At 39.7% G+C, this 1,153,433-nt stretch overlaps 8 protein-coding genes and 1 non-coding gene across 43 annotated transcripts; 6 read left to right on the plus strand and 3 right to left on the minus strand.

Moving 5' to 3' along the window:
• The first annotated feature begins 3,024 nt into the window (after positions 1-3,024).
• Positions 3,025-25,335, plus strand: prrx1b (paired related homeobox 1b). 3 transcript variants are annotated; one of them, XM_060830327.1, is made up of 6 exons: positions 3,025-3,272; positions 3,518-4,513; positions 8,821-8,996; positions 13,475-13,650; positions 20,670-20,773; positions 24,549-24,628. In XM_060830327.1, exons 2-5 carry the CDS (start codon positions 4,264-4,266, stop codon positions 20,740-20,742), a joined length of 675 nt encoding a protein of 224 aa, XP_060686310.1. In that variant the 5' UTR covers positions 3,025-3,272; positions 3,518-4,263; the 3' UTR covers positions 20,743-20,773; positions 24,549-24,628. The 3 variants fall into 3 exon arrangements, with proteins under 3 accessions (XP_060686310.1, XP_060686311.1, XP_060686309.1); XM_060830328.1 differs by lacking the exon at positions 20,670-20,773 and having other exon boundaries at positions 3,028-3,272; positions 13,475-13,664; positions 24,549-24,623; XM_060830326.1 differs by lacking the exon at positions 20,670-20,773 and having other exon boundaries at positions 3,029-3,272; positions 24,549-25,335.
• Positions 25,336-128,768: 103,433 nt separating this feature from the next.
• On the plus strand, positions 128,769-594,361 carry pde4dip (phosphodiesterase 4D interacting protein). Of its 11 annotated transcripts, XM_060830337.1 has the most exons (49): positions 128,769-128,966; positions 196,461-196,513; positions 207,586-207,653; positions 346,580-346,690; positions 361,641-361,717; positions 388,590-388,713; positions 392,402-392,568; positions 399,121-399,280; positions 403,723-403,776; positions 436,225-436,362; positions 437,400-437,519; positions 441,422-441,514; positions 444,514-444,753; positions 450,807-450,965; positions 453,245-453,358; positions 455,674-455,811; positions 460,855-461,034; positions 462,547-462,741; positions 463,766-463,954; positions 465,875-465,980; positions 469,333-469,460; positions 471,811-471,927; positions 472,493-472,630; positions 474,541-474,653; positions 476,473-476,603; positions 489,444-489,550; positions 491,492-491,715; positions 495,007-495,439; positions 498,698-498,902; positions 500,374-500,490; positions 513,255-513,780; positions 515,524-515,759; positions 517,919-517,961; positions 550,535-550,788; positions 553,954-554,091; positions 555,728-555,904; positions 558,009-558,260; positions 562,657-562,788; positions 563,690-563,812; positions 565,997-566,186; positions 567,300-567,421; positions 568,195-568,404; positions 569,275-569,391; positions 581,302-581,513; positions 583,152-583,295; positions 583,831-583,969; positions 586,098-586,144; positions 588,578-588,638; positions 592,243-594,361. In XM_060830337.1, the coding sequence occupies exons 1-49, from the start codon at positions 128,914-128,916 to the stop codon at positions 592,380-592,382; spliced, it is 7,515 nt and encodes a 2,504-aa protein (XP_060686320.1). In that variant the 5' UTR covers positions 128,769-128,913; the 3' UTR covers positions 592,383-594,361. The 11 variants fall into 11 exon arrangements, with proteins under 11 accessions (XP_060686320.1, XP_060686321.1, XP_060686322.1 ...); XM_060830338.1 differs by lacking the exon at positions 403,723-403,776; XM_060830339.1 differs by lacking the exons at positions 128,769-128,966; positions 196,461-196,513; positions 207,586-207,653 and having other exon boundaries at positions 346,435-346,690.
• A 2,418-nt stretch (positions 594,362-596,779) lies between these two features.
• LOC132818719 (5'-AMP-activated protein kinase subunit beta-2-like) lies at positions 596,780-639,113 on the minus strand. 2 transcript variants are annotated; one of them, XM_060829759.1, is made up of 8 exons: positions 638,977-639,113; positions 633,497-633,741; positions 625,602-625,768; positions 623,842-623,935; positions 617,559-617,673; positions 604,848-604,981; positions 602,994-603,062; positions 596,780-599,145 (listed from the first exon to the last, which is right to left on the minus strand). In XM_060829759.1, exons 2-8 carry the CDS (start codon positions 633,662-633,664, stop codon positions 599,068-599,070), a joined length of 825 nt encoding a protein of 274 aa, XP_060685742.1. In that variant the 5' UTR covers positions 633,665-633,741; positions 638,977-639,113; the 3' UTR covers positions 596,780-599,067. The 2 variants fall into 2 exon arrangements, with proteins under 2 accessions (XP_060685742.1, XP_060685743.1); XM_060829760.1 differs by lacking the exon at positions 596,780-599,145 and adding an exon at positions 604,580-604,724.
• Positions 639,114-639,903: 790 nt separating this feature from the next.
• Positions 639,904-679,038, plus strand: scyl3 (SCY1-like, kinase-like 3). 8 transcript variants are annotated; one of them, XM_060830352.1, is made up of 13 exons: positions 639,904-639,924; positions 650,357-650,542; positions 652,775-652,888; positions 653,043-653,099; positions 654,487-654,589; positions 656,890-657,001; positions 658,001-658,081; positions 659,485-659,624; positions 661,858-662,045; positions 667,479-667,647; positions 670,106-670,291; positions 670,982-671,748; positions 676,536-679,038. In XM_060830352.1, exons 1-13 carry the CDS (start codon positions 639,910-639,912, stop codon positions 676,587-676,589), a joined length of 2,172 nt encoding a protein of 723 aa, XP_060686335.1. In that variant the 5' UTR covers positions 639,904-639,909; the 3' UTR covers positions 676,590-679,038. The 8 variants fall into 8 exon arrangements, with proteins under 8 accessions (XP_060686335.1, XP_060686327.1, XP_060686328.1 ...); XM_060830344.1 differs by lacking the exon at positions 639,904-639,924 and adding an exon at positions 645,894-646,189; XM_060830345.1 differs by lacking the exon at positions 639,904-639,924 and adding an exon at positions 645,894-646,189 and having other exon boundaries at positions 658,004-658,081.
• Positions 678,989-732,910, minus strand: firrm (fignl1 interacting regulator of recombination and mitosis). Of its 3 annotated transcripts, none has more exons than XM_060830342.1 (24): positions 732,462-732,910; positions 728,372-728,411; positions 725,169-725,257; positions 724,378-724,482; positions 723,010-723,150; positions 720,531-720,696; positions 719,645-719,729; positions 719,157-719,295; positions 717,279-717,368; positions 711,684-711,748; positions 710,381-710,529; positions 709,079-709,208; positions 706,973-707,159; positions 705,496-705,578; positions 705,188-705,239; positions 703,215-703,304; positions 700,545-700,730; positions 698,621-698,743; positions 695,308-695,403; positions 689,390-689,503; positions 688,705-688,809; positions 687,974-688,051; positions 682,396-682,515; positions 678,989-680,148 (listed from the first exon to the last, which is right to left on the minus strand). In XM_060830342.1, exons 1-24 carry the CDS (start codon positions 732,552-732,554, stop codon positions 679,963-679,965), a joined length of 2,712 nt encoding a protein of 903 aa, XP_060686325.1. In that variant the 5' UTR covers positions 732,555-732,910; the 3' UTR covers positions 678,989-679,962. The 3 variants fall into 3 exon arrangements, with proteins under 3 accessions (XP_060686325.1, XP_060686324.1, XP_060686326.1); XM_060830341.1 differs by having other exon boundaries at positions 687,974-688,054; XM_060830343.1 differs by lacking the exons at positions 723,010-723,150; positions 724,378-724,482; positions 725,169-725,257; positions 728,372-728,411; positions 732,462-732,910 and having other exon boundaries at positions 687,974-688,054; positions 720,535-720,627.
• Positions 732,911-736,286: 3,376 nt separating this feature from the next.
• On the plus strand, positions 736,287-759,517 carry usp1 (ubiquitin specific peptidase 1). 3 transcript variants are annotated; one of them, XM_060830364.1, is made up of 9 exons: positions 736,287-736,304; positions 737,822-737,993; positions 740,916-741,045; positions 746,245-746,352; positions 750,168-750,337; positions 752,813-753,567; positions 756,018-756,179; positions 756,534-756,735; positions 757,358-759,517. In XM_060830364.1, the coding sequence occupies exons 2-9, from the start codon at positions 737,830-737,832 to the stop codon at positions 758,109-758,111; spliced, it is 2,445 nt and encodes an 814-aa protein (XP_060686347.1). In that variant the 5' UTR covers positions 736,287-736,304; positions 737,822-737,829; the 3' UTR covers positions 758,112-759,517. The 3 variants fall into 3 exon arrangements, with proteins under 3 accessions (XP_060686347.1, XP_060686346.1, XP_060686348.1); XM_060830363.1 differs by lacking the exon at positions 736,287-736,304 and adding an exon at positions 736,337-736,397; XM_060830365.1 differs by lacking the exon at positions 736,287-736,304 and adding an exon at positions 736,657-736,767.
• Positions 759,518-759,951: 434 nt separating this feature from the next.
• dock7 (dedicator of cytokinesis 7) lies at positions 759,952-926,241 on the minus strand. 10 transcript variants are annotated; one of them, XM_060830357.1, is made up of 50 exons: positions 926,118-926,241; positions 923,745-923,847; positions 909,747-909,922; positions 904,407-904,475; positions 904,181-904,310; positions 900,785-900,997; positions 894,714-894,799; positions 894,543-894,609; positions 892,420-892,569; positions 888,159-888,239; positions 887,695-887,860; positions 884,324-884,466; positions 884,069-884,162; positions 883,023-883,185; positions 867,505-867,622; positions 865,810-865,880; positions 861,903-862,041; positions 860,909-861,010; positions 857,548-857,634; positions 855,882-856,113; positions 851,264-851,428; positions 850,065-850,240; positions 849,069-849,158; positions 844,551-844,637; positions 842,854-842,949; positions 837,089-837,229; positions 836,276-836,389; positions 835,169-835,312; positions 833,138-833,277; positions 829,423-829,592; positions 824,054-824,208; positions 822,063-822,245; positions 821,461-821,596; positions 819,513-819,609; positions 806,516-806,630; positions 805,688-805,822; positions 803,447-803,599; positions 803,175-803,333; positions 802,112-802,212; positions 798,804-798,996; positions 792,073-792,216; positions 784,623-784,754; positions 784,347-784,361; positions 774,036-774,161; positions 772,087-772,176; positions 770,935-771,171; positions 766,272-766,415; positions 764,976-765,082; positions 761,064-761,231; positions 759,952-760,393 (listed from the first exon to the last, which is right to left on the minus strand). In XM_060830357.1, exons 1-50 carry the CDS (start codon positions 926,153-926,155, stop codon positions 760,351-760,353), a joined length of 6,384 nt encoding a protein of 2,127 aa, XP_060686340.1. In that variant the 5' UTR covers positions 926,156-926,241; the 3' UTR covers positions 759,952-760,350. The 10 variants fall into 10 exon arrangements, with proteins under 10 accessions (XP_060686340.1, XP_060686338.1, XP_060686336.1 ...); XM_060830355.1 differs by having other exon boundaries at positions 806,516-806,612; positions 835,169-835,339; XM_060830353.1 differs by having other exon boundaries at positions 835,169-835,339.
• A 26,231-nt stretch (positions 926,242-952,472) lies between these two features.
• Positions 952,473-1,002,399, plus strand: atg4c (autophagy related 4C, cysteine peptidase). Of its 2 annotated transcripts, none has more exons than XM_060829762.1 (11): positions 952,473-952,582; positions 958,036-958,219; positions 962,942-963,025; positions 968,426-968,659; positions 969,471-969,825; positions 977,105-977,175; positions 979,072-979,217; positions 988,335-988,413; positions 991,850-991,926; positions 994,136-994,255; positions 1,001,982-1,002,399. In XM_060829762.1, exons 2-11 carry the CDS (start codon positions 958,144-958,146, stop codon positions 1,002,159-1,002,161), a joined length of 1,422 nt encoding a protein of 473 aa, XP_060685745.1. In that variant the 5' UTR covers positions 952,473-952,582; positions 958,036-958,143; the 3' UTR covers positions 1,002,162-1,002,399. The 2 variants fall into 2 exon arrangements, with proteins under 2 accessions (XP_060685745.1, XP_060685746.1); XM_060829763.1 differs by lacking the exon at positions 952,473-952,582 and adding an exon at positions 952,594-952,765.
• A 61,382-nt stretch (positions 1,002,400-1,063,781) lies between these two features.
• On the plus strand, positions 1,063,782-1,063,863 carry trnas-aga (transfer RNA serine (anticodon AGA)). Its single transcript has one exon. It is a non-coding gene; the product is annotated as a tRNA-Ser (tRNA).
• The last annotated feature ends 89,570 nt before the right edge of the window (positions 1,063,864-1,153,433 follow it).

The following is a 1,153,433-nucleotide window of genomic DNA, read 5'->3' on the forward strand; positions in this document are numbered from 1 at the left end:
TTGTGACATTAATCAACTTGCTTCATGGATTACAGCCACGAAGTGACATGCCGACTGGCGATGATTGCACATACACCTTGGCTACAGACACAATACATTTCAGATAGAAAGAATAGTAATTGTATGATTATGCTGCAGCATTTGTAGATTTGTATACATGTAGCACAGAACTAACTCAAAACCTGTGAATGCAACGCTAATCAGCGGTGTATCCTCATATTAAAAATATATACCTAATTTAGACCATACTTGAAGACCAGAAAATGTCCTTTCAGTTTCTGGATTTGACACTGGCAAAAGTTTCCAACAAATTACAAAGATCACGCCAATTTCCATTGGGTAGTGTGTTACATTATAAGTGATGGAACTGACAGGATTCAGTCAAAGATCATCAGTTGCTACAGTTTAATAACATGCCAGCTTCCTTTATACAAACCACACAATTTTACACAACTCTATCATTGAATTTTTAAAATTGAGCATTGTAATAAGCATACCTACTTATATGTACACTGTTTCTCAACATAATCATGTTGCTTCGCCCTTCTGTGAGGTGTGCTGTTAAATCAGAAGGTTAAAAAAGGCTTTATTATACTAGCGCACGCTGAGCATTACATCTTTGCTTCAAATTATTCTCTGCACTTTGGTAAAGAAAACTATATTAACCGTCATCTCACAATGGTAAACAGAAAAAAAAATGAACCCACCAGGGTAGTTTATGCTAGGTTGCGGTTTATATCTTAACGTTGAAATGGTTTGGGGTTTTTTAATGCATAATTTGCCAACAACATTGAAATTAAACTCATTGAAATGTGATTGAGAAGTATAATCAATTCTTCTCATTTACGAAGAGGTCGCTTTCCTAGTGCACCCACAGAGATGTTTGATAATTTAATCAGTCCCGGATGGCAGTGCTCTAGGTACGGTCTATTTATTAATTCTGGACGTTATTTGGCTTATAGCACTGACGCAGCTCTTAATATTTTAATATTGTGGTAATAGTGTCATATCCATGAGAAACGGGGCGTATTATTTTTTACTTTGCTGAGTACCAGATTTTTGGGTGTCAGGTGCACAGAACAGACATCTGAAATTTTAACCCACGCACCTCCCCACGCGTGACAATATCACACGAGGAATGTCCTCCGGTTTGAATTTATATCCCAATATCCTTTGGTAAATATAAAACACTGCCTCTCTCAATTTATCCAATAGCTTTGACAACGAAACAATACATTATGAATGAACGATCCCAGCGTAGTCATTATTATGAGGGAAGGAATTAATGGTGCTAGTAAATATGCCCATTCCTCGTCCACTTTTCTTTACCACTTTTCTTTAGGAAAGGGGACGGACGAAATCCGAAAGTCAGAAAGCTCTTTTGCAACATCCGCTCCCCAGAAAAGATCAGCAGACCCCAAATAAAGTGATTCTGAAATTGAACGGTATTGTTTCATTGGTTAATTTTCAACCAACTGAAGAATGAACGAAATGGACAATCGATCACAAATAGGTTCTGATTGCAGTGGATGCTTGGCAATGAATTGGATCGATAAATAGATTGGAAGTTTTGGTTTCAGATCGCCAGAATCTGCGGAACGTTGATATGCCTTTGCCATAATTAGAAGCATTTGACAGAGAAAAAAATGAATATGGAACAAAACTATCAATGGCGATACAACCTGGAGAAATTCGAGTGAAGAACTTGATTATTCTGACCAGTTAGCAACATGTACGCTTTCATCTTTCCTTTAACAACTCGGAAAAAAAGGGGCAGAGAGACTTGAGGTTGGCGCTCTGCTAAAATAGTTTGACACTAGTCTTATTGGGCATTGCACATTAAACAGCACTCAGATAAATCCCGTCAATGATGCAAAAACACATTTTAAATGACCGCCTTTCCGAAATGTCCTTCAAGTTGGTAGTAAAAGGTAACTTTTGTCCTTGGAGCATCTTTATTAAATGGCACTCTGCGTTGATTATACATTAATACAAAAATAAAATCAGTATGATTATTCGAAATGTATCGAGCTTGGTGGACCAGATGTGATTTTTTTTAGGGGGGGGGGAGGTGGAGAACAAGGAGCGGGAAGACGGGTGGTGGGTGTCGACAAATCTTTGGACTGTGGTGCTTTAACCGGTTCTATGAAGCCTCCGACGCCAGCCGAACTCGGAACAGGGCTTTATGACATCTGGCAAGTTTCTTCAAAATAAAGGTTTTAACGCGATTTGAAAAATAAACACGCACGCCCGTTGGAAGAGCAATTAGAAAGCGTACAATATCAGGTTAATAAACTTCCTGGCGAGTTCATTTGACGTTTCCTTCCGCGTCTATGAGTTCGACTATAGCAAATAATGGGGAGAGGAGGGAGGGGGTTGAAAAGCTTTCTCCAAACAGATGTTGATAGAAGTCTCAACTCAATGATATTTGTAGATGAAAAAGACAGACATGTTGCACTGGCACCGTACCGGCCGCCCAAATCTGAGGAAAGGGTCTGGAGGGAAACTAATGATGAAAAAAAAGTCTACTCCGTCTCAGTTGCCTTAATTAAATGCATGGAAAGACCGAGAGGCTCACATCTGGTTTCAATATGGATCTCTTTGATGGCATCAAGTGTTCTTTTCCCATATCAGGCCGCTGCAAAGTAATGGGATGTCTATTGCAGCGTGGAGTCCAGACTCCTGCCATTTCCACACATGGGCTCCCCTCCACTCCCGTTGAGCCCTGTTTCAGAAGCCTCACGCAATCTTTGTAATGAGTGCAGACCATTGAAAAAAAAATGACTTCATCCCGATTCTCTCAGATATTTAACTCAAGTTTTAATAAAAATGACAAAAGAGATGGATTCCAACTGAATCTTTAAATTCATACATTGTTTTGAAATGCTTTTTTAAAAAAAAGCACAGAGAAAGTGGTCAACCTAAAAATAAAACTGCCTTTCCCTGAAAGCTTCGGCGTTCTCCCCTCCCCCTTCTTATCCGTGTCTCTCTGGTCGCTGTTGCGTTCTGTACGTCCAGTTATAAAAGTGAAACAAAAGCAGAGAGAGAAAAAAAACTCGCCGGGCTGCTTCCACACAGACAGGCTCCAGTAATGGCAGTGTATCGCCTGAACCCACAGCGCGCTGCGTATACCTAGAGACGCCGGCGGTTCGCACACGGCCAACATAACGGGCTCGGTTTTTAGATCTTCAAACAGTTCCGAAATGAAAGTTAGGGTCATCGGATTAGCCTTTTACTCGCCACTTCACGTTGATTTGGCGCTGCTCGTGTAGGTGAGTACACGGCCGTTGCAATATTTTATTTTGCCTGAAGCAAGGAACTACTTATAGCAGTAAGCGACGGGAAAGCGGATTTTTTTTGGGGGGGGAGGGGAGAAGTGCACAGCGATTGGTATAAAACATGCAAATTAGTTATTTAACCGCAATGCAAAGCAAGTCTGTCTGACTTGACGGGATAAACAAGCTCGCTCTTTGATGTATTTTTCTGGCTGTCAGTTTCTTTTTAATATATTTTTCAGATGATAATTACGTCTTATTACGAAATACAAAGGGATCCCAGGGCAGATTACAAGAGAGCAAAGGTTTCATTTGCCCGCTCTAATCAAAGTGGTGGGAGTGCTGTGATGGAGAGGGGTCTGTAGAACGTCAGAGGCACAGAACACAGGGGCTTTGCCACGTAATTACAGGCGCGTATGAGCAGAATCTCGTCTCCCTGGGGTCGCCAATTTTAATTTATTCGGCGCAAAACAATCCCTGGACGGCACTCTGCTGGCTTTTGAAGTGCCAGAAAGGCCTTTTTTTTTACTCAGCAAGGAGGAGAAGTACAGCTCACTTCAGAGTTCCTCCCGCCTCGAGTCTTCCAGCAAAAAAACTTTTCCCCCTCCTGTATGTGTGTCTCCTTTTGAAAACAGAGTAAGTTGAGAAAGCTCACTCGTACATCTGCAAAACATCATTCTTTCTAAACTGATGTCACCTATGTGAGTCAAGGAGAAGGAAGGACAACTTTTCTTCAAGTTCCTCTGAAGTTGGCTATGTGCTGCTGTTACATGGGCGTCGGAACAGCTCTCTATAAGGGAAGTTTGCTCATTTTCTAACTTTAAAAAATACGTTTTGAGTTTCCCGGCGTCCGGTTCAAGTGCGTGGAGTTCTCTTTTCTGACAACATTGGCCTAAACTGGAGACGAAGGGCGTCGAGTTTCGGAAGGTTGTGAGAATTTGCACCTACATTTTTTGTTTTAAAAAAGATTTTTTTTAACATCTAAGCCATGACCTCCAGTTATCCTCATGTAATGGACAGGCAAACGTCCTCTGTACCCAGTCGCTTGGAGAACACTATCACTGCCAACATGGACAATTTACAGTCTAAAAAGAATTTCACAGTGAGTCACCTGCTGGATCTGGAAGAAGTGGGGGAGATGAACCTCCAGCAAGCCGACGAGAGTGTGAGTGAGGCGGGCAGGAAACTGGTCGAGTCCCCGGCGGTGACCAGCGGCAGTGACACTCCACAACAAGAAAGTAAGTGTGAACAAAAAGAAAGAAATACAGTAGGGGACAAGGGGTAATTAACGGGATTATCACTGTGGCGCAAAGAGGGATCATCGCATTAACACGTGCGTGTAAATGTCATGGAACCGTTTGATATTACCGAACGTGGAGATACCGCTTGGCAGAGTCCCGAGGCGACTATTGGGAGGCAGCTGGAGCTAAGAGTTTGGGGGGAAGAAGCGTAGAACAATTTAAAAGTTGGCGATACAGAATCTCACCTTTATTAGCAAGAGAGCCCACACTTCGCTTCCCTTTAAGTATATTTTTGAAATAAAAAAAACTTCCCCAATGTAACATAGCTTCACGCAAAGTTCACATCTGAGAGATGTGGTGGAGAATGTTCACTCGCACCAAGATCGAGTACTGTTCACCTAATGTATGGTGAGGTCTAATAAATAGTGTTTCATAAGGAAATCAACAAGTGCCGCTATGTTGAAAAATGTGAAGGAGACATACAAGACACATACAGTCGCCAGGGTCGGGAAGTCAAGTATTTTCAGACAATAATGTTACAGCACAATGTGAATACTGGAGAGGCTACAGAGCTAGACCATCACTTCAATGGAAACCTTTTCAAGGACATGTACGTATGGATAGTAACGTTAAACGCATTGCTTTGAAAAAATCAGGGAGCTAATTCACAGCTAATTGAGCGAGTGTAGGGGTGCATTATTCAGCAATGTGCTGTATCGCCTTCCATTAGCATGAACACATTGCACTTGATAGTTCATTCTCTCAGAACATGTGTAGGGGTTATAAGTGGACGATTGAATTTGACAAAACTGCTTTAAGTGTCCCCACAGACAACACACTGGTAATGACAGCTAATCTGATTAGTTTGATAAATTGATTTGTCATGCACCAGCGATAAAAGACGACATCTTTGTTTTCAATGAATCATGCCTAGCATGTAACGCTAAGGAAACATTTACTTCTAATTATCCACGGCAACACGCCGGCCAAACCCAACCGTTTCCCTTGCACCAAACGTCTGATTTTTATCAATTTTGGAAGTAGAACAATTATTAACTGTAGGGTAACTTGAATTTCTAGCCTTTTCTTTCAGGTTAGTCCATTTAACCTGAATGATGAGTCTAAGATTGTGTGCATGGATACAGGGAAATTATTTGAAATCTGCATCTTCCATAATATATACACGCAGACTTCGGTATACGCTTGGGAAAACCATGTCAGTTGATACAAAATTTAACCTTGAACAAAATTTTATTTCAACGTGTTGATTTTCAATATCTTTCTTTAGAAGAAACATTTTAATTAGGCCTTCTTTTAGTGCTGGCTCCAGTTTGCTAATAAAAGATAAGGGCAAGCGTGTAAATTTCTCAGTTCCTTTCATCCCGATGCTGTTAAGATAAAGATTGTTAGAAGTTTTCCGACTGTCCATGCATCAGAGTGAGTTTGATGCTATGCCTGATTGATGTGAGGTGTTCAGAGCGTGCCTTGCTCTCTTTCTTTTCCTCCAGAGACCTCTACTGACCATTAGATACGGCTTAAGGAGCCAGTTCAGCCTAAATTCATTGGCCCCCACCCCCTTTACATCTCTCTGACAGCACAGCAGATGTGGATCGGCGCCGGCAATGTGCCCCTGACCGGAGATCTGCCTTGATCCTCTGGTCTGAGAATCTGCCCCAAGCAACAGAACTAGCTCAGCATTCTGGAGAAGGCCCCGGGAAATGTCTACAAACAGTTTATAGTTTATAGTTCTCCACTACATTTTAACTACCTAATTATGAAACATTTTGATGGTTAAGGGCATTTTGTATCAGTAATAAGTTTCGTAGGACCGGTTATTAACCCAGGAGGTTATTGCATGAGAGGAAGGCAGCCTGGACTACCAAGTTAAAATCTGTTTTCAGCTGAAGGCCCAATAAGAATTTCTATGTTCGAGGCCTAGAATCATCCACTGTCCAGCAATTTAAAACAACGGATTTCACACAATTAACCACGAACTTTAAACCAACCCCTCAGAAGGCAATTTGAGGAAACGATGCAGGATAGTTGATCCTCGATTTAACCTCACTTTGTCCCACTAGCCGATGTCACTCCCGGGAGAACACAAGCCAGGGAGTTTTTCGTTCTTTTTCTCATATACTTAATGATTCAATTTACACATTCACATATTTGATCACTTACGGGGCATCAAAGGCCGATAGTGGGAGATTGGTTCGTCCGCAAATTGCAGAATGAAATCTGAATAGAATCGAAACGACGTGACATCAGTCCCAAGACCATCAGAATCATCGATTGTTTTGCATTCTCCTATTGGCGAAGAGGGATGGCCTTTTATTTGTACAATATGTAGTGAACAATCCTAGCGTGTAAGCTGCTCAAAGTTGATCTTTGTTGAGGAGACCTGACAGTACATAAATGATGCAGAAGGCACAGACATGTTTGAGTGACATTCCGAGCAGCAGCAGCACCTTTCCAAAACCTTTCTCCTGGGCTGATTTTGCGGAAGCAAACATTCCGATTTGTGTCTGTAAGAGGCAGAGCGTTTGTAATTTGTTTATATCAAGAAAATATGTTATTTATTAACCTGACTTACAACCTTAATTATCAGTTCCAGCTGTAAATAATTATTTCATATGTTAGACAAAAAGAATCATTTTGGTATAGGTTGGTAGGTCTCCAGTGGATTTAGACCGAGATTGTGAATGGCTGGAGGCTGGTCTGAACCACGTTCGTGCTGAATCACTCCCGACACTGGACTGCTGCAGTGTAGCCGGCAAGGAAATCACAACTTACACATTAGCATGAAGAAAACGAGAGGTTTCGTGCACAAGATTTAAAAAAAAAGGTCAACATAATGTAACAACATTGTAAAACAGATTCTAAACTGGGAGGAGGCGGATAACACACTGTCCATCGCAGCAGATTCTCACGGCCTAAATACAGCGCGCACCCAACCCGACAGGTCTTCAGACAATGTTACCCAATAGTCAATTTCTTCAAATAATATCCAGTACACGCCCATCGTGCAAGCTAACTAAACCTCTTAAACAACACTTACCACATTGACTGTTAGAATAAGGGGTTATCCTTAAAGCTTTACCATGTCAAACATTCACCATGTATGGGTGGCAGTTGGAATACAGATCTGTTATGACATCTCATTGATCCATGCATTATGGAACTTGCAGCCATCGTTCAACGACACTGCGTATTCCTTGTGTTGGCAGGCCACTGGCAAATCATCCCTGTTCTGGAATCGCTTGGCGAATTTGTGGCGAACCTTAATTTCCAGTGAGAGGTAGCCATTTCATTTCAGCTTAGTGGTCGAGCAAGAAACCATTTAATGGGCAAAAAAAATTAGCTAAATATTTCTCTAATCCCCACGCAAGTTTCCTGTGCTAGGAAGTTCCCTGTCGTGGCTTCAGTTCTAGTTATAGCTCAGGGAACCGGTAAAACTTCGGACAATATTGATGCTCAGTACGGTTTAATCTTCGCATCAATCAAAGCTAAGGCACTGCTTTGGAATTGGGAATAACAGATAAAACAAATGGAGTATTCTCTTAATGAAATGATGTAGCCCCAGGCATTCAGGAAAGTAATAAGGTTGGGAAAACATAAGAGAATGGAGGCTCTATTTTATGACCCAGTTGTGATTTATAAACGAATGCTGTTCCAAAAGGGCTCAGTAAGCAACAGGAAAGAGTCATCTGATAATGATTCCCTCTCATATCTCAAGAATGCTAAAAACTCATAGGATACCTAAACAAGTGTGCTTCGTTTCATAAATAAATGCTAGGAGAGCAGTGCTAGTTTGTTTTATCTAGGCATTTGTCCTTCATTGAAAGTGAGCAGCTTTTCAGACAAGTCATATCCCAACTCTTAAGTGCGCAAATCGAAATTATATTTTTCTGTAGGACAAGGGAACCTGAATTGTTATCTCCACAGCCTTCTCTCCAATAAAGTTAGAATGAAGGGCAGTCTCTAATCTTTGATTAGCGCAGTGGTAGCGATTTACTTCAACTGGGGCACGGTTGCCCGAATAACAGAACAATACAGCACAGAATAGGCCCTTCGGCCCTCGATGTTGCGTCGACCTGTGTACTATTCTCAGCTTGTCCCCCTACACTATCCCCAAATCATCCGTGTGCTTATCAACTGCGAAACTGAGTCTCGAAAATCCAATTGCGGTGGTACACAAATGGAAAGTCATTAAGGTCCCCTGTATTTCGAATAAAGCTTTTGTCTTTTTTAATTTTCCAAGTGCTAACTGATTAAACGGTGCATGTAATTGTTTTTATGGAGTGTAGGTGATAAAATAAACACAGAGCAGAAGAAGAAACGGAAGCAGAGGAGGAACAGGACCACCTTCAACAGCAGCCAACTGCAGGCTCTGGAGAGAGTCTTCGAGAGGACGCACTATCCGGATGCTTTCGTTCGTGAAGATCTAGCCAGAAGGGTCAATCTCACCGAGGCTAGGGTCCAGGTAGTTTTATTTTATTCCGAATAATGGCTCTCGCCATTTGATATAATTCATTGGAAAATGGGTAATGGGGTAAAGAGTTGTTTTCACAGGTCTTTCACTGCTAACAAACCATGCAAAAATATTGCGTCGTTGTAGCGCCTATTGCTCCAAGGGTTTTGCGCGTGTAGCTAAGCGCCAAGTAACTTTGTGCAACTCCCGGCTTTCAGTCAAATAAATCAAGTAACTCGAAGTGTTATTTTAGACCTAAATCAGCTACTCGCTGCTTTATTATTTACCTTCAATATTGTAGAAATTTGTAATTCATTTCGCTTTTATGAAAAAAAAGCACATTTAGGATAAGCGAATGCTCTTTACGGATGTTTAACATGAGAACTAACGGAGTTCCCGCTGTACAGACAGATTAGACGTGAACACAGATATCTTTGCAAACCCCTCTACACATAATTTGTTTATAATTTTAATTTATAGCCTACAAGGACCAATAAAGATTGGTATTCATAATTTCCTTGACAAAGTTAATCTCGCATTCTCTACTCATAATGAGATCAATTCCAATGTTACATGCTCTTGTCGCTTTTTGAAATCGTACGTTACGAAGAAATAGTGGTAGATCTCGGTCGAGCTGTTAATTGGAAAATATTATCTTCTAGAGAGTGGGTTCAGCATCAGAGTGATTGGAACTAGATATCCAGTTATCTTAATTGTTCAGGTATTGACTGGAGCCTGAAAGATGACAGAAACGTTTCGAGGAAACATGAAAAAAAGCAAAATGTCTTAATTGTAGGAATAAAAGTTATGTATGCTTCCTTTCGCCTATATACTGCGTTATCTTATTTCAGGACAGATCACCCCCTGCTGTCTGAACCTGGTTGCACAATGTTGACCAGCAATTTTCCGACTGAGATAATTGTGTCTGTGGGTACGAGTTCATTAAACCTGGTAATTGACGCATATTTTCTGCTTTAGTGTTCGATTTAAAACCGTGATGGCTTCAAGCGGAACCCAAGACCAAAGAAAAGTGCCGGCCAACTCAAATATAAATTGTAAAAGTTGTAGGGACTTCATCATAAAGGCCACCTTTCAGACCCATTAAATCGGACACCGCAAATGTCCGTTTCATGTGCTTTTTTCCATCGATTGGCCAATTTACTTTTTCACAGGACTATTAGTGCGAACCTTTTTTATTTGACTTCATGTTTCCCTTAGTGTAGTCAAAGTAGCACCATGGTGTCACGCAATAACGCTGTGACAGTTTCCCAAAAGCTGTAGCCCAGGGTGGGTGGAGAAGGGACTCAGTCACCCCAAATCCTCATGAAACAGAAGTCGCTAACTTTACGCCACATCGCAGTTTATTATACAAGTGAGCAGCAGAAAGTGAGCTCCAAACTGTTAAATATCCTGCTATGCGGATATCATCGAAACTTGAAACATTTTCACCAATTTTCTTTATATTTGACCAAAATATACCACCCATATATGGAATATGTATGGCGTATGAACAGAAAATGCAACATACTAGAGTGGAATGTATGCAGTACACAGACAGTACATGTAACACAAGTACATCACATAGGAAAATGCAAAGTAGGAGCGAGTTGCTATTTGTTTAGGGTCAGCGAGAAGACAATTAAATATGAAAGTTTCTAGCTGCACTGGAGGTGCTGCTCCACTAATTAATTGTGTAGATGTAAGAAAACTGTGAGGGGAGAGTCATCCCTGGAACAATGGGAACCTTCAAATTGAGAGCTAGCCTCCAAGCCACATGGGAAAAGATTCTACGTGAATCAAAACAACAAAGCAAGAAACACTATCTATTGCCTATGGTTCAATTCCACCGCTATAGTCAACTATATTATGTTCTTTGGAAGGCCACACCAAGTTCCACAGTGTGACTGACAAGGATTTAGACAGTATTTATTTTGCAAAAAGGCAATCAGCAGGTTTTTGGCACAAGTGATTGTTGCCATATCAAATAGGTGGGAGGAATCCAAAGAACATCTTTTGGTAGAAAACAGCAACAAAACACTAGGGGTACTGGGAATTTGAAAGAGAAGCAGAAAAGTTTGGATGAGCCTAGCAGATCAACCAGCATCTGAAGAGTAGGAAAAATTGGCATTTCAGGTCTGTGACCTTTCATCAGAATCTTTAGTAGAATGCTATCTGACCCCAGGCTATCTCTGTATCTTCAGACAAACTGGAAAACTATAATAAATACCGTTTAACCTACTTGTACCTACACCATCATTTCCATTGTACAGGAAGCACTTCAACACATTTCCATGGCACCAGAAAATTTTGTGACACGTGACATTATTTGTTCATGATATTGAGTTTAGTTTGGCAAAGCCATTAACACCTTAATGGGGACTAAACTCTATATTGTAATTTCAAAATGCTAGAACCTTCCAATTCTGTGCCCCATTGCAGTTGACAATGTATTGATTTGACTTATTGTTTATTGACAGGAATCAGAAAATAATGAAAAATTGAAAATAAACTATCATTTATATGCACAATTAACTCTCCACATAGAGTCATAGAGATGTACAGCATGGAAACAGACCCTTCGGTCCAACACATCCATGCCGACCAGATATCCCAACCCAACCTAATCCCACCTGCCAGCACCCAGCCCATATTCTTCCAAACTCTTCCTATTCATATACCCATCCAAATGCCATTTAAATGTTGCAATTGTACCAGCCTCCACCACTTCCTCTAGCAGCTCATTCCATACACGTACCACCCTCTGCGTGAAAACGTTGCCCCTTAGGTCTCTTTTATATCTTTCTCCTCTCACCCTAAACCTATGCCCTCTAGTTCTGGACTCTTTGATCCCAGGGAAAAGACTTTGTCTATTTATCCTATCCATGCCCCTCATAATTTTGGAAACCTCTATAAGGTCACACCTCAGCCTCCGATGCTCCAGAGAAAACAACCTCAGCCTGTTCAGCCTCTCTCTGTAGCTCAGATCCTCCAACCCTGGCAACATCCTTGTAAATCTTTTCTGAACCCTTTCAAGTTTCACAACATCTTTACGATAGGAAGGAGACCAGAACTGCATGCAATATTCCAACAGTGGCCTAACCAATGTCCTGTACAGCCACAACATGACCTCCCAACTCCTGTACTCAATACTCTGACCAATAAAAGAAAACATACCAAACACCTTCTTCACTATCCTATCTACCTGCAACTTCACGTTCAAGGAGCTATGAACCTGCAGTTTATTTTTTTTAATTGGAAAGAAAACTACTCATCAAGCACAGAATGTGTCAAAATGGCTTTGCATATTGAAGAAATTGGATTATACCAGTTTATTTATTGAAATTTGTTACCAGGTGGTTCACAGAAGAACTTAGAGATTATTGTACACTGCACTACCACAAAGTACAAGTTATTAGGTGACAACTTTTCACTCAGTTATCCAATCTAATATGTCTCACAGATCCAGGAGGGCCCATGATTAGAATCACAATTTGTACAAAGGCCACAAAATTTATTATTTTAAAGTCCAAGAATATCGTTGTTCAAGTATTTATAAAGTGGCCTTTCAGTCTTATCACAGACACGACATTCATCTTGCCACATGATATAAATTACTCCCCTAGTTGTGAAAGGAATGCTTATAAAGTTCCTTTTCTGAGTGGGTAATACATTACTACTGTGTAACAAATCATTAGTGAAAGTGATCAATAAGGGAACTGGTTTAACTGTGCACTACCTAGAAAGTCTTGTAGATGGTATGTCTTCCAAATGAACATTTTCTTCCAAATGAACTTTAGTAGATGTTGAACTTCAGTTTAACATCTGTGATTAACTTTGAATCTGTTTATTTGTGGAACCTAATTCAGTGGAATCTGCACATGTGTAAATTACTAAACCAAGGAAGGAAGACTGTCCATAATTTTACAGTTTAATCAATAAAAGTCTAGATTATTTTCATTTCTATTAAATCTAAGAATTCAAAGTGTAGGTTCTTGCTATTTTGGTGGGATCATGACAACATTGATAGAGGTTGTGGTTGGTCATATTGCAATACTTCTGTATTTCAACTAGGACGTTCACTTTAACATTGAATCCAAAAGGATCAGTTTTGAAGTTGTTAATAATTGGAAATTTCACATCTCATAATGGGATTTCTTTGGAGATTCTGTTAGTGGTATAATTTCTCCTGATGACAGTCCTGATTTGAACATTAGTCCACTACAAATATTTTGTTTTAACATGGTATTTAACACAATATATCAACAATACAGAGTGCAGTGGCAAAATAAGGACTTTGTTCAAACTCCACCTCCTACTCTGGAGGTAATCATAACATGTTGAAAAGCTTGATTAAAAATAATTATAACCAAATGAGAATTGTGCCTTGGATGTTGCTACATAGCATCCTAATTATATTAGGAAGAAGCTAATAAGTTTAGAGGGAAGATTAAATGTTCTGTATTTATTATTCATTCTCACTTCTCTCTCAGGTTTGGTTTCAGAACAGAAGAGCAAAATTCCGACGGAATGAAAGAGCCCTGTTGGCCAGTAAAAATGCCTCTATCCTCAAATCATACAGCGGGGAGGCGGTGGAGCAGCCCATGGCTCCACGCCCAGCACCCAGAGCCCAGGATTACCTGTCCTGGGGAACGACATCTCCATATGGGTAATCTCTTATTGGTAATACAAATGTCATCTTTAACTGCAGTGAAGGCAAATTTGCCACAACATAGATACAACAATTTCCTCCTCATTGCATTCTCCAAGGCACAAAGTTAACTATTCTAACATAATTTCATAGATAATGTTATCTACAATCTCATACAATGCTACAGGGGACTGTGCAAATCTGGATTTAAACTCAAGAAGCCCAAATTAACTGGCTCTGAGGGAAGTACAAAAGCAATAATGACAATAAATTCATCTCTACTTGTCCTGACATATCCCTTTGATTAATCCTTGATAAAAATGTAATCTTTAAAACGGTGATAGATGCAGAATAATGGATATGTGAGAGAAGTATCATTAAATTTCACATTTACCGACATTATAACAGTGACGGTGTTCCAATAAAACATTGATAGTGAGCCTTTTTGGTACATCAGTAAACCTGAGAGGTGTTGTATAAATGCAAATTGTCTTGTTACAGTGGAAAAACAGGGGCATGAATATTTGGACAAAATGTAATTGAGATCTGGCTGATACAAGTTGAGCAAAATATTATTGGTTTAATTAACATAGTTAGAATTCCAAAGTAAGATAATTATCTTGACCTCTTGCCTGGTGATGGTTACCTAATAAACTGTATGGGTTCTTAGAACAATCGCAGTGATTTCCATGACTTTGGTGTGATTTGGCAGTGTCAACTAAGTACAGGTTGAGAAGCAATCCTGCGCATTTAGGTTTTCACCTGTTCACACAATTGAGAAGATTTAGCAAGAAACTCCAGCATGTGAAATCCACAGCATCCCCAAATAGGTTCAAACCCAACACAACTACTTCCCCAAGAACATGAAGTCCTATTGCCATGTGCAAGTATTGAGGCCTCAATACTGGAGTGTTTGAACAAATCTAAAATAACAAAGAGCTGTACCTGTGTCATTTTCTTTTTATTTAGCTGCACTTGTCCATAGGCAACCAGATAGTTAAAGTAATTTATTCGTTTCAGATGGATAATATTTGCAGTGGACAGTTGGAGTGTCAATAGCTATGCCTATTAGCAGCAAAACATCAATGAAAAATGACAATTTATAATGGTAGGATAATAAAGCAAAATCATAGCTTTAGAGTTTTGAAAAAGAGAAAAGAAAGTGGGCTCTTTGTAGTAACCAGAAGATGAAATCGGCATGGGTTGAGTTTCTATTTGGGCATGGCACTAATGAGCACCCACAGGCTATATCCAGATGCTAAATCATTAGTCAACAGATTGAAAGGCCACAGGGCCATATAAAACCTTTTTTAAAATTTATGCATGGGATTGGGTATCGGTAGCCAAGCCAACAGTTATTGCCTATCCCTAACTAGCCTTAAACTGAGTGGCTTGCTAGGCCATTTCAAAGGTCAGTTAACAGCCAACTACATTGCTATTGTCTGGAGTTACATATGGGCCAGACCACGGAAGGATATAAGGCAGATATCCTTCACTAAAGCACATTTGTGAAGCAGATGGTTTTTTGTGACAATTGTTACATGGTCCTCATTAGACTTTTAATTCCTTATTTTTTGTTGAATTTACATTACGCTACCTAATGGGATGCAAAACCATGTCCCCAGAACATTCGCCTGGATCTCTGGATTATTAGTCCAGTAACATGACCACTGTATCACCACCCACCCTTGGCTCACTTGGCTGGATGTTTGGATTGTGATGAAAGTGATACCAACAGCAGAGATTCAATTCCTACATAGGCTGAAATTACCATGAAGCACTCCCCTTCTCAACCTCTCCCCATGCCTCAGGCATTAAATTGACACCCAGGCATCTCTCTCGAATGGGAGAGCAGCTCTACAGTGTCTCTACCCTTACCGTACAAAATTATAGAATTTCCTGGAATATTACATTCAAGTTACAGCCATTAACACATCTCCGATATTGACAATTTAATAAATTATTTCCACTGTGTTTTCTGCTTTTATTATGCACCATCTGTATAGCTGGAGATAAGTGGAACACTGAAATATTCTGTAAGAGACATTGACTATTCATAAGGCAAATATATTTTGAATTCACACTCATGGTTAGTTCCAATATGAGGATTTGGCTTTCGTGAAATTCAGCTGATGCTAAAAACAACTTTATTTAAGAATAAATGTTTAGGATACCATAAATGTTCACCCAAAGTCATACTTAAATCAAAAACAAATCACCCTTAACATTTTTTGTGTATCAGCTGTGCCTTAGTTGGTAGATTTGTCTTTGAGCTACAAGATGCTGAATTTAATACTGACTCCAGACAAAATTAAGGCTGAATACTCTGGTGTGGTATTGTGGGAGGCATCATCTTTTGGATAAGAATCTACTCAAGTAGACATAAAAGATCCAAAGGCACTATTTCAGAGAAGGGCAGGGAATCATTCCAGGTGCCCTGGCCAATATTTATCCCTCGATCAACACTTCTGGTCATTATCTTATAGCTGTTTATGGGAGTTTGCTGTGCGCAAATTGGCTGTTGTGTTTCTACCAACACTGGCTGCACAAAGATTTGAAATGTCTGGGGCTTGTGAAAAGTACCATTTAAATACAAGTTGTACATTTTATTTTATGTTAAACCATGTTATCTGAGCCTTTGCAATATTTTCTGAGGTAAAAATTGAATAGCATTCCAAATCTCAGAACAGTTTCCCTCGCTTTTCCATAGTTCCAGCTTATTACTATACCCCTCATACTATGTTAAATTAGTGTAAATAAACTAGGACAGTTTGTGGATGCATTACTTTTCTACTTTTATTATTTATAACATCCAAGAGACTGCATTTAAAACAATCATTACTGGCTATTAATTACACATCCCAATTCCTAGAGGTCTTTTCAGTTGTAATTAGATTCTGTAATTAGGTGGTTAACTTTTTGATGGTTCATCTCATGTTGGCTAGAGACCAGCTGCTACTTGTTAAAATAGTTTGCCCTTTGCTAATTAGTGGATTCAGTAAAGAGATCCTTCCCGACCGTGTTCCTCATAGCAGTCATAGTTCCATATAAATAGAAGGCAATAGAAGTATTGTTATGGAATATTGCAATTTAGAACTGGATCAGATTCATTGTTTAAATTATATCTAATCTTTTTAATATCTTGCTTTAGTTATAATAAATATATTTCAATTTTATTTAAACTTCATGTCCTTTACCCTGTTGTCAGTATTCATAATTTAAAGTTAATGAAGATTTAGAATAAATATTGTTTTTAAAAGGGGATTGTCACTTAATTCTAAAAATTTCCATATTTAAATAAAATATCTCACTTTCCTGTTCTTTGCTATGGTTTATGCTTTAAAGTAATCAGTAAAGGCTATCAAGGAGACAGACATTTTGTTTAGAGATATCAAATACAACATCATGAAACTACAAGAAAGTGACCACATCATTTCAGAGGCCTTGTTACAGTCACAATACTTCTTACACTTATTTTCCTGAATTGAAACACCAAGATATCACTAGAAGAGCTCTATGCAAAACATTTTGTATCTGACAGCCATTAGGAAGCTCAAGGGTCAAATTGCCAGATCTTCCTTATAATATTTCTATCTATGATAATTTAGAGCTGCAGTTTGAAAGGGACATTTATATTAAATATGTATTATTTCTAGGCTATGGTATAATGTGAAATACAGTAGAGCAAGCTTTATTTTAATATTTTACTAAATTTGAATATTTTACACAGAATAAGAAAGTCTGCTGAACAAGCAACTGAATTGAAATGTGCAAGAGAAAGGTAGTATAACCCAGGTTGAAAAGTGATGTTTTTGTGATCGAATACATAGTTTATAAAATTTATCAAAGCAAACAAAATAATGTACCATCTTCAAAATTTAATTAGCAAAGCTGCTGACCATTATATAATATTTAGTACACTTAAAAAACAGAATCTTGCGATACACACATTAAATATTTTCTCCCACTTTACATGTGAATTAGAACAGAAATCATCCCTGACTGAAAGCCATATTTCTCTTAATACCCCAGACAGTACTTCAGTAAATGATGATCCATTGTGGATAGATATTACATAGATCACTACTAATTTGTCCAGCCAAGCTATAAAGCAGAAAATTGACCTTTTTAAGTGTACTACAATAATCATCCATCTAAGAATACAATTGGCTTAGTATAATTACGCATTCTCTAAATTGTTTGGTTCTAATATGTGTCACATTTTGTGAAAACCAATGATTCTAATTATCAAACTCAGTCAGAAATATTTTTATGAATTGGGAGGACATTGCTGTGAACAGCATTGCCAAAGAAACATTCCTACTTAATGGTTAATTAATTAATTTTCTTTGATTGAGATATATAGTGTCTTTTTATTTTTCCCCTTTCTCTACTTGAATTTTTCAGTGATGTGTCATAGCTGTGTGAGTCAAGGAAGTCAACATCTTCTACACCTCTGACAGTATAGCTTTGAAACTACATAGTAACCGATTGATGGAAAAACATGCTTTGTGGGTAAAATCACAATGATAAGTAATCTGACAAAATTAATTTTAAATAATTATTCATCAGTCATTTTTATGTAAACAGTTTACATTCCAGTCCATTAATACTTAATATATAAACTTCCAGAGCAGACCAAAGCCCCACATCTCTAATCCTGAACATATGCTATCTGACCTGGGAACGGGATTTCATTGTGTATAATCATTGTTCATATGTCATTACTGAACTTTTTATATGGACTTATGCAATTCATACAATCCTTGTATATGTATCTTGTTTGCTCTAAGTTTTCATCTAATTTACAAACACCTAGAAATTGACTTGTGAAAATGCTTGCCTCCTTCAGTTTTCTTTTCTTACAATCAATATGCTTCAAAGTTCAGCATTTTCTAACCTGTACTTCTACATTTATTCTGTTTTCTCTTCTGCTCATTTCAAATTTGGTGGTGTCTTGGAATATGAGCTTTTTGGTGATTTAACCTAATTAATGCAAATTTCTAATAATCTATCTTCTAATCAATGGGAAGCAGTCATTGTTTCAGATCCAATTTCAAATATTATCTAACAATTTGTCTGCAAGAGATTATTTATATGCCCAGCCTATCCATGGCTATTTTCCACATAAGTATTATTCACTAATCAGCCTGGCCACCACCTCTACTAGTGAGACTGATCTTACAATTCACATTTCTGTCAAAAATTTCTACCAATGATAATTTTGCCATTAGTGTCATGACTATGAACTGGGAGAGAGAGGATAAATTTTGCGTCCATAGTGAGAAAATCAAGAATTTTCTTTTATGTTGGCTTCAGTGAATTGTGAAGTTTCCTGACTCTGCTGTAATGCCAGAGTAAATCTGTTTGCTTTCCTCAGGTTAGACTCAATAAAATGGATATTTTTAATGGTTCACTTTAGCTAATCCATCGTTGTTCCCTGTGTGAGACATAGGTGACAGTACATAGTAGTCATTCTATTCCACTAAGTGTACCATAAAAGCAAATGGGTTTGTATTTTCATTTATTTATTCCATTCCATCTACTCTGCAGCTAACTTTCACCATTTTTTCTGTACTTTGTTTTATGATTTCTTTTCTCACATGGGCCCTATGAACCATGATCCCTGACAAACAAGAACACTGGAGAACTACTTCCACACCATGTTTCACCAGTCAGCAGCTGAATGAATGAAACAGTAGATTACTAGTTTCTCTCCTTTTGAACAAAACACTGTCCCCCAACCTAACCCCTATCCATGTGGTATGAATATATAGCTACCATGAGAAAAATTGTAAACTCAAATTTTTATGCCAAAGTTCTGAGAAAATATCATGTCTGAATTGATATATTTTATGTTATCCTGTTTGTTTTCCCTTTCTTTTCTAATTATTGCATTATACTTTCCTTAAACACTTCCATCAACTTGTGCTACCTCCAATATTTCACCCAAATAATTGTTATTCATAGGTGAACCAACAGAGTTAATGTTGGGCATAAAATCTAATTCTAAAAATCATCACAGCCAAGTTCGATTTTGTCTTTGCTTGATTCTCAAACATACATTTGCAGCAATAATTAGTAAATACCTACCACAACAACAGCAACTGACATTTAGATAGTGATAGTGATTAGTATGTAGAACACTAGCAAATTTCTCCCTCAGAAGCCTGGAGATGCTGAGGCCACAGGTTTCATTGCCACTGATGTCTCACTGTTAATTGTATGAGCACAGTCCAGGGATGGATTGTGACTTTCTCATTTTTATTGCTTCATGTTACAAAACAGAAATTGTTTTTACCCACCAATTCATTAGCACAGTCCTAAAAATGGAAATGTTCCTGTATAAATGATCTCTGAGTGCAGGATGCATTTTAGTCATGCACAACACTTGATATACAACTTGATTTCAGTACACTTATTAATATATATATATATATATATATAAATTTTTTTATAAGGACTGTGTGATATATGGAATAGCATGCAAAGTAAATGATCTATTACTATTGCTTACTATTATTTTCACTTCCATTGTCATCGCCATTGGGAACATTGATTTGTTCTCAGGCAATTCAATGACCATAAGCTTTGTCCCGCCTGCACGCGTATCAGTAATTCTCGCATGCAGGTTTTATATTTCTTCTCCTGTTTCTAGTCAGATTGTTTCTTAAATGCATTGGTGGCAGGGTTATCCCAGCATCCATGGCATAGTGCAAGTTATCTAGTAAAACTGCAGACTTTACAGATTTTAAATCTTTACAAATTTAATTAAGCTACATAATGTTTGGGCTAATGATTTATATTGATGATTAAAACACATCCACACAACACATACAACATGCATGCATACACAAGCACTTTGTTTTAATGTTGACTTTATGCAACACAATCTGAAATGTATTTATTCACTTGAAATTTACTTTATTCATTTGGAATGATTGCTATGTCAATAATCTGATGTCAATAGAACCTTATCAATAATCAATACATCAAGGGTAATTTCCACATTTTCTGTGCACAACCTTTCTAAACAGACTCTATACACTTGAGGATCAACCTTACCCTACTGCTAGTCTCTTTGGCCGTACATCCTATTGGACTCCATAAGTCCCATCCACAATTCCTCTGTACACAATGGGTATGTATCAATCACATTAATATACAATGTACCCATATGCCTAGATATAAATAGCACTGATCAGTAACACTCAAGCAATGTACATCACTTATTATATAAGAGCTGTAGCTCAGATTTGTCAAGGAGCATGTGTTAGCAGGGACTAACACATATGCTACAATTCTGTTTGTCCTTGAGTTTGCCTTTTTCTCTCTCTTTCCCACTCATGCACATATGTTTAATTATACACAAAATGAATCTTTATTTTTCTCGTATGTGGATTTTTGTTTTTGCTTCTCACAGCTATCTCTAAGAAAATAAAACAAAAGTATTTACTCAACTTTAAGGGACGTAACTATTGAGAACAAAAATATGGTACTACAAGAAAAGGCATGAGGAATATCATTGCCAAATGGGTGATATATATCATACTCCATTGTTGACGACAGAATATTTTAATTGTAACAGCTAAAGTAGGCTCTTAACTGGAAAAAATTGCATTTTTGAATATAAAATGTTTTGTAAGGTCTGATTTCCTTCATGACATTCAACTGAGGTTTATTCATGATATTTTTACTATCTGATAACCATCATCAGCATACAATGTACAGCACCTTTAATGTAATAAAATGTCCCAAGTTGCTCAGCAGGTACTTCAAAGAACAAAATATATCAAACCACATAAGTGGATTTAAGGTCAGATGACCAAAAGCTCAGGAGAAAGTGAGGATTGCAGATGCTGGAGATCAGAGTTGAAAAATGTGTTGCTCAGTCAAATAGACAGGTTTTAATGTATATCTTAAAGGAAAAAAATGAGCTAGAGGGCAGATACGTGAACAGAAGGAATTCTAGAGCTTAGAATCTACCCAAAGAGGGCAGTTGCTGGTTAAATTGAATTAGTTTTTGTGGTTAAATTTTGGGCCGCTCAGCAGAAGAGAGTTAGATAAGCACAGATATCTTATTGGACAGTACAAGACTACAGAGATTGGGAGGGGTGAGAAATCAATTTTAAAATCAGAGTATTGTTTGACTGGTACTAAGTGAACACATTTGATGAACAAGGCTGGATGCAGACTAAAAAATAGTTAACAGAATTTTGGATGACCTCAAGTTTATGGAGACCAGAATATGAAAGACTGGTCAGAAGTCCATTGCAATAATAAAGTCTAGATGTAATGGAGGGATGAATGAGGGCTTGAACCCCAAATGCGCTGAGACAGAGATGAAGCTGGGTGATGTTGTGATGGTGAAATAGCCTGTCCAAGTAATGGAGTGAATTTGTGGTCAGGAACTCACCGTGGGGTCAAATATCATGTGAAACATTTTAAAATCCTCTGAACATTCAAATGTCTGAGAGTCATTCAGAACAGTGTTAGTCAACCTAATGACATGTCCATGAATATTTTATTTGTGTAGGTTATGAATTGTGTTAAGGATGACAGATGCATATTGATTCAAATTTAAGATAAAGTTTTAAGTAAGAAAAGGTGAAAGAATAAGGACAAAAATATAAATGCTATTTCTGGGAAAGTAGTAAATTACTAGCATCTTGTGTAATTCATAAATAAGTAAAATATTGTACTGGGCTGTGAGGTAGGAGCTGTGCATGTCAATTGATATATCAGGTCTCTAATTTGTACTGGTTGGTTGTGTTGAAATATGCCCTCTTCAATGTTAAAAATATGACAGTTTCAACACTGATACATCAGTTCTTTCTCATTTCTTCAATACAAACTATAATATCATTTACTAGTAATTTGTTGATGATTTAAATTTTGGTTTGTAGGTGGCCTCTCCCTACAGGCACAAACAGTTGGTAATGAGAAAGAGATGTCCCCTCATGCAAGCAATTGTTTATGCCTTGGGTTATGTCTCACTCAGGCAGAGCTATCTATATATGGTAGTGGTTTCAATTTGCATGACTTGTACTTCACGTAGGCTCAACTGCAATCAATGAGAAGCTATATTTTAAACAGTAACAATAACATTTAAAATATTAATGTAGTCTACTATAATTTTAATGTTATTTACATGTTAACAGGTCAGTCAGCTCTTCACTAAGTTAAATATTTCTTTATGGTGAAGGTTACACTATATTATAATGCAATTTGAGCAGATATGTCTAAGGCCAGAAGCCAAGAGACGAAAATATAACTAAATAATGCAAGCTCACATCAATCTAAAGAAAATGCCTGTAACAATGTAAAATTTTCTGCGGGTTCTTGGCATTAAAAAACGAATAATTAAAGTAAAAGTTAATGCCGTGAACTGCACAATTTCACTGTTCCAAATGGGTTTTGTTAGAGAAAACGTCATCCTTACCCGAGTGTGACAAACAGTAAGCCTGAACGTTTGTATCGTGTCTTTAGTGTCATAAACATAGGAAGCCTTTTTGAAGTGCAAAGACCATCCTTGTGTAAGAGCACAGGATATGATCTGAGAGAGCATGGGCTTCCCAGGGACCTTCTTAGTGTTTTAAATTATTGAAAGCGCTGCATGCAACATGACCTTATGTGGCCAATAGACAAGTGTCGGTGTTTGCGTCGGAATTTACCTAGGAGTAAAAGTTAAATGCTAAAAGGCAGCTGTAATTTATTTGCAAAAATAAAGCTTGAAACGAACAGATCGCCTATCTATATAAAAACACACACAGTTGGATAGTGTTTCTCTGAAATCCAAAATTTTTCCTAGTTTCTCCTATCCTCGTCATAAAACTCTGAGCTGGAATGGGGTACATTTTAAAATTACAAACAGGGGTCTTCTGCATATACAAACTTTGAGAGACGAAGAATTGGGCGTATGCTAACCTCAGCAATAAGCCATGCTCCTGGCTTAGTAGGTGACAACCTGTGAAATGTTACGGAGAACAATTAGGAAGAGCAAACGGAAATTGCCCTTTTGATCGGATGGCACCCGACGTTCAAAACGTTGTGGTACCTGGTGATTTAGTTCTACAATGCCTTAGAGGGAGTGAGCATGAGATTTCAAAAATTTAGGAGCCTATACAATTAGATGCAACAATGGGTAGTTAGCTCAACCACAGATTCTACATTGAGATTAGGAAACCGTTAAATGCAGAGCAAACTTCTGGATCATGTTTGCTTCTCCTTGGCCTAAATCCCTTTGTTGCTCCAGGAGTTCTACGATTTCTCTTACATAGCCCTCCCAAAATATTGAGGGTGCACTGTAAAATTTACTCTCTGGAGCTCTTTTCATATCAGACCGTGAGCCAACTAAGCGCCAGAAGTTGTTAATAGGTCGCTTGTTACAGTTTTATTCTTAGCTTCCGCCTACTCTTTTCACCCTCCAGCCCAATGTAACAGCAGTAGAAGCGATTCAAGCCAGTGTGAATATCCATAGAGCCTATTCCAAATAATTCACCCACCAAGAATCGTTTGTTTCATATCGTTGATTTATTGTTACTGCAGTTCAAATGGCATATTGCTTTACACAGCAAACTGAGACGCTTGTTTACTCGTGTGAAATGTTTTAGACCAGCAAATTATTACTGAGAGTGGAGAGTATTAAAATAACCAGTGCGAATGGGTGATCTATTTTACAAAATAGCTGTGGTATTTGTTTTACGAGTAAATGTTTCCTGCCTGAACCTAACATGTTCTCTATTTACCCTGATTAAAAAAAACTTTCTTAAGACAGACTCTTGATATTGCTTCTAATTCCACTAGTAATGTAAAAAACTTAAGTTTTATTACAGGTACAAAATATTGTAAAATAAAATCTTACCCAAAGAAAATTTGTATGATGACTAATTCACATCCCTGTGTTTGTCCTGCAGTGCTATGGCCACGTACTCCTCCTCTTGCGCTACCACTAACCCTACTCAAGGAATGAACATGGCCAACAGTATTGCAAACCTTCGTCTCAAGGCCAAAGAGTACAGCTTACAAAGAAATCAGGTGCCCACCGTAAACTGAGCGCCCTTCATGGACTAAAGCAACCAGGGGTCCTTCAATTCCCTGCAACCAGACAGCATCAGCAAAATATCTCATGGAAGGACAAAGACACAAGCTATAAACAGCAACAAATATCCCAATACAACAGGCAAATAAAAACAAGGACACGCACAAATACTTGACCTGTATAGAGCCAGAATTGCTGACGCGTTTCATCCCTGTGGATTTTTAATAAAGATAAGAGTAAGTATATATTCCAGTTTTGTCAAAATCTTTTCCACCCTGGATTTAAGATGCTGGGACACAATTGTCAAACTTTGGCTAGACCAATTACAAGACTTTTTTTTTGTCGTGTGTATGTCTTAAAGGGGCTTTTATTAGTTTTCCAACTGTGTTGTATTAAAGTTATATTGTATTGTTTCTATACAGATTTTACATTTTGTATCCCATGACAAGGTTATTGTTAGCAATGCATTTTTTTTCTATAGCGGCAAGCTTGATAAGGCAATCTTTTTGTTGACCAAACTATTTTTGAAATAAGGCAAATCTGATTTCCTATTCTTTCTACGTCTGTAACAGCCTTAACCGATTCTTAAAGGAAAAATGATTCTGTTGTGTACAATAAAGGAACAAGCACTCAAAAGACGTGGATTTATATCTGACTAGAAATGCATCAATAAATTATTACTAAAGTATTGTTGGTGCCAAACGGGTCTTTTTTAAGATTATTTGTTTTATTTTTTTTAACGATATTGCTATATACATAAGTCAAGCAGACAAGATACACTGGGACATTTCTTTCTGTTTTGATTTTATACATATAGTTGATGTGCTGGACTGAAATTGCTTGTTTGCTTTTTGATGGCCCAGTTTCTAAATTTCTGCAGCGTATGTCATCAAGACAATTGTGCAAAATGAACTGGGCCAACTTTCCAATACTGCATCCTTTCCCATCTCTCTCGCAGGGCGGAAGCACCCTAAATCTACTTTCGCTTTGGCTATTTAAAAGAAAGCCAGACTAGCTCTACAAACGTTCCTCACATGGCTTACTGCAGGGTGATTTCAACTGAAGCTTGGCAGGCTAGGAAATGGGAAGTTATACTTCAGCACGTCTCGATGTTATTTAAGTGGAATTAGGAGTAAGTGTAAACGGTCCTAGTATAATGACTGGCATACTCCAACCATAAGAACAATGCTCTTAATTAATTTATGGCCTCTCATCACTCCACACGAATTTGGATGGCAATGTAGTTTTTTCAGGTGATTTGTAGAAGGTTTGAATCGCAGGTGGGGAAAGTGGAATTAAGTGAACGGAAGGGTCATCCTTTGAACAGAAATAGGTCATCCAGCACAGTTTATCCTATATTCTGTATTGAAACAAAAGAACTGCGGATGATAAAAATCTGAAACAAAAACGAATTGCTGGAGAAACTCAGCAGACCGGGCTGCATCTGTGGAGAGGAGGCAGAGTTAACGTTTCAGCTCAGACCTGTTTTAAAGAAGAATCACTTGACTGGAAACGTTAACCCTATTTTCTCCCCACAAATGCTACCAGATCTGCTGAGTTTCTCCATTAGTCTCTGCTTGTGTTTTCTATATTATTTGCCTCAGTCAAATATTTAATCCAAATTTATAATCGCATCCTCTAATTTCAGTTCCCTCTGGCCTCTCTTTAAATGCATCTATGCCAATGCGTTTGCAGTAGTGAATTTTCTATCTAATGTTAGTTATTAATATTTGGAATAGTTTTGAAGCGAATGCAAGGTGAAAGCACCTAATGTATGGAGCGTCTTAAAGTACAAAATACTAGTCAGTGGCTGAGAGATTGCCAATTATAAGGCTGGGAGACTGGGAATGCAAAGCAGGCCAATGTCACATGAGAGTTGGTTGTGTGTTCTTACAGGATCTAGAGAAGCTACCAGGAGAACTGAAAATGAGGTCGTAGACTTTGAACTCAACCCTGGGAGGGGTTGTTTGACAGGACATTGCTTTAATGTTGTTACTTTAAGAACAGACACCCCAACAACGAAGTGGAACCCGCTGTAAAGTTGTTCCATGCAGTTCTTCGACCTTTCCGGTCTTCCATAAAATGTCCCAAGGGATTTACTTCCACAAGTCCACCATTCAGAATGTGTTGGAATGTCGAAAGGAGAAAAAGCATTGACTTTCGGATTTAGTTGGGTAGATATTTCCCCTCGCCTATCTGCCTGCCTTCCTAAGTTCAAACACGGCTGCTAGCTATACTGTTTTTTCCTTTCAATTTTTAAAGCGGCTGTCTTCTAAAAAAAACTTTGCAAAGTTAAAGTCAGCGGAAAGAGGGAGGGGAGTTTAGTTTAAAGTTCTTTTCCTCAATGACAGTTATAAATTGTTGAAACGTGAGGCAGACCCTTTGAATTTAACCAGTGTCGACGACGCTTTGTTTTCACATGAATTTCGTTTTTACAAAGTGGCTCCTTTCAAAAGTGCACCAGTAGATTTTACGCAGTGACCTTTGTTAAAAGCCGAAACTGTAACTTTAAGGCGTTAAGTTACGTTATTTCAAATGCACATAATCATGATCGAAGTTGCTTCTAGATTTGATGTTGAAGGTTTGGAGGAATTTGTCAGACACCCAGAATACGTGGGCCTGCTCTGGATTGCTGTGTGCGATGTGGAACTAAAGTAAACCGCCAGGGTCCGGGGCAGTTGTAGCAGCAGCTTTGTCCGGGACAGGGAGGGGAAAATGGCCAGGTCAGGAACATTCAAAGTGGGTAGCAACAGGAGTAATACAACTACAAATAAAAACGGATTCTGGATATCTGAAACGGAAACAAATTCTTGGAGAAACCCAGCATCTGTGTGTGTGTGTGTGAGAGAGAGAGACACGGTCTAGTGATCTTGCATCAGAACTAAACTGGACTGGAAATGTTAACTGTGCTTCTCTCTCTCTCTCAACAGATGCTGTCAGACCTGCTGGGTTTCTCCAGCACTTTCTGTTTGCAGGAGTTATAGGGTATATTTACATTCTGGATTAGTGGTGCTGGAGGAGTACAGCAGTTCAGGCAGCATCCGAGGAGCAGTAAAATCGACGTTTCGGGTATATTTACACCAGAGTGCTTTGCTCCTTCTTACTAGCTATTATTTTAATATAAACAATTCTAATGATCACTGTGAAATATAACTAATTGTTCATTTTTGCACCAAAGTGTAGCTTTCCTTATACGCATTTGCTTAGCTGTATGTTCACTTGGTTGTTTATTTCAAGGAGCCAGTTGTAGCTCAATGAGTATAACAAGCGGGATATGGATTCAAGTTCAGTTTCAGAGACCTAAGGACAAAATGTCTTGGTGACACTCGAGTGCAGTACTGAAGTACTGCAATACTATCTGAAATGTCCTTGTTTGGATGAGATTTCAATCTAAGGTTGCTGCTTAACTTTGTTCATTTTTTGCATATTGCTAAAAAAAATTTGTTCAACCTTTTCATTTTGCATTCATCAGGATCACAAGAATACAATTCAAAGTGGAAACCAACATTTATACTGTAAAAAGCACAATGTTAACAGGTTGGCAAATGGGCTTTGATTGGTACAGCATTGTGAAGGAGAATGCACTAAATAATGTTTAATGACTGTTGACTATCAGACTTTGCTTACATTTTAATCCAAGCACTTGACTGATTGTTCTGGGCATTGTGTCTGTTTCATTTCAGCAAAATAGGTGACATCCATTTGATGATTCATTTCAAGGGTTTTTCCTTTGCATTGAACATCTTGTGAATTGACCTGATGATTGCAAGCTGAAACTCTTCAGCAACATTTGTCCCTTTCCAAAAACACCTAAGTTCTGCATCATTGGAGGTGTAATAATTTAACTTATGTAGATTTGTTAAAGGGATAATGCATATCTCTTTACTCATTGATCCTCTCAAATGTTGATGTGTCTATCCTCACTTTCTGCTTTTTAACCCTTTCTCTTTGCCTCACATCATTGTCCTTCTATCCTTTCATTTTCTTTCTGTATTCTAGTATTCTCTCTCTTCCTACTTATATCCTCATCTGTTCTTCTTCTACCTTGTTTTCCTTCATCTACACTTTAGCTCGGTGGATACCTTTTGTGTCAGAAGGCTGTAAGTTCTTCTTCCACTCCAGAGATAAGACCATAAGACATAGGAGTGGAAGTAAGGCCATTCGGCCCATCGAGTCCACTCCGCCATTCAATCATGGCTGATGGGCATCTCAACTCCATTTACCAGCGTTCTCCCCGTAGCCCTTAATTCCTCGAGACAACAAGAATCTATCAACCTCGGCCTTGAAGACATTTAGCGTCCCGGCCTCCACTGCACTCCGCACTATATTAGGCTGCTCATTCGCTACAATACTGAGGGAGTTTTGTGTATTGGAGGTGCAGTTTCTTTGATTAAGGAAATAAATTGTCGCTGCATACTCTTTCAGGTGGATGTAAAAGGTCCTGTAACACTATTCCAAGAAGACTGTGAGTTCTTAATGGTTTCCTGGCCAATATTTATTCCTAGGCAAAAGTGAGGACTGCAGATGCTGGAAATCAGAGTCTAGATTAGAGTGGTGCTGGAAAAGCACAGCAGGTCAGGCAGCATCCGAGGAGCAGGAAAATCGATGTTTCGGGCAAAAGCCCTTCAACAGGATTGAAGACAGGGAGCCTCCAGGGTGGAGAAATAAATGGGAAGGGGATGGAGTGGGGGGGAAGGTAGCAAAGAGTACAATGGGTGGATGGGGATGGGGATGAAGGTGATAGGTCAGAGAGGAGGGTGGAGCGGATAGGTAGGAAGGGAGATGAGCAGGTAGGACAGATCATGAGGATGGTGCTGAACTGGAAGGTTGGAACTGGGTTAAGGTGGGGGGAGGGGAAGTGAGGAAACTGGTGAAGTCCACATGGATGCCCTGGGGTTGAAGGGTCCCGAGGCGGAAGGTGAGGTGTTCTACCTCCAGGCGTCAGGTGAGGGAGTGGCAGTGGAGGAGGCCCAGGACCTGCATGTCCTCAGCAGAGTGGGAGGAGGAGTTGAAATGTTGGGCCACGGGGCGGTGGAGCTGATTGGTGCAAGGTGTCCCAGAGATGTTCCCTACAGTGCTCTGCGAGAAGGCATCCAGTCTCCCCAATGTAGAGGAGACCATATTGAGAGCAACAGATACAATAAATGATATTGGTGGATGGGGAGGTGAAACTTTGATGGATATGGAAGGTTCCTTTGGGGCCTTGGATGGTGGTGAAGGAGGAGGTGTGGGCACAGGTTTTGCAATTCCAGCGGTGGCAGGGGTAGGTGCCAGGATGGGAGGGTGGATTGTTGGGGTCGTGGACCTGACTAGGTAGTCACTGAGGGAAAGGGGCAGGAAGGGAAATATATCCCTGGTGATGGGGTCCGTTTGGAGGTGGTGGAAAAGTCGGCGGATGATGCGATTTATGCGAAGGTTGGTAGGGTGGAAGGTGAGGACCGGGGGGGGGGGGGGGGGGAGGGTTCTGTCCTTTTTATGGTTGGTGGGGTGGAGTTCAAGGACGGAGGTGCGTGATGTGGATGAGGCATTGGAGGGCATCTTTAACCATGTGGGAAGGGAAGTTGCGGTCTTTAAAGAAGGCGGCCATCTGGTGTGTTCTGGGGCTGAACTGGTCCTCCTGGGAGCAGATACAGCGGAGGTGGAGGAATTGGGAATACAGGATGGCATTTTTGCAGGAGGTAGGATGGGAAAAGGTGTAATCCAGGTAGCTGTGGGAGTTGGTGGGTTTGTAAAAAATGTCAGTGTCAAGTCGGTCGTCATTGATGGAGATGGAGAGGTCCAGGAAGGGGAGGGAGGTGTCAGAGATGGTCCTGGTGAATATAAGGTCAGGGTGGAATGTGTTGGTGAAGTTGATGAATTACTCAAACTCCTCATGGGATGCAGTCATCAAAGTAGCTATGGAAGGCGTGGGGAGTGATGCTGGTGTAACTATGGAAGATGGACTGTTCTACGTAGCTGACAAAGAGACAGGCATGGCTGGGGCCCATACGGGTGCCTATGGCTACTCCTTTGGTCTGGAGGAAGTGGGAGGATTCGAAGGAGAAATTGTTTAAGGGTGAGGTCCAATTCAGCCAAACAAATGAGAGTGTCAGTGGAAGGGTACTGCTGGAGATGTCGGGAGTTAAGAAATGGAGGGTTTGGAGGCCCTGGTCATGGTGGATGGAGGTGTAGAGGGATTCTTGCATCAACACAAAAATAGATTACCTGTTTGTTAACCCATTGTTGTTTATACAACCTGTGTGCAAAATGATTCTTGTGTTTCAGCATTATTACACTTTAAACATATAGTTCCTTTCAGTCTCATCTTCTTCTCTACAAATTTCATTACCTCTCACTTCTTTTTCTTTATCTATCCAAGACTCTACTACTGCAAAGTAATAAGGTCAAAGGGAGCTAATACTAGTGCAAATGTTAATAGTAAACCTGAGAATTTGGAGTGTTTGAAAAAACTGCAAAGGGCAACTAGAAAATTGCTGAAAGGAAAAGCATACGAAAAACTGAGAGTAAATTGGTCAGGAATACAAAAACAGATTGTAAGAACTTTTACACAAATTGCATACAATAAAGAGTAGGTAATTAAGGGCCGAATAAGAGTGAGGAATTTATGGCAATTAATATCAGAAGGGAAACTGTATTAAAGAAACCTAAGGGACGAAAAGACAATAAATCACAGGGCCTAAAGCTCAGGGTTCCAAAAGAGATGCCTGCAGAGACAGCGGATGCATTAGTTATAATTTTTAAAAATTTCTTCAAGTTTTGATGGGTTCTTTTTAATTAGAAGTTAAAAAATGCAACACTACCAAACAAGAAAGGAGGGAGAGGGAAAAGAGAAAACTACAGACCAATTAGTCAGCCATCAATCATCAGAGAAATGTTGGAATCTGTTATTAAGGAAGTCTTAACAACATTCTTAGAAAATGATAATACGATCAGAGAAAGTCACCATGGCTTTGCAGAAAGGAATCATGTTTGGCAAGTGTTTTACAGATTTTTTTCAGACATATTAGGTAACTAGTAACTAACCATAGAGGACTAATAGATGTAGTGTATTTAGTTTTCCAAAAAGCATGCAATAAACTGCCAGTCAAAAGTGAATACACAAGACAAGAACTTATGGAGTTGCAACTGTATTAACATAGTGGGAGAATTGGTTAATTAACAGGAGTTAGGGACCATGAACATGACATTTATAAGTTGGGCGTCTGTGACTAATGAGTGTCATAGGAATCAATGCTGGGGCCCTCAGATATTTGTAATTTATATTAATGACTTAGATGCAGAGACTACAAATAATGTGACCAAAAACAAAGTGATGGAGAAATTCAACGGGTCCAGTTGTATCTGCAGAGAGAGAGAAAAACAGACTTAATGTTTTGAGTCCACTGACTCTTCATCAGAAGAATGTATAGCCTGAATTTCTAATGAAGGATCACTGAATGTGAAACTTTAACTCTTATTCTCTATACTTGCTGCCAGATCTGCCGAGTTTCTCCAGCATTTTCTGTTTTTATTTGAGATTTCCAGCATCCTTTTTTTTGTTTTATAATAATGTGATCAAATTTGTAGATGATTCAAAGTTAATTAGAGATATAAGCTGTGATGAAGACTCAAAGAAATATTGACATGTTAAGTTATAGTCAACAAGATGGCAGATGGAGCATAATATGAGGAAGTGTGAGGGTATTTATTTTGGCAGATAAACAAGAAAATAGAAAAAGATACTTTGTAAAAGGCTTGAGGTTTAATTGGAGGCAGAGAAATTTGGGTGTTGTCCTGGATATATAAGATATGTTCTCTTTATTGAAGAGGATTCAAGAACAAAGAGGTCTTGCTGCAATTATTTTGAGGCTTAATCAGACCTTGCTTACAGTGTGCAGTTTTGGTCTCCATACTCAGTGAAGGATATATTTGTCTTGGAAGCAGTACAATGAAATTTTACTAGTTTGGGTCTTTTGGATGAGAGGGTTGTCATAGACTAAGGAACTGAATAAATTAGGATTATAATCTTGGATTTAAAAGAATGAGAAGTGATCTAATTGAGACAGAAGATTTTGAAGGAGATTAATGAGAATAAGATTTCTTTTTATTGGCTGGAGAATCTAGAACATGAAACATAATCTAAGGATATGGGATTGATTATTCAGGATTTGTAAAAGGAGAAATTTCTTCATTCAGAGCAGTGTGAATCTTTCAAATTGTCTTTCTGGAGGGTTTGGATGTTCTAGCATTTAGCATATTCAATATGAAATGCTAGATTTTTTCAGGGATCTGAGGAATATAAAGAACACACAATAAAGTGGAATCAAAGTAGAAAATTAGCAATGATTTTATTGAATAACAAAGAAGCCCTGAGGGCTGGTTGGTCTACTTGTGCTCCTGTATATTTTGCCTTGATTATCTGTATTAATTTTGTTGTGAATGCTTTGAAACCTCTGGCGGACCAGAAACTCATTATAAAAATGTAAATTATTTCTTCCACAAACTATATCTTGTACTACTCTCTGTACACCTCTCTCCTTCTCTGTGCCTCTAGCTGGGCCATTTTCTGTTTTCTTCTTTTGTTCCTTTCTTTTTTTGTAGCTTCTACCTCCTTTTTCACTATCTCTCTCTCTCCCTCTCTCTCTGTCCTTTCCTGTACTCTTTTCTCCCTATTTCTTATTCTATTCTAGTTTCTGCCTCAATTGTTCACACTCTTTCTGTTTCACTTTCCTTCTTCATTTGCCACTATCTGATTCTTTCAGTTTTTATTCCTATATCACCACCTTGAACTTCCCCTCTCTTTATCATTTCACTCTCCTTTCCTGCAAGGGCTTATGCTCGAAACGTCGAATTCTCTATTCCTGAGATGCTGCCTAACCTGCTGTGCTTTGACCAGCAACACATTTGCAGCTGCTTCTACCTCGATTCAATTCTATATGGTATTCCAACTCTTCCCTCTTACCTCTAACTTACTTAAATTTCATTTGTCTATTTGTTTTCTTATTGTCAACTTCCTTTTGCGCTATCTTTCTTGTTATACCCACCAACTTGAATGTTCCTTTTAACTACACACTATTGGCAGATTTGAGTGGATAACAGAATTGAAGATCTGTGCAGAATATATTGGAACTAACAGCCTCAGGGAGTTTGCTTTGAAACTGTATCACTTGACCACATCACATCACAATAACATAAAACAAACAAAAAAAAATGCATTGCAAGGAGGTGAATGAGTCTTGGGTCCACAAGTACATGAGAGTACTTATTTCCATTGAGTGGAAACAGAAATCTCCAGACCAGATTGCATGTATTTCGCCTACAAGACTGAACACATTACATCATTAATTTGGCATGTTTGTTGACCTTCTCTCACTAAAAGAAGAAATCTTACAATTATCTCCCTACGTTGTGTATATTTATGTCAATGAATTAACGTATGGAAATTGCCTTGTCTGCATCGTAAAGAGCAAAGTGATAGTTACTGATTTACGAGGGCAGAGTCGAGAACAATGACTTTTATATTTTCATTTTAATAGCCTTATATCATTGCTGTCTATGTCAGAGTCAATATCTGGTACACCATTTTTTCCTCAAGTACAAATATATTATTTTTGCATGACTAGCTTTAGTATAAATTTTAATTTTACTGACATTCACTTATGAAGTGTCCAGAACCCAAGAATGCAACTCAACTGAGGCCTTTTCCAGCATACTGCAGATTCTGTAGTTCATCTTGTCAGTACCCAGAAACCAATGCTAAAAAGTTCATAAGACTGCGTTGGAAGTTGCAATTCCAACCTTTAAAAATATGATGAACTGAAAAACTGCTTTACATCACAGTAAAAAATTGTCTTTACTTCCTGCAGGTGTCACTTGGCTGAGTAGTTGCACTCCCACCTCTTTTTAAAAAGTTGTGAACTGGGGTCCTGAATCCATGCTGACACATTGATAGGATTTTACTGGCCCTGGGAATGTGGGGATAGGTGACAGATCACCAGTAATACTGTAGAAGGCCAGGTCTAATCAGCTTGCCAATGTGGTCCCACATCAGGACATATCTCCAATGGCAGGACTGGACAGGGAGAGGTTACCCACCAGTGAGTGACAGGCGGCTGATTACAATAATTAAGGTACAATTTTATGTTGTTATTGGCTTTTAGGCAATGGCAAAGCAACCCCTTCCCCTGGTCTTGTTGCTTCCCTCAGCAGTGACCAACTCTCCCATTGATGTTGCTCTGACATCATGGCTGCTGGCCCTCTGTTTAGAAGTGAGTCCATAGGCACTTAATTAAGACAGTGTCTATGGTAAAATGGAGGATGAATTTCTGCTTCTCACCCTGACATGGGAATTTTAAAGCCCCGTATAAAATTTAACTCCTCATTGCAATACTGAAGGGGTACTGCATTGCAGGAAATGCGTTTATGGAAAAGTATAGGAGGGTCCCTCTCAGATCCTATATCACGAAAAAATGGGGTGTTCTACCAGTGTCTTGGCCAATATTTTATTCCACAGTTACAAAATATACTGTTCGGTATGCTTCAGTGTTTGTTGGACCTTGCTGAGTACAAATAGACCATATGCTATATTACATTATTATAATGTTCCAAAAGGACATTGTGGTCTTCTACATTTCTCAGAATTTTAACATATATTGTCATTTTTTTGCTTTGTTTCCATTCCCAAATGTATTCTCTGGCCATCTTCATTTGAATTCCCCATTCTATTTTTCTGCCTGTCCGATGATATTTTCCTGAAATATACAGCTTCTTCCTCATAATCTACTATAGAGCCAATTTTATATCATCTGTAAACCTTTTACGTCCCTTATATTTGAGTGTGTATCATTGGACATCAAGGGACCAAAAACTGACCCTTGAGGAATCCATCAAAAACAGTCTTCCCATCACAAAAAGGGCGGCACGGTGGCACAGTGGTTAGCACTTCTGCCTCACAGCACCTGAGACCTGGGTTCAATTCCCGACTCAGGCAACTGACTGTGTGGAGTTTGCACGTTCTCCCCGTGTCTGCGTGGGTTTCCTCCGGGTGCTCTGGTTTCCTCCTGTGCGGGTCAGGTGAATTGACCATGCTAAATTGCCCGTAGTGTTAGGTAAGGGGTAAATGTAGGGGTATGGGTGGGTTGCGGGTCGGTGTGGACTTGTTGGGCCGAAGGGCCTGTTTCCACACTGTAAGTAATCTAATCGAAACAAAAACACCTGTTCAATTCATGATGAATTATCAAGCATGTTTGTCCTGGTATTCCAATGTGCTTTGAATTACTTTTTGTATTTACTGATGTTATTAACTGATAAAATCACAGGCTTTTGTTATGTTGTATAAACCATTTCTATTCAGCTTTACATCAGGCACTGGAATATTTTCATTATTGAAACAATTTAAAACCCAAATATTTTCTTTTTACAAACATGTCAAAAAGCTGAGATCAACTAGGTGTTGCATTTACCCAGTATCCTACTCTGGTACAACATTTTAAATCAGTGCCTGTTTAATACTGTAGATTATGAAGGTGACTCAACTGAGTAAATAAGCATTATCACAACTTTGACACTTTATTCTCTTTATTTGTTGAGTTGTTTTATTATTAAATGAGATTTTTTTTTCCCCACCTGCACCACCAACACCATATTCCACTTGCTGGGTAGAAATTCACAGGTCCTAACATATCAGTAACTTCGTCAGGTGGCTTGTTTTGTATATGAGCCTTGACAAAGTGTATTGGCAGACCTATGAATATCTGCAGGAGCAAAGTGAGCATGGCTGTAACTTTACTCAAATTTCCACTTTTTACTTCCCTGCAAGATTGTTGGGTATAAATAGCAAGAAGCATTTTTCTCACCCACGTAGCATAAGCACCCTGTAAGAAATTGTAATGTCAATTAGATCAATTTACTTCATTACATTTTGTATGCTATTTTCAGAACATATTTGTTGGTATTTATAATGCATTACATGTTTTGAGGAATAGGCAATGCCATTTAAGTGTTTAACACTTCTTAAGGTGGTGTTGAATTGAATCATTATACTTTTGGCAGGGATTTTCCTATGTTGGTGCATCATTCCTGTTTTAATAGAAACATTTTCTGAGATATTTGTTAGGGATCTAGTTGTGTTGGCCATCAGGGAAAATTGTTTTAAGTGCCTGGTACTTTTTACAGCTATTGCTGAACACTAATCTGCTTTGAGTGGGTTGGTGTGGGTTGAAATCTATGCTTTAATTTCTCTCTACGGGGGCTGCTTATGTTTTTTTTCTCTCAGTAGCATTTGAACCTTTAAATAGGTTGTTGTACTAGGATTGACATCAAGGGTTAACAGGATGTCAATTTCTACTTGACTTTATCACTGACAAGGCCAGCATTTATTGTCTATGCCAAATTGACCATGAGTGATTATTGTTGAGCCATATTCTTGTCGAGCTAGTGTCTGTGTAGTAAAAATATTATTGCAGTGCAGCTCAGTAGGAACGTGCAAGATTTTTATCCAGTGATGATTCAGGAATATAAACATAATTCCAAGTCAGCATGGTGTGTAAAAACAATTTATTGTGGATGCAGGAAATCTGAAACAAATATAGAGAATGCTGGAGCAACTATTTAAGAAAGGTGGTAAGGAAAAGCCAGGCAACTATATACTGGTGAGCCTAACATCAGTGGCAAGTTGTTAGAGGGATTCCTGAGGGACAGGATTTACACATATTTGGAAAGACAAAGACTGATTGGGGATAGTCAATATGGCTTTGTGCATGAGAAATCATGTCTCACTAACTTGATTGAGTTTTTTGAAGAAGTAACAAAGAGGATTGATGAGGGCAAAGTGGTGGACGTGTATGGATCTATATGGACTTAAGCAAGGCTGTCAACAAGGTTCCTCATGGTAGACTGCTTAGCAAGGTAGATCTCATGGAATACAGGGAGAACTAGCCATTTGGATACAGAACTGGCTCACAGGTAGAAGATAGAGGGTGGTAGTGGAGGGTTGCCTTTCAGACTGGAAGCCTGTGATGAGTAAGGTGCCAAAAGGATTGGTGCTGGGTCCACTGCTTTTTGTCATTTATATAAATGATTTGGATGTGAACAGAGGAAGTATAGTTTGTAAGTTTACAAATGACACCAAAGTTGGAGGTGTAGTGGACAGCAAAGAAGGTTACCTCAGAGTACAATGGAACCATGATTAGATGGGCCAGTGGGCTGAAGCATGGGAAATGGAGTTTTAATTTAGATAAATGTGAGGTGCTGCATTTTGAAAAGGCAAATCAAGGCAGGACTTATCCACTTAATGGTAAGGTCCCGTGAAGTGTTGCTGAACGAAGAGACCTTGGAGCGCAGGTTCACAGTTCCTTGAAAGTGGAATCTCAGGTAGATATGATAGTGAAGAAGGTGTTTAGTATGCTTTCCTTTGTTGGTCAGAGCATTGACTATAGGAGTTGGGAGGTCATTTTGCTGCTGTATGAGACATTGGCTAGGCCACTTTTGGAATATTGTGTGTAATTCTAGTCTCTCTCCTAAAGGAAGGAGATTGTGAAACTTGAAAGGGTTCAGAAAAGATTTATAAGGATGTTGCCAGGATTGGAGGATTTGAGCTATAGGGAGAGGCTGAATAGGCTGGGGCTATTTTCCCTGGCCCGTCAGAGGCTGAGAGGTGACCTAATAGATGTTTATAAAATCATGGGTGGAATGGACAGGATAAATAGACAAGGTCCCATCCCTGGGTTGGGGGAGTCAAGAACTAGCGGGTATAGGCTTAAGGTGAGAGGGGTAAGATTTAAAAGGGATCTAAGGGGCAACGCTCTCATGAAAAGGGTGGTACATGTATGTAATGAGCTGCCAGAAGATATGGTGGAGGCTGGTACAATTCCAACATTTAAAGGGCATCTGGATGGGTACATGAATAGGAAGGGTTCATGTGGGCTAAATGCTGGCAAATGGGACGAAATTAGTTTAGGCTATATGGTTGGTATGGAGGAGTTGGACCGAAGGGTCTGTTTCTATGTTATACATCTCTATGACTCTAAGTTTGGCAGCATCTGTGGAGACAGAAATGAGAAAACAGATCAATGGATGGGTATTTTGCTGGGTGATAAACCCTCAACTCCCAAAGCCTTTCACTACCTAACAAGTACAATTCAGAAAGTGATTTTTTAAATTCATTCACAGGGTGTGAGCCAGCATTTATCGCCCTTTCCTAATTGCCAGTTAAAAGTCAATCATATTGCTGTAGGTCTGGAGTCACATGTAAGCCAGACCAGGTAAAGATGGCAGTTTTCTCCCCAAAAGGCATGAGTGAACCAGGTAGGTTTTTCCCTGATAGTTAAGTTACTTCAGAATTCTATGTGTTTGCTTCAGGATAGTGTGTGCTTTGGTTCAGATGGTCTACTTACATACCACCCATCTGAGATTATGAAAATGCTATTAAAGAAGCTTGGGCGAGTTGCTACAGTGCATCTTGTAGCTTGTAATGGAGGAAGTTAATGTTTACTTTGGTGGATGGAGATCAATCCAGTGGGATGCTTTTCTTTGAATAGTCTTGAGCTTCTTGAGTTTTGATCAGGTTGTACACGTTCAGACAAGTGGAAAGTATTCCATAAGGGGAAGTGGTATTAGTAGTATTAAAAAAAAGCCCATGTAAAGGTTTTGGGGATCCTGATTCAAATCCCACCACGGCAGATGGTGGAGTTTGAATTCAATATATATGTCTAATAATGACCATGAAACAATTTTGGATTGTCAGGGAAAAGCCTACCTGGTTCACTCATGCCTTTTGGGGAGAAAACTGCCATCTTTACCTGGTCTGGTTTACATGTGACTCCAGACCTACAAGAATATGGTTGACTTTTAACTGGCAATTAGGAAAGGGCGATAAATGCTGGCCCAGCCAATGATGCCCACACCCTGTGAATGAAAAAAAAAATCACTTTCTGAATTATAGTTGTTAAGTAGTGAAAAGCTTTGGGAGTTGAGGGTTTATCACCCAGCAAAATATCCATCCACTGATCTGTTCTTGCAGCCATAATAGTTGGATCAGTTATCTAACTGCTCAATGGTGGCACACAACACTTTTGGATGTCAATGGTGGGAGACACAGCAGTAATAATGCTATTTAACATTAAAGGATGATGGTTGGGTTCTCTTTTGTCGGACGTATTCGTTGCCTGAAACTTGTGAAACATCACTATTACTTGGCACTTATCAAACGAAACCTGAACGTTGTCCAGGTCTTGCTATCTGCAGTCATGAACTGGGTCATGTTTGGAGAGTGAAAATGGAACTAAACAATGTGCAACCATCAATGAGCACCTCCACCTCTGACCTTATGATTGTGACAAGGTCATTGATGAAGCACCTGAAAATGATTGGGCCCAATCCAAAAATGTGCAGGTTAGGTGAATTGGCCATGCTAAATTGCCCGTAGTGTTAGGTGAAGGGGTAACTGTATGGGAATGGGTCTGGGTGGGTTGCTCTTCGGAGGGTCGGTGTGGACTTGTTGGGCCTAAGGACCTGTTTCCATACTGTAAGTAATCTAATCTAATCTAAGATATCAGCATTGCTCTTCGGTTTAGACAACTGGCCTTCAAAATCAAAACCATCTTCCTGCACTAGGTATGACTTTAACCATTAGACCTTTTCCACCTAAATGCTACTGACTTCAATATTATTGGGACATGTTGCTATTATTTTCAGTCAAATGTGGCCTTGCTGTCAAGTACAGTCACTCTCACCTGACCTCTGGAATTTAGCTCTTTTGCCATGTTTATACTCAGGCTGTAATGAGGTCTGGAACTGAATGGCTCTGCTGGATCCCAAACTAAGCATCAGCTTCTGGCAGAAATAACAATTCTGAGCAATAGTCTATGAGAATGTAGTTGGAATGACATAGCTAGAAGTCTCTCTCCAAGGAAAGAAATCCTCTAAATATTTTACAAGTCCGTGATAGAAAAACAACATGTTACATTAATAATACTTTCCTTGGATAGAATGCCATACTCTTTTTAAACTAACAAACAACTGATGCTATCAAGAATCGAATTTGTATGCTCTTCTGCATCACAAACCTGATCCAACAAAAAATCTAAACCACAGTTAGAATTCTGGTGGTCTGAGCCATATCCTATTCTATTGAATTCCTCATCCAAGCATAAAATTTAAATCAGTAGTGCTGATCCAAGTGTGTAATGTTTCCTGATTCAGCAATCTATTGTTGCGCATATTCAATCCACAATTCACTGCTAAACTAGACTTAACATTTTGAATATTGACTAGTTTATATGAAAACTGTCTGTCTGTCTGAGTTTTGATAAATATGATAACCCATTCACTGAAGTCAGTCATCCTTGGAACCATTCTTATAAGTCATTCTGACATCCTCTCCAATGCATTCACAGCTTTCTTAAAGTATGGTGGCCAGAACTGGACATGATGGTGGAATCTTAGAGGGCTTTGAATGACATGGGCTATGGAGAGATGTGTGGCAGAATCAAGTGACAGGCCCAGCAGGCCCAACTCAGTATCAGGAGCAATTTGCACCTTTTTTTGTGCTTTTAACATGTTGCATAGTGAGATTCATGATTACTAATTAATGGTGACCATTGCTTGTTAAACACCTTGTTAACATCTAAACTCATTTACTATTATTTAGCCACCCATCTTTCCAAACTTGCCAACAAACCAAGCATTGAGAAAACTAAACAAGGAAACGAATCAGATCATGTATCTGGTAGATTCACTTGCCACTAGCTTGGAACAACATTTATGATGGAAACTGGGCACGATATCTCAGGGTACTCTCCATGGACACCAGCCACAAACATGCCACATCCACAGATATTGGCATCCTATATATGCCAGTCTCTAAGAACCCTCATGCCACACGTCTGATTGACATCCAGGATGCTATTGCACTTCAACCTCTGACTACACCAAAAACATCATTGCAATGATGTAGCAAGGACACTGGGTGCTCAGGGACACACACCTGACTCATAGACTGGACCAGGCAGCATCTCCAGGTTCTTTGCTTGTCTCATATTATTCACTCAGTATGACCTTATCTGAATTCTCACAACATACCTGCTTTGCATTACCCTGCCTTATATTTTTGAACTTTACCCCTACAGCCAGAATTAAAGAGTGCAGATAGTGAGGTCCTGAGTTAGTCAGTTGTCAGTGCAGTGAGCATGTGGGATTATTGGAGGTTGAGGTGAGTGGGAATGGCCAGGCAAGATGTTGCAGGCAATAGTGAGAGTAGTACAGCATAAGCCTTGGTGGGATGTGGGTACAGAATCAAAAATAGATTAAGTGTGAGTAATGGAGAGAACTTGGTGGAACTTACCTTGGAGAATGAAGAAGGACTTTGACCTTCTGTCTACACTACTGAGCATTTCTCCAGAGAGCTGAGACTGCTTTAACCTAGATGGCAACCTAGATACTGGCATGATCTGGTGACATGGTCTTGGGAGAGGAGGTGCTGCCTTAGTACCACCCTGTCCAGTAGGACCTATCCTACACAACAGGGTGCTGACTTCCACCTGGCTGCATTGTCCAAGGCAAGTGTCAGGAACTGTTCAGTGCAACTCTGAACTAACAGCATTTGTCCAGGTGCACAATGGGCTTTTAAAGGTGGCATGGGCATGAGGGATGCTGGTGAATTGTGGAGATATCGGCTGAGTGGTGAGACTTTCTGGAATAGTATGTAGTAAGATAGGGTTAGAATCAGACATGGTGGGGGTGGGGGGGTTAAGTAATTAACAAAGAGAAAGTGAGTACTGCAGATGCTGGAGGTTAGAGTGAAGAGTATGGTGCTGGAAAAGCACAGCAGGTCAGGCAGCATTCAAGGAATAGGAAAATCGATGTTTCAGGCAAAAGCCCTTCATCAGAAATGAGAATAGGTAATTAATGAGATGAGCTTGATGAAGTACAGTGAAAAAAACTAGTTAGGCCTTATGGAGAAAAACCCATTAAAAAAACTCTACAATTCAGACTTAGCCAAGAAAATGTAAGTTTCAGTCCAATGAATGGAATTTAGTTGAGGCAACAGGAGTATCATCCACTGGTTGGAGAACAGATAGGACCTCTATGTCACCTCTCCAGCTGTGGTCTGATGTTATTTCTGTGCAATACATCATTTACTTGGATTATACTGGGACTCTCACAAATTAACACTTCAGGAAAGTAAAATTCACCCCCCCCCCAAGAGCTCCAGTCTATCAGAGATTGACTGCTCCCCAGCACCACTGGAAATGAAGGCTACTGTTTGTATAGTACAGCATTTACACACAGGATTACTAATCAGATTACCTTCTCTAATGAGGTAAATTGGGTGGGATAGGGCTCTCAGGGCATTGGCTGGGGTGGAGGGGGTGGGAAGATGAGGGGGAGAAGGGGAGTTAACAACAAGGCAGGGGTTGGTTCTCTTTTCCTGGGTTAAATCTCTCAAACAGTCACAGTGTGCTTGAGAATAACGGAACTATTGCAAACTCAACAGGGTGTTCTGGGTGGCCTCCCAAATGTCCCTGCCTGCCACTAGTTGAATGCCATTTGTCTCCAGGCAAGAAGGCCTCCCACATGTCTTCCGAAACCAGAATTAATTGGAAGAAGGCAGGAAGCAGTGGTTCCCCACCTGCACTCTCCAGCATGATCCCAAGCAGTCCCCCATTACCAACCACTGACATCTGGGGGAGGGTGGAAGTTATTAACTTCCACCAAATACTCCCATTGAGGCTGAACCAGAATTTCCTTTATTTTTGTATTTAATGTCTCTATTTATGAAGTTTAGGATTACAGTTCCCATTGGTCTTATCAACCAATATCGCAATCTGGAATTTCACCTTAAATAATATATGCACAGTTACTTTCTGATCCCTATGCTCCTGCACCCCTAGTGTGGTATTCTTTATTTTGTATTAACTCTCTTCATACTTCCCACAAAATGTATTACTCCTCTGCTCTTTCTCATGGCCCTGATTGTTTTTCTTTTTATTTTCTAATGTATGTCTGATTATTTTTCGAGCATCACTATTAAGTCTTTTTCCCATCATCTTTCAGACACGCATTCCAAATCATAATAAATTACTGTGCAAAGGAATCTTTCTTCCTCTTCCTTTGATTTATTTTTTATTATCTTAAATTAATGGTCTCTGGTTACCAATCCCCTGCCAGTGGAAACAGCTTTCGTGATACACTTTAGTATTTTGAAATCAGAATTTTGAATAATTCTATTAAATTCCCCTTATTATCCTTCTCGACTTTAACAATCACATTTTCAACAGTCATGTTGTATAACTGAAGTCTCATATCATTGCTACCAGTCTTGTAAATCTCCTCTGCCCCCTCTCCAAGGCCTTGACATCCTTCCCTAATTGAGCTGCCACTTATTTATATGATTTAGTAAAGTCTATTTTTAATGCAAACTATTTTAGTTTGTTCATTTATATTCTTGAAAGTAAACAAATCTGTTTGATTCATGGAAGTCTTAGAAACTAGTCTGTTGGTTGTAGATAACAGGGTGACATAAATAAGTATTTTCATTTTGGTGCAAATAAAAACAGAAAATGCTGGAAATAATCATCAGGTCAGATAGAAACTGGGAAAAGAGCAACAGCATTTATATCTCAAGCTGATGACTTTTCATCAGAACTGATTCATAAACAAAATAAAGACATGATCAGAAGCAATACTAGCTCATTAATGTGCAGGTTATATCACTCAATATGGTCTCAGAAATAAGAATTGACCCAAAATACTACTCCATATAACATAAAAGTGTGACTTCTTCAAATAACAATCCAAAGCAGCGAGTGACTTCAATTCTCAAGGATTTATATGAGCTAATTCTAACATGATTTACTCCTAACCCCAGGAGAACAACATGCTAATTTGAATGAGGGATTACATCCAAAATTAAACACATGCCGTGTGGGTGGCACAGTGGCACAGTATTTAGCACTGCTTCCTCACAGCTCCAGAGACCTGGGTTCAATTCCTGCCTCAGGCAACTGCCTCTGTGGAGTTTGCACATTCTCCCCATGTCTGCGTGGGTTTCCTCCGGGTGTCCTGGTTTCTTCATTCAATCCAAAAATGTGCAGGTTAGGTAAATTGGCCATGCTAAATTGCCCGTAGTGAAGGGGTAAATGTAGAGGAATGGGTCTGAGTGGGTTGCTCTTTGGAGGGTCAGTGTGGACTTGTTGGGCCAAAGGGCCTGTTTCCACACTTTAAGTAATCTAAACTATCTTTATGCTCACCCTGCTGTGCCAATATACCTTTTTTGTTTTCGATGTATTATTAAACTCAACAACATTGTGGTAAATTATTACAAATAAAACTATAAACACCATTACTAAAAATCTCCATGCAGCTATATGTTAGTAAAACTCACATGATACATTTTTATTCACCTTCAAGGGTGGAGACAGGATGGTAGCATTCCTATAATAGTAAGGAAAAATTTATCAACTCATTCTTCTCTATTAAGTTGGTATCAACTTATTGGAAATGTCTACTTGGGGACAGGCACCATTCTTGCTTGAGTTAGTCATTAGAATTTTTCCATTCTACAATCTGCATAGCACCCAGGTTTTCATTTCGGCTTCTGGACATAACAAGCACTGTACACACTTATAGTATCAACTGGCAGTTTAACTAAACAGGAGCCAAGCAAGTAAGTTTTAACTTATTTTTGTAGGCTTGGAGAAAGCAGAATTGCTCAAGCTCCACAAAACCAACTGAGGTGACAACTATTTGAGGATACCCCCCAACCCCCAACTGTCTACATTCTTCCAGTCTATTCAACAGCCAGGCCACCAATACTGTCTGTTTTCTCTCTTGCACAGCCTGCTGGCTCCTTTTCGAGACTGTGAACCAGCTAGTGGGCATATTGTGCCTGTTTGTCACCCCAAACCTGCCTGCAGCCAAAATCTACCTCAATATTTGATACCTGTAGGTGACATTTAGTGTTGCATTGTGTAATATATTAAATAAAGAAACATCATGTTGAAGTTAAACAACAATTCCACTTTACTTCTCACATAAATGTAGTTTCAGTGATCTCTGGTCGACTTGTTCTGCATTTCTCCCCCTTTGTTTGATGCTGACAATAATTTCTGAAAAATTAATCAAATACTAATGCATGCACTGGACATGCAAATGCAAATGTTCAGTCTATATCCACAAAGGGTTCTGCATGATGCCCATGCTGGCAACTTTCTCTCCCATAAAAATGTCATGCAGTAAAAATTGCTAGTCTCCCACGATCCCTGACTCAGCAGTAAAAGAAGCACATTGGCAAATGTTTCTTAAATCTGACATTTGTTTTGCATTTCTTGGTGCCATGTGTCAAAATTTACCATGGCAGATATTTTCTACTCACTGCCACATAGCCGCTATTTCCTGACAGCCACTCTCCACTGAGCTGTTTTTACTCATCCATACTCACTTTTCTGTTATAGCCCAAAGAGACACCCTTCAGACTGTAATTGCTCCAATTGCTCTTCATTTCCACACTTACATTAAAAAGCTTTTCATTTTTGTGCCTTATTGTGTGTAGCGAGTAACGTCACTGACTCTAAGCCAGAAGCTTTGGGTTTGAGTTCACTCTGGAACCTGATGGCCATCGAAGATGTGTTCATGATGTGACTAAACGGTTTCAATGCCAACCTGCAAAATCCTTCTGTCATGACATTCTGCTAATTTAAAACCCACAACACCGACAAGATTTATCCCGTGCTGTAATCTGTGAAAATTCGAGAGGTCAAGAACTATTTAAAGTAAAAATTAACAACTTTATTTCTTAAAGTATAATAGAGAATAATTAACTAACAAATATTTACAACTCCTTCCTCTAATCTATCTTTTACCTTCCCTTCTATAACACTAGTCTGATAAAATTCCCAATTAAAATGTAAAAAACAGAACTTTTTATCTCAAAACCAGGCAGCTTTCAGTTCTGCTCCGTATTCCTGTCTTCTTTTCTTCTTCTTGGGGATTCTGCTTCACTGGTTACTGATTGATAAAGGTACCTTTAAGACAGCTATTCCCTTGGCAGTTTGCAGATACTGGCTTGGCAGTTCTCCTCCCAACTGTTTGATTTTCCCTGGTCTTATAACGCCCAAAGTATCAGATTTTGTCATTGGCTTTTAAAACTGTCAATATACTAAATTCAAACTTGATTGGGATTTGGTATTTTCAGGATATAATTTAAACTCATTGGCCTAATTCGAATTTGGTTTTGTCCTGTAGCAACTCAGCCAATGCTATCTGTTCTGAACCAGATGTTACTTTGTAAATTCTCCAGCACTCTGTGTGCTTGCCAAGTCCTTCACTCTCTTAAAGGTACAGTACTCTTCTACACCTTCATAACATTTCTAATATGTCTATGGCAGATGGCAAGAGTGGGAGACTCTCCTGGTCAACCAGAACCACATGGTAGTTACAGGAACATAGTTTCCTCCAGCTAAAAGATTCCTATGCACACTCCTACCACATGTTGGGTGCCTTGTTTTGAGGGACTGCTGCAGTTAATACCGTTGAGTCATGGTGGCATCTCTTGGCTTGTCTCCTACCCTATGCCACTCCTAACAAGGCAATTTGCTACCTAATTACCATCCTCTTTTCTCACATTCCCATTTAACAACATTCACTCCTTTTCTTCATTTTTTTCTCACTTGCTACCTATTCTTTCCCTCAGCATTCCTCTCTCCATCTCAACCTTTACCCCTATCCTTCATCCTTCTTCCTTTCACTATGTCCTGTTTTTTCTCACTACACTAATTCACTCTTTTCTTCCTCACCTTTCTATCTTCCATCTCCTTCTCATCCTCCTCATCTTTGTTCCTATTCTCTTCACCTTCGCCAAATCACTCCATCTTTTCAATATTTATCCTTTCCTCCTTCTGTCACTTCCCTTGATATAACTACCCGTCCTGCCCCACTTTCATACAGTAATTGGTTTTGATTTACCATGTGCAATTTCACAGGAATTCAACTCTTCTTTAGATTTCATGTTTTGTAATATCAGTGATCATGACTATGTAATTTTCACAGTTCATGACAATAGTCAATAGTTTGGTGCTGTTCAAATATTATATCAGTCTTATTTTTCAAGCCATCAGTATACTTCATTCTTTGTATTTCTCTCTCTCCTACACTGCTACACTCAATTTTACCAGTCGTTAACAAATGTTCTAGTGTATCTTTCCAATGTACATGACTAAAAATTTGCAGTCAACTCTTGGCAATCATTTGCAGAAGTTCTTCTTGTGTGTCTGCTTTCCACAAAACTTTTTATTAGTATATGTGTTGTGCAACTAATTCTCTTTGTACTTCTCAAAAGATATATCTTTGCAGACTTATTTTATCTTACAATGTCTTGCCTACATTTCAACCTTTTCAATCTATTTGGTAACAGTGAACAGATGTAGCATTTTAATAATCATATTCTACATTCCACATGGAGTGGTCATATTTCTAAAGAGATCTGTCCTTTTCTGAAGGTTTTCATTTGCAAATGTTATATGTTGCCTGATGCATTGATCACTTTTCCCATCAGATATTATTAGGTTTCCCGGATAAGAATAGGATCTCACTGGTTTAATTTCATTGATTTTGAGTGTTATTTTATATATAGGTGTTAACCTTTTCTTTGATATTACCATGCATTTCATATTGCTGCAGTTCAATGATAATCTGTACCTATTACTGTCTGTTACAAATTTGTCTCAGAATCTTTGTAGACTTACTTCTGTATCTGCCATAAATACTGTGCTGTCTGCAAGTCTCACATAATTTTTATTCTCACATAATATCTGGCAACTCTGATATTAATGTGTAATCTTTTCACTGTAATAACAAAAACAACATTGGAGACAGGAGACAAACCGTGTCACGCTCCTTTTTTCATGTCTTTCATATCCATTCTCTGTACTGATTGTCTATTCTGACAACTGTTGTTTGGTCCCAGGTAAGGTTCTGAAATAAACATTTCCTTATCATGTTCAAGTTAAGTAACATTTCAAACGTTTGTTCTTGCCTCACACTGTTAAATGTTTTGGTATAATCTATGAAACAGACACTTTGGATTTATATTGGTCCCTCAATGATAATTCTTATCACAAATGTTGAATTTTTTTTTTCTGTTTCGTTCAATGAACCCATTTTGAAAAGTTTAATTCTACTTTTTCCTGGAATATTAGAAGCAAGATTAGAAATTTAATTTTTAATGGAATAAAAATCTTGTACAGCAAACCCTTTCTGCAAAAGTTATATTTGTTTTGTTGAATAGGTTCCCTGCTACTGTCTTCGCCATTATTTTTGGAAAAAAAAGGCTTTTTTTTGGTAACTACTACAAAAATTAAGATTTTTGTTCTTACCAGATCAGAGTGAGCTTCAAATGTCTGGGCTATGACCAGAATTTTATGATCAAAAGAGGATGTGTAAGTTATGTAATCCCTTCCACACAGTTTGCTGAATGTCTCAACATGCAATATTTGCATTATGTGGCTCAGTGTTAAATATTATTTGATAATACTGATGTGAAGCAAATGGAATGTTTTACTAGTTTAAATAAAGTATATATCTATGAATTGTTATTTTTGGTTGTGAAGCACTCAGTCATTTGATTTATTTGATTAGTAGTTGCTGTGTTCTTCCTTTTCCCTTTAAATTAGCAACAACATATTTAGCAGCAATAGATTTAATTTCCTCATTCAAAAGATTGAATATCTAAGTTAAAGTCTTTTTATTTTGACTGGATAAAGGAATTTTATTCAAAAATAGAAAACTACATAAATCCTGAAGTGCACCATTGAATATGTTGAGGTAATTTTATTCCAAACACATGATTTTATTATGATAATTTTATTACTGTATACATCAATTTTCATGAATTCATTTAATTAATAGTAACTACTATCAATTGTCATAAAAAACTCACTTGTTCACTAATGTTTTGAGTGAGGGACATCTTCCATCTTTATCTGGTCTGGCCCATATGTGAATCAGCAGTAATGCTGCTGATTCTTATCTACCCTCTCTGCAATTAAGAATGGGCAGTAAATGCTGACCTAGCCAGTGATTTTTAAAACAAAAATCTCTCATATTGAACAGGATTACTACTGCATCAACACACATATGCAGAGTAAAACTAATCATTTTTAAATGATTAAAAATGCAGCTCATGTTTCCTAATCCAATGTTCAGGCATTGCTAAAGAAAAATACATTTTCTTGATGTTTTTCATCTTGCACTCCTTAGTATGATTTGCAAAAATATCAATTTAGAGGGAAAACCACAATTTATACTGTATGAGAGTGCCAACCAATCAATATTCTCCTTCAATGCAGTATAGATGTTGGTGTCCTGATGAGTGCATGATGTAAAGCTTCAACAAAGGTGCCTTGGTCAGTAACATTCAAATTCTGTTCAAATGTCTACAATCTAATGTTTGATGAATTGTGTATCACAATGATAGGAAGATCCAACTTGAAAAGATCACAAACCAGAATGAAGGAATAGCAGTCAAAATGATTGACTGCTAGTGCGTCATAGAATAAAACAAAGAACAGTATTATTTTGGTGACAAGTTCTGGAAATTGCATTGCTATTACAACAATTCCAGATAATTGTGATTTTCATTTAGATTCCTTCCTACTGATTGTTGGGAGTTGGTGACTGGGTAGCATTGGTAAGTAATCACAAGAAGAGTGCATCCTCCAATTTAAGATGACTAACATAATGCAATATTAACATGGACATGCAATTACACAAATGGATAGGCTGCCTGGCACCTCGAACCTGCTATGCTTTTCAACAAGATCGTGGCTGATCTGATTACTCTAGACTCTTCCCCCACCACCGGTAACCTTTCACCATCTTACTTGTCAAGACCCCATCACCAGGGATATATTTCCCTCTCCTCCCCTATCAGCGTTCCGAAAAGACCACTCCCTCCGTGACTCCCTCGTCAGGTCCACACCCCACCAACCCAACCTCCACTCTCGGCACCTTTCCCTGCAACCACAAGAAATGCAAAACTTGCACCCTCACCTCCCCACCTTACTTCCCTCCAAGGCCCCAAGGGATCATTCCATATCTGCCACAAATTCACCTGCACCTCCACACACATCATTTACTGTATCCGCTGCACCCGATGTGGACTCCTCTATATTGAGGAGACAGGCCGCCTAAATGCGGAATATTTCAGAGAACATCTCTGGGACACCCGGACCAACCAACCCAACCACCCCGTGGCTCAACACTTCAACTCCCCCTCCCACTCCACCAAGGACATGCAGGTCCTTGGATTCCTTCATTGCCAGACCATAGCAACACGATGGCTGGAGGAAGAGCACCTCATCTTCCACCTAGGAACCCTCCAACTACATGGGATGAACTCAGGTTTCTCCAGTTTCCTCATTTCCTCTCCCCCCCACCTTGTCTCAGTCCCAACCCTCCAACTCAGCACCACCTTCCTAACCTGCAATCTTCTTCCTGACCTCTCCGCCCCCACCCCCACTCCGGCCTATCACCCTCACCTTAACTTCCTTCCACTTAGCACATTTCCAATGCCCCTCCCCCAAGTCCCTCCTCCCTACCTTTTATCTTAGCCTGCTTGGCACACTCTCCTCATTCCTGAAGAAGAGTTTATCTAGCCCTGCCCTAAAAATGTTCAAAGACTGCTTCCACAATCTTTTAAGGAAGAGAGTTCAAAAGACTGACAACCCTCAATGAGAAAAATATATTGTCCTTATCTCTGTCTGAAATGGGAGACCTTTTACTTTGAAACAGTGACCTATAGTTCTAGATTCTCCCACAAGAGGAATCATCCCACTCATTTAACCTACCTATTTCACTTTGTAGCCTCCTTATGACCTCTTCACAATTTACTTTCTGACTTATATATTTGTGCTGTCAGTAAATTTAGAAACAAGTAAACATTGAGAATCTCTAATTTAGAAGTTTATGAGATGATTTTATCAAAATTTGCAAATATTAATGCAAACAGGTAACTTAGGAAAACATATTTCCCCTGATAAGTCTACAGCTTGGGGGCAAAGTTCAACAATTAAAGATCAACCTTTCAGGATGAAATTTAGAAACATTTCTACATGTCAAGAGTGAGGAAATTTTGAATCTGAAAACTCTTCTTCAGATGTAACTGGAGCTACGCCAATAATTAATTTTATACCTGATATAGAAAGAATTCTGTTAACCAAAGTCGGGAAATGGAGCAAAGACAACTGCATGAGTTTAGGTCGCAAATCAATCATGATCTAATTTCTATGTTTGTAAGCTAGATAGCCTTTTGCTATGGCAACCCTGGCTGAATCACCTATTTCAATCTTAAAGGGCACCAGAACCAATTGCAGCACCTTTACTGACACATTCTTTGAGATCAGATAGTGAGGCATAGCTGAATGAATCTCTACTCCTTTTGAACTGTACGTTCACCACTATAGAATTGGTAGTGCTGGATTTAATAAAACAATTATGTCCTTAGTACAAGATAAGCGCATTTAGTTCTGTTAATTGTTTCCATATCATAATTGTAAAATTGTTTCATTTTCTGAATACCATCTCTCACCTTAACCAATTTTTCTGCTGTGTCCTTTCTTTCGCCCTGGAATCCTTGATTACAATGAACTAATTTCAGTCATGACTGACTTAAAATTGATTGCAAATGCTCAAATTAGAGTCAAAGTTACTTTTGTTGTGCTGCAACAGCTACAGGATGATTGAGTTACTGTTTCTGTGACTCCAAGCAGTTAAAGAGGATTCTGGAAACATCTGTTATCCCCTTGCAAAATGTATAAATTATCACTGTCAGAAATCAAAATACCATCAAAATATCCAAAGCATCGTATTTCAGTCACAACTATTAATAAACTGTTTTGACCTTACTTCAGTATTAAATATTTTGGGACAGTTAACTTAGTGTGGAGGGTTAGTAATTTACATTCCCACCTCTAAGATCTTGGTTCATATGGCCAGAGGATTCAATGGATTCCTCTTTCTCTGTCAGACACAGCAATAAAACTTGCACTGATTTTAATAAAATAAAGTCCCATTGTGCTTTACAAACCATTATTGAACCAAAACTTGATCCAATAGAAAGTTTGTAAGAATGTTTTAAAGGAGGAGGGTCTCAGGAAGAAATTTCCAGAGTTTGGTAACGATACTGCTCAAAGAACAGCTCCCTGTTATAGAGTGATAGAAACCAGTATGTGCAAGGAACCAGTATTGAAGGAGCACAGCCATGTCAGAGGGTTGGAAGGTAGAGGAGATTTCAGAGAAGGCATTTAACTGAAATGCATTTGGGGATGTCCTTGAAGCACTTTTCCACATGTCAGGCAGCTATAATATGTGCAACTGTACTTGTCAGTAGCTGAGATGAAAAACACCGTCCAGGAGTTCTAATCATTTAAAGCTAAGAAATTCTTGTGATTTCCTGGTATGTGCAGCACATGGACACAGGGTTAGCAAGCAGAAACACAAAACTATAAATTATCTCTCACTGAGTCCAGAGTGACATTTTCATCAATCCCACTGTTCAAAAATTTTAATTATCCAATTAGTCTTATATCAAACACAAATATAATGTGTATTAAATATGTCACAGAAAAAATAAAGATGGTACATTCACTCCTGAGCCATTTTCTGCACCAAAATAACTCATCTAGTTCTTTGTAATTGTTAAGAATTCTCACGACAAAAGTGATTACCACAAGTTTTAAAAATCAACCTGGCAAGACCCACATGGGGATATAGTTTCTTTAAACTAATATCATTGTTGAGAATTTTCTTAAGTTGCACACGAGAAGGCCTGATGACAGACATTTGAAATGCAAGGTCCTGACTGTTTACAGAGTGGCTTGTTTAATAACAGTGGTTATAGAAGCAGACAAAATGAGTCCACTGAGGTTTTATGTTGAGTTTAGCTGTGGATGGGTTTGACAGCTGGCAATCCAAACAGGACACAGTGACTGGAAATGTGAAAGATTTTATCGGCAACTGGGTAAGCTAAAGTCAGGAATTCTGCCCAAGAAGTACTAACAGTCCAGCAATCACCTTTAATTTGAGAATTTAATATTATTGGGAATTGCCTTTATTATTTGTAAATATTACAGTGTACCTGTACCCACTACTCTAGTGTCACCATTAATGCAAAGTAATTGTTTCAGGTTTACAATTTCAAAACCTATAAACCTATACAACGTTCCATCTCAATTAGAGTCATTGAGTCATAGAGATGTACAGCATGGAAACAGACCCTTCGGTCCAATCCGTTCATACCAACCAGATATCCCAACCCAATCTAGTCCCATCTGCCAGCACCCAGCCCATATCCCTCCAAACCCTTCCTATTCACATACCCATCCAAATGCCTTTTAAATATTGCAATTGTACCAGCCTCCACCACTTCCTCTGGCAGCTCATGCCATACACATACCACCCTCTGTGTGAAAAAGTTGCCACATAGGTCTCTTTTATATCTTTCCCATATCACCCTAAACTTATGCCCTCTAGTTCTGGACTCCCCAGTGCCAGGGAAAAGACTTTGTCTATTTATCCTATCCATTCCCTTCATAATTTTTAAACCTCTATAAGATCATCCCTCAGCCTCCAACACTCTAGGGAAAACAACCTTGCTTCTGTTCTCAACTGTACTAGTCTCAGATTGATCTCTTTGCTTACTATCTCCCTGGGTCCCACCCCCTCTGAGGAAGCCCTGAGGCATGGTACATTGGGGAAACCAAGCAAAGGCTACGACTATGGATGAATGGGCACTGCACAACAATCAACAGACAGGAGTGTTCCCTCCCAGTTGGGGAACACTTCAGTAGTCCAGGACATTTGACCTCGGACCTTCGGGTGACCACCCTCCAAGGCGGACTTCGGGACAGGCAGCAGTGAAAAGTGGCTGAGCAGAGGCTGATAGCAAAATTCGGTACTCACAGGGAGGGCCTCAACCGGGACCTTGGGTTCATGTCACATTACAGGTGACCACCACTGCACTATATATACACACACACACACACACACACACACACACACACACACACACACACACACACACACACACTTAAGACACTCTACACTCACTACGTGCACACACATACACATTCTCACACTCACAACCCCCAACCCACTCAGACAGACAGACACAGCTGAAAATGTGTTGCTGGAAAGACGCAGCAGGTCAGGCAGCATCCAAGGAGCAGGAGAATCGACGTTTCGGGCATGAGCCCTTCTTCAGGATTCTCGATTCTCCTGCTCCTGGGATGCTGTCTGACCTGCTGCGCCTTTCCAGCAACACATTTTCAGCTCTGATCTCCAGCATCTGCAGTCCTCACTTTCTCCTAGACAGACAGACACAGACAGACAAAGACTCACATGCACACATATATTTTGTGGGGTGAATTTGTACTTGCAGAGTTACATTGTACTTTGCTCAAAAACTGCATGCATCCATGTCAAACTCTGAGCTTAAATATTGCATGAATTCATGTAAAACTCTGTTTTCTCACTTTTTAGATTAAAATCAATCTAAACATCATGGCATAGACAGAGAACACAGGGGGCTAACACCTTCAACGTATTGTCTAGCTATCACCCATTGTTAACAGCTAACCTGAGAATGCCTAAAAAAAGGTTGTGTGATTTACACATGAAAGAAGTGAAACTATCAAGGTATTTTAACAGATCAAAGACTCAATAGACAATCAATTTTTCATTGTATAATTTCAGTTACATCACCACTGTAAATTTTTGCTATGATTCTGTGTTAGGATTGAGCCCTCCACTATCACCTGATGAAAGAGTGACGCGCTGAAAGCTTGTGTGCTTCCAATTAAACCTGCTGGACTATAACTTGGTGTTGTTGATTTTTAACTTTGTACACCCCAGTCCAATACCGGCATCTCCAAATCATGACAACAAGGAAGTTGACAGGGTTGGAGAATTTGACCTACAGGGAGAGGCTGAACAGGCTGGGGCTGTTTTCCCTGGAGCATCAGAGGCTGAATGGTATATTCAGGGTTTGGAGGGATGTGGGCCGGGTGCTGGCAGCTGCAACTAGATTGAGTTGGGATATCTGGTTGGCATGGACAGGTTGGACCAAATGGTCTGTTTCCGTGCCGTACATCTCTATGACTCTATGACTCTACTTCCTTTATACTCTTCTAAGGATCCATTCAATCTATCCTGTCGATACCTTACATATGCTTCCTTCTTTTTTCTTAACCAAGTCCTCAGCTTCTTTAGTCATCCAGCATTCCCTATACCTACCAGCCTTTCCTTTTCCCTGACAGGAATAGACTTTCTCTGGATTCTCGTTATCTCATTTCTGAAGGTTTCCCATTCTCCAGTCGTCCCTTTACCTGCAAACATCTGCCCCTTCTCTAGCTTCCCACAGAGTTCTAGGGTACACCTGATCAGGTGCTGGGGATTTATCCACCTATATGCATTTCAAGACATCCAGCACTTCCTCCTCTGTAACATGGTCATTTTGCAAGATGTCACCATCTATTTCGCCCTATTCTCTCCCTAGTTATCCTTTTGTCCTTAATGTATTTGTTAAATTCCTTTGTATTCTCCTTAACTCTATTTGCCCAAGCTAATTAATGTCCCCTTTTTGCCCTCCTGTTTTCCCTTTTTGTTTGTGATTTAGGACTTTTTCGTGTTCTCTTCAGTCTTTATGAAATATTAGAAAGTCAGACAATATATATTATATATTATAAATATATATTGTAAACTTATTATAGATTATTATAAATATAGTCTTTATGAATGTTGGTCATTCTCCAATGGATGCAAAAATATATTCGATGTAAACAATGTGACTCCTCAAGCCTCTTTAGACAAATTAACATCATGACGTATCTTCTACCTGAACTTCACTTTTTCACCTTATCCATATCCCTTCCTCCCAAACAATACATTATAAGGATAGTTTTTTTTAAATCTCCATGAGCTCCATCAACTCTGAAGTAACAAAGTCTAATTGTGATTAAATGAATAGAGGTACTGATTATTTCAAGTTTAATATTGTTTGCTGAAGGAACTTTGCATATCAGAATGGGGTTAATAACTTGAGGCTGAAGGTGAGAAGAGCAGATCAGAAGCACCCAGAATTTTAAACTTGTTTTACATCTATAAAAATGATCTAATATCTACAGTGTGAAGTCTGATGTCTACTTTTCCAATGTATTAATAACAGATCAACATAGATGGATTCATATCATATATTATAGACATGCAAAGATAAATTCAGTCTAAACAATTCACCTGCTAGAGTAAATTTGGAAAGTACAAATTTCAAGGAGTATCATAAAAATTAAAAAAAAAAGTGCATGTGATTTACACATATTTGAAATCAATTCTGTTGCTCTACAAATTTTTTGAACATATAATCATGTAAGGGGAGGCAATGGCCTAATGATATTATCGCTCGACTATTAACTTAGAAACTCAGCTGAAGTTCTGGGAATGTGCCTTTGAATCCTGCCACAGCAGATGGTAGAATTTAAATTCAATAAAGAATCTGGAATTAAGAGTATGATGATGATCATTAATCCATTTTTGATTGCCAGGAAAAATCCACCTGGCTCACTTATGTCCTTGAAAGAAGGAAATCTGCTCTCCTTACCTTGTCTAGCCTAGATGTGACTGCAGACCCATAGCAGTGTGGTTGAGTCTCAACTGAGCAAGTAGGGATGGGCAATAAATTCTGGCACAGCCAGTGATATCCATGTACCGTATTGTGAATTAATAAAAATTTCTGCTGCATCCAAATTACTCAGTGCCAGTTATTAGAACAGGTACCATTTTAAAACACAGCCTCATTCTTTTGCTCATTGCTGATACGCAGAAACAAATTTGGGAGGAATATGCACTTCCCTGATGTGGCAAGATTAATGATGAGTGGGTTGACTTAATTGGCAGATGTGAAAGAATTAGATTCACACTCAGTCCTCACTATCTGTGAATTTGCTACCTGCTGATCCATGAAGTTGGCCCCAGACCCTATCTTTTCTTTTCTGGCATAAACCTATCTGGCCTGATCAAATGGCCCTTTGTGGTAGATAGGAGAGTTACATGATAACAATATCCATGTTTATTCTTAACTGCAGGAAGTCCATTGCCCTAGCCCCATGGATAATGAAGATTTGGTGGAGTCTTCAAGCTTTAGAACACAATTCTGAATTTTGCCCTCAAGTGGCAACAAGCTCACTTCCATGTATTGTTAATATCTCAACCCTGCTGTATTGACATCAAATTTCCAATTTTCTTTGACTCTATAAAGATGGTGCAAAAACATGATGGGTAAAACAAAGTGGGGCCTCTGGTGACTTACTTGTCAGTGTCTGTTGCAGGTTGAGGAATAGCTGCATTAGCCACCTAGTTTCACTTTACAGAGAATTGTTTCTTCTGCACATATTGTCCCTCCATGGTCACTGGCTACATTCGTCCAGGACCCTTTGTCAACAAAATTTAGGGTCAGCAAAGTTCCAGACTGACAATATCTTCATATGTCTTGGACCAACTGATTAACAACTTCAGAACCTTTACCATCTATTTTGAAGCTGAGAGACAACTATGATTTGCATGTTTTTATCATGTTGCTTTGCATTTGAGGATCTACAATCAACTCATGTACCCATTCAGGATGTTTTGTGCTGCATGGAACCAGCATCAATGGCCACTATTATAGTTTGGTCTTTTTAGTGCAGAATGTCTTCAACATTTACGTAAAAGGATCCAGCATCTATGTCGTGGCTTGCCTTTTCAGCACAGAAAGTCTTGAATGCGAACTTAGAGGTATGCAACCTTTATGGGTTAGCCTGCTTGTTTGTGCACAAGATCTTTAATACTAAGTAACAGGCTGCCAGTTTCTGTAGTTAAATTTGCTTTTTAGCACAGAAAGAGAGACAAGCAGCTTGTGGAAGTGGGGAGCACCGAAGAATAAGTCAAACTGGATGAGTGAGGGTGAACTACAGTCAATCGGGGTGTTATCACAGTCAGTCAAGAGGCTTGTCAGAATACAGTCCAGGAACTTGGTCTGGAGATCCATGCCCTTCAAGTCTTTGGATGGGGTCACAGTCAGCCCTCCAGTTCAAACAGTCCAGGGTTACACATAGGTCAGTGCAATTGAGAGATCAGTGGGTGAGACATGGACAGTTGGGGATGTCCTGCCAAATCAGTTCATGGAGGTGGGTGGATTGTGGTTTGGTTGGCTTCATTGAAATGGAAAACTGAGGGAATAATCACTATAGGAGAAAATAACTGCAGAGAGGAGGTTGGGACCTTATAGTGAATGAGAAGAGATTGGGAGCTCCAGAACGTAGGGTTCAAAGACGTCACAGTAACTCTGCCTTTGTACGAGGAGGGTATAGGGCCACAAGGGCTTTGGAACTTGCAAAATAATGAACTTTGGAAGTAAAACAGGTACATTAATATTAATGTAAAGGTGTCAACAAAAATGGGGGGTGGGGGCTGGGAGATAAAAGGCCATTGGGACAGTAAGATAAAGGAATGTGCAGTATGGGTGAGCTTGGTGCATCATAGGTGGAGCCTGTCACTCAAATAGAAAGTTTGAACCTCGTCATGTTCGGTTGAAAGTCAATTGAACAATGATTTCACAAAATGGTTGTGGCTGCACGTGAAGGGGGAGGAATAAGTTAACTTTTTTTTAGTAAGCGGTGTTATGAAATTTGATATTGAGGAGCTGCAAGGAGCATTGGAGCAAGCATGGCTTCACTTATTAAGCAATGTCACCCATTTGACTTCTATCCTCATTTCAGCTGGAGGTCGGTAATTGTCAAAGAACGTGGATAACAAGTTATGGTGTCACGTATTCAGGAACATTACATTATGCACTGATTGGGCCCCCCACCCCACCCTTTCATATTATAAAAGGGAACTGAAAAGTGGAACCTGAAGTTTCCATTTGGCAATGACATCTCAGAGCAAGTACTGGAAGATAATGCATCACAGGTACCATATCATCACACTTCAAAAGTAATACATAATGACATGGGCTATGATGTGCAAGGGAGAGTTGTTCGGACTGGGAAGGAAACTGCTTCACGATGGCTTACTGGCAGAGGTCTACTCCCAATGGAACACAGACATATTGATAGATTACAGTGAAACTGAATAGATTTACCTACCTCAGAGCTCTATATTATAGCATATCTATGACCTTCTTCTGGCCTTGCTGTGTGAGGGCATAATATTCAGCTTGATTGTTAAAGATGTGAGTACTCAGATGATCCCTCAATAACAAAAAGTTATCACTCTGACTTTCCCTAAAGAGTTCTCTAATGGAGCTGAAATACCTGAGGCTTTGCCAGGCTTCCTGGTGGCCTTGCTCCTCCTCGGAATAAAATAGAGAAGGAACGTATGTATACAAGAACTTCAGCAAGTCTAGCAAAAACAGTGACCTCCAGTGGTTGTCGCATAGATTCAGGAGGGAGAAGGTTCACCAAGAACGTCCAGGCAAATGGTGAGATCCAGAGACTGTAGATTTCACTGGGGTCGGTTAGCTTAGCTGACTGGAAGGCTGATATGCAATGCAGAGTGACACCGTATGACATGGGTTCAATTCCTACAGTGGCTGAGGTTACTATGAAGAACTCTCCTTCTCAACCTTGTCTGAGGTGTGGTAACCCACAGGTTAAACTACCCCCAGTCATCTCTCTGATGAGAGAGGTCTGGTTGGACTGTGATGACTTTCCCTTTTGTAGCTTTCATTGCAGTTATCTTCAAATATCTGGACTGCAATATTATTAACAATTAATAATCTCCTGCTCCATTATATCAGTGATCTGTCAGATGTTGAAGGAGGACTTGAGTTCACCAGAGCTGGGTGGAAATCTCTTTTGGATGGCTATTGAGGGAACAGTTTCATTTAATTTTATGTTAATGACTTGCTTCAGGGAATGACTACAGACCTCTTTTGCATGTCCCAATCCATGAGATGTCTTGCATCCAGGAGGTCACTGATGTCATTTTCCCCACAGCACATCTCTTCCCATCCTTCTCCCTTGGTGAATATAGTCAAACAATTAAGGCATTGGGATTATTTGTCATCACTGGTTTCCTGAAAGTACTATCTTTTGTACCTAGTTTGTTTTAATAATGCCCTATCACCAACCTCTGGCACTTATGAATGGAAAAGGGTTCCACTCCAGCACCCTTTTGGAAGTCTGCACCAGATATCCTGTGAGCTTGCATAACCCGTACACATTGAAGTACTCATAGGTGTCTTCTCTTCTCAAGGCTCTCAGCTAATACAGGCTACAAGACAAGGGGTACCCCCTGCAAACATGGTTCATGACTTCTTCACAAATCTGACAAACAAATGCCGAATGGAGACAAAACACTCCAGTGGAATAGACCACACACTCATGAAGGTGAGTTTCTGATGTGTGGACTACAATAGTGGGGTCTTGCAGTATAGACCAAACAGCGTGTCATTCATTATTGTGGCCTGCTGTGCCCTTCACAACTTAAGCAAATTGGGATTTTATGAATATGGCCAAAATAGGTCATCAATAGCAATCCTTTGAGGTTGATGATGAGGCAGTGGATCAGGACATTAACCAAGAGCAACTCCACAAAGAGGATAACAGAATAATTTATCATAGAACCTGAGAGACCAAAGACAACCTCATAGCCATCTGCTTCCAGGATACATGAATTGGGTTTTTATCTAATTTGATTGCTAATCTAGCAGACACATTAGCTTAGTGCAAAGGATTTGTGGACTTTCTTTTTCAATACAATTGATATTGATCACCTCCCATGGCTAAAACAATGGAGTTCAGGTTTGAGTGCACATCTAGTAGCCAACTGAGCCTTCTGCTGGACCTGGGTCCTTTAAACAACTTCCACACATTCATTAAGAGGCCAGGCATTTGCACGCCAAAGCTATCACAGTAACAGAAACATTGGAGGATTCCTCCATCCTTCATTCCGACAACCAAGTGCATCTGGTATACCTGCCAGATGTTATCCTGTGCCGGTATCTGCACAGGGGTGTATTTTCCACCTGGGGTTAAGCAGATGCCTGGTCTCCGGTACTAGTTTGAGTGCCAGACATCTTCGATGTTGCATCACTGACAGGCTGTGGAGACATTTCAGTGTCATACTCACCAGACTCAAATCAAATCTAGATTGAGTACCCACCAAAGTGAAAGTCTTTGAGTTGTTGGTCGGTGCAGGTAAAAGTCTTGCAAGTGTATCCTCTGATGATTTACTGACATCCTCATCAGAGGCAAAGTGGAGCTGAAGGTTTCAAGCTTGTGGTTGTTCACTGGAACCACTGCCTGTATAAGAAAAGAGAGGGAATTGCTTGGAGGAGATGGATGAAAGCCTTTGTAGAATGATTTAACCCTGATGGTAATGAGAAAGAGTCATCCTACAATAGAGATTACTGGATTGGTTGTCCACTAGTGTCTCCTCATCACTACACAAGTGGTACTGTGTGGAGTCATGTATCTGGCACTGCCACTACCACCCCCCCCCCCCCCCCCCCCCCCCCCCCCCTACCCGCCGCTATAAATTCTGTGTTTTACAATCGTGTACTCCACAACCACCTGATAAAGGAGCAGCGCTCTGAAAGCTAGTGCTTCCAATAAACCTGTTGGACTATAACCTGGTGTTGTGGGATTTTTAACCATGTAAATGAAGGGAGACTTGGTGATGGGATACCAGCATCTGTGCAGTTATTTTACCCATTACCTTGTTTGTATAATTAATGAGTAAAAATATAAAAGATTGAGCAACAGTACTCATCCAGTCCATTGCACAGTTAACACCATGAAATTTACTTGTCACCACACATTAACTAAAATGGGAAATTCAACCATAACTGTAACTACCCAATGACCAAGGAGTAAGTATAGTCATAAAATCATAGGGTCATACAGCATGGAAGCAGATGTTCGGTCCAACCAGTCCATGCCAACCATAATCTCAAACTAAACCAGTCACACCTGCCTGCGCTTGGCCCATATTCCTCCAAACATTTCCTTTTCATGTACTTATCTAAATGTCTTTTAAACATCATTATTGTAGCCACATCAACCACTTCATTCCACACACGAACCACTCCCTGTGTAAAACAAATTGCCTCTTGACCTTTTTAAATCTTCTCCTCTCACCTTAAAAATATGCCCTGCAGTCTTGAAAACTGCTACCCTAGGGAAAAGACATCTGTCATTCACAATAACTATGTCCCTCATTATTTTATAAATCTCTATAAGGTCATCTCTCAACCTCCTATGCTCCAGTGAAAAGAAGTTCCAGCCTATCCAACCTCTCCTTATAACTCAAACCCTCCATTTCAGGCAACATCCCTCTCCAGCTTAATGATAATATTCCTGTAACATGGACAATTGATAGAGCTGTTTTCCATATCTCTTCAATTAACTGCAATGATTAAATAAAGAGGTATAGAAGTCAAAAATGAAATTAAAAAGATTTGTTTTCATTGCAATGACTGCTACACTTCGAAAGTAGTTCATGTGTGACATTTTGAATACATGAAAAGTGTCTTATAAACGCAAGTTACTTCTTTCCATCTCATATTCTATTAACCCAGAACAGTTTCCCATTTGTCAAATTAAGGCATGCTAGCTCATTGCAAAACATTTATCCACATTTGTTGTATCTAACTAGACATTGCTAGACTTAATCAGATTTTGATTATGACCAGCACTACTGAATTAAAATAAAATAGAAACTGCAATCATGCCACCATGTGCCAGATTTAAGGATCTCTTCACATACCATTATTCAGACAATAAAAATTCTTCCGAATGGAAATGGTTTGAATTAATAGCCAGGCTGATTTAAAAAATAATATTCCCTACAAGACTTTGGCTTAGCTCTTTTGAGGTTAACTTTTGATTTGATCATAAAACACGCATTGCAACAAAATGAAACTATTACTTCTTACTTAGCCAAACATCTATTTTACATTAAAATCCATTTGCATTGTATAGCACTCAAAGGTTCCTACTTTTATTTCTAAAGCCATTGGTACAGAATTACATTTTCCAATGACAAGGGTAATATCGCAAGAAAATCTTAGAATTCCATTTACTGAAAGTGTAATTTAATCTATTTAATTAATGAAAACCAGTGGCTCCAATTTAAACAGATGGAATTGAGAAATGTTATTTCTAAAAGAAAACTGAAGTGTATTATTCGGGATGCACCTGTTGTTTCAGGTTTGGCCATTTTCATAAGCCTGATGAATCCCAAGCTGAGTCTTGTTTTAGGCAGAGGCCAAGGAGTGTGGTAAGAATTACAAGTAGCATTTTGTATTTTTAAATAGAGGCATGGAATTCAAGAATAATGAAATAATGACAAATATGTAGAAAAATAGATCATGGTTAAAATACTTGGGAAATGATCTTTGCTATTAACCTATCCATGTCGCTCATGATTTTATAAGGTCACCCGTCAACCTCCGAAACTCTAGTGAAAAATGTCCCAGCCTATTTTTATAACTTAAACCATCCATTCCTGGCAGCAGCCTGGTAAATCTTTTCAGAACCCTTTCCAATGTAATAATATCCTTCTTATAGTAGCTTACTTAAATATATGCATTTCAGGAAAGCATCATAGCAATATGCTTGCACAGGCTACCATGTTGACTTTAGATTTTAAGCTGTGTTCAGCTGCCTATTCAGGGCATACAATATCAATGGTTGTAAAAGCTTCAGATTGACATGTACCATTAATATAATGAGTGCAGTTAATAATATGGAATGTATGGTCATCTTCTGAAATTTGTTTTTTGCCTAGTTAACTCTGAACATCATGAATGTGTTGCTTTTTGGATGGCTATTGAGGGAACAACTTCATTTAATTTTGTGTTAATGGCTTGTTTCAGGGAGTGACTACAGACCTCTGTTGCATGTCCCAATCCATGAGATGTCTTGCATCCAGGATGTCATTTATGTCATTTTCCCAGTGGGATGTGTTTAAAAGAAAGCTTTCTCTTAAAAAGAAAGTCTTTTGTTGATAACATACTGCCGTGTTAAAAACTTTTTCTCATTACCGTCATATCATTCAAATATGAATATCTAAAACTGTAAGTACTTTAATCCCTTAACCTTGTGTATAAAAACACTGTAAAATTGACAGGAGAGATCAGTGAGCTGAAGCTGTCAACCAAGCGGAGGTTCAGGTCTTTCAAATGTATAATGGATGTCTTGTCTCAGCCATATCACATCATGTATTCTCAGCATGGAGGTTGGGGGTAGACTGCTATGGAATGGGGCATGAGCGTCAACAGGGGTGACTGGGGTGCAGGAAATGGCAAGGGGATTTTCTGAGGCTGAGGAAGTGTGAGTGGTGAGGCTCAAATACTGCCACTTGTCCCTACATCTTAACCACAAATCCCTAAATGAAAAACCTGTTTTTATAGACACCTTCAAAGCAGGCAGGCCAAAAGTGTATTTTCCTTACTCCTTCTACCTGCCTCATGATTCACAAGGGAACTGGACATGGCCCTTGTGGCTAAAGTGATCAATGGGTATGGGGAGAGGGTGCTAAGTGGATGCTGACTGCATTGGAGAAAATGCAGAAACGATTTCCAAGAATGATTTCAGGAATATGAAGCTTTAGTGATGAGGGTAGATTGAAAACTTTGGGACTGTTGTTCTTGGAGAGAAGAAGGCTGAGAGGAGATTTGATGTGAGGTTTTAACATTGCTGAAATTTAGACATTGAAATCTCCTCAAATGCCTCACCTCTCTGCTGTTGGAAATAATTTCTCTTCATTGACTATTGATACCTTGGTGATTTTGCACATCTGCATCTCCCTTTAATCTTCTTTTCCCTAGGGAAAATAGATAGTTTCTCCATCCAACAGAATTCTTTCATTCCCAGTATTATTCTAATAACTCTCCTGTGCATTTAACGTAAGGATTTGACACCTTCTCAAGTGTGTTGCCCAGTGTTGTTTGAGACTCAAAAATGTTACCTCCAAATCAGATCATTAAGAGTTAATGCCTAAAGGTTAATTGGACATGACAATGAGGAATTGAAGCAAAGTGGAAACATTCATGAAAATAGGCCTGGTGAGAAAAAAACAGCCGTTTTGGTGGAGGGGCAGTTGCGCAACCTTGATTGTCTGCGGGAACTGTATTTTTCGTAGTTAACATGGAGTCACCTGGCCATGTTTTCAACTTATTGTCTGCACAATGGAATGTCTGGAAAAGTACTGGAAGTACTGTGGGTTGGTGAAACAGCAAGTACCCAGAATAACATTAATATCAGGGACTCTGTCCCACTCATGGGATTTTCCCCATCAGATAGACTGGGGCCATGGACCTTATCATTGGGCTGGTGTTTGTGGACCAGTGCTGTGGAAATTTGGATAGAGCTCCAAGGGGCAGCCATCATCCAAGAGTCCCTGGGGAATGCAGTGGCAAAAGTGAGGACTGCAGATGCTGGAAATCAGAGTCTCGATTAGAGTGGTGCTGGAAAAGCACAGCCGGTCAGGCAACATCCAAGGAGCAGGAAAATCGACGTTTTGGGCAAAAGCCCTTCATCAGGACTGAAGGCATGGAGCCTCCAGGGTGAAGAGATAATTGGGAGGGGGGTGGTGCTGGGGAGAAGGTAGCAAAGAGTACAATAGATGGATGGGGTTGGGGATAAAGGGGATAGGCCAGAGAGGAGGGTGGGGAAGGTAGCAAAGAGTACAATGGGTCTATGGGGGTGGGGATGAAGGTGATAGGTTAGAGAGGAGGATGGAGCGGATAAGTGGGAAGGAAGATTGGCAGGTAGAACCAGTCATGAGGATGGTGCTGAGCTAGAAGGTTGGAACTGGGATAAGGTGGGGGGAAGGGCAATGAGGAAACTGGTGAAGTCCACATTGATGCCCTGGGGTTGAAGTGTTCCGAGGCAGAAGATAAGGTGTTCTTCCTCCAGGCGTCGGGTGGTGAGGGAATGGCAGTGGAGGAGGCCCAGGACCTGCATGTCCTCGGCAGAGTGGGAGGGGGAGTTGAGATGTTGGGCCAAGGGACGATGGGGTCGATTGTGAGACTAACTTGTTGAATATGTCTAAAATAGGTTAAACTAATGGATTCACCCATTAATTTACATATATCTAAAGTAGCTTAAGCTAATAAATTTGCTTTATATCTTTTTGTATTCATTTTGGTCAGACCTTACAGAAACTGTTAGGTACCTTCAGCTAACAATATACCTTAAGTTAGATGCCATATTCCAATTAGCACCAAAACAATGTGTATAATGTACTCGTTATTGTGTTCTATGCCTCTCTTCATAAAGTAGTCGAATTTCCTGTTCCTTGGATGCTGCCTGACCTGCTGCGCTTTAACCAGCAACACATTTTCAGCTCTCTTCATAAAGCCAAAGATTCCAAAGCCAGTATTATAATGTAGAAAATATGAATCAATTTGTAAACAACAAGTTTCTACAACCAACAACAAGATAACGATTGGATAATTTGTTTTGAGTGAGGGATAATTATTGGCCAAGGCATGAGAGATAATTCCCTGTCCTTCTTTCAAGTTTTGCAGTATTATCCCCAATAGGCTGCAAAATTTGGTTTGAGTTTGTGAAGTTTGTAGAGGTTTAAAGGAGTTGCTAACAGTTGGTAAAGTCTGCATTAAGTGGTGCAGACTGTGCAAAAGTGTTGTCTGTGTCTTGCAAGGAGTTTGAGCAAACCAGTTTCTCCCAGAGCTGGATGTTTTAGTTGCAGTTTCACTTCCTTTTAGCATGAGTGGGGAGGTTATGCAGAAACATCAAAGTAGACAAGCTGCTCAGACAGCAAAGAGCAGAAGGGAGAAAAGGATTTTCAAAAGGAAGCTTTATATATCAAGAGTCCTCTAGGAGCATCTCTACCCTCTACCCATCGCAGCTCAGCAGCAGTTTTCTGTAGGCCATCCTATCAATGTATTCATCTGAGTCCTCAGTAGAACTTGTGTATGATCTCAACCTCTTGGAGCTGTGATCCTTTCTGCCAACATTTCTGCAGCCTACTTATGCCAGTGATTCAGCATGTCAGTTCCTGCCTATGCTACCCTTATAAAGATTGTCCAGATCTTGCTGTATGCAGGGTACACTAAGTACAATGTTCTTCAGTGATGTACCTGCTACGGTCATTTTCCAACTGATGAGATTAACCCTTTTCCTTTATATGGCTCAATGTTAACCTTCTGTCAATGATAACACTAGAATACTGATGTTGTGAGTTTCAATGGTGGTAATGCAATTGAATGTCAAGGGTAAATGGTCACATTCTTTGTAACTTGAGAGTGTCATTGATTGACATTTGTGAGACTTGAATATTCCTGCTTATCAATCCAAGCCTGAATATTGTCCAGATCTTGCCGCATGCAGGCATAGACTGGTTCGTTATCTGCAGAGGTGCATATAGATCTGAACACCGCACAATCATCAGTCCCACATCCAATCTTGTGGGGACTTCATTCCTCGGAATTAGATGCAGTAATGCTGGCTTTCTCACTCAAGTGGAAACATACAGATCAATAAAGTTATCTCAAACACATTTCAATTCTATGTTCCTTTAATACTATTGTTATTCTGGGCTATATTAGGATATTCGGAGTTTCCCTATATGTTTGCAATTTTTTTGGAAGTTGCTTGCAAAGTTATTCCATTATTTCCTTCTTACTATTTAGTGGCTTATGATATGCACCCAGTAATGTAATAGCTCCTTTATATAAGTGAATAGATACTGGCGTTTCTGTCATTCCCCTGTATCTTGTCTGTAATGTTCCATCCTAAAGTTCCTCTCCATGCTGAATTAATTTAAATGGTCACCCACCATTCTCATCACACCTTGCTGATGACAGGAAGTGAGGCAAAGATTCACTGCTTCATCTAAGAGAAAACTGAATAAATATTTGAAGCTGAAGACAATACAGATTATGAGAGTAGAGCAGTAGCTCTCTGGATTGTTGTCAAAAAGAACCAGCATTGACATATTATGTAAATTATCTCCCTCTGTGCTGTAAAATTCTACAACTTCTAATTGGTTGCAATTGTTAGAAAGAACATTGAGAAATAGTACGAGATAAACAATACTACTCTAAAGGATGGGCAGGAGCATAGAGGTCTTGATATCTATGTTTATGCAGTTAAAGGTGGCTAAGTTTATAGAGAGTGTGACTAATAAAGTTTACAGTATGCTAGATTTTATGAATAGGGACATACAATGCGACATCAAGATGACTATGCCGAATTTATATAAGAACTAGCTAGAAACAAGCTGGGGTAGTGTGTAAAGTCATGGGTGCCAAACATCAGGGAGGACATGATAGGGTGATTCATTAGAGCATAAGATGTTTAATGGTTCCAGGGATGAGAAACTTTTGTTACGAAGAAACATTGGATTAGTTGGGACTGATTTCCTCAGAGAAGAGATGGCTAAGATGAGATTTGATCAAAACCAGGAGAGGTTTGGACGCATTTGACAGGATAAAACTGTTCCTGTGCATAAATGGTTCAAGAATGAGATTTAAATTCATTTTAAAAGAAGCAAACACAATGCGAGAAATAAAAAATGTTCACAAAGTGAGCCTCTGGGCCTGTAGTGTGCAGCCTGTAAATCTAGTTCAATGTGGCATTCAGGCGGGCATTAGATGTTTATTCAAATAGAAATGACATGCAGGATTATGAAAGAAGTGTGCAAAAATTGCACAAGGTAGTTATCCTTTGTCTTATGGTCTTATACTCAGCTGGTGAACCAGTGCAGGCACAATGGGCTAAATGGCCTCCTTCTGCACTGTAGCAATTCTGTGATTGTCATACTAATTGTGAATATTGTGGGGGTGAGGAGAACATTCTAGGGAGATGGAAGGTTACTAAGTTTAAATTGTGGTTAAAAGGTAAGCTTGGTGTGGTAGGGCAACGATGCAAGAACTTCTGTTCTTCCTCATCCACAAGCAATAAAGGCAGATTTCCCAAGTTTAAGGAGATCTGAGAGATGTGAGTTCAGAAATAAAATATCAAAAATGGAGGAAAGCAATCTGCTAAAAAATATTTCAACAACCAACCCATCTTGTAAGGATAGGATGTTGCCACCACTCCACTCCACTCCACTTTTGAATTGAACATTTGCAGTTGTGTTTCTCCTACCTGGGGTTAGGTGTGGGTGGTGGTGGCAAGATTATCATTACCCATAGAAATGAAGAAAGAATCACAGAACTAATTTACTTACTCTGGTCACTTAAAATGGTTTTAGCAAATTCCAGCATGTAAAATCAACATTAAAAGTCAGCCTGATCTGATATTTGTGTCAAGCTAAACCTGAGCTAATGGTTCCAAAAATAGTGCATAACAATGCAGCATGCATGTGTTAGAGAATCATATGTGAATTTCAGCAATCAGAACTTCAGTCCTGTGATGTCAACATGCCAAAAATGATACAGTTCTTTTGCTTCAAGGTAAAAATACTTCCAAGCAATTTTTTCAGAAACTCAGTGGCTCTTTAACCTGATTCAAATTAGTCTGATCTACCTCCATAGTCAACCATTTTGGTTTTTTTAAAATTGTATTTTACTTCTAGCTGCACTTTCATGGTCAGGGCAGCTCCAGAAAATTCCAAATGAGGTAGTGTAGTTGTGCCCAAGGGAGATGGATCAGCCAAAATCCTGGCAAATGGATAACTTTTAACCAGAGAAATGTTATGCTTGAATTGGAATTGAGCTTGAATCAAGGTTATACAATTGGAATGTGAGTGGAACTGCACATTGGAATATTATACTTGGATCAATTGTGTGTTTATCTGGGCTCCAGTGTAACAAATACTGACTATGCCATTTATTTTACATGGTGAAAGGAGATATCAGAATCCCCTTCAAAACCCTCCCTCTGCTTCTCCAGACTCATGCATGGTCCTGAAATTCTCCACTGGGAAGTAATTGAGAGTGATTAATTTTTAAAATTAGCAAGATGTTTAGTGGCAGTGCTATTCACTGAAGTTAATGTTCAGATTACTACTTTTCATCAGATGTTTACTCACACAGGAGTACAAATTTCTGGACACTATAGGTCAAAGGACATTTTTCATATATAAACTGAAAGAACTATGGATGCTGGAAATCAGAAACAAAAACAGAAATTGCTGGAAAAGTATCTGTGCAGAGAAATTAGAGTTAACATTTTGTCTCCAGTACACTTCCTCAGAATACTTTTTCATATGTTCAACTTATACAATGAACTATGCTAGGTTATTTTATAAGATAAAACAGGAATGAAGGGCTCATGCCCGAAACGTCGAATTTCCTGTTCCTTGGATGCTGCGTGACCTGCTGCGCATTTCCAGCAACACATTTTCAGCTCTGATCTCCAGCATCTGCAGACCTCACAATTGTAAGATACACAATTTATGCCAATTTTTAACTCCTTAAACATGATTTGATACATGCATATAAAATTCATTTCTATTCTAATTTAATCTGATTATTAGCATGCTTAAAATTGTTAGTGTTAAAAGAGACAATAAAATCTTCTAAGCAGGTGATCTTCTATCACCCATTGTGATTTTAGAAAATGTAAACCTATCTGAGCATCTCAGGATTTATTTGTACAATTTCAAGGCAGCTCCCTTATCAAGGGAGCCAAGGGGACAGCAGCTTTTCTTTTTGGAAAGGAAACTCAGCACACTTGCTACAAGAAGGGCACCCTCAGCTGGTTTTTGCATTGGATGGAACATTACAAGCACCCTAATGTGCAGGAATCCGCTGTTGGCAGGCAAGAGGGGGAAACTATTTCCAATGTGGAAAGTTTGCTTTATTTAATGGTGGAGTTTCCGTACTCCTGGATGCACCCCTCTGCAGAATTTCATGACTGGTATAAGTGGAGTATTAGAAACAGAATATAATGAAAACAATATAGATACCCCATATCTCTTTTCAACTACCGTCACTGTTTGTTATGTATGGTAGTGATCTTATATTTAATGTTCTCATCTTGGAAGGGTGAAGAATGTTTACATGTGCATGGCATTCTGAAAATTAAATGCAGATGAAAGGGCAAACTTTAATTGCATCTACTCGTTGTTTTAATCAGTGTAAGAATTTCAAATACAAAATCTCAACCACCAGAACCAAGAGACATTAAATGAGAACTGTAGCAAAAGTTCAATTGGAACTTTACAGTAACCACAGCGAACAAATTAAACAATTAAAAGCATCCCTTCTTTCTCTTTAACAAAGAATAGCATTAAGCTGTGAAAGTGTCTGGACAGAGGTGCAGAATAGTGGAAAGTAACAGAGCTGGAAATGAAAGACAGAGAAATATGATAACAAATTAAATTTAATGGGATTCATGGGCCTATCAGGACCCTCCAGGGACTGTCATGAGAAATTACTGCAAACTTTGATTTTATAGATTCTGTAAAATTGGAAGATATTTCTTTACCTGTTTGGAATTTAGTGCCAAAAGAAAAAGTAAACTAAAGAAAGGGACTCATGATTGGAACAAATCTGAATTCTGAACTGTGAGAATCACATTTTTTCTTAATCTGAAACTGCAGTAATAGAGAAAAATCAAGCTGCTCCACCTCCTGGAATTCTCTGTCGCAGATGGCTGTAGAGGCCAAGTTGCTACATACATCCAAGAAAGAGATTTCTTCTGGATTTTAAAGGCATCAAGAGACATGGTGAGAAAAGAGAAATATGCCTTCAAGACAGAGAATCAGCCATGATCATGTTCACTGCTCCTAGTTTCTGTGTTCTATTTCTCTTCGATCACTAGGCTTATTAACAAAATGAGTTTCTGCCTGAGCAATGACATACTTAACATGGAGCAAATGCTTCCTATTGTGAAATACTGGGCATTTTATATATCAGAATATATGAATAGACAATTGAGTAAAGACAACTTAAAATTTAGTGGTAGATATTCTACAGTAACACTTGTGGCAAATCAGGTTTTTACTATTTATACCTTGGGCCAGAGATGAAGATATCAATGAAACATTTTTTTTCACCTTTCATTCCATTATCATCCCTCACACTGCCACTTTATGGTCTCACCTCTCTGTTAGTTTCTTTCATATTTTATATACTCCAAAGAGATCACCTCTTCACTTCCTCATTTTCACAGAATAAAACCATTTATCTAATTTAATTAATTTCTCTTCAAATTTCAGTCTCATCATCTTAGAGGTTAGAAGGCTACAAAGCCTTCCTAGTAGGAAACATCTGAACATGATATACTAGGCAATTCTAATCACACTTCTACAACTATAATAGTACTTCCTTGATTTTGTATTTTGAGTCTCTTGTAATATGGGCATATATTCAATTAACTACTATGATTGTTTCTTAAATCTGTAGCTGACTTTTAAGGGGTTGGCTGCTTGGACCACTAAAACCAGCATTCATCTATACCTTCGATGCTTTCTCATCTAGACTATTTTCCCATCTGCCATTCTTACTCCAATGGGTACTACCTCAAACTCTTCTCTGTTTAAATGTATGTCTCATCAAATATAATTGTACTGCGCAGGCTGGAGATCAGAAATCAGAAAAGAAGGTGCTGGAGAATCTCAACAGCTCTAGCAGCATCTGTGAAGAGAGAAACAGAGGTAATCTTGAGTTCGAAAAGACTCTTCTTTGGAACTTTTGCTCTGGGTGTACTCGCCATCTGTTCCACTTTATTTTCCTTCCCCTTTGTCAACAGCAAAAAGACAATTATGTTCCCTTCAATTTTCCTCCTCACTGTTCAAGATACACCCTCCAGGTAAAGGGACAGTTCACGCGCACTTTTTTCAACATAATTTATTGTATTCACTGTTTACAATGCAGTCTCCTCTACATTGACAAGGTCAAAAACAGACAGGGTTGACTGCTTTAATTAAAGCCTTCCACTCTGTCTGCAACAATCACCCTGACAGCCCAGGCTTTCACCATTTCCATACGCTATCTTGCTGTTATGGTGACATTTGCATCTGAAGCCTGCTGTGGTGCTCCAGTGAAGCCCAACACAAGTTGAAGGAACAGCACCTCATTTTACTCTTTGGCACTTTATAGCCTTCAGGACTCACCACTGAGTTTAACACCTTCACAGCATGAACACTTCTCGATTTCCATTCTACCCTCCCCCTCAGCACTGCCCATGCTCCTCCTCCACCCCCCCCCCCCCCATCCCCCCACGCTTCATCTCTTGTTTGCATGGGTGTGCTCTAAGTAAAGATGATCTATTTTCCAGTATTCACATGAACCATTCACACCTATTTTCTATCTTTAACTCTTCTTTACTAACATTAACACTCCCTTTGTCTTTTGCTTTTGGCACCCTCAGCATCTGTTCCATTTACTCCTGTTCCCCCTTTGTCAACATCACAACTACAATCATTTTCCAGCCCTTTTCACTACCGAAGAAGCATCAGATTGGACTAGAAATGCTAATTCTGTTTTTCTCTCCACAGATGCTGTCAGACAATATGAGTTTATCTTGCAATTTCTGTTTTTAGAGCATTTCCACTTTTTATTGTAAAGAACACATCTTTTTTTATTTTTCTGTAATTTACATTGTGGACTAAAATGGGAAAAAGACTATTTTAAAAACCAGGGTTGTTGAAGGATTGCTGTGATTTTTTCAAAAAGCAATGAATGCTGACATTCATTTTGAGTGCTGTTTACGTAACTGTTTGTTCAAGCATTAGTGGAAGTCTTATTTGCAGATGAACTGGAGCCAAGTGCTATATATGAATGCAACATTGGATTGCACCAAGTAACTGTGTGTGGACTAGCAACCAGTTATCAATGACAAAGATGTTCTACCTGCTAATAACAAAAATGTGGTTAACTCCTGTGTAGACAAATAGCTTGTGGCTGTGAATGACATCAGATCTTGCCAAGAATGTCTCTATTCTCTGCAGTAAAAACCAGCGTAAGCGTGAAGAAAGTCCACTTATTTTTCCTTCAGTAGTTGCTGTCAGGTACGGTTCTTATTCATGAAGCCAAAACGTTTAAAAGTGCGAACAAGCCAACTTGTACCAAGTTACTCTACAAACAAGTGAAAATATTTGGGGAAGAAGGATCATGAAGCAGCACATTGCAGCATGTCATGAGAAGCCAGATGGACCAACCCAGCAAGCCCTATGAATGGGGACCATAAGTACCTTCCCTGTCTTTTCTTCTGCCCATAAAACCTGTGTTTTGCCCCATCAATGTCTGTTTATTTTTGTGTGTATGGGGAAGTTTATAAAGGAGAGTGAGAGCTTTAACTAGTAGAATTATACGTTGACAACTCATAATTGTTTATCATTAGCCAAACTCTATTTATTTATCATAAATAGTGATTCCTGTTAAGTACAATAACAATACATTCTGCCAACTGGCTCTAAAAAACAAATAAATTGGGAACTCCAAGGACTCTTTAAAACCTTTAACTTTCTTGACAACACTGGGAACACTGCGGTTTGATTTCAAAGTAAAATTGCAACATTTGACTGAAAAATTAGAACTTTCCATACAAGCAAATGAAGAACTAACCTTTTCCATCCATCAAAAGTAAAGCTGCAATAAGTAAAGCAATCCTAACAAGTCACATTCTGTTTTATAAACGCTCATCCATATTTTTCCAAACACATAGAAATGTTCCCATTGGATCAATGGGTTTCTGATACTACATTCTGCAAGTCTCAATTATGCAGATAAGCACATTGCTAGGTTTCATATTGTTTCTATGTAGAACTAGAGTGTGGTGCTGGAAAAGAACAGTAGGTCAGACAGTGTCCAAGTAGCAGGAGAATCAATATTTTGGGCATAGGCCCTGCATCAGGAAGTCCAAAACATCAATTCTCTTGCTCCTTGGTTGCTGCCTGACCTGCTGCGCTTTTGCAGCATCACACTCTTGACTCTGATCTCCAGCATTTGCAGTCCTCACTTTCTCCTCTATGTAGCACTAGTTGATTCCAGCAAAAAAAACCTACTAATTGTACGAGGCATCGAGTAAATGTCTTCTGGTTAAGGGGAAGGGAAAATCGGTGAGAATTTCCACAGTTAAATCACCAACAAGGGGTAAACAGGTTGAAGAAAACTTTCTTCACTCAAATAGATGTGAATCGTTGGAATTCTCTGCACCACAGGGCTGTGGAAGCTCACTCATTAAGTATGTTCAAAACAGAAATCACTAGATTTCTAGATACTACTGACATCAAAGAATATTGGGATATCAGGGAAATGGTGTTGAGCTAGATGATCAGCCATGATATAGAATGGCAGAGGGGCTGAATGGCCCTCTCTTTTACTTATGTTCAATGGCTCAACTGCCTTTGCAGGAAGGTCTATTTATCTTGCTTCAGCTGAGAACAGAATCAAACTGAGCTGTAATGTGAAATACCCTACAAGCACAATCTGTTGTATAAAGATTCATCACTTGGATGAGGTACCAGAACATTGCTGATTTTGGTAAAACCAGTTTGACATGAAGTGACATTTTTAGGAGAGCAACAGTATGAAATGTACAAAAATATAAAAGGAAAGATAATACAGGAGTTTGGTTTAATTTATTTACCTCTTGAAATTTGAGCTACATGAACATTCTACAGACCTTGCCCATCTGGCGGAAACACTAGTTGCTGATGGCACTTTGACAGAGTCCTGTGAAACTCGGGACATCGTTTGTGTGATTAACTGTTCTGGAAGCTGGCTCTCTCACAACCAAAACACAGCACAGTTTGTTCAACCTTAAAATGCTCACTTCCTACAGAAGGCCACCACTTTAATATTGCGATGTGCAGTACATCTGAGTACTGATGGTGATCCTCTGTGGGGAGCCAGGAGGAATGCGATGCATTTCCCTTTGTGCACTCACTGCCAGCCAGGCTCCAGTTTCTCCTTGTGACCTATTCCCGTAGGAGTTTCCTGAGCAACCCAGTATTGTATAATTAACCAAATAAGGCAAAACATTAACCAACAGCTGGAAAGATTGGAATTAGCTAAGTATATGATACAAACATACTGCATATAATAAAAAGTTAAATCTACCTAGAGGTAAGAGAAGCTGCCAATCCTATCAGTAGTGGAATTTACTCTTGAAAATCTTTCATCCTTCTGACTTTCATTGAGACAGGCTAATTCACAACTGCATGGAAGGAAAAGGGTCAAATATGCACATCCTGTGGTGTGAATCACTAACTATGTCATATAACTCAATGAAGGGTTTATAGAGACTGACACAGGCACATGTGTTAGTGGACTTTGCTAATTAATCACACACAACTGATTAAAATATTCTATGGTCTGAAAGTCAATGCACTAATCACCTGGCTGTCAATCCTGCACACACGTTTAATGTGGCAATTCAATTTGCAGCATGTAACCAAAATAATGGGTTTGCAAATCAATTCAATGTACATTTTTAGTTATTTTTGTGGGGGTGGGGAGGAAGGAATAGAAAGGAGAAAAATAGAAAACGGATGCTTAAAAGTTTAGAGCTGTGGTCACTCTCTCTTTCAGAGGCAAAGTTGCCAATACTGAATATAGATGTGGCTGCATCAACAAACAAACCTCATCCAAAGTTTCGTGGCTGAAGAAAACATACTGCGATATGGTCTTCAGTTGCTTCTCTTGGTCCAGCACGTGAATCATGTAAAGTTGAACGTCCATTGGAAGGCCTACCGTACAACACTCAACTAAGTACTCAGTAGCTCTCTTTCATTCTTCTTCATTATTACTGAGGCAATACCTTGAAATCCTCAAACTAAGCATATTATGGTAAAAGCTTAATCACAATGAATGCAACGGCACATGAAGACAGTTACCACTCCCAGGAGGAGGTGCTGGATGTCTTAAAAGTTAAATGTGGATAAATCCCCAAGGCCTGACCAGGGCCTAGATTCGTGGGAATCTAGGAAAATGATTGCTGAGCCTCTTGCTAAGATATTTGTATCATTGATAGCCACAAGTGAGGTGCTGGAAGACTGGAGGGTGGCTAATGTGGTGCCATTGTTTAAGAAAGGTGGTAAGGAAAAGCCAGGAAATTATACACTGGTGGGCCTGACATTAGTGATGAGTAAGATGTTGGAGGTGAAAGGATTTACATGTATTTGGAAAGGCAAGGACGGATCAGGGATAATTGATATGGCTTTGTGAGTGGGAAGTTGCGTCTAACTAATTTGACTGAGTTTTTTGAAGAAGTGACAAAGAAGTTTAATGAAAGCAGAGTGGTAGACATTTTCTATCTGGACATTTCAGCAAGATATTCAACAAGGTTCTGCATGGTAGACTGGTTAGCAAGGTTAGATCACATGGACTGAAAACAAAAAAATGCTAGAAATCATAGCGAATCAGGTAGCATCTGTGAACAGACAGCAAGCTAACATTTCAAGTCTACATGACTCTTCATCAGAGCTCTTTCTCCATGGATGCTGTCTGATCCATTGTGATATCCAATTTGTTTTCAGTACAAATTCCAGCATCTGCAATAACTTGCTCCCATGCTTAGATCACATGGAATCCAGGGAGAGCTAGCCATTTAAAAACAAAATTGGCTTGAAAGTAGGATTCACCGGGTGGTGGTGGAGGGTTGTTTTTCGGACTCGAGGCATCTGACCAATGGAGTGCCACAAGGATTGGTGTTGGGTCCACTGCTTTTTATCATTTATATTAATGATTTAGATGTGAATATAGGAGGAATGATGAGTCAGTTTGCAGGTGATACCAAAATTGATGGTGTAGTGAACATTGAAGGTCATCATTGAAGGACCTTGATCAGATGGGCCAACGGGCCTAACAGTGGCAGATGGAGCTTAATTTAGATAAATATGAGATGCTACATTTTGGTGAGGCAAATCAGGGCAGGACACATACATGTAATGGTTGAATCCTGGGGAGTGTTGCACAACAAAGAGACCTTGAGGTGCAAGATAATAGTTCCTTGAAGGTGGAGTCGCAGGTTGACAGGGTGGTGAAGAAGGTGTTTGATACATTTGCCTTCATTGGTCAATGCGTTGAGTGTGGGAGTAAGGATATCATGTTGTGGTTATACAGGACATTGATTAGGTCTCTTTTGAAATATTCCATTCAATTCTGGTCTCCCTACTATGGAAAAATGTTGTTAAAAGTGAGTGGGTTCAGAAAAGATTTACAAGGATGTTTCCAGGATTGGAGTGTTTGCACAATAGGGAGAGGATGAAAACGCTGGGGCTATTTTGCCTGGTGGGCTGGAGGCTTGTAAAGGTTTGTAAAATCATGAGGTGCATGGATAGGAAGAATAGCCAAGGTCTTTTTCCCAGGGTAGAGGAGTCCAAAACTAGAGGGCTTAGGTTTAAGGTGATGAGGAAAGATTTAAAAGGGACCTAAGGGGCAACTTTTTCACACAGAGCATGATGTCTGTATGGAATGAGCTAAAAGAGGAAGTGATGGAAGCTGATACAAGTACAACATTTAAAAGGCATCTGAATAGGAATGGTTGAGAGTAATATGTGACAAATGCTGGCAAATGGGACTTGACTAATTTAGGATATCTGGTTGGAGTAGGTCAAGCCCTTTTGTCTATTCCGCCATTCAATATGATCATGGCTGATGATCTAACTCAGTACCATTTCCCAATTTCCTCCCGTAGCCTTTAATCACTTTAATCCTAGGAACCATATCTAACTCCTTCTTGAAAACATCCAAATGTCCTTGCAGGTAGTCTGCCATGTTGATTATAAGGGGTCAAGGGTTATGTGGGAGTAGGCAGGAAGAGACAGTTCAGATTATAATTAGGTCAAGTCTTATTGAATGACAGAACAAGCTCAATGGGCTGAATAACCAATTCCTACTCCTATCTCTTATGAGTTTATGAAAAATAATTCCTGGTAAACTGCTTTTTCAAACTGTAGCATGGATGCTTTCACCTAGTGGGGAAGCAGAATTTAAGGTGGCTGATATATTCCATTTTAACTTGTATTTGTTTGATCATATTAGTTGAGTTACTTCAATTTGTGGGACTCATCAACTTTGTTTCAAGCTATTAAGTAATATACGCCATTAGTGTGCTCCATATAATGGAATGCTATATTCCTAAGATTAAGTATTTGGTCATCTGTTGGGGCAGAGATGGTGCTAACTTCAGCAAGTCATGTGGATAGGCAATGGTGAAGATATAAAGCGAATTTCTAAAGTAAAAAGAGGAGAAAAAAATCAGAGGAGAAATTACTCAGGTTCCTTGAGACCTGAGTAACCCAAATGAGATTGATAGAGTCCTGAGAATATATTAGGAGATGAGCTGGCAGATGTTATGTGAGGGCTTTTGTTCCCTGAATGCCACAACAATGAAATGGAGATGCTCCTCACTGAGCATAAGTAGTTCAATATGGGCAGACTTTGAATGAGTGAGAAAGTGAAAAATTACAAACCTGCAGAGAAGCATGTATAAATCTACAAGTGTTAGGTAGCAGAGTTCATGGAATAGTCTCACCAATGTAACAGCAAGATTGGAAACTGATATAGTATTTGTTAAGTATGTAAGTTAGCTCGCTGAGCTTAAAGGTTTTTGTTCTTAATATGTTGTAAGTAGTGTTATAAAGAAGCCCTTGCATTAACACAGTTCCTGAGCTTGCTTTCTCCTTGGCCAGTCTGTCTTGAACACAAACTCTTGGATGTGGGCATGAAACCATACAATGATAAAAGAGAACATTAGGACCACAAAGCAGCTGTCCCTGTGTAGTTTGTGACATTGAAACCTCAAGATTGGTATGGGTGAACACCAGCAAAGTGTGATGGTATTGATTCTCAAGATTCCTGCGCCTTAGGCCCAATATACTTCCGCAAGCCCTTGTGAGGCATCAAAAATAGTTCAACATTTGACTTTGATGACCTCGTCTATCACTCTTTGAATTGACTGAAACCTGCATAATCTCAATATCTAACCAAAAATGCCAATCATCCTCTCATTATATCAAGGTTTCAGTTTCCTTGGAAAAAGCTCAAGCCACCTGAGTTCTTTAGAGAACTGAATGGTAAGTCCTGTTGAAAATGGACCAACCCCATTTTGTGGCAATAGGCAAGAGTGGTGATGTTTGATCTATTGTCTGCCCAGACCTCTGAATACTGTTGAGATTCCTCACTAAAAGTTGTTGCAGGCACCCTATACCCCTCACTAATTTCCAGTCCAGAATATTTATCTCAGAAAATTTAAGTACTTCAAGTTCAAAGCAATGAGCTGCACCTGGTTTAGAATGTGACATATATTGACATAAAATACATGTGATTAGTGACTGTTTGGAATTTATAGAATTTGTACTGTTCCTTGACATGTAGACGGTTATGGATATTTACTTAGAAAAGCAGCACCATAACTGCATTGCTTCATACATTTTTATAACTGCATTCAGATTTTGACATGATGTGTCATAAGCTGTTGAAGGTTATACAGGAACACTTCAAATAAAGGGCAGGCCAGGAGGGAGCTGAACAACCTACTGGTACTGCCTTTCAAACGATGAATCATGCGCACTGATCCACTGGGAAAAAAAACTTTCAAAAATGTAGAAAGGGTTTGTTTTAAAAGGTTTCCATTAACACAGTATGAATATGAACACCTTGTTAAAGATGAGCCTATGGTTAGATAATTGACCAATGAAGTTTTATCCCCTCTGCAAAGGTAGAAAGCTCCACCTGCTGGCCAGGCTAAGAACTAAGAAAACTCAGGCAATGGCAGCAGGTAAATTACAGTCTCTGATGAATCCATTGATGAATGCAGTACAATTGCCACCTTGCCAAGAGCTCAAATATTTGATCCTCTTAAGCAGAATGGGACTAATAAATACATCCTACAATTCTTTAATACCAGGTTAACAAAAGAAATAAACAGTGCTTAGCACTCTATTCTGAGGCTAAGATCCTGAATCAAACTGAAGGAAACTACTTTAGTATGAGATGCGAACTAGCTATGATAAATTGGGAACGTTACTTAAGTAGATAATAGTGGATATATCTAAAGGGACGATAAATCCCCAGAACTCAATAATCTACATCTTAGAGTTTTTTAAGAAGCTGGCCTAGAAGTAGTGCATGCATTGATGGTCATCTTTCAAGATTCCATGAACTCTGGTAGAGTTCCAGTGGATTGGAGGGTAGCTACTATTTAATAACCCTACTAGTTAAAGAAGGAGATTGAGAGAAAACAGGGTATTATAGGCCAGCTGATTGATGTCCTTTTGGGAAAGAGATCTGCTATCCTTACCCAGTATGGTCTACATGAGACTCAAAAGCCACAGCAATGTGTTTGATTCTTAACTGCCCTCTGAAATTGCCTAGTTGTACAAAACATTAGGAAAAATCAATAAGAAAGAAACCTAATGCATTATGCAGCATCCACCTGGGGGGCACCTCAGACATGGCAAAGACACAACCAGGCCTACCTGTAAAGTATTTCACACAAACATCTGGGGTCTTGTTCTATAATCCTCCAGATTCATACTGCTTCCTTATGTTGTTCTCTCATGAATTTATGTAAAAAGTTAAACTTTAAGTATTTGCAATCGTCTTTGCCTAGAAGTTCTGAATGGATGATCCATTTTAATTGGCTTGTGATATCTCCATCACAGAAACCAGTCTTCAAACAACTCACTCAAGAAACAACTGAAGACACTGGATACAATAAAGTTCTAGCTCCTAACAGCATCCTGGCTATAGTGCTGAAGATTTATGCTTCAGAACTTATACAATTAATGGTAGGGCCCTGGGTGATGTTGCAGTACAGAAAGACATAGGGATTCATAGACAAAATGTTTTGAAATTTGCACCAGATGTAGACAGGGTGGTTAAAAGGACATTTAGCACACTTGCCTTCATTGTTCAGGCCTCTGAGTACAGGAGTTAGGACATCATGTTGAGGTTGTACAGTACATTGGTGAGGCCTCTCTGGACTATTGTGTGCAGTTCTGGTTGCCGTGTTATGGGAACGATATTACTAAAAGGTTTACCAGGATGTTGCTGGGAATGGTGGGCTTGAGATGTAAAAATAGACTGCAAAGGCTGGAACACGTTTCACTGGAGAGTAGGAAGTTGTAGTTTATAAAATCATGAAGGGCATAGATAAGGGTGTTTCCCTAGGGTGAAACAGTTCAAAACTAGGGAGCATATTTTTAAGGTGAGAGGAGAAAGATTTTAAAAGGATATGAGGGGCAACATTGTGACACAGAGAGTCGTTCATATGTGGAATGAACTGCCAGAGAAAGTGGTGGATGCAGGTACAGTGACAACATTTAAAAGACATTTGGATAAGTTCATGCATAGGAAAGGTTTGGAGGGAGATGGGCCAAGTGCAGGCAGGTGGGACTAGTTTAGTTTGGGAACAGGGTCAATGTGGATTGTTTGGATCAAAGGGTCTGTTTTCCTGCCGTATTATTGATGCTATAACTAGCAATGAGCCGAGTTAGGGTGTTTCAGTGCAAGTATAAACTGGCATCTACCTAACAAAATGAAAAATCATCCTTTTCACAAAAACAAATTTGGTCACAAGACAAATCGAAACTGATAATTACCACCCTTCAGTCTACTTTCAACTCTGTGCAACTGATGGAATGTGTAATCAATAGGAACTGATAGAAAGTGTAATCAACAGTGTTATCAAGTGATACTTATTTGTTAATAACTGCTCAGTGTTGTTCAATTTGGACTCTGCCAGAACTATTCATTTCCAGGCCATATTATAGCCTTGGCCCAAAACTGAACAAAAGAAAGAAAGTGATTCCAGAGGCAGGTGAAAGTGACTGCCCTTGACATCAAGGCCATTTTTGTCTGAGTAGCGTGCGAAAGCCTGATTAAAATTGATTTCACTAGGGATTGGGGGTAAAATCTCCAATAGGTGGAGTCATACCTAGCATAAAGGAAGTTAATTGTGACTTGGCTGTCAACCAATCTCATCTCAGTCCCAAGACATCGCTGTAAGAGTTCCTCAGGGCAGTGAATCAATTCCAAACATTTTCAGCTGCTTCATCACAGTTCTTCCCAGCATCACAAGGCCAAATTTAGGGATGGTTACTGATGATTCACTTCCACTTACAACATCTTAGAGAATGAAGCAGTTGTCCACAGGCGATAGAACCTGGACAATTTACACATTTCTGCTGATTGTGTCAAGTAACACTTGTGGCTCGCAAGTGCCAGGTAACTGCTTTATACAAGTGGATCTAATTAGCCCAGCCTCCCTGACCTCTCACCCCTTGACATTCAGTGTCATTGCTAATGCTGATCCACCTTCTCAAGATCATGAGGGTTATTGACTAGAAGCATAACTGGCTCACATAAACATAGTAAGAGCAAAAGCAAGTTAAAGGCTGTGTATTCTGTGGAATGTGGCTGACATTTGTTTCCCTATTACCTTTCTATCATCTAAAGGATCAAATCAGATGAAATATTCTCCATGCTTGAATTTGTGCAATTCCAACAATGGTCAAAAAGGACAACACTAGGCAAAAAAGTGGCCTGCTTGCCTGCTACTCCATTCAACACTTTAAACATTCATTATTTCTAATATCAATGCACAGTACTTGCAATATTTACCATCTATGTGCTTCTCACTCATAATTCACCAAGGCTTCTTCAACAATACTTCACAAACCTACAACCTCTTCCCACCTATGAGGACAATGACAGCAGATATGTCAAAACACTGCTACCTAAATGTGCCCCTCCAAGTCACACACAACCCTGACATGGAAATATCTCACAGTTCCTTCATCATTGTTTGGTCATTAATTTCTGGAACCCTTCTCTGAAGAGCACTTCACCACATGGATTGAGCACTTCAAGATAGTTACACATCACCACCTTCTCAAGAGCAACTCGAGATGGGTAATAAATGCTGGCCTTGTCAGTGACACCCAAATTCCATGAATAAGTACAAATAAAACTTTGCCTCTTGAAGCAATCAATAAACACAACACATCCATTGTTTTTTCTGGCTGTGAACAGGGAAAGATTAAAAAAAAAGGCAAATAGGCATGCAGCCAGGTTCAGGAATTCTGCCAAGGCAGTCAAGTTTTATAGAGCTTAATGATTCATATCTGGCTTTGTCTTACTAAGTGTTTCCTTCATCTGTTTTTGAAGGGATTATAGAAGCATACAAGAAAATCAAATGAATCTCCAGCTCATATTATAAAGGAAATACCATTCTGATTTTGTTGAGTTATCACATCTTATTATCTAACATTGGATACTATGGGGAAGCTCTAAACATAAGACACTCACACCATTTATGCAACTAACCAACAACAATGTACCTCAGTGAATATCTAAAGTTATACCATTGTCCTTAGAAGTAAAAAGACAGCTGGAATCTTTACTCCAGGCCCAGCACATCATACTCCCTGGGCACCTGTCCCTTATACTTTGGAATCATTTATAAAATTGCCCACACAATTCTGGAGGAGGCATTCTTAATTCGAGAGTAATCACTTCCAACTGCTGCATAATCATAATAAACATAAAACATCTGGTAAAACTTCAAAATACAGCTCAGGGAGGGGGAGCTTTTAGATATCAAATTATAATAATATATTGACTCAGACTCCTGTGATCCTATGTATACAACTTTACTCGTTACTTAGGTGTGATTTCCCAATACTGTGTAGATCACATTGGACAGTAACTTCACCTTGACTGACATTTATTCAGCTCCCTTACTGCAATATCTTCTTTAGGTGTGAAGCCAAAATCATTCAAATGTGTCTCTTGTTGGTTCTAAAAATTATAAGTTTGGGTGGAAACATATTTGTTTGAGGTTCTAAATCACATCATCGATTATCCACAGGTACAGCCTCACTTTTGGCTACCTAAGTACATTTACCAATGTAACACCATGTTTCTCTGAGAACTAAGAAACTAGGAATTTCTAATCGAGGGTTCTTTTTTACGTAAGCTACTTTGGGATAAGTAGACTACACATAATAGGTCATCTCAGAATCGTTAATCTAAGGGTGAGAAATGGCACAAATTCATGGGGTCATACACGTCTACAACACAGAAAAAGGCCCTTTGGCCTATCAAGTCTCTGCCTGTCAAAAACAACCGCATAACTATTCAAATCTCATTTTCTAGCATTTGCCCTATAGCCTTATTTGCCTTGGTATTGCAAATGCCCATAGAGTCATAGAGATTTACAGCATGGAAACAGATCCTTCGGTGCAACCTGTCCATGCCGACCAGATATCCCAACCCAATCTAGTTCCACCTGCCAGCATCCGGCCCTTACAGGCAATGAGTTCAAAATTCTCGCCACCCTCTGGGTGAAAAATGTTTTTCTTACAACCCTCTTAAACTTCCTTCCCCTTACCTTAAACCTGTATCTTAAATCTCTGGTCATTGATCCCTCTACCAAGGGGAAAAATTCCTTCCTGTCTACCCTATTTATGCCCCTCAAAACATTAAACACCTTAAACGTGTCTCCCCTTAGTTTCCTCTGTTTCAAGAAAAAACAACCCCAGTCTATCCAATCTCTCCTCATAGTTAAATCTTTCTAGCCTTGGTAACATCCTGGTAAATCTCCTTGGTAATGCAATTATATCTCTTATATAATGTGGATTGTGGAACTGTACACAATACTCCAGTTGTGGCCTAACTAACATTTTATATCGTTCCAATATAACATCCCTATTCTTTTTTTAAAAATTCAATCACAGGATGAAGGTGTTGCTGGCTACACTAGCATTTATTGCCCAGCCCTAATTGTCAACAGGGCAGTTAAGAGTCAACTACATTGCTGTGGGTCTGGAGTCACATGTTGCCAGACTAGGTAAAGCCATCTTCCAATAAGTGGCAGCCACATCACTGTTTTGAAAGGGAAAAAAACCCCCAGCAAATCCAAGGATGGACCTGAGATAGAGTAGTAGGGGCTATTGATGATGAGGGTTTGTCCAGGTAGGGAGTTCAGGCAGTTAGGTTTATAATAACCAACACAGACATGATTGGTGGGGAAGAATGGGTACTGAGAATGGTATCAGTAGGACCACATGGTTTAGATGTGCAGCCTAGGAAGAGCCCTTCTGTACCTTGCTGTTCTACATTCAGGTCAGTATTTGAAAAACATTCCTTTTTAACGGGGGCCTGCCCCAATTCCTTTATAGATTTCAATTAAGTCACACAAAGACTGGTTAGCCTACTGGTTAGCCTACACCAACAGGTTTGATGCGACTGTGATTATACAGACAAGGGTGTAGGTGACCAAGACTGGGAATTGAACATCCAAGTGTATTCAATGTTTAGGAAGGAAAAGTAGGAAGGAAAAGGAGGTGAGGTTGTGTTGTTAGTGAAAGATAAAATCAGACCAGTAGTGAGAAAGGATAGTCTCCTTGAAAATCTAGTTGTAAAATCAGTCTAAGTTGAGCTTAGAAGCTACAAGAGGTGGAAAAATTTAGGGTGAGTTGTCTGTAGACATTCAAACAATAGTGATGAATTAGGGGAGGGAATTAAAAAAGGAGTTAGAGGTGTATGCAAGGGTACATACAGACTAGGTAAATCATATTAGCAATAATACTGATTGAATTCCAGAAATATATATAAGGTGCATTTTTTTAAGGCCAGAGCTTTGAGGAACCAACTAGGAAATAAGTTATTCTAGATTTGTGCAATGAGAAGGGTTAGATTAGATTAGTTCCCTACAGTGTGGAAACAGGCCCTTTGGCCCAACAAGTCCACACCGACCCACAACCCACCCAAACCCATTCCCCTGCTTTTACCCTTTACCTAACACGAGGGCAATTTAGCATGGCCAACATTCACCTAACCTGCACATTTTTGGACTGTGGGAGGAAACCAGAGCACCCAGAGGAAACCCACGCAGATGCAGGGATCATGTGCAAACTCCACACAGTCGCTTGAGGTGGGAATTGAACCCAGGTCTCTGGCGCTGTGAGGCAGCAGTGCCACCGTGCTGCCCAATTAGTAAGCTTGATGTGAGAGGTCCTTTAGGGCAAAAAGATGACCATATTGAGAAAGAAAATGAGATAGTCCAATCCAAAATTAGGGTCCAAAATCTAAACAAAGGATACTACAAAAACGTGAGGGCTTAGTTGGCCTGTATAAAAAGTGTTCCTGTATAAATATTGGAAAGGTGATCATGGAGAACAAGAAAATGGCAGAAAAAGTAAGCAACTACTTCAGTTCTGTCTTTATAGGGATGACATAATTAACTGCACCAAGATACTATGGATGCAAAGGTCCATTTTGGAAGGAGGAATTGAAGAAAATTAGTATTAAAGAAAAAGTATTGGAGAAATTAATGAGATCGGAAATGTGATAATCCCCAGGGTCCAACAATCTACATCCCAACTGCTAAAGGAAGCAGCCTTGGAGATAATGGATGCATTCGGAATCAGCTCCCAACAGTCCTAGAAAACTGGTGGGTAGCAAATGTTGAAATTTGTAAAAGAAGGGAGATTGTGAATAGGGAATTATAGACTGATCAATCTAACATCAGTAGGAGGGAAAATGCTGGCATCTATTACAAAGAATGTAATAACAAGACAGTTAGCAAATATCAAAAAGATTACATAAAGTTAACACATATTTATGAAAGGGAAATTATGTCTGATAAACTTACCAGAGCTTTTTTAAGAACACAGCTACAGTACATGAAGAAGAACTAGAGATTGTGGTATATTTGGAAAAGTCCCCGAGAAGAAGTTAGCATGTGAAATCAAAGAACATGTGACTGGGGATAATTACTGACATGGGCTAAGTATTGGAATAGTAGACAGGAAACAAAATGTAGGAATAAATGGATCTTCATTAAAATGAAAAGTGGTGACTAGTGGGGTGCCACAGGGATGAGTGCTTGGACTACAGCTATTCACATAATATATCAGTGATTTGGATGAGGAAATCAAACATAATGTTTCAAAGTTTGCTGATGACACAAATGAAATAACTCCAGAAAGGAGTTAATCACTAAGTCACACTTTATTTACATATGAGCAGTCCTTGACTTTAGTACTGTCTCATACTGTCAGGCACCAGAATGTCAGTATCACTGACACTTATCCTTTTTATGCCAGGACCAGGGCCCCCTGATTGGACCAGATTAACAGCCTCACCAGAGACCTCATATTCTATGACATCGGGCTGTGAGACCCTATTACAATCACTTCAACAAAGCTGGATGGAATTGAGAGGGGAGAATGAAGGATAATTAGACAAAGTGAGTGAGCAGGCAAATGCATTGCAAATTATCTACTTCAGTTGGAGAAACAGGATGGCAGAGTATTATTTAAATAGTGATGTATGGGACTTGGGTATCCTTGTACAACAATCACTAGAAGTGAACTTGCAGGAGACGCAAGCAGTTAGGAAGGCAAATGGTATGCTGGCCTTCTTTTCAAGAGTACAGAAATGTCTCATTGTAGGCCTTAGTAAGATCATACCTAGAGTATTATGTGCAGTTTGATCTCTTTACCGAAGATGTACTTGCCATAGAGGAAGTGCAGTGTAGATTCTCCAGACTGATTCCTGGGATGGCAGGTTAGTCGTATGAAGACAGATTAGGTTTAGTAGGCCTGTACTCCACAGAGTTTAGAAGAATGAGAAAGAATCTCATAGAAATGTATAAAATTCTGACACAGCTGGACAAACTGAATGCCACAACGATGTTTCCCTTGGCTGTGGGGTTCAGAACAAGAGATAATAGTCTCAGAATAAAGGATAGGCCATTTTTGCATTAGATGAGGAGGCACGTCTTCACTCAAAGAGTGATGGACTTGTGAAATTCTTGACCACAGAAGGCTGTGGAGACCAAGTCAGTGAATATGTTTAAGAAAGATTTCTAGAGACTGAAAGTAATAAGGGGAATGGGGAGAGAGAGCAGGTGCATGGCATTGAGATAGCAGATCATCCATGATCATGTTGAATGACTGAGCAGGTTCAATGGATTGAGTGGCTTGCTCTTGCTGCTATTTCCTATATTTCTTGTTTAACCAGTTTTATGAGTTCTTGATCACCAATAATTGGAAATGTTGACTGAAGCTTTCAGGTTATGTGTAGTGTGTCCACAAGGCGGCACCAGAAAGCAATGAAGTTATGCCCATAAAAATATTTGAGTGTCATATTGCAGGGTTGTTGTTTAGATGTTCAATACTTATTGTCAGCAAAGCAAACACATGAACTAATCATTTCTCACCAACCCACCCCAAACCTTTCTGCCCTGCCTCTGTGGTGCTTATGAATTCAAGATCTGAATTTTGGACCCTGTGGTGATATAGATGTCCTTAGAATCTCTACAGTGTGGAAACAGGCCCTTCAGCCCAACAAATCCACATCAACCCTCTGAAGAGTATTCCATTCAAACCCAATCCTCAATACTGTATATTTACCCCTGATTGATGCACCTAACCTATGCACACATCCCTCAACACAATGGGCAATTTAGCATGGCTAATTCACCCAACCTGCACATCTTTGGAATGTGGGAGGAACCAGGAGCACCTGGAGGAAACCCACGCAGACACAGGGAGAATGTGCAAAATCCACATAGACAGTTGCCGGAGGCTGGAATCAAATCTGGGTCCCTGGCACTGTGAGGCAGCAGTGCTAACCACCTGAGCCACTGTGCCACCCATATGCGCATGTAAATACATAAGCAATGACTGGAATTTTCTGGAGCTGACAGTTTCTCATCACTGAGGCTAGAAGCAGGTATGACCCATTTTGGCTGAAAGGGGACTGGGGCTGCACTTTATGGATGGCAGTGGACTAAGTGGGTCAGTTGGGCTCTGGGCAACCTTTCCAGCTGCTGACAAAATAACGTATCAATGATATGATACTGGGCATTCCAGCACCATCTTCTCGTTTCATTTTGCCTGCTTCCCTGTCTCATTTTCAAAGGAACTAGAAAAACCAGTCAACATTTATTTTATTATCACACCCTTGTTTTCTCACTTATTTTCCTTTTCCCTTTTTCTCTGCTGCACATACTATAGCCTGGTTCCCTGATCAGAATCTGTTCAGTCGTGAAGCAGCTGGCCTCTACTCATCACATCAACATGGAATTACTCTTGCAAGTGGTCACTTGCATATGTAATTAATCTAAATCATTTTACAATACATCACAGCTGATTGAACTATAACCATGTTGATCTAAACTTTATAATTGAGGGGCCCTCTTGTAGCTCAGTGGTAGTGTCTCAACCCTGGGCTAGGGAGGTCTGGACTTAAGTCCCACCTGCTTCAGAGAAAACAGCTGAACAGGATTATTAGAAATATTGGTTAACTAAATTTTTTTCAAAAACTCTAAACTTTATAATTAGAGAAAACATTGTGGTGCAGTTAGTAGTGTGCATACCCTGGACCAGAAGGCCAGCTGTCCCAGAGGTGTGTAATAACATCTCTGAGCAGGTTGATTAGAAAAAACAGGCAAAACTTTATAATTAAGGACTCTTGTGGCACCGTGGTCATAGCCCTATCTCTGAACCAGGAGGCCTAGTTCAAATTTTGCCTGTTCCAGCAGTATGTCATAACACATCTGAACAGGTTGATTAGGAAACATCCAAACGTTATAATAGGGTTTTATGATACAGTGGCAGTGTACTTACCTCTGAACCAGGAAGCTTGGGTTCAAGTATCATCTGCTCCATAGGGGTACAATAACATCACTGAAAAGGTTTATTAGGAAATACTTAAAGTTTCCAAATGTAGAGTTGCAATGGCAAAGCACAGTCTGTGTAGCAATTTGAACTTCTATAGCTCCTTTACAATGTAATGTCAAATGAAAACTAGGAATGTTGAAGGTGTGACAAAGAGGTAGTTTGATGTTACTTTTAATGATGGAAAGTTGACACAAAGTAATGAAAAAGAGAGATCAATGATGAACTGTCAAGTAGGAGTGAAAGGTAAAAACTTTAGCATGTATGGTGATTGGACCGGGTGGGGGTTGAGGATATGTATCAGATAAGAGGCTTGCAGAAGTGTAAATTATAGTTGTCTTTTTTTGTGCGCTTTTGACCTTAGCTACTGAATGCCATTTAAAAACATATTTATTTGGTTTCAGGGATTGGATGGTATTGCCAATCCCACATCAGTAGTTTCCCCAAGAAATGGTGCTGAGCCTTTTCCATGAACTACACCAGTCCTAGTGGTGACAATGTCTTCAGCCAAGGCTCCAAACACTCAAGTCATTTCTAATTTCTAATGATCAGTTATGGGAACCATGACTAATTTTCCCCTTCACTACTTCAAAAACACTTAACGTCAGAACTGCCAATTTAACTGAACTTAGCTAACTCAGGGATAACCTAGGGGTCAAAGTTAGGCTCTCAAGTATGCATAATTTATCAGAGGGTTGATAGAAGTTTGTAGGACCAACCACTACCAGCCATGATTGCAGCACAGTGCTGCCACCAATTCTCTTTTCTGTACTGGGTATTTCTTCTTCTTAGGTAATTCCTTGGAATTGAAGATGACTTTCATTTACTCAAGTGTTTTGGATCCTTAGATGACTGATCAGTGCAATGATATATCCACAAATAGGTGCAGAAGGAGTAGTTGCTGAAGTGGTTAAAGGGCTGCTCAGTTTTCACATGGTATTTCTCCTGTTTGCACCTGGCTTCTATCTAGACCTGCTGCACATCCTTAAAATGGTTGGCCCCTTCGTAGATGCTTCTCCTCCAGTTTGGGTGATCTGGTGCTAGATATTTCTACAAGCCAGTGGGAATATTGTATTTTCTTTAGGGAGACTTTGAGGATGTCCTCAAAACATTTCCGTTGCCTTCCTCGTCACAACTTGCCATGAAAAGGTCCAGAGAGCAGATTTTGGAAATATTGACTTAATCATGCAGGCAACATGACCTGCTCAACACCTGGGGTTTAAAAACCTGTTTGGCTAACTGCAGTAAAAGATAAACCATGAGTGAGTCTCAGCAAGAAGAGGCACTTATCAGAACAAAGGTATTTTTTAAAAAAATCATAACAGCAATATATGCAGTATACATTGGCTAGATAGACATAATTACAAATGCTACCAGAAACAGTTGACCACAGAAGAATGACAGCTAGATTCCTCAATTCTCCTCTCAAGACTGTGAGATATAATCAGATTGGGTTGACTCTAATGCAGCCATCATTGTTAACCCTTTCAGAACTACTACCTTATATAACATCAGCGAGCTTGAGGCACAAGAACGGTAATAACTATGTTATAACATAGATTATAGAAAAAGCTTTAATACATATTTTATTCCCCAGTATTGCCAGGAAATCAAATATATTACTGAAAACAGGCTTGGTTTATCAAAGTTTCACATTTTGCACTCATCACAACAATGTTCGCTGTTCCTTCTGTCGGTATCTGCTTTAACTCAACAAACCAGGTGACAGCCATTGTCATGAATTAATTAAAACAAATATTAAGGCTCTTGTGGCACAATGGTAATGCCCCTACTTCTGAGCCAAGAGGACCACTTGCTCCAGTGGTATTTTTTGTTAGAATCTCCATAGTGTGGAAACAGGCCCTTCAGCCCAACAAGTCCGCACCAACCCTCTGAAGAGTAACCCACCCAGACCCATACCCTATTGTCCTTATTTATCCCTGGCTAATGCACCTAACCTACACACCCCTGAACATGAAGGGTAATTTATCGAATTCACCTAACCTCCACATCTTAGGACATCTTTCATTTCAATTCACCTGCACACCTTTCATTTAATGATATCTTTGAACTGGTTGATTAGAAACTGGTTGATTGTGTTCCACAAAGCTCAGTGTTGGGACCACAAATTTTCACTTTATATATTTACAATCTAGATGAAGGAACTGAGAGTTTTCTGGTTAGTTTGCAGATGATACAAAGATGGAGGGATAGGTAGCATCGAGGAGGTGGGCAGGATGCAGAAAAATTTGGACAGGTTAGGAGAGTTGGCAAAGAAAAGTGGCAGATGGAGTACAACATGGGCAAGTGTGAGGTTGTGCACCTTGGTAGGAAGAATAGAGGATCTCAGCCCTCTTGGCACACCAGCCTCATTCCTGAAGAAGGGCTTATGCCCGAAACGTTGATTCTCCTGCTCCACACTTTTCAACTCTGGTCTCCAGCATCTGCAATCCTCACTTTCTCCCAGAATAGAGGAATAGACAATTTTCAAAATGGGGAGAAAATTCAGAAGTCTGAAATGCAAAGAGACTTGGGAGTTTTAGTCCAGGATTCTCTCAAGGTGAGCTTGCAGGTTTAGACTAGATTTAGATTTAGATTACTTACAGTATGGAAACAGGCCTTTCAGCCCAACAAGTCCACACCGACCCGCTGAAGCGCAATCCACCCATACCCCTACATTTACCCCTTCGCCTAACACTACGGGCAATTTAGCATGGCCAATTCACCTGACCCACACATTTTTGAACTGTGGGTGGAACCCAGAGCACCCGGAGGAAACCCACGCAGACACGGGGAGAATGTGCAAACTCCAGTCAGTCGCCTGAGGTGGGAATTAAACCTGGGTCTCTGTGCCGCTCACAGTGAGTCAGTAGTTAGGAAGGCAATTGAAATGGTGGCATTTATTTTGAGAGGACTTGAATATAAAAGCAGAGATGTACTTCTGAGGCTCTATCAGGCTCTGGTCAGACCACATTTTGAGTATTGTACATAGTTTTGTGCTCCATATCTCAAGAAGGATGTACTGGCCCTGGAGCATGTTCAGAGGAGGTTCAGGAGAATGGATTCAGGAATGAAAAGCTGCATATATGAGGAAACTTTTAGGCCGCTGGGTTTATACTTGATGGAGTTTAGAAGTTGAGGTGGTTTCTAATTGAAACTTACAGAACACTGAATGGCCTGGACAGAGTGGATGTTGGGAAGATGTTTCCATTAGTAGGAGAGACTAGGACCTGAGGGCATAGCCTTAAAGTAAAGGGAAGATCTTTTAGAATGGAGATAAGGAGAAACCTCTTCAGCCAGAAGGTTGTTAATCTATGGAATTCGTTGCCAAAGAAGGCTATGGAGGTCAGGTAATTGAGTATATTTAGTACTGAGATAGATCGGTTCTTGAGTATCAAGGGGATCAAGGGTTACAGGGAGAAAGTGGAGAATGGGGTTGAGAAACTGATCAGCCATGATTGAATGGCAGAGCACACTTGACAGGTTGCATGGCCTAATTTCTACTGCTATGTTTTATAGTCTTAAAACATGATGAGGAACTCCAGGAGTATCTGGAGGAAAAATGTGGGTGATTGCAACAGAGTCCAGCTAGCTTTGAATCACTGAAACAATGATGAACTGGGCTTCTGGTTCTCTGGGCAGCTTGGACCACTCTCAGACTGGCTTGGAACGACTGTCAGTGGTTCAGAATATTCCTTGATGGGCTCCTAAGGGAGTTGAGGGCCCTGCGTGCAGTTGCTTCTTTCACACACTGAGGCTGATGGTGACGGTTGCAGTGTTGCTGACATGAAGACAACTATAGCCAGCCTCAACATTTAATGACAATAGAAAACCACAACACAGTATGCAGAATGTTTTGATCCTCTGGGACAGGAAGTATGTGGTGTGCTTCATGCAAAAAACTCACACCAACCTGGGAGATGAAGTCGCCTGATTCCTAGAGTGGTTGGGAGGGGTCTACATGAGTCACCTTGCCTCCTATTCCTGCAGGGAGGCTATTTTCAGCCAGTGATATTGGGGGTCAAGGAGTCAGTGCCAGACCATTTGTCCCCGTATCTGCGTGGGTTTCCTCCGGGTGCTCCGGTTTCCTCCCACAGTCCAAAGATGTGCGGGTCAGGTGAATTGGCCATGCTAAATTGCCCATAGTGTTAGGTAAGGAGTAAATGTAGGGGTATGGGTGGGTTGTGCTTCGGCGGGTCGGTGTGGACTTGCTGGGCCGAAGGGCCTGTTTCCACACTGTAAATAATCTAATCTAATCATTTGCTTCACCTGATGGTCCAGTTCATAGAATCATAGAGACGTACAGCATGGTAACAGACCCTTCGTTCCAACCTGTCCATGCTGACCAGATATCCCAACTCACTCTAGTCCCACCTGCCAGCACACGGCCCATATCCCTCCGAATCCTTCCTATTCATCTACCCATCCAAATGCCTTTTAAGTGTTGCAATTGTACCAGTCTCCAACACTTCCTCTGGCATTTCATTCCATACACGTACCACTTTGTGTGAAAAAGTTGTCCCTTAGGTCTCTTTTATATCTTTCCCCTCTCACCTTAAACTTATGCCCTCTAGTTCTTGACTCTCCCACCCCAGGGAAAAGACTTTGTCTATTTATCCTATCCATGCCCCTCATAATTTTGTAAACCTCTATAAGGTCACCCCTCACCTTCCGACGCTCCAGGGAAAACAGCCCCAGCCTGTTCAGCCTCTCCCTATAGCTCAAATCCTCTAACCGCAGCAACATCCTTGTAAATCTTTTCTGAACCCTTTCAAGTTTCACAACATCTTTCCGATAGGAAGGAGACCAGAATTGCACACAATATTCCAACAGTGGCCTAACCAATGTCCTGTACAGCCACAACATGACCTCCCAACTCCTGTACTCAATATGCTGACCAATGAAAGAAAGCATACCAAACGCCACCTTCACTATCCTATCTACCTGCGACTCCACTTTCAAGGAGCTATGAATCTGCACTCCAAGGTCTCTTTGTTCAGCAACACTCTCCAGAACCTTACCATTAAGTGTATAAGTCCTGCTAAGATTTGCTTTCCCAAAATGCAGCACTTCATATTTATTTGAATTTAACTCCATCTGCCACTTCTCAGCCCATTGGCCCATCTGATCAAGATCCTGTTGCAATCTAAGGTAACCTTCTTCCTTGTCCACTACACCTCCAATTTTGGTGTCATCTGCAAACTTACTAACTGTCCCCGTTGCTCAGAAGGGAAGGTTGGAGAAAGGTAGAGCGATAGTTATTGGGGACTCAATAGTGAGGGGCACAGATAGGTGGTTTTGCGGGGGCGACAGAGACTCACGATTGGTATGTTGCCTCCCAGGTGCAAGGGTACGTGATGTCTCTGATCGTGTTTTCCGGGTCCTTAAGGGGAAGGGGGAGCAGCCCCAGATCGTGGTCCACGTTGGCACCAACGACATAGGTAGGAAGAGGGGTGAGGATGTTAGGCAGGCTTTCAGGGAGCTAGGTTGGAAGCTCAGAGCTAGAACGAACAGAGTTGTTGTCTCTGGTTTGTTACCCATGCCACGTGATAGAGAGTCGAGGAATAGGGAGAGAGAACAGTTAAATGTGTGGCTACAGGGATGGTGCAGGAAGGAGGGATTCCGGTTTCTGGACAACTGGGGTTCTTTCTGGGGAAGATGGGACCTCTATAAACAGAATGGTCTACACCTGAACCTGAGGGGCACCAGTATCCTTGGAGGGAGGTTTGCTAGTGCTCTTTGGGAGGGTTTAAACTAACTCTGCAGGGACATGGGAACCTGGACTGTAGCTTTAGGGTACAGGACCTTGAGTGTAGGGAGGTTAGGAACATGGCATCGATCTCGAAGGAGGGTGCCTGTAAACAGGAAGGTGGCTTGAAGTGTGTATACTTCAATGTCAGAAGTATAAGAAATAAGGTAGGTGAACTTGCAGCGTGGGTTGGTACCTGGGACTTCGATGCTGTGGCCATTACAGAGACGTGGGTAGAACAGGGACAGGAACGGCTGTTGCAGGTTCCAGGGTTTAAATGTTTTAGTAGGGTCAGAGATGGGGGTAAAAGAGGGGGAGGTGTGGCATTGCTTGTCAAGGATAGTATTACAGCGGTGGAAAGGATGATGGAGGAAGACTTGCCATCTGAGGTAGTTTGGGCTGAGGTTAGAAATAGGAAAGGTGAGGTCACCCTGTTAGGAGTTTTCTACAGGCCTCCTAATAGTCCGAGAGAAGTAGAGGAAAGTATTGTGAGGATGATTCAGGAGAAGAGTGAAAGTAGCAGGGTGGTTGTTATGGGGGACTTTAACTTCCCAAATATTGACTGGGAAAGCTATAGCTCGAGTTCGTTAGATGGGTCGGTGTTTGTCCAATGTGTGCAGGAGGGTTTCCTGACACAATATGTAGACCGGCCAACAAGAGGTGAGGCTATACTGGATTTGGTTCTAGGTAATGAACCAGGCCAGGTGATAGACTTGGAGGTAGGTGAGCACTTCGGGGACAGTGACCACACCTCGGTGACTTTTACTCTAGTGATGGAGAGGGATAAGTGTGCACTGCAGGGCAAGAGTTATAGCTGGGAGCAGGGAAATTATGATGCGGTGAGGCATGACTTAGGATGCGTGGATTGGAAAAATAGGCTTCAAGGGAAGAACACATATGATATGTGGAGATTGTTCAAGGAACAGCTAATGGGTGTCCTTGATAAGTATGCACCAGTCAGGCAGGGAGTAAAGGGTCTTGTGAGGGAGCCGTGGTTTAATAAGGAATTGGAATCCCTTGTGAAAGGGAAGAGGGCGGCCTATGTAAAGATGAGGCGCGAAGGTTCAGTTGGGGCGATTGAGAGTTATAAGGTAGCCAGGAAGGATCTAAAGAGAGAGCTAAGAGCAACGAGAAGGGGACATGAAAAGTCCTTAGTTGGTAGGATTAGGGAAAACCCAAAGGCTTTCTATAGGTATGTCAGGAATAAAAGGATGACTAGGGTAGGTATCGGTCCAGTCAAGGATAGTAGTGGGAAGTTGTGCGTGGAGGCGGAGGAGATTGGAGAGACACTAAACCATTACTTTTCGTCAGTATTCACTCAGGAACAGGACACTGTTGCTGATGTGAGTATTGAGTCACAAGTGATTAGAATGGATGGCCTTGAGGTATGTAGGGAAGAGGTCTGGGGAATACTGGAAAGGATGAAAATAGATAAGTCCCCTGGGCTTGATGGCATTTATCCTACGATCCTCTGGGAAGCTAGGGAGGAGATAGCGGAGCCATTGGCCTTGATTTTTATGTCGTCATTGTCTACGGGAATAGTGCCAGAAGACTGGAGGATAGCGAATGTGGTCCCCTTGTTCAAGAAGGGAAGTAGGGATAGCCCTAGTAACTATAGGCCAGTGAGTCTCACTTCTGTTGTGAGCAAAGTCTTAGAGAGAATTGTAAGGAATAGGATTTATGAACATCTGGATAGGAATAATGTGATCAAGGATAGTCAGTATGGTTTTGTGAAGGGCAGGTCATGCCTCACGAACCTTATTGAGTTCTTTGAGAAGGAGACCAAGGAAGTGGATGAGGGTAAAGCAGTAGATGTGGTGTATACGGATTTTAGCAAGGCGTTCGATAAGGTACCCCATGGTAGGCTAATGCAAAAACTACAGAGGTATGGCATTGAGGGTGCATTACAGGTTTGGATTAGGAATTGGCTGGCTGGAAGGAGACAGAGGGTAGTAGTTGATGGTATAGGTTCATCTTGGACTGCAGTTACTAGTGGTGTTCCACAAGGATCTGTTTTGGGACCATTGCTGTTTGTCATTTTTATAAATGACCTAGAGGAGGGACTTGAAGACTGGGTGAGCAAGTTTGCGGATGACACGAAAGTCGGTGAAGTTGTGAACAGTGAAGAAGGATGTGGCAGGTTACAGCGGGATATAGATAAGTTGCAGAGCTGGGCAGAAAGGTGGCAAATGGAGTTCAATGTAGCTAAGTGTGAAGCCATTCACTTTGGTAGTAGTAACAAGAAGATGGATTACTGGGCTAATGGTATGCTACTTGGTAGTGTGGATGAGCAGAGGGATCTTGGTGTCCATGTACACAGATCTCTGAAAGTTGCCACCCAGGTAAATAGTGCTGTGAAGAAGGCATATGGTGTACTGGGCTTTATTGGTAGAGGAATTGAGTTCCGGAGTCCTGAGGTCATGTTGCAGTTGTATAAGACTCTGGTGCGGCCTCATCTGGAGTATTGTGTGCAGTTTTGGTCGCCATACTATAGGAAGGAGGTGGAGGCATTGGAACGAGTGCAGAGGAGGTTTACTAGAATGTTGCCTGGCATGGTAGGAAGATCGTATGAGGAAAGGCTGAGGCACTTGGGGCTGTTCTCATTGGAGAAAAGAAGGTTTAGGGGAGATTTGATAGAGGTATACAAGATGATTAGGGGTTTAGATAGGGTTGACAGTGAGAACCTTTTTCCGCTAATGGAGTCAGCTGTTACTACGGGACACAGCTTTAAATTAAGGGGTGGTAGGTATAGGACAGATGTTAGGGGTAGATTCTTTACTCAGCGGGTTGTGAGTTCATGGAATGCCCTGCCAGTAGCAGTGGTGGACTCTCCCTCTTTATGGTCATTTAAGCGGGCATTGGATAAGCATATGGAGGTTATTGGGCTAGTGTGGGTTAGGTAGGCTTCGGTCGGTGCAACATCGAGGGCCAAAGGGCCTGTACTGCGCTGTATTTTTCTATGTTCTATGTTCTAACTGTACCTCTTATGCTTGCGTCCAAATCATTTATGTAAATGACAAAAAAAAAGGACCCAGCACCGATCCTTGTGTAGAATCACTTCACTTTGTACATATGTGCTCTGCTGCCCAGACTGAAACAAACACGCTTCTTTGAAGAAGTGTCCACTCACCTTGACTACATTGCCAAAGGTCAGTGCATTATCCCCGGGGGTGGGGAGTTCAACTTCATCCTCGAGGTAGCACCCAGTCTGGTCTCATATTGGGGAGGACGTTGACCTGGTGGAAACGTGGCAAAATCTCCAACCTGACTCCATCACCTTCACTTTTGTGAAGGTTGAAGAGCCGAGAACTGACTACCTGTATGTTTCACAGGCATACATCTATTGCATTCCAGCAACCTCCATGCTGCAGGTATCATGTACGAATCACAACCTAGCATGAGCGGAGCTCAGTTCATTCCATGTCTGGCTTGAGTCCACGTACTCACACTTCAATAGTCTGCTGCTAGAGGACGAGTGCTTCCGGGATTCATTTTAATCGGTCTTGCTTCACTGGAAAAGGAAGCAGTGGGGATTCCCCTCCCTGAGGCTATGGTGGGATACAGGCAAAAACGTACGTCCATGTTATCTGTCGGAGAATGTGACGGTGATCAACAAAGAGGCAGAAATCCAGGATTCGGAGTTGGAAAAGATGATTCTCAACCTGGAGTTACATGTCAGTCAGCCTGATGCGGACCTGTAACTGGTGGAGAGGGGTGTTGGGGCTGTATATAGAGAGGAAGGGTGCGTTGAGGGATCTGCAGCTTGTTGGGTCCTGAGGCATTTACATGAAGTCACGGATTTGGCTCCTCGAGGACGTGAACCCTTTTCTACTTGCTGGAATAAAGGTAGTGAGTGGGGGCACCAGCAGTTCCTTCTCCTTCATCGCGATCCAGAGGGTATTTTTGGGCCCAGACCTCAGCATATTAGACTGCTCTTTTCTCCACTTATCCGTACAGAGAGGATGCTCATAGACTCTTGTAGAAGGACCTGCTGCACCCCAAAGGACATTAGGATGCTCGACATTCCTGTCATTTTCAAGGAGCTGACTAGTGCCCTCACCTGACTCTCAAAGGACATGTCCACAGGGTTGAATTAGCTGACTATGGAATTCTTCAGGGCACTCCGGGATGTCCTGGGGAACGAGTACATGCAGGCCCTGGAGGAATGTTGTGTGTCTGCAGAGCTGCCCCTTTCTTGGTACAGGGCAGTCATTGTCCTGATGGTGAAGAAGGAGGACCTTTGTTTACTTAAGAACTGGAATCAGGAATCTCTTCTCAGCATAGATTATAAGATTTTTTTTCCCCAGGGTGTTACATATACTATTTAGTTATTTGAAAAATCCTTTGTTGTGCATTTGGCTGCATCTTAGCCCCATACCCCTGATTGAATGATTACCATGTAACCACTGTTGATTGTTATAAAACATCTGATTCACTGTTGTCCTTTAGGGAAAGAAATGTGCAATGCTTACCTGGTGAAGAAAAACAAAAACAAATATTACGGCTTTTTTGGTGTAGTGGTAGTGTCTCTATCCCACCTGCTCCAAAGGTGTGTAACAATATCTCCAAATAGATTGATTATAAAATATCTGAAAATAAATATGAATACATATCTATACATATTTCATGACTGTTTTAAAGGCAAGTTAAACTGTCCAATTAAAATGACTGCTTTGATCGTGAGTGGACTTAGCAACAACTTTCCAGAAAATTCTCACAAGTCAAAGTCAGTCAAAATCAATACTCCACGCACCTCCTGTTGGGGCTGGAATGTTTTATAATCTTCCACAGGGACAAATTGGTCTCCAAGAAAAAAAGACATGATAGAATTGGAAGTTATAACATCCTGAAAAGTGTGCTAATTACGTCCCACTTATGCTCTGGAGAAGGGCTAACTGCAGTAGAAGCCTTTTCCTTGAAGGTTTCCCCCTCTCCACCAGGAGGTTTCAGATTTCCCCAGTGCCATACCCTAGTGCTCCTCAACCATGCCGTTTTGAAAAAAAGCTCAAAAACCCCAACTTTAGGTTGCAGCATCTCTGCCAAAATGGGTTGGGGAGTCAAGGGTGGAGAGGGCAGAAACAAAGCCATGTGAATGGGTGGGGACAAGGATGGTGATGGAGTTTGAGAACTTAAGGCCTATCGAGCATTAGAGGACATAGTGGGTTAAGGGAAGGGGATTTATTGGCTGTGACTACCAATGTAGTCTCCACAGAGGCAGTATAAAGGTGCAGGATGGGCATCACTGAGGGCCCATGAAGGAAGGAGAACATTTGGAGGGCAAGCTCAATGTATTGGTCTCCAAATTAAGCAGATGTGAGGGTGGAAATGGGTTGTTGGGTAATGCAAGGGAAAAGGGGATACGTAGATTCTGAGGATGTGCCTGGAAACCAGGTAAACCCTGGCAATGATGGCTTCTACCACGAGCTCTGTTACCTGCTATCACTTACCATTCTCTCGATTCTATGTGCATCTGGAAAAATGGCTGGGACAATGCCAAGGGTGGGCAGAATCAGTGTTGCTTTGATAGGTGAAAGTGCAGGATCCACATCTGCTGAATACTAGGACACTGAAGGAGCAAATATATGAAGATGCCAATTACAAACTCCAGTTACATTTAAATTGCAATCATTTACTTATCAATTTTCAAAGCATGCTGAATGAATGTGCTTAGGATTCAAATACTGGTCAAAGATAATTTACACCACGCCACTGGTCCTTGCAAATTGAACACTGGCATTTCAAGCAGCAATGAAGAGGCCAATGCTGGCCAAAGGCTAACCATTAATTGTGCACCTTCCAATGGTGCTGTGGGAGGCAGATACAATAATCTCATAATTTTTCACTTAGGTTTAACGATGGTGTATCGTCAATGTAATGAAAAGTTGAATGATTGATTAGGATAGGAAGGGGATTAAAGTGCAGCCAACAGTCCCTTTTGATGTAATGTGTTGAACACTCAACCAGCATGACAATTTCACCAAGTTGGTGCTCGTGCGGAGGCTGAATTTGATTGATTCAGGGAGATATGTCCCTCTTTATTGAGGTGCAACATATATCACTGTATGGAGAAGTGCGTGCAGCTCTCTTCCACAGGGTACGGTACCAACTGACTCTTTCGAATCCTGTCTTTCACTTCTTGTGTTCCCATCATGGGTTATTTCTATTCAGACTCCTGCTCCTGCTGCTAGTGGGATGATGGCCCCTGTGGCTGCCTTCCCAAGAAAGGCCAACAGCAAAAGCAGGCTCAACAATGGAGAATAAGGAACACTCAATTCAGGAAGAGGTCACAGCAGTCTTCTGTGGGGGAGGACAAAGACACTAGGGAAGAGGAAGCTGTCCTTGTCCACGATAGAGCTCAGATGTCTCAGGCACGACAAACCAGATTTACACCTCGTTCCAATGGATGAAAGCTAAATGTAAAAATCAACATTAGTCATGATGCCAGCATTTGGTTTGCATTGTGTGTCGAACTGCAGGCTCTACTCATTTTGTCTGTGTTCTCTTTTGCACTCTTTAAATAAAGCATGTGTCAAACTGTCCAACTGCTTACCTGTAAGTGATGTTCCTCTATGGGGAATGACAAGATGTATGTCTGCTGTGTGTATAGTTACCTGATGAAGCAGCAGTGCTCTGAAAGCTAATACTTCCAAATATAAGCTGGTGTTGTGTGATTTTTAACAGTGTGTATTGGGGACAAAGCAGTGTGATGTAGAGAGAGTGAGAGAGAGAGAGAGAGTGTTTAGATGAGCATGGTGTTCATGCAGTGACAAAGGAATTGAATAGTATAAACAAGGTGACTAAGTGGGCTACGTTCTATGGGCAGCATAGATTTGTGGTTGCCATTATGCTGCCTGTGAGGGGTAATGCTGGATTGCCAAATGCTTGTCCTGGAACACAACAGCTTTTCAAAGATGGCAAAAGTGCAAGAAAGCTCCTTATCATTTAGTAGATATCCAGTGAGTATTCGAGTGCAAGGTAACATGGGGATGGAATTGGATGTCAGAGACAACATAGCAGCAAGGTAGGTAATTAATAAGTCATGTTTGCTATGAAATTACAAGAAATATGGCTTGGCCATGTGGTGAAAAAAACCCTCCAAAGAACTCAATGCAACTTGCAGTTTGCCCAAAAAAACTTAAGATTCAGCCCACGGAGTTTGTCATAATTATCTCCCTTTTGGACAATGCAAAATGATAGTGCTCCAAAAGGGGTTTTGTGATCAGAGCGCAATTGTTTTTATGGTGAGAAGTGGAGATTGAGAAATTTCCTACAGTAATTTTCTTGCACACATCATTAAACGTAGCTGAAGAAACATTATATGAGCTGGCTTGATTTTGTTATTCCCGAATGGGAACAAATGATAAATTGAGCTGTGCATCCTTCTGGAAATAGCTGTAGGTAAGCTCAGTCAGTTTCAAAGACAAGGCCTTGTCCACATGCCACTCTCCTCCCTGTTAAAACGGTCACAAAGTCAATGGGATTTTCTTTACCCCCTAATCAATCTGTTCAGCAATATTATTACACACAATTAGAGTAGATTGGACTTGAAACCAGGCCTGCTTGCCTAGAAGTACAGACATTACCACTCTGCCATAAGATTGCTATAAGGTCAATAGGAAACAAATTAAAATTAAGTGGCTGGATACGTCCACTATTAAGCAGGCTAGTATGAGCGAATGGGAAAAGGAATCCTTCTGAGTCGGCCCAGAGAGGGGACATCCAGGGCAAGAGAGGCTTTTCAATGTGAAAAAAATTCTTGTTCATCCCAACCCAAGAGGAATTTTAAAAATGTTTTGCAATATACCTTGCTAAGACAATTCAGGTTCCTGCTCACCTCATTTTGAAACAATCTGTTTGTAAAGCAAATTTGGCTTTAGGAGGTCACGTTGTGGCTATACATGACAGTGGTTGGGCCTCTGTTGGAATATTGCATGTAATTCTGGTTTCCTTCATATCAGAAGGATATTGTGAAACTTGAAAGGGTTCAGAAAAGATTTACAAGGATATTGCCAGGGTTGGAGGATTTGAGCTGTAGAGAGGCTGAATAGGCTGAGCCTGTTTTCCCTGAACCGTCAGAGGCTGAGGGGTGACCTTATAGACTAGATTTGGGATATCTGGTGAGCATGGACGTGTTGGACTGAAGGGTTGGTTTCCATGCTATACATCTCTATGACTCTATATTCATCAAGTCCAATCTGCATTGAATTTCTGTTGCCTTGAGGTAATTGTCCTTCCCGCATACAAGTTAAAATTGTAGTTAGACAAATCAGATCAGAGCAGGAATGTAGTGGGACAGTTCTTTATTTCATATTATTTGCACTGCTGCTTAGCAAGGGTCAATCTGCAAACAAGTTAGGAAAAGGAGGCAAATGAATCAGAGATTGCAAACCCGTGATAGTGCTAGTGTGTGTGTGTGCTTGTTCAGTGAGCACTCAATCAGATTTGTTTATTGACTCTCAAGTACCTTGAGTTGCACATGATCAGTGTCTTCTTGAATGAAGTACTGAAGAACTGCAGACTAGTTAGAGTGTTCAGGAAATAAAGAGAGGGAATTGCAAAATTAAAACATGAACCTACTGGGACTGGGAATACTGAAATGCTAGGATATCCATTTCTAACGACAGCCTGCTCTGTTCAAATTCAGGGACGCTGGAGTGTATGCACCAACTCTCCACGTTCATCCAATTAAATCTGGCTCCCTTAAGTCAGCAGCAAGCTTTCAAAACCCGTTTTTCATATTTTATCTCCTAGATGCTAACAGAAATGAGTAGTAATATAAAGCCATTATTGAAGACTTCAACAAATAATTTCTAGCCAAGGGGAGAGGAAAAATTTCCTTACGTGAATAAGAACAAAAAAAGGCTTTCACCTTGGAAAATTAATATCTAAGGTTAGATGAGGGAAACATGTGGACATATTAAAGTTGGAATGAAACATTCATTCAGTCCATTCTCAAAATCTGAGTCGACAGCTGAAATTAAAATACAAATGTTTCAAATTGATCAACATCCTATGTTTGACTGCAAAAAAAATTGGAATAAAGTTTCCACCCTGGTGGTTCAGCAGTACTATCAGAAGGTCAGCATTTGGCAGCATTGATGCTTAGCTAACACTGAAGGCTTTTAACATTTCCTTACATTTGCCAATTACTAAGCAAATACAGACTAAACCAACACTACTGTGGAATTCCATCAATGAATATCAGTGTTGAAATCAGAATCAAAACCAAAGTATTTATAAAAACATCTCTTTGTAACTGCAATGTTAATCTAGTTAGTTCATTTCCCAGGCTAGTTTATCCCATTTTAAAAAATAGCAACCTTAAAACTTCTGAAACAAGGAGGGTGGAAAGCGAAGTTTCCACCTGTGAAGACCATGAATTTAAGGGTGGAATCCAGTTGTCCTAAAATTTTACTGCCTCTTTGCGTGATTCCTAATTTGACTGAGTCATCATAAGAAACAGGAACACAACAAGGTCATACAGCTCCTTGCCCTCATTTTATCCCCTATTCTTGCATGTTACTTGCCCACATCAAGAGATCTAGGAAGTCACTGAGCTTTGCTGAGAATTCTGTCATTATGTTCTTCAGAGGTTCCAATGGAATACTGACCATCAGAAAAGGGTCTGAGGTATTTCAAGTAATCATGTAAATGATTCAACATTAATGTTTGAATGTTTGAAACAGATTCTCCAGATTTTTACTGGGACATGATTTGGACATGCTGGTGTTGGACTGGGGTGTACAAAGTTAAAATCACACAACACTAGCTTATAGTCCAACAGGTTTAATTGGAAGCACACTAGCTTTCGGAGCGTCGCTCCTTCATCAGGTGATAGTGGAGGGCGCAATCTTAACACACGGAATTTATAGCAAAAATTTACAGTGTGATGTAACTGAAATTATACATTGAAAAATTGATTGCCTATTAATCTGTTTGAATGCCATGATAGTTTCACTTTCATGTGTAAATCACAAAACCGTTTTTGAAAAAGTTAGCTGTTAACAATGGTGATAGCTAGACAATATGTTGAAGGTGTTAGCCCCCTGTGTTCTCTGTCTATGCCATGATGTTTAGATTGATTCTAATCTAAAAAGTGAGATAATGGAGTTTTACATGAATTCATGCAGTTTTTGAGCAAAGTACAATGTAACCCTGCAAGTACAAATTCACCCCACAAAATATATGTGTGCATGTGGGTCTTTGTCTGTCTGTGTGTGTGTCTGTCTGGGTTGGGTGTTTTTGAGTGTGAGAAAGTGTATGTGTGTGTAGTGAGTGTAGAGTGTCTTAAGTCTGTGAGGGTGTGCATGTGTGCGAGTGGGTGTGTGTCTGTCTGTGTGCGCGTCTGTGTATGTGTGTGTCTGTGTGTATAGGAGTGCCTATCTGTGTGAATGTCTGTGTGTAAGAGTATCTGTGTGTGTATAGTGCAATGGTGGTCACCTGCAATGTGACATGAACCAACCCAGTTGAGGCCCTCCCTATGGGTACCAAACTTTGCTATCAGCCTCTGCTCGGCCACTTTTCGGTGCTGCCTGTCCTGAAGTCTGCCTTAGAGGATGGTCACCCAAAGGTGCAAGGTCGAATGTGCTGGACCACTGAAGTGTTCCCCAACTGGGAGGGAACAGTCCTGTCTGTTGATTGTTGTGCGGTGCCCATTCTTCCATTGTCATAGCCTTTGCTCGGTTTCCCCAATGTACCATGCCTCCGGGCATCCTTGCCTGCAATGTATAAGATAGACAACGTTGGCGGAGTCACATGAGTACCTGCCATGTACAAGGTGGGAGGTGTCCCCACACGTAATGATGGTATCTATGTTCACAATCTGACACGTCTTGCAGCGCCTACCGTGACAGGGTTGTATGGAGTTGTCCTGAGAACCGGGCAGCTTGCTACAAACAATGATCTGTTTGAGGTTTGGTGGTTGTTTAAAGGCAAGTAGTGGAGGTGTGGGGAAGGTCTTAGTGACGTGCTCATCCACATTGATAATGTGTTGCAGGTCATGAAGAACATGGCGTAGTTTTTCCAGCTCCTGGGAAATACTGAACAACAATGGGTACCCTGTCAGTTGCAGCACGTGTCTGTCTCCTGAGGAGGTCATTACGGTTCCTTGCTGTGGCCCAGGGCAGCGGCCCTCCGATGGGGTCCAAGTTGACACCTTCTTTGGTCGCTCCTCTACAGCTCCCGGTGATGACTGTTCCAATTCATCAGTGGGTTCTTTGGGATCACTGCTGGTACCTTGAAAGAATTCCCGGAGTCTCATTCATCTGATGAACTCCTCCGTGTCTGCTATTAGAATCAACGGGTCCATTTTGGTGGTGGGGCAGAAGTTGAGACCCCTACTCTGGACTTCAATCCCTTCCAGTCAAAGGGTGTGGTCCGATAAGTTGATATGTATGCATTCATGTAGAACTCTGAGTTCAAAATCTGCTTGAATTCATGTAAAACTCCGATACCTCACTTTTTAGATTAGAATCAATCAAAATATCACGGCATAGACAGAGAACACAGGGGGCTAACACCTTCAACATATTGTCTAGCTATCACCATTGTTAACAGCTAACCTGAGAGTGCAATTTTTTGAAAAAAGGTTCTGTGATTTACACATGAAAGAAATGAAACTATCATGGTGTTCAAACAGATGAAAGACTTAACAGACAATCAATTTTTCAATGTATAATTGCAGTTACATCACACTATAAATTTTTGCTATAAATTCTGTGTGTTAGGATTATGCCTCCACTTTCACCTCATGAAGGAGCGACGCTCCGAAAGCTAGTGTGCTTCCAATTAAACCTGTTGGACTATAACCTGGTGTTGTGTGATTTTTAACTTTACTGGGACAGATGGTGATCTTGCTATGCTACATTCACACAAGCAAGAAGACTCCCCAGGACATTTGGGGCTAATCTGAAGAAATGTATCACAAAATTATTCACCACAACTTTTTTCTCCAAGAAGTTATTCAGCCACATGTTTCACACGGTCCAATTTTACTTGCTATTTAGGTTAGCTGTGGAGGGTCAGAAATTCATTATATTCGTTATCTTTATTATAAAGAATGAAAACCTTTCAAAAAAAAGTAGACATTTGTTTCTTTCTTCTCTCAAAATTTCTTGGAGAATTTCCTGTTCTATGAAATGGGTTTACTGATGGTCTTCCCTGACAGATAGTTATGTGGAGAAAACACCATAATATGCATCTACAGTGTATATAGGACTAGTTTTGTAATACCAAACCTGAAATCTAATTAGTCACATGGTATTCTGATTGTGAATACAGATATTGACTCATCAGGCTTTTGCCCGAAACATCAATTTCCTACTCCTCCTTTTCCAGCACCACACTCTCGATTCTAACCTCAAGCATCTGCAGTACTCATTTTCGTCTCAGTACATAGAACCCATGAATTGAGTTATCAGATTTCTTCCTCACTGTTTCATGGAAAGGTAAGTTAGCTGTATCTCTGATCTTTCCACTTCACTTGCCCTTCAATCATAACTTCCAATAGGAGCACTGAATCATCTTATAAAGCTTTACCTCAAGATTCTTTGTACTCAACAAAGTTGTTGGCTTGGGTAGCATCATGGGGTAAGATTTTCTTTATTTTAGACAAATTATAAATGTGTGTAGAAAGAAACAGCAAGAAGAAACCCACCTTCCATGGGCTTATGGAAAATTATGTAAAAATGGGATAAAGACCAGGCTTGAATGTGATCAGATTGCTTGCTCCTTGCAGTTGCTGAAGGGAATATTGGACAGAATATATAATGGAGAACCTATGTGATAGTATCACAGATTTCTGTAATTCTTTTCAATTCACTTGGGCTATTTCCTATCGATTGGCGTTAACAAGATGGTTTATTGTTTAACCTGGCCAAACCTATCCACAATGAGGCTTTGTTAAGAGTGATTCCATGGGGTGACTCAAAGATTAGACATAGAAATTAGGGTAAAATACAATTTGACTAAAGCTGCTTGTTCCAATGTATCATACATTACGTGCATCAGTGTGACTCCCTAATATAACCACAGGGTAAACATCTGTCTTGACTCTGTGAATTTGCTCATTGAGTTTCCGAAGGCAACCACATAAAACACCCACATATCAGGCAAACGTGACACTTTATGACCACACCCTTTTCAGTAACCATATTCAGCATGTTGCTGTCAGACTTTCTTTTCTCTGATTCTAGATTACTATTTGCCCCATGTCTCTGCTTCACTGGTGATTGCTATTTTTCCCTTTTTCTGTGATTGTTTTCAAAAGTTCACTTTGCCTTGCCACCTCCTGGTCGTTCAACTCTTTCTTGAAAACCATACGTTAATGGTGTCTTTGATCTCTACATTATCCCTCTCCCATTTCCCATATATGTAATTGCCCCCATTTACCTAGTCCTGAGATTTCACCACATCATCCATCCCTCCCACGACCCACTCAGTCTAAATTGTCCTCATCTTGTCTTATCTTGCGATTTGTAAAAGGAATGTCTGCAACACGAACCTTTTTAACACAACGTAATCCGATCTCAAATAGCATTCATAATTAGATGCCAGGTAAGGAAAAACGTCCTAATTCAACTAGGACATCATAGAAATAGTACAAAATAACCTGATTTCTAATGAATGACAGATTATTCGAGGTGCTGGGTTTTTAAAAGTATTCATTCATGGGAGTGGGCATTGCTGCTTGAGCCAGCATTTTTGTCCATCCCTTATTGCCCGAGAGAAAACGGCGCTGAGCTTCTTTCTTGAACCGTGACAAACCATTTTGTGCAGGTAGACCCACAGTCCTGTTAGTGAGGGAGAAAACGTGTTTTGCAAGGTAATACAAAATGGATAGTAGCACATATGTTGCCATTATATATTCTGTCCAATCTTCCCTTCAGTGGCCCTAAAAGAACAGCAATGTATTTCCAAGTCAGTATAGTGAGTAAATAGGAGGAGAACTTGCAGGTGGTCTGTTCCAATGTATCTACTGCCCTTGTCCTTCTGGATGGTAGTGGTGATGGATTTGGAGCCTTGCTGAATTTCTGCAATGCATCTTCTAGATGATGAATATGACTGAGCATCAGTGGTGGAGGGAATGAATGTTTTTTGGATGTGGTACCAATCAATTGAGCCGCTCTGTTCTGGATATTGTCAGCTTCTTGAATGTTGTTGGAGCTGCTGTTATCTAGACAGGAGAGCAGTATTCCATCACACTTCTGAATTGTGCCTTATAGATGGTAGACAAGCTTTTAAAAGTCAAAAGGTGAGTTACTCACTGTAGGATTCCTAGCCTCTCATCTGCTTTAATAGACACTGTGAATATATGACTAGTCCAGTTCAGCTTTTGGTCAATGTAACTCCAGGATGTTGATAGTGGGAGAATCCACGATGGTAACACCATTGAATGTCAATAGACAATGGGTAGATTCTCTCTTGTTGCTCTCTCTCTTGATTCCCACTGATTTTAGTTTTGCAAGAGCTCCTTGAAGTCATACTTAATAAAATGCAACTCATGTTAGGAGCAGTCACTCTCATCTTACCTCTAGAATTCACCTGCATTTTTTCTTGCTTGAACTAAGGCTGTAATGATATCAGGAGCCGAGTGGTGTTGGCTGAACATATTCTGCGCATCAGTAAGCAGGTTATTGCCAAGCAAGCGCTAATATATAGTACTTACTATTGATTGATGGGGTGATAATTGATTGTTTTTAATTGATTCTTGTAATTATTTGATTACTTTGCAAATAATTCAAGTTAGCTCAGGACAATTTATTTTCCTTTAATCAAAAAATATATTTGTCCCCCACATTGATTTGTTTTGAAAGGCAACAGTGTGATAAAATATTTAGTCTGTTAACACTTTCTGTTGAATTGTATTTTCCCAATACACTGAGATTTGTAATTTCCAGTTCTACGTTTGTGATAAGACTTTCCTCAGAAATGTATCTGTGAGTATCTGTCCCTAGGCCAGTGCAATTTTCAAAATCATTGCATGGAATCAAATGTTTCTGAAGTAAAATGTTGTCTGCAATAGAGACCATCTGTTTATACTGAACATTTCAACAATCAATCTGAACAAAACGACACTGTCTCAGACTCAACAAAGATTGGAAGATCAATTTTATGCAGTACAAAGCAGGAATCAGTCTTAATAACCATCATTAGAGTCAGTTTATACTGTTATGCACACACATAATCGTTATGAGAGAGGAAAAGTATTTTTCTGCAAAAAGATTTAGAATTGAAGCTGACATTCGCAATGCTGATTGAATACTCCATTAAAAGATATGCTGTCCTTCAAATGGAACAGGAAAGTAAGGTCTCATCTACCTGAACCAATGTCTTAGGTGCACATTAAGTTCCCAAGGCACTGTTTACACAAGAGCAGGGAATGCTTCCATTATCTTGGAAGTCATTCATCTCAGTGTTAGTTGTGGCAATTTTCCCATGTAATGGCATCAAACATGCTTCAAAGTGATTTTGGTCTGTATGAAGTACTTTGGGATGTTTCTGAGACTTTTGATAAGATCATTATCCAAATGTATATTTTTACTATTTGCACAAATCAACCCTAACAGTTAATACTTCCCCAATCAAAAGCCATGGAATAGATTGGCCAGAATTGGAAGAGCATTTTCAACATAATTGCGACATCAGAAAGAAACTACTCTTTACTTGCTCTATAGTAGAGGCACACAACCTGTCCATAGAGGCTGCCAGGTTCTCACACGCATGAGGTAGCATGGCATAAGCAAAAATGGTAGACCAAATGTGGAACAGTTTATCATGTGCTTCCTACAAATCTGACCACTCCTCCGTTTTGCTTGTGCATTTGTCTGAAATTGCTAACTGCCAGTAACATGGGATTCTCTACTGCCTATGGCGGAGTACGTATCTGGCCCTACAAAGTCCTCCGAATGCCAGTGACCTGGGGACATTTCTTCCTCAACTAGCTCCAGAAATTTGGCAGTGATGTGCTTATGAGTATATGCTCCCAAGTCTAGTCTAGTTTAGGTCTCAGTATCTGAAAGTGTAGATGTGTAGAAGGTAGGCTTGCCGATGTGTTCTTTGAGGGAACTGTGATTTCCTCCTCAGAGGTGGATGATGAAGACTGTGGTGCCTGCATGAGACAAACAAATGATTTGAAACAATGCGTAGATGTTTGGGCGTGTCAAAAATACATTCATGTGGTGATAGTGGGAGAGCAGCACAGCACTGGACAATGATTTTTGCTTGGTTGCCAGGACATGGTGGTTTCAGCATCACCAAATGAATGATTAGAGTTCTCACCAGCTAGAGTAATGATCCTCTCCTTTTAGGATTAGAAAAGACCAATGTTGGGCACTCTACCACCTGCCTTGGCTTTCTCTGTCATATTATGGGCCAACTTCTCCTGGATTGAGTGCAATCAAAGTGCCAGGCACTGTTGTCAGCAGTGGTCTGTGTGTGGGGGGCGGGGGGTGGGGGGGGGGGGGGGGGGGGAAATATGGTGAGATCTCTCAAGTGAGTGAATAGGTAGTGCAGAAGGCACACAGAGCTAGCTTCTGGTGGATTGTGGGGTGGGTGAGAGTGAGCAAGGGAAGATGTTGCATGCAATGCAACAAGTAGTAGACCATTAGTCTTGGTTGGCTGGAGCAGAGATACCTTAAGTGTGAGGTAGCAAGGAGAAAATGGTGACAACTAACCTGGTGGAGTGCAGAAGCTCACTGACCTTCTTGTGGCATTACTACAGTGACAATACTAAGGCTTTAAATGGTGTATTTCATCCTGGTTTGTTTGAAGAGAGGTTTTGAGCCATAGCTGGCAAGCTGTCTCCTCCAAGCCAATAAAGTAAACAGTATGTGAGACCTTGTTTTTTTTTAAGTTGGAACAATAGAAGAACCATAAATGGGTAATGTCAGGCTCCCACAGAACCATGGTTTGAATTTAGCTTTCAGCAGTTGTTGGGGTTTTGAAGTAGCTGCAAATGTGTTGCTGGTCAAAGCACAGCAGGTTAGGCAGCATCTCAGGAATAGAGAATTCGACGTTTCGAGCATAAGCCCTTCATCAGGAATAAGAGAGAGAGAGCCAAGCAGGCTGAGATAAAAGGTAGGGAGGAGGGACTAGGGGGAGGGGCGATGGAGGTGGGATAGGTGGAAGGAGGTCAAGGTGAGGGTGATAGGCCGGAGTGGGGTGGGGGCGGAGAGGTCAGGAAGAGGATTGCAGGTTAGGAGGGCGGTGCTGAGTTGAGGGAACCGACTGAGACAAGGTGGGGGGAGGGGAAATGAGGAAGCTGGAGAAATCTGAATTCATACCTTGTGGTTGGAGGGTTCCCAGGCGGAAGATGAGGCGCTCCTCCTCCAGCCGTCGTGTAGTTGTGTTCTGCCGGTGGAGGAGTCCAAGGACCTGCATGTCCTCGGTGGAGTGGGAGGGGGAGTTAAAGTGTTGAGCCACGGGGTGATTGGGTTGGTTGGTTCGGGCGGCCCAGAGGTGTTCTCTGAAGCGTTCCGCAAGTAAGCGGCCTGTCTCACCAATATAGAGGAGGCCACATCGGGTGCAGCGGATGCAATAGATGATGTGTGTGGAGGTACAGGTGAATTTGTGGCGGATATGGAAGGATCCCTTGGGGCCTTGGAGGGAAGTGAGTGTGGAGGTGTGGGCGCAAGTTTTACATTTCCTGCGGTTGCAGGGGAAGGTGCCGGGGGTGGAGGTTGGGTTGGTGGGGGGTGTGGATCTGACAAGGGAGTCACGAAGGGAGTGGTCCTTGCGGAACGCTGATAGGGGAGGGGAGGGAAATATATCCTTGGTGGTGGGGTCCGTTTGGAGGTGGCGGAAATGGCGGCGGATGACACGTTGTATGCGCAGGTTGGTGGGGTGGTAGGTGAGAACCAGTGGGGTTCTATCTTGGTGGCAGTTGGAGGAGCGGGGCTCAAGGGCGGAGGAGCGGGAAGTGGAGGAGATGCGGTGGAGGGCATCGTCGATCACGTCTGGGGGGAATCTGCGGTCCTTGAAGAAGGAGGCCATCTGGGCTGTGCGGTGTTGGAATTGGTCCTCCTGGGAGCAGATGCGGCGGAGACGAAGGAATTGGGAATATGGGATGGCGTTTTTACAGGGGGCAGGGTGGGAGGAGGTGTAGTCCAGGTAGCTGTGGGAGTCAGTCGGTTTATAATAGATGTCTGTGTTGAGTCGGTCGCCCGAGATAGAAATGGAAAGGTCTAGGAAGGGGAGGGAGGAGTCTGAGACAGTCCAGGTGAATTTCAGGTCGGGATGGAAGGTGTTAGTAAAGTTGATGAACTGTTCAACCTCCTCGTGGGAGCACGAGGCAGCGCCGATACAGTCATCGATGTAGCGGAGGAAAAGGTGGGGGGTGGTGCCAGTGTAGTTGCGGAAGATGGACTGTTCCACATATCCTACGAAGAGGCAGGCATAGCTGGGCTATCTCAGACTGTCTCAGGACTGTCTCAGACTCCTCCCTCCCCTTCCTAGGACTGTCTCAGACTCCTCCCTCCCCTTCCTAGACCTTTCCATTTCTATCTCGGGACAGCTATGCCTGCCTCTTCGTAGGATATGTGGAACAGTCCATCTTCCGCAACTACACTGGCACCACCCCCCACCTTTTCCTCCGCTACATCGATGACTGTATCGGCGCTGCCTCGTGCTCCCACGAGGAGGTTGAACAGTTCATCAACTTTACTAACACCTTCCATCCCGACCTGAAATTCACCTGGACTGTCTCAGACTCCTCCCTCCCCTTCCTAGACCTTTCCATTTCTATCTCGGGCGACCGACTCAACACAGACATCTATTATAAACCGACTGACTCCCACAGCTACCTGGACTACACCTCCTCCCACCCTGCCCCCTGTAAAAACGCCATCCCATATTCCCAATTCCTTCGTCTCCGCCGCATCTGCTCCCAGGAGGACCAATTCCAACACCGCACAGCCCAGATGGCCTCCTTTTTCAAGGACCGCAGATTCCCCCCAGACGTGATCGACGATGCCCTCCACCGCATCTCCTCCACTTCCCGCTCCTCCGCCCTTGAGCCCCGCTCCTCCAACCGCCACCAAGATAGAACCCCACTGGTTCTCACCTACCACCCCACCAACCTGCGCATACAACGTATCATCCGCCGCCATTTCCGCCACCTCCAAACGGACCCCACCACCAAGGATATATTTCCCTCCCCTCCCCTATCAGCGTTCCGCAAGGACCACTCCCTTCGTGACTCCCTTGTCAGATCCACACCCCCCACCAACCCAACCTCCACCCCCGGCACCTTCCCCTGCAACCGCAGGAAATGTAAAACTTGCGCCCACACCTCCACACTCACTTCCCTCCAAGGCCCCAAGGGATCCTTCCATATCCGCCACAAGTTCACCTGTACCTCCACACACATCATCTATTGCATCCGCTGCACCCGATGTGGCCTCCTCTATATTGGTGAGACAGGCCGCTTACTTGCGGAACGCTTCAGAGAACACCTCTGGGCCGCCCGAACCAACCAACCCAATCACCCCGTGGCTCAACACTTTAACTCCCCCTCCCACTCCACCAAGGACATGCAGGTCCTTGGACTCCTCCACCGGCAGAACACAACTACACGACGGCTGGAGGAGGAGCGCCTCATCTTCCGCCTGGGAACCCTCCAACCACAAGGTATGAATTCAGATTTCTCCAGCTTCCTCATTTCCCCTCCCCCCACCTTGTCTCAGTCGGTTCCCTCAACTCAGCACCGCCCTCCTAACCTGCAATCCTCTTCCTGACCTCTCCGCCCCCACCCCACTCCGGCCTATCACCCTCACCTTGACCTCCTTCCACCTATCCCACCTCCATCGCCCCTCCCCCTAGTCCCTCCTCCCTACCTTTTATCTCAGCCTGCTTGGCTCTCTCTCTCTTATTCCTGATGAAGGGCTTATGCTCGAAACGTCGAATTCTCTATTCCTGAGATGCTGCCTAACCTGCTGTGCTTTGACCAGCAACACATTTGCAGCTGTGATCTCCAGCATCTGCAGACCTCATTTTTTACTCGGGGTTTTGAAGTAGGCAGTTGGCGCTGTCTCTCTCTATCCCTGCCAGAACTTTCTCTTAGTGTTCTTTCTTCCTGAACTGGAGAAACAATGCAAGTGGGAGGCAATCTATTTTACTGAACTTGCCGTTACCAATGATATATTTATGGGATATTACTTTATTAAAACAGTTGCTATTTAGTAGTTAAATAATCCATTATTCTGTTAAGCTTTCTAATAAAATTATACCAATTGTTCTTTCTTATGTTTTTATATTAAGGATAAAGTGTGTTTTTCTTAAAGCTATGTAGTGCGACCAGTCGAATTACATCTGGAACACAGCACTTTACGTTTGCCTCTAAATAAGATAGGCTATCTCCTTGATATATCTGCAGGGGATTGGTCTGATCCATAATAAATTCTGGCTCTGAGGTTCTACATTGGTGCAACATCGAGGGCCGAAGGGTCTGTATTACGCTGTAATGTTCTATGTTCTATCTCTAATTTCAGGTTGTATTATGGATTATTGGACTCAAAGGCTGTGAGTAGTGAGTGTTGTTTTTTTTTGGGTGTTGCATTTGTTTGGTTTAACCAGGGTGTGCCTTGTGTAATAATGGCTCTTTCAGTCACTAAACGTTTCCTGGAGGTGGAAGAAGTCACTTCAGGTAATTTACAAAAAGTGAGCAAGGCAAACATTTCGGAATTGGCAAACAAGTTGGAGTTGTCTGTGTCTGTGAGGCAATGGAAAATAATTGTAGCAATAGCTGTACATTTACAATTGCCAAGAATGCATCCAGAATAATTGGAAATGGTTAAATTTCAGGTGCAAATGAAGCGGCTTGAATTAGAGATAGTAGCAAAGGAAAAAGAAAAAGATAAGCAAAGAGAGATAAAAGTAAAAGAGAGAGATAACACAGTAGAATACAAAAGTAAAAGAATTAACACTGCTTGAATATGAAAAGGAAATGAAACAGTTTGAGTCATGATTAGAAGCAGAGCTAGTGGGAGCTATCTGAGGAGGTATCGGGGGAGTATGATGAGGTGATAAAAAACCATCTTAAGTGCGTGTCAACTACTGCTGGAAGCCTACAGGCAGCATTTTAGGAATTTAAGGAGGAAGCTAGTCAAATGTACATAGAGTTTGAATGGATCAACAAGGTAATCTTCATAGGTGAATAATGGCACTGAGAATAGATCAGACATATGATCCTTCTAGAAAGATTTATTTTGGAACAGTTCAAAAATTCACTTCTTGAAGTAGTGAGAACTCATGTGGAAAAGGAGAGAGTTAAAATTACAAGATTAGCAGCAGAATGGCACATGATTATGATTTGGTTTATTAGTCAAAGTTTGGTTTCCAACATCAATTTCAAACTGAGTGATGGAAATTTCCAGAAAAGCCAGTGGAAAATCAAGCAACTGAGATGTTACAGAAATATAACATGAGATTTTTCCTGACTATGTGGTGACAAGGTCACAAAGCCATAGATTGAAACAGGAGGAGAAAGCAAGGAATAAAGGTATGGAAGTTGAAACTCAATTATCAGTAATTATGTTTAAATGGTTAAGGAAAAAACACAGGTGGAGGACAAAGTGAATATTTTTAGTTCTGAGAGTTTAGTTGAATTATAACAAAAAGATGAAAAAATGAAGCAATTGTATCAAAAGCATATATAGATAAGAAGAATCTGAGTGTAACCCAGCATTTACTATCTTAAAGGTTAAGTTTTGAATTTCAATTGGATATAAGAATAAAGTGTGTTTTGCTTAAAGCTGAGTGAATCTGGTACACAGAACCTTACAATTACCTTTAAATAAGATAAAATTTAGGGTCTTGGCTATCTCCTTGATATGTTTGCAGGGGTTTTGGTCTGGTCCAAACTTTATTTCTTCCTCTGGACTATAGACACTGCACTGAACTGGGATGCAACTTCATTCCAGGCTTGGAGGGTCTGATCACATGGTCTCCTCTGCTGTCCAATAAGACCTCCATGTCCTTGCCAGAAAATTGAGGTGTCAAATTGCTTTTGTCTGCAGACAAAGCAAGTGTGCAGAGTAGCTCCCCACTGACAATGCCTTATCTTGTGCACAATGGTGTTTTAAAGATGACAAGGTACCAGGAATCCCAAGCAGTTCCAGCAGTAGTGTTTACTTTTGCCTCTGGTGAGTGGGAAGATCTGATGAGTGGGGTGGAAAAATAGTATGAGAAATCCACCAGGGTGCATGAAAAAAACTCTCCTTAGTATTAAAAAAAATTGACACTTAGCCAGTTCCTAGCCAAATATAGTCTGTTAATTTTGACTCTCTGCACAGATGCTGAGCATTTTCAGTTTTGTTGTTTTTTTCAAAGGAGTGACAACTTGTTTTATTAACATCTTACTTTGTAATAATCTGATCTTTAAAGAATTTTTTCAGTGTTGTGTTTTTTGTTTATGCAGGATTGTGCTATGAAGTGACTTTTGTCATTGATATTATAAATAGACAAAGGGATTTTGGGGTGCAAGTCCATGGTTTCCTGTAAATGGCAACAAAAGTGGATAAGGTGATAAAGAAGGCATCATTGATAGTCCCTCACAGATGAGAATGACTCTCTTCCACTTTCAGGGTGTCCCTAAGTGGTTGTACAAAGGCAGAAGAAGGGATATGACATGCTTGCCTTCATCAGTGGGGGCATTGACTACAAAAGCTGGTAAGTCATGCTGGAGCTGGAGCTAGATTTTAGCTAGGCCACATTTGGAATATTGTGTGCAATTCAGATCACCATACTATATGGAGAATGTGGAGGCTTTGGAGTGGGTGCAAAAGAGGTTTACCACGATGTTACTTGATTGGAGTGTATTAGCTCTCAAGAGAGGTTGGGACAAACTTGGATTGTTTTTGCTTGAGTGTTGAAGGCAGAGGGATAACTTGATAGAAGTATATAAAATTAAGAGAGGCATGGATAGAGTGGTTAATTGGAATCTTTTGCCCAGGGTGGAAATGCTAAATATGAAGGGACATACATTTAAAGTGAGGGGGAAAAGTTTAAAGGGGATGTGTGAGGCAAGTTTCTTTTACACAAAGGTGCTAGATACCTGGAACTCGCTTTCAGAGGCATTTAAGAGGGAACTGTGATTTAAGAGGCATTGTTTAAGAGGCATTTCAACAGACACATGACCAGACAGGGAAGAGGGGTATTTGGACTATGTTCAGGTGAGATGGGAATAGTTTAGAATGGCATTATGGTCAGCACAGATACAATGGGTCAAAGGGCCTGTTCCTGTGTTTACTGTTCTATGTTCTATGTCAGATTTCACAATATTTTGCTCTTGTCTTAAGGTTCCATATATGTTCAGCATAACCATTCTCTCTCAAAATAAAATCTAGCATGTAACCTGCACTTTTTTATTAATAGCTATTTTAACCTACATGGCTACTTTTAGTCCCAGATCACTTTACTATTCTACTCCACTGAGATTCTTTTTTCTGAAGACTACATCTTAATTTTCTTTCCTACATAAACCTGTGAACTCTCTGAATGGAACTTGCACACTCACTGCCATTCTGGATGGTGCTCTCTTTCTGAAAAGAATTTGTTTCTGTCTCTGGGCCCCTGTGTCATAGGACACCTTGTTGCTATCTTCAGTCCCATACTTTCTGTCTCATGCTCTTTTTGTTAAAGCACTGAATTATTCACCTCAAGAATTTTCAAAAGGCCTCAATCCAACCCATGTAAGCAAAATCAAGCTAAAGCTACACATGGCTCTGTTTACTTTAGAACCTAGGATTTTCAAATAGTGAAACACAGTGACTCTTTATCACAATGTCTTTCTGTGATTTCTTGCAATTGTTTCAAATCAACACCAATCTTCTACAATAGAAAACTGATCTAAAGCCATAGCCTAGCCTTTGGGTGAACAAAAATCCAAAAGCTGACACCAATCCAAATGCTGAATAATGTAAAGAAAATGTATTTTTCAGCCAATTCAGTGCAAACCCTTAATATCATGTACATTTTAAAGTAACTTTAAAGTTATTTGATAGTACAGAACTTGAGCATTGCTACAAAAAGACTCTGATAAGGTTTTTATTCTATATTCTTCACTTGCAATTTCAATTCAATTAATTACAATTAGCAATTAATGAATAATTCTGACAAACGTCTTTCAGAAATTTAGTTACATGGTCAACTGGGAATGTTACTTCTTCAAATAGCCAAGGAAGTTCATTAGGCAATATTTTTCTCTTCTGAATCCACATTACTACCTTCAAGCTGATAACTAATATCTCACAATTTCCTTCTTTGTCTCCTTCAGCACTCTGGTTAGTTAGCAACTAACACTTTTTTTGAGCTTCTTTGGCTTGTGGCTTTCACCTCATCTGTCTGTAATTGCAGTCTGTAATTTTACATGTGCTATCTCTGCCTATTAAGGAATATAGCCTTTATTTTCACTTGTGAATAAATAAGTAATCATTCATAACATTAACTATCTCAGTTTTAGAGCTATATACAACTGTTATAGTTTTTTTTTACCAGTGCTCTGGCTTCTGTTTTATTGTTATAGCATGGGAGACTTCTTTAACCTGAAATAATGTTTTGTTATTTACATAATCTTTGTTTTTATTACAAATACGTTTGGTCTTTTTGTAAACTTGTATACACAAATGTTCTGAAAATATTGCAAATACACTGACAGATTCTGCTCGCCGAGCTGGGAATTTGTGTTGCAGACGTTTCGTCCCCTGTCTAGGTGACATCCTCAGTGCTTGGGAGCCTCCTGTGAAGCAATTCTGTGATGTTTCCTCCGGCATTTATAGTGATTTGTATCTGCCGCTTCCGGTTGTCAGTTCCAGCTGTCCGCTACAGTGGCTGGTATATTGGGTCCAGGTCGATGTGCTTATTGATTGAATCTGTGAATGAGTGCCATGCCTCTAGGAATTCCCTGGCTGTTCTCTGTTTGGCTTGTCCTATAATAGTAGTGTTGGCCTAGTCGAATTCATGTTGCTTGTCATCTGACTGTGTGGCCACTAAGGTTAGCTGGTCATGTCATTTTGTGGCTAGTTAGTGTTCATGGATGCAGATCGCTAGCTGTCTTCCTATTTGTTCTACATAGTGTTTTGTGCAGTCCTTGCATGGGATTTTGTACTCTACATTTGTTTTGCTCATTCTGGGTATCGTGTCCTTCGTTCTGGTGAGTTGTTGTCTGCAGTACACCAGAACTGCAAAAACAGGAAGAACACCTATACAGTGTATTCGCCAAAAACAGATACCCTCGCAATTTCATCAACAGATGCCTAAGGGAAAGACAACAGAATGAGGACATGCCACAACCCAAAGGACTAGCCACACTACCATACATCAAAAACATTTCTGAACTGACAGCCAGACTACTGCAACCATTAGGACTCATAACAGCACACAAACCAACAGCCACTCTCAGACAACAGCTCACCAGGACGAAGGACCCGATACCCAGCAGGAGCAAAACCATTGTAGTGTACAAAATCCCATGCAAGGACTGCACAAAACACTACCTAGGACAAACAGGAAGACAGCAAACAATCCACATCCATGAACACCAACTAGCCACGAAACGACATGACCAGCTATCCTTAGTAGCCACACACTCAGATGACAAGCAACATGAATTCGACTGGGACAACACTACTATTATAGGACAAGTCAAACAGAGAACAGCCAGGGAATTCCTAGAGGCATGGCACTCATCTACAGATTCAATCAATAAGCACATTGACCTGGACCCAATATACCGGCCACTGCAGCGGACAGCTGGAACTGACAACCGGAAGCGGCAGATACAAATCACTATAAATGCCAGAGGAAATATCACAGAAGCGCTTCACAGGAGGCTCCCAAGCACTGAGGATGTCACCTAGACAGGGGACGAAATGTTTGAAACACAAACTCCCAGCTCGGCAAACAGAACCACAACGTGCACCCGACCTACAAATCTTCTCACAAACTTTGAACACTGACAGAAGTATTTACAGCGATTAAATTCAATGAAGTGATGGATTGTCACAGCCTGTGAATTTCCTTGGGAATGACTCTTGGCTAAAACCAATCTGGAGAAGAATGTCGAAACTACCTTATTCGAAGGGGAAAGGCCTGCCACAACCTGTTATTGGATCTAGCAGTACTGAAGGTTTAGACAGCCTGTTACCAAGTCAGGAATGACTACAGTCTGGTGTTGCAAATACAGTGTGAGGATCTCCTATATTCATGACTCCTAGTAAAATTCCTCATGCCTTCTACTTGAGTACATGCACTAATGATATTTAGCAAGTTAGGTGAAGTTTGTTCTCCACACAAGATTATTTTAAAAATGTGGAAACTACTGAAGCAGCTACATTGACATTGAGTAGACTTTAGAGATATAAACTATGCAGCAGGCTGTATTTAACTGCAGACTGTAATTCTGTTACATGAAATGGAGCCACACCTAATTAAACAAACTTTTGTATCTGTTCCAACCTGTATTTTGCAATAAGATTTGAATGTTGGCAATGACTGGACCTATCTGCTTGCTATTCAAGAAAAAAACATCATAATTCTTTGTTTAAATTTGGATTTTGGCTGTTCGCATATTTGAATTAAAGCTGCTGAAAAATGCTTTAAGGAAAAATAGTGAATGGACAATTACATGCACTACCTATATTTTCAACTTGTAAAATACATAAACTGGGCAATATCAAATCGGTCACTTGTCACACATATTTCTTTCTCTTTTAAGCTATGTTAATTCAATAAAGCATTCAGGTAAAGTTTCACTTAAGATCTATGCATTTATCTAGCAATACAACTTTTCATTATGCTATTTAATAAATTCAGTTTTAATTAATAAAAATGATAATTGCAGTTCATATTGAGGATTTTACTTTGCTATCCATTAGGTAAAGTTATGATGGTTGGGTCAGTTGTTGAATTTCTCCCTAGTGTGATTTTGAGCCTAATAGTATCTTGCATTTATGGAACATTTTTAACAGTGCAATTTCCCAGAGTCTTTACAGGCAAGAATTAGATGCTAACCAGGAGCTTCGGAGTTGGAATATAGGAAGTCTGCTCGAACAGTTGGATTTTCAGGTGGCTTTTCAAAGTAGTGTCAAGGCATTGTGAAGTGAGTTCCTGTGTCAGATTGCGATAACTGAAGACTGTGTCTCCTAAAGTGGAGTGAAAGGGAGGAGGGAAAGAGAATGCTCAGTTAGTTGGAGTTGAAGAGCCCTGGTGAAGGTTGTTGAGGTTGCAAATGGAAGCATTTATAGATGAAGTGCAAGAATTTGGCCTGATTGCCATTTAGTAACATTAATGATTGTTAAAATAACGATCTGAAGAATTCACATAAATTAGCTAAAGCATGCAGACACGGGTTTTTCCTTCCTATTTCATAACTTAAACAATTTTTATAATTTGTAAAATTTGTATGGAAAAACTATGATAACATTGTCTCAAACAGCATCTTATTTCCAAAAATAATCCAGATTCTAATAAAACCTCCAAATGAAACTGGATCGCTGACTTGGAATGCGCTGTACTTGTTTACCTTCAACCTACAGTCTAAACACAGCCTACAGCAACTAAACACTCCTCTTGCTAACTGATAGCTTAAAGTTTTGACTTATAATGTATATTTATCTTCAGTCTTTATTTGCTAAAACATTTCAATTAGCTCCACATTATTCATCAAGATTTGAAGTGCAAAGGCTTAAGTTTTGGTATTAAAATATTTTAAAAATATACCAGTATTCATATCACTGGGATATCAGAAATAGGAAACCATCCGACACTTATTTTTACATTAAAGATATACAGTGGAAAATGGTAAGGATAATAGAATTGTAAGGCCAGGCAGGCCTATGACTAGTCATGCATTAAAGACAACATCTTGAATGATTATTCTTTTGAAAACTGACTTTCCCTTTAAAATATATTACGAAACATTGTGTTGGTCATGATTAAGAGGGCTCTGGTCATGATTTCTCAACAGTTAGTTCCCAATCCATTTTCACCACAGTACTCTACTTCAGAATTAAGGCTGCATGTCAATACTTAATAAAGCCAGTGACATCTCGTAACAAGCCTGTACAGGAAGGTGACTGGGTGTGGTAGCACCTCGTAATCATCAGGGATTCTGGTGAGATGTTGCATGAGTGTATATGTCAGAAACACATTAATGCTCTGAATTAGCATATCTAAGTGACAGAATGAGGAAGTATACCCTTAATTATAAATAAGGTACAACAACCAAAATAAAAACCTGGTTTTAAATCTGTTATCCCCCTTGAGCTAAGTAATACAGTGATACACTGAATAGGCATTTTAGTAGCATTCCTGATGAAGGGCTTTTGCCCGAAACGTTGATTTTCCTGCTCCTCGGATGCTGTCTGACCTGCTGTGCTTTTCCAGCACCACTCTGATCTAAAACTCAGGTTTCCAGCATCTGCAGTCGTCACTTTTGCCTATTTAGTAGCAAGTCAGGTTTCAATAAAAATGGAAAGACAGCGAAGTTGCAGTCACAGAACTTTATGATCAAGGTGGAAGTTTCCTGCTTGGAGTGAGAAGGGGACACCTTAGCATACAATATACCTCTAGAGCAGTGGAAGTATTATGGAAGCAAGGACAAAAGCACAATTTAATGAGTACGGATCCTAAAAAGATACTTATTGCAGAAAAGATTGCAAAAAAATTCAACGTACCCATGGAGTAGTGTTTATCGGGTTCATTTTTAACATGGTCAGAAAAATCCTACAATAAAAACAAAATGACTATTAACAGGAGATAAAGCAAAACCATATTATACTGCTTAATAACACATGGAGATTCTGTGGTTGAATTCAGCCAAGGATGTTATGGAATTATCACATAATGTAATCTTACTCCAGCCATGAAAAACACACACACACACACAATTCAGCTTCTTCCTATAGCTCAAATCCTCCAACCCTGGCAACATCCTTGAAAGGGTTCAGAAAAGATTTACAAGTTTCACAACATTCTTCTGAAATGAAGGAGACCAGAATTGCAGACAATATTCCAAAAGTGGCCTAACCAACATCCTGTACAGACACAACATGACCTCCCAATCCTAAACTCAATGCTCTGACCAATAAAGGAAAGCATACCAAATACCTTCTTCACTATCCTACCTACCAGCGACTCTACTTTCAAGGAACTGTGAACTGCACTCCAAAATCTCTTTGTTCAGCAACATTCCCTAGGACCTTACCATTAAGTGTATAAGTCCTGCTAAGATTTGCTTTTCCAAAACACAACACCTCATGTTTATCTAAATTAAACTCCATCTGTCATTCCTCAGCCCACTGGTACTTTTGATCAAGATCCAGCATACTCTGAGGTATCCTTCTTCCTGTCCACTACACCTCCAATTTTGGTGTCATCGTAACTTGTAAAGAGATATTCACTGACACAACGGTCGAGTGGAGTCAGGAACCTGTGGTATTTCACAATGAGAACAAATTTGTTCCAAATAATGAGTGTCTTTGTTTTCTTCTTTCACCAACTGCTATAAGGAGTATAACCTTTTATAGTTGCCTATGCTGTAAATGCAATACATCTTCCTGTTAGTGAATAATATCCATAGTGTACTTTATTGGATAGCAATCCTGAAAGTCAGCAAACATACTCTACCCATCTTTATATCTCATCTTATTTTGGTAAGATCACGGGTCTCTTTACCAACTGATCAGTTGTATAATTACTCATAATTATTATTGTTTATATTATTACATATTGTTATTGGTATAATTAGTCCCCTCAGTAATTTAGAAGTTTGTGTGGGAGGCATAACCTTAATAGTTGATCCTCCAAATCATAAATAACAGAAGTGAAAATAGACTTTGGAAATCCACTTTACAATATAGAGAGGTCCAGGAGAATATTCAGCTATTGTGAGCAGTGGTTTACAATTCAGTAATATCAACAGTAACAAATGTTTTTCAAGTTTTACTGACATTTTTAAAAACGTAATAAATTTGAAATCTTTTTCTTATCATAAAACAGCCACAAAACCAAGCTCTGGCTTATAGTTGGTTCCCCCGTTAATTCAAACTATAGGTCATTCAGCCTCCGAAGTGTATTAAATAACTTAAACTATGCCTCCAATCCATTTACCTCTTATAACTAAATTTCCTTTAATAACATGTTCTCACAAATGTGTGGTGATCTTAGTTTGGTAGTTCCAGCATTTGCAAGATAAAATGCCACATTTTTATGACCTTTTGTGAGAAAAGCTTGCTTCCAGTATTTACTCTCAAATGGTCTAGCTGTAGTTTCAAGATCATGTCCTATTATTCTTGATTTATCCATAAACAATTTCTCTGAAGCTACCTAATCAAATCATTTTAATGCATAAAAAGCAAGAGAACTGCGGATGTTGCAGATCAGAAACAAAAACAGAAGTTGCTGGAAAAGCTCAGCAGGTCTGGCAACATCTGTGCAGAGAAATCAAAGTTAATGTTTTGGTTCGGTGGCCCTTCCTCACAGCTGCTGGTAGCTAGGATGGTAGCTAGCCCTTTAACACATAAACATGTCAGATCAATCTTCTAAAGGAGTTTCAACTAGATTTATGTAAACCCTTCTCATTATTTAACCTCCAGTCCCTACTATTATTTTGGTGAATCTCCACAGTGCTCCTTCCAAGACCAATATGTTCTTCCTAAAGTTGGGTGCCCAAAATGGAATATCATACTTCTCCATCTGAATTCTCTTGCCTAATCCTGCTTAATATGGTTATTAGGCTCTGTCATTTCCTTTTAGGCAAATAGTCTCCACCAAAACATGGAGTGAGAGGTCAGATAGCTCAGTTGGCTAAACATCTGATTTGCAACATAGAGTAACGCCAATAGCATGGGTTCAGTTCTCACTAGGTTACCACGAAGGACTTGGATTAAGCGGCGGCACGGTGGCACAGTGGTTAGCACTGCTGCCTCACACCGCCTGAGACCCGGGTTCAATTCTCGACTCAGGCGACAGACTGTGTGGAGTTTGCACGTTCTCCCCGTGTCTGCGTGGGTTTCCTCTGGGTGCTCTGGTTTCCTCCCACAGTCACAAAGATGTGCGGGTCAGGTGAATTGGCCATTCTAAATTGCCCGTAGTGTTAGGTTAGGGGTATGGGTGGGTTGCGCTTCGGCGGGTCGGTGTGGACTTGTTGGGCTGAAGGGCCTGTTTCCACACTGTAAGTAATCTAATCTAATCTAAGCCACCGCCAGTCTTCTGTCTCGAGTGAGATAATATCTGCACACTCTTAGTGTTTTATAGCATTTTCTGTTATTCTTTTTGACAAGGTGTTCAAATGCCTGTGCGAACCAGCACTGGGAATGTAACAATTTCTTCACGGCAGTCCCAAATGGGATACTTGTTCCTTTCGCTTAACAACATCAGACAATTGAAATTCTTTGAAGTTTACTCAAAATTTAGGAAAAAATGAGGTGTGTCAGCATCAGATCTTCTGCAACGATTAATGTTCTTCTAGATATAATGTGTTCTATTGAGGGACTTTTAAAAACAAAGCAGTCTTTCTTCAGCATGGCAATTTTTCAGTTCTGGAAATTTATTTTTTGAGGTGGGGGAAAGTTCTTGGTCAGATCCTGACAAGGTTTGGAGTGACTCCAGTTGGACAATGATGACACTTCAGAGCCTACCTGGCAGTGCCACTCCTTGGCGCTGGCTGTATCATTAGGGTCAGGAGGCTGAGAACGTGCAGGCAGGCAGAGAGAGAGCTTCACGAGTGTGAGCGTGCGTGCGCGCTCCCCTTTCTCTCATCAGCCGCCTTGACAGCTGCACACTCTCACACACACACACACACAGACACGGTGCAGCCATGCATCCTCCTCATCTCACCCTCCAGCTAACCTACCAGATGGATTAACGCACCTCCAATTCTCTGGATGTCGCCAGGAACCGTTCCACACAGACAGACTGGGGAATGGATTGGAGTTGGGAACAGGATGAAACATGGAAATGCAGCACCACAGGAAGGTAAGCGCAGTCAATTGAAATATAGAGCGTCAGGTCAGCTGGAAAATTTGGTATGAATTGCCTGTATCTTTGTTGCGATTGGACGCTGTCTCCATCCAGTGTTTGATGGTCACTGGAAGGATGACCATGCTCCTGGTGGTTCTTGTTGCCAAACTGTGATTTTTCGCCAGCAGTTCAAGGGTTTTGCTGCAGCCCTTGGCTATTTATTCCTATGCAGAATTTCTCGCTCTCTAGGAGGTTACATGCGGCAGCTTGTCTCCAAAAAGTCTTGTCTTCGATTGAAAGATTACCCGTGGGTCCTAAAGCACCCCACTACCACAGCCACCACCCCGGATTTATATCTTGCTTTAGTTTAAACAATAGTATTTGGGACAACTGGCTATTAATGAACGATATCTGGGTTCAAATAAACATCTACGCTTTAAAGCAGATCTATTATGACCACCTTTGCCTCTCACTTGTTAGAATATGATGGGAAGGGACAGACGGTTTCTGAAATTATTTATGGTAAATATCATTATGGGTCAAATCAAAGTTCAACATTTGAAATAGTCGAAGGGGCGTCTCAGTATGTAACATCCTGAATATTTGCTATTATTATCTTCTACAATCATATTCGTCGGCCTTAGGAGGGAGATGTTTACCTCGCTGAAGGATTTGAATAGTGTGATAAACCTGGAAGAAAACCTGAGAGAGTTCGTGTTTAGTTCATCGAGTTTTATGTAAAGAACTGTAAAAAAAAAGGCCAAAATGTAATTTGACAAGAGGTATTAAAAATCAACTTTTAAAAGGATAGCAAGTGATGCATCTTTACAATGTAGATTGAATGTGTGAGAATCTATAATTGCTTACCCAGGTAAAGGACCAAGACCCAGAGAGCAAGAGAGAATCAAGTTTAAAGCAGTGAAATAGACGATAATAAATCAGTAATAAGTATTGTTGAGTCTGAAGATTGTAGCAGAGGGAAACATTATACAGGAAGGAGTCATAAAATTTTGATATCCTTGGGAAGAACATGCTAGAAAAGAAAATTGCAGAATATGTTTTGATTTCAAAATTTACGAAATGACTGGTATGACATTTAGCTATTCTCTGCAAACCCTGCATTTAACTCAGCACTTGCTATTAAGAGGAAGAAGTGTGACAGCAAAGAAGGCATGGACACCATGGTGCTGATGTTAAATTTAATGTAGGCTGGTTAGTTCTGAATGGTGTACTGACTGCATCACGTCATTTTTGTGAATTTTGACAGTGCTGAGGACAGGGCAGACCAACCAAAGCTCCTATTTATTTGAATATCAATGTTATTACTGAAGAAAAAGAACTTGTTCTTTTAAAATAAATCCGACTGAAAAATAAAACCTGTTGTAACTCATTGATGGTACTTTGGCAGCCTCAAGTTGAGCTTCACCTTGGCCATTTAGTTGAATTGTTTCCTCTAAATATCAATAAGATATTTTCCATTACGGTGTATATATCGACTGCTTATCATTTAATTGGTTCTAATAATTTGCAATGTATCTAAACAGAATACAGTAACACTAGTGAAATTAAGAAACTGGAACTTTATATCAGCTGTCCCTTCCACACTGGATTGGTTTGGGAGGTGATGGACATAAGATTAGATAAATAGTTATTTGAGGAGGGGTGTATTTGCTGTGCCTGCTGCCTTCTATTTTCACTAGTGCTTTACCAATGGTTGGGTTGGTGGCATTTATTATTAAACCAGCCGCAGATGGGGCCCTTACAACTTGAGAAGTTCACCTATAAGGCTCGTGTCTTTCTTGCAGCCTGAGGAGATTTCCTTTCTGATTGGGATCCCATACAGCAAATGTTGACATAAGATGCCCCTGCTTCCTCCTTCATGATTGACAGAAACAAGTATGCTCCAGCAATTCCTGAATCTGCTTTTACTCCTGGCCTTATCGACAATTACAGTCATAGTATTAGCCACCTTCCCTGGTGGTGCTGCTGAAGCCATAGCTACAGCTCTTGGAAGGGAAATAGCATCTGCCTCTCTGAAGCAGGGTATGACCACAAAAATCTAATTGTCTGAAAAGTAAAGTTCAGCAGTGAATATCAGGTAAAACAGAGATGACCCTCCACCTCAACTTTCTGGCAGGTGGGAAGGGCTACCTGAAAGGAAAAAAAAAGCAGTAAAACTTGTGAATGACACAATTTGTTCTGAGATGTCTTATTTACTTCAAAATGGAGGTCTAGTATGACTAATGCCTTCATTTCCAAGTGTTAGCTTTTTAATTTTTTTATTTGCTTTTGTCCAGGAAGGAGCTGTGGCACTTAACTGAATAATTCAATCCTCTTATAAATATGAACTTAATGTTTCAACATAAATATTTATTTAAAGCAGTAATCCGTGAAAAGGTTACCAATCAGCTCATCTGCAGATAGTCGCTGGATGTATCAAACATTGAATTGAATTTTTAAAATATTTATAATTTTTAAGTTTTTGAATTACCTTTCGAAAAACCTTAGAATTTATCAGATTAGAAATTCCAAGTAAGGAAACATGATGGAGTGGATTTTCAATTTAAGGCCCAACATAAAATTGGCATTGTAGATTGCATTGCCAGTGGTGATTTTCATTTTTATTGAAATCAATAAAATTATATAGAAGTTCCAAAATAGAAACATATCATGCAGCTGAACAGTAGGGTTTCATGTTCTATAGGAACATATTTCATTTAAGGGGTTAGCCATTTTTGATTTTATTTTTAACATTGTGAGCCTGAATTTGAAAACATATGAACATATAAATCAGCAGCAGAAGTAATCCATTCAGACCCTTGAAACTGTTTTGCCATTCAACAAGACTGTATCTGATTTGATAGTAATCTCAAATCTACATGACTGCCGAGAGTTACAATTCAAGAATAGCAAGCCAAATCAAATCAGCCTCAGTATCAATGGATTTATAACACAGTGAAATTAAAACATTCAATGAACCTTAAAATTGCCCAATTGTTCCTAACCAGATTTTATGGACAACAGATCTTGGACACCAAGTTTATAACTTCAACAAAAATTAACCATTTATTATCAATAATGTAACTTTAGCAGAACACAGCTAAGCAACAATGTAATCTAACTAATAGCTATGTCCTAAAGCCTAACCTTTTTGATCATAACCCCCACTCTCACATAGTTAAGGGATGAATTAATAAGGAAATAGAAAATTGTCATTTGCCAGTACAATAGACTATTTCAAACAATGGATACCAGACCTTCATGAAATCCTTGGACAATGGTTTGTTCATAGGCAAATGTAACTGTATGTCTTAGAGTCATGGAGTCAGAGAGATGTACAGCATGGAAACAAACCTTTTGGTGCAACCATCCATGCAGACCAGATATCCTACATTAATCCATACCCATTTGCCAGCATTAGGCCAATATCCCTATAAATCCTTCCTATTCATTTACCCACGCAGGTGTCTTTTTAATGTTATACCAGCATCTACCACTTCTCTGGCAGCACATTCCATACATGCACCACCCTCAGTGAAAAAGTTGCCCCTTAGGTCTCTTTTATATCCTTCCCTTCTCACCCTAAACCTATTCCCTCTAGTTCTGGACTCCCCCACCCTAGGGAAAAGACCTTGTCTATTTATCCTATCCATGCCATTCATGATTTAATAAACCTCTATAAGGTCATTCCTCAGCCTCCGACACTTCAGGGAAAATAGCCCCAGCCTATTCAGCCTCTCCCTGTAGCTCAAACCCTCCAACCCTGTCAACATCCTTATAAATCTTTTCTGAACCCTTTCAAGTTTCACAACATCTTTCCTATAGCAGCAAAACCAGAATTGCACACAGTATTCCTAAAGTGGCATAACCAATGTCTTGTACAGCCGTACAATGACCTCCCAACTCCTATACTCAATGCACTGACCAATAAAGACAAGCATACTGAATGCCTTCTTCACCACCCTGTTTCCCTGCAACTCCACTTTCAAGGAACTGTGAACCTGCACTCCAAGGTCTCCTTGTTCAGCAACACTTCCCAGGATCTTACCATTAAGTGTATAAGTCCTGCCCTGATTTGCCTTTCCAAAAGGTGACACCTCACATTTATCTAATTAAACTCTATCTGCCACTGTTTGGTCCATTGGACCACCTGATCAAGATCCGTTATGTTTTGAGGTAACCTTCTTTGCTGTCCACCACACCTCCAATTTTAGTGTTGTCTGCAAACTTACTAACCATATCTTCTTTGTTCATATCTAGTTCATTTATATAAATGACAAAAACAATGGACCCAAAACCAATCCTTGTGGCACACCACTTGTCACAAGTCTTCAGTTTGTAAAGCAACCTTCCACCACTTCACTCTGTCTTGCACCCCTGAGCCAGTTGTGTATTTAAATGTCTAGTTCTCCCCGTATTCCATGTGTCTTAATCTTGCTTAAAAAAGATTTTCCTCTTCCTGACCTCTCCGCCCCCACCCCACTCCGGCCTATCACCCTCACCTTGACCTCCTTCCACCTATCCCACCTCCATCGCCCCTCCCCCTAGTCCCTCCTCCCTACCTTTTATCTTAGCCTGCTTGGCTCTCTCTCTCTTATTCCTGATGAAGGGCTTATGCTCGAAACGTCGAATTCTCTATTCCTGAGATGCTGCCTGGCCTGCTGTGCTTTGACCAGCAACACATTTGCAGTCTTAATCTTGCTTACCAATCTACCATGAGAAACCTTGTTGAATGACTTCTTGAATTCTGAAGTCATTGATCAATGCCAACAGCTTCAGCAGACTTCCACCAACATTCATTCATTTCTTATAAAAAAGATCAAAGAACTGCAGATCCTGCAATTCAGAAACAAAACAGAATATGATGGAGAAACTCAACAGGTCTGGCAGCATATGTGGAGAAAAGGCAGAGTTAACATTTCAAGTCTTTCTTCAGAACTGAGTTCAGAACTGAGCTCCAGAACTGCCGAGTTACTTCAGCAATTTCCGTTCTTGTTACTTAGTTCTTAGACTGGATTCCTTTCTGCGAACATTCAACAGATAGAAAACTAGATAGATCAAAACAACGGCAGCCACCAGATCTCCCAAAGATCACTCTCCTGCCAAAGCCCAGTCAGAACTGTGCTTTTTCTCTTTCTAATCAACATTCTTGGTGGTTAGCTGGTTAGCACTGGTCTTCCTTAATTGACTAGCAGAGTAATAATCTCAGGATTACTACCAGTGCCATGTGCTACTGAGGCGAGAAACAGGGAGCGAGTGCAGCTAAACACATGGCTACAGGGCTGGTGCAGGAGGGAGGGCTTCAGATACGTAGATCATTGGAGTACCTTCTGGGGAAGGTGGGACCTGTACATGAAGGACAGATTGCACTGAAATTAGAGGGGCACTAATGTCCTGGGAGGGATATTTGCTACTGCACTTCGAGAGGGTTTAAACTAGTTTGGCAGGGGGCTGGAAACCAGAGCTACAGATCAGAGGAAAGGGTAATTGTTGAACGGGCAGAAATGGAATGCTCACAGTCTGTCAGGAAGGATACCCAGTTGGTTGGGCAAAGGGATGGATTAAAGTGTGTCTTTTTCAATGCAAGGAGTGTCGGGAATAAGAGTGATGAACTTAGAGTATGGATCAGTACTTGGAACTACAATGTTGTGGCCAAAATGGTGACGTGGATTTCACAGGGGCAGGAATGGTTGCTAAATATTCCAGAGTTTAGCTCTTTTAAAAAGAATATGGAGGGGGGGTAAAAAAGGAGGAGGAGTAGCATTGTTAATTAGAAAGTGCATCACAGCTGCAGAATAGAAGGTTGTTGAGGAGGGTTTTTTCTATTGAGTCAGCACAGGTGGAAGTCAGTAACAGGAAAGGAGCAGTCACTTTATTGGATGTTTTGTGCAGACCGCCCCCCCACCCCCCACCCCCACCCCACCCCCCACCCATAGTAGCAGAGAGATGGAAGAATAGATTGGACAGCAAATCTTGGAAAGGTGCAGATGTAACAGAGTTGTTGTTAAGGGTGACTTCAACTTCCCCAATATTGATTGGAACCTCCTTATTGCAGATGGTCTGGATGGAGCCAACTTTGTCAGTTGTGTCCAGGAGAGATCCCTGACTCAATACGTAGATAGGCCCACTAGGGGCAGGCCATATTCCATTTGGTGCTAGGCAACGAGCCAGGCCAGGTGTTAGATCTCTCAATAGGAGAGCATTTTGGTGACAGTGACCGCAACTGTCTCACCTTTACCATAGCCATGGAAAGGGATAAGAACATACAGTGTAGGAAGGTATTTAATTGGGGGAGGGGAAATTATACTGCTGTTAGTTAGGAATTGTGAAGTATAATTTGTGTACAATTGTTCTACGGGAAAGGCACTACAGAAATGTGGAGGCTGTTTAAGGAGCATTTATTGCGAGTGTTGGACAACTTTGTCTCACTGAGACAGGCAAGGAATGGTAAGGTGAAGAAGGCTTGGATGACAAGAGCAGAGGATCTTCTCGTCAAAAGGAAGAATGAAGCTTACTTAAGGTTGAGGAAGTCAGGATCTGGCATAGCTTTAGAGGATTACAGGAAAAAAAACTCAAAAATGGACTGAGGAGAGCTAGGAGGGGGCCTGAAAATGTCTTGGTGGGAAGGATTAGGGAAAATGCAAAGGCAATCTACATGTATGTGAAAAATAAGAGAATGATCAGAGAGAGGGTAAAGCTGATCAGGGATAGTGGAGGGAACTTGTGCCTGGAGTCTGAAGAGGTTAGGGAGGGCCTAAATGAGTTTTTTGCTTCAGTATTCAGTGGAGAGAGGGACCTTGTTGATAGTGAGAACACCGTGGACCAGGTAATTAGGCTTGAACAGATTGATATTAAAGAATGGATGAGCTGGAAATTCTGGGAAGCATCAAGCTAGATAAGTCCTCAGGGCCGGACCAGAAATATCTGAAGATACTACGGGAAGCGAGGAATGAGATTGCTGCGTCTCTGGTGATGATCTTTGCATCCCCACTCTCTAACCAGATGATTGGAAGGGAGGCAAATGTTGTTCCTCTGTTCAAGAAAGGGAATAGGGAAATCCCTGGGATTTACACACCAGTCAGTCTTAAGTCTGCGAGGAGAAAGTGAGGACTGCAGATGCTGGAGATCAGAGCTGAAAATGTGTTGCTGGAAAAGCGCAGCAGGTCAGGCAGCATTCAAGGAGCAGGAGAATCGATGTTTCGGGCATGAGCCCTTTTTTTTCAGTCTTAAGTCTGTGGCAAGCAGGGTACTGGAAAGGATTCTGAGAGATAGGATTTATGACTATTTCAAAAGAACACAGTTTGATTAAAGATAGTCAGCTTGGCATTGTGGGGGAAGGTCAAGCCTCACAAGCCTTATTGAGCTCTTTGAGGACGTGATGAGACTCGTTGAAGGTCAAGTTGTGGATGTGGTGTATATGGATTTCAAAGAGCATTTGATAAGGTTTCCCATGGTAGGCTCATTCAGAAAGTTAGGAAGTAAGGGATACAGGAAAATTCGGCTGTCTGGATACAGAATTGGCTGGCCGAAAGAAGATAGCGAGTGGTAGTGGAAGGAAAGTATTCTGCCTACAGGTCAGTAACCAGTGATGTCCCGCAGGGATCTGTTCTTGGGCCTCTGCTCTTTGTAGTTTTTATAAATGACTTGGATGAAGAGGTGGGAGAGTGGGTTAGTAAGTCTGTCGATGACACGAAGGTTAGTGGTGTTATAGATAATTTTTTTCATTAGATTACCTACAGTGTGGAAACAGGCCCTTCGGCCCAACAAGTCCACATCGACCCGCCGAAGCACAACCCACCCAGACCCATTCCCCCACATTTATCCCTTCAACTAACACTACGGGCAATTTAGCGTGGCCAATTCACCTGACCCGCACATCTTTGGACTGGTGGGAGGAAACTGGAGCACCCGGAGGAAACCCACGCAGACACGGGGAGAACGTGCAAACTCCACACAGTCAGTCGCCTGAGGTGGGAATTGAACCCGGGTCTCAAGCGCTGTGAGGCAGCAGTGCTAACCACTGTGCCACCGTGCCGCCCACATCGATAATATCGAGGGCTGTTGCAGGCTACAGCATGGCGTCGACAGAATGCAGAATTGGGCTGAGAAGTGACAGATGGAGTTCAGCCTGGACAAATGTGATTCATTTTGGAGGGTCAAATTTGAATGCTGAATACAGTATGAAGGATGAAGGAACAGCGGGATCTTGGAGTCCACATAAATAGATCTGTCAGAGTTGTCCCCCAAGTTGATCAGATTGTTAAGAATGGTGTTTTGGCTTTCATTAACAGGGTGGGGAATTGAGTTTAAGAGCCCCCAAGGTTTTGATGCAGCTCTATAAAACCTTGGTTAGACCATACTTGGAATATTGTGTCTAGTTCTGCTCGCTTCTTTATAGAAAGGACGTAGATCCTTTACAGAGGGTGCAGAGGAGATTTATCAGAATGCTGCCTGGATTGGAGGTCTTGTCTTATGAAGAGAGGTTGAGCGAGCTCGGGCTTTTTACACTGGAGAGAAGGAGGAAGAGAGGTGACTTGATAGAGGTATACAAGGTAATGAGAGGCATAAATAGAGTAGATAGCCAGAGACTTTTCCCCAGGGCAGAAATGGCTGTCACGAGGGGTCATAATTTTAAGATGATTGGAGGAAGGTATAAGGGAGATGTCAGAGATAGGTTCTTTATGCAGAGATTGGTGGGTGCATGGAATGCACTACCAGCGGTGGTAGTGCAGTCACAGACATTAGGGGCACATAAACACATGGATGGCAATAAATTGAGGGGTTTGTAGGTTAGATTGATCTTAGATTAATATAAATGCTCGGCCCAACATCATTGTCCAAAGGGCTTGTACTTTGACTGCATTGTTCTATGTTCTCACCATGTGATAGATGCTAAACTAACTGACCTGTGGTTTTCTGCTTTCTGTCTCCCTCCATTCTTGAATAAAAGGAGTTACATTTGCTATCGTCTAACCTAATAGAACCATCTCCGAATCAAAGGAATTTAGAAAAATTATAGCCAGTGCATCAGCTATCTTGCTAGCCACTTTGCTTAAGTCCCCAGAATGACTCATAGAATCTCTACAATGCAGAATGAGGCCATGCAACTCATTACATCTGCATTGATTATCCAAAGAGCATCCCATCAAGACCCAGTCCCTGACCCTATCCCTTAATTCTGCATTTAACATGACTAATCCAGCTGCACATTCCTAGACACTACAGGAATTTTAACATGGTCATAAGACCTGCACAGCTTTGGATTTTGGGAGGAAACCAGAGCAGTAAACAGAAACCCACACAGAGCACTGGGAGAATGTGAAACCTTCACATAGACACCCAAAGCTGGAATTGAACCATGGTCCCTGTTGCTGTGAAGTAGCAATATTGACCATTGAGCCAATGTGCTGCCCTGAAAACCCAGGAACTTGTCAGCTTGCAGATCGAACAGTTTACTCAGTATGATATGTTTCGGATTTTCCCGAGTTCCTCTCTGCTTTCCATTTCTTGATTTACCACTGAGATGCTAGCTGTGTCCTCTATAATAAAGACTGATGCTCGATTAATCTGCCATTTCTTTATTATTGTCCATGATTAATTCTTCAGTCTAAATTTCTGTCGGACCAATGCTCACTTTCAGTCTTTCCATGTTTACATATTTATAGACATTCTTATTGTCTATTTTTATATTTCTGTTGTTTTTCTCGTACTCTAACTTTGTCCCTCTTTGTAATTGTTTGATCATTCTTTGCTGTTTTTCACATTCTACCCAGTCCACTGACCTGCCACTGATCTTTACAAAATTATATGCTTTTTCTTTTAGTTTGATACACTCTTTGATCTTTCTGGTTAACCACAAATGGTGAATATGTTCCTTGAATCTTTTTCTTACTCGTTGGAATGTATCAATTCTGAGCATTCTGAAATATTTCCTTAAATGGTGCAATTGCATCTTTGTTGATTTATACTTTAATCATCATTTCCCAATTCACTTTAGCCAGCTTTTATGCGCTCATAATTAGCCTTACAATTTCTTGAAAAACAATCTCAAACCCACGCTGTCTCCCTCAAACTGAATATAAAATTCATTCATATTATGGTTGCTGTGATCTTGGAGCAGCTTCACTTTGAGATTGTTAATTAATCCTATCTCATTGCACAATTCCAGCACACTGTATTAAGTGCCAATCAAACATTTAAGTGATCAGTGTTGGCTCTTTGCAAGAGCTGCCAGCCAATCATTGTAGCCTGTGCTACTGGAGTGATGGCAGCTCTTAACAATTTGCACAGAGGAGGTCCAGGATCAGTGAGGAACTTGACCACAGGTGAATGAAGTGGGAGAGAAGGATCACTGACTGGGAGAGCTGGAAATTTAAAAGAAAGATCGAGAAGTGGATAGTCCCCGTTCCTTCCCAGTGCTAGATTAATCTGCAGCCTACAAGCAAACCTAATGGGGTTTTACTTTTCAGGCTTCTGAATCGAGCTACAAGCAAACCTAATGGGGTTTTACTTTTCAGGCTTCTGAATCGAGCAACAGTGGGATTACACCCGCAAATATGTTTCAATTGGTGGAAGAGAGGAAAGACCATCTCCACAAGTATTCTTGCCCTGAACTTAATTCAGGTAGAGGCAGGTTGGTGGTGGGGATACCTTGATTAAATGCACCTCTACCTTCAAACTTGCCTCCACGAATGTCATTAAATTCCATCCATGATTTTCTCCATACCATTTGTTTAACTTGAACTTCATATTTACATAACTTTCAGTTTCTTTATACTGTGTCAAAGTGCCTGACTTTAAAGTCTGACCTGAATCTATCTTAAATCAGTCAAAATTCCTTTAATGCAATTTCTTGAAACATTTATGAAGACCTTTCTGTTAGCCTTGATATTGCTTGCAAGTATTTTGAAAGTTTATTTTGCAACACTTTTAATTGATTCTGTTTATTTCCATTTCTTTTGGTTTACATTCTCTTACCATATTTGTTGACCATGGTTGCTTAACCACAAAAGTAGAGCTTTTGGGTGGAGTCTGTAGCGAGATTTGTGCCGTAATTAGGTGAGCAGTCTGGTGAGGCCAATCTCAAAGTCAAAGTCATCTTTAATGCATTTGCTTGGCCAGACAACTTGCCAATTAGAGGGATGACAGCTTGTTAAATGGCTTATTAACAGCCCAACTTGTCTCATTAAGGTTCAGCTTCCCATTTTACCAAATGCATTGAAAAGCTAGGCATCAAGATTCTCGACATGGAAGTCAGAGCAGATACTTGGTGACTTCAACCTACTGTTTGTACCAAATGCCTTCCATATTGGACACCAGAAAACATCTCGGGCATATTCCATCGGCACCAGCAACATGCAACCCCACATTAGGGATATTGGCATCCAACATGAATCAGCCTGTAAGATTCCTCATGGCACATATCCTATCCACTTACATAATACTTCTGCACGACCAGCAATTACTAGGGTAATGCTGCAGCAAGGACACATTAGGTTAGGGGTGTGTATTAGCGAAGAAGATAAATAGGGTGGTCAGTAGGACTTTAAACTACTGAGTTGGATGGAAGGGAAAGTGAAAGCGACAGTGAGTATGGAGTTAAGTGGAAAGATAAGCAACAGGATAGCATATGTGCAGTCGGATCTAAACTCGAGGCAGACTGGGAATGCAGCAAAAAGGAAGGATAACTTAGGACATCTTATGACTTCCAATATCTCTAATGATAAAGTTAGCATTAAGGCACTTTACCTGAATGCTTGTAGCATTCATAACAAAGCAGATGAACTAATGGCACAGATCATAGTGAATGATTATGATGTGGTGGGCATCACGGAGACATGGTTGCAGGGGGGTCAGGACTGGCAGTTAAACCTCCAAGGATTTTCAACTTATCAAAAAGACACGGAGGTCGGCAGAGGGGGTGGGTTGCCTTGTTAGTTAAGAACAAAATTAAATCTATGGCACTGAATGACATAGCGCCAGAGCGTCAGATGATGTGGAGTCTGTGTGGGTGAAATTGAGGAACCACAAAGGCAAACAAACTTAATTGGAGTTGTGTACAGACCTTCTAACAGTGGTCAGGACCAGGGGCGCAATATGTACCGGGAAATAGAGAAGGCATGTCAGAAAGGCAAGGTCACAGTGATCATGGGAGACTTCAATATGCAGGTGGACTGGGTAAATAATGTTGCCAGTGGATCCAAAGAAAGGGAATTCATGGAATTCTTACATGATGGCTTTTTGGAACAGCTTGTCATGGAGCCCACAAGGGAGCAGGCTATTCTGGACCTAGTGCTTTGTAATGAACCAGACTTTATAAATGATCTTAAAGTAAGGGAACCCTTAGGAAGCAGCGATCATAATATGGTAGAGTTCAGTCTGCAGTTTGAAAGAGAGAAGGCAAAATCGGATGTAATGGTGTTACAGTTAAATAAAGGTAATTATGAGGGCATGAGAGAGGAACTGACAAAAATAGACTGGAAGCAGAACCTAGCGGGGAAGACAGTAGAGCAAAAATGGCAGGAGTTTGTGGGTATAATTGAGGACACTGTACATAGGTTCATCCCCAAGAAAAGAAAGATATTCCAGGAGGGATTAGACAGCCATGGCTGACAAAGGAAGTCAGGAAATGTATTAAAGAAAAAGAGAGATCCTATAAAGTGGCCAAGAGCAGTGGGAAATCAGAAGATTGGGAAGGCTACAAAAACAAAGAGGATAACAAAGAGAGTACTAAGGAAGGAGAGGATCAAATATGAAGGTAGGCTAGCCAGTAATATTAGAAATGATAGTAAAAGTTTCTTTCAATACATAAGAAACAAATGACAGGCAAAAGTAGACATTGGGCTACTTCAAACTGATGCTGGAAGCCTAGTGATGGGAGATAAGGAAATAGCAGGAGAACTTAACAAGTACTTTGTGTCAGTTTTCACAGTGGAAGACATGAGTAATATCCTAACAATTAAAGGGAGTCAGGGGGCTGAGTTGAGTATGGTTGCCGTTACAAAAGCGAAAGTGCTAGAAAAGCTAAAAGCTCTTAAAATTGATAAATCTCCTGGCCCCGATGGGATACATCCTAGAGTTCTGAGAGAGGTGGCTGAGGAATTAGCAGAGGCATTGGTTGAGATCTTTCAAGAGTCACTGGAGTCAGTGAAAGTCCCGGATGATTGGAAGATCGTGTTGTAACCCCCTTGTTCAAGAAAGGATCAAGACAAAAGATGGAAAATTATAAGCCAGTTAGCCTAACCTCGGCTGTTGGTAAAATTCTAGAATCCATCATTAAGGATGAGGTTTCTAAATTCTTGAAAGAGCAGAGTCTGATTAGAACATGTCAACATGGATTTAGTAAGGGGAGGTCGTGTCTGACAAACCTGTTAGAATTCTTTGAAGCGGTGACAAGTAGGTTAGACCAGGGAAACCCAGTGGATGTGGTCTATCTAGACTTCGAAAAGGCCTTTGATAAGGTGCCACACGGGAGGCTGCTGAGCAAGGTGAGGGCCCATGGTGTTCGAGGTGAGCTACTGGTATGGATTGAGGATTGGCTGTCTGACAGAAGGCAGAGAGTTGGGATAAAAGGTTCTTTTTCGGAATGGCAGTCGGTGACAAGCGGTGTCCCACAGGGTTCAGTGTTGGAGCCGCAGCTGTTCACATTATATATTAATGATCTGGATAAAGGGACTGGGGGCATTCTAGTGAAGTTTGCCGATGATACGAAGTTAGGTGGATGGCAGGTAGTACTGAGGAAGTGGGGAGGCTGCAGAAGGACCTAGACAGTTTGGGAGAGTGGTCCAGGAAATGGCTGATGGAATTCAACGTGAGCAAATGTGAGGTCTTGCACTTTGGAAAAAAGAATAAAAGCATAGACTACTTTCTAAACAGTGAGAAAATTCATAAAGCCAAAGTACAAAAGGGTCTGGGAGTGCTAGTCAAGGATTCTCTAAAGGTAAACATGCAGGTTGAGTCGTGATTAAGAAAGCGAATGCAATGTTGTCACTTATCTCAAGAGGATTGGAATATAAAAGCACCGTTGTGCTACTGAGACTTTATAAAGCTCTGGTTAGGCCCCATTTGGAGTACTGTGTCCCGTTTTGGTCCCCACACCTCAGGAAGGACACACTGGCACTAGAACGTGTCCAGCGGAGATTCACACGGATGATCCCTGGAATGGTAGGTCTAACATACGAGGAACGGCTGAGGATCCTGGGATTGTATTCATTGGAGTTTAGAAGATTAAGGGGAGACTTAATAGAAACTTACAAGATAATACATGGCTTGGAAAGGGTGGACGCTAGGAAATTGTTTCCGTTAGGCGAGGAGACTAGGACCCGTGGACACAGCCTTAGAATTAGAGGGGGTCAATTCAGAACAGAAATGCGGAGACATTTCTTCAGCCAGAGAGTGGTGGGCCTGTGGAATTCATTGCCGCAGAGTGCAGTGGAGGCCGGGACGCTAAATGTCTTCAAGGCAGAGATTGATAGATTCTTGTTGTCTCGAGGAATTAAGGGCTACGGGAAGAATGCGGGTAAGTGGAGTTGAAATGCCCATCAGCCATGACTGAATGGAAGAGTGGACTCGATGGGCCGAATGGCCTTACTTCCACTCCTATGTCTTATGGTCTTATGGTCTTAGGTATTCAGCTCCTGGACTAGATTAGGCTGCATCTCCAAGTTGTTTGCTTGCTACCATACTACTCATTCATTCTGAGCCTACCTGGATGATCATAGCATCCCTGCCTTGCCTTGCCTTGCTTTTTTGTGCTTTGACATTCTTGGCCAGAGGTACTAGATCATATTATTTCTCCCTTGCCTTGCTGGTTAGTGTATCCACAAAGCCAGGAAGTTTGCCATAATTGTTAAGGGTAGTCCTCAGTCAAGTCAAAAGTGATAGTCTTCGATCGGGGGTCCCAACACAATAAGTCTAGGACAGCCTTAAAAATGAGTACAGGGGCTTGAACACAGTCAGTCAGTCAAGCATGGACTTCAGAGTCATGGTACTTTCTACATAAGGGGTGAGGAGTTAAATGCTGAACAGCCAGTGACTCTTCCTGCTGCCCTATTGTGGGCCATTTTCCTCCTACATTGGGAGAGAGGCAGGTATTTCAGAAGAAGAAAGAGAGTGGCACAGATAATGCTTCTCATCAATTGGGAAGATCTTCTAAATGAGTGAGTAGGCAGCACAGAGGACATGACAGGTTAGTAGTATTGGAAGTTGGAGTAGGTTAGATTGAGTACGGAAGATGTGGTTGGCATTTGTGAGAGTGGTAGAGCATGAGCCTTGTTGGAAGGTGTATTGTGTAGCAGAGAAAGAGAGTGTATGTGAGGTATCAGAGAGAAGATAGTGGCACTAATACTAGCAGAGAGAAGAGTTCATTGACCTTCTTCCTGCACAGATTGGTATTCCTCCAGATGGCTGAGACTGCAGTGGCTTGGATGGCACCTTGGACCTGGCTAGTATGCTCTGGTCTTGTGGCCTCCGCTACTCGTCCTGGTGTAGAACACATCTCATTATCAGCACTGTCCCATTCTGTAGGGCTCCAGGGCCCTCCCGTCAGGCGAGACACCACTTTCTCCATGTCTGCCAAATCTGGAAAAAATGTCAGGAAGTGTTAAGAGTAGGTCTGGATTAGTGGTGCTTCTCTGGGAGCACAACAGTCTTTTAAAAATGGCACAAGTACAAGGAATGTTAGACTTCCAGTGGATATATACTGTGTAATGAGTTAGTCTTGGAATAGACTGTATTAAGATGAGTCAAGAATCAAATGAGAGTGACACCATAGAAATGACATAGGTAGTTAATGATTTGAGTTTGGTAAAATATATTGCAAAATCTCACTAGGATTCACAGTGAGAATTCCTCCAAAAACTGAACACAACTTGCCCTTATCCAAGAAATACATATGGCTCAGCACTTTGTCTTTTAGAGGTTTGTACTGTTTTTGTATTGCACTACTCATTTCACTGTATATTTCCCACTGTTTATGTGTTTATTCACTAACAATTCAACACAATATATGTGGTTAACTTATTGAGTAAGTTTGCTTTACTCAAATTTAAAAACTGAGTTTGTGATGCTTCCTTCTACCTCCTAAACATGATATAAAATTCATTAACATTGCTCATGTTTTCATGATGCTTCCTGATTGGCAGATTGTTAATTAATCATGGTTCTTTTCTCATCACCAGATCCTGTCTAGCCTGTTCTCTTGTCAATGTTAAAACTTATTGCTCAAGGACAAAATACCAAATAGATTCTTGGCATTCATTAACTTTGTAATTGAAGCTATTCTGCTTCTCCCATTCTTTGAGGGAATGTAAATCCTCCACATAATCAAACTGATTTTGCTGAATGCTTCTGTATTATCCCTGCCCTCCACCAAAATACTACAATACAGATACACAAATCGGCTAGAATTTTCAGGTCCTTGAGGACATAGCTGGTGATAGAAATACTGGCATATTGGCTTGAGAAGGCGTCAGGAGGGTGTGCCCAATGTCTTCCCACCACCATGCCATTCTGCCAATGGTGACAAAGATGACAGGTTGGCTATCTGACAATTAAGAGACTTGTGTGGCCAATTAAGGGTCAGTTCTCACTTTGACAGACATTTTGCCTGCATAGGAGGTGGTCCCACCTGTGCATCAGGAGACCAACCAGTGAGGCCGAGCAACTTCCCAGCAGTTTCATGGGTAGGGAATGAAGGACTCCATTGTCCATAGTGGGGTCCTGAGGAGGAATGCTTCCCACATGGACAACAATCCCACCTATGCATGTGAACGTCCTGTTGATCTCAAAACCAAGTATGGCACTTACAAGAAATCAGAAATAAGATTTTAAAAAAGGTTGGAAAAGCTGAGCAGCTTAAGCTGCTTAGTTGCGAGAAGCAAGACTTAACTCTTCAGGTCAATGACCATTCATTAGAATGCCTCCTTAATCACTGACATCTGCCAGCCTGACTTGAATATCTCCCAATAATGCTTTCTCTTTTTCGAGGCTAGGGCAGACATTGTGGTGCCCTTTATTCAAAACTGAATCCAATGGAGATGGTGCAGCTGCATTGCATTGGATTGATAATTTTTGTGGAGGTTGCTGCCATCCTTAATTATGACAGAAGTCACTTAATTGGTCACACAGGAAATCACCCTCTCTGGGAATACACTAGCCAAGGGTTGCATCCCAATTTCGGTGCTCGTGTCAGATCTTAGTCACCATCAAGATATTATGCCCACCATATCATAGCAGTCAGGTGGTCAACGTGAGCCAAACTAACGTAGTTTACAAAATACCATGCAAGGACTGCACAAAACACTATATAGGACAAACAGGAAGACAGCTAACAATCCGCATCCATGAACATCAGCTAGCCACAAAACGACACGACCAGCTATCTCTAGTAGCCATACACTCAGACAACCAGCAACATGAATTTGACTGGGAAAACACCACTATCATAGGACAAGCCAGACAGAGAACAGCCAGAGAATTCCTAGAAGCATGGCATTCATCCCCAAACTCCATCAACAGACACATTGACCTGGACACCATATACAAACCACTACAGCTGAAACTGACACCCGGAAACGGCAAGAACATCCATCAACAGACACATCGACCTGGACCCCACATACAAATCACTGCAGCTGAAACTGACACCCGGAAGCGGCAAGAACAAACCAATACAAATACCGGTGGAAACATCAAAGCAGCGCTTCACTCGAGGCTCCAACAGCACTGAAGATGTTCCCTAGCCAGGGAATGAAACGTTTGCAGCAAAAACTTCCAGCTCGGCGAGCAGAACCACAACAACGGATACCCGAGCTACAAATCTTCAATCAGATTTTAGATATTATTAATTACAAGTTTAGAGGGAGGATCTAGAATTGCACCTTTAACATGTCATTCTTCTTGTCCCATGAAAAGTTTGCATAAATATAGTCACAGTAATTATAGTAAGCTGGACGCCACACTTAGCTGTGTTTCTATCACTGATAACTTAAAAACACGTAAAAAAGAAATTCACTGCAAAGGACTTTGATACATTTCAACATATCAGGGAATTGTAGGATGGACCTATCAGGTATTACATGTTCTCTTAATAACACCTCAGCATGTTTCATGCATCTTTAAGAATATTCAATCATGGAAGCCTTCCACTTTTTAATATGACTCATTTTGAATCTGTATAAATACATTAAAATAGATAGAAATGAAGAATAAATGGGTCTGCGTCAGAATAAAAATTAAAATACATGCTCTTAAAAATCACAAAACATGTCCAAAATGTCATTTTTGCTGGGACTAGAATTTTGTACCCATTTTGAATGAGAATAATTGCAAAATGCACATGCATTTAGCTCTTTAACCTTGTGGTCTGTATTAGTTTCTAAAGTATGTGCAATGCTTGTATCTGAGCTGGTAGCCACAAGCCATTATAATATTCTGAGAAGCATTCAAGTGTTAGGATCAGTAAATGGACATAAAAGATTAAGGAAATTCTGGTGTAGCGTAATTAAGTATGCAAGAATTTGCTCACTTTTTTTAAGCTCTGGGTAATTGCTTTTTAGCCTGAATCTGAAAGCTGCTAAGTGCAAATGCATTGAAAATTTTACTCATGTATAGCTTGATATTAATATCAGGGTCTTAGGACTCTGGAGAAATGAATTGATCAGCTGGGTTACAACAGCTGCTTACCACAATGATGGGAAGTCAAAATAAATTAAACTGGACTAAAATACGGTAATTGTGTGTATGCTAAGTACTTAAAATAAAATGATGTTATCCTGAGGTGCAGTTTTTCACACAAAAGGTATTTTTTAACTGTTTTTCATTCTTTTTTTGAGAAAAAATAGATTTTTAAATACCAGAACAAGAACAAAACAATGCAATTCAAAACAGTACAAAAAACCCAAATAATAAAAAAAATCCCCAACCCACCCTCATGTACAAATGTATAAACATATATAGAAAAATATAGAATTAAAAAAACCTAAACTAGCTATTTAACTAAATAAATAAGTAACCAACAACAAACAAATAAATAGTAATAACTCAGCCCAGCCAAACAAAATGCTCATACATTCACAGTTCCTCCTCCCTGGATATTGGACTCGTGAAACACAATCATTAAGACTATATAAAAGCCCTTGTTAGTGTGGCAGATAAATCTGTGTCCAGGTATTCCGAAAAGGGCTGCCGTGTCTTGTAAAAATTCTCAGTTTTGTGGTGTACCATATTTGTGAGACAATCCAGGGGTATATGCTCCATAACAATCTTCCGCCAACCTGACAGGCCTGGGGGTTTTTCGGACATCCAACCTAGCAAGATATTTTTTCTTGCACAGAACGTGAGAATGTTGAAAGGTTTTTTCTTATGCACGTCTACAGGAAATACAGTGGGTAGGCCCAAAAGGAGAGAGATAGGGTCCTTCTCTACCCTTACACCCAAAAATCCTCTCCATTGCGCCCGCCACAGCACTCCAATATGTTTGAAGCCTATCACAAGACCAAAGACAAATGGGTAAGAGTATCCGTGCATACCTTGCATTTTTTTTTTACTTAATTGCTTATTACTGATACTGGAACTTTTTTTCATATCTGTCTTGAACATTAACTGAACCCACTGGGTGATCAATTGCCTCATGTGGCAACACTTGTAGCGAGACTGTTGAGGCTTTGCACCAGTCTGCCACCTTTCTCAAATACTGCTGGATGCTTCTTGTGTGGTCTGCCATGTCAAAACATGCAAATGCCCTGCATGTGTTGGGAAGTTTTTAAATTGGTGTTATTCTGATGTTAAACAGCCTGATCAGATAATGTGAAGCCAGGATCTCAAATGTGGATCACAGACATCCAGGCAACACCTTTGTTAATTACTCAAGAGAAAAAACAACCACAAAGCTGCAGTGTGGGCCTTGCAGTTATGTTATTCAAAGGGCATGGTGTCTTGATTGTCTAAAAGCTTCTTTTGTTTGAAACATGTTTATAGAAGTACTCAGGAGTGTTTTTGTTTTTGAACCTGTTTGCTGGAACTGCAAGAAAACATTGCCCCATTCTCATAGGTCTGTAGGGAAGAGGAGAGAAGTCGGTAGTCTGCTTATACAAAGTAATGATGTAATATTGCAGTGCCGTTCACTGTGCAGCAATGGAGCAGCTGCGTTGGAGATGGAGCAGATGTGATGAAGTGGGCAAAGTTAATGGCCATACCTTCCATTGAGCAGCAGCTGGACTCCTCCATGCTTGTTGACAATGAGAGGAGCTATCTGGATGACCAAGCAATACACTCAGCATCTTGGTGTACATACCCATTTACAGTTCTACTGTGCGCTGTATTTTGAGGGTCCTTGTCTGAGTCCTCTCCATAAGTACTTACCTACACCTTGCCAACAAGCCTTTCTTTTTACCCAGCTTAGCTGCAGGCTTCTCATTCAAATATGTTCATTAAATTTTAATCCTGCCTCTATTAGCATCCAGTGCCCATATCTGGACAGGTGGCTGTTGGTGTCAAATCAGGTGATAAAACATCTCAATGGCATACTTGTGCTAGTATTTTCTATGATTCTATGTTGTGCTAAGTTGTTGTCTCCTTTCCTCCATGTGTTACTGTGATTGAACAGGCAGCAGTTCTTGGTTGTCTCAAACTCCAAGCTGTAGGTTAGTCTGAGTGACAGGGATAGGAAGAGAAACGTGAGTTTCAGGGTCACGCTATCATTAGCTTCGACATCTTAGTATGAAGGTGAAAGAGGCATGTAACTGTTTACCACTGACCATCATACTGGTCAGTGATTGCTGTTCCAAATGCCACAAGCTGTGCTACCTTCAGCTCCATGATGTTGAAAGCCACCTCCTCAAGGTCACTCAGGAGCCCTCTTCACAGGTTCGCCATTGTTTCCTGATGTTATTGGCAACCTTCTCTTTCAAGAGAATGAGGGCTGAATGCAATTGAATGGAAATGTGCTTGGGTGAAGAATCTGCCCCAGCTTAATATCCAGATGTAAGTGGAGGATAAGGTGTTTGTGTGTCGTGGGTGAGAGGGTTGGATAGGTGGTTGTGAGGCTTACAATATTCATAGATGTATATAGGTGAAATAGAAATGTATGAATGCTAGCCTTGAGTACTGAGTGCCTGGGAATGTTATTGTTTGAGTATTATCATGTTTTGCAATGGACAGAAAGAATTTGGTATGATGGACTCTGAATATACAATGGAGCTACATTCATTCACCATAACTACCTGTGTGAGGTAATTTGGTCTTTTTCTACATTGCTTTAATGTCAATGAAATCAGGCTTTGGCCATTCATGTCCGAGGCAATTTCTTCTTTATGCTGCTGTTTCATGGAATTTTTTTCCTATCTGGAGGAACATTGTCTTCCTCTGGAGTTCACCTCATTGTGGCATCACTAAAGTTAGGAGGCCTCTTTATTGCCTGCAGATCGTGGAAACTAGTCTTACATCAGGTAAGATTGCTGATGTACAGCCTCTTCTTAATAGAGAAATAACTTTTTAGAGCAATAGTCTGGTTGGATCATCTGTTTGACAAACAATACTATTGTGATCCCTTACTGAGCTTAGAGGTTATGTGCAGTTTGGAAGACAAAAATGTTGCTTGGGTCAACAAGGAAATCACGCAAGTGGGCTGAATTGATGGAAATTATGAGGTCCCAACACAATTTGTGAGGGAGCAGGTAGATTGCTAATTGCATCCCTACACTCAAAAAATCATGTCAATTTAATATCTAGCTTCATTGCCTCTGACCTGGTAATATTCTATTGCAGTGATGGTCACAGCATGAAATCATCAGCTAAGGAGTTGTTCAAGTATAAAAAAAGCAACAAAGCAATCATTAAGTGCATAAAGTGGTTGTAGATTAAACTATTTCTGGGCTATTTGTTTTCATCTTTTCTTAACCCAGCTCACCTTTTTTGAATGTAGCAACTATTCCCAAACAATAATTTCTCATATGATCCCCAGGTGATCACCTTCATGTGCAAGTATTATTAGGGGATAAGATTATTGCTTTTTTTGATCCTATTCTTACTAAATAACTTTTTCAGTGGGGAACTAGAGGGAAGGTCATTGAAAAATGCTTTGAAACCCTTGTATTATGCTCTGTACTTTTAGTATCCCTTTTGGTCAAAATAAAAATAAAGGAATTCCTTTGGTCAATCTCTTGCATTTTTTCCTTTCATTCATTTATTTACTACAATGGTAGATAGCACACTTTGCATACAGCCTGAACACTAAGCCTGAGCAAGTTAATTCACTGCTCCTTCATGTCCAAGCGCTCCACTATATTTAAGGACCTCCTGGGCTTTAGTCCCTACTGAAAGTCATAGACTTCCTTTGTCCTGTTGGCTCCTGGGTCATCCCTCTTCCACAGTGATATTTCTTTCAATATTCTATAAGCCCATACTCTTTATCAAAAAAGCTTTATTCATTATTCAGGTTCTCTTACTTCTGATAATTAAAAATAAATCCTGTTGTGAACTTCAATTACACCAAGGCTGATCTCAGTTGAAATGCTTAGGTTTTGATTTAATTCTGCAGTTTTGCCTGAATTCATTGTTATCATTTAATTGATATCATATTGTAGCTCAAATATCTCAAAGTACATTACATAAAAGTATTTTAAAGATTCTGTATCTGTTGTCAGTTATTCAACTGAAATAAGTATTGGTTACACAAGAACCTAGATTCAGCAGTGATAACTGATCTGTCTTGTTAAGGTACGATTCACATTGCTTAGTTTTCAGTCTTTTTATCGATAAATTAGTGCTTTCCAGTAATTCTCACTCTACTGATTTATTTTATTAAAATTAACAAATTCAGGAATGTTAAAATATCTCAAATTTGAAGGGGAATGTATTGTGGAAGCAAATACCAGGAAAGATTTTCTTCTCAAACAGTCCCTCAAGCTGACAATGACTTAATCCCATGTCAGCTCAGTGGACTTTGAGATGGCTGATGATTCTAATGTGCAATCTGTAGACTCTACATATGCGGAGCAGGTGGTGCTTAGAAGCTTGGGTAGCTGAGTTTTGGAAAGCTCATGTACTCTTCCTAACTTTGTTCAAAATAGTGAATAAAGCATTTTGCTAAAGAGCGTAGATTATTTCTGCATGTTCCTGAAAATATCTCTCAATATGTTCAGTATCTTCATGAATGAACATTCTCAATTTTGATTGGTCTGAAGCAAGGGACTCAGGACTCACTAAGGATGTTTGGCCTCTTCAGTACTGTTTTAAGGATATCTTTTAAAGCATTTTGTTGTCCACCTGGGTATCTCCTATTCCATCTGAGTTCCCAGTATAGCAGTTGTGTCAGGAGTTTTATGTCAGGGATGGTATTAGAGACTGACATTGGCATCCCAGTGGAGGTAAAGTCATCAGTGCTTCAATACTGGGCACCTTAGCTTGTGAAAGTGCAAATGCTATTGGACTGCTTTCTTGTCACTGGATTCAGGTGACATTGTGAAGAAATCTCTGATGGTATTTCTTCAAGGTTTTTAGGTCCACATCTGGGATGTAGATAGGGGTATGGCTACCACTGCTGCCTTGTAAATGTTAGTGTTGATTTTGAGATTTTGCCCCCCAAATCCTCTTTTCCTCAGTTGACTGAAGGGCTGAGCAGATATATGGGTGATGTTCATGAGTTTTATCATCTGTGTCTGCCTTCACTGAAAAGAAGCACCTATGATATGGAAATAGTCCAATATTACAGGATTGTACACTTGTTGTTAATCAATGGAGGGAGGAATTGTGCTATGGGATTTGGTTGGAAGTGGCCTTAGTTTACTGATTGTTAAAGAAAGACCCATTTTGTCACAAGCTGCAGAAAGTGTTAACCTGGAGCTCGGGGGTGCACTTTCAAGTCTTATATGCATAATGAGGCTCAATGACAGATATTGGAGTGATTTTGGTTTTGAATTGAATGTGACATAGATTGAACAGCTTCTCCATGTTCTCTCAACTATCACCATGTTGTTAGCTAATTTGCTAGTGATGACTGTAGTATTGCAGTAAGGAAGATAGAAAAGAGATCTGGTGTGATGATGCAATCTCTTTTGACCTCTGTGATGCTTCTGTTTGTGAGAATGGGCTGTTGTGGAGTGGGCGGAGAAAGTGAAAAATTTTGTAGGGCACCCAAATTTGTGGAGGATACTTCATAAGCCTTATCGAGGACTTTATGGTCAGATGGGAATGATCACTATCTAGGCTACATTTATCATGTTCTGCAAAGACAAGAGCAGGAAAATAATGCAAAGGCAAGAATGTGCCCATTAATTGAACTAAATTACACTCGCAGAATAATTTTTACTGAGCAGGGGCTTCTAAATTGCACATACATATTAAGAGGAGAAATATTGGTGTTTTTAATTATTACAAAATTTCAGACATCAGACAAAGGGGAATTTAAAAACACTAACATTGATGTAAGTACAGACTTTCAAAGTCAGGGTAAAGTGATACCATCATTTTCTGATGACTCTCTGCCACAACCCCTACCCCTACCCTTCAGGGATTCTTATAACCTTAATGACATATGCTAAATGTTCATTATCCAGGGAATTTCCTGCACTTAAATAACCTGATTCTGCAAGAAGTTTGCTGCTGTGCACACAAAGAAGAAACAGTAGTACTTTATAAAACATCTTTGCAAAGATTAACCTAACAAACAAGTAAGCTTGCCTGCTGTTGTCCATATATTAATTTTGATCAGAACTGAAGTACAAAGTACACCCATTTCTACAGGTTATACTGCATGCATAAGGTCAGTTAAAAGATGAGAAATTAGTTCTTTTTAGTGATTGATTTTGATATCTATGACAGAAACCTTAGACCATAGCTCGTTGCTAAGGGATGAGTCTCTAGAGAGGTAGTGGCTTCCAACTGAATGGTCTATATCCTTGTGTATCAGTTACAGAATATGTGAAGTGTGTTCTGAATATCTGTGTTAATTTAATGATTTTGTTGATTTTTCTTTTTCAACTTCTTTTTTGTCTCAATCCTGACTTCTGATTTTTCATTCCACAACTTCCTTAGTCCTGAGTGAAAGTTGCTTCTTCAAGTGTGGTAATTTATATCTTACCTAGTTGGGTAATGAGCATTCACTGTATATTACTTGCTGCTGTGATATTATCCTAGTCTCACGTTCTGTTGTATGTGGTGCATTCTCTGTCATGATTTGGAAGTAAAATTGGAAACAGTACCATGACGACATAAAACATGACTGCTAATCTTTAAATCTCATTGAGTAACTTAAAAACTTTGGATTTTGATTCAAAAGAAAACAAGTAAAAATGTGCTGGAACATTTTAAAATAGTCACTGAAATCAGCTGATATAAAAATAGCCAACCTCATATGAATTCACAAAGGACTGACTAAATAACATGATTGTAAATGCCGATCATACCTTGAAAAGGCTATCCAAGTGTAATTGCCTGGACATTAAAATTAATCAATGGAATAATCTATGGCTCATTTGGAGACAATCAGATATCTCTAGGAGATGAGATTTCACAACTACAGTTATTGCTGCTACAGTCTTAACTCAGAAACTCTTTATACAAAGTGGAGAAGTGACCATTCCCCACCCATCTACATCACGCAATAACAAGGGAACTCGCGACAATGGACAATGAAAATTGTTTGTTAAAAATGGATTGTCCCTATTTGAGTCAATATCTAGCACATCGAAAGCCTCTTCCTGTGAGATGTAATTTTCCTGAGAGAAAAAAGTAACTCATTAATTTTGATTACCCTGCTTGGCCTGGTCTATCTGGCTCATTTCTTCACTGATTTAATACATGTACAAGTACATTATGAATCAGGGAAAGCACACACACATCTGTTTAACAATTTAAAGTTCTGTTATATCTGTGCCAGAGGTAGGGAGGATTTTATTCACATTGCCAGACTTGGCCATAACAACAGTCAGTCATTCTTTTGTAAAATAGATTCAAAGTAATTTTATTCAAATCTTTTGCCGATATACTCTGATCTGAAGTTGTTGTGTTTTCCTGACTGTTAAGGAATTGAAAACAGTGATAGACATCCCACGTCTGACAATAGACAGTAGGAAAAGGAAACAAATAATTATTAATTCTGATCTCTGTGTCGGTCACAATACGCATTAGGGTTTAATTTGATTGAAACCTGCTAATTGGAACTGCCTCATCAAGAATCTACACACAAGCAACTGGTGCAGAAATTTTGCTGTTGTCTACGCTTTTGGACAAAGTTGACTTTGGATAGCAGCGTTTATGACTGAGCTATCCTCTTCAAGCAGCCTATATGATTGCCCCCATCATGGTCAAATAAGCACACTTTAAATTTTCCAACTTGGAATTGTCAAATACTTATGTCTCTATCCAGAAAGAAGAACTGCAGTTGTATTATGTGAGCTGTCAAGACTCCAAATTGACATTGTTCACCCAGTGAGATTTGCTTTTCTGTGGTCAGGAAGGAAAAGGAACAAGCAGAGGCATTTACTTTCTGCTGGAAAAAAAAAGTTGACGGAGGCTCATGTGCTTGGAAAATTGGCTTTGCCATAAGGAATAGGATCTTGGAATGTAGTGCCTGAACACCTCATTATGTAAGTGAAAGGCTCTTCACATCTTACTTACAGCTAAGCAAATATCAATATGCCAGCATCATCAGCGGGTATGCCCCAACCTTTCACGTTGAAAATGTAAAGAAGATTTTCCAATCTGCCTTGTTGTTGAAACACATCATTGTCACCTCAAAATAAGAATGTTATTTTTCTGGCGACTTTAATGGTAGGATTGATCATGACTCCGAACTCTGGAGAGGAACAATTGGCAAAAAGAGGATGGAAAAAAATAATGCAAATTGTGTCATCCTACTGACAAACTATGCACGGCATTTTCTCATAAAAAGCACCCTCTTCAACCACAAGGACAAATAGAAAACTACAGGGAGCACCCTGGTTCTAAGCACTAACACCTCAAATTATGTCATTATTTGAGTCAAAAATTCAAGTGATATTTCTGTTGTTCATGCAAGAGATTGATGCCTTCATGGATAGGTGATAATCTTATATGATTGATGATGAATGTCCACTTAGCACCAAGACATCACAAGATTTAAAAGTCTAAAAGGAAGATCAATGGCTCAACCCAAAGGCAGCCTAGCCAAGGTGTGGCTAACAAGTGATCTCAAAAATCTTTACACATAACTTCATAACAGTAGTGTCAAATAGATTCAGCTATAGTAGGGTGTGGAATGCATGATTTAGGAATGTAGTGGAGGCAGGTTCAATTGAGGCATTCAAGAGAACATTGGATAATTGTTTGGCAGAAATAGCGTGCAAGGGTACAGGGATAAAGCAAGTGATTGGCACTAGGCAATGATAGTCATTTGAAGACCAACTGCAGGCACAATGAGCTGAAGGTTCTCTATTTGTGCTGTAACAATGTTGTGAAATAGCTAACATTCCAGTGGATGACAAAGAAACACTTGAAAGATATTGTCCTACACTGCAAGGAGAGTTCAGCATTGACATTAATAACATAGAGGAGCTTGTTACCAATCATTCAAAATGGTGACAGTTCATGCTTTGAATCACAACATCTTAATGATGAGTCACAGTGGCATCAGAAAAGGAAGTAAATCCTACACTCCAAATTCCATTTCCTGATGGCACAATCAGCTTCATGTGTCCAAAAATCTGCTGGTTGGGAATTTGCCTGCTCTGTTCCATGAACATCCATGGCAGAAATGCATGAACCTGAGTAGACATCATGCTCAAATCGAGGGCATCTGATGATGATGATCCCTCATAATATGTATAACGGTTTAAGACCGTAAGACCATATGAAGTAGGAGCAGAAGTTGGCCATTAGGCCCTTCAAGCCTGCTTTACCATTTAATAGGATCATGGCTGATCCAACATTCCTCACATCCATTTTCCTGCCCTTTCCCCATAACCCTTGATTCCTTTTCTGATCAAGAATCTCTCTATCTCAGCCTTAAATGCACACAAGCTGTCTATGGCAAAGAGTTCCAAAAACACTCAACCCTATGAGACAAGAAATTCTTCCTCATCTCAAATTGGTGGTTCTTTTATTTTGAGACTGCTCTGTAGTCCTGGAGACTCACTTTGCTAATGGAATTGCTTTATTGAATATAACAATGTCACAAACCCCTTTTAATTTCTGAAGTTGAATAGGGCAGAAAACGTAAGCAGAGCTGAAAGGAAACATTGTTAACCCACATATGCTTTTCAAAAAACCCAAAGAACTGTGGATGCTGGAAATTAAACAAAAACAGAAATTGCTGGAAAAGCTCAGCAGGTCTGGCAGCATCTGTGTAGAGAAAGCAGAGTTAATGTTTTGGGTCCAGTGACCCTTCCTTTTTCAGACCTAACACTCATTTTTTTGCAGTGCAGAGTGATCTATTTAACTTCATGGCTAACGGTAAATAGGTTATTTCAAAGGAATGTGAAACCCTTACTCTGAAATCATTACTTTCAACAACATTTTTAACTGCTATGTGACACAAGGACATTTACAACAAACAGCACAGGGAGTCAGCTTGTCACTGCTAAATAAACAGATCGAGGCTGGATCCAATCAAATTGATTTCAAAGCAACATGGAGTTCCCACTGGTAGTTGTCAAGTCCACATTGGTGTCACATTGCTCAAGTAAACAATAAATTATAGCAGTAAACACTCACCCAAAACAGGTAACTTTTATAACTAGTCTAGACACAACTGTCAACAAAATATAACATTAAAAATTAAAACAGCCTTTGTTGCAGAAGTGTGAAACTTCGGTTGATGTGATTTAAAACTTTTTAAAACTCATTCTAGTTCTGTTGCATTGAGATGAAATGTACAGCTGTTCTGTTTCTTTGATCTGTTGCAGTAGCTTTCAGAAGTAATAAATATTCAATCAGTGCACATTTTGTTAACTTTACATTATACTAAGTCATGAAAATCATAATGTGATGTCACAATGCAGTTGGGCTATTAATAATGTTTCCCAACTCAATGAAACCCCATTTATAGCCAATTTGCTGTGGAGGTGTGTAAAAAGCCATATTAATTGCAAAGTGACAAAAATTCAACTCCCTATGAGTTAGTGTGCTTTCTTTGGGGCTAAAATTTTGAATCAATCCCACACTGATCGGTAAAAACCTGATGAGAAAATAATATATTAGTGAAGAAATAAGGTCAGGCAGCTCTTTGAGCTTATCCTGCTTATAGTTCACCTCACTCAGACTGGCATCTTTAACTTACACTCCCCTAACCTCCTTGATTTTATTGCCTCACCTCCTAGACCATTCCAACTATCTATCAATCTTTGAGTAAAGCCATTTTCTTGAAGATACTTTAAATTAATGTTTCCTTATCTCTTTCTATTGATGTCACTTTGCATTGACTGTTCTGTAAGTAATGTGCTAGTTTCTTTTTATCTAAGGTATTTAAAATGTTAATGTCCCCTGGTGAGCTAACTTCTCAACTTTGTCTTTAAAATGAGCCTGTCCATACTGCGTTCCACATGATCGGTGAAATCTTGTAAGCCTGCAGAGAACCAGTGAGGAGCTATGCTTCTCCTGCTGAACCACAAACCAGTCAGGCATTGGCGAGGCCAACAGTGAGCTTTGCCTGGCGAAAATCTTTCATACCAAAAGCTGCCAGGCATTCAGGGGCTGCCGACTCTTGTACTCACTAATGACACTCAGGAGTCTTTAGCTACTTGTGGAGGGATTGGTTCCAGACTCTCAGGATCACAGGTAATAAATGGAACAGAGATGGTTTTGCAGGATGGACACCATGAGGAGATGGTGTTATAATGTTGGCAATAAAGTTAGACATCGGCTCTTAGCTGCCATTGATTAAGAGACACTTTTCCCCCACTGGAGGTGACAAGCTGGCTGCACTGCTTCACTCATGGCAACAGGTTCACCTGTACCTGGTTTCGTTCCAGCAATGGTGGGTTGGAGTCCTTAAATAGTCAATCATCAGCCATTAAAGGACTTTAATTGGCAGCAGAGCAGTAAAGTTGACCATAGGCCTTCCCGTGAATCTTTATTCCTGTGGAGGAGAGAAATCAGTGGGGTTCAGGTATGCCACCATTCTGTTTAATTAAATATCCTTCCTTCTTCCAAGCTCAACACCATTTAGAGCAGACTATTCTGCCATCATATTTGTAGTTCCTTATGAAGAATGGTTTGAAACATACTGTAAACTTTGCTTAAGTACTTTATATTCACTGAAATAATGAAAAGTTCACAAGCCCTTGTTGGGCTCACTTGATATGAAACTCCATGTCCCGTTATTCATGGCAATCAGGATTTTTGCTTCATTTTCCCTTATTGCTGACTGCAGAGGTACTATTAGAAACCATTTTTTCCTCAACATCAAACCTGCTCTCTCTCCACATGAATCAGCAGCGAAAGGAAAAGCCTGATCTGTATTCAGCATCCTGAATAACTATTTAGTCTCATTAAAAGAGACCATAAGAATGGTTTGGCTGGAAAATAAGAATGCACACTAGTGTATGGGGTGAAGGGCTATTTAGTTCATGTTTTTCCGTTAAGGCATGCTTTGGGAACAGAAGAAAGAGACTTTTTTACTATGCACTTGATTTGGAAGTGCTGACATTTGAAGGCAATTTTAAAAATCCACAGGAAGCCTTGCCTACTAACAGCCCGAATAGGAAATGTGGGCAAGCAGTCCCCACAGTTACCCAATCATTTGGTTTTAATGGCTACAATACCTTGAGCGGTTTGACCCTCAAGTGGCGCTGGCAGCATTGTTAAATTACCCCATAGGTGCTAAAATTGGAAAAATATTTCAGCTGCCAAACAATCCTCATTTTAATGATCACCTGGCTTTTTTTCAGAGTATAAATTAATTTGACCAAAGGAGATAATTTTCTTGAAATTAACTGACATTTATTGCGCTTTGTAGTATTATAATAATGAATGACGTTAAACTGCATTTAAACCCATTATCATAATGTGGCTTTCCTGACCAGCAGCGACGTGAACACTCTCTAATTACTTCCTGTGCATCGTGACTAGACGATTCATTGCAGTTTTACAGGCAACAGGGGAGAATCAAGGGCTGCACCACCATTCATTTAAATTATACATACATTATTGTTAGCAGGCGTTAAAAACTGTTTTCAGCATGGAGATGGTGATGTTGGGGGTGAGGACATTAAAAATTAATAATGCTATATGGGACTAGAGTCACAAACAGTCCACAACACTTATAAGTAGTTGATTCCCTTGTCTGAAGGACATTACTGAGGTTGTTGGTGTTTACAACCATTCAACAGCTTTCAGAGTCATTTTCCAGCTCTATTCACAACATACGGTGATGGAATTTGAACTCAAACCTATAAGACCATAAGACTTAGGAGCAGAAGTAGGACATTTGTTCCAAAGAGTCAACTCCATCATTCAGTGAGATCTTGGCAGATCAGATAATCCTAACTCCACTTCCTACCTTTTCTCCCATAACCCTTCATTTATTTACTGATTACAAATCTGTTTATATATTCAATATATTTATTGATTCAGCCTTGACAATGCTCGATGGTAAAGAATTAACCACCCTCTGAGAGGAAACATTCCATCTCATCCCTGTCTTAAATGGGTGAATCCTTACTCTGAGATTAACCCCCCTAGATACTCCCATAAGGGGAAGCAACCACTCCACTCTACCCTGTCAAGCCCTTTGAGAATCACATGTTTCAATACAGTTTCCTCTAGTTCTTTTTTCAATTCAATCATGAACTGTGGACACCACTATCCAGGCCATCATTTATTACCCATCCCTAGTTACACTTGAGAAGGAAGTGTTGAGCTGCCTTCTTGAATCACTGCAGTCCATGTGCTGTGAGTAGACCCACAATGCAGTCAGAGAGGGATTTCCTAAACTCCAATGGATATATGCCCAGCTGACTCAACCTCTCCTCATAAGAAATCTCTTCACACCCAGGATCAACCTAGTGAACCTCTTGGGATAATCCAATCTTGATCCAATCTCATTATACCTTTCCTTAGAGAAAGGGACCAGAACTGTTCACTGTATTCCAGCTGTTCTCTTCATAGTGCTTTGTGTAGTTTTAGCAAGACCTCCCTATTTTCATATTCCATTCCATTGGAAATAAAGGCCAAAATTCTATTTGCCATCTTATGGGCGGCACGTTGGCACAGTGGTTAGCACTGCTGCCTCACAGCGCCAGAGACCCGGGTTCAATTCCTGCCTCAGGCGACTGACTGTGTGGAGTTTGCACGTTCTCCCCGTGTCTGCGTGGGTTTCCTCCGGGTGCTCCGGTTTCCTCCCACAGTCCAAAGATGTGCGGGTTAGGTGAATTGGCCATGCTAAATTGCCCATAGTGTTAGGTAAGGGGTAAATGTAGGGGTATGGGTGGGTTGCGCTTCGGCGGGTCGGTGTGGACTTGTTGAGCCGAAGGGCCTGTTTCCACACTGTAAGTAATCTAATACCTATTACCCAATGAAGTTGAATGCCAATATCTTGTGATTTATGCACAAGGGCCCCCAAATACATCTGTGCTGCCACTTTCTACAGTCTTTCCCTATTTATTCTTTCTGCCAAAGTGTATAATCTGAAATTTTCCCACATTATGTTTAATCTGTCAAGTTTCTTGCCCATTCACCTAACCTATCTATATCCCTCTGTAGACTCTTTGTCTCATCTTCAATACTTGTGTTCCCAGCTATGTTTATGTCATCTGCAAACTTAGTGATGCACATTAACGTCCATCACCATTATTATCATTTCCAATGTCATTAATATTTATTGTAAATAATTCTGACTCTACTACTGACCCCTGTGACACTCCACTAGTTACAGGTCACCATCCTGAAATGACCCCTTTATCCCAACTTCTATAAGTCAGTCTTCTTAAGTTATCCAATTCTCTGTCTCTGCTAATATACAACCCCCCACATCATTGCTCTTACTTTATCTCATTAAGTAGCCTTATGTGCAGTACGCTTTCATGTGCCTTTTGGATATATAAATATGTTACAACTACAGGTTCCCCTTTCTTCAATCTTCTTGCTACCTCCTCAAAGAACTGTAATACATTTGTCAGATATGTATCCCTTTCTTGAAGCCTTGCTTGGTCTGTTGGATTATAACATCAATCTAAATGTTCTGCTATTATACCATTTATAATAAACACTAACATTTTTCCAAAATCTCTGCATTGTGAGGTCATAGCCTACCATAACTAATGATATAATAATACTCTGTGGAATGTTGTGCAGACAGTGAATGTCCTGAATGACAACTGGAGACAACAGCAAGTGTCCTGCTTTGCATCTTTTCAGGAAAGTCTGGCACATCTTATTTCATTCAGGTACTTGATAGGCGAGTGAAACATTTCCCTTGGAATGCAAGACCCTGGAGCTGGAGTCCCAACTGCTGAGGGCTGCCAATCAATAAGAGGTGGGCAGCTCATTTGAATAGCAACAGTAATGGAGAGGTGGTGACAGCTGCTCGTACAATTTGTAGCAGCTGGGATTATCACTAGATCTCAATCCAGACGTTACAGGAGTTAACAGGAGAAAGTTTAGCAGTACGGGCAGGGGGATGACTCACAAGTTTCACCCTGTCCAAAGCCCGTTCCCTCAATCAATGAGAGCCTTTGCATGAGGGACTGTGTTCTCTATCTACCCACCCATTGTCCCTGTCCCTGTGTGCACTTGCTTATTGTACTCTCTGCATGGCGAACCCACCACCCACTGCTGGGCTAGTAAAGGTGAGTGAAGGAGGAGAAAGTGAGAACTGCAGATGCTGGAGATCAGAGCTAGAAATATGTTGCTGGAAAAGCACAGCAGGTCAGGCAGCATCCAAGGAACAGGAGAATCGACGTTTCGGGCATAAGCCCTTCCTGAAGAAGTAATAGTTACTGGAGTAACTATTGCCCAGTTAAGGGCCTTAGTTGATAAAGTGGTTCACAAGCTGAAAACAAAAAAATGCGAGAGATCACAGTGGTCAGGCAGCATCCATGACAATAAAACAAGCTAATGTTTTGAATCTAGATGACTCAGGTTCACAAGAATGGCCATGGGTCTTTCTGCCATGGACCAGATGGAGACTGGTAGGTGGTATGGAAGTTACTCACCATCCACCAAAGATTGAAGTGCTTTCTTACATGGGGATTCTATCCACTGTCCCTACTACAAAATTAACACTTTTTTTTCTTACCAAGATTATTGCTTCTTATAATTAAGCCTTTATCCTGATAGGCAGTCTCTTCATAGATTTAGAGTTATACAGCATGGAAACAAGACCCTTGGTCCAACCAGTCCACGTTGATCATGTTCCCAAAATAAACTAGTCCCACCTGCCTGCACTTGGTCCGTATCGCTCCAAACATTTCCTATTCATGAATTTATCTTTTGAACATTGTAACTGTACCTGCATCCTCCACTTTCTCTGGCAGTTCCTTCCACACATGAACCACTCTTTATGTAAAAAATATTGCCTCTAATCCTTTTAATTTTTCTCCTCCCATTTTAAAAATATGCCCCTAGTTTTGAACACCCCCAACCTAGGGGAAAGACCTTTGGCATTCACCTTAACTATGCCCCTCATGTTTTTATAAACCTCAATATATGATAACATAACAGATTGCGTATCAATATTTAATTCCCTTCAACATCTGCCAATGATACACAGTAACAACAGGAGGGATTCCTCATCAATCACCTACACAAGGGAAACCACTGCAGAATCTGTCAAGCGTAACCATGGACCAGAAAAAAGACTTCATGATCATGAATGGACTTCCAGAGTATGACACCTGGAAAAAGAAAGACACACACATATACAGAAAAATAGGTATCTTTCAACTGGTCACTTTTCACAAATATTTGAACTCACCATCATGTTCAACAATGTTAGACTGTAATCTCTGCCCTCTGCCCTCTGCTTTGTTTTTCTTTGCATTTATTCTCTCTCGTTTCTGTTCAATTACACTTCCTCAAGACATATTGTTTGTTTCTTTACCTTTCCAATGGTAACTTCTTTATTTATTTAATCTCTCCTCTGCTGTACCCTACTATAGACCTTTGCTCTTGTACTCCTTCCTACCCTTGCCTTTCACTTCCTCAAAATCCATTACATTTCTAACATTACCCAATTCAGGTTAGATTAGATTACCTACAATGTGGAAACAGGCACTTCGGCCCAACCAGTCCACACTGACCCTCTGAAGAGTAACCCATCCAGACCCATTTCCCTCTAAGTAATGCACCTAACACTATGGGCAATTTAGCATTCACCGGACCAGCACATCTTTGGGCTGTGGGAAGAAACTGGAGCACCCGGAAGAAACCCACGCAGACATGGGGAGAATGTGCAAACTCCACACAGACAGTTGCCCAAGGCTGGAATCGAACCTGGGACCCTGGTGCTGTGAGGCAAGATTACAAACTTGAAACATAAATTCTGTTTCTTTCTCCACAGGTGCTGCCAGTACTACTGAGTATCTCCAACATTTTCTGTTTCAACTTCAGATTTCCAGCATCCATATTATTTTTCTTTTGTAAGCAGTGGATGTGCTTGAAACAAAAGCCCAAGAAAATAATACTGTTTACATACATCCGTAATGGCAGAGCTGGCATGTTGACCACCTGAATCACACAGTGTAACAGCCAGGTTAGACCCAGCAGCAGCAGCAGGACCCATGATTTCTGGCTTTGGATGATGTTTAACACACTCCTCAGTATTAATCCTTTCAGACCCTTACATGACCTCCTCTAGAGGTCCCCAGCATCACAGATGCCAGTTTTTGGCTAATCCGATTCATTCCACAAGGTATCAAGAAATGATTAGAGGCACTGGATACTGTAAGAGCTATGGGTTGTGACAGTATTCTGGCAATAGTACTGAAGACTTGTGCTCCAGAACTTGCTGCTCACATAGCTAAGCTGTTCCAGTACAGTTACAACAGTGTTGTACACTCAACAATGTGGAAAATTGCCCAGATATGTCCTGTTCACAAAATTCAGGGCAAATCCAACCCAGCCAATTACTGCCCCATCAGTTTACTCTCGATCATCAGTAAAATGATGGAAGATAACATCAACAGTGCTATCAAGCAGCATTTGCTTTAGCAATAATTTGCTCACTAATGTCAAGTTTGGGTGCAGCCAGGTCCACTCAGCTCTTGACTTCAAAACAGCCTTGTTCAAACATGGACAAAGAGCTGAATTCCAAAGATGACATGAGAGTGACAGCTAATGATATCAAATCATCATTTGACCGCGTGTGGCATCAAGGATCCCTAGCAAAACTGGAATCAATGGGAATCAGAGAAAATATCTCCACTGGTTGGATCATACATGGTACATAGGAGAATGGTTGTAAGTTTCAGAGGTCCGTCATTTCCCTTGGAATGCAAGACCCTGGAGCTGGAGTCCCAACTGCTGAGGGCTGCCAATCAATAAGAGGTGGGCAGCTCATTTGAATAGAAACAGTAATGGAGAGAGAATCCAGAACATTTCTTCAGGAGCTCCTTAGGGCGTTTTTATGCCCAACTGTCTTCAGCTACTTCATCAATAACCTTCCCTCCATCATAAGGGATGTTTACTGATGATTGCAAGATGTTCAACATATTCACGACTCTTGAGATATTGAAGCAGTCCATGTTCAAATGTAATAATAGCTGGACAATATACAGGCTTGAGTTGAAAAGTGGTAAATAATATTCAAACTATGCAAATGCCAGGCAATTACCAATGCCAATAAGAGACAATCTAACCCTTTGACACTGAATGGCTTTACTATCACCTGAATCCCCATTATCAACAACCTGGCGAGTTACCATTGATCAGAAACCTAACTGGACTCGCAATATAGATATACTATAAGTGCAGGTCAGTGGCTAGGAATACTAGTAACTCACCTCCTAAATCCCCAAAATCTCTCTACCATTTACAATACTCAAGTCAGGAGTGTGACTCCAGCAGCATACCAGAACAAGTTTAGGGATTGTTCACTTTAGGTTCTCATTGGCAGCAAAATACGTTCTCATACTTGTATCCCTTTAAGGAGGAATGTGGTTTTCTTAACATCAGGCAAATAAGTTGCTTCAAAGCAGATGTGTTTTTTATTTGTGAGTTTGGATAGTGAGTGTTCACAAGCTACCTACGCACAGAGATCACATTATAACTGAACATAATATTTTTTTCACAGCTCAGCACAATCCTTTCATCATTAAATTCTAATATCTCTTTCTTTTGCTCAACATCTTTTTCTTTTGTAACAGCTCTATAAACAACATTTTGATATTTTTCGATGTGAATGGAGTCACATGACAACTTTCTGCTTTAATTGATGGTTTTATTATTGCTACACTGAATTTTCCCCTCTTACTCCTCCACATTTTCAAACATGCATACATGTAGCTTCTCATTATGTCAATACCTTGCATAATTCTTGTTTGCAACAAGCATCACGTAACCATTGTTTTTCAATTTTATCCGTTTTGTACTTTTTTTCATTTTTTGTGACATCCTGTATTTTGCATTCTCAGAAGTTTTGAACTAAATGTAACAAAATGGGGAATCACCACATTCTACTCACAATATCCATATAGCTCTCTTCAACATCATCATATTTTCCTAGATTTTGGTTGACGAAATAGCTCTATAACAGGATGAAGTGAACGTTTTTCCACTGGGCAACAAAATTAAGATCTCAATGCCTTTTTTCACCTGCTTTAGATGCTCTTACATATTGCCTGTCAATACCTGTGGATGTGGGTTGCATGTGACAGGTACTCATTGTTTGTGCCCTGACATTGTTGGTACCTGGCGTCCAATATGGAAGTCCTTTTGAGGAAAAGATGAACTGAACTGGCAAGGTGCCTACTCTGATTCCCATGATGAGTTTTCTCAATGTCTAGTTTGTTTGAAATGTTTGGAAAGATGAAAAGCAAAATGTTAATGAGGTGAGTTGGGCTATCAACAGCACACTTAACAAGCAATAGTTTCCCGTAATTGGCAATTAGCCACATGCCATCTGCACTCCATTTGACTATTTTTTCTAAACACGACCTATTTTTACCTGTATCCTTTCAAATGGCAACTTCTTGAACAAATATTGAGTCAAAAATGTGTTGCTGGAGAAGCATAGCAAGTCAGGCAGCATCCAAGGAGCAGGAGAATCGATGTTTTGGGCATAAGCCCTTCTTCAGGATCTGCAGTCCTCACTTTCTCCAAAAATTGAGTCAGCCAAGTCCAGTTTTGCTAGGCTGCAACATTCGCCTGAGCCAAGTCTCTGGAGTAGCTGGATACTAATGAAGCCATGCTACGTAGCATAATGGACATGATGGATGAGATATGGGCCTAAATCATTACGAAGTTTGAATCTACAATTTCAATAATGTTAAAAAGGAGGTAACAACTTCTCTGAAGCCATTGGAGGAAAAGGTTTCTTCACAATGCAGGACTATTGCCAAACTTGGTATTGTTTATCATGGTGTACACATGGCAGATACACTGGGCAATTTGTTCAGGAAAAACTTTGAACCATTACTGGTACAAATTAAACAAAACTTCAAACGATGTTCTCTCCTTAATTTGTCTGTTACTATTAGAATTAATTCCATTAAAATGAATATTTTCCACAATTTTCTTATTTCAATGTATACCAATTTTTCTCCCTCTTTCCTTTTTCCATAAAGTAGACAGTCTCATTCTTGAATTTATTTGGAATAAAAAAACTCCTAGGTTACAAAAACAGTTGATTTAGAGGCCTAAGATACTAGGTGGAATGGCGCTGCTGAATATTTTGTTTTATTATTGGGCAGCATGCATTAGAAATTTGAACTATTGGTTCCACTGTGAGAACCGTGATGCTCTCCCAATTTGGTTGACTATTGAGGCAAATTCCACGCATCCACTAACATTGAAGACTTCATTGCTTTAACCTCTCCTTTCTTCAACCTCTGTTTACACAACAATGTAATTGTCTTATCCTGTCTTGAAATTTGTTTTCAATTTAAACACCACTTTGGCTTTCAGTCATTTTCTACCAAGGCGCCCTTGGCGGCAAATTGTATTTTTCCCCCATCTTTAGAGGATAGTGCCTTTCCTATTCGGATTAAGAGGAATAAAATCTGTGGAAGATTTATATGTTGATGGCATTTTTGCGTCTTTTCAATGATTAGTTGATAAGTTTTCATTTCGTAAAAGCCACTTCTTTAGATACCTCCGAGTTTGCATTTTTGGTCCATAGTTTATGATCGGTTTTCGCTGCCCTTCCTAATATCTCTCATTTTGACATCTTTCTAGAATGGATTTTTTTCATTAAAGGGGGGTATTTCAGTTATATATTCAAACATTCGTAAAGTATGCACAGATTCTCTTGATTCTATTAAAGCTAACTGGGAGACAGATCTGGAAGAGGTATTCTGAGTAATGTAGGATGAGATTTTACAAAGGGTGCACAGATCTTCTCTCTGTGCAAAACATTGTTTTATTCAATGCAAGATTCTACACCACGCCCACTACACCAAAGCTTGACTTGGAAAAATATTTAAGGAAGTGTCTCTGTCCTGTGATCGGTGCCAACAAACCCCAGCAAATGATATGCACATGTTCTGGCTTTGCCCTTCTTTAAGTAGATATTGGACTGATATCTTATCTAAGGTATCTGGAAAAATCTCATTCCTAATGCTATTAATGCTTTGTTTGAGGTGTCACCCTCTTTACCTAATCTTGCTTCCTCTAAAAAAAGACGCAATAGCACTCACTACCCTATTGGCCAGAAGATTCATATTGTTAAAATGGAAACCCCTAAATCCAACTTCTCATACACACTGGGTTAGAGATGTGCTATCCTTTCTTAAATTAGAAAAGATTAGATTAACTTTATCTGGCTCATCTAACAAATTTACAAAAATCTAGAACTCTTTACTTTTATATACTAATGGTGTTGTCTTTTTAACTGTTCCAGACTGAGGTATCTTCTGCTGTGGCGATTTTTTTCTTTTTCTTTTTTTCTTTAGCTAATGCTGTTATCTTACTGCAGGTCTAATTTATTATGATTTTGTGCTTTGTATATGTTTATATTTATTAGAGGTGTTTGTTGTTTTTTTCTTCTTTGTATTTTTGGGGAGGTATATGCCATGGAGAGTGTGGTCGGTTGGGGTTTTGTTTACAGTTGTTTGTTGCTTGTGATTGCACCTTGTTCTGCTGCCATTTTTTGGAGAAAAATCAATTAAATTTTTTTTTTAAATTAGCAACCAGCCACTGCCTAGCGAGAAACTCATTGCTCCACTTGTGAAAAGCAAACATTATGGAGCGAAATACTCCTAACGTCGAGAGAGGTTTTTCTGGACCTCTTGTTCAATTCTGCCATAATTCTTGCCATCACTGGTGTCACTTAGATCCCTGTAAGATTGCATACTGTACCTTTTTATTTCTTTCCTTTTTGATAGTTCACAGTCCAATAATAAAATTTTGTTTTGAACCAAAGTGGGAGTGTGAAGTGATGACTACAGCTTTCATTAAAAACATCTTTACTGGAGAAAATTGTGAATTGTGTATGATGCTGTTTTCTTCCTGGAAAAGTGAGAGTAAAAGCAGACACCATGGTGCCAATAGGTTCTGAACTAAGAGACAGCTGCTTGACAACAATGTCTTGATTAGCTCTTGACCAGGTGACCATGGATTGTATGGACCAGTGCAGCAGTCAACCACCATCCTGCAAAAAGAAAACATTAAAAAAATCTGTGTGTCTGTTTGTCCTGTGCAGAGATGCCAGGAAGTATAAAAAACAGCTTACTGTCATCCACTCACCTTTCTCTGCAAGTCCCCTGTTGAAAGAGGAAAAATACATCTTCAAAGTCAGTGAATGAAAGAGGGCCTCAGTGTGCAAATACCATTGTGCCAGCAGCAAAAATTAGAACAAAATGAAAAGAGAAAGAAAGCTATTCGCTAAATTCCATTGTCCAGTGCTATTAAACTGGTAACCTGTTTTGTTTTCTTTTTACATCCTTGATATCCATATTTAACTTTGTATGTCCGTTTGTATGTGAGAGGGTAAAGTTAGCAATTTACATTTCCTCTTTGAGACTGGTTCAAAACTGCTGAAGTAAAAAGTTTCTTTCTTCAGAAACGTGATGAGTGTTTTCTTTTAACCTGAGTTTGTTAGTCAGGTAAATTAGAGTTTTTGGATAGTTTACCAAATCTAGCATATGTTGTCCATTTTTCACCATTGCAGAAGCGTGCACGGAGATGGAGCGGAGAGAGATTCATAGTTTAGTGCTCTGATTCAGACAATGTGAGCCTTCCCTAAAATGTATATGAGCCCAAAACACAGCTGTGGGCTTGCTCCTGGTGCACTACAAAGTATAGATCTCACTTTGAGAGCTTTTCCCAGCCAAAGCATAGCTATAATTTGGGTGCTTCCCCTTGTTTATAATTATAGGCAATAAGCAGAGGTTTGTAATTAAGGTGCAGTATATGATTTTCTAGGAGAAAGTGAGGACTGCATATGCTGGAGATCAGAGCTGAAAATGTGTTGCTGGAAAAGCGCAGCAGGTCAGGCAGCATCCAAGGAGCAGGAGAATCGACGTTTCGGGCATGAGCCTTTCCTGAAGAAGAGCCCATGCCTGAAACATCGATTCTCCTGCTCCTTGGATGCTGCCTGACCTGCTGCGCTTTTCCAGCAACACATTTTCAGCAGTATTATGATTGCCAGTATTACAACTGGGACACTGTTGGAGTGCGGTGCACAGTGTTATTAAAATCATTTGTTCTAAAATATGGATATCATGTGTAAAAGACACAGACTATAGCATTTGAAAAGCTTGAGGCCACTTACCCTGTGTTATTTTTCTGAAGTGCACAATGAGCCACAGAAACAAAAGTGGCACCAGCTCTTTTCTGTAATGTGACTTCAGGGTTGGCGTAAAGCTTTGCTGGGAAGATTGGGCATTAATGTGGTGCCCCAAGTCTTTAAGTGAGAAATAGTTTTAAATTGTAGCAGATGCTTAAGGGACTACATCTAAATAGTAAACCTTTTGAAAGACTAAGTTCAATGACCTTAGAAGCTCTTGTGAGATGTTATAGCACATTTCAAGAATATTTTATACTAGCGCATTAGGGAAAGGTAACCAAGGAAAGAAGAGGGCCTTGTAAAGAATCAAAATAAAATTATTGCTCAATTACATCTTCCTACCTGGATGAAATGCATTAAATTGGAGACTAGATTTTGGAGAGTTGTGAAAGTGAAGTTATATCAGATGATTATGTTGTAGAACTGTCTTTTTAATTCCAGGTAAAACTCATCCACACTGACCAGACATCCCAATCTGACATAGTCCTGTTTGCCAGTATTTGGCCCATATCTGTTTAAACTCTTCCTATTCATATACACAACCAGGTGCCTTTTAAAAATTGGAATTGTTCCCACCTCTGCCACTTCCTCTGGAGTTCATTTCATATATGCTCCAATCTCTGTGTGAAAAGGTTGCCCCTTAGGTCCCTTTCAGTCTTTTCCCTCTCATCTTGAAGCTATGCCTTGTAGTTTTGGATTCTCCCATCCTAGGAAAAAGACCTTGGCTATTCACTTTGTCCATGCCCCTCATGATTTTATGAAGAAACATAAGGTCACCCTCAGCCTCTGGTGCTCTAGGGAAAAAAAACTTGAGCCAATTCAGCCTCTTTCTATAACTCAAACTCTCTAGGCCCAACATCCTTGTAAGTCTTTTCTATACTTCTTAAGTTTAACAACATCCTTCCTATAGAAGGGAGACCAGAATTGTACATAGTATTCTAAAAATGGCTTCACCAAAATCCTATACAGATGCAATATGATGTCCCCACTCCTATACTCAATGTTCTGACCAATGCAGGCAAGCGCACCAAATGTCATCTTCACCATGCTATCTACTTGTGTCTCCGCTTTCAAGGAACTATGCACCTGTACCTTTCAGATTGTTTGTTCAGAAACACTGTCCAGGGTCCTACCATTGATTGTATAAATCTAGCCCTAGTTGGTCTTACCAAAATGCAACACATGTTTACCTAAAACTCCTCAGCCGCGTGGCCCATCTAACCAAGGTTCTGTTTTACTCTGACATTATCTTCTTCTACACCACCTATCTTGGTGTTAGCTGTGAAATTCCTAACCATGACTCCTATAGTCACATTCAAATCATTTATATAAATGATGAAAAGCAGTGGACCTAGCACTGACCCTTGTGGTATATTGCTGGTCACAGGCCTCCAGTCCGAAAAGCAACATTTACCACCAGTCTCTTTCTCCTACCTTCAAGCCAATTCTGTATCCATTTGGCTAGCTCCCCCAGATCCCCTGTGATCTAACCTTACTAACCAGTCTAACATGTGGAACATTGTCAAACGTTTTGGTAAAGCCCATATAATCAACACGTACGCTCTTGCTTCACTAATCTTCTTTGTCAACTCTTCAAAAGACTCAATCAAGTCAGTGAGGCATAATTTCCATGCACAAAGCCATGTTGACTATTATTAATCAGTTCTTGCCTCTTCAAATGCATGTAACTCCTGTCCCTCAGAATCCCCTCCAACAACTTAACCACCAATGACAAATGTCTCACTGGTCTATAGTTCCCTGGCATTTCCTTACAGCCTTTCTTAAATAATTGGCCAACCTCCTGTCTTCTGGCACCTCACCCATGACTGTCGATGATATAAATATCTCAGCCAGAGGACCAACAATCTCTTCCCTAGATTCCCACAAAGTTCTAGGAAACATCTGATCAGCTCCCAGGGATTTTTTAACCTGCGTTAAGACCTCCAGCATCTCCTCTTCTGTAATATGAACACTTTTCAAGACATTACTATTTATTTCCCTGAGTTCCCTAGCTTCCATGTCCTTCTCCGCATTAAATATTGTTGCAAAATATTTGTTTAGTATCTCACATATCTTCTGTGATTCCATATAGATGGCCATGTTGATCTTTATGGGACCCAATTCTTTCCCTAATTACTCTTATGCACTTAATTTACTTATAGAGCCTCTTTGGATTCTATTGCCAAAACTGTCTCATGTCCCCTTTTTGCCTTCCTGATTTCCTTCATAAGTATACTGCTACTGTCCTTATACTCCTCTTGATCCCAGCTGTATATATCTAATATATGCCTCCTTCATTTCTTGACCAGATCCTCAATTTCTCTAGTCATCCAGCACCCTTACTCCTGCCAACTTGCCCTTCTCACTAACAGGAACATGCTGTCTTTGAACTCTCATTATCTAATTTTTAAAGGTCTCCCACTTCCCAACTGTCCATTTACCTGAGAATGGTTTCCCCCAATCATCTTTTGAAAGTTCTTGTGTAATACTGTCAAAATTGGCCTAACTCCAGTTTAGAACTTTAACTTTTTGATCAGTTCTATTCTTTTCCATAACTCCTAAAACTAATAGAATTATTAGTTACGCTAAGCATTCCCCCACTGACACCTCTGTAATTTGCCCTGTCTTATTTCCCAAAAGAAGTTCAAGTATTGCTCCTTCTCTAGTAGGTACATCCACATATGGAATAAAAAAATTCTTGCACAGACTTAACAAATTCCTCCCCATCCAAGCCCTTAACACCATGACACAAGCCCTTAACACTATGACAGTCCCAGTTTATCTTAGGAAAGTTAAAATCCCCTACCATTACAACTCTATTATTCTTACATATATTTGAGATCTCCTTACACATTTGCTTCTCAATTTCTTGCTGACTATTGAGGGACCTATAATACAATCCCAACAAAGTTATCATCCATTATTTATTTCTCAGTTTCACCCATATAACTTCAATGGATGATCTCCCAGCAATATCCTCCCTAATTGCAACCGTAATGTCATCCCTAATCAAACATGCGATACCTCTCCTCTCTTGCCTCCCATTCTATCCTTTCTAAAGGATCTATACCCTGGAACATTAAGCTGCCAGTCTTGTTCATCTTGAGTTATGTTTCTGTAAAAGCTGTGCTATTCCCATCTCATGTTCCCAACTGTGCCCTAAGTTCTGAGAAAGGGTCATTGGACCCAAAACATTAACTCTGATTTCTCTCCACAGATGCTGCTAGACCTGCTGAGCTTTTGCAACAATTTCTGTTTCTGTTTCTGATGTCCAGCATCCGCAGTTCTTTTGGTTTCTATGCCCTAAATTCATTTGCCTTACCTGTTTGGCCTCTTGCATTGACTTAAATACCATGTAATTTATCAATCTTACCTCATTCTCTGCCAAGCTCTTGTCTGCTTTGATTATTTGACTTACTCCCCATGCCCACTGTCCCATTCTCAACCTTTTCTCTTTCTTCCCTAATGTTTTGTGATAAAGACAGTTAAAGGCAAGAGCTGCTGCTTCTTTGTAAGGATATAATGGATGTACATGTAGTTCAGCACCTACTAACCTGAAATTTACACTGTTATCAATACCTCTGTCAACATGAATACAGCACTTTGCCACTAACTCTGGCCTGCATTGCAGAGGGTAGGTTCTATTATTTGTCAGTTCCCTTTCATAGGCATTCTATGCATGTTTACCCTGCAACCAAACTAAATGTAAGATAGCACAATGCAGAATCTATCTTTACTTGGGTTATGGAGCTTTTTTTTGATGACAGTTTGCAGCTCTATGGGTGAGACAAATGATACCATCATCTTATTCTACATCAGACAATACTTTAGAGATTTCCTGTTACGGGCTTTTACCACACCAGAAAAGCTAAAAACTAATACTCTGAGCTATAGAAAAGGCATCCCATCTTTTACACCACCAAAACCCCTGTACTGCGGTAATGAATTATGCCTCACTCTCCACAAAATTACAAGTCTGGGGTGGGATGGGGTCTGGTCAGTGTATGTGTATGTAGGTAGCTTTCTGTCAGAGTTTCAGAATCTGATTGCATCGAAAAACAGAAACATGGCCCTGTCCAAAGTGCAGGAGTGAAGTTGCACAGCAGTGCTGAACTGTTGCTTTTTTTTCCCTAGATGCAGCATGCAGCAGGCATCTGATCCTTTTCCTCAGCTTGCCAGGCTAATGGCATAAAGGATGCAATAAAAAAGCCACCTCAGCTTCAACTTTGTTGTGCTTGAACTCAGATCTCATGATCAGTTCTAGCTGGAAGTGTATACTTTACCTTCCTCAAGTTGTCTGGTAACTTCAGGTATCATTCAAAGCAAAATTCCTAAAGATACTAATATCATGGTAACTTGCAGCAAAACAGGCATTGTTCTATGCAATTGTTGATGCATGACTGGTTTCCTCTGACTGTTTCTCCACTAGGAGCTCATAAAATTGTACGAGATTTATCTATTGTAACCTGCACTTTGAGGAACTTCATAAAATTTTACTGTTTTGCAGATGATGTTGGCTGTAAGTCTTCATGCCAAATATATCATGGTTCTCCATTATCATCTTTGGTGAATCATACTTTTCTCATAGAATTCTTCGCTAAAGCCTTCAATGTACCAGCTTAATCTGGAAACATTTTGTGGGGCAACTTAAAAACTATCTGTCTGCTCCTGCATCCTGTATTGTTTGTTCTCTAATAAAATTACAAAATCTAGATCTGCTCAATTTTGCTGAAAAGGATACTACTGAGACATGAGGCTGAATGCTACCAAAAGTTACCTAAGTGTCATTTTTGTCGAGTTTCAGTAGGATTTCTCTTTGCGAGACTTGGCAGATTTTCTTGCACAATGGTCCCAAACTCCCACATTAAGTAGATACCACACCTACTTTATCTAATGCGAGCTGTATTCTCCCACCTGCCACAGGTGGAAATACTCACCACTGCCTGAATCCCTGGTGCCAGTGCCATCTTCAAAGCCCAGCCTTGCATTCAGCCATATGTAGGAAGTCTGGAGTTGCCCTTCTCTGTCAATGCAGTCACACAGCAGCCACAAGCTAATGCACCAAATCACACAGCTCCCCTGTTCTTAGTTACATTGCCTTTTACAATAATCTGCGTCACTGCTACTCTTTTCCTCAATGCCCACCATATTCCAGCATCTTATCATTGTTCAATATGGAGCTATCACATACAGAGAAGCCTTCAGACAGTTCAGAAAATTTATTCACCAACGCCAAAAGCCAATAGAAGTCCATTCATTAGATGTTGAATTTGCCTCTTGGGACATTGCTTGCATTTTGAGCACCAACAACTTCACTGTACCCAGCTCATCTATTGGAACCAGGCATCAATTAAGTTCTGTTTGGCTGCTGCTGACCAACACTGCTGTACTGTATCATGCTGCAAGTCATGTTCTTCCTGCTCATTGTCCTTATCCTCCTCCTTAGCTAACTCTGGGCTTCAATCAAATGGACCCCCTGATCATGACCACCCGAAAGGGATGAATGACCATGTCCAAGCCTTTGGACTGAACTCAAATATGGCTGTGCCTTACTGTAGCGTGACTCCCTGAACAACAGCATCTCCCTTGATTTAACTGAGAATTATTCCACTTCGACACTGAGACATGGCCAGATGCTTGATTTGTGTGTTTGCTACATTCATTGCTGATGCATGCTTTAGATGTGAGATCAACATTGCATGGTGCCGTACAGCAACATCTCCATCCCATTGATTGATTACAGCTGACAACCACAACAAGCCATCTTGTTTTGTGTTTGCAGTAAACAGCAAGGAATTCCTGTGAGCCTTTCAGCTCTGTTAAGAGACTAAAAAAGCAAAAAGCAAGGCTTGGATGCTGAGGTCATTGAAGTAGGCACAAAGTAAGCAACCCCCAAGTGAGCAGCAAGCAGCCCTGAGATGCACTGTGGTCCAATCCATGAGATTGATGCTTGTCCCGTTGTGCAAGGTATACTGTGTTGGGACAGATCTTCTGTCCCCGTGTTCGTTTGGAGGAGAGAGACACCGGGTCTGATTAAAAGTATAAGCAGGTTTAATGAGAGAGAATCGTACACAGTACAGTGAGGTGTCTAGCTCACTGGAGAAGGCGCGTTCTGCCTATATTTTAATTTGTCTATCCTTTTGTTCTCTCACATTCCAGAGTTACATCCTTATTTGGTAAAATGCAGAATTTTGGTATGTCATTGGTTCTCACCTGATAACATTCTATTACCTCAGTTTGAGCTACGTGCATTTTGACACGGCTCCAATGTCCTGTTATCTCTCACCCTCCCTGGGGCCTCTTCAGGCTATGCCATCAGCTTTTCAGTCTGTTCTTAGTGTAACGTAATGGCTTACTGTTGTCTAGTGAAGCTAACAAGTTCCAGACTTGCTAATACTACCTTACGTGAGCACTACCTAACAATAAAGTTTCTTACACTGCCTAACCTTAATAATGGATCCCAACACTCCCTCCCTTGGCCTCGAAAGAGGCCACACAAAATACAGCAGTTCGCGCGCAGCAGTCAGGACCCGAATGGTCGGTGAGCGCCCCTCCGTCGCTCCTTTGCAAGACCGACCAATTAGCTTAACCCGGCTTGTCTGACTCTAGGGAGACATAGTTATAGGGGATAGGAGTCCCTAAGCAGAATACAACTTCACAAAGCAATCCCCGTCGCAAAAAATCCCTACTCTATGCGCCTCTCCAGTTCGCATACAATCGTTAAGGCACGAGAAGCAGTGAAATAATACATAACAGACATAAGTACTCAAAAGTCGTAACATGGAGGTGGGAGGCCCCCCTCCATCTCAAATTCGGCCATGCCAACTGTCGCACAGGGAGCGCCTGCGCATTCCTGCTGTACAGCTTGATAAGGTGGGGGCGAAGAAAGGTGGTCATCCTTGCCTGTAAGGGCTCGGTCGATAGTTCGAGTTACAAGGGTCCTGAGACAGGGGATACAACAACAGCCACAAATAATAAAAATAGCAACAGAAATGCTCAGGCCCAGGGCCAACTGCCCCAACATATTTCCCCACTTCCCGAATGTTTTACTCAACCAATCTATAACAGAATTACTGACCCCAGATTGCAGCTTCAGTTCAGTGGCCAGAGCACGTAGTTTCCTTAAAGTTCTAGTGAGTTTCCCATCTGGGCCCGTATTGTTTGCTATTGAAGTACAACACATTGCACCAAACATCGTGCAGACCCCTCCTTTCTCTGCTAAGAGCATATCCTCTGTTACCTGCACGGAGAGTCGTACCGCAAAGCACAAACCCAGCCCTATGAGAAGATGACCAGTCCGCCTTGGTTCAGACATCATCACCACCACTCTCCGTCTCCTCTCCGAGCGCCCTCCGCCAGTGATTGTCCTTTTGGAGATCTGGAACAGTGTGAAAAGTGGTGCCAGTTATTGTCCCCCTCCCTGTCCACCCTCAGGGTGTTGTTAGCCACTTCGGTGACTCAGAATGGCCCTTGCCACCTCTGCTCACTCCAGGATGTCCTGCCTGGGTGCCGGAGGTAAACTTCCTCCCCCACCGAGAGCGGTGCCGTTGAACCAGCCTCCTTTTCCCGAGCATCGATCACCTGTTGCCTGACTAGCTTAACCATCTCGTGTAAGACCTGCATGTACTGGGTCATGCCCTGGTTCATGAAGTCCCAGGTGTCCTCCCACCGGGGTGATAAGCGAGGTCCGGGCATGGGTCTACCGGTCAGAATCTCATGAGGGGAAAGGAAGGTGTCTCCGCACTTCTCCTGGCACATGGACATAAGAGCCAGGGGCAGTGCTTGTACCCAAGTCATGGAGGTCCCCGCCAGGACCTTCGCTATCTTGTCCTTCAGGGTCCTATTCGCCCGCTCAACTAAGCCCTGGCTTTCTGGATGGTATACACTGCCACACCTATGGCTTATTCCCAGCGCCGCCTCCACACGGGCTAGGTGTTCGTTCTTAAAGTGGGTGCCGTTATCGGTACAAACGAGTCTGGGCACCCCATGTCTGGGGATCAACTCATTTCGCAGCCAGTTGGCCACTACCTCCCCATCCTCCTTCTTTGTTGGCGTCACCTCCACCCACCGGAAAAAACGGTCCACAATCACCAGGAGGAACCTGTAGTGGTCTGGCGTGCACCACTTGGCCCCCATGTCAGTGAAGTCCATGCAGATTTCCTGCCACGGGCCGAGGGGCGTTGGGAAAGTAAGTAGTGGGTGAGGGAGAGCTCTGCGACGTTATGCTCATTGCAAATCTTACACTTTGCTCTCAGATTTTCCAATTGTTCCCGTAGCTTGGGAGCCCACCAATGAACCCGCACTGCCAGGAGGACCTTAGACAGTGCCACATGCGTCGGCCCATGGAGTTCAGCAAATAGTGTAGGGAGCAGGGACCAGGGCGCCACTACCTCTCCGCCTGCCGATCTCCATAGTCGATGCTGCAACGTCCCCACACAAATCGTCTGGGCCACCGCCCCCTTGCTCTCCCACTCACCATTCTCGGCCGCACTTGTGCGGTCCTGTAACTCAATAAGGTGCATAATGGCATCCTCCCGGCTGACCGGGCTGCCCACATCGCGCTCATTCCCATGTGGTGTCCCCTGTCCATCCGTTATCCCTTCTTCCGTGGCCCCTCTAACACTGTCTCCCTGTGTGCGCCTCCCTTCAAAATCCTGAGCCACCAATCTTGTTTCAGTATCAAATGTCCTTCCACAATAATGGCATCCTGCCTGTGGAGACCTTCGTCTCTGCCCCTGTCGCTCAAACTCTCTATCAAATGCTCCTCCTTGTCTCTCCCTATCCCCTTTCTTCTCTGCCCTACATGCTATCACTCGCTGCTCCGGTTGCTCACTTTTGGTTGCATTCTTCTCATATTACCTCATCAACCGCAGCTACCATCATTTACGCATACTGCTCCTGTCACTTGTCCTTTCTCTCTTTACAAACACTTTCTGTGCCCCTCCTAACAATTCATTTAATGGTTTTATCCCACTTCACCCTTCTATCTTCCGTATCTTTCCCTATCCAGCATCCCCATATAAGTCTCCTTTCTCCCGCAGTAAATAGTATATTCAAAATAGACATTAACTCAGCCCACAAATACAGACTGGGCCTCAAAAATAAATTAACTTGTTCTGACAATCCTATCGGATTCTCAACCAGGACCGTCATTTCCTTTTAAATGTTCCGACCTCCCCACTGGTGAGGGGGTCACACACAAACCCAATCTCCTTGTCCCCTATCAACACTTCCCGAAGGGGACAAGTCGTTATGTTCTTCCCTGTTTCTTTCTTTTAAGAAATTTTCCAATGTTCCTATCTTCCCATATGCTCAAACACCAATTTATCAATTCATGCTTGACTAACTTTAAGGCCTGTTCCTAACTTGTAAACATATTTATATATTTACATCCATTTATTCAGTGTTTAATATTTAAAATGTAAAATGCATACAGTTCCCAATTTTGAAATCCACTGTAATCGTCCAGATTTAGTACCCTAATTTAGATCCAAAATTAGTTTTCTTATGTACTCCTGACCAATCATTTCTCAATTACAATACTTTAGGTTGTAAAAATAATCAGAGCTGTCTTACAACAATTTGTCAATTCAAGTTAAAAATTCTAATGGCCGAATCCAAGGTCTCAGATAATAACCATGGAAGTTATCGTTTTTTTCGACAACCTACTGTCGAACGAAACTTCGACTGTCCTTCATATATTGCTTTTATGTAAAAATAAAAGAGGTTAGTAAGAAAAGTAGTTAGGGAGTCATGACTCATAAAAGAACAGAAGTTATTAGCTTAAAAAATCATGTTAAGTTCACATAAAAAGAAATCACTTTAAACAGCAGTCCCGGAACTCAAGCTCTAGAAACAAAAACAAGAATTCAATCACCAAACAAACAGATGCATCTAAATCATGTTAAACAACCATAACAATCACATCCAAAACAGTCCCGGGACTTACGCCCTAGGTGACAAGACTTAAACATTCAATCACTATCAAACAGATGAATTCAAGCCAGAGCACAAAGTGTTAAACTGTCTGTTAGTTGAGCAGCCTTTTGCAAGTCTCTCTCTCTCTCTCTGGGCAACAATACAGACTTTTTCACAGACTTCCACACATAGAAACTCTTTTCCTCACACAGACTTTTACAAACACAGAAATACTTATACACACACAGATTTTTACACACCCAGAGACTCTATCTTTCTCATAAACAGACTCCCTCTCACACACACACACAGTCGCTCTGTCCGTAACTCTGCGTTTGTCTCTGTCCCCTGTCCTCTGTCTCTGTCTCTCTCTCCTTGCCCAATGCCCCCCACTCTAGGAATTCAACTTATGTGCGTCGGGGTTTATGAGCCCCTATTAAATACTTCCATTATATTGCGGAACGGGCCGGCTACTGAAATACGGTCCAGAAATCGGGTTCTCAAATCCTTGTAATTCGACTCCTGACAAAGCCTGTTCCAGTCAACACTGTCCTCTGGTCAGGGGAAGTATACACTTTACCCCAAATTCGTCAGCGCGGGGAGAAGCATACGCTTTACCCAAATTCGTCAGCGCGGGGGGGAATGCATACGCTTTACCCAAATTCGTCAGCGTGGGGAAAGCATACGCTTTACCCAAATTCGTCAGCGCAAGGGGAAGCATACGCTTTACCCAAACTCGTCAGCACAGGGGAATTATCCGCTTTACCCCAAACCAGTCCAAAGCGCAGGGGAAGTATCCGCTTTACCCCAAAACTATCTCTTCACCAAAACTTCGCAGCGCTGCATCCAAAAATGACTCACCACTCTTGATCACCGGTTCACTCTGCTTACTCATCTCTAGGACTTTCGATCCTTCACCCAGAGACTTTCGTTAACAGTGAAACAAAACGGTTCGATTCTCTCTCGAGCTGACAAGCCCAGAATTTCGGTTGGCAAAGAGTTGTGAGACGCCAAACAAAATAAGAATTTAGTGTATTCAAACCCCTACTGGAGATCTTTTGTATAAAGGGCATCTCCGAGCCCGATTAGGAGTGGCCGGCCGTCCGGCGAGCTCTCAATCCCTGCCAACAGGCGTGTCTCTACTCCCTCCCCGCGGCGGGGTCACCATCTCTGTTGGGACAGATCTTCTGTCCCCGTGTTCGTTTGGAGGAGAGAGACACCGGGTCTGATTAAAAGTATAAACAGGTTTAATGAGAGACAATCGTACACAGTACAATGAGGTGTCTAGCTCACTGGAGAAGGCGCGTTCTGCCTATATTTTAATTTGTCTATCCTTTTGTTCTCTCACATTCCAGAGTTACATCCTTATTTGGTAAAATGCAGAATTTTGGTATGTCATTGGTTCTCACCTGATAACATTCTATTACCTCAGTTTGAGCTACGTGCATTTTGACACGGCTCCAATGTCCTGTTATCTCTCACCCTCCCTGGGGCCTCTTCAGGCTATGCCATCAGCTTTTCAGTCTGTTCTTAGTGTAACATAATGGCTTACTGTTGTCTAGTGAAGCTAACAAGTTCCAGACTTGCTAATACTACCTTACGTGAGCACTACCTAACAATAAAGTTTCTTACACTGCCTAACCTTAATAATGGATCCCAACAACTGACAATGGCATTTGAACAAAATATACTAGTGCACGCCAGGGTGCAGAACCTGGAAGTGGATTGAAGGTGTGCCATGATGATGTGGTGATGCTGATACATCCATATGTCCTTGAATAAGGTCTGCATGCAATAACCGCTAATGGATTATGCCCTGAGATATTGGTGCCTATTTCAAAGATTCTCACTGATGAGAATTTTGTTTTGCTGTTCAATATTTGGTTAAACTTTTGGGACTTCTTCCTTTTTCCCACTTTTTGAGGTGTTGGAAAAAGTAACAAGGAAAGGGATATTCAATGAATGGCAGGATACTAAGACCTCTCCCACCCCAGATACCCACTCTTCCACCCTCTTCCGTCAGGCAGAAGATATAAAAGTTTGAAAGCACATATAAATGGATTCACAAACAGCTTCTTCGCCACTATTATCAGGCTTTTGAACAGGCCTTTCAAATGTTCTTGTTGATCTCTTTCTCTCTGTACACTTTTTCTGCCAGTGTAACACTGTATTCTGCATTGTTCTGCTACCTGATGCACTTTGTATCGTTTGATCCGCCTGTAGAGCAAAACCTTTTTCACTGGATCTCAGTACTTGTGACAACAATAAATCAAATCAAATGAAATAAATTCTTTGATGGCAGCAAGACAGATCAGTAAGGAGGTTATGAAGACATGGGGATACTTGCCTTTATCAGTTGTGGCAAAGTTTGTAAGAGCAGAGGGCTATGTTGAAGCTGTACAAAACTGATTAGACCACAGCCGGAGCACTATGTGCAGTCCTGATCACCATGCTATGGAAGGACGTGGTTGTACTGGAAGGTGCGCAATGCAGATTCACCAGGAGGTTGCCTGCAATGGAGCTGTTTAGCTATGAAGTGAGGCTTGAAAAACTGGGTTGTTTCTTTGGAGCAGAGAAGGCTGAAAGGGGACCTTATTAAGGTGATAAAGTTATGAAGAGCATGGACAGCGTGGATAGAAAGCAGCTGTTCCCTTTAGTTGAAGAGACAATAACAAAGTGGAATAATTTTAAGGTGAAATGCAGAATGTTTAGAAGGGATTTAAGAAAAATTGCTTTCTCCCAGAGTGCGATAGGAATCTGGAATGCACTGCCTGGTGTAGTTGAGGCAGGAAACCTCACAATCTTTAAAATACTTGAATGAGCACTTGGAATATCATAATATTCAAGGTTATGGGCCAAGTGCTGGAAAATGGGACTAATAGATTTAGAGTAGTTTCTGTTGGTACAAACTCATTGGGGAAAAGGGCCTTTTCCATACTGCATGATTCTATAAACTCCTCGCTGATCACCTTAAGTACCATTTCCAACTATCTGATCACAGCCCAAACTGCTCAGGGTCTGGGAAGACTCCTCACCATGTGTCTGTAACAGCTATGATTTTGTACTCCTTTATTTCCATTTGTTCTACGAATTCGTTGATCCACTTACAAATGCATTTCAACAAAGAGACTTTAATTCTGGCTTTTATACATTTTTTCCCTACTTTGACCTTATTTGCTGGTGCATCCTTATCTCTCTCCCTTCCTGTCATTTTCTGGTTATCATTACCTGCATTGTTACTCTTGTTTTGTTGTCCGTCCTCTTTAGCTTTCCAAATTTCCTTCCATATGAACTCTCCATGTTTTATTTAAAATCCCTGTCTACAGCTCCAGTTATGTAATTGCCAGTAACTTGGTCCCAGCACAATTCAGGTAAATCCCTCTCAATACTAAATTTGGAGGCAGAGTAAGTCATTCTGAAGAACAAAGAAATCTGCAAAGAGTTGGTAGAAGTAAGAATAGGAGTGCGAGTAGGTCATTTGGTCCCTAGAAACTACTGTGGCATTCAGTAAGTTTATGGCTGTTCTACCTCAACTTCATCTTCCATACTAATCCTATGTCTTTAGATTCCCTTTGTATTCAAAAACATATCAATTTATAACTTGAAAGGTGGGAGTAACTAATTGATGTTTTTAGAGAATATACAATGTTATGCAATGCCACAGTCAACCACTAATCTGGTAGACTTTCCATTCTGTTTTGAATGGGTGCTATAGTTGGCAGTGATTCTTGCATTTGGCAAATTAAGTAAGCTGATGGAATTCAATGTCAGTAAATGTAAAGTATATTTAATTTTCAAATGTGTGAACTATATTTTAGGGAAATACAAATGTCCTTGTACAAAAAATTGGAAGTCCCATCTCAGAAATATAAGATTATAAAATAGTTAATCAAATATTGGGTTTATGGCAACATCAACGAATATTGGTGAATTTGTATTAACTTAAAGATCATAGTTAAAATAATGTTTGCAGCCTCAGGCTCCACACTATATGAAGGCTGTTCAAGCAATAGCAAAGGTATGGTGCAGATTCACTTAGATGCTCATGGGAATGAGAAAATACAAATACAAAACAAGACTTCGGCAAAATTTAATGATGCTGTCCCAGGCGAGTTTGGTAGCTTGGGAGTTTGGAAGTGGGAACTTAATTGGGTGGGTAAGTGATGAGTGGGGAGTCTGTCACCTTCCTGCATCTGTCCTTATTAAGGTTGGGGCAGGAATACTCATGGGTTACCTTTCTGTTCTACCTCCAACTGAGGCCCCTAAGTGGACAATTAATGCTGTTCAGCCATCACACTTTGGATTGTCAAATTGCAATCTACGCTCTATTGATTGAAGCAGAAAGCATGTCAACATTTAATAAAGAGAAAGTTGATAAAAAAAGAGGGATAAGAAAAGACACAACAATTCCTTGCCAGAAAGCTGCTCCAACACTGTTTGTCTATTGTTGCCCAAGAAGAACATATACAGATCTAAAACACCTTTTCTTATAGTTATTGTTTGGCTTACATCTAAACTAGAAGGATTGTAGGAATAAACTCCCTACTTCCTTTCAGAATTTCACAGCAAGTTGAAAACCTATACAATCTCTGCAGTGTTCCAGAAGCAGTTTCAGGATTGAGTTTGTGACCACAGTTGTCCTTATTATCATACTCCCCAAACTAGTGTGGAAGTGCCATCACCTCAAGATCTACAGCAGTTAAGAAAAATCAGCCTTTTCTCACAGCACCTCAGGTTTGGCAATTAACTCAGTTTTGCCAGGGTCACTCACATCCCTTGAACAAATAACAGTCTCACTGCTTATTGTAATGACACCCCTCCAAACAATCAGTACACTCTGTCCACCAGACACTGCATCTACTGTACAAATTGCTTCAGATCACTTCTTTTTAATTAATGTGAGGCCTGTTGCAGGGTTTGCTACTAATAATATGATTCTCTGGTAACAATCTGCAAGATTTAAGACTTCTGAAAGTTGCTAACCATTTTTTATTGTTATTAATTGAAAGCAGAATTCAGATGTTGTTATAAACCATAAGAACAAATCCCAAATGGTTTACTAATCCCTTCTGGGCTCTGGGATTAAATGATAGCTGAGAGGTTGCATTTTTCTATAAAAGATTTTAAAAAGTACGGTTTATATGTTTAGTGTCTCATTCTTGAATTCCCTGATGGTTTAGTGAATAAATGTATTACTAGAGCTATAAAGACCAAAAGGGTGCATGTTCAATCTTGCTTCATGCTGAGTTAGTTGATTAAAAATTGGAACCATTAGAATATTAAATTTGAGTTTTATATCTGTGAATTAAAAGGGTAACATTGACTGAGGTTTCCATTCCTAATCACTATTTCATGATATCTACTGGCTCGTGTGCACCTGTTAATGCCTGGTGAAGGTAATGTTGCATATAATTATGATGCCACTGATGCCTAATAACCTAAAATCTAAGCTTGCATTCTTGTCTGAAGTACTGCTGTCACTTGTGAAATTGAATCTGGTATTGCTGCTTTCAGCACGAAACAGCAGAAACATTACTCTCTCATTTTGAAGAGATTGGGGTTAAAACGTATTGCTTGCAATAAGAAGTTGGCCAGAGAGTAGCAAAATCATTAACTATGGTCACGCATCTACTTGCCACCCACCCACACAAAATAACTGATGTCTGGCATGAGGGCACATCCACAGAACAATGAAGAGCTGGGCAATGCATTCACATTTGGAGTATGATACTTAATACTGTTCACCATGTCTCAAAGAAAAGTCCATGATGACAGGTGGCAGGTGAAAAGATGGTCAACTATGATGGGCAAACATTAGGTATCTCAGGGATTCTCTCTGACAGGAATGGAGCACAGAAACAGTTAACAATTCCATCAGTTCTCTATGTTAACATCTGTGTTGTTAGCAGTGTTTTTGTGTTTCACAAATATTTAAAGCACAGAAAACAAGTTATAGTTCAGTTTCTTCCACGGATTAGCACCTTAAATTTCGCTCCCTGTTTGAAAAAGTCTTAAACTTTAAAATTACTTTCTGTAATACTATGATTGTTCCTGTATAAAAGTCATTTGTTGAGCCAGCCATTTAAATTCAAATATTTATAAGAAAGGACCTTATGACCCTTTATCTAAACTCAAACCAATTAGATTGGAGGTGTTCATTGTAACCAGGAGAGGGGATAATTGTGCAATAATTGATGTTTGCAATGTGGTTGTTGTCAGTGCATCCCTTCCTATGAATAGTTCTGTCTCTAATAGCTGAGAAAAAAAAATCCAGAAGGCCTGTGCTGTGTGGTTAGAAAGTCGGGAAATGATTCCATGATGCCAGTTATAGGCTAAAATTACAGATCCATAATCTTTTCAATCCAATAATTTAACCACAATTATAAAAACTTTATAGGGTATAAATTCCAGTTAAAATTACGAACACTGAAGGAACAAAAACCTTATTAAAATGAGATGACAGAGAATGTAACACAGAAAATCAACAGTATTCTTGAAAATATGCTTTTGTGAAGCATTGAACTACAGCCACTGCATTGACGCACTGTGCAGCACATGCGATTGATGGAGCAATTTAATTAGAATCTTTGGTCTGGCTGCTCCTGTGAGTGGAGTAACTTCTATGTGAATTAGGCTCAAGAGATGAACTAAATAGGATATCCTAAAAAAACCATTATATTGAGCTTAAGAGATTTCAGTTAATTTGTGACTACTCAGCATCTCCCCAGTATTTTAAAATCACATCGTTAGGTTGATCAAAGATTTGTCGGCCAATTGGTAGCAGAATAGATTATAAAAGCCCAAATAGAATGGTTCTGTTGTCAACTATTTTCCTTTAAATGTAAATAATAAATATTTTTTCAAAGAGTCTACTTTGCATTGGAGCCTGAAAATTTGTATATTGGGAAACTTAGTAAATTCTGATGATCTCTTCTCTCACCTGTGTCATACAATTCTTCACGCTAAACAAGGCTGAGGGGTGACCTTATAGAGGTCATTGATAACATGAATACTCAAGGTCTTTTTCCCAGGATAGGGGAGTAGGGCATAGGTGTAACATGAGATGGGACAGATTTAAAAGGGACCAGAGGGGCAACGATTTCACACAGAGGGTGGTGCGTGTATGGAATGAGCTGCCTGAGGAGGTGGTGGAGGTGGGTATAATTACAGCATTTAAAAGGCTGGATGAGTACATGATTAGGAAGGGATTTAGAGGGGTATGGGCCAAATTCAGGTAAATGGGTATCTGGTCGGCACAGGCAAGTTTGACTGAAGAGCCTGTTTCTGTGCTGTTTAACTCTATCATTGTAAGACTCTATAATTGACAAATAAATTATGTTCCCTCTGCATACTACTTGACCTTGGGATAATTTGGAGCAAGCTTGGACCAGTTAGAGCTCAAACATTAATTATATAACGCAGAAGTAAAATAATGTTAGGGTTTAACTACTGCCCTATGAAAAATGAAAGAGACATAAAATCGCTATATTAAAAATAATCAAATGAGCCACAAGGCTCTTTTGAATATTCCAAATAATTGATATGTTGGTCTATAAACACATGGTATCAGTGCATCTGGGATTCATCATTTAGTTTCGGGAGGGTTTCAGCAAAGTAGCTTAGAATTGCTTGATCACCAATTTCTTCATTTGTCATTTTCCTTAGATGTCGCAAAGTGTGGCACTGGAAAAGCATAGCAGGAGAATCAACATTTTGGACATAATTCTTGAAACAGCGATACTCCTCCTCCTCGAATGCTGTCTGACCTGCAGTGCTTTTTAACGCCACACTTTTCAACTCTGATCTCCAGCATCTGCAATCTTCACTTTCCCCTATTTTCCTTAGATGCCCCATCTAAACTCAACAGCTCACCATGGGGCTATCTGTGGACTGGAGTCATATGTTAATTTGATGCAGCTTGGTAATAATCATGGATCAAGGAAGAAAGGAGATTGATTGTACACTCCATGTAAATTATATGAGTAATTTTAAGAGTTTGTCCTCTCAGCAAAGAGCCACACATATTATGATTATTTATTTAAAATATGGGCTTGACAAGACTCTTCTGCAATTAAAATGCTACACTCCTCTGGGCAATGGTCCCTGCTGGCAGTGAACATATAAAATTATCCTTCAGAGTTTTATATGAATTATGTACTCATTATAGTTTGACAGTGAAAGTGTGGTACAGTTTCTCTATATTCTGATATCTGTGGCATTATCTCCACAGTTTGATGTATCACAGCAATCCAAGCTCTTTGAAAGAAATACTTGCATTTCCGTAGCACGTTATTGAACATCAGATGTTGTAGTGGGTGATTTACAAACAATTACATTCGTTTGAAGTGCAGTCACTGTTGTAATGCTCACTGCCAATTCCCGTGCACAACAATGTAATAATGACTAGATAATCTATTTTTGTGACGTTGATTGAAAGATAAACACTAGTCACAACAGTGGGGATTTCACCTGGTCTTGCTGCAATCGTAGCATGGGAGATTGATTTATTATCTCATCTGAAAGATTGTATCCCTGAGATTGCAGCAATTTCATATTTTTACAATAGAATGTGTGTCTTAATTTTTGTGCTCAAGCTGGAGAAGGATGTGAATCTTGTGATTCAGATGAGACATTGATTAGATTAGATTACTTACAGTGTGGAAACAGGCCCTTCGGCCCAACAAGTCCACACCGACCCGCCGAAGCGCAACCCACCCATAGCCCTACATTTACCCCTTACCTGACACTACGGACAATTTAGCATGGCCAATTCACCTGACCCGCATATCTTTGGACTGTGGGAGGAAACCGGAGCACCCGGAGGAAACCCACGCAGACACGGGGAGAACGTGCAAACTCCACACAGTCAGTCGCCTGAGTCGGGAACTGAACCCGGGTCTCAGGTGCTGTGAGGCAGCAGTACTAACCACTGTGCCACCGTGCCGCCCATCTACCAGCTGAGCCAGTGAATACACAGTGACACTGTCTATGCATTATCAATGCACTTTAAGCTTTTACCAATGTAGTTAAACATTCTCTGGTATAGTCTCATAACAGTCCAACCTCTTTGATACAGCATCAGTGCAGTTGAGATCTCTGGCCACAATCCAAGCTTTCTTGGGCAGTATTGTCACAATCTGATCTCTGTTACTTTATTCCCACAATCCTACCTTTGTGATACAATATCACTGAAATTGAGCTCTCTGCTGCAGTGTACCTATACTTGAGCTCTCTGGTACTATATTGCCACAGGTCTTCTATCTCTTTGATACAGCATCACTGCTGTTATGAGCTCTTGCATGTAGTATCATCATAGCATGAGGTTTATAGTGGAATGTCAGTGTCAGTTTTTTATTTGAATGTTGGCAGTCTTTGTCACAAAATGTTGGCTTGGATGATGCCCAAAATGCCTTATGGCTTCTTCTTGGTGACGTTAATTGTGGAAGCTATAATCAGATTTTCTATGATTTTGCTCATAGTGAATTACAGGTTTTACACAAACAGACATTTTATGTTACTTAGAATTGCCAGGACTACTTATTTAATTTTTTTTTGATAAACCCTTGGAGCAGAGAATATCAAGATGAATTTTGGTGTCTTGAGATACTTTGAGGGACATAAAACCATACGACATAGGAGCAGAAATTAGGCCATTCAGCCCATCAACCATGACTGATAGTTTTCCCAACCCCATTCTCCTGCTTTCTCCCCATAACCTTTGATTCCTTTGATAATCAAGAACCTATCTATCTTAGTCTTAAATATACTCAATGACCTGGCCTCCACAGCTTTCTGTGACAATGAATTCCATAGATTCACCACTGTCTAGCTGAAGAAGTTTCTTCTCATCATTCTAAAGGGTCTTCTGTTTACTCTAAGGATGTGTCCTTAGGGCTTAGTCTCTCCTGCTAATGGAAACATCTTCCCAATGTCTCTCCAAGCCTTTCAGTACTCTGCAAGTTTCAATTAGTTTCAATTAGATCCCCCCTCATCCTTCTAATCTGCATCAAATATATAACGAGAGTTCTCAGACATTTTACGTATGTTAAACCTTTCATTTCTGGGATCATTCTCATGAACCTCCTCTGGACTGGCTTTAGGACCAGTACATCCTTCCTGAGGTATTGGGTTAAATGTGGTCTGACCAGAGCAATAAAGCCTCAGAAGTGCATCCCTGCTTCTTCATTCTCGTCTTCTCAAAATAAATGTCAATATTGTATTTACCTTCCTAACTACTGATTCAACCTGCAAGTTAACCTTAAGAGAATCCTCAATTAGAACTCCCAAGTCCCTTTGCACTTCAGATTTCTGAATTTTTTCCCCATTTAGAAAATAGTCAATGCCTTTATTTTTCCTCCCAAAGTGCATGATTTCACTCTTTCCCACGTTTTATTCCATCTGCCACCTCTTTGCCCACTCTCCTAATCTGTCCAAATCCTTCTGCAGCCTCCCCACCTCATCAATACTACCTGCCCCTCCACCTGTTTTTGTATCATCTGCAAATTTAGCCAGAATGCCTTCAGTTCCTTCATTTAGATCATTAATATGGAAAATGAAAAGTTGTGGTCCCAACACTGACCCTTGAGGAATGCCACCAGTCACTGGCTGCCGTCGTAAGGAGAACCCTTTTGTCTTCTCTGCTTTCTGCAAGACAGCCAATCTTCTATCCATGCTAGTACCTTTCCTCTAACACCATGGGCTCTTATTTTACTCATACCCACTACATGTCTTCACCATCTTGACCCCGCTCCCCACTTTATCTGAAGCTCCCCCTACACCCACTCCGATCCTGAAGAAGGGTTACACCCAAAATGTCAACCTCTCTACCTTTTGATGCTGCCTGGCTTGCTGTGTTCTTCCTGCCTCCTGCCTGTCTAAGCATTATTTTGAACAATGTGCTTTTCCTCCCTCTGTCATCCAGACAGCCTTCCACCGCACTACCTACATTCCCTGTTCCATTGCTCTAAACCCTCCAAATGCAATAAAGATAGAGTCCCCCTTGTCCTCACCTACCACTCCACCAGTCTCTATGTCCAATGAATCATCCTTAAACACTTCCGCCAACTCCACCTAGACCCCACCATCAAGAACATCTTTCCCTCCCCACCCCTCTCTGCCTTCTGCAAGGACCATTCCCTTTGACAGTCCTTGGTTTGTGCCACTCTCCCCACCAACCCCACCAAACTCCCAGGTACCTTCTCCTGCAACTGGAAAAGATGCAAAACTTTCTGGTACACCCCCCCCCTTACCTTTATTCAGTGTCCCAAATAGTCCTTCCAGGTGAGACCTAGTTTCCAACCTAGTTTACTGCATCAGGTGCTCCCGATGTGGTCTTCTCTACATTGGGGAGACCAATCCGTAAACCCCCAGTTTACCGAGCATCTCAATTGGGCCCGCAGGGGCCAACCGGACCTCCCAGTCACAGCCCATTTTAATTTCCCTTTCCGACACAACCGTTCTTGGCCTCCTCCATTGCCACAACAAACCAAATCGCAAATTGGAAGGACAACACCTCATCTTCTGTTCGGGCAGCTTACTGCCTGGAGGACTCAACATTGAGTTCTCCAATTTCAAATAACCTCCCTTCCCATCCCCAGATTCCCTTCCTAGGCCTTCTCCTCCCTTCCAGTACCCTCTATCTGTCTTCATGTATCCCAACTTCACCACCCTGCCCCAGCCACCCCCTTTATCTGCACACACCTAGCCCCAGTCCTGAAGAAGAGTTACACCCAAAACGTTGACTTCTCAAGCTCCTGATGCTGCCTGGCTTGCTGTGTTCTTCCAGCCTCCTGCCTGTCTACTCTTATTTTACTCAGCGACATCCTGTGCGGCACCATGTTGAAGGCCTTCAGGAAGTCTGAATAGATAAGATTGGCACATTGTAGAGGGTTTCTAAAGTTTCAGAAATCCAGGTGAAAGAGATTCTAGAAATACTGGGCAGATCCTGACTCTGCAATTACAAGAAGTGAAATTCTTGTCTCTTGGGGTATTAGGTGGAAAGTTTCAAAATATGAAATCATTAGACTCAGTTCTCAGATTGGGTAGCACTCCAATGATCACAGCCTTGTGATCATTGAGAGGGGTCACCAGATCTTGGGAGAATTGGAATGAGAATTGAAAACTCTTGTGCCTTTTCTTAATTATATATTGTTCCAAAGTAAATAGGATAGCAGTTTCCAGAATATAAAAATATGTAGATAAACAAGGAAATCAGGATATTGTGAAACTATGAAAACTATGCAGGATACGGCTACGATGACATTAGTCGTATCTAAATCATAACCTCTCATACTAAAGTAGAAACATGCCTAATATGAAGGCAAAATACTGCAGGCATTTGGAATCTGCTGAAAATCTGAAAGGAAAACAGAAAATGTGAGAAATACTCAGCAGGTCAGATAACATTTGTGAACAATAAAGTTAATAATCTAAAATGTTGACTTTATTTCCCTCTCCATAGATGCTCCTTGACCTGCTGGGTATTCTTTGCATTTTATTTTTCTAAATAGATCAGTGTGGAAAGACAATACTGTACCCATTGTGTCTAAATATAAATTAATTTAGTACATTGTACTTGCAAGCATGCATTCCAAAGGGTGGAATTCTCTTTATGGTCCCAACTGTGCAAAAGGTGTAATGACTGCAGAGTATTTCTATGCTGAGACATAATATGAAGCAGCTGAAAATGTACAGTAAATGAAAATCTGCAGCTGTCAAGTACAGAACACGAATCAAACAACAAATCTCCTCCCTGTCCTACACTAAGTTTTAGCCATTTTAAGGGCACTGACAGCAACCTAAGCCATGCTCTTTGAACTAATTGCCTTCAGGATACCATTAACCTAGATTTGAGACTGTTTTATTGGCTTCACATTTGGGCAGCTGCTCTATGAGTGCACAGAAAACAGATGTGCTAACAAATACTCAAAGCAATAGGCACTATAACCATTAATTTAGAAAATACAGTAACACTGAAATGTTCATCTCGTGAAAAATTCTATTTAACCCACTGAGCCATACAGTCCAAGAAGCTCTTTATTCCATCCTTAGTCTGCCTAAAATTAGCTGATTTAATGCGGGGTAGTGTGAGAGGTGCTACAGTTTTCTTCAGGACCTGTGAGCTAAAAATGGGGAGAAGGTCGGCTAAGGTTCCTGCTATTACTAAGTATTCAACAACAGAAAAACGAATGCATTTGAACATCGGGAAAGGGCAAAATGAGTTTTCCTTTGTTTTACTCCATTAGTCAAATTCCTTGAAATGCACTAATACACGAAGAAAGATCATTTAGCTATGGTGCTGATGCCTGTGGAATTTTATCCAATATCTTCTAGAGATGTGAGAAGAAACCTGTTGGAACATAACTTGAAGGATCTTCATTAAATTGGTATCATCTTCTGTCACCCTCAAGCCACATGTTTTTAACAGTGTATGCACAACTCTAGAATGACAACTCCAATGTATTAATACACTTTCCTGTGAGTTCTGTAGGAGGGGTTTGACTTATGAAATATAACAAATATCCTATTGTTATAAATAAAACTTTTAAAGCAGAAATTGTTCTGAATCAGGTACTCAAAACTGCTTTTTATCTCAAGAAGGTATTCAACAATGCTCCAAGTACTTTGGCCATGCTGCTGATTCACAATCACTTTCTCATTAAACATAGTCAGTTAAGAAATTCGGATAATTGCCCAACGTGCACAGAGCACAACACAAATGTAGTTGCAAAGAGAAAAGAAGATAAAGTAAGTCCAAATGATGGTTAGCTGATGCAAAGCTTAGATTGCAAAAACTGTAGATTGCAGAAGCTATTGCCTGGATTCTACGTTGTGAACAATATGTAGTCTACAGTGTTCTTTTTTAGAATGTAGAACTGCAATTTCTTTCTATCTTCAATGTAGAATAGATTTCACACGAAGGAAATAAAAATTGGGCCTTAAAACAAAATTTTACTCTCGGCAGATACTGTTTTGCTTTTCCTCTCAAATTTTTCTTCATAAACTATTCTCTGTGGTACTTTTGCTATACAAGGCACAGGGAAATTTTTCATCCCTGTCTTTAACTGTTTTTGAAAATGATTGAAGGATAGAGTCAAATTGGGTTTAAAATATTATCTTGGAGATTATCCTAATTAACACAAACCATCTCATTAAGTATTCATACTTAACTATTGAAAGGAATTTGCTCAGCTAATGACTTTGACATAGCAGTCCAGTTAGTTTTTTGTTGATCTATTTTATCTGCATATAATCTACAAATGATGTTTCTGACTGGCTCTTTATCTTCTTACTGTGTATTTTCATTATGTCGTTTGACAAATCAAACTATCAAAACATGCATGTAATAAATCCTACGAGCTGCCATTAAACGGCGTATAACAACTTGAACAAGCACCATTAAAAGAGGACAGAGGACAGAAGATGATAGGGACCAAAAATTTGTTAGTCTCCAGAAACTATGGACTCTGTGATGTAAACTATGATGCTATGTTTTGGGAGAAATGAGCCCTGCACTTAAAATTCTCTTTTCTCCCTTTGAGCAGATGGTGACATTTTACCACACTCTGCTTGCAGACCAGAATTTCTCAGGAAAGTCCATATCAGATGGATAGGTCATCATGAGCTTTGAGTTGTAAATGTTAGGTTTCAGTCTACAAATTCGAGTAATGAATCTCATCTGAGCTACATTTGACTGTGAAACTTGTTTGCAATGGACAAAGCCGATATTAGAGAAAACACAAGAACATTTCTGCCTTTAAACAACAGAAGTTGTAATATACAAGTCTGATTTCTCCACAACAGAACCACACACACTTTGAACTGAAGATTATGCTTGAGACTTAACCGCTTTAGGTCAAATAAATTCCTCTCTACGCTATCAATTCTAAACAAGTTCTAAATAATTGTTGCAAATGTATACTTGCCTGAATTCTTTGTTAGCTGAAAATGTGTTGCTGGAAAAGCGCAGCAGGTCAGGCAGCATCCAAGGAACAGGAGATTCGACGTTTCGGGCATAAGCCCTTCTTCAAGAAAAGAAGGGCTTATGCCCGAAACGTCGAATCTCCTGTTCCTTGGATGCTGCCTGACCTGCTGCGCTTTTCCAGCAACACATTTTCAGCTCTGATCTCCAGCATCTGCAGACCTCACTTTCTCCCTGAATTCTTTGTTAGGCCATTTACCAAGGTTATGATTGACTTGTAGTCAACTGAATATTAAATGTTGCATTTCAGAAGCCAGAAATTTATCTTGCCAAAAAAACAGTGGTGGTTAACTGCTAAAAATATTTAAATCATGATGCTTGATTCCTTGGGTAAAGATGTTCAGTCAGTTCAAGAAAATTTATTTTGGTGCTCTATTAAACATTGTTAAATTTTGAAGGAAACCATCAATAGGCAAGAATTTAAGTATAGCAAAAGGAATGTTGTGTAACCAAAGAAAGCAAGTGTATGCCATAGGGTATTTATTCTTTGTGAGTGTGTAAAAAGCAAAACTTGTAACACGATTAAAATAGAAGTCTGGAAGAATAGTGATCAGTTAGAAACATCATTTGTGGATAATAGGTGAAAAAAACTGAGTGTAAATGCCAAAATTGGGTCAAAATCACAATAGACTAAGTGACTTAGGGAAAACTATAAGTAAAAAATCAACCACTAATAACACATCTTATTGGGTTTTTTTTGTTGCTTATTGGGGTGGAAATGATGATAATTGATGATGTCGTCTTTATGTTGCAGGGACTATCTCAATGAAGACACCTCTCTACCCACTACTGACAGTAATGTGACAAGTAAGTAATGTACTCACAATTATTATTTCTATTTTAAAACATGCACTAAACAGTTGCCAGGATTTTAGTGAAGCATGTGTGGTACTAAACACTACAAGGTGATTTTTAAATTATTTGTTATTTGTTCATGAGATGAGGGTGCCTCTGGCTAGACCAGCATTTATTGCCCTTTCATTATTGCCCTGGAGAATGTGGGTGTGAGATGCTGTCTTGAACCGTCCAATCCATTTGGTGTAGCTAAGTCAGTGTGGTGAGTAGATTGTTTCTTTTGTGGGTTTGGAAAGTGCTGTCTAAGGAGTCTTGGAGAATTTCTGCAGTGCATCTTGTATAAGTTGCATAGTGGAGGAAGCAATTGAGTGGACTTCAATGTCACAATTATGTCAAGCTTCTTGAGTGTTGTTGTAGTTGCACTCATCCAGGAAAGTGGGGAGAGTATTCCGTCACACTCCTGACTTACACTTTGTAGATTATGGACAGGCTTTGGGGAGTCATGAGGTGAGTTACTCACCATAGGGATTCCAGTTTTTGACTTGCTGTTGTACCCATTTTATTTTTAAAGCTAGTCCAGTACAACATCTTGTCAGTGACAACTCCCAGAATGTTGATAGTGGGGTGTTTCAGTGATGGTAATATCATTGAATGTCAAGAAGTGATGTTCAGATTTTCCCTTGTTGGGGATGGTCATTATCCAGAATTTGTGTACCATGAATGTTATTTGCCATGTCAACACAAGACTTTCTGTGTTTGTTCACAGACTATGATATTGCTGGATATGTCAGCATTAATTGCCCATACATAATTGCCAAGGTGATAGTTAATGTTTTACTACATTGCTGTGGGCTGGAGTCACATGTAGGCCAGACCAGGTAAAGATGGCAGATTTCCTTCCCTAAAGGACATTATTGAACCAAATGGGTTTTTATGGCAATCAGTAGTGATAAATGGTCACTTCTAGGCTAGATTATTTTGATTTAAATTCTATCATCTGACATGGAGGGGGATTCAAATGCATGTCTCCAGAACAATAGAGTTTGTGGTTCTGGATCCCTAGTCCAGGGACATTACCCCTATGCCTCTGCCTCCCACAATATCCTGGATATTTTCCAAATCTTGCAGCAATTGGAGATGAACTGCTTCAGTATCTGAGGAGTCATGAATGATGCTGCATATTGGGCAATCAGTGAACATCCCCATTTCTGCTGCCTTTGTTCTTCTAGGTGGTTAGTATAGTGAATTTTGAAATACTATTAAGGAACTTTGGTGATTTACTACAATGTTTCTTTGTTGCCATTTTGTATTGATGCTGACTGTTGAAGAGAGTGGATGGGGTGCCAATGAAGTGGGCTGCATTGTCTTGGAAGATATTGAAGCTTCTTGAGTGTTATTGGCCAGTAGAGAGTGTTCATTATACTCCTAATTAGTACCTTGTTGATGGTGGACCAGCGTAAGTGAAACAGGAAGTGAGTTACTTGACAGAGTTCCCAGAATCTGACCTCCTCTTATAGCCACACTTTTTGCACTGTTGCATAAATGTTATTTGGCATGTGTCAGGTCAGGCCAGGTCCAGGTCTTGCTCTATATGAACGCAGACTGCGTTCTGACAGTATCCAGTCAGAAAATGATGCTGGGCATTGTGCGAATATCTCTACTTTTGGTCTTATGATCAAAATGGTCATTGATGAAGCAGCTGAAGATGGTTTTGCTTTATCCTTATTTAAGGAATATTCTTATTTAAGAAAAGATCAGTAAAACATGAAGAAAATATGCAAAAATTGGCAAACCACCCATCAAAATAACCTAATTAAGGAAGCAAAATGTAACTAACATATTGCAATTACAGTGGACCACCAGAAATGCAAAGTACTGCAGTGTGTATAATATATAAGATGCATTGCAGCAACTCACCAATCTTAACTTGTCACAATAAACTCTCACAGAGAATGACAAAAGCAAAATTGATAGGAAGGATATATCCAAAAGACTGGATTTAGAGTGTATAAGACAACTGGTCTGGATAGTTTACATCCAATTTTGTTAAAGGAAGTGGGAGTGAAGATGGTGGAAAGATTTGTCCTAACCTTCCATTATTCCCTTGATCAGGGGAAGGTGTGAGAAGGTTGGAGAGGGGCAATTGTGAGACCTTTATTCAAGAAATAATATTAAGACATTCTTAGTAACTACAAACAAGTTAATTTAACAGAAGTGGTGAATAATATTTTAGAAACATTAACCTAGAGTAAAAAAAATCAGCAGGCACTTGGAGTTAATTTAAGAAGACGAGTGTCGATTTAAAGAAGACAAGTTGTAATTGGCTTAATTAATTGACCTTTTGTTAATGTAATAATGAAGGTTTATGAAAGGAAAGCAATAGGTGTACTCTAATTGGAATTTAATAAAATGTTTGACAATGTACTACATAAAAGGCTGATTAATGAAATTGATACTCTTGGAACGGAAGATCAGTGTCAGCTTGGATAAATAGTTCACTTCAGGACAGAAAACAGTAAGTTGTAGTAAATGGCGTTTCTTAGAATGGAAGTTGGTAGAGAATGATATTCTTGAATGTTAATTATTAGACCAGTGCTGTTTTTAATATCTGAATAACACTTGAAATACAGCGCTAAATTTCAAAATTTGGCAATGATACCTAACTTGGAGGTGTGGAAGACAATGAGGATGTTACCAAATGACTACAACAGAATGTAGATGGTCTAGCAGAACAAATGATAGATGAAATTTAATACAGAAGAGTGAGATGATGCATTATGGCAAAAGGGACAAGGAAAGGCAATATATACTGAGTACATAGTTCTAAAAAGCAAACTGGGAATTCACATACAAAGATTGCTGAACATAATTGCTGAATTGTCAGAACATAAATAAAGCATATTGGATCTTGAACTTCATAAAGAGGCGTTGAGTAAAAAAGCAACACCTTGCTCAGTCACGACTTGCACTTTGTATCCAGATAATGGGAGCACCACACTTTAGAAAAGATGTGAGGATTCTTGAGAGAGTGTAGAGGAGATGTATTTAATAACTTAAGGGATGAAAGATATTAGCCATTGGGTTAGCTGGGCTTGTTCTCCTTGGTGCAGAGAGAGGGAAGCTTTGATAGAGATGCTCAAGATCATGAAGGTTTAGATGAGGTAAACAAAGAAAAGATGTTCCCATTAGTTAATTTTACAAGGACCAGGGACACAGATTTAAAGGTTAAGTAAGAGATGCATAGGAATGTGTGCAATAACTTATTTTTATGCAGATTATCTGAAACTATGCCAATGAGGAAGATCGAGGCAAAGGCAATGAACAATTTCAAAGAAAATTGGGTGAACATTTAAAGAAATAAATTGGCAAGACTGTAAGGATAAACTGAAGGAATGGGACTGATTGGATTGCTTGACACAGAGCCAGTATGAACTTGAATTGCTGAATCATCTCCTCCTGTGCTGTAACCACTCAGCGGGCTGAATTTTTTCAGGGAAATGGCTAGGGAGAACATTGCCAGGGAGAACATTTTGTGTTGGAGTCTACATAGATTTCGGGTCCTTCTTGCAACTAATCAACTTCCATTAACTTTTCTATCTCTTTAAGATTTAGGAGTTTACCTTACTGACTTACAAACTAATTGGAGGTTTACAAATTCTTCAGTCTCAGCATTACAACCAGTAGTGAATGCCATTGCTGGGACTACACTCAACTAATTGGAGAGAATCATATTTTGTGAATCTGCAGAAAGTCAACAAAAGGAAATATTTGTGACCTTATCAGTTGAGTAAGAAATTAAGGAGTCGATAGGAATTATTCTTTATTGGCATTAAATGTATGTAAACAACATACATTTAAGAAAAATGATAAGAAAAAATGTTGAAACATTCCTTTTTCTCTTAATGATAAAATCTTTCCAAATAGTTTTAAATACAACTTTGTTTTCTTTTATTTTGTACATTAATCTTTTTTGTTGTTAAAAGTAAATTGGCAGCCTTGTGTGAATATATGCAGTGACTGACTACCATGGTAATCAAATTGCAACATAAAACAATGATCTATCAAGTCAGATTCACTTTGAGATCTGACTTGTCAAGTATTATCAGCTGGGTCACAGCAAATTCTAGGTTCTGTTGCATGCTGAGAACCATGTATATTACATCAGGTAGGCATGATGCCATTTAATCTGTGAGATGTTGAGAATCCGGAATCCAAGTCAGACTCAACTTCTGTAACGAGTAGCTAACCAACCCACACTGAGAAGTCCTAGGACTCATGTGCAATTGATCCAAGGCACTGCTTTTGGACAACCATCCATCTGGACACGATAGAAGAGAGATTCAACTTGGATGGTAATGCAAAATGGGCAGTCAGAATTTGATAGCCATTGTATTTTTGGATAGACATGCTGCCAGCATGATAATTATTTATCACCCAATATCTAGTCGTCACCTTTTTTCTTGACATAAAATGAAAAGAAATTAAAATCAGGCTAAGTGTAGATCAGGCTGCTGACTCATAACATTGTGCCACCACACAAGACATATTTTTACACTAAATTTCTTAAATGTGATAATCTGTTATTTTATTAGTATTGATGTTATAAGGACGTATTTCATTAACATATAAAGAACATGGTGATTATTGTTGTGATTGATTAGGTTACTGTGTCTTTCATTGCAGTAACCTGTACAGACTTACTTCAGGTAATAGTTTGCTGCAAACTATTTCAGTGTGCTTGAAGACAAACTTGTCTAGTCTCATTCACTTGGGTTCAGATTCACTAATTTTGTTTTATAAACAATACTCCCTGTAATTTTTCTTTTCAGTGTGTGGACCTCTGAGGTCCAAGCAAGGAATCAACTTCCATAAGTCAATCTGTCATCACATCAATTGGTGTGTGTAGAACTCCAAGGAGTCTTAGAGGGGCTGCGCAGCTGCTCAGCTTAGAGGAGACACCATTAAATATAGTTTACTTTGTTATGTGTATGGTGTTAAAGATATACAAAACCCAGTATATTTGAGTAGGGGTTGACTCTTTTTGATCCTAACTCCCACTCAACAATTTAAAATGGATTGGGACTCTGGGGCATGGTACTAAAGGGACTATCTGGCCCAGACGTTATAGGCTCGAATCCCAACAAGACACTTCTGGAAATTGAATTCTGTCCATCTAACCTGTGGTTTCACACACTAGTTAAAAATTACAATTATCTCAAGTAATGTGGTTAAATGGCTGTTACATACTAAAACAAAAGCAAACTACAATAGAGGTAGAGGTCATGACTGTGCAAGTCATTTAGTACAGTATGTACAAATGCATTTCTCCAAATATTCCCTTTTCCATAAAATGTTGACACACACTATCATTTACAATTACTAGTTATCCTGAATACCCATATACATAAGCACAACAATGTTTATTTTTCATGAACTAAACTATGATAGTTCTAGTATGTTCTATTTTCATCAAATGCTGCATGTGCATTTTATCCACTGTCTCTAAGGCATTCAGGTCTTTTAAAAACATGCATACAAGTTGTTGTTGTTAGTTTCTCTGGTATCTGCTCCAATCTCGGGTGATATTCCTTTCCTGGGGAATATCATTCCTGCGGTGAATTTTGATCAGAGCAAGATGCTTGTCTTTCAAATTCAGTATCTCTGCTGGGTTAATGACTTCCAGATTATATTGAGTTGTTGCTAATATTTTGATTTGCATGCAAGCTGCTTCTTATTCTGTGTCCCAGTACCACTGTCCACTCGTAGCAATGACCTTGTATAGAGGTTCACACTGTAATGACAAATTTGGTGAGAGTTTTGCTAAACAGTCATGAATCATCCAATTATTGCATTTCTTTCACATCCTATGGTTACTGCACCTCTGCCACAACCCTCATCTTGCCAGAATCTGAGGAAAATCTTTTTCCTGTCGGTACATTATCTATGCACTTAATTTCAAGTATTTTCAATTTCATTATGTTCTTCTTTCCGTCATTTTCCTCATCATGCTTTTTATTCTGCTGTTTTATGATTACTATCACTTCTGCTCTCAGTTGTTTATTATCAGTTGCCAGCTCCTGAAAAGGTGATTTCTTGGCAGCCTTGTCTTTATTTAAATGTTTAGGGCCTCTTTCATCAGTGGGGCTGCTGGTTCCTCGAACTTGTCTTTCAGTCAGGACTTGAGGACAGTTGAACCCTCTTTGACAGATGCTGAGTCCATCTCAGACGCTCAAGATGATGTTCACAAGGAAGACATTTAAGACAGTAGGAACATATTTTTAATTATGCAAGAATCTGTTCAGCAGTTAATAACTTTGTGGCTTATATTAATTGATGATTCCATGTTCAAACTTGCTTTAGCTGTGATGAGTGGATTTTACTTAGCATGTATAATTTGGAACTTTCCATCCTAATTATTCCCATTTTGTTGAGTTTTCTGCTTCATCCGTCCTTCACTTGTGAGTATTATTCCTGTATATGGCCTCAATCTTACCTTTGTGGACTTTGTATTTAGGTCACTGACTTGAGCCACTTTGCAATAGGCACTGGTGTCTATTTGACACTTCACAATCACTTGATGCTCTCCTTTGCAATTATCATTCTAACAGGCAAAAACCTATATACTGTACCTGTAAAATGATTAATCAGAATCATCATCTGACATCTCAGTAGGCAGCTATCTCGAAAGGTTAATTTGCTTCTTTCTAGGTACATATTTACATGCAAATTGATTTTGCTTCTTGCTATTAGAGCATGTTGAACATTCTTTCTTGCTCTTGTATGGTGTCATCCACAATATTTACGTATTTTTCTTAAGCCATGTTCTTTCTGCTGGCCCTTTTCTTTCTTTCTTTCAAATATGTTTGTTTGGTTTGGCTGGTCTCCCAAAATAAATGCCACATCTTTTTAACCAATAATATTCTTTGGTTAATATTGGACAACTTCAGAGATCCTGCACAAGTTGGTAGTTTTCTTGAGAACACATTTCTTCTCTCTCAGTAGACATGCTGTCACATAGCATCTTTTATGCCTAAGGTAATATCTGATGAGATCTTCCTACAGTTGTCCAAATTCACAATGTTTAGCTAAGTTTGTCAGTGTCATAGCACAGTGAACAATAGTCTCCCTCTTGCCCATGGGATCTGATGTTGAATATGTGTTGTCCATAAGTAACATTAATATGCCATTCAAAGGATGTCTTTAAAGTCGTTAGAATTTCCTCAGTCTGCTTTTCTGCTCCTCTGTGAGGTCCAGGGTACACGATAGCTTGTAACATGTTTTCCTGAACATTGAATGCTGGGTTGCAACTTTTAATTTCTCAGTTTAAAAAAAAATAATTTATGTAGTTTTGCCAAAGGGACTGGAACAAATTCCAATTCTGCCTCATATCCCCATTAATTTCCATAGTAACAAGGAATGGAAAAATCGCTACCACTCTGAATCAGCCAGCACTTTCATGTTGCAAATTGTGGTTGCAGGTCTTCCTTGGTTCTATTAAGACTCTGACAATTCACACAATCTCACCTTCACACTTCTGCCATAATGTGCCAGATGGCCAGTTAGTCGTTGGAGCAGTGTAGACTAGAGTTTTATATCAGACTCAGTAGAATCACAGATGTAGTCAACTCGGTGGGAATTGTCCAAGAAATTAAAGTTTCTGATAGTCAATTCCCCAGTACCTGGTATGATTAAGGTGATAGTCCCAAATTACCATTCTTCCCAACTATACTTCCCCAACTCCTTAAACCCCATGGACCCAACTGTAACCCACCTTAGGACAACCACTGCTGGCCCTGTCCCTACCAGCCTGAATCCATGGGACCTGACACATGACTCCCACTCTGCCACTGGTCTCTATTAAGACATTTGACACAGACCTTTGACCTCTTCCCATCCAGATTGCAACTGCCTGATCTCCCTTGATCTGATATTTCCTTCTGCTACTGACAAGCACCTTGTCAACTGGCTTTAACAAACTCTCACCCACTGGCCACAGCGACCCTTTGCCCACTTACCCTGAAACCTCCCCTGCCCCCCAACCCCAGCTCTGAGACCAACTCTGTCCCTTGGCTACTGCCATCCCCAACAACATTCCCCACCCAGCCACTGCCAACACCAGTATACCAATCCCTACACTAAGCACTTCATTACTTCAGTGGCATCTTACTCACCTGGTATCCTATCCCCTAATTACCTACAACCCTAACCCCATAATTATCTGACATGTTTACCCTTTCACAGAAGCTGTCAGTGTCTGGCTGTGCCGCCAGGCATTTAATTCTCAGAATACAGTTCCTGACTGCTGCAAAAGGGAATGTGGTTTAATTTTCCCAAATGATACTACACTGTGGGGGTTCTGTGTTGATCCCAGTTACACTCTGCATTTCTGAAGGAACCAACTTAATCATTATTGGCTAGAAATGCAACATTGATATAATCAGAAAAAAAAAGACTATGATTGCCATCCTCGCAATGTCCAAGTCTATGTTTCAAGTAATATGTTATAATGGCTGCTACAAAGTGAAATGAAAACAAGTTACAGCAGAGCCTGAGAATACATGACCACAGGAAGCCACTGTACTATGTACAAGTGTCCTTTTCCAGATAGCCATGAAAATTATTAAATTGTTATAAATGCTCCAGTTACTTCACTAATGTTTACAAGACCGGACCTTGCTGCCCCTAAACTGGTTTGGCTTATAGTGAGTTCAATTGCAATCTGTGTACCTCAGCATTAATGCCTTCAAGTCAATAAGGTATGCAAATAAGTAAGGCGAAAGTGAGCAATGCAGAAGCTGGAGGTCAGAGTCAAGATTAGAACGGTGCTGAAAAGCACAGCTGGTAAGGCAGCATCCGAGGAGCAGGAAAGTCGACGTTTTGGGCAAAAGCCCTTCATCAGGAATTCCTGATGAAGGGCTTTTGCTTGAAACGTCAATTTTCCTGTTCTTCGGATGCTGCCTGACTGGCTATGCTTTTCCAGCACCACTCTAATCTTGACTATGCAAATAAATATACTTTGTCAATGTCACCAAACCTCTTGATGCAGAGAGTGCCATAGGTTTCAGTTTATTGTAATGATGTAAACTGCTGTTGTAGATTGGCTGTCATTATAGATATCTCTTGATTTTCATTTCCATTGTGGAAGTAGAGATTGACACATTTCTATGGCAGATGGCCTATCCATCAATGCCATATAGTTTTTACAGCACAAAAAAAAGCTCTTCAGCCCATTGTGTTCATGCTGATCATCAAACAGCCATCTATTCTAATTCCATTTTCGAGTACCTGGCCCGTACCATTGTAAGCTATGGTGTCTCAAATTCATATAGTTAGTTCTTAAGTATCTTGAGGAGGTCCTACCTGTGAGTTCCAGGTAACTACAACCATCTGGGTGAAAATCTTTTTCCTCAAACCCCCACTAACCTTCCTGCTCCTTAGCTTAAAGCTGTGCCACCTAATTACTGACCTCTTCTCTAAAGGGAGATGCTTCTCCCTATCTACCCTGCATTTTTTATTCAGAATTTTGTATGCTGCAATCAGATTTCCCCCTCAGTTGAATTGAATTTATTGTCACGTGTATCAAGGCACAGTGAAAAGTTTTGACTTGCTAGCAATACAGGCAGATCACAGAGTTCAGTAGCATAGATAAGTAAATGGTAACAGCGGCAAAAACAAAAACACATACAGGCGTATGTTAAGAGTTTGTCAGTCTTCTCTGCTCTAAGGAAAATAACCCCAGTCTCTCTTCATAGATAAATCAGTCCAGCCAAGGCAACATCCTGGTGATTCTCTTTTTTACTGTCTCACCTGGAACTATATTTTTTCCTATAGTGCGACCAGCAGTGCACACAGTAATCCAGCTGTGGCCTAACTAAAGTAACATACATCTCCAATGTAATATCTTTGCTCTTGTATTCAGTGCTTTGATTAATAAAGGCAAGTATCCCATATGCCTCCTTGACCACTTTATCAATTGCTTGATGCCTTCAAGGATTTATGGACAAACGCACCAAGGTATCTCTGAACCTCTGTAGGGTCCAACAATTCAATGTGTCCTCCTTTGTTGGCTATCCTAAAATGCACACCCTCAGACATTTCAGGATGAAATTCCATTTGCCACTGTTCAGTCTATCTGACTGGCCAAGCTATATCGCCCTTTGGTTTAAGGTTTTCTTTCATCCTGTTTACCACACCACCAATTTTCATGTCATCTACAAAGTTACTGATCATAACTACTGCAGTCAGTAGTAGGAACTGTATATAAAATTAGGCCACAGCTAGAGTACTAAACATAGTTTTAAACCTAACCAGTAAGTTGAAAATCTACCTGAAAATCTCTGTAATGATATTATACTTCTGAACACTATAGTAATATTTCGTGGTGTGTTATATAGTGTTGTTGGTAGTAGTGTTGTCACAGAGTCACACAGCATGGAAACAGGCCCTTTGGCTCAACTCATCCATGCTGACAAGGTTTTCTAAACTGATCTAGTCCCATTTGATTGTGCTTGGTCCATACCTCTCTAAAACTTTCCTGTCCATCTACCTGTCCAAATGTCTTCTAAATGTTGTAGTTGTACCTGTCTTTACCATTTTCTCTGACAGTTCATTCTATATATGCACTACCCTTTGTGTGAAAAAGTTGCCCCACAGGATCCTTTTAAAGTTTTCCCCTCTCATATTAAACCAATGCCCTCTAGTTTTTGACTCCCCTACTCTGGGGAAATGACCTCAGCAATTCAGCTTATCTATGCCCCTCATGATTTTATAACCCTCTATAACATCACCCCTCAGTCTCCTACACTCCAGGAACAAAGTCCCAGCCTCTCCAGCCTCTTCTTATAACGCAAATCTTCCAGTCTCAGTAACATCCTTGTAAATCATTTTTGCACCCTTTCCAATTTAATAACATGCTTCCCTATATTGTGATGATTTGGTATATTCCTGCATACAGTAATGTTCAGATTGAGTTTGTATTATAGCAAAGTAATATCTTCCTGTAGATACTACTATTTTGTTTTGTAACTCAGACACATCATCATATAATGCTGTATTTCAGTTACAAATATCTTTTTCTCTATCAGCTCTTCTGAGAGACACAAAGGAGTCTGGACTCCCATTGCAGACACATACACTAAGAGAATTTGAAAAGGTAGGTCCTCTCTATTTTTTAACAGATAAATATAAGATGAGTATTCATTTCACTTTAGTTTGTCAATTTATAAAAGCTTCAGTTTCCCTAACATGACATGAAAATGCTGTTAAATGATTCCACAATATTTACTTCATACCAAATATATGTCAACCTATCAAAAGTCAATTGCTTTTTACAAGTGTTAACTTATTTTTAAAACACCAATGCAGATCATCCAAGGAAACTACATAATACAAAAAGATTAAGGTATCAACATATATCCAACTGAGGGGTGAGGGGAAAAAATTCACTGGTATAGTGTAGTCACCAATAATTAATGCATATAATAATCACAATTGCAGTTTTCCAAACATTTGGATCTTTATGATAATATGTTTGTTCTCCCAAGGGAGGGGAAGGATTTAGGGTTTGCATTAGCACTCTAGTAATTCTGTTGTTGATTTGAATATCTCATTACACTCTTGGCCATTAAGATAACCCCAACTTGATCTCCTTATTTTTCATGTGACCTACCATGAACTGCGTGGGCTTCTGCTGGAATTTGCATTGCAATGTTTTTGATACCAGTTCATGACCATCTGGTGTTATCAATAAAAGGAGCTGCTTTGAACTGAGCTGGAGGGAAAGGGAGGGTGTCTATTGGGAGCAAAACATTCATTCTTCTGTTCATAACAAAAGGCAGAATTTGTACTTTTCAGTCACTGGTATTTGGTTTTGGCAGAGGGATCTGCTTAATAATTTCCAAATTTTATTAAAAAGATAAACTCTACTAAATGTTTCCATTGCAATGCTCCAGTGTGGACTTATTCTTCTGGATGACTTTATTGGCAATTAAAATGTAGGGGGATTTCATTAGTCATTAGGCAAAAGAATAATAAAAGGAAGAAAGAAGAGAAAGCAACTAACAGTTCATAATTAGAATGCAGTTATAAAAATAGCTGGCAAAGGCATGGGGGTCGAGCTAATATCTTTGGGTTATGTGGTTGTTACTGGGACCCCCTAGTGATAATTCTGGCATATGGAAAGATCAGAATTTTTTTTCACCTCAAAGGCCCTCATTTAAAGTTTTTAGAGGTAATAAATCTTTCATCACCTTCATTGACAGTGTATGTTTTAGTAGAAACACCCCACTAGAGTACAGAGGTGTGAGAACAGGACTGCTTCATTCTCTAACAGCTCAGCTCAAGATCCTTGTATCCAGTATATGAAGGTATCTTTCCACTCTTCCGAGATAATATGGATTATTTTTACTATGAATGTGCGAGTTAAATCCCTTGATGTAGACACCGTATTTATTTCTGGGAATAATTTTGGTTTTTGGTATTAGTCCAAGACAGATAATCTTCTCTTCTTACTTCCCTCACTAACACATATATCTCTGGTGATATCCCACTACCACCCCATTATTGTCACTAACTCTCTTCCCCCTCACCAATGCTGCTCCCATGCTCTACCCTCTTTAGTAGTTGACAACTGTAATTCCAAATCCTTACACACTCCCCACCAACTTTGCACCTGACAATTGCTATACATTTCCACAGCCTGATTATTTTCCCTTTTAACTTTCTAGCTGGATTGGACTTCTTAAAAATAGCACATGGGATTTTAATTCCTTTGCTGTATTCTCAAATACACTGCTCCTGTCATTGTTACCAAGTTTTTAACACATTTGTTAACTCATTAAAATAAGGTAGACATGGACTTAACAAGAATATGTTCATTTGGGTAGCACTGTGGTTAGTGGCTGAGTGGTTCACACTGCTGCCTTAAAGTGCCAGGGATCTTGGTTCAATTTCACCCTCAGATGACTGTCTATGTGGAAATTGCATATTCTCCCAGTGTCAGTGTGGACTTCCTCTGGGTATTCTGATTTCCTCCCACATTCCAACGATGTGTGGTTTACGTGGATCGGTCACGCTAAATTGCCAGTAGTCCAGGATTTGCAAGCTAGGTTTGTTAGCCATGGGATATGCAGACTTGCAGGGAAAGAATAGAAGAGTGGGTCTGGTTGAGATGCTCTTTGGAGGCTTGGTGTGGTTTCAATGGCCAAATGACCTGATTCCACACTATAGGGATTCAGAGATTGAAGGTTTGATTCATAGGAAGTGGTGGAGACTGGTACAATGCTGCTCTCATGCTCTACCCTCTTTAGTAGTTGACAAATCCTGACACACCACCCTCCACTTTGTACCTGACAATTGATATCCATTTCTACAGCCTGATCATTTTCTCTTTCAACTCTAGCTGGATTGGACTTCTTAAAAATAGCACATGGGATTTTAATTCCTTTGCTGTATTCTCAAATACGCTGTTCCTATCATTGTTACAAAGTTTATAACACATTTGTTAACTCATTAAAATAAGGTAGACATGGACTTAACAGGAATATGATTGTTCGGGCAACACTGTGGTTAGTGGCTTAGTGGTTCGCACTAATGCCTTAAAGTGCCAGGGACCTGGGTTCAATTTCACCCTCGGATGACTGTCTATGTGGAGATTGCATATTCTCCCAGTGTCAGTGTGGATTTCCTCTAGGTATTCTGGTTTCATCCCACATTCCAACGATGTGTGGTTTACGTGGATTGGTCATGCTAAATTGCCCTTAGTCCAGGATTTGCAAGCTAGATGTGTCAGCTATGGGATATGCAGAGTTACAGAGAAAGGATAGGAGAGTGGGTCTGGTTGAGATGGTCTTTGGAGGGTTGGTGTAGATTCAATGGCCGAATGGCCTGATTCCACACTGTAGGGATTCTGTGATTGAAGGTTTGGCGCATAGGAAGTAGTGGAGGCTGGTACAATTACAACTTTAAAAGGCAATAGATAGGAATATGAATAAGAAGGGCTTGGAGGGATATGGGCCAGTTGCTTGCAGGTGGGACTAAATTGGGTTGGGATATCTGGTTGGCATGGATGAGTTGGACTGAAGGGTCTGTTTCCATGCTGTACATCTCTATGACTCTGAATATCATGCGGAATGCCACATAATGGATAAATGTCGGTAGTTATTCCTTCAGCAGGAACTATATGAGCACCACTTGCTATATTATTCCATTTAGTGCTCCAATGATCTTGCATTAGTCTACCACTTTTGTAGAATCCAGTGATATTTAGAACACTCAATGTTGGCCATTCAGCAAATCAATCAATTTGGTTCATTTTCAGGATCTTTGGACAAGATCACAATCATGGGTTGTAATCACAACTCATATATTAAAAGAAAAAGGCCTTTCCTCCCTGTTTTTGACCTGTGATGAGCCTAGTGTAACCTAGTTATTGTCTTTGGGACATGTACCATTGAATTTGAATTTATATATCATTTACTTGTATGCGACTCAATCTCACAATGACAGTGGAAGAAAAATAATTACATTGTAAATGTACAAATGCAATACATGTTTTGTAGTATTAATTATTACTTTATTATATTAAGAACAATATGATTTATTTCTGGGCAACATACATTAGGAATAATGCTCAGGTCTTAGAGAGATTGGAACAATTATTTGTCAGTATGTTACAAAGGATCAGCGACATCTGTTATGTGGAGATAATAAAGAAGCCGGTATTGCTTTACTTAGAGTAGTAGGCTAAGGGGTCTTGCAATGCAGTGTATCATCTCTACCCTCTGAGCCAGGAGAATCAGCTTCAATACTCACCTGTTCCAGAGGTGGATAGTAGTATCCCTGAATAGGTTCATTGACCATATCTGGAGTAGAGCGCTAAGGAAAGATTTAATAGAGTTGTTCACAAAGGTGAATAGTTTTGACAGAGTAGACGGGGAGACTGGAGGACTGGAGAACAGAGAATTAAGATATTTGAAAAATGGACCAGAGAACATGAGAATTGCTTTAACTCAATGAGCTATTATGATCAGTAAGGCACTGCGTGAAGAGCTGGTGAAGGATCACTAGTAGTAACTTTCATAAAGGATTTGGGTAAATACTTGAAATGAAAAATTCACAATGCTACATGAAAAGAATGGCTAATTGAATGGTTTAATCAAAAATTGTGTCTTTCTATGCTGTAAATACTATTTTTGTGATTTTCCTCACTATTTGACAGTATATTTATTTCCCATCTACAAATTTGCCTTAACAGATCTTCACAATGCATACAAAAGCATGACTAATAAATGACCACTTTGAATCAGTTAGGTTTAGTAGGACTTCAGGAGAAAGTCATCTATTCAGTAAGTGGTGAGAATGTGTAACTCACTACCATGTGGCGTAGTTGTGGTTAATAGCATGGATTCATTTAACAGAATGTGTGCATGAGGGAGAAAGGATCAAAGGACATATTGAGAAGATTGGATGAAGTAAATTGTGGAGCATAAACACTAGGAAAACCCTATTAGGAAGCAATCCGTTTCTGTGATGTTTATACTATGTAATATGTAAATTTTCAAGCATGCAACCTGTCTAAAAAGCATATGACTTTTATAGCTCCAGTGGCTGTCATGTGTAATTCATATTGGGTTATATAGGCTTACAGTGAATGCTTCCTTAAAACAATAAAAGCCAATAGGAACAACATGAGGACTTTGAACACAGTCTTTGCAGAAGATTGTTGTAATTTGGAATAATAGAGAATAATATAAAACAGCTGTATGTCTGGTTTCTTTGAAGAACAACTCATTCTTGCTTAGGGTGCTAGGAATAGCTACTTTTTTTTTCAAAGCTCAAGAATTGATTTTGTCTGACATTAACCTGTTGCCATTAGTAGTTTTCAGAATGTCGTGAGAGAAAGTAAAAGCATAGCACATAATTGGTCCTGGCTCTTGGGAAGATCAAATGTTAAAAATTTTTTGAAGTAGCTGAGACATGAGGTAACATGCTCTTTTAGAGTGATTTACCATATCAATAAGCAGCTGGTTGCATGATGATACTATTTTCTATCATCCAGATTGTCAGTATCTCCCATCTCCTCTTTTAACTCCCATCCCATCTCCCCAGTCCATCCCATTGAAACAGTTCTTTAACATATATGAAGGATGGTTTCACAGATGTGAACAGCCATTTTGCACCTTATTCCAATTATCATCCTTTATTTGTTCATTTAGATGTTTAAATATAAGCAGAGTATTCAACCGTGGTATACATCATGATCAGTACTGTTCTCAGTCATGTGCACATATGGTCATGTCCAGTGCGAGCTGTTGAACAGGGATCAGGAGTGAATACTCAGATTGATTTTTGTTTGCTTTGGATGTCATTTTCAGCATAGGGGCACATAGACCACTTGAGGCTTCTACAACGCCACAATTGGCTAACAGCTCAGATCATCAATAAACCTTTAACTTTCTAAATTATGTGGCTGAACACCACAGGAGATAGAACACATAACCATTGAGTCACAAAATGCTATTGTGAAGTGTACTGTTTCTGATTAATATTTGGGAAGGGGTTTTAAATTAGAATCTTGATTGAGAAGCATTTAGTTTCTGCCCCCGCACTCCCCCAATCCAGTAGAATCCCACAATGTAAATGCCTAATTTAAATTCGAAAATGTGATCAACCAGTCATTAATGGGCACAATGCTGTCTTGCAATGTATTATTTTGGAATAATCACCTTGAACTGATTAATGCACACGATTGCCTCACACTGTGGCCAACTCTTTTTTCTTTTCTTCCACTGCAGAACATATCATCAGTTAGACCACAGTCTAGACCAGTGACCCTGAAATCACAATTGATTCCACAAATTCACTTTCATTAATATGTGTTGTAATGGGAAACTATTGCAGTAACATCTCACTTGATTGTTATATATTTTATATTCATGCCTTCTATTTGTCTGATCACATGTCTTAAGAAAGAAATTAAGGCAGCAAACTAATGTTTGTTTCTGCCAAAATGTGCAAAGATCATGGTAAGAATAAGAAAATAATTGAACTATGATTTTGATAATGAGAGAAAAGCTTGTCTCTGTAAAATGTTATGGCCAGGTCAGGAGGGGTTATTTAGCTCTCCTTTTTTTGACCCTTCTCGGTTATTCGCAGCAAATATGTTTATTTCTTTTTAATATACAGTTATCATAATTCAATTAAAACACATACATGTCAAAACTAAGAAGCCTATTAAGAGGTTTTTGGAGTAGGAGAAAGCAGGATTTTATTAACTATTAACTGCAAGAAAAGATAATAAAATGCAAAAAATGCACACAAACACAGGTAATCATTTTAAAGAAATAAAAAGTGTCTGGTACAGACTGGAAGAATAATGACTATGTACTTCAGAAGTCCTTAGAATCCTTGAGGTCTTAGAGTTTTAACCCAGACCACAGTTGTTTAACAGTTGACTGGTATCCTCAGCAGTGGTGAAATTTGCAAATTTCCTTGAGTTATTAGTAAATTGTTACTTATCCGATTCGCTTCTTAACTGGACATTGAAAGTTCTAGTCCTTGCTATTACCAATCCATGTTACTTTCTGTTTCTGCCCTGCTGCTCTAAAACAGTGACTAAAACATGGTTTGTTTGTATATTCCTAAATCTGGCTCCACTGTCTTTCCAAGTTGAATGGTTACAGTCAATCTTTGATGTTCAATACTAAACATACAGGTGTATATAAATTAAAACAAGAAATATGAATTTCTAAACTTAGTTGATGGATTTCAATTTCTTTATATTAAGTCTACATTGTTGACACCGAGGAGCATGCACAGTATGCTCTAGGGAGAAGCTTGGCATGCACAAGTGAATGAGATTTGTTGAAGTGTTTCAATCTTGTGACTATTTTCTGTACATGAGTGGTTTCTTTGGAGATTGATGCCTGGGAGGAGGGCTTTGGAGACTGGCACCAGGAAGGTGCAGGGGGTTACATCAGGAGCTGGGAGGAGGTAGTTTAAGAGCTTGGAGGAATAGGAGATATGGGGACTAGAGTGGCGCTTGGGTGTCAGCGTCATGGCCTGGGAGAGAATTGGATGAATGTGGTTGAAGTGTTGGCAGGAAGAAAGCTGGGTAAGAGAAGAAAATGGGTCAGGGCAGAGAAAAGGAGAAGCCCTTTCAATTCCCTCTGTTGATTAATTTCACCCATGTTCAGTCTTCTTCCACACCCCTCTGATCAGCTGGTTCCCCCATCTGGTGCACCCCGAATGATCCTGAAAGTCTTTTCTGTTGCTGAATTCCATTTCATGTTCAAGCCTGCTCTATACATATGTGTAGTGTGCATTAGGTGCAGGCACATAGAGGGTCTGGTTCCAAGTGAGCACACAGGTGGTGTTGTCCCACCTCTGTGTCAGCAAACACTACCTGCTGATGGTTTTATTTATTCCACATTGGTCTCTTGAACAGAACTCAATCTGTGGTCAGGTTTAAGTCTGTTTGTCCATTTGTAAAACCAGTTTAGTCAATGAAAGGTAAAGGTAATAAAATCAGGTGATGACAATCAAAAATTGACGGGTTATATTCACCACGATTGTCTCAAAAATAATTATTAAAATTCAGCATATATACAGCTAGTGAAATCACTGAAAATGGAATGATGATTTGAATTCAGTCCAGATCCTTTTTCTCACTCATGATTATATTTGATGGATAACTTGAATTTTCCTAAAATTATGTTATACAACTTCTTTTTACCCTTTCTTGTGGTGAGAAGTACAGATTCTAATGTGCTTCTAATATGTTTCGTGAAGTCAATGAAGTAACCAGTGATGGTCATCTATTACATTTTGTGGTTTGCAGAGAACCTCATCTCATATAAGACCATTGTGGGTGGTTCATAGAGAGTTTTTACAGCAGGGAAAGAGGCCCTGTGTGCACACTGGTCATCGACCATCATTTACATAGGGTCCCTGAAGTATGAGCATCCGACTTATACATGGTTTTAAAATTTGAAGATCCGACATACAAACATTTCCTCTGTCTATGATAGGATGCCTCCCATTGTCCTGAATTGTGCCCCATCTCGCAAACAACTCGCTTTGCAAATGGACTCCAGAACAGAACCCATTTGCAACCTGGGGACTGTCTGTAATCTAATCCCAATTTCTAGCACTTGGCCAATGTATGCTACGACATTTCATGTGTTCATCTAAATGGTTCTTAAATGTCTTAAGACTTTCTGCCTCTACCACTCATTCAGGCAGTGAGTTCAAGATACACACAATCTTTTTTCTTCATATCTCCTCTAAACCTCCCTCTCCTTATCTTAAAACTCTACCACCTGGTTTTTGATTCCTTTACAAAGGGAAAAAAGTTTCTCCTTATGTACAGTGTGTTGTGCACCTCAATCAGATCCCCTTCTATGCTCGAAGGTAAACAACCCCAGCCTGACCAGTCTTTCTTCACAGCTTTATCGCACCAGCCAAGGCAACATCCTGGTGAATCCCTCTTTAGTGCAATCACATGCTTCCTATATCGTGGTGAGTAAAACTGCACACAGCATGGTATCTGTGGCCTAACTATTATTCTATGTAGAGTCAAGATCAGAGTGGTGCTGGAAAAGCACAGGACGTCATGCAGCATCCGTGGAGCAGGAATATCGATGTTTTGGGCTAAAGCCCTTCATCAGGAATGAGGCTGGGAGCCTTGGGGGGGAAGATAAATGGGAGGGGTGGGGCTAGGGGGAAGGTAGCTGAGAGTGCAATATGTGGATGGAGGTGGGGGTGAAAGTGATAGGTCGGAGGGAGGGTGGAGCAGATAGGTGGGAAGCAAGATGGACAGATGGGACAGGTCATGAGGACGGTGCTAAGCTGGAAGGTTGGAACTGAGGTAAGGTAGTGGGAGGGGAAATTAGGAAACTGGTGAAGTCCACATTGATGCCATGGGGTTGAAGAATCCCAAGGAGGAAGATGAGGTGTTCTCCCTCCAGGCATCGGGTGGTAACGGAGTGGTGATGGAAGAGGCCCAGGACCTGCATGTCCTCGGCAGGGTGGGAGGGGGAGTTGCCCTCCACCCCTCCAACCGCAACAAGGATAGAACTCCCCTAGTCCTCACCTTCCACCCCACCAACCTCCGTATACATCGCATCATCCACCACCTACAAATGGACCCCACCATCAGAGATAAAATTCCCTCTGCCATCCCTATCAGCTTTCCATAAAGACCATTCCCTCAGCGACTGCCTGGTCAGGTGCACGCCCCCAAAAACCAACCCTCCCCTCCTGGCACCTTCCCTTGCCACTGTAAGAATTGCAAACCCTATGCCCACACCTACTCCCTTCACTCCATCCAAGGCCCCAAAGGAGTCTTCCATATCCATCAAAGTTTCACCTGTATTTACTGTATCTGTTGCTCAAAATGTGGTCTTCTCTACACTGGGGAGACAGGATGCTTACTCACAGAGCGGTTCAGAGAATATCCCCGGGACATCCGCACCAATCAACCCCACCGTCCCATGGCCGAACATTTCAACTCCCCCTCCCACTCTGCCGAGGACATGCAGGTCCTGGGCCTCTTCCATTGCTACTCCCTTATCACCTGACACCTGGAGGAAGAATGCCTCATCTTCCGCCTTGGGACCCTTCAACCCCATGGTATCAATGTGGACTTCACCAGTTTAGTCATTTCCCCTTCCCCCACCTTACCCCAGTTCCAACCTTCCAGCTCAGCACCGTCCTCATGCCCTGTCCCATCTTCCTTCCCACCTGTCCGCTCCAACGTCCTCTCCAACCTATCACCTTTACCCCCATCTCTATCCACCCTATTGCACTCTCAGCTACCTTGCCCCCAGCCCCCCCCCCTTCCATTTATCTCTCCACTCCCAAGGCTCCCAACCTCATTTCTGATGAAGGGCTTTTGCCCGAAACATCGATTTTCCTGCTCCTCCGATGCTGCCTAACCTGCTGTGCTTTTCCAGCACCACTCTAATCTTGATTCTAATCTCCAGCGTCTGCAGTACTTACTTTCGCCTAATATTGTATGTAGCGCCATACCATACGCAGGGTATGCTGAGACTCCAAGTCACTGTGAATACATCCCCCTACCCTCCCAAGTGTTCAGCTTAGCAGGGCCAGAAGCATCTGTGGAGAGAGAAATAGAATTAACAGAATCTGATATGATTCTTCAGAAATGAAAGGGGCTGGAAAATGATGGTTTATATACTGTTTACAGAGGGTGAGGAAAAGCAAGTGGAAAAGATGGTGACTATCTCAGTGGCAACCTATTCTCAATCATTACCATGGTGGTGGAAGATGTTGTTGACAGCGCTATCAAATAGCGCTTGTTTGGGAATAACTTCCCTCTATACTGATGCATAGTTTGGTGCTGCCAAGAACATTCTGTTCCAGACCTCTTCACAGATCCAAACATGATCAAAATATCTCAATTCCAGAGATGTAGTCAGACTGATTATTCTCAAGGCAGAAATTAGCTGAGTTCAGCACCAAGGAACCTTCACCCAGTTGAGGTAATGGGCATAGGAGAAAATGTATTCACTTGCTGGAGTCATACTTAAAATAAAGTGGTTGTGATTGGTAGAGGCAAATCCTCTCAACTCCAGCACATTGTTGTACTGGTTCCTCAGAGCAGTATGCTGAGCTGAACCATATTCAACTGTTTTAGCAATGTCATCCCCTCCATCTTAAATTCAGAAATGGGATGTTTGTTGCTAATTGTGGAACATCCTGTTCCTCCGCAACAGCTCAAGTCACAAAGCAGTCTGTGCCATGTGCACAATACTTGGTCAACACTCAAACTTGTGTTGCAAGTAACATTCATAAGGTTATATGCAGATGGCCTTTTAGCAAGATCATTGCTTTTGGTAGTAGTTTACTGAGCTGGATTGGGAATTAGCTGGAATGGTGAAGGTAGAAAATAGTTATAGATGGAGTTGTATCTTATTGGAAATCAGTCACTACCATCTTCCCATGGCTAATATGGGATGACAATAAATGCTGGCTTAACAGTGGCACCAACTTCCCATGGAGAATAAGGAAAAACTTGATTTTTAATTTGGAACTGTACATATGGGCAGGGAAAATGTTCAAAGTTCATATACAATTGAGGAAAAGTATTAAAGAAGTTGAAGAAAATAAAAATAATTGGTCATTCTAGTGCATACATCTCTAGGGCTTCACGAATAATACAGTGAAATACTAACTACAATTAATCAGATGGTTTGATTGTATTTATAGGATAGAAAATCATAAGACATAGCATACTATTTAATAATTGTAGGAGACATTGGTTAGCAAATCCTCACCTGTACAATACATCAAATATTGTTTTTCTTTCATAATAATTTATATTGGTGCTTTGGAAAAGGTCTCGTCATGGGGTCATAAAACTAATTCCTAGTGGAAAGCTAAGCTAACAAAGCTGCCCTTCACTTTAAAGAAACGTAGTCTAGAGGTGATCTGTTAGGGGTTTAAAAGATCAATAAGGGGAAAAGATTGTGTTTCAGACTGCATTTTTTCCCAATTAAATAGCTTAGGGAGGAGTGGAGGACACCAATTTAATTGTATAAGGGCAGATTGAGGTTCAATATCAAGTCACGTGAATTTGTCTAAATGGATCAAGAAAGAAATTTCCCAAATGTTTTGTCCAAATCTAATTTTCTACCTCTCCCAAGAGAACAAAAAACTTTGGGCATAATTTAGTGTATTTATTGTGAGACACATCATTCCCCAAACATGTAGGACCAGATGAACTTTTCCTGACCATTATTTTTTGCACATTTGCACAGCAAAGGCATCCTTCCTAGGAATTGAAATATTATCTTAGGTTTTGAAAACAAGAATTGGAATGTTGTATGTTTAACAAACCAATAGCCCTATTTTGAATTAGGCATCAAAAGACTCAAAGATTTACAAGGTTTTTATTGTACAGACATAGTTTAATACAAACACCAGTTTCCACCCTTCCCTTCCAGATCCTTTCCCTGTCCAATAGCCTCCCGTGCCCTGCCCCCTCAGTCAGCACTGCCCATATCACATGAACAAATATGAAGAAAAATTATATCCTTTCTGTCTAACTCATTCTTGGTGAGGGCAATACTAATTTTGGATGTTGCTCTCACTGACATCACCAGTATTCATTTGCCATCTCCAGCTCTTCTTAAGGGATATTGGTGAACTGGTTGCTTCAACCAATGTGATGAAGATGCTCATTATTATTGAAAGAGTTTCTGTTTTAGGTTCAGTCTGAGAGTAGGGTACTTATGACTGGAATATGCACTGCACCAGCTCTGCTACAGTCAGAACTAGTAACAGCAAAAAGGTCATTTTATTTCCGTTTTAAATTCGTATGAAGCCAAGATATGTTATTGTTGAATTCTCTATTTACCTCCATTAGATTTCTGCTGATAGTTGTCCTCAAACCCCAAAAGTTTCCTGAAGGTCACTCCAGGCAAGATAAATAGCCAAAAATTCATGTGTTGTAATAGGTGAACTACTGGTGGAGCTCATCTCAATTATTGACATCCAATTTGAGGACAAATTTGGATTTCCCAGTTGAACTGCTGATTTTGGGCCCAAATATAAGTTTTGGCCTATTCTTCACTTTCACACTTTTGTCACTCACCCTATGAATTACATCTGCTTTGCTCTGATTCAGTCTCTCTCTCTTTCTCTCTGTCTGCATCAATTTCCACAGATTCTGATGTTTATAAAATACCGAACAAATGCAACAATGTGTGTCATTAAAATGTTTTTATCTCACTTTCTATATACTGAACTTTCCTGCCCCATTAGAGATGGAAGGGGTGACAATATATTGAGGGAAGACATCGGGAATGGAGCATTTTTCCAGTGGCAGAATCTTAGTGGAGTAGCTATCCACAGAACAGACAATTGACCCATATAATGGACCACTTGCTGACCCCAAAAAGTTCCGATTTGGGTTGAGAGCCCTCCTTATTGGACACGCATTGTCCACAGAGAATGTTGCGGCAGCAATCGCTGCTGCTGCACCCCAGGCACCAGCACCATTAATAACCACTCCCCTTTATTGGTGGGACATACCTGCCTGAATTCACTTGCCCCACAGAAACAGAAAAGTCTTCAAACACCCAAAAGAGAAAATACTGGAAAATCTCAGCAGGTCTGGCAGCATCTGTAAGGAGAGAAAAGAGCTTATGTTTTGAGTCTAACTGACCCTTTGTCAAAACATCCGCAGTAATTTGCTTTTATCCAATGTTTAACCCACTGCCACCTCTCTTCCAGGAATGCCTACCCTGATAAAGTACTGCTCTTCTCTCCGACTATCCAGCATCCGCAGTAATTTGCTTTTGTCGAGTCTTCAAGCATATGTATTCCCAATAACGCCACCTCAGAAATAGCCACTTTTAGAGGATGGCATCACTAATCAGGCCAGCTGCTCTTGAGAGTAGGCATAATGTGAGTTGGATGGTGGCCAAAAGTTTTGCCTGTTGATTGGTCACTGCTGGTAAAATGCTGTCATTGTTGTCTATTGGAGTGGGCTCAGTCAGCCCTATGATTTCGCTCCTGGTAGTAGGATCTCTTAGTCAACAAATCATACTGCACAGAAACAGACTCTTCACTCCAACTTGTTTATGCTGACCATATATTCCCAATCTGACTGAGTTCCATTTTCCAGCATTTGGCCCATATCCCTCTAAACCCTTCCGATTCATAGCCATCCAGATGCCTTTTAAATGTTGTAATTGTACCAGCCTCCATCACTTCCTCTGGGAGCTCGTTCCACACACACACAATCCTCTGCGTGAAAATGTTAGCCTTCAGGTCCTTTTTAAATCTCCCCTTCTCAACTTAAACCTATGCTCTCTAGTTCTGGACTCTCCCACCCTAGGAAAAAGACCTTGGCTATTCACCCTGTCCATACCCCTCATGATGTTATAAATCTCTATAACATCACCCTTCAGTCTCTGACACTCCGAGTAGAAAACAGCCTGAGCCTATTTAGCCTTCCCCTATTACTCAAACCCTCCAGTCCCAGCAACATCCTTATAAATCTTTTCTGCAGCCTCTCAAGTTTAATAACATCCTTCTTTTACAGGGCAACCAAAATTATATGCAGTATTCCAAAAGTGGCCTCACCAATGTCCTGTACAGCTGCAACTCTTGCCCCACTGAAACGTTCTTCCCTCTATCTCATAACACTTGTGCATATATGTCCTGATTTAGACTTTGTATAAATTTACACTGGGAACACTGGAGAAACTCATTAGGTTTAGCAGCATTTCTGAGGAAGAATCATACCAGCCTCAAAACATTAACTCTATTTCTCTTTCCACAGATGCTGCTAGATCTTCTGTGTTTCTGCAGTGTTCCCTGTGTTTGTTTCAGATTTCCACCAACTGTAGAATTTTGCCGTTGTTCATATGAATTTAATTTTGGTATAGATTTCTTCATGTAGCTGGGGAGTAACTGCTAGAAACCACAGAAACATATTTCAGAAATACTGTTGTCTGAATGTTACTGACATCATGGGAAATAAGGGAAAATGTATAATACAAATTCGAATCATCCTTTCATACCACTGAGGAGTATAATCAAATTCACTGTCCTCTTGGGCATGTTAGGCCTTTAAGTAAAAAACATTAAAGATGGTATTGCAATGCTCATATGGATACGTTTAGTTATGATCTGAGAGTTTTCATTTTTGGAAATGTTAACATTTTCTTTAAACTCTTTTCTTGATAGTTGAAAATTTCAGTTACTAGGGAATGAATATTTAACAGAATGTTCTGATGAAATCTGACAAATTTGCTGCATGATGCCATCCAATGGACAGATCCTACAACTGCATGCGGTCCAAATCCAAACATATAAAATAATGGCAGTGCACAAACTTTAAGTGGTTCTATAAGAGGTAAAATATGGTGCAGGGCCAAATGTTTAAAATGGCAAAACAATATCCTTGTGCCACCTATAGTATTTATAAGCAACATGACATAACGACTTTAAACAATATATACATATAGCTTTCATTTTGAGCATACATTTTTATAAATACAAAAAGAAAATTCTGTAGATGCCGAAAACCTAAACTAAACATAGAAAATGAGAAATACTTAGCTGGTCTGGTAACATCAGTACAGAGAAAAACTTCTGATGAAAGATCATTGACTTGAAATGTTAAATCTGTTTCTCTCTCAAGAGATACTAGGACTTTTAGAATTGTCTGTTTTTTTAAATTGAAATTAGTTTATAATTAATAAGGGAAACAATCAAGAAAATAAAAGAAATTGTGGGCAAAGTGTTTGATTTTTGTTACAATTCAGAAACATAAAATGGGAATTAGAAATTAAAAGCACAGAGTCATGGAGTCATACAGCGCAGAAACTCTTCCATGTCGATGAGGTTTCCTCAACTGAACTAGTCCTATTTGCTTGTATTTGGTCCATATCCCAAACCATTCCTATTCATGAATAGGTCATGTTGTAATGGGACCCGCCTCCACCATTTCCTCAGCCAGCTCCTTCCATATATACAGCAGCCTCTGTATGTAAAAGTTGTCCCTCAGTTCCCTTTTAAATCTTTCCTCTCTCGCCTTTAACCTATGCCCTCTAGTTTTGGACTTCCCTACCCTGGGGATAGATGTAATAGAATGTTCTATAAAAATGTAATTCAGAAAGGATAACATCTATACAGCACATTACATCTTGCATGCATGTTTCAAAGTATTTCTGTGCAACCAAATACATTACAATGCAATAATAATGCCTCAGCTCTTAATGTACCCCCAATTTTACCCTTAAGCAAAATGTTGAAGCAAGGAAAATTAGAAGAATTGCCTGCTTGCCTTTGAATTGTTTTTTTGAACAATCTACCCCTCTTGGTGTATGCAGTTAAATATTACATAGGTTAGCTCTGGCTGCCTGTGTTGGATTAAAGCATTCCATCCCCTGACTGTACCCTCTGATTTGGAAATTGCTCGTATGACTGACAGATGAAATTTCAAATTACAATAGCATACATGTATATTTGCCAGATAAGCCAGTTCCTTTTTTGGCAATGACTAGATGAATTTAGTACCACCAAAAATCTCTGATAATGAAATGACACTGAGTATTGGACCATTTTGTTTGTAATGATGAAGAACATTAATTTTAAAGCATTTATTAACTAAGTCGCTGCATTGATATGAATAAACCAGTAATAACCTAGCTGTCATTAACAAATAAAGGCACTAAGGTACTTCAGAAGGGAAAATATGCTTATTCACAAAAGGAGAAATTAAGAAAAATAATCAGATATGAATTTTGACATTAATTTTAAAAGCGAACAGTCAGAGGCTAAGAAAGAAGGACCCAAGCAGTGATTAAGGAACGTTACAGAGGCAGGTTGAAGTTTGGGAAGGTGGTGGTGAGACAGAATGAGAAAAGGAACAGAAGAATTGAATTACTGTAGGATAATTCAGAGATAGAATGGAGTGAGGCCATTGTTGCACGTACGGATGATAACATGGATTTTTAACTTAACAATTTGTTGGTCTAGCAGCCCTTGAAATTCACAACCAAAGGCAACAGGTCCAGAGCAGATGTCATCTCTCTGGTCTGCACTCTTCTCTGGAACATCTGGACAACAAGGATACCTACATCAGGCTCCTGCCAATTGACTACGGCTTTACCGTTAACATCATAATTCCAAATAACCTCATCTCCAAGATCCTAGACTTAGGTCCCTGCTCTCCCCTCTGTAACTAGATTCTCAACATCATGACCAGCAGACCACAGTCAGTGAGGATAGGCGACAACACCTCCTCCATGATAATCCTTAACAGAGGTCCCTGCAAGGCTGCGTACTCAGCCCCCTGTTATATTCCTTATACACACACAACTGTGTGGCCAAATTCCATACCAACTCATTGACAAATTTGCCGATGACACCACATTGCATGTCGGATCTCAAACAACGATGAGACGAAGTGCAAGAAGGAGATAGAGTGCTTAGCAACATAAAGTAAAGACAACAATCTCTCCATCAATATTAGCAAAACGAAGGAGCTAGTCATTGACTTCAGGAAGCGGAGTGCAGAGCTCACCCTGTTTGCGTCAGTGGTGCTGAGGTGGAGCTGGTCGACAGATTCAAGTTCCTGAGAGTGACGATCACCAACAATCTGTCCTGGTCCAGCCATGTTGACAGTACAGTCAAAAAAGCATAACAATGACTCCAGTTCCTCAGAAGGCTAAGGAAATTCGGCATGCCAAAATTATCAATTTTTATAGATGTCCCATACAAAGCATTCTAAGTGGATGCGTCCTACATGGTGTGGCAACTGCTCTTCTCAAGACTGCAAGAAACTAAAGTGAATTGTGAACATAGCTCAGTCCATCACGCAAACCAGCCTTAGATCCATTAACTTCATCTATATTTCCCGCTGCATCAGGAAAGCAATCAACATAATCTAAGAATCCTCCCACCCTGGGGGTGGGGTGGGGGGAAGGGTTATCCACTGTTCCACCCTCTTCTGTCTGGGAGAAGATATACACATACAAACAGATCCAAGACAGCTGCTATCAGACTTTTGAATGGACCTTTTAAACATGAATGTTGATCTCTCTCTGCACCTTCTCAGCAGTTGTAATGCTGCATCCTGCACTCTGTTCTGTTCCCATTATGCACTTACATAGTACAGTCTCCCTGTAAAGCATGTAAGACAACACTTTTCACTGTACTGTGGTCCACCTAGCTGTAATAAATGAAATGAAATGAAATCAAATGAAGACCTGGTTAGTGAACAAGCAGAGCAGAGTATTGATTGAGATCACCGTCTCAGAACTTTGGATGGTTCAGTGATTGTGCAAGTTAGAAACAGAAAAATGGTGGAGTAGTGACATTTAGAGGTGCTTAAGGTAGGCATAAATCATTTAACTTTGAACATTAGAGTTTGGATTGAGAAGGATAGTATTTACAGATGTAGAAGTTATTTGACTTGATAATGGATAAGCTATAGTGTTCACAATTCGGATCAAAGTTGAACCATATACTAAGGTTGAACATGTCTTATGATGGTGACCTAAAAGGGATATAATTTTGAGTGAGTGGTTTGTGATGGGGACTAAAGATGGTGGTATAATTCTTCCTGTCTGGGGAAGTTGTGTCTGGATGTTGAAAAGGCAATCTCACACTAACTGAGACAAGAAAAGTATTGTATACAATTAATGTGCACATAATGTCTGCCTATTGACTTTACCATGCAGGCCAGATAGATTTCACATTTTATCCTTGGCACCACTGGGTTCGGAAGGTCAAAACTATGACATCACTAAAAAGTACATGGTGGGACTGAGTTCAACTATACTGCCCTCCCTTGGTTGAATAACCTGACAGCTCTCAACTTCTATCTTTAAGTGTTAAGAGTGGGCACATAGATTTATGGTTTGTAAACCTAATTTTGAGTGTGTGGAATTATTTCTGAACGAATTAATGTTTTCAGAAGTTGTATTCTGTACAAAATATTTGGAGTCTGTTTGCAACGGAGTATTTCTTTTCTAGGAAACTGAAGGGTTAAGTTCCATTTCCCAAAAGTTAGCTCTCATCTTGGAACTTTCAACAGATCCTCAATTACAGTTAGGGCGGAGTTGCCCTTTAAAGTCTGAATGCCTCTCGGTAAAATGACTAATCTCTCCCTGTAGAAAACAGATGCCTCAAAAATGCTTCTAAATGTCATAATGGACCAAAGTTTGCCTGTCTTTAACATCTCTTTCTTATTTCCATTTGACTCTTGTACCTCAAATTCTTCTTAATTGAAATCAGCTGTGTATCAAGTTGCGGGCCTACTTGCACAGTTGGATGAGGCTGTACGGGAGCTGCCTGAACTGTTGCCCAAATGTGTTGTGGGGCCTGCTGTGTTTAAGTATTAATTAGCTGAAATTCAGTAATTTAAAAAAATGTTTATGGGGACAGTATTGCTCCTCTTGCTCTTAAGGAATTGTGTTTTGGGATTAAAAAAAGACAAAAAGTCTCAATGGTGCATCAAGAAGTACGTTGTTTGCTAATGGTTTTGTGATATGTACCTTAGGTTTATAGAAGGTTTGGTGTAGAATGAGACTATTGCACTCATTGCAGCTTGACCCCATCTAGTCTGATGACCTTATGGTGCCCGTTAGTGAAGATACCTTTTTCCTATTAACTTTGCAAAATGACAATAACTCTTGAATAAAATTTTAACGTTTCCTTTCTGGTTGATGTTCTGAATACTTTTTTCTTGTATTTTTCCTATGAGCCATAAAGTTTTGTAATATTTTTGCTTAGAGCATACTGCCAGTCATTTTACATCTCTAAGAATGGAGGCACCTGGAATGCCTTCACATTGACAGTATGCTGGAAACAAGTTCAATTGAGGTTTCCAAGGGGGAATCAGACTGTTATTTGAAAAGGAACAATATGCAGGATTATAGGGAGAAAGCTGTGGAATGACATACAATGAAGTCTCATTCAGCGAGCTGGTGCTGACATGATAGATCGAATGGCTGCTTGTGCTGAAATGACTCTGAAAATTAAATTGTCTGTCTTTTTGAGACACCTTGGATCAATGTAGAATTTCAATTAATGCTAATTCAGTGTCAGAATCAAAGACGGATTTTTGAATTTTTGAATGTTGTCCTTACAAGATCGCACAACAGGTTCCAGCAAGTGTAGATGAATAAATATCTAGATATAGAAATGTATTTTCTCATTAAATAATCAAATATAAATGAATCTTGGATCCTCATTGCAAAGTATTCGTTATTAGAGTTAATAATTCATATGGCAGTTCTATTTTGGTTTTAAACAGGCCTGTAATAGTGAGAGTTTTTAAAGGCTTCAAATGGACTGTGGAATAATGTGGAGCCTTACCACAACTTAAAGATAATAATCATTAGCTGCTTGTGGAATGGAATGATTTACATGCCAGATGACGTCATTAAGCTTGTGTCACATACTGTTCCTGCCAGTAACAAGCCAACTTCTTCAATTATTCAATTGTTAACATGTGGTACTTGAACCATTTGTTGAGTAGATCCAGAGGTTTGTGGTGCTTTCAACTCAATGTAGGAGAAAAGCAGAGCTCCCAGGCAATGATCCCACAGCAGTATGAGAGGAGAGAATAAGTGCTGGTTGTAATATGGCTTCCTTATCAGACTTAATTGATAAATGAAGGTGATTTAGATAAAAGTAATGTTGAAATGATGATCGCCGCTTAACTCTGTAAAACATGTTTGTAAGCTTATGCGATGCCATTTTGTAGAGGGAAGGGATGAACATCTTGATCTTCATGCATGTAAAGATTGGTCATGATTCTATTATTGATCAATTTAGATGTATTAAGAAGAGAATTTAGTCTTGGGGAGAGGTGGTGGGGAGTAGTAGGGGATATGATTCGTTATGCCAAGGACAGTTGTTTAACTGAACCCAGATATGGGTAATAAAGTTAATCTCTCACTAAAAGCATTAACAATTATTGAAGTGCCTGAAGGGAGACAGTTTGGACCCTGTGAGTGAAGTTCACAGTTGGTCTCGATGTAGGTTCATTGCAGTGAATGTCAGCCATTTGACTGTTCGGGATGATCACTAATCCTTCATTGAATCTCATGAAGGGTCAAGCAGGACAGTTCGTTATTGGCAGGCCCTCACCTAATCTTACTTCCTCTTCTGCCAATTGCTGTGTAACGAAAAAATGGGCACTCCATCACCCACTAAGCCAGCAGAGTTCCTGATGTATCCATATCCTTGCTCTTCTATCATATTCCAATTGGACTGAGGGATTTTATGTGACTGATGTAACAATTTGCATCTGTGAATTTATTTTATTTTTTTATAGATATTTTTATTGGAAATTTAACATTTTTACAAGTTTACAAAAATAAACAAAACTCTCAAGTACAAACATTGATATACAATTAAATCTTAAATAAATAATAACCAAAATTTAACAAAAGAAAAATACAGAGAGAAGAAAAACAAAACTCAACTTACTAGTAATCTAACCTACAACTAACCAAAGTGTATAATTAAGTCTCTTACATTATTCAAATAAGAGAAACAAAAAACCGATGGTTAACACAGAAATTGGGTAGTGAGATACATGCTCGGAATGTGTTAGCATTAAATGTAACAAAACCCATATTCGTGCGGAATTCCTCTCCCAAGGGGCCCCGGACCAGCCAGGTTCACAATCTCAATTAAATAAAAGCCCATGTTAGGATAGCCAAAATATCTGTATTTATATAATTCAAGAAGGGCTGAATGTTTTATGAAATAATTCGGTCTTTCGGTGCACCATATTTGTAAGGAGGTCAAGGGGAATACATTCCATAATTAATCTGTGCCAATTTGAAAGTCCAGGGGGGCCCTCAGCCACCCAGTTTACCAAAATATTTTTCCTTGCACAGAAAGAGAGAATAGAAAATAATCTCTTCCCGTGCATATCCAGGGAGGGTAAGTTTGAAAAGCCCAAAAGGAGGGATACAGGGTCCACTTTAATTTCCATTCCTAAAATTTCTGTCAGAGTACTTGCTACTTTAGTCCAGTATCTACAGATCTTATGACAGGTTCATAGGCAATGTAAGACCATAAGACCATAAACATAGGAGTAGAAGTAAGGCCGTTTGGCCCATCGAGTCCACTCCGCCATTCAATCATGGCAGATGGGCATTTGAACTCCACTTGCCAGCATTCTCCCCGTAGCCCTTAATTCCTCGTGACATCAAGAACCTATCAATCTCTGCCTTGAAGACGTTTAGCATCCCGACATCCACTGCATTCTGCGGCAATGAATTCCACAGGCCCACCACTCTCTGGCTGAAGAAATGTCTCCGCATTTCTGTTCTGAAAATGTACAAGAGTGCCCACCTCTATTTTACATTTGGGACACATTGGAGATGCTCCTGCCTTAAATGTTGCCAATCAATCCGGTGCTATCTGGGCCCTATGAAGTATCTTCAGCTAGATAGCCTGAGTTCTGTTGCAGATGATGATTCTTCTGGCATTTTCCCAAATGTCATTCCATGTTTCTATAGAAATTTCTAGTCCCAAATCCTGATCCCATGTTTTAAGCAGATTGTACATATCTCCCGATACTTCATCATGTAGTAAATGATAAATAGTACTGACGGAAGATACCCCCATTGGTCGTAGCACTCTACATTCTCTATCTGATTTATAAAGACTATCTAGTAACGTAGTCTTCTTCTGTATATAATCTTGAATTTGGAAGTATCGAAAGAGGTCTCCATTAGGTAATCTGAATTTCTGATGCAGCTATTCAAAAGACATCAGGACCCTTCTTTAACTAGGTCCCCTAAACATGAGATACCCCTGGATCTCCAGAGTTTAAAAGTGGCATTTGTAAACCCCGGTTGAAATCCCCGTGCTCCCACTATCGGAGCATAGGGGGATGTTTTATGTGAGTTGCCCTCATTTTGCCGCATTATATTCCAAGCTTTAATTGTGTTTAGTATTATAGGGTTTTTACAGTGATCCGTAATGATTTTCCTCTTGTCTGAAAATAAAAGGCTAATAAGTGGACATTTTACTTGAGAAGCCTCGATGTCCAGCCAGATTGATTGCGGGTCAGACAAGACCCAATCAGCTATGTAACTTAATAGGGAACTTAACTGATATTTCCCAAAATCTGGAAAGTCCAATCCTCCCCTTGCCTTCTTCAGCTTAATGAGGGGCCGTCTATGATTCCAGATAAAGGAACCCAACCAGCCATATAATTTACGTAGTGCCAGCCTCAGCAGCATCACCGGAAGCATTCTCATAGGGTATAGGAGACAGAGCAGGACATTCATTTTAATTAGTGCTATTCTACCCAGCCAGGAAATTGGAAAGTATCCCCATTGCTGGAGGTCCTGCCTTATCCTTTCCAGTAAATGCACAAAGTTAGCCTTGTATAACTGACCAAATACTGGGGCAATAAAAATGCCTAAATATAAGAAACCCTCCAGGGACCACCGAAAGGGAAAGTGGGATCTGTCCACTAAGTGGGGTATCATAGCAAGGCCACCCATTGACATAGCCTCCGATTTTGAGAAATTAATTTTATAGCCTGAGAATGCACTAAATGTGTTAATAACTTGGATTAAGTGAGGCACGGACATCAGAGGATTACTGAGGGATAGAAGAACATCATCTGCATAAAGGGTAATTTTATGTTTACTTGTACCAATCCTCGGGGCCGTTATATTAGGATCAGCCTGTATAGCTTCTGCTAGTGGTTCAATTATTAGCGTAAATAACAGTGGCGAGAGAAGGCATCCCTGATGGCAGCCCCTATCCACACTGAAGCTATCCGAACCAAATCCATTGGTAACCACAACTGCTTTGGGATCACTCTACAATGCTGAGACCCTTTGGTAAACACCTTTCCAACGCCAAACCTTTCCAATGTGTAAAACAAATATGACCATTCAACCATATCGAATGCCTTTTCCGCGTCTAATGAGACTACTACTCCTGGTACCTTTCCCTGATGGCAGGCTTGAATCATATTCAAAACCCTTCTAATATTATTGGATGATCTACGGCCCTTAATAAATCCCGTTTGATCCTCCTTTATGATATGTGGCAATACCCTTTCTAGTCTCAATACTAACATTTTAGGAAGGATTTTGCAAGGATATTGGTCTGTATGACACGCAATCTTCTGGGTCCTTTTCTTTTTAAGGATAAGAGAGATATTTGCCTCTTTCAACAAAGGTGGGAGACAGCCCTGACTGCGTAGTTATACATGTCCATAAGTGAACCAGCCAATATTCCTGTAAATTTTTTATAGAATTCAGTTTGAAAGCCATCTGGGCCAGGTGCCTTACCGCTCTGAAGTTGCCTGATTGCGTCAAGTATTTCTTGGACTGTTAGGGGAGCATTTAAGACCGATACCTGTTCCAGAGTTAGGTCCAGAAAGGTAACATTTTTTAAAAAATGATTGCATCCTTCTAGTCCTGTCTTCACAATCCTGCGATTTATATAAATCAGAATAAAATTTTCTAAAGATTGCGTTAATCCTTTTATGATCATGAGTCAAAATACCCATACTTTCCTTCATGGATGTGATAGTTTGAGGGGCCTTTTTTTTGCAAGAAATGCTCAGTATATACCCGGTTTGTCCCCAAATTCATATCACCTTTGTTTTGCAAATAATATTTCCCTCTTAGCCATTTGGGTAAGCATGGTGTTTAGAGCTGTCCTAAGGGCCGTAATCCTTTCCAATTTGATAATAAAAGGTCTATCAGCGTATGATGTTTCAGCTGCTTTTAAGCTAGCTTCGAGCAGATGCTGTTGTTCTCCCTTTAATTTTTTCTGGGTCGCTGTGTATGAGATGCTCAAATCTCGCACGTAAGCTTTGATGGTCTCCCACATCATTCCGGTGGCACAGTGGTTAGCACTGCTGCCTCACAGCGCCTGTAGACCCGGGTTCAATTCCCGACTCAGGCGACTGACTGTGTGGAGTTTGCACGTTCTCCCCGTGTCTGCGTGGGTTTCCTCCGGGTGCTCCGGTTTCCTCCCACAGTCACAAAGATGTGCGGGTCAGGTGAATTGGCCAAGCGAAATTGCCCGTAGTGTTAGGTAAGGGGTAAATGTAGGGGTATGGGTGGGTTGCGCTTCGGCGGGTCGGTGTGGACTTGTTGGGCCGAAGGGCCTGTTTCCACACTGTAAGTCTAATCTAATCTAATCATTGATGGGTTGCTAGCTGTACCTAAATTAATTTCTAAAAAAGTTTTAAATTCTTGAGAGAAGTACTTTACAAATTTACTATCCTTCATCAGGAAGGGATCCATACGCCAATGCTGAGGAGATGTCCCATTGTTCCTCGCCTTGATTTCCATATATACAACAGCGTGATCGGAAATTGCTATACTACCTATTTTACAGAGTGATATGGAATTTTAAAAACCAAGGGGGCAAAAATCATATCAATTCTGGTATGACATTTATGTGGATTGAAGTAAAAAGAAAAATCTCTGCGCTGTGGATGAAGACATCTCCATACATCTACTAATCCTAATTCTTCGTTCAGATCCACCCATTGTCTAGATCTGGGAGATACTCCTGCAGTACTCTTGGGAATCCTATCTATTTCCGGATCCATAGTACAATTTAAGTCTCCCCCTATAATTGTATGATGGGCACCGAGAGCCATCAATTTTGAGAAGGCTTCCATTATAAAATTAAAAGGATTTGGTGGGGGTGGGGGCAATACAAATTTTAAATCCCATATTCCTCTCCATTTATAAGGGCTTTAATCAGAATATATCTTCCAGATTCGTCTTTTATTTGATTTAGGATTTTGAAAGGGAAATTCTTCTGAATAGGAATAACAACTCCCCTGCTTTTTGAGCTGAAGAAAAAAAAGGCCTGATCAAATCCACCCTGTCGTAATTGCAAGTGTTCTTTATCCAACAAGTGTGTCTCCCATAGGAGAACTATATCAACCCTTTCTTTCTTGAGATTTGATAATATTTTCTTCCTTTTGACTGGCGAATTACTCTCCTTGACATTCCAGGTGTACCACTTAACCGACTGATCAACCATAATCGTCCGGGCAAATCCGAGACCCCTTGGGAGGGGAAACCCTATCCAGAACATCCCGAGCATAGAACATTCACAAAAATAAAGGCTCTCTAATACACTCACAACAGTATAATAAAAGCTATTTCTAAATAAAAAAAACATAGTTAAATGGAGATTTTCCCCCTTGTTCCCAGGGGGTATCACTTCCTTTCCAAAGGTCCATCGTATCCTCTCCCAACCAGTGCCTCACCCTTGACCCAGGTGCTCCTCAATAGGATGAGGAAAATTCAAATATACTACAGAGCTAGAGTTAACAGTGAGCACCTTACTCCCATCCGCCACCCACACCAACACCTGGATATATTTGGTAATGTTAATACCATGTATAAACATATATAACTATAAAATTACAACCTCAACAAGTAATAATTAAATATAATAATACAAAATAACAAGGGAAAACAACCCCGCTCCTAGAAACAGAGGTAAAATAGAATAAGGTAACCACCTCCCCCACCAACATTAACTAGACCCCCTGGCCTATATATATACATATATATATATATATATATATATATATATATGTGTGTGTGTATATATATATTTATATATATAATTTAAAAAAACCAAATGGGGGGGAGAAAATTGTTAAGTAGAGAACAAATAAATAAATCCCTCTCCCCACCCCCCAAGATAATATTAAACAGTAAGGTAAAACAAAAAAGGGGGGGGATATAAACCGGAATGGGGGGAAGGCAAACCAACATCAATTATCTCTTACAATTTATCTCAGAGAGTCCAAACGTTCCTTGGTTTTTTCCGGCAATCCGAAGTTATACACGGATCCTTCATGGTTAAAGGCGTAAGGAGTACTGAATATTTAAGTCCCTTAAACATTTCTTTGTCTCATCGAATGTCTTCCTCTTTCGGACCAGAGCTGGGGAAAAGTCCTAGAATAACATGATCTTGGATCCTTTATAGATCATGGCTTGGGTATCTTTTCCAAGATTTCTAGAGGCTTCTAGGAGTATCTGCCTCTCCTTATAGCTCTGCAGCTGGAACAGGACCAGGCGGGGGCGCTGGTTCGAGCCAGGCCTGCGTATTGCAACCCGGTAGGCCCATTCTACTCTTACCTGGCCTGATCCAGCCTCCAGATTTAACAGCTGTGGAAGCCACTGTTCAAGGAAGCTGGCCTTCCTCTTCCCGGTCGGGAAGGCCCAGCAAACGAATATTTTTTTCAATGACTTCGGGCCAGTGTGGTTCTCTAAGATCCAGACTTACTGTTCGAGAGTCCGGACCCGATCCACGGCCAATTGCACTGTAGTTTCAGAGGTCACGGCCTTTAGCTCCGCCCCCTGACTCGGCACTCGATTTCCTTAATGTCTCGGTCATGCTTTTGCAGCGCGGCCGAGAGTGAGTCCCATCGACTTCGGGATTCTTCAATAAAAGCGTCAATCTTTGCATCCAGTTTGGAGATGATTTCCACAAGGCTCGCCACCGTAGCTAAATCCCCTGGGGCAGCTGCGGACGCCTCTGCTGCAGCTGGAGAGGGTGGGGGAGGGGTTCCTGCTTGCTGAGAGCTGCGGACTCCCTTCCCTTTAGTCATTTTTACTGAAGATTAAATTGTTTAAATTCAATACTAAACAACTAATTGAATTAAACAGCTATTTTAACTGATTTGGTGAGTGTGGTGGGGGTGGATGACCCACTTTGCCCAAGTCTTGGGAGGAGCACTGTAGACTCAGATTTGCTGGGTCGCCGCCATCTTGGATCCCCTTTTATTTTCTTTCTAAATCAAAGACAGTCCCTTGTACCAATTATTTTGTTTTGCCAGTTAAGAATGATTTATTTTCAGGCATATATTTGGTGCACTGTGTATTTGAGCATCATGCCCCATTTTATTTTTTCCATGTCTCTGACAAAACTATACTATTGCCTTTGCATCAGTACAACCAAATGTCAGGATAAAAGTAAAATCAAAAACAACTTTAGATGAATCATGTTGATTTCTGAGTACATTAAAAAACAGTGATATTCTATTCCCATGTAGAGGACATCTTACACTAACTTAGATATCACACTAATGTCCAAGTAGATTTAGTAGCATGCTAATGGTAATCATTCTTTGGATTAAGTTCAAAATCACATAACACCAGGCTATAGTCCAACAGGTTTATTTGGAGGCACTAGCTTTCGAAGCGCTGCTTCTTTATCAGGTCATTGTGGAGCAGAATCATATGACACAGAATTTATAGCAACAGAATTGCAGTGTCATGGAATGTAATATTAAACAAATTTAGCTTGAATCTTTAATCTTTTAAAATGGTTGTGTTAGTTTCAGTCCCTTCATATGTAAATCCCAGAACTTTTTAAAAGTTACATTCTCAAGATAGCTTTTAACAATAGGTGCCATCTCAGTTCAGATAATACATTGAAGTAAGAGGTTAAAGTTTGTCTATGTCCCATTGTTAGATCAGACCGATTCTATTTCTAAAGTGGGATTTACAGAATTTTACATGGATTTATGCAGTTTTTGAGCAAAATTAAATGTAATTCTGCAAATACAAATTCACCCCACAAACTTATATGGGAGACTGAGTGAGTGTGTGCATGTGGATATGTGGGTGTGGATGTGTGTGTGTGTCTGTGAGAGAGTGTTTGTATATTTGTGAGTGTAATGGGGTATAATTCTGTGAGAGGGTACATGTGCGGGTGTGAGTGTGTGGCATATTTGTGAGTGTGTGAGAGAGAGCTTATGTATGAGAGACGGTCTGTGAGGGTGTGTGGGTGTGTAGGAGTGTGTTTGTCTGTGTGAGTTAGAGAGTGTGTAGTGCAGTGAGGTCACCTCCAGTGCGACATGAGCCCAAGGTCCCAGTTGAGACCATATGAAGGAACCGAAACTAATATGATCTTTCTAAAAGATGAAATTTTTTAAATATTTATTTAATATTTCATACCTTGACACTGCAATCCAGTTGCTTTAAATTCTGTGTCGTATGATTCCACTCCACAACCACCTGAAGAAGCAGCACTTCGAAGACTTATTGGACTATGACCTGGTGTTGTGTGATTTTTAACTTTGTCCACCTCAGTACAACACTGGCACTGCCAAATCATGACTTCTTTGGATTATTTTTCTACCAATCCCGTGCTCCATAATTAGCAATAGCATGACACTAATCATATGTTAGGCATTAACTGAAAAATAAAATTATTAAAAATTGACCTAACGAGGTGATAAGATACAGAAATCTGCAAAAATGTGTAAGTCCTTGTATAGTTCACAATAATGCTAAACTAACAGTAATCAGTCTTGGTATTGTATTCCTGTTTATTTCCCTCATGATCTATATTTGTCGTAACTTATAATTTTAGAAATTCCGAGACATAATTCTTGAAAGGTCTAGATGAAGCTCATGGATTTGAATGTAACTTTTCCAACACAATAATTCCGAACTCCCTGTGCACTATGCTTAAATGTTCCCACACTTTCTTACAATAGAGCCAGACCAATGGTAACCTCATACTTCTCCAATTCTGCCTCAGAACTTAGTCATTTTCCCCACTTTATGTCCCAGAGAATTGGACGAGAAGGTGAAGGGAGATCTGCAAAATAGCCTAGGAGGTGAGGTGTTTCAGGGGGTGGTGGGGGTTCCTCTCCAACCCTCAGATCTTTGTAATTACAACTTTATCATCTCTCCTGGAGGCATTGAGAGTGTGCCTGTCATTATTAATTGGATGGTGAGTTGGCAGATGCAAATCAGGAGGCTGTTGATGGTAGGTTGTCATAACTGTTCCACTGCTGTGGAGTACAGGCTTCGGACCAGCTTTTCACCACAATATTGGTGTTCTGAAGCCTGCATCAAAATTCAGGGCATCATTATTAGACATTGCACTAAGATAAGTGGTTAATATCATATGTTCTGTAAATCTTTTTAAAGGATTCTGAAATGAGAACATAGTTTTCATGTTAATGGACAAATCTAAAATAATGCTACCAACGCATGACTTGAAATTTCTATGGAAGCTGAGAGAATCTAAATTCAATTGATTAAAAGAATCCGGAATTTAAAAAAATGATGCATTTAATGATGTTCATGAAATCACTGGATTGTTGTAAAAACTGATTTAGTTTCCTATTGTCCTTCAGTGAAAGAAATCTATCCTCCTCACCTGGCCTGATCAATGCATGACTGCAGACCCATGATCTTGGTTAATCATCTTATAGATGACTCGTAATTGATGTCTGAAATGGTCTAGCAAATATAATAACACTTATATCAAGCCACTACAGTAGAGTAAAAAAAATGTAAGGAATGTTCATCTATGCAGCATTTTTCATGACTGCCAAATATTTCAAAGCACTTTACAGCAGGTAAAGTACTATTTGAAGTGTAGTCACTGTTGTCAGTAGGAAATATAGCAGTTAATTTTCTCTCAGCAAACACCCGCAAACAGCACTATGATTATATCAGATAACTTAATTTTTGTGATTTTGACTCAGAAATAAATCTTAGCCGGGGATGAGCCTCCTTTTGTTCTTGAGAAGGTCTTTTGTATATGTTAGAAAAATTAAAGCATAGTTCCCTTGCTCAGTCCGCAAAGGACATCTCTAGGCCAGGATGTTCTGTACCAATGTACACTCCTTGTCTTCAATCAATTGGATTAACCTTATGTGGTATCCGTAAATACTCTTAGGCACTGGATACAAGGCTTTGGACATTTACAACATTCTGGCTTTAGATACTGAAGACCTCTGCTTCCGAACTAACAACTCCCCTCGTCAATCTATTCCAGAATATCAACCCAACATTGTGAAAGATTTTCCAGGTATGTCCTGCACACAAAAAAAAACAGGACTAATCATTGATATGATTTTGCCTCCAGTGGATGTTTACCTGATGTGGTAATGATTATGTTATCCTCATAGCATGTGAACCTGGATGCAGGTATTGAAGAATTTAGCAGAGATTTATTATAGCTGGCTATTACATACAAACAGGACATTCACAGGCACGTCATTGTTTGTGCTAATTTTAAGCCAGTATGTAATACAGAACATACTTCCAGTAGAATGGCATGCTTCAAGTGATCCTGGGGTGGTACAGTGATGAATATGTCTATGAAAAGTACACTGACTGTGATGCACAATGCCTCAACCATACCCTATCTGTTTACTCTAAGTTGCTTCCAACCCAAGCTTTTTGCTCTCAAACTGAATGCTAATGTCTACCATGTTATGGTCACTGTACCCTCTGTATAATTTATCTGATCCAAAATAGCCTGATGCCTAGTTGTCCAGTTTACATGAACATTAAAATCACACTTGAATAGTATACAGCCTTTTTTGCATTAACTTGTTACTTCATGATTTATTCTCTGTCCTACACAAAAGTTACTATTAGGCAGCCTCTGGACTACTCCTTTCTGTGTTTTCGTCCACTTGTTTTCTCTTGTTTCAACCGCTATGAATTCTACATCATCTGAACCAAGACCATTTCCTGCTATCGTGCTTATCCCATCTCATACTAACAAAACTACCCATTACGCTCACCAGCATGCCTGTCCTTTTGAAAAGTTACGTACCTCTGTACATTTATTTCACAACTTTGATTTCATAGTAACCACTCTCTGTAATGGCTATATGATAGCACATTAACTGCAGTTTATGCCTCTAATTCATTTATCGTGCTCCAGATATTATGCAATTTGAGTAAAGAGTCATTATTTTAGCTTTTTTGCCTTTTTTCCCCTTTTAATGTGCTTGCTGCTATTTTCTTATGTTTGTACATGCTGTCCTTCCTGTTCCATTCAGATGTCATTATCAAAATAATTACTGTGCAATGCCACCATATCCTTATGTAAACCTACATATCCTCCATTCCATGCACCCACCCCCTCCCCATTCATTTTAAAGCACCGTCTAGAAGCCAATGAGATATTCACCCAAATGAAATCCCTGATGTATTTTTATGAGTTTGAAAGGGCACAAGATTTGGTTACCTGTGCAACAGTAAATGCTGGTGGCTGGAGTTCATAATCATGTTTCTAAAGAAGCTCAAAAGAAGAGAGCGAAGGGAGCTGATATTTCTGTAGTTCCAGGAGCAGATTCTTCTGTACTATAAACATAATTGAAAATTGACCAATTTTAATTGTCTTCATCTGCACCACTAGTAAAATGGACTTATCCCTGTCTTGCTCTTCAAAAATTGCAATCAAGCTCTTAAACATGACCCTAATATACATAATAAAAGAACCTGTTAAAGGTTAGAAATCTAAATGTCCAGAGTTAGACATCTGTTGCAATGACAGCAGTTAACCAAGACACTAAATTCTGCGCAGCTATTTTAATGCTGCTATTTTAACCCTCGATTTGTCATATGGCTTAAGTAAACATTTGCACATTGTTTTTCATGTAGAGCTGTAAACCTTCACAGCTCCACCATTGTCAACTGAAGATATCTTTAATACAAATGGAGCCACTGTATTTTAACAGAAACTCTACTTTCTCTTAAGATGTTTTCCTGGAGTCTTCCTGTATTGGTCTTATGGTTTTATTTGTCTGAGTGAGAGACATATCTCCACATGCAGACACTGAATCTAAAGTAAGGCAACAAAATAAAGACAGGTTACTTGATGGTGTGTTACTACATGAAGCTACATGTTACATTATTGTTGCCTTTGTTCATAAAATTATTTGCTATCTGGAAGTGTTTTACGGTACCTACAGCAAACCCCATGAGAACAACAAAGTCCATCACTGATTAGAGTAGCAGTTTATTCTGTTCTCAGGAGACCCAGGGCAGAATAGGTCAGGTAACATTTTCCTGGGCAAGCTATTAACAGGCTGCAGTATTTCCTCCCCAGTGTACACCATCTCCCATTCCATATTAGTTCCTATTGATTTATTTATTTTTCCGTAGGTTATTGAAGGAGACTTCAATTTCTGCAATTCATCTTCAACAATGTTTAGAAATTGGTTTTCACCAAATGTAATTTAATATTTGAAAAAAAATTAATATGTGTCGGGTGTTGTATTGTGGATGCAAGTGATTCTAGAAAAATACAGTTCTTCAACAGAAATTGAACTGTTGTTTACCATCCAAAGGGATCTGAAATTAATCCATTTCATTTATGTCCTGAAATATAGCAGACGGTTTCATGTATTTTTTATTTAAAAACTTGCTTTTATTACATTGAGATTCGTTCTCTGCAAACAGAAAGAGTATGCACAAATCTCTTATTTTGGAATTACCTGAGAGTTAGGAGCTGTCAGAGTTGACTTGTTAACCATTCAACAGCATTTTCGCATGTAAAATAAATTACTGTTATTGTTTGAAATTTGGCATTCTTATGATTGTCCTGTTAAATCAAAAACTTCATCAACATGTTGCTCCTTTCAGTTATATTTAAGTGCAATATTTTTACTTAAGCACTATGGTGGATGTTTTAAATGCTTTTGCCATGTACCTTCTTACAGAAAAGTGCTTGACCAAAATTGCAGATGGTACAGTTTTAATATGCAATGGGTGTGTGAACACTGACATGTTGAATTTTTGTGCATCTGTATTGTGCCTGTAAAATGGGACACAATGATTGAGCTTAGATCATGATGTGGGAATTCAATGATTGCTGCTTTTGTACTATTCACAATTGGTTGCTAAGTATTTAAACACTGTGAAAAGAAGACTGACTTGCATTTATTCAATGCTTTTCAAAGTCCTAGTATGTCCCAAATCATTCCCATTGCTGTGGAGAATGAGGAGAAAATTCTCAATAAAGTATTTGACTTTTATATTCATGATTTACAAATAGTAATTAAAAACTTAGATTGAGACTTGTGAGTTTCACTTTAACTTTATGCAGTTGGATTTGTTTTGAATGAATTAAAATGTCTCTTGGTTCCTAAAGAAGCTGTTTTATTCGCAGATTGTTACCTATGGATAAGAAAAACATGACTTTGCTGTTTCTCATTACAAGAGAATTTGCAATGCCACTTTGGGGTAATGGCCAATATCAGTCGCATGTAAGTCATTATTTGGCCAATATCATCAGCAATTAGTAAGTGGTGCCATAGCAAAGAGTCAAAGTGAGGGATGAGACATGATAGTTAATATTCTTTTTAAGATGCTAATAGAATAGTATAAATAATAGATTGATGGGCTGGAGGAATGAATATTATTAGTAGTTATAATAGGAAATGCAATGTATGTGTAAATGGAGGTGTTGTTGAGGTAAAATAAGGTCCAGTGACTAGAAAAATAATGAAGAGGGATTATTCTGAGAAGTGTTACAGCAACTGTGAAGAGAGAATAATTGAAGTGAGTAACATTCTTCTTTTTATTACTGTGTGACGTCAGTGATTGTTTTTCTTGTATTGGATCATTTCATTGATATCATCTGTGACCCCTTCCCTCAAGTGGCAGATCAGTTGTTTATCGAGCTTCATGTATACACAGCAACGGTGGAGACACAATCCACTGTCTTAATCAAGGCCATTTAAAGTTATAACTGTGATGCTCTTTGTCTTGCAACCATTTCTGTGTTTCCTGCTGTTTGCTCTTTTATAGGCTGCAGGCTATTTCTAAGTGATGTCAGAGTTGCTATTTCCTGCCACTCCATCTCCTCCCTTTCCTTTATCAGACCAATGAGTCACAACCAATAAAGAAGCAGCCTGGTTCATGGTAATTAACTCCTAGTTCTCAAAGTTCATATGTGCCAGTATGTACAATACTGATGAATGCAGTGTGCCATCATGAACAGGTATGCAAAGGCTAATATTGACCTGAACCAGTTATGTGAGAAGCTATCAATCTCTGTACTGTAATCTTCAGTGGATAATGAACTTGGATTCACTTGTATGCCTCGATATCTATTTTTTCTGTTTAGAATGTACAAACATAAGCAACGGTACAGTCCTACAGACATTTCCAACGCTCCAAAGCTTTATCAAAATGCCTATTGTATTGCTTCCAATAAGGACAGTCACAAAACTATGGAAGATATCACAGATTAATCTGATGTCTTTTCAACAAAGATTAGCAATGACTTGGCCAATTTTCTCCCTTTTAGTCTCGAAAACTAATTGGTGCCCCTGCTGACATCTTGCATGAGATTGACTAAAACAGCAGAGCTCAATAATTAAGCATTCAACTTTCTGATATGTTTAACTGAGTACAGCACTGAATAATGTATTTATTAGCTAAGATTTGGAGATGCCGGTGTTGGACTGGGGTGTACAAAGTTAAAAATCACACAACACCAGGTTATAGTCCAACAGGTTTATTTAGAAGCACTAGCTTTCAGAGTGCTGCTCCTTCATCAGGTGATTGTGAAGAATATTATTCTGGTGTTGTGTGATTTTTAACTTTACTAGCTAAGACACTGTGGGGCAGTATGTTGAGAGACTGAACACACCTTTAACGTTACAAGCAATACAGAAGGTTTAGAACATAGAACATTCAGCTCTAAAAGATCTGTAGTAGTGCTTTTGTCGCACATAGGCCAACTCTCACCAAACTTGATTTAATTTAACAAAAATACCCTTCTGTCCCTCTCAGCCCCATGTGTTTATCTGGCTTCTCATTAAATGTATACATTTAGCACAGCAACTCCTTGTGTTATAGTGACTTACATATTACAATTTGTCTCTTGGAAAAAGCTTTTCTCCTGAATTCCCTATTAAATTAATTCATGACAATGTTAGCAATTATGATTGCTGGGTAACATTGAACATAGTGAACTCCAGCAACTAGAACTATTGTTCATAAATGTGGCTATCAAAAAATGATGCTCCAGGAGTAGACAGCCAATTGTTGAAGTCAGGACTCTGGAAATGTCCTTGAAACTTTGGTTGCTCAGAAAAAGTCATGTGCCATTAATAGCTGAGTACAGTTGATCATCAACATTGAAAATCCTGTTGGCTGTATTTGCTTATTGCAACTGAGCAAAATTAGAGCTCAGGGAAAACTACTGGTACAATTCTAGCTTGTTGAAGCTAGCTGTTGCTGCAAGGCTGGAGCTGTACTTGTGAGCACCAGCATAGTTTCCAGAGGCCAGAATAGTGCCAAATCAACAAAGGAAAGCCATCGATCAGAACAAAAGTTATTGAAGCAGTCCATGATGGAAAGGCTCTTGAGAGGTACTTCCAAGATCTGATCAGCAAAGGTGAAGAATTGTAATATCCTGTGAAGTTTAATGAGATTTCATGACCTACAGTGTGATTAATGTCTGGTGAAGTCACTGAGAAATTTATGAGATCTATTTTGATCACATTTGCTATTTAACCTGTTTTGTGAAGTCTATTAAACATATTTATCACATTTAAGTTCTAAGTTTTAAAATAGAAGTTCTACATGTATTGTAAATTGTATTTCTATCCTAATGTTTACAATACAGCTGATTCTTATTTGTTCAAAGCCATGGAATCTTTAGGATTTATTCTTTCAGTAAGTCCTTGGAACCTGATACTGTATCTGCATTAAGGTTACTGGTTCTCCAATATATCTTAATATAAATTTAAGGCCACGTTTGGAATACTGCATACATTTCTGATCTCCCTGCTTGAGTAAAGATGTTGTGAAACTTGAAAGGGTTCAGAAAAGATTTACAAGGATGTTACCAGGGTTGGAGCTTTTGAGCTATAGGGAGAGGCTGAAAAAGCAGGGCTATTTTTCCTGAAGCGTGGAGACTGAAGGGTGACTTTACAGAAGTTTATAAAATCATGAGGGGCATGCATAGGGTGAATAGTCAAGGTCTTTTCCCCAGGGTAGGGGAGTCCAAAACTAGGGGGCATAGATTTAAAGTGACAGGGGAAAGATCTAAAAGGGACCTGAGGGGCAACTTTTTCACTCAGAGGATGGTGCGTGTATGGAATGACCTGCCAGAGGTAGTGGTGGAGGCTGTTACAATTACACCATTTAAAAGGCATCTGGATTGGTACATGAATAGAAATGGTTCAGAAGGATATGGGCCAGGTGCTGTTAGGTGACACTAGATTAATTTAGGATATTTGTTGGCATGGATGGGATGAACCAGAGGTTTTGTTTCCATCCTGTACATCTTTATGACTCTATGGTAGTTTTGGTAGTTTGATTTTGATTCATAACAGTATCAGTGTTATCCAAATCAGTAAATATCAGAGTCCTGCTGATACCTTATATTGTCAAATATTTCAATATAATCTTCAAAACAAGTCCTGTATTATAGTCCCAGCAGGACATTTGGTCTTGGATTTGTCCAGTTTGAGTATACACTGTACTCAAAAAGAATCAATTTGCTTTAAGTGTAGATTGTCATCTATCTGTGGGAGAATGATCTTATGTAGATAATTGTTAGTTCTACTGCCTATCATTCTGTCTGGCATGCTTGTTCCCTATTAAATCGACAAGTGACATATTGGAGGTACACTCATTGTGTCCGAGGTAAAAGTCATAGATATAGTCCCAACTGTTGTCAAATTTTGAACTTGCAAAATTCTTGGTTTCTTCCATCCTATTTATCACCACTAGTTGTGGCCTTACCTACAATTGGAAAGTGGTGGTGTAATGGTCATGTCACAAGACCAGTAATCTGGAGTGCCAGGTAATGTTCTAAGGGTAGAGGTTTAAGTCTCGCCATGGCAGCTAAAGAATCTTGAACTTAATAAAGAGCCTAAAAATGAGGAAGCATAAACTTCCATTGGAAAAGTTTAATAACATCCAGTTATCAGCGGTTGATTGCTGCAATTACCCACCTGATGCACTACCGTCCTTCAGGGAAGAAAGTTTAACAGGTCCACCTTAAATATAAGGTTACCAGTTCCTCATCAGATCTTAATATAGATTTCAGGCCATGTTTAGAATAATGTATTCAATTCTGGTCTCCCTGCTAGAGGAAAGATGTTCTGAAACTCTATGACTCTATGATCTGGATTACACTTGACTCCAGACCCACAACAATGTGGTTGATTCTTTACTGCCCTCTGAAATCAATTCAAGAGCAATTAAGGATGGGAAATCCACATCCAATGATTGAATAAAAAAGAGTATGAAACTTTTTCGTAATGTTAGACTGTCATTTGAGCCTACGTCATTTCTCTCTGGGGAAAACAGCCCCTGTAATAATGTTATATTTCTTACTAAAATAACAAAACACTGTAATGTTTCAGTCAATGATGACAGTAAAACTGCAAAATATGGCAGCAATTTTATTCAGAACATCTAACAGCTTACTGTTCTAAACTTTGAAATAAAATATACTACAAGCTGTCTGACAATGTTTAAATTAGTCTGTCGTATAAGCACAAGGTTCTGGCTAAATTAGATCCATTGTAAAGTATGCTGAAGTAGAATTAGACTTGTATGAGAAAAAGAATTATAATGAAATAATGTCGCTTTAATGGTATTATTCTGAGAATTTGATATCTAGATTCATATCTGGAGAATTTTGGTATTCAGACCTGGCAACAGTGAATGGAAAACTTCCTTGGCAGTGTGCTGGCAGCCTGCGGATATGGCCCCATGGTGGTGCCTTCATGTAATTGGTACCATAGCAAACACATCTGGAAACAATTGAGCAAGGCTTTTGCTAGCAGAATAATGCAGATGCATGGCTCAGTCCCAGAGCACAGAGCCCAGTTTGTTTGTGTAAAAAAACACAAGCCATGGGATTCCAATAATTATCCATAAATTTTTCTTTCAACTTTTGACTGACATTGAGCATTTTATGTCCAATTACTCATGTAGAGGCAGATCTTTCCTCTGAGACTGAAAAGCATGTGAGACATACGGAGAGTTGGTTTATTTGGAGGGAAGACAGAATGCATAAATGGCCTTAGCCAAGGGTGGGTGGAATTTTATCTAAATATAGGGAGATGGATTCCAATGGAGTCTAAGCTGAACTTTTCCAATGGAAGGGTAGTGAGAGAAAGGAAGCAGCCATAGATAAGAGGAAGAACAATATCAGTAGCTTGCATTTGGTTTTGTTTCCATGGGAAATTATCAGCTTTATTCATGCCATATAAAAACAAATATTGATCAGGACACCATTCAAACTGGGCACCATTAAAACCCATGAAAGTAAAAATAAGCACTTATTCATAAAACACAGAGTTAAGAGAGGTAGGCTACTTGGTAGTGTGGATGAGCAGAGGGATCTTGGTGTCCATGTACACAGATCTCTGAAAGTTGCCACCCAGATAAATAGTGCTGTGAAGAAGGCATATGGTGTACTGGGCTTTATTGGTAGAGGAATTGAGTTCCGGAGTCCTGAGGTCTTGTTGCAGTTGTATAAGACTCTGGTGCGGCCTCATCTGGAGTATTGTGTGCAGTTTTGGTCGCCATACTATAGGAAGGACGTGGAGGCATTGGAACGAGTGCAGAGGAGGTTTACCAGGATGTTGCCTGGCATGGTAGGAAGATCATATGAGGAAAGGCTGAGGCACTTGGGGCTGTTCTCATTGGAGAAAAGAAGGTTTAGGGGAGATTTGATAGAGGTGTACAAGATGATTAGGGGTTCAGATAGGGTTGATAGTGAGAACCTTTTTCCGCTAATGGAGTCAGCTGTTACTAGGGGACACAGCTTTAAATTAAGGGGTGGTAGGTATAGGACAGATGTTAGGGGTAGATTCTTTACTCAGCGGGTTGTGCGTTCATGGAATGCCCTGCCAGTAGCAGTGGTGGATTCTCCCTCTTTATGGTCATTTAAGCGGGCATTGGATAAGCATATGGAGGTTATTGGGCTAGTGTAGGTTAGGTAAGCTTTGGTCGGCGCAACATCGAGGGCCGAAGGGCCTGTACTGCGCTGTATTTTTCTATGTTCTACGTTCTATGTAGGTTAGCAGCATTCTCAGTACCTCTTCCCCATAGAAATTCTTTCATCTCAGAGTAACAGAATTCTAACAGTACAGGAGGAGCCATTTGGTCCATTTTGTCTGTGCCATAGGAACAATTTGTCTTGTATCACTCCATTGCTTGCATATTCTTCCTTTTCAAGTAACAATCTAACTTTTTCTTGAATGCCACAATTGAATCTGTGGCCATCACACTTTCAGGTAGCGCATTCTGGACACTAAACACTTGTTGCATGATTTTGTTTTCTTATGTCACCATTTCTTCATTTGCCAATTGCTTAAATCTGTGTCCTTATTCTTGATCCTTTCACCAATGGGATTATTTTTTCCCTACTTATTATGAATGGACTCCTCACGATTTTGAATATCTCTATCAAATCTTCTCCTCCATCTCGTCTCCATTGAAAGCAGTCCAAACTTCCCTATTTTGCCTGTGGAACTGAAATTGTTCACCTCTGGATCTATTTCATGAATCTTTTCAGCACTTTCGCTAATCTTTCCTAAAACTTGGCACCGAAAGCTGGACACACTGCTCCAGCTGAGGCTGACACATTGTTCTATACAAATTTTAACCCTAATCGCAAACAAGATTAATCACTATTCATCAAGCTTTAATGAACAAGCCCTGTCCAAAATATGTCTGTTGCTGCACCCATCAGTGTGGACTTAAGTATTCCAGCACACTCCTGGCCAGCTTACTGCATAATTACTGTTTGCAAACTTGAGGCCATCCAAGCCTCTGCTGCTTGCATCCTAACTCACACTAAATCCTGTTCACCCATCACTGACCTGCATTGGATAGAAATAGTAAGGAGGAGTACGGGAAAAAATGAAGGGGATTAGCACAACATTATGATGCCTTTTTGAAGAGTTGATGCAAGCATGATGGGCCAAATGGTCAACTTCTGAACCTTAGCAATTCTAAGATCAGCTCCCGATTTAACAACACTTCAGTTTTAAAATTTTTACCTTTATCTTGAAATTGTTCTATGGCCTTGCCATTCCCATCTCTGTAACTTTGCCGAACCCTGCAATTAACAGAGCCTGCATTAAACTTATTGTAGTTTATTGACCAGCGGCAGTTTTATTTTCTATGATCTATTAAAACTGTTCTATGCGTAATAAAATGAAGGGTATGTAGGTTAGTTTGATCTTAGAGTAGGATAAAAGATTGTCACAGCATTGAAGGCTAAAGGACCTGTACTGTGCTATATTGTTCTATGTTCTATTAAATTGCTCTACCATTGTTCACCTTGCCTGCAGCTGACTAGTACCCCCAAACTTTAGAAATCCTTCCCAAAACCTCTTTGCCATTTTACTACTCTTTCCTCTTTTAATGCAATCCTCAAATCTATCTCTCCCACCAAATTTTTGACCACCTAATACCAACATATTACAAATTTTCACTTTGTAACACTCCTGTGAAGCTCTTTGTACTTTTCTGTAAATGATGCCAAGCAAAACAGAGTAGGACTTATACACTTAATGCTATGGTCATAGGGATTGTTGCTGAACAAAGAGAGTGCAGGTTTATAGTTCCTTGAAAGTAAAGTCACTGGTAGATAAGATAGTGAAGAAGGCATTTGGCATGCTTTCCTTTATTGGTCTAGCATTGAGTGTAGAAGTTGGGAGGTCATGTTGTGTCTGTACAGGACATTGGTTAGGCCACTTTTGGAATATTGCGTGCAATTCTGGTCTCCTTCCTATCAGAAGGATGTTGTAAAACCTGAAAGGGTTCAGAAAAGATTTACAAGGATGTTGCCAGGGTTGGAGGTTTTGAGCTATAGGGAGAGGCTGAATAGGCTGGGGCTGTTTTCCCTGGAGCTTTGGAGGCTGAGGGGTGACCTTATAGAGGTTTATAAAATCATGAGGGGGATGGATAGGATAAATAGACAAGGTCTTTTTTTCCCTGGACTCACTAAAGACCATAGGTTTAGGGTGAGAGGGGAAAGATGTAAAAGAGACCTGAGGGGCAACTTTTTCATACGGAGGGTGGTGCATGAATGGAATGAGCTGTCAGAGGAAGCGGTGGAGGCCAGTACAATTGCAGCATTTAAAAGGCATCTGAATGAGTATATGAATAGGAAGGGTTTAGAGGGATATGAGCCAAGTATTGGCAAATGGGACTAGATTAGGTTAGGATATCTGATCGGAATGGACTGAAGAGTCTGTTTCCGTGCTGGGCATCTCTATGACTTTATGACTCTATAAATGCAAGCTGTTTGTAGTTTCATCACAACACATGGAAGTGAAACATATAGCATTAGTAATGAATAAGGTGGAAGATGTGGGTATTTTAGTTAAGTCTGAGATGTGGACAAATAGTCGGCAGGTGCAGTTTTATTTTATTTATCCACAGGATGTTGGTGTTGCATGGCTACTAGGAAGGGAATCCTAGGATTTTATCCCATTGACAGTGAAGGAATAGCATTAGATTTCCAAGTCATGTCAAATTGGAATGGCTTGGTATGTGGCTTGGAGAGGAACTTGCAGTGAATGTTGTTCTTGTCCTTCCAGGATGTAGGGAGTCATGGGTTTGTCAAATGTAACATAAACAAAAGTGACATCAAGAACTTAGAGGTTTGAAACAGGCAGGAATAAAATTAAAATCCACAGTGAAAAGGTATCTGGCATCAAACGAAACAGATTGCTGAAGACATCAAGCCAAAATCCAGTTGATGTCACATTTGTTGAAATATTATACGATGGAGAGAGATGAATAGAATAGATAAAGGAGTAAGTAAGATTGTCACTACATTGGGTAGGAAATAGCAGAAACATTTCATGCAGTTTTATAACCAACTCTGGAAGCTGAGCTGAAAATCAACAAGAACTCCTTAAATTCTAAAAGGATTAGAGAATAAGATACAAGCATAGGATCACAAAACTTGTAATATTCTAATTGGAGAGGAGACAGATGGCCAACGGAAGTAAATGAATTAGCTTTCCAAACTCGTAAAGGTGAGTTCCCCAAAATTAAAAAATGGTAGAACAAAGGAACAGGTATAAACTGGAAAATAGTGTGGGAGTGATGTCAGAAAATATTATAAAATGGATATTCTATATTTTTTAGATTGACTAATCAGGAGGGTTTACAGTGATTTAGTTTATGTCCCTTTAACGTAAAATTGAGCAATTGTGTTGAAGCAAACACATCTGCAACTGTAACTGCTTAGTTAGTAAGAAGGCTGTGTAGATTGCACAGTTTTGAGATTTTGTTTGTTTCTATAATGCACTTCAGTAAATTATCGATTAAAATTGCACACTAACACAAAGGCAGCACAGACATAAACAGGACCAGGAGCACCTTTTTGTTTATGTAAGTATCAATAGTCCAATAGTCTCAAACTTAAACACCGAATCAAAATTGAACTTGGACACGAAGGAAAGTGCTGTGTTGTTGCTCACCCTTGTAAGATGGATATCCAACATTCCGGGACATAATTCAGAGAAAGAGTTCTGCTGGTGCTTGCCAACATTCTTTAATCAACTACAACCAACAAAAGCATGTATTTATACAGTAACTTTAATCTAAAAAGGAAAGAATTGTATTTCTGAAGCACATTATATGACATCAGCATGTTCCAAAGTGTTTTACAGCCAATGTGAATTTTTTAACGTATTATCAATGGTGCATGTAGGAAATATGGTAACCAATTTGCTTGCAATAGAGTTTTACAAACAGTAATCCAAAATCTAGAAGAGAAACATGCGTCCAGCATTTCACTGGATTGGATGGATATAAAGAATGATGAATCAAAGAAGGATATTGGGAAGGATGTGAACACTTGATCCAAAAGACAGGTCTGAGGAAGGTCTTAAAGGAAGGGAAAGAAATGGAAGGATTTTGGGAGGGGATTCCAGAGCATAGTGCCTAGGCAGCATAAGGCATGCCCATCAGTAATGGAGCAATGCAATGAAGAAAATTAGACACAGAAGTCTGGAAGGCTCAGTTTCAGAATCCTGGATCTAATCATGTTGGCAAACATACACTATGAGTGATGTTTCTCCGTTAAACTACAAATTAATATCTGTACTGCCAAAATATCAGTAATCTTCCTTGGGTGGTAATTTAAGAGAAATATTCAGCCATAATCGAGGTCAGTGTGCAGCTTCATTGATAAAATCAAGTTAGTTTGCAATTTAGAAGAAATAGTCTGGTCAGAGATCAGTTAATTTCTGTTCTTTCCCACAAACTGATTATCAGGGTAGGCACCAAGGGAAGAGCAATTTGCTTCCCATACAAGCAGAAAGGAAAATGTAGGGGCTGCATTGGATATTTGCAGTGGAATGCTTGCTAAGCTTGAAGGCAAATAATGCATTTGGTTACCCTCTGAGCCAGAATGTGGTCTATGGTTCTAAGGTGAAGGGAAAAAATGAGAAAAGGCAATCACCAATTTTAAAAAAAAGGTTTAAGAACCATTGTTTTCATTAAAATTCATGAGGATGACAACTGAGAAATCTATTGCTCACTTTCCTAGTTCCAAGCAAACTGCTACCTGCTAGATGCAAAAGGCATTTTATTGATAATGACACAGCAATGTGACCCAACCTTAATTTCAGAATTATAGTCTCCACTTCATATCTTGGGTAAATTTCTATTTTCCATAACAGTTATTCTGTGACCTCTCAATGAATTTATCAATTGGTTCTGGAATTGGAGTAGTTTTGTTTGCTGTGTATCTGTGCATATGAGAAACTAGGCGAAAAATCTAAATCTCACATCTTAAAGGATCTTTACATCCTAAAACAAATGACATCCATTTTTGGGCAGTACGACTCCCCTTTGAATTCCAAAAGAGCCTCTGAAATGAGATGAATCACATGTGAAACAGATTGGTAAAGGTGTTGACGCATGCAGTGAATGTCTGCCAGAAGTGTACACAATTGGCAGATCTTGGCATCGTTCAGTGTGCAATGCTGCTTTGACATTTGCAGTACTGTTATTGCATTAAATACCTCAGTCAAACATTTTTCCTAATCTCACACAACTGAGGACAGTGTTCAATGGCAGGAAGGTGCCCTAACCAGCATCACCCAGAACCTGGTTGCTTTGATTCTAGATGTGTTTGGGGAGCTTTCTATATAGTTGTTTCAAGTTGCAGAAGTCCACATGTGGTGATATGACAGGTGCTGAAGAATTCTTAACGTTTCTGCACAAAATAATTACTCCCAGACACAAGTGCTCTGTAGACATTCCGACTGGATACTGCATGACTTAGGGACTGAGCAGGGGCCATGGCAAACAGGACAATCTCTTGGAAGAGAGAGGAAGAGTCCTCAGCAGGAGGCCAAAGTGTTGAGGGAACAATTCCCCTACCTGAATCTCAATTGGGAATATGGGAGACACATTTGCTACTACAATTCTGAAACAATAAGAGCCACTTCAAAGCATTGCAAGGACTCCATGGACAGTGGCTGTGAAGGTGAGAGGTGTGGATGTACTCGTTGGTGCATGTCTCCTTTCAGGTTGGAGCTGGAGATGCTGGCAACCTCTCACAGTTTGCTGCTCACTCTCACATAATAAAAGGTCTCTGTTCAAAAGAACCTAACTGCATTTCATTCTCTCTTGCCAGAGACAAGCTAGTGGAGCAAGAAACCAGCATTGCTTTCCCAGGGTGCGGGGTGACAGCACAAATATCACTTTACAGAGGCCACATGCCAACTCTGCAACTAAAATGGAATCAAAAGCAATTCCACTTCCTCAATGTCTGCCCCTGGTGTGAGAGAATCACTGAGGTCAATGCCCAGTAACCTGACAGCAGTTATAATGCTTTCATTCTGAAGCAGTCCATTGTGCTGTCTGTGTTTCAGCTGCTACACTAGAAAATTCTTCAAGGATAACCTAGTAACAGGACGACAGACAGGGAAATACAATGCAATGAGTAATAGATTAGAGGTCTTTACAGAGATGTGAAACAATGATCAACACCCTTAAAGAATCCCATCAGTGGGAACATTTCTAACTCAGTACCACAGATAGCCATGAGTACTAGATGAAAGGTCATTCCAGAAGTGGATTAGCAGCACAATCAGAGCACAACAGTCTGTAGGTTTCAAAGGGATGGATCTTACAGTTTTTTTTAGCAACATATGAGTCTGCTGAGTTCTGTAGAATGATTCTCACCATGAGGCCTAGAAGGTATTTTGCCCAGTCTTATCAAACTTGCCACATTAATTGGCATTTCAGCCCTTGCAGTGTGAATCATGTCTGATTTCTGCTCCAACTCACCACATGACATTCCCAGAGCAACTCTGGGAATGGAGGTCCTCCCTAAGACAAGCATTCCTACCATCTGAAATCTGTGCTGCTTTGCTGTGGAAGGAGTGAGGAGAGATGGTATAGAAAGAGATGATAGCACTACACTTCTTTAAGAGGGACTTGGAAGATCTTGTGGATGGGGTGATGGAGAAGGAGTACCAGTAGATCTACCATAACAGCATAGTAAGAGGTTGCTATCCAGGTAAGTGTTATCTCCAGGGTGAGGAGAACCTAGGCAGCTCTGCAGGAAAAGTTGATTGATTTTCTCTGCTCCACCAGGGTAAGTCTAGTACTGTTCTATCTGCTGCCTCACACATCCAACAGTGCAACTGCACCTATCTCACACCAATCATTATGCATGAAACACATTCCCTTACTTACCCTCATTATCCCCCCATCCTCCCACACCTCACACTCTCTGTGCTGCCTCCTCACTTTCTCAGAACACATCCACATTTTACTCCAATACTGACAGCCATGCCCCACTTTCAGCTTATTTGTTCGGTTCTTCCATGTCAGGAGAATTCATCCCATAACATGCTAGAGCAACGTGAGACAGATGTCCCATATCCATGTTGTCACTCTTCTAAGGAAAGTATTTTTGACCTGGCAGAAGAAAGACAGGGGCCCTCTGTGAAGATTGTGAGATATCCATGTTCTGACATCCGAGTAGTAACATTTGCTATCCCACAGTCACACTAACCAGCATCAAACACCACTACCGACCAGTGATCTTAATGCCATCAGCCTTTTTTGCATTATAGGTGTGTCCATCTTACACAAAGAGCTCCTCCATTGCTCCATATGATGGTGTCATCATCTATGCTGCTTGACAGAATCCCAGCAGCACAGATGCGGACCTCTCAATGTGCTTGATAAAGACACACAGTGAGTTCCAGATGCTGACGAGCTCCGAAGATGTGTGAAGGGGCAATGTCACAAGCCAATAGCAATAGGAGAGCTGTTGGCAATCAGGCACCTACTGACCCCCCAACAGGAGATGATCCTGTAGTCTTAGTGATGAGGAACCTCATCCAGATGAATAGAGAGGATAGTGCTGATGACTCCCTGAAAATCAGGTGGTGAAAGGGCACGTGCAGCCAGTGCTGGTGGATCATGACCATGCCCATCAAAAGATGAAGATCTTTTGGAGCAAGCAGTGAGTTATACACACCAGAAAACATTGGTTTCATATTTTCCAGAAGTCTAGTTTGCATAGTGCATTTAGTAAGACTGCAACCCTTGATGATTTGTACTGTTAACCGGGCATTTAACAAGCAATGATGAACATCTTTTGGGAACTTGCCGCTGCCTAAAGAAAATCTTGCCACACTGCTTGAGCAGTGAGATGATCTCAATTCAATACAAGCATTGCTTAACATCTAGCTCAATTCTACCACTCATCTCATCATTGCTCATTGGCACTTAAAGGCCAAGGATTTGAGGATGATCTGGATGAATTCTTCTAAGGGGGTGTACCAGGCCCATTACAGGATTTTGGTTCACTGAATATATATTCCTGATGAAGGGCTCTGGCCCGAAACGTCGAATTTCCTGTTCCTTGGATGCTGCCTAACCTGCTGTGCTTTAACCAGCAACACATTTATCAGCTCTGATCTCCAGCATCTGCAGACCTCACTTTTTACTCACTGAATATATAGACCTACAAGGTGAATGTTGGAATGCAAATAGTATGCTTTTTAAAAATCTTCATTCATGGGATGTGAGCATCGCTTAATGGCAAGAAAACTAATTTTAAACTGATGTACCCATTTTTCCAGAATCAACACAGGGGTGAAGCCAAGATTTCTCAAACATTCTTCCATTCTATTGCCAGGCACAGGAGGTGTCCAAATTTAAAAAAAGAGAGGGCAAATGAAGGGTATATGAAATTTTACTATAATTGCACAGAGACCACTTTGGATGTCATTCCTAATTATCACTGTACTTCATTAAGCACCGAATCAGTGTTACTATGAAACTTTTTATGCGTAAGGAGCTATGTCATGATGCCATCAGGTCTAATAGAACTAGGACAGAGTGTAGATATCCAGAAATGTTCTCTCTTACCATATTCTCTATTTTGAATAAATACTTAATAAAAGTTTTTGATGTTCATTGACTTGAGTGTAGACTATTTTCCTTGCTCTATGAAACCAGTGTCACTTCCCAGGACAGACACTTCAGCAATCCTAATAATCTGGAAGTTTTATGGCAAGACTGATGTGATACCCTAAATCCCATGTACCAACAGTCTGACCTGGCAAGGCAGCAACCTGAACATCCATTCTAACATTCAAACATTGAGTGTTTAGTACTTGTTTTCATTGAAAACTACAACATCAGAGGCTGTATGATGATTGAGGCCACAAGCATGTGAATGAAGTTGGCCACCACTGAAAAGATAGACTCTGAGCTCTACACAAAATCTTATCGTATGTTGATGCTGGACTTTTCATGCTCTTTGTCATTTATCGTAGGCTTTTCTTGTATCTTTCCCATATTGGTGTGCACACTCCCACAAAGACATTTTTATATTTAATATTGCTTGGAGATTTAAGTTTTGAAGCATTGTGGAAAAAATAAGTTATTTCAAGTTTGTGGACATAGCTAGACTGATTTCTTAATAAGAGGTTATTAAAAGTTCATTATAGAGTCATAGAGATGTACGGCACAGAACTAGACCCTTCAGTCCAACTCGTCCACACCAACCATGTATCCTAAACTAATCGAATCCCATTTGCCTGCACTTAGCCCATAATCCCTCTAAACCCTTCCTATTCATATACCCATCCTGATGCCTTTTAAATGCTGTAAGTTTACCTGCCTCCACCACTTCCTCTAGTAGCTCATTCCATACATGCACCACCCTCTGCGTGAAAAAATTGCCCCTTAGGTCCCTTTTATATCTTTTCCCCTCTCACCCTAAACCTATGTCCTCTAGTTCGGGACTCCCTCACCCCAGGGAAAAGACCTTGTCTATTTACCCTATCCATGTCCCTCATGATTTTGTAAACATGTATGAGGTCACCCCTCAATCTCCGATGCTCCAGGGAAAACAACCCTAGCCTATTCAGCCTCTTCCTATAGCTCAAATGCTCCAACCCTGGCAACATCCTTGTAAGTCTTTTCTGAACCCTTTCAAGTTTCACAACATCCTTTTCCGATAAGAACATTGAAATTTTTTAAACAAAGTTTCCTGGAGATTATATGAGTGGTGATAATTGCTTACTTTGGTATACACCCCAGTGGGACTGTTTTATATAGTGACTGGCTTGTAGATGTTCTTGTTTTATCAGGTTCAGTTGGAGGGAAGCCTATTAAGAATAAACTAAATTGGAGGAAAGCTGGTTATCAACCAGATGCACAACTGATCTCTCCTGTTTCTGAAAACAAAACTTTCTCCCTCAGTTCAGGGTGAAGTTTATTTGTTCTTTTCCAAGAATGATTGAAAGAACAATTCAAAGTTGTATTTCATGAGCAAGCTATGCAAAACTTCAGTCATAACCATGCATGTTTAAATATTTGACATGCTAGAAAATCAAAGCAACAGACTCCAGAATATCCCACGCTTTTTATCCTGAGCATTCATGAATAACCCATTAATTGAAGTGCACTATTTTCAGAAAACAATCAGAAATCTGTTTTTCATCCCTTCCTGAAGTGAGACAATGTGAATGTGTGTATCTTGTCTATTTTGAGTATATTTAGAGGAATCAATAAGTTTCCGTAAACCTTAATTGTGTTCTTTAAGAAAAGATAAACCTTCTTGTTCGAGTCCTGATGAAAGCTTCCAACTGAAACGTCGACTCCCCTCCTCCTCTGATGCTGCTTGACCTGCTGTGCTTTTTCAAGCTCAATTCTCTATCCACTCTTCTTGTTTAAAACCTGATATAAATAAGGTTTTCAGTTGGTTATCTGGAAACTGGTAAAAGAATTTTAAATTTATTTTGCGATTCATGGAGTAGTGAAACTAGAATGATGGTCAATACATTACCGGCTGGTGATTTTTTTCTTGGCTGTACTATCAAAGGACTCACCTGCATCCTCTGCAGTCAACTGTGACCTTGCATTACTTTGTATCTTCGTTGTATTTGTCCTCTGTCTTGTTATCAGTCTGGTGTCTCAGCTCATACAGATCCCATCTCTTATCCAGCCTCTAAAGTGCACATAGTCTCAGTATCTGAAGGGGTGACTGTGAGTGTGAAATGATGTGACAATGTTATGTTTTATTATCACTCTCGTTTGGTACTTGCAGTGCTTGACTGTTCAAAACTCTTAGGTATAAGTAAGGAAAAAGGAGCAAGGTTAAGGTGGGAAAGGTAATAAGGTGGGAAAGGTGATAAAGTAGGAGGTGCAAGCAGAAAATAAGCACGGTATATCAAGAGCGTGGGTTGGAGGCTTGTGGAAAGGACAATTAGATTTGAAGGTACCATCATCTTCAATAGTTTCAGTCCCAAAACAGGCTACTGTCACAGCAATGATTACATCCATATTCACCAATATCACCTCCAGACGGGTTAGTATATGCAGATGCCTGTACTATTCCAATTAGCTCAAACCTATCCTGCAAGAGAAAGCAATGTGTATCAATGAGTGAAATACAATCTGTTTAAGTGATATAGTTGTCATAGTTGAATAGCTGACAGTGTTTCAAAGCTGTGAGATTTTGCTCTGAACCTTTCAGCAAGAGTAGATTGAGTGACAGGATGAGGGGTATAAGAGTGTGATAGAATGAGCTGAGCATTAGACATGATTCCTGATAGATGGAGTTTGTGATAGGTGAGTAATGGGTTGTGGTGATTTGAACACTCATTAAGGCTGTTAGTGCAATTAGTGGGATATAGCATTTGAGGATACATCACTTTGACAACTCCCATTAGGTCTTTGAGTGTCCTATGGCACTGTTTCCAAGTCTTCAGGTCTTTGCTTCAAGATTTACCTCCACAATTAATTGCTCTCGCACAATTAATTGGCCGTGTGTCTAGAGGACTTCTTGCTGTCATTTGTATTGCCATCAACTTCTCTGAGACGTTAGGTGCAGCATCCACAAATATTGAAACCTGTTCTCGCCCCTGTTTGTTTCCCAGATCAGATTGTCATCAACCTATTTTTCTAATCAACCTATTCAGAGATGTTATTATACATGTCTGGAGCAGGTGGGACTTGAACCCGGGCCTCTCAGTCCAGGGTTAAGGATACTATCACTGCACCATAAGAGGCACCCTCAGATTGTCATTAATCACAGTTGCTTGAATCTGCTGCAGACACTGCAGTTATCCTTTAAGAGGTACAGACGAAGGCTATTCACCATACTGGTGTCCATGACATGAGTAGTTAACATTGGCTGGGCACATATCATTCAACTAAGCTGGCAAGCACAGTAAACTTAATAACAATGAGTAGTTAATTGTGCATTGTCATTCCCTATGCCTGCTTTCGGGATTTAGTGTCTCTTGCCTTTCATTTCATAATTCTGGGCTGAAGTTGCAACAGGAACATGCCATTCAATTTACTTACAGAGTGGGGGTAGGATAAATTTAAAGTAGATGGTGTATTTTATCAAGATGTATGTTGTATAAAGTAATGCACTTGAAAGGATTAGAGTCTGTATTAAGTTTCAGCCCAACTAACAATATCATATAAACATAGGTGGGAAGGGCAGAAGCCTCAAAAGTTTGTAGGTTTAAAACCAATATCCATAGAGCTCACAATAATGTTAGCAACACATCTTGTAGCTAATTGCTGTCTTGCAGTAAAGTGCATTTTTTTTAAGGCAAGTGTCTCTTCTTGTTAAGACTCATATGTGACTATCCTCCACCATCAATGATACCCCTTAGTGCACAGCTGCTTCAACGTTCTATGCACTCCAATTGACCTGTAAACACCTTGATTTCTGGTTTCTAAAGTCCGATGCTGCACAGACCTCAGATTCATGCACCAAAGAAAGCATTACAGGGAATATTCTCTACACTGTCAACCAAGTAGATCCTTAGACCCAATTAAGGAAAGAAATTGGAGTCAGCAAATTACCCTAGCCTAAGTCAAGATGGTAGTGGTTAGTATCACAACGCAAACAACAGGACTCCTGACTAAGTTTTGTTTTTGTTACTGTTGTTGGTAGGGATATATTTTAAGAAAAACAAAATTCTATAAAATATTAACTCATCTGCATCTCATTAGTTTTAAATAGATCTTCAGAATCTAATAATGACAGTGATTTTTAACTTCAATGTAGAGGTCTTGTTCTGTGATAACACTCTGAAATTACTAGATCTCTTACCTTTCTCATTGTGTGATGTGCCCTCTTGTGGTCGCTGTTTGTTATGAGTTTCTGGTCTGCCTCAAAACTTGTCCAGGTACAGTGATGCTGGTCATTTCTGTAAACGGTCTGAAGACCTTAAGTGCCTCTACTAAATGGTAGTTTAACTCAGGGATGCAGTCATGAAATAGCTGATCATAGATCCCTGATTACAGGAAAACAGAAAAATTCTAGATGTAACAAAGCCAAATATATTTTTAAACTGCTTTTAATGTTTCATAATTTGCAGACAGCCAAGGAATGTAGGACCAACAATCAAATTTAGCACAATCTCTATTTTCATGGAAACATTATTAACTATGTGCCCAGTTCCCTTTGTACACTGACTAAGTTGTTTTTGGCATTATGTTTCTTTAGATTGCTTCTAACTGCAGAAATGGACTATCTGTAATTTTAGCTTCCAGCTATGGACTTTCAATCTTCTGATCATAAATTTGACTTTTGCTGTGTCTTTCATTTTCCTAGATATAAGAAGAGCTGAGATTTTGAAAGGTATAACAGTGAAGAAATCAATTAAACAAGCTGTCTTCCTCTGCTCAATCCTCATGTTCACAGACCTGCACCCTGTGACCCATTATTTTAAAACCTTTGCAAATCTATTTATTTTAAAACACAACCCTTAACTATAGTTCGGCCCCACAAATGCACTGTGAGTATTGTATTCATGGAACTTGTTTGAATCTTGTTTTTCTGAGGTTTAGCATTGGTGCTTTATTTGGGACTATAACCTTAATCAGAACTAGAAATTACTGAGAACAATAATTTAATCATTTAATTTAAATGATAAGTATGCACCTTTGCAATTCATGATGACAGTCCAAGATATCTAACTCTTTGCATTGCCAATTGACTTTCACACTGCTTTGCTGTGTTTTGATGAAAATCAGTGCCCCTTCCAGCTCCACCCCACCGTGTCTCACACACACATCACTCTCTTTCACTTTTTACGTCCTGTTTTCTGGTCATCAGCATGAGGGATATTGGTGCTGGAAACTGAAGTTTTCAATTTCAGGAAGCAGGTGTTAGCATCAAGCATATGAAGATCAAACCATAGAGACATAGAGATGTACAGCATGAAAACAGACCTTTCGGTCCAACCCGTCCATGCCGACAGATATCCCAACCCAATCTAGTCCCACCTGCCAGCACCCGGCCCATATCCCTCCAAACCCTTCCTATTCATATACCCATCCAAATGCCTCTTAAATGTTGCAATTATACCAGCCTCCACCACATCCTCTGGCAGCTCATTCCATACACGTACCACCCGCGCTGTGAAAACATTGCCCATTAGGTCTCTTTTATATCTTTCCCTTCTCACCCTAAACCTAGGCCCTCTAGTTCTGGGCTCCCCGACCCCAGGGAAAAGACTTTGTCTATTTATCCTATCCATGCCACTCATGATTTTGTAAACCTCTATGGTCTCCCCTCAGCCTCTGACACTCCAGGGAAAACAGCCCCACCCTATTCAGCCTCTCCCTTTAGCTCAGATCCTCCAACCCTGGCAACATCTTTGTTAATCTTTTCTGAACCCTTTCAAGTTTCACAACATCTTTCCAATAGGAAGGAGACCAGAATTGCACGCAATATTCCAACAGTGGCCTAACCAATGTCCTGTACAGCCGCAACATGACCTCCAAACTCTTGTGCTCAATACTCTGACCAATAAAGGAAAGCATACCAAACGCCTTCTTCACTAACCTATCTACCTGCAACTCCACTTTCAAGGAGCTATGAACCTGCACTCTAAGGTCTCTTTGTTCAGCAATATTCCCTAGGACCTTAACATTAAGTGTATAAGTCCTGCTAAGATTTGCTTTCCCAAAATGCAGCACCTTGCATTTATCTGAATTAAACTCCAGCTGCCACTTCTCAGCCTATTGGTCCATCTGGTCCAGATCCTGTTTTAATCTGAGGTAACCTTCTTCACTGTCCACTACACCTCCAATTTTGGTGTCATCTGCAAACTTACTAACTGTACCACTTATGCTCGCATCCAAATCATTTATGTAAATGACAAAAAGTAGAGGGCCCAGCACCGATCCTTGTGGCACTCCACTGGTCACAGGCCTCCAGTCTGAAAATCAACCCTCCACCACCACCCTCAGTTAAATACAGAATAATGTTCCCTCTCCATTGTCTAAATAACACCACCAGTATGGAATTCTGTTCCACTTCTCATACTACAATTTCTTTGATTGAAGTTGTCAATATTTTTGTATTGTTGGATTGTGACTGCCTAGGGTTCGCTTTACATAGGTTCCTTACAACCGATTTGAAGAGAATGGAGGATAAAATTAGGGAGGTTTTGCTATAACTATACAAGGCACTGGTTGGGCCACAGCTGGAATACTGAATAGTTTTGGTCTCATTTATCTAACAAATGATATACTGACATTACAGGAAGTCCAGAGAAAGTTTACTTGGTTGACCTCAGGTGTAGAGAGATTTTCTTATGAGGAGAGTAGGTTGGGTTAGAAAAGTTTATGGGAATCCGAGGAGACCTTATTGAAACTTATAAGATCCTTCGGAGACTTGATAGGTTGATGCAGAGAGATTGTTTCCTTTTGTGTGACAGTCTAGGACCAGAGGGCATAATTTCAGAGTAAGGAGTTGTCCATTTCAGGTAGAGATGAAGGGGAATTTCTTTTCTGAGGATACTGAATCTATGCAATTTTTTTATTGCTGTGCCTGTGTCAATAAGCATATTCAAAGCTGAGATAGACAGACAGATGTTTAATCAGTAGGGAAATCAAGGGTTATGGAGAAAAAGAAAACCAGGAATGTGGAGCTATGGATTATCTAATCAGCCATGATCTTATTGAATGGCACAGTGGATCTAATAGGCTAAATGACCTACTTCTGTTCTGAAGCCTTATGGTTTTATCTCCTTATATTTCTTCTGATACAGATGAAGGGACTTTGTATTTAGCTGTTTAAGTTGCAACCCTGTGCTTGAGCATATTTTTTAAAACTATGATTATCCTGTACTTTAACACAGTTTTAGATATGAGCCTTATGAACGTTGTGTTGATCATTTTTTGAAACTTGTTTTGCTTGCTTTGTCAATTGGTGCTTATACTTCTGGGAGACTAAATATTGTTGAGATACTCTTTCAAGACCTATTTAGTGATTCTAGCCATATATCAGCACAGCCACATTAAAGAGTTCCACCAGCGTAGAGAAGGTAAATGCTGGTAGTACTGAGTGACATAGACTTGGAAGGTCTAGATGTAGTCTTTGCCAATAACTGAATGTTGTTGAGAAAGAGGAGGAAAGCAACAGTATTGAATCCCTGGCTGTGGCAAGCCATAATAGCTTTACTACTTTGATTACTCTCCAGTGACCCCAGCTGCAAAGGACACAACTGTAATTGTCAGGGTCAGAGTATGTCATGATGCCGAAACAGTTGGATTGCTTGTTGACTCTTTCTGTTTGGGTTTGAAGAATGAGACACAGTGATTAGGCAGTCAGTACCTAGTAAGAACCTATTGCATCCAGAGCTGATCCCAGCATTCACTGCCAAACAAGCTAGGAATATAGCAACTAAGTGACAAGCACTGCTTAAGCTCTTCATTCTGCTGAACTCTCCCCAGTTAGTATATTAGATAGTGTTGATCTATTTATTTATTTAGAGAATGAGAAAGCTATACTACAGTTTGAACTCAGTATTTTATTTGCCGAGTTGTCATGCTTTCCAACATGTGCATAAGAATGAGGCAGGTAATGGAGACGACTAATAACTGGTTGCCTTTCTAAGACCTTAGCTTCTGGAAAGGAGATATAAGGAAATTGTACCAGAAGGAAGACTTAAAGGAGAGAACAAAAATCAGTAAGTCCAGCTTGTTGAGAATGCTGCCCACAAAAATCCATGAGATGTACACTGCTAGAGCCAACAAATCTGATGATAACCTGGGTTATTTTCCGGTCTGGGCCATTAAGAAATTGCTAATAAACAATGTTGAATTTTATAAGGGTAAAGCCAGCATATGCTGGTGAATAATTCAGAAGAGTAAAAATAGTCAGAGAGCAGCCCGCGGAAAGAATGATTTCCCATCAGACACCATTCCTTATTTTCTGTTGGCACAGAAGTACTGGATCCAATTTCATTACGTTGCCCAAATTCCATAGTATTGGAGTTTGGACAAGAGATTTTCATGAGGATCTTTCTAAAATTCAGAAATCCAGGACTGCCCTGTGAGCAGTTCCATCTCTTTCAAGACATGAAATTAGTTCAAAAACAATAAAAGCAATGTTTCGGTAGATCTTTTTACACAAAAATCATGCTGACTTTCCATGTGGATGTTCTGAGCTTCAATGTGCTTCATAACATGAAAATAAACAACAGGTTCAAGCAATTTTCAAATGATGCTGATAAATACTGGTCTGTAGTTCTGTGGTACCTTTTATCCCCTATTTTGTTCCCAACAGGAGCCAACTTAACTAATGAGAAACCAGTGAGAGTGATTTGGAATATATGTATTCTGAAATAAATATAATCAGCACACTGATATTTACAGAGTAAGTAAATGTAGATTTGATGCCTACATCATAACTCTGAAGGAACAAGACCTTGTACACTGCCACCTGTCTGCAAGGGTGGAATAATTGGGGATGGGGGAGGGGCATTAGAATTTCTGGGCAGAGTTGTACCTAATTGCAATAGTGAACTGACTCATGAGTCATTTGCCAGTAGTGTCCAGAACAACAAGAGTAAACAGGTGTATGTGTAATAAAACCGGATAAGTTACTAAGAACCGTGCAAACTCTTGAATGCAGTACCTGAAATATTATAAAGAGAGATATTTAAATTGTTGTTGGGTCTTCTAGGTATCATCTGATTACAATGCTTTAGAATTGTCTAATCATGAGAAAGAAGGAAGGAAACAGTGGCATCTCAGCATCTCCAATTTGTGCTAGGAGCAGCCTGGATTTCTGATTTTCTTGAATTAAGATTCTTTTAAGAACACAAGAACAATGATATTGTGTGTGTGTGTGTGTGTGTGTGTGTGTGTGTGTTTAGAAAAACCTGTATATAATGGAATTTCCTATATCCCTCACAACAGAAACTGGCAGATTATTAGGAGAATCTATTTATGCTCTTATATACATAGCAGAAATATGCTGGAATGGAACAGTATTCAATATAGTACTTGTATCAAAAAAGGGCAGTCTAATATCCTAAGAATGAGAGAATATACATGCCAAAAGTATCTACTCTGTGAGATAACAACTTACACAGGGCCTTGTCCTACAAAATTCTGTGGAATTTTCAGGATGACAGGTGAGCATAAGCAAAGAACATCCATTGTGCAAAACTATGGCTGACATTCTTACCACCTGAAAGTCAATATGGTTTAAAACTTCATAGAGCTGTTCATCGTAACGAAAATCAGTAAATTCTTATCATCATCTCACTTGGAAACTTGCCTCAACAAATTCTGTTATGTTTGACTTACTTTCTTGTTTTGAGACTTCCAATGAGAGTGCTGTTCTGGATTCCAAATTATTTATCCCAGTTTACCATACTACAGTAAGTTTACTTTAAAATATCACAAGTATAATGTAAGAAAATGTGACAACCAGTTTGCTCCCAGAAAGATCTCACAAATCATGGTGAATTCAATGATCTGATAAAATGCTTTCAGTGATGTTGGTTGAAAAATAAATATCAGTCAAGACATTAGAAAAACTCTTCATTTCTACGTAAAATGGTATCTAGATCTTTTAAATTCATCTGGCAGCTGAAGCAGCTTTGGTTTAACAGCCCATATTATCAGACAGCACTTCTAAACAGGCCAACTCTGTATCACACAGAAGTGTTCGGCCTGTATTACGTGCTTAATACCTAAGGTGGAATTTGAATTGATGACCTCTTGACTCTAAGGTGAAGGTTTTATGATTAGCACTGCCAGGATTAGCACTTGGGCAAAACATCAACAACAAGATTTTGCCTTTAACATAATAAAATGTACTATGGTGCTTTAGAGGATCTCTATGAAACTAATCATGGCACTGAGATACATAGAGATATCAGGACAGAAGACCAAAACTTTGGTCAAGGAGACAGATTGTAATGAATACGTTAAAGGAGGAGAATGAAGTGGGGAGCATGAGAGGTTTAAGGGAGGATTTCTGTAGTTTAGGGCTGAGGTAGCTGAAGGCACAGCTGAGACACAAGAGACTAGAGTCAGAGGACACATGTAGTGCAAGGAAAAAGGGCTGCAGGAGATTACAGACTTATGGAGGAGCCATGCTGAGTAAGGACTTGAAAACATGCATGAGAACTTTTAAGTTAAGGCATTGCTTAATTTAGACCAGCAAGCACAAGAGTGACAGTTGAAAGGCATTTGGTGCAAATTAGGACACGGAGAGCAGAGTTTTGGGTTCCCTCAAGTTTATGTAGGGCAGAATATGGGAGGCCAGCCAGGAGGGTATTAGGATTGTCAAAACTGGAGCAAGTAACAAAAGGTTGAATGAGCAATTCAGAAGCAGGTGGGTTCAACCTGAGCAGAATGATGTTTGGAGGTGGGAGTAGCTGATCTTAATGATGGCATGGAAAAATGGTTGAAAACTTATCTTGGGGTCTGTAATAAAGCCTGACTAGAAAGGAATATCAATTATAGTTGAACACCAAAATCGAGCCATGGTGTACATAAGCTAGTCACATCCCTGGGTCATCTCTTTTTGTTTAAAAGCAAACAAACAGATGTTATTACACACCTCTAGAGCAGGTGGGACTTGAACACAGGCGGCATCTTGGTCCAGGGGTAGGGATATAACCTCTGCGAGAATCCACGTTTTTTTCCTAATCAACCCACTCAGAGATGTCATTACATACCTCTGGAGCAGTAGGATTTGAACCGGGACATCCCAATCCAGTGGTAGGGAATACTAGCACTGTGCCACAAGGGCTCAGGTGATGAGTTCCAGCTGAGCAAGCCACTGTTAGCAAGGGAGCTCATACTGCCGGGCATTTGGATAGTACAAATGTTATTTGCCACTTCTCAGCTCCTGCTCCATTTGGGCATGGACAGCTTTCCTATCCGAGCAGTTGTAATTGATGGACAATGTACTTTCAGCAATGAAACACACACTTTTGCCTATGCGATAGAGTGAAAACCATTGATGAAGCAGCTGAAGATGGTTGGGCTTAGGACACCACCCTGAGGAACTCATGCAGAGATCTGGAACCGAGATGACAGACCTCCAACCACCACAACTATCTTGATTTGTGCTATGCTTAGTTTCAACAATCAATTCCAATTGACTCCAGTTTTGCTAGGATTCCTTAATGTCACACTTGGTCAAATGTGGCCTTGATGTCACTTTCATCTCACCTTTGTAATTGAGCTCTTTTGTCCATGTTTAACTAATGCTATAATGAGGTCAAGAGATAAGTGGTCCTGGAAGAACCCAAACTAGGTTTCAGTGAGCAGGTTATATTAAGCAAGTACAACTTGATAGAACTGCTAATGACATCCTCCATCATTTTACTGATGATCAAATATAGACTGATTGGCAGGGTTGGATTTGTCTTCTTGTTACGTACAGGACATATCTGGGCAATTTTCCATATTATTGAGTAGATTCCAGTGTTGCAGCTGTTCTGAAACAATTGGGTATGAAATGCTTGCTGCACTCTTGCTATCATGTAAAGTCAATGAAATTGGCTGAAGACTGGCATCTGTGATGCTGAGATCTTTGAAGAAGACTGAGCTGAATCAGTAACTCATCACTTCTGGGTGAAAGATTGTCAAGAATGCTTCAGATTTATGTTTTGCACAGATGTACTGGCTCCCTCATTATCGAGGATGTGGATATTTGCAAAATCTCCTCCTTCAGTGAGTTGTTTAATTGTCCACCACCATTCAATTCTGGATGTAGCATGATTGCACCACTTAGATCTGATCTGTTGGTTTTGGAATCACTTACCTCTGTATATCAATTGCTGCTTATTCTGTTTGGTATGCAGTTAGTCCTGATTTACAGCTTCACCAAATTGACACCTCATTTTAGGTATGTCTTGTGCTGCTCTTTCCAGACCCTCCACCTGTGTTCATTAAACCAGGGTTGTTCTTCTAGCTTGATGGTAATGATAGAGTGGGTGATATGCTGGGCTGTAAGGTTACAGATTGTGTTGGATGATCATCTGATGAATACCATCTCGAAGTAGACAAGAATGTGAGATAAATTCAGCATCTGCCAAAGAGAGTTCCAACTGCCTTCAATTCCAGCCTGAAAGACAAAAAAACGAACTGGTGGCCGTACCAACCCAAGAGCTCCTGAGCAAGAACGAAAGATATAAAGGTAGGAAATCATTCTTGAAAAGTAGGTAGCTGATGATAAGCATGTAAAAGGAGAAGAGGGAGTCAACACGGAACAGCAGAAGAAAAAGCATAATAAAAAAAAGAAAAAGATGCAATTGAAGATGCCTGAAGTCAAATACATAGGCCACGTGCTAACAGTGAAGGAGTTCACTTGCATCCTGACAAGAGAGAACTATCGCAGAGGTGGAGTAACCAACATATATTAAAACAATCCAATGAAATATTGGGTTTGTGAACTACCTAGCGGAGTATTTGTCTTATGTGTCATCACAGTGTGAACCTTCAAGCAAAATCACGGCTAATAATGTTAAGTTGTTTGGGGCATCGAATAAGAAATTTTCACTCCAGTCAACCAGTAAGTAACAATAGCTCAACATGTTTTGGAAAGGTCATCAATCCAGCAGAGCTATTGAATCTGAAACATATCATCTTACTCTGATGAAACATTCGCCACAAGAAAAGCACTCCCCAAGGAAAGAACGTCATTCCAGAAATGATCTGATACCAGATGATCTGCCAACATCAACTAGCACACGTGCCATTAAAAGATCTGAACATTTTAGAGATAATAGATGAAATGTGTGTGCAGAGGCTGACTAGAATTAACACAGCTTTTGTCCATAAATAATTATTTTCATTACTGACCAAGTATATTGGGTAAATTGTAACTGCCAACAATAGTGCATGCAAGTTTATTTGACGTAAAAGGGGATGTTTGGAGAAATAGATTTGTGTGTTGTAAAATTGTGGCTTGCCATAGTCATGTGACCTCTGCTGTGATTTGCTTTCACTTAGCTTAGTAGCTATGAAAACATGTGATGTGAGAGATGGAATAACTTTTGAAATTTCTGCCTTGAAATTGGAGTGTTTCTGGAGCAGAATAAGAAAATAAAATTGATCTCTGTGACCATGTTGCATCTCACATGGTGTTTTTCACATGTACACTAACTATCCAAATTGGAGGAAGGCTAATTTTGACGTTATTAGGCAAGAACTTTCAAAAGCTGATTGGGGGCAAATGTTCACAGGTACCGGTACAGGGATGCTTGGAAAATGGGAAGCCTACAAAAAATGAGATAATAAGAGTCCATAGATGGTATATTCTCGTTAGGGTAAAAGGTAAGGCTGGTGGGTGACTAAAGAAACTAAGGGTTTGGTTAAGATAAAGAAGGAAGCATATGTCAAGTATAGACAGCAGAGATGAAGTGAATCCTTAGAAGAGTGTAAAGACAGTAGGAGTATACTTAAGAGGGAAATCAGGAGGGCAAAAAGGGGACATGAGATAGATTAGATTAGATTACTTACAGTGTAGATAGTGTAGATAACAAGTCCACACGGATGCGCAACCCACCCATACCCCTACATTTGCCCCTTACCTATCAGAATGTTAGCTGATTAATGGATTAATAGTGAAATGATAATACCAATAGGTCATGCCTCCCTATGGCCCTGAGCTTTCCTACCTAAGATCATCTGACACTACATTGAAACCATAACTTTCTCATCCATATGGTTCAGTTCCACACAGTATGATGAAGCTGTCAGCTGGTCCATCTTACTAATTTTAGGGTCTTTAAATGACAAATATCCAAAGTCAGTGAACTGGCATTGTAAGACATTGCTTTAACGTCAAACCTAAGTGTTGTCATCCCCTTAACAGGACCTGGCAGGTCAGATTAAGAATTTTGAAACTTCAAAAACTTTTGAAATACCTAACATAATGTTTGTTGAATTCAAATCTTTGATCAATAGAATTAAATGAACATCAGTGTAACCTGAAAGGCACAAAAAGACCTATGACATTTGTGTTGATTAATTATTGTGACATGGTTTAACTAACTTAGAACTTAGTCATTGACAGCATGAATTGTTATTTAATGCCTTGAGGTCTGCACAAAACAACATGGTATAAATTGAACAGCTATAAAACACATATGTTTTGCAAATTGTAGCATGCTGCACACACAAATGCTGAATGTTATCTGATTACTGAGTTGGTCATTGTGCAGGAAACTGAATTTATTTGGCAGTCATTCCAGCATCATTGCTGAATTTAGGTTTCTCACCCACTATTCCTATGGTTGAGAATATCATCTAGTATTGAATTACCTCTTGAGTCAGAGTTTAAGCTAATACTGAAGTCTAGTCAGTTTGTTCTTGGACTCCTTCAGAGGCTTGAAACTGAATTAACACTATCTCATTTTGTTTTACACTTAACCACCTTGAACAGACAAAATATCGAAGAGAGGCTATGCAACTCAGCTGACAGGTTTGGATGTATTCTATAACTATCTCAACATATAGTCTTGCTTCACGTGCAGTCTCTGATAAATTGTTCTATTAAGAAAGATACTGTAGACTGAGGTTAGTTCATAAATTTTAGGAGTGCTTTTTGTTTTAATAATTGTATACAAGTTATTAAATTTGTAATACTTAAATATTACTTCATGTCTTTTAGTTGGGTGGGATACATTGGCAGACAGCAATGAACAGCTGACTCTTGGAATTCGCCTATCTGCCTTACTAAGTGACAATGAAACCCTGTGATTTGGAAAACAGTGATCTAGTTAACTACTTAACTACCCAATGTATGAGAATATCTTTGCTAGTACATACCATCATGTATTCCTTGAGATATTTGCTGTTGAACAAATATTAAATGTTATGCATTCTACAGCCGCATAACATGATTCATTTTGTAGATTACAATTTCAGGCTTTGGAATAAACTTTATCTGATGGACAGCTTCCAACACTCCATGCAAAAATAGGTCAAGCATTTTGTCTAATATTCCAATTTACTTTTCATGGTCACTTTTCATGGTCACATAGTGTAGGAAGAAAGATTTGGCAGATTTTCAAAAAAAGCTGCAAGCTGTTTTCTTCATTAAAAAATAATTCAATCTTTATTATTGAAAATATCTGAAGTCAGTTTATTTTATTGTCTTTTTATCCCTAAACAATATATATAGGAACAATTACCTATCCTTCCTCAAGGAACAGAAATACATTTGGAATTTAGGAATAATATTACTGTACTTGGTACTGTGTTAACATGAAACCATGCAAACATACAAACTCTTGTGCATAAACACTGATATGTTCCTATTTCCTCATTCATGAAGGGAAAGGATTGAGGGCTAAATTGGACAACACTCCAAAATGATTGGAAGGATTGAAATGCATGATTAACACGCATCTTTTAATTACAATGTAGCTTTCTGAGCAATTGAATGAGATCAGGGCCCAACCAACAGAAATGCTGTTAATTGTCTAGATGCCTAAGAGGAGACCAATATGTTAAGTGGCTAGCCTGTACATCTGAGTCTTCCATTGTTTAATGCTTGATCGCACCTTTTAAAAGCATTCAAAGGCATTCAATGTCTGTTTGACAAATGTGGCAAGGGGAAGGATTGCCAGCTGAGGGCCACTACCTGAAACCTCACTGGTGTTCTCCTTCCCTAATCCTAACCTACCCCCATGATCCCTTGCCTGTTATCATTCACCTGTGCTTGAGTCTCTTCACAATCTGAGACCAAGGGTGGGTGTAATATTGGCAGCAGTCACTACCTCTCTGTTGTGGTGATGCTGGGTAGAGAAGTGCTGCCGGTCAACTTCCAGCCAATGGATCCTCAATATTTGGGTAAGATCTACCACTGATCTGAGTAACACTGGTCTTCTCAAGAAGCTGTGATGCAGGGATCTCGCCAGCTCTCAAGCCAGTATTTGGAACCAGTATCACCTCCCCAAGATTCCACCCACCCACTCTCACATTCACTCATGCCACACAAATTTGAATATTGCAAGCAGTAATACTGATGAAGCATCTTAATGTACATCAGTATCCCAAAGTCAATGCCAAGCAAGGTATTCAGAGTGCTAATCACAATTTAGATAAACAGGTCGCTTAGGCAGAGGTCTTAAAGGGGGAAAAAAAAGTGGAGAATCCAAGATCTTTAGGGAAAGAATTCCAAAGTATGGAGGTTGAAATCTTAACTGTTATTATGGAATGGAGAATGTGGGAAGATTGGAGAAGATTACAGAAATAGGGAGGGGCAAGGCCTTGAAGGAAAGTGAGCTTTAATTTGATCCATTATAAAACTGGGCCTAATGCAGGCAAGCAAGACTTGGAGCAGATTAGAAAATGAATAGCTGAGTTTTAGGTGATGTAAAAAGTAAGGGAGCTGATGAATAGGAGGCTGGCCAGGAAAGATTTGGATTGGTCAAATTGGAGGTGATTAAGATATGGATGAAGGTTTCAGCAGTACATGAACTGAAACAGGTGCTATTGCATAAGTGGCTAGTGGTGAAGAGCATATGGGATTGGAAGCACAACTCAATTATAAATTGGACATTGCAGTGGCAAACGATTCTGTGGCAGTGGTTAAAGAGAATGTAATTTTAGATGGGGCTTTGAAGTTAATATCAGGATTGAAGATGATGCAGTTTGTTTTTCTAAGACGTAACTGGAGGAAATTGTGGAACATACAAGAGTTAATAAGCAGACTGACAGTTCTGAGGAACTGGAGGTGATAGAGCTGGTAGAGAGGTACAGGTAGAGGTAGAATAGCAAAAATATGGATGTGAGCCCCACTTCTAGGAATGTTGATCTTATGGATTCCAGAGGTAAGAGTGCAGGGACTATGATGGTCTGGCTATAACTGAATAGGTAACATGGAACTAAAGAACAATTCTACTGAATTGGGAAATGCAGGAAAGGAGGAAGTGGATGATCATGTCAAAGGTTGTATAATGATCAAGGGGGATGAAGAGCGATAATGAACCATGGCCACTATTAGTGGATTAGTGGATGTCATTTGTGGGTTTGGTTAGGATCATTTCAGATCTGTAGCGAGGAAGGTGTGTAGCTTGGAGTGACTAAAACCTGTTGTTTCAGGAAAGATGGAAATGTACTTAGGAAGTGACAGCAAGTTCAAGAATTTTGGGGAGGAAAATTTGACAATAGAGATTTAAATGGACTTAATGTCAGAGATGGGATTTTTAAGGACAGGCATAATGATGATGGATGGTACCTGTGAAGTAGGAACCACTTACAATAGAATTAATAATCATGCCAAATGTTACCCATGTAAAGGGGACCATCACTGTTTTTGATTTAAAGATCTGATAACCATAGTTGATTATAACTGTTATGTTCTGTTATTTGATGGCCTCGAGACTGTATCTGTGAAATATAATCACATGTTGTGTTTTGATGTTTCCATTTACAGTAGGGATCTACAGACTGACATGATTGACATCTGCTATGTTCTTTTAATTTACCAGTGGCATATTACAATTTTAAGTGTGTAGTTAGGAGTTGGGGTATACAGTGCTGACTATACTTGTTTGATAGGGGAGTCCTCCCACAAATTGGATGTTCTACATTCTGCTTAAGAGTCACTGAAAGGTGGCTGTTGTTAGTAGCATGAACAGACAGGTCTCTTCCTGGTGTAATAGTTTGGATAGTGTGAATAGATTTGTTCCTTCTAGGATGTATTAACCCAAGTGCTTTGTCACCAAGTACCTCTCTTTAAAATCACAATGAAATCTAATTTCTTTCTACTGGGTGAATAATTTTGCTTTTTTCTCATCTGGAATAATTGTATTGATAAATGATTGGACTGTCCAAATTATATGTTTGCAAGGAACTAATTTTAATTTATTATTTTTAGTTCTGGCCCACTCCTGCCAAGTTTATAATTAAGTACCAGTTTTATCATGTATTTTGTTTGCATAAATACATTTTGCAAAGAAAGGGTAACAACAGGAACTATGATAAACATGATATACAATATTTTTTCAGAAGTCATTGATATTTTATAATATGAAATTTCTATTTGTTTAATAAAAAGAAATATCACAAGTGACACTTTAGACGGTGACTGTGAGCCTTTTGTTTTTAGGAAAATACATTAGAAAGTAGATGCCAGTAGTCTTTTCAGTCTTTCTCAGTGAAGTCTCCTGTTTTTATTTAAATCATATAACCTGTGTTAACCTGAATCCTCATTTTAAACATCAATACAAATATGCCTACACTGAAAGTGTTTTTCTTTTACTTCCTAGAAGTGGTGATTCATGCTAGGGTACTGTTCCATAGTCTGCCAGTAATTTAATCCTTATTCTTGAGAACATTTTACATGTTTAAGCTTGTTCAGTGCGTTGACAAACTATTTGACCATAGGGAGAATCATAGCTGATCTGAAACCTGTCCACAGCCTCTCCACACGCACAATTCACAGCAGAAATTATTGGTAGTGCTTTCAACATTGGACAGATGTCCCCAGTGTAGGAATTCCAATCACCAGCTGTATACCTGAGTCAACTCATTCGAAAAGCCTGATTAATATTGGCACTCTGCATTTTTCACATGGAACTTAAGAGGTGACCAAATGTCTTTAATGCATTCTTCTTTCTTGCTCATCTGTTTTTCCATCTTTTTCTCTATATTTCTGCCTGTTTTCCTTGCTTAATTTGCAGAATTCTTAAATTGTGCTATAAACAAATGAAATCAAAAGAGATGGAAGGAATTGTCTGCAGGCTTATGCAGACATGAGATATGATTCAGAGATAGGAAGTCATGTCATAGAGATGTACAGCACAGAAACCTTCAGTCTAACTCGTCCATGCCGATCAGATATCCCACCTGCCAGCACTTGGCCCATATCCCTCCAAACCCTTCCTATTCATATACCCATCCAGATGCCTTTTAAATGTTGCAATTGTACTAGCCTCCACCACTTCCTCTGGCAGCTCATTCCATACATGTACCACTCTCTGTGTGAAAAAAGTTGCCTCTTAGGTCTCTTTTATATCTTTCCCCTCGCACCCTAAACCTATGCTCTCTAATTCTGGGCTTCCCCATACCAGAGAAAAGACTTTGTCTACTTATCCTATCCATGCCCCTCATGATTTTATAAACTTCTATGAAGTCATCCCACAGCCTCCGACGCTCCAGGGAAAACAGCCCCAGCCTGTTGAGCCTCTCCCTGTAGCTCAAGTCCTCCAAACCTGGCAACATCATTGTAAATCTTTTCTGAACCCTTTCAAGTTTCACAACATCTTTCCAACAGGAAAGAGACCATATTTGCAAACAATATTCCAAAAGTGGCCTAACCACTGTCCTGTACAGCCGCAGCATGACGTCCCAGCTCCTGTACTGAATATGCTGACCAATAAAGGAAAGCATACCAAACGCCTTCTTCACTATCCTATCTACCTGCAGCTCCACTTTCAAGGAGCTATGAACCTGTACTCCAAGGTCTCTCTGTTCAGCAACACTCCCTAGGATCTTATCATTAAGTGTATAAGTCTTGGTAAGGTTTGCTTTCCCAAAATGCAGCACCTCACTTGAATTTTACAGATGAACCTTATGCTTTGTGTAGGTGTGTTATTGAGCCTAATCATCAAATATATTTGATCAAATATATATCTTATAAAAACAGCAATCTTAGCAGTTTTGAATTATTTTCCCAGTCCAAAGTGCTGGGGTAAATTCCAACAGCTGTTGTCTTTGTTTTACACTATAGATGCTGTTTTAAATATATACTAAATTTCTGGAAAACAAAAATAAACCAACCGAGCACTGAACTGCTTCTGAATTTAGGAGTTTTGTTTTTAATCTGGGTGGCTTGTAGCACCTCAGTCTCAACTCAGTAATTTGCCCTCTTCACAGCTATATTTACTTTTCTTTTTAAATGACTGTAGCCCAATGCTTCTCAAACCTTTTCACACCATGACTCCATTTCAAGACCTGAAATTTGTCCTGACCACTCAGTGAGAAATGGGAGAACAGTAGAGGAGATAACCTGCAAGAACAGGAGGTGGGCTTGGAGCTCTGCAGCAACCATTGGAGTCACTACTTCAAATATTGATGTACAACCCCAATCGTGATCCCAACTCCCCACCTCCTTGGGAAGCCCTGCAAAAGCAAATCAATACTGACCATAATGAAATATTTATCTCCATTTATCATAAAGAATAGTCCTGTCTGGAGTATCGATCTAATTCATGAGTTCATCTCCAGATGACCATTATTCAAAGAGAAGACTTGCAAACATCACCACCTCTAATTGTTTGGTCTGGTGGGTTTTTTTTGTCATTTGCAAAGAGTAGTCACTAGTTTGCATTTCTTTCTAACGATCGGAGGACAATATACTTAGTTGCTGAGACAATCCTATGTTTAAGAATCCCCTTAGTCCGGTGTCAGCGTGCTGGACATCAGAGTGATTCTTACTTTAGCAGCTGTATGGCAGCTTTTGGACTGCAGAGTGTATGCCCAAGAGCAATCACAGTTTATTCTCTGCAGCTTTCTCATCAAGACCCAACTTAAAAGTTAATTACTTTCATATGGTGTACTTGCCATGTTCTCTGGTGTTTGACAGAAAGTGAAAATGCTTAAATTAATAAATAAACAGTTTTGGTATTTGAGTTGGAAATCACATGTGTAGGCAAATGACTGGCAAGTTGCCAGAGGTCGAAGATGGGATTTCAGGTCAAGCATTTTCTTTTTTATAATTTGTTATTCTGCGTGTCTAGCTCACAGTCTGAAAAAAAGTTTCAAACTAAAATTCCAGCTAAGAGCTCCTGAGTTTGATTTGGATAAAGCTTTATAAATCTAGAAATTAAAAGCCTACAATTTATGGTTTTCTTTTCAGAACTGGTGACCTGAACACCAGCCCCCATCACCTGCTGCCTCCTTTAAATCTGTCACCATTCTCTGCATATCATGTGCACAGCATTGTCGTTTACTCCACCTCTGGGACCTTTATAGGCATCCACATCTCAGCATTCCAAGCTAGCTATGAAATCAGTGACTCACATACCCTCAGCCCTGATCTATCTGACTGTCTAAGTCATTTATTTATGTCAGGAAAAGCAAAAGTTCCAACACTGACGTCTGAAGAACTGCAATAAAAACTTTCCTCTTGTCTGTAAAATATCCATTAATCACGACTCTCTATTTCCTACTCAATTGCATATTCATATTGCTATTGTCTCCATTACTTCAAGAGCTATAACTTTGCCTACAAATCAGTATTTTACCACTTTATCACATGCTTTCTGGAAGTCAATGCAGATCACATCAGTAACATGACCCTCATCAGCCTTCTCTACAACTTAGTCAAAAACCTCCAGCAAATGGGTTAAACATGATTTCTCCTCAATAAATATTAGGGGACTCTGTAGTCCAAGGTACAGACAGACGTTTCTGTGGCCAGCAGCAAACAATCAGAATGGTGTGTTGCTTCCCTGGCGCCAGGATCAAGGCTGTCTCAGAGAGGGTGCAGAATGTTCTCACGGGGGAGAGGGGCCAGCAGGAGGTCATTGTACACATTGGAACCAATGACATAGGAAGGGGAAAGTCTGAGATTCTGAAGGGAGATTACAGAGAGTTAGGCAGAAATTTAAAAAGGAGGTCCTCGAGAGTAGTAATATCTGGATTACTCCCAGTGCTATGAGCTAGTGAGGGCAGGAGTAGGAGGACAGAGCAGATGAATGCATGGTGGAGGAGCTGGTATACGGGAGGAGGATTCATATCCTTGGATCATTGGAAGCTGTTTGGAGTAGAAGTGACCTGTACAAGAAGGATGGATTACACCTAAATTGGAAGGCACTAATATACTGGCAGGGAGATTTGCTAAAGCTGCTCAGGAGGATTTAAACAAGTAAGGTTGGGGGAATGGGACCCAGGAAGATAGTGAGGAAAGATTTCAATCTGAGACTGGTGCAGTTGAGAACAAAGGTGAGTCAAACAGTCAGGGCACGCAGGGGCAAAGCAGAGAACAAGGTAGGACTGATAAATTAAATTGCATTTATTTCAATGCAAGAGGCCTAACAGGGAAGGCAGATGAACTCAGGGCATGGTTAGGAACATGGGACTGGGATATCATAGCAATTACAGATATGTGGCTCAGGACTGGCAGCTTAATGTTCCGGGATACAAATGCTACAGGAATAACAGAAAGAGAGGCAAGAGAGGAGAGGGAGTGGTGTTTTTGAAAAGGGATAGCATTACAACTGTGCTGAGGGAGGATATTCCTGGAAATATGTCCAGGCAAGTTATTTGGGTGGAACTGAGAAATAAGAAAGGGATGATCACCTTATTGGGATAGTATTTTAAACCTCCTAATAGTCAGAGGGAAATTGAGAAACAAATTTGTAAGGTGATCTCTATTATCTGTAAGAATAATAGGGTGGTTATGGTAAGGGGTTTTAACTTTCCAAACATAGACTAGGACTGCCATAGTGTTAAGGGTTCGATGGAGAGGAATTTCTTAAGTGTGTACAAGACAATTTTCTGATTCAGTATGTGGATGTACCTACTAGAGAAGGTGCAAAACTTGACCTACTCTTGGGAAATAAGGCAGGGCAGGTGACTGAGATGTCAGTGGGGGAGCACTTTGAAGCCAGCAACCATGATTGTATTAGTTTTAAAATAATGGTGGAAAAGGATAGACCAGATCTAAAAGTTGAAATTCTAAATTGGGGAAGGGCCAATTTTGATGGTATTAGGCAAGAACTTTCGAAAGCTGATTGGTAGCAGATGTTCGCATGTAAAGGGACGGCTGGAAAATGGGAAGCCTTCAGAAATGAGATAACGAGAGTCCAGAGAAAGTATATTCCTGTTAGGGTGAAAGGGAAGGCTGGTAGGTATAGGGAATGCTGGATGACTAAAGAAATTGAGCGTTTGGTTAAAAAAAAGAAGGAAGCATATATCAGGTATAGACAGGATAGATCAAGTGAATCCTTAGAGGAGTATAAAGGTAGGACATGTATACTTGAGAGAAATCAGGAGGGCAAAAAGGGGACATGAGCTAGCTTTAGCAAATAGAGTTAAGGAGAATCCAAAGGGTTTTTACAAATACACTAAGGACAAAAGGGTAACTAGGGAGAGAATAGGGCCCCTCAAAGATCAACTATAGAAAGTGAGGACTGCAGATGCTGGAGTACCAGAGTTGAAAACCAGCACCACATTTTTCAACTCTTTCCCCTCAAAGATCAGCAAGGTGGCCTTTGTATGGAGCCGCAGGAGATGGGGCAGATACGAAATGAGTATTTAGCATCAGTATTTACTATGGTAAAGGACATGGAAGATGTAGAAGATGACATCTTGAAAAATGTCCATATTACAGAGGAGGAAGTGCTGGATGTCTTGATATGCATACAAGTGGATAAATCCCCAGGACCTGATCAGGTGTATGCCAGAACTCTGTGGGAAGCTAGAGAAGTGATTTCTGGGCTTCTTACTGAGATATTTTTATCATCGATAGTCACAGGTGAGCTGCCGAAGACCGGAAGTTGACTAACATGATGCAACTGTTAAAGAAAGGTGGGGAGGACAAGCCAGGGAACTGTAGGCCAGTGAGCCTGACATTGGTGGTGGGCAAGTTGTTAGAGGGAATCCTGAGGGACAGGGTATACATGTATTTGGAAAAGCAAGGACTAATTAGGGATAGTCAACGTGGCTTCATGCGTGGGGAATCATGTCTTGCAAACTTGATTGAGTTTTTTGAAGAAGTAACAAAGAAGATTGATGAGCCCAGAGCGGTAGATGTGATCTACATGGACTTCAGCAAGGCATTCAACAAGGATCCCATGGGAGACTGGTGAGCAAGGTTAGATCTCACAGAATATGGGAGAACCAACCATTTGGTTATAGAACTGGTTCAAAGGTAGAAGACAGAGGGTGGTGGTGGAGGGTTGTTTTTCAGACTGGAGGCCTGTGACCTGTGGAGTGCTACAAGGATCGGTGCTGGGTCCACTATACTTCATCATGTATATAAACGATTTGGATGTGTGTAAGAGGTATGTTGATGACACCAAAATTGGAGATGTAGTGGACAGGGAAGAAGGTTACCTCAAATTACAACAGGATCTTGATCAGATGGGCCAATGAGCTGAGAAGTGGCAGATGGAATTCAATTTAGATACATGTGAGGTGCTGCATTTTGGGAAAGCAAATCTTAGTAGGGCTTATACACTTAATGGTGATAGTGAACAAAGAGACCTTGGAGCGCAGATTCATAGTTCCTTGAGAGTGAAGTCGCAGGTAGATAGGATAGTGAAGAAGGCGTTTGGTAGGCTTTCCTTTATTGGTCAGAGTATTGAGTACAGGAGTTGGAAGGTCATGTTGCAGCTGTACAGGACATTGGTTAGGCCACTATTGGAATGTTGCATGCAATTTTGGTCTCCTTCCTATCGGAAAGATGTTGTGAAACTTGAAAGGGTTCAGAAAAGATTTATAAGAATGTTGGCAAGGTTGGAGGATTTGAGTTGTAGGGAGAGGTTGAATAGGCTAGTGCTGTTTTCCATGGAGCGTTGGAGGTTGTGGGGTGACCTTATAGAGATTTATAAAATCATGAGGGGCATGGATAGGATAAATAGACAAAGTCTTTTCCTCGGGGTGGAGAAGTCCAGAACTAGAGGGCATAGGTTTAGGATGTGAGGAGAAAGAGACCTAAGGGACAACGTTTTCACTCAGAGGGTGGTGCATATATGGAATGAGCTGCCAGAGGAAGTGGTGGTGGCTAGTCCAATTGCAACATTTAAAAGGCATCTGGATGGGTTATGAATAGGAAGAGTTCGAAGGGTCTGTTTCCGTGTTGTACATCTCTATGACTCTGAATCCGTAATCATTTTACTTAATTGACTCACATTTGTCAAAGAGACCAATAATTTTGTATCGGAATATTGTTTCTAGAAGCTTCACTACCACTAAAATTAATCTGATTAACCTATAACTTGGGTTTATCTTCACTCCGTTTTGAATAATGGTCAAACTTTTTTTTTCAAATTCTCTGACACTACCTATGAGTTAAAGGAAAAATAAGTAAAAATTATAGTTACTGCCTCTGCAATTTCCACTCTCACTTCCCTCAGTATCCTCATTCCTTATCAACTCTGAGTACAGACACCCATCCAAAGCCTCATTGTTTCAATTTTATACCCTGAAAAATGTCAGGTTGCCTTCTTTATCATCATGGCCTGAGTAGTATCTTCTTCTTTGGCAAAATCTTACTTTAGTATCTTGGTTTATCCCCTGCCTTCATGCATAAATTTCAATTTTGATCCTAAATTGACCCCACCACTTGTACCACCCTTTTGCTATTTATAAACCTATAGAAGACTTTTGGACTTTTTATACTAGCTTTCAGTTTATTTTCATGCTCTCCCTTTGCTTATGTTACCTGCTTTCCCACTTCTCTGAAATTTCTATATTCAACCTAGTTATTTTTGACAGTACAAACTCGATTGGCCATATGGCCTCATCTATATGATATGATTTGATGATTCGCCTCAAAGGGCAGCACGGTGGCACAGCGGTTAGCACTGCTGCCTCACAGCGCCAGAGACCTGGGTTCAATTCCCGCCTCAGGTGACTGACTGTGTGGAGTTTGCACATTCTCCCCGTGTCTGCGTGGGTTTCCTCCGGGTGCTCCGGTTTCCTCCCACAGTCCAAAGATGTGCAGGTCAGGTAAATTGGCCATGCTAAATTGCCCATAGTGTTAGGGAAAAGGGGTAAATGTAGGGGAATGGGTGGGTTGCGCTTCGGCGGGTTGGTGTGGACTTGTTGGGCTGAAGGGCCTGTTTCCACACTGTAGGTAATCTAATCTAATTTGTATTGTCCACCTGGCATTAAATGTACACTTATTTATCTTCCTCTTAATCTCTTTTTGTAATCCAAGGAGTTCCAGATTTTTTTGCCTGCTTTTCTACTTTGTAGGGTATATTTTATCTGTGTCTGCATTACCTTTTCTCTACAGGCAGCCTGTTTGTCACCATTTAGTTTCTTTGATTCCTACTGACAAGGGCCAGATCAGTTTGCACCCCTTTTATACTTGGCTTTACCCCAAATAATTATTCTTAGTAGATTATTCCTTAATATATTCCAAAGCCAACTTAAACTTTATGATCTAAACATCACTGTTCCCAAAATGTTCTCCTATGGATATTTGATCCACTTGACCATCTCATTCCCAAGAACCAAGACTAACAGTACTTGCTTTCTCTTTGGAATGAAAACATTTTGCTGTAGATACTTTTCCTGAACTATAGAAACTCTTGCCCCACTTTGCCCTTTATACTATTACTATCTCAGCCTATATTCTGAAAATTAAAGTCTCCCATTATAATTACATTATAATTCTTGCACCTTCATGTAATTTCCTTACAAAATATCCCTCTACATCTTTCCCGCTAGTTGATGCCTTATAGACTACACCAAGCAATGCAATTGCACTTTTAGCAGAAGCGGACTTTGTTTTGAAATGCAGGTATAATTGGAATTCTAGCATTCATTTTATGTTAAAAACTACCAGAATATTTAAGCTTCTGTACTTAGAGATGTGATAAGTTGAAAGTTTTAAGATTAAAAAATCCTTTTTGTTTAAATCAGTAGGATTTTCATCTTATGCTGTACTTCACTTTCAATAACAGGCCATAGAGATATGAAGAATCACAATGTTTCATAAAAACAACATGTCACTGTCTAGCAAACCACTTAAGTGCATTGACCAGTGTGAAGTTGCACTGCAGACATGGAGTAAATTCACTCATGTTGTTTAAATAACCTGAAAATGATATGAAAATTGTTATTCACAGCCAGTCAACTTCACCAGCACTAAAAACTAGCCATGGCAAAACGGTATTTCATTATCTTTCCTACACCTCTTTTCCACGCAAGCACAGGAAATGCAACACTTGTCCTTCCATCTCATCACTTCTTAGCACATCCAGCAGGATGTTATCATCTAATATAGTCTAAAGGGATGTCCAAGAGCTAAAGGTATGAGGTAACAGGTGATGGATATATTAAGGGTTAATTCGGTATGCATTGAATTGGGATGTCAATATGCAGAGCTAGTGATCAGGGGGTGAGTGTGTTATGGAGTGTAGTTCACTGAAATAAAGCTCTCACTGAAAGTGTGAACTCTGGTTGAATATCATTCTCCTCTTGGGGCTCTTGTGATGTTGTGGTAGTGTCCCTACCTGTGGGCCCAAAGGTCTGGGTTTAAGTCCCACCTGGCCCAGAGACATATCATGATATTGAACAGATTGGCTAAAGTATCTACAGTTATTTTCTGGTGTATATACAGAAAAACAATCATTTGTATGTCTTTTAAATTAGTGATGGCTGTTCGTGGTATGGTTTCATCAACAAAGGAAAGCAATTTGTGAGAAAACGTGAAGAGTTCACAAAGTAAATAGGTTAATTGATGTGCACCGAGAATAATGTGTATATTTTTGGTCACCCTATTTAAAGAGGGATATGTTTGCATTGGAGGAGGTTAATGAAGATTCACTACCTTATGAAAAGGTTGAGCAGCTTGAGTCAATATTCATATTGAGTTTATAAGAATTGTAGGCAATCTTGCTGAAATAAAACAGTGCTGAGAGGATTTGGCAGATACTGTGAGGATATTTCCCCTGGTGGGAGAATGTAGTACTGGGGGTGAACAGGTTGCTGGCAGGGTATTGAGTTTCAGGATGAGATGTTGCCCGTTTTAAAATGAAAATGACAAATTATTTTCTGTCAGTCATGAATTTTTGGCATTCTCTGCAGAGGACTGCAGAGTTTTTGAATATATTAAGCTCTTGGATGACTTAATTTTCAAGTACAATGAAGAGTTATTGCAAACAGACTGCAAAGTGTTGAGGCTACAAGCAGATCAACCAGTATTTCATCGAAGAGAAAAACAGGCTTGAGAGACCTTTTGGCATACTCTTGCTCTTGTTCGTTATTTTCTTGTGCACTAACACCTTCTCTTGACACAACTATTGTTCTGTTACTTATCTCATTACCAGTCCATTTGATTTCATACCATGAAACCTTTTGTTATTTAATCTCTCCTGTCTTCTACCTGATCACAGGCATTTCCTTTTGTTCTTCTTCCCACTGGCCTCCTTTCAGTTACTCAAAACCAATCATGTTTTCTGACTTTTCCAGTTCTGATCACTGACCTGCAACATTAAATATGTTTCTACTTCCTACACCTGCTGAATATTTCCAGCATTTTTTGTTTTCTTTTCTACTTTCTCTTAATTCTATCTTGGACAAACAGCTGACTGACCAATGGAGATGGCACCCAGCAGGCATTGTTGGTTCGGCCCTCTCCAAGAAAACTCCCAGACATGAGTCCCACAAAATCTACTGGTTTCCCACCTGGGATGTAAAATTTCCTGTTTTTGTGTCAGGAGGCTGTATGACTATGGGGAAATGGAACATCAGCAGAATATCAACTGGAATGCAAAGGTAACCAAGTTCTAAATGTTTTGTCTATATTTTTCTCTTGCTTTCTGATGCAGTAAATTTCTACTGCCATTGAAATTCTTATCAGAATTCATAATTAAAATATCAAGACTAAAGAAACTTCAAGTGCTTCTTAACAGATGAACCATGATACTTTTGCCTACACAAGGACAGTGGTTGTACTTTAAATAGTTGAATCACTTTGGGTCATTTCTGAAAGATGTGATTACGTACTATAAAAATGTTATTATGATGTGCATGGCTGAGCTTGTGTAATAAATAGAGCTCCTTGACAAGTTATTTTGGTGTTTTGCTGACTTTCACAATACACTCTGTAAGCCAGCAGCAATTAATGCAATTATTTAAAAAACACTTCTGCTTTTGTTCATTTGATTCAGTGCTTTCAAAGGTTAAACCAAAATGCTTTGATAATTCAGTTTGGGAAAGCCAATAGTGAGTGAGTGAGTGAGTGAGTGTGTGTGTGTGTTCAAGAGTGAGAGTAGAAATTATTATGGTCAGGAATAGCAAAGCTTCTTCCATATCCTTGCTTTATTACATCAATACCATCTGGATGTGCAGTGTTCCAAATATATTCCCAAGAGTATTTTTACTGGACAGTTAAAGGAAACAAAAAATTCCAAAGAAATACAATATAAAAATGTATGATAGATCAGCATAGATCTCACCCTCTAAAAGCAAATACTTTGAGCAGGACTTTCAGAGTCAACATCACAATTGATTATTCTGGAGTAACACAGAATTGAGATCAGTTACTCAGATGTTGTAAATTCAAGTCTGATAGTTCCACAAGTTATTCTAAATCTTTAAGCAGAAATGCTTTATATGGAAATGAACCCTATTTTATGCTTTGTATTAAAACTCAGCCTATTGGTTTCTTTCCATAGCAATTGTGTTTCTGAAATAGTTGCAAACCTTTGTGCATCGGAATTTTATATACTGTATTGTCAAAGTACAGTAGTTTAATTAAATATGGGGGATTGGATAAATAAAATATATAGGCCTAGATTTCCCAATGGCCAGATAATTGTTTGTGAAGCATGACAGCGCTTGCACATGTGGACACTGCAGAAACCCCATCATTGCTAACTCTGAGGGACTTGGCTTGAACATTGAAGGTTCAAGTGTGCAATTTGCCAAGCCTGAAACACTAAATATGCTATGATGATGGAGATATTTATTGAGCTTTCACTTCCAATTGTTTAATTGCCCATTACCATTTAAGATTGGATGTGGCGGAACTGTAGAGTTTAGATCTAAGCGATAGGTGTGGAATTACTTGTCCTTATTTATAGCATGCTGCTTCTGGCGTTGATTCGCAAGTAGTCTTGTGCTGTAGCTTCACCAAGTTGACACCTTGTTGTCAGATAGGGCTGCTACTGTTCCTGGTATGCTTTCTTTGCTCTTTATTGACGCAAGGTTAATCTGCCAGTTTGCTAATAATGATAGATTACAGAATATATGAGGTAATGTGTTTGCAAATTGTGTTCAAACATAATTCAACAACATATGTCCAGTTCTGAACACCACATTTTAGGTAGGATATCAAGGTCTCGGAGGGAATGCAGAGGAAATCTACTGGAATCCTTGTTGGAATGTAGGAATTCATACTGGAGATGCAGCATTTTCCACCTTATAGCAGAAAAGTTAAGAGAAATGTCAAGGGAACTGTTTAAAATCATCAAGCATTTTGACAGTATCTCTGAGGTGAAACTATTTTTAGTAGTAGAAGCATTGATAACCAAAGAACACAAATTTAAAGCAATTGGCAAAGCAAAAAATCAGAGGGTAGATGAAAATTATTTTTCTTTACCATGGGTTGTTACGACTGGACACTGACTGCAAGTATGCTGGATGAAAATTCAGTAATAGCTTTTAAAAGGAAGTTGACAAGAAAGAAAATGCAGGATTATAGGGAAAGTGGCAGAAATGGGATTTCAGAAAAATGGTATAATGAGTCAAATGGCCTTCTTCAGTGCTGTAAAATACAATGATCCCTATATTGTACAATCCTACTGAAAAAAAATACTTCTTTGAAACCCTAATTTCCTGTTTTGTGGAACCTGTCCCTTTCTGTTGATACGTAGATTACATAAAATCAAAGAAATGGACCTACAGCAATGTAGTTAATAATCTGCACTTTATTACCACTTTGTAGCTATTGGAATTTCCCCTGTTTGGATGGAACATTCCCGTGACAGGAAAAGTATATCACTGGCGTCTACGCTGGGCACTCAGATCAGTCACATCCAAAATTAAACAGCTGTCCATGTATCCGATACAAGCATTTAAATTTGTTTCAATGAACATGCTGTCCCTGAACTTGCAACTAAACTCCACTCCAACAGGTGGGTTTTGCAGAATCAGCAGACCCATTTCAGTTGCATTACCACTCTGTCAATGAAAGAGGCTGGTTAGGCAAGAGAACTATTTAGGTAAAGCGAGCATTAAATAGAGAATGATTGATGGTGACTACTACCCAGGATATTGGAGTTTTTCCCTTCTCCTTGTTATTTCTTACTTATTCAGGAGTCACATGATACCAGGATATAGTCCAATAGGCTTACTTGAAATCACAAGCTTTCAGAGCACTGCCCTTCGTCAGGTGAAGTTCGATCACAATCTGCAAACACTTCACCCTAAGAAGGAACAATTCTCCTAAAGCTTGTGATTTCAAATAATCCAGTTGGATTATAATCTGGTGTTTTTTTTTAGATTAGATTACTTACAGTATGGAAACAGGCCCTTCGGCCCAACAAGTCCACACCGAAGCGCAACCCACCCATACCCCTACATTTACCCCTTACCTAACACTATGGGCAATTTATCATGGCCAATTCACCTGACCCGCACATCTTTGGACTGTGGGAGGAAACCGGAGCACCTGGAGGAAACCCACGCAGACACGGGGAGAACGTGCAAACTCCACACAGTCAGTCGCCTGAGTCAGGTCTCAGGCGCTGTGAGGCAGCAGTGCTAACCACTGTGCCACCGTGCCGCCCCCTTCTGACTCTGTCCACCTCCACATCATTTCTCTCTGATGCCATAGCATTTTTTTCAAAACTGCCAGAACAGACAGAGGTTCCAACTCAGCCAACAGTGCTATAACATATCTCAGCTGTTTGCTGCATCCTGTCAGCAGCATGATTCTTATACGGCGGAAACTTATTGAACAAGAAAACTATAGACAGAAATTAGAACTAAAGTAGATGAAAGGAAACAAATAGGAATTTGAGGAAGATATGAAAAGATGCTGCAGAGTAAAGAGAAATATGAAGCAGTATAACAATATTAGGTTGAAATACCACAAAGGAATTGACACCAAACTCACAGCCATGTACAAAGGTAGTATATTCAAGAATCTATAATAATTGAATCTTCAAATGCCCATTGGGCAATTAGGGCTGGACAATGAATGCTGGCCAAGCCAGCGACGCCTACATCCTGTGAATGAATTAAAAAATTAGTTCAGCATCCATATCATGAGACATACTAGAATATGTATTCAACAATCATTAAAGTAGCCCATGATCAGGGATCCAAATTTGATATTGTGCTACACAAGTCTCCCACCCATCTACCTCCTCTAACCTTATACATCAGGGACACACAAAGTAAGCTTCTCTCCTTGTTTTTTAATTTTCTGAGAAGGGGACTAGTAGGGAATGGCAATGCAGGGAGAGGAATGTTCCTCCTGCGTGATGTTGGAGGTGAGGGACGGCATTGGTGTCCCATTTAAGTATATCTACAGGAAGTGCACCAAACTGTTGCTCCTCCAAGACCACAGCAGGGAACTGGAGCGGGAGCTGGATGAACATCGGATCATTTGGGAAGCAGAGACTGTGATAAATAAGAGTTACAGGGAAGCAGTTACTCCTAGGCATGAAGAAAGCTGGGTAATTGTTAGTAGGGGGAAAAACAGTCAGTACAGGGATCTCCCGTGGTCATTCCCCTGAAAAACAAGTATGCCCTTTTGGATATGTTGAGGGGGACAACTTACCAGGAGCATGTACTGGGGTGCATGTCTCTAGCACAGAGTCTGCCCCTGTTGTACAGAAGGGGAGGGGAAAAGGAGGAGAGTGTTAGTCATTGGGGACTCAGTAGTTAGAGAGTCGGATAGAAGGTTTGTTGGGAACAGGAGATACTCAGAGTTGGTGTGTTACCTTCCAGGTGCCAGGGTCCGTGATGTCATGAAGGGAGAGGGTGACCAGCCCCAAGTCGCAGTTCATGTAGATACCAACGACATAGGTAGAAAGAGGGACAGGGATGTAAGGCAGGATTTCAGGGAGCTAGGGTGGAAGCTGAGAGTTAGAACAAACAGAGCTGTTATCTCTGGTTTGTTATCCCTGCCATGTGATAGCGAGGCGAAGAATTGGCTGCGATATCAGCTGAACACATGGCTGCAGGGATGGTGCAGGAGGGAGGGTTTTGGGTATATGAATAATTGAGGTTCATTCTGGGGAAGGTGGGACCTCTACAAACAGGATGGTCTTCACTTGAACCAGTGGGGTACTAATATCCTGGGTGGGAAATTTGCTACTGCTCTTCAGGTGGGTTTAAACTAAAATTTGCTACTGCTCAGCAGGGGCATGGGAACCTCTGTTGTAATTCCAGTACACAGGAGGATGAGAGTAGCGATGGCATGGACAGTATTTCACGGGCAGAGGAGTGTGCTGGCAGCCAACAAGCTGGTTTGAAGTGTATCTACTTCAAAACTAGGAGTACCCAGAATAAGGTAGGTGAGCTTGTAGCATGGATAGGTACCTGGGACTTCGATTTTGTGGCCATTTCTGAGACATGGATAGAGCAAGGTCAGGAATGGATGTTGCAGTTTCCAGGGTTTAGATCTTTAATTAAGATTGGGGAAGGTGGTAAAAGAAGGGGAGTCATAGAGATGTACAGCATGGAAACAGACCCTTCGGTCCAACCTGTCCATGCTGACCAGATGTCCCAACCCAATCTAGTCCTACCTGCCAGCACCTGGCCCATATCCCTCAAAACCTTGCCTATTCATATACCCAGGTAAAAACAATGACTGCAGATGCTGGAAACCAGATTTTGGATTAGTGGTGTTGGATGAGCACAGCTGTTCAGGCAGCATCCGAGGAGCAGCAAAATTGAAGTTTCGGACAAAAGCCCTTCATCAGGAATAAAGGCAGAGAGCCTGAAGCATGGAGAGATAAGCTAGAGGAGGGTGGGGGTAGGGAAAAAGTAGCATGGAGTACAATAGGTGAGTGGGGGAGGGGATGAAGGTGATTGGTCAGGGAGGAGGGTGGAGTGGATAGGTGGAAAAGAAGATAGGCAGGCCGGCATCTAACCTCTCTACAGTCAGCCCTGCCTCAGCTGAGGACTACACTCTCTCAGAATTGCAAAGGACCTACTCTGTACTACATCCTCAGGAGATTTCATACTCTCAACAAACAGTATTTCAACTCCATCTCAAACATCAAAAACTGTAAGTACAACAAACTTTTATCTACCCACCTCCATAACGAGCGCGCCTCAAACATTCCAGAAGATTCCCCCGGCCTCTGGAACTACTTAGACTCCATTAGCCATGCAGCTGGTGCAGCTGCCACCCCCATACTGATCGATGATGTCACTTCCGCCCCCATCATGGCCACTCCTACAACCACTTCCTCCCCTCACAATTCCTCATACATCACATGTGACATCACTTCCACCCCTCACATTATCGCTGATGTCACATGCTCAGTGACTTCCGCCACCCCTACTGCCGTGTTTGCCACCACTTCCGCCCCCACCAACGCCACTCACCTGCATTCTGCTGACACGACCCCCCCCACATATCCCACTGTCACCATTCCTGGCCCCCAGAACCCTGAGGGGAGCACCACCCCTGCTCATGACTCCGCCCCCATTCCCCCCACCATCACAACCACTCCAATTACTGGCTCTACACTGACACCAGATCCCAGCTCCCAGCCCTGCCAAGTTTTCACCATCCCTCCAGACCTTCCCCTCACTGAGGATGAATGATCACTCCACAGCAAAGGACTGACCTTCATCCCCCTCCATCCACGCATCAATGAATTTAATACAGGCCATGACATTGAACACTTCTTCCGCCGCCTCCGCCTCCGAGCTTACTTTCACAATCAGGACTCCCGTTCACATTCTGAGGACCCTTCGCCCACCTCCAACACACTGCATCCACCTGGACACCCCGCTATGGCCTATTACCCGCCCTCGACCTCTTTATTTCCAACTGCTGCCGGGACATTAACCGCCTCAACCTGTCTACCCCCCTCCCCCACTCCAACCTCTCACCCTCACAATGCGAAGCCCTCCAATCTGTCTGCTCCAATCCCAACCTCACCATCAAGCCAGCAGATAAAGGGGGCGCAGTGGTAGTCTGGCGCACTGGCCTCTACACCGCTGAAGCCAAACGCCAACTCAAGGACACGTCTTCCTACTGCCCTCTCAACCATGACCCCACCCCCCATCACCAAACCATCATCTGCCAGACCATACAGAACCTCATCACCTCAGGAGATCTCACACCCACAGCTTCTAACCTCATAGTCCGTGAACCCCGCACTGCCCGGTTCTACCTCCTTCCCAAGATCCACAAGCCTGACCACCCTGGCCGACCCATTGTCTCCGCATGCTCCTGCCCCACTGAACTCAGCTCTACCAACCTTGACACTGTCCTATCCCCCTAGTCCAGGAACTCCCCACATACATTGGAGACAACACCCACGCCCTCCACCTCCTCCAAGACTTCTGTTTCCCCACCCCCAATGCCTCATCTTCACCATGGATACCCAATCCCTCTACACCTCCATCTGCCATGACCAGGGCTTCCAAGCCCTCCGGTTTTTTTTTCTCCCGACGTCCCCAACAGTACACTTCCACCGACACTCTCATTCGTTTGGCCGAACTGGTCGTCTCCCTTAACAATTTCTCCTTCGAATCCTCCGACTTCCCCCAGACCAAAGGGGTAGCCATGGGCACACGTATGGGCCCCAGCTATGCCTGTCTCTTTGTTGGCTACATAGAACAGTCGATCTTCCGTAATTACACCGGCACCACTCCCCACCTCTTTCTGTGCTACATTGATGACTGCATTGGCGCCACCTCATGCTTCCGCGAAGAGGTTGAGCAATTCATCAACTTCACCAACACATTCCAACTGACCTTAAATTTACCTGGACCATCTCTGTCACCTCCCTCCCCTTCCTGGACCTCTCCATCTCCATTAATGACAACCGACTTGACACCGACATTTTTTACAAACCCACCAACTCCCGCAGCTACCTGGATTACACCTCTTCCCATTCTGCCTCTTGCAAAAATGCCATCCCATATTCTCAATTCCTCCGCCTCAGCCGTATCTGCTCCCAGGAGGCCCAGTTCCACCACAGAACACACCAGATGGCCTCCTTATTTAGAGACCGCAATTTCCCTTCCCACGTGATTAAAGATGCCCTCTAACGCATCTTGTCCACATCCCGCACCTCCACCCTCAGACCCCACCTCTCCAACCATAACAAGGACAGAACCCCCCTGGTGCTCAACTACCACCCTACCAACCTTCGCATAAACCAAATCATCTGCCGACATTTCCGCCACCTCCAAAAAGACCCCACCAGCAGGGATATATTTCCCTCCACACCCCTTTCCGCCTTCCACAAAGACCATTCCCTCTGTGACTACCTGGTCAGGTCCACTCTCCCCTACAATCCACCCTCCCATCCTGGCACCTTCCGCTGCCACCACAGGAACTGCAAAACCTGCGCCCACACCTCCTCCCTCACCTGCATCCAAGGCCCTAAAGGAGCCTTCCACATCCATCAAAGTTTTACCTGCACATCCACTAATGTAATTTATTGCACCCATTGCTCCCAATGCGGTCCCCTCTACATTGGGGAGACTGGACGCCTCCTAGCAGAGTGCATTAGGAAACATCTCCGGGACACCCGCACCAATCAACCACACCGCCCTGTGGCCCAACATTTCAACTCCCCCTCCCACTCTGCCAAGGACATGGAGGTCCTGGGCCTCCTTCACCGCAGTTCCCTCACCACCAGACGCCTGGAGGAATAACGCCACATCTTCCACCTTGGAACACTTCAACCCCAGGGCATCAATGTGGACTTCAACAGTTTCCTCATTTCCCCTTCTGCCACCTCACCCTGGTTCCAAACTTCCAGCTCAGTACTGTCCCCATGACTTGTCCGGACTTGTCCTACCTGCCTATCTTCTTTTCCACCTATCCACTCCACCCTCCTCCCTGACCTATCACCTTCATCCCCTCCCCCACTCACCTATTGTACTCCATGCTACTTTCTCCCCACCCCCACCCTCCTCTAGCTTATCTCTCAATGCTTCAGGCTTTCTGCCTTTATTCCTGATGAAGGGCTTTTGACCGAAACGTCAATTTTGCTGCTCCTCGGATGCTGCCTGAAATGCTGTGCCCTTCCAGCACCACTAATCCAAAAATATTCATATACCCATCCAATGCCTCTTAAATGTTGCAATTGTACCAGACTCCACCGCTTCCTCTGGTAGCTAATTCCATACACGTACCACCCTGTGTGTGAAAACGTTGCCCCTTAGGTCTCTTTTATATCTTTCCCCTCTCACCCTAAACCTATTTCCTCTAGTTCTAGACTCCCTCACCCCAGGGAAAAGACTTTGCCTATTTACCATATCCATGCCCCTTATAATTTTGTGAACCTCTGTAAGGTCACCTCTCAGTCTCCGGCGCTCCAGGGAAAACAGCCCCAGCCTGTTCAGCCTCTCCCTTTAGCTCAAATCCTCCAACCCTGGCAACATCCTTGTAAATCTTTTCTGAACCCTTTCAAGTTTCACAACATCTTTCCAATAGGGAGGAGACCAGAATTGCATACAATATTCCAAAAATGGCCTAACCAATGTACTGCACAGCCGCAACATGACCTCCCAACACCTGTACTCAGTACTCTGACCAATAAAAGAAAGCATAACAAACGCCTTCTTCACGATGGTACCTACCTGCGACTCCGCTTTCAAGGAGCTATGAACCTGCACTCCAAGGTCTCTTTGTTCAGTAACACTCCCTGGGACCTTACCATTAAGTGTATATGTCCTGCTAAGATTTACTTTCCCAAAATGCAGCACCTCGCATGTATCTGAATTTAACTCTATCTGCCACTTCTCAGCCCATTGACCCATCTGGTCCAGATCCCGTTGTAATCTGATGTAACCTTCTTCGCTGTCCACTACACCATCAATTTTTATGTCACCTGCAAACTTACTAACTGTACCTCTTATGCTTGTATCCATATCATTTATGTAAATGACAAAATGTAGAGGACCCAACACCGATCCTTGTGGCACTCCACTGGTCACAGGCCTCCAGTCTGATAAATAACCCTCCACCACCACCCTCTGTCTTCCACCTTTGAGCCAGTTCTGTATCCAAATGGCTAGCTCTCACTGTATTCTGTGAGATCTAACTTTGCTAATCAGTCTCCTAATGGAGAACCTTGTCGAACGCCTTACTGAAGTCCATATAGATCACATCTACTGCTCTGCCCTCATCAATCCTCTTTGTTACTTCCGCAAAAAATTCAATCAAGTTTGTGAGACATGATTTCCCATGCATAAAGCCATGTTGACGATCCCTAATCAGTCCTCGCCTTTCCAAATACATGTACATCCAGTCCCTCAGGATTCCCTCAACAACGTCAGGCTCACTGGTCTGTAGTTCCCTGGCTTGACCTTACCACCCTTCTTAAACAGTGGCACCACATTAGCCAACCTCCAGTCTTCCGGCGCCTCACCTGTGACTATTGATGATACAAATATATCAGCAAGAGGCCCAGCAATCACTTCCCTCGCTTCCCACAGAGTTATAGGGTACACCTGATCAGGTCCTGGGGATTTATCCACCTTTATGCATTTCAAGACATCCAGCACTTCCTCCTCTCTAATCTACACATTTTGCAAGATGTCACCATCTATTTCCCTACAGTCTATATCTTCCATATCCTTTTCCACAGTAAATACTGATGCAAAATACTCATTTAGTATCTCTCCTATTTTCTACAGCTCCACACAAAGGCCGCCTTGTTGATCTTTGAGGGGCCCTATTCTCTTCCGAGTTACCCTTTTGTCCTTAATGTATTTGTAAAACGTTTTTGGATTCTCCTTAATTCTATTTGCCAAAGCTATCTCATGTCCCCTTTTTGCCCTCCTGATTTCCCTCTTAAGTATACTCCTACTTCCTTTATACTCTTCTAAGGATTCATCATTCTATCCTGTTTATACCTGATATATGCTTCCTTCTTTTTCTTAACGAAACCCTCAATTTCTTTAGTCATCCAGCCTTCCCTATACCTACCAGCATTTCCTTTCATTCTGACAGGAATATACTTTCTCTGAATTCTCGTTATCTCATTTCTGAAGGCTTCCCATTTTCCAGCCGTCCCTTTACCTGCGAACATCTGTCCCCAATCAGCTTTCGAAAGTTCTTGCCTCATACCGTCAAAATTGGCCTTCCTCCAATTTAGAACTTCAACTTTTAGATCTGGTCTATCCTTTTCCATCATTATTTTAAATCTAATAGAATTATAGTCGCTGGCCCCGAAGTGCTCCCCTATTGACACCTCAGTCACCTGCCCTGCCTTATTTCCCAAGAGTAGGTACATCCACATACTGAATCAGAAAATTGTCTTGTACACACCTAACAAATTCCTCTCCATCTAAATTCTTAACACTATGGCAGTCCTAGTCTATGTTTGGAAAGTTAAAATCCCCTACTATAACTACCCTATTATTCTTACAGATAGCTGACAAGTTCGTTTCTCAATTTCTCTCTGACTATTGGGAGGTTTATAATACAATCCCAATAAGGTTATCATCCCTTTCTTATTTCTCAGTTCCACCCAAATAACTTTCCTGGATGTATTTCCAGAAATATCCTCCCTCAGCACATCCCTTGTCAAAAATGCCTCCCCTCTCCTCTCTTGCCTCCCTTTCTATCCTTACTGTAGCATTTATATCCTGGAACATTAAAGCTGCCAGTTCTGCCCATCCCTGAGCCATGTTTCTGTAATTGCTATGATATCCTAGTCCCATGTTCCTAACCATACCTTGAGTTCATCTGCCTTCCCTGTTAGGCCCCTTACATTGAAATAAATGCAGTTTAATTTATTTGTCCTACTTTGTCCCTACCTGCCCTCACTGTTTGACTCAATACTGTTCTCAACTTTACTAGTCTCTTTCCTCACTCTCCCTGCTCTCCCACCAACCCCCCCAACCCCACCCCCAACACCACCACCCCACCTTACTTGTTTAAATCCTCCCAAGCAGCTCTAGTAAATTTCCCTGCCAGTATATTAGTCCCCTTCCAATTTAGGTGCAATCCGTCCTTCTTGTACAGGTCACTTTTACCACAAAAGACATTCCAATGATCCAAAAATGTGAATCCTTCTCCCATATACTAGCTCCTCAGCCATGCATTCATCTGCTCTGTCTTCCTATTCCTGCCCTCATTAGCTCGTAGCACCAGGAATAATCCAGATATTATTACTCTCGAGGACCTCCTTTTTAAATTTCTGCCTTACTCTCTGTAATCTCCCTTCAGCATCTTAACCTTTTCCTTTCTATGTCGTTGGTTCCAATGTGGACAATGACCTCTTGCTGGCCCCTCTCCCCTGTGAGAACATTCTGCATCCTCTCTGAGACATCCTTGATCCTGGCACCAGGGAGGCAACACACCATTCTGCTTTTTCGCTCCAGGCCACAGAAACATCTGTGTGTACCTTGGACTAGAGAATCCCCTTTCACAATTGATCTCTTGGAACCCGACATACCCCTCGTTGCATGAAAGCCAGTCTCAATACAAGAAACTTGGCTGTTTGTGCTATGTTCCCCTGAGGATCCATCACCCCCTACATTTTCCAAAACATGGGTATATCCACAAAAGACTCCTACACTAGCTGCCTACCTGTCTTACCTTTCCTAGAGTTAACCCATCTATGTGACTGTATCTGACTCTTTCTCCCCTTCCTGTAACTGCCATCCATCACACACTGTTGTTGTTGCAAATTCCTCATTGCTTCTAACTGGTTCTCCAACCAATCCATTTGATCTGATAAGATTCACAGCCAACAGCATTTATGGCAGATATAATCCGCAGTAACCCTTAAACTCTTTTTAAACTCCCACATCTGACAAGAAGTACATATCACTCTATTAAAGGCCATTTTTGCTCCTTCACAATCTATAGACCCAGAAAATAACACCGTCTTATTCCTCTACAAACATGCTCCAGATTAAATTAATAGTTATGGCTCATATTTTAAGTTTAATCAAGAGACATATCTCCAAAAATCTATAACCAAGAAAGAACCCATCTAGTTTGGCTTTGTTAGTCAAGGATGGTATAACGGTAGCTAAAAGAACTTTTGACGAGGACTCGTCTACTGAGGTGGTATGGGCGGTGGTTAGAAGCAGGAGAGGAGAGGTCCCACTACTGGGGGCTTTTTATAGGCCTCTGCAAAGTTCCAGGGATATGGAGGAGGGGATTGGCAAATTGATTCTAGGCAGGAGTGAAAGGAACAGGGTGGTCATTATGGGGGACTTTAATTTCCCCAACAGTGTCAGGAAATGCTATAACTCTAGTATATCAGATGGATCAGTTTTTGTCCAATATGTGCAGGAGGGTTTCCTGACACAGTAAGTCGAAGGGCCGACAAGAGGGGAGGCCACACTAGATCTAGTACTTGGTAATGAACCTGACCAGGTGTTCAATTTAGTGATAGGTGTGCACTTTGGAGAGACTGGCCATAATTCATTACATTTAGTTTATGCCACAGGGCAAGAGTTGTAGATTGGAGAAGGGTAATTATAATGTGATTAGGCAAGACTTAGGAGGCATAGAATGGGGCAGCAAAATGCAGGGAATGGGGACAATTAAAATGTGGAGGTAGTTTAAGGAACAGATATTACATGTCATGATAGGTATGTCCCTGTCAGACAGGGAGGAAAAGTGATAAGGTAAGGGAACCATGGTTTACTAAAGAAATAGTATCCCTTGTTAAGCGGAAGAGGGAGGCTTATGTGTTGTTGAGGTGAGATGGTTCGGATGAGGTGATGGAGAGTTACAGAATAGCTAGGAAGGATTTAAAGATAGAGTTAAGAAGAGCAAGGAAGGGACATGAGCAGTTTTTAGCAGGTAAAATAAAGGATAATCTTAAAGCTTTCTGTAGACATGTGAGGAATAAAAGGATAACTAGGGTAGGAATAGGTCCTGTCAAAGGCAGAAGTGGGAAGTTATGTGTGGACCCTGCGGAGATCGGAGAGATGCTTAATGAATATTTCTCATCTGTTTTGACTCAGGAAAAGGAGAATAATGTAGAGGAGAAGACAGAGATGGGGTTATTAGACTTGACAGGATTGAGGTTAGTAAGGAGGAGATGTTATCAATTCTAGAAGGTCTGAAAGTAGATAAATACCCTGGGCCGGATTGGATTTTTCCAAGAATTCTCTGGGAAGCTTGAGAGGAAATGGCCAAGCCTTTGGCCTTGATCTTTGAGTCATCATTGTCTATAGGTTTAGTACCAGAGGACTGGAGAATTGCTAATGTTGTGCCCTTGTTCACAAAGGGCAGTAGAGATAACCCAGGTAATTATAGACCAGTGAGCCTTATGTGTGTTGTAGGAAAAGCTTTGGAAAGGATTATAAGAGATAGGATTTATAATCATCATGCAAGTAATAATGTGATTGGAAATAGTCAACATGGATTCGTCAGGGGCAGATAGTGTCTCACAAACCTCACTGAGTTTTATGAGAAAGTGAACAAGCATGTGGATGAGGGTAGGGCAATTGATGTGGTGTACATGGACTTTGATAAGGTTCCATGTGATAGCCTGTTGGAGAAAATGTGGAGACATGGGATTGAAGGTGACTTAGCAGTTTGGACTAGAAACTGACTTTCTGTAAGAAGGCAATGAGTGGTGATTGATGGAAAATATTCAGCCTGGAGTCCAGTTACTAGTGAGATGCTGCCTGGCCTGCTGTGCTTTGACCAGCAACACATTTGCAGGTGTGCCACAAGGATCTGTTTTGGGATCATTGCTGTTTTGTCATTTTTATAAATGACTTGGACGCAGGCATAGGTGGATGGCTTAGTAAGTTTGCAGGTGACACTAAAGTCGGTGGAGTAGTGGACGGTGTGAAAGAATGTTGCAGGTTGCAGGGAGACTTGGATAAACTGCAGAATCGGGCTGAAAAGTGGCAAATGGAATTCAATGCAGGTAAATGTGAGGTGATTCACTCTGGGGAGAATAACAGGAAGGCAGAGTACTGGGTCAATGAAAAGATTCTTGGTAGTGTGGATGTGCGGAGGGATCTTGGTGTCCATGTACATAAATCCCTGAAAGTTGCCACCCAGGTTGATATTGCTGTTAAGAAGGTATATGGTGTGTTAGGTCTTATTGGTAGAGGAATTGAGTTCTGGAGCCGTGATGTCATGGTGCAATAGTACAAAATGCTAGCGCAGCCTCACTTGGAATATTGTGTACAGTCCTGGTCGCCCCATTGCAGGAAGGATGTGGAAGCATTGGAAAAGGTGCAGAGGAGATTCATCAGGATGCTGCCGGGTCTGGAGTGAAGGTCTTATGAGGGAAGACTGAGGGATTTTGGGTCTGATCTCATTGGAGAGAGGAATGCTAAGAGGGGATTTAATAGAGACAAAGACGATGATCAGAGGATTAGATAGTGTGGACAGTGAGAGTCTTTTTCCTAGGATGATGACATCTGCTTGTACGAAGGGACATAGCTGCAAATTGAGGGGTGATAGATTTAAGACAGATGTTTGAGGCAGGTTCTTCACTCAGAGAATGGTATGGGTGTGGAATGCCCTGCCTGCCAGTGTAGTTAACTCCGCCACATTACGGGCACTTTAACAGTCTTTGGATGAGCAAATGGATGATGATGGGATAGTGTAGCGTGATGGGCTTAGATTAGTTCCCATGGCGGTGCAACATCAAGGGCCAAGGGGCCTGTTCTATGCTGTATTCTTCTATCTTCTATGTAAGTATTCATAGAATATGAATATGGTGGAATTTAAATCTAAATTCAATAAAAATCTGGAATTAAAAGTCTAATGATCTAATGATGACTATGAAACTACTGTTGATTATTATTTTAAGAAAAAAAAAGTCTGGTTCATTGTTATCCTTTTTGGAGAAGAAAACTGGTGTCCTTATCTGCTCTAGCCTCCGTGTCACTCCAGACCCATAGCAGTGTGGTTGGCTCTTAACAGGAATTAGAGACAGACAGTAAATGCTGACCTACCCACAAGAGTTCGCTATTAAAGATGAAATGTGAATGCTATTGACTTTGAAATCCACCATTAGCTTTACAGTGAGGTCAAGAATTATTTTGCAATATCAAATGTGCTATTGGGGAAGCTAGGGAAGAAAACACCAATGGCATACCAGCAATGATTGGGTATCATTCTGGTTTCATTGCAATCTGTAAAGCAGGCCTCAATTTCTTCTCCTTTCCTGAACTACCATTGTAGGAGAAAGTGAGGACTGCAGATGCTAAAGATCAGAGCTGAAAATGTGTTGCTGGAAAAGCGCAGCAGGTCAGGCAGCATCCAAGTAGAAAGAGAATCGATGTTTCGGGCATGAGCCCTTCTTCAGGAATTATCAACGTTTCAGACATGAGCCCTTCTTCAGGAAAAAGGGCTCATGCCCGAAACGTCGATTCTCCTGCTCCTTGGATGCTGCCTGACCTGCTGCGCTTTTCCAGCAACACATTTTCAGCTCTGAACTACCATTGTATCAGTCATCAACAGGCAATTTGTGCAAAGTAATGAGGTTGTTAAGTCTCCTGTTGTTAGAACTATTAATCCTTTTTATGGAAAGGCCAAGCATTACAAAAGTATAGATGTAATCTATATGGACTTCAGTAAGGCGTTCGACAAGGTTCCCCATAGGAGACTGGTTAGCAAGGTTAGATCTCATGGAATACAGGGAGAATTTGCCATTTGGATACATAACTGGCTGAAAGGTAGTTGACAGAATGTGGTGGTGGTAGAGGGTTGTTTTTCAGACTGGAGACCTGTGACCATTGGAGTGCCACAAGGATTGGTGCTGGGTCCACTATTTTTGTCATTTATATAAATGATTTGGGTATGACCATAAGAGGTATAGTTAGTAAGTTTGCTGATGACACCAAAATTGGAGGTGTAGTGGACAGCGAAGAAGGTTACCTCAGATTACAACAGGATCTTGATCAGATGGGCCAATGGGCTGAGAAGTGGCAGTTGGAGTTTAGTTTAGATATATGTTAGGTGCTGAACTTTGGGAAAGCAAATTTTAGCAAGACTTATATACTTAATGGTAAGGTCCTAGGGAGTGCTGCTGAACGAAGGGACCTTGGAATGCAGGTTCATAACTCCTTGAAAATGGAGTTGCAGGTAGATAGGATAGTGAAGAAGGGGTTTGGTATGCTTTCCTTTATTGGTCAGAGTATTGAGTACAGGAGTTGGGAGGTCATGTTGTGGCTGAACAGGACATTGGTTAAGCCATTGTTGGAATATTGTGTGCAATTCTGGTCTCCTTCCTATTGGAAAGATGTTGTGAAACTTGGAAGGGTTCAGAAAAGATTTACAAGGATGTTGGAGGATTTGAATGATAGGGAGAGGTTGAATAGGCTAGGGCTGTTTTCCCTGAAGCATTGGAGGCTGTGGGGTGACCTCATAGAGATTTATAAAATCATGAGGGGCATGGATAGGATAAATAGGCAAAGTCTTTTCCCTGGGGTGGGGGAGTCCAAAACTAGAGGGCATAGGTTTGGGGTGAGAGGGAAATGATATAAAAGAGATCTAAGGGGTAACATTTTCACTCAGAGGGTGGTGCATATATGGAATGAGCTGCCAGATGAAGTGGTGGAGGCTGGTACAATTGCAACATTTAAACAGCATCTGGATGGGTATATGATTAGGAAGGATTTGGAGGGATATGGGCCAGGTGCTGGCAGGTGAGATTAGATTGGATTGGGATATCTGATCAGCATGGACGAGTTGGACCGAAGGGTCTGTTTTCATGCTTTACATCTCTATGACTCTGTGACATTTCTTGATGAACTATCATCCAAGTAAGGTGATCTTTTGCTGCAGACTGAAATCCTATTGGTTAAGCAGACGAAACATACTGTGCTGATTTCTTTCAGTTCTGTCAGGAATCAAAGATTTCATGGAGTTAATAAACAAAGATACCATCTTATGATCAAACATTGTGTGCCTGCTTGATTTGGTATGTTTAATAGATAATGACAGAGAAATTGAATGCCCTTAAACTATGAATTGTGGGGGAAACAGAAAATAATTGTTCACATGATTAGTGCAGTGAAAGCTTTCAAGTTGAAAATAACCTTCCACTACAGCAAGTCCAGACAAGGAAAATGCACTGCAAACTCTGGAAAAAAATGAAACCGTTGTTGGGATCCTGGGCATTGACAAGTACAGTGATTTCCTGACCAGGCTTAGTCAAGAGTTCAGTGACAGATTTAATTATCTTGAGCAGCGGTAGTCCTGCGTGATGTTTACTTCAAACCCTTCATGGAAATGGATGTTAGTAACATTTATGAACAAATTAGTGTGCTATTTAACTTTGATTATGTCACTTTGGAAATGGAGATTGTCATTTTGAAGACTGACATTCTGTTGAAATCAAGGCAATTTGCAACAAATTAGGGGAGTCTTGTGGATAATGAAAAGTATAGTAACATCCGCAAAGCAGCAATAAAGTTAGCTCCCCTATTTGGTTCTATCTTTTGCAAATCTGTCTTTTCCAACTTGAATTTCATCAAATCCAAATTTCAAATCCATCTGAACGACTCCATGAGTTACCCTCTCAGAATGCACAGATTATGCAGCCTGGTAGACAGTCTTCCATATCAACTTTCATCAACGAAAGTAAATTCAGTTTTTCTTAATTTTTAAGTATATACTTTTATAATTCAGCTTAATAACTAAATATTTACCCTTAACAATTCATATATTTCCCCATATACGTATATATTTCTGATTAATCAGAAATAACTCACATTTAAAAGAAATGTTTGGTGGCACCAGACCAGGACCATCAGACTTGAATTGACTTAATATTAAACTAATAGTAAATTACTGATCAAAATAATCAGTTATTGATTTTCTTTCCCAATTTGTAAGCAGAGCTGCAAGGACACGTTGCACACAGGGACAGGCAACCAACTCACTGATTAGACCAGGCTTTATCTTAGGACTATTTGCTTGCTTTCTTAACAACTGGCACCTTACCTGGGGGACATACCATATCCCTCCCTTGCCTTTTAGATCCTTGCCCCCTTAGCCAGAGATAACAGACACATTGTACTTCTGTCTTGCCTTTTAGCACAGATTCAAAGACAGGAAGCTTGTCATATATGCCAGCAGTGATCAGTCAAGGGGGAGGCGGGGGGAACATTTTGCTGTGTGTCACCATGCTATATCAACACCATACCTGCACCATGTACCAGCAGCACACACAGCAAATGCATTGCATACACTTCAAAATTGCCAAGTTTCAAAGCCTCAGGGGAGTAGTCCTAAATCTGTTAAAGGAAGACACCATTCAGGCAGGGATCCCAGCATACAAAGTTGAGTACAGCATCTGGTATTAATCCAGGGGCTCAGACACAGACAATTGATTACTCTGGAAACTCCAGTCAGGATCCTCACCTTATAGAGGATGAATGTTGCATCCCAACCCCGTACCTATCTTTGCTCATTCTGCTGTATTGTGAGCTGTTCTCTCCTGGAATGAGAGAAAGAAAGGGATTAAGTGAGATGAATGTGGCTGGCACAGCTATCAGTGTTGGTGCAGGTGGGGGAAAGATAATGAGGTGTCCTGAATAAGTGAGCAGGCAGTGCAAAGGCCATACAGGGTTAACGGTGTGAAGCAATTGGGTGGGCTAAGAGCGAGTGAGAGAAGATGTTGCATGCAATAATGAGTGATACTGCAGGAATATTGGAGGGATATGTGAGCAGTAGCAGACCCATTCATTCCCGGAACCATTTTTTAAATCTTGACTGGTCTCCATGTATTTGCATTCTTCCTAAAGTGTAATACCCAGAAATGTACACAATACTCCAATACATAAGTATTTTATATAAGTTCAGCATAACTTCCTTCTTCTTGTACGTTCTGCCCCTCATAATAAAGCCCAGGATATTGAATATCTCTCCACCTGTTCTGCTACCTTCAATGATCTATGCATATAACCCCCAGGTCCCTCTAGTACCAACCCCCTTAAGTATTTTATTCCCTATTTTGTATTATCTGTCCATGTTCTTTGTACCAAACTGCTTCACAGTACTCTGGATTGAACTTCATTTGCCTTCTATCTGCCCTTTTCTATCAATTTATTTGTGTACTTTTGGAGTTTTACACTGTCCTGCTCACAGTTTACAATACTTCCAACTTTCATATCTTCAACTTTATTACTCAAACACGATTTCCTCTTTAGAAACCCACCCCAGATCATTGTTTCTGCAAGCTTCCCCACCACTGAAATAAAACTGGTCTTAATTGCCAGGCCTATCTTTATTTTTTTTTAACGTGCAATTCACAAGTCCTCTGGCATCTACCTGAGCTGAGGAAAGACTTAAAGATTATGGTCAGTACCCCTGCAATTTTCACTCTCAGTTCCTTCGGTGTTCTTGAAAATATCTTATCCAATCCTAATAACTTGTCAACTGAATATTGATTGCCTATCCAACACTTTCTCTCTATCAATTTTGAACTCTGCCACTGTTGGAATATTACATGCAATTCTGGTCTCCTTCCTATCTGAAAGATGTTGTGAAACTTGAAAGGGTTCAGAAAAGATTTACAAGGATGTTGCCAGGGTTGGAGGATTTGAGCTATAGGGAGAGGCTGAACAGGCTGGGGCTGTTTTCCCTGGAGGCTGTGGGGTGACCTTATAGAGGTTTACAAAATCATGAGGGGTATGGCTGGGATAAATAGACAAAGTCTTTTCCCTGGGGTGATGGAGTCCAGAACTAGAGGCCATAGGTTTAGGGTGAGAGGGGAAAGATATAAAAGAGACCTATGCGGCAACGTTTTCAGAGGGTGGTACGTGTATGGAATGAGCTGCCAGAGGAGGTGGTGGAGGCAGGTACAATTGCAACATTTAAATGGCATTTGGATGGGTATATGAATAGGAAGGGTTTGGAGAGATATGGGCCAGGTGCTGGCAGGTGGGACTAGATTGGGTTGGGATATCTGGTCGGTATGGACGGGTTGGACAGAAGGGTCTGTTTCCACGCTGTACATCTCTATGACTCTATGACTTTTTGTGACAGAGCTTCCTCCTTTCCCACAATAGCCAGTGTAGCATTTATCTCCTTGGTAAAATATTAATTTAACACCTCAGCCATGTACATTAAGATTATAAAGTATAGGAGCAACAGTAGGCCAATCAATCTACAAGTCTACTGTGCCATTCATTGAGATTGTGGCTGATCTGATAATCCTCAACTCTATTTTCCTGCATTTTCCCAACAATTCTTGATTCCTTTACTGATTGAAAAAAGTCTGACTATCTCAGCCTCGAATATACTTAACTACTTAGCCTCAATAGCCCTCTGAGGTGAAGAATTCCATAGATTCACTACCCTCTAAGAGATGAAATTCCTCTTAACCTCTTTCTTAAATGAGCAACTTCTTTTTCAGTGATTAAGTCCTCTGGTCCAAGACTGACCTACAAGGGGAAATAACCTCTACACATCTACCTGTCAAGTACCCCAAGAATCATTGTCATAACAATTAGCTCCTAACTATCTACAAATGATCCGACAATTGTTATTATATAACCTATTCACTCATTCACCCACATACTAATTCATTTCACCAAAATTCTTTCTGAACTTTAGAAACATACCTAATGATCCCATGAAAAGTTGCTGCACTGTTCTTCTTTTGTCATTTATCTCCACTGTGTTAAGGTATGGTTAAAGTGATTGGGGCTGGAAAACCTGGCTTGCAAGGACTCAAAAATCAGCAATAATCTCCATTGGATCACTGCTGATGACAGGATTTGGACCAGTTTAAAAATTAATTATCAAAATGAGGGGAGCAGGTCAATTCACACATATACACACATAAACAGAAGTTTAAAAAGTTCTATTATTAACAGTTCCAATTGAAATATTTGAATGTGTGTAAGTCAGGTGAGAAGGGATGATCAAATAATCTTGTGCTAGCCCACACAACTGATGGAATCCCACCGTACCGGTGGTTACAAAACTGGTCATTTGGGATAGGTTTGAGTGAGTTGAGGTGGAAACGAACCAGGTAACATTTTGGTACTGTATACTGGAGCAGAAATCACAATGTACAATACGGATTAAATCACTCAATCTGGTTAATTACAAATCTGAGGTGGAGGAAGGAGCAAGAATGAAAAAAATCAGAAAGGTGATGGCCAACTGAGATTGTTACAATCATCTACTGTAACATAGTTAATGTAATACAAGCAGGTGATTTGTGAACAAATTAATTACACAACCATTGAAATGCTTATTTGGTTTATTTGGAAAAACGCTTATTGTATTCCTTTGGAACTCCATGGCACTACTTTAACAAAGGTGTTAACCTGGTTGTAACAAACATAGTAATGTGGCTGCGGAGATAACAGGGAAGAGGAATGTCAGAAGAACAGAGTGAGTTCACAAACATCCCACAATGATGTTTTGAGGCCTAAATTATCCCTAGTAAGTTAATTAGCATTGATTTCCAAGCTAAAGTTTTATCAATGTAGCCAGTGCAAAAGCAGCAATATGTAATTCAGATAATGTCAGATAAGGTCGGCGCAACATTGAGGGCCGAAGGGCCTGTACTGCGCTGTAATGTTCTATATTCTATGTTCTATGAAGGTTGTTTTGGTTCCTGTAAATATCTCTTGGATTTCAAAAATGCTCTTGTCAGTGCATCAGGCAAAGGAGTTTCACAATATACCATTATGTTACTGCTGGAGCTTGTAATAGCAGCTAGATACTTTGACTTTACAATAATGACTATTTACTTTGAATCTCATGAACCATCGATTAAAACTACAACAATCCAACATAATGCAGATGTTCTGCCTACCAGCTATTATCGTGCATTAACTGCTGGGAAAAAAAAAGAGCAGTTCCATAATTAACAATTAGGGAATTAACTTCTGCAGTTTAAAACCTGAATTTCATGGGAATTAAAGGATCTGCTCTATGTTATTCTTTTCTTTTGCCTCCTTAAAGAGGGATTCATCGTCATACTTTTTAAAAATTGCATATTAAGTCAAAATGGTTCACTTAGATCTTAGTTGAATCCAATTAAAATTAAACAAATTGAAAGTATGCTCATTTGAAAGGGTTGAGCTATGGCCCAGTCACTGGGTCTAACAAAGGTGCTAGTTTTGTGGATGCTGTAACAGAACAGTACACTGTTGAGTTCACCCTGTAATATAAGCACACATTAAACCTGTGTGCCGATTAGTGCAAACGGAATGTCAAACACACGAACATTATGAAGACAGACATTTCCTCAACCTGTTTCCTATTGAAAGAAATTAAATCAAAACCATGAATGAAGCTCTAAGGGAATTGACAAAAACACTGGTGGACTGACATTCTTTAATCTGATACTCCTCTGGATTAAATCGTAATCAACGTGGGGGAACTCTTTAAACACAACATGGCATTATGCCTTGATTAAACATGAACAGGCAGTTTTAATTTCTTTCCACCGCAAAAATGCCCTTAATCTATACTGTGTAATGCTATCAATATGAGCTTTTCTCAGGAGAAAGGTAACAGTACACTTCCTATGAGCTCTCCCTTGATTTCTAAGAGAAGTCTGTCTAATGTTAAACCTTGAAAATTTGTCTCACTGCAGCCCTGCCCTGTCATGTCATGTTGATATTTAAAGAAAAATCCAATTTATATACACTAAGTTTTTCTCTGAACCAGTTTTATGAGATGGAAAAAGGAGCTTGACCAAATTAAGATATGCATTGCAATTGTGACAGCAGTAATATTAACTTGAGTAAAGTAAATTAGGATATTTTGCCATGTGAAGTCTGCAACATCGATATGAGTTGTTGTTGAAACATAAAAGATTTTTGGTTCAGTCACAACATAAATGAAAAGCAACTTCAAATGCCAACACAGCAACTGAGTCAGTTGATTCCATCAACAGAATGCATTGGATATGACTAATAGTTTCTTCAACTAACCAGAAATAAAGCTGACTGTATTATGCAAACCATGTCCTCATCCGAGCACTATCCTGATCATAGTACTTTAGATCAGAAACTGATACTTAAATCCATACCATACATTTCTCCAATTTCCCCACTTTATATATTAATTTTGTTAAAATATTCACTGTTGTTGAGTAATAAAGTCTCAAATCACCTGGAGGCCACACCATGTTGCACATGTCTAACTTTTGGCATGAAACGGCTGTTTTTGTGGCTGCCACTTTGTGTTGCTGTGGTTTAGATTCAGCTACTGAATGGTTGATTAAAATGATTGCAATACAAAATTATGCAAATGGATATTTTGCATCTGTGATTTCTCGGAATTTTGATCTAAGCATAAATTTCCTTGCCAAGCAATTTAGATGTTTACCAGGATTTATCTAGATGTATGCCAAATTCTGAACAGAGCTGGAAAGCATAAAAATCACCAGGGTGGTCTGATGTGAACAGAAATTGCAGACTATGAACAAAAGAAGGAAAAACCTTATAGACAGGCAGCAAATTAGATTTGTCTCGATAACATTGGTTTGGATAATTTTCCAAAATTTAAACACATACTCCTAAATCATTTACCATTTAAAGTCTAGGCTAATGTTGTTACTGGACTAGTAATCTAGAGACCTCCTGGATTAATAATCCAGAAACAGAAGTTAAAATTTTACTGTGCAAACTGGAAAATTTAAACTTTGTTTAAGAAATGCATCAGGAATAATAATCCAGTATCAGTAATAGCGATTCATGTAACTACTGGATTATTGTAAGGAAGTGATCTGGATCAGTAATATCCTTCAGGGAATAAAATCTGCCATCTTTGCCTGCATTTGGCCAGGCCTAGATCCACCGCAGTGTGATTGACTTTCAAATTGCGTGCAGGCTGCTCAATTGCAAGAAACCACCCAGAGAAACTGTAAATCTCTTCAGCAGTAGAACATAGAACATCACAGCACATTACAGGCCCTTCAGCCCTCGATGTTGCGCCAACCTGTGGAACCAGTCTGAAACCCATCTATCCTACCTTATTCCATTTTCATCCATATGTTTCTCCAATGACCATTTAAATGCCTTTAAAGTTGGCAAGTCTACTACTATTGCAGGTACGCTCCTACTACTTTCTGAATAAACAAACTACCTCTGACCTCTGTCCTATATCAATCACCCCTCAATTTAAAATTATGTCCCCTCGTGCTAGCCATCACCATCTGAGAAAAAGGGCTCTTACTGTCCACCCTATCTAGTTCTCTGATTATCTTATATGCCTCAATTACGTCAGCTCTCAACCTTCTCTACAATGACAACAGCGTCAAGTCCCTCAGCCCTTCCTTATAAGACATTCCCTCCATACCAGGCAATGTTCTCTGAGTTCTTTCCAAAGCTACTTCATCCTTCCTATAATGCGGTGATCAGAACTATACCCAATATTCCAAGTGCGGCCGCACCAGAATTTTGTACAGCTGCAGCATGACCTCATGGCTCTGAAACTCAATCCCTCTACCAATAAAAGCTAACATACATATGCCTTCTTAACAACGCTATCAACCTGGATGGCAATTTTCAGGGATCTATGTACATGGACATCAAGATCTCTCTGCTCATCTACACTACCAAGAATCTTACCATTAGCCCAATACACTTTATTCCTATTGCTGTTTCCAAAGTGAATCACCTCACACTTTTCTGCATTAAACTTCATTAGCCATCTCTCAGCCCAGCTCTGCAACTTACAACACCCTCTGTAATTTGCAACATCCTTCAGCACTATCCACTACTCCACCAACCTTAATGTCATCACAAAATTACTAACCCATCCTTCTACGCCCTCATCTAGATCATTTGTGAAAATGGCAAACAGCAATGGACCCAAAACAGATCCTTGTGGTACACTACAAGTAATTGAACTGCAGGATGAATATTTCCTATCAACCAGCACCCTCTGTTTTCATTCAGTGAGCCAATTTCTGATCCAAACTGCTAAATCACCCTCAATCCCATGCCTCCATATTTTGTGTCGTAGTCTAACATGTGGAACCTTATCAAATTCCTTACTAAAATCCATATACACCACATCAACCATTTTACCCTCAAACACCTGTTTGGTCACCATCGGAAATAACTCAATAAGGTTTGTGAGTAATGACCTACCCTTCACAAAACTGTGTTGACTATCCCTTATCAATTTATTCCTCCCTAGATGATTATAAATCTTGTCTCTTATAACCTCTTCCAACACTTTACCCACAACCGAAGTAGGGCTCACCGATCTATAATTACCAGGGTTGTTTGTATTTCCCTTCTTGAACATGGGGACAACATTTGCTGTCCTTCAATCTTCTGACACTAGGCAATGACGACATAAAGATCAAAACCAAAGGCTCTGCAATCTCCCCCCTGGCTTCCCAGAGAATCCTAGGATAAATCCCATCTGGTCCAGGGGATGTATCTATTTCTATCTTCCAGAATTGCTAACACCTCCTCCTTGCAAACATCAATCCTATCTAGTCTAGTAGTCTGTATCTCAGTATTCTCCTCAACAATATTGTATTTTTCCAGTGTGAATACTGACAAAAAATATACATTTAATGCATCCCCTATTCCCTCAGGCTCCACGCACAATTTCCCACTATCATCATTGATTGGCCTAATCTTTCTCTAGTCATTCTTCCTGATATACCTATAGAAAGCCTTAGGATTTTCCTTGATCCTTCCTGCCAACAAATTCTCACTATCACATTCCATCTGCTACCACCCAGGCTAATGGGCTGCAAGTGAGCTGAGAAACCAATCTCATAAATATTTTTAACCAACCTGTCCAGGAGGTTATTATGGCACAGCTATGGGGCAGGTAGGAATTGAGCCTAGGCCTTCTGGCAGAAGTTGGGACACTACCACTGCACCACAGGAGCCCCAGCCAATTTCATGTTCTCCCACAATAGGTACGCTGTAACTGATTGGCTGCCTTCAAATTAAATAAAATCCTGTCTTCACACATGTTAAGCAGTTGCTGTCCATTATCATCATAATTTTCACTGGGTATTGAAAATCACCCTTTTGTCCTCCCGACAAAGAAATGGAGAGGAAGGCGAGAAACTCTATTCTGCAACATCACTTAAGTTCATATGTATGTCATCTGAATGCATCTATGTATATAATCACAAATATATTTGTGTACTGCTACATTATCCATTCCACGCCTCCCACCCTTCCACAATATTCCTGAAGGAAGACACCTGCAAAGCTGGACACTTACTACTGTTCAAAAAAGCTTGTAGTGCAATAGATACAAATAGCACATTGAAACCATGGATACTCACAAATGACAAACAATGATAGCCTTCAATGCATCAAATCAGTTTGCATCTGAAAACAAAAGTCACACACGTGCATGCAAGGAGGTACCAGGTGAACGAAATGGAGCCTTCTTTAGCCATGGCGTCAGAGAAACCATGTTATACCTGGGATTGAATGCTTGCACAGCTCTATCTCCAAGACTGAAATAAAACAAAGAACAGCAAAGTGTGCTGTAATCCACGATAATGCACTGGTGCCCTGCAAGGCTGATTACTCAGCTCTATCTGCTATAACGCGCTTTTCGTTAATGTAAATTCGATGTAACATGGTTCATGAATTGGGACACTGTTTCTATAGCACGAACCTTTAAAGTGTGCATTGGTTATAATGCGTTTCCAGCCCCATTAGTTTAAATGGTGCTACTATTCTGCGATTTTCTTGTAACACAGGGTTGCATGAGGACAGAACTTCTGTGTTATAGCAGAACTGACTGTATACCTATACACTCTCAACTGTGGGCAAATTAACTCCATGTATAAATTTGCTAATGACACCAACGGAATGGGTTGGCTCTCAAACAATGATGAGAGAATACAGGAGATAGAGAGCTTAGGGACATGGTGTAAAGACAACGATCTCTCCCTCAATCTCAGCAAAACGAAGGAGCTGGACATGGACTTCAGGAAATGGAGTGGAGGACACGCCCTTCTCTGTATCAATGGTGCTGCAGTGGAGATTGTTTAGCGCTTCAAGTTCGTAGGAGTAAATATCACTAACAATCGTCCTGGTCCATCCATGTTGTTGCTACAGTAGACCAAGAAAGTACACCAGTGCCTCTACTTCCTCAGAAAGCTAAGGAAATTCGGTATTTCCATGTTTTCAGATTTCACCAATGAAAGCATTATATCCAGATGCATCACAACTTGGTATGGCAATTGCTCTGCCCAAGACTGCAAGAAATTGCAGAGAACTGTGAATGTAGCCCAGTCTGTCATAAAAACTAGCCTTCCTTCTATTGACTCTGTATACTTCCCACTGCCTTGGGAAAGCAACCAACATGAAGACCCTCCCACCTCAGTTATACTCTCTTCCACCCTCTTCCATCAGGTAGAAGATACATAAGTTTGAAAACATGTACCAACAGATTCAAGAACAGCTTCTTCCCTACTGTTATCAGACTTATGAATGGACCTCTCATCTATTTAGAATTGATCCTTTCCTGCACCTTATCTGGTGACCCTTCGTCAGAATTCCACACAGATTAAGCAGTTGCTGTCCATTTTCATAACCTTCGGTTCTGAAGGGTCACAGAACCCAGACGATTATCTTTGCTTTCGCTCAATAGATGCTGCCAGACCTGTTGAGTTTCTCTAGCAATTTCTGTTTTTGTTCTAGACAAAGGCATTTCTCCAATGCTATGTATGTTAGGGTGACCACTGACTAATGTTAAGAATACTAGCCCAGACCATTATAGCATTGAGGGAATGTCATCACAGTCACATCACATGCAAAGATAGATGTCATTACCAGCCTTCTATTTCACAACCTTGTGTATATCCTTTAAATAAATAGTAAAAGGCTTCCAAATAGCAAGCCTGCCAGTATTACACTGCTGCAAAGCAGTTACTGTGAAACACAGAGTAGGACCCGTTCATACATCTCAAATAATCTGAAAATAAAAGTACTGGATAATCAAGGCATTTGGAACTGAACAGTGAACAGACCAACTGAAAACTGATTCCACCGTATGAAAGGAGATGAATGGCGAAAATAAATATAAAATTATCCACTCCATAAAAACTGGGAACTGCACTGGAATGATCATCTTGCTCTTGAAATGAAGCCTCCAATATACTGCCTCTGGATTATTCACAGGGGAATTATCAAATTAATTTTCCTACGCACTACCCACCATTGCTACATGGCATTACCCAACATTTTTTTATTATTTCAAAAATATACTTTATTCATAAAATATTTTGATGATCTATACAATTGGTCATGCTATACATACATATGCATTCTGTTTCTTTACATAGAGAGATCGGAATTAATCATTCGTATATACAGGTCTGTACATTTACCATCCATATATTTAGCTGAGGCTTCAGTGGAGTCCACTTACTGAGTGGGACCACTGTTTTTCCTTGGCAGGCGGACGTTACATGGTGGTCTTTCCTCACCATGCTTTGGTGGCACTTGTCCCAAGCTTCAGCGCGTCCCTCAACACATGGACCTTGGAGTGTGCCAGTCCGCAACACTCAGGGTCAGCTTCTTCAGCTGGAAGATCAACAGATTTTGGACAGACCAAAGAGCGTCTTTGACCAAGTTGATGATCCTCCAGGCACAGTTGATGTTCATCTCGGTGAGCGTCCCGGGGAACAGACCGTAGAGCACGGAGTCCCGCGTCACGGAACAGCTCGGGACGAACCTCGACAAACACCACTGCATTCTTCTCCAGACGTCCTTTGCGTAGGCTCATTCCAAAAGGAGGTGTGTGACGGTCCCGTTTCCCTCCCCCCCCCCGCAGCACTTCAAGGGCAGCGTGCGGTGTGGCAGAGTACATATGTGACTATTCGAACAGGCCTCGGGGGCTAAGGTCAACTGAGGCAAAAGCAAGGCCATGTTCTTTGGGTACCAATCCTCCATCCCCTTCACCGTCAGGACTGACCATCTGAAGGTGTTGGGTATTTGGTTCGGAGGGGCTGGCGCGTATGCCAAGTCTTGGGAGGAGCATTTCAGGAAAGTGAGGCAGAAACTGGACAGGTAGAAGCAATGGTCACTCTCTATCACGGGTAAAAACCTGATCACCAGATGTGAGACACTGTAAGTGTTTTTGTATGTGGCCCAGGTCTGGCCTATTCCCAGAATCTGTGCCGTCGCAGTCACCTGGGTCATCTTCCATTTTATATGGAGATCAAAGATGGACCGGGTCCGAAGGGACTCAATGTATAAAGATCGGGGGGAGAAAATACACCCAATGCCACCCTCACCCTGATGGCCACCTTTGTGTATAGCTGCATCAAGTTGTGCGTGGATCCCCGGTACGCAAACACCCAAGTGTCACTACGTGCTGAGGTTCTACCTGTCCCGAGTGTTGCGAAGGATGGACCTGGCCTCACTGCCGCAGTAGTTGGTCCGTTCCGTATCACCTGTCCTTCATGGAGAAATTTCTGAAGAAAAACACCTTTGACTACAAGTCCATCAGGAAATGGTCAGCACATAGTGTCCTTGGGACCCTTCGAGAAAAGGAAAGGGCGGATCCTGTCAAGCGGTTCCCTGGGCAGACTGTCAAAGTCATTTGGCAGAATGCCTCATCACCAGGACTTTCCAACAAGCACCAAGATATGGCTTGGCTAGTGGTGAAAAAGGCTCTGCCTGTGAGATCCTTTATGTATATGGCATTACCCAACTACTGCAGAGAGCTGCAACCATGGGTAAAACAGTCAGAATGTGGAAAATCAGAAATTGTGGGTCCCATATTCAGAAGGGAATCTTTGAATTCAGTGTGCCTGTGTTTCACAAATACAGGAAGGGTTCAGGAGTCCATGGAGCTGGTTTCTGGCAAATGGAGCAGATTCCAGAATCAGTGCACCCCTCCCCAAAATGTCAATATTTGTTGAGAAGTCCAACAATCAGAAAGTCAAATTGAAATCACGGACAGGACTTCCCGACTCAGGCGACTGACTGTGTGGAGTTTGCACGTTCTCCCCGTGTCTGCGTGGGTTTCCTCCGGGTGCTCCGGTTTCCTCCCACAGTCACAAAGATGTGCGGGTCAGGTGAATTGGCCAAGCTAAATTGCCCGTAGTGTTAGGTAAGGGGTAAATGTAGGGGTATGGGTGGGTTGCGCTTCGGCGGGTCGGTGTGGACTTGTTGGGCCGAAGGGCCTGTTTCCACACTGTAAGTCTAATCTAAAAAAATGAAGCACAGTTTGAAATGTGAGCAAAAGGAAGGAGGTATGGATCATACTGGGTTATTTGGCTTATCAGTTTTACTGTACATACAACATTCATTTGGAAGTAAGGGTAATGCAAGTATTTAGGAATTCCCTGTACTAGTAAATTAGAAAACTGATTAATGTGTTATTAAGATATTAATAAAGACTTACAATGCTAATGTTCATGAACCACTGCACATTTGCTTTCATAGTGTTTGACCTCATCAAAGTATTTACTTGAATCAAGTCTTTGCACCCCCACTCAAGAATCTGTTAATCTAAAAATTCATGCACCATTTCCCTGGAGATTGCATTATAGTATTAAAATAGATTTTTTGTGATTTCAAAGTTTTAGGTTAAAATGAAAATGAATGGATCATGTGAGTGGGTGGTCTTGTCAGTAACTACCATAACAAAAAGGAGGATTTTTCATGGAAATGATAAAATACTATTTATATTTCTGTGAGTTTAGAAGATATTGGGTGGATTCCTGTATTCATGTTGGAAGTGAGAAGCTTGGCAGGTGGGTGAGTTTAGTTGAGTGGAAGGGCAAAAAAATCATTGCAATAGTGGATGAAACTAAGCTATTAAGTTAAGAGAACCTTGAAGGCAAGCTGAGCTTTGTAATGGCAAGCACTAGGAAATTTTTGTGCACCCATGTCAGGGTGCTAATTAAAAGGCAAGCATGACAGAATTAAGTTTCCTTTCCCAATTGTTATTGGTGAGCACGCATTACAGGTCTTCAGATTTACGATTACACAAAAGCCATATGCAGTAGGCATGGCATTCAACTTGCTGAAGCTGAACTGAGTAGTTTTTTCCTTTTTGCACATTGAAAAATGGATTTCAAATATATTGGATTGAGATTATCTAAGGGGCATGGGATAGGGAGGTTGGTCAAGGGACGGAGTCTGTGGCATGGAGGAGAGGAAGTAGAGTTAACATTTCAAGCCCAGTGAAGTGGGGTCATTGGACTCACAATGTTAACTCTGCTTTTTCTCTATCAATGCTGCTTGTGCTCATAGAGTCATAGAGCATGGAAATAGACCCTTTGGTCTAACCAATCCATGCCGAGCATAATCCCAAACTAAACTAATCTCACCAGCCTGCTCCTGGCCCATATCTCTCCAAATCTTTCCTATTCATGTACTTATCCAAATGTATTTTAAGTATTGTAATTGTACCCAGACCAATGCTTCCCAGGGTCCTATTGTTCATCAAGTATCCCTTGCCTTGTTTGTTCTTCCCAAGTGCATCACCTCACATATCTGGATTGAATTTCATTTGCCACTGGTCAGCCCAACTGAGCAGCTGTCTGTATCCTCTTGTAGTCTAAAGCTATCCTTCTCACTGTTTACCATGCCACTAATTTTGTGTCTTCTGCAAGCTTACTGGTCAACTGTCCTACATTCTATTCTAATTCATTTATATAAGCCAAAGAAAGCAAGGACTCCAATTATGACCTCTGTGGGATCTCATTGGACACAAACTTCCAATTGGAAAAACACTCAGTCATTACCCTCTGTTACCTGCCACTCAGCAAATTGTGGATCCCATTTGACAAATTTCCTTGGATCCTGTGGACTCTTACATTTGCTATCAGTTTCTCATGCAGGATCTTATCAAAAGCCTTGCTGAAGTCCAGGTAGACTATATCAAAAGTATTGCCCTCATCTACACACCTGGTCACTGCTTTTGAAAATTGATGTGATATGGCCTCTCTTAACAAAACCATGCTGAGTGTCTATCCAGTTTCCGTAATGACCATTCCCTCCACGATTCCCTCGTCAGGTCTTTGCCCACCCCCCCCCCACCAACCCACCCTCCCTTCCCAGCACCTTCCCCTGCCACTCCAGGAAATGCAAAACCTGCGCCCAACTGTCCCTTCTTACCTCCATCCAAGGCCCCAAATGAGCCTTCCACATCCAAAGTTTCACCTGCGCTTCCACAAATATGATTTACTGTATCCGTTGCTCCTAATGCAGTCTCCTCTACATTGGGGAGATAGGACACCTACTTGCAGAGCACTTCAGAGAACATCTCCAGGACACCCGCACCAACCAACCCCACTGCTCCATGGCTGAACACTTCAACTCCCCCTCCCTCTCCACAAAGGAGATGCAGGTCCTGGGCTTCCTCTATCACCACTCCCTAACCACTCAACACCTGGAGGAAGAACGTCTCATCTTCCACCTCGGGACCCTCCAACCCCATGGCATGAATGTGGATTTCACCAATTTCCTCATTTCCCCTCCCCCCACTTTATCTCAGATCCAACCTTCCAAATCAGCACCACCCTCATGACGTGTCCAACCTGTCCATCTTCCTTCCCACCTATCTGCTTAACCCTCCCCTCTGACCTATCACCTTTACCCTCACCTCCATCCACCTACTGCACTCTCAGCTATCTTCTCCCCAGCCCCATCCCCTCCCATTTATCTCTCCACCCCCAAAGCTCAGCCTCATTCCTGATGAAGGGCTTTTGCCTGAAACATTGAGTCTCCTGCTCCTTGGATGCTGCCTGATCTGCTGTGCTTTTCTAGCACCACACTCTCAACCTTAATTTATCACTGCCTCTTCAAATGCAGATAAGTTCTGGCACTCACAATTGCTTCCAGTAGCTTCACAACCACAAAGATTAGATTGACCAGCCTGTAGTTTCTTGGCTTTTTCCCTGCTCCATATTTGAATAATAGTACCACATTGACTGTCCTCCAGTCCTCCAGTACCTCTCCAAGTGCCCCTGTTATTTCCTTCCTTGCCTCACTCAATACCCTAGGATTCATTTCATCCAACCCTGGAGATTTATCTACTTTTAAGCATACCTGATCACTCAGAACCTCCTTTCTGTCTATGCTTATTTCTTTAATTGTATCACAGACCTTCTCTCTGATTTCTATACCCATATTGTCTCTCTCACTTGTGAACACCAACCTAATGTTCATTTAGATACCAACCTATATTGTCTGGCTCCATATATAAATTACCATTGTGTTCATAATGGGCCCAACTCTTTTGTTCATTATGTTTGAACTCTGAATGTACCTATAAAACTATTTAGGAGTTTATTTAAATTTATTTCCCAGTATCCTTGCATATCCCCTTTTAGCTCTCATAATTTCCCTTTTCAATTTCCTCTTGCACATTCTGTATTCCTTGAGGGCTTCTATTGTTTTGAAACCTCCACATCTGCCATAAGTCTCCCTCTTTCTCAGAATGCAATGCTGTATATCCTTTGATATGCAGGGTTTATAGAATTTGATGGTCACACCCTTTTTCCTTATTGGAATATGGTGGTTCTGTATTCTCCATATTTCCTTCTGAAATTCATCCTGCTATTTTGAGACAAATTTACCTGCAAGTATCTGCTCCCACTCCACTCTGGCCTAATCGTATTTGATCATATTAAAATCAGGCTTCTCTCACTTGAGAACTTTGATTTTAGTCAAGACTAGAAGAGTGCTGGAAAAGCACAGCAGACCAGGCAGCATCTGAGGAGCAGGAAAATCGACGTTTCAGGCAAAATCCACAGATATTTCAACCACTTATCCAACTTAATGACCTAAATTATGCCCAGGACCACACCCTGTTTTGTGGGGTCTTCTACGTACTGGCTTAAAAATCTGTTATAGACTTATTTAAGAATTCTATTCCCTCCAAACTATTTACACAATAACTGCCCCTGTTAATATTGGAAAGTTGAAATTTGTGCATATCACTACCCTCTTAATTATACATTTCTCTTAAATTTGACCATATCTATGCTCTGCTATTTCTCTTAGGCTGTTAGGGGGCTTATAGTACACCCCAGCAATACGATTGCTCCTTTTTGGTTTTTAAGTTCTACCAATATTGCTTCATTTGAGGAGCTTTCTAAAATGCCATCTCTCCTCACTACTGAAATAAGTTGACCTTGTTCCTGCCTCAGCTTAACTGCAGCTGAAACCCTCATCATGGTTTTGGTGTTCTCAATGAACCTTCCTAAGCGCTACCTGCCTGACCCCACTAATCAGCCCTCTACAATTAAGATCATTAAAAATTCTATGTTCTACCTCATGTGAAGTCCTGCTCACTTATTTCTCATGTATTCAGTACCATACATTAGCTCCCAGAAAAGTGATGCCTGGATTTTAAAGTTCTTTGTATTCAAATCACCTCATGACTTTGTCTCTCACTATTTTTGTGATCTTTTACAGCCATCCAAGCTCTCTGCGCTCTGCTAAATCTGGCCTCTTAAGCTTCCCTCATTTTAATTACTCCACAACTGGCAGCCATGCCTTCAGATGCAAAGGACCTAAGTAAGCTTTGGAATTCCCTTCCTAACTTTCTGCACCTCTCTTTCCTCACTAAAGATGCTCTATAAAATCACATCATAGACCAAATCCTTTTTCATCTAGCCTAAGATCTCATTGCATGGCCCATTGTTATTTTGTTCTTGACAACCTTGTATTGCACCTTAGGAGGCTTTATTCTGTTAAAGATGCCATATAAATGAATATTCTTGTTATGCTTTTCAATGACCATTCTTTTTAGTAATTATGCAACCAGCATTTCAAATATCTACTACTAAAATAAATGGTAATAGACACAATAAATTGTGTCTATTTAGTAATATTATGTCTATTACGAAAAGAAGTTAAAATTTGCTGAAAATCTGGTACTGATTAGAATACCTAGGACTGTGGCTTACAGCCATGTGAGTAGGCTTATCAGCCATAGCCACGGGCTGTCATCTGGGCAGCTCCACCATATGTGCTCACTTAAGATGTTCATGGTTAACATACATTTATTTAACTCAAATATTTTGTTTAATAGATGATGGAATTATTCATGTGATTTACACATTGCAGCAATTGGGCTATGCTCCAATCTTAATCCACCTCTAGCAAGAGAAGAAAAGCTTTAACAGGGCAGAATTGGAAACAGACAAAAAACAATCACTAAATAAAAAATCTGGTTACTGGGGCAGATTTATTTTTTTGAATAGAAAACAATATTAGTGAAACACAATTAGTGAAACCCTTCTTCAGAGCGTAATGAAACACAAAACAGATTCTAATCTAGACCAAATAGAATTAAAATACATAAGTAGGAAAACAGAATTGAAAGCATGGATTTGGAAGCATGTAAAATATATTCACAGAACATGTGAGTAAGGGTTGAAAGCTTGAAAGCAGTTAAGACAGATTAAGAAGAAGATCTTAAAGCCTTAGAAAAAGATAATAGAATGTCAAAGGTAGCAAGGATAGATTGATAAAAGCTAAAACAACAAGAATGGGATAGATTATGAGAGAGATTATGATTTGGACATAAAGATCACATATACTGTTGGCAGGTGGCCTTTCAGATTTATTAATTTAAAGAATACCATGTCTGCCAAAAATGATTCTCTCAGCCTCAGAATTATTTTCCAAATTCTATTATTTCCAAATTTAGAATTGCCTGCAGGCATCCTTGAGTAATGTGAAAGAATTACAGCTCTCACTACCCTTCTCCAACTTGAATAGTTTTGCCAATTTTTCTCCTCAAACAACCCAGCCAAGATTCCAAACTTCCCTGTTTCCTCACCTCCCTGCTGTAAAAGACAAATTCATGTAGATACACTGGCGCTTCACTAAATTGGCATACATCAGCATCCTTTTGGATCAACAGACATTTGACATATAACATCAAGAAAATGACTGTTGGTGATTATAGTGTACTCAAGTCAATGCATTAGTAATTTTAATGTTGCTTATTTACTTGAACACATTATCTGTTTAAAAGATTGGCATTTGTTGTATGCAAACAGCAGAGAATATTGATACATGAAAATAAATATGACCATTCCACCTAGCTAACCCCCAAAGACCTTCTGTTGTTCACAGCCTTGGTAATTGCCATAAACAAATTAAGTACTTGCATTTGTCTGGTGTTCTTCCACCACCACCAGACACCAAATCATCTTGTAGTCAATTAAGTATTTTGTTAATTATATTTATTGTTAATGAGACAGAGCAGATCATTTCCACGCAGCAAGCTTCCTCAAGTTCTAAAATGGAGGCTTTCCGAGCTATCTCCATCAAGTCTACCTCTTTGATTTCCTTAACTGAGGTGGCTAAAGGAAAACAAAGAGCAGAAATCAGAAAACAAAAAAATGTGGTAGAATTCTAGGTTTAAGTTGCAAATGATTCTTATGTATTAAAAGGCAGCCACCATAGTCCTACCTGACCATAGACTGCTCTCTCATTAGTAAGAGACAATTGATGATAATTTAACCTAATGGTCACCCCACCTAAGTTGAGGGGAGAGGTTGCGAAGGAGCATCCTTCATGGCAGCCTTAGTCAGATTTGGAACTGAACCACTCTGTTAGCATCACTCTGCATTGCAAGCTAGCCATCCAACAGAACTAACCAACCCCCTAATCATAGTCTTATCTGTCACACACAAATTCAGTCACAGTTTTCTGTTTCCCAACCCTGACCACAACTGAGAGTGATATTGAAATAAGACCAATGCATTCTGCTGTTTAAATGCCTTTGGTAATGCTGCCAGGAATAAAAAGTTCTCCCTTAATTATCAAATGCTGGATTCTCTTACACTTTCAGTCAGATCAGAATTCAAATTTGAATCCTGTGAGAATGGCAAGGTGGCTCAATTGTAGCTTTAGTAGAATTAGAATCCCTACAGTGTGGATATATGTCCTTTGGCCCAACATCCATACCAACCCTCCAAAGAGTAACCCACCCAGACCCATTCCCCTACCCTATATTTACCCCTAACTAATAACCAGACTACAGGTAATTTAGCATGGCCACTTCACCTAACCTGCACACTTTTGGGTTGTGGGAGAAAACCAGAGTACCCAGAGGAAATCCACGCAGACAGGGGGAGAATGTATGAACTCCAAACAGTCAGTCACCTGAGGCTGAAATTGAACCTATGTTCCTGGCACTGTGAGGCAGCAGTACTACTCACTGAGCCACCAAATTGGTTAGTTTAGTGAATAAAGCAAAATCTGATTTTGTCCTCACATGAGAAATCAGAGGGTTGAAATTAAACACGTTTGAAAATGTTTGCCGAGATGTCTCACGGGCAAAATAAACTCCATTATATTTTTTTTTACTAGTACTACAACCATGCTGCTGGTACAAAATAGGGATCCATTACTCCAACCTTAAGTCTGATTTTTCATTACATAAGCTGCATTCTTATCTGCACTAAACTTGGTATAAATATACCTTTGGAGATTTTCCAAATCAGTCAGTTAAGGAGACTCAGGCTAAAGATTACAATATGCATGGTATGCTGTTGGGTCTATTGCTTGTTAATTTTCAAAATGATTGTCAAGAAGACTGCTGTACTTGTAAGCTCCATTTCCTCGAATGGATACTTTTACCAAGAAGATCAACATTTAGGACTCCAATGTTTTCTGCATAGAATTTTATTAGTGCAGAAGCCGTGAGTTCTTCAGTTTTATGTTGAGATAAATTTTAAAATAATTCTGTATACAATATTTTAGCTGATGTTCTGCCAGCATATCTAGCAAGTATGCAAAGGCAGCCAAACGCTGATGTAGCTGAGAAGGATACTGGCAAGCATAAAAGGAATGGGCAAGTCTTTCTATCCCCAGTATATTCCATATAGCATCATAGAAAGCTTTATTGTTCAGATAGTTCACCAAGTATGATTGCTCAAAGGATAAGATCCTGATGAGACAAATACGATGCAAAAGAAAGTACTCACTTGCCTACATGAATAGGAATGCAAAATTTGATTTCAAATTGTACTTGCCCGATGAAAAACAGAGTTGTTTGGACATTATTTCACATTTATTTTTGAAAATGCTATGGTTTTGTGCTTTTGTGACACACTTTTGGTATTTATCACTTAACTGATGTTTCTTGCTGGAGAGACCAATTCTGACCTTTATTTGTTTTGAAGTTTCAAATACATTATTTTTGTCAGTGTACTGTGTGTAATAACAGAAAATTAGAACATGTAAATTACACTGTTCTTAATGGAGGTTTCCAAATGCAGCTTACATTCTTTCGCATATTATTAGATAATCTTTATTTTCAACACAATGTGTGGTGTAGCATATACCAATTTGTGATTCAAAATTTGATACACATTGACACTACTTCAGATCTTTTCAGACTACTGTGATAGTGTACTTTTAATAAAGGTGCAATCTGCAAATATGGCCTTGACATTCCCATTTTTTACAATTTTCCCACACATTCTCATCCTGGTCAGCTGTAATGTTCCAGAGAAACCAATGAAAGATGGAGGAACAGTTCTTCATCTTCTAACTACACATGTAAAGCTTCTGGACTAACCACTGTTTTCCGCAACTTTAGACCATTAATTTTGGGAATTTCACTCCATACTCACAATTCCCCCTCATCCCACCCTATCTCTGTAACCTCATCTTGCTGCCCTACCCTCTGAGGTCTCAGTGCCTCCAATTCTGTCAACTTATGCAACTTATATTGTCAATGAACATCATATTATCCAACACTGGACTGTGCCTTCAGTTGCCATGGCTCTAAGCTAAGGTCTGGAATACCCTCCTTAAACCAACCCTCTCTCTCCTTTGTTAAGAGCTGCTTTAACAACTATCACTTTGGCCAAACTTTTAGTCACCTGTGCTAATTCATTTTGGGTTTTTTTTCATAGAATTGTAGAATCCTTACAGTGTGGAAACAGGCCATTTGGCCCAACAAGTCCACACTGACCTTCCGAAGAGTAACCTACCCAGACCCATTCCCATACCCTATTACCGACATGTACCCCTGACTAATGGTATCTAACTCACACATGGGCAATTCAGTATGCCCAATTTACCTAACCTGTACATCTTTGGATTGTGGAAGGAAACCAGAGCACCTGGAGGATATCCATGCAAACATGGGGAGAATGGGCAAACTCGACACAGACTCTCGCCTGAAGCTAGAATCAAACCTGGGTCCCTGGCGCTGTGAGGCAGCAGTGCTAAGCGCTGAGTCACCATGCCTCCCTTGTTTTGCCAACAGTTTGTATTTTTTTTTCATGTTTTGCTTTCGGCAGTTAGTCTGTCATTAACAAACACACTGAATCAAAGCTTTGTTTGTTTATGACAACCATTACTTTTTGCCTTTCATGACATCTTTGTGGTCTATTCGCTCCAGACCTCTTTACCAAACTCCACCTTTTGTCCTATCTCCCCCTCCTCGCCTCTAAACAATATAACAACCCATCATATTTCTAGCTTCCTTCTGTTTTGATGAAGAGTCATGTTGGACTTAAACAGTTAATTCCATTTCCCTCTCCAGAACTACTGCCAGACCTGCTGACGATTTCCAGCACTTTGTTTTTATTTCAGATCTTCAGCATGCACAGTAACTTGCTTTTAATACTTGACTCTTTGATGCTATTTCTATTTTTTTCTGTAGCATATTGGCTTCTTTAACTTTACATTTCATTGCCATCCTTATTTGCTTGTGCTTTTATTTGGTTTTTCCCCTTTTAATGGGGATTAAATGATTGGGTTCCTAGGAATGTCTATTTTGATACTAAATCTGTCATGATGACATGGGACAAGCCAGATGGACAAGTTGGTCTTTGCCTCCCTGGCATCTTTATATTTTTGTTTGTTAATGTGGTGAGAGTGATTATTTTATTCCTGGTTGCTTTTTGGCTATTTGAGCAAACTAATTGTAACTTTTTAATAAATGTGAGTCTACAGAAACACCAAATACTCTAGGAAAGAAACTCGCTGATGGAGCATTATATCTATATGTTCTAAGCTAAACATAAGAAGTGCAGTCTAAATCTTTTTCAGTGGTTAACCACAGCAAAAATTTCAGAACTAGCTGGGCCACATTTGTCTGCGATTATATTGGTTTTCCAGCATTCTTGATCTGAGAACACTAGGCTCCTAGACTCCTGCCAAAAACCCATCTTCCTTTACATCGTTTTATAACATTTCCAGATGTCATAACTGCTGATATTTAAAGAGAGCTATTTAACTTAAAAATTTAAGTTCAGAATGGTTTGCAAAAAAAAAGCCTGTGGGCTTTGTACTCGCTGAGTTAACACTTCAGAACATAGCCCCTTTGGCTATATTTTGTGAACCAGACAATTCAGAACTTTAGTGTTCTATTTGTTGTGAGCTGAGCTTCTGATCCCATATATCTCTGTGACCAAGACACCAGATTTCCATTTCTGTGACTTTGCTTACCTCTGAACCTACCTTAGCCCAGCTGAAATTATAATCTATGCCTTTGCCTCCAGTCGCCTCTATTCCAATGTTTTCCTTGTTGTACTCCATAAAATATCTGTTCAATTAAGCGTCTGCTGTCTATATCCCAACTCACCCTAGGTCTGTCCAGGCTTCACCCCATGTTCACAATTCCCTCTGTGACCCCATCCCACCCTATCTCTGTAACTTTATCTGTGTGAACTCTGTGCCTCCAATTCTGTCAACTTATGTTGTTTACATTGCTAGTTTAAGTATCACATTGTCCAACACTGGATGTGCTCTAAGTGGCCATGGCTCTATGCTAAAGTCTGAAATGCCTTCCTTAAACCACTCCCCTCTCTCCTCATTCAAGAGCTGCTTTAACATATTCCTCTTTGACAAAGCTTTTCATCACCTCTGCTAATACCTTCTTACATGGCTTGGTGTTATATTTTGTTTAATAACACAGCTGGAAAGTGACATTTTGTGATGTTAAATGCTTTATATAAATGTAAAATGTTGTTTTTCAAGGAAGTTATCTTCTTAATTTGAACTTTTAATAGCACTTTTTTTATTTCAGTGTCCAGTCAGTTTCTAATACTGAGTTATGCCCAGCTCATACAGGCACCTTTGAGTTAACAAGCCTTTGGAAACCATTATAGTTTCTATTGAACATTCTAAATTCAAGTTATGAGTGCTATGTCTTTGTATAAGTGTTTGTAATATCATCTATCAATTCTGTATCCTCTAACCAGTTGAGTTATAAATAAACGTTGAAATTTGCTACTGAGAATGGGAGGATAGATTTAACTTATTTCTATTATATATTTCCAATAATTAGTCATTCCTAATCTTCTTTTGGTTCTTTGTATTTATTTTTATTTGAAATACACATGAGATCACTTTTTAATTATTGCAGCAGCCCATTCCATTTTTCTAACTCTTCAATTAATTTTGGTTTGGACAGGTTATTTGATCAAGCAAGACATATGCATCCTTTTAGTTTAATGTAACTCTCCTTCACTCGTAATCATACATTATCTTTGGGATCTTTGATTTCTTTATTGATCTTTGAAAATAGCATTCAATAATAGGATTGTTATACAAAAATGACAGTAAATTTCAGGCCAATTTGCAAGAAAATAATACATTAATGTTAAGTAGTCAGAACTTCCATCAGAACAACTGAAATATCAATGCATTTTTCTTTTAAAGATGCTGACTGACCAGCTGTACATTTCCAACAATTTCTATTTGATTTTAAATTTGTGATTTTTGCTTTTGAATGCAAAAGGCTACACTACAATGTGAGAAGAATCCTATCTGAAATGGATACACTTCAGAGAATAGTAACTAAATGTTTCATAAAAGAGAGGAAACACAGTGCTTATCATTTGCTTTACTTTCTTTTTCTCCCTTCCTTACCTGAAAGGCCCAATCTGTGTGTGGTGAACAGTTTCACAGGCATCAGACACCCTCCCACTGTTCATATTTTAAGACTAAAGACAAACAATGCAGCAAATATTTCAGACAAACAGTTCATCAATCTCTCAAAGAGACCATCTCCTACTGGCTTTAACTGCCAATGTGTGTGAAATCACTTTTTAATAGTACTCAAGGGACACCACTGAATACCATGTTGTATATACACTTTTCAATATTTCTGGTGTTAGTAGAGGACTGACACTACTGGTCTGTCCACTGAAGGAATGGAGCACATGTTGAACTCATTGGAACCAGCATTAACACACAATTTGTTCTATAACTTTGACTTGCCAACTCCATGACACATGTCACTGGTATCAGTATTAGACTGCAGATAGATTGTAATACTGCCTGACATTTCGATAACACAGTGTGTGACTTTGTACTTTTTTTTGTCAACTAAATATTTGTGGAGGGGAAGTACATGACTATGTCTACTGATAGTGCATTTTTAAATGGGTTGTAATTTTTAATCTAGACAAATTCATTGGTCCATCTCCTTCAGAACTCCATATACATTGTCTTACTAGAAGTAATTATTGACTTTGTCCAATGCACTGATTCCCACCTTGAGTTGCAATGGTAATATTAAAAGCAAGCCCAGAATGTCTTGTACACTTTAACTGCCATTATTTTTTTGAGTAAAGCATGATGCTGTGCATAGCTTTATTTCCATCAGCAATCTCTACCACAGAACTCTATAAACCATGTCACTTTGCAAAGGCTAAGTGGCTTATCTCAGCTTACTGCAGTGTTAAATATGCCAAAAGTTTCAAATTCTGTAATTCCCTTTTCTTCTTTTTCTGCAACTTTTCTCACTTGTCTTCCTTTTCATGTTGACTCTTTGACACTTAGAGTCATACAGCATGGAAACAGACCTTTCAGTCCAACTGGTCCATGCTAAGTATGTTCCCAAACTAAACTCATCCTATTTGCCTATGTTTGGCTCATATTGCTCCAAACCATTCCTATTCATGTGCTTATCCAAATATCTTGTAAATCTTGTAACTTGTAACTAAATCCTGCATCCGTCACTTCCTCTGGCAATTCATTCTTCATACAAACCACTCTCTGTATAAGAAACGTTGCCCCTCATGTCCAGTTTAAATCTTTCTCCTCTTAAATTAAAAATATCTGTCTAGTTTTGAAATACCCACTCTAAGGAAAAGACTTTGCTATTCATTATTTGGAGGTGCCAGTATTGGACTGTGGTGTACAAAGTTAAAAATCACACAACACCAGGTCATAGTCCAACAGGTTTATTTGGAAGCACCAGCTTTCAGAGCACTATTCACCTTATCCAAGCCCTTCATGATTTTATAAATCTCTACAAGGTTGCCCCTAAACCATCTATGCTCCAGTGAAAAAAAACGTTCCACCCTATCTAGCCTATCTTTATAAGTCAAACCTTTTAATCCCAGCAACATTGGTAAATCTTTTTTGAACCCTCTCAAATTTAATAATATCCTTCCTATAACAGGGTAACCAGAACTGAACTCAATACTTCAGACAAGGCCTCACCAATTTCCTGTACAACCTCAACATGATATCCCAACTCCTATACTCAAAGGTCTGAGCAATGAAGGCAAGCGTGCTAAACACTTTCTTAACCACCCTCTGTGAGTTCACCTCTTGCTTCATCCAACTAGCCATATGTGTGAATATTGATCGTGAATACCAGTGACATATTTGACCATAGGGTGCAACATATTTGAGTACTGTTTGATCTTATTAACTTCCACTAAGAGATTCTGCTTAACAGTCAGGAGTACAATCTTATGACAAATCATCAATCTGAAACATTAACTCTGTTTCTCTTTCCACAGATGTTGCCTGATTGCTTCCAGCATTCTCTTTTTGTTAGTGGAAATACTTTGGTTATCTTGTCTTCTGAACCTAGCTGTGCCAATGTTAATTACAGCACCATCACCCCAGCTGAGATCAGCTAATGCAGAACAAATTGAGGAATAATGAATACATTTTGGCAAGAATATTGAAAAAGATCTGTTTCATTTTTCAAATAGTGCCTGGGATTTTTAATATTTCCTTGACCGGGTGGACAGTGGTTTACCATCTCAACTGAAGGCTGAATAATACAAAGAAATTCAGGGGGAAAAATATCAAAAGCCCATTGTACAGCATAAAAGCAGAATTTAAAAGATTGTGAAATAACATGTGATATTTCAAGAAGCAGTGATAAAGTGACAACCCCAGTTTAAATTTTACAAGTCTTTATCAAGTTCTGCAATTATTTTAAGTCACTCATTTCTGATAACATTTTCGTTGAGTTCAAAGACAAGTTCACATGGTTATCTGAGATCTGGTACCAGCTCCAATAGTTTCATGGTCATTGACCGTACTGAAATCCACCCTAGTTCCATGTGTTCAGGGTGTCACAGACATCACCAAAATGTAGGATCTACATTTTACTACTATGAACTTTTTGTTGCTAGTTAAGCAATTGTCGCTCACTTCAGCTTATGTTGATTGGCATTGTTACAACTTCCTCATAGAAACTGTTAACATTTAAAAAGAAACTCAAACATGCAGTGATCAACTCAAGCGAGTTATATCACAAAATTTCATTTTTAAAACAATTTAATTTTATGATGTAAGAAATAAGTAAAGCAAACACTACTGTATAAACTACTATATAAACCGTCTTAGGTGCATACCACGATTTGCATAAAAAAACACAAAACATAGGCATAAATACTTTAAACTAAAAATTTCAACAGACCCTCCCAGTTTTCCTGAAATCACCAACCATGATCATGAATTTTCCTTTAGGGACCCATGTGAGCACCCACAACCAAATCTTGCCACTATCACTCTGCCGATATATTCTATGCCTGTGTGCCTCTCTCCACTTTACCTAATGGGGGGGTAGGGAGACAGTGCTCTGAAGGCTTGTTGGGTAGAGCTGTTGGAAAATAACCTGGTGTTATGTGACATCTAACTTCATCCACCCCAGTCCAACACTAGCATCACCACATCACAAGCCTTATTGAATTCTTTGAGGATGTGGCAAAATACATTGATGAAGGTAGAGCAGTGAATGTGATATACATAGACTTTAGCAAGGCATTTGATAAGGTTCCCCATGACTCATTCAGAAAGTAAGGAGGCATGGGATACAGGGAAACCTGCCAGTCTGAATACAGAATTGGCTGGCCTATAAAAGACAGAGGGTGGTGGTATATGGAAAGTATTCAGCCTGGAGCTTGGTGACCAGTGGTGTTCAAAAGGGATCGGTTCTGGGGCCTCTGCTTTTTGTGTTTTTTGTCAATGACTTGGATGAGGAAATGGAAGGATGGGTTAGTAGTTTGCTGATGACATGAAGGCTGGTAGAGTTGTGGACAGTCTGGAGGGTTGTTGTAGGTTGCAACAGGACATTGACAGGATGCAGAATTGGGCTGATAGTTGGCAGATGTAGTTCAACCTGGAAAAGTGTGAGGTGATTCATTTTGGAAGATCTAATTTGAATGCAGAATATAGAGTTAAAGGCAGGATTCTTGGCAGTGTGGAGGAGGAACAGAGGGATCTTAGGGACCATGTCCATAAGTCCCTCAAAGTTACCACCCGAGTTGAATAGGACTGTTAAGAAGGCTTATGGTGTGTTGGCTTTCATTAACAAGGAGATTGAGTTTAAGAGCCCTGGTTAGACCACACTTGGAATATTGTGTGCAGTTCTGGTCACCTCATTATAGAAAAGATGTGGAAGCTTTAGAGAGGGTGAAGAGATTTACCAGGATGCTGTCTGGACTGGAGGCCATGTCTTATAAAGAAATGTTGAAGGAGCTAGAGCTTTCCTCATTGGAGTGAACAAGGATGAGAGGTGACTTGATAGAAGTTAAAAGCTGATGAGAGGCATAGATAAAGTGGATAGCCAGAGACTTTTTCCCCAGGTGAAAATGTCAATCATGAGGCGACATAATTTTCAGGTGATTGGAGGAAGGTTTAGGGGAGATGTCAGAGGTAGATTCTTTACACAGAGAGTGGTAGGTGCGTGGAATGCACTGCCAGCAGTGATAGTAGAGTCAGATGCATTAGGGACATTAGAACAACTCTTTGATAGGCACATGGAAGATAGTACAATGAAGAATATGTAGGTTAGTCTGATCTTAGAGTAGGATAAAAGGTCGGCACAACATCGAGGGCCGAAGCGCCTGTATGATCTATATTGTTCTATGTTCTCTGTTTACTTTCTGGGACCAAAGCAAGTTCCCCAGCTCTCAGAAATTCATTTTGTTTTTCCCTCAGTGTTCCAGCTGTTCTCCAAGGTGTGAAATTTCATGGGGATCCTCCTATTAGCCTCGGGCTAAGACATCCTTCAACACTTCTTCAAACCCTCACAACTGTGAACTTTTCAACTCAACCATAATGTTCATTGCCCTCTTGCACAGTGTCTCCACTTTTACGGCACTTTTGCTTCTGATTTACAGCTGTTAGGAGATCCCCACTCTTCCTTTCTCTGCCTGCTGAATTCAGGGTTTATACCCATCAACTAAGACACTTTTAACTCCAATCCCAAAGACCTTCTAAAAAGATTCTGCTAGTGATTCCCAGAATTCCAATCTGGGCTCTATCCCACCTTACTCATGATTATAACAACAGAAACTAGTTGAAATATCTTATATTTTCAGAATAATCAACTATTAATTTCAAAATCAAATGTTTTGACACCCTAACCTGAATTACTAATTGTATTTTCTGATAACTACAGGGCAATTCTCACATTTACTGTCTGCAGTTAGCCAACTATACAAAGGTCACCATACTTATGGCTTACACCCTCTGTTTCTGACGTCATAAGTATCTTCTATGATCTTACCTCCATCACATTTAGTGTAAAGAGGACATGAATTAGGTAAGGAGTTCTCCATACTTGAGTTCCTGCAATACATTCCACTGATGTGAAACTCACTGACAGGAGTGCTGCATTGTAAAATTTACCATGATACCTCAATATACTCAAATTAATTCAACAAAAGTTTGACTTGAACAATTGACACTAAAAACATCCAAAGAATCCAGAAATAAATCTATGTAATTGGGAACAAGAATGGTTATGTATTTTTATTTAAAAGAATGATGGAGCAAATGTTGTCAATGGAGTCTGCTGTCCCTAATTGTAATAGAAACAAACTAAGGAATTTGCCAATTGTATTATGTGCATTGTGGCAGTTATATATATTGGATGATGAGATCAGCATCAGCATAGCATAGTGTTAGAAGTTGCATGACTTTGAAGGTGGAGCAGGGTGTTGTAGAAACTAGTCTTCATGAACTCTTGGCTTTTTAAACCTTATTGTGAAAGCCTCGATACTGCTCTCCAAACTCTAGCTCAATTGTTAGATTCCAAGTTAGAAACGTGGCAAACCAATCTGTTGTAGTGGACTGTGCATGTTTTCTGGTCTTTTACTAATTATACAAGCTATTTGTTTAACAAGAGTATTTAACACAATACATTTATGCTAAACGCTTCTTCAGAAAAATATTATGTTTGGATCTATATGGGGTTGTGAGCTGTAAAACCTGAGTTTGAATTAACGATGCTTTGATGAGATATTAGTCTCCGTTCACTCTTGCCAGCTAGTGACTACTGCAGTCTTATACCAGTTTCAATATGTTAGTGCATGTTGTGTGTTCTGCCTGAAGACAAGTCATTTAACAACTATATCCTGCTGCTTTAACTTGAGTCATCTTCCTGGCTGACATTTTCTTAAGCGAATGTTATTAAATTGGCAATTTCAATTCTAGTAGCCAAATGGCTAAATTGTGTGAAATGCAAATGGGATTGATTTTGGGGATAATATTGAAGAAGTGTTAATGTGTTGTACCTGACTTAGATTAGATTAGACTTACAGTGTGGAAACAGGCCCTTCGGCCCAACAAGTCCACACCGACCCGCCGAAGCGCAACCCACCCATACCCATACATTTACCCCTTACCTAACACTATGGGCAATTTAGCTTGGTCAATTCACCTGACCCGCACATCTTTGTGACTGTGGGAGGAAACCGGAGCACCCGGAGGAAACCCACGCAGACACGGGGAGAACGTGCAAACTCCACACAGTCAGTCGCCTGAGTCGGGAATTGAACCCGGGTCTACAGGCGCTGTGAGGCAGCAGTGCTAACCACTGTGCCACCGTGCCGCCCACTTGTGAGTGTTTGATAGCAACAATGTGTACAAAAATTACAAGAGTTGTCTAATTTCAATCACTGGCATCTGCCAACTTGACTCATTAAGAATACAATTTGAAATTAAACATGAAAATGGTGTTTACATTTTCACTAATCAGATAGTTTGTTTGTCTTCCGGATAGTGAGTGACCAGCAAATAGCATGATAACTGGAGTCAGTGCTTGAGTTATTTTCTCATCTGCCATTCAGACTGTGGTCATGTGGTGAGCCATCCATCCCAATCCCTTTCGCGCCAGGCAATTACTTTCATGCTTTCCATTTACTGTGCTGCATCCCGCAGTAGGAAAATTTTATACATTTGGAATTTTGCTTCCTATTTAGATCTTTCAGAAACCACACAGGAAGGGGAGTTAAAAAAAAATAGGGAATTTATGCTTGATTACCTCAGCAAACCTTCGAATGATCAATTACAGGGCATCTGTGAGGAAACATAGTCTATGAATATCCCCTCAAATTATGGGATGGCAAGTAGAATCGAAGGACTAAAAGAAAAGAAGGGTTACGGAGGCAAGGGAATGAGTAAACAGTAGTCTGGTCTTCTGTACTGAGATTTCTTATTTTCCTGTAATGTGTAACCTTGGAATGACTTTGTTATGTTTGTGCTATATATGTAATGAACTTGTTCCAAAGTAGTGTCAATGTTTTATTTATACATGGTTTAATCTATTACTCTATAATTAGCAGTTAGAACGTAATTTTACCCACAAATCTTTCAATCAGGCTGTTTATATGATGCCACTATAACCGAGTGTTTCCTCTCAACCTCTGAATAGATACTCATTTACATTAAAGAGAGTAGGAATCATTGTACTAACTCAGTAATAACTCAACATCTACTTTTGAGAAAATATCTGAGATATAAATCTCTATTGGAATGTTAAGTTTTAAAAAGACCAATGTTTTAATTTTGTCAATATCAATAGTGGAATTACATCGAAGTATGTGGAATTGACAGCATAGACAGGCCATTAGGTCAGCTGGTCCAATGCTCATGTTTATTCGCCACATATACCACATCTCAATAGCTTTCTTACATTTCAAAGCTGAGTTTGTTTTGTGAAATTTCTCTATATATGTCTTATTTCTTAATCAAGGAACAGGACTAGTGATCTGAGATATTAGTTTAAATCCCGCCATGACACAGGAGAATTTAAATTCAGTTGATTAAGTAAATCCATAATAAGAAAAGCTGCTGTCAGTAATGGTGACCATTAAACTGCTGAATTGTTGTAGTAGTTCATAACTGTTTTGAAAGAAAAGAAATAGAATCATAGAGTCATACAGCATGGAAACAGACCCTTTGGTCCAACAATCCACGCGAACCATGTTCCCAAACTGAATTAATCCTATCTGCCTATGCTTAGCCCATATGCCTCCAAACCTTTCCTACTCATGAACATATCCAAATGTCTTTTAAATGTTGTAACTGCATCTGCATCCACCACTTCCTCTGGCAGTTCATTCCAAACATAAACCACACTGTTGTAAAAAAAATGAAAATCAACTGGGTCCTTTTTAATTCTTTCTCCTTCTTAAAAAAATGCCCCCTAGTTTTGAATTTCCCCACTCTAAGGAAATGATTCTTGCTATTCACCTTATCTATGTCCCTCGTAATTTAATAAATCTCAATAAGGCCACCTGTCAACCTACTACACTCCAATGAAAAAAGTCCCAGTCTTTCCAAACTATTTTTATATCTCAAACCCTGCGATCTTAGCAAGACCCTGGTAAATCTTTCCTGAACTGTCTCCAGTTTAATAATATCCTTCCTATAACAGGGTGACCAGAATTGCATGCAATACTCCAATAGAGGCTGCACCAACATTCTGTATAACCTCAACATAACAGGTCTGAACAATGAAGGCAAAGCGAGGCTAAACATCTTCTTAACCACCTTGTCTGCCTGTGAAGCAAATTTCAAAGAATTATGTACCTGAACCCCTAGGTCTCTGTTCTACAACATTACCCAGGGCCTTACCATTAATTATACAAGTCCTGTCCTTGTTTGCAATACCTTACGTTTATCCAAACTAACCTCCATCTTCCACTTGTCGGTCTATTAACCCAATTGATTTAAAGTAATAGGAGACTGAATAATATTAAACTACCAGCTTGTAGCTGGCAGCTCCAGCTTTAGCATGGTTTCTTAGAGCATCAGTTCCGTAGATCATCTCTCAGGTCTATTCATGCTGTTGTCTTTGGATCACATTGTTGATGGGTCTAACAAGAGATCTGATCCCCACCTGAGTGAAAACGATCATTTTGTTTTATGTAAATACAAAAAACTCAACAATGCTCCTTATTGTGTGATCAATGCATTGGGACTTTGACCTTTTTGCATGGCAATGTGTACTCACCAACTTATAAGTGAAATCTGCTGTATTTACTCTGTGTAGCTCATGCATCACTCCAGACCCACAGCAATGTGATTAATTCTTACTCATATATGACCTAACAAGCCACTCTGCTATAGTGAAGAAAGCAGCTGACTATCAGTTTCTCAAGGACAATTAGGGATGGACCATAAATGCTGACCTTGTCAGCGATGGTCAATTTCATAAATGAATGTTAGAAACAGAGTCATTTTTATGAGCTTACATTTCCGATGGAACACTGAACAATGAATTTGTGAAAGTAACCTTGCAATGACTGTGAATCAGAAGTTTCAGCATAGTATATCCAACCCAAATTCTTTCACATTCACAGTAGTCAGCTCTCTTGTGGTTCATCATGTAATGGAAAGTAACTTGGCGACTATCAATAAACTCAATATCATTTTCACCTCAGCTTAGATATTTTCATGTTTCAGTCTGAACCAAAATGTGTTCTGATGCAGAGAAATTGTGTGAGATTTTCTGGTGAAAGATCAACAGAGCCCCAGGAGGACCATGATTAATTATTAAAATTCACCAATTGCACCATTTCACCTTGGTTTCCTGAATTCTTTTATTCAAATTGTGGCAGCAGATAGAAAGAACGCTATAAAAATTCTTCCCCGTAGTCTTTAAACATGGATCTGGAACTAATTTTGTTTCACTGGTTATATCTGTTTAGCTTGTGCAGATAGCTCATTCTCAGAATACCACATGTTAATACTAAAATGTTATGAGTTTAAGTTTCAATACTGGTGAATTTGCCCCATATTTCTATTCCTGATGCAGCTAAGATTGGTCTCAATGATTGTAAGATAAGGTAAGCAAAGCCTTGTTCTGCTGATCACCGAAATACATCACTGCTGCAGTTATTAGGTATTAATGTTGTGTGGGATTCACAGCTTTATATAGGAAGACAACCCTAAAACCTCTCCCAATGGCTTAGTCGATAACTGCGTTGCTCAGCATGTATTAAGCCATACAAATCAGAGAAGATTTGGGCTGGATTTTGATTAGTACTTGGTTGGTTGATCAAGCCATGGTAAATTCTATTCCTGAGATGCTGCCTGGCCTGCTGTGCTTTGACCAGCAACACATTTTCAGCTGTGATCTCCAGCATCTGCAGACCTCATTTTTTACTCGAAAATTCTCCTCATTGATCAAGATTAATTCCTCTGTGCTACAGCAGAGCAAACGTGCCACTGATTGTTTCTTTAATTGTTCATGGCATGTTGGTCATAGAGTTGAAAGAACTGAACCTGGTTGGAGTGGTTTATTGCCATCCAAATATGCTGAGCAATCTACTGAAGATGATTTGCAGGAGTTTGCCTAAATGCGAGTGGACCTAGCTCCGAAAAAAAGGACACCAACAATTGTTCAACAGTCTTTCCCTTCAATCCAGAGAATACAACAGGAGAAATTTCTGAGGGGATTTTTATAGTTTTTTTATGGGTCTTTGATGCATGGTCAGTACACTAGGACTTTTATTGACTCGAGAAGTCTTTGTTGTCAAATACTTAGAGTCATAGAGATGCACAGCACAGAAACATTCCCTTTGGTCCAACTCATCCATGCCGACCAGATATCCCAACCCAATCTAGTCTCACCTCCCAGCACCTGCCCATATCCCTCCAGACCCTTCCTATTCGTATACCCAATCCAGATGCATTTTAAATGTACTAGTCTCCACCACTTCCTCTTACAGCCTATTCCACACATGTACCACCCTCTGCGTGAAAAAAGTTGCCCCTCAGGTCTCTTTTATATCTTTCCCCTCTCATCCTAAACCTATCCCCTCTCATTCTGGACTAAATATTATGAGGGTTTCTGATTCTACCACCTTTACAAGCATTGAGTTCCAGATTCCCACCATCCTCTCCATGAAAACATTTTTCCTCACATTTCCTTTAAATGTTCTGCTTCTGATCTTAAATGTATCCTGCCTCTATTTACCCTATCCATGCCCCTCATGATTTTATAAACCTCTGAGGTTACCCCTCAGTCTCCGATGCTCCAAGGAAAACAGCCCTAGCCTATTCACCCTCTCCCTATAGCTCAAATCCTCCAACCCTGACAACATCCTTGTAACTCTTTTCTGAACCCTTTCAAGTCTCACAACATTCTTCTGATTGGAAGGAGACCAGAATTGCACACAATATTCCAGAAGTGGCCTAACCAATGTTCTGTTTAGCTGCAACATGACTTCCCAATTCCTGTACTCAATTCTCTGACCAATAAGTGAAACCATACCAAAAGCCTTCTTCACTATCCATCTACCTGTGACTCTACTTTCAAGGAGCTATGAACCTGCACTCTAAGGTCTCTTTGTTCAGCAACACTCCCTAGGACCTTACCATTAAGTGTATAAGTCCTGTTAAGATTTGCTTTCCCAAAATGCACCTCACATTTATCAAAACTAAACTCCACCTGCCACTTCTCAGCCCATTGGCTCATCTGATCAAGATTCTGTTGTAATCTGAGATAATCGTCTTTGCTGTGCACTGCACCTCCAATTTTGGTGTCATCTGCAAACTTACTAACTATACCCTCTTAAGCTCACATCCAATCATTTTTATAAATGATGAAAAGAAGTGGACCCAGCACAGATCCTTGTGGTACTCCACTGGTCACAGGCCTCCAGTCTGAAAAACAACCCTCCACCACCACCCTCTGTCTTCTACCTTTGAGCCAGTTATATATCCAAATGGCTATTTCTCCCTGTATTCCATGAGATCCAACCTTGCTAACCAGTCTTCCATGGGGAACCTTGTTGAACACCTTACTATATTCCATATAGATCACGTCCACTGCTCTGCCTCATCAATCCTCTTTGTTACTTCTTCAAAAAGCTCAATCAAGTTTGTGAGACATGATTTCCCATGCACAAAGCCATGTTGACTATCCCTAATCAGTCCTTGCTTTTCCAAATACATGTACAGCCTGTCTCTCAAGATTTCCTCCAACAACTTGCTTACCACCTACGTCAGGCTCACTGGTCTATAGTTCCCTGGCTTGTCCTTACCACATTTCTTAAATACTGGCACCATGTTAGCCAACCTCCAGTCTTCCAGCACCTCACCTGTGATTATTGATGATACAAATATCTCAACAAGAGGCCCAACCATCACTTCCCTAGCTTCCCACCGAGTTCTAGGGTGCACTTCATCAGTTTCTGGAGATTTGTCCATCTTTATGCATTTCATGACATCCAGCACTTCCTCCTCTGTAATATGGACATTTTTCAAGATATCACCATTTATTTCCCTCCATTCTATATCTTCCATATCCTTTTCCACAGCAAATACTGATGCAAAATACTTGTTTAATATCTTCCCCATCTCCAGCGGCTCCACACAAAGGCCGCCATGGGGCCCTATTCTCTCCCTAGTCACCATTTTGTCCTTAATGTATTTGTCCTTAACCGTACTTGCCAAAGCTATCTCTTGTCCCTTTTTTGCCCTCCTGATTTCCCTCTTAAGTATATGTCTACTGCCTTTATACTCTTCTAGGGATTCACTCGATTATCCTGTCTCTACCTTACATCTGCTTCCTTCTTTTTCTTAACCAAACCTTCAATTTCTTTTGTCATCCAGCATTCCCCATACATACCAGCCTTTCCTTTCACCTTAACAGGAATGTACTTTCTCTGGAGTCTCATTATCTCATTTCTGAAGGCTTTCCATTTTCTAGCCATCCCTTTACCTGCAAACATTTGCCTCCAATCAGCTTTTGAAAGTTCTTGCCTAATACGTCAAAATTGGCTTTCCTCCAAATTAAAACTTCAACTTTTAGATCTGGTCTATCTTTTTCCCATCACTATTTTAAAACTAGTAGAATTATGGTCGCTGGCCCCAAAGTGCTCCCCCACTGACACCTCAATCATCTGCCCTGTCTTATTTCCCAAGAGTAGATCAAGTTTCTGTAGTATTTACATCCACATACTGAATCAGAAGATTTTCTTGTACATGCTTAACAAAGTCCTTTCCACCTAAACCGTTAACACTATGGCAGCCCCTGTCTATGTTTGGAAAGTTAAAATTCCGTAACCACGCTATTATCCTTACAGATAACTGATTGCTGTCATAGTTTGTAAGATCTCTAGTAGCACAACTGATCTGCTGTTAATTCTCTTTGTCTAAGAAAGTCACCTCCCAAAGTATGAGAAGCAGTTAGCAGTTTTCAGACTGTCTCTAACCATATACATGGAAGGTAGAATATTTGGCTGACCAGAGGAAGGTTGATATAAGTTTTGTTTGTCAACATTCAATGAGTTTCTTGTATGTAGAATCGAAGAGACCAAGAGTGGCTTGCAAGCGTGCTGCAAAGAGGGCAATGGCACTGTAAACATCTGCAAACTACAAATCACATTTCCCAACAATGATTAGTTCAAGTTCAAAATGGTGGCATCTGAGGTTAAAGAGTTTTCTGTCTGAACAGTATTTAATAACATCAGAGGACAATTGATACTTGTTAAGGTGAATAATCATTGTCAGATAGACTGTAAATAGTATGGAGATCATCAAACAGCCTTGCTTGTCTCCACTGTTATGGGCTCAACCGAACCTCCTTAGAGTGTATCAAGGAGATAGCCCAGACCCTAACCTTTATCTTATTTAAAGGTAAATGTAAAGTGCTGTACTCCAGATATGATTCAACAGGTTCACTATTATGTTTTTCAGAAAAATGCACTTTATTCACACAATGGAATTAACATACAAGCAAAAAAGAAGAATTGACATAATTAAGTATTTCAATAGAGTTAAAGTTAAGTAACATATTATCTAACTATTCGTCATCAATTGTTCCAATCTAGCAACATCCCAGAAATACATTCTTGGCAAAGTCAAATTCAACAAAACAGATTTTCCTTATGTACTATCTCCTGCCCAGGAATAAGGAACACCAAAAGAAACAATCTTGCAGCAGAGAGAGAACTTAAGCTTTTTGCTGCAGTAGAGAGAGAGCTGTATCTACCAACTTCAACTCCAAAAGCCCCATCTGAAAGCGAAACTAAAACCCTGGGTCTGTACGAACGTGACTGCATCCACTCATGCTTCTTTTGTCTACTTTTAAAAAAGCAATCAGGGTCCTCAAAGTTGTTTACCTATCACTTCTGAAGCAGAAATGGTATCAGCAAACCTCTTCAAGAGAAACCGGACAGAATATCTCTTCAAAGGCATAGTATCATCACACCAGCTAAATTTTGTGTCTGTTGCAAATCTCCCACTCAAAACATTTGCAATGATATCCATGAAGCAATTACAAGACAATGATTACGTTTCTTAAGCATATAAATCATTGGAGCATAATCCACAGAGCCTTACAATTAACTGTGTTTCATATATTTGTTTGGTCGGTAATTGCAATTAAGAGCTCTTAGTGTTCTTGACATTTTTCTTGGACAATGTTAGAGGTTGCTGTGGAAGTCCTTAGTCAAACTGTCATCTACAGGATGTAAGCAATTCAGATAAAGATCTGGACCCTCCCCGGGCATGGTGGGGGGGCGTGGGTGGGGGGGGTGGTTGGGGGGGGGGGGTCTCCCTGTTCCGTGATCAGTCAATAAGCACTCACAATTGATCTGTTTTTTTAAGATTTCATTCTTTATTTTCTTCTTATGGCCAGGCACAGATCATCCAGAAACACAGAGGTTATACACTTCTGTGTTCCTCAGAGGAGCTGCGCACATAGCCTAAAACAAAGACATTTTTATAGTTTTCTTAAAGAACGGTACAGGCCATAATTGTACAGTACATTCAGACAATTGCCAATCAATTTACAATATAGTGATATTTGACAGCTACTCGGTCCAATGATATTTCCTGGGAACCAACTTTGTTTTCCAACAATCAGGCCACCCTTATCTCACTGAGTCTTTGCACCTGTAGTTGAAGGTTAGTTAGGATGCCCAGTAATGTCTTGTCTAGTCTAGTTATTTCTATGCTGTAAAGGAAGTATTGTCTGCTAATCTCTATTGCAGCGGACTATGATTGGTCAATTATGCAGCTATAGCAGAGTTAAAAGCCATTTTATGCAGCTTTTAGCAGAATTCTCAAATTTGCAATCGAGAAGCCATTTTGTCATATTATTTGCATTGAAAGCCATTTTATTGCCACCTAACTTAGTAAGAGCATGTGTTAAGTGGTTGTTCCTGACAACAACTAGTTACCTCAGCCTATATTCAGGTTTCAAATCCTCACAGGATAACGCCATCCAGAATTTTCTGTGCTATGGACAAGGGAAAATAAAAAGAATTCAACAGCACATTCTATTTTCATTCTTGAAGAATGTTACAATTATCACATTTCTGAATTTCAGTGGGGTTCTTTACCCTTACAAAGCTACAGGAAGAGTAGAAAGGTCTACCAACTTAGAAGACCTCATCCAAATAGCACAGAGCTGCTGTTTTTTTGTTCATTTGATTGCTTGTTGCAACTCTTCCATCATCAGGGGTCACCCATGGATTTGATCACAGGACACTGCATCAACTAACACGGTGCATTGAAGAATTGTTCAAAATGTTCTTTGTAGAGTTGATGGTGACACTGTCATTCTTCCGAAGAGAAGTCCATCCTGTGAACAAAGGGCATTTTGAAGATTTGATTTTGGTCTGCAGATGACTGTGGTACCTTTTAAAAATCTTCACATATCATAATGCTCAAAATCTCTTATCATCACATGTCCTTAATCTTCAGATTATCTTTTGACTTAGCCTTAAACTGTAGAGCTAGTTTCTTGAGTTTTAACGTTGGTTTTTCCACCTAGCAGTGAAGGCTGCTTGTGTTTGTTTCAGGAGGTCACATATTTGAACATCATTTGCATTGAATCTACCTTTGCGACAATGGGGCTTAACCTTGATGATTGGGGTGCAGTAGTTTAACACAGTGCAAAAGTAAGGACTGCAGATGCTGGAGATCAGAGTCAAGATTTGAGTGGTGCTGGAAAGGCACAGCAGGCCAGGTAGCATCCAATGTTTCAGGCAAAAGCCCTTCATCAGGCGATTTTCCTGCTCCTCAGATGCTCCCTGACCTGCTTTGACCTGCTATGCTTTTCCAGCACCACTCTAATCTTGACAGTAGTCTAATACAGCTGACTTTATTTGATCTCACTGTTACAGAATTGAGTTGAATAAATGAAGATTTTCCTGATATTTCATGATCTGCACTTGGAATTCAAATCTTCAGTTTTTAGGGTTAAAACATTAATCCTTTTCCTTTGGGGCCCTGATGTCTCGGTGCATGTTGGATGGTCATCGCTAATTGAACAAGTCGATGATCTGTCCAAAGAGCATCAGTCCCCTGAATGGACCAAGTGACACAGACATTAATTAGATCATTAACCCAAGCAATAGCTTAATCTAACAGGAGTCAGTGCTTAGATCTAGGATGCCGTGATGAAGCTCGAAGTAGAGAGCATGTTTTGTGATGAGCAGTGTGGCCACCCAACACAGCTGATTAACCATAACTAATTCTTTGATACAGAGGATATTGATCTGAAAGAGGACACTCATATTAAAATACCAATCCTGCTTTTGAACTTTCAGGCATTTTCAGAAGTATCACTGATGATATTTCTCCAATGATTTGAGATGTACATTGTCTCACATATGAGTGAAGGTAACATAGAGCCTTACATAACTTGAGCTTAGTGCTGTGCTTGAGGTCTTTGACTGAAAAAAACAGTTTTTTTCCTTAGATGGCAAAGAGCTGTGCTGGCAGACTGGGAGAAGGAGATGTTGAGTTTTTCCATAGTTGTCTGCCTTTGCCGAGAGGGAGCTCCCAAGAAATAATCCATCTGGGATCCAATGGCTTATTCTGAACTTACACAGTAAGGGGACGGTCCTACATAGCAGGATCAGGCTGCTGAAGATTTTCATCTTTAGGATGTTCTGCCTAAGGCCTGTTCTTTCACACCACTCCATGAACATGCTGCCAATATTTCAGAGCCTAGCCTCTGTGCATACGTGCAAGGATAATCTGTGTACTACAACTTGATGATAGAAATTGGGGCAATTTTGGTTTTTCACTTGAAGTGATATAGATTGAACAGTTTCCCACTTGTCCTGTAGAGTAGCTTGACACTGTTGAGGAGAGACATAAAGGTAAGGTATCATTGCCACATGAAAGGCAGAGAAAAACATTGGTGTGATGACCGAATTCTGCCTTGTAATGAGTCCACTGTGCACTTGTGTTGGGTCTGTTTTGAATCTGTTCATGCAAATCACAGCTTGCATGCCATCATACAATGGATAAAGGATGGTGACATCAGTGTGTCCTTTTAGGACAGATTGAATACATGTGACAAATTTTTGTGAGTAACTAAATTTGTGGAGGATGTTCCATAATCTCTCCTGCTTACATAGTATAAGGCTTTCGTGAAGTCAAAGTAGGTCATGTATACCAGTTACTGCTGTTCTCTACAATATTTTGGACTTGATTGCTGTGAAGGTGCCTTTATTGGATGAAATCCACACTATGACTCAACTAAGAGCTCTTCAGATGCAAGGAGGTGGCGATGAGGAGGATTCTTGCACTGACCTTCCCGATGGTAGATGGCAGGTCCTTTTAATTATTGCAGTTAGTCTTGTCTTGAACATAGCCACAATTATAGCATTGCCAACAATGCTTTTCCACTGTATTTTAGTATTTTGCTGTGGATTCCTTTTGCACCAGCATCCTTACTGGTTCCTGGATGTCTGGTGGCCTTTTCAACCTCCCATCAGTCTAAAGTTGTGCTGAGATGGTGGTGCGCAGCATGCTATGGGGTGTGCTCAATGGGACTCGTGAGGATTGAGTCTCAGTTGAGGAGATCTTCAAAGTGCTTCTCTCAACAAACACTGACTGCCTCTCTGCGCTTGATCAGCACCACTCTGTTCTTAGCTCTCAGCATCCTAACTCACACAAAATGAATGGCTATTTCAGGAAGGTCCTTGCACAAAGGACCATATTTCTTCAGTAGCTTTTAGAAAAGTGGAGGGAATAAACATATATTGTACACATATACAGCAAATGATGAATTTGATCAGCATTTTACAGCACAATGTGGTGAAGATCGAAATTTCATGCCATTATGTAATAGTTAACCAATTCTTTTCTGCATTGACTTGAACATAGAGAATCAATAGATTACTAAAGGAAAACGTCCCCACTCCATCACAAATGTCAGTCACTACACATTTAGCAACAGATATTTAATCCATTGCTCTTTTTGATGCATAGGCATAAATTACGTTGGCTGACATCAGAAGCAAATATTGTACAATGCTAAGATATTTATGGATATTTTAATAGACATTTTACAGATGCCCTGTAGTCCGGTGACTCATGTTTAGGCTTTTGGATATTGACGTTCGTTCTGTTTTGATCTGGTGAAAATAGAGTATTGGGCCTCAGCCTACAGCATTCATGCTAAATACACACATTTCAGAGATAGAATAGTGAGAGGCAATGTTGGACCTTAGGTACTGTACATAGTTATTATACATAATGTTCATCTTGTGTTGACAGGATCAAAGTACAATAATATCCCTTAATGTGTTCTCAAAAGGCAGCTTTCCAACTGATATTTATTTCATGAATAATCAAATGTTGGAACCCAGTCTGTGGTGTTAGTACAGAATCCTATTCAATTATTAAGTGAACTCACTCTAATATGGTGCATATAAAGAATGTAAGTTCAAGCTTTGCTTACTTTCTAACAAGCTTGCCTCTGATTCATCTCACTTCAGTCCAAAGTGCATGACCTCACACTGAACTCCAGTATCAATATTTTTGATCACTGACTTAATCAGACTACTTCATTTTATCCCCTTGATCTTAGTATCTCCTACAAACTAGATAGGCAACTCACAATTCCTTCAACCAAGTTAGTTAAAGGATATGATGAAAAGTTGAGGCACAAATACAGAGCCTGGGGAGCACCATTTGTCTCATCCCACTAGTCAGAGAATTACATACAAACACAGTGAATCATATAGTCCTTATAGTGCTGAAGCAGGCCATTCAGCCCATCAAGTCCACACTGACCCTATAAAGAGTATCCCTCCTAGACCCACCCCATCCCTGTAATCCTTCATTTCCCATGACTAATCTACCTAACTTACATATTCCTGGACACTATGGGCAGTTTAACATGGCCAGTCCAATTAAGCTACACATCTTTGAGCTGTGGGAGGAGATTGGAGTACCTGGAGGAAACCCATGCAGACATGGGGAGAATGTGCAAACGTGAGCCTGGGGTTGAATGCAGATCCCTGATGTTGTGAGGCAGCAGTGCTAACCACTGAGCCACTCCAATGTGAAGCATTCTCTGATGTTATAGTATGCAATTTCCTGAGTTTCCTGTTCAAGGTACCTGTTATTGTGGTTTTTGTTGAGGAAAGATCCAGCTTCATTCTTTGAGAAACCTCAGATCAAATCTATTTTATTCAGCATATTACTTCCTGAAAAAAACCTAATGCAATCAAACATTGTACAATGTACATTGTCAATTTAATTCTAAGTCAACTGAAGTGTGAAATAGACACTGAACCTTTGCTTGACAAAACATTTCTTTACAGAACTCAACATGACTATATCTGCTCCCTACTTGCTACTAGACCCCCACATCCTAACTATATCTCTTCATTAGCTCTAGATACTTAATTAAACAATGTTCTTCGTCCGTATCTTAATAGAAATAACATTATAATGATAGATCAATATTTGAATCACATGCAAGTATCAGTACACTACAGAAATTATCATAACTTATCATTTTCTTTCTATCTATTGATAAAAGCTGAAATAGAGCCAGTTGATAACATCAGGAGAAGCAATTTAAATGAGAAATTCAGTCTTACTTGGTCAGTCAATTGTCATATGTACCTGGGTCATAGTTGCCACAGGAGTTTGCATTCTTCCTGCTGCTCATCTTTGCATCCTGGTTTTCACAGTGCAATTGAAGTAAATAAATCACTGAAACACTTTGCGTTAGAACTATCTCTGCTAATTTTAATTGAATTCCTTAATATGCCTGGCTCATGGTATCTATTTGCAAGTGGATGATATTATAAGCACTTTTGCTGAAACCAATGCAGTCAAAACAGAAAAACTAGTTATTCAGAACTTTTCCCTCTTCTGAAGAAATACTTTTTCCTGTGTCTTTCTTCAAAGGTGCTGCTTGATCTACTTAATTTTTCCTGCATTTTTTGTTTTTCTTTCATACTTTTAATATCTGCTTTTTTATTCAATATAAAGTGAACTTTTCATGATTTAACTTAACTCAGATGTCATAATCCCTTGCATTAAATTGGTATTAAATGTTGGACATGACTGTAAAAGTCATTGATCAAAATGGTGGTTTTTTTTACAATTCTATAAGTAGTTCCAAAAATATCTGCTTGATTTGAAATGCCATTGAGTGCAGAGAAGGAGACTAGCAGGCACCTGCCACTGTGAAACTAATAAGATGATGTGAAGTTAGTCAAGGCCTCTCACTAGTAATGGGATCGATTTACATCACTTGTGACACTTGTCATGCAAATGCCACCGTGTGCTGCTCTGTTAAAGATTCCTGTCATTCCTTTATCGGTTAAAAAAAACTTTTGGCCTTCTCTCCACTTTGACTGTGTGCTGACAGAGTCCACACAGCTTTTAAAATGTTTCTTTGGTTTTAGTTTGTTTGAGATGTTACTACACTGAGTGGGGAGGGGGGCGGCGGTTTGCCTCCCCCCCCCTCTCCTTAGCACCTGCCATGTCTAACGGTTACCGTACTCTTTCCCAGCATCTAAACGACTTGAAAAAAGAAAACTTCAGTCTCAAGCTCAGGATCTATTTCCTGGAGGAGAGAATACAACAGAAATATGAAGACAGCAGCGAGGACATCTACAAAAGGGTAGGAAACTTTACGTCTTAGTCTGTGTGAGCAAAAAATTGAAAGGACTGTCTACTCATGATATCAAATTACAACCTTTCTAGATAGACAAAGTAAGAAAATGAACAAGTAGTGCTTAGGAAGAAGTAGAACACAGGTGCAACCCTTTACCTCATTATTTTCTGATTTCAATTCTACTTTCAAATTATACGTGTCAAACGGTGTCAAGGTACATTCCCACAAGGGAAAAGGTTACCCCAGGTTGCTAATGCTGGCAAATAAAGAGTGGTCCAAAAAGGTTTGTAAGACAGAAAAGGAATGAAATAAACAATAAGAAAAATGGTTTGCATAGTCTAAACAGTGTTTGCATCAATAATTTGATGATCTTTCTACCAGGCATTACTTGTGTTCAACTTCTGTACCTAATGTACCTCAAATAGAAGTTACACACAAAAACTTCAACTGTAGTTATTTTGTTTGAAGACAATCATTCCTAATTATCTGCAACAATCTTGTAGCAGTTGGGATGTTGCTTTGCATAAAATGTGGGATACATCATTCATGATTTATAATGACCTGGAGTCATTGATGGAAAAAGAGCTCATTGTACCTGGATATCTATAATTGGTAGGATTTATTATCTAGTTAGATGTTCATTCTTGTGGGATTTGATATCTAACTGATTGAGCAAAACATCTCAAAAATATCTCATGTTTAAGAATGAAAACACATATGTTTATCAGTACCTATTGGTAAATTGATCAAATGATTTAAATAAGCAATCAAAAGAATAAGAATCTTTGACATCGATTTCAAACCTATCAACCTGGCAGGATTGAGTCAGTGTACTGTTATAATCATATTAGTGAGTTGGACGGAGGCATGCTCAAAATAAACCACTGCATGATGAGTGAAAAAGTGTTTTTAGATGGAATACACTCAAAAATTTAGCCAATCATCTGGAATTTAAGAAGGATTTAAAGGTGGAGGAGGAAGTGGAAGTGTTTAGGAAAAAACTTGGATCTGACCCTAGTTTCTGACATAACCTAGTGTTGAATAAACATTTTAAAAGCTTACCAAAAGCCGTATAACATTGCTTAGGAACCATTTAACAATTAGGTTAAAGATAATTTGTTATGTGATCCATTTAGAATCTGCTTTGCAGCAATTTGTGAAAAATCTAAGCTGTCCAAACTTTTTTATGAAATTCATAATCCAGATAAGTACTGCTCAAATTTGCAGTGTCAATCTTTGTAGGCAGATAAAGAGAGGGTAATACCTGCAACAGCGTCCATCTACAGTAGGAAATAACATCCCAGTGCAGTTTTTAGGTGTGTAATCAAACAAAAAGCCAAAGAGAGTAATATTAGTAGTGGTGAATAAAAATTTTGTTAGAGTTTTCAGGTGGGTCGAAAGGAATGGTGGCAAGGAATAAGGAACTCAGGGCCTATTCATAGCAAAGTGAAAGAAGCAAGAAATATCTACAAGATCAGATTTATTTTCTCTCAATTCTCTAAGTGTGGGGTGTGCATGCTTTATCAACATTAAAATGAGAGGCTTGTCATAGATACAATGCTTTGTACAGTTACAAGAGAATTATAAACCATCGATCACAGAATAAAAGCAAAGAAACACCTTTTAGAGATAGGATGCAATAATGATTTCTTCATCAGTGCAACAGTTAGCATAATGTATTCGGTTAGTTTATTACAGCGAGAGATAAATTATATCGTCATATGTTTGTTGCACCTAAGCATTTGACTCCACCTTCCTCCGCCTGAAATACTTTTTTATTTTACCAGGAACATTTACTATAGTGATACCATTCCCTTTAATTTCTGAATGAACTGGATTCAGAGCATGGAATGAGGCTCAAAAGGCCAACGTTAAGAGATAATGCTTGCATTACAAACCTGCAGAATTTGCTGGTTGATTTGCACAATTCATTTATCACATACCAAATCTCAACATTAGCCTCAATTTTACTTTTAAGAATCCAGACCCTTGACTCCCATCCTTTAGTTTAAACTGGTCCTGTGTATCAATTCAAATAGTTTGACTGACATTTTTGCTTTGTGCCTTTGCCTATTCATTCACACTCAATAGTGGTTTAGTGGTCTAAATGTCAGTATGCAGATCAATTTAGTGGGCTACACATTAACCAGCTCATTGGCAACAAGTTGACATCTCTCTAACCTACATATGTATCTAATTCTCAGTGATGTGATGAGTACATGTGTAATTCTGTGGCCATGTGGAGATAATCGCAATTATGTCAGATCTCTTGCAGTCCTCTGGAGTTTCTTGGAGTATTTTAACCCTACTGCATGGGTAAGCAGTTAAAGTGCTCCAAGCTATTTACTCACTGGAAATCTGGTTGATTCCAGTGTGTTTGATTTATAACTTTTTTTATTAACCTATTTTACTAATCAACCTCGTCATAGATTAATTATATGCCTGTGGAGCAGGTGGGACTCAGTCCAGGGTAGGAATATTGCCATTGACCCACATGCAAACCTTTTAACCTGTTCATGACAGCAGAGGGGAGGGGGAGGGGGAGGGGGAGTGGGGGATGAAGGAACTCACTTGAAACCAGTTGTGTCCTAATTGATAGATGGAAAATAAGATTTGATCATTCTTAATCTGATTCTAATAGCATTTTAACATGGATTTCAGTAGAATAGAAATGCAAAGAGATTATGAAGTAAGTTGTTTACTCTTCTTTGGGGCTAGGAGGTATAAGGATACTCTTCTAGACCAGCGGTAGCTCTCTTTCTGAGCTCTCTCTCAGGTTATTCTATCTATCCTCTCTGCACTCCCTCCTATGATGTCCTTTTGAAACTCTCTTTACTACATTTGGACGTTTGTGAAGATACTAATCAGCCTCTGTCTAGAACAATTGGAAAGCAGTGTGGTAATGAGGCCTGACTGTTAAAATTGCCATGGTCTCATACTCCCACTGAATCAGTCAGAAACTGTCTTCAGTTAGTCCTCCTTGGACTCCTGCTGAAAGTTTGAATTCACTGTACCTGTTTGCATGTAGCCTCATTTACTCATATCCCCATATTAATCTAACAGCCCCCATCCTGGGGGAATAACTAAAAGTATCACCAATCTATAAGTGTATGTCATATGCTTAGCTTAGTTATACCCTGCTTCTTCAACAAAAGTTAACAATTCAACAATGATGTTAATCAAGTCACTGGGTAGTGGTGAATCAGTTCATGGGAGAATAGTCACAGTCTGCACACTGTCCTATAAAGTTAAAAAATCACACAACACCAGACTATAGTCCAACAGGTTTAATTGGAAGCACACTAGCTTTTGGAACATCTCTCCTTCATCAGGTGGTAGTGGAGGGCTCAATCCTAACACACAGAATTTATAGCAAAAATTTACAGTGTGATGTAACTGAAATTATACATTGAAAAATTTATTGGCTATTAAGCCTTTCATCTGTTAGAATACCATGATAGTTTCACTTCTTTCATGTGTAAATCACAAAATCTTTTTTTAAAAAGTTGCATTCTCAGGTTAGCTGTTAACAATGGTGATAGTTAGACAATATGTTGAAGGCGTTAGCCCCCTGTGTTCTCTGTCTATGCCATGATGTTTAGATTGATTCTAATCTAAGAAGTGAGATAATGGAGTTTTACATGAATTCATGTAGTTTTTGAGCTCAGAGTTCTAGATGAATGCATGTAGTTTTTGAGCTAAGTACAATGTAACCCTGCAAGTACAAATTCACCCCACAAAATATATGTGTGCATTTGGGTCATTGTCTGTCTGTGTGTGTGTGTGTCTGTCTGTCTGTTTGGGTTGTGAGTGTGAGATAGTGTGTGTGTGTGTGTGTGTGTGTGTGTGTGTGTGTGTGTGTGTGTGTGTGTGTGTGTGTGTGTGTGTGTGTGTGTGTTGGTGTCTGTGTGTGTGTGTACAGTGCAATGGCGGTCACCTGTAATGTGACATGAACCCAAGGTCCCAGTTGAGGCCCTCCCTACGGGTACCGAACTTAGCTATCAGCCTCTGCTCGGCCACTTTTCGCTGCTGCCTGTCCCGAAGTCCGCCTTGGAGGATGGTCACCCGAAGCTCCGAGGTCAAATGTCCTGGACCACTGAAATGTTCCCCAACTGGGAGGGAACAATCCTGTCTGTTGATTGTTGTGCCCATTCATCCTTTGCTCAGTTTCTCCAATGTACCATGCCTCCGGGCATCCTTGCCTGCAACGTATAAGATAGACAACGTTGACTCAGTTACATGAGTACCTGCCATGTACAAGGTGGGAGGTGTCCCCACGCGTAATGGTAGTATCTATGTCCACAATCTGACACGTCTTGCAACGTCCTATAAGGTATTCAAAGCCGGCTTGAAAGTGTTAACAATTGTTGCAATACATTTTTATATTAAGACTAAGTATACAACCATTATTATAATTTATAAAAATGAAATTCTGCCACAAGCTGTGAATCAAGGTGCTTTATTTTGAGTGGGTACAGTCTTGACATATTGTCTAGATTCAGAGACATCGACAAAGTACTAAGTGAAAAATGATTGTGTTGTTGAATAGTGTGTGCAAGTTGAATGAATTGCAAGTACACTTCCCTCAGTCAGAAGGTTGCCAGTTTGACCTCACATTACTTAAAAGAATAACCCAGGCTGACACACTAATGCAATGTTTGGATGAAGGGTTAAACAAAGAGTCTGTCTGCATTTTAGGTCCTCATAAATAAAGATCCTGAGGGCTGGTTTAGTTTGTCATAACAACTTTATAACCAATTACCTACTTTAAGTGTAATCCCTATTCTATGTAATAAGATAGGGCAGCCAGTTTGTAAAAAAGCAAGGTCCAACAGAAACAATGACATAACTGACAAATTAATATCCTACAGGTAAAGGTTGACAATTAATTGAAAATTGGCTCTTGTATTCTTCAGGTTTTTTTGTTCTGTTTTTGAGGCTATCTAACCAAATTGTGCACATAATCAAAGAAAACATGAGAACTCTAATTTATTTTCCTTTGTCCTGCTTCCTCTTTAATTAACACGTAGAAGAAAAAGTTATCACCCTACTTTGAACTCTACATGGTGAATCAGTGGTACGTTAGGTTGTTGTCACAACATACATTTGCACAGTATGGGAATTAAACACCCAATGTTGCAGGATTTTATTTTTGTCCATGGGATGTGGAGTCGCTGGATTTCTTTTGCATCAGGTATGACTCCAACTGGTGGAGCGTTTTTCCGATTCCTATTGACTCCAGTTTTGCAAGGCTCCTTGATGACACACTCGATCAAATGCAGCTTTAATGTCAAGGACAGTCACTGTCACCCAGTGTTCCTACTAAACTACAGGCTGACACTGATCACAGCATTGACTTTGGGTTCTGGAAGTCACTACCATGCACAGACCTCAGAATTCCACACAGCCAAAAAAAATTATTATCAGAGGAACACTGCTCTCCCTTCACTTGTGGAATTTAGCTTTTTGTCCATGTTTGAACTAAGGCTGTAATCAGGTCATGAGCTGAGTGAAGCTCAGTTTGAATTCTGCCAGAGCTAATTAATAGGATTTTGCTTAAAAACAATGCTATTTGGTAACTCTTTCTATCACTTTACCGATGATCAAGAATAAATTGATGGAGCAGCAAATGGCAATTTTGGATGTGTCCTGTTTTTGTGCACAGGACATGCATGGACAATTTTTAATGTTATTGGGTGGATGCCATTATGTAGCTGTACTGGAACAGAACATTTGCTACAAGTTCTGAAACATAAGAATCAAAACAAAAATTATCCTGAATACTATTTGTACACGTCTTAAAGTTTGGATGGATGGTTTCCAATCTTTGTAATCAACCCATTCAGAAATCATTACACAGCTGTGGACAGATAGGACTTGAATCTAGCCTTCCTGGTTCAATGGTAAAGATAATTTAACTGCACCACAAGAGCCCTCTGATTTACCGCGTTATAATCCAATTATTAGTTGTTCTAAATATGACAGACCAGGTAATTAATAACCTAATCAAGCAAATCATTCTCACATATCCACCCTGTGTTTCATTGCAGAGACTTCTGGGAGTGTAGTTAAATGATACATCTCCTTGATAATTAATTTACTCTGCTCAAAAATGTGATGTTGATTTCTTTGTAGGCTGATGCTTTAGGGAGAACATTCCTACCATCAAAGCCACAAGATAATTAATAAATATGTGAAGGGTTACCATATGTGGTCGATGTAATGTCATTATCAGTTGGATTAATGCTGGAATATTAGATTCTATTCAGCAGCTAATCTCGGAAATGAAGTTCACACAGGGAGGATCAGCAGATGTCAGCTAAGCCTGTGATTGTGTCTGCTTAGAAGTGCAAAGCCTAACAGGATTTCTCACCTAAGTATATAATTTTGATTTGTACTTGAATGTTGCAGTGTCCCATCAAATGAGAAGAGAAAGAATCTCCTTCAGCTGTTCCACTCCATGTCCTTTTTGCATATTTTATTCTCCATATGTACCAATGGTGGTTTTGTAGATCAATTGATGTCTCTTGTGTGATAATGAACCATTCCTGGGCAGGTTTCTAGTCTCTAAGTTTATTGATCTTGACAAAGCCAACAATAGAGATATGGTAGGACTCAGTACCTTGGCTTTCAGAGGAGAGAAAACTATAATCACATAGGGCCACACTGGACAGATTTGGACAGGATTTGGCCTAAGCGTTTTGTCTTCCATTCTAGAATAACCTTTTCATTATTTATATTTGAAAATAACCACTTGGGTTTAGTAGCTAAAGTCAAACTGCAGTTTGAATTGATGCTCTGAGAAGCTTTGGGGGCGGGGGGGGGGGGTTAAAAAAAGTTTCCTACTTTATGGCAACGACTATACTTCAAAGGAACTGTATTGACTGTAAAGTGCTTTGGAACAGCATGGTGTAGTCAAAAGCACTATATAAATACAAGTTCTTTCCTCCTTTTATTCCTCATTCAACGCAGTAAAAGAGTATTTCTCTCTTGTACACCACTTCAGTGAGTATGATGAATGTGGTAACAGGTTCTTGACTGACCTGCTACAAAATCTGCCTTGTACTTGGGAGCTGCCAGCCAATGGGAGAGTCATGTATCATGTGCAAAATTGAATTTATTCTTGGAACTGTTGTCAAGCAGATTAGAAATCTAAATATAGAAGCTGATCGCTGGCTTCAATTGCTGAAACAAATTATCTGAGAGAGTTTGGACATACAATGAGGCTCAGTCACTGCTAAGGAATAAGTAAAAGCAGGGTGCTAATACTGATTGCACACAGTCTATATCTGATAATTTGAATGCACAGACCTGGCTTGGCTAGCACAATTGAAATGGCAATAGTACAACATGTACAGAATAAAAATCCAGAAATTGAAGTTAGCCAAACTTGAAGCAAGGGTAGATTGTAATGTATTTCTTTTATATTCTTCACTTAGATGCTATTCAATATCAATCTCTCATGTTTCCATTTTCTTGACAGAGGCTTACCATGTGGAACGCCATCTTAATTTGAGATAGGCCAGGAATTTGAGAGCTATGCTTTTAGACAGATCAGCAACTTTGGTGGCCTAGTGTGGCAGGGGAAAGGCACAGGTGTGCTGTATTTCAGAGACCTAGATCTTCCCTATGCGAATGATATTAAATATGCTGCTTATCTTCAACAAATAAATGTAAGCTTAAAAATAGTTACAGCACTAGCTCAGTGAACTAAGACTGCTGAGCCACCTATATCACTAGGTTTCAAGTTCAGTCTGTAGGATGGGTAGTTGTTGAACAAGCTGATTTCAGCATGGCCAGCATTGAACTTGCAAAATATTTAGTAATCTTTGTTCTGATCATAATAATACAGAAACAGGAGTAGGCCATTTTGCCCATCAAGTCTGCTCAGCCATTTTAAAACCACTAAGGCGGACTAACCAGTTCATGCTTTTTACCTCTGCTATACTCGTAGCCCTTTGCTCAACATTTATTTTAAATTTTCTCAAAGATTGAGCTTCTACATCAATGTGGCAGTGATTTTTTTTTTGTTCCTTTATGGGGCAGGGGCACTGCTGTCAAGGCCAGCATTTATTGCCCAGAGGGCAATTAAGAATCAACAAAATTGTGGGTCTGGATTCATGTGGAGGTCAGACCAGGTAGGGTCATCAGTTTCCTTCCCGAAAGAATATATTGAACTAGATAGGTTTTTACAATAATTGACAACAATGGTTTCATGGTCATTTTTCATGGTCAGTTCTTAATTTTAGATATGTTTTATTGAATTCAAATTACACAGTCTTCCATAGTGGGATTTGAACTGAGATCCCCAGAAAATTGGACCTTTAGATTAATATTGTAGCAATAATACAACTAGAAGTACAGGTACAGTTTTCCCAATCTGTCTGCAGATGACAGTCATGCCATCCAGGGAACAAGTCTGGTGAACCTTCATTGCAGTACTTCTATGGCAATAATATATTTCCTGAGATAAGGAGACCAAGCTACACACAATACTCCAGATACAGTCTCACCAAGTTCCTATACAATTGAAGCACGATTTCACTACACCTGTACTCAAATCCTCTTGCAATAAATAGTAATGTTCCAATAGCCTTTCTCATAGCTTGTTGCACCTGCTTATTAGCCTTCAGTAACTTACTGGCAAGGACACCCAATTCACTTGGCAAATATGCACTTTTCAACCTTTTATATCCGTTCTTTCTACCAAAGTGGATAACCTCTCAACTTTCAATATTATGTTCCAGTTGTTAAGTTCTTGTCCAATTCTTGTCTAATTCTTCCTAAAAATGTTTTATATCTTCCTTGTAATTCACACTCCTGCTTAGCCTTGTTTCATCTGCAAATTTAGAAATACTACATTGTCTCCGCACACTCAAATCATTGATCTACATTGTGAACAGCCGAGGCCCAAGTACTGATCTCTGCAGTACCTCACTAGTCAGTCAATGTGAAGATAACTCATTTATTCCTTATGTCTGTTAGCCAATCCTTAATCCATGCCAGTACATTAACTCCTATACAATGTGCTAACCAATTTTTGCTAACCAATCTCCTGTGGGGCACCTTCTCAAAAGTCTTCTAAAAATTTAAATGTGCTGTATCTATCAACTCCCCTTTTATTCATTTTGTTAGAAATATCTTCCAATCTCTAAAGGTTCTTTTACAACAAGATTACTAATTAATCTATTTTTCGTGACTTAATACTAAATCCACAATAGCTACATTGACATGCTGCTCTAGAAATCCATCCCAATACACTCCAGAATCTCATCTTCCATATCTTTAGTGCTTAATGGCTTCACTGAGTCAAATGCAAATTGAAGTCACCCATGATTACTGTGTTGCACAAGCTATAAGCTTCTCTCATTTCCTAATTTATACCATGCCCCACATGACCACTGCTAGTTACTATTAAAATCTCAACCAAATGTCTGCTGCCTCTTCCTGTTTCTTAATTCCAACCAAATTCCAGATACTGTTCTTCCAATCTGGGATCCTCCTTTACTCATGTATTAATTACATTCCTAATTATTCATGCAACTCTACCTCCAACTCCTTCTTGTCTGTCATTCCTAAATTTTGAAAGTCCTGGAGTATTCATTTCCCAAGCCTAGTCACAATGCAGCCATATATCTGTAATGGTAATTACAACCATTTATCTCTATTTGTACTTTTTAAAATTTTCTATCTTGTTGTGAATCCTGGGTGCATTCAAGATTCTTTAGTCGTTTTGATATAGAGTCAGAGATGTACAGCATGGAAGCAGACCCTTTGTTCCAACCCATCCATGTCAACCAGATATCCCAACCCAATCCAGTCCCACCTGCCAGCACACGGCCCATATTCCTCCAAACCCTTCCTATTCATATACCCATCTAAATGCCTTTTAAATGTTGCAATTGTACCAGCCTCCACCACATCCTCTGTCATCTCATTCCATACATGTACCATCCTCTGTGTGAAAAAGGTTGATATCTTTCCCCTCTTGCCCTAAATCTATGCCCTCTAGTTGTGGACTCCCCGGCTCAAGGAAAAGACTTTATCTATTTATCCTAGCCATGCCACTCATGATTTTGTAAACCTTGTTAAGGTCACCCCTCAACCGCCGACGCTCCAGGGAAAACTGCCCCACCTGTTCAGCCTCTCCCGATAGCTCAAATCCTCTAAGCCTGGCAACATCCCTGTAAATCTTTTCTGAACCCTTTCAAGTTTCACAACATCTTTCCAATAGGAAGGAGACCAGAATTGCATGCAATATTCCAACAGTGGCCTAACCAATTTCATACAGCCGCAATGTGACCTCCCAACTCCTGCACTCAATACTCTGACCAATAAAAGAAACCATACCAAATGCCTTCTTCACTATCCTAACTGCGACTTCACTTTCAAGGAGCTATGAACTGGTACTCCAAGGTCTCTTTGTTCAGCAACACTCCCTAGGACCTTACCATTAAATGTATAGGTCCTGTTAAGATTTGCTTTCCCAAAATGCAGCACCTCGCATTTATCTGAATTAAACTCCATGTGCCACTTCTCAGCCCATTGGCCCATTTGGTCAAGATCCTGTTGCAATCTGAGGTAACCTTCTTCATTGTCCACAACACCTCCAATTTTGGTGTCATCTGCAAACTTACTAACTGTACCTCTTATGCTTGCATCCAAATCATTTAAGTAAATGACAAAAAGTAGTGGATCCAGCACCAATCCTTGTGGCACTCCACTGGTCACAGGCCTACAGTCTGAAAAACAACCCTCCACCACCACCCTCTGTCTTCTACCTTTGAGCCAGTTCTGTGTCCAAATGGCTAGTTCTCCCTGTATTCCGTGAGATCTAACCTTGCTAACCAATCTCCCATGGGGAACCTTGTTGAACGCCTTACTGAAGTCCATATAGATTACATCTACTGCTCTGCCCTCATTAATCCTCTTTGTTACTTCTTCAAAAAACTCAATTAAGTTTATGAGACATGATTTTCCACGCACAAAAGCCATGTTGACTATCCCTAATCAGTCCTTGCCTTTCCAAAAACATGTACATCCTGTTCCTCAAGATTCCCACCAACAAACCTGCCCACCACTGAGGTCAGGCTCACCGGTCTATAGTTCCCTGGCTTGTCTTTACCGCCCTTCTTAAACAGTGGCACCACGTTTGCCAACCTCCAGATTTCTGGCACCTCACCTGTGATTATCGATGATACAAATATCTCAGCAAGAGGCCCAACCATCACTTCTCTAGCTTCCCACAGAATTCTAGCATACACCTGATCAGGTCCTGGAGATTTATCCACCTTTATGCATTTCAGGACATCCAGCACTTCCTCCTCTGTAATATGGACATTTTGCAAAGTGTCACCATATATTTCCCTACAGTGTATATCTTTCATTTCCTTTTCTACAGTAAATACTGATGCAAAGTACTCGTTTAGTATCTCCCCCATTTTCTGCGGCTCTACACAAAGCCGCATTGCTGATCTTTGAGGGGCCCTATTTGTTCCCTAGTTACCCTTTTGTCCTTAATGTATTTGTAAAAACCCTTTGGATTCTCCTTAATTCTGTTTGCCAAAGCTATCTCATGTCCCCTTTTTGCCCTCCTGATTTCCCTGTTAAGTATACTCTTACTTCCTTTATACTCTTCTAAGGATTCACTCGATCTATCCTGTCTATATCTGACATATGCTTCCTTCTTTTTCTTAACCAAATCCTAAATTTCTTTAGTCATCCAGCATTCCTTATACATACCAGCCTTCCCTTTCCCCCTGACAGGAATATACTTTCTCTGGATTCTTGTTATCTCATTTCTGAAGGTTTCCCATTTTCCAGCCGTCCCTTTACCTGCAAACATCTGCCCTCAATCAGCTTTCAAAAGTTCTTGCCTAAGACCGTCAAAATTGGCCTTTCTTCAACTTTTTGATCTGGCCTATCCTATATTCAATCCTCAACTTCATTTCTTCCAGTCTGCCTTATTACTTTTTCTACTTCCTATTAGCAGAAAACCTCCCTCCCAATTTGTGTTATCCATTAGGTTCCACAAAACTAACAAGATTACTAGCAAATCTCCCTGTGTGGCTATCAGTCCCAGTCCTCTTAAGATGTAACCACTGTCATCTTTTTCATAGGTTGTATTCATGGAGCATTGTTGAGGTATCTTGAATTTGACAGTACATCAAGGACACACTGTCTAGGGATAATTAAGATTTGTGCTATTGGCTAGGCAAATGAAATGTACACTGAGCATTTGTTAGTGACTTGTACAATATTTTGTTTATCACCTTCCCAACTGGCATGCATTTTTAAGTATTTCATGCTTAAACACCTCATTAAACACAGTAATCTGAGAATGATCTGACAGCACCACTATCTGTGGCTTCAAGTAAGGATGTTAGTTTTTCTTTCTGAATTTCAAATAAGAACATTTCCAATTGTATCATTACAACGTCAGTACAAGGCAAGTTGGAGTTTTCCAAATTTTACTGCTTTTTCTGATTAAGTTCGCCAATGAGGTTAAGCTATTGGAATCAACAAGGTTACAAATCCCAGCTTTACCAATATCCACCACACACTTCTGCCCACACCTTCTGGGCAGCAAGTAGAAATGGGGGGAGTGGGGATAAAAACTGGTGGAGTTGTATCCACATTTCACAAATGGCAGGCGTGTTGGGTGATGATAAAAGCAACAATAGAGAAGTTAAAATGAGAGAGAAAGTGCACTAGAAAACATAATGTACTGCACATCCACATGGTGAAAGAAATCAAATGGTTTGGGTGTGCCTTTTATTTTGTCTGTTATTTCTATAGGGATATTTTTGGCTATCTATTGTGACTTTGATATAAAATCAGAATAGACAGTGTAGTTTGGTACAACCTCCCCAAAGTGTTTGCCAATTACTATAAAGTGGGGCTCCTATGGTTTTTGATTTTTCAATACAGTATTAAATAAGCATTGTATTATTGGAGCTGCTATGTTTGGGGTGAGAAGATAAACCAAAGCCAATTGTATCCCTCTGGGTAGATATTTAAAAAAATATTCAAAGCAGAACAGGAAGTTTTTCACTGTCCTAGTTTGGAATTATAAAATTTTACAATGCAAAGGAAGGTCATTTGTTCATCATATCTGTTGTGACATCACTTTAAAGTTGCCCTATTTAGTCCCACATCCCAGCTTCACCCTTATGAAGTTATAAGTTAAATCACTTTAAGTACGTGATCAGTCGCTTTTTAAAAGTTCCTGTGAAATCTGATTCAGTCCCTTTAGTAGTGTATTTGAAAGTACACCCTTTAAAATAGTGCCATTTAGATTATTCATGTTGTTTCTCTCAAAGTGCATCACTTTGCATCTATCTGCCCATTTAAACATTTTGTCCACATTTTTCTACAGTATGCTACAATACTCCTCCCTATAATTTACTTACAAGCTTTATATTATCCGTTAGCTTCAGAATTGCATGCCCTATACCCAAAACCAGTTTATCAATAAACAATGAATGGTCACTACAATAATCCCTTGATGACCCCACTTCATATTTCTGATCTATTAGAAAACAATCATTCAATGCTATACTCCATCTCAATGTTTTCATTCCCAAGTTACCTCCATTCCTTTTATGTTTTTGTTTCCTGAATAAATAGCACTTTATTAGATGCTTTCAATGGCCATGTTTACAGCATCTTCTGTACTATCTTCATCAAATCTCTGTTACTTGACAAAAATCAGGTTAATTAGACATGATTTCTTTTCAACCAATTGTACTGACTGGTGCTATTAACATTCATATCTTCAGGTAGGACTTAATTTTATTCTTGTTTCCAGTAGTTTTCTCAAGATTTACAGGTATCCCTAAAACAGATAATTCATTGTTCAGCTCATTGCTATTTATGAAAACTTAGTAATTACAAAGTGGCATTCTTGTTTCCAGTAGTACAATGATAATCTTGATTGAAAAGTACTGCAAGTTCCCTTCCATTTTGTTAGGAAGGATGTGAACGCTTTGGAGAAAGCACAGAAGAGGTTTACAAGAATAGTTCCAGGGCTGAAAGATTCAGTTCTGAAGATGAATTGGAGAAATTGGGACTGGTTTTCCTCAGAAGACTGAGAGGAGATTTGATTTGAAGTTTTCAAAATCGTGAAAGTCTGGATAGAGCAGACAGAGAGAACCTTCTTGTTTGTTAAAGGGTCTAGTACGACAGGGCACAGATTTTAAATGATTTGCAAAATAAGTAAATGCACTGTGATTTTTTTTTCCCTACACAGAGTGGTTAGGGTCTGGAATGTAGTATTCAAAAGGGCATTAAATAATGACTTGAATACAAATGGTGTGCAGGGATATGAGAATAGAGCTGGAGAATGGCATTAAGCCATGATGATCATCAGAGAGTCACAGCAGACATGATGAGCTGAATGGCCTCTTCCTGCACCGCAGTAATCCTATGAAGTTACAGGCTATCCTGACTTGAAACTGTGTTGCCATTTCTTCAATGTCACTGAGTTATCCAGGAACCTGGAACTCCCCTCCTAACAACTCTGTGGATGTTCCTATGCCACAAATACTACAGTGGTTCAAGGAGACAATTCACCACCACCTTCTCCACAGCAATTTGGGATGGGCAATAAGGTTATTTCAGCTGGGGACTCTGATATGCCATGAATAATTTTTTAAAAGTAGAGTGCTTTGAGTTGTGAAAGCTGCAAGTAAAATTCAATTTTGTTTCATTTCTTTAAGATTTAATCATTTTTATCATCTTCAATTTGTAATAATCTTATCTTAGATTTTTAACAGAGTAATGTATTTGATCGTGTCAACTTGCAGCATGTGTATTCTATACTTAATGGCAAAACACCATTAGTGGTTTTTTAAAAAATTGCAGACATTGTGAAAATGTCAGGTGCTAGGTAGACCTGAGCTAAAGCAAGTCGCTAACCTAATTCATTGTTTCACCCAAGTCAACTCTGTTTCAGAACATCGAGCTGAAGGTGGAAGTGGAGAGCCTGAAACGAGAACTAAATGAAAAAACTGAACTGCTGGAGAGAGCCTCGTAAGTCACATTTATTGCTTCCTCCTGAACCATTGTGCTTGCTCTAAAGTTTATAATTATTGTAAAGTAACTCTGTCCCTGTTTCCAGTGAGGTAATATCTGTCTGGAATAGCAATGTGTCTAATATATCATGCTAATTTGAGAAATTGGATGATAAACCTGTTTGTACTTTTCCTTTGTTTAAGGAAATACTCCAGACTGCATAAAATATATTCTTTCATACAAATGCCAGTTAAAATTATTTATTAGATATATGCAGATGTACTACAAAATATAGCCTGCCATTTGAAGCCACTATGTCTGCTGGTTATTGGAGGCTTGTGTGTAAACAAAAGAACACGGTATTTCCCTGGTTTGAACTACCTTTTGCAGGAAATTTGAAGATTTTCTGAGAGGCCATGCAAACAGTCCCAGAGTGCTTTGTAATAGGGCTTTTCCTTTTGCTGTGAAAATTCTAGTAAATCTTTGCAGGGCTCCAGTTTATCCATGTGTTACCATTGCCATCTATGTCACCTGCAGCTCCAATTTTTCTCTTTTCCCTTTGTGATCACAGTTGTAACTCTGCCCTTAGCTTAAAGCAGGTGAAATTCCATGGAGACATGGGTCCTATCATCTTTCAGTTCTTTTCCTTCCTTGTCTGAATTGCATATATGTAGCCATCATCCAGCAGTTCTTCCCCTCCCAGTACTCATGTTCTGATAACTAATATGAACTGAGAGCCTTTGGATTGTGAATTGATTTCTGCAATTATTTGATTTCCTCCTGGTGCAAAGATTGGAATTGGGGAGGGAATACATAATTCATGTTTCTTTTAAAGGTAGCTTTGAAGTTATTTGTAAGTTAACCAGCAAAAAAAATTGCCATAATTTGGTTTGAGTTATTGTGGAATTAGGTAATAATTTCTAACCTCTTATTCAAGTTTCATTTGAAGCTAGTATGAGACCAGCAGCAGTATAGAGATTTGAAGCACTTGATTGATCATGGAATGTTTGCAAGTAGATTTTAAAATCTGATCCCTACATTCAAATCCAACATGTGGTACTCTGCTGTGTCTTGAATTTGACCACTACAATGAGTTGAGATGTTGAAATTCATAAACCCAGTAATGTGCTTTGCAATATCTAAACTTACGAGGAGAATAACTCAGTTTGGTTTCAGCTGCAATTTTTCATGAGGAATCTCACTATCCTCTAACAAAACTGCGACATTGAATGGTTCTTAAATCTATGTCAATGTTTATCCACTCTGGTATCTTTTCCACTGCTCTGTCTTTAAGGCAAGGAATCATATGCAAAAGTGTGCTTCCACAGATACCAATTGGTCATGAATCAGAGTTCCAACGTTTCTCTGATGTTTAATTGTCTGTAGAAGGAAATTCAGAAATTACCTCAATCCCATCTCATCCCAGCTGTTACCACGAGATTTTGTAAATGTGGAAAGTTTGAGGAAAGGCAGAAATCTGGGATGTTGTGAAACTTGAAAGGGTTCAGAAAAGATTTACAAGGATGTTGCCAGGGTTGGAGGATTTGACCAATAGGGAGAGGCTGAATAGGCTAGGGCTGTTTTCCCTGGGCCGTTGGAGGCTGAGGGGTAACCTTATAGAAGTTTATAAAATCATGAGGGTCATGGATAGGATAAATAGGCAAGTCTTTTCCGTGAAGAGGGGGAGTCCAGAATGAGAGATATACGTTTCGGGTGAGAGGGGATATATATGAAAGAGATCTAAGGGGCAATTTTTTCTCACAGAGGGTGGTGCATGTATGGAATGAGGTGCCAGAGGAAGTGGTGGAGGCTGGTACAATTGCAACATATAAGTGGCATCTGGACGGGTATATGAATAGGAAGGGTTTAGAGGGATGTGGGCCAGGGGCTGGCAGGTGGGACTAGGTTGGGGTGGGATATCTGGTTGGCATGGATGAGTTGGACTGAAGGGTCTGTTTCTGTGCTGTACATCTCTGACTCTATGACTCTAAATCCAAAACATTAATACCGTAGTGTGTACATATACGATTTCCATATAGGGTCATTGAGTGAGGCCCAGAATTTAATCAAATTAATTGAATTTGTTCTCACCCAGAAGTGCCATTTTAAGTTCACTGCCCTCCTCTTCACTCCTTTGGTCTCCCCCATTAGAATTTGAAATATGCAATGGACAACTTTCACTTGGTTATATACTGAAATTCAACCTGTAAAATACGAGTACCATAGGCATGCTTACTGTGGCACTATCCTCACTCAGTCTAGCAGTATGCAGCTGTTTTATAGGGCATTTATATTGCTGTTAGCAGATTTGGACTAACACCTGAAATATCCTTCACAGTTTAGTTAGATAGTCTAGGTACCGTTGCAATCCTCCTGCCCACCCCAAATCATTTCATGACAAATACATTTCTAACATGACAGCATGGACAGATTTGTCTGCATTCCTCTCCACAGATCTTCCATTCAATAACTCGAGCCCTAGGCTTGACACAGTATGGGAGATACACTAAAGTACCTTCAGATACAATTGGTATGAGACTACTTCCTGCATGGAGTGTCTTATTACTTCTTTTAGTGCCCAGCCTACAGATCTAAATCTGCAACATTAGTTCTGGAACAGAGTAAAAATGCCGGAGTTATAGCTTAGACACACCTTTTTGAATATGTTGGTACAGCTGTACTGTGGAAAGACCAGTTTCAATTACTGTCATGCAGTATCGTGCAATCTCAGTTTGGCAGCATGTTGAAACAATAAACATGAAGGTTTGTTTAAATTCCACCTCTACTACTCTATAGCATTGACATGCTATTTAGTATATATGTTTATATAATATATATATATATGAAAATGCACAATTCTCTTGAGCTTTGAGGGATGGGCTTTGTTAAATCACAGTCTGTATTCTACTTACATTATATACATGGTACTTGTGCAATGCAGAGATTTTTGAAATGCCAAATGTCTGGCACCATCTGGTGGACTAGATGTACAGCAGTATTGTATATAATTACGTTACTTGGTCCTGACGTTCTTATAGGTTTATTGCAGTAAAAATATTGGTTCAGTTTTCACTTTAGGAATGATGATGAGGATATCAGCATGAAGGATGTGACAATGCAGTACTTTCTCACTAGAATCAACATAAAATGTTAGAAATGGCCCATTCAAGTGTGAGTGCACTTTTAACAGCATGATAAGTCTTAATTACTTTTAACTGACTTCTCTAGGCCTAAGAAAACCTCTAAAAATGTAGTCTGATTCTTTCAGGTTTCAATTGTTGGATACTTTATTTTAAAATAAGTTTCTTTCTGAAACCTTTATCTCTCAATGCCATCTACTTATTACTTTGCTTTTTGCATATACAAATAAATTAATATTTAACTTTGACTTCCTGGTACGAATTCAAATGCATTTCATCAAGGATTCTTCATTATGATGGGTTATAAAGACACGTTATTGCTCTTCCTGTGCGCATATATCCTAGATGTTCTGTGGAGATCACCACACCTAAAATAGCTCTCTCATTATTGCAAGTTTCTACAGAAATCTACAGAAAGTCTGTGGGCAGCGGATAGTGTATAAAACAGCAACTGTGTTTCTTCACTGCTAACCATAACTCTGACCAAAGTTGAGAACGTCATTAAGGTTTCTCTCATTGTGTTTTAATTTTGAAGCTTAAACCTCTGTATTAACATGATCTAGAAAGAAAATAGTCATCTAGATGCCTGACATACAGAGATAGAAGGTTATACTTGACAGTCTGCAAACAAATTTGCTGCAAATCATACCTGCTTGTATAATGGATACATCCATCAAAAAGGATCAGTTCGGCTCTCCTGCTTCTCATCACTAAACGTGCCTCCTTGAAGCTGGTTATAACCACTGAAAAAGCCCTGTATGTTTTCAGAAAAATCACCTGCATTTTAAGAAAAACATCATTTTGGGATTCAGGCGTTAAACTGTGAAAGCAATATTTAAATTTTCTGCTGTATTTCCAAAAGAGTCAGAATGGATACAACCAGTCCAGAATTTCATGACTTTTTAAGATATATTTGGTTTTTGCACCCTCTTGTGGAACTATTGTGGGCAGTGGTTCTAGTATAGATCTGAATTAGTCCTCTCCAATGTGTATAAGTTTTAATTTGACTCTATACAGATTCACAATTTTGTCATTTTAAGCTGCAGACCATGTGACAAGATCAGATGAGTGATGAATGTAAATAACTCAATATTTATGAGGAGAGGTTGCTCAGTTCTCTCTTTTTGCCACAGGTATATATTTTACTTCTCCAATAGTTATCAAATTTTTAAAAAAATTCATGATGAGGATGGTGCTGTTGTAAGTGTGAGCACTAGTGAATTCAACAGAGCAGAATTCAACAGCACACATTCTACTACTTCTGTGCTGCTATAATGGGCTGCTCTGCAAATGCAAGGAGATGCTGAGCTGAGGCCAGACAAGTGTAGAAAAGGCTCATGTGGAGCACAGAATTGTGTGTTTTCTTTTCCAGTGACCAGGCAGCAGCACTTGTCTATAGATGTACATAACTGTCTGTGCTAGAGCCATGTGAAACATAAGATTGATGGGTGAAATTGGGTGGCGATGGAGTCTGATAGATCAGACAAGCTATTGCACTATGTGTAAGCTACATGTCATTGCCTATGCTCTGCACAGTGCTAGGTGTAGGAGGGTAATTCACAGGTCAGTTTGTTGCCAAGTCACTGCCATTCATGTGATAGAGGCATCTTCAGCAATATAACAGGGACAGGCCTGTAAGTAGGGTACTATTCCATTCTCTTAATTATAGGAAGCATGAGGAAATCTGTAGAACAATTTGCCTGTGTTGTCAATCCAGCAGAGAACTTATTAGCCATGCACTGTCAAGTGAAATAATATGGAAATTATTGTAATTCTCCATTGTGTTGTACTTCAAACTAGTCCTTAAAATGAATCTCCTCTTGAATGAATCTTTGCCTCATTGCTTTGTATCAAAAATCAAAATATTGGCAATTCAGTTTGGTCTTGCAAATTTTTTCTGTTGCCCTCCTGAAACTGTTGACTTCTTTTGGTCAACTCAATTTTGAATGTTTTAATGCATGAAATGTAGTAGAAAATCATCATTTTCTTCATTCATTCATTCACAGGAGGTAAGCTTCACTATCAAGACCAGCGCTTATTACCTATCCTTGTCTATGGGAAGTACTGGTGAGCCGCACCCTTGAATCACTGGTACAGACATACCCCAAAGTTTGGTTGTGTAAGGACATCCAGGATTTTGTTCCTATAGTCGTGAAGTAAAAATGATCTAGTTCAAAGTCAGGATGGTGAGTGACTTCAAGGGAAACTTACAAGTGGTGTAATTCCCATGCTGGAGAGAATGAGGGAATGAACATTCAAGCCATTGGATGGAAAGCTAATCAAGCAGGCTGCTTTTCCTGGGTGGTGTCAAGCTTCTTTTAGCTGTATTCATCCAGGCAAGTGGGGAGTGTCTCATTACACTTCTGGCAAATGTTTTGTAAGGTTTTAGGAAATTGGGAGGTACGTTACTCACTTCACTGCAGATACCAGCTTCTGATTTGTTGTGATCACAGTATTTAAGTAACTAATCATTTTAGGAATTGGTCAATAGGTGGTGACCACCCTCCCCCAGTGTTGGTGGTGAGGGATTCAGTGATTGGATTGTTGTTGAATTTTGCGAGGAGGTGATTAGACTTTAATGTTGGTCTTTGCTTCACACTTGTGTGCCATAAATGTTACTTTCCATTTTATCAATCCAAATCTGAATTTTGTCTAGGTCCTGCCACAAGTGGACTTGGCCTGTTTCATTATCTGAGAACTTGTGAATGAAAGTGAATATTGTTCAATAATCAACAAACAACTCCACTCCTTATATTATGATGAAGGGAAGGTCATTGTCAGAGCTTAGAAGATGATTGGTCCTGCAAAGGTGCTTTGAGGAACTTCTCCAGTGATATTCTGACTTAAAGACAATTGGCTTCTAAGAAGCACAAGGAATTTTTCCCCAGTTCCCATTGATTTAAATTTTATGAAGTTCTTTATGCTACATTTGGTAATGTTGCCTTGATGCTGAGAGCAATCACTAAAACTTATGTCTTGAATTCCATTTTGTCTATATTTGGTCTAAGGTATCCATGACTTTGAAAGCTGAGTAATTTCTAGTCCAATTTAAATGTTAGTATCTCACATACTGGAATACCAAAATGGACATATCCACTTGCATCAAGATCTGGACCACATTCAGATTTGGCTTGATGCAAGGAAAGTAGCATTTTTTGCCACACTATTAACTGACAACTTGAACTGTTGCAGTCTGTTTGATTGGGTATGCTCAATGCTGTTAAGGAGGGAGTTACAATCTAATCACCACCTCTTAACATTCAATGGCATTACCATCACTGAATCTCCCACCATCAACTTTGAGGCAGATTTGTCACCATTGAACAGAATCTCAACAGCCAAATTTGTTATGATTCTTAAAGGACACATGCATGTATGTGCACATACAATCCTGCATAATCGTTAGAAACTGTGGCCACTTTTTTTTGTTTTACTTGTTAGCTTCAAATGCAAAGGCCTGCTGCGCACCCTGTATTATCACTATATCAGACATTAGCTAAGAAATGCCAGGCAATGGATCAAACCTTAGGTGTTGTCTCAATATCACAACAGGAAGTACAATTTTCTTTAATCCTCAGTCCATGGGAGCCTCACTTTAAAATTCAAAAGTAAAGCTGACCTGAGAACTATAAATTTTCAGAATGAATACTAACATTTTTGTGTTCCAGGTTGGTATTAGCTTTAAATACAATTTGTAGGGCTATTTTGTTAGTATAAAAATTTTGAATTTCATTTGGGTCATTCAATAGGACATCTGATCTGAATTACAAGCCACAATTCACTAATTTGAGTGTGCATAATTTACAATGAGCAAGCCTTTGTTTTTATTGCTGAAGGTATTCATATGTTACTGACATCATTTTTGTCTCCATTAGGCTTTAGACCTGATGCAGCAATGCTCACATCATCCCTCATAGTACAAGAAACTAGGCATGGTTATAATTGTAATGAAGAATGCAGCAGACATTTACTACAGTCAACAATTATATGTTAATTACAAATATTACTTTCCTCCCATGGGGCAGAATTTTTCCAGTGCCTTCAGTGTGGGTTTTGGCGCGTCCATTGGGAAAACAATGAGACCACCTGGAATCCGATTTCTCAGTGTTGAGAAAAAAGTCAATTCTGCAATCAAGTTTTGAATGGCGAGAGACAAACTCGCACATTTCAGCATTCTATTATTAACTAATCTCGCCTCGTTGTTATGCAATTTTCTGTATCCAACCTCCAGCAAGAAAGTAGATGGTAACAATTCCAGACATGAAACTCAGGTGATTTAATTGGTAACTCCAGCTCACTGCTCGATCCTCTGGGGCTCCACCTTGGACACCAGTCTTCAACATTTCATAACATGCTCCATGGGGCTTCCTGCAACCCTGTCGATGGATGTTAGCATTGGACATGGACCAGCCTCATTGCACCCTCCTAGCATATTTCTGATGCACTTCCAATATGGTTCTGCATTTCAATGTCGCACTTTGCAGAAACCCAGCACCCTTTCATTGTAATGCTGCAACCAGGACATTTGTGCACAAATACAGGTATCCGTCTCATGGTTGGACTCGGGTGAATCTCAGGATGCCTTGCGTACTCTCTCAGCACTCACTGACATTGTGCCGACTTGGGTGTTCACAGCATCTCTTCTTTGCCTTGTCTTTTTCAGTCTTTATCTCCTCAGTCAGAACTTAAAGATTCACAGTACTTCTGTCCTTCCATGATGTTTAGCACAAACACAAAGTCAGATAGCTTCTCATGACAGTGATCAGTCAAGGGATGGACATGTTGTTGTAGAGCATGATGTTATATCAATCGCACATTAGCATCGTCTGCCTGCTGCATATGCAGGAAGCACACGTGTGCTTCAGGCAAATAACATGGTCTTGAGGTCTAAGGGGAATGTCTTGGTCAAGTTATTTTTTTTCATTCATAGGATGTCGATGTCACTGGCTAGGCCAGAATTTATTGCCCATGCTTAATTTCCCAGAGGGAAGTCAAGAGTCAACCACTTTGCTATGGGTCTGGAGAAATGTTTTAGGCTAGACCAAGTAAGGATAATAGTTTCCTTTCCTAAAGGACATTGGTGAACCTGCTGGGCTTTTCTGAAAGTGTTTCATTGTCATCATTAGACTTTTAATTCCAGACTTTTGAATTTTGAGTCTCTGTATTAAAAATCTAGTCTCTGAATTAATAATATTATTGTTAATAATATTATTCATAATCTAGTGATATTATCAGGAGACCATTGCCTCCCCTCGGGGGCAGTGTTTGATATCAGTTGAGAGGCATGCGTGTGGTCGATCAGCCACTTGGAGCAGTTGATGTTATTGTTTCAGTCCAAGGAGTGGGCCGCAGTCATCCCTGTAAGTCGAGTGCAAGCAGTCTGGAAAATCAGGGGCTATATAGTGATTAGTTAGGATCTGGTCAGCCATCAGTAGAAGCTGTCCAAAATGCTGTATGAGAACCTTGTGCATTGACATACTGTGTGGAGTACAAATCCTGGACTCTGACACTTGACCACATGGTGCAATGTTCCAAATCAATCCCACCAATGGCAATGATGCACAAACAATGCATTCACCATAGTTGCCAAAGATGCAAACCCTTCCAAGTTCCCAAGGGTGCAGGAGTTGCTCATTTCACAATTTGAGCCATGAAACAGTGTGTAACACAAAGAATGCTGAGCCTTTGTGCCTTTATTCTTGTTACATCTAAAATGACATTCACTCACACAGCTAATGGTAAGAAGTTAACATAAATTTACAAAGTTGAGTATGTCTTTACAATAAAGTGTCATCCATGATATGCCCTCAGAAGGACATTGTCTTCCTTTCCCACCAACTACGTCTAGGTGCAGTCCTCGGCTCCACAGCTGGGATAAAGGGAACCTTTTCAACAATGGAACCTGTTAGCCTTGGACCTTTGGTCAGGTGATTTTGGGGATGTTCATGCCTAGAAGGCCCAGACATGTTGAGTGTGTCTTGTCCAGAGATACGTTGACCCTCCTTGGCTTGAACTTCTATGTAGATGATGGCAGCTGACAAATGGAGGATGAAGGCCCAGCTATCTCTTGTATCCCAAGTAGTGGGATCCTGTACATGGTCCTACTCAGACTACTGTGCTTCCTTGTGAGGAAGGAGCACATGGAGTAAGGTCATGGCACTTCTTTTCCCCTCTAGCTGTGCTGAACAAAAAATGCCGAGTAAGATGGAGTGCAGTCCATATGTGTAACCAGCAGACACTGGCTGGACATGGCTCTCCATGGAGAGTCTGTTCACAGACAGCTAGACTGTCACACGGCAGATGCAGCACTGTACAAACAGTATCCAAGTCAATTTGTCTATTTTCTCCAACAAATATGCCTGCTGCTTCAGTGTCTGTTTATGTATTTGGATGAATGATGAATGGCTGACACAATGGGGTCTTCTCTCGCCTTGAGCTAAGCAGGTCTTTAGTAGTCCTTTGAGTGAGTGACAGTGACTTGGGTCATTTCTTTTTCAAGCAGCTGCTGATATGTGCTCACCAGCACATGCCCCCAAATTAACCTCATTTTAAGTGCCCATTGAGTCAATACCTGAGCTGGTGGAGGTGCAGGGGGAGGCCTTGCTGATGTATTCTTTGAGAAATTCAAGGCTTCTTCCTCAGAGGTGTAGGAGGAGATGTCTTTCAGATCATCCTCTTGATAGTAGAGACTCTGTAGAAGACAGAAAAAACGAACAGGTCACAGAAAAGTGATAGAAGCTGGACATGTTAAGAGTACATTCACAGTGAGAGCAACAAAGCAATGGACAATTATTCTTATTTGGTTGTCAAGTCAAGAAGGTTTTGACATCACCTCATGAATAGTCATGGCTCTCAACAGCTGGACAAAAATCCTTTCCTTACTGGGGACAAGGAGACAAATGTTCATCACCCCATCACCTGTCTTGGCTCTCTGTGTTCTATTTGGGCTGTTTTCTGCTGAAGTTGGGAGGGAGATAGGGATTGAATGAGATAAAATAGGATGACACAGCTGTTGATACCAATGCATTTGGAGGGAAAAGTTTTGAAGTATCCCAAGTGAGTGAGGATTATCCCAATCTAGCTGAAGATTAAAGTCACCCATGTTTACTGTACCGTCTTTTTTTAAATACCATGCTCTCATCTCTTGGTTTATTCGGTCTTACCAAATAGCTAATATTAGGGTGCCGCTTTTTATTTCTTACCTTCACCCAAATGGATTCTACATCTTCTAATCCAAATCATTCTTTGCCATTGTCAGTATGAAATGGAACAAGTACAATGTTACCCCCTCCATTCTTTCCTCTTTGCCTGTTGCTTTGGAAAAAAGTCACATACCCTGAATACTCAGTTCCCAGGTTTGATCACCCTGTCACTGTGTTTCCATAATGGTTACAAGGTCATACCAATTAATCTGTTTTATTTTTCATTCGTTCATGGGGTGTGGGCATTGATGGTTGGATCAGCATTTTGTTGCCCTAGTTGATCTTGTATTTGTCATTAATGTATTTTGTTCTGAATACCACATGCATTCAAGAGCCACTAATTTTGTCTTTCTACTGACCTTTTTTTTCCCCCTTTTAACCTTATTTAATGTTGTTTTTCTGAGTGTGTATGCTCGCACTTCCTGTCCCACTCTGGGTATCATTATTGAAGTAGCTGCCATACCCTCATCCTTGTAGCTTACATCTCTGCACTCGCAGCACCCCTTCCCCCAACCACCCACCCCAATTAGTTTAAAGCCTTTTCTGCTGCTTTAGCTATTTGATTCAGTAGGGCACAGATCCCAGCATATTCATGTGAAGGTTGTCCAACCAGACAAGCTACCTCCTACTGCAATACTGGTACCAGTGCCCCACAAGCTGAAACCCATTCCACTTATGTCAATCTGCACCAGAAAAGGGCTCATCCCAGAAAATGGTCGTCCTTCAAGATCAGCAAAAACAGCCTGTGCTGGCATCTATGGAGGTGGTTTGGTTCTCGAACACTTCCACGTCCAGAAAGATAATCTTGTGATCTGTTTGACCCCCTTTGTAATGAAGTTGATATCAATTCAATTTAAAAAATTCTCTTCAGAGTCCATGTCACTTTCTTGTCTTGAACAAACCCCCATGGCACACCCCAAGAGCTTTTAGAAGTTAGATTGCCTCATCTCTTGGCCTGGAATTCTAACTTTCACCAGCATTTTCTTTTTTTGAAAGCTAGTTACTCCAGGGAGTTCTTGTACTTGGGTTTATCCCTTTATATCAGTGATCTTGTTTGGGGCCGGTGAGCAGAGGTTCTGTCTCAAAATAAGGGGATTGCAAATACTTGTATTATTTTAGGATCCCAGGCTTCTGTGCCACTGTGTTTGTGGCACCTTGTAGTATTATTGCAGCAGTCCAGCAGAAAACAGAGGTTTCTGGACTTGTGACATGTTGCCATTTACAAGCACTTTCACTGTCAACAGATACCCCTTTTTGTAATAATGATCCCAGTCGTTGAAATTGGTAGAGTTCCAGTTAGTGCTGTAACTTTCAAACATTGCTTTTGACCCTCTCTGCTTATATAAGTAGGCAATGATTACTTGTATATTATTAAATCCTCGGGTTGACTCATTCTCTAACAACAATTGCTGTATTGGAAAACTGAACAGTGCATTGTATGCCAACATAAATCTCCCTCACACAGTGTTTCATTCTGCACTTATGATGCATGTTTCTATACATAGTTCAGTACAATGATAAAGGAGCTATATTGTATTTACTAGATTCCAGGCAGATGCAACCTGATATAGCCAATTGTTTCCCTTCTAGAAAGTGTCAGGTGACAGGACAATTTTAACACTTTTTGAGGAGGTCTAAAGTACAACTGAAAACATTATCCACAATTTTGACAATAATTCCATCTCCCATTATCACCCCTACAACAATCTGCTCTCAATTGGTTTTATATGATACAAACACAATGACCTGTATTAGGTGGACAATAACTTTTCACAGCAACTTCGTTCCAGTTTTGTCCCTTACTTTCACAAAGGTTGACATATTGCCAACTTTATAAAAGATTGAGTGAGTCATTTTCAGGAACATCCAAATCTCATTCTTCATATGAGCTTGTACGTGCTTTCAATTTGATCCTGATTTCCTCATGACATCACAGATTCCACTAAAGTCACCCAAAAGTGATCAGGAAGAGATATCGTTCCTAATTCCTTTCTTCAATAATGTGAACAATATACATTTCATGTTAGGCATACATCCTGACAAAAACATTTCAGATTGGAAATTATGAAGAGTGCAATAGAATTCACATTTTTTCCATACAATCAAAGTGCCTCAATACAATTTCAAATCTTTTGGACCCTGCTTAATATTTGCCTTCCCAGGGCAAATTCTGCTGAGGCCATCTGTCATTAACTGACCTCAACCCGCTTCCTGAATAAATATTAGAAAAATCAGAATAGGAGTAGACCATTCAATGAATTTATAGCTGAACTGTAGATGTTTTAATCACCTTGTTCAAATATGTAATGACGCAGTTCTGGTGCAGGTGGAACTTGAAACTGTGTCTTATGGCTCAGATAGGACTCTGCACCACAGAAATGGCTGGTCTGTAAATGTTGTTGAATCAACCTATTTAGAGATGGTATTATATACCTCTGGAGCAGGTGGGACTTGAACCCAAGCTTCATAGCTCAGAGTTGGGGGCAGTACACTGCGCCACAAAAACTCCTAGGGATGATCTATATATTAAATCCATCCATCTCCTTCAACTGACTATTGTTTACATTTTTGTCAAGCAAGAACTTGTTGATTTAACACTATTAATCAAAATTACAACTGAACTGTTTACAAGTCGCCACTCACAACACCATTTTAAGTACAAAATTAAACTTATAACTAGTTTAACAATGAACTGTGACTACAACTAAATAATTGGAGGAATTGAGGGAAAATGTTTAGTGATTTTCTTTATCAAATCATTTTCCAGCACTGGATATGTTAGTACTATTTGGTTCTTTTGTGAAGGGCGTATGTTATTGAGAATTTTTGAGCTACAGGTCACATGCAACCATTTGAACAACAACCTTAAGTCTAAGTCCAGACTGTACTTTGATTTGTAACTGATTTTTGTTTTGATTTGGGTTTAACAAAATTCGCACTCACTTGGAGAACTTGCACATATTATACAATAGAATCATCTGGAGTATATTCAAGGGCTTTCCGAACACAGGAAAGCATAATATGGAATGTGCTGGATCAGGCATAAATATAGGGCACACAGTATGTAGCAAAAAAGTATGTTCCCTACCCTTTGATCAATACTGATGTCAAACTATGAGCATAAGGTGTATTATATATTTGCTTATTTGATTATTTTTGCAAGAGTTTACCTGTCTTAATGCTGTCTTCATCCTCCTTCTATTGACCCTTTTTTTCCATGGACATGAAAGGTTACTTCTCAATCTGCATCAGTTGTAGATTTGCATCAGTTTTGCTGGTCAACACTCCTATGTAGAAGCTATGTGCAAACCAAAAAGCAATTCCTTGAAATCAGTCTTCTGCTCTTTGCTTATCACCCCACTGGTGAGCTGACAGCATAGATGTTCCGTTGGTATTCCTTCCCATTTTATCTTAGGAGGAAAATGAAAGAATAAGCATAGGATGCCTACCATTGTCCCTCTTACCATGTGATCAGAAAGTTTCATGCAAGCTACACAAGTTTGCTCCTTAACTTACTACAAAAAAACAAGACAGAGGGCCATACATCTAACCAAATTGCTGCCAAACAATTAGGGGGTGTGCGGATGCCCAGTCGATGTTGACCCAGTGGTGAATGTAAAAATACCAGCTATTGCAATCAAATTGACACACTTGCCTGTTGTTGTTCAGGGAATTACATTCAAAGAGAACCTGTTCCTGCATGCTGCAGACTCACTTCCAGTAAAACACCACCATAACCATGCGACTGTCATGGAACATGGCCTGCCATAACCAGCCTTTTGGGAAAGCAAGTGGATGTTGGATAGAGTAATAGATGGTTCTGGTTAGGATTAGTGACAGAGAGTGGGAACAAGTGTACAGGAGGTAGGGTGGAAGTGAGATAATGCCAATCAGAAATAGGGGTACAGGAGGAGGAGGAATGTGCAAAAGGGCACATTTTCCCCTTGGCTTCACTTTAAATGCAGACGTTGGTGTCTCTATTTCTTTCTGCACCATGTAATCCCATCCCTTCTGCCTGATTGGAAGGAAGATAAATGTAGATGCCATAGACAATAAAGTAACATTAAACTTTCCACAAACATGTGACATCTGAACGTGTCAGGGATGTTTTGAAGTGTTGTCACGTTTCCAGATTATGATAGTTACTATGTAATGAGCTCACAATTAACTCCCATTTCCACAAACAGCAATGTCATGGTGTCCTGATAATCCTGTTTTTTTTTCTGATGTTGCTTGTAGAATAAATATTGAATAGGATACTGGGGATAATCTCTTAAAATAGAGCCATGCGTTCAACCAAGCAGATCTTGGTTTAACATCCCACCCAAAAGACAGTGCCACCTCCCTGCAGCATGCATTCAGTATAACACTAGAACGTTAACTTGATTTTGTTTCATAACACCAGGTTATAGTCCAATAGGTTTATTTGGAAGCACTAGCTTTCGGAGCGCTGCTCCTTCATCTGGTGGTTGTGGAGCAAAGGTTTACAGTGTGATGCAACTGAAATTATACATTGAAAAAGACCTGAATTGTTTAAGTCTCTCAACTTTTAGAATGACTATGTTGGTTTCAGTTCTTTCATATGTAAATCCCAGAACTTTTTTAAAAATTTACATTCTCAAATGAACTTTAACAATACATATTTACACATCTTATACTTCATAACCACCTGATGAAGGAGCAATGCTCCAAAAGCTAGTGTCTCCAAATAAACATGTTGAACTATAACCTGGTGTTGTTATTTTTAACTTTGTACACCCCAGTCCAGCACTGGCACCTCCAAATCTTGATTTTGTTTGCAAGCCATCGAGATATTGTTGAACCTAGAACCGTATGATCCTTGGTAGCAGTGTGGTAGAAGAGGGGCTGGAAGAAGAAAGGGACAGAAATGCAAGACACACAGAGATCAACATATATAACAGAGACATAAATGGGCTCAATTTTCTCTGTGAGGGGACAGGTTTTGAATGTGTCAATGTTGGGCTCTACATTATCTGATTTATCATATTTACAGCCCTTTACAAATGACTAATATCAATTTGATATCTGTTTCATGTCTGTGCTGGTCAATAAATGTCATACTTTAAATGTGGTACCCACCAAAGCTGGCTCATTTTTCTTTGGTTATTTTTCTTTTTGCTGGTACAATACAATTCAGTTTGTTTTAATGTTCTGCACAATTAAGTTTCAACTTTACTGTTGCCAAATGGTTTGAAGTACAGCTGCTCAGGGTACATGTTACTATAAATGGAACTGGTGTAGAGTATTCCTGTGGGGCTTCTCATATACTCTGAGGCTTACACACCTGCTTTCCCCTTCATACTGGTGATCGCTAAGTAACCTGAGCTGTTGCAGCAAAGGTATTGGATTTACTGTTTAAAATACAGGATATGTTGAATTTCAAGCTTTCCTCTCCAGATTTAGATTGTGTTTTTGCAGTGTTGTATAGCAGCTTTGGGATTTACACTCTGCGCAGTATGGTATTTTAATTCTTATTGCTTACCTTCCTGTTAATCATATGACATTTCTCCTGGTTTGTACATCTTTCCACTTTGTATCACTTTCCTAGGGAAATAGGAAAATTGTCTTTTTTTAAATCTTTGGAGACTGGCAGTATTGTTAGCTGTTTCTTTGGCTGCATTCTGTAGAAATGCAAACTGTAACATTGCCCTATGCAATGTCATTATTAAACTTCCTATGTGGGCTGGCATCACTATAGGCTTTATATTAGCATTATGTTATTGCAGTATTGATATGAGTGCTGCATTGTCAAAGCTGTGTTTAACACAGAATTATAAACTGGGATCCTACCTGCTATCTTAAGGAAAATGTAAAATATTCTATTGTGCAATCAAAAGGAGAACCTTTTTTTTAAAAAGTGTCTTGGCCAATATGTCCCTTTCGTAAAATCTTAAAATGAAATAGTAATAGGATTGTAGGATGCAGCAGGAGCTCATGTGGCCAGTCATATCACTTTGTAAGCACGTTCCAATTAGTCTTGCAACCCCCCCCCCAAAACCATTTCATCATAATCCTGCAAAATTTCTCTTAAAGTATTTGTTAATTTCCTTTTAAAAGTTACTTAAATCTGCTTTCCCAGGCAGACATCACATTCCCAATCATAATAACATGCTGTGCTAAAAAAAAAGTTTTGCCAATTAGCTTCGAATTAATTTAGTTATAAATTCATTGTGGAATCTTGCTGAGCACAGTTAGTTGTGTTTGATGATAGGCACACGTCAGCACATTAAGTTGCAGCATGGAATAAAACCTTTGTGCCTAATCTTTTGTAGTGTTTGTTTTACTTTGCAAGCAAATGCAATCCAATTTATAGTAACATCTCTGAACAGGTTGATTAGGAAAATATAAACTATCACCAGTCATCTATCTCTATTGAGGGAACAATTCTATTATCCGCCAGGACCACAATAGCTTTAACTTAAAGTACTGTAGTTCTCTTCAGAATGATTGCACCTGTCAAAGATTCCTAGTTATAATAGTAGCTATCAGCTTCTGCTTCACTTAATATTGTCTCTTTGTTCATAGTCAATTCAATCAGTTGAACGACGAAATAAAATTAGGGAAGAAATTAAAAACAATGGACACTAAAATTCTTAACAATAGAAAGTTTAGATAGAAATCTCATTTAAATTAGATTCATACTGGTGTGTGAAGAGAGTATATGCTAGCTTTTGAAGAATTGCCTTCCTAGCCCCAGAAATAACCAGGGATATCCATATCAAAATCTCAATTTCCAAACTACTGGGCTGGTTGCTAAAAAAGCGGAGTCATATTTGATGCAGTACAAAATGTTCTAATGGATTATTTGTGTTTCTGTGGGCCTTATTGACTATGTGACAAAGGCTTTGAATTCAAGGGACACTAAAGTAGAAAGTTAGGAAGTCGCATAATAACCCGTTTACAGAAGCATCATAAAGGATCAGCAACAGGGAAGACCAATAAAGTAACCAATATAAATGGGTTCAAAGAATGGGTAGTCAATCTATGTTTGCTATTTCCAAAACAACTTAAATTGGTATGGATTTATGGTTTTATTTACCATTTGAAAGCAATGGAAATTTTTACATAAGAGAACTGATAGGTTATAGTAAGAAGAACAGATGAAAATATCCACTTTGGTTCATTCAACATTGAATTTGAATCCACAATTTTCAAAATTTGCAGCTTAGTGCATACATAAATCATAAAATAACTTGCACTTGTAAAACAGCATATATCAATGAAACGTCAGCTCTTTCCTTTTCCCATAGTTGCTGTCTGATCCTTTCAACATTTTCTGTTTATCTTCCAGTTTCAAGCATCTGCTGTTTTTTTTTCACTGGATTGTACTTGTTTCTTGCCCAGCCCATTATAGTATTCAGTTGAAGCAAAATGATTTCCTTTAATCAGATTGCTAGCTGGACATATTAAGAGGGAGAGGAAGAATGTCCTTACAATGAAGGAGAATCTGAAATAAAGGGTGGGGGCAAAGAGAGCATATCGAACAGGGGTTTGGAAGGAGAAAAACAACAGGATGTTAACCTGAAAGTGAGATGAGAATGTGAATTTATAAAGGAGAAACACAAGTGCAGGGGGAGAGATGGTGTGAGAGAAATGGTTCGTTTGAACCAGAAAAGAGAGACTGAACCAAAAGCAGGGTGTAGGATACCTGAAAAGGGATATGGAAGGAAAACTAGATTAGGAGAATAAATTAATCCACCAAAGGAGGTGGTATTAACTTTTACTTTTACTGGTGGAAAAAATGTGTTAAAGCCTACTTTGCACCTCACCTGATTTTCTTTTTTCCTCATGAATGTTAATGATGCAGAAAATCAAAATGAAAATGGGCTGCTGATTGGCTACCACCCATTTCACCTAACAATTAAAATGGAATAACACCTGCCAACTTTGAACAAGATAAATTAAGGTGAAGCAGAAATGAGAGGGAGAGAGCAAGGGATGATAAAGTGGGAGAAAGATAATAGAAATAATCAGCAGAAAAGAATGAAAGGATAAGGAGTTGGGAGAGCTGGCAAGACATAGGGCATGTAGTTCACCTCTACCAGTCCCTGCATTCTTTAGAATTTGAGGTTGAGATGGCTTTTAACCACTTGCAAAAGATTTTGAAGCATATTTAATATTTTAGTTTCTATTTACTGCTAGTGTTATGAACACGAGCTGCAATATAGCCAGACCTTTAGAAATAGTGGAGTGATTAGCATGAATATAGAAGTATCTATCAAAATGGCCAACTGCACATGTGCAACTAGCTTGGTGATGTCATTTACAGGCAGAATGAATCTGCACATGCACAACTGATATCACTATATTCCATACATAACGTGACGCCAGCTGCACATGCAGGGACGACCCAATTGATTTTCAGGGAGCAGAAACAAAACTTGGGAGTAGAAACATTGGATATGAAGTAATGCAGCCTTTAAGCCAGGTAGCTTCTCAAAATAGACAAGGTAGAGATAGCAGCTCCAAGATGAATTTGGACTTGGGCAAGCACTGATAATACCAAGGGCTTTTACCCCCACTGCTGAACACCACTTGAGGTCTGGCTCCAGAATTTAAGCGTCTAGCTGGAAGACAGTTGCACCTGTCATTTGGCAGTGACATAGCGCTGTTTGATGGCGTTTCTGTGCTTGGGCACTTTTTGCTCCACCTGGAGGTGGCGTTCCTAAGAAACACAGTCCAAAGAATAAAATAAAACTTTTGCTTAAGCTTCAAAACGATATGTGACCAGCCCTAAATATATTCAATAACAGTGACCAACTGGGAACACTGGCTAGAGAATTTTGTCCAACCATTTGTACGTGTGTCTAATGTGGGAACTGTATGAAACATTCTACTTTCATTAAAGCCAGCCATCATCCAAAGAAAAAGTTGTTTAACTGAGGTGGAAGGAATATTGGCAACTTCCTGTGATGCCCTGCCTCAGTATCACATCCACAGACTTTACAGCTATCTCAGTGTTTTATTAATAGTTCATGACAGCTGTGACCTTTGCATTTGCAAATGGACCTGACAGCAGTCTTAACTGCACTAGCAACAAAATATGACCTTCTCAATTGTGCAGACTGTTGTAGCATGGAAAAGGCTATGGAATAGTTTAGAATGACATACAGCTTTTTCCCCCACACTGGAATGAAGTTTAAAATGTTAATACATTTTAAACCTCTCGTCCCTGCACAGACTGTATAAAGGCCAATGTTATTTGTGATACATTCTGTTCTCCAAACTTTTATACAATATGTTAAACTTAATTACTAACTGCATTGGCGTGCCATAGCTACGGTCAGACTTCTGCATAGTGCAATACAAACTCCCATAAGCAATTTTTTTACAATCCTATTGCATCTTATCTGGCATCAAAGGTTCTTTGATGGACACCTTTTGTATAGAGTAGCATATAGCTGGGAAGTTTGAACTTCTGATAGCAGAATAGTGCTGCCTGAATCCTTTGGAGAATGTCTCTGACACTGACTGTAATGTTGGAGATTATGATTCTTTGTTCACCTAGAGATTTACCTCTTCCTCCTTGTGTTGTTAATCTCAGGAAAAGGTCAATAAGGAGCTATCAGGAAAAGGAAGACCTAGGAAAAACACCCTCTAATAACAGTACTCACACCCTCTCTCTCTAAACCCCCTTTCTGACAATATGTTCACTCACCAGCTCCTCAGCACCTGACAGTGCTCAGTCTCCACATAACACTACACAGTCTCCCCTGTACTTGATGCTACTTCTGAGTACTCATCTCCCACCACATCTTTCCCAACAATGCTCAGCCTCCTTCCTAAAATGCCTCCAGATGACTAGTAGAAGTGAATCATAAAGTATGAGTCCATTCCATCATCTATGCTCCGAAACAGTAACTACCAAATAATTTGGTGAGATTTTAATAATCCCAGAATTCATGAACACTATCATCACTGCAGAAGTAACGCTGAGATGAACCTGAAACACGCTGTCATTTGCACAAAAGTAGGTTTTTAGAAGATATGCAGCTAGTGACTTTTGTGAATTGTTTGGAATTTTGTACATTTTCTAACTTGTTCATGCAAATAGCTGGTATCCAAACTGTAGGTACAAGCACATTCTGTAATCCGAGACTTCAGTCTGTGCCTGTCAGTATGTGCTTGTTTGTAGAATTACTACTCCCCTTGTGCACTGCATGCAGGACATCTTACCCATAGTTGGCTAATCATTAATCATTTGCTTCATATGTTAACTAGGCATTCAAAATAGCTTTCTGAGAAATGGTTTACAATTTCCAGTGTATTTGAACACATAATAACTCACGGGGTCCAATTTACCACTTGTAAATGGAATGATAAGCTCCAAGGATGTCAAAATATATGTAAATGTGACATCAGAGCTATTGCATACTTTGGAGGGTTAATTCTCCAGATAAGTTAAACTTAATTCATCTGTTTTGGAAGACTTGGCATGTTCATCTGGAAAGGAAACACCACAGAATAACTGCGGGACTATTGTTACAATCACCATAGAGACCATTGACTTTTAAAAGAAATTTGAACTTCCAGTTAATACTTCAAAGTATGACACAATAAGACTTTATGGTTTAAGACTTCTACTGTAACAATCAGACTAAAAGCATAATTGTATAAATTCTATTATTGTAGGTAATATTTGCTTTAAACTATAAGAACAAAACCTTCTCCACTTAAAATAACAGAAAACCCCACTTAACATATGTATTTGACATTGCACCTTCTGTTGTCATTCAATTTTGCCAGGGCAGTCCAAGGTGATTCTTAACTCCAGTGGGTTTACGTCTATTCCTTTTTGTGCTAAACTGGTAACTTTTGTAAGATATTGTGTTATATGTTATCTTTATTAACTTATTTACCAGCTCACTATGTTCACTAATACTGGGTTCCTGTTCATTCATTCATACCTGAGCTGTATACTGGAGGTGAGAGTTGATGCAGATGAGGCAATAGCAAGAGGTAGACCAGCTAGTGGGAAGGATTTTCCTGGCAAGGACCTAAGGTATCAGTTAAAGTGTGTTTGCTTTAATGCAAGGAGTATGAGGAATAAAAGTGACGAACTTAGAGCATGGATCAGTACCTGGTGCTATGATGTTGTGGCCATAACAGAGACATGGGTTTCTCAGGGGCAGGAATGGTTGCTGGATGTTCCAGGGTTTAGAGCATTTAAAAAGAATAGGGAGGGGGGATAAAGAGGAGGGGGTGTAGCACTACTAATCAGAGAGGGTATCACAGCTACAGAAGCTTCCATTGTCGAGGAAGATCTGCCTTCCGAGTCAGTATGGGTGGAAATTAGGAACAGTAAGGGAACAATCACCTCTTTAGGGGTTTACTACAGGCCTCCCCAATAGCAGCAGGGAGATGGAAGAAAGCATAGGTCGTCAGACTTTGGAAAAATGTGGACGTAGTAGGGTTGTTGTAATGGGTGACTTTAACTTTCCCAATATTGATTGGAACCTCCTTCGAGCAGAAGATTTGAATGGAGCTGTTTTTCTAAGGTGTGTTCAGGAGGGTTTCCTAACTCAGTACGTTGACAGGCCGACGAGGGGAGAGGCCACTCTAGACTTAGTGTTTGGAAACGAACCGGGGCAGGTATCAGATCTTGTGGTGGGAGAGCATTTTGGTGATAGTGACCAGAACTGCCTCACATTCTACATAGCTATGGAGGAGGAGAGGATTGGGCAAAATGGGAGGATATTGTTCCATTGTAAAGGCACTATAGGCATGTGGAAACTGTTTAAGGAACAGTTGTTGCAAGTGATGAATAAATATGTCCCTCTGAGACAGGCAAGAAGTGATAAGATAAAAGGAACCTTGGATGACGAGAGAGGTGGAGCTTCTCGTCAAAAGGAAGAAGGTAGCTTACATAAGGTGGAGGAAGCTAGAGTCAAGCTCAGCTCTACAGGATTACAGGCAGGCAAGGAAGGAGCTTAAAAATGGTCTGAGGAGAGCCAGGAGGGGGCATGAGAAAGGCTTGGCAGAACGGATCAGGGAGACACAAAGGCATTTTACACTTATGTGAAGAATAAGAGAATGGTCAAAGAAAGAGTAGGGCCGATCAGGGATAGCATAGGGAATTTGTGTGTGGAGTCTGAGGAGGTAGGGGAAGCCCTAAATGAGTTTTTTACTTCTGTCTTTACAAAAAGAAACAAACTTTGTAGTGAATGAAACCTTTAAAGAGCAGGTGTGCATGCTGAAATGGATAGAGATAGAGGAAGCTGATGTGCTGAAAATTTTGTCAAGCATTAAGATTGACAAGTCGCCAGACCTGGACCAGATTTGTCCTCGACTGCTTTGGGAAACAAGAAATGTAATTGCTTCACCACTTGCGAAGATCTTTTCATCCTTGCTCTCCACTGGAGTTGTACCTGAGGAATGGAGAGAGGCAAATGTAATAGGGAAATCTCCGGCAATTACAGACCAGTAACACCTTGTCGTCTGCAAGGTGTTAGAAAGGATTCTGAGGGATAAGGTTTATGACCATCTGGAAGAGCATGGCTTGATTAAATGCAGTCAACACGGCTTTGTAAGGGGCAAGTCATGCCTCACAAACCTTATCAAGTTCTTTGAAGATGTGACTAGAATAGTTGATGAGGGTCAAGCTGTGGATGTGGTGCATTTGGACTTCAGCAAGGTGTTTGATAAGGTTGCCCATGGTAGGCTCATTGAGAAGGTCAGGAGGAATGGGATTCAGGGGAACATAGCTGTCTGGATACAGAATTGGCTGGCCAACAGTAGACAGCGAGTGGTAGTAGAAGGAAAGTATTCTGCCTGGAAGCCTGTGGTGAATGGTGTTCCACAGGGCTCTGTCCTTGGGCCCCTATTGTTTGTAATTTTTGTTAATGACTTGGATGAGGGGATTGAAGGATGGGTCGGCAAGTTTGCAGATGACACAAAGGTTGGAGGTGTTGTTGACAGTATAGAGGGCTGTTTTAGGCTGCAGCAGGACATTGACACGATGCAGAGATGGGCTGAGAGGTAGCAGATGGAGTTCAACCTGGATAAATGCAAGGTGATGCATTTTGGAAGGTCAAATTTGAAAGCTGAGTACAGGATTAAGGATAGGATTTTTGGCAGTGTGGAGGAACAGAGGGATCTTGGGGTGCAGATACATAGATCCCTTAAAATGGCCACCCAAGTGGACAGGGTTGTTAAGAAAGCATATGGTGTTTTGGCTTTCATTAACAGGGGTATCGAGTTTAAGAGTCGTGAGATCTTGTTGCAGCTCTATGAAACTTTGGTTAGACTGCACTTGGAATACTGCATCCAGTTCTGGTTGCCCTATTATAAGAAAGATGTGGATGCTTTGGAGAGGGTTCAGAGGAGGTTTACCAGGATGCTGCCTGGACTAGAGGGCTTATCTTATGAAGAGAGGTTGACTGAGCTAGAACTTTTTTCATTGGAGAAAAGGAGGAGGAAAGGGGACCTAATTGAGGTATACAAGATAATGAGAGGCATAGATAGTCTCTGGCTATCGACTCTATTTCCCAGGGCAGAAATGACTAACATGAGGGGTCATAGTTTTAAGGTGGTTGCAGGAAAGTATAGAGGGGATGTCAGAGGTGGGTTCTTTACACAGAGTTGTGAGAGCATGGAATGCATTGCCAGCAGCAGTTGTGGAGGCAGGGTCAATGGGGACATTTAAGAGACTCCTGGACATGCATATGGTCACAGAAATTTGAGGGTGCATACGTGAGGGTCAGTGGTCGGCACAACATCGTGGGCTGAAGGGCCTATTCTGTGCTGTATTGTTCTATGTTCTGTGTTCTAACCCATTACTAACCCATTATTTATTATACAATGGTTTCATTCATTTCATTCATAAAACTGCAGTTCTATTGTATATTTTACTATCACAGGATAGACCGAATTAAAATACCCCTTTCAACTATTACCACTTTTTTATACCTTCAATTCTTATCAGCCCTTGCTGATATTTACCTCTGAATAAATATCAAAGACGACTAACCTATTCAGAACAATGCCATCCCCACCATCAGTCTTCACGACCTACCCAAAACTATGGAAAGATTATAATATTAATCAGCCCTTACCAACCGTCTCTCAGACCTGAATACATTACGAACACCAATCGTTTTCCCCAATTAGTACATACTTATTAAATACTTTTTAACTGGACTGTTATCCCTTTAAGAAACTAACTGTCGAATAAATGAAACTCACACTGGCAAATAGTCAATAAATCTCACAACCTAGCTATGGTAATCCACTTAATATCCTTTTTTCTCTTATTAAGTGTGGACATAATTTCTAACTTATTTACAGCATTTATGCCTAGTAGTTTTACTAACACTTACTAATTTAAAGACAAACGGTCTACCACTTCTTAATTATGCAAGCAGACCGGACAAGCACTCTTAATCCCATCAGAAGTAACTGCCACCATTTAACAGGTGTTTAACCCATCTCCTGTCTCAAACCTTTGAATACTATAGATAAAACAATGTAAAACCTTGGTGATGGAATTTTAATCTGTGTAAGAACTGTATACAAAGAGGCTACTGTAAGAAATGTATTTTGAGATTCTATTGCCGTCTCAAACTTGTTTTACTGCAGTTGCTGAATAAAGAGGACATTTTAGCCATTCACCCACTTTGGTCATTATTGAACACGACCCCACACTTTTCACACCATATCTGCCTTTCATGGTGAGGGTTATTACAGATAATAGTCCCTCTAGTGCAAGCAAGACCAATCTTCCAACCTCATTTCAAATTGTCACAAACTTAGTTTTTAATGTGAGTGAAACCTCTGATGCACACTGCTGTGTTGTGAACCGTAGGGACCTGATCTGCAATGTTATCTTGCACCTCTGGCTCAGGTGGGACTTGAACGCAGACCTCCTGCTCTAGCGGTAAGGACACAACCATTATGCTACAAGAGCCCTCCCAAATTTTTTGTTTAAGTGTTGGAGGAAAATGAATGAATAGTTTAAAACCTAAATGTTTACAACTTAACATTTTTAACAACTTCTTGGGAGTTTGGAGACAAGCATTTTAACCTAAATGAAACATCAATTCTGCTGCTGTTGTCTCCACATGTGAGCTCTTTACACCTTCTTTCCAGAAAAACAACTCTTGCCTCCCTTTTAATCTTTTTCAGTTTTACCAGCATGCCTGTTGTTGTGCAGCAGTCAAGAATAGGTCTTACAACCCCCTTCATTTACTCTAATGACATTGTTCTGTTTCAAAACTATCTTATCAACATTATTTGTAACATCATTCTTAAGTCCTAGTGTCTCTTTCTACAAACATCTCTTTGATAGATTCTGAATCTATGCTGGATGAAAAACTGTAAGATTAAAGTTGTCTAATCATTACATTTGTCATTAAATTTTTTTTTATTCTTCCATGGGATATTGGCCTTGTGAGCTGTGCCATCATTATTGCCCACCTCTAATTTTCCTTACACTAAGTGGTTTGCTAGGGCATTTCAGAGGGAAGTTGAGAGTTTATCACATTGCTGAGTCTGCAGTCACATGTGAATCAGACTAAATAAAAACAACTTGTTTTTTCCTAAAGGACATTAGTAAAGTTGATGGGTTTTTACAACAATCACTATGATCACTAGTAGAAGAGATTTTAATACAACTTTTTCATTTATTCAAATTTCATTGTGGAATTTGAACCACTTCCCCAAATATTAGCCTGGAAAACCAGGTTAGTTGACAATATTTTGTGCCGCTGCATCTCCAATTCATTTTTCTGGATGTTTGTACTTTATCCTTCTATTTTCATACTTTAAAATGCAACAACTTAAAGTGTTGTAACTAAATGTGACAAGTAGTACATTGATTTATTGACATGGGGAAGTTTCTACCATCTGCCATAATGAAGAGACTACCAAGTGAACAATAAAAATACTGATGTTTAAATATCAGTTAGAAGACTTGTGTGGGTGATAACAATATCTTCAGATATAGGAATGAAGTCAAACACAGAATAAATATAAATGGAACATTTTGTCCAATGACAAGAGGGCACAGTCAAAGAAGGTGCATCCCAAGTAATAGGCCAAATATTATTGGGGTACACAATGGGGTGAACACTCCCACAAGACATTTTAGCTATGAAAATCCTGATGGGTAAGAAGGATGATGGATAACTGAGAAGCATATAATGGCGATTTGGCTGTATAAACAAAACATCAGTGTTTAACTGCCTTCTAAATCCTATATGAAGAGAAGGTTTTTTTTCAACAACATAGTCTAGTGATGAACATCTTTTGACATTGTAGTGATTGAAATGAGGTCAGCCAGCTGGACCTCAGAGAATGAGTTCCCTGATTGGGGTTGTTAATCTGGTTCAATCAGGAAGCCTTGGCTGACATAAAAAAGGTTGAGTGCCAGAGATACTGACATTCTGCCTCATACAGAGTCAGACACTAGTACTATAGTCAAGGATTGTTCATCTGTAAATAAAGAGTGACTTGGTAATGGGATAATGGCCTCTGGAGTTATTTCAGCAATGTGAGCAAATAATAATTTTCTCCTCTTACATTTATCAGGAAAGCTGTGGAAAACCTGCACAACCAAAAAGAGGCCGACATTCACCAGAAATATGAAGAGAGACAACTGGAAACTGAGCATGTGCAAGCCATCTTGCATAATAAGATTCAGCTTCTGCAAGAGGTGAGTGAAGATTTGGGACAGCTGCGGTCTTAATCTGTGCTTCCTTAATTTAACTCTCCATCATTTGAAGTAATTTGTTTTGTAATATCGCAGCATAGATGTAGAAGGCCCTTTAGCGCATCTTCCTTGCCATTGGGAAAATCTTTAATTTTCATAGCCTACCTCTACTTCAAACAAGCCTCAATTATTTTTAAAGGATGTTGTGCAGTTTTATTGTAGAGTACTTAAAGTACCAAGATTACAGGCTGAATTCTGTACTCTCAGATCCTTCCTCACGTGAACCATGCCAAATTGTAATGCATTGTGGGGTCTTCCCACAGCAAGTGATGCTGTCTTAACAGATAGCCAAGAGTTATCAAAGTAAAGATGTTGGAGCAGTCTTGAGTACCGATAGATCTAAGAATAAAGAAAATATACATCAGATGAATTACTTGGGATCAGTCCTCATTTAAGTAATCTGGATTTTTAAAGTGGCAGGAAGGCAGACTTTTCCTGCTATACATGTTATAACTAATGAATTGTCACATAAAAACAAAATCCTCAACTTGGCTTTATGTCGCACTTGTTAATGGTGTAAATTGTTACAAGTCATTTTGGAGGAGCATAATCAACAAAGTTGACACTGAGACAAAGAAGGAGTCATTAGGACAAGTGACCAATGACTTGATGAAAGAGGTTTTGAGGAAGATTTTAAAACAGGAACAAGGCAGAGAGGATGGTGGGGGGAGGGTGGTGGGGGGGGGGTGGGGGAGGGGAAGTGGGTGGAGTTCCAGCTTTTAGAGCCTAAATGGATAAAAAAAAGGTGATAATGTAGCAAACAACCTTTTGGGAGTGGGGGCACAATAGCCCAGAGTTGAAGAAAAACAGAGCACTTGGAGGGTTGTAAAGTAAGTTGAGTGTTTAGAGTTAAGCAAGTATGAGATCATAGAGGAGTTTGAATATGAGAATAAGAATTTTAAAACTACGGGTTTTTGGGGGCCAGGAAACCACATAGGTGATAACATTTAGAAACGATGTGTAAATGGGACTGGATGCAAGTTACGATACAGGCAACAGAGTTTTAGGTTAGCTCATATTTATGGCTGATAATTGGTAGGTTAGCCAAAGAAAGCACTGGAACCAATGAGTTTGGATGAATCAAAAATACTAATGAGAGCTGTGGCAGAAGCAGAAACATGCTATGACAGACCTTCAAGCAGCAGCTGTTCCTGCTTTGAGAAATTCTTTCAGCTCACTCACCCAGGTTAGATTTTGCTTGGACTAGTGATGGTCCATGTTCAGAAGTGCTGGCTGGGCCTAGTTCATTTTTTGGTAGATTGAGAAAGGTGTTAGTGCAATTGTAATAAATTGTTGAGGAACAACATTCCCATCACTTCCAGTAGAAAGAATTGCATGAGGGTTTCATGGTGCAGTTTACTAATTGGTACAGCAAAATCAGAAGTGAAATAGATTTGCATCAAAACCAACGATTGGGATTTGTTCTTTACTCCTAAAAGGCTCCCTTGCTAATAGTTGAAGAACTTCATTTAGAGGAAAGGTTTGGAGTGTTGCCACCAATTACAACTCCTCCTTCACTGCTATAAGCTTTCTTGTCTTTTTAGGGGGGAAAAAATGGCAAAGCTATCTTTTCCTTAATGTGATATTGATTTAAATTAGAGTACGGGTACAGTGTATAATGAACATGGTGACAATTGTGTATTGTCAACAATTGCATACTGTGCAAGACATTTAGTGGGATTAAAGCATGTAAGGTCGTAGGTGCAAAAACGCTTGCAGGTGAGGATTAGAGTTATGACAGCACTGTGCTTCCTTCTGATTTTAATGATATTTAATTTGAGCAGTTCAACACGGTGAAGGGGTGTTATTGCAAATATCATGTTTTGTACATTGAATTCTTCAAAGATGTAACTGATTTTCTGACCTGGTAGATCTATCAAATTCATCCTATTGTCATGCATGGAGGTTAATTGAGTTATTAGCAACTGCCATGTTCATCTGCTTTCTTTGTCACTCGGCTTTTCTCCTCAGAATCCAGCAACGTCCATTGCCAAACATGGCTTGTCTTCTGTGTTTTACTTTCTCCAGTAGCAGTTCCACAGATAAGAATCTAGGGATACACTGCCTTCATACAGACCTACCAAACAATATTTCTAAACTTAACCTGCATGATGTGCAATTTCGTATCATGGATCCCTGCTAATTTAACAGAAGACACCTTTTTGTGTAAACAGCAGAGATCAAGAGAATCCCTAGAAGAGTATAAAGGCAGCAAGAGCGTACTTAAAAGGGAAATCAGAGGGCAAAAAGGGACATGAAATAGCTTTTGGCAAATAGGGTCATGAAAATCCAAGGGATTCTACAAATACAATAAAGACAAAAGATTAACTAGGGAGAGAATAGGACCTGTTAAAGATCAGTAAGATCGCCTACGTGTGGAACTGCAGGAGATGGATGAGATACTAAACTGTGGAGAAGGATACAGAAGATAGAGAATGTGGCAAATAAATAGTGACATCCTGAAAAATCTCCATGTTATAGAGGAGGAGGTGCTGGACATCTTAAAACACGTAAGGTCCAGGGTATTTATCCACCTTTATCAGGTGTACTCTAGAATTCTGTGAGAAGCTAGGGAAATGATTGCCGGGCCTTTTGCTGAGATATTTGGATCATCGATAGCCACAGGTGAAGTGCCAGAAGACTGGATGTTGGCTAATAAAGACTGAATAGGCTGGAGCTATTTTCTATGCGGTGCCAGAGGCTGAGGGGTGACCTTATATAGGTTTATAAAATCATGAGAGGCATGGATAGCGTAAATAGGCAAAGTCTTTTTCCTTGGGTGGGGAAGTCCAAAACTAGGTTTAAGGTAAAAGGGGAAAGATATAAAAGGGACCCAAGGGGCAACTTCTTCACGCAGAGGGTGGTGCTGATATGGAATGAGCTGCCAGAGGAAGTGATGGAGGCTGGTACAATTACAATATTTAAAAGACACCTGGATGGGTATATGACTAGGAAAGGTTTAAAGGGATATGGGCCAAATGCTGGTAAATGGGACTAAATTGATATAGAATACCTGGTTGGCCTGCACAAGTTGGACTGAAAGGTCTGTTTCCATGCTGCATATCTCTATGACTCTAAATCCTCCAGCTGTATGCCAATTCCTAATGTTCCCCTTTAACATTAACCAAACACCAAATTTCAGGATTTCCTGTAACCTGTGCTCACCTGAAATGATTCTAACACACACATCATAATAGGGTTAACCCACTTGACAGCAGACAAATGCAAAGCATTTCATTGGTATAAAAAGTTAATATTGTGCACTCTCCAATCTTGTTCTATTCCTATCGTAGTGTGCTGTCTATCCTTGACTATTTCTTTCATCTATGTTCAGTGACATAAATAAAATATACTAATATCAGCAAAGAAGTTGACACAAGTGTAAAGTGGGGACACCATTTTATACCTGCTCTGGACATTTTACCAACAAAAATAGAGATTTCTGGAAAAGCTCAGCAGGTCTGGCAGCATCAGGATGGAGAAGTCAGAGTTAAAGTTTCAGGTTGAGTGACCCATCGACGTGTCTTTTAGTGAGACAGAAAACCAGATACAAAATTTCATCAAATACTTTGAGGTAACAAGCAAAACTTAAAGAAATTTAATGCAATTCTTATTGTGTTGGTACAAACAGGAAGTCAGACTGGCCAAGAAAGAAGCAGAGAAGATGGTCGCTGTTGCAGAGGCTGAGAAACTCCGGTCCCTTGAGTTGGAGGAGAAACTAAGCAATTGTAATCAGGAAAACCAAGAGAAGCTAAGATTATGGGAGTCTCATGAACAAGCTCTAAGAGAAAAAAATAGGTAATGTTCAGGGGACCTATGTTAATGTAATGCTTTGGAAATAAAAACACTGGGCCAATTCTATTTAAATGTCTGACAAAAGGGTATGTTGCAGGAATTTAAATCACTGTTGATTTCTAATTGATATGGAGATCTGAATACATCTAAAATTATTCAGAATTTCAAATCAAGTTAATCCTTTCTTTTGTGATTTGAATGTTATGAGACAGAATTTCCATGACTGATGAAAAGCTAATGCTTCAGTTGGTATGTTGTAACAAAGTCTATTGTTATGAAGTTGAAGGTGTGTACTGTACCTTTAAGAGAGAGTGAATGATGTTTTTCTAAGAGAGCTTATAAGTTCCTGTCATGTGACTGACTGACAGCCTCAGAGTGTACTGGAAAATTGACAATATGTCACATTTGGCTGTGAAATAGATACCTGAGTTGGTTGCTGTTTTTGGCAACAATTCAAATTTAACCAATCAGTTTAAATTATGCCTCGGAAACTCAAACCCAATTGAATTTTAATTTATTGTTTTGCCAACATCGAATCAATGAGACGATCTGATGTCGGGGGGTTCAAAAAAAGGCAGGCAGTTTGGCAGTCAGACAAAGTAATTGCCATCGAGAGAGTAAATGCCATAAAGACAGAGACCCAAAAGAGTGAAATACTGTATGTCAATCTTTACCTTTTCATATGAAACATCTTCACAATAAAAAGAAAGATGACGACCCAGGGGTATCGTCAACAAAAGAAGACAGACACCGATGATGGCAGTTGCTGTATGGTTTTGAAATTAACTTGGTGTAATTTTATTAAGCGTTTTATTGGAACAGTGTATTGTTATAGAGTTGGAGACAGATAATAAGCAGTTGAGAGGAAACGGGGTGGGGGGGTGCTTAGAGTTGTGAATAGTTGTTATTTAATGTTCACTTTTAAAAAATAAATTGAATATAAATAGTGGAATTTGGGGAGTTCTCTGTCATTCATATTTTAACAGATTATGAGGTGAGGTGAGCGTTTCTGGGTGTTGGCATCATTAACAGAGAGGTTCACCGTCGTGTCGTAACACTATTCTACTTATTTTAATAAAACTTGATAATTCTACAACATTATTAAGAGAAAGATAGAGTGTTATTTTGTTGCAATGTCTGTTATTTATTTCTCAACAACTAAATTCCTAAAAACACATGTGGTTCAACTTGTCAAGCGACCAGGAAACTTAAGTAAAAATTACAACCATTTATTTATGTATACATATGGAGAGACGATCTTAAAACATTCTCTCTAGCAAAACCCACAAGGTTTCACCTCTTATAAACCTTAGGTCCATAAAACCGCAAGAAATAGAAACATGAATAGGCAGCTCAGCTCCTCAAGCCAGCTCTGCCAGTATACAGAATCATGGCTGATCCGAAACTCTTCACATCCACTCTCCTGTTCTTGGCCTTAAATATACACAAGGACTCTGCCCCTACTGTTCTCTGTGGTTAGGAATTCCAAGGACGTTCAACCCTCTGAGAGAAATTCCAGTTATAGGGCTAAATCCACACAGAGTCAGCATTAATGCCTGAAATATTGCACAAACATCCAGAAGAATAGATATTTCTTGAAACTGATCATCCTTGGCAGCATGGTCCACAGAGTCACTGCCTGAATGGAACCCATCTTAACTTTTTCCACAAAATTTGGAATTGTAGCATCATTCACATATCTTTGTAGCTACACTTTTTTCTTTCATTGGTACAAGAGTGGAGTATTTGATATACACCACACCATGCCTTCCATATTCATAATCAATTATTTTCATGTTTGGAACCTGATCATATGTATACCATTCCAGTAATTCCTCTTCTGAAAATCTGGTCACAAAGCAGTCAGCCAAAAATTAAAGGATTGCAGCACAGTCAGCATCATTCTTTAGAGTAGCCAGAACCACTTAATTTCATCATTCCATTAAAGAACTTCAACTAGATGCTAAGACTTCAGTTTATTAATCTTGGCTTTTGCAAATTGCATAGCTTCCATTGGTACTCCAAACAGCTTCACTGATAGAATTTGCACAATGATGCCGTTCGCCCAGAACATCATTCAGAACTTTTAATTCAATATAAAACTGTGGCTTTGTGAGCATTTTTGCACAAATTTATTTACTGTATCCTTGCACTTAAGTGCAGTAGTTTTTGATCAATAGTTTGTAGTTTTACATGAGCACACTTGTGTTGCCCGTCTCTGAGAAACATCAGTACATGCATGGATGAACATACAGTGGAGACACTTAAAGCTCTATAAAACCACAAATCATTTATTAAGTACTACATGAATAACACACACTTTTAACTATTTTAGATATCTCAATACTTGTCTTTCAATTATCCTGATTTCTATAACTAAATGCAAACATTATTATCTGGGAGAGTTTTTGTAGCTGGCCAGGCTGAAACCAGTTGATGTCTTCACCTGATGTAGGGTACCTCTTTCACAATGTTAATCTTCAAATGTTGTTGAACAAATCGATTTCTTCAGGCTCTTTATACACCAGTCTCTGTGCCAAGTGTGTGCCTTATTTGGAATTAGCTGCACAAGTGACCCATCCTGAAATTTCTGTCCAAATGCATGCCTTCTTTGGACTTATCCATGCACATGAGCAATCTTGAATGTTTTGTCCAAATAAATGTCTGATCTGATACAACCAGTGGTTCCTGATTTCCTATAGTTTTAACTGTTGGCAGATTTGACTGACTCAGTGTAATTCCTTTCACAAAGCAGCCCATTGTTAGGCCTGTTATCAGGTTCCTGTTAACTTCAGCCTTATCCAACACTTGACAGTCACCTCACTTCATTCAAAGGTCAAAATATCACTGCATCATACTCTTTGATTTTGGCAAATTCTTCAAGTTGCCCTTCCATCACAGATGGCCTGCTGAACATTATACGCATTGTTTTTCAAAGCACTTTGATATCATATATAATTTAAGGCCTGCTTCCAAGCATTATCCATTCCAAGATTTTCTCTGTGATCAAAGCAATGATGTAACAACAAATAGAGTTGTAGAGATGTACAGCATGGAAACAGACCCTTCGGTCCAACTCGTCCATGCTGACCAGATATCCCAACCCAATCTAGTCCCGCCTGCAAGCACCCGGCCCATATCCCTCCAAACCCTTCCTATTAATATACTCATCCAGATGTCTTTTAAATGTTGCAATTGTTATAGCTGCCACCACTCCCTCTGGCAGCTCATTCCATACACGTACCATCCTCTCTGTGAAAAAGTTGCCCCTTAAGTCTCTTTTATATCTTTCCCCTCCCACCCTAAACCTATATCCTCTAGTTCAGGACTTCCCGACCCCAAGGAAAAGACCTTGCCTAATCACTCCTCTAGCCCCTCATGATTTTATAAACCTCTATATGGTCACCCGTCAGCCTCCGACACTCCAGGGAAAACAACCCTAAGCCTATTCAACCTCTTCCTACAGCTCAAATCCTCCAACCCTGGCAACATCCTTGTAAATCTTTTCTGAACCCTTTCAGGTTTCACAATATCCACAACATGGCTGCAGCTTTATTTTTTTCTTTCCAAGCATAACAGTAGCTCCACCTGGTGTAAATGTTGCTATCTTCTCTCAATCACAGTCACTGTTAACGTAAAAATTGTTTGGTTGCTGCTACATTGGAGACACATTGGTTAGCATTCAGTTTCAAGATTGCTGCTAAAGTAGTTTAGTAAGCAAGTTCAGATTCTGATTGAAAATCCACTTTTTTGTGTAGAAATGTCTGTACTTTTGTCTACTGTCAACATGTGAAAAGGCAATTTGTGGAATTCATCCAGGAACTTTATCTGTGTGATGAAGTTAATGTACCCCTCAAATTCAAAGATATTATTCTTGCTAAACCAACTCACAGTAGACCATATGACCAAAAGATATAAGAGCCGAATTAGGCCACTGAGCCCATTGAGTCTGCTGTTCTATTTGGTGATGGCTGATAAGTTTCTCCACCTCATTCTCCTACCTTCTCCCTGTCAGCCTTGATCCCCTTACTAATCAAGATCCTATCAGTCTGTCTTAAATATGCTCAGTAACTTGGCCTCCATAGCCTTTTGTGGCAATGAGTTCCACAGATTCACTACCCTCTGGCTGAAGAAATTCTTCCTCATCTCAATTCTAAAGGATTGTCCCTTCACTCTGAGACTGTGCCTTCAGGTTATATTCTCTCCTATTAATGGAAACATCTCCATCTCCACTCTATCCATGCCTCTCAGTAGTCTGTAAGTTTCGATGAGATCCCCCCCTCATTCTATTCAACTCCATCAAGTAGAGACCCAGAGTCAACCGATTCTCATATGACAAGCCCTTCATTGCTGGGATCATTCTTGTAAACCTCCTCTGGACTCCCTCCAACACCTGCACGTTCTTCCTTAGATACGGCAGCCAAAGTGGCTCAGCATATTCAAATGCAGTCAAACTAGAACCTTATACAACCTTAGCAATCCATCTCTGCTCTTGTTTTATAGCCCTCTTGAAATTAATTCTAACATTATATTTGCCTTCCTAACTACATGTTAACCTTAAGAAAATCCAGAGTTTCTGCATTCTTCGTCATATGATCATAAATACCTTGCAAAGGAATTATTTACATTCATTGCAAGAACAATGTTGTCAGTTAGAGCTGTCACCATATCAGGATTGGTCTTTTTGCACTGTTTATGTACTAATCTCATCCTTAATTTTTTTCGTGCTTTGGTATGTATTAGTAAACTTCCATTTTTGCATTGATTTTGTAAACTAATAGCGGAATCTGTGGCAGTTTTTAGATCAATACCACTTTTTTAGTTCCAATTTACAATTGTAGCACTTTTTTTCCAGTGCCGAACGCACCTCCAACATTTGCTTTAGAACAAATAATGCTTAGGACATCGTTAGTTTAATGATTTGTGAAAATCTTACCAATTCGTACCTTCCATTAATGTGTTGAAATGGCATTTTGGTTTTGATCATCTTGGAAAGCTATTAGTTTTTGTGCATAAATTTCTTTTTGAGGAGCTTGAAGATTCATTTGCCTTCCTTTTTTTCTTAAGAAACCTCAGCTTAAAAATATGAAAATGAAATGCACCTTGCTAATTGCATTCTGGAATGCCTGCCTGTATGGTGGCTCAGTGGTTAGCACTGCTGCCTCACAGCATCAGGGACCTGGGTTCAATTCCATCCCCAGATGACAGTGCAAACTTCACAAGATGTTCTCCCCATATCTGTGTGGGTTTCCTCTGGGTGTTCCTCCCAGTTTCCAAAGATGTGCAGGTTAGATGAGTTGGCAATACTAAATTGCTCATAATATCCAAGGATGTGTAGGCTAAATGAATTAACAATGGAAAATGCAGGGTTACAGGGATAGTTTAGGGGGATAGTCTCAGTGGGATGCTCTTTGGAGAGTCACTATGGACTTGATGGGCCAAATGGCCCCCCTCCACAGTGTAGGGATTCTATGATTCACAAACCTTGCATTGCCTGACTGCAGACTGTAAGCTGCCTGCTCCTGGAACTTTCAAGTTGTGGTCTCGCCTCTTTCCCTGCCACAAGCTAACGTCTTCCTGCTTGCCTCTACTGGACTTGCATTCAGTCAGAAGCTGGAGCTCTGCTGCTATGGAAGCTGCTGCATGAGTACAAAATACCAACGAATGGTTCAGAAGGACAGGGGCTTTGTGGCTATGGGGTGGGCAGAGGATCCTGGGGTGTGTTTTGGTTTTTCCCCAATTCATGCACAGCTTGCAGGTTAAGTTGCTCCATCTTTAACTTAATTTTCTTAAAATGCTTCCAGTTGAATCTATATTTAATCTTTCAGATTTAACCCTTTCACACTCAACCAGTTTATTCATGCAATGCCAATTCTAGAATGTTTGTGTTATTTATAAAGATACAGTATGAATTTGCTTATGCAAAAATAATTACTGCACTCTAAAGATAAATATTTCACTTAAATATTCCACTTTTGTTATGTTATTGTTCTCCAGTAATTTTAAATAATGGTTATAATGCGTACAGACTAAAAGTTGTCATAGAATTTGTAACTTTATTTTTAACTTTATTTGCAGATGTAGATTTGATCTTCTAAAAATTTTTAAAGCAAAGCTGCTTTTCTTTCGTGAATATGTCTTGAACAAGTAATGCTGGTAATCTTTGGCAGTGTAGTTGAATTTGCATTGAAATATCAACTTTTGGCAATATTGAATGAATATCCTGCTGCCATTGTCCTTCTAATGACATCACATCTCAGTGGTGCTTCACACTAGATCAACTGGACTTGTGTTGCAATGCAACACCACTAATGCTCCAGTGGATATCTCGTAGTGATTTTCTGTCACAATGATACGGTTTAAAAATGATTTACAGTTGAGCTTGTTAGATCTTTTAAAGGCAGTCCAACTCAACAGACGTGAGTGCAGTAATCTGCCACTAAGATAATGGTGTCTATTTTTAATGTGGTCATAACTTTTCATTTAGGATTAAGTGGTCATAACTTTTCATTTAGGATTTTCAAACTAATGTAAATATCTTTTGTGCCTTTGCAGAATAATAGATCAGCTGACCCAAGCACTAAGAACCAAAGATGTTCATTTAGGTCAATTAAATAAGGAAAATCAGAATGCGGTGGATAACCATGTTGGTGGTTTAGAATATCGTGTTGAAGAGCTCACCGATACATTACGGCAAAAAGAAAGTGAAGTTGAAGTAAGTGCTTGTTTAAAACTAAAACCTGGAAGTCAATTTGATGAATTGCCATCCACTTGATTTTAATTATGCTCTCATGGTGTCAACCTGGGGAAATGGCTGTAATACATTCCATTGTTTAATATTTCTGGTCCTGGATTTTGTGCAATAGGAACAAATGTGGGAAATTCAGACATGAAAGCACTTCATCCACTTCACAGTTCACTTCATTCACTGTCCATTAATTTTAATGGATGAATAATCTTTCAAACAACAATTCTAGCTCACTGACCTCTTAGAATATTTTACCAGCTATGAATAAGACATGCTATGAATGGGATACTTTAACAAATTGAGGGAAATGACATTAGAAATATAGCAGACATGAAGAATCTATGTAAGCCTCACAATTTTGTATATTTCAATTAAATCTCCTGTCACCCACCAATCTTTCTTAATAGCTAAATTTTTCCAGTCTAGGCAAGATCCTCATAGCTCCTCTGCACCTTGGCTGGTGCAATCACACCCTTATAGTGTAGTGACTGGAACAATACACTGCGTGCACTCCAGTTGCAGCCTAACTGGAGCTTCATATGATTCTACCATAACATCCCTGGCCTTATATCTGTGCCTCAGCTAAGAAGGAAAAGTATCTCATGTGCCTTTTTAACCAACTTATTTACCTGTCCTGATACCTACATATAGTTTGTGGACAGGCACTCCAAGATTCCTCTGCTCCCCTACACTTGTAAGTCTTGTACCAATTTTTAATTATTCCCTACCTCTGTTGCTCTTCTCTAAGGCATACTGTCATAATTCTCTGGTCCATTTCTATCTCGGGCGACCGAATCAACATAGACACTTACTATAAACCGACCGACTCCCACAGCTATCTAGACTGCACCTCCTCCCATCCTGCCCCCTGTAAAAACGCCATCCCATATTCCCAATTCCTTCGTCTCCGCTGCATCTGCTCCTAGGAGGATCAGTTCCAATACCGAACAACCCAAATGGCCTCCTTCTTCAAAGACCGCAATTTCCCCCCAGACGTGGTCGACGATGCTCTCCACCACATCTCCTCCACTTCCCGCTCCTCCGTCCTTGAGCCCCGCCCCTCCAATCGCCACCAGGCCAGAACCCCACTGGTTCTCACCTACCACCCCACCAACCTCCATATACATCATATCATCCGTCGTCATTTCTGCTACCTCCAAACGGACCCCACCACCAGAGATATATTTCCCTCCCCTCCCCTATCAGCGTTCCGAAAAGACCACTCCCTCCGTGACTCCCTCATCAGGTCCACACCCCCCACCAACCCAACCTCCACTCGTGGCACCTTCCCCTGCAACCACAAAGAATGCAAAACTTGCGCCCACACCTCCCCCCTTACTTCCCTCCAAGGCCCCAAGGGATCATTCCATATCCACCACAAATTCCTCAACACACATCATTTACTGCATCCGCTGCACCCGATGTGGCCTCCTCTATATTGGGGAGACAGGCCGCTTACTTGCGGAACATTTCAGAGAACACCTCTCGGACACCCGGACTAACCAACCCAACAACCCTGTGACTCAACACTTCAACTCCCCCTCCCACTCCACCAAGGACGTGCAGGTCCTTGGACTCTTCCATCGCCAGACCATAGCAACATAACGGCTGGAGGAAGAGCGCCTCATCTTCCGCCTAGGAACCCTCCAACCACAAGGGATGAACTCAGATTTCTCCAGTTTCCTCATTTCCCCTCCCCCCACCTTGTCTCAGTCCCAACCCTCGAACTCAGCACCACCTTCCTAACCTGCGATTTTCTTCCTGACCTCTCCGCCTCCGCCCCCACCCCCACCCCCACTCTGGCCTATCACCCTCACCTTAACCTCCTTCCACCTATCGCATTTCCAACACCTTCCCCAAGTCCCTCCTCCCTACCTTTTATTTTAGCTTGCTTCGCACACTTTCCTCATTCCTGAAGAAGGGCTCATGTCTGAAATGTCGATTCTCCTGCTCCTTGGATGCTGCCTGACCTGCTGCGCTTTTTCAGCAACACATTTTCAGCTCTGATCTCCAGCATCGGCAGTCCTCACTTCAAATCTTCTAAGAGAAACACTATGGGCCACTTTTCTACTGCTGCAGGCTCTAGCTTTCTTCCGAACTATCAAACATTTTCTATGCTCCTGTAAGCTTTCTGCAGAACTGTGTTGAGTTGTCAGTAAGTGACATAAACAGTCCTTTTTATGCCATACTTCTCCTATTCTCTGTGCACATAGAGATCCAGAGGTGGGGTGCCAGATTTGACAGTCCCACATTTTTCTTTCTGGAAGCATATTTGTTCTGACTGGTGTAGTATGGGTCTTTGAATTTGGAACATCGAAAAATGTACAGTTTTCATTTTAGAATGCTTCTGCTGGGAGAACCAGTACTTAGAGTCATAGAGATGTTCAGCATGGAAACAGACCCTTCGGTCCAACCCAGTAGATAGTAAGTATTAGGTAGTCCATGGCAAGTTAAAGGTTATATGAGTCAGAGGCTAAAATTATAGAGCATAGAACATAGAAAAATACAGCGCAGTACAGGCCCTTCAGCCCTCGATGTAGCACTGATCCAAGCCCGCCTAACCTACACTAGCCCACTATCCTCCATATGCCTATCCAATGCCCATTTAAATGCCATAAAGAGGGAGAGTCCACCACTGCTACTGGCAGGGCATTCCATGAACTCACGACTCGCTGAGTAAAGAATCTACCCCTAACATCAGTCCTATACCTACCACCCCTTAATTTAAAGCTATGCCCCCTCATAATATCTGACTCCATACGTGGAAAAAGGTTGTCATGGTCAACCCTATCTAAACCCCTAATCATCTTGTACACCTCTATCAAGTCACCCCTAAACCTTCTTTTCTCCAATGAAAACAGCCTTAAGTGCCTCAGCCTTTCCTCATACGATCTTCCTACCATACCAGGCAACATCCTGGTAAACCTCCTCTGCACCCGTTCCAGTGCCTCCACATCCTTCCTATAGTATGGCGACCAAAACTGCACACAATACTCCAGATGCGGCCGCACCAGAGTCTTATACAACTGCAACATGACCTCAGGACTCCAGAACTCAATTCCTCTACCAATAAAAGCCAGTACGCCACATGCCTTCTTCACAGCACTATTTACCTGGGTGGCAACTTTCAGAGATCTGTGCACAAGGACACCAAGATCCCTCTGCTCATCCACACTACCAAGTATCCGACCATTAGCCCTGTACTCCATCTTCTTGTTACTCTTACCAAAGTGAATCACTTCACACTTACCTACATTGAACTCCATTTGCCACCTTTCTGCCCAGCTCTGCAGCTTATCTATATCCTGCTGTAACCTGCCACATCCTTCCTCCCTGTCAACAACTCCACCGACTTTCATATCATCCGCAAACTTGCTCACCCAACCTTCTAGCCCCTCCTCCAGGTCATTTATAAAAATGACAAACAGCAATGGTCCCAAAACAGATCCTTGCGGAACACCGCTCGTAACTGCACTCCAAGATGAACCTTTACCATCAACTACTACCCTCTGTCTTCTTCCAGCCAGCCAATTCCTAATCCAAACCTCCAACTCACCCTTAATGCCATACCTCCGTATTTTTTGCAGTAGCCTACCATGGGGAACCTTATCAAACACCTTACTAAAATCCATATACACCACATCTACCGCATTACCCTCGTCCACCTCCTTAGTCACCTTCTCAAATAATTCAATAAGGTTTGTGAGGCACGACCTGCCCTTCACAAAACCATGCTGACTATCCTTAATCGCATTATTCCTATCCAGATGTTCATAAATCCTATTCCTTACAATTCTCTCTAAGACTTTGCCCACAACAGAGGTAAGACTCACTGGCGTATAGTTACTCGGGCTATCCCTACTCCCCTTCTTGAACAAGGGAACCACATTTGCTATCGTCCAGTCTTCTGGCACTATTCCTGTAGACAACGAAGACATAAAAATCAAGGCCAATGGCTCTGCAATCTCCTCCTTAGCTTCCCAGAGAATCCTAGGATAAATGCCATCAGGCCCAGGGGACTTATCTATTTTCACCCTTTCCAGAATTTCCAACACCTCTTCCCTACATACCTCAAAGCCATCCATTCTAATTAATTGTGACTCAATATTCACATCGGCAACAATGTCCTATTCCTGAGTGAATACTGACGAAAAGTATTCATTCAGTGTCTCCCCAATTTCTTCAGCCTCCACACGCAACTTCGCACTACTATCCTTGACTGGACCTATTCCTACCTTAGTCATTCTTTTATTCCTGCAAGCTTATCTATATCCTGCTGTAACAGCTGGATATGTCACAGTGCTCCTGACCAAGTGCAAAATGAAGTCTTTCTGGGGAATAGCCTGAGCTGTTGATTAATGGCACATCCTGCCCCACAATTTACCATCAGTTACTTTCTGTGTTGCTAGGATTTGCAAGATGAACTGGGCAGAGAGAAGTTGCGGACCCAACAAGAAATGCAAGTAGGTGTCAATTACTTCATATTCATTACGCTACATCAATGTGAGATTGTGCCTTGTTTCTGTTCATTTTACCAACTTCAGTGTATTCATAGCTCCAATACAGCTAATTATGTTCACTGACACTGGTTCTGCCACATTTAGTATCATGAGATACATAATCAAATCTCTATAACTCCATGTTATTTAGTCATCCTTGTTATTAACTACAGAGTTCATCTTGGTGTCTTCTGAAATAGTGTGTACTCTGACATGGTTCACAATACCAAATAGGTCTGAAGTGTTATAGAGTGTAGTGAAACAGCTTTGTTTCCATTGCACTGGAAAGGCATTTGAGATCAGCTGAATCTGGGTTCTTTAAAATCCAAAACAATCCTTATATGAATGTAACAATTTGTTTCATTATTTTACTGAAGCTGTAAGTAAAAAATTTCAATTAATCAATTTGTCCAGAGTGATAAATTAAAGAGATGCACTTTATTCAATACTAAAGTGTAAGCGTTGGTTCATTGGTAGCTCCTTTATTAGAGAGTTGTGGGATAAGATTTCAGGGATTGTGTACATAATATGGACTCTGATTATTGTGTTTCTGATTAATGCTGCCTTTCCGATGTCATTTTAAATAATGGAATTGTCTGCTTGTTCAGGATTTAGAAGATCCTATGCCAAAAGCCAATTAACCAGTGTCTTATGTTTACCTACATAACAATAGTGAGTGACTTCAGAATCATAAAACCATAGAGTTTTCACAGCACAGGAAGAAGCCCTTGGGCCCATCAGGTCTGTGCCAGTCATCAAACATCCTTCGATTCTGATCCCATTTTTCAGCACTTCGCCCATAGCCTTATGTGCTGTAGTGTTTCAGGTGTTCATCTAAGTAGTTCTTAAATGTCTTGAGCGTTCTACCTCTACCACCTTTCAGACAGTGAATTCTAGATGCTCACAACCCTATGGGTGAAAAATGTTTCCTCAAATTACTTCTCAAACCTCCTGCTCCTTGACATAAAACTGTGACCCTGAAGAAGGGTTCATGCCCAAAACATCGATTCTCCTGCTCTTTGGATGCTGCCTAACCTGCTGCGCTTTTCCAGCAACACATTTTCAACCCTGGCTATTGACATGTCTACTAAAGGGAAATGTTTCTCCCTACCTACCCTGTCTCTATCTCTCAGAACTCAGAATGTTTTTCCAATATTGCCCCTCTCTGTTAGACTGGTTGACCTGCAGTTTCCTAGTTTATTCCTGCCACCCTCTTAGATAATGATACAACATTAACTGTCCTTCAGTCCTCTAGCAACTCCCTTGTGATCAGAGAGGATGTAAAGATCAATGTCAAGAGTCCCTGCAGTCTTCTCTTGTGGCTCCCACAGCAAACTTGGATATAACTCATCCAGGCCTGGAGGTTTATTGAACTTCAAGCCTGCTATAACCTCTTATACCTCCTCCCTCTTAATGCTAATTTGTTCAAGTATATCATAGTGCTCCTTCCTGATTCCAAGACCTACATTGTCCTCCTCTGTTGTGATATTTATTTATTTAAAACCTAAGCTATGTCTTCCGGCTCCACACAAACTAATGGGCCCTGCTCTTTATTTGGTCATTTGCTTGCTCCTAATATATTTATAAAATGTCTTTGGATTTTTCCTAATGTTATCTGCCAGTGTTTTCTCATGTCCCCTCTTTGCTCTCCTAATTTCTTTATTAAGCAATCCCTTACACTTTCAATACTCCTCTCGGGCATCTGCTGTTTTGAGCTGTTAGTATTTACCATAAGTTTCCTTTTTATTTTTTATAATCCAATTCTGTACATACTTTGACATCCAGGCATCTCTGGACTTGTTGGTCTTACCTTTCACCTTTATGGGAACATGTGGCCCTGCACACTCGCTGTCCCCTTTTTGAATATTTTTCAATGCTTTGATGTCAATTTTCCTGCAACTAGCTACTGTTAGTCCACTTTGGCCAGATCCTGTTTTATCTGCTTAATATGAACCTTGCTCCAGCTCAGGACCTCATTATCATTGAAATGCTCCCCCCTGAAATGGACACATTTCAAGAATTCTGCCCCATTCTGTATTTATAATTTGGGACATCTTGATTATTCTTATACATTTTCTGTCAGGAGATAATGTAAAGTTATTAAATTTACTACATTTATTTTAATAATTCCTCAATTACCTGTGTATTTGTGAAGACTGTTGAACATAGAATAATAGGAACAGGCCCTTTAGCCCACCATGTATGCATCAACCATGATGCCATTCTAAACTAATCCCATTTACTTGCACATAGTCTGTATCCCTCTATTTTCTGCATGTTATGTGTCTATCTAAATGACTGAAAAGTTTGTGGGTAAATCACCACAAGTCACCTTTAATTTGGCTACTTGTTAAAAAATCTCACAACAAAGTACTGAAACAATAATTTAAGCTTTATTACATTTGGCAACCAAAATAACATCTCTCAAGTAAACAAGTTGAGCCTCCCAACCCAACTTGGTTGTGACCTGTTTAATGGTAGAACTTGGCCACGATGCCAGTCTACAGTGTCGGTCTCTGAAAGTGTCCAGGGTTTGATCCTGATACAGTTTGTTCTTCAAAGTTCTGCTAAAAGGGGAGTTCTCATGTTTGATTCTTAGATTTTCATCTTTCAGGCCTATGAAGCAATATATTGATGATTCTTTAGAGTCCTTTCATCCAAGATATTGATCATTCTCCTGAAATCCTCGAGACTATAGGTTGCTTCCTTATCAGAAGTAACTTCTTTGTTCCTTGTTACATTTGGCCTTAAATGACTAATCAAAGGCACTCCTTAAATGCGTCTGCAGAGGAATCCTTCTCTTTTGTGGCAATAAAGCATCCAGTTTATCAGGCAGTTGTCAAAATATTTTTTTGTATAATCTCGATTCCCTTCAAGACATGGCTAATTGCTTTGTCTCTATGTAACAGTCTATTTTTGTTGCTTAACAGCTTATTCCTGACAGTTATTGCTGCTGTTGCTTTCTTTGTGTAACAGTTTATCTTTTGATTCATTCAATCCATGAATAGTTAATAAAGTTCTGAAATCTATAATATCACGAGTTGCTATCATATCTGATCCTACTACTTCTGGCAGCATGTTCCAGGTACTTCACATCTCTGTAAGACAAAAAGCATTGCCTCACACATCTCCTTTAAACTGTTCCTCTCTCATCTTAAACCTATGCCCCTAGTATTTAACATTTCCACCGTGGGGTAAAACATCATCCATGTTTCTCATAATTTTACTTCTATCAGCCTACCCTCAACCTCTGACACTCTAGTGAAAACAATTCAAGTTTGTTCAACCTCTCCTTAAATCTAATTCACTCCAATATAACTAATGTACAACCTAGTAAACCTTGTGTGCACCTTCTTTGAAGCATCCATATCCTTCCTATAGTGTGATGACCAGAACTGCAAACAATACTCCAAATGTAGTCTACTAAAGTATTACATGCTACTATTTAAATGCCTTTTGAAATTAGCAAATGAAGAAAGGGCCAGAAAACATTTGGAGGCATTGGTTCAAGGATGAATGTTGTCTAGGACTCTTGAAGAATGTTCTGATCATCCTTTGGTTCAGTATCTCACCTGAAAACATATAACTTATGACAATGCAGTAATCCCTCAACTACAGTATTTTGAAGCAAGAGGCTAAATTGTTTGAGTTAAAAAAACTACCATGAAGTCTAGCTAACAAAATATGTCTGCAATAAAGTTTGTGCATGCTCAGTGTCTATTTGCTTCTACAAGTTATGAACAATGCAACTTATTGGAATTTTGTGCTTTATTTAATGAGACAACAGTTGACTAACTGTTTAAGAGTCAAAGTGTGGCACTGGAAAAGCACAACAGGTCAGGCAGCATCCAAAAAGCAGCAGAGTCAATGTTTGGGACAAAAGGCCTTCATCAGGAATGTGAAGGGGGAAGGGGGCTGAGAAATAAATAGAGGGGTGGGGGTGGGGCTGGGATTGGGGGGAAGGAAGCCGGGAAGGTGACAGGTGGATGCAGATGGGGGAGTAATTGTGATAGGTCAGTAGGGATGTTGGAGCGCATGGACGGGATGGAAGATGGATGGGTCAGGCTAAGGGGGTGGTGCCAAGATGGAGGGTTGGACCTGGGATGAGGTAAGAGGAGGGGTGATTTGGAAACTAGTGAAGTTGATGTTGATGCTGTGTGATTGTAGGGTCCCAAGGCAGAAGATGAGGTGTTCTTCCTCCAGTTGGCGGGTGGCTTTGATTTGGTGGTGAAGGAGGCCCAGGACTTGCATGTCCTTGGGCAAGTGGAAGAGGGAGTTGAAGTAGTTGGCTAAGGGCGTTGGGGTGTGTTTAAGAGTCTAATCTCTTTTTGCAAGATTATTTAATCTCCTTCATTTAATGGATTCACTATTGCACAAATGTTTCATGAAGATGCACATCAATATATTTGGAATTATGAGATGATCATGTTAAAAAGATTGCATTGAGTCAAATTCAACACTCAAGCAATGTCAAACACTATTTTAATGAAAGGTCAGTGCAATTGTACCACTCAAACAAAATGATTTTTTACAAGGCATCAAGACTTCAAATATAGACTAGTCGGTGGCATGATGGCTCAGTGGTTAGCACTGCTGCCTCACAGCACCAGGAACCTGGGTTTGATTCCATCCTCAGGTGACTGCTTGTGTGGAGTTTCACATTCTCCCTGTCTCTGTGTGGGTTTCCTCCCACAATCTAAAGATGTGCAGTTTAAGCGAATTGGCTATGCTAAATTGCCCATAATGCACAGGTAAATATAGGATAAGGGATGGGTTACTTTTCAGAGGGTTTGGTGTGGACTTGTTGGGCCAAAGGGCCTGTTTCCACACTGTAGGGATTCTGTTCACAGACATATTTTCTCATTGTTGTGCTCCAGCATGTTAAAAGAAGGATCATGAGAAACTCATCGTAATTCTGTGTGGCCCTTCCACTATTCCAATGGTTGAGATCAGTAAATTAGAAAGGAAAACTGGACCTTGTGCATCTAAAAAGTCTAGTATTTCAAAACTTAGAAATAGCTTTGACTTGTGTTCCTGTTTTGACCATACATTCTGCTATGTTACACATTGTTGGTTCAAACATAGGCTTGACTTTCTGCACCTTTTTGGAACAAAGTGCCATCAGAATAGGATTTTTACCCGTATTGCCAAATTCACTCCCAACCCAGATCAGTTTCCTTGAGTTGGAACCATTGAAAAGGTGCATCTCAGTTGCTTGTGGATGCTTTCTGGCACCCATCAATGCAAATTAAATATTTAGGTGTTGATGCTGTCCGATCTTCAGAGTGCTTTAGCCTATGTAATGTTCCTTGTTTACTCTCCTGACTCTGCAGGATGATAGAGCAATACTGCTGATTCATTCTGTTTGCATTGGTGGGTCCCTCTTAACAGCAAGCATCAGACCAGGTACTCGATATCCCAGTTATCTGTACCATTTGATGGGAATTCCTGAATGTAAAATGACTTGCAAATCTTCGCACAATAACAGAACAAAATGCTGTGCACAAAAACTCTGTGCTTTTTTGGGAATTTTTGAAGTATACAGAAAGACTCTAATTAGTCTAATGTTTTTTTCTAAAGCATCATTCAATTTGTGATTTGCATTATTCAAGAAATTTTTAAATAACTATTATCTGAACATAAAAATTTTGAGCAGGAGCAGATCATACAACTCTGAATCTTTTTCACAATTCAATAAGTTGATGTTATCTTCTATCTTGAATCCACTTTTCTGCCTATTCCCATGTCCCCTGAAAGAAGAAAATATAGGTCCATGTCAGCCTAAACCCCTCCATGGTGGAACATATCATAATTCTTTAGGGAAAGAGCTCCATATATTCATAAAGCTTCTAGTGAAGGAATTTTCACTTCATTTCAGTCCTAAATAATTGATCACCTACCCTGAGGTTATGCAGCATACAAGGAACAGGAAATTCGACGTTTCAGGCATAAGCCCTGAAGAATTCCTGAAGAAGTGCTTATGCCCGAAACGTCGAATTTCCTGTTCCTTGGATGCTGCCTGACCTGCTGTGCTTTTCCAGCAACACATTTTCAGCTCTGATCTCCAGCATCTGCAGACCTCATTTTACCCTGAGGTTATGTCCATGTTGTAAATTCCCTAGCTGGGGGAACAACTTTTGTCTATCTAACCTGTCACGTCCCTTTAGAATTTGTTATGTTTCAATTAGATCACGTTTTATTCTTCTCAACTCCAAATGGAATAAGCCCAATTTAGTTGGCCTCTTCTAATAAAGCAACAGCTCAGCCCAGGAATCCAATCTGGTGAACCTTCACTACACTGCCTCTAGGACTGCCTAGCTTTCCAATATCCTACCTCTACTGGAACGCTAGTATTAAAGCCATCAGTCCTTGGATTTTAGTCTTGTATGTCTTTCTAACACTTTTTCATTGTGGATATTAATCACTTTAGGTTTCTCATTTTTATCAGTCCCTTGTCTACCCTTACTGTCTGGGCTTCAATTGTCCTTCTTTTGATTTTTGAGGCCAGCACTGCAAGCTAAATTGAAGCCATAGCTGAATCAGTAATATTTTTTCCAAGATTGAGATCAGAGCTATAAGAAAAATGCTTCCTTTCCCTACAGATCTTAGATTTGCAATTTTTATAATCTTCACTTGTTGTCAAACTGGAATTCAGTAATGAAGAAGCGTGCCTTTGTTTTATGTGCAGTATTAAAATAAATTGGGAATGGTACCTGGCCAATTAACCCTGACAAATACTTCAAAGGAGAAAGAAGCTAGGATGGAATTAGAAAAGTTAATAACATTCTCGCCTCATCTCTGGAATTCAGTTATTTTATTCATATTTGAATCAAGGTTGTAATGAGGTCAGGAACTGAGTGGCCCTGTCGGAACTTAAACTGGGTATCAGTGAGCAAATTATTGCTGAGCAGGTGCCACTTGGTAGTGCTGTTGATAACAGCTTCCATCACTTTACTGATGATCAAAAGTAGACTGATGGGGTGGTAATTGGCTGAGTTACATTTTGTGTAGGTTTGGACTGTTTTCCCTGGAGCAGCGGAGACTGAGGGGTGACCTTATAGAGGTTTATAAAATCATGAGGGGCATGAATAGGATAAATAGACAAGGTCTTTTCCCTGGGATGGGTGAGTCCAGAAGTAGAGATCGTAGGTTTAGGGTGAGAGGTGAAAGATTTAAAAGGGACGTACGGGGCAACTTTTTCATGCAGAGGGTGGTGTGTGTATAGAATGAGCTGTCAGAGAAAGTGGTGGAGGCTAGTACAATTACAACATTTAAAAGACATTTGGATGGGCATTTGAATAGGAAGGTTTTAATGGGATATGGGCTATATGCTCGCAAATGGGACTAGATTAGTTTAGGATACCTGGTTGGCAAAGAATGTTTCCGGGCTATACATTTCTATGACTTTATATCTGAGCAATCTTCCATATCTGGGTAGATGGCAGTATTGGAACAACTTGGCTAGAGGTATAGCAGGTTCTGGAGCACAGTCATCAGTACTATTTTTGGAATGTTGTCAGAGCTCACAGCCTTTGCACTATCCAATGTCTGTAACCATTTCTTGTGATCATATGAGTCAAACAAATTGGCTAAAGACTAGAATCTGTGATGCCAGAGACCTTTGAAGGAGGCCAAGATAGATCATCCCTTCAGCACTGCCAGCTGAAGATTGTTGCAAATGCTTCAGCCTTTTTCACTAACGTATGAGACTCTTTTGTCATTGAGGATGGAGATATTTGTGAAACCTTCTCCTCCAGTGAATTGTTTATTTGTCCAGATTGGACATGGCAGGACTGCACAACTTAGATCTGATCCATTGGTTATGGAATTATTTAGCTCTGTAATGCACTTGATGTGATTACATGGACTTTAACTAAACTTGATAAATTTCCTTAAGAAAGTATGAGCCCAAGGAATCCAAGTAAAAGTGGCATGTTGGATCTAAAATTGACTGAGAGGCGAGAAGTGGAGAGTGATGGCTCAAAGTCTCTTTTCAGTGAGGTTCCATAGGGCTCAGCGCTGAGGCCATTATTAACTTGTTTGTGGTGCACATTAACAATTTATTTAATGTGGATGGTATGATCAAGAAATTTCTGAATAGAATCATAGAGTCATAGAGATGTACAGCATGGAAACAGACCCTTCGGTCTAACTCATCCATGCCAACCAGATATCCCAACCCTATCTAGTCCCACCTACCAGCACCTAGCCTATATCCCTCCAAACCCTTCCTATTCATATACCCATCCAGATGCCTTTTAAATGGCGTAATTGTACCAGCCTCCGCCACTTCCTCTGGCAGTTCGTTCCATACTCATTCCACCCTGTGTGTGAAAAGGTTGCCCCTTAGGTCTCTTTTATATCTTTCCCCTCTCACCCTAAACCTATGCTCTCTAGTTCTGGACTCTCTGGCCCCAGCGAAAATACTTTGTCTATTTATCCTATCAATGCCCCTCATAATTTTGTAAACCTCTATAAGGCCACCCCTCAGCCTCTGACACTCCAGGGAAAACAGCCCCAACCTGTTCAGCCTCTCCCTATAGTTCAAATCCTCCAACCCTGGCAACATCTTTGTAAATCTTTTCTGAACCCTTTCAAGTTTCACAACATCTTTCTGATAGGAAGGAGACCAGAATTGCACGCAATATAACTTCACCCAACAGTCCCTCCAAGATCAGTTGTGAATTTCACTGTTTGTTAATTTCCCAGATGCAGTCTGATGTCCAGCGATACATGAATTCAAACAGCAAAGGCAATGTCAGTATCTTTCTCTCTCCTGCACTGACCTCACCATGTGCTTCCTTTGTCTGTTCTTCTCCCTTTTAAAACTACTGTGTTTTGACTTTTTTTTCCAAAGTTCTAAAATAATATAACAGCATATAAAACAGTAATTGCTGCTCCTGGAATTCGAGGAAATCACCTCCAGCACCTAAAATACCTCAAAAAAAGGGAGCAGCTCTTACAGCCAGAAGTTTTTTCTGTCCTCCATCTCGGATTACCCAGAATCCTTTTTGATGACATGAAAAATGGTAGGATGCTAAAACCAGCTGACCAGTCAACTGAGCCAATTAGACAAAAGATCTGGTGGTAAGAGTGGAATCAATGATTGTGATAAATGGTCTCATCTTGATTTTCACTAAATTCAACTCGCAAAAGTTGGTGTTCTAGGCCAGAGGGAGTTTGTGAGTGGAGAGACCTTAACACAGTTGTAAGGGCAGAATAAGTCAAAGGAAATAAAGAACTGGCTGAAAGTATGTTCTTTGAATTGCACACTCAGCTGTCTGTATTGGAGATGGAAATAAAAACAAGAAAAAAGGAAGAAGTATTATCTCCAACAATGAGCTGCATGCTGATCTCAGCTCAAAAAGATCAAGAACTTCTTTAGAATGTTTTTGTGACAGGAGAGGCAGATCGAGGAGTAGTAGATCAAGACCAGATGCCCAGTAGAGAGTGTAGTTTGATAGATTAGGAGCCTATAAAATAGAGAAGCTTTAATAGCTACGAACAAACTATGTGGGAAACTAAGCAAAACAAAGAGCTGGACAGATGGAGAGAGTTTGAATATATACAGAGGGCAACCAGCGATGTTCCATAGGTGGCTATATATGGAGAAAGTACTGCCTGATGGCACACTTAAGGCTAGACTTGTAACTCAAAGTTTAGAGGAACAATTGGGTGACCCGGAAGTAAAAATGAACTCTACAACAGTGGGCAGGAGTTTGAGAGTTTTCCTAGCACTTTTATTGATTGATATCAAAGCAGCCTTTTTGGTAAGAGAACAATGTCAAAGGGAAGTATTTTTAAAGCTTCCAAAATAAGCTGGAGATACAGAAGCAAAAGTTTTGGAAGTTAAACAAGTATGTTTATGGGATAAATGATACACCCAGGAGTGTGGTATTTTTCAGTTAGGTAAAAGCCGATTGTATTTGGCTTAAAGCAGATTCAGCAATTTTCTACTGGTACTTTGAAGAAAAACTAGAAGGCATTTTCTTAATGCACTTAGATTTCCTGAGGGTACAATCTGAGGCATTTGTAAAATTATAAACAAATTCAAAATTGAATATCAGGCTTAAAAATACATAGAATTGGATATTAGACTGAACTGGGAATAATGCTGAATCAACAGTCTTGCCTAGATAATAGTAGTAGGATCCAAATAAATGGGGCCAGATCTACACCAAACAGACTCGACAACCAAAAAGTGGATCATTCGAAAAGTTTTTAACTGCGCAATTAAACTGGTCTTATGTGATAGACCAAATGTGTTCCATGGCGTACTAAAATTAAGCATTATGTTATAAATATACTGTTATTGGAGAAGCATGTACAGCAAATAAGAGATTTTTAAAAATTGTGTTGAAGACTGAACATCGGATTTCCAAAGGATCCAGAATGAATGAAATTAATAATTTTTTTTGTGACATCTTGCACACTAATTTCTCTGATGATTATTTTAGTATTTAAGTAGGGTTTCCTCTGACTCTATTGGCATGGGTTTAGAGGGATTGTGTGGAAATGCATTTTCACCCAGAGGGTGACAAGAATCTAGAACCAACTGCCTGTGGGGCTGGTAAAGACAGAAGCACTCATCATTTAAGAAGCATTTAGATGTACACTTGTGACGCCAAGGCATACAAGACTATGGTCCACGGGATTAAAATAGTTTGGTGCTTAGTTTTGACAAGTACAGATCTGAAGGACACTTTTTGGTGTGCTGTAGATGTCAATGATAGCTGCAGACACTTGCATTTGTAGAAGAGATAAATAGTGTGGGATATAGGTAAAGCAGTGTTACATCTGCAATCATAAATTGCTTACGCAAGGTAAATGAACTCACACCAATGTATAATTGTTTCAACCAAAAGCTGAGTTAACAAGAATGAAAACTTTGTGAAGGAAATATATAATTGTTTTTGTATTAGCTAAAATTTGCATACAAAAGTTAAATGTGCCTGCAAACAATGGTAGATGTTACAAACAAATAGATAAGTGCTGTGAGGGGAGGGGGTTAAGCTAGATATGCCTGTACAAACAACAGTTATAAGCATCTGTTTCCCGCTTCTGCGAAAACAAGAACAAACAACAATCAAGAGGTCATAAGGTCATAGCAAGCAAGGAAGCAGATGGCAGTAAAGGAGGATATACCTAACAATGGACTATAGCAGGATGTGGTCAATCGGCCTTCTGAGGCCAGAAATAAGCATTTTTCACAGATAAGGCTGAATAAGGCAAGAGATAAACAAGAGTAATGGGCACCAGTCTTAGAGAAGTGGGGAGATGTAAACAGGGGAGGAGCAATGGGAGGAAGGAAGAGGAACGAATTACATAAATATTGTGTACTCATTAAACACGGTGTATGTGACTATTTTGTAAATAGACACCACACCCCTCTTGCAAGAGCATAATAAACGATACTACTGCTTCAGATCTTGTCTCGGACTGAAATTATTGAAGTGAGTGAGCTTCGTTTCTCACAATAGTGATGTATTTGTTGAGTATTTTAAAGGAACAAGTGACTGGCGAGTGCTGTGTTGATAACCATTCATTCAAGAACAAATGTCATTTGAACAAGAATGTCTTGGGCAGAAATTGAGGATTGATGTTCCACATCTGAAAATGATGTTGGAAACGAGATTCCAAAATTCAGTGGGTTGATCCAAGTCATCACCTGTTTGATTGCTTTACAAAAGAAGTGTTTGGCTCAACAAATTTCTGGATCGCCTCCAAGAGGGGATGTCTTGTATTTTAATGAATTATGAGAACTAAAAAAATTCATAATGTAATCTTTTTTATCAAGATTGCGGTGCATAGAATTTATTACAGACTGCATAATATAAGAATATGATTTTGTATTTTATTTTATGATCCTAATTAATGTAATCAATGACAAGCTAGAATTTGGCTTGATTTTATTTTTGGTTTTAATGAGGTGGTCTTTCATTAAAACACAAGTATATGTTGCTGCAGATTTGGTTTAAACAATAAAGAAGGAGCTTATGATGCAAAAGAAATGAAGATGAAATTGAAAACACTGAACTATTTTACATATAACACACATTTTAAATACATTTTAAAGATTTTATAACGTCATCATTACATCCAGCAGTTCTCCTTTAGCTACAGCACACGTTATTCCTGAAAGAACTCCGATAAATTGGTTAAGCCTGATTTCCCTTTCATAAACCATGTTCACTCTGCTTGATTGCACTGCATGCTCCCAAGTGGCCTGCTATAATTTCTTAAATAATAGGTTCTCGCATTTTCCTTTATAGCAGATATGTAATGGTAGACAGGCTTGAGGGGCTGCGTGGCCTACTCCCAATCTTATGATATTATTTAGCTAGTTGGGCTGCAATATCCTTTCTTTCTCCCTCCCTTTTTGAATAAAGCAGTTACATTCACTACTTTCTAAGGGGACCTTTCCCAAATCGGGGAATTTTGAATAATTAGAATTAGAGCATCTACTATCTCATTAGCCACTACTTTTCAGACCGTAACATGAAAGTCTGTCAGGACTGGAGAATTTGTCAGTCTGCACCTCCAGCAATTTATAGTGTTTGTATCTTTTACTTTTGAATTCCTCCTTCCCTTCTATTTCCTTATTTACAGCTATTTCAGACCTGTTGGTATTTGTATCTTCTATTGTGAAAACTGATGTAAAATACTACTTTAATTTACCCATCATCTCCTTAGCTTCCCCAGACACTCTCTCTGTCAGAATCCCACTCACTTTGATTTTTAAAAAGAATAAAGTTAATGGAAACTTACTATCAGTTCTTTTATTTCCAGTTAGCTTTCTTTCTTATTCTAACTTTCCCATCATTAAATATTTGCCATTCTTGCCTTTTATATTCTGCGTAATCTTCTAACTCCCATCCATCTTTGTACAATTGTATAGATTTTCTTTTAAGTTTAATAATATCTTTAACTTTTTCTGTTAACAACGAATGGCAGGTCCTTCCCTTGGATTTTTTTTCTCTTAGTAAAATATAATTATTCAGTGTTGCTTATTGAATCCACTTAAAGGTCTGCCATTGCATTTCTATAGGCCTACTCCTTAACCTAATTTGCCAGTTCACTTTAGCTAGCTCTGTTTTCATATGCTGTGCCCTGCATAAAATACCTTAATGTGCTATAAATGAAGTGCAAATAGTACCACTGAGTGAAGCTGGCACGTAGATTCATAGAGATGTACAGCAGAGAAACAGACCCCTCAATCCAACTCATCCATGCCAACCAGATATCCTAAATTAATTTAATCCCATTTGCCAACACTTCGCCCATATGTTTCTAAACTCTTCCTATTCATATACCCACCCAGGTACCTTTTAAATGTTGTAACTGTACCAGCCTCCACCAGTCCCTCTGGCAGCTCATTCCATACACGTACACACTCTGCATGAAAATGTTTCCCCTTAGATCCTGTTTAAATCTTTCCCCCTCACCCTAAACCGATGCCCTCTAATTCTAGACTCCCCCACCCCAGGAAAAAGACCTCATCTCTTTACCCTATCCATGCCACTCATGATTTTATAAACCTCTATAACATCACCCCTCAGCCTCCAGGGAAAATAGCACCAGCCTATTCAGCCTCTCCCTGTAGCTCAAACACTCTAACCCTGACAACATCCTTGTAAACCTTTTCTGAACCCTTTCACAAAATCCTTCCTATAGGAAGGAGACCAGAATTGAACACAATATTCCAAAAGTGGCCTAACCAATGTCCTGTATAGCCACAACATGACCACCAAATTCCTATACTCCATACTCTGACCATAAAAGAAAACATACCAAATGCCTTTTTCATTATTCCATCTACCTGCAGCTCTTCTTTTAAGGAACTATGAATCTGCACTCCAAGATCTCTTTGTTCAGCAACACTCCCCAGAACTTTACCATTAAGTGTATATGTCCTGCTCTGATTTGCCTCTCCAAAATGCAGATTGAATTCCATTTGCCACTCCTCGGCCCACTGGCCCATCTAATCAAAATCTCATTGTACTCTAAAGTCACCTTTGCATGCACTACACTTCCAGTGTTGGTGCCATTGTATAAAACTGCTGACATTTCTACCAAACTATACATTTAAATTTCCATTGTAATCAAGTTGGTGCTAAATGCATGATCTAAATCTACTTAAACTGCTTTTGCACCTCTTATTTACTTTGTGCAGAGTCAGTAATGATGGTAGCTTTTTTTTAAAACTTGTCTTGTAGCTGGCATCTTTTCTAAGACAGTCAAAAGATACAATAATCAGAATTGAGGTTGGGCCATTTGCCATCTTCTAATTGTTACACCATGCCATTCAGCTTCTGTTCAAAACTATCAGCACCATTCTTTGTTCTCCATTTGAAATCTGATGTTTCCTGAAGATTTATTTACTGTTTTGTGAATTGTGCAAAAAGTAACCAATTCATTGTAACTACTTGACTTGGTTAAAAGGTGAACTGTAGTTAAAGCATTTTTCCTCATGCTTTTCCTACTGTGATTTTATTTTTATTCATTCGTAGAATGTGGGATTGTTAACCTGGCCAGTATTCATGAGTTAACTTTAGTTAACTAATCTTGCAATTATAGCACTCTAAATGACAATATCTGGAGTTAGTTTGTTTATTTTCTTCATGGTTTGATCTTGAACTTTCTTCCACCTTTCATATAACTCTCCACCTCTCCACTCATATACAAATAAAGAATTCAAGCCAGAGCATTCATCAAGATCTCTCGTCACCAGGTATTTGGTTTAGTGATAGTACACTTTTTTCTTTGAGCTAGACAGTCATAGAACATAGAACAATACAGCACAGAACAGGCCCTTCGGCCCACGATGTTGTGCCGAACATCTATCCTAGATTAAGCACCCCTCCATGTACCTATCCAATTGCCGCTTAAAGGTCGCCAATGATTCTGACTCTACCCAGAGAGTGGTGGGGGCATGGAATGCGCTGCCCGTGGGAGTGGTAAAGAACCCACCCCTGACATCTCCCCTATACCTTCCACCCTTCACCTTAAATTTATGTCCCCTTGTAACACTCTGTTGTACCCGGGGAAAAAGTTTCTGACTGTCTACTCTATCTATTCCTCTGATCATCTTATAAACCTCTATCAAGTCACCCCTCATCCTTCGCCGTTCCAACGAGAAAAGGCCGAGAACTCTCAACCTATCCTCGTACGACCTATTCTCCATTCCAGGCAACATCCTGGTAAATCTTCTCTGCACCCTCTCCAAAGCTTCCACATCTTTCCTAAAGTGAGGCGACCAGAACTGCACACAGTACTCCAAATGTGGCCTAACCAAAGTCCTGTACAGCTGCAACATCACTTCACGACTCTTGAATTCAATCCCTCTGCTAATGAACGCTAATACACCATAGGCCTTCTTACAAGCTCTATCCACCTGAGTGGCAACTTTCAAAGATCTATGTACATAGACCCCAAGATCCCTCTGTTCCTCCACCTGACTAAGAACCCTACCGTTAACCCTGTATTCCGCATTCTTATTTGTTCTTCCAAAATGGACAACCTCACACTTGGCAGGGTTGAACTCCATCTGCCACTCCTCAGCCCAGCTCTGCATCATATCTAAGTCCCTTTGCAGCCAACAACAGCCCTCCTCACTGTCCACAACTCCACCAATCTTCGTATCATCTGCAAATTTACTGACCCACCCTTCGACTCCCTCATCCAAGTCATTAATAAAAATTACAAACAGCAGAGGACCCAGAACTGATCCCTGCGGAACTCCACTTGTAACTGGGCTCCAGGCTGAATATTTACCATCTACCACCACTCTCTGACTTCGACCGGTTAGCCAGTTTTCTATCCAATTGGCCAAATTTCCCTCTATCCCATGCCTCCTGACTTTCCACATAAGCCTACCATGGGGAACCTTATCAAATGCCTTACTAAAATCCATGTACACTACATCCACTGCTCTACCCTCATCCACATGCTTGGTCACCTCCTCAAAGAATTCAATAAGACTTGTAAGGCAAAACCTACCCTTCACAAATCCATGCTGGCTGTCCCTAATCAAGCAGTGTCTTTCCAGATACTCATAAATCCTATCCCTCAGTACCCTTTCCATTACTTTGCCTACCACAGAAGTAAGACTAACTGGCCTGTAATTCCCGGGGTTATCCCTATTCCCTTTTTTGAACAGGGGCACAACATTCGCTACTCTCCAGTCCCCTGGTACCCAGTCATAGATACAAGCGAGCTCTGGAGACTTCACATAATTTTTATAGAATTAGAAAAACTCCAGTGTCATTGAAAAATAGTGGGTGGAATTTGATTCCTGCCTCTTCCCAGTATTCCAAATTTTGCTGGATTAATGTAAGGATGAAGGTGGCTAGTCCACATCTTGCACTTCCACACTGGCAAGATATACTGTGGGAATAGTCTCCTTGTCTCCCACAATTTGCATGAAGTTAGATCAACTTCTGGATCACTCATGGCTCCTCAGAAAAGCTGTGAACCATAATTAGAATATTTTGAAAAATAATTTGAAAAAGCCTTTCATGTGTTTTCCGATCTCCCATTCCAACACAGTACCAACTCATATCCCCCTCCCATCCCCAACTACACAAAACCACTGATCTGTACAGTATCAGTAATGTGTGTGGACCTGTTCAGAAAACTACCCATCCATTCACAAATCATCTTTTGAAATAAAAAATTATTTCAGCAAGCCACAACACACTGCACCACAGAGGAACTACGTAGAGCAGAGAAAAATCACCTATACAGTGTATTCAAAAAGAACGGGTATCCAATGAAAACAGTCTGCCGATTTCTCAGCAACAAACCCCAACAAGCAGACAAGACACATCCAGAAACCCTAGCCACTTTCCCCTACATCAAAGACATCTCGGGAATGACTGCCGGACTACTCAGACCTCTTGGCATCATGGGAGCTGACAAACCCACCAATACACTAAAATAGCAACTAATGAACTTGAAAGACCCTATACAAACAAGAAGCAAAACTAATGTTATTTACAAAATACCTTGCAAGAACTGTAACAAACACTTACATTGGACAAACAGGCAGAAAACTAGCCACCAGGATACATGAACATCAACTAGCTACAAAAAGACATGACCCACTCTTACTTACAGATGATGAAGGACACCACTTTAACTGGGACAACATATCCATCCAAGGACAAACCAAACAGAGACACGCACAAAAATTCCTAGAAGCATGGCATCCCAGCCAAAGTGTTAACAACAGACACATTGACTTGGATCCCATTTAACATCTCCTGAGAAAAAGAGCAGGAAATTATATCACCAACCCAAGGAAACCTAAACACATAAATAGAAAGCAGGCTATGCCATCAGTGCTTCATTTGGAGGCTCACTGATGTTGTTACCTAGAATGGTGATGAAACATCTGAAAATGAACCTTCCAACTCAGTGAGCAAACCCACATCCGTAAAACCATTCATACAATCTTATGAAGAAGGGTCAAACAGATTGTTAAAGTATTCATGACAGGCTTCAGACACTTCACACAAATATACTTGTGCAAATAAACATGTGACATTGAACAGTGATCCCAGAATTTGCTTTAACCACTTAAAGATATCAATCAAGGAAAGTTAAGAATTCTCTTCAATTTTCAAAACAAAAGCTCCTACTGAGATAATTCTTTTGGGTCTGAGCTTCCAGCCAAGGATTCATAACACCAGGTGTAAGAACTCTTTCAGTAGAGTTGGACAGTCATGGGGTAGGTTGGTTGGATGAGAGGATTATGAGGAATGATGGGCATAAGGGGTGAGTGCATTGCATTTTTTAAACACAATTGAGACAATGAACTGAGGCAGGCTTTCTAAACAGCCTGCCATCATGGCCAACAAGCTCCTGAGGTCAGTGGGTCCTGCTTTATCTCATCTTCCCTAACCCCACACCAGAGTATTGATCATGGGATTTGGGGTCTTTTCTAATGAGACAAGTCAGTAAATTGGGAAATCCCCCAATTCAGCTCCCCACTATAGTAGAGAAAACCCAGCCTTAACGTGTCACTTTACTGAAGTATGGTTAGGAATTTTTATTTCTCAGATGATCCTTTAATTGAGGCACCACCTGCACTCTCAAATGAACTATTTTTTTAAAGTCACGTGGTAGAAGGATCTGAAAGTTTACTGGGGAGGAGCAGATAAATAGAGTTGAGGCCTCAATCATGGTCTACTGAACAGCAGGGTGGAACTGATTTGGTTAAATGAGGTGTTGAGCTCCTTTTGTTTACATACACAAGGGCTACCACATGGAAGTGTGCAACTTTCCCACCACCAAAATCACCTTGGCTTTTTTTAAAACTACCGCCAGTAATCATCTGTGTAGTTAATTAAATATTTATATACAGAGCCTGGTAGGTGCAATGCAAGCTATCAAAAATGAACAGGGAGTTAGGCTGAGAGGGAAAGGTCTAAATCAAAATGGATTTGTGCTCCTGTTTCTTATAATTACTATTATAATCAGAGTAGGTAAAGGTGACTTGGCTCATATTTAACCAGATAATTGGAGATACTGGTTGAAGGATATCTACTTTTGCTGTTTATGGGGCCTTGCCTGTGCAAATTGTCTGCTGCATTTCTCTTGCACGAATAACTGCATAACTAATATGTTTTGAGCAAAATACTACCAATGCTGAAAATCTGCAACAAATTCAGAAAATGCCAGAGGCATCGCCTGAATTCTGAAGACTAATTAAACTGGACTCGAAACGTTAACTTTGTTTCTCGCTCCACAGATGCTGCCAGGCTTGCTGTGGTTCTCCAGCATTTCCGGTGTGCATTTCAAATATATTTTTGGTTGTAAGAGTACAAGATTCTGCAAGACACTATAATAAAGCATTTTTTTTAAGTATTGCAATTTTAAAGGTCAGAACAGCACGGAACAATTAAATGTATTGCGATTTTTATGGATTATTAGATCATACCTGGCGCTATTCTGAACCTTTTGATTTAAACTAGGACTGGAAACACCAAGTTATTCGTGGCTTACAGATGTTTAAAGAGTACGAGACAAGTGATCTGTTGTATTTTTAAAGTGACTGCACCGTTAAGCCCCAGGGAGTTCCCCCACGATGTGCGCCAACCTCGCACAAAACTGCCATTCAAGGATAAATGCAATACATGTTTTCCAAGACAAAATTATCGAGCCAGGTTGTGGGAACATGCAGTGTTTTCACAGTATTAACCCCTTATTCACAACGTGCGGAAACCGATATCTGTCCTTTTTTTGTGGGGGGGCGTGAGTTCATTTGAGGGTAGGGAGCTGAGTCCACGTTAAAACCTCCCTCCTGACTTGGGGAGAAGGTGTGGTGGAAACCGAGCCGGAGAAAGACATATTCCTCCTCATGTCGACCGGCTGCCGGGGCGGAGAACCGTACCATAATGCAGACGGGTGCCAATGAGGTTTGGCTGGTCCTTCCCCTCGGCTTCGGAGTTCTGATTTCCAGCGGGACACCCCCTCCGTAATTGTGTCCGGCCGAATGCGGTTACTTTGTTGTCAGTGGCAGTGCAGTGTGTGACTGTAACACTGGGCTGAGGAGATGCAGAGTGTAGCGGGTTCTCCCTAGGTAGCGGGTGGTTTTTCCCAGATGTCTGCCTGGAGCAGTGTGTCAGTCTCAGCGACATTGTTGCCACATCACTGCCGGGTTAGATAGTTACAAAACAGCAGCTTCCCGTCCTGCTGACATCGTATCCGGGAAACCCACCTAACGGGACGTGATTTAATTATTTTTACGGAGAATCTCTCTCTCTCATTCTAGTCCCGTTACTCGGCCACTGTGGCTTTGTTTCGTGTCTTCCCTCTGATATGAAATTGCTCGCTTTCCTCCACCAGTGCAGCGAAGGCGAAAGGATGATGCCGAGCTGATCACTGGGTTTTTTTTATTGTCTCTGGCCGAGTTAATATCGCACCCCGGTGTAGCCAGCGTTCCCGGCGACGTGAAGATGTTCCACAAACGAGTCGACAATAAAACGGGCTGGTGTTCATTCGGCGGCACGATGCAATGACACTTGCTGGCATTGCTCTTCAGCAGACACTCTGAAATGAAATTTCTCGTGGAAATGGATGGCTGAATGCTCTATCTCTGAAACGTAGGAACCGCCGCCCGGTGCTTTTTTTCCACCTGTAATTGTATTCAATTTAACGAGGATTGCCCTTAAACTGGGGACAAAGAAAACCACGGAACACTCAATTGTATGATAAATGCTGAATTTTAATAAGTTATTGCAGAGTGTTTATGTTTATGGAGTATTATTAGTTAAACCATGAATATAATATCAAGACTGACAGTGGCGCGGCCGTACGCCCTCATACACGTCCAGATAACGGCGGAGTCATTTTTTTTAACCCTGATTTGACGCCAGGTAGACGGAGATCCATAAGTGATTGACAGTCCAACATTGGTGCAGGCTACAGCAAAACTGTAAAGGCGGCTGTGTACATTAGGTGGTTTGAATGCACACACGGATTTTGGTTGACTTCCTGCCGGCCTGGTTATTTGAAGCTTTGCTGCGGAAACGTTATTTATTATTGATACAAACGAGCTGGCCTTTTAATTGTTATCCAGAACCCAGTGTCAAAGCCCACGTAGACTTAAGGTTGTGACATTTCTGTTTACATTTTAACATCGTGACTGGTTGGGTTTTTTTGTGCATTTAACCTCCTTTTAGTGTACAGTCAAGTACAAGGCTGGAGAATGAAGGAGGTTTGTAGAATCTGTGCCCGGGAACTGTGTGGTAACCAACGGCGATGGATCTTTCACACAGCTTCCAAACTAAACCTACAGGTTATCCTGTCTCACGTACTGGGTAAAGAGGTATCTCGAGATGGCAAGGCAGAGTTTGCTTGTAGCAAATGTGCATTCATGTTAGACCGTATCTACAAATTTGACACAGTTATTGCAAGGATTGAGGCCCTGTCTATTGAGCGTTTGCAGAAGTTGCTCGTGGAGAAGGATCGTATCAAGTACTGCATAGCTAGTCTATATCGTAAAAATAATGAGGAGCCGAGTACTGACAACAAGGGAGAGGATGTTGCAGCGGAGAGCTCCACCCTGCCTGATGTTCGGTACCATGCTCTGCTACAGGATGACTTTGTATATTCTGGATTTGAATCATGGACAGAGCAAGGTGAGGAGGCCATGGAAACGCACAGCTGCCAGACTTCAGATACCTCCGGCTACAAATCCCGAAAGTGTCGCAGCTGTTCAGCCTTGCGTGTGACTGATGCAGACTATGAAGCAGTTTGCAAAGTACCTCGGAAATTGGCAAAGACTGTTAGTTCTGATCCTTCTATGAAATGTGGAAGTAGTGTGGTGGGCAGCACAACTGCTGAGGAAGGTCTTGCAATGCCAGTCATATGTGAAACTATGCCCATTGGGCAGTGTGAGTCTAGGACATCTGTCTATGCTGACTCACTGGATAAAATGTCTCCAGCCTCTTCTGTTGAATCTCTTAGTCATACGGTGGAGTCCGGCCCTGGGCACACTGGTGAAGCAGCACAAGTGGAAAAATGTGCCAAAGATGACAAAAGTCCCAAATCAGACTTTTCTGATAGCCAAGGAAGCCATTCTTTGTTGCACGGACTAAAGCTAGACTTTATCCTTAGCTTAGTGAAGAATGTTGAATACAGGCCTATATCAAGTCCAAAAGGCAGCAGATTGCCAATTCCAGTCAGGCCTGCTCCACTGGGGTCTCAATCAAGTAGTACTTCGGTGGATGGGATTTCCAGGTCTCATTTACAGAACAATAGTTATGAATTTGTTAACAAAGACCCTCTCAGGATGCACCTTAACTTTGATGTAGCAGATTTTGAAGAACTCTTTCAGGACATCCTAGATGAATATATTCCGATTTGTACCCAGGTATTTGAAGTGTGATGGCTATCTAATTTGTTATCTTCCTATTATTCCTATGACCCAGTTTAACAGTTAGAAACAACAGCCATCAGACAAATCTCTGTTTAACATTTAAATATTTAATTTAGTTACTCAGTTTTTAAAGTTTAATTATCCACCCCTGTAACTCAACATAAATAAACACACACAGTGCTAGAAAAGTTCTTAGGTCTGGCAGCATCTGTAGCAAGAGAAGCAGAGTTAACATTTCAAGTCCAACAACGATGAAGAGTCAATTAATTTGAAACATTAAGCCTCTCTCTCTGTACAGATGCTGCTGGATCTGCTGAGTTTCTCCGGCACTTTGTGTGTTTATTTCTGACTTCCAGCATTCACTAATTTACTTTTATTTCAGCATAAATAGTTGTTGAACATCTTCTGATGTGAAACCTAGGGCTTTTCTTTTTTATTGCTTTCATGTGCACCATTAGATTGAAACTTTCTGCCATCAGAGAGTGGTCCAGTGACAGATACGGATTGACATGGATAAATAGTTTGTGAAGTATTTAATGCATTCTGTGAAGTCCTAATGTGCTGATTTTTATCTTTGCTCTTCTGCCATTCTTTTTTTGCTAGATCTTTGGTAGGCTTTGAAAGGCTTGGGTGTCCACCTTAGCAGCAGTCAGAGCCCAAAGAATATTGAAGGACATGCACAGGAATAACATTGGCATTGGTGAAAATGCAGCATCTTGCATCAAGTGATTTATCACTCTAGTCACTTGGAGTAAATCTCCTTTTGAAATATTGGAGATTAGTTTTTTTTGTTTAGAAAGGTGGCACAGTGGTTAGCATTGCTGCCTCACAGCGCCAGAGACCCGGGTTCAATTCCCGCCTCGGGCAACAGGCTATGCAGAATTTGCACATTCTCCCCATGCCTGCGTGGGTTTCCTCCGGGTGCTCCGGTTTCCTCCCACAGTCCAAAGATGAATTGGCCGTGCTAAATTTCCCATAGTGTTAGATGTAGGGGAATGGGTCTGGTTGGGATGCTCTTCGGAGGGTCGGTGTGGACTTGTTGTGCAGAAGGGCCTGTTTCCACACTGTAAGTAATCTAATCTAATCTTAAAAAAAAAAGTGAGGGAAATCAGTATTGGCGAATGGATGACTCCTTCCAGTCCTAAGAACCACCTGGAAGGCAACAGTAAACGATTTGCCCTGGAGAAGTAAATCGGTTCAGCCAAGTTTAATGGGTTGATCTCATTAGGCTGTCATTTCCCTACTTTCCTGCCATAATGGCAGTGAGCTTTGTGGGAAATGACTGTCTGTCCGGCTTTTAAAATTGGGCAGTAGGGACCTGGCATTGGGAACACAGGAGAATGGTCCCCAGGACAGGCCAGTTGATTGTTGGCGCTTGGGGGAATTTAAGTTCAGAGGAAGGGGGGGGGGACTGAAGACCTTGTCATGTGGCCAAAATGAGCACTCCAGGGCCACAGTTTGCTGAACCTGGTAGGTGCTGTTCCTGGTAGGTGTAGCCTGGTAGGGAAGTCAGGACTGCTGCATTGCTTAGGCTTCGGGTTCACAAGATCCAGCCCCAATGATGTAATCAAAGATCTATTTTATTTAAAAAGACAGGACTGGCTTGGGATGGGTGTATTTGTCACCAGCCATTTAAAATTTATAGTCAGCAAAGTCGAGACTCCAAAGAGAATATGCCATCCCCCACCCCATACCATTTTTAACTGCCCCTTCTGATTTTTTGCCTGGTCAGCCAGCTATAATTAAAACCCAAATTCCATCGTCAAGCCATTTCAAGTCCAGTCTATCAAAGCTAGTTGCAGAATAAAACTTCCTCTGCTCTCTCAACCAATACGGTTGAAGTTGAGTCTGGATTAGAGTAGTGCTGGAAAAGCACAGCAGGTCAGGCAGCATTCCAAGGAGCAGGAAAATTGATGTTTCTGGCAAAAACCTTTCATCAGGAATAGAGGCAGGGAGCCTGTAGGGGGGAGTGATTTAAAAGATAGGGGGGTGGGGATGGGGTGAAAATAGCATAGAGTACAATAGGTGAATGGGGGTGGGGAAGGAGGTAATAGGCCAGAGAGGAGGGTGGGGGAAGGTAGCAAAGAGTACAATGGGTAAGTGGGGTTGGGGATGAAGGTGATAGGTCAGAGAAGAGGGTGGAGTGGATAGGTAGAAAGGAAGATCGGCAGGTAGCACAAGTCATGGGGACGGTGCTGACTGGAAAGTGTCAAAAGGATTTTGAGGTTAAAGTGTAAATTTTCTGTTTCACATATCAGTCTCCAATTAAGACTGCTAATTATTACCAGTTTTTGACAGTAGGATTGTGCTGTCTTGAGAAGAACAACAGTTACCACCCATGGAAAGGGCATACTTTTATATCATATGAGTCCAGATGTCTAAGAAAAGGATCAGAAAGACACTGGGACAGGTGACACTGTCACTTAGAGTCAAAATGTTTGTAATTAACACATTTAAATTTCTCTCTACTTTGATTTTAAAAAAAAAAGCGTCGGAGGCTGAGGGGTGACTTTATAGAGGTTTATAAAATCATGAGGGGCATGGATTGCGTGAATACACAAGATCTTTTCCCTGGGTTGGGGGAGTCTAGAACTAGAGGGCATAGGTTTAGGGTGAAAGGGATAGATTTAAAAGAGATCTAAGGGGCAAATGTTTCATGCAAAGGGTGGTGCGTGTATGGAATGAGCTGCCAGTGGAAGTGGTGGAGGCCAGTTCAACCACAACATTTAAAAGGCATCTAGATGGATATATGAATGGGAAAGGCTTAGAGGGATATAGAGTTCATGCTGGCAAATGGTACCAGATCAATTTGGGATGTCTGATCGGCATTGAACCGAAGAGTCTGTTTCCATGCTATACATCTCTATGACTAGGCATTCAGCCCTCTGAGCCAACCCTGCTGTTCAGTGAGATCATGGCTGGTCTTCTATTAAACACCATTTTCTTGCACTATCCATGTATCTGTTAATGTTTTAAGATGTAGAATTCTCTTGGTCTCCGTCTCAAATCTACTCAGTGACTGAGCCTCCACAACCCTCTGGGTGGTTAGCTCCAAAGATTCTTCATAGTCAGTGAAGAAATTCCTCATCTCTGTCCTGAAAGACCAGCCTTTGCTTTGTCAAGATTTCTAGATTACACACACATACACTGAAATACCCCCATAAAATGCAACTGTTATCCCTACAACTGACTCTTCAATACTTGGACATAGACCATCCAGGGGATTTATCTACCCTAAGTCCCATTCAATTCACATAGTGTTAGCCTTTAACTAACATTTCTTTTACATTAGTCTCTCAGTTCCTCATTACTTCTGGGAAGTTTTGTTATATTTCAGTCACTGAAGACAGACACACAGTATTTTTCTTTTTAGTTTCTCTGTAATTTGTTTATCTGCTATTATAAATTCTCCTGACCGTTTTTGCAATGGACCCTCACTTGTTTCTGATGATCTTTCCTTTGTTACATACATATAGAAGCTTTTAGAATCTATTTTTGTTTATTGATAGTTTGCTTTCATTCTATTTTCTTTTCCTTGGTCCTTCTTTGCAGAATTCTAAACTCTTCTCAGTCCTCAGGCTTACCATTCTTTTGTCAACTTTATAGGTTTTTTTTTCCTTTTGTCTAATACAATCCTGTAATTTATTTTGTTGGTCACTGTTAAAACATTGTCCCTGCTTTTAATGCATGAGAAGTATGCATTTTTAATGTAAGCGATGTATTAGTCCTTTAAATGTTAGCAATACCTGTCTCGTGTCATACCTTTTTAATGTAGTCTGCCAATCCACTATAGGGCAATTTGTGCCTTGAAGTCTCATCATTTTCTATCTTTAGATTTAAGTCTAGCTTCTGATTGAATACATAACTTGAAAGCTTAATGGAGAATGCTTTTGTATAATGGTCACTCTTTCCGAAATGCTCCTTCTACAATAAAAGTATTAATTAGCCCTTTTCTTCACACAATACGAGGTCTAAACTAACCTATTCCCTAGTTGGTTCCTCAATGTACTCTTCTAAAAGAAAACCTCATATACATTTCAAGAATTTGTCTTCCACAATATTACCACTCTTTGGGTAAACCAATCTATATGTACATTGAAATCCTCCATGATTACTGTTTTATCTTTGATTAGAATCATAAAGTCCTAAAGCACAGAGACTGGCTCTTCACCCCAAACTGGTCTGTGCTGACCAAAATGTCCATCCACGCTAACCTCGTTTCCCTGCACTTGGCCCATATCCTTCTAAACCTTACCTAACCATGTATTTGTCCAAATACCTTTTTAAATGTTAATGTACCTGCGTCAACCATTTCTGCTGGCAGTTCATTCCATATGCGTACCACCGTCTGTGACAAGCACCTCTCATTTCTTGATTTATATTATGACTTTCGTTGTCACTGCTGCTAGGTTGCTTGTAAACAATCAGTTTCTTCAACTGATTCTACATTTCAAACTCTAAAACTTGGGGGTCATCACTTCAGCTCAAATTCCCGTCTTTCCTAAATGTCAGGTATCCATGGGATATCAAGATCCCAATTTTAGTTTCCTTGTAGGCACATATCTGACATGGCTGTCAGGTCATATATGTGAATTTGTATTTTGGCTGACAGTGCATTTGCTTTATTACAAATTCCTCAGGATATCAGATGCAGAGCCCTTAACTCAGTTCCTTTTAATTATTTTTGTAAACTCTGACCCTGTCTGCTGGCAACTCTTATTGTAATTTTAGTCTCATGTCATTCTCTGATTATCATTACCTTTATTGCTGCTTTGATCTATTGCCTTATATTTCCCTTTAATTTACTCAATCTTCTGGGGATTGGTTGAGCTCAGCTGGCTGGATGGTTGGTTTCTAGAGCAGTGTGATGCCAACAGCATGGGTTCAATTCCCATCACCGGTTTGAGGTTACCATGAAGGACTCTCCTTCTCAACTTCTTCCCTCGCCTGAGGTCTGGTGGCCTTCAAGTTAAATCACCACCAGTCGCTTCTCTCTCTAATGAGAGAGCAATCCCTATGGTCTGGTAAGAGTATGGTGACACGACTCAATCTTCTCCAAAATGATCTCTGTTTAGTTTAAACCCTCTCTACTTCCCTAGTTATATGACTCAGTAGATTAGCCCTACACAGTTCAGTTATACCCATCTTACTAGTATGAGTTCCTCATGAATTGAAACTCATTTCAATTGTTCTATGTTCATTTCTCCACATTAGTTTTTTAAGCCATGCATTCCTTTTTCTAATTGTTGCCTTGCAGCAATTTGCATGTGGCATAGATAATGAAGCCAAGATTATTACCTGTGAGTTTGCTTTGGAATTTAGTACAAAGCTCCTCATATAGCCTATCTAGAACCCTATTCCCCAAACTTGCCAAGACTATTGATATATATTCGGACACACCCCCGCAACCACCACCACCATTACTTTCGTCACCAAACCCAACTTATTGCATATCCTCTTACTTCCCTGCATATCTGGGCAAATATCCTGAACTCTGGCACTGGACAAGCAATACTGCAATCTAGGATTATCACTCTTAGCTCAGATAAGTGTCTGATCTCCTTAAACATGCTATCCCCTACCAACAATTTCTATATTGGCAAGAATACTTACATCACTTCAAATGATAGAATAGGCTGGGAATTGTCGTCTTCAGATCCCTTCTATCAGAACCAGGGATGAAGAGTCCAGCAAAAGAAATAGCATGAGGCAGCTTGCTCTCCAGAAATACTCCATTACCACCCTTTGAGAATATACCACATTTCTTCCAGGTGATCGGCCTGTCACTTGCTCCCCCTCCCCATTTTCTGCAGATGTCTTGGAACCCTTGCCAGTGAAAGCTGTGAAAACGACACATCAGGCTTTGAATCTTTTATATTATCATAATGATGTGTGAACATGTCTGTGAACCATTCATGCTAGAAATTGATCAGCAAAAGTCATTACTACACAGTGATTACTGTTTTGTGTTCATCCACATGATAGATGTTCCTTCTCGAATGTGTGATCAATTTCAAATTTGGCAAATTATGCAGAGGAAAAGACCACCTGATTTGTCCAAATTAATGCCTTTTCTCACCCTGGATTTGTCATACCTACCACCTCTCTGTCCATCAGACAGATTTGAGGTATAGAATGTCTCTGTTTTTTTAAAAAAAAGAGTCAGTTAACACCCAGAGTCTAAAATGAAAGTGGAAAATGCAGGTTGTTGATGTCAATAACATCTTAAATTAAAATGGCATCCTTGTCATATTCCAAAAATGCTTCACAGAAAATAATTGGGAGAGATTCATAAATCTGAAAATAGTCATTTCACTTGACTGCCTGTTCTGTGCTTCACTTTGGACAATGTTAAACACCTGAATATTTAACATTGGCCAGCAAGTAGAATAGAAAATAACCATTCTGATTTCTGACCGAGATTTAGTATAGGCAGGATTACTTTGAAATAGAAGAGACAATTCACATTCACTATTAGAAAGTATAGGCCAGAGATAGAGCTATAACATTGAGTGGTGTAAATTCTCTTCCTGGGTGCACTCCTCATACACGGCATGTTAAGGATCCAATTAATTTATCCTTGTGTTATATTTCCTTCAGAGGTTACTGTTCTTTCCAGTGTTCCACCATTTGATCAAGGAATAATTTAACACCTCTGGTGACCTGAGAGTACTGCTTTTTCAGGGCAATTTAACTTTGCTAATAACATTACTGTGCACTACAGTAACTCAAGGCTCTTTCAACAGTACTTTCCAGACCTGTGATCTCTCTCTCACCTTGACTTATTGCCTTACCATTTCCCTGTAATTTACTCAGTCTTCTCCAAAATTATCACCCTCTGTAAATTCCTCTCTTGTTTTCACACCATACTGGCTTGGAACCATACCACTGGTTGACACTAGGTAAAACTTCTAGAACTCCCTTAACCGTATGTGGGTGGACTTACACCACACGGATTGCATCAGTTTAAGAAGATAGCTTAGAAGCACACTTTTTGGGCTGATTAGGTACAGGTAGTATGGTTTCCTACCAGTGATGTCCACATTCCCATGAATGAATGAATGCATGCTTAACAATTATACTGCAGATTTATACAAAGAATATATAAAATTGTTAAATCCAGAAAACAGCTATATATCCACTTATAGGTTTATGTCCAATATTGAATACAAGTCTGTCATGTTTGTGTTTTCAATCACGTAATTCTAATAAATTAACCCTAAACGTTAATTCTGCTTCTTTCACTGATCTGGCAGCATCTTTAGAGATATTTTGTGTTCAGTCCCAAAATTGCTGAGCCTTTCATACTGTCATGAAAAAATATTTTAAAAATCATCTTACAGTTTAAGAGCTGCTCTCAAATATGTTTTACTAAAATACTTTTTGCTTCTAAAGCATCTTTCTTATTCTCCATTGCACTATAAATTTCAACATTCTGAGAAATGTCATGCGGCTTAAAAGACTAACACTCAGCAATGCTATGCGGCATTTGCTACTGACATCATCCATCAATCACTGGACTGTCTTGTTCAGATAATGACATTGCTGTCAAATGCTCTCTTAACATATACTGTGCAGCTGACGTATGCTATGATGCAAGCATGCTGGTGTGAACTTGGCTAATGAGTTTTGATAGGTCCTTTCAATGTGGGAAAGGTATCACCATGAGCTAATTATTAATTCACCTCTACATATGCCTGTTTACCGAAAGCAAAGTGGAATTTTGCCTGTGGTCATTAATTTCAGCTTTACCATCCTCATCACTACCTTAATGAAAACAGCAAAATCAATTTACATGAAGAACCAAACCTAGAAATATTATAGGCCAAATGGCATAGGATACAGGTAGTGCATTTCCACACTAATCTGGGCTGTCCATTCTTTTTTTTTAAGAAAACAAATATACTGTGAGTGGTTATATAATTCCTTTCTTCATTTCAAACTAACAGTTATGTTCCTACTTTGCTCGAGTTTTTATTCATGAAGTCTGACCGTCGTTCAGAGAGCTTACAGAAGTGTTAAGAGTGTCCATTAGCAACCCTGTCTGCTCTTGGCTTCCTAAGACAATTACAAGATAAAGTCAGATCTCAACAAATAGGTTCCTCTACTTTGAGAGAAAGGGGCAGGAACATCAATTAGTTAGTTGTAAGTAGTGAGCCTGGGGTTAAACAGGGTATGAGGCAACTGAAAATTTAAGAAAGAAGAGTCACAAAGTGCCTAAAACTTGCTGAGATCTCTCTTCACCTCAGTGGTAAACAAGTCTTCATTTGTAATGGTTTCAACCAGCAGTGAGAACATTAACTCTACAGGATATTCTGATACCTCTTTTTCAATTTATTCAACTTACCCAATGCTACCTCCACTGAATGCTCAGTAGCAACTGTGCACCATCACCCAGTCTCATCCATTTAGCAGAGAAGCTGATCCGAATGATTGTCGGTTTAATAATCTACATGTTTGGGAGGCCCTGAGGATTGTTGCCTAGACCTGCTTCAGCAATAAGTGAAGATGCAAACCCGATATTAATTTTTCTCCCCTATTTTTATGTCCAATGAAATGCATATAAGGTTTATATCAGAAACAAACATACCTCCAAACTTAAGTCATGATTTCACATTTCAACTACTCAAACTTGCCATTGATTGACCTGGTGAATATTAAACATGTTTTCCTCGTCATCCAGGGATAAATCTGGACTGGGTAACACTTCTGATGCAAATGGTGGCAATCTTAATGTCAGCTACAATGATTTTAGTCTGCACTTGAGTCATCCCAATGATCTTTAATTTTATATTCTTGCAATCCATCAGAGAATGTTAAAAACACACAACACCAGGTTATAGTCCAACAGGTTTAATTGGAAGCACACTAGCTTTCGGAACGACGCTCCTTCAACAGGTGATTGTGCAATCACCTGATGATGGAGCGTCGCTCCAAAAGCTAGTGTGCTTCCAATTAAACCTGTTGGACTATAACCTGGTGTTGTGTGTTTTTAACTTTGTACATCCCAGTCCAACACTGGCATCTCCAAATCATCAGAGAATGGGGAGCTATAACATTGAGTATTAAATAGACAGATACATCCATGGACTTAGTAATTTTAAACATTGTCAGGTTTTGAAGTGATTTCTTGTGCAGGAGATTTTTTTCCCTCAAAGTCTGTCTCAGATTAGGAAGCTGTATGTATGGTGATGTTTGAGTATTGGAGCCAAATGGCTGAGGTTGGTATGACAAAGTTGATAGATCAGCTGATGAGCATGCAAACACCTTTTTGTTACTTTCTACGATTCTGGCTGAGAGTTGTACCACTTATCCCTGCTGTCAAGACATTGTGTTTGTTAATTAAATTTATTGTGATCATTTCCATTGAATGATAGTCAGCTATGGCTCATATTTGCTACTATCACAAGCTGAGAATAAAAGCCACAAAAAAAGCTGATGTTCAACTCACGAGTGGTATTTAGTTCAGAAGAAGCAGGCAAAATATTCCATGGTGATTTTTCCTGTGCTCTGTCAGTATTGTGCAAGCTGATAAAATAGATTTAAATTGGGACACCTTGCTGCTTCAGTTGTTTAAGTACAGTGTGTGATGTGACTCTTCAAGGGACTGTGTGGTCTGAGTTAGCTGATCTCCACAAGAACAGTAATTGGCCTATGTGTTGGTGACAGGGTAAGGAGAAAATAACAAGGTTCTTGTTACCCATTGGGTTTCAATGATTCAAATGTATGGATGGTAGAGGAGCAACACGTTTAACCGAGTAAGGAACTCATTTGTTCTCATGTCCTACATTGTTGAATATTTATGAATCTAACTATTATAGTGTGAATTATTGAGTATTTGGAGAGATTTTTGTTTTGTTTTCAGCACTGTCTGATCTCTTTGTGCCATTGTGATATCCGGAGTGTACTGAACGTCCGACTGAATGCTTAATTACATTTTGCCAGAGTTTAAAGACATCAAAATTCTCAATTACTAAGTTGCGTTATACTTTGACATAAATTTCTTCAACAGCACCTTCTAAACCTGCTACTTTGCTGACTGTAGAAGACATGGGCAGCAGCTGCTTGGAAACACCACTACTTCCAAGTTCCCCTCAAGTCTCTCAATATCCTGGCTTTGAACTGTCACTGGGTCAAAATCCTGGAACTTCGTTCCCAATAGCACTGTCGGCAACCATTCCTGGACTGCACTGGTTAAAGAAGATTCATCTCCACCTTCTCAAGGCAATTCAATATAGGCAATAAAAACTGGTCTCGCCATTGGCAGTTGCATTCCTTGTGCTAAATAAACAGCAACCTTGCCATGCATAAAATAACACAATATGAAGTATGTTACAATGTAGGATCACGACTGAGTTTTTTTTGTTACATATGCCTCATTTAGAGCAAAATGGACAGTTTGAAATAATGGAAGGAATTACTGCAAAATAAGTGAAACTCTAGGCAGATACTTGGTGACTGCATGATGGCACTGCTGAAATATTTGAACAATTAAATAAATGTTTGACCATTCTTTTTCTCCTCAGAACCTGATTGAGGAGCAGCAGCAGCAGTTGAACCAGTATGAGTCAGCAGCTGGACAATGTGTCACTGAACTACAGAAAGCCCAGGCCCAGGTACATGGGCTGCAGAGCAGAATCCAGGAAACAGAGTCTGCCAACAAGGTGAGCAATTTATGATGTTGCTGCTCACAGATATTGCTGTTTTGATTTGGATTTATAACCAAATACAGTAGGGAGTACTGTATTACTGTAGCCATAGCAAAGCAGTACAGGTCCTGGAAGCCTTAACCAAAGCAGAAAATTTTGGTAGCATCTGTGGTGAGAGCAGTTCACGTTTTGAGTTAAATATGACTTCTTCCAAGGAACTGTTGGACCTTTCTAAATCTTCAGGTACAGAATAATTTTACCGGGACTAGCCAGTAGATCACAAGTAATACATAGAGCACAAAACTGTTTTTGCTCTGTGGATCCATGTTGACAGGTGTCGGGAAACATGTTCATCTAATACTACTGGTTGGACAACCTTGCTGTTAAGGTACGTGGAAATACCAGACTGAACTACAATTAGACTTCAACTATTTCCCTAAAATGGTTCAAGGAGTGAGTAGAAGGCATCTTTCCATGATGTCAGTGCTTCCTAAGTTTTTTTTTCTCAATGTAATCCCATTTTGAGGCTTGAAAACTGATGTGATCCTTTGATAACCAGTGAAAGGGGAAAGAAAAGACCTATCAGAACAGGTAAGGGTCAGCCATTGCTGCTTCTGAGTCCATCATTTTGGGTCCCAGTTCCCACTTTGGGAAGCCCTGAAGTAGATGTCTTTAATTCTTCAAAACTATACTATTACAGTTGAAACCAGCTCATTATCTTTAGATCAGATTAGATTACATGAGATTCTCTACAGTGCTCTGTGGAATTTTTAAAACTTTGTTGTCAACTCTCCCATCAACTCAGAGTTTTTAGTAAATAGCCATCAAACAGGTGGTGGTGGTGGATGGGTGTGGAGGGGGTGGTGGGGGTGATGGTGGAGGAAGAAATGTAACAAACCCTCACCCTGCCCCCCCCCCCAGAAAAAAAAGTCTAGTCTGGATAATAATGCTTTTAAAAATTAAAAATAAAGAAAAGAGTAAAGTTTTTAAATAACATTTCTCTCACCATGCTTAGCACATGCAGCAAATCTATTGTGACTTTATTTCCCCAGATGCTGCAAGAGAATCTAAGAGAAATGGAAAGTGAATTAAAGGAAATGCGTTACACACTACAGAAGCAGGATCTAACCCAGTTGGAGCTGAAAGAGGCTTTGAAAAGCAAGGAGAAGGAAGTAAGTGTCACACATATATGTTTGAATGGAATGAAAACAAAATTGATGGGAATGAATGAAATCTTAAGCTGAGTTTTCTTGCAAACCTTGAGATCAGGCCCAAATGTGGGTCCCAAACTCATACTTACTGGTAGTGAGAGTGCATTGTGATAATCCTGGAGGAGGCTTCCTAATTGTTCAGAGCTCATGGTTCAGTTGAAGGGAAAATGCAGGCTCCAGTGCTGCTAGCCAAGTAAAAGGCTGGCAGCTCTGAAGCACCTGTAACCTTGGAAGGGCGAACGCTGCTGTGCTGATTAGGTGATCAAGAGTCTTTTTAGACAGGTCAACAAGATGCATCTGATGAAATGGAAGGCTAACCCCTCTGAATGACTGTTTGGAGCAAAGCAAGCAGCCTTTCTGGATGTCGGCTTCCTCTTCAGGTGATAGCGTATCTGGTTCTGATGTACCCATGTAATGCTGCAGACTATTGGTGGCCTTTGCAGACAGGAGGGGGCTAAACCATAGCTAGGAAAATGTCAATAAGTTCTCTTAAGTATCTCCAATCAGAGCCTTATATATGCAGTGAAAACCGAAAGAACTGTGGATGCTGTAAATCAGAAACAAAAACAGAAATTGCTGGAAAAGCTCAGCAGGTCTGGCAGCATCTATGGAGAGAAATCAAAGTTAACATTTCGGGTCCGGTGACCCTTCCTTAGAACTTGTATGTACAGTTTGGCTCCCCAATGAACAGCTAATACACGTCCTTACTCAGCTCTTGAGAAACTTTTTCAGAGTGTGGATGTTTTCGGAACATTTCCCAATGTGGTTCTGAATGTTTTTCCAGCTGCTCTGCCTTCAGGCTTGTTATCCAAGACAAAGGCTGTTCTCCTCATTGAAATAGAGGGAGACCTGTACCAGCTTCTTGAAAATGCTCTTGAATTGAGTCCCTAAATTTCCCTTTAATCATGCAAATTAATCATCTTCAAATGAATGCATACTTGCCATTTCATTGGTGGGTGTGATGGATGTGCTTCACCACCATTTCAGGTTGCATCATCTATTAACCACAACAGCCCTTTTTGTGCAAAATCTCCTCTTAGTTTCCATTCTCGAACACTTGTTAATTATTTTAAATGTGTGATCCCACTGATAACTAACCCATTTGTCAGGGGAAAACACTTCTCTTTTTTTCTTCATCTGTTAAAATCCCCAAATTTTCAATACAATTAGCTTTCCTCTTAAGCTTTTCTTGCTGTTGCGAATAGTGATCCCTGCCAGGAGATCTGTTGTCATGGTCTGCCACCCTTCTCTATGTTATGTCATCATAATCTATGCACAATAGCTCTCCTGCACCCATTCTGTGGCATCCAGCATCCAACCATGCATAGGTCAACCTCACTTTCTGATGTCCTTGCTTTGCCTCCGAGGAAAGTTCTTTGTAGCTTTTCTGCTCCAATCAAAAGACAAAATAGTGACACTTTCTTCTGTTGATGTCACTTCTTAGATTTTCTTTACTTGGAGATGCCGGTGTTGGACTGGGGTGTACACAGTTAAAAATCACACAACACCAGGTTATAGTCCAACAGATTCAATTGGAAGCACTAGCTTTCAGGTGATGAAGGAACGTCGCTGAGAAAGCTAGTGTGCTTCCAATTAAACCCGTTGCACTATAACCTGGTGTTGTGTGATTTTAACTAGATTTTCTTTAGTCTTGAAAATTCACCTTTTTATGGCCTATCTGTGGAATTCTTAGCATATACCTCGGCATCCATGTTTCAGACATCTGTCTTGTCTTCCGTGGATATTTATTCATTGTCTAAATATTTGAGGCAAACAAAAAGTGGATTGAAAGCAGTATCTTGAGATTTTACCTTGTTACAAGCTTGAAGTTTTTTTCCACAACATTCCGGCAACTTCTATCCTTTTTCTGAATTATGCATCACATCTGTCATCATCTGTTATCACTTGCCCTAAATAGATAAACTTGTCGACTTGTTCAGTGTAACACCATTCACTTGAATCTTCAAATTAGTTTCTTCTAATGTATTCCTTCAATGGTGTGGAAATTATGCAGCACTTTCACAGATGCTGATGCTGACACTGCAGGAGCTAGAACCTGCTGTTGGCATTGCCTTACCAGCAGTGGACAATGTAAAATAATGAAACTATTGTTTTCAAGGGTAATGTTAAATCCATGCTCAAGTCTAATAAGGCTCCACTCTGATAGCAGCCTATCAATATTTGCCAAAGCAGACTCATCAGGAAACCTTAGCAACTCTTCATAAAAATATTAGTCTTGATAGAAGAGACTGCAGGCATAATAGTTAAGTGAACTTGTTGTGTGCCATGTGCATTCACAGGCAAATGGGTAAAAGCAAAAAGAACTTGTTTAAACATGCTGGCAACAAATTGGTAAAGCAAAGTGTCAGCGGAATTCGACATTTAATTTCACTTCAGGATAACTGCCAATTATCCCTTGGAGTCTGTAGCCTACACAATTTTTTAAACAAGATTATAATTTTGGCTGTTTACTGTATGTATGTAAACAGCCTGGCTTATTGATTACCACAACTTCAGTTGGAAAGGGATCTGGAAATGGGATCAGCCTTTCTTTCTCACTTGCATAAATGTTTATTAAGTTATTAAAGTTCTCCTGCATCTATACTGCACGTTTACTGTCCTATATTTTACCCTAGTCTCAGTCACTTTACTGAGCTGTGCCTTCATATCCTTGTAAATGTGAATAAAAGTAACTATAACACTAATCTTAGAACCAAACTGCTCTTCTAGGTGAATCTAAAATTCTACATACTATGATCATTGTCACATAGAGGCTTCTTTACCATGTGCTTATAAATTAATCCTGCCTCTCTTGCTTATTAGCAGGTCTAAAATAGCCTGCTCTAAGAAGTTGCCCCGGATACGCTTTATAAATTAAATTCCTCAGCAATCTTTGCCAACCTGGTTCACCAAATCTACATGTCGATTAAAATTACATGAGTGTTGTGTACCTTCCATAATCCAATTATTTCTTCCAGTACACTGTTCTACACTGAAGTCATGATTTGGGGGCCCACAAATTGTTCCTGCAAATGATCTGTTGCCTTTGCATTTTCTTATTTATATCCAATTAATTTATATCCAAATTATACATCCTATTCTATCAAAATAAGGTCATTTCTCATAATTATACTAATAACATTCTTAAATAACAGAGCTACTCCTTCACCTGTTCCAGCTTTCCTGTATGTTCAAAATATCAAATAACTTTAAAGATTTAGGTTCCTCCCATGGCCATTCTGCAACCATGTCTCTGGTAATAGCTATCAGGGTATGTGTGTTTATTTCTGTCTCAGCTCACAATTCATCCATTTTGTTACCAAAGCTATCTGCATATGTATCCAGAACTTCTAAATTTTTTTTTCATTTCTTTCAATCTCTGGTCTTATTTATTGTTGCATTCTTAACTTCGTATTTTCTTACCTCTCCTGTTGCATTTTTATCATTACTCAAAACACAACTCTGTTTTATCATCTCTTTGGTTGCCTTTGATTTGCCACGTATTTTCTCACATGATCCTTTTCTGCCTCTATTTAGTTTAAATTCATTTAAACTGATGCCTAGATACTAGAGTCGGAATAATGTCAAGATGAATGTGATAAGTATTGGTTGACTGACATGAACAACTGCCATTTTCAAATGGGCAGGATGTGTTAGCAATTTTGTAATTGTTGTGAGAAGTTTTTGAAACTTTACTGCCTTCAGTAGAATTGTTGTGATATACTGATGTGAGAAATTGCAACCAGAGGAAACTCTCTCCCTGGAAGTATGGCCATAAAAGCCTTCAAGCAATTAATGGTTTTTTAGCTGGTAATAATAACAATGTGTTTGTCACCTCCTCACTCCTGCTCAACGCCCTTTAGGTTGAAGAGCTTTATTGTGTCATCGATGGTCAGAATGAGAATCAATCCAAATTGAGGGAAATGCTTCACAGATGTCAGGTTGAAAACCTGAAGGTAGGTAATGAATAAAAAGGTAATTTTTAAACTTCAAACATTTGGGCTATACTTCAAACATTTGTTGCCTTTTCTCTAATTCCGTATTTAATGTTCATGAATGGCTTGTTCAAAAATAGAAACTCTAAGAGAAACTCAGCCGTTCTGGCAGTAAGGCAAAAGTGATGCTGGAAACCAGAGTTTAGATCAGAGTGGTGCTGGAAAAGTACAGCAGGGCAGGCAGCATCCGAGGAGCTGGAATTCCTGATGAAAGGCTTTTGCCGAAACATCGATTTTCCTACTTCTAGGATGCTGCCTGCTGTGCTGTGCTTTTGCAGCACCACTCTAATCCAAGATCTGGCAGTGAGCAGAGTTAAAATTTCGGGGTCCAGTGAGCCACCTTCAGAACTGTTTGTAGATAGGAAATGATAGTGTAAATGCTGAAGATGGGATGGGGGGAGGAGGAGGAGGAGTACATGATATGTGGAGCCAAAAGAGAAAGACCAGAAGTTGGGCATATTAAGGGGTGGGTAATGGTCAACCTGGGAGAATCAAAAGCTGCTTATGGGGACCATTAATCGCTGACCATGGGTTGGTTGTATAAGCAGCCCATGTGACAATATAGCCTGGTTGTGTGAGGATAGGGGAAGGATATGAAGAAAATGCTCAGACTAAACTTATTGAACTCGCTATTGAGACCTGAAGGCTGCAGGGTCCTCAAGCAGAAAATGAGATGCTGTTCTTCTAGCTTATACAGAGCTTTGCAGGAGCACTGCCCAAGGCAGAGATGTTAGCCAGGGCACATCAGTTATGTGTTAAACTGGCAGGCAACTGGAAGCTCAGCATCATTTTTGCAGGCACAACATTTGTGTTCTGGAAAGCACTCGCTCAGTCTGTGTTTCATCTCTCCATTGTAGAGGAGACCATTAACAGCTATTGATTCTCCCAGGCTGTCCACAATTGTTCACTCCTCCCCACCTCCCCTCACCCCATCTTCAGCATATATACTAACCTTTTCCTCACTGGATCCGCTGTTTTGGCTCTGATTTCTTTCCACAAGTGTTGCCAGACCTACTGCGTTTTTCCAGCAACTTATTTTTGCTTCAGATCTTCAGCATCCACAGTTCAATTTTTTTTTGTCTTGTTCCAAATCAGCTTCAAATAATTCTTGCTCTCATTCTGTGTAAATCTTCAAGTACATTCTCCTAGATACTCTTATGCCTCTTTTTTATCCAATTACGTTGATATCAACATCAGCTTCTTAGTTGAAATCCTCATGGAAATTCATTATATCCCTCATTTCTCATTCTAAAACTTTGAAAACTGGGTTGCAGTTTTAAACCTCTGTTACTCTTTCATTTCCAAAAGGAAACCTAGGGTCAATGATTAGGACCTTACACAGCAGGAAGAATTTTTAGAAGTGAACTTATAATTTTCAACTGACTCTCCCTGCATAATCAACAAGGTGAAAAATAATTGGTCTTTTGGTAGAATTAGAACAGAAAATGCTCTAAATACTTGGAAGATCAGACAACATATGTAAAGAGAAAAGTGTTTAACAGTTCAGATCTGTGACCTCCCATTGTTTTTGTGGTGTTGATTGAAGGTGGTACGGATTCATGTACAAAAACTCTGCTTGTATTTTATACACTTTTAAGAAGTAACCACACAGTCCTGATCTTCTCCATTGAGCTGGATCATTTAATTAAGTATTTTAGACAGCAGTATGACATCATCTTGTGATTAAAAAGCTGCTAGTAATCCCACCATGTAGCTTTTGGCTATTGTGCTGACATTCATATTGAAAGAATGCATTAGTGCATTTAATGCAGTTGAGGGAGTGATGCATTGCTGGAAATGCCATCTTTAAGTTCTTTGAGATTAGATTCCCTACAGTGAGGAATCAGGCCCTTCGGCCCAACAAGTCCACACGGACCCTCCGAAGAGTAACCCACCCAGACCCTTTCCCCAATTCTCTACTAATGCACCTATGGGCAATTTAGCATGGTCAATTCACCTGACCTGCACATCTTTGAACTGTGGGAGGAAACCGGAGCACCCGGAGGAAACCCATGCAGACACGGAGAGAATGTGCAAACTCCATACAGACAGTCAACCGAGGCTGGAATTGAACCTGGGTCCCTGGTGCTGAGAGGCAGCAGTGCTAACCGCTGAGCCACCGTGCTGCTCCAAAAATTTTGAACTAGTGCTGCTTCTGCTTCTAACTCCATGAGGCAGGATAGGGAGGTTTCAAATAGCATGTGCAGTTACTGAGTATCTGTCCTGACCTTGGGACCCACCAGAAAGCTTCAAAGCCAATTAACTATTTTGGGCGGCACGGTGGCACAGTGGTGTCTGCGTGGGTTTCCTCCGGGTGCTCTGGTTTCCTCCCACTGTCCAAAGATGTGCGGGTCAGGTGAATTGGCCATGCTAAATTGCCCGTAGTGTTAGGTAGGGGGTAAATGTAGGGGTATGGGTGGGTTGCGCTTCGGCGGGCCGGTGTGGACTTGTTGGGCCAAAGGGCCTGTTTCCACACTGTAAGTAATCTAATCTAATCTAAAGTGTATTGATCACTATAGGGATATTGTGCAAACTAACCAGAAGTGAGATAAATGATGAGATCTGTTTGTAGTGGTGTTGAAGATATCATGAGACTTTCTTCAGATAATGAAAGGGTAGATAGGGTTCTAACATCCCATCTGGAAGATAGCAATACCAACAATGCGTCACTCCCTTGATGGCACTAAATGTGTGCTCAGGTTGCTGACTGAAAGGGCATTACCTTTGAATTGGGCTGAATGGAAGTACTGTCTTGAAAGTGAGCTATCTGTCTTTGTTTTGAGTTTGGAGGCAGTGTTCACTGGGGATAAGGAGTAATGTTGAAGTAAGCAATATTGAGGTAAAGAGTTGTATCAAAGATTTGAAAACTCAAACTGTTTTATCCTCATTACAATTTATGTGTATTCTCTATTCCTTATTCCCCTCCACTCTGTACGTGTTTCTGTTTTCTCTGAGTACAGCGTTGTGCATCCTGTCAGAGTACTGATGGACAGCTGGTACCACCACATGCCCAACAACAAGCTGAGCTGCTGGAACTGCAAAACGCCTCCTTTTCCAATCAGCTGGAGTTGCAGCAAAAGCAGAGGCTACTACGACAGAAGGAATACCAGCTCGTTGAAGCCAAACAGAGAAAAGAATTTCTTGAGACTGAACTCAAGGAGATGCATCAGCAGAAGGAAGCTACAATAACTCACAATCAAGTAAGCATCTGGTGTTTCCAAAGATACAATTTATACGAGGAAAGTGTAATAGTTAAGATTGTTTTCTGGTCCAGTACAGCTTTTGATGCTTGTTTTTCAAGTTGAGGGATGCCTGTACTATTGCTAGATCAGAAAGTTTGCACCACACTGAATATATAAGAGATTTCAATATACTTCAACAGTTTAATCCCTAGAAAAGAACCTTCACCTCAACTTATCATCCATGCCAATGAATGGTATCAAGAAAATCTTGGTATCATATTGACAATAACTGAGACAAATGAGACTTTCACACCATAACCTGGCTAGATTTGAAGCCAAGTTCCTGAGGTGGAGATCAAGTGGGCTAGATTTTCTAAGGAGTGACGATCTCTCACACATTACCACTTTGCTCCTTTTTTACAAAACAAAAGAGCATTTCTGATGGGAGATTCTGGTCAGAAATGTGGAGCCATGCTTCTATTCTGACTAGAGCTGAAAATGTGATGCTGGAAAAGCGCAGCAGGTCAGGCAGCATCCAAGGAGCAGGAGATTCGACGTATCGGGCATAAGCCCTTCTTCAGGCTTATGCCCGAAACGTCGAATCTCCTACTCCTTGGATGCTGCCTGACCTGCTGCGCTTTTCCAGCAACACATTTTCAGCTTTGATCTCTAGCATCTGCAGACCTCACTTTCTCCTCTATTCTGACTAGACCCTGTCAGTGGAAGGGAAACCACGCTCCCTTTTTGACATTATGTAATTTAAAGGTCCAGCATCACAAAAAGTCACTTTGACGTGCTATGGATGAGTAAATACACCAGGTGAGTATGGGATAGGGTGCCAGGTGGATCGGGAATGGGTGCCAGTTAAGTATTGGCATGTTTAGAGTAGATTGGTGTGGGTGGGCAATAGTGATTTGAGGTTGAGTGTAGTGTTGGGTTTGGTGGCAGTGTTTGGGGATTGGGAGGTGGAGGGGAGTCAGGCACTGGTTGTGGGAATGTCAGATTCTGGGGAAGTGGGGAGATGTCAGATTAGTTTCTGAAGGACTTGGGAATCTGGCACAGTGTATTTGACACTGAGAAATTCAATTTGACCGCTCATTTATTAGTTACCTAGGAGATAGGCTAAGTATTTAAGAGTCTAACACTTCCTGAGTAGCTATTTACCGAACTGTAGCAGCACCATCCAAATTCTGCAGCGTGAGATTTTCAGTTGTTTCCAAGCATAAGGGAATTGCCAAGCAGAATTTTCAATTTCCAGAAAATTCCTTCAGACTCCGCTAAGTTGGGGTTTCTACAGTGTCCCCGTGAGCAACTCCTATCTGAGCCAAAGAAACAATCAACTGGCCAACACACTCACTTCCCTCCAAGGCCCCAAGGGATCCTTCCATATCCGCCACAAGTTCACCTGTACCTCCACACACATCATCTATTGCATCCGCTGCACCCGATGTGGCCTCCTCTATATTGGTGAGACAGGCCGCTTACTTGCGGAACGCTTCAGAGAACACCTCTGGGCCGCCCGAACCAACCAACCCAATCACCCCGTGGCTCAACACTTTAACTCCCCCTCCCACTCCACCGAGGACATGCAGGTCCTTGGACTCCTCCACCGGCAGAACACAACTACACGACGGCTGGAGGAGGAGCGCCTCATCTTCCGCCTGGGAACCCTCCAACCACAAGGTATGAATTCAGATTTCTCAAGCTTCCTCATTTCCCCTCCCCCCACCTTGTCTCAGTCGGTTCCCTCAACTCAGCACCGCCCTCCTAACCTGCAATCCTCTTCCTGACCTCTCCGCCCCCACCCCACTCCGGCCTATCACCCTCACCTTGACCTCCTTCCACCTATCCCACCTCCATCGCCCCTCCCCCTAGTCCCTCCTCCCTACCTTTTATCTCAGCCTGCTTGGCTCTCTCTCTCTTATTCCTGATGAAGGGCTTATGCTCGAAACGTCGAATTCTCTATTCCTGAGATGCTGCCTAACCTGCTGTGCTTTGACCAGCAACACATTTGCAGTTCTAATCTGCATGGCATAGCACCTTTGAAGTTTCTATGCAGACCAAGTAGAACTTGGCCTTTTTAAGCAAAATGCAAAGAACTTTAAAAGGCTGTCATACTCGGATCTTCAGGCTGTGTACAATACAAAAAATAAAGGTGCTTAGAAAGAACAATGGGCTTAACTCGTGTGAAGTAGCAATCCCCATCAGATTGTTAGGCCACTCCTTTGATTTACCATGTCCAGAGTTCACTGTTATTGGCCTGAACTTTCAATTTGGATCTCTTGAGAAATGAGCAGCAAACCTGATCTGGGAGTATTCCACACAGCGCAAGATCAGCACTGGCGGTAAAACCACACCCCTTTTTCACAGCAGTGACAACCGAATTCTAGCATTTGACAAGCTGCACAATGAATGTAGGTGGGTGAGGGGTATATTGGCTGGGGAATGGCTGAAGTAGAGTGGCAGCTGGGTGGTTGAGGTGAAAGGGTGCCAGCTGGGTGAATGCAAGGCTAAGGTGGTGATTAAGCACCAGGTGAATGGGGAGGTTGGCAGGCAGGTGGGTCAGGATTACAGGTGCTGTATAAGTAGGTGAGAGAGTAGGGTGGATCAGGTGCAAGTTGGGTTGTGCAGGAATGTCAAATATGAGGGATAGGATGTTTGGGTATTTTGGGGCCTCGACTCTGGTATCCCGGGTGCAAGGCAAATGGTAGATGCGTGGCGACATTGTTCAGGAAAGGCTCTGGTATTGAGTGAGGAATCCGGGCTGGTCTGAATGCATGCAAGGGGCGGACTAGTTGAGGTGGTGTCAGGTCCGGTGTTCAGCAATTGCGAAGTGAGTAAATCTGAGAGATTGGGGGGACAGTTATATAATTACCCATCTGTGATAGGTTTTGATTTCTCTAACTTCTGGGTAACACAAGGGCAATACTCAGTGGTCATGCCACTCAACTACTAAATCAAACCCCAGGCTAATGTACTTGGGACCTGAATTTGATCTCACAATGGGAAATACTGAATTTCAATCTTCACTACGATTTGGAATTAAAAAGCTAACCCAATGATTACCATGTAGACATTGTTGATTGTCTGTCTTCTTTAATAATGTCCTTTTCAGAAAGAAATCTATTATCTTTGTGTGTGCAGGCCTATTTCTGACTCCAGATCCATTGCAGTATTGTTGCCTCTTAACTGCCTCCTAAGATGGCCTAGCAAACAACTCAGTTGTATCAAACTGCTACAAGGTCTAAAGAAAGGGATGAACCTCTTGTCGATCCCCTCTCATTCCCACCTCTGCTAATGAATCCGTACTCCTCCATGTTGCCACCCTCAGCACCACCTCCAAGTGGGGTTCAAGGGCACAGGATGTACACCAGATGGCAGCCTTCAAGTCCATCGTCAAGAGTGGCTCAGTAGCACCACTGCTGACCAAGATTTGCAAGCCCTAAAAGACATAAGAGCTAGACTGGATCTGTGGTAAATAGTGAGGGAACCAATGAGGAAAAATTGTTGAACTTGTCCTCACCAAATTGCATGTCATAGATGTATCTGTCCATGATAGATTAGAGAGAATGACAAAGTCCTGATTTTATGTTGAGAATGATCTCCTTTTGCATTGAATGGCACTATCCTATATTAAATGAGAGACAGACTTGAAGTAGAACTAGCAACACTAAACTATTACATGAGGTGCTGGGGGGCATCAACAGCATTGTACTTTACCACCATCTGTAAATTCATGGATTGGCATCACTCCCAACTCGATCATTACCATCAAGCTGGAAGGTCAACCCTAATTCAATGTTGAGTGCAAGATGGTAAGCAAGGAGCAACATCAGGGGTCAACCTGGTTAGAAAATAGGATAAAATAAACCATGGATGCAGCATGTAATAGACAATGCTAAACAATCTCAGAAGCAATGGATCAGTTCTAAGCTCTGCAGTCCTGCCGCATCCAGTCATAAACTAAACAACTAACAGGAGGAGAAGAATCCATAAACACCCCTATTGTTAATGATGGAGTAGCTAAGCAAATAAATGTGAAAGATGACACTAAAGTATTTGTGCTGAAAACGTGTTGCTGGTTAAAGCACAGCAGGTTAGGCAGCATCCTAGGAATAGGAAATTCGACGTTTCAGGCCAGAGTCCTTCATCAGGAAAGTATGGACACTAAAGTATTTGTGTCCATCTTCAGTCTAAAGAGCTGAACAAATGATCCCATCTTGGCCATCTCCTGAGGTCATCAGTCAACCAATTTGATTTACTCTGAGTGATATCAAAAAATGGCTGAAGACGCTGGATAATGCAAAGAATTTGACCTTGACAAAATTTTGACAATAGTTGTTGAAGACTCGTGCTCCAGGAATAGCTGCAACCCTAACCAAACTCTTTCAGTATAGCTATACAGTGCTCAGTAACATTCTCATCACATCTCAGAAAATAAAGCACTTTATGTCCATGTCCAGCAAGATCTGGACAAAATCCATGTTTGGACTGATGAGTGGCACAAATGTGACATGAATGTTGCTACTTAAGTGCCAGGCAATGGCTGTTTCCAAAAAGAGAGAATCTAATGATCACCGCTTGACATTCAACAGCATCGTCATCACTGAAGCCCTCACTATCAACATCCTAGGGGTTACCAGAAATTGTACTTGACCAGACATGTAAATCCTGTGGCTACAAGAGCAGGTCAGAAGCTAGGGATTTTGTGGCAAATAGCTTACCCCCAGGTCCCCACTCACTGTCAACTGTCTACAAGCACAAGTCAGGGTGTGAGGGAGTATTGCCCCTCTATCTGGTTGAATGCAGTTCTAACAAGACTCAAAATTTAACACCATCCAGGACAAGGCTGGCTCACTGATGCTCAGTTCACCATCTTCCTCAATCACTCCCTTGCACAATGCAGTGGAGCAATGTGCACAATCTACAAGGTACACTAACTCAGCAAGGCTTCTCAACAGCAAGTTCCGAAACACTGATCTCTACCATCTAGAAGGACAAAGGTAGCAGATGCAAGGGATCATTGCCACCTGCAAGTTTCCCTTCAAGTCAAACACCATCCTGACTTGGATGTATATTACTACTACTTCACAGTTGCTGGTTAAATATAGAATTCTCTTCCTAATAGCACCCTGAGAGTCTCCACAGCCAAGAGGTGCAGTTTAAGAAGATGGTTTATCACCATCACCTCCTCTTGGAGATTGACTATAAGTGCTGGCCCAACCGGTGATTCTATATCCCATGAATGAAAACTTTTAAAAAATCGATTCACGTATGGAAATTGGAATCCTCTGCAGCCTGTGACTCAATGCCCCTACTTCCTCAGAAGGCTAAGGAAATTCAGCATGTCCACAATTACTCTTACCAATGTTTATAGATGCACCAAAGAAAGCATCTTATTTGGATGCATCACAGCTTGATATGGCAACTATACCTCCCAAGACCTCAAGAAATTACAGACAGTTGTGAACATAGCCCAGTATCACGCAAACCTACCATCGACTCCATCTACATGTCCCCCTGCCTCAGGAAAGCAGCATACGTAATCAAAGACCCTTCCTAGTTCAGTTATACTCTTTCGCGTCCTATTCCATTGGGCAGAAGATACAAAAGTTTGAAAACACATACACAGCCACTTCCCTGCTGTAATCAGACTTATGAACAGTCTTCTGATATATAACAGTTGATCTGCACCTTTTCTGTAATACTATATTGTGTTCTGTTACCTGATGTACTTAATATATGATTTGTCTGATTAGCATGCAAAATAATACTTTTCACTATTTTGGTACATGTGGCAATAATAAATCAAATTTAATCCTAATCTAATGTCTTGACTATATCCAAGTCACCCAGCTCTGAAATTTCATTACAAAAGACCATCTACTGTAGATGTAGATTTCACACTAAGTTCTTGTTGTTTCTGGGTCCATGATACTGTGGCTAATTTTAATTTTGTTGCATATATGCTAATTCTATTTTGTTTTTATGATTTGCTCATTGATGCAGAGAATCTGTATCCCTTTTGTGGGATGCTACCAATAATTTTAGTTATTTATAATATTTTTCAGGAGCTGCGCAACACATTGCAACAAGTCCAGCAGGCATTCCTGGAGAAGGAACAGCGCTATCAGGCCCTGGAAAGAGAGCATCAGCGTGAAGTCGCTGTCCAGGAGGAGAACATCCAGTGCCTGAAAGAGCGGTTACAGGACAAGGAGCATTTCTTGCAGGTGAAAATAGGCACCCAACCCTGGAATATCTGTGACACAATCCAGTTATTCTCTGCCATACAGATAGACACACTTCTTCTTTCCGTTGGCTTCATTCATTTACTTTTTTATTTGTGTGCCATTCCTCCCCATCTCAGCTCTTGTAGAGATATGGTGCTGTTTGGTATTTGCAACTTTCCTTGAAATTCCTGTGTTTCATTGGTGGATGAGCGCGCACAGTGCTCAAACATCTCGGTTACTGATTGTATTACAGCTGAGTCTTTTTCAGGTCACTTTCATTTTCTGGGGAAGTCACCAGATCACAGTCAGAAGCATGATGTTGCTTCCTGTTAGTTTTGTACCATGTATTGATATCATTTGGCACTTGGGTGTAGAAAGTTAACTGTTAGGCACCTGAGGACGGGACAGAGTCCAAGTGAGGAGAGTCTAAATTGTAGTTTGATAGAGCAATACCTGTGTGTATTCTGGTAGGTAGTTCAGATGCCAAGTTGGCAAAGTCCCTCTTGGATAAAATGTGCATGCCAGCATTGTCATTTGGGTGATTCCTTATCTTTGAGGCAGAAGATTGTATGTTCAGCCCTCACTCTGGGTCCAAGATCACACTTCAGTGCAGTGCTGGGGAGTACACATTCATGAATACTATTTGTATTGACAGTTTGTCTGTATTAGTAATTCAGATGGACATTAAAGATTCCATACAGCTATCTCTTTTTTCTTGAAAAAAGAGAGTGCTCTCACCTGTCCACCAACCAACAAAAGCAAAGAATATAAACTGTAATAAATTCTGAAATAAAAGCAAAGTGCTGGAGAAACTCAGCAAGTCTGGCAGCATCTGTGGAGAGAGAAAACGAAGTTAACATTTCAAATCCCGTATGACCTTTCTTCAGACCTTATAATAAATTTTAATTCATTTCGGTGCAACATTTGTTTGAAAATGGTTGCTGCTTTTACCTATAAATTTAAAAAAAATTTAACTTAAGTCTTTGTAAGTGAGATACTTTAGGATATTTCTGAAAGATGTGATAAAGTGCTGCAGAAATACAGGTTTTTATGTAATATTTGTCAAAAAGTGCTTTCCTGACTACTAGTAGGCTTAACAGGTTAAAATCAGAAAATGAACCTGATTTTGTAGTCAGCAGTGACTGAACAATGCCATTACACTAGGTCTTGTCTTGACTTTCTATGGGTTTTTGCTTTGGAACTGATAGTGATTATAAATCCATTTTGGCAAAACACCCCCCTACAGCAGAACCAGTACCAGTTGGACACAGCAAGCAACTATGTCTCTGTCTGACCATAAAATTAAAGAGTCCTGACTGAGGCTTGCCAAATCTGAACCAGGAAATGAATGTTAGAATATTCAGTTCAAAGTAAGATAATGTACATAGAGCAAAATAAAGAAAGCAAGAAGTTCTGAACTGAGACGGAGCGAGAGAATAAACTAGAAGTAAAATGGTTTAAAGAACCTTTTGTAGTTTCAGAAACAATTAAAACCCAAAATTGTGCAACTGTATGCTTCTGATACTTGATTCCCAGTGCTGAAGAAGCTGATTGACATAAAATTAAGAATTCATCATTCTTAAAAAATTTGCTTATGTAGAATTGAACACGCCATACCTTTTTCTGACCTTCTTGAAAGAAAGGTGATAGTGAGTCTCTCACTTTTAATTAAATGCAAAGTAACTTGGAAAGTAACTTCTTGATTTCGACATTGAATTTAAGTTGCTGGAAACTTCTGTCCGATTTACACTTTAATAGTGGTCACCACTAATAGTCTCAGTATTATGGCTTTTGCCTGAAACATCGATTTTCCTGCTCCTCGAATGCTGCCTGATATGCTGTGATTTTCCAGCACCACTCTACTCTAGACTCTGATTTCTAGACTCTGATTTCCAGCATCTGCAGTCCTCACTTTTGCCTAGTCTCAGTATTATGTCTACAGCAAAAAATAGGTCAGTGTATAAAAATGCCAATTACATTTTCCAAGCAGTCTCTCTCCATCTTCCTGAAATCTTGGCATATTGAAAAAGATGGTACTGTTCTGATACCAGTTGTCTTGACAGTGAGTGAGTAAGTTTGGTTTCAAAATTATAACAGGGATTTTAGTGTTATACCTGCACATTGTTGGTTGAATTCTTCACTTAGATACTTTAGCAGCTCTTGTACAGATATTTTAGTTCAAGCAACCTGGGCTGGAGTCACAGCCAGATGTCAGTAAAAAAGGATTCTGTTGTAAGGCAATCACATTTCATCAAGGATTTATCTTTGTATGTTCGCAGCAATATATTGAACTCTTTGAATGCCAGCAGAATGAAGAACAAAGTGGAGAAGAAAGAGATGTGCTGGTAGATAAACTGCGAGAGCGAATCAAGGAGAGAGATAAAGCTTTAGAGGTAGGTCAAACACACTATGCTTTCTATTTATTACTTCAGCTTAATGTACAAATTATATTGTTTCTTTCTCAATTCTATCTTTTCGGACTTTTGCTGAATTGATTCCTAACAAATAAGTATTTATTCTATTAAACTTGTTAATGACTAAATTAAAATTTGTCTCTCTTTTGCAAGCCTTGTTCCTTTAATTTCTCAGTTTATCTTAAATGTTCTTTTCCATTACTGCATTACAGTCCAATCTGGGGGAGGAAAAATTCCATCCCTGGCCAGCATCTATTCGACACATTATAATCTTAGTGGAAGTAATTTTTGTGCTAACTGTTGTAAAAAAAATCATAAAATGACCCTCAAGATTGGGCTTCTGAGAGCTTAAGAAATGCAACTTATGAGATTTCAATATCTGTCTGCGTCCCTTTCCTGTCATTGAGAAAAGCACAATGAATTAGAAAATACTATTTATTTAATGCGTATTTGTTGAGAAAAGGCATCCCATTTGATATATTTATGTAGAGAAAAATGTATATATTTAAAGTACTGAATTTGAAACTGTTCATGGATCCCATAAATGTTGAAAGCATGAGCTGTCCATCAGAATAGAAAATAAAAATTTCCTCTGTGTGGAGAAGGGAATACATTTTAAGAAAAGCAATCTGCAATGACTTACTTAGATTTTTATCACAATGTTTTGTTGTTTCTTTATTAGTTTTAAAAAACTATAAAAAGAACACAAGTTAAAATTTAAAGCAACAAACGTCTACAACAATTCAATTCACATTACTAAGACAAAGATGTTGAAATACATAGAATAAAATAGATGTAGTGTGCAGGATCAGGAAATTTTCCTGCATTCGTAGATATATAAGTAAGATTGAATATATATTACTCAGATAAAGGTTGACCTTTAAATTGTATGTTGGAGAAGAAAATAGGCTTGGTAGGTATATTTTCATATTCAATGCCCTCTTAAGTCAAAACTTTCAGCAATTTGGACAGATTTCAATGATTGCATGAACAAATGCATGGAAAAAGAGTGACTAAATTCTTATGACAAAGGGAGAAATTTTAACAAATGGTAGAAAATCCATGCCGTAACATTGCAATTCACAATGGTATGTATTTCTAAAGCCCCTTCTCACGTGTTAAAATATCTCAAAGTGCTCACTACTATTTACTACTCATTTGTACTTTAGTGTTAAGATCCCAGATCTCAAGGTCTCTGCAGCTTTCTAAAAATTAGGCGCGCATTTCTATCTTGTAGTGAGCTAGAAATACAGGGGGAACTAGCCATTTGGATACAGAGCTGGCTCAAAGGTAGAAGACAGAGGGTGGTGGTGGATTGTCATTTTTCAGACTGGAGGCCAGAGGTATAATTAGTAAGTTTACTGATGACACCAAAATTGGAGCTGTGTGGACATTGAGGAAGGTTACCTTAGATTACAATGGGATCTTGATCAGATGGACCAATGGGCTAAGGAGTGGCAGATGGAGTTTAATTTAGATAAATCCGAGGTGCTGCATTTTGGGAAAGCAAATCTTAGCAGAATTTCTCCACTTAATGGTGAGGTCCTAGGGAGTATTGCTGAACAAAGAGACCTTGGAGTACAGGTTCATAGCTCCTTGAAAGTAGAATTGTAGGTTGATAGGATCGTGAAGAAGGTATTTGGTATGGTTTCTTTTATTGGTCAGAGTATTGAGTACAGGAGTTGGGAGGTCATGTTCCGGCTGTACAGGATATTGGTTAGGCCACTTTTGGAATATTGCGTGTAATTCTGGTCTCCTTCCTATCAGAATGTTGTGAAACTTGAAAGGGTTCAGCAAAGATTTACAAAGATGCTGCCAGGGTTGGAGGATTTGAGGTTTGGCGAAAGTTGAATAAGCTGGGGCTGTTTCCCTGGAATGTCGGAGGCTGAGGGGTGACCTTACAGAGGTTTACAAAATCAAGAAGGGCATAGACAGGATAAATAGACAAAGTCTTTTCCCTGGGACGGGGGAGTCCAGAACTAGAGGGCAGAGGTTTAGGGTAACGGGGAAAGATATAAAAGAGACTTAGGGGGCAACTTTTCCATGCAGAGGGTGGTACTTGTATGGAATGAGCTGCCAGAGGTAGTGGTGGAGGCTAGTACAGTTGTAACATTTAAAAGGCATCTGGATGGGTATATGAATAGGAAAGGTGTGGATGGATATGGGCCAGCTGCTGGCAGATGGGACTAGATTCGGTTGGAATATCTGGTCGGCATGGATGAGTTGGACTGAAGGGTCTGTTTCCGTGCTGTATATCTCTATGACTCTAAATCATTTATAATGTTTATTTCCAGTATGCCATTGATGAGAAGTTCAGTACTTTGGAAAAAAAGGAGAGTGAAATACAGCAGCTGCACCTGGTTATACGTGAGAAAGAAAAGGATCTGGAAAGATTTCGCTGCATCTTTTCCAACAATGAAGAGACTATCAATGTAAGTGGGCACACTGCAAAATGACATTAATATTTGCAGGAAGTAAAATGGGTGGAGTGATCAACAGAGCAGTGGAAGTGAACATATAGGTTTCCTTTACTCTGTTTCATACCCAGATGCTTTAAGTGGAAACTTAGACTGTTCCAAACCTGTGGGGGCTATTTTCAATTCAAACCCAATTTCCTAATGGGTGCAGTAACAGAGTACTGGAGGATACTATCTGAAATAAAAATAGGAAGTGCTGAAAACACTCTTCAAGCTGAATCAGCATGTTTTGAGAGAGAAACAAAGATAACATTTGAAGGTAATTGTCGGGAATCGAATGTGAATTTGCCTCAAACAGGGTTTGTACTTGACGTGGCATATTGTAGTATCGAAGAATCTATCAGATTTATTCCAAGTAACTATTGTGTACAAATATTACACTCCTCAGAAGTGCATGAGCTAATATTAAGCAATTCGATTACAACAGAGGGGCATGTTTCTAGTGGCGTGCAATGGCTCCAGTGATCTGAGGTAAGATAGATTAAGACCTTTAAACCCTTGGGTCACGTGTTATAATACGGACAACATGAATGTTTCTTCAGGGAATACTGACAGTAATTGTGAGGCATAATGCAACAGAGGCTTATCAGAATAATCACTGGGAGGCAGGATTTACCTATGAGGAGAGATTGAGGAAACTGGTCCTCTATTACCTTGAGTTTTGAAGAATGTGAGGTGATCTCATCAAAACTGAAGACTGCGTAAGTTCAGTCATTGAGCAGGTTCAAGATAAGAATCAGTGGCATTCTGGAGACTGGTGATATAAGGTATCTGTGCCCACTATGGGAAAGTGGTGATGAAGTAAATGATCAGCCATCATCTAATGATGGACCAGACTTGAGGGGATGAATGGCCTACTTCTGCTGAAATGTTCCTATTTCCTGTCCTTTGAATGGATATGCAGTTGAGTGAAAGACACCTGGTGCTGCTGCTCCTGTTGGAGCAGATGTTGCTAATGTGACTTCTGTTCTTCACTCTCATTAGAGCTGAAATCTGGATCTGTCTAAACTACTCTCGTGCTGTTCTGAAAGCTATCATCAGGGTAATGCCACTGCAAGTAAATGCAGTCCTATTTAAGTGGACTGGTTTCTAAGATGTTACCATTCACTGCATGACACTGATTGCTTTGCACAGGTGTTGATGGTAGCATCAAATTGCTGCAACAGAGCTTTCTGTGCTAGGGTATACTTCTGCATATGAAGATAATGCCTAGTATCATATAGTACACTTCAGAAATAATCACAGAAATTTCCACTAATTCCTTTTCTCAGAGATTTTTGCACTGAAATCAGTATTCAACAGTACACAATGTCTTAGATTTCAGAAAGCTAATTTCAGAAAATCAGTAAATGACAAAGATTCCTTTCAACTGAAATAGTGGAGTAAATAACACAAAATAATAGAGGCAATGTTGGACAGTTGAGTTGCAGAAATTTTACAACGGACTGAGGATCTGCATATTTTACCATGAGATTATTGTGAAATTTGGTAAGTCATAACTGAGAGCAGAGAATCAGCTGAGATACAGACACACCTCCGCCCCCGTCCCTCTCTTACATAAATGCAATGGCTGACATCACTTAATCGGAATATCAATTACAACAAGAACCACATGGAATATTTCCATGAAGGAACCCATAAATTGTGCAGTGCATTTTTAGATGTAATCTGTGTCTGTGCACTGCTGCAGACAGTCTCTCAGAATTAAAATCTGAAATGAATTATTTCCAGAGCCTTACGTTTATGCTCTGTGGGATATCCGTACTGATGTTCATTTTACATGATTGTTTATGATGTGTGGTAGGCTAAAGCAGCATGTTGACTCAGTGGTTAGCACTGCTGCTTCACAGCACCAGGGACTCGGGTATGATTCCTGCCTCAGGCGACTATGCAAATTCCATACAGACATTTTCCCCATGTCCTCATGGGTTTTCATTGGGTGCTCTGATTTCCTCCCACAGTCCAAAGATGTTTAGATCAGGTGTATTGGCCATGTTAAATTGCCCATAGTGTGAAGTCAGGGGTAAATATAGAGTGTAGGAATGGGTCTGGGTGGCTCATTTTCAGATGGGTGGTGTGGACTTGTTGAACCAAATGGCCTGTTTTCATACTGTAGGGAATTTAATCTGAATTTGCCTCCAACAGGGTGTTGTACTTGATGTGGCATATTGTAGTATTGAAGAATCTATCATATTTATTCCAAGTAACTATTGTATACACCTCTCAGACACAGAAGTGAATGAGCTAATATTAAGCAATTAGATTACAACAGAGGGACATGTTTCTAGTGGCATGCAATGGCTCCAGCGATCTGAGGTAAGATAGATTAAGACCTTTAAACCCTTAGGTCACGTGTTATAATACAGATAACATGAGAATTTTTCTTCAGGAGATACTGACATAGTAATTGTGAGGCATAATGCAACAGTTCATTTGCTTTAATTTTGAGCACAGGTTATGACATCAATATAAGATATGGTTATGATAAAAAAAAGTAGAAGATTCTTTAGAATATGATAGCAAAGGTTTGATGCTGGACATTTTTGGTTTTTTTTCAGTTATATTGCTTTCAGTTTGGAGTTTTCTTCCAAATATGTGGATGAATAACAACATGACTGAGGGATGGCAGAAATAGCCAACATTTGGTGTTATATATTAGTACACAGGTTCAAGTTACTTGTACAAATGATGATAAACAAATCCTAAAAGTTAGATGTACAATATTTTGATATACACAGGCAATATCTCTTAAACTTCAGTACATATGTAATTTGTTGCAGGTCTAAACCTTTAACTGCTCATTCACTGACTGCAAGTTCAAACAATTCTAACATCCCTCAGCAAAGCAGTGGGAAAGTTTACAGCAAAGCTTGGATAAAGTCAAAGTTATGAACATGCACCCACACCCCGCAATTTTGTTTTTGAGAGCTAATGGCAATCTGTAGCATAAACCAGTGTCAATACCCTGCTTACAGCAGGTTTGTGGACACCGATTCTGAAAGAAGTGTTTCCCTAATTTTCCAGATGTGTTAGCCATCAATACTGAATGGAAGCAATTTGCATTTATAACCAGATAAGAACATCTGTGTAAGAGGTTACATCAACTTCCCTCTCGAGATGAACCCAAGGGGCTTTTTTTAAAAATCTAAGCAAAACTGGTTATTGACATTCTCATACTGCTTTGCCTGACATTCATGCAGTTACATTTGATCCCAGTATAAGCCCTCTACTTATGTTGGCACAATGGAGCACTCCATTCCCATATAATGTTCTGAATAGTTGATTTCAGTGAAACAACAGTGAGGGGTTTGAGTCTCTCCTGCACAGTCATTATAAGGGCAATGCTGTCTATATTAGTTGTTGCAGTTTCATTGTTTTGTTTTGAAGTACTATAAACCTGTTCTTTCTACATGTGTGCACTCAGTGCCCCATCTCGAGATGTGGCATTGACAACAAATACAGCTGTTTCTTGAAGAAAATTGCTGGGGTTCTTCACTGTAATTCCTCAAAGCAAAACCTTTCCAACTTTTCAGTTTTATTGAAGAAGTTTTTCTCACTCTGTATCCTGTTCAGTGGACCTGATGAGGTGCAAACAGAAGATGAAAACAACATGTTCTTGGGAAGGACGAAGTAGGCGGCCTGTCTCCCCAATATAGAGGAGGCCACATCGGGTGCGCGGATGCAGTAAATGATGTGTGTGGAGGTGCAGGTGAATTTGTATACAGCGTATCATCCGCCGTCCTTTCCGCCACCTCCAAATGGACCCCACCACCAGGGATATATTTCCCTCCCCTCCCCTAACAGAGTTCCGAAAAGACCACTCCCTCTGTGACTCCCTCGTCAGGTCCACACCCCCCTCCAACCCAACCTCCACTCCCGGCACCTTCCCCTGCAACTGCAAGAAATGCAAAACTTGCGCCCACACCTCCTCCCTTACTTCTCTCCAAGGCCCCAAGGGATCCTTCCATATCCGCCACAAATTCACCTGCACCTCCACACACGTCATCTATTGCATCCGCTGCACCCGATGTGGCCTCCTCTATATTGGGGAGACAGGCCGCCTACTTGCGGAACGCTTCAGAGAACACCTCTGGGACACCCAGACCAACCAACCCAACCACCCCGTGGCTCAACACTTTAACTCCCCCTCCCACTCCACCAAGGACATGCAGGTCCTTGGACTCCTCCATCGCCAGAACATAACAACATGACGGTTGGAGGAAGAGCGCCTCATCTTCCGCCTGGGAACCCTCCAACCACAAGGGATGGACTCAGATTTCTCCAGTTTCCTCATTTCCCCTCCCCCCACCTTGTCTCAGTCGATTCCCTCGAACTCAGCACCGCCCTCCTAACCTGCAATCTTCTTCCTGACCTCTCCGCTCCCACCCCACTCCGACCTATCACCCTCACCTTGACCTCCTTCCACCTATCACATCTCCATCGCTCCTTCCCCAAGTCCCTCCTCCCTACCTTTTATCTTAGCCTGCTGGACACACTTTCCTCATTCCTGATGAAGGGCTTGTGCCCAAAACGTCAAATCTCCTGTTGCTTGGATGCTGCCTGACGTGCTGCGCTTTTCCAGCAACACATTTTCAATTTATTGATGTGCCCACTTTGATTATATGCTCAAGTCCTGAAAATGAGCAACTTCCCTGGACTTTCTGACTGAAAGGTAAGAGTGATATTTCCTGATTCAAGACTGACTGGGTGTTTTAACTTTATTTTACTGATGAATTGGGCAAAGTATGTTAGTGCTGAAGCTAGATAAAATCATGCTTTGGTGAGGACTTGGCATTTGGGATTTGTTCCATGTAGTAAGCCAAAGTTGTTGGAATTCAGTAAGTTCATTTTAAATATAAAGAATGCTTTTGCTGTATTGAGCAATGGGGGGAATGTCTGTATCACATCCGAAATGGCAGATGTTTGATTTAATGAGCTGTTTGGCCTTGATCTGAACTACGCATGTGATTGCGATCTTTTAATTCTCTGATATTTCAGAGTCTGGAGAGCCTCATGAAAGGGAAAGACCTGGAGTTAGAGCAGATTATGATGGCATACAAGAAACTCCATTGGCTGAAGCAGGAGATGGAGGAGAAGCATGTTCGTTTCTTGAAGGAAAAGGACGCAGTCAACAGTCAGCTGCAGGCAGCACTGCACAACAGCAACAAGGAGGTTGAGGTAGGAAGCTTGTGAGGCCACTTGAAAGAAAATCTCAATCAAAGTTTTGACACAATAAATCATATTCATGATGATGCAACAAAATAAATTTCTGGAGATTTGCTCTGGTCATAAAAACAGTTGTCATTTTTTTTCCATGATCAGCCAATTGTGTTTGATTAGATTAGATTAGACTTACAGTGTGGAAACAGGCCCTTCGGCCCAACAAGTCCACACCGACCCGCCGAAGCGCAACACACCCTTACCCCTACATTTACCCCTTACCTAACACTACGGGCAATTTAGCTTGGCCAATTCACCTGACCCGCACATCTTTGGACTGTGGGAGGAAACCGGAGCACCCGGAGGAAACCCACGCAGACACGGGGAGAACATGCAAACTCCACACAGTCAGTCGCCTGAGTCGGGAATTGAACCCGGGTCTACAGGCGCTGTGAGGCAGCAGTGCTAACCACTGTGCCACCGTGCCGCCCACAATTTTTGTGCTTGATTATTTTATAGCAGGATATTGAAGTTCATAATGAGCCCAGGGAGCCATATATTGCAAATTTCTAGTGCTCTGTGCCCTGAGAAAATCTGTGGTTCCTATAGCTTTCATCTAGTTCTGACCCTGATAGCAAATCTGCCTACAGGAAAAGTAAAATGCTCCCTTTAAGTTATAGAGTCTCTGAAATGAATACAGGAATAGGCAATTCAACCCTTTTAAGCCTATACACCATTTATTAAAATCATAGCTAAGGTTGAATATCAGCTCCATCTTATTGTGTTATTATCATTGCCCTTAATTCCCTACTATACAAATATATATCAGTCTCTGACTTGAAATTGCTCAATAATTGAGCATTCTTGGCTCTCTGGAGTAGGAAATTCAGCTTTCACAGCCCTTTGATTGAAGAATTTATTCTCATCTCTATTTAATTTGAATAGAACTATTGGTATATAACTATCCACTCTCTCAATGATGTTCCCAAAAATCGCGGTGCGCTGCATTTAATGCATTTAACTGGTTTGGTAGTTGACATCAAAGTTGATAAATGGTGCACACAGGAATTTTACCTCAGCTTGCTAATTAATGAATTTCAAAGTTTCATTGTGGGAAGTAAAGAGTGCCCCTTTTCAAATTGTGATGCAATGTATGAGAGATCTTTTAAGTGTAGCTTAAATAAGACATTCACCTAATGTCTGTATGGCTTTCCTCCCACAGTCCAAGGATGCACAGGTTAGGTGGATTAGCCATGTTTAATTGCCCCATAGTGTGCAGGAGTGTGCAAACTAGGTGGATTAGCCATGGGAAATGCAGAGTTACAGGGATACGGTAGGTGGGTGGGATGCTCTTCCGAGGGTCGGTATGGATTCAAAGGGCCAAATGGCTTGCTTCCTGTAAGGATTCTCTGAAGGACATCTGAAAGAGGCAAAGTCAACATAAAGATATTGTTTAGGATTGGCCCTCAGTAGCATGTTGGCAGAACACCAATTCCTACTCTGAACTTTTTGTTCAAATTCCCCGGGCAGGACCTGACCGTAATGTTGATGAGCAAGGTTAGCGCTGGGTCTGATAACATGATGGAACAGCTGAGGCTGCGGCTGCAGCTGAAGGAGCGAATGCTGCAGGAAGTGTTAAAAGATAGAAGCATATTGACAACTGATCATGAGCAAGAGGTGGCAGAGCTGCTGCAAACCATCAACTCCCGTGATCAGCAGATGAAGGTAATGTGCTGCTTAAATGTTCTGTTCCTGTTTCTGTGTGGCTTATTTCCCTAAAAATCTAAATATCAGTTCCTTGTGTACCACAACCTGATTATAAAGCACATATTGGTTAAGGTCTCTCTACATCCTATAGTTGCTACTTTTCAAATAACTTTGATTTATCTCTGTAATTGGTCTCTCAGTTCTTAGTAATTATAAACCAAAACTGTTGACGTTATTTATAACTCCTTTTGAAGAACTATTTCCACTTTTGTCTCTAACGTACCATTTTGTGAATAAGTTTGCAATCCTGCATGACCGTTTTTGTAGTAGAGAAATGCTGACTGAACACTGTCACTGTAATGCAGGTTTTATGTGCCTTCCAATAATACCTTTTTGTGTTGCTGTTTCCGAAGGTTTATTTTCTGATCAATATCTTGCAGCTGCCGACACTGTTCGTTGCACATGCATTGACAATGACATTCTGAAATTTTATTATGGTGTAATAAGGAAAGGCATTTTTTTTTCAATTAAGCAATCAGTACTAGGCAAAGCCAATCTAGTAAAGTAGATTGTCTTAATCGCAGCTAACGTGTGTTTCTATGGAAAGCATGAAATGACATTTGAAGAATCAGATGGAGACATGTTGCTCAGTACTGGTCCCCACACACCATCTTGGAAAATTTTACAGTGAAGAACAAAATCAGTTGCTAAATACATTTCTAGCTTCAATTGTAATCGGTAAATTATAGAACTAATTTTGAATAGAGCCATTCCCATTAGTGAATGTGACTTATAAACATCCAGCAGCATTGGCAAATTGACCCTCTGTTTAATTTCTTGTCTAATGGGCAACACCGCTAACCAAGGAATAATTGTGCACTGAAATGACCTTTTACATCAAGTAGTGAAGTGTGGGGCGCAGTCTCCAGGACATCCTGCCACAGCAATGAGAATGTTAGCAACCAAACAAAGCTGGGACATTTAATTTGCTGCTATGGTCAGATGAGAGCATGTTTAATATTTCCTGTGTACTATTTTTCAGAATGCAACAGAGAAGTTGATACATACCTTTGCAGAGAAGAACCATGAGCTTCAGACATTACGCCGCCAGCTGGCTGAGAAGGATCGAGAAGCAGCAAACTTCACCGAGCAGAATGTGTCCTCATTGGAGATAACAACAGAAATAGCTCACCTCAAAGAACTTCTCCAGGAAAAGGATCGAATAATCCATGTAAAGCCTTCAAGTGTTGTTTAACAAAAGTATTTTGCCCTGCACTGAATTCAGCAGTTTGTAGTGCTTATTAGAATTCCTTTGCTGCGTAACTAGACGCAAAAAAACGTTATGGCTGTACAAGTACAAAATGTAACTGTGTAATTATGTGAGCCAATGCATGAGTTACCTGTAACAACAGAATTATCATTCAATGCAAGCTGTGCATATATTTGTTGCAAGCCAGAGCCAGAAACGTTGGCAACTGAAGGTAAAGATCCACTGTATGCCTACCATTGTTTGAGTCTATGACTCAATTGCTGTCCCAGTAAAATGTCCCACTGCAATATTGATGCTGCAATCTGAGGAGATGGTGGCATATCAGTAACCATAAGATATAGGAGCAGAGTTTAGGCCATTTGGCCCATCAAGTCTGCTCTGCCATGATTGTGGCTGATATATTTCTCAATCCCACTCACCTGCCTTCCCCTTGCAACCTTTTTGATTCCCCCTACTAATTAAGAATCTGTCTATCTCTGTCTTAAAGATACTTAATGGTTTGGCCTCCGCAGACATCTATGAATAACACAGATTTGCTTCCCTCTGAAGAAATTCCTCCTCATCTCAGTTTTGAAAGTTTGTACTTTCACTCACTCTGAGGCTGTGTCCTTGAGTTCCAATCTTTCCCAGTAGGGGAGCCATCTTTCATGTCCACTGTATCCAGCCTTGGCCGTATTCTGTAAGTTTCAATGAGATAACCCCCTCGTCCTCCTAAATTCCATTGAGTGCAGTCACTAGGTTGTTTGTTCAAAAGCCTAGACTGAATAGGCTAAATCACAAGTTAAAATCCTAATTTTGAAATTGATGGAATTTAATTTCACTGAAATGGTTAGAAGTTGGGAAGTGTTGATGCTCAAAAGGATCTGTGTGGCCTTGTCTGTGCATCACTAAAAGTCCAGTGTGCAGTTGCAGCAAGCAATTAGAAAGGTAAATGGGGCTGTGGCCTTCATCACAAGAAGGCTAGAGTACAGACATAAAGATGGAGGGCAGGTTCATAGTTCCTTGAATGTGGAGTCACAGGGTAGATAGGATAGTGAAGAAGGCATTTAGTTTGCTTTCCTTTACTGGTCAGAGCATTGAGTACAGGAGTTGGGAGGTCATGTTTGGAATACTGCATGCAATTCTGGTCTCCCTTCTATAAGAAGGGTATTATGAAACTTGAAAGGGTTCAGAAAAGATTTACAAGGATGTTGCCAGGGTTGGAAGATCTGAGCTATAGGGAGAGGCTGAATAGGCTGGGGCTATTTTCCCTGGAGCATCAGAGGCTGAGGAGTGATCTTAAAGAGGTTTATAAAATCATGAGGGGCATGGATAGCATAAATAGACAGGCTCGCTTGCTCTCTCTCGTATGCTCTGGGGCTCACTCGCTCTCCCTCTCTTGCCACAAAGCAAAATGAAACATTAGCTGCTCGTACACATTCACTTTCACACAAAGAATAACCGGTTGGATCAGATACTGGAGCAATGATAATATTCAAGTAAATACATCCCAAAATATGTCAGCAGCTCGAGAAGTACACTTGATGGAGGAATCTTAAAATATTTAGGCCAAAGGTTAATTCATCTTTTACTTGAGAGCAGAGCTGCACTTTTCACCTGTTTCAGGTGTATGTTCTGTACTTTAGAAGGGCACAGATGTAAGTAGCACATATTTCCTGAACTATAGATTTATTGGTTAATCAAGAAGTGCCACATGAGATTTCTTGGGATATCCATCCTGCCTGGAGCATCTTAGCTTTCATACCAGATTCTGTCACTGTGTTGTGGTTTAAAACGCATTGAGATATTTTATAAAAAAATTAACTTTGGTGATCAGCTGAGAGTATTTTACTTGGAGTGGTAATTATTTCCAAACAACTAATCTGAGCTGTTTCTGTTCAGGAGCTGGTGCAGGATTATCAGAGCAAGAATGAGCCTGCCTTCCAAACTGAGAAAATGGAAGCTTCTGAGCCTATCGACACTCAGCAGAAAGCAAATGGAAGGGAAGGTAAGTGAAATTAAGTGAGATTCGTAGGCTTTTAGCTTCTTAACAAACACAAAATAACTTTTCTTCACTATGTCCTTAATAGAATTATGACTATTGCATCTCTGTATTGTCATGATAGCAAAATAGAAGTCGTCATCATTATCAATATTGAATTCTCATGTTACTAGCTGAATTCAAAATTTATATAAACTGTAAAACTTCAGTGATAAAGGAAGTGGCTAAAACAAGAGCAACAATCACATCTAGAATGCTCCGATGTCCTTTGGTCAGCATTAAATAGACTTCAGCTGCTAGTTTAACATCTAAAAGTATTGAGTAAAGAAAGTGGGAAATGTCTCTTTGATGCAGTTGGGCCTACTCTGCTGCATTGTTTGGTCAGAATTTCTAGTTTTCATGCAGTTATGTAGGGTGAGGAGAAAGTGAGGTCTGCAGATGCTGGAGCTCAGAGCTGAAAATGTATTGCTGGAAAAGCACAGCAGGTCAGGCAGCATCCAAGGAACAGGAGATCCGACGTTTCGGGCATAAGCCCTTCATCAGGAATGCCTGACGTGCTGCGCTTTTCCAGCAACACATTTTCAGTTATGTAGGGTGGGTAATTTATATATATTTTAATATCTTTTTAAAACTTTTGAGTTTTATAATAAGGCCATGTGGTTTTTTTTTGTGTTTGAAGAGATTAATGATCAACTTGTAAGCAATTTTGTTGCCGTGGTTATTTCTTTTCAATATTAGCCTGTAGGACGAATAGGGTTTTTTTTATTACAGTAACAGGGTGTATTATTGATCATGTTAAACAACATATGAAACATGTTTCAATAAAGGCTTCTGGACTTTATTGAGTTCAGTGAAAATACCCATAGCCAAATGGAAAAAAAAGGTTCTGTTTGAATTTCAGTTAGGGGCAGGTTTGCAGACATCTTGGATGGAGGTGTAAAGCAGCGTCCTTGAGAAAGCAAGTGGAAAATAGGTTACCTTACCACTGGAGGAGGAGGCTGCACAGATATCCCCTTCCTAAGTGGTAAAAGAGCTCAGCACATCAGCGCAAAAGATGTGGTGTAAGCATTTGCAGTAATCATCAACCAGATGTGCCAAGTGGATGATCCATCTCCGCCTTCTCCAGTGGTCCCAAGCATCTCAGATCCCAGTCTTCTCACAATTCAATTCACTCCATTTGGTATTAAGATAAATGTTTGGAGGCACTGGAACATGCAAAAATTGTGGGTCCTGTCAACATTCTGCCAGAAGATTTGTGCTCCCGAACGTGTTACTCCCTTAAGTGAAGTTCTTCCAGTACACTACAACACCGGTAGCCACCCAATAAAGTGGAAAAATGCCCAGGTATGATCTGCAAACAAGAAGCAAAACAAATCAAACCTGATCAATTACTACCCCATCAGTCTATTCTCGATCATCAGTAAAGTGATGGACAGTGTCATCAGCAGTGCTATGAAGCAGCACCTACTCAGCAATAACCTGCAAATTGACGTCCAGTTTGGGTTTTGCCAGAGCCACTCAGCTCCTGACCTCATTACAGCCTAGGTTGAAACATAGACAATAGAAGTGAATTCTAGAGATGAGGTGAGAGTGACATCAAGGCTGCATTCGACCGAGTTTAGCACCAAGGACCTGTGCAAAACTGGCATCAATGGATATCAGGAGCAAATTCTGTGCTGGCTGGAGTCTTGCCTGGCAAATAGGAAGATAGTTGTGTTTGTTGGAGGTCATCTCAGCTCCAGGACATCTCTGCAGGAGGCCCTCAGGGTAGTGTCCTAAGCCCAACTACCTTCAGCTGCTTCATCAATGACCTCCCCTCCATTATAAGATTAGAAGTGAGGATGTTCACCAATGGTTGTGCAATGTGCAGCATCATTCATGACTTCTCAGATATTGAAGCAGTCCATGTTCAAATGCAATAAGATCTGGACAATATCCAGCCTCGAGCTGACCAGTGGATAGTAACATTTGCCAGTAACAAATGCCAGGCAATAACCATCTCCAGTAATGTAGTTTAATCACTACCCCTTGTCATTCAATGGTGTTACTGTTGCTGAATCTACACTATCGACATCCTGGGGTTACCATTGTCCAGAAGCTCAATTTGGATTTGACACATAGATACAGTGGTTACAAGAGCAGGTCAGAAGCTCGGCATACTGCAGTAAGTAACTCACTCCTGACTTTCCAAAGCCTGTCCATCATCATCAAGACACCAATCAGGAGTGTGATAAAATCTTCCCCACCTGTCTGGATGGGTGCTACTCTAACAACACTCAAGAAGCTTGACTCCATCTAAGACAAGACAGCCTGCTAGATGGGCACCGCATGCACAGACATCCATTCCCTCCATCTCACTAGTAGCAGTGTGCGTTACCCACAAGATGCACTGCAAAAATTCACCAAAGACCATCAGACAGCATCTTCCAAATCCACGACCACTTGAAAGACATGGCAGAATTAGTTCAAGACTACTCACCACCACCTTTTCAAAGGCAACTAAGACGGATAATAAATGCTGACCGGTCAGTGATACCCACATGTGATGAGTGAATATAAAAGTAAGGATTTTGATCCAGACAAGAAGTGCTTTGATAAAATCCTGAAGAAATTTCTTAAAGTTGAGAACATTTAAACTGATGTGTAAAAGCTCCAGGAAACGGCTGTCAGATTTTCCAAACTGGGAGTTGGAGTTACTGTCAAAGTAATCTTCTAGTCGTGTTCAAAAAGGTGATTTTTCTCTAATGTATTGTAAAGAGCATTTTTGGGATTTGTAAAAGGACATTTTGGGTGACTGAGGTTATTAATTATTGTGTTTTGCAAAATCTTTAAGATTTTGCTGTATGTAAATAAGCTGGTTTATTCTATTTTATTTTTATTCCATTTGCTTGATGAATTTGTTCTATTGTTGCAACCAAATCTACAACATTGTGTGCTTGTGTTCTAATGAGAGACTACCTTATTAAAATCAAAAAAAAATCAACCAAGCCAGATTTCAGTCTGGGATCAGACTTATCCAGTAATATCATTGGCTGGGATCACAACAAAGGCTAGAACACAAATTACGCAAGGATTGCAGTTGATCAGGGAAACAATGTGGCTTCACTGAAATTTCCAGTTGGTTTTGTGCTGAAACAGGGGTGGATTACTGAATGAAATAGATTGAACTAATCATTACCTTCAAGCTACTAGAAAATGCAAGATGCTATATGTCAGTATCGAGGTCACTCATCTCTACTACTGTCTTCCCAATGCACAATATGTAAGAAGCAACAATCCTATTGTGAGTTAATTCCTGTAGGTTGTTTCCAATGTGTTGCACAGTCTGTAAATTAACCACATCTTTCTGTCTTAACAGCAGAACAGCCAACTTTAGATGGAGATGAAGCAATGGCTGACCCAGAACCAGAAGATATCAAGCAGATTGAGCTGGACCAGATAAAAGAGGAATTGCAGCTTGCTTTGAGGAAAGAGAAAGAAACTAGGGTGGGTTTTCATATAACTAGGGTTTTAACATTGCAGTATTGAGGTTAGTGAAATAGTCTGAGGTTTCCAGGTTTGGGGTGCATTAAAAGTTTTGCCTTTAGAACATTTTGGTTCAAATGTCATCTTCGGCATGGTAATGTGGGAGATTCATGACTTTAATGCAGACATAGAGTTCTTGAAATACAAATTTGAATCAAAAATTCCTATGGGAAGGATGTGATCTCACTATAGTTAATTTTGACTGTTAGCCAAGTGGAAGAAACTCACCTAGGTTGCCCACTCCTGATAACTGTCCAAATATCCTACTGGAAAATATGTATATGTGGATGTTGAATGAGATTCTGATGCTTCATGAACAAATAACTGCCAGTACTTTATAATAATTCAAATAAAGAACAGGAGGTACCTTAAGGAAAAATGGGAAGAAATTGGTGTGGAAAATTAAAAACAGGAAACTAAAGCTTAGATTTTAAGAGTTTAAAGATTGTTGGAAAGCATCAACCCTCTGATGTTAAGTAGCATGAGATGTGAGACAAAATCTGACAGGCATTCAGGCAAATCAAGTTCCAAAGCCAGATCAATATCCATCCAGCTCTGTTACTCAGAACAAAGTAGGAGAAATTCATCCTATTAAGAAGTCGAGCAAGTAAGTTTTCTCTCCAAATTTGATTTGAAGGTGCTGGTGTTGAACTGACGTGTACAAAGTTTAAAAATCACACAACACAAGTTTTAGTCCAACAGGTTTATTTGGAACCACTAGCTTTCGGAATGCTACTCCTTCATCAGTTGGTTGTGGAGAATAAGATCATAAAACACAGAATTTATAGCAAAAGTTTACAGTGTGATGCAACTGAAATTATATATTGAAAAAGACCTGGATTGTTCGTTAAGTCTCTCATCTTTTAGAATGACTATGTTGGTTTCAGTTATTTCATGTGTAAATCTGTATTTGAGAATGTAACTTTTAAAAAACGTTCTGGGATTTACATATGAAAGAACTGAATCCACCGTGGTCATTCTAAAAGATGGGGCGGCATGGTGGCTCAGTGGTTAGCACTGCTGCCTCGCAGCGCCAGATCCAATTCCTGCCTTGGGTAACTGACTGTGTGGAGTTTGCACATTCTCCACGTGTCTGAGTGGGTTTCCTCTGGGTGCTCAGGTTTCCTCCCACACTCCAAAGATGTGCAGATTAGGTGAATTAGTCATGCTAAATTGCCCATAGCCAGGGATGAATATGGGGAATGGGTCTGGGTGGGTTACTCTTCAGAGGGTCGGTATGGATTTGTTGGGCTGAAGGGCCTGTTTCCACACTATAGGGATTCTAATCTAAACCTGTTGGACTATAACCTGGTGCTGTGTGATTTTAACTTTGTACTCTCCAAATTTGAGCTGCAGAATGAAGAACTAAAGAAACTGAGTTGAAAAAAAAAGAAAACATGCTCAGAATAGGAAGGGTAAACTTCAGGGCAAGAAAGGAAGATGTTCTGGTGACTTTGCAGCTGATCGAGCAATCTGCAGCAAATTTCATGATGTGCATATCTTTGTGTATGGAATAAAGACTAAATAAGCCAGTCACAATCTAATTTATTCATTCTCAAGGTCTCCAAACGAGAAAATGATTTGCAATTTGTCAACTTTCTCAAACTTATTTAGCTTTAGTTAAATTGCTCCTTAATTTTAGACAAAAGGAATATACTGTGGGTGTCGCAATATCTGAAATAAAAGGAAGCAGCCCTGGAGAAGTTCAGCTCTGGCAGCATCTCTGGAGGGAAAAACTGAGTTAATGTTTTGAGTCCATTATGACTCTTTGAAACTGGGTTCCACCCTACTCTTTTCATCTTTAGTGTTTTGCATTGTGGGTGATATTTAACTTTCCTACTTGAATCATAAGTATTAAAAAAAAATTATTGGCATCGGTGAATCTGTAATGAGTGCTGATTCCGTGCCCTCACCTCCAATACCTTTCAGACTATACAATACATATATAGAATGCAAAGCTGACTTTTAAAACAGTTTTAAATGTTTAACCCTTTTCACTTCACCGATATACTTTTTTATCATGTTTTCATTTGTCAGTGTTTGCTAGGTATTTATCACTCTTTATTTAAATATGTTGTTGCTAGTGCACATGCTTACAGGTATCAGGAACTGCAACCTAAAAAGAATGGTAAATTTTGGGACTTGGAGTGAATCATGAGTATTGGCAAAAAATGTGACCATATTTTGGGTTAGAGATGGTCAAGTGAAATATTCTCAAGTTTTGAGTGTTTTTAAATTTTACCAGCCTCCATACTTGATATATGATATGAGGGCATATGTCTGACTGTGGTTTGTGTTTATTATTTCTCAGCTTGAGCTGACCAGACTGCAATCTGTACTGTCCAACCAGGGAAGAGAGTTCCAATGTCAGACTGTGGAGACAGAAGTTCTCTCAAGCAACATTCCTATCAATGAGGAGTGTACTAAGGTCTGATGTGATTTATGCAGAAGTTAGCTTTTTGACATAAATGGAAGACCAGCTTCAAGAAGATCATGTGATTTTTGTGATTTTACCCTTTGTGATCACTCTTATAGTCACCTGTCAGTTAATGAGGGTATTATATTATGGTAAGTTAGGAGCAACTTTGCACTCTGAACACATTCTAATTAGGAGGTGTACAGTAAGACTTGTGCAGACTGATTTCATAAGGGACTTCCATGGTCAACAGATAAATGAACTATCCATTCAGTCAATCTGGACTGAAACCAAACCTGGATTCCTAGGATAGAGGAAAGACATCCTATCTCTTGCCTATTTGAGAAGATCTTGTTCAGCTGTCATGTAGCTAATGAAGACATTTTAGAAGACGAGTAAAACCTCATGTGAATGGTTTTATAAGTCTGCCAGCATATTTATACATAAAACCTTGAACCATTGATCATATGCTACACCCATATCTGGATGTATATACACCAGGCTTGGTGCTATTTGTGATTTAACAGATGGATTGCTGCAAAGTTGAAATAGTAATGTTTGTCTTGTTCTGCCATAGGATCTGCAAATGCAACAGGTACAGCAATGTGAATCTCCAGACATGGAGAGGCATAAGCAGGAGCTCCTGGTCTTGAGGGAACATGTGGCAGAAATGGAGTCATCTACACAGGAAAACATAAGGAAGAAGCACCATCAGGTATTTATATGTGCATGTACATCTGTGCAGGGAAGTATAATGGAAAATGTAGTGATAATTTAATGCATGGTTTAAGTTAACTTTGTTGGGTTATGACTCTTCTGATTTATGCTAAATAGCAACTAGATCATTTCCTGCTTATTAACAAGTCAAAGGTCATGCACATAAGAAACTGACCTGAAAATAATTGGCAGATAATTGTAAGGTTGGTCCTAGAATTCGACTTCAGAATGAGTAAATGCTGTTAGGACGCATGAGTAGCTTTTAAACAAAACCTTTCCCAAGTAAAGCAGTGCTAATCTAGTAATAAGGTAATTTGCTTTATATCGTTGGAGAGAAATGGCAACATGATGGTAATGACACTGGATTAGTAATTCAGAGGCCCAGAATAATGCTGTGGGATCAAGGCTTCAAATCAACCACATAAACTGATGGAGTTGAAATTAACCTCATAAATTGAAGTTCAAAAAAAAATTTGAAAGTTACTCAACTGTGATAGTTAATATGAAAGCATCATCAATTATCGTTAAAAACCCATCTCATTTAAAATCTGCCATCCTTTCTTGGTCTTTAACTGTTAGTTAAGAGATGGACAAGTGTTAGACTTTGCGGTACTAGTATTCCAAGAATGAAGAAAGCAAAACTCAACAGTGCTGACTGGGTCAAGAGTGAGTGGATATTGCAAAATTTCCAGCACCGATGAGAAATCTATGTCAATTCAACCTCGATCATATTTGAAACTGATAGATGTTTGAGAGCACTAAAAAAGAAGGCAGAAATGATTCTTTTAAACCCATCAGGAATGTATTGGTTATTTGTCTACTTTTTAAACATAGTAGTTCCTGTACCCACGGAGAATACGTTGTAAGACCTACCTCGGATAGTAGCGAGCCCATTCATTTAAATGGGAAGTTTACCTTCCTGGCAGGTCCTGGTTCTGGAATGTTCCACGTAATATGTTTGGGCAGTGGTAAACCGCTGGTAACTGAGACAGCAGAAACCACGTCCATGGATATGGCGGTCGCAATGTATCTATTATCTTGATTTTCTTTCCAATTTCTTAACTGTTCCAAAAACCATCTAGTTTTCCCCCTATACACTGGTATTGTCTACAGATATTGGTTGCCTGCTGGTGCTCTACCAATCAGCTATTATTTACATACGCCTTGACAATGAATGTCTGCATATTATTCAGTTACATGGTAAAGTGGGTATCACAACCAAGCTTCATCTCACTTTTCATATGTGTATTTCTAGCAAGGTTTTCTGGGTAATCATTGAAAGTGAATAAATAATTCCCTCCCTAACATGTAAGCTGAAAAACCGATTATAATGTTCTAGTGTTCGAGCTGAAAATGTGAAAATTCAGCACTGACATTTGAACAGATATTTAAATTAAGAGGAGGCCCCTTGACTTTACTCCATCATTTCATAAAATCATGACTGATCTGATTATTCCATATTTCTGCCTATCCACAATACCTTTCACTCCGCTTATCAAGAGAGTGTGGCATTGGAAAGGTACAGTAGGTCAGCAGCATCCGAGGAGCAGGAGAATTAGCATTATGGGCAAGAGCCCTTCATCAGGAATGACCTCTAAGTTTAAAAATAATCAACGTTCCGCTTGCATCATCTTTGGCAGAAGAGGATTCCAACAACTCTCAACTCTGAGAAAAACTTATGCTTATCTGTCCTAAATAAATGACTGCCTTATTTTGAACCAGTGATTGATTCTAGAATGTTGCACTGAGAAACATCCTTCCCACATGCACCTGTTAAGACCACTCAAATCTTAATTGTGAAAGTTATAAATGTTTCAAATGAATATCAATATTTAATAATCTATTTCATTCCTTGAAGTAGTATGCTATTTATTCCTAAATCATACGCTTGCTGTTGTTTACTGGCAGCTGATCTGGGCCCTCGAAGAGCAAGTTCAGGAACAGTTACGATTGAGTGAAGCTCTTAGATCTGAACGACAACTCTACATCAGTCTTGTTAAATTCCACAATCAAACTGACAGGTAAGATAAGGACCTGGAAGAACGCAGAACATATACAGTCCTGTATGCATGTGTGTATGCCTTGAGATTGATTGTATGATTTTGCATTTCTGCATCAATATCTAATTAGTGCTAGCTACCACCTTTTGGAAATGAGTGGTGTTCAATTTGATTCCTTGAATTTCTAAAAATGGATACTTTTTGTATGTTTCTGCTCCACTTACTAAAAAAGTGAAATCATTAAAATTAACCCATGTAAAGCATTGAATACCACATGCATCATTTATGATGTCTGGCTGTTATTTTTGCCATCCTGTCAAACATTGCTCTTAATCTGTATGTTGTAGCAAATAACCTCAGTGAATGACTGTTAACTGTGTGCTGGTACAGCACAGCATGGGAATGTGGTTGCCTTGCAAATGTTGATAAAAAGGAAATGTCTGCTTGCTGCAAACTGAATGTTTAATACTTATTAACTAAGCATCTGCAAGTTAATTGACCTGAATTCAGAAAATCATGACTGTTATGGGTTTCCTTCTGTTTCCTAAAGGTTATGATCCACAATGTGCTGCACGCATCCCTCAGAGGGAAAGAAAATTGTTATTTTCTGTTATTTTCTTCTCCCCACTTGTGTTAGTCAAATAAGAGCATTGTTCCATCGTGCTTTTTTTTTATTCAAAGGATGAGTCACAGCTTGTTATTTTTTTTCAGGACATCCAAAAATAAGCAATATTCTAGCATTTCGTTAATCTAACTTGTATAGAACTTTTCAGATATCTGCACCAGTGAGCCATTTTATTGCTGATTTGGTGTGTAAATATTCAGAATGAGAATTGAAGAATTGTGTGTCTTCATGTGCCAGTGAGCTGTGATTCCCTGTACCTTTTATTTGACACTTTAAAAAAAAACACCATTAGGCAATTCATCTGGTCTGCAACTTTCTTGTTGTTGAAGTTATTTTGGTTTTGCTAATATATTTGATGTCATTGTTACAGGGTTCAAAATATGGTTTACCATGTTTCTTGACCCCAATAAATTCACATTATCGTCAACTACAAGCTGTATTTCTTGGCAAAATCTGATCTGGTTCATAATCTCGTCTGTGTTGCAAAGCCAAACTTCAGTCCATTGTTTGGTAGTTCTTAATTCGGACCTCTTTTCCCTTCCAGTTCACTCTGACTCCTAAAATCAACACTGTAATTAAGACAGAATTTTACAGTTTTACACCAGCAAGTGGGTTGAACCTGTAATTTTCCCTGCTGAAGAGGGTACATTCACATTCTCCCGAACAGAGGTTAAGGATGCCTTGCTGGAATTTTGAGGCTGGCAGGAAAAATTTGGGGTCAGAAGGGTAATCAAGAGATCACATTTGGACAGAGAGGACAGAGGTGTGCATTCTTCAAAGGACTCCCTGTCCACATCTGGTCTGTCTACCCCTCACCACCACCACCACCACCCACATCACTGGGCCTCATTTCCCCTACCTAGTGAGAGAGCCCTCTGTACTTATCTAGTACTTGACTTTGGATAGAACCTGGACAGTGCCTGCCATCCCACTGAGAGTGTTAAATGGCCATGGAACTGCTGTGATTCACCAATACTTCAGGTAATGGAAAGGGAAACATGATTTGTCACAGACCTAATACAACGTTAGTAGATTGCGGAAATGGAGTGAAAAAGAACAACATTGTTTTATAATGATTGTGCCCTGCAGTCCTCCAAGCTAAGGGTGCATGTGACTGAGTCCTCTGTCTATTGTCCATTCATCAAGCACTATTTGTGATAATATGGCACGGTTGATATTTGTCTCCAAATTCACATCTTTACTTAACTCTGACAGAGAAGATACGCTGCAGGCCGAGCTTTTGGCTATACAGGCACTCCGTGGACAACTGGAAGAGGCCCTCAGGAGGAGTCAGGAGCAGATCAGCCGTCTGGAGAGAGAATCTGAGATGCCAGCAGATTCTGGAGGTGGGGGAATGGAAAGACTGGGAAGTCTGCAAGAGCATGCGGTCTCCCTTACTGAGGGGTCTTGCGCCCAAGCAACATAGCGTGCTACTAGGATGGTGGTTTTCTTGAGAACCTTGCTAACAGGAAGTGCCTGCTTAATGCAAACAAGTTATTAACTGAAAGTGTGCAATGTGAACTGACCTGGATTCAGAAAATCATGATTGTATCCTATTTGAGTTTTCTTTGTCTCCTAAAGGTCATACACCCAAATGTTTTGCATGCAACCATTAGAGGAAAAAAATACCATTCCGTTTTAAGTTATTACCTTTTCCCTGTTTATGTTGGTTAAATAAAAGCATTTTTCCATCATGTCCTTGCACGTCCTCCATTTTGAATGTATGTATCACACTTTTCCTCCCATTGGTTTATCCTCCCTATTAAAGAAAAGGTCAAGAATCAAATTGTTAAACAAATCTAGTTACAATTTCCTGAATAACTGCAACTTACTCTGACAACTTAATTGTTTGAATATATATAAAATACACCGTGTGAGTCCAGTTGTAGGTATTTGAAAATTGTAGCTTTATTAATCTGGTTTGCAACTCTTGATGCAGATTTCCCATTCACAGATTAATTTTGTTACTCTAAAAGCTGTTTTGTTGTGGATAACTCCAGAATTGGCAAAGTAATAAACCTCGTCCCGAGGTACACTGCCACTAAGGTTTGAGGGTCTTGCTCTCCATTTGGGGAAGGACTGAGTTTTCACGAGGACCTTAAGTGTATTGCATCGGTTGAGAGTGAAAGCACAGACCCTAACCTCTCTGCCATAATGTGGCTAAGGAGACTTGAAACAAATCAAACATAGAAGGAAATTTGAGAACTCGTAGCATTAATAAACTTAGTATTTTAAAGTTCTCCTTTGATGTTAGATGCATGAGAATGCAGAGCATGTTGCTAATATTTGCAAAAGCCAAAATTGAACTTAAGACCACATTGTGACCAATTATTATCCAGTCATTGTACCGTTAATAGCCATGAGTTTTATGTGTAACACAATATGCCACTGGATGTTCTAGTCTTATACTAATGCATCTTGCATTAATCATATCACTGAAAAATTATCTATTGTTAGTTAGAACTTACATTACAAATTGATGGTGGCTTGCATAATTCACTGTGTACTCTGTGACTCTTGTTGTATTATCCTCCTCCCCATGATGTTATCATTCAGTATAGAGGCACACAGCATTGAAACAGCATAGACCTTCAGTCCAACTAGCCCACACTGACCATGTTCCCAAACTAAACTAATTCCATATGCCTGCATTTGGTCCATATCCCTCCAAGCCTTTCCTATTCATGTGCTTATCCAAATGTCTTTTAGATTTTGTAACTGTACCTGCATCCACCATTTCTTCTGGCATTTCATTCCACACATGAACTACTCTGTGCGTAAGAAAACAACAGTTGCCCCTCATGTTTTTTTAAAACTTTCTCCTCTCCCCTTAAAAATATACTCCCTAATTTTGAACTCCACCACCATAGGGAAAAGACCTTTGCTATTCATCTTATTTATGCCCTGCATGATCTTCTAAACCTTAGTTAGATCATCCCTCACTCTCCTAGTGAAGTTAGACCCAGCCTATTTTTATAACTCAAAACATTCCACTCCCAGCAACATCCTGGTAAATCTTTACTGAAGCCTTTCCAATTTAATAATATCCTTCCTATAACAGGGTGACCAAAAGTGCACACAGTACTCCAGAAGAGATAGCACCAACATCCTGTACAACTTCAACATGACATCCCAACTCCTATACTCAATGAAGGCAAGTGTGCTAAACGCATACTTAACCCACCCTGTCTACTTATGATGCAAATTTCAAAGAAGTATATACCTGAACTCCTATGTCTGTCTGTTCTACAGGTCTACCCAATTGATCAAGATCTCTTTGTATTCTTAGATAATCTTCAATGTCCACTATACCACCAATCTTGGTGTCATGCACAAACTTACTAACCATGTCTCCTATACTCTCATTCAAATCGTTTGTATAATTGACAAACAAAAGTATCCTGGATTTCTCATCTGTTTTGGAGTTGGTTAAAGGATGTTACTATACAGAAATGTTTTTTTTAATTGTAACGCACACCTTGGAAAAGCATGGAACAGTTTAATACCTTCTTACAGGAGCATTCAATAAGGTGTGTTAAAACAGATTATTATGTCACTATAGCCCAGTCCCTAAGACACACTGCTCTTCAGCTCCAAACCCAAAAAAGGTTGACAAAGTACTTTTTCTCCATAAAAGTATGGCACCAAGGGGTTTAATTCTGCAAATACTGCAATTTCCAGAAATTCCACCCAACTAACTATCTTTAATGGAAGTGTCAACAGACTATTCTTCCATAGGGAACTTAGCATGCATGATTGGCACTCAGTTGGATAGCAATCAGGAATGGGAACACAGACCTGCTAATTCACATTTGATATTCTATCCTATTCCTCAAAATCATAAAATCCTTTTTGTACTTGCATTCTGCCTCAGTCTGGTATTTGCTAATATTTATTTGCCAGTGTGTGAAGAAGCAACTAAGGAAGCAGAGTTTGCCATAATTCATAACAGTAGTAAAAGCACATACTTAAATCCATAGACCCTATAAATTCAATAGAATGTGTTAGCAATTGCTTTGAATGCAGGGAAAATGTCATGTCCATTTTTTTTCATTTTCTAGGTAAAGAAAACAATGATAATACTTCAAATATCATAACATTGAGGCTGTGATGGGGGGGAGGGGGAGAAGGGAAGGGGGAAAGAAAGGAGAAAATTAGGGAAAGACTGTAAACAAACCAAATGAAGCTAATCACAGTTTTCTGACATCAAGTTCTGCCTAGCGAGCAAACTGGTGACACCTCAGGGGCTTCAAAGCAAACACTTAGTGCAGTTTTCCATTTCAGTTGGGAGCTGGTTTCTAATTTGAGGTAGCAATTTCATTTGTATTTAGGTACATTATTTGCTACCTTGTGCCTCTTTGGTTAGTTGTTAGTATGCACTGAGATAAATTTGACCTCATGGATGAAACCTATCTCACTTATGCAAATGAGCAACTCGTAAGTATAAAGTTAAAAGGTGCTGCAAATGTGTTGCTGGTCAAAGCACAGCAGGCCAGGCAGCATCTCAGGAATAGAGAATTCGACGTTTCGAGCATAAGCCCTTCATCAGGAATAAGAGAGAGAGAGCCAAGCAGGCTAAGATAAAAGGTAGGGAGGAGGGACTAGGGGGAGGGGCGATGGAGGTGGGATAGGTGGAAGGAGGTCAAGGTGAGGGTGATAGGCCGGAGTGGGGTGGGGGCGGAGAGGTCAGGAAGAGGATTGCAGGTTAGGAGGGCGGTGCTGAGTTGAGGGAACCGACTGAGACAAGGTGGGGGGAGGGGAAATGAGGAAACTGGACAAGTTCACCTGTAACACCAACCCAACCTCCACCCCCGGCACCTTCCCCTGCAACCGCAGGAAATGTAAAACTTGCGCCCACACCTCCACACTCACTTCCCTCCAAGGCCCCAAGGGATCCTTCCATATCCGCCACAAGTTCACCTGTACCTCCACACACATCATCTATTGCATCCGCTGCACCTGATGTGGCCTCCTCTATATTGGTGAGACAGGCCGCTTACTTGCGGAACGCTTCAGAGAACACCTCCGGGCCGCCCGAACCACCCAACCCAATCACCCCGTGGCTCAACACTTTAACTCTCCCTCCCACTCCACCGAGGACATGCAGGTCCTTGGACTCCTCCACCGGCAGAACACAACTACACGACGGCTGGAGGAGGAGTGCCTCATCTTCCGCCTGGGAACCCTCCAACCACAAGGTATGAATTCAGATTTCTCCAGTTTCCTCATTTCCCCTCCCCCCACCTTGTCTCAGTCGGTTCCCTCAACTCAGCACCGCCCTCCTAACCTGCAATCCTCTTCCTGACCTCTCCGCCCCCACCCCACTCCGGCCTATCACCCTCACCTTGACCTCCTTCCACCTATCCCACCTCCATTGCCCCTCCCCCTAGTCCCTCCTCCCTACCTTTTATCTTAGCCTGCTTGGCTCTCTCTCTCTTATTCCTGATGAAGGGCTTATGCTCGAAATGTCGAATTCTCTATTCCTGAGATGCTGCCTGGCCTGCTGTGCTTTGACCAGCAACACATTTGCAGCTGTGATCTCCAGCATCTGCAGACCTCATTTTTTACTTAATTTAAAATTATGCTGCCACCTTTTAACTTTAATAATTCAAGGCATTATGTACATGCTGACTTAGACCATGTTTGATTATTGCTTTGATAAATTAGAGATGATGGGCATTCCATTCATCATGGAATTGTCTTCTAACCCTGACTGTGTTTCTGTACACCATTCATACATAGTGGGAAATGGGGTCTCGCTTCATTAGTAACTGTCGCACCACTCTCAGAATATGTAAAAAGGTGGTAAGCACATGTCTCAATTAGACAGCAAAAGTTTTCATTTCAAAATACCGCAAGAAAGCAACATGGAATTCAAGATGCAACAGAGTGCAATCCAATTTTTTCTTGCTTCTGCCCACCTAATTCTTGAATCAATTGCTGTGTGGGGAAGTAAGAGAGGCACAAGTAAATGGTGGGTACTGATGAAAACTTCTCCACTATGCAGTGAACTGTGGTATTGAACTAATCTGCATATGTAATTACAACTGATGAATATTTCACTATTAAAGGACTAGATTTGATGAAAAGACTCATTTTAGTAAGCATCGCAAATTATTGATTTAGTTACATTCTCATGCAACTCGCACAGATATCTGGTGCTGGAATAAAGTCCTGTATGATCGCTACATATTTGAAACTGAGTACTGCTTCTCTGGGCCAATACATATTTATGTATTTGGCATCAGGAGGAAATTATTCCACTGCCTACAGTTTTACAGATTGCAAGGCAGTGCTCCTCTTGCAGATCCAGCTTCATTTTGTCAGATTGTCCTGGTCTAGGTATAGTAAGTTTTGTGAATGGTGAGGTTTGCTGTCAGTATCCAGCAGTGTGCAGCCAAAAAGATTTTTGTACTATGCTTTCAATGTGACCTGTTCACGAGTAACACTTTTCTGTCCGTTCTGTATTCATCGAAAATATAGTAGCGTTTATCTTTCAAAGGAGTCACCCTTGATCGTTGATTATACATGGCTCTTAGTTCTGAGGAGAAAGTGAGGACTGCAGATACTGGAGATCAGAGTCAAGAGTGTGGTGCTGGAAAGGGCCGATGAAGGACTTATGCCTGAAAAGTTGATTCTCCTGCTCCTCAGATACTGCCTGATCTGTGCTTTTCCAGCACCTCACTCACGACTCTTAGTTCAGTGAATATGGCAAGAAAGGCCTTCTGCATGTTTTCAGCAGCATCTTGCATCTATGTGCTGTTTTAGTGATCAGGGAACTGGAAAGAATGTGGTTTATATCAGCATGTTGATGAAGAAGAGAACCTTTATTGAACTGTTTCCTTTGTGATTACACACATGCAGCTGCAATTGAAAAGCTATAGGTGAGATACTTTTAATTAAACTAGCGATGTTATGAAACACTTCTGGAACAGGTAAGACTAAAACCCGGGCCTTCAAGCTCAGACGTAGGGACACTACCACTGCACCACAAGAGCCCTCAAAGGTGTTCAATACAACATAAGATTTCAGTAATGAGCATTTCAAGAAATGCAAAAGTTTTAGGTGAAGTTGTAATGTCAAGTTTCCACAGCTGTGTTACCTACATTAGGTATAACGGGAGGCTATTCAAATCATCAACTGCTAAGTCAGTATTCAATATTGCTTTAGACTGTTTACAATTCTCTTCTATCTTGGTGTCATCTTTTGCCTCTTGTGAAGTTTGAATCTATTTCCCTTTTTAAATTCTTAAACTGTCTATATGTTGAGGCAATGCCAATTGGCTGTGTAAAAAGAGATTTCCACAAAACAAGCCCAAATCTTTCTAGGGGTCTTGAAACAAACTTTCTGTTATTGCATCTCCAACCAGTAGTTTCTGCAGTGGACGTTATGTGGAGCTTCCTTCAGCTTGAGTCCATTCAGCTTCTTATCACCACTAACTGTAATATATGCTTATTCTGAAAATACTCAAGGATAAATAGATAAGCAGTACTGACTTCAGATTTGGTCCAGGCCCTCGTTCTTTCTCAAACTGAGTCCTAAGGCAAGTCATAATTGCTAAGGCAATGATTCTCACTCTGCCACCACCAAATCTCCTTCCGTGAACACTGGTTACTTCAGCAGTGTAGCAGTATTTTACACATCAGTTCTCAGCATCTGTTGTTATACTGGAATTAATGGGATTGGTTTTGCTGTCCACAGGACTAGGCAGAGCCACTGTACAAAGGAAATTAAATTACATGGATAGACCCTTATAAAGCTGGAGAAAATGAGGACTGCAGATATTGGAGATCAGAGTTGGGAGTGTGGTGCTGGAAAAGCACAGCAGGTCAGGCAGTATTCGAGGAGCAGGAGAATTGACTTTGCGGGCATAAGCCCATTTCTGATGAAGGGCTTATGCCCGAAACATAGATTTTCCTGCTTCTCGGATGCTGCCTGACCTGCTGTGCTTTTCCAGCACCACACTCTCCGTATATACAAAGCAGTCAGTATCGTTTCCCTGTAATCTGTGGTTAAGGTGGATCTGTAAATCCACTCAAATTTACCCTTTGCAAATTTAGCACAATCCTTAGAAGGTTGCAAAACCAATTTATCATACTTGAGAGTTGAAAGCATGGTAATCTTCATTTCATTTCATTTGATATCTTCAAACATGATGCGGGTGCATTTCAGTAGAGGTCACTAGCACAGCCCAGAAACTGCATTTGGGAAATTCAATTATATATGGATTGGCACTTCACTAACCCAGTGCCTTTGCCAACTAGCTGTGGAACAATAGAGTAGACATTTTTACAGATCTGTTCGGGCTTGTGTGGAGAATAACTTGTACATGATGATTAAATAAAACAGATATCTGTTGATGCGTTGTAATGATAAGCATCTGGTTTAGTACATTTACTCTCTGGTGTTGTATTCTATCTTAAGCTACTCAAAGTTAATCTTTTTTTTCAATAACGGAAAAGATTTTCAACTTCAAAGTTGAGGACAGCAAAAGTAAACAGATTTGTTTTATATCAAATTGTTGTTCGGTAAGGTTTGTCAAATACTAAAGCAGCTCTAATTTGATGTATGCTGAGTTAGTAGGGCTCAGTTAAGGTGCTGGTAGGGGCACTGCAGTCAACCTTAGTGGAATATTCACAGGAGAGCTAACTACTAATAGCTGCCTGGGTTGGCAATATACATGTATAAATGTCAGGTGACATTTCAATTGGCGATGGTTGTAATGCTCACAAAACCCTGGTACAATAGCCTGTTGACACTGAATGTGGGAATGAATTTTTGGAAGGTAATTTTACTTCAGCAAGGAACCAGTAACTTTGGGAGTGTTTAGAAGGGGAACAGCAAAAACTAATGTGATGGGAAATTGCTATCTGGCCACCCAGTTTCCCACATTGGGACATATTCAAAGTTTCTGGGTGACTTGCCCTCTCTTTCTCAGTTGCTTTTAACAAAGGTTGAAGAGCAGGAATTCTATTTGCATGATCCACCTCTACAAACAAAAGTAACAGAGTTTGGTGAAGAGAATTGACACTGCCCAAACACTGCTTCCAAATTTCATGCTAGAAATTACAGAGATTACTCTACAAGTTAATCTGAAAAAGCTTAAAATTGTGCCTAACATTATAGGAGCTCAATCAGCTTTTTAAATGTTGGTCGATCCAAGAAATGTTAAAATTATGCTGATCCTGAAGCTTAGTTAGACTGCATGCAATAAGCATGGGCTTGGTTCAGGTTTATTTGGTGTTTGTATGTATTGATAAATTTGTGCTAGAAGAGCAATTCTAGTCTGTCTGTTTTAATGCCTTTCTGTTCACAATAAAATATCATTTTAATTACTTTTGAACCAAGTTCTTCTAAATACAATAGGAATAATCTTTGATCTGAGTCAGGAAACATCAATCCATTCACAGAGATTTTCAGCTCCTGAAAGAGTTAGTTGCTTGGTGTGTGAGAGAAAATTTTCAAATACAATTCTGAGTGTTTATTTGGTTCACTAATTGTACCTGATTGAGCTATTCAACCATTACAGTGCTGCTGAGCCAAGAAGGATATGATGGAATCAGCCAAAACCCTGATGGCAAACCAGTGGTCTGTGGTGGAAATTTCACATGCACAGTGCTGAGTAGGAACTTGATGTAATATACTCTTGTTGAAATAGTCTGCAGAGATTCATTGTCCATATTCATTTGAAGCATTGCCACTTGGTAATGTGAAAAATGACTCCTCAGTCCATCATACTCCAGTGTGAATCAGTCCCTTCAGTTTCCAAGTGACTTCTGTAGGACCTGTTGCACAACGTCCCAAATGGGAAATATTGCTGGTAAGCCAAAGCTGTGGGAATTTCAGTTCTTTTCCGGGTGTACCACGCATAGCAGGGTTACAAAAAAAAATCACTCTTTACTGTGATTAACCTGTTTGCCAGGAGAATAATTGTGTTGGTATTTCATTGATGTGGTTTACTGTGATAAAGCTTAAAAGAGTTTCAAAGGCATAAAATACCACCTGCTTCACCACACAGGAAAGCAGAAGTCATTTGATAATGTATACAAGTGTAGAACATTTATTAGTATCAGATTATCAGACAATAGGATAAGACTGTGAATGAGTTTGCTAGTGTGTTGCACAATGCAAATCTGATATACTCAATTATGCTGTAATCTCCTCGTACATCAATTTGCAATGCAAACTTAAATTATAGCCACTTACACTAGAGACCTCTGGTATACCCACTAACAGAGGGAGGATCTCACAGAAACTGACAAAATTCTAATAGGACTAGACAGGATAAACATAGGAAGAATGTTCCCAATGCCTGGGGAGTCCAGAACCTCGGGTCACAGTCTAAGGATAAGGGGTAAGCCATTGAGATGAGAAACTATTTCAACTACAGTGGTGAGCCTGTGGAAGTCTCTGCCACAGAAAGCAGATAAAGTTCTTAAGGGTAAGGGGAGAAGGCAGGACCAAGGAACTGAGTTAATGTTGCAAACGTTTCGTCCCCTTTCTAGGTGACATCCGCAGTGCTTGGGAGCCCAAGCAGGCTCCCAAGCACTGAGGATATCACCTAGAAAGGGGACGAAACGTTTGCAACAAAAACTCCCAGCTCGGCGAACAGAACCACAACAACGAGCACCCGAGCTATAAAACTTCTCCCAAACTTTGAACTGAGTTAATGATCAGTGATGATCAGATTGAATGGCAGAACAAGCTTGAAGGGTTGAATGGTCTGCTGCTTCTATATTCTATGTTCACACTTACTATCACTACAAACTCTGAGCTACCTGTTAACATCACAAAACTTTGATGTACTCACTTAATGTATATCTAATCACCTTGGGAACTGTCACAATTATGAAACATTGTGTAGACTTAAGAGTAATCCTGTATGCCACTTTTGCAGATCAGTACACATTGGTCGTGCACTTTAGAAAATTAATCAGATGGAAAATTTAGGATTTGTGCATGCAGTTTCATGGTGTATCCTTCAGTTTGACAAGGACCTGTGCCAAGAGCAAGTGGAAAATTTAGCCTTCAATGAGTATTCAAATATTTTACACAGAAAATTGTGTTTTTCTACAGGCTAGACATTTGTTTCTTTGTTTCCTCTCCAATTCTCTTGGCTCATCTTTGGGCTGAGGCTCAGTGGTGTAGGATCTGACCCACCATCTGACATATGGCTTAAGTTTTGGTCTTCAGTAGGTTGGACTACAGTTGCCAACTCTCCAGAATTGTCCTGCAGTTTTCAGCAATTAAAAATTGAATTGCTTTGAGCAACACGAGAGATAAATATCGGAGCCATTGAAAAGCTATATTCTTGTACTTTACTCTGGACATTTGCTCATTAATGATAAAAGTGTTGAAGATGATAAGGAAAGGTTGCTTGACTATAGATTATGCTTGACTATGAAGAGTTGGGCAGTCAGTGTTGGATATGTTGCTCCAGATTGATGGACATGATGCGTCATCAGTGGTGAGTGAATGGAGCCAGACAGTTAAGGAGAGGTGATGGCCTAGTGGTATTATCACTAGATTATTAATTCAGAGATCTAGCTGATATTCAAAGAGCCCAGGTTTAAATCCTGGCAAGGCTGATGGTGGAATTTGAATTCGATAAAAATTTGGAATTAAGAGCCTAATGATAACCATGGATCCATTGCCGATTGTCTGAAAAAATAACTCATCTGGTTCACTAGTCTCCTTTTTAGAGAAGAAAACTGCCATCCTTACCCAGTCTGTCATATATGTGACTCCAGACCTGCAGCAATGTGGTTGACTTTTAATTGCCCTCTGAGCAATTAGGGATGAGCAATAAATGCTGGCCTGGTTGGTAATCTTCTCATCCCATGAATGAAGAAAAATTATGTATTCTCCAGCTCGTATTCTCCTTGGACCAGAGAAGATGCAGAGGTGGTCTTATTGAGGTATTCATTTTGATAGGATAAAGAAGAATATTCTATTTCCATCAGTTGGTATGTCAGTAACTAAGGGTCACAATTTCAAGACTGTGAGCAGGAGAGCTAGGAGTAAAATGAGGGGAAATGTCTTGACTCAAAGTTCTGAGGATTTGGAATGAGCTGCCTGGAAGAGTGATGGAGGCAGGTTCCATGCGAGGTTTCAGAAAAAGAGAACTGCATATATGCTTGAAAGTGATGAATTTAGAGGACTACAGAAAGTAGGGTTGGGGAATGGGACTAGCTAGGTAGCACTATCAGGAGCTAGTACAAACATGATGGTTCGAATGACCTCCTCCTGTACTCTAAATTTCTATGTATAACTAGGGTTGGCAAATGAAGCCTAAATAGTAAGTAAAGGTTGAGTACTCATTCTGGGGGTTGAAACAAATGCTGCTTCAGAGTTGCAGGAATGATAATCGCAAGTAGGCATTGTGCCTGAATTTTGTGATGCTTTTCACATTACCCTTAAATTAGGTATTTCTTCAGAGCAGAGACTTGGGATAATATATGAAAAAAATCCAATTTATAAGGGTCAGCAGTAAAAGGAAAAGCTGCTTTTTTTAAAAAAAAACTTGAGCATATTTTAAAAATTGAATTAGAGGTAAGCACTTCAAAGTGAATTTTAGTACAGTGACAGCCTTATGAATGTGGCTTTGACTCTCCCCAAATTTTCTTAGACTCTGGCTCATTGCAAGCATGGCTGTCACTTTAAAAACTCTGAACAGGTTCAGTCAGTTTTTTGTAATGTGAACATCAAGCTCCGTTGCTAAAGTGAATTGTTTAATTTGATCTGCTTCTGTTACACATTTAAGGTGATTGTAGTCAAGAGAGAAAGGGATGGGGCATGGATGCTGGAAATCTGAAGTAAGTTAGAAATTGCTGAAATCTGAAAGTGAAAAGACAGGCCAATGTTTTGGTTCTTCCCTAATTTTTTGCTGGCCAATTTCAACCTGATCTCATTTTTGGAAGAGCATTTTCATCTTTTATAAATGTTCTTTCAACATTGCTTTTAAGATTTTCTATTTGCGATTTCAGCAGTTGGGGGCTAAAGGAAGCCTGTTAAGTTTTTTGTTTCCACCTATACTGGAAAGACAACACATATTTTAATTGAATATTTTAAGTGTAAGCTACTTAACATCAAAATAGTGAGAGGCTGAAAACTACAAATATTTACCGAAGCCCTCAGTGTACCCACTTAAATTGAAAATCGAATATCCATTTTTAGCACTAGAAACCCCTGATATCTACATTTGTAGTGCAAACCTAGTCTGTTCACCTATACTGCAAATCAAGAATCTGTCCTTTCATATTATATTGCAAATGTTTGCGATGTGCACTTAGCAATAACATTGCCAGGCAATTAATTTATATTGAATAATGAAGTCCTCCTTGTTTTGATATGTTCCAAAAAATGTGAACATCTGCCTCGACATTGCAGAATAATTCCAGGCTATCTAATAAAAGAATAACATAGTCCATATTGCAGAATTGTGAAATTTGTGTAGTTTCACAGAGACCCTTGTTACAAAAGCCCAGCTTATGTGCCATGCATTGACTGCCAAATAAAATTTGGCAGCATGATAATATATTTGCTACAGAATAAAGTGTTGTGATTCAGTACCTTCAAACTCTAAATGTCAGGGTACAATTATGGTGCACTTTCAACTAATATTTCACCTTTCATTCCTTTTAAATAATTTCTTGTGTTCTCTGGCATTTAAATTGGTTTCACTTGCTCTTTAATGAGTAGTTGAGGAGACAGCAGGAGAAATCAGTTTCATTGTGGTTTGGTCTGATTTGTTTGATCAGAGCATCTGCTTTCAGTACAACCCAATTCGAGATTCCAGGAATACAACTGGAAGAGCTTTAGCTTGGTAATGAAAAGATGGGTTATAAAACCAAATCCAACTGATATTCTACCCACAGTAGCAAGAAGTGCTTTGCTATTCATCAGTCTGAGGTTGAGGATTTTAATCAACAGCATGGAACAGGGAACATGAACATAATGCTTTAATATTTTAATCTCCTGGGAAGATAAGTTTACTATTTCAGAATACATTGCAAGTAAAATTTAAATAAAATATGTAATCTTAAACTGGTGATAGTTGATCTAGATTCCTGTTTAAAAATGTTTGTAAATTTGGAAAGGATTTTTGTTTTGTTCTTGAAATGAGTAAGTGTCAACTATTTGACATGATCATCCATTTATATACTCTGTCTTGAACCCTCCTTTAGAGCACCAAAGGGAGAATGCAGCAGGTGATGGGAGCAGTCAATGTGCAGACAATGCCCATCATGATGTGTTGAAAAAGCATCTAACACTTATGGAGCAGACTCAGCAGGTAACATCATAGACAACAGCTGAATCTATCTCAATAAAAGCTATTCGGAACATAAAAAGAGCATGCTCTACCCATTTAGCCTGTCCCAACCAATTGCACAAAGGGATATATGATCTTTTAAAAATGTATTTGTTCAGGTGGACACAAAGCTAGTGGTTCTGTAGGTCACTGTGATTGTAATAGAAAAGTTGTTACCAACACACTTTCTCAACAGCACAAATATGAAACCAAGATTGAGTTTTAAATTATTATACATTCCTGAGGATACCATTTTAAAAAAAAGAACTTCCACAGTTCTGATATGACTAAATTAGATTCCCTACAGTGTGGAAACAGGCCTTTCAGCCCAACAAGTCCACCCTGACCCTTCAAAGAGATACCCATCCAGACCAATTTCCCTCTGACTTAACACTATGGGCAATGTAGAATGGCCAATTCACCTGACCTGCACAAGGAAACCCACCCAGACACAGGGAGAATGTGCAAACTACACACAAAGTTACCCAAGGCTAGAATCGAACCTGGTGCTGTGAGGTAGTAGTGCTAACCACTGAGCCACTGTTCTATTTTGACTCAAATGTAAGACTGAGTTTGAACAGGATACGATGGAAGAGCCTCTAGTAGGGATAATTGTGGCTTTTAAGAAGCAGGTTCCACAATACCGTGACACCAAAGTACACAAAGAGAAGAAAGCATTAACAAATGTTGCAAGTTTCTGTTTAAAAATAATAAAAAATGCTGGTCAGTCATTAACTATACATCAGAAAAGATTAACTATTTTAACTGTGTGTCCCCTTCATCAGAACTGAATAGGAAAAATGGAGAGAGAATTAGCAAATACACTGGTCCACAGAGGAAGTTAATGGGAAATTGGGAAACAACATGAAGCAGCAGTGAGAAAGTTTAACCTGGTTCCCCAGTTCATTTGAGGGCCTTGCAGGTCTCCTGGTGAAGTTATGGTCGAAGATTAGTGGACCTCTATGATTCCTGAAGAAGGGCTTATGCCCAAAACGTCGATTCTCCTGCTGTTTGGATGCTGCCTGACCTGCTGCGCTTTTCCAGCAACACATTTTTCAGCTCTGATTTCCAGCATCTGCAGTCCTCACTTTCCCTCTGTGGACTATTGCCCAGTTTAATCATAAAGGAGGTGTTGGGTGAGTGAGCAACAAGGGAACCTGAACTTACACAAATATAATTTAAAATTCAACATTGAATAGTTTCTGGTGGGAAGTTAATTTATTCAGAAAGGAAAATACATCACCACAGGGTGGCACTGTAAACAGCAAGGTCATTGATTACAGTACATGAAGGAAGCCAGAACAAAGGATGATGAATCAAGTTCCATCATCACCTTATTCAGGATTTTACTGCTTTGAAATAAATCATACTTTTTAAAGGAATATTCAAACATTTTATTTTTTCCCTTTTAATTTAAGAACACTGCATTTTAGCAGCTTTTTAAAAGAATAGCGACTGACTCAGTGATTTTGACAGTGTGGCACCAATTGTTTTTGAAAATATATTTTCTCTTTTACTCCTTTATATCCCTTCCCACTACCTTTCCTGAAGAAAGTGAGTCCTCATTGCAACTGGCATATGTTGTCAGGATGTTTAACTGTGAACCCAATGTTGTTGTCATATAATATTTGAAATGTGTACAGTAATTTCAGAAGGGGTCACTGGATAATGATCAGGAACATAGTTAATTTTACTTTCTGTAACTAAGGGGTGATGAAGCATCATCACAATTCATACTGTGATCAGTGAATTAAAGGGCAAAGAGACATCGAGGTGAAACTGGTGATTAAAGTGGGACAGAAAGTATGTGAAATACAGACCAACTCTTAAAGGGACCTTACCAGAATTACCTACTGGAATCTATTTATCTTATTTTTATTTGTGACTAACATGTTATGAAATAGTTTTTTTTTACCTTTACAGAAAGCTTTGTCTGATTCTAGACTTAAAGGATTTGATGGAAAAACAGATAATAGCATGCTGTCTCACATTACATTGGCCAACACTACAGATAGTCTCGACCAACTCCAGAAGATGAAACTCGAAATGCACAGATTAATAGAGCAGAAAAAACTGGTTGAAGATGAACTAAATGAACTGAAGGCACAGATTGAAGTATCTGGATACACCTCAGTGCTTGAGATGAGGTAATGAACACATTGCTTCTTGTATTTATTGAATTTTGGGGTTCTCGTTTTACAGTCAAGCCTAGTTTCTATAATATTTCTATAGCTTGGAGAATTTTGAGTGGCTAAGCACAGGTTAAGCTGGTTTTCAAGCTAAATTGATGCTGTTGTACAAAGGTATAGGATCAGTTTCTGCCCTTTCTTTTTTATCATTTACTTGCTACCTCTTGGTAATATTATTCACAGACTTGATAACAGCTGCCACATGCAAAATATTGCTATTTGGACCAACATTGCACTACTTCTCTTCATTCTCCAATACTTCGTTGTAAGACTACTTGTTCAACATCAAATTAGATTAGGATGAAATTTCTCAAATTCAATGTTGGAAAGACCAAAATCATCATCTTTGACCTCCTTCCTGTCTCCATCCACAAACTCACTACTCATACCAAAGATTTTCTCTTCCCTTTGGACAGTATACAATGGTGAAAGACTGCTCACAACCTTGCTATCTTGTTTGACCCTGAACTGAGTTTCCAACCAAATATCCTGAACATTATGACAACTTACTCAAACCTTACCCATCTCTTCCTCCACCTTAGTCAACTTGCTACTGAATCTGCAATTATTCCTTTTGTCACCCTTGGAGCTGAATAATCTAAATGAACCTATTTGTTTCAGTGGTCCAAGTTCTAATAGATTGAGTTCAGTCTGGTTATTAACTGACCTTTCTTTCTATAAATGTTGGACATGTTGATTTTTTTTTCCTTTACTTGAGATTTTGAATTTTAACACTAGTAAAGAAATACGTAACTTGGAAAATGAGTCTAGGTTCCAACGTTTACTTTCCTAATATGCGCCTTTAACCCAAAAGCAAATTTATAGACTCATTATTATGGTGGACAACTCATGTGCATCCAGCAGTGTGACCGACAGAAGGGGAGTTGCGTTTCCTGTTTCCTTTCATATAAAAGCACCAATTATTCCCCAGACAATGATCATATCCCTTTCTCTTACAATTATCTGAGAATGAAGCAGACTGTACATAACCTTGCATTTTACTTGAGTCCAAAGTGATTTCCTATCCATGACTTGTGCCATCATCAAAGTTGCCTTCTTTACCGTGGGATCTTGAAAACTTTAAAATGAACATATTTTTAGACCATAAGGCAACGTAGGTCAGCCAGCACAGCGATAACAGCTGAACAAAATTTGGTGTGCAGTTGGTCACAGGTAGCAAAGTTTTAGATGAGTGTAAGTTTATGGAGGATACAAGGAGGAGTCTGGCCAAGAAAGATTTGGCATAGTCACCAAGAGCCAACAAAAGCATATATGGGGTTTATAGCAACTGAAGCAGGGTTAGAGAGGCAATGCATGAAGGTGGAAGAATTATTAATGTTGGATAGTATATAAGATTGGAAGCCCTATTGATGGTCAAATCGTGCACAGGTTGTCAGACAGTGGCTAGGGATAGGAATACAGTTGATAGCAAGGGAATAGAGAATAGAACTATGACTGTAAATAATATGATGAAACTGTCAGTAAAGGTATTCAACTATTGCATTTGATTTTCATTGCAGCCTTGGGGATAAATATCTACACAGCAGTTGATTCCATTGAAATTAATTGCTTAAAAACCCTGCAAAATTGTATGTGTCCTGCAGGCAGAGTTAGATTAAGCATATGATAGCCATGGGTTTCCAACCACTGGAGAGGCCAACTCAGAGACCTCTTTGTATGTCCAGGATTATTTTCATGTGTGGTTTCAAGCCTGAATTCCCCAGAATACAACTTGCCCCACTTCTATTCAAAACTGAATCAGTAAGATGACAGAAATTGATAAGGCATTGAAAACTAACAACCCCAACATTGCTGCTTAACGTCATCACAAAATGTTTCCCAAAGTTTCTGTCTATTAGTTACTTATATGTCAACTTTGAGTTTTTGTTGCTACTGTATGAAGATTAACTCTTATTCATTCATTCACAGGCCACTGGTCAGGCTAGCATTTATTGTGCATCCCTAATTATCAAGAGGGCAGTTAAGAGCAAATCATATTGCTTTGGGTCTGGATTCACATATAGACCAGACCAGGCAAGGGTGGCAGTCATCTTCCCTAAAGGAGATTAGTGAACAAGGTTTTTATGACAATCAAAAATGGTTTTGCTGTTGGATGCCAGTTCCAAACCCACGATGTGCAACTCTACAGGAACAAATCCCTAATGATCATGATGTCTTTCCTTAAATATGCAGATCCTTTCCCAATGGTAGTTTAATGTTTGCCCTGACACAGGAAGTAGTTTTAGCTTTCCTGACAGGCTGAAGCTAGTGAGAGCAGGATCAACAGGAGAAACAAAGTCCTCCTGGTAAGTTTAATTCTTATGGGGATCAGGACACATGGGATTGCTCTATTAAGTCTCAGAAAGGGATAACCAGATCACTCTTGCCTCAAATTCCCTGTCAACCTTTGCTGACTGATTTAGAATCCCCAAATGAGCTTAGGCGGCAGACTGCCAGCATCAATAACTACACAGCTACTTAGCACCAATCTCTTGCCCATTTTAGTCAGGGAAATGGCCAACTAAGAGAAGAGATTAAATTAAAAGGCAAAGGAGAATTTTAAAATAGCAGCTAATGGGAATCTGATTTAATACAAATTAATCTTATTATAATATAGAAGTAACTCTTAACTGTTTATTGTTCCCACATAGGACCATATACTTCACTTCTGAGTGTGACCATGTTAATTGATCAACTGGCTAATCACTTGAATAAACACAACTATTATCAGTAAATAAGGTGGTGGTATGGGGGAGGGATTTGATCGCTCTGTATCATTCTCTCAGACAATGGGCCATCTAATCAAATTAAGTAAACTAGATCTGCAGTTGTCCAAAAGTAGAAAATGCTGAACAGGTCACACAGCATTTGTGAACAGAGAAACAAGGCTAACATTTCAAGTAAGCCATAGTTCTACAATAAGATTTGTAAAATTTTGGAGCTGTTGTATTTCTTAATCACTCATTATCTGATTTCAACAAATAATTATTGAACAGGAAGTAGGAAAACAGTTTGTGGTGAATGAAACCGTGGTGAAGCAGGTTTGTCTTAATAAATGTTTTGAATGTGTGACCTGTCAATTATCTGCAATATCAGAATTTGACCATTGAAATATGCTACAGTATTTTGATATCCTTAGCCCTATATTATTCCTATCTGGATTGTACAGTGTATGTGTCTATTGGATTTCTAATATATATTCACCACTGATAATATTATGCATTTAAATTTGAATTATCTCTTTGACAGAAATGCATTACTTAATCTGAATTCAGAGAATGCTAAGCAGAAAGAAAGTGTGAGAGAGGACCGATCACTGCAGGTATGTTGGAAGGAAGGAAAGGAAAATCTGAATTCGTTGGACCAGAATGAGGAGGTCAGAAATTTAACAGTGAAGCTCCAAAACTCGGAGACTATCATCAGTCTTTTGAAAGAACAGCTGGAACTTAACTCTTCCCAGACTGGAGAAGGACATTTTAATCCTGAGCTCATTGTAAATATGGCAAAAGAAATTGAGCGACTGAAATCACAGCTTAATTTATCCCAGACGCAACATTCAAGGATCGGGGCATGTATTCGTGACAGAGGGACTAAGAGAGCCAGACCTTACTCATTGGATCTTGGAACTCTGTTGTCACAAAGCAACAATGAAACCCCAAGTGTGAATGCTGTTGCTCAGCAGGTTAGTTTGAATATACTAACTGTAATTTCACAGAAAATGAGCACTATTCAATGATAACATAACTTGCACCTCAGCTTTATTTTTAAATTAATTTGCTGAATTATATTTCTGGGAACCATTACCTGTTTTGATTACGTGATGTTTCCAGATGCAATGATGCTGAGAATAACACTTGAAAAGTTTGAGCCTGCTCTTATTGTCCAGATTTCTATAATTTGTCTGGAGCAGCCCTGTGATTTAGTAAAACTATGGAGACACAAACAAAAGATTGGTGAGAAACATAGTTGAATAACTTCAAATTCTGGCTAGGATTATTTTCAAAGTCTGTCCAGTGAAAACCATAAAGCACTTAAGAAACTAAACTGAATATCATTTAATCCAGCTCGACAACAACGTTTCTTTGTATGATATACACACTAATATCAAAGCTTGTAAACTTTTTAAAAATATTTTATCTACTTAAAATTTCCTTAATGTTTCTTTCACTGCTCTCCTTAAGGTGCTCATTCTTATTGGTCTATAAGGGAAAATACAATGAAATTATCCTTTCCCCCAAATGAATTTCTACTTGAGTGCATAAATTGTAGACAGGGATATACTGTAATCTGAATGTGATCTGTAGTTTTGTGAGTACAGACCACCTATGGTGCCTAATTCTTTTTAATGTTTGAGCCTCAACCCTAGATGAAAGGCTATGTAAGCATGTTTATGACAGTGGTGAACTACCCTTTTTCATCTGTTTTCAATCTGTCCACAACATTTTGATGTAGTGAACCACACTATTCTCCTCTATTGCCTCTCCATAATTATCCAGCTCTATGGGATTGTTCCTTCCAGATTATATTATTATCCATCAATTCATCGTCAGAGGAAGGTATGATTCTTTACATATTATACATATAAAACAAAGGCAGAAAATACTTCAACAATAAGGACACTTGTGTGGCATCGGTGGGACTGCCTTCACTCAGGTCATGCTTAAAAGACTTGAACGATCTGCGGACTAAGTATATTCAGGAATATATTTTGCCATTTCTGTGCTGCCAGATCCAGGAGCTATTTTCTCCTCCATCTCTAGTATCTTTTGTACTTCACACTGATGTGTTCAATACTGCATGTCAGACAACCTCCAAAGATTTTGGAGAAAATTGTCTGACTGCCAAGGCTCCATTCTCATCCACTCCCCTCGTTAAAACAAGCACTGCACTTTACAGTTTGATGATACTACTTCAGACAGTTTCAGGATGAAAAATAAAATCAGACAGGGCCATGTCCTAGCTCTCACTGTTGTTCAGTATTTTCTTTGCCTTGCTCCAATCCTTCTTGTCTCTCAGATATAAGAAGAGTTTGCTCACATAGTAGATCAGGTAGCTAGCTCTATTGTCTATCCAGACTGAAAATGAAAACAGAAATTTGTCACACCTTTTTAAGAGAACCCCTCTGCACTGCTGCTTTATTTGCTGTCACAAGCACCGTTGGACTATCTCTCCCATGTCTGTGTTCTCCCTAACTTTAAGCATCAAGAAACCTGTTGTTATGGGATAGAAGTCACTTTTTAAGTTTATTCGTTGGACATGAGTGTTGCTAGCTAGGCTATCGTTTATTGCCCGTTCCTAGATGACCTTGAGAAGGTGGTGGTTTGCTGCCTCATTGAACTACTGCAGACCATTTGGTGTAATACTGTTAAGCAGGGAGTCCAGGAGTTTGACCCAGTAACAATGAAGGAGTAATGATATATTTCCAGGTGAGGATGTGAGCAAGCTTGGACCAGAACTTCCAGATGGTGGTGTTCCCATGTATCTTCTGTTCTTGCCCTTCAAGATAGGTGTGGTCATTCTTCCAAACTACCTAAGGACTCTTCATGAATTTCAGCAGCAGTGCATCTTGTAGATGGTACATACTGCCATGACTGATCATTAGTGATGAAGGGAGTGAATGGTACCACATACATAAAAGAAATCAAGCAGGCTTCTTTATCCTGGTCAGTATCAAGTTTCTAGATTGCTGTTGGAGCTGCATTCATCCAAAAATGTTGATCATTCTGAATAACACACATTATTCTACTACAGACAGTCTGTCTTGATACAATAACTTGTTACCTGCTTGAGGAAAACAGCAATCATCATTGGCCAACCCCAAAAATATACATGTTAACATCAGACTAACTGGAAGGACCAAGGTACTGCTTTATGGGGCCTCTGTTATCACCACCTTGTGTGACTGTGAAATATGGATGACTTAAAGTTATCAAGAAAGAAAGCTCAACAACATGCGCCTTTACAATCTGTAACATATTCAGACATCTTATGGTTAGTGAATGTCAGATGAAGTGGTCCTATCAAACATAAATCTCCCAAATAACTTGGCAGTCATCAAGGAGAGGCAACTTCGCTGGCTCAGGAATGTTTGCAGAAAGGAAGACAGACAGGTACCTAAGGATGGCAAGTTAGCCAGCCTCCAATAACTGGTATGATGCCCAAGGTTCTGCTTCCACAGACTTAGCGTTACCCATCTATGCATCGGTGTCCTTTCTTACTCAAAGTTCTTTTCACCCATCACCTCTGTGCTCAGTGAACTACGTTGGCTCCCAGATAAGCAATTCTTGATTTTTAATTCTTGTCTTTGTATTTTAAATCCCTCAGTGGCCTTGTCTGTCCCTCTCTCTACAATCTCCTCCAGCCCTGGAACCCTCAAATATTTTTACTTCTCTAATTCTAACCTCCTTTAGCATCCCTAATTGTAATTGTTCCATCACTGATGGCTATGTCTTCAAATACCTCATTATTTCAGTGTCTCCTGACACTTCTTAATCTCTCCTGTCTCACTTTCACCCTTCTATACATTCTTTAAGATATGTTTCTTGGCCAGGTTTTTGGTTGTTTGCCATAATAGCTCCCCATTGATTGGTGTCATATTTTGTTTTATACTGCTCCAATGAAAGGTTTCAGGTGTTTTTAAGTGCTATAAAAGTATAAAAAAATGCATTTTTATGGGTATCTTTTGAAGTTTAACCTGTTCAGCATATCTGTAAAATGTCCACTGAATGTACTTCTAATGACCAGTTTGTGTTGAACCTGATACCAGTAAATGTTCACAAGGGGACTGAACAAAATTCAAATGGTATCATTGTCTCTATAATGTGCTTGAAGCTAATTTTCTAAGAGATTGTTACAGAGAAGATAACTATGAAGTATTTGAAGTTCTGCTGGTCAGAAATTGCCTTTTAACTATTCCCTTTTGTTATGTTATGTTGCTCAGGTAACTTTGCAAGGTCTCAGCCCATGGCATCCTGCAAATTCAAGTTTGGGGCAGCAGTCCAGTCTTCGACAACAGTCCAGTCGGCTTCAGACCGAGCTAGCTGAATACAGACAACAGAACAGGGAGTTGCAGGAGAAACTTGTAGTTACTGAGGCCACGGTCAAGGCCCAGGACAACCAGTTGCAACAATACAGAGACTTACTCAGTACGTATCAGTTCAGTCTGCCAATTAGTAGAAAGACCAATAGCAATGTCTTGTACAAGGGTTGATTTGGTTGTCTGCCGCTGTCCTTTTGGAAGGAGTTATATTTACTTATCAGCTTAATGATTTTCACCGTCAATAAATTATCAATATCAGAAGACATTAGAATGGGGAATGGGGTGGTTTATATCTGGGGCATAGTGTAACTGTCTGACCTACTGACAATATGCCTGACACTGTCTATGTTATCAGAGAGTATGCCAATTTAAATGTTCTGTGTTCGCATCCATGGCATTTGCAGTGCAACTTCTGAAGTGAAATGTGCTTAAGTAGAAAGAATGGGTAACATTTTTGATCTTGCATTCTGCTACAAATTAGTAAACCCATTGACTTGGTGAGAGAAAACAAAGTAACTTTAAGTCAAGGCTCATTTTTTCCTCTTGCCACTTGCAGCAAAGTTGTCTAGTGAAAATTGACCAATAGATTTTGATGCAGCACGTTCCCCTCTTTCACAAATCTCTGATGATGTTGAAGGACAAGAACCCTGATATCCATTGATGATAGAGCCATAAATGAGGAAAGTACTATGTATGACACACTGGACATCCTCCGTGTTAGAACACACTTGTTCATTTATGGACACATAAATAGCTGATACAGATTGTACTTCACTCTCTTGCTGTCCGTGCTATGATCTGGGAATTTTGGGGTTAATGTGTATTCCTCTTCAGGTTTCTATTTTTCACCAAAGTTATAAATCAAAATTTCTTGTCAGTAGAAAATTAGATTTCTATGCTACTCAATTAAATGAATCATTCAGGATGTTACTGTTTGGGAAGGAGAAACTGGAGGCACTAAACATACATTTTAAAAAGTCTTTGAGAAAACCAATGGGTAAAGACAAGAGAGTGAAAAAAATACATTCTGTTCATGGAGAATAAACAAGGAAATTAAAGACTTTTAGTTACACCTCAGTTGTAACTTTGACTCCTGTATTCTGGGCTGTATGTATAACACAACTATTCAGCATGGATTTAAAAAGAGACAACTGAACTTGATATTTTGAGAAATACTACATTTCCAAAATACATTTGATAAAGTGTCACTTAAGAGCTTATATTAATTATGAGTGAAATGGTGCCAACGGGACTGTAACAACATTGAAGAGAGGTGCAAATTGCAGAAAACAATATGAGTGTTTGGCACCATAAATGGTGTTGCTAATTTTATTTGAAGACTTTTGATATGTTGAGTTTCTATGTATATCTGATATATTTTTGTCCTGAGAAAGAGAGCTAACAAAATCACTATCTGAAGAGGAACAGCACAAACAAAATCTTCCACCTCATGGTACAATGTATTAAAGTTGTCAATTACTGCACGAATGCGGAACCTGCAGCAATGTTTTATCTTACCAATAGAAAGATGTGTTTGAAATTTACTTGATTTACTGTGATGTTTGTCCATTTCCTAGCTGAATCATCAGTGGAACAGGAGAGTAAACAGGTGCAAGTGGATCTGCAGGATCTTGGTTATGAGACTTGTGGAAGAAGTGAAAATGAAGCAGAAAGAGAGGAAACCAGTAGCCCAGGTAAATATTGGAGCAACTCAGTGGGACGTTCTATCAGAAGGTGGATTGATGTTCTGATGGTAGTTTTTTTTTTGTAGATATTTTTATTGAAATTTAACATTTTTGCAAATTTACAAAAATAAACAAAACTCTCAAATACAAACATTGATGTACAATTAAATCATATATACAATAGTCATAATTTAACAAAGAAAAGAAAAAGAAAGAAAACAAAAAAAGAAAAAGAAACGAAAAAAGAAAAAAAAAACTCAACTTTCTACTAATCTAACCTATAACTAACCAGAGTGTATACCTAAGTCTCTTACATGCTCGGAATGTATAAACATCAAATATAATAAAACCCGTATTCGCGCAGGATTCCTCTCCCAAGGGGCCCCGGAGCAGCCCGGTCTGAAATCTTCACTAAATAAAAGCCCTTGTTAGGATAGCCGAAATATCTGCATTTATACAATACAAAAAGGGCTGCCATATTTTATAAAATAATTCAGTCTTTCGGTGCACCATATTTGTAAGGAAGTCAAGGGGGATATATTCCATAATTAATCTGTGCCAATTTGAAAGTCCAGGGGGGCCCTCAGCCACCCAGTTCACCAAAATATTTTTCCTTGCACAGAAAGAGAGAATAGAAAATAGTCTCTTCCCATGCATATCCAGAGATGAGAGGTTCGAAAAGCCCAAAAGGAGAGATACAGGGTCCACCCTAATTTCCGTTCCTAAAATTTCTGTCAGGGTATTTGCCACTTTAGTCCAGTATCTGCGGATTTTCTGACAAGTCCACAGACAATGTGCAAGAGTACCCACCTCTATTTTGCATTTAGGACACATTGGAGATGCTCCTGCCTTAAATTTTGCCAGTCGAGCCGGAGCTATGTGGGCCCTATGAAGTATCTTTAGTTGGATAGCCTGAGTTCTGTTACAGATAGCAATTCTTCTAGCATTTTCCCAAATGTCATTCCACATATCCTCAGAGATTTCTAGCCCCAAGTCCTGCTCCCATGTTTTAAGCAGGTCATCCATGTCTCCTGAGACTCCATCATGTAGCAAATGGTATATAGTACTAACGGAGGATGCCCCCGCTGGTCGTAAGACATTACGTTCTCTGTATGATTTATAAAGACTATCTATTAATGTAGTCTTCCTCTGTATATAATCTCGAACTTGGAAGTATCGAAAGAGATCCCCATTAGGTATTCCGAATTTCAGACGCAGCTGCTCAAAGGACATCAGGATCCCATCTTTAAATAGGTCCCCTAAGCATGAGATGCCCCTGGATCTCCAGAGTTTAAAGGTGGCATCTGTAATCCCCGGTTGGAATCCCCATGCGCCTACTATTGGTGCATGGGGGGATGTTTTATGTGAGTTACCCTCATTTTGCCGCATTATATTCCAGGCCTTAATTGTGTTTAATATTATGGGATTTTTACAGTGGTCTGTAATGATTTTCCTCTTATCTGAAAATAAAAGGTTAATAAGTGGGTATTTTACTTGGGAGGCTTCGATATCCAGCCAAATTGATTGTGGATCAGATGAAACCCAATCAGCTATGTAACTTAGTAGGGAGCTTAACTGATATTTCCTAAAGTCTGGGAAGTCCAGTCCTCCCCTTGCCTGTGGAAGCTGTAGCTTCTTCAGCTTAATAAGGGGCCGTCTATGGTTCCAAATAAAGGAGCCCAACCAGCCATATAATTTACGTAGGGCTAGCCTTGGCAGCATCAGCGGGAGCATTCTCATAGGATATAAGAGACGGGGCAGAACATTCATTTTAATTAATGCTATTCTCCCTAGCCAGGAAATCGGAAGGTCTCTCCATCGCTGGAGGTCCTGCCTTATCCTTTCCATTAATTGTACAAAATTAGCCCTATACAGCTGATCAAATACTGGCGTGATAAAAATACCTAAATATAAGAAGCCCTCCAGGGACCAACGGAAGGGAAAAGGGGATCCGTCCATTAAGTGGGGTATCATAGCCAGACCACCCATTGGCATGGCTTCCGATTTTGAAAAATTAATTTTATAGCCTGAGAATGCACTAAATGTATTAATAACTTGAATTAGACGAGGCACTGACATTAAAGGATTACTGAGGAATAAGAGAACGTCATCTGCATAGAGGGTAATTTTGTGTTTACCTGTACCAATCCTCGGGGCCGTTATATTAGGATCAGTCCGGATGGCTTCTGCTAATGGTTCGATTATCAGTGTAAACAACAATGGTGAGAGAGGACATCCTTGACGGCAGCCCCTACCCACACTGAAGCCATCCGATCTTAACCCATTAGTAATAACAGCTGCTTTGGGGTCATTATACAATGTTGAAACCCATTTGGTAAACACCTGTCCAATGCCAAACCTTTCCAATGTGTAAAATAAATATGACCATTCAACCCTATCGAATGCCTTTTCCGCATCCAATGAAATTACTACTCCTGGTATCTTTCCCTGATGACAGGCTTGGATCATATTCAAGACCCTTCTGATATTATTGGATGATCTGCGGCCCTTAATAAATCCCGTCTGGTCCTCCTTTATAATATATGGCAGTACCCTTTCTAGTCTTAGTGCTAACATTTTTGAGAGAATTTTAAAGTCTACATTTAGTAAGGATATTGGTCTGTAAGATGCACAATCTTCTGGGTCTTTTCCTTTTTTGAGGATAAGAGAAATATTTGCTTCTTTCAGCGTGGGCGGGAGACAGACCTGACTATGCGCAAAATTATACATATCCATAAGTGGGTCAACCAATATTCCTGTAAATTCTTTATAGAATTCAGCTTGAAAACCATCCGGGCCCGGTGCTTTTCCGCTCTGAAGTTGCCTAATTGCCTCAAGTATTTCTTGGACTGTTAAAGGGGTATTTAGGGCCGACACCTGTTCCGGAGTCAGGCCCGGGAAGGTCAAATTTTTAAAAAATGACTGCATCCTCCTAATCCTATCTTCACAATCCTGCGATCTATATAGTTTAGAATAAAATTCTTTAAAGGTCGCATTGATCTTTTTATGATCATGAGACAGGGTACCTGTACTTTCCTTGATGGTCGGAATAGTTTGAGGGGCTTTCTTTTTCTTTGCAAGAAATGCTAAGTATCTACCCGGTTTGTCGCCACATTCATATAATCTTTGTTTCGCAAATAATATTTCCCTTTTAGCCGTTTGAGTAAGCGCGGTGTTTAAAGCTGTTCTAAGAGCTGTAATCCTCTGCAATTTTGTGATAGAAGGTCTATCAGCGTATGCTGTTTCGGCTGCTTTTAGGCGAGCTTCGAGCAGACGCTGTTGCTCTCCCTTCATTTTCCTCTGGGTCGCTGAATAGGAGATTATCAAACCTCGTGCATAAGCTTTGATGGTCTCCCACATCATTGACGGATTACTAGCCGTACCAGTATTAATTTCTAAAAAAGTTTTAAGTTCTTGGGAGAAGTACTTTAAAAATTTGCTATCTTTTATCAGGAAGGGGTCCATACGCCAATGCCGAGCAGATGTCCCATTGTTCTTTACCTTAGTTTCCATGTATACAGCAGCATGGTCAGAGATTGCTATAGTACCTATTTTACAGGTTGCTATAGAGTTTAGAAAAATCGATGGGGCAAAAAACATATCAATTCTTGTGTGACATTTATGTGGATTAGAGTAGAAAGAAAAATCTCTACCCTGTGGATGGAGACATCTCCATACATCTACCAATCCTAATTCTTTATTCAGGTCCGCCAGTTGTCTAGATCTGGGAGATACTCCAGCGGCACTCTTGGGAATCCTGTCTATTTCCGGATCCATAATACAATTATAGGGGGAGACTTTAATTGTATGACGGGCACCAAAGGCCATCAGTTTTGAAAAAGCTTCCGTTATGAATTTAAAGGGGTGTGCCGGGGGGCAGTACACATTTAAGATCCCATATTCCTCTCCATTTATGAGGGCTTTAATCAAAATATATCGTCCAGATTCGTCTTTTATCTGATTTAGAATTTTCAAAGGGAAGTTCTTCCGGACAAGGATAACGACTCCCCTGCTTTTTGAATTAAAAGAGGAAAAAAAGGCCTGATCAAATCCGCCCTGTCGTAATTTTAAGTGTTCTTTATCCGACAGGTGTGTCTCCTGTAGGAGAGCTATATCAACTCTCTCCTTCTTAAGATTTGATAATATTTTCTTCCTTTTAACTGGCGAATTACTCCCCCTGACATTCCAGGTGCACCACTTAACCGACTGTTCAGCCATAATCATCTGGACAGATCCGAGACCCCTCGGGAGGGGAAACCCTATCTAGAACATCCCGAGCATGGAGCATACAAGATTTACAAAAGTAAAGACTCTCTGATACACTCAAAACAATATAACAAAAAACTCTTTCTAAGTATAAAAAATATAAAACATTCCGAATTGGAGATTTTCTCCCTTGTTCCCAGGGAGCGTCACTTCCTCTCCCACAGTCCAGCTTACCCTCTTCCAACCAGTGCCCCACCCTTGACCCAGGTGTTCCTCAATAAAATGAGAATTCAAATATAATATAAAGCTAGAGTTAACAGTGAACACCCCACCCCCACCCACACCCACATCTAAATATATTTGGGAATATTAATACCATATATAACTATAAGATTACAATCTCAACACGTAATACTTAAATATAATACCACAAAATAACAGGGGAAAGAAAAACAACCCCGCTCCTAAAAACAGAAGTAAAATAGAATAAGGTAACCACCTCTCCCCATCAACATTAACCAAACGCCCCAACATATATATATACATACACGCATAGGGGGAAAGATAAGAAAAGATGAAGGGATGTAAACCAAAATAATGGGAAAGGCAGACCAGCGTCCACAATCTCTTACAGTTTATTTAAGAGAGTCCAAGAATTCCTTAGCCTTCTCTGGTGATCCGAAGTTATATATGGATCCTTCGTGGCTAAGGCGTAGCGTCGCTGGATATCGTAAGGAGTACTGGATATTTAAGTCCCTTAAACGCTTCTTCGCCTCATCGAATGCCTTCCTCTTTCGGACCAAAGCTGGGGAGAAGTCCTGGAACAGCATGATCCTGGATCCTTTGTGGGTCATAGCTTGGGGATCTTTTCCCAGATTTCTTGAGGCTTCCAGGAGCATCTGCCTCTCCCTATAGCTCTGCAGCTGGAACAGGACCGGGCGTGGGCGCTGGGTTGAGCCGGGCCCACGTACTGTGACCCGGTAGGCCCATTCTACCCTTACCTGGCCTGATCCAGCAGGCAGATTTAAAAGTTGTGGCAGCCAATGCTCTAAGAATGCTGTCAGCTGACCTCCCTCTTCCTGCTCGGGCAGGCCCAATAACCGAATATTTTTTCTACGACATCGATTTTCGAGATCATCAATGTGGTTTTCTAGGTTCTGGACTCGATTCTCGAGAAAACGGATGTGGTCGGCTGTTGATTTTATCCCAGTCTCTGAGGCTGCGGCCTTCGACTCCACCTCTCTGACTCGGCACTCCAATTCCTGAATGTCTCTGCCCTGCTTCTGCAGCTCGGCTGATAGTGCTTCTCTGCTCTGCCGAGACTCATCGATAAAAGCATCAATCTTCGCCTCCCACCTGGCAAACATCTCCTCAAAGCTCATCTTCATTGGTAAATCTCCTGAAGTAGCTGAAGACACCTTTGTTGCAGCTGAAGAGGGAGAGGGTGGGGGAGGGGTCCCTGCTTTCTTAGAGCCACCTGTTCCCTTCCCTTTACTCATTTTCCAGCTAGTATTAGACTATTTAAATGTACTAATAGGTAACTATTTAAGGTTAACAACTATTATAAATGGTTTAGTGAGTGTGGTGGGGGTGGATAGCCCACTTTTCCCAAGTTTTGGGTAGAGCACTGTGGACTCAGTCTTGCTGGGTCGCCGCCATCTTGGATCCCCCCCTGATGGTAGTTTAACCTTGTCCTGGAGCCAGGAAAAGGGCACTCTGAAGATCCATAAACTTAGTGAACAGTCTTCCATTTTATTTTCTAATTTCCAAAGATTTCTATATTGAGAAGAATGGAAGTGTTAATGCAAACTTTAGGTTGAGGGCTGATGGCTATCCATGAGACACAGTACATTCTGGTCCCTGCAGTTCAGAGAATGGATATTGCACTTGTAATGTTAATGTGTCATTCCACTTTTGGAGAGGATTTTTGTCATATTTCCAAGTCTTTTTGTTTCAGTTTTCTGACATCTGCAATTTATTTATTATTCCTTTTTCACTGTAGTTTCCTGCCAATTCCAAACAACCTTTTTTGTTCTGTATCCCCAGCACACCCCTTGAGTCTGTATATAGTTTTCCTTCATCAACTTCTTATTTGTTTGCATATCTGTGGATGTTGTTGCTGCTGCTGGCAATATTCAATGCTTTTCACTCATTTCTTTGTCCTTGTTTTTCACCAAATGAATGCCAATCAGATGTTTTACCTAGGGCTGCTCTTCCTGTCTGATAATTCTCTGAGAGCAACTGCTCTTTTGCTTTCATTGATAATAAGTTGAATTGCCATATTCTGGCTGCTTGGATTCTGAAACACAACTATTGTGGCAAAACTGTAGTATTTGGCATTATTATGTCTTGGAAACTGAGAGTGGTTTCTGTAGTTAGCAATTATCCTACTATTCAAGTAGTGGTCAATCTCGTATAAGGTGATGTTTTGGAAACTAGAAAATCCAAACTCTTGTATTTGTACCCACTTGCCATTGAAGTCACAGTCTCCCTGGTGCAAACCTGCACATTGATAGAATCATACCAAAGCACACCAGTGAAGTCAGCTGTTCAGTTCCAGGCATCTGCACGTGTTGAAGTGTAAGGTCAAGGGTTACCACTTCACTGATGAATGATGTGTATGTGTGTTTTTAGCAGCACACTAAGTTCATAATTTTTGCACATTCCTTTGCCCCTTTAAAATTCATTTTATTCTTGTGCATGTCAAATTCTCCAGTGTTATGAAAAAGATTACGTGGTGGCTCAGTGCTTAGCACTGCTGCCTCTCAGTGCCAGGGGCAAGAGTTTGATTCCAGCTTTGGGTGACTATTAGTGTCGAGTTTGTACATGTCTGGGTTTTTGTAAGATACTCCGGTTTCCACCAACAGTCCAAATTGTGCAGGTCAGCTGGATTGGATATGCTAAATTTCCCAGTAGTGTCCAGGATGGGTTGGTTAACTATGGAAATATGGGGATAGGGTGGGAGGCTGTAGGATGCAGTTTGAAAGTTGGTGCAGACTCGATGGGCTAAATGGCCTTTTCCCGCACTGTAGTGATTCTATTTTGAAGTAACCATTTTTTTAAAGGCCTATTTATGTTTTGGCCTGTATTTTAATCTCATGTATGTGTCTCAATCTTTCCTCTCTGTGAATATTTTTTAACATTATTTTAATGTTTTTAATTTCCTGAAACAAGGACAGAAATTGCAGGCAAAATTTGGTAGATCTGGCAGCATCTGTGGGAAGAAAGCAGAGTTACCAGATTTTGCCAGCAATTTCTGTTTTGTTTCAAATCTCCAGCATCTGCAGTTCGTTGTTTTTCTTTGACTTCTTTTAACTTCCTGATCTGTTGTCTGAGAATTCTTATTGGAGTTGCTGCTTACCCTCCTTGTTGCCATCACTTTAGCTTCAAGACCTTTGTTACAATTTTTCTCCTGTTTCTACTAGTTGAATATTTTAACATCAAATTTAACCCCAGCTTACTTCACGACATCATCCCTACTATCTGCAGTGCTTTGTGACATGACTCACACCCCTCACCCACCAGAAGGTAGGTAGGAGGTACATCATATTTTAAAAGCAACTCCTTGTTATTTTTTGAACATTAATTTTGTAAACATTGATTACTTGAAAAAGTGATTTTGAGAAGCATAAATGGACATTCTCTGAACTGAGTACTCAACAGTGTTAGTGAAAGCAGAGGATTTTCTGAAACCGGTCCAACATATTTTACAACAGTAAAGTAAGTGAATCTGCTTTGGTGAATCTGCTTTTGTGAATCATTCACTAAGCTGACTCAATTTGTTTACAAATGTGGTGCATCACGAAGATGAAGACTATTAGTGCTGGGAATTGGCATAATTCCCTCTGTGAGATCTCTGGTCAGTGTTCCCAGGTCAGGTTTGACGTAAGCTTAAAGCTTATCAGTGTTTGCTAGGAGAGGCATAGATGGTGAGAGTGAGGTTGAAAGTAACTCAATGCTCCAAACAAGGCCAATGACAAAGTAATTCAGGCAGACTTGATAAGAGCTCATTAACATTTTTATCTCAGTTTCCTGCCTAGCAACCAACCACATGAAGAGGTTGTCCAATGGGAAGGAGGAAATAGCAGCATCAGATCACTGTCATGGACCTTTGGGTATAGTCTCTGGCTGTTGGGAGAGAGACAGCATATGACTAAGGCAAAGGAGAGAGATCCCAAGAGAGTAGGAGTGGGAGATATGAACTGACCATTCGGAAATGTTGTGGACATAGCCACAGTTGGGCAACTGTTTGTAAGCAGAAAGGTGAGAAAGAGCCAATAATCATGACTGCACTTTGGGGATGAAAGTTTTAATTGAGGGAAGGAGAACAGTAAAGAAAAACGGGGAGAATACTCTCAACCTATTGTGCAAGCATTAGTTCCTACTTTAATGACTATGAATAATAAGGCATGTCACAATTCCAGTTTGGATGGGATGATGCTTCATTAACATCTTTAAGTTAGACACCCAAATAACACTTAAATATAGCTGTGATGATCCTTCTCCAGCCATACTCTGAAGTACCTGCTCCATGATTCAGTTGTCAGGGGTCTACCACCCCAGGATCCTGCTTCCCTCTTCATTCTTTTTTTCTTCTTTCCATATATTGGCATTGCTGATTAGGCCAGCATTTATTGTGTATCCCTAATTGCCCTGCATAAGATGGTGAGCTGCCTTCTTGAACTATGCACCCAGAGTGCAGTTGGGTAGGGTTCCAGGAATTTGACCCAGCAACATTGATGGAACAGCAATGTATTTCAAAGTCAGGCAAATATATGGCTTGGAGGGAAATTTGCAGGTGGTGGCGTTCCTATAGTTCTGCTGCCATTGTCCTTTCCATTGATGGAGGTTATGGATTAAGGAGGTGTGGCAAGTTATTGCAGTGTATCTTCTAGATGGTCCATACTGATGATGATTTGTCAGTGGTAAAATGAGTGCTTTTGAACGCGGTGGATGCATTGCTAATCAAGTGGAATGCTTTGACCTGGATGTAATTGTGCTTCTTTAAGATGTTCCATTGAAAGCATGTGGAAGATATTCCATCACGCTCCTGACAATGTCTTGTAGATGGTGCACAGACATTGGCCAGAGAGGAAGGGCCTCTGATCTGTTCTTGAACTGAGAGTATTTAGTGCTGATCCAGATCAGTTTCTAATCAATGGTAACACCCCTAGGATGTTTTTCTTAGGACAATCAGTATAGTAATGCCATTAAATATTAAGGACCGATGGTTAGAGCCTATCTTGTTAGAGATGGTCGTTGACTGGCACTGATGATCAGTAGCAAGGGAAATTTGCACTACAGATCAAGCCTGGATATTGTTCAGGTCCCACTGCATGTAAACTAAATATTTGGAGTGGCAAAATGTGCTGCACATTATGCAAACATCAGTGAACATTCCCACTTCTGACCTCATGATGGAGGGAAGCTCATTTATGAAGCAGCTGAAAATGTTTGCACTTAAAACAATATCTTAAGAAACTGTTGTGATGACCTTGGACAGCCACAATCATCATCTTTTGTGTTCTTTTTAGAATCATATAAGCCCTACAGTAGGGAAGCAGGCCATTCAGTCTGAGTCCACACCGACCCTCCAAAGAGTACCCAGGCCCAACCCCCTAGTCTATGCCTATAATTCTGCATTTACATGGCTAATCCATCGAGCCTGCACATCCCTAGAAACTAAGGTGGATTAGCCATGCTAAATTGCCCAAACACATTTTGGATTGTGGGAGGAAACCCATGCAGACATGGGAGAATGTACAAACTCTACACAGACAGTCACACGAGGGTGGAATTGTACCCAGGTCCCTGGCTCCGTAAGGCAGCAGGGCTAATCACTGAGCCACCATGCTGCCCAGGAGGGAGTTTTATCCCCTGATTCCCACAGATTTCATTTTTACTAGGGTTCCTTGTTGCCATACATGGTCAAATGATGTCTTGATATGAAGGGCAGTCACTCTTACCTCACCTCTGAAACTGAGCTTCTCCGTCCATGTCTGAGTAAAGGCAATACTTAAGTCAGTATCTACATGGCCCTGGCAGAATGCAAGTTGAGTGTCAGTGAGTATTGCTGAAAAACTGCTGTTTGAAAACCACTGTCGATGACCCTATGAATTACTTGGTTGATTATTGAGAATAGACTGGTAATTGGCTGGTTTGGATTTGTCCTGTCTTTTGCAGACAGGATACACCTGGGCAATCTTCCATATTTTCTGCTAGATGCCGGTGTTGTAGCTATATGTGTTGCAGTTGGTGCTGGAACACAAATCTTCCAGTACTATTGCTGGAATGTTGTCAATGTCTACAGCTTCTGAAGTAGTTGGCACCACTCATTTTTTTTTTGAGATCACGTGGAATGCATTGAATTAGCTGAAGCCAGCCATCTGTTATGCTCAAGACCTCAGGAGGAGGACCAAATGGATTATCCACTCTGCAGTTCTGACTGAAGATGCAAGCAAGTACTTCAGTCTTACTTTTTGCACTGTTATCTCCCCTATCATTGCTGATGGGAATCTTTGTGGCACTGCATCCTCCTTTTGATTAATTGTCCACCTCCATTCAAGACATTGCAGGACTGCAGAGCTTTGGTTTGAACTTCTTTGTTGTAGAATCTCCTTGTGCTGCTTTTAGCATACTGCATCCACTGTATGGCATGCAAGTAACTTTGTTGTCCTCTAACCAAGTTGACATCTCATTTTTAGGTATGTCTGGTGCTGCTAGGTATGTTAGGTGTGAAGATGCACATTGTGCTGGTGAGACCACCTGATTTCTCATTGAGGGATACCCTCCATAGTGTAGTATTGCACTACCACTGCGCTATACGAGACAGATTTTTCATGAGCTCTCTGCACCTAGTATATCCTCCTGTACTCTTAATTTTACCATGGTTAATTTCCTGCCTTGATGGTAATGATGGAGTAGAGGATATGCTGGGCAATGAGGTTGCAGATTGTTGTTGAGTACAATTCTGCTGCTACTGATGGCACAAGCACCTCTTTGATGCCCAGTTTTGAGTTGCTTGATCTATTTGAAGTTTCTCTCATGGTATTAGTCTGTTACCATACTATAGAGAGTAACCTTAATGTCTTTGGACATAACCTTAAGGACTTTGTCTCCACCCTGACTATGCAGTGATCATTCCTACAGATATAAAGTTTATCAGTGCATCTGCGCTAATACAGTCAATGAAGACAAGGTCAGGTATGTTCTTCCCTCCGTGCTTGCTGCAGACCCGTCTTAGCAGTTATGCCCTTTAGGTTAGTCAGTAATGGTGTTACTGGTGTTACTTTTGATGATGAATGTTGAAGTTCCCCATGAAGAGTACATTCTTGTGCCCTTGTCAACCTCAGTTCATCCTCCAAGTGGTATTTAACGTGGAGGAGGAGCACTGTCTCATTAGTTTTTGCTTATCGTGACATCTTGTATCTCTTTCAGCTCCATTGAGTAGCCACTTCTAATTATCCAAATTTTTACATTTACTCATTATTCTTTATAAGAAATCTTTTCAGGGAAAATGCATTTCTTTCTATCTCTTACAAGAAGTCTTATTCCCTCCCTGATTCTCTATGCTCTAATGTAATGCAGTAATATTGATCAGGGCTGAAACTTTCCAGGTTCTTGGAAGTTTGTGTGGAGATGCTTTGGAGAAATCAGTGACAAAAGGGTTGTCTGCCTGGTTTCCTGATGAATACCTGCCTCCTGTTGCTTTCCCAGGAGTTGGTTAAGTCCAGTGCTGACAAATCCTAGATCTATAGGCAAATGCTAATCAAGCTTGTGGAGTGACTAATTATTAGCAACTTGCACAACACATCATAAAGCAGCTTTGTCAGTGCCCTGTGGGCTTCCTGCTGTGTGGGCACCCTTCAGTAAGCAGGATCACCTTCATAGCACAACACCAGAACTCTGAGAGAAGTGTAGAAATCTAATGGTTACTGGCAGAAAATGATAAGGCTCCCATCTTACCATTGATTGAGGACTCTCTGATATCAATGTCTCCAAACATTGTCAACTTTACTTCGCTTTTCACAGATGTTGCCTGACCCACTGAAGATCGCCAACATTTTCTCCTTTTTGTTTTTCAAAAGCTATTAGGGTTAAGAAACAAAAATGATTGACACAATATTGTAGGTACAGGAAACTGAAAATCTTCATTGTTAAAGTCTGTACGTGCCTTGAAATTCTGGTATGATTGAGCATCGGATTAAATCTGGCATTCAGCTCAGGAATGATGCCTCCTGCTTTCGAGTAGCCGGCCAGCTTTCAAACCATAAGACCATAAGACATAGGAACAGAATTAGGCCATTCAGCCCATTGAATAGCAGAGCAGACTCAATCATGGCTGATAAGTTTCTCAACCCCATTCTCCCACTTTCTCCCCATAACTCTGATCCCCTTTCACTGAATAATCCCTCACAAAATAAAAGGGTTCTTGAGTGAAGGTGTAATGGAGGATGGCAAGATTATCTTTCAGCAACTAATGAGAGAGACAATAGGAAGTTAAGAACATTTCTGTTGGTGTTCAGTGGAATAGTTAATTTCATTCCGTGTTTTATTTCTTATCTCAGAATACAGTGAAGCTGATTTACATCTGCACCCATGCTACAAGAAAAATATGATCCAGCAACATTCTTCACTGGAGAACCCAGGCTCTTCGACCTCAAACAATGCTTTTTCTCTCCCATTGTCAATGAAGTCCTGCCTCAGAAAAGGACTGTCCATTAAAAATGGTGGGAAACCGAATGAAATTGCCATGCTACAACAACATGTCAGTGACCTTAAGGAACAACTGACCGAATCCGACAAGATCATCCGCAGCCTGCAGTCTCGTATCCGCTCCTTCTCCACAACCAGTGATTATGCCTCCAGCCTAGACCGACCACATAACATTGTCCTGGGTGACATGTTTCAGTCACTGCAGTTTGATGAGCTGTATGATGATGTCTGGCAGTCTGATGGAGGTGACCATTGCCCAGTGATGACGCAGTCCAATACTGAGATTAAGAACCTCATTCACCGTGTGACCACATTAGAATCACAGCTAAGGACTGCCAAAATGACAGGTCCTTCATCTAAAGCTGCTTCCTGGTCAGGGTAAATATACAAATGAATTATTTTGTATAAAAGTTAATCTCTTTTCTCTCCCTTTGCAATTTAATGCTTCTCCTAAATACAACTATATCTGTTAGATATGTTTCATTGAACACAAGCAGTTATCTAGCACTTCAGTCTAGTGGCTGTTCTTCATTATGATCTTGAACTCAGAGTATTTGACAGACAGTTTTACAGATGTTGTCCATTACTGTTGAATCTGGTCTTGTTTTTTTTTGGTCAGTATATTTTCAGCAATGTTTATTTGTTGGTAGTAATTGAGTATGAGACTTGGCTAATTGCAACTTCCTTCACTTGGAAATACTTGCAGCACACTAAAGTTGCAATGGCAGGGTTTGGAGTCATAAAGTCATACAGCGCAGAAACAGACCCTTCGTCCCAAATCATCCATGCTGAATAAGTTTCTTAAACAGAACTGGCCCCATTTGCCTGCATTTGGCCCATATCCGTCTAAATCTTTCCTATCCATGTACCTGTCCTCATGTTTTTTAAATGTTGCAATTGTACTGACCTCTGTCACTTTCTCTGACAACTCTCATTTCATAGATGCACTATGAAAAGGGACCTAAGATCAACTTTTTAAATCTTTCCCCTCTCACCCTAAACCGATGCCCTCTAGTTTTGGACTCCCCTACCCCGGGAAAAAGACTTGACTAATCACTTTATCTATGTCTCTCGTAATTTTATAAACCTCTATAGCATCACCCTGCAGCCTTCTATGCTCCAGACTATCCAGACTCTCCTTTTAACTCAAACCCTCTAGTCTTGTAACATCCTTGTAAACCCTTTCCAGTTTAATAATATCCTTCCTGTAGCAGGGCGACCAGAATTGTACACAATATCCAAATGTGGCCTTACAAATGTCTTGTACAGATTGGCTAACAGCACATACACCAGAGATAATTTATGAATTTGGGCAAAGCTTTGACCATCGTGATTATTCTTTGGGAATTATTGTTTCTGCCCTTCACTATTTTCCATTGATCAAAATCTCAATGATTGGATAAAATCTGTACGCTTTTCTCATCTGTAATGCTGAAACTGAATGTAACAATTATATGTATTCAATTCTTATTTTCTTTCCTTGTTCATCATGATACTATGCTCTGAACTTGGGAAAGAATGACTTCATCACATAGAAATCTCTGGTCGGATGGAGGAGGAGCATATGTGTTACCCAAATTGAATCCTTTCTTTATGTTATGTCTATCTAATCTAATAAATATATTGTTCCAATAGGACAGTAGAAGTCTGGTTTCAAATAATTGCTTTTCTGTGAATATCATTTGAGGTTTCACATGACCTTGGGACTTTGAGTCACTTACATGTTTTAACTTCACTTTCAAGACAATGTAGCTAACTGCTTTTCCCACAACAATATCCCATAAAAGGATGGAGTTGAATGACCAGTTAATGATGTGTGTTGAGTGAGCCATGCTGTTTAGTGTATTAAAGAAATCCTCCTATTATATGAATCTTAGCAGAAGTTCTTTAGTGTCCATCTAAACAGAGATTTTGAATATGTCACATTCAGAATATTTCACTTACAACATTACATCATATTTCCAGTAGTGTACTGAATTTCCATCCAGATTGATGTGCCTAAGCTTTTAAATGTGCTTAGTCACTACCATAAAAGAATCCATTGCGCTATATTTACCTTATTTTCTTTTGCATCTGTTTTGCTATTTATTCCTATTTGAATTATCCTATTTTACATTCCAGGAAATATGACTGCTTAATCCAAGCCCAAGCACGGGAGCTGTCTCACCTCCGTCAGAAAATGCGTGAAGGCAGGGGCATATGCCACATTCTGAAGCAACATCTGGGAGATACCACCAAGTCCTTTGAGGAGTTGCTCAGATCAAATGATATTGATTATTATATGGGACAGAGCTTTCGAGATCAGCTAGCACAGGGCAGCCAATTGGCAGAGAGAATCACTCTCAAACTGGCTGGTCGTAAGTTGCTTTTACCTTCTCTTGAATTGCTGGTTTTTTTACACCATTGTACAGTACAGGGCTTTATAATGGTCATACTTATTTCTATCGGCAAATGGGTTAGGACACTCCCAATGGCTGAATGAATAAGTGCATTGCATAGTCTAGCCAGTGAGCCATATAACTTCTGTCTCTGCACTGTGCAGCAGTAGCTAATCTTAATCAACTTGGCAATAGAGAAAAAAGTTGTATTTGTGTAGTATCTTTCATGATCTTGGTGTTTCATGGCATTTCACAACCAATTAAATACACATGTGGTGTAATCACAGTAATGTAAATAAAGTGGCATTGTCTCACAATCAATAATGTGGTAAAACAATCATATGATTCATTTTGCAGACTGAAGGATAAATACTGGCCATGATTCGAGGAGAATTTTCTTGCTCTTGGGATTTTTCATGTACACGGAGAGGGGAGCAGTTTCTTCGAATGGCACCATCATTTCTCTTATATTGAAAGATCAGCCTAGATTATGTAAACTCTCTGGAGTGGTTCTTGAACCCATGACCTGGTGATTCATAACTAGCGTGCTATGACTGAGCCAAGGACGTCACACATTATTTGTTTGTGAGGATATTGGCATAGTTGAGTGTTCCAGCGTTTGCCTTGGAAAAAGTGGTGGTGAGCTGCTGCTTTGAACTGCTGTAGCCCTCCGAGTATAGCTACACCCACAGTGCTGTTAGATGAGTTTCAACACTTTGATTCTGTGACAGTGAAGGAACAGTGACTATAGTTTTAGGTCAGGCTGACTTGCAGCTTACAGGGGAACTCTGAGACGGTGATGTTGCCATGTATTTACTGCCCTGTCCTTCCAGGTCAGAGTGATTATAAATTTGTATGGTGCTATCAAAGGAGCTATGGGAGTGGCTGATGATGCACACTGTTTTGATGGTGAAGGGAATGAATGTTGAAGGTAATGGATTGGGTTCTGGTGAAGCAAGCTGGTTTTTCTGGATAGTGTCAGACTTCTTGAGCTTGGTTGGAGAATTGCACATGTTCAGGCATGTGATAGCAGTGCTATTGAATATCAAAGTGAAATGGTTAGATTCTCGCTTGTTGGGGGTGGTCATTGTCTGGCAGTTACATCATACAGATGTTATTTGCCATTTATCAACCCTAGATGTCATAGTCTGTAGGTCTTGCTGCATATGGACTTGGATTTCTTCAGTATCCAAGGAGTGACAAATGATGCTGAACATGATGCAAACATTGCCACTTCTGATCTTGTGTTAAAGGTGAGATCATTAATGAAACAGCTAAAGATGGTTTTGCCTCAGCACTAGCTTAGAAACTCCTGCAGTGAAGTCCTAGGACTGAGAAGATTGACCTCCAACAACTCCAACTATCCTTCTTTGTGCTAAGTATGACTCAAATGAACAAAACATTTTCTCCTCGATTCCCATTAACTCCAGTTTTGCTGGGGCTCCTTGATGCCATACTCTGTCAAAGCTTGACACTCTCAGCTCACTGGTGGAGTTTTACTCTTTTCTGTATGTTCGCACTGTCACTGTAATGAGATCAGGAAGCAAGTCATTTTAGTGGAACCCACACAATGTCAGTGAGCAGATTACTACTCAGTGAGAGTTTGATAGCATTGTCGACAAATCTTTACAATGCTTTGATTGAGAGGAGACTGACAGGGGCAGTATTTGCCATATTAAATGTACCTTGCATTGTGTATACCCAGGTGATGGCCTGCACTGGAACTGTACAGAACTTTTTGCTTTTCTAGAACAGCTAGTTCTGTAACACAAATCCTCAGTACTATAGCCAGAATGTTGTCAGGGCCCATAGCCTTTACAGTGTCCAGTGTCTTCAGCTGATTTTTTGATATCAAATGTAATGAATCAAATTAGTTGAAGACAGATTATCTGCAATACTGGGAACCTCACCAGGAAACCAGATAGAACATCCTTTTGACATGTCTGGCTTAGAGACATGCAAAGATACAGAAAGGATATTTAATTTCCTTTGTCCCGAATTGAAGAATTTCTATTGGTCTTTCAATTTGTAGCTGTTTGTCATGCTGGATTTGGAAATGTGGCATAGCTGGTAATTGAAAACTATTTAATTCACCTCCCTGATGTTGCACTGAGGTGATTTTTTTTGTGCTTTTTCAGGAGACCCTTTTGATAAAGGAGACCAAGAGCTGCTTGTTGTCAGGTAAGACATTACTAAACTGCTCATTCTCAGTGAAATTTCAAGTCAGTGTTTTAAACAAGTTCCATCAGTTATTTAATGGGTAATTTAGTGTGATATCAGTGGGCTGCAACTGTGATACCAGGTACAACTTTGTCTGAAATTCTTATTACTTTCACAAAGTTAACCCAATAAGTTACTGTTTCTGAATTTTGAGAGGAAAGAAGCTACTATGTGGCCAAGCTCTGTTTTCCATGCTAATTCAATCACTATATTTGTAGGAAATTGTTTGATGCTCAGAATATCGTATGAACTGAATTATCTTAGTACCAATGTAATGTGTTCCAAGTTCTGCTGATAGTGACTGGTCATTTGACTGCAATTGCAAAACATTTGAGGGAATGTTTTGAGTGTATATCAACGTGGTATACTCAGTCCTTCAAATTTGTCGGATTCAGCTGTACAGAATGGCTGCCCTGTAATTGTTGATTTATCGATGTACACCCAGTGCACCTAACCGCTTGGAACTTTGGGGCCAATATAAATGGTTGACCCTTATAGAAAGTGTTAAAACATTTGAAGGTTCACTCAATTTTTAGATGATATGAATGAAGTGCATGCAATTGTGTGGATTTTCAGCCCATACATGATAAGGAGACTGTCAGGAAGTTTGTTTTTTTAAAACTTAAGATCTATGATAGAGGAGGAAAAATGTGTATGGTAATCAGAAACAAGTGAGTGGCTTAATGATTGTTGCTGAAATTGATAATTGGTTGGAAGTGTATTACTGTCATTCTATGCTGAAAGTTAACTGATCATCATGTTGGTTCAGATCTCCTGATTGCTTCCAATACGCAAGCAGTCAATTTATAATAAAAATGAAAATCATCCTGAGAGACTGTGGCAGACCTAGAGAAGCCAGATGTACCTGAGATGCACAAGACAATATGAGAAAAAGACCACTAAGAGAAGAAACAAATTGATGTAGAAATAAGTGAAACCAAATAAGAAATAACTATTGCACTAAAAGTCAAAAAGAGCAAACACAAAGGAACACTATTTTCTGTTTCCTTTCTCTCACCTTTCTTGACTGATATTGTTGCTATCTTCCAATCCATTGTTGTTCTGAATCTAAGGAATCTTTGGAAAATTGCAACTAGGGCATCCAATAGCTCTGCAGTTACCTCTTCTAGAACATAAGTCTAAAGTTTGTGAAGTCCTGGAGACTTTCTGTTTATTGTCTTTGTAATTTCTCCAGTGCCTGTTTACTGATTGTTTTAAATTCCTCATCTCATTAACCTTGTGGTTACCCTGCACTTATGTTATTTTATATGTGTCTTGTGCCTTCCAAGTATTTTCCTGACTGCAAAATCAGTTCCAATGCAGTATGAATTGTTTTTATGCATATGCCCAATGGTAAATTAATCATACTTGACTTGGGCAAGGGAGTAGGTGCTGTGTTATCAGCAGATAGCATAACATCATTATAAATTCTCACTCCAATCAGTTAAAGTTACAGTATACAGTGACAGTATATTAAAATACAGTATAACTAGCACATTAGGAAAGTATTACTGGGTACAACAACATCAGAGAAAACAGTGTCACTAGGTTACGGTATCTTTGGGTTACGGTGCCAACTGGTTATATGATTATCATGGTGCCATAAGGGCACTGTGCCACTAGGATATAACTTCAACAGACGACTGTCATCAGAATACGTGTTACCAGGAAAAAGTAAATGAGGCTGTAGTTTCATCATTGCACAGAACCATCACCCGTATAAAATATAAATTGAGTCTATCTAAAGCACCAATGCATCCTGCAGTCCAGCAGATCTGAAGTCTCCTGCTGGCAAGGTTGCTGACCCAAATTGGTTACATCCTGAAACCACCATGCTGCCTTGGATGATAAACTGATATTCAAAATTTACACCAACTTAGAATCATAGTATCATAGAACCCTTCAGTGTTGAAGCAGGCCATTCAGCCCATCAAGTTTGCATCAACCCTCAGAAGAGCATCACACCCGGATCCATACCCCTGATCCTATCATCATAAGTCTGCATTTACCATGGTGAATCTACACATCCCCAAACACTATTGGTAATTTAGCGTTCCACCTTACCTGCACATCTTTGAATTTTTCTTATCAGAAATCCAGAGCCCTTTACAGAACAAGGTAAGAGCAGAGTGGCAATCTGACTTACACTTCTTGGGAAAATTTAGCCCAGTATTTTTTCAGATGCTGTTAAAAGATATCACCATTGTGGAGGCTTTTGTTTAGAAGATTAGAAGATCATTTGGCAGGTGTATTTTTAGTTTGGTTTGTTATGAAAGTAGCTGAACATTATCAGTTTATTCTACAAATGCTGCTGAGTATTTTCAATGTTTTCTGTTTTTGTTACCTGCATTACGATACCATTGCACACAAGGCCCATGACACTTACCTTCCTCATTTGTATTATTACAAAGCATATTTGAAAAAAATATTCTCTCTCTGTCATCTTTCCTACTAATAATCTGAGAGCTTTTAGATAATGGTTACACCACAAAACTGATTTTCTCACAGAAGGAAGAATTCCTTCAGTCTCAAACTCTGAGAGTGCCTTTTATCATGTTATTTGAAACTACATAAACAGGGAATCTTTGCATTTTAATTAATGCATAGCAACCATAGACAATCTTCATCTTTTCAATTTCAGTTATAACCTGTACTATTGCCCTTGAATTTCCAGCTAGGTTTCTCAAATGAAAGTGAAGGCTTCTTTGCGCAGATTGTGTCTGTTTACTTATAGCAGAAAAGTAGCTGTATATGGGCATATAGTATGAACAATTTTTAAAAAGTCACTTTGGTGTAAGAGTCGATAAAACCATCTGGAAAATTCTACAAAGTCCAATGGAAATCTGTTGGTTATTGCAAGCATACATGCAGTTATGAATTTCTCTTTGAAAATTTAGAGGACAGTTGAGAAATTTATTTTCTTTTGGGTGACACTTGACCTGGGTGTGTGATGGATTGAATCTTCATTGGAGCCAGCTCAACTGTTACAACAATGTGATGAGCAGAAGAGATGGTTGGCAAAAGTATTGACTTTTGCTGCCAAATGTGTGGACAGGCCAGCTGGCCATTGTGGTCTGTTTCCAAGCCATATAAACGAGCTTGAGGAAGAGATTTATGCCAATTTCTGCCTCCATATTAGAGATAAGAGCACAAAGGTTTCTGTTATTTGTTTCATGTGAAGGTCTTTCATGTTTCACCAAAGTCCACTGACTTCCTTAGGCTATGTGCCAACCAATTCAGAGAGATTCAGTGGCTCTCTACCATGCCTCCATCAGCACTGCTGAGAGTTTCCAAGACACTCCAGAGAAATTTATACGTGGTCGACGCAAATAGGCAGAACAGCAGACCAAACCGCTATGGATACACTTGATGTATTTAATGCAGATAGGTACATCACATGTTTTTGTTGCAAATCTTATACATCTCCATTACTCAGTTCACTCTTCCTTGAAGTGTAGTCCCATGGCGGTGGCCACTTTGCATGCAAGTAGCCATTTATCATATGTGACCCAAAGTCAGTCATGATAGGGACATTACAGGTGAATTTGGTTTTGTTCTTGCATGATGTATGATTTAGGGTTACAGGATAGCAATCAAAGGAATAGGTATTTTTGCTTTTTTCAGGCCAGAAGTGGTGACAATTGTCAAACATCCAATCGCTGCTGAAACTAATATAGGGTAAATTAACAGAGGTCAGGAACTGAGACTTGCAACATTCTTTGATTAAATAGCTTTATACACAGTACATTTACCAGTTAATCTACATTTAAATTGTTTTCAATGTGTTTGTGGTTTAATTTTAGATGCACAGCATTGTGGAACTGCACAAATTAGTTGATGAAATTCCCAGATTTGATTCACAATCAGTGTTCCGTTAACTGATTTCAGCCAGCTGGCAGTGGAAACAGTGCCCTGGATTTTAACAATGCCTCTGTGTATTGAGCTGGGAGGTTGTAAAATTAGGTGGAAAGAAAGGAGATGCTATACTCGTTATATTCCAAAATGCTACACTGAGCAAGCTGCTGTCCCAGCAGTGTCTACTGTGGCTTGGTGACAATGCAGGGACTGAAGAGGCAACAGTTCTTGGGGACAGGATCTCATCCTTTAAACAGACAGAGGTTTAATGTCTGGTAATAAAACTCATTTGGGGCTCTCAGAAACATTCAATATGTCAATGCCTCCAACTTCAGGTTCATGGACAAAACCACTGCTGCTGTGTAAAATGCAGGCCATTATACAGGGCCGCTGTATCATTGGGCTAGGAAGAGAATTGTATTGAGTTTGAAAATGGCCAATGATATGAAATGATATTATTAAACCAGCAGCGCTTATAAAACTGCTTCATGTTCCGCCAGCTTGGTTTGTACTGTGAACACTAATTCCAGCTGGACATGGACAATTACTTTGGGAGCCTGTTATGATTAGAGGGAATTGATGAATTGAAGTAGATTGTAAGCAACATCTTATCTTCTTCCACAGCTCTAACTGTCAGCATTGTGCCATCAGTAGCACTTGCCTTACAGCATTTTGTAATCTGGTGTGGTGAGTCTGTGTTGAAGTAGTCAGCGGCTTCACTAACTATGCTGCAGAGAGTTGAAGGGATAGTTCACATGCTTATGGGCAAGTTCTGAGATGAACAAACATTGCCTTCACTCTTTCACTGCTGGATCTCAGCAATAACTTTCAAATGAGTTGCATTCCATAACAGGAATGGTCGTGAAATACCAATAAAAATCGTGTTTTTGGTTATTTCTACACCTGAATGTGTTTAGGAGGAGTTGATTAGATTAGATTAGATTAGATTACTTACAGTGTGGAAACAGGCCCTTCGGCCCAACAAGTCCACACCGACCCTCCGAACAGCAAGCAAGCCTGAAGGGATGCAAGGTGGGTTCAAGTATTGACTGGCGGTGCAAAACTCAGGTGGGTTTGTGAGTAACTTGTTGAGTCATGAGACTGATGGTCGTTACTTTCTGATGCATAGTTTCATGGTTCTGGCTAAACTTCCTGCAAATAGCCATTTTTGTCAGAGGAGTGAAGGTTGGGTCCAAAGGGGGGGGAAAAAACCTGCAGGCCTAGTTGATCTTTTCATCCCACAATGTGAAGCACATTATTTTCTCATTATGACATTGACTTGTTTCAGTACTATTGAATATATTCATTCAATAATTACATTGTATTCTTATATTTGTAAAGTGAATAGTGAGACCTGTAGGCATGCTTGACTAATTCCCAAACTGGGATTCACACTTTGGAACATAATTTTGTTGACTCATGACAATGAGCTTTGTGGCTGATGTGCAGTTGTGCTTGAAAAATTGGTGAGTGGACATTAAGGAATGGGAACAGATCCTTAACAACTTCTTGCCACAAGCCAAGACTGCTGGATTGAGATTGCACAGGCAAGCAGTTGAGATTGTAAGCATCTAATGGACCATGATTTTGTAGATGTTACCATTTTCCATGGGGGACACAAGTTTCAGATGATATTAATAGCTTGCCTACTGTAAGGAGGCAAGAGCACAGGGCAGGTGATTGTTCGCTGAAACTAGTAGCCATTGAATCCTCTTGTGTTTACAGGCAGACAGCCTCAGGTCAGATAATTAAAGGCTTTGGAACTTTAGCTTCAGATTCAAGGCTGTGGCAGGAATTTTTTCAGATGCAGGGGGTTGAATGTGGCTGTCAGTTCTCCCTTGGAGCAGCCAAGCAAGTTTGTAAACAGGAGGGAAGGTCTACTTCTGTTCATATGTTCAAATTGTCTCTTTTTGCACAAAGCTTCCCCCAATTGTAAGCAAGATTCCTGGGAAGTGACCATGACTTTAACATCCTGAGACAATCCTACAGGCCTGAACACTTGACTCCTCCAAACATCACCTTGATGTATCCAGAGTGACAAGACATATCGACTAAATATCCTGTGGCCTTGACATGAATATATTAAAATCTCTGCTTTCCCCATTGGCTTGTATTCAGTACCTGCTGTTTGAATGTCTCTACATATGGTCTTGGCCATCAGAAACAGAAATCACTGAAAAAATTTAGCAGATTTGGCATATTAAGCCCTGAGGGCTGCAGGCTCCCCAAGCCCATGCCAGCATATAGGCTGCTACCACAACCAAACCACTATCAGCTACTAATAGTTCCTATTTGCAACTATTGATTTCCTAAGCTGACTATTACCCATTCTTTTCTCCAAATGATGATCTCTCTCTATCTCCACTATTGTTTACTCCTCCCCATGTCCCCCTACCCCATTTTCAGCATACATACATACCTTTTCCTAGCGACAATCAATTCTGAAGAAAGGTCACTGTACATGAAATATTAATTCTGCTTTCTTTCGACAGAAACTGCAGGACTCCAGCAATTTCTCTTTATGTTTCTGATTTCCAGCATCTGCCGTGTGTGTGTGTGTGTATTAGATGGATAGTCATGGCCTACTGGTGTAGAAAAGCCTTCAGAGAATAAAGAAAAATTTCAGCAGCTTTTGGTAGCTACAGATTTGACAGTGACTCTTTCTTTCTCTATTTATCTTTCTCTATCTGGTATAACATTAGATTTTATCCATACTAATTTACATTTCCTTCTTATCCTCCTGCACTACTAGTTTTACAATTGGGTAATCCTGCTAAGATACATCATTTATTACTCCATAAATATGTGAATGGGGAAAAAAACAGATAGACAAATGTAAGCCTCTTACAATCAGCAACCAAGGCAATTATAATGAGGAACAAAGAAATGGCAAAAGACTTGAAGGCACCAGGCAAAGTGTAATTGAATACTCCTCACTTGCCTAGATGAGTACAGTTGCAAAAACACTTAAAGCTGGGGCAAAATAGCCTGCTTGATTGGAATCCTATCTGCCATCTTAAACATTTGGTGTCTGTACTACTGGTGCCCAGCAACAGTACTGCATGCTATCTGCAAGATGCAGTCCAATAACTTGATAGCCCAACAAAGATAGCAAACCTATGAGAATACCACAACTTACTAGTTTCACTCCAATGCACACACCACCCTGTCTTAAAATGATACTGTTCCTTCAGTGTCACTGTCAGAATCATGGAATTTCCTCCCAAACATCACTTTGGGTTTACTTAAATCTAATGCAGCGCAGTGGTTCACACAGGCAGTGGGGCAGCATGTTCAATGAATGATAAAATATCCACTGTAACAGTTTCCTAGATGTGGCCAAAAAATTTAAATAGTTGAAATGTTGATCAACTTAAGGATTAGTTCACAATCTGTCATCAATATATCAGCATATAGAGACATTTTCTTTCAAGAAGCCTAAATTTGCTTATTTAACTACTAATTCTAAGAAATAGAAGATAACTGTTGTTAAATTTGCCCACTTTAATGATCAAATAGGGAATTCACAATTGAATTGAATAATAAACTAGTCAAGGAAAATGGGTATTAAAATAAGGACATTAATTGATGAACTGACCAACAGCAAATCTGTAAAGGTGTAAGAACATCTGAAATAAGAGCAGGAGTAAGCATTCAACCAGCAGTACCATTTAATAAGACAATCACTGATCTATCTCAGCACTGTCTTGTATAATACCCTACCCCCGATGTTTTAATATATCTATCAATCACTTTTTAACACCAACCAAAGGGAGCGCACAGTGCTGGATCTAATTCTGGTGAACAAAAGGATACAAGATTGAGAGGGGATGAGCAGGGTGGATTGGAAGCAGCTATTTTGAAGGGTCAGTAACAAGGGGGCATAATATTAAGGTGAGAGGCAGGACATTTATAGGAGATTTGTGGAAAAGTATTTTCACCCAGATGGTGGTGGGAATCTGTAATGTCCACCTGGAAGGGTAATAAAGGTGAGAAACTTTACAACTTTAAAATGTACATGGATGATCACTTGAAATGACTTAGTGTTAAAGGCTATGGTAAAACAAAAAACTGCAGTTGCTGGGGATCTGAAACACAAACAAAAATTGTTGGAGAAACTCAGCAGGTCTGGCAGCATCTGTGGGAAGAAAGTAGAGTTAATGTTTCGAGTGTACACGACTCTTCATCAGAACGTCACCAGACTCAAAATGCTAACTCTGCTTTCTTCACACAAATACTGCCAGATCTGCTGAGTTGCTTCAGAGCCTCTATCTTTGATATGTGCTGGAAAGTTCTCCACAGGCTTGAAGGGCTCTTCTGTGCTGTGTGACTCTGAGACAGTCTTGAACCTACTCAACAATGAGTGTTCTCAGCACCCCCCCATCATAGAGTTACAAAAATTCATCAGCATCCGCATAAAGCAATTCCTCCTTGTCTGGGTTTTAAATAACCTTCTCTGTATTGTGACACTGCATTCCTTGGTTCTTCAGATGTAAATAAGATTTCAGGGTTGCCAACTGCTCCATAATGAAAGAGCCCAACACCATCTTGTTTAGAAAATAAACATAAGGTGATGAGGTCGATTTCTCCAAGATATAAACTAATGGTTAATATCGTTTGCCAGTTAGTTGTATTTGTTATTTAAATGTACCAATCTTGAAAGACTTTTAATCTTTCAAAAATTCTATTTTGAAGCATGGAAATTACTAGTTCCTTCCTTTCTCAAGCTTATTATAGAGTAGTAAAGAGCAGTTGCATTGTGGGCCAGCCCCATAACACTTATGAAGGAGTGGCTCTGTTTCCTTAAAACTACCATTACATTTGGAGAAAGCAAAAACAGGACTCTCAAACTAGAAGTGGGTTTTCTTCATCATCTTGTCTGCCCCTTCGAGAACATGTCCAATTTTTATTCCATTATATTAACCAGGACAACAATGTAGCAAATCAATAGGACCATATGGATTCATGCTGCTTTTTCAGTTTGTACGTATAATCACACACAGCTTTACTAACATTCTGCTACTGAACATCCAGAGTATGTAAAGAAATATTTGTATCAGTGCTAGATTTTGTGAAAATTACTGTGATGTATTCATGCTTAAACATTCTTTCCTTACTGAGCTATTCAAGGAAGGGAGTTGTATGAACAGATGGTTTAACCTTGCATGCCACTTGCTACTAAGAGTTGTAGGAGCAGAAGGTGAAGAGAATAATAGCCAGGTGGATTTCTCTACCAGAGTAGCCATAGAAAAAATAATGATCAAAAAGGGGACGAAGTAGTCTGCCATATACTGAAACTCATACATACTTTGCTTTTTTGTGCACTGTTGTAACTTGCTACACCCTAAACCTTGCACACACCTATCATTTGGTAAGCTTTATACATGGAACTTTTTGCAAAGATTACTAAGTTTGCACTGGATGCAGAACAACATGGATGAGACCATCAGGATGACCATCACTGAGCACTCCTCAGTGATAGCTGCAGGATTTGTCAAAAGTCAGTTTTTCGATTTGTTTACTCAAACTGCTTTTGTCACCACTACCCTACCCCCTCCTCCCCCATACTGGCAGACAAATGACAAAACCTTTAATTTAGTACCTATCCCACAATAGATTACACAATCTTGTAAACATTAATCATCTGAATGACCAAAACAATTGCATTATTTCCTGTATGACCATGAATGAGAAAATCCTATTCAAGCCAAAGAACTCAAAAGTGAACAGAAGCCTGTAATTTCTTACATCGTGCTTCTGGATGTCAGAGTGCACCATTCTTTGTCTGATAGCAATCTTCCTTCAAAATCAGGAGGTTGTTTGTTTTGGATCCACTCCAGACTTGAGCACATAATTTAGGCTGATACTTCAGTGCAGTGCTAAGGGAGTGCTGCATTGTCAGTGTTGCTATGCTTCAGGTTAAACCAAAACCAAAGAGTCATAGAGATGCACGGCACAGAAACAGACCCTTCCATGTAATTCACCAATGCAAACCAGATATCCTAAATTGATCTAGTCACAATTGTCAGCATTTGGCTCATATCCCTCTTAAACCCTTCCTATTCATGAAAACATCCAGATGCCTTTTAAATGTTATACGTCATCCCTCTCAAGTTACTATGAAAGATCCTATGGCTCTTTTCAAACAAATACCCCACTGTGCTCATGGATTATGTGGAGCTGCTCTTCTCCATGTTCCTTTGTATTAGCAGAGGGCTACCTGGCAGGCCCATTAAAGCATCAGTGTCTTAGTTTGAATGTCAATTCAAGATCCCTGAAGAAGGGCTTATGCCTGAAACGTCGAATTTCCTGTTCCTTGGATGCTGCCTGACCTGCTGCGCTTTTCCAGCAACACATTTTCAGCTCTGATCTCCAGCATCTGCAGACCTCGCTTTCTCCTTGAATGTCAATTCAGCCTTGGCCTGTAATCAAAGTGTACAAGGGGCTCTTGTGGTACAGTGATAGTGCCCATACCTGAGAGCCAGGAGGCCTGGGTTCAACTTCCAGAGAATTGTCATAACATCTTTGAACAGGTTGATCAAATAATAAGTAATCCCTCATTTTGCCTACCCATTCAACCTATCAATATTTTTGTAATTTTATGCTTCATTTACACTGCTACAATATTGTCTATATCTATTTCATTCTCAAACTCTGTGCTATAATCTAAGTAGTTAACAAATTAGATGATTAGTTGAGGTCCAATCACAGACCCATGTGAGACAGCATTAGATACAGCCTGCCAATTAAATTACTTACCCATTATCCTTGATCTGATTCCTACTTCTCAGCCAATTGCCTGAAAAAAGTCAAAATTTTACCTTTTAGTTTACCTGAGCTTCAACTTTAGTTAATTTCTTATGAGGCAATTTATCTACGATCTTCAAAACGTTGTTGTGGTTCTGTTCGCCGAGCTGGGAGTTTTTGTTGCAAACGTTTCGTACCCTTTCTAGGTGACATCTTCAGTGCTTGGAAGCCTCCTGTGAAGCGCTTCTGTGCTGATTCTTCCGGCATTTGTACTGGTTTGAATCTGCCGCTTCCAGTTGTCAGTTGCCATCTGTTGCAGTGGTCGGTATATAGGGTCTAGTTCGATGTGTCTGTTGATAGAATTTGTGGATGAGTGCCATGCCTCTAGGAATTCCCTGGCTGTTCTCTGTTTGGCCTGCCCTATAATAGTGGTGTTGTCCCAATCGAATTCATGTTGTTTGTCATCTGAGTGTATGGCTACTAGGGATAGCTGGTCGTGTCGTTTTGTGGCTAGTTGGACAAAGGACCCGATACCCAGCAGGAGCAAAACCAACGTAGTGTACAAAATCCCATGCAAGGACTGCACAAAACACTACATAGGACAAACAGGAAGACAGCTAACAACCCGCATCCATGAACACCAACTAGCCATGAAACGACACGACCAGCTATCCTTAGTAGCCATACACTTAGATGACAAACAACACGAATTCATTTGGGACAACACCACTATTATAGGGCAGGCCAAACAGAGAACAGCCAGGGAATTCCTAGAGTCATGGCACTCATCCACAAATTCTATCAACAGACACATCGAACTAGACCCTATATACCGACCACTGCAGCGGACAGCAACTGACAACCGGAAGCGGCAGATTCAAACCAGTATAAATGCCAGAGGAATCAGCACAGAAGCGCTTCACAGGAGGCTCCCAAGTACTGAAGATGTCACCTAGAAAGGGGATGAAACGTTTGCAACAAAAACTCCCAGCTCGGCGAACAGAACCACAACAACGAGCACCCGAGCTACAAATCTTCTCACAAACTTTGATCTTCAAAATGTCTATGCAATTAACTTCCATAGATATCCCTCTGTCCACTACATTAAACACATCTTCAAAAAATTTACAAAATCACAAAAGTGTTATGGAGCAGGAAGTGGCCATTTGGTCCGTTGTGCTTGCAATGGCTCAATAAATAAGCATCATTATTACCTAGTGCCAATCTCCTGCTTTTCTCCCCCCATACTCTTGCACATTTCTTATCCAAATATCCTCTTGATTGAATTGTTCAATCATTCTTGACTTATCTAATATAAATCCATGCTATTTAATGTCACACCAGCTGAAAGTTTTCAAGGTGTTTAGATGTTTATTAATCTTTAATTGTAGTTTCTGCTAATTTCCCAATGACTGACTGACATTAGGCTAGCTGATGTAAATAATAAAACAAAGAACTGCAGATGTTGGAGGTCTGAAACAAAAACATAAATTCTTGGTGAACCCCAGTAGGTCTGGCAGTATCTGTGCGGAGAAAGCAGAGTTAATGTTCAGAGTCTGATGAAGAGTTTTGCAGCAATTTCTGTTTTTCTAACTGATTTATAGTTTCAGTTTTTGCTGTCTTGCCTTTTTAAAAATAACAGTCCAATGTTATTTGAACATTTCCCAAGTGAAGAGAATTTTGGAAAATTTCAGGTTGGACATCTGAAATGTTCTTGCCTCCTTTCTTTAAAAACCTGCTGGGAAGAAAATCTGGTTTTTCAACTTTAGAATCCATTGCCATTATTTCCTTCTTCACTGTTAATTTGCTTATATCAATGTGAACGAGTTTTTGTTCCTGATTCATTAGTAGTTTTCTAAAGATATCTTCCACTAATGATAATAGCACAAAGCAATTATTTCATTCCAATCACCTCAATGTTCTGAAATTGTCCCTATTAAATTTATCATCACCTTGCCTGATGCAGCAACTTTCAGTCATTTGCTTATTTAAAGGCTATAACCCTAATTTCCAAACTACCCACTATCCCAACAAATCTACTCATGTTACATGCAAGTTGTGATACTGAATTACCTGTGGATACTTAAATTAATTGTGCCAGCAATGGCAGGTTAAATCCTGGACCCTAGAATAAAAGGGCCTCCAACATGACATTCAGAGTCATAGTGATTAAAAATAGCATCTCCCTCAAACTGTACCTCAAATCACAGCTGTTGAAAGGAATTTCTGCAACTTTACTGGATCAGATTCCTGCAAGCCTGTATTATATTTATTTTGGAGGCTCAATCAGATTTTCAGCTGTAGATATTCAGTCATTGAGTGTATTTAAGATAGGCGTTAATGGGTTTTTGGATACGAAGGGAATTGAAGATTAAGGAACTAATCCAGGAATGTTATGTTGAGATAGATGATTGTTTTATTGAATAGCAGTACAGATCCAATTTCTTGTGACCAATGTAAGAAGCTTTTGCATCATGTGCTTAATTGTTTTACAATGGTAATCAGCAGAATCATCAGTTTGTTTTCAGAAAATCTTGGGAAAAGGGTGATAATGCGATTGAGTATATTGTGTCAAACTTCTATAAGTATGTGGAGGGGTTAGTTTTCTTTCTGTGGTGGATCGCTGACTGACACATTGATACAAAATTGCTTTCACGTGATTTTAACTTATTTTCAATGGGCTAATGTCCATACTAAAATAACACACACTATATTAGTCAATGTAATACCAGAGTGATTGAAACCTCTTGGATCTATTTGGTGTGTGAGATCTGACACTGCTCACAATCTGCACTGGCTACAAGTCAGATTGCCTGTATCAGAAAAACAACATGAATATTTAAACGTTGCAATCAAAGCTCTCATTCTTTGAGCACAAATGCCATGCCCCACTTCTCCATAATGGTTTACCATAAATGTGAGCACTGACAGTCGCCTTTCTCTCTGGCCATGGGTTAGAAGTGTTGCAGTATCTGCATCCTGAAAATGCAGCAAAATCAAATTACTAACATTGCTGAACAACAATGACAATCCCTGCATATACTTGTGGAGGATTTGTAAAATAAATGCACTTTATTAATATCAGCCTTTTCCAAGGTTCTCTTTATACTAAATATGCACCTGTCAAGTTTAACGACTATCACTGTAAAGCAAGAAATTGGAGTATGCAAGATCTTGTTGCATTGACCATAGAATCAGAAGTTGTCCATTCATCACTTTGTGAGGACATTCTTCAGCATAGGTATTGCACTTGCTGGACATATCTTGTAGATTCTGGTTTGATGCTTGGCTGGCATTAAGCCTTTGAAGATTTAGCACTACCATTGTAACCACTTCAAATCTTATTTATTATAACTTCAGGTGAAATTTGCCTGACTCTATTCATCCTGTTTTGGTTTTGTTTTGGAGAAATTATTCGCAAATAAACAATAGCATACCAACAAACTATTGATCAATCTGCAACAGAACGCTGAATGCCCAGTTTAAAAAATAATAAAAATAGTAAAATGTTAGGATTGTTGAAATACTTTTCATTGTGAACAGGACTAGGCCATTTTGTCCCAGCATCTGGCCTGTCATTCAGTGAGATTGTGGCAGTACTACTCTACATATCTATCCTTGCTTAAATCTTTTGACATAGAATCATAGAGAATAGAGGCAGGAGTAGGTCATTTGGCTCTGCAAGGCTACTCCACCATTCAATATTACTATGTCTGGTCATCACATTCATTCTCTGTCTCCAGTACTGCCATACCAGGAATTGGTCTTGTTAATCTCCTTGAAATCACTCCATAGCCAGAAGATATTCCCACTGGTAAGGAGACCAAAACTGCACACAATTCTCCAGGTGTAGTCTTACAAAGACCCTGTACAATTGCAGCAAGACTTCCTTGGTCCTGTGCTCTAATCTCTTGCTCCTTCACTGCCTGCTGAACCCGCATGCTTACTTTCAGCAAAGCACAAGGGCACCCAGCTCTAATTGCACTTCCATCTTTCCCAATCTATCGCCATTCGTATAATCATTTTGTTGCCGAAGTGGATAGTGTCACATTCATCCACATCATACATAATCTGCCATGCATTTTCCCACTCATTCAATTTGTCCAAATCACACTGAAGCCTCTGCATCCTCCTCAGAGCTCATCCTCCCAACCAGCTTTGTTTTGCCTGCAAACTTGGAAATGCTTTCTTGATCTGTTGCAGTCCATTTTGTGTATGAACCCCCATAATGCTGTTGAGGAGGAAGTTCTAGTATTTTGACCCAGCGTTGAGGGAGTGGTGATTTATTTCCAAAACTAGATGGTATGCGGATTGTATAGGGAAACTTGCACATATCTGCTGCCCTTGTCCGTCTAGATGGTAGTAGCTGTGTGTTTGGAAGGTGCTATCATGAGAAGCCAGAGTGAATTTCTGCACTGCATTTTGTTGATGGTACTCACTGCTGCAACTGTGTATCCGTGATGAAGCGTATGAATGTTAAAGGGTGCCAGTCAAGCAAGTTGCTTGAGTATTGTTGGAGCTACATTTATCCAGGCAAATTGGGAGAATGCCATCACACTCCTGACTTGTAGATGTTCAACTAATTTTAGGAAGTAAGGAGGTGATTTATTCATTGCAGCATTCCTAGCCTCTGATCTGCTTTTGTAGCCACAGCATATATATGACAAGTTCAGTTCGATTTCTGGTCAATGGGATCTCCCAGGATATTGATAGCGAAGGATTCAGCAATGGTAATGCTTTCAAATGTAATTGGGCAATGGTTACATTCTCTCGTTGGATATGATTATTGCCTGGTACTTTATAATGTGATGCAACTTGCCACTTATCAGCCCAACTTAGACATTGACCAGGATTTGCTGCATTTGAACATGGACTGCTTCAGTGTCTGTCAAGTCTTAGCTGTTGCTGAACATTGTGCAATCATCAGCAATCTTCCCCATTTCTGACCTTTGTGGTAGAGGAAAGGTCAGTGATGAAGTCGCTCGATAGTTGGACCAAGGAACTTTCAACAACCTTGACCATGTTCCTGTGTGCTGGATATGACTCCAAACAGTGGAGTGTTTTCTGATTCCACTTTTTGTAGGGCTTCTCAATGCCACATTCAATCAAATGCTGCCTCAATGTCAAGGCTGGTCACTATCACTTCGCCTCTGGAATTTGGCTCCTTAATCCATGTTTGAACCAAGGTTGTAATGAGGTTAGGAGGTGAGTGGTCTTAGTAGTATCCAAACTGCATATCACTGCAGATTATTGCTATGCAAGTCCGGTTTGATAGCTTTATTGATGACTCCTTCCGTCAGCTCACTGGTGATTGAGAATAGACTGATAGGGCGGTAATTGGCTGGTTTGAATTAGTCTTGCCTTCTGTGTACAGGACATACAGTATCTGGGCAATTTTCCACATTGTTGGATAGATGCAAGTGCTGTAACTGTATTAGAACAGCTTGGCTATGGAAGCAACACATTCTGGAGCACAACTCTTCAGGACTATCCAGAATGTTGACAGTCAATAGCCTTTGCAGTATCCGATGCTTTCAGCCGCTTCTTGATGTTATGTGGAACAAATTGAATTGGTAACCTGCAAATCATCTGCGACATTTTTCTTCCCACTCCCACTCTGTTACCTCTGGTTTCCATCAAGAATCAATTCTTGGCTTACTCGTATTTAGCATCACATGATGTCCCTGAGTGACGACATCTGAAACACAGTGCCAGTTGTCATGCGTACACTAATGAAAGCCATCTCTGCCTCACCACCAGCTCTCCCATTTCCTCCACTGTCTATAAGCTGTCCGACTGGCTGTCTGATGTCCGTTATTGGATGAGCAACAATTTCATAGAATCATAGAGGTCTACAGCGCAGAAATAGTTCTTCAGTCCATTAAGGCTGTGCTGATCAAAAGTAACCACCTAACTGTTCTAATCCTCTTTTTTAGCATTTGGCACAAAGTCTTGTATGTCTTGGCATTGCAAGTGTATATCTAAACTCTGCTTAAATGTTATGAGGGTTTCTGCCTCCACTACCCTTACAGGCAATGAGCTCCAAATTTTCACCATGTTTCCTAACATCCCCTCTAAACATCCTGCCCCTCCCTTAGCTTAAATCTGTATCTCCTTGTCATTGATACATTCACCAAGGAGAAAATTCCTTCCTACCCTGTTTATGCACCTCATAACTTTATGCTTCTCAAACATGTACCCCTGTCTCCTCTGCTCCAAAGAAAACAATCCCAGTTTATCTGATACACATATACACACACTCTCACAGATGCTCATAACCCCTCCCGAGACACACACACACAGACACACACACACACACACACACACATATATATATTGGTGGCATATGTTACCCCACAACAAGCTTCTCACCATGATCAATTACCACTAAGTCTGATTACTTTGACAGTCTTAAAATCATCTGGCTCTGTCACTGCTCAGCTTACCTGCTACTGAAACATCTGTTCATGCCTTGGTTAGCTTTAGATTTGACTATGATAATGCTATACTGGTCAGCCTCCCATATATACCTTTTATAAACTCGAGGCCATCCAAAATTCTGGTGTTGATTTGATTATTCATTGTAAGTCCTGTACATCTCCTTTGCACTCATTGATCTTCATTGGTACTGGATAAGATCATTTTAAAATTTTCATCCTCAATTTCAAAATTCCTCCTAGGCTTCATAACCCTCTGAGATTGCTGTACTCCTCTAACTCTGGCCTCTTGAGCATCCCTGAGTGTAATTTTGCCACAAATGGTGGGCTTCCCCCACCCCAGCTATAAAAAGTATTTTCTCCATAAACTTGTCTGCATCGACTCTTTTAAACCTATCTCTATGATTAAAGTTTTGGTCATCTGTTTAAAATGTGGCTGATTTGGGTTTATTATAATCTTATTGTGAAATGCCTTGGGATTTTAAAGATGCTACAGGAATACAGTTTGTTTTTGTCATTCACTGGCAGGAAATCAACTTTCAGATTAAACTCAATACTATCAATTAATGGCTTCTCCTGATCCTATGACCACTTCTTTCTTGGTAGACTGTCTTTCTGGCACCAAAAATGCAGGAGCCATAACTTCTCTGACTGAACCAAAAGGAGAATGAAACTATAATTTCCCTCATCACATGTTCATTTTTTTATTTACCACTTTTTCCATCAGTCTTGTGCTCATTCCAACTGGTGTCCCCCTCCATGACTCGCTATCTGTTCTCCATCTATTTCTGTTTACTATCTGCTTCCCATTTCTGAAGAGAGATTTGGGATATTTTCTGTATTAAAGATTTAGCTATCATTTAATAATAGTAAACACTAATGGTCGGTTACAATGGAATGTTACAAAATAGTCTTCTGTTGTTTGGGTATGTTTTACTTCCTGGCAATATCAGCAAACCTGACCCATATAAACACAAACCATATGTAGTTCAGAAAATGCTGGATGGTTGATGTATCACTGCTTTTCAGAACAATTGCCTCAGTCTGTGATGTTGCTGTCATTCTTATTCAGAAGCATCTTGCCCCATCACTCCACCTCTGTCCAAAATTCTTTGGGATTGGGTCTGATCATTACTGGCTTTAAGGAAAAAGTGAGGACTGCAGATGCTGGAGATCAGAACTGAAAATGTGTTGCTGGAAAAGCACAGCAGGTCAGGCAGCATCCAAGGAGCAGGCGAATCGACATTTCGGGCATGAGCCCTTCTTCAGGAATGAGGAAGCTGTGCCAAGCAGGCTAAGATAAAAGATAGGGAGGAGGGACTTTGGGGAGGGGCGTTGGAAATGCGATAGGTGGAAGGAGGTCAAGGTGAGGGTGATAGGCCGGAGTGGGGGTGGGGGCGGAGAGGTCAGGAAGAGGATTGCAGGTTAGGAAGGCGGTGCTGAGTTCGAGGAATTTCACTGAGACAAGTTTCCTCATTTCCCCTCCCCCCACTTTGTCTCAGTCAAATCCCTCGAACTCAGCACCGCCTTCCTAACCTGCAATCTTCTTCCTGACCTCTCCGCCCCCACCCCCTCTCTGGCCTATCACCCTCACCTTGACCTCCTTCCACCTATAACATTTCCAACACCCCTCCCCCAAGTCCCTCCTCCCTACCTTTTATCTTAGCCTGCTGGACACACGTTCCTCATTCCTGAAGAAGGGCTTATGCCCGAAACGTCGATTCTCCTGCTGCGCTTTTCCAGCAACACATTTTCAGCTCATTACTGGCTTTAGCCAGACCTTTTTGAAATTATTTCTGATTATCTTTAGGGAAATAACCACAATTGTACTCCGATTGGATTATTGCCAATAATTCTGTACTTGAGTGGATTATCCTGTAGGGAGTGGGGGATTTTATCTATTGAGGTCTACTCTCTGTGGTACATCTGTGCTTTGTAATCAGTGTGCAGCTGCTAACCAGCAACTGTCAATTTTTACATCCACTTATATTCATTCAGTTGCAATCTTATTTACAAAAGGTAATATTTAATCAGTTTGTTGCTTTTTGAGGAACGTTCCAGAATTTGCTATTGGACAAATCAGTTGACCTTTAGCCTTTTTGGCAGTGTGTTGATATGCTTTGACGTTTGTGTTAAGCCGCAGGGAGGGAAGGCAGCAGGGGAGGAGTAATGATTCTGTTAACAGTTTAAACTGGACAAGACTGAGAAACAGAGAAAGCAAATCCTGACGGGCAAAGAACTGCAGCTTGTTGACTTTGACTGGGACAGTGTCTTCAGCACTATGAATAGTCAGAAAATAATGGATCTGAGCTTTTCTCTGTATAGAACTGTCGCAATCAACTAACTCACTGTTCCTACTTGGCATATGTGAAGGTGGATGCGGATGTCCAATCGTATCATTCTTTCCCTCTTCATGGAGCTTGATTTTCTGTCGTTTTTATTAAGGTGAAGTAAATGCTCACAGTGTTTCTCATTGAATGCCTCGAGGTTCTTCTGACTGAGAGATGGCTCCTCTGTGGTTGGCTATGCTGTCAAGGAGCAGCCCTATCTACAGAGATTCCCTCTTTTCCTTCTCCTTGTATAGTGCCCGTAACCTGGAGAAGGAAATGAGTTTACTTCGCAAACAGATGGAGAAAGAACGAAGTCTGCTATATGAGCAACTGAGAAATTTAAGACAGCAGCAGCAGATTCTGGCTGCAAACAGCAGAGAGGAACTAAACAAGTAAGGAGCACACTCTAGCTTTATCTTAATTGGTGAGGCAATTGATTGTACCCTGAAGACCCTTTATTTAAACAAGCTGTCAAATGCGTAAATAAAATGCTAGTTATGGTTTTTTTGTGAAATATGATGTCTCTGCAAACATGTGGAAACTTAGCCAGTTAAAGATTGAAGAAAGGGAAAGTTGCAGACTCAGTATGACGGTATCAGTTTGAAATGTGGTTAATCAATGAAAATGTCATCAAAGTTCATTGTTCTGTGAGTGCGAAGTCAATATCTGTGACGTAATGAGATTGATGGGGTTTACTTCATTGCAAATTTTAGATGCTGGGCCTTGATTTAGGAAGACGGAGGTGTGTTTTTATTGTTGTTAAACTGCAGTAGTTCCATATGTTGTCATTTATGAGTCATATACAAATTAATACTGTTGTTCTACATAGATTAATTACATTGTACATATAGGTTAAAAATGTCGGTATTGTGTATATTGTGATAGTCTTTGTACATATGGGTTAACATTTTCCATGTAAGTTGTTGCAATCTCTATTGCTGATTAATATAGTTATTGCATGTATGTTATCATAGGTTAATGTGTTTTTGGGTTATTACAGGTTAATATGGTCAGTCTGTTTAAGTTATTATGGTTTATAAATTAATACTGCTGCTGTATGTATGTACACAGATCAATTAATACACTACATATATACATAGGTTATTACAGCTACTATTTGTAAACGTTAATCTCTATATTAATGTTCTCGCACATGCAACTCATTTTGCATTTAGGTTAATACAATGCTATATATACCAGATAACAATCAGAGAGTCATTAGATTCATACAGCACAGAAACGGGCGTTTCAGCCCAACTCTTCCATGCTGATCAGGTTTCCTATATTGAATTAGTCCCATTTGCCTGTGTTTGGCTCCTATCTCTCTCAATCTTTCCTATCCTTGAATACAGATGTAGGTGAAGTTACCATATGAAGTGAAAGCAGATACTGTATTCACAGTTTCATGCAATAGTTGTAAATACAGGTTAATACTGCATCCAGGATTTTGTTTTATGCAAGGCACCAGGAGTTGTATTTTCAAAGCATGTGACTGTATTAAATGCAGCTGAATGCATTTTTTTGATACTTTTTTTGTATCAAAAGGTTACTCTAGTTTTTGTATTTGCAGGTTAACATATTCATATTTATGCCATATGCCTACCCAGATGCTATATACTTAGATCGATATAATCGCTGTAAGTGCAGGTTATATCACTATTTATTCTGATTAAGTGTCTTGTCTTAGTGCATGTGTAGGTTGATTTACTCCATACAGCTACTTCATACAATGCTTGCCCAAAAAGGCTAAAGTAATTGCTATGTTTACAGGTCATGGCTATTACTTATTTTATATACTGAATGTATATATAATATATGCAACTCTGAAGCTGTTTACACAAGTTAAAGCACTTACTGTACAGTTATACAATTGGTGTTTACAGTATTTTGTCTCTGTCAACATAAATTAATGTCCTAAATGTATAGTACATATAATAGAGTAAGTACAGGTTAATGTACTTATGTATAATTAGTGTGATCGTTGTATATACAAATTAATATTGTTACTATATATCAACACAATGAAGAAAAAACTATGCAAAACAGTTCATTTATTTGTTGTATGTACAAATTAGTCTCATCTGGACTGGTACAAATTACGCAAGTTTTATTATATAATCTCTATACAGGCTAATACAGACTGGTTGGTACAGACCATTTGCAGAGAGATTAACAATTGTTACTACAGGTGACTACAGTTCTTGTGTTTATTGATGAAGCCACAATACAGGTTAACACAGTTGTACACACAATGCAGAACATTGAGCATGCAGGTAAATGAACTGCAGTGTGTATTGTACACGGATGCAAAATGTAGTTGACATGAATACACGTTAATATGCTGTATACATGTTAAAAATGGTCATTGTTAGATAATAATGCAGTCACTGCACAGAACTGATATTCTAGGTATTTGGGTGTCGATCATTGAAAACAAAGCCTACAGAAACAAGAAATACAAGGGTTATTTCAGCCTCTTTGGCCTTAATGAAATCTGTCTCTGTTTTATTTTTCAAAAATTTTCCTCTCTCCTCAGTTGGTATATTTTTATGATGTCATTTTGGGTGGGTCCATTTTAAGTAACCCTTCTATTTTGGATCATGGTTTATAATTAAGTCTGGGATAGACTGTTAATTATTACCTGAACATCTGAGATGAAAAAAATATGGTTCAGAATCACAATATGTGTTTTAGAGTATAGTGGATTTCATTTCCTCTTTAATAACAAATCTGTGAATGGAAAGTACCCCTTTCCACCCATTTTTGAGGTAAAAGAGAACTTTACATCCATCACCTTGCATGCTTGAGGCTAACTCTTGGTATTGGATATAAAAAAATAATTTACCTCCTTTACCATGCAACATACCAACAAATATTCCTCTTTCCTCATCTGAAGCCGAATGGCATACAAGGCAATTAAAGTACATGCTTTCCAATACCAGATTTTCCGGGAACATGTTGCTACTCTGTCACTTGAGACACAACTCCACCTCAAGCAGGAGACCAGGACACACTCCCACTCTTACACCTTTTGATAATCCTCCATGGGTATCAAGTCCTGCACTAAGAGCAGAACCTAAACTTCATACTCCGAGGCAGCAATGTTGTCACTGCCTCAGAACCTTCTACACACCCAGAACTGAAGGGAGAGAATTTTAAAACAAAAATAAATTGCTGGATAAACTCAGGCGTCTGGCAGCATTTATTGGAAGAAAGCCCATCAGAGTGTTAGCAGCTAGGAAAAGTTATATTTATGCTGGAGCTGTAGTTTGGAGGTGGTGGTGGGGGTTGGAGGGGGGGGGGGCGCGTTTGGAAGTGGGAGTGGGGATAGGTAGAGGTAGAGCTCAGAGAGAGATAAGTAAATGAGGAGATTACAGATAGAATGCCAGAATTGAAGAAAAGCTGAATAAGCGTAAATTGTGGTTCTAGTAAACGGGAGGATGAGAATAGTGGAGTCAGAACTAAGATTTCAAGATTGGAAGGAGGCACCGGCAGGCAAGAAATCGGTTTGAAGTGGAATAAGATGGGTGAACGTGCAGCATGGATTGGTACCTGGGATTTCGATTTGCAGCCATTTCAAAGACATGGATACAAAAGAGACAGGAATAGTTATTACAGGTTCTGGGATTTAGATGTTTCGGTAAGAAAATGGTAAAAGAGGGGGTGGGGTGGCACTGTTAGTCAAGGAAAGTATTATGGTTGCAGAAAGGATGTTTGAGGACTCCTCTACTGAGATAGTATGGGTTGAGATTAGAAACAGGAAAGGAGAAGTTACCCTGTTGGGAGTTTTCTATCGGTCTCCAAATAGTTCCAGAGATGTAGAGAGTAGGATAGCAAAGATGATTCTGTATAGGAGCGAGAGTGACAGAGTAACTTCACCTACATCTGTATTCAAGGATAGGAAAGATTGAGAGAGATATGAGCCAAACACAGGCAAATGGGACTAATCCAATATTATGGGGGACCAACTTTCCAAATATTGACCAGGAATACTATAGTTCAAGTACTTTAGATGGGTCAGTTTTTGACAAATGTGTGTAGGAGGGTTTCTTGACACAGTATGTAGACAAACCAACAAGGTGCAAGGCCACATTAGAATTAGTACTGAATAATGAACTCAGCCAGGTGTTAGATTTGGAGGTAGGTGAGCATCAGATAGTGACCTCAATTCTGTTATGTTTACTTTAGTAATGTTTACTTTAGCTGGGGGAAAGGCAACTACAATGCGATTAGGCAAGATATAGGATGCATAAGATGGTGAAGGAAACTGCAAGGGATAGGCACAATAGAAATTTTTTTTTATTAGATTAGATTACTTACAGTGTGGAAACAGGCCCTTTGGCCCAACAAGTCCACACCGACCCGCCGAAGCGCAACCCACCCATACCCCTTACCTAACACTTCGGGCAATTTAGCATGGCCAATTCACCTGACCCGCACATCTTTGGACTGTGGGAGGAAACCGGAGCACCCGGAGGAAACCCACGCAGACACGGGGAGAATGTGCAAACTCCACACAGTCAGTCGCCTGAGGCGGGAATTGAACCCAGGTCTCTGGCGCTGTGAGGCAGCAGTGCTAACCACTGTGCCACCGTGCTGCCCAAATGTGGAGCTTATTCAAGGACCAGCTACTGCGGGTCCTTGATAAGTATGTACCGGTCAGACAGGAAAGAGGTTGTTGAGCGAGGGAGCTGTGGTTAACTAAGGAAGTTGAATCTCTCTTCAAGAGGAAGAAGAAGGCTCATGTTAGGATGAGATGCTATGGTTCAGTTAGTGCATGTGAGAGTTACAGGTTAGGCAGGAAAGACCTAAAGAGAGAGCTAAGAAGAGCCAGGAGGGGACATGAGAAGTCATTGGTGGATAGGATCAAGGAAAACCCCAAGGCTTTCTATAGCTATACCAGGAATAAAAGAATGACTAGATTAAAATTAGGGCTAAACAAGCATAGTCGTGGTAAGTTGTGCATGGAGTCTGAGGAGAAAGGGGAAGGACTAAATAAATACTTTTCAACAGTGTCTTTTTCTAGTGTGAATAATATGGTTGAGGAGAATACTGAGCTACAGGCTGCTAGGCTAGATGGGATTGAGCTGAAAATGTGTTGCTGGAAAAGCGCAGCAGGTCAGGCAGCATCCAAGGAGCAGGAGAGTCGACGTTTCGGGCATGAGCCCTTCTTCAATAGTCGACTCTCCTGCTCTTTGGATGCTGCCTGACCTGCTGCGCTTTTCCAGCAACACATTTTCAGCTCTGATCTCCAGCATCTGCAGTCCTCACTTTCTCCTAGATGGGATTGAGGTACATAAAGAAGAGGTGTTAGCAATTCTGGGAAATGTAAAAGTAGATAAGTCCTCTGGGCCCAATGAGATTTATCCTAGAATTCTCTGGAAAGCCAGGGAGGAGATTGCCGAACCTTTGGCTTTGATCTTTATGTCGTCATTGTCTACCGGAATAGTGCCAGAAGACTGGAGGATAGCAAATGTTGTTCTCTTGTTCAAGAAGGGTAGTAGAGAGACAACCCTGGAAATTATAGGCCTGTGAGCCTTACTTCAGTTGTGGATAAAGTGTTGAAAGAGTTATAAGAGATCGGATTTATAATCATCTATAGAGGAATAAGCTGATTAGGGATAGTTAACATGGTTTTGTGAAAGGTAAGTCATGTCTCACAAGCCTTAATGAGTTTTTTGACAAGGTGACCAAACAGATGGATGAGGGCAAAGTAGTTGATGTGGTATATGTGGATTTCAGTAAGGCATTTGATAAGGTTCCCCACAGTAGGTTATTGCATAATGGGATTGAGGGTGATTTCGTGGTTACAATTGGAAATTGACTAGCTGAAAGAAGGCAGAGGGTGGTGGTTGATGGGAAATAGTCATCCTGGAGTTCATTTACTAGTGGTGTAGCACAAGTTGTTTGGTTCCACTGTTGTTTGTCATTTATAATAAATGACCTGGATGAGGGCATAGAAGGTAGAGTTGTGGATAGTGACGAAGAATGTTGTAGGTTTCAGAGGGACATAGATAAGCTGCAGAGCTGGGCTGAGAGCTGGCAAATGGAGTTTAATGTGAAGAAGTGTGAGGTGATTCACTTTGGAAGGAGTAGCAGGAATGCAGACTACTGGGGTAATGGTAAGATCCTTGATAGTGTAGATGAGCAGAGAGATCTGGGTGTCCATGTACATAGATCCTTGAAAGTTGCCACCCAGGTTGACAGGGTTGTTAAGGAGGCATACGGCGTGTTAGTTTTTATTGGTTGAGGGATTGAGTTTCGGAACCATGAGATCACTCTACAGCTGTACAAAACTCTGGTGTGGCCACATTTGGAGTATTGCGTACAGTTCTGGTCACTGCATGTGGAAGCTTTGGAAAGGGTTCAGAGGAGATTTACTAGGATGTTGCCTCATATAGAAGCAAGGTCTTACAAAGAGAGGCTGAGGGACTTGAGGCATTTTTCATTAGAGAGAAGAAGGTTGAGAGGTGACTTAATTGAGATGTACAAGATAATCAGAAGGTTAGATAGGTTGGACAGTGAGAGCCTTTTTCCTCAGATGGCGATGGCTAGCACAAGGAGACATAACTTTAAATTGAGGGGTGATAGATATAGGTCAGATGTCAAAGGTAGTTTTTTTATTCAGAGCAGTAAGGGTGTGGAACGCACTACCTGCAACAGTAGTAGTCATGCCAACTTTAAGGGCATTTAAATTCTCATTGGATAGGCATATGGATGAGAATGGAGTAATGTAGGATAGATGGGCTTCAGATTGGTTCCACAGGTCAGTGCAACATTGAGGGCCAAAGAGCCTGTACTGCTTGTAATGTTCTATGTTCTAAGTGATAATATGAATTAAGAGTAGGAGAAAATGGGTGAGCTGTACTGACTGCAATTTGTATAATGTGATAATGGGTCAAGGTGTATGTGAGAATTGGTGACTATGTACTAAAAGCAACCCAAGTCATAACAGGACTGGATGTGGGGTGGGTGAAAATCTTGGCATGGTCTCTAATGTTATTGAATTGATGTTGAGACCTGGGTCTCAGCTCCGTGTTCTGTAACTGGATCCTTGACTTCCTGACCCATAGATCGCAATCAGTAAAAATGGGTGACAACACCAGCTCTATTCTAATCCTCAACACCGGTGCCCTGCCAGACCTTACTCTGCACCCTTCTATACTCCTTATACATTCACAACTGAAGCCAAATTCTGCCCCAAATCCATTTGCAAGTTTGCTGACGACATCTCTGTTATAAGTTGGATCTCAAGCAATGAGGAGACAGACTACCAAAAGAGATTGAGGACTTAGCAGCATGGTGTAAAAACAACAATCTTTTTATCAAAATTAACAAAACAAAGGAGCTGGTCATTGACTTCAAGAAGTGGAGTAGAGGGCACTCGCCCTGTCTACATCAGTGGTGGAGATGTTTGAGAGCATCAAATTCCTGGTAGTAATGATCACCTATAGTCTGTCCTGGTCCACCCACATGGACGCAATGGTCAAGAAAGCACAGCAGCGTCTCTCTTTTTCAGGAGGTTAAGGAAATTCAGCATGTCCACAAAGACACTTACCTTTTTTTAACAGATGCACCACAGAAAGAATTCCATCTGGGTGCACCTCAGCATGGTATTGCAACAGATGGTCAGTTAGACTTGAAATGTCAGCCCTTTTCTCCCCTTACAGATGCTGCCAGACCTGCTGAGATTTTCCAGTATTTTCTCTTTTGGTATAGCAACTGCTCTTCTCAAGACGGCAAGAAACTATAGAAAAGTGTGAACACAGCTCAGTCCATCATGCAACCAGCCTCCCATTCACTGACTCCATTTATACTTCCCACTGCCTCTGGAAGGCAACCAACATTATCGAAGATGCCTCCCAGTCCAGTTATACTCTCGTCCACCTCTTCCATTGGACAGAAGATTCAAGAACAGCTGCTCCCCTGCTGTCATCAGATTTTTGAATGGACCTCTCAAATATTAATTCTGATCTCCCTCTCTGCACCTTCTCTGCAGCTGTAACACTGTATTCTGTAATTTGTTCTACTATCCTGATGCACTTTGTGTGGTATGATTTGCCAGTATAGCACATAAAACATCACTTTTCACTGTATCTTGGTACACGTGACAACAATAAGTCAAAACTAATCAAATAGAGGCCGCAGAGTCCCAAGTGGCAAATGAGACACTGCTTCTTTGAGCTTGTGTTGAGGCTTGCCAGAACACTGCAGCAGGCCTGCATCAGAAATATTGGCATGGAACACAGTGGTGTGTTGAAGTGACAGGCAACTGGAAACTTAGGGTGATTTTTGCTGACAAAACATAGGTGTTCTGTAAAGCAATCACCCACTCTGTATTTTGTCTCTCCACACTGTGAACAGTGAATAGAGTAGATAATATTGAATGTAATACAAGTAAATTGCTGCTTCACCCGGAAGATATGTCTGGGGCCTTAGATGGTGAGGCAGGAGGAGGTAAAAAGGCAGGTATTACACTTTCTGCAATGGCAAAGGAAGGTGCCGTGAGAGTGTGAGAAGATGTTGGGAATTGAGGAAGAGTGGACCAGGTGAGCAGGAGGGGATGGTCTCTGCGAAATGCTGACAAAGGGAAAGAAGAATATGTGTCCAGTTGTGGCATCCTGTCGGAGGTAGCGGAAATGACAGCTTACAGTCCTTTTGGATGTAGAGGCTGGTGAGTGGTAAGTTAGGAGTGGGGGACCCAATCATTGTTGTGGGAATGAAAGGAAGGGGTAAGGGCTGAAGTACGGGAGATGGCTTAATTACAAAGTCAGGGTTGGATCTGCCAGCACGGAGTGCAGTCAGTTCAGAGAGAGATAAATTTGAATGGGTAACGGGGCTAGAGAAATTAAGGTGATTGAAAATTGTCAGTGTGACCTCAATGAACAAGTCAAGTGTAAGGAAAAGACCAAATATACAGTTCCAGATGGAGGGAGAGTGTTGAAGGAATCTGAGGGATGGGGAGAGGACTCTCGCCTGAAGAAATGGGCCTGGAAGCGATGGAAGAAAAATTCAACATCATGTCATGCCTGAAATTCATTGAGATGGGGGTTCAGAGGGACAAAACTGAGACCATTGCTGAGGACAGCACATTCAGTATCAGTGAGCAGAAGGGCAGAGGGATTGTAAATATCCAATAAATGTTGGGTCGGCGAAAGGAAACTTTTGACTTGTGCCTTATATAGATGTAAAGCCAGCAAACTGTTCCCAGTTCTAGCCTGTGCCATATTTGATTTCAGGCATCATTTACTGCACTGCTGAGCTGGATCCACCAAATTATTGTCCTCCGGCTGCTTGTAGGCTAAGAAACAGCTAGTTCAGCTGCCTACAGATTGCATCTGAGGGTGGGTCTGATGTGATACTGCCAGGGGTCACTTGAACACACTGGCAATGGAGCAGAGATTTTCCTGGGACTACAAGAATAAAAAATGTATAGCAAAAGCTTTTTGGTCTCTACTATCAGAGTCAAGTACAATATGCAATGCATGCTCAGCAAAGGCCGTGCCTGTACATCGCTGACCTTTTATATTTAAGATGTCATAAGAAGAAATTGAATCTTAGTTTACAGATCTAAGGAGCCTATTAGCTGATTTAGGCAGACATTCAAGCAACTAAATATCGTCATGCTTATAATGAAATTAAGAAACTCACTGGAGGTGGAGGCTCCACAATTATCCATGTCCTAAATGAAGAGTACAATGCATTAGTGCAAAAGACAAGGTTAAAGATTTTGCAACCTCTTTCACCCAAAAGCATTGAATTTATGATTGAACACATCGAGGACTCCAGTGTCATAGATACCAGTCTTCAGCCAATTCAATTGATCCTGGATACCACAGCAACCAAAGGTCCTGACAACATTCCGGTAGTAGTACTGAAGACATGTGCTCCAGAATTAGTTGTGCCCCTAGTCAAACTGCTCCAGTCCTTTAGCTGTACTTGTTAGATAAGGAGTTCTAGGATTTTGACCCAGCAACAGTAAAGGTCTGGTGATGTAGTTCCAAGTCAAAAAGTGTGGCACTGGAAAAGCACAGCAGGTCAGGCAGCATCCAGGGAGCAGGAGAGTCGATGTTTCGGGCATAAGTCCTTCGTCAGGAATGATGTAGTTCCAAGTCCAGAACGTTTGTGGCTTCGAGGGGAACTTATTGTCTAACAGCTCTGTCCTTTAATACTCAGCCAATTCAATCAGTCGTAGCATGAAGCTACCTTTGATGGATGCTGAAATCCCCCATCTGTTCCACCAAGTGATATTCACTGTGGAGAAGTATTGATTCAGCAGCTTGGGGTAGGGTTAGGGGTGGTTTCCTTGTCTATGTTAGATGTCCATACAACCTCATGGATCCTGGAGAGAATGTTAAGGACTCCCAGGTGCACTCCTTTTTTCTTTATTGTATGTCACTGTGGTGCCACCTCAGGAGTGGTGATGGTGGTGTTTGGGGCCTGAAAACTTTGATTCTGCAAGAATACCTGTGTCACACTGTTGCTTGACCTTTCCGTGGGACAGCTCTCCCAATTTTGACACAAGCCCTAAAAAGTCCCAAGGAGGATTTTGTAGGGTAGACAGAGCTAAGTTTATGTTAGTTTCCGGTAACTACGTTAATAATGGGTGTTCCATCCAGATTCATTAGTCTTTGCAGTGGTTTAATACAGAGTTGAAAAGTGTGGCGCTGGAAAAACACAGGTCAGGTAGCATCCGAGGAGCAGGAGTATCGACATTTTGGGCTGAAGCTCTTCATCAGGTTTAATACAACTGAGTGGCTTGATAGGTCATTTCAGAGAACAATTAATTGCATAGAGTAATGTTATTGTCACATGTAGGGCCAGATTAGATTTCCTTCCCTAAGGCCATGAGCAGTCTAGATCTGCTCTTGTGGCAATTGATAATGGTTAATAATTTTTAATTCTAGATTTCCTGTTGAATTCAAATTTCACCATCTGACATGGTGGAATTCGAACCTTATCCTTAGAGCAGTAGCCTGGAGCTTTGGATTACTAGTCTAGTGATACTGGCACTGACCTGCTGCAAGTCAAAGAGGTGACTGTGGCTTTCCGGAGATGGTGATATTCCATAAGATGTCAGAGTAGAAACAGGCCATTCAGCCCATCAAGTCTGTTCTGCCATTCAGTGAGATCATGGCTGATCTAATTATCCTCAATTCCACTTTCCTGCCTTTTCTCACAATCCTTTGATTTCCTTACTGACTGAAGAGGAAACCTTTCCACATCTAACTTGTCAAGTTCTGTAAGAATCATGTATGCTTCAATAAAGTCACCTCACATTCTTCTAAATTAAATTAAACAGTATATGCCGAACTGACTCAATGTCTCCTCGTAAGACAGTCCCTCTATAACCAAAATCTGTCTAATGAAATTTTGCTCGACTGCCTCCAATGCCAGTATGTACTTCTTTAGGGGCCCAAAACTATTCAGTGTTCCAGCTGTGGTCTAACTAATGCTTTGTATAATTTTAGCAAGATGTATCTACTTTCGGACTCCATTTGCTTTGAAATAATAGCCAACAATCCATTTGCCTTCCTGATTAACTGTTGAGTGCATGCTAGCTTTTTAAGATTTATGCATGAGGACTCCAAATCTGATGTAGCTTTCTACAGTGTGTTTTTCATTTAAATAATAATCTCCTCCTCTAACCTTCCTTCCAAACTGCATAACCTCACATTTTCTCACATCATATTCCATCTGCCAAGATTTTTCCAATCTTACTTAATCTGTCCATATCCCTCTGTACACACTTTGTGCCAAACTCACCAGTTGCCTTCCCACTTTGTGTCACCTACAATCTAATTAAAGTATATTTACTTTCGTCATCCAGGTCATTACTATATATTGTAAATAATTGTGGCCCCAGCACTGATCCCTGTGGCACTTCACTAGTTACAGGTTGCCATCCTGAAAATGACCCCCTTATCCCAACTGCCTGTTAGTTAGCCAATGCTCTTATTAGGCTAACTGTTTTTTTTGACACCTTCCCTTTTTAAGTAAAGTTGTTACTTTCCCAGATTTCCAATACTCTGGGACTTTCTCAGAATCTAAAGATTCTGAAAAGATTACTACAAGTGCATCGACTATCTCTGTAACCACTTCTTTCAATATTCTAGGATACATCTCATTAGGTCCAGGACACTTAACAGTCTTCAGCCGCATTAGATTCCCTCACACTTTTTTCTCGAGTAATCGTTTTATATTTATTCCCTTCCCTCCTTTTGCCTCTTGATTATTTAGTAACTCTGGAATGCTATTACTGTCTTCCGATGTAAAGATTAATGCAAAATGTTTATTCAACTCCCCTAACTTTCCTTGTTCCTCATTACTATTTCCCCAGCCTCATTTTCCAAGCCGCCTATACTAACTTTGACCTCTGTCTTTTTAAAATGTGTTTAAAGAAGCTCTTGCAGTCTGTCTCAATATTTAATTGCTTGCAAGTTTACCCGTAAAGTTTATCTTCTCCCTCTTTATTTCTTCTTGATTTTTTTTATTGGTTTTCAAAACTTTCCCAATCCTCTGGTTTACATCTAATCTTTGCCACAAATGTTGTCTGTTTTTATTTTCAATTTGATGCTACCCTTAACTTCCCTGGTTAACCATGCTTGACTTGTCCCCTTCCTCGAATCTATCTTTCTCACTTGGCTGTATCTTTGCTGTGAGCCATGAACTATTTTCTTAAATATCTGCCACTTTCCCTCAACCTACTGCTATAGTCCTTCCCCAGTACACAACAGCAAGCGTTGTCCTTTATTATTTTATAATAACCGTCATTTCTGATCCAAGTTCCTCCCCCTCAAACTGATTGTTAAATTCTACTGTATTACAGTCACTGTTTTCTAGGGAATCTTTTACTCTCACATCATTTAGTGAACCTGCTTTATTACACACCACTAGATCCAAATAAGTCTGATCTTTAAATGGATCTACAACTTATTGTTCTTGGAAATTGTCCTGAACGCAGTCTGAAGGATGGTTGATTCCTCTCGCTGATTCTGAGGCTGGGTCACTCGACCGGAAACGCCAATTCTGATTTATCTCCTCAGATGCTGCCAGACCTGCTGAGCTTTTCCAGCAATATTTATTTTATCTGATTTACAGCATCAGCGGTTACTTCAATTTTTATTTTCATTCCTCTCTCATTCAATTGTTACCATATTTGCAGACTGAACAAAGAACTTCAACAGAAGAACAAGCTCATTGAATCCCTCAACTGCAAATTGCAGAGTCGAGCAGACACTCCGTCCAGCAGCCACGTTCTCTCAGACTCTGAGCAGTCTGACAGGGCATCGCTTGCATCAGAAGAACAGGATTCCACCAATGATGACCTGCAAGTTTTTCATTACGAAGTTGATTCGAGCAGTGAGTACTCTCACAATGATCAGCAGAGAGCAGAGCTTGAAACACATACTACAGCAGGTATGTATAAAATTAAGATGATTCAAACTTTTAAACACAAAAAAAAGCAAAGAAACAAAATGGTTTCTGCAGCCTGTTTGATACATATTGAGATTAAATAAGTGCACCAAGTTGTTTCTTCAACACTTGCACGAAGGAATTACAATGGAAATGAAAAGTTATTTTGAAGCTTCATGATAATGGAAAGATTACACGATCAGTCTGCTTAGACATGTTAGACACATCTGTGAAGCAGGTGAAACTTAAATCTGGAACTTCTAGTCCAGAGGTAGAGACACGATCACTGCATCACAAGAGCCCCAATCATAGGTATTTTCTTATGAACCTGTTCAAAGATGCCATTGCACAACTCTGGAGCCGATGGGACTTTAACGCTGAGCCAGGAGGTCCACATTTGAGACACTACTGCTGTACCATGAGGACTCTAAAAGACTGGCATTCTCTAATTAACCTGTTCAGAGATGTTATGACATATCTCTGGTGACAGGTGGACCTTGAGCTGGATCTCCTGGCCAAATGTAGGGACACTACCACAGTGCCACAGGAACTCTTGAGCTGCTCACTGAAGATCAATGAGATGCAGCTGGCCTCTTCGATGTGAGTTTAACTCAGGAGCAATTCCAACAGGGTGCACGTCTGAAACTCAAAACCCTCCCTGTAATATGGGCAAATCATCAGAAACATTCCACTCCACGACAAAACAAACAGCAGTTTATGACACGTACACATACTTTATCCCATGGGATGCAGTCCAAATTTATGAGCACAATGTGGGATTATACCCATTAAATATTTATGCAATATCAATCCAAACACTTCGCAAAGAAAACACCAAACTATTACTCACAGCTACATCAATATCGTATATCTAGTACAAATATTTATACCAGATATCTCTACTTGTCAAGTAAAATGCCAACTAGGTTCAGCTCTCACCTCTAAATCACAGGTTGTTGTTGGGCTTGATGAGCTGGCTTCTACTGCTTTATCTGACATGCTGACTTTCAGAAAATACATCAAACCAGGTTCCAGTTTGTCTATTCCATTAGTTCAGCTTGGATGTTAAAGATCTCATCGTGCTCTTGAGGAGGGGCAGAAAGGTTTCTATGTCCTGGACAATATTCTTCATTGAGAAAACATTAGCACTGATGTTTTTGGAGTGTTGCTGACACTGAATAGCTGCCACATTTTCTTTAATAACAAGATGCACTGCACTCCACAAAGTAGTGGATGATGTGAAGTGCTTTGAATTTCGCAGTGATTAGACACTGTTATGGGTTTGCTGATTGTCATTTAACCGTAGTTATTGTAATAGCTATTCTGTTGGATGGCTGTCTGTAACAAGCAGCTTCTACTTACTGGTGAGCTAAATGTAAGAAATCAAGGTCTTTGAACACTTGTTCTCCATTCAATCTCTTTCTCATGATATTGCTGCTGGCTATAATGTAGCTCATATGTACTGTTCATTCCAGCCTCAGGTGATTACAGAAATGATCTTGTGTCATAGCATTACTTAATGACATAACAATGATCTCCCAGCATCAGACATTGAGCTCATCACTTCATTCATCTTAAATGGACTTTATTTCACAGTTCATTTCTTCTGAGCAATTGAAAATAACTGTACTAGCAATTTTTAACCTCCTCCTTTTATATGAACATTTGATTAAAATTTGACAGCCTACACGATGCACCGTTCTGAAAAGTATTACTTTGTAATTCGCAGCCTGGACTGCTTGGGCTGAAGTTCCAAAATTCAGAAATAAAAACTTTCTGGATGATAGAACGATGTTGGCACCTAAACAGAAGTGTCACAGAAAATATTGCACTTGTAAATATTATCTGAAACATAAAACAGTAATAAAACATTATAAAGCAGTAATAAAAATTGTTTGACTTATCCAAATAATGTATCCTCTGTGTTTCTGCTCCCAAAGTACTATAGCAAAATAAAACAGTATGAAAATATCTCATTATTTTAAACATCTCCATTAAACCTCTTTAGCCTTCTCTATACTCAATGGAAATGTCTCAGTTTCTCAAGTACTTCTTTCTAGTTTCTCATTCCTTATATCATCCTACACTTGTTATTGTGTGAGCTTTCTTTAGTGGGCAAGTCAAAACAGCAGACTATACATTTAAACATAGCATAACAAATATTATGCACAAATTCATCACTACTTATTTAAAGTTGTAATCAATATGCTTATTTATAAATCTCCAGATTTAGTTTGCCTTTTCATGGTTTAGTTATCAATCTACCCTTGCACTTTCAGGTTGATTCCCTAAGGTCCCAGATCAATAACAATGCTGAATTCTTCCATTGTCTGTATTAATAGTCCCAGTTTTTTTTCCAAAATATGTTATCTCCATTATGTCACACTTGATACCTATGTAAATATTCTGCTGAACTACTTGTATTTTCCTGAAATCCTTTTAATCTTGTTAATGTTTGCTAAACTTCCCACTTTTGCATTAAAAGCCATTTTAATTATCTGTTTATTAGACCAAAGCTTTAAATGTGTAGATATATACCAATAGCAATAGCTGTTTAACCTGTCTGTCTTGACATTCATTTTTCTATCCATGCTGCTATTCATTTTCTTGTATCGTATGCCTGATTTTTTTTCTAACACGCCTCATGTTTAGATTAGATTAGATTAGACTTACAGTGTGGAAACAGGCCCTTCGGCCCAACAAGTCCACACCGACCCGCCGAAGCGCAACCCACCCATACCCCTACATTTACCCCTTACCTAACACTACGGGCAATTTAGCTTGGCCAATTCACCTGACCCGCACATCTTTGTGACTGTGGGAGGAAACCAGAGCACCCGGAGGAAACCCACGCAGACACGGGGAGAACGTGCAAACTCCACACAGTCAGTCGCCTGAGTCGGGAATTGAACCCGGGTCTACAGGCGCTGTGAGGCAGCAGTGCTAACCACTGTGCCACCGTGCCGCCCACTAAATGTAAATGACTTTATCAAGTACTTTGTTTAGTACTCGTTCCCTTTACATAGCTAGGTTGCAAATTTGGCTTGAAATTGCTCAAAAAACCCCCCCAAAAAACTAAAATTTCCAGGTTAGAAAAATATTTGTGTGTACATTTGTGTGCTTGTATTATCTGGGACATCTCACGACATTAACATTTACTCTTCTCAGATGATCAAAGTAATTGTGAAAATCCATCCCAACATTCATCTCTCGCATCTGCTTCATCACATGAAAATCAGCCAAAAGGCAATGCCACCATCACACCCTTACAGCAACCCTGCACGGACACCGTTAAATCAGAAAAAGGTATGGTCAGAGGCTGGTCAATGAATTGAGCTTAAATTGGAGCACTAAGCTTAGTATAGTGGCTTCAATACATGAAGTGGGAGGGAGGCCCAGTTTTTCTTTTCTTATGCTGCAGTGTTCTAGAAGCTGCTTTGGTGAAATTTCTGAGCTTTCTCAGTATAATGTTCAACATTATGTATGCTGAGTTGGTCCAGTGTAGCACTAGCACCACTTGGTGCCACTTGTCTTCAGGGGAAATCTATTGGTAATATACAATTACTGCAAGACTTTTAACATGAAAATGATGATATGAATATGAATGGATGTGTTCGGAGCTGTTTCCCATACTTCTCAGTCACATTGTCTTGCAAAACATCAAAAGAACTCCAAATTAGATATTCACACTTTCCTGCTGGTGAAAGGTCTGATAACCTCAGCGAAATAATGTAATGTGTGAATAATTATAGTAGATAAATAGGAGCACCTTCTGCAAAACTGCCAAAAAGATTTTCCCATGCAGGTAAAACTGGCAGAGCAGCTCTGCTGGTTGTCATTATGCATCCTTTAGTAGTTGCACAGGCTGTATGTTGGTTCTACTATACTGGAAACTCACTTATTTAGAGTTCAGGTTCCAACTCTGCAACACCGGAAATGAAATTCATCAAATCTGTGCCCAGACCATCTTTGCCATTGAAGCTCATTGTGTTCATCAGTCTTCTTTAAGGAGATAAACCTGTCACCAAATCCCATTCAGTAAAACAGCATGGGATATCATTGATTATAAAACATAGTCACTGTGGTATGTCCATCAGTACTGTCTTGTGTCAACCAAAAAGGCTTAATAAATGCAACATTTTCCAAATCCCAAGAACAAGCACATTCTTAAGAGCAACTTGGCAGAAAGATGAATGTTCATTAGCTGCCATAACACACTAAATAGACCTCTCACTTTGGACCCGCGATAAACCATGTATTGATAAGCCTCAGTTGGGGCAGAAAATCTGTACAATGCAAACCAATTTAAAGTGTTTGAAAGGATAATGGTTTGGCCCCTGCTCTCTATGAAATCATTTTGATAGTACGTTTGTTACAAATGTTCCTGGGCTAGGGGGAAGAAAAATAAGCCTCGATTTCCATTCTTGATCATTATCCAGTAACTCATGCTGCACAAAGTGTTTTTGTGTGTAGAGAATGGATGCAGGTTGGATTGGCCCCTTCATTGCCTCATCCTCCGTTTGGATTCTCACATGAAGCATGTCTTTTGGATGAGAGAGCAGCTGGTGATTCGAATATATCCAAGCAATAACTTGAGCTTTTTGGGAAAAGAAGGGAGAAATTTGGAGGAGAGTAAGAAAAATATTTCCTTGTACAACAAGTAGTTTCCAATTCATTAATGTTTTAATCTCTGCACCCTTACCACTTCAGAGAGCTGAACTATCAGACCATTTTTCTCAGATTGTCACCTGCCAATGTAATGTAAATTCAGCAGGACTTGGTGAACAGAAAGAGTCAAACCACAAATTAGCAATTCCTAATCCTACACAACAGGAAATAGGATTTGAAACGTCTCTGCATTTACTGTGTTTTATGTTCAAGTTTCAGTTCTTAAAATATTTTTCATATTATTTCTATTTCCAATTCTCCTGTTAATCTATAGGCCACTATTGCAGCAGTGTGACACCAAGCACTAATACCTGTCAGGCTTCATATTGTGCTGACTTCCCTTGTCAGTTCAGAAGCTTGCCCTTTGGCCCAGCTTACCCCACAGCCTCAACATTTTCCCTGGCCGAGGTCCAGCAGGAACTTCAAATGTTGCAAAGACAGCTGGGAGAAAGTGAGAATTTTGCCTGATATTCTGCTTGGATAACAGACTTGTGTAACTGAGCATGTGCAAAATAGCATGATCTAGAGTGGGGGTATAATTGGGACACTAAAATAATTTCTGTATTTTAACTTTTCATTTATTTTTTTTTCTTTAAGAACGGACATTTGTTATATTTTTCTTCTAAACTATCTTTCAACTCAGAGGTTCAATCACTGATCTGTGTTAAACAAATTTGGAGGCTGAATAGGCTGGAATGTTTTCCCTGGAGTGTCGGAGGCTGAGGAGTGACCTTATAGAGGTTTATAAAATCATGAGGGGCTAGGGTGGAGGAGTCCAGAACTAGAGGGCATAGGTTTAGGGTGAAAGGGGAGCAATTTAAAAGGGACCTAAGAGGTGACTATTTTATGCAGAGGTTGGTGCGTGTATGGAATGAGCTGCCAAAGGAAGTGGTGGAGGCTGGGACAATTACAACATTTAAAAGGCACCTGGATGGGTACATGAATAGGAAGGGTTTAGAGGGACCTGGGCCAAGTGCTGGCAAATGGCACTAGATTAATTCAGGTTATCTGGTTAGCATGGACGAGTTAAACCGAAAGGTCTGTTTCCATGCTGTACATCTCTATGACTCTATCATAGCTGAAATAGTTATAGTGATTCTAAATTTGGCCTCGACATTGTAGAAGGGGAAAAAAAAGATGGGCTTCCCATTCCTGAACACAGAGCAGTAATTCTTGTTGGTATATGTTTATGTAAATGTCATGGAACAATAAGATTAAATTAACTGGAATGCCCTTAACAGTTGAACAGTCTGCCTGCTCTTCCAATTGAGCTAATTGGGTGAAATGTGCATAGCAAATGGAACCATGGAACATACCCACGATTGTTAACACTGTAGGACAATTGTACCTCCCGGTATGTGAGGAAGGAGAAAATTGGCAAAAAGAAACAGGGTAAATTCAACAATCCTGTGCCTCTAGCATACCTCCAATGCCGGATGACAAACAGGCTGGGATTAAAATTAGAGTCGAGATTAGAGTGGTGCTGGAAAAGCACAGCAGCTCAGGCAAAAGCCCTTCATCAGGACTGAAGGATTAAAATTACACTACTATATTTCCAATCGGCATTTCGTTGGAGTATGGCTCAGCATTGAAGACATTGAATTTACTCTTCTATCGCAAACCTTGTTGTGGACATGAATTGTGCTGGAATTTCCTAAGAAATTCAAGGGTTGGCATTCAAACAAAACAGGATTAATAAATGTAAAATATGGCAGGCTTGGTGTCAAGGGAATAATTATAACCTATTATTTTAACGTTGTGCTATGCAAATACTTTGCACCGGAAAATTAAGTAATTGAATAGATGCACAAAACGATGTTTTACATCTCCAGTGATGAGCCTCTGATCAAAATACAGAGTATTTTTGTGATAGATTCACACAATACCCACAATAACCTTTCACTGCAGCTTTGAATGCCTTGTTTGGGCCCAAGAGACATTCATTATTTAGCATGATGAATACCTATTGCTATTAACACTAAAATTGCTAATCAACAACATTTGCTTGTACAAATGACAAACCTTTTAACCTTTGACACAAACTAACATTAATGAGATTGTTGATCCTCTAATATTTCACGTATAAGCTGCAGTTCTGTATAAACCAATAAGGTGGGTAAAATGCCAAATTCTATTGCATGATTTTTGAAAATATATCTTGTTGAAAGGATCTCATTGTGGCCTATGAAGTTGAGTGAAGAGGAGCAGATGTGGATATGGTAACATTGTGGAATGAAACAAATTGCTACCAGATCCAACATTTCCTGAAAGAAATCAAGGAATTTGTTCTTCATGAAAAATTTTTGATGTGATACATTTAGTGCTGATGACAAGGAGGTCCTTCAACAGTTGCACATTGTATAAGTACAATAATCGAAAACTACTAATGTTACAAATGGGCATTTATTGTTGGCCAGACATGATGGTTTGAGTTATTTTTGCATTTTGTAGACTTTTATAACTCTTTGAAAGTCAATAAGATGTACATTTGTTGCTTCTGTAATTTTTTTCTTCCTCTCAACTTTCTGAACCTCTACTGAAAATAACTCTTGCAGATATGACCTTTTCTGGTACAGGCACCGGTATGTCTCCACATTTAGGACAGGTTGGCTGTATCTCTCAGTCCCACAATACACTTCACCAACAGCAAAGCAATACCAACAACTTGCAGGAGATCTTGCGAACCAGTAAAAGTTATTTGGACAACAATGGTCTCTGGGAAACAACTATTCGACCAGTGAGAATTGGTGCAGTTGGGGATTTGTCCTCTGGATCATCAGGATACCAGTCAGGCACTAACATGGCAGGTAAAGAAATTTTTGCTTTTTAATTCATTAGACCAGCATTTATTGCCCATCTGGAATTGCCATTGAACTGAATGACTTGCTAGGTCATTTCACAGGGCAAATATGAGTCAACCACATTGCAGTGGGTTTGATGTCATTGTAGGTCAGACAGTTTAAGGACAGCAGATTTTCTTTTCTATAAGATATTACTGAGCCAGATTGGTTACTATGACAATTGAAAGTGGTCACATTATATGATTTTTATTGAATTCAAATTTTACCATATGCCATGATGACATTCAAACCCATATTCCCAGAATATTAGAGTGTGGGGCTCTGGATTGTTAATCTAGTTGCATTGCCATTATGATAAATACTTGGTTAATGCTTCATACTGATGTTATACAACTTGTAGAGACTATTTTTGTAAGGCTAGAAATGAGGAAATGTTATCCAGTGTAAATGCTGTCATGACATCAGCTTCCCTATCTCTATAAACTCCTCCAGTACTAGAATCATTCCCATGTCTACATTTCTTTAACTATAGTGTTCTGTATATTTTCTCTACCTTTGCCCATTTTTAACAGCTGTGCTTTCAGGCACTAAGGCACTGCCTTATGGTAATATTCACCCACTTAATTGAAACCATATCCAATCAGATTGTTGTATTATGCCTCGGCCAGAAAATTTAGCTCAGGAAAAGAAGAATCAGAAGGGCACTTACAGTCATAGAGTCATGGAGATGTACAGACAGAAACAGACCCTTCGGTCCAACTTGGGGCGGCACGGTGGCTCAGTGGTTGATACTGCTGCCTCACAGCGCCAGGGACTCAGGTTCGATTCCCGGCTCGGGCAACTGTCTGTGTGGAGTTTGCATATTCTCCCCGTGTCTGCATGGGTTTCCTCTGGTGCTCTGGTTTCCTTGCACAGTCAAAGATGTGCAGGTCAGGTGCATTGGCCATTCTAAATTGTCCATTGTGTTAGGTGGATTAGTCATAGGTAAATGTAGGGCAATGGGTGGTTTGCTCTTCGGAGGGTTGGTGTGGACTTGTTGGGCCGAAGGGCCTGTTTTCACACTGTAGGGAATCTAATCTCATCTAGATTTGGAGATGCCAGTGTTGGGCTGGGGTGTACAAAGTTAAAAATCACACAACACCAGATTATAGTCCAATAGGTTAAATTGGAAGCATACTGTGCTTCCAGTTAAACCTGTTGGACTATAACATGGTGTTGTGTGATTTTTAATTTAATCTAATCTAACTCGTCCATGCCGAGCAGATATTCTAACCTAATCTAGTCCCACTTGCCAGCACTTGGCCCATATCCATCTCCACCTCTCCAAGTCATGTAATACCCCAATACCTTTTAAATGCTGCAATTGTACCAGCCTCCACCACTTCCTCTGGCAGCTCATCCCATGCATGCCCCACCCTCTGCATAAAAAAGTTGCCCCTTAGGTCCCTTTTAAATTTTTTTCCTCTTACCCTAAACCTCTGCTCTCTAGTTCTGAACTCCCCCACTCCAGGGAAAAGACCTTGTCTATTTACCCTATCCATGCCTCTCATGATTTTAGACACCTCTATAAGGTCACCCCTCAGCCTCTAATGCTCCCGCACTTTTACAGTTTACATGTCCTCTTTTGTGAAAAATTGCAGTTGAGTAGGAGGCATGTGACAGTCATTCCCAGGAATGCCATTAAGGCTTTTTTTAGAATTCTCTACTGTCTAAAATTTTCTAAAGCCATCCTTCCTTCATACCTCTGTTTGTTCCTTTACAATCATGTTTTTGCTTTGATCACCAATAGTATCTGATGTTAGTGCAGAGTGCTGAGGGACACAATAATAGTCGGGGCAGCTGCCTCCAAGGCACACTAGGGAAAGATCACCTTCTAAGGTATTTCACTAAAGTAATATGAGGGTCCGTTCAGTTCTCAGACCCCTCATTGCCTCAAAGTTAAAGTTAATAGTTTCTTGCATGAGTAGAAAATGCCTTTGTTTTTGCAACGGCAGGGAAGCTCTGAGAAATGTCAAAATTCTACGTTTTACTGTTTTTGTCTGCAAAGATTGTGCTGAGTTGAAAATGTGTTGCTGGTTAAAGCACAGCAGGTCAGGCAGCATCCAAGGAATAGGAAACTCGACGTTTTGGGCATAAGCCCTTCATCAGAAATGAGGAGAGGGTGCCAGGCAGGCTAAGATAAAAGGTAGGGAGGAGGGACTTGGGGGAGGGGCGATGGAGATGTGATAGGTGGAAGGAGGTCAAGGTGAGGGTGATAGGCCGGAGTGGGGTGGGGGCGGAGAGGTTAGGAAGAAGATTGCAGGTTAGGAGGGCGGTGCTGAGTTGAGGGAACCGACTGAGACAAGGTGGGGGGAGGGGAAATGAGGAAACTGGAGAAATCTGAGTTCATCCCTTGTGGTTGGAGGGTTCCCAGGCGGAAGATGAGGCGCTCTTCCTCCAACCGTCGTGTTGTTATGTTTTGCCGGTGGAGGAGTCCAAGGACCTGCATGTCCTCGGTGAAGTGGGAGGGAGAGTTAAAGTGTTGAGCCATGGGGTGGTTGGGTTGGTTGGTCCGGGCGTCCCTGAGGTGTTCTCTGAAGCGTTCCGCAAGTAAGCGGCCTGTCTCCCCAATATAGAGGAGGCCACATCGGGTGCAGCGGATGCAATAGATGATGTGTGTGGAGGTACAGGTGAACTTGTGGCGGATATGGAAGGATCCCTTGGGGCCTTGGAGGGAAGTGAGGGAGGAGGTGTGGGCGCAAGTTTTACATTTCCTGTGGTTGCAGGGGAAGGTCCCGGGAGTGGAGGTTGGGTTGGTGGGGGGTGTGGTCCTGACGAGGGAGTCACGAAGGGAGTGGTCTTTGCGGAACGCTCACGAAGGGAGTGGTCTTTGCGGAACGCTCACGAAGGGAATGGTCTCTACAAAGATTGTGCTGAACTGATTTAGAACCTTTGTATATAACTTAGAGATATTTTTTGACTAAAGAGTATTTTTGCAATTAGAAATATCTGATTTCAGTGCAACTCTAAAGTGTCTTTAAGGTCTTTTTTGCATTAGAAAATCATGAAATGCAATTGGGTATTGTAATTATTAAAGCTTTAGTTATCAAATTCTTAAAATTACTGTGACCAATTAAAATATTAGGGAGTGAAATAGATCTTATTAAACTCCATATAAATTAATTGGAGGCCTTTTAAAGGGATTGCTGAAAAATGCAACCACTTAAGTTGATTTTGAAGAAAAAACACTTGGCTTTGAGTGGAGGTGGAGTGCTTCTCCTGACCCCATTTGAAGACTGTAATTGTTTACAACTTGGAGCTAGAATTCCTTTCCACAATCAGAGAGCTATTAGTCTGTCAGGAGCAAATAAGGATGAGAACACCCTGTGAATGGAAGAGCACAAGAGAGCCAGATGCTGTGTTTGGAGGAGAAACTTCTCTCCGATTCTGTCTGTATCTCTCATGTGTGGGACAGTGAGGGTCACTGGTGGCCCACGAAATTGATTCTTTTTCCTGGGTCATTTCGTGGACAAATTCCACATATTTGCTCTTTCCTACTACACGAGGTGTGCAGCAAACAAGCTATACTTGTTGCTGAACTGTGGAGTAACTAGTTGCTGTTTTGTGGTTTATGTCATGCAATGATTATAGTCTGGTGTTTGTAGTTTAAGATGGAAGGGACACCAAGGATGACTGAGGGATTGAGCTAGATTGACATATGCAGAGGTCACTGACGCTGACCAAGGGTGGGTGAGAAGGCAGCAGGGTAACCAGTGGAGGACCTGAATAGATTAATATAGGCATCCTCTCCAAGAACTAAGTCAGTGAATGCCTCCGGGTACACGATTAAATATGGCTTCACAGCTTTCAACTCCTTGAGGTAACAGCAGTAGTGCTGATTTTCTGCTTGCTCCCAGCCAGAAAATTAGCTGTGTTCTTTGTAAATCCCTATGAAATGGGCTGAGAGGCAAGGAAAACTAACCTGCCCCTGAGCAGAAGTGATGCTTGCCTCCATGTCTACTGATTAACTTAGACTGTGCTATGGCACTGTTCACCCACTGGGTTGAATCTATATCTACTCAGGTTGATGAATTAGCTTTGACAGCAGTAATGTTGTAATTATGTCTAGGTCAGGGGAAGAGATAGGGATGGGAAAATCAGAAGGGTGCTTTTTTGTGATGCATTTCACACTCTCTCACATAAGGTTTACGTGCAATCTTTTGTGAAAAATTACCATTTGAGTAGGAAGCAAATGGCATTGTTCCCTAGCACACATTACAGTTTGCAGAAGACATGCCAAACAAAAGAAAAAATGAAAGTAGAAATAAAATTAAAAGTTTGATCATCTCCTTGTTGATGGTAATATATTTTTTAAAAAGTGAGTTGTGCTTTTGTTGCAACTTTTTATTTCTTTTGTGTGTAGGTGCAGAGTTGCTGGAAGAACATCTTCGGGAGATTCGTACAATGCGACAACGCCTAGAGGAGTCTATCCATGCAAACAACCGACTTAGGGAGCAACTCGAAATGCGTCTGGCTGCTGCAGCCATGGAAAATGGTAGGATGATCTCAGAATTCAGACATTTTACATTCTACTTCAAATAGTTGTGATTTTGATGACAAAGTAACTTACCAAAAGATGTTTGAGGAAAAACCTGTAAAAAATGTAAACCGAGACTACATATCTCATGCTCCCACAGCAATATTAGAACTAACCTAGTAGGTAGTACAGCTGCATGACGCTGGGATGATTCTCATTGCAGTTTTCATTCTGAAGGCTAATTCCTAATCTTTACCTGTTACACCTCTGCAGCAATGTGACTGAGATGTGAGGTTCAGCAGATCAGGGCACTAAACCTGTCTCTTTATATTGAATGGGTAAACCCTGGCCGTCTCTGTGAGTTCTTGTGTCTTCAGTTTGGCATTTCTTGATGGTTCCAGCTGTAGTGGCTGCTCCTGTGGCATTAGCGCCATCTTTCTTTGGAAACCATTTCCTGCCTGTCTGATTGGCTCTCCCCTCCGATATATTACCCTGAGGATACACCTCCAATGATGTGTCCTCTTTCTCCAGATGCAGCATCAGAATGGCCATGTAAATGTTGGTGCAGTTGAACTGTAGATCCTCCAGATGGGGCAGCAGCCTTTTGGGGGTGAGCTCATCCTTAATAGGGCGGCAGGCCAGCAGCAAGAACCTGGTAGAATGTGGCCCTGGATTCTGCTATCTGACCAAGAAGGTTCACTCATCCCCTACTAACTATCTCTCAGACTAGTGAAACAAATCTACACAAAGTACTTTGTATCTTTGTTATTTGTAGATACAAAATAGTACATGTGTCTACAAGTTTATCAGATGACTAATCATTTGACACTTTGTCAGATGCTGATTAACTGGAACCCTTGATGCAGATTTTTCACTCCCAGCATTTGTTTCTGACTTGGTCCTCCTCATTTTCTTGTAGCTGGTGCTCCAAGCAACATCTACATCCAGGGACTGGAAACAATGACTCAACTGTCAGAGGAAAACCGAAAAATGAGAGAAGAGATCCTGACTCTGCAAAGCCGGCTTTCTCAAGTGCCCATGGGTTAGATACTGAACAGAGCTGAAGTTTCTGTTTTAAACAAAAACTAAAATTCCCTGTTTTTCTCAGTAATTAGCAGTCCACGAGTTGCAGTCTCAAATATTGCACTTTTCAAAGCACTTGTTCCAACAGATTATTTTGGCTGTTCATTAGTTGATGAATAAAATGGACAATTTGATATTTCTCATGTAGAAAGCAGGAACACTGATGGTTACAGCTTGAAGAACTGTGGGATATCATATGGAGGAATCCTCCATCCATATTCTGACCCTTCACTATATGTAAAAACATCTTTCAGCTGTATCAATCATTCCTCCATAGGCCTATGAGGCCAACAGTTCTTCCAAGGAACTATTTTAAGGGATAATTGCTTATTTAGACCAATACTTAGCATGGTGCAGCTGTAGGCTTGTCTTCCTCAAATATAAAATAACAATCTTGTTTCTAGTTAGTGATGTTTCACCTCAAGCATTTGAAAATGAATAGCACGAATGTTGTTGGCATAGTGCTGAGTTATAGAAGATTGGAAAGAAAACTTCTCCATCTCTTTGCCTCCATTGCTCAGTTACATCTACATGGATTTAGGTTTGCAAGCAAAAAGAGAAATGGTTGAATTCCACATTTAACTAGTCATTCGAGGATATAGATTTGGTGTCAAAGGAAGGAAGAAATTAGTAATTACTGGATGAAGCCTATATATGATCCCAAAAAAGTAGGGTGAACTACACAATGAGAGATAGGTTTTTTTCTTATTAACATGCTCTGTCAGGATGTCAAACTTTACTTTAGTATCTTACTTGTCATCCACAAGTCCTACTGAATTTAATGGCCCCATCCAATGGCATGCTGCTGCTGGTAGCTCCCACCTTGACCTAATCTACTTTTCAGCACTGCCACTGATGTTATTCTTGCCAGAAGTACAGAAAACTTCCCAAAATGTCTGTACTTTCAGAAGCAGTAAGGTCAGTGATAAATGCTAAACAAATTAGCTCTTCGAACATCCTAACTATGTTTATCTTTTGAGTTGTGTAACCCATATAAGGAGCTGATGCTACAAATACAGCCTTTGTGTAGTAAGCAACAGACTAGCTGAGGAACTTCTTAATCCATTGCTTAAAGTGCCTTTGAGTGCTGGCTGGTGTTGCTGTACCTAGTGCAAATTCTCAATAGGAAGTGTAACTCGCAAGCAAACAAAAGTGTAGGTTACATCTACAATGTTGTTAGGAAGGGAGTTCCAGGATTTTGATCAGTGACAGTGAAAGAACAGCAAGTGCATTTCGAGTCACTGAAATGTCATCCTCAAAGCCTATTCATCATCTATCAGCCACAAGTCAGGAGTGTAATGGAATACAGTCCACCTGTCTGGATGAGTAAAGCTCCAACAGTACTTAAGAAACTCAACACCATCCAAGACAAAGTAGCCCAATTTATTGGCACCCTATCCATCACCCACAATATTCATTCTCTTTATCATTGATCACAGTGGCAGCAGTGTGTATAGTCTGAGATGCACTGTAGTGATAAAGCAAAGTTCTTTAAACAGTACCTACCTTCTAAAACCATGACCTCTATGCAAAAGGACAAGGGTAGCAGATGCACGGGAACACAACCTCCAAGTTTCCCACCAAGCACAACAATGTGGGTGTATCTACATTATGTGGATTGTAGCAGATACAGAATGTAGCTCACTGCCACTACTTCCAGTGCAGTTAGGGATGGGTATAAATATTGGCATAAATTAAAATGCTTGCATCTGGTGAAATAAATAATAAAAACATCAGTGGTATATAGCTTGGAGGGTGGAGCAACTTGTAGGTGGTTTTAGTTACATGCATCTGCTGCCCTTGTCCTTCTAGGTGATAGAGGTCATTGTAATAGGGTGCCATTATGTACCATAGAACTTTTCATCTCTCCATTTCACTCTGTTCATTTAAGGTTCTCCTTAAAACTTACCACTTGATCAGGTTTTGAAGCAAATTCCCCATTCCTCCTCCTTAGCTTGGAGTAGATTTTTCTTATACCTTGGTGAAAAGGCAAGAAATGTTTTTCCATATTAATCAAAGCAAGTTATTTTTGTTTTTGTTTAAAAGTAAAATTTGCAACTTTTATATGCAATCTTCATAAATAATACACAATTAATGTTTAACATTGGTTGTGAAATTAATTGTTTTGATTTTAACTCCACAGAACAGGCCAAAGAAATGGAGCAACTGAGGGAGAGTCTGTTAGCAATCAGAGCTAGATATAAGCTGTTGGAGACAGAGCTGGATCAGTGGAGAGAAGAGAACAACAGATTGCAGGCCCAAATCAGGGACACACAGGAGGAAGCACTACAGCTCAGAGAGCAACAGCAATGCAGCCAAAACAAAAACAAAAGGTATTGAAACCAACGTTCTGTTTTTCTAATTAATGTATATGCCAGTGATGTTCACTCTACTTGTTCCAGGAGCTTGCATTACTCAGCTAGATTCCACTGATACAATCCATCCAGCTTTGAAGTTCCTCAAAAACTGTTCACTGGCATTGTTGATTGTCAGAAAAACCCATCTGGTTCACAGATGTCTTATGGGGTTGGAAGCTGCTGTACTTACCTGGCCTCACCTACGTGACTGACTCCAGACCCACAGCAATGTGGATGTCTCTGAGTTGCCTCCTAGGCAATTCGGATGCACAATAAATGCTGGCCTAGCCATCTACATCCCTTGAATGAATATTTTAAGAAACACAATATGTCCTGTGCATTTCTGATTTTAAGTGAGCTGTTTCAAGGAATTAAAAGTTGACTATGTATTTTCATGAATGGGTTATGCATTTGCATTCCATACAGATAATGGGCACAAAAAGTCACAAACTTTACTGATGTTAAGTAAAATGTGTTTGAATAACTTGCATCCAATTCTTCGTGGATATGAGTCCACATTACAGAATTGGTATCTATAGTTTACAAATATGTTGGCAGTGAAGGTAAAAATAGGCAGTGTGTAGAATGGAATTAGTATTTTATACTGAATTGAAGCTGATTGCTAGAGAGTATAGAGAGCTCTACCCACATATACCTGTTCTACACTTATACAATGCCTCTGTGTGCTGGTTGTGATAACAAAGCAAAGCCAAGTGACATTCTTCATTTGTTACGTTCCGTACATTGGTCCTTACATACCATACTTATATTGAAGCAGAATGGTAGCATGTCAATGACATAATTAAACCAGCTGATGGGATATGATAGTTCAATGAATTCCATTCCCAACACAGGGATTAGCTCAAATTGTCAGTGGGGATTTGAAGATCTCACTGAAAACAGATTGTCTTAGATTTGTGAGCAATAAGGAGGTAAAAATTTTCTGTGTGTATTATAGGCAAAACTTTATCCTTGTTTCAGAACAAAATTTACATTTTTGCTTCAGAGTAGGCATGAATGAAATCTTATAGACCCATGTTAACTCTATTCTTCCTCTTTTGCCTTATCTGTTTTGTTCGCTCTGCCTAGGCTTTTGCAGGAGATCACTATGCTACAACAGCAACTAAGTGAAAGTCACCAGCTACTGCATTCTCTCCAGTCTGAGATTCAAGTGTATGAGAGGCTGTATGGAAAGAAGAAACCTTTCCAAGGTAGGAAGAGTCTATTCATATTTAGATTCCTTCAGTTCTATTTGAATTATAAACTATTCTGAAAAGCTAGTGAAATCTAATTCTAGATTTCTGAATTTATTATAAAATGATTGGAATGCATAAGAAAGCCCACTTAGACTGTCAAGCCCATGCCAGCTCTGCTAGAGAAGTTTAGCTAGTCCCAGTCCTTACTCCATAGCTCTGCAAATGTTTCCCCCTCTTGTCTTTCTCTATTTCCCATTGGAAATTAAATTTATTTCCACCACCCTTTCAGGCATTGTGTTCCAGATTAAAAACACATTGATGTGTCAATATGTTTTTTAGATTAGATTAGACTTACAGTGTGGAAACAGGCCCTTCGGCCCAACAAGTCCACACCGACCCGCCGAAGCGAAACCCACCCATGCCCCTACATTACCCCTTACCTAACACTACGGGCAATTTAGCATGGCCAATTCACCTGACCCGCACATCTTTGGACTGTGGGAGGAAACCGGAGCACCCGGAGGAAACCCACGCAGACACGGGGAGAACGTGCAAACTCCACACAGTCAGTCGCCTGAGTCGGGAATTGAACCCGGGTCTTCAGGCGCTGTGAGGCAGCAGTGCTAACCACTGTGCCACCGTGCCGCCCACGGTAAATAGTGTTCTCCACTATTTGGAAAATAAGGTTTCACTCACAATCACAAAATCTCAGGCAATTTGGCATTATAAATTCCAGACTTAGAGACATAAAGATCACAATTATAAAAGTTGTATTTTCTCCCTTACAGTTTACTCTGGAAGTGCTCAGCACCACAGTGACATCCGTGACTTCCTAACCCAAATCAGGGGCCTTCGGATTCAGCTGGAGCACAGTATCCATACTAATGGCTGCCTACGGAAACAGCTGAAAGAACAGATGGATGAACATCGACCAGACAATCTTAATATCAATCATTCATCATCTAGTGAACATGGCAACAGTAAACAGATGTTCCAGGGTAAGATGACTAGAAATGCGGTTGATATATAGAGTGAAATTAAAGTCATTGCAATGAGAAATGGTTTGGTGGCCTAGTTAATAGTGCAGTGAAAAGCAGGAGTGGGGATGTAATGGGACAGAATTTAAATCTTCTGATTACTGAAACCATTTAGATTCGTTATGGAATGTGCTCCATTTTTTGCTTTTTATTTACAATTTTCCTGAATTACTAATTCAAATACAAAGCATTGAAGCACTTTGTGCTTAACTCAGTTGCTGCCAACAAACTTGAGACCCACTGAGAGAAACATAGTTGTCAACTTTGTACTCTTAATATGTTTGGCTCCCTTGGAAAATCTTGAAAACATTGTAGCTTTTCAATTCTTCTCATTCAACTGGGGTCTTATTTTGTTAAAGAAAAATTGTACAGTGTCCTGGCAAGGTCACAATTGCATATTTTGTCATGATATATCAGTGTGTTATATCTGAGTATCTTAAAAGTCATGCACCTAGTGTGAAAGGGTTACACACTTGTGGAGTTGCAAATGTAGCAGTCCCTGCTAATCTGCAAATTTCCTTCACAACAGTGGTTAATCTGTAGTTGGCCTCAATACTTTCTGAGCATAAAGGATCAGGAAAAATTAAACAATTACATTCAAGTTGGAAACTGATTTGGTGTCATCAGCACATTTGGAAATACTATAGTTGGTTCCCACATCCAAATCATTTGTATAGATTGTGATAGCACTGGAGCCAACCAATGATCCTTGCAGCAAATCACTAGTAACACCCTGCCATCCTGTGAATGAGGTGCTCTCTGCTGATTATAGTTCTTCTAAGATTAAACTTAAGTATAGCTTTTCCTCTTTCCATTTATACTTCTTTGCAGATTGTGTGCCATCGCCACCTGTTCGAGACACTGGCTTGTTCTCGCCATTCCAATTGCACTCAAAGGCAACTTCATCAATGGAGGATCTTAAAATGGAAGACACATCACGTCAGCATGGTGTGTATACAGCTTTATTTGTCACTATTTGCTATCCTTCAATTAACTAAAGTTTGAATATAGCTTCACTTGTTTCCTTCCTACCTCCTTCCTTGCTTTGGATGGGAGAGCAAGGAAAAGCAATATGAAAAATAGAGTACAATTTTGAAGTGTGCACAAGAACAGAGAAATGTGGACACGAGCATAAACCACTTGAAAGAAGCAGGGCTTGTTGAAAAGTGATTAGAAAAGCATATGGGACACTGGGCTTTAGAAATATAGACAGATACGATAAAGCCAAGGAAATTATGATGAACCTTTATTGAACACTAATTCAACTTCTGATGAAATGTTGTGTCTAATTCCAGGCACTACACGAGGAAAGGTGTGAAGATTTTAGAGAGGATGCAGAAAGGATTTGCAACAATAGTTCAGGGGATGGGGAACTTCAGTTACAAAGATGGATTGTAGAAACTGGGACTATTCTCAAAAGAGAAGATTAAGAGGAGATTTGATTGAGATATTTAGAGTAGATAGAAAGAGGCAGTCCTATTACATTAGGGATGGAGAACTAGAGGATAGCAATTTAAAGTAATTGGGTAAAAAAAATCCCAAAGGCAACATAGCAAGCCCCTCATTATGTGGCTGGTAATGATCTGTAATGCACTGCCTAAAATAATAGTGCAGGTAGAAAAGTTGAGCTTTCAAAAGGGAACGGGTTAATCATCTGGAGAGAGATAATTGCAGTACTCTAGGGACACAGCAGGGGAGTGGGACTAGCTAAATTCTCTTTTGACGAACTCAGTGGCCTCCCTTTGTGATGTAATCATTCTATGACTGCTGCCTGATAGAATGGGCTTTAGGTTGTTGCATCCTAGGAGGCTGACACATGTGCTGAGCTAGCTCATTTTCACAATACTAACAAGATGGGAGTGTGAGGAAATGGAAATATCTGCTCTTTAACTTGATATACACTCAATTATTGAACTCAGATTACACTTGTGGTTGGTATGGAAGTCATGTTGTGGGTTTTAGAGTATGGAAACACTTTTTTTGATACTGTTATGATCCTGGATGGAACATTCAAATTTACATTACAGTCTGGTTAAGGACCAGTAAACATTTTGTTTGGAGACAAAGTTTGAAATCTCAGATAATTACTTAAAGAATAAAGTTACAAGATTCCATAGATTTAAGCAATAAAAATAAACTTTATATTTGCTTATCAAAGTTGTAAATACACCTTATACTCTTAACATCCAGAATCAACATGAGGTAAACATAAATTAACAGGAAAACTGCACGTGAGATGGTCAATACAATGAAAACCGATCCATCAAATTTCTCAGTAACTCACCGAGACGAGTGATTATTTAGAGTCACAAAAATTCTTTAAAACATAATTCCCTCCTGCAAAGATTTTCAGCCTTTCCTCATCAGAGTAAGTTTAATCCGTAGCCCAACAGCAGCTCTGCTCCACCTGTGTTTTATCATAACATAATAATTTCATGTACTCTGTTATCCCTCTATTATTTCCACCAGTTTCTTCATAAGAGATTTGCACAAAACTATATAAAATGACATGGAGCTCTTAGTTCAGACGCTGAAAACTAAAATGAAATCGAGTATTATTGTGCAGTAATGGGGAGGTGATTGCGTAGTTGCATAGCTGCTTGACTAGTAATCCAGAGACCCAGGTAATGCTTGTGGGTTCATATATGAATCCAACCATGGTAGATGGTGGAATTTGAATTTTAAAAAAATTAGATGAACGGTCTAATCATTGAGTGTAATGTTAGTCCTACATGGAGAAAAATCTGTCCTTACCTGGTTAAAAACAGAGTCATCACTTAGCATCAGAAACAGCCAAACTCGGCCATGTTGACCCTGCAATATCCCAGTTATAGAATCATAGAGTCATGCAGCACAGAAACTGACCCTTTGGTCCAACCAGTCCATGCCGATCATAATCTCAATTAAACTAGTCCCACCTGCCTGCTCCTATCCTGCATTCCTCCAAACATTTCCTATTCATGTATTTATCCAAAAGCCTTTTAAACGTTGTAACTGGGCCCACGTTCACCACTTCCTCAGGAAGTTCATTCCACAAGTGAACCACCCTCTGTGTGAAATAAATTGCCCCTCATGTCTTTTTTTAATTTCTCGCCTCTCACCTTAAAAATATGCTCTTTAGTCTTGAATTCCCTCATCCCGGGGGCGGGGAGGGGGGGTGTGGGGAGGAGGGGGACCCTATAATTAACCCTATCTAAATTCCTCATGATTTTACAAACTTCTGTAAGGTCCCCTCTCAATCTCCTATGCTCCAATGAAAAAACTCCAGCCTTCTTTTATAACTCAAATCTTCCATACCCATCAACATCCTGGTAGGTCTCTTCTGAACCCTCTCTAATTTAAAAACATCCTTTCTATAACAGGATGATCAGTGGACTCAGTGCTCCAGAAGAGGCCTCACCAATGTCTTGTACAACCTCAACATGACTTAAATAGCAAGAAGAAAAGCCTGAGTTGTCTTTGATATTGGTAGGCTATTTGGGCTGACAAGTGGTAAATGGAATTTAATCCCAAAAAATATGAGGGTTTGCGTTTTTGGAGGATCAACAGTACACTCTTGCCTTGTTGGATATTAGGACTCTAGGAAGTACAGAGGATCATAGGGACCTTGATTTGCATGTCCATGATCCTTGAGGACAGCAAGATAGTTATGAGATGGCATATGACATACTTGCCTTTATTAGTCAGGGAACTGAATACAAGAGCAAGGAGTTAAGATAGAGTTGTATATAACATTAGTTAGGCCACAGCTGGAGTACTGTGTGCAGTTCTGATCACCACACTATAGGAACGATGTGACTGCACTCGAGAGGATGCAGAAGAGATGCACCAATGTGTTGCCTGGGTTGGAGCAATTCAGTTATGAAGAAAGACGAGATAGGCTGAGGTTGTTTTCCTTAGAGCAGAGAAGGCTTAGGGGAAAATCTGAATGAGATATTTAAAGGTCTGAGGGGCGTAGATAGAGAGAAACATTTTCCCTTAGTTGTGGGGCAAAACCTTGTAACTTGAACATAGCGGGAGATTCTGTGTGGCAGATGGTAGGGTTATCGGTAGGGTTTACTATTCTGAAATGTGTCAATGTCAGTATAGGGTTCACCCAGTTCAGGGGGCAGTTAGGGAAAGTTTCAAGACTAACTGTGAACTCTTTGCTTTAAGGGGGATTAGCATCTCCTCCATTTCCCGCATCTCTGCCCTCACACAACCACCCTCCAACCACAACAAGGGTGGAGTCCCCCTAGTCCTCACATTCTACCCCACTAGTATCCTCCGCCATTTTTGCCACCTGCTATCAGACCCCACCACCAAAGTTAATTTCCCTCCCCACCCCTATCCACTTTTCGCAGGGACCGTTCCCTCCACGACTTCCTTGTTAGGTCCACACTACCCACCAAACCCCCCCTCCACACCCGGAAGTTTCCCGTGTAGCCACACAAGTTGCAAAACATCCCCCTCAGCTCTGTCAAAGACTCCAAAGAATCATTCCAAGTTTGGCAAAGATTCACCTGCATTTTCTCCAACCTGATTTATTTCATTCGTTGCTCTAGATATTAGATTAGATTACTTACGGTGTGGAAACAGGCCCTTCGGCCCAACAAGTCCACACCGACCCGCCGAAGCGCAACCCACCCATACCCCTAACCTAACACTACGGGCAATTTAGTATGGCCAATTCACCTGACCCGCACATCTTTGGACTGTGGGAGGAAACCGGAGCACCCGGAGGAAACCCACGTAGACACGGGGAGAACGTGCAAACTCCCCACAGTCAGTCGCCTGAGTCGGGAATTGAACCTGGGTCTCAGGCGCTGTGAGGCAGCAGTGCTAACCACTGTGCCACCGTGCCACCCAATGGTGTCCTTTACACTGAAGAGACCAAACACAAATGTATGGCACGGTTCAGTTGACATTTTTAGTCAGTATGCTCCAATCAATCCCATCTTCCAATCATCACCCATTTCAACTCCCCCCTCCCATTCTCCCAAAGACATGTCCATCCTGAGCCTCCTCCACCATCAAAACAAAGCCACACACAAGCCTAGAAAAAAAGCCACCTCATTTTCTGCATCTGGAGCTTCCAACTAAATGGCCTTAACATAGAATTCGCCAGCATCCAAATCTGTCCACCCCCCCCCAAACTCGTCCCAGGTCCAGCCCTCCCTCTTCACCTCACCCCATTAATCTGACCTCCCTTTCAATCTTCCTTCCCAGCTATCTGCTGCATCCGTCCCACTGACCAGTCACAACTATATCCTACCTGCGTCCATCCATCACTATCCCACCCACCTTTCCCTCCAGCCCCATCCCACCCTCTATCTATTTTGCAGCCCCTTCCTCCCCTCTCAGTCCTGATGATAGGTTCCAATCTGAAATGTTGACTCTTCTCCTCTGATGCTGCCTGACTTGCTGTGCTTTTTCCAGCTCAGTTCTTTATCCACCACGCAAAACAGTCCATTTAAACTATTGAATAAAAGACCTCATATCCTGTGATACTCTGAATTGTCCTTGCCAACTGGTCTGTAAACTACACAGAGCAAGGGTTTCATTATAGAGAGTTGGGGGAGAGGATTCTTCTCTTTAATCTGTCAAAACTTTGATAAATCTTTGCTTTGTGCATTTTGGAAGGTGTCCTATCTGAGTCTGGCTTAGTTCAGAATTGATAACAAGAGTCACTGCTTATTCATGATATGTTAAAAGTTGCCAAGATGTTTTCATGCTTCATCAGTCCAATTGCTGTTCCCATTCCACGCATTTCCTGTCTTTATGGGCTTGATGAGAATGGTTTGTATAGTCTACATAGATTTTGGCAAAGTCTTGACAAAGTTCCATATGGCAGACAGTTGTGAAAGATGAGAACACATTTGATCAATATGTGAGTAGCAAGCCAAAATTGACTCAAGTGGCAGAAAGCAAAGGTCAGCATGCTGCTTTTGTGACTGGAAGATTGTTTCCCATGGAGTTTCATAGGGTTATGTCAGGGTTTCTTGCCATTTGTGTTATACATCAGTGAATCAGGGTTAAAAATCACACAACACCAGGTTATAGTCCAACAGGTATAATTGGAAGCATTCTAGCTTTCGGCCATCGCTCCTTCATCAGGTGATAGTGGAGGGCTCAATCTTAACACACAGAATTTATAGCAAAAATCTACAGTGTGATGTAACTGAAATTATACACTGAAAAATTGATTGTCTGTTAAGTCCTTTGTCTGTTCGAATACCATGACAGTTTCACTTCTTTCATGTGTAAATCACAAAATTCTCAGGTTAGCTGTTAACAATGGTGATAGCTAGACAATATGTTGAAGGTGTTAGCCCCCTATGTTCTCTGTCTATGCCATGATGTTTAGATTGATTCTAATCTAAAAAGTGAGATAATGGAGTTTTACATGAATTCATGCAGTTTTTGAGCAAAGTACAATGTAACCCTGCAAGTACAAATTCACCCCACAAAATATATGTGTGCATGTGGGTCTTTGTGTGTGTGTCTGTCTGGGTTGGGGGTTGAGAGTGTGAGAAAGTGTGTGTGTGTGTAGTGAGTGTAGAGTGTCTTAAGTCTGTGAGGGGGTGCATGTGGGAGTGTGTGTGTCTGTAAGGGTGTGTGGGTGTCTGTGTGCGTGCCTGTGTGTGTGTGTGTGTGTAGGAGTGTCTGTGTGTGTGTGTATAGTGCAATGGTGGTCACCTGTAATGTGACACGAACCCAATGTCCCGGTTGAGACCCGCCCTATGGAAAAGTGGTCCAGGACATTCGACCTTGGACCTTCGGGTGACCATCCTCCAAGGCAGTCTTTGGGACAGGCAGCAGCAAAAAGAGGCTGATAGCTAAGTTTGGTACCCATAGGGAGGGTCTCAACCGGGACCTTGGGTTCATGTCACATTACAGGTAACCACCATTGCACTATATACACACACAGACACTCCTACACACATACACACATACACACATACACACACACACACACACACACACACACAGAGGCACTCCTATACATACAGACACGCGCAGAGACAGGCACACACACTCCCACACTCTCACATGCACCCCCTCACAGACTTAAGACACCCTACGCTGACCCACCCCCCCCCACACACACACACACACTTTCTCTCACTTGCAACCCCCAACCCAGACAGACAAAGACCCACAAGCGCGCACACATTTTGTGGGGTGAATTTGTACTTGCAGGGTTACATTGAACTTTGCTCAAAAACTGCATTTATACCAAGTTTGCTAGATCTTTGACCAATCAAATAATCTATCTATGTTCCATTGTAGTTTCCTTATGCTCTCTTCATAACTTATTTTCTGAGCTATTTTTGTGACATCAGCAAATGAGCAACATTCAGTCCATTCATTTATATGAGTTGTAAGAAGTTGAGGCCTTGGCACTCATCTCTGTGGTATATTAGTTGCTACACCTTGCCAACCAGAAAATTAACTATGCTTACTCTGTTTCTTGTTAACTATCTAAACTTCTATCCGTGCTAATATGTTACCCCCTATACTTTGGCACTTTAATGTGGCAATTATCAAGTTCGTTCTGGAAATATAAGTACAATACATCTACCGGTTTCCTTTTATCTGCAGCACAAAAAAAACCCTCAAAAAATTGTTTATGCATGATTATGGTGATCAGAACTATACACAATTCCATATATGGACTAACCACTGTTTTAGACAGTTGCTGCTTTATATCCCTGCTTTTGTAATCTATAACTCGCCAAAGAAAAGAAAGCATTTCACATGCTTTTTCATATTCTCTATCTCTTCTGCAACCTTCAAGGATTTGAGTGGCATACATTCCAATGTCTCTTAGTTCCTGTGTCCTCCTCAATATGGTCCTATTTATTGGGTATGCATGGGTTTATTTGCTCTTCTCAAATGAATTTAATTTTGAACAGATTATTCTATTTAGAGTTATAGAGATGTACAGCACAGAAAACAGACCCTTCGGTCCAGCTTATCCATGCCGACCAGATATCCCAAATAAATCTAGTCCCATTTGCCCGCATTTGGCCCATATCCCTCTAAAACATTCCCTTCCATATACCAATTGCCTTTTAAATATTGTAATTGTACTAGCCTCCACCATTTCCACTGGCAGTTCATTCCATACACACACCACCCTCTAGTTTTGGCCTCCTCCATCCTGGGGAAAAGACCTTATCTATTCATCCATTCATACCCCTCACGATTTTATAAAATGCTATGAGGTCACCAACGTTCTTTCTATAGTGGAGAGACCAGAATCGCATACAGTAATCCAAAAGTGGCCAAACTAATGTCCTGGACAGTCATAACATGACCTCCCACCTCCTATACTCAATGCACTGACCAATAAAGCCAAGCATACCAAATGTTGTCTTCACTGTCCTATCCACCTGTGACTCCTCTTTCAAGGAACTTGCACTCCAAGGTCTCTTTTCTCAGCACCTCTCCCCAGGACCTTATCATAAAATGTATAAGTTCTGCCCTGATTTGCCTCTCCAAAATGCTGCACCTCACATTTATCTAAATTAAACTCCATCTGTTACTCCTTAGCCCATTTGCTCATATGATCAAGATCCTATTGTCTCTGAGATAATCTCTTTTGCTGGCCATTAGACCTCCAACTTTGGTGTCATCTGCAAACTTACTAACCATACCTCCTATGTTCACATCTAAATTCTTTATATAAATGATAAAAATCAGTAGACTCAGCATCACACCTTGTGGCACACCACTGGTCACAAGGTCTCTAGTCTGAAAAGCAACCCTCCACCACTATCCTCTGTCTTCTACCTTTGAGCTAGTTCTGTATCCAAATAAGTAGGTAACATAGAAACATAGAAGGTAGGAGCAGGAGGAGGCCATTCGAGTCTGCTCCACTATTCATCACCACCATGTCTGATCATCTAACTCAATAGTCTAGTTCTGCTTTCTCCCCATACCCTTTGATCTTTTTGCCCCAAACGCTATGTCTAGCCACCCCTTGAATACATTCAATGTTTTGGCATCAACTACTTCCTGTGGCAATGAATTCCACAGACCCACCACTTTTTGGGCAAAGAAATGTCTCCTCATCTCTGGCCTAAATGGTCCACCCCGAATCCTCAGACTGTGACCCCTAGTTCTGGATGCACCCACCAACAGGTACATCTTCCCTGTCTAGTCCTGTTAGAATTTTATAAGTCTCTATGAGATTCCCCACTCACTTGTCTGAACTCCAGTGAAAACAATCCTAACCCAGTCAATCTCTCCACATACATCAGTCCTGCCATACCCAAATCAGTATGGTCAACCTCGACTGCACTCCCTCGAAAGTAAGAACATCCTTCCTCAGAAAAGGAGACAAAAACTGCGCGCAATATTCTACTTGTTGCCTCACCATGGGCCTGTATAACTGCAACAGCACATCCCTGTTCCTGTACTCGCAACCTCTCGCAATGAAGGCCAACATACCATTTGCCTTCTTTACTACCTGGTACTCCTGCATTCCTACTTTCAGCAACTGGTGCACAGGGACACAGATCCTGCTGCACACTCCCTTCTCCCAATTTACAGCCATTCAGGTCGTAATCTGCCGCCTTGTTTTTGCTTCCAAGGTGAATAACCTTGCACTTATCCAAATTATACTGCATCTGCCATTGATTTGCTCACTGATCCAACCTGTCCAGATCATGCTGAAGCATCTCAGCATCCTCATAACAGTTCACCCTCCCACCCAACTTGGTATTACCTGCAAACTTTGAGATGTTATATTTTGTTCCCTCGTCCAAATCATTAATATATATTGTGAATAGTTGTGGTCCCAGCACTGGTCCCTGTGGCACCCCACTAGTTACTGTCTGCCATTTTGAAAAGGACCCATTAATTCCTATTCTTTGTTTCCTCTCTGCCAACTAGTTTTCTGTCCATCTCAATACACCTCCCTCTATTCCATGAGATCTAACCTTGCAAACCAGTCTACCATGAGGAACCTTGTTGACAGCATTACTGAATTCTATATAGATCACGTCTACCACTCTGCCTTCATTAATCCTCTTTGTTACTTCTTCAAAAAACTCAATCTATTTGTGAGACAATATCCCAAATCAGTCTTTGCCTTTCCAAATAAATATAAGTCCTGTCCCCCGGGCTTGTCCTTACCTTTCTTAAATAGTGGCACCATGTTCGCCAAACTCCAGTCTTATGGCACTTCACCTGTGCCTATCGATGATCCAAATATCTCAGCAAGGGGCCCAGCAATCACTTCCCTAGCTTTTCACAGATTTCTACCCCTGATCAGAGGTAAATCCCAGAGATTTATCCACCTTTATGCATTTTATATAGATATTTTTATTGGGAATTTAACATTTTGACAAATTTACAAAAATAAGCAGAATTTTCAAGCACAAACATTAATATAAAAATAGATCTTAAATATATAATCATCAAAATTCAACTAATCCACAATCATCCAGAGTGTATAGTTGAGTCGCTTACATCCTTCAAATAAAAGAAAATGTTCTCTAATACACTCATAACAGTATGATTAAAAGGAAGCTATTTCCAAACAATAAGAACAAACAAAAAAAAAATTAAACATGTTTGAATGGAGATCTTCCCCCTTGTTCTCAGGGGGCCTTACTACCTTTCCAACGTTCCACCATATCCTCTCCCAAACAGTGTCCCACCCTCGACCCGGGCGCTCCTTAATAGGATTTAGATATAATACCGAGCTAGAGTTAACAGTGAGCGCCGCACCCCCACCCCACCCCACCCATACCTGAGTATATCTAATAGCATCAATGCCACGTACAAACACACATAACTATAAAATTACAACTCCAACAGATTACAGTTAAGTATATTAACATAGCAAGGAAGACAACCCCGCTCCCAGAGGCAAAAGTAAAGTAGAATAAAGTAACCATTTCTCCCCACGGAGTGTGGGAGAGGCAAGCCAACATAAATTGTCTCTTACGATTTATTTAACCGAGTCTAAAAGTTTCTTGGCCTCTTCCGATGATCTAAAATTATACTCGGATCCTTCGTGGGTAAAGCATAACGTCGCTGGGTAGCGTAAGGTGTATTGAATATCTAAGTCCCTTAAACATTTCTTCACCTCATCAAACGCCTTCCTTCTTCGTGCCAAAGCCGGGGAGAAGTCCTGAAATAACATAATCTTGGATCCTTCATGAATCATAGCTTTAGGATCCTTTCCAAGCTTTCTGGAGGCATCCAGGAGTATCTGCCTCTCCCTATAACTCTGCAGCCGGAACAGGACCGGGCGTGGGCGCTGGTTTGGGCCAGATCCGCGTACTGCGACCCGGTAGGCCCACTCCACCCTTACCCGGTCAGTTTCAGCCCCCAGGTTTAAAATCTGCGGCAACCATCGCTCCAGAAATGCTACTAACTGTTCTTTCCCTTCTTGCTCTTGAAGGCCCAGCAGCCGAATATTCTTTCTCCGATTTCTGTTGTCAATATCATCGATGTAAATTTCAAAGGCCCTGACTCTCTGCTCCAGAGCTCTCACCTGTTCTGCAGCTGTTTGAGCTGCAGCCTCGGAGGTCGTGGCCTTTAGTTCCACCCCCTCCACTCGGCCCTGCAGCTCTTCCATGGTTTGATTCTGTTTCTGCAGCTTTTCTTCGAATGCATTCCATCTCTGTCTGGATTCTGCGATGAAATTGACGAGTGTCGATTCCAGTCTAGCAATCATCTCTATAAGGCCTGTTTTTACATCAGCTGCAGCCAGAGGAGAGGAGGGTGGGGGAGGGGTCTTTGTTTTCTGAGAGCTGCGGGGTCCCTTTGATTTACTCATTATCCACTCAGTATTAGACTATTTAAATATAATATTCAGCAGCTAATTAAGATTAAAGAAATTTTTTGGGTGGTTTGGCAAGTGTGGTGGGGACAGGTAACCCACTTTACCCAGGTTTTGGGAAGGGCTCTGTAGACTCAGACTTGCTGAGTCGCCGCCATCTTGGATCTCCTCCTTTATGCATTTTAAGATGTCCAGCACCACCACCTTTGTAGTATGGATATTTTTCAAGATTTCTGATATAGTTTGTTTGAAAATCTGTGCTGTTTTATACAGATAGCAGTGTGCGCCATCTATCCTTGTCTGTGTCCCTACATTCATGGTGGACAGCTTGGATTGGATGTCATGCCTGTTTATGCATTTGTGAAATACTGAGCTGGGAAATTCCTCTGACACACGTTCCCTCCAGCATTTCCTGTTTCCTTACAGCCAGTATCCTCATTCACAGATGGATCAATTCCATATACATTGAAATCAGAAAATGCATCTTTCAGATTTTTTCATGCAATTTGCTGGTTGGAACCACTGCCCACAAGTTACAACCTGTTAGGTTGAAGCATCCAACTTCCTAAAGTTGGTGAAGGGGCCATGAAATGTTTACCTGTATCCACATCTAGAAGCGGACTCAACATTTTTATGAAGATTTTTATTTTCTTGTAGTCAGCAGGATGACTTCTCCCATTCCTACCCCATAGCAAATGTCATAGTCCACTGTAGGTATATTTTTGCCATTCAGTTGCTCCTTAGCAGAGACCAGGGATCTGGCCCCAGACCATGAATAGCCCAGCTAGAAGGTTGCTAGGATCAGGGTGGGAGGGGCAAGTCCCAGTCCCTGACTTAGAGATATGCTGTTCAAAGGTGAGTGACAGATCCCAGCCTTTCTCTTGGGAAAAGAGAAACATTAACAGCCCTATGTAGACATTCATCCGTGCACTGTTTTTAATTTAACTAGTTTCTGTTAGGGTAAAATTTCTGAGTGCTATTTTAAGTTAATTGTGCGACAGTGCAAAGATTTTCAATTCTTTAATGTTTAAGGACATGCGTTGAGGTCCATGTACCTTCTTTATCCCCATTTTTAGATGGTTATTTCAGCGATTCCATGAGCCAGGCCTCATGCTCTGGAATAGATGATGAGTTTGCCAAGAAGAATGGATGTCATGTGATTGGGCATATTGATGACTACAATGCACTTCAACAGCAGATCATGGAGGGCAGAATATTGGTTCAGAGAATGGAGTCTATTGTCCAATCCTGTGTTAATGCTGCTTTTCTAGAAATTAATGGATCTAAGGTAAGAACAGGAAGACATGAACTTGCTTATCACATTATTGCTAAATGCATTGGACAATTAAAGCTATCATAGAATCCCTACAGTGTGGAAGCAAGTCATTTGGCCCATCGAGTCCACATCGACCCTCTCAACAACATCCCACCCAGAAATTGGAGGTGTTGTAAACAGCGAAGAAGGTTACCTTAGAATACAACAGGATCTTGATCAGATGGGCCAGTGGGCTGAGAAGTGGCAGATGGAGTTTAATTTAGATAAATGTGAGATGCTGCATTTTGGAAAAGCAAATCTTAGCAGGATTGGCACACTTAATGGTAAGTCCTAGGGAGTGTTGCTGAACAAACCTTGGATTGGAGGTTCATAGCTCCTTGAAAGTAGAGTTGCAGGTAGGCAGGATTGTGAAGAAGGCATTTGGTATGCTTTCCTTTATTGGTCAGAGTATTGAGTACAGGAGTTGGGAGGTCTTGTTGCTGCTGTACAGGACATTGGTTCGGCTACTGTTGGAATATTGTGTCAATTCTGATCTTCTTCCTGTTGGAAAGATGTTGAGAAACTTGAAAGGGTTCAGAAAAGATTTACAAGGATGTTGCTAGGGGTGGAGGATTTGAGTTATAGGAAGAGGTTGAATAGGCTGGAGCTGTTTTCCCTGGAGAGTCGGAGGCTGAGGAGTGACCTTATAGAGGTTTATAAAATCCTGAGGGACATGGATAGGATAAATAGACAAAGTTTTTTCTCTGGGGTAGGGGTGTCCAGAACTCTAGGGCATCGATTTAAGTTGAGAGGGGAAAGATATAAAAGAGACCTAAGGGGCAACTTTTTCACTCAGAGGGTGGTATGTGTATGGAATGAGCTACCAGAGGAAATGGTGGAGGCTAATACAATTGCAACATTTAAAAGGCATCTGGATGGGTATATGAATACGAAGGGTTTGGGGGGATGTGGGCCAGGTACTGGCAGGTGGGACTAGATTGGGTTGGGATATCTGATGGGCATGAACAAGTTGGGCCGAAGGGTCTGGTTCTGTGCTGTGCATCTCTATGACTCTAAGTTCAGATTAAACAGCTGTTGCTGTGTGAAATAACTCCACCCAAGGCCAGTATCCTGTCACCAAGTAAATTTTTATTTACATGTGCAGAGTACATAACACTGACCAAGCTACCTTAGAATTGGCTCCTCGAATGAACAGAATCCCTGACGCTGTTTATATATGTCAGCCAGGACTCTCTGATCAGACCAGATTAACAGCCTCAATCAGGAAACACACATTCTGTCAGATCTTCCTGGCTGACCTCATTCCAATTAATACATTGTGTCAGTTCATCCTTTCAAATAGATACTGGATAAATATATATTGTTGGGAATGGAATTGTTGCTATAAGAATAGGTAAAGATCAAGTTGATCAGATATTTTACACAATATTGTGCTTTTGTGCTCCTGGAGTCAAAAGTAGGAATATCAAACTTATGCCTTCATATAACTTAGTGTATCAACCGGCACATTAATCTATCGAAATATTAATGTTTCATAACATTTTATGAGGAAGGGGTGCATAATGTAGTTTTAGTCTGAGTACATAGGGAGAGATGTATAGGTCTAAGGACTGGCACTCATTAAGGTTATCCTTCTTATCTGATGGGCAGGATTTGGATCATCAGACTGTAAAGCAACTGTTCTCCAATACTAACACTTTGCGCCAGATCCTGGATGAAACTTGCTCCTTACTGAAGATGTTCTGGAGAGCTTCTTTACCACATTCAGATGGTGCTATGCCGAACAACCAAAAGGTATAAAACATTTGTGTCTACTGATGGTGGGCAGGCAGGACTGTGGAGTTCACGCTACAATCAGATCAGCCATGGAAGAACAGGCTTGTGTAATCAGTCACCTACACATGTTTCTTAAAATGTTATACTCAGGCATAAACCAATACAAATGATGCACAACAGAACATGGTGCTGTAAGATTGGTTTATTCCCCAAACACTTAGAAGGCATGTTTTTAAAGATGGACTCCATCCTTCTTTTAAATCAGATTAGATATACTACACATTTTCCATGATCTTGTCGCTATAAGACTAGCACGTATGGGAACTTGCTGTGTGCAAATGTCTGCCATATTCCATGCATCATTGTTTTATTGGTTGTAAAGTGCAATGGAACATCTCCAGATAAAGACAAAAGCAATCTTAATGCAAGACTAGTAGCTTTCTTGCTACTGGTAGCATCCAGTTAGAAATAAAACTAGCATTGCAATATGTGGTATCTCATGGCATTATTGTAAACATCATGGTTTAAGTTCAGTTGCTGTGATTATTTACAGGAGCAGTCAATGAAGGAAGAGATATGCAGGCTGAGAAATAAGATAACAGAACAGGAAAGCCTGCTGCAGAATGCAATCAGTCGGCTGAAGGCCACAAATCAAGTGAAGGAAGGAATGGAGCAGTTCATTGTCAATCAGCGTATGTAAAAACGATACTTAAAATTGCCTTATTGTATGTGAATATACAACAGAAAAGCAAATTTATTTGATAAATTGGACTCTCTTATTCCCTTTAACATGTCAAAATGCCATTTTTACACAAGTGGAAAGTGACCATAAGCTCTCCCAAACCTTAGGTTAATGCCCAAGGGGATTTTTTGTGAATCCGATTCCTTGGGCATAATCTTGTTTAGGTAGTGCGGACCCACCTGCCAGCTGGAGAAATAAAGGAACCTGAGCTGTGTGTTCATGGAGAGGCCCACCAGACCACAAGCAGTGGTGAGAACACAGGCAGGCCTCCGCATAGAAGGATGACCCCAAGGGCAGAGATATTGCCTGGTCATGGTTAACCATTCCGCAGGTGAAGCATTGGCTGCTTTCAGAAGGACATCCTTTTCACATGTAGATAATGTTGTGGTGGGGGGGTCATGGCGAGGAGAAGGGGCACCAGTAGCAATCGTAGAGAGGTAGATACCAGTAACACAATGCCCACTCCAATTTCTAACGTCCATTTTCTCAATTATGAACCTAGTGTCATTGATCCAGGGATCCATATATCAAGTGTCTCAGGTGCTGTGTACACCATATGGCAATAGGTCTGCCAGGAGCAGCAGTGATATGAGGCCATTAACGAGCACTTAAGGACCACAGTTGGAATGTAGCAGGTTCCACTAACCCCATCATTCTGCCTATATCAATGCCCTTCCTATCTTGCCTCCAAAGCACAGGATTGTGAACCTTTTGTTTAGGAAATGTGCCAAGTTTATTGCCATGTCATAAGGCTGCACAATTGAGAACAGTAACTTTTATCTCCCAAAATGGTTGGATTTCAATCAGATGGGAAGTTAAACATTTGAAGTCTCAAGAAGGAACCCAATCTGCCTTCTATTCAGCTCTGCAGGTAACCAATCCACAATGAAGAAGCATTGTTGGGTAAGCCCTTTTTAAGAAGGTTACATGCTTGCAGTTTACAGTGTTTCTGTTTATAACCCTTGCTGATTGGATTTCCCAGGCCTGAGGTGAATGGAGCCGAGTCCATCAGGTAGATCTGTCTCTGGGTCAGGAGGTGCAGAAATGTGCCCTCTATATCCAACAAGCTAGTCTACAAACACACTTCTTTTCCCATAATGTCACCCTGACATTGCTTCCTCCTACTTGGCAACACCACCAATTCTTGTCCAATGATCACACCTGACGGCCTTAACAATGTACTGTACAATCTTTAAATTAACATTGACAGACATTATCCTTGAGCATGGTTTTTTTTTCTGGAACTTTCCATCTGGGCTGCGAAGTCTATCTGGCTGGTTTCTGGTGTGGAACTCGTATAAGAAAATCTCATTCCTGCTGGGATTTAAAATTTCATAGTCTCCATGTTTTCCAAACCATAACTCTTCCCAAAACCCTCCAAAAACTCAATGCGGTGCTAACTTGGACCTCTGATTCTTCAGTAACTCTCTAGTTCAGTGACCCAACACATTTGAGTTCAAAAATGTAATACTGATTTAATCCCATGGCAGGAAATTAATTCAAGGAAACTATTGCCGGTTTACCCACAAGTTTATCAGGTGAGAAGAGCAGAGTCCAATTTACATAGACTAAGGCTGCTGGATTTAATAAATCACTGAAATGGCTGCTTCTCTGCCTCTGTGCTGAGTTACCTAATAAAATCCAGGCCCCATGGTAGATAGACCAATTTAATTCTCCACTCCACTTACTACTAACAAACCCATCTTACCCTTGACTATGGAGTTTACAAAAGCATTCACGATTCTTGTTCCCATCACTGAACAACTCCTGTTGGAATGGTGCATAGTAGGTGACCACAACAAGACATTCCTTTTTTTATTCCTCATTTTCTATGTGTTTTTGTAGCCTATTAACATCCATGATTTAGATAAAACATATGAAGACCAGTAACTCACATGAGATATTGGAGGGAGGAAGGTTCCTGCTATGTATAGAACTTGCTGAATTACCAACTTAGAAGAGCAAATTCATGGGGGAAAATCATTGGAAAATTGTTTCTCCAATTAACTACTATTAGCAGTTGTTGGATTTGTTTTCTAGTGATCAGAATCTGCTAACAGCTGCAATTCTTCTTTCAGTAACAAGAACACATGATGTTTTGAAGAAGGCAAGGAGTAATTTGGAGGTAAGCTTTCACTTGACTTGAGTTAATTGGAGTAACTTTTAAAAAGGTCTTAAAAATATGTACCTTTCTTCTTACATTGTCAATGTCAGTAATTAGAACAACACCCTCTTATTAAATAATCTGTCAATTAAATGTAATTGCATAGGATTTCATGGTAATTTAGCCACAGATGCAATACCTTTTGAAGCATTTTTAGACCCATTCCCATTTCCCATGGTCTTCGCCATAAGGAGTAACACTATTCCTTATGTGTCTCAGCTAGATTCATCATCTTGTCACAGAACTGCACCTACCCCAAAGTCACTTGCATAAATTGACAATCTAAAAAGGTTTGGTGAAATGTGGTGCAGCCAGCACTGGATCATTGATGAACATAGCTTTCAACTTCTCAATAAGATGCCTGGCACTCCACTCACCACACTACCTTGGCCTTCAGTTGGATCAAATCAGTCAATGGAACAGCTGTTGTGCTGAAATTTGACCAAGCCAATGGCACACATCCTCAGAAATCTCTTAGGGAAAAATAACTCCACTAATCAATGTACTTTTATTGATCTTGGCAACACACGTCCCTGCCTTATGAATATATCTTCACTCGGTTATTTTGTGAATTGGCAAAGTTTCATCACAAACTCAGCAATTTGTAATTTCCTAAAAAAATTCTAATTATTCCAAGTGGCACTCCCAAGTGTCGCTGTATATCAGTACATGAACTACACAATTCAAATACTACCACTTGGTTCAGTCTCTAGAAAGTTGCTGGGGCATTGTTAGTTACTGCATTCACTACTCTGCAGTTATGCAACATCTGGTTGAACCATCAACGTTAGGCAGCAACATGACCATGCTATGTGTGTGTATAGTCGGGGCGGGGGGGGGGGGGTGCAGTGGAGGGGCGGGGGCGGGGGGGGGTGGCTGTGTGCAGTGGAGGCTCTCCTGCTCTAAATGGGTTCAATCAAGTGGTTTTCTAATTTGGTGTCACGTGAGTTTATTACTGTCACATGTATTAAGATACAGTGAAAAGTCTTGCTTTGCATGCTATCCAGGCAAATAATGCCAAACATTATGATAACAGAACAGAATGCAGAATCACAGCTACAGGGAAGGCGCAGGGAAACATCAACTCAAATTTATCAGAGCTCTGTTCAAACATCGTTAACAGCAGGGATGTGTAATGTGTACTGGAGTTCTGTTTCACCTGGTGTCTCAGTGGTTAGCACTGTTGCTTCACAGCACCAGGAACCCGGGTTTCCTGCCTCGGGTGACTGTCTGTGTGGAATTTGCACATTGTCCTCCTGTCTGCGTGGGTTTCCTCCGGGTACTCCAGTTTCCTCCCATAGTCCAAATATATGCAGGTTAGGTAAATTGGCTATACTAAATTGCCCATAGTGTTAGGTGCAGGGTTAATATAGGTTAGGGGAGTGGGTCTGGGTGGGTTATTCTTCAGAGGGTCAGTCTGGACTTGTTTGGCAAAATGGCCTGTTTCCACACAGTCGGTAATCTAAGCATTACCAGCAGGAAAAGATATGATTAGCTTGCTTGTATTTTGGTGGCTTATAAGCAGAATAGGGTTGGTTAGCTCAGTTGGCTTGATAGCCTATTTGGTGATGGCAACAGCATGGGTTCAGTTTGTACATCAGGTGAAGTTACCATGGAGGCTCTCCTTCTCAACCTGTCCCTTGCTGAGGTTGGTGACCTTCAGGTTAAATCACCACCAGTCACCTTTCCCTAATGAGAGAGTCTGGTAAGACTATCAGCAATTTTATAAGTAGGAACATATATCCAACAGATCATGTTCATAACTGCTCAGTTTGCCGGGAAGATTCAGGATAAAGTAAAGCTAATTTGTTTTCCCCTTTGCTCACTATTCATTATTCCCTGATTAAGCAAAAATGGAAGACTTCCAACTAGCCCATTAACTATCTACTCAGAGGCAATAATAAAGGCCAGCAGATACTTGACTTATTTTGTGGTCCATTCTGTTTTTTTTCTCTCTCTCCAAAAATAAACACCTAAAATTTGCCTTCGATAGCAAACCAGAATAATTGAGTCCTATTCTTTTATATGAGCCAACTACAAAAGTATTTAGTAGAGTGCGAGTTTATCTCAGGAAAACACAATGTGTACATTTGCAGCAGATGATACTTTGATATGGATAACAAAAAAACCTCTACATGCTGTTTATATTTCATTTTTGTCCAAGGGGCCTAGTAGAAAAGAAAGGGCAAAAGGACTCAATTAAGGGATAGTTAATTCTATACTATAATCATTTTACAAAAAAAAACTGTTGTTCAATAAACCATTATTACATAAATATGAAGAAACAATTTCAGCAAAATCTCATTGCAATGAAGTTTCAGATTTCCTACCTAGAACCTGTTGTTTCTCCTTTCTGACATTTTCTTCCCTGTGTGCCCTTTGTTTTTTTGTGAGTCTGTTCAGGTGAATGATTGCACAATTGCTGGTGTAAAACCCTCCCTGAATGAAGACAAAGGTTGGTAATGATGTATCCGTATCAGCATGTGTCACAAAAAGCCAGACTGATCTGGCTCTTCACTGATTGTTAACACTGCTATATGTAAAACCATTGCATGAGTCTGTCATTGTAATTTCTGTCATTGTCTCATTTACATCTAACAATTCTGTCCTCAAGCATTCACAAAAAGTGATAATATTAAGTAAAACCTCATTGACATCTGCAAGTATTTTAAAGGACACTGTCAGATATTTTGGAATGATTATAATGCAGATGTTGGCAAAGCTGCATTTTGACAGCAACTTTTACTCTTGGTTATCATTCCAATCTTTTACATCTTACCACAGTATCATTAACCCAGACATGAACTGTACATAAAATTCAGACACATTAGAAGTCTGCTAAACATTATAAGACCATTAGACATAGGAGTGGAAGTAAGGCCATTCGGCCCATTGAGTCCACTCCGCCATTCAATCATGGCTGATGGGCATTTCAACTCCACTTACCCGCATTCTCCCCATAGCCCTTAATTCCTCGTGACATCAAGAATCTATCAATCTCTGCCTTGAAGACATTTAGTGTCCCGGCCTCCACTGCACTGTGGCAATGAATTCCACAGGCCCACCACTCTGGCTGAAGAAATGTCTCCGCATTTCTGTTCTGAATTGACCCCCTCTAATTTTAAGGCTGTGTCCACAGGTCCTAGCCTCCTCGCCTAACCGAAAAAAATTCCTAGCATCCACCCTTTCCAAGCCATGTATTATCTTGTAAGTTTCTATTAAGTCTCCCCTTAATCTTCTAAACTCCAGTGAATACAATCCCAGGATCCTCAGCCGTTACTCGTATGTTAGACCAACCATTCCAGGGATCATCCGTGTGAATCTCCGTTGGATACGTTCCAGTGCCAGTATGTCCTTCCTGAGATGTGGGGACCAAAACTGGACATTACCACTGGTTACACTTCAAATCAAGTAGTTGTTAAAAGTCACCAAAGCCTAAATTCTTTACCTCAAGCAAAGAAATGAATATACAAAATGGTGAGACTACAGAAATATTAATGCTCACTATATCCATTTTACAAAGCAATCAAATGCAACACCCTACCTAACCATGATGATGCTGATTCATGAAATTAGGAAGTGGAACAAGTAGGGGAAGAGTGTTTCACTACTGTTTTCACTAACGTAACAGGAACAAGGCGCTCCTGACTTGCAACTGTGACTCTGATCTTCCAGAGGTTATGAGAATAGTGAAGTTCTTCTCTGAGCGTATTTTTGAATCATCATGGACGTGGGATAGAAAATACTTTGTTTCATACAAAATAACAAATAAAACAAAGTAATGAACAGCTGTTTTCAGAAGTTCATTATGCAGGTTCCCCAGGATCACTGTTTTTCTTTATGTAGTCTTGGGTATCTGGGCAAATTGCAGATGGCAACAAAACTTGGAAGTGTTCTGACTTTTGCGGTACGGTGGTGAATTTCAAGAAGACGAAGACAGGCTGGTGGAATGGTCAGACATGTGGTTGAGAAGTCTGAAATAATTCATTTTGGTAGGAAGAGGCTTTAAAGAGTAAGATTCGAAAATGCGTAGAGAGATCAAGGAATACATTTAAACAAATTAACAAAGATTGTAGGGCAGGTTGAGAAGGCAATGATGCATATGGCGTCCTGAATTTGAAAGTATGGATAGGGTACAAAATGGAGTGTGATGAGCCTTAACCTGGAAGCGTTACAATAAGGAAAACTTGTCGATTGCACAGAAATTGTAACTTTTTAAACATATTTGAAAATGACTTTGAAGAGTTTTTATCAATTAGAAGTTTTTTAAAGAAGAACTGGTGCTAGCAACCTTTGTCCTGAGAGAAAGATAAACATAGGATGGAAAATTCACATATTAAATAACAAAGAGACTGCAGCAGGGAAGATCAGAGAGGCTAGTGTGTGATAGTTAAAGATTTTTCAGGGTAAGAGCAGAATTGTGAAATGGACTGTTCTGCTACTTTGCTTCAAGATTTGCTAGTCTGTTTAACAAGGTTTATTAAAGAAGACAGCTAGTCTCTGGGAAACCTGTACCCCTGTGCCATCAAGACATTTGTAAACCCAAGTGTATAGGAGTATGGTGTTTAGTTGTCAACTGTCTTTATGCATCTTGAAAGGAATGAAGCTGCTATTTCAGATTAGTCAAAGCCCAAATTCATAAGTGAGTCGAGATCAAGCATACGAGAGACGAAGTTGGAAATTGGTGTCACAGTTGTATGGGAAGTGAAAGGAATGCTTGTTACCTCATAATTCTTGCTTGATCAGTGTTTTTTAAAAGAAGTTACTTATATTTACTGAGATCATAACAATAATTTCTTCATTGAGGGCTGTTTAGTTAAGAATTCCCCCACGGGGCTTGTATCACAAGGATGTTTTGGTAAACCTATGAGAAACAGTGGATCAGTTTGGAGTAATGTGTCTCATACCAGGTACTACTGATGGGACTGTTGAATAAGAGGAAATTTGATAGCAGTGCTTAAAACCATGAAAAGTCTAGACACCGTAGATGACAGATACTATCCCCATGGACAGGTTCAAGAACCAGAGGACACCAATTTAAGGTGGTTGGTAAAAGGAGGGAAAAACCTTTTTACACGTGAATTGTTAACACATAGCCTGAGAGTGTGGTGTAAGAAGATTCAACCTTGGCTTTCAAAAGGGACTTGAATAGTTATTAGATAAATTAATAAATTTCAGGGCCTCAGTTGCTGTTGGAGAGTTCCAGCATGAATGTATTGGGTCAAATAACCTCTTTCAATTCTATAACAGTAAATAAGGGAAGTATTTTTGCTGAACATGAAACCTTTGCAGCAACAATTTAAATTCTTAACTGGAAACTTTTTTTAAGCAGTCTGCATTAACCCCTTACTGTAATATAATTATAGATTAGCAATTCAGGATATATGAAATTGAGTAGGGCAGTGTCTCTGTGTTATGCTTTTTATATAAATGATTGATGTTTAGTTAATTTTGCTGCTCATTAAAAACATAATAGGCTATTCTCCTTTATTGCATTCAGTTGTACTCTACAAACTTAGAATTTACACAGTTTTTCTAATGAAATGACTGGACTAGTAGATTCATACGTTTTGTACAGGTGCACAATCCTTTAACCGAAATGCTCAGAACTAGCTGGTTTTTGGAATCCAGAATTTTCCGAATTTCAGAATAAGTGAGTTTGATGGTGAAATTTTTAAAAAATCTTACCAGAGGAGCGCACACATTAAGTAAAACAGGGCCTTGAAACAGAATCGAGGCCTGTTGGTGCTGGGCCACACCCCCCATGTCGCATCCGAGTCATATGCATCAGGTGGGTGTTGACTTGGGTTTACTGTTTGCACGCCAAACAACCTTGTTAATAAGAAAAAAAACTTTAAAAACCTTTTGGAGTTTGGAGCCTTTTGGATAAAGGATTGTCTACCTGTCTGATATAATCTCAAACAGTACCAACACCACAAAAATTTTCATTTTGGAAATACTTGTATGTCAATTACATGCTTGGCATATCTATTTTATATTGTTGTATTTGTGTTTTACCTGGCCATCCATGTTGTTGATAGCACTATCTTCCTTCCCAGCAGAAATCTCAAAGCTTGGTTACAGCTGTTCCAGAAGCTGGAACTTCATGAATTCTACTTATCCAGAAGCTGAAGCAAGAAGTCTGGGTCAAATTTCACTGTCTGGGAAGGATGGAAGATTTGGCCCCAAGCTGGCTTAAGTAGAAAACTTAAGCAGCCACCATTTTATTGGTTTGTTTTCTCGTTTGAAAGACAACACAATATTGGAACCTTATCCAACAAAAATAATTTAGTCCTACAACATTTGAAAACAAAAGTAAATTGCATTCTTTGTGTTTCCAGAAAGAACTAAGCTACATAGTTCGAACCTAACAGTGACTTCCTTCTGATTCTACATTAAAAAAATGTTTAACTTTCTATTTCAAATTTTTACCTAAACAGAAAAGTTATTGGTGAAAGGATCTTGGTATCTTGTGCCCCACAAAGGGTATGAAGCTTACAGCCTAATTTAAAATGCAATCTTAAAGGTATTGAGAAATTTAAAAAGAAATGTATTTCGGCAGTCTCAAAACCTACTGAAAATTCTGGTCAATAGTTACATAGTAATATATATATTACTACAAATATGTTTATTGTGGAGACAAAGAATGCACATCAAAAAACATTGAGCCTAATGGTAGCTTTGGTAGCTATTGTCCTGATTTGAGTTTGTGCAATTTAAAGCAGAAAAGCCTAATTTGATAGTGACTGGAAATATACCTCCCAATATTTGCTGCTAAGTGGAATGCTCACTGAGTAATCATTAAACAAAAAGTATGTGCAATAAGTTTGCCATTGAGGCCAACTGCTGCAATGTGAGCTTTATCAAGCACTGGAATAAGACAAATTTACAAACCTTTAACAGTATCTTGCATTGTAAATTTTACTTTACAGCTTTGATTTAATAATGTTGTACAGTGGTTGAGAGTACGGTAAAAAGTTAAGACAGGGCTGGATGACATTGTATTTTCTGCTGTAGATTATTAGAAATAGAGAATTTAGCACCGGTATTGTTTTTACCTGCACTGTATATACAGCATGGTGCAAATATAAGGTCAATATGTATGCTTGGGTATCTAGTACACAAACAAAAGAATGGGCTTGTAAGAATTAAGGCAATTCAATATATATAGAAAACAGATGTGTGTGAAGGGTCATTCTGTGTAATATACACAATACATCTGTTTACACACAAGGATTTTTGGGTTAGTTGGCTTTATAATTCAAGACCTAGAACTTCTGTTCTTTAAACAGTAGGACACCAGACACTAAGTGATTATTGTCACTTCCAAATGGCAACTTCCTAGTATTTGGAGCCCAATGAAAATGTTCCCAGTGCTGAGACACATTGGGGTTTTCCTGCATCGGAAGTTTGACCTAGACCCAAAAGTCCTGAGATAGTAAGTACTATAGGTAATGTTTGTCCAATCTGGGTCAGAAAATAGGCATTTTGTCCAGATTGGACAATTTGGGTCATTATGTAATATAAGGTGCCATTTTTCTAATTACTGAAAAAGTTCTGCAGCTTGAAAAGTTTCCCCATGTGGCTGTACAATTGAACAGTATGTTTCAATGGATCATAATTATTAAAACTGTTAATCTGGTTTTCATGGAGAAAAGATGACTTTTCAGTATTCAGAATTTGTTTGGGGTGCCAAAGCATGTGTTTGTGACTTGTTTTGCATGGTCATTGTATATTTAATGACATTAAACAAAGCCAGGGATCAAGAAAGACTGGGGTTGGTTATCAGGAAACTCAAGAAAAACAAAATATTTTCCATGATCTAAACAAATGATTGATTACTGATGTTTGTTAATAATTCAGGGTTCCTGTACACAGTCTATTTTGCAACAGGCATCTCCTATGGCACCACTGTATAAAGCGTATATACTGATCATTATGTAGTGTGTCTTTCAGGTTGTATATATTTTCCCAGTGTATATACATTCATTTGTGTAATGGATTGTAGCAGTGTATGTATGACACAAGTCTGGGAAATAAAGTGTGTTTCCTGGATTGTTTTGCGAAAGCTATTCTGTGAAAACCTAAAGAGGTGTGTTTAATGTATTAAACAAATTTTGTTTTCTTCTCATGGTCCAAATAATAGACATTAAATGCTCAGTGCCTGTTGACTCCTTACTCCTCTGTTTAAGTTCATTTGGTTGTATTCAAACTAATACTCATTTAGCTTCTCAGATGAGAATTGCAGCAACCAAGACCATTAAGGATGCTCTTCCACAATCACAATTAAAAAAAATAGTGGGGCTGAAAGGAGAACGATCCTTGAAAAACTGCTTCATGTATAAAGCTATCTCCTACTTAACCAAGGTTCAAGTGTCTGAAGTAATCACTATGATCCTGTCTGCAACTTAGTCATACAGATGTATAGCATGGAAACAGATCCTTTGGTCCATCTTGTCCATACCGCCTAGATATCCTATCATAATCTAATCCCATTTACCAGTACTTGGCCCATATCCCTCTAAACCCTTCCTACTCACATACCCATCCAGATGTCTTTTAAATGTTGCAATTGTACTAGCCTTCACAACGTCTTCTAGGGCACGCACCATCCTGTGTGAAAAGTTGCCCCTTCGATCCCTTTTATATCTTTGCCCTCTCACCTATGCTTTTTAATTCTGGACTCCCCACCCCAGGGAAAAGACCTTGTCTATTTCTCCTATCCACGCCCTTCATTATAAACCCCTCCAACGCTCCAGGGAAAACAGCCCCAGCTTTTTTAGCCTCTCTCTATAGCTCAAATCCTAGCACGGTGGCACAGTGGTTAGCACTGCTGCCTCACAGCGCCAGGGACCTGGGTTCAATTCCCACCTCAGGTGACTGACTGTGTGGAGTTTGCACATTCTCCCTGTGTCTGCGTGGGTTTCCTCCGGGTGCTCCGGTTTCCTCCCACAGTCCAAAGATGTGCGGGCCAGGTGAATTGGCCATGCTAAATTGCCCATAGTGTTAGGTAAGGGGTATGGGTGGGTTGCGCTTCGGCGGGTCGGTGTGGACTTGTTGGGCCGAAGGGCCTGTTTCCACACTGTAAGTCTAATCTAATCTAAATCTTTTCATAATCCTTTCACATTTTGCAACATCCTTCCAATAGGAAAGAGACCACAATATTCCAAAAGTGGCCTAACCAATGTCCTGTACAGCTGCAACATGACCCCCCAACTCCTATACTCAATGCTCTAACCAATAAAGGAAAGTATACCAAACACCATATTCACTATCCTATCTACCGGTGACTCCACTTTCAAGGAACTATGAACCTGCACTCCAAGGTCACTTTGTTCAGCAATACTCCCGAGGACCATACCATCAAGTGTATAAGTCCTGCTAAGATTTGCTTTTCCAAAATACAGCACCTTGCATTTATCTAAATTAAACTCCGTCTGCCACTCCTTAACCCATCGGCCCAAGGTCCCATTATACTCTGAGGTAACCTCCTTCACAATCTACCATGCCTCCAATTTTGCTGTCACGTGCAAACTTACTAACTGTACCTTCTATGTTCACATCCAAATCAATTATGTAAATGACGAAAAGCAGTAGACCCAGCACCGATCCTTGTGGTAGATCACTGGTCACAGGCCTCCAGTCTGAAAAGCAACCCCCCACCACTTTTCTACCTTTGAGCCAGTTCTGTAGCCAAATAGCTAGTTCTCCCCATATTCCATGGGGTCTAATCTTGCTAATCAGTCACCCTTCAGGAACCTTCTCAAATGCCTTACTTAAGTCCATATAGATCACATCCACCACTCTGCCCTCATCAATTCTCTGTTATTTCTTCAAAAAAACTCAAGTTTGTGAGACATGATTTCCCATGCACAAAGCCATGCTGACTATCCCTAATCAGTCCTTACTATTCCAAATATATGTAAATCCTGTCCCACAGGATTCCCTCCTACAGCTTGCCTATCACTGACATTAGGCTCACTGGTCTACAGTTCCTTGGCTTTTCCTTACCACCTTTCTTAAATAGTGGCACCACGTTAGCCAACCTTCAGTCTTCCGGCACCTCACCTGGGGTTTTCAGTGATCCCAAATATCTCAGCAAGTGACCCAACAATCACTTCCCTAGCTTCCCATTGAGTTCTAGGGTACACCTGATCAGGTCCAGGGATTTATCCACTTTTGTGCATTTCAAGACATCCAGCACCATCTCTTCTGTAATATTGACATTGTTCAAAGATGTCACCATCTACTTTTATATTATCCATGTCTTTCTCCATAGTAAACACTGATGCATATTTAAAAAATGTTTTTTCTATATTTCTCCCTGGACTTTTTGAAAGATTTATTTAAATAATATTTCATTGCAAAAATTTACAAAAAGTAAAGGCACTACATTTTTGAATACAGGTGTGGTAACTAACACTAATACTAAACAAGAAAATAACTGATCCAAGTGGTTTAAATTTCCAACATATATCAAGTTCACCTTATCTTCAATGTCTGTGATAAGAAAATGCATCATCTTTGTAGGTGTGTGAGAACTGTGAATATATTACACAACAAAATTGGGGCTTATGGTTAAGAAAGCACCAGCCATTATGTAATCAGCTGATTTTATTTTTGTTACAACCTTATATAGTATACACATCAATTTACACAGGAAGTGCACTCCAGTATCTGTAAAGACAAATATTCATGCTATTCCACACACAAATCTAGACCACTTTGTGCTCCAACAAAAATCTGTACAGGAAACATACTTGCTATTCAATCACAAAGGAGTGCAAAGAATCAACAATATAAGGCTTTGAAATTCCTCAAACAATTTGTACTGCCCTCAGAACAATGGATCATTTGGTACAACTCAAATGTCATGTTTCCCATTGTTTCAAAGGAAAACTTTTTCAGGGTGCTAACAAATTTACCTTATAATGCATAGTTACTGTACTCCAGTTCTGCTAGCAAGTGACAAATCAGCCAGCGATTGCTTCAAATACTTGGAAATATAAATTATTTCCCAATTCAGTTTCTACAGATGAGCAACGACCCCAGCTCTTAGACTTTGATATTCAAATAAGATAATTATTTCAAATCTTCATGCTTGTGCACTTTTAACTTGCAGCTTTAGATTAGTTTCAATTATTAGCCCTGATAAAAATTAAACTTCCCTGCAGCACCTGCATCTTGAAATAAAATAAAGACTCTTGACTTGTCACTTGGCAGTAATTCAACTGGCAGAACAATCAGTTAGATCAATTTGATCTGAAATCATTAGCAAAAATGATTCCATGGCTATAATGCTCTCCTAGCTGCCCTTTCATTGAATCGCTGAATGACATGGCACTGAAGGGTGCCAGGTGAAAATGAGGACTGCAGATGCTGGAGATCAGAGTCAAGATTAGAGTGGTGCTGGAAAAGCACAGCAGGTCAGGCAGCATCCAAGGAGCAGGAAAATTGACGTTTCGGGCAAAAACCCTTCAACAGAAGGAAGCCAGTCTATCATTGCACCTGTGCTGGTTCTTCAAAAGAATGATTATCACACCCTCCTGCTCTTTCCTCGTAGCTCTGTAAATATGTTCACTTCAAGTATTTATCCAATTCCTTTTAGAAGATACTATTGAATCAATTTCCTTTCAGGCAGTGCAGTCCGGATCATGACAACTTGTTCTTCGCAAATGTTGCTTCTAGTCGTTTTGTAGTCAACCTACATCCATATTCTCCGACTACTGGAAACTACTTTTTCTTTATGTACATTATCAAGATCATTCATAATCTTTACTATCTCTGCCCTCAAGAGAATAACCCCCAGATTTTTAAAATTCTGTTCACTTCACTGAAGTCCCTCATTCTTAGTACTTCTTGCAAAGGCTTTGCTTACTATACAACTTTTCATACTCTGAAGTCACTATTGCTAAAGCCAAGGATCCCAGATGTTTTTCTTTAACAAACAAAACTTCTCAACTTGTCCTGTTACTCTCTAGGATATTTGTTTAGTTCCATATCTGTGTTCCCCTCCAGCCAACTGTACAATTTGGTTTATATTACCATTTCTCATTCTGCTATCAAAGTGTATTATTTCACACTTCTTTGCATTTAATTTCACCTATCTGCCAGTTTCACCAGTCAGCATGATTCTGAACTTATTTATCATTATTTAAAATCACAACAAAAATCCTCTGTTCAATGTATCAACTCTGTGCAAATGGAGTTTTAGTCAGTTTCTAATATTAAAATTCTAACCTCTAATTACAATTTTTTGTTTTATTTTTGTCAATCCTTTAAACAGCTTCTTAAATACATTTGCTAGCTGGGGGAAATCATTATTTGGTGTACTTCACATTTTGAAAACCAATATTCTAGGTAATAAGTTTCATCAAAAATATTCACACCAGTGCATCTACATTAAATTAAGTAGCTGTGCTGCTACATATAAAGGTTCAGGTATTAAGCACACTTCTACATACTAAACAGTCAAAGATTTCAATCAAAAAATGTATTTTACTAAAACAAAAAGTTGTTTCACTCCCCTGAAGTCAAATGTAATATAAATTAAAATACTAAGATTTTTGACATATTTCAAAATCATTTGAATTTCAACAAAGTTTTTCCTTGTAAAACAGCTCATCATGGCTGAGATAGCTCCTCAATTTCAGATGCATTTCAAGTTTCCCAAAGTACAAATCTAAAGTAAACATTCTGCATTGCCCTAGTTGATGCCATAGCATTCAGTGTCACAATTGCACGTCAATCTGGTAAAGTGCTTGTAACTATTATGTAGAAGGCAACCAACACAAACTGCTAAAATCCTAATGAAGCTCCATCACTGAATAGCCAACTAACAGACATTAATTTACCATTTGAGCATGCTGGCTAGAAATGGCAGATCAGATTGGCTTATAGAGTAAAGTAGTAACATATTTCTTCTTATATCGATGGGTGGCACTAAGAACCATCACACCATCCTAGGATAGAAAAGCAAGGTATTTGTTAAAAAACTAAAGTAAAGCATTGACTTTAAATTCATCTTGACATGTTTAAGCAGGTTGTTCAAATAAAGATCAGTTGAGGTACTAAATCATTGAGCAACCAATAGGACTGTGGAGTAATGAACTTCTACTATGTGGAAAATAATGCAGTTAAACTACAATAAAAAAATAATTTTCTCATTATTGAGCTAGGAATCCAATTTTGACATAATTTAAAACAACTCTTCCTTTAATATGAATTGTCAAGTTCACTTACTCAGAAGTTGCATAAATCAATTAAATTAGCTCACTGAAGTGTAGTTAAGATTCCTGAATAGAAACAGATCAATTCAGCCTCTCAAGCCTGGCTTGAGAAAATCATGGCTGATGATGGTCTGAATAAGGGGGTCCCCCTCACCCCAGGAGCTCAATTTTGTAAATCCACTACTTGCTGCACAAATAAGCCACAGAGATTAGGAATGTTTCATATACAATGTATAATTTCTACTGAGTTAACTGACTGTACCTAAATCGCAATAAGTACAATAAGCCACTCAGCTCTCTTGCGAGGGTGGGGGTTATCATTCCAGAGTTCTTCCTGACTTCCATTTTGTATGTCCCTCTTCTGTCAGAATGAGACCTAAATTTGTTTCTCAAAGTTCAATATGTTGGCCTGGGCCACAAATTAAACAATGAGCATTTGAAAATGTTACCAAAGAGTTTTCAGCATCTGTGGAAACATACTCTAATGTCTATTATTGGAAGTTTGAAAATATAATTATATTAAGTTCAATTCCTTTATCACCTCAATCTCCCAGACTGAAAAACAATTATCAAATTAGACTAAATGCTCAAGGTGTATAAGGATAATCAGGAGGGCAAGGATATTGACATGTATAGAAAGAAAGAGTCAACATCACACACATTTTAACGTAAAAATACTATTTTTGTTAAATAGCATGTCTCAGTTTAGGTAAAGAAAGCACAAAGCCCAGAACGAAGACAGGATAGACAATAAACCTTCAGCTTTTAGCTTTCCACTGGAGTGAGTATTCTCAAGGCAGTGGCCAGAGTTTGTGACTTATATCAGATTGGCTGACCTCTGGCATAAAGAAGCAAGTTTCATGGGGGCCTTGAAATATTATTGTGCACCAGAATGGACCAGTGCAGCACTGCAGCAGCCTAGGCTAAATTTATGAAGCCTAGAAGAGTACTCCTGTATCAAGTGCACTTACTTTCTAAATTCTTATTGGCTGTCATTTTCACTTTTATTTGACTTTTTTCTCAACAGCTACAAATTGTTCAAACCAAGTATTTAATCAATTGCATAATATATCTTATCTAAAATTTCATTAGTTTGGTTCTCACTTTCGGTTGGCCCACTGAAATCTCATAGGCAACTGTCCATATTGTTAGTATTGGAAAATCTGTATAAACTGAGCACTACATGGAAATTCTTCCCGACTATAAATCCAGTGTTCAGATGAACTAATGTCACTAAGATGTCATGGCATTCATGATTGTTATGGTATCTGGCCACTAGAGAGAGCTCTTTTGCTGGGTGAGTTATGACACTAACTATTTAGCATTCTTAGCAGAGTAGGACCGATCCCTTCATGCCTTGAGATATTCAGACTGCAGCAGAAGAAAATTCAGCAGGAAGACAGAGTATTTTCTCCAGTTGTCTTTCAAACACTAGCTCCAAAAAGACGGCTCATTTTGTATAAGGAAAAACAATGTTTGGAGGGATATGGGCCAAGTGCAGGCAGGTGGAACAAGTTTAGTTTGGGATTATGATCAGCACAGACTGGTTGGACTGAAGGTTGTGTTTCTATGCTGTATAATTCTATGACTCAGTTTTATTTAACCTGTGCTAATTTGCACATTGCACAACCAGTCATCTGTCAATTATTTAACTGTAGAGAGAGAAATAAATTCAGAATTCAAGTCCATTCTTAAAGTCTTCAGTCATATTGGACTTGAAATTTTAACTCTATTTTTCTCTCCACAGATGATGCCAGATATGCTAAGTTTCTCCAGAATTTACTTTTTATTTCAGGTTTACAGCATCCATGGTATTAAGATTTTATTTGACTCTTGTGGAATATTGTAGGCAAATTTTTTGTCTAGACTGTCAGAACTGTGTCTTCAGAAAGCAAGTGAGGTGGGGCAACTTAGAAATCCAACTGCACAAGGAATGCCTTTGACAACACTAAGTTTCTTTGTAAGCATTATGAATTAATAAATTGTCCAATTCAAAATGATAATAAAACACTGCTATTAGCCTCATCTGAGAAGAGCTGATTGAAGTCCTCCTAACGCCTGAAGCGCATTTCTGAGACTCCTGCATTTCTGCAAGCAGCAGCACATACATGAGGGCACTGAAAATCTGCCACCAAAAGTCCAAATCGTTTGATAAGGTTCACAGGGATGACCAGAGAAAAGTCTGCCTCATAAATAGAATGGAAGGAAAGGATGAAGAATTGCTCCTCCAATTGTAGACTGATGTTTTTTGTGTTTTCTGTGATAGGTTTATTAGTAAATTAGTAAAGCTAGTCTATGGGTAAAATTGCAATGAATGCTATTGCAATGAACATTGTCAATCGCTAAATTTAAATCTGAGATGAGATCTGAAATTCAGTAGAAAGGGTACTGGTGATTGTTTAAAATATTTTCACTTTGTAAATATACAATGGAAAAGATGTGATCTCATCAGTTTGGGGGATGACTTTTTCTGTACAGGAGCATCCGAAAGTTATTTTGAAAACACCATTTGATAACTCATACTTGCTGACTTGTGATATCTAGAATATTAATGTTTTTATTCTGTGTTGTCGCTTTCAAATCTAATAGGGCTGATATTATTTATTGAGGATATTGATGAACTCGTCTAAATCTTCCTTTGTGCAAATCCAACGCCCTGGAGATCAACACAAATATAGAAGGCAAAAATAGAAATTGCTGGAAAAGCTCAGCCGGTCTGGCAGCATCTGGGGAGAGTATTCAGAGTTAACATTTCAGGTCAAGTGACCCTTCCCAGTGTTCTGCTCTGAGGAAAGGTCAAGAAATCCAACCAGGTTTTTTTTAATAAATATGGAAGGTAATATTACCACATGACTGCATAACCTAATAACGGAGTTAGTGGGAAAGAAGAGAAAAAGCTCCCAAAACGTTAAAATTAACTCTGAAAATAAAAAAAGCAGTCCTCAAGGGGTGCCCCTGAAAGACTATTATTTTCTAACTCGGAGCAGACCAGATTGCACACCATCAACTGTAATGCATCACTTGTCCTGAAAGTAGTGGCTCTGATGAAGAATCCTGAAATATATGGTCTGTCATATGTGGAAAGCACAATATAATCTACAGTGTTCCAAATCAGTCTCAAACAAAACCAACTGTTTGCAACATCAACTAAACTAAAAACAAAACACAGCAGATACTGGAAATCTGAAATTTAAAATGTGCTGGAAATTATAATTGAAATATTAATTTTGTTTTCTGTCCACAGATGCTGCCAGCTGAGTTTTCTCAGAATTTCTGTTCTTATTAATGTTCAGAAAATATTGCCTGATCAAATACGACTACCAAGAACAACCTGGAACCACACAGTCATGCAAAACCTAAAATGTCTGACATAAGGTTCTACAATGAATGGCATACGTGTAAGACAAAGTTTTAAAAGACTGCTTATTCCCTTGGTGTTGTAGGTGATAAGTATAGGATTTTCCTAAGTATGTAGCTAAACTCAAGAAGACTGTGCTTAGAGTTTTTAGTAATTCTGAGTAGCTATCTAGGCTTGAATATTTTAAGGACTCAATAGAATTTGAAATATACAACCAACTTACTTTTATGGAAAGTGCATATAGATGATTCAACATCACATGGTTTGGTTCAGGTAGTAAAGCTGGATCACACTAGATGAACAAGGTAAAATACTGATTAATCTTGCAGTCTACCAATGGCTTACGTAGATTATAAAATAAAGATTAATAATTAGTTGAACTGTAAAACAAATTTGCAACAGATCTCTGAAGGCTGCTTAAAAATCAACAAATAATATAATTCCAATCTGAACTATTTGTATCAAACTGCAATCCAGATCAAATCCTGAAGTCAGAAGGGAAACAAAAACTTCAGGAAAGGTGAGACAACTGTGGAAGGAAAATAGAAAAGTGCAAGAATAGATTGAAAAAGAACTGGGTTTTAAAGGGTGAAAGATTCATAAATAAAACAGCGAAACAGTAGTTAAAGACTAAATTGGAACTTGAAAATACAGTTTGTCTTCCAAATTAAATACATCTAGACTGGCAGGATCATCAGAAATCAGAGCAATATATTTCATAAATACAAGAAGATTTAACACTGACAAATCCCCTGGACTAGATTATGTTTATATGAGGAAAACAGGGAAGAATAAAAAAGAAACTTCTGGATTCCTATGAAAGTATTGTCTCCAATAACTGATAATTCTATGAGTGACAGGTCTAAGCAGAGACAGTAACACTGAAACAGGTAAAATAATTTAAAATGACACAAATACTTATCTAATAATCAAAATTATTTTAATAGTCAACAGTTATTTAAAATGGAGATGATTCATGGTGAGAAGCCTTATAAATTTATAGAATATCTTTAACAATTTCCTGCACAGAACATTTAGCAAAACTACAAATCATGGAAAACCTGAACAGAATGTGAGATAGAATTTATTTTTGAAAATGAAAAATGGTGTATACAGGTGAGAAATGTTGTGGATACTAGGCTGTTGCAGTCAAATTGACTGAAATTGCAGAATTGTGGATCTCAGTACAGTCAGTTCTTCTATAACGCAATGTTTACGTTCTTGTGCAATCGCGGCTTTGAGAAAAATCACGCTTTAGAAACAGCATTTAAAATGTTGGCACTGTAATCATGTTACAGCCAACACACATTTTAGAAGGTCACTATTGAGAAACAGCGTCCCCAGTTCATTAATTGCATTACAGCGAATTGATGTTGACGAAATGCACTTTATAACAGAACAACCTGTATTTGGACTTCAGTAGTTTCATAGCTACATAAGTTGCAAAATTTAGTTATAAGCTTAAAGTTCCAGAGGACACCAAAACAGAAGCAGCAATAAGGACAAAAGAAACAGCTTGTAAAGAAAGAGTTGTTTGGTTATTCAGTTGAGCAGACAACTGAAATTTAATATTAATATTACAGGTTGTAGGAAAATGGAGCAACATAAGTAATAGAAAGAACTGGGAATTACATAGTACTTTTCACAATTTCAGGCTGTCACAATAGTTTATAACTAATTAAGCACTTCTGAAATATTTTAACTCTTATAATCTTGTGAAACAAATCCAATTTTTGCACAGAGGTCCCAAAGATAGCAATGAGATAAATGAATAGATAATCTGTGTTTTTTTTAAATATTATAACATACCTTTGATGATTCATTGATAGAATTTAAGGTTGGAGTTTATTTCTGGAAAAAATAAAATGTGTCCTTTCTTCCACATAAGCACTTGACAAATGCATTTAAAAACACTGCGTTCCTGCCTCTGTCTTGTATGTACTATTAGAGGGTTCTGAAGATTTAAAATTATATATAAATTGAAATCAGTTGGAATAACGCAGGGACCAAATGAGAAGATGAAATAACAGATTTGTTTGTGGTTACACCAGCAACTTAATCATTTTAATTAACTTACTGAAATGTGTGTGTCCTTGTTGAGAATGACCTGGAGAAGATGGGGAGGTAAAATGGGAGGCGCCTTAAAACGTTCTTCAGGTCTCAACACATATATATCCTGATGATATGGACCTGGAGGGGAGCTTGACAAATCTAAAATAAATGGAATATTACATCAGTATAAAAATGTATACAAATAATAAAAAAAAGGTTTGTTTTCTCTCAGACCATAGTTTGGCATCATTGTATACAGCCCATCCTATTTAACACTAAGTTATAGGAGCAGGCTTTTCAGTGCGTTGAGCCTCTTCAGTCATTCAAGATCATGGCAATGCTGATGGTGACCTTAACTCCACTTTCTTCCAGGTTCTCCATAACCCTCAACTCCCTTACCAAAGAAAAATCTGTCTGACTCAGCTTTTGAATATATTCAATGACCAATCCTAACTGCTGTCTGTGGAAAGGAACTCCAAACACTACTGATCTTCCATAAGAAGAATTTCCTGCTCATCCATCTTAAATCAGAGACTCCCTCACATTTTTAAACACTAATTCTAGCTTCCACCAGAAGCGAACACGTTCTTTCTGCTTCTACCAAAACTGTTCACAGTACTCCAGTACAGTTCAACCAATGTCCTGGTCATTTAGCAACAGTTCCCCACTTTTAGGTTTCATCCTCCTGGCAATTAAAAATCAACATTCCATTTGCTCTTCCAATTACTCCTGTCATTTTTGATTCACGTCCACAGATACCTGGACCCCTCTTACCTTAGCATTCTGCAGCTTCCTTCTATTTAATCTTTTTCATTTTTCTTGCCGAAGTGGACAACCTCACATTTTCCCACATTATACTTCATTTGCCAAACTGTTGGCCACTCACTCAACTGACAGAAATACCATGGCAGATTCTTTGTATCATCTTCAGAATTTTCTACTTCGATTTAAATCGTAAGTAAATTTGACTATTATACAGTCTGTCCCTTCATCTAAGTCATTAATATAGATAACTGATATAAATCATAAATATAGGTACAATAACAAATCTAGCAACCTCGGGATCAAGGCAGCGCAGAAATTTGGATATTTCCGGATTTTCAGACACACGTTCCAATCATTCGTAATTCGGGTTAAGCTAGGCCATGTGTGTTCAAGACTCACTTGGAGCATTAAACAGACAGTACATTAAGCCAGAACTACTCTAGAGACAATGCAGTACCTCACCAAATTTTCCAGGTATGTTTACTTTAAAACAATGTATTCAATTAAAATTTACGCCAACGAGTGATGAGTTTTCAGACAACCTGTTTGGACAGCTGGATTTTAGACTCTACTGACAGTTGAGGACTGGGCACTATTCGCAGTGGTAATCACTAATTATTTTGCTAACCTGAGAATAATCCATGTATCTTGATTCTGATTCCTGTTAGTCAGTCTGTCTCTAAGTGTTAATATCTCAATCCTAACACAGTACCTTTATGTGGCATCTTATCAAATACTTGTTTGGAGATGCAAATATGTTCCTCTTTATTTACTTTCTTGTTACAATATCAACAAACAAAAAAATTGTCAAGCAAAATTTCTCTTTCACAAAAACATAATAACTTTATTGTAATTTTCTACATGCCCAACCACTACCTCCTTAATTATGGAATATTTTTATTTTTTCCACAATGGATGTTAAACTAAGTTGTCTATAGTTTCTAGCTTTTTGTCTCTCTCCTTTCTTGAATAGTGGTGTTACATTTGCAACTGTACAAGGCACTGGGGAGGCCACATCTGAAGTACTGGGCACAGTTTTGGTTCACTTATTTTACCAAAGATATTATTTCATTGCAGGCAGTTAAGAAAAAGGTTCACTAGGATGATCCCAGGTGTGCAGGGATTATCTTATGAACAAAGGTTAAACAGGTTAGGACTCTACTCTCTGGAATTTTGACGAATGAGGAACCTGGCTGGGAGAAGTCACAGCACAGAAACAGAAGTGAATATTTAAGCGTGGCCTAACAGTAAGTCTGCAGTAATGAGTACAGTGGATTCTTTCTTGATTTTATGTTTTATTGAAATATGACTCTTGATTAAACTTAAAATATAAGCCATAACAATTAATTTAACCTGGAGCAGTGTTTTGGAGAGGAATTTACAAGACCAAGGGGATGTGATGGATGGCAGTTATGGGAAGGGGGGAAAGTCGCAGATACAATCACATAGATGGGTTAATTCAAGGAAAGATTAGAGAGGTAGGCAGTTAGTGCAGGAGTCTTCTGTGGCTATCCCCATTTCAAGCAAGTAATGGATTCTCAGGGGAACGTAGCATGAACAACCAAGTTTCTGGTATTGAGTTTTAATGCAATGAGAGGTATGTTGGGTTCCAAGAGATCAATTGTGTTTGGGGACTTTCTAGTCAGAGATACAGACAGACGTTTCTGTGGCCAACAGTGAAACATCAGAATGGTGTGTTGCTTCCATGGTGCCAGGATCAAGGATCAATGGGGGGGGGGGAGGGGAGGGAAAGAGGGGCCAGCAGGAGGTCATTGTACACACTGGAACCAATGACATAGGAAGGGAAAAGGTTGAGATTCTGAAGGGAGACTAGAGAGAGTTAGGCAGGAATTTAAAAAGAAGGTTCTCAAGAGTAGCAATATCTGGATTACTCCTGGTACTGTGAGCTAGTGATGGTAAGAATAGGAGGATGGAACAGATGAATGCATGGCTGAAGAGCTGGTATATGGAAGAAAGATTCACATTTTTGGATCATTGGAATCTCTTTTGGGGTAGAAGTGACCTGTACAAGATGGACGGATAGCACCTAAATTGGAAGGAGACTAATGTACTGGCTGGGAGATTTGCTAGAACTGCTCGGGAGGATTTAAACTAGTAAGGTGGGTGGGCGTGGGACACAGAGACATAGTGAAGAAAGAGATCAATCTGAGACTGGTACAGTTGAGAACAGAAGCGAGTCAAACAGGGCAGGCAGGGACAAAGCAGAGAACAAGGTAAGACTGATAAATTAAACTGCATTTATTTCAGTGCAAGAGGCCTAATAGGGAAGGCAGATGAACTCAGCATGGTGAGGAACATAGGATTGGGATATCATAGCAATTACAGAAACATGGCTCAGGGACGGACAGGACTGACAGCTTAATGTTCCAGGATACAAACGCTATAGGAAGGATAGAAAGGGAGGCAAGAGAGGAGGGGCAGTCGCATTTTTGATAAGGGATAGCAATACAGCTGCACTGAGGAAGGATATTCCTAGAAATACATCCGGGCAAGTTGTTTGTGTGGAACTGAGAAATAGGAAAGGGATGATCACCTTATTGGGATTGTATTATAGACCCCCTGATAGTCAGAGGGAAATTGAGAAACAAATTTGTAAGGAGATGTAAGAATAATAGGGTGGTTATGGTAGGGGATTTTAACTTTCCAAACATAGACTGGAACTGCCATAGTATTAAGGGTTTAGATGGAGAGGAATTTGTTAAGTGCATACAAGACAATTTTCTGATTCAGTATGTGAATGTACCTACTGGAGAAGGTGCAAAACTTGACCTATTCTCGGGAAATGGGGCAGGGCAGGTGACTGAGGTGTCAGTGGGGGAGCACTTTGGGGCCAGTGACCATAATTATATTAGTTTTTAAATAGTGATGGAAAAGGATAGACCAGATCTAAAAGTTGAAGTTCTAAATTGGAAGGAGGCCAATTTTGACAGTATTAGGCAAGAACTTTCAAAAGCTGTTTGGGGGCAGATGTTCGCAGGTAAAGGGAAGCTGGAAAATGGGAAGCCTTCAGAAATGGAAAGTATATTCCTGTTAGGGTGAAAGGAAAGGCTGGTAGGTGTAGGGAATGTTGGATGACTAAAGAAATCGAGGTTTTGGTAAAGAAAAAGAAGGAAGCATATGTCAGGTATAGACAGGATAGATCGAGTGAATCCTTAGAAGAGTATAAAGGCAGTAGGAGTAAACTTAAGAGGAAAGCCAGGAGGGCAAAACGGGGACATGAGATAGCTTTGGCAAACAGAATTAAGGAGAATCCAAAGGGTTCTTACAAATATATTAAGGACAAAAGAGTAACTAGGGAGAAAATAGGGCCCCTCAAAGATCAGCAAGGTGGCCTTTGTGTGGAGCCGCAAAAAATGGGGACATACTAAACGAGTATTTTGCATCAGTATTTACTGTAGAGAAGGACATGGAAGATATACAATGTAGGGAAATAGATGGTGACATCTTGAAAAATGCCCATATTACAGAGAAGGAAGTGCTGGATGTCTTGAAATGCATAAAAGTGGATAAATCAGCAGATGTACCCTGGAACTCTGTGGGAAGCTGGGGAAGAGATTGCTGGGCCTCTTACGAAGATATTTGTATCATTGATGATCACAGGTGAGGTGCCGGAAAACTTGAGGATCGCTAATGTGGTGCCACTGTTTAAGAAAGATGGTAAGGACAAGTCAGGGAACTATAGACCAGTGAGCCTGACGTCTGTGGTGGGCATGTTGTTGGAGGAAGTCCTGAGCGTCAGGATGTACATGTATTTGGAAAGGCAAAGGCTGATTAGGGATAATCAATATGGCTTTGTGCATGGGAAATCATGTCTCACAAACTTGTTTGAGTTTTTTGAAGAAGTAACAATGGGAATTGATGAGGGCAGAGCAGTGGACATTATCTACATGGACGGCATTCAACAAGGTTCCCCACTGGAGACTGGTTAGCAAGGTTAGATCTTATAGAATACAGGGAGAACTAGCTATTTGGATACAGAACTGGCTCAAAGGTAAAGACAAAGGGTGTTGGAGGAGGGTTGTGACCAGTGGACTGCCACAAGGATCGGTGCTGGGTCCACTACTTTTCATCATTTATGTAAATGACTTGGATGTGAGCATAAAAGTATAGTTAGTAAGTTTGCAGATGACACCAAAATTGGAGATGTAGAGGACAACGAAGAAAGTTACTTCAGATTACAATGGAATCTTGATCAGATAGGCCAATGGGCTGAGAAGTGGCACATGGAGTTTAATTTAGATAAATGCGAGGTGTTGCATTTTGGGAAAGCAAATCTTAGCAGGATTTATAGACTTACTGTTCAGGTCCTAGAGAATGTTGCTGAACAAAGAGACCTTGCAGTGCAGGTTCATAGCTCCTTGAAAGTGGAGTCGCAGGTAGATAGGATAGTGAAGAAGGTGTTGGTATACTTTCCTTTATTGGTCAGAATACTGAGCACAGGAGTTGGGAGGTTACATTGTGGCTATACAGGACATTGGTTATGCCACTGTTGGAATACTGCATGCAATTCTGGTCTCCTTCATATTGGAAAGATGTTGTGAAACTTGAAAGGGTTCAGCAAAAATTTACAAGGATGTTACCAGGGTTAGAGCATGTGTGCTATAGGGAGATGTTCAACAGGCTGGGGCTGTTTTCCCTGGAGCAGTGAGGGATGACCTCTTAGAGCTTTATAAAATCATGAGAGGCATGGATAGGATAAATAGATGAAGTATTTTCCCTGGGGTGGGGGAACTAGAGGGCATAGGTTTAGAGTGAGAGAGGAAAAGATATAAAAGAGACGTAAGGGGCAACTTTTTCATGCAGAGTGTGGTAAATGTATGGAATGAGCTGCCAGATGAAGTGGTGGATGCGAGTACAATTGCAACATTTAAAAGGCATCTGGATGGGTATATGAATAGGAAGGGTTTGGAAGGACATGGACCGGGTCCTGGCTGGTGGGACTAGATTGGGTTGGGATATCTGTTGGCATGGACGTGTTGGGTCTGTTTCCGTGCTGAACATCTCTATTACTCTATCTCATTGGAAAATAGAGGATTCCTAAGGGGTTTGACAGGCTAAATGCTGAGAGGATGTATCCCCTCATTAGAGGCTCTAAGACCAGAGGACATAATCTCAGGATAAAGGGATGCTAAGTTAAGACTGAAGATGAGGTTAGATTTCTTCTCTGAGAGAGTTCTGAGTTTTTGGCGCTTCTTGCCACAGAGAGCTGCAACAGCAGAGTCCTTGTGTACATTTAAAGCTGAGACAGATAGATTCCTATTTGCTTACAGTATTAAGATCAAGATAGCCTTTAGGCCCCTTCAGCCTGTTCCACCAATCAACAGGACCATGGTTGGTCCGAAATTCCTCACATCCATTTTCCTGTCCTTTGCTCATAATCCTCGATTCCCCAACTGATAAAGAGTCTATCTCAGCCTTGAAAAAACACAGACTCTGCCCCCACAGCTCTTGTGGCAAGGGGATCCAAAGACTCAAATTCCTCTGAGAAAAGACATTCCTCCTCAACACAGTCTTAAATTTGAACCCATTTATTTTGAGACTGCCTTCTGGTCTTAGAACCTTCCATGAGAGGAAACATCCTCTCGTTTCCTTTCTGTACATTTCAACGAGATGACCACTTCTAAACTCCAGTCGAGTAAAGTCCCAGGCTGTTTAGCCTTTGCTCATAAGACAATACCTCTATACCAGGGATCATCCTAGTGAACCTTGTCTGAACTGCCTCCGATGAAATTATATCTTTCCTTAAATAAGGGGACCAAAACTGCTCACAATACTCCAGATGTGCTCTCATCAGCACCTCATACAATTGCAGTAAGACGTCCCTACTCATATACTCCAACATACTTGAAATAGAGTCCAATACTCCACTAGCCTTCCTGATTACCAGTTGCACATGTGTGTTGGCTTTGTGTTTCATGTACAAGTACCCACAAGTCCCCTTGTATCGCAACTTTCTAGCTTTTCTCAATTAAAATAGCATTCTATTCTTTTGTTATCCCTTACAAAATTAAATACATTTCATGTTTTTCCACATTATACTTCATTCGCCAAATTTTTGCCCCTGTATTTAACCTATTAATATCCCTATGTAAACTGTTTGCATTCCTCTCACAACTTGCAGTTGCACATGTTTTTCTGTCATCTGCAAGTACATTCACTTCCTTCCTGCAAGCCATTAATATATATGTGTATATAGTAAACAGCATGGAGAGTCAAGGCTTAAGGGAAAAGGGCAGAAAAGTGGACGTGAGGAATCAGCCATGACCCTACTGAATGATGCAACAGGTTCAAGGAGCTGAACAGCCTACTCCTGTTCCTATTTCTCATGATCTTGAACTTTTCTAAAAGGTAGGGAACTTTAGAAGGATACAACTAATTCACGCACTGTTTCTTCACCATTCATTTCAGACCTTCAGATGCAGAACATCAGTTCTGGGGACGTCGTCAGCATTTAGTCTCATTGATTTCCTAGCACAAATTCAATGTAAGGAGGACCTTTTTTCACTCGGGGGGTGAGTGTCTTTGAAATTCTCTACTTCGATGAAGACAGACGTATTAAATATCTTTAAGGCAGATGTATATAGATTCTTGATCAACAAAGAAATGAAATTGACAATATGCAGGAACGTAGAGTTGAGGTTAAGATCAGATCAACTGTGTGGAACACAGTTGAGGGCCAAGTAGCCGTCTCCAGATCTTAATTGAGATGGTTGTATTTTTCTTCTTGTGATCATAATTATTTCCTCTCTTTTGCATTTTTTTCACCTATTGTATTTTGTATACCGAACACAGATACAATCCAAATCTGCTATTTATTGTTTGCCATTATTGATTCCCCAGACTCATCCCAAAAGGGACGAATGCTTATTTTAGCTGGATCTTTTGCTTTTTATACATTTATGGAACTTTTTTACTGTCTATGTTTATATTAGTTGTTCGTTTATTCCAATTTCTCCTTTTTCTTAAGTTATCATTTACTGATTTTTAAAAAATTCCCAATTATCCGGACGACCATTAACTTTTGCAGTATCATACAACTTTTTATTTGATTTGATGCCAGACTCAAATTTCACAGATTAACCTTGGATCATGCAACTTTCCTGTACAATCTTCTATACAATCACAGAAAATGTGAAATATCTCCTTAAATTTTGTCAATGCTTCAGTACCATCTTTTAACATATCTCTCCATTCTAACTCTGTCTTTATAAGTTTGTAATTGCCTGTATTACAAGAGTTTGAGATCAAAATTTCCCATTATCAAACAATGTGAAATTCCAGCAGGTTATGATCACTTCTCAGAGGATCCTTTACTATCCTCCTTTCCTAACAGCATTGTGAATTTACCTGCGCCAGAATAACTGCAGTGGCTTGAAAACATGGCTCACCACCACATTTTGGATTAGAGCTGTGCTGAGAAAGCACAGTAGCTCAGGCAGCATCCGAGGAGCAGGAAAATCAACATTTCGGGCAAAAGCCCTTCATCAGGAATCAAACAATCAGTCCTTAGCAAAGAACTCACCTTCATCACCCTCCGCCCATGCATCAATGAATTTAATACACACCGTGAGGTCGAACACTTCTTCTGCCGCCTCCGAGCTTATGTTTACAATCAGGACTCCCGCCCACCTTCCAAGGACCCCTTCACCCGCCCTAACACACTCCATCCACCTGGACACCCCGCGTTGGCCTATTACCTGCCCTCGACCTCTTCATTTCCAACTGCGGCCGGGACATTAACCGCCTCAACCTGTCTACCCCCTCCCCCACTCCAATCTCTCATCCTCTCACCCTCACAACGCGCTGCCCTCCACTCCCTCTGCTCCAATCCCGACCTCACCAACAAGCCAGCAGATAAAGGGGGTGCAGTAGTACACTGGCACACTGACCTCTACACCGCTGAAGCCAGATGCCAACTCGAGGACACCTCCTCCTACTGCCCCCTCGACCACTCCCCCTATCACCAAACCATCATCTCCCAGACCATACAGAACCTCATCACCTCAGGAGATCTCCCACTCACAGCTTCCAAACTCATAGTGCCGTGTATGCTTTTAGTAAATCCTCCCTTGCTTTTATACTCCATTCCCTTTGAAATAAAGGCCAACATCCAAGTTGTCTTCCTGTTACCTGGTGAATTTGGATACTAACTTTTTGTGATTCATGGATCAAGTCTTCCAAAAGCCTCTGTTCCATAGCTTGCTGCAGTCTTTTTTCATTTAAATAACATTCTTACTGCCAAAAGGCATAAACTCACATTTTCCTAGATTATATTCTACCTGGCCATTTTATTTTTGTTTGTTTTCATTTCATCATTCTTTATTATTAATTCACATAGCATTTATAAGAAGAACCTTTCATTCTGTACCCTGAACTTATTTCCCTACGCCCTCTTATGTTTGCACATACTATCTCTTCCGGTCACTTTGATTTCCATTTCCACATTGCTAGCCTGAAAAATTGCCTTGATCTTTCACATTAATTTTCTAAATCCTCTCTCATATGGATCCTACCTCCAGTCCATTATTTAGTTTAAAGCCCTCTCTAACAGTTCAAGATATATTTGACAATATGCTGCAGTTCAGGTGCAGGCTGTCCTAATGGTACAGCTTTCTTTTTCCCCAGTCCTCATGCCGATGCCTCATGAATCAAAACACGTTCCTCCCACACCATCTTCAAGCTGTGTTCAACTCTAACCTTTGTTTGTGACTCAAATAATAATTCCGAGATTATTACCTTTGTTGTTCTGCTTTTTAACTTATCTGTTATCTATTCATACCCCTTCTGTAGAACCATTTTCTTAGTCCTACCTATGTTAATTGCATCCACGTGGAGTACATGGATAACTGGATATTTCCACACTCAATCAAAATTCCTTTCCAGCTTGGAAGTTTTCAAGATTTGCCACCTTGGCCATACAGAATAGTAATTTCCCCCAAAGATATTCTCCCCTGTGACAACTTCATCAGTTTTTAACTGCACCGACTTGAGTAGCTCCATGCAGCATGGTGCTACGGTCAATTTGTATATCCTCCCTGCAGTTCATATTCTCAACTATAAACCTCAAATCTGTTCGGAGTATTGCCAGGACTAAGATTCCTCCATTGCTCCCTTCTGAATCCCCAGAAATGTCTTGCTGTAGTCGCAATGTTCTGTCCCTGATCACAAACCTAAACAAACAGCTAGCTGAAGTAGAAATGATTACCTTCTGTAATAAACTGCTCAGTTAACCTTCCCCACTTCATCATAGAACATAACAGCGCAGTACAGGTCCTTCAGCCATTGATGTGCTGACCGATGCAACCAGTCTGAAGACCATCTATCCTACGCTACAGTATTCCATTTTCATCCATATGTTTAACCAATGACTATTTAAATGCCCTCGTGGCTCTGAAACTCAATCCCTCTGCCAATAAAAGCTAATACACTGTATGCCTTTTTAACAACCCTATCAGCCTGGGTGGCAACTTTCAGGGATCTATGTACACGGACACTGAGAAATCTCTGCTCATCTACACTACCAGGAATCTTGCCATTAGCCCAGTACTCCTTATTTCTGTCACTCCTTCCAAAGGGAATCAACTCTTATTTTTCCGCATTAAACTCCACTAGCCACATCTCAGCGCAGCTCTGCAGCTTATCTATGTCCCTCTATAAACTGCAACATCCTTCAGCACTATCCACAACTCCATCGACCTTAGTTTCATCCACAAATTTAATAACCCTTCCTTCTACGCCCTCATCCACATTATATATAAAAATGACAAACAGCAGTGGCCCCAAAACAGATGCTTGCGATACACCACTAGTAACTGAACTCCAGGATGAACATTTCCCATCAACCACTACCCTCGGTCTTCTTTCAGCTAGCCAACTTCTGATCCAAATTGCTAAATCACCCTCAATCCCATGCCTCCGTATTTTGTGTAATAGCCTACTGTGGGGAACCTGATTAAAGGCCTTACTGATATAGTACTTGCATTTCAGAATCTAGATAATAAACTTGAAGCTGCAGTTCCCCAAGTTACAGGCACTCACTGCAGATATAGTTACTATGGATCACATAAGTGTTCACCTGTTCCGACATGCTACATCCACAAGTCATCTGCCCTGCCAAATTTAATTAAGCCTTCAAGTTGAGAAATATATTTTCTGCTTGTCTGAAGTTATAAAAGTGATTTAACTATTAAACTATAAAGTTAATGTAATACTTACAGCTCCCCATTACTGGTTTGAATCCTGGTTTTAAAACTACAAGCCATAAGCTGAATGCAGTCACTGAATCTCTTCTCAGCTGCTCCTCTTCCACACATTTAAATGGAATTACAGAACATTTCTAATTCAATGCTTGGAAATTACACAAAAAATATTACTTTATGTTACTTAAGTATAAGCTGTCTTGCTGAGTGCAGTAATTCTGGTGAATAACAGCTTCACAATTGTTGGGTGTTCTCTAGATGTTTACCCAAACGTCAAAAAAGACACCACCATCCAAACTCATGACCACTTTCATCGAGAAAGACAAGGCCAGCAGATACATGGGAACACAATCACCTGCAATTCCTTCGACAAGCCACTCACCATTCTGAGTTGGAAATATATTGCCATTCCTTCACAGTAACTGGGTCAAAATCCTGGAATTGCTTCCCTTACAAAGTCGTGGGTCAGCCTACAGAATATGGTAGTTCAAGAAGGCAGGTCATCGCCACCTTCCCAAGAGCAACTATGGAAAAGGTAATAAATGCGAGTCCAACCAGTGATGCCGACATTTCACAACTGAATTTTTAAAAATGTTCACTTACGAATCAAAACAAGATGCATTCGTTGAGTATTTAACAATGGGTTGCATTAGAGGCAAGCCCAGTGTAACTTTAAACCAATATCCACTTGAAGAGACACTACAAAGGATCCCTGCTTTTCTTTCCCCCTACCCTAGTCCACATGTGAAAAGGTCAATTCCAACAGTCTAGTTTCTGTCTGAGCTGAACTCAGCACAGACCAGAAATCAAACCTGGGGCGTTCTTCACTGTTAGGGTTAGAATTACATCAAATTGTAGGTTGACCATGTGCAAGAACTCAAAATAATCATTCCACTGAAGTCACTGAAAGGAAGGTCAGTATTCTAAACTACGTTATATGGTGTTTTTCTTTAGTATTATTCTCAACTATTTCAGACCCAAAGTTTACATTGGTAATACATGTGACCAGTCTCCAAATGTCATGACCATTTTCCAGATTTCACACGGACATTTAAACATGGATGTTGCCTGGACATTCCCTGTATATATTACTTCTCCCTTGGCACAGAGTGCCTCAGTACCACATTAGATAACTTTCACTACACTGTTTAACAAGTCAAATCATCAAAATTACAGTCTTTCATACACATGAAGAGTCTTCAATTTTAACGTTCCTTCCAAATATTCTAACAGAAATGCAAAAATCATAAATTACCTAAAATTTCACACCTATCACTACACAAATAAAATGTTTAGTTGGTGTGTCTTACAAAAATAACTAATTTTCTTTGCAAAATAAGCACATAAATTGGGAAAAAAATGTAGTACTACCTTAATCAATTTAAAGCATATCAGAGGAATTTACTCCAATATTTTACCAACACTTACCTCTCAGTCAATACCCAAAGTAGATCATCTAGGCATTGACTGCTATGCTTCCAATATTACAATAAGCATTACACTTCAAAAATATCTCAATGGATCACAGGCATTTGGGACAATCCCAGGTTATAAAAGAGATTATATAAATTCAAGTATTTTCCTTTACTAGAAGCAAATGAATATTAATTTGTGAAATACATTGTCAATTTCATCCTGCCATCCAGACGTACATGTTTTTCCCAATGGATTATCTTTTTTAAAAAAAACCTTTAATCAAGTACTAACTTTATTCTGACTGACTGTGCCCCCTACGGCTATACATTCCTCACCTGAAGTATCTGAACACTCTAGCGAGTCCAGCTTAAGAGCATCAAATACTTCAAAATCAGATTTCTTCACTTGAATGACATTATTGATCGTCCCGAGCTGACTAGTTATTACTGGCTGAAAAGAAAGAGAAAGACAAAGAAAATTCAGGATTCTTTTATAGTTGATTTTAGTGTGCTCTGGTCAGACAATACCCTACGTTCCCTTATTAGTGATTTTGTGGAAAATTATTTTATGCCAAATGTAAATTCCATTTCTCGCCAAAAAAAATTAGTCCTTAAAAAAAAGTCATAAAATTTCCAAAACAGGTTGAAACAATTGGCCTTTCACGTCAGTAGTAGCATTCCCCATATGCTTTCACATTTTCTATTTTGAAGCATTCAGCAAATTTTTTTAGAACGATATGATCTCTATCTCAACTGTTACCAGAAATTAAAATAGTTATTAGAATATGGAATATTTTAAATATTTCTTCTTGTATTAAATCAAACACACCCCTTTTGCATATTCAATAAATACAAACAATATTTCATTGTTTACCATCTCAAAATATTTATTAGAGTTGCCAATCTTTGTTTTTTTCAAAAACCCATTAATAAAACACTTCTGCCCAGTTCTAACTTCTCATTCCTGATAATTTTATAAAATTAATGAATCGTTACTGCTTTTGCCACTGGTGCAATATCTCTTATAACAGACTGTCCAAAACAGCATGCAATACTTCCATTGTGACCTATTCATCGTCATTATATCCAATGTCCTTACAGCCAAAAAACAAAATGCCTATGCTCTTACCTTTAAAGGTGTACATACCCCCAAGCCTTAGAACATGCCATGAGAAGTTTTATTATTTGGTCCACACTTAATGGAAAGGATATCACATTTCTCTGCACTGAACTAAAGGGTATATCTACCAGTTTGCTGCCCTGTCTATGTTCTGTTATAATATCCTGCATTGTTTCTCACAATTGCTATGTTCCCTAGTTTGGTATCATCAGCAAACGTTGAGACAATTCCTCGATGCGACTTCCAAATTACAAATACATGTCTTCCTTTTTAAATGTTTATTTTATTATCACTGGAAATCTCAGATTGATTTAAAGCCAATAAAGTACTTTGAAACAGTCACTATGCTTCAAAGGTAGGAAATATGGTGGCCAAAAAGCACTCCACAAACTCCGACAGCAAAAAGATAGAACACAGAGAATCTGTTGTTGTTTTAGGTCAAGATTCAAAACAGGGAGATGGGATCTTTTACATCCACCCAAGTAAGCAAATGAGGTGCCAGTTTAGTGTCACAATTGAAATCACAATGACTGTGATACTGGCCGTAGTCCTGAAGTGGGAGTTAATCCCAAAACCTTATCACTCAGGAGGACAGAATGCTACCAAATCACGCCTGATGTTTACACAAATGAAAATCCACCTCAAGATAAGTAGTCAGAAGCATGAAGGGAAAAGCTTATTCAGGTCCCAGGTGATCAGCATGTGAGACAAGTTGAAATGGACAGAAAATTTTGGATAGCATTAGTAAAATAAATTCTATAGTAAGGTGTGAATGAGTATTTCTTGGACCTCAATTCATCTGAAGTTAGGTATCCGTTTTGAAGCAATTCACCACACCACTTTCAGAGCTTCAATGTCTTTATTATGCCTTAGAAATGACAGTATTTATGCACAGCTAATTTACGGGAATGATGGTAGAAGGTGAGATGGTTCAAGCAAGAACAAAATTAAGGGTCCCAGATTCTGGGTAATCCAAGATGGAGGACGGGAAAAATTTCTGGTCATAACAGGCTGCTCCTCTTTTGAGGTATTTTAGGTGTTGGAGGCGACTTCCTCGAATTCCAGGAGCAGCAATTAGTGTTTTATGCTGTTGCTTTGTTTTGGAACTTGGGAGAGAAAAAAAGTCAAACAACAACACATTTAAAAGGAAAAAGGAGAACAAAGACAACAGTGCAGAGTGGAGGGCGAGAGGGGGGAGGCGGGGAAGGGCGAGAGGGGGGAGGCGGGGGAGGGCGAGAGAGACGGAGAGAGGGGGAGCAAGTCTGCAGTAGTGAGTAAAGTGGGTTCTTTCTTGATTATGTGATAAGAGATATGTCTCTTGCTTAAACTTAAAAATATAAGCCATAAGTATTAAGTTAACCTGGAGTGTGTTTTGTAGAGGAATAAGAGAGCACTATTTTCTAGGTCTGTACATTGAAAGAAGCAAAAATGGCCTTCAGTAGAGTGATATACTCTTCTTGTTGACGTGGAATTTTGGGGAGAGTTTACATGTTATTGAGGATTATATCTGTAATAAATGCCACTGGTTGCAAATCCTATCCGATTGAATGGATTGGTTAGAGAGACAGAGGCATTGAAGAATTTACAGGAGCAAGGGGATGTGACGGATAGCAGTTATAGGAAGGGAGAAAAGTTGCAGATACAGTCACATAGATGGGTTAACTCCAGGAAAGGTAAGAGAGGTAGGCAGGTATTGTAGGAGTCTTCTGTGGCTATCTCTATTTCAAACAAGTACGCAGTTTTAGAAAATGTAGGGGGTGGTGGATTCCCAGGGGAACGTAGCACGAACAGCCAAGTTTCTGGCTCTAATGCAACGAGGGGTATGTCGGATTCCAAGAGATTAATTGTGTCAGGGGACTCTCTAGCCTAAGGCACAGACGGAGGTTTCTGTGGCCAGCAGCAAAAAATCAGAATGGTATGTTGCCTCTCTGGTGCCAGGATCAAGGATGTCTCAGAGAGGGTGCAGAATGTTCTCAAGGGGGAAGAGGGTCCAGCAGGAAGTCATTGTAGACATTGGTTCCAATCACATGGGAAGGGAAAAGGATGAGATTCTGAAAGGGGAATAGAGAGAGTTAGGCAGGAATTTAAAAAGGAGATCCCGACTCAGGCGACTGACTCTGTGGAGTTTGCACGTTTCCTCCGGGTGCTCCGGTTTCCTCCCACAGTCCAAAGATGTGCGGGTCAGGCCAATTGGCCATGCTAAATTTCCCGTAGTGTTAGGTAAGGGGTAAATGTGGGGTATGGGTGGGTTGTGCTTTGGCGGGTTGGTGTGGACTTGTTGGGCCAAAGGGCCTGTTTCCACACTGTAAGTAATCTAATCTAATCTAGTAATATCTGGATTACTCCCGTGCTGTGAGCTAGTGAGGGTAGAAATAGGAGGATAGAGCAGATGAATGCATGGCAAAGGAGCTGGTATATGGGAGGAGGATTCACATTTTTGGCTCATTGGAATCTCTTCTGAGGTAAAAGTAACCCGTACAAGGAGGACAGATTGTACCTGAATTGGGTGGGAACTAATATACTGGCAGGGAGATTTGCTAGAGCTACTCAGGAGGATTTAAACTTTTAAGGTGGGGGTGAGGGTGGGGATCCAGGGAGATATTGAGGAAAGAGATCAATCTGAGACTGGTACAGTTGAGAACCATGAGGGCATAGCGGTGGACGTGATCAATATGGACTTCAATAAGGCGTTTGACAAGGTTCCCCATTGGAGACTGGTTAGCAAGGTAAGATCTCATGGAATACAGGGAGAACTAGCCATTTGGATACAGAACTGGCTCAAAGGTAGAAGACAGAGGGTGGTGGTGGAGGGTTGGTCAGTGACTGGAGGCCTATGACCAGTGGAGTGCCACAAGGATTGGTGCTGGGTCCACTATCTTGTGTCACTTATATAAATGACTTGGATGTGAACATAGGAGGTATAGTTAGTAAGTTTGCAGATGACACCAAAATTTGAGGTGTCGTGGACAGTGAAGATTACCTCAGATTACAAGGGGATCTTGATCAGATGGGCCAATGGGCTGAGAAGTGCCAGATGGAGTTTAATTTAGATAAATGCGAGGTGCTGCATTTTGGGAAAGCAAATCTTAGCAGGACTTATACACTTACTGGTAAGGTCCTAGGGAATGTTGTTGAACAAAGAGATCTTGGAGTGCAGGTTCATAGCTCCTTGAAAGTAGAGTCGCAGGTAGACAGGATAGTGAAAGCGGCATTTGGTATGGTTTCCTTTATTGGTCAGAGTACTGAGAACAGGAGTTGGAGGGCATGTTGCAGCTGTACAGGACATTGGTTCAGCCATTTTTGGAATACTGCGTGCAATTCCAGTCTCCTTCCTTTTGGTTGGAGGGCTGAAGTTTAGAGTGAGAGAGGAAAGATATAAAAGAGACCTAAGGGGCAACTTTTTCATGCAGAGGGTGGTACGTATATGGATTGAACTGCCAGAGGAAGTGTGGAAGCTGGTGCAATTGCAACATTTAAAAGGCATCTGGATGGGTATATGAATAGGAAGAGCTTGGAGGGATATGGGCCACGTGCTGGCAGGTGGGACTACAATGGTTTGGGATATTTGATTGGCATGGACGAGTTGGACCGAAGGGTCTGTTTCCATGCTGTACATCTCTATGACTCTATGAATACAGGGCTGGATTAAGATGAAATTTGGAAATAGGTTTCAAGAATGTATAATTGCTCTAATTAAGCAAATTAGCTCTGGCAAAGTCAACTGAAAACTTAACTGAAATCTCTCAACTCAGACTGTGAAACAGAAAACGTTCAGCTTCCCCCTAATGTTTGGACTGTGGCATAAAAAGGTTAAGAGAATGCAGAGGAGATTTTCCAGATGGTTGCAAGATTGAGGGATTTTAGCTTCAAGGTTAGGTGGAAGAAGCTGGCATTCCTCTCCTTGTAGCAAAGGAGGTTGAGGGAATATTTGATAGAGGTATACATGAGTTAAACAGGCACAGGTATTAAAAGCCGTCTCTATTAGCTGACTACACAGACTAGGGTATACAGGTTTATGGTTTTGGGCAGAAGATGCAGGGATATTGTTACAAAGAACATTTTTTACACATTGATGGTAATATCCTGGAACATGAAGATAGTGGAAAAAAGAGATGATAAATTATTTCAAAAGAAAGTTGGATAGATACTTGTGGGAAATGAATTTGCAGGGCTATAGAAGTATAGTAGTAAAATGGGACTGATGAAAATGCTAAACAGTGTTCCAGCACGGATATACAGGCCAATTTGTTCCCACAGTGCCATTATGACTCTATTGTCTGTCAAAGATTTATACTCAATGATCGATGGCTTTGATAAACAATCATTTTCCTTTAAGACAAAGACATTAGCAGTGGTATCACTAGGATCATCAAGAAGTGCAATTGTAAAAATATTAATTATGGTGCCTCTTCAAATTAAAACGCCCTTATCTTAGATATCTGCTCAGGGATGTTTACATCTGAGAGTTGGAGGACTTCAAGGTATTTCCATCCCTAAAAGAATATATTTACCTTGAAGGCTAGCACATAATTGATTGCTTGGATTAATATGTTGGTCAGTAATGATAGGTTAAGTAAATTGGGCTTTTACTCTCCAGAGTTTATAAGATTGAGAGGTGAACCTGTTGAAACAATCAAATATTCTGGAGAGGTATGACACAGGTAGTTTCCCCTGACAGGGAACTTAAAAATGGGAGCACAGTCTTAGGATAAGGGGTTAATCAAATAGGCTTGAGATCAGGATAAGTTTGCTCACTAAGAGAATAGCAAATCTTTAACATTTTCTATTTCAGGGGATTGTAGATTTTTCATTGTAAGCATATTAAAGGCTGAGACAAACAGAATTTTGGTCTCAGAGAAACCTGAGGAACAGGCTGGAAAGTAGAATTGAGACAAACACCAGTCATGGCCATCTTGAATAGCGGAGTAGGATTAAAGTGTCCCATGGTAACTCCTGTTCCTAGTTCATACATTTTTAGGATGAATGCAGTCTCATTGAAGCAAAGTATGTCAAAATTTATCTAACTTTAAAACATTAATGAAAATTCTTTACTGACCTGATACTTTTCTCAACTTCGAGAGATTTAACTGTAAATATTTTGGAACTTTTCCTGATGATTTTATATGTTTTTAATGAATTTAAACAGTAAGGTATCAGGTCCATTCTGGATCAAAACTGAGTATGCTTGGTTGTATCCAGCAGTAGCAGGATTATTATTTATGGCCTAAATGACCCAGTAAAGCAGGGGAAAATCCATTTGAGTCCCTGCTTTGATGCAATACAGCGACCTCATTGAAAGTGTGTGAATATGAATGGCATGATTCAGTTGTCGACTTTCCTCAAAACTTAGAGAAGTGGCATAAGAAAAACAGCTTAATTTATGTAACATGAATGTTTATCCAATTTGTTTTTTCTCCCCTTATTTATTACATTGAAGCTTACAAATACAAGCTCTCAAGTTCCATGCTTAAGTTCATGTTAAATTAATGGCATACTTACCTCTGCAGGATCATGAGCCCACTGCCCATCTACAAAAAATTTGTATTGGTGTTCCCCTTCTGGTAGATCAAGAATAGCAATAAAGTCATTATGGCTGTGAAAAAAAAAACAAATATTAAATTTACTATCCACCAGTTCATTATGAAACTTTTTTTTTGGTTTTCTCAATTTCCTTCAGTTTATTATAGCATCAACATAGAAATTCAGTTCTAAGTACAGATGACACCATTCAGTTTCTTACCATTAACATTTGTGGGCATGTTTCATCACGGTTTACTTCTGGACTGCACTTTAAAGAGCAAGACAGAGCCAAAACCCTTTAATATGATGTTATGGATTAAACAGCTATTAATAAGAAATCCAATATTATTACAATTTGTTTCTTGCAAACACATTTGATCATGCTTGATGGAAAATGTGAAGTTTCATACAGAAATTAATATTTTTAAGATTAAAATTTGATCTTGATCTTCTGAGCCTGAGCCATAGAGAGAATCTAGTGCTTCTGAAACAGCATGAGAAAGGGAGGGGATGGCAGATTCATGAAGAGTGAGCAAAAGCAGGGATACTGGCTTCATGAGGAGTAGGAGAGACAGTGGAATCAATAGCCTCTCAAACAATGTGACAGAACTGGTCAGCTACTCCATAAAGAGAAGAGAGGCCCTGTATGAGGAGGACAGTGATACTTTGAAGTGAAAACTAGGGGCACAAAAACTCGTCAACATGTTTCTTCCTGTAAGAGTTGAATTGAAACACCACAGAAAAGTAGTAGGTGGGTGGGTAATGGTGGGCATTCCTTCCGTGTATTTTGTATGACAACTGATTTAAAACAGGAGACTATTATAGCTGAAGCGTTCTGTTAAGAAATATATCTTTAAAATATTATCCATCAAAATTAATTAAAGAAAATAGAAATGTAGTATGTGAGAGGTAGTTAACACCAGAGTGAAATACAGTTAATTATACGTGCATCAAATGTTGACTGCTCAAAGAACCGTGGCATAGAGTTGATGAACTGCAGACACTACCACACTTCAGAGAGAGGGACAGAGACATGGATAATGTGTTTCAGGATGCAGTCACACCCCTTGGATTAATTACATCAATTTATCCCATGCTTAGAGACATGACGGTATGGCTGTGTAGAACACAGGTTATGGAGATCCAGAATTTAACATTGGAGGAATCTCAGCCAGTTGAGGAGGATTTACTGTGTGGTCACATTTTATCAGAGGTAGATCACTGTACTCATTCTACCATTGTGGAAGATACATTGGCACTTACTGTTATCCAATCATTGATTCAAACCTATGCACTTCAATTCTCTACAGGCATCAAATGATCCACATTCATTCTACATATTAGGAATAATGCACTTTAAATAAGTGGAAAGCTTATGAACATTCATTAAGCTGTGAAGTTTCATGATCTATTTTATCATGATCTTCCAAACAGACTTGTAGCTCTTTTGCATTTTGCTGGTCACAACCTTCATCCAGTTTTCTAGACTTAGACAACTGCAATATATTGTAACAGGGTGAGAAACATAATGTGTGAATGGAAATCCAATTTCTCAATACTTTTGCTTCAAACTTCAAATCATATTGATGGATTAAATTAAATTGAAAAATTTACCAAAATTAAAATGAAACTCAATACAGCTTTGAAATAGGAACCTTCACTGAGGCTCAAGAACCATGAAGTTTGTTTCTTCTACCAAGAGATAGATTCTCGGCGAGTTGTAAACTGCACGTATTTACCTTTTAATAAGTGGAATCTTGGTATGCCAGTTGTTGAAGGATCCAGATATGAACACTTCTTTCCCGCCACCCACCCAGCGAATAACAGTGGGGCGAGCTTGCTTAGGAAATTTTACAGATTCGTCTACATCAGGTTGCCAGGATACAAATTCCTTATCAGTGAGAGGCTACAATATCAAAATAAACATTGAGAAGGGGAAATTTGAAGAAAGTTACACACACAAGTAAACAGCATTAAAACTACAATTTCTATAGAATCATATGGTAGCAGTAAAACAGTAGTTTCTCGGTAACTAGATAGTTAAATTAAACGGTTAGCGAAGAGGGTGAACTTAGTTAGCACACAAAGGAAAAGAAAGTTTTTGTTTTAAACACAGAATAGTTACAGCCAAGGAGGTGGCAGTTTTGCCTGCCTATGCCAGTACACTACAAGAGCAACTTTGACTAGTTCTAATTCAAGATGACGGCAGAATAGAGCTTTTGAGCTCAGGGTTTGCCCGTTTTTCTTTTCTTCCCTCTTTTCTCATGGTTCTTCTTTTTCTTTACCTCATGAAGAGCTCCGACGCGGCAATGGTATCAGTGGCGAGTATGGGTTTCCAGCAGCTTCTGCACTAACAAGGTGAGCCCAGCACTGACTCATGGCTGCTGCAGCGAAGGTGAGTTTGGTGGCCGCTGCAACTGCATCCAGCACCGATTCATGCATTGGTAGTGAAGGGGAGTTTGGGCCCAATATGAGACCCGGTGGCATCAGCAGTGGCTGCATAGGTGAGGTGGACTCTGAGCAGACTCTTGACAGGTTGAGTTTGGGCCTATGTGGGACCTGGCAGCATCAGTTGTGGTTGCTTTGGCAAGGTCCAGCAAGGACTCAAGTGGCAGCAATATCAGCGGAGGTGAGATGGCACTGAAGAGTGACAACACTTGTTCTGGCAGCATGGCAAGGGGAGTCATGGCTGGCCAATCCAGGCCCATGACTGTGCACTTAACAAAAGGGGTTGAAAACTTGAACTTTATTTCTTTATTTTTCTAGTTGATATGCTAAGTTTCGGTCTCCTTTTCTGTGTTTAAAGGTAGCAACAAACACTGTCTTTTGTAACATAATACATGTGACAATAAATTAATTCATCCACTTTGTCAACATAATACTGCAAATCTTCTCTGCAGATAATTCTCGAACTCTTTTGAAAGACATACCTTAAAAACATTCTAAGGCAGAGTCTTCCAGCTCCCAACCACTCACTGTGTAAAAATAGATTTCGCCTCATACTGGCTTCAGCTATAATGTCAATTACTTATATTCATAATCTTTGATTCTCAACCTATCTGCCAACAGGGCCATTTCTCTGTGCAGATCTCATCTCAAACTTTTCCTCCAAGGAGGACAGTCCTAACTTCACCAGTATATCCACGGTCATATTGGATAAGGGAAATACAACACACTGCTTCAGCAACCAGAGAATACTTTGTTTAAGATGTTCCATCTCATTCCCTACAGCACATTAGCAAAGTTCTTTTTTAAAAGTTAGCACTTAGTATCAGGCGGTTCACTGCTAGTTAACAGACTGGATTTCCTAATTAGCGACTTGGAGATAGTGAGAAATGCAGATGCTAGAGAGTTTAATCGGATAAAGGGTGGAGTTTCCACTTCACCCTTCCCACTGACCAATCACAACTACCTCCTTCCTGTATCTACCTATCATTCCACACACCTTTCCCCAACCCCACCCCCCTTATTTATTTCTCAGCCCCTTTCCCCTCCCGCAAGCCTGATAAAAGGTTCCAATTTGAAACATTGACTTCCCTTCTCCTCTGATGCTGCCTGACCTGCTGTGCTTTTTCCAGCTCCACTCTTTATCCCATTTCATAATCAGTGTACTGATTATATCCCCTCCTCGTCACTCACAGAACTCCACCAGAAGCTCATGGAATTCTGAAGTGCCTCCTTGAAACTGTCTTTTCTCAATTTCAACACTTCATCCTTCTCTGGAATATTGTTGCCCAAGATTACCATAGGCAGTAGGCAACAGGCCACATCCTGGGCTTTGATCACAGTGGCAAGTGATGTCACAGGCCAGCAGCCCACTGAAGACACTGATCATGTAACCTCCCAGAATCCAGCAAATTGTTTGGCCTCAAAGGCCAAGTCCTGTTGATACTAGTTTATAGAGGTACAACCTGAATTAAAGACTCTGATCCCTATCTTTTATGTATCCTTTACAATGCTTTCAAAGTTTTACTAAGGAGTAGTGATGAGAAATGAGGATGTTTTTGTACACCAACCCTCTATTTATCTAGACCCCTATCCAGTATTCTTACTAACAGCTTTCTCAACCTTCCTTGTCACTTTAAAAGATACCTGCACGTAAAACTCAAGTTCCCTCAGTTTCTGCAAATCCTTTAGAATTGTATATTTTATGCTGCATTGGTAGGAAGAATGAAAATGAGCAAAGTGTACCAGTTGATATTTCTCAGTCTTAAATTTAATCTGCCATGTCTCCTCATTCTAGCAATCTGTGGTTAAGCAATAGCCATTACAGTTACAATTTTATTTTATAAACTTTGAAATTTGTCCAGAACTTTGAAGTCTACATCTTTAACACAGAAAAAATAACGATTCTAATACTGATCTTTGTGGAACCATAAATGTAATTTTTTATATTCCTCCAGCTCAAAAGACAAGCATTGACTGTTTCTTTCTGCAGAAAACTTCGCAGAAATGCTACCATTATCACCTTATATTACACAAGCTCTAAATTTGCTGTCAAGCTTCTAATCTGGCACTTTAAAATATATCCTTAGAAGTATATTCAAAGCTGAATTAGACAAATGTTTAATCAATAAGGGAATCAGTAAGGGTTATGGGTTATAAGCTTCATCAAGTCTTGTTATTACTTCATCAAAAACTCAGTTTAGCTAAACAACATCTATCCCTCATAAATGTACGCTGGCTTTTTGAATTAATCCATGTTGTCCAAGGGACTATTACTTTTATCTTGGTCCGGTCTTTATTAGCTTTCCAGCTGAAAGATCAAACAGTTAAACTGACCTTCTTATGGTGTACGTATTTTTACATTCACTCTTTAAAAAGTGCAACATCTGTAATTCTCCATTGTGTGCATATTAGATACATAAAGTTATACAATCCAACAATATGACAAAACAGACATCCTACAAATGTTGACTTAATCAATTAAATGGTTTAACAAATACCTTTATCAAATCTGAATTCCACCCCCCCACCCCACACCCAAGTAATAAAGCAAAAGAAAAAAATACACTTTTTAAAAAGAGGCATTTCTCGATCATCATTAGAAAAGCATGTAACAAAAAAACTTCCCTTTACGATGAACATATGTTATTTTCATCTCCCATCAAATCTGGGAGTTGCTTAATGCTAGAGACAGAACACATCATAGCGCCAATTGCTGATTCTCTTTTAGCACAAAAACAAATCTACAAATGCATTAGATTAAAATGAAAAAAAAACATTCACATCTCTTCTCTCCAAGATATACTACTGTCTGTTCGATATTATAGCTAATACTGTTAAGTGTTTTTAACTTAGAAATCCAAAAAATGGACAACACAAAGTAAAAGAACAGACACATCTATTCCTCTATAAATGAGAAGGACAGCTGGATTCTGATCAGACATTTCAGCATCGAAAGTTGTGTATTTTGTCAACTGTCTGAAAAAAATTGAATTATCTGCAGTTTTGCACTTCATGATTCTTGTACTATATCTCTCAATATTTTGATTTTTCACATGTTTAACTAATTTCTAATAAGTGTTTCCTGTATTTAAATGGCAGAATGTAGCTTACTTTGCTTCATTCTTCAATTTCTCTTTTTGATAAATAAATTGGACCCTGTCTAGATGCATCACACATAATTCATGATAATTATAAATTTATATAGTTGAATGGAATGGGTGAACGATTCCACCAATTAATTATAATTTTGACATAGAAAGTGCAACACAGAAACTGACCATTTAACACAAACAATCCAGGTGGTACTTATGTTCCACACAAGCCTCTTACTATCATTAATTAATCTTTTTTTAAAAATGTCATTAAATCATAGAGTTATAGAGATGTACAGCATGGAAACAGACTCTTCGGTCCAACCCATCCATGCAGACCAGATATCCCAACCCAATCTAGTCCCACCTGCCATCACCTGGCCCATATCCCTCCAAACCCTTCCTATTCATACATCCATCCAAATGCCTTCTAAATGTTGCAATTGTACCAGCCTCCACCACATCCTCTGGCAGCTCATTCCATACACGTACCGCCCTCTCCGTGAAAAAGTTGTCCCTTAGGTCTCTTTTATATCTTACCCCTTTCACCCTAAACCTATGCCCTCTAGTTCTGGACTCCCCGACCCCAGGGAAAAGACTTTGTCTATTTATTCTATCCCTGCCCCTCACAATTATGTAAACCTCTATAAGGTCACCCTCAACCTCCGACGCTCCAGGGAAAACAGCCCCAGCCTGCTTAGCCTCTGCCTATAGCTCAAATCCTCCAACCCTGGCAACATCCTTGTAAATCTTTTCTGAACCCTTTCAAGTTTCACAACATCAAGGTAGTGTATCGCCCAACATGGGGCTTGAACCCACGACCCTGAGATTAAGAGTGTCATGCTCTACTGACTACATCTGAACTGTTTTAACGTTATTCATTTCAACTACAATTCCTCATAAATTCTAACCACACTCTCAATAAATACTTTGGAATTCCATTAGAATATTTGTGCCATTTTACACTCCGCAGTGGAAATATCTTCCCTAATGTCTACCTAGCTGAACCCTTCCATAATCATCAAGCTCTTTATTAGGTCACCCCTCATCTATTTCCTGGAGAAAAAGGTCCCATTGTGTTCAATCTTTATTTTTGCTAGTTACAATTTTCAGTTTTGTTACTAAATTAATGTTAGACTTGCAAAATGCTAAAAGGAGTCAACTGGACTGCCTGATAAATAATAGAATCATACAGTACAGAAGAGGGCCTTAGGCCCATCAAGTCTGCATTGACAAAATCTACACTAATCGCATTATCAGTCATTTGGCCCACAACCCTTGAATGTTATGACATCAAGTATTCATCCAAGTTTTTTTTATATAGCTATGAGATTTCTTGCTCAACTGGTCTTGCAGGCAGTGCATTCCAGATTCTCACTCCCTCTCAGTGAGAAAAAAAGTCCTTTATTTCCCCTCTAAACTGCCTGCATTTCACCTTAAGGTCCATAAGAAATCAGAAAAAACACAGGCAGTTTGGCCCCACAAGATTGTTTCACCATTCAATATGTTCCTGGCCAAATTAATATTCTTCATGTTCACTTTCCTGCCCTTTCCTCATAAACTTTGATTCTCCTATTGATCAAGAACTTATGTCAGCCTTAAACGTACATAAAGTTTTGCCTCCAAAGCACTGTGACAAGGAGTTCCAAAGACACACAACCCTCAGAAGAAATTCCTCCTCATCTCAGTCTTAAACTGGTTCCCCTTTATCCTGAGACTATGCCCTCTGGTCCTAGATTGTCCCATGAGTGGAAACAACCTCTCAGCATCTATCCTGTTGAAACATTTAGTATTCTTAAGGGGTTCAAATGAGATCACCTCGTCTAAACTCCAGTTAGTAGAGTCCCAAAATGTTTAGCCTTTGTTCATAAGTCAATCCCTCCATAGTAGGAATCATCCTAATGAACCTTCCCTGAACTGTCTCCAATGAAATAAAATATTTCCCTAAATAAGGAGGCCAAAACGGCTTACAGTACTTCGGATGTGGTCTCACCAGCACCTTATTTTTTTGCAGTACAACTTCGACTCATACTCCAAACCCCTTGAAATAAAAGCCAATATCTCATTAGCCTTACTGATTAACTGCTGCAGCTGTGTGCTAGCTTTCTCTGTTTCACGTACAAGTACTCCAAGTCCGTTTGAGTTGCAGCTTTCTACAGTGTTTTTCTCCATTTAATTAATAATCTGCTCTTTTCTTCTCGCTTTCAAAACAAACACCTTCACATTTTCCTGTGACCCCTCATTTTGGAACTTTCTACTGAGGTGAACAGATAGTTTCCATTCACACTGTCCATGCACTTCATAATCTTATACACATCAATCAGGTCCCCTCAGCGTTCTCTGCTCTAAAGAAAACAATACTCGCTTATGCAGCCTCTCTTCATAGCTAAACTACTCCATTCCAGGTAACATCTTGGTACAGTCCCCACCACAACATTCCCCATCCCATCCCATTCCTGCCCATCCCCACTAAGCGCAAGGGTAAACACCACCATCTGAGGTCCACTCAGTTATTGGACTCTTGTAGTGCCTCAAACGCCTGTATGAAATATCTTCAGTCTGCTTGGATACAGTCAAACTCCAATGCTCGTTTGTTTCCTTAATATGCTACTGGACAGAACACACACACACAGATTTTTTTTATGAATAAAGTATTTTTTTTAATTAAAAAAAAAATGCATGACTGATAAAGGCAAGTGTCCCGCATGCCTTCTTAACTATCTTATAATCCTGTTCTGCCACTTTCAGAAATCTGTGGACAAGCACTCCAAGATCCCTCTGAGCTTCCTAGTGTCCCACAGTTCATAGAGTACTCCCTTGTTTCCTTATTTTGTCTAAAGTGCATCATCTCACATTTACCAGAGTTAAATTTCATCTGCCATTGATGTTTCCAATCCTTCTGTACCCTCCTGTAATCTAAGACCATCTTCCTTACTGTTAACCACCTGACCAATCTTCGTGTCATCACAGGTAAACTTACTTATCATCTCCCATATTTTCTGTTATATAATTTACATAATATAATAATTCAGTTTTACGAAAATATAATTTTGTAATATAATTTTATTTTTCTCAAGACAAATTAACTGTGAGTAATTTATACCACTTTACAATTCCATGAGCATTTATAGCACGTTATTCAGGTAGCCACTCCTTATATCTGGTGAATTGTTTGAACATGGGCACCGCTCAGCCAAACTGATTTCATTCTTATTCGGTGTCAAGTACTATTCAGCAAGATCCATGGGTTACAAATTAGTATAAAAACCAGAGTTTTGTTTTTAAACTCACTCGAAGAGCAACACAAATGTCAATTGTGGCCAATCAAACAGCGCCATGAGGAATTTAGTACATGCCATGGATTCAACTGGGCAGCTTCTTGGTCTACAAGTCTCAGTGTAAAACCACAAGTACATTGTGTCAAAATAATACTTAACTACTTTGCTACAAACATTGACTAAAAATCCTTACTCAGCATAAAAAGAAATAGATGAATTTCCATCGTAGTATGTATGAGCTTAACTAGACATCACAAGATCCTTGGAACTTCTCAAAAAGCAGGAGGAAAGAGGTGCATTTTTGAATTATAGTCACTATTGTTGCAAACTCACAACAAGCTTGTAAACAGAAAGAATCCATAAAAAGTAATAATGATCTCTATTGGAATGAAGGACACTAGGTGTCCAGAGAACTCCTTGCCCTTACAAAAGATTAGATCAATTGGACCCATTATGCCCACCTAAAAGGGGCAATCATGACCTCAGTTTAACATCTTCCCCAAAAGATGACACCTCCTATAGTAATGCATTGAAATGTCAGGTTAGATTATGTGCTCAAATCTCTGAAATGGCACATGAACCAATAATCTTTATAAATAGGGTAGACCATTACTGAGGCAAGGCTTTCAACTTGGTGTCTCTAAGGATAATTTTGCTATGTCTTTGTACAAATATATATTTTTGTACTATAAAGGATTTTTTTAATAATATGTATAAGTCAATACTTTCAACAAATCAGTTTACAAATTTTTTCTTACATGAAGGAGACTGTATACTTATTAGGCTAGAAACAATTAGTATTGTTTCATACTGTACCTTTGAGTCGTGTGTATGAAAAATATTGGGGTCATCTGTGCTGTCCACCATGATTTTAGGACGTTCATTCTCTTTTGATGATGGTGAAGATCCCATGCTATCACTTCGGTGGGACTTGGATCCTCCATGGCGATCTGTTCCCATACGGTCACTGCTGGTGTTCCCCATTGTTCTGACAGTATTGGTACTATTATTATGGTCAAAATTTCAAAAACAATATAGCTCCACACACACTGTCTGGGTATCTGAAATAAATAAGTGATTTTGGTTTATGGAACTAAAGAAATACTTCTACCATACAAGAGAGGAAAAGCACTCAAGACTGGATAACATTTAGAATGGAATTGATGAGTGGTAAATAACATTCGCATCACACAGTGGCAGGCAACAACCAGAGGTAAGCAAAATATCTTTCCTTGACGTAACCACAGCTGCATCCCCAATTATTAACTTTCTGGGGTTATCAGTGACCAGAGACTTAAGTGGACCAGCATATAATTACCATGGCTACAAAAGTAGGTCATAAGCAGGGGATTCTGAAGGTAGTAACACACCTCCCGACTTCCAAAGCCTACCCATTATTCACACTACGAGTTAAGAGTGGAATGAAATATTTTCCACTTGCAAGACACTTAACATCATTCAAGCCAAAGTATCCCGCTTGACCAGCATCCTAGACACTAGCTTAAACATTCACTCGCTCCACAACCAATGCACAATGGTCACAGTGTGCACCAATTACAAGATGCATTGCAGCAAGATAGCCAGATTCCTTCCCCATAACAAACGTCAAGCCTGTGTCCTCTACATCCGGGTTTCCCAGGCTTCAGCCTGTTTAGCGGGTGAGACTCAGCTAATGTTGGAAATTTCCCACCGGCCAACCAAACCCCTTTCCAGGTCCAGTCCGCAACCTCAGGTATGGCACCTTACTCAGCTCCCAGTATACCGAAATCTTTGAAGTGATCAAGGGATAGGCGTATGAAGGTGCATCAACTTTTAGAGGAGACTAGAACTCAGGGCCATTGGTATGAAACCTGTCCCATTAGAAATTCGGAGAATGGGGGAATTTGGAACTTGCTGTCACAGGGAGTAGTTGAGGGGAATAGTATTGATAACACAGAATGTGGAAAAACACAAGGGAGAAAGGAATGGAAATAGTTCCTGAAACAAATATAAGAGAGACCTAGGGGGCAACTTTCTCACACAGAGGGTGGTACGTGCATGGAATGAGCTGCCAGAGGAAGTGGTGGAGGCTTGTACAATTTGCAACATTTAAAAGGCATCTGGATGGGTATATGAATAGTAAAGATTTAGAGGGATATGGGCTGGGTGCTGGCAGGTGGGACTAGATTGGGTTGGGATATCTGGTCGACATAGACGAGTTGGACCGAAGGGTCGCTTTCCATGCTGTACATCTGATCAGACTAGATTCCCTACAGTGCGGAAACAGGCCCTTCGGTCCAACAAGTCCACACCGACCCTCCAAAGAGTAACCCACCCAGACCCATTTCCCTCTGACTGATGCAACTAACACTATGGTCAATTTAGCATGGCCAATTCACCTGACTGCACATCTTTGGACTGTGGGAGGAAACCAGATCACGTGGAGGGAACCCACACAGACACGGGAACACACAGTCACCCAAGGCTGGAATTGAACCTGGGACCCTGGTGCTGTGAGGCAGCAGTGCTAACCACTGAACCACCATGCTACCCATGACTCTATCCCTTAGAAGAACCAGGAATAACACAGACTACAATATCCTGACAGGCATAAAATTCACACTGGAGGAGAACAACAGACTTCCATTCCTAGATATGACAGTTGAACATACAGTTAACAGAGAACTTCAAACCAGAGTCTACAGAAAAACAGACCAAATATTTAACTTCAGAAGCAATCATCCCAACATCCACAAACAGAGCTGCATCAAGACATTAATTCAATGAGCCACATCATACTGCAGCTCCCAAGAATTACAAAAAGAAAAATATCTACACAATGTTTTCAAGAAAACAGATACCCAATAAACACAATCTGCTGATTTTTCAAAAACAAACCCAAACAAGCACACACAATGCAACCAAAAACTATAGCCACATTACCTTACATCAAAGACATACCAGAAATGACTCTGATCCCTTGGCATCATGGTAGCCCACAAACCTACCAACACACTTAAAACAGTGATTAATGAAACTAAAGGATCCATTAGATACTAACAGCAAAACTAATGTCACTTACAAGATACCATACAAAAAATGTAAAAAGCACATCGGACAAACAAGCAGGAAACTTGCCACCAGGATACACCATCACAAACTAGCCACCAAAACACATGGCCCACTTTCACTAGTTTCCATACATACAGACAAAGAAGGACACCACTTTGACTAGGTCAACACACACATCCGAGGACAGGCGAAACAATGACATGCATGAGAATTCTTACAGGCATGGCATTCTAACCAGAACTCCATCAATAAACACATCGATTTAGATCCTATCTACCTTCATCATCCACCTTAAGAAACCTATAAAAAGAGAGGTGGGACATACCACCAGCGCTTCACTAGTGACTCTCACTGATGTTACCTAGTATGGTGACAAAATATCTGAAAAGAAATCTTCCAGCTCAGTGAGCTAACTTACATACTTATCATCAATCTGAGCTACAAATCTTCCCAAAAACTGCTAACACAGGAATACTATCACCTGCGAGTTCCCCTCAAAGCCACACATCATTTTGGTCTTTCTCTGTTCATAGTTTCTGCTTGGTAACATCTATAGGGCCATATTTTGCAAGTACAGTTTAAAATAGTCTTTGCAAATGACGCTGGTATTAGCAAATCAGACCAAACTGATCATGGAGGTTTAAAATAGTTGCAACAGAAAAACAATGGAATGCAAACGTCTGTATAGCTCAATACCATCACAATACATTTACACAAAAAATAATGGTCAAAGAAGCCTCACGGCTCCTGCACATTATACAATAAAAACAAAGGAGGAATAATGTAAATCAAATTCAATACTGCACAAAATAGATCCTTTATTCATTTAATTCTTATTTTAATACATCAGCTGGAAGATGAATCGGGGTAGAACTGCCTTGACACCCTAATGTTTGTCTAGCAAGAGGTAAATCAGATTTTCTCACTGATGCAATTGGCCCAGTGGATCTTAATAACACCCCCTAGCAAGATGGTAAAGCTTATTTTCTTTAAAAATGCGAGCAGCAGGAGGCTATAATGCATCTCAAGCCTACTCCATGATTCAGTAAGTTCACGATCAATTTGTTACCTCAATAACATCTTCCTGCCCTACAGTCCAAAATGTACTGATCTCAAAGTTTTAACTATATTTATCAACTGAACATCAATGAGGTAAAAACAATGACTGCAGATGCTGGAAACCAGATTCTGGATTAGTGGCGCTGCACCTTGGATGCTGCCTGAACTGCTGTGCTCTTCCAGCACCACTAATCCAGAAACTGAACATCTATGACTTCCTAATACATGGATTTTAAAAAAAAGGTAGTGAAGAAAGTATTCATGACAGATCAGCCCTCATAAATAAATGGAGAGAGAAGGATGAGAAAGAGGACCCCATGAGGGACATGACAAGACTCTGGGTGTGCCTACAATGATAGGACTCCAGCTGTTCAAAAAGATAGCTCACCACCACTTCTACAGGGCAATTAGGGATGGGCAACAAATGCTAGCCTGGTCAGTGATACCCATATCCCATGAACAGATTTTTAGAAAACAGAAGAAAAGGGATTGGCAGATTATAGTAAATCATCTGTGCAGATCCTGACTATGGGGAACTTGGCCAGAGAAGCAAAACTGGGATCTCAGCCACCCTTCCCAGATGGATATCCACACTGCAAGACAGACAAAGGGAAAAGTCAGTGGCCAAACTCAAGATGCTCACACCAGACACTGATCAATGGTCTCCAGCTGCCTGTATTAAGTGGCCAACTCCAAAGTCAACCATATGTTAGGCCTGGTAGTCCCAGACACACATTGGTATTGAGCAACCCAACCCAACCTGTTCATTAGGTCTGAATGCAAGAGTCAGAGCAGTGGCAGTCAGACATTTCAAAAGGGTGAAAGAGAGAAATTCCCATAAGAGTGAAAGGGTGAGACAAAGATACTAAAGGCTGAGTGTAAAACAGAGAAAAAGACTTTAAGGGAGTGAGAGAGAGAAAAATAGATAACCCTGCAGATCCAAAGGGGCAAGCACAAGAGGTAGAGGGGAGAGGTGAAGGATCAAATTGAGGTTGGAAGACTCCCCTCCCCCCCTTCAAACAGCAACGGTAATCATAAAGAGATGTCAGCCCTAGACGCGCATGGTCAATTCTGCCAAGAGACCTGGAGTACTGTTTAACTTCGGAATATCCTTCCGTTCGACTGGGCTGACACGTTTGTGCGCAAACTGATGCAGCTAGGGTCCGGGGTTTAGCAAAACGTGAGATAAATTGGATGAGCCGGGAAGGCAAATAGTTGGTTCAAACTTGATCGGGTTTTCTGCTCGTTGGCCTGTCATACAATTTCCCTGCTCCAGGATTAAGATTCACCAGCAACTAGTCGAAAAGACGGAGGGGGTCTGGTGAGAAGAAGAGGGCTTTTCTAAATCTTTAATCATTAAGGGGAAAATACTGAACTTGTTTGAAATCTGAGCCTTAATAACTATTTAACAACGTGCTTTAAAACAATTGTTTCATATTTTAATGTCGGTGTATTTTAACTATATAGTAAATATTAGTGGCTTTGTTTCTGGACTGGCGTTACTCTTTAGATTTTAAAACTGGCTGACATTGGTAAATGTTTTGGGAAGCACTGACCCCGGCTCATCCGGCTAGAAAACATTCCAAATTCACACCACAAAATTTGACTACCTTTGTTACACTCCTTGCCCAAAATACTGCTTTATTGATCACTCTGGGTGAAGTTAAATGGGTATTTTCTTCCCCAGGCCAGTGTTTCCTCGCAACTTGCAATTGCTTTAATAAAAAAAAAGTAGCGTTGTAAGATAATGCAAAATGCAGATGACATGACGGGTACACGAGTTGTTCTTATAAGGTATTTCGATTCCGTTGCGGGTGACCTCCACATAACTTGTACAAACCGAGTGGGGGAGGGAAGGTGGTTTTGAATAATAGTTTACAGGGCGCACGACAGCTTGAAGTGAAACGCTTAAAAGTGGCTGCTTTTGTGTGGCAGCTAAATAGGTGGTCAGCTTGCATTTGTAAATATTGCACGTTCATTTGCCACGAAGCAGCCAGACAAAAGGGCTTCAGCAGCAAACACAATTTGTGAGCGCAGTCCGGCCTCTGCTGTCAAGTTCAAGAAAAGACAAACTGACTCGACACGACTCACTGTTTTAAGATCCTACAAACGTCGTCAACCGCGTCTGAACAGGAGGAACGAGGCCTCCTTTAAAGGCGCGACTAAATTTAGGTCCGACAACTCACCCCTTCGTTTTTGCTTCGAAGGAAGGGGACGTTGGAGACGGTGACAAGAGCTGGGACACTTGCTGATGTGCTGTGCTGCCCCGGCCTCAGGGACGTTATTAGCCGGGACCAGGGTGAACCTGTTGCTCTCGCGCTCTCGGTCCCGCCTCCCAGTCAACCGCCGTGACCGCTGCGCGCGCACGTGTTTCTCTTCACCCTCTCCCCCCCCCCCCTTCCTGCGTGCTCGCTCAAGGTTCAGGCCAAGTAGCTCATGAAGAAGGCCATCTAAATTTGAACATTCAGATATTGCCAATATCTATCTCCTGCCCAACATTAGTATTCTGCCAGAGGGGCTAACCTTTTAAATTTTTAGATATTTGTTTGCATTAGCAGCAAGGTATTTGAAGTGTGAATTAAACATGTAAGACCTACTTCAGTGCACTAGCAGCCACTGCTCAGTGTTGAGTCAATGAATATGCTCTTTATGTCACGTATCCTGTATTGACATCAATGTTTGTAAATTGAATAATTATAACAAATTTAACAAAAAAAATCGGTTTTATCTGTATCAATATTTTGGTTTCAAAGAACAAAGTATATATTGTGTAAAATTGGGCCATTGAAAAATATAGGTTACAGAACAGATTCAGATGCAGCAGCATCATAGGGCTGGTTTCTAGGACTGATAAATATTTTAAATAAGTTTTAATTTTAAAGATGTTAAACTGTCTTTCAGGTGGCACTCTTTCACAATAGTGAAAAAATCATTACAATTACCTGCGAAGGACTTGCTGAGAAGATGGAGGGTGGAGCTGGTCAGAGTTGATTGGAAGGGAAGATGATGGAGCAGCAAAGTTGGGAGCTTCTGGGGGTTGTTCAGGAGGCAAAGCAGAAGAAGAAACATTCTGCGGGGAGGACGAGGCAACATGGCTGACAAAGGAAGCCAGGGACAGCATGAAAGCAAAAAAGGTACAATTTGGGAAGTCTTTAAAAACCAGCAGATGATAATAACTATAAAAGCACAGGAGGAAGACAATAAAATATGAGGGTAAGCTGGCTAGTAGTACGAAAGATTGCATAAAGAAGTTTAAATGAATAAAAGAAAAAAGAGAGGCAAGAGTGGAGATTTGATTGCTGATAAATGAGTAACTTTATTTGTTGTTTCTACCATATACAGCTGATACAATAAAAATGAAACAGCATTCGACCAGGACCAAAGTGCTATGTGAACACAGATTACATGAGAGTACAGTCATACACAGGGCAGTATAAAGTGCATCGAAAAATGCAAGACAGCAGTAATTCCTGACAAGACCAGACAATAGGCACAGTGGTGGACAAATTGCAATGTAACAGTGAATGGTCAGTTATAATATGTCGTTTTAGCAGCAATTCAAAAAGTCGTCCGAAAATTGCAAATGGAATAGAGTGCGATCATAAAATTTTAAGGAGCCCGATGGCTTGGGGAAGAAACTATTGCACAGTCTGGCCGTGCGAGACCGAATGCTCCGGTATCTTCTACCAGATGGTAGGAGGGAGAAGAATTTAAATTAAGAATTTAATGCAGGGAAAAGAGACCCCAATGATCTTCTCAGCTTTCCTCACTATCTGTTGTCGGGTCTTATGATCCGAGATGGTGCAATTCCTGAACCAGCTGGAGAGTAGTAATGTGAAACAAAGAAAAGGCAGAGGAACTGAATAGGTACTTTGTTTTTGTCTTCATGGTAGAAGACACCAGTAGCATAGCAGAACTTTGAGACTCAGGTCAGAAGTGAGTGTAGTGGCCATCACTAAGGAAAAGATGCTGGGGGAGCTGAAAGATGGATAACTCACCTGGACCGGAGAGACAACAACCATGGGTTCTGAAATACAGTCAGTTCAGATATAACACAATATTTCTGGTCCTGTGCAATCTTGTGTTATAAGAAATTCGCATAATAGCTGTTCCATTTAAACTAATGGAGTCAGAATTGTGTTATAGTCGATGCAAGTAAGGAAAATTCACATTCTTACAAATAACTATCCTATCTACCTGTGACTCTACTTTCAAGTAACTATGAACCTGCATGCCAAGGTCTTTGTTCAGCAATGCTCCCCAGGACCTACCATTAAGTATATAAGTCCTGCTCTGATTTGCCTTTCCAAATTGCAGTACCTCACATTTATCTACATCCAGGTTCAGTTGGAAGGATGTCTGGCCTTGGAGGGCATCCAGAGGAGGTTTACAAGAATGATCCTGGTACTGAAGGTTTTGTCATATGAGGAGTGATTTAGGATTCTGGGTTTGTATTTCATGGAGTTTAGAAGGATGAGAGGGATCTCATTAAAATTTACAGAATACTGAAGGCCTGTGCACAGTTACAAAAATAGAAATTCCTGGAAAAGCTCAGGTCTAGCAGCATCTGTGGACAGAAATCAGAGTTCACACTTCAGGTCTAACAACTCTTCCTCAACTGTATACAATGGATGTGGAGTCATAGGAGGGACTTGGACCTAAGGACACAGCCTCAAAGTGAAGGGATGACCCTGTAGAATTGAGATGAGGACAAATTTCTTCAGCTAGAATGTGATGAATATGTAAAACTCATTGCAGCAGAAGGCTGAGTCCAAGTCATTGAGTGTGTTTAGGTCAGAGATAGATTAATTTGTTACTGGTAAGGGGATTAAGGGTTATTACCTAGGTTTGAATACAGTACTTCAAAGCCCTGTATTTGTGTTTGTCTACCCGTTGTTCAGAGAATTAACTATTTATACAATTTCTTTTTTTGTTCCTTTTGTAGTCTGGAGGCAAAAGTGGAAGGACTGTAATTCTGAAACTTTTTATTTCTTTATGTTTCTATTTTATTATGATTTTTGTATTTTTCAAATTTATTCCTCAGAATCTGTAATTAGTCACCTTTATACCTAATCTGGCATCATAAGTGGTGACTTGTAAACTTTTCACTGTCCTCATGTGAGTGCATGTGACAATAAAGCTAATTCTAATTCTGTGTCAGGTAGAAAACATAGTAATTGGTCAGACTCGTTTTTGAAGCCTTCCCGAGAGCTTCAGTGGATAAGGGAGGACTCTCTACTGGAGTCTACTCAATCTTACTTGATTCTTTCCCTGAGATCATTCAATTGCCTGGAATAAAATTCTTACAAGCAGTCCATTAAAGGTTTAGCACATTTATTTAAACATTTACTACAGTATCACAGTTACAGAGTAACAAGACACCAAGCCCTTGTCTATTTAGAGGTTCTAAAACCTCAGCAGAGTAGCGGTACCAGCATTTACCAACCTCTCAGACTACTCTGTAAATGGCACTCACAATCTTTAGTCTTCATAAAATTTTTGTCCACTAAACATGTCAACCAAACTCATGCTGATGAACATGATGCCGTTCCCGCGATCCTGCTGTCCTTGTGATGAACTTGTTAGCCTTTTGATCACATTTTATAGAATAGCAATGATGAAACTGCCCTTGTACTGACTCGAGTGATGACAAGTATTGATATCCTCTAAGATTTGGTCACATACTCATTACCTCATGTCCTTGTTTAAACCTGATTACTGACTGTTTGTTTTTTAACGTCTTAAACTCATTCCTCATTGTTTTTCACCTCACGTGCTTGTTCATTAAACTCTTTATTCAAACCCCTATTGTCTTTCCTCGTAGGTACTTGAAGTGATCTAGATTAGAGTGGTGCTAGGAAAGCACAGCAGGTCAGGCAGTATCCGAGCTCACTTAAAGTGATCTGTCAAAGGCTTTTGTTCCTCCTTAATAACTAATTGTTAAGTTCCATAACTGTCTAAATTTGTTCTTGTACAGAGCGGGACTTCCTGCTTTTCCCAGCAAAGTTATCTTACTTAACACTTTTTTTCCTTTTGCTTTATTCCTAACATTCTTTGGGCTCTTTAATTTTATGCTTTCCCTTCGTGTTCTTTCTCATCATGATCAGTATTTGAACATATTTGTCAAACTTCCACAGTATTAACAATCATGTAAAAGGGTATTCTTCAGGTGAATCAGAGTTGCCACCTGGTAAGGAGTATACAGATGTACTTCAGAATCCTGTTTGTGCTAATTTTTACATCTTCCCACCTTAAACTTCAATTTCTACAATAACAATGGAACTACCTGATCTAAGTCTGCAACATTGCATTTACACGCCCACCAATTCTTTTGATAGCACCCTAAATTAAGTAGGAATTTGTCAGAATATTGTTAATATGTGCTACAAATAGGGTGGAATGGTGGCTGAGTGTTTAGCACTGCTGCCTCACAGCACCAGGGACCCAGGTTCGGTCCCAGCCTCGGGCAACTGTCTGTGTGGAGTTTGCACACTCTCCACATGTCTGCGTGGAATTCCTCCCACAATCCAAAGATGTGCAGGTCAGGTGAATTGGCCATGCTAAATTTCCCATAGGGTTAGGTGCATTAGTTGGGAGTAAATATAGGGGAATGGATCTGAGCAGGTTACTCTTTGGAGGGTCGGTGTGGACTTGTTGGGCCAAAGGACCTGTTTCCATACTGTGGGGAATCTAATCTTAATATGCACCTGTTTTCCCTCTGACTCTGAGATGATACCAAACAGTCATAGAGTCATAGAGATGTACAGCATGGAAACAGACCCTTCGGTCCAACCCGTCCATGCCATCCAGATATCCCAACCCAATCTAGTCCCACCTGCCAGCACCCGGCCCATATCCCTCCAAACCCTTCTTCTTCAAATACCCATCCAAATGCCTCTTAAATGTTGCAATTGTCCTGTAAAAGCTGAAAATGTGTTGCTGGAAAAGCGCAGCAGGTCAGGCAGCATCCAAGGAACAGGAGAATCGATGTTTCGGGCATGAGCCCTTCTTCAGCAATGAGGAAGGTGTGCCAAGCAGGCTAAGATAAAAGATAGGGAGGAGGGACTTGGGGGAGGAGCGTTGGAAATGCTATAGGTGGAAGGAGGTAAAGGTGAGGGTGATAGGCCGGAGTGGGGTGGGGCGCGGAGAGGTCAGGAAGAAGATTACAGGTTAGGAAGGTGGTGCTGAGTTTGAGGGTTGGAACTGAGACAAGGTGGGGGGAGGGAAAATGAAGAAACTGGAGAAATCTGAGTTCATTCCTTGTGGTTGGAGGGTTTCTAGGCAGAAGATGAGGCACTCTTCCTCCAACCAACCACCCTGTGGCTCAACACTTCAACTCCCCCTCCCACTCCACCAAGGACATGCAGGTCCTTGGACTCCTCCATCACCAGACCATAGCAACACGACGGCTGGAAGAAGAGCGCCTCATCTTCCACCTAGAAACCCTCCAACCACAAGGGATGAATGCAGATTTCTCCAGTTTCCTAATTCCCCCCCCCCGCTTGTCTCAGTCCCAACCCTCGAACTCAGCACCACCTTCCTAACCTGTAATCTTCTTCCTGACCTCTCTGCGCCCCACCCCCACTCTGGCCTATCACCCTCACCTTTACCTCCTTCCACCTATAGCATTTCCAATGCTCCTCCCCCAAATCCCTCCTCCCTATCTTTTATCATAGCCTGCTTAGCACATCTTCCTCATTGCTGAAGAAGGGCTCATGCCCAAAACGTCGATTCTCCTGCTTCTTGGATGCTGCCTGACCTGCTGCGCTTTTCCAGCTCTGACCTCCAGCATCTGCAGTCCTTACTTTCTCCTAGAAGATATTGTCCTGTAAAACATTGGAATCCTGTGGCTCATTTAGAATTGTAAATATAAAAAAAAACCTTTGCCAAGCTGGTCTATAAAATGAGAAATCACACAATACTGGGTTGTGGTCTGACAAGTTTATGTGAAAGTGCAAACTTTCAGAGCCCCTGCTCTTTCCTCAACGGGGGCTCCAAATGCTTGCAGTTTCAAATAAACCTGATGGACTACAACCAGGTGTTATGTGATAATTGACTTTGTCCACCCCAATTTAACACTTTTGGTGCCTCCATATCATGTCTAAAAGATGCACCAATGTTGTTGCCAAATGGGCACTGATCCCAAACGCAGATTTATATTTGAGTAGCTGAAAATCTTAGTGTTAGAAATCTTCTCCATTTTCTAGTTTTTCAATTTTTAAAAAAGATTTTATCTCATTTCAGATAAATAACCATCCCTTAAGCTCCAGATGAAATATTCTAAATGTCCTCATTGTTTTTCTTTTCCCTGATGTCCGAAGGTATTATTTATTGCATTATTTATTCATATTCATTCAAGAAATTCAAACAGTTGGTGACACAGTGCTCAACTCTTTCTCCCCTCTAGAGATGTCTACAAAGTTAAAAGTCATACAACACCAGGTTATAATCTAATATAACCTGGTAAAAACGAGGTAAAACAATGACTGCAGATGCTGGAAACCAGATTCTGTATTAGTGGTGCTGGAAGAGCACAGCAGTTCAGGCAGCATCCAAGGAGCAGTGATTTCGCTGCTCCTTGGATGCTGCCTGAACTGCTGTGCTCTTCCAGCACCACTATTCCATAATGTAACCTGGTGTTGAGTGATTTTTAACTTTCTACATCTCCACATTACATGAATTAATGACTGTCAGTGATTTCATCCTTTCTTCTCTTGAACCTTGACAGATGGGCCGGAGTATATTCTCAGGGGTTTTACATGATTCTCAATGAGGAAGAAAGGGAGGCGAGGAACATTCATTCTGAAGAAGGGTTACTGGTCCCGAAACATTATCTCTGCTTGCTCTCCACAAATGCTGCCAGACCTGCTGAGTTTTTTTTACTGCAGTTCTTATTTTGGTTTTAGATTTCCAACGTCCGCAGTTCTGTTTTATTTTAAAGAACCATCATTGTTAGAGTATTGGTACCAAACTCTGTTCCTGTGAGAGCAGCAGCTGACTGTTTCCAGCAAAGTCTCAGTTCCTGAGCCTGGTGGGGCGCTCCTCGCAATGCGCATGCGCGCGGGAACGGGTGCACAGACAGTGCTTCCGGGTCAGCCGGATGTGTGGGGGTCACTAGTTCTTTGGAGATTGTTGTCCGGGTTCCCAGCGGATTCGGACGCCCTGTTTTCCCAGGACATGGGCGCAGAGAGTAGTGCGGCCAGGAGCTGCCGGCTGGAAGAGCCGTCGTTCACTCTGCCCGCCGGTCTGAGCGTCTATCGGGCGGTTTTGGAGGAAGAGCAGCCGGTGTCCGTGTTCATCTACCAGCGGGGGAACGAGGAGGCCGTCAACAAGGCAGCCAAGGTAGTGGAGGCCCCGGGGGAGGAGGGTGATGCTGCCCTGAGGGAAGGGGATGTGTGGGTAAGCATGTTTCTAGCCCTGCCCTGCCCTTCCCTTCCCTTCTCTTCCCCCAGACTTTGGGGGGAACCTGCCTTTGCCGTGAGAGTTTGGGGAGGGGGAACCTGTTACTGCTCCAAAATGGGGAGAGCGCTTAACTCGAAGACGGCCAAAGTAGACCATAAGATGATGAGGAGACTTCACGCCTCATCATGGGGGAGGACCTTAGAGATCAGCAAGGCCACTTATGTGTGGAGTCACAGGAGATGGATGAGATACTAAACGTGTGTTTACTGTGGAGAAGGTTATGGAAGCAAGAGAACTTGGGGAAATAAGTCACGTTGTTATATTCTTTTCTTGAGATTTCACACATGAGATGCAACTCGCACACACCAACTTCTGCAAACTTCTGCTAGGTGACCCGTCTCATACTCTTTGCAGGCGTGCGAAGTTGAGAGACCCCAACCAAAGAAAACACATCCCCTTTTCCAGGTCAGTTGGCAATGCTTACAGATACTCTGGCCACCCCCACCCCACAATGATGGAAGTGTCCTAATCCTGGGGAATCGTTATGCAGATGATTTTGTGACTCAGTGATTCCCCAACGCAATGTATGTGTGATGTGTCCTAGCTTCGGGGTGGCCCTACAAATGAGTTCTGGGTCTGCTTGTTCCTCAGACAATGTAGGTGTGATAGGCTTCAGCATTAGGGATGATCACGCAAACAAACCTGATTGGTTGGGGAATGGCTATGAAAGTATTTCTGAATGGAAGAGATTGAATGAGAGTTTAATTTGATAATAGTAGGGGGATAGTAGTAAATGACTGTCTAAATGGACTGGGTAATCAGCATTCCTGTATGAATATCATCCCCACCCACTTTCAGAATGTTCAGTCAGTGCAGCTTAACCATTTAATATTACATTAATGTCCAGAGAGATATTCAAATTTAATCTTTTAACATTACAGCGATATCTTGATTTGGAGATGCCAGTGTTGGAGTGTGGTGTACAAAGTTAAAAATCACATAACAGTTTATATTCTAATAAGTTCAGTTGGAAACAGCGTTCTGAAAGCTCGTGCTTCCAATTAAGCCTGTTGGACTATAACCTGGTGTTGTCTGATTTTTATCTTGAAAAGTGTAAATATTATAGAGGAGGTGGTGTTGGATATCTTAAATCCCTGGGAGCTGATCAGGTGTACCCTAGATCTTTGTCAGGCACTAGGGAAGTGAATGCTGGTCTCCTTGGTGAGATATTTGTATCATCAACAGCCACAGATAAGGTGCTGGAAGACCTGGAGGTTGGCTATCGTGGTGTCACTATTTAAGATAGCTAGTAAGGAAAAGCCAGGGAACTATAGACTGGTGAGCCTGACATCAGTGATGGGCAAGTTTTTGGAGGAGTTTCTAAGGGACAAAATTTACATGTGTTTGGAAAGGCAGGGTCTGATTAGGGACAGTCAACATAGCTTTGTGCATGAGAAATCATGTCTCACTAACTTTGTTGAATATTTGAAGAAATGACGAAGAAGATTGATGAAGGCTGGGTGGTTGACATGATCTACATGGACTTCAGTAAGGCCTTCGATTAAGATTCGGTATAGTAGACTGGGTAATAAGGTTAAATCACATGGAATATAGGGAAAATTAGCCATTTGGATACAGGACTGGCTGAAAGGTGGGAACTAGAGGGTGATGGTGGAGGGTTGCTTTTCTGACTAGAAGCCTGTGACCATTGCTGTGTTGCAAAGATTGATGCTGGGTCCACTGCATTTTGTTGGTTACATAAATGATTTGGATGTGACTGTAGGAGGTGTCGTTAGAAAGTTTGAAAATGCCACCAAAATTGGTGGTGTAGCGGACAGTGAAGAACATTGGCCCAGCTGGTTAAGGTCCCATTGCATTTTGAAGCAATGGGCTGAAGAGTGGCAGATGGAGTTTAATTTAGATAAAGTGAGGTGCTGAATTTTGGGAGGGCATGACTTAAAATTCCTGGAGAGCATTATCAAATAAAGAGGCCTTGGAATGCAGGTTCATAGTTTCTTGAATGTGGAGTTGCAGGTAGCCAGGATAGTGAAGAAGGCATTTGATACACTTGCCTTTATTGGTCAGTGTATTGAATATAAGAATTGGGAGGTCATGTTGTGGTTGTACAGCTCATTGGTTAGGCCACTTTTGGAATACTGCGTTCAGTTCTGGTCTCCTTGCTATAGGAAGGATATTGTGAAACTTGAAAGAGTTCAATAAAGATTTACAAGGATGTTGCCAGAGTTGGATGATTTGAGCTTTAGGGGGAGGCTGAATTGACTGGGGCTATTTTCTCTAGAGCGTTGAAAACTGAGGGGTGACCTTATAGAAGTTTATAAAATCATGAGGGGCATGGATAGGATGAATAGCCAAGATCTTTTTCCCAGCATGGGCAAGTCCAAAACTAGAGGGCCTAGCTTTAAGGTGAGAGGGGAATGATTTAAAAGGGACCTAAAGGGCAACTTTTTCATGCTGAGGGTGGTGCATGTATGGAATGTTCTGCAAGGAAGTGGTGGAAGCTGGTAAGATAACAACATTTGAAAAGCATCTGGATGGGTATACAAATAGGAAGGGTTTAGAGGGATATGGGCAAATGCTGGCAAATGGGACCAAATTAATTTAAGATATCTGGTCGGCATGGACAAGTTGGACTGAAGGATCTGTTTCTGTGTTGTACATATCTATGATTCTAGGCTTTTTCACTCTACTTCTCCAATACCATGATAAGAAGTGCATGGCGATAAGTGAGCTTTCAACTTGTGATAGATGCTTTATGACATTGTGGAAGTATTATTGCACCTGTCAAGCAGAGGTTGTTACTGTAAGTGACATGCTTTCTTAGGGATTGATGCCAGCCATTTTATGGCTGCATTCTGTTGGAGTTTCCTTCTTCCATGTTAGCTAAGAAAGGAAATTGGGGCTGGGAAAATCAGATGTGGAAGGGATCGTGATTAACCAGGAATCAGTTATTTCAATGAAATAGTCCAGGTTACGATTATAATTTGTCAACTTTTGGACTCTTTGAAACTGACCTCAACTGTAACTGATGGTTGTTATGTCATTATAGCCTTCCACCCAAGTTCTTTCATACCCAAATTTGTAGGTAGGGGTATGTCTGCCACTTTGCATTGTTAGGTCGGTGTGGACTTGTTGGGCCGAAGGGTCTGTTCCTACTCTGTAGGGAATCTAATCTAATCAATTGAAAGCAAATATTGTGTGTAGTGTTGTGTCCCGGATACCCTTGTTTAAACTGCAGAATAACTCAGCAAGGAAACGTTAGTATGAATGATCAAGGCAACACAATTTAAGTTTATTTGCTAAGTATCTGTCTTCATCTGTAAAGAGAAAAGGCAAGTTTGTATTTCAGATGCTAACTGATTTTGGTGTTCTTCTAACATTCTGTTTGTGTTTTGTTGTACAAAATTAAATCAGGAGATTTTTGCATCTGGTTTCATCAAAGAATGAGTGAGCATGCGCATTCATAACTGCAACATCTCAGCATTTTACAGAAAAATGAAATGTTTTGAATGCAGTCACTCTGATAATTAAGAAAACATGACAATTAATTTGTAAACAGCAAGGCCTCATAAACAGTGAGACAAGGATGATCTATTTTAGTGCTGTTTGTTGAGGAATAAATACTGACCGTGGCACTTTGGAGAATTCCCAATTGAACAACCACCTGCTCCATCGTCAACATGTAACTGAAAAGGAATATTAGAAATGGATGTAAAAAGAATAGATTCTGGAAATGTAAAGGTTTCAGTATTTGCAAGCATGTTAAGATTTAGAGTTAACATTTACAGTTTGACCTTTCAATGGAACAATGTTGATTAGCTTTGTGATGACCAGTTGTTTGCGCACAATTTTAGTTACAACAGTTTTGGTTTAGTCTTGATACAGTGATTATAGTCATGGAGGTGTTGAATTTAAGTAAATGGTGTCAGACTGGGAGGAAGTATCTAGTGTTTTCTTTAATGTGTGGAGGAAACTTTTTCAAGTTAGCAAAGCACTTCTTTCAATAGCAGTAAAACTAATATGCATTCAGAAGCCTGTGAATTCTGTCTGTTTGTAAGATACAACACTTAAATGCTCTGATAAAGGATATCTATTGAAGTTGTTTTGAGAGTTAAAAACGTAAATATCATCACCTGTATATTTCAGCATTTGAAAACTTTACGCCATCCATGCCTGTTGAGGTTCTTATCAAGCACAGTTGAAGTTGATGGAATCCACTTGGTTACTGAACGTGTGCAACCTCTGCATATGATCCTTGAAGATCTTTCAGCAGACGAGATCTGTGCAGGAATCTTTGATGTGCTCCAAGCACTGATCTTCCTGCATGACCGAGTAAGTACAAGGTTTGGAAGCAAGCAATTGTTAAATTTAGCTGAGATAAGCATCATTGTCTTGTTTGTGTAAAAGCTATATTCAAATTTTGTGATTATGTTTGGGAGATGAGTTGCACTTGTAAATCTGCCCCTTTCTATTTCCCATGGGAAGATTGAGTTTTCTCCTTGAACAGCTACAATCCTTGTGATGATGCTGCCAAACTTTGTTTCCATTTTTTTGACACAGCAATAGGGAAGGTATGATGATGGCGGTTCAAGTCCAGATAGTATGTGACTTTGAGGAAAAAAACTTGAAAGTGATGGGAATTCCCATTACATTCTGGCTATTTTCTTTCTTATTTGTGGTAGTTATCAAGGAAATGTGTGATGTTAAAAATGAATCTCCATGCACCTTTGGAATCACACTGCAAGACTGTTGCTGACAATTGAAGTGGTGTTTTTGGGTTTAATTGCAGCCCACCAATCAAATTGTTCTGCTGATGTTCTTGTGTTGCAGCTACTTACAACTAGGCATTTGGTCAATAGCCATTATGTTAATGAAGTAGTCCTGAACTACAAAAGCAACCACCCCAACACACACAAAAGAAGTTGCATCAAGACACTGTTCAAAAGGGCCACAACACACTGCAGTACACCAGAACTGCAAAAAGAGGAAGAAGAACACCTATACAATATATTCGCCAAAAACGGATACCCCTGCAATTTCATCAACAGATGCCTAAGGGAAAGACAACTGAACGAGGACATGCTGCAACCCAAAGGACTAGCCACGCTACCATACATCAAGAGCATTTCTGAACTGACAGCCAAACTACTGCAACCACTAGGACTCATAACAGCACACAAACCAACAGCCATCTCAGACAACAACTCACCAGAACGAAAGACCCGATACCCAGCATGAGCAAAACCAATGTAGTGTACAAAATCCCATGCAAGGACTGCACAAAACATTACATTGGACAAACAGGTAGACAGCTAATGATCCATGAACACTAACTAGCAACGAAACGACACGACCAGCTATCCTTAGTAGTTGCACACGCAGATGACAAGCAACATGAGTTCAACTGGGACAACACTACTATTATAGGACAAGCCAAACACAGAACAGCCAGGGAATTCCTAGAGGCATGGCACTCATCCACAGATTCTATCAATAAGCATATCGACCTGGACCCAATATATCACTGCAACGGACAGCTGGAACTGACAATCGGAAGCGGCAGAGACAAACCACTATAAATGCTGGAGGAAATATCACAGAGGTGCTTCACAGGACGCTCCCAAGCATTGAGGATGTCACATAGACAGGGAACGAAACGTCTGCAACACAAATTCCCAGCTCGGCAAACATAACCACAACAACGAGCACCCGAGCTACAAATCTTCTCACAAACTTTGAGCCTTGTTCTACTCTTGTAGCCACATGTTGACATTGGTAGTTCTATTAATTTCTGGTTAATGATGATTGCCAAAATCTTGATGGAGATCTCAGACATGGCAGTCTGGTTGAATGTCAGAGGAGTAGTTAAACTTTCTCTCATTTCAGATGAATGTCACTGCTCTTCGTTTGTCATTCATCAACCTAATCTGTGAAGCACTATGGGCCTCTTGTAGTATTGGAGGTGTTGTAAATGTTGTTGAAGACTCTACAATAAGCAAGAACAAAACGCTATTCAGCCCTTGTGCTGCTTCGCCATAAGGATCTTCCCTTAAGGAATGGTTTGAGTTAAATCCTGGGATTGAGAGATTTTTCATAACCACAAGAGTCACGTTGTACACGAAGTATAACTTCACCTGCCAGACAGTATTTTATTTTTGCTCTTTACTGTTGTCTTGATAGGTTCCTTGTGCCACAGTTGGTTTAATGTGAGTGGCCTTGATGTCAAAGGGAGTACTAATCTGTTTACTGAGCAAATATTTGGATTGTTGAAACATCCCGGATCTCATTTTAGGGCCGTTTGGCTTAATATTTGATTCAAGTCCAATAGCTAGAAATTATTTGTCTAGCATTCATGGCTTGCCTTTTTTTGTCAACAAGCCCTTTGTTTTCACTGCAAATTAATTTCATCTGCTATTATTGTCACATTAATTTCATCAGAATGAAGTCATTTTGTGAAAAGACATTCCTTGCATAGAACTGCATTAGACACTTTCATCTTTTAGCCATTACTAAAATATTTTAAAGTATAACAATGCATCACAATATTATTCCATTGTATCACAGGGAAAACTGAGCCACAATAATGTATGCATTTCATCTGTGTTTGTAAGTGAGGATGGTCACTGGAAGCTGGGCGGTATGGAATCCATGTGTCAATTCTCTCAAGCATCAGCTGAGGTGAGAATATTTCATTTTTGTTCTTTTCGCAAAAGTCCATTTGGTCAATGTTACCTTTATCTATTGCAGAATAAAACTTGATTTGTACTGTTCTTGAAAGTTATTTTAAGACTTTTTTTTAAAAAGGTTTAATACATGTTGTTTCTTTTTACAGTTCTTGTCCAGCATCAACTCGTTGAGAGATTTGAGTAGCATTGCTCCTGAGGAGCAGGTGTGTCCATAATTATAAAATACAAGCAATGTTTTAATTCTTTATGAAAATCAATCTTAGATTTTTTTTAACAAAATGGGGAACTGCTGTATGAGATATTATAGCATTCTGGCTAACAACCATGATTTCAGATATTTTTGTGTTACGAGCACCTTCATAATTGAACATTTCTAACATGCAGAATTTGCAAAAATGAAGAACAGTTGTGTGTTAGTGCCCTGAATGCATTTTGTTTTATTCATATACATAACTGAAAAGACAATTGGCAGAGGAGAAAAGAATAACTCTTTCCACATTCCATCCACATGTCTCCCTCATTCCTGCTCCTGCCTGAAGGCTTTGCTGTAACAGTGTTTCATGATAACAGTAGCTCACTGTCTGTAACCCTATATCTGGATTGCACTGCCTTTAGACTGTGGTGGATGCAACTTTAATTGGGACGTTGAAAAAGGAATTGGACTGTTACTTGAAGGGGAAAAATTTGCAAAGGAGTGGCACCAGGTTGATTGCTCATTCCATTGTCGGATTGTGTGTTAGCTGATAATTTGACTGAAGCTCACAGTAGGAGAAAGCGAGGACTAAAGTTCACAGGAGTCAAAGCGAAACTGTGATCAGACATGCAAAAAAGGGAACGCCCCTTCCTTTCTCTTTACCCACCCATAGTGTGTCTCCTCACCCAATTCTTCCTGATCCTGGCGATGTTAAGACCAGATGTATATTATCAATTATCTCAGCAGAATTAAGATATTTGCCCTGAGATCTTCCTGTTTTGTTCAATGTAACACGGAGCATTGCTCTACCTTGCTAACAGTCTCAGTGTTGTTCTGCAAGGCACAGTACTCCCAAAAACTGTTTGTTTTCAACTGAGGATGTAGGGAAAAAATTAAGTGATGAAGTTGAGACTAACACTGAACCAACGTACACGACTGCTTTTAAAAAAAAGAGGGAAAATAAGTCTTGTGTTGGGCTGTGGGCAAGCGATAATATAACGCATAAATGGTGTAGTGAGATTCATTTTCTTTTGATTAGAGTTAGAAGACTGCACTAACAATCTCAAACCTGGCGATGCTGGAAATATGAAACGTGCAGATGATTCTGAAATCACTCAGCAACTCAGTAGAACATATGGGGAAATAACAAAACAATTAATTTTTCAGTACAACCTTTTGTCAAAACTCACCAGTCAGGTTGTCATTAAATATATGCATAAATCTTGTTCAGTATGTTTGATACCTGAAATTTCCTGACAAGAATGTTGTTAAACAGCCAGGAAGACAGCATGTGCCATTGTAATGTATAGCAGTACTTGCTGAAGTATCAGTTTGATGCAGATAGGATGCAACTTAAGGGCAACAGCATGTTATTAAAAGAAGAAAAATGTATTTAGTCTGCAGGCTTTCAGATTCTTCCTGAAGCGCATGGACATGCTCGAGATGCTTACTCATTTGGGGTGATGGTTGAGAAACTCCTTCCATTGCTAGGTGATGTGGGTAAGGATTTTAATGTTTTTCGGTTACCGCATACAATATGTGCAATTAATATAGCTAATGACGATCAACAAACTATCAGAAATATTTTGGTCAATTCAATTTTTTCCCACATAAGAATCGCAGGTAAATAGGATAATGAAGAAGGCGTTTGGTATGCTTTCCTTTATTGGTCAGAGTACAGGAGTTGGGAGGTCATATTGCGGCTGTACAGGACATTGGTTAGGCCACTGTTGGAATATTGCCTGCAATTCTGGTCTCCTTCCTATCGGAAAGATGTTGTGAAACTTGAAAGGGTTCAGAAAAGATTTACAAGGATGTTGCCAGGGTTGGAGGATCTGAGCTACAGGGAGAGGCTGAACAGGCTGGGGCTGTTTTCCCTGGAGCGTTGGAGGCTGAGAGGTGACCTTATAGAGGTTTACAAAATTGAGGGGCATGGATAAGATAAATAGACAAAGTCTTTTCCCTTGGATTGGAGAGTCCAGAACTAGAGGGCATAGGTTTAGGGTGAGAGGGGAAAGATATAAAAGAGACCTAAGGGGCAACCTTTTCACGCAGAGGGTGGTACGTGTATGGAATGAGCTGCCAGAGGATGTAGTGGAGGCTGGTACAATTGCAACATTTAAGAGACATTTGGATGGTATATGAATAGAGTTTGGAGGGATATGGGCCGGGTGCTGGCAAGTGGAACTAGATTGGGTTGGGATGTCTGAACGGGTTGGACCGAAGGGTCTGTTTCCATGCTGTCCATCTCTATGACTCTAATTAGTTTAGGTGCTTCACTCTGTTATTTCTAGATTTTTTCAGAAGATCAGAAGCTTTTCAAGTAGAGTAGGCCATTTGGTCCATTGGATGCCAGTTGGCTGCTCAGGAAGAACATACTTGATCTCCTTTGATCAAAAATCTAACTCAGCCTTTCATATATTCAGTTTCACAGCCTCCACAGCTCACTGGGGAAGGGAATTCCAAATAGTCTCGAATAAATTTCTTCTCGTCTCTCTAAATGGGAGACCCCTTAGTTTTAAACTGTGTCCCTTAGTTCTAGATAACTCCACATTAAGATCACTTCTCATTCTTGTAAACCCCGAAGAGTGTAAGCCCATCTTCTTGACTTTGTCCCAGGAATCAGTCTGGTGAAACTTCTTAGACCACTGCAAATACAGTTATGTCCTTCCCTAAGGAAAAGGGACAAAGAAAAGGGGAGGTACTAGTACTCTAGGTGTAGTATCACCAAAGTTATGTACAGCTGTAGTGTGGTTTCCCTAAGCCTTTCCCTTGCAATAGCCAAAATTCCATTTACCTTCCTAATTACTTCTGTACCTGCATGCTAATGTTTTGTGATTTTCCTTTCTCCCTTGTCATCATTGTGCTCTTTGTTACAATAGATGTTGAATAGGTTTGTCAGAAATCATTTTGAAGCGTATTGATAATCTGGAGAGTTCAAAATTGTTGTATTGAGCAGTAATCCAGAAACCAAGCAGCATTGGTTAGATTCTGTGATGTGGGGATGAAAAGTATCATTTTGTGCAAATTTGTCTGTGACTCTAGAATCATTAGAGGATTTGAATGGGAATCTTGAAAGTCTATATGCTTTTTGCTGAAACCTCTAACTTTTACAAACCTGTGTAATAATATTTCAGGACTCTGAGAAAGAAAATTTGAGTTAAGAATTCTGGATTAATGAAAGTGAAATTTGAAAGGGACCATTAGATAACTTATAAATTGATGCAGTGATGGTTAGGACTTTGGCAATGGAGGAAAAACAAACAAAAGTAATGTTCAAGGAAAACCTTGAAATGCTTACTTTTTGAAAACGAGTTATTTCCTGAACCCTGGAAACCAACTGAGACTAGTTGGATAACTCTTCAAAGAGCTAACATTGGCACAAGGGGTTGAATATCTGCTTCGGTAAAGCACCATTGTTTCCATAATTCAACAGGAAAAATATATTCATGTAAATTGTGTTGTCATTAACAAGAAACTTTTTTGTCAAAGGTGTTGCAAATCAATGAAGTCCATTTGAAGTGTTGTAGGAAATGAGGTAGTATGTGGCAAGTATAATTCTATAAACAGCAGTGAGATAGTGATCAGTTAGACAGTCTTCTTAGTGATGGTTGAGGGATAAATGTTGAACAAATGCTAATGAAATAGTGGCATCAAATGTCAATAGGTATATTTTGTCCTAATGCAATATCCAAGATGCATAGATTTTTAAAAAAAATTGTTAAATGAAGTTTATTGGTCTTTTGTGTGTGTTGTATGTATGTTAAGCTATGTGTACAGTTAATGTACTTATCCTCTAGTTGCAGAACATTTGCTGACAAGTTTTCAAGAAGCCTTAAAGGTTTCCCTCTTAAACCCAGACCCAATGCAACGTCCATCTTTACAGAGTTTACTGACTCATGAATTCTTTAGGTATGCAAAAACATCTTTCTCATTTCTTCAGCTGGTACTTAAATGGACCATCTTTTACAATATTGCCTCCTTACTTAGTGCAGTTTGTGGGTGTGAAATAGTGTTATAGCCACTTCACTGAAAATGTGTTTGACAGTATGAAATAGCAAGTAATTAAACAATCATCGGTGACAGTGTACCTCATGAGATCTATTTGTTTTGTGTGCATGATTTGCTATCAATGCTGTCAAATCTTCAACCTACCAACACCATCATCTATCTTCAGTATGTCAAACAAACCAAAGAATAATTTATTGTGCTCGGATGCATTAGTTTGAGCATTGAAGCAAGTTTATGTTAATGTAGTAAATTGTCAAAACTTCAGTTGTCTAGAGGGTGTATTTTGACTGCCATATTTATAAATGATTAAAATAAATTATAAAGTTCATGGTACTTTCCACACATACACCTAAATTATCACAGAAAATGCAATGCCATTTTGTCACTATACAAATGGTAACAGTGTTCCATTTTTAAAATTTCAGTGACATATTTGTAAAAAAGAAAAATTCAATGTGTATATTTTGGCAAAGGTATTCAGTGTTCAGAAAGCATATTCAGTAGATTTCTGTTGCAGAGTATATCATTTTCTTGAAATGGTTAAATGAAGAGTAGGGTTGTGATAAATCTGATACTCATTTAACTCCATTTAGGAAACTGAAGAAAAATTGTAAACTGATGGCAGTGGGTTCATCTGTCTATGAATACCCTGTGTACATTTGCTTGATGCTGATAACAGACCTTTGAATTGCTTTGAATTTTATTCGCAATAGGTTGTCATTTTGTGGAATTAGATCGGCTAAGACTTAATGAATTTTGGGTAGCTTCCTGGTATTTTCGATTGTCGATGAGAAAAATATGTCTCTGATCAAATCCATTTTATGCACTGACACAATTTAGAAGGTTGATGTTTGGTACTTGTGATTGTAACAGTTGGTTGATAAATGTTCTCTCTCACAGCAGGAACGAGTTCTTGGAAGTAGTGAATTTTTTAAAAAGCTTGACATTAAAAACTGAGGAAGAAAAGAATGAGTTTTTCAAGTAGGTATTCTGTTTCTGTTACTGAGTTTTATTTTTAAAATAAAAATTATATTGTACAAGTGCTACAAAATGATGATTATCTGACAATTTACTTTTAAATATATTCAGCAAATGAAGGGTGGGCTGTTAATATTTTCACTTTTGTCCCTACCTACATCCATATGAAGCAAGTAAACAGTGGAAGCACTAACTGACATTTCACTCCATTGCTATCGATGCTGAAGTCAATTGTAGCACTCCTACACCAACTCCACATAAACATATCAATCAAACCTGGGACTTCCAAAAACTTGAACCTGCTGTAGATAGTGCATTTATGCGCTCAGCTATCCAAGGAGATAAATTCATTCAACCCACTTGTTTCATCCTGTCACTGATAATATTTAAATATTTTCTTATCAATCTGTTCAGAGATGTTGTGGCATCTCTCTGGAGCAGGTGGGACTTGAATCTCAGTCTCCTGACTCAGAGGTAAGAAAAATATTACTGTGCCACAAGAGCTCCTATCATTGCTATTACATATTAAATACTTTTTGAAAGTTAGGTTAATTCAGCAACTTCAGAAACAGCATCATTCTAGTTATTTTACTAATTGGGAAGCAATGACCTAGTAGTATTATCACTAGACTATTATTCAGAGACCCTGGTAATATTCTGGGGACATGGGCTTGAATCCTACAAAGACATATGGTTAAGTTTAAATTCGATAAATATTTGGAATTAGAATGATAACGAATGATAACCATGAAACTATTGTCAATTGTTGGGAAAATCCATCTGGTTCATTATTGTCCTTTAGAGAAAGTAACTGATGCCCTTACCTGGTCTGGCCTACCTGTGTCTCCAGACCCATTGCAATATAATTGACACTAAGTGCAATTAGGGGTGGGTAATAAATGTTGGCCTGGCCAATAACACCCATATTTTGTGAATAAACGAAAAAAAGGTTAATTTAGAGGCCTGGACGAATGATCTGTGGGTGAGAGTTCAAATCTCTCCATGGCATGGAAACTAAAAAGCTGGAATCAGTAATGGTGACCAATGTACTTATGGGTGCAGTGGTGGTGTGTTTCCTTACATCATATTGGATTGCAAATAATACTGTATTAATGTCGTAGTTTCCATTCTGTGACCGTTGTGTGTTTCCTCAAATTAATTGCAATTAATGTTGAAAATGGGAAGAGTTCTGTTAAGCGCAAACTAAATTGGGTTGATATTGCCCAAATCTATTTTGCCAAAAACGTTAAAGCAAGAAGGGGATTTTCATCAGAATTGCAAATTTTCATGCAGCACATTTTGCATGTAGAAATATGCCAGGCCCATTATATTTCCTAAACTGTTAGCATTTTCCCCAACGTAGGGTCTGCACCTCTAGAAGTATTTGATTCTGTTTTGTCATGCAGATTCCTATTGGATCGTATTCAGGGCTTACCTGAAAGTCTCATGGCCTCCCGCCTGGTGCCACAGCTGCTAACTCCATTGGTGTTTGCAGAACCAGTAGCAATTAAAAGCTTCCTTCCTCACCTTCTCAGGCCAAAGAAGGGTATGTTCAGTGTATGTATTCTTCATACAGTCTAATAGCGTATAGTTGGTTCTGATATAACACAATAGCTTGCCCAAGAAACAAACTCGTGTTATAAGAAAATCGCACAATAGCCATGCCTTTTAAACTAATGGGACCGGAATACTGTTATAGCCAATACAGGTAAGGAAAGTTTGTATTCTGCAAATAACTGTTTAAATTCTTCAAATTTGTTAAAGCCAATTTATGTTCAGGAAACATATGTTGTAGCAAAACTGCCTTTATCTTTCAAATTAATATTCTTCAGTTTGAGGATATGCCTTTATGAACGTCATATATATGTTATGAGGTTGAAGGTGTGCACTGTACCTTTGAGAGAAAGAATGCTGTTCTGAACTGAGAGATTATAAGCACTGTGTATACGACTGGATGGCAGTCCCAGGGTGTACTGGAAAATTGAAAATATGTAACATTTGGCTGTGAAATGGATTCCTGAGTTTTGGTTGCTGTTTTGAAAACAATTCAAATTTAACCAATCAGTTTGAATTATGCTCCAAGATACTGAAACCCAATCGAGTTTTAATTTATTGTTTTGCCAACATCGAACCAATGAGACGATCAATGTTGGGGGTATAAGAATGCGGACATTTTGAAAATTGGTCAGAGGGCAACCACTGTAGTGAGAGAAATTGCTGGAGAGCTAATTGCCCATCTAACATCTTGCTCTCAGAGAAACTAGAAAACACTCTCGTCAAAGGTACCTTTTCATGTGAAACGTACTTGCAGTAAAAAGAAAGATGACGACCCAGGGAGATCAGCAGTAAAATTGAAGACAGCAGAGAAGACAAAGACTGTATGATTTTCAGATTAAGCTAATGTAATTTTAATAAGTGTCTTATTGGAACAGCATATTGTTTTAGAGTTGGAGTCAGAGAGTAAGCATTTGAGAAAGAGGGGTTTAGATTAGTGAAATTTTTTTTTGATTGTTCACTTTTAGAGTAAGAAAATAAATTAATGTGGAATTTAGGTGTTCTCTGTCACTCATATTTTAACAAATTACGAAGCGAAGCGAGCTTTTCCAGGTATTTGGTTTAATTAACAGAAAAGGATCGCTTCTGTGTTGTAACATATGAGGAATTTTAGTTTAAGTTTGACAGCAAGATCAATTGATCAGCAATGCTAATCGAATGGAAATCTGTTATTGGGATCCACATGAATGGTTTGGAAATGACCTATGTATATTCAGGAACCAGTGTGACCTGTTACAAAATAGTAGACTAACATCTGCAAGAGAAACATCAATTGACCTTTTGGGACTTGACTTTCAACTTTCCTGCAAAGTTACATTGTTATTTTCTTTTCATTGCTGACTTGACTTGCTGTATGCTTCCAGTATTTGTTGTTTTTCTTGATAATCTTGTCACTGACTTACCATTTTTGGTTAAGTCCCAAGTTTGATTAACTCATGGCGTTTTCTGTTCATGTAATAATTATTTTGCCTCCAAATAAACCTGTTGGACTATAATGTGGTATTCTGATTTTTAATTTGTCCACCCCAGTCCAACAACACCACCTCCAAATCTATGCTGTTTGATGTGATTTAGTGGTCTTGCAACCAGCATGCGATTTATATTGATAGGATGTTGTGCTATTACTTTGCAATTTCTTAAAAATTTAAGTCACCTTTTAGACTGATGGGTGTTGACCTCTGCTTTCTATCACCTGCAAGCGTCCTTATGAAGTCAGTTCTGTCCAACCTAATTGAGTTCCAAATGACGATGCAAAAAGTAACCCAAAATTGTCACTCTCTGGAAAGCAAATTATTTAAGTTGTTGTGGCTTATATCACATCAATATCTACACTTATTGTACGTAGTACAATTTAATGTGCAAGTACTTCAAATTTGTATCTAAAAAGTCTCAAATCATGAAAGTGGTTGATTGTTTCAGTGCAGTACATTTAGATGCCCCAGCTACAAAATGGCTGATACCTGTGGTTAGGGTCAGGCACAGTTTTGGAGGAGCATATTTTGTATTTGGTTGTTTTAGATTAGCATGGGATGTCTGACCTGACATTAGATAACTGAAGTGACAGGGATTTAAATTTCAGCACTTATTCTCCATATCTTGATGAACATAGTGATGTCCGTTGAAATAAATGTTCTGTTGAGGAGAAAAACATGAAATATTGCACGGTGTTCGCTGCAAACAAAAGTACATAAAAAGATTAAGTTGTTTTGTTTGTATTTCTCTAGACTCACCTAGTGATGATGAATTCAATAGCCTCCTGTCACCCAATGTCTTTCGAGATCATGTGATCCCAATTCTGTTGAAACTCTATAGTGTGCGAGAGGAGCATGTACGAATGGTGCTGTTATCTCATCTGGACACTTACGCTGATCTTTTTCAGTTGGAAGACCTGCAGGAAATTGTTCTTCCACAGGTCAGTGAAAGATAAGAAGTTTAAATTTCTGGGACAAGTAAGATAGAAGACAAAAAAAAAGCAAAGGACTGCAGATGCTGGAAAACTCAGTAGGTCTGGCAGCGATTGTGGGGAGAAAGCAGAGTTAATGTTTCATGTCCAGTGACCATCTTCAGAACTTGCCGTGTTTTCCCAGCCATTCCTTTTTTTCTGTTTGAAATAATGTTTTGGATATTCAGTTGTATCTTTTCACCTGTTTATGGATTTTATTGGCTCTGCATATTTTGTGATTGCGTTAACATTTATGTAATTTACAGTGTACGGAGTTTTAAGAAGTGCTGGCAGTTTTTAAATTTGTCATTTCTCGTGACTATTTTAACAACATTTAATGTTTTATCTGAATGTTGTTGCTGCTTAATGTGCAGTCCTTTCACAGGTCTCCAGTAAGCTATTAGCCTATAGGTATGCAAATCTCTGCAGTGAGCCTATACCTTGAGACTGTTATCTACAAACCAAGGCTGAGACTTGAAAATAGACATTTTTACCACTTTGATTTTCATAAACAGAATCCAACAGAACTCTGATTTTATTAAATGCATTCCTACATCGAAGAACTTCTCAGATTATTTCATTTATAAATTCAGTGAACAAGCTTACACTGTGCTGTTAGGTATGCTTGTACATTTTGATGAATAGGATTTTTGAGAGACCTTGCAACTGTCTTTTGAAAACCTAAAACATCTCTGAGTTCTTTTTAGTTATTTCATGATCATGGTTTGAAACTATTGCTCAGATTAGCTTTGGAACATTACATTTCCATCTTGTGGGGATTTAGGGATACATTTTCTTTTCCTTGTTTAATTTCCTCCTTGCTATCAAGTTATGACATTGATAGATAAAAGTCACTGACATCCCACTGCATCACCACGGATCGCAATGTAAGAGAAAGTAAAAACTTGCATTTGTATAATAAATAAATTTAAGAAATAAAAATTCCTTTATGCTCAAATCTCAGAGACACATTACCCTGTTTCCATTTCAAAGTTCCTTGTTTGGTGGCATGGCTGTTATAAGTTTATTTTCTGGCAAACTCTGCATTTGTTCTGTGCCATCATCTTCTCTTGATAATGTCTCTTCATGAAACAACAAATACATCTTATTTACTCCTTACCATTTGTTCTTTAAATACATATTTGACAACCTTGTATGATAACGTCCTCTCAGACACTTTAAAACTTTCTGCTTTTGGCTCTTTTCTCTTACTGACTTCTAAGCCACTCAGGACTTCGACTGATTTGGAGACTGGTAAACTGCACTGTTGATGTCACAGACCTTTTCTCTCTGAATGATCTGAATCTTTCTGAAAGAAACATGTCCAATCACTGATCTTCTGGATGGTTCTGTGTTTCTAAAATATTTATGTTAGCGAGTTTTGAGAAGATTTGAAGCTCAGGTTGAGGTTTTGAATGTAGACTTGCTCGCTGAGCTGAAAGGTTCATTTCCAGATGTTTCGTTACTTTACTAGGTAACATCTTTAGTAGACCTCATGCAAAGCAATGCTGAAAATTCCTGCTTTCTATTTATGTTTGGGTTTCTTTGGGTTGGTGATGTCATTTCCTGTGGTGAAACCCAAAGGTGTAAATAGAAAGCAGGAGTTTTCAGCATTGCTTTGCATGAGGTCCACCGAAGATGTTATCTAGTAAGGTAATGAAACGTCTGGAAATGAACCTTTCAGCTCAACGAGCAAATCTACATCCATAACATTTGTGTGTCATAGAACACCATTACATTACTTTGATTTTCTGTCTTCCACTCTGTTTTCTAAAGCATTTAACTATTCATTCAAAGGGTTTTTTAAAAAAATCTTCATTTAAATGCTTGTAAACAAATTCCTAGATAACCTGGTATCACACTCAATGCAAATAAAAGTAAACTATATCCTGTGCATCTTAAGGAGCACAGGAATGTTGACATATAAGTCAGACTTAAAGTTATGTGATTTTTGTCACATTTTAGAGCCTAGGTTTCCTACTAATAATAATGTGATGAATCTTCATCACAGTATGAATCATGAAAGGTAGTTTGCATGTTGAGCAAGTACTCAGGAATAGAATGATGTTGTATATTCCGAGGGGAATTGAATCCAAAGTACAGAGGTTATGGTTCAGTTTTAGAGAGCCATATCTGGAGTGTTGTATACACTATGGTTTTTCTTGTTTAAAGGAGGATGTAAGTTCCTTGTATGCACATCATAGAAGATTTACTGGACTAATACTTGGAATTGGCAAGTGGTATTCCAAGGAATGATTTGACAGATTAGACTTGAATTTGCAGGAGTTCAGAAGAGAAAGAGGCAACTTGACTGAAAGACAAGATCCCAAATGGCCTTGACAGTGTGGATTTTTAAAAAAGTTATTTGTGGGATGTGGGCATTGCAGCTGGCTGGCATTTTATGGCCCATCTCTCATTGCTGTTGGGAACGTGGTGGTGAGCTGCCTTCTTGAACTGCTGCAGTCCATCTGCTGTGGGTTGATCCACAATGCCATTAAGGAGGGAATTCCAGGATTTTGACTCACTGACAGTGAAGAAACAGCAATAACGTCCAAGTCAGGATGGTGAGTAGCTTGGAGAAGAACTTTAATGTGGTGGTGCTCTGATGCATCAGCTGCCCCTGTCCTTCTAGATGAGGTGTTCATGGTTTGGAAGGTACTGTGAGAATCTTTGGTGAATTTGTGCAGTGCATCTTTTAGTTAGTACACACTGTGTGCTACTGAGCATCAATGATGGAGGGAATTGATGTTTGTAAATGTGGTCAATCACGTCGGCTGCTTTGTCCTGGATGGTGTCGATCTTCCAGTGTTGGAGCTGCACACGTCCAGGTAAGTGGGGAGCATTCGATCACACTCCTGACTTGTGCCTGATGTTGAACAAGCTTTGGGAAGTCAGGAGCTGAATTACTTGCAGTATTCCTAGCCCCTTATTTGCTGTTGTAGCCACGGTGTTTATGTGGCAGGTCCAGTTGAGTTTCTGGACAATGGTAACCCCAATATTAGTGGGGGATTCAATGGAGGTGGCACCACTGCATGTCAAGGGGCGATGGTTAGATTATTTATGGAAAGTGACGGTCATAGCCTACCGTTCTATAGGAAAGATAGAGGCTTTGGAGAGGGTGCAAACAAGATTTACCAGGATACTGCCTGGATTGGAGGGCTTGCCTTAAGAAGAGAGGTTGACTAAGCTTGGACTTTTCTCTAGAGAGAAGGAGGAAGAGAGGTGACCTGATCGAGGTATACAAGGTAATGAGAGGCGTGGATAGAGTCAATAGCCAGAAACTTTTCCCCAGGGTAGGATTGACTGGCATGAGGGACCATAGTTTTAAGATATTAGGAGAAAGGTGTAGAGGAGACGTCAGAGATAGGTTCTATATGCAGAGAGTTGTGTATGCATGGAATGCGTTGCCAGTGGTGATAATGGAAGCAGAGTCATTAGGGACATTTAAGGGACTGTTGGACATGCACAGTGAATTGAGGGATGCGTATTTTAGGTTATTTTATTTTACATTAGGGTATAATCCTCGGCACAACATCGTGGGCCAAAGGGCCAGTTCTGTGCTGTACTTTTCTATGTTCTATTTGTGTGGCACGAATGTTACTTGCCACTTGTCAACTCAAGCCTGGGTATTGTCCAGATCTTGCATTTGAACATGGACTGTTTCAGTATCTGAGGAGTTGCAAATGGTTCTGAACAATCATCAGCAAACATTCCTACTTCTGATCTTATGGTGGAAAAGTCATTGATGCAGCCGCTGAACATGGTTGGGTGTGAACACTACCCTGAGGATTCCTGATGAAGGGCTCTGGCCCGAAACGTCGAATGTCCTGTTCCTTGGATGCTGCCTAACCTGCTGTGCTTTAACCAGCAACACATTTTCAGCTCTGATCTCCAGCATCTGCAGACCTCACTTTTTACTACCCTGAGGAACTCCTGCAAGGATGGCCTGGAACTGAGATAACTAATCTCCAACAGCCACAACTAGCTTCCAACCAGTGGAGTGTTTGCCCCCGATACCCATTGATTCCAGGTTTTCTAGGACTCATTGATGCCACATTCCGTCAAATGCAACCTTGATGTTAAGGACTGTCACTCTAACCTCATTTCTGGAATTCAGCTGTTTTGTCCATGTTTGAATCAAGGCTGTAATAAGGTCAGGAACTAAATGACGCTAGTGGAACCCAAACTGGCATCAGTGAGTAGATTATTGCTGAGCAGGTGTTGCTTGATGACACCTTACATTATTGACTGTTGAGGATGTGGAAAGCATATATGTCATTTGAGAATCTAGTAGTGAGTGCCACTTTTTCAAAATAAGGGGTTACCCATTTAAAACTGAGGGGTTTTTTTTTCTCCTGGAGGATTGTGTCCCTCTGGAACTAACTCCATCAAAAGGTGGTAGATGCATAGTCCTTGAATATTTTTTAAGAAGATATTTTTCAAAAGCTGGTGGAGTGTTAATGAGGGTACATGGTAATGTGAATCAGCCATGATCTTATTGAAGGTAGAGCAGGCTTGAAAGATTAAGTGGCCTCCTCTTCCTAATTTGGATGTTCCTGGATTATACATTTTGCTGTACATTAATGCTTAATGATAATAGTTGTATTTTATTCATGAAACAGGTTTGCAGCCAAAAGGCTGATTTCCAGTAAAACTTGCATTACTTGGGCTATATGTGAATTTGCAATCAAGTTAGAAACATGATTTCATTGGAGTAACAAAAACAGTTGCAATGGGTAATGGAAGTTCTAAAACCTATTAAGCAGATACAGTTGCCTGCCCTAATCACATAAGTACAGATTATTTGGAGAGTGCTGTGGTTTTGCAAGGTACAATGACAGTAGGTTGTGACGAAAATTCTTGTAGAACATCTGGACCAAACAAAGTCTAATGAAAAGCTTTTTATGTTAGTTGAGGGATAAATACTCATCAAAATACTGGAAAGAATTCCACTGCTCTTTAGATTCACTTAAAGAATCTGTTTCACACCTGTAGGACAGCTGGGTAATTGTCTAGATCTTGCATTTGAACATGGACTGTTTCAGTATCTGAGGAGTCGCAAATGGTCTCTTTTGAAAGCCAACACTTCCAATAGTATAGAATATTCCAAGTATTACACTCGATGTGTTCGCGATCTTTTTCTTCACCGAGTCATGGGTAAGAGTGCTACCAATGATCAACAGGTGCAAAATCCATTGCAGCTAACAATGGCAGACTTGACTTGAGACATCCTTCTAAGCTTGTCTGCAGCTGAGACTAAAATACTATCAACTGGGTGTGTAGACATTAGAGGTCCTTAAAGGATATTGAGTGCTTCATTACAGTAAGTGCATCTTCCATCAATCAAGATATTTATTTCTGATATTCATGGAAAATGTACCAAACGCATCTTTTCCTGTTTAGGTGCTACTAGGACTAAGAGATACCAGTAATAGTCTGGTGTCAGGAACACTCTGCAGCCTAGCAGTGTTGGTGCCACTTCTTGGAGCTGATGTAGTTGTTGGAGGTGAGAGAGCAAAGATCTTCAAACGTACAACACCTAACTTCAGATCAACTGAGATCACCCCTGAAGGTAGGTGACAAAGTTTCTGATGTTTTCTTTGCATCCCACATCTTTACCAGAGAGTTATAAATAGATTATCTAAGGAAAGATATTATTTGCCTTAGAGGCTATACTAGATTGATTCTGGGATGAGAGGCTGAGTAAGTTGGGCATGCGCTCCTGAAATTTAAAAGAATGAGTGATGGTCTCATTGAAACTTCCCAGGGTAGACATTGAGAGTTTGTTTCCCCTTTAGGTTCTCTTCCAGAACATGAGCAAAATCTCAGGATAAGGGGTCCTCCATTCGGATTAAGATGAGGAGAAACTTCTTCACTGAACAGATGTTTATCTTTGGAATTTTCTACACCAGTGGGTTGTGGATGCTCCTTTGTTGAGTGTATTCAAGACTGTAGTAGACAGATTTTCATTGTCTGAAGGGTATGGGAAGCATGCGGAAAAGCCAGTTAAGGCAGAAGGTCAGCCATGACTATGTTCAATTTCAGAGCTGATTTGAGGGGCAGAATGGCATACACCCGTCCTATTTCTTACCATAATAAGTAGCAAACATAATGCAAAAAGGCTACAGAGAGATATAGACAGGTTGTATGAGTGTAAGAACATGGCAGAATGTCATGAAAATTGTGTTTTTAGAATGGTAAGAAACTGGAAATTGTTTACTTTGGAAGGACCTGGGTGTCCTTTTACATTAGTCAGACAAAATTAACATTCAGGTGCAGTGAGCAACTTGGAAGGCAAATTGTTAGTTTTTACTTCTAAGGGGGTCAGGAATATAAGAGTCAATAAGTTTCACTGCACTTATACAAGGCATTGGTGAGGCCATACTAAGATTATAATATCCAGATTTGGTGTCATGCCCAAGAAAGGACATATTTATCTTTGAGCGAATGTGACAAAATTAATTTGAGAAAATCTTGGCTATTCTTCTATCTCAATCCACTTTCCTATGTGGTTCCCTCTTCCCTTAATAACCAAAAAAATCTATTGACCTGTGACCTGTGAGAAAATTGTCCATGTTGAGAGAAGTAGATTAAACGTATTCTTCTGAACTCCAGAAAGCATAAGAGATGATTGAAGTGAAATATCAATTCTTAAGGTGCTTGAGAAGGATAAATGCGAAGAAAATATTTTTCCTGGCTTGGGAATCTAGAAAATTTCACAACATAAGGGAATGGGTTTGGGTGGAATACTCTTGAGGGTTGATGTGGACTTGTTGGGCTGAAGGGCCTGTTTCAACACTGTTGGGATTCTGTAAGAGATATGGCTGCTTGAGCCATGCATGTTTTCAATATGATCTCTGCTGATCATCACTTTTAACTGAATTTCACATTGTTTGATTTATTGAGAAACAAAAAATGTTTATCCCAGTCTTGAATAAATTTGTCAAATTTTCACAGGCTCCTGGGGCAGACAATTCCAAAGATTCATATCACTTAGTGAAGAAATCCTCTTCATTGAACTCCTAAACTATCAGCTTTTTCTTCTATAATCACCAGCTGGAAAAGAAGAACCTATAAATGTCTGTCCTATCAAACCTCATTGGAATCTTTTATGCTTCAATGAGATCACCTCTCACTATTCTAATCTCTAGTGTGTTTAGGTCTAATTTACTCAACCTCTGTTCATAGAACAGATCTCTCATCCTGGGGCCCATTGATTGAACCTTTATACCATATTCAATGCAAGTATCACCTTCCTTAAATGTGGGGACCACAACTGAACACAGTACTCTACGTAAGGTCTTGTCAAAGTAGTAAGGCATGCTTATTTTTGTATTCCAGTCGTTTTGTAATAAAGGCCAAATTGCAATTTGCCTTCCTAACATGCTAACCTTGTGTTCCTTGTACAATTGCTCATTTAGGTCCTGCTGAACAACATTTACAAGTTTGATAATAAGTTCTACTTTGCCATTCATATTGACAAAGTGAATAACTGCACACTCTTCCATGTTATACTACATTTGCCAACTTATTGCTCACTCCACTTGATCTGTTTATATCTCTTAGCAACCTCTTTGCCTTCCTCAATTTCTATTTCCACCTAGCCTTGTTTCCTACGTTACTCTAGATCTATCTCAATCAATAACATCCAGTGAAAATAGTGCCAAGTTCTGATCCATGCTACATTCTGATAGTTACTGCCTAGCAACTTAAATATGTCCTGTTTAACTCTACTTTTTGCTCCTGCTCGGTAACCAATTCTTCATTCCCCATTATTTACATTAGTTTTGTTCTATATGATGGAAACAAGTGCAGAATTTTATTTCATATCTTGACTGATTAACCACACAACCTCATTGAAATGTCAACTTAACGTTGTTTTTGTTTTGTGCGCAATGAGCATAGAGTTGCAATGTTAGAATTCTATTTGGAGGGATTAAAATGTTATGAATGGAAATCTATGATATTATTCTGATGTAAAATTACAACAATAGCTAAAGCAAATTTGATTTATCTTACATTTTTCTAAGGCTCCCCTGCACATGTCAACAATAGTCATGAGCTTCACAGTTCTCTGGCCTTAAACAACAATTCATTCAAACTGTTTTCCAAGATCTCTGAGCCAAAGAAGAAACCCACATGTGGGAAAGAAAAAGGGCATACAAATCTTACTCAAATTCAGCACTCTTCAAGGTTTCAGATACTGGGAAAAGCAGGTAAACTTTAGAAAGGCAAGTCTGAATTTGTGCAATGCACTGCAGTGAAATTGGGCTTTTCTGAACTGTCACATATTGAATGCATGTAAGAATGATCGAATTGTCGAAAATATTTATTTGAAACTGAGTTGGCAATCAGTACACAGTTGAGGACTGTGGAATCATAAATAAATTAAAATCGTGCTTTCATATATTCTAACTGCTGATTAGGGGGTTTTACATTAACACATTGGCACTGAAATACACGGGTAAGATTTTCATTGGCATAAAGGCTGAACCATTTAAAGCAGATCCAAGTTTCATTAAAAAAAGGTCTATTTAAAATGAACATTAAGGTTTTGTTTTTTTTGTTAGCAATTCACTCAGCAGCCAAGCTGGACATTTGGCTTTTTAAAAAAATTGTTTTCATTTTCTGAAGGCCATAACATTGGAAAAGTAGAAGAAAACGATGTCTGGTCAATTGTTAAATTATAGGTGTGTGCACCCATACAAGTTTTTCCTAGTATTAAATATATACTAGATCTCCAAACTTGCCTAACTCAGTCTTTGCATTGCCTGTTTAATATATGTTTGAACAGTCTCTCATAGGTAAATATGGTTTTGACTAATAATGATCACAGTTAATTTTTATTCCATATATTTTTGTTGTAGTTATAACTTAAGTTTTTTTTTAATCCTTTATGGACATAGCTCAGTATGAAGCACCAACATCCATAATGTCAATGAATGGTATTCGTGGGAATGATATTTCTGGAGCTGGTAGTACACAAAATTCAGTGCTGATCCATGAATTTGCTGAGGATTGGCCAGACTGGAGCAAGTCAGAGGAGAATGAAAGAAATGTAGGAATTAAGATTGAACATACAAAGGATTGCATCAGTACAGGTAATCAATCTGAGATGAAAGACGAATCATGGGATGACTTTGAACCTACTATAGATGATCATCCTTGCACAATAAAACCAGAACAATCAAATAAGCAGCAGACTTCTGACTTGCCTATTACTGGCAATAAGGCCCAGTCCAAAGGCATGAAACTTTCTTTAGCACTGAAAACTCGCTCTGTTACATCTTGTGAGAATTGGAGAAATGATAACTGGAACCAGCAGAACATATCAAAAAAGGAAAGTCAAAAAGCAGTTTCAACTGGACAGACATTCTCCAGGCAGAAAACTACTGCACAGAAAACCTCTTTAAACACTGGGCTCGGAGAGGAATTCACTATAAATGTCAAGAAAAAGCCACAGAGGGACCCTGAATTAGATCTGTTTGCTGATATGATACCAGACATTAAAGTTTCTTCCACAGGTTTGTTAATGCCAACACAAAGAACAGAACTAAATGTTACAGCCAAAGCAACTGAAGAAGCATCAAAATATACAGAGAAGACTCTGAGAGCAGACGGTAATTCACCAACTCTAGCACTTGCATCAAAGTTTGCGGCAGACATTGTTGAGGTGAGTTGAAACTTTAAATCAAGGGGCATGACACATTTTCCTGGTACTTTTTAACTATGGTCTGAAAGAGTAGGATAGAAAATGTAGGCTTCCTCTTGTATCTTGAAAATATGTTTTTGATTGTTCAACATTATAGTGATCAACAGTTCAACACCTATTAGTACTTTATCAAAAACTGAGAAATGTGTCCTGTGCTTCTCATGAGTATCTTGAACTGCTCTGTCCATTTGTTGATTACAGTGGTCTAAGGTTTCAATCTATAATGCAGTAGAGATCAAGATCTTCAAATCTGTGAGTGATTGCATAATTTCCTTAATTTTTAAAAAAATATAAACTAAGTAAATTCTACTCAGCATTTAAATATGGACTCTCAATATATGAGTAAAATTAGATAAAAGCTGCATGGATTTGGAGCAGGAGTACTGAAGCACACAGAGTACACATTTCTAAGTTTTAGAACATAAAGTTACAGCGCAGTACACGCTCTTTGGCCCTCGATGCTGCACCGATTTGTGAAATTAATCCGATGCCCATCTAACCTACACTATTCCATTATTATCCATATGTATGTCCAATGCCCATTTAAATGCCCTTAATGTCAGCAAGTTTATTACTGTTGCAGGCAGGCCGTTCCACTCCCCTACTACTCTGAGTGAACAAACTTCCCCGATATCTTCCTAAATCTACCATCACTCAATTTAAAGCTGTGTCCCCTCATGTTAGCCTTCACCATCCGAGGGAAAAGGCTATCACCATCCATCCTATCTAACACTCTGATTATCTTATAGTCTTGATTAAGTCACCCCTCAACCTTCTTCTCTCCAATGAAAACAGCCTCAGTTCCCTGAGCCTTTCCTTGTAAGACCTACCTTCCATACTAGACAACATCCTAGTAAATCTCCTTTGAATCCTTTCCAAAGCTTCCACATCCTTCCTATAATACGGTGACTAAAAGTTTGCAACACTCCAGGTGTGGCCTTACCCGTGTCTTGTACAGCTGAAGCATGACTTCATGGCTCCGAAACTCGATCCTCATACCAATGAAACTCGATCCTCATACCAATAAATGCCAACACACCATATGCCTTCTTAACAATTCAAATCAACTTGGGTAGCAACTTTCAGGGATTTGTGCACCTGGACACAGAGATCTCTCTGTTCATCCACACTGCCAAAAATTTTACCATGAGCCCAGTACTCTGCATTCCTATTACTTCTTCCGAAGTGAAATACATCACACTTTTCTGCATTAATCTCCATTTGCCACTTCTCAGCCCAGTTCTGAATTTTATCTATGTCCCTCTGTAACCTATAACATCCTTCAGCAATATCACAAGTCTGCCTACCTTAGTGTCATCCCAAATTTATTAACCCATCCTTCTACGCCCACATCCAGATCATTTATAAAAGTGACAACTGTGACCTCAAAACTGATCTTTGTGGCGCACCACTGGTAACTGAGCTCAGGATGATCATTTCCCATCAATCTCCACCCTCTGTCTTCTTTCAGCTAGCTAATTTTTGATCCAAACTGCTCAATCACCTTCAATCCTGAAACTCCGTATTTTGTGCAATAGTCTACTGTGAGGAACCTTATCAAATGCCTTATTGAAGTCCATATACACCACATCAACCGCTTTACCATCTTCCACCTGTTTTGTCACCTTCTCAAAGAAGTCAAGTTAGTTAGGCACAACCCACGTTTACAAAAACGTGTTGACTATCCCTAATCAAATTCATTCTTTCCAGATGATTATAAATCCAATTCAACTTTTTCCAACACCTTACGCACAACCAAAGTAAGGCTCACTAACCTATACCAGGGTTGTCCCGACTCCCCCTTCTTAAACAAGGGAACAACATTTGCTATCCTCCGGTCTTCTGGCACTACACCTGTCGACAGTGATGACATAAAGATCAAAGCCAAAGGCTCTACAGTCTCCTACCTGGCTTCCCAGAGAATCTGAGGATAAACCCCATCCAGCCCAGGGGTCAATTTTCTGATCTTCCAAAATTGGCATATCCTCCTCTTTGTCAACCGCAATCCCATCTAATCTGGGAGCTTGTCTCTGTATTCTCACTAACATTACACTTTTTCAGTGTGAATATTGATGAAAAGTATTCATTACGCGCTTCCCCTATGTCCTCAGATTCCACACACAACTTTCCAGTATGGTCTTTGATTGGCCGTAATCTTTGAGTCTTTTTTTTTATACCTGATATACATATAGAAGGCCTTAGGATTTTCCTTGATCCTATCTGCCAACAACTTCTCATGTCCCCTCCTGGCTCTTCTTTGCCCTCTCTTTAGATCATTTCTGTCTAACTTATAACTCTCAAGCCCCCTAACTAAGCCTTCACGCTTCACCCTCACGTAAGCCTTCCTCTTCCTCATGACAAACGCTTCAACTTCTTTAGTAAACCATGGCTCCCTCTCTTGACAACTACCTCCCTGACTGATAGGTATATACTTATCAAGGACCCGCAATAGCTGTTCCTTGAATAAGCTCCACATTTCAAGTGGTTGCAAAATAGAAACATAGAAAAATACAGCGCAGTACAGGCCCTTTGGCCCTCGATGTTGGGCCAACCCAAGCCCACCTAACCTACATTAGCCCACTATCCTCCATGTGCCTATCCAATGCCCGTTTAAATGCCCATAAAGAGGGAGAGTCGACCACTGTTAATGGCAGGGTATTCCATGAACTCACGACTCGCTGAATAAAGAATCTACTCCTAACATCTGTCCTATACCTACCTCCCCTTAATTTAAAGCTATGCCCCCTCGTAATAGCTGACTCCATACGTGGAAAAAGGTTCTCATTGTCAACCATATCTAAACCCCTAATCATCTTGTACACCTCTATCAAGTCACCCCAAACCTCCTTTTCTCCAATGAAAACAGCCCCAAGTGCCTTAGCCTTTCCTCATACGATCTTCCTACCATACCAGGCAACATCCTGGTAAACCTCCTCTGCACCCGTTCCAGTGCCTCCACATCCTTCCTATAGTATGGCGACCAAAACGGCACAAAATACTCCAGATTCGGCCGCACCAGAGTCTTATACAACTGCAACATGACCTCAGGACTCCGGAACTCAATTCCTCCACCACGCATACTTTTTTTATTAGCACTGTTGGCTCTCAAATTCTTAATCGTAACATTGAGTTCCTGGCATGTATAATTTGAGACGTGGATTAATAACTTCCAATTTATATTTGTCAAATTCTAGTTTTAGTTACCTCTAGTAGTAGACTGTAGGATACATTTTGAGAGTTTTAAATGCCAGCACAATGTTGATACGTAAGCATTATTGTTTCAGTAATCCAATGATATCCATATGTTATTTCTGATTTAAGAAATTTTTAAACAAAATTCATGAGTTGTTTCAATGTAATTTATTGTTCACCCGATTGCTGTTAATATTGTTTTCAGCATCTGTTCAATTTAGCATAAATTTTAAAATTATTGTAAAATTTAGGGAATTTTTTGATAAATATTGTTTTATAGTGTATGTATGATATGTGAAGGAAGTACTATTTTTGATGGTGCTTTGCAAAATTTCTAAAGGGGAATCAATATCTTTTAGCATTTTCAATTCCAAAATTTCACTCGAGATTTCCATAGCTTTGATAGTACATTGTATTTGATAACCCAACAATTTATGCGAGACCAAGTTAGTGTCACAGACTCCTCAGCAGGATAGAAAGATGATCATGGAATATTCTCATGGAGTGATTGTGATGAACACTAATTTCTGATGCAAAAGCAAGAGATGGGGTAAAGCAAAGTTGAGTGCAAAACAGTCGGCCAAGAAACATCATATGCACTTCTCTGCAGTCTCATTTTACAGTGTTAATTTCCTGCACTACAGCAATGTCAAGATGAGAACACTGGCCCTAATATTAAACTTGCAGGGCCTTTCACTGGGGCAGATGCATGATAATGTTCAATCAATCTAGAAGTTCTTATAAGTTCTTCATACCTTCAATGTTTCCCGTCCAACAGCCAGCCTTGAGGCCACCTGCAGCGTAAAGGCTCAATCAGTTGGAGAAGTTGGAAGATCATGTGCTTGTGTGATAAGCAGGTAGTGGATAGAGAAATCGGTACTTGCTTGGAAGCAGTCTTGCTGCAGGCCAGTTGAAAAGGCACATAACTTATTGACTTTGCCTTGCTCATTTCCTTTTAGTTGCCAGGCATGCTGATGTTGGTTAAAATGAAAGCAGCCAATTGGGTTACATGTTGCCAATCAATTCCTCTCCCAATATTTGATTGGGTATACTGCATCTTTAAAGAGATGTCTGCATTGTAGGGTTGGCTTAAAATTTTAAAAAGTTACTGGACACAAATGTGCCCATTTTGTTCATTAATTTTAAAGTGGAAAATGAGGTACACGTGTATTCTAAAGGAGCAGAAGAGAAAGCAGATGTAGAATGGGTCACTGTGACAAGCAACTGGCTGAAACATCTCTGAATATGTAGTACTTCTAATGGCAGTGAACCCAGTCTACATGCAAGCTGGCAGGAAGTCTGGGAGCACTAGAGGCAAATAGAAATCTAGAAAAGATGTTTTCCAATGACAAAAAGATAAAAATTTCTCCCACAGTCCCCTGTATATTTACTATAAATATATTTATTAAAATGCAAGATACTGGAGTATAAAAATACATTGTCACTGCTCTGCACATGTAACTATTTGATGCCTTAAGTCGAGCTAGTTTATGGGAAGCTAAGATATTGTATATATTATTATATCTTAAATATGTACTGTGTTTGGTCTTTTTCAGGTGGAAACTGAAGGCTGGGAGGATGATCTGAATTGGGAGGATAATAGTTGGTGAAATAGAAACTGTGCCTAAAACAATTTTGTAAACTAAGGTCAACATCTTTGATACTCAAAACTCAAACACTCTGGACATACCATCTCCCCCTATCCTTTGACCAGTTTAGCTTTTGTTTAGTACAGTAAATATTGCTGGCTGCAATAAAGATGGTGATATTTTGTTGTCTCTGAAAATACAAGAAACAACAGTTTTTAGAGTATCTGAGAAGGATATATTGGGAACTACATGATGCCATCAGCTTGTTCATGTTTACTGAGATGTCATCTTATTGATATTTACCAAGTACCAGAAAATCTTTATTTTGAAATGGATTCTAATAGTAAAAATCTTAAATGTTATTTGGAGGAAAGGTGTACTGATGGCTTCTCCTCTGTGACTTGCAACTAAGTTACCCTCCAGATTAAAATACAAGTTTCTTCGGTGAAATGTTCAAGTAATCTAGATTTGGGTAAAAAGTGATCATTTACTGTATTTCTGTGTACATTAAAACTAAGTGTAACAAAGCAATTTTGCTTGCACTTCAGCATAAAATGCAACCTGAGGCTAGCCCAGTGCCCCCTATTAATACAGTAGATTAAGACTCCCTGGAGGAGTTAATCTCATGCAGAAGTCACACTAGCCCTAAAAAAACCTAACTTATGCTCTACAGCTTTAGAGGTAGAGCTGCTGGTGAAGTCAGCGTGCAGATACCAAAACTGAGTAAGTGCCCCATTAAATGCCAAATGTTTCTCTCCGATATAGCATTTATATTTATTAACTCAGTGTAAAGTCCTGCCTTAGAAGCTCCATACTACCTGTTTAAGTTGGTAAATGTAAATATTGCAGTGCCATATTGGAGAGATTGCGATTAGTTTCTTTTTTCCTGTCAAACAACAGTTTTAATATAGTTAAGTATCAATTCTGTCATGATACATTAGGGAGATTCAGATGGCGGAAAGATATGTTTTTAGATTATTGAGCTGAGGCAGGGCCAAAGTTTTTCATTTTGGTGCCATGTACATCTAGACTAATTGTAACCCCATATGAACACCAGTTTTGGGAAATCACCAGGTTAGCGAAGTCTTTGAAATATTTGTTTTAGGCGCCTGTAGATACTTTGACTCAAAATACCAAATATAATATTTAAATCAAGAGCTTGATACATTTTGCATATTCATTTGTGCAGAAATATTGATGGGATTGTACTGATTACTTTCATAATTACAACTATTGTGTGTGTGTTTGGGAACTACACCAAAATAGTTCTAATTGAACACGTGGTTGTATTTCTGAAAGTATAAATTTTAGAAGTTTTTTTTCTGATGGAAATATTTGCTTTCAGTTAGCAAATGTGATTTTAAGCTCTTGAAGTCTGTTTTCATAGTTGATGTTCCAACTCAGCAGCAAATAAATAATTCTGTAACTATTTAGTTACACATCAAATATACATAGGAATCCACTACTTACAACCAAAACGTTCTGGACATTGAAGTCCTGTTCGAATAATGAAACAATTTGGTAGAACAAAAGTTAAAACAATGGCCTTCATCTTTTGCGTATTGAGTCTTTATATTTGAATTAAATTATCCCTATTTACTAGCTGTCTATTTGAATTCACTTAAACTAGTTCTTACTGAGAATATGTACACAACTCAAAATAACTTCAAATTCAAGTGATAATTAAACTTGTAGACCACAATATTTGGCATGAAAACCAAATGTTGCACAGTACAGAAATGAAGCATGTTATATGGTAAAGCTTTTCCTGTTCAATAATAATCTATCTCTGGCATTCAGTGTCAGATTGGCTTGATCCTTGCCTTAGCACTGTCACGGAGGATAAAATTCAGACTTTTTTCTTTTTAATTTTATTTAGTAGATCAGACTTAGAGATTGGATTTTATTCTGAATCTATGGACAATTACTGAATACACACTACTTTGATACAAAGAATTGCCAATGAACAGTTGAATTAGCAAATATCCATTTATAATGTTTGATTCTACATAATTTTAGTTGTACAAACTAGCTTAAGTAATTTAAGTGAAAGGTATGAAACTGTTCATTTGTAGTCAGTTTAGAAATTGCAGGATTTAAGCAGATCAAATACGATGGACTTAGAACTGGAACACTGGGCAAATTAATGTGAATACTCTGGAATTGGTAGTTTAATCACTTTAATTTCTCTTTTTCCCTTCAAAATTGTTAAATCAAGACACTTAAGCATCAGTGACAGTGCATTTGGAAGTTAACATAAGTAAAATGTATTTACACAAGTCCTTATTCAGCAATGTACCAAGTTAGATTAATTTAAGGATATTCACTCAACTGATTTATTTAAAATGTTTAGGTTTATTTTGAAAGAGAATTCCCAATTTTAAAAAAGCCAACTTTAAAAAGTAAAATAATTTATTGGATTCAAATGTATTAATTTTATATAATAAAGACCTATTTGAAAAATAAGTTACATTTAACATTGGTTTTGTACTTAATTGCAAGTGACCACATCCAGCAACAAAATCTTGATACTTCCAGTTTTAAAAACACATTCTCATTGCAGGTTTAAGCACTCCTTTGCAGCAGAAAAAGGACGATCAGCTTCTTGCTGGCTGGCAGAATGTCAACACAAAGTAAGATTATCACCTCGTGCATGTAGCTCACATCTTTTGGTGATCCTGAGCAAACCTGTTTTGCATATGTTCGCAGACATTCACAGCTCCACTCAGTTGTAAAATGTTGGTAGAGCTAAGAATCAGTACTGTTCATTATTAAACAGAATTTGTTCCATTGGAACTCTGCACTGCTTTTTGGGATCTTTTGAGGGTACTGTACATATGGTGAATTGCAGAATGCTAGAGAAGTGTGGCCCTTTTGATCTGAACTTTCAATAAAACCTGTGTAAATTTGAAAACATTCGCTTGAGTAATCCCAACTTTCACATCAATTATTAGACTCTGAACTCAGTTGAGAATTTAGCACTGCGGTCACAGTTGTTTCATCAGCTTTGTGACTGTCTTAATTGTGTTGTTTAACTCAAGTACCACAGATTTTTTTAAAATATTGGTCAATTAGGTGCTCAGTTATCTACCTGACTAGCTCAAGTAGGTACTGCTGATTCACTTTAGCTCTTACAGAATTACTGTTTCAGAAAGCCACAAAAAAATTCTGAATTGTATCTAAACACGTTAAAAATTTTACTAACGAATGAGCAACAAGTACATTATGTATGGTTAATTTGATGCAAATCAATCCTGGAACATTAGCCACACGCAATTCTAGACTCTCAAAAGATGGTTGACGGACATCACTGATCAATTCCATTATACAGCGATGATGGTCTTGCTGCAGGGAGGAAAAACTATGTTGTAATTTCTTTAGACTGTCATGTACTTTATTGCCTGCAATTGTTCAAAGCAGTGATCGTTGCATGTAGGGCTTGTAAACGGGCCTTTATCCATTCGGGTGCTGGTCCCTGTTTTATCAAGGTCTGCAGTGTTTTAAAAGCATTTTCTGCCGCTTGCAAGGCCCTCTCATACTCTTCATCAAATTGTTCCAACCGGGCACGTTTAGCAGATGGCTGAGAAAACAAAAAAAAAATTCAGTCCTACTAACAAATTCTGATGGTTCGAGCTGCTGTAATGGTTCTCCATGTCTGCTTGAAGCACATTTTTCTCCCCTTGCGGGTTCTTGTAGGAACAGGTATAGGCCATTCAGCCTGCTCTTCCACTCACTAAGTCCAAATGCTGCCTAAGGTTCATATCTCTTGATACTCTTCCTTAAATCTAAACGAGAAATTTTTATTAACTGAATAAAATAACCGCCATTTGAGGAAGGATTCCAAGCCTCTAGTGTTTTTCACATGTAGGAGAATTTTCTAATGTCTCTCGAGTAGCCTATTTTTAGGCCTTGTCCTCTGGTTCTAGAATTTTAAATCAGTGGAATTAGTTTTGTCTGTCCTGTCTTTTCCTGTTAATATCCTGAAGGCCACTATTAAATTGCCCCTTTAACCTTCTAAATTCCAGAGAACAAAGGTCAAATTTATCTATTTTCCTCAATAAAAGCCCTGAAGTCCAGGTATCACCCTTGTAAACCTGCATTTAGGGCCAAAACATCCTAAGTGGGGTCTACCAAGTGTTTTGTATAACTGCAACATAACATCTTCACCCTTGTACTGTAGCCCTTTAGGTATGAAAACCAGCATTTCATCAGTTTTGATTATTTCTGCATCTTTTATGTCATTTTAAAGAGTTTTGCACCTGAACCCTCAAATCTTGTTGGACAGCCACTGTATTTAGCATTGTGTCTTCTGAAAGAAATCAATCATTTTCAATCCAAAATGAATAACCTCACATTTGCTTGCATGAAAATCCATCTGCCATATTTTGTCCATTACCTAATCTCTCCATGTCCTGTTATAATTTTGTGCTGTGCTGTCATCATCACTATCTACAATGCTGCCTAGTTTTGTTTTCAGCAAATTTGCATTTGACTTTTTATGCCTTTATCCAAGTCATGAAATGAATATTGTGAATAATTCAGGCCCCAACATTAATCCCTGCAGACACCCTAGTCAAACCTTGTCAATTTCAGTACCCTTTATTCCCTCTACTTTCTCACATACTGACCATTGCTCCACTTCCCAAATGGCACTAGCAAAAATCCTCAAGGATAGTGGTGTTCCTCCAGTTTAAATGTAATCTATCCACCTGACCTGGAAGGGGGATTTGATGATTCAGATATCTGAATCCCTCCCTCCTATACCAGTTCTTTAACTATGTATTCAGTTGTACTATCGTCCTAGTTCTGACTTCACTAGCATGTGGCATGGGGGTTATCCCAAAATTACAACACTAGAGGTCCTTTTTTTTTTAAGATCATCATAGAATAGAATCCCTATAGTGTGGAAACAGGCCCTTTGGCCTAACAAGTCCACAATGACCCTCTGAAGAGTAACCCACCCAACCCCATTCCCTTACATTCCTGTCACTAATGCACCTAACCTACACACCCATGAACAATGGCCAATGACTTAACCTGCAAACCTCTGCACTGTGGGAGGAAACCAGAGCATCCAGAAGAAACCCACGCAGATGAGGAGAATGTGCAAACTCCACACACAGTTGCCAGAGGCTGGAATCGAACCTGGGTTCCTGGCACTGAGTGTGCTAACAACTGAGCAGTCGTGCTACTCCACATTTGTGCCTCATTCCCTAAATTCCTTCTGCAGGACCACATCACCTTTCCTGCCTCTGTCATTCGTTCCAAAATGAACCATAATAATGTCTGCTGTTCACACTCTCCTGTCCACTAGCTTCCACTGGAGCACTGATTCCCTTCTCATTCTTTCCTCTAATACACAAATACAACAACTCTCAGCAGAAATCACGTGCTGTCAGTACTTGTATTGATTGGTGAAAGGTACCAGCTGTCATGACAACATGTGACATGTGAGTTGATACCAGATTTTAAGAAATATTTCCAAGAACAAAAAAGGATTATATTTATAAATAGAGAACAATTGTGTATGCTGATCTCATCCAGGGCAGCAACTTAGATACTATACCCTGTTTTAGGTTTTTGGAAATGAGTCGAGCTATCTGGTGCTGATAGCCATCGTAAAACTCCATTTGGAAATATGCATGAATGATTAAGCTACGACAGATTAGGCTCAGTTGTGTTGCATTACATTGTTGAAGTCTGTCAAAATTCATAACTAATTCCACAAAGGCAAAGTACCAGACCATGGTCACTATTCATAATTAAGAAATAGTGAGCTTGCACTTAAAACCTTCTAAAGGAAGTAGCAAAGTATCTGAGTACATACCTCCACCACAGAGTCATTCACTGCACATAGATTTAGGTGAGTGAAATGTGCATCTAGAATTGCATTCTGTCGTTTTAACCTTTCCACTTGTAATTCCTTGGATTCAACTGTTGTGATCACCTGTGAAACAAAAAGAAAACATTTAACACTGGAAGGGGTCCTCCAGAGAATAAAACTTTCTTCATTTGGTTTTTGCAGAAGTTTAAGTTTTAGAAATTTCATGAGATTTGCGGGGATGCACTACATTTAAGTAACCAATCAAATTCCAGAGAAACCTAGCAAACTCTGATCACAAACTCTGGTTTGATTGCAACTCCTTTGTTGACATCTTTAACATCTTGTCTGAAGGTATAACAACTAACTGGATGAAAAAAGTTAGCTTAATATTATCACTGAAAAATCCAGGATCCAACCAATCTTATAACCCTGACCAAAAACATTTAGATAATTTCCATGTCTTCATTTAAGTTAATACAATCCAAGTGGAAGGACATTAAGCCAAGATTGTCTTGGATTTTCATTAGCTAGGAGATCTTGCATTCCTATTCCATAAGACCATTAGACGTAGGAGTGGAAGTAAGGCCATTTCGGCTCATTACGTCCACTGTGCAATTTAATCATGGCTGATGGGCATTTCAACTCCCCTCACCCGCACTCTCCCCATGGCCCTTAATTCTTTGCGAGATCAAGAACTTACCAAATTCTGCCTTGAAGACATTTAACGTTCTGGCCTCCACTACGCTCCATGGCAATGAATTCCACAGGCCCACCACTCTCTGGCTGAAGAAATGTCTCCTCGTTTCTGTTCTAAGTTGACCCCTCTAATTCTTAGGCTGTGCCCACAGGTCCTAGTCACCCTGACTAACGGAAACAAATTCCCAGCATCCACCCTTTCTAAGCCATGCATTATCTTGTAAGTTTCTATTCTATCTCCCCTCAAGCTTCTAAACTCTAATGAATACAATCCCAGGTTTCTCAGCTGTTCATCATATGTTAGGCCTACCATTCCAGGGATCATCTGCTGGACATGCTCCAGTGCCAGTATATCCTTCGTGAGGTATGGGGCTGAAAAGTGCAAGACCTCACATTTGCTCATGTTGAACTTCATCAGCCATTTCCTGGATCACTCTCCTAAACCTTCTAAATCTTTCTGCAGCCTCCTCAACTCCTCAGAACTATCCACCAACTTTGTATCATCGGCAAACTTCGCCAGGATGCCCCCAGTCCCTTCATCCAGATCATTAATGTATAACGTGAACAGCTGCGACTCTAACACTGAACCCTGCGGGACACCACTTGTCACTGGCTGCCGTTCCAAGAATGAACCTTTTATCCAAACTCTCTGCATTCTGTCAGACAGCCATGCCAGTACCTCACCTCTCACACCATAGACCCTCACCTTACTCAACAGCCTCCCATTAGGCACCTTATCAAAGGCCTTTGGAAGTCTAGATAGATAATATCCACTGGGTTTCCCTGGTCTAACCTACTTGTCACCTCTCAAAGAATTCCAACAGCTTTGTCAGGCACAGCCTCCCCTTACTAAATCCATGCCTACTTGTTCTAATCCGACCCTGCACTTCCAAGAATTTAGAAATCTCATCCTTAATTGATTCTAGAATTTTACCAACAACCGAGGTTAGGCTAACCGGCTTATAATCCATCTTTTGTCTTGATCCTTTCTTGAACAAGGGGGTTACGACAGTGATTTTCCAATAATCTGGTGCTTTCCCTGACTCCAGTTACTTTTGAAAGATCACAACCCACACTTCTATTTCCTCAGCCACCTCCCTCAGAACTCTAGGATGTAGCCCATCAGGGCCAGGAGATTTGTCAATTTTTAGACCTTTTAGCTTTTCTAGCAATTTCTCTTTTATAACGGCTACCATCCTCAATTCTGCCCCCTGACTCTCCTTAATTGTTGGAATATTACTCATGTCTTCCACTGTGAAGACTAATGCAATGTACTTAAGTTCTTCAGCTATTGCTTTATCTCCCATCACTAGTCTTCCAGCATCAGTTTGGAGCAGCCCAATGTCTACTTTTGCCTCTTGATTATGTATTGAAAGAAACTTTGACTATCATTTCTAATATTACAGCGAGCCTACCTTCATATTTGATCCTCTCCTTCCTTATTTATCTCTTTGTTATCCTCTGTTTGTTTTTGTAGCCTTCCCAATCTTGACTTCCCAGTGCTGTTGGCCACTTTATAGGCTCTCTTTTTCTCTGATACATTTCCTGCTTTCCTTTGTCAGCCATGGCTATCTAGTCCCCTCCAATCTCCATTGTTGCTCTACTGTCCTTCCCGCTAGGCTCTGCTTCCAATCTATTTTTGTCAGTTCCTCTCTCATGCCCCTGTAATTACCTTTTATTTAACTCTAACATCACTACATCCAATTTTACCTTCTCTCAAGCTGCAGACTGAACTCTACCATATCATGAATTGCTGCCTCCTAAATGTTCCCTTACATTAAGATTGTTTATAAAACTGGCTCATTACATAGCACTAAATCCAGAATAACCTGCTCCCTTGTGGGCTCCATCACAAGCTGTTTCACAAACTGTAAGCATTCCATGAATTCCCTTTCTTTGGATCCACTGGCAACATTATTCGCCCAGTCCACCTGCATATCGAAGTCCCCCATGATCACTGTGACCTTATCTTTTTGACATGCCCTATCTATTTCCCGTTACATCTTACGCCCCTGGTCCTGACCACTATTGGGAGGTCTGTACATCACTCCCATTATGTTTTTTTTTGCCTTTGTGGTTCCTCAAGTCCAGAACACAGACTCCACAATTTGACCCTATGTAATTCAGTGCCACAGATTTAATTTTATTCTTAACTAACAAGTCAACCCCACCCCCTCTGCACACCTCTGTCTTTTCGATAAGTTGTAAATCCTTGGATGTTTAACTGCCAGTCCTGAACCCCCTGCAACCATGTTTCTATGATGTCTACCACATCATAATCATTCACGATGATTTGTGTCATTGAATTCATCTACTTTATGAATGCTACAAGCGTTCAGGTAAAGTGCTTTAATGCTAACTTTCTTATCATTATTAGGGATATTGGAAATCATTTATTGTCTTAAGTTATCCTTCCTTTTTTGCTGCATTTCTAGTCTGTCTTGAGCTTAAGCCCACCTGCACACGTGCTATCCTGCTGCTTCTCTTTCCCTTCCCTGTGACTCAGAAGTTTAAAGTTCTACTGACCACCCTTTTAGAAGATGCTACATACACTGTTAAGATTACTATGCAAATTGATAGCTGCCTATAACATAGTGTTTATTATTAAACAATAATCAGATTAGAATTATGAAAACAGTTGTCCAACAAACTAAATAGCAAGCAACATAGCCTGTTGTGTGCATACAGCCTTGAATTCTGACTTTTGTGCGATTGTACTTTTATTTTCTACAATTCTATAAACTAAGAACAAAACTGTTTAGATACTAAGTTCCACTAGTATACATCCCAATCTTCAATTATGAGTAGGCCAGCACGTCAATGCAAAAGGTGAGGCTTAAATTCTTGCAACTACCTTCACCCAGAAGGCCGAGTGGCTGATCAATCTCAGCCTCCATTGGATATCCTAGCATCATGGATGCTGGTCTTAAGCCAATTAGATTCACTCCATGTGACATCAAGGAATGGCTGGAGGTAATGGATACTGCAGAGGCTTTGAGTCCTTAACATTCTGGGAATAGTACTAAATGAGCTTGCTCCAGAACTTACTGTACCCCTAGCCAAAGTGTTTCAGTATAACTACAACCCATTTCAGCCTTGGTTCAAACATGGCTGCCTCCACTGCATTTGAGAGGTGAGATGGGAGTGACTGCCTTTGACATCAAAGCCACATTTGACAAAGGAGCCCAAGCAAAACTAGAGTCAGTGGGCAGGGTGGAGAATCTCTGCTAGTTGACGTCAATCCAGGCACCATGGAAGATTAGTGTGGTTGTTTGAGGTCAGTCACTTCAGCTCCAGGACTTATTCCTGGCGGACTTTGTCAAGATAGTGTCCTTAGCCCAACCACCTTCATCAAATGATCATCCATCCTAAACCGAGTGGTGAGGATGTTCACTATTGAATGCAGAAGGTTCAGCACCAGTTGTAACTCCTCAGATGCTCAAGCTGTCTATATTCATTTACAAGACCTAGACAATATCCAGGCTTGGGCTGAACAGTGTCAAGTTACATTCATGCCACAAAAGAACCAGGCAATGACCAACTTCAACAAAGAATGTAACCATCATCCTTTGACATTCAATGGTTATCACTGAATACTCATTATCGACATCCTGGGGGTTTCCACAAACCAGAAATTGAACTGAACTAGCTACATAAATGCCAAGACTATTCTTGTAGTGTTGGTATTTAAGAGCAGGTCAGAGATCAAGAATCCTACAGTGAGTAACTGAACTTTCAACACCTGTCCATCATTTGCAAGAGACAAGTCAGGAATATGATGGAGTACTCTTCACTTACCTAGGTAAAACCAGCTCCAACAACACTCAAGAAGATTGACACCACGCAGGATAAAACAACTGGCTTTTGCCACCACACCTACAAACATTCACTTCCTCCACCAACAGCACTCAGCGGTGCACTGAGTACCATTGACAAGATGCATTGCTGAAATTCACCAAGGCTTTGGGTGTAGGTTTGCTCGTTTAGCTGGGAGGTTTGCTTTCAGATGTTTCATCACCATAGTAGGTAACACCAGCAGTGAGCCTTTGGATAAAGCACTGATGGCATAGCCCGCTTTCTATTTAGGTGTTGAGATTTCCTTGTGATGGTGATGTCATTTCCTGTTCCTGAGAAGAAAACCTCAACACAAACAGAAAGCAGGCCATGCCACCAGTGCTTCATCTGGAAGCTTACTGATGATTTTATTTGTACAGTGATGAAACATCTGAGAATGAACCTTCCAGCTCAGCGAGCAAACCTACATCCAGAACCTCAACCTGAGCTACAAGTCTTCTCAAAACTTTCTATTCACCAAGACTCCTTAGGCAATTCCTTCCAAACCTAGGACCACTATCATCTAGAAGGACAAGGGCAGGAGATTTTTGGGAAAACCACCATTTCCAAGTTCCCCTCAAAGCCATTCATCACCCAGACTTGGAAGTATATTGCTGCTCCTTCAGTGTTGCTGGGTCAAAAATTCTGGTTCTCACTCCCTAATGGCATTGGGGGTCTACTTATACCAAAGAGACTGCAGTGGGTCACGATGGCAGTTCATCACTACCTTCTCAAGCTGAGCTAGGGATGAGCATTAAATAGTGACCCAGTCAGCAACACCCCCATCCCATGAATAAATCAAAAAATGCCAGAACTGTTTAGGAAATAAGTATTTGGCTGTTTTATTAACAATTGAATACACCTTGTTTTTGGTTCCATGAATGGGCTTCAAACTTTAAATGTTAGGTTTAATATTAAGTTGAGCTAACTTTTTCTCTCATGGTAGTTCTACAAATAAAATAAAGCAGAAAAAGAAGCAACTTTTATCATTAAACAACTTAAAAAGATAGGAAATTAGACTTTCATAGGAATCAGTTTAAGTTAAATGTACCTTGTTCAAGAAGCTTACAACTCTGCACTTTGATTCTCCTGACTCAAGGCTTTGAGGAACCACTTCCTCATGGCATGTCTTCTAAAACAAGAAGTTTTATCAGTGACAGACTATTGAATCTAAATGGTTAAAGACAAAACTACAAAATGAAACATGTATCCTGCATTATAAATCAACCACATTAGTTTACATTGAAGTGGGTTGGAATAGTGCTGTCTTACAGAAAAGTCACTTTTTCAAAGCTGAAGGGGCAAGTTTTTGTTGACATGAATGGACTACAAACTTCCTCTCTTTTGAAGTGATATTCTTACATAACCTCAAGCATCATTATTGAAGGAAAAATAATTTAATTTGATCAACTTTATTCACAGTTATTAGTTGTCATTCAACAATCTATAAATTCCCATGAGCCAGGCTGTGCAGTGAGTACTATATAAATTCAAGTATTGATTGTTTGAAACCATTTACACTGCATGCCTCATCGGAGTTCACAATTCACGACACAGCAGATCCAACAGATCAGTTTTGCACACTCAATACAAAAATAGCTCAGTCCATTTATAGCAGATATGAAATAACAGGCTGTTATACGTTGATGATTGTTCCCAGACGTAACCGATTAACTGTCCTAGAAATATTTAATATGCATAAGTTAGTAACTTATACCTGCAGTATAAATCAAACTGTGTAACTACACTGAATACTATAACTATGTAAGAGTGATTTGTTACCTCAGCAAACAATGTGAATCCTTGTAGTGCATGTTGAAGAATTAGCCAGGATTTGTCTTCTAGAAGGGATGCAAAGAGGCAAGGCAGCTTCAGAAGGACTGTATGCTGCAGGGAATTGAAACAAATTCTCAAATCTTTATAGTTGAAGGTAAAATCGCCACGTTTTCAGGGGTAAACTAAATGGTTTATTCAACTAGATATACTGTCTTTACCCTCAATCCCAGAACAGACCTGTAATTACAGCAGCATCAACACTTAGTGCTTTTTATAAGTATATACTTTGTAACTATGTAAAAGTAAATGCAGGTCTTTGTGTTTAGATGGATTGAATGGAAATTTTGTAAACTCTCATTTCTTCGAGTAGATGAAAATTTAACCTAATTTCTAACACATAGTCTGCAACTCAAATAGCTTTGCAATAATTAGAAATTTATCTGCTGTGAAATGTGAAAGCTAGACCAATAGGGTAGATAATGTTCATCTAAGGATGATCCAGATTACATCTGCCTGAAGAATACTTCATAATCGCAGAGTATAAAACCTAAAAAAGTGGTCCATTCCTGAGTCATGACATACCACAGATTCATAAAACAAAAAAAATTAAAGAATGAGAGCAGTAAAATAATTTTAAAGGTATGTTTCCTTAGGAGACATTGGGATTTAAAGATGACAAAACGCAGAATACCTGAACATCTGGTGGTATAATTATCTTTCCAAGGGAACCTAAGAAGTCCAGCGCAGCAATACGAACATTATCAGGGGGATTCAGAGGAAGAAGGGAATTGAGGAATAATACCACCTATTGCACAAATAGGATAATTACTTATTCCAATAAGAAAAATCCAACAGTATTAAATTTCTTTTCCTGACTTGTAAGATTCTCCTAACCATATTAGAAAACCACTAGACTTGGCTTTTGACTAATAGCTATATCTATGTCTTCTCATTAACCACGAAATCATGCCCTATTTTACAGCATTTCCCATCTTAAGAAAGCACATAAATATTATAATTCTTCAGTAACTAGCATTTATCCTAAAACCAATTAATATTATACTGAGAATTTGATGACTTATCTTTCTATACATTCATATTTTTACAAGATATACACACAGATCTCATCATGAGGTGCCGGAAGACTGGAGGTTGGCAAATGTGGTGCCACTGTTTAAGAAGGACAGTAAAGGCCAGCCAGGAACCACAGACCGGTGAGCCTGACCTCGGTGGTGGGCAAGTTGTTGAAGGGAATCCTGAGGGACAGGATGTACATGTATTTGGAAAGGCAAGCACTGATTAGGGATAGTCGAGATGGCTTTGTACGTGGAAAATCATGTCTCGTAAACTTGATTGAGATTTTTGAAGAAGTAACAAAGAGGATTGATAAGGGCAGAGCAGTAGATGTGATCTATATGGACTTCAGTAAGGCATTCGACAAGGTTCCCCATGGGAGACTGATTAGCAAGGTTAGATCTCATGGAATACAGGGAGAACTAGCCATTTGGATACAGAACTGGCTCAAAGGTAGAAGAGAGGGTGGTGGTGGAGGGTTGTTTTTCAGACAGGAGGCCTGTGACAAGTGGAGTGCCACAAGGATCGGTGCTGGGTCCTCTACTTTTTGTCATTTACATAAATGATTTGGATGCGAGCATAAGGGGTACAGTTAGTAAGTTTGCAGATGACACCAAAATTAGAGGTCTAGTGGACAGCGAAGAGGGTTACCTCAGATTACAACAGGATCTTGACTATTGGGCTGAGAAGTGGCAGATAGAGTTTGTTTCAGATAAATGCGAGGTGCTGCATTTTGGGAAAGCAAATCATAGCAGGACTTATACACTTAATGGTAAGGTCCTAGGGAGTGTTGCTGAACAAAGAGACCTTGGAGTGCATGTTCATAGCTCCTTGAAAGTAGAGTCACAGGTAGATAGGATAGTGAAGAAGGCGTTTGGTATGCTTTCCTTTATTGGTCAGAGAACTGAGTATAGGAGTTGGGAGGTCATGTTGCGGCTGTACAGGACATTGGTTAGGCCACTGTTGGACTATTGTGTGCAATTCTGGTCTCCTTCCTAACAGAAAGATGTTGTGAAACTTGAAAGAGTTCAGAAAAGATTTACAAAAATGTTGCCAAGGTTGGAGGATTTGAGCAATAGGGAGAGGCTGAACAGGCTGTGGCTGTTTTCCCTGGCGCGTCGGAGGCTGAGGGGTAACCTTATAGAGGTTTACAAAATTATGAGGGTCATGGATAGGGTAAATAGGCAAAGTCTTTTCCCTGGGGTTGGGGAGTCCAGAACTAGAGGGCATAGGTTTAGGGTGAGAGGGGAAAGATAGAAAAGAGACCTGAAGGGCAATGTTTTCACGCAGAGGGTGGTATGTGTATGGAATGGGCTGCCAGAGGAAGTAGTGGAGGCTCAAACAATTGCAACATTTAAGAGGCATTTGGATGGGTATTATGAATAGGAAGGGTTTGGAGGGATATGGGCCGGGTGCTGGCAGTTGGGACTGGATTGGGTTGGGATATCTGGTTGGCATGGACGGGTTGGACCGAAGGGTCTGTTTCCATGCTGTACATCTTTTTGACTATGACTCATTGTGGCCTCAAGACACCTCCATTCCAATTGTTACAAATGCAAATTTTATAAGATTGTTATGTTTTGGGGGTCTTTGAAATTTAGGGTAAAATTAAGATGGGCATTGAGAAGGAAGAATCCTTAGGTTACTGCAAGATTAGCTTACAGGATATTTTCTTAACATCACTGAACCTCACAGTGTCATCTGTAAGGATCCAAGAGAGCAGAGTTGGAGGAAGCAGTTCTCTGTGGTTCACCAAACAAGACAGTATGTGGAAGCCTGTGCTTGGGTTGAAGGGAGTGATTTCATGAGGATTTAAACAAGAATGGAAAATTTGCCCAGAGAGCTCTAGGATAATCCTAATGCTCAAGATTTAGAAGTTATTGCTGTAAAAGGAAATAAAAAGAAACTAATCCACAGGAAATAAGAATCACTTTGGAATCATTTTAGGAGAACTGTGTGTCTACTTAAGGAACAGAGTAAAGTATAATCCTGGAGAGAGATTTTTCAGACATTTTAAGTAAGGGCTATTCTCTGTATTTTAGAATATAAGTTGCCTACTGAAATAGTGTTTAGTCAATGTTACTATAAGTTTCAGTATTACAGTATAAGTCTTAAAACTTAATCTTGTCACGTGATCCTTTCAACTTTCACTAGAAGACTGACTTATTTTCAAAATGGTATTGGTCTCAATTAGAATCGTAAGAACATTACAAACACAAACAGAAAAAACATGAGAACAGGAGGAGTGACCAAAAGTTTGATTGAAGTGGAGATTCTTAAAGAGAGATAGCCACAGAAAGGCAAAGAAGTTTGGAACATGGAGTCATATACAACATTTCAGAAGTAAACCACTGAGGGTAATGCACAGGAAATCAGCATGAAATAGATTGAAACTTTGGGGAGGCTTATTGTGATTAAGGAGGTTACAATGAAAGAAAAGGCCACAAAAATACCTAAATTGTGTCCGAGCTGAAGACACAAGACCCAACTGCCTTCACAACCTTTATTCTCCCAATATCCACCTTCCCAACTCTTCCCAATTATCCACTATTTCCCAGTTTTTGAATTCTTTCTGAAGCCTTGAATCACATCACAGTTTCACAATTCACAGTTTGTGTGGTCAAGAGAGATGGGGAGGCTGCGAGATGGGTGAATAAACTGACTAAATCACTGCATGGCAGTGTTCATGCTATTTTGGAGAATGCAGTTTTAGTCATTGTGGTTCCTTATGCTGACAACCAACGTAGGATTGGCATATACTGGAAGCTACATATATTGATACACAGGGCCCTATTCATGACAGACAGGATATTTACACTCATTGCCCCTGTTTCAGCATCAAAATGTTGACAGAAATTCTCCGATTCCTTTTCTAAGGGCAGTCCCTTAACCGATCAGAGTCAACCTGTCTGGCTAAAATTTAAACTAAACTGGCAGTTAGCTGGCAGTCATTATTAATTGGTGCATTTTCCATGGCAGTGATTCAACATATCAGACACTGCTTGCTTAGCAATCAGAACTCCTTATACAGTACAAATATTGTTTTGCCTTGATTTTGCCATTGTTAATTGACCTGATTAGTGCAAAATGAAAAGCTTAGTTGTGGTTTTTTTTTAAAGCAACAGGGACAAAAATCACAAAAAAGAAAATTCAAAGAATTGAGAGAAAACTAGCTTAAAGTCTTAAACACAGATTATAAATATTTGTCGGCACTCCTTAGAAAAATAAACTACTGATGTCAGTGTACCTCTCTTGGACAAGACAGTGGAATTATCAATAGAAAACACTGAGCTGGTGGAAACATCAAACAGTTTATTTTGTCTGTCTTCACTGTGACAATGTTGTCACTTGAAAAAAAACCAAGGACACATGGTTTTGTGAAGTGTAGGTCGTGCCTCACAAACCTTATTGAATTATTTGAGAAGGTGACCAAACAGGTGAATGAGGGTAAAGCGGTTGATGTGGAGTGTAAAGATTTCAGTAAGGCATTTGATAAGGTTCCCCATGGTAGGCTATTGCACAAAATACAGAGGCATGGGATTGAGGGTGATTTAGCGATTTGGATCAGAAATTAGTTAGCTGAAAGAAGACAGAGGGTGATGGTTGATCAGAAATATTCATCCTGGTGGGTTACCACAAGTATCTATTTTAGGTTCACTTTTATTTGTCATTTTTTATAAATGACCTGGATAAGGGCATAGAAGGATGGGTCAGTAAATTTGTGGATGACACTAAGGTCGGTAGAGTTGTGGATAGTGACGAAGGATGTTGTAGGTTACAGAGAGACATAGATAAGCTGCAGAGCTGAGCTGAGAGATAGCAAATGGAGTTTAATGCGGAGAAGTGTGAGGTGATTCACTTTGGAAGGAGTAACAGGAATGCATAGTAGTAATGGTAAGATTCTTGGCAGTGTAGATAAACAGAGAGATCTTGGTGTTAGCTTGTATTGGTAGAGGGGTTGAGTTTTGGAACCATGAGATCATGTTGCAGCAGTACAAAACTTTGGTGAGGCCATAGCTGGAGTATTGCACACAGTTCTGGTCACCGCATTATAGAAAGGATGTGTGGAAGCTTTGGAAAGGGTTCAGAGGAGATTTATTGGGATGTTACCTAATATGGAGGGAAGGTCTTATGAGGAAAGGCTGAGGGATTTGAGGCTGTTTTCATTAGAGAGAAGGAGGTTGAGAGGTGACTTAATTAAGGCATAAGATAATCAGAGGGTTAGATAGATTGGACAGTGAGAGCCTTTTTCCTCAGATGGTGATGGCTAGCATGAGGGGACACAGCTTTAAATTGAGAGATGATAGATATAGGACTGACGTCTGAGGCAGTTTCTTTACTCAGAAGTAGGGGGGTAGAATGCACTGCCTGCAACAGTAGTAGACTCGCCAACTTTAAGGGCATGTAAATGGTCATTGGTTAGACATATGGACGAGAATGGAATAGTGTAGGTTAAATGGGCTTCAGATTGGTTCCGCAGGTCAGCGCAACATTGAGGGCCGAAGGGCCTGAACTGCGCTGCAATGTTCTATATTCTATATAAAAATTGCTCTCCCTGTCCCACCTCACCTTGACCAGAACTCTACAATCAGGCATTTATGGCACTGTTCAAAATAATATCCTGTGCCATCATAACTTGTGGCCTTTATTCTGATAATATTCGTTTTTTCAGTCTTCTTAAACAACTCATCTCCATATTCCATCTTTCTGCTACAGTTCTCTTCTAGTTTTGCTTCTATCTGTTGCACGTTGTCAATACTTCACTTCCAATGCTTTCCTCTGGCTACCTTCTTCCACCTACTTCCATGGCCACATCCCCTTGACACCCTCACCCCGAATTCTTGACATGAGAGATCTTACCAACGTAATCAGCAGCATGGAGCCAGTCTCTCATATTTCTAATTAACACCACATACTTTATCATCTCCTCCTGAATCCATGGAAGTTCCGATCATTCCCAACATTAAGACGGGCTAAGCCCAAATACACTCCAACTTAAATGGAAAGAGTTTGTGTTTTCTTTGCTTCCTGCAAACTCTTATGAATCCCCAGGTCTGAAGGTGCAGTCAGCTCAAACCTTGAACTTCATTCAGATGTTGCTGAGGAGGTCAAACTCACTTTCATTTATTCATTTAAAATTATGTTTTCACCCATGCACTGAAACCCTAATTAATATTTCTGCAAGTTCTTATTGCTGGTTTTCCTATTTCCGTTCTTCCAAGTATTGAAAATGCTGTGGCCCACATTGCCATCCAGAGGCACGGATTGATTTAAAATGAGGTTTTGAGACGACACTCTCATCAAGAATTCCATAGGCTGAATTAATTTGTGATAATCAATCAAATTATCATTATCACCATCTTCAAAACCCCACAGCCTCAACCCCTGTTATTTACATGTTTTCCTTCACCTTTCTACGGCAACATGTAGGAACTATTATTTTTACAGTGTGCAGCCAGAATTAAAAATTCATATTGCAACAGTCCCATATTTGGTCAATAGAAAAATAACAAATCAACATGTCACCATCCTTACCTGAGCTATCAGTAATGGCCCTACTGCTCGAATCAACAGTGAAATGAGAGAAAGAAGCAGAGTGGTTGTCTGCTGAATACAACACTGGCTCAGGACCTGTTTGAAGAAAAGGAAAACTGTGTTCATATGGAAACAAAATAAGATTATCAACATTTTAAAAAGTAAATAACTTAATTCCTGTTCGATGCTCCTAACAAATGTTTGCTTTAGTTTGAGTGCTGATACAAAGATATTATTGGGGGATACCACAATTACTAAAGCACCAGGACATTTGGGAGAAACCCAGCAGTACATCAAAACCAAAAACTGAAACTGCTGAAAAACTCAGCAGGTCTTGCACCTGTGGACAAAAGACAGAGTTAATGTTTTGGGTCTACAGACCCTTCTTCAGAACGTTATCAAAAATATACTTAGGGAGAAGCTACAAGTACTGGTTTCCTTCCAAGAGGCTATATTGAAGCAGAAAAATATAATGGAGAAATAAGGAGAATCATTACAGATGAATGAAGGCAAAATATTGCAAATGTTGGAAATCTGCTACAAACAGAGAATGCTCAAGAAACTCAGTAGTTCTGGCAGTACTTGTGGAGAGAGCAGCGGAGTTAACATTTTGAGTTTGGTTGGACTCTTATTCAGAACTGAAAGGTGTTAGAAAATGTTTTCAATACATATTTTTGAGGCAGAGAACCAGTACATATAGTCAAAGAGTCATAGAGATGTACAGCACGGAAAAACAGACCCTTCGGTCCAACTCGCCCACGCCGACTAGATATCCCAACCTAATCTAGTCCCATTTGCCAGTACTTGGGCCATAAGCATCTCATCCACATCCCACACCTCCGCCCTCGAACCCCAGCCCTCCAACCTCAACAAGGACAGAACCCCCCGGTCCTCACCTTCCACCCCACCAACCTCCGCATAAATCACATCATCTGTCGACATTTCCGCCACCTACAAATGGACCCCACCACCAGAGATATATTTCCATCCACCCCATCTGCTTTCTGCAAAGACCGTTCCCTCCGCGACTACCTGGTCAGGTCCGCACCCCTAACAACCCACCCTCCCCTTCTGGCACCTTCCTCTGCCACCGCAGGAATTGCAAAACCTGCATTCACAACTCCCCTCTCATCTCTGTCCAAGGCTCCAAAGTAGTCTTCCACATTCAAAGTTTCACCTGCCCTTCCACACGTCAATTATTGTGTCTGTTGCTCCCTATGCGATCTCCTCTACAGTGGGGAGACTGGACGCCTTCTAGCAGAGCACATCAGAGAACATCTCCAGGACATCCCAGCAAACAACCCCACCGCCCCACAGCCGAACATTTCAAGTCTCCCTCCCACTCTGCCAAGGACATGCAGGTCCTGGGCCTCCTCCATTGCCACTCCCTCACCACCTGAAGCCTGGAGGAAGAACGCCTCATCTTCTGCCTTGGGACTGTTCAACCCCATGGCATCAATGTGGACATCACCAGGATCCTCATTCTCCACCCCCCACCTTACCGTAGTTCCAACCTTCCAGCTCAGCACCAGCCTCATGACCGGTCCCACCTGTCAACCTTCCTTCCCATCTAGAAACTCTATCACCTTTCCCCCACCTTCATCCACCTATTGCACTCTCAGCTACCTTCTCCCCAGCCCCACCCCCCCTCCCATTTATCTCTCCACCCTCGAGGCTCTCAGCCTCATTCCTGATGAAGGGCTTTTGCCTGAAACGTTGATTTTCCTGCTCCTCGGATGCTGCCTGACCTGCTGTGCTTTTCCAGTACCACTCTAACTTAAACTTGGCTCATATCCCTCCAATCCCTTCCTTTTCATATAGCCATCCAGATGCCTTTTAAATGTTGCAATTGTACCAGCCTCCACCACTTCCTCTGGCAGCTCATTCCATACACGCACCAACCTCTGCGTGAAAAAGTTGCACCTTAGGTCCCTTTTATATCTTTTCCCTCTCACCCTAAACCTATGCTCTCTATTTCTGGACTCCCCTACCACAGGGAAAAGACCTTGTCTGTTTATCCTATCTATGCACCTCATGATTTTATAAACCACTATGAGGCCACCCCTCAGTCTTCGACGCTCCAGGGGGGAAAACAGCCTGAGTCTATTCAGCCTCTCCCTATCACTCAAATCCTCCAACCCTCGCAACATCCTTGCAAATCTTTTATGAATGCTTTCAAGTTTCACAAAATCCTTAGGATAGGAAGGTGACCAGAATTGCATGCCATTCCAAAAGTTGCCTAACCAAATGTCCTGTAAAGCTGCAACATAACCTCCTAACTAAAGACTAAAAAGGTTGTTAATGGTGGAGTAAAAGAAAGAAGTGTAAAATAGGTGTAAATATAATTGTGAAAGGGAGGGAAAACGTCCTCTGTATGAACAGCAAAGTCAACAAGGCACAAACAGACAAGGGTATGGTTGGGAGTTGGAAGACAACATATTATAAGAAAAATAGATAACAGGCATAATGCAATCAACTTCTGAAGATTTAGAATTCAAATATCAAATCCTCAAAGCTGCAAAGTGCCGAAGCAGAAAATGTGGTATTGTTCCTCCAAATTGCTTTGTGTTTTGTGTAGAAAGTCTTATCATGTGAGCATGACAATTTACTGAAATGACAAGCAACTGGGAGGTCAGGATCATTCCTATGGACAGAGCAGAAGTGTTCTGTAAAGTAGTCACCCACTCTGCATCTGGTCTCACCAAAGTAATTAAGATCATGTTGTGAACAGTGAATGCAGTAGACTAGATTGAAAGAACTACAAGATTGTACGGCTTTGGACTGTATGGAGGGAGGAGGCGAATGGGCAAGTTGCGATTGTATGGTAAGGTGCCTTGGGGGAGTGAGAGAGCATTCGGAATGATGGATCAAGATGTCATGGAGAGAACAGTTGCAGCAAAATGCTGAAAGTGGAGGGGAGGAAAAGGTCTGTTTGGTGGTGGCATTCTGCTGGAGGTGATAAAAGTTACTGATGACACTTCTGTGGAGTAGAAAGATGTACTGTGTAAAAAGACAGGATATTTTAGTTATAACAAAGGAATCAAGAATTTCAATTTTATCATTACTGGTGGTATCTTAAAAAGTTTAATAGTACATGTACAGCCAGTTCAATTATTGTACTAAGCCATTCTAGCTGAATCAGGACTGGCTCGTATTATGGATCAGATAAATATACTACTATCGAAGATCATGCTGCTTAACAACAGTTGTATTTTCTGGTCACATGATCAAATGTGCAAGAAATGCAATATTCTACACATTTTAGCAATGTTTGTAGATGAAAACATCTGGTTCATTTTAACTGCCTGCTCACCTGTTCCACAGTGAGGACTGACCACATTGGACCAAGTACTTCTGTGATCGATAATTGCAACTCTGAATTCAAGGCTTCCCCATTGGCATGACACACAGCGACCATAGCAGCAAGTGCAACATTCTGACAAAACAGAAAACTGCTTATGACCAATGAATTGTTCATCATAATTAAGCAGACAAAATATCTGGCTGTTATTATTGGTTTACATTAAAATTAAAAAAAACTTCAGCAGTCACAGGCTAGTAAATTAAACAACATGATATGAAAAAATACAATTTCATTATGAGAAACAAACATTTCCAGAAGAGAGATGTGAATGCTGTTACGTTATGCTTTGGACTTTTGATTTGGATATTCTAAATTGGACTCTAGTTTCAATTGAATATTGTAATTTATCTTTTCAAAACGTTGCCTATAGTAGTACCATTAGTTCTGTTGGTTGATCCTCTGGTGAAGGTTTTGCAAAAAATATTCATTTGATTGTACAGAACTTGAATACTACTGAAAAGCGAGTTAAGTTGCTGATGCTTTACATCTTGCAATCATCAGGACAAAAAGGTATGAACATCAAATTTCAAATAATCAATTAATTTATATTCCTGATGAAAGAGGTTGATTGCTTGTTAGGTCAACACTGAACAGATAGGTTGATACCATGAAGAAAGCAGTGAAAAACTATAGGCTCCAGATTAATCAAAAAAAGGTGAAAAAGGTAACACGATTCATTTTTAAAAAGCACCATGCATTGAAATTGATTCTCTGCAAACTAATTGTGCCTTCCTCTAATTACTTGAGAGCTTGGGGGGATATTAGTTTCCTGTTATGGCAATGTCTCAGCTAGTCGTGAAGTAATATCTGTTCTGATTGTTTGAAATTTGACATCTTGCAATTACTTAGTCAAAAATAAGACGAAAAGCTTTGGCAACATGTTTTTCTTTTTAGTAGTAAATTAAAATTGAGAACACATGCATGTTCTGAAGAGGATTCACTGGACTTGAAACAATAACTCTATTTCCCTCTCCATTTATGTAACCAGACCTGCTGAGGTTTTCCAGCACAGTGTTTTTATTTCTGCTTTTTGTGGGACTGGAATGGGCAACCCCATTCCTAAAAGTGTGCTGTCTACTTTGGAAGAATATTAATGTGCACTAGGTACTACATTCTATGATTTATATTTTGGCAAAGTAAATTAACATCACTGAATCTGTGACAAAGTTGTAACGTATAACAACATCACTGATGCAGAACAAGGAAATCTATTTGTTGCATAGTGCTAATTACCTTTGAGGTTTGGCCAACAAGAGCGCATCTCAAGGGCTCCAGGGCTGTACCAGTTAAAGTTTGCTGATAGATAGAGGGGATACATTCATTTTGCACATTTCCCCAACCCGATAAGAATCTTGAGTTGGTGTGTGGGTGAGTGGCTGCTGAAATCAAAGTTTGTCATTTTTGTTTGTGTCAGGTAAATCCCAGTTTAAGCTGGCCAAAGTTGCAGCTCAAATGCAGAACTACATGTCCAATATAGGAGATGACGCTGGCTTGCCGGTTAGTTGTATTTTGCTTCAGCAAGTACATGGTGAACTACTCCAAAGATCCCACCCCTATCAAGTCCCTGCTCTGACCCCAAGTCCTGAGTCTGGCAGTAGGATCTTATAAGTTGAGATGGATCACTGGAGTGGAAACAGACTCCTCTATCTTGGTGGGGAGGGGAGAGGGTTTAAAGAGATAGTGGAACATAAGATTCATTCTGCTACTGGGGGGGGGGGGGGGAGCAAAGCCTGGAATAGACCATCTATACTCCTAAAAGTGCACTGTTTCAGGAAGATATTCTAAGAGTACTGCTTTCACCTTTGATGTAGAGCAAGGGAATCTATTGTTCTATCTTTGTTAATCTCAAATGAAATTAATCATTGTTTCTTACCACTTGTTCCAATTCTCCCAAGGTATGCTTGCTACTCTGCCACTTTAGGCACTGATCAACCGCTGTCCTGATGATGTCAAAAGTGACAGGTTTCTGAAGGTCAGCAGGGAGAGCTTTAACACTAACTTGCCGCCATAACAATAAGTTACTAGGGTCCTTAGGAGAAAATGTGTCTGTAAATAGAGCCTGTAAACAGAGTGAAATGAGATCGATGGCTCAAATGAAAGTGCATTACCACCAACCAGCAAGTATTTTAAGCTACTCCTCAGATATTACTGAGTTATGCATTAGTTGACAAGCGAAGGACAAAAAAAAATAACTTTGACCAACAATTTACGAACAAGTCTCAGCCTGGAAAGCAAGTTCTTAATTTAACATGCTAAAAGAGAACAGGAAAATATTAAACAGCTCATAAAAATGGAGTTTGCCTTTTGAATTCTGAAAGCTTTTCCTTTTCTTCATGCACCACTATCCTGAAACCTTCAAGCAGTAACTCTGTGATATCTATTTGTTGTTTATTGCTGTCCATTGCTCACGTTAGTAACTGATATGAGTAGAATGTTTGATCACAGAAAACATCTCAACCAATTATCATTCATTTAGGGTAAAGAAAAAAGCAGTTTAAAAATTCATTCATGGAACATGACTATCATTTGATAAGGCTAGTATTTATTCAATCGATAATTGCCTTATTAAGACTGTAGTGACTATTTTCTGTACTTTGTTAGACTCCCTGTAAATTAAAAGCAGAATGTGGTAGAAACTAAGTGGATCTGGCAGCATCTGGGGAAACAGAGAAACAAAGTCAATGGTTTAATTTAGTGAATAACTTTTCTTTAGAACCAAAAGCTATGTAATGTAAACACAGTACACCCACAGTGTTGCTAAAGGAGTCCCAAGATTTTGACCCATCAATAGCGATATACTTGCAGATCAGGATGTTCTGTGACTTGGAGGAGAATGTGTTCTTATGTGTTTGTTGTTCCTGTTCTGCTAGATCATGAAGGTTATGGCTTTGGACACTACTGCCAAAAGTGCATTAGTGAGGTGCTGTATTGCACTGTGTAGGACATTAATTTCTTTTATCACAAGTGCACCGTGGAAACAATGTTTGAAATGGCAAATGTAGAAAAAAAGTGTAGGCTACATTCTTTAGGGACGGGTTGCCTCTCTGTAGATGAGAACATTTCTAGGATTTCATCAGAAAAACAAGTACCTCATTATTTGTGAGAAAATACACTTCTAGATCAGAATCTAAAGACGTTTGTGCATATCCCTGTGATTTGTACATTGGTGGACAGTTGGGTTGGATGGGAAAATGAAAGTTATTGACATCTTTGCTAACTCATTTACATGTAGCTGCAGAGAGAGTTTTTGGTTCTTCACCCTACTAACGGAATTGATGCTGGCGTGCTTCAAAGTAGAACTCTAAAACTTGCTTAACTCGTTAAAACCTCTTGATCGCACATGTGCAATTACTTATTTGCAACCCTCCCAAATGTAGAACTTACAGGCTAGAGTCATAATTTTATGTTCCTATTTACTTTATACTACAGGTTGGCACTGCTCTAAGTACTGTCCTACAGTCAGAATCTGGCCGTTCCACTAGCAGACACTATGGTTACTTCACAGTTGTGTAGTAAAACCGGTAGAACTTTTCTGTACAACAATAACCCATTAAACTGTAATTTACTCATACAATTTCATTGTCTCAAACAGATTCATACACACTAACCTCATTCACTTTCTGTCACCCATACTAACACACTCTCTCACACTCAAAGGGGAAAGAGCCATTTTCAACCAGGCTGCAATGGGGACTGGACCTCAGGTGGAAGACAGGGCAAAGGAGTCATTTGTAACCATGTTGAACTCACAATCATAACAGACTCAAGCAGCCTGTCAACCATACCATCTTTCATGCTCACTCACTCCCCTCATATCCTTGTCTCACACCTTCTATCACATATTCACCAATTCACTCTCTCCCTCCACCACATATGTTTACACTCTCTCATCCTCTCTCTTTGACATACACTATCCATTTATTCACATTCTTCCTCTCTCACTCTCGGTCACAAATACTCACTCTTAGTCTCCCTCTTTCTCTGTCTCACACATGCAGGGGGAAAGAGCCATTATCAGCCAAGCTACAGTGAAGAGTGAACCTTAAGGACAAGGCAGGGTGAAAGAAGCCATGCCCATGTTAAGCTCACCTGTTAGAAAAGTCTTCAGTAATTTTTGACAGAACCATCCACAACTCAAAGCAGATAATATAGAAAGAACTTCACAGATTGTGGAACTTCCTAATGGTCTAATCTTTGCAATTGTTCACAATAAAAACACTCATTAGGTTGTTTGGCCTGTCAATGGGGGTGTTCTGCAGCAGATTGGCAGTTCTGGGTACTGGCCATCCCTGTGATGGAGTATTCAGCAGTGCCACTCTGGCATGCAATCTCTCTCCACCATCATCCTCATCATTATAGGTTGGAAGTCATGACCCACAGTTTGGGAAGTCCTGCATTGAACTATTTAATTCTAAGCTGAGTACTTTACTGATAGCATTATATCAGTTCAAAGCTCATCTCAATTTGTCAGCAAGATCCACTGAGATAAATGCATCTGCCAAAATCCACTATTATTTCCAGCCCTGCCCTCTTAAAGACTAACCTGGTGGTTTGCTGCCATGAGAAAAAACATACGACGGAGCAGTAAGGATAGATGGGACAGCTGGTAACACTCTCCAGAACAAGATTTTACCTGAAATTTAAAGTATGATACAACATCAGTAAATTACAAAATGCACAAAACTAGGATATGGTTCTTCTAAAGTAAAGACTTACTTGCTATTTACAATACAGATGAAACAGAACCACACATTTTTTGCAAAACATAAATACAGCATAGATGCAGCTGTTATATAACCTCAAACAACCTTAAACTTTCTCTTTATGTGTCTGGATCTGTAGTATAAATCTGTCCATAATACACTTAATTCATAACAGTGGATTAAATTAATATAAAAGAAAACTCATTATCTTTGGAAGGTAAAAACTGATGGATCTTTAATCAATGATAACTTTAGCAAACATCTAGGTAAAAAGAAAATCGAAACAAGTATAGATTAGATTCCCTACAGTGTGAAAACAGGCCCTTTTGCCCAACAAGTCCACACTGACCCTCTGAAGAGTAACCCACCCAGACCCATTTCCCTCTGGCTAATGCACCCAACACTATGAGCAGTTTAACATGGCCACTTCACTTGACCTGCACATCTTTGGACAGTGGGATGAAATCAGAGCACCTGGAGGAAACCTACGCAGACACAGGGATAATGTGCAAACTCAACACAGACTGTCGCCCGAGGCTGGAATTAAACCCAGGTCCCTGGCACTGTGAGGTAGCAGTGCTAACCACTGAGCTACGTGCCACTCAAACATGAATTTCAAAAGGACCAATTGACAAAGTTTGATAAGATGAGGAAATGCACTATACACAGCCTTTAGAAAAGTCCTTGTCATTTGAAGTTGCTGGGGAAGAATAAAGGATGTGAAATTAGGAGAGCAACACATGAATTAAAAATTTGGTTTGAAAATTGGAGAAAACTAAGTATCAATTAAATGCCAAATAGTTGGAAGTGACTTATTGTATTCCACCTATCACTTCTGTATCTATAATAGATTTGAATATTAGCCTAATTGCTAACATTTTACCATCTCATGTTTTATTAAGATCTGTATGGATTTTTTGTTTTACAATGAAACAGACGAAATTTAAAGTTTGAATGTGAGGATGTATTTTGGCTAAAAATAAACAGCTGTCATGGTACTGAATGAAGATAGGCCTGATGCTATAAATGGAGATATAGATTCACAGATTTTTAAAAACAACACATCAGGTGACAAGTTAACATGAAATCTTAAAGAAGACTTCAGATAAACTATCATGGACAGTAATATGTTTCAAATGCACAAGGGATACATGCACATTCAGTAGAGTGGTGCCTGGTATGAGGAAATGTACATACAAATAAAGTGCGAAAAATAAATCTGTTGTTCATTAAAATACCAGATTATGAGTGAAGTATTAAATGTACTTAAAATCCTGAAAGGATGGCCCAGAGTAGCTATAAGTAGTTCATTTTCAATAGCTGCCGAGTCACAAATGGAAGGTCTTAGCTTATACTTTAGTTTTTACATTTTTAGAACAGAGGGCAGGAAAAAACTTATTTTATATTGAACATTATGAAACTATAAAATTCCTATCCAAGATTAGTAATTCATGCAGAAATAGTCAACATGCAAAATTAGTTTTGAAAGTGCGATGTGGAAAAAGAGGTTGAAGAAATATTGAAACAGGGTAGGTAAATGGGATTAGAATTATTTGGTCACTTAACAATATAGAAATTGGTCGATGATAAAGATCAAGGCCCATCATTTTTACCACGTCAGTAATGCATGCTATAACAATTATGGAGTTGTTGACTAATAAGGAGCAATTATTTTCAAAAGCCTAGAAACGAGGCAAGGCAGTTTTTAAATAAATCAGATCTTCATTTGGATGGTTTGGCACCTTCAATTTTCGTTGTCTCCCTACAAACTGTAATGACAGACATGGCTACATTTAAACATGATTTTGCTTACCAACTGGGCTATGAGAGACACATGATGGGCACAAAGTTCAGCACTTCCATAACTGCAAATGAAAACATAATATAAGATACTTCAATATAGGATATGACTATCAAAAAATAAGCCTAATCATTCAGCTTTCAATGTATGAATTTACATCCCCCAAAATAGTTGTATAACACTATTCACAATGTACATTAACTCATTGAATTTAAACCCATGTCAGCATTTTTAAAATATTTATTTGTCACTATCAAAAAGGTATAGGCTAAAAGACTTATGCAGATCACACATTATATTTAATTTTGCTCAATACCTACCGTGCAAGAAAACACCATGCATCTGCAGCCAGTAATGCAGTTAACATATGAGGATTGAGTACAGCATCCAATAAAGCATACTCCTGTCATAAACAGCACAGATTTGAAATAAAAATGATATAAATTTAAATTGAAGCTACTAATTATGGTGTACTGAAATATTTAACTACAAAGATATTTTCTATAATAATAACTATTCTCAATACTTCAAAATCAGGTTAAATTGGTTTGTCACAGCATGAACATGCAGTTATTTGTATGCTGTTGTACAACTGTAAATTTACTATCTCAAATTTTGCAGGTGTGAAGAGCAAGAAGAAAAATATTTTAAACAAAGGAATACAAAACCAGTAGGATTCAAGACTGTCTGAAAAATCACCAGATAAAAGATTGTAAGAGATTGTACCAAAAAACACCTAGGTCCAGATGTTCTGATGGCAAGATAATTGTTGCAAGAGCATGGACAACCGTGCATTTTGAGACCATTCAGAAGTCCTGATGCAGCTGACCTTTTGGGTATTATCCTTGATGCTAAAGCCTTTCATGGGAAGGTACCTGCCACCTGGAAGCCTTCAAAAATGTTCCCAGCTCTGAGCCAGAATCAGAGACACCAAAGGATTCTAACTGATTTAGTTCAAATGTTATGCAAGAAAAGTTAGAGGAACTAAAAACTGCTTGGACTCCGCGCTATTAAAGTGGCCTAGTCCCTGACTCACCACTAACCAGCACCCCCAAATCCCTATTCGTTTGCTCCATCCCCTAACATGTCTGTGACTCTCCCACACCCCACCAAGCCTCATTTAGAACGAAAAAATCTTAAGTCCAGACCAAAAACCCTTCAGACTTCCCAAGGTCCAACACTGTCCAACAAATTCTCCATAACAATCCCCAAAATAACCCACCCCAATTAGGTCAACTCATCAGTCAACTTCCATCCAACATCCCCCCCACCCCACTCAACTTGCAGCACTTATCTACTTACCTGGCAGGCTACACTCACACTCAGGTGGCATCACAGCCCTTCACTCAGCTGGCATTATCAGCCCTTTTACTTAGCTTACACAACACCTTTCCTTAATGGATGTGAAGTTGATGTTAGCACCTATGAATCAGAATTACTGCAGAAATTTTCAATGCTGATAAACATCACTGCTGGCTAGATGGAAACTCTGATAACTCAACCAAAGACTTCTGTATTTTTGAATCTGATCTTACCATCAAGACTAAAGACATAAATGAATACTGAAATTCATATTAACCACCATGCTAATGATTTCTGATATGCTTTGTAAATGATGGTACTACGCTACCATATATAGCAGCAGCTAGTGGAAATACACTCTCATCTTCATTTTGTAATGGATCTTGTGAATAATTTTTAATACTTTCTTTTCGCAAAAGGAGAATACAAGGAAAGAAAATCTTCAAAATAGCTCAAAGAATGGAATGCTTACTTTAAGTCAAAGTTCACACTTACCAAATCTGGAAAACGAGAAGCTGGAAGAGACGTGATAAAGGAGCACAGATGAGTGCATACATATTCATAAAGGCTGATATTTTTTAGAGCCTGTCCGTTACTCATTACTCCTGGCAACTGCACTGGCAAAGAAAGCTCTGCATAGCATCGGTGAAAGTTATGAAACAGTACATGGACCAAAGGTAACCTAAGGACAAATAAAAAGATAAAAGGTAGGTGCAAATGTCTGTTCCTTGCTGAAAAACATCTGTCATCTTTTGTTATTCCCAGTACAAATCATGTCAGCCTTGACAGTCCTCTGCGGTAAAGAATTCCACAGATTCATACCGTCCGCGAAGAAATTCTTCATCATGCTGGCTCACAGCGCCACAGACCCGGGTTCATTTCCCACCTCAGCGACCGTCTGTGTAGAGTTTGCACATTCTCCCCGTGTCTGCGTGGGTTTCCTCTGGGTGCTCCGGTTTCCTCCCAAAAATGTGTAGGTTAGGTGAATTGGCCATGCTAAATTGCCCATAGTGTTAGTTGAAGGGGTAAATGTAAGGGAATGGGTCTGGGTGGGTTGCGTTTCGGCGGGTCGGTGTGGACTTGTTGGGCCGAAGGGCCTGTTTCCACACTGTAGGGAATCTAATCTAATCTTGAAATGCATTACAGTTCCTTCAGTTTCCTTAGGTCAGTATACTGCAACTCCTTCCCTAATGGCATTGTAGGTGTACCTACGCCAAACTGATTGCAGGAGTTCAAGAAGGCAGTACACTTTCTCGAGGGCAACTAGGGTTGGAATAAAATGCTGGTTATGCTACCAATACCCACATCCTGGGAGTGAATGAGAAAAGCCAAGTCAAGGAGATAATCTGAACAGCAATGCTTGCTATTCCATTACAGATAATAAGTAGTACAAAATCAAATACAGAAAGGGAATTGGAAATTTCCAGCACAATACCTTGAGTCTAGGCATGAGATCAAGAAAGTAGGAGCTGCCCAATATGGGTGTGAATGGGTAAATACATTGGAGTGCCACATATGCCACTCACTATGATAATGTCATGTGGACTTGTAGCAATTGTAGTGGGACGTACAGTGTAGGATCTCGAGGCAGTGAGACTGAATATCTGGTTCTACTCAAAGTCTCTGTAACGATATCTATAATTTCAATGTGACCTGTAACTAGTTGCCAACATGTGAAAAATTACATCTTGTTAACTACAGCAAACTTTTCTAGTTTGACTTGGAAGCGGTTTTCTCTATCATATTAGAACAAATAGACCCTATAGTTTCCTACACTTAAAGAGGATAATGGAAGCAATGCTCATCAATAGCAACAGTTTAAACAGCATAGTGAGCTGGCTTATGCATACAAAAGGAAGCATTGGTGCTAGCGTTAGTATATTCGCCTCACAGAATCCTACTGTAATCCCAAATGAAAGCTTTCTGCCACCAACATAACTAAGCAATGTCAAGCACAATTTCGGTGCTGGTGTGATACTCGCTAGGCAAGCTGTATGTCCCAACAAATCTGCACTGCACTGACTAATCAAACAACATGTTTCCTTCAGCTGTTCACAACAGGAAGAGTACAGACCATTCTCAGCCAGCCTATGTTTGAAAAACCCAAAACATCTATTCTTAGACATGATTCCATGACTGGGAGGCACTTGCTGTACAATTCTGACTTTGGAATATATGAACAACAAACTTAAAATAATCAGTTGAGCTCATAAAAAGCTCACTCATGCTTGCTAGAAGTCACATAACATTCATAAACAAGCCCTATTCTTCGCAAATAAAATGAATATGTTCAAGTGCCATACCATTTTTGAATTATCCAGGAGGTTGGGGAGGGAAAAAGATTAACAGATGCAATAATTAGCAATTCATGTATTGCTCAGTTCCACACCATATTGCATAATGATCCAGTAGGCTACTGAAACTTAATTCATGAATGAAAATATGTGGAATGAGAGAGGATTATGTTAGACTTACAGCATAAAGTCTTGTACAACAGATTGCCATTAGAGGTTTATTCAGTTATCATCCAGTACTTTCTACTGGAACCAAACAACTAAGCATGGTTGCATTTGAAAATATCCATACAGTGGTGGCCCTTACCTTGGCTTTTCCTCTGAAAACTGGCTGCCAGAACACCAAAGACTTTGAATCTCACAGGACTGCGAGGAAAGTTTGCCCATTATATTAATCAGCAGCAAACATTGTGGAAGGGCCAGGTCCAAACTGAAATCTTAACATGAATGAGAGAGATATTGAGCAAAATTCCATCACAGAGGCCACAGGTGGCTGAGTCAAACATTTCATTACTAATTAAAAGGAATATTAAAAATCTGTTGCACCAAAATTCAAATTGACAAGTACAATTGATTAATTAAAATAATTGTTCTGTTTTAATTGATAACTACTATTAAATGCCTTCGTCTGGAGGCTCACTGAAGATGTTACCTAGTATGGTGACGAAACATCTGAAAATGAATCTTCCAGCTCAGCAAGCAAAACTACATCCAGAGACTAGTATCTTTACGAAGGTGGCTTTAAGCAAAATAGAATCAGAACACAGAAACAGAATATTCATTCTCTCTCTTTGCAGCATCCCAATCCACAAAATCGTTTGAAAAGAACAAAATTTCTGAAGAAAATGAGCTAGTTTTTCTCTTTAATTTCTAACTCAGACTGCAGCTAAAAAAATGAGTATTGACAAATTAGAATGCCGAAGTGCTCACTACCATGCTACCTTTCACATTGTTGTGGGAAGAAACTGGTTCACATCATGTCACACTGTCTTTTTTTAAAATGGGCTATTAATTGAGTAGTATTCTGATATCAATGATGAAAGCCAAATTGGCTGCACAGATGCAAGCCTGCTGAACTGCCTGTTCTAGGAATTCTCAAATATCTATCTAGCATCCTGTGATGTGGTACCACACAAATTAATTCCTCTCCCTTAATTTGTTAAAATCCTTTAAAACTAACCTACTTAGCTATTGGAACAATGGACTAGATTCAAGCTCAACTGCTGCAAGTAACACTATACACAAATAAGGCTACACTTAGTACTTTACAATGACTTTTTTTGAAGCAAAGGAAAATGTATCAAGCAGGAAATGCCATCAAGTGCCACCAGTGGTTTGTGAATGCAATTATGACAGAGAATTTTCTTTGCTGTATATTACAAGCATATTCCAAATTTATTACACTAATGTCACTGTTATTTCTCTCACATTTCATCATCTCATACCAAGTAACTATGTAAGCCCTTGATATTCATTAGAGTCATAGAGACTCTAACTCTAAAGCAATTTTGACTGGAATTGTGTTCTGTTCCAACTGGAAAAGGATTTAACCTCACGGACAAAGCTATTTTAAAGAGATGAAATCAATGTTATTTTACCATGAACTCACCTCTGTTGATTTGTAAAACTGTCTCCACAAAGGGCCTGAATGATAGCAGCTGAGACAGAAGAGTATCCAAAGTAACTGGGACAATGGAAGCAATTTGATCATATAGTCCATCAGACAAAACCGGTGCATACAAACTCGGAGGTAATTTACTGCACAAAAGAATTATAATGATAAATTAGAATTTTTCACTAAATGCAAAAGTGATCATATTTCAAAATCACATTTTACCCATTTTCATTACTCTTACTCTCATGAAAATTATTTCAAAAAACTGATTAAAGCTCAATCTGAAATATTGGAAAATACGGGCCAATCTGAGTTGGAATCTCCATTTCCAATACATATTAAACAAAAATTTACCAATTTAGCCGCCCATGATTTTCCAGGCCAGACTTCCATGGTTAGATAGCTAACCATGCATGGAGAATCTTTGAAGAAGATAGATTCTTTTTTCACGGTCACATTTCAGTAAATAATCAAATGTTAAAAGGTCCCAAAGGCTCTTTGAAAAGTTACTGAGAGAAGATAAGCGTGCAACCTAAGCCACAGAACGAGTGTGGTAGCATATGGTTAAGAGAATAAGATTGCAGATTGATTAGGCGCAGGTGGCAGGAAGATGAGAGGATGGCATAGGAATACTTGGATATAGGAATAGAAGGGGTGGAGGGTTTGGAGTGCGGAAAGTGGGAGATGGGTGTGGTTGGAGGGTCAGTGGAAATGATTCAGGAGTCCAGTGGACAGATGAGGTGAACCATGTTAGAATTATCCAGAAGTCAGAGCAGAGTCAGTTTAATCCTCCAATTTTTCCTGGGTAACCACTCAAGCAACTGAGTTGAACCCTCTGAAGTCTCCAAATCCAGCTCAAAGCTAGAGATTTTTTCAGAGAGTTCTGGAAGTAGGGCAATTGCCCATCATAAGTCTAAACATCTTGAACAATCACCAGAACTTCTGAGAGATGCAATAACTATCTGTAAGTGACTGTTTAACCAGACAAAAACTGTAAGATCAGGGCCATCAATTCTGTTCCTCTTCATTAATGCTGCCTAACCTTCTTCAGTAACATTCACACCCTGTGAACAAATAATGAAGAAAAGCAATCGAGAGATATCCTAGCATGGGTCAGTAACATCAGGAAAAAGGGGAAAACTGAGGGAATGAAACAACCCACCCAAACAAAACATTATCCACCAGATTTTAAACCTGTGACATTCAGTCAGACTATACCTCATCCATATTCTAAATTTACTCCATAGACCAGTGATCAAATACAGAACTTGTGATGTTTACTGATATGTAGCCTTACCTGTACATCTGAAGGTAAAAATGGTGCAGTCGATGACAAGACCTTGAAAGGAAATCAATAAATTCCTAAAATCGAGTCAGAAACAGAAATCAAAACTAGGTTGATGCTATAATCAATTATAAATGAAAATACCAGTTAATCCTCGTTCAATAGAAATCATCATCTGAAACTTCAAATGCATATAATTCATTCAAACACAGATTATTAAAACTCATGGCATTTTTATTTCTAATGTAAATAATAGTTATTGGCAAAGATATTTTTCAAAATTTAAAGTTTCCTTTGATAGTTATTGATACATTTAAGGATAATTTATCCAAAATCTACCACTTCATTACTATGATACTAATAAACATACACATTCTTGCTATGTAATGCTGAACCAGTGGTGCAACAGAATGATACTTTGCCTCTAATTATTTAAGTGGCAAGTATATTGTATTTTGTGTAATTTTAAGCAGTAGGACTGAATGATCCAAAAAAAGTTATAAAATCCAGTTTCTTTCTTTCAAATAATCAATGTAAAAATAGAAATATGTCTAAAATGATTGCAAGAATTAAACTTAACATGACATCTCTAAATAAAAGAAAGGTCTCTGCATTAAGCCTTTTATGAAATGGTAACTTTAAAATGTGTAGCATTCACTCGTGTAATATATGCATAACATCATAAAGCACTTAGTACAGGAATATGCTGTTTAACCCAAGTCTGTTTCGCTGTACAATGAGGTCATGGCTGATCTGTGAACCAACTGATGCTACCCACTTTCTCCCCATATCCTTCAACAATGCTGCTTTCCAAAAAAACTGCCAGTTTAATGTTTAAAATGAACAACTGACTTTTACAATAATTGTCATTGTTTAGTTTAGAGTTTCCAAACTTCATTCCTGATTTTTAGACAATGTCACCTAGGCCTAGATTTTCCAACTAGACAGAACAGTTTCTCCCACTCCACATTACCCGTTCCCCAGGCATGACTTAAACCTTCTAAATTCCAGGAATGCAACTCTGGTTTGTTAAAGCTTCCCTTAATTTAAAGCTTAGAATCCAGGCAACAATCTGGTAAGACTGTACTGCACTATTTCCAAGACCAATGTATTCCACTTAACTGTAGCATAATTTCTCCTCTTGATTACTTCTTTCATAAATGACAGGCAGGTTGGATTTGAAGTAGCATGAAATGTAATCCTCTCTCCAACATTTCTACTTACTGTGTTTGGTACATTTTATTTGGTTACATCAAGTACAACACTTTCAATTGCTGCCATTGGGACAGTTCATAAATAATTATTTAAGAGTTTCATATAGGAATGTAACGTTTGAACTGTTTCAGATCTATGAGATCATTAACTTCCTTGCTTGCATCTTGTGATGTTTTACTGTTTGAATATACTTCTTTAATTTCAAGATTTGTGTAAAGATTTGTAGCTCGGGTGTCAGTTGTCTGGTTGTGGGTATATTCGCCGAGCTGGGAAGCAGATTTGCATTTTTTGTCCATTAGTTTTGGAGGGTACATTCTAGTGCAGCTGGAAAGTCTTTAGTTTTAAGACCATAAGACATCGGAGTGGAAGTAAGGCAATTCAAACCATCGAGTCCACTCTGCCATTCAATCATGGCTGATGGGCATTTAACTCCATTTATCAGCATTCTCCCCGTAGCCCTTAATTCCTTGTGACATAAGAATTTATCAATATCTGCCTTGAAGACATTTAGCGTCCCGGCCTCCACTGCACTCTGCAGCAATGAATTCCATAGGCCCACCACTCTCTGGCTGAAGAAATGTCTCCACATTTCTGTTCTGAATTGACCCCCTCGAATTCTAAGGCTGTGTCTATGGGTCCTAGTCTCCTCGCCTAACGGAAACAATTTCCTAGCGTCCACCCTTTCCAAGCCATGTATTATCTTGTAAGTTTCTATTAAATCTCCCCTTAATCTTCTAAACTCCAATAAATACAATCCCAGGATCCTCAGCCGTTCCTTGTATGTTAGACCAACCATTGCAGGGATCATCCATGTAAATCTCCGCTGGACACGCTCCAGTGCCAGTATGTCCTTCCTGAGGTGTGGGGAACGAAACTGGACAGTACTCCAAATGGGGCCTAACCAGAGCTTTACAACGTCTCAGTAGCACAACGGTGCTTTTATATTCCAACCCTCTTGAGATAAATGACAACATTGCATTTGCTTTCTTAATCACGGACTCATCCTGCATGTTTACCTTTAGAGGATTCTCGACTGTCACTCCCAGATCCCTTTGTACTTTGGCTTTACAAATTTTCTCACCGTTTAGAAAGTAGTCTACGCTTTTATTCTTTTTTCCAAAGTGCAAGACCTCGCATTTGCTCACGTTGAATTCCATCAGCCGTTTCCTGGACCACTCTCCCAAACTGTCTAGATCCTTCTGCAGCCTCCCCACTTCCTCAGTACTACCTGCCTGTCCACCTAACTTCGTATCATCCACAAACTTCGCCTCCAGTCCCTTCATCCAGATCATTAATATATAATGTGAACAGCTGCAGCCCCAACACTGAACCCTGCGGACACCGCTGGTCATCGGCTGCCATTCCGAAAAAGAACCTTTTATTGCAACTCTCGGCCTTCTGTCAGACAGCCAATCCTCAATCCATACCAGTAGCTCACCTTGAACACCATGGGCCCTCACCTTGCTCAGCAGCCTCCAATGTGGCACCTTATCAAAGGCCTTTTGGAAGTCTAGATAGATCACATCCACTGGGTTTCCCTGGTCTAACCTATTTGTCACCTCTTCAAAGAATTCCAACAGGTTTGTCAGACACGACCTCCCCTTACTAAATCCATGTTGACTTGTTCTAATCAGACTCTGCTCTTTCAAGAATTTAGAAACCTCATCCTTAATGATGGATTGTAGAATTTTACCAACAACTGAGGTTAGGCTAATTGGCCTATAATTTTCCATCTTTTGTCTTGATCCTTTCTTGAACAAGATTTTGCATCCCTATGGTTATAGTTGAGTCGCTCGGCTAGTAAGGCTTTTTCTGTGACTGTAAGTTGCCTGTTGGAGAGGTTTCTAACCCAGGTGTCTATCATGTTGTCTTCTCTGCTGTCGGTTAGCTTAGTCATTTGGTCCTGTAGTGCCGTTCTCTTCCTGTATGTGGTTGTTCTGTCTTATGCCGTTCAATTCTCATGGTCCACTTCTGATTTGCTGTTTTTGAAATTAATGATTTCTGGCGCGCAATTTCTTGTCTGCACCTGACTAGTCTGTTGTGTGTGTCCGTAATCATAACCTGGATCATCCTGAGACTGTTTCATCTGACTGTTTCCCTGCCTTGTGGGTTATTGGTTGGTCTGTATCTGACACAGGGTAGTAGTATCCGATTCCTTCAGCATTCATGTAGGGATCAGAGTTATTCGCAGGTAGCACTTAGGCAGTTGGCACAGGATTCCCATTTCCTTGCCTGTCTTTCTCACCCGTCGGTGTTCAAGATGTGTGTAAAGACTTGTAGCTCGGATGTCAGTTGTTGTGGTTATAAATATGCTCGCCAAGTTGGGAAGTTGATCTGCAAATCCCAACAACAACTACTTTAATTTATTTAACGTGTGCAGGGTGTCGTATGGGTAATTGAATACTTCTTTCAAAGATCTACCAAGGCATGAGAGGTTAATTAGTCAACATCCGTGCTGTATCATTATAATCACTTTACTTCAGTCCTTCAAATACGTATAATTAGTTTTTTTGGTTATTTTCTGTACCTATCCATTACATGTTAATAATCTACGTACGTGGACACAACTTTCTTGGATTTCTACTCTTTCTATCTTTTCACTTGTTAGCAATTGTATGCACTTTGCAGGTCAAATTTACTAACATGGAAATTCATTTGGCATAATTTTGCTCACTCACCTATTCTAAAAGTATTGCCGTAATTATGTTTTCATCTACACTGTTTATAATGACTTGCTTCATAATCATACTTGGATAAGTGCTTTTCTATTCAATTACAAAAATCTTCAGTGAATGAAGTGAATAATTGAAGTTCATCACAAATGTTTGTGGGAAGGTACAAATTTCAACAATTTGAGTATCTATCCAAACTTCCTAGCCCATCTCCTGCAATGCAGATCATTTCCTAAACAGGATTAATAATCTAGTTTCAATCCCATGAGTTGCAACATTGTTCAATGTGAAACTTTATACCCTATGTAAAACCACAAAAAAATTGTAGCCCAAAAAGAAAAGGCATTCAGCACATCATATCGTGCTGGCTGAATAAATTAGCTGTCCACTAATTCCACTTCCCAGCATATAGTCTGTATCATTGATAGTGAAGAGAATGGTGGTCAATTATAGGATGACGATGAACCCTGGCCACATCTTCTGTACCCACACACAAATTACCATATAACTTTCTAATGGGTTCAGCTTTTTATTCATTCATCCTCTTGCTCTAATGTACTGATAAAAGATCTTCAGATTTTCCTTAATTTTACTGATGAATATTCTTTCGTACCCTTTTTGTTTTCCTTCACCCCTGTACTTTCCATACTCTATGCTTCCTAAGTCATTCACTTTGTTTGGATTGTCATAGCTTTATTTTTCTGATTTACCACAACCTGCATGCTTCTGGATAACAGTGGGCTCTAGATTTGGCAGTATCATTCTTTTTGTAAGAACTGTCTACACTCTCCATCAAATCCTACTTTGAAGACCTCCCACTTATTTTCCTAAGTAGCTCTTTCAGTCCACTGTTGCCAAATCAATGTTCAGCTTTATCCAGTTTGAATCATAGAATGTTTGACTTCCTCCGATTTGGAATTTTTACTGATGTTATATCTTTGTCCTTGACTCATTCTACATTATGAAGTTATCCAGGTTTGCTCCTAAGATTAACTCCAGAATGTGCTCCTTGGTGGGTTTATTATGTACTTTCAGCTGTATCTGCAAGTGCATACAATGAGTATACACAGACAATCTCCTGCTCGATACTTTCATGAACTATTAAAAAAAATCAAATTAGCTTTCTCAGGAATGACCTACCATTACAAATATAGGCTAGTTGTCTCTCTGACTGGGTGAAAATTACCAAGGTGTTCAGCTGCTCGATTCCTAATAATAGACTCTAATAATTACTCAGCAATAGACAGTAAGTTAACCAGTCTACAATTCTATAGTTTTCCTCAACTTCCCAAAGTAGCAGAGTGACATGTACAAGTTTGGAATATAAAGGAATATTGCCAAATAGAGAAATTATTTGGAAGATTATCATTCAGGAATCTACAATGTTCGTATCTATTTCTACTAAAACCTTTGAATGGAAGCCATCTGGCCCTTGAGATTTATCATTCTTCAGTATCGCGATTTTCTTCATTACAGTCACTTGCCTTACATTAATTTTTATGAATCCAAACCCCCAATTCAATATTCATTTCCTTGGGAATTCATGTTATCCTGTTTCCCTACTATAAACACTAATATAATCATTCAACATGTCCAACATTTTAATATTTTAATTTAGAAATCTCATGTTATTAATTTTCAGGGATACAAATTGTTCCTGATCATCCTCCTTTTCCCAAAATAATTTGAAAAATCAGTACTTGATAACAGCTTGTATTACCTTGACATAATGCACCAATGTATTGGCAAAAAAACGGCAGAGCTTCATGGTCTTCTGGAAGAGTTTGCAATCAGTTGTATTTGTATTGCCCTAAATGAAATGCAGACATTTAGTAAGGTATAAACTTCAGTTCTATTGCATTAACTCATGAAAGCTTATGTGGAAATGATAACTCTTAGAAAGATTTAAATTTAAGTTAACTCGTATCACAGTAAAACTTTTCAAAAATCAGCAGTTAAAGGACTTCTTTAACTATGTCTAAAACACCTAAGGGTTTCAACGTCCTCTGTTTAAAGACATGAGAAACTAGTTAGCAAGAAATCTCAGCAAAATTAGTCGATACAACAAATAGTGAATATATAAGGAGCAGGTGGAACAAAAAGGATATGGTACTAAACTGAGAAGCACAAAAAAATTTCTTGGTGTATCTAAAAAAAATTCAAATTGTTGGATACATTCAGTGGTAAGAATAGTAAATTTTTAAACATGTATGTTAGCATTTGGAAAATTAATTGAAAAATAATAAACCATTGGTGGAATGGGATAAGAAGGAATGAACTTCCTGAGGAAGTGGCAAAATTGGGCAGAATTACAATGTTTAAAAGACATTTGGATTGGTACATGAATAGGAAAGGTTTGGAGAGATATGGGCCAGGACTAGACAGGTGGGAACTAGTTTAGTTTGGGATTATATTCGGCATGGACTGTTAGGATAGAAGAGTTTGTTTCCATGCTGTAAGACTCTGAGTCGAAGACAGAAATGGTTCCTAGTGCTGATCACAATCTAACACACCTGTTGGAAACTGTGCATATAGAAGCAAGATTTGCTTGGTTGCAGTAATGCTCTAACAGACAAATAGCTCTCAACGTTTAAGCATTTAGGCACTCATAGGAACAATGACCACTTGAATGACTTATCACAGGCTGTTGGTGCTTAAGTTAATATCTTTCAATTTATTTTTCAAACTTAGAGTAGTGGAGAGGAACTAAAATAGAATTTATGTTCAGAGCCCAAATTTCCAGACATATTCTTTCTTACTGGTTGGATGAGCCAATGGCTAGGGGTTCTTTTGGCGGTGGCCAGGGGAAGGGGCAGACTGGAGAGGAAAATGCTGAAAGCAAGAGAAATCTCATTTCCATCCCAAGATAAAATCAACAATGACTTCCTTGTTCTACTAAACTATTCAAATACATCTAAACATTGGTGAGACATGATCGGTTTCAAGAAAGATTCTTTTGTTTAGTTTAGGTCTTGCACACATCTCATTTGCCACAACTTGCTCTTCCTCTTTTCCTACTGGGAGAAACTGAGAACTGCAGTTGCTGGAAATCAGAGAAAAAGAGTGTGGTGTTGGAAAGTCATTTAAGACTTAAAAGATTGAACAGCAATCTAGGTTTGTGGAATATATTGTTTTAATTGCATGTAACTGTGATCTTTTGCTATTACATTCTACGTCTTATGGTCCTGCCCTACTAGTTACCCGATGAAGGAGCAGCATTCCGAAAGCTACTGCTTCCAAATAAACCTGTTGGACTACAATCTGGTGTTGCATGACTTTTAACTAGGTTTTACTCAAGTAAGACCTGTACTACGTTTTAAACATGTTTTGTCAAAGTCAGCACTACCAGTGACTTAAGAGTGATTGAACCTGGTAGCTCAGATAACAATTGATAAGCTTCCTATCTCTATCTCCTCAATCCTGTCTGCATATCGTAGATGCTCAGTTGTGCTACTTTAGAGAAGGATAACTGAGAATCATTCTTGGAGGTGCTAATGACAATGTTTATGAGAATGGTAATGCTCAGCTAAGGTTTATTGACTGAAAAATATCACACATTAAGTAAGTTTCATACTTAAAACCAAGAACCAATAATTACCATTCCTGTAGATTGGTGAATTTGTTCAGCTAACTGCAGACACGAGTTGTAAGAATAGAGAATGTCCTCACAGAGACCAGTAATAAGCTCATCATGTGGCAGCTTTGTCTCAATCAATGCCCGGTGCTTCACACTTATTCTGGAAAAGATGTCAAGTTGTTTTTAAAATCATGTATAACTATGCTTATTTTTCTCTAGCCAACGGAATTGAAAAGCAATTCAATTTTAAATCAAAGATACATACATGCTCTGTTACAGTTCACTCTGTATCTTTCCTTTCCATGACTTATGGTCAGCAGTGGCCAGCACTTAACAGACAAGTATCAGTTGTACAATACTGTCTGTTTCATGAAGAAATATCCTTAGAATTGGGTGGTGCAATAACTACTTTTGTGAAATATTCTAAAATAACAGCATTGGTCTTCTAGAAAACAAAACAGGGCATTGGGAGACAAAGAAAATGTTTTACCAATACAGTTTGTACTTACTTAATAAGGAATTTCCACGTGTTAGCATGTAAAGCATGATCCATTTTGGAAATGACTGAACAAATCTTCAAAATGTTGTGAACTACTGAAAAATTGGAGATAATTTTAAATAAATATGTATACCATAATGCCAAGACCACAAACAATGATGATAAATATTACTCCCATACATTGTCAATATCCAAGAAGCATTAAGATCATTTTAATGAGTCAAGTAAAGCAATTTCTCAGAACAACTTTTTTAAAAATCAGTGATAGGTTAAATTTCATGCAGAGAACTGTGTTGTGAGGTATTTGAATTAGAAAGACAAAATGCTGCAGGTGACAAGGCCGATTGTGAAAAATGTTTAAAATGCATATTGGATGCTGGGCTTTAGAAATAGAACAATAAAGCACAAAGGCAAATTTATAATACAGTTGTATATTAAAAAATCAATCTGGGCAATACCCTTTGAAAGGTTGTGAAGGTAATGGAAATGGTGATGCTAATAATGAGAACAGTGGTAGGGATAAGGAATTAAATTACATGGATAGATTGAAGAAGCTGGCATTGACCTCCTTTGAGAATATTAGGAGATTTGATGGAAATCACCAAAATCAAGAGTGACCTATACCAGAGGACACCAATTTATGTGCATTTATTAATGGTGACATCGTTAGCATCATCATTCTTTTCACAATAAAATCCAGTTGAACTGAACCGCTACGAAATAAAGTAACATTTGTTTGCAAATTGACAGATTACCAGAAACCAAGGGAAAACGTTAAATATTTTTAAGAAAATATTATTGAACATGCAGACATAAAATCAGATAAGTTTAAAAAATTATATAGTTACTTAAAGAGATAGCAGACAAAACAATACAATAGAATATTCCAAACGCACCTACCACCATACATGCAATATCGTCACCAGAAGAACCTGTTGATTCCAAAACTATCCGATCCAAGAGTTCCATGAACCCCTTCTGAAGGGAATATGCTTCCTTAAATAAACATTGTAGCAGGTCTGCAACCAAGTGCAAGTGACCACTGTACAAAGTCTCACTGTCCTAAATACAAGTAAAAAGCAGAGGTGTCAGCAAGAGCAATTATGTACAAGACAGTTTATCAATATCATGACAAATCACTTGTTTGAATTCACTACAAATATTCCAGAATTTGTCTTTTTTACACTTGAGTACTTGGCCTGAAGTAGAAACTCAGTGAAATTTAACGCCCTCCAGTGGCAGTTTGGTGGAAGAGTGGCAAGTGAGGATCTGCCACTTACAATCCCTATAGTGTGGAAGCAGGCCATTCGACCCATCGAGTATACACTAACCTTCCAAAGAGCATCCCACCCAGACCCAATCCCTACACTATAAATCTGCATTTCCCATAGTTAATCCACCTAGCCTGCACATCCTTGGAAGGAACCACAGTATCCAGAGGAAGCCCATGCAGATATGGGAGAATGTGCAAGTCCACAAGGCAATCGCCTAAGGTTGGAATTGAACCCTTATCCCACCTCTGTCCAGATTAAGACCCATGGACAACTTTGTCATCCCAATCGAGGTGCTAAAGGGAATATTATCACCCACTTAAAGGTCTCATCCTGCCACTGTTGATATTTACATAGCGGGAGGCAGGGTACACAACACACAGGGAGCCCAAAACGTAAATATCGTCCAGTTTCTTCAAATTTTCCAGGGGCATGGTCCATAATTCAACGCCTGATTGAGGGTATCTAAAATCCGTAGACGTTGGAGCTGAGAGGTATTCTCTGGGCTTTAATATCCTCCCCATTGCTCCATACCCTTCAATCCCATTCCCAATTTATTAACAGTGCCTGGGTCCATCAGTGATTTTAAGCCGTTGGTGGCTGTAGTACTGACTGCATCCACTGACTTCTTACTGTCAAGTGATGAAAAACTGCTGGTTTCTGACTTGCCAGCAGATCTCAGTGGGTGAGAACCCCAGAGCTTTTAGTTCTGGGAAAATCCTGCCACTGCCTAGTTATGTGCCGCATGACACTTAATTCCCAGGGTGATGAGATGGAGCTCCTATCGGCTCTCAAGCCTGCAGGGGAGATCACCATCAGCTCCATTACATCCCATCTTCAGTTTTGGTTACAATATAATTTCATAAAATGTATAGATATTTCCTAGTCTAAACATACTCTGCTGAATAATAGAAATAAAAAAAAGTGTTATAAACAGTGCAAATGCCTGCTTTTACAGAAGAACTATCCTATTCTGTCTCTTTGATTCTATTCCCTCCCTTTTACTCCCCCCTGAGAAATTACTATAGATGACAAGAAAAAAACAAAAAAGAAAAGAAAATGATAAGAACACTGATAGCAAGGGATTAAGAAACTAACTTGAATTTATAGAGACCCTTTAATGTCTAAAAAAAGACCAGAAGTACAAAAAAAAACATTTCTATTTGATAGCAATTTTAAAGGGAGAAAGAAAGTAGCTAGAGTGAAAGGTTGACTTCAACTATTTGCTAGCATGGACCAGAAGGGTACTAGCACTGGGAATGAGTTAAAGGAAGAAGTTGGTAAGTTTCAAAAAAACCTTCAGTAGTGCTTGGGGGGGGTGGGGGAATACAAGATTCTCAGACTCAGTGCTAGGACAGAGGATATTCGAGGAGAGATTGAGCACGTTGGAGGATAAATCTATCCTAAAAATAGCTATAACTAACAACCTTCTGATGTTTTGTTTAGTAGTCACTGTCATATTTGGTAGTGCAAATAGTTATGCTTCAAAGATAGAATATTGAGATTCGAGAAGTGTGGGCACACGTTCTAAAACGACAATGAGAGAAGGCTGCATCAAAGTGTCATAACAAGCAAATGTTGTTGTCTTTTGGATGAATGGTTAAATTGGGGCTCTATCTGCTTTCTCACATGGACAGAGAAGATCTTATGGCACTACGTGAAGTAAAACAAGTTCTCTCAGTATCTGAAATTTATGCCTCAATAAACAACTCAGATATAGATTATCTGCTTATTTATCTTAATGTTGTTATTGAGACTCTAATTGACATCGTTACCTGTGTCACAACAGGGACAAAACTTCAAATTTTTGTCTGCCATGAACTAACTACATAAATGTAAGTTTTTTTTTGTGAGTCAGTCAGTCTCAATGGAGATTATGGACGTTTTCTAGTACTTCCCAATTTAAACTTTTCAGCATTTCAGTATTTTGCTTTCTGCAAAAATATTTCCTGCCCCCATTCATACATCAGGAGAGTAAATTCCACTTGAAACGAATGATACACCTTACGTTTGTTCAACTGTACTGAAGTTCACCCTCAAACACAGAATGAGAAATATCCAAAAGAAAATAAAGCATTGCTGCAGACAATTTCATATGTTTCACCTTGCAATGACTAAAGGTATTCTTCAGGACATGAAAGACAGCCAGAGATAATGAATGGACGCTTGACAAGGTTAGAGCTTCCTCAAGAGTGCACATATGCTGCACAATATTCATCAAAACTTCCAAAAGTTGGACTTGAGTCTGCATACAGAGAGCAACAAAATTATATGAGCAGTTTACAGATGAAAACATCCAGGGGCATCATAACCCATGTTCGAAAACACTCTGTTTTGAAAGTACTGAAGTCACATTAATATTATTAAATTTCAAACCCCCACACCCCTCCCAACAAGCCTATGGTACTGACAGAACTAATAAAAATGAGTACAATTTTACAGGGGGGGACATTAATGAAAATAAAGTCTATAAAAAGTAATGGTATACAAAAGCATGGTAAAAAAAAGTTCCATTTCAGGTTCTACATTACACCAAATTTTGTATTGGTTTGGCAGATGAGGTTTCAAATATAAGACAGCTGGTCAGCCACTATTGTGTCTTTAGCAATTTCAAAGATACTCATGAAGTTCATGTGGTACTCTCTCTTATTTTCTGCATTAAATGTTATCTTCCATTATTCTATTCACTTACATTGTCTAATTCATTCCGTAATTTCTGAATTGCCTGCTGCAATTTCACTGCCTTTCATAGTTTGACATAATCTTCAAATTTAACTATTTAGCATTGAATGCCTCAGTCCAAGTAATTCATGTAAATAAGAAACTATAATCATGCCAGTGTTGGAACATGATGAATCCCACTCAATTCCTTCACTCACACTTCCATAATGTATGCACATTATCCATCTTCTTTTTCCATTCCAAGGACATATATGAAATACCCATGGTTAAGCTTAACAAACAGCATTAGTTTTAAAACTTTCCAAATGCCTTTTCAATGTCTAGGTACATCATTATAGGGCTTACCACAATTCACTAGACACGTCACTTTCTCAAAGGAGTTGCTAAAATCAGTTAATCAGAATAATTCCTCTGAATCTACATTGACTTCAGTTTACTAAGCTTTTATTGTACAGGTAATCTTCAAGTTTACTTGTTATATATCAGATTTAATATTTTACAAGGAATAGAAGTAAAACTAACGGCTCAAATGCATGTATTTGAAATCAATCATTCAGTGGATAATTCACATCACTTCCTGATGAAGGGCTTTTGCCTGAAACGTCGATTTTGCTGCACTTTGGATGCTGCCTAAACTGTTGTGCTCTTCCAGCACCACTAATCCAGAATCTGGTTTCCAGCATCTGCAGTCATTGTTTTTACCTAATTCACATCACTAGTATAATTTAAAAGAAACTGTAATTATAACACAAAGATTAGTAATACAATTTAAATTTTAAAAAGGTCCTACCTGTATAGCATTCCTCAGTACTGCCTGCAGTTCACTGTTCTGACTGGATAATGCTCCTGCCTGTTGACATAACTTACTTGCAAGCTCATCAAACAATGTCATGGCCTAGATGGAAAAAAAATCATGGATTTATCTTTCAATTGGGAATCATTTGTGGTCAGTGAAGCTAAAAAAAATGAGGAAGTTGCTTTAAAACTGATAAAAGAAATAAATATGGGTAACGGTGTGTAATTGCAAGATTTTTCTTTTGACTTCTGAACTATAAAGCAGCTTCATAGTGTTGTTTCATTATTTTTACTCTAGCCTAATGCTTATTTTTTATCTTAAGCAAAATCCATATGTCAGTTAGGCTTAGAAATAGCAGTAAATAGCATCACATATCAAAGGAAACTGAAGGGTGATGGTCTATATATTCAATAGCCACCAATGCTTGTGGTGTATGTCCTTTTTTATTGCTAATAGGGGAAAAATAAGAGAGTTTATGTCAGCCTGGATGATGCTAAAGGGGTCTCACTGCTTTTAGGGTAGGGACAAAGGAGACAGTCAGAATTCCCTCCCCTGATCACTAGGCCATGAACCCTTCCAACAATGAACCAAAGTGAGGACCCAATGGAGAGACATTCTGTCAATACCCTACACAGTTTGATGGCCACTTGGTCCCTATGAAACAGTTATTGAGCAAGGAGTGAAGAATATTGGTAGAATGAAACAAAGCAGGCTGCATGTTTTTGGAATTTAGTATCTATAAAATAAATTTTAAAATGTACAATCAAACTGGAAATTTCACATACCTTGGGTAATACCTCAGAAAAGAAGGTGCGCTCTATATCAAAAAGGCTGATGTGTGGCAGAAACTTGCCTGCGAGAATCTTCAATATTCCTTAAAAGAAAATTAAGAGATTTTAGCCTTTGATTCTCTGGAGAATCTAGAACACTGTCTCAGGACATGGCAATTTATGTTTAGGACTGAAATGAGGAAACATTTATTCAAAGAGTTGCAAATCTTTAAGACTGCTGAAGGTTATGGATGCTTCATTGTGAAGTACTTTTAAGGTGGAGACACCCTTTTTTTTGGTCTAAGGCAATCAAGACATATGAGAGCAGACAGGTAAGTGAAGCTGAGCCAATTGATCAGCTATGATTAAAATGAATGGCAAAGGAGCTTAGAGGAGCCATATAGTTTAGTTTTTGTGAAGGGTGTGCAAACTGCCCAGATACAATTGAGATGGATATTTTGGGAAGTAAGGTGAGAAGAATTATGCAGATTGTTGTGCTACTGTTCACTTGGAATAGAGTACATTTGTAATACAGGTTACAATCTTTTAGATTAGATTAGATTAGATTACTTACAGTGTGGAAACAGGCCCTTCGGCTCAACAAGTCCACACCAACCCGCTGAAGCGCAACCCACCCATACCCCACATTTGCCCCTTAGCTAACACTACGGGCAATTTAGCATGGCCAATTCACCTGACCCGCACATCTTTGGACTGTGGGAGGAAACCGGAGCACCCGGAGGAAACCCACGCAGACATGGGGAGAACATGCAAACTCCACACAGTCGCCTGAGGCGGGAATTGAACCCGGGTCTCTGGCACTGTGAGGCAGCAGTGCTAACCGCTGTGCCACCGTTTTTATTAACAGGAGATCCTATAAAGTACATCTGGAAGGGTCAGGAATAGAGTATATATTGAGGAAAGGTTTTTGAACTTCAAATCGCAAATAATGAGAGAAAAAGAATCAGAGTAAAAGCATGAAGTGGCACTAACCATCATCAGTGTAGCAGAGGAAGATAGTCAAGGTAAGTCTAATTAGGCATAAATAAATTGTTTTAAAAAGTGGATAGAAAATCTGGTCCTCCCTACCTTTTATCTTAGCCTGCTTGGCTCTCTCTCTCTTATTCCTGATGAAGGGCTTATGCTCGAAACGTCGAATTCTCTATTCCTGAGATGCTGCCTGGCCTGCTCTGCTTTGACCAGCAACACATTTGCAGCAGAAATCTTTTGGGTCCTATTGCAACATCATTAATTTGAAAGGCTTCAGAAATATGAAGCACAAAAGGGACTTTGCAACCTAGTTTAGGGTTCTCAAAGATAACAGTTGGCAGTTTGGAAGGCAAATGCAATGTTAGCATTCATTATGAGAGGACTTGAATACAACAGTGGGGATGTATCATTGAGATTATAGAAGTATCTGGTCAGTCAGCATTTGGAGCAGTATGAACAACTTTGGGCCCCATATCTAAGGAAGGATGCACTGGGATTGGAATGGCTTCAGAGGAGGTTTACAAGAATGATCATAGGGATAAAGGACTTCTCACATGAGGGGTGGTTGAGCTCTCTGGGTCTGTACTCAATGGAGTTTAGAAGGATATGGGTGGAATGGAATGGGGAATCTCATTGAAACTTACAGAATACCAGAGAAGCCTGGATACCGTTGAAGTAGAGGAGACACTTCCACTAGTAGGAGATACTAGGACATCAGTATACAGATTCAGAATGTAAGCACCACTCTTTAGAACTGAGATAATGAGGAATTTCTTCAGCCAAAGAGTGGTGAATCTGTGAAACTCAGTGCCACAAGAATCTGTAGAAGCTAAGTCATTGAGTGTATTTATGACAGAGATAGATTGATCCTTGAATAGATGAATAAATAAAGAGGTAATGGTAAAGTCAGTTTAACTGGACAGGAGGAGACTGAAGTAAATGAAATAAATTAAATATAGTGACAATTCTGCTACCTTCTCTAATGAAGGAGATGGAAAAAGACTGTGTAATTTTAAAACATATGGAACCAACAGAGAGAGAGAGGAAGATGTCCAGATACATGAGATTTGTAGTAGTACAGAAAATGATCTACTAATTTTGCATACCCTTATGAAATGTATAGATTTTTATAATCATTCCCAACAACAAAGTAGAATTGTAGCAGAATCATAGAATGCTTAGAGTGCAGCAAGAGTTCATTTGGCCCATCAAGTCTGCACTGACTCTCCAAAAAGCATCCTCCCCACACCCAACATCCCCACCCATATCCCTGTGACCCCACACTTATCACAGCTGATTCACCTAATCTGCACATCTGTGGGTATTACAGGGCAATTTAACATGGCCATTCCACCTCACCTACATATCTTCGGACTGTGGGAGGAAATCGGAGCACCTAGCAGAAACCCACACAAACACATGGAGAACATGCAAGCTCCACACAGTCACCCAAGGCTGGAATTGAACACAGGTCTCTGGCTATGAAGCAGTACATGGAAAAGCAGTGTACATGGAAAATTAAAACCTGTGTAGCAGTCCATTATATAATTAAAACTCAAAATACACTAAGTTGATTTGTGCTGAAGCACGTCTCAAATAATGTTATGCAATTAAGTGGCTTTTCACCCCATCACCAATGATTCCAGTCTCCATCAGTGCAAAGCCTCATTAGTAACCCTGTATAGGATTGGTTTACTTCCATTAACTCCAGGATACATACTAGACAATTCCATAGTAAATTCATTGTCAACTGTTGCCAACTTTCCTGTCTTCAAACCTACTCAGTAAACAATCAATGAGGGCATAACTCTTTAGATAACTGTTAAACAACAATTTATTTCTGTTCAAGAAGACATGGGGAATGGGGAGGTAGATGGTGTCAAAGCTCAAGATGACATTTATATTACGTGGCAGAGCAGGCATGCGTGGCTATGTGGTCTCTTGCTGTTCCCACGCAGTATGCTCTTGTGACGTGGACTAAGCTGAAAACAAAGATACGTTTATCACAGGGAAATTGCAAAGGACTCAAGATGTAAATTACATTTAGATAAATGGTCAGAAGCAGAGTACTTTATTTTGAAAGTTGTACTTCCTATATATTTTCTTGAACTGTTAAGCATTTAAGTGGGAGGTATTGTACAGCCATTATTTCAGCTCTTGATTCTGTCTATATAGTTATTGTGCTCTACAGAAAGGTAAGACAGCTGACATACATAGTCAGTACTTACGTAATTGTTCATTACTGCTTTCATCATTCTGATATATAGAGTAACTGGTGTTAAAGAGAATATCACAAGTGAAACATAAATCCCTGACCAATTGCGTGGATGAAATAAAATTTTAAATTATCCACAGCCAGAAACTGACAACAAAATAAATCATTGTTAAATAATAGATCATTAGTCTATGGAATAAAATATGCTATTTGTCCATCAACTCTACCCCAACACTGAACCAGATCATGACTGATTTGGTTATGGCCTTTACGGCCACATTCCTGCTGGTCATTCCAAACACCACTTTACCCTCAATTTGTTTTGGTAATCAAAAAACATCTATCAATCTTGAATAAAGTCAATGATTCAGCTTCCACTGTTCTGTGGAAGGGAATTCACAAGATTAATTCCTGTCAGAAAATAAATTCCTGCACCTCTCTATCTTAAATGAACACTGCTTATTATAATTGATTTATAGTTCTAGAACACCTCATGCGCCTCCTCATTTTCTGGGCATCTACTCTGAGAAGTCCCTTATGAATCTTGTACTTTTCAATAAGATTATTTTCCATTTGTATAAGTCTCAATAAATTTAGGCTCAACCTACACAACTATTTCTCATAAGATAAATCTTCTCTGCACTGATTCCAATGCAAATATATTCCTCCTTAAGGAGAACAAAAATGTATACAGTGTTCTCGGTGCAGTCTCAACAATGCCTTGTACAGTTATAGTAAAACATCCCTATTTTTATACAACATCTTCTTTTCAATAATGACCACCATTCTATTTGCTTTCTTAATTATTTATGTTATCTGTATTAGTGACCTTTGAGAAGATTTGTAGCTCAGGTTGAGGTTCTGAAAGTAAGTTTGCTTTAGAGTTCCAGCTGGAATGCTATATTTCAAAGAATTCTCGTGCGTGTCTCAGTTTGGATTGTCTTAGGGTGGATGTGTTGTTCCTGGGAAAGAAGTGTCCTTCTTCATCTGTATGTCAGGATACTATTGATAGTGAGAAAACAGCTCTCCCAACCATCCAGGCTTAAACTTTGGGTCTGCTACGTGGAGGACATCTTTGTCATCACCAAACAAAACAAATTAGAAGAAACCTACAACACCATCAATAACATCCTCACAAAAGAAAAGGAGAAGAACAACAAACTGCCATTCCTATGTGTCACAGTAGAGCAAACACTCAAACAGGGGACTTCAAACTTGCGTCTACAGGAAAACAACACACATAGCTCACTACAAAAGCAATCATCCCAACACCCACAAACAAAGCTGCATTAGGACATTAGTTCAATGAGCCACCTCACACTGCAGCACAGAGGAACTACGAACAGAAGAGAAATACCTATACAGCGTATTCAAGAAGAGCGGGTATCCAATAAACACAGTCCGCTGATTTCTCAGCAACAAACCCAAACAAGCAGACACAATGCACCCAGAAACCCTAGCCACTTTACCCTACATCAAAGACATCTCTGAAATGACTTCCAGACTACTCATCTCTTGGGATATCATGGTGGCCCATAAACGTACAATACACTAAAACTGAGGCTGATAAACTTAAAAGACCTTATACAAACTAGCAAAACAAATATCATTTACAAAATACCTTGCTCTGTCTGTGCTAAATACATCAATCCCAGCCCACAAGGTCTTATGTTGTAACCTTTCCATTACACCAGAATAAACACTTTCTGGATATCCAAATACATACTTCTACAGATCTCTTTATCTACCTTGCTTAATACATCCCCTGTTAGATCTGTCAAACATGATTTCCTTTCACAAAACCATTTCAATTATGTCTGATAGTAGCTGAACACAGATACAACATCTATAATAATGGATTTGAACATTTTCCCAATGACAGATGTTAAACTAACTGGCCTATATATTTGTCCTTTCCATTTCTTTCATTTCTTGAATAATGGTATTACATTTTCAGTTTTCAAATCCACTGGGACCTATTCAGAATCTCAGGGATCTTGGAAGCTTACAACCAATGAATCTCTTTCCTCTGTAACCACTTCCTTTAAGACCCTAGAATACAGGTCATCAGATCCAGGAAACCAGTCAGCTTTTAGTCCCATCAGTTTTCCTCATAAATTCTCACTTGTAATTGTTTTAACTTTGAGGTGAAGATAGGGCGTGGCACAAGATGAACTGCTCCAGTACAAACAACAGAACAAAAGGACTTGTTTGACTCCATTCTATGAAGTTCCTTCCTTCATTTATGTCCCTGGGTTTTCTATTGTCCTTAGGATGCTATTTGTGTTTTCAACTACAAAGGTGGACACAAAATACTTGTTCAGTCTTTACCATTTCCTTGTTTCTCACTGTTAATTTCCCAGTCTCACCTTGGAGGACCAGCATTCATGTTAACTACTCCTTTCCTTTTTCTGTAATTTGTAGAATCTTTTGCTGCTTTTAATAATTTTTTGCTAGTTTTCTCACATACTACAACTCCTCATTTTCCTTTTTAGTCATCCTTTGCTGGCTTCTAAAACTTTCACAAACTGGCTACCACTAATCTTTGCAGCAACGTATGCCTTGTTTTCAATATGATGTCATCCTTAACTTACTGACTAAGCCAATTTCCAATGAGAGATGACAACAAAAAAATTATACCGCTGTAATATATAGTGCATACATATTTATATTCATAATAGATACATCTAAAGAATGGATAATTAGTTTACAATCACTGTTCATTTCTTGTTACGTCTAATCATATCATAAGGCATTTAACCACGGCTATCATTGTGCATCACTGCTGCTACTACAAAATAGTAGAGCAAACAACCAACCTGAAAAGTACTCAGTATGGAAAAGATGAAATTCTTTAAGTAATATCTATCATCATTAGATTCCATGCGTCAGAAATAACCCTCAAGATGGTATCTCATGAAGTACTGTGCAAATTCATTTTAGCTGCTCAGTATGGAAAAGCAACAGAGGGACTACATCACTCATAATATTAGTTTCAAAGAATGCATGATGAAATCTAACAATGTTGTACCAAAACATATAACACAGCCTGAGGCAGTATCACATGCCCCTTCACATATTAAGGATGAGTGTGACCCAAGGAGACAATTGCCCTGGATATCAGAATCTCTGTTGCAGTCTTGCACATAAGCCAGAAGGCCATGGAAAGGGAAAATACAGAATCCGCTGGTACACTCAAAGCCTTTTACTTCACAAGAAGTGAACATTACAGGGCACTTCTGGGTACTCCTTGACATTTAGTGCTCCTAAAGTACGCTCTTGGTTTTGATCAAACAGAGTTTAATTACTGGAGGAAAAAATTACGAGAATCGTCCTAAAGACCGAAAATACTCTGACAAAATTGGTTACAGTGTTTACTTCGTTACAAAAGTGACTTCACTTCAAATTACTTCACTGGCTGTGAATTGTTTTGAGACAGTCATTGTGAAAAGCACCTTTTAATTCCAAACTTTCTTTCAATTCAAAGCTAGGCACAGATTCCATGACAGCCATTTGTAATTACTTGGCTGAAACTAGTGGTATCAATGAAGATTTAGGTATTAACTTGACACCAAAAAAAAGGGACATTGTTGCTCTAGTGCCCGATTGCATTTTGATTTAGGATTTCAACTTCTTTCACATTATAACTACAGTTATTGTACAATGCATTAATTAAGTTTCCTTTGCCAGGTCCAGAATTGCTCCTGGTTAACATTTTGCTAACTTACGACTCTCGTTATCACATTTTTAAAAAAAAACACATATTTACCCCATTCTAACTAATCAAGAACACTCACTTGGTAACTCTACTAGAAGATTTGCTAGGAGAAAGTGAGGACTGCAGATAGTGGAGATCAGAGCTGAAAATGTGTTGCTGGAAAAGCGCAGCAGGTCAGGCAGCATCCAAGGAGCAGGAGAATCGATGTTTCGGGCATGAGCCCTTCTTCAGGAGAAGGGCTCATGCCCGAAATGTCGATTCTCCTGCTCCTTGGATGCTGCCTGACCTGCTGCGCTTTTCCAGTATAAGATTTGTTATAACTGTTCCAGTTATCATTGTTGGTAATAACAATTAGACTACACAACATCAAACAGTTAAAGGATATAATAAGTTCAGAGAGAACAGTTCCCATCTTCCTCTTACACATCTCCTCATTCCACTGGCAGATCTCTTCTAATAGACTGTTCTGAGACATCATAAAGGTTTCAAGGGACTCCAGGTTAATGAAAAGGCAGACTGTATGATATGTACTCTTCGTCGGGAGTAGTCACAGAAGAAGTGAACTAGTATCTGACATTTCAGCAACAATTGACGATTATCACTCAGGCCTGTTCTCGGGTCTGAAACCGAAGGGCCATCATTAGCTGCCAGCGGTTTCCGTGGAAACCAGTAAACTTGCCATGAAATCCAACAGTGCCCCGTCTTATATTTTTCTCCGTCGTTTCAGCGAAGCCTTGAGTTTGTTAGCCTTTTAAGTGTAGATGCAGTATTGTGCCAACTGAGGACTTAATCCAGTTACCCACCTCCTCCTTGCTCGGGACAATTTCCAGCAACTCATTATCGGCGGGAATATGTGCGCATGTGCACAGCATGCCCGTACGCGAGCAGGGGGCGGGTCATGACCACTGCTCTGGCACGCTCGTCCATGACCTGACTGTGCTGAGACAGTTGATCAGTTGTATCTGGACCATGTCTCATTGCATGCTTCACACTGACCTGTGGAAGTCCTGGGAATGTGTTAAGTCGTTGTGGAAGCAAAATAGTGGAGATATTGGAAATCTGAAATAACAGAACGGCTGGAGAAGAGTCATATTGGACTCGTAATGTTAACTCTGCCTGTCAAACATTCTGAGTTTCTCCAGATTTGGAGGTGTTGGTTGGGGATGTACAAAGTTAAAAATCACACAACACCAGGTTTCCAACAGATGTATTTGGAAGCACTAGCTTTCGGAGCGCTGCTACTTCATCAGGTGGTTGTGGAGTATAAGTTGCTCCAGGACTTTATTGTTGACATTCTGCTTCAATACTTTTGCAGAAGCACAACCAGTAATACGTTTGAATGAAAGCTGCGTTGATTTCATCCCTATTCCCTCTAACTGATCAATGATAATTCCTGGTAATATGTACTGTAGCGGCTCCTCAAATTGTAGGGAATATAATTGATTTCCAATTCTTGTTAAGAAATAGTTAGAACTGCCGTAAAGCTTAAAATTGCTCAAATTAAATTCATCAAGAAAACTTGCACAAGCACACTGAACCTCCTCTTTAACCAAGTGTCCAACAATTAAGTCTGAGATTGTTTTTAATCTGATGAATCAACATCTAAAAAGGACAACAAATTTTCAAATAAAACCTGAAAGGAAAATTTACCAATTTTAAAAACTTGAAAAGTCAGCAACTTGTGAAACAGAATGCGTGTACATTGCATTTGAAAGTTGCTGGCAAAGACTTACCTCAATGCATGGAGTTGTGATTTTTTTTATTTGAAGAGTTAGATAACAGGTTTCCAAATGTCATTGTCATATTATTATGTTCATCTTCATTTATCATTTATTTTGTCTTATGATTTTTATTTTATTTTGCTTTAAAGTATAATGTGATCCCATATAGATTTAATCTTAGATTATGCATTATCTAACTCACTCAACAGCTTCACTATACATTTACTTGATCATGTTTTCAGCACCAAACATAGATTTCTCCTAACTGCTTCATAATCAATTGATAAAATTAAGAGGTGAATTGTTTTTCACAAATTCATTAAATTCCACCTTGAAAGGATTCTCCTTCTCCCAAAATCATTGACTTTGGTCTTGACATTATTGTCCAAAGCTGTGACATTGATAGCTGATTCCAAATATTATGGCATTTGAAAGAATATAATCTCAGAATTTCCCTGGATGCATCAATAATATTTAAACTAACCAAATGAAGAATACTTCTGGGATCATGAAATCTATGTATTTTCAAAAGTTTTGGTATTAAGAGCAAACTTGAAAAGCATTGTTCACTTAAAATTTATATTTTAAAAACATGGTTTGAGAGGGAAAAAAAAATCAAATGTTTATGCACCTTTTGTACCATTTAAGTTTTACATTCTACAGAAAGCATATGAAAGATCTTTCAATGTCCTAGTTTAACTTCACTTAAAATAATCTACTTAATTTTTAAATTAATTAAAATAGTATAGTTATCTTGTCTGCATTGCTGAGCAATAGAAAAATAATTTCTCATTGATTTTTGATGTACTTTTAAAAAAGAATCTTGAATAAGTTAACAAAACATTTTTGAAAATAAATGATAAAGAACAAGGAAATGAGTTGTGAGAAGGATTTTTCTTCTTTCCACTTGGAAAATAAATGGTGACTTATAGGTGTGGTAACTGCCAGCAGAGTAGGTGGGACGATATCATGGTTGCACAGTTTAAAGTGCAATAAAAAATGGTGTGGGGTAAAATAAAGGCAAAAGGGATGATGTTGTTGAGGGTAGTATTTCCCAACACTTCATCCAACCCTAGCATTCAGCTGTCCCTGATTCATTTCCCATACCCATCAGCCACAATCAACAGATGGATGCCGGAGTCCCTCTCAGATTTCTATTCTTCCTGATTTCCCAATTAAAACTCATTTCTGAATTGCTCCTATACTTTAGTACCCATCCTTTCTCCAATCTCCACACATTTAAGATACTGTGGTTTTCTATTTCCCTTAAGCATCTCTAATATTAATCATTCCACTATTGGTGGCAGTTGCCAAGAACTAAAGTTCAAAATCTCAACTATGCCTTTTTCCCATTTTGAAATACTCCTTAAGACTCATTCCTTAGCCAACCATTTGGCCAGCCACCTTACAGTCAAGTATATACCTAAGACTGCAGATGCTGGAGATCAGAGTCAAGACTAGAGTGGTGCTGAAAATGCGCAGCAAGTCAGGCAGCATCCGAGGAGCAGGAAAATTGACGTTTCGGGCAAGACCCCTTACCTAGGTCCCTAATCTTGCATTATAACAGCCACGTGAATCTCCTTAAGACTGTTGTTGAGTTTAAGGTACTTGAAACGTTTTACCATGTGCAAGGTGATGGGCGTTCTGTTAATTAACTAGTTTAAACTAGTTTAACTATCTTTAAAAATAAATATTAGTCTCATAAAAATATTTTAATTACATTGGAGAAAATCTGATAGCTCTGGGCAATCCTGAAACATAGGAGAAAGTGAGGACTGCAGATGCTGGAGATCAGAGTCAAGGGTATGGTGCTGGAAAAGCACAGGTCAGGTAGCATCCAAGATGCAGGAGAATCAACTTTTTGGCCATAAACCCTTCATCACAAATCCTGAAACCTACACTACGTGGCTGAGACAAGAGAATAGTTCTGAAGGGGTACTGGAACCGAAACATTAACTCTGATTTCTCTTCACAGATGCTGCCATACCTGCTGAGCTTTTTCAGCAACTTCTGTTTTTGTTTCTGACAAGGGAATGTTTCTTGGCTCTGTGCAGGGATTTGTTGCTGAGTGCCAGGGATCATTCATAGTTCTCAACGGTTGTGTAAGCAATGATTCCTAACTCTCACTCTGGTTGAATAATGACCCCTGCCTATGGTTAAACAATGATTCCTGACTCTCAATAAACAGTATTCCAGCATCTGGTTAAACAACGATTCCTGACTGTAACCTGACCCCGTTGCCTCACGCCGGCTGCTGCTGCGTGCGCTCACCGTACGGACCTATTTAGTTCACTAAGAAACATCCTGCAAAACCTAAAGGTGGAAGGTCAAAAACTAATGAATATCAAATTAAATGACAATTAAGAGGGCTATTTTAATACCGTTCAAACGCACAGGGGTTAATATAAATACCATTTTAAGTAACGGAAAGGGGAAACAGGCGTTTATACTAGACAGTTCTAATAGGTCCTAGTACTGGAAAAGGCGCCAAGCTCCGTTGACAGACGGTGAGTTTGTGCGGTAGGGAATAACGTCTTATCGGATATCCCCTACCCCGGGGAAGGGAATGGATACCCCTGACACCCCGACCTTCGAGGAGGGTAGAGACCCCTCCCCCGACATCCTCCTGCCCCGAGGGAAGGGAGTGGGACCACCCGTGCCCCGTGGGGAAGAGAATAGAGAGCCACCCGTGCAACCCTGTCCGGAGGAATGGACAGAGATGTCCTCTCCTTCCCCAGCATCACCTCCCTCCCCCCTCCCCCCTCCCCCACGACCTGGGCAGGGGACAACGATTCCCTACCAACATAGGGACAAGAGACGTCTCTCATCCCTCCCCGGAGGGTGAATGACGAGCCGCTGAGAAAGACCCCTTTGGGGGTGAAGGAGGGCTGGGGCTCGCCCTCTTCTGGGGGAAGGATCCAGGTGCGGCGGCAGCGCCAATCTCGGTGGCACCGAGTCTGTCTGTAATCGGTATACCTTTATGCACGGAGTCCGAGGAGTAGTTCAGAGAGAGTGAGAGTGATGGGGGCCTGAGATAGGGGCGGTGGAGAGAGCGCAGAGGCTGGGAATGCGGTGAGGGAAGTTAGTTGGGTTAGGGTATGTGGGCAAAGTGGAGGTGGAAAGCATGGGATGGGAGAAGGGAAGGCTGAGAGAGGTGAGCGCCAAGTGGCAGAAATTACTGAAATAAGCATCTTCAAATCTCTCCTTCGGGCTACTGAAACTAAACATGTTTAGATCTATGCATTAGATATATCAATCCTATTACTTTATTCACCTGATAAATTTAAAAAAAAACCTCTCATTCACAAGAGAGTGGCAAGAATCCAGGATAGATGTTTATGGTGTCATAATGCCACTGACATCACAAACTAGTTTGAACTGATTTTGTATACAAATACTCTTCACTTGGATCTTTTTTCAGTTGAAATTCTAGGAACAGTTTTCTCTTACCAATTGAAAGTATTCATAATTACAGCTGACTATAATATTCCTGATTTTTCCCCTTCCAATACAGGTGATGAGTTTCTACATGTTTGTCAACAAGTCTGTTAATACACAGTTCTAGGATGGATTCTGATTCCTGTGTAAATTCAGGATAATGTATCAAAACAGAAATTGCTGGAAAAACTAGATAGGACTGGCAGCATCTGGAGAGACAGCAGAGTTAACATTTCAGAACCAGTGACCCTTCAGAATGGGTTAATATTCAGAAATATTGACTCTGCTTTCTTTCCACAGATAGTGTCAGACCTGAATTTTCTCCAGCAATTTCTGTTTTTGTTTCTGAACTTCAGCAACTCCAGTTTTGTTTTATTTTATTGAGGAGATAATTATGTATATTCAATTGACAATATTGTTTCATAATTTATATTGGTTTTGTAATGCAATCAGGTGGAACTGGTTTTAAATATGAAAGAACTTATCATGTAGAAAAATATTATTTAATGAGCTTCTAGACTATAAGTGTAAACAGAAAGCTGTTTTAAATTCTTTAATCAGTGAAATTAATATATTTATTTTCTAGTGAATAAGATGCCTGGACTTGTGCAAAATGAGAGCAATGGAAGGGGGAGCCCAACCAAAAGGAAACGACTTTCTCTTAAGTTCTTTCAGAAAAAAGAAACCAAACGAGCACTGGATTTTACTGAGAAGCAAGAAAGTGAACAAGGCCCGTCAGAGACAAAAAAACTGGATAAGTATGTTGTGTAATGAATTAGTCTAAATACTCCTGCAAAACTGGGTCTTGGATGATCACATTTGTTCAAACACCTGTTTAGTAAAGATCTGACAGCTGAAGTGCACTAATCCAAAGTTATAAAACTGCATATAGAAACCAAAAGAGGAAGTGCTGGAAAATCTCAGCAGGTCTGGCAGCATCTGTAAAGAGAGAAAAGAGCTGACGTTTCGAGTCTAACTGAGTTTCTCTTTTCTCTCCTTTACAGATGCTGCCAGACCTGCTGAGATTTTCCAGCATTTTCTCTTTTGGTTTCAGATTCCAGCATCCACAGTAATTTGCTTTTATCCAGTGCATCTAGAAATGTGTTCTGGTTTGTATGTTGTTTCAAACATGGCGCTGTTTTTGTTATATATTACTTATTCGTGCTGCTTTGGCAGAGGAAGTGCAGTTAATATTTTGCCATTGTTAGTGCTTGAGATCATTGCAAATCAGTAATTTCTAGATCCTACAAGACTAAACTGAATGGAGAATATTTGAAAGGTGTAGTACAGCTACGATATGGGAGAAATGGTGTAATCTAGAATATCATGAGTAAATACGTTTGTGTCTGATGTAAGATGCTGTCTAAATTAGAGTGGTGCTGGAAAAGTACAGTCGGTCAGGCAGCATCCGAGGAGCAGGAAAATTGACGTTTCGGGCAAAAGCCCTTCAGCAGGAATGAAAGGCCTTTTCACCATTCCCCAAGACCTCCCCCTCACTGAGAAAAAAAGATCAGTCCTCAGCAAAGGCCTTTACTTTTACGCCTCTCTGTCCACACATCAATGAATTTAGTACGCATCGTGACATCGAACACTCCTTCTGCAGCCTCCGAGCTTACTTTTTCCATCAGGACTCCCGCCCACCCTCCGAGGACCCCTTCTGTCACCTCCAACACACTCCATCCACCTGGACACCCTGTGCTGGCCTACTACTCACCCTCGATCACTTCATTTCCAACTGTCGCCGAGACATTAACCTTGACCTGTCTATCCCTCTTCCCCCACTCCAACCTCTCACCCTCACAACACGCAGCCCTCCACTCCCTCTGCTCCAATCCCTTCATTCCTGATGAAGGGCCTTTGCCCGAAATGTCAGTTTTCCTGCTCCTCGGATGCTGCCTGACCTACTGTACTTTTCCAGCACCACTCTAATCTAGACTCTGATTTTTAGCATCTGCAGTCCTCACGTTTGTTTGATGTAAGACAATGTTAGAATAGACAAAATTATAACATACACCAACAAGGAAACTCCTAAGATTAGCTACATGTAAACTGTTTTGAAGCCAGTTGCTAGGTAACATTGTATTTAATATGCCATCGGTCTCTCCTGAGGTGTTCTCCATGACACATGTAGCACTGACTTAGTGACTGTTTCCTCAATCATTGGCTAGTCTAGCGAAAATAGAAGCTCTTGTTAAAATATTTCATAATTTAAAAAAAAATCTTATTTTAGTGAATTTAAAATATTCACGCAAGTACCTAATCAGGACTTCAAATTTGTACATTAGATAATTTTTAACTTCATAGAATATAATTGCAAATAAAAATTTACATACACTAGAAGCAGGTCATAGTTTTAACATTTATATAACAACAATGCATCACAACATGTAAATTGAATTAAACCTGGGTGAGGGAAAGCAGCGGTGAACTCGGGGAGAAACAAACAAGAAAATCAGTGCCTCTGATTAAATGTCACTAATCAGTATTTGCAAGTTTGGTTTGATACCTCCAATAGGCTAAGGCTGTTTTCCCTGGAGCATCAGAGGCTGAGGGGTGACTTTTTATAGAGGTTAATAAAATCATGAGGGGCACGGATAGGATAAATAGACAAAGTCTTTTCCCTGGGGTGAGGGGAGTCCAGAACTAGAGGGCATAGGTTTAGGGTGAGAGGGGAAAGATATGACAGATCTAAGGAGCAACTTTTTCACGTAGAGGGTGGTACATGTATGGAATGGGCTGCCAGAGGAAGTGGTGGAGGCTAGTACAATTGCAAGATTTAAAAGGCATCTGGATGGGCATATGAATAGGAAAGGAGGGATATAGGCCAGGTGCTGGCAGGTGGGACTAGATTGTTGGGATATCTGGTCGGCATGGACTAGTTGGACCGAAGGGTCTGTTTCCGTGCTGTACATCTCTATGACTAACATGAATTTCTGCTAAGAGATGCTCAGAGGCTCCCAACTATGTTCGGTACCCTGAATTAGCCTGTTCACAGGGATCTTGACTAATCTACACATTTGTGACCCATCTACTTGACACCTTGTTTTCACAAGATGGCTTTATAAATAGTTGAAGGATGGGAGTTAAAAACAAAACTTTTTTTTTAACAAAGGTATACTGGCTACAAATTTCTTAGCTCATCAATTTACTACAACGTTTTCCTGACAAAAGTAGATTTTGGCTGACTAAAGGTTCTTGGAAAACTGTTGTTTATTTGAATGTGTTTTGTTTTCCTTTGTGTAATTATTGCTTGTAACTATGCTGTGTCATTTGCAAGTTGAGTAATTTTTTTCCCTTTTATCCAGCACTCAAATAGGAAATATGGGGAATAATTCCAAATAGGTACAATATTCCTCTTTCCACTCCCTTCCAATTCTATCTCTAAGTCACATAATTTCTGTCAATTTAGATTTATTTGTATTTTAATATTTTTGCCTCCACCATGTCAAGATCTCTCTCAGACTAAATTCGTACTGGTTCTGAACACATAATGAGCAATATTTGTGTCAGTTTATTTATCTGATTTGCAATGGTCCCATACAGAACTTAGTGATTTTTTTTTTCTCTAGTTTAGGGTAAAAACACAATCACCATATGTGAATACTTCAGTGCAATCATTGAAAATAGTTCGATCCTTTTTGTTCAGAATTACTGACTATAGTATTGTATCAATGAAATAGATGTGAGAAGATTGTGTCTGGAGCCCCTTTGATATCTTCTGCTGTTGGGTATGAAAAGAGGGAAGAGCTTCTACCTTTCGTGGGCCTGAACAACCTTGGGAATACATGTTACCTCAATAGTGTACTTCAGGTAAAGTAGTCATCTTAAAGGTAGTGTCAATTCATGAATTATCTTCACTACTACATTTAATACAATTACATTAATTTTAATTTTCTGATTTTTGTATTTTGGGAGCTTGTACTCTGAAATACGTTAATCAACTGGTGCTTTTTTTATTTGTTTAGAATTTTTCAAATCACTTATTCATTTAGACCAGACTAGACTCCCCACAGTGTAGAAACCCACGCAGACATGAGGAGAATGTGCAAACTCCACACAGACAGTCTGGAATCGCACCTCAGACCCTGGTGCTGTAAAGAGATAGACTAACCTAAAGCAAAGAATTCCATTCCCACAAACAACATTTATAGACATTCTAACAGTAATAAAATTGCACATGTGCATCTGTTCTACTTCAGTTTCTCCATTTATCCATGTGAATTTATTTTGAGTGTATCAAAATTGAAGGATTTCAAAATAGATTATGGTTCATACAATTTGTTCAAATTCAGTTGCAGTCATTTATAATGTGCATAGCTGCACAGGCTATTTTCTTATGATACAAATTTGTCTACAGTGTGTTTTGTGGTGCTGTTGCTTTCTCGACCATGATATTTGCTTTTGATTACATTGTTCAAATCGATTACTTTTCCTGCTGGTCCATTTAAAGAAAAAAAATGGATATTTCAGAATTTTAGGATAAATTTATCTTTTGTCTTCATAAATGTAGCACCTTTTTACTTATAATCTAAGTCACTTTCAAATGCATACCAAAAAAAACCCAAAGTTGCTAAGTGTTTGATCAAGACTTGCCACTAAAACAGTATAAGTTAGTGAAAGTCAGCAGTTTTGGTGCTGCAGCAGTGAGTTTCCTCTGTAATTCCTAAATTCATGACATAACCAGCCACTTTATCTCAATTATTATTGATTAAGAGTTCTATTGGCCCATTGAAGGCTGAAAGTGGAATATTGTCAATGACCATGAGGAAATGGCAGTCATGCTGGACGATTATTTTGCTTCAGTATTCATAGCAGAAAAGGAGGATAGCTTGCTGGAAGTCCCAGAAAGAAATTAAGAGGATTAGGAACAGGGTCGAAACAAAATTTAGCTAGAGTAAATTATCAATAATGGGGAAATAACAGAACTGAGAAGTAACAAATCCACAAGGTCTGATTGTTTCCACAAACATTGTTAAAGGAGATAAGAAAGCCCATCACCAATGCCCGTACAATAACCTTTCAGAGTTGGCTGAATTCAGGAATTGATCCTCTGGATTAGAAATTTGCTTGTGTCACCCTACTCTTTAAGAAGGATTACAGGGAAAACTGGAGAATGACTGACCAGTTCACTAACACATTACGGTAAGAAATTGTTGGACCCCTGTAATCAAGGATCGGATAACTGATTATCTCAAAGGTTTGGTTAAACAGAGAGAGTCAACATAGATTCATGAAGGTGAGCCATGCCTGACACACTTTGTAGAGTTCTTTTTTGAAGAGATGACAGAATTAGTGAACATATGTGGACTTCCAGAAGGCATTTGATATTGTCCCACACAAGAGACTTAGCTAAGGTGAAAAGCCAGGGAACTGAGAGCAAATTACTGACATGATAAGAAATTGGTTGAGCATCAAGATACAATTGGAATGATAAGTACTCAAATTAGCAAATGTGACTAGTAATGCCCCACAGTGATCTGTGAGGCTTCAGTTATTCACAGTATGCTTTAACAACTTAGATAATGGCGTGAAAAGTCAAATATCTAGATTTCTGAAGACAAAACATTGGGCAGCATTGTAGATACTGTTGACTCCAGTATAAAATGACAACAGAATATGGATTGATTTTTGGTGAATGGGCAAACCTGTGGCAGAATGGATTGTAACATAGGCAAGTGTGTGGTTGTCGGTTCTGGACCAAAAAGGAGTAAATTATGGTATCATTTGGAAGCACAAAGTTAAATACAATGGATGTTCAACAAATCGGGGGTTTCAGGTTTATAGCTCTTTAACATGCCACGAATAGATGCAGAAAATAATCAAGAAGGCTAATGGAATGCTGGCCTTCATATCTAAAGGGTGGGAGTATAGGGATATTGACGTTATGCTGCAGTTACATAAAACCCTAGTTAGACCCCACTTGAATGCTGTGAGCAGACCTGGGCACCACACCTTTAGGAAGGATGTTTGGCCCTGGAGGGAGTTCAGTGCTGGTTTACAAAGATGATACCTGGACCTCAGGGGTTACATTATGAGGAGAGATTACACAAAGTAGGCAGTTGCTCTCTAGATCACCTGCCTAAAATCTAATCAAAGTCTTCAAGATATTAACACGGAAAGACAGGGTAGATAAAGATAAGTTATTTTCATGGGTTGAAGATTCTAGAACCAGGGCATGGTCTAAGAATTAGGGCCAGGACATTCAGGAGAGATGTTAGAAAACACCTTTACACAAAGAGTTGTGGCGATTTGTATCCTCAAATGTTGGTTGATGCTGGAGGCAAGGTACTAGCATGGCTGTCTGGCGGAAGGTGGAGAGTGGTGAGAAAAGGGTCTTTCTTGGGATGGAAACCAGTAACTCGTGGTGTTCCACAAAGGTCACTTTATACATTAATGAACTGGATGAAGGAGCTGAGGGCATTCTGGCTAAGTTTGCAGACAATACAAAGATAGTTAGAGGGGAGGGTGCAAAAAGATTTACACAGGGTGGGAGAGTGGCCAAAGAAGTGGCAGGTGAAGTACAGTGTGGGAAAGTGTGAGCTCATGCACTTTGGTAGGAAGAATAGAGGCATGGACTATCTCCTAATTGGGGTGAAAATTCAGAAATCTGAAATGCAGAGGGACTTGGGACTTCTAGTCCAGGTTTCTCTTAAGTTAAACTTGCAGGTTGAGTCATTAGTTAGGAAGGAAAATACAATGTTGTCATTCATCTAGACTGTACTAGAATATAATGGCAGGGATGTACTTCTGAGGCTTTATAAGACTCTACTCAGACCACATTTAGAACATTGGGAGCAATTCTGGGCCCCAAACTTACAGAATACTGAATGGCCTGAACAGAGTGGATGTTGGGAAAATGTTTCCATTGGTAAGCGAGATGAGGACCCAAGGCACAGCCTTAAGAGTAATAGGAAGACCCTTTTAAAGTGGAGATCAGGAGAAATTTACTTAGCTCGAGAGTGATGAATCTGTGGAATTCATTGCCATGGAATGCTGTGGAGGCCATGTCATTGAGTACATTTAAAATAGAGATAAATCTTGATTGCCATGGGGATCAAAGGTGTCAGGGAGAAAGCAGGAAAATGGGGTTGAAAAATGTATCAGCCATGATTGCATGGCAGATCAGACTCGCTGGCCAAATGGCCTAATTTCCGTTCCTGTGTCTTATGGTCTTAATTGTTAGATTTAAATCTGAGATTGACAATTTTTTTTATTAAGCAAGGGATAAAGGTCACAGATCAGTCATAACCTTACTGGGTGATAGAGCTGCCTGAATGGCTTAGTGGCCTGCTCCTGTTCCTGATTGGCCGGTGAATCTTTTTTATTTTGTGGGATCATAACCAAAAATTGACTGTCGCAATTGTTTCAGTAATTCATTATTCTGCAGTGCTTTGAGACCTTTGAGAAATATAAGGTAGCGGTGCTACTTCTGTTTCCCTTTTCCTGGATAAGCATGTGAGCAAACAGGAAAAACAAAGAGCTACAAGTCAGACAAAAGGAAAAGCTGCATAGAGTTGTTAGACTCCTCAGTCCACCTTGTCCGTGTTGACCAGATATCCTAAATAAATGTAATCCCATTTGCCTGTGTGGCCCATATCCCTCTAGACCTTTCCTATTCATGTAAATATCCTCCCATTTCACCTTTGTTTCTGTGCTATTTAAAAGTCCCCAAAACCAATGCTAAAATAAAAATTTACAACTTCAAAGGACAGGGGAAATCCAACTGCAGCGCTGGGGAAAACTTCTAAACCCAGGAGCAGTTCAAAGGTTCTAATCTTCACTGTCCAACTTTGTTGTTTTTGTAAAATGCACCTGCTTTGGTAAATAAGCTAAGAGTTTGTGTTACCTTTTAACAAAAACTTGGATTATTTTTAAGTTAGATTTTTAAAAAGTGGGTTTTGATTTTTAATAACATTACATGTTCAGTGTTCATTTCTTTTAGCTTTATTTCCATTTTCAATATTACTTGCTTAGTCAAACACCAGATAAAATAAACTCATTTTAAATATGGATAGATTTCCCCTCCCACTGGTCACAAGGGGGTAACATATTAAAATAATTTATATTAGACTTAGTGTGGAAACAGGTACTTCGGCCCAACAAGTCCACACCGACCCACCGAAGCGCAGCCACCCAGACCCATTCCCTTACATTTACCCCTGCACCTAACACGACGGGCAATTTAGCATGGCCAATTCACCTAACCTGCACATTTTTTAGACTGTGGGAGGAAACCGGAGCACCCGGAGGAAACTCACGCAGACATAGGGAGAATGTGCAAACTCCACACAGTCAGTCACCTGAGGCGGGAATTGAACCGGGTCTCTGGCGCTGTGAGGCAGCAGTGCTAACCACTGTGCCACCCACGGCACGGTACTAAAGTCATAGAGTCATAAAGATGTACAGCGTGGAAAAAAATATTTAATTACAATGAAGGCAGTTTGAATTTACTGAATACTGTTAACTGTCATTTGTGGTTTAGTTGGTTGCATTGTTACCAATCAGACGAATGTAAAAAAAAATCTAATGATGCTACTTTGAAGACGTACAGGGGAGTTCGCCTCATGATCCCAGAATATATCTCCATCAAACAAATCATTTTAAAAATTAACTACCTGGCTGTTACTGTTGGTGAGACCTTTCTTGGAACAGCGATTATACCTCTCCAATATTACAGCAATGAGTACACTTCAAATAGTACTTGCCTGGTGTAAAAGGCATTGGGATATCTTGAAGTTGTGAAAATTACTCTTTTATAAAAAAGATCTTTCTTAGAGTAGGATTGATAATTTATTTTAAGTTGGAATTATATAATTGATTCAAAGTATTAGTTTTCAAGAATTATTATAGAATTTAGATGAGGGGTTAATGAAACACTTTGTCACAGTTTTGATGAATGAAAGAGTCTGTTTCTATGCTATAATGTATGATTATTCAGCGGATCTGTGTGAAAATTTGTATTGAATTATGATCACACTTGGTTAAAATGTAGCTTTTATAACAACATAGGTGTTGTATTATTGCCCTGGATTTAAAACTGGGATGAAATACATGTATGACGTAATCTCTGAGAAACAAGGGATACTGAAGAGTGAGGAGGATCCCAAAAAAGACCAGGTAATCATTTACAAAATAACTTGCCAATATTTTCATGGGATGTTTTCCTGCTTACTTTGGGAAATTTTAAAATGTTGCTACTATTGTAACTGCATACTCAACTGTCTGTTTTATGTAGCTTAATGATGTGTGGTCCTACTGCCATTGGTAGACTTCTGGTATTTTAAATGTTTATTGATATGTCATCTGGTTGACTGATGGAATTACTGTGGATAAGGTGAACTTTTCTTTTGCCATCATAAAATTTCCATTCTGGGACTAAGTAAAAAAAATAAAGCTCCTCCTGCCCTCCCCAACCCCCATCATTCTTTGCTCTTTGAGGGTCATTGATGTGGTTTATGGCCAACAGGAGTAATTGGATTAAATTGAATGACATTACATCGCACTGCACCACACTGGACATTAGCAAATCAGTGCAAATTGCATCCAGGAGAACATGTTTAGTCAGCATGTAAAAAAAAATCCAGCAAGGGAAATTGTTCTAGGACCTAATAATCAGAAATGAGTCTGGATAGGTGGAAAGCATATTGATGAGTAAGCATTTTGGAGATTGTGAATAATATTCAGATTTAGGGTAGTTATGGAAAGGATAATGATGGGCTGGGAATAACCGTTTTAAATTCAGGGAAAGCTAATTTTATTAAGAAAATACAATTTTCCCAAGAGGACTTGCACATAAAACCGTCAGAGCAGTAAGCGGCATACAAGGAGGAAATAGTGGGAGTATGTGGGATCTCGACAAGAGAATCTTAGATGACAAGAGATATAATGATTAGGATTAAGAATAATATTGACAAATACTGAGGGCTCAGTATGGCAGAGTCCCTAGCACAGCGTATAAAGTGCACGATGGAGCAAAAAAAAGTTAGGAAAGCAAAGAGTTCATTAGAAAGTGTCAGTAGAATAAAGGAAAGCCCATAGGTGTGCTTTAAATACATAAAGGGGCAAAAGAATAACTTGGGAAAGATTGAGGCTCATTAGGTAATGTGTGTAGACCTGGAAGACATGAGTACAATCCTCAATGAATACTTTGTGTCCATCTTGTGTCAATCAAAAATGAAAGTGTAGATATGTTAAAGTACAGATATGAGACAGCTCAGGGAATCCCTTGTGGACTCAGACTTGTTAGCCTCTCTCATGGTTCGTCCCAGAAGTCGTACTCATTAGTGGTATAAAATAAAACACTCTTACAGACAGTTTAGTTTAAATCATTCCCTTCATTTTAAAAATAGCATCACTGATACAACATAACATTGATACCTATAAGCCATGCTAACTGGATTCTTATAATCCAGGAGAGTAGAAATCGCTCTTCTTTCAAGAGCCCTGGTCAGCTACTCTGTCATACTGCATCTAAGGAGCAGGAGAGTTGATGTTTCGGGCATGAGCCTGCCGAAACTTCGACTCTCCTGCTCTTTGGATGCTGCCTGACCTGCTGCGCTTTTCCAGCAACACGTTTTCAGCTCTGATCTCCAGCATTTGCAGTCCTCACTTTCTCTTACTCGATCATACTATCAAAAACAGACTATTTTTATGCACAGGTTTACGTTGGCATTACTGTCACAAACACAAAAGTTAACTAAAGCACTGCATGTTCTGAATTAGACAGATAATAGTGAAGGACAACAATTCAGGAGAGAAGTTAATTTGATATCCAGTTTCATTCACCGGTCAGAATTAAACATTTTTATTGATTTCACAAAGGAACAGCCATGAATGTTATCACTGTGTCTTGTTTATACAGATTCATTGATGTTAAGGCAAATGTTCTTAATTATCTTATCCTCCCTGCCACACCATTTTCTAGTATGCAGCAAATGTGTTCTATAATTCAAAATTACATTTTAGTCTAAATGTGTAAGGACAACATTAAGGCTTTAAACTTCCTTAGTCCTCCACCCTGATGTCGATACCTATGACATATTAGATGAAATTAACATTGGGGAACAGGTAGTGTAAGCAGATTTGAGAGACTTAAAGATGGATAAATCTGCAGACCCAGAAGATGTATATTCCAGGCTGTTGAGAAAGGTAAGGGAGGAGATATCGGGGGTCTTCACAATAATTTTCAAATCCTCTCCGGCCATAGGTGAAGTGTCAGAAGACAGGGGCACCGCTACATTGTCCCATTTTCTTAAAAAAAAGGGAGGAAGGGATAGAACAGAAAATTACAGGCCAGTCAGACTAACAGTGATGGGGAAGTTGTTAGAATTCTGAGGGACAAAATTCATCTGCAGATGGAGAGACATGGATTAATCCAGGATAGTCAGCATGGATTTAAGTGAAGGTAGTGTTTGATAAATTTAATTGAATTCTTTGAACAGATAACAAGAGGTGTTGATAAGGTTAATGCATTTTTTGGTATTGTCCTCAAAGCTTTCTTGACTTTCATAACAGAATGGTCAAGGAAGTGAGAGCTGATGGAAACTAAAGCAAAGTGACATACTGTGTCCAAAATTTGGCTATGAGCCAAGAAGCAAAAGATGATGGCAGAGGGCTGTTCCTGTGATCAGAAATCTGTGTCCAGTGGATTTGCAGAGGGATCGGTACTGGGGTCCTTTCGGTTTGTGGGGGCATTAATGATTTGAATTTAAATATAAAGGGTGTGGTTGAAATGTTTGTAGATGACATGAACATCAGTAGGGTGGTGAATAGTGAGGAGGATATCCAAGAGACTGGTCAGCTGGGCAAAACTGTGGCAAATGGAATTCAATGTGGAAAAGTGTGAAGTAATTCAGTTGGGGAGGGGGGCTAATGGGGCAAGGAATTATATAATGAATGGTAGGACCTTGGTGTGCATAGCTACAGACTCCTGAAGATAGAAAGTCAGGTATATAAAGCAAATGGGATACTTGCCTTTATTAACCACGGTGTGGAATATAAGAGCAGGGAGGTTTTGCTGGAACTGTACAAAGCACTAGATAGGCCAGAAGTGGAATTTGTTATAAAAAAGCATTTGAGTGTTCCAGAGGAGGAGATTTACCAGGAAATTGCCAGCTGGAGGGCCTGAGCAGTAAGGACAGATTAAATAGGTTGAGGTTGTTTTCAACAAAGGTTGAGAAGGGACATGTTAAGTGTAAAACTGAGAGACGTAATATATTAGTAGAAAGCAAAGTTGGGATGACCACCTCCATCTCCCAGTGGTGGGACTCTGGAACTCACTACAGGTACACAATCCTTGATCCGAAATCTTTTGGGGCCTGTCTTTTTGGAATTCGGAATGTTTCTGATTTTGGAATAAATGACATTTTCACAGTGAAATTTTTAAAAATTACCAAACAGCAGACGCATGTATGAATAGTATATGCACTAAGACAGAATTGACGCCTGCCAGTGCTGGGTCACCTGTTCGCATGCAAAAATGACCTTTCACAACCCACAAATGAAATCCGATTTTGTAGCTTTTTGGATAAAGGATTATGTACTTGTACCTGAAAAGTGTTGGTCTCCTAATGTTTTAGTAGTATTTAGATATTCATTTGTAAAACATTGTGTCTTAAGTCTGTAGGCAGGAGCTGGAATTGAGATGTGTAGTCAGATCTTTTTTTGATTTAGTAGAGATATGATGGGCCAAATGGCTGCCTCCTGTGCTGCAAATGTCTGAGTTTGAAACTGTCAGCAAAGTTAAACTTTTAAGAGGCAAACAATGGCTACATAACCAAGGTGATACTTGCAGTATTTTTAAGGTTTTTTTCTCTCTAAAGAACAATGTAGAACAGTTAACCTAATTAAATGTATCATAAAAGTTGCTACATTTGACAGATTTGAGACAACTAAACTTTGAAATAATGATCTGTAAATGCTCTGTACTATAGGACATATTAAATAGTCAAGAGGAGTTGCCAATCTGTTTAGAGCTGATCTGCAACTTGCACAGCTTGATTGTATCAATGGAACAGATACAAGCCAACTATCTTCTAAATGCAGAGAATTACATTGAGGGTGAACTTGCTGCTCAGCCTAAGAGACTGATGAGTACACTGAAGTAAGTTTGTTTTAAAAGTGTAATAGAAACATTTGAATGAGAAAGTGATGAAATCAGATATTAGATCCTGTGTTTAAAATATTTTTAAGGCACTTCTGAACAATACACCTATATTGAATGGTTAATTGTGAACTTAAAAGAAAATTGAGTATATATTCAGCCAGAGACTTTTTAAAATTATGGTGCACATCTTTAATATAATAGCAGTGAGCAATTATGAAAAGTTTTTTTTTCCCCCTTTTTCCTCCTTCCTGCTACTTCTGAGTCTTCTAGGACAGTGAAAGCTATTTATTAACTTGCTGATGTGTCAATTTCTCATCTGTGAACATTTTGAAATGTCTGCTCAACATTTAGCCCTGAAACACACCGCTTGCAAAAAAAAACTGAAACCTTTTTCATGTTTATGCTATTTCTAAAGCTGAACACTGACGTGTGTTTTTCTTTTGGCTACTGATGTTGAATGATCATATTTGACATTCAATACGATTTCCTAACCTAGCCTTGGAAATGGCATTAGGGTGGTCAGCAGTTGGGAAGTTAACTTCATTCTGCTTCAAAACAAAAAAAGCCAAAAGCCACTTACTTCCTACTAGGATAATTCGTCCATGTAGATATTGAGTGTCTGTGGGATGCTGATCCTTTGGGTAATAGGACCCTGTCTCCGTTCTATCCTTGATTACGGTTGCTAGAATACAATTTTCTCACCTAACCCGGGTAAGCATTGTAGCTGATTTGTCATAATCCTCCTGTCACACCAGTTGAGATAGTTAAATCGTGGAATTGAACCAAATGAAACAACTATTCTTCTAATCTTTTTATCTCTAATTTACTGCAGCAATGTGCTGATAATAGAACAATTTATGGCACTGAGGGAGGCCATTTGACGTTTGAGGTCTTCAGCATAGCAAAGGGTAATTGTTTTTGACCAGTACAGACTCAATCACCTAATTATCCTAGTCCCATTTTCCAGCTCTTGGCCCAATGCCTTGTATGTCTTGGCATTAAGAGTGTACAACTGAATATGCCTTAGACATTGAGGGATTTTGCATCAACCACCTTACAGGCAGTGAGTTCCAAATTCTCATCACCCTCTGGGTGAAAAAAAATTCTCATTCCCTTCAATTGGGTCATTCTCAGTTTGTGACTACTGGGTTACTGCAATGATTAGTGTTTTGTCCCAGCCATTTACAATCCACATCAATAGATGTGGAGACCAAATGCAATATTTCTAAGTTTGCTGATAAGAGAAAACTAAAAATAAGAGTTGTGAAATTTTAAGGGGATTTAGACCAGTTAAGTGAGTGGGCAAGAAGATGGAATATAATGTGGAAAAATGTCGAGTATTTTTTTAAAGGGTGAAATATTGATAAATGTTGATGTCCAAAGGTACTTGGATGTCCTTAAGTCACTGAAAGATAACATGCAGGTGCAGCAAGCAGTTGGGAAGGTAGGTAGCATGTTGGCTTTTAATGCAAGAGGTAGGAGCAAAGGAAGGTACAAAACCTTGGAGTGATGTACCTGAAGTATTGTATATAGTTTTGCTCTCCTTCCAAGGGGGATACACTTTACATAGGCATGGACTGAAAGTTCACCACACCTAGGTGTAAGAGCAGGTAAGAGGTAAGGAATCCTAAAGCAGTTAACTCGCCATTGACTGCACAAAGCCTATCCACCATCTACAAGTCACAGGTTAGGAGTGTGATGAATCCTTCTAATTTGCGGGCACATGCAACTTCAAGAACATTTTAAGAAGCTTGATACGATCAGGGCAAAGCAGCTCACTTGATTGACAGTATGTCCGTAAATATATATTCCCTTCATCACTGATAGTCAGTACCAACAAACATTTCCTTCCAAACTCATGATCGCTGCCGGACAAGAGAAATGATCTAATTGAAGCGTAAGTTCTTGAATAATGCTTAACAGGATAGTTGCAGGAAAGATGCTTCTCCCAAATGGGTGTTTAGAAACAAGGGTTATCATCTCTGAACTGAGATCGTGAATTTCTTTACGTGAATCTTTAGAGTTCTCCACCTCCAAGAGTTGTGAAGGTTCAATCATAGTGTGCATTCAAGGCAGACATCAGTGGATTTCTATTTAAAAATATCAAGGAAACATAAGGATTGTGCAGGAAAATGTGTTGCAGTAAAAGATCAGCCATTTCTACATGAATGGAGGAGCAGGCTTGAGGGGCCAAATGGTCTCTTTCTGCTGCTGTTTCCTTTTTTCTTTATAAAATATATTCATTTGTTCCTTGCTTTTAATTGATAAATGTAATCCTTCTGGAAACACTGATATAACGTTAAGAGTCTATTGTACTTCTACTCTATTAGCTAGGCCATATGACAGGTTTGAGTTGTGCTTACGATGAACAATGCCTAATAGAATCGGTAAAGTTTTTTTTGTTTTTGTAAAAATTAAAGTTTAAATGATATTTGAATGGAATAATATATACATTGTCCATCTGTACTTTAGAGAGCTGAATCCAATGTATGATGGATACCTACAGCATGATGCTCAAGAGGTTTTGCAATGTATTTTGGGATATGTCCTGGAGGCTTGTCAATTGTTAAAGAAAAGTGCATCTGTTGAAGAAAACATCAACTCTGACACAACTGTGAAGAATAAAACAAACAGGCCACTTGAAACTTTATCCTCTAATAACCTGATAACCAGAAATAATGCAGTGCAAAATGACCATGAAATTCCTGATCTAGAAAAAGAGGAAATGCTGAAGAAAAAGAAAAATGGGAAAAGAAAAAGTGATACACAAGCTGGAAATGCCATGAAAAAATCAAAGCCGCCTAGGGATCTGAAAAAACCAGAAGAGAAACGGCAAACGAGGCAGAACAGAAAACTTTCTGGGGATTCTATTGAACAAGAACCTGATGTTGATGCTCAGAGTGTACATGAAAATGTTACTGCACGCTCATTTCCTCTGAAGAAAACAGAACTTGGGTTAAGATGGCTGAAACCGACAGTGAAGCAGCCAAGTATATTTTCCAAATTCTGTAGTCTTGGCAAGCTAACATCAAATCAGGGCATCAAAGAGACAAGAAAGGATGATGAAGTAAATGGAAATCAACCACGTTGTACAGATGTGGCAAAAGAGGACAGTCCAACAGACCACCACTGTTCTGTATCAGACTGCAAGACCTATTTTGCCACAGGAACCACTGATGAAACAAATGGGCTATGTGAAATTGAAGACAAGAGCACAAGGAAAGCAGGTTGGTGAGCCTAACTATTCCTGAGAGTTACTTTCTCTTGATCTAAAACTGGAACAGCAAAGCAGGATTTATTAACTATCTCAACAAAACTTCTCAATACCAGCATGATGTAGGCAAACATAATTTCCAACTAAATATTCTTAGTGCTGTGCAATTATGCTCTCAGCATCTCTGTCTAGTTTTCACACCCATGGAGCTAGAAAAGGTCAAGTTAAGAGCAAGCCTGGGGAAGAGAATGAAAAGGAAAGCTAAGAGGTAAGAACGATGAACTAATTAGTTTTAATTAAGAAACCATTGGACTTAATGAGGTGGATGTTGAGATATCCAAAATCCATGAGGTGAAACAGATGAAATTACCTAAAGGTGATATTGGCTAAACGCAGTTATTTGTGTAGATTATTTTGCTTCTATATATTGCTTTTTATAGTTGGGGCTGAATAAAAGATGTAAAGCTACCATATTAACATTTCCTTGATTAACTGTATTCTAATACAACATGTCTATGTTTTTTGTGAAATATGACTAAAAGGACCCCAGTCAAATTTCATAGAACTAATAATTTATTCTCCTGTTGCACAACTCGTGCTCTTTTTCAAACTTCATATCTTTTTATTTACAAGGGGGGAGAAAAGTAGGGTTTTTGTAATTAAATCAGTCCAAAGTACTTAGCACATTATTAAATCACTGGAAAGAAAATAAGTCATTGAGACACCAAAGTTAACTCATTTGTCATTCTTCTGTGGTCTGTTAAAGAATATTGTTTGGTTGACAATGCTTCTCTCTAAAGCATGTCAGATTGACTTTGTTTAATCTGTGAAGGTATGAGAACACATACTCTTAACTTCTATGGATTGACCAATAACTGGGTCCAGTTGCTTAAATTTAACGAATTAATACTTAAAATATGTTTCTCCTACTTCTAGTATGGATGGTGAGAACTGGAAGAGGTAGTAATTAGTTTTTACAAAGAATGTTTTAAAATAAATGATATAAATAAATCATTACTTACTTTTGCTTTTCATAATTACAGCAAGTTATTCCTGATATGCGTTGCATGTTACTTTTACTTCAGTGTTATCTGAAAACTTGTATGATCCTTTTATACCAGAAATAGTTATTTCTTGATCTTGTTTCAAGCCACATTTTATTTTCTTCTGCCTGTGTGTTATTCATAATAGAAACCTGGCCTGTCTTTCCGCAAATGCAAAATGCAATTTAGCAAGTTGAGTGAACAATAAATATTCACTTCCAGAATATATTGCTCCACTTTCAGTTTCCAGCCTGTCATCTTTTTAATTTACAAATACTCAAGTGCATTTTTCCTTATTCTTTACCTTGTCTTCCCTTTGCTAAATTGTGTTTTGCATTTGGGGAAAGACCGGTCAGGTTTCTATTATTAGTAAAACAGGCAAAAGAAAAAAAAAACATGGCTGGAAATAGATCAAGAAATAACTATTCCTGGCATAAAAGTAATATGCACCATGAAATTAAAATTACCAAGTAGCTCTTTCTGTAATAAAGATCCTGTGCAAAATAAGCATTTAAAGAGGTAGCATAGAAAAAAAGTAACCTTTTCAAAGTTGATTTTAAAAAATATACTCAACACATCAATTCTTTCCTCCCTAATGAGAATTCACATTTCTTTCTTAATCTAAAGGATTATAATGTGTGAGGTAGAACCCTCATTCCTTGCACTGTTACTTTAAACTAGCTGGTTCAGTATTGTCTGATTTGACTGAGTGTACAGCATGATCCACCTGATTCAAACACTTTCTTTTTCTGATGTTAGGCCATTCTTCACTGGCTCTGATTTAAGATCAGCCTTAAAACTAGTTAATCTGTAGTTGTTTACTGAAAAAGTTAGTCTGTTTGTCTTTCATTCCCACTCATTCCTTTTTGATGTATTGCTGTTCCTTTGACTTTTTTAGTGTTTTTAATTTTCTTTCTACCTGCATTCTACTTACCTCCTTTTTTTTCCTCTAAGCAACCTATGTAATTTAAATACAACTGAAGAATCCTTTGTATTGTTCTTTACCTCCACTTCCTGCATTCTCAGATAACCAATTCCATTTCTAAAAGAGTCTCTAAAAGGGAAGCACAGGTAAAGAATAAGATAAAATGCACTAGAGTATTTGTGACCCATAAATATTGAAATTGCCTGAAGTTTTTCTCCACACCCACTCCCTCCTGAACGACAGTTACTCAAAGTTTCAATCCTTCAGAGAGTATCAAGAAATAATTGCATCTCCTTGCTTCCTATCATTTAATACCCCCATTCAAAGTGCCTTAATAGAACCTAAAACAAGAGGATTGTAGATGATCCCGTAAACTGAAGCATCCCTTTCCTATATAACGTAGGAATTTGGGACATCTTAACAAATTATACTTGCATGATCATGGGTCATCACACTAGCGCTATTGATAGTAACAATTACTTTTGATGTGTTTAGAGTTGTCTGGCTTTGAACTGCTGGATGGAATGTTCCAAGGACAGTTAGTTTTGAGAACACGGTGTTTGGAGTGTGAGTGTTACTCTGAACGAAGAGAGAATTTCCAGGATATCAGTGTCCCAGTTCAAGAAAGTGACCCAAAGGAAGGCGATGGCACTGAGGGTAAGTGAATAAGCAAAAGGTATCTTTACAGATGTAGTGAAAATGATTCTGTTTAGGGTCAGGAAATGTAATATAGGATTTTACTGTGGATCACATGATTTTACTTCTGCATTTAGGTGAGGTTGTGAGGAAGGCTTTGGAAAGGAGTAGAGCTGGATTGTTCCTCTGCCTTCCATGAAAATTAGCTTTTTGAACAATAACTTGTGTAAGAATGTAGTACAGTGGTCAAGTTGCTCGTGTATTGCATCCAGTTCAGCCAAGACACAAGCCACAAGGCTAATTCCTCACGTAAAAGGGCTGAGCTGTTAAGATAAACTGGAGTAACTTTAAATAGTCATATCCCTTTTCTTCCAGTATCTCCAGAACCAAAGATGGAGGTGAAAACATTAAAATGGGCAATATCTCAGTTCGCTTCAGTGGAACGAATAGTTGGTGAAGACAAATATTTCTGTGAAAACTGTCACCATTACACAGAGGCTGAACGCAGCTTGTTGTTTGACAAGATGCCAGAGGTTGTTACTATCCATTTGAAGTGTTTTGCAGCATGTAGCTCAGAGTAAGTATTAAAATATGAAACTGCAAAATTGCTAAGAATCCTGTGGGTTCAAAACTTTTTATTGGAGAAGATAAAATGACATGGCAAAGTTGAAGATTAAAATAAAATTAAAATAGTAAAGGAGTAACTATGAAGTTTAAATATGTTGAAAGGCTGAGGGAGGGTAACTCCCTTTTCTTGCAAATGTTTTAAACAAATGATTGGTTAAAGTCAAAGTCTGTAAAAATGGTATACACACTGGGATACACAGAAAGGGGGAATGTTCATAATAATTAATCTCAAATTGCTTTGCCAGCTTGTGTGGGCCAAGACGAACACCTAAAACTAATTGCAAGCTCAGTGGCAAATTGCTCATGGTGGACAGAGAACCAAATCAATTTCCCGTACGCTATTTGCTACTTCCAGCAAGAGTCTTGCTAAAAATGGTGTACATGTTATTTACAATGCAACAATTTACTGGAACATGGCCATTTATCCTGATAGCTTTACAATGAAAATGTTTACTATTTAAATGTCACATTTCGAATGTAAACATACTAGATTTTTTTTTCCAATGTTATTACAAAAACATTGTATTCTTGCTGAATGTGATCATTGTTGTTGGTTCTGGACTTATTTTTAGGTTGGAGCCCTATGGCAATCTATCAAAAGTGAATACTCCTTTGCTGACTCCTCTTCAGCTTTCTCTGGAAGAATGGAGCACAAGAGAGACCAATGACTTCTATGAGCTGTTTGCTGTGGTTATGCACAATGGGGTGAGCATTAGTAGTGGTCATTACACAGCTTATGTAAAAATGTCATATTTGGGCAATCAGGAGATGCCCAAAGAAGAATCTGCATCAAACTGTGCAAATGATATGAAACAAGAACCATTCTGTGAAGAGGAGGCAAGAGGCTCTGTTTGTTCACAAGAATATGATGGGGAGAGATCAGTTAAATTGAAGGGAAACTTCCAAACAGCAACAACTGGTAAAACAACAAAGAAGAATGCAGAAAGTGTTGGGCTCCTTGGTGGACAGAAAAGTATATCCAGTTTTGACCTGCATGTCCCCAACAACGATCCTGAAAAACCTGGGACAAGACTGAAAGAAAATATGAAATCTGATCATTTCAAAGAAAAACATGTTCATTCTGTTAAAGACCAAAGTTTTTGCAACAAGCAGCTGAAAGTGTTCGAAACTGGGAGAAATATTCCTGAAAATCAGATTCCTCAAAGCTGCTGTAGTCTGCCGGAATATGAAGGAAAATGGATGCTGTTTGATGATGCTGAAGTGAAGCTTACAGATGAGCAAGAATTTCTTAGCTCTCTTTCTCCATCAACCTCTTGCACATCAACCCCATATTTGTTGTTTTACAAGAAAATGGCAAACACTTAAAACAATTTCACCTGAAAGAAATTGCTAAGAGTGACTTTACCACAGGATGTTTTCTTTCACTGCTTATTCTTGTACATTTAACATAGCGCAGTGTTTTTAAACCTTGAATCCTTTGTATCATTTGCCAGTATAAGCTGTCTGAACCACTAATCGAGCACACCTAAATCAGCCTGATAAAAGTGTCTTTCCAGGTTTGTTTAAATATGAAGATTTCTAGGCACTAATTTTAAAAGCACATTTTATTTTTGCAAATAATTGTGGGTTCAAAATTGGGTTTATTGCCTACCTGCAGCAGAATTAAATTTTACAACTTTGCATCTCTGTATCCCATTATTATTGAATGTTTAAAACGCCTTGACACATTTGTCCATAGTGTCCCAACAGCCAACAACTGTAAACCTAAAGAATATGATCACTTGCAAATTAGGGTTGCATTGGAGCAAATACTTGACGAACTTTATATTTTACTGAAAACCCCTTCTCCCAGTGCAGGGACATCATTGCTTACACCATTTCTCCTCTTACAATTCAAGGACAAGATCCTCAATATCTCTTTTCCTGCCATCCTGAGGTCAGAGAGAATTTGTGCACTGAGTATCACAGCAGGTAGTCCTAGCTGAACACTTTGTGGTACAAATGGTTGGTTTTTAACTGAAATGTTGGTGATTTGTGACCGTCAAGGGATGAAAAGTACTCCATTTTGGTGGATTGGTTAGCTTAATCTGGAATATATTGACAGGTGTGCTTTTTAAATTTGTATTATAGATATTTGTACTGTAAATATAAATAAATTTGTATAAAGTTTAATTGTATAACTTATAGTATGTAGTTTCTAAGAATTTGAAAAACATGTCCTTATAAATTTCCACATCCCTGTAAATGCAATTGTCAAAGTTGTACATAAAAGATCAATGGGGACTAACGTTTAATAACCTTTACTTGAAATATGTCTTGCATAAACATACATAGGTGCATTACTTGCCTTGGGTCATTATTAAGGTGCATCCTCTGACATAGCTAGAGTTGAGTCAGATCTCATCAGATATGGCATTGATAACCCAATGAGCAGATGTACTGCACAGTATAAAACAGCCTACAAGATGTAAATCACTACTTATTTAAAAACAAGCCACTACCATGCATGTCTGGCACAGTTTTTAGTTTTAAAAAAAAAACTAAAATTCAGCACTGCCATTTTTTTTTCTCTGTGAATTGTGGGATTTCAATTAGGAAAACATGCAATTTTTTTTTCCATAACTTTTGACTGGGCACAGTATGAAACCTATTGTGAGACAACATTATTCATGCTGGATGGTGTCAGAGTGAGTTCAGGCTCTTTGTATTTCTTTTTTCAATTCTACTGTAAATTGGGAAAGTCACTTTCAATAAACAGAATAATGAGTCTATCCTCTGTGCTAAATTTTATTTGGACTCTTCTAGATATTTTTACCCTAACTGACTCTTGGTGTGATACATTTTCATGTAAATTCCTCACAAAGCTGAGATAGTTATAGCAGCCATCAGAACCATTTCTAATTCAGCTTTCAACCAAGGCACTAATATAAGTATATTGACTTGGAGAATTCTCATCTTTTTGATTAAACTTATTTCAATCAAGGTTGCTTCGGCAAGTGGAAAGTATTAGCATACTTTTATCCAGATGAGTTTTCAAATAATGTTGGTGATTAAATGAAACTTAAAACCTCAGTGGTATCTGCTTAGGCGGATTAAACGGAAGCAGATTCAGTAGACTAGCATTTACTACTACAAAAATGAACAAGTTAGAGAAAAATCAAGAAAGTTACCACGTTGAAGTAATTTCAAAATTTAATAGTACCTTTTTCAAAAATAAAAATGGACTTATCACTGCCAATGACAAACTTAATCTTGTGTGAATTTCTTATAAATAATACATCAGCTAATAGTAAACAACATTAAGAACTTTTAATACATAATGGTAGATAAATAGCAGGTAATGACTGATTAGTGAATCTTCACAGTTGTTACTGCTAATAACACTAACTACAGAGACTGTGCAAGCAAATGTGTTGTAGTAATTACTAGTACCATAACAAGCCATTTCTCCTCCCTTAACCTCTTCACATCATTTAAAGAAATGTAGTGTATCAAAATCTGAGGTATGAATTTGTTTTGATGTCCATATTTGTTTGAAATGAATAGGTTTTGTTTTTGCTCCTTTTATCACTTGCAAGTATAGGTAAGTACCAAGTCCATCTTTTCAGATGTCCACTTTGCGAAGACTCAATCTGCTGAAAGAATCTCTGTAAACATAACATGTAAGAATTAACCAGTTTGCATTTCCCACATTTCTCATTTAGGCCAACAATATTAGAAAACACTTCTTTACCCTTTTTTCTTAAATGGTGTGACTCATGCTGGAGTACATCTCCAAAGGATTGTGTCCAAGTGGCATGGTTTTATCAGGATTCCGGTTCTTAAATTAACATCATGCATACACATTTCTAGCTCCGTTGGAAACTGACAGGTTTTTGTGATTATTGCAACAACCATTGAAGATGAAAGCTAATTTGTTGAGTTTGGGAACTAAAGTTAAACCCTTGTTAGATGGCTTATATTAAGCTCATCAGATGGTAGATGATTGAACCTTGCCAACTATGATTTTCAAATCAGCAGCTGTATGATAAATGCAACGGACTTGTTTTGTTCTTCTGTTACAACGCAACCCTTAGTGAAATCCACTGTAAAACATGATATTAATTAGACTGTAAGAGAGAACTAAGTTTATAATGCATAGGAACAATTAACATCTCACCTTAATGAAATGTCTCCTGCTCTTGCATAAGAATTTCTTGGACAGCACTAATGCATATAATTTGTATCACAAAAGTACATGTGTCAAACATACTTAATTGCAGTCTTATGAACTAAAGCAACTTGGGTGTTGTTCAATACTAATTTGAACCTACCTACCTATGGCAGCTGATTGGCAGGACAGGTTTGTAAAGCTGTGGAATTTTCCTGCTTATCAAAGGCTGAAGAGCTTCCTTGAGGCGGTGATAGTTCCGTTCAAGCTCGCGTTGATATTCCTTCTGATCAGGACCTATCAAGCTTTTGTTTTTTCGCAGGGCATCCTCACATCTTAATTAAACAAACTGTAATTAGGAAATGTATAACACCCCATCTCCCAGATTAATGAATGTGAAATGAAATTGTCTAGCTACCATACATTGAGTAGGCCTTTTTAACCATGGTAGTCATTTGAAAATTTAAATTGCATGCCAATGTTTTTATTCAATATATTTTAAACTCATTTTTCACTTTTCTTCGCCATCTTCGCCAACTGATGGAACTAGCATCAGTTAGTCAAATCTTCTAGGAAGATTTTTTTTTCCCATTCAGACCAGAATCCCTACAGTGTGAAGAGGCCAATCAACCAATGGAGCCTGCACTTTCCTCTGAAGAGCAACCCCCCCCCTGCGCACCCCCCCTCTTCCCCGACCCAGTCCCCCTAACCTATACCTGCAACCTGTATTACCATGCTGATTGACATAGCCTACACATTCCTGTATGCAACAGACAATTTAGCATGGCAAATTCGCCGAAAGTGCATTTCTTTGGACTGAGAGAGGAAACAAGTGGAAACCTATGCAGACCCAGGGAAAATGTGCAAATTCCACACGAGCAGTCACCAGTCGCTGCAATTAAACCTCAGTCCCTGGTGCTGTGAGGCAGCAGTACTAACCACTGAACCACCAGGCCACCCATTGTACTGTACGTAGATTTTTTTTTCTTTCCCCCCACCCCACGTGAGTGAACTTTGCACAAAACATTTCAAACTGCCTCAAACTTATTTTGAATATCAAGAAAATTCTCTTAGAGTCATAAGAGATGTACAGCATGAAAACAGACCCTTCGGTCCAACTTGTCCATGCCAACCAGACATCCCAACCCAATCTATTCCCACCTGCCAGCACCCGGCCCATATCCCTCCAAACCCTTCCTATTCATATACCCATCCAAATGCATCTTAAATGTTGCAATTGTACCAGTCTCCCATCACATCCTCTGGCAGCTCATTCCATACACATACCACCCTCTGCATGAAAGAGTTCCCCCTTAGGTCTCTTTTATATCTTTCCTCTACCCCTGGCAACATCCTTGTAAATCTTTTCTGAACCCTTTCAAGTTTGACAACATCTTTCCGATAGGAAGGAGACCAGAATTGCATGCAATATTCCAACAGTGGCCTAACCAATGTCCTGTTCAGCTGCAACATGACATCCCAGCTCCTGTACTCAATACTCTGACCAATAAAGGGAAGCATACCAAACGCCTTCTTCACTATCCTATTTACCTGTGACTCCACTTTCAAGGAGCTATGAACCTGCACTCCAAGGTCTCTTTGTTCAGCAACACTCCCTAGGACCTTACCATTAAGTGTATAAGTCCTGCTAAGATTTGCTTTCCCAAAATGCAGCACCTCGCATTTATCTGAATTAAACTCCATCTGCCACTTCTCAGCCCATTGGCCCATCTGGTCCAGATCCTGTTGTAATCTGAGGTAACCCTCTTCACTGTCCACTACACCTCCAATTTTGGTGTCATCTGCAAATTTACTAACTGTACCTCTTATGCTCACATCCAAACCTCTTGATCAAGCCTTGAAGCAAAATCACCCAAAATTCTGGTCGTTAAAATGTTGCTATTTGTGAGAGTTTGCTGATTATTTAGGTTATTTAGCATATTATTTAGGTTATAATTTAACAATTTTTATAAAGCATTTCATTGGCTATAAAATTGATAACCACTTTTACAACATCAGGACATACCAATGCATTTTACTGAAATTCCTGTGTCATTCATTCTATTCATCTTTTAAAGATAAATAAATGTGTATCGTGAACAAGTAAATCTTTGAAACAAAAACAGACACTGCTGGAAAAGCTCAGCAGGTCTGGCAGCACCTAAGCAGAGAAATCAAAGTTTTGGGTCTGGTAACCTTCCAGACCCAAAACATTAACTTTGATTTCTTTTCACAGATGCTGCCAGACCCGCTGAGCTTTTCCAACCACTTGTTTTGTTTCTGATTTACAGCATCTGCTGTTCTTTTGGTTTTTAAGTAGAACTTTTTGAGTGGGCTACTGCTCATCCAGCCAGGATGGCACTTGACAATTCAAGAAATTTTCTAAACAATCTGTTTGGATATGCCATTGCACATCTCTACAGCAGGTGGAACTTGATCCTGGATTGAGAGTGTGTTCCTGGAAAAGCACAGCAGATCAGGAGCAGGAAAATCGACGTTTCAGGCTGGAGCTGTTCATCAGGAATTGACCTGAAATATAGATTTTCCTGCTCCTCATTTGCTGCCTGACCTGCTGTGCTTTTCCAGCAACATACTCTCAAATCTGATCTCCAGCATCTGCAGACCTCACTCTCTCCGAACTTGATGCTGTGCCTCCCAACTCATAGGTAAAGATATACTACCACTACACCACAAGGGACCCATAACAATTTTACATTGGGCCCAACTACAAGAACAGTCAGTGTTCAACAACTTATACTACTCCCAACCAGATGGTTTAAATAAACAATGTGCACGCCAAACTGCAGTCTACTACTCCATCAAGTGGTAATGTACAGTATGAGAGCATGTATAATTTCAAGCATTTGATTTCAAATTAACAGATTTCAAATGTAACTGATTTATAGTGTTCTGAATCCAGCTGTCTGAAATTTGGTACTAAATGGTTGTCAATACTTTATCTTTCTGAGTATGACGATTGGAAGAAGGTGGTTGGAACCGTCATACCAGGGTACGGCAAATTAGTTTTAGAAAAAAGTGGTGATAAATACATGAATCCTCAAAAAAAAAATGCTTATTTAGCCCCACAGTATTTAGTCTGGATTCAATAGCCCTATTTTGAGTAAAAACAATGTGATATGCAGGATTAATCATTGGATGATTGTGTAGTAATGCAGAGACTCTTGGGTACATGAATAGTATTAATCTGCTATATCATAAAATTACACCTCCATCGCTGAAGTTAGTTATAAAATGTACATAATTGTAATATCCATTCCTATGCAAGTAATCAGTACATTGCTGTCTGAAAAACAAACTGACAATGTCAGGTGAGCAGAGATTTGCTGAATGTTGTTTTGACTGCTAAAGTGAATGCTTGAACATAAAATGTATGTTATACTTCAATTGTACATACATTGGAGACAATCCAGTGGTTTACTAAATAGTTGCAAAGAACAAATTGTTTTATGGTGATAGGTTAGAGAGGCTGGGCTTCTCCGATTAGAGAAGTGAGGGGGCTTGATTGAAATGTGCAAACTGATCTTGACAAGGTGGATATGAAAAAGATGTGTGCACCTGTAAATCAGTCCAGAACTAGGGAGCATTTTCAAAGTTAAAGATCACTCTTTTAGGACCGAGATAAGAATTTCTTCTGAAGGCTATGTGACTTTGAATCTCTGCCTCAAGATCAGAGTATTTTTAAGGCAGAAGTGGATAGATTCTTGTTCGGCAGAGAATCAAACGTTATTAGGAACAGATATGATGTAGAATTCAAAATGTAAATATATCAGCCATGGTCTTATTGAATGGTGGGGCAGGCTCAAAGGGCTGAATGGTCTACTCCTAATTTATATGATTATATAGTAATACAAAGGAGGTAGTGTTTTTCAGCAGTAGGACACACCATTGCCTGATGCCATATCCTTGAAACATGACTTTTTTTTCGTTATAACCTTAGGTGGTTGAAAGCCACAACTGAATATGGGCTTTTCTGATGTTGCTCGTCTCTGAATTTATGACAGTGTAATCAACAGCAAAGGTAAACACTGCATACTGTGGAAAACAGTATAAATTTATACCTTTTGGTGAAGTCTTTGAAGCATAGACGTAATTTGTTGTGATGTCGGAAAAGTTTGGGATCATTGGGTATTTCAGACAAAAACACTTGAGCAACTTCTAAAGGACCCTGTGTGGAGAATAAACGTAATGTAAAAGCCCAGCAATTGTTTTGCCTTCCATTACCAAAGAACGTTTACAGCAGAATGCAGATGCAATACTAAGAATTTTAAATAACATTCTTGACTACAGAATAAGGAAAAAAATTCATGTCTTTGGCTGATTAGTGTTGTGAGTTTTCAATTCATTCAAAACAATACTAAAATAAAACCAAATTTTGAAGAGCTTCATTTTAATAATGAAAAATTATATAAATTATACTTTGAACCTTTGCCCATTAGTGTTTATTCTTTTTGTCAAATATTCTGGCTTTTTAGTTTAACCTTCTCATTTAACCTACTGCTTCGCTTCACTTTTGTTATTTTATACTATGTTCCTTCCACCAAATTTAAAGGTGATTTTTTTTGTTTTTGAAAGATTTTCTTGGTGACTAGGTAGATTTTGATGCCAAAATTATCAGAACTGGTTGTGATACTTAGCATTGACAACATTGATCTAGGCGTAGGAGACAAGTATTTCTATATGCTGGCCATAATAGCAATTAAATCTAACATCTATTCTATTTACATATATTACACAATCAATTTAAATACAAGTAATTATGTAAATATTTTAAACTGGATTTAATACTGCAGTATTTATTTGTGCCTTAATCCCTACAATTGAATCAACGTGCTTTTCTTGTTTTAGAATGTTTGTTAGTATCAAAATGTTCCTTTTCATTGCACAATTTCATGGGAATGAGCTGCTGTGTGTACTCTAAATACTCATTATTCAGTTGTGAGCCCAAGCTGTACGCGTACTACTGTATTTAATTTGGAGTATGAGCAAGTAATGCTACTGTCAAACCTGTTCACATTTTGAAGGACACACTTCCTGAATGGGAATTAGCAATAGACATTTGAGCTGATGTTATCCTCCACTCAGTCAGAGGTAAATGAGGTCAATTGTATAATGATGATTGTTAATAATTAATATCAACAACCTAAAAACAAAGTGGAGACTGAGCTTGGGCCTACCTGGACATTCTGGCTTACATGGTGGTACATTTGTCAAATAACCTTTCTTTGAATTTCCCTGAATGGGGTTCCTACATTGGTACAGAATCTAAAAGAACATTGTCATACAACTTTCATTAGCCAATTTGTATACTCAGGCAATGTGCCAACACGTTTCTTTCTGTTAGTCTGAATCCATACTTGATTAACTGTTGTTCCCACTGAGCCCTGCAACACCATTTGAAGCATTTTGGGATCAGCTGGATCTTGATGTGTTGCAAAAGCAAGCTCTTGAGTTTTCTTCTGCATGTCTTCTATCGCCACTTCGATTGGTGTTAAAATAACCTGCAGACAACAGTTTGATCAGCTATAATTTTGAGCTATGTTTTTAAGCATAACTATTTCTCAGACCACATATATCATTATTAAAAGACTGCTTATTTATTAATCCTGGCTGAATTCATACATGAGGTACAAGCATAGAGGATTACTGTCAGATTTCATAGCTCTCACCAGTATACATACTGAATTGCATTTGCACAGGTTTGACTTATCCATTCACCTAACCCAGTCAGACAATGGGAGAAAAATAAAATTAAATGAACAGCAGTTTATTATGGGATCTCATTCATTCCCAGAATCTGGACTAAGCCAGCATTTATTGCCCATCCCCAATTACCCTTAATGTAGTGGTGCCTTCTTCAACTGTTGCAGTCCATAGGGTTTGGGTTCAGTCACAGTGCTGTTGGGAAGGGAGTTCCATCGTATTGACCCAATGACAGTGAAGGAATGGAGACACGGTTCCAAATCAGAAAGGTATGTGGCTAGGAGGGAATTTGCAGATGCTGGTGTTGCCACGCTGACTTTGTCTTTCCAGGTGGTGGATGTGGGTTTGGAAAGTGCTCTTGAAGGAATCTAGGTGAATTTCTGCAGTGCTTCTTGTAGACTGTACATACTGCTATTACAATGCATTGATGGTGAATGAAGGTTAAAAATGGTAGTTGCTAATTAGGCAGGTTGCTTTGACCTGATGGTGTCAAGCTTATTAATAGTTTTCAGAGATGCAAGTTGAAAGCATTCCATCCCATTCTAGACTTGCACATTGGAACAAGCTTTGGGGAGACAGGGGCTGAGTTACTTGCTGCAGAATTCATAGTCTCTGATTTTCTTTGGCAGCCATAGTATTTATATGGTTGTTTTAGTTCAGTTTATGGTTAATTATCATTCTTATGATAACAAGGGATTCAGAGGTGATGTTGCCATTGAGTGCCGTGGGGAGCTGAGTAGGTTGTCTCATCTGAGATATGTAATTGCCAGACAATAACTGACATATATGTAATTTGCCACTTATCAGCCCCAAACTGAAACGTAGTCTACATCTTATTTCATATGGACACAGACTGCTGCAGAATCTGTGAAATTGCACACAATGCTGAACAGTGTGTAATTATCAGCAAACATTCCCGCTTCTGACTTTATAATATAGTGAACCACCTGAAGATTGTTTGGCTAAGAATAGTATCCTGAGGAACGCCAGCAGTTCGTTCCTGGGACTGAGATGATTGACCTCCAACAACCATCTTTCTTTGTGCTAGGTATAGCTCCAACCAGTAGATTCATTTGACCATGGTTGATGAGGAACATAAAGGACTGTATCTTTCAATTTGATACTGTGGCAAAGATTAGTGATAAATTCAGAGAATTGGAAAGGTTCCAAAGAACACAATATGGTGAAAGGAATAATAATGAGGGAGAAAAAAAAAGCATGAAAGCAAGGTAGCATAACATAAGATCAGACAGTAAAAAACTAAATAAAGCCACTGTGAACATAGGCCTCTTAGAGAACAAGGCAGGTAAATAATGGGAAGCCTGGGAATGGTAGAGGAGTTGAAAAAATATTTTGCATCAGTTATCATGGAGGACAACAGACTAATACCCCTCCACAGCCTGATAGCCTCTTCCCCCACAACTGTAGGTGTAACACCTACCCATTTACTTCCTCCACCCTCAGTATCCTAAGGCCCAAAAACATCTTCCAGGTGAAGCAGCACTTTATGTGCACTTCACTCAATCTAGTCTACTGCATTCACTGTTCACAATGTGGTCTCCTCTGCTTTGGGGAAATGAAGCACAGACTGGGTGATCGCTTTGCAGAACATCCCTGTTCTGTCCTCAAAAAAGACCCTGAGCTTTTAGTTGCCTGCTGCTTCAACACTCCTTAGCCAACATCTCACTCTCAGGTTTGCAAGCAGTGCTCCAGTGAAGCTCAGCGCAAGCTGGAAAAACAGCTCCTCATGTTCTGCTTGAGAACTCTACAGCCTTCTTGTTTACAAGGATGTTGCCAGGATTGGAGGATTTGAGCTATAGGGAGAGGCTGAATTAGCTGGGGCTGTTTTCCCTGGAGTGTCGGAGGCTGAGAGGTGACCTTATAGAGGTTTATAAAATCATGAGGGGCATGGATAGGGTAAATAGACAAGGTCTTTTCCCTGGAGTCAAGGGAGACCAGAACTAGAGGTCATAGGTTTAGGGTGAGAGGGGAAAAATTTAAAAGGGACCTAAGGGGCAACTCTTTCATTCAGAGGGTGGTGCGTGTATGGAATGAAGCTGCCAGAGGAAGTGATGGAGGCTGGTACAATTGCAACATTTAAAAGACATCTGGATGGGTAGATGAATAAGAAGGGTTAGAGGGATATGACTATGACTGGTGCCATAGCCAAGCTGTTCCAGTACAGCTACAGCTATGTGGAAATTTAGAAATAAAAACAGAAAATGCTAGAAAAGCTCAGCAGGTCTGGCAGCATCTATGGAGAGAAATCAAAGTTAATATTTCGGGTCTTGTGACCCTACTTCAGAACTGATGGTAGCTTGGAAAAAAGCTGTTTTTTTATACAGAAGATAGGGTTGAGTAGGGGTTAAGGAGTGAACGATAGGTAAAGATAGAGCCCAAAGAGAGAGAAGATCAGTTGGACAGACAAACGATTGGATAACGGTCAGCTCAGCAGAATGAATAGCTACTAATGGAGACTAGTAGTGGCTCACAATGGGTTGTGTGTAATAGCAGACCTCGTGATGAGTAGGCCTGGTGTGTGTGGGTTGGAGTAAGCACATGGAAGAATGTGCCTTAAGCCCTAACATTGTTAGCAGACTTAATGGATTGAGTCTCCAGTCTCAGATGAGATGTATCCTATGCTTCCTTAAAAAGGGAAGGGAGTAGATTGCAGAGGGTTGGACATTCACTTTGAAATCCTCTCTAGACACAGGAGAAATGCTAGAGGATAGGAGACAGTTAATATTGTACCATTATTCAAGAAAAGTAGTAAGGGTAAGCCAGAGAGCTCTGGGCTGGCTCGTTTAACATTAGTGGTAGGGAAACTATTTGAGAGGTATTCTGAGGAACAGAATTAAACTCTACTTGGAGAGACAAGATTTAATAAAGGAATCAGCATGTCTTTGTCATGGGGAGATCATATCTAACAGATTTAATTGAGTTTTCAAGGAGTTGACTAGATGTTTGGAAGAGGGTAGTGCCTACTTGCAGAACGCTTAAGAAAATACCTCCGGGACACATGCACGGAACAACCCCGTGGACTCCCCCTCCCACTTCCTCAAGGACATGCAGGTCCTGGACCTCCTCCATCGCCAAACCCTTACCACCTGATGCCTAGAAAGAATGCCTCATCCTCCACCTTGGGACTCTCCAACCACATGGGATCAATGTGGATTTCACCAGTTTCCTCATTTCCCTTCCCCCAACCTTTTCTCAGATCCAACCTTCCAACTCCAACCTCATCTCCGACTTATCACCTTCACACCCACCTTCATCTACCTATCCCATTCTCAGCTACCTTTCCCCATCCCCACCCACCCCTCTCCCATTTATCTTTCAGCCCCCTTGGCCCACAAGCCTCATTCCTGATGAAGAGCTTATGCTCGAAACGTTGATTCTCCTGCTCCTCGGATGCTGCCTGACTGGCTGTGCTTTTCCAGCACCACACTCTCGACTGTGATAGCACTGCAGACAGTACAGAAGAGAATCACTAGGATGTTCACAAGGAATGGAGCGATTCAGCTATGTTTGATTTCTTCCGAGCAGAGAAAGTTAAATGGAGGCCTAACTGAAGTATACAAAATGAGGCATTGACAGGGTAGATTGGAAGAAACTTTTTTCCCTTAGTAGGGAGGTGAATAGATTTAAGATAATGGGACAGGTGTTTTGGAGGTGATACGGCGGAAGAATGTATTCACCTAGAGGGTGGTTGGAATTTGGAGCTGGATGCCCAGAATGAACCATCACATCATATAAAATGGACCTAGAGCAGATAAGTGCTTGAAGGCCAGCATGTTCACAATGGGCTGAAGGGCCTCTTTCTGTGCTGTAAAACTGACTCTAAGCCTTTTGGATGTAATTTGTTCAGAATGCATGGAGGAAAAGATTACTTTTGAAAAAAAGGAGCAGTCTTATTTCTAACAAAACATTTTCCACATGCTTTTAAGAGGATATCGTAAAAATACTGGACTTCTCATGGAAACACTAGACTGTATGAATGGATTTCAATAATCTATTAGTTGCTGATGAGTCAAAATAGATTGTAAAATCCAACTGTATTAAAGTAGTGATGACATATATCTCAGGATCCGTGCAAGAATAAAATGATGAAAATGGGAATGTTGCAGTCTATTGCTGTGTATGTTTGCTACTCCCTTTTAAAGAGAGTTATACGATGTTACAAATGAAATGGCAACTTTCCTGCAACGAATGTTTACAGCAAAATAAAATTTACAAGTTTACAATATTCACAATATTTGTTTCAACTTTGAATTCCATCAAAATGGTGTATGGTGAAACATTGGTTCATTTCCTCACCTCTTCTTTTTGGGTGACATTGATCCTGGTTTTAATGTAAGGGAACGTGTGCGAGACAGTCAGGATGGTCTTCCGTTTGAACTGTTCATGAAGGTCACCATGAGCTCGGCCATCCAGTGTGAATGGTGTGCAATACATGAAACGTCTCAAGTTATAGTTTTTGTCAAAATAAGTAATCCTGTCCTTCATTTCGTACGTATCAAAATATGGTTCCACATAAGTTATTTGGATGTACGCCTGTAAAATGTTTTAAACCAGACGAATGTCACACACAGCTCACATGGAAATCTATTTCATTCAAATCACTTTATTGCACTGATTCTGGATAGATGTCCTGGAATTTCTCATTATCTGTATCATTACAGCATTGTGAAGAATTTTAATATGATAAGACAGGATCTGGCCAAAGAGGAATGAGTAGATACCGGCAGGTATAAAAATGTTGCTGCAATAGTACACAACTCACAAATGCCATTTCCAGCATATCTACGCCATGTTCATTCCTTCAGTTGTTTTTTTTCTCTCGTGATCATGTCACTACTTTGTTAAAATGATCCCATCCCCACTATTTTCAAACTGCAGGAACAGTTCCTTGAATCCAGTAATCTGTCTCTATGCCTGAAGCTTTCCAATTTCCTCCTGCTTTTTTTTCCACTATCCCCAGATCCCAAATTTCGCTGCAGTTAGTGGGATGTGACACCACATTTCCACTGCGCTGTGAATCGGCTAAAATGTAAATAGGTTCAGTGGAAAATTGTGGCAACTAACATATTGCACCTTCAAACCTTAACCTTCATTTTTCATTATTTACTCATGAGTTTTAGAATCAATGTCAATGAATGAAAACTATCCATGATTGTCATAATACAATATTGACATCAACTAGAGTACTATTACTAGCATTCAACTCTAACCAAGGAAGGTAAAAGCTTCAGATTTAGTGCAAAGTTTTTGAGTGGATATTCATTCAGAATCACTACCAATTATAATGCCATGCATGGCCAAATAACCTGGCTGGTGTCGCCAGGAAAAAAAAAGGAATGAAAATTTGAGGTTCAGGATTTGACGAACTAAGCCCAATAAAGAACAACCTCTTTGGGATATGATGGGGAGAAAAGTGATAAGTAGCTAATTCTACAACAAGTTATTCACCTTATTAGGATCCAATTTACACTTGTCCACTGGATTGGAATCTTTGATGACTTCTACAACGTCCTCACCAAAGCGTTCACCATAAAATGCCTAATACAAGACAAAATGCATAGATAACACTGATAATTAATACAATATCATATCTGAAGTATTTGAAAATTCATATCTATGGTAAAATCCCCCATTGTAAAATGACATTTGCAGCATCAATTATGACTTATTTTCCAATTTAATCAAATGCTTCATTGTTGAACTAATGGTACAAAGACAGCCTCTGGCATATATATTTAGTTTAAAAATTACACAGAGTTTGCCCACAGCTTCAGAAATTATATCAAACATATTCAGATCTATCCATTTGTACTTTACTAGATCAACATTTTATTTTGTGGGAAGTATACTTCAGGATAAGTCATTTTTCATCATTTATTTACATTCAAAATATTTTACATACTTTACATCTAGAAACATAGAAAATAGGAGCAGGTGTAGATCAATTCAGCTGTTTGAGCCTGCTCTGCCATTCAATATGATCATGGCTTATCATCTACACAAAATCGTGTTCCCACTTTATTACCCCCCCCCCCCCCCACCGTTTCCCTTGATCACTGAAGTAATAAGAACTATATCTCATTGCTTACCAAAAACAGTCAATGTTTTGGCTTCAACTGCTTTCCGTGGCAGAGAATTCAACAGGCTCAACACTCTGTGAAGATACTTATCTTCATCTCTTCATGTTTTATGGCTTTCTTTGAAGCTTTTCTCTCACTTCTTTCTTCATTTAAACAGCAGGTACATACCCTGTTTTTGGATTTTCAATGTCCTCCTCTCATGACTGTTACCTCCAAACTCAGAAAAGTCCTTTTGGGTGAATACATCTGGCTTTGAGGCTACTGTTATCCCTGTCTTTAATAATTTCCAGCAGATGTTGTCCACTGCCGTACTGTGACCTTATCTGGGACATTCTCCCCACACACATGGTTGTTTACAACTGTATTCCACTAGGTAAACTCAGTGCTCCCAAACAACAAGCCAAGCTGTTCCCCCACAGAAAACATGGAATTCCCTTCTGACTTTTCATTGTTGTACTCTGCTTTTTACTGCTTTTGCCCAGTGTTCAGCTCTGTCAACTGAATCATCTCCTGTAGTGCTCGGCTGTTTTACCTTAAGCTCCCAAAGAATTCAAGAGAGCTTTCTGCACAAGTTTATGTTCTTTCAGGTATCAGTCTGCTGTCCTTGACATTCACACCATCCTCAGCAACAAACCCATTCCTATTTAAGCTTATTGTGCAATTGCTTCCTTTGGGCTGCATCCCTCTGCCATCCTTCAGTTTTCTTCACAATACTGTCTCCTATGCCCACCTACTTTACTCTTCCTTTTCCCATTTCCCAGTCATATTGTTTACCTTTATCTCTACCTCCTAGCCACTAACCCCTGAATAAGAGCTTATGCTCAAAACGTCGAATCTCCTGCTCCTCAGATGCTGCCTGATTGGCTGTACTTTTCCAGCACCACACTTTTCAACTCTAATCTTCAGCATCTGCAGTTCTCACTTTCTCCTAGCTATTAACTCAGTCTATCTTCACATTCTCTGGCATCTAAATCTTCTCCGTATTCTCTTCCCTGCTTCTAATCTTATTTCACCTACCCCTCTATCCTGCTCCAGCTTACCCTCTGCTGCTTTCCTATCCGATCAGAACATTTCATTTTAACAGCTCCAGTCTGATGCTGTCACACACACATCTGTCTACTCCAAACCAATAATCTTCCTACCTCTAACCTTGTTTGACTTGGAGACTTCAAGTTGGTCTCAATTCTGCACAAACAAACCTAAGCTTTACTGCCTAGAATATATTTTAAAATTAGAAAAAAACAACTTGCTGACAATTTATTGATAAGTATTTTTTCAAAATAGATCATTCTTAAAGTTACATCAGAGCTACCTCACCTCAAGCCGATGAGAGATTTCAGCAAGTTTTGTTATAGCTGGCTCTTTGTAAACAAACTCTTGTTCATCCAGGTCACCAAACTTGGATCCATAAAAGCCAACGCGGAAATAGGTACCAAACATCCTCTTTCCATCCTACGGAAGGGAATTTTTATGGTTATCTTGTGAATAATCACACAATCCCACTGAAGCAATGATTCTACTTTCATTTCTCAAGTATAATATATGAAGCACTAAAAGTCCATTCTGTTCATCTTTTCCACTCCCTCCACAGCCTGCATATATCCTACCCCACTCACTTTAACTAAAGAGAAAGTCTAAATATTCATTTATTCCCAAAAACAACAAATTAACTGGAATATTATGATCTCTGTCATTTACCCTCACCTCTCACATTCAACGTCAATCATATACCTTCTAAAGGTATTTCCTTCCCTCCATCCCAGCAAAAATTTAATATAGTGGGTATGGTAAACTAAGGGGTGTTATGTCAATTTCATTCTGGAGATAGCTACTGAAAAACATGTGGCCAAAGAAGTGTGAAAACATGACTGAGAAATGCACAATATATTTTGCCCACAGTTGCCACTTGCCAGAACATTTGCAAAAAATGTAACATTAAATGTACTGCTTCTTCCAAAAAGTACTGAAAATTGCTTCCCACTCCTTCTCTCCCAAAATACAGGTCCTCCCTCTTACTCAGAACAGCTTTGCCTCAACATAGCAGCATCTCTTTGAGACATGATGGTGGCATTTATATTCTGCCTTCCTGTAAATGCTTTGTTGGTATCAATATTTTGCAAGTCCATGCTTTCCTACATAAATTACTTCAAAGCAATGATTGATTGGCTTGAGATTACTGTTACAAAGTTGTATTTTAAATCATTACTAGTGAAATTTATTTCTTTCAATACTAAATGAATACTGTAAATAATATTCAATGTAACACTTTTAACATTCTCCCTCAGCTATTGTGAAGGCACTGACCCAACACTGGAGTTTAGTTTCATGAGACCAACATATGTTTTCTTGTCCTACAGCCTGCACACTGAGATACCAGTCTGGAGCATCTTTGGTTCTGGGTATCTGCACACTATTATTCAGGCTGCTTCCTTCTGATCTCTAAATAAAATGTTTCAATCTCTTAAGAGTCATGGGGTCATACAGCATGGAAACAGACCACACAGTCCAACTCACCAGCACCAACCAGACATCCCAATCTGACCTAGTCCCATTTACCAGCATTTGGCCCATATCCCTCTAAACACTTCCCATTCATATATACATCTGGATGCCTTTTAAATCTTGTAATTGTACCAGCCTCCACCATTACTTCTGGCAGCTCATTCCAGATATGCATCACCCTCTGCGTGAAGAAGTTGCCCCTCAGGTCCTTTTTAAATCTTTCCCTTTTCACCTTAAAACTATGTCTTCTGCTTTTGGATTCTCCCACTCTAGGAAGATGATCTTGGCTAATCACCTGACCCTTGTCCCTCATGATCTTATAGACCTCTACAACGTCACCCTCAGTCTCTGACACTCTAAAGAAGACAGCCCCAGCCTATTCAGCCTCTCCCAAAAGCTCAAACCCACCAAATCTGGCAACATCTTTGGAAATCTTTTCTCCATCCTCTCAAGTTTAACAATATCCTTCTTATAGAAGAGTGACCAGAATTGTACATAGTACTTCAAACGTGGCATCACCAAGGTCCTGTGCAATCACATGACACCCCAACTCCTATACTCAATGTTATGAGCAATGAAGACAAATATGCCAAACTCCTTCTTCAGTGCTATTACAACCATGTTGTTTGGGCCCATAAACTTTGCAGTATCTAGTGCCTTCAGGTATTTCTTGGTACCACTGAATGGCTGTAATGGACAGGGATATTTTTGCAACTTCCTCTTCCTGTCTACCACCATTCATAACTGAACGTGGCAGGATTGCAGAATTTACTTCTAATCATTGTGTGCAGGATGATTCACACTACTTCTATTATTTGGCATACAAAAATAATATGTTGTAACTTCACCAGTTTCAAACTTCATTTATAAGTGTGCGTGCTGGTGCTTCTCACAGAACAATGACAGATTCCTCAGCTTAATGGCAAAGTGGAGGAGAAGCCAAACCATGAGGTTATTTGCTGTCATGGATGAGTAATTTCAGGGCAATGTTGTCAGTAGTTGGAAGCTAGACATCCAATGAACAATTACAGTATGAAGGGATGATATTTTAGAAGGTTCCTCAAGTGAGGCCATATGGTAGAACTCGAAAACAAAAAGGGAGAAGCGCATTGTTGTGAGTGTACAATTGATCCCCAAACAGCCAGGGATAGATGAAAGGATAGATATGTAACAGATTTAAGAGAAGTGCTTATATTCATTGGAGTTTAAAAGAAAGAAGGGAGATCTCATAGAAACCTATAAAATTCTAACAAGATTATACAGGTTAGACCCAAGAAGGATCTAGAGTCCAGAACCAGGGGTCATAGTTTAAAGATTAATGTAAACCTTTTAGGATTGAGAGGAAGAGAAATTTATTCACCAGGAAGTGGTGAATCTGTGGACGTTACTGTCAGAGAAAGAAGTTGAGGCCAAAACATTACATATTTTCAAGAAGGAAGTAGATACAGTTCTGGCAGCTAAAAGTTTATAAGGTCACCCCTCAGCCTCCAAGCTCCAGGGAAAATAGCTCCAGCCTATTCAGCCTCTCCCTATAGCTCAAACCCTCCAAACCTAGTAATTGTAAATCTTTTCTGCACCCTTCCAAGCTGAACAACATCTTTCCTACAGAAGGGTGACCAGAATTGTACATAATATTCTAAAGATGGCCTCACTAATGTCCTGTAAAGCAACAGCATGACATCCCAAGTCCTATACTCAATATTATGACCAATGAAGACAAGCATGCCAAATACCTTCTTCACCACCTTGTTTACTTGAGACTTCACTTTCAAGGAACTTTGCACCTTTACCCCAAGATCTCTTTGTTCGGCAAGGCTCCTCAGGTTGCTATCATTAATTGTGTAAGTTCGCCATGGTTTGAGCTACAAAAATGCAATAGCTCACATTTATCTAAATTAAACTCCGTCTGCATATTGGTTCATCTGATCAAGATCCCATTGTACTCTGAAATAATCTTCTACACTGTCCACTACACTACCTAGTTTGGTGTCATCTGCAAACTTACTAATCATACCTCCTTTATTCACATCCAAATCATTTATATATATATGACAAAAAACAGTGAAATCAGCGCGGATCCTTGAGGCACACCACTAGTCATAGGCCTCCAGTTTGAATAACAACCCTCCACACACTACCCACTGACTCCCATCTTCAAGCTAATTTTGCATCCAGTTGGCTCGCTCCCCTCGGATCCTATGTGACCTAACCTTACTAACCAATCTACCATGTGGAACCTTGCCAAATATTTTACTGAATTCCATATGGACAAAGTCTATCACTCTGCCTTTATCAATCTTTCTTGTCACCTCTTCAAAAAATTCAATCAAGTTATTGAGACATGATTTCCCACCATGTTGACTATCCCCAATCAGTCCTTACCTTTCCAAATGCATGCAAATCCTGTCCCTCAGAATCCCTTCCAACAACCTACCTATCACTGACATAAGGCACACCAGTCTATAATTTCTGGCTCTTATATACTGTAACATTCCTTTATTTACATCTGTAAAGGCTACGCTCTAAACTACAGCTCTTCAGCATCATGTTTAAGACATCTCTTTCCACATGCACATCCTGGACTGGTCTCTTCTCTCTTATTGATTCCAGAGTCACATCATGAGTTACATATATTACAATGTTTCACATTAGCTAGTACTTTGTCTCTAAGTGGGCATCCTTCACAGGTAAATTTAGAACATGTTTGTGGGATCATCACAGCTGAACCCAATTCTGTCTTTACCCAAAGCCTGTCAATTAGAAACAATTATTCCTGTTCTCTAGTCTACAGGGTTACTGATGTGATGGTGGCTCAGTTGCTAACTCGGGTGAGATAAGATTGCTTAATACATTTTACAGATTGGCCAGAGGATGTTCCTGATGTGGTTTGTATCGACACTGTGCAATCTGTTTGGCAGCTGAGGCAAAATTATTTTTATATTTTAAAAAACTGAAACAAACTTCTCCCCCCAAGAAACCTCAAATGCCATAATTTTGCAACATTTAAAATACATAAATCACAAAATATTAAACCATTATAATCCTATTTTTTTTGCTTATTCTGCTTCAGCATTGGGACGTATACTAAAATTACTGTAATAATGACCGATGCTCCAAACATTTAGCTCTGGTGGTTGCTGGGAGCACAGGAAGATGTGGTTCAATTGTGTTGAATATCAATGTGTAAGTCTCAGATTTATCAAAAGATAATAATCTAGGTTATACTAATCTGGAAAGTACTATTGGATGAATAGAGTCAATTCTCTCTGAACGATGTTACAGCAATAAAATTCAACAAGTGTCCACTATAAAACCAAAATACAATTCACCAAAAGCTTTGGGTAAGTCTAAATTAAAATAAAATCTTTAAATTGGTACAAAACAATCCACACCAACATATGCATTGAGAATGAGAAGTACACACAATTGTTAATCAAAAAAATAAAAACCTTTAGAATGTTAACGAATGTTAGAGAATTAGAATATCACTGAGAAATGATTGCTTATCATTCAATATGGATGAGAATGAAAACTAAAATACATAAACTGCTTTGCAAACATGGAATTTTGCCCAATTAATCTATTTTGTATATTTTATGTTGATTCATTTTTATGTGAATGCAGCTTTCAAAATGTAATTCCTCTCTCAGCCACATGTCTCTCATTATTTCTGTTTATTTCAATGGGCTGATTTGGAATCTCCATGGAAATGTCTGACACCAGTACAAAGTCTGTAATCTCTGCATAATCCTTTTTTCCAGAAAGGCATAAGGATAAATTTTACATAGATTTCTACTCTTTGGAACTGCATCCTTTTATTTCTTTCATTAATCAGGATTGATACTCACCAGGATTATGCTTCAAGAATTAGTACTTCAAGAAAACAACAAGTTGTTGCTAATACTTCTGCCACTGAGAGGGCAAGTGGGTAGCCTGTCGCTCTTCTCTGGCACTGCTTTTTCAGTAGTGCATAAGAACCATCAATGATGTGGCAACAATTCATTGAGAACTTAAAACTGTCTTCACAAAGTACATTAATTTTTCGCATTTTACTTTGATAATGCTGTAGAGTGGGTGAACCAAACTTGTGTCTTTCCATTCTGTCATGTCACATTTGAATTACTATTGTGTATATACTTTAGAAGTGTTTTCGGGTATGTACCTTTTTCAGTGTAATATTGCCTACATTTTTGCAACACATAGAAAATATACATGCAAATAACAGGCAAGGCAGATTACCAGTGGAATTAGCAACGCAGAACAGCCACAAAACAGCCACAAATCAACACAGGAATAAATACTAAACTTAATGGCAAATTATTTAAAATAATAAAAATTGCAACATGCACAACGTGATACAGAGATCATTTAACAAAAAATATTGTGGTATATTCACTCCTGATTTCCCCTTTTATGTAACATGGCATTAAGTACAAATATTTACGGTTAGTCCTCATAGAAGTATTTGAAAGATCTGCTTCTGTGTAAATATGCATGCATAATTTTGTTAAGGTAAATCATGGCTGACTAACCTAATCAGGTTTTTTTGATGTGGTCACAAATCATAGAATAGTTAGAATAGAGGAGGCCATTTGGCCCACCATTATCTACACTAGCTTTCTGAAAAACAATTCAGTTAGATTCCCTGCCCACTCCACTTTCCTTTCCCTGTGCTGCTGTATGTTTTCTCCCTTCAGGTGGTTATATAAATTTTGTCTGAAAGCCATGACTGAATCTGCCTCTACCACCTCTCAAGCAGTACACTACAGATCACAAGACCATAACACTCAGGAACAGAAGTAGGCCATTCAACCCATCAAGTTTTCTCTTCCATTCAATGCTATCATGGCTGATCTGATAATCTTCAACTTCACTTTCCTGTCTTTACAACACAACCCTTGAATCCTTGATTAAAAATCGGTCTATATCAGCCTTAAATACATTTAATGATCGAGCCTCAACTGCCTGCTGTGGTAAAGGATTCCACAAATTCACTACCTTCTGAGAGAAAAAAAAATTCTTTTCATCTGTCATAAATGGTGAACCCTTATTCTGTGATAACATCCTCTGATCCTAGACTCTCCCACAAGGGGAAACCACCTTTCTGCATCTACAGCATCAAATCTCCTAAGAATCTGGTAGGTTTCAATAAGGTCACCTCTCATTCTTCAAAATCCCAATGGGTATAGGCTATACCTACTCAACCTCTCTTCACGAGACAGTCCCTCCCATCCTGGGAACAGCCTCGTGAATGATCACTGACTGCTTCCATTGCCAGATTATCATTCCTTAGATAAAAGGCCCAAAACTGTTCAGAGTCTTCCAACTGTGCCTTCGCATAGTTTTTGCAACATTTTAGCAAAGGTTTCCTACTGTTATCGTCCATTTCTTTTGAAATAAAAGCCAACAATCTACATGCCCTCTCTATCACCACTGAACATTAACATTAGATTTCTGAGATTCATGGACGAAGACTCCCTAGACCCTCTGTTCTGTAACTTTCTGCAGCCCAATCCTCATGAGTCTTTGCAAAAATAAGAATTTCCCTCATGTACCATTGCTTCTTTTCGCAATCATTTTGAACAATTGCCACCAGTTTTTGATCCACCCACCAGTTACTATCTACTTTGTCCAGACATTTCAAATTTCCAACCCTGCATCAAATCTCTTCTCGACCTGCTATTTTGTAAATAGAACAGCACAACTATTCCAATCCAGCCATCTATCATTCATTCCTACGGCCATTACCCTAAATTTTGTCAGACCTTTTCTGAACCCTTCACACATTTCCTAAAGTACGGAGACCAGAATTAGAAACAATGCTGCCGGTGAGGCTGTCATTCTTTTATAAAGATCCATTGAAATCTTCCTCACCTTGTCCTTTAAACTTCTGTTTTTAAAGCCAAGGGTCCTACATGCCTTTGTAACTACTTCCCAAACTTGTCCTGACACTTTGGTAATTGAGTATCAAAGGTCCACATGGATGTACAGAAGGCATTGAATAAGACTACAGACACCAAGTATTAGACAAAATGGGTGTGCAAAGATTTGGAGGTAGTCTTTTCGTTGGCAATTAAATGTAAGAGGCAGAGAACAGGAAGAAATAATTTATTCTCAGATTAATGAGATGTCGTAAATGGTGTTCCTTAGGGATATGCCTCATCTTTTCACTATATATTGACGATTGAATGAAGAAAGAAAGATGACTATTCTGTTAGGTGCAACATCATGTCACATAGATTTTGCAGTAAGGTATGGACAAATTAGGGGAGTAATCAAAATTAAGGCGGAGCAAGTTTAATATGTGCTTGTGTAAGGCCATCCACTATGGCCTCAATACAAATATTTTCGAAAGGGCAAGAAATAGGACAGTAAAAGAGGGTAAAGATTTGGAAGTCTAATTCAATATCATTAAAAATTGGTAAACATGTACAAAAAACAATCAAGAAGTTAGTTAAATGCTGCCTCTATCTCAAAGGGATTGGAATACAAATGAAAGGAAAGTATCCATAGTCACGTAGATTGAAGGATGATCTGATTGAGATGTTGAAGTTGTTAAGAAAAACTGAGATGGCTCATGCTGAAAAAATGTAGCGGCGTGATCTTAAAAAGGTAAAATTAGGCTAAGAGTGAAACTGGAAAGCATTTCTTCATACAAAGTGGAGAACAAGAGCTCTTTTTCAAAAATCCAAGAACGCTCTAATAATTAGAGCTTTTGAGACTAAAACAGATTCTGGTGGGTAAGGATGTGGAGCAATGCTGGACAAAGAGAGATAAAGTGTTGATCAGCACAGCTTAATTAAATGGCAAAACAGATTCAAGAGATTGAATGGTCTACTCTGATTACACATCTCTCAGAAACTTTGTTTGCAATTCCTGTTGTTATCTAAGCAAATGTAGCACCCATTCTGCATACCTGTCCTCGGCACATTAATGTGACGAACTGATGCTGATTTGATTTTTGTGATTTCCGTTCAGTGGAATCAAGGTGGAATTAGGAATTTGCAAATGCATGGATTTCATAAGAAAATGTTGCTGAAACAAATGTCAGCAGAATAATGGAAATTATTCTGCTTTTCTTTTAAGAATACCCCAGGTTCATGAGTGTCAAATATTCCCGTTCATGTATCCAAAATATGAATGTGATTATCATCCCAATTTTCATATAACTTTCAATGAGGGAATGCTTATTCTTCCAGTGCAAAGTGACAGAGGGTATCAGTTTTGGGATTTCTAAAATTCCATACTCCTGAGTGGTGGGGTGACTGCACCTCAACAAGCACAAGCAAAATATTACCAGGAGACAGCAGGAAGTTCTCATCCTTCTCAACGCAATTTCCATCACTGGCCCTTTCCATTTTCAACAATACTTCAAGGTGAGAACTAATCCTGGCAGCAGTTTCCTTCTGATCGGGGATTATGTAGAGACAGGTACCAAATAAAAAGGGTCCAAGAGCAAATCCTTTATTTGACTGAATTATTGAACGATAAACCAAACTGGAGACCTCCTAACTGTGTGGACAATAGTTATACTCAGCTGACAAGACAGCCACTGCAATAGGAACAGACTTTCTCTTTTCAGTTGCTGGTGAGCACTGAGGGTGTGCCTGAAACCTTTAAGTGACCAAACTCTGCAACTACAAGTGGATTCAATCCAATTAGGCATAATATACTTTGGTTATGTTGCGATGAGTTTCTACTCAATAGGAAACTCAGTATTTTAGTTCACAGGCATTATGAAGCATTGGGCAATAATCATTCACTCATAATTTAACCAAAATGTGGCAAATGCAGGATATCTACATATGATTTAGACATTATAAAACATACAGCTTAAATCTAGTGAACTCCACCTGTTTTATTTGGAGCTTCACTTGTGAATTCACACTTACAGGTAAGTCTTTCACATATTAAACTTCACAGGGGACATATTCATTTTACCAATTCTGGTTAACAAGCTTTTGTACAGCAATTAAAGACTTATTGGCAGGGTTCCAATTCAACCTTAATTGAGTACAGTTTAAAGCTAGCCTACAGTATTCTAAACTAAATAATGTTCAATAATCACATAAAATAGAAAGGATGTGGCCTAGGCTAGGGTGGCATTGACTTGCCAAAATTTGCAGAACATGTAATGTTCAAAGCTTATGGGACTGAACAAATAGGAGTGAATTTTGCAGAATTATTAAAAATATTTAGTCATATAAGACAACGATCTTGATCCCAATAAAATAAATGGGTTGAATGATAAAATCAAAGATTTCTCCCACAGAAGAATACATAAGGTATGTGACTGACATCAAATTTAATTTCTTTCCACAAAACGAAATGTCATTGAATGCATCAGGCGTCACAATAGATCAACAAAGTGGAAAACTTACCACAATAAGATAGTTATAAAAGCAGGAGGAAGGGGTCAGCATCAGGGCGAGAGAGAGAGAGAGGGAAAGAGAGAGAGAAAGGAGAAAACATAAATTACTTGAAAAGGGCAGGGATTATTGAAACAAAAAAAGCTACAATTCTGGCAATAAAAATAAATTTTTTAAGACAGCAGCTATTAGCTCCACTCAAAACATCACAGCACAGCGTGCACTAAGCAGTATAAAAGGGATAGCATACTCAGCACATCACAAGATAAATGATGGAGGAAGTAGTGGAGATCAACATTAATCACAACTGGAGAGGTAAACAGGCTAGGGAGATACTTTACCATGCAATGTTGCAATGTGTGACTTGTGAACAATGGACACAAATAATTGCATTGAGAAAAACATGTACAAACTAAGACTAATAAAATAAAGAAAACCTTACTGCTAGTAACTGTGAGAGGCAAATACATGTTGGTGAAACAAACATAATTAAAAGCTAGTGATAATGGAAGTGACTCATTCACAGGACTCTTCATTAGTGAGAAAATGTCTATTTACACGCACCGTCTGTGAGATCTGTTTATCTCAAAGCATTTCGCATGACCATGGCAGAAAAATCTTACAATTCTGCGGCCAAAAGAAATGGCTTCATAGCCAGACAATACAGAACACCCACAGCCAGTACAGATGGGCAAAGCATTGGCATGAATCTTACATTAAACATTAGTGTTCCAACATCAACAGAAATAACACCTACCTCCCAGCCAGTGCTCTGTATAACAGAAAGTAGAGTCGTGTCAAGAAATTACACAACAAAAAAGATCCTGTAATGTTTGGGTCAGGTGCAAGAAGAAAAGCATGCAGACGCAACTTTAAATAAGCACTTTTTACATATCATGTTCAAGGATACACTGAATTCTAACAGCAAAAAACAGAACTAGTCAACTTTAAGAAAATAATCTGAAATCAACTATCCATCTATTAAAGAGAATATTTGAAATTAAATTTAAATGAAGTGTGTGAAATAAATTACCTGATGGACTATTTTGCTGAAAGCATCTTGGAGTTTACCATGAATAGTTGCCAGTTTTTTTGCATCACGATTAGCCTCATGGATTGGAATAAGAACTTTGTAAACTTCATTAACTGCCTCATACATTCCAGCCTGTTAAAAGTCCAAAATTGTTTAACAAGTGAAAAACAGAATGTTTTAGTACGTTCAGAAAATTAGATTCCTGCTAAGTTATGCTACCAAAGGTAGCGACAATCGATTGATAACTTACAAAACCTCAGACAGCAGGTATCGACATCTCATTTCACCATACACCCACCTGTTCTGTCCTAATATTTATACAGTGGGTCCCCTAATTATGAACATCTGACTTATGAACGTCATACTTACAAGCGCAATCCCAAATAGGAATGTAACTTTAAAGATCCATCACACAAACATTTCCTCTACATAATAAATCCTCAAAAATAAGTTTATCCTGTGTTGTGTTCTGACTTGCATACAAAATGACGTGCAAATGGACCTGACAACAGTACCTGTTTGCAACCAGAGTATTACCCACAGATACTTGGTACGCTAATGATCGTAACTTGAGCACAAATGCAGACTCAAATCTAATGAATGGCTGACTGAAATCAGCAAATTCAGAACTTCTGCTAAATAGGATGCATCCTGTCACATTTCTAACATCTCCTACTTTAGTTCAAGACTTCAGAGGATTGTAGTGAATTAACTAAGTAGTTACTCAAAAAACGTCATACTAAATACATAGTCTGGAGTAGCTATTAAACTGACCTCACACTTGTCTCACACCATCTCTATCAACTACACCTGTGATTTCTTGCAATGGTAGCATATAACATGACTAGGTAAAGCTTTAATCTTCAAAACTCTCCCTTATACACAAACAAACAAAAAAAAGGGAAAACCCAGGTTATTGGCAAAGATAAAACTGGAAAATAATTTCAGTGGTCTTTATCCCTGATTCTGACATTGAGATGATCCTTTTTCAGCCAGCCATACTCTTGGTGTTCAGTTGTTTTTCCCTGAAAGTATTCACCAGTTGTTAAGTACAGAGTGATTAGCTCACGTGGAAAACATTTCTGATTTATCAATTCAAAGTCTTTGCTTATAGCAGCTACTGTTAGAGAGGTAACTGGCTTTCTTCAAGTTTAAAATTAGTTTTTTTTAACTACAGAAAACGGGCAGCTTCCCTTTGGGAGAACAACTGCACACCTCTCTGTTTCTTTCCTTCTCTGTGTATTTTCGGCTCTGTAACTTGTTTCCAGTTTCAACCTGAAAATGTGATGCTGGTTAAAGCACAGCAGGTCAGGCAGCATCCAAGGAACAGGAAATTCGACGTTTCGGGCCAGAGCCCTTCATCAGGATTTCCTGATGAAGGGCTCTGGCCCGAAACGTCGAATTTCCTGTTCCTTGGATGCTTCCTGACCTGCTGTGCTTTAACCAACATCACATTTTCAGCTCTGATCTCCAGCATCTGCAGACCTCACTTTTTACTCCAGTTTCAACCTGCTCAGTTAGCTGACAACCAATCATTTGCCAACAACTCCTTGGCTCCTAATCATTTGCACTTTACAGGGGTCCACAGCCACAAACGGGTTTTGAAGTTCTTGCTGTGAAATTATCTAACCAACATAGTAAATCCCTGCTTTCAAAAACACAATTCTTGAAGACACAAAAATAAAAAGACACGTTCCTTCCTTAAGGGAATGGAAATTGAAGAGCTAATAATAATCAAAAAGTCTCTTTCTGGAATAGAGTATTTCTTCTGATAGTGGTTCAGTTATTTTTAGAGAAGTACCCCATTGGCTTCTTTATTCTTGACTTATCATCCCATAATATGACAGCATCCACCCTCAAATTACTAGGATGAATTGCCATTTTGTAAGGTCTGGAAAAATCAGGGACAGCCAACACTAGTTCATTTATTAAGATTGCCTTCAGCTTCTCCAAGTCTGTCTAGCATTTTTCTGACCATACACTTTCATTTGTTTCTTTAATAAATTTTTTAAAGGCATAGATATTATACTGATATTGCTTACATATTTCAAGTAAAATACACACATTTATAAAAACTTCATAGTATTTTTTGTTTAGATTTAGAAACAAGTAATTATATTAAAGCCTTCATCTCACTGTCCTTGGCAACATGAGTCAAGAAAGCCACACTTGCTTTTGCACATTCATTTTGACGATATTTATCACCAAATGAGACAATCATAACAGCTTAAACAGCTCGTCAGCTTGTCTTACACGCACTTCAATGCTTCAATAAGCTATTATATGATCTAAACACACTGTGCAGTTACAAACTCCAGTAGTGACTCGATTCATTAGCCTCTTGAATGTAGATGAAGCAGAATTTAAGCCAAATGGCATAACCTGGCATTTATACAACCCATTTGGTGTAATAAAAGCAACAATTTATTTAGCCCTTGATATTATGGCACTTGCTGACACCCCTTCAATCAAACAATCATTGAAAGGAAAAATCTACTGTCAATCCTATCAAAGCAATCTTCCAATCGTGGAAATGGGTACAAATCTGTTTTCATAACTGTATTTATCTTTCTATAATCAATAAAAATGTCAACTTGATCCATCTGGTTTCAGAACCAACACAATTAATGAACTCCAGTGATTTTGACTAGGATCAATCAAATGGCCCGCAAGTATGTTTCCACCTGAGCTAGCTTTTCAGGATTTTACTGCTAAAGATGTCATTTTATCAAAGCTGACTCTGCTACATCCACGTCATGTCTGGTTAGTACATCCAAGTATATCTCAACAGATTACTGCATACTTTCTCAGTAAGACGCTCCCATTGCCTATTCTCCAAATATGAGAACACAATGTCTAACTGCTCTAATATTTCTGTGTTAGCCAATCAAATTGCCAGAGGTTCACTTTGAGAACTGTCTACCTCTCCTATTTCACCTTCATTACCTCTGTCATTTTCGACTCCTCTTACCACTTGACACACTTGCTCTTCTTTATCCTTTTCTACACATGAAATCTTTTCAGCATGTTAGTGTGACATTGATTCTTCTTCTTCTTCCAATCAGGGGTACTTATTATATGCCACTTTATTAAACATTCTAGCTACTTTATACAGACCACTGAAGGTTCCCCCAATAAAGGTGACAACACCAGTACTTCAATTCCCACCTGAAGCACATTAGTTGCTCAATGTTTATCTTCTTAGTCTATCATTTTCACCTATGGAACGTTTAAATGTCCCTGTGCCATTCTACATGCTCCTGTGAGTCTTTCTAGAAACAGGGACCTATAATCCAACATTCAGTATTCATCTTTCTCATTCAAGAATTTCTCCCTGACTAATTTTAATGGATCTCTAGTCTCATGATCACAAACTAATTCAAATAAGGTAAATCCAGTAGATTAACTTAGAGAACATCTGGTAACAAATAATTTAAAAATCTAACCCTTATCCCACCCCTGTGGGTATTCTTGACATTATGCCTTAATCATGATTTTGACTCTGATCATACCACTCAAAATCTCCTTGATTATGTAGACCACTTGATTAACCTCTATACTCGTGGTCTCATAGGCGCTGCTTAATAAAAAGTTTGCTTTATCTATAAATTTGAGGATATACTGAGGTCCTGTTTACACTTTTGGCAATGGTCCTACACAATCATGTATCTAAATTGTTCTTCAAAAGCTGATATAGTATCAAAGGTAAAAAAATAAAAAATACAAGTAAAAAAAATCAAAAACAAAAACAATCTTTACACTTTGCCTGATACAAACAAAATGGATTAACAGGAATTTTGAACTTGATTCTAATTAGTAGGTGCATTTCTGAAGACAAAACCAATTTTGATTTTTACAAATATATAACCATCTAATATAGCTACTAGAGATAATTATTTACTGTTCAATAAATGAACTTCGCGTTTTCTGTAGGATATTTTTGGATTATATCGGATATCAGGCACAGAGGCAGAAAATTCAAACATCCAGTACAAGACAACATTTACACTTCACATAAGACCATAAAACTTGAGAGAAGAACAAGGCCATACAGCTCATTGAGTCTGCTCCATCATGCAGCGAGATCATGGATGAACTGACAGTCCTCAACTCCACTTTCGCAACTTTTCCTTACAACCCTTGATATATTTATTGATTAAAAATCTATCTATCTCTTGAATAGCAACACAGTCTGACGGCCCTCTGCTTTAAAGAATTCCACAAATTCACCACCCTCTGACAGAAGGAAGCTTTCCTCTACTCTGTCTTAAATGTATGACCATGTTGTCTGAGATTGTGTCCTCTGGTCCAAGACTCACCCATAAGGGGAAAACAACATTTCGACATTTAGCCTGACAAGTCCCTCAGAATCTTGTATTTTTCAAAAAGGTCCCCTCTCATTCTTCTAAATTCCAATAAGTACAGGATCAACGTACTTAGCTTCTCCTCATAAAACAGTCCGTCCATACGTGGGATCAGCCTCATAAACCTTCTCTGGACTACCTCCAAAGGCAGGATATCTTTTCTTAGATAAGGTGCCCAAAACTTTTCACAGTATTCCAGCTGTGGTCTAATTCATCGCACAGTTTAAGCAGGACTTCCCACTCCCTTTAAAATGAAGGCCAATATTCCATTTGGCTTCACTGTTACCTGGTGAACTTGTCTGCCAGATTTTAAAGTTTTATGTACTAGCACTGCCAAATTCTTCTGTTCGCAGGCTTTCTGCAGTCTTTTTTCATTTCAATAATATTTAATCCCTTTACTCTTCCCAATTTATATTCCATTTGTCAAGTTTGTGTCCACTTGTTTAACTAGTCTATATCCCTCTGCAAACTTGTTGTGCCATCCTCAGCACTTGCCTTCCTACCTATTTTTGTGTCATCTGCAAACTTGGCTATACTACATTCACTTTCCTCTTCCAAGTCATTAATATAAATATTTGTAGCCCCAGCACTGTTCCCCGTGGCACTCCGCTAGTTACAGATGGCCATCCTGAAAATGCTCACCTTATCCCAAATATGTCTTCGATTGGTTAGCCAATCCACGTTAATAGACGACCTTCAAAAGCATGGGCTCTTATTTTATTAAGTAGCCTAACATGCAGTAATTTATAAAATTGTCTTCTGAAATCCAAATAGTTTCCATCCACTGCATCTTTTTTATCTGCTTGTTACTTCCTCAAAGAATTCTTGTATATTTGACAGGCATGATTGCCCCTTCATTAAGCCATGTACTCTGCCTGATTACATGATGCATTACGGAATGCGCTGCAATTACATTCTCTATAATATCCCCTAACATTTTCCTAATTACAAATATTAAGCTATAGTTTAAAGTAAAATAATTATTGACCATTTCTGACACCTCCATATTATTGCCTGCACTATTATCATGCCTGTCTCTTCATGCTCTATTCCTACCAGAGCCTTCCTTTCTTTAGTGACATGTCTGTGAAATATTTTGCCATTTTGTGTTCCTTGATAATTTAATTTTGGAGTTACGCTTTGTCTGCATAACATTATAAGATTCTTTCCTAATCAAAAGTATGATTGTATTCACACTAATCATTTGCTGTATCGTCTGTCATCTATCTTGTTAATGGGTGCCTCTTTCTATACCCTCATTTATTCCCTAATGTCTTTATTTCTAATGGAGTTTCATCGTGTTTAATTTATTCTCTCTTTTCAGTGAATTACATTTTTCCTATACTCTGTTGACTGTTTCAATTATTTCTCACTTGTGTTGCACATTTTCTTTTCCCAGTTCTATTCTCAGTACCACACAGTTAGTTTTTCTCTAACCTATTAATGTGGGTTTCATCATAATCCTATACCCTTCTACTGAATCTTAATGCATGTTATATTATGATCACTATTGCCTAGATATTCCCCCTACGTTTTTTTTTATCTGCTCTACTTCAATACCCATTACGAGTCTCAACAGCAAATCCTTTCTACTAGGATTTGTTTTCTTACAAACAGAGTTGGAAAGAGACCTAAACATATTGTACCAGTTCCATTCAATTATCTCCTTTACCCATGTCTTCTGTTCAACTAATATCAGGTAGTTGAAATCTATCATTATTATTATTATTCCATGCTCTTTAACTATCTTCCTCAACATGAATCATCTGTTGATTCCTCGACATGGCACAATTATGTTGATTTTGAGCAGATATCAGCACACTCAGGGTTGTGAAAAGTGAATTTCAACTAAGAGATAAATTCTAATCCTGAATTCAAAAGTATAAAAATTAGAAATGGACCATGTTGATCATGAATTTAACAACATAGACTGGCATCAAACCCAGATGAATTTTGGATACTTCATCGGCAAATAATAAGGCTATCAAGTCAACAATCTAAGGCTGAGTTAAGTAGATTCTTGATAAGGGAGTCAAAGGTGTAAAGGGTAGACAGGAAAGTGGAGTTAAGGTCACAATCAGATCAGCAATGGTGAAGCAGTCTCAAGAGATTGAATGGTTTACTCATGCTTCTAATTTCTAAATTCATTTGATTGTATATTTGTTTCAGGCATGTTGGTCTTTACGTAACGGCGTTTTGCACTAACTGCGAGGAGGCTTGACAAAATGATCCTTGGAATGACCAATTTTTTGGGAGTTAAACCTGAAGTGATAGAAAAGAGTTCAACAGAGCATCAAAGCAAAAGGGAAACCTATGTTTCTACACTTTGAAATACAGCACATTGGCATAAGAGCACAATGTGCTACCAGAACAAATATTCCTGATGAAGGGCTTTTGCCCGAAATGTCGATTTTCCTGCTCCTCGGATGTTGCCTGACCTGCTGTGCTTTTCCAGCACCACTCTAATCTAGACTCTGGTTTCCAGCATCTGCAGTCCTTGTTTTTACCTTCAGACCAAATAGTCTATGCAACACATGGGCCACTTGTTAAAATTTCAAGGAAAGATTTTCTGAACCAAAATTTGACCAATAGGACCAAAGAATGCATCAAATATTGTAATGCTTAATCCTTGGACAATGGAATCTCATCTCTGCTGGCATCATCAGTAATCAGAATTAGAAGATCAGGAAGTAAATTACAGAAACAGGTGTTACCTATTGGCCTGAACTGCATAATGCATATTGTAGATTGGATTTGTCACTGATACTGGATAAATCTATTCTAACAATATTACAAATGGAAAAAAAGTTAATCATGAAAAGGGGAAGAAAAATGCAGAATGAAAAGTAACTTCAAGTCATCCAATCCATTCTATTTGCAGACCATGCAAGGTTCATCCAATAAAGGGCTCTATCTACGTCATTTACTTTCATGATGGAAACTCTTTGACTACATGCCTCGCTCACCAAAGCTTGTCAAGTAATACCAATTATTCATTCATTTCTAAATCTTCACTATTCAACACTGCCTGTTGCCCATCATAGATACCATACCAAAACACAGAGTTGACAAATTGAAATACTTACCATTGAAAACAGATCTGCAGCTTGCTCCAACAATCCCACAAGACCTGCCTCTGTGAAATACTTCCCAGAGCAGATTCCTTCCTCATCTGGTGAAAGAACATCGTCTGAAACTGCAGACTCTTCCAAAACATTGAAAGAAATATTCTATAAGAAACCAAATAAAGGTGTAATTACTAAGGACAACATATATGAACATGAATCTTGTAATTATTAGTTAATGCAGTGTGGTACATCTTTCATTTATTGAAGTTTCTATTAATGCAACACATAGAAAACAAATGTAGTTATAACAGCTCAACTGCATTATTGTCAAGAGCCACAAATAAAATCAGAGTGGAACTATCAAATCGGCCTTGTTTCTTGTCCTCCCACCCGTGGAAACATTTATCTCTATTGCACTGGCATATTCATGGTTTTTCTTCACTTTATCTTATTAGAGTCAATATGGATGTGAGATTATCTCTGACACTATTACACAACAGTCATGAAATACTCTGTCAAAAATCCAGGGTAAGTAGAGAGAGATGTTAGGATAACCCTGCTTCTGGTGTTAAATTTTTTTTGCTACAACTCCCACATGTGAAAATGTGCATCACAAGTGTATAATACAGCAAAACAGACTGAGAGAGAGAGAGAGAGAGAAGCAGAAGAATGAAAGGGACAAATATATCAAAAACCAATGCTATAGTCTACAGCATTAAAGGATGCAATATCTGCTTGATTTTCATAACAAAGCAGGCATGTTATCAATATCTGGGCACATCATTCTGATTTTGACATGGCAGTGATCCAACAACAGTACATAAAGCCATAGTCACAAGCATACTACTACAAATTTGATTATTCATTAACCTTCTTGGGATCGAGTTTCTGGGAGCTTTACATCTGGATTCTGGCAGAATCAGCTGACTCAGTAAAGAAAAAAGAAATTCTGAGTTACATCTAAAAGCATTTACAGGGGAATCCCACAGGAGTCTGGGTGATGCGAGTTATGGTCAAATGCATGGAACATTCAGATAACACTGGGAACATCTCGCTCCGTCTTTCATCTTTTTCACAAGCGGTGTGACAGGTTTCTGACTATGTAGCATCCACTTGCCAATTAAGGAGGATTGCTAGTTGTTAAACACTTTGTTAACAGCCCAATATACATCACTGATATTTACCTTTCTTTCTTATAAGTATTGTCAAATAAGCCAAAGCCAATAAAACACAACATCGAAATCAAAGTGTGCACCTGGGAGATTCACCTCTCCACTTGTTCTGAATCCAACATCTCAGCACACTCTCGGTGGGCACCAACACACACATCCCATATTCACAAAAATCAGCACCCGTTATGTACCAGGCTCTGAAATCTTTATAGCACATCTCTGATTTTTGTACTCAATGTTGCATGGGCAATTCTCATTGCAGTGAGCTGTAAGGACAATGTGCACTCAGGAACATGCACCCAGTTCACACACAGGACCAGTTAGGTACCAGTCAAGTCAAGGGAGATAACTTTCGTACGGGGGTCTTGACACAGTAAGTATAGGACAGCTTCCAATACCAGTTCGTGGCAGGGTCAGGGTGGTCAGACTCAGGATCCTCTCCATAGAAGGAGTGAGTAGCTGAATGTCGGGCAGCCCACGACCCTGCTCAACTCTCTCTGCCTGAAATGAGAAAGTGAGTGCCAGCAATGTTACTTCTGATGCAGTTGGAGAGATGACCCAGATGAGTGAGTGGGCAGCAGTAGGGAGAACATGTTGCAGGAAATAGTGGTACATGATTCTTGATTAGAGATGGAAACATTTGCATAGACAGAGTGAATGTAAGATATCAGAGAGAAGGTGGTGGCACTTACCCAGCTAGAATGGAGACTGCTGTAACCTGGGTGAAAATCTCAGACATGGCTGATGTATTCTGCACTGTGACCTCCACTGATGTCATAGGGGACAAGAAAGCCCTGCCTCTGAATCACCCCATCAGCAGGACCTCCAGGTCTCTGCCCACATAGCAAGGTGTCCATTTACCCCAGTCTGCCACTTCCAAGGCAACTATCATGAATCTTGTAGGTAGGGCAGCTCAGGATCTTTGGTGCTTGTCTGGGTACATTATGGGCTTTCAAATATGGCCGCGCGCATAAGATACCAGTCTTTTGGCAGCTCTCTACTGTGTGGCAAATCATTCGGGGAATGGCACATGGTAGGATGAAGTGGAAATCAGATGTGCGGGGATCATGAGGCAGGATAGGTAATTAATGTAGCAAAGTTAGTGAGAGAGAGCGAGAGAGAACTCACGAGGACTTGTGGTGAAAAGCCCTACGAAAAACACAATCAAACTTGGACTTCATCTAAAAACAAAGTAAATTCAGTCTATAATTTCGGGTTTCCTGCTATCTTTAATGCAGATTTAATAGGAAATTTGTCTAGATCAGGTCCCACCCATAAAACCAGTTGTGTCACCAGGTCAACAATTCAACTTTCTGCTATACCAGAAAAGCTTAAATTGAAGTTATTGCCTTATTAACACATGTACTCACATACTAAATGCATTTATGTATCTATTGGATGTGGACGGATTCACTGGTTGGACCCATCCCAAAATGCCGTCAAGAAGGTAGTGATGAGCTGTTTTTTTGACCACTGTAGTCCATCTGGTCTAAATAGTCCCACACTGCTGATAGGGAGAGAGCTTCATGATTTTGACCCAGCGACATTGAAGGAACAGTGAAATATTTTCAAGTCAGGATGTGGCTTGTAGGGTAATTTGTAGATGGTGCTGGAAAAGCACAGCCGGTTAAGAAGCAGGAGAGTCGATGTTTCAAGCATACAACTCATCAGGAATGAGGGAATGGCCCAAGGGGACTGAGCGATAAATGGAGGGAGGTGGGGCTGGGGGAAAGGTAGCTAGGAATGCAACAGGTAGATGAAGGTGGGCGTGAAGGTGATAGATCAGAGAGAAGGGTAGAGCAGATAGGTGGGAAGGAAGATGGACATGTAGGACAGTTCAGTAGGGCAGTGCCGAGTTGGAAGGCTGGATCTGGGATAAGGTGGGGGGATGTGAAATGGGGAAACCGGTGAAATCCACATTGATCCCGTGTTGTTGGAGGTTCTGGCATTGAGTGGCTAGAATTTGGCAGTGGAGGAGGCTCAGACCTTGTATGTCCTTGGTGGAGTGGGAGAGGAATTAAAGTGTTCATCCATAGGGTGGTGGAGTTATTTAGTGCATCTGTCCCAAAGATGCTGTTCTCATCCTTCTAGATGCTAGTTGTCACAGGTTTGGAATTTGCTGCCTAAGAAGTCTTGATAAATTTCTTGTGGGTGGTACAAACTGTTTTCTCCCTGATCATTATTTACTCTAAATTTGCTAGGTCTCCCTGATGTCATATTTTGTCAAGTGTGGTCTTGATTTCAAAGGTTTTCATTCTCACCTCCCCTTTCAGCTCTTTTGTCCATGTTTGAATCAAAGCTCCAATCAGTTCATGAGCAAAGTGGCCCCAGCAAAATCCAAAGTTAGCATCCAAGAGGAAGTTATTGCTAAGCAATTTTGGAATACTGCATTCCATCAGGATGTTGTGAAACTTGAAAGGGTTCAGAAAAGATTTACAAGGATGTTGCCAGAGTTGGAGGATTTTAGCTACACTGAGAGGCTGAATACACAAGGACTGTCTTCCCTGGAGCATCAGAGGCTGAGAAGTGACCTTATAGATGTTTATAAAATCATGAGGGGTTTTTAGATTACTTACAATGTGGAAACAGGCCCTTCGGCCCAACAAGTCCACACCGACCCGCCGAAGCGCAACCCACCCATACCCCTACATTTGCCCCTTACCTAACACTATGGGCAATTTAGTATGGCCAATTCACCTGACCCGCACATCTTTGGACTGTGGGAGGAAACCGGAGCACCCGGAGGAAACCCACGCAGACACGGGGAGAACGTGCAAACTCCACACAGTCAGTCGCCTGAGTCGGGAATTGAACCCGGGTCTCAGGCGCTGTGAGGCAGCAGTGCTAACCACTGTGCCACCGTGCCGCCCAATGGATAGGTATGGTATGGAATGGTATGGATAGGATAAATATCCAAGGTCTTTTCCCCAGTGTAGTGAAGTCCAAAATTAGAGGGCATAGGTTTAGGGTGAGATGGGAAGGATTTCAAAGGGACTTAAGAGGATCTTTTTCACGCAGAGGGTGGTGCGTGTATGGAATGAGCTGCCAGAGGAAGTTGTGGAGGCTAGTACAATTACAACATTTAAGAGGCATCTGGATGGTCATATGAATAGGAAGGGTTTCAAGGGATATGGGCCAAATACTAGCAAATGGGACTAGAGTAATTTAGGATATCTGGTCGACGTGGATGATTTGGACCTAAGGATCGGTTTCCACGCTGTACAGCTCTATGACTGAGTGCTGTTTGATTGCAATGATGAGGAACCCTTCCATCATTTTATTGATAGCTGAGAGTAGACTGATGGGGTGGTAATTGACTGGGTTGGATTTGTCCTGCTTTTGTGAACCTGGACATACCTGAGCAATTTTCCACATGGATGTGTAGATGCTACTGTTGTAACTGAACTGGAACAGTTTGGTTAGGACCACAATAAGTTCTGGAGCACATGTCCTCAGTTCTATTGCTGGAATATTGTTAGGGCCTATAGACTTTGCAGTAACCAGTGCCTTCAACTGTTTCTTTATAACATGTTTGATGAAGAAACTAACTCTAGTACAGCAACAAAAATAATAAATGATTGAGTGCACTTTTTGTTAAAGTAGTCATTTTTTAAATGTAGTTATAAACAGAAGGTGGATTCAGAACTTATGAAACGTACAATTTTCATGATCAACCTCTTTTTTGCTGTTTTAATAAAACAACAACTGGTTAGGTACATCACAGAATTTCTTTTAGTTCAAAGAAAGAAGAGAAAAATAAACAACACTTTTTTTATATTGTCCGATGATACTGTTTCATGAAAGAGTTTGCAAGTTTGGTGTCACTTTAGACCTCGAGATGAGCTTCCAAGAAAAAAATCAATGGTATCAGTAAGATTGCTTATTTTTGATTTTGCAACATCCCTGAGTTTTTCTAGTGCTGAACATCTCATCCATGCTTTTGAGACTTGCAATCTTGTCTATTTAGAATCACAGAATTGTTCTGATCCTTGAGGACACCATTCGGCAGATTCTTGTCTCTACATATTTCAACTTAATGTCAATCTCCTGATTTTCCCCATAACACTGTATGTTAGCTCTATTTAAATAATCATCAAAAACACTCTTGAATCGGACCTGACTCCACATTTCCAGGCAGTATTCCACACCCTAATACTTCATTATGTAACATTGCTTTTTTTCACCTGACATTCGCTTCTTCAGCAAACTTTAAAACTGTGCCCTCTGATTTTCGACCCTTTTGAATGGGAATGGATTCTTCCTATCTGCTTTGTCAAATTCATTCATGATTTTGAAAATTTCTATCAAATCTCCTCAGTTTTTCTCCTCTCCAAGGTCCTTATAACTGAAGTCATTCTCGTCAATTTCTTCTGTGAAATCACTTTCCACATTCAACCCCTTGAGACCAACACTTGCATCAATACAGCTTGCATTATCAGCATGTATTATGAAATTGTTCTTCTGTGCTTCATCACTTTAAATAACTGAAAAGGAGAGGTTCAGATGCTGTGTAAATTGGACCCAATCACTCCAGAACATCCTCAACATTGATCCAGAATCTCAGACCATGAACTCTTAACAAAATAGCATGTCCCAACTCACATCTGAAATGCTCTGAATAAAAGTCAGTCACCCAAGACTCTCCCAAAATAGGCCCACAGAACTTAACTGTAAAGTAGAACCATAAAACCAATCTGTCCTCCCTTAAGTAATCCAAACAGATGATTGTTTCATACCGGCTAATGGAAAACAGAAAGCAAAATAATTTTGATAATCAGAAAATGTGAATGAATGATAATGCACGAGGCAAGATTTTAAAAAATGTTAATGCAAGTTTGTAATGAGGGAAGGAAGGCATGTGCAGGAGGGCTCCACATCTGCAGATATTTATTCCTTCTGAGGTAAAACCATCTGCTGTGAGTAATTTCTGTGCAGGGGATGCAGCTTCCTGTATATGAGGTGATATCTGACTGACTCACAACAGAAACGCTCACATTTGGATTTTATCCATTGTTCCAAATAATGTCATATTCGTGAGCATTATTAACAATTTCAACCAGGACCATGCAGCAACCATCAAGTTGAGACCAGGTATTTCTCAATGCTAAAGGGGATGAAAAATCAACAGACGGAAAGGTGCAGAGGACCTTTCTAAAGCAAGAGGAATGTGAATTATGCATAGCCCACTTATCAGGGTGATTCCTTTTGGATTATTCTGAACATATGTATGGAAGTGAAATTTCTCTATTAAGGTTGGATTGCCAGCATTGTATTACAACATCGGTGTCTGTGCTGCTTAGACTAAAGGCATATTACATGCAGGCTGATGATTACAGAGAAGTTGCTGTGCAGAAGCATGGACGTTTGGTCTAAGCTTCTATGCCTTTATTAATTGTCCACAAAAGCCTGCTCCCCCTGAACTTCATCTAACATTGTCTTCAACATACCCTTCTCTTCCTTTCTTTGAATAGGGTTTCCCCTTCAGAGGAAGCAAAAATCATGTTACAATTCCATATTCAATATAATGTACACAAAATAGACAGAAAGGAAATATGTCAGTAACTTACAAACTCCTACCTGAAAAGTTACACATCCTACAGGAAGATACTTGCGATCTTCCAACATACTTAAGTACTCTGCCACTAAAGCTGCTGAATGGACAAGGCACTGTGCTGCTTCTGCACGATTGCTCTTCTCTGAATGTTTTCCAGCCATGTTTTGGAGCCAGGTTAGCCGCAGATCTGGTGATGTTTGGTATCCTTTAGCAATTCTTCGAGGAGCAAATGGAAAACAGAATTACCAATCATTAATAAGCATCCAGTCTGAAATTTAAGTTATTGCCACTACACTGATTTGCCTTTCCTTCTTCTCCCATCCCACCAATGCCCATCCCTAAAGGTTCTTCTTCCTCTCTTGAAGATGTTGCCTCATCTCAACATTTATTGTATCCGTTGCTCCCGATGCGGTCTCCTCTACATTGGGGAGACTGGACGCCTCCTAGTAGAGCGCTTTAGGGAACATCGCTGGGGCACCCGCACCAATCAACCACACCACCCTTTGGCCCAACATTTCAACTCCCCCTCCCACTCTTCTGAGGACATGGAGGTCCTGGGCTTCCTTCACCGCCGCTCCCTCACCACTCGACGCCTGGAGGAAGAACACCTCATCTTCCGCCTCGGAACACTTCAACCCCAGGGCATCAATGTGGACTTCACCAGTTTCCTCATTTCCCATTCCCCCACCCCACCCCAGCTCCAAACTTCCAGCTCAGCACTGTCCCCATGACTTGTCCTACCTGCCTATCTTCCTTTCACCTGCCTATCCATTCTACCCTCCTCTCTGATCTATCACCTTTATCCCTACCCCCACTATACTCTTTGCTATCTTGTCCCGCTCTCCTCCCCAACCTATCGCCTTCATCCCCACCGCCACTCATCTATTGTACTCTATGCTACTTTCTTCCCACCCCCACCCTCCTCTCATTTATCTCTCCACCCGTCAGGCACTCTGCCTGTATTCCTGATGAAGGGCTTTTGCCCGAAACGTCGATTTTCCTGCTCTTGGGTGCTGTCTGAACTGCTGTGCTTTTCCAGCACCACTCTAATCCAGGATCTGGTTTCCAGCATCTGCAGTCATTGTTTTTACCATCTCAACATGCCTCAACAGTGTTATCCACTCTTAGGTATTACATTTCACTTTGCTGCCTAGGTAGCCAGAAATGGTACACGGTTCAACTATGAACAGCATTACAATCTGGTTCATACCTCAATCTACGGACATGAGTATAGGGTTTGGGAGGTCATGTTGCTGTTATACAGGATGGTGGTTAGGCCACTTTTGGAATATTGCATGCAATTCTGGTCTCCTTCCTATCAGAAGGATGTTGTGAAACTTGAAAGAGTTCAGAAAAGATTTACAAGGATGTTGCAGGTTTGGAGGATTTGAGCTTTATAGGGAGAGGCTGAACAGACTGGGACTGTTTTCCCTGGAGCGTCCCAGGCTGAGGGGTGACCTTATAGAGGTTTACAAAATCATGAGGGGAATAGAAAGGATAAAAAGACAAAGTCTTTCCCTTGGGGTGGGGGAGTCCAGAACTAGAGGGCATAGATTAAGGTGAGAGGGGAAAGTTATAAAAGGGATTTAAAGGGCAACATTTTTGCGCAGAGAATGGTGTGTGAATGGAATGAGCTGCCAGAGGAAATGGAGGAGGCTGGTACAATTACTGCATTTAAAAGTGATTTGGAGATGCTGGTGTTGGACTGGGGTGTACAAAATTAAAAATCACGCAACACCAGGTTATAGTCCAACAGGTTTAATTGGAAGCACACTAGCTTTCGGAGCAACGCTCCGTCATCAGGGGACTACCACCTGATAAAGGAGCGCTGCTCCGAAAGCTAGTGTGCTTCCATTAAACCTGAAGCATTTAAAAGGCATGTTCACAGGTATATGAATAGGAAGGGTTTGGAGGGATATGGGCCAAGTGCTGGCAAATGGGACTAGATTAGGTTGGGATATCTGGTTGGCATGGACGAGTTGGACAGAAGGGTCTATTTCTGTGCTGTACTTCTCTAAGATTCTATGTGTAATTTCCATCTGGTCTTCTTTGGTATCAAGCAACATTGGCTAATTTTCTTGTTACCTCTTCTGCTAAGGGCTACAGAAACCAATTATAGCTTTACAATGCCTACCCTTTCTGAGATCAGAGCAAGCACTGTAGCCCTTCTAACTGTCTGACTGATAGTGCATTCTATAATGCTGCACCAGGACTCTCCAGGCTGGTGGTTAGATTAAATTGTTTTACCTATTAGTGAAATCAGCCAAATGAGGCTGGAGTGCTTTTTATTTCAGGTCTCCAAACAATGGCAGTACTTGGTTTTTATCCTACAGCACTTGCTACCCAATGAATTTCTTTTTAATTTTAAAATTGATGAATACTTAGTTTTATCTATTTCTATAGTTTTAATCAGATATGTTGTTTGAATTTTTTATTGGTTATAACACACTATTATCCATTGCACCGTACACAATCCAGCTTAAATTGCAAGAGAATGCTATAAGTATAACTCTGATATTCCCTGGGTTGGAGGCGAAGTTCAGCTGCTACACTTGCCCACCGAGTCAATGTATGGCAGGTTTTACATTTATCATGTGAAGAGTTATATTATGGTAAGGTGAAGTACATCCTGCAGAAAAAAATGCATTATTTCTCTAAACAACATTGGTGATACATTAGTACTTAAACCAAATGACCTTCCTTGATATGGCTCACAGAATTTACAGAATTTATAACTCTAATGTTATATGTTTTTCAAGGTTAAAACGGAAATTTCTTACATGGCCTATTGGGTTTCACTAAAATTCTTGTTTCAACAAAATTAATGCATTGTAGAACCACTAATTTGGAGATTAATTTCTTTTGCTCTGCTGAGTTGCCAATCACAGATATACTGTGGTTGGAGATACAGAAACTAGACTGACATTTTTATATCAAGTTGAAAAGGAAGGGACAGCCAAGCACACTCTGGACACTAGCTTCACAGTTGGAAAGCAAGTAAGAGGTATTTCTGCTGCTTGTGAACAGCTGAAGGCTTGGCTAGATTAGGAGCAAAGAAAGAAAAAAGGCTTGGTATTGTTCCAGATTCTTATGCAATAATCCCACTGAAGTGCTCATTTGACTATCAAGGAGGCAGAATGATGCTCTATGGATCACAATTAAATTGCCTAATGACACTCATGGCCCATGTTTACACTTGGTTACTTGAACAAGATACCGGAAACAAACACTGAATTGGATCTTTGAGTAAAGCAGTGACAAATGGTATGAATTTGGAAGAAAGATAGAAATGACCATGTCCATTTGAGAGGTGAATATTTTCAAGGTATACCTGTACATCAGATCAATGAGCATCTCTGGATCTTCTTGGTGTTCTTTCATTTTCACGGTGTCTGACAGGATCATATGGAGATTGAATACTAGATCCTGGACCTACAGCAAGGTAATAATGAACTCCATTACAATCAACAAATCCATCCGAATTCTAAACACACCCAAATGGAGAACCATTTTCGGAAATTATTGAAATACAGTCCAACCAGGATAAAGAAAACAAACAAACAAAATGACAATTTCAACCAAACCTTTGTCAATCCAGAAGCTGACTCAAAGATGTGTTTACTTTGGTAATAATATTGTGCATGGTAATATGAAAAGAAACTTTAAGAGACTTTAAATCATTTGATGAAGTGGATACATCTTAATTTCAATGTGAGAAATATGACAAATATCTGACTTGATTAAGGGAACATTGTACTAATGAAGATCAGACTTATTCTCTACCATAGCTGATATTCTACAACAACTTCGAAGTGAACCAATTACAAACTGCTTTATGATCAGGTGGATAGAGTGCTATTAATTTTTCTTCACCTTTCTAAGATATTTCTGTTTCTCAGCGGTTCCCCGAAGTGCAAATTCCTGACACTATAAATCTGACATAGTAAAAACTTACATGGGTTGGTGGATAATTTATACAGCAAAAGGGAAACAATTTTGGACTCAAATAAGGAAACCTTTATTAAATTATGAAGTAAGGTATTAAAACCAACTAAGTATAACCACATATCAAAATAGAAAATGCTGGCAAAACCAGTGGGTCTGAAAGCATCTATGGAAAGAGAAGAGGAATTAATGATTTTGATTGGTTACCTTTCAGCATTAGGAGCAGAAAGTTCTCCAATTGTCATGGTCAATGTTTATTCTTTCACCCAACATCATTAAAAACCTGGTCACATATCTCATTTCTATATGTGGGATCTTGCTCTGTGCAAACTGGCTAGCACATTTCCCTACATCACAAAAATGACTCTGTTACAAAAAGTGCTTTAATTTGCCAGAAAGCATTTTGTGATAACCTAAGTTTGGGATAGACACTCTGTAGACATACATACCTGGTCAGGAAAAGTAGTTTCTCTCAGTTCCAAGTCTTCTTCAGCATATGTCAAAATTGTCTTTAAAGATCGCCTAAGGAATTCTTCATTAAAATTCTGGGATGTACCAACCAGCGAGGAAAGTGACATAGTTACTTGCATCTTCACTCTTGCAAAATTCTGTAAGCAATACAACATTTTTTTTTTCAAAATGTCAATGGTATAGTTTATAAACATAAAGTATAAGAAATGCATTATTCTTTGAGGGAAAATGTGGTTCAAACATTGCTTACATTGCCAATCTCGAAATTTTGTCTCATTAGGAGATAGAGTGAGGCACTTGCATGTGCTCGGATTGTGCCAATACTGCTGCTGCAGTGTCGTAAAAGCCTTAGGCACAGATCAGCACACAGTTCAGTTTCTTCTTCAAAAAGGAGTTCAGGAAACTGTAACAACAGGAAGAAAATTTAACCATTTTTGAACTGGTTTTGATCTCCCCTACCCTATGGAAAGCACCTTTGCTATTCACCTTATCTATGCCCTCATGATTTTATAAACTTCTATAAGGTCACCCCTCAATCTCCCTAGTACGATTTTACCTTTAAAGAAGTTTCTTGACGAGGTATTAAATTGTAAAAGAAAGGGTACAAACACATTTTAAACATTGATGCAGTCATACAAGTTCTTAAAACTTAACAAAGATGATTCACTGTATGTACCAACAAGCCAATGCTGAGTAGCTGTAGTGACCAAATCTAATCTATTGCTATTAAAATCCTAAATGCGAGAGGGTAACAGATTTCCTCAACCCGAAAGAAGGAAAAAAGGGGAAATCCACTTTTGAACTCCCCATTTTAAATGATCCCTCTCTAACACGTATTTATAAAATAAATTCACAGGATGTGGACATCACTAGCTGTGCCACCATCTACTGCTCATCACTAATTAACACTGAGAAGGTGACGGTGAGCTGCTTCCTTGAAATGCTGCAGTCCATATGGTACAGGGATAACCACAGTGACGTGAGGGAAAGACTTTCAGAATCCTGACCCAGCAACAGTGAAGGAATGACAATATACTTACAGATTAATTAGAATGAAAATATCAGTAAAGCAAGAAGGAAGATCGAGAAGAAATCTTTGAGTTAACAGAAGAGGTTACACATTGATTATGAGATATATTGAAATGAAGTGGGCATCTGGAACATAATGCATCTATCCTATTCCTAAGAATTTCTACATTCACAATTATTGAAATGTACCCAAGCATTGAATAAACAAACACAACAATTTGACCATTAATTTGCCAAAATTAGAATAGCTACTTTAAGCACAGACATATCCTAAAATGTGTTAAATGCCTTTGCCAGGACAAACAAGTTACCTTGACCACACATTGACTGTCAATCACAAAACAATGGATGGAATCTTTCTATCCCAAAAAGCTGAGGAGAACGTAGTCTGAGGGAACATAATCAGACAGGTTGGGATCGGGGAGGACCTACCTTACCTTCCCACTATCATCACAGGAATAAAGTTCTAGCTGGAAAATCTTCTCACACCGTCACCAACTGAGACCTTTAAATGATTAATTGAAGAAAACTTAAAGGCCCCTTTACACAATCAACTGCCTTCCTTACATTCAAATGATGATGTGAGCCTGCCAGATTGGGGTGAGGAGTCTCAATTTGTCTCAATCTGAGGATGATAGAAGGTATAGATAGGGGCTGGGGGTCAGCCAATGAAAACCAAATTTTGCCTTGCTTTCGACATCCCCAACTGCTCTCTAATCTCAAGCCACAGCCAACAAAGAGGCGTGTCAGCTATTCCTGGGTTTCTACATTGCTATGCTAACAGCAGTCGTGGCCGCTGATGTGGTATTGCTGCAGCTCCCAGCGGCTGCCAACCTCTCATTGGTCAGCAGCTTCATGCAAGGCAGGACATCGCTGTCCTAGGAAGAGATCCTAATTAAAACCCAGCGGGTGACCATTTAAGTGCCTGATAGGCTTTCATGTTGGGGTGGAATTTTGACTTGTTTTGTTCCCATCTTCATCAAAGCTTTTACATTTCATTTAAACATTGCAGTTGTACTATATAATATGAACTGTTAGCATTTCATCAGAACTATTCCTGATGATGGTTTGGGTTTCCAATTTCAAGATTGCTGAGCAAATAGATACCACTAGACCTGGGATCCAGTGCTACAACCCTCTCTGTCCCATGTTCTCAAATGAGAGAATGCAGGGGAATGACTTTGTCTTATCACAGCTTCAGTAGATTTAATGAGAAAATTTCAAAGAACACAACCTCTTAAAATGATCAATGATTTTTCTACATTCCTGCAAGGAATGGCACAATGCCCACTCAGTAATAGCGTGGACTGGTGCAAGTAAAACAAGTTCAACATGAATTGCAAACAAAAATAAATTTATGCCCTTAATTTAATTTGCTGCAGTGTGCTCGAGTAGAATGTGGTTTGGTGTGTGATCTTCAACAAAAAATTCTAACAATTACCTATAATACCATAACACCTACCTTAGATACCAAGGCTCTCTGGGTGGCAAAACAATGTTGTAGGTAAAGTGCACTCTGATTACATGCCATAGTGTGTAGAAGAACCTTCAAGACCCCTCCCAGCACACTCTCTTTGGATTCTGTCACGGAAACAGTCTGAACATGTAGATGGTAAAGATTAAAAATAAATAATTATTATGTATTTAACAAGATTCTGTTACAATTTTGTAAACTTAAATCCTTTTTTAAAATAGTGTACTCATTAATAAAAGGATCCTATTGCAGGCAATCAGGATATATCATGAATGCTTAGATGCGAACTATCACATTAGTTAGGTATAAAGATGTCCCAACACAAGCCCAATTACCATCCCAGGAAAGGGACAGTACTAAATGATGCAGATCGCTTTACTCTGCCCAGACTTCCAAAGCTCAAAGTTCATCCTCTTTAGCAACAGAATGTAACCCATTTATCAGAAGCTATTTGTGGTGCATCAAAGAGATTTCCATTTTTCTCCCAGTACGAGGGACATTTAAGACTCTGTGTTTATGCAAGTTAAGAAATAGGTTGCAATTATCCTAATTCCATTTCACACAGGACCCTTACGACTGACAGAGATTACTTTCAACTTATAAATCTGGGCTGAATTTGAACATGCACAATACTGACCTTAGCATTATGTCAACCTAATTACATGAAACCTAAGTCAGTGAGTTAATTTACAGGATCAAATGAATGAAAAGATGTCAAAAATCAAATATGATAGCGTGCTGACAGTGGAAAACTTTTAAGTTCCCACAGATACTTCACCATCACAGTCTTTTGGCAGCTATTTATTGATCTCTTACCTGAACAATTATTTCCAAAGTGTCCAAAATAATAAGGTTTGCCTCGGTTGCAAGGTTACCATCAATCAGTGCCTCATGTTCCAACTCAGCCCTTGATCTGTCACATATAAAGATCCTGTCAGAAAAGGTTCAGATTCTTGCTTTAGATGTTTAACTGTTATAATTTTTTAACATTTATGGTTAAGAATGCAGACTAAATCAATCTATAAGATTAACAAGTTGTATATATTTATTTTATATTTTGTGTGTTAGAAAGTAGTCTTTGAAACCAATTTCATTCTGTTTTGCTTTCTATTTCCTTTACTATACTCTTCCAGACTTACTCTAGTTCTATGGAATAATGCAGGATAAACTCCAGCGCCTAACGAAATGTGTGAACCTAGACAGTGAGAGTGGAAAGACTATTCTATGAGGGCAGAAGCTAAGACAGGCATATTCTTGATTTTTTTGTTTCACAGAACACACTAGGAAACAACTTAAAACAAGAACAATGATTAATGTTCCTTTCTTAATTTATGATTTGATGTTTAAAAATAGGTTCCAAGTACTTTTTTGATTGCATTTAGTTGACTAACTCCAGGTTTAAACAGGGGAGTTCACTGATATATATAGCTCAGATTAGAGTGCACTTATACACAGCCATAAGAAGAGGTGAAAAATATGTATTTTAATTTGCACAGTTAATCACAGATCCAGCACAATATCATTGGGAGAACAAAAAGAGAAATATAATCTGGAGACAAGGAAGAAAATTACTTTTTCTACAGTAGATGGAGCTTCATTTCTGAAACAGTCAATGCATACAATTTTCCCTGAATCAAACTACACAAAGTTTACAACTGAACATCATCTCTGTTTTTTTGATAAATATATTGTTCAATATTCAGTTTCTGAAAAATATATTTCTATTATCTTAAGTTTTTATTAACTACCAGGAGGATAATGATTGTCCCAAAGCACAAGGATGGCAGCTTCAATGTTTTGACTTGATTACAAGGTTCCTTTTAGATTCAGCATAAATTAGGCTTTATTGTGGATTCAATTTAAAGACAATATTTAAATAGAATTCACTTACTGTTTCCTTGAGAAAACAATAAAAAAAATTCAAATCACATGACTGTGCCTTTATTCTGATCCCACACCACACCTGTACTTATCCTACATTTTGCATTTGGAAAAGCCATGTTTCCAATGCAATGATAAAAGTACCTACTAAATCACCTCAGCCTTTTCCAGTTTTTCTAAATTGCGAAACACTATATTGAGGACAAGTTCATGCTCAAAAAAGATGGTTTAAAAAAAGCCAAATAAAATTCAGCCAATTAGCTTTAAAAGGCAATAATTTCAGGTTTTGAACAGTGGAATATAGTAGATGGGAAAGATGGGAGGATATAAAATAATCAAGTGCTCTGGAAAGAACAAGGTGGAGAAGAAGTCAAGGATAAATTAATTTTAATAGAAAAAGGAATGACATAAACTGATGCACTTTCATTCCTGAAAAGTTCAGAGAAGTAATTACTGCAAAAAAATAGAAAGGTAACATGTTGGTCTGATTTTGATTCTAAAGTAACCTGTTCAACTTGAACAGGTCCCAGCTCCACCAGAAATGGTCCCAATGCCTTAGGAATCTAAAGCACTTGCTTCTGCACCATTTCTCCAGCCACAAATTTATCCTTCCATTTCTATACTCACAACAGTGTGGCACCTGGAATAAAATTAAGCTTAATACCTTTAAAGACCTACTTTTCAATACCTTACCTCACTCTCTACAGTCAGTTTGCAGGAGCTTTCTTCCTTTGTAACTGATCCCAATGAAGGTCACAACTTCTGGCAGTTCACCCTTCCTCTTCAGAATGCCCTGCAGTCATTCTGCAACTTCTTTGCCCCTGGCAGGCAACATGCCATCCTGAAGTCATATCTATTGCTGCAGAAACACCTCACTAATGAATCTCCTATCATCTCTATCTTTTCACTTTCTTGCACTCCAGCTGAGTGGCTGAACCAGCCACAGCGCCATGGTCTTGGCTCTGATAGCCTCCACATTGGAAGTCTCATTCTCACCGTTTTCCAAGTCCAAAACACAATTTGTGGGTGAGATGCACTTGGGGGATGCCCCCATTACTTGCCTGGTCCCCTTCTTTTGCCCATTCATTTTTGTCCTGCAGCTACTTAAGCTGCAGGGGAACCACATTCTGAAATTAGTTATCCATGAACCTCTCAGCCTCATGAATGCACTGTAGTTTGGGTTGCTCCAGCCAGAGACACCTTTTGCATACCCAGTCATCCAGACAGATGGGAGTGTCAAAGACTTTCCAAACAATGCAGATGAGCAAATCATGGGCATGAGCTCCCCAGACATAACTTAACTAAATATTATATGCATCCCAGCTTTTATTTTACTCTTACTTCTACTTGAGTAAACACTTGAAAAATTCTTATTTTGTTTATGTCAATAAGCCCTTAATTCTATCAAGTGAAGAAATTTAGATTTGAATTTCAAAAATTTTAATTATCTATGTGAAGTTTTAAGTTGAACTTACTGTCTTAACCTATATTAGTAACATCCACAAGAGTAAGGCACAAGAGATAAGATAGAAATTCCGACAAATTATTACTGGTCCTCCTGTGACCTCATTCATTGATTTTTTTGAAGTTGCTATACTGCCTGTTTACTTCTGGGATCTCTAAACTCTCACCCATTCTTTCAACCTCGCTCATGCTCCGGCTTCCAAATCCCACACATGTCTGTCACCAGTCTGTCTGCTTGTAGGACCACTCTGCTCTTGTTTCTCCATTTAACCTCACTACCACTGCTTCCAAGACCTAGACAGATCCACCACTGGTCTGTTTGTATTTTGTGGGCATCTACACAACCATGTGGAAAAGTGCCTTGGTTTTATACTGTTGATAAAAAACACAAATCCAACTTAGTTAATTGCCACTCCATACGTCGACTCTCTATCATCAGCAGAGTGACAGAAAGAGGCATCAACAGTGCTACCAAGCAGCATTTGCAAAAGAATTACCGGCTCAGTTTATATTTCACCTTGGCCGCGCAGTGCAATTCCGGTCCAAACATGAACAAAAGAGCTAACGTCAAAAGAGGGTGAGAATGATTGCCTTTGAGATCAGACAGCATTTGATCCACATGATCAAATGTAAAATCAAGAAGCCCCAATGAAACTGAAGCAAATGGGAAAGGGAAAAATTCTACGCTGTTTGGAGTAACTGTTAGCATAAAAGCAGAATGTTGTAGTTTGTAGACGTCAATCATCATAATCTCTGCAGGGATTCGTCAGGATAGTGTCCAAGGCCCGAGAAAATTTAATGCTTCATCAATGACCTTCTATCCCTTGTATGGTCAGAAATGTGGATATTGGCTGATAGTAGCACAGTGTTCATTGCTATTCCCAACTCCTCAGATACTGAAGGAGTTCATGTCCATTCACAGCACGACCTGGACAACATTGATGTTTGGACTGAAAAGTGGCAAATAACATTCATGCTACATCAACACCAGGCAATGACCACTTCCAACAAGAAAGAACGCATCCCTTTACATTCAATGGCATTACCATCAATGAAACTCCACTATCAATATCCTGGTGGGGGTTATCATTGACCAGAAACTGCAATCAGCCAACCACATAAGTACCATTCTAGCAAAAGCAGGTCAGGGTATTCCCCAGCAAGTAATTCACTTCCTTCCTGCCCAAAGCCTGACCACAATCTACAAGACACAAGTCAAGAGTGTGATGAAATACTCCCCACTTGTCTGGATAGGTGAAGCTCCAACAAGACTCAAGAAACTCAACATAATTCAGTACAAAGCAGCCTGCATGATTGGCACCTGACCTAACATTTTCAACATTCTTTTCCTCTATCACAACAGAGTGGCAGCTGTGTGAACCATATACAAGGTGTTCTGCAGTAACTCACCAAGGCATCTCTGAAAGCAGCACCTCTCAAACTAGTGATCTCTAACACCTAGAAGGACAAGGGCAGCAGGTGAACAGGGATACCTCCAGCTGCAATTACCCTTCCAAGCCACATACCACCTTGACTAGAATTTTATCATCATTCCTTCAATTTTGCGGAGTCAAACTCCTAGAGCTCCCTTCCTAACAGCACTGTGGGTGTTCCTACTACCCTAAGGGCTGCAACGTTTCAAGAGGGCAGCTCAACACTACATTCTTCAGGGCAATTACGGGTTGGCAATAATCATGGTCTTGTCCATGCCCATATCCACAAATTAAAAAATACCAAAAGACTGTACTTTTAGTGATATCACCAATGGGTAACATATAGATGTAAAAATGAAAGGACCAAAGACAGGTGTTGGTGACACCAAGGATATACAGTGTAGAAACAAAACATGAAGACATTAGATGTGATTATAGGCAAGAAAAGATACATGTGAGAACAGTCTCACCAAGGTGGATTAAACCTTACACTGTACAGGTATACAAGATAAATGTCAGAATTTCCGTGGATGTTTGGACCTCAAAGAGAATCAAGGGTTGCTTAGTTGATGCAAAAGAGGAAAACCAAGCTTTTGGAGGTTCCTTGTGCGATGGTGAGACTTTGACTGGAGACATAAGAGAAAAAGAGAATCCAACACAGGTCAACAGATAAGGAGTGACAGCTAATATCTGAATTCATGTTTGAAGGTGCCAAGGTGGGAGGTTACCAATATCACATTGAAAGAATAAGATGCAGCAACTGGAACTGTAAAACTATTTCTTCACTGCTGCAGCAGCAAAACCTTGGAAGATGCTTCCTAGCAGCACTGTGGGTGTACTTGCAGAAGACAGACCACAGCAGTTCAAAGTGGCAGTTTACCATCACCTTCTCAAGACGAATGACGTACATCAAATGCTGACCTTGCCAGTGATACCCACATTCTGTGAAACAACTAAAATTGGCAAAGCACTAAAATAAATGTAAGTCTGGCTGAAAATATAAAAAGATCTCCAGGGATGGTGTGAAGTAGTGTCCATTTAAGTTTCTCAGTGGAAATGAGCAGCTTCCCCATAGTTTTTGCACCTAAATGCAGCAACATTGCGGATATGTAAAATAACCTAGGATGATGCTTTTTAATGTATTGTTACTGTTTAGATTCTAAAGTGCAACTAAATGAGTTTTTGGATTTTGTTCTTTGAAATTTCTTTTTAATCAGGGTCAGGTTGTAATTGAAACAATAAGCTGGAAATGGATTTTCCAAGAAATCATGTACCTTTAGCTGAATAACTGTAAAGGCAAACTGGTCAGATAATTGCTGTTATTCTTGTGACTTGAGGTTTTATGACCTGAAGAGAACTCCAGGGGTCAGATGCAGTTGGCAGTTCAGAAGAAATGTCTCACCCCAGCAGAAGGGCTGTTTAGATTTGTCAATCTTCAGCTCATCAATAGTCTTAAGCTGTTTCATCAATCCAAGAAGACAAGGCTAAAAAAAGGCTTTATTTCGTTTTCCTTAGAATTCACTAAGAAAAATCAGACATTATAGCCTGTATCTGTATGTCACAGTGAGAGACAACATGAAGTGAATCACATCTAATAAATGTGCAGAAAGTTGTCAAAAAGAAACACAACCTCATCAGTTAATTAAGAAATTTTAAAGTGAAGAAGGAGAGCGATGTTTCATTAGCATTGAGTATCTGTCAAGGATATTACTTAGAAAATAATTTGATTGAATCCTATTGCTGTTTATGATAAGTTCTTTCCAATTTATCACTGTACAGAACTTTGTTTTCTTTGCTTGTGTATAATAAACTTATTTTCTTTGTTAAAATACATTTACAGCCCACTCTGAGTATGTTCAGTGACTGATTACCATAGTAATTGAATTGCAAAATTAAAACTTGTGGTCTAACAAGTTAGCTTTCACTCTGGAATCCCAATCAGCTGGGATCATAACAATGCCGGCAAAATAAGATAATGGCTCAAGCAACAGGAGATGATAATTAATCTGGAATACTGTCCTGTTCGCGTATACTAAAGGACTGAAACAGATGACTACCTTGAACAACAAGAACTACAGACAAATCAATGGAATACCCATGACATCTCCGATATCAGGGTTCTTAGCAGAGGCAGTAATGCAGAGACTTGAGCAAACAGCTCTGCCAACCATCCAACTCAAACTCTGGGTCCACTATGTGGATGACACCTTTGTCATCACTAAACAAAACAATTTAGAGGAAACCTTCAAGACTATCAATAATACCCTTACTGAGATAAAATTCACTAAAGAGGAGGAAAACAACAACAAACTGGCATTCCTAGATGTCACAGTAGAGCGAACAGCCAAAGGGAAACTTCAAACCAGAGTCCACAGGAAAACACCACACACAGACCAAATATTGAACTACAGAAGCAATCATCCCAACATCCACAAACGAAGCTGCAGCAGAACATTATTTCAACAAGCTGATACACACTGCAGCACAGAGGAACTATGCAGAGCAGAGGAAAATCACCTATACCGTGTATTCAAAAAGGATGGGTACCCAATGAACACAATCTGCCAATTTCTCATTAACAAACCCAAACAAGCAGACAAAACACATCCAGAAACCCTAGCCACTCTCCCCTACATCAAAGACATCTCGGAAATGACTGCCAGACTACTCAGATCTCTTGGCATCATGGTAGCCCACAAACCCACCAACACACTAAAACAGCAGCTAATGAACTTCAAAAACCCTATACAGACAATGAGCAAAACTAACGTCATTTATAGAATACTGTGCAAGGACTGTAACAAACACTACATTGGACAAACAGGCAGAAACCTAGCCACCAGGATACATGAACACCAACTAGCCATAAAAAGACATGACTCTCTCTCACTAGTATCCTCACATACGGATGAGGAAGAACACCACTTCGACTGGGACAACACATCCATCCTAGGACAAGCCAAACAGAGACTCACATGAGAATTCCCAGAAGCATGGCGTTCCAACCGGAACTCTATCAACAAACACATCGAGTTAGACCCCATCTACCACCCCTTGAGAAAAGGAACAGGAAGTGACTTCACCACAGGAAATGACACCACCGACCCAAAGAAACTCAAACATATAAATAGAAAGCACGAATTTCAGCATTGCTTTGCATGAGGCCTACTGAAGATGTTCGAGGAGAAAGTGAGGACTGCAGATGCTGGAGATCAGAGCTGAAAATGTGTTGCTGGAAAAGTGCAGCAGGTCACGTAGCAGCCGAAGAGCAGGAGAATTGACGCTTCGGGCATGAGCCACGTCGATTCTCCTGCTCTTTGGATGCTGCCTGACCTGCTGCACTTTTCCAGCAACACATTTTCAGCTACTGAGGATGTTACTTAGTAAGGTAACGAAACGTCTGGAAATGAAACTCCAAGCTCAGCGAGCAAACCTATATCCAAAACCTCAACCTGAGCTACAAATCTTCTCAAAACTCATTATAACAGATTACATTTAAGAGGGATAATATGTACGTGATAGAAACTCCCAAAACCAGATTTAAAGGCACAAAGCTAACAAAATACAATACAATGCTGAGTTTTGCTGGAAAATTCAAAAGACAGCATTTATATGTAGTTCTTAGTGAGCTCAAAGTCTTCTACTAAAAGAGGCAAAAAATAACCTTCAACTGATGACACTGTTTATTTGTGACTGGTGGGAATACTATGAAATGGGAGCAGAGGGAGCAAATAAATATGTGAAAAAATGGTGAGGGGTGGCAAATGATTACTCTATCTACAACATTTAATAAAAGTATAAACATGTTTTTACAAATAATTTACAGAGCCAATCCAGTTCATCCCAGAGAGGCAGGATGAGTGAAGAGCTATAGAGAGGAATAAAGAGCTAGATGAAAATAGACCAACGCATCTCAACAGAGGGTAAACAAATAGAGATGCTAGAGAGAGAAAAGAGTTAAAAGAATGAAATATTCACTGGCAATATCTGACCAAGTAACAAAGAACGTTTGAGTGTAAAGTACAATTGTACAATCACAAAACCTACTCTGAACCAACAAAGTTACACTTTGGGACATCACTGACAACCTTACAATTACTGGCATAATAAGAATCAGTATGCGTCACAAGTAAAATTGTCAGACAAGTAGTTCCATTATGAACAGGAAATATCTTATTATCTGCTTAGAGAAAAATGAAATTAATAACAAAAAAGAACCTCATTTATATATAAATAAAGTATTGTTTACAACAGATCAATTGGACAAATCACATCAAATATGAACAGGTTAATGCCAAATTTTGCATTTCTTCATTCGTGCTTCACTTTTTCTGTAAATGCAGTTTTAGTGTTTTATCTTCAAGCTGCATGCAAATCAGCAAACAGACCAGCACAAGCAGAACTCCCCCAGAACTTTCAATGACCAGGCTCATATGCTGAGGAAGCATTCTGCAAACATTTTTCAAGCATTGAAACAAAAGCACACAAACAGCAATCGCACAAGAAGACTGAATAAGTCAAACAACTTAGGTAAAGATAAGCTGATTCTTCCATGGTGTTCACTGGTCACTTTAGTTTGATAACAGTACTATCAGTTTTCTACCTATAACATTAATTTTGTGAAATAATTTGGATTCGACAGCAGAAAATGCATACATATAAGTGGCCATAGCAGCATTAAGGCAAACTAGACTGAAAAATTATAAAATTTTATCTCACCTCAAAGCATATGTGATCTCATTTGCATATACTCAAAACTTTGTTATTTTGTGTGTTACTACATTCTAGTCAACATCAATTTGTAATGTGTCAGCTTCTCTTCCACTCTTTCAATATTAAGCTAAATTCAAAGCAAATGTGACTAATACTTTGTCTAATACAATATATAATCCTCTTTCTGTATCTCCTTTCTCAGGTAACGGAACTATGGGGTATAAACATCTTGTAATTATTGCAGCGATAAAACTGTTTCCGCTATTTTTATGGTCCAGTGTAATATAAACACAGTATTGTAAATTTCTTTGGAGGTGGGGAACACTGTTTGGTTAGTGGATTTGTCTCAGCTTTCAAAGACAAAGCATCACTGGCAACAAAATGAATGGCTATCATATTACTGAGAACAGGCAAAGTAACCATTTTGTAAAAGTGTCTGGATATTTGAATTGATCATCTTTGAATATTTTTTCAGTTATCCCAGAGTTGCTAAATCTACCCTGCTATACAATTTGGATGAAATCAAGGGGGAATGGATCTAAGTTATTTTACAGAAATAACTTCTGTTGGAAGTGGTTCTGCTATTAACAATATAGTTATGTCCCAAAGCCATGGTATATAAGAGTATTGGAGCCACAACATGCTACACCATGGAAAGAGGGAAAAGGTTGCACCTATAACTTGCTATTAGACAAGTTGCTGCAACACATGAGAAAATATTTGTGAGCATCAGAGAGACAACCTCTTGGTGCCCATTTCAGTGACAGTATATTAAAGGAAGCAGTTCTATCTTTTGGGTTGGGACATAGTTTATATTGAGAAAAAGAATTATTAGGAAGAAGTACTTCCAAAAATGAAATGTCAATCTCAGAAAAAGAAACTTGGATTTGTAGTAACTTTCATGACCACTGGTCATCACAAAGTGCTTTAAAGGCAATTAAGTACTTCTGATGTATAATTATTGCAGTAGTGTAGGAAATGAACATGATTCAGACCAAATCATTATTTGGCATTCAGACACTCAATAACATGCACCCTGCATTATTTTAATTTCTGTCTTTACTTCTTGACTCATGCCGGGATACGATATGAAAAATGCCAGCGACCCTCAGTATTCTACCCAAGGAAAAAGTTTACATGCGTGAATTATGATAATGAGTGTTTGTACTCAATTTGATTGGGCAGCCCATCACAGCTCATATCACTGTCCACAATCAAACTCATCATGTGTCACGAAAGTGTGATCAGGAACAGGGATCTTAAATGTCTGACAGTAAATTGTAGCTTTCCTGCCATTCCCCAGCTAAGATCAGCAAAAGAAGTGAAATTTCCTTGCGAATTGACTTTTGGGTAAGGGTGTGGCAAAATATGCGACGTCATCACTGCGCTTGTATTGAAATTGTAAAACAATTTATAAGGAGTGGTTATGGTTATGACTTTGTCACTCAGTATTGAGATGAAATGCTCCCCTAGATAAAAACACTCAGTGCCATATCATCTACAGCATCCATAAAATATACCACTAGAGCTTAAATGCAGAGGAATTTTAAAAAAGAACAGGAACATCATCAAAATATCGACACATGAGTTTTCTTGATAAAGTTGAAAATCAACACTAGCATTGGCAACTAAAAGTGGGGAGTATTATTGTAAAAAGAGACATCCTATCAAAGTTTCACACCTTGTTCTTATTGGAACAGATGCAAGAATACCAAGTTTCAAAGACTATACAAAGGAATTATTACCCTCCGTGCTTTTGTTTAATTCTCGATGGTAATACTTCAATCAACCAGAGTGAACTTACAAAGTTTGCTCATACAGTATCAAGTGATGTTCCTCTGAGATTTGGTATTCTTGAAATTCCATCCTGATGAGTGCAAGAAGCTATTTGAGAACAAGCTTCCTTTTTAGTAATACTGAAGTTCTGTACTGCCAAGCAGTATTCAGAAGATTCAAAAGATAAACATTTTATAAAATGTACTAGCACTTACAAAACATGTTGTATTTTTGAATCTTGTCACAAAATTCATAGACTACAGCTAAAATTAGTAAAGTTAGTCAAAGTTTCTTGCACATCACTATTCAATAAACCCTAGTTTGGTAGCAAATATGCATGAATGTCAAAATAAAGCTTAGCAACTAACACTTCAGTGTAGCAGCCTACTTAACAAATAAAATAGCCCCATAGATATGGGAGGGATGCAGGCATTCATGGAATATCAATCATATTTATCATGTCTTTGCTTTCAGGAGAGCGAAATAGTTTCTTGCCGTTCTCACACTATAATTATTAATACAAGCAAAAACACACACACCCTCCACTAGCAGGTTAATGCACCACATAGAAAGTAATCTCATCCCAGATATAACCAAGGGATGAATTTACAAACTTTTATTCTTTTCATCCACATTATGCAGAAGCAGGGATGGAAGCAGCAGCTAGTGTTACCATACCTGACAGATTTCTGGCTTCTTTAACAAAACAGCACATGTGAAGAAATAATTACAGCTGTGGGTTAGGATATAGGCAGCAAGACAGGACAAGAACAAACCTTAACACCCAATAATGTTAAAGTAAGGTTACTACTGACAATCAGAACTGACTAAGTTGGTGAAAGTTACTATCTGTGTTGTAGTCAGCCATACAGACTGGGAACAATAAGAGGTTCTGTCCTCAGTTGTGCTAAGCTAACAAATATGAGACAAGTTCATGGCAGTGGCACTAAAGGTAAGCTTAGTACAAGCATAGAAAGATATAAGAAGGACAGTAGTCCATTGGGCTCATTATAGGCTTACATCAACCTGCACAGAATATTGTCACAAAATTCATGGACTCAAGATGAAATTAGCAAAGTTAGTCAAAGGTTCTAGCCCAGCACTACTTAATAAACCCTAGTGGATAGCAAATATGCAAGAATGTCAGGTGAAGAAAGATTCAAGCTCAGCAACAATCATTTCAGTGTTGTAGCAGCCTACTGAAATTATAAAGTAGCCCATGGATAAGATGTAGAAGAGATGCAGGCATTCATGGAATATCTATCATATTTATCATTTCTACGCTTTCAGGAGAGGAAAATAGTAAAAAGGCTCATTACATCTCTTAAAATATTCCAAACACTTCACATAGAATAAAATCAGTGAAATGTGGGAACTACTTCATATTAATAAAAGCAGATGGTGCAATACAGCAGAGGACAGGCCCTTTGGTCCACCAATGTGATACTATTCTAAACCAATCCTACTTGTATGCACATGGTTCATATTCTTCTATTCCCTGCCTGTTCATGTATCTGTTTGAATGCTTTTTAAACAGTGTTCTCACATCTGCTTCTACAACCTCATGAAAGCAAATGAAAGAGTTGCTTTTCAACTCATGTATGATTCCTATATGGCAGGTTCTTCTAGACTATCAGCAAGTCCCCATTCTCCTTGTGCAGACCAATGAGTTTGGAAAGTATGGCAGTCCCCAGGCAGGATCGTATTATTTTTAGAGAAAGTGGTAGGTTGGAACAACTTTTGGGTCTCAGGGCAGCACTTACAGGCACCCACTCATGCAACTTTACGGGATGTGGCTTCCTACTTACTCATTCCTACATTAACTATTTGAATAAAGGTGGCTGTTGAGCTCACAAAACTACAGGCCAATCAGAGGACCTGCTTGGAAGGACAGCTTTATGACCATGTTTATGGGGCAGTCTTTGACAACATGGGCGACATTGCGGTTTTGGTTCCTCTAATCCCTGCAGTTCGGAACTCTGAAGGAGACTTTTCAGCCAGGACCCCTAGCCAACCACTGGCAAGTCACCATCAGAAACCTGCCCAACCTCAGCCTCAGGGAGGGGGGGGGGGGGGGTGCTGTCTGGGCATCACCAATCAGCCCCTAAGCTTCTGCTGGAATGATGGCCATTATCCATTTCATCTCATCTCCAACATGATCAGTCAGAGAAGGAAGCAACACCCTAGTGCTCAACCTTCCCTCTGATTCCACCCTTAAATTGCATCGGTGGAACCAGTAAGATTTGTTCCATCAAGTCCAAGTCCGAACTGTTCCTGACCTGACACTTTTGTATGTTCACTCTCCAACAACAGTTATCTGAATTATTAGGAAGAACAAAGACTCTGGTATTATTTTTTTCAAAAACAACCTTTCCTTAGCTGAACTCACTGAGAGTAGTTGCAAAATTTCTAGCACAATATTACCTCCAACATAAAGAGCCTTATTACACATGTGAAATGTTAATGATAACTATCTGCTTCTATGCGCCAAAACTGGAGCTTCAGTTTTCTCAACAAGTCAATTAATCTTCAAATACTTAACTCACTTGTCGAGTTTTTCACTATTTTGTCGCCAGTGGGTCATATCTTTCCTCCATCTCAGATTTTCTTGGCTTCCAAATGCACTTCCAGAAGGACTTCGCTCTGCATATCAAGCACAAAGATGGAGCATTATATTGAGGTCACAGTGACTGATGCTTAAAGGGCAAAACAGCACTTACTGTTCAAAGCTCTGCTCCAAAAGATGATGTGAAAAATTATGAACTGTCAGCTCCATACAAGGATCAGTTAAATTTTATCACCAATTCAAAATCAGATATACACGTGACAGAAAAAGTTTAACAAATATGCAGAAATATCATTTCTGAGATGAAGCATTTGCCCATGGTAAAATCAGACTTCTCAAAGGCAGAAAGGTGAAAGTCAAAGAAGATTTTCGAAAACTAATACACCGAAATGGGATGGAAAAGAGACAAGGTCAGAAGGTAGTGAAAGCAAAGAAAATTTCTGGGATTGGCTGGTTTGGAACCACCGTTGCCATTTATTACTGTCTAAAAGGAACAAAGATTTCTTGCTTAAAAGAAGATGGAGTAAAATGTGGTACAGAGGTATTGCAATACAGATTGAACCAATCTGTGTTGGAGAAGCTGACTTGCATTTATGCAGCAATGGGTGAGAGAGAGGATGAATTGTATTAAACAAGAAGTATATTTGCTAAAACATTAAATATGATGAACATTTCAGTGAATGTTTAACTGGAATTCATGTGAAATTAGTTGTGCTTGGAGAACAGAGATATGCTGGAGGCTGGAAGCACACAATAAGCCAGGCAGCATCAGGAGGTGGAGAAGTCGATGTTTCAGGTGTAACCCTTCTTCAGGACTGGAGGTGGGTGGTAGAGGAAGCTGCAGATAAAAGGAGTGGCGGGGCAGGTGGTGGTGGCGATAGGTGAAGACAGGTAGAGGGTACAACCTGTTTGGTTTATGGGAAGAGTGAATCCAGTCGATGGCAGGGAGGAGTGGGAGGGAGAGAAGCTGGAAAGGGAGTCGGGGGATGGGAAGGGAGGTTATTTAAAATTGGAGAGCTCAATGTTGAATCCTCCAGGCTGTAGGCTGCCCAGGCAGAAGATGAGGTATTGTTTCTCCAACATGTGGTGTGGTTCACTGTGGAAATGGAGGAGGCCGATGATGGTCATATCGGAAAGGGAGTAGGAAGGGCACTTGAAATGGGTGGTGACTGGGAGGTCCGGTCGGCCCCTGCAGGCCCTGCTGCAATGCTCAGTCTCTAAAGTTACGTTCGGTCTCCCCAATGTAAAGAAGACCACACATTGCTCCTGATGTGGTATTCTCTACATCGGGAAGTCCAAATGTAAATTTAAGGAATGGTTCGCTGAGCATCGCAGCCAGATCTGCAGGAGCTGACCGGGCCTCCCAGTCACTGCCCATTTCAAGTCCCCTTCCTACTCCCTTTCTGATATGACCATCCTCGGCCTCCTCCATTGCCACAGTGAACCGCAATGCAAATTGGAGGAACAACACCTCATCTTCCGCCTGGACAGCCTACACCACAGAGGACTCAACACTGAGTTTTCCAATTTCAAATAACCTCCCTTCCCATCCCCCAACTCCCTTCCCAGCCCCTCCCCCTTCCTTCCACTCCTCCCTGCCACCAACCGGAGTCATTCTTCCCACTGACTAATCAGGTCGAACCCTCTACTTGTCTTCATCTACCCCCACTACACCACCCGGCCCCCGCCACCTCCTGTACCTGCAGCATCCCCCTCCACCCGCTCCCAGTCATGAAGAAGGGTTACACCTAAACATCGACTTCTCCACCTCCTGATGCTGCGTGGCTTGCCGTGTTCTTCCAGCCTCCTGTTTGTCTAGTTTGGATTTCAGCATCTGCAGTTTTTTTGTCGCAAACAGGGACTGACAAATACACAGTGACAAAAAAAAGGTAAATCGAGAATAATGATAGTGAACCAGATTAATATACCTAGTTGCCCTCTACTACGACGAACCATCTCCTGCCTTGCGCCAATGCTCCCAAGTATTGCTTCTTCAAGTTTCGCTTTCATGTCCTTCGATTTTTTGAATGTCAGACTATTCATTCGTTCAAAAGCTTTCTTGCCCTGTATTGATTTGACCATAAGGTTAGTCAATGTTAAGAAATTGTCCCCTAAACCCTTATGTGCAAATTTTGTGCTACTTCTTTTTGCAAGTGCTGATTTTTCCTGGGATAAATTCAAGAAGTGGCTACATTTTTGGGGTGTCTTCTGGTGAACTTGGACAAAGAGTGTGTTAGTAAGGCATTTGACCACAGAGTGCATCAGAAAAAAAGTTCAATTCTAACTTCATCTGACAACCATATACACGTGAACATTGCAGCAAAAAGCAAAGGGTAACAGTCAAAAGCATGAATGTAGATGGTTTTAAACCTTTCACCCTAGTGAAATAACTCATACCAATTGTGGTACCTCTGCTGTTGCCCCTACTGTTTATGGTTGACAAAGTGTGAAATGTACAAGCTTCTCAACAGATTTTAAAAGAGACCATAAAAGAAACACAAAAGTTATAGTGCTTCTGCTGCAACTGTACCTTGTATTCAAAGCATGACACACACAGATACATCAAGTCCAACAGGCGGTTTAGTTGGAGAATGGAGAGATCTGCAAACCACTTTTGTAAAATCATGTTGTCTGCATTTTTTAAAACCCAGAGAAGGCAAATCAACAAGCTGCGGCTTGATTCTGCTGAGAAAGCTGTATACTGGCGCCCTGTCTAAAACAAATCAAGGAAATAAATTTGTTATTCATATTCCAACTTTATGGTTTCTAAGTATTATTGAAATTCTATCATTGACTAACACTCATTTGCTTTCTGCCATTTCCAGTATCCCACCTTTATATTTCCTATTTCATAACTGCTGTTCTTAGATAATCTAATTGGGAAGTCTAAGTTTGGGTTAGGGTAGCATTTCTGCCTGAGTCAGATCTTTGGGTTTAGTGCCACCCCAGAAAGATTACAGGTCCATGCAGTACTGCGGGAGTACTGCATTGCTGCAGGCACAATCTTTCAAATTAGAAACTGTAATAAGGTTATCTGCTCTCTTAAATGAACATAAAAGATTCTGTTTGAAGGGAGACAATTCACCCAACATGCCAGCTAAAATCTATCCCTCAAATGGTATCACAAACATATCATCTTATCATTTATCTTACAGTGGAAAGGATGTGTAAGATATAGTCTATAGGGAAATAGATGGTGACATCTTGCAAAATGTCCAGATTACAGAGGAGGAAGTGCTGGATGTCTTGAAACGGTTAAAGGTGGATAAATCCCCAGGACCTGATCAGGTGTACAGGACATTGGTTAGGCCACTGTTGGGATATTGCATGCAATTCTGGTCTCCTTCCTATCAGAAAGATGTTGTGAAACTTGAAAAGGTTCAGAAAAGATTTACAAGGATGTTGCCAGGGTTGGAGGATTTGAGCTCAGGAGAGGCTGAACAGGCTGGGGCTGTTTTCCCTGGAGCGTCGGAGGCTGAGGGGTGACCTTATAGAGGTTTACAAAATTATGAGGGGCATGGATAGGATAAATGGGCAAAGTCTTTTCCCTGGGGTCAAGGAGTCCAGAACTAGAGGGCATAGGTTTAGAGTGAGAGGGGAAAGATATAAAAGAGACCTAAGGGGCAACTTTTTCACGAAGAGAATGGTACGTGTATGGAATGAGCTGCCAGAGGATGTGGTGGAGGCTGGTACAATTGCAACATTTAAGAAGCATTTGGATGGGTATATGAATAGGAGGGGTTTGGAGGAATATTGGCCGGGTGCTGGCAGGTGGGACTAGATTGTGTTGGGATACCTGGTTGGCATGGACAGGTTGGACTGAAGGGTCTGTTTCCATGCTGCACATCTCTATGACTCTATAAGCTGTTTGTGATACATAGCTCTGAGCAAATTGGCTGCCATTATCCCATACATTACAACAGTGACAAAGTATCTAATCAGCTATGAAGTGCCTTAGCATAAAGTTACAACGAAACAGACTAGTCACCCCAGCCAATCCATTCTACATGAGCCTTCTCTCACCATACTTTGAGTAACCTCAGCATAACCTCCTATCAAACAGGCTTCAGGTGTTGAGACTGATGAAAATTAAGAGAAAAATATGAAGTATTTCATTTCAGTAGGAAGATCGAGAGACAATATAAACTAAACAGTGACATTTTAAAGAAGGGCAGGAACAAAAAGACCAGTAGTCCCAATAAGGGGACACTCTTTAAAGTTAGCAACATAAATTGAGTGGTCCTTTAACAGAAGATAATTAAGTACAAGTTACTTTTTTTTAAATATCTTGTTCTCAAATTACTGTCCATTAAAGGCACGACAGTCAGCTCCTTATCTAATTCTTTCACAAAGTATCAAACAGTGGAACTCTTTATCCTCTTAGCCCTTGTTTCTAGGTAAAACCTTAAAACTGTTAAGAGCTCAATCTTGTCTACTCTTTTTTAAATGGGTGATGATGCATTTGAGCCTACGGCTCTCACTTAAACTCCCTAGCAATAAAAAGAGAAAGGTTTGTGTTACCCCAGAAGTCAGCAAGAAACTACTCGGTCGGGAAAGCTGTGGAACTGAGGCTCCTGCGATTGCCATGGCGACAGTTTGATTGATCATGTTGCTGCTTTCACTCTCATAATCATCTGCAGTTACAACATTGGGACGTCCTCGCTGATTGAGGGATTCTTGTAAGAGAGGAAGGCAGAAGAAAGGGGAAAAGATAATATCTAATATCATACCCGAAATGTTTACCTCTGAAAAAACATTCTGGAGCAACTAACTCCCCAGTAATACTGATTCAAAAATTAAAGTGTAAATGTTGCCTAGACAGATTTGTCATTTTTTTAGGAGACTGGATGTAAGTTTCTCTCTTGTGACTTATTTCTGATTTACAGTCTCTTGGAAACAACTTCCGACAAAAACTGGCTTTCTGTTAAAAGAAAACAAACCTGTTCATATATGCTATAACATACCTACATGTCGGATTGTGCTTGAACCCAGGCCTTCTGGAAAGGTTAACCTCTCAGTAGCTAACTACCAGATAAGAAGCACCTGAGATGTTGGCACTCATTCAATTCTTACCGCTTGATGATTGCCAACAATTAATCCTTCCATAAATGGGGACCATGCCTTCAAACACCAAAGTCCCAAACTCTGATATTCCAACCCCACCCTTCCCCCGATCACATCTCTCTCCCTCTCTTTTCTCCTTTAAGAGACCTTCAAATAAAACATAGATTTGACTTAGCTTTTGGTCATCTGTCCTGCGTGCAACTGTACGTCAAATTTTGTTTGATAATACTCTTACTGGCATCTTGGGGAATGTTGCAACAGGAAAGGTGCTTTATAAATACAAAATGCAGTTGGTGAAAGAAGTACAGAGGAGGGGGGATTTCCTGTACCAACAGTGGAGTTGAAAAGGGAGCCAAGTCACACTCCCCGTCCTTTCTTTGCAGCTGCAACAGGCCTCATCTCCTCTGCTATTCCTCCCCAAAACCAAGGGCAACCCCTCACAAAATCCCCAACACAAAGCACTCTTTTCTACTGGTGGCTCATTTCAGGGCTCCAGTAAGGTAGAATAGCATAGCACTCATTCTCCATAGTTGAAGTACTCAGAATATTTCCAGGAAAAGTGTTGATACAGTGTTGTTGAAGTCATTTTCGGATGCATCTGCAATGTCTTATTCAAATGCACTTTATCTCCATGGCAACACTAAAAACTGAGCATGAATTTAAGTAGCATTCAAATCCTCAGAACAACTTTTTACCCCCATTTGGAAAGGCTGTTGATTGAAGTGTTATCCACCTTAATAATATGCAATCTCTTCATGGCAATTTTAAAAATATCAACCTGTTAGAATGCTTATATCACAACTTTGTGGTTATGAGGTGGGACTTGATCCTTGGGTCAGCTGTTTCTAGAACATACTTCAACACCTTACCGAAGACAATGTGCCAAAAGTGGGCTCAACTGACATCGATCATGAGCCAATGTTGGATATCACAGAATTCCTTTAGCACCTAAATGTACCAGGAAAATCCATCCCATAAAATGTAAAAAGTGGATTTGACATAAAAAAAGGAGGACAAAGAGATAAATAGAAAGGGACATAAGAAGAGTTCCAGTCGCAACTACAGAACAAGTTGTATTTTTGTTTATGGAATCATCAAAGGGCATACATGTTGTGCAACACATTGTTCATTTCAGAGGGCAGTTAAGAATCAAGTAGATTGTAGTAGTCTGGAGTTACATGTAGGCCAGACTGGCTAAGGACAGCAGATTTATTTTCCTAAAGGATATTAGTAAAACAGCTGGGTTTTTATAATACCAAAACAGAAAATGCTGGAAAATCTCAGCAGATCTGGCAGCATCTGTAAGGAGAGAAAAGAGCTGACGTTTCGAGCCTAAAAGCTTTGACAAAGGGTCAGTTAGACTCGAAACATCAGCTCTTTTCTCTCCTTACAGATGCTGCCAGACCCGCTGAGATTTTCCAGCATTTTATCTTTTAGATTCAGATTCCAGCATCCGCAGTAATTTGCCTTTATCCTGGGTTTTTATGATAATCATTGATTGTTGCATGGCACCAAAACTGAAACTAGGGAAGAGGTGGGATAGTATGAAGTTATAAAGGAATATACCTTCCAACTCAAAATGAATATCAAATTCCTTCAAAATTAACTGATGATTGAACCATTTATTCATTAAAACATGGTTATGTTCATTCTACTAGCAAGAAAAGTGTTTTTGTTTTGTGCTAAAACATTTAAATGGATTAAACAGCCCGAGACACTGTGATGGGGAAATGAGACTCTTTTAGAATTGATGAGCTTGGATTCATACATATCTACTGGTCTTAGCTCTTTTCTTGTTTCACTTCACCTCTTCAAGGAGGCACAAGTGAATGATGCACTAACATGCAAAGTTTCTTAGTCACTGATTGAAGGCTACAGCTTACAGCACATGGTGAGGAGAAATAAATCAGCATTCTTCAGGCTTCAGAGTTTTTATGAAAAGAAAAATGCACCAGCTGCCCCTGCAGCCGTCTCAAAAGCTCCTGCCAGTATTTTGCAAACCCACAAACTGTTCAGCTGCCTAGAATCCAATCAGATAATTGTTGTCATATCCAACAGCCTCTCTTATTCACAACAGGTCACAACTCCACAAACCAATCAGCTACCTGTTGCTGGTTGGATTTCACTTTGTACAGGATTACAGAGAAAAAGCAAGAGAATGGAACCCAATGCTTATTCAGACAGACAGTGCAGGTACAATAGGTCAAATGGCTTCCTTCTGCAATGTAACAATTTGGTGATTCAAGAGAGAGGTGACAGTGACTGCACATGACAAAGTATAGCATTAATGAGACTTGCTAAACCAAAAGCATTGCGAATTAGGGGAAAACTCTCACTAGTCAGAGTCATACTAGCACAAAGGAAGATGGTTATGACTGCTGGAAATTAATCATTTCAATCCCAGAAGGTCACTGCAGAAGTTCCTCAGGTGAGGTATTTTCGAATTTGTTCAGAGATGTTATTCCAAATTTCTGGAGCAAGTGGGACTTGAACCTGGGTCTCTTGGTATAGAGGTAGAGACACTACCACTGCACGCAAGAGTCCCGTGTTCCTCAGGCTAGTGTCCTCTGCCCAATCATCTTCAGCTGCTCCATCAATGACCTTCCCTCCATCATAAAGTCAAAAATGGGGATATTCACTGACTGTACAATGTTCAGTACGATTTCTACTTGCTCGGATCATGAAGCAGTCCATTCTTATTTGCAGCAACAGCTGGACAAAATTCAAGCTTTGGCGACTAAGTGACAAGTTACGTTCATATCACTTAAATGCCAGTCAATGACCAATTACTCCTTGACATTCAATGCATTACCATGAATCCCTCACTGTTAGAATCCTGTAGGTTACCATGGAAAACAAATTAAATTGGACCAGCCATATATCTACTGTGGTTGCAAGAGTAGACTGACTCTGCGAATTCTAAGGCACATAATTTACCTCTAGACTTCCCAAAGCCTGTCCACCCTCTGGAAGGCAGAATAAGATGGATTATTCTCCACTTGCCTGGATGATGCATCTTCAACAACGTTCAAGAAACTCAACATCATCCAGAATATATCAGTTCATGCTCTCGGCACCCAAATTACCTCAAGCATTCAATTTAAACAACCACTTGCTCCACCACAAACGCACAGTGGCAGCAGTGCATAATATATCCAAGATGCACTGTGACAAATCAACATGGGTTCTCTGACAACACTTTCAAACCTGTAATCACCTCAAGGGATAAGGGGAGTATAGAGCATGGAACACCACCATCTGCAAGTGGAAGGGAGGTGGCATAGTGGCAAGGTCATCGGATGAGTAACCCTGAACCCCCAACTATTATTCAAGAGATGTGGGTTCAAATATAAGCAAATATTCAGTAAAATCTGAAACATGCAACAGTTAGCTTAATGGTGACTATCTAAGTGTTTTCATTTGTCATAAAAACAAATCTGATTTACAAAAGTCTTCAGGGAAGGCTAAAGAAAATCTGCCATCCTTACCTCGTCTGATCTAGCTGTGACTCCGGACCCACAGCACTGTGGTTGACAATTTGACTAGCCTCGCAGACCACACAGTTCAAGTGCACTTAAGGAAAGGCAATAAATGCCAGAACAGCCAGATTGTCCACACTCATGAATGAATAAAGCAAAAATGCCCCTCCAAACCACACACTTTATTTTACTATCACTATTTCAAAATCCTAGTAATCCCTTCCAAAGTACCCTCACAAGATGGCCTATGGTTCAAGAGGGCAGCTCACCACCACCTTCATGGGCAATTTAAGAATGGAGAACAAATGTTGACCTCACCAGAGATGCTCACATTAAACATTTTTTAAAATCGACAGATTCTACAGGATCCAATATTTCATCAAGTGCCCCTCGAGTGTGGATATTATTAGACAGTTCAACTCTAAAGGAGGCACTATGGCCTCTTGTGTTTTAATCAATTCAAGTACACATCCATTAGGAATATGGGATAATAATCTGAAAAATGAATATAACAGCAATTCATTGCACTTTAACTCCAGTCACCACTGAAATAATGATCAAGTGCAGTTAAAGATTGACAGTTTCAAAACACTTCTTTTGCTTCTCAATACAAGAACAAATGCAATGAATTCCCATTCTGGGTCAACTTCCCCTCTAACAGCACTGTGGGTGGACCTTCAACACATGGACCACAGCCAGTCAAGAAGGCAGCTCAACAGCACCTTCTTAAAGTCAATTTGAGATGCACAATCTAGCCAGTAATGCCCACACCCATGAAGAAATAAAAAGAGTTAAAGCAGTTTGTATAAATATCATACACAGCATGTTTAGGTCTTCCCTCCTCGAACTTTGCAGTTTACTGATGTCTCATAAAGACAATGTCTTTTTTAAAGCATTCTTCTGAACTTGAACTTAACTATCATTTTCCTTGATGTGGAGGTGGAAAAGATTAGGAGATGTTAAGTCATGAATGAGTTCTGCAGCTCATTTTAATCTGGTGTGTTGCCAGGTTTACTCATGGGATTAGTACCCCTACTAGATTTAATTGTTCCTTGCTCGTGAATAAGCTTCAGGGTTTTGAGTGCACATCTAAATCCAAGTTTTTGGTCACCCCTCTTGTTAGTTCCTTCAGCAGTCCACTAATTTTCCCTCAATATTAATGAGAAACAATTCGGAATGTGTTTCTATTTTATTGCAGCATTTAAGTGCAACTTTTGCAAGACAAACTTTGTTAACCTTGTGAGTGGCCATGCAATGGAATTCTAACAATCCACTCTATATTATTACATTCCTTTGCAACAACCAACTTTTCTAATTTCAAAGAGACTCAGCAAAAGGTTAAATTACCTGTGAAATCATATAGCTGTGGCACAGACTCCATTATGATACCAATTATCGGTAAGTATAATGTGGCTACCCGAGCTTTCACATCTACATCAGCATATCGAGGATCGGAATCATGACTCGATAGCAAATTATGAACAACGTTGATAACCTTCTTGTGCAGTCCAAACAAGCTGTAAAATTTCAAATTAGTCTGAAAGATCATCGAAACCACCAGCACAACATTAACAGTTACTAGCTCAAATCCTATTCCTATTTGTATCCAAATGTTTGTCACCACAAGAATTAGATTAGAAGCAGTGATTCATAGCCTAGATCAAAGTGACAGCGATAGGTTTACCTAGCGCACATTTCCAAACAAGTCCTTTTAAAAACATTCAACTATATAATTATCATCAATATCTTTTATTTTGTTTTTCTATTTAGCTAATTTTTCTATCTGCAAATGAGCACGTCTTCTACTTCATTCCTTCACTATTCTTACAGCTTCTTTCTTTGAGTTTCAACCACACTTTTAGCCTGTATGTAATAAGCACAAAGACAGAGTGCAGCTCTGAAGTTAGTTATAAGAAGTGAAGCTGGACAGGTGAAACGTGTAGCAGTGGGAAAGAGTGTTGTTGGTAGTTTTAACATAGTTACAGAAAAGGACAAAGACAAAGCAATAGTTAGAGTTCTAAATTGGGGTAAAGTAATTTTATTAAGTTGAGGAAAAATTTGTCAAAAAAGTAGACTGGAAGCAGATGTTTGGGCATAAATCAGTGTCAGAGCACTGATAAGTATTCAAGGAGGAGATTAAACAGGTTCAGAGTAAACATGTTCCCACAGAGAAAAAGAATAAGATGCCCAAATGTACAGCTGCCAGATGTCAACTGTTTACAGCATAAGATAAGGCAGAAAAGAAAAGCTTATAGCTGACACCAAGAATTACAGAAAGCTGAGGAGAATAAAAATGGAGGGGGAAATCAAAAAGGTAATTAGGAAGGCAAGGAGCAGACTTGAAAGATATTGGGAAATAACATCAAGGATGGTTTATGAATACATTAAGAGTAGGAAGATAACTAAGGAAAGACAAGGTCCCTTAAAACACTGTAGACGCAGATGACATTGGTATGGATCTTGAAATATATTTTGTGTTCATCTTTTTTAAAAAAGGGAAATAATGCAGATATTGTACTTAAGGAGGTGATGCATGATAATTATAAGGAGAGAAGTATGAATGGGATTAGCATGCAATGAAGTGAATAGAAAGCCAGGGCTGATGAAATGTATCTCAGACTGTTAAAAGAACCAAGAGAGATAACAGAAGAAGGTCTTATCACGATTTCCAATCCTCATTAAATAGAGAAGGATGCAGCCCAGACTGTTAATGTTCTGGCTCTCTATAAACAGGGAGTGAGGGATAGGCCAAATAATTGTAGGCAAAAATGAGGACTGCAGATGCTGGAAAGCAGAGTTTAGATCAGAGTGGTGCTGGAAAAGCACAGCAGGTCAGGCAGCATCTGAGGAGCAGGAAAACCAACGTTTTGGGCAAAAGCCCTTCATATTTAATTGTACGCCAATCAGTCTAAGCTCAGTAGTGGGTAATTTTTTAAAATCAATTCTGAGAGATGGGAAAAACTGTCACTTAGAAAGGCACAGATTAGTCAAGGACACTCAGCACGAAGTCGTAAAGGGAAGATTTTGTCTTACAAACATCATAGAATTTTTTAAGGAAGTAACAAGAAGGATGGATGAGGATAATGCAGTTTGTGTGGTCTACATGGATCATTGCAAGCCTCTTGACAAGGTCCCACATGGCAGACTGGTTAAAAATAATTAATATCCATGGGGACCAGGGGTATATACCAAGCTGGACACAAAATTGGTTCAGTTCAAGAAACAAAGGGCAATCACTGATTGATAGCTTTGCAATTGCAAGCCCATTTCCAGTGAAGTTCTGCAGAGATCAGGACTAGGACTCCTGCTTTTCGCTGTATATGTTAACAATTTGGATGAAAATGTAGGGGGCACGATCAAGAAAGTTTTCAGACAATACAAAACATTGGCCATGTGTTTAAAAATGAGAAGAATAGCTGAAAACTGCGAGAAAATATCAATGGGGAATGGTCAGTTAGGCAATAAAGTGGCAAATGGAATTCAACCTAGAAATGTATAAGACAATGCACTTGGGAAGGCCAAATAAAGAAAAAGAATCAACAATTCTTGGAAGAATGCTGCAAAGAAATGGGGGACGCTGGAGTGAATATCCAGAGATTCTTGAAGGGAGAAGGATAGACCAATTAGATGGTTAAGAAGGCATATGGAATCCTTTCGCTTATTAGCTGAGATACAGAATGTCACAGCACTGTTATGCTGGGACTGTATTACCTAATAGTCAGGCCACAACATGAGTACTATGTGCAGTAATGAACACTTCATCAGGATATAACTGCATCAAAGAGGGTGCAGAGGGCATTTTCAAGAATGTTGCCAGGACTGGAAAAATGCAGCAAAGAGGAAAGAATAGACAGGCTGGGTTTGTTCTTCTTGAATACTTGACTGAGATGTTCAAAATTCCGAAGGGCCTGGATAGATTGGATGAGAAGGGCCTTTTTACTTTAGGAAGATGATGAGTGCCTAGGGGCAGACGTTTAAAGTGATTGGTGGGAAGAGTTCAGGGGAGATGAAGCAAAGATAGTTCATCATGCAGGTGGTAAGGGTCTGTAACTCACTGCCTAAAAGAGTAGTAGAAGCAGCAACCCTCACCTCATTTAAAAGGTGTCTAGATATGCATCTCAAGTGCCATAACACTGCATCATACCAAGTGCTAGCAAGTGTGAATAGGCTGGGTGTTTCGTTTTTGGCCAGTGCAAACACAATGGGCCAAGTGGCCTATTGCTATGACATAAACTTTCTATAATTCTGTGAAGATAGATCTAGTCTTTTCAACTTATTCTCAAAGGATAACACTTTCAACCTAGGAACTGATCGAGCTAACATTCGCTACACTTCCTCTAAGGTCAGCATATTCTTCCTTAGGTAAGTCTAACACTTCACAAAGAACCCCAGTTGTGGTTTCACTAAGGCTCTATACAAATGTACTAAGATATTTTCACTCTTGTTCTTTAATTATTTTGTATTAAAGGCTTTTGGGCAGTTTTCTTCCTAAATACTTACTGTACTTGTATTTTAACATATGTGATGTGTGTATGCCCAAGCATCTAGATTCCTCTGAACACCAACATTCTCCAGTTGATCACAATATAGAAAATATTTTCAATTTTTCCAAGATTGATTATTTCATGTTATTTTATATTTTATTGCATTTGCCACTTTCTCGTCTACTCACTTAATCTATCCAAATCCTTTCTGTAGTTTCTTATGTCTTTCTTCCAGTCTCTTTTCCCATTTAACTGTGTACCAAATTTAGATACATTAATCTCGATCCTTTCATTTAAGTCACTGATATATGATTCTAAATAGCTGCAGGCCAAACACTGATTTTATAGTACTGCACTATGCACTACCTGCCAAATGCAGAAAAAACTGTTATTCCTATTATGTGTTTTCTATCTGTTAGCCAATCCTTAATCCATACTGTTACGATGTTCTTTCATCAGGATTAATGCGAAACAAGCTTTAATTCCCTCCCACCAGCGCAAAGAGGGGGGTTTTTTTTGACATAAGTAATAAAGACCCAAAGACAACATCCTACAAACATGCATCTTTTACAACTTACCCCTCTGCCTCTGGGTCTAGAATAAGTGCTAACTCAGTAAGTACAAGTCCCGCTAGGTAATGTTGCTGACGGAATGGAACTGACAATTCAAACATATTAGCAATCTTCTGGTCTTGAACAATTGTGGAAAACCCAGAACTCTGGAAAATTCAAACAAATTGGAATTAATAACAACATCAAAACAGACAATTCAATTTAACTAAATCAAACTTATTCTTCAAACAATTCCACTGTCATATGTCAGCCTTTTCCCCAAATCCCTTTTTTGGTCTTTTCTTAGATCAGTTTTTGGACTAGTCTTAAACATTGTCTTGGTGATTGCTGCAATCTCTAACCTGATGGTGTATTCCACAGTCTCAGAACTCCACTTGTAATGTAAATTTTCCTGTTCTTTCTTTAAATTTTCCCATCCTTTCAATATTTCAAGGATCCCTATTAAATTGTTTCAATATTACACTCTATTCCAAGAAGAACCATTTTTGACAGATTTTCCTTGTATTTTTCTTAGACAGACAGCATCTTAGACAATGGACAATAGGTGCAGGAGTAGGCCATTCTGCCCTCCGAGCCTGCACCACCATTCAATATGATCATGGCTGATCATCCTTAATCAGTATCCTGTTCCTGCCTTATCTCCATAACCCTTGATTCCACTATCCTTGAGAGCTCTATCCAACTCTTTCTTAAATGAATCCAGAGACTAGGCCTCCACTGCCCTCTGGGGCAGAGCATTCCACACAGCCACCACCACTCCTCATCTCAGTCCTAAATGGTCTATCCCGTATTTTTAAGCTTTGTCCTCTGATTCGGCACTCAACCATCAACGGAAACATGTTTCCTGCCTCCAGAGTGTCCAATCCTTTAATAATCTTATATGTCTCAATCAGATCCCCTCTCAGTCTTTTAAACGCAAGGGTATACAAGCCCAGTCGCTCCAGTCTTTCAGTGTAAGGTAATCCCGCCATTCCAGGAATTGACCTCATGAACCTCCGCTGCACTCCCTCAATAGCCAGAATGTCTTTCCTCAAATTTGGAGACCAGAACTGCACACAGTACTCCAGGTGTGGTCTCACCAGGGCCCTGTACAGTTGCAGAAGAAAAAAGACGTCTTTGTGTTGTGCTTTACATATCTACACCTTTCTTATGGTGTGGAGCACCACTCTAATATTGATCTGATCTCCAGCATCTGCAGTCCTCACTTTCACCCAAATGTGCATTAGCAGAGTGAAGTCTTGAGCTAACAAAGATATGAATGAGGCCTTCAGCAGCTGAGGTGAAGGTGGAATTAAGTGATGTTATTAAGGTGAAAATAGACGGTGTCAGTGATGGTGCCGATAAAAGTTTGGAAAGTCATCTCCAGATTCAAGTGACACCAAGGCTTTGAAGAGTTTGGAATCAATAACTGGTGGTTGCAATTTGTTGTGATAAAGGAAATGTAAAAGGAAATGTCTTCCCAACATTTCATAACATCCTGATATTTTTTTAAAAACCTGTGCCATAAACCCCACCATTTCATCAACTTTTCATGGTCCTATTCACTTGAGGCACACTTGCTAACATGTAAATCAAACCCCTCTGCTCTTCTACATTACTTGTTTTTCCAGGTACAATTACTATTTTTAGTTAAAGTTACAAAATTTACTGTCTCACATTTACCGACTTTGAATTTCAAGTACAATCTTTTGTCCATTCTGCTATCTTGTCTTTCTCTCTTTGCAGCATCCTTTGGACCTCAAAATTATTTACTATTCCTCTTTTTTTTGTAGCATCTGCAAATTTGGATCCAATTCACTCTTGCCTTATATCTAAATTATTGCTGGGCACATTGAACAGAAATGGTCTTACAGAGAATACCATAAGACACTTCCAAACATTCGAAGAAATTACAGGTACCTCCAATTTTGTATCCCCTCTTCTAAACAGTGTACAATTCACCTTACTTAACCTTATCCAATAATCTTCTGTCTAGTAGCTTTTCAACGGCTTTCTGAAGAAAAAACTTCAACATCACATGGCAGTGACAAAGTGTACCTGGCTTGTTGCAGAAGATACAGAGGGAGATGGAGAGGATGGAGGTGTAAGAAGACTGCATGGTAAGTTCAGTGTCACATAATGCTCGTGACTGCAGACGATTCGCAGGAAGTCCAATCTCAATGACACAAGCATACTTGGAGTCTGTAATGCATAAAGCTTTGAAGAAACCTAGACAAATAGTAGGCAGAACTTTTAAATAATGAAATCACTGTAAAAATAACTAAATAAAACTAAAGTGCACAGATCTGTAGGCCAATCAAAATAAATAAATTGTTTACGACAGCAATAATGATTAAAGTGAGTCTTTCTATTTGGCGGACGGAGTTATGCTCAAATTTTCAGCGGTACTGCCATATTTGTTGACAGTAACGATATTTCAGCAAGTAATGGAGAAACACAGCATGTCCAGCAGTATATGTTCAGAGAAAAATGTTTCAAGTGCAAAGGACTCTCAAGAGATGTTGCCCAACCTGCTGTGTTTCTCCTGCACTGTAGTTTTGTGTCAGATTTCCAACATGTGCAGTTCTTTATGTTTATTTCAAAAAGTAATGTTGCATATAAAATAAGATGTGATTTTTTTGGCATACTATGCAAGAGAAAATTGCTATAATTGCAAATTCTTTCTTTTATTATCATACTATAAATGTTATTACCAATTTTACTATTTTAAAAAATTGCTTACAGTAAAGATAACTCAAACAATTTCAAACCAACTTATCTGTTTCCTGTAGAATTGATTTTCATTACGCGTGACACTTCAAATTTTTTCTGCTGACTGGGGTAATGGAGGTTAGTGGGTGTGAGGGGTTATATTTTTCCATTTCAATGCATCTAGGAACTGGACCAAGCTCTCATCATCTGATGCAGCACTAGTATGACGTTGTCCAGTTTGCTACCAGCTAGCTGACCATGGAATAGATCGGACGATCTTCCTGGTATCTGTGGTTCAGCATTACATTAGATAGCAATTGAAACATCTGCAGTTCTTTAACTCTCTAGCTATTAGATGGTAATGACAAACTGTAAATCACATATTTTTAAAATGTCACAATCTGTTTAAAGATTTTTACATCCTGAAAAGTTAAGTGGGTATGTGTTCATTACCTGCTTCCAGTATGTTTTGGTTAGGGTAAAGACAAAGCCACGATCCATTACTGAAAACAGGTCATTGAGAAAAAACGCAAGACTGACATTAAGTCGCTCAATCAGTTCTATATCCTAAAAATAAAGAATAAATCATTTACACCATGAGCATCCTTTTGTAACTCTGAATTCAGGGAACAGGGCATATCATAAAAACACACAGAAAATTTTCCACTGGGATAGACTAAGTCCAAAATTCACTAGGGTAAATTTAGCTCAATGCAAATGATAGGTCTGCTGGCTAGGTTAACTTTTAGCACCCTTTTCTTACTTTTCTCCTAATCATCTATAAAGGCATTTACTTATATTTGAATGGGTTCATGTTTGCCAGCCAAAATCCTGTACCTTGTCCAATAAAGTCATTCTTCATGCTTTTGCCCAGACAATACGAAGAAAAACCATGTCTAGCACTACGATTAGTAAACCTACATTGTGGTAAACCTTCACTGGACCCACTGGATAACAAACAGGAGAAGAAATTCTGGCTGATCATTTTGCTCATTAACCCAGAAGTACCCTGCCTGCTACTATTCCTGTACTCATGATGATGACTGGTTGATTTTTGGATAGAAGAGCAGCCATAATTGTGCAGAATGGTGAGGTGGGTTCAAACGGCTAGAAAGTCCACTCTTGGCTCCCATTTCCACATGAACTACTCCCTGACATAAAACATTAAACATAGCATGAACCGGGGTCAAATGTGGTTCTATCTGGCTAACAGGTTCACATGCTCATTTGTGTAAAATCTGAAATAAGACTAAATTCAGCTGTTACCTTTTGAAATCTTGTCACTATATCCCCTGCAATCATGCTAACCAATGCAGCAATGTCATCCATGAATCTTTCTGGAAATCGGGCTTTTCTTGAGGTGTCAAGTTTGTCAGAAAAATATAAATGGTGCACCATGCTTTTCACCTATTCAATCAATAACATATTACACAAACATTAGCTCTAGATGTAAATATTAATAAGAACATGCAAAATATTTTGGTTCAAGTATGGAGACAGAATCAACGCAATAATCTCTGGAAATTGCTATCTGAACCATAAGGCCTATCCTTCTATTCTTATAGCTTCAACCCACTGACCCACCTACAACCACCAACTCATCACCCTAACTCCCCACTAGCTAACTAGCTCTCTTCAAAAACATATCCAATTGTTGGCTACACCAGCATTTATTGCATCCATCCACAAATGACCTGCAGAAGGTGGTGTTGAGCGGCCTTCTTGAACCACTGCACTCAATGTGGTATCGGTACATGTTTTTTCAACACGAATTGGCTTGAACGTGATTGAAGAATTTAGACCGTTACTTGAAGAATGCTAACTTTCATCAGTTGTATCGGCTATAATGCGATATCGGCTCCATTAGTTTAAATTACGTGGCTACTGCGCGATTTTCTTATAAAGCAAGATTACATGAGAACAGGACTATCGCATAATATCAGAACCGACTATACTGTAAAAGGAGGGGGTGTCATGGAGCATCTCCCCCAAGGCGACCTTACAAATATGGTGCATCATAAAACGGAACAGCTTAATAAGATGTGGCGGCCCTTTCTAAATTATATAGACACAGACTTAACAGTAATAGTAATCAGGGCCTTATATAGCCGTGGGAATCAGTTTGGGCAGCTTGTGGGGCCGTGGGAGGGGAAAGCAGGAAAAAATACAGGTACAATGACTGGTGCCCTGCGGATAGTAGCTTCGATGGAGGTGTGGTGAGTGAAATAGAATAAAGTAATGTGATATAATTTAAGTTAATTTGAATTCAGCTTAATTTAACTTTTATTCAATTTGATTGTAGTTTAGTTTAAGTTAAGTAGATATGTTTGTTCTGGTAGAATAGTAGACAGTTTATTATTAATAGTATTGTGATATGACACTGTTGTACTACCTCTACTTTTTGGTCTGGTTGAAGATTTGTAGCTCGGGTGTCCGTTGTTGTGGTTCTGTTCGCCGAGCTGGAAGTTTTTGCTGCAAACGTTGCGTTCCCTGGCTAGGGAACATCATCAGTGCTATTGGAGCCTCCTGTGAAGTGCTGCTTTGATGTTTCTTCCGGTATTTATAGTGGTTTGTTCTTGCCGCTTCCGGGTGTCAGTTTCAGCTGTAGTGGTTTGTATATGGGGTCCAGGTCCATGTGTCTGTTAATGGAGTTTGTGGATGAATGCCATGCCTCTAGGAATTCCCTGGCTGTTCTCTGTCTGGCTTGTCCTATGATGGTAGTGTTTTCCCAGTCAAATTCATGTTCCTGGTTGTCTGAGTGTATGGCTACTAGGGATAGCTGGTCGTGTCGTTTGACTGGGAAAACACTACCATCATAGGACAAGCCAGACAGAGAACAGCCAGGGAATTCCTAGAGGCATGGCATTCATCCACAAACTCCATTAACAGACACATGGACCTGGACCCCATATACAAACCACTACAGCTGAAACTGACACCCGGAAGCGGCAAGAACAAACCACTATAAATACCGGAAGAAACATCAAAGCAGCGCTTCACAGGAGGCTCCAATAGCACTGATGATGTTCCCTAGCCAGGGAACAAAACGTTTGCAGAAAAAACTTCCAGCTCGGCGAACAGAACCACAACAATCTACTTTTTGTATTTTGGTATTTTCTTATATACAGTTGCTTTTGTAAAAGATTTGAAAATGCTTTTAATAAAAATATTTATTAAAAAAAAGTGAGTGCCATGATTTTGATCTAGCCACAATGATGGAACAGTAATACAATTACAAGTGAGAATAGTGTGTGGCTTGCAGAGCTTCTTGTTCCTATCAAGCTGCTTTCCTTGTTCTTCTAGATGGTAGAAGTCATGAATTTGGAAAGTACTGTTGAAGAAGCCTTGGTGAATTACTGCAGTGCATCTTGCATATGATCCATTGCTGGCACTGTACGTTGGTGGTGGAGGAAGTGCATGGTAATGGTACTGGAAGGGTGTCAATCAAATGGGCTGCTTCGTCCTGAATGGTTTCAAGCTTCTTGAGTGTTGTTGGAGCTACACTCATCCAGGAAAGCGGGGATTATTCTATCACATTCCTGACATGTGCTTTGTAGATGGTGGACAAGCCGTGAAGGGTCAGGAGGTGGGCTTTGTGCTGCAGAATTCCCAGCTTCTGACCTGCCATTGTAATCACAGTAATTATGTGACTTGTCCAGTTCAGTTTCTGTTCTATGGTAACCCCCAAGATGTTGAAGGTGGCCTATTCATGATAGTAATGCCACTGAATGTCAAGAGTTGATGTTTGGACACTCTTGTTAGAGATGGTCATTGCCTGGCACCTTTCTTTTTCTTTATTCTTTCATAGAATGAGGACATTTTTCTGGCAAGACCAGCATGAGTTGCCCATCATTAGTCGCCCTTGACCTGAATGGTTTTCTCAACCATTTCAAAGGCAAACAAGATGAGTTTTTATAATAATCAATGACAGTTTTATCAGCACCATTACTAAGGCTAGCTTTTATATTCCAAATGTATTAACTCATTTCAAATTCAAACAATCCATGACATTTGCCTGCGTCTCTAAAGTACTAGTCCAGTCTAATTAACATTACGCCACCACCTCCACATTGCATTTGTGGGCTGCTAATGTTACTTTCCCTTCTAGTTGTCAACCAGGCCTGACTGTTGGTCCAGATCTTTCTAGATTAGATTACATTACTTACAGTGTGGAAACAAGTCCACACCGACCCACCGAAGCGCAACCCACCCATTCCCCTACATTTACCTCTTTACCTAACACTATGGGCATTTTAGCATGGCCAATTCACCTGCCCTGCACATCTTTGGACTGTGGGAGGAAACCGGAGCACCCGGAGGAAACCCATGCAGACACGAGGAGAATGTGCAAACTCCACACAGTCGCCTGAGTCGGGAATTGAACCCGGGTCTCAGGCGCTGTGAGGCAGCAGTGTGCCACCGTGCTGCCTACGTTTATAGAAATACCACTTCAGTATCTGAGGAGTTGCAAATAATGTTTAATATGTGCAATCATCAGCAAAGACCCCCACTTCTGACCTCACGAAGAAAGGAAGATCATTGAGAAGCAGCTGAAGATGGTAGGTACAAGAACACTAAACTGAGGAACTCCTGCAGAGATGTCCTGTGGCTGAGATGATTGTCATCCAATAATCACAATCACTCTCTTTAGTGCTGGATATAACTACAACCAGGAAAATGCTTTACCTTTAATATCTATTGACCCCTCTTACAAATAGAGACAGGCAGCTGAACCAAATCAGACTTCTACCTCTGTATTTACAACATAGTAAAATTAAACTAGCGAAAACCCCATTAGTTACTCCAATGGTTCCTAACCAGGTTTTTCAATAACCAATCCAAGACTTAGTGAATAATTAATACCAGACATGGGTTTTGTATCTCAAATAAGACTTAACTTTTTATTAAATACACCATAACTACAGTAGAGAAAAAAAATTAAACAATGAGTTAAACTGACTGATGCCTATTCTTTAAACCCCAAACATTTGTTTTCAGCCTCCATTCTCACAAAAAGACAGACAGGCAAACAAACATAGTTAAGGGATAAATAGAAGAAAGTAACAAAACTGATCATATTATTTAAATGGGTTTAATGGGGCATTGTTTCATAGGTATTAATGTGGACTCCTTGGTTACTTTTCTGAAACGTTGATCAGGGTCACCTTTTCAGTTCACTCAGGTATAGGTAGTAACACTTCTAACTCAGCTTTATACTCTCAGGCTCTGGAAGCTGGTGTGGGGGATTGGGCAGAGAACTTTGAAAACTTGTTACGTTGTCAGAAGCCAAGGTCATCTCCCCCAGAAAATACAGCTCAAAAACAACTCAAACATTGATTCTACTCTGACAGGTTGATTGTCTCTTCCTAAGATCTCAATTACTATTCAATGACTGCCATCTGATTGAACATTGTATCTTTTCCAGACTTGCTGGAACCAGTTCCTAGGTATGACCTTATGAGTAGTCAACTTTTACTATTTGTCTAAATACATCGTTCTTCCTAGGGTCACTGCATCTATTGGATCATTTTTGGGCATGACTCAGCTTGCAATTAGCCTTTTGGCCTGGTCTCATAAACATCAAAAAGTTTATTTGGTCTGTTATTCTTCTTTTACCATAAAATGTTTCATAAAGTCCAAAAGTCATCTTTAGTCCCAAACCAAAATCACTAAAAGAGTAAAACCAAAAATAATGAATAATCAGCAAGATTTCTATCACTCCAGTTTTTCCTACATGCCATTCTCAGCCAAACCTTGCCTTATATTAAAGGGAGTCAGCTCACTTCCCCTTTTGAATTCAGCTCTTTTATCCATATTTAGTCCAAGATTGTAATAAGATCAGGAGTTGAGTGACTGATCCAAACTGAGCATCAGTGGGCAGTTTATTGTTGCATATGTGTCACTTGGTAGCACTGTAGGTGATATCTTACATCACTTCGCTGAAAGTCAAAAGTAGTCTGATAGGGCAGTAATTCACCAGGTTGATTTGTCCTTCTTTTTGTGTACAGGACATAACCAGGCACATTGTCAAGTAGATGCCAGTGTTATAACTGAATGTCTAGGAATCTAAACTCAAAATTCAGATTCTTAATTGCTAGAATTATAATTAGATTAGATTACTTACAGTGTGGAAACAGGCCCTTCGGCCCAACAAGTCCACACCGACCCGCCAAAGCGCAACCCTACATTTACCCCTTCACCTAACACTACGGGCAATTTAACTTGGATTGTGGGAGGAAACAGGAGCACCTGGAGGAAACCCATGCAGACACAGGGAGAATGTGCAAACTCCACACAGAGAGTCGCCTGAGGCAGGAATTGAACCCGGGTCTCTGGCGCTGTGAGGCAGCAGTGCTAACCACTGTGCCATCGTGCCACCCATAATATTCATTCAAAGTTTTTCCAAGTTCATTAATTAAGACAGATAGAGCCAATAAATGCCTCCCCAAAGGTAAATTGAGTTAAATGAGAAATGGCTGTCACATGAGCTAACCTCACACAATTTCAAAGAAGCCTCTATCCATATAACAGCATTACTTTCAGAGGCAACGCTGCCTAATATAAAATGGGTAGATGTATGCTTTAGGAGACAAAGTCAAATGGTCCTGGTGCCTGAGCTCTTAAATTATTATACAAGTAAAATAAAACTATTTTCATAACGGAGGGCTGAAAGTGACCTCTCCATCAACCAGGAAGGCACTCTGCTAGGATGGTTGTGGAACTGAATTTTAATAGAACCTCAAATCCATAGCATGAACAAGGTTCATCCAGCAAATTGAGATCAGGTTTATATTGTGGAATCAGTTCCACCTTTGGTAGGTACAAGAGTGGTTTGTGATTTAGAATATTCTTTTATCGGGCTGGAGCTAAAATCATCAGTGTGCTCAGAAATTAAATCATCATAACAAAGATCAAGCCTTTCCCACAAATTTCGTTACCAGCTAATGATAAAATCTTTAGGAATCATTAGCAGGATTTAAATTTTAAATTGTAGAGTTCACAAAGATGTTGCTTAATGCTATTCTACTCACCATTAATTCAAAGAAGAACCAGGCCTGATGTAAAGCAGATTCACGCACACTCCCACTGCTCACAACCCATTGCAGCGCCAGTTCCTCGTGTAATAGCTGAGTCACAACACAGTAAGAATTATAAGCTCTTACAATATAAATTCCAGAATAAGGACATAGTCATTCTGCCTGACCTCTACCAACATAACTAGATGGTAAATTAAGTATTTTCAATCTTAGGGGTTTTTTTTCAGTCCCAGCTGAATTTAATTAACTGTCTATTTTTAAACAATAACCAAATCTGTTTGTAAAACAATGAGTATGAAAGTACAGCTTCTCTTTAGCAGCAACACATCTCATGAAATAGAATGCTTTTATCTCTGAGGGAGATAAAGGGAAGACAAGTAGTTTCAATCCTAATTGGCACTGGGTTTCATTCCATTAGATTTGCATGCTAGACACCTGGGATGATGAAAATGAGGGCCTCCACTTGACATGAAGAAGTTTACCAAATAGCAGATCTATAAGAAGGATCCACAATTGAAATCAAAAAGATTTATTCTTCATCTGAAAATCTGATTTTCTAGATCTCTAGCAGCTTTTACTATTTTACTATTCCAAAATGACTTTCCTGCTATATACTGTACTAGCAACAAAGGGTCACTGTACTCAAAACATTAACTCTATCTTCTCTCTTTAGATGCCATCAGATCTGCTGTGTTTCTTCAGCACTCTGCCTTTGCTTCAGATTTCCAGCATCTACAGGAATCTGAGTTTTACACAACATTCCTAATGTTGTTTTGACAGTGAATAAATAATTTAATGGAGCCCAAAGATGAAGCTAAGACCTTCTGAACTGATGTCTGGAATAGAGTGGTGCTGGAAAAGCACTGCAGTTCAGGCAGTATCGAGTAGCAGGAAAATCGACGTTTCGGGCAAAAGCCCTTCAAGGTAGATTCATATCCAGTTATGATCTGTTCAATGCCGGTGCAGGCTCGAAAAACCAAATGGCCTACTCCTGCTCCCAATTCTCACCCTCTGAAAGACCATAAGACATAGGAGCAGAAATTAGGCCATTACCCTTTTTACCTTCTGAATTGATGTGACATAGTGCATTACTTGGGTGCATTTATTCACTGAATAAAGGTAGATTCAATTTTAACCTCTTAGCATTTCTAAGGGAAGAACTATCAAAAGACTGTGAAATGCATGAATTGTCTCCATTGCTGAATGATTTTGAATGATTCCTTTACAAAACTTCAATATCATTAGAGAATTAAAGTATCAGCCACTGCTGCAGTTGTTAAATATACCCAGTGCAAATTTTAGACATGGATGATAATTAACCACCAATGTGTTGAGAATATGTCCCATGTGATAAACTGCACAGGCAAAGAGTAATCACCATTCTGATGTTTGATTAAAGAAAATTTTGTTTAAAGTTAGATACATTTATCTGTGATGTGAGTCAGCCCACTGACTGCGTTCTGATGATTTGTGACAACCTAGCAGTGCAATTTTACACAATGTAATACATAAACTGAATTAGGACACTGCAGACTACAAATGCTGCTAAAGTTCCTCAGCAAAACTCAACTTGATCAGGACTGTAATCTCCTGAGTCTGATTAGGCAGAATTAGAGATAACATTCAAGACTTCCTGGTGTAGACTTATCCCACCTTCCTCACTTGCCTCACACAATAGTACTGTGCACTACCTTCTTAGTTGGTAATCGTCCTGTTAACGTTTGTAAGAAACTTGTGCTCTCGGTATGCGATGACATGCGATTACTTCGGTCCATCGCCTATGGAGTGGAATGAATGTTGGTAATAGATTGGTGAAGTCAGATATGGCAAAATGAATTTATTAAAGCTAATGCAGAGGAGTTGGAAGCATAAAATACCTTCTGCCAAATTATATTCCAAGAACTATGACTGTAATTTCACATCCATAATAGGGGTTATCACATTATTTATGTCTAAAACTGATTTGAGAGCAGAACAAGAATTTGACTAATATATTATATTCTGATGTTTACTTTGCTACTGATATTATTTGTCTTAAAATGGATTGGAACATCAACATACAGTAATTCTTGTTCAAATTATTCTATTAAAGTGCACATAAAACAAAATATTGCATTTCTTGTCTACATAATCTGTGTTGAGTTGATTACCTACATATCCAAGTCAGTTAACTTTATTCTTCCTGATTGTTCAAGTGCATCCAGTAGTGAGTTTTCAAATATTACATGGACTTATATATTGACAAACATTTCTTCTTTGATATACTCTCTGTCACATATTCCTATTGCTATTTTAATCAAAACTATTATGATGAATGATGTTCTAATGTTCTTTTTTCTTTCACATAAGTGAGGTATTTTTATGCAGAATGTCAGAACTGCAAAGTGCTTTACCTTTCTCATTCTTTTCTTCTCTTCACTTAGAAAACCATAAAATGATTACATAGAGTCAGTATGGTTTTATGAAAATTAAATTATGTGTGACGTATGTACTACAATTTTCTGAGGAGTTAACTAGCAGGACAGGATAAAGAGAACCTGTGGATGTTGTACACGTGGATTTCCAAAAGACATTCAATAAGGTGCCACGTAAGAGGTTCTGCACAAGATTCAGAATAAGGGTACTGGGGATAATATATTAGTCTGGATTGAGAATTAGTTAGCAGACAGAAAACAAAGAGTAAGAATAGACCCAACAGTTTCAGATTGAGAAGATGTAACTAGTGCGTTGTCAAAAGGATAAATGTTTGGGCCTCAACTATTTCTAATTAAATCAATAGCATAGATGAAGGGACTCAGCATAATGTATTCAAGTTTATTAATTATACAAACTTAGGCAGGAAATTAAGATGTGAGGAGGCACAAAGAAGCTATGTAAGGATACAAACAGGGTAAGTGATAGGACAATAATGTGGCAGATGCTATATGATGTGAGGAAATGTGAAGTTATCCACATTGGTAGAAAGAATAGAAAAGCAGGACTGATTTTTTTTAAAGAAGGTGAGAGACTAACAAAAATTGTGGGATACGTGGAATTTAGAGACTATCCATGGGAAGTTAATATGCAAACACAGAAAACAAATAGAAAGGCATATGTCAGCCTCCATTCCAACAAGGTTAGAATTCAAGGCTAAAAACAATTTGTTTCAATTATATACAACGTTGACGAAACCACACCTGGTGTACTATATATACTGACAGTCTCCTTACCTAAGTATGTAATTCTCTCAGAGATAGTACAAAAAGATTCAGTAGATTGATTTTGGGCAAGACAGGGTAAGTCTATTGACAGTAATTGAATGGAATGAACCTAAATTTTGAGGTTTTTAGGCAAGTGAAATCTTAGTGAATTGTGAAATTCTTAGGAGGACTTCATGAACTAGATCATGAAAAGCTGTTTCCCTGGCTGGACAGTAGACAACAAAGGATAACAGACATTTTTTTAAAACTTCATTTGTGGAGTGAATGTTGCTGGCTGGCCAGCATTTATTGCCTGCTCCCAGTTGCCCTTGAGAATATGGTGGTAGGCTGCCTTCTTGAACCACCACAGTCATGTGCTGAAGGTAGACCCACAATGCCATTAGGGAGCAAACTCTAGAATTTTGACAGTGAAGGACATATTTCCAAGTCAGGATGGTGAGTGGCTTGGAAGAGAATTTGCAGGTGGTGTTGTTCCCATGTATCGGCTGCTCATGTCCTTCTAGGTAGAAATGGTCATGGATTTGGAAGATGCTATTGAAGGATTTCTGGTGAATTTCTGCAGTGCATCCTGTAGATGGTGCACAATGCTGCTACAGAGCATTAGTGGTGAAGGTAGTGGATACTTGTGGATGTGGTGCCAATCAAGCAGACTGCTTTGACCTGGATGGTGTCAAGCTTCTTAAGTATTGTTGGAGCCGCACCCATTTAGGTAAATGGAGAGTATCTCATTTCACTCCTGATTTGTACCTTGTCGATGATGGCCAGGCTTTGGAAAATCAAGAAGTGAGTTACTTGCCAGAGTACTCCTAGCTGTTGACCTCCTCTTGTAACTATTGTGTTTATGTGGGGAGTCCAGTTGAGTTTCTGGTCTATGGTAACCATAGGGATGCTGATAGTGGGGAATTCAGTGATGGTGGTACCATTGAATGCCCAGGGTGGTGAGTAGATTTTCTTTTATTGGAGATGGTCATTGCCTGGCATTTGTGTGGTGCAATTTTACTTGCCACTTGTCAGCCTAAGTAAGCCTGGATATTGTTCAGATCTTGTTTGATTTGAACACAGATTACTTCAGTACCTGAGGGGTCATAAATGGTGCTGAACATTGTACAATCATCAGCGAATATACCCATTTCTGACCCTTTCAATTATATTACAGGAAGTCAGCCATTAAGGACCAAGAGAAGAAGACATTTCTTCATGTATTCGTTGAAAATCTTTGGAATATTCGACTCAGACTGGGAATGAATGGATTTTTGGAAACAACTAGAATCAAGAGAGTTTAGATAAGAAAGTGGAGTTGAGGCAGACAATCAGCATTTTCTTTTTGAATGAGGGTTCATTTGGCTGATTCTTATTCTTATTTCTTACGTTCTACTGTCTTGCAATTTTCGTGCTCTGAAAACCCAAGCTCAGTGCTACCTCAGTAATTTCAGGTTTATATAATATTTTATTTTATGCTTTTGAATTCTGATAATCAACCAATTTCTTCCTTATTTTTCTTGTCCACCAATATCAGCTAAGCATGTTTCTATAATTTACAAATTAGAACATTGTACAGCTTTTCTCTTCTTTTTAACTGGGATCAGTTACACATGTGAAATTACAGTGCAAATAGTTTTGAAAGATTTACACACAAACCTTTGTAGTTATTTGGTGCTTAGGTATTCTGCAGCTCAACTCACAAGAACACAGGTTTCAACATGAAGAAAATAGATTTGGATGAACATGTAACACACAATTCAATTCCAACTTGATGAAATGTTAATGTAAATACTTAACTTAATGTACCATTTTCAATCCATTATTTTCAAGCCTTTTGGATGTCTATTTGCATCATCTTGATGTAGAAGTAGTGTGTAACCTTCACTTCCCATCAACTAGTCTAGGACTCATCATATCAGAAATTATGGCTGCAGATGTTCACCTCTTCACACTTTCCTCAACATCTGTATTGAGGTTTATGTCTAAGTTACCTTAAGCCGCACCTTGAAGTCACAAACTTCTTGTTGAAGAAAGCAAACCACTTACAGAGTTTGACCAAAACTAACAAGAGAAGCCTTCCTGAAATAATATTTTCATCTGTATTTTTGAAACGGGTGAACAGGGTTTCATTGGAGTCCTTTTTAAACATTGCAGTAAGTAATATATTTCTAAGCATATGGATGCTGTGATAACAAAATAAATCATGATTTGTTTTCATAATTTGTCCATAAAATGATTGTAATTGATGACTCATGAGTATGTGGCACGAGGCACAAGTCAAGATGCTTCACTTCAGCTGCAGTAATATATGTACGATTTCGGTAAAGCTTTTAAGTGGACATAAAAGTTTTTTAAACCATGACCAGGTCAAGTGTGAAAAAACAAAACCAAAACTAATACTATTCTTTCAAATTTAATTTAGGGATTGTACCTATATCTATGCAACACTATGGTGACTACCATGCAAAAACAGGTGTGTCATTAGCAATGAGTTAGTCCTCACATGCAAGGGTTATGTACACCTATTAACTGCATAGTCCAGAAATGTCGCTTTCTCAGAATTCACTGGTAGAAACACGCTAAAGCAGCCTGGAACAATATGTTCAGGCAACTTTTAACACCTCTGAGAATGAGTCAACTGTTAAAAAGTGAGACATAAATGATTAAATAAACAGTGAAACACATCTCCCTTCTGAAGTAATTAAGGATTGTTAATTTGTTAATTTCATAACATTTAAAAATACATACTATAGAACTGTGTGATCACGAGATAATGCACCATCTATTCCATGCATTTTTATACAATAGCATGCACAAGGACTCAAGCATTAAGTTGTAGAAAATGGTCTGAAATGAAGTAAGTAATAACTTACAAAAAAAACTATTGATCACAGGCAAATACTAGGAAAACTCAAGAGGACTGAAGTCCAGAATACTCAAATAATGAAAATAATGGGAAATGGATGGAAGTAAAAATTTAAATTCCAAATAATGTCCTGAAGAAGATATATTAGCATCTGAATCCACCTGCATTACTTCAGTGCTTGATCTGGGGGGACTTCTCCATGGGACAGTTGGGCCACCAGCATTAACCCAGGAATTGGAACGATCTAGTCCCTGAACAAGTGAACGAAGCAGATGGGAGAGGGAATTTTAAAACATTTAGCTGGATGGTGTATTAATTTCTCAAAAAACATACAAAGTACAAGGAAAATGTATTTAAAGAATCTCCTATAGCTTAACTACAACAAAAGTGTTGACTCTTTCTGAGGTTTGAATGAGAAGCCCTCGGGAAACTTGCACAAAATGGCCATTCTTTGATTTGATAATGGCAGTTAAAGAGGGTAGAGAAAAAGAACAAGGTAGAACTACATATTAATTCCCACTTGATTACAACACCTGTACTTTCAACTAGGCAATGATCAATGAATACAACTCACTGATTTCTTTGGTCATTATCAAGCAAACGGTCTTGTGTTACAACATGTTAACACAGTCGAGACTACAAGTCAAATTTTCCTGGTCTACATGATTTAGAACTCGGCAGTTCACATACAAGCTATGCCATTAAAGTAGTTATGGAACAATTTTTAGTGACTGAAACGAAAGGTTAAAATTGCACAATGAAATATCCGTGCCAAAAAATAGCAAATTTTACTTAAAGTTCTTGAACTATTTAAATGGCTTAATTAAAACACAGCAAACTGATCAATACAAAGCATAATCTCAACTTTGCAGCTGCTTCCTACCACAGGGTTTAGTGGTGTGCAAAACTATCAAGTGATAAGCTAATCTAAATCCGGGTCTGGAGATGAAAGATAGAACAGAAAGTATTTTAAATGGAAAAGAAGATAATCAAAAAGGACAATTCTATCCTTTCTACTCACATTATCTAGAATTATATTTTACTTTATTTTTTCATAAGATGTTCCTGTTTAATAATTCATAAATTCAGTTTGAACACTACATGTAGCTTAAATCCTTATTATGCACATCAGTGCCTAAAAATAGGAGATCATTTACCTTGCTGCCAATAATAGTCCTCACTTCATCATCTGGGGAAGTTGGAGTACCTGAGATATCAGGGTTGCTGTTACTGAGACTCCGGGACCGACTAAGACTCAGGCTGGCCAGCCTTGCTGCTGAACGTGCCATTGTAGCATAATGCATAGACCCACCCAATACACAGCCACCGGGACCTGTGCCAAGGATTCAGACATGATCAGTGCACAATTTCAAATTCATTGCAAATTCATCTGATGCAACTCAGGACAGTTATATGTAAACTTGAAAATGCAATTTTTGACAAGACTCAAACTATTGGTCAGGTGGGTTAGTAATGATATAGATCAGACACTATTAATTTGGGAAATTTGGTTTGAAATGGAAGTGCAGAACGAGATGTCATGAACAATAGAACTAATAGAGTTTGTTTCAGTCAGAAACGCCTTTCTGATTCCAGTTTGTCATTAATGCAGCAAGTGTCACCTTTTTTCCCAAGTCTCTCATATCAATTGATTACAACTAAACAGGATTAAAATGGATATTTACTTTGGCCTGGGATGGTGTGCCTGGAAATGGGGAAAGAGGGCTGGCAACACATTACTTAAGGAATTATATGAGGTAAACAGTAACAAACATTAAAAAGAACAACAGAAAACATAATGAAGTACATCTTAAGGGTCTGTTATCAACTGGAAAGCAGCACAGCCCTCAACCTGTTTTGTGATGATGAACCAAATTATTTTTGAAATATTTTCAAGAGATAACCAGGGCCAGCATTTGTCACCCATCTCTAATTGTCCTTGAACTGAGAGATTTGCTGAGCCATTTCAGAGGACAGTTAAGAGTCAACCACATTTCTGTGGATTTGCTATGTGGGCACACTAGATAAAGAACATTACTGAATCAGATGGCGTTCTGCAGGATTCAATGATAGTTGTTACCATTACTGAGACTTTATCCCAGATTCTATTAATTGAATTTCATTGCCATGGTGGGATTTGAAGCAATGTCCCCAAAGTATTAACCTGGGACTTTGGATTGCAAGTTCAGTGACAGGACCGAAATGCCACTGTCTTCCATGAAAACATGAGAGAATTTTAACCCTATTTTGCACTCTCGGTCATCATTTGAGATGGCACTTCAAGGTGCTTTTATATTACTATACTCTTCAGTCGTGTGGGACACATTAAGTTATGGTGCTCAAATTCTGGTCTCACCTGGTGATGAGGGGTTTGACTCTGTGCTTGGGAGGCGGAAAACGTAGTAAATGTACGACGCCAGCAAATTGTTTCTGCCATGCTGGTCCTGGTTTGCTTCTAGGTTTTTGTGAAGTCTGTTAACAATGGATGTCATTGCTTCAAATGATGGTTGTCCCATATTTACTAAAGAATAGAAAAAAAGTGTTTAGAAGGATACAATCACAGAAAATGAAACTGCTGTTTACATACATATGTATTAGGAGCAAACATAGGCCCACGAGCCAAGGGACCGTTATTCATGGTCTTCCAGGGAAAGTCTTAAACCCTATATTGGATAACATTAAGTTTTCGACTCATAAAATCTGACAACAGAACAAATAACAATATTCATCATTGATATTTTCAGAGATTAGTGCAACTTTGTCCCTGATCTACAGAAATATGCATTCAATGATTACAACTTAAAAAGAAAGACAACCAATTATTGCTCTCTTTGGTCCTGCATTATTTCTCTATTTCCATAATCTTCTTCAAAAACGAAACTTCTATTTTCTTTCCTGGAAATCTAATCAATTTGTATTTTTATCTATGTAGAAACTAATTTTCCATCTTGTCCTCCTCAGCCAGATTCCCAAGCCATCACTTAAAAATTCAACGGGGAATGCACCCAGGTCCTGGTACCCAGCAGCCATTTAATACAGTACAGAGGCAGAGAGGATATCCTTCCTCAGAAAGCAGCCAGCCAACCTGACTGTCCAGTGGGGACAGCAGACTTCACATGCTGGATCCCAATCAGAAGATGGGAACCTTGATGGAGGAACCCCTGCTTCAAATCTCACTTAAGATCCAAGAAAGAAAACTTGCCAGGCTTCCCCACAATCACCCAAAGCCAACCTGACCTCCTTCCTATCCTAAAAATTGTAGCTGTGCAAGAAATGCCACTTGTAAATTTCAGTTCTCCCACAATCCGCTCATCTGACTCCAAAGTTGCCAGTGGGTGGTTATAAAATTCTGTCCCTGTTTCCACTCTATATGGAGGAAATGGGAGCAGATGTTCTAAAAGACATGCATCAAAGTCCAAGATTGACTTTGTTACAAATGATGTAACACTACAACCAAATCAAACACTTCACAACAAATATTGTGTACAACCTTTCAACAACTGAATTTTTTGGCAGGTAAATACATTTGTCCACAGCACTGAAAGCCTGGCTGTTTAAGAAGAAGGCATGAGCACAAAAATGCACTGAGTACATTGGACAAGTAGGTGGCAGATGGAGTCTAACATAGAAATATACAAAATAATGCATTTTGAAAGTGAGACCAAGAAAAGAAAATGTTCTGGATGTAGGTTTGCTCGCTGACCTGGAAAGTTCATTTTCATATAGGGTCTTGAACTTGACACAGACAACAAGCGAAACTAATGTCATTTACAAAATACTGTGCAAGAACTGTAACAAACATTACATTGGACAAACAGGCAGAAAACTAGCCACCAGGATACATAAGCGTCATCTAGCCATAAAATGACATGACCCTCTCTCACTAGTATCCTTACATAGAGATAAGGAAGGACACCACTTCGACTGGGACAACACATCCATCCTAGGACAAGCCAAACATAGGCTCACATGAGAATTCCCAAAAGCATGGCATTCCAACCAAAACTCTCTCAACAAATACATTGACTTGGACCCCATTTACCACCCGCTGAGAAAAAGAACAGGAAGTGACATCACCATAGGAAACAACATCATCACAGGAAATGACAGCACCAACCCAAAGAAACCCAAAGATAAAAGTAGAGAGCAAGAAATATCAGCAGTGCTTCGTGCAGATGCTCACTGAAGATGTTACCTAGTATGGTGATGAAACGTCTGAAAATGAACTTTTCAGGTCAGCAAGCAAACCTACATCCAGAACCTCAAACTGAGCTACAAATCGTCTCAAAACTCACTAAAAGAAAATGTAGCTTAAATGGTAACATTTTATTCAGTGTAGAGGAGCAGGCACTGATATGGAGATCATCGGTGTTGCTACTCTAAGTAGATATGGCCTTATAAAAGCAAACACAATTTTTGAATTAAATCTGCGAACAGAACAAAAAAAAATTTTACAGCAAGAGTCTGTTGTTATAGCCCTCATTGATTTTTTTTTTACTTTATTCTTTTATAAATTTTAGGTTGTATCGATGAACTAGGGAATATGAGCTGAAGATAACTTTTGGACTGTGAGTAACAGTCTATGTTTAAGGGAATAAAACAGATCAAACAAGCATTTGTTTACCCACAAGGCCAGGTTTGGAAGCGAATTGCAGGTTGGTCCCTGATCAAAACATTCTGTAGATACTTCAGCACCAAGTAAAGCTTTATGTTTAAACAGATTGCAGAGGTTGGCTATTAATGAGGCGAGGACCTGGGAGTTGGTTAAGCAAGTTTGGAAAAGGCTTTATGGTAACTGCGATCTCGCAGAGGACACAGTCAGTTTGTCAGGGAGTGGTCAGCATTAGTATTGGGTTTTGGACTATGTTTCCTGTGAAATCGGAATCTGACTATTGATGCTACAGCATGACCCTTGGATCTGAACTCCACTGCCATTGGGAACATTCTTCCTGCATCTACCCTGTCTCGACCTATTAGAATTTTATAGATTTCTACGTGATCCCCCCCCTCATTCATCTGAACTTGAGTAAATATAATCCGAAAGAATTCAACCACTCCTCATACAATAGTCCTGCCATCTCGGGAATCAGTTTGCTGTGTTACCTCTGTAGCAAGAATATCCTTCCTTAGTTAAGGAGACCAAAATGCATACAGTACTCCAGGTGCAGTAAATTTCACCTTTTTGCTGTGAAATTGGAGCTCAAAAGCAGGGAAAACATGTTACAAAGGTCTTGGTGAGACTGCACCTGGAGTACTATGTAAAGCTTGCATCCATATGTATAAGAAAAGATATACTAGCACTGGAAGGAGTTGAAAAGAGATTTACTTAACTGATTCCTGGGATGAAGGTGGTGAATTATCAAGAGTGGCTAAATAGCTCAGGCATTTATTCTTTAGAGCTAAGAAGAATAAGTACTTAATTTATTGAAATATACAAGTTTCTGATGGTTCTTAAACGGAAGCTATTGAGAAGATGTTTCCAGTAGTGGGAGAATCTCAAACTAAGAGACATTGTTATAGAACAAAGGGAAACTCATTTAAATCTGAGCTGCAAAAGAATTTCTTCTCTCAGCGGATGACAAATATCTGGAATACTCTACCTTCAAAAGCCCAGCAAGTTGTGGAATATAGATTACTGAAAGAGGAGGTAGACAGATTTTTCAAATATTGAACAGTTGAAGGCTATGAGGAGCTAGTACGAAAAAGCAGTTGAATCTTGAGGTGGATTAGCCATGTTCATTTCGAATGGTGGGGTAGGCTTAAGGGACTGAATGATCTTCTCCTGCTTTTACTTTGAGGTTCTTACACATTGTCCATCTTTGCCCCACTTCAGTGCATCTGCTACTGAAATCCTCAATGATGCTTTTATTACTTACAGGTTCAACTATTTCAATTTGCTCCTGAACAGGATCTCATCTTCCACTCTAGATAAACTTGTAGCTTATCCAAAACTCTATCCTAACTTGGAGCGAGTTCCACATAACTATGCTTAACATAACCTAAGACTCACTTCCACCAATATTTCTATTTTGAGATTTTCACCTGTGTTCAAATTTCTCCAAGTCCTCAATCTTCCCTCTTACTGTTAAACGTTCTGTTTACTGTGATTCTGTAATTCTGTCCTAATTCCACTCCTTTTGCCACGTCACTAATGTTCACTGTTTCTGCAATCTTGCCTTGAATTTTGTAATGCCTCTTAATTATCTCCTTGGTTGGATTGGTATCCACATGTGTCTGACTCTACTCCTGTCAACACCTTTGTATTTTGTTATATAGGCTAATGGTAGTATTAATCCAATTATTAGACATGTTAATAAATGATATTAGGTCCTGTATATTTTTACCTGCCCAACTTGGATCTGGCACAAAAGAGATATTTGCTAATTTACTTTGTGAGGGGCAGCATTGCCATTGAAAGCTATTTTTTTGTTATGAATTATTGTTAATTTGATAATTGAAATGAGCCATTTATCATTGAAAGGTAGATTACAATAATCCTGGTATAAGTACATAATCCTATTTAAAATTTCACACAAATTTCACATTTTTCAATTTGCTTTCTGAAATTTGTCTGAATAATGCTTGGGTAAAATGCACTCTCCATTAACTCAGATAAGAGGTCATTGCTCGTGTACATACCAAAACAGTAGGTATTAGCTAGTTACTTCACTGACATTTGCATTCACACCAGATATTTAGAACTCAGTGATAAATGTACAGTGATCAGGATCATGCATAGTCCAGAGTATGACTGAAACAATCTTAACACTGAAATAACTTTGTATTTAAATATAATACCTCACAATGCAATTGCCAACAATGATACGACTCTAAAATATTCATAATTAAATGTGAATCAACAATTGTGCCGTAAAAGTGCTCTCCACATCCAACTAAAAATGTGGACTACATGATTAATGACACATCCCAAAGAAAAGTCACAGTGAAAATAAGGATTAATGAATTTGACATACCAATCTGTCCAGCGATTATAGGAGGCCTCACAACCAGCAAGACGAGTTTATCCAGAAGCTGGTGGAGGAATCGTACCACAGGCTCCAGCTGAGCTGAACTCAAGGCTGATATACTGTTCTTCAGCTCATTCTCCAGGTCATTCTCCAGAATTCTCAGATCTCCAATGCGTACAGGAAATGCATGCTCCTCCAGGGCATGGACCAAAGCAAAAAACTTATCAAGGTATGGATCCTGCGTTAAATATTTAATGCATATCTTAAAAACAAAATTCATGTCAAACATATTTCTGCTTTCAGTCTTTACAAGTACAAAGGGTATGAGAGCCTACTTTTAGACTTGGACAACACAAATTTATTTCCTTATATTATTTAGAACAATGTCAGTTCTCGTACGGTAATCATTGTTTTGATAATATTTGTGACGATTTATGTACACATCCCAGTGAGTGGTCTTGATGCTGAAACTTTAATACTTTCTCTTACATTCACTGCTCCAATAACCCATTTTAAGAAGAAATTTCTTGCAAACTTTCCCTCCTCACATTCTTGATAATGTTTAGTTCACCAAACCTTCCACCAGCTGGCAAAATAATTTCACTCTTCAAAAGTTTCAAAATCTTTAATAGATTCCCAACCAAAATCTCCAATACAATCTATGTCAAAGTGCTCAAGAACCTGATACCCCTTCTTCCTGAATTCTGTATCACATTCTCCTTCTCCAAAGTGAAGATAGATGTGAAACACTCATTTAACACACTACCTCTGGTCCCAAGCACAGATTGCCCTCTTGTTCCTAATGATCCCTGCTCTTGGTTATCATTTTCCTCTTCATATACTTTTAGAATACCTTGGGATTCTCCCTAATCTTACCTGCCAGTGTTTTTTCATGCCCTGCTTTGCTCTACTAATTGCTTTCATAAGTTCATTCTACACTTTTTATACTCCACTGGAGCCACCATTGATTTGCTCCCACTTGTACCTCTTAAAAGTCTCTCTTTTCCTACTTATGCAGTCCTATATATTCCTAGACATTAAAGGTTCTCTGGGCCTGTGTAAGGGAAAATGCCCTCCACAATTCTGCTGTAGATTTCCCAGAAGTGTATGTAATTTACTTTCACTCCTATTTATTATTCTTTATGTGCTCATTTTTAGAACACCATTTCCTGTACATTTTTATTTATTGCACATACAAGTCTTGCAGGGCTGTCCTTATTATCTTTAAGATTTTGGGCTCTTTAACTAATTTTCAATCGATGTTAATATTTCTGTTATATCTCAGGAGGAGAAAAGATCATCAGGTCCACATTCACTCATCTCATTTCTTTCTCATTAAAGCCCCATACCTCCACACCTGGCAAAAACCTAGAAACGTACAGGCAAGTCATGAATCTCTGTCAAAACTTTCCATTTAAAATATGTTGAAATAGCATCTTTTCTACATCCTTCCTTCCACGGACCTACTCCACCATTCCCATACCCAAGTTATGAATGGATAAAAACATTCAAAATTCAAAGAATATACTTGTGATATAAGAATACATATCACATTTAATGCATATTCGGTTTAGGGAGAAACTATGAAGCAAACTTTGAAGCTAAATTCAATCCTCAAAAAGAGCAGCTTTATTTTATAACTAAGTGCAAATCAGGCACAGTTTATTCTCACCTGAGTGTGAACAGAGGACACAGCTATCACCTCCACGTTGAATACTCCCTTATGGTTATCCACCCACTTCATCCCAGGCAGTGGTACCTGCAATAGTAACAGGATCCTGTATATTCAAAGATATAATATGCCCTAGTAAAGGTTCATTCAGTAAATATAATATTCATATCCCTGACAAATATGAGCTTCAATTATTGAATAATCAATTCTAAAAGAGAAGCCTGTTCTGGAAAGAGAGAACTTACTAGAGTAGCAATACAGGAAAAGGGAAAGAGACTTGACTGCAGTTTAAGGTTAAGGTTGCCAGTCACACTTGAGCACATTCAGCTAATCTGGTTTTGTTTACATTCGCACTGGAAACTACAAAATGGCTGCAGCTGCCGAAATTACATTGTTGTTGAAAACATGAATCTTCATCTAAAGGAGTTACTGAAAGCAATAACGAAGAACCTGTTGGACTGTCCAAAACGTCTAATTATGCTTGTCTTTTTGCAACTCAAACTTTCACAATTAACTAGTAATTTAAACATTTGGATCAAACAGAGCATCTGGCGCAAGAAAAGCTGGCAGAGTTGAGACATGAAGCTCTTACGTGCAATACTTCCAGGTATGGCTCTACCTGGATATAGAGTCAAATCTTTCTCAGGCTTTAGGAAATCAGAGACCTGCACCCATCTTGGCTCACAAATGAGAGACTGTGAGACTTCACAAGAAGCCATGTTTTAACATGGAGTTTGCAAACCTTGAACAAGTGCTACCATGCACCATGCATAAGCACATTGTAAAAAACGTGATCATTCTGAACTTACAATAACTGAAACTAGAAGCTCACACTTGGAAATGGGCCATTACTTTATATGATCACCTATCTGACCAACTATAATTCTAAGATTGAAGATAAATAGACCTGCCCTCCTAATTGCCATACCATGTCTAAGAGACTGCTACTCTTTCCCTAACACCCAGTGTAGCAAAACATCTTGTCATTGTTGAAGACTGCCCAAGATCCACCCTTCTGACTGACTTAGGATAGCCCGATCTGATGAGTGGCAAGACATATTGAAGCTCCATCACTGACTTATCACTAATCCCCTAGCTAGTTGCACGACTGATTGTGGTCAATGCCTGGATTTTAATGAAATAGCACTCCTGATTTTGAATGTCCCAATGGCTGATGAACCATGTCAAAACGCCTATACTGAGATCAGGCACTGCTCTTGACTTACTGTGCTGGTGTCCCCTGAGTGATGATAGTGTTACTTGGCTGAAGACTGGTGCCCTTAGGCATGGCTATCTGGTTTAAGCACAGATAATGTATTTGCTAGCACATGCTGTAGGAATGTCACTGACATAGCATAGTGCAGTATGGCATCATGTCCACCCCATTCTGAAGAAGGGATACCAGAGTCAAAATGTTAACTGTTTCTCTATCCACAGATGCTACCTGACTTGCTGAATGTCTCCAGCATTATCTATCTTTATTTCAGATTTCCAACATCTGCAGTAGTTTATCTTTATTCAAATTTTTAATTCACTGCCACTTCGCTTCCAGATATGCCCATTTTGATGATATTCTACTCTGTGACAGAATTCCCATTTTAATCTTTTGGATTGGTCACCTTCATTGCTTTCCACCTTTCTCCCAACATTTGCTGAAATTTGCTGTTACAGGTACATCTTCTTCCTCAGTAATTATTTCCAGATCCACCTTCACCCCACATGGATTCCAACTCAAGTTCCATCCTTCATTTTCTGAATCCACCCAAAGTTTCAGCTATTTCCAAGACATTCGACATGAGACAGCTGTGCCCATTGCATTCGGAGATCCATGCTTAGTGCCAAGCGCTGTCACATGCACACTCAACCTTTCTCTCCATCGGCATCACCTTCTGCAGTCTCAAAGCAGTCCTGGTCCCCAGTTCCATTTCATTCTTCATCTCACCTGAACAAGGAACATTTTCTCTTCCTTTCAGGTGCAAGTTACTGATGACAGTCTGGATCCTTCTTCCTTTCCCCTTTCAACCAACTCCATCCCTTCATCCAATTCCACTTCTTGCTGTGAATTCACCAGTTCTGACTCACAGTTACTGCCAGACCTGCTGAGCTTCTCCAATAAGTGTTTCAGATTTCCAGCATCAGTAGTATTTTGCCTTTGTTCACCTCTTGACTAATAACTGCTGCCAGCCCCAAGAAACCTCCGAGCTTTGTGTTTGTGCTAAAAGGCAAGGCAAGACAGATATACAATAAGTTCTGAATGAGGTAGCAATACGTAGGAAGGCAAGTCAGCGATGCTATAAGCATCCAAGTTGGTGCAAAGTGAGACAGCACTAAATGAGCAACCTAAGTATCCTGAGATGGACCCTGCTCCACAAGATGGGTGCCTGTCTCAGCGAGCAGTGACTTGGCAGCAGCAACTCAATGCAAGATGCTGATACACTCTGAAGTACCGTACTGATGTAGGTAACTGTAATAGAAGTAAGTTGGAGATGTGCCTTGATGATGTGGTGAGCCAGGGCGTGTCCAATGCCAAGCTCCATGGATAAAGGATGCAGGTGATCATTACCTTGGAGCATGCTCTGTGATGTTGGGAAATGATGAGCAAGGTGGAACGCTGGAGGTCAGCTAGAACCGCCACGTACCCCATCATGACTTCCATGTCAAAAATTGTTGCAATGCGGTTTCTCTCCAAATGTGAAAGTATAGCAAGCTGCATATAGCTGAGGTAATGATGAAATGTCAAATCATGCAAATAACCTTTCACTGTTTACTAACATAGATTTTGTCTACCATTCAAAACTTGGGTTCAAAATCTGATTTCCTTTTTCTTTATGTCACTATACTTTCATCATTGCTTACATGATTCAGAGATGGGAAAATTCATCCCTATGTCTCTAATTATCTATTCACAAAGTAAACTTGATTTCTTTTTAAAAATCCAAATCATATTTATAAACCTTTCTGCATTAATCCAGTTCCAATATGATTGCCGTGCTACAGATCACACAGCTTTACACAGCAGGTGCGGCTCAGAAGGTAATGCCTTGCCTCAGAGGAAAGCTCTACATTGTAGTCTCACCTGTTGGCAATAAAAGTAGCATTCACAACATGGTTCAATAGAATAATCACTTCAATACTTCCTCACTATTCTCCAAAGGGAAAGAAATGCGCATTAAGATATGAAACAAATAAATATGTAATTACTGACAGCAAGAGTGGAACTCAAACACTGTTGTCAGAGATGAAAGGGTATCTGCTTAATTACTGCATCATCCTGTCAGCCTTGCCCAACAAGCAGTAAACCTGTCTAATTATCACGCAGAAAGAAGGCAATCCAAACTTTGAATTATTTTCAACAACTTACTTCTGGAGATAATACTGAGTAAGATTGTGGAGGCTTCTCAAGAGACACAGGAAGGCAGAACTGACCAGTTTTCAGGCGTCCATTCTGCAGCATTGGAATCCACTATAATGAAAAGAACAAAGTGAATAAAATGCTACTAACACCAATTTTCAATGTCCACATTCTGTGCATTTGTTTGGACTGTGCGTGTAGTGGCAAACTTTAAGTTATTCCCATAAATAATATTTCCCCAGGACTGCATGGATGGATACGCTGAGAATGACCTGCACCCGAGGATATTACTTGAAACTCTCACAAAAATAACTGCATGCATGTCACTGAGGTACCCCATAATGAAATGAGCTAATACCAGGAAATTAAGAGGCATATTATAATAATAAATGATAGCATCCTTCCAGCACTGTGTGTGCTATATCACATCTGGAGGAATTTGTTCACAGCAAGTGTCACATGCATTTTCTATGTTTTTAGCACATTGCAGGATTAAACAACAATCTTGATAAATCCAGTAGAAACAAATACAGGTAAAACAGCTTTAAGTTTTGCAGGGTAGTTCAAAATACAGGGACCAAAGTGCTTCCAGTTTTCAGTTCTTAAATTTCTTCATCGAACCCTGACTTCAGCCAAGGCAGGTACACAATCTGCCTGAGTACACCCAGTTCAAGGACAGAAAGCATTCACACTCCTGACCGCCAGCTGGTAGCACATGCTAGAAAGTGTAGGTATTTGTGGACACTGAGTACAAACAGATTAGCCTTGATCACAATGGCCACATCACCTCTCTTCACTCAAATAACTTATTTACACTCACTTATTGAGAGTCTGCAAAGTATGAAAGTTTATGTCTTTCAGAGAAGATAGAAGTGGTTATGGGAAAAAATAAAAACAGCATTCACAAAGGAGTAGTTTAAAGGTTTTGAAATTTTATTTTTGAATATCACACAAGCACTATCACCATGTCACACGCCATAAAATCAGAAAATTTGGCTGGTACCGTGTATCCAACTGGGGTCTCCAAAGGTGTATTCTGCTTCTGTTGGCAGCTGACATGATAGAAAGTGAACAGCAGATGATGGTGATCAGTCAGATAAGCAGGAAGTTTGATTTTTATTTCTTCATGAAAGTCAGGTGATCTATCAAAACAAAACAAAGCATTTCACACGAAAATATATTTTGTCTTTGTACCTTGCTTTTGTGTAATGTGATAAGAGCTGTATTACCCAATAGTAACAATGGTGATCATCTCAAACATCTTACATGGTTCCCTTATTCACTGAGTTAATCACCCCACCTCATGTACTAGAAGGAGTCTGATCTTCTCCACAGATATTGATCCAAGCTAGTTGCCATAACTGAAATAAGCAGCCTTAGATAAGGAAGAGAATAATCTTCCATTGCCAACGAATATCCAGTAACACCATGAGGGACAGCCATACAGTATAAGGGAATGTCTATTCTTGGGTTCAAACTGTGCATTTTCAGGGCAAAGGACTATAACTTCCAGCATGCCCAGAATTCCAGCACAAATTCAGACAGTGGCAATGCATTTGCAAAGGATTTCAAAACAATTATTTTTTAATCAAAATTGCAACCACAGTACCAGGAGTTTGGTGTGAAAAAGTGACTGTGTGACTTAGTGTGCAGTGTAAAGCATCATACCACAGGACAGCAGATGGTTTGAATTTGAGCCCATATGTCAATACCAGCCTGGAGCTGAATACGCAGCAGAACGGCACAAGATCCACGTGACAAAAGTGCAGTTCTGTCAGATCTGAGGAGTCTGTAGGGTGCTAAAGCTCAGAATAGTGATCTGGTTGATTTCTCACTGCTGCTGAGGGGCTGGGGCTCAGAGAAGCCCAGAAGCAAACATCAGGTCACTGAAGGTGTCTGTTCCATAAAGCTAGGAAAAAGTGAGGACTGCAGATGTTGGAGAGTCAAAGTTAAAAAGGGTGGCACTGGAATAAGCACAGCAGGTCAGGCAGCATCCAAGCAACAGAAGAGTTGATGTTTTGGGTATTAGCCTTTCAACCTCATCACCCCAGGAGATCTCCCATCCACAGTGTCTAACCCCGTAGTTCCCTAACTCCACACCACCCGGTTCTATAACATTCTTGATGAAGGGCTTATGCTCGAAACTTATGCCCAAAACATCGACTCTCCAGCTCCTTGGATGCTGCCTGACCTGCTGTGCTTTTTCCAGTGCCAGGCTTTTTGACTGTGTTCCATAAAGCTGACAACTGGGGTATAGAAAATCCTATGTGCTGTTGTGCTTTGCTCAAAGTAGCTACAAAGCTGTAATCATGCTGGTGTTTGCAGACTTTTAAAGTCAGTGGAATGCATTCCACTGAATTGTAACTGAGCGGCAAGCAGGCGTTCAGGAAGTCTAAGTTGGTGCAGTAGTTGAAGGGAAATCAAAAGCTTATCCTCGAAAGAAATACATAATTTTAAAGGATTTTTGTGACTGACAGTGATCACTGATGCCTGGATTGTTTGTTCATGGGATCTGCTGAGTTTTTGTTTGAATCATTTGACTCTTACCTCCAGATTTTTATTGAACTCAAATTCAGTGAGATAATAGGAACTAAGAGAACAAAGTGGTACAGTAGACAACCCTTTATCCAAAATCCAAAAAGCTCCAAAATCCCAAGTTTTTTTTGTGGTTTTTTTTTCATTAACAAGGTTGTTTAGTGTGCAAACAGATAACCCAACTCCACACCCACACAATGCATGTCACTCGGATGCAATGGGTGGGGGTGGGGGTGGGGGGGGGCGTCGGCGTCGCCCAGCACTGGTAGGCCTCAATTCTGTTTCAGGGCCCATTTTACTCAGTGGGTCTGCTGTTAGGTAAGATTTTTTAATATTTCGCCATCAAACTGTCATTTAGTCCGAAATTCAAAAAGTTCTGAATTCCGAAAACCAGCTGATCCCAAGCATTTCAGATAAAGGATTGTGCAGCTGTATTTACTTTGACTTTGTGGGCTCGTAGAAATCAGTCCAAACCACTCTAGGCCTTTTCTCACTAAAATATTACTGAAGGACTAGAGCACATGCAAATAATACAAATTTTGTTCAGTTTATATGAGATTTCAATCATGACAGCTGTGGGTATAATTTTAAGTAATATCACAGTATGGACACCCTGCTGAATGTGAGACATTCAGCTTGAAAAGCTCCCAATATATCTGATAGACTAATAAATGAATGCTAATGCTTATAGCAACTTCAGGACAGTCCAAAGAGGTGATGGCCTAATATTGCTAGATTGTTAATCCTGAGACCTGGTAATATTCTAGGGACCCAGGTTTGAATCCTGCCATGGCACTGTGAATTTTAAAAATCTAATCATTGTCAGGCTGCAGTGGTCACTAGCCAGACTGGCATTCATCATTAAGCTACTCAAGAAGATATAAAGGATCAATGTCAGTATTTGAACAGTATCTTTACTGTGTCCTGGTCAACATTTATCCTTCATTTGACGCTGTTGATATTTTTTGGGCTATAATTGTGTTCGGCTATAAAGCAGTAGAAACTGCACTTCAAATTTAATTAATTGGCTGTGGAAGTGCTTTGATATATTTTGAGGTTTTTAAATGTATTTGAAAAATGGAAGTTTGTTTTTTCTTGTTTAAGAGTATTCCTGCTTATTTGCCTGGTATGAGGGGTCTGTTGTGAATGTGTTCTTTGGAGAGAGTTTTATTCACAAGCCCATTTGCAATGAACTTGAATCTACACGCTTCTACTTTCTGCACTTAAGTAGACAACAACATAGGAGTGACTTATGGATAGTGGGGTTTTAATCAGGTTTCACCCTAAAACTTGACCTGAAAGATGAAAATTATTAGGTCAGTTTTCGCAATTAGGATTGAGAAATGATAGGACTTGTTATCAGGAAAAATTATCTCAGATGCAACTAGGCCAGCTTGCTATAGGGACAAGGTGAATGTTTTCTCACTTTTTAAAATTTATTCGTGGGATGAAGTCATCTCTGTCTACACCAGCATTTATTGCCCATCCCAGAGGGCAGTTAAGAGCCAACAGCATTGCTGTGGTTTGGAATCACATGTCGGCCTAGCCAGGTAAGGATTAGAAACAAAAAAAAGCTGCAGGTGCTGGAATCCAAGGTAGACAAGCGGGAGACTGGAAGAACACAGCAAGCCAGGCAACATCAGGAGGTGGAAAAGTCAACGTTTCAGTTGTAACCCTTCTTCAGGGCTCTGAAGGATTATACCCAGAACATTGAGTATGGGTATAACTCATACTTATGAGTTATACCCATAACTCCTGATGATGCTAGGCATTTGTATTCTTCCAGCCTCCTGCTAAGCCAGGTAAGGATGACAGTTTCATTCCCCAAGAGACATTAGTCAACCAGATAGGTTTTTCTGACAACTGGCAATGGGTTCAATAGATTCATAGTTCCAGATCTTTATTGAATTCAGATTCCACCATGTGTTAAGGGTTACTGTTTTAAGGGTTCAGGATTGAATTCTTCATCTAAATCATACCAGACAGTTCTCAGCTGTGTAATTTTATGAATCAAATGATGGTAACACATAATAGTAACATTTTAACATCAATTACACCTTCAGTGGTAGTATTGGCAAAAACTTCTAAAATGTGACACTTTTCAACATACAACTGCTATTGCTTATGGTGTGTGGAAGAGTACATAGGAAAAAGGTGAACAAAAATAAGCAGGAAAGGAAAAAGCTCAATTTAATCAATGAACCATTCATTTCATTAAAATTTAAAGTCTCTATAAATGAATATCTGATTTCTATGTTTGACTTTCTTCTTCATCTGTGTAATTCTAAACTGAACTACATATGTTGCTATAATGACCTAGTGAACAGTGATGTTAAATGCAAGTAAGACAGAAACATTTCTTGACATTTTCTTACCTATTGTGGTATATTACTGCAGTATACGATTCTTTTGTAAATTCTGCACAACTTGACTTGCCAAAAATGACCTGAAAAGGTAGTAAAATCAGCTGCATGAGTAAAGTTCAATGAAGACATATTATTTAAGTATTAGCAATGGCTTGCCTCTGAGTCACTGGTTCAAGCCTCACTCTACAAACAAACAGCGAATCTTGGTAGACACTTCAGCACATTGCTGCATGGTTCATAGAATCACAGCAGTGTTATGTTCAGAGAGAGATCAGTTGGCCCACTTTGTCTGCACCAACTGTTCATTACTACTGCTTTTTCCTTTTGTATTTGCACATTATTTCTATCCAAATAATTATCTAATATTCCCTTGAGAATCTCAATTGAATCTACCTCTGCCACACTCCCAAAGCATTCTTGCTGTGTGAATAAGTTTTTTTTTAATCACCTCATATTTGCTTCTTTTACAAATTACTTTTAATCTTTTCCCTATGGTTCTTGATCCTTTTATGAGAAGGCACAGTTCGATCCCTATCTACACTATTTACATGTCTCACTATTTTGAAAACCTCCATCAAATCTTCTCTTAGCCTTCTTCTCTCCAAGGAGAACAGTCCAAACTTCTTTTATCTATTCTCATAAATTACATTTTTCACCATTCTGCTAAATTTCTTCTGCACTCTCTCTCCAATGTATTCACATTCTTCCAATAATGTGATGCCCAATTCTTCAGCTAAGGTCTAACAACTGTCACCTTCTTGCTCTTGTGCCCTATGTCCCTATTAACAAACAAACATAGAAAATGCTGGAGCAACTCAGTAGGTCTGGTAGCATCTATGAAGATAGAAACAGAGTTAATGTTTTGAGCCAGTATGACTTTTCTTCAGTGATTCTCTTATGTGGAGATGTGATATAGTTTGGGGACTGTAGTCATTGGAATTTAGAAGAATGAGAGGCCATCTTCTTGAAACATACAAGAATCTTTGAGGAACAGATAGGTTAGGTGCAGAGCAGTTGTGAGAGAGTCTAGGATCAGAGGAAATGATCTCAGAACAAGTGGTTGCACATTGAAGACACGAGTGAGGAGGAATTTCTTCTCTCAAACACTAATGATTCTGTGGAATTCTTTACCGTAGATGGCTGTTGAGACTGGGTTATTAAGTATATTCAAAGATGGGGTAGACAGATTGTTAATCAGTAAGGAAATCAAACGTTATGGGGAAGAGGCAGAAAAGTGGAGTTGACAATTATTAGATCAGCTATAATTTCATTGAATGGCGGAGCAGACTCATTGGGCTGAATGGACCACTTCTGCACCTATGTCTTACACATTCAGCCCACTTCTGCACCTATGTCTTACAGTCTTATCATAGCATTAAGTACCTTGTTGATGGCAATATGATGCGTAAAGTCAATTCCTATTTCCCCCTACATCTAACCCTGGCATCACCTCATAGCTTTCAACTGATTTACCTTTTTGTCTTTCCTACTCTATTCAAATTTATTTGCTCTGCACAAAAACCTTAAAAACTCAGCAAACTTCAAAATTAGCAAGTTTGAGAAGATTTGTAGCTCAAGTTTGCTCACTGAGCTGGAAGGTTCATTTTCATGTAAACAACCTTTCCAGCTCAGCGAGCAAATCTACATCCAAAACTGTCACAATTTTGACAGAAAGTTTACAAAGTTTGAAACCATTTGCTTTACCTGCATTGCATTGTTTTGATCTTCTCCAGACATAAACTGCACTTTCACCGTAATATTTCTGGCAGAGCCCTGACGATTTGCAAAATTGAGACTCTGAGGATACACATAAAGTAAATTCCTGTGGAATTAAACAACAGCATTAATGAAATGTAAACATGCAGTTAGGATTTTCTTATATCAATAACACCACCATGTTGTTACAAAATTCAAAAAATAAAAAGAATACAGAAGTTGTTTAATCTTTCAGATAACTGGATAAAAACTGTAAGATCCAGTTCAATGTGGCTAAATGTTGAGGACTGGAACATGGAACCAAAAATAGAGTTGACAGTTCTGTCCCCATCTGTCTTTACTCTTAACTGTTCACATGGCATTGCCATCTCAATTGCATTAAGAAGATGGCATTGCATTGCCTTTGTGGCCACTTGCTCAGACATTTCAGACAGTAGTTAAAAGTCATCTAAGTTGTTATGAATCTACAGTCAGGTAAGAAACAGATTTCAACATTTTTACCACACCCTAAAGATCTGTGCCAATTACGCTATAAGCTGCCATGATGTGTAAATCCATGATAACGTTCAGATTCCTGCTTCATTTCAAAGGTTCAATGTCTTACAAGATGGGTGCTGGGAGTCAGGGGCTACTCTCCAGATAAATGGGTGATGACTGTACGCAGCCCCTTAACTGAAACAGCACACAGATCCAATGCAGCCTGTTTTTTCACCACTGGAACAGACTGGTACTGGGAGGCCTTGCTAAATATTCTTGACACAGCATGCTGTGCTCTGCAAAACTAGAGCAGGCAAAGCAGAGATGTGATGGATGCTGAAGATCTGGGAGAGTTCTGTGGAGCAAGATGAACACACTGAGCAGTAGGATGATAGAGGTACACTGTTTGGTGCAACAAGTTAGATAGATGTTAACTAACATCCACTTCCAATAGATGTGAGTTTGATTAGGTTATCATTCAATGAAAGTAAATCAATTGGTGTTTAAAAGCAAGCAGAGTTTTTTTGTTTGGATTTTATTTGATCTTGCTTTTCCTGTCATTCAATAAAAGTGAATGTTATGAAACCTTTCCAACATGTGATGCTCCCACATTGAACAATGACAAGGTGTTATGCTTCTCTGGACCTTAGGGAAAGAGTAGCACTCCTTCAGATAGGCTTCTAACATGGCATGGCTCTAAGGACAAGGAGTCTCTGGATCTTGATTTTTGCAGCTGTGATTACTATGGCACTTAATCAGACAGGTGATAGAAAGAGTCAATACATTTACAATTGTGATATTTTATTTCTAATGAAATGTCACCCATGCCACCGAGGTGCCTTCAGCAGCTTTTCTTTATTGGTCTCGCCACATTGAGTACTGTGAAGGGATATTTCTGGCCAGCAGTGTTTGACCTGGTGCACAGCTGGTCTTTAAATATGGTGTCAGTGTTACAAATCCAGGAAGTTCTAGGCAAGAAAGCAACTTCTGTCATTCCTGAAGAAGGGCTCATGCCCGAAACGTCGATTCTCCTGCTCTTTGGATGCTGCCTGACCTGCTGCGCTTTTCCAGCAACACATTTTTAACTTCTGTCATTGGTGAGTATCAATAGTCCAAGCACAGTGCCGTAGAGGCTTGGTGTATTCATACTGACATGTACAGTGGAGAATTGCATGGGAGAAGCTGTTCACCAATCACCCTGAAATTGACACTTAGCTACCCTGTGCTGAATCAAAAATCCAAGAGCTGTGGTTTGCCTGTAGAGTTGCAGCACTGCTTTAATATCTACCATCTATAACCTAAATCAAGTTTCTTGAGTTACTGTACAAGATTGTGCCTGTTGTTTATTGGTTAAAGGCTCACATGAACACATTAATATGAGGTGAGAAGACAGAGTTAACACTTTGGTCCAGTGACCTTCCTTCAGGACCAATTCTGAAACATTAATTCCGCTTCCTCTCCAGAGATGCTGCCAGACTTGCTGACCTCTCCCAGCCATTTCTGTTTTCGTTTCTGATTTCCATAGTTCTTCGTTTTTTAAAAAAATTAGTATTTGGATTTGAGCTCAAATTAAAGAGCCTGAACTTATAAATTCTAGGCAGTCTTGAAGGTAAATTACCTAAACAGACCAAAACAAAGACCGGAAATTGGAGTTAAAGATGTTCCCATCTCTAAGAGTATATGCATTCTACTGTAAAATGCGATATGTTTCTCCCTATATACTGAGAACAGAAAGAGTTTAAACATGATCCCTCATTTGTGTAGCTTTGTAACAGCAATTTTCCTCCGTAAGCTAGGGGAATGTGCAATGAGGCCTGGGGGTCCTCATACACCAGTCAATGAAGTTAAGAATGCAGGTGTAGCGAGTGGTAGCTAAAGGCGAATGGTATGTTGGGCTTTACAGTGCCTTGGTGATACCACAGCTGGTATATTGTATGCAGTTTTAGTCTCCTCATCAGAGGAAAGAGTTCTTGCCATAGAGGGAGTGCAGTAAGAGTTTACCAGACTGATTCCAAACCATCATCTCCCAGACCATCCATAACCTCATCACCTCAGGGGATCTCCCATCCACTGCCTCCAACCTCATAGTCCCACAACCCCGTACCGCCCATTTCTACCTCCTGCCCAAAATTCACAAACCTGACTGCCCCGGCCGACCCATTGTCTCAGCCTGCTCCTGCCCCACCGAACTCATCTCTGCATATCTCGACACGGTTCTGTCCCCCTTAGTCCAAGAACTCCCCACCTACGTTTGGGACATCACCCACACCTTCCACCTCCTCCATGATTTTCGCTTCCCCAGTCCCCAATGCCTTAACTTCACCAAGGACATCCAGTCCCTGTACACATCCAGCCCCCATCACGAAGGACTCAAAGCCCTCCGCTTCTTCCTTTCCTGCCGTACCAACCGTACCCTTCCACTGACACCCTCCTTCGACTGACTGAACTGGTCCTCACCCTGAATAACTTCTCTTTTCAATCCTCCCACTTCCTCCAAACTAAAGGAGTTGCCATGGGCACCCGCATGGGCCCCAGCTATGCCTGCCTCTTCGTAGGATATGTGGAACAGTCCATCTTCCACAGCTAAACTGGCACCACCCCCCACCTTTTCCTCTGCTACATTGATGACTGTATCGGTGCTGCCTTGTGCTCCCACGAGGAGGTTGAACAGTTCATCCACTTTATCAACACCTTCCACCCCAACCTCAAATTTACCTCAGACTCCTCCCTCCCCTTCCTAGACCTTTCCATTTCTATCTCAGGCGACCAAATCAACATGGACATTTACTATAAACAGACTGACTCCCACAGCTACCTAGACTACACCTCCTCCCACCCTGCCCCCTGTGAAAACGCCATCCCATATTCCCAATTCCTTCGTCTCCCCTGCATCTGCTCCCAGGAGGACCAGTTCCAATACTGTACAACCCAGATGGCCTCCTTCTTCAAAGACCGCAACTTCCCCCCAGATGTGATCGACGATGCCCTCCACCGCATCTTCTCCACTTCCCGCTCCTCCGCCCTTGAGCCCTGCCCCTCCAACCGCCACCAGGACAGAACCCCCACTGGTCCTCACCTACCACCCCACCAACCTCCATATACATTGTATCATCCGTTGTCATTTCCGCCACCTCCAAACAGACCCCACCACCAGAGATATATTTCCCTCCCCTCCCCTATCAACATTCCGAAAAGACCACTCCCTCCATGACTCCCTCGTCAGGTCCACACCCCCCACCAACCCAACCTCCACTCCCGACACCTTCCCCTGCAACCGCAAGAAATGCAAAACTTGCGCCCACACCTCCTCCCTTACTTCCCTCCAAGGCCCCAAGGGATTATTCCATATCCACCACAAATTCACCTGCACCTCTACACACACCATTTACTGCATCCGCTGCACCCGATGTGGCCTCCTCTATATTGGGGAGACAGGCCGCCTACTTGCGCAACGTTTCAGAGAACACCTCTGGAACACCCGGACCAACCAACCCAACCACCCCGTGGCTCAACACTTCAACTCCCCCTCCCACTCCACCAAAGACATGCAGGTCCTTGCACTCCTCCATCGCCAGACCATAGCAACACGATGGCTGGAGGAAGAGCGCCTCATCTTCCGCCTAGGAACCCTCCAACCACAAGGAATGAACTCAGATTTCTCCAGTTTCCTCATTTCCCCTCCCCCCACCTTGTCTCAGTCAAATCCCTCGAATTCAGCACCACCTTCCTAACCTGCAATCTTCTTCCTGGCCTCTCCGCCCCCACCCCCACTCCGGCTTATCACCCTCACCTTGACCTCCTTCCTCCTATCGCATTTCCAATGCCCCTTCCCCAAGTCCCTCCTCCCTAGCTTTTATCTTAGCCTGCTGGACACACTTTCCTCATTCCTGAAGAAGGGCTCATGCCCGAAATGTCAATTCTCCTGCTCCTTGGATGCTGCCTGACCTGCTGGGCGTTTCCAGCAACATATTTTCAGCTCTGATTCCTGGGATGGCAGGACTGATGTTTGAGGAGTGGTGAATCAGTTAGGATTATAATCGCTGGAGTTCAGAGAATAAGAGACAATCTCACACTAACGTATAAAATTCTAACAGGATTAACAGTTCCTAATGACTAGTGCCTCCAGATCCAGAAATCACAATCTTAGGATATAGGGCAAACCATTTAGAACTGAGATGAGGAGAAATTTCTTCACCCAGAGAGTGGCGAGTCTGTGGATTTTGCTATCACAGGCAACAGTCAAAGCCAAAACACTGTATAATTTCAAAAAGGAATTGGATATAGCACTTGGGACTAAAAGGATCAAAGGATATGGGTGAAAATCAGGACAGGTGATTGAGTTAGATGACCAGCCATGATCACAATGAACAATGGAGCAGGCTTGAAGGGTCTGCATGACAGATGAAATATAATGTGGCTAAGCGTGCTTGCTGTAGCGGCCGTTATATTGGGTCTAGGTCTATTTGTTTGTTGACGGAGTCCGTGGATGAGTGCCATGTTTCTAGAAATTCACTGGCTGAACTCTGTTTAGCTTGTCCTATGATCATTGTGTTGTCCCAATCGAATTTGTGGTTCTTGTCATCTGTGTGTATTGCTACTAGGGACAGCCGGTTGTGGCATTTAGTGGCTAGTTAGTGTTCTTGGATGCAGATTGTTAGTTGTCTGCCTGTTTGTCCTATACAGTATTTCATGCAGTCTTTGTACGCAATCTTGTAAATTACATTTGTTTTGCACATGATGGGTATAGGGTCTTTTGTCCTGGTGAGTTACAGAGTCAAGGAGTCATAGAGATGTACAGCAGGGAAACAGACTCTTCGGTCCAACCCGTACATGCAGACAAGATATCCCAACCCAGTCTAGTCCCATCTGCCAGCACCCGGTCTATATCCCTCCAAACCCTTCCCATTCATGTACCCATCCAAATGCCTTTTAAATGTTGCAATTGTACCAGCTTCCAACATCCTCTGGCAGCTCATTCTATACACGTACCACCCTCTGCGTGAAAATGTTGACCCTTAGGTATCTTTTATATCTTTCCCCTCTCACCCTAAATCTATGCCCTCTAGTTGTGGACTACCTGACCCCAGGGAAAAGACATTGTCTATTTATCCTGTCCATGCCCCTCATAATTTTGTAAAGCTCTATAAGGTTACCCTTCAGACTCCAAAGCTCCAGGGAAAACATCCCCAGCCTATTCAGCCTCTCACTGTAGCTCAGATACTCCAACCCATCTGCAAACTTACTAAGTGTACCTCTTATGCTCGCATCCAAATCATTTATGTAAACAACAAAATGTAGAGGGCCAATATATTGTAAAAACCCTTTGGATTCTCCTTAATTCTATTTGCCAAAGCTATCTCATGTCCCCGATTTGCCCTCATGAATTCCCTCTTAAGCATACTCCTACTTTCTTTATACTCTTCTAAGGATTCACTCGATCTATCCTATCTATACCTGACATATGCTTCCTTCTTTTTCTTAACGAAACCCTCAATTTCTTTAGTCATCTAGCATTCCCTATACCTACCAGCATTCCCTTTCACCCTGACAGGAATATACTTTCTCTGGATTCTTGTTATCTCATTTCTGAAGGCTTCCCATTTTCCAGCCGTCCCTTTACCTGCGAACATCTGCCCCCAATCAGCTTTCGAAAGTTCTTGCCTAATACCGTCAAAATTGGCTTTTCTCCAATTGAGAACTTCAATTTTTAGATCTGGTCTATCCTTTTCCATCACTATTTTAAAACTAATAGAATTATAGTCGCTGGCCCCGAAGTGCTCCCCTATTGACACCTCAGTCACCTGCCCTGCCTTATTTCCCAAGAGTACGTCAAGTTTTGCACCTTCTCTTGTAGGTACATCCACATACTGAATCAGAAAATTGTCTTGTACACACTTAAGAAATTCCTCTCCATCTAAACCTTTTACACTATGGCAGTCCCAGTCGATGTTTGGAAAGTTAAAATCCCCTACCATAACTACCCTATTATTCTTACAGATAGCTGAGATCTCCTTACAAGTTTGTTTCTCAATTTCCCTCTGACTATTGGTGGGTCTGTAATACAATCCCAATAAGGTGATCATCCCTTTCTTATTTCTCAGTTCCACCCAAATAACTTCCCTGGATGTATTTCCAGGAATATCCTCCCTCAGCACTGCTGTAATGCTCTCCCTTATCAAAAATGCCACTCCCCCTCCTCTCTTGCCTCCCTTTCTATCCTTCCTGTAGCATTTGTATCCTGGAACATTAAGCTGCCAGTCCTGCACATCCCTGAGCCATGTTTCTGTAATTGCAATGATATCCCAGTCCCATGTTCCTAACCATGCCCTGAGTTCATCTGCCTTCCCCATTAGGCCCCTTGCATTGAAATAGATGCAGTTTAATTTATTAGTCCTACCTTGTCCCTGCCTGCCCTGACTATTTGACACACTTCTGTTCTCAGCTGTACCAGTCTCAGATCGATCTCTTTCCTCACTATCTCCCTGGGTTCCCCCCTCCCCCCACCATCCCTCCCCCACCTTACTAGTTTAGATCCTCCCAAGCAGTTCTAGCAAATTTCCCTGCCAGTTTATTAGTCCCCTTCCAATTTAGGTGCAATCCGTCCTTCTTCTACACATCACGTCTATCCCAAAAAAGATTCCAATGATCCAAAAATGTGAATCCTTCTCCCATACACCAGCTCCTCAGCCATGCATTCATCTGCTCTATCCTCCTATTCCTGCCCTCACTAGCTCGTAGCACTGGGAGTAATCCAGATATTACTACCCTTGTGGACCTCCTTTTCAAATTTCTGCCTAACTCTCTGTAATCTCCCTTCAAAGTCTCAACCTTTTCCCTTCCAATGTTGTTGGTTCCAATGTTGTCTGAGCATGGTTGTCAGAACCATGGTTGCCTGTCATGAATCTCAGTAGTCGGAGACATCTAACTGTCAATTCTGAGACCCTTTTTATAGAAGGTAGCGTGGCTACTGAGTTAAGTTGTGGCATGTCCTTGTTATGTTGTTTGCCTCTTAGGCATATGTAGATGAAGTTGCGAGGATATCCATTCTTGGCGAAGACTCTGTAGAGGTGCTCTTCACTTCATAGATCAAGAGAGCTGCAGTGTGTTGTAACCCTTTTGAACAGGGTCCAAATGCAGTTTCTCTTGTGTGTGTTTGGGTGGTTGCTGTTGCAGTTCAGGATCTGGTCCGGGTGTGGCTTTTCTGTCCCCTTTTGTGGTACATTCACCATTCTGTGGTCTTTCTACCATCGCATCCAGGAGTGGGAGGTAATTGTTGGTTTTCTCCTCTCTTGTAAAGCTGATCCCTGTGAGCATGGTGTTGATAATCTGATGTGTGTCCTCGATTTCTGTTCTCTTAATAATAACAAAAATATCATCCACATATCTGATCCAGAGTTTGGTGGGATTTGTGGGAGGGCTGTTTGTTCCAGTCTTTGCATCACTGTTTCTGCTTTAAGCCCAGAGATAGCTTCCATGGAAAGTCTCAGATTGCCATGCTTTCTCACAGATGTTGCATTTGCTTCTGATGAACTCCTCTAATAAATTACTAATCCTCACAAGCCAAAATATTCAATAACAAACTTAGAGCAATCAAGACAACTCAGAACTAAGTTCAACTCCATGAGATTCAGTATGGAGAAGTACTGCGGTAATCTATGTCTTACATGGTTCGAGTCCTCAATTAAGTACAAGCAATTTTGGATTTGTTGATTTGTAATGAGAGAGATTTAATAATTGATGCTCAGAGTAAAGGATCCCCTCAAAAACACTAACCGCACATTCAGGTTGTGATGGAGAAACTTGGTTCGGAAACAACTCTACTAAGTTTAAATAAGAGCATTTACAAAGGAATGAGGTCAGAGCTGGTTGGGGTGGACTGGGAAAGGCGTTTCACAACAAAGGTGGTTGATGGTTTATGATTTACTCCATGGTTTATAGTTCATGGTTTACTGCAAAGACATTCCAATGAGGAAGAAGGATTCTAGGTAGGGGATAAGCCTAACATGGTTAACCAGGGAAATTAAGGAAACCATCAGATTGAAAGAAAAAAATACAATATGGCAAAGATTAGCAGAATGCAGAGGTTCGGGCAAGGTTTATAAACTAACAAGAAATGACCAAAAAATTAATAATAGAGAAAATATAGGATAAGCCTACAATTAATATGAAAATAGACAGCAAGAGCTTCTTTAAATTTATCAAAAGGAAGAGAGAAGCCAAAGTGAACATATATCCCTTAGAGAATGAGGCTGGAGAAACACGAATTGGGAATCAGGAAATGACAGAGGATTTGAAGAAATACTTTGTACCAGTGTTCAAAGTAGAAGACAGTAATCGCATTCCAAAATTACTAAATATCCAAGGGACAAATTGAGGACAGGAAATAAGTACAATATATGTCTCTGGAGAAAAAGGAATTAGGGAAACTCTTGGCATAATATAATCAAGCTGAGTCAGTATGGTTTCATGAAGGGGAATTATGCCGACAAATTTATTAGAATCTTTGAGGAGCTAACAAGCAGAATGGAAAAACAGAAAGTAGTGGATAGAGGATTGACTAACTATGAGAGGACAAGAGAGTTGGGATAAGGTGACCATTTTCAGGCTGGATAATCTGTAACTGGTGGTGTGCCATACAGATCAATGATGAGGCGACAATTATTTACAATATGTATTAATGACTTGAATAAGGAATGTGAACGTGTTATAGTCAAGTTTGTGGATGACATAAAAATAGGTGGGAAAGTAAGCAGTGGGGATTACATGAAATCTGTTGAGGGATATAGACAGATAAGTGAATGTGCAAAAACTTAACAGATGGAATACAATGTGGGGAAATGTGAAGTCATGCATTTTAACAGCAGAATTGACAAGTTGAATATAATTAAATTTTTTTAAAAACTGCAGAGATCTACAGAACAGAGGGATTTGGGGATCCTCATGCGTAAATCATAAAAAGCAAGCATGAAATACATCAGATAAAAGGGAAGTTAAATACAATGGTGACCTTTATTTGAATGAGAATGGAGTATAAAGGCAAGGTTTTGCTAAAACTACAGAAGGCACTAGTCAGACCACAGCTGGAATACTGTGAACAGTTTTGGGTCCCTTATCTAAGAAAAGATGTACTCATATGGAAGCAACCCAGAAAAAGAATGATACCAGGTCTGAAGGAACTATATTATGAGGACAGTTTGAATAGATTGGGCCTATACTTATTGGAATAAAGAAGAATGAGAGGGGACCTTATTGAAAAATATGAATTTCTTAGGAGAATTGGCAGTGCAGATGCGGAATGGTTCTTTCTCCTTATGGGAGAGTCTAGAACCAGAGGGCATAATCTCAGAAGAAGGCGTCACATATTTATGACAGATATAAGGATGAATTTCTTCTTCAGAGGGATGAGAGTCACTGGAATCCTTTACCACAGAGGGTTATTGAAGCTGGATCATTAAATGTGTTCAAGGCTGAGAGATGTAGATTTTTAATCAGTGTGGGAATTAAAGGATATGGGGAAAAGGAAAGTGGAGTTGAGAAGCATCAGATCAGACATGATCACATTCACTGTAACAGTGAGTCTACTTCTGCTCATATGTCATCTGGTCTTATGAAATGAAAATGTATTTCAGGGCCTTTAGTGTAGGAATGATACACTAGTTTGTAATTTTAATGTTAATATAGTTCTACATTATGTTTTTCTTAATATCTTATCAACTATCTCCCTGTTATTTGCTGAATTTATTTGTTTATTTTTGTTACTGCATAATTGATATATTGTTGCATGTTTTTAACATGATTACTTATTCTATACATTAATTTTTCAATTTAAGTGACACTGTAATTCAGTCTTTGGGTTGCAGATGTCTTCCTTGAATACCTTACAACTGTAACTATGTAGAATCATGCATGATGAGCAAGTGATTGGATGAGGTATCAGAGAGCCAGCAGTTCCTCAGGAGCTGTACTGGTGTATAAGTTAGCATGTGTGAAGGTGAGATGAGGATTAAATTGAATAGAACATATCATACTATCAAATAGTCTGCTGGCATTCCCAAGCCTGCTCAAGTGAAGCATATCAATCTGGATGACAGGAGTTGCCTGCAGAAATGAACCCCAAGCAGAGGGGTAGAAAATTGGCCAACCTGTCTTCCTGGAGTCCCAGGAACATCAGTATGCCACCCCTCCTCCCCTCCCCCCCCCCCCCCCCCCCCCCCCCCATCATTCTAGCTTGGAAACCTCAGCCCTAGTGTATGAATACCCAAAGCTCAAAGAAAAGGTGACAGAGGTGTTGCTACAGTTCTGATTTTTAAATGCAAACCTTCAAATCATTTTATTTGTCTTTAGCGTGGTTAGGGCTAGAAAATGTGCACCATATTACACATCAGGGTGATTATTGCATACTGGATTCAGAAAACAAGAAAACTGACAGGCATTTCATAAAGTATACATTCAGCCAAGGAAAGAGAAAGACAGATTGCAGCATACAACATTCTCTTGGGAAATCTTTACATTGCAATGACTGGACAGGCAAGAATGAAATTTTCCACCCAGGATAGTGGCAGTGACATGAGAAATTATGCTAACGGTGCTGCAAGTTACTCAGGTAACTATAATGTTAAAACTCACTAGGCATCTAGTGTTCACTATGACAATGGATTCAAATATCAAATAAAAATCAGGGTGCTTGGGAAGTCAGATGAGTCTTTTTACTCGGATAACTGCATTGTGGCAGCAGGGATGTCAACTGCAACAGATTGTGTACACAGTTCAAGGGATATCTGGGGCACACTTCCAAAGATTAAATGCAATATCAAAAAGAGGAATAAGTAGGATTCACAATCAAAATAAGGCAGGACTTTTGGGTACATGAGAAATTATTTGCTTTAGGTTTAATTAGATGCATTGAAGGATCTCTAAATAATTTATAATGTCAGAAGAGAATAGATAGGATCAGGAAAAGTATTAGTACCACAATTATAACTGGCAGACGGACAAAGTTGCATTAGAATTAGTCACCCACATAGATACTTTCCTTCTAAAAGACTTCCTGTGGACAATGTCAGTGTTGCTGTACTGTTCGAGTGAAACAGTTTCTCATTCAGTGAAAATCATTCTCCTTAAACAATCTAAGTGTTACAGACTGGTTGAAAGGTATAACTCAGATATACTGCCCTAGTGTTGGAAACAAATGTGCCACCTGCTTTTGCATTTAATCATACAGGTCCAGCTGTCTTCAGTTACTTTATCAATGACCTTCCATCTATCATGAGGTGGTCAAGAAGCTGGACAGAATCCAGAACAAAGCACAGAATCCCTACAGTGCAGATAGAGACCATTTGATCCATCATGTCTGCACTAACCCTCCGAAGAGCAACCCAGTCAGACCATCCCTTTGTGCAACACTCCCCTGCCCCCCCATTCAGCTAGCCTACATATCCTTGGACTCTATGGGGCAATTTAACATGACCAATCCATTTAACCTGCACATCTTTGGACTGAGGGAGGAAACTAGAGCACTCAGCGGAAACCCACACAGACAGTCACCCAAAGCCAGAATCGAAACTGGGTCCCTAATGCTGCGAGGAAGCAACGCTAACCATTTGCAACTGTGCTGTCCCAAGTAGCCTGCTTGATGGCTTCACATCCATAAGCATTCAACATCTCAAACACTGACAGACAACAGCAGCAATGTATATCATCCACAAGATGCACTGCAATTCACCAAGGCTCCTTAGAAAGCACCTTCCTAACCCACAATTACTTCCATCTCAAAGAACAGTGGCAGCAACCAGAGAGGAACATCAATAGTTGCAAATTCCTCTCCAAACAACATATACCATCACTAGAAATATACCAATGTTTCTACAGTGTCGCTGGGTCAAAATCCTGGAACTCCCTCCCAAAAAACATTGTAAGTGTAGCTATAGCAAATAGAGCTACAGCAATTCAAAAAGACAGCTCACTGCACCTTCTCAAGGGCATTACGGATGGGCAATAAATGTAGGTCCTGATGCCGATGCCCTTATGCCCTGAATGAAGACATTTTCAAAAATGTCCAGGGAGGCCAAAGGTTGAAATAGAGAAAGTTCAACAGAGTTTGTTGATCTCAGCTTGGAAACAAATTGGAATTGTCATTACTGGAACTGCAATGTGTTTGTGGGTATGCAAGGACAGAAATATGATATTGTTTCAATTGAACTGCCTACCAATTATTATTACTTAGGTTCACACATAACAAATGGTCACTTGGCCAAAGTGCCAAGGGATTGTGGAAATGTATCAGTTACTACTTTCAGGATAAGAGAATCAAAATGAAGAAAAACAATAAACCATCCAATTGCTCATTCTATTTATTGTACAAAATTAAAGAATTATTTCTCTATGGGAATTACGGATTATGAGCTGAATTTTAACTTGCAGGAAGTAGAGGTTGAAGGCAGGAAAATAAACAGTGCATCAGGGACTGGGCTTCCACATTTATTTGAAGGACATTAGACTGCACATGAGCATCATTTCATTAAAGGCAGCTATCATTTTCAATCTGTTCTCAATTATAGCTCAAGGATGTTGATAAGAGATTGTGGCGGTGCAGCGCACTGCATCACCAGTATCCATGTGGCACCGATCTCATTGGAAGTGAGCCTAAAAGCTTTTTTAAATAAACTCCAAAAGAACTGCGGATGCTGGAAATCAGAAATAAAAACAGGAATTGCTGGAAAAGCTCAGCAGGTCTGGCAGCATCTGTGAAGAGAAATCAGAGTTAGCGTTTCAAGTCTGGCGATCTACTGTACTCACCGTATACCCATGACTGCATTGCCAAATACAAGACTAATGCCACTTACAAGTCCACTGATGACACCACCATAGTCAATGGAATCTCAGATGGCGAGGAAACAGACTACAGACTGGAGGTGGAAGACCTGGAAAAATGGTGCACTGAGAACAACCTAGCTCTTAATGCCAGCAAAATCAAGGAGCTCATTATTGACTTTCAGCGGGATGTTACTCATCCCCTTACACATTAAAAACACAGAGGTGGTACGAGTGGAGAATGTCAAGCTCCTGGGAATGGTCATCAACAACAAGCTTTCTCGGACTCTTCATGTGAATGCACTGGTTACAAAGGCCCAACTATGTCTCTTCCTCCTCGGGCAGCTTAGGAAATTTAGCACGACAGCAAATACCCTTGCTAACATTTATTGGTGCGCCATTGAGAGCATTCTGTCTGGACGTATTACTACCTGGTATGGGAACTGTACCATTCAAGATCGGAGACAGTTACAGAGAGTGGTGAACTCGGCCTGGACAATCACAAAGGCAAACCTCCCATCTATAGAATTCACCTGCCAGGCCCGTTGTCAAGGAAAGGCCGCCAGCATTCTCAAAGCTCCATTCCACCCTAGCAATGTTTTTCTACAACCTCTACCATCGGGGAGAAAGTACAGAAGCCTGAACACATGCACCAGTGGGTTTCAAAATCAGTTTCTACCCTACTGTTGTTAGAATACTGAATGGACTCACAAGCTCTTAACATTCGCCTGCACCTGTGTTTTGTCGCTGTTTACCTATTATTTACTTATTTATGCTACTTAACTCTGATCTGCCTGTATTGTTTGCAAGACAAAGCTTTTCACTGTGCCTCAGTACACGTGACAATAAATTCAATTCAATTCAATTCAGAACAACTTTCCTTCTTCCCTTACATTGATTCAAAATAGTTACAGGCCATGTTTGAAAAATTAAACTGAAAACTGTTCACTCTATCAATAATTCTGTGACATTTTCATTTTATTTCTTATTTTACTCATCTTGTTATATAACTGTGGTAAACTATAATAAGATTTTCCATTAAGTAAAAACATGATTTTCTTGATCAGATCAAGGCCTTTCATGAGATATTTTTACACAGAGACATTAAAAATCAATAAGTTCCCCCATTTTGTATGAAAAATTTATTGAAAGATTAATCCTTAAAAGACAATATATTACAAACAACACTACAATTTAAACTTTAATTGGGGTAAACAACATTTAGAGGAAAGAAAAATAATGAATTTCAAAAATAGGGATAAAGGTGTGCAGCATTCCAAACCCAACGAAAAATGGAAGAAATTGAACATTTCACCCATGATTTCTCATCAAAACCATTCTCTTGCAGCATCATACACCTAATCCCACTGATTCTAACCTTCTTATCCTACTATTTAGAGTTGGCCACTTCCAATTTCTTCCCACAAAAACAACTAAAATGATATAGCATTCCCCAGAAAGAGATAAATGAACACTGTATAGAGTAGCAGAAAAGAGTAAAAAGAGAAAATAAGTTTAAAATATCAATCACATCTCTAGATCCCTCGTAGTTATCCAGCAATCCTAATGGATTGACAGATTAGGAAGGGAATCAGATCCCTATTGGTTACAATCATTTAACAGTAATCAGCACGATTAATCACCTTGCTGAGAATCATCATTTTACTAGTTAATGACATTCCAGACAAAGTTTCATAATGGTTTGAAAAAGTTTTAAAATCTTAGTCTAAAAGCAGTGTCCAAGTTCACCTTATCAGCTTTACTCAAAACTGCATAGATACCACATCACATGCTGTACTGCACTGACAGGCATATTTACACAAGGTGGGGTTAAAAACTGACAACGTAAATTCCAGTTATAGTTGACAAGGTTCATTCAGATACCAATTTCAGTCCAATAATTGACTTTGTTGTATTTGCAATTTCATACAAGCTTCATACCTCTGTTACAAGGAGTACAGACTGCTGCCCTCTGCTGTTCAACAGGATTTACTGTAACTCACATTTAGAAGAAGCCACTGTCCTGAAGCACGATGTTATATCAAATTTTTCACTGAACTTCTCAGTAGCACACGACTAAACATCTTTTACATAACTCATATTCAATAAATGCCAGAATGCAATTGCAAATAGTGCAAATTTTTTCCTCATCGTTTATTTTTAAACATTAGAATTACTTATGCAATGCACTGATTTAAAAATATGACCATCATTCGCACCTGTAGGTAGTGTATGGCACGTAAACATCCCTTGATGGGAATTCCAAGATATCCTTCGTTGGTCTGACTCTCGTATCTGGATATGGTTTCACTTGCAGTAATTCAGGAGTCAGGCAATAATGGGGATTTTCTGGAGCCGGCGAGATATCTATTTTCAGCTGAGCTATATACAGATAACAAACAAAAAATGAAATACTGACAAAATTAAAAGATGCCATTCCACAAAAAAATTAACTTAGATAACATTTTCATTTATTTGCTTTTGAAGCTTCAGCTTTGTTTTTAAAGCTGTCATAGAAACAGCAGAAGGTCATTCAGCCCATCCCAGCCTACTTCCCCAATCAATTCCATCATGATTGACCATCTACATCAATGCCACTTGCCCGCACTAGCGCCATGTCCGTGATGTTGTTAATATACAGGAGTCTATTAATAGCTTTTTTTTCTTGTATAAACTCAATGTCTGAGCTTCTACAGTCCTCTGGGGTAGATAATGCCAAAGATGTACTACACTCTGAGTCAAGAAATTCCTCTCATTTGAGTCTTAAATGACCTTATTCTAAGATTATGTCAAAAAAAAACCAGGAAACACCTCAGTTACATCCACCCATCATATCCTATATGAAGTTTGTAAATATCAATCACATCACCATTCATTCTTCAAAACTTTGAAGAATACTAGCCCAGTCTCCTAGCGAAGCACTCCTGCAATCCCAAGGGTTAGGTTACTGCAGCTCGTAGGCACCACCTCTATGTCAAGTTTATCCTTTTGTCCAGTCTGTCCAATATGCCAGGGAGATTAAAGCTAAAAGCTGTAAATCTGAATTAAAGGCAGAACATTTTGGAATTGATTAACTCTAAGACAGATTTCAAAAAGTTAGGAGAAAGTGAGGACTGCAGATGCTGGAGGTCAGAGTTGAGGGTGTGGTGCTGGAAAAGCACAGCATCCACAGGGCTGGATAATCAACGTTTCAGGCATATGCCCTTCATCAGGAATGAGGCCCCTCCAGCCTCATCAGGCTGACACTATTCAAAGAATAACTTGCCTGTGATTGGGCGTAGTCTCCGCAGAACCGATGAAGGTCTTCTCATATCAGCAAGGAATTTATACAAGTCTTCATCACTCAGCCGATCTCCTTCCTAGATATTGCAATGAGGTGGAAGAAAGTGGGTAAAGGGACAAAAATGGAGAATGAAAGGGATTCAAGTTCTATTTATAGATATATCCCACACTGATGTAACAGTCTGTTTTAGTTCTCATTATATATGACACAAAGTGGTTTCAAATTATTTCAGATTACCTGTTTGAAGAAATTTGTGACAGTCAGTGTGGCCGGTCTGAAGCTCGAAAGGTTACACGATTCATCTCCACTGGTCGTGCGCTCAAGAGACCGCCTTCCAACAAGACCAGAATTCCTTCTTTCTGACCAGGAACCCTTCCGCTCTATCAGAAAATAGTGTCACACCAGTTAAAGGAACAGTCAGTAGCATAGGAAAGCCCTTACTTTCACACATCTAAACAATGCTAAATGAGCTTGCAACAGTTAATTTTCCCATCACAGTGCTAGGATAGAAGCTTTCATGAAATAACCCACTCAAGCAATCATTCTTAATGAGTAAAGCAAATAATAATTGCCAGTGATGTGTGTGTGTGTGTGTGTGTGTGTGTGTGTGTGTAAGTTCACATCATAATGCTTTACATACACAACACCATCTCAACTTTCAGCAGAATTTCTCCTGATCACCTGCCGTTACAGTCAGAAGCCAGAGAACTGTTTCACAATTTCCCTCAGGTTTCTGCCAATGCTCTGCAAAGTTACACTGAAAAGTAGTGAACTGTTAAATGTTGGTATGATGCTGAAATTAATTTTCATTAGTATTAAAATTTTAAAGGCAGCCTAAAAAATTCTATGTTTAGTTACAGTACTTAACTGCTCAAAAAATTTCATAACATTATCAAGGACTCAAATCAAAAGGGGAATGGCTCAAGGTCCAAGATTAGAATGGCCAATGTTAAGGTAAATAAAGAGAGACAGTTTCTACTGATTTGGAGAGTTCTGACAAGACCACACATTATGTTGTCCCGTTAACAGGGAAATACATAGCAAGTTAGGTTTGTATGTGGAAATCATGTCACAAATCTTTCTTGAAGCAGTCCTTTGATTCTTTTCAAAGGAAATGACATAATTGAAGAAATATAGTGGGGACTTGAGGAAAGTACAAGAATCCAATTAGATTAAAGGCTCATGTAAAGTAAATATTTGTCTTGATAGACGGAATGACCTGTTCCCATGTTTTAACAATCAAGCATTAGGTAATTCTATATCACAAAACCAAATACCTTTCGCTCAAGGGTCAAAGTAGCAAAAAACTACAGTACAACTTATCAGTACATAGAACCAAACATTATTATCTAAAACATTTTTGTTTTACATAACCTTGTTTTTATATTGGTAATATTTTAAACTGCATTTTGCAAACCAAGTTATACTTTTGTTACTTCATCAATTCAATATCATATTTATGTTGAAACAACACATAAAAGCCACCATTGCTGATGGAACAATTCTAGGATTCTGTGACTTAGATTTATATAATCCATTATTACATCTTTCAGAAGTAACTTAAACTGGACAAAACAAGGCAACCAAATGCATATAGCAACATCGTATAAAGAACAATGTTTCATTTCTTTCTTTGGGAAGGAGGAAAGTTGGTTGGGATAACTGTGAGAATACCTTGTATGTTTTTCCAATCCTATCTGAGGAATAACATTCAAGTACGGCAACAGAATAAGATAGGACCCTAGTTTAATGGCTTACCTGAAGGGAACACTTCACAATATCTGCTTAAACTTTCCAGCCACAAAGTTTGGCCTGCACTCTCTAATTTTGTTGTTCTAGCAGATTATCTGAAAATACCATACCGGTTTACTTCCTCTATTCCCTTCTAAATATTCAATAAGCCTGGAATTTCACTTCAGTGATTGGTTTGTGGCCCAAAAACCTAGATTCTCAGGGTATTTCTCATATTTAATCCTGCCGGCTCTAGAAATTATCTTTCATTTTCTTCTTTGCACCACCTATAACCTTACTTTCGAGAACCATAATTGTGTAGAGGACTCCAGAAGCAGTCTGCCCAGAGTACCATCTAGACATTGAGCCCAAGTGATTTAGTCATAGCCATACTGCTATGCACCTCTGAAGTTGCTATTTCACAATACTTAGTGCCCAATTGGTACTTGTCATGCAGAAGCAGCATTTTGATACATCAAAACCTGATCTGTAGCCTTATTGAACTGCTGACATAGTGTTAGGCCATTGTCCTTCTGTTTCACAATAAAGTAAAGATGCAAATTAGAAACAGGAGGAGGTCATTCACTCCCCCTAGCCTGCTCTGCCATTTAACAAAATCATGGCAGATCTGATTGTGACCACAACTCCACATTCCCACCTAACCTTGATACCTTTTAACTTCCTTGTTAGTCAAGAATCTACCCACCTTTGCCTTAGAAATACTCAGTTAAAAATCACTCAACACCAGGTTATAGTCCAACAGGTTTATGTGGAAGCACTAGCTTTCGGAGCGCTGCTCCTTCTTCAGGCGGTTGTGAAGCAGGACCATAAGGCACAGAATTTATAGCAAAAGATTACAGTGTTATGCAAGTAAAACCTAGGTTTGTTAAATACATCATGTTACTTGCATGACACTGTAATCTTTTGCTATAAATTCTGTGTCTTATGGTCCTGCTTCATAACCACCTGATGAAAGAGCAGCACTCCTAAAAGCTACTGCTTCCAAATAAACCTGTTGGACAATAACTTGGTGTTGTGCAATTTTTAACTTTGTGCACCCCAGTCCAACACCGGCTGCTCCACAGCTTAAAAATACTCAGTGATTTTTCTTCCATCACTCCCGGGGGGAGGAGAAAAAAATCTCCTGTCTTAAATGGGAGACCCTTATCTTAAACTGTGACATCTTTGTCTATTCTCTCTCTTACAAGGAAACATCCTTTCAGCATTTATCCTGTAAAAGTTCTTTCAGGATCTTAAATCCTTCCATAGGATCCTCTCATATTCTTCTTCTAAATCCAATGCATTCAGGGCCACCAATACCCAATGTTTCCACAGGAGAGAATCCCTCATCTGAGGAATCAAATGCGGGATTTTTTTTATTTAATCATTTAAATAAATGGAGATAACTCATTTTACAAAAAAGCAACCTGGGCTGACGTAGAAGGTTATAAACTCACATTTTTGGGAGCTGGGTTCAAATCTAATCCAAACTAATGGAACTGTGTACCATCTGAAATTCATTTGTTAAGTCTCAGTCCAGTTTCTGAATGACTTTATCCCAAATTGCGCTAAATCTGTCTTGGGGACTCCAACACGAGTAACATGAGAAATTGATAAACAGACTCTGGTGTGTTACAAGAACATTTTTGACATTGGGGCTTAACACGGAGCAAACCTTTGCAACAAAACTATATTATGCTAATACTGGGAGTGATTGGTACTGACCCTGTGTCCCTGAAACGACTGCATTCACCATCTCAGAAATCCCTCAATTTAACAAAGAAGGTAAGGCCACCAAATAATAAATATCTAAATACATATGTATATACTGTTATTAGAATTTATAACAAATATACTATTCTGGAAAAGGGTTCTACCTCCTGCTCCAATCTCAGAGTCTGTACTATCTCGCTCTAGGCTTCCCGCACTGTTAACAATGTTCATTAAATGTATGGCAGTCCAAGCAAAAGGCATGCGGTACTTTCCCAGTCTGAGACAAAACTGCTCCGCTTGGCTTCTTAGCTTCTCCAACTTTTCTTTGTTCTGTAGTAAAAATAGAAAATTAAAAGCAAATAGTCTACAAAACATAACGAAACAAAAGTGAAACTACTGTCCTCCTCTATTCTTCAAAGTTGCAACTCAATCTCACAAATCAGTCATCAACACGATCTAATGTCCTTTCCTTGATTGGACCAAAATAAAACACACACACTTGTTAAAAGTGGAACAAAGTTACTGTGTCTCAATTACAATTTACAATCAAAGTTAACCTAATTTTGTAACCAGCATTTGCTGAATATTAATTCCTAATACTTCCAAAATATTTCAGAAAAGTTCCTACTTTGGTTGTATCAGATTCCTTGAATATCATGTATGGTTCTGCACATTCACCAATATCTCCTTGTTGTAGGACTTTCTCCAGCTGAAAATAAAGCACAAGAAATAAACATTACTGTAGGAACATATTCTTTCAACGCAAGGAGTATCAGAAATAAGGTGGGTGAACTTAAGGCGTGGATTGGTACTTGGGAATACGATGTTGTGGCCATCACGGAAACGTGGATAGAAGAGGGACAGGAATGGTTGTTGGAGGTTCCTGGTTACAGATGTTCCAGTAAGATTAGGGAGGGTGGCGTTGCTAATTAGAAATGGTATAACGGCTGCAGAAAGGCAGTTCGAGGGGGATCTGCCTTTGGAGGTAGTATGGGCTGAAGTCAGAAATGGGAAAGGAGCAGTCACCTTGTTGGGTGTTTACTATAGGCCCCCCAATAGCAGCAGAGATGTGGAGAAACAGATTGGGAAACAGATTTTGGAAAGGTGCAGAAGCCACAGGGTAGTAGTCATAGGTGATTTTAACTTCCCAAATATTGATTGGAAGCTCTTTAGATCAAATAGATTGGACAGGGTGGTGTTTGTGCAGTGTGTCCAGGAAGCTTTTCTAACTCAGTATGTAGATTGTCCGACCAGAGGGGAGGCCATATGGATTTGGTACTTGGTAACGAACCAGGACAAGTGATGGGCTTGTTAGTGGGTGAGCATTTTGGTGATGGTGACCACAATTCTGTGACTTTCACCTTGGTTATGGAGAGAAATAGGTGCATGCAACAGGGTAGGTTTTACAACTGGGGGAAGGGTAAATACGATGCTGCAAAACAAGATCTGAGGAGCACAAGTTGGGAGCATAGGTTGTCAGGGAAGGATGTCGTTGAAATGTGCAACTTTTTCAAGGAACAGATACGACGTATCCTTGATATGTATGTACCTGTCAGGCAGGAAAGAGATGGTCATGTGAGGGAACCTTGGATGACGAGGGAGGTTGAATGTCTTGTAAAGAGGAAGAAGGAGGCTTACATAAGGTTGAGGAAACAAGGTTCAGACAGAGCGTTGGAGGGATACAGGATAGCCAGGAGGGAGCTGAAGGGATTAGGAGAGCTAAGAGAGGGCATGAAAAATCTTTGGCGAGTAGGATCGAGGATAACCCCAAGGCCTTTTATGCGTATGTGAGAAACATGAGAATGACGAGAACGAGGTTAGTTCCAATCAAGGACAGTAGTGGGAGACTGTGTATTGAGTCGGAAGAGGTAGGAGAGGTCTTGAATGAGTACTTTTCTTTAGTATTTACAAATGAGAGGGACCGTATTGTTGAAGAGGAGAGTATGAAACGGACTGGCAAGCTAGAGGAGATACTTGTTAGGAAGGAAGATGTGTTGGGCATTTTGAAAAACTTGAGGATAGACAAGTCTCCCAGGCCTGACGGGATGTATTTTAGGATTATATGGGAAGCAAGAGAGGAAATTGCAGAGCCGTTGGCAATAATCTTTTCGTCTTCACTGTCAATGGAGGTGGTACCAGGGGACTGAGAGTGGCGAATGTTGTGCCCCTGTTCAAGAAAGGGAATAAGGATAACCTCGGAAATTACAGGCCAGATAGTGTTACTTCGGTGGTAGGCAAAGTAATGGAAAAGGTAGTGAGGGATAGGATTTATGAGTATCTGGAAAGACACTGCTTGATTAGGGACAGCCAGCAAGGATTTGTGAGGGGTAGGTCTTGCCTTACAAGTCTTATTGAATTCTTTGAGGAGGTGACCAAGCATGTGGATGAGGGTTGAGCAGTGGATGTAGTGTACATGGATTTTAGTAAGGCGTTTGACAATGTTCCCCATGGTAGGCTTATGCGGAAAGTCAGGAAGCATGGGATAGTGGGAAATTTGGCCAATTGGATAGAGAACTGGCTAACCGGTCGAAGTCAGAGAGTGGTGGTAGATGGTAAATATTCAGCCTGGAGCACAGTTACAAGTGGAGTTCCGCAGGGATCAGTTCTGCGTCCCCTGCTGTTTGTAATGTTTATTAATGACTTGGAAGAGGGAGTGGAAGGGTGGGTCAGTAAATTTGCAGATGATACAAATATTGGTGGAGTTTGGATAGTGAGGAGGGCTGTTGTCGGCTGCAAAGGGACTTAGATATGATGCAGAGCTGGGCTGAGGAGTGGCAGATGGAATTCAACCCTGTCAGGTGTGAGGTTGTCCATTTTGGAAGGACAAATAAGAATGTGGAATACAGGGTTAACGGTAGTGTTCTTAGTAAGGTGGAGGAGCAGAGGGATCTATGTACATAGCTCTTTGAAAGTTGCCACTCAGGTCGATAGAGTTTGTAAGAAGGCCTATGGTGTATTACCGTTCATTAGCAGAGGGATTGAATTCAAGAGTCGAGAGGTGATGTTGCAGCCGTACAGGACCTTGGTACGGCCACATTTGGAGTACTGTGTGCGGTTGTGGTCGCCTCATTTTAGGAAAGATGTGGAAGCTTTGGAGAGGTTGCAGAGGAGATTTACCAGGATGTTGCCTGGAATGGAGAATAGGTCGTACAAGGATAGGTTGAGAGTGCTAGGCCTTTTCTCATTGGAACGGCAAAGGATGAGGGGTGACTTGATAGAGATTTATAAGATGATCAGGGGAATAGATAGAGTAGACGGTCAGAGACTTTTTCTGACTGGTACAACAGAATGTTACAAGGAGACATAAATTTAAAGTGAAGGGTGGAAGGTATGGTGGGATGTCAGGGGTAGGTTCTTTACCCAGAGAGTGGTGGGGGCATGGAATGTGCTGCCTGTGAGAGTGGCAGAGTCAGAATCATTGGTGACCTTTAAGCAGCAATTGGATAGGTACATGGATAGGTGCTTAAGCTAGGACAAATGTTCGGCACAACATCGTGGGCCGAAGGGTCTGTTCTGTGCTGTATTGTTCTATGTTAATGCACCACCAAATACAAAAGTCTCATCATTTATATTACAAAATTCTACTGACCACTGATTCTATAGTGAAGCCAGCTTTGCATTGAATATCATCATCATTGCAGCAGTTTAAATGTGCTATTTAATTCAAAGAGGCATGAAACAAATGGGTGTCAAGTTAAAATGATATTAGGAGAGGTGACCAAAAGTTTACTCGAGCTGAGTTTGATCTAGGATGATGAGACAGGAGAGGAAGCTTCAGGGCTTTATGAAAGTCATTTCACAGAAGAACATAGATGATTGACAGGAGTGCACAATAGGGTGAATGCAAGCAAACAATGAACAGAAAATTGTTTGAACAAGAGATTATTCGATCTAGATGGAGCACTACCCAAGAAGGATTGAGGTACAAACCTAGGAAATATAAATTTGTGGCTTTGGGGACTTGTACTATAAAAAGTGTAAACAACAAAGAATTTGGATATGGCGCAGGTTAGAAAAACAATAGCAGAGTTTTGGAAATGAGGTCTGTGCAAAATGAAGAATAGGAGGAGAGACCAGCAAGCAAAAGAGTAATCAAGTGACATGACAAAAGACAAGGATGTTGGCTTCAGCCGCTGTTGGACTTTAAGAAGAGGCTGGCAATGTTATGGATGAGAAGGCAGGAAGGCTTGTGATTATAGAACATAACGATATAGAAGCAAAGAAGTTCAACTTGGAATGAAAGAGTAGTGTAGTGAGCACCCTTGGACAACGGCGATGTGAGCCTGAGCGCAGAGTTGAAAGAAATCAGTCAGTGTTGGATACTTTTATGAAGGCAAAAGGAAATTTGTTCTCCATTCTCATTACTTTTTACTGCCTTTAGCAAGAAAGCACAGGGTATAAAATCAATCACCTCTCTTCCTATTACATAACAAAAAGTATTGAGCATTTTGATCAATACATAGACTCAAAGACAAGATAGGTATTAGATTAGATTACTTACAGTGTAGAAACTGGCCCTTCAGCCCAACAAGTCCACACCGACCTGCCGAAGCGCAACCCACCCAGACCCATTCCCCTACATTTACCCCTTCACCTAACACTATGGGCAATTTAGCATGGCCAATTCACCTAACCTGCACATTTTTTTTTGGACTGTGGGAGGAAACCGAAGCACCCGGAGGAAACCCACGCAGACACGAAGAGAATGTGCAAACTCCACACAGTCAGTCGCCTGAGGTGGGAATTGAACGCGGGTCTCTGACGCTGTGAGGCAGCAGTGCTAACCATTGTGCCACCATGCCGAACACAGTACCTGGTACCTTACATCATCATCAGTCAGTAGCTTGAAGGAAGAAGAACAAATAATGCAAAATAATATTTATTCTTACCTTTATAACTAAAAAAACATCTTGGCATGGATATGTGATTGAGAAGATTGCTGATCGAGCCAGTGTTGAAATGGCTGCAGGAGGAACATGAGGCCGCAGCATGCCTTTGATTTGCTCAGAATTCAAATCAAAGAAAAAATTTTCTGAAATCTGTTTTTTTAAAAACATTACCAGTTAGAAAATTATGGCTTTTTATTTCTGAATTTTGCAAATACAGTTATCTGCGAAATCAAGGGACAGATGCAGAACTGTTCTACACTGCTCTCTAGAGATGTACAAATGAAACTTCAGTTCATAAAGAACCTTGCATTACAAGCAAGGCAATAGCAATAAACTAGCTCTTCTGAAAGATTGTTACTGGTAAATAAAACATGCTACTTAAAAATAATGAAAATATTCAGTTGTGAATTTGTATAATTTTTTTAAGAAGTGCTTGCGTCATTCCCCAGATCAGGTGCAACAGTTTAGGTATATTGTGAAGCTCCCAACTTGCTCATAGACATCATAGAAAAAAATGCTATTGCAACAGTATAATCATTTTGAATTCCTAGAATGGGTACTATTTGGCCATCTGAATCTGCTTCCTAAATAATGCTAAACAATGGATGGCTCCCAGATATGGACCCATCGCATCTAATATCAAAACAACTTTTGGAGTGAAGAGAAAGAATGAGAGAGGGGAATGGATAGAGAAGGAGATGAAGAATTTTCAGCCCTCAAAAAGTAGATGGATAATATAGCAGATCTGACAGTACTGGAAAAGAAATAATAAGGTTCCAAGTTTCTGATGGAGCAGAAGCCAACTTCCTGAGTCCTGCCAACCTAATTCAGATAAAAGGCACAATCACTTTGCCTTGTTAACTGTTTCCATCATTTCAACTTCACTCACCTACAATCCCATAACCAGTTCTCACGATCCCTACAATCTTAAGTACATTTTAACCTTGAGCAGTACAACACATCACCTTTTGAAAATTGTGAAATCTGTGTAGGTCAGTTATTTGCATTGCTTTTAGCTGCTAATTGATTTATTCTTCTGTGTAAATGTATTTCTGATAATAAATCCTTTCTATCACTTTAACCCAAACTCTATGGTCCATTAATGTGGTATTTTTCTGTTTATCAAAAGATTAGGAATGCAACACACAAACACTACATAATCCCTTAGATCAAACCAGCATTATAAGCACAGAAATATCTTGTAACTCTAATGCATATTTGCCTTATGCTGTATAATTTATGTTTCTACCCATAGGTAATGTGAATTTGTCTTTGGAAACTAGAACCTGCTTTTTTACATCAGCAGGAACAATTAAAACAGTTCAAATCCAGACATTAGTTGCAAAAATCAGCTGCATAACATTAAAATGGTATAATATTTTCAGCCAGCATTTTACAAAAAGTTTGATTACCATTAGACTGGTGACTGCAAATCACAGTTACAATACACAGTTCAATTCGCTCGGTGACAAAAACAAATTTTACCAAGACAGAACCATATGATAAGTGGTTCAAATGACAGCTCAGCTCGAAGTTATGTTATTCAAAATATCTCATTTAAGATTTACTTCTATTCTGTTCTGTTTATGCATGATTGAGCTAGAACTGGAAGATCCTGCAATTGTGCTGTTAAACAACTGATCTCAGCCAAGTAGTAGCTGGATTCTCAATGTCCCTGGGATTGGTGGACCAAAATTATTACACTCTCCACTCTCAATTCCTATCCAATGAAAAATGTAAATGTATGTGTAGACTCACTACGACCTGTTAATCACATAAATAAAAGTGCTGGAGAAATTCCACAGTTATGGTGCCATCTTTGGTGATAGAAACAGAGCTAATGTTTTGAGTCCAATGACTCCAGTACTTTTTATTTTTATGTAATTTTCTCTAGATTCTGCAGTATATATTAGTCATATATATATTTATATAAAATCATATATTTTATATTAGTCATACATTCTTTGTTAAACACATAATTATAAAAGTCATTTCAGTACCTTTGAGGTACTGTAGAAGATATTGTCATTATTAGTGGAATCACTTAAATAGGCTTCACACTATCTTCAGGACAGGAGAAAACATAGGAATGAGATTTGCAAAAAAACATCTATAATACCAACCTTTTTTTTCTCTCTAACATCATATAAAGCCAGACTTGCAAAAATTGGCTCAATTTCAATTTCAAATCTATAAAGAGAAGAATTATTTTGTTTTTAGATCACAAGGTATTGTTTTATAAATTATGTATAATTTAATAATTCACATCTCTTCATGAAATAAAGTACACATACTTCAGCGATAAACATTTTACAAGCAGTCTTTGACCGAAGTGCTCTCTAGGAACTTCAGGAATACTGTGCCGTTCTATTGTATCATCCTGTAATCATTTTGAAACACAAAAGTTAGATCATCTTTAATATAAGGCGTATCAACCAATAAAGCCACCTGAAAAAATAGGTCATGAAATATCTGACAAGTATGTCACACAGTCACAGTTTTCATTTGACAATTTTAGAGACCTTTTATTGTGTGGAACTGAGCTATGTCGGGACAGATATTTCTAGCTTCAGCTCTTTGCCCTGACTTTGCTTATTTCCAACTGGGACAGCAGATGAAGTTGCAACAACTATTGCAACTTGCCATTTCTAAAATGGCTATAGACATCAGGTATTGATAGCTACCCACTGCAAAATGCATAAGATTAGATTAGATTACTTACAGTGTGGAAACAGGCCCTTCGGCCCAACAAGTCCACACCGACCCGCCGAAGCGCAACCCACCCATACCCCTACATTTACCCCTTACCTAACACTACGGGCAATTTAGCATGGCCAATTCACCTGACCCGCACATCTTTGGACTGTGGGAGGAAACCGGAGCACCCGGAGGAAACCCACGCAGACACGGGGAGAACATGCAAACTCCACACAGTCAGTCACCTGAGTCGGGAATTGAACCTGGGTCTCAGGCGCTGTGAGACAGCAGTGCTAACCACTGTGCCACCGTGCCGCCCAAAGATAAGGACAGATTTGTGAGGTTTGCAGAACAACTACAAATATATTAACATGGAAAAATATCCAAGGACAGTTCAGATGGGACATCATTCAAACATAATTTCACCCAAACCCAGAACTGGAGCTCACAGTCTGTGAAGGTTATAGAAGCAGAGGTGAAAATTGATTTAAAAGAGAAGCTGCATGGTACTTGAGAAAAATAAATGTAAAGGTTATGGGGATAGAGCAGAGGAATTGAATTGGTTTTATTTCTTGACATGTAGCCAGTTTGGACTCAAAAGGTTGCTGGACACATTCTTTATATGACCAAGTCACATAAGGTGCTTTTAGAGCAACTGTCTAAATGTTTCTGACTTCGAGAGAGAGCTGTGGGTATCTGTGAACTTTGGGTTGAATTTTACAGAGCGATAGATTACCAGACCTTCAAGCTAAAAGTTGCCCTGCCCTTCACTGACAATAAATCTGACCACCCAACAGCGTTGGCATGCAGTGGGTGGCCTTATGTAGAATGACTTCTCTAAAGTGGGTGAGGAAAATAGGCTAAGGGGAAAGTCAGTCGGTAAGCAATGGTAGACACGTAAGCAGATTTTTCAGAATACTCCGCAAAAATTTGCTCAAAAAGAGCTTGATGAGAAGGATGAACGATCCATAGTCAAAAAAGGGTTCAAGGAGAGTATGAAACCAAAAATTAAGGCATACAAAATGGTAAAACTAATCAGAGGTTTAGGTTTTTTTTTAGGAATCAGCAGCAGATCACTAAACAGCAAGACAATTGATTGTAAAAGTAATTGATCACAGGGAACATATTTTGCATCAGTCTTCATGTCGAGAATACTATAAATATCCCAAGATGTCAGGTAAGCAAGGTACTAATGAGAGGCGTAGTCTTGTATCTCAAGAGTCAAAATATTTGACAAATTAATGGAATTTGTCCACTTGCTTGCTTGCTTCCAAAGGTTCTAAAGGAACTGGCTTCAGAGATAGTAGAGGCATTGGTAAAAATATTCCAGAACTCATTGGATTTGAGGAGGGTCCCAGTAGATTGGAAAACTGATAATGTGATGCTCCTGTGCAAGGAGGGAACAGAAAGCAGGAAACTCTTGACCAGTAAATCTAATGTCTGTCATTAGGAAAATGCTAGAGTCTGTTATTAAGGAAGAAATAGCAGAACATTTAGAAGAACGTAACTCAATGAAATAGAATCAAAATGGTTTTGTGAGGGAGAAATCACATTTGACAAGAGTTCTTTGAGGATATAATAATCAGACTGAATAAAGGGGAATTGGTAAATATAGTGTATTTGGATTTCCAGAAGGCACACAATAAGATGCCACAGAAAAGGATATTGCTCAAGATAAGAGTCCATGGTATTAGGAATAATATATGAGTGTGGATTGAGGAATGCTTAACACAGAAGACAAAGAATCGGATTAGTATGTCTTCTTCTGGTTTGAAAAATGTACTGAATGGTATGCCAGAAGGGCAAGACCCATTAATCCTGATTATTTGTCTTCTGTGTTAATCATTCCTCAATTCACACTCATCCATTATTCACAATACCATCAAACGCCTTCTTCACTATCCTATCTACCTGCAACTCCACTTTCAAGGAGCTATGAACATGCACTCCAAGGTCTCTTTGTTCAGCAACACTCCCTAGGACCTTACCATTAAGTGTATAAGTCCTGCTAAGATTTGCTTTCCCAAAATGCAGCACCTTGCATTTATCTGAATTAAACTCCATCTGCCACTCCTCAGCCCATTGACCCATCTGGTCCAGATCCTGTTGTAATCTGAGGTAACCTTCTTCACTGTCCACTACACCTCCAATTTTGGTGTCATCTGCAAACTTACCAACTGTACCTCTTATGCTTGCATCCAAATCATTTATATAAATGACAAAAAGTAGTGGTCCCAGCACTGATCCTTGTGGCACTCCACTGGTCACAGGCCTTAAGTCTGAAAAACAACCCTCTAACACCACCTTCTGTCTTCTACCTTTGCACCAGTTCTGTATCCAAGTGGCTAGTTCTCCCTGTATTCTGTGAGATCTAACCTTGCTAATCAGTGTCCCATGGGGAACATTGTCGAACGCCTTACTTAAGTCCACATAGATCACATCTACTGCTCTGCCCTCATCAATCTTCTTTGTTACTTCTTCTGGAAATCCAAATACACTATATTTACCAATTCCCTTTTATCCAGTCTGATTATTATATCCTCAAAGAATTCTTGTCAAATGTGATTCTATTTCACTGAGTATCACATTATCAGTTTTCCAATCTACTGGGACACTCCACAAATCCAATGAGTTCTGGAATATTTTTACCAATGCCTCTACTATCTCTGCAGCCAGTTCCTTTAGTACCTTTGGAAGCAAGCAGTCAGGTCCTGGCAACTTAACTGCTTTTAATTCCACTAATTTGTCAAATATTTTGTCTCTTGAGATACAAGACTACCCCTCTCATTTGAGTCTTGCTTATCTGACATCTTGGGATATTTGTAGTGTTCTCCTCATGAAGACTGATGCAAAATATGTTCCCTGTGATCAATTCCCCAGTCCAAGGGCCTCAATTATTTACTATCTGTATGAATGACTTGGAGGAGGGGGGCAATTGTAATGTATCAACAATTGCTGACAATACAAAAATAGGTGGGAAGGCATCTTGTAACAAGATTAGATTAGATTAGATTACTTACAGTGTGGAAACAGGCCCTTCGGCCCAACAAGTCCACACCGACCCGCCGAAGTGCAACCCACCCATACCCCTACATTTACCCCTTAACTAACACTACGGGCAATTTAGCATGGCCAATTTACCTGACCCGCACATCTTTGGACTGTGGGAGGAAACCGGAGCACCCAGAGGAAACCCACGCAGACACGAGGAGAACGTGCAAACTCCACACAGTCAGTCACCTGAGTCGGGAACTGAACCCGGGTCTCAGGCACTGTGAGGCAGCAGTGCTAACCACTGTGCCACCGTGCCGCCCACAAGGGCATAGGAATTTGCAAGAGGTTACAGATAAGTTGAATAAGTGGCAGAAATTTGGAGGATGGTGTTTCATGCAGGAAGTTGAGAAGTCATGCACTTTGGTAAGAAGAATCAAAAGGTTGACTATTACTTAAGTGGAAAGTGGCTCTATTTAAGTGAAGCACTGAGGGATCTGGGTGTTCTTATGCTTGAGACACAAAACAGTGAGCTTATGAGTGCAGCAAGTAATTGAGGTAAATGGATTCTTCACTTTCATTGGGAGGTTGGAACTAAATAATAGGGAAGTCTTGTTGCAACCATACAGTGGAGGTACACCAAGAGTACTGTGTACAGTTTTAGTTCTTGTATTTTAGAAAGGCCAAACTGGCAATGGAGGCTGTTCAAAAGAAGTTCAACAGACTGATTCCTGGGAGGAAAGGGTTGACTTGTCAAGAACAGCTGACCAGGTTAGCCTTATCAGTAAGTTCAGAGCATGAGAGGTGCTTTTATAAGAACATGCAAGATTCCAGAGACCCGGGTTCAATTCCCGCCTCAGGCGACTGACTGTGTGGAGTTTGCACGTTCTCTCCATGTTTGCGTGGGTTTCCTCCGGGTGCTCCGGTTTCCTCCCACAGTCCAAAGATCAGGTGAATTGGCCATGCTAAATTGCCTGTAGTGGTAGGTAAGGGGTAAATGTAGGGGTATGGGTGGGTTGCGCTTCGGCGGGTCGGTGTGGACTTGTGGGCCGAAGGGCCTGTTTCCACAATGTAAGTAATCTAATCTAATCTAATCTGGCAGGGTAGAGGCTGAAATGATGTTTCTACAAGTGGGAGACATCTCAAACCAGGAGACATGGTTACAGAATAAGGGGACATTCATTTAAAAGTGAGAGGTGAAGGAATTTCTTCTCCAAAAAGGCAATGAATGTCTGGAATTCTCTACCCCAGAGAGTTGTAGGGACTAGAACACTGAAAGTATTTGAAGAAGTAGATTTTTAAATATGAAGGAGTTGAAGGCTGTGTGAAATTGCTACAAGTGAGCAGTTGAGGCCCTTGGCAGATCAACTATGAAGGCAGAAGGCCGGAAAGGTTTGAAAGCTGAATGGCCTACTTCTTTCCCTCTTTCTTATGTTCTGAGTTGCATCAGCATTGGACTTGCCCCTCCCCCAGTGACAGGAAGTGTGGTGGTTCAGAAAGAGGCCAAGGGATTGTACTATCTTGGAAGTAGGCACAGGGCACCTCCCACAAAGTATTCAGCCTTTTCCTGCCCGCAGTGAGAGGTGCCATGACCCTGCAGATCAAAAACATGCAGTGGATACACTAGAAGACCACTGATTGGCAGTCAATTGTCAAGGTAATGACTTCAACAGACCTAAAGGTGAGTCAGCTGCCCAACACCATAATGCGGGATGGGTCAGGAGGCAAGGGAAGGCAGCGAGCTCATCACCCATTTTATTTTGTATGCCCCATCCTCCAAATGTGACTTCTTCAAAGAGCAGGGAGAAAACTGCATTTTGCCAGTGGCAAAAATATTATTGAAAAGGAACTCCCAGAAAAATACACATCACTCAATAAGTGCATAACTCCTGTTCTATTGCTTACATGAGAATGAGGAATTGAAAAATAACAAAGCAAAGGACCGGTAGGGTAAGTATTGATAGTGCTGAAGGAAATGAGGCAGAGTCACTCCCAAATCAATTTCCACACATGGCTGGTCTCAAGGCAGCATCTGGGAAGCAGCAACCAAAGCACCTGTTTGACGTCTAACTGCAACTAACCACAAGCTCGGTTTGGTTGGGGTGTGCCCATGATAGTCTGAGGAGCAGAAGTTAAAATTATATTAAATAAAAAGAGGAACTTATCATTGTACTATTCCCAAAAAGTCAATTTATACCAAAAAGGCTTAAACATTTTGAAAGTGGAATTAAAACTGCTCATATCACAGTGTATGACTCAGTCGGTTAGTGTTAGTTTATTCACAGTACAAGTTGTGTTGTAACATCCACAAAATATAATAATTATTTAGTTTGTGAATCATCGTTTTGCTCATCATCGAATGGAGTGATAATACTGGATATCGGAATACTTCCCAATGTAAGGAATGGTCTGTCAGCAACAAGCCCTCCCCGGACAGGCATAGCACAGGAAAGGTACAGAGGAAAACATCATCTATTCTCAGAAAGTTCCCCTTTCTACATCAGTCTAACAATTCTAATTTCCTACATCTGCAATCCCACAGATTCTTAGTGAGGTGACCAGTTAAACAATATTATTTTGCACTATTATTGCTAAACAATGTTATATGAAAATGACAAGAAGAAAATTAAAACTAGATAGCACACAGCACTGTCAAATACATGAGTAATTTTCCAACCTCATCCGGTGCAGGATAAAGTGCAAATAGTTCTTTGTGTCGATTTGCCTTCCTCTGCTCTTCATTCTGCTGATCTATTTCTTCAATTGGAGAGCGATCAAGTAGATTTGGAAGGACAGCATCAGGAAGTGAATTTTTCAGATCAAAAATACTACATGCCCAACTACCTCTAGGTGTATCATCTATTGATACAGAACGGCGTTTCAAATCATCCTGTAATCAGAGAGACAATTATTTAGATCTATGCTCAAATGTTTTGTTTAAGATCACAGTACAAGTTGTTCAAGGGCCACTCTCAGAATACTAAACTGCAGAGAACAGAATCAGGCCCACAATTCCACAATGAGGTCCTAATTTCAAATATACTGTGAAAACGCAAGTGCTCAATGAAACCCTGCATTTTTGCTCTGGAAGACAAAAACTGCATGGTGTATATAAATCCAACAAACAGGGGCAATTCACTTGCTCTGTGAATGCCAGCAAACCCTTCTAATATTAATATTGCAACTCATTCCACTTTATTGATCAAAGAGAGAACAAAACACTGCAATAAAAGAAAGTTAAGAAGGCACATGGAACAACAAATCTGCTTGGGCATTATCTGCGACTTCACTGCTATTTTAAGCACATTTTGCAAAACAAAGGTCCTAGGGAATGTTGCTGAACCAAGAGACCTTGAAGTGCAGGTTCATAGCTCCTTGAAAGTGGAGTCGCAGGTAGACAGGATAGTGAAGAAGGAGTTTGGTATGCTCTCCTTTATTGGTCAGAGTATTGAGTACAGGAGTTGGGAGGTCATGTTGCAGCTGTACAGGACATTGGTTAGGCCACTGTTGGAATATTGCTTGCAATTCTGGTCTCCTTCCTAGCAGAAGGATGCTGTGAAACTTGAAACGGTTCAGAAAAGATTTACAATGAGTTGCCAGGGTTGGAGGATTTGAGCTACAGGGAGAGGTTGAACAGGCTGGGGTTGTTTTCCCTGGAGAATCGGAGGCAGAGGGGTGACCTTATAGAGGTTTATAAAATCATGAGGGGCATGGATAGGGTAAGTAGACAAAGTCTCTTTCTGGGTGGGGGAGTCCAGAACTAGAGGGCATTGGTTTAGGGTGAGAAGGGAAACATATAAAAAAGACCTAAGGGGCAACTTTTTCACACATAGAGTGATATGTGAATGGAATGAGCTGCCAAAGGAAGTAGTGGAAGTGGGTATAACTGCAACATTTAAAAAGGCATCTGGATGGGTATATGACTGGCAAGGGCTTGGAGGGATATGGGCCGGGTGCTGGCAGGTGGGACTAGATTGGGTTGGGATATCTGGTCTTCTAGGAGATAGTGAGGACTACAGATGCTGGAGCTCAGAGCTGAAAATGTGTTGCTGGAAAAGCGCAACAGGTCAGGTAGCATCCAAGGAGCAGGAGAGTTGACGTTTCGGGCATGAGCCCTTCTTCAGGAATTCCTGAAGAAGGGCTCATGCCCGAAACGTCGACTATCCTGCTCATTGGATGCTGCCTGACCTGCTGCGCTTTTCCAGCAACACATTTTCAGCTTGGGATATCTGGTCAGCAGGGACAAGTTGGATTAGAGTCATAGAGTCGAAGAGATGTACAGCATGGAAATAGACCCTTCGGTCAAACCTGTCCACGCCGATATCCCAACTCAATCTAGTCCCACCTGCCAGCACCCGGCCCATATCCCTCCAAACCCTTCCTATTCATATACCCATCCAAATGCCTCTTAAATGTTGCACTTGTACCAGCCTCCACCACATCCTCTGGCAGCTCATTCCATACATGTACTACCGTCTGCGTGAAAAAGTTGCCCCTTAGGTATCTTTTATACCTTTCCCCTCTCATCTGAAACCTATGCCCTCTAGTTCTGGACTCCCCTAATCGAGGGAAAAGACCTTGTCTATTTACCCGATCCATGCCCCTCATGATTTTATAAATCTCTATAAAGTCATCCCTCAGCCTCCAACACTCCAGGAAAAACAGCCAAAGCTTATTCAGCATCTCCCTATAGCTCAAAATCTCCAAACCTGGCAACATCCTTGCAAATCTTTGCTTAACCCTTTCAAGTTTTACAACATCCTTCTGATAGGAAGGAGACCAGGACTGCACATAATATTCTAAAAGTGGCCTAACCAATGTCTGTACAGCCGCAACATGACCTCCCGACTCCTGTACTCAATACTTTGACCAATAAAGAAAAGCATACCAAATGCCTTCTTCACTATCCTATCTACCTGCGACTCCACTTTCAATGAGCTATGAACCTGCACTTCAAGTTCTCTTTATTCAGCAACACTCCCTAAGACCATGCCATTAAGTATATAAGTCCTGCCCTGATTTGCCTTTCCAAAATGCAGCACCTCATATTTACCTAAATTAAACTCTGTCTGCCACTCCTTGGCCCATTGGCCCATCTGATCAAGATTCTGTTATACTCTGAGGTAACCTTCTTCACAGTCTACTACACCTCCAAATTTGGTGTCATCTGCAAACTTACTAACTATACCTCCTATGTTGACATCCAAGTCATTTATTTCACAGAGTCTAATGTGTAGTCTTATTTCACCCTGTCTATCTTTTAAACTCTCCCTATTAAACTTATTACCTGTGTTTGTGAATGTGTCTCATGTTGCGCCTTTGATTATTTTTTTCTCAGGGTTTTTGGCTAATAAGATTCCTCGTTCTTTCACTCAGGAAAACCTTGGCAATTGGCTTCTTCATTTTCTAGTGAACTACATTTTACATGAATTGTGATATCAACGTGCTAAAAAATTGCAACCAATTATGAAGGGGTTAAAAAGAGGGTAACTAAAAGAGGTAGCTAAATCCTCTATCTGTGTAGTTATTATTCTATACAAATAAACCACATGGACTCTTGACTGGATAGAAAGGAAAACTTGAATTTATACAGCACCATGAGGTGCCATAGGGACTCAGTGGTTAGCACTGCTGCCTCATAGCACCAAGGACCCAAATGTGATTCTACACTCAGACAACTGTCTGTGTGGAGATTGCCCATTCTCCCCATGTCTGCTTGGGTTTCCGCGAGGTGCTCTGGTTTCTTCCCACAGCCCAAAGATTACGTGGATTAGCCATGGAAAATGCAGGGTTCCAGGGACAGGTTTGGGAGGTAGGTCTGGGTAGGATGCTCTTTAGAGGATCGGTGTTGAATGGCCTGCTTCCATCATGTAAGGATTCTATGATTTAGAGCCTCAAGATGTCCCAGTTACGACCAATTAAGTACTTGTGAATTGTAAATGTAGGAAACACACATAGCCAACTCCTGAAGCAAGTGATAATCGCCACATACAGTAATCTGTTTTTGCAGTGTTGATACAAACCTGTACTTCACACATAATTTCGTTTAAATATTTTATAGCAAATATTTCACCTGATCATCTTGATAACTGTTGGTGTCTGGGATTTCATCCGACTCAAAGATCTGTTTTGGTAAACCCTTCTGCCTTTCTTTCTGTTTGTCAAGTGTATTAGGATTGAATCCTGTGCTGAGTTTGTGGTACCTGGTTAAATGAATTTTAAAAACATCACGCTACAGTTGAACTTCACTTAACACTTAAAATGAACTTTGGTGAAAAAATATAAAACTAAATACTTACTTGCGATTCACAATAGCCCAATCCTCAGTATAAGTTTTTACACAGTCCCTGACATGGGGATCCACATCACTGAAAATAAAGATTTAAATATCATTAATTATAAAAATTGTATTTCAAACAATGTGGATAAATTAATTTTCACAAGATATGCACTACTTTGAAACGGTTTCATTGATGATATAAGATAACTGTAATAGGACCAGTACCCTTAAAATGCCACCAGTGTGTGGAAAGTGGAAAGGAAATTCCTCCATAACTTGAAGAAACTACTGTGCTCAGTTTTGGAAAACCCACCTTAAGAAGGATGATGAAGCCATGGACAGGGAGATAAGAAATTTGGATGGTGCAAAGATTAAGATGTTTTAGTCAGAAAGAGAACAGGAGCAAGAATTCTCCTAAATATAGCAGAAAAAAGTAAAGAAAAAGGCATTGTGTTAACTGTGTTAAAATTGTTTTGTTTTATTTTGAAACCAGATAAATAAAGAACAAACATTTCTACTAAGTGACAAGACTGGTCGTAAGTTTTAGATCAGCAACAATAAAGATACAGAAATTATTTTTCAAGTGTTAATAAAAAAACTGAAACATCCCTTTCCTATACAAGTCAGCTCTCAGATTGTCCACATAAAACTGCCAAATTAAGACCACTTTACATTGTTAGCTTATACATTGTGAAGTAGGCCAATATGTCAATTGTTTTATTTCAGCAATCACACAGTCATGACTTTCATCTCATTGCCTGGGTTCAAACCTTAAGTTCTAATATTGAAAGGGCAGTGTACTGGCTTATGACACCAAATGTTCCACATGTTATAAGTAACTTCATAAATATATTTCATCTTGCTGCGCTTCATATATATCACTAATTTATGTTTTCTTCAAATATTTACTCAATCCGTTCTGTAAAGCTAGTTTGGATTTTGCTTCCAACCCGGTTTCTAGCAGTAAACTCCAGGTTTCAGGTTATGGAATAGTCTCATGAATGTAGACTTTAAACCAAATAAACATTAGTTCCCTTCCACAGCTTAATATGTAGAATATTCACCTGAATACAAAAAAGCATTCAATACAATTTCAAGAATTTAAATATTAAAAAACTTGTTTGGACATATTTTTGTAATGCAAGATATGTGATAAATATAATCTATTTTAGAATTTGGATTTTGAACCAGAAGTATCTGTGTACGTGAGGGGGTTTAGTGATTAACTTGTTCGTCTTTGTAGATCATGATTTTTTTTAATCAGTATGTGAGAAAGAGAAAGAGAGAGACAGAGAGAGAGAGAGACTTGGAATAATAATAGGAATTTGTTAGCAGTGTTAGAGGTTTATGTCCAGTATCAAGAGAACTTTGAAAGATGATGATCAGTTTCCACAGAGCTCCCGTCTACTTTCTTTCAAACCCTTCAGCAAGTTGCCTGGTCCAAGGGGATATGGCACTACATAATAGTAGCATGTCCCCATTAAACATTCCCTGGACAGGTACAGCATGGGGTTAGATATAGAGTAAAGCTCCTTTTACTATTTTAAACTGGAAGTAAATCTCTCTCTACACTGAACTCATCAAACATCATTAGGGACAGCACAGGGCTATAAACAATGTAAAGTTCCCTCTGCAATATCCTCATCAAACATTCCCAAGCTAAGGACAGCACGGGGTTAGAGAATAAAGATCTCTCTACACTGACCCCATCAAACACTCCCTGGACGGCGTAGCATGGGGTTAAATACAGAGTAAAGATCTCTCCACACTGTTCCATTTAACATTCCCAGGAGAGGTACAGCATGTGGTTATATACCTCCTTTTTTCAAAAAAGTAAACCACCCTCTGCACTGTCCCCATCATTCACTCCCAGGACAGGGACAGATGGGGCTCGATACAGAGTAAGGCTTCCTCTACATTTCCACATCACAGGGTGATGAAAGAAGTGTCATAGTTGTGAAAGGAGGGACAGAGACATCGAAACAAATTGTTCTCGGTAAATTAAGAGGTGCAAAACAAGAGGCCAGAGATACAAGATTAAATAGAAGAGATTTAGAACAGAGTGTAGGAGAAATTCTTCATACAGTAAAAAATGAGGTCTGCAGATGCTGGAGATCACAGCTGAAAATGTGTTGCTAGTCAAAGCACAGCAGGCCAGGCAGCATCTCAGGAATAGGGAATTCGACGTTTCGAGCATAAGCCCTTCATCAGGAATGAGAGAGAGTAGCCAAGCAGGTGGGGTCGTGGTCAAGGGGGCGATAAGAGGAGGCGTCCGCGAGCTGGAATAAAAACATATGGAACGCTTCACGAATTTGCGTGTCATCCTTGCGCAGGGGCCATTAAAAAAATATGGAACGCTTCACGAATTTGCCCTTCCACTGACACCCTCCTTCGACTGACTGAACTGGTCCTCACCCTGAATAACTTCTCTTTTCAATCCTCCCACTTCCTCCAAACTAAAGGAGTTGCCATGGGCACCCGCATGGGCCCCAGCTATGCCTGCCTCTTCGTAGGATATGTGGAACAGTCCATCTTCCGCAACTACACTGGCACCACCCCCCACCTTTTCCTCCGCTACATCGATGACTGTATCGGCGCTGCCTCGTGCTCCCACGAGGAGGTTGAACAGTTCATCAACTTTACTAACACCTTCCATCCCGACCTTAAATTCACCTGAGACTGTCTCAGACTCCTCCCTCCCCTTCCTAGTCCTTTCCATCTCTATCTCGGGCGACCGACTCAACACAGACATCTACTATAAACCGACTGACTCCCACAGCTACCTGGACTACACCTCCTCCCACCCTGCCCCCTGCAAAAACTCCATCCCATATTCCCAATTCCTTCGTCTCCGCCGCATCTGCTCCCAGGACGACCAGTTCCAACACCGCACAGCCCAGATGGCCTCCTTCTTCAAGGACCGCAGATTCCCCCCAGACGTGATCGACGATGCCCTCCACCGCATCTCCTCCACTTCCCGCTCCTCTGCCCTTGAGCCCCGCTCCTCCAACCGCCACCAAGACAGAACCCCACTGGTTCTCACCTACCACCCCACCAACCTCCGCATACAACGTATCATCCGCCGTCATTTCCGCCACCTCCAAACGGACCCCACCACCAAGGATATATTTCCCTCCCCTCCCCTGTCAGCGTTCCGCAAGGACCACTCCCTTCGTGACTCCCTCATCAGATCCACACCCCCCACCAACCCAACCTCCACCCCCGGCACCTTCCCCTGCAACCGCAGGAAATGTAAAACTTGCGCCCACACCTCCACACTCATTTCCCTCCAAGGCCCCAAGGGATCCTTCCATATCCGCCACAAGTTCACCTGTACCTCCACACACATCATCTATTGCATCCGCTGCACCCGATGTGGCCTCCTCTATATTGGGGAGACAGGCCGCTTACTTGCGGAACGCTTCAGAGAACACCTCTGGGCTGCCCGGATCAACCAACCCAACCACCCCGTGGCTCAACACTTTAACTCTCCCTCCCACTCCACCGAGGACATGCAGGTCCTTGGACTCCTCCACCGGCAGAACATAACAACACGACGGCTGGAGGAGGAGCGCCTCATCTTCCGCCTGGGAACCCTCCAACCACAAGGTATGAATTCAGATTTCTCCAGTTTCCTCATTTCCCCTCCCCCCACCTTGTCTCAGTCGGTTCCCTCAACTCAGCACCGCCCTCCTAACCTGCAATCTCCTTCCTGACCTCTCCGCCCCCACCCCACTCCGGCCTATCACCCTCACCTTGACCTCCTTCCACCTATCCCACCTCCATCGCCCCTCCCCCAAGTCCCTCCTCCCTACCTTTTATCTTAGCCTGCTTGGCTACTCTCTCTCATTCCTGATGAAGGGCTTATGCTCGAAACGTCAAATTCCCTATTCCTGAGATGCTGCCTGGCCTGCTGTGCTTTGACCAGCAACACATTTTCAGCTGCAAATTCTTCATACAATTAATCTGTGGAATTTACCATAAAGGTTAGAGACTGAGACAGAAATGGTTAGGATATAGGAAAAGGTGGTGAATTAAATGGTGGATAAGGTGGGTAAATCTGATTAGATAGAATATTTGTGAGGAAGAAGTTAAACATTGACCCAGGCTGGTGGAGCAGAATGGCTTGTATTCTGCTTTGCATTTGCTACGTGCGTTTACAAAGTTACTGAATGATTTTCCTCACAAGTAACTATGGTGGAGAACAATTCAGATCCTACTCTAATCTTCTTCCCAGGCTGTTCCAAGATAGGTCTGGAGTGCGGTGTGTGTTGTGTGTTACTGCTTACAAATGTTTCAAGTGTGCTCTGAAAATGTATGACAGATTTATGGTTAATCTGAATGTCAAACACGTCTCACCTGAGGTGCTGACTATAAAGATTGTCGATTACTTTGGGGAGATTTGTGGTGAGCACAGAGGTGGAGGAATTCAAAACTACAGGTCATAATTTTATGGTGAGAGGAGAAAGGTTTCAAAAGGACCTGAAGGAGACCTTTTTCACACAGCGGGTGATTTGTATGTGGAATAAACTGCCAGAGGAAGTGGTAGATGCAGGTTCAGTTACAACATTTAAAAGACTTTTGGATAAGAACATGAATAGGAAAGGTTTGGAGGGATATGGACCAACGCAGGCAAGCTGGACTAGTTTGATTTGGGAATGTGGTTAATGTGGACTAGTTTGACTGAAGGGTCTGTTTCCGTACTGTTTGACTATGACATTCTGTGATCATAAAAGACATTGTAGAAATGAAATCCTCCGATCCTTTCTATATTATTCAAGTATAATTTGCATACAGAAATCAACTCAAACTTGCTCAAGCGTTCAATCACTCGACCTCCGACTTTTCCAGAACTTAAACGTGCAAATCTGTGGCTACCTTGTTTCTCTCCTCTTCCAACTGAAGGCACATTTACAATCTCCTTAGGAATTTCTTCAAACAACTAGTCAAATTATATTTGATAAAACCCAATCTTTGATTAGTCTGCCTCTTTATTTCCTCCACATGATTTTGAAATTTGCCAGTATATTCTTAAAATTAGCATTAAATGATCAAAAACATTCAGCTCGACAAAGTAAATAACTTTTATTTCAGCGTCGTTTTTCTAATTAAGTTATAGAAAGATAAAATAAAAACTGTGAAATAATGAAATAAAAACAGAAAAATTTGAAAATGTATAAACAGACGCATCATTATCAGCAGCATGTATTGATTCAAACGGAACTATTTAAACAATGAAACTTTCTGTTTAGGTGGTAGGCTATTGTGCAGTTATAATCTTATTGTTACAATTTTTCTTTTTATTTAACATTAAGATTACACCTATTTTGGTTACACTGTCGGGAATTATTTATCTTACCTTTCTTCAGGGACAGCTTGCACCAGTGTTCGGCATTCCCTGGGGCTGTAGATAACTTCAATGTCATCTGGAGGAAATTCCAGCAAGTCCCTCAAGGGACCTGGATCAATTATTGGGGGGTGCATTAACACATAATCCTCGAAGTCCACTGGATCAACTGCCTCAGTTAATGGAACCTAGAAATTACAAATTCAGAATTCATAATCTGCCATCTGACAATAATTCCATTAACACAGCACCTAGCAAGTCAGCTGTGACAGTCAACTGGGTGGCGACAAAACATTTGTAGATGTAAAAAGGATGTTTCTAGATGTAGGACAATCTACAATGAGAGGTTATTTTTGTAGTTGTTCTAGGCATATTTGCCGAGCTGGGAAGTTGGCCTTCTAGGTTACATCCTCAGTGCTATGGAGCCTCCTGTGAAGTGCTGCTGTCCTGCGTCTGTTGGAATTTATTTTATTTTGCTCCTACTGCTTCCAGTTGCCGGTTCTGGTTGTTCATTGCAGTGGTCAGTATTTTGGGTCGAGGTCAATGTGTTTATTGATGGAGACCATGGATGAGTTCCATGCTTCTCGAAATTCTATGCTATCCTCTGTTTGGCTTGTCCTATTATTGTTATGTTGTCCCAGTCAAATTTGTGGTCCTTGTCATCTGTATGCATAGCTATTAGGGACAACCGGTTGTGGTGTTTAGTGGTTTGTTGATGTTCATGAATGCGGATCACTAGTTGTCTCCCTGTTTGTCCTATATAACATTTTGTGCAGTCTTTGCATGGAATCTTGTAAATTACGTTTGTCCTGCACACAATGGGTATTGGGTGTTTTGTTCTGGTGAGATATAAAACTAAGATGAAGAGAAGTTGTTGCATTAATCTATGAAATTCACAACCCCAGATACAGTGGATTCTGGACCAATTAGTCAATTTAAGAGATTAGATTCCCTACAGTGTGGAAACAGGCCCTTTGGCCCAACAAGTCCACACCAACCCTCCAAAGAGTAACCCACCCAGACCCATTTCCTTCTGACTAATGCAGCTAACACTATGGGCAATTTAGCATGGCCAATTCACCTGACCTGCATATCTTTGGATTGTGGGAGGAAACCAGAGCACCCGGAGGAAACCCACGCAGACACGGGGAGAATGTGCAAATTTCACACAGACAGTCGCCTGAGGCTGGAATTGAACCCAGGTCCCTGGTGCTGTGAGGCAACAATGCTAACCACTGAGCCACTGTGCCATGTCTATCTCAAGAGGGAGAGAGACAGATTTTTAAAAAATAATAAGAGTTAAAGGATTAAGTAGAGCAGGTAGGAAAGTGGAGTTGAGGCTATGATGAGATCAGCCATAATCATATCAAATGGCAGAACAGCCTCGAGAAGCTGGACTGCCTGCTTTCAGTTCTTATGTTTTTATTCAACATAATCACTTATTGAGTCATAGAGATGTGCAGCATGGAAACAGACCCTTCGGTCCAACCCAATCTAGTCCCACTTGCCAGCATCCAGCCCATATCCCTCCAAACCCTTCCTATTCATATACCCATCCAAATGCCTCTTAAATGTTGCAATTGTACCAGCCTCCACCACTTCCTCTGGCAGCTCATTCCATACACGAACCACTGTCTGCGTGAAAAAGTTGCCCTTAGGTATCTTTTATATCTTTCCCCTCTCACCCTAGACCTATGCCCTCTAGTTCTGGACTCCCTGATCCCAGGGAAAAGACTTTATCTATTTATCCTATCCATGCCCCTCATAATTTTGTAAACCTCTATAAGGTCACCCTTCAGCCTCCGACACTCCAGGGAAAACAGCCCCAGCCTGTTCAGCCTCTCCCGATAGCTCAAATCCTTCAACCCTGGCAACATTTTTGTAAATCTTTTCTGAACCCTTTCAAGTTTCACAACATATTTCTGATAGGAAGGAGACCAGAATTGCACACAATAGCCCAACAGTGGCCTAACCAATGTCCTGTACAGCCACAACATGATGTCCCAACTCATGTTCTCAATACTCTGACCAATAAAGGAAAGCATACCAATCGCCTTCTTCACTATCCTATCTACCTGCAACTCCACTTTCAAGGAGCTATGAACCTGCACTTCAAGGTCTCTTTGTTCAGCAACACTCCCTAGGACCTTACCATTAAGTGTATAAGTCCTGCTAAGATTTGCTTTCCCAAAATGCAGCACCTCGCATTTATCTGAATTAAACTCCATCTGCCATTTCTCAGCCCATTGGCCCATCTGATCAAGATCCTGTTGTAATCTGAGGTAATCCTCTTCACTGTCCACTACACCTCCAATTTTGGTGTCATCTGCAAAATTACTAACTGTACCTCTTATGCTCGCATCCAAATCATTTATGTAAATGATAAAAAGTAGAGGTCCCAGCACCGATCATTGTGGCACTCCACTGGTCACAGGCCTTAAGTCTGAAAAACAACCCTCTACCACCACCCTCTGTCTTCTACCTTTGCACCAGTTCTGTATCCAAATGGCTAGTTCTCCCTGTATTCCATGAGATCTAATCTTGCTAATCAGTCTCCCATTGGGAACCTTGTCGAAAGCCTTACTGAAGTCCATATGGATCACATCTACTGCTCTGCCCTCATCAATCTTCTTTGTTATCTCTTCAAAAAACTCAAGTTTGTGAGACATGATTTCCCACGCACAAAGCCATGTTGACTATCCTTAATCAGTCCTTGCCTTTCCAAATACATTCCCTCCAACAACTTGCCCACCACTGAGGTCAGGCTCACTGGTCTATAGTTCCCTGGCTTGTCTTTACCACCCTTCTTAAACATTAGCATCACTTGAGCAATGGGATTCTGGCTATGAAAGGAATGTGTTCAGACATAATCACATTATATGATCCAGGTGACTGGAATACATAACCATGACTTTATTTGGATCACTGGCAGTTGAAGAGAGCAGGTAATATGAAAAATTGACCTTTTGTGTTTTTACCAATCTGTAGAACTGGACAAGCAATTGAGAAACACTTGTTCTCGCTATCCAAGCGTGCCTACTGATCTTGACAGTACAAGTACTACAGACAGATTTAAGATTAACCAACCCAACACTGTAACTCCAAAAGAACAGAGAAGTCAGTTGTCTACAGCTTTAAACACCAGAAGCAGTAGGAGTACCAAGTGAAAAGAGCAAAACCACTGAATTCAACCTGTGGTCTGCCAAGTCACTAAATTTATGATAATAAATAATTTCAATTTTACTGGACTCTAACTTGTGTAATTCGTCCTTCCCACTCTGTATTCAGCATATAAACGTTGATTGTGTGCATGTGAAAGAGCATTTTTTTAATCATTTTACTTAGACCAGATTAAATCAATAAAACATTCCTTTTCTCTTTTATAAAAATACTCAAGAAAACCAATCACGTCTTTTATTGTGGCAACACATAAACAGTTAAACACTCGCAGAATTGACAAGCATATCCATTGATTTTTTTAAAAATCCTGTTGTGATCAAATGAAGAGCAGGAAAAGAGGGAAGCCCATTCAACCGCTCATCATTTGTTCATTACAAAGAGAGAAGCAGAGATGCAGACAGATTTTGGAAGGGAATTTGAGAGTTGAAGATCTAGGGAGATGCAGGGACAGCTGTCAATGGTGGAAAATTAAAATCAGGGTTGCACAGGAGGTTAGAGTTTGAGAAGTGCAGAGAACTGACAATTGTAGAGGAGAACCCAAGGAATAGGAAGGCTAGGCAATGAGTGGGGTTTGAAATCAAGAAGGAGAATTTTGAAATCAAGCATTGATGGATGGAAGCCAGTGTCAGTCAGTGAGTTCAGGGTGATGGATGAACAAAAGTGAGAGGTGAGAGTTATGAAGTGACCAATAGAATTGTGAATTATATCAAATTTCCATAGAGCTCAAAGTATAAGCTCGGCAAGAGAGCATTAACACAGATGAGTGGAGGCAAAGGTTTTAATAACAAATAGGATAAGGCAATGACAGTAACCATAATGATTCTTGGGTGGAAACAAGCAATCTTGGTGACTAAGATGGTGTGGGGTTATATGACCCTTATTCTTCTGAAATTTAACAAGGTTGTATAATAAAAGGACTCCAGAGTGTTTTGAAATCGGGCCTAAATCCAAGGGAAACAATGTATAATAAAGACATGATTCAGTTTGGTATTTTTGTTTTAAAACAAAGATAGTTTAGGCTTTGCTGGACTGGAAACCAATGTAATTCAGTGAACTCAAGAGTAATAGATGAACAGAACTTGGGTGCAAGTTAAAAAAGCCAAGGTTAAGAACTCAAGCTACAAAAGAAAAGTTTAATTTTCAAGAAGAAAATAAATCCAACCATTAGAAAATATAAGTCTCTCGAAACAAGCTATACTGTAGAAATTTCGGACATAATACACACAATGATACCGATACGGTTGATTATTTTATTAAACAATGACCATATTTTATTGCATGTATTACATTCTTAGCATCACCTCAACTGGGTCAGACATCAAGAGAAAGGGTCTGAAACAAATAATTGCAGTGATTTGCTTGGTTTATTTTTCATTTTCTCTGCACTAAATTGCTCACTTTAGAAATGAGATGACTTATTTGGATTTAATGTGCATATGCTGCTTTGGTTACTTATACTTAAACCTGTCAAACATTTGAACAAATCAGAATTTCTCAATGAACAGTCATTATTTAAGCCAAACCGAAAAATGAGATTAAGATATTTTCACTGTTAAAGATGTGCAAATATTTAGATGGGGCATACAGATTAACACTATATAGAAAATATTGTTCAATCATAATGCAAGTTCATATATTAAGATACCATATACAGGCTTAACATTTGCAGGAATAACATTATAAAAAAATTAACTGCATTCATGCAATACTAGTATTTATCTCAGCCCATAGAGTACAAGTTCACAATGCAAGAGAGTGATCAAACGGTTGAGAGAAATCTTTGACTTTATCAGAAAATCATCAATAGAATTTTTAAAGCATCACTCAGATTCAATACAGTGCATAATATTCTATTCCCAGTCTCTCAAACTGTGCAGAGTCAAATTAATTTAGCAAACAAAAATCTAAATGATTTCACATTTGTCAAAAAGCCCCATGAGCTTTCAAGGAAAAAAGAAACCATCTCAAGCTTGGTGAAATTTTGCCAAGTGCTTAGAAGTTATAGAGGGAACAAATCAATTTAGAAAAGGTATATACATGTGACCCATTTCATAGTCAGCTTCTAGCAAAGCTAAATCCAAGGTCAAATGAATGGAATTCACTGGTCCGACTTGATTAAAATCCTAAAATTAGTGAAATCATTATGTCCTTTCTCACAGATGTGCAAATGGGAAATAAGGCATCCACATATAAATCTTCTCTTCAAGAAATAAAGGATGTGATACTCCACTCTGTGGATGGTTCAACAATTTTAGCCAGTGTATAATAAATCACACATGTCAGCCAATACCAGATTGGTCTTCTGGTTTGTGAGGAGTGAGATTTCAGCCAAGGTAATGCATAGTGTAGAAATGCAATTAGATTGTGGTCTTGGGTTATGATGGAAATTAAATAAGGAAAATAAAATTTGGCAATTCTTTCTACTCCCAATCACTGCTCTCAGACTGGTTGTTGAATGTGCACACTTGTGCACTCCACATGTCAATTGCCAATCGACATTCAGAGCGTACTTTACAGGAACTGTCATTTACATGAGTGACTAAAATATGGCCAGTCGCTATGGTACTGTAATTCAAGTTAGCATCTTTAGAAAAATGAGAACAATAGGTTGGAAAAAAACAGTCAGTCTTTTTAAAAAGGAATATTATATACCAAGAATAAATTTAAAATTGCCATACCATGACATCACAGAAGATACACTGGTAGTATAAAAAAAACCATCGGGTCATGTTTACGCATGCAAGGCTATTTTATAAGATCTTCTATTTATCAATTTTGCTCATCTCTAAAGATCTGTGGTTTAGCACGTATTTTTGTTATAGGGTCATATGGCATAGAAACAGGCCCTTCGGTCCAACTCATCCTTGCCATACAGGTTTCCCAAACTAAACTTGTCCTACTTGCTTGTGTTTGATTCATATCCCCCTAAACTGTACCTATCAAAATGTCTCTTCAATGTTGTAACTACACCTGCTTCCACCACTTCCGCTTCCAGTTCATTCCACACACAAATCAACACAAAATGCTGCTCCTCAGGTCCCTTTCAAATCTTTCTCCTCTCACCTTAAAAATATGCCTCCTAGTTTTGAACTCTCCCACTCTATGGAAAAGGCCTTTGCCATTCATCTTATTTATGCCCCTCATGATTTTATACACCTCTATAAGGTCACCTCTAAACCTCCTACACCCCAGTGAAAAAAGTCCCAGCCTATTCAGCCTCTACTTATAATTTAAACCCTCCAGCCTTAGCAACTTCCTCGTAACCCTTTTCTGTACCCTTTCCATTTTAATAATATCCTTCCTATAGTAGGGCAACCAGCCCCATACATAGTACTGCAAAAGTGGCCTCGGCAACATCCTATACAATTACAACATGATGTGTCCCAATTTCTATACTCAATGGTCTTTTGTTTAAACTGTAAAGAACAGAACTTTGTTCATTAAAAATGTTGCTCATGGGTGTTTTTTTTAATGGTTGATTGCTGATTGATACTAAATGAGACTACAGATTAGCTTCCCTACAGTGTATCCCTTCAGCCCAACAAGTCCACACCGACCTTCCAAAGAGTAATCCACCCAGATCCATTTTCCTCTGACAAATGTTTCTAACACTATGGGCAATTTAGCATGGCCAATTCACCTGTCCTGCACATCTTTGGACTGTGGGAGGATACTGGAGCACCCAGAGGAAACCCACACAGACGCGGGGAGATCGTGCAAACTCCACACAGGCAGTCACCTGAGGCTGGAATCGAACCTGGGTCTCTGGCACTGTGAGGCAGCAGTGCTAACCACTGAGTGACCATGCTACCCTATGCTGCAGTAGATGTCAATGGTATGTCAACTACTGGTAATTCCGCTATAGGGCGTCCTTCGTTAACGCAATTGGGCTTTTGCCCAAAACGTTGATTTTCCTGCTCCTCAGATGCTGCCTGAACTGCTGTACATTTCCAGCACCACTCTAATCTTGACTCTGATCTCCAGCATCTGCAGTACTCACTTCCACAAATGGTTGTAATGGGAACACTTTTTCTAAAACATAAATTTTTCAAGTGCGTTGGCGATAACGCAATACATCGCCAACACTTTAAGTGTATTAGTATTGTGTGACTTTTGTACAGAATAGGGTCACATAGGAACACAACCACAACGTAATGGCAGAGCTACCTTTTGGGGTTAAGACTAACTAGAAAAATGAGATGGCATTGATGAATTGTCTTTCAGCAACTGTATATCCATAAAAGGGACTTACCTGTCATGGAGGTGTGATAACATGTCTGAAGAGGTTGATGGGGAAAAAGGGTCGTTCAGCACAGAGGTAGTGTCCCTATCTCTGAGTCAGGAAGTCCAACCTCAAGTCCCACCTGTTCTGCAGCAGTGTCATAACATGTCAACAAAGGTTGATTTAAAATACTGGAGTACTAAAGAATAGTCAGGAGGCAGAGATCAGGATTAGGGTACTGCTGGAAAAGCACGGTAGGTCAGGCAGCATCCGAGGAGCAGGAAAATCGACGTTTCGGGCAAAAGCCCACAGAGATCTAGAAGTGCACCTTCTGAATAGACCAACTATCAATGCTGAATTCTTGCCTTGTTTTCTATTTCATCAGCTGGCTTGGATCCAAATTAGCAGTCTACTGTTGATATAATTGTGAACTCTTGAGACTTACTTCTCACAAGCTGTTAACTACTTTCAATATAATTAGCTACTTCAATTGTACTTACACATTTTCAAACATTTATAGAACTATCATATTAATAGTCTACTGCATGTGCACCACTGGAATTGTTCATCAACTTCTGTATGAAGCATTATTTACATTTCAAAAAACCATAGCAGTTATATAATAGATCTATTTCTGTTTTTGAATCACTAACAAGGTGACTTGGTTTGGTGAATTGGTACTGTTCGTTGTCAACCCAAGGTGTAACAGACGAGGAAAGACATATAGTGGAACTATCAAAGCCACTGAACGATCTGGACAATGGTGAGTCAGTGGAGAAGATAGAGCAAGATCAGCAGAAAAATGTTTCTCTGTTTTGAGAAACAAAATATTTAACTCACCGACCAAATTTTGAATGGCAAGATAAGAATCTCATTAGGAATACTTAGTTGCCTATTTGCATCCATTTGCATGTATTAGCATGCAATTATTACCTAACCTCACCACTTTGATATCTGCTTCCCACTTCTCCAGTCACCAGATAAAAACTGCATGCGCCAATTCCTGACATGAAAGCAATAGAGGGTTCCTGGTGATTTAACTTGCTGCTTGACCCTCTGGCCTCCACCTTAGACAACAGTTCCCATTATTTCAGGACATACTCCATGGGCTGCGATTGCCCTCACCCGCACCAGCATCTGCCACACCTCTGTCTATAGATATTGATAGCAGATATGTACCACCACTATTACCCCCTCGTGGCACATCTTCAATTCACACAAAATATGATTCGGCACTTCAGTGCTGACTTTGCAGCACACCTACACCTCTTGTAGCAATGTTATTGGCAGGATACTTTGCACACAAGGAGAGGCACCCAACGAATGGACCACGGTGCATCTCAAGGTTGCTCGTCTTGCATCCACTTGGATACTCACAGCATCTCTGCTTTGCCTTGCCTTTTTTGCTGTTTACTCTATCAGCCAGAGCTTAAAGGCTTGTCATGACTGCCAGCAGTCATCAGCCACAAGAGTGTATGGCACCAGGATACATCAACTTCACCTCACACACACACTGCGCATGATTCAACACAGATGGCCATGTCTCAAAGCCTAAGGGAAGCAGCCATCAGTCAGACCAAAGGAGACAGATTTCACACAGGGTTTTCCAGCTCAGTAAGCCAAAGGCAGCATCTTACATCAGGAGGAGAAATTGAGGACTGTAGATGTTGGAGATTGGAGTCGAGAGTGTGTTGCTAGAAACGCACAGCAGGTCAGCCAGCATCCAAGGTGCAGGCAAATCAACGCTTCAGGCAAAAGCCCTTGAAGGGCTTTGCTCGAAACATCGATTCTCCTGCTCCTTGGATGCTGCATGACCTGCTGTGCTTTTTCAGTACCACACAGCATCTTACATCAGTCCAGGGGCTTGGGCAGTCAGGGGAAAGGTATTAATAATCATACAGCACTAACAATCTCATACGGTATTTGTGCAACTTGGTTTCCATTACATTCATCAGAATAAGGTTCCTATGTTAAAGATCTATGTTGAAGCATTGCATGGCTCTCCTTAATCCCATTGTATGGAAGAGTCATCATAAATGTCCAGGACCAGGTGCCTCACAGGATGCTCATGGAGGGACGAGAGCTATCTTCTGCAACCATGGTTGATGAATCGATTATGCAAGTCCCTGACTACAGCCAAGTGTAGAGACAATGCAGGCTAATCTTCAAACAAGGCCACTGTGGTGCAGATGATGAGCTTCCTGAAGATAAGGTTGCAATTCCTGGATTAGTTTGGGAGAAGCCTTGCAGTACACACCAAACAAATGTGCCACATATTCCTAGCATACCGTGCTTTGTGTGACCGTTGCAGGCAAACAGGGGATGTGATGGACTGTGAAGATCTGGGAGAGCAGCAGTTGGCTTCTGAGGAGGAAGATGAGGACATTGAGCAGGAGGAAAATCACCCTCAACAACCCTCAAGAGCCATGCAGCGTCAGGCAAACAAAACAAAAGGACTTAATTGGCCCCCACTTCCAATAGATAAAGAGTTGGATATGATTATCATTCAATGACTGTAAAGTATGATTGCTCAAAAAGCAAGCAGTGCCATCTGTTCCCAGATGCAAATACACCTTTTGTTTGTTCCTTCTTCATTTTTGCTGTTGCTGAATGTAAGTGACAGTCTTTAACCATTTGCAGATTTTCCAATCTGTGATGATCCTACACTGAACAATTAGAAGATATTAGACCACACTGGGTATTGGGGAAAACAGACGTACTTTGTTAGATAGGATGATGGCAAGATCAGGCAACCTGTGTAGTTTTTGTTCCTAATTAGCAATGCATTGACAAATGTGCCACTGATGTGCTCTGTGAAGTATTTCCTTTGGTTGCTCTCCCAGGTACATGCACAATGAAAAACAAATCTTGGCTGGTAATGCTTGACCAGATGCATGGCTAAGTTTTAAATTTGGCACTGCCATTGGGAATCCAGAAGGTCCCTTCAGTCTTGAGTGCTTCCACCTTTGGCAAGAGGGAAGACAGGATAAGCAAGATGCCATGGAGTTGAGGTACCTCGGTAATGAGGCTAGCTTCGGAGAATAGCATGAAAAATCTCACTGGGGTTCGTGGAGAAAGAAACCCTCTATGAAACTCACCAAAATTGACGTTTAGTTGATTTTGGATCATATTCAGCCAATAAGATCAAACATTGCTCTACAACAAGGTTGTTGATGTCAGTAGAAATGGCATTAGAGACTCTACAATTTATTTTAGCCTTCTTGGTCTAGGTAAGAAGATTCATCCTGGCCATTTTTCTGTGATCTTTATCCAATAATTTCTGTTCCATTCAAGGTTAGGACAACATTATGCTTGGCTATGAAACCATTCGCACATAAATACAGTCAGTCATTTGGGGTGAATTTTCCCATGGGCTTCAAAACCTCAACACTGGGGTCCAGAAGAGGTCCTGAGCCCAGTAATATCATTTTCCTGAGAGTGGGCTCCAAACTGATTGCCTTCCCATTCACCATCCTTGGAATCAAATTCAAAACTCTAAATCCTGGAGTACTGATAGCAATTCTTTGATCATGCACCACAAATTATTTCTTTCCCCACCCCCGACTTCACACCTGCCATCCTCTTTACAGTCATGATTTTTTTTTACCTGTGTTTTCTCATTGTCTAATTTATTAAAGAAAATGAATTTACTATTTATTTCAACTTCTAAAAACAGATTCCCAAATTTGTAAAGTTATCAAACTCATTGAAGAAATGAATCCTGAAATATCTAGAAGTTTAGTATATTATTTCAAATAATGCCATGGTCACGATGGGAAATTGAACAGTTTACTTTGGGCATCCACTATCAGCATTGAGTACGCCTATGTGTTACAGCTTATACGCAGTTGAAGTCCCCTTACAAAAGAGACAAGAGTTCAATTCCTCCTCACTTCTAATCATTCCCAACCTGTTGTCCGTTATATACAATGATCACTCACACTGTGATAACAAAAAAGTAACCTTCACATTATTACACTGGCCTGGATTTTGCAATAGTAATGGCAACAAAACTATTAGCTATCATTACTCCTCTGAAATAACAGTAAATCATGGAATTCACACATGAGCAATTAAATGTGGAAATCCAGAAGGTGATGTCAGTGATTCTATGCTTCTTTATAGACATACAGTGTTGCTTATGTACTCCCAGACTATAATTAATTACTTCAATGTTTAAACTATTAGCTTCACTGTAAAGACCCTTAAAAATGCCACATCTTATCGAATAAGGTATAATCTAAGGTATCTTAAATTCGTAATGACTGTTGAATAACATTTCTATCGCTGATAAACCTATTAGTTGAAATCTCAAATTTCTAAATTATGAAAAACAAATTCATATATTTTTGAAATTAGCTATTTTAAACATTATATTTCAATTTTTATCTTAATCACTCATGTACAACACAACTTTTATTTTGCTCCCCGTAAAATTATATTACAAGGCAAAAGTATCTTCAGTGCTGTCAACATTCTGAGTTGCTGTCTATGAGAACACCTCTGGGCCGCCCGAACCAACCAACCCAATCACCCCGTGGCTCAACACTTTAACTCCCCCTCCCACTCCACCGAGGACATGCAGGTCCTTGGACTCCTCCACCGGCAGAACACAACTACACGACGGCTGGAGGAGGAGCGCCTCATCTTCCGCCTGGGAACCCTCCAACCACAAGGTATGAATTCAGATTTCTCCAGCTTCCTCATTTCCCCTCCCCCCACCTTGTCTCAGTCGGTTCCCTCAACTCAGCACCGCCCTCCTAACCTGCAATCCTCTTCCTGACCTCTCCGCCCCCACCCCACTCCGGCCTATCACCCTCACCTTGACCTCCTTCCACCTATCCCACCTCCATCGCCCCTCCCCCTAGTCCCTCCTCCCTACCTTTTATCTCAGCCTGCTTGGCTCTCTCTCTCTTATTCCTGATGAAGGGCTTATGCTCGAAACGTCGAATTCTCTATTCCTGAGATGCTGCCTAACCTGCTGTGCTTTGACCAGCAACACATTTGCAGCTATGAGAATTATTCAATGGGATTGGCTGTTTACCCTGTTTGACAACATCACTGTTGCTGAACACCTATAGACTCCCTTTATTTGGTGATAGATGCAAATTAACATTAAAAAAGGTGAAATCCACACTTCAGAGATCGCTAGATCTTCATGGGCAGCTTTCTTCAAAGTCAGCAGTGAGCAGCATTGCTTTGCCGCTGACCACAAAACCTGGACAACTAAGACAAATCATTGAAACATGTAGAACAAACATAAAGCAGATGTCTTCAACAAACCAATCAACTACATCAGTAAACATAAAACGTTGGAAACAGGTTACCGAGTATCAGTAGAGTTAATTATCTGTTTATCTTTAGAATAGAAAAAAGATTAAAATTATTGTTCATTATTACACTAAAACAATGGATGTTTGGTAAGGCAATCATTCGAATTTCCGTTGTTCTTCAGCAAAAAGGAGACCACTCTTTGAACAGTGAGTACAACATACTTGATACAACATATTTATTTTCCAGTACTGTCAACAGGTTTCCATTTTAAATTTTAAGCATTCTTTTCAGTTTTAACTCACTGACTAACCTATCCTTTTTGCCCACTTTTACTGTTTTATTTCTGATTTTAAGTTTTTCATTGTTTTGTTTCAATAATTACTTATCTAGTTGTGGGAGATTTAAGGGCATTATCTTCAATTTCATTACTTGTCCAATTACTCAAAATGCTGGACTTTACTGATTGCCAAAACATGCAAACCAAATGGCAGTTCAGAAGTATACCTTCTTTGATAGAATCACAACAGAAGAGACAAGCTATAAAAACAACTGATGGTTGACTTAGCTGACATACAGTGTTTGCAAAGATTGTCATAATGGCAGTCCAGCATAAGTCACAGAATTGAATTAGCTTAAAATAATTCAATAAATTCTAAGTGTTTGGTTACCCACGTATCACTAACGTCAAGGTGGAGAAATCTGTGGAAAATGCCTTAAAAACATGTGCTGTTTGATGTGCTCTGTGTGGTATATAACCAGCTTGTTACTCATATTTACCTCATGTTAATTCTAGGCATTAAAATGGAAGTCCTATTACAAATTGTAAATTATTTCACCGTTCGGACTTTGAATTGTAAAGTTTAATTTGATTATTCAAAACCATATCATAGCAAAGATTTAGTTTCTTTGGAAGTATCCAAAATCTCAAACTTTCCCTACATTAAAGAAAAGTTACTATCCTCAGCCAGTAATAATTGTAATCTGTTTGTTTTGTCAACAATCACAACTGTTTGTAGATACCTTTACAGTGGAGCTTAAACCATCCTCCTCCAACCTCCACACTCCAGTACTTTACAGCAGGGATGGATGTACAGAAAATTAGGAACTGGTTATAGAAGCCCTACTGTTACCTTGATGGAGGAGCAAATAACCCAGCATACATCTGAGATCAAATATAAGACTGTTGTTCTCTAATGGCTTAGCTACACTCTTCAGTAGTGTGATTACTAATTAAAAACTGAGGAAACATCAGATTTAACAAAAATACTTGATGAAGAAAAATAAAGGCCAACAATTTCTGAACATTCTAAAATATAATTTTTAAATTAACTTACTGAATGGTGAGAAACATTTGCCCCTACATTGAGGTTCTTGAGCAGCTGTGGTGAACTACCATATTGGCCAGAAATCTGCTTCCTTACTTCAGCTGCTACAGTCCTAGATGGAAGAAAAATACTCTACTTCAGAATATTGTATCAGGGATTTCAAGCATATTGTATTGTGTCCAGGTTAGATTCAGAACACATCAACATTTTTGTTAAAAGTACTACAGTACTATGTCAGAGTAACATTAGAAATGACACCATGAAATTTGACCTATGGAGAATGTGGGCTCATGTGTATAAAACAAGGGCATGCTAAACCCTGTTTACAATATGTATCAGCTTCAGGTGCAATAATAAATAATGAAGGTTAGCAAATAAAACACTTATAGAAACAAGGTGACTCAGAATTTCAGAGAATTTAATAATTTACGTGGGTCAATTTACCTTCAGGAAAAAAATGTTTTACAAATTAAATTTAATCTGATGTACAGGAGATGATTTGTAATGCTCTTGCTTTTCTGGTGAAAACCCAAAATTCTTCAATGCCTTCAATGTCAAGATAAAAGCATTAGCTATTTTGATGTTGAGTCATGTCAACTGAAAACATTCTAAGGTTGACTCTGCTCTCTGGTGAATTAACTGGTTTCAGGTTGGGTGTCAAAAATATATGACCTGGGAAATATTTTGATCCTGATCTCCATGGCTATATGGGAAAGGCATAATTCTGAATTAGACAAAGGTACTGCTGTCCTCTACTCAACTAATTTCTATAAACTACATTTGGATAAAACTCTTCCCTAGCTTCCAATCATTATTAAAATTATTAGACAAAATGGAATTAATATAAATCATTCTTCAAAGGCAGTTTCTAAACTTCGATATTAAAAGTTGTTTTGGAATGAGTTGCAGTGCAATGAAGCAATGCCAGACTTACATCATTTACAAAATTATAACCTTTAAATGAGTGATAGAAGCTGAGAATCAGAATGCGTCAAGTCGGAAGTTGCAGGCCACAATTGGACCTTTTTTTTGTGCCACCTCTTTGGGTTCTGGGATTTCCTGCGGTTCCACAAATGAAATTCTCCAGCCACAAACTCCATGGTCAATAACATACTTTCCAATTTTTGACTGCATAGTGTAAAATGCCATCATTGTTTCATTTAAATTTTAGTATTTTAAAATCACATTTGTAATGTAGAATGATTCAAATAAAGATCCAATTTCTGTAAATCCTGAATACAGTACTGTAAATTCCATTCCTCCCCAAAATTAAGTAATAATTCTGAAAAAAGTTTAAACATTATAACTCATGGATATTTAAATAGATTTTAAGTCTTTCAAATGCTTGACATGAAATATTTTCAGATACATTTTAAAATTATTTTATCTCTGCACAAATGCAGCATGTTTCAATGGTGTTACTAAAAAGGTTTTTTCAATTCAAAAATATATATCTTGCAGACTGCCTTGGAATTAGCACACTTGATAATCCTCTAAATTTACTTGAGATTTAATGAGTAAAAGTGTATTCTGGACTTCAATCTTTTTAGAAACAATTTAAAACCTGCTCAAGTTGACTCTTCGTGCGTGTGTAAAAACTCATACTTTAACAGTTCAATTACTTTTCACACTTAAATATTAGCTGTACCAGTTTCCCTGTGCACAGAATAACAGCATTAATTGTATATTGTAAAAGTGAACCAGGAATAACAACACTGTAATGTTTGCTCGTGTACCATTTACTCGTGTACTTTTTTTAACATAACGTACACTATTTATTGATGCAGCATGTCAGATGGCTGTTTATTTTATAATATTTAGTACACGATGAAGAAAATTGTATTCTATTGAGTTACACTGTATCCATCATGACATTTTCTCCAGGGTTCTTCCCGACTGCGTTTCGATTGCAGATTACATTTCACATCGTAGTGTTAAAACAATGTACACCACATCCCATCATTGTGCCTAGCGATGCGCTTTCTGCCGAGTCTGTATCACACCACATCTCCTCACATTACAGTGGATTGTATAGTGAATGCTACTATTGTATAAGATGCTCTTGCACAGTATTTAAAACTGCCCTGATTTAATCGCAATCGGTCATTTATGATTCTGCAACATTTGCATTTATTCGTTATTATCTATCTCCTGCATTATAGTTTATTAGTTGCAGCAAATTGATCATTCCTCCTGCAATGCGATGCCCTATGCTAGGGTTTTTCTTTGCTCCTCTGGGGGTGACAAAGCGGGGGCCACTTGGGCTGGGCTGGGCTGGGCTGGGCAGCCAGGGGTGCTCAGGCCTCCACTACCGACCGACCGCTATTCAAGGGGCAGCCACGGTTCTACGGAGCAGTCGGTGGGGAGGGGGAGATCGTTTACCTGCTGATTTTCTGCGCGAAGGCGCGGCGCTCGGCCATTTGTACCAGCAGAAGAATCAGCGATCAGGGCGGCGGCGGCGGCTGCAGCAGAAATCAGAGCCCCCGGCCGGAGGACACTGCAGGCTGGGGCCTCTACCGTAATATGCTCAAGATTGCCACCTCTACCATAATACACCGAAGACTGGAGCAATCGCCCACCAGGGAATGATCCCCTCGTCAGAGGTTCAGTGAAGGGACTCGTCCACTGTCATGCACTTTGGGGAGATTTCTCCCATCTCACCTAAGCAGCGATTGAGCATTACAACTAAATTCAATGCCTAAACTGGCTGCAGCCAAAGGTGAAAATCAGCTCAGGTTACAGAATGTTTTGCTGTAAAATTATTGTGTATAAATATTAGATGAGAACATAATCAGCCAATACTTGTCTGTTGTCAATTAGCTTATTGTCAAATGAGAAAATTAGGAATAGGGTAATATTGACAAATATTCACAACTGAAGAACAACTTTATTTTTGATGAACTTATACTGATATTAAAATAGACCCTGTAAGTCAAAATAGTTTAATAGAAACACGTAGTAATACAGGTTAGTAGAAAAAAAGTGACAATTGGAGAAATATTTTCAGCAGTGACTGGTTATACATCTAAATCTACTGGTAAATTATAAACATTTATATTGACTAGTAATTTATATATATACACAATTAATCCTCCTTAAGACTGGAGCTATACTTAGCATCATTACCAACAATGTCATTTTAGTTAATTAGCTCGCTTGATATTGAAACAAACACAGGAATTGCTGAAGAAGGTCAGCAGGTCTGGCAGTATCTGATGGATGAAAGCAGAGCTAATGTTTTGAGTCTGGTAACTTTGAAATTTCTCTAGTGTTTCAGAAATCAGAGTTCTCCAGCAATTTCTGTTTTTATTTCAGATCTCCAGCACAAGCAGTTGTTTTACTTGATATGGATGCTTGTTTATAAAATGCAAATATAATCTCACCCAGTTAAATTTAAAGTGCAACTGGATATTGGCCCAGTTTGATTATCATCTTAAATTCTTTTTTTGTTAGTTCTTTATTTCTAAGAAACTGCTTCTTGTTTTCCCTTTCTAAAAAAACTTGCAATTATTTTTCCTGAAGTTGTTGACACTCCCAGGATATTGTTCAGAATGTGTTAGACATCATCCAATAATTGTTCCAAAAGGACTTTCTTCTTAGGTCAGCATGTATGTGACCTTGAATGAGGCAGTTTGCCAATCTGAAATTGATTGTCCTTGTATTTGACATTTACAGATCTACATTTTGCAGCAGGCAAATGGTTGCAATAAGGACTAGGAATGCTGCCTGTCTCCTAGTCTATGATGCTAATGAAATTCTTATCATGGCATGGACTGAGATTAGTGAACTCAACACAAACTGAGCATCTATTTGGGACTTTCTGGTTTGGATGAGTCTGTGCTAAATTCATTAATTTATCTTATCCATTAAGGTAAACATTGTTTTGGAACTGAATATAGTATAATTATTACAATGTGTTTGTGACAAAAGAAGACAGCTATTATGTTGTATTTCAATATTAATCTATATGGATAGAGTAAATTTGTTTTAAAAATTGGATTCAACAAAAATGAAAAGGTGAAACATTGTTAATATATTGACTGTCAAAGTGAACAGCCCTAGAAAGATTTGCTGGAGCTGTGATATCCATAAAGTCAGTGGTATCGACTCCTCAAAGATATAACCTAGTAAAGAAAACTGCTCTCTTCCTTTGGCTCAAGATAAAAATGTTTAGAGAAAGCCCAAAACTTAGTAACAAATTTTGTACTATAGAAATTGCTTTTCTTGATTACATATAGAATTTTGCATGGTTGCCTCCAGAAAACAATTACAAATGTAGTTTGATAATTTATGCAATGTCACAGCAATCCCCAAGTACATCACAGCTACTGAAGTGCTCTTAAAATGTCACAATCAGCAAATGCAGCAGAAAATGTGTGCACTGTACAGCCCACAAACTGACAACACCAGACAAATCATCAAAAAAAACTGTATTTGTTGTTAGTGGATGAGCCTAAAATTTGGACAAGAATACTGTGCTGCCCTTCTACAAGCTGTGTTGTGGGATCTTTTACAACTGCCTCAAGTAAGCACATACAGTCCTCATTTAAAATCACATCTGAGAAACAGCATCCCTCTCAATAAAATACTTCCTCGGTAATGTACTGAATTGTCAGGTAGATTACAAAATTAAATCCAAGACCAACACTTAAATATACACTTTCTGCCTCAGAGACAAGAATGATATAATTAAGCCAAGGTTGATATTCACATTACAAAAGCAAAATACTGCAGACGCTGGAAATATGAACTTAAAACTGAAATATTCAGCAGGTCTGGAAAGAAAAAAACAGTGTTAATAGTGTCGTAACTCTCTGCACATCTATAAAAATGGTGGATGGGGGGGTCCACCCATGTTTCTGAAGATCTATTGTTTGCTGTTCAAAAGAGGATGGGGTGGAATTCAACAAGATGAATATCTGAACTTAACGGACCCTTTTGACCTCAGTGCTGAGTTCAAACAGACCTCATTGTGGCTGTTGCAGGGGCTATAATCTGTAATGTGGAAATAAATGAATTGATTGAGTACACCAAAATGCTCGTGAAAGGCAGATAAGGTCTGTGAAACTCCTTTTCAATCACTCTTTATGAAAAAAAAGCCTTACATTCTCAGTGAGAGTTAAAACAAACCCCTGCTGGATTGCTTTGATGAATAGGCCATTTAGCTTAGAAGGAAACTTATCATCTGGTTGTGCAGTTTCAATAGAGATCATTGAAGTTTCCCCAGAGGCTGATATTATGTCATTATCAATGCTTGGATGAATTTCAAAAATTATATTTATCTCAGCAGAAAGTTTGGGTTCACAGTTTGATTGACAGTTTAGAGTTGAAGGATTAGCTACTTTTGTTGTGGGGTTTGAACCAAAGTGTATTTGTTTGTAACCACTTGTGGAAATTTAGAAGCTTTAAATGGATTTATCAAACATCAGTTTTTAATAATCAAGTGTGTATGAGTAAGTGTTGTAGTGGATTGTTAGAATTCTTTTATTTTTCCACATTGGCCCCTGAGCAGTACCCATGATAGATACCAGGGAATGGCTACAGAGATGGCATGAGACCATTGCAAGTTATTAGGAGATAGCTATATGGGGCATCAGAGTGGGTGGGAGGCACATGCTATGGGGTGAAGGGAACTTGGGGTGTGTGAACATGAGTTGGGGGGCTGAGGGGGGCTTTTTAACCAGCCTGCCTTCTCTGGCACTGCTTATGTTCTGCTTCCAAGGAGATTAGACCTGACTACAATCCACAAAATACCCTCCACCCCACGTGAAAATTATATGTTTGGAGTATTTTGTTCCCAAAGCATGCCTTATCAATTGGAAAATTTCATGACTTGAGCTATTCACCTGGTCCATCTGAAAGCCCTTTATAATCACCCAGTGAATTTCTCCACATCTCCCTATCCCACATCCAGCAGCTGAGAACTTTTAGCAGCCCTGGTATACATCATCGATATTGCCTGTAAGACACTAGGTATGCCTTGGCTTTTAATTCTCAGTCATTAATCCGCTAGTTTGTACAAAGGCAAAATACTGTGGATGTTAGAAATCTGAAGCAACTATAGAGAATGCTGGAGAAATTCAGCAGGTCTGGCAACATTTATGGAGAGAGAAGCCAAGTTAATGTTTCATGTCTGATATGATTCCTTTGAAAAAGTCTTACGAAGATTCTTCTTAAGAAGAGTTAGATCAAAGACGAAATGCTAAATCTGTCTCTACACTTTATCAGGGCAAAAGTGAGGATTACAGATGCTGGAGATTAGAGTCGAGAGTGCAGTGCTGGAAAAGTACAGCAGGTCAAGCAGCAAAATCCATGTTTCGGGCAAAAGCCCTTCATCAGGAATGAGCATTTGCCTGAAACATCTTCTGTCTGGTCTCATTATGACCATTCCCATATTCTTTCACATTATCCAATGTTCAAACATTGCCTTTACCTATCCATCCTTCTTATCTGTAATTATATCCTCACATTCTGAAATACTCTACAAAATGAATTTTATCTTTCAGTTTTTTGGCCACTCATTCAACATTCCTCTTCGACAATGCACTATTTTGTGCATTGTGAACAAAGATTTTCTGGAGAAGAAGTCATCGATGAAAAGAAAAAATATGAAAAACATACAATAATATCAAATAAATGTAACTCTCTTCTACCTCTTAAATATAATGAAACAAAACACAGAAACTGTGCCACAACTGTCTAGCAACAAACCTAGAGATCTGAGATACAATTAAATGATAAAAATACAAACCAGGAAGTAAGCATCTGAAAACAATGCTCTCCAGGTCATTGTTCAATGACTGACATGTGCCTTCTGCTTTCAACTTCTACGTGCACACTTTCCTAATGAAGTGGTGTTTTCTGTGCACTGTGCGATGCTTGTACTCATTTGATGTATTAATATAATTACTAATGTTAAGTGTCCAGCAAAAACAGGCTAATCCGTGGTACAGGGTAATTCACAATAGCAATTCAGTAGGTGGACTCCCCTTAATTTTATGATGGAATTCCAATTCTAACTTATGTCAGTTTATTAATCCAGTGCTGTTGACTTGCTCCTATCTGGTCCTGAAAGACTGCAGGTTAGTTGATGTGGTCAGGGCAGAAAAGTAGATGAGCAGTTTCTACTTGGCCTGTAGAGATGTGAGAAAGACTACTCTTCTTAATAGAATCATAGAGATGTACAGCACGGAAACAGACCATTCGGTCCAACTCTTCCATGTCGACCAGTTATCCTAACCTAATCTAGTCCCATTTGCCAGCACTTGGCCCATATCCCTCTAAACCCGCCTATTCATATACCCATCCAGATACCTTTTAAATGTTGCAATTGTACTAGTCTCCACCACTTCCTTTGGCAGCACATTCCATACACGCACCACCCTCTTAGGAAAAAGTTGCCCCTTAGGTCTATTTTATAACTTTCCCCTCTCACCTAAACCTATGCCCTTTAGTTCTGGACTCTCCCACCCCAGGGAAAAAAACCTCATCTATTTACCCTATCCATGCCCCTTATGATTTTTTAAACCTCTATAAAGTCACCCCTCAGCTTCCGACACTCCAGGGAAAACAGCCCCAGCCTCTTCAGCCTCTCCCTATAGTTCAAATTCCCCAACCTTGGCAACATTCCTTGTAAAACTTTCCTGAAACATTTCAAGTTTCACGACATCCATCTGATAGGAAGGAGACCAGAATTGCATGCAACATTCCAAAAGTGACCTAACCAACATCCTGTCCAGCCACAAAATGACCTCCCAATTCCTATACTCAATACTCTGAACAATAAAGGAAAGCATACCGAATGCCTTCTTCACTGTCCTATCTATCTGCGACTCTAATTTCAATAATCAATGAATCTGCACCCCAAGGTCTCTTTGTTCAGCAACACTCCCAAGGATCTTACCATTAAGTGTATAGGTCCTGCTCTGATTTGCTTTTCCAAAATGTAGCACCTCGCATTTATCTAAATTAAACTCCATCTGCCACACACAGAGTCATAGAGATACACAGCACTGAATCAGATCCTTCGGTCCAACACGTCCATGCCGACAAGATATCCTAAATTAATCTAGTCGCATTTGCCAGCATTTGGCCCATATCCCTCTAAAGGCTTCCAATTCATAAACCCATTCAGATGCCTTTTAAATGTTGTAATTGTGCCAACCTCCACCACTTCCTCTGGCAGCTCATTTCATACATGCACCACCCTCAGTGTGAGATGATAAGTAAGCTTTAGACAGACTGATGTTTATAGAGCTGGAAGTCATCTGGGAAGGAATAATCAAATCTGGAACTAACAAAGTTACATTTAAGTAGGTTGGAGCTAAATGATGTTAAGTGGCTGGATATGTTCTTTGCAATGGAGAGGTATATGAGATTGATTCAGCTTAGTTCAAAAAGCACTTATTCATTTTAACTAAAGCCATTCAATTTGAGGGAGGGAATGGAGCTGTGGAGATGATTTCCTTGATCTTTTTGATATTATAAAATTACCCAGGAGAGAATGTTGGACAGGCAGTCTGACAGTGTAAGTGAAGTAGATGAGAGCTAAATGTCATCAGTGTACAGACAGCATGTTTATCAAGTGATCACACTCAAGTAAACTCAAGTGAAATAACTAATTCGTAAACTTAACAAAGTAGCAAGTTTTGAGAAGATTTGTAGCTCAAGTTGAGGTTCTGGATGTAGGCTTGCTCGCTGAGCTAGAAGGTTCATTTTCAGACATTTCATCACCATACTAGGTAATATCTTCAGTGAGCCTCTGAATGAAGCACTGGGAGTGTAGCCCGCTTTCTATCTATGTGTTTGGGTTTCACTGAAAATGTCACCAAGTATGGTGATGAAACATCTGAAAACAAACCTACAGGCTCAGTGAGCAAACCTACGTCCTTAACACCAAATAGCTAGTTCAGTTTATTATGATCCATTGGGGCCAAAGAAAGCTTTACGTTTATATTTACTTGCAGAATCTCAAGAAGTCACTAAATACTTTGCAGGCAATTTAATATTTTGAAGCGTAGTCACATGCAAGAATTGTGACAACCAGTGTATGTATAACAAGCAACCAACAAACAGCAACATGACAATAACTGGATAATCTAATATTGCGATGTTGACGAAGGAGGAATCAGGACACCAGGAGATCTACCTCCCTGTCTTCTTCAAAAACTGCCATGGGATTTTTATATATCTGTCTGAAGGGCAAATGTGGCTTTAATTTAACATTTCATTTGAAAAATTGAACGTCCAGAAATGCATAGATCCCTCAGCAGATTTCTTTTTAAAAACAAGTTAGGGATTTGTTGGCAAGGGCAGCATATATTTCCCATCCCTAGCTACTCTGTACTGTATTAGTATGTCAACCTAGATTTTGTGCTCACCCCTTGGGGTGAAATTTGAACTCACAACCTCCTGACTCATAGCTGAATGAGTTACCACTGCATCACAACTAACATTCAAATATGTATTATTATGTCTTATAATTGACAAGGTATCTGATTTTTATTGATGAGAATGAGAAAGTGTTTCAATCAGCAACAATTTGTACAGTAAATCAATGCAATTCATGCAAATTGTATTCATTTTGCTGAGTACGGATGCTAAATTTAAAAATCTGTCTCCTTCTTATCATGAATTATGTTTGTATTGGCATTGAAGTCTTTGGAGATTAGTGTCAGGCAGGCATTGAATAAGATTTGGTGTGCAAGGGTGAGGGGTATTGGGTGCAAAATACATGCAGATGTCAATTTGGACTCCGAAATGATCAAGCTCCAATGTTTTGCACCACATGCCTTTAGATTAGTGGTTGTCCAACATTTTTTGCTGAAGGATTAGTTTTCAAATGGATTAGTATCACGGACCCCAATTGAATGATAATATTATGCTCTAATTGAACACCTAAAATGTTTTTTTTAATATCATGCTTATAAAGACCAGTTTTACTTGCGTATGTCAGTGAGGTGGGTGCACCTGCAAATGTCAAATGTATCTTTTCGTATGAAACATACTCGCAGGAAAAAGAAAGATGATGACCCAGGGACATCTTCAGCTGGAAGAAGACAGACAGACAGTGGTTGTGTGGTTTTGAAATTAAGTTGATGTAATTTTAATAAGTGTCTTGTTGGAACAGCATATTGTTATAAAGTTGGAGGCAGATAAAGAGCAGTTAAGGGAAAGGGGGCTTAAAGTTGTGAATAGCTGTTTAACATCCACTTTTAGAGTTAAAACATAAATTTATGTTATTTTCTTTAAATAATGGAATTTTGGAGTTCTCTGTCACCCATACTTTCACAGATTAAGAAGAAAGACAAGATTAGGTGTTTGGGTTTAATTAATGGAGGGGTTCACCTATGTGTTGTCACAGTTAATTATGCTGTAAATAATGCATATTTAAAATGTATGTTGCATCATTGCTGATTCTGTTGTGTCATTTGTTTGCAATTTGTACTTCAGGTTCAAATTCACAATGTATACTACATATTTTCTGCACCATGTTGTGCAATTTACAATTTGTTATCCTTGAACATTCCCCAACTTTGAGAGATATCCAGTCCCTCTACGTTGCAGATGTAGTGATTAGAATCCAGTTCTGTGTTTCAGTTTGCATGTCATATTGTTTTACAGACATCCGGGCAATTACTATATTAATTGATTATGAAGGAATAGCCTAGGTTTTATTTTTGTAGGAATAAATTGGAAGCTTTATCTGCTGTACTTCTATCTCAGTATAATTCACAATCTCAAATGCCATCTCCACCCTGTACTTTCTCTGAAGAACAACCTGATCTGTGTCAGACAATTTTAAAAAATAGCCATAATATATAAATGCAATTTATTACATATAATCTCTGTTGTATTGCTAGATCACAGGTCACATTCAATTTATTATACATTTATAGTGAGTTGTATAGTCATCAAAATAATTTACATTAATGTGCAGAAAACTGCTATCTTGTATTCATTCATAACATTCATAAACTGAACAATACTATATCCAATATACATTGTGAATCTAATGTTATGCAGTTTGATACTGTTGCGACATAGCGATGAATCCTTCTGCTAATTAAACCAAACACTCAGAAAAGCTCACCTCACCTTGTAATCACCATCATCTCATTGGTTCAAGGTTGGCAAAAACAATAAATTCAAATTGTATTGGGTTTTAGTATCCTGGGGCATAATTTTAAACTGATTGGTTAAATTTGAACTGTTATGAAAACAGCACCCAAACCTCAGGTCTTTGTTTCACAGCCAAATGTTACATATTTTCAATTTTCCAGTGCACTCTGAGAACTGCTAGTCAGGCACATTACAGGTGCCTGTAGGCTCTCAGTGCAAAACAGCTTTCATTCTCAATTCAACTTCATAACAATACACCTATAGCTTATGATATTGTCAGGTCCTATTATGCAGTGTGTTATATTTACATTTTATGCACTATATGCAGCTGATCTTAATTGTTATGAAGTTGAAGACATGTACTGTACCTTTAAGAGAGTAAATGTTGTTCTGAACTGAGAGATTATAAGCACCTGCGATATGACTAGATGGCAGTGCAAGAGTGTACTGGAAAATTGAAAATATGTAACATTTTCTTGTGAAAGGGATGCCTGAGTTTTGGTTACTGTTTTGACAACAATACAATTTAACCAATTAGTTTAAATTATGCCCCAAGACACTAAAACCCTATTGAGTTTGGTTCAATGTTGGCATAACAATAAATTCAATGAGACAATCTAATGTTGGGGGGGGTATAAAATGCAGACCTTTTGAAAATTGGTCAGAGAGAGCAACTGCTATCAAGACAGAAAAGCCTAGAGATCTAGCATCTTGCTCTCCAAGAAATTAGGAAACACTCTCTATCAAATGTATCTTTTCATATGAAACATACTCGCAGGAAAAAGAAAGATGATGACCCAGGGACATCTTCAGCTGGAAGAAGACAGATAGACAGTGGCTGTGTGGTTTTGAAATTAAGTTGATGTAATTTTAATAAGTGTCTTATTGGAACAGCATATTGTTATAAAGTTGGAGGCAGATAAAGAGCAGTTAAGGGAAAGGGGGCTTAAAGTTGTGAATAGCTGTTTAACATCCACTTTTAGAGTTAAAACATAAATTTATGTTATTTTCTTTAAAAAGTGGAATTTTGGAGTTCTCTGTCACCCATACTTTCACAGATTAAGAAGAGAGGCGAGATTGTCTGGGCATTTGGGTTTAATTAATGGAGGGGTTCACCTATGTGTCGTCACAGTTAATTATGCTGTAAATAATGCATATGACTTGTTCTAACATATTTAAAATATATGTTGCATCATTGCTGATTCTGTTGTGTCATTTGTTTGCAATTTGTACTTCAGGTTCAAATTCACAATGTATACTACATATTTTCTGCACCATGTTGTGCAATTTACAATTTATTATGCAATATTTACAATATGTGTTCGAACCATAGTCAGACAGCACAGAAACAGGCTCTTCGAACCAACTCATCCACACTGACCATACATCCCATTTTGAACTAGACCCACTTGCCAGCATTTTCCCCATTTCCCTCAAAACCCTTCCTATTCATATAGGACTAGCCATTCAGATGCCTTTTAAATGTTGTAATTGTACCCACCTGCACCACTTCCTTTGGCAGCTCATTCCATGCATGTACCACCCTCTGCATGGAAAATTACCCCTCAGGTCCTTTTTAAATCTTTCGCCTCTAACTTTAAAGCCTAGCCTTTTACTTTTAGATGCTTCCACTCTAGGAAAGATACCTTGGCTGTTATGCTCCTCATGCTTTTATTAACCTCTATAAAGGTCACCTACCAGCCTTGGCATTCCAGGGAAAAAAGGCCCCAGCCTCTTCAGCCATTTCCTATAACTCAAACCCTCCAGTACTGACAACATCCTTGTAAATCTATTCTTCACCCTCTCAAGTTTAACAACATCTTTCCTATAGAAGGGCAACCAGAATTATAGGCAGTATTCTAAAAGTGGCCTCAACAATAGTCAGTATAGCTAGAACATGACATCCCTACTCCGATACTCAATATTCTGACAAATGAAGTCAAGCATACTGCTACAATGCAGGTTAAACTATCCTGCTTAACTTAAACCAGCAACACTGAAAAGATTTATCCTGTGCAGCAATCTGTGAAAATTTGAGAGGCCAGGAGCTATTTAAAGTATAACAGAGAATAATTAATGAACAACTTTTTACAACTTCTTCCTCAAACCTATCTTTTACTTTCCCCTTCTACAATACTAGTCCGATAAAACCCCCAATTAAGATTTATAAAACAAAACTTCTTATCTCAAAACCAGGCAGCTTTCGGCTCTTCTCTGTATTCCTGACTTCTTTTCTTCTTCTTGGGGATCCTGCTCTATTGGGACCTTTCAGAGAGCTATTTTTCGGGCAGTCTCTACATGCTAGCTTAGCATTCTACTCCCAACTGTTCAATTCTCCTCAGTCTTATACCCCCAAAGCATCATATTGTGTCATTGGCTTTTAAGATTGTCAATATACTAAATTCAAACTTGATTGGAATTTGGTATTTTTCGAGGTATAATTTAAACTGATTGACCTAATTCAAATCTGTTTTTTTATCTCCAGGCAGCCGGCTACCGTAGCTACCCTGTGTTGCATTGTATCTTATTGAGAACACTTGGTGCTGTCACTGGTGGCTTTTAACTCTCATAAAGGTACAGTACACCCACATTTTCATAACACCTCCCCCCTTAAGAAAAAACGAACCATCATAATGAAAGGATGGCTTCATTTTTTCTATCTTTTTAAACACATTACCTTAACATACAGATAACTTTAATATAACTTCATCTTAATTTCTTCCCAGTATGTATATAAAACATTAAATCAATACAAATCTCATCTAAACTCTTATCAGTTAAATCCACGATAACGCATCTGCGATTACATTCTTCCCACCCGCAACATGTATGATATTTAAATTAAAAGTCTGTAACATAAGACTCCAACGAAATAATCTCTTATTCTTGTCTTTAAAGTGTTCTAAAAATGTAAGCAGATTGTGATCCATGTACACAACCATCTCCGACACATTGTTTGTGACATACACATTAAAATGTTGTAAGGCCAGTACCAAACTCAATAGTTCCTTTTTGATTGTGGAGAATCTCCTCTGGTGGATGTTGATTTTTTTTCAAAAAGTAACCAACTGGCAAATCAATCCCATCCTCATCTTCCTGCAGGAGTGCAGCACCAACTCCTATGTCACTAGCATTGATGGCAACTTTAAAAGATTTTGAAAAGTTTGGTGTATCTAAAATTGGTTTGGTGGTTAATATTGGCTTTCAAATGTTCGAATGCCCCCTGTCTTTGTTCTGTCCACTGAAACTTTGTGTTCTTCTTCAGCAAATTGGTTAATGGTGCCACTACACTGCTGAAGTTTGGAACAAACTTTCAATACAATCCGCTGAGTCCTAAGAATCGAAGCACCTCTTCCTTTGAGGTTGGTCGTGGAAATTCTTTGATGGCTTTCATCTTTGAATGCAGTGGAGCCACCTTCCATGACCGATGTAATGTCCCAAGAAGGTCACCTCTGCTTTCATGGAATCGATTTTATTTATCACCAGTTTTGTTTCTCGTAGTCGTTCAACGAGCTCTGACAACTGTACCATGTGATCCTTCCAGGACCTACTAAAGATCACTACATCATCCAAGTAGACTGCACAGTTTGTTAACCCAGCCACAACTCTGTTCATGAGTCTTTGGAATGTGGTTAGTGTGTTTTTCATTCCAAAGGGCATCAATTTAAACTGATATAGCCCATTTGGGGTTACAAACACAGAAATTGCTTTCGCCGTCTCTAATAAAGCTGCCAGTAACCACGCATTAAGTCCAACTTGGTGATGTAACTGGCTTGTCCGACTCTCTCAATACATTTCTCCAATCAAGGAATTGGATATGAATCCGATTTTGTAACAACATTGACCTTCCGATGATCCACGCAGAAACATTGAGTCCTGTCCAATTTGGGAACTAAGACAATTGGCGAATTCCATTCGCTCTGGCTTGGTTCGATGATGTCCTTGTCGAGCATGGCTTCCACCTCATACAGGACCTGTCTGGCTTTGAAAGTATTAAGCTGATAGCAGTGTTGTTTTATTGGGGCAGTATTCCCTATGTCTACTTCATGTACAATAGCATTCGTCCTCCCCATCTGATTCTTACAAATGTCCTTATACTGCAGTAACAAATCTTTCAACTGTGTTCTATGCTCCTGAGACAGATAGCTTACTAACCTATCCCACTCCTCAAGTACTTCTTCATTTCTTAATCTCTTTTGAGGCACATCAAAATCCACATCATCTGGATTTGATTCCTCACCGTGCGAGGCAGTAATTGACCCCTCTTTCTCTAGTTCAATAATACGGTTTCAACATGTTCATATGACATACCCAATACCTTTTTTTTCCTATCTGGCATCTTTACTAAATAGTTCACCTAACTCAACTTTTTCTCAATTTGATAGGGACCATTAAACCTGGCTTTGAAGCAATCTACCATTACTGTTATCAGTACTAATATATTGTCCTCTCGGGAAAACATTCAGAACTTTATCTGCTTCATTCTACACTGTGCCCTCTTTAGGTGCTGTTTAGCTCACTCGCCTACTCTATTTAATCTCTCCCTCACCTCTGACACATAATCTAAGTGTGAGATCTCCAACTTTGGTCCTGTCAATTTTTCATTAATTAATTTCAAAGGGCGTCTCAGATCATGATCGAATATTAACTCGAAGGGAGTGAACTGAGTAGATTTGTTTGGGGCATCTCTAACGGCAAACAATACGAGTGAGATAACTTTATCCCAATCATTTGGGTATTCCCGACAGCACGCTCTCAACATGGCCTTCAAGGTGTGATGCCACCTTTCTAAAGCTCCCTGGGATTCAGGATGATACACACACTGGACTTAAAGTGCTTATTCCTAAACTATCCATAACCTTCTTAAACAGCCTAGGAGTAAAATTTGACCCTTGGTCTGACTGAATCTCTTTGGGTAGCCCAGAAGAAAACTATTGACTCCTCCAGCACCTTTTTTGCCTTGATACTCCATTATGGAATTGCCTCCAGAAATCTGGTAGATACATCCATTATGGTTAACAAGTACTGGTTCCTGATTTTAGTTCTTGGGCGGGGACCTACACAATCAATTATAACCCGCGTGAAAGGTTCTTCACATGCAGAAATTGGCAACAAAGGTGCTAAATTTAGTATTGCCTGTGGCTTACCTATCATTTGGCATGTATGACACATACAGCAAAAGTTAACCACATCCTTGTGCATTCCAGACCAATAAAAATGTTTTTGTATCTTAGTCTGAGTCTTTCGTACTCCTAGGTGACCTCCTACAGGTAGTTTATGTGCCACTTGTAACACCTCCTGTCTGTATGCTATTGCTAACACAATCTGAAGCACTTCGGCCCATTTTTCTTTTGTAATAACCTCCCTATTTCTGCCTTTAAGATAATAACCCTCCGGTATATTCTCTGCCACCTTTTCAGAGTATGCATCCATATATATATTCTTTTATTGTTTTGTCTTGCTGTGCAAGTCCCTTAGCCTTTCAGGACTAAACACTTCTGTCTGACCTTCTGTCTGTTCAGGTCTTTCCTGCACCATTACATCAAACAGGGTATCTGCTAACCTAAACTCCTTCATCTTTCTCTTTACTTTTCACTTCATGCTGTGACTTATGATAGTACAATCTGGTCACCACACAGTCTGGGAAAACACCAGATATTTCTGTTTTAACCTCCTCGGTTTCTTGGTCTTGCTTGGGCTTCCTCACAATAAAGGGGTGTCACACCCATCTTGGATCCTGCCAAATCATTCCCAAAGAACAAACAGAATTCCTGGAACTGGCAATCTGTCAAACAGTCCCACTGTAACGTCCCCAGTCTTGAGTTGGCACTCCAACCTGATCTTACATAGGGGAATGGTAAATTTCTGTCCATCTATCCCACAAATTACCACACTATCGGGTAACAGATCAGAAAGAGTGCATATTGGCTCGTCCCTTACTATCAGCGACTAGTTAGATCCTGTATCTCTCAAAATTATAACTTCTTGTCCTTCTCTCCCGTTCTTTCTCAGTAAACTTTGCCCATAGAAATAAATTCTTTGTAGAGACCAGGTACTAACTCCATACCCAGCCCTTGCCAAAGCTGTGCACTCTCCTGCAGCTTCTCGACTCTTCTCGGGGTCTCCTTTACTATCTTCACTAACATAGATAGAAGATAGAACAATACAGCACAGAACAGGCCCTGTGGCCCACGATGTTGTGTCGACCATTTGTCCTAGCTTAAGCACCTATCCATGTACCCATCCAATTGCTGCTAAAAGGTCACCAATGATTCTGACTCTGCCACTCCCACAGGCAGCGCATTCCATGCCCCAACACTCTCTGGGTAAAGAACCTAGCCCTGACATCCCCCCTATACCTTCCACCCTTCACCTTAAATTTACGTCCCCTTGTAACACTCTGTTGTACCCGGGGAAAAAGTCTCTGATTGTCTACTCTATCTATTCCCCTGATCATCTTATAAACCTCTATCAAGTCACCCCTCATCCTTCGCCATTCCAATGAGAAAAGACCGAGCACTCTCAACCTATCCTCATACGACCTATTCTCCATTCCAGGCAACATCCTAGTAAATCTCCTCTGCACCCTCTCCAAAGCTTCCACATCTTTCCTAAAGTGAGACCAGAACTGCACACAGTACTCCAAATGTGGCCTTACCAAGGTCCTGCACAGCTGCAACATCACCTCTCCGCTCTTGAATTCAATCCCTCAAAACTTGTAAGGGGTCTTCTTACAAGCTCTATCGACCTGAGTGGTAACTTTCAAAGAGCTATGAACATAGACCCCAAGATCCCTCTGTTCCTCCACCTTACTAAGAACCCTACCGTTAACCCTGTCTTTCGCATTCTTATTTGTCCTTCCAAAATGGACAACCTCACACTTGACAGGGTTGAATTCCATCTGCCACTCCTCAGCCCAGCTCTGCATCATATCTAAGTCCCTTTGCAACTGACAACAGCCCTTCTCACTATCCACAACTCCACCAATCTTCGCCACTGGCTTAGCTTCTTTTACCACACCTTATCCCAGAATGCCTTTCTTTAATGGCCAGCACTGTGTCCTTAAGTGTCCCTTTCCCACAGCGGAAACACCTGAAGCTTTTCACCTCCTTTCCACCCTCTTGGGCTTCATTTTCACACTGTGGTAAATTCTTACCACTGCTCTCTACTCTTGGTTTCATGGTGTAGGATCTCCCCTTCTCCCAACTTCTATCCCTCACAGGACGAATTCTGGCCAGAAGCTTGTCTTATGCACCAACATGTACTCATCTGCTAATTCTGTTGCCCTTCTCACTTCCTGAATATTCTATTCTTCCACAAGAATTCTAACCATCTCTGAAAGTAAGTTTCTAAACTCCTCAAGCAGCATAATCTCTCTTAGAGTCTCAAAGGTCCTATCTTTACGTCAAACAGGGTATCCGCTAACTAAAACTCAACTACTTCAACTTTGTCTTTACCTTTTGCTTCATGCTGTGACTTATGACAGTGGGATCTGGTTACCACACAGTCTGGGAAAATACCAAGATATTTCTGTTTTAACTCCTCGGTTTTGATCCCATTGATCAAAGTGTCTATGTTTAATTCTTTCAAACTCAACGTAAGTGTGATCTAGTTCCTTCTTTGTGTTCCTGAACCATTGTCTATGTGCTTCTGGTACCAATTCAGAAGTACTTACAATAGCTGATTTAACCTCTTCATAATCTATTGACCCCTCATCTGACAGTGCGCCAAACACCTCATTAGCTCTGCCTACCGGTTTAGTCTGAAGTAGCATTACCCACTCCATCTGCATCACCAATTTTTCAAATGAAATAAAGAAGGCTTCAACATCTTTTTCATCAACTGTGGCAGAGTTTTAACATATTTATATATATCACTACCTAGTCTTTTAATCTCCATCATGTTGACTTTATTTTGCTGACTAAGTTGCATCTTCTCATGTTCAAATTCTCTTTTTGCTCAGTTAAGAACCTTCTCTCTTTTTCTTTTTCCTCTCTCTCTCTTTCTCTCACCCTTCCTTCTCGCTCTCTTTGCTCAGCCAAGAATCTTCTCTCTCTCTCTCTATTTTTCTCTCTCTGCCTCGCTTCTCGCTCCCTCTCTCTATTTATCTTATAATTCCATTTTCCTCAATTGTAATTTAAATTTTACTACCTCCATTACACTTGTCTGTTTCTCTGACACACCTAATTGTTTGAGTAATTCCCTGATTTTCAGCTTTACTTTTGTCCTTGGTTAAACCCAAATCTAACTTATTTGCTAATTCTAATTTGCTATTTGCCTTTTTCTTTCCTTGTAAACTTTCTTTGCAAATTTGAGAATAATCTTCAATTCCCAGACCTGCTTTAGCAATTTTAAGAGCCATTTTTCTCACTTAATTTAATCAACCACAAGTCACCGAAATTAAACAAAATGCCTGACCTAAGTTTTATTTAAAGATCTAGGACACTCACCTGAAAGTGTTTAAATCTGCTGGGATTTTTTGTACCCCCAAATCTATTCAAATCTGTCCAAATTAGTTCAAATCGTGAAGATGAGCCCCCAAACTGTTACAACACAGGGTAAACTACCCTGCTTAATTTAAACCAGCAGCACAGAAAAGATTTATCCAGTGCAGCAATCTGTGAAAATTTGAGAGGCCAAGAACTATTTAAAATAAAAATTAATTAACTAACAACTATTTACAACTTCCTCAAACCTATCTTTTACCTTCTCCTTCGAATACTAGTCTGATAAAACTCCCAGCTTTCGGTTCTCTGTATTTCCATCTCCTTTTCTTCTTCTTGGGGATTCTGCTTTATAGGTTAATGATCGATAAAGGTACTTTCAGAGAACTATTTTTCAGGCAGTCTCTTCATGCTGGCTTGGCACTCTACTCCCAACTGTTTAATTTTCCCTGGTCTTATACCCCCAAAGCATCATATTGTGACATTGGTTTTTAAGATTGTCAATATACTAAATTCAAACTTGATTGGAATTTGGTATTTTTCGAGGTATAATTTAAATTGATTGGCCTAATTCGAATCTGTTTTTGTCTCCAGGCAACCAGCTACCCCAGTAGCTGGATCACATGTCACATTGCGTCTTATTGAGAATACTTGGTGCTGTCACTGCTCGCTTTTAACTCTCGTAAACGTACAGTACACCTACATCTTCATAACAATACCAAACACCTTCTTCACCACCCTATGTAACTGCAACTCCACTTTCAAGAAAATATGCATCTGCATCTCCAGGTCTCTTTATTCAGCAACACTCCCCAGGGCCCTACCATTAACTGTATAGGTCCTGCCCTACTTTGCCTTACCAAAATGCAACACCTCACATTTATTTAAATTAAGCTGTGTCTGTCATTCCTGAGCCCATCTGATCATGATCACATTTTACTCTGAGATAATCTTCTGCACTGTCCACTACACCACCTATTTTGGTGTCATCTGCGAACTTACTAACCATAATCTCCTATATTCACATCCAAATCATTTATATAAGTGATGAAAAGCAGTGGACCCAGCACCAATCCTTGTGGCATACTGCTGGTCACAGGTCTCCAGTCTGAAAAGATCCCTCTACATCCATCCTCTGTCTCCTATCTTCAAGATGTGGAGGTGCCAGCATTGGACTGGTGTGGACAAGTTTAAAAATCATACAACACCAGGTTATAGTCCAACAGGTTTATTTGGAAGTACTAGCTTTCAGAGTGCTGCTACTTCATCAGGTATCTGTCCTTAATTTTGTCTCCAATTGGCTTGCTCACCGTCAATCCCAAGTAATCCAACTGTACCAATCGGTCTGCCATGTGAAGCTTTGTTAAAGTTCATACTGACAATGTCTACAGTTCTGTGGTCATTAATCTTTTGTGTCACCTCTTCAAAAGAACACAATCAAGTTATTGAGACATGATTTTCCACGAACAGCTACAATATCACAATTCAAACTTGATTGGGATTGAATCCATGCCAGATTTTGTATATTTAATTCATAGCTGCTTGGTGTAAAGACAATGTTATGGACTCGGCCCGACCCCTCAAAACATTTTTAAGCAGGTAGCCCAGACTGTAACTTTGCTATTTGTTTCAGGTAAGTGTACAGTGGATATCCCCAGAGTGAATTAGCTGGTCGAACTACCAAGTTTTAAACAAGCAGAATTTATTTCCAAAATTATGGAATGAAACACAATGAACAGAAAATAGAATACCTGAATAACTTATCCTATCCAAAAACACAACAGACTATCCCGGCCTTATGATGTTGTTCCAAATATATTTGCAACAATCCCCATAAATACCGTCTTGGCACAAAAGGTAAAATCAAGCAAAGACTGACAGGTTTTAAGTCAGAGAGAGAATACCAGGGTGGATTTGCTTCCAGCAGCTTTTCTTTACACACCCTGCTGCTGAACCAACTCTAATCTAAATGAAGACTAGCTGCACAGCTATTCTGGCCACTCCACTTTGATTATACCGGTTTTTTTTAAGAACATAGAACATTACAGCACAGTACAGGCCCTTCGGCCCTCCATGTTGCGCCAACCTGTCATACCAATCTGAAGCCCGTACATTCTCCCCGTGTCTGCATAGGTTTCCTCCGGGTGCTCCGGTTTCCTCCCACAATCCAAAAATGTGCAGGTTAGGTGAATTGGCCATGCTAAATTGCCCGTAGTGTTAGGTGAAGGGGTAAATGTAGGGGAATGGGTCTGGGTGGGTTGCGCTCGGCGGGTTGGTGTGGACTTGTTGGGCCGAAGGGCCTGTTTCCACACAGTAAGTAATCTAATCTAACCTACACTATTCCATGTACGTCCATATGCTTATCCAATGACAACTTAATTGGACTTAAAGTTGGCGGATCTACTACCGTTGCAGGCAAAGCATTCCATACGCTTACTACTCTCTGAGTAAAGAAACTAATTCTGACATCTGTCCTGTATCTATCACCCCTCAATTTAAAACTATGCCCCCTCGTGCTCGCCGTCACCGTTCTTGGAAAAAGGCTCTCCCTGTCCACCCTATCTACCCCTCTGATTATCTTATATGTCTCAATTAAGTCATCTCTCAACCTTCTTTTCTCTAATGAAAACAGCCTCAAGTCCCTCAGCCTTCCCTCGTAAGACCTTCCCTCCATACCAGGCAACATCCTAGTAAATCTCCTTTGCACCCTTTCCAAAGCTTCCACATCCTAAAAGACATGAAAGACTTAGGTTGGAGGCATTATCTGTTAGGAGTAAACAAAAAGGACCCCAATAAACCTTTCAAACCCAGCTTAGTTGGAGCCTGGTCAAATACCCCCTCTTTGGAAAAACTTCAAGGGCACAGTAACTTTGAGAAAAGGGGGTGACCTTATAGAGGTTTACATAATCATGAGGGGCATGGATAGGATAAATAGACAAAGTCTTTTCCCTGGGATCAGGGAGTCCAGATCTAAAGGGCATAGGTTTAGGGTGAGAGGGGAAAGATATAAAAGAGACCTAAGGGACAACTTTTTCACACACAGGGCTGTATGTGTATTGAATGAGCTGCCAGAGGAAGTGGTGGAGGCTGGTACAATTCCAACATTTAAAAGAGCATTTGGATGGGTATATGAATAGGAAGGGTATGGAGGGATATGGGCCATGTGCTGGCAGGTGGGATTAGATTGGGTTGGGACACCTGGTCGGCATGGACGGGTTGGACCAAAGGGTCTGTTTCCATGCTGTACATCTCTATGACTCTATGACCAGCTTTGTGACACCAACAGTCTATCTATCAATGTCAGCAAAACAAAGGAGCTGGTCATTGATGTCAGGAAGCAGAATGGAGGGAACACTTTTGTCCGCATCAATGGTGTTGAAGTGGAAATAGTAGATATCAACAAGCTCCTGGGAGTGATGATCACCAACAATCTGTCCTGGTCTCTGCACGTCAATGTGATGGTCAAGAAAGGACAGCAAGGTCTCTCTCTATTTCCTCTGGATGCTAAGGAAATTTAGCATGTCCACAAATTTTTGGAGGTGCACCACAGAAGCATCTATCTGGATCCATTACAGCATGGTATGGTTGCTATTCTTCCTAAGATCACAAGAAATTACAGAGAGTCATGAACACAGCACAGTAATTCGCTCAAACCAGTCTTCCAACTATATATGTCCCACTGCCTCGGAAAAACAACTAAGACCCCTCCCACCCTGACAATACTCCCTTCCATCCTCTTCCTTCAGGCAGAAGGTATAAAAGTTTGAATACACTTACAAATTCAAGAACAGTTTCTTCCCTGTTATCAGACTTTTGAAAGAGCCTCTCAAATTTTAATTCTGATCTCTGTATCTGTGGCTGTAACACTGTATTCTGCATTCTGTTCTGCTCCCCTGGTGCACTTTGTATGTATGATCTGCCTGTATATCACACAAAACAACACTTTTCACTCTCTTTCCATACATGTGACAACAATAAATCAAACTATATTAATCTATTTCCAGATTTCAGTTTAGACCAGTCAGTTTAATATAAGTAAGTGTAAGGTCTTGCATTTTAGAAAGTCAAATCAAGGTAGAGGTTTCATGGTGAATGGTAGGACCTTAAGGAGTGTAGTGGAACAGATGCATCTCAGAATTCAGGTTCACAGTTGTCTGAAAGTGGAGTCACAGGTAGGCAGGGCAGTGAAGCAGGCTTTTGACATTTTGGCATTCATCAGTCAGGGCATTGAGTATAAACGTTAGGAAGTTATGTTGCTGTTGTACAGGATGTTGGTGAAGCCGCACATGGAGGACAGTGTTCAGTTTTCATAAACCTTGTTATAGGAGTGATGTTATTAAGCTGGAAAGAGTGCAGAAGAAATTTATAAGGATATTGCCTTGACTCAATGGTCTGAGTTAGAGGGAGAGGTTGGATAGAGTCATAGAGATGTACAGCACAGAGACAGATCCTTCAGTCCAACTCGTCCATGCCAACCAGATATCCCAACCCAATCTAGTCCTACCTGCCAGCACCTGGCCCATATCCCTCCAAACCTTTCCTATTCATATACCCATCCAGATGCCTTTTAAATGTTGCAATTGTACTAGCCTCCACTACTTCATTTGGCAGCTCATTCTTTACATGTTCAATCCTCTGCATGAAAAAATTGCCCCTTAGGTCTCTTTTATATCTTTCCCCTCTCAACCTGAACCTATGCTCTCTAGTTCTGGACTCCCCAACCTCAGGGAAAACATGTCTATTTATCCTATCCATGCTCCTCATAATTTTGTAAACCTCTATAAGATCACCTCTCAGTCTCCAACGCCTCAGGGAAAACAGCGCTAGCCTATTCAACCTCTCCCTGTAGCTCAAATCCTCCAACCCTGGCAACATCCCTGTAAATCTTTTCTGTTCATAACATCCTTCCGATAGGAAGGAGACCAGAATTGTACGCAATATTCCAGATGTGGCCCAACCAATGTCCCGTACAACCGCAACATGACCTCCCCACTCCTGTACTCAATACTCTGACCAATAAAAGAAAGCATACCAAACGGCTTCTCACTATCCTATCTACCTGCGACTTCACTTTCAAGGAGCTATGAACCTGCACTCCAATATCTATTTGTTCAGCAACACTCCCTAGGACCTAGGATTGTGGGCGGCACGGTGGCACAGTGGTTAGCACTGCTGCCTCACAGCGCCAGAAACCCAGGTTCAATTCCAGCCTCAGGCAACTGTCTGTGTGGAGTTTGCACATTCTCCCCGTGTCTGCGTGGGTTTCCTCCGGTTGCTCCGGTTTCCTCCCACAGTCCAAAAATGTGCAGTTTAGGTGAATTGGCCGTGCTAAATTGCCCATAGGTGAAGGGTAAATGAATGGGTCTGGGTGGGTTGCTCTTTGGAGGGTCGGTGTGGACTTGTTGGGCTGAAGGGCCTGTTTCCACACTGTAAGTAATCTAAATCGAGAAACCTTACCATTAAGTGTATAAGTCCTGCTAAGATTTGCCTTCCCTAAATGCAGCACCTCGCATTTGTCTGCATTAAACTCCATCTGCCACTTCTCAGCCCATTGGCCCATCTGATCAAGATCCCGTTGTAATCGGAAGTATCCCTCTTCGCTGTCCACTACATCTCCAACTTTGGTGTCACCTGCAAACTTACTAACTGTACCTCTTATGCTCACATCCAAATCATTTAATAAATAATGAAAAGTAGTGGACCCAGCACTGATCCTTGTGGCACTCACTGGTCACAGGCCTCTATTCCGAAAAACAACCCTCCACCACCACCTTCTGTCATCTACCTTTGAACCAGTTCTGTATCCAAATGACTAATTCTCCCTTTATTCGGTGAGATCTAACCTTACTAACCAGTCTCCCATGGGGAACCTTGTTGAATGCCTTACTGAAGTCCATATAGATCACTTCCAATGTTCTGCCCTCATGAATCCTCTTTGTTACTTCTTCAAAAAACTCAATCAAGTTTGTGAGACATGATTTCCCACGCACAAAAGCCATATTGATTATCCCTCATCAGTCCTTGCCCTTCCAAATACATGTACATCCTGTCCCTTAGGATTCCCTCCAACAATTGCCAACCACGGACGTCAGGCTCACTGGTCTATTGTACCTTGGCTTGTCCTTATCATCTTTCTTAAACAGTGGCACCACGTTAGCCAACCTCCAGGCTTCTGGCACCTCACCTATGACTATCGATGACACAAATATCTCAGTAAGAGGCCTAGCAATCACTTCCCTAGCTTCCCACAGAGTCCTAGGGTACAGATGGGGATTTATCCACTTTTATGCATTTCAAGACATCCAGCACTTCCTCCTCTGTAATATGGACATTTTTCAAGATGTCACCATCTATTTCCCTACATTCTAAATTTTCCATGTCCTTTTCCACAGTAAATACTGATGCAAAATACTCATTTAGTATCTCCCCTATCTCCTGCAGTTCCACATAGAGGCCACCTTGCTGATCTTCAAGGGGCCCTATTCTCTCCCTAGTTACCCTTTTGATCTTAAGGTATTTGTAAAAACCCTGTGGATTCTCCTTAGCTTTATTTGCCACAGCAATCTCATGTCCCTTTTTTGCCCCTGATTTTTCTCAAAACTCCTACTGCCTTTTTCCCATTTTAAGGATTCACTCGATCTATCTTGTCTATACCTTACATATGCTTCCTTATTTTTCTTTAGTCATCCAGTATTCCCTATACCTACCAGCCTTTCCTTTCAACCTAACAGGAATATACTTTCCCTGGAGTCTCGTTATCTCATTTTCCAGCCGTCCCTTTATCTTCAAACATTCGCGGCCAATCAGCTTTTGAAAGCTCTTGCCTAATGCTGTCAAAATTGGCCTTCTTCCAATTTAGAACTTCAACTTTTAGATCTGGTCAAACATTTTCCAACACTATTTTAAAACTAATAGAATGGTCGCTGGTCCCAAAGTGCTTCCTCACTGACACCTCAGTAACCTGCCCTGCCTTATTTCCCAAGAGTAGGTCAAGTTTTGCACCTTCCCTAGTGGGTACATCCACATACTGAATCAGAAAATTTTCTTGTACACACTTAACAAATTCCTCTCCATTTAAACCCTTAACACTATGGCAGTCCCAATCTATGTTTGGAAAGTTAAAATCCCCTATCATAACCACTCTATTATTCTTACAGATAACTGAGATTTCCTGACAAATTTGTTTCTCAATTTCCCTCTGACTATAAGGGGTCTATAATAAAATCCCAATAAGGTAATCATCCCTTTCTTATTTCTCAGTCCACCCAAATAACTTCCCTGGATGTATTTCCAGGAATATCCTCCCTCAGTACAGCTGTAATGCTATCCCTGATCAAAAACACCACTTCCCTTCCTCTCTTGCCTCCCTTTCTATCCTTCCTGTAGCATTTGTATCCTGGAACATTAAGCTGCCAGTCCTGTCCATCCCTGAGCCATCCTCTCGAGCAGTTCTAGCAAATTGCCTTGCCAGTATATTCATCCCCTTCCAATTTAGGTGCAATCCGTCCTTCTTGTACAGATCACTTCTACCCCAAAAGAGATTCCAATGATCCAAAAATTTGAATCCATCTTACATACACCAGCTCCTCAGCCATGGATTCATTTGCTCTATCCTCCTATTCCTGCCCTCACTAGCTTGTAGCACCGGGAGTAATCTAGATATTACTACTCTCGAGAACCTCCTTTTTAAATTCCTGCCTATCTCTCTGTAATCTCCCTTCAGAATCTCATCCTTTTCCCTTCATATGTCATTGGTTCCAATGTGTAAAATGACCTCCTGCTGCCCCTCTCCCCCTTGAGAACATTCTGCACCCTCTGAGACTTCATTGATCCTGGAACCAGGGAAGCAACACACCATTCTGATTTTTTGCTGCTGGCCACAGAAACGTCTGTACCTCAGACAAGAGTCCCCTAAGACAATCGATCGCTTGGAACCCGACGTACCTCTCATTACATTAGAGCCAGTTTCAATTAAGAAACATGGCTGTTTGTGCTAATTTCCCCTAAGAATCTATCACCCCCTACATTTTCCAAAACAACATACTTGTTTGAAATGGGGATAGACACAGAAGACTCCTGCACTATCTGCCTACCTCTCTTACCTTTCCTGGAGTTAACCCAACTATGTGACTGTATCTGAGACATCCACCCCTTCCTGTAACTGCCATCCATCACATCCCCATGGGCTTTTAAATTCCTCATTGCCTCTAACTGCCTCTCCAACCGATCCATTTGATCTGATAAGATTCACAACTAGTGGCATTTATTGCAGATATAATCCACAGTAACCCGTACACTCTCCCTGAACTCCCAAATCTGACAAGAAAGCGTGTCACTCTGCTAAGGGCCATTTTTACTTCTTTCAATCTACAGACGCAGAAAATAGCTGTCTTATTCCCCTACAAAACACTGCTCCAGGTTAAAGTAATACTTATGGCTTATATTTTAAGTTTAATTAAGAGACATAGCTCAATAAAACATATAATCAAGAAAGAACCTAATCTACTCACGACTGCAGAATTATTTTAAGGCTATGCTTAAAACATCCACTTATCTGTTTCTGTGCTGTGACCTCTCCTAACATATTCCTCCAAGATATGCTTAGACTTTTTCTTTAGAGCATAGGAGACTGGGGGGGGGGGACTTTATAGTGGTGTATATGATCATGAGAGGCATAGATAAGCTTGAATGCACTCAGTCATTTTCCCAGGGTTGGGGGATCGAAGACGAAAGGGCATCAATTTAATGTTAGAGGGGAAGAATAAAGGGGAACCTGAAGGGCAACTTTTTTTTACACAGAGTGTGGTAGGCATCTGGAATGATATGCGAGCGAAAGTTGTTGAGGGAGGTATGTTAACAATATTTAAAAGGCAAATACATGGATAGGAAAAGATTAGAATGATATGGGCCAAGTATAGGGAAATGGGGTTAGTGTGGACGGACTTTTAATCGGTTTAGAGCAAAAGGCATGTCTCAGCGCTATAATATTCTATAATACATTTACAATCTATTATAAATATTAATTCCTAATTTACAGTCTCATGACAACTTATATTTTATAACGTATGCTGATTCCTCTTATCAAATACTGCACTATCGCCACCTTGCTCCAACCGTCACGTCACGTGAGACTATGTGGCTCCGAGCATGCGCCACTGCTCCGTCCCGGTCAGAGATGTTGGGCGGCGCCATCTTGGGGAAGGAGTTGCTCTTGCTGTCTCCTTCCGCGTGAATATGAATAATATATAGGCACACTATCAGAATGGGGATCTCGTAGTGATGGTATGTACAAGTGTCCTCGGAGAATGGGGACGGCTGTGGCTTGAGCTTGGTTTTTCGGTTGTTCCCTGTTGTACGCTCAGTGTTGCTGCATGATTGACAAGGGAAGCCAAGAACAAATCTGCGATAATCGTCTCCACTCGAACAGGGCGATGTAACTCACAGTAACAGTGCATTATTTCACAGGTCAATAACTATTTAAACAATAATCTGTTACAGTTTATTTGCTACTAGTTACAAAAGCACCCGCATTCATTTAGAATTATTTGTAAGTGGATTACCTGTATGGAAAATCGCCCGAAATGGGAGACACCGAAAAAGTTAATGACTATCTCTTTGCCTTGGTGTCATTTTAGAATATTGTTATTCGGGAAGCAGCACTCTTAAAGGTTTTGAATAACTGGTGCGAGATGAAATCCTGCGAATCATGCTGTATTTCATTTTCCCCACCCGCCCAATTTTGATAATTGACAGGAATGAATTGGGCAAATTTAAGGAGAATAATTGAATTTTAAGTTCTGAATTTGCCTTTGACAATAAAAACCTTAAAATCTAATGCTGGTGCATCGCAAGACATTGAAGTAAAGAGAAATTTGTTAACTTCTGAAGTCCAAGACAGAGTCCAAACAATCCAGTCAAAATTCTCCAAGCTTTCCCTTCTCTCAGCTGCCACTTTTATGTTCCTCATTAAAAGAGAAACCATAGTGAAGAATTCTTCTGGAGTCTGAACCCTTGGAATAAAGTGGCAATTGTAGTGTCACTTGGGTTGATTTCTTCACATTATATTTATATATCAGTTCCATTTACACTTGACTTTGAAATGTAATCATTACAGTAGCATTTGAATAGGACAGAAAATGTAATAGTTTGGAACCAAAAGTATAACATACTCTGCAAATAAAGCTGTGACTGAAATGTCTAATTAACTTTTAAAGTAAATATTTCTTTGTATATTGCTAGGTTGTATGGTAAACAGCAACTGACGTTTGAGGGAATATGATCATTTTGACAGTTATAGCTTGGTTAGGTTAACCAGCAAATCAGATGCTTTCCAAAAATAATTGTCTTATTACGTACCATGGCAAATTACGTTTGTGCCTTTTACGTTGAATATTTATCAGCAACGTAGATATAGCGCTAGAGTCAACATGAGAACTTAATGGCTTGTTGTAGCTATTTTACAGGAAAATATAACTTTTTTGTGATCTCAAAGTTCTGTCTTTGCCATGTCTAAAACAAGTGCGGGTAGTACTCCTATGATCCTAAACCTTGTATGAATCATCTACTTAGCTAATCAGAATAACATTTTAACCAACCTACCCTCTTACTGTTGGCATCCAGGCACGATTAAATTCTGCTCAATGAAAAGGGACTCATAACTACAGCATTCATCAAACTTAAAACACCTTTTATGTAGTATAATCTGTTTAGATTTATCATTATCTTCATCATCCTCATGTCATATCAAAGACCATGCCTGTTCACTCTGAAATTCAAATACCATTATACTTAAGTCACATTGAAAGCATCTGTTAGCATTTCTTAGGTATTCCCAAGATTTGTTTATTGCTGTTACTTTTTAATTTTCTGCTAATATAAGTAGATTTGCTTTATGTGTTTTTATAGCTGTCTGTGTGTTTGCAGTCAGGTGTACTGTCTCCTGTCATGGTGTTTGAACTATTTAGAAACCTGGTAACTGTCAAGATTTTTCACTCCTTGTGTCACAGTGAAATACTTAATTTGTTCCATGAAATATGAAGGGAATAACTTTCTTCAGTTTTTCTTAAAATTAGTGGGCAGTGTTCAACAGAGGATCCTTTTCTGACATGTGGTCATCAATTAGAGCCAGTTATTTGTCTGTAAAAGATACCATAGCACAATCTAGTAACTTAAACACTAGAACTGAGACTGGCATCTTAAGTTGAACTTTTTTAACCTTTTGTATCATTTTCAAAATTTAATTATGTATTCTACCATGGATTATCCATTCATTTTCCAAATTCTATCAAGTTCTAACCATGATTTGGAGATGCCAGAGTTGGACTGAGGTGTACAAAGTTTAAAAATTACACAACACCAGGTTATAGTCCAATAGGTTTAGTTGGAAGCACTAGCTTTCAGAGCATCGCTCCTTCATCAGGTGTTTGCTAACCAGGCCTTGCAGAAATTTAACAATTCATTTTTCTTGTAGATTCTATCCAGGAATTCTACTGAATCCAACCTTCAAGGGTTAATGATTCATCTAGTTGATAATGCCTTCCTTTTAATTTTACTTTGTGCAGTAAGCTGTGTCATGTTTTGTTTTCTTTTTGCTGCATACTGTGTCCATATATTACTTTCATTCTTCTTATGGTCCAGACTCCAAAAACATCAAAGGCTAATCATGTTCTAACAATTGAAATTTTTCACAAGCCCCTAGGGTTTTAGTTTTGGGCCCAAGAAAGTGTAGTTCTCAAACTTCACTTTTAATAACCGTCCAGTGGTACCATGTCAATTCAAGGCAAACAGGCATTAAAGGTAAAAATGCAGATGCCTTTGTCAACAAATAAGCTTTTATTTATAAAGATACAAATACATTGTCCACCTCCAATCCATATTGGTGCTTAGAGTCTCTTATATCTGAACACAGTGCAATTTCCCCCAATTAATCCAAAGGGATCAATGCTAGGTTTTATATAAATGATTTAGATGAGAATATAGAAGGCATGGTTAATAAGTTTGCAGAAGACACCATGTTTGGTGGTATAACGGATAGTAAAGAAGTTATCTGGGATTACAAAGAGTTCTTGATCAGTTAGATCAATGGACTGAAGAATGGCAAAGGAAGTTTAATTTGGATAAATGTGAATATTGCATTTTGGTGAAACAAATAAGAGTAGGACTTATACAATTAAATGTAGGACTTTGGGTAGTGTTATAGAACAGAAAGACCTAGTGGCTCAGCTACATAATTCTCTGAGGTTTGCATCACATTATAGATAGGCTAGTTAAGAGGGTGTTTAGCATGCTTGCCCTTATGGCACAGACCTTTGAGTATTGATGTTGGGATGTTATGTTGAGCTTGTACAGGATATTGGTGAGGCCTCTTCTGGAGTACTGTGTCCAGTTCTGATCATCCTGTTATAGGAATGATATTGTTAAGTGGGAGTGGGTTAAGAAGAGTTTTACCAGGATGTTGCCAGGAATGGAGGGTTTGATTTATAAGAGGCTTAATAGGCTGGAGCGTAGGCGGTTGAGGGATGACCCTATGGAGGCTTATAAAATCATGAAGATTTTATAGGTAAGGTGAACGGAGGTGTCTTTTCCCTAGTTTGGGGGATTTTAAGACCAGAGGACATATTTTTAAGGTGAGAGGAGAAAATCTTTAAAAACTTATGAGGGAGTGTTTTGCAAGGACAGGGTTTCGTGTATGGAATGAATTTCCAGAGAAAGTGGTGGATGTGGGTACAGTTACAATGTTTAAAAGACATTTGGATACGTACATAAATAAGAAATGTTTCGAGAGATATAGGCCAAGCTGGGACTAGTTTTAGTTTGGAAATATGGCCGGCTTGGACCGAAGTGTCTGTTTCTCTGCTGTGTGACTTTAATACCACCATCTGAATAAACTAAATAAAGATGTTGGCGGGGGGTTGGTTCTTGTGGCATAGTGATGGTGTCCCTAGCTCTGAGACAGGATGTCTAGGTTCAACTTTTTTTTACCTATACCAGTGGTGTGTAATAACATCTGAGTAGGTTGATTAGAAAATATCTATATAAATAAAGGGGGGGACCTCTTGTGACACAGTGATTGTGTCCCTCCTCTGGGCCAGGAGGCCTGGATTCAAACCAAATCTGGCAGTGTTTGATAAGATATCCAGATAGTTTGATTAAAAGTAACTACATATAAATAAAATTAATTAATAAAGGTTTTCAAAATAGACCTTAAACTTAGCACCTCTGGAAGTGGTGAGTATGAGTCTTATGTATTTAAATATTTGGAGCGGAGCTTCATCAAATGGTCATATGACAAAGGAAAATGTTCCATCAGGACTGATGCTATCAGGAGTTTAATGGGAGCAGGATTGGTGAGGAAAATTGGAGAAAGGAACAGAGAATATTTAGTAAGTTAATCTCGTTATCTAAAATTGATCTGAGAAAATAAATGAATGAGTTCTATAGCAAGATAGAACCCTTAATATGAGTTTGCTGTCGCCTTTTAATCATGTGCTGGAAATTTGCCTGCACTGACTAAACATAGCTGCAATCCCAGACTTAACTCATTTCTTAGCCAATTAGAAGTACTAGAGATGCTGACTTTACTTCAATAGCCAAGTCTCAGGAATTAATTGAATAAAATATTTCCAAGTATTGATTCCATCATCAAAAAACGTCAGGGTACCATTAAAACAGGTATGTTTTAAATAAATAATTTTCAATATTAAAGAATAATTAATATGTTAGAAATAAAGTAAATGTTAAAACAACAGAGGGAATGAGAAAGAAAAACGTTAATTTTGAAAATAACCTTTCTCTATATAAAATTGGGCATTTGAAATGTCCCTTTAGATATGTGCAGTTTGTATTACAATAAGAAAATGATTTATGACACTAGGATAGCTCAATACAGTATACTCTGGATATCTAAGTTCATCTACTAAGGTTAGATTAGATTACATACAGTGTGGAAACAGGCCCTTCGGCCCAATAAGTCCACACCGACCCACCGAAGCATATACCACCCAGACCCATACTCCTACATTTACCCCTTCACCTAACACTACGGGCAATTTAGCATGGCCAATTCACCTAACCTGCACATTTTTGGATCGTGGGAGGAAACCGGAGCACCCGGAGAAAACTCACGCAGATGGGGAGAATGTGCAAACTCCACACAGAGAGTCACCTGAGGCGGGAATTGAACCGGGTCTCTGGCACTGTGAGGCCGCAGTGCTAACCACTGTGCCACTGTGCTGCCCAGGTCTCTTAAGCACCACAGTTTCAGTTGTTCCACCATGAGTAACCATGCATCCAGTTATCTAGTTCCTAAATTTTGGAAATACCGCTCTTCACCTCAATGCCTGTCTGCCTCGTTTTCTTTTTGAGATACTTTGTCAAACCTATTTGTCATCTGATCTAAGTCTCCTTATGTGACTTCATATACAATATCTTATTCTATAATGTTCCAGTGGAGTCCCTTGGGACATTATATTTCATGAATATAAGTTGTTGTCATACGTTTGTCGCAGGGGTATGTATTTGAGTTAAGAATGTTTAATCAAAATTGCTTGTCATTGCAGTTATTTAATCCATTTAGTGTGGGGAGCTGGTGGCTAGAGGATTCACTCATTGGTCTTTCATATTACAAAGTATAGTTACTATTGAGTCATTTTAGCAATGTTTGTATCTTGAATTGCAGGAGAACCCTTATCAATTCAAATATTACATAACCAATACTTCACTGTTTCATCTCTCAGTGAGTTCTGTGCCTTGTGTTTGATGTCTGCTCCAATCTGGAATAGAGCAAAGTATTCCTGCATCAAAAGAACAGAAACTGGAATGGCAACAACAGCCAAAGGCTGAAAATGGACGATACCGAACCTGATGAAGTGGATAAACTGAAGGCGAAGTTTATGTCAGCATGGCACAATATGAAGTACAGTAGGTGTTATATGTGCATTTTCAGAGTGATTAGATTAAGCATACACATTGAACTATCAAAAGTCTACTAAATTTCAAACTAAGTGTTCATGTTAAAAAGTACAAACCAGTGACATGTGTAAGCCATGCACGTGAGACAGTACCACGTTTGATCTCTGATCCGGTTTAATTTTGGTGGTCTCTGGTAGTATAGTTAGCCTCAGCTGGGGAGGAGAAGGGTACTGCTGTTCCTTCTCTTGGTCTTGCTCCAGTGGCTGTTGACGGAAGTCATGTTGTGGATGTCGAATGAGAATAGAATTGGACATGCTATGATGGTCTCTATGATTGAGTAAGCACAGCAGATCAGGCAACATCAGAGGAACAGGAAAATGAAGGGCTTTTGCCTGAAATGTCAATTCTTCTGCTCCTTGGATGTTGTCTGAACCTGTTGTGCTTTTCTAGCACCACACTCTTGACTCTGATCTCCGGCATCTGCAGTCCTCACTTTCCACTCTGATTGTGTAAGCTATTTCATAGCATAATTCATGGGTTAGGAAGTTACTCAACTCAATGGGTCCATGCCAGTTCCCTGTAAAGGAATCTAGTAGCTCCCTATAGCGATCTATTTGCACCCAGTAGCCCTACAAGTTTATTTTCTTCAAGTATCCATCCAATTTCCTTTCAAAATCTTTCATTGTTTTTGCTTCCATCACTCTCATAGACAGCAAGTTCTTCCTTACATTCCCCTGCTTTTCTTGCCCAAAGTGTTAAACCTGTGACCCCCTAGTCATAGTGCAATCAGCTAATGGGAAGAAAATTTCCTTGTGTTACATTATCGCAACTTATCACAATCTTCTACACATCTATCAAATCTCCCCTCAATCTCTTTTAGGTAACTCCACCCTTTCCAAACTAGATTTTTAAGTAAATAAGCCCCATCCTTGAGATCAGGGCTCCTGCTAAAGTGTGTGGTCATGCAGCTATGTGGTCTGCATGCTGAGCTGCGTGCTAATGCATTGACTTCCAGGTTCAGAAGTTGCTGCTATGCAGGAGCCTTGGAGGTCCATGCACCAGAAATAAAATGAGAGATAGTATAACCTAAGACCATACTGATAAATCTCCTCTGTAGTCCCTCAAGACCTCCACTGCTTTCTTAAAATGTGGTGACCAGAACCAGATGCAGTACTCTGATTGGGACCTAACCAGACATCAACTTCAATGCCTTGTGTACTCAATGCCTGTGTTCCACTATTTTGAAGCCCAAAAATCCCATGTGCTCAACTAACTGCTCTCTCAGTACATCTTGTCACTTTCAAAGAACAATCCACATGAAACCACAGGTTCTTCTGCTCCTGTGGGTTACTTGGAATTAAGCTTTTAAGCCTAAATTGCTTCTCCCATCCCTTCTACAAAATGCAGACCTTACACCATCTACCAGAACCTGCTCCTTTCCATTCGAAAGCCAATTTTTAAAAATTAACTTTCACACTGGCTGTCCTATTCTATAAAGGTAAGTTTGCAACCAACCTTTTTATATGTTTAAAAAAAGCAAAGACTTGCAGGTGCTGGAAATATGAAATAAAAACAGAAAGGACTGGAGAAACTCAGCAGGTCTGACAGCATCTGTAAAGCAAAAAGGTGTTAATTTTTCAAGTCCAGTGATCCTTTGTCAGAACATTTGTCAACAGGTCACCGAACTCGAAATGTTAACTCAGCTTTTTTTTTCTGTAGTGGTTGCCAGATCTGCTAAGTTTCTCCAGTACTTTTTGTTTTTGTCTTTTATATGCTACATTTACTTGCACTTTTAAAAAATCCATTTAGACAGTAGCCATTATATTTTGTTCATCAACTTTCTCTACTACGTCATTAAAATATTCAATTAGATTTGTACAGCAAAATCTTGCCATTATGAACGACCAGTTGGAAGTGAAACTGCATCGTAACTGGCAGTAATGGAACTAGATCTTGACATGACCCAACACCATTAGAAGGGAAAAGGAAGTGAGACTGTGGTGACAAAGTCGATAAAGACTGCACTAATTGAGACCATGTTGATGCCTGGAGAATCTTGTCTGTGGCATGAATATTTACAAGCTTAACCCCTGTTTCAAGACTTGAGTGCATCTAGCCTGATACTTCAGTCTATGTAGAGGAAGTGAGGTATTGTTGAATGTAGTCGTTCAGATGCATCATTAAATGAAAACTTTCACTGCCTAGTGGATATTCAGTTGCTAATTCCTTGTCTATTGTGGGGGAATTGAATACAAAAGTAGGGAGTATATTGGTGAGATCACATCTGGGCTACAGTGTACAACATTTGTTTCTATATTTAAGATAGGACAGAAAGGTGTTGGAAGCAGTTTAGAACAGGTTTTCCACATGAATACCTAGGATGGGTGGTTGACTTATGAGAACAGGTTATATAGACTAGGCTTGTATTCATTGAAGTTTAGAAGAGCAGGAATTGGCTTGTTCGAAATATCAATGATTTAGAGAGTACTTGACAGGATGGATGTTGAAAGCATGTTTCCTCTGGTGAAATTAATCTGGAAGTAGAGATGACTGTTTCAGGAGTCGTCCGTTTAAGACAGATGAGAATTTTTTTCTGAGATTTGTGAATCTTTGGAACTTTCTTTCTCAGAAGACAATGGAAGTGAGAATCCTTGACAAAATTTAAGGCAGAAGTAGGCAGATACTTGATAAGCAAAAGCCTTGGAGTTGAAATTAAAATCTGATCAGTTGTGATCTTTCAGAATGTCAGAGCAGGCTTGAAGGTCCGAGAGCCTACTCCTGTGCCTAATTTACATGAATATAAAAAGTTCCTGTGGATCTCTTCAAAAAGGAGCAGAGATGTTCTCCAAGGTTATCAACTAACATTTGTTGCCCAATACAAACTGCATAAACAAAGTATCTGTTTCATTGCTATTTGTGACATCCTGATCCCATAATTCACTGACATATTTGCATTCAAAGCAACATTGCCTAATTTCAAATGTGATAAATTGGCTGTGTAGATCTTTGTGATATCCTAGGTGAAAAATGCTTAAAAAAAAGAGATACACCTGGCAACCACAGACCACTGGACTTAATGTAAATAGTGGAAAAAGTTTTAAAGATGTTAAATTAGACCAAAAATTGATTGGCATTTCAAAAATATGTTTTTTATAAATGTAAATCAATACAAATTTGTGAAAGGAAAATCATGCTTGCCTATCCTTTGATGAACGAATGGAGAGGGTCATGTAATGATATTGTGTTATACAGACTTTCAAAACGCATTTGATAAAAGTAAAACATAATAGGCCTCTTAGTAAATTGGAGTGCATAAAAGGAAAGGGGCAGTTGATCTGTTTATACAACTTAGGAATAGAAAGTGGTAAATGATTAGCTTTAGTGCCAACTTTGGGACAGTTGCTCTGTTTAGCATTGTGGAGATCTAGACTTGGGCATAATTGCAAATGTTGCGAATTACACAAAATATCAAAATGTAATATCCTATGCAGCTGGACCCTCAAGTTCTTTCGACTGCCATTGTTTCTAACTTTTCATTGTTAAGAATGTTCTAGTCTTTTTAAATATAAAACCTTTATCTACCTACATTAAATCCATTTGCCACAGTTTATCATTTACAAGTCTAGATATGTGGCTTTCCATCCTACCACCTAATTTAGTGATTTTGATGGTTTTTCTGAAGTAAATAAGGAACAACTATTTCCTGTGACAGGCAAGTCGGCAAGCAAAGGGTGCAGATTTAAACATTAAACAATAAAGGAATGAAGGTGCCAAAAGTAAAATATTGTTGTTACACAGTGCATTCCAGATCAGAAGTCACCATCTGACAGGGTGGTTGAAACATATTCAACAGTAACTTTTAAAGGGGAACTGGATAAATATTTGAAGAAGAAACATTTGCAAGGCGATGGGAGATGGTGGAGAAGAGGACAACTGATTGGAAAGCTCTTTGATCAGGCTATTGAAGTTACAAGTGATAAAAGTGCAATATGTTTTGACCACACTGCTACTCTGTAACAAAGTGAAGTTGAGTATTTCTGAAATTCAGGCTAAAAAAGAAAGTATTTTAGAATGAAATGAAGTGCTGATGCTGTTAAATTTATTCTGTAACCTTTTTTGACAAAAGACCTTATTCACCATAATCAAGATTATAAAATTCATGGTATTTCAAATTTGTTTATGATAAATGTTTGTAAAAACTTGTTTTTAAATGTAGCACAGATTTGTCTACCAATAATTTGACACAGACCAGAGGTAGAACTGGCCTGCGTGACTCATTACATGCCAGATAGCGCAATTATTATCTAAAGCCTTAGGAACATTTCTCAAATGTTTGCTTGGCAAATGCAAGTTTTAATGTGTAAGTAAGCTCTATTTTGTTGTATAACAATTCACTTTGAGCACGTCTGAAAGTATTGATGGTGTCAACACTATAAATGATCTATATTTCTTCTCTCTCCTTACCAGCAAGCTAATTTTATGCTGCTATGTCCAGCACCACTGCTACCCCCACGTACAATTGCACACGTTAGTGAAATCTATTTTCTTCAGATGCTAACTGTGCAGCTTTTTGCCAATGGTGGTTTTATTTAAAGAAAGTTAAAACAATGGGCTTCTGTATTCTGTCAGTGAAGCTTTGTCGGTTATTCTGGAAGTATTAGAAAATGCCCCATGAAGTGCTTTGTAGTGTTTCAAGCTAATAATACTCTTGTCTGTTTTCTATTTCTTCAGGCTGGGTTGTGAGAACCAAAACAAATTTTAGCAGGAATACTCCTGTCTTTTTGCTGGGAAAATGCTATCATTTCAAGTCAGAGGGTATGTACCAATACTTGCTTTTGATTTTCTAAAATGCTTTATTCATTTCAGTTTATAATTTGACACGAGGGAGGTTTTGTGGGTTTGCATTGTTATTTCAAGGACTAAATTTGTGTATAATGATTTAAAATAAAAATAGATAATGAAAAAGGGAGCATACAACTCAGCCTCCAAAAGAGCAAGATTCCATGATAGGTATGAATCTCTGAGAAGGAGGTGACCTGAAACTTTGGCTCACCAATTCGGTCTTCAATATTCACTAAATTCCTTGCATTTTCTGTTTTCTTTATTCATCTTTATAACATGCAGGGTTTCTTCTTTGCTTGTGGAATCAGAAGTCAAATCGCTCTTCTAGATGTTAAATGGTATTGCAGCAAGTTGGAAAGCGGCAATCCGCTTCCCAAAGTTCACCAGCATACAGGCCAAAATTAGCCAAAGTTGTTATTCTTCCTCTCTGTTGAACAATGTTCCATTTTGTACAAAGATGCTTCAAGATGTTGGAATACAACTGTGGTTTCTCATGTTGTTTACAAAATCCATTTCTGATAGTTATAATTGGGATAGAATGCATAGAAACATCCATGGCAGACCTAATGACCACCTGATTGATTTTAGAGTCATTTTAAAACTAGAGAAATTTCCTGACATCATCTTTCTTCTAGTTGAGTGTAAAGAGAAAGTCTTATTGAATAGAGTCATACTTTAACATTTAGATTAACATATTGAGTGATATACAGCATCAAATGCCATAACAGGAAAAATTAATTTAAGAGTATAACATGCACCTTGTGTCTGCTTAGTGCTTTGTAGTACAACATATCTAGATGTTTCGTAGGAGCATTATCAAACAAAACTCGTAACAATATCGAGAGATATTGTGCCCTGTTTTGAAAAAAAGGTGTAGTCATAAAGGTGATTGGTTTTAAAAAGCATTATAAATGAGGAAACAGTGGCAAAGGTATAGAGAGGAAATTTCAGTGTTTGAGGCCTTGGCATCTGAGCATGGTTGCCAATAGTGGAGCGATTAAAAACTGGGAACCAGAATTGGAGGAACGCAAAAATTGCAGAGGGTGATAAGGCTGGAGGAGATTACAGGTGCAAAGCCAGGCCAATGGAGGAATTGCTAGCCGAGATTCGAGATTTGAAATTTTGGCTATGCTTGATACGAGCCTTCCTAAATCAGTGGTGAATGAATGGGACATGGATAGCAGAGTTTAGATGAATTCAGATTTATGGAGGATAACCATGATGGGGCAGCCAAGATAGCATTGGAATTCGCAAGGTTCATGAAGGTTTGCAGCTCAGGTTGAGGTTTAGTGTGTTGTAGGTTTGCTCGCTGAGCTGTAGGTTTGATATCCATCATCAGTGGCGACCTCCAAGTGAAGCGAAGCTGTTGTCTCCTGCTTTCTATTTATATCTTTCTCCTGGATGGGGTTCCTGGGGTTTGTGGTGATGTCATTTCCTGTTTGTTTTTCTGAGGGGTTGATATATGGCATCTAGATCTGTGTGCTTGTTTATGGAGTTGTGGTTGGAGTGCCAGGCCTCTAGGAATTCTCTTGCATGTCTTTGCTTAGCCTGCCCCAGGATAGATGTGTTGTCCCAGTCGAAATGGTGGTTTTTTTCATCCGTGTGTAGGGCTATAAGGGAGAGGGGGTCGTGTCATTTTGTGTCTAGCTGGTGTTCGTGTATCCTGGTGGCTAACTTTCTTCCTGTTTGTCCTACGTAGTGTTTGTGGCAGTCCTTGCATGGAATTTTGTAGATGACGTTGGTTTTGTCTATGGGTTGTACTGGGTCTTTTAAGTTTGTTAGTTTTTGTTTGAGAGTGTTGGTGGGTTTGTGTGCTACTAGGATTCCAAGGGGTCTCAGTAGTCTGGCTGTCATTTCTGAAACCTCTTTGATATATGGTAAGGTGGTTAGGGTTTCTGGCTGTGTTTTGTCTGCTTGTCATGGTTTGTTCTTGAGGAATCTGCGCAGTGTGTTTTTTGAGTATCCGTTCTTCTTCAGACGAACTTCGAAAAACAGAGGAGAACCACCTATTCAAGAAGAACGGATACTCAAAAAACACAGTGCGCAGATTGTTTGTGTAGAACTTAAATTTGATTTTTCTTCAAAAGAATCTTTAAAGCATGGATATTACACAATCTCGAATTGCTTACAGTGCTTTGAAAAATTGTTTCTCACTTGTGAAAGCTTTACCCATTTGGATATTGTATCACTGACAGGCAGTTGATGCATAATAATCTTTCACTGCAAGTACTGTTTGATTTCATATCTCTTTGCAGAAGATCATTATTTGAAGAATATTTATTCATTTTGTAAGAACATAAATAACAATGTTAAAAATTGAACAACACCAGGTTATCGTCTAAGGTATCTTATGAAGGTGCAGCACTCCGAAAGCTGGTGCTTCCAAATAAACCTGTTGGACTATAACTTGTTGTTGTGTGATTTTTTTATTTTGTCCAGCCCAGTTCAACACCAGCTCCTCCACATGGTAAATAACAATGTCAGAGTGCAATATTTTTAATAGTGCAGTACCTCATTCTTAGCACTTGATGTCACTGCAATCAACATTTAGATTAAAATATGTTACATTGTTGTGGTACTTGATTTCAGCCACTGAGTGGCATTGCAGGAAATCGCGTTGTGTGTAGCAATATTTTACAGTGCTGTCTGTGGCTGATACTGAATATCATGTTGTGATATTTGATATACAGTATAAGAATCAGGCATTATATACATCAGGAATTTGTAAGCAATAAAAATGACTTGCATTGATGCAAAAGGGTTTTAAAATTTTCTGTAGGGAAAAAGAAATCAGAATGTTGGAAAAAAGTACGATTAGAAAAGCGGTAAAATTTCTAAAGGAAGTTGGGTGGCTTCTTGAGGAAAATAAACCTGCTGGGCTTCAGAGATACAACAGTGAACAGTAATGGAACTGATTAAATTGTTGTGTGAGAGTTAACATTAATGCTCAAATGGCCTTCTTCTGCACAGTGATTCTCATTCATTGAAATCAGAGACAGAAGTTTGTGATTCAGACTTCCCAGCCTTTGACCTGTCTTGTAACCACTATTTATTTGTTGACCAGATCTTGTTGCAGACAGCCATTGGCTGCTTCATTAAAGAGGTACTAATGGAACAGTCAGTGACCATGCCCAATTCTAACATTCTGAGAGATGAAGAGTCAGTAGCAAGGCAACTGAAGGTCATTGGGCCTTGGCATAATCCTGAGGAACCCCAGCACTGATGTCTTAGAGCTGATACTATTGCCCTCTAATAGCTATTAACTTGTTGACTTGATATTAGGTGTGGTTCTAACAAATTGTGAATTTTCCCCCATTCCCATTAACTTTACATTTTGCTGAGCTCCTTGGTAGCATGCTAAATTAATTGTGCTTTGGTATCACTGTTAGTCACTTTCTCTTCACCTCTTGAATTTACTGCTTTTTTCTCCACATTTGGACAAAAGCTTTACTTACTGAAGCATTCTGAATATTGGTTTGTAAGTGTCACTTAACACCACTGTCTTCCATTACTTCGGTAATTGAAAATAGACTGTTTGGATGATAATTGGTGAATTCGATTTATCCAACATTTGTAAATGACATGTACCTAGACAAGTTTGCATATTGTCAAGTATGTACCAATTTGTGTTTGTTATAGAAAGATATCGATAAGTCTGGAGAATAGAGCTTCAAAACTATAACTGAAATGTAGTCAGGGCAAGTACCCTTTGCTCTATCTAATGCTACTAGATATTATGTTGAATTAATTGGAATGGCTGTAAATGATCTACAAATATGGGTAGCTCAAGAGGAGATAGAAATGGATAATTCACTTGACATTCTGGCTGAACTTGGTGACTAATGCCTCAGCAATGTTTTTGTTTACACACACATCATTAATCTAAATGATGTATTTTCTGAAATACAGAGAAATCTATGGCTACATGTTCATAAGTTTTGAAGGTGACACGGCAAGTTGATAAATTATTTAAGAATGCATGTGTCATACTACACTATGTAAATAGCAGCATCAAATTCAAAATCAAACAAGTCATGATGAATGTCAGTGAATTTCTATTTAGTTCTTTTACTGCTATAATTTTGACTCCTACTTTAGGAAAGTGTGGAAGAAGACACAACATGACATAAAGGACGAAGAGCTTGAGTTATGCAGCAAAGTTGACAAAACTGACATTGTTCTCCATTGACTAGGGAGGTTGAGGGGAGATTTTTATGGAATATTTAAAACTGTGAGAAATTTTGATGGAGTAAGTATGTAAAACTTACTTCCTTTGGCAAGTGCACTGGCAAGAAGCCACAGATTTAAAATAATTGGCAATGCAAATAGTGAGTTGGGAAAATCTGGAGCACACTGAAAGTGTGATGGATTCTGTGAAAGTAAGTTTTTCCTAATAGCCAATCTAATCCTACTTCCACTGTATTTACAGTTACACTTTAGTGGTACCTTATTTCTTTAGTTCAAATAATCTATTCACTTGAACAAAACATTATTTCTTCATTATTTTGGAAACAAAAATTTTCATCTTTTTAAGTCTACTGTTGAACTAGCGTGAACTCTAGAGTGTACTCGTGAACTTTAGCTACTCTTGAAATAAATGCATTGAACTAGAAATCAATGCCTTCACAAATTAGCTATTGCATTTTCCTAGCTAACACCCTTCAAAAGTAACACTTTGGCCACAAAACACTTGGATGTCTTTAGCCTAAGCACACTTACTGTGCTGAAAAGCTGCAATTTCTTCCTTTCTGTTCAGTCTGTTTTAGTCATTCACTCTACAGTAGAGGAAGGAAAGTCTTGAGGGATAATACTTTTGTTTTAAAGTATACCCCCAATGTTTGCCTTTAGTTTTTTAAGTCAAACGTTTGCCTAAACAAGAGAGGGGGAAAGTGCTTAACTTTTGAGTTGCTTGAGTGGTGCCTGTGACCTCGAACAGTCAGCTGTTTCTTAAAGACAGTCAATTAGCTGCAATGTGAAGCTTCAATAACAGACATAGTAGAGGCATTCTGCCCCCTTCAGGTTTTGCTGTCCAAGTAGTTTTCAGTCGATTGTAGTTCATTTATAAGCAATCGCGGAATAAAAATGCACTTTGACACATCAACTTCACTCCTTTCACAGACCAGATACAATACACCCTTTTACAGTTTCTATCTAATCTATTTAGTCAGTTGATGGAAGTTTCTGCATAAGTAGTCCCGGATCTCCAAGGTAATCAAGTAAGCCTCTAATGTTCATCCATCCTCATTCTCCTCCATTCAACTCTTGCTTGAGCTTCTCTGCAAGCAGAACAAAATACCTTTTCTCTGTCTGTCAGTTTAAGTAAGTGCTTGAAGGCCTTTTTAAAAAATATATTTTGCTGTTTGCACTTTTTAGGAATGGTTGAAAGTGCGTCAGGCTGCAGAGATGCAGCTACAAGCACGGAAATGGTTTTGTGTAATGTGAATCAATTCCGTAAAGATTTCATCACTAGAATCTGGCTAACGTATCGCCGTGAGTTCCCACAGTTAAAAGGTTGTACACTCACAACAGATTGTGGCTGGGGCTGCACGCTGAGATCTGGTCAAATGCTTTTGGCCCAAAGTCTTCTGCTCCATTTCCTTGGACGAGGTGAGTTTGTATTGTTTTGATTTAATAGGTAATAAATTTTATAATGCTAGTTCAGTTAAACATTAAAATGCTTAGAGGATGAATTCACTGAATCTTATTTGAACCTTCACTTGATCATTATTCTGTGCTATGTTGTTCTGCAATGGGATGGTGATGGTGTTACAACATTTGACTGTTGAAAGGAAGATATAATTGAAAATCACTACCTGGTGGCCCATACTGGAAATATATATGTTTAGTACTGCAAGTAAACACAGGGTCAGGTTCTACAATGAAGAATGGCCATTGGTGAAATACCAGAAGGCACCAGGCATTTGTGTGACCACACCCTGGAGAATCATTGCTTTCAAAGGGTAAATTAAGTAACAGGAAAGTAAAGTACCATTTATGGCTACAATAAATCATCTTAAACCATTTTATTCCAGTGAAGGACATTGTAAATGAGTATGCATAACTCTTAACATGTTCTCCCCAAAGCTGTGTACTTCCTCCATTGTATTCCTGAGCTTAGAGGTCAGATGGGTGACCTGGTTCAAGACCTCTACCAGTGCTAACCCCACTATTGTACTTAGCAAGAATATTAAACTGCATTGAAAAGTGAAGAATCCAGGCAGATTGATGCTAATTTTTTAAGGACTGTGAGACTAATTGAGATGTTGCTCATGCATGCTTGATAAAATTAACTAAGTTACGATTGGATGACAATGAACCACCAGTCTTTTGTCCTACCGCAACATCAGTTTTCTGTGGCATGAAGAGAATCTCTAACCTTATTTTTCAAAACTAATTGATGGGTTATATTCCCTTGCAGATTGGCTCTGGCCAGATGCACTTCAAATGGTTACCTTAGAAACTGAGCTATTCAAAGTCAAGCAACCAACAATGTCTGATGACTTTGCAGGTTTTACTTTCCTGCCACCTTTAGAAAGTCCACTGCAGGATATGAGTGAACAGCTGGGCTCATCAAGTTATGAAAAACAAACACTAAAGTTAAATCCTGTTAGCACAGCAAACGAGGATGAAAAGTTCCATAGGAAAATTATTTCCTGGTTTGCAGACATTCCAGCAGCTACCTTTGGAATGCATAAGTTGATAGAATTGGGAGAAAACTCTGGCAAGCGAGCTGGGGATTGGTACGGACCAGCTGTTGTTGCCCACATTTTAAGGTAAGTGAATATTAATTCTTTTTATTGTTAGCATAGGAACATAGGATTCCAGAACAAGAATAGGCTATTTGGTCCTCCAAGTCTGCTCAACAGTTTAAATAAGATCATTATTGCCTGGTTGTGGTCTTAATTCTACTGTGCCTCAAAGCCTTCACTCCCTTGTTCTTGAAAAATCTAAGGCTGTCTTGGATAAATTCAATAACTCAGCCTCCATTACTTTACGTGAAAGAGAATTCCACATACTGACATCTTCTGAGAGAAGAGGAAATTTCATCTCCGTCTTAAAAGGGAAATCACTTATTCCTAAACTACATCCCCTTACTCAAGTTACCCTGACAAAAGAAACATCCTCCCTGTATCCACTTTATCAAGTATCTTCAGGATCTTATGTTTCAAAAAATGACAACACTTGACAATGTGGAAAATTGCGCAGGGATACTCTATATACACAAAGCGGTTAAATCCAGCTTGGCCATTACCGTCCTATCATTCTACTCTAGATCATCAGTAAAGTAACGGGGAGTTCATCAACAGAGCCATCAAGCAGTACTTGCTTAACAATAACCTGCTTACTGAAGTTTCGTTTGGGTTCCACTAAAGCCACTCAATGCCTGGCCTCATTACAGCCTTTGTTCAAACATAAACAGAAGAGCAGAATTCTGTAGGAGAGATGAGAGTAACTGCTCTTGACATCAAGGATGCACTTGAGTGAATGTGGCATCACAATGTCCTAGCAAAACTAGAGTCAAGGGGCATCGAGGAGCAAACCTTCTGCTGGTTTGAGTCACACTGAACATAAAAGAAGGTAGTTGAAGTTGTTGGAGGTCAGTCACCCCAGCTCGAGACATCTCTGCAGGTTAATCTATTAGCCCCAACCACCTTCAGCTGCTCTGTCATAAGGTCAAAAGTGGAGATGTTTGCTGCTGTTTGCAGAATATCCTGCATCATTTGCAACTCATCATTTATGAAGCAGTCTGTGTCCAAATGCAGCAAGACTTGGACAATATCCAGGCCTGGGTAGGCAAGTGACATTCACGTCACACAAGTTCTTGGCAATGACTATATTTCTAACAAGAGAGAATCTAACCATTGTTCCCTTGACATTCAAAGACATTGCTCTATCTGAATCCACTGCCCTCAACATTCTGGGAGTTACTGTTGAACAGAAAATGTTTGAACTAGTTGTATAAAAACTGTGGCTTCAGAAGCAGGCCAGAGACTAAGACTCCAATGTTGAGTCACCTCCTGACTTCCCAAAGCCTGTCTACCATTTATAAGGCACATGTCAAGAGTGTGATGGAATACTACCCAGTTGGTTGGATGAGTGGAACTCCAACATTTTTCTTTACCTCTAATTGATTCTGTATCTTGCTCTTTCCAAGTCATTGCTTACCATTGTGCTAATGGCATTCTTAATTCATAGATCTGCCATTTTATGCACTTTCAGTCTTTGCTAAATGCCAGATTTCTTTCAATATTCAGATGTCAGCCTTGATAATTCTGCAATCATGTCTCTAACAGCTCATATTTCCATCTGTGTTGTCATGTGCTATGTTGTAAATTCTTCACATTTTCAGAAACAAAGACTATCACTACTTTTCAACCATCTTTTCAAACTCTAATTTTATCTTCTGGTAAACTGTTAAGTTTGCACTTTGTATCACATCCTTATAAACTCTGGTTATAATAAACCAAATTGCTGTCCTGTTCTAGGATTTCTTTGTTATGCTCTGATTTGCCAATCTCCTCTCACAAGATCCCTTCTGCCAACTACTTGGTTAAAATCTTCTCTATTGCCTTATGGTAGTGATATGACTTGCCAAGACACTGCTTCCAGCATGGTTTAGATGATGTAGCCCCAAACAGTCCAATTTCCCCTGACCTGTCTATGTCATTGGAAGCCACGTGAAACACAACAACTCAGTTTGACCCCTTCTACTCCAGATTCCTCTCCAGCTCAGAACAGATGACCTAAACCCTGGTATAAGGCAGATAATTTAGTCATCCGGACTGAGACTGTCAGGTGCAGAGAACTATAATCCACGTTACCATATGTACCCTACTACCACAAAATTCCTTTTTACTCTTCCCATTTGAATGGCTTCCTGTATCAAGTTGCCATAGAAATTTGCTCATCTACTTTGCAGCCCTTGCCGTCATCCATATAAGCTACAAGATCTTTGAAATTTTTCGACAATTGCAAGTGCTGAGGCTCTTTCACTTCTACCTTCTTAGCTTTACTTGTCTCTTCTCCTGTCTCACATCCTCCTGTTCCTGGCCATTGATCAAATTATAAGACTGTTAATTATTCCCCCATTCTAATGCATCACAGTGTCTGTAGTCGGCTTCAAGCTCATGAAATCTGAACCACAGTTTCTCAAATTGCACTATTTAACTGCAGGTGTGATCATATTGTATCATCCTTGGGTCTATTGATTGCCACACACCACAACTGCAACACATCTCCTTGCCTGACATCTTTATTGAGTTTAATTTTAAGTAATTCAATTTAAAAATAACACTCACTGATTATCTGTAGTTTTATCAAGTGGTTTAACTTGTAAGATGCAAATCTAAAGGAATACTTGTGTCCAATCAGTACCAGTTTAAACTGCTGCTCCTCCATTTATGGACAGCGGAAAATAAGTAAAACTAACTTTGGCTACATGCTCAACCAATGACTGCTGCTAGCTTTTAGCTCAGATGTCCTGCTGTTGGTTTTTCACTCCCTCTCTCAGCCCACTTCTTTTGTGTTTCTGCTCAGGAGAATACCACTTTCTTTGCAGTATCAAATCTCTGCAGTCTCTAACTTCTCAAGTTCATGCTTTATCCAGATGTGCTGAGTGACAAACTGCTCCGTTCGTATTTATTTACAAACTCAGTACAGGACACTATTTAGACCTAAAAAATATAGATAAAATTACAAAAAACAATTAGAAGAGAGTTAACAACTGACAGTAATGTGGGTTCCAGCGATTCATGGTGCAGAAAATTCAAGAAGCAAATTGCACTATGTCTTGGTTATCCCCAGTAAAGTTTTAACTAGCAAGAAGGAAGTCTGCAATGGTATATTTGATGCTGAGAAAAAATGAAAAAAAGTTTGGAGGAATGTTGTATCTAGAAAACAGAGATAAGGAAAGTTGAGGATGAGAGAGGGCACAGAATCTGACCGGCATTACCTTTACATTTGATATTTTGAATACGTTTTTGCTCCTTCCTTGCCCAGCTAGCCAGACAACTACAAGTAAAAGAGCTGGCATATACCATGCTGGATGGTTCCATGTGTCTATTCATCTGCCTTCTCCTGTAGTATCTGAGTGGAGTAGGGTTCAAATTTACATTTTTAGTACACAAAGGCATTGTGTATTAATATGCATGGCATCCAAATTAAACTAGGTGTGTCACATTGCGAGGCCGACTGATACTCTTAAATTGATTGTCAGTGTAAATCTTCTCTCTCTCAAAATTATTTTGCAAGTGTTGTCCAATCACTGAATCACACCTAATGTAATTTATTCTTTTATGTTTTTGTCAAGAGTTAGCTATTTATGTATGGTCAGTAACTTGTTTCTTGTGAACAGCTGAAATATGCTGTTTGATGTAATCCACATGTCTTTGGCATATACAGTCTATATATCTATAGAAATTCAGATGAAGGGCTTGTGCCCGAAACGTCGAATTTCCTGTTCCTTGGATGCTGCCTGACCTGCTGCGCTTTTCCAGCAACACATTTTCAGCTCTGTACTCCAGCATCTGCAGACCTCACTTTCTCCTCAGAAATTTAAAAACCACATTACTCATTTGTGTGATAAGCAGACCATCTCAGGAGTATGCAAAGAATTACATTGACAACCAATTTTGCATTGTTACTCGAGCTCACAGTGTAGCACACTGGTAGCTGTATGTATTAATATACAAAACCCTACTCTTTACAGGCAAAAAAATGTGTACACAAATTGCATCTGTTTCAATTCAACAAAATGAGCAGATCTGATTCCTATAATATAAGAAGAATGTGACTGCACTAAAAAGGGTGATATACCACAAGCTGCCTGGGGTAGAGAATGTGAGTTATGAAGAAAGATTGGATGTAGACTGTGGTTGTTTTCCACAGTGTAGTGAAGATAGAGAGGGGGAATATGATAGAAGTATGTAATATTTTGAAGGGGGGCACAGTTAGTGTGGGTAGGAAGGCATTTGTTTCATTAATTCATCAGTCAGTAACCAATGGAAACAGACTTTATGAATTTAAGCAGGATATAGGTATTCACTTAGGAGAACTTGAAAATGGGATTAGTTGACCAGTATGGACACAGTGCACTGAATGACTGCCTGCTGTGCTGTATATGTCTGAGTCTATTAGAAGTTGGTGTGAACCATTCTTTGGCTCATTGGTCAAGACATTGTACTCTCTGGTTTAAAGTTAAGCAGAGTTTGGCACTTAATTGTCAATCATCATTAGCTTGTACATTCATCATGTCAGAATCCATTTCCCAACCAATTAGGATTTTCCTCTCATTCTCCCATACAGTGGTATTTCTTTCAGTTTGTTCTTATGAGTAATGAAGTTCAGTACTGCCAAGCAAACTATTTCAGCTATGTTCAAATTGGGGATGATATAGAATTTGGGATGGAACTTGCAACTATTTATATTTCCATGACATTTTTAAGCTTTATGCTGCTTTGGTAGTGGCGAAAAGGAGGGATCTACTGTTGCAATGAGCTTGATAATTTGTTGCAGTGAATCTTTTAAATAGTATTTGCTGTAACTACAGTATAATAGTGATGGAAGGATGAATATTAATACCATACAGCACAGGAACAGGTGCTTCGGCCCAAGCCTATGCCAATTCCTAGTCCTTACATAGATATGCCACATATTGCCCATCTATCCCTCTGCTCGCCTCCCATTCATGTCAATCAAGATTCATCTTAAACGTTACTTATTTGCCTGCTTCCACCAGCTCCACTGGCAGTGTTTTCCAGGCACTCACCACCCTCTTATGTAGGAACATTTTCCCTGACTTCCCCAGTCTACCATCAGGAGTACAACTCAAGTGTTTGCTTTGAACAAGGTAGTATTCAATTGCTTAAGTGTTGTTGCAGCTTCATCTGTCCAGAAAATAGTGAATTATTGAGCCCTCCAGATCTACAAAGGCTTTGAAGGTCGAAGAGGTACAACACATATTACAGATTGTCAATCCTTGCCCATTGTTGCTATGACCAACTCAGCTAAGTTCCTAGACACCACAGTGATTTTGCTGATAAGGGAGCTAAGCGCTGGCTTTTGATTTTTGGGCTTTCGCTTGTTCAAGATGGCCATTATTTGAAGTGAATGTACTAAATGTCAGCTCCAGTGTAGGTATTGTCCAAGTCCTGTGAGTAAGGGCTGTTTGATTAACAAAGAGTTGTGAATGGAGCTGAGCACTGGAATTATCAGTGAACAATCGTACTTCTGCCTTTACAATAGTGGGAAAATCATTGAGCAGTTGGGGATGAGCCAGGGATTTTGCCTTAATGAATTCTTGTTGTGATACTCCAGGGTGGTAGTGATTGTTCTCTGACAACCACAATGATCCTCTTTTTGTCCAAAGTTAAAAATCACACAACACCAGGTTATAGTCCAACAGGTTTAATTGGAAGTGCACTAGCTTTTGGAGCGACGCTCCTTCATCAGGTGATAGTTTGTATCACACCTGACAGTCAGTGAGATTTGCTTCAGCACCCGTTGACTTAATTTTTTACTCAGCTTTAGTTGCATAGAATTTGACCTTGAGGGCAGCTACTCCAGCCTGTCTTGCATCTAATCCTAGAGTTCTGAAGTGAATGGTTCATTCTGAACTTGAAGTGTGCATATGGAGCAGGTTATTGCTAATTATTCTCATTGCATTAATTATGAGGGGTCTGTTAATTGGTCAAATTAGAATTGTCTTGGATTATTTGTGTTCTGCAGATCTTCTGCATCACAATTGGAAAATTGTCAGATTCCACAATCTTTGATATTTAAATGACATACAGTAATTGTTATTAATTAACAAGAATGATAATTAAACTTGCTTCATAATTGAACCTTATGGCATTTCAGGAACCCATGTTATGATCTTTTCCTTCTGTTTCCTCATTGAATACTTCCAGGTTGGCCTCTTGTCTTTGCTTCCACATGACAAAGTCATTTTCAGTCTTATTGCCTCCCATTTTATCAGTTTCTTTTCTCCCTAAATGCTTACTATGGAGCATTCTCTTCCTCTTCAGACAAGATAATTATTATTGCAAAGATTGGAAAGTGATCTTTTGGTCCATTTCACTAGCTCCAGCATTCAGAACTCAGAGTTGGTAAGTTGTTTCAGCTGTAAGCACCAGACATCCAAGATGATAATCTCATGCTTAAGCCCCAAGAACACTCTTTTAATGTGAGAAAATACATCCTTCAAGTGGGATCTAAACACAATGCAATTTTACAAGATATAAACTTGTATATTTCCTCTGTGTGATATAAATGGCCTTCACAGTTTGAAATGATAAGTGCTACTATTTGGCCTATTCAATACTTTAATTGGGTCTGAATTATTCTAACCAGGAATGACTTGTGTTGACTGAGGCAAGATTGATTACTTTTAAAGAAGTACAAAGCATTCAAATATTTTTTACATTGATCCTAGATAGCACAAAACATAAATCTACTGCACTTCCTTCTATTGTAACACCTGCATAATATTAAGAAGTAAAAGTGTTCTTGTGTAAGAACAGCTTGAAAGTTAGCCATTGAGGAGATTTGTTGCTGAAACAGATTAACATACTTTGATCTACTGTTAAAACTGATGGAATATTGTAATCCCATTGTATATTCAATTTCAGTATTAAATTGGTAAATTCACGCAGGCCATTAAAATACAGAAAAGAGATTAAAAATATAACAAAACAGTAAGGGTAAACTTAATTAACATTGGAATAGAGGCACATTTTGGGCAGAGTTGAGGATTTACTGCGCGTGTATTGTTGCTGTGTTTAGAAGTGTTTGCCATTGAAATAAAATTCCTGAAATGGGCATTTCATTTTCAACATTGATGTATTGAGTACAAAATAAGTACTTCAGATAAAAAAAAGTTGCTTAAAATGCTGCTGAATTGCTGCACAATATTGATGCATTGTACTCTGACCTCAAATTATTTCCTCTCAGTTAAAATTCAGCTGTTAGAGTTGTTTCAAAATAAAATCAGTCCAACTCAATTAGCATTGATTCCAAGGTGACTGTCTAAACCTATTTAAATCCATTGCTTAGGAGAGCAGTGGAAGATGCAGTGGAGCCCGAGCTGCAAGGAATAACAGTTTACGTTGCTCAGGACTGTACAGGTGAGTGACACAGTATGGTAATGGGAAAAACTGACTGGGCATCTTGCCCAGTTCTGCCAGTCATATGAAATTGATGATGCCAGGCAGAGCTTAACATTACTGAACATAACTCATGTTTGATATGTTGAGTCAGTGCTTCTCTGTTGTACATGAGGGTAATTTAAATCCCTTTTTTAATACTTTCACTTCAAAATGAAGATCAAGGGGGTTGTGGCTACTCGTATATTTACTTATGTCTATAAAATGTCATTGTTTTGTAAACTAGAACATGCATTTTCAATTAGTATAAAAATCAGAAATATATGAGGTATTGAGCAGGCCAAACTGCAACAGTTTAGTTGGAATCATACAACTGGAGAGCTTCTGGAGAGCTTCTTCATGTTTGAAACAAAAAGGGGGAACAAGGAAGACTAAGTGTAGTAATACATGTAATCACCTGTACATATATAAATACATGAATGGTATTTACAAATTAATTTAAATGCTTTTGCTGGATAGGTTAGAAACAGTACTCAAAAAAGCAGTGAGTTCTGTTTTATTTCAATGGGAATGACAATGACATTAATGGGAATGTCACTGAACTAGAACTCCAGAATGCCAGGCTAAATGTTCTGGGGAAACAGGTTTGAATCTTACCTTGGCAGACGATGAAATTTGATATCAATTAAAAGCTGGTCTAATGTTGACCATACAACCACCATCAATTGTCATAAAAGAAAGTCTAGTTCACAGATGTCCTTTAGGGAGGGAAACCTGCCATTCTTACTTGATTTGGCCTGCACCTAACTGCAGAACATAACAATATGGTTGATTATGAACTATCATCTTGGCAAATAAGAATAGGCAATAAATCCGGCCTATTCATCAATACCCTCACCCTTGAACCAATAAAAACATTTTATATGGCTATTTAAAAGTAATTGACTTTGCCTTTTCATAAACATTTTTAAAAAATTTATTTTTATTCAGTATTCTTATACTTTTTTTGTACTCTAGAATTAGAATGACTATGACTATGAATGGAATGCAATGTGTCACTTTATATATTATGTGAAACAATTTAATACTTTAAAATTATGGGTTCATTTTGTAAGATATTTGAATGTTAATGATAGTGTTCATGGGTATTCTTCAAGTTATAAATTGTTTCTAATATGCTAAAGATGCTGTTAATACACTATGCCATATCTCTTAAATCCAGGATCTTATGCATCCCAGAAGGTATAAAGTCTACCTCTTTCAGCTATAATGTATCTTGCTTGAAAGAGGTTTGGTGAAGTCTCAACTTGGGCCCACAGTATAATACTAGCTTTTATTTAGCAGTGGTTGACAGTAAAATTGGCAACGTCACTCAGGTTACAAGATGGTTAGTATGAGAAAAGGTAAATGTCAAATTCTGAAGAAGGGCTTGAGTGCGCAGGAATAGGCTAGCAGACATTTTATTTGAACATAATTTTATGAAATGTACTATTTGTATTTATTATTTCAAAGCAATAAAACAGCTTTTACATTCACAAAAATCTAATATTGCCATTTTTGGTTGAAAAGGAAAAAACTGAATTTGAAGTCAGACTAAGTAAAATATGTTCTTTCATTAATGGGAAACATAGGTGAAAGGCTGAGAGCCATTGTGAAGAACATGATTGTAAAGGCTGCAAAAAAAGCTGTAAAATAAATACAGGCACTAAGCTTGAGCATCTAAGGCTTGAAGTATATCAGACTAAAAGTGATGACAGTTTCAGTATCTTGAGAGAGAATAAATTGGAATAAGTGACGATACTGAATGTTTTGGATTCAACACCCAATAAATCCAGAGAAAAGTGAGTGCAAATTGGAAAACAAAATTGGCATGTTCAAAGAACAAAACTATTATTAAAGTGTTACTATCTTTTTCAGTTTATATTGCTGATGTAATAGAAAAGCATTTACAAGTTATTGGATATGGAGTACCAAAATCATCAGACAGGACAGCTGTTGTTATCCTAATACCAGTGAGACTTGGAGGGGAGAAGGTCAACCTTGAGTACAAAGAGATTGTAAAGGTAATGGTGATTAATATTACTTCAGCATCTAAGACATATATTAAGTTTATAAGTCCTTAAATTCTTCCACTTTTCAACAGGAGGCATGTTAGATCACCAATGGTGAACATTTAAAGGGCAAGTTCACTTTTTGTAATGTAATGGTTTGAGATAGAGTGGTGATTGGAACATATTAATAAACCTTGGAATCCTTGCCTAAAGAGGAATAGCCAACTTCCAGTTGTTCATCCTGTAATGTCTGCTGAGATAGTGTATGTGTCAAATGAAACAAAATTCGTCTTGATTATAGCACTGTCCTTGGTTACATAACTTGTTTGGCATTGACATTAGTTCTCATGTAAATACCATAATTCCCATTTGAGTAAGACACTGGAGGATGATGGGTGCTGAAAAACGAATGCATCAAATTTATCAGTTGGTGGGTTTGTTAGGTGGATATGATGAAGGGACAAATAAGCTACTAAACTATCTTTATTTAGAAGTATACAGATTGATGGGGGTTGACATGTGGAATGCCAATAAATTGAAGCATAATACTTGGACTCTAATCTTTACACTTTTTGAACTCCGTCAGTTAATCTGGTCATTGTAAAACATTGTATCATTTTATTGAAGCAAATGTATCCAGACCGACGAAATGCAAGAAAATTTATAATTGCTTTCATGTACACATGCTGTTCTGTTGACTGGATTAGTATCCAGCTATTTCATGGATAACTGTTAAATTTATTTATTGTCAACAAACACTTTGATTTTGGTTAATTTATCTATCAAAACTTAATCTGTTAAACTACTGATTCTGGGTTTCTCTCAAATTGCAAAACCACTGCATTAAAGTCACGTTCAGGCAAAGGCATTCTTTTAGGCCTGCTGGTCGTGAGGCAAATGGGTGAGTTGTATATGGTGGCAGAAGGGCTGACACATTAGCTGAATAACGTAACAAGTCCTAAAGCTCAGGTTCTGGCTGATCTCTGACCTGCAAGTTTGGACTCGTGCTGTCTGCACCTGATTAGGATGCAAACTGGTCATAATGAATTCCCAGGACATTGATTCATTGAAAGCCTGCAGTTTCATAGTGGAAGGTGGCTTCAGCATCTTGGCCATTTGGCTGTGATTTGAATGTAAGGTGTATTACTGCCAGTTCTGCCGTCCATTTCAATGCACATGCATTTCAACAGAGAATCTTTAAATAAAAATTAAAAAAGGGAAACTCCTAAGTTCACTAATTCTAGACAATTTATAACCTTTGTCATTTCAGCTGAGTTTATCTAAATTAGTAGTCACTAGGATTTGAAATCAGGACTTTCCATTGTTTGGAAATTATCCAGCTGAACTAAGCAAGGAGTAAGTTTATAGTTGAAAATGTGTTGCTGGTTAAAGCACAGCAGGTTAGGCAGCATCCAAGGAATAGGAAATTCGACGTTTCGGGCATAAGCCCTTCATCAGGAATGAGGAGAGTGTGCCAGGCAGGTTAAGATAAAAGGTAGGGAGGACGGACTTGGGGGAGGGGCGATGGAGATGTGATAGGTGGAAGGAGGTCAAGGTGAGGGTGATAGGCCGGAGTGGGGTGGGGGCGGAGAGGTTAGGAAGAAGATTGCAGGTTAGGAGGGCGGTGCTGAGTTGAGGGAACCGACTAAGACAAGGTGGGGGGAGGGGAAATGAGGAAACTGGAAAAATCTGAGTTCAAGGAGTAAGTTTATGCTAATTTTGTATTTTCACTGAAATTACTTGTAACATTTTCGAAAGCATTAAAGCACATTGAATGGACCTATAAAAATGTTGACTTGCCTTTGTATTAAAAGCTTCTTGAGCCACACAATAAATTACCTTTTCCTTTGGCCTTGAAATTATCCACACGATGAACTTTTATTGTACTTCGCTTAACATATGAAAAGTATGCTAACTAAGCAGGCTAAACTTGGCAGGTAGTAAATACCTTGAATATTTCTACAGTCAAGGCCACTTTGTCATTTAAAAAGTATACTGTTGTTATGATCATTGTAGAGAATGGTCTATAAATGTAAGTCAAGGCTAACAGCTCTTTTTGTGGTCAGTGAAAATATTTGATTTGAGTATTTATAAACCTTAGGTTGTTTTAAAAATGCTGCTTAAAAAAAATTGAAGCTTCTTGATTTTCATGATAGGTTTTTTTTCGACTATGCTAATGACCAGTTTGGATCAACAAAGTTTTAGATTCCTCCAGTAACTAGTTTCTGTTAGAATGCTGGTATTGTTCCCTGTTGAAAGGAAAAACATTAGCCAGAATTCCTGTTCCTGATGTTGTCCAGTTACCATCACTTGCTGGGGTGGGGAGAGATAATCTCTTTGTGTTTGAATACATACAAATTAGGAGCATAAATAGGCCACATAGCTCTGTAGAATCAGGGCATGATACTGTTGCCTTCTGGATAATGTGCTAACTGTTCAGGAACAGGCATAGTAAAAGAGGAAGTACACTGTGGTTCATTGCAATCCTTCAGTATAACTCAAAATGTAACATAATTTCCTGGAAAAATGACAGAGAAGAATATAAAAACTGACATTAGAGCTTCTTTAAATGTTATAAAAAAGAAGAATGCGGTCAAAGTAAACATGGGGCCCCTTAAAAATGAATCTGGGGAGATATTTATGGAGGACAAGAAAATAGCAGAGGAGTTAAACAGATATTCTCCAATGGTCTTTGTTGTGGAAGACACTTGGACCTTCAGGAGAGGAATTAAGTGCCATCAACATAATTAGTGAAGACACTGATAAGACATTTGACAGATACCTCACAAAAGGTTAAATCTCAAGAGGCTATGGTGTTGGAGGTAACAAATCCGCATAGATTGAGAATTGGCTAATGGCAGAAAACAGCTAGTGAGGATAAGGGGTTCTTTTTCAGGTTCCCAAATGGTGGGGTTCCACAGGAATCAGTGCTGGGACCACAACTGTTTACAATATATATCAATTACTTTGAGGAAGGGCATGTATGTACAGTAGCTAAATTTGCAGACAACTTAATAGGTGGAATAGAAAGTTCTGATGAAGGGCTTATGCCCAAAACGTCGAATTTCCTGTTCCTTGGATGCTGCCTAACCTGCTGTGCTTTGACCAGCAACACATTTTCAGTCAGGAATAGAAAGTTACAAAGGGGACACAAACTGTTTCAAGAGAGATATTACTAGGTTAAGTAGTGGCCAAAAGGTTGGCAACTGGAGTATGATATGGGAAAATGTAAAGTTGTTTACTTAGGAAGGGAGAAGCTGAAAAATGTATTGTTGGAAAAGCGCAGCAGGTCAGGCAGCATCCAAGGAGCAGGAGAATCAACGTTTCAGGCATAAACCCTTCTTCAGGGCTTATGCCCAAAACGCCGATTCTCCTGCTCCGTGGATGCTGCCCGACCTGCTATGCTTTTCCAGCAACACATTTTTCAGCTTACGAAGGGAGAACAAAAGAACAGTATTATTTAAATTGAGAAAAACTGTAACAGTGGCCTAACCAATGTCCTGTTCAGCCGCAACATGACCTCCCAACTCCTGTACTCAATACTCTGACCAATAAAAGAAAGCATACCAAATACCTTCTTCACTATCCTAAATATCTGCGATTCCACTTTCAAGGAGCTATGAACCTACACTCAGAGGTCTCTTTGTTCAGCAACACTCCCTAGGACCTTACCATTAAGTGTATAAGTCCTGCTAAGATTTGCTTTCCCAAAACGCAGCACCTCGCATTTATCTAAATTAAACTCCATCTGCCACTTCTCAGCCCATTGGCCCATCTGGTCAAGATCCTGTTGTAATCTGAGGTAACCCTCTTCACTGTCCACTACACCTCCAATTTTGGTGTCATCTGCAAACTTACTAACTGTACCTCATGCTCGCATCCAAATCATTTATGTAAATTACAAAAAGTAATGGACAGAGCACCGACCATTGTGGCACTCCACTGGTCACAGGCCTCCAGTCTAAAAAACAACCCTCCACCACCACCACCCTCTATCTTCTACCTTTGAGCTATTCTGTATCCAAATGGCTAGTTCTCACTGTATCCCATGAGATCTAACCTTGCTAATGAGTTTCCCATGGGGAACCTTGTTGAACGCCTTACTGAAGTCCATATAGATCACCTCTATCACTCTGCCCTCATCAATTCTCTTTGTTACTTCTTCAAAAAACTCAATCCAGTTTGTGAGACATGATTTCCCACGCACAAAGTCATGTTGACTATCCCGAATCAGTCCTTGCCTTTCCAAATACATGTACATCCTGTCCCTCAGGATTCCCTCCAACAAATTGCCCACCACCAAGGTCAGGCTCACTAGTCTATAGTTCCCTGGCTTGTCCTTACCACCCTTCTTAAAAAGTGGCACTACATTAGCCAACCTCCAGCCTTCCGGCACCTCACCTTTGTGGGCGGCACGATGGCACAGCGGTTAGCATTGCTGCCTCACAGTACCAGAGACCGGGTTCAATACCTACCTCAGGCGACTGACTGTGTGGAGTTTGCACATTCTCCCCGTGTCTGCGTGGGTTTCCTCCAGGTGCTCTGGTTTCCTCCCACAGACCAAAAACATGCAGGTTAGGTGAATTGGCCATGCTAAATTGCCCGTAGTGTTAGGTAAAGGGATAAATGTAGGGGAATGGGTCTGGGTGGGTTGCGCTTCGCGGGTTGGTGTGGACTTGTTGGGCTGAAGGGCCTGTTTCCACACTGTAAGTAATCTAATCTAATCTCACCTGTGACTATCGATGATACAAATATCTCAGCAAGAAGCCCAGCAATCTTCTCTAGCTTCCCACAGAGTTCTCAGATACACCTGATCAGGTCCTGGGGATTATCCACTTTTACCCGTTTCAAGACATCCAGCACTTCCTCTGCTGTAATCTGGACATTTTACAAGATGTCACCATCTATTTCCCTACAGTTTATATTTTGCATATCCTTTTCCACAGTAAATACTGATGCAAAATACTCATTTAGTATCTCCCCCATTTTCTGCGGCTCCACACAAAGGCCACCTTGTTGATCTTTGTGTGGGGGGGGGCCCTATTCTCTCCCTAGTTACCCCAAAGTCATTAATGTATTCGTAAAAACCCTTTGGATTCTCCTTAACTCTATTTGCCAAAGCTATCTCATCTCCCCTTTATGCCCTCCTGATTTCCCTCTTAAATATACTCCTACTTCCTTTATACTCTTCTTAGGATTCACTCGATCTATCTTGTCTATACCTTACATATGCTTCCTTCTTTTTCTTAACTAAACCCTTGATTTCTTTAGTTATCCAGCATTCCCTATACCTACCAGCCTTTCCTTTCACCCTGACAGGAATATACTTTTTCTGGATTCTCATTCCTGAAGGCTTCCTATTTTCTTGCAGTCCCTTTACCTGCAAACATCTGCCCCCAATCAGCTTTCGAAAGTTCTTGCCTAATGCTGTCAAAATTGGCATTTCTCCAATTTAGAACTTCAACTTTTAGACCTGGTCTATCCTTTTCCATCACTATTTTCAATCTAGAATTATGGTCGCTGGCCCCAAAGTGCTCCCCCATTGACACCTCAGTCACCTGCCCTGCCTTATTTCCCAAGAGTCGGTCAAGTTTTGCACCTTCTCTAGTAGGTACATCCACATACCGATTCAGAAAATAGTCTTATACGTACTTAACAAATTCCTCTCCATCTAAACTATGGAAGTCCCAGTTGATGTTTGGAAAGTTAAAATCCACTACCATAACCACCCTACTATTCTTACAGATAGCTGAGATCTCCTTACAAATTTGTTTCTCAATTTCCCTCAGACTATTAGGGGGTCTATAATACAATCCCAATAAGGTGATCATCCCTTTCTTATTTCTCCGTTCCATCCAAATAACTTCCCTGGATGTATTTCCGGGAACATCCTCCCCTCAGCACAGCTGTAATGCTATCCCTTATCAAAAATGTCACTCCCCCACCTCTCTAGCCTCCCTTCTATCCTTCCTCTAGCATTTGTATCCTGGAACATTAAGCTGCCAGTCCTGCCCATCCCTGATCCATGTTTCTGTAATTGCTACAATATCCCAGTCCCATGTTCCTAACCATGCCCTGAGTTCATCTGCCTTCCCTGTTAGGCCATTGCATTGAAATAAATGCAGTTTAACTTATTAGTCCTGCCTTTTCCCTGCCTGCCCTGACTGTTTGACTCAAAGAGCTTTTTGAGAATGAAAACTAACTATAATTTGTGCTCATAATCCAGCAGGCTTGGGATTGGACCTTTGCCAGACCAGGGAATTTGCCAGAACATGGGAGATCGTGTGGGCTTCTGGCTGGTGCCATCCCCTCAACAATGAGACCAAACCCCAACATATGACCTGTCCGTCTGCTCTTTCTGACTGCCTTAGCCATTGATATTCCAAAGGAGGATGAGGTGTTGATGCTGAAGAAAGACAGCATCATATATGTGCTTCAGAATACCAGCACCTAGAATATTGAGAGTGACAGAGAAAGGGGTCTAACCAGGACACTTGATTAGTATATCCAATATGTCACTAGTAGTAAACTAGATCAGCAACTAGCATTTAATCATTTGATAGGAAGTATTGACTTTTTTAAATGGACATCAAAATTGCACAAGAGGGAATGTTTGTGGGTGTATCTTAAACTGGACATATTTTGGATAATAGACTACTGAGGTTGCCCTGCTTAAGTTTACTAAATTAGCAGGGCACAACCTGCACTGTAAATTAAAAGTAGATTAAAAACAGAAGGTCCTGTAAACCTGATATAAAAATAGAAATTGATGGAGAAACTCAGCAGATCTGCTGGTAGCTGTGGAGAGAGAAACAATTAATATTTCAAGTCTAGCACCTCTCACTGATAATTTACATTTTACATTGGTGTATAAGATAACTTTTTTTTAAGCATGTTCGTTACAAAGTGAAACCAGCAGATCTTGTATTCAAATTTCAAAAAGATATTCAATAAAGTATATTAAAAAAAAGTTAATGCACAGAGTGTGGGCTCAAAGATTTTTGATGAATAAAGAATTGGTCAACAGTTGGGAGGTAGAGACTTGTGCAAATGGGCCCCTTTCGAGGCTGTAGCTATTGATTTGCTGCAAAGTTCAGTGGTGAGGCTTGCTATGTACAGTCCATGTTAGTAACTCAAATGAAAAGACTGAGAATAGCATATCTAATTTTGTTGACATTTTAAAGCTGCTTGGGAATACAAACTATGGAGAGGACACAGATTCTGTAAAATGATATAAGCAGGTTTAGTTCTGAAGGGTCACTGAACCCGATATGTTAACTCTGCTTTCTCTCCACAGATGCTGCCAGACTTCCTGTGTTTTTCCTGAAATTTCTATTTTTGTTTCTAATTCCCAGCAACCCCAGTTGTTTTTCTTTTTGAGCAGGTTTAGTGATTGGGCACCAAGCTGAAATGTGAGATTATTCACTTTGGTTTTGTGTGTAGAAAGCCAGAATATGTTTTCAAGGCATTAAACTTGTAAATGTTCTTGTACAAGGAGTACAAAAGCTTGCATGTTTCACAAGTAATTGGGAAAGCAAACAGCCTGTTTGCCTACATAGCGAGATTTTGAGTACAAGAATAAAAACATCTTGCTGCAATTGGATGGAACTTTGGTGAGCCACACCTGGAATACTGTGTGAAATTATAATGAAGAAAATGCTCTCATTAGAGACAGTACATCATAAGTTTTGCTAGAGTGGTCCCTCCAGGGATTGTCATATGATTAAGTAAATTGTTTCTATATTCTTCATATTTTAGTAGAATGAGTGTTGATCTCATTGTAATACAGTCAAGATTATGATTAACAAAGCAGGACAGACACTAAGATCATTTCCCTTGACTGAGGAATGTATGTCATGGGCCACAGTTTCAGAATAGGGACCTAAGTTAAGTGGACTGAGTTGAGGAGAAATCTCTTCATAGATTTTTTAACAGCATGGAGCAAGTCTCTTCAGCCCATCATGTCTGTGTCGATCATTAAACATCCATTTGTTCTAATCCCATTTTTCAGCACTTGGCTCATAGCTCAGCAACTCTTCAGTCAAAGGGTTGTGAGACTTTAGAATTCTCTACCCCAGAGAGTTGTGGATATACCATTAAGACAGAGGTAGATTTTTGGTGTCTCTGAGACTTAAGACATATGGAGAGCAAGTGGGAAAGTGTAGTTGAAGCTGAAGATAAGCTTTTTTTATATTAGATTCCCTACAGTGTGGAAACAGGCCATTCTGCCCAATGAGTCTATACTGACCCTCCGCAGAGTAACCCACCTAGTCCCATTTCCCTCTGACTAATGCACCTAACACTATGGGCAATTTAGCATGGCCAGTTCACCTAACCTGCACATCTTTGGACTGTGGGAGGAAACCGGAGAACCTGGAGCAAACCCACTCAGACACTGGGAGAATGTGTAAGCTCCACACAAAGTCACCTGAGGCTGGAATTGAACCTGGGACCCTGGTGCTGTGAGGCAGCAGTGCCAACTTTGCTCATATTGAATGATGGAACAGGCTCAGCAGACTATATGGTCTTCTCTTGCTCCTATTTCTTATGTCCTTAACTCAGAATCATCGAGCAAAAGAGGGAATTTGAAGGTGGAAACTTTGTTTTAATATACCTTAATTTATTTGCAACCTATTATCATCTAGGCAATTAACGAGCAGTGGATGTTTGATTGATACCCATATCTTCACTAGAACCATCTGTTGGAATCTCTTGAGAGCAGCCCACATTTCACAGCAGGCATCACTTTATTTCAGAAATAGGATACTGAAAAGTATAGTGTTCAACCTCATTCAGGTGATGACCAGAGGGACTTGGAAGTTGGGTATCTTCTTTACTGTGGGAAGTAGTCTGCTTGTTGGTTCGTCCAATGACTGTGTGGCTGAAGTAGCCTTCATAGGTGATGGAGATGATTTGTCTGTACGATAGAGTAAGCTAGGTCGCAGCAAATCAATAGCTTTTCTTGCACCTCCTGATTTAATTCCAGGCAATGGAGATAAAAGTCAGGAGAAATGTGTAACAGGCTGCTGATCCATTATCTCCTGTGTTACGTTATGTAGTAATTTTACACCATATCTGTTCTACCTCACCAAATGAAAACCCTTAAAAAGATTCAATTATTTTAAATAGGGGATCTTGAGTCTTGAGTTCTGCGTTGGAATTATTGGTGGAAAGCCAAAACAATCATTCTACTTTGTGGGATTTCAAGGTTTGTGAATTTTATTTACTGTGATTTTGTTTTAGCAAATACTCAGCAATGTAACTATAGATTTCCCCTTTTGTGTTGTAACAGTGTGTTTGTATTGTATGATATATTAGGATATTGACAGTGGTTTTGTTATTACATAAATTTCCATGTGCTTTTGCATAAGTTCTATTTTCCCAACAGAGTATGAGTTCTAATGTTCTAAATGAACATAGTGACAACATTGAGATATTCACTTCTTAACATAGCAATGTTTACCTCGCGAGTCTGTTATTTGCTTCAGTGCTGTAAATGCAAAGGGACTAACTGTTGTCATGACGGAATGAGAGGGTAGAATGTCTAAACATAATTTCTTGCATAATAACATGCAAAAAAAGCCAACATTTTGTAATGTATTTTGGTATGAATTGTATTGTTATTACATAAAAATTGAACAAAATATGATTTAATAATTTTTCAGTGGCTCTAAGAACTTTACAAAGCAGAGCTAATTTTAGTCTACAAACAATATATCAAGACAAATAATGTTTACAGATTTAATGCAACCAAAAAAGACCAGTGTTGTTGATTATTAGATTATAAATGGGTTTATTCATGAAGAATGTGCTCTTCTTCCAGTGCTCACTGGCAACCATACATTTAGCAGTAACTTTCTGTTTAAGATTGAGAAATGTGTTAAATGTTAATCTGTCCCCTTCACAACCTTGTTAATTCTAATTATTTTGGCATGAATTTTTGAAAAATGGGTTTTAAATTAATTGACAATGTTTTTTTTTCTATTTTGATCTCCAAAATGTATGGTGGGAACATTGACACAACAAAGGAAGAAATAAATGATTTTAAATGGTTCACAAATACTGTATTAGTCAGGAACAAAATGCAATTAAAGTTTTTTTTAAAAATGGAGAATGGAAATCATGATAAACAAAGTTGTTGGTTGCAAATACAAATGTGTTTTTAATTTTTAATCTTTTTCGTTAATTTTAGTTGTCCTTGATTATAAACTGTCTCTTCCTAAATGAATGGTATTGTCATTCAATTTTCTTTTTCCAGTAACTTGCTTACCGCCAGGTTTATGCTGACTGTAGTTACTCAATTTCATCACACTCCAGTAAAATTGGCTTTCTCCAATTATGAACTTTTACTCCAGGCTTATTTCTGTCCTATTCTATGGTGATGCAAAATCTGATTGCTATCACCGAATTATTCTCCCAATAATATCCTTCCAATCTGCTCAGCTCCATTCCCTAAAACTAAGTCCAGAACCCCTCCTTTTCTTTTTGGGCTTGCTATATTCTAGTTCAAAATGTTATTCTTCATACATTTTGAGAATCCTACACCTTTTCCATTTATACTGATTCGATCCTAAATAATGTTAGAGAATTTGAGCCCACCTACAATCACTGCTGTATCATTGGTGTTCCTTTAAAAAGCTGTCAATGTTTATTCTCTTTTTTTTAATCTGACTGTTTGGAAGTCTACCATACACTCCAAGAAATGTGATTGTCCCTTTTTGTTCTTTAGTTCATCTTATGAACTTGTTGATGATCTTTCTAGCTTATCATCCCCTTTACAGTTGTAATTGTTCTTTTAATCAATGTTGCAACCCTTTTTGTTTTTATCCATCTGTTAGTCTCATCTCAGAATTCTTTAACCAGGAATATTGCGCTGCTGTATTTTCTTTCTTTAAGCCATATTTCAGTAAGACCTATGATATGATCCTTCTGATTATTTAAATATGCCATCAGCTAATCTGTCTTGTTTGCTAAAATTCCTGAATTGAAATCTATACCATTAGTAAATAGTAAATCCATTTGTCTGTATTGTAGTCTATATCCTCTGCCTTCTTCAATCAGTCACTGATTTTCTGCTTTGCATTTCCAACGTTGAACCTGTGTTGGGATAATTTAATTGAATGGTGGAATAGACTCAAGGGGCTGAATGGCCTGCATTAGTTCATATTCTCTCTGAACGCTGTTGTTTACCTACTTGGATTACACAATTAAATAATTGGATATTGGATATCAATTTATATCAAAAGCATAAAATACAAGCCAGCTGTTCGCACAACCAATCTTTTGTTGGTGCTCATCCTCCACATGAACAAATCCAAATCCCATGATCTGGTCTTGTTCCAGTATCCATTTATTTAAGCCACATATCTAACCTATTTTAAATGTTGACATAATCTCAACTTCAATCACAAACATTGATAACATTTCATAGTCTAGTTTCTTTCTGTATAAAAAGAAATTTCTCCTTTTTATCCTAAATAGTCTCTATTTAATCTTGTACCTATGTCCCCCCATTTCAGATGCCTCCAACTCAATATAAACATCATGTTTCTCTCAATTCTGCCACATTGTTTCTCAATAATAAATGCATCTATTAAAACACCACCTAGCCTCTGCTTTGATGTAAGTGGTCCCAATTTTTTCTAAGTCTTTGTGTTTGAATTTTATCAGACCAGGCAGCTTCCTGGTGAATTTTCTTTGCCCAAATATTCTTCCTTAAATTTGAAGCTTAAAACTGCACTCAGTACTCCTACTGTAGTCTTAAGTTTTTAAATAAATTCACTGTTACATTTCAATTTTTATATTCTATACCCCTTGCTATAAAACTCAGTATTCCATTAGCTTTTTATAGCCTATCCATTTTAGTTTTTAATCTCTTGTGAACCTGACTCCCTGTGCCACCGCTGCCACAAATCCTCTCATCTTTCACATTCAAATTGTAATTATTTTACTTCTTTAACAAAATTTTTAAAATTCACATTTATTGGCATTAAATTCCATCTGTCACTTTTTTGCGCATTCAGTCATCTTTGAAACTTCCTTTGTTCCTCAGTATTATTTACCCTGCCTCATATCTCAGTTGTTTACAAAGTTTTACATCAATTCAGGATTCCCAAACTGCGTGGACCACTTATGAGGGTGACCAGCATTATATTGCCTAAGGAAATGTCTAAAGCAAGATTCTAAACTTGTAACATGCAAACTGTTGCCTCCAATGCTTTACATGAGTTATCAATGTCTACATGTTCGTCAACTAAGACAGAACTCACTCTTTCTTTACATCTTTACATGTGAGTTTTTTCACCATGAGTCACTGGATAATAGCTGACTTTTGTTCCAAAGGCTTAGAGATCTTTTAAGACCAGCTGCCTTGAGTTCGAACTTTGGCTCAGCTATATACGTCCTTTTAATGATGTTTTATAAAGATTTCTTATTTAAGATTGAAAATAATCTGTGAACGTTTTCCTAGGCAGTGCAATTTGACAGCTCAAAATGCAATGTTACTTGAAAATAGAGTTCAAACAGCAAACTATATTAGCAATATGATGTGGTGGACATTAATTATTCTACAAACTGTCATGATAAGTTTGGAGGATTCTCATTATGTATTTTTGAATTTCTTGTGTTCTGTTTGGTCTTTCAAGATGATAGTTTGATCTACATGGACCCTCATTACTGCCAGTCATTTGTGGATGTCACAGCGAAGGATTTTCCACTTGAGGTGAAGTTTTGTATGTTGTGTGAAAAGTTTACATTATTTTTGTCCTTTTTGATTTGATTGAATTTTTTTAACCAAAGTACATTTTATTCCTAAAATAAATAAAACAATTCTATCTTAGTTGAAATTAAAACAAAAGTTGGCATTTACCAGTGAGGATAGATGTCAGGACCAAATGTGGATCCTGAGCCTACTTTGGCAGGCAGTTAGTTTGCTATGGTTCTAGCCCAGCTGGAGGGCTGACAGCCCTGCAGACTTAACCAAATAAGTGGATGTTGTTGAGGCACAGAAAGAAAAAGAAGATACTCCGTTTTGAAGCAAGTGGGAAAGGGTACAGTTCACTTTACTAGGAGAAATTGAGTACTGCAGACACTGGAGCTCAGAGTCGAGAGCACAGCAGGTCAGGCAGGATCCGAGGAGTATGTTTTGAGCATAAGCCCTTCACCAGGAATGAGGTTTGTGGGTCGGTGCTGAGAGATAAATGGGAGGGGGGTGGGGTTGGGGGAGAAGGTAGCTTGGAAAATGATAGGTGGATGAAGGTGAGGGAGGAGGTGATAGGTCAGAGGGGAGAGTGATGGACAGGTCCAGAGGGCTGTGCCGCGGTGGAGGCTTGAGACTGGGATAATGGTGGGGGGAAGGAAGCTTTTGAAATCCCCACTTATCCTTTGTGGTCGAAGGGTCCCATGGCGGAATATGAGGCGTTCCTCCTCCAGGAGTCGGGTGGTAATAGTTTAGCGGTGGAGGAGGCCTGGGACATGCAGGTCCTGGGCCGCCTCCACATTACCAATGTCATCTACTGCATCCGTTGAACCCAATGTGGTCTCCTCTGCATTGGGGAGACAGGTCGCCGCCTTGTGGATCATTTCGGAGAACATCTCTGGGACACCTGCACCCACCAACACCACCACCCCGTAACTGAACACTTCAACTCCCCCTCCCTACTCCGTCAATGAGTTTCCTCATTTCCTCTCCCCCCACATTAGCCCAGTCCCAAGCCTCCAACTCGGACTTGTTGATCACTACCCCGTCTGGCCTATCACCTTCTCCCTCACCTACATCCACCTATCTCTTTCCTAGCTACCTTGCCCCCAACCCCCCACACCCCCAGCCCCAATCCACAAACCTCATCCCTGATGAAGGGCTTATACCCAAAATATCGATTCTCTTGCTCCTCAGATGCTGCCTGACCTGCTGTGCTTTTGCAGCACTACACTCATGACCCAGTTCACTTTACTGCCAAGGCCAGCAACTGCATGGGATCACAGGAGCAGCACTATTGTTGTTGTGGGCCCCTACATTGGGCTCTAGAGCCTCCCCAGAGTCCCTGAGAGACCTGTCAAAATCACTGTCAATTAGACCTTTAATTATTCAAATTGGTTGCTGTGCCTCCACTCAGCAATTGGACAACTCACTCAATGGCTGGTAAAATCTTGCCTTCCTCACCAATAATGTGCAATTGAACTGCTTTTTGAGCTATTGCTTTTTGTAAATTCTTTCTAAACTTGATAAGGAACGTTTTTATTGCCATGATAGTCAAATGGAATGCATTTTATTTTCAGGCTCTTCCATACACATGGTACAGTGCAAGTAAGATGGAGATTACAGTTTCCTCTATAAGCTGTTGACTTCGCAAGCATCCTATTCTACCAGTGCATAATTTCCATTTAGCACTTTAGCCATTGTATCCTTCCTGAATGAGGTCAATGCTAAATAACATATAGTTCAATACATGCAGCATATACTGATCAGGAGCTGGTTTGAAACCAGCTTAAGGGTGTTTTTACGTGTGACTTTTAGTGAGAAAAATGAAAAGGGCCTTTCATCTGTTATACTGCCTTATTATACTGGAGCATAAGTCCTAATAGTGTCCAATTTACTGAATTTTTTTTATTAATAACATTGCCCCTGCGTAAGGTTTTTATATTGTGTTCTATCGAAAGTCAGTTATAGAATGTGTGTTACAATGACTGTGTTATGATGTGCGCTTTCTGCAGAACAATGCATATTATGTAAAGTGAAGCTGCATGTAATGATATCAAACTAATCAATGTTAGTCTTAGTGTGCCTTTTGCTGAATGGTCTCTTTTTGTGCCATAATATTTTTTGTTTTGTGGTTCAGATAATTTGATTACATTAATAGTACTGTATAAATATTCTTGAATCAGTGGAACCTTTTTTCTGATAGACTCATTCTGCTACTTTGTACTTTCAGTCATATCACTGTCCTTCTCCGAAAAAGATGCCATTTAGTAAGATGGATCCTAGCTGCACAATAGGGTTTTATTCACACAGTGAAGCTGATTTTGACAAAATAATTGATGAAGTAACAAAGGTGAGTCTTAAGGATTGTTATTGAAATAAGCTGAAGTGTTCCTTCAGTATTTCTTCACAAATATTTCAAAAAGAAAGACGGAAATCTGCCACCCTCACCTGGTGTGGCCCACAAGTAGCAATAGGGGTCTTAACTGTCCTGTGGCACTGTGCAGGAAAACTACACAGTTCGATCCAGATACCCCAAGGAATCGGGTCAACACCAACCTACCTCATGGGGCCATTAGGGATGGGCATTTAATGCTGGCTTGGCCAATGGTACCCATGTCCCATGAATGAATATATAATATCATTATCGGACAGTCACACTGTGTTTTGTCTGCTCTGAAGTTGGCAGTGTGAAGCAAGAGGACAGTTGGATGTCTCCAGACGTTATCCTGACAAATGAGACACTGAGAGAATATTTGCATGTTTAGCGTAATGAGGCTGGTTTTAGACTTCTGATTTGGGCACTATGCCAGCTGGTTGTCAGAGCCCCCTTCAGTCCGTCCTGCAGTGTCACTGTGTTGTCAGAACTCTCCGTCTCAGGGAGACACACAGATGTTTCAGTGCTGCAGTCAGATGTCAGTCTCTCGCCCTCCTCAAAAAGGAAGGTATTCTTGCATGTGTGTTGGGGATCTGGACACTGTGTGCAGTGCTGATGTTGTTAGCACAATCAGCTGCTCTGAGGAGGTCCAGCTGCAATGAGAGAGGTTCCAAACATCCAACACCATTGAGCCCCTCCTAGGAGGAGAGGGGAGGTGGGTGGAGCCAGTGTGAAATTTTCTATTTCCCATTGCCATTCATCCCCTTGCCATGCAGTCTGCCAGATTTTGTAATTATTTCTGCGTCGTCTCTGATATGAAAGTTTACACCAGTGAAGTATCTGTTCCTCCTAACAACAAATCTCAAGACTGATGTGGCTTTGTTTAGATTCTGTGGGGCTTCGATATTATGTGCAGTTCTGGTCACTGCATATTAAGAAGGATATGAAAGCTTTGGAAAGGAGGTTGTCTAGGTACGGAAGGCAACTCTGATGAGGAAAGGCTGAGGGACTTGTGACTGTTTTCATTAGAGAGAAAAAGATTTAGAGGTAACTTAATTGGGACGTATAAGATAATCAGAGAGTTACATCAAGTGGACAGTGAGAACCTTTTTTCTAGGATGGTGATGGCTAGCATGAGGGGGGCATAGCTTCAGTTGAGGGGTGATAGATACAGGACAGATGTCAGAGCTAGTTTCTTTACTCGGAGTAATATGGGCGTGGAACAGCCTGCCAGCAACAGCAGTAGACTTGCCAACTTTATGGGTATTTAACTGGTCATTGGATAAACATATGGACGTGAATGGAATAGTGTAGGTTAGATGGGCTTCAGATTGGTTTCACAGGATAGCACAGCATCAAGGACCGAAAGGCCTGTACTACACTGATATGTTCTATGTTCTAAGTATATAAAAACTGTTGTTAAGCTTGAAGTAAAGAAATCTGCAGGTGGCTTAATGGAGAAATAAATACTGAGTCTTACAGACCTGCAAAAAAAACCCGTTTCAGTGGAGTTGGCTTCTCTCCTTGGGGTAGACCATTTTCCAGAACTTACACATCTCTGTGGTGGAGAGAAAATAAAGAGTCCACAATTCCCAGGTCAAACTAGTACTGTCTGGTGACGATTTGTTATTTCACTAAAACAATCTTTGGCTTTTCTGAATGATGCTGCTAATTGAGCACCAGTTAACTTTGGTGGGGAAGTCAGTTAGGCAAAAGCATCTACTGCAGATGCTGGAAACCAGAGTTTAGATCAGAGTAGTGCTGAAAAGGCACAGCAGGTCAGGCAGCATCCGAGGAGCAGGAAAATCGGCGTTTCTGGCAAAAGCCCTTAATCAGGAAAAGAGGCAGGAAGCCTCCAGGGTGGAGAGATAAATTAGGGGAGCGGGGGTCATTTTGGAGGCGGTGGAAATGTCAGCGGATGATGTGGTTTATGCAAAGGTTGGTAGGGTGGAGAGTGAGGTCCAGGGAAATCTGTCCTTGTTACGGTTGGAGGGATGGTGGTTGAGGGAGGAGGTGCGGGATATGGATGAGATGCATTGGAGGGCATCTTCAACCACGTGAGAAGGGAAATTGCGATCTCTAAAGAAGGAGGCCATCTGGTGTGTTCTGTGGTGGAGCTGGTCCTCCTGGAAGTAGATATGGCGGAGGCGGAGGAATTGGGAATATGGGATGGCATTTTTGCAGGAGGTAGGGTGGGAAGAGGTGTAATCCAGGTAGCTGTGGGAGTCGGTGAGTTTTTAAAAACCCATGTCAGTCGTCACTAATGGAGATGGAGAGGTCCAGGAAGGGGAGGGAGGTGTCAGAGATGGTCCACCTCCACCTCCAAACGGACCCTACCACCAGGGATATATTTCCCTCCCCACCCCTTTCCACTTTCTGCAAAGACCATTCCCTCCATGACTACCTGGTCAGGTCCACACCCCCCAACAACCCACCCTCTGATCCTGGCACCTTCCCCTGCCACCGCAAGAATTGCAAAACCTGCGCCCACACCTCCTCCCTCACCTCCATCCAAGGCCCCATAGGAACCTTCCATATCATCAAAGTTTCACCTGCACATCCACCAATGTCATTTATTGTATCCGTCGCTCCTGATGCGGTCTCCTCTACTTTGGGGAGACTGGACGTCTACTTGCAGAGTGCTTCAGGGAACATCTCTGGGACATCCGCATCAATCAACCACACCGCCCTGTGACCCAACATTTCAACTCCCCATCCCACTCTGCCGAGGACGTGCAGATCCTGGGCTGCCTCCACCACTGCTCCCTCACCACCCGACACCTGGAGGAAGAACGCTTCATCTTCTGCCTTGGAACACTTCAACCCCAGGGCATCAATGTGGACTTCACCAGTTTCCTCATTTCCCCTCCCACTATCTTACCTCTGTTCCAACCTTCCAGCTCAGTACTGTCCTCATGACCTGACCTACCTGCCAATCTCCCTTCCCATCTATCTGCACCACCCTCCTCTCTGACCTATCACTTCCATTCCCAACCCCATTCACCTATTGTACTCTTTGCTACCTTCTCCCCAGCACCCCACAATTTATCTCTCCACCCTGGAGGCTTCCTGCCTCTATTCCTGATGAAGGGCTTTTGCCCGAAACTTCGATTTTCCTGCTCCTCGGATGCTGCCTGACCTGCTGTGCTTTTCCAGCACCACTCTGAATTGAACTCTGGGGAGGTCAGTTAGCTCAGTTGGCTGGATGACTAATTTGCAATGCAGACTGCTGCCAACAGTGTGGGTCAGTTCCTGAATTGGCTGGGTGAGAATAGCATCTCCCTTCGCCTGAGGAATGACAACCCTCGTGGTTAAATCCCCACCTCTCTTCTCTCTTTCTATTGAGAGAGCAGCCTTATGGTCTGGTAGGACTGTGGTGACTTTACCTTTACCTTACAGTTGTAGGGTTTGTATCCATTAGCTTAATATTTCTCTCACAATTCTTAGGAAATATATAGCCACACTGAATCTAGTGTAGGACCTGTCTTTGAAGCTCTAGAAAGGTTTGCTAAACTGTTGTGCTTGTAACGACTACATTTTTAATACATTTGTGCTTTGGTTATAGTGCATTTTAATTAATATTAACAAAATTCCAATACCAAGCCAATTCTGCACGTCAACCAAAATGTGGTCAATTGGACGGTTGTTGTTCACCCTTTGTTGGGTGTTGAGGGGTGTAGGGAATCAGGCAGTTCATAGAAATGTACTTCTCAAGTGCATCTTGTTTATTTGTAGTTTAATACCAGCAGTGTACTGAAAAGACATTGACAAGTTATCCTTTCAGTTGAAAGTTGGCAAAAGGTGATGAGTTGAAATCCTCATAGTTGTATTTCAATTTCATAAGAATTCTTTGGAAAAGAGAACTGAGAAGTCAGAGAAATAGTTAGAGTCATATAGATGTACAGCATGGAAACGGACCCTTCAGTCCGACCAGATATCCCAACCCAATCTAGTCCCACCTGCCAGCACCCGGCCCATATCTCTCCAATCCTTCCTATTCATATACCCATCCAAATGCCTCTTAAATGTTGCAATTGTACCAGCCTTCACCACCTCTGGCAGCTCATTCCATACACGTACCACCCTCTGCGTGTAAAAGTTGCCTCTTAGGTCTCTCTCATATCTTTCCTCTCTCACCCTAAACCTATGCCCTCTAGTTCTGAACTCTCCAATCCCAGGGAAAAAACTTTGTCTATTTATACTATCCATGCCCCTCATAATTTTGTAAACCTCTATAAGGTCACCCCTCAGCCTCCAACGCTTCAGGGAAAACAGCCCCAGCCTGTTCAGCATCTCCCTACAGCTCAAATCCTCCAACCCTGGCAACATCATTGTAAATCTTTTCTGAACCCTTTCAAGTTTTACAACTTCTTTCCGATAGGAAGGAGATCAGAATTGCAGGCAATATTCCAACAATGGCCTAACCAATGTCCTATACAGCCGCAACATGACCTCCTAACTCCTGTACTCAATACTCTGACCAATAAAGGAAAGCATACCAAACGCCGCCTTCACTATCCTATCCACTTGCGACTCCACTTTCAAGGAGCTATGAACCTGCACTCCAAGGTCTCTTTGTTCAGCAACACTCCATAGGACCTTACCATTAAGTGTATAAGTTCTGCTAAGATTTGCTTTCTCAAAATGCAACACCTTGCATTTATCTGAATTAAACTCCATCTGCCACTTCTCAGCCCATTGGCCCATCTGGTCAAGATCCTGTTGTAACTCTTTTTGCTGTCCACTACACCTCCAATTTTGGTGTCATCTGCAAACTTACTAACTGTACCTAACGCCCTCTTAGATTCCCACTATGCCCCTGGCCTTTCCCTCTGTAGAAACTTGTATAATTGCTTCTTGAAGACATTAATATTATTCACTTCAAGAGATGCTTATGATTTATTGTACATAGGCTATAAAGTCTTATTGGTGAGAAAGTTCTGCCTCATTTCCCTTTTTCATAACTTGTTCATAACTTGGATCCCTTGATATTTAAATCCTTAAGTTCAATGAGCAGTTTGACTGGGCAAACTTTGTCAATTTATTTCATAATATTAAACTTCAATCAACGCACTTCTTGAAGTATTATATTTTTGAATCCTATTGTTGTTGCTCTTCTCTCCAACTTATGCTTTTCTGAAGTACAATATTCCAAAATCTATCTCTGTCAATGAAGAGTCTAACGTTGAAGTAACCATAAATATTAATGCGTTGATTTGGCCTTCCAGCATTTTTCATGTGGCTGTCCCATATTATCACCAGCAGGTGGCAATATTGAAAGTAAAATAAATTGAGATTTGGCAAGTCACCTCCATTAGCACTCTTGACTTAAATGAAGCTTTTCACTCTGTAGTTCTGATTAATTTGCGACACAAATGAAATAATTTAAGTTAGTTTGAATGGGGAAAAAGTGATTGTATTAATGAGTATGAAGATATGCTTAACTGTACAGAAATGTAATTTATTCTCAAGTTCCTATTCTGGATAAAAATTAGAATTGGCTATTTTAAATGTAAAAACTATTGATTTAACAGACACAGTAGTTCAACTGTGGTCAGAATATTAGCAAACTGTTGCTCAGGTGCTTTCTGCAAAGTATCTTATGTAATACTTGTGCTCTTTTGCCTTTACTCTAACTGGTCATGCTGCACAAATCAATCCGTCTTATAACATGAAAAATTGAAATGCTGCCTTTACATTCTCCTTATATTTCAGTGAAGAGCCATGTTTGGCAGAATGTAAAATTGATGTTGAAGTTTATCTTGTTTAGTTTAGGGCTGGTGAGTTAAATGAAAATAAAACCCAATCTCCCTTTCAAATCAGGGCACGAAGCCCTCCATAAAAAGCCAACTTGGTTCACTTATTCACTTCAGTTATTGACTAATCTTTAAATTTTCTTCTGGTTTTAAGATCCTTGAATCTCTCATGGCTTCCTTTTCTATCCTCTTGTAACTTGAGAGCATTACTTTTTAGCATCAGATATAGCTTGTATTTGACAGAATTTGGGACTCCTTTTCATAATTTAACCCTAATTTGATTAATTATTACCACCCACAGTTATTTTACACAAGTTATCCTGCAGATTTGATGTTAGCACACTAATATTTCATAGCACAAAATGTCAAATAGGCATTGTACTATTGAAAATTTCACTAGAAAATCAGTTTGCTCGGGAGAATGCCTGAAAAGGGTGGCCTTACAATTAGTAAAGTACATCACATATTCAGACCAATGGTCTATTACTTGAAATCCAAAAAAACTCAGATGGTCTTTCAATGTGTGACATCAAAGAGGAGCAGTGACTGCCATCAGCTTTCTACAGTCACTTATTGTTTTACCAGAGCTCAGTCATCAACACTGTGCAACTGAATACATATATATGAAATGTATGAATGCCTTCAACCAATGCGCAGTGAGCAGATGTAACCCAACTGTCTGCCTGTGGGAATTTTAAACTGTAAGCACTGACAAACTTAGTCGCTTAGTTTTAGTGATAATCCCTGGTATGCTAGACAGGTTTAGCTACTGCTAAATTGACTAATTGGAGTATGGTCTGTGGTAAAGTGTTATGGTTAACTTTGCACAGTTAGGGAAATATTAGCCAAGTTTTCTGCTCTGAATCATTAGCTCAGGGCTGCTATTCTAAATTACAATCTCTGAATTCTGAGAATTCAATGTAATATATATTGGAGCCAGAACTTTTAATGATGTTGGTTGTGTATTAAGAGTTGAAAATGTGTTGCTGGAAAAGCACAGCAGGTTAGGCAGCATCCAAGGAGAAGGAGAATCGACATTTTGGGCATGAGCCCTTCTTCAGGATCAAAAACAGATAAGAGCCTGCATGGATGGTCATGAACCCTGAGTAGCTTGTTGCTAGAAGTGGCCAATTAAATGACCACTGCTGGGACTGCTCCCCAGAGCTGTTGACTCAAGAAACATTGATAGATTTGGTGGCTGCTGAGGCTATGGGAAGAAGAATGCACTTCCATATTGAAGGCCAAGTACATTTTCTAATTTAATATGCCAGGGCCAGGATTGTGAATCCCTCCCACCCCAAGTAATCTTAGTTTTAATACCTCTACCATGACTCACTTTTGAGCAGGATCTTTGGTAGTATCAGCAAGCTGCAAAACCAAACCTGATCCCTTGCGCACCCACCTAGATTTTATCAGGTACCACAGTAATGCCGATTGCTGCCAGAGGGTGCTCCATTGTCCATTGCTTTTAAAGGTGGCTCTGCTCTTCCAATAGAATCTGTTAGGGGGCTGCCAGGATTCACTTAGCATTCTCCCATGTACAGAGACGGTCATGACAACAGTTAAATACTTGCAGAGTCAAGTTTGTCCAATAATTGATCACAGGCCTCTGGTTAGTGGATAACCATGTCACTGCCATTCTTATAGTGCCTTCTCATGCCATTTTATCTTTCAAATTGCTTCTGAGCCTGTCTTCATGGAGCTGTTAAAATCCAACTAACAGAGTGAAAAGGGCCAGATTGGGCTACTTGTGATACTCACTAGGTGGAGTCCTGCTTGCATAAAGCTAGTTTTAATAGCGGTATCAGAATATGGCTGTTTTGGAGGTGGACAGAATGTCAAAGACACAAGTAACTTAAAAATAACTTACCCTTTGTAGAAATGAAATGTGATTCAAAAAAGGTAAAAAAACAAATTCTGAAAAGCTTTTTTTATTTAAACTTCAGGTTCTGAATTCACCATCTTCCAAGGAGAAGTATCCATTGTTTACTTTTTCAAGTGGACATGCTAGAGATTATGATATTGATAAACTTTGCATGCCGAAAACTGATACAGCTGCACAACTCTCAGAGGTTCCAAGGAGAAAATCAGAGAAATTGAGTAATGAGGAGTTTGTCTTGCTGTAACAGGAATTTCATGGTAAATATAGTGGGACTACCCTGTCAGTGCTGGCACCAGTGGGTGCCCATTAATACTGATGTACAGAAAAATCTGTAATTATACAACTAGATGCTGTTCAATTAAAACTATTTTGCAAAAGTACAAAGATATTTTACTGTATATAAGAAATGTAATCTTACCTAATATGTTAGTTTCTGAATATGTACAATGAAAATAAACTTTTTAAATTGATTATAAATAAAATTATGTAAATAGAGTTTATTTTCCCATTTTAACAGTTTTTCTTCATCCACAGTTTTCTTCATATATTTTTATTTTACCCGAGTCTCTAACCTCCATCACAGCCATTGATCAGCAGAAAGAATGACCAGAGATCATCTCAGTGGGACTGATAACTGAACCAGTAATTAAGCAATAGCCAAAACATTTCTCTGCCATTCTATGTCACCCTTGACATAGATTTCTTCACAGCCAACTCTGCTATTTCATTATGGCCTCTCTCTACCCAAGGTCTCAATTGCTATAAAGTATGACCTCTGACCTCTTCCTCCCCTCCTTTAACATTTATGGGACCTCCCCTCCTATAATTCCATTGCACTCACAATGGGGATAAAATATTTCTTAACTCCATTAGGAATTAAATTTAATCCAAAATGCATTTTTTTATTCTGCTCTCTGCTAGGTGCTACTTGCACCTAACTGAGCCTTGTTGACCTGTACTGGCTGCATGTCCCAAATTTAAAATTATAGTTCTCATTTCTGCTTTTGGGTTGATGGCTTTTCTTATGGGTAAACTAAAAGACGCAGCCCTTGGCATCCTTATTAATAAGTATAAGTATATTAAAAGTGTTATGGAGCTGGCCAGATCCCTCAAAATGTTTTAAGAAGGGTAGCCCAGATCCTAATTTTTTATTTTTGTTTAGGCAGATGGAAAATGGATATTCCTGGGATGATGCTGTCGGTCAACCTATTCAGCTTTAAACCAATCAGAATTTATTTAAACATTACAGATGAAACACTTAACAAAAGAAAACAGAATTTAGAATTACAATTTATATGATACAGCGAAAGTGCGGACTGCAGGTACTGGAGATTAGAGTCGAGGGCATGATGCTGGAAAGCACAACTGATCAGGCTGCATCAGAAGAGCAGGAGAATCGACGTTTCATAACCCAACTGACGTGGTATCACAAGTTAACAAAGCTATTCCAATCTCTGCAACATCCCATAAGTACACACCTTGGCAAAAGGTAAATTCAAATACACGTTCTTACAGGCAGCTGAGATTTCAGAGACCAAGTCCAGGCAAGACCTCTGTTGAAACATGGAACCTCTTTTCACTGTAGCTGCTTCTCTAGATCCCCAGCTCTTCCTGACTCCTGCTAAAACTAAACCAAACTTTAACAAAAACCTGAACTGGGAGAACTAGCCACTCCTTTGCCATTGTTCAAAATAACCATTCCAGCCAAATTGCACATCTGCCTTTATGGCTTCTGTTCAGAAAAACAAGGATAACATAACCTTATTAAAGGGGCAGCATCGTCACAAAAGAGAGTGAAGGTAATTGATCATAATTTCACTGAAATATTAATCCATAGGCCCAAGATAATGCTCTGGATCAAGAAATCAAATCCCACCATTGGAAATGATTTTAAATTAAATTAATAAATCTTAAATTGAAAGCTAGTTTCAGAAACCATAATTGATTATTGTAAAAAAAACCCACCTGGTTCATTAATGTCCTTTAGAAAAAGAAAGCTGCCATTGTACCCAATCTGGCCTACATGTGACTCCTGACCTACAGCAATTTAGTTGACTTAAGTTGTCAATGATGTGGCCTGAAACGCAGTTCACAGGCAATTAGGATGGGCAACAATGGCCTTGCTAGTGTCAACCATATTCCATGAAAGAATAAAGGTAAAAATCAAGGTGTACAGAATTTATTTCTGGGAATTATGGTTGATTTGAAAAATCAAGGATGTCCATCTTTCTTCTCACCTATCAACTCCACCTTTCCCATGAGCGATGTGATTGTTTGCTGACAATATTTGTACATAGCATTTTATGGCTTTTGATTAGTTTGCATTTAGTTAAAATCAGCATCAAATAGAAGCTGAACCTGAGATCTAATTCGGAGAACCTCAACCTATCCATTTTCAGGGAGGATATTACATTCTTGATATGGAAATTATTTTAATAGATTTTCTAAGCACTAGAAAGGGCATGTGAACCCGTCTGACCAATTGCAAAAGGACATTGATAGATGTACAGTAAATGATTATGGAAGATAATGTATGTGTCTTTTTTTAAGGGGGGGGGTGGTAATTAATTTTGTGTTTATCTGGTCAGTGTTGGGAATAGAGCAATTTCTAATTCAGGGACCCAGTGCCAACACCAAATGCTGTCAGGTAACTTGAAGCATGATTTGGAGGTTTTTGCAACATGGCCTTACCAAGCACTCTGAAATGAGGTGTAGCATTGATTAGATGCAGGGTAAAGCTTCCTCAATACTGTTCATTCAAAATATTCAGGTTAGTTTTCCATTATATTTTCTTTACTGTTTATATTACAAAAAACACTAAGTGTTGGAACTGTTCAGCAGGTCAAACAATGTCGGTGGAGAGAAAGAACATCTTTTTGCTCATAAGATGATACCCAACCTGCTGAATATTTCCACTATTTTCTGTTTTTATTTCAGATTTCTAGAATATTTAGCATGTAGTTTTTTGCCAAACTGTAGTTAGTATTAAGTGCCAGTGCAACAATGAGCTTCAATATCTTTCATGATCAATCTTCTGGCATGAGACAGAACAGTGAAAGCCCCAGAATATTTAACTCGCCATGTATTGAGTGTCCATATGGTGGAGGGATTTCATAACCTAATCCTGTCCACACCCAATGTCCATGTGGGCGCACATTTCACAAGAGACCCAGGATTGTATTCATCAGTGGGAACTGACTGAATTTTCCCCTTTCAAAAGTGAGGATCCTGAGATTAATTATAGCTTTGCAACTAACTGATCCCAACTAACTCAACGCAGGCCCAGCATTGAACCTGGAACCTTCAAAATCAATGTAATTAAAAATCTCAGCAAACAAATGTAAGGGCATTAGTTAAGCAGATTTTAAAAACATGTTTAAAGCGAGTATACACAGAAGTTGAATCTGAGAAATATGAAAATGCTGTCTATTTATGGGTTGTACACTGAGCACTTAAACCACAGGAAACAACCTACATGTAAGATCTGTTTTTATGACTGTTCAATTGGCAATGTAAGCAATGGTTTGTTGTCATGCTAAATACAAATTCTTGTTATAGGTTGGTGCCTGGCTTTCTTCATCTGTATTTGAGAGTCTATTGAATTGATGGTAAACAGGGGAACAGAAGGAGAATTCATTGAGAGTTTCTTGGTTACAGACTAAAAATGGTTGGTATGTTGCAATGAAAGAATAATTTTTAATTTAATTGTGTGACCATGAACATTTTGCAATCGGTCAGACGGGTTCACATGTCCTTTTTGAAAATGGCGTAGAGAGTTACATACATTATAAATTCAAAAACATGACCACATGTTCTGAGGATTTTTTTGTTGCAGTTTTTACATGAAAGGATGCTTGTACTGGGATCCTTTTCTCTGAGGGGATACACTGTTCAGTGTGTATTTACAGAGAGGTATGAATATTTGATTAAATGAGTCATGGTCTCTGGAGAAATTTAATAACTGTGGCATACACAGCACGTTCCTTTCACTGTTAACACAGCTGCCAATAATGTCAGTGACATTCAGACCTTCCAAATCTAATATATTCTGTGGAGTAAATTCCTGGTTACAAAGAGATCTATAAAGTGACACTATTCAGATATCAGTTTTGAACTATTATCAGACCAATTTACTGTGTCTAATTTGTAAAGATTTTTTTTTCCTGTGGAAATGAGCAACCATGGGAAAGAGACAGAAGCTTACACGCCAAGCACATGACATTTGGGGCCATATAACTTCAGTCATTTTGTTTAAAAGCAGCTAATGTTAGAAAAATAACATTAAAGTACAAATAATGCCATAGAAACAATTTTTAAGTTTGATGTTCATGGATAAGCTAGGTTGTTTTTCGTTTACTGAATCAATTTCTCCCTGTTCAGTTTCAGCCAAAGCTTCTTTGCCCTAAGTGACAACATCTCATGAATGAATCAAAATGATGACTGCTGGACAGCTATTACTTTATTGGAGAGGGATAATCACAGCCCAAACCTGATCCTATCCTCAACGTGAATCTACACACAGCATGAATCACTAGATGGTGAGGATTAAATTGGAATTTAAAGAGTACTCCGCCTTCTTAAATTTTATCCTGACATTATTAAGATTAGCTTTCTTCCCAGAGTGATGAAGTTTTAAAACTCCAAAAAAAAAACAAGAAACATAAAGTCAGATTGTGTCAACGAAAATGGCTTGTTACGAATGCTCTGTATGTTCCAATCAACACCACCTTCTGCTGCCAGCTATTTCAACTCCCCCTCCAATTTTCCTGGCAACATGTCTACCCTGGGATGCCTTATCTGTCAAATTGAGGTCACACGCAAACTGGAGGAACAAGACCTTACCTTATAGCCCAATTACCTCGACATAAAGTTCACCAGCTTCAAAATCTCCCCACCCTAAACCTCATCCCAAGTCCAGCCCTCACTCGCCTCCCCGCTTCATTGGCATTACCTAAGCTGTCCATCTTTCTTCTCACCGATCAACTCCATCCTTCCCACTGACCAATCACAATAACCTACCTGCATGCACCTCTCACATATCACCTACCTTTCCCACATCCACTATCACCATCCCACTTACATTTCCATCCCAGCCACCCTCCCTCTATTTATTTCTGAGCTCCCTTCCCCCTCAGTCCTGATGAAGGTTCCCGACTCAAAGTGTTATCTTTCCTGCTCCTCTGAAGCTGTTTGTCCTGCTGTGCCTTTCCAGCTCCACGTTTTATAGGTCCTGATTTGCTTCACAATGTTAAATATTCAATTATTTCCTATGAAAATCTGCAAACGTAGAGAATGGTCAAGTTCTGGAAGTCATTTTGAATGTGCCTGGACGCCAAAAATACAATAACAGCCTTTTTGATATCACTGTGTTGGATCCAGCATCAGGACAGAGACATTTGAGGAGGAAGAACTGAGAACAGCTGGGATGTTGCATTAAAGTATATTCAGGTTGCTTGCCTGTAGTGTTTGGCAGCAGATCATCGGAGATGTGATTAAAAGGCAACATCAGTAAATCTATGATTCAAATAATGACATCACCAATGAGGAAGTGATGGGATATGATGGCCAAGGAATTAGCAGCACTGAGGAATTTAGAAAAAGGAATTCAGTTGATCCAGTTATATTTAACAGCAGCAAGAATCACCCAGGAGAGAGAAATCTGCAGAAATGTTCATCTCTATTGAACAGGATATTGAGGCAATTTGTAAAAACTTGACTGCCATACTTGTTGAGATCAAGTAGCACGAAAAGATTGGATACAATGCATGATCTATATAATTTAGCATTGTTTGGGACAGTGCTTTAAATAAATGAGATGGCTACTTCATCACATGCTTTGCAGAAATTTAACGTGCGAAGGAAAATAATTTCCATGTGTTTCAATCGATGCATGTTTATTACATGTTTATTAGATTCCCTTCTAAATGCACTGAATATCATTGTTGTTAACCTTTGTGGATGGAATAGTTTTTTAAAAACTTTCTACTTTGGAAATATTCCTTTCAAGTTAACAAGATTAGCAAGGCAATCATAAGGATTACGGTAGTGTTTCCTAAACTTTATCCTGGTGACTGCCCCCCCCCCGCCCCCCAAAATAAAATTACTGCCTCAGATTTTGTGATACCAGAATGAAACTTTGGGATATACAGATTTTTTTAGTCATATGATGAGATGTGCTTTGGTTCTTGAATAGAGGGGTTGGGTGGAAGACAGAAACAGAAGTTGAACATGGGAAAAGTTGATGAAAATGTTGAGTTTCTCCAAACATGTAACATACTTATACACAAGCTTTATTTTGCAGTGTCAATCAAGTCTCCAAGATCAGTGCCTAAGGCCATGTCCACTAACAAAAAAGACAGTAACTACTTAAGAGGTGGCCACATCTGCTAGAGATCAGTATGAGCTCCACAGTAACCAATGCTGTCTCGGAAGCCGCATACTCAAAATCTCATCTCATTATCTTACTATGGTTTGCACAGTTTAAATTCTTGCATCACGATAATTCTTTTACATATGGTGATTGCAAGAACTTGTTAACTCGTTCCAATCTTATTTCCAAATATAAAATAAATGTCTAGTGTACAGACTTGTAGATTTTTAAAATATGAGATTAACTCTTTTTTTTGAACAAGTACGATGACTGTATATGCTTTTTGTCCGTGGGCAGAAAGCAAGGCAGCATGAAGCATAGCAAGAAACCAGGAAGGCTCAATCTTCAGCAGTAGCATGGGCTACCCTAAGCAAATATTCAAAACTTGTGGTAGTTATCATCTTAGCAGTCCAAACTTTAATCTTGAACAGTGGGCCACTTTTATACACAATCTGTGGCTAGCAATTGATGCATTCTATTTCACTACTTTTTTCCAGTGCTATCTTTGAACACCGGGCAGTGGGAGTCCAGATAAGAAAGCCTTGAAGTTGCAGTTGATGGGAGTTCCATCTTCAGATATACATCAAACATGTCGGAAGTTTGCTTAATCCAATAAAATATAGAACTACTAACAGAGTTCTGGAAATGCTTGGCATGCATTAAATATCGAAAAGAAAGTGTCTTAAGTGGAACCCAAATCACAATTGCTCTGGAACTGTATTTGTTTAAGGTAGTAGAGGATCTGTGGAATACTTTACTGCAGAGAAATATCAAGGCGGTGTCACTAAGTATATTCATAGCTGAGTTGATTGGATGTTTGATCAGTAAATGACTCAAGGGTTCTCAGGAAAAAACAGGAAAGTGAAGTTGAGGATTATCAAATCAGCCATGCCACACTCAATGGGGCAAATAGTCTCTGCTGCTCCTCTGTCCTACAGTCTTATATTTGCCAGAAGAAAGAAAGGTGGAATAAGGATGGTGAGTGTATGAAAGCACTGTTCCTCCGATAGCCAAGGATCATGTTTACTGACAGCTGTTCAGAAGAATGGTTCAGCATTCATTGGTCTCCCCATTATGGAGGTAACCATACCGTGTGTAGTGGATACATTGTATGAGCTTGATGTCACATCAAAGTGTTGGGAACTTGAGTTACTGGCGTGGGTAGAACTGGCAGGGCAGGTAATCCAACTGGTTTCATGGCACAAGACTGTGTTAGGAGCCTTTTGTTTTCATTAGAAATTCATTCCTTTTTTAAAACAGAATCTGCTTGAATTTCATGATTTACATTTGGTATGATCAGAAGGGAATAAATTCAAGTAGCATCAAAATAGCGTGCTGAAAATTGAAATAAAAGCAAAAAATAATGGAAAATCATAGTTAATATTTTGAGCAAACTTATTAGAAATTTTATTTCATGATATGCAAAAACATTCACATCTGATGCTTTTATTGCCCACCAACACTTTTTGCATAATAGTTTCAGTTAAGCCATAGAAAAACAGTGAGGAAAAGAATATTTTGCCTTTGTCCACTTTTGACATGCAAGCAATTAAATAGTTTGTTACAGGATTGCAATAAACAGTGTGCTAACTCAACAGCAGTCAGCTGTAATTGTGATCATGAATCACATCAATTGATAATCACAGTGAGCAAAGCGTCAGCAACTTAATGTTTTAATCTAATCTTTTGTCAAGCATGAACTGTTTACATTTAAAACAAAAAGGTAATGCTTCATGGGCAGCTATCTGAACATTACCAATTACATATTTATAACATGTTCAAACACTTGTTTTTCAAAATATCATTTTAATTTTTAGTGAGTTGAGGATAAAATACTATTATCATGATAGATGTATTCGATTGCAATTTATAACATGTTAAAGAATGTGTTTCAGTAAGAACAACCATTTAGCAATGGTTTCTGAATTAGGAGGTTGAGACTAGAGGTTGATGGTGCTGATTGGATGGGGGAGGTGCTGAGTTATGTTAAATACATTTAAATGTTAATGCTACTATTTTAAAAAAACAACTATTTAAAGTACAAAAAAATGAGTGGTGTTGTCCTTGTAGAGTAATGTAATCACTAAATATACAGAGTACTATATTAAGGTGAGGTATTTTGTACCTACTATCTGCATCCACCTATCACCATTGCACCTACCTTACCTCCAGCCCCACTCCCTCAACCCCCATTTATTTCTGAGCTCCCTTCCCCCTCTGCAGTCCTGATGAAGGGTCCTGACTGAAATGTTGACTTTCCTGCTCCTCCGATGTTGTCTGGTCTGCTGTGCTTTTCCCAACATTTTATTGACTCTAACTTCCAGCATCTGCAATCCTTACTATCTCTGAGACATTTAGTATAATTTGTTTACCAGATACCATTTCTGACTTGAAGGCATTAGGAAAACAGCGTTCGACCATACCAACTTGAAAGGCCATTTTACACCTGTTTGATTTTGTTTTCTATTGAAGTCAATGGAAAAGAAGATCAAGCAATGTGTATTCATTGTCACCTGATTTGCACTATTACCAAAGACGAATTTCACTCCTTGGGTAGCATTCAAAAATAAAACTGGATTCTTGTTTTCAGTTCATGTGCCCAACATGCTGAAAACTTCTGCTAATTTATCAGATCAGTAAACTATTTCAAGCACCAGGATTGCTGGCTAAATCTGCTTAATACAAACCAAAATCGTTGCAACGACGTGGGTCTCACAGCAAGAAATAGAATGTCAGATTGATGACCTTGCATCAGAATTTGAGAATTAGAAGTGTAGCAATTAACCACAGTAACTTTAACAGAAGTACAGATAATAAAGCACAGATCTCCTTGATTGTTATCCTACATTGTTAAAAAAAAGTATAGCTTTATATGGAGAAGGCAACCCAAACTAATTGCTAATCCTGTGATGCTAGATAGGTATCCAAAAAGCAAATGATAAAGCTCCACATGAGATTATTAATTAAAATCAGAACTGTTGGAAATTGCCACAAACTTGGTGAAGATGAGAAGTTGGCTGAAATGCAGTTAGGAAAAATTGGGTACCAAAGGATTAATGTCAGAATGGATGAAATGGAGGAAGATTGCTGACAGAGTTGCCCTTTTTCACGTAAAACTATCTGATCTCAGAAACTTGGATACAGACTCAACATTGGACAACAATGCAGAAGATGCAAAACCTTTGCTGCTTCTGCTCTGACTGCACCTGGCCATTGTGTCCAGTTCTGGTCAGACTGCATCTTGAATAATTGGTCCATTTCTGGTCATATTGCAAACTGAGCATCATTTGCAGTGTTATACCTCATTGGGTAGCATACTGGAAATCAAACTCCTCTATGCCATAAGTACAGGATTTGGGACTTCGATTGAGGTTGTACAGGACATTGATGAGGCCACTTTTGGAGTACTGTGTTGTGTTCTGGTTGTCCTACTATAGAAAGGATATTACAAATTTGGAGAGGATGCAGAAAAAGAATTACAACGATGTTACCAGGATTGAAAGGTTTGCGTTATAAGAAGAGGCAGGATATTTTTCACTGGAGTGTAAGAGGTTGAGGGGTAACCTTATGGAGGTTTATAAAATCATGAGGGGCATAGATAAGGCGAATAGCAAAGGTCTTTTCCCCAGGGTTGGGGAGTTCAATACTAGAGGGCATAATTTTAATGTGAGAGGAGAAAGATTTAAAAGGGACATAAGGGGCAATATTTTCACACAGTGGTGGTTTGTCTGTGAAATATCTGTCAGAGGAAGTGGTGGATGCAGGTACAGTTACAACATTTAAGAGAAACTGGATAGGTACACAAATAGAAAAGATTAGAAGCAAATAGGCCAAGTGCAGGCAATGGGACCAATTTAGTTTGAGAAAGATGGACAAGTTGAACTGAAGGGTCTGTTTCTGTGCTGTATGACTCAATGACTCAAATTTAAAGATCTTATCAAAGTTTGTATAATTCTCCAACTTACCTGTCTTTTCAGAGCCAGGATAACAGCAAATATGGACTAGAGTTCTGTACTTAACAAAAATTACTATTTATTATAAATAGATTCTAGATAGTGGGAAATAATTATGAACTGTTGGCATATAATTCCACTAGTTAAAACTCTAACTCCCTGACAGGTAGATAGATACACACAAAAATAAAATGGTGTATTGGTGGAGGAAAGTAGCTCAATGGTCCCTGATCACAAGGTTCACTGAGATGTACCTTTTGGTTTGTCTGGTCTTGCTACCAGGTACTTTCACTTGCAGAAAGCACAGAATGACAGGTTCACGACTTATAAAGTCTCTGACTTATTAGTTAAAAGCAATAGATTAAAGCAACTAATGATCAAAAATAAACTTTCTTACTTCAGGATTGAGGTATTTTTTTAACTTCAGAGAAAAGGACTCCACCTCCCCTCCAGAGAACTGAAGGTTTCTGGCAATATTATTCACAGCCACAAGCTGTTTAGCATTCTGGGAGCCAATCACATAGTTTTGGCAGGCAAAAGGATTTTGTCACAGACAACTGGTTCCCGAACCCATGGACTAGTCAGCTACATATTATCACTTTGTACATGCCCCCTTGGCGTAAGTCTATTTGCAGTAACTCGCCCCCACTGTTTGAACATTGTAAACAATGCTTACAATAAATACTGGGAGCTTACTTTTAAAAGTGCAGCAATCCTTTCAATCATCCTTGGTTTTAAAGCAGTCTTTTTCCCATTTCAGTGCACAATCAAAAATATAGAAAAATACTGTCTTTACAGTATTCTGATCAACATACACCTTTAGCAGCGTTCAGTTCTACCCTGACGACACCTTCAAATATGAAAACAAAAAAAAACCAATGTAAGAGAAGGCCATAAGATAGAGGAACAGAATTAGTCCATTCAGTTCATCAAGTCTGCTCTGCTATTTGATCGTGGCTGATATGTTTCTCAACCTATTTTACTGCTTTCTCCCCATAATCCTAAATCCTTTTATCAATGAAGAACCTATTTCTGCTTTAAACACATTCAATGACTTTGCCTCCATAGTCCCCTGCAGCAGTGAGTTCCACAGGTTCTCATTCTGGCTGAAGAAATTCCTCTTCTCAGTTCACTCTGAGGCTGTGCCCTAGTCTCTCCTATTTTAGAAATATCTCCACATTCACTCTATCCGGGGTCTCTCAATATTCTATAAATTTCAATTAGACCACATCCTTATCCTTATAAACTTGGAGTACAGCTCCTGAATCCTCAACTGCTCCTCATATGACAAGGCCTTCAAACCCGGGATCATTCTTGTAAACCTCCTCTGGATCCCTTTCAATGCCAGAACATTCTTCCTTAGAATTGTGCCCCAAAACTGCTGACAATATTCCAAATATAGACTCAACAGTACATCCCTGCTCTTATATTCTAGCCCTCTTCAAATGAATGCTAACGTTATATTAACCTTCCCAACAGCCATCTGAACCTGCATGTTAACCTTAAGAGAATCCTGGACTTGGATACCTAAGTCCCTTTATGCTTCATATTTCTGAAGCTTTTCCCCATTTGGAAAATACTCTGTCTCTATTTTTCCTATGCGAGTATATAACTCTATATTTTGCCACATTGTATTCCATCTGCCACCTTTTTGTTCATTCTCCTAGCCTATTAAAGTTCCTCTGCAGTCTCCCTGCTTCCTCAACACTACCTTTCTCTCCGTCTATCTTTGTGTCATCTGCAAACTTAGCAACAATGCCCTCAGTCCCTTCAACCAGATCATTAATGTATAGTGGGAATAATCAGTGACCCTGCAGAACTCTGGTTGGAATCCTGACAAAGATCCTTTAACTTTCACTCTTTGCCTTTTGCCAGTCAGCCAATTCTCTATCTTTGCCAATACCTTGCCTCCAGCAAATCTTTTTGAGCAGCCTCCTGTGTGGCACCTTGTTAAAGGCCTTCCAGTTATCCTACGGCCAACTGGGCTCACTCTGCTATTCAACATGTTTAGGGCTGATCCTCTATTTCAAGGCCTTACTTCAATGCTCTCCCCTATCCTTTGACATCTTTAACTTCTATCAACCTTTTTTTCTTCATAAATATATTAATTCATTTGCACCTCCACAGCCTTCTGTAGCAGAGAATTCCACAGGTTCACCACCAGTGAAGTGAAGAAACTTCCCCTCATCTCAGTCCGAAATCGCCTATTATGTATCCTGTAACTATGACATCTTGTCCTGCAGAAACATCATTCCTGTATCTAGTCTGTCCATTCCTGTCAGAATTATATGCATTTCAATGGGAGCCCTTCTCATTCTTCTAATCTCCAGTGAATACTGGCCCAGTCGACCCAATCTTCCAGCATAAGTCAAACCTGCTATCCCAGGAGCCAGTCTGATAAACATTTGCTGTACTCCCTTTCTGGAAAGGATATCTTTTCTTAGGTGAGAAGATCAAAACTGTCATACTCAAGATGTAGTGTCACCAAGGCCCTGCACAGCAGTAAGACTTTCTTGTTCCTGTGCTCAATCCTATTGCAACGAAGGCCAACATTTCAGCTGTCTTCCGGATTGCTTGCTGCACCTGAATGTTTACTTTCAAGGACAACCAGTTCCCTTTGACATGAACTTTTTCCAATCTATTGTGATTTTAGTAATACTCTGCCATTCTGCTTTTCCTACTAAAGTAGACAACCTAAGATGTATCCATGCTATAGTGCATCTGCCATGTATTTGCACACTCACTCACCTTGTCTAAGTCACCCTGACACCCCTTTATTTCCTATCTCAACACTCATACTCACACATAACTTTATGTCATCAGCAAATTTGGAAATTTTACATTTGATTCCCTCATCAAAATTGTGAACAGCTGGGACTAAACTGATACCTACACATAGCACTTGTCACCACCTTACACTCCAAAATCAACCCATTTATTCCTATTCTCTGTTTCCCATTTTTAAACAATTTTCAGTCCATGCCGTATATTTCCACCAATCCCATGTGCTTTGATTTGACTCAATAAGGTCCTTTGTAGCACTTTCTCAAAAGCTATCTGAAAATCTAAATGCACTACCTCCACTGGTTATCCCTTGTCTAATCTACTAGTGACATACTCAAAAATATCCAGTAGATTTTTCAACCATGAGTTCCCTTGCATAAATCCATGCTTATTTAGTGTAATGAAGCTGGTATTTTCTAAGTGTACTATTATCACATCCTTTACAATGGATTCCAGCACTTTTCCTACTATTGATGTTAGGCTAACAACTATCTGTGATTCTCAGTTTCCAATCTCTGTTCTTTTTCAAACAGTGTGGTTATATTTGGCAATATTTATTTCAATCTTTTAGAACTACAGAACTTTGGAAGAGAGAATAATGTGTGCAGTTCTGGTCACTATAGGAAAGATGTGATTGCACTGGCAGATGTACAAAGGAGATACACCACGTTATTTTCTTTGGAGCAGAGAAAGTTGAGTGTGGACCTGATATGGATGTATAAGATTATGAAGAGCATCGACAGGATGAATAGAAAGTTGCTATTTCTTTAGTGAAGGGTCATTATCAAGGGGCATTATTTTAAGGTGAAAGGCTGCAGGTTTAGAGGGGAATTGAGGAAAAATGTTTTCAACCAGAGGCTAATGGAGGTCTGGAATGGACTGCCTAGGAGCGTAGTTGAGCAGAAAACCTCATAAAGTTTAAAAAGTACTTGAATGAGGACTTGGAATGGCGTAACATTTAAGGTTACTGGCCTAGTGCAGATAGTGTAGACAGCAGTAAATTTTTGGCAGTACAAACTTGATGGGCTGAACAGCCTCTTCTGTACTTAATGGTGCTATGATTCGATGACAACTAATGCATCCACTGTTTCCTTGATAGCCTGTTTGAGTATCCTAAGATATGCATTGTCACATCTGGGGATTTATTAGCTTTCAATCTCATCATGTTCTCCAGCACTACATTTTTATTGATATTCATTTATTTTATACATCCTTCTCAAAAGACCCTTGCTTGCCTAACATTTTTGAGGAGTTATTTGTGTCTGGTTGTGAATACAGAACAAAATAGTTGTTTAATTGTTCTGTTTAATTGTCAGTTCTTTACCATACATTCTCAATTCTCCAGTTTCAGACTGTAAGGGGCCTATGTTTGTTTTCACTCATTGTTTTCTTTTTGCATTCTTTTAGAAACTCTTACAGTCTGTTTTTATGTGCCTTTGAAGTTTAGACTCATACTCTATTTTTCTCCTGTTAATTAACCCCTTGGTCCTCATCTGCTGAATTCTAAACAGCTCTTAATCCTCAAGCTTGCTACATTTTCTAGCAAATTTATTTGTTTCTTGTTTGGATCTATAATGTCTTTGATTTCTTCTGTTAGCCATGGTTGTGCCACATCTCCTGTCATGTTCTTTTGCCTTCAAAGAATGTATAAATGCATAAATACTTAAATATTAAGTATTTGTTATGCCTTTTAGTGAAGTTAAGTTGTTGATTACAGCCAACTCACTTTTCACACCTTCATAGTTTTTTTGTTTGAATTTAGGATCTTAGGTTTGGACTGGGCATTTCATTTTCTATCCCAATGAAGAATTCTATTGTGTTATGGTCACTTTTTCCTAAAAGACCTCTCGCAGCAAGTTTACTAATTACATCTTCTCATTGCAGAAAATCTTGAATAGTTTGTTGTCTAATTGGTTCCTCAATGTACTGGACTAAAAAAAACTTGCATACGCTCTAAGAATTCTTCCACCACAACCTTATTGCTAATGTGGGTTCACCCAGTCTTTACATAGATTAAAATCACCTATATCAACTGTAGCACACTTGTTGCATTTATTTCTAATTTCCTGTTTAATGCAATTCTTTATCTCTATTATTGTTAGAAGGTATATAGACATGTCCCATTAATATTCTCTGCACTCTATTGCTTCTTAGCTCCATTCAAACCGATTCAATATCTAGAGTTCCAGTGCTAATATCCTTTCTCAGCATTGCACTGATTTCACCTTTCAATAAGAACACTACCCTCCCTCCTTTTTCATTTTGCTAGTCCTTCCTAAGGATTGAATTCCTTTGGATATTCAGTTCCCATCCTTGGTCATCTCACAGCCATGTCTCCATAATCACAATCATGTCATAACTGTTTCCAACTATCTACCTTTTGTGAATACTTAATACATTCAAATGTAGAATTTTTAGATTTGTTTATTTGGCATTTTTGCACATTTTATTGTATCCTATCCTTACTTGCTGCTAGCTCATAATTCCTGTGCCTTTTACATTGGCTTTCTATTGTTCTATTTATCATTTCCACTTTTGTTTCCTTCAGGCTTGTCTTCCTGTGCAGGTTCCTGTGTCCCTTCCACTCTTGTTTAAACCATCCCACAATATTGGTGAACATTTATTAAGGAGTGTGAAGCAGTGTTTCCATATCTGCTCTAACTGCGCATTGAGCATTGTGTCCAATTCTCATCAGGCAGTACTTCGAGAATTGTGTGATGGGTTGTGCTGACAAGGCCTAAGGATTACAGGCTGGCTGTGTAATGGCATGAGGGATAGGGTGACCTAGTGTTATTATCGTTGGACTGTTAATTTCTAAGATCCAGATAATGTTCTGGGAACCTGGGTTAAATCCCACCATGGCAGATGGTGGAATTTGAATTCAATAAAAATCTGGAATTGAGAGTTTAATGATGACTGTGAACCTATTGTCGATTATCAGGAAAAGGACTGATTAATGTCCTTTAGGGAAGGAAACTACCATCCTTACCTGGCCTGGCCTACATGTGACTCCAAACCCATAGTAATGTAGTTGAATAGGGATGGGCAATAAACACTAGACTAGCCAGCAATACCCATGTCCTGTGAATGAATAAAAACGGACAAGGGGCACAGATGAGGCTTTGGAGAGACCCTTTTTCCTTCCCTGTCCCCTGACTTATCTGTATTCCTCTCATCCTTCTTTGGTTTACCCTTCCTCCTCCTAGCTACACAGACCACATCTCTTGCCTTGGTCATCTACTTGAGCCTCTTACCTATCCACATTGGGATCTCCTGACCACTTTCCTTCTTTCCTGCTAACAATTGTAACTTCAGTTTTTAGCTTAAATTGGAAGTTGGTTTCTCGACCTGAAAAGATGGTCTTGAAGAGGTAATTTGACAGGGTTATATATGATCGCATGCAATATAGAAAACTTTTATATAGAACACAACTTTAAAATAAACCATTGGAGTGGATGAAGGAGAGAATGTGTTTAAATTGGTAAAAGTTAACCCTACCTGAAAGTTCCTTGCACAGTGATCAAAGCGTGAAGTAGAATTCCAAGTAGGGTTCTACATAAAAATCCTGAACTCATTGAAGACAAAAAGGATTTACTGCATGGAATTTGACAGGTACTCACAGTGCTGGAAGACATAGTATTCTGGATGGATGAATTAAGATAGTCCAAAAGGATTTCTCATCCACAACTAACTTGATATGTTGTGTTTCCTGGTAGAAGCAGAAATGGGCATGTTGGATGAAAACGCAGCTGTGGTTTCTTCCTACAGTGTAACAGCCTGCTTACATTCACTAGTTATAGTCACCTTAAAGATCTGAGGCAAACAGTCAGGTCCCTACAGGACATGAAGCATATGCAAAGCCAATGCCTTCACCCATGCCTGGTGACTTAATATGTAATATTTGCAATCAGATCTGCAAATCAAGATTTCATTCAAACATCACACAAGACACTCACCTTGACTGTAAATATATATTTTCCATGCCTTCATTTACCACAACTGAATTTATCAAAGAAAGACCACTTGGTTAAGGCACATGGCATCCACATGGAACTGGAGCTCGGTATGACCCAGCTCCCCTAGCAGAAAAGAAAGCAGAAATGTTGAATATAGTGGCAGTGGAGGTGGGAGGGGGAGAATTGAAGATGAAACATCCCCTCAGTTGTATGTTCGCTTATTCCTTGAAATAATTCATTTTAGATTAGATTAGACTTACAGTGTGGAAACAGGCCCTTCGGCCCAACAAGTCCACACCGACCCGCCGAAGTGCAATCCACCCATACCCCTACATTTACCCCTTACCTAACACTACGGGCAATTTAGCTTGGCCAATTCACCTGACACGCACATCTTTGTGACTGTGGGAGGAAACCGGAGCACCCGGAGGAAACCCACACAGACACGGGGAGAACGTGCAAACTCCACACAGTCAGTCGCCTGAGTCGGGAATTGAACCCGGGTCTACAGGCGCTGTGAGACAGCAGTGCTAACCACTGTGCCACCGTGCCACCCATTTTGTTGCTACTGAAACAGCAATAACCTCAAAAGAAACCTATTCCAGTAACTATATGGGAAGATTTTATTTACATCAGGATCAAATTGAAAAAAAAACATTTTGATCAATTCATCGTCTCATTTCTAGGAGTGTGTTGACAAAAGCCCTTCCCTGAATTTGTCTAATTTCTTGCACCTGTTTAAATTTTTATAACAGGGAATGAATGAATCCCACAGTAATGTTTTATAGAGCTTATTTCTGTACTACGCACCAATGCCCTGCAGCAATTTACTTTGTTTTCTCGGCCCTGTCCTGAGTAAGGCTGTTCAACTTGTGTACAGATGGGTCTCTGACAGGCCTACAGCTGTTCCCTAATTGTCCATTAAGTGTTCTATTGATTGTATGATTCAAACTACATGTGTCTTTCTGTGAAGAGCTCTCATGTAAAGTGGCAGGAACACTCTGGGCAGGATGACAGAGTCAGTCCAAAGCTAAAATGTGAGCTGCCAGTTTCAATAGAGGAGAGCCTGCAGTGAATGGTGAAGCCTACAAGTACCAAGCAGCTTTGTAAGATTAGATACGTTTTATTTTTTTTTCAACTTTTAATGTCAATCAATTAAACCTTCAGAAAAAAAATAATTTTTTCTTTACTGAAAAAGATCAAGCTGACAAATTCTTTAATAGAGCATTTTTTTGTGAATCACGTACTCATCAAAGTGAGGCATTTTAGTGCTAGGAATTCAAATATTCTTTTCATTGCAGGTTCTGTATGGTTAGCAGTAAGCACTGTTTAGCCAGATGTAGCCTTAACAATATAATTCAGTTCTAAATTTGGACAACATCCTAACTGCAAAATCTTTCACCATCTCCCATGCTCATTTATTCTGGAGCCTATCTGACTGTGATTCCCAATTACTAACTTGGGATAGATTTATGTTGGAATCCAATAACCAAACTGGTGTGAAATTCCCCTACTTTGTTTTAGTCTTTTCCTGGTTGTGAGCATCATTGGAAGGGCAGCATCTGTTCCTCATCCCTAAATGCCCTGGCAAAGATGTTGGTGTCCTTCATGAGCTACTGTAGTCCATCAAGTGCAGGTACATCCATAATGAAAGGACCTCCAGGATTTTCAATGAGCAATAGTGAAGGAATGGCAATATAGTTCCAAGTCAGAATGGTTTGACGTGGAGGGAAGCTTACAGATTATGGTGTTCCCATGTGATCTTGACCTTCTAGATGTGATGGAGGTGGTGGGTTTGGAAATTGTTAATGATGTTACCTTGGTGTGTTATTGAAGTGTATTTTATAGATGGTGCATTTTTCTTTTTTGCCATAAGAGAAAAGGATCTCTATCCTATCAATCTAGACTGGATTTAAACCAGATCAAAGAGATAAAAGGGTCATGTGATAAACTGGTTAAATGTGTGGTTAAATGAAGCTACCATGTGACAAGGCATCTCATTTAGTTGTTTTGAACAAGTACTGCTTCCAGTTTTATCCCCTGATCTGCTAAAAGCCACTAACTGGGGTAGAATGCCACAGCAGAAAATAATTCAGTAATTATCCACTGGACACACTTTATATATCAATCCGAATAGTGAGCAGATAACAGCATGGGGTGTCAACATATTTAAATCAATCTAGTCAGGCATGTTCTGACTCTTTCTGGCATGGGTGGGACTCGACCACATTCCTTTTGAGACACTATCATGATACACAAGAGCCCATCCCATAACCTGTTTCTAATCAACCTGCTCAGAGATGTTATTCTTTACCTCTGCAATCAGGCCTCCTGGCTCAGAGGTGGGGATGCTACCACTGAACCACATCAGCATCTACTGTGCGCTGTTAATATTATTTGGAACCATTAAAATCATAGGATTGCAATTAAGAATGGGATTCCTTGTTGAATTACCTCACATAATCCAGGAATATTCTTATGAGCTGCAAACGGCTAAAAGCACAGGGTGTGGACCTCGGACATTCCTGACCTATATGATTCAGGACCACACTAAGCACTGCAAGGGAAAGAACAGTTGTGGTTCAGAGTTATGTCAGTCAGAATGCAAATTCTTCAGCCTTTCCTTTTAAACTGAAAGCAGTAAAGTGCCGTGATTGTAAAGATACTTAACTAGGACAGTGGTCATGAATCTTTGAGAAATAAGCTGAACTCATTTAGGTTCCCATAAACAGTGCAATATACATCACTTTAATATTTTAACACAAAGAGTTGTCATTCTAATGTTCATTATAGTTTATTGCATTTGTGCCTTAATTATAGTTTTTTGAGCTGACATTTTTAGGTTACAATGTGATTATTAAGGCTTATTTTCATTGCTGAATAAAGAAAAAGCAATGATAGTTACAAAGAGTTTTTGGTTAGATCGACATTACAAAAAGGAACTTACTAAATGAAGGGATTAAAAAGTGTAATAAATCCCTGGTGCACAAGAAGGAGGCAGAGCAGATGAGCACAAACTGATCTCAGCTGGAAGGGCCATACAATTGGCTTCACTGCATTGGTCCCAGTGAAAAGAGTAATCAGTTTGGGTTCTAAGTTCTGCTCACTTATTGGTGTCTCCTGTTGCAAAGTGTGTACTGGAAAGGATACTGGGTAAGGAGTGAATAAGACTCAACTTTGATTCTTTATAGTTGAATAAATTTATTTTTACACTCTCAGGCTGGCCTCAAAAAGAAATCAATCTCTAGAGTGAGATATCAGAGAGCGACTGGTTGGTGTATACCTCAAGAAGAAGTCAACACCCCCAGAAGTACAAGGATGGAAATTAGAAGAAGTTGGGACAAAATATAAATAAAATTGCTAAAACTGACTTTAAGAAACTGGAAGGCTTGGTGGCTGAAGTGACTCCTAAAAGTCAGCTTGTGATCTTACCGGTATAGTTCCCCCACCACCCAAGGCCATTTAACTTAGGTGAGTTATGTCATTTTTCACAATTGAGCAACTGCAGCAAGAAGGATGGAAAACATGAACCAGGAAGAAAGAGCAAAAACAAATTTGAATAAAGGCAGAAGAGACTACTCTATATTATCATATTTCAGCTTCATTTAGAAGTTAGCCAGAAGGCAACCATGGCAGAAGTAATATCGACATTCATACTCCTATCTATTGTGCTTAGGACATACTGTCGATACAAGATGGAAACAGAATTAGAATAAAGAAATAAATACTCTTCTTGGTACAACCAGACTGACTGAATAAGCCCCACTTACAGTTCCCAGTCTGCTGATTTCAAAGAGAATGTTGCTCAGTGGATTTAGGTAGTTAAAAAGCTGGCCTGGATTCTGGGCTATCCAATAATAGTCCCTTGCAGTGTTGTGTTTGTGAATGTCAGAATGGGACAGCAGTGGACATAATATGGCACCCCCACTTTCCTCTTGCAGGAGGGAAGTAAATAAATAATGGCCAATAATGAGCAAGACAGTAGTTGCTATTGAGTGTCCATGAAATAGTAACTGTAGTAATAATACAGAGAAGGGTAAAAAATATTAAATAAAGTACCTGCTTTTTTGCAAACCCAAGAAGTGTATCTGGGTTGAATGTGTGCAGTGCAAAAAAAATGCAAACATGGATATTAAAATATTCCATCTTTATTTTCTTAAAAAGCGGCACCTAATTACAGGTAAGCAAGAAAGGTAAAAAAACAGACTGTTTGATTAGGCAGGAATTGATTTTTTGGTACACTTGAATTTTTCTTTACATTTGAAAGTGATGTTAAGAGTCAGGAACTGAACGATAGAGCTCTTTACTTCAGTCAGCTTTTAGCACTGTGGGTAAGATGTTTATTGCAGGGGATGGTTACAGTGACAGTGTTTTGTCAGTGTCACCACATTGCTGCTATGCTTTGTGTAATAATATGTAGTTTGGCACTGCTCCCTGATGTTTCAAATTATCATTTAGAGATGTGCTAAGTGTATGTGGTATTAAAATGGAATCATTTAGCGAGATTACAGTGTGGTTGTCTGCATATGACAGGGGAGGAGGGTGGAGATAGGAGTCTCCCCGCAGTGCATGGGGATTGGTAATACTTGCAATCTTTTGACCACACTCCTGTTTCATGGCAGAGTGATTGATGAAGGTTCAGAACCAAAATTGAGTAAGCTAACATTATTACTGTCTAGCATTTCAAGCTATTTTCTATTACAAGGAAAAGGCTACATGATTGAAAATTATATAAGGATTATCATGATGAGCACCTTGCAACTTGACACCTGAATTGTTTTAGAATCACTGCTTCCTCTTTTAAAGTGGCATTGTCTTCATGGGATAGATATTATTATTTTTGGAGGGAGTGGATGTAATAGAAACTTCTTTTGACTTATTTTTCTCACTTGTGAGTGTTGTGGTGATGTTCATTTCAATATATTGCCATGCTATCTCCTTGTATGAAAATTGTGCAAGAGTTTGCTGTGGTTAAATGATTGGTATTATATTGGGCCATACAATCCTGGATGCAGTTGCACTGGCAGTTGTTGTTGTAGTGGACATACCACAATTGACTTCAATAATTAGTGAAGGGAAAATTCGATCAGAGTATCTGATTTCGATTGGTACTAATGACTTGCACGAGAAAAAGTGAATATCTGAGTGAAAGCGGTGATTTTAGGCGAGGAAAAATCAAACTTCAATGTGATGCCTTCTACAGTCAACAGTCACTGTGAGAGGCTGACACCAAAAGAGCAGTAATTTGGCAAGATGTGAGAAAACTGAAGTAATTATATCTAGCGTGGTCAAAATCATCCAAAACAGGGAGAATATAGAAATTAAAATTATGAAATAATCCCTTAAAGACACTGCACTCTTATAGTGTTGTTTGGAATTTGCAGTTAACAATTTGACCATATTTTTGTTTTCTGTCAATTGTGAACAGAACTTAGGCTTTAAAGGTGACTCTGCTTGGCACGACAAATATGTTTCAAAAAGCTTTTTGTTGGGAATGGTCATGGGGTAATTTTTGACATGATGATCTCAACGTTGCGCTTTATTACAGTTTAAGTCATATCAGGTTCCATTTTTATAAAAATAAAACAATTAATTATTATTCCAAAGTATAATTGAATGTGCCGTAGGATATAACTTTAATACAAAATTCTCAAGTTTATTTTCATTGGAAGATTATAATTTTGACCTTGTATTATACAGGAATGCACCATGTGCAAAGAAATATAATACTTCATCACAGTTGGGTTGATAATTCTCGATTTGACAGTTTCATTGCATTCAAAGGATGAGTGCTACAGAATTTTATTAGATTGCTTTTCTCCCTATGAGTAAGATTACAATTAGCACCAAATTGTACACGGTTTGGGATCTGTGTCTCCACCCAGAAGGAATTCAACTGTGATTGCCCAAACTGTTCCTTCTTCGGCTGAATTAGATTTAAACATTCACCATGAGGTGATGCTAGATGTGCTTTTTTTAAGTAGTATTACAATGCATTGTGTCAGATTATTGAAAGATTATTTTAATGAATCATAGTTGTCCATTGATGTCAATTCAATAAAGGAACATGGGATGCAACGTAAAGATTCCTTTACAGCTCCAACAATATCTCTCATTTTTAGTCTCTGGTGGACAACTCTTTATCATAGGAACTGTTTGAGTTCTGAGGAAAGGTCACATATGTGAAACATTGAATTGAATCAAATTTGGAGGAAGGAGGCATTCAACTGGATGGGACAGTACGGTGTAGGGACCCCACAACTTTCCCACCTCTTCCTCAGTTAAGCTTGGGATTGGAAAACTCATGTGACCAACATCATTTGAGGCTCATAAATGGAAAACTGATGCCCTAAGAATACCCAAAGGGAATCATCCCTAGCTGGTATTCAACAACGTATAGCCCAGAGCTCCCAGCCCATGAGCTCCATCCCACCTTTTGTAACCTCTGGTTTGCAGCCATTAGTGATCCTAGGCCTTTCGCTGCCTTTATTACCAGGTATGGCCCATAATAAACAGCTACTCACCACTGGTTGGTTGGCAGCTCTCAAGGGTGGGGTTTCTATCCATGGATATCTTATTCCTAGGAAAGTTCTTTTGCAGCCACCAAAGTGCTTAAGGAGTATTTAATCCTGATGAATCTTTCCTAAAGATGGCAATGGTGCGTTCTTGCTGGTTTTCCGGCCAAGAGGCAAAATTCTTGTTGCGTTAATTCAACACTGTCCTCAACTCTGTTTCTAGTTGAACATATACTGCCAAATATTAAGTATTCCCCAAATTATTTATGTTTATTTAATTCTTACACCATCATTGACATTTTTGTATTTTCCAGTCATCTGTTCTGTGATCTTTTATGAAAATATTACAGGTTTGGGTGCAGTTTACCACAATGGGCGTACATCTACTTGGATTGCATTATAATTACCCACACTCATTTCGCATTAACTGCATTCACACTTTCATTTCACGAGTCTCTAGAAGTGAAAGTTCAATCACTATTATTCAGTTGGTCAGCGTTGCAGGAAAAAGTTGCAAATTTAAACACCACCTCAGGATTTGACAATTTAGTCTATGCTCACAATTCAATGAAATGTGTGCGGTATTTTTGGAGGCACTGTCTTTCAGATGAAATAGTAAATCAAGACTCTTGCCTGCTTATTCATGTAAAAAGTCCTATGGAGTAACAGTTATTGAACAAAAAAGTATGGCGTTCATTACATGTTTGGTTCAACACTTTTTGCTCAAAGGGAAATAAGAAATGAACTGGTCCTTTATCTCAGTTACTTTTTATAAGACATTGCTATGTAACTTACCCCTGCTACATTTACTCTTTGTCCAATAAATAGCTGTGATTGAACTTTTAAAAGTACTTATTTGATGCCTTGGAGAATCCTAAAGACATGCCAATATGCCATATAAGTAAAAGGTTGTTTATTTCTTTTATACAATCATCACTATTAAAGGGCAGAATTTGAAAATAATTACAAGTTAGAGGAATGTATATACAGTTGAAATTATAAAAATGAATCTCCACCATTTGCACAAGCTTTCAATTTTAATATTTTATTGAGAAATATACCTCCTTTCCAACTGTTGTACAAAGTATGTTTTTGTGTTAAGTAAATAAAATGTACCATAATACTATCTTACTACCAGAGTCTCAATTCTGACCTTGTTTCCATTACAAAATGGCATATTATTAAGTTATTCAGTTTTTCAGAGTCATACAATATACATTTTTGAACAATATACATTATTTTATCAACTAAAATTCAATGCAAAGTTGAAAATGTATTAGAAAGAAGGTATATGATTTTGCAAAGCTGAATGCAAAAATATTTCTAAGTGCTTCTTGTTTACAAGATCGAGAAAAAGAACTAACGTACTCAGTAGGAAAGACAATATTGCAGAATATTTCAGGTTTAAAATATACTTATTAAGAGAATTGTTTGCATGAAATACTTGCTCCTTCTCAAATGTTTGTACTCTAGCTTAAATGCTCCCATCCATTTTCAATGCTCTTCAAATCAATATCTATCATATTATCTTTAACATATTCCTTCCAAGAGTCTTAAAAAGTAACTCCTCACATTCCTTAATCTTCCTTTCTTTCTATTTTCGGCACAAGTCAGAAGTGTGATGGAATATAGTAGTTTCCATTTGCCTGGATTAGTGCAGCTCCAACAACATTCAAGAAGCTCACCATCATCCAGGACAAAGCAGTCTGCCTCATTGGCATGCCAGTCACCACCTTAAGCATTCACCTTCTTCACAAACAGCATGTTTACAAGGTGATTTGCAGCAATACCCCAGGGATCCTTTGATAGCATCTTTCAAACTCATGGCATCTAGAAAAACCAAGCACAAATTCTTTATTAAGTATTCAGAACTATACCTGAGGGTTCTTGTAAAAAAAGGTAAATAGAGAGTCTACATTCAGAAGATAGCATCCAAAGCAAGCAGGGTTCATGGATGTCGAAGGAAGATCCGAACAAAAATATCAGAATTACAGCTAATCAATGACTAATTTATGCAATCCACGAGAATGCAAGTTATGCGTGGGATACTTAAATGGTGAGTAATATAAATAAGATTGAAGCATTCCAAAGATGTGCTGCCCAATTCTGCATGCATCAGTGAGAAATACAACACTGTCAAACCTGTGCTCAAAGATTTAGGAAGTTACTGCAGCAAAGGAGGGAGAAATGTAGACTGATCATGTTCTATAAAGTATGAAATGGGCTGTTGGGATTGACCATTACAGGTACCCAGTGCCCCCTCTAGCAATAGCAAAACAGAAAGTAGCTGTCCACACCATTTGTTTCAAGGATAGTGCACCAACAATCTTCCCAAGGACAATCCCAATCAAAAGAGCTGCAAAAGTAATCAGTTGCAACAAGATAACTTGAAATCTTCAAGGTTCATCTGCAGATTATTTAAATATATAATTTTTTTCATTACCAGAAATACCATATTACCAGGTTATGCCTGATATCCAGCACTATCCATGATATGTTGGCGCAATAAGGATGTTAGTCTGTGAAGCCAATTAAACAAAAGCAAAAAAATCACGAACCACAATTTTCTCTCCAGATTTCACACTATCTTCATCATTATCAGAGCTGCTGGGTCAAAATCCTGGAACACTCTCCCTAACATGCCTACATACCGTGGACTGAAGTGGTTCAAGAAGGGAGCTCATCAACATCATCTCAATAACAATTAGGGATGGACAATTAATACTGGCATTGCCAACCACATTCTGTGAATAAACATAAAAAATGAGAGAAACCCAAGAAAATTGTAATAAAATATGTCATTCCACTCTGTCTGATGGTATTGCCATAACATCTCCCTCTGCTCCCACCTCTTCCTCCACTACATTGATGACTGCATTCGCACCACCTCATGCTCCCGCGAGGAGGTTGAGCAATTCATCAACTTCACCAACACATTCCACCCTGACCTTAAATTTACCTGGACTATCTCTGACACCTCCCTCCCCTTCCAAGAGCTCTCCATCTTCATTAATGACAACTGACTTGACACCGACATTTTTTACAAACCCACCGACTCCCACAGCTACCTGGATTACACCTCTTCCCAGCCTATCTCCTGCAAAAGTGCCAGCCCGTGTTCCCAATTCCTCTGCCTCCGCTGTATCTGCTCCCAGGAGGACCAGTTCCACCACAGAACACACTAGATGGCCTTCTTCTTTAGAGACTGCAATTTCCCTTCCCACATGGTTAAAGATGCCCTCCAACGCATTTCATCCACATCTTGCACCTCAGACCCCACCCCTCCAACCGTAACAAGGACAGAACCCCCACTGGTGCTCACCTTTCACCCTACCAACCTTTGCATAAACAAATCATCCGGCAATATTTCCACCACCTTCAAATGGACCCCACCACCAGGGATACATTTCCCTCCCCACCCCTTTCCACCTTCCACAAAGACCGTTCCCTCCGTGACTACCTGGTCAGGCCCACGCCCCCCAACAACCCACCCTCCCGTCCTGGCACCTTCCCCTGCCACCGCAGGAATTGCAAAACCTGCACCCACACCTCCTCCCTCACCTCCAACCAAGGCCCTAAAGGAGCCTTCCACATCCACCAATATCATTTATTGTATCCATTGCTCCCGATGCGGTCTCCTCTACATTGGGGAGACAGGACACCTCCTAGCAGAGCGCTTTAGGGAACAACCCACACCAATCAACCACACCGCCCTGTGGCCCATCATTTCAACTCCCCCTCCCACTCTGCCGAGAACATGGAGGTCCTGGGCCTCCTTCACCGCCGCTCCCTCACCACCCAACGCCTGGAGGAAGAATGCCTCATCTTCCGCCTCGGAACACTTCAACCCCAGGGCATCAATGTGGACTTCAACAGTTTCCACATTTCCCACCTCCCCCCAGTTCCAAACTTCCAACTCAGCAATGTTCCCATGACTTGCCCTATCTCCTTATCTTCTTTTCCACCTATCCACTCCACCCTCCTCTCTGACCTATCACCTTCAACCCCACCCCCACTCACGCTGCTTTCTCCCCACCCTCCTCTCATTTATCTCTCCACCCTTCAGGCGCTCTGTCTGTATTCCTGATGAAGGGCTTTTGCCTGAAATGTCGATTTCCCTGCTCCTCAGATGCTGCCTGAACTGCTGTGCTCTTCCAGCACCATTGATCCAGAATCTGGTTTCCAGCATCTGCACTCCTTGTTTTTACCTCTTTGCCATAACATGCTATAGCAGAAGTTAGTTTCTCCTGATTTTAGTGCAAATATTTAAATATGTTGCACTAACCATTGACTATGTACACATTGTTATACGTTTAAAACAATTTCCTTCAAATTCTATGGTTTAATAAACAGATTGTATAGGGGTACTGAGTGACATAATGACTTAACAGACTTCAAGAATACATTTCAATTTTGCCACTTGGATAGAGCAGCAAACAGTGAATTGCCAGTTCATTGTAGAACCCATTCAATTCTCATCCAGTTGTGCCAAGTAAATACCCATTTTTCCATTGAATCTAGCCCTGATTATGGAGTGAAAGTTTCTTTTCTCTGCAATCAACAGGAGGCTGAATGAATTAAGATTTGACAGTTTCAATACAGTTTCTTCATAGTGGAGAACTCAATATCGCAATTAATTTAGCATTAATGGAGACTGCAGGAAGGCTCCAATCAATTCTTTTGTGTTAGGACTAAGTCACATTACTTAAATAATGTTTTGCTTTGTTTCTAAGTTGTGACTTAAAATCTAATAGTGATGTTGACACACAGAAAACATATTATTAATACAAACACATGTATTATCATACTAACAAATGCAGAATCACAATGTGAAGGAGTGTTACATTACCACCAGCATTTATATATATATATATGTAAAATATCAATGTATATCCTGAACAGTATTTAGGAATAATTAGCAAAATACAAATAACAATGGCAGTTGTAAAAAAGCTATTTTCTTCTGTGACTGTTAACATCAAGCAAAAAAAAATTCCCGTAATGAACATTTTTTTTAAAAAATCAATTATTTTCTTTAAAAGATTCTTTAAAATAAATACAAATCTACATTAGAAACCAAATTTCAAATGAATTGTAAATAGATTTCTGAGTCAAAAGCATGATTGTGTGGGTGAGTGGTCATTCACACAATCCTCACATAAGCACAAGTAATACTAACATAAAGCTCGTCACATGATTTCAAATAGGAAAAGCTAAACAATGTTTCAAAACTCTAAATTGCATAAATCCCTTAGTAGCTAGTGAGTAGAACCGCCACCCAGCATATTACTGATATAACATACTGATCATAGGTCACAGGCTTGAGTCCCAACCATGCTGAGCTCCTCATCTCACCGGGGCAGGTAGTGGAGGGCATCAATTATTCTTGGTGCCTCGGAAAAGACAGAAGAAAAATCAACTCCTTGCTTCTGATTGCAATTCTGCAGTGACTTCTGTTGGAAACATGGTTGAGGGTAGAATAGGATTCAGTAGTTCCTTCATGTAGTTGAGTAGGCTTTTGATACTTATAGAGGCTGCAAAGGCATGATTGCTGAATTGTCATCTCATGACTTGGAAAGTGTGCAGGTGAGGACAGAGACTGGCTCCGCTATGATGTGACCCATGGGGGAACAGCCACTAGTCCCAGGGAAATGCGGCATGGATAAGGTTGAAGAGGGCGCCCAGCAGCTGTGAAATTATAACCCACCATGAATCAACACCAAACCACAGGCAGGGCAGAATATATACGTTACAAAGTATTAGAGTTCAGACAAATATCAGATGGACAAGGACCTGTACCACTTAAAAGATTGTGAGCTTTGTGATATCATTCCTGTTTCTGAGCAGGCTCAGCGAATAGATCAAACGCTGAGCAAAATGAAACCAGGAATATGGGTTTGATCTGCATTCTGTGTGGGTGTTAACTCCCTGATTATTGTGTAAGTGACATAGAGCCCATAAAGTTCTCCTAGATGTTTGGGACTAGCCACCCTATTGACTGCTATAAAATTAGTCATCTCCATGGAAAGAGAATCCTTTAGACAAGGCACAGTTTTCTGATGGTAAAAACAATGACTGCAGATGCTGGAAACCATATTCTGGATCAGTGGTGCTGGAAGAGCACAGCAGTTCAGGCAGCATCCAAGAAGCAGCAAAATCGACGTTTCGGGCAAAAGCCCTTCATCAGGAATAAATGGCCATTCTTAAAGTTATGAGGCTTTTGAGTGAGTGAGATTCTGCCGCTTTAACAACAGCGAGCATTGATCCGAATCGGCCCCTTTGCCATGCACTGTAGCCACTGCAGTGCAATAGCTAGTAGGTAGGAGCAGTTATCCTCGATAACGTTTCGTTTGTCTGGTTCAGAAATGCAAAAGACTGTATCATTCCCATCATAACCTTGGTTGAGATCTAATACTTCAGTGCTGGCCAAGTATAGAACTTGGTGCAATCCAAGTGTTTCAATATCACACCATTTTGTACTTATTTAAAAGTGATATTTCACGTTATGTCAGGATTTGCCTGCATTGTACCTTACCACATAACAATGCTATATTCCAAAACACTTCAGAATGCAGTGTGCTTGTGGATGAGAACGTGGCGACCATTTTGTTCAGAGCAAGGTACATAATAATCCACTCATCTGTGTTTGCTAGTGTCCGTCCAAAGTGTAACATTGGAGAGAACGGTGGGATGATGCTGATCTTCCTTTGAATAGCGCCGATGGATCGCTGGCGTTCACTTGAGTTAGCAGACAGGACTGCAGCTAACATCGCATCTGAAAGTCTCATTATCACTGTTTAGTTTTTTTTCCAATTCAATATTTAAACAAACATAATTTTGCTGAGACGGGCAAGTTCAGGATGAAAGCATTCCAATGCTCTGTTATCTTTTATTTGGTAGTTAGCCAATGCATTAAAAGACTATTCTAAAGCAAGGTTTATTAAAGAGAAACGCTTGTAGCCAACGCTGGCAAGATTCATAGCTGGAGAGAATAATAAAGATCTACCTTTAAGCACACGGAACATAATAAAAACTAAAGGGTCACCGTAAAGTTTGGGTTTATTGACAAGAACAAATAACTTTAACATTTGGCAGAGGCACTGAACCCTGAGCAGCGATTGTATTTGACACATCAGCAGCCAACTAGCCGTGACTGTTCCTCCACTTGTGCACATCTCCGACTACAATGATTCACGCTCTGAGCATGGCAGGTGTCCATTTATAGAGTCATTCACTTGGAAATTGTAGCATGTTCTGGGGTTTGGAGCCCTAGATAATTGTCAGTGCACAGATGTCACCCCCAACCCATCCCCACGACCCCCGCCGAACCTTACCCCTCATTTGTACCTATTGTGTGAGCAGCAGTGCGTCGATTTTCACAGGCTGAAAACAATCTATGTATAAATTAATAGTTTTTTTTAACAATGGGATTAGAATCAAATATATTACAGCCTCGAAACACTTAACCCTGTGCGAAAAAAGTCAAAAAATGTAATAGCTGGATCATGTGGCTCTTGTGGATTTATCCGGACACAGCTGCTTTTGCCAATTGCCTGTATTTGTGAAACAACCACATCACTGTAATCTTTTATTTTTATATGCCAGGCACTGACTGTTGTAACGGAGTGGGTTGATGGTCTGGACTCATAACTGTTGGTAAAATGTTATGCTAATTTCTCCACGTGGTCACGGAGCTGGATACCCAGGGGACTGCTTGACAGAAGAGCCGTGATGATTATCATAATTAACACCAGCTTTGAAACAGGCGCAGATCCAAGAGTTTCCTGCAACCCTTCCTTGTCTACTAAATGTTTCCCTATTATTCTAAAACAATAGCTGGTGCTAATATAGAAAAACCTGGGGCCAGATGTACAATGCTATTCTCGGGGATTGCAACAACTCTCTGGTGACAATAAAAAAAGAAACTTTAGTTTAAACAAAAAAAAGTTCCACCATATTTGCTCAGACTAACTATGATGAAAGGCAATGAAGGCAAAAAGGCTTCTCGTGTAAGTATCAATATAAATATTACTGCAAGGTCAATTAATATGTAAATTAACTCCTACATTTAATTAGCTATTTAACTATTTTCTGAAGCATGGACATATTAAATCATGCTTAAAGACCCCTCTAACTAGCCTCATGACAATAGTGCTGGGGAGTCGCAGGCTCATAAAACACCGACTTGACCTATAAAGGGCTTTGAGTCTGCTAATTCCATCTCAGCCTAATTTTATTACTTGCATAAAATAACCATAGTGTAGCTTTGTGGCTGTAAAACTGATAAGGATAATAAAACATACCCAGGAAAGCATCTGAAATCTCCTCTTTTTACCCGTGTCCTCATTTATTATTCTATTATTCTTTGCAAGATACCAAACTCATGCAAAAGACAAATGACCTTATTATATTAAATAATTTGTGAGGATATTAACCGTTAATCACACATAAACAGCATTTAAAGGGTATTGATTTTCCGCACTCTCAACAGCTTGTAAAATTTATGTCCAATAACAAGATTATAGATAATCCGGTGAATTATACGAGTCAGAAAGGGACAAAGAGAGATGAGGTCAAAACGCAGGGGTCAACCTTGCACATGAGCGGTGCTATAGTATGGCCTTTGGGAAAACACTTTCTGCTGACCACTTCCAATAATTTTGAGCAACATCCAGATTTTTACAAAAACGGAAATTAAAACTAGAAAATTCATAGCTGGTCAGTCAGCAGTTGAAAAGGAAAATAAGTCAGTAATTTGGACACAACCTTGATCAGAACACTATCAGATGTTAGCTGAGCTGCCATATACCCTTTCTTTAAAAATGAAGAGATGGTTCTGCATTTCTTCCCTCATCTTGACTTACGCTAGGATCTGGTTCTATGGGCACCTACTACCCTCTGGTACCTTACTGAATTGACCATACTTCTTGACTTTTGATAACTGGCAGACTGTTTGACTTTAGGAAATCATTTTTAGCTAAACCTAATTCAGTCCTCACCTGGTGTCCATGTACATGCATTTTCCAGCAGGTGTCACTGGATAGCAATTAGAGGCAGAAATACTAATTTCCCTCCCCTGACCCATGGGTACTGAATACAGACAATTACACTAACCCTAACTTCTCCCCAATAGTGATTAACTAATTAAATAAGATGAAGGATCAAACTCAAGTCTTTCTGTATGTACAGCTCACTGCCAGGTTAGGTAGCGCACATAGAACTGGATGAAGCTGGGCATTTTTAAAAAATTACTAACAATGATAGGTACTTAGTTATTTACGAGTAATTATTTGTAAATTAAAAATTTAATGGAATGTGGTGATCATTTTTGTGCTAATACATTAACTCATTTTCTTGTATGGTCTGAATATAGCAGCTGTTCCCAGTTGTTCAGACCTTCCTCTTTTAATTCTGCAATACTAGTGCTCCTGTCTGTTACAATTTTGTAACCAGGATGGCAAAATACAGCTCTCAGGATTCGATGTCTATGACTCTAACAGCATTACTCTCTGCCCAGAATCAATTCCTTTCTGTTTACAGACCATTTCACAGCCCTTTACCTGCACCGGCACTTGTGTCATTCATATAAACACTTTCAGATATAACGCTTGAATTAACATAATGGTAAATGCATAGTGCTCGAAAAATACGAGGCAAAAATAGCAACTGTCAACATGGTTCTTTCACTGAGATAATTAGAGCCATTATACTGCTTCACTGGAACTATCATCAAGGTTAAACCCTATCCCAACAACCCCTCCAACCTTTTTATACCGAGTCCATTAAATGAAGCATAGAAACTGATATGTTAGTAAACAATTTTGCTTTCCAGCCTTTTTGACTTCAGAGTTAATCAGCTCAGTTATTTCCTGAAAGCAACCTGTAATGAGTTCTCAGATCTTAAGATTTTGAGGGTATCCTCTTCCTCAATTACATTCCTGTTCTGAAGATGTTGCCGCCTGCCAGAGCACATTTCCACAAGTACCTTGAGCCCTCCAGTATCACAGCCAAATCAATATTCTTCACATGTGAGGCTAACCAGTGAATTGTAGTGGCCTATTTGACTGTAAGAGGCATCACTGCTGAACTTGATCCTTTCTTAACCCATTGTCTAGAAACACAATTCCCAGCAAGAATCACTGGATAGCAATCAGGAAGAAGGATCCTAGATAGTATTCATCAAACCCTGCCCCCCACTCCATGAGATCCCTGTGTGTAGACCAGAAGTAGTTAAATGATAGGAATTAAAATTGAGGCCATACCTGCCTCAATTTAGATCAATTTATTTAACATATCGCAGGGATTGAACTGAGTGCTGTTAGATTGCTGCAGTTTGCCTGTAACACCTTTGTTTTTGGAAAATATATTTTGATGTATTAGTTGTTGCTTCTTTTCTTTGTATTGTCTCAGCCTGTGTAGACTGGACAGATTAGGTAAGGAGAAATTGTTCCCATTGGCAGAAAGCTCGAGAACCAGAGGATATCAGTTTAGGATGAATGGAAGAACCAATCACACCAGAAAGAAAATCTTCACCCAGTGAGTGGTCAGGATCTGGAATGTTGGCTAAGAATGTGCTGGAAGTAGATCCATCATGGTTTTCAAAAGGAAACTGGATAATTATTTGAAGAGAAATAATTTCCAGAACCAAAAGGAAAGAGTGAGGGAGTGGGGCTAGGTGAGTTGCTCTGACACAGAGTTAGCATAGACATGGAATTGCAAAATGTTATCCTTCTACACTGTAAATATACTTTAATTCTATGCATATTGTTAAGTTGATGAGATGAGAAGTGGATAATTGAGAATATTGCCCCTGGACTTTGCAAGGCAACAGTGACGTTATGAAATGCACACCGAACCAGACCTAAATGCTCTGTCCTTATCTTGTCAGCAATATTTAAAAATACATTGGGGTTTCCCCTAATGCCATACAATTGATGAAATTAAAAATCACAAAACACCAGGTTATAGTCCAACAGGTTTATTTGGAAGCACTAGCTTTTGAAGCGCTGCTCTTTCATCAGGCTGAGAGCTAGTTGATTTTTACTTACATCCAAAGGAATGTTTTATAGAATTTTTAAAGAAGTTCTTTGTTATTTTCTTTTATTCTACTTATTTTTATAGTTCTTTCTGACACCTCACCTAAATGCTTACAGTTAATATGGAAGCCAAGACAGTTGGCAACTCAACTGGAAGACATCACAAACATCCAAACCCTGTACTCACTTGGCATTCACACAGGCAAACTTTCCAACAAAGGTTATCAATAACAATTAGTAATGTGAATCCTGGCTGCTTTATTTGAAGATTGTGAGGCAAGTTGCAGTGCTCTAGTTGCTGCCCAGCCAAGAGCTACCGGTCCAAGCTGAGATTGAATTGGATCTTTCTAATCATTATGGCATGCTACCCCACTGGATGGTAGACTTACCAAAAAAACCACCAAGAGAGCTGAATAAAGATAATGGAGAGAACCTTTACAATGAGCTGGTATGCTCATGACCTGTGAGTTATGACTCCCTTACGCTGATAAAAGACCGGCTGTAATACACATCATTGATGCAATGTGTATTAGGCTCCAATTTTATCTTTAGAAAAAAAACCATTAAATAGAATCATCTGTATTACTGTAATTTTTGATTGCAAAATCTGTATTATTGAATTGCAGACAGGTTAATAATAACAGCAAGAATTAAACTAAATAAACCCTGGAATTCAGCGCCAACACCACGCACATATCTCGAATGAAATTACAGTACTTGTAAATTCTTTCCTTGCAGGATGGTCATTAATTTTTTTTTCTGGCGTTTGAAAATTGCAATTTTTGCTACCTGGCACACTTAAATTCTGTTAACCTGACGTGACGGATTCTGATATTTTGACTGTTAATACGTTTGAAATGAAAATTATTTATACATATATTTTGCGGCTGACCAGCTTGTATTTGATCACTGCTGTTGGAAATGAAAGCAGAACACCACGAAATTTACATGTCATCTCCTGATGTATTTGCAGATTACAAGATGATCAGAAACACGTAAAATAATTTGCATCAAACTATGGCTATCGTCACCCTCCTGACAAGCCTTCTTGATTTCCTCCCCCCTCTGTTTTTGATGCATTTCATGCGATTTCAATCTATTGACAAGACCAGCTATTAAACATACTCAGTGGAGACAGCAAGAAGAATTTCTAAAGGTTATTTTTCCTTCACTCTCCGTTGCACACATACACTGTGTAGGATCAGGAGTGAATCATATTTAGAATCTGCATGCATTATGATACGCTACATGGCATTCATCAACTCTGTTTAGTTATGGTTAGGCTGAGAGGTAAAGGATGCAATCTAGCCTCTGCATGGGGTCTGAAATAGAGATGTGTGGAGCCACAATAAATTATTCACGTCTTACAAGGAAGGAGAAAAATTTCTTTTCAGCTGCATAAAATGACAATTTGCCATTGAAGGTGGAAGGAATGCCATCATTTTTTGTTCAATTACAAAGGCAAATATTTATTATTTATAAGTACTAATCTTGTAGGGGCTTAATGTTATTTATAAACCTGTTGCACGGTGATTTTCAATGTAACTCATTATTTTTAGCCTAAGGGTGTTGTAAAAGAGCAGGGATATATTTAATGACACTAGGCTAGTCAGCGCAATTACAGTGTAATCATTATGTAAAATGTGCTATTAATTAAACCAAATTCTTGCTGGTACGTGGTTGTCTGTGGAGACTTTAATCTTGATCTCCCGCAATTTTTCTTGCTGTTTTTCACCTGTTACTTTCTGTTGTTAGTTAGTGAATTAAATATTTCAGATGGGGTGCGGGAATTATTCATTTTTAAAGCACCTTTCAATGTTACCCAGTTGTTGGAAATCCTTTTCGGTGGCATTTAAGTGGTACATATCAGCAAGGGGTTAAAAGTCAAATGGTTCCCCTTACAGTTTCTGATCATTGAAAATAACCTGTGAAATCTGGATGTAGAACCATGGTTTGTAAGACAGAACTGCACCAGAAGTGCAGAACAGGAAATGAGAAGATCAGGAAATCAAACCATAGCGGTTAAATAGATGTCAACTTGAAATCTTCAAAACCTGTGGATGATCAGAGAAAGGAAAGAATAAGTTAAACTAACTTTGGAAGAAGTTTCATGGTCATAAGGAAAGAATGAGTTAAAATGGAAGTGGCGTTAATATTAATAATCTTAACTTCACCATAAGTGAAAATGTATGAGTATGTAGGAGCAAAATGAAAGACCAAAGGAGGAAGATTCATGTAATATAAAGTCCATACATTAAAGCTTTGAAAAAATAAAAACAGGTGCCAAAGGTCAACAAGTATTCTAGTTGGTTAACTTGACCAAACAACACAAATAGTCTACAGATTCAGGTTGTTATTTAATTATCATTGTGCCAGTGATTGCTGTGCTACTTGTTACCTTCTAGGGAGACAGGTGCAATACAGAAAATATCAGAGGGACTATGTTGCCCCAATTCTCTAGCTGTTTAGACACTGTCCTTTACCTCTGGTTTTAGGCTCTCACTCTAGCCTTTCTGATGTGATTGAAGTTTTTTTTGTTAACTTTGAAGGTCTAAAATGAAAAATGTGGCATAGACCTACTTAGCTTTATAGCCAGCATGGGACCACAAGACAAAGCCAGCTCATTTGTGGTATTAATATTGGCAATCGTTCTCAGAGAGATGACAGGATCATTGGTGGAGAAAGTGAGTACTGCAGATGCTAGAGATTCTTGATGAAGGGCTTGTGCCCGAAACGTCGATTCTTCTGCTCCTCGGATGCTGCCTGACCTGTTGTGCTTTGCCAGCACTGCAGGCTCATTGGTGTTGAGATGTAAAGAAACATCACAATGGTAGAAGGAATTCTCCAGTGATTGGCATAAAATTATGCACAGAAAGGAAATTTAACTTCACATATATCTGGCAAAGTATTTCACTATACAGCAATATCACACTCAATAAAATATGCAAAGGAATTTACAGAAAGAAAATAACAAGAAAAGGCTATTCAGCCCCTCATGCCATCTATCATTTAATATCATGGGGGGAAGTTCGATTGAAGTTTTCCTGATCCTAAAAATTAATTGAGTAAATTAGTTAAATATTCATTCATCCTCATAATTTGGGAAGTCAAATCTGGTTAGCTGCCTTCCACTGACAATACCTTATTTTCAGCCCCCATTGTATCCCTCGGAGTGTTCAATCATCTACCCCCACACTTACCCACAGACACTAATCCCATTCCCAAGGGATATTTATGCAACTCAATTTTTGAAGGAGTTAATCACCACTGTAAGATAAAGCTGAACAATGATTAACAGCTTTAGAAGATAATAATGGGTAAGAGGCAATTAGGTAAAAGAAATGTGAATGGAAAGAAATTAATTTTTGTTGTGGATACATGACAGAAAATAATTAGACAACAGAAAAGAGCATGTTAATTGTAAAAATGATTTTTATTTTGTATCTTACCAGGGATTATCTGGTGAGAATCTTAAAGACAAATTGGGAAGATGAAATGATTTAAATTGCTCTAAGATTTTCACTTAAGTGCTCTTTGGGTCAGAAACCTTCAAAGAACTTCCTCCTCTTGGAAATTAAATAAACCTGACTGTCTAAATTTTACTTGATCTGTGAAAGGTGAGGACTTAATAGGCTGACTGTTCCCGTCAACAAAGGTACAAAATAGCTTTACCTGAGAAATCAAACAAAAATAATTACCGAGCACATCTGCCCAATTAGACTTCAGTTCTTGTTAGGAGAAAGGAAATTTTGGAGAAATTATACTGGGCATCAAGAGGCACTTCTCATTGTCCCAAAACCTAATGCCTATTTTAAAGCTCTGCCTTTATCCAATTACAGTAATTGCTCCTTTAAATGCTTTCTTGATTATTATAAGCATTAAATACACATTGTGCATGCTCTTCTTACTCACTATGTCTGGCTTCAGTACATTTTATCAGGCAACCATACTGTGGATCTCTACTTTCCTTAGTCTTTCCTATCCGATGGATGCATTCAAAACTTAAATTCTGTAAAAAGATGTTCTGTGATGCAAATCTTATGCACAAGAGCACATGTATCTCCCAGAGATATTAGTTGACACTGTGTTGACTTGGGCAGAAATGAGGCATTATCACTGCCCTGAATATCCATGAACTGATGACGTGGAAAATCAATCAGGGTTCTCCCCCCTGAGTGCTATCCAATGATCTTTTCTTGATGCTATCCACAAGAATAAGCCAAAGAAACAATGCTACTCCTATTTGAACATCTCACCAATGCTCAATGTAGAGACTATGACTTGCATATGAAGAAATGTTACTTGGGTAAAGCATTACAGAGTGAATGAAGTCAGTAGAACTTTACGTTACATTTGCAATGGTCTCTGATCCAAATCGATGATATCCCCCCGGTTTCTAGCACGCATAACTGGATATCAACTGGGGGCAGGAATCCTGCCTTATTTTCCTCTCGATCATCATCCCAAGATGTTGAGTGCAGTCATGGAACACGGCTAAAGTTAGATTACTTGATTTTGAAGGATTGTATCTTTTGATTCTTAATGGCTCACTATCATGTTGGACAGTGCACGTGACAACTGAGCTCACTGGAGAGTGCATTCACTCATAGCCAGCCCAAACAAACATTAATTCCTGATACGTACATTTTTTTTTGGAAATGGTGTTTACTTTTGCTGATGAACTAGAGTATTTTGAGAATTTATTTGAAATTATTTCATATCTGGTCATTTTGATGCAACATTATAGTTACAATTTATGCAGAATTCAGTTATGTTAATATTCTGAAGACTAGTTCGTGTTTTGTGACTCACCTTATGTGCAAGATGGATGTGTTATAAAAATTTTTATGGCACTGTGTGCACTGTGTAATATATCGACACCTTCAGAAAAGTAACATTAAGACAGAGACGTACAGTATTTGATGAAACATAAATCACACCCTGCTTTTGGTTTTAGCACTTGGTTTTTGTGAACTCATATAAGTCACATCAGAGTATAAGCTGCACTTGATATATTATGGACAGGTGACTTCAACTTAGGAATAAAACAAATGTCAATCAAAAGCTTCAGTCTCACATTTTGGACTGTAATATATATAAGGGTTTATTTGAATATTTTTACATTGGCAATGTAGGTAAACTAAAAATTTGTTTGTAGATTTGTAGGCAATTGTATTTTTCTGGATATAACCAGTATAATATTTTTGTTATTTTTCTTTTTCTTACTGTTGTTCTTACTGTATTGCACGAAGATATACAACTTTTAACAACAGGATGGATCATAATGCCTTGCTCGGCTACTTTTTTCGAATGAATCAATTCCACTTTTTCTCAATATTCCATAATCCCTTTTATTTCTAAGAATGCTTTTAATTGTGCCTTGTATTTAATTATACGTCTCACTTGTATGAAATTCCCAGCAAATGAATCTTCCATTTGATGAAATATTCCACCTTCATTATTTTTTTGCTCTTTAATTCACAATGAGTAACTTATATCCTTTGATATTTGAAATCTTTAACTTGTCCAGATTAAATTCAATAATTTTCTTTATAATCTTGAAAATGCCATATTGTTTATTCAAAGGTACATCTCTTTTCAGCTTAATTTATATTTCTAATACCAGGAATCATTTGGGTTGCTCACCAGACAGTTTACTCTGGCAGGTTGGCGTCACAAAATAAAGTCAGGGAGCTGACTTTGATCGTTATATTTTGCCAAATACAGATCTGGAATTTGACAGATTCCATGAAGCCATTATCTGTTATTTTCTTCCCTTTTTTAAGACTCTGGCACAAGGTTCCATGTGGCATATATTTTATAAAACGGATGCACTTGCATTCATAGAGTACCTTTCATCACCTCAGAATTTCTCAAAGCACTTTAGAACTAATTACTAACTTCTGAAGTGTAGTCACTGTTATAATGTAGGAAACAGAACAGTCAATATGTGCACAGCAACATCCCATAAACAGCAATGCGAAAAGGAACAAATAATTGTTTCCGTGATGTTAGTTGAGCAATAAATGTTGATTAAGATGCTGCAGAAAACTCCTCTAATCTTATTCAAATACTGCTATAGTGTATTTTAGTCTTACACTACATCTGAAAAATATTCAGGCCAACATGGCCAAAAGCTTCTATCTGGTTAAACACTGACTGAGGGCAACTGTGATGGTGCTGCTAACATTTGGAATCCTCTATTGAAGGTGGCTTGAATAAAGTTGAGCAGTTTCATATCAGGATGTTTTGGGGACAAGCCTGAACACTGAAAAACAGAAATTCTCTGTTTGTATTTCTGGACTCATGTCTTCTAATTGGTCAAACATAGTGGATCAATGAATACTCAATGGAAACAGGACCAAAATCCAGGACCTCTTCTCCTTCCAGAAGAAGGAGCATGTAAAGGAACAATTGACCTACCAGGAAAGTAAATTAAAAATCTTTAAAAATAAAATCAGCTTCTTAGTTAGCATAATTAGCTAGTCATACTTTGAGCCAAATAGACCATCATACAATGCGTTTTAATAACCAAATTGTGTTCAGATAGCCGATTTATCCAAACTGTTGGTAGAAGCAGGTAAGAACATTACCTGGAGTCAAACCCTTCAACTTGGGAGAAATAGAAATGTACTGCTATCACTGAAAAGTGCAAATGTAAAACTCAGACACTGAGAGCTCTGTTGTTCTAGTCAAACCCAAACTTAATGAATTATTACAGGAAATATGTACAATAAAGCCAAAACAGGAAATATTCCATGGAGACTTGACATGATATGAATAACACATCACAAAGTTTATATAACGATTTAATCAAATAGACCTATATCTGTCACTATAACCTTCAATCTCACTCTTATCCAAACAAATATCCAACTTACTTTTTTGATAGAAGCTCAATGGACTAACAGTATTTAGTTTTCAGGGGAGTCAAGGACTATGAAGGGCAGGCAGGAGATTGGAGTCAATGCCACAGTCAGATCAACCAACATCTTATTGAACGTTGGAGCAGAATTGAAGGACTAAATTATTTACCCCGCCTCTACTTGTAATAACACCGTGGGACGGCACGGTGGCTCAGTGGTTAGCACTGCTGCCTCACAGCACCAGGGACCTGAGTTTGATTCCAGCCTCGGGTGACTGTCTGTGTGGAGTTTGCACATTCTCCCCATATCTGCATGGGTTTCCTCCGGGTGCTCTGGTTTCCTCCCACAGTCCAAAGATGTGCAGGTCAGGTGAATTAGCCATGCTAAATTGCCCGTAATGTTAGGTGCATTAGTCAAAGAGAAATGGGTCCGGGTGGGTAACTCTTTGGGGCGGGTCGTTGTAGACTTGTTGGGTCGAAGGGCCTGTTTCCACATTGTAGGGAATCTAATCTAATCTAATCTAATCAAAACTCTACTTCTGATGGAAGTCCATTCTGCACATCTCTCAATCTGAGAACAAATCCTTAATGAATCTTTAGCAACAATAGTGGGTTGACTTTCTTCAGTCAATATCCTTTATTCCTGAAACCTCACCTGAAGTACCGGAATGACTGTATGTTTATCATTCATTTTGATTATTATTTAAAAGTCTTGAAACATGTCTCAATCTGCAATTCTTGAATGAACATAGTTCCATCAGTTTTATGTCCTCAGCTAATCCAAGATTTTTTTTAAGATAATGGAGAAAATAGTTGATCAGAGTTCTTTTTGCAAATGATCAATGATGGAAAATCTTGATTAGAATTTTCAAAAACAGGCAATCCCATTGAGGTCCTTTATAAAACACCAGAATTACCTACCCATCTTATCACTATAGCTTCAACCCCTCATATCTCAGAAGCACATTTAATTGTCTGTCAAACCCATTTACACTGCAATAAAAAAAACAGGAAATGCTGGAAGTGCTCAGCAGGTTTTGAAGCATCTGTGGAGGCATAAACAGAATTAAAGTTTCAGGTCATGACCATTCATCCCCTGATATATTATTGTACAAATCTATCAGCTTTTGTTTGCTGATATTTCTTCTGACCCTTAATTTCATAACTGTACTCCCACCATATCATAGCTAAAACTATTAACTCCGAGATATTATATCGAGGTCAATTGTTCTACCCCTCTGTTTCATGTACAGTGATGCACTGTGATTTACATGCTTTAAACTTTCACCTATGATGCTTGGCTCTCACACCTGATTGAGAGTTGTTATCATTATAACTGGACCATCAACTTTGGAACCCAAGAGATATGAAACATCAATGCTCTGGTCAAGGGTCTGCCACTAAAATATTAATTTATCTTGTCTTTACAGATTCTGATGGAGAATGTATACATTTTTAGTCTTTATTTTAGCCTGGGTGACAACTTTACAAACACCAGCTTCCCTCTGTGTTTCATGTCCATTGATCATGTGTGAAAGCAGATTAGGGGAATGAAATTTGTTTCAGAGAGAGTGCAAAATGTGAGCGATTCAGCAAATCCATTTCACACTTTTTTACACCTATAAAATCTGTTTGGTTATATGTCAGGCTTTCAGCACTATCCAATTCCATCCTCCTTCACCATCCACACCCGTGCACTTTCCATCAGGCATCATTGGCTCAGGAACCAAAATCCTAGCTTATCTTTTTACCCTCAGTAGTTCAGGGACAGTGAGGTTAATTGTTGAGTACACACTATAAAAACTGGCCAAGCATTGAATCTTGAATCTTTCTGTTGATCTGATTTATCATCCGAAGCAGTTCATTCACTAAAATAATCATTTAGAGGAGGTGCACATTTTAAGTTGGTGTCTACAGAAAGAAAGGTAGACCATAAAATATCTTCCAAATTGGATCAAACATGAGCATTAAAATCATCAGAATGTTTCTAAAGTATTCTTGACGTGGCTCAATACATTCAGAAATAAGGTGGCAGATAAATCTTCAACCACTTCTTTACAGCATGTCATAAATGTCAATACAACAGCACTTGAAACTTTCCAAATGCAACGATATGTTTCTAATTTTTTTCAGCACTATGTGGCTGGATTGCAGGCACAAGGTTAGCTGACCCTCCCATACAACTAGTAATATTTTCCTCTCACAGCTAAATTCCCATGGGTCTGTAGAAAAGATTGCACTGGGAGTGCTTGTTTACACCCTCAAAGTCCAACACTTCAACAGTAACATCACAGAATACAGAAATGCCTTTTCAAAATCAGAAGTCTAAAAGCCTTCTAAAATGCCTTTAGTTTTTAATCTCACTGCTGAGTTGTACAGGGAGGCGTGCCACTATCACTTAAAGATTAATGTGCTCTTGGGATGCACTGAAATGTGCAAGAATTCTCTATTCATACTTTGTTTGGCTATGAGATTGAACATTTAATAAATTCACGAGTATACATTCCATTGGAGCAAAATTAAGTGAATTAGCAGAATTAGTCATTACAGTATCTTGACAATGAGAATCAAGCACTGAGTATATTGCTCTTCTAAAAAGAGGCAAGCCTTTTATTATTGTAATGTTAAGCTTTGAACATACAGAGCTAAGCTTCCTTTTCAAAACCTTTCTTTTATTTTAAAAAAGCAAACTTGTAGAAAAATGTTTGGAAATTATTTCTAACCAATGAAATATGTTAAAAATATAATTGAAACAAGGTTTTACACTACGGTTGGTTAGATTAAGAAAAGATAGCATCAACCAATCCAGGAGCCTGCTAGTCCGTAAGAACTGGCCATCTTTCTCTGTGTGTGTCAGTGAAAATAGACTGATGGATCACTTTGCTGTGTCAAAAGCTGCGACTGGTGACAATCAGGGAAATGATTGTGTCTGCCTCTACACATATTTGTAATTGATTGCCCAAACCCTAAGACTCTCTTTTGCTGTTGATATGATGGAACATTGTACCACAATCACTCCAGATGAGGAGGAGCTGAGGCCATTTGTTATTTACTTGTGAGAGTTGCTCCTCTCTCACTCTTTTCGAACTGTGCCGCAAGAACGCGTTATGGTAATAGGAGGGAATGTGTGTACAGGAATCAATCAAAGAGAGACTCTTCACAAGAGTTATGACGTTCTAAAGTCTATTTGTAACTTTTGATTTATGAAAGGATTTCAATTTTATAAATTGAGAAAGAGGCATGGTGGGAAACATTAACCCCTTAACTACAGTAAAACCTCCTAGCACTAACACAGTCCATCACCTTTGTGTAACTTTAAACATGTGGCTGCATTGCTGAAAAGGCTAACTGCACCTAAAATTACATTAAAACTGTGGTGTAATCTTGTTAAACACTAATCATTGATTAATTAGTTATCACTTATGACAAAAGCATTAAAAATCTTAACAAACATTCTGACCATTGCTCAAGTTGCAAAGTTGCTTTTACTAAGGCAGTTTTGACTTGAAATGAGGGGTATATGAAGGTGTGAAGATGTATGGTGGGCAGGGGTTGGGCACAATAGTGCATGGGTAGAGATAGGCATCATTTTGGGTTTCTTTCCATATGAGTTCCGAAATTCCCATGCAATTTTGTAACTGAGACTGTTGTCCTGGATCTTAAGCTAGTTTAATAAAAACTGTTTGTTTCCATTGGACTGAGATGGAATCTGTTTCCTCCTCCTCCTCCCCACAATGTGCTCATGGAATGATATATTACATGTGGCAAGAACAACTTTTAAGATATAGTTGTAAAATGTAAGCTACATCTTTTATTCAGAAAGGTTGTCAATGATTTCTGACAGCATTGAAACAACTCAGATTCCAGCTGGAATCCCTGCCAGTTTATATATTAGGACTGAAGCTACTTTTGGTTGGAATTAGTATCTACAAAGACCAAGGCATGTTCAGCGGCTCTATTTTTTGTTGAAATGAATGAATGACCAAGTTCATTCTCATTCAAACATTAAATAGCGAAATTGTGCATCACAAATGCACAATAATTTTTTAAAGCAATTAAAGAAAGGGCAGAGATTAAAGAAAAAAATCATCTGAGCTCCATTTCAGAAATAGCACAGTAAGATTATGGCTACAGGGTAAATACTGCAACTTCTCTGGTAACTTCAATGTAAAACATTCCAATTGCACAATGTTCAAAATCCATTGAATAAAGCAGTCAAAAGTAAGAGAATATGAAAGGAAGAATTGCTCTTTCTTTCAGCTACTTGGAATTTTTAAATTTCAATTTGAATGCTAGCTCAGTGGGTAAATGCATCACCATTGCTAAACCATGGAAGTCAGGAAAATTTTATGTTTTTGCCTTGCCTTGGTTGAATTATCTGATCTTAGAAAGGATAATATGCAGACAGAAGAGGGTTCTCTGGTCTATGGAAACTGGAAATTTCAACCAGTGTTCTTGTTCCTAATTGGTGTCTAAGAGCATGTTGGGTTCAGCCACGATGCACCCACAGGTGAATAGTTTGCCAACATTATATTATGATAAACAGTTAGTTGGGTAAGGACCTATATGGTAGACTGCCCTATTTGAATGCTGAAGCATCTGCAGTAGACAAGTTAGCAATTTACATTTTATCGTGTGCCTTCCATGTGTAAATTTGATGAGTGAACCATTTGATCAATTTTGAAATTTGCCAGATTTATTGATCATTTTCTGTCTTATTATCAAATGCAGGTGGATGATGTGTATAAGAAAATGAGAAGTATCTGTGAAATAACAAATTGCCTTGATGAGTTTTATGGCCTTTGCTGTTTCTGATAATTGTTGCATTCCGACTGAACTTTTACCTGCTTAGGACAATGCCAGGTAAGTGACATTGTTCTGATTAAAAATGCCTCAAATTAGATTTCATGTGTGTTTTCTTTGGTTAGAAAGCCTAAAGAAAAACATAATATACACAGACCTACCTAAAGTAGTAGAGCTAAATCAAGATATAGCAGTGAAGTGAAGATTGTAAAATCCTATGAAATGTAAGAAACAAGGGGAAATAAGTTTTAAATTTGAATGTCTTGGAAATAATCAATTCCACAAAAAGGTAGAGCGATGAGTATTTATTTTAATACATCAGAGTATAGGTAAGGGGAAGAGGAGGTAGGGAATTTTGTGGAAAATTTTGAATGAGCTGAAGACGGAAGTTCTGAACAGCAATGTCCACAATAGCATGGAAAATAGAGAGTAAATTGACAGGGCACAATGAGCAGGAGAGAAAGAAGTTGCATGTTACAGTCAGGAGAAGAATCATCATCAGATATCGAATGCTGTCCTGAATACAGCAAACAGCATCAGTTTGGAGAGCTGAATATCACATGGATTAAAGCAGACTCTTACCCCAGAGAGGAAAGCAGATTGGACTGCATTCCTAAAGTGTGTTGTCAGCAGCCCTGGGAACTTCAGATGATATTAGGTCTGTAAATCCAAGGGGCAAATTGTTTGTGGGATCTTCATTAAGCTCCTTATAATATTGTCATTTGCAATCAGCTCAGTAGGAAAACAGAGCACTGAAAGGGGAGGAAAATCGTTTGATCCACTGAACCATCATGGGTCTGAATATGCAGATAAGGTCAGCAGTCAGGTTACAGGTGACATTTTGGGTCAGAACACAGGACCAGAGAGACAGAATCTTTTTTTATATATCTACGAATGACCTGATGAAACAAAGCTCTCAAGAGAACCATTTTTTTCATAAAGTCAGCTGCTTTCTTTACAGAATGCTACCTTGGCTTGTAAATCCTGCTGACAGTACTGGTAGCTGTGCCCAGGTCAAAGACTCGGCGCCTGGCTTGATAGCAATTGATATATTAGAGGAAACATTTTGAGCAAACACGCTTTGTTAGACTCTTGCAGCTAACATCTCAACTAAATAAATATGTACATTATATAAACTTTTTTTCACTTTTTGACATTTTATAAAGAAGAACATCCAAGAGCACAAATATAAACTTTGACAGACAATTGATTGAAGATGGCAGCGGAGTAGCAGGGCTGTGTGTGGGCTCTTGCTTGGGGCTCATCCATTCCCCCATACTTTCTTTTATCCTTCTTTCTTTTTATTTCTGCTCTTTTTCTTTGATATTTTTCTTTCATCTTTATTTCCTTTTGGAGCCTTTCGTGGCGGATTATTTGGCAAAATTGGGCGACATCTAGAGTGGGCCGTGAGCGGCATGGTGGCTCCTCTCAATGGTTGATGGTGGCAGTGAACGTGGCTCATCACGGCAACTGGAGGTGGCAGTGGCAGCAGCAGGGACATTCTTGGGACATTTGGGATTGGCAGTGCCAGAGGTGGGTCCAGGAGCAAACAGATGACACTTCAAGAGCAGCGCCTCCTATGTTGGTGAATCTGGCAGAGAGATGGTGGAGGAGGGTTATCAGTGCATGTGTGGTTGGTGAGCTGGCTCAGGGCTCAGGACTCTCTTTCAGTTATATCTTTCATCCTCTTTAGACTTAAACTATTCAAAATGGCACAGGAATGTGGCAACCGTTGATGCTTTTCACTGTATTTTATTGTCTTATTCACTGTAAAATGCAAGTGACAATAAATAAATCATTCATAAGCATTAGAAGTGTCTCTGAAGAGATAATAGGATGGAGAGATAAAATAAGAAGGTTTGTCGATGGTATCAATGTATCAAAAAGATTGGTTTTTTTTGACCTGTTCTGAACAATTCTTGTGATCTTTTGAAATCCAGCCCAACTTGTAAGCAAATTGTAGTACAAGTGTTCCACAATCCCATTGTATCCTTCCTTTCTTTTAACCGAGTAGTGGGGAGAAAACAAACCTGCTTGGTATTCTGACGGGTAGTTGTCCTACAATTCTTGTCAACAAGAGGAAAGATTCAATCCAAAACTAATCAACAAGTTACCTCCCCCAGTGAAGGATATCATGTGTAGCCAGCTCAGTCTATGGTAACTATATTTGCTGAAAACAGACCAAATTAATGCAGATACTTCATCTCACTTGTAGTCACCAACTAGATGATTTTCAGAAAAATGAGAGAAGTTTTCTCTGATTGAATGAATGAAAATTCTGTGGATCTGATTTTTTTTGTGTGATAATGCCAGGCAATTGGTTATAGGTGCAAAAGATCTGATGCAGGATATGATGCAGCTGGCAAAGTTCTGCATCAGGAAAGGCAGCTGTACATCTTTACTCTCACACTACATAAGAGAAATGAGACAAGTCTTTGCAGCACAATGAATTGTAAGTGAGAGTTTATCACATCTTTTTGTTTGTAAGTAGATTTTAAGAAGTTCAGAATTAGGTTGTACTAAAATATAATAAACATTTCAAACAAAATGGAAATCTCATTATCTTACTAAATTAATCTTTATAAATAAAGATTAAAACATTTTCTTACCACAGCGGATCATCTTGAGAAATACTTTTGTCTTTAGTTCAAAATGTAAACTCTAAATAGATTGACAATGGATAAATAACAATTTGCCCTATCTGTGAGAATGAAATAATTTTGTTGACGTGCAGTGTGAAAATGATTAAAAATGAAACAACTTTTAGAAAAAGATATTTGCTTGTCATAAAATTTCAAGACTTTTATGTTGAAGATTAAATTTCCACTCTTAGCCACCTTTTACATACCAGGACAATATACGTTAGATAGAGAGTAAAACTGCCTCTATAGTGGCCCAACAAACATTCCTCATAGCTTAGATCTACCATAGCTTTGATGCAGAGTAAAGCTCTGTCACAGCAATATAACTTAACCTTAGCTTCAAAAGAGCATCAGGTGAGCTCCATACACTGCATTGTCATCTTTTTTCCAGAGAGGGCAGTTTGAAGGGATATGGGACAGGAGGAGGCAGATGGGATTAGTTTAGTTTGGGATTATGTTCGGCATGGACTGGTTGGATCGAACGGTCTGTTTCTGTGTTGTATGACTATATGACTCTATCAGATCCATGTTGTTGGAGTATTAAGGTATATTGCTGGGAAAGAGTTGAGAATGATTAAATAAGAGTAAACAATAAAATAAAGAGAGTGGTAAAATGTAAAGGATGGATCAGTGCCCAAACAAAAATGAAAGAAGAAGGTAAGGAAGTGAAATATTCTGAAATGTAAGACATGTTGTTGAAGTTTTTTATCTTGGGTTCAATAGCACAAAATCAATAATACCAAATTTCAAGTGATTACAACACCTTATACCACAGGAGAGAAGAGACCAAAGATTAATTGGGGAGTTGACTCTGATTAGCTGAGGCATTGTCATAGAGAAAACAAAGGGAACAACAAGTTCCCATGCTTCGAGGATTTAAAGAAAAGTTCAAGGTTAGAACATATTCTTTTTGTTTGGAGAAAACAGATCCCTGGCTATAAATGTATTTGCTCCTAGCAAGCATAAAAAGTTATATTAAATGCTTGATTTATGATCTTAAGTTGGTTGTTCGTATAACCATTAGCACAGTGAGGATTATTCAGCAATTATAACTGCTTCCTAATTATAGAAACAAATCTAGTATTAGATATTTTGCAAAGTAGCTGTAGGATCCAACAATTAGCTTATCAAGTCAAACAACATGTTCCTCTTCCTGTTTGAAATAGGTAAAGTATGGACCATGGACCATATTGAACCAACCAGCCTGCACTTGTAAAACTCAAAACAAAATGTCTACGATTAGATGTGATCCCATTGCAGTGTAGCACTTGGTGAATAATCATGAATGTGCTAATAGCTATATTAGCAAGCAATTTAAGATAATCAGTCAAGCTTCTCCCAATTTTGGGAATCCCTGCCCAATGATGCAGTTGAGGCTACCTCATTGAATGTTTTTAAAGCAAAGATAGATAGTTGTTTGAACTGTAAAGAAAGTAAGGGTTATGGTGAGCTGGTGGGTAAATGGAGCTGAGTCCATGAAAAGATCAGTCATGAGCATCAGTGGACCAGGAGCTCCTGCTCCTATTTCTTATGTAATTATAAGTTCTGTTCTAGCATGCCAATGTGTATCTAAAAATGTCTTATTTTAATTGTCAGAGGTTAATGATAAAACACAAATACCTACTGCTATTTGTGTAGCTTTATCATGTAATCAATGCTGCATTGAGAATTCTTCCAGCACAGGGCAGGGTATCAAGAAAAGCTTGCTCTGCACTGTTCTTCTCTCTCATTACAGTACAATAATGCAATAAAATGCCCAATAATTAAATATCTACCCTGGCAACCCAATAATTAAATATCTGTCCTGGCAAAGAACTGCAAAATCTTCCAGAAATTCTTCCAACATGGCACTGTACAGATTTTGTGATGGTACTTTTTGCTATTGACACAACATAGAGGCAGGTATGACTAATTGGGTAAATATTGCTCCCCCAGCCAAACAATGCTGTTTAACTTCACATTGAACTGTATTAGCAAGGCCTCTGTTACAACATTTGACCAGGGCTGTTAGGCATGGACTCCCGTGTTTTTCAACTGTGTATGTCATATCAGACACCATGTTTCAATCAATGAAAAGCAGAAAAATTAGAGAAATTAAAACTCTTTCATGCCTCGTTCAGTCACGGTGATCTTAATGAGGCAAATAGTGGAATATGAGAAAGTAATACTTTAGCAAATATCAAAATGCAACTGTAATTTGGAAAATACGTTGCAACAGGTTATTAAGTTGAATGTTGCTGTGCTTATCTTGCTGAAGATGTACAGAATTTCAACATAAAAGCAAAAAGTGTTGGAGAAACTCAACAGGCCTGGCAACATCGACCGAGAGAGAAATAGAGTTAACATTTCAAATCTGAAACAACTCTTCTTTGGAACTTCAGAACTACAGAATTCCAATCATTGCTCTGAATTCCAGGCCAAGACGTCTGCCCCTCACTCCTGTAAGCTATTCCCTAAACCCTACCTCTTTGACAAAGCTTTTGACCACTAATGTCTCCTTCTTTAGCTCAGTTGCAATTTTGGTCTATTTATAATTGTGGGAAGTGCATTAAGACATTAAGAATGCTATATGGATGCACACTGTCATTATTTGAAACACCATAGGGCATGTTTCAAATTCCAGGACTAATTGCAAGGTTTGTGAAGGTTTGTAGCTCAGGTTGAGGTTTAGGGTGTAGGAGGAGACAGGAGACAACATTTTCAGTTCACTTGGAGATCGCCACTGATGATGTTACCTAGCTAGGTAATGAAATGTCTGGATATCAAACCTACAGCTCAGCAAGCAAATCTACACCCTATTCCAGGACTAATAATGGCTGTACTATGATCAATGTTACAGAGGAACATCCCTCCTTCCCTAGAATACTCAAATCACATTCATATCTCACTGCCAGTTATAAATTTCCTTGGTGTGGACACCGCTACAATTTTGCTAGGCCTGCTGAGGCAACAGTTGATATGAGTAGACAAAGTTTCTTCCACATATTTCAAGGAGCACCAAGCAGCCCTGAGGGAACACTTGACTGATTTTTCCTCATCTTTATAGACCCCAATTTCCTGGTGCTAATATCATTAACATTCAGATTTTCATTTCAAAGTTTTTTTTAATGATATGATTTAAAAACAGCCGATTCAACAGCTTGAAACAATGCTGCAGTTCAGCTCATTATCAATAGCATTCATGAAGTTAAATGTAGGTTTACTGTCAATTTCCTCCTCTTTTCATCTGAAGGGGTTTTCTGGTACAAAGATAAAACTCCACAGACCAAACTAACTCTGACACCTCCCTGTCAACCCCATCAAGAGGAGCTTCACATGTTTATTTTCCAAATTATAAAGAGAAAATGCTGGAAATACATTGGGTCTAGACAATAAAAGCAGGATATTATATTGGGTGTGTACTTCTACAGAACACAGTTTAAATAGCTCATCATCACTTAGACTGCTGTTCAGCACAACAGTATTTGACTGAACGAAGCAGAAAAATTGAATCTATTTATTGATTAGCCACTGGGTCTCAAAGTACTTCTGATCAATGGAACAAAAAAAGCAGAAATCGTCTTTGCTTACATGTAATGTTCTTTTGTCTGATGACGCAGACAGTATGTATTAAATTTTTTTCAGGACATCCAGATGTTGTTTGTAATTTCTTTATTTTCTATTACAGTACTTTTGTCTTTAATATGTTAGGCTTCTTTGTTCAATCTTGTATTTTAATCACTTTTGGTAATCCTTCATCACCTGCTGCACATCATACAATTGGAGCATTAAAATCAGCTTAGTCCTGAGGCCCAGCTTTGGGAAACGTAGATAATGGGGAGAGATGCACATGCAAACAATTGAACTTACTGTTGCAGCATAAGCCATTGATTAGACACGATCCCGAAGTACTGTACGTAAACCTGGTCTCTGAGCCATAGGAAGAATGCTACTGTTCTCTGCGGTGCTTGGGGTGAGCAGTCCATATGATTACATAAATTGCACCAAAAGAAAAGGTAAAAGAATTTGAAGTTGTTTTCAAGTTTGGAAGAAAGGAGGCAAAAAAATCAATTGAAATAATTTTTCAAGATGAAACAGAGAAACATTAAACAGGAGTTGGCCATTTGGCCCTTCGAGCCCATACCACCATTCAACATGATTATGGCTGAATCCCTATCTCAGTGCCTTTTACTTTCCATATTCCTTGATGCCTTTAAAATCTAAACATTTAAATATGTAAGTTAGCTTGCTGAGCTTGAAGGTTTGTTTTCAGATGTTTCATCACCATACTAGGTAACATCAGTAAGAATTTCTGGTGAAACGCTGGTGGTTATGTCCCACCTTCTATTTATAGGTCTTGGTTTCTTAAGGTGGGTGATGTTATTTCTGGTTATTTTTTCAAGGGTATGTGGATAGAGTCTAAATCAATGTGTTTATTGTTGGAATTCTGGTTAGAATGCCATACCTCTAAGAATTTGCATGCGTGTCTTTGTTTTGCCTGTCCTAGGACGTGTGTGTTGTCCCAGTCAAAATGGTATCCTTCTTTGTCTGTATGTATAGAAACTAGTGGGTTGCGTATTTTGAAAACCAGTTGGTGTTTGTGTATCCTGGTAGCAAGTTTCCTGCTAGTTTGTCTGATGTAGTGTTACTTATAATTCTTGCATGGTATCTTGTAAATGATGTTAGTTTTGCTGGTGGTAACTACTGGATCCTTTAGGTTCATTAGTAATTGTTTAAGTGTGTTGGTAGGTTTGTGGGCTACCATGATACCAAGGAGTCTGCGTAGTCTGGAAGTCATTTCTTATATGTCTTTGATGTAAGGTAATGTGGCTATAGTTTTTGGTTGCATTGTGTCTACTTGTTTGGATTTGTTTCTGAGGAATGGGTGGATTGTGTTTATTGGGTATCTGTTTTTCTTGAAAGCAATGTATAGATATTTTTTCTTTTGCTTATTGTAGTTCTTGGGAGCTGCAGTGTGATGTAGCTCATTGAATTAATGTCTTGATGCAGCTCTGTTTGTGGGTGTTGGGATGATAGCTTCTGAAGTTATGTATTTGGTCTGTGTTTGTTGCTTTTCTGTAGACGCTGGTTTGAAGCTCTCCATTATCTGTACTTTCAACTGTTACATCTAGGAATGGGAGTCTGTTGTCATTCTCCTCATTGTTTGTGAATTTTATGCCTGTCAGGATACTGTTGATGGTGTTGTATGCGTCCTCTAATTTGTTCCGTTTTTGATAACAAAGGTGTCATCCAAGTAGCGGACCCGAAGTTTGGGTTGGATAGATGGGAGGGCAGCTTGTTCAAGCCTCTGCATTACTGCTTCCGCTATGAGCCCTGATATTGGTGATCCCATTGACTTGTTTGTAGGTTTTGTTATTGAATGTGAAGTGGATAGTGAGACACAGGTTGAGAAGGCTGTCTTTGCTGATGAAGTTGGTGCTGCCTGGTATTTGTAGTCCTGGCTTTCCTAGTAGTGATGCCAGTGTTTCTTTGGTCAGGTCAATGTTAATTGATGGGAAAAGGGCTGTAATGTCAAAGGAGACCATTATATCATCCTCTTCTACCTTGGTATCTTTGATGATGTTCAGGAGTGAATGGAATGGTGTGAATCTTCAATTAGGTGTTTTAGTTTTTGATGAAGTTCTTTGGCTAGTTAGTCTGTTGTTGTATCGTATAGGGAGACTATAGTTCTGAGGAGTGGAGGTGTGTGTGTGGTGGTGGTGGTAGGGGGTGGCTCTGGTTTGTATATTTTTGGAGATCACTGATGATGTTACCTAGCATGGTAATGAAACATCTGAAAACAAACCTTCAAGCTCAGCGAGCTAACTTACGTACTTATCATCAACCTGAGCTACAAATCTTCTCAAAAATCGCTAAACATTTATGCATTTATTACCAAGTGCATTATTCAAGGTTTACAGTAACGAGGGTCACAACTTCAAATGAAAAGAGTAAGTTAGGAAAAGAGGGCACTCATGGAGAATGCATTTTTTTCAGAAGTGAAGTATGTTACTGAAAATCCAAGAAAGGCACATTATAATTAGATTTAAAATGAATTTGATGCCTTTATGAGGGAGCAATGGGTTGAGGGTCATAGTGAGCACATAGTCAGGTGAGATCTCATTAAAATTTGTTGTTGTTATGATCTTCTCCAACTTCTTCAAACAATATCTTCAAATTAATGTCCTCTCTCATTAATTGAACTAAAGAAGATGGTCGAAACTTTTGTCAAGAAGGTAGGGTTTAAGTAATACCTTAAAGGAGTGAGGGGCAGAGGTCTTGGCCTGGAATTCAGAACAATAATTGGAATCCTGTAGTTTTGAAGAAGAGTTGTGTCAGATATGAAAGGTTACCTCTCAAATTAATGTCATGTTCCTTTGTATTCCCTTTGTACAGTGCAAGTATTGGTGTAACAAACTAAATAGGCAGAGTGACCCTTAAATTAAATGAGGTGCCATGTCTAGGCCCAAGGTCCTTAACACTACTGGCCCTGGCCATCTGAAGTGTCGTGAGTGGAGGTGCAGCTTCTCTCTAATTCCCAGACTGAAGACAATCAGGGAATGTCTTATGGTAGCAATGTAATAGGTAGGAGAGCTTTTAGGACAGAGTCTAATGAATGGCACCAAGGTGAAAAATAGTTAATGGGAAAATAGCTGAATTTTCAAATGTCTTGTTGCTCATAACTTACTTAGTGAATATTTAAAGGCCATTCAGAACTTTATGCTTGCATTTGGGGCAGTCCTCAAGAAGGTGGAAAGACTAGGACTAATAGTTTGATAGACAGTGGATGCATGGTAATGATGAGTTTTCAGCTGACATTCTTAAACCATAAGACCATAAGACATAGGAATGGAAGTAAGGCCATTTGGCCCACCGAGTCCACTCTGCCATTCAATCATGGCTGATGGGCATTTCAACTCCACTTACCCACATTCTCCGCATAGCCCTTAATTCCTCGAGACATCAAGAACCTATCAATCTCTTCCAACTGATTTGTGAATGAAAAGCTCTTGTAGCTAGCATTGCAAGCAGGCCTTAACCTCATCCTCAGTGTCTGACTATCACACATGATCCTCTGCTCCCAAGTTTCTTTCTGTATTGAGTTAGCAAATTACTATCAATTTAATTATAGCATAATGGTGTGTGGTCAAATTCTCTGGAACCAAGATGCCTTGGGTAGGTTCAATGTCACTAGTCTCTCACTTTATTGCCAGTCTAAGTTACTAATACTGAATTGGAAGGATGCCCATAAAATGTCTGCTGAAGAATATAGATTGCCAACAACTTTTGACAAACTATAAAGTTATGACATATTCAGGGAGGTTATGTTTAACTTATATAAGGGATTTGTTAAAACAACATCTGGAATACTGTGTGCAGTATTAGTCTTCTTATTTGAGGATAGATGCAAATGTTTTGGAAGAATTTCAGAGAATGTTTACTAGTCTAGGTGAGTTCTCTGATAAGGTAAGATTGGACAGTCCATCCAGGGAAGCTGGGAAAGGTAGGAAGTGAAAAGATTGAAATATATAAATCCTGAGAGGGTCTTGACAGGTCAGATGTGGAAAGAAATTTTCCTGTTGTGGCAGAATCTAGAACTAGAAATTCCTGTTTAAAAATCATTGGTCACCCATTTAGAGTCATAGAGTCATATTGATGGAAACAGACCCTTCGGTCCAACCTGTCCATGCCGAACAGATATCCCAACCCAATCTAGTCCCACTTGCCAGCAGCTGGCCCATATCCCTCAAAACCCTTCCCATTCATATACCCATCCAAATGCCTCTTAAATGTTGCAATTTTACCAGCCCCCACCACTTCCTCTGGCAGCTCATTCCATACATGTACCACCCTCTGTATGAAAAAGTTGCCCCTGGATTTCTTTTATATCTTTCCCCTCTCACCCTACATCTACGCCCTTTAGTTCTGGACTCCCCCACCCCAGGGAAAAGACTTTGCCTATTTACCCGATCCATGTAAACATTCTCTGAAATTCTTCCAAAACATTTGCATCTATCCTCAAATAAGAAGACCAATACTGCACCCTTATAATTTTGTAAACCTCTATAAGGTCACCCATCAGCCTCCGACGCTCCAGGGAAAACAGCCCCAGCCTGTTCAGCCTCTTCCTTTAGCTCAAATCCTCCAACCCTGGCAACATCCTTGTAAATCTTTTCTGAACCCTTTCAAGTTTCACAACATTTTTCCAATAGGAAGGAGACCAGAATTGCATGCAATATTCCAACAGTGGCTTAACCAATGTCCTGTACAGCCACAACATGACCTCCCAACTCCTGAACTCAATACTCTGACCAATAAAGGAAAGCATACCAAACGCCTTTTTCACTCTCCTAACTACCTGCAACTCCACTTTCAAGGAGCTATGAACCTGCACTCCAAGGTCTCTTTGTTCAGCAACACTCCCTAGGACCTTACCATTAAGTGTATAAGTCCTGCTAAGATTTGCTTTCCCAAAATGCCACACCTCGCATTTATCTGAATTAAACTCCATCTGCCACTTCTCAGCCCATTGGCCCATCTGGTCAAGATCCTGTTGTAATCTGAGGTAACCCTCTTCACTGTCCACTGAGAGAGAGATGGGGAGAAATATTTTTCTCTCTGAGTATGGTGTCAAATCTTTGAAACTCCCTTCCTCAAAAGGTCTTGGAAAGAGAGTATTTGGACATTGTTAAGGCAGAGATATTTAGATTCTTGGTTAACAAGGGGGTGAAAGGTGGTTAGTGTAAACAGAATTATGGAGCAATAGAGCAGCCATGATCTTATTGAGTCTTACAGAGCAGACTGAGGGATCAAATAGTATACTTCTGTTCCTGATTCAAGTATTTGCATGTTCATACTGGGTAATGAAGATGAATTGCTAATAAAGCTTTTTAATTAGGAACGTTTGCTAATTTAATGAATATTTTTAAGTTACATCTACTTATTTTTCTTTTCAGAAATGTTCTTTAATTTCTGTCAATTAAAGGTGAAAACTTCTAAACGTTTTGAACGATTTTCTAGTTGTGCTGAATAAATTATCTTTCAAGCAAGCAAAGATCATTGAACTGTAAAAATGCTGTATATTTATTTCTCCCAAGATGGAAGAAAGTCTATGAGCTTGTGCTTTTATCCCTTGCTTCTTAGTGAATTTAATTCCTTTTTTAACAACGTGGATGATTTGCGCCTTTTCTGCTTCCTGTCTATGATGTTCGTGTTGTTTCAGATTGAAAAAATAGCGTTCCACTGTTATGACTTTACAGAAATTATCAGCTGCATTAGAAGTTCATTTTTCTACTGAAATGCTGATTTAAAAAAAACATTTGGAGTCATAGTGTTATATTGATATACAGCATGTAAACAGACCCTTCAGTCCAACTCATCTGTACTGACTAGATATCCTAAATTAATCTAATCCCATTTGCCAGATTTGGCCTTTATCCCTCTAAATCCTTCTTATACATATGCCCATCCAGATGCCTTTTAAATGACGTAATTGTACCAACCTCCACCACTTCCTCTGACATCCCATTCTATACATGCAGCACCCTCTGTGTGAAAAAATTGCCCCTTAGGTCCCTTTTACATTTTTTCACTCTCACCTTAAACCTATGTCCTTTAGTTCTGGACTCCCCCATGCTCCTCATGATTTTATAAACCTCTGTAAGGTTCCCCCTCAGCCTTTGACATACTAGGGAAAATTGCCCCAGTCTATTCAGCCTCTCCCTATAGCTCAAACCCTCCAACCTTACTAAATCTTTTCTGAGCCTTTTCTACAGCCTTTGATATTTTTCATCTTAATTGGAAGCATAATACTGCTATTTAATTACATTCTTAATATTTGTTCCTTTTCAAAGTTTTTTGCAGCTTTTCATAATAATGTTAAATGATTATAACAATGCTTGTTTAGTAACTGTAGCAATTTTAACTTCCCAGCTCACAGTCTTTTTCCTTAAATGTGAGAATTTTTACCCTTCCCTTATGAGACTTAATTTATTTTGCGTATCTTTTGGCGACTGCTGTTTCCTGGGTTTATGATCAATGCTCCCTCTAAGCTACTGGTACCTTCACTTCCAGTTTCTCCAGCTACTACTGCACCTGGACCTCAGAGCACCACAAAGTGGCTGGAGACATTAGTGGGAACGTGCTTTATAATTTAGATCTTTCCCCTTATAACTTTGCTGAGATTTTGCAAAGCCTTCATAATCTTTTTCCATTTTTTTCACTGTTTCAAACGGTTTTAAATTTCTCTAAGAAGGCCTGTTGCTGCTATCAGTCTTGCTATTTAAAATTGCTGGCTGCTATATTCATAGAAGCTAACAGACTTTGTGGATTTGTGCTGCTGAAAATTTGAAAATGCACTATGTTTTTTGATTGGATTTTTGTTTCTTCTTCTTGGATGGCTATGCCTTCTTTCAGAACCAAAGAGTTTTTAAGAAGATTACCACTTGTAGCATGTTCTATGAGACACCACTACCATCACGAAGGTGCAATGTACATCAGGCTGCTCTCTCATTAGAGAGAGATGGTATGGCGAGTTTAGCCTAAGGGACACCACACCCAGGTGATGTGCAAAGTTGAAGAGAAGGGACCTTTATGGTAAGCTCAATTAGCTGGACAGCTAGTTTGTGATGCAGTATGTTGCCAACAATAAGGAACAATTAAATGTGCTGCAGGCACAGATTCAAATTGGAAAGTATGATGTAATAGTCATTTTATTGGAGGCATGGTTGCAGGATGGTCAGGACTGGGAACTAAACATAGCAGGTTATAAGGCTAACAGAAGGGATGGAGAAAATGGCTGTGGGGGTGTGTGGAGTAGCATTATTGTTTAGAAACAGAATCCCTTCTATGGTGAGAGAGGATGTAAATAGGGGAGAGCACCCAGTACAGGCCTTACGAGTGGAACTGAGGAACCATAAAAGAACTAAAACTGCAATAGCTGTCAAACATAGGCCACCTAGTAGCAGTTCAGAAGTATTAGATTATATAAATTCTGAAATTAGGCAGCTATGTAGCAAAAGCAGTGTAGTATTAATGGGTGATTTAATTTTAATACAGACTGGACGAGACAAGCAACATCTGCCAGAAAGGTTGTGAATTTCTAAAGTGTGTTTTGGATAGTTTCCTATGGCAGTGCATCTCGGATGTGACAAGGGGACAAGTAATATTGGATCTAATATTGAGCTATGAGCCTGATTTAATCAGTGATTGAGTTGTTCGTGAACTTGTCAAATAGCGATCATAACATGATTGAGTTTCACATAGCATTTGTAAGAGATAAACAAATTTGAACACGAGAATTTTCATTTTAAGTAAGGCAGACTTCAATGGGATGAGGCAGAGACCACCTACAGTAATCCCTGATAATAGGTAGATGTTCAAAGAAACATTTAATTCTCTTCAGAGGCAGTTTGTATCATTGAGAAAGGAAAGTTTCACTTAACAAAAAAAAAGGCATAGCATCTAAGGAGGTAAGGGAGATCATTAAACTAATAAAAGGGCTTATAAAAATGTCAAGAACATGACAGATCCCACAGAATGGGACAAATATGAAGACCAACAAAATTCTTTAGTAGCGTATAAAAGCAGCTTAAAAACCATTATGAAAAGAAACTTGCAAGGGACATAAAAGACAACAAGATGAGAATTTATAGTTATATAAAAGTTAACAGAAAGTGGCTGGTTAAGAGTACAATTGGCCACTGAAGACTGAGGGTGAGCATATTGTCAATGACCGTGGGGAAAAGGCCGCCAGAAGTCCCAAAGAAATTAACAGAGGATCAAGGACAGGGTCTAAATAAAATTAGCTCAATGAATAATTGGAAAATTATTGGAACAAAAGAGTAACAAAACTCCAGGACCTGTTTGTTTCCATCCATGGCTGTTAAAGGAGGTAGGAGAGCATATAGCTGATGTCTTAACCATAATCTTTCAGAGTTCCCTGAATTCAGGAGTTGTACCTCTGGATTAGAAATTTGCTCATATCATTCTGCTCTTTAAAATGGTGAAACCAAAGAATTACAGAACAGTTAGCCTAAGATCTGTGGTGGGAAATTGTTGGACTCTACATTCAAGGATTACGGTAACTGGTCATTTAAAAAAAAATCACTTAAACAGGGAGAGTCAGCATGGATTCATGCTTGACAAGCCTCAGAGTTTTTTGAAGAGGTGACAAAGGTAGTGGACAGAGTTAAGTTGATAGATATTATTTTGTATGGAGTTCCAGAGGTATTTGATAAATTCTCACACAAGAGACTGTAGATAAGGTAGAAGCCTGTGAATTGAGGGCAAATTACTGACATGGATTGGAAATTGCTTTGAGTGGTAGGATACAGTTGGAATAATGGGTAAGTACTCAAATTGTCAGGCCATGACTAGTGGTGTCCCGCAGGGATCTGTATTGGAGCCTCAATTATTCACAATATTCATTGATGGCTCGCATAATTACATAAAATGTCAAATATCCAAATTTGCTGATGACAGAAAATTGGACAGCATTGTAAACAGTCTTGACAACAGCATAAAATTACAACAGGATATCGATAGATCAGGAAAATGGGGCAATGCTGTGGCAGATGGATTTTAATATAAGCAGATGCGAGGTTATCCACTGTTGACCTAAACTGGGTAAATCAGGGTATTTTTCAAAAGCACAATGTTAAATACAGCGGATGTCCAACTGAATTTGGGGATTCAGGTGCACAACTGTTTATAATGCCATGAGCTAATGTAGAAAATAATGGAATTCTGGTCTGCATATCTAAAGGCATGGAGCTTAGGGATGTAGACATTATGCTGCAGTTATATAAAACCCTAGTTAGACCCCATTTGGAGTGCTGTCAGCAGATCTGGGCACCACACCTTTAGCGAAGATGTTTTGGCCCTGGAGGGGGTTCAATGTAGGTTTACAAGGATGATACCTGGACTTCAGAAGTTACATTATGAGGGGAGATTACACAAATTAGGCGTGGCTGAGTGGTTAAGGCGATGGACTAGAAATCCATTGGGGTCTCCCCGCGCAGGTTCGAATCCTGCCGACTACGGTGACCGATAGTTGTTTATGGGTGGCACGGTGGCACAGCAGTTAGCACTGCTGCCTCACAGCGCCAGGGACCTGGGTTCAATTCCCGCCTCACGCGACTGACTGTGTGGAGTTTGCACGTTCTCCCCATGTCTGCGTGGGTTTACTCCGGGTGCTCCGGTTTCCTCCCACAGTCCAAAGATGTGCGGGTCAGGTGAATTGGCCATGCTAAATTGCCCGTAGTGTTAGGTAAGGGGTACATGTAGGGGTATGGGTGGGTTGCGCTTCGGCGGGTCGGTGTGGACTTGTTGGGCCAAAGGGCCTGTTTCCAAACTGTAAGTAATCTAATCTAAATTATTCTTTAGAATTTAGGAAGGTTGAAGGATGATCTAACTGAGGTCTCCCTGGAGATTAACAGGGAAAGTTAGGATAAATAAAGATAAACTATTTCCACTGGTTGAAGATTCTAGAACTGGGGGCATTGTCTAAGAATTAGGGCCCAGCCATTCAGGAGAGATGTTAGAAAGCATTTCTACACGCAAAGAGTTGTGGAGGTTAGGAACTCTCTTCCTCAAATGGTGGCTGGTGCAAGTCAATAGTTAAATTTCAATCTGCAATAGACAAATTTTTATTAAGCAAGGCTAACAAGGGCTTTGGGCCGGAGGCAGGAAAATGGAGTTAGATCAGAGATCAACCATGGTTTTATTAAAGTGCAGAGTGGGCTTGATGGGCTGAATGGTCTATTCTTGTTCTTGTGTTCTTAATATGGGTTTAATTCCTGTACCGGCTGAGGTGATCAGGAAGGTGCTACTATTGTGGTAGAATGGTGTCTAGTTGTATTCCTTGGAACCAACTGAGCTCGATTCCTTGACTAGATTTGATACTGCCAATTCTTCTTCATTGTATGAGTCGAACTTACTGAAACCAAATGGGGAAGGATATCCACATGAAATCTTTGGCTGAAGGTAGAATCAGTCTTCATAAACAGCAAAGGCTTACTACATATTACAAAACATTTGTGAAAAAAAGGTACATTTTATGGAAACTTTTCATCTTGCATTCATCAGCCATTTCTCAAGAATACAAATTTAAGGGGAAACCAACAGTTATACTGTGTGAGAGGAGAGTACCGATTTCTTGAAAAGCTTAGGCAAACTATGTCTTTTTTCAGCAATCCTCAAATTCTGTAGTACCAAACAACTACATTATATTATTTATCAGCTAGTTACAGTACATCTCAGAGGGTCTGCATGAGTGTATAAGAGACTGTGTGTATGTGTGCTTTTGATAAAGTGTATAGGATAGTGGGGTCACCTGGAGTGTAACATGAATCCAAGGTTCCAGTTGAGACCACCCTCATGGGTACTGAACTTGGCTATCAGCCTCTGCTCAGCCACTCTGCATTGTTGTGTAGTGGCCACGCAATGATTGTGTCATTTGTGCTGAAATGAGGATGCTTGAGTATAAGGCAATCATCCTTCCGACTCTTCTGTTTATTTCCAAAAATTGGACTACGTACAGATGCCATCTCTAGGCTCTGGAGAAGTATTAATATCAGCACCTTTGTTGGAACTAATAACACCTGAATCAGGCCACAATCATCCAAAACCAACTCCACTGGGCTGTTGTGAGACACACAGTCTTAACTTAGGAGAAAGTATGCATTTCTGTTACTGAAATATTGTAGTCCACAACAAAACTACACTCAACACTGGTTAGCTTCTCTCAAAAACAGTCTCAACTAACCTTATGGGTGGAACTTTCATGTACCAACTACCTTATATGCAATTACTATCAATTTCAAGAGAAAATAGCTTGGAAAAGCTCAAAATTCCCCGAAATCACAAGACGAGACAAGTCAAAAATGTAGAACACTCATCATAAAACATTACCTTCAGTTAATTAAGAAATTAAAATCTAACTCAGCTGGCACAATAGGGTAGAAATATTCAAATGATGAAAATCAGTCTCTTTAATCTCTAAAACTGCTGCTTTTGATTTCTGGGACAGTGACAATATTGACATCAGATTAATCAGAAGCATTTTAGGGATCTAAGCAATGTCACACCCAATAGGTATGCTCATGAGTGTACTGAAAAATTATTTTAAAATAAACAGCGTGGAGAATAGACAATCTATATTATAACAAGGTGGACTCAAGCAGTCTGGTAACCTTCTTCCTTGTGTGCAAATATGCCTGGCATTTCTCATGGGTTGGTTAGCTTAGTTGGTTGGATGGCTAATTTGTGATGCAGAGTGATTCAATTCCTGCATCAGCTGAAGTTACCATGAAGGACTTTCCTTCTTCACCTCATCCCTCACCTGAGATGTGATGATCCTCAGGGTTAAGCCAGCACCAATCATCACTCTCTAATGCAAGAGAAGACCTATGATCATCTGAGATTATGGTGACTTTGCTATTTAAAATTGCTGGAAGGAGACTGCTTGTTTGGTCAGCATATTAAAATGTAAACAACTTTTTGGGACATTTAATTGAGAAAACTATAAATACAACAGATCTCTCAGGTAGATTAATTGTCCAAAATACCTACCAAACCTGACATACAATTCCCTCACAGCTGTCTCGAATGAAATTCAACAGAATGGCTGTGAAATGAAAACACTCTATCACAGGGAATTGAGATTCAAAACCACATTGTTTATCAATGACAACATCATCAGGAAACTTTTGTATAGACATTGGGAATACTGATATTATTGTCACCTGACAGAAATTAGTTTCGGATAACAAACATCTTGAAAGCAGAAAGTCAATCAGCTTGACAGGCAAAGAGAACATAGACAGATGAGATCCCACCTCGCAAAGAAAGGATTCTGTCTAAAATCCACTACCAGAGAAAGAAGAGGAGCTATCCCCTAACCTCTAGATTTACAGAATCAAGTCAGATTTTCCCCACAGAGGCTCAAGTACAATTACAGCAAAGCCAGAAACATAATGTTGCAAAGAATGAATTGCTGTGAATTCATTGCCAGAAACCTCTAACCTCTGCTTGCTTCTATTATGTAAGGACCAAATAAGAATCTTGAAAGCTATAACATTTCCAGTCTCTATCTCATAAAACAAGTGTAATAATGACTGTTTGGACTCTTTAAATATCTATCTGCATGCTGCCTCTTTTGTAGTCACTTTTTTTTGCTTGTGTGTGTGGATGCTGCTGCAATTACATTTAGGTGTTGAAGAATAACCTTTTGTTTTAAAGCACACAAGAAAACTTGTCTTCTGCCTTTTCTTGAGAGTTGCAACACTCAAGGGTTAAATGTGTCTTTAAAACACATCTTGCCACAGTTAGTCAAGAAGTCGAAAAAAGGGGCTATCATCCCACTTTCTCTCTCCTGTCCATAATAAAGAGCACATGCCCCTGATTAGCATGCTTAAATAGGCACCCATTGATTGTAAACAGGCCCCTTGGACACCTGTAAGAAGCCCAAGTTCAAAATGATGATTGCTGAATTCTGTGCACAAAATAGGTATGCAATGTCAAGATTATATTTTCATTGCCTCAGCATTAATTTTTTAAAGATAAATGCTTGATCCCAAGTTGAAAGTTATCTTGACTGTTATACAGTATGCAGTTAAGGGAGATAAGACTCAAGAATAAGGAGAAAGAGGACAAAAATAAAAATTGTGCTTTATTCTGGCAATTAATATTTAAGAGCTCTATTAATCTCATCCAATACTTTGGTCGCCTTTCCTTTTAAAAATTGTTTTTATCAGTCTAAGCATAAAAGCTGAACGGGGACAAGATGAAAGAAGAGCAATATTTATGCTGGTGTAATATTTACATTATTTTTCTCAATCACAATACATTGCGCCATTCTAACTGAGGAAAACTAAAGGAATTGAAAAGGAAATAAAGGGGAGAATTACACACAAAAATAATTACATCATTTTGTGACTAATTGCAGGAATTCAATTCTGGAATGTTATGACATTTCCACATTCACAAAAACCCATTGGTCAAACCTTTATTTAAGATATTGGGACAGAATCAATTACATTAAAATTCATCATATCTTTTGCACAAATTGAAAGTGATGCACCAAAAAAAATCGGTTTGCCAAAACACATTTTTAATGATATCTGAGCCCTTTTAAAATATTTAAAGTCAGGTCATCACTTTAATTTGTATTCAATAATCTCCTCCAAAGTAAACCAATCAAAACAGCTATGTTGGTTGCCACAGCCTGTTTATCAGGAGCTGCTATGTATAGATGTGTCACTGTTTGACATATATCAGATATGTCCAAGTTATTCCATATACCACCAATATGAGAAAAGAGGGCAAAGGAGATGGAGGGTACAGATCCTTTTAGATATACCCTCTGACACTATCAGTATCAATTGTCTTTTACTCGCACTAGTCATCACCTCAATTATCTGGTGTCCAGCCTACCTGATAGGTTTTTACCAAACATATCTCATCTGTTGATGGGCACTGAATAATGACAACCAGAGAAAGATGGGCAGCATACAAAAGTGTTGGAGCAATAATGACACAAAACAAGATGAGAAGGACTGAAAGATGAAAGCAGCAACCTTGAAAAATTGAATCGTTTAAGGCTACTCTTCTATCCTGAAAGGTCTGATCTTTGTTTTTTTACTGATAGCAAATAGTTTAAATATAAATATATGTTCAGTGATTCGGCTTTCTTGTCTAATTTACGGATTCTATAGCCAAGAGATTCAATATGCATTCCCACTTTTTAGATGCTAAACAAAGCATCCAATATAGTGGACATGTCAATCTGCTTAGTATATAACAGAAACAGAGACATTCCGGGTCCTTGCCAGAAGCAGGCATCAGGCCTCAAAATAGAGCTCCATGTAATCCTTCTTTGCAATTATAAATCTTATTATAAATCTCATTCACTCACTCACTTTGTCCCTCTACATTGGTGATGGCATCAGTGTGAGTACAGGGAATATCTGTTAGAATTATGTAGATTGAGCAGATCATGATGTCAATCAGTGTTGCCATTTGGCAATGCTCACTCCATCCATTCACTGTTAAACATCCACAACTTAAAATGCATTCAATAGCTTGAAAGTCACCATGCTATTTAGAGGCTATTCTGCAGGTTAATTGTTATTTGAGTTTGATAGTTCTTGCTGCAATTATAGAATTGTTTGTTGGTTTTCAAATTTGTTCATAGTCATAAAACTCTTCAAAAACTGATATGACATAGGCTGATTTGTTCAGATTTAAAGAATCCTTCTCCTGAATGTGGGAGTTACAGTGGAGGGGGTGGGTTTGGTGTAGGAGGCCATATCCATCAAGGTGTTATGGTAGGCATTAGAGTCATAGAGTCATAGGGATATATAGTATGGAAACAGATCCTTCGGTCCAACTTGTCCATGCCAACCAGATATTCTAAAAAAATCTAGTCCCATTCACAAGCTTTTGGCCCATATCCCTCTAAACTCTTCCTATTCATATACCCTCCAGATGCCTTTAAATAGTGTAGTTGTACCAGCCTCCACCACTTCCTCTGGCAGCTCATTCCACACACACACACCATCCTTTGTGTGAAAAAGTTACCCATTAGGTCTCTTGTAAATTCTTCCAATCTCACTTTAAACTTATGCCCTCGAGTTTTGGACGCCCCCACTTGAGGAAAACGACCTTGCCTATTTAACTTATCAATGCCCCTCATGATTTTATTAACCTCAATAAGGTCAGCCCTCACCCCTCTCTGCTCCAGGCAAAACAGCCCCAGTCTATTCAGCCTCTCTCTATTGCTCTAACCCTCCAATCCTGACTTGGAGATGCCGGTGTTGGACTGGGGTGTACAAAGTTAAAAATCACACAACACCAGGTTATAGTCCAACAGGTATAATTGGAAGCACACTAGCTTTCAGAGCGACGCTCTGAAAGCTAGTGTGTTTCCAATTAAACCTGTTGGACTATAACCTGGTGTTGTGTGATTTTAAAATTTGTCCAGTCCTGACAACATCCTTGTCAATCACTTCTGAACCCTTTCAAGTTTCACAATATCCTTCCTATAGCAGGGAGACCAGAATTGCACGCAGTATTCCAATTGTGGCCTAACCAATGTCCCCTAGAGCTGCAACTTGACCTCTCAACTCCTATACTCAATGCACTGACCAATGCAGGCAAGCATACCAAATGCCGTCTCCACTATCCTATGAGCTATGAACCTGCACTCCAAGGTCACTCTGTTCAGCAACACTCCCCAGGACCTTACCATTAAGTGTAGAAATCCTGTCCTAATTTGCCATTCCAAAATGCAACACCTCATATTTATCTAAATTAAACTCCATCTGCCACTCTTGTGGCCCATTGGCCCATCTGATCAAGTTTCCGTTTTACTCTGAGATAACCTTCTTCACTGTCTACTACACCTCCAGCTTTTATGTCATCTGCAAACTTACTAGCTATACCTCCTATGTTCATTTCCAAATCATTTATATAAATAATGTAAAGCAGTGGATCCAGCACCCACTCTTGTGGCACACCACTGGTTACAAGCCTCCAGTCTGAAAAGCACCTGTCCACTATGACCTTATGTCTTCTACCTTTGAGCCAGTTCTGTATCCGAATAGCTAGTTCTACCTCTATTCAGTTTGATCTAATGAATCTACCATGAGGAGCTTTGTTGAATGCCTTACTGAAATCCATATAGATCCCGTCCACTGCTCTCCCCTTATCAATCCAGTGTGTTACTTCTTCAAAAAACTCAATCAAGTTCTTGAGACATAATTTCCCATGTTAACTTGGGAAACCATGTTGACTATCCCTAATCAGTCTTTGTGTTACCAAATATGCGTAAATCCTGTGGATTTGATTGAAGGATGCCCTCCAACAACTTGTCCACCATGGATGTCAGGCTCACTGGTCTGTTGATCCCTGGCTTTTCCTTACCACCTTTCTTAAGTGGTGATACCACATTGGCCAACCTCCAGACTTCCGGCAACTCGCCTGTAGCTATCTATGAGACATAGATCTCAGCATGGGGCTTGTATGAGCAAGCAACAATTGTAGGAACATAGGACAAAGAAACAAAAGTAGGTCATTTGGCCTTTTGAGCTGCCATTCTATAAGATCATGACTAATCTGGTTGTGGTCTCAAGTCACATTCTTGTCTGCCCACATAACCACTTGACTCCCTTGTCTATCAAAAATCCTTCTAAGTTAGCCTTTGACAAATTTAATGACTCAGTTTCCACTACTTTCTGAAGAAGAAAAATCTATTCCATGATTTAGTCATTGAGATCTGGGTGCTGTCAGCAAGATCAGTAGTTATTGACCATCTTTAATATCCTTGAGAAGGAGTTAGTGAGCCTCTCTCTTGAACCAACTGCTGTACTCCAAGTGATGTAGATAACCCCAGCAATGATCAAGCAATAGTAATTTTCTTTCAAGTCAGGGTGGTGTGTGACTTGAAGGGGAATTGAAGGAAAATGTTGCCCAAACAATGATAGTGTTTGGCTACATCTACTAAATATATTCTCCTATGTCGTAGAGAATAAGGATGTGAAATATACTGTTATAGGAACCCTGATGAGCCACTGCAATACAACCTTTAGATGGTATACCACTGTGTTCCACTGGAAGAAAGAATTAATATCTAAGATGGAGAATGGAGTGCCAATCACATGTGCTGCTTTGTCTTCAATGTTGTCAAGTTTCTTGAGTCAGCAGATGAGATGTGACACAGAATTTCCAACCTCTGAGCACCTCCTGTAGACACAAATAAAATATATGGCTAGTCCAGGTAAGGCTTTGGTCAGTGGAAACCCCATGATGTTGACTGTGGAGAATGAAACAATCATAATGCTATAGAAGGTCAAGGGAAGGTGTTTAGATCCTCTCAGATGGTAATGTTTCCTGTCCGACATGCTTTTGTGCCTCATGAATAGTACTTGCCACTTACCAGTCGAGGCTTAAATGTTGCCCAGGTTCAGGCTGCACATGAGCAGGGACTGTTTCACTATTTCAGGAATTGCAAAACATCATCAGTTCTGACCTTATGATGGTAGGCAGGCATTGATGTATCAATTGAAGATGTTTAGGATTTTTTCTTTTTAGGTAAGCCCCTCAGGATGGAGGATGAATTTCTTCCATTCTGGTGTTGTAAATCCTGTTGGATGTGCAAACCCTGGTGTTTGCTGAACTGGGCGGGTGGGTTATTCTGGGTTTCATACATTCCTTCTGCTCACCTGCTTGAGAAATTCAAAATGGTTGGTACCTTCATGGTTTATTCTTCTCCAATCAGGTGGTCTTTGCATGACACTTGCACTTTTTTCAAGGAGAATTTGAGAATGTCCTTGAAGTATTTCTTTTACACTTTTAATAACCACTTGCCATGCAAAGGCTTGATGTAGAGAGTTTATTTTGTCAGCCATGTGGAAGAAGTGGCCCACTCAATATAGCTGATTGATGGAACTAGTATCTCAATACTGGGGATGTTGACCTGACCGAGAGAGAGAAAGCACCGATATTATCCTGCCAAGTCTTTATAGAGGTTGGAGCTAGGACATGACCCTGAGGAATTCTGGCAGTGACATCCTGGGGCTGAAATGATTGGACTCCAAAAAACTACAATCATCTTCCTTTGTGCAAGATCTGACGCCAACTCCTGGAACTATTTCCTCCTCATTGCATTGTTGTTGATTTTATTGGAGCTCCTTCATTGCACACTTCGTAAAATTCTACTTTGATGTCAAGGGCAGTCACTCTCACCTTGTCTTTGAAATTCTGTTCTTTTGTCCATGTTCGGTAAAAGTTGTAATAATGTTTGGATTGAGTGACCTGACAGAACACAAGCTCAGTGATAGTGAGTAAGTATTGCTTGATGGCATTCTAGCACTTTATTAATGATTAAGTCATAGAATCATAGAGTCATACAGCACGGAAACAGACCCTTCAGTCCAACCTAGTCCACACCTACCATGTTCCCAAGCTAAACTAGTCCCACTTGCCTGCACTTGGCCCATATCTCTCCATGTATTTCTTATTCATGTATTTATCCAAATGTTTTTTAAATGTTGTAACTGTGCCTGCATCCATCACTTCCTCTGGCATTCTGTACTTTTGACTGAAGGTGGTCACAAACGTTTCAGCATTATCTTTTGTACTGATGCACTCAGCTCCTCCATCATTATAGTGGTGGACTCTTAATTAACAGAATGAGAAGGCTCCAAAAATATCCACAACTTCAGTTTATGGCTGTTTGTGGCAATACTGAAGAACTTTGATCTGATCTGTTAATTGTCGGATCAATTGGCTCTGTTCTGCTCTATTGCATGATTCCCATGTTGTAGCTTCAGCAGGTTGATACCTCATTTTGAGGTATGTCTGGTGTTATTCCTGATATGTTTTGCCATCTTCTTCAGTGAACCAGAGTTAAAACTCTGGTTAGGTGGAAACATAGCCAAACCATGAGATTAAATGAGATTAAAAATGATGGTAGCATAACATTCTGCTGTTGCTAATAGCTCAGTATTCTGAATCTATCCCACATAGTATGGTTGTGGTGTACACAACATAATAGTTCTCATTGTGAAGATGGGACTTTGTTTTCACAAGGACCATGTGGTGGTCCCACCTATTAATATTGTCCTGCTCAGGTACATCTGTGGTGAGGCCAATACCAGCTAGGTTTTTTCCTTACTGCTAGTTCTTTCACTACTTGCTACGGGCCCATATTGAATGTATATCCTTCAGGACTTGGGCAGTAGCGGTGCTACTGAGTCACTTTTAGTGATGAACCTTAAGCTTCCACACCTGTTCTATACCCTTGTTATGCTCCTTCCAGTGTTCAAAATGGAGGAAGACTGCTGAGGGGAGGTACAGGTTATAAGGAGTGGGAGGTTTCCTTGCCCACATTTGGCTTGAAACCATGAGATTTAATGGTGTCCACTTGCCACCACCTCTAGTGAGTTTAACCTGCCAATGGAACAGGACACAACTTAATGTGGAGGAGAGAGACATTGAACAAATATTTTATACCTGTTTTCACAGTAGAAGACATAAAGTACATATCAGAAATAGAGGTTAACTATAGAGCTATTAAGAGCAAGAAATTTCAGATAATTAACCTAAGTTAAGAAAAAGTATTGAAAACACTTAAAGGACAAAAAGCCAACCGGACGTGATGACCTGCATGGTAACATTTTAAAAGAGATAACTGCAAAGATAATAGGTGCACTGGTTATGAATTTCTAAAATTCTCTGGATTCTAGCAGACTTGATATTAGCGAATGTAAAGCCACTTTTCAAGAAATGAGAGAGGCAAAAAACTAGGAATTACAGGACAGTTAGCCTGACATCAGCCATCAGGAAAATGCTGGAAGCTATTATAAGGTAGCCCTAACAATATACTTAAAGAATCATGGTGTGATCAAACAAAGTCAACAATGTTTACAAAGAGAAATTGTGTTTGTCAACTTTGTTAGAGTCTTTTGAGGATGTAATTAGAAGCTGAGCTAGCAGGTGTAATAGCTGTAATTTTCAAAGAACATTTGGTAACACAAAAAATATGCATAATACTGGCTCAAGGAGTTGAGGTAGTATCTAAAAAGATAGAGGATTGCTGAATGACCAGGAAGCAGAGTTTAGGAATAAATAGGGCATTTTCAAGTTTGCAGGTTGTAAGTATCAATGCTTGAGCATCACAAATTATATTTATAACTTAGACAAAGACATTGAGAATAATGAATCTGATTTGTCAATGATACAATGCCGGATAAAATTGTAATCTGTGAAAAGCACACAAGGTGGCATAGAAGGTGAAAGAATGTAAGGATATTTGCTTTGGGAGTGGTGCGAAACTGTAAATTTTGATGTTTGGGGGACATATGTGTATTCATACTAGTAATACAGAAAATAACCATGCATATGCAGCAAGCAGTGCCAAAGGCAAATGGCATCTTGGCCTTTATTACAGTGGATTGGAGTAAGGAATTCATGTCACAATTGTACCAGGCTTTCATGAAACAACATTTGGATTACTGCGACCAGTTTCACTCTATGGAGTTTAGGAAGAATACATTTGTCATGAAGGCGGTACAGCAAATATTCACTAGATTGGCTTTCTGGGATCAGAGGGAGAGACTATGTGGGAGTTAGAAGAATGATAGGTGATCTCATTGAAACAACAAGATTCTCAAGGGGCCTGACAGGTTAAACACAGAGAAGGGGGCAGCCAAGATAGTAGTGAGCAGAGATCTTATGACTTCATCAGAGCCTCCACTGCAGTACTGAAACATCGGGGGGTTATTTCATGTGCTGTAAAGAAAGCTGAAATATCAGCCATCAGGTACAGCACCATGACTGGGTCTATAACTTCTAACATAGAGTTAGCCACCATTTCTATATCGTAAAGGTCAATGACAAGTTGGTGCTGGGCTTTGGCATGCTGCATACAGTGAAAGTATGCTTCTGGCATGTCTGTTAATGTTCCAGTATTTCAGTATATATCCATCAGCCATCAAAATCCTCATCTGAGTCCTCCACAGCAGAATTTGTGTGCATTCTCACTCTATGGTGAGTTGCCAATTGATCTTCCCTATCCTGGATACAGGCATCTCATGCTCAGATACTTACAATGTGCAAATTCCTCTTCTAGGTTATCGTTTAAATTTTACTCAGTGACACTAGCTGGTGGCCAGCAACGTGAGAATGAATGATGGTTATTCTTCCCTATCACTATCTTCCTGCTTTTTGACCTGTTGTAGTTCCACTACTACCTGCCCAGGTGACGAATCTTGACTATCTGAAAGGATAAGCCTCATTCCTGATGAAGGGCTTTTGCCCAAAATGTTTACTTTCCTGGTCCTCAGATGCTGCCTGACCTGCTGTGCTTTTCCAGCACCACTCTAAGCTTGACTCTAATCTCCAGTATCTGCAGTACCCACTTTCGCCTATCTGTAAGGATAAGGCTATGGTGAGAGTGAGTTTGGAGTTGGGAGGGAAGAAGTGGATATTTACATTATCTGCAGTTTTTACATCAAAAGAGATCATGGATGACAAGCAAGTTATCTACAAGAAGGAGGATTAGGTAGGAGGAACCTCACGACTGTCCACAGCCTCAGTCATGGCCACTCTAATGATGGTTCGCACTGTCTCCCCTCTATAAATAAAAAGACCTTCATTTTTTTATTTTTAATAATTGCTGAGCATCTCAGTGCAAATTATTGTGATTGAAATACTCTTTGAGATATAGTCACAGTTGAGATTTTGAAACACAATAGTTAATTTGCATGTAGGAAACTCCCACAAACATTAACATAATAACATAATTTGGCTTTCTCTGTTGTTTGAAAGATAGCTATTGGACACAAAAGTGGGGATATCTCCCTTGTTCTTCTTCAAAATCATATCATATGTGATCTTCTACGTCCACTCAAACAAGGTCTCGATTTAACATCTCATCCAAAAGATAGCATCTCTGACAGTGCAGTGCTCCTTCTGGACTGCACTGAAATGTCAGCCCTGATTGTTATGCTCAATTACAGGAGCAGTAATTTGAAAAGTGTGTTTCAAAATGACCTTCTGGCCACACTGCAGTCAGGAAGCTGTTGCTTATTCCATTCTCTCTGTTCCCTCCCTTCTGTTTTCCTCCTTCTGGATCTTACCTGTTCTTCCCCAAAACATATGAAAGAGCTGCTGCTAGTAATGCAATAGCAGGAAGTTCAAACCCTCTTTGACTGATGATATCCAGCATGAATCTATCTCCTGTTGATCTGAGATCTGATGGCTGTGAGTCCGATCCGCCCAATTTCTCAAGCTTTGTTCTATAATTATAAGACTTAATAGATGTTTTGGGGCAGAGGTTTGTCTTGGGTTGGCAAGAAATGGACGTTATCAAAGTGACCATTCTGTGCTACTCACCATCTCTGTTCAGTAATTGAGAAATAATCAACTATATTTTTATGAGATTAAAAATGTATCATGTCTTCTTGAAAGTCACTGATTTCCAGTCAGATTAACATTGCTTTAATATGATTTCAAATTTCTGTTGCACCTCTATTCAAAGCAGCTAAGAATATGAATTTATAAATTAGACTTATCTACTTGCAAATTATTTTTGAATTACGATATCTTTTAATTTATCATGATAAAATATTAAAATGCTTTAGTAACCCTTTTTTGTTTTCTGCTCTCCACGACCTTAGACAGTCACAGTTGCTGGAATATGATTCCATTCATGCTGACCACTCTTGATGACTTAATGGTCATTCTTGTTTGTGAAACTGAATATTGAAAATTGGGTCAATATTTGACTTAGGGGCTAAGAGAATTGCAGAACATTTTGTTCTCTGCTGACCCAACTTTTGCAAACACAGGAGTCACCGATGAAGATCTGAAGCTGGGCTCCCAACTGAAATTCACATTCAGTCAATTGTTTGCTACTGACTGATGTTTATACCATCATAAAGCCTATTGACCTTTATACTTGATGCATTGCTACTTCAGTGAGGTGCTGGAGATCTGGAGAAAAGTTTCTGTCTGTGGATTCACAGAATCAATGTTTGAAGAGGAAGAGAAGAAACTGATGATGTCAGTGAAAATTGAGACATGTACAATGGGCAGTTAATGTGATATTGCATGTTTTAGCCTACAACCCAAAGTTAATATTATGCAGTTTGTAGCAGCGAATAAGTGAGCTGGGGTCTAGCAAAAGGGAGTGTCTTGTATACCTAATTAAATTCTTTTCACATCTATAATATTTATGTTCTCAATTCAAAATTAATAACACACATGTGATTATCAACAATATTACATCAATGTGTAAAATGCCAAAAGCTGGGCATTGATTTCAATTTTAAAAGCAATTGATTGTTTGAAGCTCATTCTGTAAGACTGGAACAAATAAAAAGAAAGACAAAGTAAACCAAGCATTATTATTTCAGTGTCAAGTTTGAGTTATCAAAGTTTGAGTTGTACTGAGAAGGGCAAGGACTTTCACAGTTCTATATAACCAATCAGAAACCACAAGGCACCTTGATTTTTACAAAGGATTTCAAGAATTACCTAGAAGCCTTTTTAAACAGGGAAGGGAATAAGTAAGAATCTTGAAAATGGTTACGGTAATCTTAGATCTGTCGTGAAGAGTTTGAATTGTTAATTGTAATAGCCTCTCATACTTTGAAAAGATTCTTATGCTATTTAATTTGCTCATGCCATCCATCTGTGACTGTTTAATCAACTTCTCTGTTAATGAGGCCTTATTTTGTTGAAGATCAGCCTGAACTCATGATAAAAAGATCCACCAGATTTCTTTCCTTGTAAATGCATTCAATCCTTGCGGGTTTTTTTGGAAGTCACTATATCTGTGGAAGTGCAGCTGTAAATTAATAAATCCTCTGCAGTGAACTTTCAGCCATGAGTCTTTAAATACAGTTTGGTTTAATCCAATTATTCTAATAAAGTGTAAGCAATTATTGAAGTGGATTTGAGGGTCTAGTTCATTGTCGTGATTAGGATCTCTTTATTAGATGGAAACAAAGATGCGAAACAAAATAGCATATTAAGTCACTGGCTTCTTTGCTGTCCATAGCTTCACTAATCTAAACTTCCTGAACTTACTTTAAGTTTAAGGATGGGTAATTTGGAGCTGTCTGAGTGTTAATCTGCAGGAGCTTGTCTGCAGGGATCAGGCTCCTTTGCCTGAGCCAGGGTTTTGCTCAAGAGATTCCAGTCTTAATCCAATTTACTCAGCTGTATCAGTATCACTGCTGCAGCCTGTCACAAAATTAAAACCTTTGCTTCATAAAAACACTTCAAATTTAGAACTTATCAGCGAAGCAGAGAGCCTTGAAACTTCATTTACTCTGGGTAACTTCTCAATTATCTTCTCAGCGCTGGAGATGTGTAAAACTGCAGAAATCAATAGGATTCTATTCTTCTTATATTGGAAAGGGAGAAATTAATGAGATAGGACATTCTCTTAATCAGAAATAAATGTTTTAATTCAGATAATGACATAGTTTTCTCTTGCAGAAGGATGACAAATAAGATGCTGCACCCCCAGAAGAGGCAGTTTCAATTTTATTGTAAATATAAAAGGTATTGATTCGAGAGATGTACAAACCCTATTGCTTACAAAAGCCATTCAGAGAGACTGGGAAAACTATTAACCATCGGGTCAGAAATCAATAAACAACACTGAAATGTATCAGAGGTCGCCCTTTACAGCACTTTGGAAAGCAAAATGGCAGAGCTTGTGACAGAACTGTCTCTTGTGAGGCAATGTTAGGGATGAGGAGGTCAGACATTTAATCTCATCTGCGGTTTGACAGGTCCTTTGACAGTCCGAATGTAGTTCCAGCGAATCTCCAATTATTAAAGACACTGATTCTCTGTGTTAGACTCAGTTATGGTTTCTGTCCTGATGAGCCACACAACAAGACTGGGCTATTACTTATTGGTGATTGCTTTGTGAAATTAGCATTACAGAACAATTATGTTTATTAAATACACAGTAAGCCGTGAAATCAAAATGAGTGTCCTTTATGTTTGAAATCATTGTGATGCAAAATGTGCTTCAGTTATTATCCATTTTATTAAAAATATGTATTTTTTTAAAGAAAAGAGTAAATATTGTGTTAATCTAGGTGTGAAATATTAGTGTTGAAGAAGGGAACACTATCTTTTAGTTCATCAGTGTCTGTATCAGGTGCTCTTAAGCTCCGAAGCAGTGAGTTAAGTGCTGGGCAAAGTTCTCTCCAATCCAAAATTTTGGCTATAACAGATTGATTTGTAACTTTCTAACTATTTCCCTTTCCATTTAACTTGTTTCAATAGCAATACTATCAAATATGTTATGAGAACTGACTTCACATTCTAACAGGATGAAATGTATGGGCTGACATGATGTACAGGACTAATTGCTGTGCTGTAACATTTTATTTTTCCCAATATGAGGTTTTAAAAATATAATGATTATGTTTTGGAAATGAACATGTTGAATGAATTTCACATGTTGGATAAAGTACTTGTTACAAAAATACAGCAGTAATTTAGATTTTCATTACTTTAAAATACAAAACATTCTTCTCAAGTAACATATATTAAACTTACTTAGCACATTTTGCAGCACTTTTCAGTTCAAGTGTGATATTTCCAGAAATATTTAATATTTTAATCCATATGCACACAGGCTATAACAATAATGAGAATTTCTCAAATTACAATGATGGAATCCTTTAAGTGTACCATTTAACGTGCTGCAAAATATCTTCGGAATATCTTTGTTTTTCCAAATTATTTAAAACTAAATTGCAGTGTGAATTTAAGATTTAGAGGAGTAGAGGTATGCAGTCAATACAGCCTGTTGAAGTACAATTAGATTAAATTAGATTAGATTTCCTATGGTGTTGAAACAGGCCATTTGGCCCAACAAGTCCACAATAACTCTCTGAAGAGTAACCCACCCAGACCCATTTCCCTCTGACTAATGCACCAAACACTATGGGCAATTTAGCATGGCTGATCCACCTGACGTGCACATCTTTTAATTGTGGGAGGAAACCAGAGCACCCAGAGGAAACCTACACAGACACGGGGAGAATGTACAAACTCCACACAGACAGGCACCCAAGGTTGGAATCGAACCCGGTCCCTGATGCTGTGAGGATATAATCGTAAGCAGACTTTCGGAATTCCTGCATCTAGAACACTGAAAAGCAGGGAAACAACATTGAACTTTTGCAAGAATTTAAGAGGGGAGCAGTTTGAGCATTGTGTTCAGATAGTAGAATGATATTCACAAACTGGAAAAATGCATTGTTTAATTATTATGTTACTAGGAATGTGGAGTTACAGTTAAGAAAAAGTTAAGAAACAAGAATATTTTTAACTGTACCTGGGGAACCAAAATAAAGATTTTCAAGAGTGTGAGGGATTCTAATCAGGTAAACTATGACATTATTTTGGCTAAGTGTTAGTCTTCTCAAGCTTCATGAAAAGTTTCTTTCCATGAGGCCTAGCGAGTTCTCTCACAACATCTTACCCAGCCATGTAGTGGCCCTCTTGGTCAATTCTCGACTCACTCGACTACTCCCCATACTTGGAACAACTCTGCACTGCAGGATGCCCCAGAAAGGACCAGCATCTCTGGTGCCAGTGCCATTTTAAAAGGTAGTAGTGTACCTAGACAACCACCAGTAGTCAGGAGCTGCCCTGCATGGTTCCTGACATTTGCCCAGGACACAGGAGAGAAGGGAAAATTGACACCTCACTTTGTGAGCAGGGCCCTGGATGTCCTAGTCATACAGAGATGAGATGCTGTGTATCCCAGGACAAGCTGGAGAGGACGTGACTCTGGATCATGCCAGCCTGATCTGCAATTGCCACCTCGGTCTGTGCAGTCCCAGCTGTTTGGCAGTAACTGTGGTAAAGTAGGAAGAAGGCTTTCTCTACTCCACCAGCAATACCTCATACTCTCTGTATCTCTGCTCCTGTACCCATCTCTACCTCGCTCAGTGTTGTCTGCAGCATCTTTTGTTTTTGCTGTCACCCATCCCCTTCCACCCACTGACACTTCTAACTACACTCTATATTGTCTACTCATTCACTTAGGACACCTCACCAAAAACTCTGCCATTCACTTTCATCTCCATTAATGTCCGCCTCAATTCCATTTCCAGGAGGAAACTAGCTAGCCCACATCAGGGTAAAAAGAATTAGAATGGGTGGTGGGCTGCCTGACATTCAGCTTCTGACTCTGACCAACCCGATTGGATGACTGACCATGTCCAATCCTTTGAACTGGTATCAGAGGTTGCCCTGGACTTTATTGTGCTAGAAGCAATGATCCTGCTAACTTGACCACTGAGCTCCATGCTCGACAGTAACTTCTGGAACTGAGTCAATGCTGTGAATGGCAATGGGGTAGCAATCAGTGCACGTGGACCCTCTGAGTGGCTGCCCACACACACAGTCACACAGCTTAGAAGGACAATGGTCGGGACATCCTGACGGCAGACCATATCCCTTGACACGTCCGAGGACTCATGACAACAATGATAAATTTCCTAACTTTGTGTCTGCGCTAAATGGCAAAACAGTGCAGCCGTAGTTTGAGTCTCTCATTTCTGGCTGAGGGGGTAAAGTACAAAATGGAAAGCCAAAACAGGGCAGGGTAGAGATGCTGTCAGCATTCAGGTAGAGTAAAAGCACAAGCAGAATAAGAGATCAGCTCAGATATGTAGCTGGGTACATGTCTCTGACCTCACAGAATCCTTACTGCAGCATTACAACAATATTTGCCATTACATCCTGAGCTGCAGCTTTGAAGGGAAAAAAAACAGTTAGTGTGGATTGGAGTTGTGTCATGAGGGTACTGAGAATCTGAAAATGTTGATGTCAATCACATTGGATGTGGATAGCATGTGGTCAGTGCCCATGGACTGTGACCTGAGTTTCTGTTATGTGGGGACCAATATGGAGATTCTTCACAGCCAATGGCAACCTGAAGCTTCCAGGTAACCATTCTGACTTCCACATCGAGAATTCCTGGCAACATATTTGCTCACGACTAATGATACGATAGAAACCCGCACATTAATGAGGTGAGATCTGCAGTTAATAACGTCGTTAACCAGCAATAATTTCCCTTCATAGGTGACTCATCTTTGTCTAGCAAGAATCTTACCTCAACGCCTGGAACTTGTACAAAATGCAAAGAGTTGCTCCCAACATTGCAACAAACCTTATCTGAATTCCTGTCTGATTCCGCTGCATTTTTTTGTCATAGCCACATAATTCAGTCCTGATAGGATTCCATCCCCATTGTTTCTACTGATTTGCAAGGAAGAAAAGTAAACACAAAATTAAGGTAATCACAATACAATGTTTTTGCATAGATTACAACGTTTATTTTTACTCCAATTTTCCACTGAAGCAGAGACTTTAAAATCTCTTCAAGATTAATCAGATTTTATTTGAAAAAGAGGAATTAAAGTGCAGTATATGGGGATTGAATTGAAGAGACCAGAATTCATTTGGACAACACCAAGTGCAGATCAGATGTACATAATTAACTGCTTCTGTATATTGTAACATTTCTTCAAACAATCACCCTTCCTATATGATATATTATTTTAAAATGAGAAACAAACCCCACAATCAAGTATTTGCCCCGTTTTTGTACTCGAATTGACACATAGCAAGGCCAGTGCCAAAGAGGAATTAACTGCACTGGTTGGTAATCCTTTCGTTTTTCCATTGATGCCAAAGGACATGTAAAATCTCACTCTGTAGACAAGAAGAATGGGATTACGACAAGAACCTCAGAAATGTTTCACCTTCTTAAATCAGACTAAACTTAATTTTAAAACATATATTAAAATAATACTCAGGGTCATTGGATTAGTTTGGAACATATGTTTTGTAGAAATTTAAATTCAAATAATTGGCTGGATTGTAGGATACAGGGTAATAGTTCATGGACATTTTTTTGAACTGGAGGAAAGTTTGTAATGGACTTCCCAGCAACTGGTGTTAGAATCCTTGCTTTTCCTGATGGATATAATGCTTGAGCTTGATGTAGAGATATAGTTTCAAACTTTGTGGATTAAACAAACCTCTGAAGTATTGTGAACTGTGAGGAAGTAGTTTGTGTGGATGGATTTCCTTGATTATCTGTAAGGACTTCTCAAGGGCACAGTCAGGTTGGTGGAAAAGGCAGACAAGTGGCAAATGAAATTCATTGCATAGAATTGCAAAGTGATTCAGTTTGGTAGGAAAAATGAGTAGAGACAGCACAAAATAACGAGTACAACTCAAAATGATGTACAGGAGCATTGGAACCTGGATAATTGAAGGATGTGACTGACTGAGAGAAATGTTCATAAAGCACACATCATCCTTTATATAACCTTATAAGGCTTTAATAACTGGGACTTAGACTACATGAACAAATGATGTTGAACTTGTATAGAACACTGATTCAACCTCAACTGGTGTATTGTGTCCAGCTAATCAGAGGGACTAAGACCGAGAGAGATGTGATTCACTGCTTTGAAATGTTGGATGGTATGAATGATGTTGCTGTAAACAGGTTATTTGATTTATTCAAATTTGGTGATACAGGTTGAACATTGGCAAGATCAAATTAAGGGATGACAGTCTGCTGCTGGAAAAGTACAGCAGGTCAGACAGCATCCAAGGAGCAGGTGAATCGATGTTTCGGCCGTGAAGGGCTTATGCTCGAAAGGTTGATTCTCCTGCTCCTTACATTCTGCTGTGCTTTTCTAGCACCACACTCTCGACACTGCAGTCCTCACTTTCTCCAAAATCAAATTAAAACTGGATGTTAAAGAGAAGTACTTTTCCCACAAACAGTATGCAGGGCAAAATAAGTGATGCAGAGACAAATACATTCTGGTAATTATAAAAACATGAGCATAATGAAATGATTAGATATTCGGCAGAAGGGAGCAATAGGAAAGACAGGGAAAAGAGTAGAAGCGGGGGGAGTCTTTTCTATAAGTTAGCAAGCCTGGGTTGAATATTTATGTGGATGCAAGAATATTTTGAGTTTTTCTTCATTATTTATGAGGATCAAGGACTATCTGTGAATAATCTTCTCACAAGGTGGGGTAATGACCACTTAAGAGAAGATTACGTATCAGTTGAGAAAGATGCAGCTCAGTGTTTTAATGTCATCTTGAGTTAAATCAATGTTTGGTGGTCCATGCAGATTTTGTTGGCAATTAGTTGCGAATCTCACAATGCACAAGACATTGAATTTCAGTGGGTAAGTACAATGGGATGCTAGCAGTTTGATCACCCTTCTTAAACCCTCTCTAAGTTTCCTTTCTATTGATTTCATTTAAATCACAAAATCAGATGAGTTGCCCTGTGGGGGGTAAACCAACTTTCAGCTGTTTCATGCACCCACTGGATTTGAATGCTTGGAGTTATGGACCCCTCTTACAGTCTTATTCAGCCACGAAACAAACCAAAGGCTAAAATGAGATAATACCTGAGTCACTCTTACAAACATTCAAGTGCTCAGTAACAGAACATCATTGACAAAAATCTAGGAGTAGGTCACTTGTCTGTTCACAGCATGATATCATTCTGAATGTTATGAAGAAATTAAAAGACAGAATTGAAGATATAAGGACATTGTGACTAAGTCTTTTATACCTTGAATCTGAGTAGAAATCCAGCCCAGACTGACGGGATTTGACAAATTCTAATGTCTGTAAATGACTCAGAATACTACTGTATCTTGTAGGCATGGGCTACGACATAAAGCTGAATTGTCAGTCTGACTGAGGTGCAAGCTGACATGTAAGGAGTGAGGTGGAATCAGCCTGGGTACATATGGATGCTTTTTTGAGGTTCTGGTTACTGCATATTGTTGAGATTGTTATGTTCTGTAACTATATGTTGGATGTCCTTGATGTTGTCATTTGATGCTGAAACAGAAGCAGGAACAGAAGAGACACCATTCCCCAGTCACAACATCATTCTTTTTGATAAGCAACAAGTATTATGCAAAGAAAAGACCACCTTCTATAGCACAAAATTAACAATTATATAAAAACCCTGAAAAACATAAAATATTTTTCAGACAATATCTGTGCTATACTATAAAGATGCAACCTTTGCAAAACTTTTTAAACTGTGCTTTGGCAACTATGTCACAGTATAATTTTAATAGTATCAGCAGCAGAATAAAAGTACTAGAATATTCTATTCTTTCATTGGAATTGCAGCAATGAAAGCACAGGCGTGATAAACCTCGTCAGGGGTCAGGCTAGCTATCAGCAGGTGAAATGTTCAGCAGCAATGGATTTTAGTCCCATCTCACCTCAACTGAAGATGGGGGATTGTGTCAGCTTCATGTCATTTTCATCACCAAGTGAATGATTTCAGGGGGCTTTCTGTGTCCCCTGTTATTGCGGTCACTTGACCCCAGATGTAATTCCCATTTAATGCCATCATTTTAACAAAGCCTGGATTTTAGGCCACACATAGCGACCACTTGACCTCCCACTCTCTCTCAATGCAGTTGGTTGCAGCTTGATTTCCTGCTGGCCTGATCATTTCAAACAAATAAATTTAAAATCCTAGCAAATGTATTAGGTTAACATTTAAAACAGAAAGCATCTATAATCTGTTGCCATTTTGAAAAGCATGGGTAAACTCACTGCTTCTCACTGAAAACAGGAAATAAAATATTGCTTATTGCTTGAAATATAATTGGGTTTATTTGAATTAAGAGATTTTTCCTATTATAGAATTTCTATGCATTGTATTTGTAATAACTGTGTTAAATGTTGTATGCAAATTAAATATTTTTTAATATTAAACTGTTTTTCTAAATCATCTTGGGTTATTCCCAATGCAGTCTCTGAAGGATCTCACTTGAACTGTTAACACTATGTACTCCCCTTGATGCTGAGTAATCCAAACATTCCAACATTTTATACCTAATTTTGAATTTTCTAAATTGTCAGATTTTGTTTTTTGCCTTAATGATTAGCAACTTTGACACTGCATTTTCCCCTTTCACCATTTTTACCCTTTTTCTGAATGTGTTAATTTGTCTAGGGTACAGTTTCTATGAACCAGGGGTTTTCCAATATCCTGCTGTACGGTTGTTAGTCATGTTGGAGACTTGACTGTAGTTATTGGAAATATGTTTAGCATGGGGCACTTCACTTCAGCTCTGATCATGTCTGCACTGGACACCTACACATGTACAGTCAGCAGGAGTCACCATCTATGCTGAGATCAACTAATTTGACACAGGCCATGGATTATACTATAAACCAAAGATCCAGCAGTCTCCTCTGTTGGGCATTCTATTTTAAGGAAGTGTTACTCCCAATGACTTGACCAATATTTAGTCCCAAACCACCACCTAAAACAGATGATTTGGGCACTTACATATTTGAGGCTTGTGAGATCTTGCTCTGTTCGAATTGGCTGCTGCATTCCTGAGTACACAACAGTGACCACACTTAGCAACTACCTCCTACTATTAACTGTTCGGGACTTCCTGTTAAACAATAGCTGAGCCTTTGAGGGAATCCATTTGCATCCTTACTTATCAAATGTTTGAGTGATTATTCATTTTGAAATTGTTTTCATTTCGGTAATTTGGAGTTTCAGGCAGGGCTTCTGACCTCAGAACAACTAGGCTTCAAGGAAGGAAATTCAGGTCAGAGTTGTGCTCCTACTAATATTTTATAGCTGAACAGCTGGCACTTACAACCTGGATCCAAGAACAAGAGTAACTAATTAGTCAAGATCTCTCCCTAGGAGAGTGTAGGAGGCAGATTCCATAGGAGATTTCAAAAGAGAGCTGGCTATATATTTGAAAGTAATGAAAATAGAGTTAGGGTTGGAGAATGGGACTAGCTGGCTCACTCTTTCAGGGACCGATATAGACATAATGTTGAATGGCCTCCTTCTGTACAGTAAAATTGTTTGATTCAATGATTCTAGTACTTTTGGGCAGGGAAGAGTAACAGGAGATCTTAAAGAAAGAACTTCCATTTATATGAACCTTTTTGTGATTGCAGGAAGTCCCAAACAGTTAATAGTAGGAGGTAGTTGCTAAGTTTGGTCACTGTGTGTTCTCGGGAATGCAGCAGCCAGTTCGAACAGAGCAAGATCCCACAAGTCTCAAATAAGTAAGTGCCCAAATTGTCTGTTTTAGGTGGTGGTTTGGGACTAAATATCGGGCAAGCCATTGGGAATAACACTTCTTTAAAATAGAATGCCCAACAGAGGGGAACTGCTGGATCATTAGTTTATAGTGTAATCTGAAAGAATAATTCAACAATAGAAAGACAATTGAACTTTTTTTAACATAGGTTGTGTCATTTCATTTTAACTGTCTTTGCTACATTATTAAATTTATTTTTGTAGTTTTCTCTCTTAGCTCTGTGGTCAGCTACAATTAACCAATGATTAAAGCCTTGAGCAAAAAGTGACATTCTTTCTTAACTTCTACTAGTCCACCTTTGTAAATATTTATTTGACGTGGTCAAAGTGTTTTTTTTTTCAAATTCTTAAACATTGTTATGTCTATCCTTTGCAGGTTTCAAAATCCCAAGAGTACTGCAGGCTTTTTTTTCCCTATCCTAGTAGTAACTTAACTACACTATGAGCATTTAAAAAAGGAGAAAGATTGCAAACTTTTACCTAGGGTGTAGGGTTGTCTTCTGTTTTATGGCAGAATAAACTCCCCATTTTTCATAATGCCTGATGTATACTATGCTTCTGACTAGTCCATAATTCAGTGTAAAGAATACAGGCACTTTCTGAGCATTGTTGCCTTATGAAGGACTGCCCTGGGAGCTTCTGCACTCGAGCACGAAGGGAAGACAATTTATGATTCAGTGACACAAGCAGAGGGTGTGATTTATAGTTTAATTTGCTGTCGTAATGGACACAGCATAATAACATGTAAAATATTAATCAATGTGTAGCTACAGCAGACACCATTTGCTAAGCTTGTTATCTGCTGGTCTACCCCTGACAGTGAACAATTAAACTGACATCGTATTGCTCTCAAACGAGAAACTGAGAATGCATGGGCGACTGTCAGAAAAAAGCAGGCAGAAACCTCCCAAGGCCATGGGAAATTGGGAAAATAAGATACCTGATACATTTCATAAATTGTTTCATTCTTACTTAAAAATGCAGAGATCTTTAAATAGGTAATTATTTTTTGTGTTATAAAGACAGCCAGCAGTATGTTGCTGCAGTTGTTACTTCCATCTCCCACCTCCCCTCCAGTGCATGGAATCAATTTCTAAACCGTCTGCTTGTTTTTTTATAAATTCCATCAGCAATCTCTCTGCCAAGGGCTATGAAGGCAACAAGAAAGTATGGCACTAGATCTATGTAAGGTCAGCGCGGGAGATGAGCAATGCAATGAGAGTTTAACAAGAACCCTTCAAAAATTCAATTACAGCCAAAGAAATTAATAAATCTTTTCTGTTGGTATGGAACAAAAATTTGTCAACCTGTCCATTTTTTCAGCATCTCCCTCTGACCCCGGTCAATTACATTGCTTGTAAATAGTTTTTATACATGTTCAAATAATTGCTCATCCTAATGTGCAGTGATCTGTATTCGTCACGCTCCGCGGCCCTATCCCATCACTACGCTGCCACCAGGACCCATTACTTGCAGTTAAGTGAAATCGAAATTGAAGTTATAATTGATATCAGGGCCCATCACCATAATGGGTTCATCATAGCTCCCATCTAAAATATTAATTTTCTAATTATGGATAAATGATCGGACAAGCTGAGCCAGTGCTTGCAATGGAGCCCCTGGGAATTTAGACTTGCACGATGGGAGGACAGGGCCTTGTAATGCCTACAGATCTTTTATTATTCTCTTCCAAAGGCTGGCGAGATTCAATTCTATCCAATAATGGGCAAATAATAGTTAAGGATCAGTCTGTTAGGCTCAATTCTCCTTCACTCTCTCTCTCTCTCTAGTTTTGTATCTGTTTTGATTTTACAGCAATATTGTTGTCGCTGTACCTCACGCAGCTGTCAAACCAGCCTAGTTAATCATTTAACTTTTAATTATATAGGGACAAAAAAGATGGTGTGTTATTAAGTCAAGAGCCATTTGTTAAGACACAAATGCTATTTGTTTATATTTGGCCTTGTTTTTGAATAAAAAATAATATGTATTTTGCTTAATTGTTTTTCTGTAATTGGGGGCTTTGACTGTCATAATAGTTTAATTGCTCACTCGCTTTGATGGCCGGGCTATACACGACTTTGCAGAGTCACCTTTTCATCCCTGGATGCCTCAGCATCCCAATCATTGCACCCAGGTCAGTCCTACATTAGGATTATCATCAACGGGCATAGCAAATCGCCACACCACCAGTGTAACTGTTCCTACACAGTGTACAAACTGGTTGGACCATCATAAGCCTAACAGAAGAAAAAGAATGAGGAAATGTAGTCTGAGTGTAGGCAGATGAAGAAGTAATTTATATCAAGAGAGGCGATTTACACTCTTGACTTCTGCAGAGCTGCTTATCTGTTAACATGTCGGAGGTTGGCAGTCTTCATCAGCCTGAGGGGGGAGCCTAATGGAGCCTGATCAGGTGCACAGCTTCCTGCTCATTTCATGACTCAGTGGGGCTCCCAGACACAAAGTCACTATCACAGTGCCCACTGGAGAGTGGTCAAACCAATGGATGAACTGCTTATGCATGCTTGGCAAACAACTACAATAACCACTTTCTTTATTATGTTACCTTCATGGTACATCAAAGATTATGCTTTTTCAATATATTCAAAAAGTAAGTTTATAATAAATCTATAATAATGTTAATGAATATTTCTTTATCTAATTTACATTTTTTAAGAAAATGGAATCTGACAGGATGGGGTCATTGCAGGCAAGGCCACATGCCCTTGCCCAAGTAGTTGTTCCGTCATATGTGTGTGGCACTAGGCAGTGAGAGCTACCCAACTATCAAGCTCACATCCATCTCAGTTAACCCCAATAACCCACAAACTCTCCAGCAGTGATAACAAGATAGGAAATAGGTGCTGCACCCCTGGTGGTGGGTTCTCCTACCCTTCACCACATGGGAATTAAGACAAACCGCATATTCCGCACTGGTAACACAGACTGAAATTTCCAGGTGACACATTCCTGTTCTTTGTGCCATTGCTGCGTTCCTCAAGCACATTTGCCAATTAAAGCCTTCGAGAAACTTTTAATTGATAGGCCACAATAATTGAATTGTTTTAATAGTTGGAGTATCCTTTTCTTTCAGAAGAAAGGACCTAATAGATGTTGATAAAAGAATTACTACTTCTGATTAAATAATGTTTCTTACATCATTACATTGAAGTTTTAAATGTGCATGTCTGCCTAATAGTTCAATCTACTCCAATTAATCTGACTCATAGCTTTTGTGAATGGCACATTTCTTAGAATCATTGTCTTAAATGTGTAATGAAACATTGGTGAGTTAACAGAGTTTAAATCTTTTCTTCTGAGTTTTCCAGCAAACTACACAATAAATGTTTTTGGCAGACTGTCTAATTGGCTGGAGAGTTAGAGTGTCCTGGTGTACTACTGACTGTCGAAAACTTTAGTCCGTACTGAGTTATTTGGTCTCACTCATGCAACAGGTCTTCTTATGTTTGTTATCAAATGACCCTTACTGGAAAGTACTCCTTGATGGATGTTGTATAAGGCAGAACATGACTAGGGCAAAGGGACAATTTTAACCCTATCCTCTCATAGACAGTTAAAGTTACCTTCAGGACCTAGCTGCTGAGGTCCTGCTCTCTTCCCACAGGCTCTGAATTGAACATGCTTTTCGGAACAATGGGGAAAGATATCAGTCAGAAGCCAATGAAGTCCCGTATAATTAGGCACATCCAGGTACTGATTTCATCAGCATCAGCCTGCCTAAAATAAATGGGTTAAACACACGAGAACATAACAATATCCTACTCGACATTAGTATATGAACTTTGCAACTCAAGAGTTCTTACTTTGTGGTTTCAAGACTAAATGCTGTGTCACAGTGAAGAAACACATGAATATTTCAGGCAAAAATGTCAAGACTGTTAATGAGGGGCAAATACATTTGATTTGATCAGAGAGGATCAGCAGAATTCAAGGAATGAAAAAATACAACACTTGATGAAGCCAGAAAAAATAGATAGTTGTACTAAAGCTATTAACTGTACAAACTGGGAGTTTCTGTCCTTGGTCTCTCTTGATTTTACTTGAGATGGGGTACTACAACTATTACGTCTAAATTAAGGTAATGAAAATGCAGTCAGGCTGTAATTCCTGATTGCAGTGTGCAATCTAACTTGAGAAACAGCTCTATTACGTTGTAAAGAGGCAATGTTAAATAACTCCCTTTTGTATATGGAAAAGTAAAACGAGGCACAAACACTGCTGATCCTTTAATACTTTCCAACTGACTGTCCTTTCTTGCAGGTTAGTAGTGGTTAATTTTGTAGTCACAGAGACTGCTGCTATAACCATGTGAAATGTGTTTAATTGGCATGAAAGAACACTTAATGGTGGGTTTTGGAAGACTTGAGTTGGCCTCCTTAGACATCTTATTTACTTCAGTGCGGACATAGAATCTGAAGTGGTGAGCTCTCCATACTTTGGTATTTTTAATAATAAAGGCCATGAGTTATGCATTATGCATCTTAAACATTTCAAACATTTTGGCCTGATTGCTGTCAACAGATAGCAGACAACCTGGGTAACTTAAAGATTTATTTTAACATATGATGGAACAAACATTCAAAGAGATTATGCGAACTGAGTGATTCATGGTTTATAATATATTCTACCATATTTGATTAAAAACCACAGCCTGAAAAAGAAGAATTAAGGTGTTAAATTGTAAGCCATGTGCCGTAGTATTATGCCAGTGTTACTATTTATTACACCACTGCAAAGTTTTATCCCACTGATCATGCAAATAATTCAATGCTTTTGAGTAGATTAATGGCAACCTCTGTATCATAGAAATCTGCTTACAGTTCTCAAAACAAGAATACGTGACAGCTACAAAATGTAATTCACCTTCCCATTGTTCTGCTAACTCCTTCCAGGGTATGCTTCCAACAATTTATTGCAGTGCTTGCCAACCCTTTGCTTCTACACCAGAATAACTACAGGTAGTTCTTATATAATGTGATGGTTGAGTTATTATGCAATCCTGCATTATAGAAAATTTGCACTTTAGAAACAATACTTAAAGTGTTGGCGATGTAATTTTGTTACAGCCAACACACGTTTTAAAAATTTGCGCTTTAGAAATAATGTCCCCAATTCGTCAATCGTGTTACAGCGAATCTGCATTAATGAAATGCATGTTATTGCAGAATGGCCTGTATTTCCTCACATCTCTTAGTTCTCCCCAACCTTGTCCACTGACTTTAGTTTATTCACAGGGTATGGATAATACCAGCAATTATTATCCATCTTCAGTTGTCCTTGAGAAAGTCATGATAAGCTCCAAATTACTACAATCTGTGTGGTGAAGGGCTGTTAGTTACCAAGTCCCAAGATTTTGACTCAGCAACAATAATATATTTCCAAATCAGGATGATGTGTAACTTTGAGGGGAACTTGCAGATGATAGTTTTCCCATGCATTCGATTTTCCAAATAGCAGAGCGTTCTTTTTATTTCATCCATGGGACGAGGGTACCTCTGGCTATGCCAGTATTTATTGCATGACCCTAATTGTCCAGAAGGCAGTCAAGTGTCAACCACATTGCTATGGGTCTGGAGTCACATGTAATCCAGACCAGATAAGAATAACAGTTTCCTTCCCTAAAGGACATTAGTGATGCAGATGGGCTTTTTCTAATAACTGACAACGGATTCATGGTCGTCATTACTCATTTACTTCCAGATTTCATTGTTTTAATTGAATTCAAATTCCACCAACTGCCGTGGCAGGATTTGAACCCAGTTCCTCAGAACATTACCTGTGTCTCCAGGTTAATAATCCAGCGATAATACCAGTAGGCAATCACTTACTCTTACCGTTACAGTTTCAGAAGGTGCTACTGGCCAAGCCTTTAAGATTTGCTACAAGCTGATATAATAGGATACAGGAAGTTGAGGAATTATATGTTTAAGGTGGTGCTTAGCAACAAGTGAGTTATTTTGTTTTGGATGGAGTTGACTTTCGTGACTAGCCTGAATGCTATAGAAGCTGCACTTATGCAGACAAGGTAAAGGGTAATCCAGCACATTCTTAATTTATACATTGTAGGTGGTGGGCAGTTTTGGGGGGTCATTACTTGCTGCAGAATACTAAAACTCTTGTAACGCACTAGGCAAGTGGCTGATCAATTTATGTTTCTGGGTCAATGTTAACAAGCAGGATGTTGATGGAAGTGGAGGGCGAAAGAAGTGGAAATCAGCAATGTTAATGCTGTTGAATGTAAAATGGAGACGATTGGATTTTCTCAGTTGAGATGATCATTGCAAGGCACTTGTGTGACACGAATGTTACTTGTCATATATTAATACAAGCCAGAATGTTATTCAGTCACACGTAGGCATGGGTTACTATCTGAACAGGTTTACATGGAAGTGAACACTCTACCATCACTGGCAAATGGAAATATATTTGTAATTTATAACTGGATGAAGATGAAAAGCTGGAAGCAGGGCTGAGTTTTCCCCAACTATGTTCAGCTGCACTGGGACAGATGTTGTCGAACTCTGCTATTGCTCAGCTCAAAGATCTAAATCAGTACAGACCAGGGATCAAAATTAGTAAGGTGCTAACTTGTATCCTTTGGTATATTGTCAGATTTACTCACTATGCTTTCAGGTAACTAAACAAACTATGTCAAACCATTTGCAGCTTTGGGCATTACAGAATTTCATAGGACCATATGATACTTCAGCAACTTAAACCTCCATTAAATATTAAACCTCAACATTTAACAAATATTGCCAATGATTTATATTTCAAGAATATACACTTCAACTGCAAGTTCTTGAAATTTTCCTGTCAAACATTTCTCAATATGTAAACATGGACATCACATACAATTCTTGTAAATTAATTTTAACCCTCAGTAGTATGGGCATATTTTTCAGTAGTGGTAGGTAATTGAAGTCATTCAAGAATACAGTCAGTAAAGTTCCTGACTCATTACCAGTTCCAGAGGTCCATGTGTTCCCCATTCATGTCATGAGCCTGCTAAGCATTAGAATTGCATCATAATCCCACCTCAGCTAAGAAAAACTGATTCGGCTCAGCTCAAGTATTTAAGCATGGAACTTTTGTGTCTGTGTATTAAATCGAGTCATATTTGATGATTTTTTTTTCCAAATTTATCTTCTCCTGTCTTAATATTGTTGACTTTTGTAAAGTGATAGTTCCACAAGTATGTCATCCAGATGGTCATTATGGTGTGATCCCAGAAAAGATTGCCAGCCATTTTGAGCTCAGATTTATCGACAATAAATTAACTCAGATCCCCACTTTTCAACAAGAGTAACAAGGTTCAGGAATTCACATTAGATTCCTTTCCTAATGACAGATCACTGAGACCAAATGTGGCTTCTTACTTACTCTTCCAAAGTAACCACCTCACTCCGAATAGATTGAACTAGCTGACTTCCCTGGGTTATCTGTGGTCTGGTATTACAAAGGTGGCATCTTTATCCTTTAGGCTAGCTGGGGATCCATTTAATATTTCTGGTTCTTAACTTTTAATTGTCTTTTTCTGTGGCCTTTGAGGAGCTACCTTTTCCTGAAAGATGCCAAAGATACATTTATACATTAGAAATATTTTCAAATAGCCACTGTCTCTTCTGTGATTATGTTATATGTTCATCCCAAACTAGGTCATAGACATCACATGGCCTCTCCATTGCCTCCTTCCCTCTCATAGTCATGCATTTCACTAGTTATTGTCATTTTATTTAGAGTTTTCTGCAAACTGCCTCAATATTGCAACTTTGGTATTCCACATGATTGTTCTCTATTTGCACCCGCATCTTTTACCATACAACAATGTTGATCTTCAGCAATAAGACACAGAATCCATGCCATCATAATCTTCTCACTGTAAGACAATCTGCCGTTGCAACCAGGCCACTCCTCATTAAATTGAAATTGGTTGCTCTGTCCTTTCAACTCGCATTTAACATCCCTCATGTATTGAACATTTCAAAGGGACCTAGCTTTATTTCCATGCCTTCGTCAGTTTTCAGTGACATATTGAAGTACAGCAAATAAATGAATGTTACATTTACATTGGAGGGATAGATAGTTGTGAGGAAAAACAACTGTAGATAACATCAAACCAGGAAGGCCCAGGTTCAATACCTGCAGTCTTATTTGGGTCTCTATAAATGGCCTTCATGCCCATTAGGATAGGGAAGGGGAAATCAGCCACAATTCCTAATGGAAAGTAAGTGAGTATAAATTCTAGGTTAGGACAGGATGAGCATTCACTGAGACAACCCAGCTCGGATGCCTATGATCCTGTGCCCTATCAGAAAATTACACATTAGGAAAGGAAGAGAAAAACTGGGAAGAAGAATCCTTCTGTCTAAGAATGGAATGTGAACCTTACTATCTTCTAATCGTTTCCTCTTACTTCTCTGCTTGAAATAATGCAGTTCATTTCTGTGCAACATAGGTCCACAAGTTGGCTCTCAAAACCAGGCAGACCATTTCAACTGTGTTTTTCCTGACATCAGTAGCTGAAGAACTCCAGTGAGATTGAGCCATTTCCAGCTGCTTTCAGTGACTTTTACCCAGTTTCTAAAATGAAACAGCAATATATCAAAGCTGGATGACCCTTTGCACCATTTATGAATTATCTGTTTTAGAACGTTTTGATCCGACAATCTTTTATCTGTGGCATAATAGATATTTTGAAAATACGGATCAATATGGAATAAGTTCACTGGGTGTAGTTAATAGCTGTCATAGGGGCATTCTGACATTGACCTGTGACCTTTTAAAGAAAAAGAAATCTATATACACAAAGGTTGTGACACCGATGTTCATATTTTACAGATTTAAGGCCTGAATGAATTTAAATGCTTTAATCTTAATTGGTTTATCTCATAAAGATATTCAGGAATTAGAATTTGGAAAATGAACAGTATGTATATTCAATTAATTTTGTTATAGGATTATTGAAGTAACTTCAACCCACAGATCTAATGTAAAATATACCTCTCCAACTAATTATTTTTATAAGAGGTAATACTGTTTGGAGTAAAGAGGAACTGTAAAAGGTTGTTGTCACCATGAATTACACAGATTTTATCCTTTTCACCTCAAATATACAGTGACCTTAATTTGATTCTATTTCCATTCCTGGAGATGTAAGAAGTGGGAAAAGTTTATGCTTTGGTACCACTGAGCTTGAGCATTGAGAGTTTGCCTGCTGTTAAGTATCATGGAAAACACATTTGTCCAGCCTGTTCTTTTCACTTTACCCCCTCCTGTTGTGCAAAACTGATCATGGCTTGATCCAGAACAATTATTCTGTTAGGGACAGCTCACTGTGAGTTATTCTCAGAGTCTCCCACTGCTAAACATTCTTAATGAGTTTAATAAAACAAGGACAACACATTAACTCAATATTGTCTATGCCATGAAGGTGATCATTTTTGGAAAGATATTACATCATATTATGAGCACAGTTGCTACAGCAACATTCTGTGAGAATCTAAAATAAATCCATCCAAATTAGCAAAATTGAAATGTTCTAAGTTTCTTCTCCTACATATTCAGAATAGCTGTTGTCCTTCTGTGCTTGCAATGACAGTCTTACATACTGTTTCTGCTCATGCCATTTTCACTGTGAAAATACTCAGTTTTAGTATAACTTACATTGTAAACATCATGTTGTAATGTATCTGCTTCCTAGCATCACACAACTCACAACACAATCTTACCTTTTTCATTCTTTCACATCCTGGCACAATTTAAAATCCAATTTACAATCTCCGAACCACTATTTTTGTATTTACCTCATGTTCTTTCCTACACTTTTCAACCTTGGTGGTGTCTTGCACTATGTGCTTTAGTCTTTCACTTAGCTTTCTTAATAAATAAAAGAAGTACAGGTGCCTGAAGCTCTCCCCTGAGCACAGAAGTACAAATGTTAAATTAGCTATCACTGAGATAGGCTTGTTGAAGCGTGCATTAGACCATTGAAAATCTGAGGCCTGTGCACCAGTTTCTCCAATTCTTTTATACTTGCAGCAGACATCAGGGTCAAGTTTCTGAGACATATGCCCTTATAACAGCAATCTCCACCTGTAGCAAGCAAAGGATAAAACATGTGCACCAAGTTCCACTTAATTCAACAGCAAATGATGGCAATGCAACAATCTAACAAATTACCATCACAGATAGTAACTGAGGTGAATTGTCATGAAGTATTTAGGCGGAGACTAGATATGCATAAGAGGGAGGAGGGATGAGAGGGCTGATGGAGTTAGAAGAAGAGTCTTCAGTGGAGCCTAAACACTGAGCTCATATCCTGTTTTTATGCTGTATATTCGTTGACTTTTTTGATTAAAAACACCACAAGGTGGCAGCATGGGAAACAACAATCACACCAATGCAATTGGGTATGCTTTTCTGAAATTGAGTTGAGTTACATTGTTGGGGTAATTGTGAAGGAGCCTTCAACTCTGCTAATACCCATCTAGCAGCCCTTCATACTGAAACGGAGAAGTCCCTTATTTTCTTACAGCACCACTACAACTGTTTAAGCACAAAATGCATCCCAGTAATGTTAAAACGAAAGACAAATGCCAGTAACAATTCTCCAGTTCAGATGCCGACAGTCCAGCAAAGCCTGCAGTCTCCAAGAATAATAGGTTAATCTTCTGGGCATTGGTGTGAGCAACCTAAATATATATCTTAGGGAAATCAACATATTGTGTATTTTTCTTTAGCTTTTTGAACATTTTTCTTTTTTTCATTATGAAAATATCATAGTAGCTGCTTGACCTGGTGGAGAGCAGAAAGAAGAAAGAAATGATCTGTTGAAATCACCAAGAAGATTTTTCAGCCAGAACTGGTTGCCCTAACTGTGCATGTTCTTCAATGTCCACCTGCTTCATTTAAGAATTGTGAATACTACATTCCTGGGCATTCTCACTGATAGACCAGGAAGGTGAACTTTAGTAATGTGGCAAGTTTGAGTAAGATATAAAGATTTCCAAGAATTAAGTTCTATAAGCATAGATTCCAATATTAAAACAGAATCTAAGACTTATAGCAGGAGCAGCTCCTTCCCAATTCTATTTTACATTTTCTAAGGAATCCAGGGTTTTATGCTGGCCAAGGTGGTGGTAAGGCTACTACAATTGGCCCTTGTAGGTTCCAGAAGCCTAGCTTCAGATCAATATCCATTGACTCCAGCTGGTTAGTTTATGATATGGATGGGGAAATGGCATTATGTTGTGATATGATGCCCTCTATGGTTGACTAATCAATTGATGCTCGCTATCTAGGATAATTAAGGAAGACTTATTACCCGTTGTGGGACCACAGTGTGATAATTGCATATCAAACTTTACCCACACATGAGTCAGTATCTTTAGGAGATAAGGGAAGGAAGGTGGATGAGAAAAGATAGAGTTTAAATGAATCAAATATTATAATCTCAGAGTTGGCCTATTGTGCTGAAGATGCTTGTTTGATAGTTTAAATTACGTTTTCTCATTCCATGCCTTCCATCCTCTGGGGAAGTAACAAGGTTGTACATACCATTTCTGATATGACAGCTGAGATACAGAGTCAACCTTTGATGTGCTACTCACTGATATAGATGACTGGAATATCGATAAAGTGCATCTGCACATCATCAGTAAATAAATTAATTTGATTGTACAAATGGATTTGCAACAATAATAATACAGGTTAGAGAAACTGGAATTGTTTTACACTGTCTCAAATATAGTTTTGAGTTGAAGTTTCAAATCTAAGTGATCTTGGATGTTGGCAACTTAGAATATGAGGCAAGGTTAAGAGTGATTGCTTTGATTTCTGAAAAACAGATGTCACCAAAGTGAGGTTGTCAAGATCGAGGGGAGTTACAAAGTTAAATTAGACAAAGTGTTTAGTGTGGTGGAGAATTCAGATAGTAAGGGATATTGTTCACATTAGGATGTTATGAGAAAGAAGGGAAATTGAGCAAAACTTTGTCACACAAAGGAGAATAGTCTGTGGTATACATTTGAGAGGAAAACCAGTGATGACAAACACCACTGGGACAATTTGAGTCCAGGTGAGGTTAGTATGAGGGGATCTGAAACAGCCAGTTATATAGGGCAGACTTATTGGACATTTTTTTGGTAATACAGAGGAGTAATTTGTACAAACCGTTCTCCTTCTTTGCTATATAAATAAAAATACAATGTAACATTCTATCATTTGAAATAAACGATTATGAATGCAGTAAGTTAGATTTTGTGTTAGATTAAAAACAATTCTCCAGAATTGTGACTTATTTAGTACCGAGGTAATTTATGCATGTTGAAAGGTAATGATTTACCCTGTAATATCCATTAAAAACAGATGTGTACAATAATTTGTAATCAATAGCTCATAGATAAAACATTCTTGTAGTGATCTGGGTTAATGAGGAGGTAAAGTACTGGTGCTGGCATTTAGAATGAAGAGCTTGCTTGCTAAGAAATGTGATGTTAACCACCTGGGTCCAGCTATTGCCATGGCACCTACCTTTGGAAGCTAGTGCTTTGCATAAAATATATTTTACAGATTTCTCAAAGGGCTGCTGGATGAAAGTGCAGTTCGATGTACCATTAAACCACATAATCTAGAACATCATACTTTGATTCCTGGATTGGACTGGAGTGTGATTGGAGTGCTGTCAACCGCTGGGAGAAGAAGGTCAAGCAGAGTTTTTAACACTGTCCCGTGACCCCTGCTGGAAAATAATGGAGTGGGATGAGATAGTGTTTGCCTGTGATACCCTCCATGATGGATCCGGCCAATACTTGTCAGTGTGTCATTAACACTCTGCTGCCCTATTAATGAGCAGATCCCGCCTGATATTGTACAACTGGGCTTTAGTTACATAACTTTGGATTTGATACTGGAACTTTGCCAGAAAGGCAGATGGGGATTGTAAATAGTCCCCTTTAAAGGGTTGGATATTCTAGGGTACACAATGGCTGCCTGAGTAACATTTAAAAAGTCCCCAATCAGTGACAAAACAAATGTGGAGGCAGGAATCTAAGGACTAAATTTTGCCATGGGCTTTGCATCTCCGATATTGGGGTGAAAAGTGGGTTCCAAGCCCCCACTTGCAGCAGTGGGATTGGTTAAACAATATTACTACAGCTGTTGACCTGATTGGCCACACTGCCACTTGCTTGGCAGTGCCACTAGGAGAGGTATTTGAGAATGAGGCCTCAAGCCCCTGGCAAGTAACAGAGAAAAAATAAAAATGCAGAATTTCAAGGATCAATCAACTGCCTGAAAAGATTGATGTGGCCATGGGAAAGACTCCCTTCCCCATCTTTGGGCTATGGAGCCCCATATAAACAAAAGGCTCAGATAACCAGGCTCAAAATACAGTCATACATTTTACAATAGCTACAGTAAATACATTTCTCAGCACAGTTACAGCCTTTATCAATCCTGGATGTCCTTCTTCCATGGGAGTCGTTAAATCAAAGTAAATTCAGCTCAAATACCAAAAAATTGCATAATACCTCAGTAGCAATATTGAGACTTCTTTGAATTATTGCAATCTTTGTATTTTGGTGTACTTTGTCTAATTTACCCTCATTTATCAGTCATAACTGTGAGGAAAATCCAGCCTACTGAGAGCTAACAACATGAGGATTGTGCAGTTGTGTGCTATCATGAATCTGCATTAAAAAAATGCAGATGCTGTAATCCAAACTAGACAGGCAAGAGGCTGGAAGAACACAGCAAGCCAGGCAGCATCGGGAGGTGGAGAAGTCAACGTTTTGGGTGTAACTTTTACTGGCCAGTGACACCCATATTCCATGAAAGAATATAAAAAACTCCACCCAGCTCTCTTCTTATAATATTCTCCAATCCCCTTAATTAAGGAATATATCTTGTTGCCTCTTGAATCTATTTATACGATCAACTTCAGCATCTTTCCTTGTTGGTAGTTTATTAACCCATGTGTTAAAATGTTCTGCTCTGCTTCCTTAATGGCTCAGTTAGTAAAAGCAGATGTAGCTAAGTCACACAGATCATAAAGTCTCTGATTTGGTGCTTTCTCTGTGCAAAATTTCTTAATCTCACTATGATTATAGAGCAGGCTTGATGCTTGTCTTAGTATTCCTACGCCAGGGAAAGAAAATCAGACAATTTCTGATTGCGATCCACTCAACACTTGGAAATTGAATGTTGACTGAGAATAAGATCGGTCTTCAGTCTGATTTTCGAGGAGTTAATAATCAACCCCTTCAAGTCATATGTGAAAAAGGAACATGAATCAGGTCCTAAAGAACAGTTTAATCCAAAAGTGGTCAATATACATTCATAGATATGTACAGCACAAAAACAGGCCCTTTGGTTCAACTCATCCATGCCAACCAGGTATCTTAAATTAATCTAAGTCAGTATTAGGCACATATCCCTCTAAACCCTTCTTATTCATGGACCTATCCAGATGCCTTTTAAATGTTGTAATTGTACCAACCTCCATCACTTCCTCTGGCAGCTCATTTCATACACGCACCACCCTCTGTGTGAAAAGGTAATTCGTTCGGTCCCTTTAAAATATTTCCCTTCTCACTTAAAATCTATGCCCTCTAGTTTTGGATTCCCCTACCCTTAGAAAAAGACCTTGGCTACTCATGCTACCTATGTCCCTCATGATTTTGTAAACCTCTAAAGTCATCCCTCAACCTCCAACCTTTTCATGACATTTGCAGGAATCTTGAGAAAACAGCTGGCAAAATGCAACTTAAACGCGATATGTTGCTGCCTTTGTCTTAACTCTTGTGATCCAAGGAAACAGAATCTATTACTATAATAAAGAGTGCCACTGACACAATTGTGGCATTTCCCTTCACTATCTTGACTATTTTAATTAACTCATATTTTTGCCTAATTTCAAAAAAAGAAAATCCAATCACCCTTCTCTTATAAATTAAGTTCCTGATAAGATTAGTATGGCTTATTGCCATGTAGTCTTTCTGAAGTATCATTGCTGTTTGAACTAGGTTAACAAAGCAAACAGTTCTTTTTCATAAGTAGTTGCATAAGAATAAATTGAAACTGTGCGGACTTGATAGAACAGTTGGTGAGAATAGTGCCATATCACTGAAAGTGGAGTCTGGGTTCAATCCAGCCATGACAGATGGAACACAATATCTCCTCTCCCTCATTGTCCGTGACTGTAAAAGGTACTAGGCAAATTAACTTAGACAGTCTTGATCTCATGTCTAGTGGATATAAATGCAGAGAACAAAACTGGCTCCAATTTTGTATTCATTGGGGCCAATTGTCCAATCTTGCTGAGAGAAGCTGTGGGGATAGATCGTATGAGGTAACGAAATGTTGTGTCATTGCAGTGTGATCTGTGTTGACGATGGACCTCAGTCACACTGATAAAGAACTGGTATTGTGAAAAACTCTACACTGCATCTAATCCAGCCTAAAATTACATTTTTGACAAGGGAGTAAATAGTTCTGAGCTTAAAATTCAGTCTTTATTTTCTGTTCCTTTGAGAAATTATCTGTCTGCATTTTTCCTATATTCGAATTTACAATTTGAGTTGTACATCCTGCATCAAAAAGTAGATCAATTTTTGTAATAGCAATAAATTGAAACTTGAAAGTTGCCTCTCTGCTCTGGTTTTGCTTTTCTTTCCCTATTTTCTTGCTCTTTTTATCCACTGAATGGCATTGAGCAGCATAGTGGCTCAGTGGTAAGCACTGCAGCCTCACAGCACTTGGGTCCCAGGTTTGATTCCAGCCTTGGGTGACTGTTTGTGTGGAGTTTGCATATTTTCCCTGTGTTTGCTCTGGTTTCCTCCCACAGTCTGAAGATGTGCAGGTCAGGTGAATTGGCCATACTAAGTTGCCCATAGTGTTAGGTGCATTAGTCAGAGGGAAATGGGTCTGGGTGAGTTACTCTTCGGAGGGGCGGTGTGGACTTGTTGGACTGAAAGGCCTGTTTCCACACTGTAGGGAATCTAATCTAATATCTGACTCAGTACTGAAATTAATGATTATGGTTAAAAATTGCAATCTTACTCAAAATACAAAATGTAGAACCGCTGGACTGCTTCAATTCTTCTCTGTCCACCTTGAAGTAATGTAAAACATTATCTTACAATTTAAAACAAAACATGCCTTAAATTTCCTTTTCCTTCCGTTCTATCTATCTTCTAGTCATATGATTTAGTTTTAAAATTTCTTTAGCAAATATAGGTGAGTGTAATCAGCAGGTGAAATATCTGCTGGTATTGCTACAAAACAGCTGCAAATGTGTTGCTGGTCAAAGCACAGCAGGTTAGGCAGCATCTCAGGAATAGAGAATTCGACGTTTCGAGCATAAGCCCTTCATCAGGAAGGGCTTATGCTCGAAACGTCGAATTCTCTATTCCTGAGATGCTGCCTAACCTGCTGTGCTTTGACCAGCAACACATTTGCAGCTGTGATCTCCAGCATCTGCAGACCTCATTTTTTACTCGAAGATTGCTACAAAACAGAAAGAGATACAGAACATTTGTGCCTTGCATTGACCTCCTGAATGTGAATTAGCAGGAGGTGCCTGAAAAGTAAACTGTGATAATGGGAAACTTCAGCCAATATGTATTATAAGGGTAGCACAGTTACTCACCGCTTAACACACTGCTGCCTCACACACCAGGGACCTGGACTCAATTCCACCCTTGGGCAACTGTCTGTGTGGATTTTGTGCATTCTCCCTGTGGTTGTGCAGCTTTCCTCCAGGTGCTCTGGTTTCCTCCCATAGCCCAAAGGTATTAGGTGCATTGGCCATGCTAAATTGCTCACAGTGTCACAATGATGTGTAGGTTAGGTGGATTAGTCATGGGAACTGCAGGGTTACAGGGACAGGGAAGTGGGGTGGGATATTCTTTAGAGGGCTAGTGTGGCCTGCTTCCATACTGGAGGGATTCTATAACTAGATAGGGAAAGAAATCACAACACAAGTAGGAAAGAGAGTAGATTTGTGGCTTATATTCTGGACAGCTTCTGAGAGAGGCAAGTCTTTACCTCAACAAGGTATGAGCTGTGAATCAGAATGTGAACAATCTGGCAATAACAGAGAGATTTGAGATTTTGAGATTGACCCTTTCTCTAACCTTAACACAGAAGGTGCTAGAGATACTTATCAGGACTGGCAGAATCTGTAGAGAGCAGAAAATACATACCAGACATGAAATATTAACTCTGTTTCTCACTCTACAGATGCTGCCAAACCTGCTGAGATTCTCCAACACTATCTGCGCTAATGTCAGAGAAAGTGTTAATTGGTAAATCTAGGGATTAAAAGTGGAAAGAATTGGTACGCTCTAAAATAAATACCATAGAGAACTTTACGGGATGTATTTTTCACATAGAGGGTGGTGCATGTATGGAATAAGCTGCCAGAGGAAGTGATGGAGGCTGGTACAATTACAACATTTAAAAGGCATCTTGATGGGTTTATGAACAGTAAGAATTTAGAGGGATGTGGGCCAAATGCTGGCAAATGGGACTAGATTTATTTAGGATATGTGGTTGGCATGGATGGGTTGCACCAAAGGACCAGTTTCCATGCTGTACACCTCTGTTACTATGTGACTCTATACGATGGTATGACTGATATTAAATGAAAGAAGGGAACATACTCAAAATTAAGAAATTGTGTAAAGTTGAGAATTAGGTATTATAAATACCAACAAATGGAGATCTATGAATAATAAGGACAAAAAGGGAGTGTGAGAAAGGGAGAGTGATAAAGGATATGAAACAGCTGAAAAATACAAGCCTGGGCAAAGTGCTAGGTAGGTCCATCAAAACGGATTTAGGTGTAACAATGATTGAGGTTAGAACATGAAAAAAAGACTAAATGAATACTTTGTTTTTGTCCTCACAGTGGAGAAGAGGATATCACGAATTGAAGTTAGACAAAGCCAAGTGAAGGTGAGAAATCAATATGCATAGAAAACACTTAATGAATGAAATAATTACATTGAAATTAGGCAATCCTCAACGCCAAGATATTTTCAGTCCATGGGATTAAAATATGGAAGTAAGGAAATTTGGGATAAATTAGTTCTTCCAATGTTCACCAAAAAATATCAAAAAAGATCTCTATTCAAACAGTGAGGAAGTAACATTAAAAGTCTTAATTAAAAGTCAATAAATTTAACATCAATTTGAGAAATATTACCAAAATTCACAGTCTTTTATATGGATTTTCAGTATGCATTTGATAGAATTCTATACATGAAGTTGTGATCTAATATTTCAATAAACAGAACTAGAAACAAATCTATTCTTAATATTTGTTCATGGGGTGCAGGTGCCAAAGGCTGAGCCAGTACTTACTGCCCACCACTAATTGTCCTTTAGAAGCTGTCACCCTTAACAATTGCAGTCACTGGGTTGTAGGGACATCCACAGAGCTGCTAGGAAGGAAGTTCCAGGATTTTGCCAAGGAATGAAGGAATGGTGATATATTCCAAGTCAGGATACTCTATGAATTAGACGAGAATTTGGAGATGCTGATGTTTTCATACATCTTCTTCACTTTCTCTTCTGGGTAGTAAAGGTTATGGGTTTTGAAGATGCTGCAGGAGGAGCCTTGGTGAATTACTGCAGTACACCCTGTAGATGGTGAACACTGCAGTACTGTGAGTCAGTGGTGGAAGGAGTGAATGATTAAGGTGGTAGATTGGTGCCAAACAGTGGGCTTGTTTAGGAGAAAGTGAGGACTGCAGATGCTGGAGATCAGAGCTGAAAATGTGTTGCTGGAAAAGCGCAGCAGATCAGGCAGCATTCAAGACGCAGGAGAATTGATGCTTCGGGCATGAGCCCTTCTTCAGGAATGAGGAAAGTGTGCCAAGCAGGCTAAGATAAAAGTTAGGGAGTAGGGACTTCAGGGAGGGGTGTTGGAAATGCGATTGGTGGAAGGAGGTCAAGGTGAGGGTGATAAGGTGAGCGTGATAGGCCGGAGTGGGGGTGGGGGTGGGGGCGGAGAGGTCAGGAAGAAGATTGCAGGTTAGGAAGGCGGTGCTGAGTTTGAGGGTTGGGACTGAGACAAGGTGGGGGGAGGGGAAATGAGGAAACTGGAGAAATCTGAGTTCATCACTTGTGGTCGGAGGGTTTCTAAGGGGAAGATGAGGCGCTCTTCCTCCAACCGTCGTGTTGCTATGGTCTGACAATGAAGGAGTCCAAGGACCTGCATATCCTTGGTGGAGTGGGAGGGGGAGTTGTAGTGTTGTGCCACGGGGTGGTTGGGTTGGTTGGTCCGGGTGTCCCAGAGGTGGTCTCTGAAACGTTCTGCAAGTAAGCGGCCTGTCTCCCCAATATAGAGGAGGCCACATCAGGTGCAGCGGATACAGTAAATGATGTGTGTGGAGGTGCAGATGAATTTGTGGTGGATATGGAAGGATCCCTTGGGGCCTTGGAGGGAAGTAAGGGGGGAGGTGTGGGCGCAAGTTTTTCATTTCTTGCGGTTGCAGGGGAAGGTGCCAGGAGTGGAGGTTGGGTTGGTGGGGGGTGTGGACCTGACGAGGGAGTCATGGAGGGAGTGGTATTTTCAGAATCTGATAGTGGAGGGAGGGAAATATATCCCTGGTAGTGGGGTCCGTTTGGAGGTGGCAGAAATGACGACGGATGATACGATGTATATGGAGGTTGGTGGGATGGTAGGTGAGGACCAGTGGGGTTCAGTCCTGGTGGTGATTGGAGGGACGGGGCTCAAAGGCGGAGGAGATGTGGTGGAGAGCATCGTCGACCACATCTGGGGGGAAATTGCAGTCTTTTAAGAAGGATGCCATCTGGGTTGTTCGGTATTGGAACTGGTCCTCCTGGGAGCAGATGCGGCGGAGGCGAAGGAATTGGGAATATGGGATGGCGTTTTTACAGTGGTAGAGTGGGAGGAGGTGTAGTCTAGGTAGCTGTGGGAGTCAGTTGGTTTGTAGTAAATGTCCGTGTTGTATCGGTCGCCCGAGATAGAAATGGAGAGGTCTAGGAAGGGGAGGGAGGAGTCTGAGACGGTCCAGGTAAATTTGAGGTCGGGTGGAAGGTATTAATAAAGTGAATGAACTGTTCAATGTCCTTGTGGGAGCACGAGGCAGCACTGATACAGCCAACAATGTAGCGGAGGAAAAGGTGGGGGGGGGTGCCAGTGTAGCTGTACAAGATGGACTGTTCTACATATCCTATGAAGAGGCAGGCATAGCTGGGGCCCATGGCTATTCCTTTGGTTTGAAAGAAGTGGGAGGATTGGAAAGAGAAGTTGTTCAGAGTGAGGACCAGTTCAGTCAGTCGAAGGAGGGTGTCAGTGGAATAGCCCTGGAGAATTTCATGCTTCTTCAGTGTTGTTGAAACCGCACTGATCAGGCAAAAAGGGAGTATTCCATGACATTACTGACTTGTACATTGGAAGCAAGTACAGGTTTTGGGAGTTAGGAGGTGAGTTACTTGACACAAAATTCATAGCTTCCTACCTGCTCTTCTAAACACAGTACTTAAATGGCTTGTCCAGTTCAGTTTCAGGTCACTGGTATTCCACAGAATGTTAGTATAGGAGGATTCGGCAATGGTAATGCCATTGAATATCAAGGGGCAAATTGTTGGATTCTCTCTTGGTCATTGCTCAGCACTTGTGGTTGTTAATGTTTATTAGGCCAGACCTGGATCTTTTCCAGGTCTTGCTGCATTAGGACACAAATTATTTGCTTCAATATCTGAGGAACAGTGAATGGTGCTGGACATTGTGCAATTATCAGATAACATCCCTACTTCTGGTCTTATGACAGAGGCAAGGTCATTGATAAAGCAGCTGATGATGGTTGAGCCTTGTGCACTACCTTGAGGAACTCCTGCAAAGATGTCCTGGAGCTGAGATAACAGGCCTCCAGCAATCACAACCATCTTCTTTCATGCCAAGTATGATTTTAACCAGCAAAGAATTCTCCCTGATTTCCACTGACTCCAGTTTTGCTTGGGGTTCCTTAATCTTCACTTAGTCAAACGTGGCTTTGCTGTCTAGGCCAATCACTCTCACCTCACCTCTGGAATGCAGCAATTTTTTCCATGTTTGAACCAAGGCTTTAATGAGGTCAGAAGCTGTGTGGTCCTGGCAGGACCCAAACTGAGAGTCAGGGAGCAGGTTATTCGTATGTGTTGCTTGATGACACTGTCAATGCTCTTTTCCATCAGATTGGATAGTAATAATGGATGGTAGACTGATGAGTAAATGGCCCAGTTTGATTTATCCTGATTTTGGTGTTCAGGACAAATCTGGGCAATTTTCCCCATTGTTAGTTATATGTCAGTGTGGTACCTAAACTAGCACAGCTTGGCTAGATGTAAAGCTAATCCAAAAGCAGAAGTCTTCAGTATTTTTGCTGGAACATTTTCAGAGTGCATAGCTTTTGCAGTACCCAGTGCCTTCAGCCACATATAGTGAAGTGAGTTGGTTGAAGGCTGGCATCTGTGATGCTTGGAACCTCTAGAGGAGGCTGAGATGGATTATCCACTCAACATTTCTGACTGAAGTTTGATGCCTTATCTTTTGTGTTGATGTGCTGGGCTCCCCCATTGTTGAGGCTGGAGATATGTGTGGATCCTGCAGTTCATAGTAACCAGCAGGAGGTTTCCTTGTCCATGTTTGAGCTGATGTCCTGACCATTCACGTGCTCGGGAGCTGATGTTGAGAGCACCCAGGGAAAGTCCCTCCCAACTCTATTGCATTGTGCTTCCGCCATTGGTGAGACAGGATATCCCCAAGGATGGTGAATGTGTCAACTGGGACATTGTGTATAGGGAATGATTCTATGAGAGTAACTACATCGGGCTGTTGCTTGACTAGACTGTCTGCTTGCTATTCCAATTTTGGCACAAGCCTCCAGATAGTAGTAAGGAGGACTTTTGCAGGGCCAGCATGGTAGTGTTTGTCTGTTGTCATACTTGAAGCTTAGGAAATGTCAGTTGGTCCATCTGATTTCATTCCTTTCTTTAGAATTTGTAGTGGTTTGATTCAGAGTTGAAAAGTATGGCACTGGAAAAACACAGCAGGTCAGGCAGCATCATCAGGAATGTTAAAGGGCTTATGTCTGAAACGTCAATTCTCCTGCCCCTCAGATGATGCCTAACCTGCTGTGCTTTTCCAGAGCCACACTTTTCAATTCTGACTCTTCAGCATCTGCAGTCCTCACTTTCTCTCAGTGGCTTGATACAGTCAAGTTGCCATAATCTCTATGAGATCATAAGGCCGTTCTCTCATTAGAAAGAGACACCTGGTGGTAGTTTAATCTGAGGGCCACCATACCTCAGGCAAGGGAGAGATTCAGAGGGACAGTCCTTCATTATAACCATGGCCGGAGTGGGGATTGAAGCCATACTGTCTGCATCATACTGTTTCACAAACTGGCTCAGCAGACAAAAGAGTTAAATCCATTGGGTGGCATCCTGGTCTCCAAAGCAGGAGAAGACCAGAACAGTCACACCAGCAACCAGAGTGGTCACACCAGCAGCCAGAGTGATCACACCAGCAACCAGAGTGGTCACACCAGCAACCAGAGTGATCACACCAGCAGCCAGAGTGGGGACACCAGCAGCTAGAGTGGGTAAACCAGCAACCAGATTGGTCACACCAGCACCAGAATGATCACACCAGCAGCCAGAGTGATCACACCAGCAATCAGAGTAGGGACACCAGCAACCTGAATAGAGATAACAGCAGCCAGAGTGGGGACACCAGGAGCCAGAACGGTCTTACCAGCAGCCAGAGTGGTCACACCAGCAACCAGAGTGATTACACCAGCAACCAGAGTGATCACACCAGCAGCCAGAATGGTCGTACCAGCAACCAGAGTGGTCACACCAGCAACCAGAGTGATCACACCAGCAACCAGAGTGATCACACCAGCAGCCAGAGTAACAGGTAGGCCAGACCAGATGAGCATGGTGAATTTTCATTCCCTAAAGAATATTAGTGAACCAGATTTTTTTTATATGGCAACCAACATGGTCACCTTTGTAGTAGTTTTTAATTTCAGATTCATTGAATACCATTTTCATTATTTACTATGCTGAGATGTGAACCCATGTCCCCAGAACATTAGCCTAGCCATTACTAGTCCAGTGACATTATCATGACACCAACGCTTCCCTCTGTGGAGATATCTAATCTTACTAAAAGACTGAGGGCAGAACATTCGAACAGAAGGAACATCATTTGAATTCTGGGCAATGACAAATAGTGTTCTCCAGAAGTCATGCTGAACCAGAATATATCAATGGTCAAAATTTGGGAAGAGACAGGTTCACATCCAAATTTGCAAACTGATTTCAAATATATATTGATTTGTGAATTGACTGGAACATTGCAAAATGACACTGACGTGGAAGTGAATGGAAAGAATAGTGGGGCTGATGTTTTCTGTAACAAAAACAAGAATGGATGAGAAAATGATATGTAGAAATATAATCTGTATCAGGTAATAAATAAAGAGGGTCCCGCTGTAAAAGGTTGCTGAAATACTGAGCTTCACCACAAAACGTAAAAGTGAGGAAATATTTCTGCAATCTGTACAGGACTTTATTGAGACCTTATCTCACCATACAGTATACTTAACTTGTTTTTTGTGATGGTGATTCAGGGATAAATTTTGGCCACATCACTGGTACAGCTCTCCTGCAAAATAGAGCCATAGGATTGTTTTCATCTACATAGGTAAGGTGCTGGGGCCTTAGTTTAATGCGTCATCTGAAAGGCACGTTCTCCCATAGTGCAACACTGGAGAAGCAGCCTTGATTTCTATGTTCTCACACCCTGATTTGGGACCTGAACTTAGATCTTGTATTTCAAATGCAAAAGAACTACTGAGTGAGCCAGAGTTGAAACCATTTTTGGGGGGGAAATGAGCAGAGGGAACAGCAGGAGCAACAGTAGTGTTGGCTACTTTCTCTTTAGCCCCACATCCCTTTATAGGATACATGGATAGAGAATCAAGATACAGCTGGAAGGTGGTTGGCTAGTTACCTGTCACCTAAGAGACAGTAAGGTCTGCAGATGCTGAAGATCAGAGTTGAGAGTGTGTTGCTGGAAAAGCACAGCAAGTCAGGCAGCATCCAAGGGGCAGGAAAATCAACATTTCGAGCCTGAGCCCTTCATCAGGAAGGGAGATACCTGTTACCCTCAGGCCTGGGCCACTGCCAGTCCTTGAATTACTGAAGAACATGCAAACATAAGAAATAGGAGCAGACATGGACCATTCAACCCATTATGATCTTCCCATCACCAGCTGATGTGCCTCACACCTCTACTCCTCTTTCATGTCAGCTTAACTCAATTCCCTGCTATATCAGAAATCTACCTATATCCTCTTTAAATAATTTGAGTCGTCAAGCCTCCACAACTATGTGATGCTGAGAGTTCCTGATATTCGCCACCTTCGTAGGCAGAAGGAATTATTCCACATTTCTGTTTAAGTGACTGTACCTTTTGTCTGAATAATGTCCCCTAGTTCAAGATTTGCCCACTAATAGAAAGGTATTCTCAACATTTACCATAACAAACTCTCTCAGAATGACAGTGGACTGGTTCTTCTGAGGGGGCGGCCTCTTAAGGGGGCGTCAGTGGGCTTTTCACTGGAAAAATAGTTACGTGGTTTTGATGAGGAGAGATGGGGAGTGAGGTGTTGAGGGGAAGTTGGGAAGGTCTAGTTAGGATATCTCAGCCATTATGAGTGTGAGATAGGCTTGTTTTTGTTTTCCACCCATTAAATTATATGTTCATATTTGACAATGTGTAAGCTCCATTTGTTTTTACCAGGGAATGGGTTTTAAACCTGAAATGAACCAGGCAAGGGTATTTGGAGTTAATTCCCAGGATGAATGGCAGATAAGGCTCAAGGAGACTAGAATCGCTTGCACTAACTCACTTCAGCTTACTGCTTCATAGTGCTCGACTCTTTTTTAGTCAGAATACAGAGCAAGGAAAGCATTTTGACAACTAGGAACCAATGATGAAGAATGTCGCATGAATGTGACCTTTGACACCCAATGTGCTTGGAGTAAGGTAATATTAGTACAATGTAGTCACAGCTGCTCCCCCGACCTGGAAGGAGTTCAGACAAACTAAGTGTAGAATCCACACATTCATTTGAGAGACATAGAGAGTAAGAGCGACAGAGCTGTTGGAATAGAAAACAAGCCGCTGGCGGATGAAAATCGGACTGTGTGCACATCTGTCTCTCTTTTTGATGTTGGAGCTTTAATACGTTCACATACATGCAAGGGAACAAGAAATATTGTGCCTTCAACATAGATGCAATTCCTATGGAACAATTGGCAAATGCTGTCTTTTACTGACTATATTTTCTTCCTTTGTTCAAATTATTTCCAATTTTTCTGCTTGTAGCTAATGAAACCATCAAAACAAAAATCAAAAGCAAATGATATTGCAGAAAAATGTGGAAAATAAGCTCTTTAAAAAAATCATTGTGAGTTCTCTCAAAGTCAAGCTGATTTATAACGTTGTCGAGCATCTAGCATTAGTGGTTTATAGTTTCTCAAGGCCAGATTTCTGCCTCCAGTGTTTTGCTGCGTCTTTTTTTTATTTTTTTTACACCAATGTCCTACTTCCCTCATCATTTTTATGATTTGTGTACAGCCAGCTGTATCTCCTTCTAAGTTCAACGTGTGGGCAAGTCTCAGAACTAGACAGTGATGAAAGCCATTTCTACCTTGGGCCCTCTGAGCAACCCAATCGTTGACAAATAGTTTCTCTCCCCATACTCTCATCAGCCAACTAGATCTCCACTGTGAATTTCTTCAGCAAACAGGTCAATTTGATGGGCAAATGTTTGTCCACGATCCAAGGTGTAGTTGTCTGGAATTTTTGAAGGGTAAATCTTTGATCGGTATTTCATTTCTAAATAAATCTGAACCTGCTTCTTGTGTTTCTCCAAGGTCAGGCTTTCAATGTTTGAAAAATATACCATCTATATTATTGGATAGAGTTTAATAACACTGCCTCAAAGATGGTTAATTCCAATCCTTTATTATTTTAAAAAAAAGTTGTTAATGTTAAAATAGAAAGGTTATTGCCATGTCATCAACTTTCAAAACTAAACAAAAGAAAATGAGCACCAAAGTTGTCCAAGTGCAAAGGACAAAGAAACAAATTAACTTTGTGAAATACTAAAATTCATAAATGATTTCTTTGTTAAACAAAAAGTGAGCAATGAAAATGTCAAAAGCTAATGGCTGTTTTGGAAATAAAGGTGATTTAATCAACTCATGACATTTACACATTTAATTGCAAATCCGTTCAATTAAGCTCTGTTTTTACATCAGCTCACTAAACGAACTAAAGCGACTTTTTAAAAGGCAGCTAAAATAAGTTTTTAAAATAAAAATCTAGTATTCAATTATATCTGGAGAAAAAATTGAATTCATATTAATTTTCTTTCACAGTATTCACTATAGGTGTCTTCTAATAACAGATCATTTCTTTTTTAACTTTAATCTGGTCCTGCTTGACAAGCTCCATTCTTTTCATTGAAGGGTAAGACCACTTAAAGAAAGGCCAATAAGCACTTGCACAACCCAGCTGACTGGGGTGATTTGTCACCCTGTGCTCCGGTGGTCACAGGAATATATTTATCTCAAGGTAAATGGAGATGCTGAGGACCTGGATTCTGTAGCTATGATTAAGCCCCCTACACACCCTCCCCCATCTCTTTTTTTGTTGCCTTGATAGATGTTGCTTGTGTTTATCTATTTGAAATGCCACTAAATCTGCGAATACAATGTAGAAAAAGATAGCCAGAAAAAATGCGGAAGTGATTTATGTAAGTAAAGATAGGACAATGAAAAGTCAGTGAATTACTGAAGAGCACCACTGTCAAAGAGAAATGTGCTTTTTGGCATAAATGTTGTGTTTAAAAAAAGTGCTGCACCTGGGTCTCGGCGATTTCAGTAAGTTTGCGGCTTTGCCAGCCTGCATAACACCTGGACATCATCTGCTGTGCTCTAGTTTACTGACCTGACTGCTTATGGTGAGCATTCTTAAGGCCTTTCTTTCAGGTTCTGAATTATGACAAGTTATTAATTAATGTCATTATCAGGAGCAGTATGGCCAGGATCTGTGCTGCTCTCTGGAGGTGAAATCGTATTTGAAATGCTGAATACTGAAAACGCAGGACTAAAATCATCGAAGCAAACTACGCAACACTTCCGCAAAAGGGATTGTGAGATTGTAAATAATTTATTAGAAAACATTTTTCTTTGTCCTTCCTGCTGAGCTACAAATCCTCTCTAAGCTCCCCTTACCAGGCTAGGCAATAATGTACTCACACATCCAAGAGCTTTGTGAAAGATACTGTAGAGCCTCAGGGTACTGTCTTGCCTAGCTGTTTGGTAAAGGCCTAGTGCAGGCCAAAGATTTGACTATTTAAGCCAATGTGTTATCTCCCATCAGCGAGCAAGTTAACATTTGTTTCTCAAGGAATGAATCGTGTGACTGTGAAGAGTTCACTTACACTTTAACACCTACTCTCCCTCTGTGGTTGCTTCTTATACAACAGACAGCTTTTTCAAAGGTCCTTCCATCTGTGTTTTTTCTCCTGCAGTTGTTAAAATTTTAATTAACAACTCTAACTAGTATGTTACTATTTTTTGAAGAGGTGTGAATTATTGCAAAGACAAACTATGAATGATATTATGCTGTACTGGGCAGGCTCTTCAAAACACTTAGTTTAGAGAATTCTGTGTGAATAAACTGTGGTTAACTTTACAATGCTGCTCATTTAGCTCAATCATTCTGCAGTATCTATTCAAAACGATGCATGATTTATTTCATTACTTCTCTTTCTGATACATCTCATTTTTCAATACAACATTAAAGTGATATTATTACTCTTGTCTGACTACCCTTTTCATCTCCTTCACTTTTTTACATCAAATTTTTCTTTTCTTCCCTTTTCTGTTTTACTTTTGTCCATCTTTATTTAACCCTGCTTTATACATCATGTTTTTATTTCTATGTATGTAGCTAGGTGCAGCCAAGTGTGTCACTACTGGAGGAGAGTAAGGAATGAGGAAAAAAAACTAGGCAGGTTTCCTATTGCTGCATTCATGTTATTGGTGAAAGACGATATTAAAATTATAAGCCTTGTAATTTTAATAGAGGTTTTTCAATGTCACTGTGGACACATAGGAAAGCTGTACTTTCTTGGCATTCTATCATGATTTATCATGCTTTCTATCACAGAAAAGCAGAAGAAAATCAGAAAGTCATAATTTATCAGTCCTGAGTCCGAAACCTATCTGGTCTCTAACACTATGTATCAGGTTAGGAAGTGCATAATGGCCAACAATGTTTTTCTACCCAAAGGATGACATAAATCTCTATCAAATATCATCAGCCCATTGCATGTTCTGTTTCTTCAGAACCAAAACAAAATCTTTGGAAAACTTACTGTAAGAGTCAAATCTTTGAGATCAATACTTTATGCCAAAATTCCGTGGTTTTATTTTTATATTAGTGCTGTGTCTGAGGGATTGACATACACGCTTGATCTGGGCCCAATGGAATAGTCATAATGGAATAAAAAAAACACTAAATAATTCATATTAACTCTAACATTTAATTATTAGATAAAGTGGTAAGTGTTATAATCGAACCAGAGGAGGGATTCTCCTAACTATTATGTTTCTAGACAGATGCTCCAAATCTGTGTGAGGAAGGATGAACTGGTGCCTCTCTTCTTTATTCACCTGCCCCCTTGGTTGGTGGCAACAAAGTTAATTTGCAAAGGACCCTTTCTTTGGGGATGCCATTCTCTCAGACCAAGTGAACGTATGTTTTAAAATGAGCCAATTTAACAAGGTTTTCTTGAGTTCAGAAAAAGAGTCAATTTATTAATTATCAAACATGAAAAGGAAAAATAATAGCACATATTCAGACAGTTTCGGAATTAGAAGTGAGTACAAGAAAGGATAAAAATTAAAAGATATACAGATCAATCTCATTGCGTGGTTCATGAAGAGTAGATAGACGCTGGTTGATAGCTGAATAATAGATGGGAGTTTTGGCCATGCCAGTATTTGAAACCTTTTTGTGCAGTTTCCTTTTTATGTTAGTTGGTTGGCAGCACTCTGAGCAAAATAGTCCTTCATTTTGTTTTCATTCTGACTGGCCTGCAACTAGCTGGCTTCCAGCACATAGAGCAAGAGGGTCCTTTTACCTCGACTCGGGAATGACATTACACACAGGGCATTTTTCAACTGTGACCTTCATAACACACCCATGCTTGAACACAGGCTAGTGCACACAGGTGTGTCAGTTCATTAGTACACTTTTTATACTGACACGCCATCTACCAGTGGCACACTCAAAGCAGAGTTGCAGATAGGTTTTAACCCCATTTTTGGTATATTCCTGAAGGGTCAAAATGCAAAAACAAACTGCAAGAGGTGGATTTTTGTGAAGGGTTCAGTGAGTGGGATAGTCAGCACCCCATTGCCTCTTCCTAATACATTTTACTCTCTCTATTTGAAGTTTTCCTGACATTCTGCATTCCATGCACCCACACAAGACTTTGCCAGACAGTACTGAATTTACATTCACTGTCTCTTTTTGTGTGTAGTGCTCCTCTTTTGAAAAACACATTATGCAATGAAATGTTATAAATGTCCACAGTATATCTGAGTTCTGTTCCATTGTCATGACAAAAACTATATACATCTCATCCAAAAGAAAGGGAAATACATACCTGAATGAATTGTCTTCATGTTGAAACCATTCAAAATCACTCTGATCGCTATCTTAATTTTGAACAATTTGTCCTAATAGTCTGGTTGCATAGTGTCATCATATGTATAAGGGATCATATATTTTCCCCTTTTGGACTTATAAACTAAAATAGAAGTTGATTTGCTAAATAGCTGCAATACCAGGTGAGGTTTGCAACTTGGAAAATCACGTGGGCATGTTTTTAGCTGTGCAACACAATGTTGTCTTTCAGAGCTGTGAGGGAGATACGTTCAGACAGAATGGCACTGTGAGTCTTTGTGAGAAGAAAATTCTGCTTGATGACAGCTGTTTGGTTGAGCTGTAGTTTGTTACAAAGCTATAAGGGCAAGGGAAAGCAGAGACTTCCAGAGTTTTTGAACTGAAAACATTCCACTCGCCCTTTCTATCTCTCCATGTATCTGTATGAAACGGTCTGTATATTGTTTGTCTTAATCATGAATGAATATGTATGTATTTGGGTTTTTTAATTGGGTATAGTTTAAGTTGCATAGTTACTAGATTAGGAATTAAAAACAAAGAACTGCAGATTCTGGAAATCTTAAAACAAAAACAGAATGTGCCTAAGAAACTCAGCCAGTTTGGCAGCTTTTGTAGAGAGAACCACAGAGATAATGTATTGAGTCCAGTAACAAAGGGTCACTGGACTCAAAACGTTAAACTGTGTTTTTCTCTCTTCAGAGGCTGCCAGACCTGTTGAGTTTCTCTGGTGCTTTTTGGCTTTGTGCGAGATTAGGAATCCTTTCTTGTCTCTAACATTTGTGAAAGTGTTATTAATCTTAAAGCTAATTTCTGTCAATGTCAAAACCTAAGATTGCTTTTACCCTGAAAAGTAGTACGTCAGCCAAATTGATCATTTTGGTGGCCTAATTAGGATTTCATACCTTTTGTGGTGGGTGGTGGAACAGTTGGGCATGATTATCAATGCCTTCTTCCCAGCAATGTCATGACATATCAATCTTTCTTGTCAACATCATCACGCACAGGCAACTTCAATATTGTCATTCTACAAGTTATTAGCATTGGTACTGATGAATGTATTCGATCTTCCACATTTTAGAAATTAGTTTTCATCAATATTGTTATCATGGGCATTCTATGCATATATGATTCATTGGGGACAATGGTGCTAGTGAGAATGCTCTCAGATTTACTCTTGAAATAAATGTTCTTTCACTTTCCAAAATCCAATTGTTCTACATCTTTTGGATATAATCCATCCAAAGGAGGAGCAACACTCATAAGACAGTTGAGAATAACTCCAATGTCAGTGTGTATTGATCTCACATCATGAACTACATCATTAACAAGGTGAGACATGAACAAGTCCCAGTTGAGCAAATATTTTTTCTTTGCATAGTCCAACCGGTCTCAAATTCCAGACTTCTTTGATTCATTTCTTGCAACTGCCTTCAACCAGATGCAGTGACGTTACTTTTTCCAAGTCTGCAAGATTCTGGAAAGATTCCATCAGGCTAGAAAGTAGCAAATATTATTTCTCCATTCAGAAATGGAAGAGGCCAAAAAAATGGAACCTATAGGCTAATAATCTTGAAGTTTTTCATGGGAAAGGGATTAGAGTTGATTATTATAAAGGTTATATCTGGCCAGTCAAGGTAATTGTGCAGAGTTAGCATGATTTTGTGAAAGGGACGTCAGATATTTGATCCCAGCTGGAAGTATACAGGTGACAATGTTGAATGAAGTCAATGTTGGGTTTCCTGAGTTGACTGGCATGAACCAATAGCCTGATATCACATAAAAGCCTTGGCTCAGACATGATGAAAATGATGAACCAAAAGCTGACGTAAACCTGTGGAAGTAGAAACAACACATTCACTAGAATGGGTAGGTGGATGGTGAGCTGTTGGAACACATTGAAGAGAAGAAGAATTGAGAGAAACTCCTTTTGTGTCTGTACGCCGCTATCAAATGAATTTAGGAACAATGTATGCTCCTCTGAGATTGCTATTTCTGCTAAGTAAGAAAGCCAACCCAACATGTAATAATCTTGAACTGTGAATGATTTAATGTGGTCAGAAATATTTCAAAATTTGTGGCAGGACATCACTAGTAATGACCTTTTTCAGACATATTATTGAGGAGTATGTTGCCTAGATCAGAAATTCTGACATTGGGAAAATTCTGCACAAGGCCACAATGTGGAAAAATACCTGATAATAATTTGATAGCGGGAAGCCAACATTGGAAAATGGCAGATTTGCAGCCATGTGCTGCCATTGAGAGTTCAGCCAATTCCATTTGTTGTGTGACACTCCTGTTGGACATTGACCTCCAGCGATACTAAGATTGTTAGACACAATCCCTCAGCATGAATGAAGCACTACGGATACCTGGGTGTCCACTACATCTTTGGTTGCCTCTCTAATACGTTTAGATTTCTTGGTAACATTTCATTGCAGCAACTCTGAACAGTTCTAGTTAGCAGACAGATTTTGCAAGCACTGTTTTAAATAAGTAACAAAATACATTATAATTTATGTGGTACGTGATAACTAATTGTTGATGAGAACCCTAGTTCCTGTAAACTGAAGTCTTTAAAGTGTAGATTAGGTCATTACTTTTGAATAAACTTCAGAATATTTACATATATTATAAAATTGATAAACTGTCTATTCTTGCATAAAAGACAATAGCTGAGCTATTGATTTATCCATTTTTGAATGAATTATTATATTTTTATAACTTGCAATAAAGAAGACAAAGTTGTTTGCTAGTGCAATGGTGGAGCCTTTCCATATTCAATCCAATAAATAAATCACATCACCTTGATGCTGACTTCCCAACATTAACCATATCAAAAACTGCAAAGAGACTGAAACATTTTGGGAACAGGAGCATGAGTATTGATTGGCATGACTTACAGAAATCAAATTGCATAGGTCATAATTGCAGCTGCAAACTGGATACTTGCTTATCATCATGACATGGTTTGAACATTGACATTTCCTCAGCACGAGTTTTATAAGTAATATTTACACATCATAAGGTACAGATTTAAATGAGGAAAAAACATGCTGCTTGTGACATTGGATCTTATGTTATAGTGTATTTATCAAGGACAGTGACTATATGCAAAACCATTAAAAATGGAAAATAGTGGACAACAAAGAAGGTTACCTCAGATTACAACAGGATCTTGATCAGATGGGCCAATGGGCCAAAAGTTGCAAATGGTGTTTAATTTAAATAAATGCGAGGTGCTACATTTTGGAAAAGCAAATCTTAGCAGGACTTATACCCTTAATGGTAAGGTCCTAGGGAGCTGAACAAAGAGACGGCGGAGTCCAGGTTCATAGCTCCTTGAAAGAGGAGTCGCAGTGAAAGCGTGAAGAAGGCGTTTGGTATGCTTTCTTTTATTGGTCAGAGTATTGAGTACAGGAGTTGAGAGGTCATGTTGCGGCTGTACAGGACATTGGTTAGGCCACTGTTGGACTATTGTGTGTAATTCTGGTCTCCTTCCTATCAGAAAGATGTTGTGAAACTTGAAAGGGTTCAGAAAATATTTACAAGGGTGTTGCCAGGGTTGGAGGATTTGAGCTATGGGGAGAGGCTGAATAGGCTGAGGCTGTTTTCCCTGGAGCGTTGGAGGCTAAGGGGCGACCACATAGAGGTTTATAAAATTATGAGGGGCATGGATAGGATAAATAGACAAAGTTTTTTCCCTTGGGTGGGTGAGTCCAGAACTAGAGGGTATTGGTTTAGGGTGAGAGGGGAAAGATATAAAAGAGACCTAAGGGGCAACTTTTTCACGTAGAGGGTGGTATGTGTGTGGAATGTGCTGCCAGACAAAGTGGTGGAGGCTGGTACAATTGCAACATTTAAGAGGCATTTGGATGGGTATATGAATAGGAAGGGTTTGGAGGAATATGGGCCAGGTGCTGGTAGTTGGGACTAGATTGGTTGGGTTGGGATATCTGGTTGGCACAGATGGGTTGGACCGAAGGGTCTGTTTCCATGCTGTACATCTCTATGACTCTGTCTGATGTTGGTGTCATTTTGATTCCAACTCACTGCCACAAAAGGTGGGTGTTAAATTCTTACAAGCAATTTCAAGACACCTGGAGCTGCTTGCATCGTTGTGTATTAATTGGATATCTGAGATCTGTAAAAACAATACTTTCATAAAGACATATGTTGAAAACAAAGCTCATATCTTGTTAACCTATGTATCTGACCCAGAATTCTCCTGGTTTTGTATGCATTTTTTATGTCATTTTGCTGCCTGGCACCCTCTTCGGTGCTCTTAATAATCCTATACTTTCTGCCACTCTTTAACCCTTGCTTCAGGACCATTGCTACTTCTGACTTTGAGTCACTTCCTAAGTGTTGGTTAGAAGCATCTATTCCTGAAGGTGGCAAGCTTGGAAATGGGATGGGCATTTAAATAGGCAGGGTGTTAGAGCACCTAAAGCTGGTCACCTTCTCAAGTCCATCGGAATGACATTCTAAGCAAGTCGAAAGGCCTTTCCAGCCAACAGCCAACTGAGGCCTTTTGGTGGTCAGTCACTTAGCCTGTTTCAGCTGAACAAAGTAGGGACCAGCCTTCTTCTAGCTCATTCCTCAGAGCAACCCTTTGACCAATCAGAACTAACGTGTCTGATTTAACCTTAAACAAATCTTGGGCATTCGACAGTTATCTTCTAAGTGGTGCATTCTGATGGAACAGCTCCATCAATCAGAGTCAACTTGCCAACCAATTAAAATATTTTTTCATTCTGTATAATCACATTGTTTCCCTATATGCTGATCTTTCAGAAGAGTACCAGATGAAAACATTTGACAAAATGTGTCTTTTTCAGCAAAATTCAAAGGCTTGATTGATAGATCACACATTGCGTGGAAGGAAATTCACTGCGAACCACCCCCTCCACTTGAATCTGACTCCCTTGCTCTACCTCTCCACTCCATAAACTCTAAAAATTTCAGGTCCACCCTTGCCAACAAATCATTTACTTTAGTCCTAGCTCACTCCACCAACATGGAACTCCAGGCTGTTCTTCTGACAACAGTAACTGCCTCCTCCTTCTTGGTGCTGCACTGTGCAATAGTTGTTGGTCAACTAATGGTTTATCCATTACTCTGATATGCTGGAAAACTTTCTTGCTGCTCCATGGGAAAGCAACAGTTCTTGACTTGCTACATATACTTCTCCTCCAAATAATCTATAGGTTGCACACCTTGAATGCCTGGGGAAAAAAAAATCCAAATGTAGGCAAAGTCAACCTATTCTTGTGCAAGTGTAGTGAGTGGATGTACAGTGCTGGTCCCAGTTAGACTAAAGTGGAGCCATATTATCAACCCATGCCCTCCTTTGCCCATCCCTGCCTCAACTTACATCAACATGAAGAGTTCAGGTTAGAGACATCAACTTGTATTTGCACAATGCCTTCAACAAAGAAATACATATGAGATCCTTAATTTCCAGAAATAGCTGGAGTTTTTTTTATAGTTATGTGTTTTTGTACCATTTGCTTTTTGATCTTGTTTTACAATTTCTATGTAGCCTAGGGAGTTTGTCAAATTTCTGCTTTTCAGTTTTCGCTAACGAGCTGCACTGGAGCAGTTTATTTCCACCTAAGTCAGTTGAAAATATGCTGTGGAATATTGGAAATGAATGCACTCGTGGAAAATTTATTTCTTTTATTGAACAAAAAGTTTAATCCATTTTTACTAAGCTTGTACGGTGCAGCTGTGACACTGGGGACTATTTACCTGATAGCGCGGAAAATTGCCCAGTCATTTTTGTCAACATAGTTGGGCATAAACTTAACCAAAAAATTCCTGCTCCATTAAAGAGCGGAGTGGGTGCTCAACATCCATCATTTGACACTGATTCACCTGTAACTTGCACCTTGATACACACTTTGTGTTCTGCCAGGAAAATTCAGCACCAGACCTCGTCATAGGCATTGATTCAGATATGGACACAAGAACAGAAAGCAGCTGACTTTGGTGCTAAGATGACATCCAATTGATACAGCAACAGACTCTAACATAGATGAACTCTATGATGTTTGAAGGGAAAACCCCTCAGTGTCATACATTATATAAAGAAAACTAGCTGTGCTGGTTGGAAACTGATGATGACAGCTCTAAGGGCAACACTATCCAAGTTCCTCAGAGAAATGTCCTCCGTCCAAACTCGTTCAGGTGCTTCTTCAATGACCTTTCTTCAGTCAGGAGGTCAAGAGTCCTGTTAGCTGATGACTACATAGTGTTTAGTTCTATTTACATATACTTCAACTATGAAGTGGTCCATGTCAATTTACTGTACAATGTATAACATTTGGGTGATAAATGATGATAGTATTGTTGCTGTCAATTAATGACCCTCTCAAACCTTTAACTGGAGAACCATTGTCAAGATTTTCTAATATTAATGCCTCCCCATTTTCAGCATTCCCAGACAGTTCCCTCAGACCCTGATCCAAACCTCAGTAACCCCAACATGTCCTCCTTTTCTACTGCTTTTTTCCTTGCTAATGCATGAGCCTTTAAAAAGTGTCGTTCTGTTCACTTTCTCTCTGTGCACAATGTAATCATTTGTCATTTTATTTTTAGGGTATTCCAACCTTTTACTCTTTCTGCTCCTTGCCCCTTCCACTGACTGAAAAACAATAATATCGTGTTGTGGGTTCTGAGGATGAGTCAGAGTGGATTCAAAGTGTTAACTCTCATTTTCCCTCCACAGTTGGTACCAGACCTGCTGAGTTTCTCCAGCATTTCCTGTTTTATGTCAGATTGCCAGCATTTGCAGTGTTTTGCTTTTGCGACATTTCTATTTTTCTTCATTTCTGAATAATTATCTCAACCTAAAACATAAACGCGACTTCTTGCCACAGATGCTGCATGACCTTCTGAGCTTTTCTAACGCTTTAGGTCTCATGTTAGACTTCTAGCACCACAAGTCTTTTATTGGTGTATTACAATTACATTAACAACCTCACTTTCCAAGCAACATCTACCATGGTTCAGGATAACAGGTACTGAAAGTCCTGATGAAGGGTTTTTGCCTGTAAAGTCGATTTGCTTACACCTCGGATGCTGCCTGACCTGCTGTGCTTTTCCAGCACTACTCTAACCTAGACTCTGATTTCCAGCATCTGCAGTCCTCACTTTTGCCTAGGAGGTAGAATGCCAGACAGGTAGGATGCCAGGGAATCATGTGACAAGGGGCCAGATAGCTGATGTAGCTTTAGGGTGGGCGGGCTGGGTGAGTGGGATTCAAGGAGGGTGGGGTAGAGTGTGTGTTGGGTTGGAGGGAGGTGACTTGAGTAGCCGTGGAGGGGATGTCAGGAGAGAGGGTGGGGGGGGTTGGGGTTAAGGGGAATTGTCATGTCCGAGGATTGGGAAGACAGAAGGAGATCAAGTCCAGAGTGGAAATAGGGCATTGTGGGGTTGGGGCAATGAGTCTGAAGAGGACAGTCAGCTCCCAGTGGGTGAAGCAAGTGTTGGATCTGGAGCAGGTGAAGCAGGGTCAGGTCCAGAGTGGGGGAGAAAAGTGGCCAGCTCTTCATTCAGATAGTCACCAGGATGGAGGTTGCCAATGGTGTGAAAGTGTCTTCCCATTACATCATTCGCACATGCCTGGAGTCACATCTTATCCACTTGGTAACTTTAGGTGGTAGCGGTGGGAAAGCAGCTATTTCCACTTCCTCTTGGAATGTGCATTTGTATAGATGGTTTGGAGTGAGATGCAGTGTTTTTTTCTTAAAGATCATCCTGAGAAGCTCTATTACATAGGACTCTGTGCTCTTCCAGCTATTCCCTGGGACATACATTGAGATAAGTATCAAATGAGCCTGGAGGACCAAGCAGTGCATTCCAGATCTTAACTACTCACTGTGTGCAGAAGTTCCTCCTCATGTCACCGTGGCTTTTTCTCAAATTACTCTGAATCTAGATACTCTAACTCTTGATGCTTCCACCAACAGGAATAGTTTCTCTCTCTCTGCTCTAAGCAGATCCCTCATGATTTTGAATATCACATCAAATCTCCGGCAACCTTTTCTTCTCCAGACAAAACTATCCCAACTTCTCCAATCTCTTTACAAAACTGAAGTTCCTCATCCCTGAAATGCTTCCTCTGCTCTCTTTAATGCCTTCAAATCTTCCGTGAAGTGCAGCACAGACAACTGGATGCAATATTCCATTTGAGGCTCAACCATTGTTTTATACAAGTTTGACATAACCTCCTTACTCTTATACTCCATACCTTTCAGATACTGTGTGCTTTACAAATTATTCTCCCATCACCTTCAATAACTGATGCACATGTACACCTTGTCCCATCTGCTCCTGGACTCCTTTTAGAATTGTACTTTATATTGTCTCTCCAAGTTCTTCCTATCAAATTGAATCACTTCACATTTCTGTGCACTGAATTTTACCTTCCATTTGTCGGCCCTTTCCACCAACTTGTCTAGGTACTGTTGAAGCATAACAGTATCTTCCTTCCAAACTTTTCATTATGGAATGTCTCACAGTTAGTCAGTATGCACTTAAGAGGCACAATATATCAGTAAGTCTTTAAGAGACATGTTCAAAATGCCATCACTACATCACAGCATGTGACCTATGACTAAAAAGGTACTCTATCTTAACATAGGTCACTTGAAGCATGACATGTTTCTGCAGGCATGCTACTCTCTGCACACTTAGAGCTTAACATTAGCCCAGATATTTCAGTGTCTGTGAATGTAATGTTTGTAAGGAATAGCTAGCTGTAATAAATATCTGTTGGATAATTTCAATACAATCAGTTCTTCTGTAACATGACGGTTGTGTTCATATGCAACCTAGTGTTATAGAAAAATCGTGCTTTGGAAACTGCATTTAATGTGTTGGCAATATAATCACGTTACAGCAGCACATGTTTTAAAAGTTTACACTTTAGAAACAGCATCCCCAATTCATTAATCGTGTTGCAGTGAATTTGTGTTGATGATATGTGTGTTATAACAGAATGAATTGTACACTATATCCACACCTAGTTTTGAATGTTCTGAGGGTTAATATGATCAATCCACATCATGGTTAGCAGTAGTTGCCATCTATAAAATACTCCAATGTCTTGGTAGTAGGTATTCAGAAAACTGATGTTGTCCAACTGGACAACCGCTTTAGACAGCATAGAATTCAGAAGCGCCATCAACTTCTGTGAGTACAACCAATCACACAGATTTGTAGAGAGGGTATTGACCTGCAAGAAGACAGTAGTAATTTCTGTTAGATTTTCTGAATGCTTTACCCAAAAACAAAAAGGTTAAAAAGAATACCAAAAACAAACAAAACTGAAGGTACAGACCTGTACTGAAACCAAGAGCTTGCTTTTAAAAAAAAACAGTTAAATGATACTGACAGCACATCTCCAAAGATCTCCAAGATGATTATGGAACTTAATAAACAATTTTTAAAGAACAATTTTCTACATTAAGAAGGTTTACCTGTGCCCAGAGTTCAGTTAGTTGTCATTTTCTTTCTCCAAATTGCCACAACTGTTTGAGCAAATTCCATGTGACAACATTACTCCTTACTTGGCATGAACACCACCTGCAGGCAGAAACCTGTAACTGAAAACCAGCAACTCTTGAACTACAAGGCAAAAGTGAGGACTGCAGCTGCAGAGATTGAAGTTGAGAGTATGGTGCTAGAAAAGCACAGCAGGTCAGGCAGCATCCGAGGAGCAGGAAAATTGATGTTTTGGGCAAAAGCACTTCATTAGAAATAGCTTTTATAGGAAGCAAGACCAGTAAAGAGAAACAGAAAGGAGAAAAATGAAAGGAGAAGCAACACTAGTGAAAGAAATAAATTAATACTGCACTGCACTCTGCTTCTAAAAAATACAAAAACCTGAAAAGAAAATGGAAGGTAGATATACATTATGGGCATCATTCATTGGAGCTCCAGTGACATCTTTATGGAATTACATCTATTCAGATATTATATTGTTATGGACTAGACCAAGCCCCTTTAAAATGTATTAAAAAGATAGTCTAGATCCCCTAATGCTTTCTTATTTTAAAGGTAAGTCTAAAGTGTTGTATTCCAGATGCAATTTGATTGGTGAAACTATTTGACTTTAAACAAAATACTCTTTAATTTTACACTACAGTTAAAATACAGACAAAATACAAAAGGAGTTGGCTTAACTGTAATTCCATCGAAAGCTTAGCAAAGTAATATTTATATTAACTATTGCTCATTAATTGTTCCAATATTGTCACATCCCACAAACACACTCTTGACAAAGGCAAATTCAGTAAAATAGATTGTCTCACATGTAATTCTAGCAGCAAGAAAAGAACCCCAGCTTTTGGTTGTAACAGACAGTGGAATAAGCACTTCAACATCCAACTTCAAGACCCCATCAACTGCAGAAAATTAAAGCTAGAACTCCTGGTTGACCCCACCCATTCAGACTGCTTCTATTGTTCATGCTTTAAAAAACTTCACAAGGCCTCACAAGCTGTTTACTTTAATAGCTTTGAGTAGACTGTTGTTTGCCTCTGTTTCAATCTTTCTTCATAAAACCTGGATAAAACACCTTTCAAAGCCATAGTACCGTCACAGTATGCAATTCTATTTTACAGATTGAGCAATAACTGACCCCAAGAAAAGAGTTTTATAATCTTTCATGTCACTGGGACTTTGCAGAATTAACACATCCTGTCTTTCTATGGATGATCAAATAAAACAATCTGGAAGCTATTCAAAGATCAGTTTAAGTTAAGAATTAACTTCTCAACTTACAGACTCTAACCCATGTCATACAGACAACAATCCAAGAATCCTTTGACTTGTTTGTCAGAAGATGTTGCAGTAAAGAACATGAGTGTGAGGGACTCACTGAGGTAGTGATTACCTTGACATCAACTAAAGTCTTTGGAAGGAATCTTCTGAGCAAGAAAAAGGCTTTGTCATTTATGCATTACTTGAGATGGACATAAACATGAAGACATGGTGGCAGGTCAATAACAATTATATGCTTTGGATGCAGCCAATTCCATTGCTGTAGTAAGCAAAAAAAGCCTGCCTAGCTTTTCTTGATATCTGCAAAGGGACATTACTTAACTGGGAATACTACACAAATGTCCCACTGTTCCACAATTCATCACAAAATGTATAAAATCCCAATGAGAGCACCAAGATGATCAATATGCCTAATAGATTGCTATTTAGGACAAAAGCAATTAATCATTAATAGAAAATAGCACATTTACCAAATGACACAGAAAAGAAAGGACTTAAATTATATACCTTTAAAACTCTGAATACACACACATATTAAAGTTTGAGTTGCCAGTCTTGTTATCCCTGTTTGTATAAATATGACATTGACCAAATATGTCTATATGAAACAATGAATATTTGTTTGCAGTAACCTTTAATCTTTGGAACAGGTGTAAGTTATAAAGTCATAGAATCATTGAGATGTACAGCACAAAAACAGACCCTTTGGTCCAACTCGTCCATGCCAACTAGATATCCCAACCAATCTATCAGTCAGCATGTCTTTAAACAACACAATATGGCAGCATGTCTGTAAGAGACATGCTCACAATGTCATTACTGCATCATAACATGTGACCTAAGAATAAATGTTCTCAGCTTCCATCTTACCTTGTATCACTTGAAGCATGATACACAACTGGAAGCATGTTCCACTTTGCAACTTCATAGCTTAACTTTAACCAGATTCTTACATGCCTGTGAATATAAAATTTGTATATAATTGCTGGCTGTGATAAATGTCTATTGGATTCTTCAATACCACTCTATCTAGCCCAATTCCTTATCGAATAATGTACGCATTGTCACATTAGGTAAAAACACCCTGACAGAGGAGCAGTCACCTCACTTTGTATTGTCCAAACATTGTGACTAAAGTCTCAGCCACAATATATATCAGGAAGAGTAAGGGTGCCAACAGCATCTCCTGGAGAGGTTCACTAAAAACCTTCTTCCAGTCCAAAAGACAGCCAGTGACCACTATTTTCTGGTTTCCTGACAGTCAGACAATCTCCTATCCACGTTGCTTGCCGCACATTGGAGGAATATCACCTCATCTTCTGTTTGGCCAGCCAACAGCCCGGAGGATTCAATTTCAAATAACTTCCTGTCCCATCCCCCTGACTCCATTCCCAGCCCTCCCCCCTTCCTTCCATTCCTCCCTACCGCCAACTGGATTCATCCCTCCCATCGATCAATCAGGTTGTACCCGCTGCCTGTCTTCACCTATCCTCACCTCACCACCCTCCCCCTCCATCCCTTTTATCTGCAGCTCCCCCACACCCACTCCCAGTCCTGAAGAAGGGTTACACCCAAAACATCGACTTCTCCACCTCCTAATACTGCCTGGCTTGCTGGGTTCTTCCAGCTTTCTGTCTATCTATCTTTGATTTGACAAGCCAAGAGTTTGTTCCCAAGTCTGCTGTGCAGCATTATATTCAGTGCTCTCTTTTTAACCTCTTAAAAAAACTCTAGCAAATTAGTTCCTCACAACTTGTCCTTAACAAATCCATTCAAGCCTTTCTTAATTAAATTACTCAAGCAACAATTAATTTTGTCCAAATTATTGTATCTAGAAACTTACCTATCACTAAAGTTATAGACATTCTTGACACTTCATTGCTTCTTCATGTTCAATATTGCACTTCGAGTATACTTGGCTAATTAAAGCATCACCAGATCTGATCTGACTCTTTTAAACTGTAATGGATCCCTCAAACTTATGCCAAAAACATCCACTGCACATCCCGGTGAGTAAGAATAAGCCCAGGCTCCTTACGTTTACTCTGATCTCGTCTTTTCCTCATCCCATTTCCCTTGTCCACTGAGACCTGAAACTGTACTTGAGTATTTCCTTTCCATCTTTGCAAAGCATGTTGGAACAATTTCCTCACTGAAAGTGTTGCATAAGTGCAATTTATTGTTAAATTAACTGTTTGCAGTTTGGGCATACATTTGTTTTCATTCAGAAAATTTGGGATTTGTTGGTTGGGCAATTATTGCCCCACATTGCCAACTGGCTCGAAGGAAGAAGACAGAGGGGGTGGTGGAGGGTTGCTTTTCAGACTGGAGGCCTGTGACCAGTGGTGTGCCACAAGGATCAGTGCAGAGTCTACTGTTTTTCATCATTTATGTAAATGATTTGATTGTGAACACAGGAGGTATGGTTAGTAAGTTTACAGATGACATCAAAATTGGAATAAAGAAGGTTACCTCAGAATAGAATGGCACCTTGTTCAGATGGGCCAATGGGCCGAGTAGTGACAAATGGAGTTTAATTTACAGAAATGTGTGAGGTGTTGCATTTTGGAAAGTCAAATCTGAGCAGGATTTGTACACTTAAGGGTAAAGTTCTGGGGAGTGTTGCTGCACAAAGAGACTTTGGAATGCAGGTTCATAGTTCCTTGAAAGTGGAGTTACAGGCAGATAGGATAGTGAAGAAGGCATTTGGTATGCTTGCCTCTATTGGTCACAGCATTGAGAACAGCAGTTGGGAAGTCATGTTGCTGCTGTACAGGACATTGGTTAGACCATGTTTAGAATACTGAAAGTCTGGTCTTCCTCCAATGGAAATGATGTTGTGAAACTTGAAAGAGTTCAGAAAAGATAGACAAAGGTGCTGGAGCTATATGGAGAGGCTGAATAGGCTGGGACTATTTTTCCCTGCAATGTTGGAGGCTGAGAGGTGACCTTATAGAGATTTATAAAATCATGAGAGGTATGGATAGGGTAAATGTACAAGGGTCTTCCTTGGGATGGGTGAGTCCAAAGATAGAGAGCATAGATTTAAGGAGAGAAGGGAAAGATTTAGATTAGATTAGATTACTTACAGTGTGGAAACAGGCCCTTCGGCCCAACAAGTCCACACCGACCCGCCAAAGCGCAACCCACCCATACCCCTAAATTTACCCCTTATCTAACACCACGGGCAATTTTAGCATGGCCAATTCACCTGATCTGCACATCTTTGGACTGTGGGAGGAAACCGGAGTACCCAGAGGAAACCCACGCAGACACGGGGAGAATGTGCAAACTCCACACAGTCTGTCGCCTGAGTCAGGAATTGAACCCGGGTCTCTGGCGCTGTGAGACAGCAGTGCTAACCATTGTGCCACCGTGCCGCCCACCTAAAAGGGACCTAAGGGGCAACTTTTTCATGCAGAGGGTGGTGCATGTATGGAATGAACTGTCAGACGAAGTGGTGGAAGCTGGTACAATTGCAGCATTTAAAAGGCATCTGGATGGGTAAATGAATAGGAAGGTTTTAGAGGTATATAGGCCAAATGCTGACAAATTGGACTCAATTTATTTCTGATATCTGGTCAGCTGGATGAGTTGGACTGAAGGGTCTGTTTCCATTATTTATATCTCTTCAACCCCAGGGCATCAATGTGGATTTCACCAGTTTCCTCATTTCCCCTTCCCCCACCTCACCCTAGTTCCAAACTTCCAGCTCAGCACTGTCCCCATGACTTGTCCTACCTGCCTATCTTCTTTTCCACCTATCCCCTCCACCCTCCCCCCCCCCAACCTATCACCTTCATCCCCACCCCTACTCACCTATTGTACTCTATGCTACTTTCTTCCCTCCCTACCCTCCTCTCATTTATCTCTCCACCCTTCAGGCAGTCTGCCTGTATTCCTGATGAAAGGCTTTTGCCCGAAACGTCGATTTCCCTGCTCCTTGGATGCTGCCTGAACTGCTGTGCTTTTCCAGCACCACTAATCCAGAATCTGGTTTCCAGCATCTGCAGTCATTGTTTTTACCTAGTTTATATCTCTAAGTCTCTTTGACTGTATGCATATGTGGATGTTATGAACTGCTGCAGTCCATGTGCTGTAGGTAGACCCAAAATGTGTTTAGGGAGGGAATTCCTGGAATTTGATTCAGTGACATTGAAGAAACAGTGATATATTTCTATGTCAGCTGGTGAGTGGCTTGGAGAGGAATTTGCAGCTGGTTGTGTTCCAATGTATCTGCTGCCCTTGTCCTTCTAGATGGTTGTAGTTATTGGCTTTGAAGGGACTGTTTAAGGAGCCTTGGTGAATTAGCCTCACCTATTTACAGAATCGTAAGAATAACTCAAATTGCTGTTCCTTGTTGTTAGTCTATGCCTCTGGTAGTGGCCAATACACACTTGGCAATCATTCCCTGAGACAGTTATGAAAATTAATTTTAAAAGGACATAACTGGTTCTAAAAGCACTTGCTAAAGCACAGAAATTATGGTGTTCTCCCAAAATTATTTACTTATGAAAATGACTGAAAAGTACAATCTGTGAAGGTTAATGTCTTTATTGAGTCATTTTTGTCTCTAAAATAGTTATAAGTTTTAAGCTAATGCTGCTTTCCAGTCATAATTTTGGCATATTTAAGACATCTACTTTTCGCTAATCAATTAGCACTGTTTATGATTATTTGTACTGAGTCTCTTGTTCTCTTTCTCCTTAATTTCCAAGCTTCACATTTTCTCTTTTTTAGGCACTGAGAGGGATCTTGTGATGCAGTTACTGTTGCCAGGCGACAGGCACTCTGTGTGAAGGCATGCAGGTCCATACGTCTTATACCTCAGGCTGTCATGGCCCATGGTGCCTTGCTTCCCTATTGCTTGCTGTCGGCAATGCAGACCTTTTACATTGAGCATTTATCAAAGAACAGCATAGTAATGACCACTCACCAGAGGGGAAATTGAGATGACCCATAGGCCAAAGCTGTTAGGGAGACTAGTGGGAAGGGTAAAGGGGTCAGGGCACCCCTGTCTCACCCACTTAGTGGCCAGTTAGCACCGGAACAGCAGTGTTCTGTTCTCCATTGTCTCTTAAGGCTCGATATCAAACAATAAACATTTACTTGACAGCTACAGTAGAACAAAGAAAGGATAGAACAAAAGTTTAAGTAATTTCAAAGAGACCTTAAAATATTTTGTCATCGTTTCTCTAAATTAATTGCAAATAACATTTCAGTCTGCGATATGTTTTTTTGTTGGGAAAGAAAGGAAACACATAGCTCTCTGGAGAAACTGCCTAACATTTCCGATGTAAGTTGTCTTCCATCGTGCCTCTTTGCTTCTGGCATCAGATTATTGAGTGTGATTTATGAGGCAGTGGGAAGCAGAGACACAGGTCTTTTAATTCTCAGTTGCCCCTCCACAACAAGTCTTTGATAGCAGTGAGAATGTTTGGAAGTGTCTAACCTGGTCAAATGGTGACACAACCTTTTTTCTTAAAAAGAAAACGAGACAATGTAATAAACAAACACTTCTATGCAACCTTTCGTTTGTTCATTTGTAACCTTTACAAATGTTTTGTTCAATACATGATTTGTTCCACCATTTCCCCCCAAAAATGGTCCAAGTCGTTGAAAGGAAAAGCAGCAATATACTCATTTGTTTTGGTTAAGGTAATTCCCTTGAAATATTTCAAATAAAATCTGAACTTTAAACTTGATCAAGATTCACCACGCTGACTTGATGTCATGACAGAGAGCTCTTTGGAGAGACATTATTTTAACTTTGGCACTTCTTTAACATTACAGAAAAATTTAGAATAGTAATTCAAGCTGTACTATACCAGCCTGGTTCTCAACTCCATCAGTTTTCTCCCATATTATTGATAGAGAAGCATGAAAACTGTCAGTGTTTTTTTTTGCAAACACATCAGAGCATTTCATTTGGGAATGCTCCACCAATATCAGATTGCAAAGACAATTTAACATTTAATTACTGAGAAAAGAATACTTGGGAACTGAGGCACTTCTTGAAGAAGGTTAAGAGCTAATTCATTGTATTAGTTCTCCTATACAGATAAATAATACAATAGAATTGCATAGAAATTAAAGCACTAAAACAGGTAATTCAGCCAGACTGCTCAATGCTGGTGTTTGTAAGAACATATTCCACTCCCCCACCCTTGACTTTATTTAACCCCGTCAATGTAACCTCCCTTACCTTTCTCTCTCATGTATGTGTCCTGCTTTCACCTTACTCTGCCTACCTCAATGATGTTAAAAATCACACAACACCAGGTTATAGTCCAACAGGTTTAATCGGAAGCACACTAGCTTTTGGAGCGACGCTCCTTCATCAGGTGGTAGTGGAGGGCTCAATCCGAACACACAGAATTTATAGCAAAGATTTACAGTGTGATGTAACTGAAATTATACATTGAAAAATTGATTGTCTGTTAAGCCTTTCATCTGTTAGAATACAGTGATAGTAGCGTCACTCCGAAATCTAGTGTGCTTTCAATTAAACCTGTTGGACTATAACCTGGTGTTGTGTGATTTTTAACTTTGCACACTCCAGTCCAACACCAGCATCTCCAAACCATGACTACCTCAATAAGACTGTGTTTCACATTCTAACCACACTCTCAGTAGACACTTCTACTGAATTCCATGTCACATTTATTAATAATGATCTCATATTTTTGACCCCAAGTTTGAAAGACCTATTAACTGTTTACATGAAAGTTTGGCTATCAGAATGTGAAGTGTTGGCATTGGGTAGATGAGTTATTACTCCAGCGCCAACTACCGAGCTCAGTCATTAGATGATGCTGGGGGTGGTGAGGATTGAAGTCAGTAACTGAGGCTACAGTCAAGGAATCTGCTTTGCCCTGAATGATACTGATCTCCTTAACTGCTTATGTTCCTGTTTGTTTAATTTTGGAAACACAATGTTTGACCAGCAATAGCGTTAGGACAATAAAGTTGGTTGCTCAGATTGGATCCAATTAAGAAGAAATGCAATAGTGTGTAAGTTCCACAGCTGCGAGATCCTGCACTGTTAACCATTTATCCAATGAAAGCAAAGTCAAGACCTTTGGAGTTCAAATAGGATCAGCTAAGTCCATATTGTTCAGTCAATAGCCTTCTCTCTATTCGCACTGACAGGTCACATAGCTGTGACATTGCCAGGATCCTGTGCCAAGAGAACGATGTTAATAAAGTTTACAATATCATGCAAAATAAACCTATTTCCAGTCAAGGACACTTGATCAGGATGTTTTTCGAATCAAGAATCAAAGGGTTATACAAGGTTATAGCATAGAAGGAGACCATTCATTCAATTGAGACTTAGCCTACTCTCTTCAAGATTAACTTGGCTACTCCTGGACCTTTCCTAATTGTCCTGTAATTTTGTTTTCCCTTCAGGTGATTTTTACAGTTGCCTTTTGAAGATTTTGAGTGATTCTGCTTCCTCCAACCTTTCTGACAGTAGGCTACATTATAATTACTCATTGCATAATTTCATTTCCTTCATAGTTCCTTTATTTCTCTTGCCAATTATTTTAAACATATCTTTTCTAGTTCTCAATTCTTTCAGCCATGGACAAGTTCCTTTCTCTCTACACCATCTAGACCCATTGTGATTTTAGCCACGTCTATCAAGTTCCCTCTGAACCTTCACTCCTTGAAGGATAATAATCAGTTTTCCGATCTATCCTAACATCTAAAATCATTCTCATAAACATTTTCTGCACAATCTCTAAAGCCTTTACATTCTTCCTAAAGTGATTGAGACACAATTCTTCACCTGAGGCCAGACCAGGATTCACCGTAACTTTCTTTTGTATTCTATTCCTGTTTATAAAAGCTGGGAACCCATCTGCTTTTTAAAATGATTTCTTAACCTCCTCTGCCAGCTTTAGAGACTTGAGCACAAACGTTTCAATGTTTCTCAGTTCTTGCATATCCTTAAGCATTATATCTTTTACTTCTTCTCACAGTTTACAGTGCTTCTAATTTTTGTGTAATCTGCAAACCTTTATGTATCCCCTGTACACCTGAGTCCAAGACATTAATATCCGTCAGAAAGGTACGGGTTCTAGAACTTCACTGTATGTCTTCTTCAAGTTCAAAGACAACATTCATCACTAATCTCTGTTGCCTGTGGTTTAGTAAATCTCATGGACATGCAGCCACTTCAATTCTGTCACTTTTACTTACATTCCATGGACTTCAAGTTTCCTAGAAAGCTTGTGATGTAGCATTTTATAAATTCTTGATCATTCTTTCTGTGGAGATATTTGCAAAATCTTCAGCATATTTACCATACTTTACCATATTTAGATTTTTGATTTTCCTGTATTAAACAGAATTACATGCACCTTTCATACAATAACACTCCAAGAAATCTCCCTTTTTACTATCAAGAGTTCGAGCTAAAGGCTTTGTAGTGCAGGCACCATCAAAGGTCAGAATAATATTAAAGAATAAGATAAAGTAGGAGTTCTATGATGTATACCCTAAGTTTTAAAACACAGTAAACTATAGAGGAAAGATAAAGACTGGAGGAGAAAAGGTATACCTGATAAGTATATATTTGTGGCAATGATTAAAAATTTAGGAAGAAGAGTGGGTAATATATTTGAGCTTAGGAAAAGCAAGTTAGGAAAGTTGTGAGAAGACCATTGTAGCATGATGAGGTGAGAAAGGTTTAGCTTGCTGTTTGCTGAAGATCAACTGCTCTGCTGGTATCTTATCATAACTGAGGAATATAACATTAAATGTTTTCATTACTCAAGAAGCTGTCGAGAGCCTTGGATCAATTTTACACAAGATGTTTTGATTTCAGCAATGTCTAACTGTATATAAATCTCACTTGACAGCGAGCATTTCTGTATTTCCCACGGTAGGAAAGATGTGTGGTTTCATTGGAGAAATTCTAAAATTCTGTCCCTTATAGAATTGTTAATGTGCATATTTTCTGCAGATGAGAAGCTATTTTGGCTTTGCATTAACACAAAATGTGAGTGAATTCACCTGACTAATTCAAAATTCGTATTTTCACCAGTGTCACACTGGTGGTTTCATAAAAGTTCGGTTTCTCAAACCAGGGCAGTGTAGCTGGAACTGGTCAAATGAAAATTTAGAAATTATTTATTAGATTTTGGATGTTGGTCAACTGAGCTCTGGATGTACATCTTTTCTTAAATTATGTTACAGTGTAACACTTAATGCTGATACATGCCTTAAGTGTCAGCCATTATGGAAATATGAACCTAGTGGGAGAAGAGCTTAGAATCATGAAGGAGTAAGATCTACCATCTGGGTCTTCCTCCTAGTCTCAGTGACCATGATTATTATGGTAAAAAATGAGGTCCGCAGATGCTGGAGATCACAGCTGCAAATGTGTTGCTGGTCAAAGCACAGCAGGCCAGGCAGCATCTCAGGAATAGAGAATTCGACGTTTCGAGCATAAGCCCTTCATCAGGAATAAGAGAGAGAGCCAAGCAGGCTGAGATAAAAGGTAGGGAGGAGGGACTAGGGGGAGGGGCGATGGAGGTGGGATAGGTGGAAGGAGGTCAAGGTGAGGGTGATAGGCCGGAGTGGGGTGGGGGCGGAGAGGTCAGGAAGAGGATTGCAGGTTAGGAGGGCGGTGCTGAGTTGAGGGAACCGACTGAGACAAGGTGGGGGGAGGGGAAATGAGGAAGCTGGAGAAATCTGAATTCATACCTTGTGGTTGGAGGGTTCCCAGGCGGAAGATGAGGCGCTCCTCCTCCAGCCGTCGTGTAGTTGTGTTCTGCCGGTGGAGGAGTCCAAGGACCTGCATGTCCTCGGTGGAGTGGGAGGGGGAGTTAAAGTGTTGAGCCACGGGGTGATTGGGTTGGTTGGTTCGGGCGGCCCAGAGGTGTTCTCTGAAGCGTTCCGCAAGTAAGCGGCCTGTCTCACCAATATAGAGGAGGCCACATCGGGTGCAGCGGATGCAATAGATGATGTGTGTGGAGGTACAGGTGAACTTGTGGCGGATATGGAAGGATCCCTTGGGGCCTTGGAGGGAAGTGAGTGTGGAGGTGTGGGCGCAAGTTTTACATTTCCTGCGGTTGCAGGGGAAGGTGCCGGGGGTGGAGGTTGGGTTGGTGGGGGGTGTGGATCTGACAAGGGAGTCACGAAGTATATAATTGCTGTCATTTAAGACAAGAGCTCTTCTTATTAGACTGCCAAGTGGTGTTCCATTGCCTCACTAGAACAAACAGGCTCTAGTGCCAGTAATCTATCTGGTAGTTGTACAATATGATAAGTAATGGTGAAGATTCATCTTACAGATGGTGGCAAGTGGTGCAGCCTCCACTTAGCTGCCTCCTACATGCTGTCAGTAGTAGACATCTCAAGATTGCTTCAGCCATAGGTTTAAGAAAATAGCTCAGGCAGAGAGTCAGTCATTGGAACAACTGAACATTCAAGAACCCTACAGAAGAGAACATCATTTGAACAAGACAGAATCTACATTTGATGGTTAAAAGCATCTCAAACCTGGTAAGAGGTACATGAGCAAGAGTGAGCAAGGAACTCCTTGGAGCTGGAGCATAAATTGCATTAAGTGCATGGATCAGGACACAGTCAAGAAAAACAACTATGCAAACCAGAGATCCAAGATACTACAAAACAAAAGTGACTGTTTTAACAGGGCAGCTGTCCTCAGTGAAGGAAATTCATGAGATTAAAGGTCCTAGGATATTACAGATGAACAATTGCCTGTTACAGCAGAAAAGAGATTCTTCACTAAGGTCCTTAGTTTTAAGAGATTTTCAAACCTCACGCCATCCAAAATAGAGTCAAAATCAATAGCCTTCAACACAGTAACCTGCCAATCTTCCAATTTAAAAAAACATTTTGGGAGAATAGTGAAATCTCCAGATTATCTGAAGTTGGGAAGTCAGAGATGTAGGGGTTGGGGGGAGTGAATGATATTGGTAAAAGTGATTATCTATACAAATGTGTAAACATGAATAATGGCAAAAACAAAATTGGGGGAGATTAAAGGTCTGAAAAAACTAATGCTGAAAAGATTCTTAAGCATCACCCTCTATTCTGGTGATGTTGATAGAACTTTAAGAAAAGAGCTTGGGATCTTGAAACGGTTAAGAACTACATCCAGATCATCCTCATAATCTCTATAATGATGTCTATCATATAGAAGTAACTTAGACATAGTTGTTATGATAGAATACACCAGCAATTGTTTAAGATAAGAAACTCTCCTTATCAGAGGTTTTGATCTATCATACCAAACCAAGCATTCACTATTGATCACTATAATAAAAGCAAAGTATTTCAGAAGATCTGAAATAAAAACAGAAAGTATTGCAGAAACTCAGCAAGTCTGGCAGCCATGCTGGCGAGAGAAACAGAATTTATGTTTCAAGTCCAATATGAATCTTCTTTGGAAGTGTAGATTCCTACTAGCACAGGATAGTGGCAAAAGATTTACCAGATAGCTTGTATAATATGAAAAGTGGTAGTAAGGATTCATTTTACAACAAGTTACAGAAAGAAAAAAACATCTTTGATGAGGGAATGACCAGAAATAGCAATAATTTACTTCGACTGAACTTTCCAATGGTATTAACAAGTACCTACCTCAAACTAGTGCCAGTTGGATTACTGTGCCTTTATAATGTATCCCAAGTGCCATTCTTGGGATTCCTGACACACAAACAGTTTTCTGGATTTCTGACCTGTCAACAAACGAAGCATAACCATCTTTCAATTTGTTTTTAAAGTCTCATGCATCTGCTACCTGGGGGAAAGTGAAGCAGCCTGACTGAAGGTCCCTACCACTGCATCCTTTGATGAGTTTCTTAAAGGTGTATTGTGAACTGTAACACAGTATTGACAGCCTAGCAGCAGCAGCAGCAGCAAGGCACTGGAGGGGACCATAGTAATAATATCAGTTTTGGCAAGATTACATTGTGCATGGGTAAGAAGACATCAATTTGTCCTTTCAATGATTTATTTTGACTTAATCGGTTTCATTATATCAGTGCTTCCTACCCAGAGAGCAAAAATACTTTCTAAACACTGAACTCCTTTAAACAGAAAATGCCTTGTTAATGTATTTGGTACATGAAAAGAATTGGAAATTCCCCTGGACAGTCCATTGCCAAATGCACCACAGGATGTATTACTCAACCATTTGTACTTGGAAGGCTAAAGTGTTCTTTACTGAGTCAGCTGATGTCAGCTGATCTTGCAGTGGTTAACACAACTGACCTTAGTCGATGAAAAGAAAAGGTGTAACAAAGACTTGACAAACATCTGACAGTTCAGTATGTGATGTAGCATCAGTGCGCAGAAAATACTTTATATCTGTGCACAATTTCAGATCATAAATGCAATTTGCTGTTTGAGTTATTCCCACTGCAAGAATTTTTAAGATTCTGTTTCTAATGTTGGGCTTATTGCATGGACTGTCGCACAGAGAATTTATGAACCATTTAAAACATCTATGGAGATTTGTTTTTCAAAATAACACCACAAACTGTTGTTTGTGTAAACTGTGTTTATTCAAAGTGACCAGTTATCCAAACAAAAGGGCTCTGTAATAACAATGTGTGAGGGGGTGTACAATTATGCACAGTCTTCAGTTCAAAATCAACTAGCTTGAAATTCAGCATTATGCATTCATCCAGTATTACATTGCTATTCTCAATTCTGCATTGTTCAGCAATTGTTAATACCTTAACTCCAGTTATGTTGAATATTCAACAAGGTTCATCATTAAATCTTATTCAAAAAGATTTACTGGGTAAAATGACACCAAACAGGGTCGACTAGATTCATTTAGACCAGGAAAGTTCCAGATTCAAGTTCTGTCAAGGCTCAATTAGCAGATTTTTGGATTAGTATAATTTGCCATAGTGCCCACTGGTCACCATTTGTAAAACTCAATATTGCTCATGATTCTTGTATTTAAACATATATTTTTTAGTCTGTGAAGTTTAAGCATAAATGCAGAAATTGGGATAAATGCAACTGTAGCACCTTGAAGCTTAGTGCATTCAAAAGATGGGGTCATGTAACTTCAAGAGAGTAACAGCGAAGCAACTAAGGTAGTTAAAACACTGGGTTTTAGAGATTGTCAGAACACCTACAACATGGCAATTCAAAATTTTATCTATGATTCTTTAAAATAATTGTAATAGAAGAGTTAGAGCTGATAAGATAGCAAGTGGCTTACTTATTGTGGGATGTGGTGTCTGCAAAGCTCACGGTAATAACAGTCCAGAAGGAGTTAAGGCCAAAGTAGCTTAAAATATTGTGTGATACAGAAAGGACAGGTTAAATAGCCTAAACGTGGCTTAGGGTGTAGCTAAAGGAAGTTCTTTGGTTTTGTGTTATCTAGGTGTATATTTATTGGGAGAAATTAGTTTGGAGCTGGGAATTTACTGAAGCAGAAATGCAGCTAATAGTAGACTCCCAGCAGGAGAACTCCCCAGGTGCCATTGATAGTTCAGTGCAGCTGAGAGTGAGGCAAAGGAAGAATACAGGTATATTTGCTTAATGCAGCTCCAAAAGATTGGAGTTTATGCAAATGCAACAGCAATTTGTTGATGCTCACTGTTTTAGTGAAGCTGAAATAGTCTCATTAAGTAAACATTTTCAAGAAGTCTGAGGCATGCTGGGGAACTCCGTCTCAGAAGAAAAGCTTGAATGATCAAGACATGAACCGTCATTGAGGCAGTCTGAAGAGAAGATGGTTTTGAGGGAGTGTTGATAGTGAAATGTTGGAATCCCTTGAAAAAGAGACAGAGTTTTAAGGAGATCTGAGAGATCCACAGTGTCCTAGTGTTTAGGTTGCACATGTGTTTACCACATTGACAATTCAGTGGGATGTTTAACCATAGTTTGTCTATTAAATCATATTTGCCTTCCATTAATCCTGAATATTAGAGTATTATTTGCACATATATTGTTCAGAATTATTACTTTACTTGTTTAGTGTACATATTTAGTCATGCTTGTTTATCCAAGTTTGTATAATAAAAATTATTTTTTAGCATTTCAATTCAACCACAAAATACTGTCACTTATTTTCTTGACCAATATTCTTACAATTGAGATCATAACAATCTATTGATCTTGTCTCAGATATTTGCACTACATTCCTGTTTTTGATCATCCATACTACCTTGCAAAAGAAAAAGATCAGATCAGACTTGTCATGGGCAAATAACCTACTAATATTCATTACGAAAGTTAATATGTGAATGACAACACGAGGCACCAAAGGATAATTAGAATTGCTGGCACTGATCATGAAATAACTCCACAAAGGCTGGTATCCTGACACCAAGTCACCCTTTATTCACACAGGGAGAATCCTTGACACTGACCCAGCTTCCTCAGAGCCAGCTCTCAGAATGAACAGGATGTCTGACACTCCTGTTGTTATCTGTCAGTCAGGGCTCTCTGACTGGACCAGATTAACAGCCTCAATCAGCGAATTCACATTCTATGAGGTCTTCCTAGCTGACCTCATTACAATCACAACAGATCACTTCCTTCATGAGCAGAGGAGAAATAATCATCATGGTGGTGAAAGTAATGAATGTATTCTTCATTTACATTTTCTAGTGTAATTGTTTTAAAAGTGGCTTATGAAAGTTATGAAAACACATGTTTCTTTTTCTTCGGGAGACTGAGTAATAAGTGGAGAATTCAACATTTTGATGAATCAAATTCACCAACTGAATTTAGGTGTATTTTTCCAATAGAGGCCTAAAGATATCACTGACATTTGAATGTTGCTCTTGGTCTAGTTGTGGAAAGATTCTAACAATGAATTTTCTGGAGTCAGGTGTTACTGCATATTCATAGTGAGCTCCCAGAGTGTAATTTCACATTTAAAGTTGAGAAGCAGCTCTCTGATGAGAAGTGTATACCTGTATTTTGGTGCCAAGATGTTCTGCCACATTCGCTCAAGGCTACACACAAGGCAATGGAGCAGGAGGAATGTCATAGTGTCTGAGAGGAGATAGTGCTCTGCACTTACCATAAAGAGGACCTACTTCAAATATATTAAAAGCCCTCAGACCCTTCATGATAGGTTGACTTTGCTTATCTGTAATGAGATCTTGCTTGCCCATTTGAAGTTTCAGTTTACCTTCTGAAGGTTACCCATCTAAACACTTGACCTTTCAGTTTACCCCTGGTGCAGCAGTTACATTATATCACCTTTCTATTCTTGACTTTCTAAATGTGGCTATTGGTTAGGGACAAAGAGAATTTGTTGCAGGGATCTGCATATTTCTTTACCTTCACCAACAGTAGCATTGTAAACATCCATCTAGGCATCTGGGCTCCCATCAAATTGTAGGCATTCATGTGCATAATTCTATGTTCAAAGACCATCTGCATTTAAATAGGGAGGAATGTCTTCTTCACTCATGAAGGCTGTGTAATCGCATGCCGTCCATAATTACCTGCACTGCTGTGAGACTGGCCACAAGGAAATAGTGCTTTGCTCTTTTATTCAGCTGTCTGCTTTCTGTGGAGAAATGGATGAAGAAGTTCACCCTGGTGAACAAATCATCTGTCAATTGCTTGATGTATCAGTGCAATGGTTGTTGTGCAATTTAGCATGCATCTCCTGCTGTTGTTTAAAAGGATCTGATGGTATGGATTTTCAACTCTCTGTTCACCTTGATAGCTGAAAATGTGTTGCTGGAAAAGCGCAGCAGGTCAGGCAGCATCCAAGGAACAGGAGATTCGACGTTTCGGGCAGAAGCCCTTCTTCATTCCTGAAGAAGGGCTTTTGCCTGAAACGTCGAATCTCCTGTTCCTTGGATGCTGTCTGACCTGCTGCGCTTTTCCAGCAACACATTTTCAGCTCTGATCTCCAGCATCTGCAGACCTCACTTTCTTCTCACCTTGATAGCAGCAGGTAGTGTTGACTGTGTTGTGGAACTGGCCTAAAGGTCCTTTAGAAGAAGGTACATTCTGTAACTGCCTCCAAATTAAAACAGACCTGATTAGACAATGTTTTGAAAGGTGTCCTTTACCCTTAGGCATTGATTTTTTTTTTGGAAAACTGCCCAGGTGTAAACTTACCTAACCTTGCCTTTGTCCCCTCCTTTTTCTTTTCCCAAAACATAGAATGACACTGTCAATAAAATGTTAATCTAGAGTTTTTTTTTGGTAACTTAAATTGTACCTATTCATCAGGGGCAAAATAGCAGGCTGAAAGAGAATCCTAACATCACAATAATGTTGCAGTTGGGTGTAGTCATTGAACATAGCTGCTGTCCATTATCTAGCAAATGGCAACTGCAGAGCCCCCAGTGAAGGAGGCCCTAAACCCAAATGTTCACATCGCTGCTTTTGAATCTTTTGCTCCTATCTACAGTGGGTTTTCAACTTGCTAAAATATTTAATCTTGACAGTGATTGGTTGTCACTACCCTGTGGTCCATCCCCATTGGATCAATGCATTTCTTGACAAGCCTTCTTGGCAAGGAAGTTGGTGAAAGGCTGGAGGGAACACAAGCGAGCTTGTTACCTGCTGAAGAAAAATCACACGTGGACCATCAAGCTGCCTTCTCAATCCCTGGAAGCATGTAGATGGGGCTAACTGTAATGTCAGTCAGTTGTAATGCTGATTATATGTCATGCTGTTATTTTTAATTTTGCCATCAAAGCTAGAGTCGTCTATTAAACTTGGACCCTGCAGCAATGATACTTAAAGGGCTCTTGATAGCTTGCAGGTTATTTGGTATTTAATTTCCAATGGTTCTGTCTGGGTTTTTAGAGGTGTTCGCTGATATGCAGAGTTGAGTAAAGTTTAGAAATTGTGTAGAAGGCCTTAGCTTTGACTTTATTTGTTTTGATCACTTGCCCCAGTCATTGGAGCCCTGGATGCTGTGTGAGACAGAGGTAGAGCAGAGGCAGCATAGAGAGCAACCTGCCCTCAGAGGGAGGAGAGCAGAACTCCCAGCAGGAAGCCTCATCCCACCAGCAGCATTTCTCTTGTCTCCATCTACGCCAGAAAAAGTGTCTGTGTTATACAAAGGAAATTCTCCCACATGTGTGTTTTGCTCTCCAAATAAATAAGAACTGCCGCTTTGTTGAGCCTTGGTACAAGAATGGAAAGTGCAAGAATAACAAGAGTCTGCTGAAGAAGAAACACTGCCACTTGATCTCACACTCACAGCCACCAGTCACACTGTGATGACCTGTAACACAGGGATGATAAGTTGTATAACTGCCGGATAATTTGAAATTGCAGCTGTGCTGAGTGATCACACACCGTTCAACAGGGTGTCTTCTCCCTCCCTCTCCTTCTAAGCTGCCCATCAAATCCTGGTAACACAGGCTATGCCTTCATGATGGGTACAGAGCACCATGAATAGGATATATGCTGCACTGAGTCCTATAGATCTCCACCAGAGTGCTCTAAACAGTGACTTCAGTATTCTGACGCTCTCCATGATGATGCTCGTTGTAGCAGCATATCTCTCATGATACACATACTGCTCATGTATGGTCCAGTTTGGAGCATGATCCAGGTGTTAAACGAGTAACATTTCCTAGGCAACAGGAGCCCTTCAGTTTGATGTGATGACTCAAGTACTGGTACAGAATGGAAGCATAATGAATGTTGACGGGACAGTAACATTCAGTAGCCTGATGTGTTAAGCAACTGTACATCCAGCAAGTGTTAACCCTTTGTGATTTTCGTACTTCTTAGCATTAAAATACAGCATCCATAAAGTCCCATCAGTATGGTCATGGCAACCTGCACCTAGGAGAAGCCACTGTTGTGAAGAAATTCAGGAATAGAGTCATTGTCAAAGCTCTCCCTGCCCTGCTGTGGGTTGTGGGTCTAGTAATGAGAGATAGCAAAGCCTGGGAGAATTTCCTTTGTGTAACATGGACACTGCTCCTAGCCTAGATGGAGACAAGAGAAATGCTCCTGCAAGAATGTGGCTGGATGAAGCTTCCAGCTGGGAGCTCTGCTCGCCACATTCAGGGAACTCTTTGATTGGGCTGTGGTGAAGGAATGGTCTGAAAGTAAAGAGTTCATGCTTATACCATCTGCAACTTGTACTCAGAATGGGTTTTGGAGTGGACGGGAGAAGTAGGATGTGAGCAGTTGGATTGGCAAGAACATATAGTCATCCTGCAGGATTCTAGCCCATCATTGACATGGCCTAGTTAATGCTGAGGCCTTTTCCATAAGATCTGTTGGAGCTTCCATCTCCCACTGAGATCATCACCCTGCACGGATTGAATCTGGAAATCTGATTGTTGTGTCTTTCGAGATTGTGAAGTCACTCACACTTGTTGAGTTCCTGTTTACTACTGGATTTGACAATTATTTGTGGCTTATTTTAATACCTCGGTGGACAAGATAGAAAAGTAAGTAGTAGTAAGCATACCAGGCATGTAGCCATGCGTACACAGAGTGACATTCCAAGGCAAGTCCCAGGAAGTATAAATCACACGAAGGGCAAAATTAGGCAAATTGACAAGTAGGTTGGCTTTGCAGGTGAAAATCAATAAGAAACGATAAAGCTTAAACACATGCTGTTGTCATTGTATCAGATTATATCAGGTCTGTCTCGAATTGTGGTGTAAGTCTCGTGTCTGACAGCAGAATATCTCCACCATGATCATTTCAGTCCTTACTGATCTGAATAAATTGCTCTGCCATTTATTCATTTTTAATTGGGGAATGATTTGTAACCATAACAACGAGGTCTGCTGCAGCACCAGTTCGAACAGAGACGTTGACTTGCACTGTGCAGGAACACCTGGAGGAGATGATATTTCCTGGCATTACCTTATAAACTTAGTCCCACTCTCACTTCTAATCTAATCACATGTGGGACAACAGGGATTGTGTTGCTGGCACCAGTCTGCCATGTCATCTCCATTGGTACCGACATTTCTTTACAAACCTCAAAGCTGGTCAACTGAAAGAAATAGAAAAGGCACAAAATTGCTGAGTTTCTGAATATTCCTAAACATAACATACTCTGGGCTTTGCTTTCAGCCATTAGCAAGTTTAATGCTTCACAAAATAGTAATTTAATAGAACCTAGATATTATATTCTGTGTAATGCATAGAGTAGTTCTCTTTCTTTATGCAATGTTATGTAATGTATACCATAGTGTTGCATATTATACAAAGTGACCTATAGCAATGTACAGAGGAATATAATGCATAGGATCTGCTATTTACAGGACGTCCCCATTTTAAATTTCCTTTTTTAAGCCATTCCATGTTAATGATTAGATTAGATTACTTACAGTGTGGAAACAGGCCCTTAGGCCCAACAAGTCCACACCGACCCGCCGAAGCGCAACCCACCCATACTCCTATACTTACCCCTTACCTAACACTACGGGCAATTTAGCATGGCCAATTCACCTGACCCGCACATCTTTGGACTGTGGGAGGAAACCGGAGCACCCGGAGGAAACCCACGCAGACACGGGGAGAACGTGCAAACTCCACACAGTCAGTCGCCTGAGTCGGGAATTGAACCCAGGTCTCAGGCGCTGTGAGGTAGCAGTGCTAACATTATGTGGATAACATTAGGCCTGTATGCAAATATAGCGTCACAGAGTCACAGAGATGTACAGCATGGAAACAGACCCTTCGGTCCAACCTGTCCATGTCGACCAGATATCCCAACCCAATCTAGTCCCACCTGCCAGCACCCGGCCCATATCCCTCCAAACCATAGCTTCAGGCTTTTCATTTTAATGATGTTTTATATTTGGCCAACATTTCACATGCAACATTATCAGCAACCTTCCCAATCTCACTCTCTCCCAGCATACCACCTTTCTCCCCCAATTCAACTTCCTCCCAGCTCACCACCTCCCTCTCCCAATCCCAGTCCCTCCCGGTTTACCACCTCCTTTCCCCAAACCCAGTCCCTCCCAGCTCACCATCTTCCTAACCCAATCCCAGACTTTCCAAGCTCACCACCTCCATCCCCCATCCCAAAATCTCCCAACTCACTATCACAGTCCCCAAATCCTAATACCTCCCAGCTCACCATCTCCCTCTTCCAATCCCAGACACTCCAAGCTGATCATTTCCCTCCCCCAATCCCAGACTCTGCCAGCTCACCACCGCCCTCCCCAATCCCAGACTCTGCCAGCTCACCACCGCCCTCCCCAATCCCAGACTCTGCCAGCTCACCACCGCCCTCCCCAATCCCAGACTCTGCCAGCTGACCACCGTCCTCCCCAATCCCAGACTCTGCCAACACACCACATCCCTCCCCCAATCCCAGACTCTCCAAACTCACCACCTCCCTTGCCCAATCCCAGTCCCTCCCAGCTCATCACCTCCCTCCCCCAATCCCAGACTCTGCCAGCTCACCACCTCCCTCCTCTAGATTAGAGTAGTGCTGGAAAAGCACAGCATGTTGGGCAGCATCCAAGGAGCAGGAAAATCGATGTTTCGGGCAAAAGCCCTTCATCAGGAATAGAGGCAGTGTGCCTGCAGGGTGGAGATATAAATGAGAGGGAGGTGGGAGTGGATAAAGTAGCATAGAGTACAATAGGTGAATGGGGGTGGGGATGGAGGTGATAGGTCAGAGAGGAGGGTGGGGGAAGGTAACAAAGAGTACAATGGGTCAATGGGAGGGGATGAAGGTGATAGGTCAGAGATGAGAGTAGAGTGGTTAGGTGGAAAGGAAGATAGGCAGGTAGGGTATGGTGCTGAGCTGGAAGGTTGGAACTGGGATGAGGTGGGGGAAAGGGAAATGAGGAAACTGTTGAAGTCCCCATTGATGCCCTGGGGTTGAAGCGTTACAAGGTGGAAGATGAGGCATTCTTCCTCCAGGTGTCGGGTGGTGGAGGAGGCTGAGGACCTGCATGTCTTCGGCAGAGTGGGAGGGGGAGTTGATTGGTGCGCTTGTCCCAGAGATGTTCCCTAAAGCGGTCTGCTGGGAACCGTCCAGTCTCCCCAATGTAGAGGAGACCGCATCGGGAGCAACAGATACAATAAATGATATTGGTGGATATGCAGGTAAAACTTTGATGGATGTGGAAGGCTCCTTTGGGGCCTTGGATGGAGGTGAGGGAGGAGGTGTGGGTGCAGGTTTTGCAATTCCTGCGGTGGCAGGGGAAGGTGCCAGGAGGGGAGGGTGGGTTGTTGGGGGGGGCGTGGACCTGACCAGGTAGTCACGGAGGGAACGGTCTTTGCGGAAAGCGGAAAGGGGTGGGGAGGGAAATATATCCCTGGTGGTGGGGTCTATTTGGAGGTGGCGGAAATGTCGTCAGATGATGTGGTTTATGCGAAGGTTGGTAGGGCGGAAGGTGAGCACCAGAGGAGTTCTGTCCTTGTTACAGTTGGAAGGGTGGGGTCTGAGGGCGGAGGTGCGGGATGTGGACAAGATGCATTGGAGGGCATCTTTAACCACATGGGAACGGAAATTGCGATCTCTAAAGAAGGAAGCCATCTTAGCATTGAAATACCTCCCTCCTCCAATCCCAGTCTCTCCTGGCTCACCATCATCCTCCCCCAATTCCAGTTTCTCCCAATTCATCTCATACTCCCCCAATCCCAGTCCCTCCAACTCACCACCTCCCTTCCCCAATCCCAGACTCTCCCAGATCACCACCTCCCTCCCTCAGTCCCAGTTCCTTCCAAGTCACCATCTCCTTCCCCCAATCCCAGTCCCTTCCAGCTCACCACCTCCCTCTCCCAATCCCTAACCCTCCCAGCTCGCCACTTCCCCTCTCAACCCCAGACGTTCCCAGCTCCGCACCTCCCTTCCCCATCCCAAGCTCTACCAGCTCACTACTTCCCTCTCCCCCAATCCCTGACCCTCCCAACTCACCATCACTTTCTCCCATTGAGCAACCCTCCTCTGAGAACATCTGCAGACTGGGGAGAGGGAATCAGCCAGTGAGATGACACAGGAGAGAGATATAAAAGATGAGAGACTTAGTGTGTGAGTTGAGAGCTGGCAAACTGGTCAGTGCTCTTGGAGTGGGAAGGCTAGGCAATGGGAGAGAGATGGAGAGGGGAAGGGTCAAGGAATGGAAGATAGGCAGAGAGCAGGGTGATTGGGAGACAAAGGATTAGGGAATGGAGGGCCATGGTGTGGAACATAGGCAGTGAATGGGAATAGGATAGTGTGAGATGGATTGGTGGTGGGGTCAGGGAGTTGGATGCCTAGAAACAGGGAAAGTAGGGAGCTGGAGAGACTGAGAGAGAGAGATAAATAGAATATGAGGAGCTTTGCGGATAGGGAGAGAGGCAGGGAATAGAAGGATCAGGTTGGGAATGCTGGGGACTGGGAGGTTCAGGAATGGGTGGATTGGGAAGGAGGAGTGTTTTGGAATGAGAGAGTGGCAGGGAGCAGAAGGATCGAGGAGTAGGGGAACCAAGAGTAGAAGCACCAGGAAAGGGAGGGTCAGCAAATAGGAGGGGCAGGGAGTGAAAGGGTCAGCAATTTGAGTTTAAGTAGAAAATTATTTTATACTCTTAAATGTTGTTATTTTATTTCATTCAGAAGTATAAGAATTTAGGAATACACAGTATTTCAGTTTACACAGTATAATGTTTTAACTTTTTTTTGTTCTCAAGGTCCTATTTGCTGCAGCTCCAATTTTTACTTTGATGGGAATTCCTAATTTTCTTCAATTCTGAAAAAGAGTCATGCCTGACACAACACATTAACTCTGTTTCTCTCCCACAGATGCTGCCAGACCTGCTGAGTTTCTCTAGCAGTCTCTGTACTTGTTTCTAATTTTGCCAAGACTGTTTCATTTAACACTGCATTTTTCAGGAATGCAATGATAACAGTAAGCAAGGGATTATCACATTGGCAATGTATGACAAGTTAGTCTTGGGATCTTGTAATTGAGTCGCAGAATAGTTACAGCTATGATTGCAGCTTTGCAGATGAAACCTTTCAGTGAATTATGATCAAGAATCAGTTGAGAAACTAGCACATTGTCCATTCATGCAAAAAATGTTCATGCACCAAAAACAAATCTGATTTAATTTTTATGCATAAAGAGCCATAATTGTATATAACAATATGCATAAAAATAATGGACTGGAGTGGTTGCAGTGGAAATCATTCTGCCCCTAGAGTTTCAGTGATAATAAACCACTTGAGTTTTAGCAAGTCCTTGCAATCATTGAATAAGATTGTTTCTCTGATTCATTTCAGACCCACTCTATTGATGACTCAAATAACCAAGGAGTGCCTTGGGCTTGTTTATCCTTTTAACACATTGATGTTAAACATACAGGGAAAAAAAGGTTTTCCTCTTCACCTGTTGGAAGTATTACTCTCCACAGTATATGTACTTCAGGTCATTAATAAAATATCAATTATCATTTGTTTCTCCAAGATTTTCATCCAAATAATGTACCTTCATGGTTTTATGCTTGAAGACTCACAATAGAGTCTGGTTCCATAGTTGCTGATAGTTTTGTGCTATCTCACACAAAAGCCACATTTTGCGTGTATGCCTGAGTAAATACTGTTCTTAATTATTTATCTGTGGGGAGGAAAGGGGTACAAAAGATCACAAAGAATTAAGTCCAATCCAATTTACACCAGACTTTTGAATCAAATTTTCCAACTGGGATCACTGGACAGTGATAGTGAAAGGGAAATACAGCTAATAATTTTTCGTCCTTTACCCAGCTCCTGATGCTGAGCTAAATTACAGTCTCCCAAATTCTAGCCCAGATGAAATGTCAATTTAACACTTATAACAAATTATATTCAGCAACCTTCCTATTTTTGTATGACTCAGTTCTGAGTTGTTGGGGAGCATCATTCAAAAGTAATCTTAAATGGAAATAACAAACCACGGAGACCAAGAGAAAAGAATTACAAACTCAAATGTGTGACTGGAAAAAAATTTGCAACATATTTGATTTACAAAAACCGCTTATTTGAGCAGTTGCTTTAGGCCATGGCAATACAATTGTTAGAACTTAATAAATAATATACAAGATGAAAAGATGATAGAATGTAGTAGACATGAGTCACAGTGTAAAAATGCCCATTTTTTTGCTCTGAAAGCGCTCTTTGTTGCAACAAAAAACAACATTTTTGTGTGTTTGCTCTTTTACATTACATCCCATCATTCCAGGGATGTGGCTAATTAGGATTTGAATGATTTCCATTATTCTTGTGTCCTCCTTGTAACATGCCAGATACAGTCCAGAAATGGCCACAAACACGCCTCAGTGTTAGGTAAAAAGAAGGCTATGGGACACATCTGTTTAAAGGGTTAATGTCATTCACACCCACTCAAGGTTGATTCATTGGACAATGGACCTTCTGTGGTCTATTCTGGGCCAGCTGTGTTGAATTGTCTAAGTTTGAATCCTTTGTATAATGCAGTAGAAAAAGCAGTAAAAGTCAGTCTTTGTGAATCTTTCCAAAAGACTATTTTACAAAAGATTCATATGTAACTATTAGGACGTTTGAGTTTCAACTGGGCTGATGAAAGTTTGTTTAAGTCCAAGAGAATTCTTTCAAGTTTTGTGTCGACAAACAGCTGGATCATAAATACAAACAGCCAAGTCAACCCTTTCGTAGTTTGAGCTGCTATAACTCCACATTTGAATTTAGTAATTATTCACACGACAGTTGGAAATTTCTCTAAATTTTAAGCACCTTTGATCACATACCTTAAGTCCATGCAAATATTTCCTTTATAGTTCAGTGAGTAAAAGTTTCATAAATGCTATGAATTTGACATCCACTTCCAATATCAGATGCTCTCAGTTGAGGCGGTGGTGATGTATGACATTTTTACTCTGTTTCCTTAAACTGGTAAAAGAAAAGCTGTTCATGATCACAAATCATTGGAATTGTGTGAATGTCTGTGGATGAGAACAACTTTGGATTTAGCTGCAATGCCTCAAGTAGTTAATGATACTCTCTATCTGCGCTCATATAGCATGTGCATTGTCAGCCGTAGTATGGCCTAACACAAGTTTGTGGATCTGAGTTTCCACTCAGGACCCTATGTTGGGTACCAGATAGGGTGATGCTTGCCAATATGCCCTGGTGTGGACTACTTGCATAGTTCAAGTCCACTTCCACCCAAGGGGTCATGATGCAAGATCCATTACCTCAAGATGTACCGGAAAGAATACTCTGTCCTCGATGTCCTCTGACCTCTGAGCAGAGAGCCCTCTGTAGCACCAGTCAGAGAGTGAGCTGGTGCAATAGTGTAAAGCAGCATATGCAGCTGACTATCTAAAGCCCTGTCACAGGTCTATTGAAGAAGGGGGTATTGTTCACTGCCT

This window comes from Hemiscyllium ocellatum, chromosome 9 (genome assembly GCF_020745735.1).
Source record: "Hemiscyllium ocellatum isolate sHemOce1 chromosome 9, sHemOce1.pat.X.cur, whole genome shotgun sequence".
In the NCBI taxonomy this organism is placed as follows: domain Eukaryota; kingdom Metazoa; phylum Chordata; class Chondrichthyes; order Orectolobiformes; family Hemiscylliidae; genus Hemiscyllium; species Hemiscyllium ocellatum.

Excerpts from the sequence above, each read along its gene's own strand:
- pde4dip (XM_060830329.1), top strand. The coding sequence starts at position 424,526 with ATGAAGGAGGTTTGTAGAATCTGTGCCCGGGAACTGTGTGGTAACCAA. Across the intron at positions 489,551-491,491 it reads TTATGGAGCAGACTCAGCAG|AAAGCTTTGTCTGATTCTAG; the intron begins GTAACATCATAG and ends TTACCTTTACAG. Across the intron at positions 515,760-517,918 it reads CACTCTCAAACTGGCTGGTC|GAGACCCTTTTGATAAAGGA; the intron begins GTAAGTTGCTTT and ends GTGCTTTTTCAG.
- atg4c (XM_060829762.1), top strand. The coding sequence starts at position 958,144 with ATGGACGATACCGAACCTGATGAAGTGGATAAACTGAAGGCGAAGTTT. Across the intron at positions 968,660-969,470 it reads GCTCCATTTCCTTGGACGAG|ATTGGCTCTGGCCAGATGCA; the intron begins GTGAGTTTGTAT and ends ATTCCCTTGCAG. Across the intron at positions 969,826-977,104 it reads GTTGTTGCCCACATTTTAAG|GAGAGCAGTGGAAGATGCAG; the intron begins GTAAGTGAATAT and ends TCCATTGCTTAG.
- scyl3 (XM_060830344.1), top strand. The coding sequence starts at position 645,968 with ATGGGCGCAGAGAGTAGTGCGGCCAGGAGCTGCCGGCTGGAAGAGCCG. Across the intron at positions 646,190-650,356 it reads TGAGGGAAGGGGATGTGTGG|CATTTGAAAACTTTACGCCA; the intron begins GTAAGCATGTTT and ends TGTATATTTCAG. Across the intron at positions 654,590-656,889 it reads TCCATTGCTAGGTGATGTGG|TTGCAGAACATTTGCTGACA; the intron begins GTAAGGATTTTA and ends CTTATCCTCTAG.
- firrm (XM_060830341.1), bottom strand. The coding sequence starts at position 732,554 with ATGATGTCTCAGAACAGTCTATTAGAAGAGATCTGCCAGTGGAATGAG. Across the intron at positions 700,731-703,214 it reads TCATGGCAGCAAACCACCAG|GCTCTATTTACAGACACATT; the intron begins GTTAGTCTTTAA and ends CTCTGTTTACAG. Across the intron at positions 682,516-687,973 it reads TTGTAAGCTTCTTGAACAAG|GTGATCACAACAGTTGAATC; the intron begins GTACATTTAACT and ends TTTGTTTCACAG.
- LOC132818719 (XM_060829759.1), bottom strand. The coding sequence starts at position 633,664 with ATGGGGAACACCAGCAGTGACCGTATGGGAACAGATCGCCATGGAGGA. Across the intron at positions 625,769-633,496 it reads TTCATACACACGACTCAAAG|CCTCTCACTGATAAGGAATT; the intron begins GTACAGTATGAA and ends TTGATATTGTAG. Across the intron at positions 604,982-617,558 it reads AGAGTGTTCAGATACTTCAG|ATTTGTCAAGCTCCCCTCCA; the intron begins GTGAGGAATGTA and ends CATTTATTTTAG.
- dock7 (XM_060830353.1), bottom strand. The coding sequence starts at position 926,155 with ATGGCCGAGCGCCGCGCCTTCGCGCAGAAAATCAGCAG. Across the intron at positions 865,881-867,504 it reads ATCAAAACAATGCAATGCAG|GTCATTTTTGGCAAGTCAAG; the intron begins GTAAAGCAAATG and ends CTACCTTTTCAG. Across the intron at positions 766,416-770,934 it reads ATGTCACCCAAAAAGAAGAG|GTTATTTTAACACCAATCGA; the intron begins GTGAGGAAATGA and ends TGTTGTCTGCAG.
- prrx1b (XM_060830326.1), top strand. The coding sequence starts at position 4,264 with ATGACCTCCAGTTATCCTCATGTAATGGACAGGCAAACGTCCTCTGTA. Across the intron at positions 4,514-8,820 it reads TGACACTCCACAACAAGAAA|GTGATAAAATAAACACAGAG; the intron begins GTAAGTGTGAAC and ends TATGGAGTGTAG. Across the intron at positions 8,997-13,474 it reads TCACCGAGGCTAGGGTCCAG|GTTTGGTTTCAGAACAGAAG; the intron begins GTAGTTTTATTT and ends CTTCTCTCTCAG.
- usp1 (XM_060830363.1), top strand. The coding sequence starts at position 736,364 with ATGGATACCCCTGACACCCCGACCTTCGAGGAGG. Across the intron at positions 746,353-750,167 it reads AGGATCCCAAAAAAGACCAG|GACATATTAAATAGTCAAGA; the intron begins GTAATCATTTAC and ends TCTGTACTATAG. Across the intron at positions 756,736-757,357 it reads TTTGCAGCATGTAGCTCAGA|GTTGGAGCCCTATGGCAATC; the intron begins GTAAGTATTAAA and ends ACTTATTTTTAG.